At 40.3% G+C, this 1,153,433-nt stretch overlaps 3 long non-coding RNA genes and 1 pseudogene across 3 annotated transcripts; 1 reads left to right on the top strand and 3 right to left on the bottom strand.

Annotated features, from left to right (window-relative positions):
* Nucleotides 1-496,969: 496,969 nt before the first annotated feature.
* On the bottom strand, nucleotides 496,970-518,017 carry LOC132405193 (uncharacterized). The gene is made up of 4 exons (XR_009515787.1): nucleotides 517,949-518,017; nucleotides 516,763-516,966; nucleotides 513,767-513,903; nucleotides 496,970-497,033 (listed from the first exon to the last, which is right to left on the bottom strand). It is a non-coding gene; the product is annotated as an uncharacterized LOC132405193 (long non-coding RNA).
* Nucleotides 518,018-538,571: 20,554 nt separating this feature from the next.
* On the bottom strand, nucleotides 538,572-1,040,362 carry LOC132405192 (uncharacterized). Its single transcript, XR_009515786.1, has 6 exons — nucleotides 1,039,993-1,040,362; nucleotides 1,010,869-1,010,950; nucleotides 878,843-878,882; nucleotides 773,139-773,188; nucleotides 545,121-545,165; nucleotides 538,572-538,727 (listed from the first exon to the last, which is right to left on the bottom strand). It is a non-coding gene; the product is annotated as an uncharacterized LOC132405192 (long non-coding RNA).
* Nucleotides 629,869-631,478, bottom strand: LOC132405189 (sin3 histone deacetylase corepressor complex component SDS3-like; annotated as a pseudogene).
* On the top strand, nucleotides 829,425-866,010 carry LOC132405191 (uncharacterized). Its single transcript, XR_009515785.1, has 5 exons — nucleotides 829,425-829,662; nucleotides 860,712-860,822; nucleotides 862,421-862,575; nucleotides 862,674-862,739; nucleotides 865,746-866,010. It is a non-coding gene; the product is annotated as an uncharacterized LOC132405191 (long non-coding RNA).
* Nucleotides 1,040,363-1,153,433: the final 113,071 nt, after the last annotated feature.

The following is a 1,153,433-nucleotide window of genomic DNA, read 5'->3' as shown; positions in this document are numbered from 1 at the left end:
ACATACACTGCAAGTCTAAATGTCAGAAGTATCCCATTGTCATATCTTAATATGATTGACTGGGTTGGGGAGATAACATCGCAGAGGAGTCTACAGTGGCTGGCATTTTTTTCTGGGATGGTTGGATTTGAGTTTTTTGGTATCAAATCTGTTGCTCAAAACAGGACATGCAATCATTTCTAGTCAGTCAGAATTTGTATTACAATGCAAACCACAAAAAGCAGGCAGATCGAGTTCAGCAGAGCTGAAAGTGAATAAAGCTAACAATGTGATTCAGTTCCTCAACACTCCAGCTTCAAAAGTAATCTTAACAGAACAGTCAACATTCTGATGAGTTTGTGTCACCATGCATTGGACTGGTTTCGTTTTCACTTGAACTGAAACTGCTCTTGAATATTAGATTTTGTTCCAATTTGTTCCAGGAAATCATCAAGAGCACTTGCACCTTGTCAGTAAAAGTTTGCATACGTCAAAAACTGGTTTAATTGTTTTGGCTGCTGGCTTATGCTGACATGAAATGCGTTTCTCATTGGTTTCCTAAACAATCTGCAACTTCAGTTATGCTGGCAGCAAGATCAGAGCCAGAAACAGCTGGCACCCTTCAGATGGGCATCAAATATTAAGGTGTCACTTTCCCTATAGTGCATATTCAGTTGTATCTTCAAGTAGGAACCTAGAAGGCATAATTGCAGAAGTCACCCAGTTAATCTGGAAGTGACAAAGTCAACTTACTCCATGTCACTATTTCCAAAGAAAAACTCTGACCAGTCAGCATATCTTTCACCAGAAGAATTGAATAAAAGCATGATTCAGAAACACTCCAGGCAAACTGCTATTCAATAGACAATAGGTGCAGGAGTAGGCCATTCAGCCCTTCTAGCCAGCACCACCATTCACTGTGATCATGGCTGATCATACACAATCAGTACCCCGTTCCTGCCCTCTCCCCACATCCCTTGACCCCGCTATCTATAAGAGTTCTATCTAACTCTCTCTTGAATGAATCCAGAGACTTGGCCTCCACTGCCTTCTGGGGCAGAGCATTCCACATATCCACCACTCTCTGGGTGAAAAAGTTTTTCCACATCTCAGTTCTAAATGGCCTACCCCTTGTTCTTAAACTGTGGCCTCTAGTTCTGGACTCACCCATAAGCAGGAACAAGCTTCCTGCCTCCAGCGTGTCCAATCCCTTAATAATCTTAAATATCTCAATCAGATCCCCTCTCATCCTTCTAAATTCCAGTGTATACAAGCCCAGTCACTCCAATCTTTCAACATATGACAGTCCCGCTGTTCTGGGAATTAACCTTATGAACCTACACTGCACTCCCTCAATAGCAAGAATGTCCTTCCTCAAATTTGGAGACCTTGTAGCTGCTAGAAGAATTACCACAGACTGGGCTCAGATCTTCAGCTAAGCACAAGGGGTGTAACATAATAATAGCAAGTTAGTAAATATTGTTGCCAATGCTGAGAAATGTGACGTAGTACTTAAAATAAGATTTGAGTATTCCATGTAACTAATAATTTGTTATACTCTGGAAAAAAGACAAAAAATTGTTTATAATGGCAATTAATAGAAGATAAGAATCTTATGTGACCCATGTACAATTTTAACTGATCATTTGTACATATCTACAACAGTAACAATATTTTAATTTGAAAGTGTTACATGGAGAAACAGCGCACATTATTTGCTGAATATATATATATATATATATACTCTGATAAACTCCCCATTAGAAGTTTATATGTTTTATTATTTTTCAAAATTGAATCGCAAGGGATTAATTTGGCTTTTTTGACACTGATCAACAGAAAGGACTCCTTCGTGACAAACTGCTCTAAATTTATTACAATTATTAAACACTAAATAATTGATTACATAATTACTCAGCCCCTTCAAGTCAGTATTTAGTAGATGTACCTTTGGCAGGAATTACAGCCTTGAGTCTGTGAGGATAGGTCTCTATCAACTTTGCACATCTGGAAACTGCAATTCTTCCCTATTCTTCTTTACAAAACTGTTCAAATTGTCAGATTGCTTGGAGATCATGAGTGAACAGCCCTTTTCAAGTCCAGCCACAAATTCTCAATTGGATTGAGGTCTGGACTCTGACATGGCCACTCCAGGACATTAAATTTGTTGTTTTTAAGCCATTCTTGTGTAGTTTTGGCTTTATACTTGGGGTCATTGTTTGCTGGATAACAAATCTTCTCCCAAGTTGCAATTCTCTTGCAGACTGCATCAGGTTTTCCTCCAGGATTTCCTTGTATTTTGCTGCATTAATTTTATCCTCTGCCTTCACAAGCCTTCCAGGGCTTCCTGCAGTGAAGCATCCCCACAGCATGCTTCACGGTAGAGATGGTGTGTTTTTGACAATGTGCATTGTTTAGTCTGATGGCCAAAAAGCTCAATTTTGGTTTAATCAGATGATAGAACCTTCTTCCAGCTGAATTCAGAGTCTCCCCCATGCCTTCTGGCAAATTCCAGCCAAGATTTCATGTGAGTTTTTTTCAACAGTGACTTTCTCTTTGCCACTCTCCCATAAAGCTGTCACTGGTGAAGCACCAGTTGTATGCAATATCTCCCATTTCAGCCACTGAATCTTGTAACTCCTACACAGTTGTCATAGGTTTCTTGGTGGCCTTCCATGGATTTACCAAGGGTAAATCATGCTTGACTAATCTATTGGAGTTTTTCGAGGATGTAACCAGGAAGTTAGACGGGGGAGATCCAGTGGATGTAGTGTACCTCGATTTTCAGAAGGCATTTGATAAGGTCCCACATAGGAGATTGGTGGGTAAAATCAAAGCTCATGGCATTGGGGGGAAGATATTGACATGGATAGAAAACTGGTTGGCAGATAGCAAAGGGTAGCGGTGAATGGGTGTTTCTCGGAATGGCAGGTGGTGACTAGTGGGGTGCCACAGGGCTTGGTATTGGGACCACAGCTGTTTACAATTTACGTCAACGATTTAGATGAAGGCATTGAGAATAACATCAGCAAGTTTGCTGATGATATTAAGCTGGGTGGCAGTGTGACATGTGATGAGGATGTTGGGAGAATTCAGGGTGACTTGGATAGGCTGGGTGAGTGGGCAGATACTTGGCAGATAACGTTTAATGTGAATAAGTGTGAGGTTATCCACTTTGGGAGTAAGAACAGGAAGGCAGATTATTATCTGAACGGTGTAAAGTTAGGTAAGGGAGAAATACAAAGAGATCTAGGAGTCTTTGTTCATCAGTCACTGAAGGTGAATGAGCAAGAGCAGCAGGCAGTGAAGAAGGCAAATGGAATGTTGGCCTTTAGTACAAAGGGAATTGAGTACAAGAGCAAGGAAATCCTCTTGCATTTGTACAGGGCCCTGGTGAGACCACACCTGAAGTATTGTGTACAGTTTTGGTCTCCAGGGTTAAGGAAAGACATCCTGGCTGTAGAGGAAGTGCAGCGAAGATTCACAAGGTTAATTCCTGGGATGTCAGGACTGTCTTACGCAGAGAGGTTAGAGAGACTGGGCTTGTACATGCTGGAATTAAGGAGATTGAGAGGGGATCTGATTGCAACATATAAGATTATTAAGTGATTGGACAAGATAGAGTCAGGAAATATGTTCCAGGTGCTGGGAGAATCCTGTACCAGAGGGCATGGTTTGAGAATAAGGGGTAGGTCATTTAGGACAGAGTTAAGGAAAATCATCTTCTCCCAGAGAGTTGTGGGGATCTGGAATGCACTGCCTCGGAAGGCAGTGGAGGCCAATTCTCTGGATGCTTTCAAGAAGGAGCTAGATAGGTATCTTATGGATAGGGGAATCAAGGGATATGGGGACAAGGCAGGAACCGGGTATTGATAGTAAAATGATCAGCCAGGATCTCAAAATGGCGGTGCAGGTTGGAAGGGCCGAATGATCTACTTCTGCACCTATTGTCTATTGTCCTCATGCGTCCCCTTCTTGCACAGTCACTCTGTTTTTCAGGACAGCCTGCTCTAGGGAGCTTTACAGCTGTGCTATATTCTTTCCATTTTTTGATGATTGACTTAACTGTATTCCAAAGGATATTCAGAGCCTTGGAAATGTTTTTGTAAGCATCTCCTGACTTGTGCTTTTCAATAACGTTTTCTCAGTGTTGCTTAGAGAGTTTTTTGTCCTCATGGTGTAGATTTTGCCAGGATATGGACTCACCAGCAGTTGGACTTTCCAGATAGGTGTGTACTTTTACAAAAATCAATTGAAATACCTTGACTGCACACAGGTGATCGCCATTTAACTAATTATGTGACTTCTCAAACCAATTGGCTGCATCAGTGGTGGTTGGGTGTGTCATATGAAATCGGTGGATGCTCATGAGATCAATTCTTTTGTGTTTTATATTTGTAATTAATTTAGATTACTCTGTAGAGAACTGTTTTCGCTTTGACACAAAAGAGTCTTTTTCTGTTGATCAATGTCAAAAAAATGTCACATTAAATCCATTGTGTTTCAATGCTATAAAACAATAAAATATAAAAAATTCCCAAGGGTTGAATACTTTTTACAGGCACTGCATCTGTAGCACTGTGCAAATGTCTTAAGTATATATATATGCTGTACAGTTCAGTTGCCTTAGACTTTTGCACAGCACTGTATTTGTCAATGTGGAGTGGAGAGTGAGGTTGTAAATCTGGCAGGAACAAAGCATATTGAAAATGGTGACGGTGGAGCACCCTATGTGATAGATGACAAAGAAGGAGTCCCAAGGGAGTGGGTGGGTTGGGTGGTACCCAGTGCAGACACCAGGTCAGGTCATTTGATTCCAAACAATTGGTTTATTGATCATTAGATACTTTATAAATCCCAAGGGAAATTACAGAATCACAGTAGCATTACACGTGCACAGTAGTACAAATATTAGAAAACAAGTAAGAAAGAATAAAAAATAAGTCACCTCAAACAGAAGGGAGTCATTACTTCCCCAGCTATAGTTGACTCATTATACCCTAATGGCCAAGTGCAAGAATGGTCTCATATCGCACACTTTGGAGCAGCACAGTTGTCTTAGTCTTTTACTTAAAGTGAGCCATCGCTCTCTGTTCTACTGCAGCCTCCAATGTGTCCCGTTGACTCCTGCAACAGAACCAGCCTTTCTAATCAGTTTAGTGAGGCTGTTGGCGTCACCCATCTTGATGCAATTTCCCCCACACGCCACTGCACTGAAGATTGTACTGTGATTACAGACTGGCAGAGCATAAGAAGGAGAGGCCTGCATACTCCAAAGGATATCCGTCTCATCAGGAAGCAGAGGCAACTCTGACCCTCTTGCACACAGTCTCCAGTCAAGTCTGTCATCCAGGTGCACCCCCATGTGCTTGTAGGGCCTCACCACTTCCTCACCATCAACAGTAACAGGGAGCAGTGCAGGCTAAAGTCCATCACCAACTCCTTTGTCCTGCTGATGTTGAGTTACAGATGATTCAGCTTGCTCCATTTGACAAAGTCCTCCTCAGATCCCTGTATTCATCCTCCCGTCCTCCTTTTATACACCCAAGTATTACTGAGTCAGAGAATTTCTGCAGATGACATGACTGGGTGTTGTATCTGAAGTATGAGATATGCAGGGTAAATAGGAAGGGAGCCAATTCAGTCCCATGGGAGCCCAGTGCTGCTTACAGCCATGTCTAAAACACAGCTCTGAAGCTGTAGAGGATGTCTCTCTCATGCTTCCTGCTCCTTCCCCTCTCCCTAATCATAATTCCCCTCTCCCTGTCCCCTTCCATATTAGAGACCCACATTAGAATCAGGTTTATCATCACTCACATGTCATGAAGTTTGTTATTTTTGTGGCAGCAGTATGGTGCAATACATATAGTTATTATATAGTCATATAGTTATAGTTATGTGCAAAAGTCTTATGATATATAAAAATATAACATCCTTTAATTAACACAGCTTCTGCTTCCAGAACTATGGGTTCTCCTCAGTTTAGAGTTCCATTTTTGAGAACAGTCTGCAAAATAAACCGCTTGCGTATTGTATCTATGGCCACAAACCGAGTTCCAACACATCAGTCTGTGGGAGGTGTGTCCTGTCAAAGGACAAAGTAGTCTGAAGAAGCATTTAAAATCTTGTTTTATTGTTTTTAATAATAAAGCTGATATTAACAAATTTATCTGAAACCTACCTTGGTGTGCCTCATGAAATGTTTCACAAAATAGACATCAATGCATTGAATTGCATCCTGAATTCAGTGGCCAATTTGAGGTACACCTACTCGTTAATGCAAATACAGTATCTAATCAGCCAAACATGTGGCAGCAACTCAATGCATAACAGCATGTAGACATCATTAAGAGGTTCAGTTGTTCTTCAGACCAAACATCAGAATGGGGAAGAAATGTGATCTAAGTGACTTTGACCATGAATGATTTTTGGTGCCAGACGGGGTGGTTTGAGTATCTCAGAATCTGCTGATCTCCTGTGATTTTCATGTAGAACAGTCTATAGAGTTGACAGAGAATGGTGCGAAAGAGAAAAAAATCCCACAGCAGTAGCTCTGTGGGCAAAATACCTTGTTAATGAGAGAGCTCAAAGGAGGATGGCCAGACTGTTTCAAGTTGATGAGAAGGCAACAGCAACTCAAATAACCATGCATTACAAGTTGTGTGCAGAAGAGCATCTCTGAAAGCACAACACATCAAACCATGAAGTGGATGAACTGCAGTAACCACAACCATACAGAAATACACTATGACCACTGTATGAGGCATCTCCAATATCTCACAAAGTGGCCATTGAGTATACTCTTCTTGGGGATGATGTGGCAACATCCTAACTAACGTCAAGGACGGATGCTTGCAGTACTATATACGGTCACTGGAAGCTTCTATAAGTCAGGTTCTTGTAACATCGGTAAGACCCACAATCTTATCTTGAGTAAAGGCCAGACAAACACATGGATTTGACTAATTTCTGACAGCATCTCAGATTACAACTCCCACTCTGCATGTGTTACCTTTGCAACATCAGTTTTGTTGCAACTGCTTCACAACAAAAGCTCTCAGTGCTATTGGAGCAGATTTAATGAGGAGCAACTCGTTGCTTGTTCTTCTGTTTAATTGAGAGAATTTTTATAGTACATTCTAAGATAGCTTTGCAAACATGGATGGCTTAAAAGGTGGAGGACACTCTTTTTGGTGCCCCAAACTTGTAGGTTTCACTGCCAGTCAGAGACCTTCTCGATCCATGTCAAAACTAACTGCGGCACCATCTGGTGGTAGAAGTTAATATTTTAGTCTGTTTTCTTTCCAGTCATGACAACCTTATCAGTCACGGGAAACAAAATCAGACGAGTGAGCAAAAGATGACTGAAGTATTCAAATCTCACTAACTATACATGGTGAGAAATTAGGAAACTATTTAGCTTGTATTCTGGATTTCAAGTCATAAAATATGATACTGAAATTCACTAACAATTAACCTTTAATGGAAATTTAATTTTGTTTCATGTTTCAAGATGCCAATGCAGTAGAGTGTTGCAGATATATTAAGCAAGCTATACATATAATGTGTATGCACACATCACACATCTGTGGTTCTCAGCTACTAGGCCATCAGCCCTGTATCCTCTAAGCTTCACTGACTCCTGTCATAGATAATTAGTTTTAAAATTTTCACCTTGAGAGCTCCCAGTATTTCTTTCCTCTCCACCTCAGCAGTTTAGCTTTTCCTTTCTAAATCTTTTTATTAATATTAACAATATGGACAGAATACAAATGATATATTGATAAAGAAATTACCAACATACAAATTCCATTACATATGAAAAAAAACATACATAATAGTTACAATATAAATTAGTTTACCAAGACATAAGCCATAAAATATATGTATGAACATGGTAAGTCTAAATATTTCATAATATATGATATAAAGAAAACTGAAAAAAGAAAGAAAAAAAATAAAAAATATATATAATGCAAAACTAGCTAATCTAATCTAATAACTAATATAGAAGAAAAAAGAAGCAAAAAAAAGAGAGAGAGAAAAAAAAGGGGGCTGTTTATAATATCTCACAAAAATAAGTATTCATCCATGCCATCACTTCCGGTCCTCTGAACGTACGTAAGCTAAAAGCTGGGAAATCAAATGAACTTGGCACAGGGTCATATTACATCATATGAAAATGTTGAATAAATGGTCTCCATAACTTTTCAAATCTAATAGAAGTCTCAAAAGTACCACTTCTAATTTTTTCTAAATTTAAACATAACATAGTTTGAGAGAACCAATTAAATACAGTGGGAGGATTAATTTCCTTCCAATCCAACAATATAGATCTTCTAGCCATCAGAGTTAGAAATGCAATCATTCGACGGGCAGAAGAAGATAAATGCAGTGTGTCTAACATTGGTAAACCAAAAATTGCGGTAATAGGATGAGGTTGTAAATCAATATTCAAAACCGCAGAAAGTTTAGCTTTTCCATTGCTGAATGCATCCTGAACCCAGCTTGTTTCTAGCTTCCCATTTCACTTGTCATCCCCTCAGTTGCTGTAATGTGACACAACGCATCTTCCTCCGCCGGTATTTCAGCTGAGTCAGCTATTACTGCACCTCCTCTGGCTCCTTTTAAACTTACGGCCCATATGCTTTCTTAACACTTCTGACACATTTCCATTCATGCTAACAACTCAATCCATGTCATTAGACATAAAAAGGAAGTTGTTCTTATTATAGAAACTTGAGCTGACAAAGGCGCATATTTATGATTTTGAAACAATAATCGGCTTCAATACTGATGTAGAGTGGCAGTGAGCATTTTTCCAAAAGGATTGTTTTTCCAGGCACAAAGTACGTATCTTGTCTTGCAGTGTTACAACGAGCATTTGCAGTATTCAAAGCACACTGACCATTGCAAGGCTGTAGAGAGGCAGTTTCAATAGCTCAGTTCAGCCCGTTAAATTTCAGTTCAAAACTTGCAACATTATATTTTATACACTCATTCTTAAACTCAATGCATGGTGAAACTTTTATATGCTTGCAATCCCCCTGCTCTACTCACTTTACACTTATGACTGGGTGACTAAGCACAACTGCAATGCCATATTCAAGTTTTCTGATGGCACCACTGTCACTGGCAGAATCAAATGTGGTACCAAATCAATATGCAGGAAGGAGAATGAGAATCTGTCTGAGCACTGCCATAACAACAACTTCTTACTCAGATTCAGCAAGACCAAGAAACTAGTTATTGACTTTAAGAGGAGGAACCTGGAAATCCATGAGCCAGTCCCCATCAAAGGATTAGAGTTGGGGAAGGTCAGCAACTTTAAATTCCTTAGTGTTATTATTTCAGAGGTCCTGTCCTGAGCCCAGCACACAAGTGCAATTATGAAGAAAGCACTGCAGCACCTCCACTTTCTTAGAAGTTCTTGAAAACTCAGCATAATATCCAAAACTTTGACAAACTTCTATAGATGTACAGTGGAGAGTATATTGACTAACTGCATCACAACCTGGCATGGAAATATCAATGTTCTTGATGGGAAAAATCCCACAAAAAGTAGTCAATATAGCCCATTCAGTCACAAGTACAGCCCTCCCCTCCACTGAGCTCATCTACGTGCAGCAGTGTCGCAGGAAAGCAGTATCCATCATCAGGAACACCTCTACCTGGGACATGCTCCCTTCTCAGTGCTGCCATCAGGAAGAAAGTACAGGAGCCTTAGGATTCACACCACCAAGTTCAAGAACAGTTCGTACCCCTCAACCATCAACAAAGGGGATAACTCCACTTACCCTATCATTGAAACGTTCCTGCAACTCATGGACTCACCTTTAGGGACTCTTCATCTCATGTTCTTGATATTTATTGTTTATTTACTTATTTATTATAATTGTTAGTTTTTCTTTTGTATTTGCATTTTGTTGCCTTTTCCATATTTTATTTGTTGTCCATCCTGTTGGGTGCAGTCTTTTATTGGATTTACTGTGTATGCCCGCAAGGAAATTAATTTCATATTTGTATATGGTGACGTACATGTACATTGATAATAAATCTACTTAGAACTTTGAAAAATGAAAAATAATCTTTGAAACTATAAGGTAAACATTATTAAGAAAAGCGAGGAGTCATTTTTGTGTATGTACCTAAGATACTCAGAAAATAAAACATCCATTTGAAAATGTGTGAAAATACAATTCTTCATTGCCTAAACCTAGGATTCCAAGAAGTTCACATTTGGTAGTTTTACACAGAGCATATTTGATAATGAACATCCTATTCAAAAGGCAAACTTAAACCTCTCCGTAATATCAAATTATGAAAAAGTAACATGAGAAATAATATTATGTTACGAACCCCATAACTGGGTCACTTACCAGCAAAGATAGAGAGGTCTGTTGAAGTCTGATGGTATTATTTTTAAAAGTATTTATTGATAAAGGGGCACAAAAATAAGATTAATGCAAACATACGGATAATATACGTCGTCAATACTAAATCTAAAAGCGCGGGTATCATAATAACCAATAAGAAATAGTTCTATTGTTGTCTAGGGGGTAATGTATTGTCCGATGGAAATATAAAAGTCACCGTTAGTTCGTTCAAGGTGCAGCGTTTTGGGTTTAGGAGAGAAACGGTTTAAACTTGCCTGGGTCTTTTATGATGCCAATTCTTTGAGTCGGGGAGTTGGTTTCCCCGTTGTTCGCTAAAAGCCGTTTTCCGTGTTACAAGCCACCAGTCCCAGGCAACGGAACTGAACGCACGTGGCCTCCTTCGAATGGCTTCCCGCTCTCACGGGAGTGCTAGCGTTTCTTCTGGTGCGTCTGAGGGGCTGTTCCGACAGACCCTCTTTTATCCTGACTCGCAATCCCTCCCTCAACCAGCCCACTTTGCCTGAGGGCGTTCACGTAGCATAGTCTCCAATCCACAAATTCGCCTTCCGGAGACAATGGCCATGTCCCGTAGCTTTACATTGCCGGGGGAACGAGACATTCCATATGTCTCTCTCTCATTTACAGGGCCCCCTGACCCAACCCAACAGTGATCTTGCGATTCTCACAAAGGAGGGGGCTGCAGGCATAACAATTATCAGATACTTATTGGAAAGGAGTATCTAAGACATCTAAACTTGGATGGACAAGATGGGCAATGCAGCAAAAACAAACATATTTGGTATTGTGTTGAAATGGTCCTATTTTTTATAGTATTTGCAATCATGGTAGGAAACAGTGGAATCAGTGAGAGAGCAGACAGAATAAGCACACTAAATTAAACCAGGAAAATGCAAGATGATAGGGAACACTCATCTCATAATCTGCATAGAAAGGGAGGTGTAAATTTCAGAATCCTCTACCCGACCAAAGCAAATGCCAACAACCTATTGCAAATATATGGAAGTATGATTCATCGTAAATGCAAAACTTCTTCTCCTAAATGTTTAAAAGTCATATTGAGCTTGATCAATACAGAGTTGTTGGCAAGAAAGCTATTATTTAAGAGTAATTTTACAGGAGGAGAAAATGCAGAGCGGAAGAAAGAAATGGAGAGAAAAATAAATAGTTGTTAGACTCAGCAAGTGCTTTACAAGTAATTATGTAGTTTCAGAGTAATTTCAAGCTTGTAATATAGGAAAAACAGATGATAATTTATGTACATTGAGATCCCACAAGAATTAAAGTGACAATTACCAGCTGATCTATTCTAATGATGTTGATTAAGCCATGAATATTGGCTGGAATTTCATCGGAAGGAAAACAGCCCTGTTCCTCTCTGGTATCTTTATCCTCCTGGGGGTCAGAGAGCTTTGGCTTCACTTCCAGTGGACTGCACTTCTAACAGAACAGTGCTTCTGCAACAAGTACATAGCAGAGGCACAGAACAGAACCATAGATAGATACAGGAGAAGTTATTCAAGATTCTGTAGCCATTCCAGCCATAAAATCCTAATTCCACTTCACTCTCTGGGAATATACTTGCACATTATGACACATTAAATGTTCTTATTGTGGTTAGAAGATCAGTCGAGGTTTATTACCTCCACACCCCTTTTGTGAATTAAGTTCAAGATCCTCATTACCTGATTATTTTTCTCTCCACGGATCCTGCTATCCAACACTGTTTATCGCAGGGTCCTTATTCATAATTCCTGTTTTGGAGAAGATATTCCCACATTTAGCCTTATCTAAGTTCCTAACTTAGTTGCTTTTTCCTGTCAGCTTCTGAAATAAAAACAGAAAACTCAACGGGAGATGTAACATTTGTGGAAAGGGAATCAGTTCAGATTCTGTGTCTGCAAGCCTTCGTCAGAAGAATTGGACAAAACCCGAAACATTAAGCTTCTCTTTTCAAAGATGCTGCTTGATTTGCTGAATTCTATATGGCATTTTCTATTTTCATTTCAAAATTCCAATACTTCTCATTTAAAAAAAATTCATATCAATTTCTACTGTTCTGAACAGACTAAACATTTCTTCATCTCAACCAAACTTTTCCAATCCTAAGAGCATTGTGAGTGAACACTACAGATACTGGAATTCTAAAAACACAAAATACTTGAAATACTATTTTTATTTAAAATCTCCTCATAATTTTTTTTATATGATCTACCTAGTGTTTGCAAATCTTAAAAGGTGATATCTGGGACTTCCTTTATGATGTGATCTTGTTTGGGCTTAAATAATGTTTTCAGTGATGAAGCATGACATCTCTATTCAATATTCTGTTCTTTAGTTGATAGTATCTTGTGTGCCCTCTCAATCACTATCTACCTAGTTTACGACTTTTATGGTTTGTGATTATGTATTGAGTTTCTTTCGGTATATCATCTACATCCCCCCCCCCCTCACACTATTCTCTTCATATTGATGTGTCTGTCAAAAGCATCTTAAATCAGCGAACTGCCTGTTTCTATTACTACCTTTGGTAACCCATTCCAGGCACCTAACAGTCTCTGCATAAAATACTTGTCCCTCATGTTGCATTTAAACCTTACCCCCATCCCCTACTCTATAGCTATCCTCTGGTGTTCCACCCTAAGGAAAAGATTCTGATTATCTATGCTTTCATAATTTTATAAAACTCAATCAGATCTCCTCTCAGCCTCTGACACTCCAAAGGGAATCCAAGTTTGCCCAACCTTTTCTTGCAGCTCATACTCTCTAAGCTCGATTGCATGCTGGGAAACCTCTTGTGCACCCTTTCCACTGTCTGCACATCCTTCCCATAATGAGGCAAACAGAAATGCACAAAGTCTAAATGAAATGTTATATTGTTGCAGTATGTCTTCCTTACTCTTATACGCAACACCCCTATCAAAGAAGGAAAATATCCTATATGTTTTCTTTATCATCTTATCCACTTTCAGTGAACTATGGTCCTGGACCCCAAGTTTACTTTGTACCTCAAAGCTATTAAGGAGACAACCATCAACTGTATCCCCCTTCCTTTCATTTGACCTCTCAAAGTGCAACACTTTGCACCTGCACAGATTGAACTCCTTTTGCCAAATCTCTGCTTTGGGTAATGAGGGTGGAAGATCATTGCAATAACTTGCCTTCATATTCCCATCGAAATTCCTGCAGAATTAATGTTTGTTCATTCCCACTGTCACTGTACTGGAGAGTCACTTTGCTCTTAAATTTGCCAGTGAGGAATACACCTTAAACCTGCTTTGGAGTAACCAGGAGGCTTGAGAGCAAGTTATCTCGGGGGTGCCAATAGCAGCTATTAGCATAGGCTAGGTAGGTGGGCAAGAGAATTTAGCGGAAAGGGAGTCCTGCGGAGTAACATGCAAATACAAACATGCACTTCCTTCATGAATGTTAATAGAAAAGTAACAGATGTACTCATTAGCATACCATACAACTGATTATGATGCCAGATAACTTCAAACACAGTGATAAAAACTTCCATGCAACTGTTTGGTACAGGGAATAATCTGCACCCTACAGAAAGCACTTGTTTCAGAGGTGAACAGCATTTCAAAGACACTCTGACACAGAGCATGTGGGAATGTTCAAATGACAATGTGAATTTTGTACTTAATAGTTTTAAACACAAATAGTTCCTCAAGACAATTAGATGGATGGAGGCCAAAAAAAATCTGTGTTGCATTGAAAATTCCCACTACAGGCAAGTAAAATTTTTATTAAGCCTATAAAACTCACGTGATACAATCTGCAGATTCACTGCAGCAAGTTTATTATTCCCTATATACTATGAACTGGAGCCTGTAGCAGTTGTTCTCTTGACAGGAAATACTTCCTTTATATAAGTTTCAGTAAAGAAGCAGCACAAGCTGCAGAGCACAATAGGTATCAGGAAACATTTACTTCTGATTGTGTACAACTCATGCACAGCTTAATGACAGCCTCCATATCTGTACATAACAGATTGCTGTTACTTTGCCAGCAGAGTGCAGCCAAGGAGAAGGGGGCTAATTTTGCCCATGGCCAAGTATTTCAGATAAGTTCTAGGAATCAAATGGAACTAACAAGAGTCTTGTTAAGAGAGAGAGAGAAAAAAAAAATCCAATTAATTTCAGTGCACCAGTCAAAGCCAGAGAAGAGGAAGGCAACCAAAAGATTCATTATGAAAAATGCATCCTGATGGACCACAAATCCGTTTTGGTCTTTAAAACTTGTAAACTTGTGAGAAAGGATGTCAGTTTTAATGGCATGCTCCATTTGTAATATAGGAAATCAGATATGGATGTAATTGCTTTCTTTCAGATTGTTGCATGTGTGCTCATACCAAGAACTAAGGTCTACCTTCACCACTAATTCAGCACGTGTGTAGTACATGCTACCGTTCATATGGCGGGGGTCAAAGCAATGTACTTTCCTCTTGTACTTACATGTTGAACAGGCTGCAACTACAAATGACCTATCTGAGTACAGAGAAGATTGGCAGTAGGAACTGAAAGAGGCGAGATTACGTCAGCCATAAATGATGGAATGGAGTGCTTAGACATAATGGCTTGTTCCTATGCTGTAGGCAGATGGAGGAGTAGAAACTCTTGCAAAAATGGCTGCAGAGAGTTGCTGTTTGCCCATGATTGAGGTAGGATTGTTCTGGGAGTCTTCACCTATTGATATTATTTTTATATCAAACACTGTTCATGTCAGCATGAGACCAGCCTGCAGATCTTAGATCTGATCTATTTATTACAAGGTAGTTCAGCTATGACATGGTTCCTACAGTACTGAACAGATATGAAACCCTGTACTGAATTTAACCAGAGTGTCTTCCTATTTTTAGTTACAACTAATCCTGCTTCTTGAGTGCTCATCACTGAACAAGCTCACCCATTTGATGAGAATGATAGAGATCATGGCAGAACAAGATCTGTTGGTGAAAACCCACAGCACTACACAAGATTGCTGGTTTTGAGCTGACAGATCTGCTTGGAATCTATCCCATTTAATACAATGGCAATGCTCCACAAAGGTGATTCCAGTGTCAACAATCTTCATTTGCACAGGAACACTTAATCTAGCAGTAGGAGTAAACTACCCGGCACATCAAAGCCGCCCTTGCCATTCCATATCATAATCAGAGATATTCCTCAGATTCCCAGTACTGTTCAGTGGTCATTCCTACCAATATTGTCTTGGATGGACAGATTGGTATCAGGCAGACTGGTGATGGTGAGGAGCAATATATTCTTCCTTCGTTAAATCACCAGCTACAGACTGATAACAAGAGTCATGTCTCACTGGGACATCACTGAAATTTGTGAGAGATCACACAAAACAATAACTCTATACACATGTAATCTCTAGTTAGTACCTTCAAAACCATTTATTTTACTGATACAGCTGGGAACTAAATAGTCACAAGTTGTCAGGGTCTCTCTTCGACCAATCCGAAATATTTATCAGGAGTGCTGCAAATGCAGCATTTTCAATGATCCCTCTCCTCCATTCAACAATCCCTTTGATCCCTTACAATCATAAGAACAGGTGCAGAATTAGGATATTTTGCCCATTGAGTCTGCTCTGCCTTTCAATCATGACTGATCCTTTTTTACTTTCGTCAGCCCCATTCTCCAGCTTAAATACACCCAACGACCTGGCCTCCACAGCTGCTAATAAATTCCACAATCACCACCATCTAGCTAAAGAAATTTCTCCTCATCTCTGTTTTAAATGAATGCCTCTCTATCCCGAGGCTGTGCCATCTTGTCTTAGACTCCCCCATCATGGGAAACATCCCTTCTGCATCTGCTGTGCCTAGGTCTTTCAACATTTGGAAGGTTTCAAGGAGATCCCCCCTCATCCTTCTAAGCTCCCCCTAGTACTGAACCAGAGCCATCAAATGTTCCTCATCTGATAACTCTTTCTTTCTTGGAATTATCCTTGTGAACCTCCTCTGGACCCTCTCCAATGCTAGCACATCTTTTCTTAGATGAGGAGCCCAAGACTGTTCACAACATTCAAGGTGAGGCCTCACCAGTGCCTTGTAAAACTCAGCATCACATCCCTGCTCTTGTATTCTAGACCTCTTGAAATGAATTATAACATTGCATTTGCTTTCCTTACCATCAACTCTAGCTGCAAGTTATCCTTTAGGTTGTTATGCACAAGAACTCCCAAGTCCCTTTGCATCTCAGATTTTTGGATTTTCTCCTTGTTTAGAAAATAGTCCGCACATTTATTTCTACTACCCAAGTGTATGGCCATGCATTTCCAACATTGTATTTCATTTGCCACTCTCTTGCCCATTCTCCTAATCTGTCTAAGTCCTTCTGCAGCCTACCTGTTTCCTCAACACTACCTGCCCCTCCACCAATCTTCATATCATCTGCAAACTCAGCAACAAAGCCATCTATTCCATCATTTAAATCATTGATATACAGCATAAAAAGAAGAAGTCACAACAACAACCTCTGCGGAACACTGCTAGTCACTGGCATTCAAACAGAAAAGTATCCTTTTATTCCCACTCGCTGCCTCCTACCATCAACCAATGCTCTAACATGCCAGTAATTTTTCTGTAACGCTGTGGGCCTCCCAACTGGTAAACAGCCTCATGTGTGGCACTTGGTCAAAGGCTTTCTGAAAGTCCAAATATACAACATCCACTGCATCCCTTTATTTATCCTACTTGTAATCTCCTCAAAGAATTCCAACAGGTTCATCAGGCAGTATTTCCACTTAAGGAAAGGATACTGACTTTATCCTATCTTGTCCTGTATCACCAGGTACTCCATAACCTCATCCTTAACAATTGACTCCAACATTTCCCCAGCCATTGAGGTCAAGCTAACTGGTCTATAATTTCCTTTCTGCTGCCTTCCTCTGTTCTTAAAGATTGGAGTGACATTTGCAATTTTCTACTGCTCTGGTACCATGCCAGAGTCCAATGATTTTTGAAAGATCATTACTAATGCACCCACAATCTCTACCGCTACCTCTTTCACAAACCTAGGGTACAGTTCATCTCGTCTGGGTGACTTATGTACCTTAGGTCTTTCAGCTTTTTGAGCACCTGCTCCCTTATAATAGTAACTGCACTCACCACTCTTCTGCCACACCTTACAACAACTGGCACGCTGCTAGTATCTTCCACAGTGAAGATTGATGCAAAATACTCAATTAGTTTGCCTGCCATCTCCTTGGCCCATTAAATTTCTCTGGCCATATTGTCTAGCAGTCTTATGTCCACTTTGTTATTTATCTATTTATTTGTTTACATACTTGAAATGGCTTTTAATATCCACTTTGATATTGCTTGCCAGCTTGCTTTCAAATTGCATCTTTTCTCTACTAATAATTCTTTTAGTTGCTCTTTGTAGGGATTGAAAAGCTTCCCAATCCTGTCTTCCCAGTAATTTTTGCTTTGTTGTATGCCCTCTCTTTTGTTTTTACATTAGCGTTGACTTCCCTTGTCAGCCACGGATGTACTATGTTACCATTTGAATATTTCATTGTTACAGGCAAGAGGCATTATAGCTTTAGGACAAGAATTGTAAGGATGGGACTACATTACACCCTGTCACCACCACCCTGTCTCATCAACACACCCTGTTTACTTTTTAACTTGCTTCATAAATGTATTTTATTATTTGTTAATTTATTTCTGGTAATATTACTTCACATTGTGAGGAGTTCTATGTTCTGCGTGATGCACCTTGGTCCAGAGGAACATTTTTCATTTGGCATATACATGTATACAGCTGAATGTCAATAAGCTTGAACTTGAAATGATTTTGTGTGAACATTACATAACAAAATCAAGTGATGTGGATCTGCAGTTGCTGAACTAGGATCAAAACAGTGGTTATGCATGCAAAGATCCTGTGAGTCAAATGTGTTTGTCTTTATGTCAGTCAAGTGGTTTCCCAATGTAGATAAGGAGAAGTGCAGTGGATGTCAAGAGGAACACTTCGAGGTTAATATGCAGCAAGCTTTAAAAAAAAATGATATCCACACTGAGAAACTCTGAAAAATCAAGCTACTGCCAGGATTTGTACTTAGAAGTATTATCTCACAAATGTAAGTTGGAACACTGTTGTGAATAAACAATAAAACACAAGAGATTCCGCAAATACAAAACATACAAGACGCTGAAGGAACTCAGCAGGTTAAGCAGCATCTGGGGGGGGGGGGGGGGTAAGGGGGGGGGTGGGTTCAGGATAAATAGTTAATATTTTGGACCAAACAGTCTATGCTGCCAGACTTACTGAGTTCCTCCTGCATTTTGTAAGTGTTTCTGTGAAAAAATAGAAGCAATTGAACATTTGAATAATTTGTACAAATATAATCTCAGTCACAATTGACTGCCTCCTCTTATTTTTGTAATTTGTTCCTGCTGATTCTCAATCTCCTTGACTGCCTGTGATATCCTGTACTGCATCCTATACTGGTCCAGCATAAAACTTAGGCCAACACTTACAAGTCTGACTCAGTCTTATTCTTATTTATAAGGCACTGGTGAGTACTCACCTTGAGTACTGTGAACAATTTTGGGGTCCTCATCTTAGAAAAGACGTGACAGCATTGGAGAGGGTCCAAATGAGTCTCCCAAGGACGATTCTGAGAATGAAATGATTATCATATGACGAACATTTAATATCTCTGGGTCTGTACTTGCTGGAATTTAGAAGGGTGGGGGGTGGTGATCTCATTGAAACCTTTTGAATGTTGAAGAGTCTAGTAAGAGCACATGTGTTTCCCATGGTGGGGGAAGTCTAGGACAAGAGACCACAGCCTCAGGATAGAAGGGCATCCATTTAAAAGAGATGCTGAGAAAGTTCTTTAGCCAGAGGGTGGTGAACTTGTGGAATTTATTACCACAGGCAACTGTGGAGGCCAGGTCGTTGTGTGCTTTTAAAGCAGAGCTTGTTCAGTTTTTATTTGGACATGGCATCAAAAGTTCTGGGGAGAAATTTGGGGAGTGGGGCTGAGGAGGGGATAACAGATCAGCCATGATTAAATGGCAGAGCAGACTCAGTGGGTCAAATGGCCTAATTCTGCTACTATGTCTATGGTCTCATCTCAGAAGTGAAGCTGAAGTGCTTTGTAAAAGCCATGTGAATAGTGCAATAAGACTGAGATTAATGCACAATATACATAGAGAAGACAATATCAAGGAGACAAGGGAAAAAAACTCATTAGTCCTGTGGTGAGCCTTTAAAATGATGCCTCTCAGGCTGGAGCTCCATCTACTGCAGCAGTTTATGCAGAAAATTGAGCTTACTTCACACAAACTCATGCAGCTCTAGCCTTGCAGCCATTTTGGCCATTTACAATGTCAAATACTTTGAAACAAAGTCACTAGTGCAATTTAAGCTAATGAGACCAGGGCATACAATCTGGAATGTGTGCCATTTCTGCAGAATCATTCAAGTCCCAATGGACAGATGTCATGTCCTACAAATGGATTTTAACAATTTGTCCAATGACCATCTCTACAACAATGATATATGTACACAGAGGCCATGAGTAGTCAAGCCTGTGTATACTTTAGCTGGATTCAGCAGTTATTGCACTTCATTTTCATAGATTATAAAATAACACTTAGTGAAGTTTCACTCCACTAGTAACAGGTCTTTGTCTGGATCTCATCAGCCTTTGCAACTGAGTCGTGAGGCAGTTAACAGTACAAAGTGGGTATGAAGCAATATAGAGCATTATCTGGAGATAATTAAACACAAAATAATTGATTGCATAATTACTCCCCCTTTCACGTCAGTGTTTAGTAGATGCACCTTTAGCAGCAATTACAGCCTTGAGCCTGTGTGGATATTCTCCATCAGCTTTCCACATCTGGACACTGCAAATTCTCCCCATCTTCTTTATAAAACTGCTCAAACTCTGTCAAATCACATGGGGATCATGAGTGAACAGCCCTTTCCAAGAACAGCCACACGTTCTCTCTTGGATTGAGGTTTGGACTCTGACTTGGCCACTCAAGGACATTAACTTTGTTGTTTTTAATCCACTCCTGTGAAGCTTTGGCTTTAGGCTTGGGGACTTTGTCTTGCTGGAGCACAGATCTTCTCCCAAATTACAGTTCTCTTGCAGACTGCATGAGGATTTCCTGCAGGATTTTCCTGTATTTTACTGCATTCATTTTACCCTCTAACTTCACAAGCCTTCCAGGGCCTGCTGCTGTGATGCATCCCCATGGCATGATGCAGCCTTTACCATGCTTCATGGTAGGGATGGAATGTTTTTAATAATATGCAGTGTTCGGCCTGTGCCAAGCATAGCATTAGGCAGTTGACCAAAAACCTTAATTTTGATTTCATCAGACCATAGAATCTTCTTCCAGCTAACATCAGAGTCTCCCACATGCCTTCTGGCAAACTCTAGCCAAGATTTCACGTGAGTTTTTTTTTCAGCAGTGGTTTTCATGTTACCACTTTCCCATAAAGCTGTAATTGGTGAAACACCTGGGCAACAGTTATTGAGCAGTCTCTCCTATCTCTGCTACGGAAGCTTGTAACTCCTCCAGCGTCTCCAGATCTCCCTCACTAAACCCCTTCTTGCACAGTCATTCCGTTTTTCAGGACAGCCCGCTCTAGGAAGGCTTACAGCTGTGCCATATTCTTTCCATTTCTTGATGATTGACTTAACTGTACTCCAAGGGAGATTCAGTGTCTTGGAAATGTTCTTTTATCCATCTCCTGGCTTGTGCTTTTCAATAACCTTTTCGCGGTGCTGCTTAGAGTGTCTCTTTGTCTTCATGGTGTAGATTTTGCCACAATACAGGATCACCAGCAGTTGGACCTTCCAGATACACATGTACACATGTACTAAAATCAATTGAAATACCTTGACTGCACACAGGTGATCACCATTTACCAAATTATGTGACTTCTAAAACCAATTGGCTGTATCAGTGATGATTTGGTCTGTCATATTGAAGGGGTGTGAATACTTATGCAATCAATTCTTTTGTGTTTTGTATTTGCAATTAATTTAGATCACTTTCTAGAGATCTGTTTTCATTGTGACACAAGAGTCTTTTTCTGTTGATCAGTGCCAAAAAAGCCAGATGAAATCAATTGTGATTCAATGTTGTAAAACAATAAAACATGAAAATTTCAAAGGGGTCAAATACTTTTTATAGGCACTGTATTTAATACACATCAGTTACAGATAGGATCAAGGCTTAGATTAATGTATATTTAAAAATTAAAATTGCTCCAATGGAAATAAGCAACAATTCCAGGAAAATGTAATTAATTCTGAAACATCTCATATTTACTTTATTCCACGGAATTTCTGAATGAAACAAACTATCTGCAAATTGCTTTTCCTGGGATACTCAGAGCTTCATTTTATTACTTGCTAAGAAATCCATCCACTTGGTAGAGCACGCAACCCTCTCCCTAAATATGGAAAATATGTTACAGTACCCGCATTAAACTCAACATGTGTTTTGAATCTACATTCATTTTAATCTGAAATGAACTCACATGCATTGCACACAGTAGAAAAAAGTTAATTTGTGAATAGAATTCAGTAATGAGAAACTTAATGCATTTCCATTGAGAATAACAAATTCAAGAGATAACTGACCTCACAATAATACAGCATACAAAGGCAAGGTGAAATTAGCGTCAACATCTGGATACCAGTACACGTGGAAAACAAGTAAGTGTCCATGAAGGAACTAATACTTAAGTGGAAAATAAATGTGACTGAATTAAAAAATAGATATCTTGCAAAAAAAAAAAAATCCTGGACAAAGAAGGCACAACCTCCAAACAGAAGGACATCCCTGTAGAACAAAGATAAGGAGGAATTCCTTTAGACAGAGGGTGGTGAATCTATGGAATTCACTGTCACAAATAGTTGGGAAGACCAAGTCACTGGGTACATTTAAAGCAGAGGTTGATAGCTTCTTGATGCTAAAGGATATCATGGTGCTTGTCAGGTTATCTTGGTGCTAAAGGTTAGCATGAGAAGGCAGGAAAAAGGGATTGAGAGGGATAATAAATCAGCCATGATGGAATGGTGGAGCAGACTCGATGAGCCAAGCGTCCTAATTCTGCTCCTTTGTCTTATGGTCTTGTCATTGAGTGGATACATTATGTTAATTTGGATAATTATTACCAAGCTAGTTAAAATTTGAGGGAGGAACAACTCAAATGCCTTCACTAAATTTGCCAGTGACGGAACTGTTGTTGGCAAAATCTCATCTGGTGAAGAGGAAGCATACATGGATGCAGTAAGTCGGCTGGCTGAGTAGTGTCACAACAACAAACTTGCACTCAGCATCAGTAAGGCCAAGGTAAACAACAAAGTTCACATCATAAAAGTTAGTGCTAATAAATCTGATTCAGATTTTTACAGCACCTCAGCTCAAGGCTCAGTTTAGAGATACTGTTCATCCTCCTGTATTTTTAGGGCAGAAGATCTCACCGTATGTCTCATGTAAAAGAAATACTTCATAACGAACTGGTGTTCTACACCTTTGCAAATCACCAGCATTTTCCATTTGCTGTGCAGTATCTCTTAATGTGTAAAATACTCTCAATGGCACTCAGTTGGGATTGAAAGTGCCTTTCTTCTGTTCCATTTACCTGTGTTTTCAGATGGTTCACAAGGCCAAAATGGTGTTCAGTTCAAATCACCTACTATTAAAAATAATTTATGGAATGTGGCAGTCAGGTTGATTGAAGGTATGGAGGACTTGGATCATGAGGAACAATTATGTAAATTGGGCATAATCTGACTGAAGAAGACCAAGATGAAAGCGGTCACTGTTTCTTTGTTCCTTGGGGAGGTGGATAATACAGATGACAGCTTGTCAAGAACAATTGTACTAAAGGATATGCCTTTCCCTTGAAGAAAGCTAAAATCAAAATTGCTTGAATTACTTCTCTCTCACGCTCACTTGTATCTGCTACATTCTCCACCTGCAGTCTGTGCCCTGAAATCTCATCCAACCTCATTGACTGATCATTTTCTAATTTCTCAATCTTATATTGCTGTTTACGTGATTTCTTTTCTCGTGTGTGAGGTGTGGGGTTGATGTTCCTGTTGCCGTTGGGGCGATCTGATTTTTACATTTGGGCTGGGGTGGGGTTGATGTTTGTGTTTGCACACATTCAATGGTTTTCTTTGCTTCGTGGCTGTCTGTGGCATAGACAAATCTCCACATCCTGCATACATACTTCGATAATAAATGTCCTTTGCATCCTTAATATTTTGGTATAGAATATAAAGTTATGTGTATCAGGTGATAAGAGAAGCATACGTGAGAGAATAACATGGTTAAACTCAGTCAGCAATGGAGTTTTCTCATTGTAGCTTGAGTAGGATGCTGGATGATTATTGTAGTTACCATTATCATTCTATCCTTCAAGATGGCACTGAGCTAGAGTCTCTGTCAAGGTTGTGGCTCATGCTTCAGTTTTTTTAAATTTATAGTGATGCCGAGGAGAATTAGGGATCAGAATAGGATCTAGGGACAGGAATACGTGGAGTCAGAGGACTATTGATCAGAGGACTAGTGCTCTGCACTTTGCATTCAAAGGCCAGCAACAATGTACGTCTGTCTCTCTTTCTCTTGCCCAATCCGTGGGTCTGTCTCTCTCTCTCCCTTTCTGCATGCCTCTCTCCCTCCTTCTCCATCTCTGCTCGTTTGTCTCTCTCTCTCCCTCTCCACGTGTCTATCTGTCTGTCTCTCTCTTCTGGCTGTCAGTCTGTCTCACTCTCTCTCCATTCCCATCTGTCTGTCTTGCTCTTCTATCTGTCTGACTCTCTCTGTCTCTCTCTAGATATTTACGAGGGGTCAGAGGAGATGGGGAAGGTCTTTAATGAATACTTTGTTCATCAGTGAGAGGGACCATGATGAATGTGAGGTCAGCAATGAACATGCTGATATTCTGGAACATAAAAGAAAGAGCAAGTGTTGGAACTTTTAAAAAACATTCTGATAGATAAATTCCTGGGGCAGGATGGGATATACCCCAGCTTACTATTGGAAATAATGGGAATGATTGCTGTACTTTTGATGATAATCTTTCAATCTCACTGGTCACGGGAGTAATACCAGAAGAATGCAGGATGGCAAGTGATACTCCTTTGTTCAAGAGAGGTAATAGAGATAATACTGGGAATTATAGACCAGTGAGTCTTAGATCAGTGGTTCGCAACTATTGGATAGGATTCTTAGAGACCGGATTTATGGGCATTTGGAGAAGCATAGTCTGATTAGGGATTGTCATGTTAGCTTTGTGAAGGGTAGGTTGTGCCTTATGACACATACTGAATTCTTCGAGGAAGTGACAAATTAAATTGTTGAAGGTAGAAGTGTAGATATGGTGTATGTGGAATTTAATAAGACATTTGTCAAGTTTGCCCATGGTACGCATATTCAGAAAGTATCAACTCAAAGGGCTGAAGGGCCTGTTACCTGCTGTCTCACTCTATGACATAATAGCCATAATATTTCTCCTTCACTGTTGGTTATAACCAGAAAAAAACATAATAGTATATTTGTAAATCATAATTTCTCTTTCATAAATCCATGCTGACTTCGCACAATTGCATTATTTGCAATGTGTTTGGGTATTGCTTCTTTAATAAAAGATTCCAGCATTCCCCCATTGCTAATGTTCTTCAGTTTTCTCTTTTCACTTGCCCTCCTTCCTTGAATAGTGAAATTAAATTTGTTATCTTGCACTCTGTCAAAGCCATTGATCTCGACGGCCACATCTGGAGCCTTGGTGACAATCTCACCACTTGTTGCTCAGAAATCTCCTACTTCTTATTAAAATCATGATCACTGACAAAGAAGGTTTTATTTCTTCATCGTAAAATAAAATTCAACTATTTCACAGAATTATTATTGCTTATGTTTCATTAAAATGAATAATTGTGTTATTTTGCACAAACTAGGATAACAGTGGCGTGTGAAATTTGACTTTTGACCTTCCATTTGTCTTAAATGATATCCCAGAGCACTTTCTAAATATATCAGCTTGCATTCTTATCAAAATATAACTGGAAAAGCTTCATACCATTAAGGATAAGTCTTTGAACTGTGCTGCTTCTTTATCTACATGTTGCTAACTTAAGATATGATCTGAAAACCATTGTCAGGCTCCACTCCCATTCAAGTCAAGTCAAGTCAAGTCATTTTTATTGTCATTTCGACCATAACTGCTGGTACAGTGCATAGTAAAAATGAGACAACGATTTTCAGGACCATGGTGTTACATGACGCAGTACAAAAAACCAGACTGAACTAAGTAATAAAAAAACAACACAGAGAATGCTACACTGGACTACAGACCGACACAGGACTGGATAAAGTACACAAAAAAACTGCAGGCATTTACAATAAATAATAAACAGGACAGTAGGGCAAGGTGTCAGTCCAGGCTTCGGGTATTGAGGAGTTTGATAGCTTGGGGGAAGAAACTGTTATATAGTCTGGTCATGAGAGCCCGAATGCTTCGGAACCTTTTCCCAGACAGCAGGAGGGAGAAGAGTTTGTATGAGGGGTGCATGGGGTCCTTCATAATGCTGTTTCCTTTGCGGATGCAGCCTGTAGTGTAAATGTCCGTGATCGTGGGAAGAGAGACCCCGATGATCTTCTCAGCTGACCTCACTATCCGCTGTAGGGTCTTGTGATCTGAGATGGTGCAATTTCTGAACCAGGCAGTGATGCAGCTGCTCAGGATGCTCTCAATACAACCCCTGTAGAATGTGATGAGGATGGGGGGTGGGAGATGGACTTTCCTCAGTCTTTGCAAAAAATAGAGACGCTGCTGGGCTTTCTTTGCTATGGAACTGGTGTTGAGGGACCAGGTAAGATTCTCCGTCAGGTGAACACCAAGAAATATGGTAAACTTTACGATCTCTACCGAGGAGCCATCGATGTTCAGCAGGGAGTGGTCGCTCCGTGCCCTCCTGGAGTCAACAACCATCTCTTTTGTTTTGTTCACATTCAGAGACAAGTTGTTGGCTCTGCACCAGTCTGTTAGCTGCTGCACCTCCTCTCTGTAAGTTGACTCGTCGTTCTTGCTGATGAGACCCACCACGGTCGTGTCATCGGCGAACTTGATGATATGGTTCAAGCTGTGAGTTGCAGCACAGTCATGGATCAGCAGAGTGAACAGCAGTGGACTGAGCACACAGCCCTGGGGAGCCCCCATGCTCAGTGTGATGTCATTGGAGATGCTGTTCCCGATCCGGACTGACTGAGGTCTCCCAGTCAGGAAGTCTAGGATCCAGTTGTAGAGGGACGTGTTCAGGCCCAGTCAGCTCCGCTTTCCAATCAGTTTCTGAGGGATGATTGTGTTGAATGCTGAACTGAAATCTATGAACAACATCTGAACGTATGTGTCTTTTCTGTCCAGGTTGGTTAGGGCCAGGTGGAGGGTGATGGCCATGGCATCATCTGTTGAGCGGTTGGGACGGTACTGTGGTGAACTATGTGCCTGTCTGGACATGCCCCCTGCTGACTGCTCCTGTGGCTCCTCCCACAGGCCCTTGTATAAAGTCAATAAAATTGATGCACCATCAATTACTTACTCCGAGACGTAAGGCGAGATATCGGCTTTTATCGACTGAAGAAGGAACCAGCAGTGAGTGACCATCATACTACATCCTGGAGAATGAGGCAGAGGATCAGACCTCGATCGCCTTTATACAGGGGCCTGTGGGAGGAGCCACAGGAGCAGTCAGCAGGGGGTGTGTCCAGACAGGCACATAGTTCACCACAGGTACGCAAACTGCAGGGGTTCCAGTGAAGGGGGCAGCAGGGTCTTGATATGCCTCATGACGAGCCTCTCGAAACACTTCATGATGATGGATGTAAGTGCAACAGGATGGTAGTTATTTAGGCAGGACGCTGAAGACTTCTTCGGCACAGGGACGATGGTGGCGGCCTTGAAGCACATTGGAACGATGGCGCTGCTCAGAGAGATGTTGAAGATGTCAGTGAGAACATCTGCTAGCTGGTCTGCACATCCTCTGAGCATTCTACCAGGGATGTTGTCTGGTCCAGCAGCCTTCCATGGGTTGACCCTGCACAGGGTTCTCCTCACATCGGCCATGGTGAGACACAGCACCTGGTCATTTGTAGGAGGGGTGGACTTCCTTCCTGCCACGTCATTTTCTGCCTCAAACCGGGCGTAGAAGTTATTCAGCACATCTGGGAGGGAGGCATCACCTGCACAGTCAGGTGATGTTGTCCTGTAATTGGTGATGTCCTGGATGCCCTTCCACAGGTGCCATATGTCACTGCTGTCCTGGAAGTGACTGTGGATTCGCTGGGCATGTGCACGCCTTGCCCCTCTGATGGCTCGGCCCTTGCTGTTGTTAAAGCTGCTCTGAAGGAGGAGTCACGGGACCTCAGCAGCGCACGCACCTACGCGGTCATCCATGGCTTCTGGTTGGCACGTATAGTGATGGTCTTGGACAGAGTAACATCATCAATGCACTTGCTGATGTAGCTGGTCACTGATGCTGTGTACTCGTCTAAGTTGGTAGAGTTGCCATCGGTTGCAGCCTCCCTGAATATGTGCTATTCCCTCCTCTCCATACATTTTTTGGATTCCCCACCCTATATTGTTAGGTCCCTTACCTGATATTTAGGGAAAATTATTTCTAATTATGCATCAAAGTGATGCAAGTTAATTCTACTTTTCATTGTACTTTCTATCTTCATCATGTTTCAACTTACCTTCTGCTGAAAATCTCTGCCATCCCTCTTGCTACCAAAACTGGTCTTCCATCTTCCACAAAATTAAGCTCTGCCTATGTCACAACATCATTCATCCCTTGCCGCTGGCTCAGTGGATTGTGTTGGTTTCTGTCCACCAACATCTGGACTTCAAAATTCTCATCCTTTTTTCAAATCTCTCTGGATGTCTGTGTTTCCTGATTTATGTAATCTCGGTCAACAGCTTAACATTCCGAGAACCCTGCATTCTTCCAGAATTGACCTTGTGTGATTATTCCAGTTTCTTTTCCTTTCCAATGACCATAGTGCTTTCTAAGTCAAAGCACTAACCTCTAGAACAGGGGTGTCAAACTCATTTTAGGTCACGGGCCGGATTGGGCAAAATGCAGCTTCATGCGGGCCGGATCAGTCGGGCGCGTGCGAACGCAGCTTTCATTGCCTCCATTTTTTCAGCCTGTTCTCATGTGTCTCAGTCTCTGCTATAACTACAAAGTGTTTCACTTCACAAATTCCATTTCTTATGAAGAAGACTGCTGAGCAAGCATTATTTTTATGATTGGTATTAACTTATAATCATAGGCTTCATATCGCCGGGCCATTAATAATTAAAATAATAGATCTATCTAAAATGATCTCGCGGGCCGGATATAATTTTACGCCGGGCCGGATATGGCCCGCGGGCCTTGAGTTTGACACCTATGCTCTAGAATGACTTCCTTAATGTTTGCCAGTTGTCCATTTTTCACCGTTTTTTGTAATACTGTTTAAAATTCAAACTGTGACTTTCTCTGGATTAGGTATATGATTTCATCATCTTTCTGGAAAGTACTTCAAGATATTCTACTTTATTTAAGGTGCCTGTGGAAACGTAAAACGTTCACAACCTATTAAAATTCTAAAGTGGATAAAATATATATTCCCAAAAATAGACAAAGGGAACATAATACAATAAATATCACATCATTAAAAAAACTGACAATACCTTAAACACACTGCAGGGCAGGAAAGAGAAACATATAAAGTTTCAGTTTCAGATCCTTTTGATTAAATTATAGCAGGTAGCAGTGACCTGATTAGTATTTCCAGCCTTTTTTTTTTGCACTTATTCCAGCTTTCCAGCATCTGCAGGTTTTTCGTTTTTATATGACCTTGGTCCAGTCAACACCAGTTACTAAGGAATGGCTTCACAACTCTGGAGTGAGTTCAGTTTAATATCTGCAACTATTTAAACCTCAAAAGGGAAACACTGCAAAATTGGATCAGTCCTATCTAGATGGGGTTAAGTATTATTTGCATGCTTGTGATTGCTTGGAATGCTCCTGAGAAACAATGCCTAAATAGGATAGTTGATATATGGAATGGTCTGCATCAAAAAGTAATAGATAACCCGCAAAATTAATTTGTTCCAAGGATTGCTGATTTAGGATTATAAATGCAGGAGCTAGAAACAAGAGCCCCTTGAATCCGCAAGACCCTTCAAAACGAAGATCGTTTTTCCAAGACACTCCTGTGGAAGTGAGGATGAATCATAGTGTTGACCACCATAATTATCACAAATCAAATACTTCACACATTTCCTATTGGATTAATTCTTCAAGTACATTTCAGACAAATGGGATTGCGCAATTTAGTTTGTTCAGTTTCTCCTCCTTCCTCTGTTCCACTTCCATAAGTGCTCTGCGGCACAGGAGGGAAGGAAAAGGAGTGGGAGAGCTATAATGATAGGGGATTCGATTGTAAGGGGAATAGATAGGTGTTTCTGCGGCCACAAACGAGACTCCAGGATGGTATGTTGCCTCCCTGATGCAAGGGTCAAGGATGTCTCTGAGCAGCTGCAGGACATTCTGGAATGGGAGGGTGAACAGCCAGAGAGCGTGGTACACATAGGTACCAACGATATAGGTAAAAAACGGGATGAGGTCCTACAAAGTGAATTTAGGGAGTTAGGAGATAAACTAAAAAGTAGGACCACAAAGGTAATAATCTCTGGATTACTACCAGTGCCACATGCTAGTCAGAGTAGAAATAGGAAGATATTTCAGATAAATACATGGCTTGAAAAATGGTGCAAGGGAGAGGGATTCAAATTTCTGGGGCATTGGAACCAGTTCTGGGGGAGGTGGGACCGGTATAAACAGGACGGTCTGCATCTAGGCTAGACTGGAACCAATGTCCTAGGGGGAGCATTTGCTACTGCTGTTCAGGAGGCTTTAAACTAATGTGGCAGGGGGATGGGAACAAGTGCAGAGAGACAGAGGGGTGTAAAATGAGGGTAGAAACAAAAAGTAGTAAGGTGAAAAGTAAAAGAGGCAGGCAGGCAAATCCAGGGCAAAAAGCTAACAGAGCCACTTTTCAACATAATTCTATAAGGGCTAAGAGTGTTGTAAAAACAAGCCTGAAGGCTTTGAGTGTCAATGCGAGGAGCATTCGTAACAAGGTGGATGAATTGAATGTGCAGATAGTTATTAATGAATATGATATATTTGGGATCACAGAGACATGGCTCCAGTGAGATCAAGGATGGGAGCTCAACATCCAGGGATATTCAATATTCCGGAGGGATGGACAGGAAAGAAAAGGAGGTGGGGTAGCATTGCTGGTTAGAGAGAAGATTAATGCAATAGAAAGGAAGGACATTAGCCTGGAGGATGTGGAATCGATATGGGTAGAGCTCCATAACACTAAGGGGCAGAAAGCGCTGGTGGGAGTTGTGTACAGGCCACCTAACAGTAGTAATGAGGTTGGGGATGGCATTAAACAGGAAATTAGAAATGCGTGCAATAAAGGAACAGTAGTTATAATGGGCGTCTTCAATCTACATATAGATTGGTGAACCAAATTGGTAAGGGTGCTGAGGAAGAGGATTTCTTGGAATGTATGCGGGATGGTTTTCTGAACCAACATGTCGAGGAACCAACTAGAGAGGAGGCCATTCTAGATTGGGTATTGAGCAATGAGGAAGGGTTAGTTAGCAACCTTGTTGTGTGAGGCCCCTTGGGTAAGAGAGACCATAATATGGTGGAATTCTTCATTAAGATGGAGAGTGACATAGTTAATTCAGAAACAAAGGTTCTGAACTTAAAGAAGGTTAACTTTGAAGGTATGAGACGTGAATTAGCTAAGATGGACTTGCAAATGATACTTAAAGGGTTGATGGTAGCTATGCAATGGCAAGCATTTAAAGATTGCATGGATGAACTACAACAATTGTTCATCCCAGTTTGGCAAAAGAATAAACCAGGGAAGGTAGTGCACCTGTGGCTGACAAGGGAATTTAGGGATAGTATCAAGTCCAAAGAAGAAACATATAAATTAGCAAAAAAAAAGCAGCACACCTGAGGACTGGGAGAAATTCAGAGACCAGCGGATGAGGACAAAGGGCATAATTAGGAAAGGGAAAAAAGATTATGAGAGAAAGCTGGCAGGGAACATAAAAACTGACTGCAAAAGCTTTTATAGATATGTGAAAAGAAAAAGATTGGTCAAGACAAATGTAGGTCCTTTACAGTCAGAAACAGGTGAATTGAACATAGGGAACAAAGACATGGCAGACCAATTGAATAGCTACTTTGGTTCTGTCTTCACTAAGGAGGACATAAACAATCTTCCGGAAATAGTAAGGGACGGATGGTCTAGTGAGATGGAGGAACTGAGGGAAATACATATTACTAGGGAAGTGGTGTTAGGTAAATTGAAGGGATTAAAGGCAGATAAATCCCCAGGGCCAGATGGTCTGCATCCCAGAGTGCTTAAGGAAGTAGCCCAAGAAATAGTAGATGCATTAGTGATAATTTTTCAAAACTCCTTAGATTCTGGATTAGTTCCTGAGGATTGGAGGGTGGCTAATGTAACCCCACTTTTTAAAAAAGGAGGGAGAGAGAAACTGGGGGATTATAGACTGGTTAGTCTGACATTAGTGGTGGGGAAAATGCTAGAGTTGGTTATCAAAGATGTGATAACAGCACATTTGGAAAGAGGTGAAATCATCGGACAAAGTCAGCATGGATTTGTGAAAGGAAAATCATGTCTGATGAATCTTATAGAATTTTTTGAAGATGTAACTAGTAGAGTGGATAGGGGAGAGCCAGTGGATGTCCTATATTTAGATTTTCAAAAGGCTTTTGACAAGGTCCCACACAGGAGATTAGTGTGCAAACTTAAAGCACACAGTATTGGGGGTATGGTATTGATGTGGATAGAGAATTGGTTGGCAGACAAAGAGTGGGAGTAAATGGGACCTTTTCAGAATGGCAGGCAGTGACTAGTGGGGTACCGCAAGGATCAGTGCTGGGACCCCAGTTGTTTACAATATATATTAATGATTTAGACAAGGGAATTAAATGCAGCATCTCCAAGTTTGCGGATGACACGAAGCTGGGCGGCAGTGTTAGCTGTGAGGAGGATGCTAAGATGATGCAGGGTGACTTGGATAGGTTAGGTGAGTGGGCAAGTTCATGGCAGATGCAATTTAATGTGGATAAATGTGAGGTTATCCACTTTGGTTGCAAGAACAGGAAAACAGATTATTATCTGAACGGTGGCCGATTAGGAAAAGGGAAGATGCAACGAGACCTGGGTGTCATTGTACACCAGTCATTGAAGGTGGGCATGTAGGTACAGCAGGTGGTGAAAAAGGTAAATGGTATGTTGGCATTCATAGCAAAAGGATTTGAGTACAGGAGCAGGGAGGTTCTACTGCAGTGTACAAGGCCTTGGTGAGACCGCACCTAGAAAATTGTGTGCAGTTTTGGTCCCCTAATCTGAGGAAAGGCATTCTTGCCATAGAGGGAGTACAGAGAAGGTTCACCAGATTGATTCCTGGGATGGCAGGACTTTCATATGAAGAAAGACTGGATCGACAAGGCTTATACTCACTGGAATTTAGAAGATTGAGGGGGGATCTTATTGAAATGTATAAAATTCTAAAGGGATTGGACAAGCTAGATGCAGGAAGATTGTTTCCGATGTTGGGGAAGTCCAGAACGAGGGGTCACAGTTTAAGGATAAAGGGGAAGCCTTTTAGGACTGAGATGAGGAAAAACTTCTTCACACAGAGAGTGGTGAATCTGGGGAATTCTCTGCCACAGGAAACAATTGAGGCCGGTTCATTGGCTATATTTAAGAGGAAGTTAGAAATGGCCCTTGTGGCTAAAGGGATCAGAGGGTATGGAGAAAAAGCAGGTACAGGGTTCTGAGTTGGATGATCAGCCATGATCATACTGAATGGCGGTGCAGGCTCTAAGGGCTGAATGGCCTACTCTTGCACCTAGTTTCTATGTTACTATGTCTCTATAAGTGACCATAGGTTTGCAGTCCAACCCAGCGGATTGCTGTAGGGTTCTTCCAAAGAGGTCCAGGCAGCAGGATCACCACATCCTAATGATGTGACATATGACATTTCTTGTTACAGCATTCCTCCTGTTGTATACATACCATGGATTTGCTACAAGATAGCACAGCAGGATGGAACTGTGATGACGGGACAAGTAAACTCTTCAGTCAATTACAATGAACCCGCAGCACAAAAACGATCTGTGTGGCTCTACAGGTTTTTGTCTATATTTATACTTCATATGAGCCCCCTCCAGCAATTCTTGCAAACTGCACACCATATCCTCCTGACCCTTTCTCTCTCTTGTCCTTCTTAATTCTCCCTTAACTTCATATAATTCAATTCAAGACTGTTTAGTATCATCTCCTGGACACAATGTAAGTAAAATAAAATAATTCTTACTCCAGATCAGACGCAGCACAAAAATGCTCTAAAGATAAAGAACACAAGACCAATAACAACAATAAAAAAAACATACAATGAATATAAATCTTAAAATAGTGGTGGGTTTGTGTGTGGAGGTGTTGATCAGCCATACTGTTTGGAGCAGGTAACCACTTTTGAGACTGGCCATCCCGGTGTGGATGCCACGTAGCCTCATCCTTGATGGGAGTGATAAAGTTCTTGGTCTCTGTGATATGAATCTAGAAGTTGTTAGGAGATAAAATCCATTGAACTGAATTATTGCACAGATAATAATTAAGAATACTGTAATCATTGGCCCTGTTGTCTGAAAACCATGGGCCTCAACGCGAAAGAGAAACAAAACAGGAAAGCACTTAGAACTAGGTTTAAAGAATAAGAGTCCATTTACTGGGTAGAAGTAACAACCCAATGAAGTAACACAAAGGGATTGGTTTGTTTACAGGAGCCAGATAGCGAAGTAGAAGGATATTTTAATTATCACATTACTTTAGCCTTTTGATGTGGCTCCTCCACATTATTCTGCATTGTTGTTGATTTACCTTGTTCTACCTCAATGCTCTGTGTAATTATTCGATCTGTATGAAGAGTATGCAATACAAGCTTTTCATTGTGTCTTGGTATAAATGACAACAGTAAACCAATATTAATTTTGTGTTTGGCTTTAATCACCTCACATCTCCATTTATTTATTTCTTTATTTATTTAATCTTAAATCTTACATCCATCCCACAACGTGACAGAGCACTATGCGTTATGACTTTGTTGCAAGGTACAGACTTGTGAATTTATGAGTCTAATGGCTAGGAGAAAGAAACTGTCTCACAGCCTGTTGATCCTGGCTTTAATGCTGTGGTACCATTTGCCAGACCGAAGCGGCTGTAAAAGGAGTGTTTCGCGAGGATTGGTGCTGTAGCGGTGGACCAATCGATTTGCGATTCATTAGCAGGAGCAAAGAAAAGTAATGCAGGGTCAAAGCAGTGTGGCCATTGTGTGTGAATGAACCAGTATAGAAGTGAGAACTTAAGGCTTCGGCAAGGAGCCACAGCTAAGTAGCAAGTTAAGATTTTGTAATGGTTGAATAAAAAGTCACTAAATTACAGCTAAGTAAATAAAGTGAAGGTGTAGGGTCAGGTGATGTGCTCCAGCTGCATGATGTGGAAGCTGGTGGACCCTATTGTGCTTCCTGGTGACCACATCCACAGCAAGAGGAACTCAGGCTCAAAGTTGATGGCCTGGAATGTGAACTTCAAACACTTTGGTACAAGTGCTGGAGGAGCCTCAGCCCTTGAGCTTGTCCAACAGGTCTGAGATTTTTGTTCCCTGGGTGGAGGACAGTGGGGGCTGCAAGAAGGTTGAACAACCTAACTGTGGCATTGTAGATCAGGGAGCCTTTCAAGAGGAGGGAAAAGAAGAGAAATGTGGTGGTAATTGGGGATAGTATAGTCAGGGGAATAGACAGAGTTCTCTGTAGTGAAGATAGTGCATCTGGAAGGCCGTGTTGCCTGTCTAGTGCTCAGTTCAGGAAGTATTATTTAACCTGCAGAGAAATTTACAGTGGGAGGGGAAAGATCCAGTTGTCGTGGTCCATGTAGGTACCAACAACATAGGTAGAATGAGCAAAAAGGTTTTGCTGAGGGAATTTGAGCAGTTAGGGACTAAGTTAAAAAGCAGAATCAAAAAGGTGGTAGTCATGCGCCATGTGCAATTTGGCATAGGGTCAATAAGATTATAGAGTTAAATGCATGACTCAAGGATTGGTGTGGGAGAAGTGGGTTTGAATTCATGGGAAATTGGCACCAGGATTGAGGAAGGAGGGAGTTGTACTAATGGGACATGCTCCACCTGAACCGTGATGGGAGCTGGATCCTAGCGAATCGCATAACTAAGACTGTGGATAGGACTTTAAACTAAGTAGAAGGGGGTTGGGATCAACAGATTGGAGAAGTATGAAGAAAGTAAAAAAGAAAAGTGTGGATAAAGTTAAAGAAAAAACACAAGAAAGAAAAGAGAAAAGTAAGAGTGAAGTGAAGAAGAGTCAAATGCAAAAGAGTACAAGATTACAAGATTTTGAAAGCACAATGAGTGTAAGGGCACTTTATTTGAATGCCCATAGTATTTAAAATAAGCTCAGTGAACACGTGGCTCAAAGCAGTACAAAAAGGTATGATTTAGTGGTCATTAGAGAGACGTGGTTGTAGGGTGGTGAAGATTGGGAATTAAATACCCAAGGATGTCAGGTAATACGTAAGGATAGGCAGGAAGGTAAGGGAGGTGGGATAACGCTCTTAATTTAAGATGAGATCAGGGCGATAGTGAGAGATGATTTAAGATCTGAGGAGAAGAATGTTCAATCCATCTGGGTAGAGATTAGGAAAAGTAAAGGGAAAAAAAATCACTGGTGGGAACTGTCTATTGACCACCAAATAATAGCATTATAGTGGCACAGGCAATAACAGAGAAATATTTGAGGCAGGTAAGAATGGAACAGCAGTTATCATGGGGGACTTTAACTTGCACATAGATTGCGTGAATCAAGTTGGTTGAGGTACTCTTGAGGAGGACTTCATAGAATGCATCCATGATGGCTTTCTTGAACAGCATGTTACTGAACCTGTAATGGAATCTGCTATCTTAGATCTGGTCCTGTGCAATGAGACAAGTAAAATTGGTGATCCCCTTGGAAAGAATGATCACAGTATGATTGAATTCCTCATACAAACAGAGGGTACAATAGTTCGATCTAAAACAAGTGTATTATGCCTAAACAATGGAGACTACAATGGGATGAGGGAGGACTTAGCTTGTGTAGACTGGGAACACAGGCTTTCTGGTGGGACAGTTGAAGAAGAGTGGAAGACTTTCAAAGAGATTTTTCATGGTGTTTAACAAAAGTATATTCCAGTTAAAAGCAAGGACAGTAAGGTTGGGGAGAGCTAGCCTTTGATAACTAAGGAAGTCAAAGGAGGCATCAAACTAAAAGCTCATGCATACAAAGTCACCAAGAGTAGTGGGAAATTGGAAGATTGGGAAAACAAAAAAAACAACTAAATACCACTGAGCTCACAATAAAGAAAGGAAAACTAAATTATGAAAATGAACTAGCACAAAGCATTAAAATGGTTAGTAAGTAGAAGTTGTTATAATTATATAAGGGATGGCTAAAGTGAATATAGGTCCCCTGGAGGTCAAGAAGGGGGAATTGATATTGGGTAATGAGGAAATGACTGAGGCTTTGAATGACTATTTTGTGTTGGTCTTCACATCTAACATGCCAAAGAGAGATGTTCTGTATGTGATGGGAGGTGAGGATCCCAATTCAATAGGTATCACTATAGAGGTAGTGCTGAACAAACCTGTGGGCCTGAAGATAGATAAGTCCCCTGGTCCTGATGGAATGCATCCCAGGGTACTGAAAGAAATGGCATTAGTGATGATTTACCAACATTCCCTGGGCTCTGGGCAGGTTCTGGTGGGTTGGACTACGGCAAATGTCACATCACTGTTCAAAATAGGATGTAGGCAAAAGGCAGGTAATTATAGGCCAGTTAGTTTAACATCTGTAGTTGGGAAAATGTTTGAAGATATCATTAAAGAAGAAATAGTGAGGCACCCGGAGAGAAATGGATCCACCAGGCAGATGAAACATTGGCTCAGCAAAGGCAAGTCCTGTTTGACAAAACTTACTGGAGTTCTTTGAGGACATAACTGCTTTTCATTAGCCTCTGCATCTCTGTGTGAGAAAACTACTGGTTCCCTCCAAAAGTATCGAGCACAAAAGGCAAGTTTTAGTGATCCCATTGCCATGACCCAGTAAAAACTCAGCAGAGAGTCCAAATCAATCTAAGCCTCTGCAGTTCTATATGGTGTACACAGGTAATGTACTCTTTGAGCATTTAGAGAAGACCTGAGTTCCGAAAGGGATTCAACTGCTGAGGGTCCTTACTGGTTCATGCCACTTTCATATTTAGAACCTGACTTTTCTTCCAGATTCCCTTTCATTTAAACTCCCTGCTACTAAATTCCAGCCTTAGACTTCTCTATACTCAAATGAAATGGACAAATTGGTTATTTATAAAGGTTTCACAAACCTAAACTGCTGCAAAGTACTGTTGAGAAATCTTTCATCAGAACAAGACAAGACAATTGAAACGCAAAAAGCTGAACATACCTCGGGGCAGATTAAACATTCAAATCATGGTTGATTTCAAACTCAGTTCCATTTAACTGCATTTGTTCCTTCTCCCTTGATACCACTCCCCCAACAAAACACCTATCGATCTCAGTCTTGATAAGTTACTGAACATGTGCAATGTTTTGGAGGTGTTCTTTTCAGAAATCCACTGCCCTTTGTCAACATAGATGCTTCCTGATTTATTCCCAATTGACTTAATTCCATTGTTAAGTACAAAAAATGACATATATTGGGAATCTGAAATAAATACAGAAAATGCTGGAAATACTCAGGAGAAAAGGCAGGCTTTGTCATAGATACTACCTGAATGGGTGAATATTTCAGCATGTTCTGTTTTCACTTTTAGTTTGAAGGATGCACCTACTTTGTTCTAGACTTGCCAATGGAATATGGCTTTACTCCATCCCTCTGAGGAAATCATGAGATCTAAAAAAGAATTTAAATAATTAAGTAATTACAAGTTGTTATTGTTCCTTTCCGTGCCTTGTGGCACATCAGGCGGCAACCTTGCATTCCTTCAGCATTCTTGTCTGTTTTTTAAAAAAAGGCTGAGTTGCTGGCTTGATGCTCAAGCCAGCACTGATGGAAATTGTGCAAGGAGCCAGCCGGATTCAAACGTGTGACCACTTGCTTCAATGTCTGGTGCAGATGCCACACCACCACCAGCCAGCTTGATTACAAATTCCAAGAATGTAATGTCTGTTCGGGATGTTGCTCATTTCGTATCCCAGTCATTAACTGAAACTTCTCATGATGAACTGTTAGGATGGGAAATAGCTTCTTCAGAATTGTTAGGAAGCAAAACTACTGAACTCCTTGCCACTACCCAGATCTCATCATATATGAAGCATCAGTACTGTTTACTTTTTAACTTGTGTTGCTTATTTGTAGTAACATTACTTAATAGTTGTGAATTACATATCCTGCATTGTGCACCCTGATCCAGGGGAACGTTGTTTCATTTGGCGGTATACATGACAATAAACTGAACTTGAACTTGAACCTAAACTTGGATGGACATTTGAGAGACAATGTGTTGACAGCACAAAACTTTGCAATGTCAAATGAGTTGTGGCTGGAGAACACTGTATAAACTGAAATAAGTTACAATTTATCTTATTAATATCTTGACACTTACTTGTTTTGGAAGCTAAGAATGAAAGAATCTGAGATTTTGCAAAAAATCACATTTTAATAAGCATTTGAAAATCATATTGCTTTCAATGGCTTGACAAAATGTTTTTATACAAGCTTGATGTTCATTTATTAAGGAAATGCTTAATAGAATGAGGGAGTTGAATTCTAGTCATAACATCTGTGCCATCATATGGCAAATTCTGTTCATTAACTCCTCGGGCCTGTTCTTGTTATTGACAGCAATTAGTAGAAGTCATTTTTTTTATTTTAGTAAACTATACTTTCCAGAAACATTGTATGTGAACAGTTCAGTACCAAACTCATCTGCTACTCCAGTGGGTCAAGTAATGCATGCTAATCACTCATCTCAGCTTATCCCCGAGCTGTTGTGATTGTAATGCCTTGAAAATCAAGGATGGGTGGTTAGACTTTTGTAGGAGATAGCCATCACCCACCAGTTTTATGGTGCAAATATTATCTCTTTGTCATCGATCCAAACCAGAGTGAGTTCCAGATTTTATTGCATGAGAGAGGTGATTACTCAATTTTCTTTTTCAGTCTGTTTGAAGTCCCCTCTACAGCACAGTATGATTGTAGTCAACTCCACCTGTTTGTTCTGATTCAGAATCAGGTTTATTACGGCTGACCTATGTGGCCTAAATTTTTTTTGTTTTCTAGGAGCAGCACACCGCCAAGACATATAATGATGGAAGCTCCACCATGGATATTGTATCCTAGCTGTCCAGTTAATACGCAAGCCAGGGTAATACGAGATGGAGAGCAAGTTGTTGCCCATACAGTAGGTTCCCCCTCTCCATGCCACTGATAAATTGAAAGGAATGGCAGAAACTGACCTAGTTTGGCACCAGAGCTTCACTAGTCAGCATTGAATTTATTGTTGGACTGTCTTAGGGACTCCTGCTCCAGAGTTTTACTTGGAGTTTGCTCCCACATCATTTTCCATGAGTGGGAAACAGGAAAATGACAGAAATAGGAAAAGGTGCTTATTTGGCAAAAAATACACAATGAAAATGAGAGACAATAAGACCATAAGATATAGGAGCAGAATTAGCCGTATTTGGCTCATCATGTCTGCTCCACCATTTCATCATAGCTGATCCAATTTCCCTCTCAGCCACAATTTCCTGTCTTCTCCCCATATCCTCCATAGCTGTCTGCGGCGAAGAATTCCACAGACTCACCACTCTCTGGCTAAAGAAATTCCTCCTCATCAGACCTGATGAAAGGTCCCACCCTGAACCATCAATCAACTGTACTATTTTCCATAGATGCTGCCTGGCCAGCTGAGTTCCTCTAGCATTGTGTGTGTGTGTGATGCTTGGATTTCCAGCATCTGCAGATTTTCTCCTGTTTGTGATTGTCCTCCTCATCTCTGTTACAAATGGAGGTCTCCTATTCTGATGAATTAAGTTATTTCTTCAAATAAAGCACATGACCATACATTTCCCAACACATATTCCTTCTACCATTTCTTTGCTCATTCTCCTAATCTGTCTAAATCCTTCTGTAGTCTCTCTACTTCCTCAAAACTAACCACCACCCCACTTAGCTTTATATCATCTGTAAACTTTGCAACAAAGTCATCAATGCCATACCCAAATCATTGACATATAATGTAAAAAGAATTGATCCCAATGCAGACCCATATGGAACACCACTAGTCACTAGGAGCCAGCCAAAAAAAGGTTATTTTCATTCTCACTTTTTGCCTCCTACCAATCAACGACTGCTTTATCCATGCTCAGAGCTTCCCTGTAAATACCATGGGCTCGTAGTTTGGTAAGCAGCTTTACATGTTACAACTTGTGAAAGGCCTTCTGAAAATCCAAGTACACAATATCAACCAATTGTCCTTTGGCTTTTCTGCTTGTTATTTCTTCAAAGAATTCCAACAGATTTATCAGACACAATTTTCCCTTGAGGAAACCATATTGCCTACAGCTTATTTTATCACGTGCCTCCAAGTACCCTGAGACGTCTTCCTTAATAATTGACTCCAAAATCTTCCCAACCACTGATGTCAGAGTAACTGGCCTATAGTTTCCTTTTTTCCTGCCTCTCTCCCTCCTTGAATAGTGGAGTGACATTCTGTAACCATTGCAGAATCGAGTGATTCTTGAAAGATCATTACTAATGTCTCCGTGATCTTTTTAGCCACCATTTTCAGAGCACCGGGGTGTACACCATCTGGTTCAGGGGACTTATCTACCTTCAGACCTCTCAGTTTCCCAATATCCTTCTGGTTAGTAATGTTAACTTCACACACTTCATGCCCTCTGACACCTGCAACTTCTGCCATACTGCTAGTGTCTTCAACAGTGAAGACTTCTTCAGTTTGTCTGCCAAATCATTGTCTCCCATTACTACTTGTTGTGTATCATTTTCCAGTGATCCAATGTCCACTTTTGCCCCTCTTTTACCCTTTATGTATCTGAACAGACTTTCAATATCTTCTTTAATATTATTGGCTAGTTCGCTTTCGTATTCAATCTTTACCTTCTTAATGACATTTCCAGATGCATCTGTAGGTTTTTAAAAAGCTACCCCATTCTCTTAGTTCCACTAAGTTTTGTTCTCTTATATGCCTTGCTTTAGCTTTTACATTGGTTTTGACTTAGAAACAGAAAGCCTACAGCACAATACAGGCCCTTCGGCCCGCAAAGCTGTGCCTCACATGTCCTTACCTTAGAATTCATCTAGGGTAACCCATGGCCCTCTGTTTTTCTAAGCTCCATATACCTGTCCAGAAGTCTCTTAAAAGATCCTATCATATCCGCCTCCGCCACCATTGCCAGCTGTCCATTCCAAGCACTCACCACTCTCTGCATAAAAAACTTACCCCTGACATCTCCTCTGTACCTACTTCCAAGCACCTTAAAAGTGTGCCCTCTCGTGTTAGCCATTTCAACCCTGTGGGAAAAAGCCTCTGACTATCCACATGATCAATGGCTCTCAGCATCTTATACACCTCTATCAGGTCACCCATCATCCCCCATTGCTCCAAGGAGAAAAGGCCAAGTTCACTCAACCTGCTCTCATAAGACATGCTCCCCAATCCAGGCAAAACCTTTGTAAATCTCCTCTGCACCCTTTCTATGGTTTCCATATCCTTCCAGTAGTGAGATGAACTGAACTGAGCACAGTACCCTAAGTGGGGTCTAACCAGGGTCCTATATAGCTGTAACGTTACCTCTTGGCTCCTAAACTCAATCCCATGAATAATGAAGGTCAATACACCATATACCTTCTTAACCACAGAGTCAACCTGCGCAGCTGCTTCATGACTTCTCTTGTTAGTCACGTTTGTGCCATCCATCCCTTAGAATACTTCTTCCTCTTTGGGATTAACTCATCAGTTAATAACTCAACAGTGGTGATTGATAAGTTTGTGGCCTACGATAGAAGGAGATGAGTTATTAACAAACTTTCTGCATAATCTCTCAAAGAGTTGAACTGCATGTGCATGTAACAAGAGCTGTATAACTCATTTCCTTCTACCTTAGACCATGAATTTATCTATCACCCACTTTCTGGAGGTCCAAGATCCGTATACTCCACAACCACTGGACTAAATGTGTAAATGTAGGAGGGGCTACGTTGAAAACTAAATGTGCTAGGTTTTCTAAAATTGACTCCTTCTACCTTAGGCCATGAACTTACCAATCATCCTGCATAATCACAACCATAAAACACAAAATAGTTTATTGCACAAGTATTTACACCCCTTTAACATGACACACCAAATCATCATTGGTGCAACCAATTGGTTTTAGAAGTAACATAACTAGTTAAATGGAAATCTATTTTTGGAGACTTGTGTGCAGTCAAGGTGTTTCAACTAATCTGTAGTAAAAATACAACCTTATCTGGAAGGATCAACTGCTGGTGCATCAGTATCCTGGCAAAATCTACACATGAAGACAAAAGAGCACTCCAAACAACTCCGCAAAGAGGTTATTGAAAAGCAAAAGTTGGAGATGGAAATTTCTAAGCCACTGAATATCTCTTGGAGTGCAGTTAAGTCAGTTTTCAAGTAATGGAAAGAATACTGTTACGTACTCGTGACAGATGACAGTGGTACCCTTGTCACGTGACTGGGGTTGAAGCTATACTGGACTTGAGGTAATGGTCTTGTGGCGGCGGAGTGATGTCATTTTCCCGCCAGTAGAGATCATGCGACAGGTTTTTTTTCAGGTTATAAAAGGAAGACCCCACCCTGTGAGGAGGGGCAGTTCGTGGCTGGATTTGCCAAGTTGACTTCATGCCTCTACGTGATTTAATGTGATGACGCAGTTTAGTTGAAGGATGAAGTTTTTATCTAATGCCTAAAGTTTAAAAGGTCATTGCCAGCAAGTTCTTTACAATTCTGCCAGTTTGAGAATCAGTGGAGAGTGAAGATCGAAGTTCAGGAGTTAAAGATCGAGGAGAATCGCTTTCTACGGTGAAACGGGTTCGGCCTTTGTTTGATCCTTATTTGGAAGGATTTCGTTGACTATTCTCGCGTTAATCTCTGGGATTACCAGAAAGGATTGAGGATAATGAGGAAGGAAAGGTCAATGCCTTTAAGCCGTTCCGTTTCGTAAATTCTTCGTGGGAAGTTCGACGTTGGGGATCGAAGCAAAGCGACGTGAAAGAGAATTTAAATCATCTTATAAAGTCTCTCCTTTTAAATGGACTGTAAGCATATCGAACTTTTGGCAATACCACTTTAAAGAACTGTTTTTGCAATATCGCTTTAAGAAGTGTTTGAGCTGCCGCACCGCAGTTGATTTCCGGTTACGTTAGTGTTTGTTTACTTTTGGGGGGTTTGTTTTCTGTGTTTGATAAATGTGTTGTTTGTTATAAAAAACCCTTGCCGAACTCATGTATTTATTGTTGCCTGAATTCGTAACAATACGCACAGCTGTAATTCTGCCTAGAGCAGGCCATCCTCAAAAACTGAGTGACCATACAAGAACTAGTAAGAGAGGCCATCAAGAGACCTATGACAACTCTGGAAGAGCTACCAGCTTCCGTGGCTGAGATGGGAGAGACTGCACATACAACAACTGTTGCTTGGGTGCTTCCCCAGTTGCAGCTTTATGGGAGAGGGGCAAAGAGAAAGCGATTGTTGAAAAAACTCACAGGAACTCTAAGCTAGAGTTTTCCAGATAGCATGTGGGAGACTCTGAAGTCCACTGGAAGAAGGTTCTATAGTCTGATGAAACTAAAATTGAGCTTTCTGGCCATCAGACTAAACACTATGTCGCACATCATCGGAAACACACTATCCCTGCCATGAAGCATGGTGGTGGCAGCATCATGCTATGGGGATGCTTCACTGCAGTGGGCACTGGAAGGGTTGTGAAGGTAGAGGGCAAAATAAATGCAGGGAAATCCTGAAGGAATACCCGAAGCAATCTGCAAGAGAACTATGACTTGGGAGTAGATTGGTTTTCCAGTAAGACATTGATCCCAAGCATAAAGCCAAAGCAACACAGGAATGGCTTAAAAACAATGAAGTTAATGTTCTGGAGTGGCCAAGGCAGAGTCCAGACCTCAATCCAATTAAGAATTTGTGCCTGGTCTTGAAATGGGCAGTTCACTCATGATCCCTATGCAATCTGACCCAGCTTGAACAGTTTTGTCAAGAAGAATGGGGAAAAATTGCAGTGTCCAGATGTGCAAAGCCAATAGACACTCATCCACACAGACTCAAGGGTGTAATTACTGCCAAAGTTGCATCTACTAAACACTGAAGTGAAGGAGGTGAATACTTATGTAATCAATTATTTTGTGTTTCATATTTGTAATTAATTTAGACTACTTTGTAAAGATTCATTTTCACTTTGACAGAAAAGAGGTTTTCTGTTATCAGTGTCAAAAATTGCCAAATTAATTCCATTATGATTCAACATTGTAAAGCACAAAAATTTCCATGGTTTTGAATATTTTTTATAGTCACTATATTTTGTGCTTTCCAACTGCTTCCAGACATTCCAATCATTGCTGCTCTGCTGTCATCCCTGTCAAAGTTCGTTTCCTCTCTCATGCCTCTCTAATTCCCTTTGCTCCACTGTAATTCTGATTTATTTTCTCCTCAAATTCCAAGATGAATTTGATCACCTGATTATCACTTTATCTTAAGGGTTCTTTTACTTTAAGCTCTCTAATCAATTCTGCTTCATTGCACAACACACAATCTAGAATAGCTCCTCCAGTGGGCTCAACCATGAGCTGCTCTAAAAAGCCAGCCCGTAGGCACTCTAGAAAACCCCCTCCTGTAATCCAGCACCAGTCTGATTTTCCCAATCCATCTGCACATTGAAATCCCCATGACTATTCTAACATTGCCCCTTTGACTTGCATTTTCTATCTCCTGTTGTAATTTGTAGACCACTACTATCTGGGGGTCTGTACACATCTCCCATCAGGGTCTTTTCATCCATGCAGTTCCTTAGATCTATTCACAATGATTCAACACCTTCCGCCTTATATCACCACTTTTTAATGATTTGATTTCATTTAATACCAACAGAGGCATACCACCCAGTCTGCCATCCTGCTTATCTTTTTGATACAATGTGTATCCTCGGAGATTAAGCTCCCAGCAATAATCTTTCTGCCATGATTCAGAGATGCCTACATCATCCCTGCCAATCTGCAATGGTGCTGTAAGTTCATCTCCCTTATTCTGTATGCTGTGTGCATTCAGATACAGCACCTTCAGTCCTGTATTTACCCTTTTCAATTCTGTTGCACCATGCTCAACCTTTTGATTCTTAACTTTGCCTGAGGTCTTACCAACATCTGACTACAGAACCTCTCCACTAAATGTTCTGGCACTATGGTTCCTATCCCCCTGCAATTCTAGATTAAACCCTACCGTGCAGCATTAATAAACCTTCCTGCTAGGATATTAGTCCCCCTCCAGTTCAGCTGCAAACATCCCTTCTGTACAGGTCCCACTTTCCCTGGAAGAGAGCCTAAAGCTCTTATGCCCCCCCACCCACACCAACTCTTTAGGCATGTATTAATCTGCATCATCTTCCTTGGCATGGGTATCAGTCCTGAGATCATAATGAAGGTTCTGCCCTTTATCTTACTACCTATCTCCGTCAACAGAACCTCATCACTTGTCTTGCTCATGCTATCGGTCCTTACATGGACCACAAATTCTGGCTGTTCTACCATCTATAAATTTGCTGATGATACAACCATTGTTGGTAGAATCTCAGGTGGTGACGAGAGGGCATACAGGAGTGTGATATGCCAACTAGTGGAGTGTTGCTGCAGCAACAACCTGGCACTCAACGTCAGTAAGACGAAAGAGGTGATTGTGGGCTTCAGGAAGGGTAAGACAAATCCAATTCCTGAATGGACATTGAACCCTTAGACACTACCTCACCTTTTTTTAATATACAGTATTTCTGTTTTTTGCACATTGAAAAAATCTATTCAATATGCATATACTGTAATTCATTTACTTATTTATTATTTTTTTCTCTTCTATATTATGTATTGCATTGAACTGCTGCTGCTAAGTTAACAAATTTCATGTCACTTGCCGATAATAATAAACCTGATTCTGATTCTGATTCACCTTCCCACTTAAGAGTGCTATGGATCCTGGCACCTGGGAGGCAGCAAACCATCCAGGAATCTTCTTCTTGCCCACAGAACCTCCAGTCCATTTCCCTAACTAAGAAATCCACTATCACCACTTTGTGACTCTTTTTTTCCCCTTCCCTTCTGAATCACAGAGGCAGACTCAGTGACAGAGCCACTGTGACTTTCCTCTGTTAGGTCATCCCGCCCCTGACAGTATCCAAAGAAATATACCTGTTGTTGAGGGGCATGGCCACTGGGGTACTCTGCACTAGCTCCTTAACTCCTTTCTTCTTTCTGACTGTCAGCCAATGTCCTGTGTCCTGCACCTCTCTATATGTCCTATCTATCACCCCTTCAGTGTCCAGAATGGTCCAGAGTTCATCCAGTTCCAGTTACAACTCCTTAATATGGTTTGTTAGAAGCTGCAACTGGATGCACTCCTCACAGTTGTAGTGGTCGGGGTATTGGAGGACTTCCTCATATGCATGTGTGTGTGTGTATATATAGATAGATAGATCTTCTCAACTGACAACACACTAATTAATCTGATGAGCTGATTTTCAAATAAGATGAGTCTGGTATGAATCTATTTTCAGGGAATCAATAAGGATTGGCACTGTTCTATCACATTTAGTAATTGATCATTAAAATGATAATCAAGAAACAGCAGTTCATTAATATTCCATAACTCACATAATTCAATCACCTCCAGTACTATACTTCGATAGTGTCTGCTTATCCAGGACAACATGAATGCTCACTGTTTGAGATTTCAAGTGCAATTTCACACCACATTGCTCAAATAATCTGGCAGTAATTTTCCCTGAGCGTTTCCAGCAAAGATGACAATTCTGCAAATCCCTCCGCTATCTGTATAATAATGGTTCCAAGGTTCTCCAGAATATCTCTCATTTGTCCTCTTCCACACCCCCTCAGTTGTTTGTCCTGTAGATTGCTCAGTGAATGTGCCAAGAACATCAAAACTTCCTTTCATGTGCCTTGAACAATGTGGTCCAAACACTGGCAACCACAGAAGTTAAACATACCCTAGATTTGCCTTATGTCCTTTGGTTTTGCATCTCTTCCATTTACATCTGACTTCCTTGCTCCTTGGTCCCTTTGTTTCTTTTGTATTGTGTGCATGGTACTTACTTAAATAAGATCTGCTTTTGAGTAAAGTATTTCGGAGAATGCATGCCCTTTGGGCCTGTAAATTGAAATGAAAAAATATATAAAATGAATTAAATTAAATAAGTAGTGCAAGATGAGGGCAAAAATAGTGATAAGTGAGAGAAGATCTTCAGATACTGGAAATCCAAGTAACAAACATAAAATGCTGGAGGAGCTCAGAAGGCCGGACAGCTCCTGCGGAAAAGAGAAAAAAGATGAGGAGGCAGAATAAAAGGGTGGAGAGAGGGGAGGGAGAAACACACAGTGAAAGTTGAAACCGGGAGGAGGGAGGTGAAATAAAGAGTTGGGAAGTTGATTGCTGAAAGAGATACAGAACTGGAGAAGGGGGAATCTAATAGGAGATGACAGAGGTCCATGGAAGAGAGAGAAAAACAGGAGTAGTACCAGAGGGAGGTGATGGGCAGGCAAGGAGAAAAGGTGAGAGAGAGAAATGGGAATGGGGAATAGAGAAGGGGGTGGCATTACCGGCAGTTCAAGTAATCGACGTTCATGCCTTCAGCTTGGAGGCTACACAGACAGAATACAAGTTGTTACTCCTCCAACCTGAGTGTGTCCTGTTGCGACAGTAGAGGAGGTCATGGATGGACATGTCAGAATGGTAATTGGGAGCAAAAATTAGTGAGGTAACGTTCATGTTATGTTTCATTGTCTGTTCAGAAATCTGATGGTGGAGGGAAAGAAGCAGTTCTTTTGAAATAGGGTCATAGGATAGTGTTACTCCATGTGAGGAAGCAGACAAGGCTTTATTTTAATGTGACTAAGCTTTTGAAATATCAATGTGGAAAATAGAAATTTATTTTTTCATGCATTTAAAATACATTAAAATGTATTTAATGTGTTTAAAACTCCACCAATGGAGCTGCTTTGCCTTGCTTCAGGCTCCTTGTTTTGTGGCTGCCTGTAAGCAAACAAACCTCAAGGTTGTATAATTTATATATTCTCTGATAATAAATGCTCTTTGAAACTTTGAAACTTCAATCTAGCTCACTTGGGACTATGCTGGTAACATACAAGCTGATTCAGGACTACAGAATGTTATTTTGTTAATACTGCAACATATTTTGAATTCACTCTTTCCTAAAAAGATATAACATGGTAACATTTCAGGCAAGCCAGTAAGTTTAAAGAGAAGCTGGACAACAGAACCATGAGAGTTTAAAGGGAATGCATGAATCATGGCCTGTGTGACTGGCAGGGTGTTTGGGAAACATATCCCCAAAGAGTAGATGGGAAACGTAGCGATGTGAAGCCCGGTGAATTTTCAGAAAGGATGAGAACCAAAGGCTCACTGCGTAGTCAGGGAGTGGAAATTGTAAAACGTGACCTGATGAGCAAGATACCAAACCATCATGATTTCTAAAATAACAGATAGAGGCTGTTGGTCAGAGGGTGACGGAAACTTTCCAATATTATAATTATATGATGAGAATGCACAAACCTTGGCAAATCACCCAGTCAGATTGCTGAGAGAAATCATTGATTTCATTTAAAAAAATTATTTTTCTGAATGATTTAGATGCAAGAAAATATATCTTTTAGAGTACATACAGCCATACAGTTGTGAAAGATGTAATTTTACAGGCTGCTTTCTATTCCCTGTGACACTCAAGATTAGCTTCATTTGAAACATATAGCAAAAAATGTCATTTTGCATCAACGGCCAACACGGAACAGGGACTGTGCTGGGGACAGCGTCTAAGTGTTATCGAGTTTCTGGTGTTAACAGAGCATGCTTACAACTTACTAACTCTAACCATACATCATTGGAATAGACAATAGACAATAGACAATAGGTGCAGAAGTAGACCATTAGGCCCCTCGAGTCTGCACCGCCATTCTGAGATCATGGCTGATCATTCACTATCAATACCCAGTCCCTGCCTTGTCCCCATATCCCTTGATTCCCCTATCCATCAGATATCTATCTAGCTCCTTCTTGAAAGCATCCAGAGAATTGGCCTCCACCGTCTTCCGAGGCAGTGCATTCCACACCTCCACAACTTTCTGGGAGAAGAAGTTTTTCCTCAACTCTGTTTTAAATAACTGACCTCTTATTCTCAATCCATGCCCTCTGGTACTGGACTCTCCCAACATCTGGAACATATTTCCTGCCTCAATCCTATCAAATCCTTTAATTATCTTAAACGTTTCAATCAGATCCCCTCTCAATCTCCTCAATTCCAGCATGTACAAGCCCAATCTCTCCAATCTCTCTGCGTAAGACAGCCCTGCCATCCCAGGAATCAACCTAGTGAATCTACGCTGCACTTCCTCAATTGCCAGAATGTCCTTCCTTAAACCTGGAGACCAAAACTGTACACAATATTCCAGGTGTGGTCTCACCAGGGCCCTGTACAAATGCAAAAGGACATCCTTGCTCTTGTACTCAATTCCCCTTGTAATAAAGGCCAACATTCCATTTGCCCTCTTCACTGCCTGTTGCACTTGCTCATTCACCTTCATTGACTGATGAACTAGGACTCCTAGGTCTCTTTGCATTTCTCCCTTACCTAACTCTACACCGTTCAGACAATACTCTGCCCTCTTGTTCCTGCTTCCAAAGTGGATAACTTCACATTTATTCACATTGAATGACACCTGCCAAGTATCTGCCCACTCACCCAGCCTATCCAAGTCTCCCTGTATTCTCCTAACGTCCTCTTCGCATGTCACACTGCCACCCAGTTTAGTATCGTCAGCAAACTTGCTGATATAGTTTTCAATGTCCTCATCTAAATCGTTGACATAAATCGTAAAGAGCTGTGGTCCCAATACAGAGCCCTGTGGTACCCCACTAGTCACCTCCAGCCAGTCCGAGAAACACCCATTCACTGCTACCCTTTGCTTTCTATCTGCCAACCAGTTTTCTATCCATGTTGAAACCCTGCCCCCAATGCCATGAGCTCTGATTTTACTCACCAATCTCCTATGTGGCACCTTATCGAATGCCTTCTGAATGTGAGAGGAAACTAGAGCACCTGGAGTAAAACCACAAGTTCACAGGGAGAACTTACAAACTCCTTATAAACAACAGCAGGATTCAAACTCCACATGCTATTTTGTTTAAGTGTTTCTCTATAAAGTATTAAGTTGCATATAGAAACTCAATGGCTGGATCAGAGATTGAAGTTCCACATCTTCAGGTTCTCCAATATCTGCTCCCAAATTCCACATCTAATAAATTCACAGATCCTCCTAGTCTTAGAGTCAAACAATACAGAAATAGGTCCTTGGGCTCATTGTATCCATATCAAATATCTGGCACCCTTTATACTAATGCCACATACATCCCATTTTGTACACCCCATTTTTCCACACATCCAAACATAAATCCTGATACTAAGTGCAAATTAATCCAAGTGGCTGTCCATATTTCAGAATTGGGAGAAAACTGGAACAACAGAGGAAACCCACCTACTCCTAAGGAGAGTGCGAACTCCACACAGGCAGCACTAATGATCAAGATTGAATCCTGGTCGCTGGGGCTAAGGGTAAACAATGCTTGTCCTAGCTGCACCTCATTATAGTCCAATTTGCAGGTCCACAAAACTCTAAACATGGAAACATGAACACGACAGCTGTCTGCACCATAGTGAACTAAATATTCCTACAAAAGAATCCTGAAGTGAGAAAAGCCAATTCCTTTCAAAGCCATCCAACTTGGGGGAGATGTTCCCCAAGCCCATGGAATTACAGGGGAGTTACTAGCATTAGCTGGTTCGCAGGGAACAGAGAGTGGTAAAAAAGGGATCCTGTTCTGGCAGGCTGCTGGGATCCACAGGGATCGGTGTTCGGACTGTTGCTTTTTATGATGTATGTCAAGTCAATGATTTGGACTAATGGATTAATGGATTTGTGGCTAAATTTGCCGATGATACAAAGATAGGTGGAGGAGTGGGTCATGTTGAGGAAACAGAGAACATGCAGAGAGACTCAGATAGTTTAAAGGGAATGGGCAAAGAAATGGCAAATGAAATACAATGTTGGAAAATGTATGGTCATGCACTTAGTGAAGAAATAAACTGGCAGACTATTATTTAGATGGAGAGAGAATTCAAAATGCAGAGAAGCAAAGGGAATTGGGATCCTTGTGTAGGATACCCGAAAGGTTAAACTCCAGGTAGAGTCAGTGGTGAGAAAGGTAAATACAATGTTGGCATTCTTTTCTAGAGGTATAGAATATAAGAGCAGGGATGTGATGTTGAGGCTCTGTAAGGCACTCGTGAGACCACCCTTGGAGTATCATGTGTAGCTTTGGGCTCCTTATTTTAGGAAGGATATACTGACATTGGAGAGGGTTCAGAGAAGATTCACGAGAATGATTCCAGGAATGAAAGGGTTACCATATGAGGAACTTCTGACAGCTCTTGGGCTGTATTCCCCGGCGTTCAGGAGAATGAGGAGAATGTTAAAAGGCCTAAACAGATTAGATATGACAAAGTATTTCCCATGGTAGGGGAGGCTAGGACAAGAGAGCACGACTTCAGGTTTGAAGGACATCCACTTAGAACAGAGATGCGGAGAAATTACTTTCGTCAGAGGGTGGTAAATCTGTGGAATTCGTTGCCACAAGCAGCTGTGGAGGTCAAGTCATTGAGTGCATTTAAGGCAGAGAGAGAAAGGTTCTTGATTAGCCAGGGCATCAAAGGGTTTGGGGAGAAGGCAGGGGAGTGGGGATGACTGGAAGAATTGGATCAGCCCATGATTGAATGGTGGAGCAGACTTGATGGGCTGAAAGGCCTACTTCTGCTCCTATATCTTATGGTCTTATGTAAAGAGGTGAACAAAAATCTAAAGGAGCATCAATGCCAGGACTCTCGTGAAGATAGTCACTTCTCAATGAGGCCCTCAGAGCCCATTTGCCGTGTTCTATTTTCGCTCTTTTGTTCTCTTTCACAAAATAGAAGTGAGGGCTAAAGAACAGAGTACTGGGAAATGAAGAGTAAGAAGCACCATAAAGTACTTTAAATAATAGGGTTATAGAGATTAAAATAAATAAAATTCAGCCCTGTTATTGTGTCTAATTGAACAGATTTGTTTTAGCTTAAAGTAATGATTTGATATCCTAACTCTGCTACTTTTCATATTATACAAGGCACTTAATGTATTAAAAGAGTGTAATCTATCTGCAAGAGTAATGCAATTGTTCCCTGAGATGTGATTGCAGCACCTGGCTGGTATCCCTGGAGGCCATGCGAAGAAGATAGATGATGGATGTGTGTTCATACTTTATTATCAACATAGGCATCTGTGAATGTAGGGAGATTACCAGCAGCCAGACCTCTTCTTTCTATCAGCAAAACCATTCCATCTCATCCCAGAGACATTGAGAAAATGTCACTTCGCTGTGCAATCTGTGACTCTGTCAGGATAAATCTCCTCTGAAAAGTCACAGAGCAACTGATCATTACAGAACCTGTTACACTGCTAATTATACTCTTATTAATGAATGTAATTAAACCATTTCTGACTAATTAGATTTTCAGTCAACCATATGGTGTCGCCTGCAGCTCATGTTGGCAGACTATGGCCTTGTGACTTTGTTGGGATGGAAAAAAAGACAATTTGCTATTGGCTGTCATGGCTGTTTCAGAAGCCTTTGAGTGTACCTAAGAGTTTTGAAGTAAATCCAAAGAGGGAACGTGCTTCAAGACAATTAAAGCATCTCAAAACATCATTTTGAAAACAAAAATAATACATATGATCCATTCTAGTTTGACATAGAGTTCAAACCAGCCTGCCTTTGACTTATGCCCTTCAGATTGTCTGCTCAACTTATCTAGAGTAACTGACTCAATCTTGGAGTGATAAGATGTTATCATCCCTCCATTACCGTTTCCCTAACTTCTGAACTTAATTTTTCAATTGGGTTACCTCATATTTCATTCACATCTCACAGTGAATTATTTGTACAAATCAACCTGGCTAATATTCCAGTTAAATCTCAGAATCCTGTACTTTACAGCAAAGTGTCCTCTCTCAACATGCAAACCAACTTCCTCCATTGTTCCTGAGAGCAGGGGTTCCCAATCTTTTTTATGCCATGGACCAATACTATTCAGCAAGTAGTTTGTGGACCCCAAGTTGAGAACTCCTGCCTTGGAATACTTGAATTACTGTAATCATCTTCATTGCTTGCTTCGGTGGCCATTCAAGGCTGTTAAGTATTTGATTTCATGAATATATTGTTGTGTATGTATTAGCTTAATATGTTTCTTTGTAGGGTTTGAAATGAAAGAGTTGTGGCTTTGTGAAATGAAAGAATGAAGCCACTGGTCAAACAGCTGTATTCTACAACCGCTGAAGGGTGATATGAAAAATATAGCATAGTGATCTGTACACTCCATTTCAGACAAGTCAAATCAAACATATCCCCATTTTCCCTCCTCCCATCACAAGGTAGGAGTCACATTTAGGGTGAGTAACTTCCCAATGTTGTGTTGAGATGAACAGAGTTTTTATCTGTCATTCAATGTTGGCTGTTGAACATGATACTGACACCAAGGGTCTTATTTTGCTGTGAGAGGTCGGCTTAACTGAGAATAATGAGGCATTGCATAACTCATTTGTGAAAAGTCATATCAGTTTCACCAGGCTTGGACTTCCAGTGAAAAAACAGTAGTACTTCTTGAGTATTAAAAAGAGTTAGCAAAGTGACACAAATTTGACTCTATCTTCAAACTGAATACAGTTGTTGTGGATACTTGTAATTAATCTAAAAGTTGGACAACATGGCATTGATTATTAAATTGTGACAGATATATTATGGTGAGCTTTCAATAACTAAGTGTCAAAGATCAAGACAAGACACATGAGAAGAATACAGTTATTCCAATTGGAATATTCTGGGATTCGTCCTTGGCTGAAACACCACTGGAAGTAACCATTTTTGTTTGATCACAGCTCATTTACTTTCGTAGTTCTGACATTGTCAAAGAGGTGAAATCAGCCTTTTGCTCACAAAGAAACAAGTGCTCCGCATCTAATTCAAGTCCATCCAACATGTTGACAGATGATGGAAATGCAGCACAAGTTAGACAGGGGAGATGTCACTAATTAGAACTGCTGATCCATTGGCAATATCAAATTATCTTACACTACAGCTACAGAGCCCTTTCACTACTGATCTGAGAGCAGTATGCAGCAAGACGTGTCCTTTCATTTGCCAACCACACAATGCAGAACCCAGAGACTAATTCAAGACGAGCAATTGCAATGCCGTCAGTGCTATAATCGTGTCAGCGACAGATGATTCACCACACCACATGCTTCCCTGTAAACTCTAGCTCAAATTTTTAAAAAAACTTGATGTCCTCAATCACGAGACTTGGACATCACTGCAAATGCACCCCAGGCAAGAGCAAGTCCCAGTGTTTTAAAAGGACACAAAGCCTATATACACATTAATTGGTCGGGCTGGTTCATATTAGATCCAGTCCACTACCTGTGCTCTCCAGTTTTATTCCCAAGCCTGCAGGATATTTTGGTGGTCATGTGTCCAATGGAGCTTGAGGATTCACTCTTGCAGCCAACCCACCTGTCAGAGCACCCAGCCAACAGCAATTTTGCCTTAGATGGTTTACCTTAGCACTCCGATCCTGGACTGCCCTGACGGCCTTTGACAGATTGCTCTTTCACAGAAGGCCAATAAATAGCTTTTGAATTATTTGGACAATGAAAAATACCTAAAAACTGTTCAACAGTAATGAATTTTGAATAAAATCTAAAAAGAAAAGAAACAAGCAGCAAATGTATTTAAAAGCATTTGTGTGGTACAGATCAATAAATCATTGCTGATGTAAAAGTTAAAATATTACCTGATATTACCTTTCCAATCAAGGTCAGAGACCATATTGAAATGAATGGAATCAAATCAGATATGTTATTGTAGATCAGGTTTTAACTCTATCTATAACTCCTCCACTCATGACCACCAGTACATCCTCAAGCCTCTCAGACTTCACACTCCGCAGCCAATTAGTGATTGTCACAAGGACTCCAAGCTGGGGACATCACAATCAGAAATATTTTTTTCTTTTGTCTTGCCGAAGGGTCTGGGCCCGAAACGTCGACTGTATTCTTTTCCATAAATACTGCCTGGCCTGTTGAATTCTTCCAGCATTTTGTGTGTGTGTTGCTTGGATTTCCAGCATCTGCAGATTTTCTTTTTGTTCACAATCAGGTCTGTTCTTTAACTTGTCTGCTAGGCAAAAGTGAAATCTATTTGAAAATCAAGTTATTGGATTATTAAGGAGAAAGAAAGTGAAGAAACTTGTTTTTCGCTGAACTTGTCGAAAGTTTTGTGGACATAGCAGCCAGCATTTTTTCTGCATGAAGCACATTTTGCTGATGTTGAAATCAGTCAAACAGTGTCCCAATCCCATGAGGACTTCCACAGAACTCAGCCTGGGTATACATTGAGAAACATCCTCAAAGTAATTGAGACCCAGCCAAGGAGTAGAGTGTCATCAATGTGTTCCTAGTTAGGGTTTTTCACTATTATTTACACACTTCAGGCACAGCATGCATTAAAAACCAGCAGTTGAGGTGGTTGTTCAATTTTTAAGGTGACATCCATACTGTCATAAACATGCATTAAAAGCAGCACAAAACACAGAGCAGATCTAATTGAGGATAAATTTCATAAATTACTGTAGAGAGACCAGAAGAACAACCGATGGATGTCTGCATTTGAAAGTCAGGGGAGTGGCCAATTTTGTAGGTGTTAATTTGCTCGGGCAGCCACACATGGGTGAAAATAAGAGGGTAAAATCAAAGCCAAAGTTGAGTTCATTGTCATATGCACAAGTATATGTCTACACAAGTACAATTAAAAATTTACAGCGGTATCACGGACACATAATATCGCATAAGCAGAATTCACAAGTAAAAAACATATATTAAACATAAATAGTACATGATTTCAACAGGAAAACAAAATTATAACAGAGAAAAACAAAAAGTCTGTTTTAATGTACGTTCAACGACAATAAGCTCTGTCTGCAGTGCAGATATAAATCTGTATCCCCAACTTCATCAAGCAAAGTGCCATTTAAGGAGCAGTCTCCCTCTGCTCTCAAGAGTTAATAATTTATCAAATAGACTGCTGATAGGGCTGAATATGTGGATGTAAAAGGCATCTAAAACGGAAATGGATGTAAGCATGAAAAGGATGTAAGGGATCAGAAGGTTCTGCACATGCTCTCGTACAGCAAGCTGGAAGCATTATAGAGCCTGGCTCCAATCTTCTTAAATTCATTGCATTCCAAAAGGACTTCAGTCACCAAAACCACAGATATAACTGGAGGACACTGAGGCTGTTTTGTACACGACATGGTACAACATGGTACTTTCATTATAGTAGATACCAAATAGGGAAAATAAAACAGCAATCCCATTTTCCCTGTTGATGAGCTGACTGTATTTACAGAAACAAGCCAAGTTTTCAGGGTAGAGGAGAGATCAAATTGGCATTTCATTCACAGGGAACAGGGGATTAGATGCAAAGTGGTCCCAGTCCCATCAGCTGAATAATTATAACATCACAAACATGGAAATATGAGAAGTGCTGGAGCATTCCCGGGCCACACATCTAGTATAAGCTATAGGGAAAGGATACTTTAGCAAGTGCATAAGCAGCAGACAAGACAGTAAATGGAATACTTGATATTGCTGGAACTCGTTTAACCTCATTAGTGTCATTTCCTATTGGACATCTTAAAGACGTGACATTAATAGGGTTAAATAAAAAAGGGAAAAAAAGAAACTAATTCCTGTCTGCCTATGTAGGTCACACAAGGATACTACAAGATTATTAATTTTTAAAAAAATTACCCCATATAAATTATTGCTGTTAATTAGAATGACACTGAGAAGAGGACCTCATTACTCATTTCTTCCGTACACAGTACAATATAGTATCACACTTAGGTTGATTACAGAAGAGCTCTAAAAGAACTCATTAACTAACTACAAGTATAGGAGGAAGAAAAGGTTGAGTGAAGATGAAAAATAGTATCTGGGAGCATCTATCATCCTATATAAAAACGTACTCCACCAAAGCCAAGAGCAACACCACTTTTTGTGGATAATTGTAAGAATGACAATTATCAAAAGCAATGCCACTTGGTAACAATTGCCCAAAAACATAGCAGGTCCCACTCTACAATATCCATTGAACTCACAACAGTGAATGTCAACAACATTCTGCCAGCACAAAAGGGTCTATTTTACAAGGAGGATGGGTTGAAGTTGAAGTGGAAGGTGTAGTGTAGGCCTCCGTTAGGATCGATAGACCATGGATTTGCACCTTGGAAAGTTTCCAGGGCGCAAGCCTGGGCAAGGTTTTTTATGGAAGACCAGCAGTTGCCTAAGCTGCAAGTCTCCCCTCTCCACGCCACCAATGTTGTCCAAGCGAAGGGCATTAGGACCCAAGCAGCTTGGAACCGGTGTCTTCGCAGAGCAATATATGGTTAAGTGCCTTGCTTAAGGACACACATTCAGCCTCAGCCAAGGCTTGAACTAGCGACCTTCAGATAACTAGATGAACGCCTTAACCACTTGGGCACGTGCCAACACAAGTGGAAGGTAATTACATTAGAATTATCAAACTGACCATCAGACAATCACCTTGTTTCACTGAAAACCAGTCAAAGAGGCAACAGACCAATCCACAAGAAGTAAATCACTTTGAGAGCTTGCATCCTCTTTTTATTTTAAATATTTCTTCATGTTGCAACGGACAGAGGCCAGAATTCCTGTGTCACCAGAAAACCAGCAAGTTAATGGAGGCAGGAAGCACCATATCCAGCACAGCATTGTGAGCTGAAGGACCTGTATTGTGCTGTAGGTTTTCTATGTTTCTATATCCACATGGTTATGTGTTTTTGTTTCCCTTATCAGTCAGAAAATGTTTATTCCCTGCCTGACCCCACGACCAGATCCATAAATTGCCTCTAAAAATGCCTAGATTCTGTAGAACGGGTGACATTAAGAAAACAACCCCCTTTGATCTCCAACTTATTTTCGCTCACTTGCATGTCAGCTCCCTACTCTCATGCATTCTTCACTCAGCTTGTCTACACAGGCTAGCCCTGCTGCCCAATATTTTTCAAGTTTGATTCTCCCTTCCATACATTAATGAAAGGCTGAAAAAAAAATCCTTGCATGTCATTTGGCTGGGTGAACAGCATAAAAGCAGTGGGAAAAACATTCTAAAACTTTGTGCAGAAAACAAACAGTTGGAAGAATTCGAGAAGTGAGGCTCAGACAGCAATTTTGAAGATGAAAGGATGGTTAACATTTTGGATCAAGGGCCTGCATCAGGTTCAAGGATATTAAGAGAAGATAGCCACTGTAAAGAAGTGAACAGAGGTGAACAGAGGAGAAGAGACAGAGGTGAAAGCTGCTTAGTGAGAGATAACAGGCAGATGTTACCATTTGGGAATGGAGACAGAAAAGGTGTACAAAGGGAAAAGAATCCCAGGTAGATAGGTATGCGGTAATGGGTGGAGGACATTTAAGGCTCTTTGAAATGAGGGAGGGTAGAGATAAACAACCATCATGAGTTTCACTGGTATGTCATTTCAATACCCCTTGACAGCTCATACCAACCTCACTCTTCTCCAATACCCTGGTGAGGTCAAATGTGAACTAGAAGAACAGTACCTTATACTGCACTTGGGTGGTCAATAGTACAATAGTTGGAATATTTCAAATAACTCACCCCTCCTTGTCCTTTACCCACTCGCACCAGTACACCCATAGTCTCCCTCTCTTGGGATGATCATCTTCTGCCTCGTTTCTCCCTTTCATTTTGACACCAGCTGTCTTCACTATGGAAATGTTGACCATCTCCTTGCCCCTATGGATGCTGAATTCTTCCAAGAGTTTATCTTTTGTTTGGTCCAATTTCCAGTATCTGCAGTCTCTAAGATCTCTCAAAGTTTAAGGATGGGCTATAAATTATCAGACCCTGCCTAGAACAAAAATTCGTTTCCTCACTCTATTCCCAACATGAAGCACGAGTGCCCTGCTGCTCCTTTATCTTTTCACTCTCCTGGCAGAGAAACACTAACTTACCTAAAATATTATCGAGGCTCAGAAATGGAAATAATCCATTTAGCTCAATGAGGCTATCTTAGTGCTTCAGTTCCCCACCAGCCTCATCTTACCTCTTTTCTTTTAACTCTATCAGCACATTTTGTTCCCTTTCATGTTCTTGTCCTTGTAAATCTATTGTACAGATTTCTTGGTATTTGACTTTGCCAATCAAAATCATCTCTAGTCATAAACATCCTACCATTTTTTTTTCACTCAGTGTGGAAAAGATAAACTCTTAGAACTAGAGCACTTTACTAACACTGCTGCAGATTTAATTACCTCTTTAGAGATACATCAAAATAACAGGCTCTTCTGGCCTGAAGAGCCCAGGTTGCCCAGTTACACCCATGTGACCAATTAACCCACTGCCTCATACGTCTTTCGAATGTGGGAGAAAACTGGAGCACCCGGAGGAAAACCACACAGTCATGGAGAGAATGTACAATCTCCTTACAGGCAGTGGCAGGAATTGAACCTAGATTGCTGGCTCTGTAATTAGCATTAAGCTAATAGATATGTTTCTGTGTCACCCCCTTTGATTTTCATACATATGTCTAAAAAAACATTGCTTCCATCTAGCTCAACCACTTGCTTTGCTCAAAATCTCAGGTCCACTCTCTCTGCTAAATATTTATCTATATCCAGGCTCATTACACTGTTCCACTTCATAAAATAATCCATCTAAATGTGGTAAAATCCCTTAAGGGAGAATTACCAACATTTAAAGGATGAAGTGCAATCACTTATTATCATATTTCTTGATGGTAAAATCCTTTGCATTTGACACCAGATTTTAAGGTTCAGTTTTACTCTACAGGCTGCAGTCTAATTACAACTAAGTCTCCACAGGGTGAATTCCCCATTTTGGACAAGAATTTAGAGCAGGTGATCTAGAGGCCAGGCACGGCTACACTGACCAGAAAGTCAGTCAAGGTGGATGGTGTTCCATGTAAGGAAACTGCAATAAAGTACATGAAGGAATTTGTAAACTGCAACTTTTGAAGATGCGTTGCACTAAGCCTTAGAATCATGTAAAATACTGCAGCGTACAAACAAGAGGTCAAATTACAAATTAATTTAAGCTCAAAATAATGAAGTTGGCAAATTCCCCTCCGCATCATCTGAAATGTTTTCTTATCTTAATACAAGCTAAGAAACTACTGTTACAATTGGTTATTGAATTCACTTTATACTGTGTTCTCAATGATAGTTTTTTTGACCTATTGAGACTAATATTCTGATCCCAGTAGGTTTTGGGTTGTATTGGCTTTAAAAACCTGTTGTTACAATTCTGCTTTGTTTATTAATCTCAGCAATTACGGATTAAATTCAACACTGACTGAAATTTGCAGAATATTTTAATTCCTTTCAAAAAATTTTGGTAGTTGGGGCAAAATACTTTAAATATTTTTGCTAAAGGAGCGGTGAATCTGTGGAATTCTTTGTCACAGGCAGCTGTGGACGCCAAATCGTTATGTATATTTAAAGCACAGTTTGATGAATTCTTGATGGGTCAGGGCATGAAGGGATATGGGGAGAAGGCAGGAGATTGGGGCTGAGAGGAAAATTGGATCAACCATGATGAAACGTGGAGCATACGCATTGAGTCAAATGGCCTAATTCTGCTCCTACATCTTATGGTCTATGGTCTAAAAAAATTGGATACTGTAAGGGCATGCAGTGAATTGTATTGCATTTTGTGCTATGTACACTGTGCTTTAAAAGTCTGCTGTCCATAGTAAAATCTGGTTTGTATTCTTTAGCCTGGTGCTAAAGGAGAAACTACTGGCAGTCAATGCTGCATTCACAGATCAGAGCACTGTAAATGAGCCCTCACAGAGGTGCCAACCTGTTATGCTTCATAGAAGCAGAATGACTTTTGCATTATTTTAGAAACCAGAGGGAAGTACAAGAAAAAATAATAGATGGCAGAATTGACTGAAAACCAAACAGTCTATCAACTACAGCATTACCCTGGTACAAGGGATTCTGTTAACAAGGCATAAAGAGATAATGGGCAAAGATTAGGTTCACTCATTATCTATTGAAATGTCACGACAACAGAATAGTTTACAGCATTCTTTCACTGGTAAACCTCAGCTCTGTTGATATTTTATGTGCTCCAAAAGCAATATGGGTTTATATTAAGAAAGCGACACCCTATTTATAATGAAGAAGATTTGATTTTTAAATATACAGATTACTATTTTCTGTTAAGTGTTATTTCAAAGTTATTGATGACATTGTGGAACCTAATTTAAAAAGACACATTTTTTCTATTTTGCCTAATTTTGTTTTGATTACATTTAAGTGCTTGGACATTATGTTATGACAAAAAACAGATATATGTACTGTACACGTCTGTACATCCACATTCAGCGAGGGATGAAGATTAATGGCATTCCATGGCCTAAATATTATTATGAGCAGAATGAAAAAATCAGATAGGCTGGATAATAGATTTAACAACCTTGCTGAAAAGGAAACAACTATCCTGTGAGCAAATATAAAGCTACTTATTTATTGTAGAAGTGACCAATCAACAATACTGAAAATAAGGCAGGGATTAACAGATAGTCTGATTGAGTAGACAGTATAAGCAAAATGAAAAAGCCATTGGCACAAGATATAATTCCTGTACCTCACTCCTTTTATAATACAAAATCAGTGTCTTTTGGATTTGTGCAAGTGAAGACATTCTTTGATAGAACAGAAACATCTTCCTGCTTCACAACTATTTCAATTCATTCTCCCTCCAATATCTGCCCATAGCACCCTTTCCATTTCAGTTTATCAAAGATAATCATGTACCTAACTTTTAAAATTCCCTCTTCCCCTTCGATATTATTTGAAACAAGCTTAAGATCTGTCTGCCAGTCCTAATGCAGCTCAGCTTTGTTTGATGACAGTGTGACATGTTTTCCCAAACCAAAGGCACATAGCTAAATACATAATTTCTCTGGCAGCCTTCCCAATTTCACTTAATGTATAAACACAAGAGATTTTGCAGGTGTTGGAAATGCTGGAGGTACTCCGCAGGTCAGTCAGCTTCTATGGAGAGCAATAAGACATTTCACTTAATATATTTTGTTCTGCATTATCTTCATAAGCCTCTTCATCATGAACTGCACAGTTACAAACAAATCATTAATGTACTTGATGAAATAAAGCAAGGGGGGTTATTTACTAAGCTCTTTCCAGTCACAAAAAACAGCTGCCAGCCAATAACTTCTGCTTCTTGGCACTCAAACAATTTTGGATCAAAAAAAGCTAGTCTCACTTGGTTCTTTTGGCAGTCCAGGACAATCAAAAGCTTACTAAAAGCTATGTAAGCGACATCAGAAATACTGTTCTCATCAACAATTATTGTTACCTACTCTAAAGACTCAATCAGCCTTTTTGTGACATGACTTTCCTGAGCCAAGTGAGGAGCCTATGAAGCTATGATGTACATATAGGCCGATGAAGGCACAATGGTGATACAAACAAATTGAAAAAGGCTACAACTAGAATGAAACTTGTGATGAAGTGGAGAGATGGTCTTATAAAAGGGTTTGAAAACAGAAGGAAAAATAAATGACCATCATTGATTCAAATAATAAATTATATTCAAAAATACAGTTCTGTGCAAACATCTTATGCATGTATATAGAGCTGGGTTGCCTCAGACATTTGCACAGTACTGTATCTGTTAAGAAGGAGTGGAGATCGAGTTTGTAAATTTGGCTTGAACAATGGATTTTGGGAATAGTGAGGGTGGAGTGTCTTGGGAGGGGTGTGGAACAGGTGGCAGAGAAGGTGTGCCAAGGGTGGGGGGGGGGGGGTTGTGGCGCGGGTTCAGATATATCCACTTCTGAGATGCCAGGCAAGGTAATTTGACTCCAAACAATTAGTTTATTGATCATTACAGTATGCTTATTTGGTGCTCCCTGCTCTCTCCCCTCTCCCTTCCTCTTTTCCCAACCACGATTCTCTCTCCCTGACCGCCTCCCACTCTCACTCCACAATACAGACTCATATCAGAATCAGGTTTATCATCACTCACATGTACAGTGGCATGCAAAAGTTTGGGCACCCCTGGTCAAAATTTCTGTTACTGTGAAGAGCTAAGCGAGAAAAAGGTGACCTGATTTCCAAAAAGCATAAAGTTAAAGATGACACACTTCTTTAATATTTTAAGTAAGATTAGTTTTTTATTTCCATCTTTTGCAGCTTCAAAATAACAAAAAACGAAAAGGGTTCAAAGCAAAAGTTTGGACACCCTGCATGGTCAGTACTTAGTAACAGCTCCTTTGGCAAGTATCACAGTTTGTAAGCACTTTCTGTAGTCAGCTGAGAGTCTTTCCATTCTTGTTTGGGGGATTTTCACCCATTTTTCTTTGCAAAAGCCTTCTAGTTCTGTGAGATTCTTGGGCCATCTTGCATGCACTGCTCTTTTGAAGTCTATCCATAGATTTTCTATGATGTTTAGATCGGGGGACTGTGAGGGCCATGGTAAAACCTTTAGCTTGCGCCTCTTGAGGTAATCCATTGTGGATTTTGAGGTGTGTTTAGAATCATTATCCTGTTGTAGAAGCCATCCTCTTTTCATCTTCAGCTTTTTTACAGACGGTGTGATGTTTGCTTCCAGAATTTGCTGGTATTTAATTGAATTCATTCTTCCCTCTACCAGAGAAATGTTCCCCATGCCACTGGCTGCAACATAAGCCCAAAGCATGATTGATCCATCCCCGTGCTTAACAGTTGGAGAGGTGTTCTTTTCATCAAATTCAACACCTTTTTTTCTCCAAACATACCTTTGCTCATTGTGGCCAAAAAGTTCTATTTTAACTTCATCAGTCCACAAGACTTGTTTCCAAAATGCATCAGGCTTATTTAGATGTTCCTTTGCAAACTTCTGACACTGAATTTTGTGGTGAGGATGCAGGAAAGGTTTTCTTCTGATGACTCTTTCATGAAGGTTATATTTGTGCTGGTGGGGCTGCACAGTAGAACAGTGTACCACCACTCCAGAGTCTGCTAAATCTTCCTGAAGGTCTTTTGCAGTCAAATGGGGGTTTTGATTTGCCTTTCTAGCAATCCTACGAGCATTTCTCTCGGAAAGTTTTTTTGGTCTTCCAGACCTCAACTTGACCATTCCTGTTAACTGCTATTTCTTAATTACATTACGAGCTGAGGAAACGGCTACCTGAAAACGCTTTGCTATCTTCTTATAGCGTTCTCCTGCTTTGTGGGCATCATTTATTTTTAATTTTCAGAGTGCTAGGCAGCTGCTTAGAGGAGCCCATGGCTGCTGATTGTTGGGTCAAGGTTTGAGGAGTCAGGGTATTGATAAAGCTTTGAAATTTGCATTGCCTGGCCTTTCCTAATGATGACTGTGAAGAAGCCATAACCCTAACAAGCTAATTAAGGTCTGAGACCTTGGTAAAAGTTATCTGAGAGTTCAAATCTCTTGGGGTGCCCAAACTTCTGCATGGTGCACCTTTCATTTTTTTAACTCTAAAATTGTACAAAACAAAAATAATACACTAATCTTGCTTAAAATGTTGAAAAGAATGTTTTATGTTTAACTTTATCACTTTTGGAGATCTGTTCACCTTCTACTCACTTAACTATTCACAGTAACAGAAACTTTGACCAGGGATGCCCAAACTTTTGCATGCTACTGTATCATGAAATTTGTTTTTTTTTGTTGTGTGGCAACAGTGTAGTGCAATATCTAGAATTAGTACAGTACTGTGCAAAAATCTTAGGCACCCCATCTATATATATGTGCCCAAGACCATTGCACAGTACTATAAATAAATATCATGTAGACTGATATGTTTGATTTTACTTCCATTGCTGTCTTACATCTAAAGATTGGCAGATCCTAAATATTCAAAAACACTGCAGCTTGTAAATCAGAAAGGTGTCCATTATTCCATTTAGTCCCAGCATCCCAATATCCTCTTCCTTCCATCATCCATTCTTTCTCTCTGAAACGCTTACCTCTCTCTTTAATCCAATTTCCCTCCAACCTTCATTCTCTCTTCCTTTTCCTTCTCAACTCTCTTTCTAACCGCTGTGCTCTACATCTAATTCCCCTCCACAAACATGTTCTGTCTCCCTCCATCAGAGATTCAACAGAGAAAACCAGTGGATTCACAGCTGAAGTGTTGCCTCACCTGGACAGATTGTTAGGGGTCCAGAATGGAGGTGAGTGGGCAGGTGTAGCACTTAGGCCGCTTATAAGGGTAAGTGCCAAGAGGGAGATTAAGTAGACAGAGTTGAATGAACAAGGGAGCGATCCCTACGGAAAACAGAATGGGTTTCACTAATTCATTTAAAGCATAGTGCAAGGTGGGAGTATCATATTAGCTACATTCTAACAATAATAATTCCTTGTCAAATAACAATTTATTGTAGTGTCTTGGACAGGTATGCAAATAGGAAGGGTTTGGATGGAGATGGGCCAAATGTAGGCAATGTAAATGAACTTCCATCATCTTGTTTGGCATGGGCTGAGTGATTCAAATGGCCTCTTTCCGTGCTGTCTGAATATAAATGGAGGATCAATTATAGCTTTGCAGTTTGTTGACTTCCATTCATTGCTTGGTGAACTGAGTGTGACTAAAGGAGCGTGCTGCTTAGGTACTGCAGTTTGGTTTTATTACTTCATTGCTTCAAAGCTCTAGGGAAAAGTCAGGCATGTATCAATTCAAAGCAGTGGGAAATACATTATATTTTCAAATTTCTTGCGATAGCCCGCTACACCTGTCCCTGGCTTATAGCTGAAAAGAAAGAAACACTTTTAGGCTTTTGGAAATCCCTCCAGGATCCACCTTCTTTCAAAGCTGTCGTTTTATTTTACACATCATTGTAGAATTCTATCTACAGATGACATGGAAACTACTCTGGTTACATAAGCAGAAGTGAGAATTACAATTTAGATAATGGAACTGACTGCAAGAGCAGCATTTACTTGGGAAATGGAGGCACATTATATAAGAATTTCAGCAGCATCTTCTATTCTAGTGATCTTTTCTTCCCTCCCACATGAGCTAAAAAGCTCATTCAGCTATGCAACAGAAAATGAAACGTAAGTAGACCAAATGATATTGAGGACAATAATCAGCTTTCACTATGTATACAGGAATAGCTGGTCTGAAAATTCTGCAACAGTCTGTAAAATAGATTGCCAAAGGAAATCAAAAATACCTGGATGAGTTATCCCTTCAGCGATTTATGTTTCTAATGATGGATTATCACAAACTTATAACAGCCTATTTTCCCAAGAGTTTAACTTCCTTTCTGCTGAGAAATCAAATGGCTCCAAAGCTGTAAGTAAATGGGATAGCATGACACCCAGTGCCCACTATTCATGTGAAGATACTCTTTCCCACTGTTCAGTTATATAAATTTCCATGACAAGATTTTAATCTATCAGCCAAACAGCATGGTGAGAGCTGAACTGCTAGATCTGATAGATTGAAGGATTCTTCAGCGCTTGAAATGGAGAAGCAGGGGATTTAAAGTGAAGGAAGCAAAGTTCACCCGCAAAACAGCACAGCATGCATTTTAACAGGAAGGTCGCCACAAGCAGACGGGATGGTCAGCATGTTAAAGCATTAAGAAAATGCACTGCTGCTGCTAATATTGACACATGTTTTCATACTAGGCTGCTAATCCACTCCTGATGTGTAAAGGTACTCTTGATTTGGAAGCATTGCAAGCTGACCAGCAACATTTCCATCTGAGCCTGAACCTAAACCGGCTGTTGATTTTATTTTCTTAATTTGGAATCAAGACTAAGTTGATCCATTTACTACATGAACGCAAGAAAATCTGCCGATGCTGGAAATCCAAGCAAAACACTCAAAATGCTGGAAGAACCCAGCAGGCCAGGCAGCATCTGTGGTAAAGATTAAATAGTCAACATTTCAGGTTGAGACCTTTCATCAGGACTCATCGAGATTTTCTCAATTCATTTACTACGTTGTTTCCAGGGACATGGTTTTGCATTCCTTGGGATCAGTGTTCTATAGTAGAAAGTATCCCTATTAAATTCCATGCAAATTATGGCAAGTCCACTGCACAGCAAGAGTTGTGATTTTATAAATGGCTAGTTGCAATTTCCCCATGATTCATCATCTCTTGCAACTAAGTTGCATAATGAAGGGCATTTTATCACTGAGAACAAGATTTCAACTGTTGGGGAGGGGAGTCAGAGTAGAATTAGACCAAATCTCTGACAGTTTTCAGAAAAGGTAACCTCTGGAAGATTGAGAGTACACTCTTCAAGGTTAGTCTAAAGGACAGTGAAAACCTTAATATAGACATACTGCATTATTACCATTTTTCCTATCGTGATTATGAATGCTGGAGACCTTGACACATCACTATCTTAATCAACATCATCTAACCAACCTAGTATTATATCTATTCTCTAAATTTTACTTGAATTAATTGTTTGGTTATTGTGAACCTTCTAATAGAGGAGTGGATTTAAGTATAAAGGCAAGTACATTGAAATAAGAGTTCCCTCTTTCATAGTGTTTTAACCTTACCCTTAAAAACTGGAAATTAGTGAAAATCACAGAAGAAAAGTCATTAGGGTGATTCTCATCTTTATTCATTCACTAAAGCTCTGCTGTGTGTTTTCCAACAGCAGCCACACAAAGCTTGCTAACTGCTGGGAGGTGAGTCAGATCCTTAAAGAGCATTTTCCATGGTGGTAAAGTTTGCAGTGGAGCTGAGGGAAAGCAGGAACAAGGGTTTTGGCTCAAATACTGACCCCTATGCCACAAATGAGCTCCGTGCCATTGTAAAGGGCAAGATTATTAAAGCACAAGTAATCCCAGAATAACAGACGCTTTTCATTGATGCCAAGAAGCAAGAATGCAGCACAAACTTAGAGAAGTTGACAGAGCCTGTGTCCAAAATATCTACATTCTGGAAAGTACATTTAATTTGTATTGGTGTCACTATCTGCAGGGGTTACTCCTCCTTTCATTGTGAGTTACTGATGGAGATTGTAGGGTGTACATTATTGTTTTCATTTCTGTTGGTAAGGCAGAGAGGAGTATCTCACATTAGTGACATTGCCGTGTTGATAAATGACACTGAGAGAACAGCTGCTATGCAAGAGTGAATCATTCTCAGAAATGCTTGGTTCAATTTACCAGATGTTAGAACTTCCAGAGGATGTAACATCATGGCATTAAAAGATGTATGAGGTAAAATATTTTAAAAATATAATTTGCCTATAAAAATGGGGTGATGTGAGGATACCTTCTGGATTATGGAACAGAAAATAAGCACAGAATTTCTGTAATGTTAGTATCTTGTCCATCTCATGATAGTTATTGCCCAATGATCCACAAAGTGATGGTTTTATCCGTTGTGTGACTTAACCAAATAGTTCAGTTAGACAGCATCAACAAAGTAATTGATTTGGCTCTTGAATTAGAAAATCTGGACACATGGATCAAATTAATGGCTGTACCACATTCAAAATTATCAGGAATGATGCCCACCAACATGGAATAACCACGATATACAGTAGATTTATCTGGAAGTTATATGAAGGTCTTTCTAGCTGCAACTGACATCTTAAATTCTGAATCTCACATCATTTTTTGCAAAAGGATTTAAAAGTTCTTCAGCCTTAAATTCAGATTATTGTAAAAGCGTTTGCTGCCATCTTAATTGCAGAAATAGGGCAACTCAAGAGAAGTTGTTGGCTGTGTAAAACTTGTATTTTTAAAAATCAAAATACATCAGTCATCATATTACTGATTTACACTGCTATAATTTACAATAAAGAAGCAAATCATTTTCCCCCTCTTCTCAACCTTAGAGGACACAAGTCCTTTTCGCAAATGGAGCCATTACCATTTATAGTTCTTTACTCATATTGCCACTTTCATGTGAGCCATTCAATTTTAAAGGATTTTCACTAACCAACCACTTTATTACTGTAGGTACAGGGGCGGAATCTGGAGTCGTTTTCTGGTACTGTAGCCCATTAACTTCAAAGTGTTGTGTATTTAAAGTTATTCTTCTGCACACCACTGTAACACATGGTTAGTTGAATTACCGTCACCTTCCTGTCAGTTTAAACCAGTCTGGTTATTTGATTTACCATCACCTGCTTGTCAGCTTGAAAGAGTCTGGGCATTCTCCACTGACCTATCTCACTAACAAGGTGTTACTGGCAACAGAACTAGATTTATTCTTTTGTTTTCACACCATTCTCTGTGAACCCTACAGAGTGTACTGAATGTGCATGCAAATCCCAGAAGATCAACGATTTCTGAGATAATCAAGCCACGTTGTCTGGCACCAACAATCATTCCACGGTCAAAATCACTTAGATCATGTTTCTTCCCCATTCTGATGTTTGGTCGGAAAAACTTGACTATTCAAACATGCTTTTAGCACTGAGCTGCTGTTACATGGTTGGCTGATCAGATACAGTTAATTAGTGTATCTGTTAATTGGGGCAGCTGCTTATTTGGGACAACTCTAAAAAAAAACTAGTTGTGAAAATAGCAAGGATCCTTTCATTATTTGGGACGCAATGCCACTTAATTGGAACCAGGGGCTGTTGCTGAACAGTTTCTAGCTAGCATCAGGCACGCAAATTTGTGTGGCTGTTAGACACTACACTTACTGTCAACAGTTTTAAAACAGCAACAGATGCATGTGTTTGTGTTCAAAAAGCAGTGATTTTTATCACTGATAATTGGCAAGAAATAAGCAGTATGACAATTCCAAACTGCTTTGCTCACTGTGGTTTCAAACATTAAGCCTTGGAGATGTTAGAAATAGCTGGGAGTGAAAATGAAATGACTTCACTACTTCAACAAGTTAGGTACTATGAAGAATTTGAAGGTATTGACAATCTCCTTGAATGTTATGATTAAAATGAAGATATGGAGGATGCAATCTTCAGAAAACATTGTATGAAGGCAGTCCATTATTTGCATTGAATGTACGTGCTAATTTTTTGTTTACTTTTAATCAAAAAAAGGATTAAAGGATTGGGGAAGTCCAGAACCAGAGACCACAGATTAAGAATAAGGGGTAGGCTATTTAGAAAAGAGTTGAGGAAAAACTTTTTCACCCAGAGAGTTGTGGGGGTCTGGAATGCTCTGCCTCAGAAGGCAGTGGAGGCCAGTTCTCTGGATGCTTTCAAGAAAGAATTAGACAGAGTTCTTATAGATAGCGGAGACAAGGGATGTGGGGAGAAGGCAGGAACGGGGTACTGATTGTGGATAATCAGCCATGATCACAGTGAATGGCAGTGCTGGCTCGAAGGGCCGAATGGCTTACTCCTGCACCTATTGTCTATTGTCCATAAAAAACAGTAGCTCTCTGGCCATCCATCGTATATAGGATACTTTAGAAGGAGAATTTTTAAAGTGGAAAAGGTGCTGCACTGGGACAATTCCACTCTCTTGATCTCGGAAGTCCAAATCCAAAGATACAAGTAGTCATCACAAACTGGGGTCTTATAACCATATAACAATCACAGCACGGAAACAGACCATCTCGGCCCTCCTAGTCCATGCCAAACTCTTAATCTCACCTAGTCCCACCTACCCACACTCAGCCCATAACCCTCCACTCCTTTCCTGTCCATATACCTATCCAATTTTACCTTAAATAACACAACTGAAATGGCCTCTACTACTTCTACAGGAAGCTCATTCCACACAGCTATCACTCTCTGAGTAAAGAAATACCCCCTTGTGTTTCCCTTAAACTTCTGCCCCCTAACTCTCAAATCATGCCCTCTCGTTTGAATCTCCCCTACTCTCAATGGAAACAGCCTATTCACGTCAACTCTATCTATCCCTCTCAAAATTTTAAATACCTCAATCAAATCCCGCCTCAACCTTCTACACTCCAATGAATAGAGACCTAACTTGTTCAACCTTTCTCTGTAACTGAAGTGCTGAAACCCAGGTAACATCCTAGTAAATCGTCTCTGCACTGTCTCTAATTTATTGATATCTTTCCTATAATTCGGTGACCAGAACTGCACACAATATTCTAAATTTGGCCTTACCAATGCCTTGTACAATTTTAACATAACATCCCAACTTCTGTACTCAATGCTCTGATTTATAAAGGCCAGCGTTCCAAAAGCCTTCTTCACCACCCTATCTACATAAGACTCCACCTTCAGGGAACTATGCACTGTTATTCCTAGATCTCTCTGTTCCACTGCATTCCTCAATGCCCTACCATTTACCCTGTATGTTCTATTTGGATTATTCCTGCCAAAATGTAGAACCTCACACTTCTCAGCATTAAACTCCATCTGCCAACATTCAGCCCATTCTTCTAACCAGCATAAATCTCCCTGCAAGCTTTGAAAACCCACCTCATTATCCACAACACCTCCTACCTTAGTATCATCGGCATACTTACTAATCCAATTTACCACCCCATCATCCAGATAATTTATGTATATAAATCTTCCTCGGTTGCAGTGGAAAACCATGACTTCTTCTGTCTTATCATACTCTTCACTCTCCATGGAGTGTTGCAGAACCACCTTCATGGCCATTGGATCTCACTGTTGATCTAGTCTGCCTGGACCGCCAGAGCTGACTGCACATGCTAGGACAGGCATGTCCTCATCTCAACGGGATATGAGGCCTGCTGGGTACCCTCACATGGCCTAGCCTGGCTCTCAAACTGGTGTACTGGGGTGTGGCCGCTGTCACTTGGAGCCGCATGTTAGAGCCGAGTGTCTGGTGGGGAGCAAAAATGAGTGAGCTGCCCCAGAATGGATACAGCAAGCCCCTTCACCAGAGGTGCTACCCCCTCCCTGGGTGGCGGCATATACTGGATGAATTCCTCCATTGATAACTATTATGAATTTGTACACATTTTTGTAATAGCATTGGTAGTATTTTAATTTGTTCTATATTTAGTTTAAATACATAATCTATTACTCTGTTAAATGGTAGTTTGTTATTTTTAACTATTTTCATGCAACTTCAGCTGATTGAGGCAGCACTTAATTGGGCCAAAATGTACTGGTCCCGACGTGTCTCAATTAACTGGAATCCACTGCATTTACATGAACAAGCAGGTGTACAAGAATACAAAATAAAGTGGTCAGAGAATATATGTCCAGTCACAAACAAGGGAAAATCTGCGGGTGCTGGAAGTCCAGGCAACACACACAAAACTCTGGAGGAACTCAGCAGGCCTGGCAGCATCTATGGAAAAGAGTACAGTCAACATTTTGGGCCAAGACCCTTCATCAGGACTGATCAGAATATATGTTAATATTCTAACATATGCACATTTCTTTTAGCAATCACTACTGCACATTTGGGTAAGGGAACTATTGAAAATGAATTCAAATTAGCTGATGGTCTCCACTGGTGATTAACAAAGTGAAAACAAACTTACCTTTTCCAGATCCATTGGGGTTATCTTGCATTTTGAAGCCATGCCTCGGGCCATGGCAAAGCTTGTATAGTGGTAGGGCATTGCAATCATGTGTACAAACCAAATCAATCTCCTCATTGGAAACAGCTGATCAAATGACGGAAAACTCAGCCATTCTCCTGATATAGCCCAATGTCAAACCTTCTAGATATATTGAATGATTCTGAATGTTCCCAATTGGCTAAAACATTCAAATAACTTTAAAACACTATGTATCAAATATTCTAAAATTGCAAAAATCCATGGAACTCTTAAAACATATAACCAAATTCAAATAATTGAAAGATAATTTCACCAATACTTCATCTATTGAGGTGGATGTGAGAACCATTCCAGCCCAGCTTCATACTGTTCTGTGTTGCTCGGCCAGCAAGTTCAGATCACATTTACGTAGGATTTCCTGAACTTAGTATCTTGCAGGAACTTGAAGAACAGTTGGCAGTTCTGCATCAACACACATGCAAATGCTGGAGGAACTTAGCAAGTCAGGCAGCATCTATGGAGGCACATAAACTGTCAGTGTTTTGGGCCGAGATGTTTCATGCTGCTTGACCCATTAAGCATTTTGTGCATGTTGCTCAGCATTTCCAGCAACTGTGCAGAACCTATTGTATTTATGACAATCCTGCATTATGCTTTTGTCTCTATTCAACATGAGAAGGAAAACATGTGCATTTTTCCTGATCCAGACAGATCACAATTGCATCCACAAAGAAGTAGCACAGCAGAGCATTTGAAGGTGGCTTGTTCCAAAGCACACAGTGAAGGACTGGAAGTGTGAACAGTATTTTATGATACCACAGATTTCATCAGCCTTGAATAATGACATATTTTTTTCCCATTCAGTTCAGTCAATAGCAAGAGAATTCTCATTCATGCCAATAAAGAGGTGAGAATGCAGTGGTTAATTAACCTTACATTATTTAATCTGGATTTTGGAGTTTATGCTCACTCAGACTACATCTACACTGGACTGGATAAATCCATAACCGAAGCTTTTTCTCTTTGTTTTGACCATCCGTCCACACTGAAATGGTGTTACTCTCCCCCGAAAATGGAGCTTTTCTAAAACGCTCTTCAGAGTGTGTAAATCGGAAAACGCCAATTGGGCAGTGTAGTGTGTACAGGGTAACCAAAGCTTTTAAAAAATGCTGTCATGACGTGCCAAGTTGCATGCTATCTTGGACAATGTCTCCAATTCACTCCATAATATACTGGTTAGTCACGGGAGTACGTTCAGCCAGAGACTCATTCCACCGAGATGCAGCACTGAGTGTCATAGGAATTCATTCCTGCCTGTGGCCATCAAACTTTACAACTCCACCCTTGGAGTGTCAGACACCCTGAGCCAATAGGCTAGTCCTGTAATAATTTACTTATTATTATTTAATTATTTATGGTTTTATATCTACACTATTCTTGGTTGGTGCGACTGTAACAAAACCCAATTTCCCTCGGGATCAATAAAGTATGTCTGTCTGTCTGTCGGAACAGATGGTGGTGGCAGCGTGGCATTTCATTGTTCTCTTGAATGCAACCTCCAACACCACAAACAATAACGGCGGACAGCTTCATGTGTGTGTTGTTCACTTTATTGTCTACATTAATAGTTTGTTTGGAGTTAAATATAGCTATCTACCATTGCTGAAAACTTTCTTTTGCTGTTGTTGTAGGTATTCTAGTTTTTGACCAATGGGAATAGCACAACGCCGCCACGGAAATGGAAATAGTATACCGTTCCCTCTTCGCTTGTTTTCGGTAGATGTGTCCTGCGCACGCCTATTTGGTGGAGATTCGCCCAAATACCCATTTTAATGTGGACGGAGGTATTTTCAAAAATGCCTGGTGTGGACTCCTATAATTTTTACGTGAAACTGGTGTTTTCAAAATTATCCGGTCTAGTGTGGACGTAGCCTCAAAGAGAATGTTCATTCTAACTAATAATGTGGTGGTGGCTTAATTGACATTAGGTTATTTGATCTGTGTTTAGGAGTGATGTCCACTTGAAAATTCCCACTCATCTGCAAAGCAGAAATAATCTCATTTGTACAATATTTAACACTAATTCCAAACCTTATTAGCATAAATTATTTTAGCCAATAACACAGCAACCATCCATAGACACAGTACACTTTTGAAATATTTAGTAAGTAGCAGGGAAAATAAAATAAAGTTGAACAGGTAAGTTTTAAATAAAAAATACTTTGCGAAAATGATCTCAAGTTCTAGCAGCAGGAGAACATCCTAAATTTTCCCTTGGGTTGGAAAATAGGAACTGCCAGAGAAAAATCAAAATGAGTATTGCAAAATAGAGTATGGGAAAGATTACAAAAATAGAAATCACTGATTTCTCTTTAGTTTTAAATGTAAATGTTAGAGATTTAGATTTGTGGTAGTATTCATGATAAACACTGAAATTAAAAATATCACAGATCGTGCTGTGTTGCTATTGCCATGCATCTGAAATCAGAATCAGAATCAGGTTTATTAATATCACCAGCAGGTACTTGTACCATGAAATTTGTTAACATAGCAGCAGCAGAATAATGCAATGCATGGTGATATAGAAAAAAATAAGTCAATTACAGAAATATATATATATATATATAAAATAGTATAAAATGGTTAGATTTAAAATACTGCAAAACAGAAATTATGTAAAAAAATGTGAGGTAGTGTTCATGGGTTCAATGTTCATTTAGGAATTGGATGGCAGTGGGGAAGAACCTGTTCCTGAATCGCTGAATGTGCGCATTCAGGCTTCTGTACCTCCTTCCTGACCGTGACAATGAGAGGAACGCATGTCCTGGATGATGGGGGTATTTAATAATGGATACTGCCTTTCTGAGGCAACACTCCTTGAAGAAGTCTTGGATGCTACAGAGTCTAGTACTCAAGATGAAGCTGACTAATTTTACGACTTTTTATAGCTTTTTCCCATCCTGTGGGGTAGCTCCCCCAGACCAGTCAGTGATGCAGCCTGTCAAAATGTTCTCCACAGTACACATGTAGAAGATTTTGAGTGTTTTAGGTGACAAATAAAATCTCTTCAAACTCCTAACGAAATATAACCGCTGTCTTGCCTTCTTTATATCTGCATCGGTATGTTGGGAACAGGTTAGTTCCTCGGAGATCTTGGCAACCAGTTACGTGAAATTGCTCACTCTCTCCACTTCTGAACCCTCTATGAAGATTGGTTTGTGTTCCCTTGTCTTACCCTTCCTGAAGTCCACAGTCAACTCTTTTATCTTACTGACAGTGAGAACAAGTTTGTTGCTGCAACACCACTTAACTAGCTGGTATAGTTCACTCTTGTATACCCTTTTATCTCTATCATCAGCAAATTTAAAGATGGCATTTGAGCCATACCTAGCCACACAGTCACAGGTATAGAGGGAGTAGAGCAATGTGTTAAGTACACACCCCTGAAGAGTGTCAGTGACCAGGAGATATTATTACCAATCCACAAAGACTGTGGTCTTTTCGTTAAGAAGTTGAGGACCCAATTGCAGAGGACAGTACAGAGGCCCAGGTTCAGTAGCTTATGATCAGGACTGTGGGAATGATATTGTTAAATGCTGATCATTTAATGAATAGCATCCTGACATAGGCATTGTATTAAAGGATAATATATTGCAGAAAAAGGCCCTATGTATCACTGAATTCAAGCAAGTTCAATAATTTTACTAAAGATATAAGTGTGCAGGAAAGGAAACAAAATAGCAAAAGTGTTTTTTTGAAGGAACTTGTAAGAGTGATTTGTTAACTATGGTGTGATGTTTTTCCCAGATCCAATTATAAACTATTTTGATTAATAGTTGGAATGGGAGAAGAGCCAAATGGGTTGACTGATTAATTAAACTGATCAGAAAAAAACCCAAACCTTTTGGGGTTATTGATCTGTGGACAGTGCAGTGCAAGTAATCATGTTGCTCAATGTATTCTAAAATCATATAATTGGGGAACAACAAGATACACTTATTTATCTGCTAGCATGACCAGGAAAACCGAGGCTTTGATGTGGTAAGGCACAGTACTCGCTTATTGGTCTGGGGATATGAGTGCAAACCGCAACAGCAGAACCGCTGAATTTAAGTTTAACTAAAAAACTAGCATCAGTTTCCGTGAAACTACCAGACCGTTGTCTCAAACAAAACATGAATATCCAGCAGAGTAGGAAATCTACCACTCTTAATCATTTGATATACAAATTATTCTGTCCCAGCAAAGAGGACGCCAGTAAATTAGGGCATCAGAAGGTTATCAGGCATAGCAGCAGAATGAGGCTATTTGGCCCATTGAATCTGCTCCACTATTCCTTCCTGGCTGATTTATCATCCCTTTCAACCCCATTCTCCTGTCTTCTCCCTGTAACTTTTGATGCACTCACGAGTCAAGAAAATTTTAGAGGAAGAAATTACTGCAATGCCTGCATGTACACTTTTTTAAATGGATTCTACTTTAAGTAAATTGATTTTACTGGTTGTGGCTCGATACAGACCTATTGTGCCTATAGTAATGCAATAGTTTATCTTGGTAATTATACATATACAGTAGTATTCTCCCACTGTTCAGTCAATTAGTGCATTGGAATTCAAGTAAAGGAAATATCCCATCACTCAGTTGAGGGAAAATTAGAAATGGACAGTAAATGCTGGTGTTGCATTTGGTGTCCCAATCTGTGAATGAATAGTTTTACCACAAAATATTTGTCTATTTTTTCCTCTCATTGATATTATGATGTCACAATATTTTATTTTCCTTTCATTGGATTCAAATTTGTTGTGTCTAATACATCACACAAAAAATCCTCAGTTACTTTTGAGCTCAGGGACAGCAGCTCTCTAGATAGAGCAATTTCAAAAATAGCAGCGCACACCAAATATTTTAAATGAATAATGTCAAGATTTGACGGCTATCTTAGGGTTTGGCTCAGCCTTTGGAACAACTGTTGCAGTAAAATTAACAGCCTGATATCCTGTTAGATATTACCAAGAGATGTTATTCAGCACCTCTGTAACATTCTTGCTGAAGGGTGCGAGGAGTGAGTAACTAACGTGATGGACAGTGAAGAGATTTGGAGCACTGCAGTCAAGTACATTATATTCTGCTTTTTAAAAAAATCTGTATCAATTTACTCAAGATCATACTGTTAAGATATATGTCGACCATCGACGATTAAAACCATACAATGCACCTAATCCTCAGGAGAAAATATAGATTCCAGATCTCCGCACATGTCAGCTTGAGACATATGAGTTCAGTCAGACTTCCTGGTGTCGCTGATACCTTATAAATTGGAGTGGCGTTGTGCATTGAGCACTGTAAAGAAGAGCTGACAAGAACAGAGAGGTCATTAGCAACTTTGATTGACAGTTTGAATAGCCAGTTCTTGGTTTCATCTCACTCGTATTCATCATTCTGGCTTCTCAAAATTAGACATACAAGTCAAGAGCAAGATTAGAGTATCCCAGGTAGACAATGAGGGAATTTATTTTATTGACCATAAGGTTCTCTATTACATAATCAGCTGTTGGGTGTTTAAAATACATTCCCAATTGTAAAGGACATAGGGTACATATGTAGTAAAGATTACTGATAATGTTGATAGGTTCCTAATTGCTAAGGCAATCAAAGGATATGGGGAGAAGATGGGAGAAGTGGGTTGAATGGGAAAATAAATCAGCCATGATTGAATGACAGAGAAGTCTCGATGGGTTGAATTCTGCTTCTATGTCTTATGATAAACCCTAAGTAAAATCTAGTGCCTGGTCAAAATTGATTGCAAACTTCCCCCTGAGAAATGCAAAATGCAGATACTGGTATGGAGAGTGCATATGTAAGGTGCTTTTCTGAGGAAACTCTCCCCAATTGTGGTGAACTATGTGCCTGTCGGGACACGCCCCTGCTGACTGCTCCTGTGGCTCCTCCCACAGGCCCCTGTATAAAGGAGATCTGCGGCCTGACGCTCGGCCTCAGTCTCCAAGGCATTGTATGATAGACACTCACTCCTGGTTCCTTCTTCCAATCAATAAAAGCCGATATCTCGCCTTACGTCTCAGTGTGAGTTATTGATGGTGCATCAATACCCCCCCTTCGTTTGAAAAAGTCCTCATGTGGCGAAGTTTCTTACAAGTCAAGTCTATCAGGTGGTCGAATCTGTGGCTGCGATCTACGTAGCACCGGCTGTGACCGCATAGATGCCGGCAACATCGGTGATTGCACAGGGGACGGGGGTTGCGCGTGTTCTTGCCCACTAGGCGCCGGTGATCCCTCATGCATGTGCGAGGCGCCTGGTATAAATGCGTACGAAACGCCCGGTATACAAGTGTCGTGAGGAGTCTGTGTAGGGCCTGGTGAGCACGGTGTCAACTCTGGTGCAGGGTTCATAGTTACCGGAGAGCCTTCAGGGTAGTGGTCTGCTGCACCTGCGGGTGCCAGGTCGCGGATGGAGACCGTGTCCTCCCGCCCATCAGGTAAGACCACGTAAGCATACTGGGGGTTCGCATGTAGAAGGTGAACCCTCTCCACCAGCGGGGAGTATTTATTGCTCCTCACATGTTTCCGGAGCAGCACTGGCCCCGGGGACGTCAGCCAAACTGGTAGGGTGGTCCCAGTGACAGACTTCCTGGGAAAAGAGAATAGGCGTTCGTGAGGGGTGGCATTGGTGGACGTACATAACAGAGAGCGGATAGAGTGCAGTGCCTCAGGGAGGACCTCCTGCCATCGAGAGACCGGCAACCCTTTTGACTTAAGGGCTAAAAGTGTGGCCTTCCACACTGTGGCATTCTCCCGCTCCACCTGGCCATTACCCCGGGGATTATAACTCGTGGTCCGACTGGTAGCAATGCCCCTAGCTAGCAAGTACTGACGCAGCTCCTCACTCATAAAGGAGGACCCTCTATCACTGTGGATATAGCAGGGATACCCGAACAGAGTGAAGAGCTGGCGCAGGGCTTTTATGACGGACGTGGCAGTGGTGTCGGGGCAGGGGATGGCAAAGGGGAACCGTGAGAACTCGTCAATAACACTGAGAAAATAGACATTGCGGTCAGTGGAGGGAAGGGGGCCCTTAAAGTCAACACTCAGGCGTTCAAAAGGGCAGGTGGCCTTGACAAGTTGTGCCGTGTCAGGACGGTAGAAGTGCGGTTTGCACTCGGCGCAAATTTGGCAGTCCCTGGTCATCGTCCTGATGTCCTCCAGGGAGTATGGCAGGTTCCGAGCTTTCACAAAATGGTAAAATTGGGTGACCCCCGGATGGCAAAGTTGTGCATGAAGGGCGTACAGCTGGTCGAGCTGTGTGCTAGCACATGTTCCCCGGGATAGGGCATCAGGGGGCTCATTGAGTCTGCCAGGCCGGTACAGGATATCATAGGTGTAGGTGGAGAGTTCTATCCTCCACCGCAAAATCTTATCATTTTTGATCTTGCCCCGCTGTTGGTTGCTGAACAGGAACGCAACCGAGCGCTGGTCGGTCAGCACGGTGAACCTTTTGCCAGCAAGATAGTGCCTCCAGTGCCTAACAGCCTCCACTATGGCCTGGGCTTCTTTCTCCACCGCGGAGTGCCGAATTTCGGAGCCTTGGAGGGTGCGAGAAAAGAATGCTACTGGTCTGCCTTCCTGATTGAGGGTAGCAGCCAGAGCGAAATCGGAGGCATCACTCTCTACTTGGAAGGGAGCGGTCTCGTCCACTGCACCAATGTAACACATTTGATCACAAACATCCAAGTCAGTTATCAGTTGAATAACGGCACTGATACTGGTGAGGGTCAGATGGATCACAAACCCAACCAGTATACTCAGCTATTATTGGTATAATACTAGAAAAAGTGAGTTTTCATTATTTTTCATGATAATTTTAAAGTCTCATTTCAGGCTCCAACATACAGCTTTGCTTTCATATTCTATTTTAAGAAAGCACGTGAGGCAATATTTCACAACAGCTTCTTTCATATCCATTTTAGCAATCGTCATTTAGAACAGAGGGAGCTTAAACTGGTTCAAAGATTTTCTTGGGTGCATGTCACCATTGTGCTTATACAGACCTTGGAGGGACACACAAATAGCTTTATCTGAAGAGATTGAGCTTAGTACAACAAATGCATATTGTAGCTTCGGTCAGGTATTGCCCTCTCACTCACGTCCAGCTCCCTGTGAGGGAGTGAAGGAGTGCTTCGTACTTTGATCCTGCGGGAATCAAATGTTTTCAGCTGATTGGTTATGGATAGTTCAGAGACAAAATGGAGAGCATAACAAAATGGAGGTTACAGTAAAACAAATGTCACTGCAGGTGAGAGAAATTGAAGCAGATAATGCTGACAAGCTAATACAATGATCAGAATGATTTTTGGAGGGACGAGAAAAAGCTGATTTGCTCTGAAATAAGTTAGCAAGGGCATACTTGGAATTAAATTAAGGAATATACTTATTATGATTACAATTATGACAATCATACAGAACCCAAAAATCATCAAAACCCGTTCATCAGTAAACAAAACTAACATAAATGTCTTATCCCATTACTCTGTAGCTGGGAAATCTGGAAGCATTGTTCTGATGACTTTCATAACTGACTGTTTTTTAATGGGATCACAAGTAAAAAACAAACATTCTCCCTGTGTCAGGTTGATCTTCACAAAGCGTGCCAAGGCTTTATGAGCTTAACTGTAATTCTTCTAAAGACTATATCTTGGTTTTGATGTGGATCAAGGTTTATGTTTTCTTCCTGTGCAGTACAGCTCCAGAAGATTTGGAAGTGACATGCTGATCTATTCAATTAACTCATTGTGCATCAAAGTGCAACTTATGCTCTCACCATTGAACTGAAATACATCTCACTGTACATTCTTTCTAATAACTTAGATTCAAAATAAATTCCAATAATCTAATGTCTTTGCTAATAGTTTGACATTTTATTCTCCATGGTGCAGTTGAACTTCCCGGTCCTGCATTTATTGCTCATCTCCAGTTGTTCCAAGTTCAACAGCGGTGGGGCTCATCACCAGCAACAATGAGGCGGCCTACAGAGAGGATGTGGAAGAGCTTGAGGCCTGATGCCAGGAAAATGACCTTTTCCTCAATGCCAACAGACAAAGGAGAGGATGGCCAGTCCTGCTGAAGGGCCTCAGCCTGAAAAGTCGACGGTACTTTTTTTCATAGATGTTGCCCGGCCTGCGGAGTTCCTCCAGCATTTTATATGTGTTGCTTGCATTTCCAGCATCTACAGATTTTCTCTTGTTTGTGAAAGATGATTATTGACTTCAAGATAACTTGTATTATTTACATTCCTCTTTACGTCATTGGCACAGTAGTGGAAACTACAGGCTGTTTCAAGTTCTTGAGAGCGCGCATTCCTGACAACTTCTTATGGCCCCATAACACATTTTACATCAAGAAACTCACCTACTGTGGTGAACTATGTGCCTGTCGGGACACGCCCCTGCTGACTGCTCCTGTGGCTCCTCCCACAGGCCCCTGTATAAAGGAGACCTGCGGCCTGACGCTCGGCCTCAGTCTCCAAGACCTTGTATGATAGACACTCACTCCTGGTTCCTTCTTCCAGTCAATAAAAGCCGATATCTCGCCTACGTCTCAGTGTGAGTTATTGATGGTGCATCACCTACACCTCTATTTTCTGAGGAGGCCGAAGAGAGCTGGACCAAATATATTAATACTCACATCCCTCTATAGATGCGCAGTAGAGAGCATTCTCGAAGTTCAAAGTTCAATGTAAGTTTATTATCAAAGAACATTTATGTGACCATGTGACACCATGAGATGCATTTTCTTGCAGCCATTCATAAGAGATAGAAAGAAGCATGACACAATCAATAAGCAACGGTGCAAAAACAGAGACAAACAACCAGTGTGTAAAAAACAACAAAATGTGCAAGTAAAAAAGAACAGAAAAAAATAAATGATAATAGTAAGTATATAGGCAATGAAGGTTGAGAACAATATTTATCACCATCTCCTAACATGCTGCAACACAGCATGGCACGGAAAATGCATTGCGGCAGATAGAATGGCTTTATAGGGTAGTCAAAATTGCCCACTGTGTCACTGCCGCTGGCCTATCATCCACGGGCCGAAGAGACTCCTAAATATTCCCAATGCATCGATCTTTACAGGGCCTGATTCCATGTTCCATTCTCTGGGTAAAAAAGTCTTATCACTGACATCTCTCTTATACTTTCCTTTAATCATTTAAAATTATGCCCTCTTATATTAGCCATAGAACCAAAGAACACTACAGCACAGTACAGGCCCTTCAGCCCTCCATGTTGTGCCGACCCATATATTCCTTAAAAAAAACTACTAAACCCATACTACCCCATAACTCTCTTTCATCAATGTGCCTGTCCAAGAGGCTCTTAAATACCCCTAATGTTTTAGCCTCCACCACCATCAGTGGCAAGTCATTCCAGGCACTCACAATCCTCTGTGTAAAAAACTTACCCCTGTTATCTCCCCTAAACCTGAGTGATGGGGATCTTTGATGATGGATGCTGCTTTTCTATGGCAACGTTTCATGTACAGTAGACGTGCTCAATGGTTGGGAGGGTTTTACTCGTGATGTACTGGGCTGAATCCAGAACCTTTTGCAGGATGTTCCACTCAAAGGCATTAGTGTTCCCACACCAGGCTATAATGCAGCTAGATAGCACACTTAACAACGCATATCTATAGAAATTGCCAAGGTTTTTGATGACATGCCAAATCTCCGCAGACTCCTGAGGAAGTAGAGGCTATGTTGTGCTTTCTTTGAAATTCTATTTACAATGATAGGTCCAGGACAAGTCCTCTGAGACACCATGGAATTTAAAGTTCCTGTCCCTCTCCACCTCTGATCCTCTGATGATTATTGGCTCAGGGACCCCTGGTTTCCTTCTCCTTTAGTCTACATTCAGTTCTTTGATCTTCCCAGTTCCTGTCTAATAGCATAATTCACCCTCCCCCAATTAAATGTTTCTCCATATTGCTTTATTTTAGAGATACAGTGTGGAACAGGCCCCTCATCCCCACCCCACACAAGCTGCACTGCCCAGCAATTGATCTATTTAACTCTAACCTAATCACAGGACAATTTAGAATGACCATTTAACCTACTAACCGATACATCTTTGGATTGTGGGAGGAAAATAGAGCACTATTGATTTTATTGGCATTTAACTATATATGTTAATATATATTACATTATATAATATACATTATATAGTAGATAACTATATAATGTTCACAGAAATGAGACAATGTGTCTCGGAACCAGAGTATAAGGGATACACATTACACACAATAACTTCTTAAGGTAAAGATAAAATCTACAGAGACCAGCACCCTGACGAAGCTCACAGGAGGATGCACAAGCTCCTTACAGAGGATGCTGGAACTGAACTCCATACTCTAAAGGCCTGAGCTGCAATAGTGTTACACTAACCTCATGCTACCGTGGTGTCTCTGTCCAAGGTTATGCCAAGTGGAGGTACAGATCGGAGGCGGTAATGAAATGAGAGCTGGGCCAGAAGCCAGTGGTCAGAATGTTCTGCGGTCGAAGGCCAGAAATCCCCATGGGTGAATGCTGGGTTGTCAGGTGCTGAGGACATTGACCAACAATCCCCACGGTCAATGACAGTGTCTGGCAGGCCCCATGGATGAGGGCTGGTGACCCCACCTCAGGATGACAAATCCCAGGGTCACAGGTGCATGCAGATAGGAGACATGAAGGCTGATGGTCCCCCCAGGTTAGTGAGCCCCAGGGTCAAGACTCATGCAAATCCGAAGGTTGTGGCCCAGATGTCAATGTCGAGTAACCAATGAGTCCTGAGGTCAAAACTCAGAAGTTGACAAAGAGTGGAGATTGAAGCTGGAGGTCAATGTCCAGGGATTGGTGAGTCTGGTGGTCTCCCCTGATTAAACAGTTTTTAATTAGCCCTTCCCCAATTAAATACTTATCCAAATCTACTGTTCCTACCTCTGTCTCAGTTGTAGTCACTTTCTCCGAAATGCTTGTGCACTGAGAGATCTAGCGCCTGACCTAGTTCTTTGACTTGCACCACATTCAGAATAGCTTCTCCTCTATTCAGTCAGTCTATATACTGTCAGAAATCCTTCCTGAACACACCCAGCAAATTCTGCCACATCTAAACCTTTTTGCGCTGAGGAGGTGCAAATGAAATTCAGGGAAACTGAATTTAGCCATGACAATATCTTTGTTATTTTTGCAACTTACTGAAATCTATAGAGCACACCCACTAGGGTGACTGCTCCCTTCTTATTTCAGATTTCCAACCACAACAGATCAATAAACAATTCCTCCGCGGCGCCCTCCCTTTCTGCAGCTGTAGTAGTATCCCTGATTAGTAATGCCAATCCCCCACCTCTTTACCTCCCCTCCTGCAACTTTTGAAACATCTAAACCCCAGAACATCCAGCAGCCAACTTTGCACTAATGATATCCAATTCTCTCAAAAGGCCACAATGTTGTAGTCCATCACCCTTGTTCCATATCAGTGTAGACATATTTCAGCTGATCTATCTGACTGCATTTATGCCTTGTCCACTGCCCATTCTTCTTCATAGTCTCTCAACATGATGCATCTACCTTTACACCAAACTGCTCCGACCTCTGACCTATCACAGGTTCCTGGAATTTACATTCTAATCCTATACAGGGATTTCCTCCTCTGCCCATCTCCCCCTTCAAAACCAACAACAGAAGCACAGAACTAGATGGGATTTAATACAGAATAAAAGCAGAAAATACTAGAAACACTCAACAGATCAAAGTGCCTTTGACAGAGAAGAGGATTACTATTTTCAGTCCAAGTTACCATTTCAGAGTTACCCGAAATAATAATTCTCCTTCTTTATCCGTAGATGTTTCTGACCCACCGAGAATTTTCAGTTTTCATTCATTTTTGTTTCTTTCCCTTCAATTTTAACGTGATTTAATATTAAGTTTGCAAAAGTTTTATCTGTTTTTATTTCATTGCATCATTTTCTTCTGTAGGATATTGCAATTCATTCCTGTGCACGATCTCCAGCAATTTTATAGCAATTCTCTCCCCTGCTTATGGATTATTTCTCAAGCCTTGCCACTTCTTGCAGCTCCCTCAAGAGCTGAACATTAACTTGCTATATTCTGTTACACATCTCCAAGTGCATCCTGTCTCCATGGCTTATGTAGGGTATCCCTTCTCTCCAAACAGATCAATATTTCTATATTACAGCCCTTAGGACATCCAAGGCCTGATCACCAAAATAAATTTAATTTGTCAGGTGGAGTACCAGGACAAGATTCAAGAGGAGATGAAAGGATCATTGAGAGCTAAGAGAGAAGGACAAAATTAACATAAAGAATAGCTCATAATAGGAGGCTGGTCAGGGAGGAAATGTGATTCAGTCCAAGACAGTTTTAAAGTGCATACACGTAAATGTGGAATCAATAAGAATCCACATGGGATCATGATGTAGTGGCACAAACAGAATCATGGTGAAGAATGAACACTTAACATTCCTGGCTATAATGTATTCAGGAAAGAAAGTAAACAAAAAGCACAATTAATTAGGTATATTTTTACAAAACAAGGTAGAGGTGATGTAATTGAGGGTTCATAATCTCTTTGGTTGAAATTATGAACCTTTTTTTCTGGTGCTGTAGTGTAGATATTAAATAGTGCAAAGAAGATAAAAAAAAATCACACACCTGTAGGAAAGTTGCAGAAACATGCAAGAAAAAGCAATGGCAAAGAGAAATTTCATTTAGACCAGGGTTTCTCAACCGGGGTTCCATGGAGATCGTAAAAATAAAATACTAAACATCACTTTTCGAACTTGGTGCAATGCTAGTGCTCGCAGTGGTGGGTATTGACCGAGCAGCCCCGTTAGCAATCTCATTAGGGGTCTCTCAGCCCAGTATGGTAGTGCACAGTCGGACTGCATTTATTTGGTTGAGACCATTCTCAGTTTTTGACGTGAGATAGGGATGGTTGTTGATAATTGGCAAGCGCTATATTGCACAGTGTGCATTTTCTGAGCATTGTATGTACTCGCCCATTTTTATATTTAATTGACCCTTGTGTTTCACAGACATGTCTGACGGTCCAATGAGATTTTGCAATTACAATCTACTGAGTCATTTTACTGCACTAGAGCAACAACAGACACAAGTAAAGTTCATTTTGACAATGAAAGCTACGTATCAATGGGTTTTACATGGATGCTTGATCCAGATTGCCCTATCCCATTCTGCCTAGTCTAAGTCAAACAACTTACAAAATGCAGCAAAGGCTCCAGCAAAACAGAAAAGACATTTAACTACAAATTACAGCCAAGTAAAAGTGCTAATTATTTTAAACAGCTATTGGAATCTCAAAACAAACAAAGTAAACCTTAAGTTAATAAAATCACAGTCAGTAAAAGGATTCAGGTAATAAGTTATTTACAAGTGGAACTTATTAACCAGTAAAGTAAAAGTCACACAGTTGGTGAGAACCTAATAATGCCAGCATGTAAAATTGTAGAGAGCAAAATGCTAGGACAAGACGCAGTAAGAGAAATTACCCTCAAGGGATGATGGCTGGTTCTTCGCTTGTGAAGATCGGGAGGGAAGAAGAGTCCTCAGGAATGACAGCAGGACTGTTGGTGACTGGAGAGGCCAGTTCTGGATCTACAGATTCTGAGCAGTAAGGACACTGGAACAGCTGGGATGCGGGCAGTTGGGTAGTCAGATCCTTCCCGTATTTCCTCTTCTCATCAGTAGTCGCTCTTCTGGATTCCTCAAAATTCTTGGCTGCTCTGTGGTCAGCATTCTCCAGTGGTCTCTGTCACAAACCAGCACTCACTGACTTTGATATTTACCTGAAAGAGCTGCTGCTTAAGATGGTCTTTGTGAGGCACCACAATCTCCCTTGCCCTGAGAGAGTTCTCTGAAGAGTATTGCTTTGGTAACCTGGAGATGCACATGTGAGACACGTGGCCTGACGAGCAAAGTGGTTTCAATGCTTGGAAGCTGTGCCTTCTCCAGAACCTCATTGTTGGAGACATGACCCTGCCTGCTGATACTCATGTTGGAGTGGAGGCAGCGCTGATGGAAGCCCTCAAGCAATTGGATTTGCTTGTGGTAGAAGACCCAGGTTTCAGAGCCGTATGGCAATGTTGTGATGATTGCAGCCCTGTCCACCTGGATATTTATGGACAGGTGTAGCAGGTGGTTCTTCCACACATGTTTCTGGAGGCACCTGAAGGTATTGCTAACTCTGATGAGTTGATTGTCAGTGTTCTTTACTACTGTAGGGTCACTGGAGATGACCCTGCCAGGAGGGTAAACTGCTGAACTGTGATGAGAGGATGGACATCAGTGGTGATTCAATGTGGGTTGTAAACACCATGGGGGTGGGGATCTTCCGATAGAGATAATTGTTTTCTTCGCACTGACCGCTAAACCGAAAACCCTCGCAGCTTTGGCGGACTGAGTAACTGCAGCCTGTAGCACATTTTCTGAATGCATGAGAAGAACACAGTCATCTGCATACAGTAGCTCGAGAATGAGCTCTTGTATGGCTTTTGTTCAGGCGAGAAGCCAGTGACTCTCAAACAGTATGGATAAGTCAATGTACTGATGACATGTCACATGAAGCTGAGGAGGGTTTGTGTGATAAACTGGAAGGCGAAATCTTCTCTATCCATGGTTGATGATTTAACAGATTTCACCAATAAAAGTTATGTTGTAGCATTTGTAGGATTTGTAAATGATGGTGAAATTCAAGACTTTTTCTGTTCCAAACAGTTAACCAAACAAGCAAAGACCAAGATGTATTTAAGGTTTTGTTTTCATATGTGAAACAAAAGGTCTGCCTTGGAGGAGCTGTTTTAGCATCTGTACTGATGGTTTCCCATCAATGGTTAGCTCCATGAGAGGTTCTGTTTTCCTTGTAAAAAAATTCCTGACATAGTCACAACACTGGTTTCTTCACAGAGAGGTGCTGATGTCAAGAACTCTTAGAGATTAAATGAAAGGAGTTCTAGATGATGCCACAAAAAATGGTTAACTTTATTAAACAAAGAACAGTTCATTAAAGAATGTTTAAATAAAACTATGCAAAAACCTGGACAAAGCACATCAGTCTCCTGCTACTTACAGAAATCTGGTGGCTCAGCATAGAAAGGGTTCTCAACAGAGGGTATAGCAGGAGAACTTTCAAGAAAATAGTAGGTGAGATTTTGCTGACAGCTTTGAAGATGAAGAAAGGCTGCTGAAACTAGCCTACTTAGCAGATAGTTTTCATCACATGAACCAGCTGAACAATTTCTACAAGGTCTTGGAGAAAATATTTTGACTTAAAGTGAAAAGATTCTTGGATATGAAAGAAAACTAAATCTTTGGAAAAATCATTTCGCAAAAAAAAATCTTGAAACACTTCCACTGCTGCTTGGGCTTGAGAGTGAGGAAGGATATCAGTAAGTCTTGGGTCTTATTGAAAACCACATGGAAAAATTGCAGAACAAAATTGAACAGTATTTTTCCTCCCTTTCAACACCTGTCCCTGTGTCAGTGTGCACATTTGGTGCACATAAGGCACATCAGGTGAGGGACCCTTTCTCTGAATCTTCTGCTTAGCCTTGAGAATTTGACTTTGAGAGAAGAAGAAGAACTTTGTAAGCTGCAGTCTGATCATGCACTTAAGATGAGATTTACTGACCTGACCCTGGACAAATTCTGGATTTCTGTGAAAGAAGAGTATCCTGGCATTCATAGAAAAGCAATGAACATTTTGATACAGTTTTCAGCTTCTTACATGTGTGATCAGGTTTTTCTTGTTTGACAAGCATCATGAGTGCAGTTCAGTTGAAGATGAAATCTGTGTGTGCTTATCTCAAGTTCAACCCAGAATTGAGTATTTGTGCAGCAAAATGAAGCACAGGTTTCACACGCTAGTCTATGCTTCAGCCTGAACATGTCACTTAGTTAGAAAATGTTTTTTTTCAAAGTCTTGTGTAAAATTGTGTCTTAGGCTCTATTTTTGTTCATATTGCTTTGGCTTATGGTTTTTAGTAATTTTAGTTTTGAACATTGTCAATAAATTTTCACGGTGTAAATAGTATTAATTAAAATCAATTTACAACCTTTACTTAAATATCCTGAGTCTACCTTCAGAAAAATTAAATCCCATTTTGGCTTAAGCCATTTACTTAAGATAAATTCATTATTTTTGCTCTATGAGTTTTTAAAATTTTTGAAAGGGAAAGAAAGAAATTAATTTCAAGGGTAAGCTAAGCTTAACTACCTGCTTTACTCAAGAAAGGTTGGCTAAAATTCATTCTCTACTCAAAAGAGTATTGACAATTATTTTTGGATTATTATATCTACAACTTACTGATCAGACTAACGTACCGTGAGCTGCAGATATAATAATTTTTATGCAGTGGTTCCCTGAGACCTAGCAATTATTTCAACAGTTCCTCCAGGGTAAAAAAGATTGAGAAAGGCTCATTTACACCATTGGACTATAAGACACACATGCAGAATTAGGCCACTTGGCCCATCAGTTCTGTTCTGCCATTCCATCAAGACGAATTTATTATCCCTCTCAATCCCATTCTCCTGACAACTTACCATAACCTTTGATGTCCAGACTAACCAAAAACCTACTGACCTCTGCTTTAAATATACTCACTGATGTGGCCTCCACAGCCATCTGTGGCAATAAATTCCACAGACTCAACACCTTCTGCCTATAGAATTTTCTTCTAATCTCTGTTCTTACTGGGCGCCCCTCTATTTTGAGGCTGTGTCCTCTGGTCCTAGACTCACTCTCAGAAGGAAACATCCTCACCACACCCAGTCTATCTAGGCCTTTCAATATTCAATAGGTTTCAATGAGATTCTCTCCCATCATTCTTCAAAACTCCAATGAGTACAGACCCAGAACTATGAAATGCTCCGCATATTAACACTTTCATTCCTGTAATCCTTCTTGTGTACCTCCTCTGGATCCTCTTCAATGCCAGCACTTCTTTTCTTAGCTAAGTGACCCAAAATTTCTCACAATATTCAAAGAGTGGTCTGACCAATGCCTAACAATGCCTCAACAGCACACACTTTCTCTTGTATTCCAATCCTCTTGAAATGAGTACTAAAATTGCATTTGCTTTTCTTACCAACTCAATCTGTAAGTTAATCTTTAGGGAATCCTGCATAAGCACTCACAAATCCCTTTTCACCTCTGATTTTTGAATTTTCTCATGGATTAGAAAATAGTCTATGCCTTTACACCTTCTACGAAAGTGCACAACCATGCACTATATTCCATCCTTCGCTCATTCTCTCAATCTGTCCAAGTCCTTCTGCACACTACCCGCTTCCTCAACACTACCTGCCCCTTCATCTATCTTTGTATTATCTGCAATCTTAGCCAGAACCTTATCAATTCTGTCATCCAAATCCTCTTAGATGCAAAAATGTTCTTCAAAAGGGGAGATACTGAAAAAGTCACTCACAGTAGGCTTATCGACTTGGCATCAGTGGTTGAGAAACAAGGTAAAAATAATTGGGACTGGGGAAAATATGGGCTGATAAATGAAAGCCACCATTACATTGTTAAAGACAAATTGAGTTTGACTAACTTGATTGGATTTTTTGATGAAGCAATAGAGAGGACAGATGAGAATACTATGGTTGATTTTGAGCATATGGATTTTCAAAAGATGTCTGTTAAATCACAAACTAATCACAAAATTGAAGCTCAGAATACAAAAGAGATTAAGAATGAGAACAGAAACTGCTAGAAATACTGAGTGGATCAGGCAAGGGACAGGGAAACACACAATGCTCCAAGCCAATGACCTACTGGTAACTTTTGAAAGGCAAAGTGTATATAAAAACAGTTATTAGGCAGAAAGCAGAAAATAATAGTTCGACTAAAGTAGTAGAATACTGGTGGATTGCACTGTAGTTCATATTTTTTTAAATCAGTACTATTTCTTTCATGTTCTCACCCATTGTTCTTGCTGCAAATTGACGGGCTGGGAGTTTGGGTGATCTGTTAGCTTTTGTGTGAAGAAGGGGTAGGTGTTTTTGTTTCTTTTTATGCAAGGGGATTGATGTTTTTCTTTCAAAGACTTATATGTTTTTCTGTATTCTATGCCTACCTGGAGAAGGCAAATTTCAGAGTTGTATTCTGCACGCATATTTTGATAATAAAATGAACCTTTGAACATTTAAATAAGGGGAAATGATGTTATCTTTTCAGGAAAAAAACAAAGAGAGACATTCCAAAAATATCACTTTGCCTTAAAGGTAGTGCAGGAGGTGAGAGATCTTAAGATTCACATACACAAGTTCTTGAAAAGTCTCTTAAAAAGTCTAAGCTTTATGACTTGTGACAAGGATTTTAAATGTAAGGAACATATGGACATTAATAAAATGCCAGTTAATGTTTGTGTCAATTTCAAGAATCACATTGCAGGCAAGATATTGATGCTTCAGACAGGACACAAAGGTCATCTCTTGGAAGGAAGATTGGAGGCAGATCGACTTTTCTGCTTATGGGAGGAATGGCAAAGGAGACAATAGAAGGGTCCCAAATTTTGAATCAGCTTGGTAGGACAACTGGGGATTTTTTTTTCTTAAATGCAGAGATATTAGCAACAAAAGTTACAATATTGATTTAAGGTGACTGGGGAAAAAAGGGTGAAGCAAAATTATATAATCTGAAATGCTTTGTTTCATAGAATGGTAAAAGTAGACACAATACTAGTTTTTTAAAAGGAATTGGTTAATGTTTGTAAAGGAGAATATTTCTAGACACTGTAAAAAAGATTAATCTTCTGAAGTTCAAAGTAGTGAATACTGAATTTCCTCCTTCTGTGGTTCAATGATCTACGGAAGTACCCAAATTGGCTAATCCAGAATATTGTTACACCTTTCCTCATCCAACTGGATCAACTGAATTTCAAGATATTTTTTATTTATTGAAAAGTTTATTAGTTTCCCAAATTGTACTGAAGTTACTGGCACATAGCTAACAGCTGTATTATTTTAAATGAAATCTTAACTCTCAATATTCCCCAGTCAACAATCATCTTTTGTGCAGAAGATAAAGAAATCATTGTGTTGTTAATGGAACTGAAAACATTGAAAAGAAAGGATAATCCATGGGGATAACTTTGCTATTCAGAATTCCTATCGGTCAGGAACAAGGAAAGATGGGAAATGCGTAACAGTCATAAATCCATGGAATGTATATTCCTTCTCAAGAGGATCTATTAATCCTCAACAGATAGATTTTACTAAGATCCACCATACCAAGGAATTTCATATTCCTCTCACACTTTGTTTATTGTATTTGTATCTTAATTAATTGTCCTTCAGAAAGGTTGTTCAATGATAACATTAACCATGTAATGACAAAAATTATTCCAGAATCCAGTGAATAAGCAAATGACATCCAAATTTCTTGTTAGGGCTTTCTTCAAAATCTAACTATCAAAGTTCTTTGTTTTTATCAGTTCTCTTCACCATGTTATATACTGCACTTCTATCGTGTCCTTTATTCCTTCACCTTCCTCTGTCCCAAGGAGGATGAGTACCATCGACTTCATTTATCCTTGACACTCTTGGACTAGAGCCAGGAATCATCCTTGCAGTCCTTATCCTGGTCTTTTCAGTGCAGCTATATCTTCCTGCAGGCACACAGCCTAAAGCTGCATTCAACATTTCAGTGTTTTAACTTAAATGCTGGTGCCTCATGCAGTTTACACTCATGAAAAACAATTCTTGTTGGAAGAAATTATTTTCTATTGTATAATCATTGTACTTCAGTAATTCACAGTCCCGAACTAATATTCTGGTCTAGAGCAAAGGCACTTCACAATTTTTACTTCAAAATACATGATATTACTATTTTTCACAATTGTAACTGCATATCAAATGAATTACTGTATTCTCTCGCATCAGCCACATAATTCTTAGTATCACTTCTGAGTCAAAAAAAACCCTCAAGTGCCAGAGTTTTAAGCCTATAAATATAGGTGATGTTCTAATGTGAGCAAGTGCAAAACTGTTGGAAGTGCCATCTTTTTGATTCAAAACCAAACTGGCCCCACTCTGCTCTTTAAAATCTCTACTTAAGGTTTTAAATTAGTAACAGCTAGTTTAGAGAATCAGTACATAATTATGACAGCAATCTATTGCTTTAGGGCACAAAAAACACTACAACAGCTAACAAGGGAGGCCAAAGATAGCATTAGACAAATGGAAGAGGCTTCACTTGTTGCTACAGAGAGGGGAAAGCCTGAGGATTTATAAAATAAAGTCAGAATTCAGCACAGAAGGACCAAGGCTTTGATATGAAAAAAAAAGTAAAAGAGTAATCTTGTTAGAAACTAAGCAGACTGTGGAAGTTTGTGTGTATGTATGTGTGTATATATACTGAGTTGTTCTCTGAAGTATATATGTGTAAAAAGGAAACAATTAGCAAACTGAAGCACTAATCTTGCTGGGGAATACAGAAATAGCAGAGAGATTAAATAAATATTTTGTTGCTGTCTGTTTACTAAGGACATATAAAACATCCCTGTTGAGAACAATGAGTCGATGAATAAATGACTTTGGAGAAATTAATGAGCCAGAAAGTCACTGCATCCCCCAGCATCTGATAACCTACACCTAAGATTTTGATCAAAGTGGAGAGCAAGGCAATGTATACATGATCTGTCATCCTTCAGTATTCCATATATTCTAGAAAAAAGTAACTCCACTATTTAAAAATGGAAAGAAAGAGAAAGCAGAAAATTCATGACAAATTCATCTGACTTCAGTAATGTGGAAAATACTGTGATGATTTTAAAAGGTAGTAGGGTACATAGAAAATAAAAACTGGGTTGGGCAAAATCAATGAAGATGCTGAAGTCATTGAATGGCTTACCCAACAAATAAGAAAAAAAAACATTTTGAATGGAGTATTTGACTTTCAGAACGCCACACAAGAGGTTATTTCACAAAATTAGAACAAAATTGGTATTAGAGGTAACATGTTGGCATGTTGGCATGGTTGAGCCATGAAAGATGGCATACAAAGTGCATAAATGTGGTCATCCCATCTGCGTTAGTAAAGAGATAAAAATTTCAAACAGCAGAATTTTATTTTCAAACTATCGGACATTTAAAGGTGTTTATGTTCAAAAATACTAATATTTTGGCTTTAACTGTAAGAAGATTTATAGGCACTTTATTGATATTACATAAGGGTATATGGTAAAAATTCACCTGAAATATCATTTGGAGGTTTGTCTCCCCATCCAAAGGGAAAGCATATTTGTGATGGAGACAATGCAATTAAGAGAAGTAAACAGTCCATGAGGAACTCAGCAGGATGAGTAATATCTGGGGAAAGGGAGATGGGGTAGAATAGGAATTTTTGCCGCTTAGTTTTGAAACCTCACCTCAGGACTCAACCCGCAGCAGCTAAATGCTGCTGAACCACTAAAATCCTCCAACAAATTAATAACTGTTCTGGATTTCATCATCTGTAGTCCCATGCATTTCTATAATGCAGTAAAGGTCCACCACATTGATTCATAGGAGAGAGATTAAGCAGGCTGACCCAAGACTCTAACAGTTTTGTAGAAGATCTTATTGAGAAAGACAAAATTCTAATGAAGCTTGAAACGGCAGATGCACAGATGTGGTTTTCCATGGCTAAGATGGATAAAACCAAGGATCACCACCTTCAGTTGAAGAGTCAAAAATTCAGAAATGAGATTAGAAGAACTTTCCTCACCCACGACAGTGAAACTTTGGGATTTTCTAACTTGGAGAGCTGTGGAGACATTGTCGCTGATTACTTTCAGGAGAGAGATCAAATGATTTTTGGATAACAAAAGTAATCACAGAACATGAATTTAGTATATCTTGAACGTAAAAAGCTCAAGATTATGAACAGAAAGTATCAGAATCAGGTTTAATATTACTGGCAAATTTGACGACATATGCAGGTGATATAAAACCTAATTCTGATGCAGGGAAGCAGTGAGGTAAAAGATCAGCTATGATGGTTTTTAATGGCAAAGCAAACAAAGGCTGGCTGTCTGGTTCAATTTCTTAAGTACTTCCCCTTCATAATTTTGAGCTTTCTATGTTCAAGATTCTGAATAACTTATAGATTTGGCTCTAAAAGCGTCTATTTTTATGTGTTGTGTCCCTGACCATATTGTGGGAGCCATTAAGCACAATGCTTAAATTTTGCAACATTTAAAAGATCTTGTGCTCATCTTTCACTCAAATATTTAACCTGCTTAAAAGTAGTGTCATTTTCTGTGCATACAATCCCATCGAAATCTTGCACGTTCTTGAATATATAATGGCCACCCAAATTAGCTTCTCCTTTCTGCAAAAAATACAGAATATTTTTTAAAAAAGGGAAAAATATTCTATGATCCAGGAACGATGCTTTTTCTTCCCCCCCCATGCCCTGTTCCAACTTGCCAACCCAACATATTCAATTTTTACTGACTTCATTTTGATATTCCCTAATTTCTTCACATGGTGCCACAAGTTTGCTGTGAATAATTTCACCAAACAGCTTCGAGTCATCCACTATGTTCACTTCAGCTACCAACATTTAACGTGACATCTTGAAAATAAAAAAAAAATCATTTCTTTAGGCATGATTTGCTGTCTGCAAATCCACATCAAGTCTTGTTTATCATGCTTCATCTAAATATGTTTAGCTGGGTAGTATCACTTGCAATTCTTTCCCTGAGAGTTAACCTCGAGCGAACTAGCCAATATTTCTTGCCGATCAAATTTTTTCCTTGCAGTACTCTCTATGTTTAATTTTGTCCAGATATTAAATTGAAAAAAAAATCAAGGAAATCTTGTAACCTATATATTTTAAGTACTGCAGAATCTATATGTAGCTGATAATGCCATTTGAGGTTTTCTTTTCAAACTCATCTGCGAACAATTATTGAACCAATTATCTATACCAGAGTAAATTATATTGCAGATGTACCTTGCTGAAATTGTCTTGTCCCATTAATTCACTGGGGTCTCTGCAAGTTTCTGGTTTAATGCCAAATAGGTTGCTCAACCATGGAGAAAGCTTCAATGCTGTATATTATTTTTAACACACACTGTAATACTGTCCATCTCAAGTCACTGTCATCATTTAAAGTGTTATCACTTGTGATGTTCCCATTTTACATTTATGTGCTTCAGATTCCCCTTGTTGTCTCCAAGAACATTCTTTTCAAATTGATGGGATCTCTTATGGAACATGCAGCACACAGATGGGACTGCACAGAATTTATAACATAAATCTATGAATACTATCAGCCAACAATAGCCATCTTTACAGACCTAGTTCTTTCAAAGTTGCAGATAAACTGGAGGAAAATAGTCCCGATAAATTGCCTTGGCCTGAAATGTCAGCTGTTTTCTCTCTTCCATAGAGGCTGCCTGGCCTGCTGAGTTCCTCCAGCACTCTGTGTGTGTTGGTTGGAGGAAAAGATAGATAGGGCAAAGAGAATATCCATGATATGATGACATAGAATAGAGGAACTTAAAAAAATGATAATAAAAAGCATGAAATTCTAACTGTGTTAATTGAGAGAAAAAAACTGAGCCAATATCATTGATTGATGACTTACAGCAGAAACATTTTGCAATTTATTGCACACTCTACCAGTAAGTGCAGCTATTTACCCATCAACCACCAATTCCCACAGTAAACTCGACACCAGTCCTGTCCTGTCACAGATATTCTCTCCTTTCCATTTATCTCTCTCCCACACCTTCTTGGCCAACCAGCTTGTATTCCAATCACAAGCAAGAGAAAATCTGCAGATGCTGGAAATCAAAGTGCTGGAGGAGCTCAGATGGCCAGGCAGCATCTATGGAAAAGAGTAAATAGTCAATATTTTGGGCCAAGAACCTTCATCAGGACTGGAATAAAAGGGATGCAAAGTCAGAGCAAGATGGTGGGGGAAGGGAAGGAAGAAGTACAAGGTAGTAGGTGATGGGTGAAATAAGGAAAGGGGAGGGGCGAAGTGAAGAACTGGTAAGTTGATAGGTGAAAGAGATACAGGGCTGGAGAAGGAAGAATCCAAAAAGAGAGGACAGAAGACCATAGAAGACAGGGAAGGGGGAGGAACATCAGAGGGAGGCAATGGACAGGTAAGAGACAGGTAATATGAGAGAGGAAAATGGGAATGATGAATGGTGAATGAGAAGAGGAAGGCAATTACCAGGAAATCGATGCTCATGCCATCAGGCTTCAGGATACCTAGACAGAATATAAGGTTTCGCTCCTCCAACTGAAGTGTGGCCTCATTGCAACAGTGGAAGAGGCCATGGACTGACATATCCGAATAGGAATGGGAAGTCGAATTGAAATGGGTGGCCACTGGGAGATCCAGCTTTTTCTGGCAGATGGAGTGTAGGTGCTCGGTGAAGCGTCTCCCAAACTACGTCAGGTCTCACCGATATAAAAGAGGCCACATCGGGAGCACCATTTACAGTAGATGACCCCAACAGACTCACAGGTGAAATATCACCTCACCTGGTAGAACTGTTTGGGGCCCGAATGGTAGTGAGGGAGGAAGTGTAAGGGCAGGTATGGCACTTGTTCCGCCTTCAAGGATAGGTAGCAGGATGGAGATCAGTGGGGAGCGACAAAAGGACAAGGGAGTCATGTAGGGAGTGATCCCTGAAGAAAGCAGAAAGTGGAGGGCATGGAAAGGTGCGCTTGGTGGCAGTGTTCCATTGGAGATGGTGGACGTTATGAAGGAGCTTGAAATCCTCTTCCCAGTTCCAATGACAGGAATTCAAGCTGAAATGTTCATCATTTCTCTTTCCAGAAATCCTCCGACTCCTAGAGTAGTTCCAGCATTTTCTGTCTTTTCTTCTGTCAAATTACGTTGATTTGCCTGACTTATGAGCTGAAGCCCCCACACAGTTCCACTTAGTTTCCATGCGGCCATAAGCCCATATTTCTGTCATTCACTGATTAACTTGCAATTGCACCTCCATTTCTATTTGAAGTGGTTGCAGTGCTCAAGTCCAGAGGGGGCTGCCTAAAACATGCCTACCCCCAAATTTTCCTAATGATGAAAATGATGGCATCTCCTGCTAGCAACTCATTTCCTCCTGATATTAGCTGATAATATCAACAGTCAGGACTCATTCAATAAAGTGACAGAGGTGGTTGATGGGCTCACAATTACTGCAGATTTCACTGACCATTGTTTTCCAAGTGCTCTTTGGAATGCCGTGCATTGAAACAGCAATATGGTACCACGCTGGACAGATCACCAAATTTGACGTGCTGCTCTGTTGTTTAGCCACAAACTTGAGAAAATTAGTTAGCAGTGACAGTTCCTGCTGAGGATACACACATGAGAAGGGTTAAATTCTCACTTTATTTGAGGAGCATTCCTTGGGCATATCTGGCAACCTAAAGTGGATTAATCCATTAAAAGCTCTACAATACATACGAGAATCTTTTTTTTCCAGTCAATTCCTTAAACATGACCTACTTTGGCTTAAAAAAACATACAATGAAATCATGTATAAAAGAACTCCATTTATCCCATTGAAGTCACTTCAATTTCTTTTTCATTGAATATGTTGCCACGCAAACTAACAGCAAAATATTTCATATTTTACATGTTGATGACCTCACCAGTCTTCCTGAATGGTGTTAAATATTGATATCCTCCAGACACTACAAGCTGACATTAAGGTAATATTCAGAGTTTCCCATATCATTACTGTTTAATATTTAATATGTTGATGAGGTTATCTGTTAACTCTCATCCTTCCAAAGCTCTGCTTCTTCATTTTCAGGGCTTTTATATCATACCTCTGCCAAGGTGATAAGTCTAGTTGCATTTCTCTGAGCCCTAGGCATTTGCATGTCTTTAAAAGATTAGCTTTATTTGTCACACGTACATCAGAACGTTGAAGCATACAGTGAAATGTGTTGTTTTTGTGTCAAGTGAAATCAGCCAGGATAGTGCCAAGGAATGCCTGCAAGTGTTGCCTTCTTTATGGCGCCAAAATAGCATGCCCACAATTTACTAACCTAACCCTAACCATATGTCTTTGGATTGTGGGAGTGAACTAAACAGCCAGGGGAAACACACGTGGTTACGGAGAGACTGAACCAACACCTGACAGACTGTGGTGGGAACCAAATCCTGATCGGTGATTGCTGGCACTACCGAGTCACCCTGTTCTAGTTTGTACTTGAGCGGGGACAGAGGGGGTTTGGGGTCTGCACAACTTCTGCATCAATTGTCACTTTTCAGGTTAGAAGTGAGAAGCTGGTGTGCTAAATGTGAATCAAACTGAAACAGTTGAACTATCAGGGAAATTGAAAACAACTACACACAGTTTTCAGAAAGGCATTGATTGATATGTTGCAATTGATCAATCACTACTTCTCGAAATTAGAGTCTTAAAATCCAGTTAGATCCAAATTGCCACTTTATTTAAATTCACTGCATGCGGAACACATTTAAAGGAACCTTAAAGCATTTGGAATGTGGGGAACAGGTCTAAAGACCTAAAGAGCTAAGGACCTCATTCATATTTTACTAGTAAACCGTGAAGTGTCTAAAATTATTGGGAAGGATGGTCCTAGCTGAATGGGACCAGAGAATAGGACAGCAATTTGAGAGAGAGAGCGAGGGGGTTGAAAATGTGTGAAGGTTGGTTTATGGGGAAGGAATTCATAGAGAGCTGAGCTGAGCTGCTCTGTAAGAGTAGAACTTCCTCTATTCCTTTTGGCTCCAACTACTGTTTGGTAAAGTTTCACTCACTTTTTTGGACACTAGTTTCCAACAGTCCCTTTAACATCTGTTGGTTTGGCTTTTGCACATTTGGGAAAACTGGTGACAGCAAGCAGACCCATACCATACTCAATGCACATGCCAATCTCAGAGAAAAAGAAAATCTAGTTTAACCAGGTTTCTTTGCCAAAAGCCTATGCAAATGAGGTGATAGAAACAGTTTGGATCCATGAATAATGATAGATCAATCAAAAGCAGCAGGATAAGAAAACCAAATCAGTATGCAGCATGTTCCCTGCAAGAAATGAGGGCACAAGCAGATAGTATTGGACTCAGCTAATTGCACATAATATTCTTGATTTTGGTTTCTACGTCCACTAAAAATGAAACAGTGCAGCCCAAAATTCTTCTTCTTTGGCAGGGTCGAGAACGGATTTGGAGTTGGTTGTGAGACCAGTGTAGAATTCATTGATTCTGCCATAGATGGGGCAGGGTACAAGAACAATGATGGGGATTTGTGATCAGTCCCCTGTTGTTTTTCATATATATTAACAGCTTGGATGAGAAAGCATGTGGAAGATGACACCAAAATTGGCAGCGTCACAGACAATGAAGAAACATGGTTAAGTCTCCAAATGGATCCAAATTAATTGGGAAGATAGACAAAGGAATGACAAATAAAGTTTAAGTGAAATAATTGAGAAGAAATGAAGCTTGGCCAAAAGATATGCAGTATATGACAGGGCTCTACAGAATGCAATAAAACAGAGCAAAAGAATGGAATGGACTCCCTTTATCTCATAATCTGCTTCATCTAGGCCTTGTACCTTATTGTCTTCCTGCACTGCACTTTCTCCGTAACTACACCACTTTATTATGTGTTACGGATTTTCCCCACAATATCTTAATGCCATGTAATAATCTGTATGGATGGCTGGCAATGCAAGACTTTTTCACTCGACTTCAGTACCTGTGATATTAATAAACCAATTACATGGGGATAAAAGTACATAATTCCCTGAAAGTGCTAATACTGATGACCAGATGAAAGGTCTCAACTCATAATGCCAAAAGTCCATTTCTCTCCAAAGATGTTGCATGATCAGATAAGTTCTTCCAGCTGTTGCATGTTGTTCCAGATTCCAGTATCTACAGTCTCTTGTGTCTCCAAGCTCTTGGAAGTGCCTTCCAATCTTCAGCTAACATTTCTTGGTGATGAAATGGGACTTTTACTGTAATGCACTTCTTCTGTAATTGAATGAATACTGAACTGCTCCTTATCCTGAAAGGCCACATATTCTCTAAAAAAAAAGTATACTTGTTTCCTTTAATGGATTGGTTTTGGCGGGTGGCTATGAAGTAATGGGGGTGAACAAGTTATCGATGAGAAACATTGTGGACACCATGGTCAGCATGGGCGAGTGGAGCTAAAAGGCTTGCTTCCATGCTGAATTACTCTACAATTAGCAGGGAAAGTAGAAGGGACCATCAAGCCGACCTCTCATGTTTCAATTAGATCATGCACAATTTCTAGCATTCATTCACCTTTGCTCCAGTATCCTTGAAATTTTTATTCAACAACATTGATTCAATCTTGGAAGGATCAGCTATTCTACCTCCATCACACTTAGAGAAGAATTTCCAAATTTCTTCTGTGTGAGAACCACTTCCTGACATCATTCTTGATTGACTTAGCTCTGATCATATGACATATCTCCTTCCATCTCATTTTTCTCTGAGTAACAACATCTCTTAATCAACCTTAAAAAAAAAACCTTCTAACATCTAAGCCAATTATAGCCATTGCAGTTTAAAAGTATTCAACAGGATATGAAGCATAAACTAGGATGAACTGAAAGCCAAAAATTAAGAGGAAATGTTTTCTTTCAATTAAAATCAAAACAGAAAACATTGGAAACACTCAACACTTCAGGAAGCATCTGTGAATAAAGAAACAGAGTTGAAGTTTAAAATTGAAAACTTTCCAAAGATTCTTTGATGTGACCTAACTTTCTTCAATTTCCACAAATGCTTCTTAACCTATTGAATACTACTGCCAATCACCTACCCTTACTCATTCCCCTTCTCCTGTGGTCCACTCTTCTCTTGAATCAGACTCCTTCCTCCAGCTATTTACCTTTCCTACCCTCCTGGCTTCACATATCTCCTTCCACTCCCCCCACTTTTTTATTTCGTCATCTTCCCCCTTCCTTTCCAATGCTGAAGATGGATGTTGTCCAACCTGCTGAGTCCTTTCAGCATTTCTGTGTTGTTTTGGATTTCTAGCATCTACACAATTTCTTGTATTTACAAATTCTTCATGTTTTATTTTTAGTGTTTCAAATTTCCAGTATTTACAGTTTTTATTTTGCTTTATTGCCTTCCCTTTCTTACTGATTATGTAGCTTCTAAAAATAATTTAGAGGAATTCTGTGGCCAAAGAGGAAAATCATTGTTTGTTATTTACCTATTTATGTATATTTTTTAATAAAATCTATTGTATTTCTTCATCTTCTGTAACTGCCTGCAAGAAAATGAATCTCAAGGTAGTATATGTTGACATATATGTAATTTGATAATAAATTTACTTTGACTTTGACTTCAAGTTCAGAGATCTGAGATAGCTGGAGCTTTTGCAAACAGCTTGTCAGCTTGCAGATCAGAAAATAAAATTAACCACCTTGAAAACCAAGAAATGCTTATCTCTGTGTTCATGATATTAAATACTGCCTAGCCTCTAAAGAAAGTGTACTTAGTAGTTTTATGCCCTTAAATCTCCTTGAAGATTTTTCTCAAACAATGCTTTGCCTCAGCCACTTTCAATATATTAAAGCCACCTGTATGAACATGCATGTGCTGTCAAGACAACCTTTTATTTTAATCAAAGAGCAGCATTGAAGATTCACAAGTTAAAATGAGAAAAAGTGAAACCTCAGTCTACCAGAAGATATTTGACCAATCATTTCACTCTACTGTAAAGCTGGCTTCATATGAAAATGCTCAACTAACACACGGTAATACACAAATTTATGTTTCTTTACTGTTGACTGCAATTCACTCAAAATCATCTGTACTGCTGTAAAGGTTTATTGACCTGCTAAATTACTTTCAACACAAATTGAGATCCCACCACATTTTCCAGTTGTGTGATGTTGAAATATAATGGAATCTTTCCCTTAAGAACTTAAGAAAAAGGTTCCGACGGTCACTCAAATCTTGGACTTAGTTCTCCTTTCCTGCCTATTATCTCCTGGCTTCACCTACTCTTCAAGATCTAAAAATCTATCTTGAATAAATTCAGAAATTCATCTTCTATGAATTTTTGGGATAGAAAATTGGATGTGGAAAAGCTTTCTTTGTCCATCAATAAGAACACAGTGAGGTAACTTCATATTCTTTTTAAATTCAGCGAGCAGAGATCCAACTGTATCTAATTTACAAAACCCGCCATGCCCCCATCCGCAATCAAAGTAATCCAACAATAGTCTTATGGACTAATAGGGGTTTCTAATAAAATGCTTAAAAGTCAGGAGTTTCTTTTCAAGCAAAAGGACATGTAAAGGTATGACTTTAATATACATCCATTTTAATTTTTAATAAGAATTGGATTATGGTACACCAATTTAATTGGACAAGGACTTTAGATTTTCTTATTGGTTTCAGTTAATTAAATTCTACTTATTTGAAAGTAGGAAACAGGACACTAAATTAATCTTTACACTAAAGTCACTAGGTCACTGCCCTTAAAGACAAAACAACTTTTAGTTGTAGGAGTTATTGAAAATGATTTGTGTAGTGACAGGTGATTTAACAATATATGGAAATTCATATTGCAAGCCTCATGTGATTTTCAACAAGATTGCTCATTCCAAATGAAACACAACCCCTTAGTCTTTCCACCATCTTCAACGTACAAAATAGTGGTGCAACAGAATATTTTTCACTTGGTTGGATGAGTACCCCCTCCACCAACTCTCAACTCCCAACTTTCAGCATAAAGCTACCTGCTCGACTGCAATCTCATCAACACCATAAACTTCTACTTCCGCTATCACTAGTGTGCATGAGCAGCAGTGCACAAAATATAGGACACCTCTCAAATCTGTGTTTATAGTCAGCAAGAGGAATGACAGGCAGGAGATCCACCGAGACAGCGTGATTCAAAAGCTTCCTTCAGAGTCTTCCACCTTCGTGGTTTGTCACGATCTAAATCATGGAAATGCCTATTTAACAGAATTGTGTGAACAATTTCATAGCTTGCACTATTGTTATATGGGCACCACAGCAGCACAGCAGTTAGCACAATGCTATTACAGCTCAGGGCATTGGAATCCTGAGTTCAATCTCGGCATACTGTGTAAGGAATTTCTGTTCCTCCTCCCTCTGGAATGCGTGAGTTTTCTCTGGGCTCTTTGATTTCTTCCCACAGTCTAAAGATGTACTGTTAAGCATAGGTTAGGGTTAAGTCAGGGTTGTCATGGGTTGCAGTACAGTGTAGCTCAAAGGGCCAGAAAAGCCTATTCCATGCTGTATCTCTCAATAAAATAAATATCTGAAAATAAGTTAAATGAAACAGGATTTCTTTCCTTTTGCAAGATAAAACAACTTACGGTCCCATTAACATAGCAAAAATCAAAGGACCATTATTCAACAAAATTTGAAGAGATTTAAAAAAGATTAGCTTTATTTGGCACATGCACCATGAAACATACAGTGAAATGGGTTATCTGTATCAAATAGTATCAGTGAGGATTATAAGACCATAAGACAGTGGAGCAGAACTAGGCAATTTTGGCCATTGTGTCTGCTCTGCCTTTCCATAATAATATATGTTCCAAAATAATATATGTTCACAACTCACTTACTATAAACTGTATGTCATTGGAATGCGGAGGAAACTGGAGTACCCAGGGGTAATCCACATGACCATGGGGAGAAAACTCTTACAGGAAGTAGCCTAAGTTGAAACCGGATCAGTGATAACTGTCGCTGTAAAGGGATGCGCCAACTCCTATGCTACCATTCTGCCCAACTGAGCATGAAGACAAGTTCTGTATTTAAGCCCAAGCCGTACGACACTGCCAGTGTTTGAGAGCAGAAAACTGAGAATGTGCCCAAACCGGATCGTTATTTTACTGGTTTTAATTTGCTTTATTCAGGAATACGTTGTAAATATTTCACTAGCCTTCTCTTGTTCCTAGTTTTAGCCTGAATGTCAATGCCACAGCACAACCTGTTTTATGTGTTTCGTGTCTGAAGCTAGGATAAAATGAATCATGAAATTCTGTAGGCTTTTTCTGGCAATACATAGCACATAACCTAGCATTTCTCTTTGTGTATTGCACATAAATGACGCAGGTCATACAGCAGTAACGACAACTGATGTGTGAAACATGCTTGACTTTGTTACTTCACCATTGCATCTAATGGAACAAGAAAACTTTGATCAAGTGAAAAAGCTCAAATGAAAAGAAGTAAGCCTGCCTGAGCACATGTAAAGAAACTCCTTTAGCTGCAACATGGCTGAGGAGTCATGTACAAACGCAATGGTGAATTCTGACACAACTGTGGATCAGATCTTAGTGCAGCAGCTCCCACAGTTTATGTCCACCCTTGACCACAAATATATCTACTTTGGATTTAACAAAGCTGATTTCCTGCTCCTGTGATAACGCTAACATTTGTCACATCACATAACCTCCCTTACCCCCTCCCCCACCCAAACTTCAGAGTCGCATCCAAGTTCAAAGTTCAACTTTGAATTTTAACTTACCCCCCCCCCCCCAAAGCTCCATTACCAAGTCCATCAGCAGTTTCAATTGGTTGTTTCTCTGGATCTTGGAAACTAAGGGGAAACCTGATAGAATTTATTCAAATTTTGAGAGAACGAGATAGGGAAGACAGTTGGAATCTTTTTCCCAGAATAGAAATGTGGAATACTAGAAGAAATGCATTTAAGGTAAGAGGGGGACTGCCAAAAGATGCAAGTTTGTTTTTCTTTTTAAACAGAGCGTGGTCACTGGCTGAGCTGTGCTGCTACAGGAAGTTGTGGAAGCAAATGTGGCAAAGACAATTAAGGACAATGACAAAGGCATTTAGCAGCTTTAAGTAAATATATACAGTAAATATGCAGGGAATGGAAGGATATGGATCATATGTGGGCAGAAGAGAATTAGTTTAATTTGGCATCATGTCAGCAGAGAAATTGTGGGCTGAAGGATCTGTTCTTGTGCTCTTCTGTTCTATCTTTTATGAACATTACCACTCCAGTACATTGTCATGTACTACACATTTAGTCCCATGTACTTTCTATTGTTAATAACATAGGTACTGACAGCAATGTCCAAGTACACCCAGAGACTTGGGTGGGATTACAACTAGAGGTCATGGCTTAAGTGCGAAAGGTGAAAAGTTTAAGGGGAACTTGAGGGGGAAACTTTTTCATTTGGAGTAGTGGTCGCCAACTCGTCGATCGCGATTGACTGGTTGATCTTTGAGACTTTCCCAGTAGATCCCAAAAAAAAGATGAAAAATAAATACACAAATACTGTTGAGAGATTGTTTCCGGGTTGCTGGGTTTTAGATCCGTTCTTTCTGCCCAGTGTGCATGTGTGTAGCTCCCCTGCTCTACACTGTGTAATTCAATGGTCCCCAACAACTGGGCCACGAGGAAACAATATGAGTCAGCTGCACTCTTCTTCACTTTTAGAGGGTGGTGAAATGTGTAAAGAGCTGCCAGTGCAAGTGGTGCCTGTGAGCTCAATTTCAATATTTAAGAGAAGTTTGGATAGGCACATGGATAATAGGAGTATGGATGGCTTTGGCTCCGGTGCAGGTTGATGGGATTAAGCAGTTTAAATGGTTCAGCATGGACTAGATGGGCTGAAGGGCCTGCTTCTGTGCTGTACTTTTCTATGACTCCATAACAAACCAATTCCAAGAAGAACAAAATGCTGCCAAAAATTCACTGTTACCTAAACCCATGTGATAGGGAAATATGTGACTTACATTGAATACAAATAACTTATTTTAAATTATATTTCATCTACAGACAATCAATCTCCTTCATAATATCTTCTTTGTGGTTGACATGACTGAAAATATTCCATTTAAAGATGAGCCATATTTGTCACATGTACATCAAAGCATACAGTAAAATGTGTTGTTTGCATAAAATCAAATCATCGAGGACTATACTGGGCAACCCACAATGTCACCAGGTGCCAAAATAGCATGCCAACTCACTGACTCACTGGCGCTCTAGTAATGTCACGCTAACTGCTATGCTACCGACTTGTGCCATTTGGAAGAATTACTGCAGGTGCAACACTTTGTACCTGAGGAGCTGTGGCTCAGTTGTTGACTTTCTCTGCCCCATGATGAAGGTTCCAACTTCCAACTCCAAAGATATGAGCAAAGGCTTTTGCATGAGAGATTTAATTCAAAACACAATCTGTCTTCTCAAGTAGTCAATATTCATCTGTCAACCAATGGAAAATAGTGAACTTGTCACATCATGTCACATTTTGTAGGAGGTTGCTGTGCACAAATTGTTAGCACATTCCCTTTGTTACAGTGGTGACTTCAAGGATTCTTCACTGTTATGAGAGTGCTTTCCACTGTCCATTTGGGAATGTGACAGGTACAATATAACTGCGAGTGTTTTATCCCTGGTTTTCCAATGTAATGATAACAAAAAGGAAGTTGGAGCTTGGCGTTACATGCAAGTCAGCAAAATGAGTGCAAAGAACTGTAGAACTTTAAGCACAATATACATCAAGAATTAATCAAAGTAAAAGAATCTTGATTTTTTTTATTAAGTACATACTGGAAGCCATTTCTGTCCACACAAAAATGGGCCCATCCTTCTAATTAAGCTATTACTGCATGGAAATTCTTCTCGAGTAGACAGCACTAAATGCACTTATGTAGCGAGTTCTGTGTATTGTACTCAATGCTGAAAATGTTGACTTCAGTAGAATGAATTTCAGAGACTGAGGATAAATTTCAAGGCAATTAAGTTCCCACTAAATGCCCCATGTTCTCCGATTTAATCTGGTTATTAATGTAAATTAATTATCAGTCATATACATTATACAAGTTTTAAGTAAAAACTGTAGATTAGAGTTATTTTACATTAGCTTAGTCACATGTCCATCAATACATACAGTAAATTGTGTTATTTGCATCGAATCAGATCAGCGAGGATTGCACCCACACTTCCACCACCAATGTAGCATGCCCCCAACACACTAACTCTAGCCATATGCCTTTGAAATATGGAAGGAACCCAATGTGCCCAGAGAAAATCCCTGCAGTCATGGGGAGAACATACAAACTCCTTACAGGCAACGGTAGGAATCAAACCCAAATCATACAGCTGGCACTGTTAAGTACTGTGCTAATCTCTATCCTACAATATACTAACATGCTACCCCACTAATTTACTGAGCCAATTTTTGTTAAGAACAAATATTGTTTTGTTTTTTTTAAACTATTTTGCAAATTTAAAAGCTATGAAGAAGATCGTGAACATGGTTGTTAAAGGAAGAACATTTCCAGGCATCAGGTTCCTTCAGTGCAGCAGAACCGACATGTGCTGAACATAGGACCAGGAGTGGGGAACCTGGTCTATTAAGTCTGACCTCCTATTCATCAAGATCATACTTGATTTTCTCATGTTTTATTTTTCAGTGCTATTCATAAATCCCTTGATTCCCTTCGTATCCAGTAATCTACTGAACTTGGTTTTCAATTAATTGTGTGACAAAGACAACACAGTCCAGTGAAGAACATAATTCCCAACATTCATCTCCATTTGGGTAAAGAAGTATCTTGTGCCTCTATCTTATTCTGACGCCATGTCTCCTGATTTTGACTCCTCAGCCAGTAAAGACAATCTTACTGCATTCTGCCTATCAACCTTTCAAGAAACTTTAATGAACAAACAGACTTGTGAACCTTTACTGCAATTCCTCCTGGCAATATATCCTTTTTAGATAAGGCTGTCAAAACTATGCACAATATTCCCTGTGCAACCCTACCAAGTGCCTTCTGCAAAAAAGTTTTTTTTGGGCGCATATTTGTTGTCATATTAATCAAATGGCATAAGTTTAAAACTAAAAGATTAAATAATATTAACACATGTTAAAATAAATTAATAATCTATTGCAAATGAGAATATGTTTCAGAAATTGGACAAAAGCTCAAATGATGAACATAACATGGAACACCAAAATATTTGGAGCAGTTTCTTTATTATCTTGAAACAGCTGACTGGCTATCTAACCCTGGGCAACACAATTTTTCACAATGTGGTCCACAGGGAAGTTTTCTGCTGACAGTCCAGCTCCCAGCCCTTTAGTAGGACACCACAACATTGGGGCTCTCTCAACACAGGCAGCTAGCTGTACTCACTGAATAGCTGTGACATCTGATAAGGCTGACTCTGCCTACACCATCATGGTGGTTGGGGCTTCTGAATGGTCCATCTTGTCTATGAAACTCACAAACATTTCATGACCCACAGAATGTGTGATAAAGAATTGTTCAAAAAATGTAAAAGGTATTAAAAATTTATTTATGCACCAAAAAAGCAAGAAAGAACTCCATATAGTAAATTCAAACAATTATAACTAATAATGAATAATAAAGACCCAAGTCTTTACCTTTTGCTCAGGAGCCAATTCCTTCCATTTATTTACCTGGTGTCAATTGAATCTGTGCAGGTTTAACACAGTATAGATTCGGGCAGGTTCCCAGTCTAAGAGCTTGGAAATCTGTCCAAGAATAAGCTGTCCAGTTGGACTAAACGAGGAGGACACCTGAATGGCACAAGCAATATGGCAGAAGATGCCACGGCCAATTTACACACATGGCAGAGATGAAAAACACATTTCCAAGCAGAAGAAGGGGAAAAATTCCCAACGTTTACACTGACATCGGCACCCCATCAAAATCCCATTCTCCCAATGACTTTTCAGGGATTGTATTGACCATTTCAAGCAAATTAATTTTACATTTACAAATAGCTTCCTTCTGCTTAACCAGTGGGAGGAATGATTTTCACCTTGCAGAAAGTCTTGATTTTCAGTAAAAGCCTCCAACCATTTACTTGAAATAACTCCCAATTGAATTCCTTCGCAAATGAAAATTTTGATCTGTAAAAAGTTGAACATTCACAAAATATTGATGAACAAGGTCACTTTCAGTTGCTCCAAGAACATTTTGAAAACTCAGATCACTAGTGTTTGATGAATTCCATTATACATAGTTAAAAAAGCACATGTATTCTTGCAGATGATTGAAGCTAATCCAAAACATTTGCAATATACATTTGCCTACTTTCTGTCTAACCTCTCTCATTTTAGCCTTCATTGCTGAAACAATTTCAATTATGTCTGTTCATTTCTACCCAGTGATCTTCTACATATTCCCAGCATCACAGTGCCACAATAGCAATCACAAAGGTCTAATTTGATTGCTAATTTATATTTATTGGGCATATTTAGTTTCTCTCATTAACTTCTAAATCCTCCCCAACATGTTAAGCCTCTTAGCAATCTATTAATAATCCTGTGTTTCCAACCTCTGAAACATTTTAGCAGCATCCATGTCTCTCACTCTCTTACCCTCAATATATATAATTGGCTTAATGATAGGGGCTGGATGGTTTTAACATTAGACTTTCACTTCAGGGACCATAATTCAAAATTCAAGAGCAGCCTGATAATTTCCCCTGTCTGCTTGCTGTGAGAGCCTCAGCGTACTGAGTTTCAAAAAATTTCATTCCAGAAGGTTATGGGTTGGTAATCCAAAACACTTTCACAGCCAACAGGAGACAATTCAGGGCAATGGCACTCTTTGCACTCTTATTCAAAGGGTCTGATTTGACCCCATTTTAACCCCACTTTGCTCATCTTTGGCTGCTTAGTGAAGAAGGCAAGAGCTGAATTTAGAGAGCACGATCCTGGATTTGGACAGAATTGTAACTTTTAGCTACTGCAAAACCAAAGATTCCCTGGTTGTTTGCTTCACTTCCATGATCTTGTCTGGATGGTCTGGCTGCTTGGCATACTGCAATGTCATCCTGAACCATTGAAAATAATTTGTTTTACTGAGGTACTGCGTGGAATAGGCCCCCTCCCCTCCTTTGAGCTGCACTGCCCAGCAATGCTGTGATTTTCTTTTTAATCTTAGTCTAATGCCAGGATTAGACCACTGCTTTTCCTCGTCAATGTAGAGCAGGCCACATCAGAAGTACCCCAGACAATGGATGAGGTAGGAGGAGTTGCAAATGAAACTCACCTACTGCAGCTGTATAGGTTCTCAGATGGTTGTGAGTGAGATGGTGGAGAGTTAAATGGTGGAGAATCACTGCTCAAGGTTGCAGGGGGAGAGAAAAGTACCAGGCGATGGGGAGATGTGAATGGGAAGGGATGAGCAGACCTGGGAGTCATGGAGAAGGTAATCCCTGAAGAAAGCAAAATCTTAGAAAGAGGGGAAGATGTACCTTGTAGTGAGATCCCACCCACAAAGGATAATACACTGAATGTGTAGACAGTAGTGTGACAGTTTTCATCCTTCCTACACATTCCATTATACATGGTTTCTTGTGTCTGGCCTAGCATTACTATTCTAATTGGGAACCTATCTTTTTTTCCCCTTAAAGTGATGGCTCAATGCTTATTTCAGCAATTATTTTGGATTGACTAGACTATTCTCTTTGCCTAATTCCCTTTTGAATCATAATTACTTTTCTAAATTTCAAAAACAATATATAAAACTAAGACTTTTGCACAGTTCTGTATTTGTCAGTGTGGAGCAGAGAGCCATCTTATAAACTGTCAGGAGCAAAGGATGTTAGCATGGTGAGGTGAAGTGCTGTGGGAGCGGTGTGGAACATATGGCAAAGAAGGACTGTCAAGGGCGGGGGGGGGGGGGTGGCATGACTCCCTGGTGCCTCCCGCACACTCACCTCTTCCTTCCCCTATTCCCAACCATGATTCCCCTCTCCCTGCTCCCTTCCCATTATCAGTCCACAATAGAGACCCATATCAGAATCAGGTTTATCACCACTCACATATGTCATGAAATTTGTCATATTTTGTGTGGCAGCGTTACAGAACAATACATAAAATTATTTCAGTACTGTGCAAAAGACTCAGGCACCCTGGCTTTATATATGTGTCTAAGACTTTTGCACAGTACGATGAATACATTCATTAGTGATGGCTAATTTTTTAAACCATAGCATCATCGCCACTCATTTAGGTCACTGGATGATACACTATATCAACATTTGAGGGGATATCTCAGCCCCTCAATGTGCAGTAACACCTAGAATGTGGTCCTTCCCCACAGAGCCTTTACACTGGCTGTACCAAGCTTCAGTGCATCCCTCAGTACATACTCCTGACGTCTGGAATAAACGTGCTAGTAGCATTCCCTTGTGGACATCTCACTATGGTGGAGATACAAATAGTTTTCCTGAGGGTAGCCTCCATTGGGGATGATAACTTATCTGTTCAAGAAGGATCTGAATGTGAGGGCCCTTGGACATCCAGCAAAGTGAGGTCCAGATGTTTGTTGGGGAGATCTGGCGATGAGGGCATCTGCTAGATTACTTGGACATTTTTCTCAGGGAACCATCCCACAGTTTCCATCAAGTCTCTGTCCCACAGTGTCTGCAGGATGTTCCATGCTGACCACTTCTTGATGAACTTCTATTCAAAGTTGTTTGCTTGGAAGAACACTTTCATAAAGGACAGGTAGATAATTGCCCAGGGAGAGTCAGCGTATTGTTCACTGTTCTGCCGCATATGTCCAGAGTACAAACAGTCCTGATTAAAGGTTGTCCTTGTTGGGACAGAACAACAAGGAGGTTATCGTAAACAGATAAACTGTAGTCCAATATGAAAATGAAAATGAGTGTGATTTATAATTGTGAGGGTTAGAGAAAAATACAAGGTTGTATTGCCCATTATTTGCAAATGGAAAATTTCATTCAGGAGGTTACAGAGATCACTGGGAAGGGAGAAAAAAAGAAAATATTTTGCTGTAACTGTGACCATAACACAATCTTTTCTCAGTAGAGGAAGCCTTTTTCTTCCACTGCCAACAGGTGGGCTGCATGGGCACACTGGAAGTTCCTGCTAGTCACATTGTTAACATTTATTGCCTTGGTAAGACAGGCCTTCCAAATGCAGCTGTTTCCCCCGACTGACTTTCCTCCCGTTCTAACTTTAAGGAGATAAATACAAAATCACTTTTTTTCTAAGGTGAACATGCAAAGTCAAAGTAAGTTTATAACCAAAATACTAATGTGTCACCATATACTACCCTGAGTTTCATTTTCTTGTGGGAATTTGCATTTCTGAGTATTTCAGAAACTGCTGATTTCCTGGGATTTTCATGTACAACAGTGTCTAGAATTTACAGCAGCAGAAAACCATGAACATAATACTCCATGGTCACTTTATTAAGTACAGGAGGTAGCTGATAGATTGCTTACACACATGATGCCGAAGGAACTCAGCAAGTCAGGAAGGATCGATGGATGAGAACTCTCAGACTGAGACCTGTCATCGGGATTGGAAAGAAAGGAGACGGAAGCCGGAATCAGTTGGGGAGAAGGGAAGCTGTACAAGTTGGTAGGTGTTAGGTGATACAAGGTGAAGAGGAATGTGGGTGGGTGGGTAGAGTGGGAAGAAGTAAGAAGCTGGGAGGTGAAAGGTGGAAAATATAAGGGGCTGAAGACAATCAGCTTGCCCTGTAAGTTCAATGCCAGGTTTCCTTCATTACAATGTACAGCTATTGTGGAGGACAGATGTGGGAGCATCTGTTATCTTGTTCTGTCACTAGACACACCATTGAACCCAAAGGTGTTTCCAAACCTGCAGAGCTGAGAGATGGGATTTACTTTGTATCAGTCTCTTTAGTTTTACTCTACTGACACCAAGAAGCTCAATTTACAAAATAAGCTGAGTAAAGTTACTTTATTTTCCTGATGAAGGGTTTCGGCCCGAAACGTCATCACTACCTCCTCCCATAGATGCTGTCTGGCCTGCTGAGTTCTGCCAGCATTTTGTGTTTTTATTTATTTTTCTGTCCTTTTTTAATATTAATATAATATGCTTTAAATAAATTATTTTTAATTTCATTAAACAGATGAAATCAATTTTAACTGGTTTAAAAGTCCTTGATTGTTGACGACCTTTATTTAACAATAACAGATCATTGGCAGAATGATTTACTTAGGTCAAGAATGTGATGGATTGTATTTAACTGTGAACATAGCAGTGAATTTCTAAGTATAATGGAATGTATTAAATTATAAAATAATTAAAAGTCATAATCCTATGATTCCATATAACAGTGCAATTTGATTAAGGAAATTAATAACATGCCTGACTCAGTGCCTTCAAAAAAGTGAAAAGAAAAAGCTACAGATATGCCCTGATGAAAGTTCTCTTCCTGAAATGTCGACTGTTTATTCTCCTCCATAGATACTGCCGGACCTGCTGCAACTCATGATTTCCAGCATCTGCAGAATCTCACGTGAGAAGAAGAAACAGGGAATGGTAGAAACACTTGTCAATTCATGACAGTGGATTTCCTGGTATTATTGAAGTGTCATGAGTTTTTTGTATCAATATACTGTTCTTAGATTATGTTTTATCTGGGGATTTTTAAATATAAATATATTTAATATGGCCCCATTAAATAACCCAGCTTTTAATCTGAATTCATGCCTTTTAGTTCTGAATTCTCTCAAGGGGAACAATACCCACCTTGTCAACTCAAAAATGCTGGAAGCACTCAGTAGGTCAACCAGCATCTGTGCAAAGAGAAACTTTTAACATTTCAGATGCTAGACCCTTTGTTCATCCTCATGGGAGTACAGCATATGGTGTAGGTGAATTTCTAGGCTAAGATCTTTGTACCTTATACCAGAGAAAATGGCCAAAACCTTACCTTATCGTAAATACAAGCAATGAAGCTGCTGAGGCACAGCAGACCTTTTTCAATATAATAACAGTCCCCACTGCAAATTTCAACCTATTAATTATACCTGCTGTCCTCTAACTTGGACAGCATTACTTATATCAGGTTACTGATGCATTAATTCTCAGACAGATCCTAGAGGGAGTGAGGATTTGTAACCATTACCAATGAAAAATACCCTTTTCTTTCCTATTATCTATCAAAATTATTATTCAATTTATAACTTTAATAACATGAGCTTTCTTTTCAATCACAGGGCTATTCCTATGAGGGCTAATTTCTCCAATAATCTGATTATCCTATAGAAGATACATAGACTTCTGTGTAGAAATTCAAACATGTTCACCAACAACAATTACACAGTAAAGAATAGGTTGTGTTTATTAAAAAGAAGTCAGCCTGCAGCATCTGTTCCATAAACTCACACATGGAGGTCAAGTGAATGACATTAGTCTGGCTCACAAGAGTATCTTGTTTCGGTGTTTAGGTGTGCATGCCCAGATGCTTATACAAAGGCAATTAATGGAAATTGTGCTTGTATGTCAGCTGATATTGATGTTGAAGCATATTGATAATCTGTAGAATTTCTGTGTGCAAAGAAATATAATAATCTAAGAACCACAGGAATGTCGTTATGGCCACTGCACACTCAATGATTTTATTTGGTAACCAGGCAAAATAGGCAGACGAGGAGATGGGAGGAAGTGAACCTGATGTACTAAGTAAAATACACAGTTGCTCAATAATGTCCATCCCGCCTGCTAAATCACAGACGGAAGGACAACTACTGATAAATGCAGAATGGGCTTTGATTATGTAAATAGGTTTGGATATGCAGTGGGGGTTGCTTGTCAACTGCACACATCAGGACTTGAATCAGTAGCAGAAAAGACCCACCAGAATCGGGGTATTTTAATTGTTTTCTTTCTCTACCAGATCCTAGAAGGGAAAACCAAATTTCACTGAGCTTCTCCTTGTGACTCTGGATTCAGTTCTGCTCAGGATACTGTAGGAAGCAGATGAAAGCTACAAAGCTTTTCTGATCAGTGAAGATATTAAAAAAAAACTATGTGACAATGTTCTTTCATACTAAGGAATTAATTTTACATTTTTACTACAACATAGAACACTGGGATGAACATGGCAGCATCCGCAAATTGAAAGAAGATACTATTGTTTACACTGTTCTGCAATACCAAGTAACTGCTCCAGACTTCACGACAAGGTGACATACTGGATTCTGCAGATTGTTAAAAAGCAACATATTTCTTCATGAACACTTTTCTCTTTTATTTCCTCTCCACTTCTTACTTCTTTTCTGAAAGCAGATTCTAGAGAGTTGGATTTCTTTGCTTGTCATGTTGCTCAAGTATTCTGTTTTCTCTTGGGATCTGAAATGGAATAGTGCTTATCATAGGGGTTATCACACCCCATTGAAAATACAGTGAAATACAATATCCACATTTCAGATATATATCTGGCTACCTTTTGAAAGCTACAATTGATTCTGTTGTCACTGATGCCACTACCAATGCGTTCCAGATCCTAAACATCCTAGACAGTGAAAGGTTTTCCTTCAAGTCACCTTAATTTCATTTATCGACCACATACTTATTCCTAGATCACTCTGTTCTACTGCATTCTTCAATGCCCTAACATTTACCATGTATATCCTATTTGGATTATTCCTACCAAAATGTAACACCTCACACTTATCAGCATTAAACTCCATCTGCCATCTTTCAGCCCACTCTTCTAACTGGCCTAAATCTCTTTGCAAACTTTGAAAACCTACTTTATTATCCACAATGCCAACGTATCATCTGCATACTTACTAATCCAATTTACCACCCCATCATCCAGATCATTAATGTATATGACGAACAACATTGGACCCAGTACAGATCCCTGAGGCACACCACTAGTCACCGGCCTCCAACCCGACAAACAGTTATCTACCACTACTCTCTGGCATCTCCCATCCAGCCACTGTTGAATCCATTTTACTACTTCAATATTAATACCTAACGATTGAACCTTCCTAACTAACCTTCCGTGCAGAACCTTGTCAAAGGCCTAACTGAAGTCCATATAGACAACAGCTACTGCTTTACCCTTGTCAACTTTCCTCATAACCTCTTCAAAAAATTCAATAAGATTTGTCAAACATGACCTTCCACGCACAAATCCATGTTGACTGTTCCTAATCAGATCCTGTCTATCCAGATAATTATATATACCATCTCTAAGAATACTTTCCATTAATTTACCCACCACTGACGTCAAACTGACAGGCCTATAATTGCTAGGTTTACTCTTAGAGCCCTTTTTAAACAATGTAACAATGGAATACCTCTGGAATCATTTTAGTGAAACTTTTAGTACGCTCACCAAGTCCTTCCTAATGTGTGGCATTCATAACAGAATACAATGCTCCAGCTGTAGCTGCACCAATGCTCCTCTATTCATCATGATTTCATTGTTTTTGTAGAATCAAGCATCCTGTACACACTTTAAGCACTTTCAAAAAAATTATGGGGGAGGGGAGGGAGAGTGTGCCCAGAACAAGTGGGATCTCCCAGTGGCTGCCACTTTTAATTTCTCTTCCCATTCACGTTCCGATATGTCCACCCATGGCCTCCTCCATTGTCGGGATAAGTCCACACTTAGGTTGGAGGAACAACATCTTATATTCCAGATGCAGAAGGTCTTAGACAGATCAGGAGAATGGGCAAGAAGATGGTAAATGAAATACAATGTTGGAAAATGCATGGTCATGCACTTTGGTAGTAGAAATAAATAGTAGACTATTTTCTTAATGGGGAGAAAATCCAGGAATCTGCGATGCAGAGGGACTTGTGAGTCCTTGTGCAGAACACCCTGATGGTTAATTTGCAGGTTGAGTTGGTGGTGAGGAAGACAAATGCATGTTAACATTCATTTCAAGAGGTCTAGAATACAAGGGTAAGGATGTGATGCTGAGGATTTATAAGGGACTAGTGAGGACTCACCTTGAGAATTGTTTTGGGCCCCTCATCTTAGAAAAGATGTGCTGGCATTGGACATTGGAGAGGGTCCAGAGGAGGTCCACAAGGATAATTCCAGGAATGAAAGAGTTATCATATGAGGAATGTTTGATGGCTCTGTGTCTGTACTCGCTGGAATTCAGAAGGATGAGAGGAATCTCTTTGAAACCTTTTGAATGCTTAAAGGTTTAGACAGAGTAGGTGGGGAAAGGATGTTTCCCATGGTGGTAGAGTCTAGAACAAGAGGGAATGGTCTCAGAATAGACGATCAACCTTTCAAAACAGAGATGCGGAGAAATTCCCTTAACCAAAGGGTGGTGAATTTGTGGAGTTTGTTACCGCATGCAGTTGTGGAGGCCAGGTTGTTGGATGTATTTAAGACAGAGATTGATAGGTTCTTGATTAGACATGGCATCACAGATTGATCTTTTCTTTCAGTTAGTCCTGACGAAGGTCTCAGCCTGAAATGTTGACTGTACTTCTTCCTACAGATGCTGCCTGGCCTGCTGCGTTCCACCAGCATTTTGTGTGTGTCGCTTGAATTTCCAGCATCTGCAGATTTCCTTGTGTAACATTCTCACCAGTTTGTTTGCAGTGGTTTTCAGAACCCTACCAGGTACACCATCGGGGCCTGATGCCTCGTGAGGATTCACCCTCCTGAAAGGTGGCGGCACGTATACACGCAGTGGCCTCTTGGGTGCCAACCAAAGGTGCTTTCTTCTTTGTTAAATGTGTTTTTATACATAGTAAGTCTATTCTCGACTCCAATACCTATGTGTACAGCAGGTCCGCCACATCAATGAGCTGCTTATATTCCAGAGTCGCTGGCAGGCCGGCAGTTCAGAGATGGAACGTCGGCCCATTGAGCCAGGAGAGTCGGGTCGGGTCAAGGGAGGTGAGTTGCGCCAGTTGGGCTATCAGGCCGGAGTATTTGAGTTAGGCCGTCGGGCTGAGAGATTGGAATTGGGCCATTGGGCTGGGGCACTTGAGTTGGGCCATCGGGTTACAGGAGAAGCCTTATTGGGTTCAGAAGAGCTGACCTGGGTGCAGACCATGCTGCAGCCTGCCACTCAAAGGCACTGGAGTTGGTGCTTCCGAGTTGGCGCGAAGGGGGCATGTAGTGAAACTGTGAATGACTGTCTTGGGTGTTTCTTTTGCAGTCGCAAGACCCTGTTAGACATTAATTGCCACAGACCTGCTTCCCTTCTTTGGTGGTATGACAGGCGGCGAGACAGCAGTGTTGCCTTGGTTGTAGCAAGGACTAAGCCTCAAGCCTTGGGTTGCATTGTAGCATGGAGTCCAGGTGGGGGTGGAGATTGACCTCGCCTGTTGGTGCTGCCCCCAGTGGTGGATAAGTGGAAGTACAGGGTGGACTGCCAGGAACCATCAATTTGCGGGACTTGTTGCTCAGGGCCTTAGACTAAAAACGTGCTTTCTCATGTGACTTTGTTCTTCCCCCCCCCCCTCATTATTTTGAATGTGCCTGCATTTTTTTTGCATCTTGGCCCCAGAACAATGCTGTCTTGTTCTGTTGTATCAATTTATGGTTTGAATAACAATTGACTTGATTTTAAATGGTTTTCCATGGATCATACCTGGACTTCTTGCAATAGTTGTATGCAAGATTGTATCTGGACCTTTTGTATAACAGGCTTGCTGTGGGTATTTTCAGGCTGCTACACTCCTGTCCTTGCAAAGACTTTCCTGCTACCCTGTCAAAAGTATCTGGCTGTGCTTTGGGAGATTCTGCGCTGCCAAAACAATGGACAGCCCTCCTGGGTTTTATGTGACACAGTATCTTTGAAAATTCCTTCTGGTGCAATTTGGAGCATGTTCCCTATCTTGAAGAACCACTGGTACTACTTGCCAACAAGAGATCTGCCCTCTCCAGTGGTTGGATGGATTGTCCATCTGTGCTTTCAGCTCTGTCCCATGAGTCTTCAACAACAAGTCTAAATTGCAGCCATTTTCTGAAATTGAGAGGCATGACACGAGAGATTCAACACCACTTGTTCTCCTGTGATGTAAAGTGCTTATTATTATCTTGTACAACAAAATTAAGGAGAAAAGTAACAGTATTTGAGAGGAATTTCTTGACTTTTTTTTTGCCAACAGTTCCAGCCAAGTTGAACCTAAACTAATGTTTACTTCTTCAGCCTAAGTTTGCTGAATGTAATAGTAAAACTCCCACTGCCACTCTGGTGAAGATTAATTACTTCAGCTCGAGCCAAGAATTGATAGTGGAAATCTTCTGACCTGTATTATCAGGTGAACGTCACCTTTAACGACTGAACCATTTGAGATGTCATAATATCAGAACAGGATTTTAACTGAGCACCTGGGAGAATTTAAAGCCTTGTTAATGGGCTTGTCTCATCTCACTAAAGGCTATTAGCATTGCAAATTCAGTTAACTTGGGATATCTTATAGACCCAAAATGTGCAATGTACAAATTGTAATTTGCAAATTGTTTATCTCATGCGGTGTTATTGGTCTAAAGTTATCTATAGTTTTATTGATGGACTCCCACCTGAAACATGAAGCTATGCATTTCTGCAGCTGGGATCTGAAGCCCAATGTAATGCAATCAGTTCTGTATTTCAGATAAACTGCCTGCTTACAATTATTTGTAAGAAAGCAGGAAGGGAAATAATGATTTTGCATCTGGGAACTACGTTTGGTTATAGATTGATGTGTCTTCATCATTTAGGTTAATGCCATTGGAAAGATCAGCTTTTCCCTCCCCTAATTGTTGTCAAAATGTAACACCAACCACCTCGGCAATGTAGCTATTCTCACCCTACTTTCCAAAAGCTTTTATTAATATTTCAAAATCCTTGTTTTCATTGCTAGTTTTGACCTAGGTTTCATTATTTCAAGATATTTTCCAATTAAGGACTGACTGTTGATGTACTGAGGAATTTCAAGGCCTAGCAACAGCCCCTTCTGATATGATCTCTTGATAAAAAATATTCAATATATTCAATCTTGCATACATAGAACAGCAACAACTTTCACTTTGATATACATTTGCAAGGAAATAGTACTGTGTTTGTATGTCAACTGCGGCTCAGTTGATTATACCCTCATCAAGCAAGTTTAAAATGTATAGTTAAAAATAGAGGGGCAAGAAAAAGATCATTTGGTCCATTAAATCCATGTTAGGTTATTAGGCAAGCAATTCAGTTTTGTCCTATTATTTTGTTTTATCTTCGTGGACGTGTAATTTATTTTTCCCAGTATGTGTTCCACCCAGTTTCTATTTGAGCAGTGGGAATAAATCTGCTTCCATCACTTCCTTTACACACAGAGTATTCCAGACCAAAACTCATTTCATTCAGCTCTGCATTGATTTTAATTTTCTTGTGTCTCACTTAACTCTTTTACAAATTTTTCTGTTGTGTATTTACCCCATCCAGGTAATTCATGTCTTTTAACACTTGTATGCAATTCTGTTCATCCTTCTGTCTACCAGGGGTGTATGAGGTATCTGGGAGGGGTAGAACCTCTAGCGGGGGAACATGTTGCATCCTTTTCAAGTGGTTTGTCCACCTTTGGTCCCCACCTGGCACTCAGCTCTCACCTGTGGCTCCCCGTAGCTATTTGCATGTGACAGCGACCGCACCCCGGTCAACAACTTCAACAAGCCAGCTAAACCAGGTGAAGGTAGCCAATGGGTTTCAAACCCTCGGTGAGATAAGGAGTTGTCTATCCCAGCATATGAAGATAGACTCCAGTGGATTGAGCGGACGAGACCAATGAAAGGTCCAATGGTCAAGAGACACAGAAGACGTCCTGGTCATCCACTGCGCCTAGTCCCATCTCCAGCCATCTCAACTCTTTTGTCCTGCCACTGGATCCAGATGGGAATTAGGAAGAGAGAGTGAGGATGACACTGCGCACTCACTTAAATCCAAATCAAGCGCTAGTCTTGACACCATCAAAAGCCAGCTGGTGGCGTAGTGGCATCAGCGTTGGCCTTCGGGATGAGGGGTCCAGAGTTTGAGTCCGGCCAGCTCTCATGTATGTTCTCCATCCGTGCTGGGTTGAGCATCAAGCTAGCAACTCAACCTCGTAAAATGTACTAATGGTGTTGACGTCTTCATTGATGTCCATGGACAAACCTTATCTGTCCACCAAGATGCACAACCATGTTTTTTCTTTCTTCCTTCAGTTCATTGGATACCTCAAATCCTAGAAACCTGTGTCGTAAAGCCACTCTAATGCTTTTATATTCCTCGTAATGTGGAGTGTGAAGAAATGGATGCCGGATGTCAGTTGTGTCCAAACCAATGCTTTTTTGAGGTTCATCATAATTCTTTGCTTTTAGACCAGTAAATGTATTTATAAATGAAATCCCATCATAGAAATTAATGGCACTGAAGGAAGCTTTCTAGCACACTATGTTAATGTCTTAATTTGCAGCTTTATATGTTACAGCTTTTCCAGTGCTTCCTCCAAGGCCCCTTGTAAATACGACATGGTTGTTTATCTCCACCACTTTTTAAGACAGTTTCAAGCCCTTGCTGTCTTTTCAATGTTCCTTTTTCCCTATCAACCCACTTAACCACCTTCAAAGATATACTGTATGTTCATTCATCACTGAGGTATCCTGACTCCTCCATCCATATTAAAAATTGTATTATTTTGATTATCTACAGCATTTCCTTATCATTCCTACCAAGAATGATTTACGGTATTAAATGTCATTTGTCCACCCATTCAGCGATCGATCTGTGCCCTTGAAACACATTCCTATTTTCTTATTGTTCACTGCACATTCCTCTACTTGCAAATTTTGAAACTTTAGTCTGTGCACCCATGTCACCTCCTCCATAGTTCTCAGTTTCGGCTTAAAGTAGAAGAAATGGCACTTCATCTTGTAGTTCCGCACACTCAAATGTGACATGCACTGCATCTGCTTAACACTTCAGGCACCGACAAAAACCTTAGGACAAGTTTCTTCAAGAAAATTTGCCCTTTAACAAGTGACGCGCACAAAATGCTGAAGGAATTCAGCAGGCCAGGCGGCATCTGTACTTTTTTCCACAAAAGTTGCCTGGCCTGCTGAGTTCCTCCAGCATTGTGTGTGTGTGTGTGTTGCTTGGATTTCCAGCATCTGCAGATTTTCTCTTGTTTGCTGTGAAGAAGTGGTTAGTTGCAGTCAAAGGGCCATTCACTATTGACTGGAAGGAGGTAAACTGAGTCCTAAATGTTGTCTATCATCATGTGAACAGTAAGCAAAAAATTATAATAAGGTGAGGAAAACGAGGAACAAAGAAATAATTTATGTATCGTGGGCTAAAGCAAGGCTGCATACACATTGAGTTCCTTGTCACACTCTTAGCCAAAGAAGAGATGCAGCAATTGTCTTCACAGAAAATGAAACAGTGTTGTCGCAGAGAAGGTAAATAACACTAAGATGATAAGGAGGAGGCATTAGAAAGGGTACACTCAAAATATTGGAGGAACTCTGCAGACCAGGCAGCATCTCTGGAAAAGAATAAACAGTCAACGTTTCAGGCCGAGTTTCTGTTTCAGAGTCCTGAAGGGTCTCAGCTTGAAAGGTCAACTGTTTATTCATTTCCATAAATGCTGCTTGGCCTACTGAGTTCCTCCAGCACTTTGTGTCTGTTGCTTTGGATATGCAGCATCTGGCGACTTTCTCGTGATTATCATTAGAGAGGGTATGTCTCATTATTTGTCACCTAATCCGGATGGGATGCATCTGAATCTGGGAAAATGTGGGAAATCTGGGAAAAAACTTGCCACCATATTCCAATCCACAATAGCAATAGAGAATGGCAAATGTGACATTCTAGCATAGGAAAGGATGAAAGGATATACCAAATAACTACAGACTAATGAGTTTTACTTTTGTGCATTGTGAGCTTTTAGAAACAATATTAAGGAGGAAAACAAAACTGTTTAGAGAAGTTTGAATTAGTTTTGTAAAGGATAAGTAAAACTTGATTGAACTCGCATTCTGTTGATAACGTAACAAGGAGGATTATGGAAGAAATATAGTAGATGTTGTTGGGTTGGATTTTAGAAGGCACTTGAACTTGCAACTGTTTGCAAAATTGATGCCTTTTGAATAAAAGGGGAAATGGAAGCCACGGATATTGTTTGTTAGATATAAATTTGTATCTTTTTGGATTGGAAGTTGATGATTTAGCGATCAGTGTTGGTATTATTGCCATTTTGATAAATATTGATGAATTGCAGATTCATGATTCACAGGAAAAATATTTCAAATAAATAAATGATACAAACACGTTAATGTGGTTAATGATAAGGTGACTACAGCACAACATAGTATGGCTAGTTGAAGAAACAGATGAAATGTAACACAGAAAAATGTACAGAACCAGAAGAAACAATGCAGAATAAATGCCACAGCTTGAAAGAGAATGCAGAAATAGAAGAGCTGCTTATCCGTGTGTATAAAGCTTTGAAAGTGCAGAAAATGGTTAGAGACACAAGAGACTTCAAACGCTGGAATCTGGAGAGGAACTCAGTGGATCAATGTGCTGAGTTTCTCCAGCAAAACAGGTTTTGAGGTCAGTTGTTAAGCTTATGGGATCCTAGGCTTTAAAATAGAGGCATAAAGCATGACAGTGGGATGTTATGGCTCAGGGCACAATGAAAGTATTGCATCCAATTATAGTCTCACATCTTCGAAAGAAACGAAGTTCCAAGATATGTGCAGTAAACACTTACTGAAATCATTCCGGAGATGAGACATTTTAGTTGCATTTGTAAAGAATAACATAGAAGAATGTACTCCTAGTAGCTGATGGGTTCAGGACCAGCCAAAATAAGACTAAAGTGATAGGCAGTAGTTACAATTTGGAACTCAAGAGTTTGTCCATAAACAGTTAATCCAGGCTTTCCAAGGGCAATTGGATAAGCACAAAATAAAATTATGTTCATGTCCAGGGAAGAATGAGGTAATTTGACTGAATAGGTCACACTCATCAAGCACATTGATATGTAGAAATGAATCTGGATTTGATGGGAAGATGCATTCAAGGATCTCCTGTACTACCAGCCTGGTCAGTTTTATTTCCTTCATGGTTACCATTCCCGCTCAGAACCTTTGTACTGCCTGATCTCAACAATCTTCTTTTTCTTTTTATTTTAGGGCAATAGCCACACAACGACAAAAATTAATCACTTTGCGTTGAATCCATCTCAAGCTCCATTGTACAGGATGGTGGTACTCATGTATAAAAGTAAGTGAAGCAGTTATTTATTGAAAACATAGTCTTTGAACAAACACAGGAAATATGTCCTCCACAGGTCGTAATTATAAAATTGTTCTTCACCAACAGATTCATGATTTATTAATTGTAGCCTGTTTCTTAGTAAAAGTGGATTAACGTGTTCTGTAACTGTTCTGTAGCTGAAACTCTCTCAAATGTTTATCAATGTTCAGCTATTTATGAGCAACTTAAAATAAGCAATCAAATTTCCAAAAAGAGTCTGTTGGCTAAATCCTACCCCAGTTAACTCTGTCTGATTAGAGATACCTGAAATTAATGTTGGATTGTGTGCTAATTTAGAACAACAATTGTTTAAAAAGTTATTTATGGAATAAATTAGAAGTTGTTTCCAATGGAATGGACAGACCATAACTGGAGAACAAGGATTTAAAATAATTAGCAAAGGAAACAGAGGGCTTGTGAATCCTGATTTTAATGTTTGTTACGGACAGTGACAAAACCTGCTGGCAGCAGACCATTGGTACCTTTCAGTGCTGAATTGTGCAGATAGTAGAAAATTACTGGACTGCAAGGAAACTGCTGGGGAATAGGATTAATTGGATGAAAGAGCTGACCCAGACTTTATGGACAGAATGGTTCCCTACTGTAGTGTCATAATAATTGATTTGGATACATTATATGCATATACATAACACGGAATGATAGGAAATCTACAACACAAGGAGGTTATTTGGCCCAATGTGTCTGTGTCAGATGAAAACGAGCAACTCACCTAATTCTATCTTTCGGTACTAAATCCATGTCATATTCAAGTACTTCAAAATGCAAAGACGGCTTTCTGCCTCTATCAGTCTTTCAAGCAGAGAGTTCCAAAGAGCCACTGGGCAAATAAAAAAACATGCCCTCATTCTCCCCTTAATCCTTTCATCAATTACTGTAATTTTTTATCCTCTGGTTTTAACTTAACTGCAAAGGCAAATAAGTCATTCTTTTTTACTGTACTTTGGGCCCTCTAAATTTTATAAGCCTTAATTATTTATTGATAAAGATATTTTAAATGCATTTTGCACCCTACTGCAAAATGTGTATTCCCCAAACCTATTTAATTGCACAAATTCCAATTCCTTTAACTTCATTTTCTATGCAAAAGCAACACATTTAATTGGACACATTTACATAAATAAACCTCATGTTTGTGCTCTTTTCCAGTCTGCAGATTTAATCGTGCACACTTATTTACATATCTCATCACAGATCATACTGTGACCAATCAAAAGTCCCGCTGATTGTCTGACAGGACAGCAGGATGCTTGGCTTCAAGAGATTTAAATGCCAGATATACCAAATGAAAATCAATTGGGAACTCCTGTGTTTCGTTTCTTTGCAGTTTGGACTACTTCATTGTGTCATTGGTTTATGCACAAAAGGAAAAGAGAAGTCTTATGTAGCTAGTTGTGGACCAGCCTAATGACAAACGTTAGAAGTGAAAATCGTTTAATCCTCGAAAAGCCAACAGTCTATTCAAAGAGTCAGTACTCTTTAATGAATGCAGAAATAAACATCAAATCACACATCCGTAATGAGCTTCATGTAGAATTTTATTTGTTCATTCAGGGGAGGTGAAAATCAACCAAGCCCCTTCTTCTGATCCCTTCCTTGTTAGAAATATTTTTGTATGGATGCTACATGATGACAGGGCCTGCCTTAGTGGTATCATTCATAGCAGGACAACTTACAAATGCATTCTTTCCAAACCAAAACACGTGGCAAATGGTTCCTCCAGAGTGGACAAGAGGATGATTATTGTCTATTAAACTGTACTCTGGTAACGAAAACAACAGTTTGAGATACAGCACAGTAACAGGCCCTTTCAGCCCAAGAGCCTACCCTGCCCAGTTACACATGTGACCAACTGACCTACTAACCTGTTTGTCTTTTGAGTGCGTGTGGAAACTGGAGCACCTGGAAGACACACACATGGTGAGAGGGAAAATTAAGTGTAATGAAGGTGAGAGAATGTGGAGAGAAAACTCATCCACATTTCTGATTTTTAAAATGTTAAAAATACAGTAATTGTTTGTGGGATAAATTGTACACTAATTGCATTATAATTTTCAGTAACTATCTATATTTCATTCCAGTTTAAAATACTGCTTTACACTTGTATTTTTAAATTTATCTTTACACAGCTAACTTTTTTTATAATAACCACATTGCATCTTTAATATACAGTATATAGGAATTTGATTGTCCATTGTATAGTTTTGCATGAAAATAGATTTTTTTCAGAATATTATACACTGAACATATCTACCATCAACAAATGTTTTGTTCAGTATGACTGCAAGTACGTACACCAACAATGTTTATGCTGAATTTGACACTTGATAATAAAACAAAAAATGAACCTAATCTGAAATATATTTGGCAAAAAGAGGTGATCACAAAATGCATGTCAAGTAAACTGATAATACTCAATTTTGATAACGAGAGATCACCAGAGTCTTTGTAAAAATGGAACTTCATGCATATTGTCTCCTCCCTTTTAAGTGTTAACATCCAAGCAGTGCAAGTTAGCAAGCAGCTGTGCTTCATTTGCAACTTAACTCATGAGACTAGAGACCACAGTATTAAAAACATTTTCCAAGGCAGTCTGTGGTGCTGGGAGATTGAGAAAAATCGAGAAAAGGGTAAAAAAAAAATTGGGTTGAGGAAGATAATTGGGGATGGATCTCCAGATTGAGGCACCTTCCCCCGGGCCAACTCTTCCACTGGGCTGATTGAACCCCATACAAGAGAAAATCTTCAGATGCTGGAAATCCAAGCAACACACACACACAAAATGCTGGAGGAACTCAGAAGGCCAGGCAGCATCTATGAAAAAAAGTATAGTTAACATTTCAGGCTGAGTCTCTTTGTCCTGTCGTTGACTGGACTTTTTTCCATAGATGCTGCCTGGCATGTTGAGTTTTCCAGCATTTTGTGTAATTTAACTAGAGCCAGGTTTCCCAAAGCCATAGCAGCATTAAGGTATTTTGGACTAAATTTTATTGCCAGAATAGGAGTAGACCAATTGACCTCTCAAGTTTGCTCCGACTTTTGATATGATCATTGCTGAACTGCTCCTAATCCAACGCCTCTTCTGTGCCAATTCCATTGTCCTCAATGGCCAATCTTTGAGTTCTGACGAAGAGTCTCGGCCTGAAATGTCGACAGTGCTTCTTCCTATAGACGCTGCCTGGCCTGCTGCGTTCCACCACATTTTGTGTGTGTTGCTTAAGTTTCCAGCATCTGCAGATTTCCTCGTGTTGGCCAACCTTTCAAACATGTTTCTGCTGCATCTTTCAATCATTTGAATGGTGCTCAGTTTTGCCAGCAACGAGATGCTCAGCACATTAGTATGACTGAATGGGATTTATAAACCATAAGAATGATGTCTCATCACTATCCATCCTTTATTTGATGAGTGCTGTCAGGAAAGGTAAATGAATCATGCAGGATTCATTACTTCCAGTTTTATGATTACCCTTTTACAATAAGAGTTTAAAACAAAATTAGTAAGTCACAGATTTTTGATGGAATTTCTATTACTTAATTAATGGCTACTATTTCACCAATGACATCATTATGTGGGAAGCATAATGGGTGGATCACACATCAGAAAATTTTCATGTTGAATTCCCCGATGGACTGGTCTCCAACAAGTTGACACAGCCACTACAAAGCATGTACACTTGTTACACAGAAAGCAAATAGATTCCATTTCTAGGCACAAGTGCACAGCCAAGTAAAGATGTCTGATTTAATTTCCTATTTAAAGGAAAACCTGCTCAATTTCCTTGTTTTCTTCATTTATACTTTGATAATAGAAGGTAAGACAATGAACAGAAATCTTAGCAGATTTCAACGACCCTGTTGAATAATCTCTGACATGGATTATCGCTGGTGGAATAATTCAGAAAGGCCTTCTCAAAAGCTGGAGAATCAAAAAGGAATGTCATGGCAGTCCATGTTTATGGACAGTGCTGATTGGCTTAGAATAGAGAAAGTAATACACCAGCCCTTTAAGTGGAACATGGGGTTCTTTGTGAGAGTGTCCATGTTGTGAGATAAGTGTTTCCACATGTGTCATTCTGTAAGTCATCCCCGTACTGCAGGCCTGTGACTACCTCAGATTGCCTTCAGAATTGAACATGTAGCATTCAGACTTCTGATGTTTCTCAGTGTTTAAACTGGAAGTTGCCTCTACAGTATATCAAACAATGGGGAGCAAAGTCATGTGATCTGAATTATGTGAAAAATACAATTACTTAATACTTACATTTAATTCAAGAGGATTTAGAGGATTTAGGATGTACAGATTTATGTCACTAAGAGTTTCTTCCTTCCATTAAACCTGTCAGAGGACTATAGGTTCTCCCCAACTTAAACACCGGACTTATGTACAACCCGCAAACAGGAAATGAGCATTTGGGAGACTAGCGGGATGGATTTGCTAGCTGTTACGGGCCGTAGTCATCTTCTGTCGTGCGGGGTTCTGTTTCATTTCTGACTTGCTAACTGTTTGGGTGAGAACTCTTCACAACAACCTGAGTGGAACCACAATGGAGGAAGATATTTGAGAAGATAGAAGGGGTGATGTACGTTCAGCCAAAAGAAGCGGATGAGGCAATCACTATCTTCCGAGTTATTAAAGATATTATGCTTTCACCACACCTACTTCCATCCATTGTGGCTTTAATTATTAAAGCCACAGCAATTATACCAGTCCCATATTTTACAGCTAATACATTAATCAATAAGCTTCAAGACCTTGACCTCAGTACCTGCTTGTGCAATTGGATCCTCGATTTCCTCACTTGCAGACCCCAGTCAGTTCAGATAGGCAGCAACATCACTTCCACAATCTCCAGCAGCAGGGGCTCACCGCAATGCTGTCTGCTTAGTCCCCTACTCTACTCTCATTACACTTATGACTGTGAGGCTAAGCACAGCTTCAATGCCATATTTAAGTCTGCTGATGACACCACTATCGTAGGCCAAATTATAAGGGGTGATGAATCAGCATATAGGAAGGAGATTGAAAATCTGTCTGAGTTATTCCACAACAACAACAACCTCTTACACAATGACAGTAAGACCAACGAGCTGATTGTTTACTTTCGGAGAAGGAAACTGGGGAACCTGCCTTCATTGGGGGAATCAGAGGTGGAAGGGTTTGCAACTTTAAATATGCATTTTAGAGGACCTGTCCTGGGCTCAGCATGTGAGTGCAATTACAAAGAAGATCCTACAAAAATTAATGTATATTGTGCAGTCCATCATGGCCAAAGCTCTCCCCACCATTCAGCATGTCCACAAGTAGTGATGTCACAGGAAAGCAGCATCCATCATCTGAGTCAAGTCCTCTTTTCACTGCCACCATAAGGAAGGAGGTAGAGGAGCCTTAGTACTCACACCACCGGGCTCTGGAATAGCTATTTATTTCTCAACTTCAACCATAAGGCTCTTGAATCAGAGAGGTTAACTACATTGAACTTCACTTGACCCATCACTGAACTGTTTCTACAACCTGCAGACTCACATTCAAGGACTCTTCCTTGCATGCTCCTGACATTTATTGTTTATTTATTATGAATCATTGTTTCTTTTTTTTAATTTTTGTCTTTGCACATTCTATTGTCTTTTGCACACCAGTTCTTTGACCTGTTGGTGCGATCTTTCATTGTCTCTATTATGGTAAATGGATTTATTGATTATACCTGCAAGAAAATGAATCTCAGGGTTGTCAATGGTGACATTCATTTACTTTGAAAATGAATTTACTTTGAAATCTGAAACATTCAAAGCAACTGAACACAGGCTCTTCTTCATTTTTATGGTATCTATTCTCTGTGGGCATTCTCTGAAAACATTTTATGCTGCAGAAATTAATATATTTCAGGAAAGTAACTGCAATTCTCCATTCATGAGTGTTAAAGCAACAAATCATTCAATTTACTGTCCTTCCCAATACTGATGGCAATTCTTTAACTGATAAAGTCTGCACCTAAAAAAGCTCAAAATATATTTTTTCCTCTTCATTTTGTATCAATGAAATGGATCATTGAAAACACAACATAAAAAATATATAGTGACACACATTCTTTTGCTAAAATGGAAATTATTTTGGATTAAGGAACAATAGGCATAGTGACAGACACAGACTGCTGACCCTGCACTATTACAGAGGATTTATCTTCAACCCTTCAATTTAATTTTTATTGAGGTGCAGCACGAAGTTGGCCCTCCTGGTCCTTTGAGCTGTGCTGCCCCATCAGCCCCAATAACTCCAAATAACCCCTAACCTAACGCAGACACCACAATATTGTAATGCTTAGGGTGACACCACTACAGCTCGGGTGTTGAACTTCGACATTCAGTTCAATTCTGATATAATTTGCGAGGGGTCTATATATCCTCCCCATGGAACACATGGGTTTTTCACCATGTTCCAAAGATGTACCTATTAGTACATTAATTGGTCAGTGTAAATTGTCCCATGATTAGACTAGGATTGAATGGGGGAGGGTTGCTGGATGGTGCACCTCAAAGGGTTAGAAAAGCCTATTCCACACTATATTTCAACAAATGAATGTAAATTACTCATGATATACCAGCAGTCACCATTTGAAGAAACATAAAGATACTTTGCTTCCTCTCACCAGAATTCTGCCTGAGCCCACCATCTTCTTTACAATTCTTGACAAGTGCTCGAAGCTCAGCCAGTCGGTTCATAATGTCAGTGCTGTGTTTGACCACATACCCAATCCATCAACAGGATTGTCTACTTCCAGACTAAGTCAATTTGCCAGCTGCTGGATTCTCATACATGCCGTTATTTCACCTTCCTTTGAAAACTTCAATTTTCTCCTTGTCAACTTACCTTTTCTTTACTCAGAAAGTTGTAAAATTTTGGAATCACTTACCTAGGGTGGTAGTGGTTGTGCTGCATTTCTGTATGGTTTAGGACTGTTTGACCTCAGGACATTAAGGACGTTATTTTTGTAGGTTCAGGATGCAAAGTTGGGCAAGGTAAAGGATCAGTTAAAAAGCTAAAGCCTATGTTGTGAAATTTATTGTTTAGTGACAACCGAACAGTGCAAGTCATAAAAAAAAATAAAATAAATAGTGCAAAAGAGGATTAGGACTGTTCAGAAGTTTGATAGCAGAAGAAAAGTTGCTGATACTAAAATTTTGAGTGTGCTTCTTCAGGCCCTTGTACGTCCTCCCTAATAGTGGTAATGAGAAGAGGGCATGTCTTGAATGCTGAGGACTCTTAATGATTTATGCTGCCTTCTTGAGGCACCTCCCATTGTAAATCTCCTTAATGGTGGGAAGCTTGTGCCCATGATAGAGCTGACTGAGCTGAAAACATCCTGTAGCCTCTATCAATCCTGGGCATTTCAGCCTCCATACCAAGTAGAGATGCAACCAGTAAGAATGTTCTCCACCATACATCTACAGAAATTTGCAAAAAACTTTGGTGACAAACCAAATCTCCTCACACTTCTCATGAAGTATATCCACAGGTGTGATTTCTCTGTAATTGCATCATTATGTTAGGCCCCAGATAGATCCTGGGAGATATTAACAGCCAGGAGGCTTGAAGCTGCTCACCCTTTCCACAACTGACCCCACAGTTGTCCAGACTTCTCCTTCCTGAAAGCCATTGTCAATTCCTTGTCTTCTTGACTTTGAATACAAGATTGTCGTTGTGACACCAAACAGCTAATCCATTTCACTCCTGTTCCCCTCATTATTATAGTGAGATTCTACCAACAACGGTGGTGAAATCAGTGAATTTATAGACAGCATTTGAGCTGTGACAAGCTACACAGACATGAGTGTAGAGAGAGTACAGACTTGGGCTAAGCACACATCCTTGAGATGAGCCTATGTTGCCTGTAAGGAGATGTTATTACCAATCAATGCGGACTGTGGTCTCCCAATGGGGAAGTAAAGGATCCAGTTGTAGAGGGGAGGGACGGAGACACAAGTTTTGAAGTTTGTTAATGATTACTGAGGGATGATGGTGTTGAGTGCCAAGCTGTAATCAATAAACTGCAGCCTGACATGGATATTGCTGTTGTCCAGGTGATCCAAGACCAAGTGGAGAGCCAGTGATATTGCATGTACTACAGAACTATTACGGAATTAGGCAAATTACAGGAGGTCCATGTCCTTGCTTAGACAAGAGTTTATTCCAGTTATGACCAACCTCTCAAAGCACTTAATCACAGCAGATAGTAGTGTGCCCAGGCAATAGACATTTAGGCAGCTCACCCTGCTATTCCTGGGCATCACTGTAACAGATGCCTTTTTGAAGCAGGTGGTGATCTTTGATCGCAGCATTAAGAAGCTGAAGATGTCCTTAACACTCCAGCCAGTTGGAGTATTTCAGAGTTCAGATTCTATTTTTCATGCAGAATAAATTATGGATCATTCAAAACTCTGCCCCAAATTTTAACTTGATTGATGTCTAATTCGCACATCATTGCTCCAAAGGCAATAAGCGCTCACTTTACCCTTCATTCTTTCTAGAACATGCTCCAGTCTTTCAAACAATTGCATTTCCAATTTCTTTGTCTGGTATATTCTCAACTTTAGTCAATCCACCATTGTCACTCCTGCTTTTTTGCCTTGAGTCATGTGCTGAAATTTCCGTATTGCACCCGTCTTCTTTACTAGTTTTCTCTCATTCTTTCAGACTCCCTTTAAGACCTCTCTTTTGGAGCGAGCTCTTAGTCTTCTGCTCCAATTTATTTTTTTTGAGACATGTAAATTGATTTAGCTGCCGTTGCTCTTGGCAAACATAATGAATATTTTGCTGTGTTAAGAACCATGTAAATGTAGATTCTGCTTGCACTGTGCACTAGTTGTGATTTTAAAGCATATAAATATTTAAACTAAATGATCAATAATAAAATAAACTGGAACATGCTGCCTGAGGTGGTGGTGAAGACAGGTACATCCACAACACTTAAACAGCATCAAGGCATGTACCTGAATTGCCTTGGCAATATCAGCTATGGACTAAATGCATGTAAATGCAACAAGTTTAGATCCATTCAGCAGCTGATTTAGAGGTGATTGGCTGAAGACTTAGGGTCGGTGGTTGTGCAACTCAATGTTTTACAGGTGTGTATTGATAAAGTTATGTTGAATCAGATATAAAATAAAACAACAGCTTTAGTACAAGCAACACACACAAAATGCTGGTGGAACGCAGCAGGCCAGGCAGCATCTACAGGGAGAAGCACTGTTGACATTTCGGGCCGAGACCCTTCATTAGGACAACAATGTTTGGAACAAAAAGGAAACCACTGGAAGACACAATGGATCAGGCAGCATCTGTGGAGGGAGAGGGGTGCTCAACATTCTGGATTAAAGCCCTGCATCAGGACTGAGGGTGTTGATCCAAAATGTCGACAATTCCCTCTGCCTCTGCAAATGTAGTCCAGTCCATTCAGTTCCTTCTGCATCTGCCTTCCCTAGTGTCTACTGGATTTTAGGAGGATGGCAGTGACAATCATTGTGCATAAATCATTGCCTTTTTTGACAAGCAATGTATTTAATGGTGTGGTAGAAACAAATTAATAATTGAGGGTATCTTATAAACTCGGTGTAATTATGAGCATAAGTTACTGGAAAAAATTGTGCCAACATGCTAATGGGTTAACTCAGTGATTGAAAACAAGCTCCAAACCTCAGAACTGAGTGGCTGACAGAAGTGACTGCCTGTCTGACATGTTGTCTCACATGACAGTACTACATGGAGAACAGCTTGACAAGTTGAAGCAGACTGGGGTTTGCTGCTCTGCACTCATTAGCTTTTGAGGGAGGTCTCTGGTGGAAAACCCTGACCACAGAGACTAATGTTATACTCATTTGTCAAGTTGAGTATCTTGACAAAAGCAACATCAAGTAGTTATTCTGGATTGCTATTAAATTTTCAGGTACGACTGGCAGCTCTTGTATTAGTGGTAAAGACTTATAGGCCTAGGTTAAGTGCCAGCAGTTCTTTCATTTCTGCTCTTATCATGATCTTGGGGATGACTTGCATCCGTGCTACTTCGCAAAGTATCCTAAGTTGCTGACCCCAGCCAGCTTTTCAGCATTGGTATATACCATACATTACTAGAACAGCGAACCAGGCATTGCCTCGAACAAACTTCAGCGGCAAAGGTGACAAGTGTCGTGAAAGCACAAAAAAAAATCTGATGTGACGGAAAATGTGTAAAATGCAAAGTTCAATTCTTATACAGTCTGACTGAAAGGATTCCATAGGCTTGAACAGAACTGGGTAGACAAAAATGAAGCAATGTAGGTCAATGTGCTCTACTTAGCTCCGGCTCAGTGACTTATTCGGGAAGATAGCTTTATTGCCCAATGGAAACCACAAGGATATCCCCAAAGGCAGAAAAAACAGTGTTTTAACATTTCATCTAAAAACAACATCTCCAGCAATGGAACTTCCTTAGCAAAGTGAAGAAAAGTCAGCCTTGAATTTATGCTTAAGTCTCTAGAATTGGACTTATACATACTTCAAACATTTTGCCAATGCATGGATTTTTACAAAGATTTCTTTGGGTAGAAAAACACTGATATTGACATCATTGATCTATTTACTCATAAGAAAACAGTAGTGTAAATGTGTGAAACAACTTATCTGGGAAATGAAGTGGAAAGGATAAGTATCCCCAGTTTTTTTGGATGAGCTTCAATGTTAGATTGTCAGCAATAAAAAGTACACAAGGTGGCCCAAATGACTTCTGATTTGAAGGAAAATGTGAAAGGATTGAGGTGTGGTCTGAACAATACAATGGGATTTCAGAGCAGGTTAGGAGCTGTGTATAACAGAGCAGAGTTTCTCCACAAGGGCCCTTGGTAACTGCATAATGGTATAGGTTTTGCACCAACAATAAGTTGACCAGTTAATACATGAATTGAGTTCAAAATTTTGAGGTGACAAAACTGAGTTCTTCAGGAAATGCCCTGAGAGCAAATCAGTCAATGGCTTTCCTAACCAGCTTGTAAAAGTCAATATGTAGATTTGTGAGGTGTTGCACTTTGAGAGGACCACTTTGAGTGGAGTGTAGGTCTTACGCAGTGAGTTGCAGGGCACTGGAAAGTGCAGTAGAACAAGGGATCTGAGAATACAGGTCCATAATTCATTGAAAGTAGTGTCGCTGGTAGACGGGTGATAATGAAAGCTTTTGGCACATTGGCCTTTATAGGTCAAAGTATTGAGTATAGGTGATGGGATGTTATGTGAAGTTGCATAAGACATTGGTGAGGCCTAATCTAGAGTATTGTGTGCACTTTTGGTTACCTACCTACAGGAAAGATGTAAATAAGATTGAAAGAGTACAGAGAAAATTTAAGCGGATGGTACTGAGTATAAGAAAAGATTGAATAATTTAAAACTCTATTCCCGAGAATATAGAAAGTTGAGAGGAAATTTGATAAGAGGTATTCAAAATTATGAGGGGTATAGATAGGGTAAATGCAAGCAGGCTTTTTCCACTGAAGTTGGGTGAGACTACAACTAGAGGTCATAGGTTATGGGTGAAAGGTAAAATATTTAAGGGGAGCATGAAGGGAAACTTCTTCAGTCAGAGGGTAGTGAGAGTGTGGAATGAGCTGCCAGAACAAGTGGTGATTACAATTTTGATTTCAATGTTCGAGAGAAGTTTTGATAGGTACATGGATGAGAGGGGTATGGAGGGCTACGGTCTAGGAGCAGGTCAATGGGACTAGGCAGTTTAAATGGTTTGGCATGGACTAGATGGGCCAAAGGGCCTGTTTCTATGCTGTAGTTTCCTATGACTCTATGTAGCATATTGGTACCAATTTATAATCAATCTCTCTGTAGTTATATGTTTAGAAGACAACCTTTTTAATTATTTTCATCTCTACGCCATCCTTGGAGTCTACAGACATTATGGCCATAAATGATTTCTTTGAGAATAAATCCAATTGCTCTTGGGAAGAAAACCTGTTTCATAAATTAGCAGCACATTTCAACAAGATAACAAAGGTGAGGAAGAGATTTTACATCTTTCATAAATTCAGCATACAATTAAGTACCTTTATAATGCAAGGAATGTGACAGCAACAGAACCAGGCAACGATTTCCATGCTATGATTTATTTGAATAACGTTGAATTTGAATAACTGATACTACTTTCTTCCATTAATTTTTGTATTTGAGTACTTCTGAATGTCCATGAGGACAGATACGGCTGTGGTTTTGCCATGCCCTTGGACTTTAAGGTCTACCAGCATTGTATTTTCTCTGTAACACTTAATTATGCATTCCAATTTTCATTTTACTACCTCAGTATACCTATGATATGATCTGTCTCAATGGCATGTAAGCAAAAGATTTTCACTGTATGTATTTATTGATTGAGACACAGGTCCTACAAACCACTCCACACAGCAGCCCCTGATTTAACCCTAGCCTAATCATGGGACAATTTACAATGACGAATTAACCTACCAACTGGTACACCTTCAGAAACGGAAGCATGCACAGCAAACCAATGCTGTCACGGTGAGAGTATACAAACTCCTCACAGACAATGGCTGTAAATGAACCTGGATTGCTGGTACTGTAAAGCATTGTTCTAACCATTATGCTACTATGTGCATAGATGATGATAATAAACACATACCACTACCAGAAAAATGATTATCACCAGTGCACACTCCCTTAGTGTGACAAATAAATGTCAGCCTCTATTTTATGTTCAAATTTCTGGAAGGATATTGAAGTCCACGACCTGAAAATTCAAAGACGATAATGCTCTCAAAATGGAAACATGACATTGCCTGGAAGTAATTATTGCAACAAACCTTTCATTATGTGATTCTCCACAATCAGGGAGTGCTATCCCACAAGACAATGGTACTCTGATGACTCAAAACATAATTTTATTGGAAAACAAGGGAAGTAAGTGAAAAGAGTAAAGCATAAGTGTGACACATCATTTGTGCAGACGTTCCATGCAAGAGAACGGCCGTCCTATTATAAAAACAGCGGGATTTTCGAATTTAAACAAATACCAAGTGAAGCTGGCAATGATATAAACTGTAAATGATTCAATCAATTTATAAACACTACAGATGAGGTTAGTAAAGGGAAATGAAAGGAATAATGTGCAATTAAACAGACCACTCTTGCAAAGAAAAAATACATTTTTGGTTGCATCCCATCCCATCAATAGGATCATTCTTTTTCTTTTAGTAAGAAGGGTTTGCTATTTTCATATTTCAGATTTGTAGGTGTAAAAAAGTTATTCATGCAACTTTTGAGCTGAAATGATTGTGACTCCGCCAACATATGATATATCAAGCTTTTAAAGGAATGTGCCATTTTGCCACTTCTTGGATATTCATCTATATTCTCACTACCAATTTCAGGAAAAAAATCACATTCTTTCGTGTTCTGTCACTTTTGAAACAAATCCTTTGCTTGTTTATGAGGCCTTTATTGTCTCACATTTTAGCAGAAAGATCGTAGGTGATGATCAACAGCCCAAGTAGTAAGGCTATCCTGCAGATTAAGCAAGATACGATGTTCTCAGCAATTAACAATGAGCATTTGCTGATAATAATGAACATCACTTGTAGAGATAAATCCCACATTAGGTAATAAACAAACAATTGTTTGTTTATGCACTTTCAATAAATGGTAGAGTTTGAGCTCAAGAGACAACTAGTACTTTGGCATGTATGCAGAAGATGACCCTCATCCCTACGGAGGCTCAAATTAACCACAAATTGGAATTACAAAGCAATTACCCCAATCGCTAACCATGAGATGTTCCCAAGTGAAATATATGCCCGAGTTTTCTTGTGGGACACGCTACCATAACTTCTTCAGAGGAAAAAGAATGAATGAGAAAGGAAAGAATAATAAAATAAAATGAGATATAGAATGTTGTCTCTCAGTTACCGGTGAAGAGTTGGAATTACATTAATGAAATTGCCTTCAGAATTCGATACACTCAGGCTCCTGGGTTACATAAGAGGAGTTTGGGGAATGAGTTCTTTGAAAATAAGCAGAGAAATAATTACATACAAGTCATTATAACATCAGACAATGCACCCCAACCAATTGTTCTCATTTGAATGCAGATAGACTTATTTATTAATCCCTCTTGGGACTCCTGGTTCATTCCATTTTAAAGTGCAATAGTATTCAAAAATAATATTAATAAATTCTGTGATTGCTAGAGCTATTTCTTGTGCCAACAGCTAGAGGCAGAAAGAAAAATACACTTAAACTCCTAACAATTTCTGCAATAAATTAAATTAATTGAAATTTAACAATGATGTCGCCCTGGGACAGTCAAAAGCAACCAAGGTGTTAGCAGCCCTTTTAGGTCTAATCAAACAGAGCCCAGCAGTACTGCTTTGGTATACAATGGCCTGTGAATGAAGACATTAATTTATTCTGAGTACAGTTAAACGTATCTGCAATAAATTGCCATTACTGTAATATATCTGAACCACACTCTGGGCCCATGTCTCATACCCTGCTTAAAGCCAATATTCGTTAATTATCCCACCTTCTGACTAGATCACAGTCTCTCGTGCATTTTCATTACTACAGACATTTTATTTCACTCTAAACTCATGCTGCGATCTTGTAATCCTTATAAGCTATTTCTTGCCAAATGGGGGAGAAGCAGTATCTATCAAACAAGGCAGAATGATTCACTCTCTCTTTCATTACATTTGAATTATACAACTGTGCATCCTTCAATGTGAACTCTGTCATTGCACTGCACACTGAATAAACGTGAACGATAATCTCATGTCTGCTGAAATAACTTTAAGGCCTATGAACCATAGAGCACGACATCGGAGGTGATTGCAATTTTTTTCAGTCACCCCACTGTCTACCAATACAAGAGTCAACAATAAAAGCTGTTTGTGAACCCACGGTTGGAAGGAAGTGTTCCATACTTACCTACTGTTTGTTAAAAGAAATGTCCTTTGTAAAAGCTGGAGATTATAACAATATGGTACAAATTTAAATATAAAAATTAAATCACTGTGTTTGTGAGAATTGGTGGAAGACTGAGATTCATTCAGTAATGTTCAGTTAATAAGAAACACTGACCTAGAAATAATCTTATTCCATTAAGGAATACAATCAGCAGCCACTCTTCTTGACTCCTGAGCCTAATGAACTGGCCACTGGGTGTCTGTTTGTCCTCTGCTGCTGTAGCCCATTCATTTCAAAGCTTGATGTGCTGCACATTCAGAGGTGCTCTTCTGCATACCACTGTTGTAATGCGTGATTAATTGAGTTCCCTTCCTGTCAGCTTGATAGGCCATTCTCCTCTGACCCTGCTCATTAACAAGACATTTTCACTCACAGAGCTGACTCTGGCTGGATGTTTTTTTTTTGTTTTTCACACCATTCTCTGTAAACTCTGGGCACTGTGGTGTGGGAACATCCCAGGAGGTCAGCAGTTTCTGAGACACTCAAACTGCCCCGTCTGGCACCCACAACCTTCCCACAGTCAAAGAAACTTAGATCACATTTTTCCCCCCAACTGAACTACGTCAGCATGCTTGTAAGCATTGAGTAGCTGCCACATGATTGGCTGATCGGATATTTGCATTAACGAGCCAGTGTAGAGGCAGACCTAAAAAAGGGGACGCTGAGTGTATAAAATAAATCCTGATTACTTTAGGCAGTACACCTCTGTGTGATTCTATGCTTGTGACATGCTTTCACATGGCAGTACTACAACATGTACAAAGGTGTTAAATGGCAATTTGGTATCACTTCCACCAACTTCAGAGGCCAGTCACACAGAGGTGACCTTTCTCCTTATACATCTGTGTGCCATGCCTGCCAAAGAAAATATTGAAATCAATTTCTCAAAACACGAATATAGAGTCAGGAGAGAGAACTCAATTCCAACAGAGCTGAAAATTGAGCTGTGGCAGATCAATATGTTATATGTTGTAGGCGAGACTCATCCCTAATTGTCATTAATTGTCCTTGAGAACATGATGGAGAGTGCTCTGTTCAACCATCTGCATGGAGGAAAACAGTGCGATGAAAGAGTATGAAAGTTTAAAAAAAAATGAGAATAGCCTGCAACATGGAGGGAAATAGCACAATCTAAGGTTGGATATGACACTCCTATTGCCCTCATCCTCTCAGGATGAGGAAATAATGTTGTGGAAACTTTGATAAATTGCAGCTGTAACTCTTTGAAGTAATACACACAGTTGCCAGTTAGTGAACTGAATATTTAGAGGAGACTTTTTGTGTCAACCATTGGTTAGGAGGATGGTGAAATTTTCAGGACTTAGAGGAGCAGCAAGTGAATATTCTATTAGACACATGAACTCTGTTCTAGCCTTATTGATTGCAATGCAATTGGCAGAAGAGTCCTTTGTCAGAAATGTTTGTAGCCTGGCACTTGTTACCATCAGCCCATACTTTAATATTATTTTAGCCTTGAAGGCTTTTTTTTATTTAAGGAGGCTAAGGAAATAAACATTGTGCTATAATCAGCAAACATCTGCATCATACAATTATGGAGCTGAAAACAGACAGACATAGACAGCCTTTTGGAACTTGTGCATCAGTCTTCTGGGGTGAGATGACTGACCTCCAAAAAAAAATCATCTTCTTTTGTGCTGGATGTCACTGCAACCAGTGGCTGACTTTCGTCTCAGTTCCCACTTATTTCAATTCTATGAACTGATGCCATATTTAACCACCATTTATTTCCTTAATGTCTAGAACAAGTCAGTCTCTTGAAACTGAATATCAGCTCCTTTATGTAATTTGGACCTAGATTCCATCCAGGTTTTAGTATCATTAAGGATATCAGGCCACTACTCTTCAGTAAGAAACACTTTTCCTCAAATTCCTATCCTTTCATCAATTAATTCAAATCTTTGTGCTTCTGTGATTTTTGTCATCTAATATTCATCTGAACAGTTGAAGTCCATTTTGTATCACTGCCAAAGTTGAATTTTTGCCCTTCTGAATTTCTGCCAAAGTTGAAATTTTGCCTTTCTGAATTGCTGCAGGTTAGCTCATGAATAAAAATACAAGGTTAATATTGGCTGACAGCATTATGGATTTCATGGACAAAACCTTTGCTGCTTTTTAATTTGTGCTTCTGATGAATAGCAATCATAAAATACATGATCACCAGCATCATGTGTCACCAAGTATGTATTGAAAACACAAGAATTAAAGTTTATCCTGGTTGTACATGTTCACAAATACCTCCATTTCATGACCAAAGTTGATTAATTTCCTCCAAAATTAACCAGCAAAAAAATCTTTAATTAGAGGTGTTAACATTTGGAAACAACAGGAACACGTGTTATAATTGATAATGTTGATACACAAGATGAATCCATTCGGACAAATTAGACAATGAAACAGATTCTTGGCTTTGACTGCCAGTCTAAATCTATCCTAACTCTACACCTGCGGTACTCACCTGAGCACCCTTGATTCCATTGACATGATTTGACAGTTTCATCCACACATATATTGTTTCAAACGGATTGTGATTTGGTTGTTCAATGGTGATAACACTGCTAAAGCAACCAATGAACAAAATGCTGGAGGAACTCTGCAGGCCAGGCAGCATCTATGGAAAAGAGTACAGTCAATGTTTTAGACTGAGACTCTTCAGCAGGACTCGCTGAAGGGTCTCGGCCCGAAACATCAACTGTACTTTTTTCCATAGATGCTGCCTGGACGACAGATTTCCTCCAGCATTTTGTGTGTGTTGCTTGGATTTCCAATATCTGCAGATTTTCTCTTAACTGTTAAAGCAAAACTTGTTTTATGGAGAGAGAAAGGAATTATATTCCCTGCAATGTTACAGATCCTCAAGGCAGTTAGAAATCACCACCACCAGAATAAACTTACATTATTCAGATCCTTATTGATACCAAGAATGTTTGGCATGAAGTGGGGAATTAGTCCATCACATATTATCTTCGGTATTCTTTCCCACAAAGCCTCGAGGGATTCAAAGAATTTCATCGAATATACAAGACTGAAGCAGAAAATTTGCCTCAACAGTCTGTGCTATGTGTCTCCTCCCCTGTTTGTTTACTCCTTTCTAAATTGTTAAGTTTTTCCTAGCTAAATTTCCTTGAGTATTATGGATACTTATTTTCCTTTTCAATAATTTTCTAAGGCAGTAAGTTTTCCCTACTGCCAATTCTCAAGAAGGAAAAAATTTCACTGAATTTATCAGTTGCTATTTTGTTCTTTTGGCCCTTTAATTATAGAACTATATCACAGGAAGAAAAACCTTCCAATCCATTTCTTTAATTTTGACTTTATGAATCATCCTAAAGTTTGTGGAAGTTGCGTATGGAAAGTGTATGCAGGGCTCACAGTGGAAGTATCTAAATTTAAAATGCAGTTGGTTGGGTAATGAATAAGAGCTTTAGTAGGCCTCAGAGGAAATCCTTTATCACCCTGAGGTGGTGAGACTCTGGAACATACAACCTGAGTGGGAAGCAGAGGACTGCATATTTAAAAAGTACCCACACAAGCATTTGAAATGCTGACACACAGAAGGCTATAAACCAAACAGGACTTGCATTGACACAAACTTGATGGCCAGCATGGGCATGGTGGGCTGAAGGTCCAGCTGCTGTAGTGAATGACTTGGTTACTCTTAGTGATGTCAGTTTTCCCTCTCTGTAACAATGGACCAGGATTTTAGCCCAGCATTGCCTTCTGATGTGCTGTTGTTTTTTTTTAAATTTTCACCTTGCAGCCCAAGCAATGCAACTTCTGAAGCAAACTCCTGAAGGAAAATCTAATAATGCAATCAGGCCAAACACTTTGGATACTCTAATGATGGTAGTTTATTAGTTCAACTATTCTATTTAGTTCAAAGATCCAGCACAGTAATAAGTCATTTCGACCTAATGAGCCAGCAAACCCCCAATTACACCCACGTGACCAATTAACCTACTAACTCGTGCATCTTTAGAATGTGGGAGGTAACCAGAGCAAACCCATGTGTTCACGGTGATTACTCCTTACAGACAGTGGAGGAATTGAATCAATGTCAGTGTTGCTATAATAACATTACACTGATGGCTACATCTGCCCAATTTGGGTTGTGCATCTTATTTCCAAATCCTAGACAGAAGCAGAAGGCTTCCAAACTGTCAGAGGGCACTTTTTGGGCAGCAGTGAAGAACACTAGCAGCAGGAAGCATGCTCTTTTTGCATAATAACTGATATAGGTAATTAAAAAATTAAAATTAACAACTGACCAAGAATTACTTCCTATTTGGTGAAGAAAATTTACCACTCCCTGGCATATAAGGTTGTTCCTAAACTAACTGCCTAAAGACATAGATCTAATTTTCAGAGTATATCTTTTGCTTCCACACGCCAACAAAAATGGAAATAATGTCTTTCTTTATCTTTTCAATATTTTGAAAACTTAAGGGAGAATAGATATAAATTTACAGAAGTGAGGGATAGAGGTACAGTAGATTGTAAGAATTTGTTCGCAGAGATGCCTTAGACCAAAGGGCATAGAGTTGTGCAGAGGAGGTAAAGGTTTAAAGTGATCAGAGGAAGATGATTGAAGTCTTGAATGAGCTCACAGAGAATGTGATAAATGCATGTACATTTACAATATTGAAGAAGCATCCAGATGAGCACTTCAATTGTCAAGACATAGCAGGCCACAGACCAAGTACTGGTAAATGGTGAAAGTATAAACAGATTTTGATCATTGGCAAAGGCGTGGTTGAGGAAAGGGCTGTTTCCATGTTGTATGACTCCAAATTGTGTGGGTATGCAGAAAAATTCACAGACACCTTTGTGACACAAGGAACATGCTGTGCATGTGGCAAGGTATACAAACTACAAGTCCACCCTGCACGTCAACGACAAAGTCTCCTCCCTTTGCGATAGGTTTAATGTCTTCTATGCATGATCTGATGCATTGAATGATGTGACGTCATGGATAGCACCTCTCCCCTGAGGAGCAGGAACCCTGTCTGGCCACAGCTGAGTTATGGACTCATAACCCATTTCTCATTTATATTGTGGACTTGACAGAAAGACCCTAGTTAGTCTGAGCCGGCAGCAACATCTCAAGCTCCAGCATGCTGAGCTCTGTTGCCCCTCAGGGTTGTAGATTCAGTCTGCTGCTGTTCAATCTCCTGACTCATGACTACGCTGCTAGATTCAGCTCAAACCACATTATCAGGTTCACTGATGATAGCACAGTGGTTGGCCTCATTAGCAACAACAATGAGTCGGCAAACGGAAAGGGGATGAAGAGGCTTGTCAAACGGTGCGAGAACAACAATATGAGTCTCAACGTGGACTTGACAAAAGAAATAATTATGGATTTCAGGAAGGTGCAGGTCCACCACTGCCCACTGCACATCAATGGCTCAGGTGTGACGAGAGTGAAGAACACAAAGTTCCTTCGTGTGTACATAATGGATGATCTAATATGGACCCACAACACCTCCTCACTAGTCAAGAGGCACAGTGCCATCTACATCATTTGAGGAGACTGAGGCATGTAAGGCTCCCCACCTCCATCTAATAACCTTCTCCAGGACCACCATTCAGAGTGTCTTGTCTGGCTGCATCATTGTGTGGCACAGAAGCCGCAAGGCATCGGACCTCAGCACATTATAGAGCATGGTAAAAACCGTCAAGAGAAACTTTGGGGTCCTCTTTTACCTTATTTGTGATATCTACTGGGAGTCTTGCAAATGAAAGGCACAAAGCATTGTTTAAGATCCCTACCATCCACCCCACAATCTCTCCGACCCACTACTATCAGGAAGGAGGTACAGAAGCACCAAGACTGGGACTGTCAGACTGGGTAACACCTCCTTCCCTCAGACTGGGGGACAATTGAATACCCTGCCACCATTGAGGTCTCATCACTGGGACAGCAAAATGTTTACTGTTTACCTGTGCTGCACAAACTATGCACATAGAATTATATTTTATTAAATTATTTATGGCAATACCTTGGTTTCTGTGCTGTGCGTGATACAGGTACCATGGTCCGCAGGAACATTGTTGTGTTCGTTTGTACATATGTATAGCTTGATGACAATAAACTTGAACTTGAAAATTAACACTTGGAGACCAAGAAGAATACAACTTGAGCTGTAGCACCCGGGACTGCTGACAGTACAATATTTGTGGCCCAACCACAGCTTTGAATGGTTGCATTTTTACAAATAATACCTTATATCCTAGCCATTCAGATATAAAGGATAGAATTCCATTACCTCCTTAATTTTGTTCTATACCTGTACATGACATGTTAATGAATGGTCCATGTATATGCCCCTTATAAATCACCTTAGCTCTCACTACTCTTAGCTTTTCATTATTTAGTGAGCATCTTGCTTTATCCGTTATTTGCAAAGTGGATGACACACATTTGCCGGCTCTGAAATCAGTTTTCCACAGTTTTATCCATTTGCATTATCTATTAGTATCTCTGTAATTTAATGCCTTCATCTACAATACTTACAATCCCATGGAGACCTCTTACTGGGTCTCCATTAAATCTCTTCTCTGAAGAAAAATGCCCCAACCTGTTTAATCTTCTCTGAAAGCGGTAATCTCTCAACTCTGATAATGCTCTTGAAAATTGTGCTTTTTTTAAGCTTTTTCTTCTTTATATATATATATATATATATATATATATACACACACACGCACACGTACATACACACACACACACACACACATATGTATATATTAAAGGGACCAGGACTGTGAACAGTCTGACCAAGGTCCAAAGAAATTTAACATAGCTTTGCTATTTCATATTGCTAGGCTTTTTGAATAAATCCCAGAATTATTTTTCATTTTAATTGCTTCGTTGGCCTGTGATGCTGCTTTTAATGATTTCTTCATTTATATATTCCCAGATCCCTTTGCTCTTCTAACTTATTCTATACTGATTTCCACGGTGCTGGTTCTGTTTCTATATTTCCTACCACAGTGCATCACTTCACACTAATGTATGTTAACATCCATTTGCCACTTAACTGCCCATTATGAAAGATACTTTTTATGTCTTCTTGTACCACTCTGCATTCTCCCTTAGTGTTAAACTACACTACTCTCCAAACCAATTTGGAATCCATTGCAAATTTGATGTTGAATCAAGTATTTCCATCTGATCTGTTAATGATTCAGTTAAAGGGTGATCAAAAATTGCAAACAGGAAGAACGAAAAAAAATCATGAAAAATGAAAGAAAATCGTAAAGAAAGTCAATTGCAATGCTGGAATAGTGCATTCAAATTTAAAATTTTCTATATACTTTTTGCTGAGGCTAACTATTTGAAAGGACAATATTTTGCTGTTGTTTTGAACACGGTTTAGTTGCACCAAATGTCAGAATCACAAAAGAATTTGTGTATTCTGCTGGAATAATAGGTCTTAAACTTCTCATAGACAGTGCACCTCTTAAGTTGGAAACATCATCAGCTGCTTCAGCATCGACTTTCCTTCAAAGCTAAAATTTGAAGTGGGAATCTCCAATAATGAATATATTGTTCCATTCCATTCGCAACTGCCTATCTTTCGGACATGCATTGATAAGTGGCATTTAATATCTGTATCAAAAAAATGCCAGACAAGAGAGAGTCTAACCACTTCAAGATTCAAGATTGCTTAATGTCATTTCCAGGTCGCAAGCATAAAGGAGAACAAAATAACTCCAATTTAGGATCAGATGCAGCACACTAAATTAAAGAACACAGTAACAATAAAGCACAATATAAATACAAAATATACCTTATATACATAGATTGATTTTATGTCTATAAAGTGATGTTTGGCACAGGAGTGTCTGTACAAAAGGTAACTCTGACAAGAAATGGTGAAGTAGTGGTGATTGGGGTGTGGAGAGATGGGTTGGTGGGTAAAGGTGTTAATCTGCCTTACTGCTTAGGGAAAGTAACTGTTTCTGTGACTGGTAGTCCTGCCTTGTGAGAAATGAGAAGGACTCTCTAGAGAGTCAACCCCCAGAAGGTGGCTCAGCCAGACACCATTCCTTACCCTTATATCTTACCTATCTCTGCTCCTTTTGGTTTTATAAACCGCTAAAACATCTTCCCCTCAGCGTCCTTCACGCCAGGTAAAACAGTGTCAACCTACCCAATCGCTTCTTATGAATGTTGTTTATCAGATACTATTTACCTGTGATGCTGCTGCAAGTAAATTTTTCATTACATCTGTTCATATTGTCAATAAACTTGACTTTGAATTTCACTTTAATTATACCATCAATTTTGATGTCACAGCAAAAACTTATGAATCATGCCATCATCACCACCAAGTTCAGGAACCATCAAGTGAGGATAATCTCATTCAACTCAATGCTGAACTGATTCCACAACTAATGGACACACCTTCAAGGACTCTACAACTTAAGTTTTCAGTATTATTTATTTAATTATAATTATCATTTTTTGTATTTGCAGTTTGTCATTTGCACATTGGTTGTTTGTCATTGTGTGTATCTTTCTATTGATTCTATCTTATTTTCTTTTTCTACTGTGAATGGCTGAAAGAAAATGAATCTATTGGTAGAACATGGTGACAAAAATAATCTGATAATAAGTTTATTTTGAACTTTTGAAATTTGAACCTATGTGCTTTTCTAAATCATGGATATGAAAAGATATGATAAGGACCCAGCCCCAATCTCTGAAGCACAGAACTAGTTACGTATTTCCAATCCTTCACTACCATTATCTACTACTGTTCACAACTGTCATCTACTGTATCTGGTGTTCTGGGTGTGACATCACAGAGATATATCAGTGAGACCCAACGTAAATTGGGAGTCCACTTCACCAAGTGCCTATGTTCTGTCCTCCAGAAAAAATGGGATCTCCTGGAAGCCACCCATTTTAATTCAACTTCCAATTTCCATTCCGACATGTCAGTCCATGGCCTCCTCTACTGCTGCAATGAGACCACACTCAGGCTGCAGGATCAACAATTTATATTCTGTTTGGGTTGCCTCCAACTTGACGGCATAAACATTGATTCCTCAAATTTCCAGTCATTGCCATCCTCCTCTCCTTCACCATTCCCCATTCCTAGTTCCTTCTCTCACCTTATCGCTTACCTGCCCATCACCTTCCACTGGTACTCCTCCCACTTCCCTTTCTTCCACTGGTTACTGTCCTCTCCTGAAAATTTTTCCTTTTCCAACCCTTTATCTTTTTCACTGATCAACCTCTTAGCTCTTTACTTCACTCCTCCCCCTTTCCTGTGTTCACCTACTATGTTGTACTTCTTCATCCTCTCCCCCCACCATTTTGCTCTGTCTTCTCACCTTTTATTCCAGTGCTGATGAAGGGTCTTGGCCCAAAATGGTGATTGTTTACTCTTTTCCATAAATGCTGCCTGGCCTGTTCAGATCCTCCAGCATTCTGAGTGAGTTGCTTGGATTTTCAGCGTCTGCAGATCTTCTCGTGTTTGTGCCTCCACTACCATCCTCTGCCTCCTACCACCAATGCAATTTTGCATCAGATATTCTGATTCACCCTGAATCCCTATTATTCTGGCCTTTTGGACCAGCGCTGGCACCACTGTACAGCTTTAATCCTGAGATCATCAGTAACCAGAAACATAACTGATAGAGCCACATACGTAGATTGGCTACAAAACCACTGCAGAGACTGGGTATCCTGTAAAGAGTGACTCTCTTCCAGAAACTCATCCGCAACCCCTACAAGGCCTTCCCATCATTTGAAAACCACAAAGCTGGAGCATGATGGAATACTCTCCACTTAACTGGATGAATGTACATAACTGTGTAAAAGTCTTAGGCACATACACGCAGAGACGATTTATTAGGATGTTACCTGGGTTTCAGCACTTAAGTTACAGAGAAAGGTTGAACAAGTTAGGTCTCTATTCATTGGAGCATAGAAGGTTGAGGGGGGATTTGATGGAGGTATTTAAAATTTTGAGAGGGATAGATAGAGTTGACGTGAATAGGCTGTTTCCATTGAGAGTAGGGGAGATTCAAACAAGAGGACATGATTTGAGAGTTAGGGGGCAGAAGTTTAAGGGAAACACGAGGGGGTATTTCTTTACTCAGAGAGTGATAGCTGTGTGGAATGAGCTTCCTGTAAAAGTAGTAGAGGCCAGTTCAGTTGTGTCATTTAAGGTAAAATTGGATAGGTATATGGACAGGAAAGGAGTGGAGGGTTATGGGCTGAGTGCAGGTAGGTGGGACTAGGTGAGATTAAGAGTTCGGCACGGACTAGGAGGGCCGAGATGGCCTGTTTCCGTACTGTGATTGTTATATGGTTATACACACACACACTCACACACACACACACTCACACACACACACACACACATATATCCAGTGTATCTAAGACTTCTACAGTACTGTAATAATTCTATGTATTGCCCTGTACTGCTGCTGCAAAAAGAAAATAAATTTCATGGCATAGAAGTGATGATAAACCTGATTCTGATATGGTTCTCTATCATGGACTAAGAGAGGGAAGGAAGTGGGGAGAGGGGAATCATGGTTGGGAAAAGAGGAAGGGAGAGGGGAGGGAGCAGGATGCACCAGAGAGACATTCTGTATTGATCAATAAACCAATTGATTGGAATCAAATGACCTTGCCAAATGTCTCAGAACTGGGTTTGTCTGCATCTACACCATCCCCTGCCCTTGGCACTCCTCCTCTGCCACCTGCCCCATACCCCTCCTTCTGTGTTCCACTCTCACCATTCCCAACATCCTTTGCACCTGCCAGATTTACAAACCCAGTCTCTGCTCCACATTGATAAAAACAGTATTTTTCTTTCCATCCCTATCTATATTTATGTGCCTAGGATTTTTGCACAGCTCTGTTGTTCTAGTACCTCTCAGGAAACTCAAAATCACGCACGATGAAGTGGCAGGGAGAATTAATGAAATTAGTGTAATCAAGTGCTCAGTAGCTGACGGAAAATGACGAGCTAGTTATCTGGTCCACAGTGTATAAAAATGAAGGCGGGAATTGGCAGTCAGCAAGTCAGATGTAAACCTTTGGAAATTCCAAGCTATGTAAGAGTAGATTGTCAATCCTTCATCACCAATGGCTCTAAACCAAGGCAATTATTTCCCCAAAAATAGAATTCACCTGTCCTCCCTATTTCTGGAAGAGTTTGCAACAGGCCAATACCTGGTCTCGTCCACTCTCGGCAACTTTGCCTACTGAGTTGTGCAAGTGAGAACATCTACTCAAAATGTTCCTTGACTTAGCTGGCATTCGCATTCTTCTGTGCAATCGTGACTTTCAAAAATGTTGGATGAGGCGATGAATGTTTCCAAGAAATAACAAGAAGATGCTGTGGGTATCAACTGTAATTAACAAAATCAGCAGGTTAAATTTACTGTTTATACTATATAAAATTGAAGTAAGGACAAAGTACTGTCATGAAAACCCTGATTTATCACAGTTGGTTTTCTGTGTCCATTAGCTGAATGATGCTATGTGTTGATTGGCAATCAACACATGTAATGTATGATTTTCAAGGTTGAATTGTGAATATTATTGGAGCATTCTTGCTTCTACCCAGAAAAGAATAACAAAGCATAAAAGAGTGCACCAGTAGAGTCTAACAGAAACGTGGAAAACTAAGTCAGTTAAGTTGGGAAGGGAGACTTCAGTTACTTCAGTTCAAGTTTCATTAAAGTCATCCAGATTGAGGTGCTGGACAAAGTTTGTGGCTTTTCCGCAAACCAAGCTGAGGATCAATTATTACTCCTCAACCAACAGGCTCTTGAACCAAAGGCGATAACTTCACTCACCCCATCACTAAACTTTTCCCACACCTATGGACTGACTTTCAAGGACTCTTTGTCCCATATTCTCAATATTTATTGTTTATTTATTTATTATTATTTTTATCTTTTTTGTATTTGCTTTTTTGCACACTGGATTGGAGTCTGTCCTGTTCATTGATATGTTGTATTTCTTGTATTTACTGTGATTGCCTGCAAGAAGATGAATTTCAGGATTGTATATGATGATGTATGTGTACTTTGATATTCAATGATGTAGGTAGGAGGGATTCGTGTTTGTATGTTTTTGATTTACATTTTAGCTGGTTTGGTACAACATTGTGGGACAAATCGTCTGTCCTGTGAAGTACTCTTCTGTTCTAAATAAAAATGTGGTTATTGGCAAATGTTTTTCTCCTGTTATGCATTCAATAGAGGAATTAGATAAGACAGGACTTTTTGCAAAGAGCCCTGTTCCCCTCAATGGTTTGGAGATTTTCTGCACTAAGTAACTGAGGCATACAAGAATGCACAACTCCCACATTTGGTTCTTGTCTACACTATCTAACTAGTATTCATTTTTGTATTCATTGTTCCTGAGGTAGAAGGTGGAAACCTTCTCAAGCTTTAGTTTGCATTCCAAGATCCCCTAGTGGAAATACGCCTGTTGACCCTCAGTTAATTAAGGCATCAGATTTGGTCAATAGCCTTTTGGCAATCAATTTTAAGGCATATGGTTGCATAAGAGCCATTTAGATGAAGTTAGCAAACAACAGAAAACTATGAACCAGTGAAATGTTAGTGTCCTTCTATCTGTAGAAGATTAATAAGAAATAAAGGGAGATATAACTTTTCAATGTTGCTCAGAATGGGTTCAGAATCATTATTAGTATACAGATAAATACTGTCAAATGACATTTCTTACCATAGCAGTTCTGTCTTTTTTGCCTTCAGATATTACATAGTCTGTGAAATGTAATTAACCATGTTTAATAGTGTATGCTATGAGCTGAGATTTTGATTAATTATCCTTGAGAATCTATGATTTTCACCCCCATTGTACTGTCATTGAGGGGTATAAGTCATAAATCTGGACAAGACAGCACATCTGTCATTCATCTCCGTAACTGGATTCCATAAGGACTGCAAATGTGGAGTCCAGATGTGTTGAGCTTCCCCAGTTTTATAAGACCATAAGACAAAGGAGCAGAAGTCAGCCAATCAGCCCACCGAGTCTGCTCCGTCATTTTATCATGAGCTGATCCATTCTCCCATTTAATCCCTTTCCCCCTCCTTCTGAGTTCTGCCTATCTTGTCATATGCCTCCAGGTACTCTGTAACTTCATCCTTGACAATCGACTCCAACAACTTCCCAAACACCAATGTCAAGCTAACAGGTTTATAATTTCCTTTTTGCTTCCTTGCCCACTTCTTAAAGAGCGGAGTGACATCTGCAATCTTCCAGTCCTCCGGAACCATGCCTGAATCTATTGACTTTTGAAAGATCATTGATAATGCCTACGCAATCTCCACAGCTACTTCCTTTAGAAGTAGTCCCATACCAGTCAGATGTGGTTTGGTTAAGGGTAACTATTCATTTGAATGAGACTTTCTGATATGGAAATTCAGGAATAATAAAAAAAAACAAAGCTCAACTCTTTTCTTTGTATTTACATTCTATATTAATGTTTTTGTTTATAAAAACTGTTTTATTTAGTTCATTTATTTATTTATTGAGATACAGGGTGGAATAGGACCTTTTTGGCCCTACAACTTGGTGCCTCTGAGCAACCACTGCTTTAACTCCAGCCTAGTCACGGGACAATCTACAATGATCAACAAGCCTTTCAACCAGTACATCTTTGGAGGAAACTGGAGCACCTGGAGGAATCCCACAAGGTCACAGCATGTGTGTTAATTATTTTAAGAAATGTTAACGGTTTTCACATACCCTCACAAAAGAAGTGCCACAGGTTCATCTCCTTGCAAGAACTGAACACAGGCTCTGGAGACCGAGTTTCAGAGGTAGAGATCTAGCTGTCATTGAGGGCTTGCTGCGCCTTTCTGGCTAGTTCTGCAACTGGGAGGCTCAGAACAGATTGATCCACTCAAGGAATGGTGAGAAAGAGAATGGTAGGGATGGAGGCTTATTGGTGAGGGTGGGTGAGATGGGGATTGACAATGGGTGATTCAGCCCATTCAACCTATTACTTTGGCTGCACTCAAACTCAAAGTCAACAGTTTTTTGACTGATTGTTCTGACACCCTCCCTCGATAGCCACTCAGTAAAAGTGTAACATCATGCGAGCAACTGTTAACAGAAGGATATTGGATGCCTATGTCGCTTCATGGAATTTTTCTGCTCAACGGTTGTTCCTCTGACATATATGTGAATAAAAAAAACTTAAAAGCAAATCAAACGGTAAAAAATAGCTATTATCTGTAATTTTTCAAAAGTTTCCTCAGCATTTTAACAACAGAACTGTTTGCCCATGGCATCGCACGTTAAGTAACAGTGAAGACTAAGACAGGAACCAAATAAGCCCAATTTGGGGGGTCAAATCAGTCTTGTATTCTGTGCTGCAACTTTCTCTCAAGGCACTAACACTTGTTATCAACCTGCAATAAATAATTGATGAGGATTATCCTTCACTGCTGCATATCAGAGATAAAAAAACCTAATTGATTATAAACCCTTTCACACTTCTCCATTATGCATTGCTTGCAGTCAATTTTTATATGAACGTGTAATGCAACAGCAATTTGTTCTTGTCATTCTAGATTTCCATTTGGGATAAATTAAATGAGAATTTAATGGATATAAGTATAAAATTTAAAAAAGTCTACAAGCTAGAATGAAGTTAGTGTAATATTTTAAAATATTGGTATGTAGATTACTCAGGTATTGAACATGAAGGAAAGGTGGGGCTGTAGGGGCAACACACTTTCTTACTCATTGTTTTCCTGTTCAGAGAACCACTCAGATGTTAATTTTTGCTGATTTACTGTAATACCATAAGACCATAAGACATAGGTGCAGAAATCGGCCATTCAGCCCACAAAGTCTGCTCTGCCATTCAGCCATAGCTAATATATACTTCTGAACCCCATTCTCCTGCCCTCTCCCTGTAACTTTTATGCTCTTACAAATCAAGAACCAATCAGCCTCTGTTTTAAATATACCTGATGACCTAGTTTCCACAGCCTCAGAGGCAATCAATTTCACAGATTGTCCACCTTCTGGCTAAAGAAATCCTTCATTAACTCAGTTTTAAAGGGATGCCCTTGTATTCTGAGGCCATGTCCTCTGGTCCTAGACTCCCCCACTATAAGAAGCATCCTCTCCACATCCACTTGATCAAGGACTTTCAATATTTGATTGGTTTCAATAAGGTCCCCACTTATTCTTCTAAACTCCAGCGAGTACAGGCCTAATGCCATCAAATGCTCTTCATATGTTAAGTCTTTCATTCCCAAAATCATTCTTGCGAAGCTCCTCCAGACCTTCTGCAATTCCAGCATATCTGTTCTTAGGTAAGGGGCCCAAATCTCCTCAATATTCCAAGGGTGCTTTGACCAATGCCTTCTAAATCCTCACCATTAACTCCTTGCTTTTGTATTCTTGTCCTCTCAAATATCATTCAGCTGTCTTTCCTCCACATCTATCAGGCTACTGAGTTATAAACAGTCTGAAGAGATGAATTAACTCCTACACAAAATGAAATGGATGCTACTATCGAATAGCAATCCAGTGCAGTATTTTCTTTCTTATATGTCTGCTTCCATTTTAACAACTTTCTACAGGAGTACAATTGAGGGTGTCCTGTCTGGTTGCACCATTGCGTGGTATGGAGGCTCCAAGACCCTACAGAAGACAGTAAAAACCACCAAGAGGATCACCAACGTCTGTCTTTCCTGTATTTACCAGCAGCACGGCAGGTGAAGGCCCAAAATATTGTTGAGGATCCCCACTGCTCACCCACAATCTATTTGACCCACTACTATCAGGAAGGAGGTACAGGGGCATCAGGACTAGGACAGCTAGAGTGTTTAAAAATAACTTCCCTCAGCTGTGAGATTAATAAATATGCTTCTATCATCGAGGTCTTGTCAATAGGTCAGTGTGCTGTTTACTGTTTACTTGTACTGCATACATGTTGAATTATATTTTATTATATTTTAACTTATTTATGGCAATATTTTGGTTTATGTGCTATGTGTGTTATATGTTTTATGACTACACCATGGTCTGGAGGGATGTTGCTTCATTTGGTTGTATATGTACAGTCAGCTGACAAAAAATGAACTTTTTACATATTTCTGATTACTGATATTTAAAACTAATCTTGAGGAAAAAAAAGATGAAGAGTAGATTTAAAGGTATCACCTTGTGTTTCTCCCTCACCTTCCCACATCTTCTAAATCTTTTTTTCTTCAATTCTGCTGAAGGACCTTGACCCAAATCGTTGACTGTACTCTTTTCCATAGACGCTGCCTGGCCTGCTGAGTTCCTCCAGCATTTTGTGTGTGTTACTTGGATTTCCAGCAGCTGCATATTTGTCTCTTGTTACTGATTTCACAAGTTCCTTTCTTTGAATTATGAAAGCAAAACCACTAATTTTCTTCAGCAACTTCTCAACATTTTCTCATTTTTTTGCTTATGATTTATGCATTACTCAGTGTGCTTGGGGATATTACACAGGGTATGGAGGAAACATAAAAAGCTAAAAGCAATCTTCCCAAAACTACTAAGTTGAGAAACACACCAAGATAGGTAAAAAGAATACTTCTTTGCAACAATCAAATTTCTGATTCATAGTGAGAAATGTGCAACAACTGTATTATTTCAGTATTCTTGTTAATATACTAACTCGTCAAATGATAATGCTACCCTGAAGACTAAGAGGCTTTATTAAATATAACATAAAACTATTCATCTGTATTAATTGATATATAATCCTTGATTCTATAGAATGCATAACTGCTTACTTGATAACTGTTGGAGGAAAAACTTCTATACCATAATGAGCAATACCAAAGTAAGGTGATACATTAACATAAGATTCAGATTCCTATTTATTAGCCTTCCTTCTTTAGAAGTTCTCACACTATATGAGATTGCTGAAGTAAAAAGATCAAATCTGGGTGCAACATCAGATAAGCTATCAAATTTAACTGGATGTGACTAGACTCTAGGTAAACATGAGTTGATAACATCTTAAAGACAATAAGCTCAACTAGTCTATAATGAGACACTAGTAATACTGAAAAGAACTTAATCAAATTTGCATATAATTTATGTGTGCTATATTTTGTGCATTATGAATTGCATTATTGAATAACTCTTATTTTAGTTTTTTTTAATTCCTTGCATCAACAATGAAAGGCTAGTAGAAGTACATTCAATAGGGACTTTTAGAAAAAGAATTGAGTAAAAATATCTACAGAAAAATGTGCAAACTCACATGGAATAAAAATGGAGGACAGGCTAGTGGAAAAAGGTTTCAAATGGCCAACTGAACACAATAATCTAAGTGTAGTCAAAGCAGAGTTTTATAAAGCTGTAACAATACATCACAGCTCTTCACTTCAATCCCAGAAATAATGAAGGCCAGCTTACCGACGTGTGGGCAACTTTATGGGATCTAGATCCACAATCTCTTGATCGCTCTGCTCTTCCACACTGTTAAAATTTCTGCCATTGATTTTTGAAGTCTACATCAAATTTGACCTTCTAACATATATCACTTCACGCTTTTCAATATTGAACTCCACCCACCACTTTTCAGCAAACTCTCCATCCTGTTAATGTCCTGTGGTGACCCCCAATAACCTTATACACTATCCATATCATTAACGCTAAACAGTCAAACATTGTTGAGATGAAGAAACATTTGGAAGGACGCTTTAAAAATGCAAGCGGACAAAACTATTTCAATTTGTCTTTCTGATGCATCAAGGAGAAGATTGCTTACTCATGGCATTGCATTCACTTTAACAATGTAGCACCAGTGGTAGAAAATCTTAAATTTTCTTACCTGTTTAAAATTGTGTTTTGCCAACTAAAATTAAATTCTAAATTGTAAATTTGTAATATTGGAAATAATATTTTATTTATTGAGATACAGCGCACAATAGGCCCTTTGAGCCGTGCTGGCCAGCAACCCCTGATTGAACCCAGCCTAATTACAGGTCAATTTACAATGACCAATTAAACTACCAACTAATACATCTTTGGAATGTGAAATGAAACTGGAGCACCTGGAGAAGACCCACGTGGTCATGGGGAGAGCATACAAACTCCTTACCGACGGTGGTGGGAATTGAACATGTATCACCGGTACTGTAATGTGTTGTGCTAACCACTACACCACCAGGCTGCCAGAGCAGACCCAGATATCAAAGGGCAGATTCAGGTCCTATTATGACCTGAAATCTCAGTTGCTTTGCCTCTATTTTATCAGAGTTTGAGCAGAGTTTGTCACAAATGACCATTGCAAACTTCAACGGATGTACAGCGGAGAGCATATTGACAAGTTGCATCACAGCCTAGTATGAAGTTCTCCAATGCACAGGATGACAAGGTTTCCAAGAATTGGAGATTCAGCCAGCTCTATCACTAGCATAACTGCCCCCCACCATCTAGGGCATCTTCAAGAGGCAATGCTTGAAGAAGGCAGCATCCATCATTAAAAAACCTCAACATTCTTCTGAATGGTCCGTCAGTACTACTTTGTTATCTACCTTGTGCATACTTACCTTTGCTAATCCTAGGAATTTTTATATTTTGTACTGTACTGCTGTTGCAAAACAACAAATTGCACAACATATGTCAGTGATAATAAATGTGATTCTGATTCTGATACAAGGGGATACTGCAATTACAGCTGATAATGGTTGGTGGCATGCGTTCTTTGAAGTAATGCCATTCAGACATTAGGTCATTGCAGATTAGCAAGTCAGATGTTAGCCAGTATTGGGTACAGCCCAGTCCATCACCAGTAAAGCCCTCCCCACCACTGAGCACAGCTACATGGAGCAGGAAAGCAGAAACCATCATCAAGACCTCCCACCATCCAGATCATGTTCTCTTCTCACTGCTGCCATCAGTAAGAAGGTATAGGAGCCTCAGGATCCACATCACCAGTTTCAGGAACAGTTATCATCCCTCAACCATCAGGCTCTTGAACCAGGGGCATTAACTTCACTCTCCCCATCACAGAACTGATCCCACAACTCATGGACTCACTTTCAAGGACTCTTCATCTCATTTTCTCAAAATTTATTGCTTATTTATTTATAATTATTATTTATTTTTCTCTCGCTCTTGTAACGGGCATTGCACATTAGTTGTTTGCTCCTCCTGTTGTATATGGTCTAATTCTACTGATTCTAATGAGCTTCTGGGATTTACTGTGCATGCCCTCAAGAAAGTGAAGCTCAGGGCAATAAGTATATAGTGACAAACATATACTTTGATAATAAATTTACTTTGATTTGATTTCATTTACCAGCTGGACCACTATGACAGAGAATGTATTGAGGGAAGGCTGATCTGGTCAGTCGCAAGCTGTCATATTTCATAGCATAACTGCTGGACTGATCCCTGAGATGGTCACAGCCATGTAGGGCTCAGCTTGTCAGGGTTGAGAGAAGGGAACAGGGTCAACTCTTACAAGGTCACTGTAATCTCTCCACTCAGATTAAAGATATTTCAATTCATAAATAATGGAATTGGTCTCTTGTTATTTATTACCTCTCCCAGCAGGTCTTCTGCACAACTTACAGTAATTCAATTAGCAGCCAGTTGTAAGCAGGGAAATGATTAGTTCTTCAGTAAAGACAAACTTGCAAAACACTAATTTAAAAAAATCTAATTTATTTAGGCCTTTCAAGAATGGAAACCTCCAGTCCTTATCCAATCTTCTGAATCCAAAGTTCAAAATTCAAACTAAATATATATATTTACCACCATTTACAATTCTGAGGTTCATTTTCTTGAGGGCATACTCAATGAATCTATAGAATAATAACCATAACAGAATCAAAGAGAGACAGCACCAAACTGGCCATTCAAACAGTGTGCAGAAGACAACAAACTCTCCAAGTACCATAAGAAATTAATAATAATAATATTAATAATAATAATAATAATAAGAAGAAGAAGAAGCAATAAATAGAGAACATGAGATAAAGAGTCATTTAAAGTGAGTCCATTAGTTTTGAGAACATCTCAATGATGGGGCAAGTGAAGATGAATGAAGTTATCCCCTTGGTTCAAGAGCCTGATGGCTGAGGGGTCGTAACTGTTCCTGAACCTGCTGGTGTGAATCCTGACGTTCCCGCACTATCTTCCAGCTGGCAGCAGTGAAAGAGAGCATGTCCTGTGTGATGGGGGCCCCTGATGATGAATGCTGATTTCCTGCAACAGTATTTCATGTAGATGTGCTCTGTGGTGGGGAAGGCTTTACCTGTAATGGACTGGCCCCAAATCCACTACTTTTTGTAGAATATTGTGTTCAGAGACACTGGTGTTTCCATACCAGGCTGTGATGCAGCCAGACCCACAAGTGGAGTCAGTTTTTAACTAATTCCTCATTTCACATGCAGTTCAATAATCGCGGTTCTTGTTGCCTGCAACTTCCACATTCCATGAATGAATTAAATAAAAATCTTTGATAGAAAATCATCTCTTTGCCATCACCTGTTTGGTCTTGTTTAAGATTTGTTTGTCCCTCTATTTTTGAAAAGATAACACTGATAACCCATGTCCTAAAACAAATCCTTCATCATACTTCCTCATCCTACGTTTCCTGCTTTACCACCATTTTCTTCTCCTTTTGATTCTCTGGCTTCCGTTCATTAGCTTTAAATTTGCAAGTGGTGTCTTCAGCTATTTTTGTGCTAACCTCTAGAATTTCCTTCCTAACTTCTTCCACCAATTTATTTCTTACCCTGATTTAATAGCCTTCACAAAAATAATTGCTTCCACCAAACTTTAATTGCCTTTCCCATCCATCTATAAAAACTGAGCATCTGTCCCATTTCTCCTCTGAGAGGCACCTTGAGAAGTATATTTTCCCTATTAAAAAAGCTGTCTGAATGCAAGCTTTTGTTAGTAGGTGAAGGCTCAACATATTCTCTGCTATTTTAATGGAAGTATTAAACCCGTTATGCTAATATATTAATGAGTCCACTACAAAGTAGGGAGAAAAAAATGTCATACAAATGTGTTAAGTGTTCATCCACTAATATCACCAGTGTACGCTTCTGGGCTCATTAAAGAAAGGATGGATTAAAAGGAATTCTTCAAATACATTGTGGTCATTGTGGAATAACTAACAGTTCATACTCACTATTGAGCCATTAAGGCAAAATCAGCTGTGCGTTACAAAGCACGAAAATTGCATAAATGGCTTTATTATCCAACCACTGTTCAGATTCAGAGTTATTCAACTTTCATAAGCCCTCCTGCCCCTCTGCTACAATCCTCATCATACTGCAATCTTCTCTAGCTGCATTTGAAACACTGGGCCAAGTTGACTAATAGATCAGAAGATATTTTGTTCCATCCCCATTAAATATTTAATACACAGTAGCATCAGTCTGTGGCCAAGACTGAGTTATTGATGTTTTGCATTAAACATCATTCATGATATATTCAGAAGCAAAAGAAAAACACAGCAGATATTGTAATACTGAAGTAAAACAGAGAATGTCGGGTCAGGGTGCTTGTGAGTTTGAAGAAACGCGTCAATGCTTGCCAATGATCCATCACACCAGCAAAATTGGAAATCTGGAGTTGTTTTGAGTTTTTCCTAACAGTTTGAGCCTGGCAGATTAACACTGGGTGAGCTGCAGCTTAAACAGTTATTTCACTGATCAGAAGTTCTAGCCCAATATTAAGTTTTATTGTCTATCATTGTTAAGCCTCACTAAATGAAATTCATTACTTACATCCTTCATATACCTTACATCTCCGTCCAAATGTGCAATGTGCAATTTATAATAAAAGTATGTACATCAGGATAGTCAATATAACATAGAAGTACAGTTGTGTCAGCATGAATTAAGCAGTCTGATAGTCTAGTGGAGGATGAGATGATATGCATTTTGATTTTTAAAAATTTAATTTTCAATATTTCATTTAAATATGCTTTGGATGATCCAAAAACTTTATAAAAAGAGAAAGAAAACAAAATAGGATCACACTTATTAATTACAGTAAACTATGATTGAATTCTGCGCTCTCATCTTCAAGTGTGCAACATTAAGATGGTAGAAGCATCACACTTCTACCATCGGTACTAGTTTCAAGCACTTTGAACTATCAGTTGGAACTATCAGTGTAAGTAAAGCAGAAAAAAATATATTTCATTGCTATATTTCTACCTGAACAGTAATCTATTTCATTACTGTTCACATGGGCAAAAATGGTCTAAATTTGCTCACATATAACTAACTTAATATGTGTGAGTGATCCTTTGTAGGTCCTACCATGGCTCAGTTGCATAGTAAAAATCTATGATACATTTAAAATTTCAGTCCATATAAATCTTGTATTTTTAGAGGACATAGCAGATTTATGAATGTCAAAATTCCCAGGGATTTGAATAAAACACAACCCACTTACTCACTTTACAAATATGCTGTGAGCCAATCTTTACAGAGTAAGGTTCCACATGTTACCAACTTTCAACCCAGATCTTCTGGTTTAAGTATGTTTGCTTTCCCTACCCATTGCACGGAATATGATTACACTTGCATTACATTTCAAATGGAATTCCTTGGTGATTTAAGAATTTGTTTGCAATTCCTTACTACCAGGGTAAATAAAATTATCCCCTCAGGCTGAGTTTATGTGCAAGATGCACACATGACTACAAACTACAGCCCTATACATTATTCAGAGGCACTTTCTGAAAATGGAATGCACAGATGGAAAATTGTGGGCTTCAGTGCACAGACTTCGCTGAGGGACCTTGTCCTGTCTGCTATTTCCATTTTCAGCTCTGCCTCTGTCAAAAGTCATCTCTGTGCTAAAGTCACTGAGAAAAGCTGCTGCATCAAATACAGCTTGGTGACTGCAGTGCTTGAGAGGCTGAATGTCATGGGTGAGACAGAATAACCAAGCGTGGCGATGAAGGTGAAGTTTGCAGTGGAGAAAGCTGACATGAAGCTTCAGGGAGACATAATTTGATTGGTGCAGTTCCTTTCCTCATGTGCCATATGCAGCAGTTTTCTGATCTCATTTAGACCAGTAGCTAACGTTCCTTGCAACTGGGTGGCATCTCTTGGGGAGAGACAGTGTGTTTACTCTAGAAGTAAAAAAAAAATGAGAAAGTAGCTCAAACTTGATTGCATTTCTTTCCTGTGGAAGATTGGCAAATCGTGGAGATTGATGATATTTCCAAGTGACACAGTGAAGCTTGTGTGTACTTCGCTATGAACCAATGAAAAGCATGGTAATTGCTTGCCACCAATGTCTTCCATTCCAGCATTACCTCAACCATGAAATTATGCAGTCACAGAGCACTATAGCACAGAAACAGTCTCTTTGGTCCATCTGATCCATGACAACCTGATCTTCTGCCTAGTCTTATCAACCTGCACCTGGTTCATAACCCTCCAGAACTCTGTCATCCATTATGTATTCAAATTTTTCTTCAAGTGTTACAAGTGAACCCTCATCTACCACTTCCACTGGCAGCTTCTTCTATTCTTGCACTACCCTTTGAGTAAAATTCTCCTTAAATACTTCACCTTTCTCCTTAAATCTATGACCTTTAGTTTTCTTCTCATGCAATCTGAGGGGAAAAAGTCGCGTACATTCACCGTACCCACATCATTCACGATGCCACATCCCTCTGCCACATCACTCCCTATCCCTCCCACTCTCCAACTCTTCAGGTTCCGTGCACAATTCCAATTCAGGCTCTTTGGTCACATCTGATTCTCCACCATTAATGCTGAAGACTTCATCTCCCCAGGATTTAAGTTCCTCTCCCCATTTCTATGTAATTCTCTCCTCCTTTAAGGCACTCTTAAAACGTTTCTCTATGATCCAGCATTTGGTTCAGAGATTTGAAAATGCCACTCAACATCATGTGGAGTATTCCAGTGATTCAGTGAGTCACCTTGGGACATGATGCTGAATCCTCAAGCCTGACAGAAAAGCAAATGCTGGTTTTTGTAGACATTCAAGTTGGTCTCAAAACACATAAGGTATTTAATGCAGAGGTACATAACCATATCCTGTTTTATAGAAATGAATTAATATTACTTGTAGATATTTCTCAGTTAACGTATAATGTGTGGTGTATTAGAACTATATCAATTTCAGTGATCCCTTGTGTCAGGCCTTCCCAAGGAAGACTCTGAATTGGGCTCTTCAAATCAGACTGAAGCTTCTGTTACCTGAAAATGAACAATTATAGAATGCTGGAAAAGCTTCATTACCTGGGCTGAAAAATCGGGGAACTTTACTGTGGAGTGTCTATGTTTAACTTTAAACTGGTTTGATTATACTGTATTGTTTAAACAAAACTGTGCTCAGATATAACTCACCTACATTTCTTTTATACGGTATATATTTTTCTTTTTCCCAATTGTGATGAAGGATCAGATCTAAAACATTAACTGCTTTTCTTTCTGCAGATGCTCCATGACCTGTTGAGTATTTCCGTCATTTTCTGTTATTTCAAGTCCCTAACAAATGTGTTTTGATTTATTGCAAGAGAAGAATACAGCCCACCTCATTAAAATGATTCCCTTTATAGCTCATGTTCTGCCACACCCCTTAAATCTCCTAAATTTAAATCCTGAATAAATTATTTCTGAAGTCTAACCAAGCAAACTCCAGATGTCCTGGTCTCAACAATAAAACTCTGTAACCCCTGAGTTACTGAAGTGCACAGACATCATTCTGTGTTTCTGACGAGAATTGCACTATATTCCAGATTTCCCGTATTTATTTTGTGTATGTGTCTGGTGTCCAAATGTTGCAATAATTTACTCCTGCATGACAATCTTTCAGAGATCTCAGTCCAGTGTCTCATATTGTTCACCATTCACTACATTGTCTTCACTTCTTCAGGTAGCCCTTACCTCCTCTGTTCCCTTCTCTCACTCTCATTCTGATCCACTTCACTTAAGGGGGATGGGGAGCGATAGTGTAATCACTGATCAGTGTTTGATTCCTGTTGTTCTCTGTAAGTAGTTTGTATGTTCTCCTGGTGACTGGGTGTGTTCCCTTTGGTTGCACTGGTTTCATGCCACATTCCAAAGATAGATGGTTAGCGTTAGAGTAAGTGAGCTTTGGGCATGCTACTTTGGCATTGGGAGCACGGCAACAGTTGCGGGCAACTCCCAGCACAATCCTCACTGATTCAGTTTGACAGAAACTGTGAATTAAATTATGTTTTAATGTACCTGTGATAAATGAAGCTAATCTTTCTTCTTCTTTGGCTCTCCCATTTCTTGTTCCCCTTTCTCCAGATCCCATGACCCATTTTCATCCTCCTCAAACTTGGTTCCATACCCCTATCATTCACCAGACCCCCTCTGCCTTTTGACCTTCATCCCTCGTTTAAATGGCTCCCATTATCACCTTCATGACTTTCTGGATTCGGCGTTTGTAGACATTGAATCATCACTGATCACCCTTCAGCCCTGTCTCCATCTTTGCCCTCGAGACAGACAGACAGACTTAGTCCACTGGCTCAACCTGTCTCTTTCTCCTTTCTCCCCCCTTGCTTCCTTGTCTGCTTCCACATTTCACCTGCCTGCCTCTGGCTCCCAACTCCACAACCACCCTTCCTGGCTTCATCTGCCCATCATCCTTTCTTCATCCAACTATCACCTATCTTCCCTGATCTCCCCCCTCCTCCTCTCCTCTTTATACCAGTTATATTAGCTCCCTGTCTCATTGCTGATGCAGGGCCTTGACATGAAATGCTGACTATTCTTTCCAGCGCACACATGCCTGAACCACTGAGTTCCCCAAGCATTTTGCTTTTTGCCTCCCCATGCACATTTTGCCTCTGTTGATCAACGTGCCCACATATAGAAATGCAGCACTATTCCATCATCAAAATCCAGCACAACAGAAACCTGCAGATACCTTAAAGAGTGCTATTTGTAAAAGAAGGGGACTTGTTCAACAGTAAATGAAATTAGGCAATAGGGTCGGCATGGTAGTGTGGTGGTCAGCACAATGCTTTCCAGTATGAGTGACATAGGATCGGTTCTCACTGCTGTAAGACTTTTGTACGTTTTTTCCATGACTGCATATGTTTCCTCCAAGTATTCCGATTTCCTCACACAGTTCAAAGACATACTTGTTGTTAGGTTAACTAATCATTGTAAATTGTCCTGTGATTAGTTTAGGGTTAAATTGGAGGGATTGCCACCAAACTCACATTTCTCACACCCCACACCTCCTGGTTCTGCCTCCTACCCAAGATCCACAAACCCACTTATCCAGGTAGACTCAAGGAAATCTGCAGATGCTGGAGATTCAAACAACACACACAAAATGCTGGTGGAACACAGCAGGCCAGGCAGAATCTATAAGGAGAAGCACTGTCGACGTTTTGGGCCAAGACCCTTCGTCCAGGTAAATTGATTTTTTCAGCTTGTACCAGCCCCATTGAACCCATATCTGCCTACCTCAACTCTGCTTTATTCCCCCAGTTCAGTCCCTCACTACCTGCATCTGTGACACTTCACATGCACTGGATCTTCTCAATAATTTCAGATTCCCTGGTCTCTATCATCTTATTTTTACTATTGATGTCCAGTCCTTATACATCTCCATCCCCCATCAGGAAGGCTTCCCTCCACCACAACTCTCCTCCACCTAGCGGAACTCGTCTTCACTTTTCTCCTTTGGCTCCTCCTACTTCCTTCAAACGGAGGGTGTAGCCATGGGCACTTGCATGGGTCCCAATAATGCCTGTGTTTTTGTCGGCTATGTGGAACAGTCTATGTTCTAAGCCTACACTAGTGACCCTCCCGCACTTTTCCTATGCTACATCAACAACTACATCGGCGCCACTTCCTGCACCCGTGCTGAACTTGTCAACTTCATCTACTTTGCCTCCAACTTTCACCCTACCCTCAAATTTACCTGGTCTGTTTCCGACACCAGCCTCCCCTTTCTTGATCTCACCATCTCTGTCTCTGGAGACAGCTTATTCACTGATATCTATTATAAACCCACAGACTCTCACAGCTGTCCGGACAATACCTCTTCCCACCCTGTTATTTGTAAAAACACCATCCCCTTCTCTCAATTCCTGTGTCTCCACCACATCTGCTCTCAGGATAAGGCTTTGCACTCTAGAACGAAGAAGATATCCTCCTTTTTCAAAGAAAGAGGCTTCCCTTCCTCCACCATCAACGCTGACCTCAACTGCATCTCTTCCATTTTACACTTGTCTGCCCTCACCCCATCCTCCCCCCACCCTACCAGGGATAGTTACTCTTGTCCTCACCTACCACCCCACCAGCCTCAGCATCCAGCACGTAATTCTCTGAAACTTCAGCCACCTCCAATGGCCTCCCACCACCGAGCACATTTTTCCTTGCCCCCCCTCACTTTCTGCCTTCCGCAGGGATCACTCCCTATGTGACTCCCTTGTCCATTCATCCCTTCCCACTGATCTCCCTCCTGGCACTCATCCTTGCAAGCAGAACAAATGCTACAGCTGCTCCTACTCCTCCTCCTCCCCCACTACCAGTCACGGCTCTAAACTGTCCTTCCAGGTGAGTTGACACTTCACCTGTGAGCCTGTTGGGGTCATATACTGTGCCCAGTGCTCCCGGTGTGGCCTTCTGTATATCGGTGAGACGCAATGTAGATTGGGAAACTGCTTCACTAAGCATGTATGCTCCATCCTCCAGTAAAAGCAGGATCTCACAGTAGCCACCTTTTTTAATTCCACCTCCCATTCCTATTCCGATATGTCCATCCATGGCCTCCTCTGCTGTCATAATGAGGCCACACTTAGGATGGAGAAACAACACCTTATATTCTATTTGGGTAGCCTCCAACCTGATGGTATGAACGTTGATTTCTCAAACTTCCAGTAATGTCCCCCACCTACCCCTCCTTCTCCATTTCCCATCCCCTTTTTCCTCTCTCACCTTATCTGCATGCCCGCCCATCCACTCCCTTTGGTGTTCCACCCCATTTTCTTTCTTCCATGGCCTTTTGTCTCTTTCACCTATTAACTTCCAAGCTCTTCACTGCATCACTCCCCCTTAAGGTTTCACCTATCACCTTGTGTTTCTCTCTTCCCTTCCCCCACCTTTTTAACCTACCCTTCAGCTTTTTTTCTCCAGCCCTGCTGAAGGGTTTTGGGCCGAAACATCGACAACATGCCTTCCCATGGATGCAGCCTGGCCTGCTGAGTTTCTCCAGCGTTTTGTGTGCATTGCTTGGATTTCTGGCATCTGCAGATTTTCTCTTGTTTGTGATTAAATTGGAGGGAGACTGGGTAGCGTGGCTCAAAGGACTGGGGGTGGGGGGGGGTTATTCTGTGCTGTATCTCAACAAATAAAAATTAAAATGATTTCTCTTTTGCGTTGGATCCACTTAAAATTCATAAAATTTTAATCATGAGAACAATAGGTGTTTGAACTGAAAAAAAGGCTGGGAATGAAATGGATCAAAACAGTGAAATGGACACCATGGATCTAAATATGGAGTAACAAGCAATGTAGTCTATCTTGTGGGAGAGCAGGGATGTTGCTCTGATTCAAGTCTGAAGTAGAAAAGAATTCTAACTCCAGGCTTGGCAGAGACACCACAAAATGCAACAAGTAGCTTGAAAATATTATACATTTTCATAACAATATAATAGTAATAATAATAGGAGAGCATGTAATGTTTGGTATTATCAAATGAAAGGCAGTGGCTTAAAATAGTTAATGATGGAAAATGCAAAGAAAACCTGTTGTGCCCTTTACTCTGGAAGTGTACAAAGACATATATTAAAGTACATATCTGGCTTATGTGTTTTGACCCACATAATAAGCCGCAAAAACAGATTTAGGAAGTAAGTTTTCCATCTCAGGCGACTAAGGAATGTCACAATTGCTGGAATGACTTTGGATGATTTTCCAATGACAATTTTATGATGAAATCAATATGTTCTTGGTGAACTGTTGAAGCTATTGCTATTTGTTGGTTAAATTGTTGCTGGATATTAATGTTTAGTTTTCAGAATAACATGCCACTCAAAGAAAACACTTTAGGAATGTGATTATTTCTTTTCCTGCCAATTGTTTATGACCAATTGAAAGATCTCAAAATGTTACATCAAATAGTTGGATCATATGGTTTGGATTAAGATTTTTATGACAAATTTTTCTGGTCTATTGAAAAATTCACCTGCAGTACTTATTTAAATCCATTATGTTAATGTAAATTTCTGTGTAGAGGTCAAGTCAAGTCACCTTTTATTGTCATTTCGACCATAACTGCTGGTACAGTACACAATAAAAATGAAACAATGTTTTTCAGGACCATCGTGCTACATGAAACAGTACAAAAACTACACTGAACTATGTAAACAAACACAAAAACTACACTAGACTACAGACCTACCCAGGACTGCATAAAGTACACAGAACAGTGCAGGAATTACAATAAATTAATAAACAAGACAATAGGCACAGCAGAGGGAAGTAGGTTGGTAGTTCGATGGCTTGGGAGAAAATCTGTTACATAAATAAAGAACTGAATGGCAGCGTCCGGGATTCCGACTGTGATGAGCAAACCAAGCTGAGATGGGGTCCAGAGTTGACCCCCCTGTGAACTGTGCTGCTAATGAGAGAGAGAGAGAGAAGAAGAGGGGAGAGGCATCCCACGCAGATGAGAGAGAGAGATACATGATTTAATATTATGGCTCCTTGGCTGATTGTTTACCTTTGCTCCAAGGACACTTTTGCCTGCTTGTAAGATGCTTGCAGAGAGAGCAAGGCGGGACTGGGTTGATGGACAGCTGGTGCTCTGAAAAAGGGAGATAAAAAGCAGGTCTGCAAAGACACATTCAGACACACCACGGTACACTGAAAGAGCATTGTGCACCCACGTGAAGGTGGGGGGTTTGGAGGATCGATTCGGGGAATCGATCAGTGGTTCACAGTGTGTGAAGGTGAGACCAGTGGGGACTTCTTTGTGTGTCCACCCTTGCCTGGGTGTCAGGTCCATCACTGAAGAACGGTCGTACGGGGTCATAGTCGGTGACCATAACAGGACAGGAAGACAAAGGAAGGTTCGATGGCAACTGCATCACCTCTCTCTCTCCAACGTTACACCAACAACAGCAGCGTCTCTACTTACTGCGAAGGCTGAGGAAAGTCCATCTCCCACCCCCCATCCTCATCACATTCTGCAGGGGTTGTATTGAGAGCATTCTGAGCAGCTGCATCACTGCCTGGTATGGAAATTGCACCATCTCAGATTGCAAAACCTGCAGCGGATAGTGAGGTCAGCTGAGAAGATCATCGGGGTCTCTCTTCCTCCCATCATGGACACTTACACTACACACTGCATCCTCAAGGCAAACAGCATTATGAAGGACCCTATGCACCCCTCATACAAACTCTTCTCCCTCCTGCTATCTGGGAAAAAGCACCTGAGCATTTGGGCTCTCACAACCAGACTATGTAACAGTTTCTTCCCCCGAGCTATCAGACTCCTCAATACCCAGAGACTGGACTGACACCAACTTATTGCCCTCTACTGTGCCTATTTTCTTGTTTATTACTTATTGTAATGCCTGCACTGTTTTGTGCATTTTATGCAGTTCTGGGTAGGTCTGTAGACTAGTGTAGTTTTTCTCTGTGTTGTTTTCATGTAGCTCTGTGTAGTTTTTGTACTGTTTAATGTGGCACTATGGTCCTGAAAAATGTTGTCTCGTTTTTACTGTGTACTGTACCAGCAGTTATGGATGAAATGACAATAAAAAGTGACTTGACTTGACTTGGCATACTTTGAGAATAAATTAACTTTGAACTTTGAACCAGAGGTCAAGATGTAAGGGAATGCTGGGACTGTGAGTTGGAAACACAACCAGCTATGCTGCTTTAAGTCCAACTCTTCATGTGAAATCCTTGATGGCAACAGTTGTATATACTCTGGAAACAAATCATAGAATTATTTAGATTTTGGAGCAGTTATTTCTATAGTAATAATATCTCAAACACTCTGATTCTTCTGTCTAATGATTGCAAGTTTTGAAATGGAACAGAGTTTGACATGCAGGCTCCGTTCTCTGATGCACATATCAAAACTCACTTGCAAAGATGAGTAAGTGGAAATAATTCTCCCCCTGCGTCAATTCAAGTTGCTCTTTAAAACTCAAGGGTCCCTCAAGACAGACAACTGCATTCAAGCATCTGCGGTAACCTCCCCACATGAGGTTAATAATGAGCTTTTCTCAACTTATCCAAATATGGTATGCTCCTATTATACCAATCTGTAATAAAGAACAATAATACTTGTACCGCATCCTGAGCACATAACGCGAAGACAAATTATCCCACAGTGTTTCACACATTAATAGATTACATTTGTTTATCAATTCATGTATGAAAATACAATCACATTGTAGCGGCTAAAGCACAGCCACACATAATTACATTTTCAAAGTAAGACTACATAATGAATCTCCAGCAACTGATGTGTGAAACAAGTTGTGTTTCTAAAGTGAATTAAGGTTTAAGAGGGAATGCTGCTGTGCTTTAGGAAGTGCACTGTTATAGCAGAACCTGCTGTTTTTACAGTCCCTAAAGTGAATTTTTAGATTGGTTAGATCTTATTAACCTAATGGTAACCCTGACTGTGTAACTAATTATGCAGATTGAATGTGTGTTCCACATCCAATTGCTTGGTTTCCCTTTATTGATTATTTGCGAACCTTTCAGCCAATCTTGGTTTTGCTATCTCCTCCGATATCCTTAGGAACTGCTTTACACTCAGTGGCCACTTTATTAGGTACACCCGCTCGCTAATGCAAATAGCTAAATGGCTAATCACATGGCAACAACTCAATGCATAAAAGCATGCAGACACATCCAGTTGTTGTTCAGACCAAACAAAAGAATGGGGAAAAAGTGTGGTGTGATCTAAGTGATTTTGACTGTGGAATGATGTTTTTGGTGCCAGAAATGGCTGATCTCCTGGTATTTTCATTCACAGCAGCCTCTAGAGTTTACAGAGAATGGTGCCAAAAAAAACCTAAACAAAAACATCCAGGCAGCAGCAGTTCACCCGCTTCTTCTTTCTCCCATGGCCTTCTGTCCTCTCCCATTATATTCCCCCTTCTCCAGCCCTGTATCTCTTTCACTGATCAACTCCCCACTTCTTTACTTCACCCCTCCCTGTCCCCATTTCACCTATCATCTTGTGTTTCTCCCTCTTCTACCCCCACCTTTTAAATACACTCATTCTTTTTCTCTCTAGTGCTGCTGAAGGGTTTTGGCCTGACATGTCGACTGCACTCTTTTCTAAGTATGCTGCCTGACCTGCTGAGTTCCTCCAGCATTTTGTGTATGGTGCTTGGATTTCCAATATCTGCAGGTATTCTCTTGTTTTTGTTTGCAATGACTGATTATGGTTTGAAGGAGTTTAATGTGTGCTGGTTGGCATACCCAGCTCCAATGTTACACATGTACTGAAATATGTTAAAACATCTAATTGTCTGTACGAGACATCTTGAGATAGTGAAAATGTCAATATACAGAAATTCATCATTTGTTAAATTGATGGTGTCTGAATTGAAACTTTCCTAGCTAAAATTTGAAGGCAACGTGTTGTCCATGAGAAAGTTACTCAACAGGTCATGAACCTTGACAATAAGCTTGAAAGTTGGTTAGAACAGACTACTGACAATGAGCTATTCACTTTACAGAAATAAAATACAGGAATTAACTAGAGCAGCCTCCACTCTTCACTGCCTCACTTTTATCAAAAGGATAATGAGGTTTCAGATTGTGAAATTGAATTTGCTCCCTTTATTAGGGATGAGTCTTGCTATAAATTGACTGCTCATTTTTCTAAATTCAAAATGGATTGGTTTAATAAGGACACCATACATACCTCCAAGTAAAATAAATTACTCTATAATTTTCCAATGATTGAAAAGATTTTTAGGTATTTTTCTGAAAAATTATATGTAAAATTGAGATTTCACAAAATAAAAATCCTAACTTCTACATAGCATTCCTCATGATGGAATGGCAGGGTAGTAATTCGGCAGGGAAGTAATTCAGCGGGGTAGTAGTGTCTCTGTAGATCTGACGTCTTCTTAATTTGACCCATTTTCCCACTATCCAGAACTGCTTATTATTTCTCTATATATTAGCCTCTATGCCTGTGACCTTTTGGCTTTCCAAGTTAAAAATAACTTTTTGAAGTGAAACAACATTAAGTGTAATAATGAACAGCTGTTTAAAACTCAGGCCGAGAAGTCAAATTGCATAGACTTGGTTGTGTTACATCATCAGTATGTTTCGTTAGGTTGCTCTAATGCACCCTGCCCACCACAAATTTTGTCAAAAACAAATATACAAAAACACAAGAATGTTTTACCAAGAAATGAAAATTTCTCATTCAGTTCAGTTGCCATCACATTGCAACACAATCTGACAAGACAGAGTCCTTAAACAGACAGACATACTTTATTGATCCCAAAGGAAATTGGGTTTCGTTACAGTCACACCAACCAAGAATACTGTAGAAATATAGCAATATAAAACCATAAATAATTAAATAGTAATAAGTAAATTATGCCAAGTGGAAATAAGTCCAGGACCAGCCTATTGGCTCAGGGTGTCTGACACTCCGAGGGAGGAGCTGTAAAGTTTGATGGCCACAGGTAGGAATGACTTCCTATGATGCTCAGTGTTACATCTCGGTGGAATGAATCTCTGGCTGAATGTACTCCTGTGCCTAACCAGTACATTATGGAGCGGATGGTCTCCATGACAATGAGAGAGAAAAAATGCACTTTGTGTCTGGGCAACAAAGGAGAAAGCTTCCAGATGTTGCCCTACTATAGGAATGATTTTGAAGCTTTGGAGAGTGTGCAGAAGAGGTTCTCCAGAATGCCGACTGGCTCAGAGGGCATATGCTATCATTAGAGGATTGACAAACTAGGGTCATTTTCTTTGGAGGGGCAGAGGGTAAAGAGAGATTTGATAGAGGTTTATTATATTATGAGAGGCACAGAGAAAGTAGATGGGGAGCATCTTCTTCCCAGAGTAGAAATGTCTAATACCGGAGTGCACACATTCAAAGTGAAAGAGGTAGGTTCAAAGGGTATATGAGGAGCAAGTTTTTTTACTCAGAACCTGGAATGCACTGCCTTGTATGGTGGCAGCAGCATTCAATTTATGATGGAGATGGAGAAGAATGGTCGTCGTCTGTTCCTGGACATTCTTGTACAATGGCAACTGGACAGTAGCCACAGATCATGGCATCATTGGAAACCCACTCACACAGACTTATAACTCAGCAATAACAGCCACCATCATACCTCCCAATGTAGAGTGGTTCTTTCTATTTTAATTGACTGTGCAAAAACCATTTTGGACCCAAAGAGTCTCCCAGAGGAAATAAGACATTTACACATGATGTTCCTTCAGAGTGGCTACAAGGTGAACAAAATCAATTGGGCCCTGAAAAGGGTTGTTAGAAAAACCAGGAAACCTCACAACAAGGAGGAACCAGTCACTACCGCCTGTCTTCCCCATATTTCCATGATTTCTGGAAGGATTACCAGGATCCTGAAGAAATACTGGATTAATACCATCCACAACCTGTAATGAAGCTTAAGTCACAGCTTATGCAGGTCAAAGATGACTTGGGTTTCAGGTTGGCTGGCACTTACAGGATTTTTTGTGAATATGGAACAGCGTATATCGGCCGGATGAGACATATGGTGGAAACCGGCAATTAAGGAGCACAAGAGATGTATTGGTTTGGTTTTCCCAGAGAAGTCTGTGGTAGCAGAACAGTGCATTCGCAGAGGCTATAGGATTAACTTTGATGGCACAAAACTACTCTGCCAATGGCTTTTGAGACCTTCGGGTAAAGGAGGCCATTGAAATAGGGGAAAAGAATTTTAACAAAGACAAAGGTCTCACTCTGTATGAACTGGAACTCGATTGTAAGCAAGGTGGGAGAGTGGAAACCTGATTGGATGAGGATTAACAAATCAGGAGGGACAGACTACCAGGGTATAAATACCACAGGACTAAACATGCCCAGGCATTATTCCTGATGAAGATAGCAGAGTTTGTCAGTGAAATGCCGGTTATAATCAATACCTTTACGTGGCTCGAGGTTCAAGAGGAGTTTATTCATCATATACGCTGGAAAAACACTAGATTCTTTTTCAATTCTCTTGATGCTTGCACTGTTTATTATTATTGTCACCTGTACAGAGATGTATTGATAAACTTGTTTTGTATACTGTTTATAGAGATCAAATCATTACACAGTGTATTGAGCTAAAATAAGTTGAAATAATAACAATGCAGGACAAAGTGGAAGCTACCAAGGAGGCAGAACAGGTAAATGACAAAGTGAAAGATCATAATAAGGTAGATTGTGAGGCCAAGAATACATCTTATTGCACAAGAGGTCTATTCAAGAGCCTGATTACAGAGGGATAGAAGCTGTCCTGGGTCCTGGCGCTACGAGATTTCAAGCTCTTCTATGTTCAGCGCAGTCAGAAAGGGGAGAGAAAGAATGGTTGGGTTCTTTCATTAGCTAGCTGTTTTTCTTGAAGAAGCAATAAGTAGAGACACAATGTTCGAATTTTTTATTCTTTAGGGCCAATAACACTCTTTGATGACAGTGTTGTTACACTGCTGTGACAGCTGCTGATACTGGTATTGCTGTATACTGTAATTATTACACAAGAAGACGATTCTTGTCTTTATTTCAGGCTAACATGCTCATGGCGATCCTAGGGAAGGAGGTACACGATCCTGAAGGTACACATTCAATGACTCAGAAACAGCTTCTTACTCTTTGTCGTTAAATTTCTAATGATTCATGGAATCTACTTGGTTATTTCCTTTTTTTGCACTATTATTTCCTGTAATTTATGATAATTTAATATCTTTGCACTGTACTGCTGCAGAAAACAACACATTTTCATCATATGAGTCAGAAATAATTAATCTGATTCTGATTTAAGAATAATTGGCTTATTGCGGTGTAGCAACTGATTAAGAACCAACTTTATAAGTACTTGCAACAGCTTCCAAATTATCTTGCCAATGATTGCATATGACTCCCATGTTAAAATTGATTTCTACATCTTGGGATGTTTTCTGCCCTGTTGTTTGATTTCTTATGATAATTTCTTGCCAATGTTTGAGAATGGCACTCTGAAACAACAGATGCAGGAGAATTAGTATTCATCAAAAGAGAATACATATACATTTAGATGTGCCATTTTCCTGATCACATTCAACTGATTTGAATTGAATGAACCAGGCAGATCCCATCAGGTCTTCACTCTTGTTCATCTTCAAGTGGTTAATTGTGCAACGGTTTTAAATGAACACCGTTTAGAAGTTCATGAGGGATTTATCATGGTTGAATATGTGTGGAACTGATTACATAGAAACATAGAAAACCTTCAGCACAATACAGGCCCTTCGACACACCAAGTTGTGCCGAATGTGCCCTATCTTAGAAATTACTAGGCTTACCCATAGTCCTTTACTTTTCTAAGCTCGATGTACCTATCCAAAAGTCTCTTAAAAGACCCAATCGTATCTGCCTCCGCCGCTGTTGCCGACAGCCCATTCCGCACACTCACCATTCTCTGAGGAAAAAAACTTACCCCTGACATCTTCTTTGTACCTCTGTACTACTTACTTTGAAAAGTTAGCCCATTGAAGTATCTCTACCTATTGTGTGTCCACCTAATCATAAAGTATAAGTGTGCTATCACCCTCAGTTACCTAGGCTGCAATAATGAGAAGCTGCCTTCGTTGTCGAACAGAAATTCACAATATTCAAGCATTGAGCAAGAATTTCCTTTCAAGTATAGAGCCCGGTGATCAGCAAATTGAGTGATACGACAAAGATATGATGTAGCTTTTTCCTAGAAACCAAACAATTTGCTATTGAGAAGTGGAATATCCTTGCAGTTGGCAAAATAAAAATATATCATTGGAACTAAGTATAAAGGCGTTTCATTGAGAGTTATTTCTGCTCATTGTGTTAATAATTGTTACATTGTTATATCCCTCTTCAAGATAAACTTATACAGGATTTGCTTTTTTTTTGTATTTGCAGTTTGTTGTCTTTTGCACGCTGGTTGTATACCCAGCTGGTACGGTCTTTTATTGATTCTATTATGGTTCTTGGATTTATTGAGTATACCCACAAGAAAATGAACCTCAGGATTGTTGTTTATGGTGACATATGTACTTTGATAATAAACTTACTTTGAACCTTGAACTTTGAAATAATACAAAATTAGACATGCAGCTATCAATCAAACAATACAAACTTACTGAAGACGATTAACTTGAATACTAAGTGTGAAGCTCTTGAACACTGCTGAAATCTCATTGTCAGTGTTGTTACATTACTAAGCTAAATTGTTGTCAATATTTTAAACAATGCATTACCTCCACTATACCACAGATTTATATCCCTGTACATTATCATCCACTACTCACAGAACATAAACTGCTCACAGGTCAATTTTAACTGAGCTCCATTACATTTTCACTTGTGGAAAATTGATAAATTTCCCTTTATTTGATCCTTTCTGTGGGAATATTACTGCTATATTTTACTTAGCTTGACTAAATTTGTGTTTTTTTACCTTAATCAGACAGGGTACAAATGTAGATTACTTAGCAGTCTAAAATAAACTATAATGACAGGCAGTTTGCTAATATGAACACAGCATTTTTGAATTGCTGAGACAGTATAAGCAATTGAAACTAAACAGCCCCTAATACCACCGACATGTGCTGATAACTGAGAGTAAGGAGTGTGCAGATGTGGAATACACCAATAATTCCCGTAACAAAAGCTCCTCACTGGAGTCCTATTCTGAATAAAAGAGGTTTAATCCCCATTCGGGAAAGTAAATTACACTGCAGTGATTCTCTTTATATTGCAGATATAATAATCAGATAAATTAGTTTAAGATTCGGCCCTGACATGGAATACAAGATGTACTATAAGGTCATCTGAGCACATTACTTTTCATCTCTGAAATTCATTTCATTGACTTCAATGAATTGAATTTCACAAGCATAGGAACATACACTGAAATAAGTTTAAAAAGCACTGGTAAGCAAGGAAGAATTAGTGTTCAATAGCTATTCTCACAATGGCCAAGACACAGCAAAAGTCATGCCACAAGGTATTTCACTTCCATTTGATAAGGTCGACTGGGCCTTTAGTTAATACTTTTTGCAAAGGACAGCAACCCCAACAATGTGGAATTCTTGCAGGACTATGTTGGTCAGGTTTCTGCAGCCTGAACCCCAAACCCTGATCCAGGAAGTATGAATAATCACCAACAAAACCACTGCAGCCACTCCAAACACTAAAGTTCAAAAATGGTTAATCCTAAATGGAAACTATATACCTCATTAAACAAAGGGAATAAAGGAGACGTGGATGTGATGGTATTTAAATTTGCTTATTATTTCAGTTACCACGTAAAAAATGAGTGTCTCAAAACATTAAACTGAATGTGTGAGACCAATAAAATCAGTTCCCTTTGCAGAACTTTCCAGTGTAGCAACAATATCAAATCAAACTAAGCAAAGGACAATGGCAAAGTCAAAGAGGTTCTGCTATCGAAGCACGGGAGAGTTAGCTTTCTTTTTGAAATGGGTTTTGAATGGTTGGATGCCTTCTAGTTATAACAGTATAAAAACTCGAAACAGCAATCAGGATCAGAATCAGGTTTAATGTCACTGATGTCGTAAAATTTGTTGCTTTGCAGCAGCAATATAATGCAATACATAAAATAATATAAATTACAATAGCTTGAGATTATTTAATATCATTTCCTGTACAAAAGCATATAGTACAAAATAATTGTCACTGAAGATCCAGTGCAGCACAAAAAATACCTCAATAAGATTAAAAAATATACATACATTATATATGTACATAGTATACAATGTATACATTATATACATAGATTGATTGCATGTCCATGAAGTAATGCTAATCACAGAAGTGTCTTCACATTAAGTGACTCCAATAAGAAATTATAAAGTAGTGGTACTCAGGGTGTGGAGGGGTGGGTTAGTGGGTGGAGGTGTTGATAAGCCTTACTGCTTGGGAAATGTAACTGATTAACAGTCTTGTAGTCCTGGCGTGGATACTATATAGACTCCTCCCTGATGGGAGTGAGACATGAGCAGGATGCGTAGGATCCTTCATGACATAAGTGGCCCTTTTTGAGCACTTTTCTGTTTATGTGCATAGTGGATAGCCTGTTGCTGGTGTTGGGCGGTATTGACTACTCTTTGCAGAGCCTCACCTGTCACTAGTTACACCTGTAAGTGTGTAGCTGATGTTGGTATCGCAGGAAGGGTCAGGGTCATCACACATCCCAACCAGAAACACTGACTGAGCACTCAGTATCACAAGCCTGGGTCACTGCCTTCAAGACTGGAGACAGAAGAGCTCTTAAGAGCAGTCAGGAGAAATCTCACGAGAGGCATCATAAGGGCAAAGACCACCTGCATGCACAAAAAAAATTTAGGAACACCTGGTGAGTAGCCATTGGCTGTAACAGCAGCAAACATGAGAAAGACTGTGTGGGGAATCATAAGAAGGCTGGGCAAGGCCCAGTACTCAGAGTGTGCACAGCAGCTCACTGATGTCTTCACAGACATATTCAACTGTTCTTTCATCCAGCCTGCTGTCCCCACATGCTTCAAGTCAGCCACCATCATCCCTGCTTCTGATACAGGATAGTGAAATGCTCCCCTTACAGGATGTGGGACGGCAGGGAGACATCCTGACGACTACAGCTGTGAGAAGTGCATCCAGCTGCAGATTCTAACAAATGGTGTTAAAGAACTGGAGCTGGAAATGGGTGAACTCCAGATCATTCGGGAAGCTGAGGAAGTGATAGATAGGACATTACACCCAAGGTGCAAGGTGCAGGACACAGGAGACTGGGTGACAGTTAGGAAGGGGAAAGGGGTTAAGAAGCCAGTGCAGAGTATCCCTGTGGCTATCCCCTCAATAACAGGTATATCAGTTTGGATACTGTTGGGTGGGGGGGGGGGGGAGAAGCCCTTACAAAGGAAAGTTTGCACCTGAATTGGAAGGGGACTAATATCCTAGTGGGAAGGTTTGCTCATGCTGCATGGTGGGGTTTAAATGAGAGTAGCTGGGTGACAGGAACCAGAGTGCCAGAACAGTTAGTGGAGAGGTTATGGAAGCAAATGTTGGTAAGACCTCAGACAATGTTAGGAATAAAAAGGTTGAGCATGGTGTGACTAGTGTTCTGAGATGCCTGTATTTCAATGCAAGATGTATCATTGGAAAGGCAGATGACAGTGCTGAGGATGAGCTAGTTGGTTTACAAACAGAGGGGGCAGTGTTGCTCTGTTGGTAAAAAATGAAATCAAATCCTCAGAAAAAGGTGACGTAGGGTCGAAAGGTGTTGAATCATTGTAGATAGAGCTAAGGAACTACAAAGGTAAAAAGACCCTGATGGGAGTTGTATACAGGCTCGCTAACTGGAGTAAGGTTGTGCCCTACAAATTAAAGTGGGAGAAAGAAAATGCATGTCAAAAGGACAATGTTACAATAGTCATGGGGGACTTCAATATGCAGATAGATTGGGATTCGAGAAGGGGGATTTTCTACAGGGCCAAGGAGGTGGCTTTTTTGAGCAGCTTGTGGCTGAGCCCGCTCAGGGAACAGCTATTCTGATCAGCTAGGGCTTAAGGCAAAAGAACCCTTAGTGCAAGAGATCATAATATGATTGAATTCATCCTGAAATCTGAGAATGAGAAGCTAAAGTCAGATGTATCAGTATTACAGTGGAGTACATTGAAATGCAGAGGCATGAGAGAGAAGTTGCCCAGAACTGACTGGAAAAAAACACTGGCAGAGATGACGGCAAAATAGCAATAGCTATAATTTCTGGAAGCAATTCAAAAGACACAAGATATATGCACCCCAAAGAGGAAGAGGTATTCTAAATGAGAGATGATGCAACCATAGAGAACAACAGAAATGACAAATAACATCAAAGAAAAAGAGAGGGTATATAATAGAGCAAAAATTACTGGGAAGTTAGAGGATTGGGAAGCATGTAAAAACCAACAGAAGGCAACTAAAAATGTTATAAAGAAGATAAAGATGAAATATGAAAGTAAGCTTGGCAATAATATTAAAGAGGATTCTAAAAGTTTCTTCAGATACATACAATACATAAACTGTAAAAGAGAGTCAAGAGTGGATATTGAACCATTGGAAAATGATATGGGAGAGGTGGTAATGGGGGATAAGGAAATGGCAGTCAAACTAAATCAGTATATTTGAATCAGTCTTCACTGTGGAAGACACCAGCAGTTCCAGGTGTCAGAGGTCATGAAGTGTGTGAAGTTACCATGAGTAGAGAGAAGGTTCTTGGGAAACTAAAAGGTCGGTCACCTGGACCAGATGGTGTACAGCCCCAGGGTTCTGAAAAATGTGTCTGAGGAGATTGTGGAGGCATTAGTAGTGATCTTTCAAGAATCACTAGATTCTGGAATGGTTTCAGAATACTGGAAAATTACAAATGTCACTCCACTCTTCAAGAAGGGAGAGAGGCAGAAGAATGGAAACTATAAGCCAGTTAGTCTGTCCTCAGTGGTTGGGAAGATATTGGAGCTGATTGTTCAGGATGAGTTCTCAAGGTAATTGGAGCCTCATGATAAAATAGGCCATAGTCAGCATGGTTTTCCCAAGGGAAAGTCTTGCCAGATAAATCTGTTATAATTCTTTGAAAAAATAACAAGCAGGATAGACAAAGGAGAATCAATTGATTTTGTGTACTTGGATTTTCAGAAGGCCTTTGACAAGGTGCCACACATGAGGCTGCTTAACAAGTTATGAGCCATGGTATTACAGGAAAGATTCCAACATGGATAAAGCAGTGGCTGAATGGCAGGAGGCAAGAATTGGAAATAAAAGGAGCCTTTTCTTGTCGGCTGACGATGATTTGTGGTGTTCCACAGGGATCTGTGTTAGTGTTAGGACTGGTTCTTTTTTACATTATACAGTATGTCAAAGACTTGGATGATGGAATTTGCAGATGATATTAAGATAGGAAGGGAAGGTAGTCTTGAGGAAATAAAGAGGCTACCAAAGGACTTGGACAGATTAGGAGAATGGGCAATGGAATGCAGTGCCAGGAAGTGTGTGGTCATGTATTTTGATAGAAGAAATGAAAGGATTGACTATTTTCTAAATGGAAAGAAAATACAATAAAACTGAGATGCAAAAGGAATTGAGAGTTCTTGTGTAGGATTCCCTAAAGGTTAATTGCAGATTGAGTCTGTGACGAGGAAGGCAAATGCAATGTAAGCATTCATTTCAAGAGGACTTCCATATAAAAGCAAGGATGTAATGTCGAGACTTTATAAAGCATTTGAGAAGACTCACTTGGAGTATTGTGAGCAGTTCTGGGCCCCTTATCTTAGAAAGTATGAGTTGAAACTGGAGAGGGTTCAACAGAGGTTTATAAAAATGATTCCAGGGTTGAATGTTTGTCATATATAGAGCGTTTGATGGCTCTCTGTATTTGCTAGAATTTAGAAGAATGAGAGGCGACCTCATGCTATCAAATAGTAAAAGGCTTTGATAGAGTGGATATGGGGAGGATGTTTTCTATGGTGGGAGAATATAAGACCAGAGGACACAACCTAGAATGGAGGGGTGTCCTTTTAGAATGGAGATGAGGAGGAATTTCTTGAGCCAGAGAGTGGTGAATCTGTGGAATTCTTTGCCACAGTTAGCTGTGGAGGCCAAGTCTTTAAGTACATTTAAGGCAGAGGTTGATAGATTCATGTTGGTCAGAGCATAAAAGGGATACGGGGCAAAGGCGGGAGAATGGGGTGAAGAGGCAAATTGTAGCAGGCACTCATTTGGTCCTGTCCATTATCTCATAACTGAGCATCAGTGCTGAAATTATTTTAAGAGATTTGTTGCCTCTTGTTCCCCAATGCAAGACAATTCTTTGTATTCTGGAGCAAAAGCTGTTGATTTTACATCACAGTTTTCTTCATTTCATACGACATCTGCAATAATTAACAGCATGCAAGGCTGTGTTTTGGCACATCCTGGGAGATAGATTACCTATATTTTCCTTACAGCAAATTACAGAGTAAGGAACGTGACAGATGTGGATTCAATTCAAAAAATACCATGAGAATTAGCAATTACTTTGAAAATATTTGGCAACAAAGCACGGAGCCGAAAACATGCTTTAAATTTAATATGAATTTTAAATATAAATACAGTAACAAATTTAATCATTTACTTTGGATGTTCAATTAACTTTTAAAAAGGCTGGAATTATGAAATAACATTTATTTAAAAGTTAAACACAAAGAGTAAAATTTCTCTAATGCTACTTATATTGACAAATATTTGCAAGATTTATTGAACTTGTGTATCTGATTTACCAGAATAAATGGAAGTTGAATGCATCGAGTGGCAATATTCTAACACATACTTGGCATTCATTAAGAAAAAAGTTTAAAAAGCGGAACAGGAGGAGGGCATTCAGCCCCTTGTAGCTGCTCTATTACACAGTATCATGGATAACCATCTACTTCAGAGCCTCTTTCATGAACTAATCCCATTGTCCTTGATTACTTTTATAAATAGAAATCTATTAACTTCTGTCTTTAATATAGTCAGCACCTGGTTCCTCTACTTTTAGGCAGCATGCTTCAAGAGTTCAAAGTAAACTTACTATCAAAGTGCTTCTATGTCACAACATACTACCCTGAGTTTCATTTACTTGCAGGCATATACAGTAGAACAAAGAAAATCAACAGAATCAATTAAAATCAAACAATAGGACTGACAAGTAACCAAAATACAAAAGACAAACTCCAACATTTGGGTGAGGAAATTTCCTCCGATTCACTTCCTAATGGTTTGCTCTTTACTTTGAGATTGTGACCCTGATTTGAGATAGTCCAGCTTAAGGAAACAATATATCTGCCTATGCCATGTCAATCCTCAGAAAAATGTATGCTCTTAAATGAGATTACATTTCATTTCTCTAAACTCCAATGCTAAATCTCTTTTCATAGGGAACACTCACCCCTACAAGGAATCTAACCTGCTATGGTGCTGAGGAACTCCTGTCTTTCTTTTGATTGGGAGTATAATTCAGTACACAGTGTTCCAGATGCTGTAAGCAACACTCATATAAGGAATATGACTTCATTCCTGTATTTAAATGCTCTTGCTAGTTAGGTCAACATTCTATTTAGCTTTCTGAAAGTCCAAAGTAACTAAGTTCTAGATATTAGTAACACATGTACAACAACGCCCTCATCTCCCTCAAAGCCAACACCTTTCATAGCTTCTACACCTGAATTTCCATAGTTTATTTACCAAATTGAATGACGTTATACTTAATCCACATCACATTCCATTTGCAAAACCTTTGCCTGTATCTCTTGAAGAGCCTCTGCAGTATCCTTACAAATTGTACTGTCAGCCAGCTCAGTATCATCAGAATACTTGGACATATGGTACTTCTCATCCAAGATGTTCTGGGATTGAGCACCAAATCTTGCACTAGTGCAGATTAAAGCTTCCTAACAAAAAAAAACTGCTTTATTCATACATCATAGTCATGAAGTCATAGAAACATCACAGAAACAGGCCCATTTAGCCCATTTAGTCCATGCTGACCCATTAATCATTAATTTTTCTGGCGTGAAGCAACTGAAAGTACGAGACTCGCCCCCCCCCCCCCCCCCGGGATAAGATTCCAGGCTATCGCAAGGTTAACCCCCAGCATTTTGCTGGTACCTATTTTCAGCTGGGTGGACTGGAACATTGTGTGGTTAAGTGCCTTGCTCAAGGACACAAGATGATGCCTTGGCTGGGGCTCGAACTCACGACCTTCAGATCACCAGTCCAACGCCTTATCCATTTGGCCATGCACCACAACACAGTTGGAAGAGCTGTCCTTTAACTTAGCACCTAGCTCCATGAACCCACTTTGCAGGATCTCGTCATTCCTCCTACCCATGGCATTGGTACCATTGTGGATCACAGCCTCTGGTTGCACACCCTCCCACTTAAGAATGCTAAAGGTCAATCAGAGATGTGCCCGACCTCGGGAGGCAACGCACCATCCAGGAATTTTACTCTCATGCACAGAACCTCCTTTCTGTTCTCCTAACCAGCGAATTTCCTGTCACTATAGCCCTCCACTTCTCCTCTCTTCTCTTCTGAGCCACAGAGCCAGACTCAGTGCCAGATATCTGACTATTGTTATATTCCTCAGCTAGGACATCCCCCTACCAACAGCATCCAATGTGCTATACCTGTTGTGGAGGGGAATTGCTACAGGAGTACTCTGCACTGGCTGCCTCTCCCCCTTCCTGGCATACAGTTACCTGTGTCCTGTGCCTATGATGTAACTGCCTCACTAAGTGAGCAACATGCATCGTTCTTTCAGATTGAACTAACTCTTTTTGTGTTTCCTAGTTGCTCACCACTTCTCAATCCATGTTACTATATTATCAGGTCTATCATCATTGACATATGTCAGTGATAATAAATCTGATTCTGATTCTCTCCAATCCCATCTGTTCTTGTTGTTGCTAAGTAACCTCTTACCTTGTCCTTCATTAAGGCAGATTGAAATTCTAGATACAACATATCCGTTAGTTATAGCTTCAAGAAACTAGAACAAATTTGTCAAATACAATTTCCCCTTCATAAACACATGATTTCCCAATATTATCATTTTCAAGTGCCCTAATTCTCCTTACTTAATATAGATTCTTTCATTTTCCTGTCTTCTTATGCGATAGAGATACAGTTGCTGAGTCTGGATGAAGAATCTCAGACCTGAAAGTTTAACTGGTTCCTTTCACAGAAGCAATCTGATCTGCTGAACTTTTCCACTATTTTCTGCCTTTTTAAAAAAATTTATGTGACACTAATAAGTTCGTCAGTCCATATTTTCTCTCTCCCTCCTTTCTCAACGATGAGATTACATTAGCTATTTTCAATCTCTAGGTACCATCCTAAAATTTATAGAAGGTTTTGAAAGTGGTATTTTATTGCCTCCATTGCTGTTCCTTTCAAAACTATGGGATGTAAGTCATCATGTCCTGAAGATTCACCATCTTTCAGTCCTATTAATCTCTCAATAAATATTTTTAAAATAATGCTATTTTATTTCAGCACCTCATTTGTTCTATACCTATCATTCTCCACCATTTCTGAAAATCCATTTGTAAAAGGCAGCAAAACATTTGATTAATTTCGCTGTCACTATCTGGTACCCTAATATTTTCTTGTGTCAGGTAATGGAGTGTTTATAATTTTGATGGAAGTCTGAACTCTCTGTGTTATTTCTCAGTCACCTGTAAATAACTCATGCCTCATTCCTTCTGATTGCTTTGTTTAGATTTCCTATCTGGGTTTCTGATTGAAGTAAACCACCTTTGTTTTTTTTACTATAATGTCAAGTTGCTCAAAACTAGATCTAAAATAATCTGTTCTCTTGACAATTTTCTAGGGCAGTTGAAGAACTATCTTCCTTAAAGTACATTTTCTGCTGCACATCTGATTTGGTTTGCCCAGCTTAGGTGTTGATAAATGTTCCTTTTGATAATCCTATTACCATTGTTACAACTCCTTTTAATTTCCTGATTTATACCATACTCTGGCATATTTAATTCCCAATTTTAGTTACTTTGCAATCAAGCCTCTGTAATGACTCAGCAATCATACCCATTTATTTCAACTGATCTATCTGCATTTGGCAGTGGGGTTCTGTTGAGGGAATATGTAAAAGTATGGCACGCATATGAAACTTTTTATGAGTTTTCTTTGCTCTGCTCAATGTGAAAGTACAGTTTTAACTCTCTTTCTCTTTCAGTTCTGGATGCACTCTTGCTAAGCTTTATCCCCTCTTGGTGCTTTTCTATGTTGCCCGTCAACAGAACTCTACCTCCACCTATAGCTTTATCTATAAACACTAGAGTACCAGTCCCCACACAATTCAAATAAAGCCCACTAAAACCAAATAACTCCCTTTTTGCCTTGAATCAAATCAATTTTTATTCACTAATCTTTGAATCACCCAGTCAACTCTTTGATTGATTGGCTCCTTTCTGGTTCTATGCTTGAATGTGAACCCCAGTTAGTTACAGTCCTTCAGCAGAAACTCCTCCTCTATCTAATATATGAAATCAGTTCCCACTAATAAACTATGACAAATTTGTTTTCTACCACCCATTCCAAGTTACGTTCTAATACTATGAAAATGTTCTTAATCCTTTTGTTAGACTAGCAGTATTTCCAGATGCTCCTGTAATATTCCTATTTCCCACCTCCAATATCTTCTTCAAGTATCTTCTGTTTCCTTTTTTCTCCAACATGAGCAGCCCCTAATCCCACAGGCAGATGGTCCTTCTTTTCCTTCTGTAGCCTCGGTTTCCTTCCACATGAATGGAAGAATTTGTAGTTCTCAGATAAGTGCATGTTCAAGTACGACCTTCTGGATCCTCATAGCCATCTTATTGGTGATCACATTGTCCTGTCCCTATTGAACAACCAACTCTGCAATGTTGTGCTACACCTGCTCATTCACCTCCTCCCTCACCTCTACTCAGGGCCCCAAACTTACAGTTGAGGCAAAAGTTAACCTATGAATCTGCTGGGGCCATCTATTTTGTCCACTGTTCCCGATAAGGCCTCCTCTACATTGGTGAGACCCGGCATTAACTGAGGGCCCGCTTTTTCAAGCACCTCAACTCCATCTACTAAAAGCGGAACTTCCCAATGGCAAAATATTTTAATTCATCTTTTCATACCCATGTCAGTCCATGGGCCTCTTCTTGTGTAATGATGAGGCCACTCGCCAGTTGGAGGAACAACACCTTATATTCCATCTGGGTAGCCATCAACTTGATGCATGAAAAAAATCCCTCCCTATCCAATCTTCTTCTATTCCTGTTCTAGCCTCTTACCTCTTTTCACCTGTATATCACCTCTCCCAGGTCCCTTTCTGCTTTGGTCCACTCTTCTTTCCGATCAGATTCCTTCCTCTCCAGCCTTATAACTTAGCTACCCACCTGACTTCACCCATCACCTTCTCGCTATCGTATCCACTCCACCAACTTGTTATTGTGGCAACTTCCCCCTTCCTTTCCAGTCCTGAAGAAGGGTTTTGGCCCGAAACATCAACGGTTTGTTCATTTCCATAGATGTTGCCTGGCCTGCTGATTTCCTCCAGCATCTTGTGTTTGTCGCTTTAGATTTCCAGCATCTGCAGAATTTCTTGTGTTAGTGTCTCCAATACTTAAGAATGTGAATGAGATTTGGACAAAGTAACTTTCTCCCTTTCTGATGCATGCCAGCGAAGACATCTCAACCTTCAGCTAAACTTCCAGCTGAAGTTCCTCAAAAAGCACATTGTTTACAATGTTTCCCTCCAACTCTTATATTCTACAGATCCAACACATCACCTTCCATGGCAGCCTGTCTTTGCTTCATTCAATTTAAAAATCTTTATAACATGAAGCTGCACCATTATCCATATCTCACCAAGCTCCACACTCAGACTTGATAGGGACATTCAAGATTCATTGGTAGAGTAGTCAGCTAGTGCGCTTTTTTCCACAGGGTGGAAATGGCTAGTGCAAGAGGGCATAATTTTAAGGGAACTGGAAGAAAGTATGGGGTGTGGGTAAATGCCAGAGACAGTTCTTGTTTGCATACACTGTGTATAGTGGGTACTTGCGACATGCTGCCAGGGTTGGTGATGAAGGTGATACATTAGAGAAACTTAAGAAACTTTTAGATAGGCACATGAGTGAAAGAAAAATGGAGGCCTATGCATAAGGTTGGCACAACATCATGGGCAGAAGGGCCTGTATTGTTCTATGGTCTACATTCTGTTGTGGACACCAAACTCAGTGAGCATGGCATGACAAACAAAAAACATGTGGTGACATAGGTAGAACCCATATAGCTCCATCTAATCCCATAGGTTACTCTTTTCCATAGATGCTGCCTGACCTGCTGAGTTCCTTCAGCATTTTGTATGTGTTGCTTTGATTTCCAGCATCTGCAAATTTTCTTGCTTGCTTTAGGTTCTGACCTGTCTGGCTTCTGTTAACCAGTTATGGCCGGTTACCCAATTACCAGCAGGCTGCTTGTGTACCACTACAAATGAAATTTGTAAGGTAAAGAAAACATCATGATTGAACTAATTAATATTTAAAATGAAATGATCCCCTTATTAAGCCATATTCTGATGAGAACGTCTATTATGCAAGTCTTATTGTGCCAAAGAAAAGTTGCTCTCCTTAATATCTCTGTTTTATTTTATCCATTTTCATGGCTTTTACTCCCAGATTTACGGTTCAAAACTCTGCTGTATTCTCTTTAGATGGCAAAGCAGATGCAAGTGGCTGAGTAGATTAGTCTTGCTTCTATTTCTTCTGTTCTTACAATAAAAAAGTGAAATGGATTAAAGTTTGATCAAAAAGCTCAACTTGATAATGAGTTCCCTAGCCCCAGATTTTGCTGTACAGCATGGAATCATCCTTTTTAATATTTGGCTTTAAATCAGTGCACTAAACTTAAAATTATGAGCTCATTTTGTTTTTACTCAGTGACTGGAAATCCACTTTCAATGATACAATTAAACCTTTCTTTGTTTTTTTTTCCCCCTCTAATCCCTGTAGGTTTCTTTGAATCGCATTCCAGTTTCTGCATTACTGGTTGGGTTGTCAAACCTAACCCAGGCCTTCATTAATGTTGCTCTGTCACCAGTTGCTAAAAGTAGCTTAGGGTGGTGACTTACCCTTCTGACTTCATTCCCCCTCCTCCCTCTGTGAAAACAGTTGGCATTTTCTTGTTAATCTCTCACTAATGATGTGAACTCACTGCATGAGGCTGCAGGTATTAGCTTCCTGACACTTCACAGTACAAAGCTCTACACTGCCAATGGCCTGTCTTTCCCACCCCCACAACATCCTCCATAACTTAAAATAATGAACAAGACATTGTCACCTACAGCCGCCCTGACTTTTCGTTGAGCTTAACGCCATTTGAAGGGGTCCTCAATCAGACTACTGTTGGCTGGTAAAGAAAGAATTTTCAAGTTAGGCAATGGAGGTAATTATTCCTAACAGTTCATTATATTTCAAACACTTCGTAAACCTTCTATGTTTGTTTCATCGAAGTCTCGGATACTCTCCCAGAGTTGCTGATTCCTGAGGCATTCTTTTACAGTAATTGGTTAGCATCTGGTAAAGATCAATTTTGGTGAGGTTCAGAAATACCATGATGGAAGAAAGAATGAAGGCACTGACATTTAAGAATGCAACTGTTGTGTAAACCACTGCAGGAATATCATGCTAGCATGTGGAAGGGCAACTTATTATTGAGTCAGGCCGAGGTAAGGGGGATTTCATGCCAAAACAAAATACTACAACTGCTGGAAAGTTGAAATAGAAACAAAATGCTGGAAATGCACAGCAAGTTAGACTGCCTCTCTGGCTGTGAGAGCGGACTTGGTGGTAATTCAAAGCGGCAGAATCGAGGCGGCAGGGCCTGGGCCCGGGAGTGAGGAAAAAGCTGAGGTTTCTCACTGCTCTACAAGATTACTCATCCCTATGCTGAACTGAGGCTGTGGCCTGCAACTAATGGGCTCCTGGATTGACTGTTACTGGTTTCGTGGCTGTGAACTCGCTTTTAGTGAACTTCAGATTTTGCTTATTCTTTATTGTTTTTCATGATTTTTCTTTCCCCTGCACATTCAGCATTTGACATTCTTTTTAATGGGTTCATCTGAGGTTCTCTGTTTTGTGGCTGCCTGTAAGGAGACGAATCTCAAGGTTGTATATAATATGCATTATTAGATAATGTATGTAATTCAAACTTTGGAGAGAAAAACACACTTAATATTTCACGCTGCTGACCTTTCAGAGTTAGCTGAAATTAGAAATAAAACAAGTTTTAAGTTACTGATGAAGTGCATAAGGACAAAGAGGACAATGATGAAGGTCAGAGGTAAGGTCAAGACCAGGAATGATTGAATATTGCTGAAAAAGGATGGCAAATCAAAGGATCAGAGACTAATTGGAGCATTGAAAGAAGCTGGTCAATCCATTGAAACCATACAGGGCCTACATAACAACAATGAGCTGATAAATGGCAAGTAGCATTTGCACCATAGATATGCCAACAGTGACCATTTTCAATAAAATAAATTCTAATGTTTCCTTGGCACTCAATATCATTACCATCAGCAGGTAACACACCACTTGGGGATCACCATTGAACATAAGCTGCATAGAAACAGTCACATCACTCCTATGACTCCAATGGAAGGTCAGCGGCTGAGTATCTCCAGTCAAGTGGATCACCTTTTGACACCTTGGACACGTGGATAAGTGTATCTCCAACAACAACTGAGAGGCATTGCACCAGCTTAGACAAAGTAGCTGACTTGACTGACATCCAATCCAACAATATGAACATCCATTCCCTCCTCCATCAGCACATTGTCATGACTCACCAAACCCATTGCAACAGGATTTTCAACAATTCCTACCACGCAGGAGAAATGAAGCCAGCAGACACAAGGGATTACCAACTGTTGCAGATACCCATTCAAGTCCTAAACCCATCCAGTTCAGAATATGTCATCATTCCTTCAGTATCATTCGGTTTAAATATTGGAACTTCCTACTCAAAAGCACTTCGGAGCAATAAATCATAAACACTGAAAGATTTTGTACATAGATGCTGGAAATCCAAAGTAACACACTCAACACTAGAGGATTTCAGCAAGTCAGGCAGCATCTAGGAGAGGTCCAAAATGGCCGACATTTTGGGTCAAGACTCTTCATCAGACTGATAAGGGAGGAGGAAAGAAGCCTGAGTGAGGGGAAGGAGTACACGCAGGTAAATAGTAGGTGAAGTCAGGTGAGGAGGAAGGTAGGTGGATGGGGGAGTGGGGATGAAGTGAGAAGCTGGGAGATGATAGGTGGAAAAGGTAAAGGGCTGAAGAACAGGAAGAGGCTGGACCAGGGGAGAGAGGGGAGGAGGAGTGGCACCATGGGTAGGTGAGCAGGAGAAGGGATATGAGAGGAGCCAGAATGGTGAACAGAAAAAGTGAAGTGGGTGGGGTGGTGGGAGAAATTATCTGAAGTTAGAGAAATCAATTTTCATATCATCAGGATGGATGCTACCTCGATGGACTATGAAATATTACTCCTCCAACTTTGGAGTGGCTTCTTTGCGACAGAAGTCGAGGTCATTGACCAACATGCCAGAATAGGAATGGGGATAGGAATTACAATGGTTGCACACTGGGAAATCCTGATTTTTGTGGATAGAGTGGAGTGGAGGTGTTTGACATAGCAGTTGGAAGCTACCCAGATGTTATATGAGGTGTTGTTCCTCCAACCTGAGAGTGGCTTAATCACCTTAGTTCAGAGCACAATCACCTGAAAAAGGTGAGTCACTATTTCTTTTTTGTGTAGTGTTTGTAATTAGGTTTGGTCAATAAATATGGCCCTTCCCAGTTAATATTCCTTTTTTAAATGCAGCTAGTCCACGCCTTTCCTCTCCCCACAGCTATGCAACTTGTTTTCTTTTTAAGAATTTTCCAGCTCCCTTGTGAATGTTTCAATGATTTTTGCCTCCACTGCTATATCTAGCAGGACACTCCAGGTCCTAACCACTCACTGAGTTAAAAAAAATATCTTTTCCTCATATTACTTTTGATTCTTTTGCAAGCCACCTTCATGCTATATCTCCTGTTTCTTGACAACTTGGCCAATTGAGCAGTTTCTCCTCACTCATTCTACACATACGTTTATTTTTGAATTTGAATATCTGTATCAGAGCATCTCGTAAACTCTGTTCCAAGGAAAAAGGAACCCAGCTTCCCAAATTTATCCACATAAGTACAGTTCTTTCATCCCTGAAATTGTGTTGGTGAATGCCATCTGCTTCATCACATCTTTGCTAATGTACGGCACCCAGAATGGGCATGATGTTCATTTAGAGCTGAAATTGTTCTTTCAATGTACAACGGAACTTCTTTGCTCTTGTACTCTCTACCTCTTTTTTATAATTTTCAAGAAATTATCTGTGTTTTTAACCACTTTATCCATCTGTCCTGCCTCTTTTCAGCAAACCATGTACTGTATATCCTTAGACATCTTTCTTCTTCTACATTTTTTTCCAAAATCTGCTTAAGTTGACGTCCTCTTCTCAGTTTTCACACCAAAATATAACCTTATAGTTTTGAGCATTAAGCTTCCATTTGCCACTTATGCATTCATTCCATTAATTTATCTACATCTTCCCATAGCCTATCTTTATTTATTTATTTATTGAGATGGTTTGTGGAATAGGCCCTTTCGCCCCTTCAAGCTGTGCTGCCCAGCAACCATCAATATAACACTAACCAAATCAGGGGACAATTTACAATGACCAATCCACCAACCGTATGTCTATGGAATGTTGGCGGAAACTGGAGCACCCAGAGGAAACCCACATGGTCACAGGGATCACATACAGGCTGTGGTAGGAATTAAATCCAGGTCACCTGTACTGTGAAGTGCTGTGCTCACCACTACGCTACTGCGCCACCTCATCCTCTGCGTCTTCATAGTTCATTATGTTTATTATGTGTCATCTTCAATTTTGTAAATTATGTACAATGTTAAGAAAATCAACACTGTCGCCCATCAGATTCCTGTGTATACTTCTCTCTTCTCCAAAAATAAAACTATCTTTCACCATTGCCCATAGAGTAAGAGACTGATAGTCAAAGCTATCCTTTTGACACATTGAGTCTGTGCTGATCATCTCTCTGCCTTCTCTAGATTAGCCAATATTCTGTTCTTGCTGTTGCAGCTCCTTTCATTCCATGGTCTTCAATTTTGACACTGTCATTCTTTGATTTGAACACCAACACCATATGAGGCTCTTTAAATTTTATTTTGTGATCATGCTGCGAACAATAGGCAGCAGAGATAACTCTGGAGGCATAAACTTCAACTTTTTTTACAAGATATAGAGTAGCTGTTCCTCTGATCTCCACCAGTGCTGAACTGGTAACCAAAGAGCAATTCTATTGCTAACTTTCTTTTCCCTTGTGAATTCATTGTTCCAGTGTACCCTTGAGACATGACTTTAAAATGGATCCTACCTTAAGGACCCCTCCCTTTCAACTCAGAGTCGCAGACATCTATAGCAGAAAAATGGTCTGTTCAACCAAACTCATCCATTCTGACTGTGAAGTCTATTTACACTAATCTCATTTGTCTGCATTCAGCCATAATCCCTCTTCTCCTTTTCTATCCAAATACTTACCTGTCCAAATGCCTTTTAAGTGTTGTAATTGTGTCTCTCTCCAACTCTGCCTCTGGCAAATGATTTTATAAGACCATCACCCTCCGTCTCAGCGGGAATAACTTGCTCCTGGAGACAATGTGTTTTTTCTAGGGACAGCCTATCGCGCAGGACCTTGCCGAGAGCTTTGCCGCATCTGCTGCTCTGCCTTCAATTTTCGTAGTTTACCTCTTTAAAAACCCCATCAGGTTTTATGCACTACAGACTTGATCTAATGCCTGTTATGTTTTGTAACTCCAAAATATAAAATTAATTGCAAGGAAACGACGGGAGCCCAGGAGAATGAATCTTTGCTTTATTCTTCCTTTAATTGAGGCTTGCACTTATGACAGAGTGGCATGATGATGTCTGCCAATCTTGTACCTTTACTTATAATCTTAATTAATTATTTAAACTAACAAAATACTTAATCAAAAACGTTTACAATATTACACAACTATTACTGAAATATTAAATACTCCACAATCCCCAATTGTTTTTATTATCCTTTCTCATAACTTGAAAATCCCTAAAGCTCTGCTCAAGAATTTACCACTTGTAACAAGTTGCTTGTTTTCTTTTTTGGTATACACCCCAAGTTGTAAAATAAGAATGCAGAAACAGACACATTCTCTTTGCAATACTGTCAAAATATTCTGATTCAAGTGATCCACTCTCCTGTGTGGATAAAACAAACTGTTTTGTTTTTCCTCTCACAAATCAACCAGTGAAACTTACCAGCAAAATAATGATAAAATTATGACTGCATCTATTTCTGAAAAGTATAATAGATGCACATGAACTTCTCTTTACACATATAATTCTTAACTTTCCCCTTGAACTCTGGATCATGAAGAAAAGAGCACAAGTTTATCTGTGCAACTTAACACTGGACATATTACAAAGTAAAAATGAGCAGAAATTACATAGCAAGTATACAGAAGAAGCTGAGAATCATTCCTTGCTCCAGGGAAGTTTGTATTTTTAGTCTATCCATCCTGTAAAATATAAAAATATGCGATGAACTGAAAATAATACATCTCTTCACATTGTAGAATTTAGGGAGAAGCTGAACAATTCATTTTTGATTAAAGAAGTTTAATACAGATAAGTGGGATTTAAAGAGAGGTAATTTTGGAGTAATGACTAATCAAATCCTTCTCCAGTGCAATACGAAGGGCAATCTCGTTGCTCATGTAATAACCACACTTTCGGTAATGATATTGTAATAATCAAGCTCTGTACAATGAATGTAATGCACTTCTAGTACAGGTAACCATCACCAGTTTTATCTGATAATGAACATAATTTCATAATCAATATTTCAATTAGGGCTATATAATGAGATGCTGCAATTTTCTGTTATTTTTACAACTATAATAATGTTTAAAATGCTTTCTCTAATAGTCCTGAAATATGTTGCTTTTAAAATTGCCCAGAAAGCTTGTGTTACATTTATATCACATGATGAATCGGCTCCAAGTAAAAATAGAACTTTCAATGCTGAGGAAAATATTCCAATTTTTGTACCTACTGTCTGTCTCCTTTAATCTTCAGGAACAGCTGAAGAAAAGGTCTGTTTTGTTTGCATCATCACTGTGCTTTTACCTCAGAAGAAATTTGTTTCCTCTTTACAGACTAAATACTGTAAGATTTACATTGTCCAGTCACTTTATGTAAATTCTATAGGGGACTGATAATTGATAATTGGCTATAAATTTACAGTTGAATTAGAAATAAAAAGTACATCCATTTGAGTAATCTCAAGCCAATTTTATTTAGAAATAAGTATTGGCTCGTATCAACAGGCATTTTCACCCCTTGATCTGGATTAATAATAAACAGATGCAAGTTAAACTTCTCATTAATTAAACAGCCAGTCCCCGAAATTGTACTTAAAAATTAAAGCATTTCAGAATCATTTGGCATTACTTGAAAGAAAAATCAGTGTAAAGCTTTTTCATGAAATATGGTCTTCAAAGATTACATAAGATTAATCTTCTAAATCTAACTGTCAGACAGTTCTGCCAAGATACTTACATTGGGATTCAGTTATTGTGTCTGCTATGGCTCAGATGCCAAAGCCAGTAACAATCTACCACATATCTAGACCAGCAGCATGCTACTTCAATAATTCATCTCACTGTAAACAAGATTATATTAATGGAAGCACATGCTTGGAAGTACACGTGTGCACTGTTCCAGTGCCGCTTCGTGTTGCTTTGTCTATTCACCTCTGCACTACTGCAGAACACTGACAACTCACTCTACCTGTAGCTGAAGAAACCATTTCCATCCTCAATCATGGAATGTACTGAAACTGAATTTGACCACTTTTGATGAAATAAGCCAGGGTTTCCTTGGTTCATAGTAGGGGTCCATGGCAGAAAGAAGGTTGCAAATCCCTGAAATAAACTGTTGTTGTGTTCCACACTAATGCAGATTCAAGGAATCATGAAATTGATCAAAAACTGAAATGCTGCCTGGGTGATTTATACCCAGAAAGATATGCTTGAACAAGGACTGTGTTATAACTACAAGTAAATCATTTAAAGTTGAGCTGCTTCTTTCAGAGGATGTTGAATCTTTAGAATTCTCGACCTGTGAGGTGTATAGAGGAAATTATTGGATGTATTTAAAGAAAAGGTTGATAATCCTTTGGAAGGATTGGAACTGAAGGATGTGGGATACGGGCACAAAAGAGAAGATGAGGTCTGGTCTGAGCTTCAGTGGTCAAGTGATGTCTTCCTGCTCTGATTTTGTTACATTCTCTCTGTGGGAGCAACCGAGGATAATCATGATTTGCAAATTTGAACGCAGGACAGGTCATTAGGAAGTCATAATGGAAAAATATGGCAAACGTGAATGAACTGAAAAAAAGGCTGTTGGTAAGGGTGGAGAAAAAAAGAAACTTTCGTTTTGTGTGGTTAACCTACAGTACATATCATCCACTGTCTTGATGAAAGTACACAGTACAATAGTGCTTTTGATATTGCAGATGTGGGATAAACCAGGAAGCATGGATCACAGTTTGGTATAATGAAGTGCAGAGAATAAAAAGTCTGCAAACAATGACATCATGAGAAAATGATTATAAAAGTATTTTGACCATCTGAACAGGAATCTATCAAATGCTATAAGCAAAACATCAAAGAGCAAAGCAGAGACTTTAATCTGCTTTCTTTTGCAGATTTCTTCCCATAATTGACTGGGAACTGAATTGCCTCACATCCTTCATTTGTCACAGAGCAGTATTATCTTAATGCTACCCAGAGTAGATTACACTGTAGATTATAATCTCTGAATGAAATTACACTTAATACAAAATTGAAGTGAGAGGTTTCTTGTACCTCTCAGATTACCACGTCAAGTGTTTCTGGACTGAACAGAAGAACTTGGAATCTGAAGGGGGAAATCCAGTTATCATGACCTATGTAGGCACTAATAGTTCAGGATGATAAAAAGAAAGAGAAGTTTGGGGCAAAAATGAAAAGAATATCAAGAAAGGGGAATCTCATTGAAACCTATCAAATACTGAAAGGCCTGGACAGAGAGGATGTGGAGAGAACATGGAGTCTAGGACCAGAGACAACTGCCTCAGAATAGAACAGAAATGAGGAGGAATATCTTTAGCCAGAGGGTAGTGAATCTGTGGAATTCACTGCCATAGACAGCTGTGGAGACCAAGTCATTGGGTTTATTAAAACCAGATGTTGATAAGTTCCTGATTAGTCAGGATATCAAAGGTTACAAAGAGAATGGGTTTGAGAGAGAGAGAAGACAGCCATGATGGAAAGGTGGAGCAGCCTTGACAGACCAAATGGCCCAAATGTCTACTGTTATTTCCAACAAAGGGCTTTAAACTACACGTAAGAAACTTATCTCTCCTCATTGATGCTGCACAATCCACTGAGGTCCTCCGCAAGATTGATTGTTGACCTCTTGCAAATTCGAGGCCCTGAAATTCTACTCCTGCTCCTATTTTCCTGAATTCCTCTGGAATTAGTCCAGTGAATCTTCACTATACTTCTGCTATGTCAGAATATCCTCTCTTATTTAAGGAGATCAGACTGTATCCTGTACTCCAGGTGTGACATTACTAATTTCCTGTACAAGTGCAATGACACTTACTTACTTTTGTGTTCAAATCCTCTCAGAATAAAGACTAGCATGCACTTTTCCTACATCACCTCCATGTTGCCCTTCAATGAGTTATGTGCAACAAAACAAGGACCTCTCAAGTTTCTCACCATTTAACAAATACTCTGTTCTATTTTATTGTAGTCCTTGCCTCATGTATGAATGTCAGTCATTCTCTTAATGTTACAGATTCACTTGCAGAGATGGAGATTAAAGTGGCATTAATGTGATAACATTTGCATCTGATGTTATATAGGTGAGATGCATTAGCATGGGCCAATTTTGTAATGGGTGCAATTTCACCTGTAAGTGACTGCTTAGGCAATCCACTCTCAGTAATCCTCTCTAAGTATCTTCACCTTGACATGATGAGAAGGATTGTGAGTTCCTGAGACCCAGAGAGCAATGCCAACTGGAGCTTAGTTCCAGGTGTGGTTATCCATGGCTGTAAGGTCAAGGAGGAGGTTCCAGAAAAAAGCAATCAAACCAAAACCTCAACAGCGGAGTGGGCAGAAGATGATTGAAGGTTACAATGGCAGTGAAAGTGGAGAAAGGCTGCAGCAGTGAAAGGTCCTGTGTCATCTTGCATGCACACTGGACCCCGTCCCCATTCTATCGAGGACTGGGTGCTGGCTGACAATGCATCACTCTCTCTACATTTATCAAAGTCATGCACAAGCATTCTCCATTAAGGGAATAACCCCATGGGAGAACATACTCAACCAATCACATGACGATACACTCCGAGTAAAATCTTTTATTGCTTAATTAGTCCCTAAAATGCCATTCATCTGTCCAGTTTATTGGCTTAAATGTTTTAAATGCAAAGTATTTTGAATAGCTTCTTTCACCTTTGCCATGTGAGATTCTTGTGTATCATGGATGATCAGACAGAACCAAAAATAATAGCATAGCACCCATCAACATCCAGAAAAGTGACCTTCACTAGGTTGCCAAGAATACTCCTACTTACAGTAAAATATTAAAACAAGATTACCGGAAAAACTTGACACACTTCACTTATGCAGATTACCTAATGCTATCTTCTTCCTTGTAACATTAAAGTGCTGGCTGTACATAAGCCAAATTCCCTAACATCTTTGTTGCTGAAGTTTTACATTGTGCTGAAACAAACAAAAACTGGAACGATCATAACTGAGTGACTGGACTGGTATTGGACACTGAGATAAAGGGTGTAGAGTGAGCCACGGGTCATTAAAAAAAAGAATAAGCCAAATGCTCCCTGCAGCAGTATGCATTAAGGTTCTGGGTTAACCATTTTGGCTTCAGGTCTAGTTTCCTTCTAGATCCTGAAAGCCTTTAATTCCCCTATTATTCACAAATGTGTCCATCTCAGTCTTGAATTAATTTAATAACAGAGCCTCCACTGCTCTCAACAGTAGAGAACCACATGAAAAACACTTACATCACCTGCTTTTTAAATTAACAACTGCTTATTCTGAAACTCTGCTTCCAGTCCTAAGTTCTCTTTGAGAGAAATCCATCTCCTCAGCATCTCACGACCCTGAAAGTGGGACAGGTTGATAGGATGGTTAAGAAGGCATATGATATGCTTGACCTTATTAGTCAAGGCTTCAAAATTCAGAAACTTGCGCTGGAGCTTTATAAAACTCTAGTTAGGTCACATCTGGAGTATTACACATTGTTCTATTCGCTCCATTTTAGGAAGGATGTTAAAGTTTTTGAGATGGTGCAGAGGAGATTTACCAGAGATTTAACGGGAATATGAGTCATGTTTTATCGTAAGAGATTAGACAAACTTGAATTGTTTTCTCTGGAACATTGAGGGTGGGGGGGAGATCAGATCGAGGGTTATAAGATTATAAGAGGCATAGATAGAGTAGGCAAACAGTATCTTTCTCCAGGGGGTTGAAATGTTTAATACCAGAGGGGGGTGGCCTCAAAAATGATGTGAGGGGCATTTTTTTTTTACACAGGAAGAGTGGTAGGTGCCTGAATGTGCTCCCTGTGGTTGTGATAGAGGCAAATACATTTGAGACTTTTAAGAGACTTTTTGAATGGCACATGGATGTGAGGAAACTAGAAATCTATGGATATTGTGTTAGCAGAGGGGTTTAGTTTGGCTGGCCATTTGATTACTAATGTAATTGGATTAGCACAACACTGTGGGCTGAAGAGCATGATCCCGTGAAGTACCAATGAACTTCCCAACAATTAACTAATTTTGAAGGACTGTCAAAACATTCTGATTAAAAAAAAAATAACTGACACAAGAAACCCTGAAGACCAAAGGAATGGATGCCCTATTTATCTTCTTTCAGTGCTGTTGAATGGTGGATAGAGCATTAAAGGAGTGGTTTATTTTTAAACAGTGACACTTGTAGTCTTAGCTCAGTGGCAACATATAAATTCCCAAGTAACATTTGAGACATGAAATATAGAATACAGAACATAGCACAGCACAATGCAGTAGAGGTCATTCAGCCTGAAATGTTGTATTAAACTTTTAATGTTCTCCAAGATCAGTCGAACCCACATAGCCCTCCATTTCTCTTTCATCCATGTGCCTATCTCAGAATCTCTTAAATGTCTTTAATGTATCTGCAAGTACCACCACCAACTCCTGGCAGCTCATTCCACATAACGGCCACTCTCTGTGTAAAAAACCTACCTCTGATATCCCCCCTACACTTGCCTCCAATCACCTTAAAATTGTGCCTTTTTGTATTTGGCACTTCAGCCTTGGGGAAAAAAAGTCACTTGCTCTCAACTATGCTTTTATCCAATATTTCAATGAATTACTCTCAGAATGGGATCAGAGATGCTTCCAGTGTATACACATTGGATTCTGGATAATTGGGCCAACCGTTAATTGGGGTAGCCACTTATTTGTAACAACTCTAAAGAACAAAAACTAATTGAGAAAATAGCTGGGATGCTCTTTGCTTATTTGGGATACCATGCCGCTTAATTAGGGCAGAAGACTTGCTGAACAGTTTCTAACTAGCTTCAGATGCACACTTTCGAGCGGCCGTTAGACACTAAATCGTGCGTAGAGCTAATGCTTTTTTAAATAGTGTTTGCTGCATGTGTCGGTGTTCAAAAAACTGTAATATTTGTCATTGATAGTTGGTGAGAATTAAGCAGTAAGACAATTCAGAACTGTTATGTTCACTGTTGTTTCAAGCATTTCAGCTTTGAGATGCCAAAAACAACAAGGAGTGAAAATGAAAGACTTAACCACTTCAACAAGTTAAGAATTATGTAGAATTTTAGGGTATTGACAATCTTTTTGAAAGTTTTAATGAAAAAGAAGATAATGGAGAATCATTAATAGAATTGTATGACGGCAGTCCATTATCTGCACAAGGTGTCTGTGCTGATTTTGTTCTTACAGACAATAAAAAGAATGTGCAGTGTGCACCAATTTTAAAAATCAATTCAATATACATAATTGTTTTACTTGTTTATTTATTATGTTTTATTTATTATTATTTTTTCTCTCTCTCTGCTAGATTATGTATGCATTGAACTGCCGCTGAGTTAACAAATTTCACGTCACGCGCTGGTGATAATAAACCTGATTCTGATTCTGACCATATTATACACATATATCTGACTATATTAGGGACTAATACACAGTTTTATAGTACTATAATGTTCTAATTTGCTCTGTGTTTCATTTAAATACATAATTTCTAACTCAGTTAAATGGCAGCTTGACTTTTTAAAAATAATTTTAAAAACTATTTTCATGAAATTTCAACTGCCGCTTAATGAGGCCAAAATGTATTGGCCCCGATGTGTCCCAATTAACCCGAATCTACTGCCATGTCCTTATCCATATATAATCGCTTTTCTGAATTGCCTTGAGGATGTTGTTTGTGTCTCAGAACCTTTGGCTTCTTCAGTCACTTCTTCCCAGAGGCAGAGCCTCTGTACTGAAACAATGTATCGACAAAGATGGAGATGGCGCTCATACTACAGTTCTTAAAAGTTGTATCAAAATATATTTCATGTCCTATGTTCTCTGGTCTATTAATGAAAGAAACAAAAGGAAATATCAATAATCATCCAAAACAACTGTTCAGTTTCTGCAATGTTTTACTTTAATACACAATCCTCTAGAAGCTCGATAGATGGACTACTTATGACAAACCAACAACTTTGAAATCACAATTGCTGATACTAGCTTTCAGATTTGTTGAAGCAAATTCAGATTTTCAAAACATGCTTTGAACTCACATCCCCTGAGCAACTTGTCCAGACTCTCAGTATTACTCACATGAAAGCAAAGTTATTTGGATGCCATTGGAATTAAAGGCAGAAATGGCTAGGTAGCTTGACTGTAATTCCAGTGGCTGGCATCCACTTAAGGGAGAGGGAAATCAAGCTAATTATTCAGTTTGGTCTTTCAGCAGACAGTGCTGAGAATTCACAGCCCTTCCTTGGCCTTCTGGCTCTGGATCACCAGCTCAGTAAGAGAACAGATAAACTTCTATATTCTTACTTCACATCCAAGAGGAATAAAAACAAACAGACTCCATAAAAAAGAGATTGTGCTTGAGATTCAATTGCAGCTTTGCTAAAGGTTGTTTTGGGGCACATTTCCTCGAGTAGCAGGTACAGCTTCATTTAATTGGCCTGGTGAAAGCCTTAATCTCTACCTTTGCAATTAGTTAATACAATCCAGAATTTTTTTTTTAAAAAGTAGTCTCAAGATTGCTATCAAACCATACATGGTGCATTAGAATCCTTCAGTCAGGAATGGGAATACCTCCCTACAAGCTCTTACCCTTTCAGATCTATTTCTGACCACAGCTAACTTTTAATATCAACCTGGAGTGGTCCATCAAACCCAAATATGAAAGGCAATGAAAAGGACACTGACGGTTACATTCCTGTCAAAAGATTAATATAACAAATTGTTAGAGCTCCCCTCTCCCCCAACATTATTGGTTCTGCCGTTGCTGATGCGGGAATCATCATGAATCTGCTGGCTGGATGTTTTGCCTTCCAGTAGCTTGTTGTTCTTTTTGCTTTACTGAGCATCAGGTAATGTAGTTTACTGCCTGTCTGCACTCATGACCTTCAGAGTCAGAGAAGAGAAAGAAAACCAGTTGTCCTCAGCAGGGTAACAAGGACATGCAATATGCCCTGGTAAATTACATGAACATCATTGATCACCCAGGATAAAAGAGGTGAAACAATTTACCACTGGAGGAACTTTATTAGAGCATTAGATGCCATCTCTGTTCCTCCTTGTTCCCTGAGGGTGCAGTAAAAGGCTTACTTATTTTATTAATGGCTTACAACCTTGCTTTGTGCTAAAACATCGAGTTGAATGATGAATTGTTCTGGGATGCTCTTTCTGCAGCTACCAGGCAGAAAAAGGCCATGTCTTCTAGAGAACCTTAGGCTAGACAGTGAATCTCATACAGCTATGCTGAATGACAAACCATTGATACGGCGTCTGTAATTGCTGCCCATAAAACTGTGTCTGTTTTTTACCCTGCTGTCAGGGCTTTTACAAGTTGTCCTAACATAAGCAGGTTTGCCTTTCAGCATCATTCTTTACATTAATGTACTGCATTACTCGGCTTGTTTTGAAGGAACAAACCTTTTATTCTTTAAAAATAGAACACCTCTGTCACTTACTTCTGTGTGCAGGAGATTCTTACCTCAGAGGTTCAAGAGATGAAGAACACTGCCATATCTAATCTAATTTTTATAATCTATTTGGCTAAGCCAAGTTTGAAAGTCAATTTGAAATGCAGTATTATCTTAATCTTGTTGCTCAATATAAGCCTTTTGATTTTAAAATTAATCTTACAATATAAGTAAGCAAGTTTTTATCTTTCAAAGAAAAAGAAAATCACACTGAATAATTAACAGAGAACACTGGGTAAACCACTTTACAAATTCCAGAAATGTGACTGTATTTTTAAAGTCTCTTGCTCAAATCATACCATCATTCAAATCATGTTATTTGTATTTGACTTGATGGCACAGCAAGTAATGCATTCCCTCCTGTGGATCTGATTCATAACAGAACTGATTTGTTCTCCGACCCGTGCTGAGTGAGCTAATCTCAGACAGGTTAGCAGGCAGACCGTATCTTGTCTTGGTGTTCCTGTATATGAAAACGAAAAAAAAAGATATGATGGCTAGGCAGTCGATTCTGCTGCAAAGATCTCAGGAGTAGGCTACACCAGTTTAGGATGCAATGCCTTATCTGGTCAGATAGCAATGGGCAAGACTTCAGAATGAGAAGCCCGTGATTGTGAGAAGTTAGATTGCTCCCGGGAGCTGGCATGGTCACAATGGGCAGATGGGCCTTCTTCTATGTTCTTATAAAATCCCTGTATTCTTGATTCCTATGAAATGCAGACAGTTCTGCGGGACACTAAAAATCTGTAAATTCCCATGTGCGTCTCACTGTGGTGCAGTGACCTGAGTTCAGTGTAGATCAGTGTGAAGTTTGCAAGTATTCCCTATGACCATATGCTCATATCATTCCCCGATGCGATGTTCTAGTACAGAAATTTTGAACATAGGACATAGAACAGTATAGGCCCTTCAGCCCATAGTCTTAATAACTATTTAACCTATTCCAGGATCAATCCAACCCTTCCTTCCCACATAATTCCATTATTTTTTCATCTATGTGCCAATCTAAGACTTTCTAAAATGCTACTGATGAATCTGCATCTGCCAATGCTCTTGGAAAGGTGTACCATGTGCTTTCCACTCTCTATGTAAAGAAAACCTACCTCTGACATCCCCTTATACTTTCCCTCATTCTGCCCTCTCATATTAACCATTGCAACCCTGAGAAAAAGGCGCTGGCTGTCCAATCTATCTATGCATCCTATCATCTTCCACATTTCTATCAAGTCACTTCTCATGCTCCTTCACTCCAAAGAGAAACGCTTGAGCTTGCTCAACCATTCTTCATAAGGCATGTTTTCTGATGCAGAGAGCATTCTGCTAAATCTCCTCCAAACTCTCTCTAAAACTTCCACATCCTTCCCACAATGAAGTGACCAAAACGGAATACAAAACTCAATAAAAAATACACAGTACTCTGTATTCCCTTCCACATTCCAATGACGTAGAACCTGCTCGCTTAACCGGCCATTCTGAATTTTACCCAATATTGATGGAGGTCAAGAAAATCCGAGGGAGATAGTCAGTGTGAATGAGAAAATTAATTACAGGAACGTCACAGGAGGAATAAAATTGGTGAGATTGCTCTGTTATAATAAAGTTTGCAAAATATAAGGTACACTGTATTATTAGAGCCAACAAAAAATGGAAGGATAGGAAATTATTTCCACACTTTGGATTTGCCATTAAACAAATAGAGATCAATATCCAAAGATTGACCTCCATCTGTCAATACTATTGCCTATGAGTGCTCAACTAATGAGTTTTAGTTTTATACTGGAACTCCGGGATAAAGATCCAAGAATCATTAGTTAATCATTGGCCTCGTAGGTAACTATAGAGGAGCAATAAACGAGCTTTGGGTATAAAATTATGCCAAAATGAATTAACAACTGGATTTGCTTGTTAAATTAATTGACCAAGCATGTTCCCTGACTTGAAGGAGGGATTTCATGAGAACATGGCAATTTTCAGAAACACATTCTGAGGCGAATACCATAGGTTGCCAGATTTAATGGAAATCTTACAACCTACCTTTCGGGGATGCTGGTCAATATGTGACTCTAAACCTAATATATTGAATCTTAAATGCCCTGTGAGATAGCTTCCAACTCTTAAACACAAGAGATTCTGCAGATGCTGGAAGTGCAGAGTAACACATACAAAATGCTGGAGGAACTCAGCACTTATGGAAACAATAAACAGTCAACACTTCAGGGCCTTGGTCTGAAACATGAACTGTTTATTCTTTTCCATTATACTGCCTGACCTGTTGAGTTCCTCCAGCAATTTGTACGCATTACTCTGACTTCCAATTAATTCAGTTGACTGGATAATGAAGAATGGACAATAAATTTCTGCCTATTCGACACCATCCTATTATGGGGATGAGTAAAGCTATAGAAACTTGCAGCATAATGTGCTATCTGTGGAGAAATGTCCTTCCAAATGTAAACAGTGATTTCTCAGTGAATGATTCACAACACTTCCAGAGAATGGTCCAAAGGATTCTATTCAAAAGGTGGCACATGAGAAAGAGAAGTAATATAAACTGAGAGAGGAAAGTAGGTTTACGAGAATGAGATAACATTAAATTTTCTAATTCCAAGGAAGCATATGCCCATTGTCAATTGTCTTAAGCAGCTTTTACAAAGTGTGTAGAAATAGAACTGTGTTAATACTCTTGAAGTTTAAGCAGTTGCTTTAGAAATTCACCTAACTTTGAATGAATTGTTGCTGATTGCTTATAGTACAAGACACTGACAAGTGCAGGCAAGCATAACACTGTTTGAGTAAATTTTGGATTGCTTCCTGACTAACCATCAAAGTGGAGCAAAATTAATCATTTTCAGTGTCTCCTACTGGAAGCAAAGAGAAATCATCTTTATGGGGGAAGGTGCTTGTAAGCAAGTCTAGTTTGAGTTTGGTTCCTGTCTGTGAGGTTCAAGCAAATTAACAGTAATGAAATGGCAAGGTAAGTTGTGCTAATTGTTGATCCCCTCGACTTGAAAATTCCTTCCTGAAAAAAAATTATAGAATCCCTTTGACATCTTCAGAATAGTTTTTTATAGCTAGTGAAATATTTAGAAGTGTAAACAAGTTCCATTGCAATTAAAAAAAAACTCATTTGTGTAGATCAACATCCCAGGAACTGCCGTGTGATAATAGCAGATCATCTCATTTAGTGATGCAGAGCAATGGACAAGTATTAACCACCCTGTTTGGAAGAACTCCATTAGTCTTTTACAAAAGTTCCCTGGGATTTTCAATACAACAGTTCAGTAATCAGAGCAATCCCTCAGAAGAGATTCAGCTTCACAAAAAAAAACAGATGAATGCTAAGGAAATGGCAAAGACTGCTCTCTGGTGTGTCACAAGGTGCAGAGAGGAACAATGAAAAACAAAGTGAGGATGAGCAGATAAGAGTAAATATAATGGAATGTGGGGAATACCTTTGTCATGTTTGTTTCAACCTATAATCAAGTTTCATGAAGAGATGCAAAAATAACACCACTAGGTCACACCCAAACGTAGTGACACCCAAAAGTAGTGCATACAGATTGATTTCCGTGAACTTCTTCTAACAGGACGAATAAATGCTGCCTTGTCTCAGTAGATCACTTCATAAAGTATGTTCAGGTTATTCCACGCAGATCAGCTATCTCCCCATCTCCAGAGAACACTTTGGTGCACAAAGTATTTCTTAGAAGGGGAGTACTGAAAGTTGTGATTAGATCAGGCAAGTCACCTTGTTGGTGAAGTAATGCAAGCAACCTGAAATTGTTAAGCGCTGAAGTACTTGACACCAAAATTCACACCGCAGAAACTGTCAGGTACATGAACAGGACAATAAAAAAGAGACTTCAAAAGGGATTGGATGATCAGAGAGAAAAGGGAACCAGGTTTTGATATGATTGTTAAGAATATCAGGGAAAAGGAGCTGTTCTCAGGGGTACCCTAATGACAGGAGGACCTATAACAATAACAATGCACATTAATATCGATTGTAACTAAAAGACAGGAAGAGTTGGCTTCTCAGGACAGATACATAAGGGAAATGGAAGGACAATTAAAGGCATTCCATAGATGAGCTGTGGGGGAAATATCTAACCAACAAAATGAACCTATAACCACATAAACCATAGAAATGGAACTAGGGAGATGAAATGATGATGAGGAATAATGTAAGAGGATAATGCAAGTATTTAGGAAATTATACAAAGGAACAAATGCTATTATGGATAAAAGTACCCTAATGGTTCATGCAGTTCCATTATCCATTAAGTTAATGCAATATCAGCTAAAAGTATATTAACTTAAAAAGAAAAGTCAGGAAGAAAGAAATTTCATAAATACAAAGAGATGATGGATCCTAGTGGTCAGTAAATATATCTATGGTAGTATCATAACTAACTGCTCCATGCCTCTTGGGAAACTGATAAGAAGTACAACTTGAGAAATTATTCACACTAAGGTTCCATTTGCACATCATGCAAATAAATAATTATATAACCAGCCAGATCTCCACTGTCCCGATCATATAAAAGGGAGCAATGCAAAGCAAACCAACCTCTTTTTTTTTTGCTTTATTTCTGTGGGAAAGAATGAAGAATGTGCATTCTTCATATGGGAACACTGTGAAGTGCGATTACTTCCACTAACACTAATTGATCTATATATCAGCTGTCACATATCCAGGGAGAGCAGGCAAAGTCTAGAATACAATGAAAAGCCATGTTTTGCTTGACCGTTTAACAAGAGTTTCAGCTCTTGAAAGGGGGAAACAGGATGCAAAGAGAATTTAGCTTTTGCAGAAGTCATTACATGTAAAAAAAAGTTGTTTAAAATACAACTTTAAAACCCCCATGGCTATCCACTAATCTGCAATGGCAGAATTGACAAAAGCCAAAAATATTGCTTGCGCTTGCTTCTAGAAAATTTCAGGTGGGAAAGTTGAAGATAGAATCCGAGGCCCATGTAAAACCAGTTATTCTGTGAGTGGCGCTATAGTCTATCGTTGACTAAATTGGAAAAAATATTACGACACAGATTTTGTGGAGCATAATGTCTTTGAACACAAAGGAACAAGAAACATCCAAAGGATCGAAGTCCATTGTTCTCTAAAAGTAGCAACCCAGATAGATTATGGCAATGAAGGCATAAGGAATGCTTGCCTTCAGAGCTTGGAACATAGATTATAAGAATTGGGACTTTATGTTGCTGTTTTGTAAAACACCATTTGGGCTACCCTTGGAGTATTGTGTGTACTTCTGGTTGCCACAGTTCTGGAAGGATGTGACAGTACTGGAGAGTGTGCAAAGGAGATTCATCAGGACGTTGACTGGACTAGAGGACTTTAGCCACAGGGAAAGATTGAATAGGATGAATTTGCTTTCCCTGGAGTTAAAGAGGCAGAAGGGTATGCTAGTAGAAGTATAAAAGATGATGTGAGGTGTAAATTTGGTAAATAGACAAAAAAAAATTTTGATGGTAGAAGTATCAAAAACAATAATACATGGTATCAAGGTGAGAAGGAAGTGTTTAAAGGTATTTGATGGGAACAACTTTTTCTTCTAAAAGAGCAGCCAATGTCTGCTCGAAAGAGGTGGTAGACTCAGATAAAATTACTGCATTTGAAAGGAATGTAGACAGATGTTTAAATAGGCAAATTATAGAAGAGTATAGTTCTAATGTGGCAGAAAAGATTTATGCAGATGGGTAAAAGGTTGGCATGGATGTGCTGCTGAGCGGTTTGTTTCTGTGCTATATGGTTTTTTTTAACTATAAGTGTATGTGAAAGAATGAAGCAAACTATCAAACCATAACCATGCAAAGTTACTTTAAAGAAATAGACTTTGATCACAGATCCCACTGAGGAAAGAAAAAGTTTAATGATTTAGTGACAGGAACTCGTATGGTAGGAACAGCCTATAACTGGATAAATATAGTAACAATGAACAGTGAAGCAAAGAAAATAAGCAAGTATTTTTAGAAAAGCAATAGTTTAGCCCAGCAGCAACTATATAAAGGTCTTATTTTGTGAACCATACTACTTCTGTTTTGGTGAAATGAGATCTATCATGCCGATTCTGATCAACCCAATATGATGTATGCGTACATGAGGAAATCTGCAGATGCTGGAAATTCAAGCAACACACACAAAATGCTGGTGGAACACAACAAGCCAGGCACCATCTTTAGGAAGAAGTACAGGACATGATGTGTGTATGATATGTAGTAATGATTATCATATACAATTTGGAAAGATTGGTCTAAGTATCTGAATAGGTTAGTGAGAAACATTTTGCAGAATTCACAGATTAGGAAATTTCACCTGAAGTGAGATTATATAAATTAAGGAAGTCCATCAAAATGACAGGTGTAGTATTGTAGATTCCTTTTATCATTGCTACAAAGAGAGGGAATGGTTGGACATATAGTAAAATGGTCAGACATAATAAAAGATCACTATATCAGTTATATAGCCTAAATAGTCTCTGCAAATGGAGCAGAGAAGTGACTTTTCAAGCTGATGAGATGTCAACTAGCCAGGTAAATGGTACTCTTACCCCTCAAACTAACCGACATTTTGTACTTGGGCCACCTCAAAAAACATTCATAGAAGAGGTAATGTTCCAATCAGTACAGTAAGGTAAGGAACTGAAATATCGATCCAACTAATCAATTGCTTCATCTACACTGCCTTGAAAAAGTATTCGGCCGCCAACCCTTTGTTCACATGAATGTTCCATGGAGAGCATTCTGATTTATTGCATTTCCAGCTGGATTGGAGGCTTCAATGAGCAGGATTGAAAGAGGCTACAGAGGGCCGTAGACACTGTCAGCCACATCATGGGTTCAAGCCTCCCAACAATCAAGAACATCTTCAAAAGGTGCTGTCTTAAGAATGCAACATCCGTTATCAAGGAACGTCATCACCCAGATATGTTTGCTTCTCATGACTACCATCAGGGAGGAGATACAGGAGATACACACACAATGTTTTGGGAAAAAGCTTCTTCTCCTCCTCCTCCAGCAGATTTTGGAATGGTCCTTGAACACTACCTCACTACTCTTCTGCTGCACTATTCATTTATTTTAGCTTTTATTGAAACTTAGTAAATTTTTATGTATTGCACTGTACTGTTGCCACAAAACAACAATTTTTATGACATGCCAGTGATAATAAATGATTCTGATCTAAATGAAACATTTGAAGTTTATGCAGTAAATTTTAGAAGACTACCCAAAAGCTCATATTTTCTATATGAGTTATAGTAATATTTTTCAAAGTTTCTAAACAAAAAAGAAATTGAATGCTGAGCATGAACTCACTATAAGCTTATACTCAATGCTGTGATTAAATGGTCCTTTGGACCTGTACCCATTCTCTTGAAGCCAGCTAGTGTTGCAGGTTGACTTGCATATGAGTTATATTCATTGAAGCTGAACTGCTGCTCTAATACTGTATTGTTAAATCTTAATAGATGTATTTCTTGTTATTGATCTCAAATTGCTAGAATTTCTGAATCAAATTTGGACCATAGGAAAGAAGATATCAGATTTAGTGACTACAAGTATAGGTAAAACAATTGCATTGGATAATATCGTAGAAGTGTTGTGGGTGTCTGGGATGGTTCAGTTGAGTGGTTCAAGTCTGAGCTGGTAATGAGTTCAAATCACACACCAAGGAGTTGAGAATGAAATGCATGCAGACTTATGTTCCCCCTAAGCTGTGTGTGTGTGCACACACACACACGTTTCTCAACCAGCGCACAAAGGAAATAAATATGTGCATAAAAGGTTAGTTACCTAAAATAATGTAGTAATTAGTAATTATACTTATTGAAAATAATCTTTTAGCTAAATGCTTCTGTTAACTACTTAATCGGTTTTTCAAATACCACAATGCACCTCACTAATTTACGTCACGTCACCTTTCCTGTTCTAGTTTGTATAGCTGCATCACTGCAGCAGCCATCTTTGGCAGACAGTGTTCATATCGTAAAGTTTACAAAGATCTGTTTCAAATCCTGTAGATAGCTTCCTAAGTTTCTATTGAAAAAATTATTGATTCACTAGGTCGAATTCAAAAGAAGCTAAGGGTGTGAAATGCAAAAGAACAGCAGATTTGTTTAAATTAACAAGATAAGTATCTGGGAGACAATGTTCCGTGGAGTGACAAAGTTAAAGTTTTGCTAAGCTAGCAACGTGAATAAAACATCACAGTAGACACAAGTTTGCTGTTGACTTCTATGAATAGTTTTTGTGTTCATTTAGAAGAAAGGTTTCCCAAAGATGAGATACAATCTCATTTTGATTTTTGGTCAGCTTTTGATTTCTCCACAACTGCAGATTGTGACTTCACAGATGGTGATGAACAAGTTAATGCCATATGTATAAAATATCATGATTTTCTAGCTGAAAATATTGTAATGGTCAGACAGTTTAATGATTTCAAATTTTCCATGCAAGAAAAAAATTAAATCCAAACTGATTTCAAACTTTGGTCAAATGGTGGCATTTGTACTTCAAAATGAACAGTTTTGTGATCTTGCACAGTTGATGGACATGGGGGAACCTTTCTGGCATCTGGTGTGGACTGTGAGTGAGGTTTTAGCTTAATGAATCAACTCAAAAACAAGTTGAGGAACCGTTTAGGTGAATGTCATTTGGATATGTTAATGAGAACCAAAAGCTATCAATTGGATGCAAGTTCTACTAGTCTAGATAGAGTTTACAAAGAATGGGTAAACGCCAACAACAGGAGAGAGAAAAAATAACTGAGTGACTTAAATATGTATGTTATTTTATTGTTATTCTGTGCAGTTTTGACATGAACTGTGCCATGTGTACAGTCAATCTGCATATACCTTTGTCACAGGAAAAAATTTTGCACAACTTAAGATTCTTGCACACACTGACTATTAAAAGTTAGAGGGGACCTCCCATTCTTTATGGACCCCTGAAAGAAAGTTCTCACACAGCTGTTGGAAGCACCTATTTATCATCTTCAAACAAGATTATTTATGGTTTTATATTGCTATATTTCTACACTATTCTTGGTTGGTGCAACTGTAACGAAACCCGATTTCCCTCGGGATCAATAAAGTTTGTCTGTCTGTTTCTTTTAGTCCTTGGGCCTTATTACAGTTTCTTCCCTTTTATTTTTGCCCAATCTTTCTCAAGGTGGATCACATTTCTGTAGCTTCTTAAAATTACTTTAAGAGAATTACTCTTATTGGTTCGGGTCAATTGCCAATATTAGAGAACAACTCAACCCAACCATTAACTGTTCGAGCTATACATCTTCCGAATTATTTTCAACTGCTGTTTTTATTGCTACTTCTCTAATATTCCTTTCATGGGATGGCAACTATACCTCCTACAGCTGCCTCCTTTATTAATCTACCCACTTTCCTAATAATATCCCCTGTCGCTTTTAGAATCGTTGTTTATGAAACAGTTTATGCTTTCCTTCATTATCACTGACTATTTGCAGAACTCTCTTTAACACTGGGTCACTAAAACATGTTTTTCCATCTGTTGATTTAAATTTCCACTTTTGCCAAATACCAGTCAGTAAATTATAGACAGGCGCAGAATCTGAACTGATAATATATGGAGGCAGAAACTGAGACAGGCAAAGCAATACATATGCATTAACTGCCAGTTCTGCCTGCTGTGCATCCAGATGACTTGGAAATTTCATGACATGTCTGCTTCATTACTTAGATCTCTAATTACCACAACCTGCCTCTTTCCCCAATTCCACAGAAATAGATTTAGCTACAAAGATATTCACCTGCTGTGGATGACTGCCTTTCTTAAGTTCTATTGTTATTTTCCACATGCCCTTTACAATTCATTGATGGGGTTTCCCTATGCATCCCATGTTTTTTGCTAAGGTTAAGTGGTAAATTATTCCATTATCAGGTTTAATAGCACTGACACTGTATATGCTGTGAAATCTATTGTTTTGTGGCAGCAGTAGAGTGCAGTACATTAAAAACATAAATATAAAGTACAATAAGGAATACTGTATGTAAAATTATAAGTTAAATAAATAGTTCAAAAAGAGAGCAAAAAGTAGTGAAGTAGTGTTCATGTGTTGGTTCATTGTCCATACTCAAATCTGACAGTGGAGGGGAAGAAGCTGTTCCGAAACTGTTGAGTGTGTCTTCAGGCTCCTGCAACTGCACTCTGATGGTAGTTTTAAGAATAGAGCATGTCCTGGGTGTTAGTTGTCCTTCATGATGGATGTCACATTTTTGAGGCATTGCTTTTGCTGGGAAGGCTGTTGGCCATGATGGAGTTGGCTGAGTTCGCAACCCTTTGCAAGTTTTCCGATCCCAAGCAGAGGTATCTCCATGCCGTATCAGATCAGATGACATTTATAACACACTTATCTACTCATAACATGGCAGGATATCCTCCCTTATGTAATCCTTCCATCCACTAACTGTCACATCAAGGTGTGCTTTTGCTCTCGGTCACTGTACTGGATCCTGTGATCCAAGGGCATGGTTATACATTACATAAGTAGCTATCAAATTACAGTACTTTCAGATGAGAAACATGCCATTTCTAATTGCAACAAAGTCCAAGAGTATAAACTACTGTTCTAGGTATTGCATGAGCTAATTTTAGATGTTTATATATTTAAACTGCATATTTTAGCCAAAAAATCATTGTAGGATCTTTTATTCAGAAATTGAAATGCCTACACTTTTTCATGCAATATATAGAAACCCTTCTCACATGCCTCTCAGTGTCCATGGATATAAATGTCTGTCAATATCAACATAATCTTCCATCAGCTTATGGCAATATCCTGTAAACCTGAAAATTGATCACAGAAATGAAACGTGCATGAGTGTTGGTAACTCCTGAAGTGCACTCCTTTCCGTCTTATCTGTGTCCCTCTATCAAAGCTTCAACACAAAGCCAAATATTGTGTTTCCTTTAGCCTGTCTGTTTTATCTACATCATGTCAGCTCTCGAGATAGAACACTATGTTTTTCAGCTGTGTCTGTGCAGAACAGCAAATCATCCCCACACTAAATCAGTCTGTCCCTAGGAGGAAATCCTTTTCAAACATTTAGTCATTTGCTGATACAGATGAAGTATAAAGAAACCTTGTGTCTCTAAGTTTGAGTGCACTGGTACCCCTTAAAAGCAGAAACAAATTGTACAATTCGCTTTCTATCCAGGAAAAATTGGATTGTTCATTCATATCAGTGTGTGTGGCCATAAATGCAAAATCTTTTACTGATTACGATAACCTAATATGCCCTGGCAAATGCCCTTTATATTGTATTGTGCCCACTCTGATAGTGTCAATAGGTCATACTGCAGAATAATACAATACTGACACTAAGGAAAATAACTAAATATTGATCTTCTGAGCAGTTGTCTAATCTAAATTTAGACTTGATACTGACTTGCTTGTAGCAAACTGGATGTCGCTGTACATTTATTGTGTGAACTAAAGAAGAGGCAAAGTGACATGGGATGTGAGAAAGAACATCAACACTAATTACCCATTGGTAGTAACAGCTACTGAACTGGAGAATGACCACTGAGATTATTCTATGAATAAGATTTGTTCACATGGGCTGGTCATGGTCCAATTAATCATTGTAATCTGTTAACTATATCTTATAATGATCCACAAAAACAATGGAAAAGAATGGCACCAAGCATCATAGTTCAAAGTAAATTTTATTATCAGAGTCCATATAAGTCACCATATACAATCCTGAGATACATTTTCTGGTGGAAATATACAATAAATCTATAGCGTATTAACCATAACAGAATCCATGAAAGCCCACCCAACTAGGGCATTCAACTAGAATGCAGAAGACAACAAAATATGCAAATACAAAAAGAAATAATAAAAAAGGCAATAAATATCGAGAAATAAATAAGTATAATAAATATAATAATATATAATATAATATAATATAAATATATAAATATAATATATAAATATAATAAATATAAGTATAATAAATAAGTATATAGGAAGGAGGGAAGATATATAAAGGAGGTACTGAGTGAGGTAGTTCTCTTTTGGATGAGGACAGCGAGGCTTGAGAGGAAGTGCGGCGGCGGCCATTTTCAAATTGTCCAATTGCTTCTCAGATCGGAGTTCTGAGAGGCTGGACTGCGCAGGCGCGTGAAGGAGGCCTGGGAAGGAGGGAAGATATATAAAGAACGCCGCCTTAAGAAGCGGGCAGCTTCGTTTGCGGGCAGCGGAGTGAGCCGGGCGCAGAGTGTAGGGCTTGGGCTCAGAGGGCTTAGGCGGAAGAGGGCACAGTAGGCTTATCTTTTAGTTCTTGTATTTTCAGTTATTTGGGAGGTATGAGTGTGAGGGCAGCTTGTTGTTCTCGGTGTCGGATGTGGGAGATCCTGGAGTCTCCGAGCCTCCCGGACGTCCACATCTGCGCCAGGTGCGCCGAACTGCAGCTCCTGAGGGACCGAGTTAGGGAACTGGAGCTGCAGCTCAATGACCTTCGCCTGGTCAGGGAGAGTGAGGAGGTGATAGAGAGGAGTTACAGGCAGGTGGTCACTCCGGGACCACGGGAGGCAGATAGGTGGGTTACAGTCAGGAAGGGGAAGAGGCAGGTACTAGAGAGTACCCCAGTGGCTGTCCCCCTTGACAATAAGTACTCATGTTTGAGTACTGTTGGGGGCGACAGCCTACCTGGTGGGAGTGACAGTGGCCGAGCCTCCGGCACAGAGGACGGCCCTGTGGCTCAGAAGGGTAGGGTTAGAAGAAAGAGGACCATAGTAATAGGGGACTCAATAGTCAGGGGCTCAGACAGGCGTTTCTGTGGAGGTGACCGGGAGTCCCGGATGGTAATTTGCCTCCCTGGTGCCAGGGTTCGGGACGTTTCTGATCGCGTCCAAGATAGCCTGAAGTGGGAGGGTGAAGAGCCAGAGGTCATGGTACATGTAGGTACCAATGACATAGGAAGGAAAGGGGAAGAGGTCCTGAAACGAGAGTATAGGGAGTTAGGAAGGCAGTTAAGAAGAAGGACCGCAAAGGTAGTAATCTCGGGATTACTGCCTGTGCCACGCGACAGTGAGAGTAGGAATAGAATTAGGTGGAGGATGAATGCGTGGCTGTGGGATTGGAGCAGGGGGCAGGGATTCAAGTTTCTGGATCATTGGGACCTCTTCTGGGGCAGGAGTGACCTGTTCAAGAAGGAAGGGTTACACTTGAATCGTGGGGGGACCAATATCCTAGCGGGGAGGTTTGCTAGGGCTACAGGGCGGACTTTAAACTAGTAAGATGGGGGGGGGGGCGGGAGACTATTTGAGGAGACTATGGGAGAGGAGGTTAGTTCACCAGTGGAGCAAGTAAATAAGACAGTGTGTGAGGGAGGAAAGGCAGGTGATGGAGAAGGGATGCGCTCAGCCCGAAGATGTAGGGGAGAAGAAAGAAAAGGATAATAAATTTGAATGCATTGTTAGGGATGGAAAGAGAGGAGGAGATGGAGAGTATCTTAAATGTATCTATTTTAATGCTAGGAGCATTGTAAGAAAGGTGGATGAGGTTAAAGCGTGGATTGATACCTGGAATTATGATGTTGTAGCTATTAGTGAAACATGGTTGCAGGAAGGGTGTGATTGGCAACTAAATATTCCTGGATTTAGTTGCTTCAGGTGTGATAGAGTAGGAGGGGCCAGAGGAGGAGGTGTTGCATTGCTTGTCCGAGAAAATCTTATGGCGGTGCTTTGGAAGGATAGATTAGAGAGCTCCTCTAGGGAAAAATTTGGGTGGAATTGAAGAATGGGAAAGGTGCAGTAACACTGATAGGAGTGTATTATAGGCCACCTAATGGGGCGCGTGAGTTGGAAGAGCAAATGTGTAAGGAGATAGCAGATATTTGTAGTAAACACAAGGTGGTGATTGTGGGAGATTTTAATTTTCCACACGTAGACTGGGAAGCTCATTCTGTAAAAGGGCTGGATGGTTTAGAGTTTGTGAAATGTGTGCAGGATAGTTTTTTGCAACAATACATAGAAGTACCGACTAGAGATGGGGCAGTGTTGGATCTCCTGTTAGGGAATGCGATAGGTCAGCTGACAGATGTATGTGTTGGGGAGCACTTCGGGTCCAGTGATCACAATAGCATTGGCTTCAATATAATTATGGAGAAGGACAGGACTGGACCTAGAGTTGAGATTTTGATTTTGATTGGAGAAAGGCTAACTTTGAGGGGATACGAAGGGATTTAGAGAGAGTGGATTGGGTCAAGTTGTTTTATGGGAAGGATGTAATAGAGAAATGGAGGTCATTTAAGGGTGAAATTATGAGGGTACAGAATCTTTATGTTCCTGTTAGGGTGAAAGGAAAGGTTAAAGGTTTGAGAGCACCATGGTTTTTAAGGGATATTAGAAATTTGGTTCAGAAAAAGAGGGATGTCTACAATAGATATAGGCAGCATGGAGTAAAGGAATTGCTCGAGGAATATAAAGAATGTAAAAGGAATCTTAAGAAAGAGATTAGAAAAGCTAAAAGAAGATACGAGGTTGGTTTGGCAAATAAGGTGAAAGTAAATCCGAAAGGTTTCTACAGTTATATTAAAAGCAAGAGGATAGTGAGGGATAAAATTGGCCCCTTAGAGAATCAGAGTGGTCAGCTATGTGTGGAACTGAAGGAGATGGGAGAGATTTTGAATGATTTCTTCTCTTCGGTATTCACTAAGGAGAAGGATATTGAATTGTCTAAGGTGTGGGAAACAAGTAAGCAAGTTATGGAACCTATGACAATTAAAGAGGTGGAGGTACTGGTGCTTTTAAGTGGATAAATCTCCGGGTCCTGACAGGATATTCCCCAGGACCTTGAGGGAAGTTTGTGTAGAAATAGCAGGAGCTCTGACGGAGATCTTTAATATGTCATTAGAAACGGGGATTGTGCCGGAGGATTGGCGTATTGCTCATGTGGTTCCATTGTTTAAAAAGGGTTCTAGAAGGAAGCCTAGCAATTATAAACCTGTCAGTTTGACATCAGTGGTGGGTAAATTAATGGAAAGTATTCTTAGAGATAGTATTTATAATTATCTGGATAGACGGGATCTGATTAGAAGTAGCCAGCATGGATTTGTGCATGGAAGGTCATGTTTGACAAACCTTATTGAATTTTTTGAAGAAGTTACGAGGAATGTTGACAAGGGTAAGGCAGTGGATATAGTCTATATGGACTTCAGCAACGCCTTTGACAAAGTTCCACATGGAAGGTTAGTTAAGAAGGTTCAGTCATTAGGTATTAATGCTGGAGTAATAAAATAGATTCAACAGTGGCTAGATGGGAGATGCCAGAGAGTAGTGGTGGATAATTGTTTATCGGGATGGAGGCCGGTGACTAGCGGGGTGCCTCAGGGATCTGTTTTGGGCCCAATGTTGTTTGTAATATACATAAATGATCTGGATGATGGGGTGGTAAATTGGATTAGTAAGTATGCCGATGATACGAAGGTAGGAGGTGTTGTGGATAATGAGGTGGATTTTCAAAGCTTGCAGGGAGATTTATGCTGGTTAGAAGAATGGGCTGAACGTTGGCAGATGGAGTTTAATGCTGAGAAGTGTGAGGTTCTACATTTTGGCAGGAATAATCCAAATAGAACATACAGAGTAAATGGTAGGGCATTGAGGAATGCAGAGGAACAGAGAGATCTAGGAATAACTGTGCACAGTTCCCTGAAAGTGGAGTCTTATGTAGATAGGGTGGTGAAGAGGGCCTTTGGAACGCTGGCCTTTATAAATCAAAGCATTGAGTGCAGAAGTTGGGATGTAATGCTAAAGTTGTACAAGGCATTGGTAAGGCCAAATTTGGAATATTGTGTGCAGTTCTGGTCACCGAATTATAGGAAAGATATCAATAAATTAGAGAGAGTGCAGAGACGATTTACTAGGATGTTACCTGGGTTTCAGCAATTAAGTTACAGAGAAAGGTTGAACAAGTTAGGTCTCTATTCATTGGAGCGTAGAAGGTTGAGGGGGGATTTGATCGAGGTATTTAAAATTTTGAGAGGGATAGATAGAGTTGATGTGAACAGGCTGTTTCCATTGAGAGTAGGGGAGATTCAAACTAGAGGACATGATTTGAGAGTTAGGGGGCAGAAGTTTAAGGGAAACACGAGGGGGTATTTCTTTACTCAAAGAGTGATAGCTGTGTGGAATGAGCTTCCTGTAGAAGTAGTAGAGGCCAGTTCAGTTGTGTCATTTAAGGTAAAATTGGATAGGTATATGGACAGGAAAGGAGTGGAGGGTTATGGGCTGAGTGCGGGTAGGTGGGACTAGGTGAGATTAAGGGTTCGGCACGGACTAGGAGGGCCAAGATGGCCTGTTTCCGTGCTGTGATTGTTATATGGTTATATGGTTATATATGAATCTTCCAGTAAGACGGTAGGATGTATACACACAATGGCTTCTTTGTGGCCAAGCGAAGGTGCTTTTTCCCTTGTTAAGTGTGTTTTTATTTGCAGTACGACAATTCTTGACTCCAATAACTTTCTGTACAACAGGCCCATGGCATCAGTGAGCCGGTCATTGTTCGCAGTAGCTGACCGGGGTGTCATAAGACCTGGCTAGTGGTTTAGAGAAGATGAGTTGGCCCGTCGGGCCGGGGAGGTCGAGACGGGACATTGGACTGGATGATTTGAGCTGGGCAATCGGGCCTGGGGATTTGAGCCAGGCCGTTGGGCTGCAGGAGAAGCCAGATTGGGTTTGGAGGAGCTGCTGTGTGCTGCTCGGAGGCACCGGATTTGGCTCGAAGGTGACGTGCAGTGAAACCATGAGTGACTGTGTTGGACATTTCTTTAGTGATCGCAAGACACTGTTGAATATTGATTGCTTCAGGCCTGCTTCCTTTGCTTGGTGGATAGACAGGAAGCAAGGCAGCAGTGTCGCCTTGGTTGTAGCTGGGACAGAGCCTCAGTCCTGGGGCTCACCTTGTAGTATGGCATCTGGGCTTGGACGGGAGTGGCCTCTCCTTCTGGTGCTGTCCTTCTGGCTGGACTGCTAGGAACTATCAATTTGGGGACTTGTTACTCAGGAACTTGGTCTAAAAATTTACTTTCTTATGTGACCATGTTCTTTCTTTCCATAGAACAGTACAGCACAGTACAGGCCCTTTGGCCCACAATGTTGTGCCGACCCTTAAACCCTGCCTCCCATATAAGCCCCCACCTTAAATTCTTCCATATACCTGTCTAGCAGTTTCTTAAATTTCACAAGTGTATCTGCCTTCACCACAGACTCAGGCAGTGCATTCCACGCACCAACCACTCTCTGAGTAAAAAACCTTCCTCTAATATCCCCCTTGAACTTTCCACCCCTTATTTTAAAGCCATGTCCTCTTGTATTGAGCAGTGGTGCCCTGGGGAAGAGGCACTGGCTATCCACTCTATCTATTCCTCTTAATATCTTGTACACCTCTATCATGTCTCCTCTCATCCTCCTTCTCTCCAAAGAGTAAAGCCCTAGCTCCCTTAATGTCTGATCATAATGCATACTCTCTAAACCAGGCAGCATTCTGGTAAATCTCCTCTGTACCCTTTCCAATGCTTCCACATCCTTCCTATAGTGACAAGACCAGAACTGGACACAGTACAAATGTGGCCTAACCAGAGGTTTATAGAGCTGCATCATTACCTCGCGACTCTTAAACGCTATCCCTCGACTTATGAAAGCTAACATCCCATAAGCTTTCTTAACTACCCTATCTACCTGTGAGGCAACTTTCAGGGATCTGTGGGCATGTACCATCAGATCCCTCTGCTCCTCCACACTTCCAAGTATCCTGCCATTTACTTTGTACTCTGCCTTGGAGTTTGTCCTTCCAAAATGTAACACCTCACACTTCTCCGGGTTGAACTCCATCTGCCACTGCTCAGCCCACTTCTGCGTCCTATTAATGTCTCTCTGCAATCTTCGACAATCCTCTACACTATACACAACACCGCCAACCTTTGTGTTGTCTGCAAACTTGCCAACCCACCCTTCTACCCCCACATCCAGGTCGTTAATAAAAATTACGAAAAGTAGGGGTCCCAGAACCAATCCTCATGGGACACCACTAGTCACAACCCTCCAATCGGAGTGTACTCCCTCCACCATGACCCTCTGCTTTCTGCAGGCAAGCCAATTCTGAATCCACCTGGCCAAACTTCCCTGGATCCCATGCCTTCTGTCTTTCTGAATAAGCCTACCGTGTGGAACCTTATCAAATGCCTTACTAAAATCCATGGATCTTACTAAGATCCATCTGTTACTAAGATCACATCCACTGCACTACCCTCATCTATATGCCTGCTTACCTCCTCCAAGAACTCTAACAGGTTTGTTAGACATGATCTGCCCTTCACAAAGCCATGCTGACTGCTTCTGATCACACCATGATTCTCTAAATGCCCATAGATCTTATCTCTAAGAATCTTTTCCAACAGCTTTCCCACCGCAGACTTAAGGCTCACTGGTCTATATTTACCCGGACTATCCCTAATACCTTTTTGAACAAGGGGATAACATTCGCCTCCATCCAATTCTCCCATACCTTTCCCGTGGACAATGAGGACTTAAAGATCCTAGCCAAAAGCTCAGAAATCTCTTCCCTTGCCTGGTGGAACAGCCTGATGAATATTCCGTCAGGCCCTGGGCCAGGACTTATCCATCCTAATGTATTTTACCAACTCCAACACCTCCTATCCCTTAATATCAACATGCTCCAGAGCTTCAACCTCACTCATTTTGTCCTCACTGTCATCAAGTTCCCTCACATTGGTGAATACCGAAGAGTAGTATTCATTGACGACCTCGCTCACTTCCACAGCCTCCAGGCACAACTTCGCACTTTTATCTCTAATCGGTCCTACTTTAACTCCTGCCATCCTTTTGTTCTTCACATAATTGAAGGCGGCTTTGGGGTTTTCCTTTACCCTACTCACCAAGGCCTTCTCATGCCCCCTTCTTGCTCTCCTCAGCCCCTTCTTAAGCTCCTTTCTTGCTACCCTATATTTCTCAATAGCTCCATCTGATCCTTGCTTCCTAAACCTCATGTATGCTGCCTTCTTCCACCTGACTAGATTTTCCACCTCACCTGTCACCCATGGTTATTTCATGCTACCATTCTTTGTCTTCCTCATCGGGACAAAGTTATCCCTAGCATCCTACAAGAGATCCCTAAATGTTGGCCACATGTCGATAGTACATTTCCCTGCAAAAACATCATCCCAATTCTCACCCACAAGCTTTAGCCTTACAGCCTCATAATTTGCCCTTCCCCAATTAAAAATGTTCCTGTCCTCTCTGATTCTATCCTTTTCCATGATAATGCTAAAGGCCAGAGGGCAGTCGGCACTGTCCCACAGATGCTCACCCACTGACAGATCTGTGACCTGATCCAGTTTGTTACCTAATACTAGATCTAGTATGGCATTCCCCCTAGTCGGCCTGTCAACATACTGTGACAGGAATCCATCCTGGACACATTTAACAATCTCTGCTCCCATCTAAACCATCGGAACTAATCAGATGCCAATCGATATTAGGGAAGTTAATGTCACCCATGATAACAACCCTGTTATTTTTGCACCTTTCCAAAATCTGCCTCCCAATCTGCTCCTCAGTATCTCTGCTGCTACAGGGGGCCTACAGAATACTCCCAATAGAGTAACTGCTCCCTTCCTGTTCCTGACTTCCACCCATACTGACTCAAAAGTGGATCCTGCTACTTCACCCACCTTTTCCGTAGCTGTAATAGTATCCCTGACCAGGAATGCCACCCTCCTCCCCTTTTCCCCCCTCTCTATCCCTTTTAAAACACTGAAATCCAGGAATATTGAGAATCTCTTCCTGCCCTGGCACCAGCCAAGTCTCTGTAATGGCCACTACATCATAATTCCATGTATTTATCCAAGCTCTCAGTTCATCACCTTTGTTCTTGATGCTTCTTGCATTGAAGTACACACACTTTAGCCCTTCTACCTTACTACATTTATACCCTTTATTCTGCTTCTCTTTCCTCAAAGTCTCTTTATTTGTTAAATCTGGCTTTACTTTATGCACTATACTTGCAGTTCTCGCATGACCTTTATCCTCCTCCACCTCACTATCTGCTCTAACACTCTGGTTCCCCTCCCCCTGCAAATCTAGTTTAAACTTCCCAGAGCAGCACTAGCAAACCTTCCCGCAAGGATATTAGTGCCCCTCCAGTTTAGGTGCAACCCGTTCCGTCAGAACAGGTCCCACCTTCCCTGGAAAAAGGCCCAATTGTCCAGAAACTTGAAGCCCTCCCTCCTGCACCAACTCCTTAGCCACATATTTAGATTCAGATTCAATTTATTGTTATTTAGAAACCACAAATGCAATGCAGTTAAAAAATGAGCAACGTTCCTCCAGAATGATATCACAAAAGCATATGACAAAACAGACTACACCAAAAAATCCACGCAACGTTTGGCAATCCCCAATCCAGAGTCCGGAGAGGCTGCTGCATATTAATAACGCACTACCATCTTAATGCGTTACCTGGAAAGGAGCTCCAATCCCACCAAACAGAACGAGACCAAAAGCTAAAGCTACAAGACCTGCACAAAACCACATAGTTACAACAGTGTAAACAATAGCAAAATCGATAAAAAAAAAATGGGCACAGTAAAAATAGTCCAAAGATGTTAAAAGACGATAAGTTCAAAAGAAACCACCACACAGATTCCACAAGTCCTCAGGGTTCCAATTTGACTCGTCATCCCACACCGGCGGCAGAAGGGAATACCCCCACTATGGACTTCCATGGCGCCACATGACTCAGTCTCACAGACAAAGCACACAATGAAAGCTCTGTCGAACCCAGCCTCGCAGACGCAGCACACAGTGAAAGCGACCTGACCACAGTGGACTCCGAGTCCGTCGAACCTCCGACCCTCCGACCATCCCCTCCGGCATAGCTTCTCCAAGCACCATCCTCTGCCGAGCGTATTAAGATACCCCCGCCAACGGCCATTGGCAACGTGACCCCGAGGATTGAGGGCCTGTTCTTCCCAGCAGAGACCCAGACCTCACAGTAGCAGCAGCAGCAGCGAAGATCTTCCTGGAGATTTCCAGATGTTCCTCCGTGCTCCCACATCCGTTTTCAACCGATTATGATTGTGCATGGCACCCCGCTTCACAAATAACAGATAATTAGCTCCGGAGTGGCCTCTGCAAGCTGCGTCGTGCCACCATCTTGGATCACACTTCGCTGCATTATCTTCCTATTTCTAGCCTCACTAGCACGTGGCATGGGTAGCAATCCTGAGACTGCAGCCCTGGAGGTCCTGTCCTTCAACTTAGCAGCTAACTCCCTAACCTCTCTTTGCAGGACCTCTTCCTTCTTCCTCTCCACATGATCGGTCCCTACATGGACCACAACATTTGGCTGCTTACCCTCCCTCTTGAAAGTATGGAGAACACGATCCGAGATATCGTGGACCCTGGCAGCAAGGAGGCAACAGACCATCCAGAATTCTCCATCTCTCCCACAGAACCTCTTATCTGTCCCCCTAACTATTGAATCCCCTATCACTACTGCTCTCCTCTTTTCCCTCCAGTGCCAGAAATGCGACCATGCAACTTGTCCCTGGTAGGTCCTCCCCAGCAACAGTATGCAAAACAGTATACTTATTGTTGATGGGAACAGCCACAGGGGTGCTCTGCTCTTCCTATCTATTCCTCTTTCCTCTCCTGACAGTCACCCAGCTACCTGACTCCTGACTTTTAGGGATGACTATCTACCTGAAACTCCTGTCTATTTCTGCCTCTGCCTCACAAATGATCTGAAGTTCATCCAGCTCCAGTTCCCTAACTTGGTTTGTCAGGAGCTGCAGCTGGATGCACCTTTTGCAGGTGTAGTCATCAAGGACAATTGTGCTCACCCTGACTTCCCACATACTGCATACGGAGCACTCAATTGCCCTAATTGCTGTCTCCATTACCTGCTTCTAAGTTAATTAGATTAATTAAAGGAGCTTAACCGGCCTTACCTCACTGGGAGCAAGCTCGTCCTCAGCCGCTTGAGCCAAAGCCTTCCTTCTCTGTCTCCCACTACCTCCCCGCCCGTTCCGTTAATCTGCTCACTTTTTAAACTCTCCCACTGATCTCATAGGCCTACCTTCACGCACTTGCAGTTGTGCCCTGTTCAAACTGCCAAAGAAATTACCTCCCCCCTCTCAATCTGCTCGTTTTTTAAACTCTCCCGCTAATCTCACAGGCTGACCTTCACGCACTTGTGCAGTCGTGCCCTGTTCAAACAGTTGAAGAAATGAAATTTCTCGTTTTTTTTGAAGGCACGTGCATCTTTTTGCACCTTGGCCCCAGAGGAGCACTGCCTCATTTGGCTGTGGGTCTATAGGCTGCAGGAATATTTCAATGAGCAGCAAGTGAATTTGAGTGAGGTTAGCCTCTTTGGTGCAGGAGCCTGATGGTTGAGGAGTAGTAACTGTTCCTGAAACTGGCGGTGTGTGTCCTGAGTTTCCTGTACCTTCTTCATGATGGCAGCAAAGAGAAGAGAGCATGTCCTGGCTGGTGGGTGACCATATATTAATCAATGAGATTCTGAGATACTGAGAATGAAAAGAAACTCTCTCAGAAATGATCGACATACTTAACAGTCAAGACATCTCTTACATGGGATAGACGTGTTGGCTTACCATTAATTCCTGATTAGCCAAAAATTGACCTAAATTTTACCCAGCATGTTATCAGCGACCATGAGATCTCTGTTTAAAACAAATTAAAGGAAAATGAGCTGCTCGTTGAGGAAAGCTGGGAGGAAAAGTTTTTTTTTCTCTCTTTTACAAACTAGATTAGCCCAATGGCACAATTTACATTATCTGTTTCAAGATTTTACAATCACTCTCTGTACAGAACATCTGTGGAGTAGAACTAACTTCTCTGGGTGCCAGCAATCTCAGAGCTCTTCCACACTGCAACACTTCGGTAAAAGTTGATGGTGCCAATTAATTGAGTTTGGGCTGATGGCCTTCTACGAAGTAAACTAGGCACAGATAGGACTATCATATAATGTATAGCTTTGCAAATTAACTGCAGACATAGTAGGTCAAGCCAATCTGTGCAGAGGGGGGCCAGCACTGGAGTGGATTGCATCTAGAAGACTAATTCCATTGGAGTTTGAAGTTACAGTTCATTCAGAGATAAAGCTGGAAAAGTTTTGTAGTATCAATGCTGTAACAATATGACAAGAAACCCTGCAAATCACAGTTTTACATCAGAATTATTTTTGTAGTATTGTGACATTGTGACGGTAGAGGTGTTATTAGTTTCAATAAGCTTTCAAAAGAGCATTGAATTATGCATCACTAAGATAATTGGCTAGCTTTATCCCATCCTGAATGGCTTTGTGGCTGAACACAGATACTGAGCATCAGCTGTAGGTGGAACTCATCAGAAAGAGGTAGGGGTTCTTTCTATCCACAACTTTCTTCATTTGACACTTTAGATTATTATACATTTCTCACTTCTTCTGGTCACTCAGATGCTCTTTTCTTTCCTTAGCTTCTTGTCAACACTCTATGCTTGTAGCTTGGTTTACATCAGTTCCCTCACTCCAATATATCAACATCCACTTCTGCTGCACCTATTCACCAACCACCTCCTCACTTCAATTATCAACCTCAACATGATTCATGCTCTGGAGATCAAACTATACTTGATGGTGCTGAAAAGATCTTCTGACCAGATGATCTTGCTTCAAGATCAATAATTCCTCACCCTATTGTCCCTGGAGCACCAGCAGCACCATTCATTCGAAATGGAAAGGCTGTAAGTGATGGAGATAAGACCGATGTTGATTTATTTGACATCATCCCTCTTTACCCTTCATACTAACACTGACACACCAGAAATCCTGTTCATCTTTCAAAGAGTTATGAATAAGCCATGTGTTGCCTTTATGGCATTTGTTTAGTTCATTATATTTTCGCTTTAGTAATTCATTTGTTATCATTTTCTAGTTAAAGTTAAGATTGTTTAAAGTAAATTCGTTGTCTGTGATACATCGCGGCATGCGATAACATCACATCTGGTTTCGCCGCGTCTTGTGGGAAAATACTGGTTTGGAGAAACGGGAAGGAGGGGGCTCACATGTGCAGGATCAGCGCAAGAAAAGTTTTCTTTCTACGCACGAGAAACATAGTGAAGCAATGCCATAAGTTCATGAGATAATCGATATGTTGAATTAAAAATGGTAACGCTGATTCTGTTAAAAGTAATGACGGTTGATAAGGTTTATGTTTTTGTTATTTAAAGAGTTGCGGATAGTTTATGTTGAAGTGTATTTAAAGTAGTCAATGGCGTAGGTAGATTCTGACTGTATGTTGCACTTTAATGTAATGTAGTTGTTGTCATTTTACTTTTGCAAGTATTTACGATGTAAATGTGATATTAAGAAGGAAACAAATACTGTGTATATTTTGTATTGTTTTATCAACAGTTTTCACCATACATTAATGTGGAAGAGTGAACAGTAAATGGTTAATCTTACTGCGATCCTGTCTTCATTGACTACGGTTTACCTCGGTGTTTAGTTCAGAGTTCTTTTACACCTGAGCGAGAACACTACAAGCCAAATTATCCTTCGTATTACCAATGTTCATCCATTTCCACTAAGATGAAGCATCTCATCTCCAAGATTCTACAGCTATCTTCACCTGCCCACCGGACAAATGAAATAGTGTCTAATTTGGCTCTCTGCTGAGTTTCAAATCATAACATTATCCATTATTTTCATTCTCACTTTAGTACATCACAAATTAAAGTTGATTTGATTATATTATTGCTTAGCCTTGGTTTTTTAGTGTCTGGTAATTTAAAGATTAGATTTATTTGTCTCATTTACATTCAAAAAGTAAAATGTGTTACTTGTGCCATCACTTGTGATGTGCTGGAAGCAGCCTATGAGTGTAGCTATGATTCCGGTACCAACATAGCATGTCCACAACTCACTGTCTCTAAAGCATTTGTATTTTAGGAACATGGGACAAAACCAGAGCACTGAAAGGAAATTGACACAGTCATGGGGAAAATGCAAAACACCTTACAGAAGCTTATGAAGTCGAACCTGATCTTCAAATTGCTGGTACTGTAAAGCATTATGCTAACCTCTATGTTACTATGCTGCCCAAAATAGTCTAGTCACTTGCAAAAAAATGACTTGTACGTTTATTTGTGTTTTGCCCCAAAAGTGTAATATTTCATTACCTGCAATATGAAGTTATGTTCCAAGTTTAATTTATGCTTTTTATTTCCTCCACATAACTCATCTGTCAACCATATATACAAAAAGCAGGGCATGCATTAAGGTTAATACCATTGCACTGAGTGAATCCAAACTAATTTTTCTCCCAAGTGCCAAACCAGAGATTAGATAAGAAAAAGTTGCCAGTTATGCACTAAGGTCATTTACACTTTACCGTCCTTCTAATCCTCCATAAGACACTCAAACAACCAAAGCACATGGTATGAGTTCTTACCCAATTGAACATATTTCCTGGGGTTCATTTCAGCTTTACCTTACTTTACTATCATTGATACTTGACTGAGGAGAATCATCAGTTGGAATCAAGTTAATGGAACCAAGTTTTTAAAGTGGGATGCAAAACATGTGCATTCATGTATGCAACCATTAACCAATTTTTACCAGAAGTATGTTGGACAACCTCCTCAGGCTGGATTCTGACTTATTTTTTTTTAAATTATGTAACATAAATTAATTTTTTATGAAGATAAATTGCAGTTATAAAACCAGAAAGCATGCTTTGTTTGTTTATGCACTTGAAAATCCAATACCACTGATGAAAGGTCCTCATCACTTGTGCGGCCAGCACTCATTGCTATCTTTAATCACCCTTGAGAAGATGGTGCTAACTACATTCTTGACTTGTTGCTATCCTTATGCTGAAGGTGCTGTCACAGTACTGTTGGGAGGAAGTTCCAAACACCCAGTGACAAGAAAATTCTAGCGATATTCTTCTGAATATGGAAGTTGCGCACTTCAAGGAGAACCCGCAGGTGATGGTGTTCCTATATGCCTGTTGCTTTTGTCCTTAATGGTTGAGTCTAAGAGATGCAGTCAGACTAGTCTGGATAAGTAAGTGCAAATGCATTTTTCAGATGATGCACACTACCGACACTGAATTCCAGTGGTGAAGGGAATTAATGTTTAGGATAACATAGGCAGATTTGTTCTGGATAGAGTTAATTGAGAACATTGTATAAATAAGTGGAGAGTACATCACTTGCAGAAGATGAAAATAGCTTTGGATTTTCATTTGATACAGGAATCTTAGCCTCTGATGTTCACTTTTAGTCACATTCAATGGCTGGCCCAATTGAATTTCTGATCATGAGTGACTTCTAGCAGATTGATAATAGTGGGGATTACTTTGGTAATGCTATTGAATATCAAGGGTAAGTAATTAGATTCTCTTGTTGGAGATGGCCATTGTCTGGTACTTTTGAGGCATGAATGTTACTTGCCATGTGTCAGTATACAATTGAATGTTGGCAGATACTGGAGGCTGGAACAACAAACAATCTGCTGGAGAAGTGTGGTCAAGCAGCATCTATGGAGGCAGGGGTAGTGGGAGGAATTGTCGATGTGTCAGTTTGAAGCTCTGCGTCAAGGAAATTGATTTTCAATAATCATAATTTGTTCTCTTCATGCAACTTATGACTCCAACCACACTGGATTGATTTTTTTTTCTTCTTGATGCTGATTAACATCAGTTGCATGAGGCTCCATTTCATACTTGGTCAAATACCACCTTGTTCTCAAGGGATGTCACTTTTGTTCCACAGCAGGAATTCAGTTTTTTTGATCCATGTTTAAACAAAGGGCTTAAAGGAGCTGAGTTGTCCTGATGCTTGGAGGATTGCTTTCAGTTCTCAATAACTTTAGAAAGGGTGCAGAGGAGATTTACCAGCATGCTGCCTGGATTAAAGAGCGTGTCATATGAGGATTGGTTGAGTGAGGTAGGACTTTGAGTGAGAAGGAGTGCAGGTGACTTGATAGAGGTGTACAAAATGATACGAGACATAAATAGAGAGGACAGCCAGAGAATTTTTCCCAGGGTGGAAATGTAGTGGCAGATATATTAGGGACATATCAGAGGCATATCTGAGGTAGGCACACAAATGGAAACATTGAGGGAGAGGCAGGAGGGAAAATTTGGATGGATTTTAGAGTAGATTAAAGGGTCAGCACAAAATCATGGGCCAAAGTGACTGTACTGTGTTATAATGCTCTATGTTCTAAGTTCTAAAGCCCAAACTGAGAATCGATGAGTAGGGTAGCATTAAGTATTAATTGATAACATTGTGAACTGGTTTGTTACTGATTGAAAGTAGACTGAGTAGCTGGTAATTAGCTGGATTGCTTTTGCCTTTTTTAATGAACACTATATACTAGGGCACATTATTGGGAAGGCTATAATGTTATAACTGCACAGCTAGAGGAATTGGCGGCAGAGGAAGAGAGGCAGAGCACCTCCAAACATGGTGAGTTTTCTTCTTGTATAGGGTCTAGTAAATCATCCATCATTGGAGTGTGGGCTAGAGTCAGAGTGGGAACTTAGAGGCTTTGACTGAAGAGGCCTCGATGAGAAGAGGCTGAGGCCAAAGTAACAGGGAAGAAGGGTCAGTTTTTCCCTATGTTACTGCTGATTTGGTCTTGGTTGCCCAAAGTAGAGTGCAGTCTGGATGGGAGATATGGCAGTGGAACGCTCCTCCTGCAGGATGTGGGAACTCATGGAACCTGATGGTCTCCCTGATAACCACTCCTGTGGGAAGTGCAGCCAACTCCAGCTCCTGAAAGACCACATTAAGGAGCTGGAGCTGGAATTGGATGAACTAAGGATCATCCAGGAGGCAGAGCAATTGACAGATATGACCTTTGAGCAGGTGGTGACACCCGGAGTGCAGAATTCAGGGAGTAGATAAGTGAGCACCAAGAGAAGTAAAGGGAGAAAGAAGTCAGTGCAGGGTCCCTCTGTGGACATTCCTCTCAGCAACAGGTATACCCCTTTGGCTACTGATGAGGGGACGACTAACTGGTCAAGGCGGGAGCAGCCAGATCAATAGCATTACGGATGGCTCTGAGCCTCAGGAGGGTAGGATGAAATAAGGTGGAGCAATAGTCATAGGGGACTCAACAGCTAGGGGGAAAGACAGGAGATTCTGTGGCAGTAAAGGAGATGCCTCCCATGTGGTATGGTCCAGGATTTCTCTGAGCAGTTGCAGAAAATTCTTGAAGGGGAGGGTGAGCAACCAGAGGTCGTGGTACACATTGGTAACAATGACATAGACATTGTGGAGGTCCTGTGCATTAAGCTTAGGGAGGTAGGTAGGAGTCTGAAGGGTAGGACCTCCAGGGTGCAAATTTCTAGAATACTCCCAGTGCAACAAACTAGGGAAGGTCAGAACATAAAGATAGCACAGCTGAGTGAGTGGCAGAGGAGATGGTGCAGTGGCAGGGTTTCAAGTTCTTGGACAATTGGAAACTTTTCTGGGGAAGGGGTGGCCTGTACAAGTGGGATGAGTTGCACCTGAACTGGAGGGGAACCAATATCCTGGGAAGGATGTGTGCTAATGTTATTGGGAAGGGTTTAAACTAGATTTTCAGGGGGTGGGAACTAATGTGAAGTGCCAGAGGATGGGGTTGTTGGCACAAAAGTAGAGACTGGTTGTAGGGAGTTAGTAAGGAAGGAAAGGTAGATGGTAGATCAAAGATGCTCTCAGCCAGATGGTTTGAGATGTCTCTACTTGATGCAAGGAGTATCATAAACAAGGCAAATTAACTTATATGGATCAATACATGGAACTATGACATCGTGGCCATTACGTCAACTTGGATGTGTCAGGTGCAGGAAGGCTTGCTGAGTGTGCCGAGCTTTAGATGTTTCAAAAAGGGCAGGGAAGGAAGCAAAAGAGGTGGGGTTGCAGCATTGCTTATCAGGGATAGTATCATTGTTGCAGAAAAGGAGGGAGTTATGGAGGGATTGTTGACTGAATCAGTGTGGGTGTAAGTCAGAATGAGGGCAATAACTCTACCGGGAGTTTTTATAGACCAGCACCCCCCACCCAGAGTAAAAAAAAACATCAAGGAGCAAACAGGAAGGCAGATCCTGGAACAATGCAATAATAATAGGGTTGTTGTGATGAGTGATTTTAACTTTCCTAATATTGACTGGCATCTCCACAGAGCAAGAGGTTTGGATGGGGCGGAGTTTGTTAGGTGCATTCAGGAAGGTTTCCTGATGCATTATATAGATAAGCCAACTAGAAAAGAGAACATAAGAACATAGGAAATAGGAGCAGGAGAGGCCATCTGGCCCATCAAGCCTGCTTCGCCATTCAATAAAATCATGGCTGATCTGTCCATGGACTACCTGCCTTTTCCCCATAACCCTCAATTCCCCTACTATGCAAAAATCTATCCAACCTTGTCTGAAATATATTTACTGAGGTAGCCTCCACTGCTCCATCGGGCAGAGAATTCCACTGATTCACCACTCTCTGGGAACAGCAGTTCCTCTTCTTCTCCACCCTAAATCTACTCCTGAAAACCTTGAAGCTATATCCCCTCATCCCCTAGAGGTTGCACCTGATCTGGTATTGGGAAATGAACCTGGTCAAGTTCATTTGCTCAGAACTCTTGGTGGGTGAGCATTTTGAAGGTAGTGATTACAACTCTGTCTCCTTTACCATAGCACTAGAGAGGGATAGAGGCAGACAATTTGGGAAAACATTTAAATGGTGTGGGGGAAATAGGATGATATTAGGCAGAAACTTTGCAGCAGATGTTCTCAGGGAAATGCACGGCAGTAACGTGGCAAATGTTCAGGGAACATTTGCCTGGCATTTTACATAGGTATGTTCTATTGCATCAAGGAATGGATGGTAGGGTAAAAGAACCATAATGTACAAAGGATGTAGAAAATCTAGTTAAGAAGAAAAGAAAAGCTTACAAATGTTCAAGAAACTAGGAACTGTTAGAGCTCTAAAAAATTACAAATTTGCCAGGAAGGAGCTTAAGAATGAAATTGGGAGAGCGAGAAGGGGCCATGGGACGGCCTTGGCGAGCAGGGTTAAGGAAAGCCCCAAGGCATTCTATAAGTATGTGAATAGCAGGGGATGTGCCATTTGAGAATAGGACTAATCAGGTGCGATAGTGAAAATATGTGCATGGATTCGGGGAAGGTAGTGGAGGTACTTAATGAATACTTTGCATCAGTATTCACCAGGGAAAAGGACCTTGGCAATTGTGGGGATGACTAACAGCAGACTAAAATGCCTCAGCATATAGAAAGACGATGTGCTGGAGCTTTTGAAAAGCTTTAAGTTAGATAAGTCACTGGGTCCTGACCTGATGAGATATACCCTAGGCTACTGTGGAATATGAGGGAGGAAATCACTGAGCCAATGGCAATAGGGTTTGCATCATCAATAGGGATAGGAGAAGTACCAGAGCATTGGAAGGGTGTAAATGTTGTTCCCTTGTTCAAGAAAGGGAGTAGAGATAACCCAGGAAATTATAGACTAGTGAGTCTTACTTCAGTGTTGGGGATGTTGTTGGAGAAGATCTTGAGAGGCAGGATTTATAAGCATTTGGGGAGACATAATCTGATGAGGGATAGTCAGCATGGCTTTGTCAAGGGCATGTTGTGCCTGATGAGCCTAATTGAATTATTTGAGAAGGTAACAAAGCACATTTATAAAGGTAGAGCAGTGGATGTAGTGTACATGGATTTCAGTAAGGCTTTTGATAAGGTACTCCATGCAAGGATCATTCAGAGAGTAAGGAGGCATGGGATCCAAGCAGATCTTGCTTTGTGGATCCAGAATTGGCTTGCCCTCAGAAAGCAAAGAGCGATTATAGATGGTTTGTACTCTGCAAGGGGGATGATGACCAGTGGTGTTCCACAGGGATCTGTTTTGGGACCCCTCCTCTTTGTGATTTTTTATAAATGACCTAGGCGAGGAAATATAAGAGCAAACACGAGGAAATCTGCAGATGCTGGAAATTGAAGCAACACACACACAATGCTGGTGGAACGCAGCAGGCCAGGCAGCATCTATAGGAAGAGGCACTGTCGAAGTTTCGGGCCGAGACCCTTTGTCAGTACTAACTGAAAAGAAAGGTAGTAAGAGATTTGAAATTAGGAGGGGGAGGGGGAAATGTGAAATGATAGAAGACCAGAGGAGGTGGGGTGAAGCTGGGAACTGGAAAGGTGATTGGCAAAAGGGATTCAGAGCTGGAGAAGGGAAAGGATCAGGGGATGGGAGGCCCAGGGAGCACGAAAGGGGGAGGGGAGCACCAGAGTGAGATGGAGAATGGGCAGAGTGATGGGCAGAGAGAGTGAGAAAAAAAGAGGAGGGGGAAAAAACTAAATATATCAGGGATGGGGTAAGAAGGGGAGGAGGGGCATTAACGGAAGTTAGAGAAGTCAATGTTCATGCCATCAGGTTGGAGGCTACCCAGACAATATACAAGGTGTTGTTCCTCTAACCTGAGTTTGGATTCATTTTCACATTGGAGGAGGCCATGGATAGATATATCAGAATGGGAATGGGACGTGGAATTAAAACGTGTGGCCACTGGGAGATCCTGCTTTCTCTGGCAGACAGAGCGTAGGTGTTCAGCAAAACAGTCTCCCAGTCTGCGTTGGGTCTCACAATATGTAGAAGGCCACACTGGGAGCACCAGACACAGTATACCACACCAGCCGACTCACGGGTGAAGTGTCGCCTCACCTGGAAGGTCTGTCTGGGGCCCTGAATGGTGGTGAGGAAGGAAGGGTAAGGGCAGGCGTAGCACTTGTTTTGCTTACAAGGATAAGTGCCAGGAAGGAGATTGGTGGGAAGGGATGGGGGGGGGGGGGGACACAAATGGACAAGTGAATTGAGTAGAGAGTGATCCCTGTGGAAAGCAAAAGAGGAGGGGAGGGAAAGATGTGCTTGGTAGTGGGATCCCGTTGGAGGTGGCGGAAGTTACGGAGAATTATACATGAGGAAATATAAGGGTGGGTTATTAAATTTGCTGATGACACAAAGGTTGGAGGTGTTGTGGATAGTGTGGAGGGCTGTCAGAGTTTACAGCGGGACATCGATAGGATGCAGAATTGGGTTGAGAAGTGGCAGATGGGAGTTCAACCCAGGTAAGTGTGAAGTGGTTCATTTTGGTAGGTCAAATATGATGACAGAATATAGAATTAATGGTTAGACTCTTGGCGGTATGGAGGATCAAAGGGAACTTGGGGTCCACGTCCATAGGACATTCAAAGCTGTGATTAAGAAGGCATATGCTGTGTTAGCTTTCATCAACCGTGGGATTAAGTTTAGAAGCCAAGCGGTAATGTTGCACCTATACAACACTTTAGTTAGACCCCAATTGGAGTTCTGTGTCCATTTCTATCACCTCACTCTAGGAGGGATGTGGATAGTATAGAGAGAGTGCAGAGGATATTTACAAGGATGTTGCCTGGATTGGAGCCCGGCCTTATGAGAACAGGTTGACTGAACTTGACCTTTTGTCCTTGAAGCGACAGAGGATGAGAGATGGTCTGATAGAGGTGTATGAGATGATGAGAGGCATTGATCATGTGGCTAGCCTGAGGCTTTTTCCCCAGGGCTGAAATGACTAACATGAGGGATTATAATTTTATTATGATTGGAACCAGGTAGAGGGGAATGTCAGAGGCAGTTTTTCCACACAGAGAGTGGTGGGTGCGTGGAATGCACTGCCAGCAACAGTGGTGGAGGCGGATACAATCGGGTCTTTTAAGAGTCTCAGATAGGTCCATGAAGCTCAGAAAAAGAGACAACTATGCAAAAGAGAAATTCTAGGCAGCTATAGGACCCTGGTCAGACCCCACTTGGAGTACTGTGCTCAGTTCTGGTCGCCTCACTACAGGAAGGATGTGGAAGCCATCGAAAGGGTGCAGAGGAGATTTTCCCAGGGCTGAAATGGTTGCCACAAGAGGACACAGGTTTAAGGTGCTGGGGAGTAGGTACAGAGGAGATGTCAGAGGTAAGTTTTTTACTCAGAGGGTGGTGAGTGCGTGGAATGAGCTGCCGGCAACAATGGTGGAGGCGGATACAATAGGATCTCTTAAGAGGCTTTTAGATAGGTACATGGAGCTTAGTAAAATAGACGGCTATAGGTAAGCCTAGTAATTTCTAAGGTAGAGACATGGTCGGCACAACATTGTGGGCCGAAGGGCCTGAAATGTGCTGTAGATGTCTATGTTCTATGTAGTGCTGGAGGTCTTCAGTAGTATATTCAGTACGTTGTGTAGTCCCATGGCTTTCATTGCATCCAATGTTTCTTTGCATTACTTGATATTATGTTCAAAGGTAAAACTAAATTATCAAAGTACATATATGTCACTATAAAACAACCCTGAGATTTGTTTTCTTGAGAGCCTACTCTGTAAATGGAAGAAACATACTAGAATCAATAAAAGACCACACCTAACAAGATGGACAAACAACCAAGGTGTAAATTCAACAAACTCTGCAAATACAAGAAAAAATAGTAATAATAAATGATAAGCAATCAATATTGAGAAGATGAGATGAAATGACCATGAAAGTGAGTCCATAGGTTGTGAGAACAGTTCAGTGTGGATTAGAGTGAATTGAAATAGCTGGGCAAAGACTTCTGTATCTGTGGTGATCCCAGGAAGAGGCTAGGATAGAGCCTCCTTCACCCATTAAATGCTTAGTTGTCCATTACCATTCACAACAAAATTCAGGAGGATTTCAGAGCTTTGAACCCTCTTTTGCATGTTATTCTATTTAACATGCATGTAGTCCTGTGCTATAGAGAAAAAATCCAGTCAGTGGACACTGGCTTTTAACAATTGATACATTTCTTGGCATATTTGTACAAAATCTCCAAAAATTTTAGCTCTACATCTCCTGTGCTACATATTTGTTGGTACAAACTAATAAGCACAAGTTCATACAATGGCGATTAGCGTAATGCTTTTTGATGCTACCAATCACCAAATGGGTTTCAATTCCAGCCACTTTCTGTTCTTTATGTTCTTCCGATGACCATGTGCTGTGGGCATGCTGTATTTCGGGTCTAGAGTGTGATGACACTTGCAGGATGTCTCCAGCACAATCCTCAGACTGTATGGTTTGTTGATTAAAAAAAGATGACACATTTCACTGTATATATTGATGTTTTGATGTACATGTGACAAATAAAGCGAATCTCAACTAAAATTATATTGCTTCAAAAATTGGACTAGAATATGGATCCTGTGTCAAATCCTATTGTCAAATTAAATAAAGAGAAAACCTTCAAAAACACACACAAAATGCTGGAGGAACGCAACAATTCAGGCACCACCAATGGAGGGGAATAAACAGTTGACATTTTGGGCAGTGGCTCTTCATCAGGGGAGCAGAAACCACAAAGAGGAAGTGGGGATGGGGGCAGAGTACAGACTGGCAGGCGATAGGTGAGACTAGGTGAGTGGGAAAGTGGATGGTGGAGGGAGAGGGGATGAAATAAGAAACTGGGAGGGGATGGGGGAATAGGTAAAGGTCTGAATAAGAGGGGATCTAATAGGAGAGGGCAGTGGACCACAACAGAAAAGGAAGGGGGAGAGAATCTAGATGGAGGTGATGGGCAGGTGAGAGGGTCACCAGAAGGGGGAATGAAAGAGAGGAGGGAGAAATTACCAGAAGTTACAGAAATCGACGTTCATGCCAGCTGGTTGGAGGTTAGTCTTATGGAATATGAGGTATTGCACCCCAAAGCTGAGCCTTGCCTCATTATGACAGTGTCTTTTACCATCTCCTTCCTTTCCCCCTTCCAGAAGCAGTTTGGCCTGAAACATCAACTTCATTCCCTTCCATAGATGCTGCCTGAGTTGCTGAGTTCCTCCAGTATTTTGTGTGTGCTACTCAAGATTTCCAGCATCTGCAGAATCTCGTGTTTAAAAAAAACTTTGTAATTGGGAGTTCCCTGCTTCAGAATATGATATTTTTTTCCCCTTTAAGAACGTTAAACCTACAGGTTTCACAGATGACAGTTAATTGATGGACCTGCAGCTGCCGCATCATGTGTGCACTGATCCACAGAAAGTAGGGCAGCACTTTTAAAAAGATCATTCCACCAATGCACATGGGGGAGGGAGGAAGGAAACTGAGAGCAGGAGGAGGCGTAAAAGAACTCGGAATCCCCAGACCTGACCCAGTCATGGAGCCAGCCTATCATGCCATCTGGCTGAAGGTGGTCCGGAAATCCCGCTGATCTTCAGCAGCATCAGCTGCATTTGAATCAAGGCTTTTGTGAGTGGCATCTAACAGTTTGTGGACTTCCATAGTCTTTTACAGGGGACTGCTGGCATTGATTTTTATTTTGATTTAAAGTTATAGGACACATAACTGTGACGTTTATATGTGCAGAAATACATCCTTGCAATTATTTAAAAGAAAAGATAAATGGAGCTGTGGTTGGGGTGTGGGGTTTACACACAGGTCCAACTTGTTACGTAAGGCACTCCTCACTTTACGGTGAGTAATTCACGATGGTAGCAAATGGTGACCTTCTGATCTGGTTTTTCATTAATGAAAATAAATTGGATGTGTCAGCAATGTCACTTACATACAACTTATGACATAGAATTTTAACATGAGTGAGAATGAATTACAATAGGAAGCAACCAGTCCAACTTATCGAAGGATAGGGCAGCAACAGTACATGGGCACTGATAGTTAAAAACAGACATGAGAGATTTTTATATGCCATTTGTGGATTGAAACTAAGATGCAATTATCTCCACTTTCCAGGTATATTCCTTTCCAAAACTGGGACTGGCAGAAGTAGAGATTGAGCAATGTTAATGGCCCATGATTGTGGATTTGATTCTCACAGTAGAGCTCGATTAACTTCAACCTTAAGAAGTGTGAGCTGATATTGGAGAACGCTGGGGTGTGACACTTTGGAAAGGTTATCTTTTAAATGAGAGTGTAAACTGAGCATCCATTTGCACTCTTGTCGAACTCAAAGATTTTATGAACTACAGTACTGTACAAAAGTCTTAGTCACTCAGCTAAGGTGCCTAAGACTTTTGCACAGTGCTGTATTTGTCAACCTGGAGCAGAGAACAAGTTTGTAAACCTGGCAGGAGCAAGGGATGTTGGGAATGATGATGGTGTAGCAGTACGGGAGGGGTGTGGGGTAGGTGGCAGAGGAAAGTGAGATTCAGAGGCGTGGCACGGGGATGGCATACTCAGTCCTGAGATGCTTGACAAAATCATTTAATTCCAAACAATTTTAAAAAAATTGATAATTACAGAATGTCTCTCTGGTGCTTCCGACTTCTTCCCCTCTGCCTTCCTCTTTACCCAACCACGATTCCCCTCTCGCTGCCCCCTTCCCACTCTCAGTCTAGAATAGAGACTCATACCAGAATCAGATTTATCATTACTCACATATGCCATGAAATTTCTTTTTTGCAGCAGCAGCAGTACAGTCCAATACATAAAATTACTATGGTATTGTGCAAAAGTCTTAGCACTCTAGCTTTATATACTGTACATGCCTAAGACTTTTGAACAGTACTGTATTTCAACAGTCCATTTTTATTTCATAGCCAACCTCACCCAAGTTGCTGCTGTTAGACCTTATTACACACAACTGGCAAAAGCATAAAGCAGCTAATCATCTTCAATACTTTGCTGCTTATTGACCTATTTGCAAAGTTCCAACGTCAAGAAACAATTTAAGACTATGGTTCTTTGTTATTTTTCCCAGTTTTAATCTCAAGATTCAAAGTCATCTAAATTTTAAATAAAATTTCTTCAGGTTTGTCCAGGTCACTCTATGCAAAAATCATTTAAAAATTGTAGATTGATTACATCACTAGTGAAGGTCAAACATGCCATCCATTTGAATGTCAGGTTTCTGAAGAGTAACCAATTCAATCCCATACCCCTTCCTTATCTGTGGTGCTCTGAAGCATTTTACCTCTCAACCGCTGTTCAATTCACCTTTAAAAGCCTGACAGACTCTGTTACAACCATTGAGAAAGACAGTGGGCTCCACATCATCGCCACTTCCTGCACAAGGAAAAGATTGCTCCTCCCAGCTCTCACCTGCTAATGCGCTAGATCAGACCCTCTACTATACAGAAAAAGTTGCAAACATGACATATTGATAGACAATGAGGTTCTGTGTCCCTTTCACATTGTGTGAACTGATTAGAATGTAGTGGCAGCTGCATTGTTGTGTTCAAAGATCAAAGTCACTTTAATATTGAAGTTTATATACATACCACTATATACAACCTTGAGATTCATTTTCTTGTGGGCATACTCAGTAAATCTACAGAACAATAGCTATAAAAGGATCAACTAGAATGCAGAAGACAACCAACTGTGCAAATACAAATATAAACAAATAGCAATAAGTAATAAGAACACGAGATAGTAAGATAAGGGATCCTTGAAAGTGAGATCATTGGTTGTGGGAACATTTCATTGGTGTGAAAAGTAGGTGTTGTTATCCCCTTTTATTCAAGGGCCTGATGATTGAAGGGTAGTAACAGTTCTTGAACCTCATGTTGTGAGTGCTAAAGCTCTTGTACCTTCTACCTGATGGCTGCAGTGAGAAGAGAGCATTACCTGGGTGATGATCATCTCCAATGTTGGATACTGCTTTCCTACAACAGTGTAACAGCATTATTTGGTGCACATCTCTTGGAAAACCTTTCAAAAGGTTTCACAGCACACAGTTTGTGCTGTACTGCATATCAGATTATTGCTATTTCTTTCAAGATGGCTTTCTCTGTGCAGGTGTCTTCTTCTGCCATGAATGTCTGAATAAGACCAACAGAAATTGAGTCTTTTAAGTTATTCAAATCTATTACAAGATGCAAATATCTATGAGAAGGTTCACAGCTCTTTAAAAGTTCTATGCATAATTTTATCACCTATTTCTCAATCCAGACTGCCAGTTTCATCTTTACACAGCTATATGGTTTCAATTGCTTTAGGTACAATCCCACAGACATTGCACACTCAGGCTTAGTTGTCACAAGCACATTACTTTAAAAAAAAATGATGTCAATTTCATCCCATCTTAATTCTTTAGGCCAAATGGTTTATGCTTGTAATACAGAGAATCTGTAGCTTCTATCCCAAATGTTGTGAGACTCTTTGAATGGACCGCTTGTATGATAAGATGATTTTGCAATTTAGTGTTTACATGGACTACGCTTTTTCTGTAACTTCTACACTTTATTCTGCATTGTTATTTTAACTTATTCTGGCTCAATGCACTGTGCAATGTTTTCTTCTGTATGTACAGAATGCAAGTTGAGATTTTCACTGTAGTTTCATATTTGTGATGATAATAAACTAATACCAACTATGACTATACCTATTATATAACCTGATCAACTATGAGAATGCTAATTATATCATCTTGCATCTTGATTTGGGACATAACATCACATTTGACACAACTTTGTGCTCGGGTGAGAGTTTGAAATACAAAAATCTTATTAACAAATATACTTTAAGCTTTTGCAATTCCTGTTTGTCTGTTAAAGATGGCATATTTTCATTGTTTGTTACTGAAGGGGAAGTTCTACTTGCTGTCCATAAGGTTTCCCTCCATTTGGAGCTGTATCTGTAAACCCTCAGTCAAATAACTTTTCAGTCAATATTATTTAGCTAAAATTCTGGAGTAAAAACCTTGACTTATTACCAAGATGGTATGGCTGTTTCAGTTTTAAAGTTTAAATCAAAGAATGTATATGCACCCATATATTATCCTGAGTTTCATTTTCTTTCAGGCACTCACAGCAGAACAAAATACAATAGAATCAATGAAAAACTACGAAGATTTACAAACAACCAATGTGCAAAAGAGGACAAACCTTGAAAATACAGAACAACCCAAATCATAATATTGATAATACTATGCACATGAGTTGTAGAGACCAAGAAAGTGAGTCCATAATTTGTACAATATGTTCAGTGCTGGGGTGAGTGGAGTTATTCACACCGGTTCATGAGCCAGTTTGTTGAAGAGTAATAACTGTTCCTGAACCTGGTGGTGTAGGACCTGAGGCACCTGTACCTTCTTCCTGATGGCAGCAGCAAGAGACAGCATGGCCTAATTGGTGGAGGTGCTTGAAAATGGATGCTGCTTTCTTGAGGTAGTGCTCCTTGTAGATGTGCTCAGTGGTGGAAAAGGCTTTTCCTGTGACAGACAGTGCTATATCCATTACTTTTTGTAAGCTTTTCTGCTCTTGAGCATCGAAGTTTCCATACCAGGCAATGATAAAACAAATTTGTATATCAATGCATTCATTGTTAGCCAACACCTTTATTTTCAAAGAACTCAGCAGGTCGGGAAGCATCCGTGGAAATGAGCAGTCAACGTTTCAGGCCAAGACCCTTTGTCAGGACAGAGGGAGTTCCTCCAGCTTGTTGTACGTGTTGCTTTGACCACAGCATCTGCAGTGTACTTTGTGTTTACCTTTATTTTCAAGTCTGTCTGTGTGTTGATATTACTGGAAATGAACAGGCAGTCTTGGAGGCCAAGTACTTATGTTTATTTAAAGGCAGTTGTTGTTAGATTCTTGACTGGTCAGGGCACGAAGGGATACAGGAAGAAGGCAGGAGACAGGGGTTGAGAGGAAAATTGGATCACCCATGATGAAATAGCAGAGCAAACTTGATGGGCCAAATGAAGGCAGAGCCTAGGAGGGTTAATGGTACCTAATGGCGACAAATTTGCTTGCACCTTCAGAAACAGCTCTATTTCCATCTTTAATATCTCTATTTTTCCCATTCAGGGTTCTTTTGCAGACCCTGACCTGCAGTTACACGCTAACTATGGTGCTTTGCGGGAATGGGACCCACTCTTGAGATTCCATAACTAGCCATTGTTCGGCACGCCAAAGGCTTGGCCTAAGAGTCCGGCTGAAATTCGGAAGCCTAGGATCTCGGGGCTCTGGAGGTGTGCAAATCGAGGGTTGGTGTCACAACAGGAGACCCTTGTGTCTTCGGGGGAGTTGAAATATCTGTGGCTGTGTGCCTGGAGACCCAGGGTCTTTTTGATATTCAGACACAGAGCTCAAAAAAAGCGACGTAACAAACTTTTAATGTCATAAACCAGTGAGTTGTTTGTTATGTCTCCATGCTCGCTGGGAAAATGGAGACACCTCTTTCTCCCTTATTAGGGAGAGAGAGAAAACCTGTGGCATGTCAAAAAACCGGGTGTAACGCGAAGTCTCTGGGGCAAATGCAAGTCTGTATCTTTGCTATTGCTTTGCTCATGCTTGAGTGCTTGGTGGCAGTGCTAATGTTCTTTTTAGCCGGTGAGGGGAGGAGGGGGATCACTACTCGCTGCTGCTTATGTGTGGGAGGGAGAGGAGCTCAGGGGAGGGAGGAATTTGGTGTTCTAACATTTAACTGTCGTTCATTCTTTCGGGCACTCCTCTGCTTTTGTGGATGGTTGTGAAGAAAAAGCATTTCAGGATGTATATTGTATACATCTCTCTGACATTAAATTGTGCTTTTGAATTCTGCTTCTCAATGGTACGTTCTTATGGAATAGATAATATCCAAAAATGTTTTACCTGAATTTAAAAAAAACTAATTTCTGTCTCTTTGGTCCTCATTACTGCTTGGCCTTGGATTTGTAGGCTGTCAAAATGAGATCTTTCTTTCAGTAAAGGGACAGTCAATTGCTCTAAAGTCGAATATATAACAGCTCTGATGTAGAAACTAATTTATCAGAAAATATGTGCGTGCACAAACAGACCTATTGCACATGGCATGAAGCAAAAAGGCAGCAAAATTCACTGCAAGGATAAGTTCTTTAATGAAGTGATGTATTGATTAATTGCATCATACTGTTTCCCCACAGTCATGGCTCTTTCTAATGGTTTCAAATCCAAATAACCTCTCAGTTTATGAAACACAGTTTCAAGCAAAGTTCAAAGTTGTTGATAATCCTAGTATGTATATGTTCAGTCAGGATCATCAGTTGCGCAGAAAAGGCAGTGACTTGCAGCATTTTGGAGCTTTGAGCAGTGGCCAACTAGCATTCAGGATTCATTGGTAAGAAAAATTAAAATAAGGTAGGGGCAAGTAGAGCAGCCATTGCCAGAGAGGCCATCATTGGAGTGGTCTGAGTTAGAGTGGGGATGGTGAGGCTTTAGCTCTTTGAGGGAAGGCAAAAAAGCTGTAGGAAGAGATCCCCTCCCTCCACAGTTTGTTGTTCTTCTGTATTTATGTTTGCTCAGTTAGAATAGTAGGGATGCCAGACAGGATAGTGAAATGCAGGATGTGGGAAGGCAGGGAGACCTGCAGTGTCCCTGGCAACGACAACTGCAAGAAGTGCATCCAGCTGCAGCTTCTAACAGTCCATGCTGAAGAGCTGGAGCTGGAACTGGGTGAACTCCAGATCAGTCAGGAGGCTGAGAGGTTGATAGATATGACATACAGAGAGGTGCAGGACATAGGATAGGAAACTGAGTAACAGTCAGGTATAGGAAAGGGGTTGAAGGTCCAATGCAGAGTACCCCTGAGGCCATTCCCCTCAACAACAGGTATATCACATTGGATATTGTTTGGGGGGGGGGGGGGTTGGTGAGGACCTAGCAGAAGAAAGTAACAGTGGCCAGGTCCCTGACACTGAGCCCGGCGCTGTGACTCAGAGGTCAGACGGGGGGAGAGAAGAGGTAAGCTGTGGTGATAGTTGATTCATTTGTTAGAGGAACAGAAAGAAGGTTTTGTGAATGAGAATAAGATTCCTGGATGCTATATTGCCTCCTGGACTCCAGGGTCTGGGACGTTTTAGATTGTGGCCTCAACATTCTTAAGTAGGACAGGGAACAGCCAGAGGTCATGGTACATAGGTAGGAAGAGTGATGAAGTTCTGCACAGTGAGTTCAGGGACTTAGGTGCTAAGGTTCAGGACTGTTACCCATGCCACATGCTAGTGAGTCAAGGAATAGGAAGATCTTACAGCTCAATATGTAGCTAAGGAGTTTGTGTAGGAGGGTGGGCATAAGATTTTTGGGTCAGCAGGCTTACTTCCATGGAAGGTGGGACCTTTACAGAAGAACATCTGAACAGGAAAGGTACTCATTCCCTAGTGGGGTTTAAACTACAGTGGCTGGGGGATCGGAACCAAAGAGCAGAACAGTTAGTGGAGGGGTTGTGGAAACAGATGTTGTTAAGACCTCAGACAAAGTCAGGAACCAAAAGGTTGAGTATGGTGCAACTGGTATCCTAAGCTGCATATATTTCAATGCAGGAAATAAAGAAATACCGTAGGAAAGGTGGATGAGCTCAGAACATGTATCAAAATCTGGATTTATGATTTTGTAACCATTAGCGAGACTTGGTTGCAGGAGGGGTAGAACTGGCAGCTCAATATTCTGGGAATCAATTGTTAAAGACACGTCAGAGTGGGAAGTGATTAAGGAAAGAGGGGTGGTGTCACTAGTCAGGGAAAATGTCATGGCAGTGCTTAGTCAGAACAGACTGAAGAACTCATCTACTAAGTTCTCTTCTGGGTGGAACTGAGAAATAAGAAAGCTATCACCACATTAATGGGACTATATTACAAACCACCCAACAGTCCTAGGGATTTAAAGGAATAAGTTAGCAGAGAGATCTCATACTTTTGCAAGAAATACAAGTTTGGTATTGTAAGTGATTTTAAATTTAACTCCCACACAGTAGAAGGACTAGATGGGATTGAGTTTGTCAGGTGTGCTCAGGAAATTTCCTTACTCAGTATGTAGAAGTCCCAATGAGAGACTGAGAGATATTTGATTTGCTACTAGGGAATGAGACAGGGCTGGAAACAGAAATCTGTGCAGGGAAACACTGCATCTAGTGATCACAACACCATTAATTTCAAAGTAAGCATGCAGGAAAAGATAGACCTTGTCCACAGTTTAAGATTCTAAATTGGAGAAAGGCCAATTTTGATGGTATCGGAAAGTATATGAGAAGTGTGGACTGGGACAGGCAAAAGTGTACTTGATAAGTGGGAGGCCTTCAACAGTGAAATTTTGAGAGCAAAAAAGCTTGCCTGTGCCTGTCAAAATGTAAGGTAAAGAGAGCAAGTGTAGGAAGCTTAGCTCTCAAGAGATATTGAGGCCCTGGTTAAGAAACAAAAGGAATTGCATAGCAGGTAGGAACAAATTAGCTGCTTATGCAGTAGAAGGAATGCAAGTGAACACTGAAGAAAGAAATTAAGAGGGCTAAAAGAAGGCATGAGGTTGCTCGAGCAGAGAAGGTGAAAGGAGAACCCTGAAGGATTCTACAGCAATGTTAAGAGCAAAAGGATTGAAAGGGACCACATTGGTCCTCTGGAAGATCAGAATGGTAATCCTTATGTATTGAGGTAGACTGACATTGTTATGCGTCCTCCACTGTGCCTATTGTCTTGTTTATTAATTATTGTACTGCCCTGCACTGTTTTGTGCACTTTATGTAGCCCTGTGCAGGTCTGTAGTCTAGTGTAGTTTATGTTGTTTTATGTAGTCTAGTGTAGCTTTGTGCTGTCTCACATAGTCTAGTGTAGTTTTGTGTTGTTTCATGTAGCACCAGGGTCTGGGAGGAACGTTGCTTTGTTTTTACTGTGTTTGTTTGTACCAGCAGTTTGTGGTCGAAATGACAATAAAAGCAACTTGAACTTGAAAGACACAACATTAACCACTTATTTGTGAAGACGTTTTCTGAGACATTTCTGTAAAGAGAATGTTTCAAATTATCTTCTGAAAATGTCACATTGTTTGAGAAGTTGGCTCACGGTATGAGCATGCTACTCAAAATCACCACAAGAGAAGCATGGATACACCGTAGTTACAGAGAAGCAGCATGTTTCATGCTTAAAAATACATTACACCGCTCATTAAACTTTATTATTCACAAAAAAGCTGAACCCACTGAGTTTAGCTGCTTCATGCTTTCATAAAAAAAAACTTGGGTCTTTCAAAGTTGGTTCAACCTTGTATGTCTGTTGGTAATTTTTCTAACTGCAAATGTACGGGGTGGCAACATCTTGCACTTCTTCAATGAATTTCAGCTTGCGTCAGAGAGAAACACTTCATTACTTGAACAAGGTTGATCGCTTTGGGGATAATGCATCCGATTTTTTGTGCTTACACTTTTATATGAAAAAAACTTTGGAAAAACCTTTCCTTTCATTACCAACATTACTCTTGGAGATCTCTAGAGCCAGTCCTTCAACTACATTTATTTTTTTTTAATTAAGAGGTACCGCGCAATAATAGGCCCCTCTGGCCCAATGAGCCATTGCCACCCAATTACACCTATGTGAACAATTAACTCACTGACCCATTTGCCTTTCGAATGTAGGAGGTGACCTCAAAGAAACTCACACAGTCATGGGGTGAACATACAATTTCCTTGCAGACAGCAACGGGAATTGAACCCCAGTCACTGGTGTTGCTGTAGCGTTACACTGAACACTACACTACAATGCCGCCCTGCGCCCCAACTAAAGCAGATATACAAAGAAGAAGCCTTGCAAACAATCTTATGGCATACAGTACATTTTTCATGCCACAGTTATTGAGAAGATATTGGATTGCATAGAGGGGCAGCATATTGAGAGCAAAGGTCTGCAGAAACTTTACAGTACAGGCGACGTGGTTTAATTCCTGCCGCTGCCTATAAGGAGTTTGTCCATTCTCCCCATGACCGCATGGGTTTCCTCCCACGACGCAAAGACATACCAGTTAGCAGGTTATTGTAAATTGTCCCGTGATTAGGCTAGGATTAAATTGGGGGATTGCTGGGTGGTGTGAGTCGAAGGACTAGAAGGGTTTATTCAGCACTATATCTCAATAACGAAATAAATCAATCTTCTGAACTTGCTCAAACATACATGATGGCAATTGTGAGCCAATAATTTATACATCAATAGCTTACACTAAACAAAAGGAACTCTGCAGAATTCTATCACACTGTAATGTCTCTTGACATTGTAAGAATCCATTTCTACGTAGTGTGAATCTGATTGCAAGCAGTACAGTGCAAATAAATCAAATAACTATAAAATTATAATATAGATAAATAGTGCAACAAAAAATTTCAATGAAAAGAAGAAGACATAATGAAGAGTAGCAGACCTCTACATATTGCTGCCTGATTGGGCACCGCAGATTAGGATATATAGATGACCGAATCCAAATACAGAAAAAACAGCTTTGGGACAAATTGGGCTTTTTTTCAGGTTGGCATTTAGAATTATGGGTGTGGCACAAGTATCTGCACTGGGACCACAACTATAAGCTATGTAATTATTTCCTAAATTTGCAAAACAATTCATCATAATTAACCAAGTATCCAATATCACGTACATACTGTATATGTGAGTGTGTGTGTGTGTGTGTGCATGTGCGTGTTCCCTTCATTTAATTATGTAACTATGCTGCTTAATTGGAGCTGGAGACTGTTTCCAAACAGTTTCTAAGTAGTAGCAGTCGTGTGGCCATTAGACACTACAGTGTCCTTACAGCAAACAGTTTCTAAATAGCATCTCTTGCATGTGTTCGTGTTCAAAAAGCAATGACTTTTTGTCACTTATAATTGGCAAATAGCAAGCAGTAAGACAACTCAGAGCTGTTTTGCTCACTATGGCTTCAAGCATTCAGGTTTGGAGATGCCAGGATAGTCCAGGAGTGAAAATGAAATGATTTCACTACTTCAATAAGTAATGAGAAAGTATCGACAGTGACATTAAATGTTACGATGAAAATAAAGATTTGGAGGATGCAGTCGTCAAGAGCATCGTATGAAGGCAGTCCATTATTTGTGTTAGGTGCCTGCACTGTTGTTAATTTACAGTAAAAAGAACACATTAGTATATACTGAATGAATTACTTCATTGATAACTATTAGGAAATAATAGTTTTATCACACTGTAGTAGTTTTAGTACGGTTCCAAGTTGTTCTGTATTTCATTAAAATACAGAATTTCTTACTCACTAAAATGATAATTTGTCTGTTGTATACCTTTTTAACTATTTCCGTGAAACTTCGGCTATTTGGATGAGATGTTTATTTGGGCCAAAATGTATTCATCCCAAAGTGTCTCAGTCCCAACTGACACTGATCAACAGAGAAAGACTCTTTTGTATCAAAGTGAAAACAGATTGCTGCAGTCACCTAAGTTAATTACAAATATTAAACACAAAATAATTGATTGCACAGGTATTCAACCCCTTTATTACGACACACCAAATTATTACTGGTGCAGTCAATTGGTTTTAGAAGTCACATAAATAGTTAAATGGAGATTACTGAGTGCAGTCAAAGGGTTTCAACCGATTGTAGTAAAAATAGACCTGCATCTGGAATGTCCAACAGCTGGTGAGTCAGTATCCAAGCAAAAACTACACCAAAAGAACACTCCAAGCAACTCTGTGAAAAGGTTAATGAAAAGTATAAGTCAGAAGATGGATACAAGACAATTTTCAAGTCACTGAATATCCCTTGGAGTACAGTTAAATCAATCATCAGGAAATCAAAAGAATATGGCCCGGCTTTAAGTCTGCCTTGAGCAAGCTGTCCTCAAAATGTGAGGGAGTGTGCAAGAAGGGGACTAATGAGGGAGGCTACCAAGAGACAACTCTAGAGGACTTACAGCTTCAGTGGCTGAGATGGGAGAAACTGCACATACAGCAACTGTTGGTCGGGTGCTTCACCAGTCACAGTTTAATGGGAGAGTAGCAAAAGAAAGCCACTGTTGAAAAAACATTCACATGAAATCTCATTTAGAGTTTTCCAGAAGGCATGTGGGAGACTCTGATGTCAGCTGAAAGAAGGTTCTATAGTCTGATGAAATCAAACTTCAGCTTTTTGGCCATCTGGCTAAATATTATGTTTGGCTTAAGCCAAAAACTGTACATAATCAAAAACTGTGAAGCATGGTGCTGTGGGGATGTTTCACTGAAGAAGGTCCTGGACGGCTTGTGAAGGTAGAGGGTAAAATAAATGCAGCAAAATACAGGGAGATCCTGAAGGAAAACCTGATGCAGTCTGCAAGATGACTGCAACTTGGGAGAAGACTTGTTTTCCAGCAAGACTTTGAACCCAAGCATAAAGCAAAACTACACAGGAGGGGCTTAAAAACAACAAAGTTAATGTCCTGGGGTGACCGAGTCAGAATCCAGACCTCAATCCAATTGTGAATTTGTAGCTGGACTTGAAAAAGGCTGTTCATTCATGATCCCCATGCTATCTAACAGAGTTTGAGCAGTTTTGTAAAGAAGAATGGGGAAAAATTGTAGTGTCCAGATGTGCAAAGCAGATGGAGACCTATCCACACAGACTCAAGGTTGTAATTGCTGCCAAAGGTGCATCTACTAAATACTGACCTGTAGGGGGTGATTACTTATGCAATCAATTATTTTGTGTTTTGTATTCATCATTAATTTAGATCCCTTTGTAGAGATCTTTTTTCACTTTGATGCAGAAGTCATCTTGTGTCAATCAGTGTCAAAATAAGGCAAATTAAATTGATTGTGCTTCAATATTGTAAAACAATAAAACATGAATATGTACACACACACATAGACACATTCACACTCTCACATACATACACACATGCATATATGCACATAACTGTGTATATATAAAAATTAACTTCTAATACAACAAAATATTATAAATACTTAGCATTACCTTGAGCATCCATCATATATTTAGATTTTGATGCTAAGATTTATTTTTGAGTTCAGTTATTTAACATTGGATTACTTACAGATGGCAGCCTAGACTGCTTCAATTAAAATGTTTACTTTTTGTGATAAAGCTATTTTCAGCTTTGTACATCACACTGAAGATACTATTCTTGAAAATTATCAGGGGAAATTTTTTAAAGCACAATGTGTCTGCTTGCTTGCCACAGTGTCTGACTGGCAACTGAAAGACAATCTTGGCAAGCAATGAAAGCTTCCCGACTTTGATGCATCATCACTGAGCTGGGGCACGGTCATGGCGTCAGAAAGCACAAAGCAGGCGTTCATGATAGAACAGACAATGCCCTGAGAAGGGCAGATTGAGGGGGTGTTTAAGCGCAATAAAGCCAAATACCAGGAGCTGGTAGAGCAGTGTCAGAGACAAGGGTGGAGTGCACGATGCGAAACTATGGAGGTACAGTGCAGAAGTTTTGCTGTTTGCTCACTGTGCAGACCTACTCTCTCCATGCCCATGGGGGCTGCAAAGTAAAGAGCCAACAGGACCATCACAGAGGCTGTTGAGCAAGCCTCCAGATGGCTATGGATCAAGAAGTGTGAATTCTGCTGCAACACAAGCTAGGGCCTGAACAACCCCGGCTGGGTCGCCCGGGTGAAGATGTCTGACGTGGAAAGACCCAAACCACCTGATAACTCCAGGTTACATCACTGATGTGTCCCAGCACATCCTAGGATGTATCTTTGTATCTTTGCATCACTGAATCAGTACCCCTAACCTTTACTTTACTTATTTTATTGTCACCAAACAATTGACACTAGAGCGTACAATCATCACAGTGATATTTCTGTGCTTCGTGCTCCCTGAAGTACAAATCAAAGTAAATATAATAAAAACTTAAATTATAAATCATAATTAGAAAATAGAAAAGGGAAAGTACGGTAGTGCAAGTCTGGTCCGGATATTTGGAAGGTTCGGCCCAGATCCGGGTCAGGATCTGTTCAGCAGTCTTACCACAGTTGGAAAGAAGCTGTTCCCAAATCTGGCCATATGAATCTTCATGCTCCTGAACCTTCTCCCAGAGGGAAGTGGGACAAAAAGTGTGTTGGCTGGGTGGGTCATGTCCTTGATTATCCTGGCAGCACTGCTCCGACAGCCTGTGGTGTAAAGTGAGTCCAAGGATGGAAGATTGGTTTGTGTGATGAGCTGGGCTATGTTCACAATCTTCTGCAGCTTCTCCCGGTCTTGGACAGGACAACTTCCATACCAAGTTGTGATGCACCCTAGAAGAATGCTTTCTATAGTGCATCTATAAAAATTAGTGAGGGTTTTAAGGGACAGGCCAAATTTATTCAGCTTTCTCAGGAAGTAAAGGCACTGGTGGGCCTTCTTGGCAGTGGACTCTACTTGGTTAGACCAAGTCAGGTCATTTGTGATATTCACCCTGAGGAACTTATAGCTTTTGACCTGTTCCACCTGCACACCACCTCCTTCTGAAGTCAACAACCAATTCCTTCGTCTTGCTGACGTTGAGGGATAGGTTATTGTCTTCGCACCATGCCACCAGGTTCTTAATTTCCTCTGTGTACTCAGACTCATCATTACCCAAGATGCAGCCTACAATTGTGGTGTCATCAGCAAACTTATATATTGAGTTCGATGGAAACTTGGCTACACAATCATGGGTGTACAGTGAGTACAGCAGGGGGCTGAGTATACAGCCCTATGGGGCACCAGTATTCAGAGTGATTGTAGAGGAGAGCTTGTCCCCTATTTTTACAGCCTGGGTCATAGTATATTGTACTTTGTGCCCAGAATCCAGCCTGATTGTGCAGCTGTTACTTGATTAAACATTGACTGCTACTAATCCTCAGATTAATTCAATCAATCTCAGTTGATCCTAATTAACTGCACACATTACAACAAAATATGACAAAGGTCAACCATGAAATGATACATTTCAATGTGAATAGACTCTTCTTAATACACCATTTGCCTTATTTGTTGCTCTCCAGGTGCTGTTGAGCACTTTTATTTCTTGTGGGTGACAGCATGATGAAGAGGGAACATCTGAGGTAAAACAACGATACATACACTCTGTGGCCACTTTATTATGTGCTCATGGTCTTCTGCTGCTGTAGCCTGTCCACTTCAAGGTTCCATGTGTTGTGCATTCACAGATGCTCTTCTGCACACCACTGTTGTAATGTCCAATTCCCTGAGTTAACATCAGCTTTAGTGTCAGCTTGAACCAGTCTGGCTATTCTCCTCAGACCTCTCTCATTAAGAAGGCAATGTTGCCCACAGAACTACTGCTCACCGACTTTTTTCTTGTTTTTCCCCACACCACTTTCTGTGAACTATAGAGACTTCTGTGTGAAAATCCTAGGAGATCAGCAGTTTCTGAGAGACTCAAACTATCCTGTCTGGAACCAACAAATAGTAAAAGTAACTTAGATAATATTTCTTCTGCATTCTGTTGTTTGGTCTGAACAGCAACTGAACCTCTTGACCCTGCTGGCATGCTTTTATGCATTGAGTTGCTGCCATGACTGGATAATTAGATATTTGAATTGATGAGCAGGTGTGCCAAATAAGGTATCACTGAATGTATATAGACAGTAGTGTATTTTCTATTTTACTTGATTCATGAAAAAGTTACTATTTTTCACTCATTATATGAGGACCTTTGCTTATCAGTTCAGTGTGTGATTGCCTGCACACCAGCAAGTGATGTGACTTCAAAAGTAACTCTTGTTTAATAAGTTTTAAGACATCCTGCGCTTGGTTAATGGAGTACAGTTGTTCATGTGGCAATCAAAATTCATTTCTGTGCTAGAAAAGTGCAATTACTGAATATGGTAAATGGATTGAAGCAATAGAAAGAATACAGCAGAACGGGTAATTTGTGTAAAATACTTTAATTAGCTGATAACTTGAATTGAGACACTTTGAACTCTGAATAAAATGTGCATAATTGCAAATGATTTCTTTCTTTTCCAAAAGATTTCAAGAAGATGTAAAAATTAATTGATTTGGAAATTTGATTAAGAATATATATCATTAGCTTGACTTTGAATGAAGATGAGGAACAAAAAAACTGAACATTTCACAAACATGCCTCCATGCCATTAACTGCAATTAGAGGCCACAGTATTATAATTGTTTGAATGAATCTATCTTCTTTCAAATGTTAAAGTTTACAGAACAAACCTGGAGTTTGCTTTCATTTCTTTAGGTAAAATTCAGGCATGTTGAACTTTTTTTTTCCAAAATCGAATGATTGTATTCATCACGTTTGTTTTGATGATCATGAAAAAATAACTCACAAACAAGTATAAACACAAGAAAGTCTGCAGATGTTGGAAACACAAAGCAATACACACAAAACACTGGAAGAACTTAGCAGATCAGGTAGCATCTATGGGAAAGAGTAAGCAGTCAGCGTTTTGGACTGAGATCTTCTTGAGGACTGAGAAAGGAAGGGGAAGATGCCAGAATAAAAAGTTGGAGGGGAGGGGGAAAGACTAGCTGGAAAGCGAAGCTAGCTGGGCGGGAAAGGAGAACAAGGAATCTGACAGGAGACCAGAGTGTACAATAGGAGCCATGGAAGAAGCAGGGGACCCAGTGGGAAGTAATAGGCAGGTGAGACAAAGAGAAAGGTCACAGTGGGGAATAGCAGAAGGGGGGGGGTAAATTTGTTCACTGGAAGGAGAAATAGATATTCATATAGACAATAGACAATAGACAATAGGTGCAGAAGTAGACCATTCGGCCCCTCGAGTCTGCACCGCCATTCTGAGATCATGGCTGATCATTCACTATCAATACCCAGTCCCTGCCTTGTCCCCATATCCCTTGATTCCCCTATCCATCAGATATCTATCCAGCTCCTTCTTGAAAGCATCCAGAGAATTGGCCTCCACCGTCTTCCGAGGCAGTGCATTCCACACCTCCACAACTCTCTGGGAGAAGAAGCTCTTCCTCAACTCTGTTTTAAATAACTGACCTCTTATTCTCAATCCATGCCCTCTGGTACTGGACTCTCCCAACATCTGGAACATATTTCCTGCCTCAATCCTATCAAATCCTTTAATTATCTTAAACGTTTCAATCAGATCCCCTCTCAATCTCCTCAATTCCAGCGTGTACAAGCCCAATCTCTCCAATCTCTCTGCGTAAGACAGCCCTGCCATCCCAGGAATCAACCTAGTGAATCTACGCTGCACTTCCTCAATTGCCAGAATGTCCTTCCTTAAACCTGGAGACCAAAACTGTACACAATATTCCAGGTGTGGTCTCACCAGGGCCCTGTACAAATGCAAAAGAACATCCTTGCTCTTGTATTCAATTCCTCTTGTAACAAAGGCCAACATTCCATTTGCGCTCTTCACTGCCTGTTGCACTTGCTCATTCACCTTCATTGACTGGTGAACTAGGACTCCTAGGTCTCTTTGCATTTCTCCCTTACCTAACTCGACACCGTTCAGACAATACTCTGCCCTCTTGTTCCAGCTTCCAAAGTGGATAACTTCACATTTATTCACATTGAATGACATCTGCCAAGTATCTGCCCACTCACTCAGCCTATCCAAGTCTCCCTGTATTCTCCTAACGTCCTCTTCGCATGTCACACTGCCAGCCAGTTTAGTATCGTCAGCAAACTTGCTGATATAGTTTTCAATGCCCTCATCTAAATCGTTGACATAAATCGTAAAGAGCTGTGGTCCCAATTCAGAGCCCTGTGGTACCCCAGTAGTCACCTCCAGCCAGTCTGAGAAACACCCATTCACTGCTACCCTTTGCTTTCTATCTGCCAACCAGTTTTCTATCCATGTTGAAACCCTGCCCCCAATGCCATGAGCTCTGATTTTACTCACCAATCTCCTATGTGGCACCTTATCGAATGCCTTCTGAAAATCTAGGTACACAACATCCACTGGCTTACCCTCGTCTAACATCCTTGTTACACCCTCAAAAAACTCCAACAGATTAGTCATATCATCAGGATGGAAGGCACTTAGACAGAGTATAAGCATTTGCTCCTAACTCACAAGAAATGGTGCATCCCCAACTTCATATTTCCAACTTCAAGGTGACCCTTCAATGATTGGAACAATAATTTACACAAAACAGATCATTGAGATTATTAGAAGTCAATCAGCTGAGCCACAGGACACTGCTGCAAGAATTTTTTGGGTCAGGGCAGCATTCAATAACAAATCCATTTCAGCAACTTTCTTCTATTCTAAGGACAGAACTGGGAATGTCCACTGCTGATTGCTCAATGTTTAATTCCATTCAAGCAAATTTTGGCAAATGAAGAGTCATTACCTGTGTGCAGCAAGGCTTGTACACGCAAGACCACAAGAGATAGGAGCAGAAATGGGCCATCACATCTGCTCCACCACTTCATCCTGGCAGATCCATTTTCCCTCTCATCCCCAATCTCCTGCCTTCTCCCCATAATTTTTCATGCCCTGACTGATTAAGAACCTATCAACCTCTGCTTAAATACACTCAGTGATCTTGCTTGGTGAATCAGGATAGGTGTGTCTACACTCACAGCACCCATCACCCCTGGCACTCCTCTGCCACCTGTCCCACACTCCACCCTCACCAGTCCAAACATCCTTTACTCCTGCTAGATTTACAAAACCACTCTCCGCTCCATGTTGACAAATACAGTACTAAGTAAAAGTTTTAGGCACGTGTACAGTATATTGATAGGGTGCCTAAGACTTTTGCACAGTACTGTTTATCCAAAAACTTGGCCTGCACAGCCCTCTGTGGCAATGAATTCCACAGATTCACTACTCACTGTTGTAAGAAATTCCTCACGTTTATTCTAAATGAACATCTCTCTATTCTGAGGCTATACTCTCTGGCCACAAACCTCCCCATTTTGGAAACATCTTATCCACCACCACACTGACTAGGCCTTTCAACTTTCAATAAGTTTCAATGAAATCTTCGTTGTGCTTCTAACTTCCAACAAGTGCATGCCCAGAGCCATCAAACACTCCTCATACAATAACCCTTTCATTCCCAGAGTCATTTTTGTGAACCCCTCTGATGTCAGCACATCCTTTCTTAGATAAGGAGCCCAAAACCGCTCACAATACTCCACGTGAGGCCTCACCAGTGCCTTGTAAAGCCTCAGGATTACATCCTTGTTTTTGTATTCTAGTCCTCTCGAAAGGATTGCTAACATTGCTTTAACATGGTGGCAGTTGCCTGACAGATACAAGTAATGTTCATGCCACAAGACAGTGAACAAGCCATTCACTGTTCAATGGCATTATTATGTCCATCAACATCCTTAGGTCACCAGAGAACAGAAACTTGGCTGGACACTGCTCCCCATGGCTCTGTAATTCATTATTCATGTCCTACCCTGGTCTAAATTCCCAGAATGCATCACTTCACACTGTTCATTCAATTCCGTCCACCATTCCTTTGCCCGCTTTCACAGTTGACCTTGATTCTCTATAACTCTGGACAATTTTCTTCACAATTTACTGCACCACAACTCTCAAGTTCAAAACCATCATGCCAAAAAAGTCTGCTTGATTGGTATCCAATAACTCTAGACATCCATTCCTTCAATCACTAGTGCAGTGTGGGTACAGTACACACAGTGAAAGCATTGTAGTTACTTGGCTTAGCTACTCTGACAGTGTTTGCTGTACCGGTAGCCTCGGTCTCCAAGACAAGGATTTCAAGTACCTCAGAATTCTAATGCTTGCACCCTCTCCAAAGCACTATGGGATGACTCTCATCATGAGGACTGCAGCAGTTCAGCGTGAATCACTTCCATCTTTCTTCTATAGATGTACTGTGGAGAGCATTCAGACAAGTTGTTTCACTGTCTGGTATGGTTGGCAGTGGGGGTGGGTGGGTGGTGGCTACTGCACAGGACTGAAAGAAGCTGCAGAGGGTTGTAAATTTAGTTGGCTCCATTGTGGGTACCAGCCTACAAAGTATCCAGTACATGAAGGAATGGTGTCTAAGGAAGGTAGTGTTCATTATTAAGAACCTCCAGCACCCAGAGTATGCTCTTTTCTCACTGTTACCATCAGGTAGGAGGTACAGGAGCCTGAAGGCACCCACTCAGCGATTCAGAAACAGCTTCCTCTGCTATCCGATTCCTAAATGGACAATGATCCCTTGAACACTACTTTTGTAATGTATATTATTTCTGTCTTTTGCATGATTTTTAATCTATTCAATATACATATAATGTAATTTGTTATTATTATTTTATATTTTTTCTTCTGTGTTATGTATTGCATTGGACTGCTGCTGATAAGTTAACAAATTTCACAACACATGCTAGTGATAATATACCTGATTCTGATTCAGGCAATCGATGAAGTTAAGAAAACAGAAACGCAAAAATTAAACTATATTTATGTGGCAGTTCTCACACCCTGATAAAGTCTTAACTAGGCTTCAAAGAAGTACTGTGCAAATGCAATTAAACTATGTTATCCAAGGGCATCAAAAATCATTCTGAATAAGAAAAATATTCACCTGCCTATATGCAAATAATGGTTGGAACTTCACATTGGATAAATGCATTGTATTTCATGCTAGCAACCAAGGACACATTTCTAGGCAATGTATTTTTAGTATTTTTCAACCTCCACTTTTAATCTGCTAGGCAGAGTTTTTGTGGCATACCGTAATGTAATTATTCATAGTTCTGTGGCTTGGAGGTAGTGGACGTGGACATCAGTGAATGTGACATGTTGTTTTAGAATAACAAAGTGCATTTAGCATTGCTGGTCTCCTATTTACAATACATGCACAAAAAGGGATAAAATTCTGTCAGTAAAAATCATATCTAAATCTGTCACCCAACTACCTGAAGGTATAGTCAATATCCATTTTATGAAAACCTCTATCCAAGTCACAATTTCAATTCTCTCCTTACTTAAATTTTATATTGTCTCTTTTGGGTGGAAGGAGTTGATACAAGTGTAAGGGATCGAGACTTCATGAGAGCCTCTTTCTAATGCGTTTGGCATTGTTCTAAGCTTCATTTACTTTGTTGGCGATTTTTCCTTTAACTCAATGGCCTCATTCGCATTACTCTGTCCAGGCATGGGCATGCTGATTTGGAGAAGGGTCAAATAATGCTTACCATCTCAAGATGATGCACTGAAGCAGGCTAAATTCAAACTAGGAGAGCAGAGGACTCACACCTGAAGGGGTTAAGACCGTTGTCTCGTTTAGCCCTTTGTGGGATATTGCCCCAGTTCAGCAATTTTTTTAAGCTGAAAATATTATGGCTCATTTTGCAAAAAGCTCCTCATAATTGCACCCAGGGTAGCACTGATATACAGTTTCATAATGAACTGAAATTTAATAATCTTGGACCTTTGCAAATTGTTGCGTGACTAAACACACACTTAAAAGGACCATAAATGATTCACAAATTCCACTAAATGAAGCCCAAGTACAATATCGCTCATGTACCCTGAGTGTTATTAGTCAGAACTCATTTTCAGACACTCCATATTATTAACGTTGCATTCTCAAATATAAATGGTCTCAGCAGATAATGTTGAAATATAGCAACAGGAGCTTGGAATCATGCAAAACACAGATGAAACTCTCTTGTTAATTTGTGACTTATATGTGAAAGAGAAATTAAAAATACTGCACATCCCAGCAGCAGGCTTGCACACTGCTGTGAAAACACCTCTGTAAGGACCTCCATCCTTGCAGTCTCTGTGTGGCAGCATCTTAGCAACATCCTTTAGAACCAATCTACATGATCTAACTTAATTACTCACCAATAAAGTTTTATTGTACATTAAAATCCAGATTAATTTATATGTCAAAGCAAACAAGCACATAGCAGCTGCCCATTTAATATGTTAATTTGTTGAGTCTGTATATAACCAGTGAATACGTAACAGGTTTTCTCAGTTAAGCAAAAATAGTGCCTCAAACACAGTACAAAATAAAAATTTTTTGTAAAATATTTCTTTCTTGTGGTTGAAAATCCTATCATCCAATTTGACGATCTAAAACAACATGTAAACTGCATGATCCTAAACATTTAAAAAGCACTCCTCTGGGAACCACTGTCTTGTGCTGAAGTGTAGATTTGCTTTAGAAACAACATTATAAAACCCACACACTGCAGGCAGCTGTGCCAGTAAGAATAAAGCTCACCTTGGCTGTTCACAGGAGAAGAATATAATGGTTCCTTGTACATAAAGAATGGACTTGCGGAGAAAGGATCTTAATGAAGTACATAGACTCCTCATGGGTATTAACAAACTGAATCTATGAGAAAATGCGATTGGAGAACAATGATGAAGAGGCATTAAAAGATCTGAATATCTGGAATAGACTGGCAAAAGATGCAATTGAGGTTAATGACATCCATTATATTAAGTGGAAGCTATGTATTCAGTAAACTATGTATTTTTGTTGGAATTCCGGCAGCTAACTAAGTGGACCAAAGCGGTCTTTTCTCCTCCCACGTTCCAGTGGAATTTTCTTCCAGGAGAATTTGTGTAATTTCAAACAATGTTAAACTTAAATTCTTCACATTGTGGCTCTCCCGGCCACATCTCATTGCGAAACGACGATAGTTCTGTGATGAAGTGCTGCACTTACCCCCAAAAATCACTTGCAAGTTTGAGACTTTGGTGCACATGAGTCTGAACAGCCAGTCCCAAAATTGTTCACAGTTTAGTATTAGCAAACCTGTTAGTACGGTCCATAACTTGACACTGTATGAAAATACCAAGCTGAAGAATTTTTTTGAGTACTGCTATAGCTGAGAGCTGCTGCAGTCTCTGAGGCCATCAATTTGAATGGGGGTTTCACAAATGTCTCGGCCTGAAACATCAACTGCTCATTCCCCTCTATAGATGCTGCCTGACTTGCTGAGTTCCTTCAGCATTTTGAGTATGTGACTCACAAAAGTAAAAGTAGATTTATTCTCAGTGTAAGATCCACTGAAATATTTGGAACTGTTGACTTAAATTTCTTTATAAGAAAAGTAACATTAATTTTATTTTGTTTACTTATTTATTCATTCGGATATTCTTCCAAAGTTTTTGATTGAAGGTAACATTTAGAAGAGTTTTAAAATGTGGCAATTTTGATATAGGCTTTGCCATCTGTCGGAAGTTTACTCAACACCTTCAGGGTCGCCTTTTGTGACTACCTTTGCCCCATAACATGTGATTTGATGACATCATTCAAAACCTCGCCAATCGGGTCCAAAGCTGACTTAGCCATCAAGCTTTCCCTTGCAGATCTGAACTAGGAAAATGGGCATTCTGCTGGATCTTGGGCCACACACAGCAAAATTTGAACCTAGGTAGGAAATTCACTTTTTTTTTGCTCTTCTATGAATACTGCAACATCAGACAATTTGCTGGAGTAACTCAGTGGGTTGAGGAGCATCTGTTGGAGTAAAGGAATCGTTGATGTTTTGGGTTGAAATCCTATCCTCTGATATTAACCTGGTGAATCCTCAGGTGGATTTTCTATTTTCTAGATTCAACTTAATTGTAATTGTGCCGAATACAGATACAAAGCCAATGAAATGCAATTAGCATCTAACCACAAATTCAAAAGAATAGTATTACTTACAAAATAACTGCGAATAAAAAGTGCTAAGCATACAAGTACTGAGACAGTCCAATATGGGTGCAAAACTGCTTAGCACTGTGATTTGCAGATTACAGTATCTATAGTCTACTGCAAGTCTACCAGGGCATCAGAAATCTCTTAACTGAATCAAACCATTGTGTAAGCGAAGTCATTCTGACTCCATTGATGGAAAGCAAGTAAAAGTGGTCATAAGTAATTAAGAGCGAGATCTCAATTTTTACTCAAGTAGTCAGTTGTCCAATCATTTAGTAGCCTGAGTCTTCAGTGGAGACATTCAAGATAAGCAGCAAGTTCCTTTTTGTTCCACTTTTAAATACATAAAGGCAATAAGTCTGTGAAAATTGTAGAATTATCACTTTTCAGTATTCAGTATTATCCAGCACTTTAAACTTGATATTTGATCCAATCTTCATAAAGTTTACAGAGCTGCTAGGATGGAGCAAATACTATTGACAAAATACTTTGCTGAGTTACTTGGACATACTGGCAGGAGTGGTATATTTCATTGTTTTACCTCAATCCCAATGCCTTTTCAACACATCTCCTGTTCTTTCACACACCGAGCCCAATATTTCACAGAAAGATCAATTTATTTCCCCTTAATGCCCATGCCTTTCCTACAACATCTAATACTTTGTATTTTTCTCTCTCTCTTGGCACACTTGGCAGATATTGCCTGCTCAAATCAACATCTCGACTGACCTAAACTCAAAGAAAAAAAACAATATGATTGGGGATCCGCTGGCTATTATTTCCAGAAAGATTTTAGTGAATGTTATTATTGAAGCTCAAAGATTGTCAAAATCCCATTTACAAAGTGACATCTTCGCTGGGACCTCAGCGGCTGATGAAAATTGAACGACGGAATCTTGCAGCCAGATAACAATGTAACATTGTTCTGTTCTACTTTCTCCAGAGGTCCTTCGCAGATGTTATAAATTCTATGCTACGTTATTTGCAAAGTACTCTAGTCACATCTGGTGGGTAAAAACTGGTACTGCAAACGCTTCTGGTTATAAGCTATGAGAAGTCATTGGGGGATAAACAAAACCAAAATTGATGCAGATCTTATTTCCATTAATAGACATGTTATATTTAAAAAGGTTATCATTGCTAAAAATAGCTTTAAAGTGCAAACACTGTGACTGTGAACAGAAGTAATTCAAACACCTGGTCTCTAACTTCAATAGTGGAAATGAAATCTGCAGAAAAGAGCCTTAAACCCCAAGCTTTCTGATACTTCATACACTCTCAGAACATTATATTGAATGTTTCCGCTGGTTCATTACAAATTCAGTTGAACATAAACTGTATTTTCAGATGAAATCAATGTTAGCTTATATACATTCTATCAAAAAAAGTCACTAATCAGATGAAACAACCACAAACAGAGGCATATTAACACAATAAGCTCGCACATTGTAAAATGCAACAAATACTGCACATCTCTGCTGATAATTTGAAGACTTCGATTACAGTGCAGGAATACACTTTGTTATTAACAGATATATTGAACAATGACAAATGGTCACATCTTCATGTTATTATCCAGTGAACCATTTTAGATTCTCACCCAACTTCTATTCAGGCTAGATGACTTTACAATTCTGAAGATGATGAAATAATTCAATAATTGCCAACAACATCTAAAATTGAATTTCAATCCAGGAATAATGCCCATACCCAGAACATCCTATTTATTCACTGACTGCATTCCAAGCAAACCCTTCATTCATTCTGTTTTCATATTTCATTTGAGGCCATGGAACATTCCATCCATCTAGCAACATTTACACATATTGTTGTTCATTTTGAAGTGGCTGCTAAACTAGCAGTAACATGGATAGAAGACTGGCTGACTGGCAGAAGGTAAATAAAAGGGACTTTTCCAGTTGATTGTCAATATCTAGTGATATTCAGCAGAGGTCAGTCTTTGGTCTGCTTTTACATATTACGTACTAATGATCTGGATGATGTAATTCCTGGCATTGTGGCCAAATTTGTGGATGTCAGAAAGCTAGGTGGATGGGGCAAGTATTGCTGAGTTAGCAGGGAGTCTGGAAAAGGACTTGGATGGGTTAAGAGATTGGTAAAAGAAGTGGGAAATGAAACACAATATGGAGAAATGTATACTCATGTATTTTGGTAAAAGGAGTTCAGATGCAGACTGTTTTCTAAACAGGGAGCAAATTCAGTAATTGGAGGTGCAAAGGGAAGAGGCAATCCTAGTATAGGATTCCCCAAAGGTCAACTTGCATGTTGAATTGACAGTAAAGAAGGCAAATACAATGTTAATCTTCATTTCAGGAGAAACAGAATCTGAGAAGAAGGATGACATGCTGAGAATTTATAAGGCATTGCTCAGACCACATTTGGAGTATTGTGGGAAGTTTTAGATCTCATGTCTGTGGAGTGAGCTGGCATTGGAAAGGGTCCAGAAGAGTTTTATTGGAATGATCTCCAGATTGAAAAGATAAACACAATAAGAACATTTGATGGCTCTGGGCCTGTACTCATTGGAATTCAGATGGGTGATGGAGCATCTCATTGAAACCTACAAAATATTGAAAAATCCTAGATTCACTGGAGTTGGAGAGGATATTTCCTGTAGTGGGGTAAATAAGACCAAAAAACACAGCCTCAGAGTAAAACGGTGTTCCTTTAGCACTGAGATGAGGAGAAATTTCTTAAATAAAGAGTGGTGAATCTGTGCTGCAGATGGCTGTGGAGACCAAATCAGTGGGTCAATTGAAAGTGGCTGTTGATCGGTTCTTGATTAGTAAGGGTATCAAAGGTTATGGGGAGAAGGCAGGAGAATGGGATAGAGGGGGATAATAAATCAGCCATAATCAAAAAGCAGATGGGCTGAATATCTCATGGCCTTTCCAAATCAAAATGACTGTTATATCTCTCAAGCAAATAAAAATAATTGTAAATTTATTAGTACCCCGTCCCAATTCATTCAAGGGTATCCTTTAACCAACTGCTCTATCATTTATTTTGATAGGAATATATAGCAGAAGCTACAGACAAATAATTAGACAGAAATATCCAAGCTTACCATTGTGGATCTTTCAGCACATCACAAAGAAATTGTGGGCTCAAATGGCACTGCTTTGTCTTAAAATGGTCTTTCTGGATCAATCTGTTGAAATTCAAAATCAAGTGAGAAATAGGTAGTAAAAATCTATTTCCATTGTTTATGATAATTTAATGAAAACATATTGTGACACTATATTACAACATCTTTACAAGGAAGTGAAGATTTTAACCTTGGTTACAGCAGCAATTTTTTGAAATCTTTGAAAAAAATAACTTCATATTTAAACTACAATTTCCTTTCTATAAATTCTTTATATTAAGATGAAAGATGTTGATACTTGGAAATTACATTCCTATTTTGACCTTCAGTGGTAACAACTCAAGTTCATCAGAAAAAAATAATTGAGTGCAGCTTAACATTTTACATTAACCATCACAACCATATATTAGCCTTAACCTCAGAAGAAAACACATATTACTAGGTGGGACATTTCCTAGTGTTTGTAACCTGAGAGAGTTTTGCTTTTCTTGAATTTGTCCCTAGCATTTAATCAGCTGCTGACCTGACAGTTCACTGTAGCTTTCATATATTGTAAGAAAATGCTGCACCAAACCAGACAGTAATGTCTGATGTGAGGATGCTCTCAGTGATGGCAGTATAGAATTGCATCGGTATGTTCTGGGGATGATGGAATTTTACTAACTGCCGTAAGCAGTAGATCATCTGCAGAGCCTTTTTTGTTAATTTTTGTTCCAGGTCACACCCTGACCAACACACCGCAGCAAATTCCTAACACATGTAAATATTTACGATGAATATAGATGATCCTCATTCCCTGACTCTTCCTCAATTACTGCCACTCATTATAGCTTTAATTGCCTACACTTAACCTGCAGTGTGGGGCATTTTAGCAGCTCAGAGGCAGTGCCAGTCAATTATTCAGATGCTGAATTTCTGCTTTTACTAGATGCCACTCCTCCGTTGTTGCGCTGAAATCCCTTGGCGCTCCAAATCTCCTGCCCCCTGCTGTTGATGAATGGCATCTGCTACTAGTGATCCAGTTAGCACCAACTGGAGACAGTACAACTGAACAGGGGGCTTCTGCTTCTGAGACCCCTGAAACAAGGAGGGTCTCTGGGTCATTCTGGGACAATGCAGAAAAGAGAAATAGGAATTAAATACCAGGACAACACGAGTGAATCTGCAGATGCTGGAAATAAATAAAAACACAAAATGCTGGCAGAACTCAGCAGGCCAGACAGCATTTATGGGAGGAGGTAGTGACGACGTTTCAGGCCGAAACCCTTCATCAGGAGTGAAGTAACATGGGGTGGTTAAGGGGGGGATAAGAAATGGGGGGAGGGATAAAGTAGAGAGCTGGGAAGTGATAGGCTGGAGGGAATGGGCTAGGGGGAAGGTGGAGAATTATGGGAAATAAAAGAGAAAGAAAGGGAGGGCTGGGGGGAGATTATAGTGAGGGGGGAAAAAAGCGAGAGAAAGAGAACCAGACTAAAATAATAGATAGGGATGTGGGTGGGGGGGGGGCAGGGGTATCAACAGAGGTCTGTGAATTGGATGTTCATGCCGGCAGGTAGGAGGCTACCTAGGCGAGAGATAAGGTATTGCTCCATCCACCTGCGTGTGGCCTCATCTTGATGATAGAGGAGGCCATGGACAGACATATCGGAGTGGGAGCGGTCTGTGGAATTGAAGTGTGTGGCCACAGGGAGATCCCGCCACTGCTGGGGGACTGAGCGCCGGTGTTCGGCGAAACGGTCTCCCAGTCTGCAGCGGGTCTCTGCAATGTATAAATGGCCATATCGGGAGCACCGGATACAGTATATCACCCCAGTTGACTTGCAGGTGAAGTGGTGCAGACAGCCTATCCACCGACGTCTACTACAAACCTACTAACTCCCACAGCTACCTAGACTATTTCTCCTCCCACCCTGTCTCCTGCAAAAATGCTATCCCTTTCTCTCAATTCCTCTGCCGCATCTGCTCTCAGGATGAGGCCTTTCATTCTAGGACAAAGGAGATGTCCCCCTTTTATTTAAAGAAAGGGGCTTCCCTTCGTCCACTATCAACTCTGCCCTCCATCGCGTCTCCCGTATTTCACGCACCTCTGCCCTCACCCCATCCCCCCCGCCAGCCCACCAGGGATCGAGTCCCCCTGGTCCTCACCTATCACCCTACCAGCCTACAGATCCAACGTATAATCCTCCGTAACTTCCGCCACCTCCTACGGGATCCCACCACCAGACACATCTTCCCCTCCCCCCCACTCTTGGCTTTCCGCAGGGATCGCTCCCTATGTGACTCCCTTATCCATTCATTCTCCCCATTCCTCCCCACGGACCTCCCTCCGGGCACTTATCCCTGCAAATGGAAGAAGCGCTACACCTGTCCCCACACTTCTTCCCTCACCACCATCCCAGGCCCCAGTCCTTTCAGGTGAGGCACCACTTCACCTGCGAGTCAGCTGGGGTGATATACTGTATCCGGTGCTCCCATTGTGGCCAGTTGTACTTTGGGGAGACCCGCCGCAGACTGGGAGACCGTTTCGCCGAACACCGGCACTCAGTCCTCCAGCAGTGGCGGGATCTCCCTGTGGCCACACACTTCAATTCCACAGACCACTCCCACTCTGACATGTCTGTCCATGGCCTCCTCTATCATCAAGATGAGGCCACACGCAGGTCGATGGAGCAATACCTTATCTCCCGCCTAGGTAGCCTCCTACCTGCCGGCATGAACATCCAACTCACTGACCTTCATTGATACCCCTGCCCCCCCTTACCCCCATCCCTATCTATTATTTTAGTCTGGTTCTCGTTCTCTCTCTTTTTTCCCCCCTCACTATATTCTCCTCCCAGCCCTACCTTTTGTTTTCTTTTATTTCCCATAATTCTCCACCTTCCCCCTAGCCCATTTCCCTCCAGCCTATCACTTCCCAGCTCTCTACTTTATCCCTCCCCCCACTTCTTATCCCTCCCTTGACCATCCCATGTTACTTCACTCCTGATGAAGGGTTTCGGCCCAAAACGTCATCACTACCTCCTGCCATAGATGCTGTCTGGCCTGCTGAGTTCTGCCAGCATTTTCTGTTTTTAATTAAATACCAAGAAATGTTTTTAAGAGTTTAGTGCCGTCCCACCCCAAGTCTGTCATCTCAGCAATATTATAAAGTGAACAAAAATCAGGATAAACAAAACGATTGGTAATCTTTTTGATCTCAGCTTAAAAGGAGCTGATGGGCACTGAAAGTCAAAAAGCTTAAAAGCTTTTTTTAAGTTTTTTTAAGGGTTTCTGCCCGAAGCATTGTCTGTCTGTACATTTCCATGGATGCTGCCTGACCTGCTGAGTTCCTCCAGCATTTTGTGTGTGTTGCTTTGGATTTCCAGTATCTGCAGAATCTCTGTTCTTATGACAAACTATCTTCTTTGCCTTCTTCAATTGATCAGGTGCAAAAAGATTGGTGGGATTGTGCTTAACTTTTCTGATATTTCCACTGAAGTATAATACTCCCTAATTGTCTTGAGTGCCATGTATTTCCCCATTTATAATAAGTATTGTATCTATCATAATTTCAGTTCAGATTCAGAAGCGTGTACATGCAACACACATGCACGAAGATACTCTTTTTGCAGCCAGAGATAATATCTAAGCCCTGTAGGTCTTGGTGTTTCAATAGGATCAACTTCAAAAGTAACTAGAGTTTCAGAAAATTTGGCCCCAGGTATCAAATCAGAATTCAAATATTTTTTTAATAAAAATAATGAATGGACCTCAAAATAGATCTTATTGTAGTATATGGTAATGTACAGTATGTTATGATAGAATATTGTAAGCTGCATTTTCTTGTAGGCATTTATAGGAAAAGGAAAAAGTACAATTAAGTTTATGAAAAACTATACATAAACAAAGACTGACCAAAGAGCAAACCACGTAAAAGACAACTGGTATAGCATTAATGATTCTACAATAGTATTCCAGATTTCATGACAAACAGTAGATATTGAATCTAGCCTTTACACATGCTTACTCACATTCAAGCTCAGTAGCTTTGACTATTGTTTCTACATGTTTATGACAGTAAATTAGCAGTCAAAGTTAATGTCTACAATGTGATGTGAAAATTATTAGCATCTATGAAAAAGGGAGAAATTGGCTGCAATAGTTATGTGCTCCTATGAAAGACGTAAAATAGTGGGTTACTGGACTAACACTCTAAAAGGGATTTAAATTGTACATTTGCTTTCTACTTCCCTGCATAAATCCAAACATAGAATTTGAATTCAATTACCATTGCTGCATGAGTATGTTTGCACTTGACCCAATAGATGTTTCTCTGGTCTGAAGCTGCCCTGCAGAGATTAAAGGCTGATCATAGGAAATCAAGCCCAGCAAGTAGTGAAGGAGACTTTGTATGGAAGAGGTTGAACACTTCAACTAAACATTGTTGAAGCTGTTGAGGACAACCTTCATGTGTTGTGCCACATGGAGTATTATCAGCCAATAATCATTCTCCAGGCAAGTTGATAATGTTTCCTTGGAACAAAAGATTTCAAAATGGTGCTTTCATACATATAGGTTATCATGCAGCAAGTAAGAAGCAGTTTCCACTGGCAAGTGGGTCAGTACCAAAGGAGAAAAATTTTAAAGAATTGACCCAAGAACATGAGACAAAAAAGGATTTGTTTAATGCTGTAACGCACTGCCTGAAATGAAGGTGGAAGTAAATTCAATAGTAGTTTTCAGAAGGGAATTGAAAATATACTCAAAATAGAAACCAGGGACAAAGAATTTGGGAGTGGGATAAATTGATTGCTCTTTCAAAAGCGAGCACAGCCATGATATATTGAATCACCTCCTCCCATGCTGTGAAGTACATTCTTACATGTTAGCCACAATGTAATAATGCAATCCTATCACAAGCACATCTTTCAATTTTTTTCAATCAACAACTTGATTATAAATTATTAAATTCATAAGAATTGACCCTCCTACTAGTTCATCATTGGAATTCAGTTTGGATATACAGGACTTCCCAGAAAGTAGGTAAGAAGGAACTACAAAGGCCACCAGTGAATGTTTGATGGCAAAAAAAGTCAACTGCAATCTTTCATCACATTTGTACAAGGAAGAAATTAATCCTTCTCATGAATATTTTTACATTATGAGAAATTATTCAGTTTTGATTTGGATTCATTCTACCAAAGTGTAGCATGAACTTATTAACATGATTGAATTTGATCAGACTATCGGATAAATACATCCCATCCACAATATTAAGCAAGCATCTGAGAAGAATATGACCCCACGTACACTCAGTGGCCACACCATTAGGTGCCTCTTGTACGTTCGTGGGCTTCTGCTGTTGCAGCCCATCCATTTCAAGTTTCAACATGGTGTGTGTTCAGAGGCACTCCGCTGCACACCACTGTTGTAACATGTGGTTACTTCAGTTACTGTCACCTTAAACTAGTCTGGCCTTTCCCATCTGACCTAGAGTCACAGAATACTACAGCACAGAAGAAAAGCTTTTGGTCCAACTAGTCCATGACAAACTAGTAAACTGCCTAGTTCAATTGACCTACAGCTAGACAATACTCCCCCATACCCCTCCCATCCATGTATCGATCCAAATGTCTCTTAACTTTTGAAATCAAACCCAAATCCACCACTTCTACTGGCAAATCGCACCACACTCTTGCCACCCTGAGTGAAGAAGATCTGCCTCATGTTCCCCTTATGCGTTTCACATTTCACTCTTAATCCATGACCTTTATTTCTAGTCTCATCTAACTACAATGGAAAAATCCTGCTTGCATATAACCTATCTATATCCCTCTCTTTAGTATACTTCTATCAAACGTCCACTCATTCTCCTATGATCTAGGGAATAAAGTCCTAAGCTATGCAAATTTTTCCTGTTACATCGGTTCTCGAGTTCTGGCAACATCCTTAATAAGTTTAGCTGTGCCCCTTATATCCTTTCCTGTAGGTAGATAACCAGAACTGCACACAATACTCCAAATTAGGCCTCATCGAGGTCCTATACAACTTCAACATCCCAACCTGTACTCAATACTTTGATTTATGAAGGCAAATGCATCAAAAACTTTCTTTATGAATATCTACTTGTGATGTCACTTTCAAGGAATTATGGATTTGTATGCCTGGATGCCTCTGTTCTGCTGCAATCCTCAATGCCCTACTGTTCATCGAGTAAGGCCTATCCTGGTTTGTTCACCCAAAATGCAACACCTCACACTTGTCTACAAGAAATTCCATCTGTTATTTTTCCAACACATTTTTCCAGCCGGTCCAGATACCGCCTCAAGGATTGATAGCCTTCCTTGCTGAGCACTGCATCCCCAATCTTGGTTCATCCTCAAATTGGGTGATCCCGTTTACCACATTATCATCCAGATCACTGATACAGATGACAACCAATAACATGCCCAGCACTGATCCCTGCAGCACACCACTTGTCACAGGCCTCCAGTCAGAGAGGCAATCATCTACTACCACTGTCTGGCTTTTCCCGCATAGACAGTGTCAAATCCAATTTACTCTCTCCTGTGGGAGTTTCTGAAAGTCCATGTAGACAACAACCACAACATTGCCTTCCCTGGTAACTTCCCTGGTAACATCTGTGACAAACTCTACAAGATTTGTTAGACAAGACCTACCATGCACAAAGCCATGGTGACTATCCCTAATCCCTGTCTATCCAAATACTTGTATTTCCAGTCTTTTAGAATACCTTCCAATAACTCCCACTACTGATGGCAGGCTCACTGGCCAATAATTTCCTGGCTTATTTTTTTAGAGCCTTCCTTAGACAACGGAACAATGTTAGCTATCCTCAAATCCTCCAGCACCTCACCTGTTGCTAAGGACATTTTAAATGTCCAGCAATTTCTGCATTAGCTCTCCACCCTGCCCCCACAAGGTCTGAGGGAACAGCTCATCAGGTCCTGGGATTTATTCACCTTAATATGCCTCAAAACAGCAAACACCTCTTTCTCTGTAAAGTGCATACGGTCCAGACCTCACCTCTATAGACTGGGTTAGTCTCCAATGTAAACACAGATGCAAAAACTCTCTGTCCAAACCCTTTCATGAACAAGGCATTTTCACCACAGAACTGCTACTCAATGGATGTTATTTATTCCCCTCACTGTTCCTGATAAACATAAGAAACTGTTGTGTGTGAAAATCCCTGATCAGCAGTTTATGAAATACAGTACTCAAATTATACCATCTAGCACCAATCATTCCATGATCAAAGTCATTTTGGTCACATCTTCCCCATTCTGATGTTTGATCTGTACAATGACCAAACCTCTTGACTATGTCGGCATGTTTTTTCCCCCCCACATTGAGTTGCTGCCACATGATTGGTTGTATACGTATCTTCATTGATAAGTGTACAGGTGTACCTAGTAAAGAGGTCATTAAGTATAAATTACTCCAAAGTCAAAATGAGATGGCAATTTCCATGGCAATGTTTTTGACAAGCAGTGAATACTCTGAAGGAGAAGGAAGTTGATAGTCTGTTTCCTCAAATGACAAAGTGCCTGTCTTTCCAATCCACTCTTGACAAGACAGCCCCACGTTCTCTGGATGATCAATAATGTTTATCGATTTCAGCCCCAAAAGCTTCAACTGACTTTTGGTTCCTCCATCCATAGCACTGAACGACTGAGGTTTCCTGATTATTGCCCAATTGTACCTGCTGAATCTTTCAAGCAGTAACTATTCCACATTCTCATACTTCATTACATTGCCAGCACTTACTACCCAACATCATGTGATTAAAAATAATATTTTTGTCAAGTCGTTTTTGGCTTCACACCAGAAGTTGCATAAACCATGATTAAAATGCCAAGTGACTAATTTGTATTCAGCAACCACTTTTAGGATAGCTGGAATTTCATTCAGAAATTGAACATTAGGAGTTTAATTTTCTGGTTTATACATAATTTGCATCTAACACTGTACCATTCTTTACAATATATTCATGAATCTATGAATGTTCATTGTTTTGCAGCAGAATAGGAATTTTGGTTTTGATTTAGGTCTTTAATACAATGGAAATATTTCCATTTCATTTTACAGGCTTTAATTTAAAAGCAAAGCATCAACTTGTGTTTACATAACACATCCTCAGAATCCCCAAAACTCCAAAATGTTCCTCTAAAATGCAGTCATCGCTCAACACCTTATCATCCTTTGCTTCTATTCGCTTGGGTCACAAATCCATTCTGTCCCACCAAGCTGTTTTCGAATCAGGCTGCAAGCCAGTTGTGACTATCACATACCAACAACAGCAGCTAACTGTGGTCCCTCGCCACTAACCCCATATTCACCAACCAAAGATCTCATGATCTAGTTCCTATCCACTCAGTGGCCATTTTATTAGATGCACCTACTTGTTAATGCAAATATCTGATCAGCCAATCATGCGGCAACAACTCAATGCATAAAAGCATGCAGATACGGTCAAAAGCTTCTGCTGTTGCTCAGCATGTGGAAGGAGTGTGATCTAAGTGACTGACTGTGGAATGATTGTTGGTGCCTGACAGGGTGGTTTAGGTATCTCAGGAACTGCAGATCTCCTGGGAATTTCACATGCAACAGTCTCTAGAGTTTACAGAAAATGGTGCGAGAGATAAGATAAAACATCCAGTGAGTGGCAGATCTATGTGCAAAAACACCTTGTTGATGATAGCGGTCAGAAGAGAATGGCCAGACTGGTTCAAGCTGGCAGTAATCAAATACCCAGGCATTACAACAGTGGTGTGCAGAAGAGCATGTCTGAAACCATATGTTGAACCTTGAAGGTAGATGAATGACAGCAGCACCAGATCACATGGGGCTCCACCTGTAACTAAAGTGGCCATTGAATTCATATCTCCTCCCTTGATTGCTCACCCCATTATCAACTCTCAATTTCACAGGAATGACCAACGGTAGAAAGGAAGTCTGAAAGGCCAATAATTGTTTTATTGTATCATGCACAATCTCCTGGGCTTCATGTGCAACAGAACTACGTGCTTGATAAAGTTGCTGATGAAGCTAGCTGGCCTCAAAGCACCAGAAGATTTCATCAACCACTTATCACCATCACAACCCCAGCCTCATTTTGTCAAAAATATTCCCTTTTTTTCTATCCATCACAAATTAAAATTAACTTTTTCTCCCATTTTCTCTTACCCAATTCTATTGATGGGTCATGGATCTGAAACATTGATTTGGCTTCATTTATGGTCCTGAGATGCTGAATTTTTCCATGAGCAGTATCAGATTTGTAAAAAAAAACATGGCTTACCATTAGTATTTTGTATGCTGAACAAATGTTGTTTGTTGACTTTAGCTCAGCATTTAACACCATTATTCCCACAGTCCTGACTGATAGCTACAGAACCTGGATCTCCATACCTCCCCTCTGCAATTGGATCCTTGATTTCCTAACCAGGAGGACCACAATCTGTGTGGATTAGTGATAATACCTCTTGCTTACTGATGATCAACTCTGGTGCACATCAGTGGTGGGTGCGTAGCACACTGATCTACTCCCTCTGTACCCATGACTGTGTAGTTAGGTAAAGCTCAAATATCATCTGCAAATTTGCTGATGATTCAACCATTGTTGGTAGCATATCAAATGGAAATGAGAGGGCGTACAGAAATGAGACATGCCAGCTAGTTGAGAGGTGTCACAGCAACAACCTTGCACTCAGTGTCAGTAAAATAAAAGAACTGATTGTGGACTTCAGAAAGGGTTAGGTGAGGGAACAGGAACCAAACCTCAAAGGGATCAGGAGTGGAGAGAGTGAGCAGTTTCAAGTTCCTGGGTGTCAGGATCGATGAGGATCAGACCTGTTCCCAACATATTGATGGAGCTATAAAGGAGGGAAGACAATGGCTATATTTCATTAGGAGTTTGAAAAGATTTTGTCTGTCAGCTAAAACTCTCGAAACTTCCACGAATGTACCATGGAGAGCATTCTGACAGGCTGCATCACCGTCTGGTTTGGGGTGGGGTTTGGGGGTGGCTATAGAAGCTACAGAAAATTGTAATATTAATCAGTTCCATTCCCATAGTATCCAAGACATCTTCAAGGAACAGTGTCTCAGAAAGGCAGCATCCATCATTAAGGACTTCCAGCACCCAGGGGATGCCCTTTTCTCACTGTTACCATCAGGTAGGAGGTACAGAAGCCTGAAGGCACACACTCAGTGATTCAGAAACAGCTTCTTCCCCTCTGCCATATGATTCCTAAATGAACATTGAACCCATGAACACTACCTCACTTTTTTTAAAAACAAATATTGTTTTGCATTATTTTGGATCTATTCAATATACAGAAATACTTACTGGAAAATGATTTACTTTTTTTCTGTATTATCATGTATTGTGTTGTACTGCTGCTGCTAAGTTAACAAATTTCATGACACATGCTGGTGATAATAAACCTGACTCTGATTCTAAAACAGGCAAGTGTTTGTTCCTCTCCCCAATTAATATCAGCTATTAGAATTATCTGAATCAGAAGAGGAGATTTTTTTTTTTACTGACTGACTTAATTAATTTGGAACAAAACAGGACAATTTCACTTACATAAGTATTTCAGGTTCTGATCATTTTCTGCTGACTTGCATTGAGATATTGCTAAAGCAAAACTATCCAACATTAATGAAAAATATATGTAACTGAAGTAAAATCAATAACAAAAAAAGTCTGGACCACAGAAGTCAACATTTCTGTTGAATGCTTTGAACTTCTGGGACCATTACTACATGGTCGGTTCATTGTGAGTGAATAGAATTGAACTATAGTGGATGTTACTGCAAAGTACGTGTAGCCCAAATTGACAGTACAAATTTACCCCCTGCAATTTGAACAAGTTCATCATGAAATACTATTTCCAGAACTTGAAGATTTTTTTTAAGAAAACGATTTGCTTTATTTGTTATGGATTCATTGAAATGTGGTGAAATGCATCATTTGCATGAATGACCAACAGAGATCAAGGATTGTGCTGGGGACAACTTGCAAGCATCTCCAAGCTTCTGTCACCAACGTAGCATGCCCCCAACTTACAAACCTTAACCTTGGAATGTGGAAGGAAACAGGAGCAACCGGACAAAAACCATATGGAAAACATGCAAGCTCCTTGCAAATAGTGGCGGCAATTAAACCCCGATTGTTGGTCGCTGCTGCTGTAACGGGTTGTGCTAACTGCTCTGCATCTGTGACTGCTCCTTTCTGAAATATCAAAAAGTTTCAAGGTCAATCTCAGCACTGTTTTCATTTAAATGATCATTCGTGTGTTTGAGATAGGGGAAAAGCATGCATCACGCATTGAAGGATTATTTTCACCATATGGCAAGACTATTTGAATCAAAATGCCTCTGAACTGCACGGTGACAATGGTTTTGGTAGCTCATCATTTCAAAAATTTTGAATCATGATGTTTAAACGGAGGAACAGGAGTAACCCTTTGGCCTCCTCAGCAGGTCCCAACATTTTGTTAGAACAAAGCCGATTCATAAACCAGTTACGTTGCCAACTACCCTGCCACAATTTTCCCACCTGCACAATCCTTTGTAGAGCAAGTCATCAGTTTAATAAATGTAATAACAGATGACCTGTCCTGAGCCCAGTACAGATGTAATCATAAAAGTGATCCAGCATCTCTACTTTGAAGGTTAAGGGGGTTCAACATGTCACCGAACACTAACAAACTCTGCATATGTACCACTGAAGGTATACTGGCTCAGTTTATCATGGTCTGGTGCAGTAATTCAAATGTGCAAGAATGCAAGAAGCTTTAGAAGTTGTGGACTCAGTTAAATAAATCATGACCACATCCCTCCCCACCAAAAAGTCTTTTCATGGTGTTGCTTCAAGATGGCAATTTTAATCATCAAAGACCGCCGTCATTAGGGCATGCTATATTCTTGCAGCTGCCATTGAGCAGAAGATTTAGAACTGTAAGGTAATGTAATGGGTGATAGATGACACATTGTTCATAATAGAAGCTGTTCTACATAGTTCACAAACGCAGTCATTGAGTGGCTGTGTTCACTTTAAGAGACGGTGTCTGATGTAATGACGTCAGTGTAAGGCGTCTGCTTTTGGTTTGTTCGTAATGGAAGTAAAGGACTGCGGATTTTGTTAAGCACATAAAACGGCTGTCACATGTTTTATTCAAAAATTCTACAGAAGCATGAAGTCCCACATCACCAGCTTCAAAACAGTTGCTTTCCTTCAACCATCCAGCTCATATTTCAAAGCAGTTCAAAGTAAATTTATTATCAAAGTACATATCCATGGTAAACACTGAGCTTCAACTTCTTGCAGGCATACACAGTAAATTCAAGAAACAATGGAATCAAGAAAGACCACACCCAACATGATGGACAATCAATGTGCAAAGGACAAACTATGCAAATACAAAAGAGAAAAAAATAAATAAGCAATAAATTTCAAGATCATGAGAAAAGGAGTCCTTGAAAGTGTGTCCATAGGTTGGGGGAACAATTCAGTGATGGTGCGAGTGAAGTTATCCCCTCTTGAACAAATCTGCACCACCCTAATCACCACCCCAGTATAGAAACACTGATAATTTACACTATAATAGTCACTATTTTTTGTTTTTCTAATTGTGACATTGGTCTAATTGCATTCTTACTTTTTGTTTTTCTAATTGTGACATTGGTCTAATTGCATTCTTACTTGTTTGTAATGTTGTATGTTACGTTGTTAATTTATATTTTTCTGGTGAATATTACATATCTGATATTACGTGCTGGTGATACTGTTGCAAGTTTTTTACTGCACAAGTATATTGTACATATACTTGTGTATTAGAGGTACTTTGCTTGAATGATGTTGGACATTAATGACTTGCTGTGTATAATTTTAATGAAATCAATAGCTTATATTGTTGTAATATTCCTCTGTATTCCTATCCTGAACCAGTGTCCCCAGTAGTAGTATTGCCTTTCTTTTCAATGAAAATTTTGGAACTATATGTTTTGGTATTTTCTAAATCACTACAATCTAATGAAAAATTCCTATTTCTATTACAGTTTCAAATATGGAAAAATAAGTGTCCATACTTTAAATATTGAATATGTAACATACACAGTTATTAATTTGAGTCAGGGTCATAGTTAGGGCATTGAATTCTATAGAGATAATTCTCAGCTCATTCTGTAACTCAAGTTATCATTCACAAATATCAGAACTTTTGTCAAAGCATTTATGAAGTAATCAACAATTATATTCAAGTTTTGATATGCCTATCCCAGAAGTCCTTCCATTTGTTAATATATCTGTTTCCTGGGGGGAAAAATTGCATAATGCTTAACATTTAGCTACAAAAGCAACATCCCTTTGCAAAACTCCTCTAATATAGGAAAATTGCTCACTGGTACTTTGTAGAGGATTCTTTTAAGCAAACAGTTGACTTTGCACCAAACAAAAAGATTTTAAGTCAACCATTTATTTGTGGAGGTAATTGAGAAATTATAACTTCAGTGAAAGTCAAAATCTCCTTGTTCTGATTACTTTTGATTAATTGCACTGGGATACAATGAAATAAACCAGAGCCCAATGACCATAAATTTCCTGTAAATAAATGTAAATAGCAAAACGTAATGGAAGCTCAGGCAATGGGAAGGACCTTCCACTGATCTGCAGCTACCTTTTCAGATGTATTTGTTCAAGATCACCCCGCAGGCACCCTTGAATTTAACTGCTCTACGAATGGGAACAAAGATTGCAGCAATCAAGATCTAGACTCCATCTTCACCCATTGTCATAGCAGACCTTGCAAATACAAGAGCTTCTGCCAATGCTGGAAATTCAGAAAAAAAACACAAAATGCTGGTAGATCACAACAGTTCGTGCAGCATCTACAGAGAGAGACAAAGTCAATGACTGAGCGTGTTAGAACAGTGGTCTTCAACCACCGGGCCGCAAAGCATGTGCTACTGGGCCGTGAGGAAACAATATGATTTGCCGATATGAAACTATAAGAGTCAGCTGCACCTTTCCTCATTCCCTGTCATACTCACTGTTGAACTTGAATGCATGCGAGGTCATCAGTCGCCTAAACGCAGTGATACCCTTGCGCCAGGGATCATTGGTTGGCCTCGGGTAACCAGCCGCCTCATTTGGCCGACGGGAAGTTGCTGGTGCTACTGGCCTGGAGCGTGGACAGATGGACGCGGCCTCTAAACCTGTTTAGCACACTGAATGTACATACGAAGGATGTACAAAGTTCTTACAAAGGACGCTGGAACTGAACTCTGGGATATAATAGTGTCACTCTAACCACTATGCTACTGTAACACTGCTTTTATTACTTGTTCCTTTTTTGTATTTGCATGGTTTGTCAGTTTTTGTGTGTAGTTTTTCATTTCTTCTATTGTACTTCTTTGCTTCATTGTAAATGCCTGCAAGCAAGTGAATCTCAGGGTAGTATTTGGTAACATGCATATTTTGATCATAAGGATTACTTTGACATTTGTTTTGGACAGAGACCTTGCATTAGGACTGGACCTATTGCACCTATTCTGCACCTATTGTCTATTGAAAGGAAAGGGGAAGAAGGTTAAGGAGGTGGAGGGAGGGGGAAGGAGTACAAACTGGAAGGTGATGGATGAAGCCAATGAGGTGGAAGGTAGGTGTTTTGGGAGGGGGGGGTTGAGTGGGGAGCAAGTGAGAAGCTGGGAAATGATAGGTGGAAAAGGTAAAAGGGTGAAGAAGGAATCGAATAGTGGAGCGAGGACTGTGGGAGAAAGGGGAGAAGGAAGGGCACAAGAAGGGAGGTTACAGGCAGCTGAGGAGAAGAGAAGGGGGTTAGAATGGAGCCAGAATCGGAAATGGTAAAGAAGAGAAGGGTGGGGGGGGGGGGTGGGTGGAAAGACAGAAATTACCAGAAGCTAGCAAAATCAATGTTCATGCCATTTAACAGCTTAGCTTTAACAGCTTGAGAGTCCCAGGACAGTCCATATACAAGCAGATGAGCAGCCTTCTGCTCAGTGCTTATCAATCCGCAGTGTCTCTCTGATTAAGTGTTGAAAACCAGGCAGATCCAAGCAGATTTGATGCCTTTTTCAGTAAAAGATCTGCACTGATCAGATAAACTAGTGAGGCAGAAGATTGCAAGAATAAGTACCATGGTGCAGAAATCCATCTACTTCTGTATGTACTAAACTTGCCATATGAATACAGGTACAGGTTTCTGTTGAAGGCTATGGAACTGAAGTTCAGAAGCAGACTTCAGTAAAGATGCTTGTGACTTTCTATATTCAGCACATGAAAGAACAGTCTTCTGCTTCCTTGTATTTTCAAACACACATATAATGAAATACCACCACTTCTGCTACTTCAGTACTTGGAATAAAAATTGGTTCCGAGGCCACAATCCGTTTCTTCCCAGTGTCGGCATCTTCCACGTCTTTTAAATAGAATTAGACCCTTGAGTCAGAGTAATGAAACATTATTAGGATGTGAGATACACAGAGCTGGAAAACCTAATTGGACTTCAGTAAGGCTCTCGATAAGATCCCACATGACAGACTAGTTTGAAACATGAGATGATATGGTGGGAATTGAACCTGGGTCGCTGGTACAGTAAAGCATTATGCTAACTACTATGCTACACCGACAAACAAGTTCAGCAATGATCAAATTCAGCAGGGTGATGAAATGCTGCATTTCCCGTCACAAACTGAGCATCATCAACCTCCACCAATTTGTCTGTTTGATTTTTATCACCTTATTTAAGACTCAATAAAACTTGACAGTTAAACTAAATGTCCATTGTCAGCATCTGGTTTAAGATGGCACGACTGAAGAGGAGACACAGCTTGCTGGCAATTCTCAAAGCAAAAAATACAACTACTTTATTAATACACTTCTGTGAAAATTTATGGTAAACAATCGCCGCAAACAATGAAGAGGCAAGCGAAAGTAAGGCTGACTCAAGGGTCGAGGTGTGCGGGTGCTATCCAAAGCCCGAACAAGGTCGAGGCATGTTCGAGAAGTGCTCGGAGTGAGTTCGAGACAGAGACTGGAGCGTGAAGCAGGGAAAAAAGTTGGAGTGGAGGAACTTCAGAGACAATCCTAAGCTGAGACTGAGGTCGAATTATTCTAAGCACCAGGCTGATCTGGAAGTGTTTGCTATGGGTCAGAACGTGGCAGAAGGGTTCAGGTCCAGAGTGTATTGATGTGACAGGACCCAGGTCTTACAGTGAGGAATATTTGGAAGATTTAACAACTGGGCCAGATGGATTGAAAAGGCTGGAATTGAAGGTGAGGGCTCTGCTCACTGCTCAGCAATGTTTGCATTGCTCTTTGCTGCACCGAGGCTAAGGCTGCAGGCCTGCTCTGGCTGTTCCGGGCTTCATGTCTGTGAACTCCGACCATTTGCCCCACTGTATGATGAACTCAGGCTGAGGCTGTGGGCCTGCTCTGGACTTCATGTCCATGGACTCACTTTTGTTCTGAATGCTATTGATTGCTTTCATTGTTGGCATGATTTGTGTTTTTTTCCCCTCTTTCTGAGCAATGGGTGTTTGTTGCTCTCTTTTTCAAAAAATAGGTTCTTTTCAGTTTCTTGTTCTGTAAGGAGATGAATCTCAAGATTGTATAGTGTATACATATGTTGTTAATAAATGTACTTTGAACTTTGAGCCTTCCAATTACATCAACATTTTGAAATGGACTTAAGCTATATAGCAAAGCGGAAGAATTCACGGCTCCCTTTTTTCTAACTGCAGAGGGTAAGGCAAATTTTAATGTTGCAGTGCTTCTGCAGAAGAGCTCTGCACACCTCTCGGTGGTGAGAGTATGCAATGAGATCTCAGCAGAAGTAGCAGGTGTGGGTTTGATTTTAATATTTAAGAGAAGTTTGGATAAGTACATGGATGGGAGGGGCATGGAGGGCAACGGCCGAGGGGCTGGCTGATGGGACTAAGCAGAATAATAGTTCAGAATGGTCTAGATGGGCCAAAGGGCCTTTCTATACTGTAGCATACTCTGACTCTAAGCACAATCTTACAATTCAGATCACTTTTAAAATAATGCTGGATGGATTTCAATTATTGTCCAGTACACTGAGTAGCACTTATTGGGTTAAGTCAGAGCATTGAAATCACTTACCCAACCAGTAACCGATTAGAAATTGAAATTGTAACAATACCAATAACCTCCACCTCTTTCAACAACAATTCTGTTTTAAATTAGTCAATAAATCTGCAGATGATTGCTCAAAAGCCACCTACTATACTAATGGCTTTTGCAATTACAGGCAGTGTTGCTCTAGAAATTTTTGCTTCCTGCTTATTGTATAATGGCTGCTTAAGCTGATACTAATGGGCAGAACATCAGGGATAACAACATCATTAAACAATTATAATATAAAAAGCTTACCTAGAATGCATTGGCCTACATTTGCTGAACAGGAAAATCAAGGAAGAAATGGGTTCCTTTTAACTGGATCAACTGGACTGGATAATAGTTTAGCATGTATTAGAAGTGAAGAAGGACCTGTTTCTGTACTATAGTACTCCATGACCAGCCTCATACTTCATTAGACAGAATGTGTTTGCTATGTTGCAGTAATCAAATTTCCTGTTCTTTCATACACTAAAATACATTCGATGTATATAAGCATGTGTGAAAGATTATAAAGTTATAATACCACTAAGCTATTACAAGCAATAACCAATTAATGCATTCTGAACTTCTTCCTTTCTTTTGAGTATCGTGCTCTAGAGTATCATGTTATTTTTCCTTGAGAGAATAAAAAAAGAAACAAAAATATATTATGTACTCCTATTCTGTTTCCAGGTCACAAAAACTGAGCAAGTTTGAAAGAAAACAAATGAGAAATGGATACAAGACCAGAAGATATTGGAACAAAATTAGGCCATTCAGCCCATTTAGTCTGCTCTGGCATTCCATCATGGCTGACTCATTATCTCTCTCAGTCCCATTCTGCCTTTTCCCCATAACCTTTGACACCCTCACTAATCAAGAATCTATCAATTATATTTAAATATACTCAAAGACTTGGCCTCCACAGCTATGTGTCAATGAATTCTACAGATTCATTATCCTCTGGCTGAAGAAATTCCTCGTCATCTCTGTCCTAAAGGGGTGTCCTTCTACACCGAGGCTGTGCCCTCTGAGATTGCAGAATGGGATACCAATCTCACACTGAATGGCGGTATATGAACTGACACCAATGGATTTCAGTCAGACCCCTCAATGTTGCACAGAACAAAGAGGACTGGTAGGAAGTGGAATGCTGCAGCGTCCTTGTCATGAACATACTGAGGGGGGAAAAAAACAATCTTTGAAGACAAGCACATCTGCCTATTTAATGGTTGCTGATCTCAGGTGAACGGTATAATTGGAGAGACATGTGAGAACTGCTGTTATGCTAATCTGACACAGAGGTTGCAGCACAAATGTATGAAGTTCTGCCAATTATGGATCTGCAAGTATTAGACAACCAAATGAAATATAGACCACACGTATTGACTGCCGATCTCAGCAGGTGAGATGAATAAATGCTCAGAGTAATATACTACATTCCCAGTGGCATAGAAAATCTCTTCCAAAACATTGGCACATGTATTATGATAAAGCCACACAGCATATAGTGTCATTAGTTCCACAGAGACATCAAGATCACTAGGTTTTTCTTTATTTCTGCATATGCTGTGAACAAGGTACAAGTTCAAGTGAAAATCAACCTCACCCTACAGCTTTTGAGAGACTTTTTTCTAATTCATCTTAGATTTAGTCTGCCAGGGGGGATCCCATTCTGTCCTTACAGGTATCCACAACCACATTTCCATTCTGTTCCTCCAGCTCTTCCTCCCAACCCCTTACTTTCATGCTTACAGCAGAGAATGTTCTCCCCAAATGATCTCTCAGAAGTAAGCTTCATATAAAAGTTTTCTGGAGGCAACTGACCTACTCAATTGTTCACCCTTTCAGTTCCAACTCTTTGAATAATCTATCCAATTAGTGCTATTCTCCAAAACAGTTTGTCAGTGTTGCAAACTTTCCTTTCCAAACACATACTTAATGCTCATTATAAAGTGACTATTGAAACTACTACCTTCCTTCTTCAGATTGTATATTTCAAATCATAACCAGGTAACGTTAAATTGAACATCTCCACAAATCTCCTCTGATCCTTTTGGCAGTCATCTTAAAGTCTGGAACTTATGGATGTAGATAGATAGATACTTCATTGATCCCAAAGGAAATTACCATGTCATAAGTGCACAAATATACAAATATTAGAAGAGAAGTAGAAAGAATGAAAAATAATTAACAGGAGGGTGGGGGGGGGGGGGGGAGGTCATCTCCTCCCCAGCTATAGGTAGATTCATTATAGAACCTAGTGGCCAAGGGCCAGGTTGACCTCATATAGCACTTTTTAGAACAGCACAGTTGTCTTAGTCTATTATTAAAGGTGCTCCTCTTTTCAGCCAAGGTGGCATGCAGAGGGTGAGAAACATCGTCCAGAATTTTTGGTCTGGTCCTTTGTTCTATCGCTGCCTCCAGTATGTCTAGTTTGACTCCTATCACAGAGCCAGCCTCTTGCATCAGTTAATTGAGCATGTTGGCATCACCTATTTTGATGCCATTGCTGCAGCATACAAGCGCAAGGAAGATTGTACTGGTGACATCAGACTGGTAGAATGTTTGTAAGAGAGACTGCATACACCAAAGGACCTCAGTCTCCTCAGGAATTACAGGTGACTCTGGCCCTTCTTGTACACAGCCTCTGTGTTGGTGCTCCACTCTAGTCTGTCATCCAGATGCACCCCCGGGTACTTGCAGGACCTCCCCACATCCACATCCTCCTTGTCAATAGTAATAGGGAGCAGTGCAGACTTAGTCTTCCTAAAGTCCATCACCATCTCCTTTGTCTTACTAACGTTCAGCTGCAGATGATTCAGCTTGTGCCATTTGATAAGTCCTCCATCATGGCTCTCTATTCATCCTCCTGTCCTCTTTTATATACCCAATTATTGCTGTGTCATCAGGGAATTTCTGCAGATGACAAGACTCAGTCTTGTATCTAAATTCCAAGGTATACAGGGTAACCAGGAAGGGAACCAATGCAATCCTCTGTGGGCCCCAGTACTGCTTATGCACACAGCTCTGAAGCCATCACTATTAAATGTGTTCTTTTGCTCTGTTTGAGGGAGAATAATCCCAGCATCTCTGATTTCTCATCTTCCTTTCCAGTCATGATGAAGGGTCTCAGCCTGAAACATTGATTGTTTACTCTTGTCCGCAGATGTTCCCTAGCCCACTGGGTTCTTCCAGCATTTTGCATGTGTTTCTTTGGATTTTCAGCATCTGCAGATTTTCTTGTGCTTGTGACAATCCCAGCATCTCTAGTTTTCCAATTTTATACCCAAATTATGAAAATAAGGAGTGATGAGATAATAGCTTGAAAAAAAAACATAAAAATATCATGGCAGCCAGTATCTTACTCAAGTTTCAGCAGCCTTCAGTAGAAATGCAACTTCTCCTCCAAGCTCAAAACTCATTTACATTTAAGCCAAAAACTTGTATATTTATATATTTCAACCGTGAACCCTAATCCAGAATTTCATTACATTTTACCCACCCTTACACTTGTGATGAAACAAGAGACCATTCAATCTCTGTTGTCTCTAAGCAGAGCAATTTTATATCTTGTTCTCCTGAATTAATTGTACCCTGCTCCTTATTCTCTCTTGCATATGTCCATTAACTCCTCTTTTTGCTCCTTTTCCCCATTAAACTGCACTATTGGTGATTTGCGCACACAACTTGCTATTGGGATGCAGGAGAAATTTCATGTAGTCACAGCAAAGAATTTAAGTGCAAGTCCAGATCACACCCTGATCCCTTGAACCACGAGGTAACAGCACCAAATGCTGTACCACTGCACTCTCTTTCTTTGATTCTTCCAGTGGTCTGCATTATAATCCTTAATCAATACTATTACAATCTATTAGCCATCTATTACAAGGTTTTGTGCAAAACTACAGGTTCCCACTGATAGCCTGCAAAGGTTTCTGAGAACAAACAACAAAAAATAAACTCCTCTCTGTCACAAAGCGTGAGAAGATGATTTAAAGATGCTACTTATACATGTTCAAATATTTAAAAGGGCCCTGAACTGTTTTGGTCACTAAACAGAAAGGAAGATAAAATCACTGTGATAGAATGTGGTGGATATTTACAATGTAGTCAAGCCTAGGTTATTCTAGTTTTAGGAGAGGGAAGCTCAGTTTATTTTCCTTGGAATATGTAAACTTCAGGAAACTGAACTGAGTTGAATAAAATCATAAGAGAATGAGGGTGTGCAAAACAGATTTGAGGCAATAAGAGAAGGATTACAGGAGAGATGAGAGATGAGAAAGCAAATTCACCTCGAGGAATGGGGCTTGGTACTTATTCTTGCTGAAAGGAAGCAGAAACTCACTTAGGGTATTCAGATATGCAAATTGAGAACTACAATCCCATCGGCAATTGATCATGAACATGGGGGTGAAAGTAACCAATGCAATTACATTTTAAGCACTGGTAAAATGGTTCATTGAAGACCATACATTTCAGTGATCATGATTTTAAGACTGTAAGAAGCTCAGGAGAAAAAAAGATCCCAGCTGCCTTCACTGGAAGGACCAGACATTGGAATATGTTTTGTTCCAGCTCATCCCTTCCCTCATGATCACAGAATGATGCTAACGCAGATTACAATACACTAAGTAGAAATCCGGTTCATTAAGCAGTTAGAATAAGAATTTTTCCCCGTTAGGAACTTACCTGGGAGCAGGATTGCAAAGTTTAGTGGTGTGGGGTGTCCCTTTACCCAACTTATTTTTGTTTTGCCCCTCAGTGAATTTAATAAACAACGAGACTTACTCAAAAAGAGCAGACAAGCTTTATTAAAGAACTGACTCACTGACATTTCCAAAAGGTGGGATTGACCTTGTTTACAAAGGAGTTAAGAGTTTGCCACATGATTTTATTCAAGCCGATCACTGTGCTAGATGTATTCCCCAATTTCAGAGTTATATAAATAACTTTATATTTAGTATATCTCAGCAGGATACAAAGCAAGAGGAAGAGGGCAAAGTAGAAGGACCTAAGACTGCTTAGCTCAATGCCTTTTCATAAATAATGAGCTTGCACCAATGAAATCTCAAGAGTGAATAAATCAGACTTCACATTGCCCCAGGAGATGGGAAGAAAAGTTGCGATGAACAAATAAATTAAAATTTTGGGTAATTAGATCATTAATTATGTAACCTGTTAATTATCCACTCAACTTTAACTGCATTACAGAGCAGGGTAACGAGATACAAAAGCTTCATTTGATTAGCTGAATGTGACCATCACTTTAGGTTGTCCTCCCCAGGAACTACTGCCCAGAGAATTAAGAGGAAATTGACAGGATACGAAACAGATGAGGTTCGGAAATAAGATTCATGGTGAACTATTATTTGTGATTGGATTGGAACAACGTTTACACGAACATTTGTCAGGGATTGGTATCAGGGCTACTATTTCTTGCTTTAAAAGAGCTGATCTGAGAGGAGCTGTTTAGATTTACAATTAGGAATTCCTCTGTAGTGATCGCAGAGACTGCACTTGCTCCTGTTCCCTTGTGCTCTTGTAAAATGCTCTAATAAGCATATCTAATGAAAACTTTCAGACAAACATTGAAATATTTGCAGACAAAGCACTGAGATCTGGGACAATTTGCCTAACACCTCAACAGCTGCTTTTTCATTGGATCCTCACTCGGTTCTGACATGCCTGGACAATGAAGATGAATGCATCAGGATGCTCTTCATCGACTTCATCAGCACAGTCATCCCCTTGAAACTCATCACTAAACTCAAATACCTGGGCCTTGCTAACTCCCTGTGCAACTGGATCCTCAATTTCCTCACTGGCAGATTGCAGTTAGTATAGATTGGCAATAACCTCTGTCCACACAACCATCAGCACAGGTAAGTGTAAAGAACTGTCTGCTCACTTTATACTAGCGATTTTGTGGCAGAGTACAGCTCCAATGTCATATAGTGTAATCCATAGCTGATTACACCAGTCTTGGCTGAATCAAAGGTGATGATTAATTGGCGTATTGGAGGGAAACTGAAAACCTGATTGAGCAGTTCCACAACAACAAACTCTCATTCAATGTCAGCAAAACCAGAGCTGATTATCAACTACATAATGATTAAACGGGGTTGAGGGGGAAAATAAATTAACCATGATCAAATGGCAGAGCAGACTCGTTTGGCTGAATGGTCTAATTGTGCTCCTACTCTTTACAGTCTTACAGTCAACCGGAGGATGTCATTGGATGTCCACGAGCCAGTCCTCATTCGAGGAAACAGAAGTAGTGAGGGTCAATAGCGTTCCTGGGTCCAGTGGAAGCTACATCAAAAAGTCAACTCAATGGTGCCTCTACTTTTTTTAAAAAATTAGGTTGAACAGATTCACCATGTCACCAAAAAGTGCTGACTAATAACTAATAATCTGACTAACTCATAGCAGAGATGATCCTAAACTGGTGCCTTCACAGCCTAGTTGGGAAACATCGATGCTCAAGAATGGAAAGGACTAGAGAAAGTGGTGGCCTTTCTGTAGTCAGAGACTGAAAGCCCAGTACATCACAGGCAAGCAGCAGAAAGCAAGATCCATCAAATACCCTCACCATCCTAGCCACACCCTCTTTTCACTACAGACATTAGTCATGAGGTAAAGGAGTATCAAGTCTCACACCATGACATTCAGGGACAGTTATTACCTTACCTGAACAAGGGTGGATAACTAATTACCACTGCTCTGAACTGATTCTATGACCTGTACACTCAATATTAAGGACTCTTAACAAATTACGTTCCTGGTATTATAAAGACAAGAGAGCCTGCAGACACTGGAAATCAAGAGCAACACACACAAAATGCTGGAGGAAGTAGAGTCTGGCAGCATCTATGGAAATTAATAAACAGTCAATGTTTCAGGTCGAGACCCTTCATCAAGATTGGAAAGAAAGTGGGAAAATGTTAGAATAAGGTAATGAGGGGAGGAGGAGGAGAAGTTAAAAGATGATAGGTGAAACCAGGTGGGTGGGGGAGCAAAGGACTGGAAGAGAAGGAATCTGACAGGTTAAAAGAGGCAACAATGGGAGAAAGGGGAAGGAGGCAGGACACCAGAGGAAGGTGATTGACAGGTGAAGATAAAAATTTACTGGAAGTCGGAGAAATTAATGCTTATGCCATCAGGTTGGAGGCTAATGAGAAAGAATATGGGGTGTTGCTTCTCCAACCCATGAGTGTCCTCATTGTGGCAGAAGATGTCATTGACGGACATGTCAGAACATAAATGGGGATTGAAATTGAAATGATTGGCTGCCAGGAAATTCTGCTTTTTGTGGATGGAGCTGAGGTGCTTGACAAAGTTGACCCCAGTCTACATCAACTCTCACCAATGCAGAGGAGGCCACTTTAGGAGCGCCAGATACAATAGATGACCCCTGCAGTGTTACTTCACTGGAAGGACTATTTGAGGCTCTGACTCGAGGTGAAGGAGCAAGTGAATGGACCAGTAAGGCACTTCTACTACTTTAAGGGATACGTACAATGAGGGAGATTAATGAGGTGTGACAAATAAACAAGGGATTCATAAAAGGAGCAATCCATGCAGTAAGTGGAGAGTGGTGGGGGGGGGGGGAGAAGAGAAAGAGTTGGAGGTAAAGATTTATTTTGGTGGCATTTGCAAAGCTTGACTTCTGTTGCACAATATAACACCAGATTCTGCAGATGCTCACAATCCAAAGCAAAACACAAACACTAAAGAATCTGTGTAGGTCAGCTAGCATCTATGGAAATGAATAAAGTGCTCACATTTCAGGTCGAGACACTTCAACAAGTACAAAGGAAATTTTATTTTTTTCCCTGCAAATGCCTGTAAGAAAATTAATCTCACTATAGTATAAGCTAACATATGCTTATAATACATCTGCTTCAAATTCTAAACTTAAAACAAATGACAAAATGATTAATTGAGAGACACAGCACAATAACAGGCCCTTCAAGCCCAATGTATGCCTTGTTACACCTATGTGACCTACTGCTACGCACATCTTTGGAACGTGGGGGGTACAGGAACACCTAGAGGAAACCCATGCACTCAGGAGAACATAAAAACTCCTTTCAGCCAGTTGTGGAATTGAACCCAGGTCACAAGTGCTGTAATAACATTACACAATGGGCTACCTGACTGAGCCACCCTTTTTGGTGCTGATTCTAATGGTAAGAGAACGGCTTTCCCCTTGCCCTCCCTTCTCCCATAACACTTGCTGAATTTTTCCATCTGTACAGGTCAAGGCGTCCTCCAGCCACAAGATCTAAAAAATCCCAAGTATTGGCAACAGAACCTGTGAAGGAATTTGACACAAGCCCAATAAGGCTGTCAGGTTCTTCTATCTGTGTGCTCCAAGAGCAATGACAATTAGAGTCATGACTGGTGACAAACATTTATCAAGCCAATAGACCTGCAGCTCACAGGACCAGAAAACCTGATTTAATCCTGCCTCTACCCTGTACGGAGTTTGCACATTCTCCGTGACCATCTGAGTTTCTGCCTATGCACAGGTTGGTAGGTTAATTTGATTAGCTTTAGATCAGATTAGTTTTGTAACATTTCAATATTTTGATGTACAGAATTGTATTATTTGCACCAAATCATATTAGCAAGGATTGTGCTGGGAAGTGTTACCATGCTTCTGACACCAATGTAGCGTACCCACAACTACCTAACCCTAACCCATACATCTTTTAGGAATGTGGGAGGAAACCCAATTGGTCACAAGGAGAATTTACAAACTCCTCATCAGAAACAACAGGAATTAAACCTCAATAAGTGATTGCTGGTGCTGTAATAGCATTATGTTAACCTCTATATTACCATGTGCAAGTTGTGTAGGTGGAGGATTTGGGAGAACAGAGTGGAATAGAGGAAATGTGATGAAGACACTCAACCTTTTAGGAACAGCCTCTTTGCTTAGGCCAGGTGGAGAGTGAAGGGGAGTGGGGGCAAATGAAATATTGAGATCAAAGATTGAGATCTATCAGCTACTAATGACAACTGGGATTTTACCTCAAGGTAAAATCTCTCAGACATGAGGGCACTAATTCAGGGGTGGGTGAAGTCCAAATCATGACTTACTGATCTTTTTAAATTACAAAACATACTTTTATTGTTCCTTGATTCACATGTCTGCATGATTCATTACATAGCAAGGAGCATTAGCAAGAAAGGAAAGTGCTGATACATTTAAGTTACTACAATCTTTCGATCTCAACTTATTTCAACAAAATAATTGAAATTAGCCTTTTGTTATTTATTAACTCCCTAGTCAGCACCTCTGCACAACTGGTGAGAATTCAGTTTAATTTAATTACCAGCCCAATGTAAAAGTTAGGAGGAGGGGAATGCAAAACGCTGTAGTATTAAGCACAAGTAAATGCTGATTGTACTGATTTGTTTCTTAGCCTTTGAAGTACAGCCGAATTACTAGAATCCATGGGGTTGTTTTAAAGTCTTACCCCTCTTTAAATTTTGATCCACTTGTGTTCAAATAAAAGAACACTTAAGAATATAACTAACACTCTAATCTGGAGTTAATAATATCCCTTTGATATTGGTGCTCATGATTTAAGTGAGGAAGATCATGGGAAATGCAAGCCAGTCGTGTGGAAGAGATGATTAGAACAAAGCCACTCTTTGAACAATAGGCCACAGGGAATGGGGACTTACCTGGCCACTTAAGCATGCCTTCTCAAAGTTCCAATTTGTCAATGAGTGATTGGTCTTCATGCAATAAACAAAGCGATTAATGCACACTTAAATGAGTATTAAAGCACATGTTTGACGAAGCAATTAGAAATGTATTCATTTAATGGAAGGAGAAAGGCATACATGCTGGTTAAATGCCTTGGAGCTTAGGGAAGAGCAAATGTATAATAGTGTGAAGTGCTATAAATTACTCTTCACCTGTTTCCAACCTGTCAACAGCACACTAAACAACATTCAGATGAATGGCTAATAAAGCATTTACGCAGTGAATCCAGTTGCAAATTAATTGAGTCAAAGATGTCTAATTTGTCTCTGTTTCTCCCCCTGCAGAGTCCCGTTCGGCCGCAGTGACAAAGTGAGTGGCCTGCAGCATAACTAATGCATTAGTTTGGGAATGTGGGTTGATAGACAAGGTTGGGCAATCTATCGAAAAGGGGTTACATTTCAAACACCCTAATAAAAATTCTATTGAATGGAACAGGTACTTCAAATATTCAATGCATAATGTGCATTTATACAATTATAAGACCAAAAGACATTTAAAAATGCTTCATGGCTGTGAAGTCCTTCAAAATGTATTCAGTATTATATAATTAATTGCAGCGATGATGGATTGTGATGAAGGTGGGAAGATGCATGACATTAGCAATGGCAAATACCAAGGGTCAGAAGAGTCAATAGCTAAGACTGGGCTGGGGGCAGGAGGTGATGTTTGAAAAGGAATGGTCATGCAGCAGGGTTACAAGTAGGCAGTAGCAACCAGCAAAGACTCCTCTTCCTTGAAGGTGGAGCCAAACAAAATATAAACTGTTTACCATGGCTCTATTTTCAATTACCCTTCATTTTAACAATATTCCTTGTTACATCTTCACTTGCAGTGCTTTACTTTATTTTTCAGATGGCTGGATGTTTTGTGCTTGAAAATATGGAATCTGTTTTAAATGTCCATACTCTAATCATTTTTACATACATCTCCTCACTACCCCTGTGGCTTTTCACTCCTCTGGTGAAAATATTGAGCTATGGTATCCAAGACATGGCCAGTGAAAATAAACAAATGCCTTTAAAAGACTGACTGTCTACCAAGGGATAATTAAGAGGATAAATTTATTTTCTTTTACCTCCTATTTAAAGTCTGTGATAGATTCAATGGACCTACGGCCTATCATGTCTATCAATCTTTATGCCCATTTATACAAATCCCATTTGCTGCATTCGTTTTGTATGCTTCTATGCTGATCAAAATCTTTAAAAGCAGTGACTGCATGATCTCCATCACCTCCACTGATAGCAAGTTCCAGATGTCAACCACTATGAAAAACAAAAAATATTCCCTTAAATATTCTCTCACCTCACGTTAAATTTATGCCTGCTTGTTTTAGTGTCACAACCATAGGGGAAAAAGTTACTGATAGTCTACCCCTACCTACTGATCTACCCTTCTGATTTTATATACCTTTACTAGCTATTCTCAGGTCTCCTTTTGTTCAAAGGGGAGAATGAATCCAGCCAATCGGATCTCTTCCCAAAACTAAAATCCTCCAGTCCAAGCATAGCAGCTAGTGTGACACTTGACTGCACCACCAATCTAGACTTAATGCCTGTCATTATTTGTAAGAGTTTATACATCCTTCCCCTGACCACATGGACTTCCTCTGGTGTTCTGATTTCTTCAGAGTGTATGGGTAGTAAATTATGGGCATGCTATGCTGATGTTGGAAATATGGTGACACTCGTGGATTGCCTCAGCTCATCTTCGGATTGTGTTCTTCATCGACTCCAGCAACACATTTCGTGCTATGCTTTGATGTACGGGACAAACAATGCTGATCTTTGTTTCTTTATATTCACTCTCTACACTGTCCACTACAATCGCTTCTTTCCTACATAGTGATGACTAAAACTGCACACAAATTACTGTCAAATGAAGAACAACTTCAATTTACTATCGTCACAGATCCCGAAGAAATGGCAGTAGTAAATATACATATTTTCCAAAGACGACAGGGATAAGGAACGTGATGGTGTCACTACTTGATGGGATCAGTGTTATCAATCAAAGATATGGCCTGAAAGTACAAACATTTGTCGGTATTGATGAATACATCTGAGAACAGGACTACACTGACAGCATCCTGAGAGAATGGTTAAACTAATAGTGCAACCAAGAAGTGGAAGATAAGAATGGAGATTTTATTGGGGAAAAAGTCAAATCGAAGTATTTGCACCATTATAACTTGAGTACAAGTTGGCAGACCAGGTGGATGTTGTCACTTAGTATATTAAACATGGTCACAGGTATATGTAATCTGTAGTTTATGTGTACTTAGTATATTTGTGAACTCAGATACATTCCTGACAACATTAGTTTTAGGTACCTGGCGCTCTGTCATGAAACGATTTAGGATATTTGTGTTAATTAATTTCTCCCAAAGATGTTAGGACCTTCAGAGGCATTTCATCAGTTACAACGTGCTTGCACTATGTATTGCAAAGGAACCAGTCTTCAACCCAAAATATTGAAGTAAACAATGCCATTGAAACTCTTGAAATTGTATTGAATCACCTGTTACCTTGCATCTTAAAAGTAAAAAAAAACGTGATGCACCTCTGGGTTTGTAAGCCTCAATTGAGAGGGTTTTCAGAATGAGGCCTGCTTGGTGTGCTGAATGAAGACTTCTATAGTCTCCAGCTTCAGTGTCTCTCTGGTGACTTTGAGCACAGTCACAACCCCATCAATGGCCAATGTACACTGGAGAGCTTTCTCTCCTTAATTTTGAAGAACAGAATTTGCATTAAATGTTTGTTGTGACCAAACTTTGTCCAATAAGGTTACGGTGCTCTGTGGCTAATTTTGCCAATTCCTATCCCTATGAAGTATTTTAGTATGTTTTTTTCTGCTGAATGGCTATGTAAATGGAATTTGTAGTTGCTGTTGATGAAATTGGTTAAGGAGATGGTGCTGCACAGTGCGATACATTTAAAAAAGTATCACGTTGGAGAGTGAAAGTTTCATGTCAATGGAAATGTCTCAAGGTAACCATCCTTTGAGATGGAATATTAGCTCGATTTTTAAAATCTTGATCTATATTAGTGCTCCGCCTGAATACAGCCAGCTTTATTTTGGCTTTTCAGCATCTGCAGTATTTTGCTTTGAAGCCACATCAAGAGTTGGCTGTTAAGTATATATTATGTGCCGATGGGCTACATCAAAGCCACAATAGAGGGAAAATTCACATCTAGAAAGTATATAATTTGCATTTTAATGGAGGGTTAATTTTACATCAAATGTTAGGTGAGAGGATCAGAAATCTTAAAACACTGCGGGAGTCAGCCCTTGATCCTGGCGGAATTCAAAAGAAGCCAACCTCAAAGTCAACCTCATTTTATTTGTGCAAAGAGAATTAAGCTGGTTCCAGTATCCAATCACCATCAGTTTCTCTGTACTCACCAGCCCTTCTACCTCCATTACATGTCCTGCCTGTTCAATACACGCCTTATTGTGTCTCTCTATATTTAGCACACTGCTATCTCAGCAATCATTGCCATTAACTTTTCAAAAGGAACAAGCCAATCGAGATAATACATAATACATCAAATCCTTCAATTTCCTTTCAAATAGAAGTGGGATTTATAAAGAATTAAAAAAACAGATCTAGGGAAATGTAATAAAGCCTATAGATGAACAGCACTGACATTTTAATTCATTCAGCTAACCTATTGCCAAGCTCTATATGCTTTTGAAGTTAAAGTGATTGAACAGTGGCATCACACTCAACTGACTTTCAATTAACTGTTATTTCCCTCATGTATGTTTACGCTTCTCATTGGGATTGCGGCTAACTTCATAACTTGCCATAGCCATATTTGGTGCAGACAGTATACCTTCTGTGAACTGTTATTCATGAGTTCTAATGTTAAATGCCTTCCTAGCTTTGTTGGATGCTGCTAGTTTTTAACATGGTTTAAAAGGCATAATGGTCTTTAAGAAAGCACTTGTGTATTTAATAAAATGTCAAAACAAACCATCTTTAACAAAGCAACAGCTCTTTATTCTTCTCCATAGATGTTGCCAGATCTGCTGAGTTCCTCCAGTATTGTGTGAATATTTTCATTATTACCTGTACTCCTGATTTCCAGCATTTACAGAATCTTGTGTCTTTAACAAGAGTTAAACAACATAATCCTTTTAACTTGCGAGGACAAACTAGTGTAAAAGTGGCTGTCCTTTTTGTGCTGGTCCGTAAAACAATGCCGAACATTTTTCACCACAACTTTACTTAGAAAAGGGAATGAGTTTCAAAATACAAGAGATCAGGCTTAATGTTTTCTTGAGAAATTGTTCAGTCAGTTGTTTCACTGTTAAATCTACTAAAGATTTGATTTCCTCTTCTGGCCAAACCATTTACTTCAATCATTCCACTTCAATCATAAAATGATGAGTGTTGCCTCTTGAACATCTCATCCCCAAATATGTATTCCATCCTTACTTTTGTATAGCTGTGTAGAGGTGCTGAATGGTTGGGATGGCATTACCTGTGATGGACTGGGCTGTATCCACTTTTTGTAGGATTTTCTGCTCAAAGGCATTGGTGTTTCCATACAAGTCTGTGATGCACCCAGTCAATTACACAAATACAGATATTTGTCGAAGCTTTTGACGTCATGCCAAATCTTCACAAACTTTTCAGGAAGTAGAAGAGATGCTGTGCTTTCTTCATAATTGAACTTACATGCTGGGCCCAGGATAGGTCCTCTGAAATAATAACATGGAGGAATTCAAATCTGCTTACCTTCTCCATCTCCTACAAGGCCTGGCTTGTGGACCTCTAGTATCCCCCCCCACCCCCCCCCCCCCCCGAAATCAATAATCAACTCCTTGGTCTTGCTGACATTGAACAAGCTGTTGTGGCACCACTCAACCAGATTTTCAGTCTCCCTCCTTTCAGTGGTGTTGATTCATCACCACCTCTGATTCAGCCGATGACAGTGATACCATCAACACAATAAACAATGGAATTGGAGCTGTACTTAGCCATACAGTCATAAGTGCAATGTGAGTAGAGCAGGGGTTGAAGCACAGGTGCACCACAAGGCTTTGTGCTGATGGAGATCATGGAGGAGATATTGCCAATGCAAACTGACTGGACACTGGAAGTGAGGAATTTGAGCATCCAAATGCACAAGGAGGAATCGAGGCCAAGGTTTTGAAGTTTAATTATTAGTTTTGAGGGGATGATAATGATGATATTGAATATTGAGCTGTAGTCACTAAAGAGCATCCTGATGTATGCATCTTTGCTATCCAGATTTTCCAGGGTTGAGTGAAGAACCAATGAGATTGTATCTACTGTGGACTTGTTGTTCTGGTAGGCAAATTGGAGCCTATCCAAGGCACTCCTCAGGCAGGAGTTGATAAGTTTCATCACCTTTCTATCATCCAAAAAATGTTTTGAAAGTGCTACTAGATGATAGTCATTGAGGCAGTTTACCATGTTCTTCTCAAGCACCAGTGTAACAGAACCCTGCTTGAAGCAGGCGAGTAACCAAGTCTGCAGCCCTATCATTAGCTTTCTTTCTTTGAATGTATGCCCAATAGAATTGAATTTCAATGATACTTTCCCATCCTTTGATGGATGTGCTTTCTTCTCAGTTTCCTTCACTTGCTAGTTACAAGTGAAGGGAATTGGTTGAGATGTCACTGATTGAGTTGGCCTCATTCACTTATAGTGTAATGCTGTGCAGCCGGGAGCTGCTGCCTCAACTCAATCAGAACCAGGATTTATATCATTGGCATATGGCATGAAATGTCTTGTTTTCAGCAGAAGTATAGAGTGATACACAAAACTAAAAAAAATACAATAAATATTAAATTAATTGCAAAAAAAAACTCCAACTCTAGCTCAATCTTGATCTCTGCTGTTGCATTTGAAGTCTGCATATTTTCCATGATCAGTTTCCTTCCACATACAAGTTGCACAAGTTAGTAGATTAATTGGTCATTGACCTGATTGTGATAGGATCTGGAGAGAACATGGGGAATGCAAATATAGGAAAAACCAAATGGGTTTGTATATGATTAGTATAAATGAATGCTTGATTCCCCATGTTGTATGACTAACTCAAATTTGCGCTAAACTTGCAATGTGGCAGCCACTGTGCAGTATTTCCCACTTTTAAAGTCTGATATCATTGCTTTCAGATAAAGTATACATGCAACCAAAGATGATTTTCTATCTCTAAGATTTTTCACTGCAGCACTGAACATAAGTACAGAAAATATCACAAAAGTTACAGCAGAATATTTTAGATCTGCATCTTATAAAGTACTGTTTTAACATTTTGGTGTATACTCTAATGTTCTTGAGCTAAAGCATCCTTATCAATATCATCTGATATCTCTGGGGCATTGTTTAAATAAAGCACTGGGAAAAGTTAAGAGGGTGAGAAACAATTGAAGTACACCAGCCTAATGGGATGAGAAAATATCCAGAGATTCATGATGTATCATGTGATAAAACATCATCAACTCTGAAACCATTTACTTTTCCATCAAATGGAAAATAAAACTTAAGCATGTAGTGGAGTCATTACTGATTTTTTTCATTTTCTCTAACCGTTATCCTTTTTGTCCTTTCTAAGTGAGATTGTCAGTTCAGTGCCTGTTAGAATCCAGTTATGACTAGTTCTATATATGGACTCATGACCCTTTGGAATCGCATAGTACTTTGGAATTTCAAATAAATGAGTAACAAATCCATATAGTTTTCAACTACTATCCTGTAGAATACACTGCTTCCAAATTATTTTGCAAACAATCCTCATTTTGTCTTGAGGTAGAATTGTCATCCCTCTTTATAACAAAGGTTCCCTGATTTAATCTTGCTTGTGGACAAAATTACCCGAATTTAAGCATAAACTAGTGGACTAAAAAAGTCTTGTTTGTCTTCTTACTGCCTCATTGACAATTATAGATAAATTACTTTGCTTCAGTCCTTCACTCAATCCCTCTCATCACCCAGAGCCCAAAATGTTGGGCAATCACTGAGCTATTCCCCACTGTAAAACATTAATAGAGACACCCCTTTCATGCCCCAAGAGATGTGAGCTAAAATAGTGCAATGGAAGCAGACATTATAGGTATGTCAGTGGCACATAATACTTCAGATGGCTTAATTTCCCCTCTGCTGTGTTAACTACTTCCTCAAATAATTCTCGTTTATATGCTGGAACATATTGAAATGAAACTCCATTCTTGTTTTCAGCTGACACACAATTCAGATTGCGTGGCTACTTGAACACATTCCCTCGATCAAGAAATTTTAATAAAGCATCTTCAAATGTCATGTAATATAATGTCAAACATAAATCCTGTAAGATTGCCTAGTCTGACATTAAGCAAGGTGAAAGGTTGGGTTAATTTGCGCATTAAGCCTTCCTTGGCCCACTCTCACAGAATGGATGGATTAGAGAGAAGGGAAAAAACCTTCCTACCTCCTTGGTATAAAGGTTATTTCAAAGGGGGGTTCAGATTAAAAAAATCTGCACAGAGGGCTCAGAACTGATTGAAGCTCGATGAACTTTCACAGAAAATAATTTATTTACTCATCTTTTCTCTCCTCTGCTACTAACATAATCCCTCAGTGAAAAGACTTCAAGGGATTGAACAGGCATCCTTTTTTCTGGAATTGAAACAGGGTGAGATATATATTTTTCCTGTGGGCTTGTATACAGTAGATTTGTGGCTCTTCCCTGGGGAAACCTAATTGGCTTAAAACTTCAGACTCCAGCTACAGCCAGAAGCCTAATTATACCATATGTGATCTTCACAGAATCAAATGATACATTGCAGGCACCTAATGTATTAGTACAACAGTAATTTCATCACAAACAGCCATTGACCTCTTTCCACTCAGCAATTAATTCCAAACTTCTTCATTTGATAGTTATTTTAAAAAACACATCTGCTACATTTAAATAAGGTTCTAATTACTGTCTTTTAAACAAGTAATAATGTTAATATTACAGGATGTGCCAGTCGAATGACAAGCAATATTACTTTACTTTGAAGGAATGCCATTAAACACAGGCATGCACATGAGCTAAAGCCTTTATAATGGTCAGCGGTAGTTATGATAATGTCACACTTATTCACTGTCAAAAATAAGACCATGGTGGGGGGGGGGGGGGGGGAGAGGAGGAAAGAAATGAGATTAAACTGAAAAGAAAACAGCATTAGATTCTTTTCCAAGCTGACTTTATTTCACAAACAAGGGAAAATTAATTGCAATTTTTTTCTTGGTATTTAGGATTCACTTCAGCTCCTCCACAGCCCACAAGCCACGGAAGGTCTAAAGTACACCAATAGATGGTACATTGCCCTTTTCCTCGAACAACAAAGAATGAATGAATGCATGCAGTTTTAGAAATGGTGTAGGCATTGCTGAGGGATGAAACCTTCAATGATTCATTGTTTGGTGCATGAATCTTGGACAGGCATAGATCCGAACATCCTTTAACTAGCCTACAACACATCTCCGAAGCAGGAGACTCCAGGATCAGAAATGTCAGCTGGAAGTACTACTAAAACTTGCGGAGCAGATTTTTTTCATGAATTCAGAAGCTGACACCTCCTGTAAATTCAATGATCAAAGTAAATTTATTATCAAGGTATGTATATTACCCCAAGATTCAGTTTTTAAAAAAGGCATTTGCAATATAACAAAAAAATACAGCAGAATTATTTAAGATACACACACACTAACCATCAATGTGCAAAAGAGAAAATGCAGGTACAAAAGAGTAATACTGTAATAATATACAAGTACTGAAAACATCAGTTTACACTGTGTTAAATCAAAAAACACAGATCTCAAGGATACAACCTGAGATCCATGACATTGTGGAAGCATCTATCGAGGACAATTAGTATCTGAGATAATACTAAACGAGTACCAAGTAAGAATGATCTCTAAACAGGGTTCAGTGTGTGATTAGCACTTGAGGATATCAAAGTCTTTGTCTACTGAGTGTAACTGGCAAACAAGCGTCAGGCACTCAGAATCTTTCCACACTGAAGCCCTCTCAAGTCCACCAGTGATTGACACAAATCTGTATTTAAGGATACATTCATGCTAACTGGTCCTTCTGACTCAACAAGTCTATGCTGCTCAATTACACCAATCCACTGTTCCCTCTAGGCTGCATAGGTGCATAGCCATACGGTAATTGAAGTGTTCCTGTGTACATATCTTTTTTGCCTTCTAGCTGGAATAAAGAGTTTGCGAGAAAAGTTTGCAAAATGTGAACGATTTTCTTTGATGTACACTATTTCGTCATACACTTTAATTATTGGAATCAAAAGAATGTGACTTTATAATTTTCATTCCAAATACTCACAGTATGCATATTATAAAAATACATTTAAAGTATCGCACTGATTTCAGGCAGTGTAAAAAATTTAGAGGGAACTTTGTACCCAGATGACAACACACACACACCCACGTCTGTGGAACGTGGGAGGGAAGCTGAACACCTGGAGGAAAACCATACAGCCACAGGGAGAATGCACAAACTCCTCACAGACAGTGGGAACTGACCCTGCGTCACTGGGTCTGTTGTGGCGTTAAGTTAACCACGGCACCACTATGCCGCGTTGCAGATTAGAAAATGAGGGAGAATGTTATTCAAAAATAAATGCTCCGAAGGAGGCTTGTAAGGGGAGATGTTTACACAAGTGAGTCATAATCTAGGGATGAGGCAGTTATTTACAACTGAGATGTATGGAAATACTGTTTCACAGAAGGGCATGAATATCCAGAATTCTCTACTGAGATATGGGGAAGTTCAATTTTTTTTTGTAATTTATTTTTTTATTGAAGTTCATCATCAAACAAACATTTCCATAAGATGCATTTCAGACATTGTACATATATATTATATAGTATTTAACATGGAAGTGAAATTTCTGAAAGTCTGGAGGATTTAGGGCTTTGGGGAAGGAGTCGGACCTGGAGTAGATCAACCATCAATGTGATGGTGGGGTAGGCCTCAAAGTCAAGGTGGCCTACTCCCGCTCATATTTTCTTGTGTTCTGGATGACTGAGCTTTACATCATGATGTCATCACAACTGCTCCCACCTCTAGCTATACTTAATAAAAACACAAAATGCTGGCAGAACTCAGCAGGCCAGACAGCATCTATGGCAGGAGGTAGTGACGACGTTTCGGGTCGAAACCCTTCATCAGGAGTGAGGTAACATGGGATGGTCGAGGGGAGATAAGAAGTGGGGGAAGGGATGAAGTGGAGAGCTAGGAAGTGATAGGCTGGAGGGAAATGGGCTAGGGGGAAGGGGGAGAATTATGGGAAATAAAAGAGAAAGAAAGGTAGGGTTGGGGGAAGATTATAGCGAGGGGGAAAAGAGAGAAAGAGAACCAGACTAAAATTATAGATTGGGATGGGGTAAGGGGGGGCAGGGATATCAACGGAGGACTGTGAGTTGAATGTTCATGCCAGCAGGTAGGAGGCTACCTAGGCGGGAGATAAGGTATTGCTCCATCGACCTGCGTGTGGCCTCATCTTGACGGTAGAGGAGGCCATGGACAGACATGTCGGAGTGGGAGTAGTCTGTGGAATTGAAGTGTGTGGCCACAGGGAGATCCCGCCACTGCTGGAGGACTGAGCGCCGGTGTTCAGCGAAACGGTCTCCCAGTCTGTGGCGGGTCTCCCCAGAGTACAAATGGCCACATCGGAAGCACTGGATACAGTACATCACCCCAGTTGACTCGCAGGTGAAGTGGTGCCTCACCTGAAAGGACTGTCTGGGGCCTGGGATGGTGGTGAGGGAAGAAGTGTGGGGGCAGGTGTAGCACTTCTTTCTGTTTGCAGGGATGAGTGCCTGGAGGGAGGTCCGTGGGGAGGGATGGGGAGGATGAATGGACAAGGGAGTCACGTAGGGAGTGATCCCTGCGGCAAGCCGAGAGTGCGGGGGGGGGGGAGGGGAAGATGTGTCTGGTGGTGGGATTCTGTAGGAGGTGGCGGAAGTTACGGAGGATTATACGTTGGATCTGTAGGCTGGTAGGGTGATAGGTGAGGACCGGGGGACTCTATCCCTGGTGGGCTGGCGGGGGGGGATGGGGTGAGGGCAGAGGTGCGTGAAATACGGGAGACGCAATGGAGGGCAGAGTTGATAGTGGACGAAGGGAAGCCCCTTTCTTTAAATAAAAGGGGGACATCTCCTTTGTCCTAGAATGAAAGGCCTCATCCTGAGAGCAGATGCAGCGGAGGTGAAGGAATTGAGAGAAAGGGATAGCATTTTTGCAGGAGACAGGGTGGGAGGAGAAATAGTCTAGGTAGCTGTGAGAGTCAGTAGGTTTGTAGTAGACATCAGTGGATAGGCTGTCTCCAGAGATAGAAACAAAGATCTAGAAAGGGGACGGAGGTGTCGGAAATACAACAGGTGAATTTGAGGGCGGTGTGAAAGTTGGAGGCAAAGTTAATGAAGTCGACGAGCTCAGCATGTGTGCAGGAAGCAGTGCCGAAGAAACGTAATATATTGTCGATATAACGTAAGAAAAGAGGAGGACAGATACCGGTGTAGGCTTGGAACATAGATTGCTCCACATGGCCAACAAAAAGGCAGGCGTAGCTAGGTCCCATGCAGGTGCCCATGGCTACACCTTTAGTTTGGAGGAAGTGGGAGGAGCTAAAGGAGAAATTGTTAAGGGCGAGGACTAATTCAGCAAGGCGGAGAAGAGTGGTGGTAGAGGGTGACTGGCTGGGTCTGGAATCCAGGAAGAAATGGAGAGCTTGGAGACCTTCCTGGTGGGGGATAGAGGTATATAGGGACTGGACGTCCATGGTGAAAATAAGGCAGTGGGGGCCAGGGAACTTGAAATCTTTGAAGAGGTGTAAAGCATTGTGGTGAACTATGTGCCTGTCGGGACACGCCCCTGCTGACTGCTCCTGTGGCTCCTCCCACAGGCCCCTGTATAAAGGAGATCTGCGGCCTGACTCTCGGTCTCAGTCTCCAAGACATTGTATGATAGACACTCACTCCTGGTTCCTTCTTCCAGTCAATAAAAGCCGATATCTCGCCTTACGTCTCAGTGTGAGTTATTGATGGTGCATCAAGCATAGGAAGTATAGGTGGGAAGGGATTGAACAAGGGGAGATAAAACAGAGTTGAGATAGGCAGAAATGAGTTCAGTGGGGCAGGAGCAAGCAGAGACAATGGGTCTGTCTGGACAGGCAGGTTTGTGAATCTTAGGTAGGAGGTAGAAATGAGAAGTGTGGGGTGTGGGAACTATAAGTTTGGTGGCCGTGGATGGGAGATCTCCCAAGCTGATGAGATCGGAAATGGTTTGGGGGACAATGGACTGGTGCTCCCTAGTGGGGTCATGGTCCAGGGGTAGACAAGAGGAGCAAGTTGTCGTCGTGCCTCCGCTATGTACAGGTCGGTGCACCAGACGACAACAACACCCCCCTTATCAGCGGGTTTGATGGTAAGGTTGGAATTGGAGCAAGGGGTGGTGGAGTTGAGACAGTTAATGTCCCGACGGCAATTAGAGATAAACAGATCCAGGGTGGGGAGTCCATGAGGAGGAGGAGGGCTGGAGATGGGAGAATGGGTTGAGTAAGCTACACTTACTTTTTTTTTTGCCAGTGAAGAGAACATGAGCTGGAAGTGACCATGTCCCAGATTCTGATTAGATCCTCGTGCAAGCCAGGCAAGTAACTAAAAGCAGCGCACCTAATGCTTGCCAAAGGAGGTTGGCTGTTACCTTGAAAGTAATGCTCCTGGCAGAAAAATACACTGCCAATACACAGCATCTCAGATTATGCTCTGTGGCAGCTCTGTAGGGTTATGAAGGTGGGGAACTACAGCCTGAAATTCACAACCCTCCTCCGTCAGGAAATTTTGAACGACTGGAGATCCAGCTTATTCATCTTGCTCCAGGAGAATTCAGTAAGTTTGAAAAAATGGTTATTTTTACCCAAACATGCAGCATCTTCAGAATACAAGAGGTAGCAAGTTTGTGCTATGTTATAATTTTTATTACAACTTCTCTAATAGGAATTAAAGGTTAGAAATCAACAATTTTACCTTACTATCCTCTCAAAGCAAATTACTAATGATAAACAGAAGAAAACCTGCAGATGCTGGAAATCCAAAGTAACACTGACAAAATTCTGAAGGATCCCAGCAGGTCAAGCAGCATCTATGGAAAGGAGTAACCAACTTTTTGGGCTGAGACCCTTCATCAGGACTCATGAAGAAATTTGAATTACTAATGATGATTCATCGCAGTTTCTCACTTTGACTCGGTTACTTGTGCAAATGCAGCAGTACCCTGATAATAATCTGAGTGTCTATTATTCAGACGCAAAATGCAGGATCCAAGTTAGAGACTCATGTTTTTTACTTCAGCCGGAGGGCAAAACCCTCTTCCATATTATTAATTCCCTCACACCTGGGAGATCTGAGCAAAATGCACAGAATAGCATGCAGCTCACTCTCATCTCTGGCAGAGAATCAAAGTCAGCCATCTCTATTTTGGAGAGCATGTGCACTGAGTGAAGGCGTAAGCAAAGCAACAGATCCATCAAGTTGTCTTCAGCACAGCAACAACAACAGTAGTGTGAAGCATTTGTGTGCAGAAGTGTAAAGCAACAACCAAATAACAGAAAAATAGTAGAAACAAAGCTAATAATTAATAGCATTTCCTCTTTAAGGTGTATTTTCTAAATTAGAGAAGATAGGCTTTACATTAGAAATGGAGATACATCTTTTGGCCAGTTAATCCAACTACAACTGGATACTTCCTCACAAGATGAGCTGTATTGTCAGAGATGAATTAATTAACTAACTAACAAGTCATTAATTAGCTGCAGCTATAATCCACCAACATTTTAAAATTAATTGTCAAAATATTCCTCATTTCAAGATGTCATTATCTCACTGTGGCTTTTTTGCACAGCTTATCCAAGTAATAACTCCATTCACATTTGGAACATTTCACAATGGCTTAGCAATGTTCATTGAATAATGAACCTTATCGTCCAATCATAGCATGAATAAAAAAATAAGATCGTGGGATAACTGTCCCATGAAATAATGGCCTCCAGTAGAATGTCTTCATTATTGAATGAATGACCCAATTTTGACAATCGAACACCTGACCCCATGATAGAGGGGAACACCTCTTCCCCTCTGTCATCATATTTCTGACCAGTCCATGAATTCAAAAACACTTTCAATTCCTCTTGGCACTTTATTTTGTTATTACTTATCACAATTTATGTCTTTCACTATACTGTTGTATCAAGAAATTTTCATGTGTTACGTACCCCGTAACTGGGTGTCAGACCAACAGAGATAAAAGAATCCATTGGAATCTGGTGGTACTATATTTAAAAGGGTTTATTAATAAAAATAAGCAAAACCATATCAATAATGCAAATATACATATAACACAAGGCAGTAGTAATAAACCTAAAAGTGTAGTAGTAATAATAATAATCAATAATAAACAAGCTTTATTGATGTCTAGGGGTAAATAAATTGTCATAGAAAAGTATAGTTCAGTTCAGCTCATGCGTGCTGATGCAGTTATGGGGGAGAGAGAGGGGGAGAGGGGGGAGAGAGAGAGGTAGAGAGAGACCAAGACCGAGACCAAACCTTCCTTTGCTTTCTTAATCAGTCGTATCGTTGTTATGGTGGTCATTCAGTTATGACCCCTCTGTCCTTCTGCTAGACCGTTCTTCTGTGATGGACTCGTCACTCTGGCATCAGTGGACACACACACAAGCCCCCACCGGCCCTGCTTTTACACTGATAGCCTTAATGACCGGCCTCCTGGTTCGGTCTTCGAAGCCCCCACCTTTCTTGTGGGTTCCAATACTTAGTGTCCACTCGAGTGTCTGGAGGGTGTCTCTCCAGACCTGTCTTTTTATCCCTACTAACAGGGACTCAGCTATCCATCAACTCTGAATTACAGTGTCCATCAAATCAGGCCACTCCTTCAGTCCACTGAGGAAAATTATTGAGCAAACTATTGTCCTTGCAGCGAAACAGTAAATAATTCAAAAAGGAGTCACAGTACAGTTAATCAGCAATTTCCACCTCTCTCTTATCTGTCGCAGATGTTCTTGTCTGTTTTTCGTCTCTCTTTCTCATGGTCAACATAACAACAGTAATAGTTTGTGGTTCTCAGGAGGGAGTTTGGGAGTGGTTAACCCTTCACCCCATTGTCCATCAGGTCTGTTCATCACTCATAACACATGATATACATCAATGATAATAAACCCATTTCTGATTGTTCAGCAGACTTCATAATATCAACTCCATGATCTCATGATGGCACTGCTCGGTCATTGTGTAATAAATCTGATAAGAACAAAAAGGTGGTCACAGAAGGCAGAGGATTGAGTACAGGTTTCCTTCAAGTTGGTGGACAGGCTCTGTTCAAGGCCTCATCATGGATCTAAATCAATATACCAGGAGTAGGACTCCACAAAATCATTCAGCGTCTTCCCCAAACTAGAATCTCTGGATGAACCATGAGTTCGACAATCTGCTGAGGACCAGACCATAGGCATTCATGACAGGTGAACAAGAAAGTTACAGAGGTCCTGGGACAATCTCCAGAAAGCCGCCTCACGTGTGATGTGCAATTCCGGACTGAACCTGAATCAACGGAGGATGCTCGACAGTGTGGAAGGGCTTGAATACTGTTACCTCAGAAAAATCAAGTTAAGACAAAAACAGGACTTCACCTGTGGATAATTGTTTTCTATGCTTGCTTTGATTATCAAAAATATGGAGAAAGCATCACCAACTCCCACAGCCCTTGATGATCCTCTAATTTCAGTCTCCAAAACTAACGAGCGAGCAGCAGAGGAGGGAGAAACCATGAAAACCATCCGGCTGAGATGAGTTAATAACTCAACTCCTACCTTAGGCTATGAACTTATCAATCACCCCTCATGAGTTCTTAACTTCAAACTTTCTGCATATTCACTCAAAGAGTTGAACTGCATGTGCATGTAACGAGAACTGTATAAACCATCTTCTTCTACCTTAGGCCACAAACTTATCAATCACCTACGCAGTGGACACTATCCGAAGGCCCAAGATCCATATGCTCCATGACTGCTGGACTAACTGGGTAAATGTAGGAGGGGACTATGTTGAAAAATAAATGTGCTAGGTTTTCTAAAATTGACTCCTTCTACCTTAGGCCAAAAAATTATCAATCACTCCTCGTACTGTAGTAAGGAGCATGGTCAGCACAACATTGTGTGACCATGGGTCTGTAATGTGCTGTAAATTTCTATGTTTTTCTATAGTTTCTAATGCCTAAAAACAATGTGGTAACCTACCTCAATGACCATCATCATGTAGCACCTTCATTCACAGAAGTGTTTTGTGTGGTCAGTAATAAAACACATCATCTCCTGCCTGAGAAGCAATTTTGATCTATTCCAAATCGCCTATAGGAACTACAGGTCCACAAAAGATGCCATCTCATTGGCTCTTCACTCAACCCTGGAAGAATTGGACAGCATAAATGCATACCTCAGGATGCTCTTAAATTGACTACAGCTCAGCATTCAATACCATCATCCCTTCAAAACTAATCAGTAAATTCAGGACCTTGCCCTCAATTGCTCTTTGTGCAATTGGATCCTTGCAGACCTCAGTCAGTTTGGTTTGACAGCATCTCCTCCATGATCCCCATCAGCACAGGTGTACCACCAGGGCTGTGTGCTTGGACACCTGCTCTACTCACTTGCATAGCTGAGCACAGCTCCAATTCCATATTCAAGCTCAGCGATGACACTATTGCCATAGGACAAATCAAATGTTGTGATGAATAAACACATAGGAGGGAGATTGAAAATCTGGCTATGTGGTGCCATAACAGCAGCCTTTTACTCAGTGTCAGTATGACCAAGGAGCTGATTGGTAATTTCAGGAGGAAGAACTAGAGGTCCATGAGCCAGACCTCATCAGGGAAATCAGAGGTGGAGGGGAGCAGCAATTTTAAATTCCTTGTTGTTGTTATTATTTTGAAGGACCTATTCCAGGCCCAGCATACAAGTGCAATGACAAAGAAAGCATGGCAGCAACTCTGCTTCTTTAGGAGTTTGCGAAGATTCAAAATGCTATCTGAATCTTTGACAAACTATCATAGATGTATGGCTGAAAGTACATTGACTGGCTGGGCCACAGCCTAGAATGGAAACACCAATGCCCTTGAAAAGAAAATCCTACAAAAAAAGTGTATGTGGCCCAGTCCACCATGAGTAAAGCACTTCCCAACCACTGAACACTACAGGAGGTACCTAATAAAATAGCCACTGAACTTACATTCTGAATCAGTAAAAAGGCCGTTTTGTAGACCAATAGAATAGTGCTTCATCAAATTGATAAACTTTACAATCCCAGCTGCAAAAAGTACAACTGAAGGCTAGAATTTGGTTAAGAATACTGCAAGAAGGTATTACTTGGCTTTTGACTGGCTTTGTACTCCTCACTCTAACATACAGTACACAGAAGCAATATTCTGAAGATACTTTAAATCTTAAATGTGAGCTGGAAATACTCAATAGATCTTGGGGCATTTGTTGGAAAGGGAAACACATTAATGTTGCAAGCAGTGACCTTTGATCAGAACTGAATAAAGGTCAGTACTCTTCAGCACACAACATTGACTTGGTTTCTATTTCCAGAGGGGCTGCCTGACCTGCTGAGCATTTCCAGCATTTTCTGGTTTTAATATGTACTATATTTCAGTACTCTGGTCTCTCGGCTCTTCTCCTCCTCTGCTTTTCACCTCCCCCAGTGCCTCTCCTCATTTCCTTTCTCCCATGGTCCACTCTCCTCTGCTATCAGATTCCTTCTTCTCCTTTTCCACCCATCACTTCCCAGCTTCTTACTTCATTCCCTTCTCCCAACCAGCTAGCTTTACTTTTCACCTTAAATTTATCCTCCTTCCCCACCTTTTAATTTTGTCATCTCCCGCCCCAGCTCCTCTCACTTTCTTCCCAGTCCTGAAGAAGGTTCTTGGCTTGAAACATAGATTCTTTATTCATCTCCATAGATGTTGCCTGACCTGCTGAGTTCATCCAGCATTTTGCATTACTGCTTTGGATTTCCAGCATCTGCAGAATCTCTTGTTTTTCTGTCTTTCAATACAAAGAATTCCAGAATTCCAGATTGGAGAATTCCAATCGGGATGTTGACTTTATACCTTGTTCATTATTTGCAATTTTACCTACAAATATGATCCTGAAACTTTCATTAAAATTGAGAAACCTTGATGAATTATCATAGCCAGAAACATCAATACTAATCAGAGACTTAGAACCTATTAACTACAATTGATGATTTTCGTGGGTGAATGATCATATTTGTATTTTGTTCTATGTTTTATTTTAGTTGGTTTTATAGGTAACAAGTCAAATTGGAGAGCAAACTCAATTCTTGCACCACAGACATAAATTTGTTACATTTGCTATCATTGGATAAAGAATTTTCCCTGTGCATTTAGTAACAAAGCAGATTTGCCAAGCTTGTCACATCTGTGTGGTTAACAATCTGCCTCACAGCTACTTGCCTTCTTGCTGGAGTCAAATTATGTACTCAGAATTTCTGGGAATCTTAACTCTTTGTAATAAGAGTTTGTAGTCAATTTCCATGCAATACATCAGCCGTTAATAAAAATGCCATGAATACATACACAGATGAGAGGAAGAAATGTTTTGTCACATGATTCAACACAATACTTGTACACAAATTAACAAATACAACACATTTCAATGCCCCCAATAAACCTTAAGAGTGTATTGAATCTGATGAAACAAAGATTGGTTCAAAGCTGAATCTACCTTGTAAGTAGTAAAATTGAGGTACAGATTTATTTTATAACTTGACAGAAAACAGCAACAATTTTCAAAGGCCATCGACCCACAATAAATTAAATTTCCTCCTAAATACAATTCATAGCTCTGAAGCACTATTCCTGTTATTCTTAGTACTGTTAATTTCCAACCCTTCAATTAAATACATTGTGGGTTTTCCAATTATTCTGAAGAAAAACATACATTGAGGAACTAGTCAGCAGGGAGTTTAGTTGTTTCCCAACCAATAGCCTAAAATATCTATCAACCTGAAAACATGAATGAATAACGATTGATTTCAGTGCATGCATGAGGGTTTTCTGAAAGGTGACTAGTAGAAAGACAGGACTGCTGATATGGTGGGGTGGGGGAAGAAAACAGTGCTGTTCCATGTTCTGAACACATGCACGTTGAATTATATTTCTGAAACTTGGATTCTTTGATGCCAATGAAACCCAAGATCAGTAAAGTTGAATTTGAATATATTTGTATTTTGTACTTTAGTCATTAACTCAAGGGAATAAATTCATGTCCAGAAGCTTATATTTATTCTCAAAGCATGTATTCTTATTGATAGCCATAATGAATGTAGTGAACACTTCTATTTTGCATGACACAATAACTATCAGCCCCTGGATGACCCAGAAACATTTTGGTGAAATCAGAGTATGTTGAGCACAACCAAATACTACTGGTAACAAATTTTTATAGGAATCTAAGCTATTGATCTCTGTTGTTATTTTCTCCTCCCAGAATCCAAATTGTGTTTAACATCACTGGCAAATGTTGCAAAATTTGTTTTGCAACAGAAATACATTGCAAAGCATAATAATAAAAACTGTTAATGACAAGTGTATGTGTGTCTGTATATATCAGAAAAAGAGGGGAAAATAATGAAGTGAGCTCATTGTCCATTCAAAAATCTGATGGCAGAGAGGAAGAAGCTGCTCCTGAACAGTGCGTCTTCAGACTCCTGTACCTCTTCTTTGATGGTAACAAGGAAAGGGCATGTATTGGTTGATGGGGGCCCTTAATGATGGATGCTGCCTTGTTGAGGCATCACCTTTTAAGGCTAGGGAGGCTGGTGCTTGTGATGAAGCTAGATGAATTTAACTTTCTTCACTTTTATCCGATTGTTGTGCAATGACCCCTCCATATCAGATGGTGATGCAACTAATTAGAATGCTCTCCACAGTACATTTGTAGAAATTTGAGTGTTTTTGGGGACATACCAATGCTCTTCTAATGAAATATAGCTGCTGCCATGCCTTCTTTGTAAATGCATCAATACGTTGGGTGCAAAATAGATCCTTAGAGACGTTGACACCCAGGACTGCTCACCCTTTCCACTTCTGATACCTCGATGAGGACTGGTGAGAACTCTGACATTTTTCTCAATATAGGTTATACTACTCCTAGTGATGGATACCATTTAAAACATGCATATCTTTCTCAAACGCTGACTATCACTGTTTTCGATGTTTCAAAGTAAATATATTTCAGTAACTGCTTTCTTTCTTCCCAGCAAAAAAAAATTACTTTTTATGAAAACTATACATCTCAATTAGATGTAATATATAGAGGCAATTAGGTTTCCTGGAGCCACTTTAAAGGATAAATACCAATATTGTTAATCATCACCTGGATGTGATGATGGGACCATTTGTCAATCTCAGTCATGGTAATTTTATTGCTGAAAGCAAAAATGTTTCTCTAGTCTAGAAACTGTTGCTGTGTATCATCATCTCATATACTTTCTTCATTTCATTTCTTCCTACACTGTTCAACTCAAAATCTTTCTTCTTAATGGCCAAAGTTGCCATAAGTCAGGGCTACAAGGACAAGAGAGAATAACTGGGGCAAGATTGAAAGTTGGTCCAAAAATATGTTGATACTTAAATAGTAATAAAGAATTACTGATAATTTGAATGAGTACCAAATATCAAATCAGTGCAGAAACAAAGCATCAGGAGCTGGATCACGTTCAACTATTGTAAATCTCCCCTCCAAGGATCATCACCTTGTCACGGTGGAAAGATATGCAAGTTCCTGAAATCTCGAAGGCAATGCCATCTGATATTTAGCTGTCTGGCACTTGGCTCCTGGTAGGGTCACCCACAGTGGTAAAGTCAAAGGGGAGATTCCAGACAAAGTGATCAAACCAAGACCTTAATGGTACAGCTGGCAGAAGATGATAACACATCACAGCGGTAGAGAAGGCAAAGGAAGGCTACAGCCATGAAGGGTCCCTAGTTATTTTGTATTCTCTGCCACTGGTCCCAGACCCTGATCTGTCAAGAACCATGTGGTATTTGCCTAATTGTCATCCCACCCATGTTAAGCAAAGTCATGGACATGCATTCTCCATTAAAAGAATCCACCCTAACATCTCGGATTAAGTCTCAAGAAATATGTGGGTCCCTGATAGGACTCTACCGCCACCTGAGGACACACCAATATGCAACCCCTTTGGAGGACATCATACTCAACTACAGTGATTGCACTCTCTATATTGTAAAACTGGTGAATACCACTTAAAATAACTCGGGGAAGCATCGTGAATGTATATTGCTGGAAAAAAATTAGACTAATATGACTTTACCTCCAATTCAAACAACATTTAGCATTGTTGACAAATACTCTCACCAATCTTTCATTTCTAAGTATATTGCTTGTTCATTGGTCCCTGATTTTATTTTATTTTTTGAACTACTTCCCTTTGCAAATTTGCATTTTGCTTCCACTCCTCAATTCTCATTCAAATTTGAGCTGCAGCAAGTTCTTATGAGTTTACAGTTTGTAATGCAATAACAAGGGTAGAAAGTGGAGTGGTACAATAGTCAAAAATGAAGTTAGTTAAAGTTCATTCCATGGTTTGATTTTAGAAATGCATGCAACACTTGTCTCTTCAAAGCTTCCTCAATAGCACACAGAAGTTTCAGCTACACCATAAGATAATGCTATATCCTGAGGAGAGTATGTTCACTTGATACTTTTGAACTTTGTGCAAATAGTTATAACCTGAAAGAACCAACTTTTCAGGTTGACTATAAATGTTGAAAAATATATTCTCAGCTCTCTAATGCTTAATCCCACATGTTGATCTTCGATCCAGTCAGAAAAGAAAAAAAAAATTACTAAGAAGCTACTCTCCCCAAAGATGTTGCCTAACCTCGAGTATCCCTTCCCGCACCTGCAGTTGTCTTCTCCCACATTTCTGAAAAAATTGTTGCTGCCTTTCTTCCAAAAAAAATCAATGCAGACTTTTGAAATGCGTCTGGATCTTTTTGCTAGTCTCATTCTGCTCTCCCAACAGAGCATAATTGCTGATAGCAATCTTCTAGTTCTTTGTCAAAGCTTTCAGAAATCATATTATTATTTAAAATGGCATCATGTTCTGAATGTAATTCATGTAAGATTTGTCTTCTCAGATCACCCAGAGCAAAAATTCTACACATCAGCTTCAAATATTCCCAGTCAAAGATCAATTCAGATTTCCATTTTAAAATGGTTGCTTGCCTACATTTGAATGCACACCTAACTCGATCCAACTGTTAAGAGTGTTCTCAAGAAGTCACTTAAAGAATATGCCTTTGTCTGATGCACGTATCACTCTGTTGCTTTGAAGTGATGTGTACGTGGCCAGTGGCTCTCACTGCATCTATACTATAGAGGCAAGAGCTTGGGCCAGTTGCATTCGTGTGCTGTGGGTATTTTTAAATTTTATTTAGTGATACAGTGCACAGAAGGTCCGTCTGGCACTTTGTGCCATATCATCCCAACAACCCCTGACAAACCTGATTAACGCTAACGTAATTACAGGACTTTTTACAATAACCAAATAATCTTTTTGTTACATCTTTGGACTAAGAGAGGAAACTGGAGTACCCAGGGAAACCCAGACATTCTACAGGGAGGACTCCTTATAGATGGCACTAGAGTGGAACTCTGGAATGCCCCAAGATGCAAAAGCATAGCACTAACCACTGTACTATCATGGCACTGTGGTGAACTACGTATACCTGTCTGGACACACCCCCTGCTGACTGCTCCTGTGGCTCCTCCCACAGACCCCGGTATAAAGGCGATTGAGGCCTGAGCCCGGCCTCTCAGTCTCCATGATGTAGTATGGTGGACAACCACTGCTTGTTCCTTCTTCCAGTCAATAAAAGCCGATATCTTGCCTTTACATCTCAGGGTGAGTTATTGATGGTGCATCACCCTGTATAAAGGCGATTGAGGCCTGAGCCCGGCCTCTCTGTCTCCAGGATGTAGTATGGTGGACAACCACTGCTTGTTCCTTCTTCCAGTCAATAAAAGCCGATATCTCACCTTTACGTCTCAGAGTGAGTTATTGATGGTGCATAAGGCACCCAATCTTCTTGTCTCATAGGTCAGAGGTCAGTCTCTTGCTGCTGGTTTCTGACTCTGAAATGCAGTTGGAGTTCTCACTAGAGTAATTCTTTGGGCTATTTCCATTGTGATTACAATATTACAAGCCAGTTTAAATGCCATATTTTGTGTACCTAACAATTTAGACTGGAGTTGTGTTTAAGCCACACAAATCACTCCAGCAACACACTCACTGAAGTTGCTACATCTAGGTAAATCTTTTGATTCAACAATATATTTGTTGCCCATTTCTGCTGCACTTTAATTTCTTTGCAACTATGTCATTTTCTACAATTCATATCACAGTGGATTGAAATAATCCTCCAATTTCTGAAGCACAGAGAAGGAAACATCTGTGGCTTTCTGTGCGGCTACCAGATTTGGAAGGATGCAAAATATTTCATAACCAATCTGCCCTGTACTCCCTTATGGCAATATTCTTCATCTTCTCCTTTTGAAGATGACCTCTGCTTCCACAGTATTAGTTGCTGTGAAGAACATTTCTTTTCTGTATGCTGCATACACCATACAGAATTACACTCCAAGGCTACCTATATGCCCTACCTGTGCTTGGTCACAATTTTGCTCCATTCCCTTGCTAACCTGTTAATGTTCTCAAGAATTCACAACTGCATGATCAATCTTCCCACGCTTCCTCCTGTACAGACTTGAGTTGGTGCTATCCGTATCTTGGTGATTTCTCATTGTTCCATCAGTGCAGACTCTGGTTTACTGATAGAATGACACTTCATTTTGAAAATTTTGATTTCCTAACTGTTTTGCCTTTTCTGATGACAGAATTTTGTTCTCTCCCATGTGTAGTATAGTCAGTGATCCTCCGCAGGCTCTTCACTGAGCTTCAAAGAACACTTTAATCTCCCTCTCTAGTTGCCAAGCAAGATTAGAGAAACTAAACAGAACTAGGCCAAATGACCCTTCAAGCCTGCTGTGCCATTTGATTTCATCACAGCTGATCTTCCTCAAGCTTCATCTTTATCTGTAGATGATTCCCCATAGTACTCTATTGCCTGAACTTTCAAAAATTTATATATTTTCACTTTAAATACCACAATTGGTTTCACCTTGTGATGTAGGGTCGTGGAGGGGGGTGGGGGTCTTAAAGTTCTTGCAGCTGAGGGATAAGTTACTACCACCCATTAAGTGTCCCCAGTGGCGTGCATCTCAAATAGCCTCTGAGAACCAATTACATCTTCTGGTCTTCACATGTGGCTTAACTACTAAGCCTGGTGAAACCATTTCTACTGACAAAGGGCAAAGTTGGGATACTGGTGCCTTACAATGGTATTCGTGGGCAGATGGGGCTTGTTGACCATGGCTGGTAGTTCACCTAGGGGGAAGGAGAACTCTGATCCAATTCTTCCACTGCCTTGTGGCTACACCTACTCTTAGGGAATGCTTTAGGAGTAAAGCCTCAACAAAAATCTGAAGCTGGAGCCATGTCAGCAGTCCTACATTGAGCTCAACACAAACTGGCAACTGCTGCAACACTGCTGGTGCAAAACCGTATCAGCTCCTTTGGATTGATCAGCTGCATGGGGGGAGGCAGGGGAGAGAGAGAAGGGCTGCTACACGGGCAACAGCTTGCTCTCCATATTGTACCATCTTGCAAATCACCTCAACAGCTGAGACACAACATCCACTGTCAACTTTAACCAACAAAGGGTCTCAAGGACCTTGCAGTGGGTGTCGGGCGAGTGTGGGGAAGAAGAGGGCTTTTTTTTTTGCCACATTTAGCTTTCAAACAGCAGCTGAGATCCTTTCTGGGATCAAGGAGGTGTTTGTAAGTTAAACCTCCAAGTGTTACGTTCATAGCCCCCTCCTTTGTGAGAATCGCAAGATCACTGTTGGGTTGGGTAAAGGGGCCCAGGAAAGGGGAAAAGAGACTGGCTTGGTGGTACAGGCTGGTTCGTTTTCCCAGCGATGTAAAGCCATTGTAAAGACAATGACATGGCCATTGTCTCTTGGAGACCAATTTGTGGATTGAGCTACTATACTACGTGAACACCCTCCACTCTCCAATGTGATGAATAAATGTGGAGGTGCATGAAATGGCAAACACAGCGCTTGCACACAAATCTGAGGAAGAATCTCAGAACATTAAGTCACCTAACTTTTAAAATGATATCATTACTATTACCAATAATCTACATTTTTGGATCCGAAAGCAAGTATCTGAAAGAGCTGAATATTATTCCTCCCACTGGTTTTTGCTGGAGACTGAGAGCAAATGCTTTGGTTTTGCTTTCTTTCTCTTAATCCATTCTTTATTGTTTCATTTGAGCATTGGTTCTTATTCCAAACGTTCTTCTGTTTAAGATACAGCGGTCGATCTATGATCGTTTTTAATGCCATTGACCATTTCCATTAACCAAAATGTCAATAGACCCCAGGTTGGGAGCCCCAGTTGTAGAGAATGGACCCTTCATCCTCAACTCTCAATGGTAGACTTGTTATCAACCACACAAATTCACCTTTACTATTTTTGTTTGAATCCAGTGACTACATTGTGAATTGTAGATATGATGGTTCACATGGCACTTTGAGTTTATCTTTGCCTATTGTAAAGTTCCTGGTGTAATCTAACATACAATATTGTGATAATTGCAGCCATATCATCTTTCAAAATAACATAAAAGCTGTCAGCAAGTTTTTCTACCATAAAACAGTAAAGGCTGTGATGGTATTGGATTTGCTGTCCATGAGGTTTTGTACTCAAATAAAGATCTTAAGCCCTACCTGGAAAAAAAAAGATGGCTAAAAGAACCCTCTCCAAAGTGAAGTTGTACTGTAGCCCATCTACTCTCAATGCTAGATCACATCACCTGCTTGTCCTCCACAGTGAGTTCAGCTGGCAGTGTCAATTATTGAATTGATGAATCCCCTCTCCTTACCAAGGAGGAGATGCTTCCAGCTGACAAAATAGTTTAAACAATACACATTACATTTAGATAAAATTCTTAACACATTTAAAACTCAGAGGATGTCTATATTATAAAAGATTTCCCAGTTATAAACTATTTTTAAAACAAAGGGGTTCCGAAATGCAGATGCAATTCCTATGAACTGAAAAGACATACCAACAACTTGCAGACAAACAAGTTGTTTGTTGCATTAATCAAAGGAATGAATGAATTCTAAAAAAACATATTTCTATCATTCTTCTTCACCATTTCTAACAAGCCTGTCTGCTCTTTTACTGTTTTATTTTCTGCTTTGTGACTTTGCAAACACTTTTTCAGATGCCTTGCTGTGAAATTCACACAAATGTTCTTAAAGCTTCTGAGGACAGATCACAGACATCCAAAATTAATTGTGAGGGCTGACTCTCTGAGTTCACAAATTGCACAATCATTGATAGATAAGCTATTTTATTCAAAATTGTGTAATGTTGTTTCCTGTACACAAATATAAAGGAAAACAAAAGAATTGTTTCTTTGGATCTGATGCAGCACTAAACAATAAAGAACACATAATAATGAAATAAATATGAATACATAAGATAGCTTGTATACTTTACGTCAGTTGAGTCTGCAAGCTGCCTTTGGCCCAATAATTTTAACTGGTGTTGTCTGGTTTTGATGCAGGCCAATTAACATAACCCCATTGTCTTGCACTGCACCTCTTGAAGAGGCAGCCTTGTGTTGCAAGCCAGCAAGCTGTAGTCTATAAATGGTGCTGTTTCTTTGCCAATTTGTTCTTTTAATTTCAGATTTACTGTTGTTTGCAATTTACATTAACCTGTGTTACGAATTCCCATAACTGGATCACTTACCAGCAAAGATAGAGAGGTCCGTTGAAGTCTGATGGTACTATTTTTAAAAGTATTTATTGATAAAGGGCACAAAAATAAGATTAATGCAAACATACAGATAATATACGTCATCAATACTAAATCTAAGCGCGGGTTTAATAATAACCAATAAGAAATAGCTCTATCATTGTCTAGGGGTTAATGTATTGTCTGATGGAAAGATAACAGTCACTATCAGGTCGTTCAAGCTGCAGTGTTATTAGGTTTAAACGTGATGCAGCTTAAACTTGCCCCTGGTCTTTTAAGATGCCGATCCGTTGAGTCAGGGGAGCGGGCTTCCCCGTTGTTAGCTAAAAGCTGTTTTCCCGTGGTTCCAGCCACCAGTTCCAACCACGGAATCAAATGCACATGGCTTCCTTCAGATAACTTCCTGCTGCTACATGGCCACTTAACGTTTCTGAAGGGGTTGTTCCCCAGAACCTCTTTTATACTTCCTCACAGGGTCTCACATGTCAATCAGGTTGGGGGTGTGCACTCTCTCCCCCAACCAGCCCACTTTTTTTACGTGAACACGTGAGCAATACATCTGTCAATACATCTTGAAATATCTGGAAAACTGGGTGGAACTTTCCCCTCCTCATGCAGCTGTTTTCTCAACAAGCAATTATAGAAAGAAATAAAAGAGTGCTTGCTTTTTTATATTGTACTGTAATTAAACTGCTCTGTATTCATATTGCATTTTCATGATGAAATGCTTTCAAAGAGAGATGACTTTTTCCAATTTTATTAAACAAAATCCGTCCTAGGCAGCTTTAGAAAAAATTAAACCCGTTGCTTTATTGCATTCTAGCAGCAAGCCTCACCATCAGGATTCCTTTTATATTTTCAACAGCTGCTAAGATTTCTAATTAATTTTCATGTCTTTATCTTTCTGTCTGCAGGGCTTTAGATATTTCCTGTTTGCATAATGAGTGCCAATGACATCATGTGGAGAACCAATAGGAGTTGCCCAGACAGGCAGTGTGAAAAAGGCAGTATTTGCATGTAGACACTGTCACTACCTTTGCCAATATGAAGATAGCTCCCACTGGTATTAAGCTTAATAATAACTTTCAGTCGCTTCCCCTGGGCTTCATCATTCACTGTTCAATATGAAACATTCAAAAAGTAAACCAGATAAGTTAAACAAATTAGGAACTCTTCATCCATGTTATATCTTCTTTCTCCTTTAAGTCACAATGTCTAAAATTCAATTTCATTAAGGAGAGGTTATTTTGGGAGTTGCCAACATTTTTAACGCTATTACCTCCTGCCATTAACCAAAGGACCCATGAACCCTAGGTTGGGAACCTCCTAAAAACTGTGGGATAGACATTGAGTGAGATAGAGCTGCTCTGAATGGAAGCATATGCCGCACATCTTCAAAGTTATACATTATAGCACTGGAAAATGGGAAACACGTTCTGCACTGTATCTGAGAGACTTGACTGAGTAAAAATAATTTCTATTAAAATTTAGGCCGCTGGTAGAGTTAAGAAAAAGTTCAAACTAAAATAACACCAGCATGTCTGAAGGCAAAAGTGTTCTGGAAAGATACATAGCAAAAAAAAAAATGAAAGCAAAATAAACAAAACAGATGCTTTTTGAGAATCTGACATTCTTTATACAAGGAGAAACCACTGTCTACCAATCATGGGCTGTATGGTTTATAATTACTTTTTCTCCAGCTTATGGCCATTGAGAGTAGTCAGCATTCATTTCCAAATGCCCACAAGCTAATTTGGTGGTTGGGCCGTGTCAGAAGACATTGATGCCAATCTGAACGCAGATTCAGATTTATCACATGTCCATTGAAACAGAGTGAAATTCAATGTTTGTGTTAACAAGCAACACAACCCAAGGCTGTGCTGAGGGCAGCCCACAAGAGTCACCACATATTCTGTTGCCAATATTACATGCCAGACTATCCAGCAGCCAACAATGTTCAGATTCAGACTTGTATCCAAGCTAACTTGTGAAGTATAAACAGATTTAATGCCCACTCCAAGGACATTAGAACAATACTTTAGAGAGAAAAACGTGTCCTGAACTGTTATGGTCACCATTTTCAAAATTAGCCTTTTAAATTTCAGTTTTAATTTAATTACTTGAATTCCAATTAATGATTCACTTTATTTGTCACCTGCCCATCAAAACATAGTGAAATGCATTGTTTATACCAAATCAAATGAGCAGGTATTTGCTGGGCAACCCACAAGTATCACTACACTTCCAACACTAACATAAAATACCCACCACTCTCTAACACCAACTTTCTCCCAGTGTTAAGTGCCCTCCTGCTTCAAAACATCCACCATTGTTCCTGTATATAAAAGGACCACTTGGAACATGTCTGAACGACAAGTGTCCTGCTGCATTCACCAATAGTAAGCAAATGCTTTGAGAGGCTGGCCAAGGACTGCATCTGCAGCATGCTACCACCCACACTGGACTCCCTACAATTTGCCAAGTGACACAACCAGTTGACAGATGACACAAAAGCCATAGCTCTACACACTGTACTTACACATCTGGAGAAGGATGCTTACGTGAGAATGCTGTTCTTGGATTACAGTTCAACATTCAACAGCATAATTCCCTCCAGGCTTGACATGAAGCTCTGAGACCTCAACCTTCACACTGCCTTGTTCAGCTGGTTCCTGGACTTCCTGTCAGATCACTGGCGGGTGGTAAGAGTGGGCTCCCTCACCTCTGTCCCTCTGACCTTCGACACAGGACCCTCCCAGGGCTGTGTACAAAGCCCCTCCTTTACTCAAAGCCTCCTGACTGTGTCGTCACCTACAGCTCCAATCTGCTAATTAAATTTGCTGATGCCACTACGTTGATTGGCCTAATTTCAAATAATACTGAGGCAGCCTGCAGAGAAGAAGTCATCACCTTGACACTGTGGTGTCAATAAAACAACCTCTCTCTCAACATCACAAAAACAAAGGAGCTAGTTGTGGACTGCAGGAGGAATGGAGACTAGCTAACTCCTGTTGACAAAGGATCTGGGGTTGAGAGGGGTGAACAGCTTCAAGTTCCTCAGCATACACATGGAACTTGGTGTATGTTCCATGTGGTCTTAACCTACCGGCTGTGTGGTGAAAAAGGCACAGCAGCACCTCTTTCACATAAAATGGTTGAAGTAGTTTGGTTATAGGCTCCCAAATCATTAGAAATTTCTACAGGGGTACAATTGAGAACATCTGACTGGCTGCATCACTGCCTGGTATGGGAACTGTACTTCCCTCAATCACAGGACTTTGCAGAGAGTGGTGTGGACGGCCAAGTCCATCTGTAGATGTGAACTTCCCACAATTTAGGACATTTACAAAGACAGGTGTGTAAAAAGGGCCCGAGTGATCATTGGGGACCCAAGTCACCCCAACCACAAACTATTCTAGCTGCTACCATCCAGGAAATGATACTGTAGCACAAACGACAGGACCAACAGGCTCCAGGACAGCTTCTTCCAACAGGCCATCAGAATGCTTAATTCATGCTGATGCTACTGTATTTCTATTTTATACTGACTATCCAGTTGTACATAATATTCGTTATAAATTGCACATTGCACATTTAGACAGAGACATAACATAAATATTTTTACTCATGTATGAAGGATCCAAATAATAATAAAGTCAATTAAATATACATCTCTGGAACATAGGAAGAAATCCAAACAGTCACAGGGAGAATGTACAAACTCATTACAGGCATAGGCAGGAATTGAACCCTGATCAGTGATTACAAGTGTTGTAATAGCATAATGGTAACCACCACTCCACCATTCCACCCCAAGTGACTTCCTGCAACTCGAACTCCAGACCAATAGACCAAACTTTTGGACCAAAAATACTTGGCATTTCACCAAGCATGGACCAACTCCATAACTTTTGTTATGGGATTTGCATTGTACAGGCAATTGTGGGAGGAAATGCCTCTGATTGAAAGCATGAAACAATTAATCCTAATACCCAGGTGCCTTTTCTGTAGAATGAGCACACTTTCCTTGTGACTATTTGAATTTCCCCAGGTGCTTTGGTTTCCTTCCAAAGATCAAAAGGTAAACAAGCTGCAAGGTTATCCACTACAATTTTCCCCTTGTCTATAAATGAGGCCGAGACCAAGAATAAAAAGGATTACTGTAAATAAATGATAGACAGAGTTGACTCAGTGAGCCAGAGCCCATTCCTTTCTCTCTTCGCTGATACTAATATTGCTTGCCAGTTGCAATACTTCTGCGCACTCAAGAGTCAGAACACTACAGGACAGAAAGAGTCCTCTCAGCCCATCTAGTCTGTACTGAACTATTCTTCCTAGTCCCATTAACCTGTGCCCAGACCACAGCCTCCCATACTCCTTCCATTCATGTACCTATCCAAATTTCTCTTAAATGTTCAAGTAGAACCCATATCCACCACTTGCGCTGGTAGCTCATTCCCTATTCCCATGACCCTGAGCAAAGTAGGTCCCCCTCATGCTCCCCTTAAACACTTCACCTTTCACCCTTAACCCATGACCTTTAGTTCAAGTCTCTCCCCATCTCAGCAGAAAAAGCCTGCTTGCATTTACTCTATCTATACTCCTCATAATTTTGCCTACTCCCATCAAACCTTCCCTTACTATGTTACACACCAGAGAATAAAGAACTATTCATCCTTTCCTTATGACTCTAGTCCTCCATTGGAAATTAATGTCTTCAACTGAATACAGTCAGTGTCTGATGCTTTCATAATGCAAATAATCAAGAACAAAGTTCAGAATTCTCTAAATACTGCATTTTGAGTGTTCAGAAATCATAACAATGAATCCTGAAGTTAATACTGAGATTCTAATACAAATTTCAAGCATATTCATAAGAAATTGTTTATTTCACAAACCATTGTTCAACTAAACTTGCATTAAGAAACAAGAAAAAATACAATTAAAACTGAGTTAAATGGAGATAAAATGAACAAGTCTTCAAAAATTATGTATATTTAGTACTTTTTCCAATCAGATATAGGAATCAAAGAAAAATACCAAACGTTAAAATTCCCTGAAGAGACTGAAACATTCATTACACACTGTACTAATGACAAAATGCCATAGAGACTGCTGGCAGTAGATTTTGACAAATATTGTCTTGTCCAAGATGCCACAAAAGACCCAAGCCCGTCAATTGTTTATTGCATTGTAAAACTGTATGTAGGAACAGCACTCACGACCAGACTATGTAACAGTTTCTTCCCCCAAACCTTCAGACTCCTCAATACCCAAAGTCTGGACTGACACCAACTTACTGCCCTCTACTGTGCCTATTGTCTTGTTTATTATTTATTGTAATGCACTGTTCTTAGCAATTTTTGGGTTGTTTTACGTAGTTCGGTGTAGTTTTTGTATTGTTTCATGTAGCACCATGGTCCTGAAAAAAATTGTCTCGTTTTTACTGTGTAGTGTACCAGCAGCTATGGTCAAAATGACAATAAAAAGTGACTTGACTTGATCATTTAAATAAACTATAAATGGGCACTGCAGTAGCTGTTAGCATGGCACTATTTCAATTCCAGTGTCAGGAGTCTGTATGCCCTCCGAATGGAATGCATGTGTTTTCTTTGGATGATCCGGTTTCCTCACATAATCCAAAGACTTGTGGGTTCAAAGGTTAATTTATTACTGTTAGTATGTTAGTTGGCCATATTGGTCAATGTAAATTGTCCTCTGATTATGCTGTGGTTAAGTTTGTGGTGGTGGGGGGTTTCTGGTCAGTGCAGATAAAAGTACCTATTCTGCTCTGTATCTCAATACATATATCAACAGTGGCCCCACCATCAGTCTTTGTGAATCCTTCGCCTTCCAAGATGAGCAGCATTACCATGGATTTGTGCTTCCACTTAGCAATTGAACAATACACTTTCTACAGATAAATTGTCATCAGTAAACTTACCACACAGAGGGAACAATCAAGTAAGAGCTGCAAGTCTTCTCATTCTCAAATATGCTTTGTCTTTGTTGGCCGTCTTCACTTTGTCCACCAAAACAGTATTTCCCAGTGACCAACCATTTTAATTCTACTGCAAATTCCCATTTCAACATGTCAGTCCACAGCCACAATGAGGCTACTTACTGGCTGGAGGAGCAACAACTTTTATTCTGTCTAGGTAGTCTCCAATCTGACAGCACAAACATTGATGACTAATTTCTGGCACTTCTTCCCTCTCCCCCTTTTTCCCCCATTCAAAATCTTGGTTTCCCTCTGAGCTGCTTTCTTTTCCTGAGCCGCCTTTCCCTCCCGCTTTCCTTTCTCCCATGGTCCACTTTTACTTCTCAACAGAATCCTCCTCCTTCAGCCCTTTACCTTTTCTCCCAATCACCTGCTGACTTCTCACTTCATTCCCCCTCCTTCACCTACCCAAGTTCCCTTCATCTGGTTACACACATCACATTCCATCACATTACTACTACTCTACCCAACCCCCCCCCCCCCCCGACCTTATTTGGGCATCCTCCCCCTTTCCTTGCAGTCCAAATGAAAGGTGTCAGGCCAAAACCTTGACTTTATTCTTCTGACATGCAGAGTGTATCCAGCATTTTGTGCTATCTCCCTTTGTCCTCGTCTTACTTTGTTAATTCTGTAACAAGCAGCTATTTACGCATGAGATACAAGAGATTGCAGATACAGAAATCTACAAAGAACTACTGGACTACATCTATGGCTTGTGAAGAACAGCTGACATTTTGCATTAGGATCTTGTACCAGGACTGAATGCATAGAGGTAGACCTAGGTTGAGGGAAATTGGTAGGATGAGGCAGGTGAGGGAGAAAAAGTGAAGGGAGGCACAGGTGCTGGCAGATGATAGGTAGAAGAGGTAAAAATGCTGGACTCTCATAAATAAGGAAGGTGATAAGTGGAAACAGATGAGAATGCTGATGGGTGGCTGTTAATGATTTTGGTCTCAACCTGGCAGTGAAGATAAAGGATGGATAGATTGATGTGGGAATGGGAAGGGGAACTGAAATGGCATGCAACCAAAAGTTTAGACTGGATACTGCAGACAGGGCATAGGTGTTCTACAAACTAGTCTACATTTGGTCTTGCTGATGTAGAGTATACAGTTGATGAATTTGGAGGACATAAACACATCTCACCTGGAATGGTTGTTCAGGTGGCTTGGATGTAGGAGAAGAGCCCAAGGGATGATTGGAGAGCAGAAAATCGTGAGGAGTGGAAGATGTAGCTAATGATATGATCCCAGTGCAGATAGTAGCAATGATGAAGGATGTGCTGAATGAAGGAGCTGATTAAATGAAAGGTGAGGACCAAGTAAACTTCATCTGTTCTGAAAAGCTGAATTTTGGGAAATGGAGAAAATGTGACAGAGGGCTCCATTGAGGGGAGGCCAGGTTTAATGAGAAAGGAGAGGATTTGTCCTGGAATGAAAGGCCATTATGAGCAGATTCTGCAGAAAAAACAGACATTGAGATAAAAGGATGCCAATCTGATGAGGCATGGTTTCAGATGAGGTGTTATCTATGCAGCAAAAGCAGCCAGTAGATTTATAGTATACCCAAGCAGGTAACTTGTTTCCTAAGATGGAGCCAGAGATCCTAAAAATGGTGAGATGTGTTAGAAGCGAGTTTCAGGTGGAGTGGCAGCTAATGGCAAAGCTGATTGAAATTGCCAAGTTCTACACAGAGCAGGAAGCAGCACCAATGTAACAGAGAAAGAATTGCGCAGTGATACCAGAGCAGGTTTGAAACAATGCTACACTTAGCTAATGAAAAGGCAGGTGGACGCACGTGTCCATGACTAGACTTTGGTTGTAGAGAGACAGAAATCAAAAGAGAAGCTGTTCAGGATATTCTGCAAGTTGGATAAGAGTGTTGGAGGGAATTGACTGGATTGGTGTTGCAGAAAGCAAAGGATTCCAAGACCTTCCCAATTGAGGATGAAGGTACAAAAAGACTGAAAGTAATATTCCTTATATTGGCAACCCAATAGTAAAACCTAAAATTGGGGAGGGCTAATCCACCCATCTCTTTATTTCTTTGTAGGTAAACTTTACTTGAACAAGCTTGTTTATTATTCCAAATACAAGATGTTAAAATTGAATCTAAAGAATCAAAGTCTTAGGAATAAAAATAGGTAAGGCCTGAAAAAGATATAAAAAATTAGGAAGAATCTTCATTTTAATCAAAATAGTTCAGCCAATTAGGGATAAAGAAAAAGACCATTCAGAAAGCATCTTTTTCACATAATTCAATAAGGGGTTTAAGTTTTCTTTAAATAAATTCTTGAAGTTTTTAGTAATTGTTACACCTAGTTACAACTAAACTGACTTGTAACGACTTGGAACGGAAATCTGGCATTTGATGACATTAGGTCATTTAAAGGAAATAGCTCACTTTTGTGCAAGTTCAGCTTATATCCTGAAAAAGAACTAAACTGGGAAATTAAAGAAAGAACTGAAGGTAAAGAAGTTTCAGTGTTAGAAATAAAAAGTAAAATATCATCAGTGTATAATGTAATTTTATGAGTCATACCTTCCCTTAGTATACCAGAAATGTCCTTAGATTCTCAAAATGCTATTGCTAAGGGTTCTATAGCTAAAGCAAAAAGTGGGTCTCCTTAGAAGTTAATTCTGTAAAAAATTCCTCTATTGTCTCTCTTCTTGGATCATATTCTTCTTTTTCAGCAAATAAAATAACAGATAACATAATTGTTAAGCAAACTTTAAGGATTTGGTCTCAATATAGGAAATTTTTTGGTTTAGCGAATTTTTCATTATCATTTCCCATTCTCCTTAATTATTTTTTTATCCCTTCCATGACTGACAAAGTCTTTAAGGACTGGGATGAACTAGGTATTAAGTGTTTTTGGGACCTGTTTATCTCAGGATCTCTTGCTTCATTTGACCAATTGTCAACTAAATTTGCACTCCCAAAAACACATTTTTACAGATACCTTCAAATTAGAGATTTCTTACGTTTCCAATTAACTACTTTTCCTATAGGTCCTGATAAAAATTTACTGGACGATCTTTTAAATTAAAACCTTTTGTTAATGGTTCTATTACCGGTATCTATAACTTGTTGATTGAATCTAGACAAGACTTTTTAGATAAAATAAAAAAAGCTTGGGAGGATGACCTAAATTGTCAGATTTCTGATGATAGATGGAATAAAATTCTTAAACGGGTTAATGAATCATCTTTCTGTGCTCATCATTCTCTTCTACAATTTAAAGTGGTTCATAGAGCTTACATTTCTAAACAGAAGCTGTCCAGTTTTTATCCAAATGTTTCTCCATTTTGTAATAAATGTAACTCTGCTGATGCCTCTTTAATTCATATGTTTTGGTTTTGCCCTAAAATTGAAAAGTTTTGGCGGGAAGTACTCCATACCTTCTCAATACTTTTTAGGGTCCAATTTTACCCAAATCCCCTTGCTGCTTCATTTGGTATTATTGCAGATGAAAAAAGACTGAACATCATGGTGAAAATAAGATGGTGGGGGCCAGGGAATCGGAAGCTTTCAAATTTACATGGGATTATCGTTACTGCAGAGCGATTTTCAGATTTACACATATTATGCCACCGAGCCAATTAAAAACAAAAGAGGCTAAACCCACTAGCTGGTGATCAGATGATGTACCAATTAACTATTTCAGAACAAGTATTATTTTTGGTCAATTCATGAAGCTAAAACACTGCATCATAAGGAAAGGAAAGTGGGCTTACAATAGTAGCCTACAAGACCCAGAGGGTTCCTTTTGCATAAACTCAGTATATACTCAGTGTATGTGTGCAAACAGTCTTGATCTAGGTATGACATTTTCATCAATTATCCAATTTTAATATTTGAGACAGCAAACACAGCTGACCTAACAAGAGCAGCACATTTCAAAAAGCTCATCAATTTTAAATAAAGTCAGTATTTTGTTTGATGTTTACTTTCACATTTAGATTCAGTTTGCTGGCTGACTATTCCATTGACTGACAATTCCATTTGCTCATTGCATAAATTACCAACTTTAACCAAGATTTTACAGAACTCTCTTCCTTAAAAACTAGTTCTTTACTAATGAGGGTAGCAAACTCAAGCTCTAGAAACATATCTTCTTTGCAGTGGTCATTTTGTGTTCATTAATTATAACATTTCTGCATTTTATATTTTCAGCAAGTATTTTTCCCTTTTACTGGTACTTTAAAACAATTATTCTGCTTTATATTTATATCTTTAGCAAATAAACATTCCTTATCCCTATTCTAACCCAGTTTACACCTTGCATAGTAGTGTTATATTAGCGCATTGGCTTAGGGGCTTTACATAATGCTTTATAGTGCCTGTAACATTATTAATGGAAGGTACTAACTTTCTGGATGACAATAAGGAACATGCTTTAAATAAACCTTAAGAATCACAGTCTCTGCATGTTGCAAAAGTTTTGAACTGAACACACTGGTCAGATTTTGATTTCAGCAACTACTTAAAAGGAAATTAAATACGTCTGATTGACTGGATGATATGGGGTGTACCGGTAGTGTAGCAGTCTGCATTAGACTATTACAGCTCGGGGTGTTCTGGTGTCCAACTCCAACTCTACCTGTAAGGAGTTTGTATGTTCTCTCTGAGTGCATGGGTTTTCCCCAGATGCTCTGGTTTCCTCTCACAGTTCAAATGTAATGATGAGGAGGTTAACCTATCATTATCAATAGCCCTGTGAATTGGCTAGTGTTAAATAGGTAGGTTGTTGGGCAGTGCAGCTTGTTGGGCTGTTAGGGCCTGTTCTGCATGACATATCCAAATAAATAAATAAGAAACATTCCTCACTATCTCACCTTGTTCGCTACATTTTTGTAGCAAGAATGTCAATAACTGCTTTGGTCAGAAGCTGTTTTCTCCACTTCTGGAACTTGTGGAAGTTTCGGCCTTTTTTTTTCACGGAATCCTGGTTAACCCTGTCCGTACCGGATGCAGCGATTCAGATCGTCGGTTTACTATACATCATCAGGACAGATGTACAGAGTTTCTCCAAAGCAGAGATGGAGGAGTATGCCCCATGATCAACTCTCCATGGTGCACAAATATATTGGCACTGTCCCAATTCTGCTCACCAAACCTGGAATATCTAGCAGTTAAATGCCTTCCTACCGCAGGAGTTCTCTGGGGTCATTTTGGTAGAAGTTTACCTTCCTCCTCAGGCCAACGTCAATCAGGATTATTGATTGATCTGAGCAATGGGATCAACATGCACAAAACCACACACCCTGATGCCTTCATCATTGTTTTGGGAGATTTTAACCAGGCCATTTCTGGGACAAAAAAAATCACTGATTCCCATTAACAGATCACTTGCCATACCAAAGGAAACAACACACTGGACCATTGCTACACCACCATCAAGCATGCCTACCGTGTTATTCCACACCCTCACTTCGGGAAGTCTAATCACCTGGCTGTACTTCTACTCCCCGAGTATAGGCAGAGACTGAAGACTGCAGCACCAGTAGCGAGGACCAAGGAGGTTTGGACTAGGGAAGCACAGGAGCACCTACAGGACTGCTTTGAATCAGTGAACTAGACTGTATTCAGGTATTCTGGTGTGCCTCAGGGATCTGTTCTGGGATCCTTACTCTTCGTGATATTTATAAATGACCTGGATGAGGAAGTGGAGGGATGGGTTAGTAAGTTTGCAGATGACACAAAAGTTGGAGGTGTTGTGGATAGTGTGGAGGGCTGTCAGAAGTTACAGCAGGACATCGATAGGATGCAAAACTGGGTTGAGAAGTGGCAGATGGAGTTCAAACCAGATAAGTGTGAGATAGTTCATTTTGGTAGATCAAATATGATGGTAGAGTTGATGGCAAAACTATTGGCAGTGTGCAGGATCAGAGGGATCCTGGGGTCAGAGTCCATAGGACACTCAAAGCAGCTGCGCACATTGACTCTGTGGTTAAGACGCATGGTATATTGGCCTTCATTAATCGTGAAATTGAGTTTAGGAGCAAAGAGGTAGTGTTGCAGCTATATAAGACCCTGGTCAAACCCCACTTGGAGTACTGTGCTCAGTTCTGGTCACCTCAATGCAGGAAGGATGTGGAAACTATAAAAAAGGTGCAGAGGAAATTTACAAGGATGTTGCCTGGATTGGGGATCATGCCTTACGAGAATAGGTTGAGGAACTCGGCCTTTTCTTTTTGGAATGACGAAGGATGACAGGTGACCTGAAAGAGGTGTAATAAGATGATGAGAGGCATTGATCATGTGGACAGTCAGAGGCTTTTTCCCAAGGCTGAAATGGTTGCCACAAGAGAACACAGGTTTAAGGTGCTGGGAAGTAGGTACAGAGGAGATGTCAGGGTTAAGTTTTTTTTTTTAAAAACAGAGAGCGGTGAGTGCGTGGAATGGGCTGCCAGCAACAGTGGTGGAGGTGGATACAATAGGGTCTTTTAAGAGACTTTCGGATAAGTAACATGGAGCTTAGAAAAATAGAGGGTTATATGAAAGTCTATTAATTTCTAAGGTAGGGACATTTTCGGCACAACTTTGTGGGCCGTAGGGCCTGTATTGTGCTATAAGTTTTCTATGCTTCTATTCACCTTCAAGCCTGGATGAATATGCTGCAGTTGTTACTGACTTCATTAAAAGTTGTGTGGTTGAGTGTGTGCCTACCAAGACTTACTGTATGTTCCCAAACCAAAAGCCGTGGAAGGACGAGGTGATACGTCATCTGCTGAAGGCTCGATCTGTGGCATTCAGCCTATACCAGAAAACCAGGTATGATTTGTGGAGTGCTATTTCAAGGGCGAAGAGACAATTTCAAATGAGGTTGGAGGCAACATTGGATACACAGCAACTCTGGCAGGGTTTGCAAGAGATTACTTCCTACAAAGTGCAACCCAATAGCATGAATGGCAGTGATGCTTCACTACCAGATGAACTAAATGCCTTCTACGCCTGCTTTGAAAGTGAGAACACAACTACAGCTGTGAAGATACCTGCTGGATTTGACCGTGTCTCAGAGGTCAATGTTAGGCTGTCTTTAAAGAGACTAAACCCTCGCAACGCAGAAGATCCAGATGGAGTACCTGATGAGGCTCTGAAAACCTGTGCCAACCAACTAGCACAGTATTCAAGGACATTTTCAATCTCACTGCTACAGGTAGAAGTTCCCACCTGCTTCAAAAAAAAAGCAACAATTATACCAGTGCCCAAGAAGAATAGTGTGAGCTGCCTTAATGACTATTGCCCAGTAGCACTCACATCGACAGTGATGAAATGCTTTGAGAGGTTGGTCATGACTAGACTGAACCCCTGCCTCAGCAAGACCTAGAACCATTGAAATTTGCCTATCACCACAATAAGTTAATGGCAGACAAAATATCAATGACTCTCCACACGGCTTTAGACTACCTGCACAACACAAACACCTATGTCAGGATGTTGTTCATCAACTATAGCTCAGCATTTAATACCATCAGACCCACAATCCTGATGGAGAAGTTGCAGAACCTGGGCCTCTGTATCTCCCTCTGCAATTAGATCCTCGACTTCTTAACCAGAAGACCACAATCTGTGCCGATTAGTAATAACATATTCTCCTCACTGATGATCTACACTGGTGCACGTCAGGAGTGTGTGCTTAGCCCACTGCTCTGCTCTCTATGTACACGATTGTGTGGTTAGGCATAGCTCAAATACTGTTTATAAAATTTGCTGACAGTACAACCATTGTTGGTAGAATCTCAGGTGGTGACAAGAGGGTGTACAGGAGTAAGATATGCCAACTAGTGGAGTGATGCCACAGCAACAACCTGGCACTCAACATCTATAAGATGAAAGAGCTGATTGTGGAATTCCGGAAGGGTAAGACAAAGGAACACATATCAATCCTCAGAGGGATCAGGAGTGGAGAGGGTGTGCAGTTTCAAGTTCCTTTCTGGGTGTCAAGATCTCTGAGGATCTAACCTGGTCCCAGCATACTGATGTAGCTTACAAAAAAGGCAAGACAAAGGCTATACTTCATTAGTAGTTTGAAGAGATTTGGCATATCAACAAATCCACTCAAAAACTTCTATAGACGTACCGTGGAGAGTATTTTGACAGGTTGCATCACTGTCTGGTATGGGGGTGGGGGGGGGTGGAAGGGCTACTGCACAGGACTGAAAGTTGTAGAGGGTTGTAAATCTGGACAGCTATGTCTTGGGTATTAGCCTACAAAGCACCCAGGACATCCTCAGGGAGTGGTGTCTCCGAAAGGCAGCATCCATTATTAAGGACTTCCAGCACCAAGGACATGCCCTTTTCTCACTGTTACCATCATGTAGGAGATACAGAAGCCTGAAGCCACACACTGAGCATTTTAGGAACAGCCTCTTCCTCATTTTTTTAAAAATATGCAGTATTTCTGATTTTTGCATGTTTTTTAATCTATTCAAACATACTGTAATTGATTTATTTATTATTAGTTTAGTTTTTTTTCCTCTCTGCTAGATTATGTATTGCATTGAACCGCTGCTGCTCAGTTAACAAATTTCACATCACATGCCCATGATAATAAACCTGATTCTAGTTTTGTTTCCAATTGTACTGGGTGGCCAACAATGGAGGCGATGGTGGGACATTCGAGCCTGCAAATGGATTGATGGAGGTGAAAAGAGGTTGTTCAGATAGCTAATGGCACTGATGGATTACTGGCGGTGGAAAGGAAAACCAGCTTTGATGTGTGTTTGATTCAGGAAAAGGGATTTATTGAGGTTACCAGCACATATAGCTGGTTGGTGCTCGTCATGGACAGAGGGGAATGCCAGCATTTAAGTTGGATGGAAAAACCAGGTGCAGATTGTTGTGTTGGATGAGGCTCATGAGGCCAAGCGTGTGCATATGGAGGGTTGAAGGAGAACAGCTCAGGCCTGGAAGGATGAAAGATAAACATTGGTTCTAAATATCTTAATCTCATGCGTTTCTCACCCATAAAAGGGGCTCATGAGTCATAGTGAAAAGTGCACAGTCAACATTTGTACAACAGTGAACCAGTCTAAAAATGAAGGTCATGGTGCAAGGAGTGGGTGGGGGTGCTCTGAAAGTAGTCTTCAGTTACATATCCTGAGGAAAAGCAATTAAAACTATCCAAATAGACTTCAGGTAGCTAGTTTAAAAATAATTTAAAAAGTTAATTTAAGAGATTTGGCCTGAATGTCCCTCCTCAACCAATTATGGCTGTTGTGCTGCAAGCTGATTGTTCATCCCTCAGGTGTGGGTTAGAAAGTTCAAATAAAATTGTACTGCTGCTGCTGCAAAATTTACAAATTTCATGACATACAGTGCCTATAAGAGTATCCACTCCCCCAGAAGTTTTTATGTTTTATTGTTTTACAACATTGATTAATGTAATTTTGCTGTTTTGACACTGAACACAAAAAAAACTTGTCAAATTAGAAACAGATCTCTACCAAGTGATCTAAATTACAAGTATAAAACACAAAATTTGATTGCAAAAGTATTCACCCCCCTTTAAAATGACACACAAAATCATCGCCGGTGCAGCCAATTGGTTTTAGAAGTCACACAATTAATTAAAGGGAGATGTGTTTTCGGAGACCTGCGTGCAGATGAGCTGTTTCAACTGATTGTAGTAAAAATACACCTGTATCTGGACAGTCCATCTGCTGGTGGACCAGTTTCCTGGCAAAAACAACACCATGAAAACCAAAGAACACTCCAAACAACTCCTCAAAAGGTTTTTTTGAAAATCACAAGTCTGGAGACAATACTAAAAAATTGCCAAGCCACTGAACTTCCTTTGGAATGCAGTTAAATCAATTGTCAAGAAATGGGAAGAATATGGTACATCTGCAAATCCGCCGGAAGCTGGCAGTCCTTAAAACCTGAGTGACCATGCAAGTAGGGGACTCATGAGGGAGGGCACTAAGAGACCTATGACAACTCTGGAGGAGTTACAAGCTTCAGACTGCAAATATGGGTTCTTCACCAGTCACAGCTTTATGAAAGAGTGGCAAAGAGAAATCCTCTGTTGAAAAAAAACTCTCATGAAATCTCAGCTAGAGCTTGCCAGAAGGTATGTGGGAGAATCTGATATCAGTTGGAAGAAGGTTCTATGGTCTGATGAAACCAAAATTGAGCTTTTTGGCCATCAGACTAAAATGCACATAAAAAACGCACCATCCCTACCATGGAGCATGGCTGTGGCTGCATCATGCTGTGGGAATGTTTCACTGCAGCAGGCCCTGGAAGGCTTGTGGAGGTAGTGGGTAAACTGAATGCTGCAAAATACAGGGAAATCCCGGAGAAAAACCTGATGCAGTCTGCAAGAGAACTGTGACTTGAGAGAAGATTTGTTTTTCAGCAAAACAAAGTTCCCAAGCATAAAGCTAAGTTTACACAGGAATGGATTAAAAACAATAAAGTTCAGGTCCTGATGTGTGCAAGTCAGAGCCCAGAACCCAATCCAATTGAGAATCTGTGGCGCGACTTGAAAAGGCTGTTCCCTCATGATCCCCATGCAATCTGACAGTTTGAGCAGTTTTGTAAAGAATAGGGAAAAATTGCAGTGTTCAGATGCGCAAAGCCAATAGAGACCCAGCCACAAACAGACTCAAGGCTTTAACTGCTGCCAAATGTGCTTCAACTAAATACTGCCTTGAAATGGTGAATACTTATGCAATCAATTATTTTGTTTTAAATTTGTAATTTAGATCACTTAATAGAGATATGTTTTCATTTAGACATGAGTCTTTTTCTGTTGATCATGCCAAAAAAACTAAATTAAATCCACTGTAATACAATGATGTAAAACAATTTTTTTTAAAAATGAAAACTTCCTGGGGCAAGGGGAGGATGGTGAATACTTTTTATAAGAACTGTATGCTGGTGATATTAAACTGAATTCTGATTCTGACTGCCAGAAACTGTGGAATATGAGGATTGGAATACTACAGTTAGTCCAGTTCTTGCATTGGAGAAAATGTTTGAGATGAGGGACAAATTTTGAAGAGGTATAACCTGATTAGGGATAGTCAGCATGGCTTTGTCAAGGACATGTCATGCCTTACAAGCTTGATTGAATTTTTTTTTAAGGATATAACTAAACACATTGATAAAGGTAGAGCAGTGTGTGTAGTATATATAGATTTCATTAAAGCATTTGATAAGGTGCCCTATGCAAGGCTCCTTCAGAAAGTAAGGAGCCATGGGATCCAAGGAGACCTTGCTTTGTGAATCCAGAATTGGCTTGCCCGAAGAAGGCAAGCGGTGGTTGTAGATGGCTCATATTCTGCATAGAGTTTGGTGACCAATGATGTTCCACAGGGATGTCTGGGACCCCTCCTCTTTATGATTTTTATAAATTACCTGGATGAGGAAGTTGAAGGGTGGGTTAGTATGTTTGCTGATGACACAAATGATGGGAGTGTTGTGGATAGCCTAGAGAGTAGTCAGAAGTTACCGCGGGACAGTGATAGGATGCAGAACTGGGCTGAGAAGTGGAAGATTTTGGTCAGTCCAAATTGAAGACAGAATATAATATTAATGAAAAGACTCTTAGCAACGTGGAAGATCTGAGAGATCTTGGGATTCACGTCGATAGGACACTTAAAGCTGCAGTGCAGGCTGAGAGTGTTAAGTCAGCATGTGGTGTGTTGGCATCAACGCATTCATCAACTGTGGGATTGAGTTCAAGAGCCATGAGGTAATGTTACAGCTATATAGGACCCTGATCAGACCCCACTTAGGGTACCGTGTTTAGTTCTGGTCACCTCACTACAGGAAGGATGCGATTTCTATAGAGAGTGCAGAGGAGATTTATCAGGATGTTGCCTGGATTGGAGGGCATGCCTTCTCAGAATATGTTCAGTGTACTTTACCCTTTCTCCTTGGAGAAAAAGGGGATCTGAGGTGACCTAATAGAGATGAGGGGCATTGATAGCCGGAGGTTTTTCCCCCAGGGCTGAAATGGCTAACATGTGGGGGCATAATTTTATGTTCTTGCAAATCGGTACTGAGGGGATGTCAGGGTTAAGTTTTTCTACACAAAGTGGTGGGTGCATGTAATGCACTGCTGGTGGCGGTGGTGGAAGTGGATACAATAGGGTCTTTTAAGATCTTCTTAGATAGGTACATAGAGCTTAGAAAAATAGAGAGCTATGCACTTGGGAAATTCTAGGCAGTCTCCAGAGCAGGTTATATAGTCAGCACAACATTGTGGGCCGAAGGGCCTGCAATGTGCTGTAAATCCATGTTATATGATAATACCTTTCAGCTAAAGAAAACCGAGGTTAAAACATAGCCTTGAGGTCTTAATACATATTGCATCTCTCCTGGAGTTCTTTCAAAAGTTTGCTAAGTTAATATTGAATATATATAGTGAATAAAAATCCATTTAGCCATTATGATATTTGATCTTTTTACAGAGACAGTTTTTAGAGAAGATAATGGTTCTTGAAATTAATAATAAATTAGCCAAATTGAAACCAGACTTGGCAATAGACAGAAGGTGACTCAATTGGAATGTCCCAGTCCAGAAGCACATGAGAAACATTATTCTGAGAATATGTTCACGATGACTGTTCAACACTTTCATTTCAATTGAACATAGGGATGGTCTTTATTTTTTTGCAGCATTAATAACTGGAATGCACTATGGAACTTCTCTTTCCCACTCCTCATCATATCCTACACTACCAATGATGGTCAAATGCAGGAAATGAAGAGAGCTACATCACTGGTGTTGTAATGAACTTTCTTTTCATCCGTGACATTTCAAATTGTAAAATGAGCTACTGACCTCACTTATAATATTAGTGTTCACAAAGACAATGACATCTGGAATTCAAGTAACTGCTGATCAGCTATTCTAACATATAGCAGGAGTCTGAAACATGATACTTGTCAATATTTCCTCCCTTTCTCGTGCACATTGATCTAAGGCTTGCCTAAGACATTTCTCTCTTCCATAACCCCTGGCAGTGCTTTCCATGTATTTGCCATTTTCTTTTACTAAAAGAAACTTTGACATCCACCTTACAGTTTTCTCTAAACACTTAAAAGTATGCGCTCTCATAATAGCCCTTTTCACCCTGGAAAAATGGCATCGACTTTCTCCTCTATCAAGTCATCTTTCATCCTCCTTCACTTGAAAACGAGCCCTTCTCACTCAACCTTTCCTCATAACGCTCTCTCATCCAGGCAGCTTTCTGGTAAATCTCCTCTGCATCCTTTCTAAAGCTTCCACATACTCCCCATAATGGGGATTCTCTGGCAGCCAGTTTTTTTAGTACCCATTCACAGACTAAGTCTGCTGCTTGCCGTGCAGGTACCAAAACAAAAATTGGATGGTAGAAAACAAACAATTATAAAAAATGCTGGAATTACTCAGGACAGTCAGCATCTGTGTGAAGAGAATCAGAAACAATACTAACATTTCAAGCCAAAGTCCTTTTGTCTGAAGACATAGGATCTTCAGCCTGAAGCATGACCTGCAATGCATTTCCAGCATTTTCTGCTTTTATTTCAAGTGTGCATGCACATTGTTTTTAATTTTTTTTGATCATGTTATGTTGTTGACAATGCATATTCTTTAAACAAGGCCAAGACAGATCAATCCTATCACTGAATTTATAAGTCTGGATTTCAGCAGTATAAGGAAATGTACAAAGCAAATTCCCATCAAGGCTGAAAAAGAAAAGCAGCATTTTAATGTAATTATTGACCTTTTGAAGCAGCCAAGGCCTTAACAATGTCAACTGAATTCAAAAATGCATTGGCAGTCAGAGCGCATCATTTTCAACCTGACGACCTGATATGCTGTTATTTTTCCCCACTGTTGTTTGGGACATCTTGCCTTCAAAGGGGAAATTGATCATTTGGAAATGGTTCAAGAAAGTGCAATGGATGATTTCAAGGATCAAAACCCCTGTGTTCAGGACATTTTGCCCTGGAGCTAACTTATGCATTGCCTGACTCAAAAGCAACAGTGGACTGACAGTCAACGCAATTGCACGATGATTTCCCAATAATGACATCCATCACCTTGATGAACACAATGATGTACAGAACAAAAAGGAAAGCATTTTCCCAGGGTCACCATTTGTTCATGAGATACATGTGTTTTATTCCCCGGATTGTTGTCTGTAACATTGTGCCACACAGCATATTGTTCTAAATCAATTAAACATGAAATGTACAGAATTTTTTTTTTTTTGCACAGCACTTTGGGATGCCGAGACGCTAAACAGAACTGTAACACACATGCCATCATTTGCATAATTGATTCACCACTTATTTCAATATTTTATCAAAGATGGGACACGTGTTGCGAAAACAGAATGCTCCGTTGGGGAACTGTGAAAAAAAACAGTACGTCTTCCAAACTCAGAGAGAACTGGCTCAGTTATTTGTGACTGAATTGTCGCTCAGAGTTACCAGCATTCTTATTATATAGGAGATAAAATCTGCATTTTCTACATTTCTTCGCGGAATCTATTCTAAGGACAGCACAAAGACTGTACTCCAATGTTCTGAGTGACTATGGGGAATTGAAGTAAGTGGGTTTATCACTGCATACTTTGTTGTTTGAATATCCTTCTTCCATTGCACATCATTGACTTGGGAAAATGACAGCAATTGAAGGGAAGCCGGGAGAAATTACCTTGCATTTATTTTTATGCCCAGATTTAATATAAAGCAGCATTCTTTAAATGGGATCTACAAAGAGTTCCCAAGCCCATTGCCAATTGCTTTTAAAGGTTTTTTTTAATCTTTGGAATTGCCAGTGGATAACAGGAAACATTAAAAAGATAAATATCCCTGCAGTCTGATAAAGTTCAAAGTAAATTTTATTATCAGATTACATGCATATAACCCCGAGTTTCATTTTCTTGTGGACATAGCAACTCTGTGGAAGAGTGACTATAACAGGATCAATGGAAGATCAAGTAGAGAATAGAAAACAAACTCTGCAAATTCAAATATAAATAAATGGCAATAAATAACAAGAGGTTGAAATAACAAGACAAAGGAGTCCTGAAAGTGAGATCATTGGTTGTGGGAACATCTCAATAGATATCCCTTTGTTCAGGAGTCTGACTTTGGAGGGGTTGAACCTGGTGCTGAGAGCCATGTGGGATTTGTACCTTCTACTCGATGGCGGCAGTGAGAGAAAGTGTGGCCTGAGTGGTGAAGATCTTTGATGATGGATGCTGCTTTCCTACGACAATGCTTCAAATGCAAAATGCCTTTAGCATGTCTTACTATAGCATCTATTATGGGAAAAATCTGGACAATAATTAAATCATCAGGTTACCTCTCAGGAGACATTGAATAATACAAAGCAGACATTGAAATTTTACTACAATTATAAACTGGTAGTTCAATATAAATTTGTACAAGATACTTGTGAAAGCCATAAAATATACAGGATTGTCTCTAAACACACAACAAATGCACTCTGTATTTAGCATATAGGTGTTACTGATCCACAACTGTAGTTACCTTTTTAAAAAATCTTTGAAATGCCAAATACAACTCTTTGCTCAAGGAGAAATAAAGGTCAGCATTTATTGCCCAACTAGTCAGCAATGCCCATATTTTGATTGAATCAAAAAGAAAATAACAAAATGATGGCCAAATGCTGGAGTGCAGGTATCACTAAACTGAAGAGGAGAGCCTTTGATATAATTGCAGAAGGTAACAAAATTAACCAATAAACAAATTAAATGCTAGGTCTATTAATTTCAATCATGGAGTAAAATACTAAGTTGTTGATGATTTGGATTTTACCAAAGAAAGAATGCTTCCTAACAGCAACTGTGCATTGTCCCTCTAACTATATTGATTATTGTTGCAGGAGTTCAAAGGGACACGGGGTCTATTATACTGAGTAAATAACCTGTGTAAACTGTCACCCCAGAAGATAAGAGAGCCAGACAGCAACTCTATCATGAAGAAAGCGCTGGCTGAAACATTCTGCTTGGTAATGAATTTCACGAAGTCATCTTGAGTTATGTAGCAGTTTCATTCCTGTGCAGTTCTTCTATTTTAAACCATAATTTCCTCCAAGATAAAGGTTTTGTGACCTGCCTCAAGGTTTCTACCAATACTGCTCTATAATAGATCCCAAGAGACATTAGTATTGATAGAATGACATTGGCAGTAGGCCGACAATACTCAGCTCTCTGTGGCACACTGCAAACACAACAAATCAAATGGCACTGTTATCTGCAATTTGACTTTCTCAGACTCCAAAAGCTGCCATCAGAAAAGTGTGGCTGTCACCCAGACATTCTACTCAACATCTTTACAAGTGGAAGCAGATGTGACTAAGCCTGATGTGCAGGCAGCAACCATTCCTCCCGACAAATGCAGGGCCACTCATCTGAAAGAAGACTGAGCACATTTGGTTTTCATCTCAGACCTTCAGATTGTGATATTGCCCTGCAGCAAGCATATTGGACTTTATGAGCTTTTTCAGTTATAACACAAAACACAAGACATAGGTGCAGAATTGAGCTATTTTGGCCCATTGAGTTGCTCCACCATTCACTCATGGCTGATTTATTATCTCTCTGAACACCATTCTCCTTTCTTCTCCACATAACCTGTGATGCCCTTATTAATCAAGAACTTATCAACTTCTGCTTTAAATATACTAAATGACTTGGCCTCCACAGCCATCTGTGGCAAAGAATTCCACAGGCTCACCACCTTCTGGTTAAAACTATTCCTCCTTATTTCTGTTTAAAAGGGGCAAGGCTTGTACTCTGAAGGGGTGCCCTGTGTCTTATACTGTTCCACTATAGCAAACAAACTCTCCACATCTACTATCTCAGCCTTTCACTATTTGATAGGTTTCAATGAAGTAATCATTGTTGCAGAGATTGTGGAGAAGTTCTCCTAGTTGTCAGTCAGAATGGGTTTAATTGGAACAAATGGAGAGCTAGGTCATTTTAGTAAAGAGAGACATGTGCTTCTCTCATTGGTATCCAACCACAAATTGAATTGCCTCGTGACATTGTCCAGAACACTGTACAAGGTAAAGCCAGTGTCAGGTGATTCGCAACTGTCAGACATGTCTTAATGTTATCCACCGCACTGCATACGTGAACCACATTTTCCCCCATCTTAATAAAACAAGACCATGACCGCTATTACATTTACACTGCATGCTGCATCTGCAAAGCAAACAGCATTATGAAGGACCCCACGCACCCCTCATACAAACTCTTCTCCCTCCTGCTATCTGGGAAGGGGCACTGAAGCATTTGGACTCTCACGAGCAGACTATGTAACAGCTTCTTCCCCCAAGCTATCAGACTCCTCAATACCCAGAGCTTGGATTGACCCTTACTGCCCTTTTTGTCTTGTTTATTATTATTGTAATGCCTGCACTGTTTTGTGCACGTTATGCAGTCCTGGGTAGGCTGTAGTCTAGTATAGTTGTTGTTTTTTTTTAAATGTAGTTCAGTCTAGTTTTTGTACTGTGTCATGTAACACCATGGTCCTGAGAAACGTTGTCTCATTTTTACTATCTACTGTACCAACAGTTATGGTCGAAATGAGAATAAAAGTGACTTGACTTAATACAAGAGATATTGCAATTTCTGTTTTTTTTTGTCCATGAGTGAATCCATTTTTGAAACTAGACTGTTAACTCAATGCACTGATTTTCAGGCTGTGGCAAACACACAAGCAACCATTGTTAAAAGTGAGGCAAAGGAAAAAAAGGCAAGTTACCCCACCTTGGTTTATTGTGCATTGCACCAGTACAATTGTTAAATATTAGAGCTTTGAATCTAGGTAATATTCACTGATTACTGGTAAAGGTAATCAGGTTTACAATCCATGGCAGCAAACAGATTTGAAAAAGATTCGATCTAGAGGGCAAGGGACAGATCTGCGAATGTGGCACCTTGTATTAGTGTACTTCCACAGCTGTTGGGCAAGCTCTACAAAGACATACATCAATGCTCTCATAATTTATTCTCTCTGAAATTTTATGCTCTTTTAGCCTGATGCTCAGCCATCCACTAACAAGCTACAATATGAGCCAATAAATCAAAAGCGTCTGCTTGTCAACTCCAGCTAGTTGACTGCATCACAGCTGATTACCCGACACACACACACTGTGACAAGCTTATGCAGGAAGATGGGCCGCAGCCTTTTCACAATAAACTGCTTGATAGTAACTCATGTGAATTCCATTGAATAGATTGTAGAGTTAATTGTGATCCAAGTTAAAAATACAGGAGGTAAAACTTTGCTTTTTGCTAGTTTTAACTGAGCATGGAGATGCCTCAGAGGAGTTCATGAGAATGATCTTGTTCCTGGGAATGGAAGAGTTGACGTATGAAGTGTGTTTGATGTCTCTGGGCCTGTAGCCACAAGAGGTTAGAATAATGGGGGGAGGGGCATGGGATTTCATTGAAACCTATTGAATATCGAAAGGCTTAGAGTGGAAGTGGAGAGGATATTTTCAATATTGGGGGAGTCTAGGACCAAAGGGTACGACTCAGAATACAAGGTCTGCAACTTTCGTGATTCTTTTGTCTATCCATCCCTTTCTACTAATCTCCTTTGAAGCACACATCACTGTGAGTGGCCAGTGTGTTACCTGTGTCCAGGGCTCCAAACAGAGGTGAGGGAGGAGGTGAATAGGCAACCTTTCCAGGAGAAGTAATACAGCACCATCGAATCTGCTGAGGTCATTGATTGTAGTCGGTGCTCCCGATCCAGCCTCCTCTACAATGATAAGACCCGATATACATTTGGACCACTTTGTGAGCACCTCCACTTCATCTGGTTAAAGCTCAGTTTCCCAGTGGCCAATCATTTTAATTCCTATTCCCATTCTGACATGTCGATCCATTGCCTCCTTTTCTGGCACAATGAGACAACTCAGGATGGAGGAGCAACACCTCATATTCAGTCTAGGTAGTCGTCAACCCGATGACACTAACAGATAACACTTCACCCATTCTCACCTCCTCTCCTCACATGTTGTCACCTCGCACTGGCACCCCTTCTTCCTTTTCTCCCATGGTGCGCTCTGCTCTCCAATCAGATTCCTCCTTCTCCAGCAGTTGATCTTTCTCAACCACCTGGCTTCACCTATCACCTTCAAGCTCATCCTCCTTCCCTTCCCCTACTTTGATGTTATTCTGGTACCTTCCCCCATCCTTTCCAGTCCTGATGAAGGTCTCAGCCTGAAACATCCACAGCTTATTCATTTTCAAATATGTTCCCTGACCTGCTGAGTTCTTTCAGCATTTTGTGTGCATTGCTTTGGAATTTCTTTAACAAGAGGCTGGTGAATTGTATATATTTAAAACAGAGGTGGACAGCCCCTTGATTATTAAGGGCGTTGATGGTTATGGGGAGAAGGCAGGAGTATGGGGTTAAGGAGGACAATAAATCAGCCACAATGGAATGACGGAGCAGACTCAATGGACTAAATAGCCCAATTCTGTAGCCCAATGCTGCAGAAACTATAGCATGCATTCAGTGTTTGCAATTTCCAAAGAAATAACCAAGGCTATTTCAAAAAAAAAAATCGGCTATGTTGAATGCTAGACTTCTGACTAAATAAACAGAGTGAATCGGAAACTTGCTCAGAGCACAGGCAATGAGTAACAATTAAGTATCAAACCCACTTCACTGGACCAAGATTTCTACTGCAGATTTTGTCATAATTTCAGGCAGGGAATTGGCAAGTTTAAAATTTTGGATACAATGTTAAAGGTTGGATTTGAAGATAAAGCAGGATTTTAAATTATTTGGAATAACTTTCTTTGGTGCGCAAGAAAATAACTAGTGCCATCTCTGTGGCAAGAACACACTGGTGAGAAATTTAAATTGCCTCCATCCTTAGGGAAAACCTTTTCTACTGGACAGTAGGGATGATCTGGAACCGGCTGCCTATGGGGAGGGTTTCAAACACAATCAAAGGATTGGCACTCAATAAGACCATAAGATATAGGAGCACAAGTAGGCCATTCGGTTCAGTCTGCTCCGCCATTCAATCACGGGCTGATCCAATTCTTCCAGTCATGCCCACTCCCCTGCCTTCTCCCCCCATACCCTTTGATGCCCTGGCTAATCAAGAATATATCAATTTCTGTCTTAAATGCACCCAATGACTTGGCCTCCACAGCCGCTTGTGGCAACAAATTCCAGAGAATAACAACCCTCTGACTAAAGTAATTTCTCCGCATCTCTATTCTAAATGGACATCCTTCAATGCTGAAGTCATGTCCTATTGTCCTAGAACGCCCTACCATGGGAAATAACTTTGCCATATCTAATCTGTTCAGGCCTTTTAACATTCAGAATATTTCTATGAGATCCCCCTTTATTCTCCTGAACTCCAGCGAATACAGCCCAAGAGCTGCCAGACACTCCTCATATGGTAACCCTTTCATTCCTGGAATCATTCTCATGAATCTTCTCTGAACCCTCTCCGATGTCAGTATATCCTTCCTAAAATAATGAGCCCAAAACTGCACACAATACTCCAGGTGTGGTCTCATGAGTGCCTGTAGAACCTCAAAAGCACATCCCTGCTGTTATATTGTACACCTCTAGAAATGAATGCCAACATTGCATTCACCTTCTTCACCACTGACTCAACCTGGAGGTTAACCTTCAGGGTATCCTGCACAAGGACCCCCAAGTCCCTTTGCATCTCTGCATTTTGAATTCTCTCCCCATCTAAATAAAAGGCTGCCTGTATTTGTTTCACTAAAGTGCATGAGCATACATTTTCTAACATTGTATTTCATTTACCACTTCTTTGCCCATTCCCCTAAACTATCCAAGTCTCTCTGCAAGTTTTTGTTTCCTCAACACCACCTGCTCCCCCACCCATCTTTGTATCATTGGTAAATTTAGCCACAAATCCATTAATCCCATAGTCCAAATCATTGACGTGCATTGTAAAAAGCAGCGGTCCCAACACCAACCCCTGTGGAACTCCACTGGTAACCAACAGTTATCCACAATAGGATCCCTTTATTCCCACTTTGTTTTCTGCCAATCAGCCAATGCTACACCCATGCTAGTAACTGCTCTGTAATTCCATGGGCTCTTATCTTGCTAAGCAGCCTCATGTGCAGCACCTTGTCAAAGGCATGATGTAACTATGAAAATGGACAAGGGAGAGCCAATGGATGTAGTGTACCTGGACTTTCAGAAAGCCTTTGATAAGGTCCCACATAGATTAGTGAGCAAAATTAGATCACATGGTACTGGGAATAGGGTACTAACATGGATAAAAAATTGGTTGGCAGACAGGAAACAGAGTAGGGATTAACGGTCCTTTTCAGAATGGCAGGCAGTGACTAGTGGGGTACTGCAAGGCTTGGTGCTGGGACCACAGCTATTTACAATATACATTAATGATTTAGATGAAGGGATTAAAAGTAACATTAGCAAATTTGTAGATGACACAAAGCTGGGTGGCAGTGTGAAATATGAGGAGGATGTTAGGAGAATGCAGGGTGACTTGGACAGGTTGGGTGTGTGGGCAGATGCATGGCAGATGCAGTTTAATGTGGATAAATGTGAGGTTATCCACTTTGGTGGCAAGGACACGAAGGCAGATTACTATCTGAATGGTGTCAAGATAGGAAAAGGGGAAGTACAACGAGATCTAGGTGACCTTGTTCATCAGTCACTTAAAGTAAGCATGCGGGTACAGCAGGCAGTGAAGAAAGCTAATAGCATTTTGGCCTTCATAACAAGGGAGTTCAGTATAGGAGCAAAGAGGTCCTTCTGCAGTTGTACAGGACCCTGGTGAGACCACACCTGGAGCACTGTGTTCAGTTTTGGTCTTCGAATTTGAGGAAGGACACTCTTGTTATTGAGGGAGTGCAGTGTAGGTTCACGAGGTTGATTCCCGGGATGGCAGGACTGTCATATGTTAAAAGATTGGAGTGATTGGGTTTGTGTACACTGGAATTTAGAAGAATGAGGAGGGATCTGATTGAAGCATATAAGATTATTAAGGAACTGGACATGCTTGAGGCAGGAAACATGTTCCCAATGTTGGGGGAGTCCAGAACCAGAGGCCACAGTTTAAGAATAAGGGGTAGGCCATTTAGAAGGGAGTTCAGGAAAAACGTTTTCACCCAGAGAGTTGTGGATTTATGGAATGCTCTGCCTCAGAAGGCAGTGGAGGCCAATTCTCTGGATGCTTTCAAGAAAGAGTTAGACAGAGCTCTTAAAGATAACAGAGTCAAGGGATATGGGGAGAAGGCAGGAATGGGGTACTGATTGTGAATGATCAGCCACGATCACATTGAATGACAGTGCTGGCACAAAGGGCTGAATGGCCTACTCCTGCACCTATTATCTATTGGCATTCTGAAAATCCAAGTACACCACATCTACTTCAGCTTCTTTGTCTACCCTGCTTGTAATTTCCTCAAAAAAAGATAAATATATAAAGTTGCTGTAGGTTTGTTAGGCAGGATTTTCCTTTCAGGAAACAATGCTGGCTTTGGCCTATCTTGTCATCTGCCACCACGTAATCTGTAATCACATCACTATCAATCAATTCCAACAACTTCCCAACCACTGATGTCAGGTTAACAGTTCTGTAAGTTTCCTTTCTGGTGTCTCCAACCCCTCCTAAATTGCCGAGTAACATTTGCAATTTTTCAGTCAACCAGCACAATGCCAGAATCCATGAATTCTTGAAAGATCATCGTTAATGCCTCCACAATCTCTCCAGCTACTTCCTTCAGAACCTGAGGGTGCATTTCATCAGGTCCAGGAGATTTATCCACACTCAGACCATCAAGCTTCCTGTGCACCTTCTCAGTCGTAATTTCCACTGTGCATATTTCACTTCACTGACACTCTTGAATGTCTGGTATACTGCAGATGTCTTCTACTGTGAAGACTGATGCAAAATGCGCATTCAGTTCTTCTGCCATCTGTGTCTCTCATTAAAATACCTCCAGCATAATTCTCTATTTGTCCTATATCAACCCTCAACTCTTTTACCTTTTATACACTTAAAGCTTTTAGTATCTTTGATATTAGTTGCCAGCTTCCTTTCATAATCTTCTCCTTCCTAATAACCTTCTTAGTTTCCTTCTGCAAGTTTTTGAAATCTTCCCAATCTCCCCACTAGCTTTGTCTTCTTTGTATGCCCTCTCATTCTTTTTCTTTGACTCTGACATCACTTGTCAACCACGGTAGTCTCCTTCTTCCATTTGAAAATTTCTTCTGATTTGGAATATCTCTGTCTTGCACTTCCCTCATTTTTCGCAGAAACTCCAGCCGTTGCTGCTCTGCTGTCCTTCCTGCTAGTGTCCCTTTCCTGTCAACCTTGACCAGTTCCCCTCTCATGCCATTGTAATTTCCTTTATTCCACTGAAATACCAAAGCATTGGAATTTCGTTTCTCCTTCTCAAATTTCAATGTGAACTCCATCATATTTTGATCACTGTTCCCTAAGGGTTTCTTAACCTTAAGCTCTATCAAATCTAGATCATTGCACAACACCCAATCCAGCACAGCCGATCCCCTTGTTGGCTCAATAACCTATTCTAAAAAGCTATTTCTTGGACATTTTGCAAATTCTCTCTCTTGAGGTCGAACATTGGCCTGGTTTTCCCAATCCACTGTCATGTTAAAATCCCCAATGATTATCATGATATTGCCCTTCTGACACACCTTTTCTATCTCCAATAGCCAATAATCTGCAGAGCAAGAGTTAACAGTGGAGGAAAGGAAGGTATGGCTCATCAACGAGGAGACAGTCAAATCTCAATGGGCTAATTCACGACCTTCTATGACATAACAGTTCTATGCTTCTCATGACCTATGCAATAATAATTGACCTTAATATTCAATACCATATTTTCCACCATTCCCCTTTTGTGGGAAAGCAGTCAAAATGTTGAATAAAGAGAAAAATGATATGGATACCAAGCCACAGCAATGAGAATGCAAGGTCATATGAGTGGATGGGTTAGAGTAAAGGGTTTACAAGATAAAGAGACTAACTTTATTTGTCACATTTGAAACATCAGAATACACAACAAGATGCATTACTTATGTCAACAACCAACACAGTCCAAATGTGCTGGGGGGAAGCCAACAACTGTCACTACACTTCCTCTGCCAACATAGCATCGCCACAACATACCAAGCATGAACTGCATGTCTTTAGCACAGGGGAGGAAATCCCACATGGACAAACTCTACTCAGCGGCAGAAATTGAACCCCGATTGCTGGTGCTATAACAATTCATATACACCAATATCTCATAATATAACCTAGTACAAGAGCATAACTGATTTGTTTCAAAACTTATGAATTCAGAAGTTATGTCTGCCTTTAACATCTCTGCAGAAACAGGATGATTGAAGGGTAAAATACAAAGACAAAAAGTTTGAGCAAAGGCAAGGTACAGAAGTGCCTTCCTCCTCACCACTACTAAAAGAAAATTTAATACCCCAAATTTTTGTATCAAAGAGCTGCTCTACATTTTAGAAGATTAATAATTTGTGACAATCATCCCAAGCACAATTTTATCATTCTCTGAGGATTGCAGACAGCTGTTACTTTCATGTATCATGGATAAAATGAACAAGATTTAATCTTCCAAAATACAATTTCTTTTGAAACACTAAAGAAGTTGTGGATGCAAGGTGTGATCATTCAGAAGTATTTCTCTACCTCTATGCTTACGCATAAAGGAAAGCTTCTGATATACTTTTTCTATCACTAGGCAAAGATTCTATAAAGTTCTACTGGGTAAATTGAATAATATTAATATTTCGCTTGATTAAATTACTAAGTCTGTGGTAATTTGTCCATTATATTTTCCATTATAGTTCCTCCACAATGATTATTCTTTCTATTTCCTGTGTTGAATAAAGGTGTCAAGTTACCTTAAAAGCACAGAGTTTTGGAGAATAGTCTTAATTTCTATCCCTTTTATTGGATTGAGTCACCAATTTAAGGTGACACAGGCACAACACTGAGGTAACAATCTTGGTAGGACTTCCAAAGTCATTCAGGAGCTATTGTTAATTTGAATACTCCCCAAATTTGCTGAAATTGAATAATCGGGTGTTGATCTGAAAAGCTGCCTTGACAAAGTCCGTTTATCATGCCAGTTTGAAGACTACCTGTGGACACCAAATTTGGCAACTCTCTGTGGTGCCAGATTGGGGATAGGATTGATTGAACCCATTTAATTTTCAAAATGCAGAAAGGCTTGTATTATACAACTGCCTTCTACTTCTGAGGTTGACAGTTACATATATAAAAAAAAACAAAATGTTGTATTACAATAGCTACAGGTTTTTACCTGAGAATCCGTACCTACACCCTGCCAAGAACTGCAATTTTGTTATTTGTCATTATTGGGAAAGAGAACATATTTGGACCTTGCCGGTAAATTTAAACAGGATCCAGACATATACTTTAACACAGCTAATAACTGAATGAAAATAACCTTGTCTACACACCTTTGACATACAAGAACATATACTTACACCATTTTATATGATAGATCTGATTTACTGAGACCAGAGAAAGTCAAGCCTTACCCATTTCAACCCAGTCATTACGACAGTAAATGTTAATTACTACCAGGCAAGCTGGCTACCGGAAGTGTTGAGAAGCATTCCTCAAAATTTCATTGCTGAAAGCATTAATGAGACAACTATGGATTTTTTTTCTGTCCTATAGCCATTTTTTCTTTCTGTCCATCTAATCTTTGTCTGACTACTTCTTTTCAACATCTGACTTGACATTGTATTCGCCCTGCTTGGTTTCCTCCCCCGTGCCCTCCTCATTCAGTTCTCATAAGGTTAAGGTTATGATCACTTAAACTGATTGGTTCAGCATACAAGGGGGCGGCCATAATTTAAAATTGATGGGAGGAAAGTATGGGGGCAGGAAGTCAAATGTATGTTTTTTCTAAAATAACACAAACACAGTGGTGGGTGAATGGTAATATTGTAGGGACAATTAACTAACTCTTACATAGGCACATGGATTAAAGAAAAATAAATGGCTTACGTGGGAGGAAATGGTTATATTGATCTTTGTGGGGGGTGGGGTGGGGGGGGGGGGGAGTTAAAAAGTTCCGCACAGCATTATGGATGGAAACACTAATTTATACACTCAGGTTGTCCCTCGTTGGAAAAGCACCAGAGGAAACAATCCAAGTCTGCCCCAACGTTCCTTATAGCTCATCTACACAACATCCTGAAAGTTCTTTGAAACATCACTGTCCATTTTCCCTCAGAAATCTGTCTGAACAGACTTGTTCCTCCAGCACTTTGCTTGATGCTCCAGACTTCTGCAACTACACTCCAGTCTGCAACATCCTGGAGAACCTCCCCTGCACCTTCTTCAAATCCTCCCTTCCTTTCAGATCCTTCTTTTAGTGTGGTGACCAGAGCTGCATACAATACTTGGCCAAGCCAAGTTTTTACACAATGATAATGATGATTCAAATTCTGATTCTAACATTGATTTCACAGGGGTGGCATTTATAATATGTGATTATAGACATGAAATGTTGTGGTGCAAGGTAGTGCTTAGCTTCCCCCCCTCCCCCCCCCCCCCCCCCCCCCCCCACCATCCTGATAAGCTTGCTTAAATTAGTACCATTTTTGGTCAGTAATTTGAATAATAATCTACAACTTAATGTCTGAAGACATTAAGGATTGGAGATAGGCCCCAAATACACAAGTATTTCAAAAAACAAAAACATTAGATGGAATCTCAAACAAGTTGCACAGCTCAGCAATTAGTTAACACTTTTTAAATAAACAATAATAAAACTAATCTGAAAGTCCTTTTGAGAAATCCAGCATTAGAGTAATAACAGCAGTAACACCCAAAGTTCAAATGAAAGATCTATGGTCACAGTTGCAGACCATAGGCAAAACCTACAGTCAGGGTATTTTGAGTTGAGATTTTTATGAAGACATTTTAGTTGACTTATTGCCAGATATAGTCCAGGTATTAGCTGGCAATAGTGTATCTCTGATGCTATAAGTCACTAAGGATTGTAAAGCAACAGCCATTAGTAGCTTTGACAAATGCAGAGTTGCACTGTTCCATTTCAATGATACAGACTTATTTCAAAATACAAAAACTGTCTCTGAAAAAGTAATGTTTCTTAAGATAAACTTCATTCCAGTTTTAATGAGGTTTATAATTCAATCCTACTTTTTTTTTCTTTTCTCCCCTCTGCTGAAAGAGTCAGCTGCTTTAAATTCCTGGGCATCAACTTACTGGATGAACTCCCCTGAGCCCTCTGTGTAGAGATGCAATCACAAAGAAAGGACATTGGCCTCTTTATTTTCTTTGGAGGTTTGTCTTCTCACCTGTTGAAAACATCTTGACTGATTTGGTCATTTTACAATTCAAATGGACAGGTATGCAAGTTGCAGAGAATAGTAGACTCTGCCCACATCACAGGCACATTTCCCCATATTTCTTCATGTGCTGATGAATCAAGGATCTGTCAGCCTCTGAGTTAACTATATCCAATGACTTGGCCTCCACAGCTGCCTGTTGCAAAGAATTCCAGATTCACCACTCTCTGGCTAATAATAAAAAAAAATCCTCATCTCCATTCTAAAAGGAAGCACCACTATTTTGAAACTCTGATCTTAGACTCTCTCACCATAGGAAACATCTTCTCCACATCTACTCTATCAAGGCCTTCCACCATTCACTTGGTTTCAATGAAGTCACCCCTCATTCATCTGAATTCTGGTGGATACACACCCCCAGAGCCATCAAATTCTCTTCATATGATAAACCATTCAATCCTGGAATCAATTTTGTGAACCCCCTTTGAACCCTCTCCAGTTTCAGCACATCCTCTATAAGACAAGTGGCCCAAAGCTGCACACAATACTCCAAGTGAGGCCTCACCAGTGCTTTATCAAGTCTCAATATTACATTATTACTTTTATAGTCTAGTCCTCTTGAAATGAATGCCAACATCACATTTGCCTTCTGCACCACAGACTCAGCCTGCAAATTAACCTATAGGAAATACTACACAGGGACTCCCAAGTGCCTTTGATCCTTTTTTGTATTTTGTCTCCATTTAGAAAATAGTCAGCCTTTCATTTTTTCCAACATGCATGACCATACGCTTTGCAACACTTTATTCCATTCGCTATTTCATTGCCCATTCTCCCAATCTGTCCAAGACATTCTGTAGCCTACTTCATCAAAACCATCTGCCCCTCCACCTATATCATCTGCAAATTTGCAACAAAGCCATCAATTCCATCATCCAAATCAATGACATACAGTGTAAAAGAATGTCCCAACACCATAAGTGGAAAACCACTAGTCACAGACATAGGAACAAGATTTGTGCCACCATTCGAACATGGCAAATCTATTTTTACCTCTCATCCCTGTTCTCCTGTCTTCTTCCTCTTAACCTTTAACACCTTTACTAACAAGAACTTGCCAACCATCACTTTAAAATACAGTCCTGTGCAAGAGTCTTGGAGACACACACACACACACAGTGCTAGGGTGCCTAAGACATTTGCACAGTACTGTAGTAATTTTATGTGTTGCACTGCACAGATGCCACAAAAAAAAAACAAATTTCAATGATAATTGAAATAGTGAGCAATGATAAACCTGATTTTGATATGTCTCCATGAGAGTGGGAAGGGGTCAGAGAGGGGAATCATGGTTAGGAAAAGGGGACGGAACATGGGAGGCAGCAGGAAGCACCAGAGATATTTTGGAATGAGCAATAAACCAATTTATTGGTGTCTCAGGGATGGGTGTGTCTGCACACACACCCACCCACCACAGCTAGTACTCCTCTGCCACCTGTCCTACACCCCACTGTTGCCATTTCCAACACTGTTCACCCCTGCCAGATTTACAAACACTCTCACTGCTCCACGTTGACAAATACAGTATATGTAAAAGTCTTAGGAACCCTAGCAATATACTGTATACCTGCCTAAGACCTTTGCACAGCACTGTACAACCAATGACTTGGACCTCACAGCTATCGGTTGCAATGAACTCGACAGATTCACCACCCTCTGGCTAAAGAGACTCCTGCTCCTGTTTCAAGGGAGCATTCTTCTATTCTGATTCAGAAGCATTGAAAGGTGAAATGCATTAGCAGCCAGCACACCCAAGAATCTGCCCCAGGTCTTCTGGTCCCAGATTCACCATTTGCACCAACCTCTCCATTTTCACTTCATCTAGACAGTAGGTCTCAATGAGATATCCCCCACCCCAATTCTTCTTTACTCCAGTGAGTACAGTCCCAAAGCCTTTAAATATTCCTCATACTTTAGTCCTTTAATTTCTGGGATCATTCTTGTAAACTTCCTCTAGATCCTCTCCATTGCCAGTGCATCCCTTCTTAAACATGGGAGTTCTTAAACTGCTCACAATGCTCCAAATGTGGTCTGGCCAATGCCGCATTGTCTCAACATTACATAGTTGCTATTTATATACTTACCCTCTTAAAATGAATGATAATATTTAACTTGCCTTTCTTAGTACCGACTAGACCTGCAGATTAATTGGTAGAGAATCTCACTTAAGACTCCTTTGCACAACTAATTTCTGAATTTGCTTTCTCTTTTAGAAAATAGTCTTCCCCTTTATTCCTTCGACCAAAGTGCATGACTATACACTTCCTTGTGCTTTATTCTATCTGCCACTTCTTTGCCCATTCTCTAAATCTGTCCATGTCCTTCTGCAGACTTCCTACTTCCTCAACGCTAACCTCCCTTCCACCTTGCTTTGGTATCATCCACAAACATAGTCACAAAGCCAACAATTCTACCATCCAGTTGAAGTATAATGTGAAAAGTAGTAGCAGACCCAAAAATGATATCAGGAGTCTTCCACCGAGATGTAACACTGAGCGTCATAGGAAGTCATTCTTGCCTGTGGCCATCAAACTTTACAACTCCTCCCTCGGAGTGTCAGACACCCTGAGCCAATAGGCTGGTCCTGGACTAATTTCCACTTGGCATAATTTACTTATTATTTTTTAATTATTTATGGTTTTATATTGCTATATTTCTACACCATTCTTGATTGGTGCAATTGTAACGAAACCCAATTTCCCTCGGGATCAATAAAGTATCTGTCTGTTCATGAAGTATCAGAATGTGACATAAATACCAACTTGAGCTGGATGTCAAAAAATATTAACTCCTTAGCAAATTTATGAAAGTATGAAAATACTCTGGACAAAAAGAGTGAACAGATCATGTACTGCAATTTGAGAGGAAGAAGCATAAATCACATGCACTAGTATCACAATGGAATTAAGGGAATTACAGGTACATGAGAGAGGAGCTTACCCAGATGTATTGGAGGATACTGGTGGTGGTGATGATGGAAGATCAGAGATGGCTGAAGGTTCAGGGAATAGTTCAGAAGGCATTGGATATAAAATGTCCCATAGAGGAACGAGTTCTCAAATGGCACAGCTAAGCAGCTATGGCTGACAAGGGAAATTATGGGTTGCATAAACACCAAGGGAAGGGCATATAAAGGGTAGAAAAAGTGATTGGGAAGTTGGTTAATTGGAAAGCTACAAGGAGGAAAAAGAGGAAATATGAGGGCAAACTAGCCAATAATATAAAGCAGGGTATGAAAAGCTTTTTCAGATATGCAAGTGTAAAAGGGAAGAGAGAGCCAATATTGAACTACTGATAAATTATGCTGGTGTGGTAGTAGCGGGGGACAAAGAAATGGCAGATGAACTTAATGGGTACTTTGGCACACTGCCACTGCCTTCCACAGTAAAGACGGAAGCAGAAGTCCTTGAGTGTCAGGCAACAGGAGGGAGTGCTTTTGCTATTACAAGGGGAAAAAGTACTAGGCAAACTCAAAGGCCTTAAGGTGGATAAGTCACCTGGACCAGATGGACTACATCCTACAGTCCTGAGAGAGACTGGTGAAGAAATAACAGATGCATTGATCATGATCTTTCAAGAATCAGGATTCCAGCATGGTCCCAGTCGACTGGAAGATTGCAAGTTTCACTCAACTCTTGAAGAAGGGAGAGGGGCTAAAGAAAGGAAATAATAGGCCAGTTAGCCTAACCTCTGGTTGGGAAATCATTGGAGTTTATTATTAAGGATGAGGTTTCAGGGAACTTGGGGACTAACGATAAAATAAGTTAAAGTCATCATGGTTTCTATGAAGGCAAATCCTGGCTGATAAATCTGTTAGAGTTCTTTGAGAAAGTAATGTGGGGTGGACAAAGGACAGACAGTAGATGTCATTTACTTAGATTTTCAGAAGGCATTCGATAAGGTACCACACACAAGGTTGCTTAACAAGATAAAATCCTATAGTATTACAGGAAATGTACTGACATGGATAGAGAAATGGCTGACAGGCAGCAGACAGTGATTGGAAGTAAAAAGGGTCTTTTCTGGTTGGCTGCCAGTGACCAGTGGTGTTCCTCAGTGGTCAGTATTCAGACCTCTACTTTTCAGATTGTTTGTCAATAATTTGGATAATGGAATTTGTGGCAAATTTTGCAAATGATACGAAGATAGGTGGCGTAGGTAATGCTGAGGATGCAAAGTGATTACAGCAGGACTTGGACAAATTGGAAGAATGGGCAAAAAGGTGGCAGATGGAATACAGTATTGGAAAATGTATGATAATGCATTTTGGTAAAAGGAACTATAGTGCAGACTATTATCTAAGTGAGAAAGTTTGAACATCAGAGGTGCAGAGGAACTTTGAAGTCCTCATGCAAGACTTTCTGAAGGTTAATTTACAGGTTGAGTGTGTGGTAAAGGCAGCAAATGCAATGTTGCCATCTATTTCAAGTGGAATACAATATAAAAACGAGGTGATTTTAGATGCACATCATATTTATATCGAGTTAAATACTGTATGTAATTAGTTTTGCTACAATAAGTGTATGGGCCTCTGGAAAAATGTTGAATTTCCCCTTGGGGATGAATAAAGTATCTATCTATCTAATACTGGGCATTTAAAAGGCACTAGTCAGGCTTCACTTGGAGTATTGTCAACAGGTTTGGGCCCCATACCTCAGAAAGAATGTGCTGTCAGTGGAGAGAGTCCAGAGGAGGCACATGAGGATGATTCTGAGAATGAATGGGTTAACATGAGCATTTGGCAGCTTTGAGCCCAAACTCACTGGGATTTAGTGAAGGTTGAATGGATAAGATAAGGTGGATGTGGAGAGGATGTTTCCTTCGATGGGGATATCCAGACTAGAGAGCACCCTCAATATTGAGGGGCATCCTTTTAGAACAAAGGGAAGGATTAATTTTTTTAAGCCAGAGTGTTTCAAATCTACCACAAACTGTGCTGGAGGCCAAGCCTGTGCATATATTTAAGGTGGAGGTTAATTGTTTCTTAATCAGTTAGGGCATCAAAGAATATGGTAAGAAGCCAGGGGGTTGAGCAGGTTCCGGGATCAGCCATGATAGAATGGCGGAACTGACTCGATGGGCTGAATGGGCTAATTCTGCTTCTATGTGTTATGGTCTTAAGTCTAGTAGGGCACATAGTGCTGGTATATCCAATTAAGCTCATTTATTCAGATTTCTTCAATGTTTATCTTCATAGTTATTTGTGAGCCTCCTACAAATGGGATCAGCAACACTTAAGCAAATAAAGAACTGCAGGAGTAAACAAGTGGTATAGATCACAAAACTGAATGGCCGAGCAGTTATGAACATTTGAAACTTGCTTACTTCTTTCCAGTTCATCACTTTGCCTGCCACTGGGCCAAAATGCATATTTGAGTGACTTGGTATCCAAACTTGCTCATCCAAGCTAATCATATGCCAAGCAGAACCAGTCCGCAGGTGATTTAACATTGCATTTCCACGGTCTCAGATTGCAGATTGCAAGCCTACTCCACTCACAATTCTGATGCAAATACAGACAGGAACTGAATGTTTTGCACAGAGGCGACAGAGAATGAGTGCCAATTCACATCTAGGAATCCATTGCTTATACTTCCACCATGTAGTCTGCCAGAGTTCCCATGAACTGCTTTAAAATATTACATAGATGTGTGCGTGTGTGCATGTTCCACCACCAGTATTCCTCTCCATTGCTAATACCCAACATGCTGAGTTCCTCCAATATTTTATGATGGTATTTCTCTAGATTTCCAGCATCTGCAGACTATTGTGTTTATATTCATCTTTATTCAGATTTAAACCAAAATGCCTCAAAATTGCTTTGATAGCAAATTATTTAGCCTTTTTAAATTTACCTGTTATGTAATCCTTGGTTGTGTTGAAAAAAAATAATCACACACTGAACCAACATGAGCTCTCTTCTAAGATGGTAGCTGTACTCTCTCAGGACACTCAAATATATCAAACCCCACAGCATAAAGGAAATTGGTGATGTATAACTGTGTCCTGAGTGATAGCTGTATGTGGTATGTCAGGATCTGTGCACAAGGGGAAGGAATAATCCACATAAAATATTCATTGGCACAACATTTGATGAGGTATAACCCACAGCTACGCAAACAAGCTCTGCAGGGAGACGTACCAGGATTTAGATGCTCTTACAGGATTTATTAAAGCAATCAAAAAGAGACACATGCGCTGGTAACCCTTATTGTAGGGATTTATCTTATGGAATGTCTAATCTCTTCCTTCCATAACAAGAAAATTATAACTGCAGCTGAGTTATGCAGGAATATAGTTTTTTAATACAAGAATTCCTTCATAAACGCTTTTGCTTGAAGTTCCATTTTTGTTTTGCACAAAATGATGCAAAGAAATACGTTTGAATCCACTGCCAAGCATGGATTGGACTGAGTGGTGCCCATTCTCCGGCTCCTATGGGAGCAAAATTTTATTTTATGCATTCAGGCGCACACTTTGGTCAAGAACTGCAATAGAAATCACAGAGGTGATTGTATTAGTGGATACATTATTAACATTTAATGGAAGTACTCAAAACAGTAATACCATTACCCAACAAGCTGGAGAGCCAGCAAGAGTGCAGAAAGCTATTCACAAGGATGGTGCTAGGATTGGAGGCTCAAGTTGGCAAATGATACTTAAAGGGTTGACGGTGGATATGCAATAGCAATTGATGAACTACAACAATTGTTCATCCCAGTTTGGCAAAAGAATAAATGAGGGAAGGTAGTGCACCCGTGGCTGACAAGGGAAATTAGGGATATTATCAAGTCCAAAGAAGAAACATACAAATTAGCAAAAAAAAACGGTACGCCTGAGGACTGGGAGAAATTCAGAGACCAGCAGGAGGACAAAGGGCTTAATTAGGAAAGGGAAAAAAGATTATGAGAGAAAGCTGGCAGGGAACATAAAAATTGACTGTAAAAGCTTTTATAGGTACGTGGAAAGAAAAAGATTGGTCAAGACAAATGCAGGTCCTTTACAGTCAGAAACAGGTGAATTGATCATAGGGAACAAAGACATGGCAGACCAATTGAATAACTACTTTGGTTCTGTCTTCATTAAGGAGGACATAAATAATCTTCCGAAAATATTAAGGGACCGAGGGTCTAGTGAGATGGAGGAACTGAGGGAAATACATGTTAGTGGGGAAGTGGTGTTAGATAAATTGAAGGGATTAAAGGCAGATAAATCCCCAGGGCCAGATGGTCTGCATTCCAGAGTGCTTAAGGAAGTAGCCCAAGAAATAGTGGATGCATTAGTGATAATTTTTCAAAACTCCTTAGATTCTGGATTAGTTCCTGAGGATTGGAGGGTGGCTAATGTAACCCCACTTTTTAAAAAAAAGGAGGGAGAGAGAAACCGGGGAATTATAGACTGGTTAGTCTGACATCAGTGGTGGGGAAAATGCTAGAGTCGGTTTTCAAAGATGTGATAACAGCACATTTGGAAAGAGGTGAAATCATCGGACAAAGTCAGCATGGATTTGTGAAAGGAAAATCATGTCTGACAAATCTTACAGAATTTTTTGAAGATGTAACTAGTAGAGTGGATAGGAGAGAGCCAGTGGATGTGGTATATTTAGATTTTCAAAAGGCTTTTGACAAGGTCTCACACAGGAGATTAGTGTGCAAACTTAAAGCACACAGTATTGGGGGTATGGTATTGATGTGGACAGAGAATTGGTTGGCAGACAGGAAACAGAGTGGGAGTAAACAGGACCTTTTCAGAATGGCAGGCAGTGACTAGTGGGGTACCGCAAGGCTCAGTGCTGGGACCCCAGTTGTTTACACCATATATTAATGATTTAGATGAGGGAATTAAATGCAGCATCTCCAAGTTTGCGGACGACACGAAGCTGGGTGGCGGTGTTAGCTGTGAGGAGGATGCTAAGATGATGCAGGGTGACTTGGATAGTTAGGTGAGTGGGCAAATTCATGGCAGATGCAATTTAATGTGGATAAATGTGAGGTTATCCACTTTGGTTGCTAGAACAGGAAAACAGATTATTATCTGAACGGTGGCCGATTAGGAAAAGGGAAGATGCAACGAGACCTGGGTGTCATTGTACACCAGTCATTGAAGGTGGGCATGCAGGTACAGTAGGCGGTGAAAAAGGCAAATGGTATGTTGGCATTCATAGCAAAAGCATTTGAGTACAGGAGCAGGGAGGTTCTACTGCAGTTGTACAAGGCCTTGGTGGGACCACATCTAGAGTATTGTGTGCAGTTTTGGTCCCCTAATCTGAGGAAAGACATTCTAGCCATAGAGGGAGTACAGAGAAGGTTCACCAGATTGATTTCTGGGTTGGCAGGACTTTCAAATGAAGAAAGACTGGATCGACTAGGCTTATACTCACTGGAATTTAGAAGACTGAGGGGGGATCTTATTGAAACGTATAAAATTCTAAATGGATTGGACAGGCTAGATGCAGGACGATTGTTTCCGATGTTGGGGAAGTCCAGAACGAGGGGTCACAGTTTAAGGATAAAGGGGAAGCCTTTTAGGACCGAGATGGGGAAAAACTTCACACAGAGAGTGGTGAATCTGTGGAATTCTCTGCCACAGGAAACAGTTGAGGCCAGTTCATTTGCTATATTTAAGAGGAAGTTAGATATGGCCCTTGTGGCTGAAGTGATCAGGGGCTATGGAGAGAAAGCAGTTACAGGGTTCTGAATTGGATGATCAGCCATGATCATACTGAATGGCAGTGCAGGCTCAAAGGGCCAAATGGCCTACTCCTGCACCTATTTTCTATGTTTCTGTTTCTAAATAAACGAGGCAGGATAGAATTGGAATGATTTTGCTGCAGCATGAAAGGATAAAGAATTACTTTGCAGAGGCATACAAAATCAGAGGCTTAAGGTGCAGGGATGGCAGTCTCCCTCTCAGAAGAGGGGCATTTAAAACTTGGACAAACTTCTATCTCCACCATCCAGGCCATGATCTCTTCTTGCTGCTGCCATCAGGCAGACAATAGAGAAGCCTTAGATCCCACAGCACCAGGTTCAAGAGCAGTCAATAACCTTCAATTATCAGGCTCTCGAACCAGCACAGATAACATTACACACTGCAACATAGAACCAATTCCACAACCAATGGAGTCATTTTCAAGCACTCTACATGTTCTCAGTATCATTTATTGATTTGCATGGTTTGTTTTTTTTAGATTGTCAATCTGTGTGTAATATTTCATTTACTCTATTGAATGTTTGCTCTACTGTGAAAGCCTGCAAGAAAATGAATCTCAAGGTGGAATATGGTGACCATTTGATAATAAATTTACTTTGAACTGGTTTTAGGTAGGAGGAATGAGCTCCCACAGGAAGTGGTAGCAACATGTAAAATTATAATATTTAACAGATATTTGGATGGACATATGGATAGGAAAAGTTTATTGAACTTCATTGAATAGTTAAAAGGACAATGCTACCCTGAAATCTACCCATTTATTCTAAAATCATTAATCTCTTCTAAAAGAGAAGAGCTTGATAGAACGGAATTGGGATGAAGTGACAAGTATGTTAACCTTTTCCAGTTCCATTTCAAACATTGGAATGTCTAAGACTGAAACCATAGCTAATCATGGCTTGTAATGTCTTTTCTATTTGGATTTGATAATGCAAGCTCATTGTCCCAGCGTAAATCCCCCACAAGCTCTAATCACCGATTTATCCATTGGCTCCTTCCTAGAATCAGAAAGTACAGCAGAGAAACAGGCCCTTCAGACCAGCTAGTCTGTGCCAAACCATTTAATCTGCCTACACCCATCAACCTGCACTGGGACCATAGTCCACCACATCCCTGCTATCCAAGTACCTACCCAAACTTCTCAAACATTGAAATCTAGCTTGAGCGCACCACTTGTGCCGGTAGCTCGTTCCATAACCTTACGACTGTGAGTACAGAAGTTTCCCCTCATGCTCCCCTTAAACTTTGCACCCTGACCTCCAATTGGAGTTCCACCGAACCTCAGTGGAAAAAGCCTGCTTGCATTTCCCCTACTTATGCTCCTCAATTTTGTATATTTCCATCAAATTTTCTACACTCCAAGGAAAAGAATCCTCATTTATTCAATCTTTCCTCTTAACTCAGGTCCTCCAGACCCGGCAACATCCTTTAAATTTTCTCTGTACTCTTTCAACCCTACTTACATCTTTCCTGTAGGCAGGTGATTAAAACTGAACATAATATTCCAAATTAGGCCTCACTAACATCTTACACAACTTCAACACAGGACCCTACATCTTGTACTCAGTACTTTGATCTATGAAGGCCGCCTATCCTCTCCCCTCAATTTCCCTATCTCTGCACTTGTACAAAGCCTGTCACTCACCAGCCTACAACATAAACCCTTTCTTCTCTCTGTAGATCCTGAATGATTATTTCTAGTATTTGCTGCTTTTGTTTCTCCCCTGGCCCCTTCAATTCCTTCAATTGCTGTCAGGCTCCATCTAAAATGGAACCTGATTGAGGAATGATTTCCTCAGATCACTTGATGGCTTTATTGCACAGGTTGGATTGCTAACTGACAAGGTACTGTTGCATCTCCCCCTTTCTTCTCAGCAACTGCTTCAGCCATGCAAACCTCTCACATGGTCCCATAGCTTTAAGCAAGTGATTTCTACCTGTACCAAACTTGCAATGAAAAGAAACCAATCCCACTGGGGATTTCTTGTGATCTTGAGCATTTGTAACAGCTACTTTGTGTAAAAAAAAACATTTTTTTTTAAAAAGAGAAAAAGCTTCTTTGAATGAAAGATTTTCAAAGCCCCTTTGATAATACATGTTATCAAACTGGAACAAAGCTTGACAGAGGCAACTCTGAATACAAAGCACATGGAGATTCAATCTTTCAGACAACACTTACCTGGGAGGAAAAAATGATACGTGAATAAGAATGGTGCTCTGGGCATGTGGGACATGTCACATAAAAGGACAGAACCTGTGAATATTTCTCTTCATCAGGTGCTTTTAGTTTCAATTCTACTGCTTGATAAGTAGTTATGTAATGGCTACTGGGCAGCAAATTGTCAGTCATGTCTTTCAGACAAAATAAAAAAAGATTGATTAGATTGAAGACTAGATTAGCTTTATTTGTCACATGTATGTCAGAACATCAAAACACAGTGAAATGCATTATTTAGGATCAATGAACAACACAAATCCGAGGATTGTGCTGGGGGTAGCCCACAGGTATCACCACACTTCCAGTACCAACATGGCATTCTCATAGTTCAGTAAACCTGACCGTATGTCTTTGGAAATGTGGGGAAATAAACCATGTGATTGCCGGGAGAACATTAATTTGTTCAGGTGCCTTGCTGTTCAGCATGGACAATCATGTCGCTCTACCCATCATGGTCCCCGACCCTCCGAATTGTAGTTGTTGCCTCCCCATTTCTATTTCCTTTCAAATTCCCGAAGGGCAGCAGTGGGAATTGAAACCCCATCACTGGGGCTTTAAAATAATTGTGTTGCCTACTGCACTACCATGTTGCACACTACAAGGTGGTTATGGAATTAGTTCAGACAAGTGGGAACTGTATACAAGGACATGGTCAGCATTGGTATGGTGGGCTGAAGGGCCTATTCCTATGCTAGACAAATCTAAGTTTCTACTTTGCTCTTCCTACTAATGTGGTCCAACTTGCTAATTATATCCAGCAATTCTGTTTCTTTCCTTGAGAAAATACACTCCAAGTTATTGTAAATTAATTTTTTTTATATAAAGGGCATTGTTGGCAAGGTCAACAGTTACTGCCCACCAGTAATTAGAAGCCAGTGGTCATTCACTTCCTTGAACCCTTGCCTATCAAGTCAGAGTTATATAGAAAGGAAATGTGCCCTTTGTCCCAACTTGCCTACATCAACTGTGATCCCCATCTACACGGATCTCACTTGCCAATATTGTTGTAATCCTCTTATTCAAGTACACTCACAAATGCCTTTTAAATACTGTGGTTGGATCTGCCTATTACTTCCTTTGCTCTATACAGCTGAGACCACCAAAAGAAAATGTCCTTCAGATCTCCAGTAATATCTCTGCCCTCTCACGTGAAATCTAACGCGAACCCTTACACCCAAGGAAGTGAAATGCATCATTTTGCATCAATAATGCTCCATAAATGTATAAACCTCTAAAGGTCAGTCAGCATGCTATTTTCTAATGATTATAAACAGCCTGTCCAAACCTCTATTCTAAACATCCTGGTGAATCTCTTCTGAACTTTTCAAGCAACTACATCATTCCTCTATTGTGATAGTCTGACCAATCATTTCCATCACTGCAATATGACATCCCAACTCAGATCCTTAATACTTTGGTCCATGAAAGCAAGTCTGCAGAGTGCCAATACCTTTACACCACACTATCCATTATATCATAGTTTTCAGGAAATCATGAAATTGCACCCCAGGTCTTTACTGCTTATTATAGCTTACTTATAGCTTTGTTAGTATTGACATCCTACAATGCATTATTTCATACTAGTCTGGTTAAGATTCCATCTGTTGCTATTCAACACACTTTCCTCATCCCTCTTTCACAATCTTCTACACCATCTGTTACATCAAATTTACTAATCACTCTACTTATGTTCTTACCCATGTTATTTTCACCCCTTCCTACACCACTGGTTACAGACTTCTTATCAGGAAAACAACTATCATCAACTACTACATTCTATCACCAAGCCAATTTTGGATCCAGTTAGGCAATCATGAGGAATTTTATCTAAAGTCTTAATCACGTCAGCTGCATTACCTTCATTTTCTTTGTTATTGCCTCCAAAGCTTCCAGTTAGAATTCAGAAACAATAGTTCCCCTGCAGGAAAGCACATCAACTTCTCCTAATAAAATTCATCTTTCTAGTGAACACAACTCCTATGCCTGAGAATTTGTTTCCCCTCCACTCAACTTCCCCACAGCTTAAATCTGATATTCCAAGTAAGAACTGTGAAAGACACTCATTCTTGTAGGTACTAATTAGCCTACTAATTAATCAAATAAATCTCAGGCAACCGTTGCAATGCACTTTGTAGATAATCTGCAACATAGGTTCAGTGTTTGATGAATTGTCATAATCAATGCAAAATGAAGTAACCTTGGATTTATCTCCTTCCTCCTACAAGTATTTTTGAGTTTCTACTATTGTCATGAATTAGTGGTTGCAAGAAATAGTTCAGGTAACAGCAAGACATGGAAAAAACAGTCACATGATACCAAAAGCTGGACAATACGCTGGATTATGTTTGAATTATAATAGAATGATTGAAAGGGTTACAGACAGAAACAATACCAAATTTATATTTTAAGGCGTAGGTCAAAGCATCAAATGATAAAAATCAAAGCGAGGGAAAGAGGAAAAGAGATGGACAATGTGAAAAACCATCAAGATACTTAGACCCTGTGGATCTGAAGTTGTGGATTATATTAAAAGGCAATATTTGCATCATTTATTGAATAATGGAAATTTCAATGCTTGTTTATTGCTTGGTTTGTCCATTAAATGAACCAGTAAGCTCCAAAACTGCAATTCACTATCCTTCTATTAATTTGAATCAGGCATCAAAGAGGGTGGGACAATCACCGCTGGCATCTATACATTGCCAGAGGCTTTGAGGGCATGACTATTTTAACCTTGTTACTCAAAAAGATATAAATACCAAATCTACAAAAAAGTAATGTTGGGGGGAAAACAATATGCATTATAATTGACATTTGTCCTTTTTATTAAATACAAATTATCATGATTTTAAACCAACCAATAAAACAAGGTATTGGCCTGGATGATTGCATTTTACATAATATGGAATGATCTTTTACTGTTAGCCAATACCATTTTAATATTGAAATTTTAAAACTAGTACTTCATTGAAAACAAATCAGCCTCTCCAGTAGGGTTAAGATGCTCCTTCAGACACTTTCAAAGTAAAATGATCAAGAGTTCCAATTTTACATTGGCAGCCAACTAGATAGTGCAGCTTTCTGGTCTAGAGTGTAGTACACACATCATGAATTAAACATCAAGCACACAACACAAGTCTTTGATATATAAAAAAACATGGTGTATACTGTATAATTTATTACAAAGAACCAAAAAAATTGAACTCATTATCATACCAAAGGACTCAGCACAGATGGCTATAGATGCCATTTTAAATAAGCATTTTTTTGCTATTGGATAATTTTTTAAATGCCTTTGCTACTTTTAAAGATAAACTATTCTACCACACAATTGAGGACTTGGAAAGGATTTCCCCACAGGGCAGGACAGCATGCAAATTGACATTGGTCCGAATGGGCACTGCATTTGAAAGCTGGGGTTTGTCACAGGGATCATACTGTGACAGAGAGAGAGAAAAGCCCATCACTTTCACCAAACATACCATTAGAAATTTTGAAATGCAGCAGGCTTTTCAGCCATACCAAATACAGTTTGACAAACCTGTATTGCACAATTCGTTACCTATTGTGAATCCTCATTGACAGGTGAAACCACTAATTCAAATAGGTATTCCAAGGATACCACTGCACCCTTTCAGGAGGCAAGAATAACACTCAAAAACAGAAATGTGACTCCATTGTAGATCAGTCTCCCCTCATGTACCCAGCTTAAGGGGGAAAAGAAACATTCTTCCTTCTTCTCTACTCAAAAAGGCATTTACTAAAGTCTTATGCAGGTAGATTGCCACTTGAACTCACAACCTTGGATTCCAGAGTACTATACCAGAGCTGGTTGTTTTTGGATTTCATTTTATGCTATTCCCTTTGCTAATAAACTGATCATAGCTCTGCACTGCTTAAGTCACGTCTTCTTAACAGGGGACATATTGATACCAGCAATCAAGTCCATTCCTAAAAAAGAAAACTTTGTACGCACTTCTTTGGGAAAAAAAAAGTCCTGTTTAAGAGCCAAGACAAATAAAAAGGCATCTCCACTCTATGGGCACAACCCTGAATCGGCAAGTATTGAACAGAAAACAGCAAGCTAATCATCATTGATGTAGCCCAAATTTTACAGATGACTACTTGTTAATTAGCCAGAATCTGCACACCTCATTAATCTTTCCTTACTTTTCACGCACTGGACTTTGGTTGACAGCATTCTTCTACTTTTACCATTACACACCTTCATCACCTCAAATGTTAACCCCCAGATCTCAACCACAGAATTTCCCCAACTCATTTTGGCCAAGTTCATTGTCTCTCACCATACAAGAGCAAAACACAATGACATTTAAGGTAGGGTAAGCAGCAGAACACCTAAATGAGCAAGAAAAATAGCCTGGTTACTTCCACCTGGCATAATCTGTACCAGGAAGGGGATTCTGATATGCACCAGCAAAGGAACTGCTGCTCTTCCTGTTATTTAAGTTACACTTATGATGCACCATCAATAACTCACACTGAGACGTAGGCGAGATATCGGCTTTTATTGACTGGAAGAAGGAACCAGGAGTGAGTGTCTATCATACAAGGTCCTGGAGACTGAGGCCGATCTTCAGGCCGCAGGTCTCCTTTATACAGGGGCCTGTGGGAGGAGCCACAGGAGCAGTCAGCAGGGGCGTGTCCCGACAGGCACATAGTTCACCACATTCACCCCCCCTTTGTTTGAAAAAGTCCTCATGTAGCGAAGGTTCTTACAAGTCAAGCCGATCAGGCGGTCGAATCTGTCGCTGCGATCTACGTAGCACCGGCTGTGACCGCATAGGTGCCGGCAACATTGGCGATTGCACAGGGGACGGGGGTTGCGCGTGTTCTTGCCCACTAGGCGCCGGTGATCCCTCATGCATGTGCGAGGCGCCTGGTATAAATGCGTACGAAACGCCCGGTATACAAGTGTCGTGAGGAGTCTGTGTAGGGCCTGGTGAGTACGGTGTCACCTCTGGTGCAGGGTTCACAGTTACCGGAGAGCCTTCAGGGTAGTGGTCTGCTGCACCTGCGGGTGCCAGGTCGCGGATGGAGACCGTGTCCTCCCGCCCATCAGGTAAGACCACGTAAGCATACTGGGGGTTCGCATGGAGAAGGTGAACCCTCTCCACCAGCGGGGAGTATTTATTGCTCCTCACATGTTTCCGGAGCAGCACTGGCCCCGGGGACGTCAGCCAAACTGGTAGGGTGGTCCCAGTGACAGACTTCCTGGGAAAAGAGAATAGGCGTTCGTGAGGGGTGGCATTGGTGGACGTACATAACAGAGAGCGGATAGAGTGCAGTGCCTCAGGGAGGACCTCCTGCCATCGAGAGACCGGCAACCCTTTGGACTTAAGGGCTAAAAGTGTGGCCTTCCACACTGTGGCATTCTCCCGCTCCACCTGGCCATTACCCCGGGGATTATAACTCGTGGTCCGACTGGTAGCAATGCCCCTAGCTAGCAAGTACTGGCGCAGCTCCTCACTCATAAAGGAGGACCCTCTATCACTGTGGATATAGCAGGGATACCCGAACAGAGTGAAGAGCTGGCGCAGGGCTTTTATGACGGACGTGGCAGTGGTGTCGGGGCAGGGGATGGCAAAGGGGAACCGTGAGAACTCGTCAATAACACTGAGAAAATAGACATTGCGGTCAGTGGAGGGAAGGGGGCCCTTAAAGTCAACACTCAGGCGTTCAAAAGGGCGGGTGGCCTTGACAAGTTGTGCCGTGTCAGGACAGTAGAAGTGCGGTTTGCACTCGGCACAAATTTGGCAGTCCCTGGTCATCGTCCTGATGTCCTCCAGGGAGTACGGCAGGTTCCGAGCTTTCACAAAATGGTAAAATCGGGTGACCCCCGGATGGCAAAGTTGTGCATGAAGGGCGTACAGCTGGTCGAGCTGTGTGCTAGCACATGTTCCCCGGGATAGGGCATCAGGGGGCTCATTGAGTCTGCCAGGCCGGTACAGGATATCATAGGTGTAGGTGGAGAGTTCTATCCTCCACCGCAAAATCTTATCATTTTTGATCTTGCCCCGCTGTTGGTTGCTGAACAGGAACGCAACCGAGCGCTGGTCGGTCAGCACAGTGAATCTTTTGCCAGCAAGATAGTGCCTCCAGTGCCTAACAGCCTCCACTATGGCCTGGGCTTCTTTCTCCACCGCGGAGTGCCGAATTTCAGAGCCTTGGAGGGTGCGAGAAAAGAATGCTACTGGTCTGCCTTCCTGATTGAGGGTAGCAGCCAGAGCGAAATCGGAGGCATCACACTCCACTTGGAAGGGAGCGGTCTCGTCCACTGCATGCATCGTAGCTTTGGCAATGTCCGCTTTAATGCAGTTGAAGGCCGCGCAGGCCTCAGCAGAGAGGGGAAACGAGGTAGACTTGACCAGGGGCTGAGCCTTGTCTGCGTAATGGGGGACCCATTGGGCGTAATAGGAAAAAAACCCCAGGCACCGTCTGAGGGCCTTGAGAGTGGTGGGAAGAGGGAGCTCTAACAGGGGGCGCATACGTTCGGGATCAGGCCCAATAACCCCGTTTTCCACGACATACCCAAGTATAGCAAGGCGGGTGGTACCAAAAACACACTTGTCCCTGTTATAAGTAAGGTTCAGAGCTGCGGCCACTTGGAGAAACCGTTGGAGGTTGGCGTCGTGATCTGGCCTGTCATGACCACAGATGGTGATGTTATCCAGATAGGGAAATGTGGCCTGCAGTTGGTACTGGTCCACCATCCAGTCCATTTCCCTCTGGAAGACAGAGACACCATTCGTGACACCGAAAGGGACGCGCAGGAAGTGATAGAGCCGGCCGCCCGCCTCGAAGGCGGTGTAGGGGCGGTCCTCTGGGCAGATGGGGAGCTGGTGATAAGCGGATTTCAGATCTATTGTCGAGTACACCTTATACTGAGCAATCTGGTTGACCATATCCGCGATGCGGGGTAGGGGGTATGCGTCAAGCTGCGTAAACCTATTGATGGTTTGACTATAGTCCACCACCATCCTATTTTTCTGCCCAGTCCGAACAACAACCACCTGGGCCCTCCAAGGGCTTGTGCTCGGCTCAATGATCCCCTCCCTGAGCAGCCGCTGCACCTCCGACTGAATGAAGGCCCGGTCCCCCGCGCTGTACCTCCTGCTTTTGGTTGCCACAGGTTTACAGTCGGGGGTCAGGTTGGCGAACAGCGGTGGGGGAGGGATCTTGAGAGTGGAGAGGCTGCAAGTGTCGGTAGCGCAGCTGTTGGCCTGGTTCTGGATGGGATGTGTGTGTCCGTGTGTGTGTGTGGTCAGTAGCGGGGTATGTGACGAAGTCCCACAAAACTGAGGATTCTTGACAGTGAGTGGTGGGAGGGGCCCGTCGTATACCATAGTCACACTTTCGAGATGGCTCTGGAAGTCCAGCCCCAATAGCACAGGTGCACACAGATTAGGCATGACCAGCAGTTCAAAGTCCCGATATTCTGTGCCTTGCACCACCAAAGTCGCTACACAACCCGCCCGGATGTCTGCGGACTGCGACCCAGAGGCCAAATGGAACCTCCGACTGACCGGCCGCGTTGCAAGTCCGCAGCGTTGCACTGTGTCCGGGTGAATAAAACTCCCAGTGCTGCCCGTGTCAAACAGGCATCCAGTCCAATGCCCCTCCACCTGGATGTCCATCATGGACCTTGCAAGCTGGTGTGGGGTGCTTTGGTCGAGAGTCACAGTGGCCAGAGTTGGATCGCCGTCGGGGTACCCGGTCAGCATCGGAGGGTCGGGGGCGGGGCATGCTGACGCCGACAAAGATGGCCGCTCACATCCGGGGTACCCGGTCAGCATCCGAGGATCGGGGGCGGGGCGTGCTGACGTCGACAAAGATGGCCGCCCACATCCCGGCATGCAAGATGGCGGCCCCCACGTTTCACCCGCAGCGCTGCACTCCGCTCGAGGTTGAGACTTACAGACCTTGGCGAAGTGGCCCCGCTTTCCGCAGCTGGAGCAGGTCGCTTCTCGCGCTGGACAGCGTTGTCGAGGATGTTTCTTTTGGCCACAGAAATAACAAAGCACGAGTTCCTTACGGGCCACAGCCGTGGTCTGGGTCGGGGAGCTCGTGGAATGGCGACTGGCGGCGGCGTTGGCGAATTCGCTCCCGGGAGCCGGCGGTGGCGGGGTCTGAGGCGTCCACGAAACCGGCGGGGAATCGCGCGACTGGACAGCGTCGGCGTTATGCCGCGCAGCTTCTAGAGCGTTGGCCTTCTCTATCGCCGAGCTTAAGGTAAGATCCGAGTTCTCCAGCAGCCGCTGGCGCATGTACACTGACCTCAGTCCCGTCACAAAGGCGTCTCGCACCAGCAGCTCCGCATGCTGTTCTGCCGTGAGCGTCTTGCAGTCACAAGCTCGGACGAGTGTCTGTAGTGCTCGGAGAAACTCAGCGCACGATTCGCCAGGCCGCTGTTGCCGGGTAGCTAAGCGATGTCTTGCGTAGACGGTGTTCACCGGCCGCAGGTACTGTCGTTTGAGGGCGTCCAGTGCCCCTTCGTAGGTCGGCAGGTCCCGGATAAAGGAGTAAACTTTGGAGGAGACCCTCGAGAGTAGGATTCTGTGCATAACGGCGGGTTCAGTCGCACGAAGCTCCGCCAAGTACGATTGGAAGCATGCAAGCCAGTGTTCAAAAGCGAGAGCTGCGTCAGGGTCTTGAGGGTCCAAATCCAACCGGTCCGGACGCAAAACGGGTTCCATGTTTTAAAATTTCCAGTCAATAAAATTGATGCACCATCAATAACTCACACTGAGACGTAGGCGAGATATCGGCTTTTATTGACTGGAAGAAGGAACCAGGAGTGAGTGTCTATCATACAAGGTCCTGGAGACTGAGGCCGATCTTCAGGCCGCAGGTCTCCTTTATACAGGGGCCTGTGGGAGGAGCCACAGGAGCAGTCAGCAGGGGCGTGTCCCGACAGGCACATAGTTCACCACAACTTAACAGTTAACCACACATGCAAATTCCTTTACTGTCCATCACAACTTACAGGATCTACCAGTGGCCGCCCATTTCATTTCCATTTCCCATACTAACATAACCTCCTCCACTACCACGATAAGGCCAGACAGAAAGTGAAGGACTTCGTATTGCATCTGGATACTCTCCAAGCTGATGGAGAGATTGTTTGCTCCAACTTCTGTTAACCACTACCCTCTGATTTCCTCTCTTCCACCTTAGTTTTATCTGATTATAATGTCCTTGTCACCCCTTCTTTCCTTTTCCCGTACCCTCATGACCCCTCTGGTTCTCCACAGGCTTCCCTTTATTCCATGGTCCACTGTGCTCTGCTATTGGATTCCTTAATCTTCAGCCCTTTAAGCTCTTCCACCTATTAAACTTCTCACATCATTCCCTTCCCCACCCACGACTCCCCTCACCCATCACTTGTCAGCTTGTACTCTTCTCCCCCTCCCACCACAAACTACTCTTACTCTGGCTTCTGCTCCCGTCCTTTCAATCCCGAGGGAGGATCACAGCCAAAAACATCATTGTTTTCTTCCCTCCAAAGATGCTACCTGATCTTCAAGCTCCTCCAACATTGTTGATACAGATTGCTTGCAACTTTCTGACAATTGTTTACCAAAGAATGAGGGCACCATGGGTTTAGTTTCTTTGTTTTTTTGAAAAAGCATGGGCTTCACAGGGTGACAGATGGGTCCTTGGGGTCTTCTCACTGGATAGGTCACAGCTTGCCAAGCTGAGAATGATTTGAGCAGTTTTGAAAAAAGGTCTTTAAAAAAAAACTTATAGTACTGCCACCGGTATTGCATAGGTCCTCGAGGCCAGCATGTAGGTTAGTGCCCGAATATCATTAAAATGACAGCAGGTCAAATCTGACTGTTTTGCTGAAGCCTTTATTACTGACAGCACTTAAATTGGCATTTGGAAATGAAAGCCCATTAATTCAGGAGTTGTTTTATTAAATAAAAGAGCTTGTATTTTATTGCCCCAATGTGTCTAAAAATGACGGGAACAAAAATCAGCAATACAAATTGAACGTAATAAGTAATTTGCAGTTTATAAGCAGGCTTGCCAGTGTGTTGTTTCTGGCCCAGCAGCAGACCCAACCACTGCATCTGGTTGCCTAGCAGTGCTGTCAGTCTTTTTAAAAAATCTAAATAAACTCCGCACCTGGATTTTAAAATAAAAGAGTGGTCAGAGGTGAGCAAAGCCCATCTCCCATTGCTCCACCCCACCACCAATCTCTATGCATGGACTCCTGATATTAGCTGACCCACTGGGGCAAGGAAAAGGTGAAAATGATTCTGTGCCCAGCAAACAATACCACCAAACATAAAATGCTAGAGACATTCCATTCTAACCTGCACACTTGCTGTGAAAATAATTGGCAGTGTCCTTGACAGTGAATGGTGCAAAGGCTTTAAGCAGCTTCAAACAGCTTCATTGCTGCCCCGTGGTCTCCTGCCAACACATTGTCTGCAGTCAGGAAGCATGCATCAGCATGGAATGGCAGACAAACTCGATAAAGAGGCCTCTCGAAAGTAGGCATATCCCCATCATCCTACCGCCCTGCTCAAAAAAAAGTGTGGTGGCATCAAAGGCATACAAGGACAGCTGCTGCGTGGCCATAATAGAAGTAGACATGAGCACACTGGTACAAAAGAGTACAGATGGACACTCAGCAGCAATCCAATGCACTTCCTCTTTCTACCTAGGAAGGGCAGATGGTTAGGAAGGTCTTGGAAAAAATATACGTGTGGCAGGGAGGTACCATCCACACATATATGAAAGGTACTCCTTCAGCAGAAAAAAATATACCAGAAACAATTAAGCCAGTGAAATTCCTCAGAGTGCCAAAGTACAGGAAGTACACACACACATACACTTAACGTTTAAGAATAATCTACATCAGTTACAACTTTTTCAGTTTTACTTTTTGTGAAAACTTCTGCATGTTCAGGGAGATTGGGGGGGGGGGGTGGTGACTTAGGGTGGAAATATGGGTGTAGGTCCCATCCACTCCTCCGTACTCAGACTGCAGGTGTCCATTACCTGGAGCACAAGGTATTGTATTTTTCAAATGACAATTGTACAATATTATGAACACAGAACAAATATTTATAGACTTGCTTTAGACAAGATCCAAGAAATTAGTAAGAGATGTTTTTTTTTAAAATGAAGGACACATAGCACATTAATCAGATTGCACCAAAGATTGATTGCGGCAACTTAGCAATGCTTTTCCACAGTACTTCCAAAACAATTAACCTAACATTTCAAAAGGAGCAGCTACATGAGAATAGCAAGAGCTCCAAGTCCATTCACCTTCTTATCCTGAAGTTCCTTTAATATTTATCAAGGGGACTGCATCCTACGGAACATTCTGTCAGAATCAGAATCCAATTACAGTATGGGAACACCTTCATGAAAAAGCCTCATTAGCAATGACTCATCCATCATTAAGGACCCTCACTATCCAGAGCATGCCCCCTTTTCATTAATATCATCCAAGTATAGGAGCCTGAAGACCCATGCTTATCACGTGCCCTGTCAGATTTCTGAATTGTCTATGAACCTATGAATAATACCTCACTATTTTGCACTTTTTAATCTTATTGTAGCATAAAATATTACACTGTACTGCTAATGAAAAACAAATTTCACAAAACAATGGTAATAAACCTGATTCTGAAGCAGAGATATCCATTCAAGTAAATGTATGTAATCACAGTTCCAAGTATTTACAGGTTACTATTATATTCATCTTCTGGATGTTAAGATTTTCCAACATTGTTGACATTAAAAACTCAACCTTTTTATCTTTGGGACTTTTAAAATAGCTTTTTATTTGAACCTTGTGAATCATTAATCAGAAATATTGTCCATACTCAAAGCTCTAGCCAAGAAGGAAGGACAATAATGCATTAACTTCTTTATACTGTACAGCACACTTGAGATGTACATTGCTATGAAATATGGTTAAGTAAAACAGAATAATTGTGTCCGGTAAGAGTACAAGTGATACTGCTGAATCTTCACTTAAACAAAATCTTAAAAAAAAATGTAAAAGCAAATTCACTAAGCACAATTTTATGATTCATGAATTGGAAGAGCTCAGCAACTAAAAACTATTCACCTGGCTTATTCTCATAATAATTTATTCTGCTCAGAGCAAGTACAAACTCACCCCTCTTATATTTTAACCAGCACATGTTTTCACATTGCAGAAGCAAATTCAGTTGAAGATCTAAAATATTACATTTTAACTGCCTATCAAAATTTCCAAGCCCAGATGTACAAGTTCATCTTATACAAAAGACCCTTACAATACATACACTATGTGCAGTACTACAAAGGAACGGGCAGTATTCAGTGTAGAAAACACCATGGCATAAGATTATCCCTGTCACCATCTGCACCGCACTCTGTTTGAACACAATGCAGAAACATCAAGGAAAAATTTAATAATCACTCATGTTCAAGATATCTAGAGAGACTAGTTAGATTCCCATTCATGTCAATAGAAGAAAAAATAGGATAGGGTTTCTAATGTTGAATTAAATACGATTTCTATCTGAAGTTAAGCTACACCTTCAACAACACAATATAGAATTATGTGAGAAGAGGGAAGGACACAGGGTATGGTGCAAGCGTGACTATACTCGGTGCAGTACAACATTGGATGCTTCAAGCAGTGCTCAGTGTGCAACTCTAACTTCGTTGCAGAGTGCAATTGAAGAAAACTAAGAACTGAACAGGCATTTGAAACAAAATTACACAGAAGTATCTGGTTTTGGAAAATAACAAACAGCGCAATGAAACACATGGGATGAAAAATCAGGCAAAACACTTCCAGAGAAGAGAACGAGATATTACAAATAGCACCATAAAAGCTGGAAGAGTACCTTTCAACATTGTGCCTAAACAATGCACAGGACATGGAGTGATATTGCATCATATTGTATTTTGTTGGTCCATATGAGACATTATGCATTTAACAGCATTACATTAACAGCAGAAGATAAATTATGGTGATGTAGGTGAAATGGTGTACGAGATGCAGGGTTCGATTGCATGAACTGGAGATTGTATTATTAATATAATTTACTGCAAAAGACCATCAAGATGATTACTTTCTCCCAAGTTTAAAGATAGTTCCAAGCAATTTAAGGTTAATCTTAAGAACCAATTTAAACAAAGTGCTTGAGGAGTTGCTCTCTTCTCATCATTACCATTAGAGAGGAGGTATAAGAACCTGAAAACCTACTCAAGGTTTTAGGAACAACTTCTTCCATTCAGACATCAGATTTCTCAACAGTCTGTAAACCCTATCTCACAATTCCTCTTTTGCAGTATTCATTTATTTTTTATTTAAAAAAAAGCTATGCCTAAAGTGTACAGCATTCACAAGCACAACAATTTCATAACTTATGGTAGAGGCAGTAAACCTAATTCTGAGAAAGTCAGAACTGCCACATATATTTTCAACATTTCTTACAAAATGATCAAAAAGTGAAGTTCTATCAGTTTCAATTCTGTTGTGGAGATGAAATGTACCTTTAAGTGTAACATTTGGAAAGTCCAACTGACCTACAGTCAATGGTCAAAACATATTTAAAGTCTATCACATTTACCATTTATAGTATTACAGATCATTAATCAACCGTATTTCAGATGGAACACTTATTCAGTCATTAAGTCGAGTCTGACTTTTCTTGACTTCATGGACACATACACACTAAGTCTTCTTGTTGGAAACCGCCTCGCTGAGATCCTCCCAGGTCATATGCATTATCTGCGTAATATAATCTGTCAGTCGTAGCCTCTGTTGTCCCCTCCTTTTACCTTGTTGTAATTAACATGAGAGTCTTCTGTTCTCATGATGTGACCAAAATATTTGAGCTTTTGCCTCATAACTAAGCTTCGTAGAGAACAGTCAAGTATTATAGAGATTATTTCTTCAAGTATTGACTTGTTGGATCTTCTTGCTGTCCAATAAACTCTTAACACTTTCCTTCAGCAGCCAAGTTCAAAGGCATCGATTCTTTTGTACTCAGCCTTACCAATAGTCTAGCTCTACAGCCATACATCACAATTTGAAATACTACAGACTTGACTATGCTGATCCTCACTGACAATGTTATGTCTCTGCATTTTCAGTATTTTATCTAGATTTCTCATTGCTGCCCGCCCCAGAAGTAGGTGTTGTTCAATTTTGTGGCTGCAGTTACCATCTATAGAAATCTTTGAACCGAGGAAAACAAAACTCGACACTGTTTCCACTTCCTTTCTATTTATTACCACGGAGTTAATAGGGCTGGTCGATATAATCTTGGTTTTCTTAATACTGAGCAACAAGCCAGCTTCTGCACTTTTTTCTTCCACTTTGATTAGAAGCTTCCTCAGATCCTCCTCACTTTCAGTCATTAGAGTAGAATCATCTGCATATCTGAGGTTATTACCTGCTAGCAAGTTAATGCTAAAGATTATGCAAGCAAGACTCCAGCAATATGTGGAATGAGAAATGCCAGGTGTATAAGCTGGTTTTAGAAGAGGCACAGGCACCAGAGACAAAAATGCTAACCTACGCTGGATAATGGAGAAATCGATGGAATTCCAGAAAGTTATTTATCAATGTGTTATTGAATACGCTAAAGCCTTTGACAATGCTCCTTAAAGAAATGGTCATCTGGATCTGCCTTATGAGAAACTTGTATGAAGATCAAGAAGGAACAGTAAGAACTAAACACGGAACAGCAAACTGGTTCAAGATTGGGAAAGGAGTACGACAAGGCTGCATTCTTTCACCCTCCTTATTTAATCTATATTCTGGACACATGAGGATTGCTGGTCTAGAGGAATCAAATGTTGAAATCAAAATTAAATAAATATGCTGCATAGCAACATTAAGTATTTTAACATTTATTTATTTACTGAGTAGGCCCTTCCAGCCCTACAAGCTGTGTCACCCAGCAACCCTGACTTAATTGGAGCCTAATCACAAGACCTTAAGACGTAGGAGCAGAATTAGGCCATTTGGCCCATTGAGTCTTCTCCACCATTCAATCATGGCTGATCCTTTATTCCCCAACTCAGTACTACTCCCCAAGCCTTCTCTCCGTAACATTTGATGCCATGTCCAATCAAGCTCTTCCTTAAATACACCCAACAACCTGGCCTCCACAGCTGCCTACGGTAATAAATTCCACAAAATTGACCACCCTCTGGCTAAAGAAATTTCTCCACATCTATTTTAAATGGACACCCCTCCATCCTGAGGGTGTGCTCTCTTGTCCTAAACTTCTCCACCAGGGAAAACATCCTTTTCACATCCACTCTGTCTAGGTCATTTAACAGGTTTCAATTAGATCATTCCCCCCCCCCCATCATCCTTCTAAATTCCAGTGAGTACAGTCCCAGAGCCATCCAAAGTTCTTCGTATGATAACCCTTTCATTCGTGTGAACTTCCACTGAACCCTCTCCAATGTTAGCACACATTTTCTTAGATAAGCCCAAAACTGCGCACAATACCCAAGGTGAACCCTCACTTATGCTTTATGAAGCCTCAGCATCACATCCCTGCTCTTGTATTTTAGACTTCTTGAAATGAATGCTAACATTGCATTTGCCTTCCTCACCACCAACTCAACCTGGAAGTTAACCTTTAGGGTGTTCTGCACTAGGACCCCCAAGTCCACTTGCATCTCAGATTTTTTGAAAATTCTCCCCTTATAGAAAATAGACTGCATATATATTTCTGCTACTAAAGTGCATGACTATCCATTTTCCGACATTGCATTTTACTTGCCATTGACTTGCCCATTCTCCTAATTTGTCCAAGTCCTTCTGCAGCCTACACATTTCCTCAACACAGCCTGCCCCTCCACTAATTTTTGGTATCACCTTGAAACTTGGCAATAAAACTATCTATTCTACCTTCCATTGCTTGTCTCTGCTTTTATTTCCCCTGCCTCTTTTTCTAGTGGTCCTATATCCACTCTCATCTCTCATTTATTTTTTTACATGCTTCAAAAGGCTTTTACTATCCACTTTTACATTTCATCTTTTGCCTTATAATGAATCTTTTAGTTGCTCTCTGCAAGTTTTTAAAAAACTTCCTAATCCTATCTTCCCACTAAATTTTGCTTTGTTCTATGCCCCCTCTTTTGCCTTTACATTAGCTTTGACTTCCTTTGTCAGCCGTGGTTGTATTATTTTGTCATTAAATTCTTTGTTTTTGGAATATATCTTTCCTGCACCTGCCTCATTTTCCCAGAAACTTATGCCTTTGCTGCTCTGCTGTCATCCCTGTTAGCACCTCCTTTCAATTTACTTCAGCCAACTTCTCACAACACTAAATTCTTTACTCCACTGAAATGCTGCAACATCAGACTTACTTTCTCCTTATCAAATTTCAAGTTGAACTCAATCATATTGTGATCACTACCTCTTAAGGGTTCTTTTACCTTAAGCTCCTCAATCACTTTCAATTCATTACATAGCACCCACTCCAGTATAGCTGATCCCCTCAGACTCAATGACAAACTGCTCTGAAAAGCTTTCTGAGGCATTCAACAAACTCATTTGCAACATCCAAACATCCATTACCAACCCAATTTCCACCCCCCGCCCCCAATTGACCTGCATGTTGAAATCTCCCAAGACTATAACATTGCCCTTTTGATATGCCTTTTCTATTTCCCGTTCTAATCTGGGGTCCACACCCCAGCTACTGTTGGGAGGTCTGTACATAACTGCCATCAATGTCCTTGCAGTTTCTCAACTCAACCCACAAGAATTCAACATCTTCTGATCCCATGTGACATCTTTCTACTGATCTGATGCCATTCTTTACCAGCAGAGCCATGCCTTCCCCTCTGCCTATCTTCCTATCCCTCTGAAACAACATTGGACATTCAGCTCCCAACTACAACCATCCTTCAGCCATGATTCAGTGATGGCCACAACATCATACATGACAATCTTTAATAGAGCAACAAGATCATCCACCATATTTCTCCTCTCAATGCACAGAGGATATAACATGTTGAGTACTCTATTTATTACCCTGTTGATTCTGCAGCCCTAATGAACTGATACCCTGCTAGCTGCAGTTTTGTCCCATCGTCTGGCTGCCCTTCAGTGGTTCTCACACCCCTGCCAAATTAGTTTAAACCCTCCAACAGCCCTATCAAACCTGTCATGATAATATTGGTTCCCCTCCGGTCCAGGTGCAACCCACCACTATTGAATAGGTTGTACCTCGCCCAGAAGTGATGCCAATGATCCAAGAACCTGAAGCCCTTCTCAGCCACACATTAATCTGTTAAGTCATCCTGTTTTTACCCTCACTGATGCGTGGCACAGGCAGCAAGCCAGAAATTACTACCCTGGAGGTACTGCTTCTCAGACTATCTAGCTCTCCAAGTTTACTTTTCAGGACCTCTTTGCTTTTCCTTCCCATGTCATTTGCATCACTATTTACCAAGACATTTGGCTGCTCTCTTTCTCTAAACTGCTGTGGATATGATCCGAGATGTCACTGACCCTGGCACCAGGGAGGCAACATACCATTTGGGTGAGCCGTTCACATCCACAGAATCTCCTGTCTGTTCCCCAAACTATTGAGTCCCCTATCACTACCACTTCCCCATTCCCTTGTGCACCACAGACCTATGCTCAGAGCCAATATCCTGGTCTCCGTGGCATTCCCCAGGAGGACATCCTCCACAACAGTATCCAAAATTTATTTATTTATTTATTTTCTTCAAATTGAGAGGAATGGTGTCATGTGCTCTGCACTAACTCTCTATTCACATTTTCATTTCTCCTGACAGTCACCCAGCTACTCGCCTTCTACAACTTAGGGTTGACTACATCCCTGCAACTCTGAACGATAATCTCCTCACTCTCCTGTACAAGTCAAAGGTCATCCAGCTGCTGATCCAGATCCCTAGTAATGACTTCAAGGAGCTGCAGCTGGATGTACTTCATGCAGATGTAGTTCCCTGGAGACTCTGGGTCTCCCAGGACAACAACATTCAGTATGAAGAACACACAACAGCCATTTCCTATACTAGCTACAGTAAGAGTGAGGGGGGAAGAAAATGAAATCTAACAGAGGTTTACCCAGAGCCAAAGCCTGAGACACCTACTCTCAATGGCTGATCGACTGTCTTTTCCGTAGTGTTGCCGACTTTCAAGAAACCTTGTAGCTGTGGCCTGCCCCTGTTGCTGATTGGCTTGCTGGAATCATGGGACAATTTACAATGACCAGTTAGCCTACCAGCCTGTAGGCCTTTGGGTTGTGGGAGGAAACCAGAGCACCTGGAGAAAACCCATGTGTCACATGGAAAACGTATTAACTCCTTACAGAGTTTGGTATCAAACCAAGGTTGCTGGTTCTGCAAAGCACTGCACTGACCACTACTGCCTGAATGGCACTGTAACAAAGTTTAGTGAAAAGCACTATGTGAGCAACTTCACTCACAAACAAGAGAAAATCTGCAGATGCTGGAAATCTGAGCAACATGCATCAAAAGTTGGAGGAACTTAGCAGGCCAGGCAGGATCTATGAAAAAAGGTACAGTCTACTGTTAAGCATTTGGGGCCAAAATGCTTTGGCAGGACTAGAGGGGAAAAAAAAGCTGAGGAGTAGATTTTAAAAGGTGGGGGGGGGGGGGTAGTGTTAGAGGAAAGAGAAATGCCAGACAATTGGTGAAAGTTGGAGGGGGAAGGATGAAGCAAAGAGCTAGGAAGTTGATTTAAGGAAGTGGGTGGGGGAGGGGGAGAAGGAGCACCGGAGGGAGGTGATGGGTGGGCAAGGAGATAACAGGAGAGAGGGACAAGAGGATGGGAAATGGTGAAAGGCGAGTGGAGACATTACTGGAAGCTTTTGAAATCGATGTTCACACCATCTGCTAGGAGGCTACCCAAACAGAATATAAAGATGTTGTTCCTTTATTCATGCCATTAGGTTGGAGGCTACCCAAATGGAATACAAGGTGTTGTTCCTGCAATATCTTGTATTTGGTGTGACCTGACGTAGATTTGGAGACTGGATTGCCAAGCATCTACCCTTCATCCACCAGAAGGAGTAGGATCTCCCAGTGGCACCTATTTTAACTCCACTTCCCATTCCAATATGTCCATCCATGCCCTCCTCCACTGTCAGGATAAGGCCACACTTAGGATGGAGGAACAGCAGCTTATATTCCAATTGGGTAGCCTCCAACCTGAAGGCATCAACATCAATTTTTCAAACTTCCAGTAATGCCTCCACCACATCTCTCCCCACCCCCCTTCACCATTTCCCATCCTCTTGTCTCTCTCTCTCTCTCTCATATATGTTATCTCCTTGCCTACCTTTTGCCTCCCTTTGGTGCTTCTCAGTGCCCTCCCCTCTTTCTTCCATGGCTGTCTGTCTCTTACACAAATCAATTTCCCAGCTCTTCGCTTCATCCTTGCTCCTCCAAGTTTCACCTGTCACCTGGTGTTTCTCTCTCCCCTCCCCTACCTTTCAAATCTACTCCTGAGCTTTTCTCCTCCAGTCCTGCTGAAGGCTTTCGGCCCTAAATGTCAACGGTGCTTCTTCACCTCCCACCCCCCCCCACAGATGCTGCCTGGCCTGCTGAGTTCCTGCAGCATTTTGTGTGTTGCTTACTCATCTTCATTCTTGCTTCAGAAACAGGAATTCTGATTGAAATGTAGAGCTTGACATAATTAGTGTGCAATTATAGAAAAATCAATTTATATCCTTTGACTGCGCCAATTGAGCGGGAGATATTTTCATTCCACATTTTCACCACCTTTCTAATTAGTATTGTGGCACAGAGTCAAGCTGTTGCTGCACAACACTAGCAACCTGGGTTCAACATGGTGGAACATGTGAAGTTTCAATATTGTCCACATTTCCTGTGTTATGGTGCTACATCCCAAAGATGCGTGTTTCAATAGGTTGCCTCTACTGTGGGCAAATAGTAGAATGAAAGGAGAGGTGATGGGAATATGGAAGAGTGGGTTAAATTTAAATATTAATGAGTTCACTGAGTCACTGAAGGCTAAATGGAGAAGGAGACTGTACAACAAACAGAAATGAGATATTTCTCAAAAACACAATAGATTCTGCAGATGCTGGAAATCCAAAACTACACACAAAATGCTGGAGGAACTGATCCTGATGAAAGGACTTGACCAAAATATCACCATTTATCCCTCTCCATAGTTGCTGCCCAACCTGTTGAGACATTTCTCATGTCCATGCTACACAGAATTATTGTGTACTGGTTTAATGCTGCCTCTAATATTCCTCCACTACACCACCCACCTGCCACAAAGAAATAGTGAAGGGTCAGAGTGTCAGTGAAGAGTGGAAATCAGTGTACCCAATCGGACATTGGACTGAGAGATGCTGTACGGCTGATGATCTTTCAGAGGCTTGGCTCTTATCCAAGGCTCATCACATGCTTCTTTCATAATTTCCTAACACCTACTTCGACAGAAACACTTATTTATCCGAGTACCACTTTGTGTAAGCTTGATGCAGACTTTTAACCAATATTTGTCCATGGATTTCCTCATTATGTTTTAGTACGATAAAGAATGCTAAGTACACTTGATACCACATTGCGTACCTCCTGTACCCAATAAAGTGGCCACTGTGTTCATGTTTATGCTCTTCTGCTGCTGTAGCCTATTCACCTCAGGGTTTGATGTGTTGTGCATTCAGAGATGTTCTGCTGCACACCACTGATATAATGCGTGGTTATGAGTTAATGTTGCCTTCCTGACAGCTTGAACCAGTCTGCCATTCTCCTCTAACTTCTCTCATTTACATGGCATTTCCACCCAGAGAACTGCTGTGCACTGGATGTTTTTTTTTTATTTTCACACATTCCTCTGTAAACTCTAGAGTATTGTGCATGAAATTCCCAGGAAATTAGCAGCTTCTGAAATACACAAATCAACCCATACGACACCAAAAATCATTACTCAGTTAAAGTCACTTAGATCACATTTCTTCCCCATTCTGATGTTTGGTCTGGACAACAATTGAACCTCTGACCATGTCTGCATGCTTTTAAGCATTAAGTTATGGCCACATGATTAGTTGATTAGATATTGCAGTAAGCAGCTGTAACTAACGAAGTATTCACTGTGTATATTGTCAATAGCAGACAAATACTCATTTACTACTCTATAGTTTCAAGTCAGTATTGCAAGAGACTTAAAATGCCATTGCCAACAATGACCTCTATCATTCACTTCTTAGCACTCCATATGAGCCACTTGTGCCCGCCATAGAAAACCTGGTGTTACTACAGTGAATTCCACACAAGAATGTGATAATACTTCCAATGTGCTTAATTATAGTGGTATGGGCAGGGGCAAAGCAATTTCAATCCAATAAATTATTTCAAAAGGTCATTGTTTGTCATTATACTTTATCCAACAGATTCATCATTTTCATAAATCATGCGGAAATCCTTCATCTTTATTTAATTTGATTCCATGAACAAAATCCTCAGAAGCTCAAGTGGAACCAAACTCCTAACAAGCATATTAATCAAGCCAGCTGCAAAATAAAAATGCACTGGATAAAATATTTAATAGTGAACTGAAATCATATTATATTTATAATTTAATAAAGTAATAATCTAAATTTATCAGTGAATAATTTAGTTCACCATGTATAGTGTTCACTCAACTGGCTGCAGTTGATTATTGTGCAAGTTTACTTCAAGAGATCAAATTGTTACTTTTCTCCTGATGCCATAGAGAATCCTGTCCAAAAAGTGAGCATTCAACTGGTATGTTGCAATGATGCTCCAAGCTGACATGCCAGATGTTTATGGACAGGCAGCAGATGCTAATACACACCTGGTTAAAAATGCATTGGACACGTCAGTCACTTTTATGAAGTCCTGATGCACTTAATTCTGAAACTTTACTTCAGACTTAGAACTGAAAGATAAATAACACCCTTGTGAATAATGCGACAGCATGATCAGAATTAGTCACAATGTTGAATCAATACAGCATCCTCACCAGTGTAATAAAAATGGAAATAAGTTGTGTGTTGCAACTTCACATTCTGATTGTCATTACCTATAGTGCAATTTCACAAACCTGCCAAATCTATACAATCAGGAGCTGTAATCTCCACATAGCAACACGGAGAATTTTAAAAAGATTCGCCAAGGTACTACGAAAGTTGAAAAGTTAGGTATTACTATAGACTGGAGTAACCCTGTTAAAAATAATGACTAATTTACTGAGTTTTAAAAGTTTTAATGTTAATGGTCTTAATGGACCGGTGAAAAGAAAAAGAACTTTAACATACATTAAGGAAAACAGATATAGCTTTTAGCTGCATTCCACTTGAAAAAATTACTTATAATTTAAGAGATAAATATGAAATATTTCTGAAAATTTGGCACCCTTATTTACAAAAGATAGAATTAAATATATAGATGCTCTGAAGATAAAATTATTGGTTATTTGGGGAAAGAAAAATATATATACTAAAGGAGCTGTAATCTCACTTTCAATGATGTTACTTCAATACTAAATTCATTCTTTGACCTACCCTGTTATTAGAACTAAGTTGCTCAATCTAAAAAATTGCTAATACAGGGCAAAATCTGGACCAAAGCTTTTAATGGTTGCAATTCCTTTAAAGTGATCCGAGGTTAAAATGATCTTCCTTGGGTAAACTACTGGGGATTTTTGAGACCAATGCAAATTAAAATCTTTGTGAAATAATGTAATAGATCAGTTATACACTATTCAATTGTCTTTTCAATTAAGTATGCATCTTTTTTCTCTATCAAAGATGTTCTCTTATATTTCACCATTTGGACAATCGCTTATCAGCACTTGCAAAGACAACTGCCCAATTTTTAGGGTGTTAATCTTTCCTCATTCTAGGCAAAGTATGCCATTCTTCCAGCAGGACAAACAAGTGACCTAATCTTTGGTCTCTGCATCGACTGTAGCAAGAGACTTTTGGAAACAGAAGCATTAACTGAAAACAAAATTTAAAAAATATCAGAGAATGTCAGAAGAAAACAAATTACCTTGTGTTGTTAATGTTCAATTCTGATTCTTCTCTAGCTGCAAAGCAGAGAAAGAAAGTTAACAAATTATTCTTGACAACGTTGATCAAAAGCTCAACTTACATACAGTGAACATGAGCTGATTAGCAGTCATCTGTATTTTGTGGTTTCAGGGATTAGAGTGGGAACAAGCATAGCAATCATCTAGCCACGCCACCTGTGTACTTCTGGGTCTAATGCTGTGCTTTTGAAGGTCAAAGTTGCACCCAGTAATTTTGTGATGCACTGCTATCAATGATCACTTCTACTTCAGCAGCTCATGCAGAGGCCATCCATACAGCTTTCAGTGGTCGCTACACAAACAAGAACTGTTTTTGCACACAACATTCCTTATGATGCACAGGGATTTCTGCAATCAGCATTTGTACCTCCTGCACTTGTTAATCACTACGAAAACATCAAGACAAGACAAAACTGAAAAATGAAAGGGATGTCAGTTTTAGGGATCATCTGAAGAAAGACCCATTACAAGCAATGGAATTCCTTACTGCCTTTCATCCACTGTTAGCAAAATAAAAACTTTTAAGCCAGTGGATCTGAGGCCTCATGAAGCTAACCCATCAAACAATCACATTTCTGTGAGCAGAGAGCAGAGCAATGGAAATAGACCAGAAACAGATTTTGGAACCTTTGGCTTTGCCCAATTCAGATGATCATCTACTCATCTCATTATGCCCACACCATTTGTCAACATCCTCCATCTTCTGACCTGTTGCAGTTTTCCACCTGTAAGATAAACTTCTTTACACCTACTGATACTACTCCAATCATCGATTCCACCTTCCCTCCCCCTGGCAGACTGGTTATTGCTTTTTTTTATCTTGTCACTTTCCAATCCTTTCAAGATTACTTTAAAAAAAAATCCAATTCCCATTTGATCATCATGATCAGCCATTTTTAAAAAAAATCCTCTGGAACAAAAGCATTTCATATCCTAGTAACCTTTCGTTGCCTTGAATCTCCACACCTTGAGCATTGATCTTAACACTTAAATCACTTAAATGGATATTACAGTAAAATTTTGTCTTGCATGCCGTCTAATTGAACTATTATAGTACATAGGGTAGCACAAGTTAAGACAATAAAATAATGCAAAACAGGTAACATGCAATGCAGGCAAACAAGGTGCAAGGTCCAAATGAGGTAGATTGTGAGATCTAGATTCCATCTCATCACACAAGTGCATCCGATGAATTAATTCTGGTGGGATAGAAATTGCTCGAGCATGCCAATATACGCTTTCAGGCTTTTGAATTTTCTGCCTGATGGAGAGAGTAGAAGAGAAGATGTCCAGAGTGGGTAATGTCTTTGATTATGTTTCATGGAGAGCAGGCTGGTTTTCGTGATGGGCTGAGCTGTGCTCACAATTGTCCCCAATTTCTTGCATCTCAGGCAGAGTATCTGCTGTACCAAGCATCAATGTAAATCAGCAAAGGTTAATTTAATGCTTTTATGGGTTCATTTTATCCAGACTTTCATTACCTTTAACCACTTTTGTTCTGCAAAATTTTAGATGATCTTTAAATTTATATCTTCCCATCTCTGGTATAACCCCAAGTATACTTTGCATCCCCTATGGTTTCAATCTAAATTGTGTAATTAAAGGTGCTTAGTGATCCAGTTGCAGCCAACCAAGATGGTGTATTATTTGCATTTTTCCTTAATTCAGTGCCCGAGAGTAGCCATTTCAAATTTTTAGTTGTCCTGTGAGACATATGTGGGCTGCTGCTGTCATCTTTGATCCATGTTTATGAAACCTTAATTAGCAACACAATTTAATCTCCAACATAATAAAGCTTATTTATAGCTTTTTTTTAAGCTAGAGAAATTGCTCAAAAGGCACCTTTCAAGTGCCAGTACCAACAGACAAAATAACAAAGTACTTTAAGTGTGACTACCTGATTACAGATGCAGACTGTTGAAGGAAAGCTTCATAGCTGAAATATTCAATATCTTTTGGCTTCCTAAAATTAACAACCAACACTAGTCTATTGTGCATTCACATATACCCCCTGATTACCAATAAAAGGAAAATTCTCCGACTTGACAGTTAAGCAGATAAAGCTGCTTCTTCACATCTCCAATGACCCAGGCTTCATCCTGGCTCCGAATACTGACTGTACAGGGTTTGCATTTTCTCCTTGTGACTGTGTACATTTCATTCACTGCTTTACTCCCACACTCCAAACAATTGGTACACCGATTGCTTATTATAACTTGCCATTCATATATACGCGAGTGGTTGAGTTTGGGTGCTGGTGCTGGTAGAAGTAGGATTGAGAGAATGTGGGGGATATGAAATATGATTAGTGTAAATAGTTTTAAGAGGTGTGGATGGCATGGATTTGGTGGCAAAAAAAAGGCCCAGGTCTACTGTATAGAAACTTAGCCTAACTCTAGATTATCAAATCTGGACCATCCCAACAAATGGGAAATTCCTTTACCCCAAAGAGCAGTAGGAATCCAATGTTTTTGGTCTTTTTAAGATGGCCATTTGGTTGGCTATGACTTGTTTCCCATAGCATTCTGCAGGTTATGAGGCATCATGTCCCTTGTTGGATCCACAGAGCCCAGCACTGATTAGGTTGGGCTTGATAGTGAAAATAGGTGTGCCACAAAGGCCATTTGTACAAAACTTCCAACATGCAGTCCCAGAGGAGCAGACTCGAAGGGCCGAGTGACCTACTTTTGCTCCTCTATCTTATGGGCCCACCCTGGCAATTCTCTGCTAGCTTGAACCATTGCTGGATACAAATTCTACAAATCAGTGAGGTCACATTTAAGGAATGTACCATGAACAAATACCCCCTTGGGAACTGTTTGTAAACAGTAGAAGTGAGCATTATAGGCACTTAGTATCCGGCACATGCATGGAATGGGCACATTTCAAGCTGGTTCAACGATTGGAGGCTCAAATGCTGGAGTGTTTATCCAGTTGAGGACGTCTAGAGTTGCTGCTCAACAGCAGCAAACGTAATAAGCTCTACCCAGAGTCTGCAAGATTCTTCAACTTTTGAGTAAACTGAAATGATACAATTAGCACAGGAAAGTTTATAGTCAGCTACTTTCACCTCTCAGCCTTGCTCACCATTCAGTACCATGGCAGATACGACATACCCCTCATCTTTTATGTACCATGATCCCTTAAACCCCGATTCCCTTTCAAAAGGTGTCAAACACCAAATACCTCCAATGATCAAGAACCAACAACCTTTCAGAATTATTTATTTATTTTTAAATAAAAGATATTTGCTACCCTGATGAAATTTCTAAACACCTCAGTAATTGAAGACTGCCCTATCACATTGTAATCATGTTCCCTTGTGAGGATATCCAGTCTGTGGACATCCTTATCCTGCCCTGCATCTAGATGACATGCTCCAATCAGAATACCACCCATTCGGTTCAACTTAAAATAAGACAGGTTCAACTTTAAGCTCTTTACTGTAGGACACATCTCTCTTTCCAGAATTTATCCTCGTGAATTTCTTCTGAATTGCTTCCAACATCAGGACATCATTTCATAAAGGAGTAAAATCATGCTTAGCACCCTAGGTGTGGTTTTACCAAAATTTTAAACATTTGGAATGATACTGCCCATTTTCTAAATATCGGTCTTTCTAATAAAAGCCAGCATGCCATTTCTTGCATTACTTGCTGAACCAGCTTTCTAATGTTGTGCTTGTGCACATTACCACCAAGTTCCACTCACATCATTAACTGTTGTGAAACCACTGACTCATATTTGTAATCAGTCTTTGATTGCCGGAAAATTTCCCAATAGAATGAAAACAGCCAAGGTCATTCCAATATACAAAGCTGAAGATAAACATGTTTTTTCAAATTATAGACCAGTTTCTTTGCTCTCAGGTTTCCAAAATATTGTAACATTAAATGATTTTATAATAAAACATAATATATTGTCCTGTGAACAGCAATATGGTTTCAGAAAAAAAAACAGAACCACTACAATAGCAATAATAGATTTTGTAGAAGAAATATCAAACGCTATAGAAAGAAATGAATACACAGAGGGAATATTCCTTGATCAAAAAAAAAAGCATTTGTCACCATTGACCATAAACTATTAACAAAATTATAAAGAAATGGTATCAGAGGGGTGGCACATGACTGGTTAAGTAGTTATCTGGAAGACAGGTATCAGTATGTACAGATAAACAACTCAAATTCAAAACTTTTCAGGGTAACTTGTGGGACTCCACAAGATTCAGTGCTTGGTCCATTGCTGTTCATTTTGTACATAAATGATATATATGATCTCTCAGACATTAAAATGTATATTTTTGCTGATGATACAATTATATTTTGTAGTGGGGAACATCTGAAACAACTTTTAGATACAGTGGAGAAAGATAAAATATAAAGAAATGGTTTGACACTAACAAATTATCACTGAAGCTAAGTAAAACTACATTTATAATATTTGGAAACCGTGTACCAAACTCAGAGTAAACTTAGAAGAAATGTTGAAATTGAAAAGGTATCTGAAACAGATTTTTTTTTTATATAAAGTGTTAATAGATGGCAAATTAAGCTGAAAGCCACAAATAAATTATGTCAAAGCAAAAATGTCAAAATCTATTGCAATACTGTACAAAACGCAAGATTTCTTAAATCAAGAATCCTTGTATACATTATACTGTTCATTTATAGTTCCATACATGACTTACTGTGTAGAGATATGGGGAAATACATACAAAATGAATACAAATTCTATTTTTATACTCCAAAAAAAGTTGTACGAATTGTAAATAAGACAAGTTATTATGAGTCAACCAATCCACTATTTGTTCAACTAAACACATTAAGATTCAGAGATTTTGACCATTTTAAAATACAAATTATGTATAAAGTAAAAAATGGACAGCTACCACAAAATATCCAAATGTTGCTTAAAAGGTGAGGAAGACTACATGATCTGAGAGGAACATGTATATTTCAAAAACAAAGGATAAGAACTAATGTAAAATAATCATTGTATTTCAGTCAGAGGGAACAGTTGTAGTAAGAATTTAAAAACATACACTGCACTTGTTTAAAAAATTATTTAACGAATATAAAACACATGATTTAAATTGAATGGGAGTAATGTAAATAAATGATATTTGGAAATGGATTTTGTGTTAAAAGATTATGAATTTTTTTGTTTTTGATATGATGATTGACATCAAATATGCTGTTGTACAAGTAAGAGGGGTAGGCATAATAAGCTGCAGCTTCAGCCTACACCCTTTTGGTCCGTTTTAAAGAATAAATATGTTTTTTGTTGTAATTTTGTCCGATGAAATCATCGTTGTAAATGATGCTATTTGTTATGTTTGTACTGACCAAAATAAATTAATTTCATTCATTCTCTTACAATTTCCTTTCCATGTAGTTAATAGCCTGGCTTTTGGATCCTCTTGATGTCTTAGCATTTTGCCTTCATCGAACTGCTTTCTATATTCCAACCCATTCAATCTGTAGCCAATTGCAGAATGTAGATATCCTTAGTGCAACATATTTTCAAGAATTAACGCTTTCCTCCAGATCATCAATGTAATCAAACACAGCAGTACAAAACAGGCACATATCTGACTGTCCACAACATTTTGCTGAACTGACCAAGCTGATGACACTAATCCCGTTTACCTGCATATGACATGGATCCCTCAATTCTCTACATTGGACCATAAGATATAGGAGCAGAATTAGGCCATCTGGCTCATTGAATCCATTCTGCCATTTCACCATGTCTGATCCATTTTTCCTCTTAGCCCCAATATCCTGCCTTCGCCCCATATCCTTTCATGCTTTGGCCAATCAAGAATCTATCAAACTCTCTTAAATACACATAAAGACTTAGCCAACAATTGGTGAATTTGTGGAATTCTTTGCCACAGGCAGCTATGGAGGCCAAAGAAATTCATCATCTCCATTCTAACATTCATCCATCTATTCTGAGCTTGTGTCCTCTGGTCTTATCCCCTCCCACCACAGAAAACATCCTCTCCACATCCATGACCAAGATCCTTTGCCATTTGACAGGTTTCAACTAAATCATCCCTCATTTTTCTGAATTCTAGTGTATACAGGTCCTGAGTTATCAACTGCTATTCGTATCAAAAGCCGTTCAATCTTGAAATCATTTTCATGAACTTCCTTTGAAGCATCTCCAGTTTCAGCACATCCTTTCTCAGCTGAAGGGCCAAAAGCTACTCCTAATACTCCAAGTGAGACCTCACCAGTGTTTTATAAAGTCTCAACATTACATCCTTGTTTTTATATTCTAGTCCTCTTGAAATGAATGCCAACATTGCTTCTGCCTTCCTTATCAGATACTCAACCTGTAAACTAACCTTTACGGAAAAATGCACTAGGACTCCCAAGTCCCTTAGCACCGCTTTTTTTAAAAAATATTTTCTCTCCATTTAGAAAACAGTCAACTCTTTCTACTGAAGTGTATAATCACTCATCCTAACACTGTATTCCAACTACCATTTCTTTGCCATTTTCCTAATCTGTCCAAGTCCTTCTGTAGCCCCTCTACTTCCTCAAAATTATCTGCCCTTCCACCTATCTTCACATCTACAAATTCTACAAAGATATCAATTCCATTATCCAAATCATGGACATACAAAACACAAAAATAATTAGTCCTAAACCCTGTAATCATTGGCAGCCAACCAGAAAAGGTCACCTTTATTCCCACTCCGTCTCCTACCAATCAGCCACTGCTTTATCCATGCTAGAATCTTTCCAGTAATATCATGGACTCCTAGCTGGTTCAGCAGCCTCATGTCAAAGGGCTTCTGAAAATCCAAAAAGGAGAATCAGCTGATTCTCCTTTGTCTCTCCCGCTTGTTATTCTTTCAAAGAATTCCAACAGATTTAACAGGCAAGATTTCCCCTCATGCTGACTATGGCCTATTTTATCATGTGGCTCCAAGTACCAAGAGACCTCCTCCTTAATGCTCGACTCCACCATCTTCCCATCCACCGAGGTCAGACAACATCCTTTCTTCTGCTTCTCTCCCTTCTTGAAGGGTCGAGTGACATTTGCAATTTTCCAGTCTTCTGGAAACATTCCACAATTTAGTGATTCTTGAAAGATCATTACTAATGGCTCCATAATCTCTTCAGCCACCTCTTTCAGAACCCTGGGGTGTACACCATCTGGTCCAGGTGACTCATCTATCTTTAGATCTTTCAGTTTCCCCAAGAACCTTCTCTCTAGTTATGGGAACTAAAAACATTCCATGATCCCTGACACTTGGAACTTCCACCATACTGCTAATGTCTTCCACAGTGAAGAACGATGCAAAATACTTAGTAATCCAGTATTTTCTTGTCCTCCCCTCCCCCCGCCATCATTACCAACCCAGCATTGCTTTCCCAATCTTTCACTATACACTTCTTGTGAAGAAACTTTTGGTATCCTATTATTGGCTAGCTTCCTTTTGTCCTTCATCTTTACCTTCTTAATTACTTTTTTTTAAAGTCGCTTTCTGTTGGTTATTAGAAGTTTCCCAATCCCTCAACTTCCCACTAATCTATGCTCTGTTATATGCCCACTCTGGCTTTCATGTTGGCTTTGACTTTTCTTGTTTTCCATGGTTGTGCCATCTTTCATGTTCATGTATATTCATGTGTCTAGGAATTACTCAAATACCTCTAGGTATCTCTCTCCAACACCATTCCTGCAACACATTCCAGGTACCCTATACTGTCTCAAAAAAAAGAGCACACTTGCCTGCATAGATCCTTTGTCATTAACCCACTCACCTCAAGTGCATACCCTCTAGTCTTGGGCATTTTGATACTGTGGAAGACTCTAGCAGTGTGCCAGTGATCTGAACCAGTCAGGGAGCAGGAATGAATGCCATTGCTATTACAAATGAAAAAGTGCTAGGAAAACTCAAAGGACTTATGGTCTATGGACCCAAGGTGGACAAGTCACCTGGACCACATGGGCTACATCCCAGAGTCCTGAGAGAAGTTGAAGAGTAATGGATACATTGGTCATGATCTTTCAAGAATCACTTGATTCTGGCATGGTCCCAAAGGTCTGGAAGAATGAAAATATCACTTCACTCTTCAGGAAGGGAGAGGCAGAAGAGATTATAGGCCAGTTAGCCTAACTCAAGTGGTTGAGAAAGTGTTAGAGCCTATTATTAAGCAGTAAACCCAGGGTGTAACAGGGAGGTCAGATGGTCTCACAAATGAAGTACTGTGCTCAGGAATTCCCCACTCTGTATAGGCTGAGAAGTCCAGCATGATTCGATATATGCATTACAACTAATTGCTGCTTCTTTGACAGAGCTGTCAGCACCAGCCAGCAACATTACAGTCTAGGAAGGAGACATGGACTGCTCTGTCCCAGATGGCACTGGATTTGTCCGGTTTTTTTTTTAATTATTCAGTACAAGTGATTAAGGAAAATCAACTGTGAAAGATAAGGTGGCTGTTGTAATTTGGCAGACTGACCTCTACCTTGTTAAGGCCAGGCAACAACTCTCAGACACCGCCTCTCACTTACCCCTCAAACTCCACTCTACGAAGGACAACCAGGCCATTGTCATCCACACCATCACTGACCTCATTAACTCTGGAGATCTCCTACCCTCTGCCTCCATTCTCATAGTTCCCTTACACTGCACCTCCCTTTTCTACCTCCTACCCAAAATCCACAAACCTGCCTGTCCAGGTAGACCAATTTTTCTGCCCAGCAAACTTATATCTGCATACCCCAACTGTTTTATCAGCACCCCCACATCCCCCTCCCCATATAGACCCTTCTTACCTACACCAGTTACACTTCACGTGCTCTGGATCTTTTCGATAACTTCAAGTTCCCTGGCCCCCATCGTCTCATCTTCACCATGTACAATGGTCCCTCTGCATCTCCATTCTCCTGCACCCCCCCCCCCCCAAAATCAGGAGGGCCTTAAAGCTCTCTACTTCTTTCGAGAAAACAGGCATAACTTGTTCCCTTCCATGACCACTCTCCCGTCTGGCGGAACTGGTCCACTCTAGTGTCTCCTTCGACTTCTCACACTTCATTCAACCAAAGATGCAGTGATATGCACTCACATGGCTCCCAGCTTTACCTGTGTTTTTGCTGGCTATGTGGAACAGTTCATGTTCCAAGTGTACAACAGTACAACTCCCCAGCTCTTCCTACACTACATTGGCTACTATGTCGGTGCTGCTTCCTGTACCCATGCTAAACTCGTCAACTTCATTCACTTTGCCTCCAACTTCCAACCTGCCCTCAAATTTACCTGGTCCATTTCCTGATATCTCCTTTCCCTTTCTTGACTTATCTGCTGTTACCTCTAGATATGGCTTATTGACTGATCTCCTTCATAAGCCCACCGACTTTCACAGCTACCTGGACTATTCAACTTCCCACGCTATCACCTGTAAAAATTGCCATCCTCCTCTTAGTTCCTTCATCTCTGCTGCATCCACTCTCAGGATTAGCCTTTTCATTCTGGAACTAATGAGATGTCCTCCTCCTTCAAAGAGCAGGGCTTTCCTTTCTCCACTGTCAACGCTGCCCTCACCCGCATCTTGTCTTTTCACGCATGTCTGCCCTTGTCTCATCCCTCCCACCAGAGATGGGGTTCCTCTGTCATTATCTACGATCCCACAAGTCTCCAGGTCCAGCACACAATTCTCTTTAACTTCCACCATCTCAATCAGGATCCCACCACCAAGCATCTTTCTCTCCCCCACTTTCCATGGGTGGGGGGGGGGGGGGTCACTCCCTACACAATTCCCTTGTCCATTCATCCCTCCCCACTCATCTCCCTACTGGTATCCTTAAAAGCGAGACAAATGCCTCACCTCCTCTACACCTCCTCGCTCATAACCATACAGGGCCCCAAACATTCATTCCAGATAAGATGCACTTCACCTGTGGGTCTGTTGAGGTCACCTACTGTATCCAATACTTCAAGTGTGGCCTCCTGTACATCGGTGATCACTTTTCCAAGCACCTACACTGTCCACCAGAAAAAGCTGGATGTCCCTGGGGCCAGCTCTTTCAATTCTACTTCTCATTCCCATTCTGACATGTCAGTCCAGGGCCTCCTCTAATGCCACAATTAGGCCATACTAAGGTTGGAGGGATATCTTGTATTCTGTCTGGGTAGACTCCAACTTGATGGCATGAACATCCATTTCATCTACCTCTGCCACCTTGTGCTTCTTTCTCTCCTCCCCCACCTTCTTGCTCTGACTCATCTTCCTGCCACCCACTCCCGCAGTCTTGATAAAGAGTCTCAGCCCAAAGCATCAACTGTTTACTCTTTTGAATAGATGCTGTCTGACCTGCCAAGATCCTCCAGCATTGTGTGTGTTGCTTGGATTTCCAGCATTGCAGATTTTCCCTTGTTTGTTTACTATTCCAGTTTAATGTAGTTATGTGTAGCAAATTACAGATGCCTTTGTTCACAACCTGCCTACACAAATTCACTTTCTCATTTCAGCTCTGAATGTGCAAATCAGCAAAAAAATGCTTTGAATTCTTGCTCTCAAATGTTCTTCAATCAAGCAATGGAGCCAAATTTTAACATTCAAAAATTTTACGCACTATGTCACATGCATTGAGCAGAAGATGAATTTCTACTAATTTCCCTATTTAACATTTTGTTGAAATGTTCATTAATTTTGCACAGAAAATCTTTTGACCAAAAAGGATATCGTGGCCATCTGAATATTTATTTCTTTATTTACAAGGTGCCGCAAAATAGATTTCACTCTTTTAATTCCAAGTACAACATAACATATTTAAAGACTAGTAGTGTTCAACTAGAACTTTTGTGCAACAGTAATCTTGTGTTAATGAACTCAGTTATGGCTTGGGAACCAAAATATTTTATTTTCAGCATCCTACTTACAAGGATAACTTGTAAATGTCTTAAGTGTGTCTGTCAGAAACCAGTGAACTATCACATTCAAGGCTGCAACACTTGTGCTTGAAGGAGACAAAATTACTAATAGCAACCTTGCAATTTCTACACTTGACTGCATATTGCAGGACCTGTCCGATTTTCTTCCTAATTTCTCACCCTGATTCTTCATAAGACTGTGCAATTGATCTCAGAAGTTGTCAGTTGGACGAAGTTGTCAGCTGGACAACTTTCTATTAAATCCACTGGCCTGCCTTGATGCAGTCTTCCCCACAAACTTCAAAGTAAATGTATTATCAAAGGATAGACATGAGAAAATCTACAAATGCAGGAAATCCAAAGCAACACACATAAAATGCAGGAGGAACTCAGCAAGTCGGGCAGCTTCTATGGAAGTGGAAAAAAAGCAGCTGATGTTTTGGTATGAAACCCTTCTTCAGGACTGAGAAGAAAAGGGGAAGATACCAGAAAGATACCAGAATAAAAAGGTGGGGTGGGGTGGAAGGAAGGAGGGGAAAAAGGCTAGCTGGAAGTGATAGGTGGGTTGGAAATTATACATGTTGCATAATATACTATCAAAATACATTAATATCACCAGATACAATCCCAATAATTATTTTCTTGTGGGCATAATCAATAAATCCATAATAGAATAATAACCATAACTGGATCAAAGACCACATCAACTTGGGCATTGAACCAGTGAACAAGAGACAACAAACTGTTAAAACAAGAAAAAAATAACAATAAATAAAGAAGCAAGAAATAAAGAACATGAGATGAAGTGTCCTTGAAAGAGATTCCATCGGTTGTGGGAACATTTCAATGATAGAGCAAGTGAAGCTGAGTGAAATTATCCCCTCTGGTTCCAGAGCCTGGTGGCTGAAGGATAATAACTATTCCTGAACCCGGTGGCGAGTCCGGAGGCTCCTGCACCTTCTTTCTGGTGGTAGCAGTGAGAAAAGAGCAAGTCCTGGGTGGTGTTGGTCCCTGATGATGGAATGGGATGGACATAAGATCTTAGCAGCACAGAGTGATCAGTCTTGTAGAGAACTTGTATAACACTCCAGTAGATATCAAGACCAGGAAACCAAAGTGAAGAAAGGAAATATGTAGCGAATCTATACCATTATCTATTCACAAAGTCAGAGCAAAAGCAGACCTAGACAAGAATTAGTGCCACAACACTGCATTCAGAAATTCATTCAGAAAATAAAAAGTGTACAACTTTTTCTAAGCTCTCATTGTAGGTTGACACTGACATACATATTAATGCCCCAAATATCCCAATGAAATCAGATTCATCATTAGTATTTAAAAGTTTAAACAAATCAGCTGGAGTAGAAGTTTCCTTTAAAAGGTAAATATCTGAGAATGTACCATTTTAGAACACTTGGGTTTATAGAGCTTCCGGTAATGTCATTTGAAATGCACTAGTGCTTTGCTATTCTGAAGTGGATACAACAATGATAGCATCTTGCTAATTATGAAATCCTGAAATATTTGGGCATGACATGGCCATCCAAGAAAAATTTTGCTTTCAAAGTGACAACATAGCACATGCACATAGTGATATTTTTCTCCCCCAGACAATCCTGCCACATGGTTGTTAATGCCTAGTTCAGCAGCTAATTGCATTATTCATCACCTTGCCATTTTCTGAAGCTTACAAGTGTCTCATCTCAAAATAGTGATACGTGTTTGACTAGTTAGACTCAGTCCAAATTTTATTACTGATTACTAGTCGTCTTTGTTTAAAGAAAGCCTGTAAATGTTTCTCTTTATAAATTTTGCAAATTGTTAAGTTTTCATCGTTAACATTCTTTGGTATTTCCAAACAACAAGCCTTTGAAGGCACAAACTACAAGCCCATTCCCCCAACTCATTTTTTCCATAACCTATTCTCTACACATTCCCATTAAAATCTCCCAGATTCAACCACTTGCCTACACTAGAAGCACTTTACAGTAGACGTTTAACCTACCAACCCACACATTTTTGGCATATTCCACAGGGTTGCAGTTCATTTATATAAATGACTGCATTTCTGGTAGGACAAGCCATCTTTTAAAAAAAATACTATCACTAACAATCAGCACAGCACCATTAACACAAATCACTAACATTTATTGTAAGGTAACTACTGTCAACACACTACTATAGAACTAGATAATAAAAATATCACCTCATTCTTCCTTTTAAAATGGTTTACAACAAATGGCTGCAAAGGTGACATGTTGAAAAAGCTGCTGTATGATGGGGAGCCACAAACCACTGATCAGAAAATAAATTAAAAATGTTTCATCACTAGCAGGCAAAATTAGCTTCATAATCCACAGCTATAGCAGTTTTTGTGGTCATAATGACATTATTTAATCATCTTTGTTTCTGAAATTCTGTTCCAATGAAACCAAAATTTAACCAGAATAAATTGCTGTACTTAAGCATCAAGAATGAATGTCCATCATGAGGTGACTTTACTTCCTTTATGGTTACTGAACAGTTAAACCATACCACAAGGTAATCCAATCAAAAATACACATGGGTAATTCACAGTAAGACTTCGAATGATCCTTCTGCTCATCACCACTACTTGATACCAGGGAGGAGATAAATATGATCCATTCAGCTATCTGCAATAAAATTGAATGTTATTCCATGGCTGGGTTTAAAAAAGGTAGGAGCTAACAGATATTGAATGGGATGAGTTGCAGTTAGAATGCTGGATGCCTAAATAAAAGAGGACCAAAAGATCACCATTTCTTTCCAGAGATGCTGTCAGACCTAATGAGAGCTTCCTTTATTTCCCTGTTTTATTAGTATTATTGGTTAGATGTTGCATTATTGAATAAGCTGGAAGTGGCTAGGATCCACTTTAGATGAGGGCATTGAAAACTATATCAGCAAGTTTGCTGACGATACTAAACTGGGTGGCAGTGTGACATGCGAAGAGGACGTTAGGAGAATACAGGGAGACTTGGATAGGCTGGGGGAGTGGGCAGATGTCATTCAATGTGAATAAATGTGAAGTTATCCACTTTGGAAGCTGGAACAAGAGGGCAGAGTATTGTCTGAACGGTGTCGAGTTAGGTAAGGGAGAAATGCAAAGAGACCTAGGAGTCCTAGTTCACCAGTCAATGAAGGTGAATGAGCAAGTGCAACAGGCAGTGAAGAGGGCAAATGGAATGTTGGCCTTTGTTACAAGGGGAATTGAATACAAGAGCAAGGATGTTCTTTTGCATTTGTACGGGGCCCTGGTGAGACCACACCTGGAATATTGTGTACAGTTTTGGTCTCCAGGTTTAAGGAAGGACATTCTGGCAATTGAGGAAGTGCAGCGTAGATTCACTAGGTTGATTCCTGGGATGGCAGGGCTGTCTTACGCAGAGAGATTGGAGAGATTGGGCTTGTACACGCTGGAATTGAGGAGATAGAGAGGGGATCTGATTGAAACATTTAAGATAATTAAAGGATTTGATAGGATTGAGGCAGGAAAAATGTTCCAGATGTTGGGAGAGTCCAGTACCAGAGGGCATGGATTGAGAATAAGAGGTCAGTTATTTAAAACAGAGTTGAGGAAGAGCTTCTTCTCCCAGAGAGTTGTGGAGGTGTGGAATGCACTGCCTCGGAAGACGGTGGAGGCCAATTCTCTGGATGCTTTCAAGAAGGAGTTGGATAGATATCTGATGGATAGGGGAATCAAGGGATATGGGGACAAGGCAGGGACTGGGTATTGATAGTGAATGATCAGCCATGATCTCAGAATGGCGGTGCAGACTCGAGGGGCCGAATGGTCTACTTCTGCACCTATTGTCTATTGATCCATGTCCAAGAAGAATGCAAAAATCTTTATCAGAAATCATTGACCACAATTTATTAATGAATGCATCTATGAGGTGGGCTATCAGCTAGCAATATCTCTACAGATGATCTAAACTGATATTCCCTGCCCCCCTCCCCAGTGAACAGAGGTTTCCTCATTGAGTAGATATTACAGATACTCAATAGAATGCCAGCTAGTGGATATGAATGCAGATTTCCGGTAATAATCTCTTAAGAAATCTACTTCCAAGCTCAAGATAGTTTCAGTGATGATTTCACTGGAGGCATTAGCTGAGTTGTTGCAAGTTCAATAAACATCTGAATTTCTTGACAGGTAAGAGTTCATCAATAAATCAATATTATTCCCTATTGTCTAAGTAGATGTACAAGTACAACATGAAAGCATCATGTTATATACCAATAGCACTGAAAGGGAAATGAAAAAGCTTCATTCTATCAACATCCTGTATATTAAAAATAACTTCACACAGGAATTTCAACTGATGCCAACCTCTTTCCTCCCACCCCTCCCCCCACCACACCAAGAAAACTATTGTCATGTATCAGTCATGGAGCTCTTCTTGTTAATTGGTTCTAGTAAATCTTGTGTTCAGTTTTGGTAAATTTGAATAACCAAAATTGCTCATCACTCAAAGCATGGGCAGGATCTTCACAAGAGTTATTAATCATCCATGGATCCCCTTCAGCTAATTACAAACAAGAACCATCAGGCCAGTTCACTGGCTCATGCCATTCCCATCCAAACGGGCAAAAACTGAAAGACAGTTCTTTCACAATGTAATGTTGTGGCAGGAAGAACAAACTTGTTGACAAGCCTCTGATGAGAATTGTAGATTGCTAGCAAAACTATGCCTTCCAGTTTAGCCCACCATTAAACAAATTGAATGTTTCTAATAGGTATTCACAGCATTCAAAAACATAAAAATTAAGTGTTGTTCAATTATTGGAAAGAGCATACATACAAATTCAGTTACATTAAACAAATAAATTAACATAAATCCGCAAGCCGTAATGTTGATCTTCCAGAGTTCGCAAGGTAATCTTGAAGTTGCCAGTACACAAAGCAGAAATGCTGGCACCGTGTCAAGGATTTACCAGCATTTTCCAGAAAAATTCAAACCAAAATTCTCTCTCCCTTGTAGCTTTACTGTCAAAGTTCTTTCCCCAACCTGTCACATTCCAGTTGGTATCTTCTCCTGCGATTTTCTTGGAGTGAAATATCTTCCAAGTAAAAATAGAAGTGTTTTTTTTTTGGTGTGGCAATGCTATGTTTGTGTCTGTTCTATGAAAGTCAGACTTCACCAGGCAGTGAAGAACTTTTACAAGGCAGAAATAAATAAATTGATGGTGATACTCAATGGATCGAGCGGCATCTGTGGAGGCAAAGCAATCATGAACATTTCAGGTTGCTCATCCTTTTGTTTCCACGGGAGTTACTTGACCTAAAGTTTCTCAAGTCACTTGTTTTTTTAACTCCAGTTACAGACTCTTGCATCTTCAGAAACTTGACATGTTTCCAGCCTTGATATTTTGGATTGAAACTCAAAAAAGTCATAAAATGAAACTTGCAAAATTGATGTAGATATCAGACAAGTGTCCTTGTGCTCAGATTAATCTTAGACTGAAAGACCTCACTTTGTGTTGCAATGCTAATAGTTTTGCATTTCACACTTATTTTAAATGCAAATTACCGTTGCAAGGTATGGTTGAGTTTGCATGGGAACTGGCAAATGTATCTGCAGCCTGGCAAATGTGACCTACAGCAAAATCTCCCATATTACCAAGGTATCCATGTTGCACCATTCATTTCAATATTGATTAATCATCTCAACTTGTCAAATTTTATAATGGCATCTTTTTTTACATAATGACTGGCATTGTGCAACACATTTTGTGTACCATTTGAGACTCCTCAAAACACTTACCAGCTCTTGTCATAATGCAAGGAAAACAGCTTATGTGTACACAGTTTATCTGCCAGAAAAAGGCAAAGTGATAATATCAAGATAATCTGTTATGATGCTGATTGAGAAACATGCATTGGCTTTAACACTGTGGATATCACCTCTACTTTTCTTCAAAACGCTTTATGGAACTTTTTAAAAACATCCAACCAAGAAATCCTATAGAGTCAAGGTGACTGAAAAACAGCATTTCCAGTTCTACATCATTCTTTTGTGCTGTACGGGAGCATCAGCTTGATATTTTCACTCAAGCCTTTGGAACGGGACTTAACCCCTCAACCTTCTATCTAACCAACCAGAGCCACAGCTGGAGCTGTCAGTAATAAATTAATTAACTTAATCTTAAGAAATAATTAGGTTTTGAAGCTTTCCCATCAAAAATAAACATAGATATCAATAACTTAGTATTGTATCCATGGAAACAGTGATAAAATTAACCAAGATAGCTACAAATAATTGTGCACACAGTCACGGAGCATTAAAGCACAGAAACAACCCTTTGTCTCATCTAGTCCATACCAAACTGTTATTCTGACTAGCCCCATCAACCTGCACTTTGGCCTTGGCCCTCCATACCCCTCGTGTAAATGTTCTTATCCAAATTTCCCTTAAATGTTGCAGTCAAGCCTGCATCCACCACTTCCAATTGCATTTCGTTCCACACACTCAGCACCCTCTGAGTGACAACGTTCCCCTTAAACATCCCTTCACCCTTAAGCTACAACCTTGACTTCTAGCTTCATGTGACCAATTAAGCTACCAACTTGCATGTCTTTGCAATGTGGGTAGCTTCAAAGATTGTATGCAAACTATGAGGCAAACTTGCTGGATGGGATTGACAATTCCAATTGAACAAATCTATAAATCTCATATCTGCCTGTAAACCTAAGAGGTTAAAAACCATCAGAATCTTTATGTTCTGTCACAGACTTCTTGCAGAAGAATCCAATCTGCCTCTGATACCCAGCATTACAAAGTCCCTGCTGTGCCAGATCAGTATGAAGGATAGGACATTGCATTGATTCAAATGAGGATTCCCTGTGTGTGCATCAAGAGGCACAGTGGAAGACATTTTCTACATTTTCTTTCTGGTTTTTAAGCACATGAACATTTAGACTTAAAATGTTCTAATAATTTCAAACAAGAAAATCTGCAGATGCCAAGACCCTTCAGCAGGACCGGAGAAAAGAAATGAGAAGCAGATTTAAAAGGTGGGGGAGGGAAGAGAGAAACACAGGGTGATAGGTGAAACCAGGAGGGGGATAGAAGTAGTGAAGAGCTGGGAAGTTGATTGGTGAAAGAGATACAGGGCTAGAGAAAGGGGAATCTAATAGAGAATCGAAGGTCGTGGAATTAAAGGAAAAGGGGTGAGCTCCAGAGGGAGGCAATGAGCAGGCAAGAAGATGAGGTGAGAGAGTGAATAAAGGGATTGGGACGAGTGAAGGAGAGGGTGGTGGAGAGCAGGGAAGGATGATCATTACTGGAAGTTCGAGATTTAAAATTTCTTCAGATGTGCCTGGAAGTTAGAGACATGGGGTGCCATAGAACATAAAAGCTGGCTGAAATGCCCTTCCCATTAAGCCTCTGCTGCTCAGAGTCTAGTAACAGTGGTGTTGATGTACAGAACATGAAGGCCAAGTATCAACACGCTTGATGTCTCACTAACACACAAAATGCTAGAGGAACTCAGCAAGCCAGGCCACAGAAAAGAAAAAAAGTACAGTCAACATATCAGGCTGAAACCCTTCAGCAGGACTCTAATGAGAGGATAGAAGGCCATGGAAAGAAAGAAAAAAAGGAAAGAACACCAGAGGGAGGCGATGGGCAGGCAAGCAGACAAGGTAGGATTGGGAAAAAGAGGATTGGGAAAAAGAGGATTGGGAAAAAGAGGATTGGGAAAAAGAGGATTGGGAAAAAGAGGATTGGGAAAAAGAGGATTGGGAAAAAGAGGATTGGGAAAAAGAGGATTGGGAAAAAGAGGATTGGGAAAAAGAGGATTGGGAAAAAGAGGATTGGGAAAAAGAGGATTGGGAAAAAGAGGATTGGGAAAAAGAGGATTGGGAAAAAGAGGATTGGGAAAAAGAGGATTGGGAAAAAGAGGATTGGGAAAAAGAGGATTGGGATTAGTGAAAGAGAGGGCAGGGGTGAGTCCATTGGGTTTTAGCTCAAAATATCGACTGTGGTTCCCCCCCCCCCCCCCCAGAGATCCTGCCTGGTATTTTGTGTCTGTTTCTTGGATTTCCAGCATCTGCAGATTTTCTCATTTGTGACGTTTCACTGTATCCATCCAGTTATCCCATGATTTCTATCACACCACACAAAACAGCCAGATGTACTTTCTATTGTCCAGCTCAGTCCCAGTCATTTGATTAGCTCACCAGCTACTTTTTCCTCACTGCTATTAACAGGGGTGTATTCTTCACTCACTTGATTTCTTCTATCCATTCACTGTCACAAATAAATCAGTGAAAGGCCCTTTCATAGCAGTAGACTGGTTCGACTACTCAAGACCAACTCCCACTTGCAATCCATTCTGCCTCACAAAGGGGTCCTGCAGTGGTGACCTCCATCCAGGCCCATCTCACATCGTAGCTGTGGGACTAGAACAGGAAACAAGCACTGGCAGCAGTTCACATTATGCAGCATCAAACCCAAATTAAATCGGTGAAATCCTTTGACAGGAGAGCAAAGTTCTAACCCCAGCATTGGCCTCTGTGGATGTCTGCCAGAGCATTCCTCGTGCAGGATTGTCAAATTGCTGCTGAGACCTCACTGACCAGTTCTGGGATGCAGAGGACCAGAAAATACAGCTTCACACCTCCAGTAACTGACTTGTGAGCAGCTAACTCAGGGTGAAGGCGAGGGTCAGCATGATACAGCCTAACTGGTGTCTGCAGTATTTTTTATTTCTTCAGAATTCATAACATATATGCTATGTTTTTCTTGTACTTTTACATTCATTCTACCATCAAATTAATGTTTTCCATTTACAATGAATCAAGGGCACTTATTAAAGATCCCCACTATCCAAGCCGCTTCAGCTTCTTGCAGCTACCAACTGGCAGAGGTTCAGAAGCTTGAAGACCCACACCACCAGGTTCAAGAAAAGCAACCGTTTGATTCTTGGAACAACTGCCAACCCCTTAAACCACCACATCAGCAACGCTATCATCACTTTGCACTAAAATGGAGTTGTTCTAACTATATTCTTTTAAAAAAGATATGTAATCAACTTTTGCTTTTCTTGTGAATGCTGATATGATATGTCCGATGCTGCTGCAAGCAAATTGTACTTGCGCATAACTTGACTTTGACATTTAGCAATACATCTTTCAAGTATTTTACAGGATGTTACAAAGGACCCAGCCCATACTTTAGTAACAGTGCATCAGTGATGACCTGAGTAACTATTCTGTCACACAGCAACTCAAGCTTCTAGTATGGCCCTCATTATAATTTGACCATTGCAACTGATCACTTGCATACACTGATCATCTGTGCGAAAGAGCCATTCATTAAAACTGGCAAAGCAGGGACACACTGCCTCGGCATTCAAAGCAGACAGTTGAGAATCGGCTGTAAATAATCACTTTGTTATTTGGATGGTGCCAACGTTGTCATTTGCTGCTTTACTTCGTGTTTATTGGGAGTCATCACAGCAAGTGGTCAATTAGTGTGATAGAAAGGGTAATTTTCTTCAGTGACAGCTGGGCAGCCTTGGGCAACAGCCAAGATGATTTGTCGGCATGGAGCTCTGCTGCAGTCAGTTCCAGATGCCAAGACCCTTTTATCACCTGAAGACTACACTCAATACGCAACATTTGGAATTGGATAATGACTGGCAGTAATGAATCGGAAACTGAACTAAGTGCAGTAAGTGGCAGGCAACCAAATTCACTATACAATCCTTCGTTTAGCATCTCCCGTCGTCTCTCTATGCTGACAAACATTAAATAAACTCATTCATTGCTGGGGCATTAGAAGGTGCAAGAGGGTTGGCAGGGTTGGGGTGGGGCATGAGGGGAGAGATACAAGTATAATAGAAAACAGACGGTTCCTAATAAATAGCAGGTGACTAAATCATGTAAAGAGCTCAGCTACTCTTCAGTGACTAGAGAAAGGATGCCAGAATTCCTTGTATTTTACCAACAAATTTGCGACAACAGTTTTGGGACCCTAGTTATTCTTGTTCATTTTAGCAGTTGAATATATTCTTCTGCTAAAAATCTGACCTCTAGTACATTCCTGCCTCCATTCAGGATGCACTGACTTATCACAATATAGATTCACCAGCTAGTATGGTGTTATGACTACCTATCATCACAAAATTTTCTTTTTTTAAAATAAGATGTGCATTTATGCAGTACCAGTCATGATATAGGGATATCCCAAGTAAATTAAGCTCAATAAAGCTTTCTTGAAAGATCACCAAGAAAAACCAAGGCTCCAAAACTGATACAGTTATCATAATTATATTAGTAAAGAACTGGATTTTTAAAACATCTCTTCTGTAGTCACTGAAGCATGACAGAATGCTTTACAAAATTCAGTCACTTAGCCCCCCATGGTCCGTGCAGAAACCACATCCCATATAATGGCCACAATTCTCCAATGCACATTCCACTGGACAACAAGTGAGCAATGGCAGCACAAATGAGGCAATTAAAATCTACTCTCATTGTGCCAGCTGTAAATTATACAGATTTGTCTGCCTGGTTGTAGTAGTTGTACTGAATGACTAGACATATTGACCTTTCGCTATAGATATACTATAGAGTGGTGGGTGGGTGGAATGTGCTACCAGGAGTAGTGGTATAGGCAAGTACACCAAGGACATTTATAAAGCTCTTAGATAGGCACATGGCTGACAGAAAAACAGAAGGTTACGTAGGAGGGAACAGAGTACATTAAAGTATCTACACAACATCGTAGGCCTATATTGTGCTGTACTCTTTTACATCCTATATCCATTTAAAAGTAAAACCTTAAAAAAAATCCAGTCCAACCATGTTTCCAACAGTAAAAAACAGTCCAACAGTAAAAAAGTACCAAAAGATGACAAACAAGTTTAAAGTGAAACTAAACAAAATTCTACACTCCCTTGCTCGCTTCAAGTAGGAATACAAATGCCAAAAAGTCTGATCGTTCCCTGATGTGCTCTTTGTAGAGCAACTTCACATGCTCTCCAGCTTCCAGTTAACCAAAATAAGGCTTACTGTGAATAACCCTGCAGAAATATCATTCCCATGTGGCATCTACTGCAAAGTAAAATGTTACAATCATCAAGTCCTTGAAGGATAAGAACTCATTCAGGAACAATGTCAAGGGGATCAGAGATGGAGAGTGTCGACAAATTGAAATTCCTTGGTGATGTCTTTTCAGAGAGTCTATCCTGGGTCCGGATCATATGTGCCATTATAAGGAAATCATGGCAGCACCTCTACTTCTAGAAGTTTGCGAAGATTCGACATGTCATCTGAAACTTTGACAAACTTCCAGCGACGCATGGCGGAGAATATATTGACTGATATGGAAACACCAGTGCCCTCGAACAGAAAATCCTACAAGTAGTGGGTACAGCCCAGTCCATCATGGGGAAAGCCCTTCCCACCATTGAGCACAACTACGTGGAGCGCCATTGCAGGAAAGCAGCATCCATCATCAAGGACCTCCACCATCCAGGCCATGCTTTCTCCTCACTGCTATCATCAAGGAGGAGATACAGGAACCTAAAGACCCACACCACCAGGTTAAGAAACAGTTATTACACCTCAACCATCAGGCTCTTGAACCAGAGGGATTAATTTCACTCATCCCATCAGTGAATTGTTCCCACAACCTATGGACTCACTTTCAAGGACTCATGTTCAATACTTATTGCTTATTTTGTTGTTTTCTGCACATTGGCTGTCCATCTTGTTGGGTGCAGTCTTATACGGATTCTATTGTGTTTCCTTGTATGATTGTATATGCCCCATGTATGGTGACATACATGTGTAATGCCTTGGTTCACAACTTTACTGTCATGCTGTAGGCATTTCATGTAGCAGCTCTGAGAGCAGTCTGTTCTGCTTTCAGCCTGTTTGGGTTATTGTTGAAGATATGGGATGTTGTGGAATGTGTGCCATGCTCTTAACGGGCGGTTTTCTTGGTGAGGGACAATAAGGTTGGTTTGAGCTTTTGTGCGGCAGGAGATGGAGGGAAGACACTGGAGAGAACCAGTCGTAGCATATGAACCGGTGGGAGACCCATTTGTTCGAGATGGATTGCGAGCGACGTTTGGAAGGTGGTGTGTGCTTTCACGTTGACTGAGGGTCCAGCGCGTGAGTGACAGAGAAGCTCAAGATGAGCTCTAACTTGTGCACATTTGACAGTTTAATTAGAATGGGCCCTTTTCTTTTTGTTATTCTTTACTAACCCTGTAGTTAAGATTCATAAATATGATTCCTTTAATCGTATGCAGTGTTTTGTTGTTTTGTGGCACTAATTTGTAACAGGGTAGCAAATTATACAGCATCCACACAAATCATGGTTTGGGGTGGGACAATCATCTCAAACTCAAGGGTTTGACAGGGCTTGAGAGTGTCTTCCCCAGACTTAGGCAGCCAGGGAAACCAGGGTGGTTCACGTGCATTTTGATAATAAAGTTACATTTAAGTTTGCCGGTCTTATCTAGATAACAGGAAGGGGATATTACGATTTTTTTTTATTGGCAAAAGAAAATATCAGGTTTAAAAAAGAAATCTAGTCTTACCTTTCTGTATCTAACCCAGGAAAAGTAGTTGACCACACAAGTCCAGTTGTGGACACCCCCTCACCACACCACCACAGTACAGTTACTCACTTGCTTTTCAAATGATCTCTTAGGAAGGTTATGAATAATAATACCACACATTTGTATAAAACATTCAAGGCAAAATACTAAAGCATTTTAAAATGATTCTCTAGTTTGGGAACCCCTGCACTGGCAGGAGGAGAACATGAGTCAAGAATATTTGAGGAAACAAATTCCATTTCTGAAGAACAGAAGTGATTGGGAGATCAGAGGAGGGCAAAGGTGGCAGTGGAGTTGATCTAGAGCAGGGGTTCCCAACCTGAGATCTATGGAGCCCTCAGTTAATAGTAGGGGTCCATGGCATAAAAAAAGCTTGTGAACCCCTAATCTAGAGGGATAGACTGTAGAAATGGAACAGATATTGATTTGAACAGAGCCTTGCTTCAGTGACATGAGATTATTGGAAAAGAAACTTAAGGACAGGAGTTACTCACTTTTGCAAAATATCGACTTGGAATATCCAGCATGGCTTTGTACAAAATAGATTCTGACTCATAATTGTCTTATGTTTACATAGATTTAGCAAATTTGATAATATCCCTCATGACAGATGGACCAGAAGATGAAGTTATATAGGATACACATTGACTTACAAGTTGGCTTGGTCATGGGAGGGTGAGGGTAGTGGTGGAGGGGTTTTTCCTGACTGCAATTCTGTGATCAGTGGTATCTTGTAAGCACTGGTGTTGGAGCCCAATATTTGGATTAAAATGTAGGTAACCTGATTGGTAAACATGCAGAAACACAGACATTGGTGGATTACGAGGAATATTGTATATGGATAAATAACCTGCTTGCCCTATCTTTAGTTGATTATATTCATTTATGGTCACCACTTTATCAGAAGGATGTGGTAGCTTTGGAGTGGGTGCAAAAGAGATTCAGAATGACACTGCCTGCATGAGAGTGTTTTACTTGCAAGGACAGGTTAGACAACTTAAATAGTTCTCTATCGAACACCGGGAACTATGAACAATCAGATAAAGTTATATGATGCACAGATAGGGTCTTTTGTTCACACCACCCCTCCCCCACCCCAGAATTGAAGGACTCAAAAGTAACATTTTTAAAGTGAGAGATTGAAATTTAAAGACTTAAATGGTAACAGTTATGGGCAATGGAATTAGTTTAGTTTAGCAAAGTATTCTAAAGCAAATTCAGCTTTATAAGTTTCTTGGTGCATCCAAAGCCACAGTCATGAAATGATTATGAAAATGAAAGATTTCGAAGGCCAACTTCAACTCACCAAAAATCTATGTAGAGAAGGGTGGTAGACCTCAGAATGGCAAAATGCAAATGGTGGTTACAAGCATGTTTTGGAGTTTCAGCTGATGTGTCAACAGCAACAATGACCCTCAAGAGGTCTTTGCATTAGCCAAAAAAAAAAAATCAGAAGCAGATTGAAACAAGATGCAGTAAATAGAAATGTCCTGGCTCAGTCCAGGTCAGCAGTCAATGAAAAGTTGTGAAATTGCTATGGAATGCTGTTTGTGATGGAGGATTTTTTTTTTCTTCCCAGTATTCAACACAAGACTGGACAGAAGCTTTCTGAACTTGTGCATCTTACTTCCAAATGAAGCAATGCAAAGAATTCACAGCAAGATAATTAGAAGCAAGAGGCAGAACTTCAAGCACTCATCCAGGTTAATGTCAACTTTAGCTGTGCTGCTACATTCTAATTTCTTCCCCCCCCCCCCAAAAGAGGCTTGCATTAAGTTAGATGAAACGTATTTGATCATCTTTCAACTCTCACCTGTTTCTTCAAACATATTTAAATGCCCCTGGATTGTGAATTGTTACTGCACTGGTTCGTTTTGTCAGAGGCTTTGAAATATTCACTATGATGTGAGTGAAAGAAATTCTACACATTATTCTCACCATGTTCAATATTATTCTGCTATCTTTTACTTCTGTCATTATTGTTCAAGCAATGGATCTTCATCCACATTGCTCCAAGCATTTAAAAAGATCTGAATTCCATCTGCCAATCTTTTCTCCATATAAAACAAGAACAGCATAAGATTGCTTCTCTTCAGAGCAAGATGCCCCAAGCTCTGCAGATCACCCTCAACATTGTCTGCCTTAGAGAGCACTCAAAAGTCTTAAGAATTTTGTATAGCATTCAAGTGCATAGCTGAATGGAAACAAGTTTAGAAAACGATGTTTTAATATATTATTAATGTGCATTACACTGCTTGTCTACATGTAGATACTTCAACCTCAAATCAGCATCTCTATAAATACGATCATAAGACATAGGAGCAGAATTAAGCCATTCAGCCCATCTAGTCTGCTCCACCATTCCATCATGCCTGATCCCAGATCCCACTCAACCCCATACACCTGACCTCTCCATATCCTTTGATGCTCTGACCGATCAGGAAACAATCAACTTCTGCCTTAAATATACACACAGATTTTGCCTGCACTGCAGTCTGTGGTACAGCATCCTACAGATTTACTACTCTCTAGCTTTTAAAAAAAAAAAATCCTCCTTACCTCTGTTCTGAATTGTCACCCTCAATTTTGAAGCTGTGCCCTCCAGTTCTAGACACCCTCACCATAAGTAACATTCTGTCCACATCCACCTGATCTAGTCCTTTCAACATTCGGTGGGTTTCAATGAGATTGTCCTGCATTCTTCCAAGTTCCAATTCAGGCCCAAAGCTCCTTATGTGTTAACCCTTTTATTCCCAGAATCTTCGTCATGAACCTGCTCTGGACTCTCTCCAATGCGAAGACATCCTGTCTGAGATATGGGTCCCCAAAATTGTTGACAATACTCCAAGTGCAGCCTGACTAGCGTCTTATAAAGGCTCAGCATTATCTCCTTGCTACTATATTGTATTCCCTTGAAATAAATGCCAACATTGCATTTGTCTTCTTTATCACAGACTCAATCTGTAAATTAACCTTCTGGGAGTCTTGCACAAGGACTCCCAAGTTCCTCATCACTTTCAGAAAATATTTTATGCTTAATCCATCCTTCTACTTGTTATGTGTGATTGCATGTTGACATCTGACTGTCAGAACAAGAAAACAATATCTGTGTGGATAAAGAGTAGAAAAGAGGAAAAACAAAGAACGTTTCAAAATACAGATGTGTAAAAACCAGGAAGAAATCAAATGTAATGTTATTTCTTCTATTGGGATACCTTGAAATCACATGCTTCAGTTAAAACCTTTGGTCACTGCTATAGTGTAGTGAAATATATTAACCATATCTGTGTAGAATTATATTGATGAACAATGAAATTACAAGTACAATCTAGTTCATTGGATTATCTACTGAGGGAGAAACCGTGACTAGGAACGGAAATAACTCCATAGTTTTTGCAATTGATTAGCCAAGAATGTTACAATGGAGCGAAGATTAGCAGCATTCTAAAGTAATTCAAGTTGTGTTGTATATCAACTTCAGCCATTTAATTATTTATGAAAACCTTACATCCAAGTAAATCAGTTGAACATAAATCATTGACAAAATGTACACTTGCACTACACCATACTGCGAAGTACTTCCAGGTCAGGTGTAACAAATGCAGCTTTACAACAATACATATTACTGTATCAGACAATAATTTCATTTTCCATACCAATGGATTTTATGGCATTTTGCAGTCAAACTGGCAAATAATAGGATGTAAAATAATATTCAATAAGAAATTTATTGCACATCAGTATGTGCAAATTTCAAAATGAGGACCAGAAGTGAAATTGCAGAGGAATTATTTAATTTCAGTGATGGAACTACCTTACTGCTTTATCTCAAACTGAATGACATTGCAGAACAATGCAGAAGTAATTTTGCATTGTCACTAATCCTGTACATCAAAAAAAAAACAATACTGATAACCAAAATCTTGTTCACCTGCTACCTACATTGTAGATTTTAGCAAACCCACATTAAATACTGGAATACAGTAGAAGTTTTAAAAATAATTTAAGCTCAGGGAAGTTTAAAAATGTTAGTGGAACCAGTTAGTCTATGGTTCCCCCCGCCACACTTAAAAATAAAACAGACTGGGCCCTTCTAGGTTCAATATCTCCCGAGCAGACCTTCTGAAGTTAGTCATCATGCAATATATATTTGAACTCTTCCTACCTAAAATAAGGTTTCCTGCTTGAGAAAATTAATTGTTTATACCTAATAGCTAAATAGCAGATCAACAAACTAATCTCCAATTTGGGTGTTATTTATGGCCCACATGAAAACACTGCAGAACTTTTTTTGCCATTCAAAATTTCAATACAGATAAGCAAGTGCTCTCTCTCTCTCTCTCTCTCTCTCACATGCACAGAATAAACCCAATTGATAATCCAGTTTTTAAGCAAGTTGAGCACCTTTGCTCTGCCTGCCACAAAAAGCAGGACTTCCCTGTGGCCACCCATTGCAATTCTGCTTACCATATGTCAGTCCTTGGCCTCTTCTACCACCAGAACAAGCCACACTCAAGTTGGAGTAGCAACACCTTATATTCTGTCTGGGTAGCCTCCAACCTGAAGCACAAACCTCAGTTTATCAAACTTCTGGTAATTGCCCCTGCCCCCACCATTGCCCGTTCTTCTCCCATACCTTTTCTCACCTGTCCATCACTTCTCTCTGGTGCTCATCTCCCTTCTCTTTCTCCCATGGTGTCTTTTCCCATCAGATTCCTCCTTCTTCAGCCTTTTATCACTTTCATCAATCAACTTCCTAGCTTTTCACTTCAACGTCTCCTCCTCCCTGTTTCACATATCACCTGACATCTTGTATTTTTTCCTCCCCTCCCTCACCTTATTCTGAATTCTCCCTTTCCTTTCCAGTCCTGATGCAAGATCTTGGACCAAAATGTCAACTGTTTACTCTTTTCTATTGATACTGCCTGGCCTGCTGAGTTCTTCCAGAATTTTGTGGGTTGCTTTGGATTTTCAGCATCTGCCGATTCAGTGTTCAGCCAGGATTTCCAGTTCTTTTTGGTCTTATCACCTAATTGCTTGAGTGCTGCCCAAGCAATTTGGTATTTACATTTTCATAAACTAATTTAACATTAAAAATGCTCAGTGGGCACAGATTTACTACTGTACATGGTTTTGTGCTCAATGCATTTTGACAAACATATCAGATAGATATGGAAAATGCAAACAACCCTTTCATACAGACTGGGCATGCTGTGAAGTTACTAAATCACATTTCTAATTATATACATCAAATCAGTCTATTTAACATAAATAAAAAGTTTTGAATTGTTTTAGGTCCTTCGAATTATTTTGCAGATATCAAGATATATTTAGAGACTCTGAATGTTCCTTTCACTAACACATTGAAGACATTGCTCCAAAACTGTGAAGCTAAAGCTTCACATCAGTGGAGTCAGAGCTGAACATGGATTATGCAATACTCTCATTCATTAAATCTTGCTTTATTCAAAACTCTGCATTCAATCTGATGATGTTAGTTATTTGTTGTAGTATACAAAGCACTAATACTTTTTTAGGTTTTGAGTACAAAAAAAGTTAGCATTTTCTAAATTCATGGGTGTTCCATCATTATTTAACATGGTAAACCATGTATTATTTAAGGTACATACATTAGATTTTCCTTCAAGAAGATGAATATTTAGTCAAAATAATTGTACGATGCCACCTTCCATTTAGCATCACATATGGCAATATGATAAAATAGGCTCATAAATAGATATACATTGATGCAAAAAGCTCAGTTTGATTTTAGGAATATGCAGTAGATTCAAAGCTGCTGTCACTTCTCTTTCTGACTGCAAGATCAATTTACTCCCTGATGGTGTGAGGCTACAATCCCCAAGACGTCTGATATCCTTACATTCAAATGGAAATCACTATCATCTCCATCACTATCAGTACTAACAGTTGCAGTGAGTACACCAAAACAGAAGCTTCCAAGCCTGAGAAAAAAGAGAAGTATTACCTTTACCTTCAGAAGAGTCATTATCCCATAGGAGTTGTTGGATGATGGCTTCCTTGGAAGACCACTAGAGTGCAAATTTTTAAAATCACATTTGATATTTTTTTTTTGCAGCATTCAAAGAACTATTTCAGAGCTCCTTTCTCAAGCAGGAAAAGAGTTCAATAGGCCCAGGCATAGAAAGCAGCTGAAATCATTTAACATATTACCCTTGGGAATGCCTGTGTTAAATTGACTGATTGGTTCAATTAATCCACATGGACACAATCCAGATCTACTGCCTACCTTCTTCAATGTGACAATTTTCTCTCAAATAAATACTTTATGGGAGAGAAATGGAAGGTTAATCTTTTCTTTTGTGATTCTTGTCCTGCATAATGTGCTAAGTTCTCTAAATTTTCCTATATGCAGCACTCCATATAGATTGGCCAATCATTAACAGAAATAGCAAAATAAAATCCACCAGAAGACAGTCATCAAACTCACACTATCAGATGACTCGAATGAGCAGCACTTTCTAATTTTTTATAGAACAATTTTATTACATTTAACAGTTTCCTCTTTTAGTGGCTTCTATCTGTGAATTCAATTGAGGAGTCTTGTTCCCTTCCCTCTGATAGTGTTCTTTCTGCTGTTTAAAAATAATGGGTAGATGCTGGTTTTGTGTGATATAAAAAATAGAAGTTGGAATAGACAATTCAGCCTCTCAAGCCTCTCCCATAATCCTGCAAGATCATGGTTAGTATCAAAGACAAAGTCAAAGTTAATTTATTATCAAAGTATGCAAATGTCAGCATATACTGTACTACCTTGAGATTCATTTTCCTGCAAGCATATACAGGAAAGTCAAGAAATACTTTTAAATTTATGTAAAGCTATGCATAAGCAAAGAATGACACAGGCAATGTGCAAAAGAAGAAAAAATTATGCAAATAAATAAGTAAATAATACTCAGAACATGAATTGCAGAGTCCTTGAGTGTGTAGGTTGTGGAATCAGTTCTGAGTTGTGGTGAAGAAAATTCTCAATGCTGGTTCAGGAAAAGAACAATTGCAGAATAATGGTTGTTCTTGAACCTGGTGGTATGGGACCTAAGGCTCCTGTAACTTCTGCTCAATGGTCACAGTGAGAAGAAGACTAGATATGGATGATGGGGGGGGGGGGGGGGGGTTCCTCGATGAAAGCTGCTGCTTTCTTGTGGCAGCACTCCTTGTAGATGTGCTCAGTGCAAGGGACAATTTGCCTGCGATTGATTGGGCTGTATCCATCGTTTTCTGTAGGGTTTTGACCTGAAATTTCAATTCTTTATTCCCCTTGTGATTATTTTAATATGCTGGGCAAGGACAGATCATTCAATTAGTATTGCCCAGGAATTTAAGGCTGGTGTCACTCACTGATCTCTCAATGTGGACTGGCACAGGTTTACCCTCTTTGTTCATTGAGAGAAAGAATGTACCGGATGAGGTTAGAAATTATTGACATATTTTACTATATCAAAATTGACTTTCAAATGACCAGGACTATTCAATCAACCGAGGAGAGATGATATAGTGGACTTTCTGTTCATTTGAAGGTCACACTCTAACTAGGGACTGCATTGGGTGCTTTTCTCAGCACAACATTAGTAAACCAAGTTCTACTTACGTCAACTATAACATTTTGAAAATGTGCTTTGCAGCATTACAGCTGAATCATAAAAGAGTGGTGTGCCAGGAAATGTTACATTTGCATGCGCTTCAGAAATGAAAAAAAAACTGGCCAATCTGCAAATCTGCATTTCTCAGCGGATTTAATCATTTATTCATCAATGCACTCAAAACAAAAACACAAGAACAAAAGCACACCTTTTTCAGAAGGCATCGGACTTCAAAATATGCTCTTTATCTTAATGCCATTTGGGAGTGGGTATCTGTATTAGCATGCTGCTCATTAGAAGCTGGATAACTCAGTTAAATGCAGTGCTTTGATCTGGAATTCTACATAATACAAGTGAAAAGAAGGGATTTTGTTTATTGGAGCTGTAAACTAGGAAGAAGTAGAAAGGATATTAGTCCATTGGGATTTTTCAGTATTGAGTGAATAGTAAGAGGTATTTTCCATTGAAATTCCACACATTCAACTACAATTGATTTTATAAGCCTCACAGGGTCTGGTAGCACCTTTGTTTCATTGTTGATAACACTACAAGGACCATAAGTATTTATCATTTCATTCACTTTGATTTCTTCTGCTATGCATTATATTTCCGCCCTTGTTGCCAATATTCTTGATTGAAACAAAGTTAAAATTTGCTCTTCCAACATTTACCAAATAAATTATAAGATAAACAAAATGATTTTTTCAATCAGTTCCCAAAATCTCACAATGCATGACTTATCTGAAATATGCATGATAGGATTAATGTGCTTTCAATACCTGACGGTAACAACACATAAAAGATTCCAAGCAAACACTTAGCAATCCCTAGATACCTCTCAGCTGAAGAAAAGTACATGTTAGGACGTTGGACAAGGTCTTACAAAAGACACAGAGCAAATTCACCAGAATAATTCCATGGAGAAATAATTTACATAAGACCATAAGATATAGGAGCAGAATTAAGCCATTTGGCCCATCGAGTCTGCTCTGTCATTTCATCATGGCTGATTCATTTTTCCTCAGCCCCATTTTTCTGCCTTCTCCCCGTATCCCTTCCTGTCTTGACTAATCAAGAATCTATCAAACTCTCGCTTCAATATACCCCATGACATGACATCCATAGCACCCTGTGGCAATGAATTCAACAGATTTAGCATTCTCTGGCTAGAAAATTTTGAGGGGAAGCTAGGATTGTTCTTCTTGAAAGAAAGGAGGTTAAAGAAGACTAGACAGACATGTTTTGAGTTAAATCAGGTTTTGGTACAGTAGATATGAAGAAACTAAGGGGACATAGTGGATATGAGGAGACAATTCATCACAGTGATATTCATAGTAATAGTTGAAAACAACTTGAGACATCCATGAAGTCCTGTGCTGCAGGATTTGCAGAACAAAACTGGATCATCAACAAACATGAAAAGGTCCAATAAGCCAAATGATTGTTGCATTTGCTATGGAATTGCCTTGTCAATGAATGTGAACTATTTCCTTAGGATTTGTTTCAATGATTTAAAGCAAATGTTTTACTTTAAATTAATTTAAATAGATTTGGATAACAAAATAAATAGCATTCTCTGCCCAAATAATTGAATTTGTCAGTTGGAGGTAACCAGTTAAATATGAATGTCCATTACCTTTAATTATAACTAAATGGGGGGGGGGGGGGGTGACCCGTTGGGGCAACCTTTGAGAGAAGGGCAGTGCAGTCTGATGTGACCAGAATGAACATGAAATTTTCCTGAGTGCTTTTGGTATCACTTTGATTTGGAAATTGAAAAATAAAACCTCAGTTTATTAAAGAACGATGCATAGCAAGGCAAATATAGCTCCTCTTCATTTAATGAAGGACACTTTTGATGGCAGCATTTCTGGTTGATCTGCCACCCTTGTGCCTCTCATTGTCATTCTGGAGACGTGCAGTCCTTTCATCCGCCGTCTCTTCATCTCTTCTGCTGTTTATTCTTTGTCTCTGATCCTGGAGATGTGCATTTCTCTTTCTCTCTCCTCCTTCTATGCCAGTTGTTGTCATTTTGGAGATGTGCAAGCCCCTCCTCCTCTGTCTCTTCTTCTCTCATCTTTTTTGTCCTGACTCTTTGATCCTGAAGTCGTGCGGCCCTGGCCTCATCTGATTCTTGTCCTCTCCCTCTCCTTGCTGCTTCCCAACGACGTTTGGCATCTTCTCTTGGCCATAACGTCTCCTTTTTCTTTCCACGCAGCAGGATTAGGCTGACCATATTTTTTTACTCTAATGCTGGATAGAAGATACGAAGCAGTAACACCAAAACTTCCAGGATGCTGATTATTCTTAATGATGTGGTTGGCGTTCTCCTAAATGGACGTGATATAGTCAGCACTGTCCTTTAACTGCAACAAAGGGTTTGATGGGTGTCTCGAAGTACGTCATTACAATAAGATTTAATGATCTCTTATTGATGGGTCGCAGTTTGATCTGTCCCAACCCTGGACATGCTGATGGTGACCAGCAGAATGTGACCGCTCGAAATCGAGCTGCCCTGCCCTATTGCTCTGGTTGGTGTTGCTGCTGTGAGCGTCGTGAGTGGCTTCTGAGGCCAGCTGTGTGCATGTATCGTGGTGTCGCGTCGCGGTTTCCATCATGGCTGACATCGGCTCTCAGGTGAATGTGGGGCTGTTGATTTTTGCAAGTAAGAAATTTTATACGAATATAGAACCCTTAATTTTGCCTGCATTCTGTAAGGTAGCGCATATTAAGTCAACTTAGCCAAAGATAGATCCACTGTAATGCACCGTTTGCGCTAATTGGAGGTCACAAACAGACAAACAGAGCACAAGAGTTTTAGTAGTATATAGATAGATGCAGAACTCTCAATATGCAGTCACATTTTTCTTCCAATTGAAATTAGCTTTTTGTGTGGCCACAGCAACAACACTTTTGAAGGTATTCATTGGCCATGAAGCACTTTGGGCTCTCTTGATATTATGGACAATATAATATTTAAACAACTATAATTTCTTTTACTGGAACATAATCATAAAAGTGAGCAAGGTCATGTTGTGTCATTGAGCTGAACTAGAGTCTTTTTCACAAGTTAGACTTCGGGCAGGGTAATGTATTTAACATGAAGGGGCAGTACAGGCACTGAGACCTGTACACATATGTATAAGACCATAAAACATAGGAGCAGAATTGTGCTATTCAGCCCATGGCTGATTCATTTCCCTCTCAACACTATTCTCCTGCCTTCTCCCCATGACCTTTCACACCCTGAATAATCAAAAACCTATCAATCTCCACCTTCAGTACACCCAGTGACCTGGCCTCCACAGTCACCTGTGGCAACAGATTCCACATATTCACCACCTACTGGCTAAAGAAAGTCTTCCTAATCTCCATTCTAAATACACATCCCTCTATTCTGAGTCCATATCCATTGCTCCTGGATTCCCCCACCACAGGAAAAATCCTCCCTGCATCTAGGTCTTTCAACAATTGATAGGTTTCAATGAGATCCCCCCTCATTCTTCTCAATCTCAGCAAGTAGAGGCCCAGAGCCATCAAACACTTATCATACGATATGCCATTCATTGCCAGAATCATTTTTGTGAAACTTCTCTGATCCCTCTCCAATGTCACCACATTTTTTCTTAAATATGGGGCCCAAAATTGCTCACAATACTCCAGGTGAGGCCCCACTAGTGCCTTAAAAACCTCAGCATTATATCCTTTCTTTTATATTCTAGTTCTCTTGAAATGATTGCTAACATGTTTTTTGCCTTCCTTGTGACCAACTCAACCTGCAAACTAACCTTTAGGGAATCCTGCACGAGGACTCCCAAGTTAACAATCAACTCCAATATCTTCCCAACCACTGAGGTCAAACTAACTGGCCTATATAATTTTCCTTCTTCTGCCTTGCTCCTTTCTTGAAGAGTGGGGTGAAATCTGCAATTTTCCAGATCTCCGGAACCAAGCCAGCTTCTAATAATTCTAGAAAGATCATTACTAATGCCTCTACAATCTCTTCAGCTGCTTCTTTCAGAACCCTGTGGTGTAGTCCATCTGGTCCAAGTGACTTATCTATCTTCAGACCTTCCACTTCCCCAAACACTTTCTCCTTAGTAATAGCAACAGCACTCACTTCTGCCGACTGACACTCTCAAACTTTCAGCATAGTGCTAGTGTCGCCCACAGTGAAAACTGATGCAAAATAGTTATTTTACATTATATCATAGGATTTTCTCTTTGGAAACATTTCTTCATAAACATTTTCATGCATATTACTTTTGAATGTGAGAACTGCTCTCCCACCCAAGATACTTCAGAGAAGCAGAATAAAGGAACTACTGCAAACCATAAACAAGGACATTACATGGAGTTTAAGAAAGGAGAGGAAGGTTTCAAAAAGGATTTTAGAGGACAGGAAATTCTCTTTACTATATTATCAAATGAATGCTTGTATCAAATTTCCATTTTAACCAAGGTATTATACTCATTTTAAATTAATAATTTTATGTCAAACAATCAGAGAGTGAAATTTAATCTGAATATAACTGAAGATATTGTCAAAAACGATAAGAGTGAAATTTAATCTGAATACCATTGCACTCTATCGTCAGTAATGGGGAAGAAGACATGTTCATGAAACTCAGGGTTAAGGCCATTTTCAAAAATGGCTTGAGGAATTCCAGAGATCAGAGGAAAGGTTTGTAGTCTGGAAACTCTACAGCAGAAAGTGACAGATACTGAGAACAGGCAGTAGGTTTTAATAAAGTGGAGAATAAAAGGTCAACAGTGAAACAGTTTAAGGAACTGGGGTAAAATAACCAGCGGTTATGTTGAAGATTACTCTTTTTAGTACCCTCAGCAATAACACTGATTGGAGGAACGCTGACACCGAGCAATGGGTGCAAGTAAAATTTCCGTGGAGCATCTCTGACACACAACTGATTCTTGTGCTTAAAAACTGTGGTGCACATCAACAATTGCAGTCCTCCTATTACACCCCATCTCAGTCATCTTTCATTGGGTCCTTGGTTAAGAGAGGAGTGTCAAAGCCGGCATGCTCCATTGAGGACAGTGACCAAGCTGGGGTCAGTGGTGCCTCCAGTGTTTGCTTGGCAGAAGACAAACTGTATTGTGGTCGACTACAGATTACTGTGGCATACGCAAACTCAGGATCTGGATTTTTTTTTTAATGTGGCTGTATTTTATTGCATCTTACACGTGCTTATGCCAGCTGGTGGTGCGGTGACATCAGCGGCAGTCTCCGGAGCAAAGGTTCTGGAGTTCGAATCCAGTCGGGTCATTCCCGGACACGCTTTCCATCTGTGCTGGGTTGAGCGTCGAGCTCACAACTCGGCCTCATAAAAAAAAACACTGCACTGTGAGAAGGACGTGGGGGACCACTCACAGAATCTTTCCTCCAAGACAACCACTTTGAAAAAGGTGGTTGCCAAGGCTCTGGCAGAATATGACTCACAAAAAAAAACATGTGCTTACTATTGTTACGGATTCAGGCAACAATAAATATAATGGGTCAGGCAGGAGTTTTTATAACAAATAACACGTTTATTAAACACTGAAAACAAACCCCCCAAAAGTAAACAAATCACTAACGTAACCAGAAATCAGCGGCTGTGCGGCAGCTTAAACAGTTCTTAAAGCGATGTTGCAAAAACAGGTCTTTAAAGTAGTATTGCCAAAAGTTCAAAATGCTCACAGTCCATTTAAGGGAGAGACTTTTAAAGACAATTTAAATTCTCTTTCACGTCGTGTTGCTTCAGTTTCCAAGATCAAACTTTTTCCCACGAAGAATTTACGACACGAAACAGCTTAAAGGCACTGACCTTTCCTTTACAGAACTATTCCCAAACCTTTCTGCAATTTCGCAGGGATTAACATGAGAACAGTCAACGAATTCCTTCTGAATAAGGATCAAACAAGGTCGAACCCATTTCACCGTCGAAATCGATTCTCCTCGATCTTTAACTCCCGAACTCCAATCTTCACTCTCCACTGATTCTCAACTAGCAGTATTATAAAGAAACTGCTGGGAATGACCTTTTAAACTTTAGGCATTAGATAAAACTTCATCTTTCAACTAAACTGCGTCATCACATTAAATCACGCAGTGGCATGAAGTCAACATGGCAAATCCAGCCACGAACTGCCCCTCCTCACAGGGAGGGGTCCTCCTTTTATACTCTGTAAAAAAAAACCTGTCACATAACCTCTACTGGTGGGAAAATGACAGCACTCCACCAACACAAGACCATTACCTCAAGTCCAGTATAGCTTCAACCCCAGTCACGTGACAAGGGTACCACTGTCACTTGTCATGAGTACGTAACACTATCTTGTATGTGTTATGTGTGTTTTGTGCTGGGTATGACTGTCACCTTGGCCCTGGAATAACACTATCGTTTGGCTGTATTCATGGGTATTTATGTATGGTTGAATGACAATTAAACTTGAATTGAATTGAATTTAAATATATTTAACATCAATGCTCCTCTCAGGTCTATTTCTGATCTTGGTTTGCACCAGTGAAGCCCACACCTACTCACCTGGAAGCTGCTTTGCCAAATCTCAGCCCATGGACTGTATGTTATGACTCTAATAGACTCACTTATAATATGAACTTTGCAAGGGATAGGGAGAGAATTTGTCGCTGAAAGGAGCAGCAAGCTTAGGAATGAGATTTTACCTATGTTGTATGTGCTAAACCTGTTCCAGGACTTTCCTTTATAATGAAAGTATGTAATTAAAGAAAATTAAAACAAACAAAGAAACCACAGTTATGGATTCCCCCATTTAAAGGAATCAAAGACAAACTTGTGTGTTCCTTTGCAACTCAGTACTTACCTGGGCAAAAGATGTGATGCAGTCTGAAGTAGAGTGAGCCTGGTGAAAAGCCAACTGGACATTGTTAACATTTATTGGTAAGACTTGCTTGATGGCATTATTTGCAACCCTGTCATCATTTCACTGATGCTTAAGAAGAAGAGGATTGCAGAGTAATTAGCAAGCTTGGATTTGTCCTGCATTTTGTAAAAAGTTTATGCCCGACCAAACTTGCACACTGTCAGATACTGAAACAGATTCTCTAAACATACTGGTGCTGTTGGGATGTTATCTGAAAATGAAAACTGAATTGAAATTTGTCTATTATTGTCAAATGTACTGAGGTAAAAAGTTTGTCTTGCATGCTTGCTGCCAGTGCGAATGATGCATGTGAGCTAGATTTCAATGTTTAAAGGAATTTTGTTTTTGTACATGGATGGGAGGGCTATGAAGGGCTCTGGTCCAAGTGCAGGTTGATGGGTATAGGCAATTTTAATGGGTTTAGCATGGACTAGATGGGCCGAATGGCATGCTTCTATTCTGTACTTTTCTATTCATATAGATCAATTCTTAACCATTGCATTGAAACTCGTACAAGATAAAACAACAGTGCAGAATAAAGTGTTACAGGCAAAGTGCAGTGCAGATTGATAATATGGTGCAAGGTCATAGCAAGGTAGATTGTGAAGTCAAGAAGACATTTCAAGGGAACCATTCAGCAGTGGTATCGAAGCTGTCCTTGACCCTGGAAGTACATGCTTTCAAGCTTTTGTGTCTTATGCTTGAAGGGAGATAATATCCAGGGTTGGTGTGTCATTGATTATGCTGGTTGCTTTACCGAAGCATTAAGCATAGACAGAGTCCATGGAAGTAAGGCAGGTCTCTGTGATGCTTTGAGCCTTGTCCACAACCTGAGTTTCAAGGACTAAGACACAAGTGTATCAGAGATGAAAAGGATTGCTGTGTTGAACTTCTTTGAAAAGCTGAAAAGGAAAAATATTACACAATTGTTCCAACTCAAAAGGATGCCTTTTATGATGACTCGACCCATTGTGATGCTGCAAGAAAGGTAACCTGGCCAAGGACAAGTTTTTTTCAATAAGTGGGATGAAAAGAAATAAAATGCTTACATGTTTAAGGACCTTCGAATGGTTAGACCGAATAGAATTCATTCACTGAAGGAAAGAAATGGACTAGGGCTTCCTGAAAGAAGTGATGATTTTAAAGGGATCTTGAAAGAGAGAAAGAGAGAAATTGAAGAAGAGAAACTTCATGACGTATGCCAATACTGTGCCCAGAATATTCCTGCGACATATTATCCCATTGAATTTAAGCGGAAAACACTACCTTAATGGCCTGAATAGTTAAAGCCAAAAAGAGTGAAAGCTGTTTTATGCAGTAATATGTTGTCTTACATATTATAATGTGATTAAACCAGGAAATGATTGGCAGTCTAAAGAAAGGTAAATTGGTTAATTTAATTTCAGTCACAGTAAAATGGCAGTTTAATTTGAAAGTGTTAAATTGCTGACATTCAGAGACTCTCCCATCTAAGGAAGATGTTGCACTTACACTTTTCCTTTAGACTGTCCCTGTCCATTGCTAAATGAGTTCTTATCCTGAGGCCAATTCCTGAAGAAACAGTTCTAAAATAGTCATTGATTTTCCTGTCACTGAGCAGCCACTAGTAAACCTCTGACCTCGTAGTCTCTACAGTTTAGTTCCATTTCTGCCTAAACCAAATGAGTTATGTGGAAGCTTTCCTGTGTGCAAAGGCTATCACTGAAATTGAAGACAGTTCTTCAATTCAATTACTTCATGCAATATTTTGCTGAGCTCAGACAATTATATAAGTATTTCTTTTTAAATTTTCATCAAAGAGTATTCAGATTACTGACTCTTTCAAATAGAAACAGCACTGAAGTCTGATATGTACCCTGGCACAAATAACTACAATAAGACACTTAACTAACATGGTATGATTATAAACTGGTGTTCTGGTTGCTCATTCCAGATTGAAAGTAAGGGAGGTTGATCTAACAGGACCTAATCACTCTGGAGTTAGGTGTGAAAATAATCAGGACTTGTTCTAACAGAGATCTAACACATACAGGCACAACACAAAAAGAAGCCCTTCAACACACTGAGTCCACATTAACTATTGAACACCTACTTACGTCTCTCCTAGTGGACCTCAACCTTGTTGTGGTTTGGAGGCTTGTGTGCCCCAATGATCTGTGTTGGCTGGATTCAGGGCTTTATGCTTTGGCTCTTGGTAGGGCCACCCATGCCAAACAGGTCAAAGGCTAGAGGACAGACTATGAGCAGTCCATGGGTCATCTGGGTTCGAGGGTTCGGCGATGCTAGTGGGGAGGGGTTAAGGGGAGGGGGGATGGGTAATATACATTTTTTTCTCTACTTTTATTTTGTAACTACTTGAAATACAATAAAAAAAGTTTTAAAAAAAGACTAACAACCTTGATGGTTGAAACAAAACTATTACAGAAATAGCAATGAGGAATCCTTCTACATCTGTGTGCGACAGTATTCCTGAGTCTCCACCCAAGGCTTGCATGACTGACAGTAGTGAAAACCGAGCGGAAGCTACTGACATGATGAAGAAAGCCCTGAACATGGCCAGAAATGAAGGACCCGTCATTACTGCCAGGAGCATAACAAGCAGTAAGTAGGTAAACAATTTACATTAAACTTATATTTTTAAACTCCCTTCATTCGAGTATTGTAGATCCCTTTGGATTAAATGGGAGATTATTGCCACTTCGGGAAAATGGTCAGCACAAGCATGATGGACCAAATGGCCTGTTTGTTCTGTTCAATTCTATGATGCTGCGACTTAAGGAGTAAACACTTTCCATTTTTAGCCAAGTTATTCATGTTCAATGTATAAATAGACCTCAGATTAAAACAAATTAACTTCATATAGCTTAATTCCTAACTGCAGTATCAATTTGTTCAGCTTTTGCGTTCACTTATTTTACGATCATTGCCACCTAAGTTTCTACAAATAAATATGCATCTTGGAATTGCATAGGCAATTTTATTTTCTTACTATTAATTTGAGATAGTTTTATGCAATTAATGTTCCTCACCACGTACTGACATTTTCTATTTGCTTTTAAGAAAAATTTCAATCTAGCCTTTTGGACTTTAGCTGAAGATATTGATTTTATTTGTGAGCTGGTTACCCGTAAAATCTAATCATCACATGCACTCTTCAATTTAGTACCAAAGAATCAACATCAAATGCTATTTATTTGGGATAAATGTCAGTAAATTCTGTAGTAAACACACACACACACTCTCTCTCTCTCTCTCTCTCTCTATCACCTACCCATCCCCTCCTCCAGCCCTCTCCCTTCCCTATTCCCAGGATAGACTTGGATCTTGTTATCTACTACAGCATTTCCAATTCCATTAAAAAGAGTTCAGCATCCTAATAAATAGAGGGTGAATTGAAGAGTCTTCAAAAGTGTGTTTAGGGATTGGCTACATTTTATGAATAATGACTTATTGAACTCTGATGTTTATGAAGAGTTTCTGTAAAGTTTATATTTTTTGTAAAAAGAGTGTATATTCTGTAACTAAAAACAGTCAGTATTTACAGACTGAAGTTGATAAGCCTTAATAGGAATATTAATTACTCTGTATCATTTATTTGATGAACACTTAACTTGGATTTTGAAAGCAAAGTGCTTCAGCTATCCTACTGTAGATTCACACCTGCTTAAAACTGGTACAGAAGGTTATAGAACATAGCTGTCCATGGGTCCTTAACATTTGGAGCCAAACTGGCAGTGATGACCAGAGAACTGCCAAAGAAAGTTCCTCTGGGAAATGGAAAATTCTCCATTGGATGAGTTTCTTTCGGTGCCAGGTCATTAGAGAAGACTCGAGGGTGGATTTTATAATATGTGAGCTGAAATAGTCCTGTTCTACAGTGGATACTGGGTGGCTAGCAGATCTGGGACCTCATAGATCCTGCAACCTGAGTTTAATCTTGACAGCCATCTTGTCTCTGTGAAATGTTCAGATTCTTCCTGTGATGAGGTGGACTTCCTCTGAGTGCTCTCGTTTGCTCCAACACTCCAAAGACATGTAGGTTGGCAAGCTAAATGGGCCATGTTGTGTGGGTGAGTGATAAAATGAGGGAGGACAGTGGAAAGAAGAATTGATGTAAATGTGCGGAGAACTAAATGGAACCAGTGTAAAATTAGTATAAAATGGGTACTTAATGTTCAGTCAGTAGACTTGAAGTTTTGTTTCCATCAGAATCAGGTTTAATATCACTGACAGATGTAACGAAATTTGTTGTTTTGCAGCAGCAGTACAGTGAAATATGTTGGCGCATGGCCAAGTGTAAAGGCATTCGTCTAGTGATCTGAAGGTCGCTAGTTCGAGACTTGGCTGAGGCTCTTTGAACAAGGCACTTAACCATACATTGCTCTGTGATGACACCGGTGCCAAGCTGTATGGGTCCTAATGCCCTTCCCTTGGACAACATCGGTGGCATGGAGAGGGGAGACTTGCAGTATGGGCAACCGCCGGTCTCCCATACAAACCTGCCCAGGCTGTGCCCTGGAAACTTTCCAAGGTGCAAATCCATGGTCTCACGAGACTAACGGAGGCCTACACAGTCGAATACATAAAATAAACAATAAATTACCCAAAAAAATATATAAATTTAAATTAAATAAGTAGTGCAAAAAGAGAACAAACATAGTGAGGGAGTGTTAATAGATTGGTTCGTTTGCTGTTCAAAACTCTGATGATGGAGGGGGAAGATGCTATTCCTAAGATATTGGTGTATGTTCTCAGGTTCCTGGTACCTCCTCTCTGATGGTAATAATAAAAAGTGAATACATCCTGGCTGATGGTTCCTTAATGATGGATGCGACCTTTTTCAGGCTTCGCCTTTTGAAGTTATCTTCAGTGCTGGGGAGGCTAGTTTCCATGATGGAGCCAGTCATTGTGGAGTTCTTTCCAATCCTATGCGGGGACGCTTCTATACATTATGTCTCCATAATTCTCACAGAAATATGGCTCTGTGCAGATCATCACCAGTACAACCTCATACATATCAGTTGCAGTAATCTCCAATGGTAATAAATATAACAACTTAAAAAATCCAGTTGTAACAATACAAGAATAAATTTTTAACTGATAAAGAGATTTCCACTGGTTTGGAATTTGTTAGATATGCAGTCAGCTCTGCAAAGTAGCTCGATGGTGAAATGCTAAAATTTAAAAACAAGGATATACTGTTTTCCTGGCATATATGACCAATAAAACTCTTATGGAGCTTCCAGCGGCACAGGTATTGATTCTAACTGATGTTTCGATGACAGTTAAAATTGATACCTGTACCCAGCTGGAAGCCCAAGAAGAGTTTATTCGTTGTTAACCTTTACTTTCTCTTGAATATTGGAAAGTTTGGGACGTGCAAATGCATGAGTCAGGCTCTGCTGATAAGTTGCAGGCTGGGATCTAACAGCACATTTCACACGGAAGGTTGTGTAGTGGCAAGGACTTACAGCAGTTCTGCATCAGGTATACTTTGACCCACCACAGAACCTGTGCCAGGAATAGCAAGCACAATGACTACAAGAGAGAAAGATAATTTACTTTTCTTTATAGTGATATGTGTTTATTTTTGTAAGTATTTGTTGTGTGAATATTAATTGTTCATTAATATCTTGCAGCTTTTCAACTTCAGTTGCTTCAGTGATGTTTAAATGTCAGGGATATTCAGAAGTTCTGAGTAACTTTGAAATCTGGCAAAGCATGAGGCTGTGAGTTTGCTGGTTAGAACAGAACAGACTGATATAGCCCAGTACAGCTGACAATCTGCTGACCTTCTAGCTTATTCCAAGACCAATCTAATTCTTCCCTCACATATAGCCCACTATTGTTCTTTCCTCCATGTGCTTATCCAAAAGGTTATAGATTCTTTTAACAATAATATATAATATATAATTATACAATTATTATATTGTATACACTAAGTGCATATATATACTCAGTGACCACTTTATTAGGTAGACCTGTGCACCTATTCATTAACACAGATACCTAATCAGCCAATCATGTGGCAACAACTCGATGCATACAAGCATACCGGCATCGTCAAGAGGTTCAGTTGCTGTTCAGACCAAACATCGGAATGGGGATGAAATATGATCTAAGTGACTTTGACAATGGAATTGTTATTAGTGTCAGAAGGGGTAGTTTGGCTATCTCAGAAACTGCTTATCTCATAAGATTTTCACACACAACATTCTCTGGAGTTTAATGAGAATGGTGAGAAAAACCAAAAAAAAAAAATCCAATGAGTGGCAGTTCTGTGGCTTGTTAATGAGAGGGGTCAGAGGAGAATGGCCAGACTGCTTCGACCTGGCGGGAAGGTGATAGTGACTCAAATGCATTACAACAGTGGTGTTCAGAAGAGCATCTCTGAATGCACAACATGCCGAGCTTTAAAATGGACGGGTACAGGCGAGAAAGACCATGAGCATATTCTCAATTACCGGGTTATTAGATACATGAGATACCCAATAAAGTGACTGCACAGTAATCATAACAAATAAATATCAAGCTCCATATTATATCATACAATGTATAATATAATAGTATATGTATTTAACAGTAGTATGTGGTTTAATGGTTCTATTTAATATCAGAGAATGTATACAATATACGACCTGAAATCCTTACTCTTCACAGACACCCACGAAACAGAAGAAAAGTCCCAAAGAATGACTAGCAGAAAAAGGCTGGAACCCCCAAAGCTCCCCTCCCCATCATACACAAGCAACAGGAAAGCATGAATCCTCCCCCCCATTCCAGAGATCACAACAGTTCGACATATCTTGCTCTCTCTCTCTTCCAGTTGTTGTGTGATTAGCCTAGTGTTAAATTGGTGGGTTGCTTGGTAAAGTGGTTCAGGGGCCAGAAGGGCCTGTTCCATACTGTATCGCTAAACAAAATAAATAAATATCAGTTGATTTAATTACCAATATTATTTTTACCACAAAAATTCTAATGGAATCATCACAGGGTTAAACTTGGCAGTGTGATCTGAATCAAATTCTCTTCCATCCTTTTCAAAAAATAGAAAATAGTGTTCAAATGCTTTAAATGTAAAAGATCAGAAAGAATCCTGAAATCAAGCGATAGTGGGGAATATGTAATAACTGTACCTCAGAGCAACACAGACCTGACGAGAGTGAAGTGATCCATAACACCATCAACCTAAAGGAAAAAGACTTCTGATGTTATCTGTCACTGTTTGAAAGATCAAACAATATGGTGACATTTGTAGTTATAACCATTGCTAACCAGAATTGAATGAAGAGTTTGCCAAGAACAAAGAAATAATGCATATTGAATAGCAATTTCACTGAGGGTGGAATTATTGTGGGTAAATGATAAGCTGACAACATTTCAAACCTTCACAGAGTAAGTTTGCTATGATTCTAAGGATCAGCAGCTGATTTTGCCTGTCAGTTCTTCGGGCCAGTAGTTGTTAAATTATAGATTGTGTGTGTGGGTGGTCAGGAAAGTTATGTGGAAGATGGGGAGGATAGGGTGTTAGAAGGGAGGGATGGGAGCTGATGCAGGGGTTAGTGTGAATGGTGTGGGTGTAGGGAGAAGTGCAGAAATGCAGAGCAACAATCAGCGAAAAACACATCTTCCAATTTAGAAATGAGGAGGAGGAAAGATGTCAGAGGAAATGTTGACGATTTCATGATTTATACTAAGTAATTTGAAAAGCCCAGCCATAAAACCCATTAAGTATTGCTAACTGGAGTAAGTTCAGAAGGTTACAATGTAGGGAGTGAATCAGAGACTCTGAGACTTGTTTTATTTGTTCACAGAATGTGGCACTGACAATCCTGGCATTTGTTGTTTATATCTAATTGATGTCAAATTGAGAAAACAAATAAGATTCAATCACATAGCCAGATATGGAGTCACAAACATCAAGACCAAGTGAGGTTGTCTGAAGGACATTTGTGAAAGGCATTTAAATTTTTTTTTGTATATTTTGACTAATTCTATTTTGCAACTATTTGGGTAGAAGCAGTGAGTGGATGGCAGAGAGGTGGAATGTAAAGAAAACTTATGGAGGAATAGTAACTTTGAATGCATAAAATTACTGATCATAGAATTTATTTGTGATTGGGAACTAGTAACTACAGAATATAATGGACAGCTAATTGGATATCAGCCATTTTACACCAGCAGTCATAGATGTTAAATTTCTGCAATCTTTTAGAAATCGTTTTTACAACGAAGGATGCATGTATTAATTTGTATTTCTAACAAATGAATCTGCCACATAGAGTGGGTGACAAAGATTATGGTAAGCTAAGCAGTTTTTACTCTGCTGTTTTTGAGCTTCACGTAACATATTTTTCCAGCTGCATTGCATTTTATTTTGCAACCATTTAGACTTGATTTTAATTTCTTGCTTCAGGATATGCATAATTGGAACATGCCTTAAAATATCACCCAGCCAATTTGTCCAATTTTTGGCCAATATGACTGTTTTGAACATTTGAATTTCAAAACATATACAGGACAGGACAGAATTTATCTATTGAAAGCTGAACTGCTTGAATGATGTTTGTTTCCTTTATATTAAGCATCTTTTCAGAATAACATTTGAGTTGTTGTTCTATTATGGAACTACTAAGTAAAATTGCTACATAAGGAAGATCTACAAACCCCATTTCCAGAAAAGTTGGGATATTTTCCAAAATGCAATAAAAACAAAAATCTGTGATATGTTAATTCACGTGAACCATTATTTAACTGACAAAAGTACAAAGAAAAGATTTTCAATAGTTTTACTGACAAACTTAATTGTATTTTGTAAATATACACAAAGTTAGAATTTGATGGATGCAACACACTCAGCAAAAGTTGGGACAGAGTTAAAATAAGATTGAAAAGTGCACAGAATATTCAAGTAACACCAGTTTGGAAGACTCCACATTAAGCAGGCTAATTGGTAGCAGGTGAGGTATCATGACTGGGTATAAAAGTAGCATTCATCAGTCTTTGCAAGCAAGGATGAGTCGTGGCTCACCTCTTTGTGCCAAAATTTATGAGAGAATTTTTAGTCAGTTCAAAAGGAACATTTCCCAATGCAAGATTGCAGAGAATTTAGCTCTTTCAACATCTACAGTACATAATATTGTGAAAAGATTCAGAGAATTCAGAGACATCTCAGTGCGTAAAGGGCAAGGTCGGAAACCACTGTTGAATGTGCGTGATCTTCGAGCCCTCAGGAGGCTCTGCCTAAGAAACCGTCATGCTACTGTGACAATTATAGCCACCTGGGCTCGGGAGTACTTCGGAAAATCATTGTCACTTAACACAGTCCGTCACTGCATCCAGAAATGCAACTTGAAACTGTATTACGCAAGGAGGAAGCCATACATCAAATCTATGCAGAAACGCTGGCGAGTTCTCTGGGCCCAAGCTCAACTCAGATGGACTGAAAGACTGTGGAACCGTGTGCTGAGGTCAGATGAGTCCACATTTCAGTTAGTTTTCGGAAAAAAACAGGTGTCGAGTTCTCCTTGCAAAGATGAAAACGACCATCCTGATTGTTATTAGTAAAAGGTACAAAGGCCAGTATCTGTAGTGGTATGGGGGTGCATCAGTGCCCACTGCATGGGTGAGTTGCATGTATGTGAAGGTACCATGGACTCTGAGGCGTATATTAGAATTTTAGAGAGACATATGTTGCCATCAAGGCGACATCTCTTCCCAGGACGTCCATGCTTATTTCAGCAGGACAATGCCAGACCACATTCTTCATGGGCTATAACAGTGTGGCTTTGTAGACACAGAGTGCCTGTGCTTGACTGGCCTGCTGCCAGTCCAGATCTATCTCCTATTGAAAATGTATGGCGCATCATGAAGAGGAGAATCAGACAACGGAGACCACGGACTGTTGAGCAGCTGAAGTCTTATATCAAGCAAGAATGGACAAAATTTCCAATTGCAAATCTACTACAATTAGTATCCTCAGTTCCAAAACGATTAAAAAGTGTTATTAAAAGGAAAGGTGATGTAACACAATGGTAAACATGCCTTTGTCCCAACTTTTGTTGAGTGTGTTGCAGACATCAAATTCTAAATTTGTGTACATTTACAAAATACAATTAAGTTGGTCAGTGAAACTATTGAAAATCTTTACTTTGTACTTTTGTCAGTTAAATAAAGGTTCACGTGAATTAACATATCACAGATTTTTGTTTTTATTGCATTTTGGAAAATATCCCAACTTCTCTGGAAATGGGGTTTGTATAATCACAATCATTATTGATTTAGGTAGAAATTCCTTCAGCATATTTTCAGAAAAGGGGCCCGAGTTTAGCCCAAAACTTGGTCCTCAAGGTCTTCTCCCCATTGGTACCGTAAGCTGCAGGCATCAACCACATTTCTGCAGTCAAGCTGCTTATCCAAGCAGCAGAGATCTGGCAGTGAATCACAAGGATGGGAAGGAAAACAGGAGGGAATCCAGGAAACCACCTTCAGGAATACTGCAGAACCAGAAGATCTTCCTTGAAACTCAACAGCAATCTGAAAATAATAATAATCCAGCCTTTGATAATACCTTGACAACAAAGGTTTTGCTTCCTAAATGGTTTTGGGTGTATCTTATGGATCTTGGGTTGCTGATCATGAAAATCATCATGAAATATTCCTATCATGCACCATATTTCTGAAATCACCAATAGTTGTTGTTTCTATTCATAATTCAAGTCAGAATAATTGATGCCAAGGTTAAGGATGGCATTTTTGTTGGTCCACCAATCAAACAGGTCATCAATGACAGGGAATTCAAAGAGATGGAGCTCTAGTGGAGCTGGAGAAAATCACATTGATGGTAAGTTGTTCAACATTTTCTTGACAAGTACAGAGTACCAAACTACATGCAGCTGATTGACAACATGTTTCAATCATACAAAACTATCAAGTGCAGCACCCCACTTGAGATTCATTTTCTGCGTTCCGCATTTAGAATTCTTCCCTGCGAATCTTGGCACGGTCAGTGACGAGCATGCTGAAAGGTTTGACCAAGACATTGCAGTCATGGAGAAATAGTATCAGAGCAACTGGAATTCAATAATACTGGCTGGTTATTGTTGGACACTCTAGCAAAAATCCTCAGACACTGAGTAGAAATGAAAATCATCAAGAAAACATTTTTAGCTTAATTGAACTACTGCAAAGCATCAGCACCGTTCTGCAATTAAATGTATTATATTCAATCAAAGTTAATTTCTTGTTTCTTCAAATTCCTATGTGATAAAAGTAGTCTGAGATTATATTTGTGTTTAGCATTAAGTGGTCTATCGTACACACAAAAAAAATACTGAGGAAGCAATAGTTCCGAAAAAAAATGTTGTCCTGTGTAATCATCATTTTCTTAGCCACATTCCAGCTTGGGAAACCTGGAGAGAGAAGGATTAATGTTTGCTCCATTCCAAGCTAGAAAATCTCCCTAAGGGTTCCCGGAACAGGCATTAGGATTATCATTGGTTTATGTTTTTGATGACTGTCCTGGAAGCTTGAAAAATGTTAAATTAACATATGCCCAGCAAGATCTACTAAAAGGTGTGAAAGCCACCATTCATTTCACCATTCATTTCATTTTACAGGGATTCCCCATTCCTTAGGCTCATTTACCATTCAGCGAATTATAGAGACCACAACAGTGTTCAAAAGGTAGTAAATCCATCAGCTGGTGTGAGGCAGGTGGGGACTTCTGTCATAGCAGGGTCCTAAGTGAAAGAACAGCATGCATATATCAACTTACTCCTCTCTCTACATCCATTGGGGCATGCTGAAGCAGGCAATCACTTTGATGAAAGCTTGTCTGTTCTGTCAGTGAGACTACAATTTTGCTGACCTTCACATCTCCATAAATCCCAAACCGTTTGCAAATATTAGTCATTTCTGCTGAGCAATTGACTTATTAATACATCAAAATTTGCAGACAAGAAATTACTCTGAACTAATGACACATGGCTGTACAGATAGGTGGCTTGAAAATTAAACCTCAGCTGACATCATTATCTCAACTTCAGCAGCAGCACGTCCACTTGTAGGTCTGGCTCAAAAAAAAGAGAGTTGAGCCTTCTCCGCAGAGCACACAAAACACACTGGTGTTCCACCAAGGAAATATTGTTGAAACTGGTCAGAAATAATTAACAATGTCTAGTCTATCTCCTGAGAGAGAAAACTGCAGCTCACATCCCATTCTGTTGGCATTCTGAGTAAGTACTGTTGGAAGCCTGTCAGACAGTTCATCAAGAAACACCTGTTCACTCGCTAAAATATAGAAAATGGCGCAGTTGATGCGGATGGGTACTTCATTCAGGTATGGGCATGACCAAAGCAGTCAGTATAAATGGGTTAAATTGGCAAAATGTTACAAATTCAACTATACCAGTAATAAATTTAAGTTAATTTCACACCTGATTTTAAAACATTTAACCCAAATTCTACCATTTAGCCCCTAGTCAACTCAAGTGAAGTCAAGTCACTTTTTATTGTCACTTTGACCATAACTGCTGGTAAAGTACATAGTACAAACAAGACATTTTTCAGGACCATGGTACTACATGAAACAGTTCAAAAACTACACTGAATTGCGTAAAAACAACACAGAAAAAAAAATACTACACTAGACTACAGATCAACCCAGGACTGCATAAAGTGCACAAAACAGTGCAGGCATTACAATAAATAATAAACAAGACAATAGGCACAGTAGAGGGCAGTAAGTTGGTGTCAGTCCAGGCTCTGGGTATTGAGGAGTCAGATAGCTCGGGGGAAGAGACTGTTACATAGTCTGGTCATGAGAGCCTGAATGCTTCGGTGCCTTTTCCCAGATGGCAGGAGGGAGAAGAGTTTGTATGAGGGGTGAGTGGGGTCCTTCATAATGCTGTTCGCTTTGTGGATGCAGCGTGTAGTGTAAATGTCTGTAATGGCGGGAAAAGAGACCCTGCTGATCTTCTCAGCTGACCTCACAATCCACTGCAGGGTCTTGCGATTTGAGATGGTGCAATTTCTAAACCAGGCAGTGATGCAGCTGCTCAGGATGCTCTCAATACAACCCCTGTAGAATGTGATGAGGATGGGGGGTAAGAGATGGACTTGCCTCAGCCTTCGCAGAAAGTGGAGGTGCTGCAGGGCTTTCTTTGCTATGGAGCAGGTGCCAATCACAGTCAAAAATGATAAATTTACAGTATAGTGCAAATGCTGTAGGCATAAATATATAGCTAGGATACCTAAGACTTTTTCACAGTACAAAATGTCAATGTGGAGCATTGTGCAAGTTTATAAACCTGGTGGGATCACAGGATGTTGGGAATGGCAAGGGAATGCAGTGGGAGGTGTGATGGACAGGTGGCAGAGAAGGAGTGCTGAGGGCAGGAGTAGGGGTGGCATGGGTGCAAACAAATCCAGCCCTCAGACACAAGGAAAAGTCATTTGATTCCAAAGAATTGGTTTACTGATCATTAGGCAATGTCCCTCTGGTGCTTCCAGCTCCCTCCCCTCTCCCTTCCCCTTTCCCAACCATGATTCCCCTCTCCCTGCCTGCTTCCCACTCTCAGTCCATGATAGAAACACATATCACTCACATATGACATAAAATTTGTTTTTTTAGAACATAGAACATAGAACAGTACAGCATATTACCGGCCCTACGGCCAACAATGTTGTGCCAACACTCAAACCCTGCCTCCCATATAACCCCCCCCCCCACCTTAAATTCCTCCATATACCTGTCTAGTAGTCTCTTTTTGTGGCAGCAATACATATAATTACTACTGTACTGTGCTTTCAGCGCCTCAGCTCGATATATGTGCCTCAGATATTTGCACAGTATTGTAGCTCTCATTGTACAGGTTATGGCTTCAGGCACTCACGGGTTAAAAGAGCCAAAGTCTTTACTTCAAAAGGAGCAGAGAAGAGACTGCCCCGGACCAACATTTATTTCTCTATCAATCTCGATGATTTACTCATTTCTACATCACAATTGTAAGAGCTTACTGTGCACTGTCTGGCTTTAACCAATCCTATGTATTTTATAAAGTATCTCCTGTCTGAACCAGTCTGGCTATTCTCCTCTGACCACTCTCATTAACAAGGCATTTTCACCCACAGAACGGCTGCTCACCGTATGTTTTCTCTTTTGTTTTCTCACACTGTTCTTTCTAAACTCTAGAGAATGGTGTGGGTGAAAATCCCATATCAGCAGTTTCTGAGATACTCAAGTCACTCCATCTGGCACCAACAATCATTCTATGATCAAAGTTGCTCAGATCCCATTTCTTCCCCCTTCTGATATTTCATCTGAGCAACTACTGAACAGCTTAATCAGCTTTCGTAGTATGCAGAACATCTTCAAGGAATGATGCCTCAGTAAGGCAGTATCCATCATTAAAGACTCCCATCACCCAGTTTATGCCTTGTTATCATTGCTAACATAAGGCAGGAGGTACAGGGGCCTGAAGGCACTTACTCAACAATTCAGGAACAGCTTCTTCTCCTCTGCCATCAGATTTTTGAATGGACATTGAACCGATGAAGACTATCCGTACCCATACTATCTTTTTATTTCTATTTTTACACTACTTATTTAATTTAGCTATTATATACATACACACGCGCGCACACATATACGTGTGTGTGTGTGTGTGTGTGTGTGTGTGTGTGTGTGTGTGTATATATAAAATATGCTTACTGCAATTCACATTTTTTCTCTATTATTACGTATTGCATTTTACTGGAACTGCAAAGACAACAAATTTCATGACACATGCCAGTGATATTAAACCTGATTCTGTTTTTAATGATGTCCACATGCATCGTGTTGCTGTCACATAGATGCCTTATTAGATAGTTGCAGTAACAAGTAGGTGTACCGTGTACCTAATAAAGTGGCCATTAAATGTACACTTCATAGGTAATAAAATGTTCGCGTATTCTGAAATGGGTAAGAGAGATGTGCTATAAGCATGTTTTTTATTATTCCATTCATTTCTTTTCAAGTAGTTGAACCTTACCATTCTTCCATGTGTCAAAAGATGCAGCTTACAATTCTATCTAATAACTTAAAAGAAAGAAAGATCACTGTTTATGTTGTACCTTTTGCAGTATCAAGATTTCCTAGAACACTCTGTGGCCAAATGACTGCTTCAAACTCAGAGCAGAGTAGCCATAATACAACATTCTATTAGCAGAAATTGAAACCAGAGAGCCTTCTCAGTGACACTGATTGATGGATTGTAATGACCAAACTGCCTGGATCATCTTCAAAATAGTGTCATGAAACTTCACCTGAATGTAACATTTATTTGGAAGGAGGTAACACTTGGCAGTGCAACTCTCCTCGTTGTTGCACCACTAAATAAGTCTAGATCATACGATCAATTTGCATATTTTGGGACTTGACCACATGAACTTTGACTTGGAGGTGAAGATGTTAGAATACAGCTTTGACCCTGTAGATTAATCAATCCCACCCTCTTTGCATCTTGACCCGAAACGTAGACTATCGATTTCACTCCACAAATGCCACCTGACCCATTGAGTTTCTCTGACACCTTGTGTGTTACTCCAGGTTTCAGAATCTGCAATTGCTTGTATCTCTCAGCCTTTTCTGTAATTGATTCTACTCAGTGCATTGCCAAAGCTCTTCACTATTTAGAGACTATATACAAATTTCACTGACCTCCTGCTAAATTTATGAATCTCTATTCATCTATCCCATGTCAGCCTGCACCTGTAAAAATCACTAAAGTCACTTCAATTATTGTGGCAATATTAACATACTTATAATGCTGATCTGCCTGAATGTGTTATTATCATCAGTCTTTCAACTAGGAGAAACAAAAATATCTCTCAAACACAAGAGATCCGGTAAAACATCAATTTCTCCCTCTTCTCTTTTCCAATTCCTCACCTGCCCATTACCTCGGCCTGGTGTCCTTCCTCCTTCCCTTTCTCCCATAGTCCATCAAATTCCTTCTTCAGCCCTTTACCTCTTTCATCTATCCCACTGTGCCTCTCACTTCAACCCCCTCTTCCACCCACCCATCTTTCCCCTTACCTGGTTTCAACTATCACCTACCCTCCTTATTCTGGCTTCTGCCCCCTTACTTTCCAGTCCTCATGAAGGGTCTCAGCACCTGCTGCCTGGCCTACTGAGTTCTTCAAGCATTTTGCATGTGCCTTTCTCATCCCACCTCACCTCCAATCTTACTTTGCTTATATTCCAGTAATTAAATTACCCTTACGACACAGATCTACAGCAATAGCTAGTTTGCTTTTAAATTGTTTATGAAAAATAAACTAATCATCAATTGATACTTAAGATAAATGATTTAGGTTCCAAAGTTATCTCCAAATAATTGTGCAGTATTGTTCAAAAATCCTTGTACAGCCCCTTGTTTTCAGCATCCATCAGTCAATGGACCGAACTATGCCAAAGTTTAAAGTTCAAATTATATTTATTGTCAAAATACACTTATGTCAGCATATATTGGTCTCCTTGAACTCATTGGACTAGATGTTTCAATCCCTTTGATGGGCAGATCCCAACTTGGGTCAAAGCATAGAGATCTTGAGGTGGGGCTTAGTGGGTGGCAAAAGCTTCCCAGGGGTCATCAGGTGGGCATCTCCCTTCTTAGATATTTCGTCAGTTTAAGCTCATAACACCTGCAGAGGGCTCACAGTGCGACCCGGTGTCCCAGGTGCACCCACTTCACATCTGGCCACTGCTGGTCATTTTAGGGCCCAGCTGCTGTCTCTCCTCTTCATTCATTACCTGCAGCTGTTTCACTTGGCTGCCTCCAAGAGTTCTTTTGTAGCTTGCTGTTGGCCCTGGCCTCAGACTCCTAATCCCTTCAGCAATCTGACTGTGGAAGTAGCCACAAATCCTCTGCAGCCAGCCTCTACTGGGAAAATGGGCACGCAGCTTAGCATCCGTGGCCAGATCAGCGTATCTTACATACTTCCACTGAAATTCATTTTCTATCAGGCTTTCACAGTAGAACAAAGAAATACAATAGAATCAATGAAAAACCACACACAAAGTCTGAACAAATGACCAATCTGCAAAAGAAGACAAACCGTGCAAATACAAAAAACAAATATTAGTAACAATAATAAATAAGTAAATTGAGATCATTGAGAACATGAATTGCAGAGTCCTTGAAAGTGAGTCCATAGCATGTGGAATCAGTTCATTGTTGACGTGTGTGGAATTGTGTTTGATGAAAATTCTTATATTCTGATGATCACTAATGGTAAATTGAATAAAATAGTCATATACAAAATAGGAGAATGAAATAAGAAACAAAACAATGAAAAAGTCAAAAATATAAAAAGAACAAACAGCACGAGCGTCTTGGGCTCTACAGTTCACTCTCTGCACCCCTACAAATCCTTATCATATACTCCCTTTGAAACTCACCTCTCTGACCAAAATGTGCTTTTTGCATTCATATATCTTCATGTGGTTTAGTTTAAAACTTTGCTTGCATATACACTGCCAACGTGCTGTATGCAGGCAATTTGTGTTGCTACAACTGCCGAAAATTCAAGCTTAAGTGATGATAGTTGGTGAAATACTTAAAATAATCTTTTGAAGCTGAGTGCAGCCTTGACTTCAGGGATGAATTTATCATTTAAATGTTCGTTCATGGCTTTAAGGGGTACTCAGAAAAATACATTCCAGATATATTAAATCATCCATAGTGGTCACACAAATCACTCATAATTCCTAATTGCACTCCAAGGTACCATGTGCATATTTAGTAATTATTGGGTACTAAGAAAAATTGGCTTGTCTCTATCATACAGAGATGATGGAAATGCATGGCACTGAGTGATTTCAGCTATGTTGTGAATGTTAATCTGCAACCCCATGGAAGAGTTGTACTTCTGTGACTGTGATGTACCAGGATATTTCTAATCAATCTCAGGACCTGGAGAGTTTTATCAAAACCAACATTTATCATCCAGTCTCAGCTGACTCTGACAGAGGATGGTATATTTTAAACATGAGAAATTCTGCAGATGTTGGACATCCAAAGCAACACACACAAAGTGCTGACTTCAGCAGGTCCGGCAGCATCTGTGGAAATCAATAAACCGTTGGCATTTCGGTCCAAGACCCTTCTTCGGGACTGGGAAGGTAGGGGGAAGATGCTAGAATTAAATGGTTGGGTGAGGAGAAAAACGATAGCTAGAAGATGATAGGTGAAGCCAGGTGGGTGGGAAAGATAAAGGGGTGGGGAGCAAGGCATCTGATAGGAGAGCGTACCATAGGAGGAAGGGAAGGAGGAAGGGACCCAGGAGAAGGTGATTGGCAGGTCAGAAGAGGTGAGAGGCCAGAGTAGGGAATAGAAGAAGAGGGTAGGGGGAAGGAAACAATTTTTAACCAGAAGGAGAAATCTATATTCATGCCATTAGGTTGGAGGCTACTCAAACAGAATATAAAGCTCCTCCTCCAATCTGGGGGTTACCTAATCATGGCTCAAGTGGAGGGCATGGACCGACATATCAGAACAGGAATGGGAATTAGAATTAAAATGTTTGGCCAGGCCATCGGGATGTTCATTTTTGGTAGATGGAACAGAGGTGCTCAATAGCATGCATTCCTTTTGACCAGGTGTATTGATAACATGCAGCTAAATAACTTGCCAGCCACTATCAAGGGCAAGAACAGATCACACCATAAATATAATGCGACAAATTAGTCAATCTGGGCAAGGATGGCACAGAGAAAAGATGTTTCAAAAACAATGGTGCTTCATGGGCACACACACTTGTTTCAGTTATGCAAAGTGATATCAAATTTTCAAAGCGACAGGATTTGACCTTTCAGTGATCCTGAAGCTAACAAATATATATACAGTACTAATTTTGGGCCATACAGCGAAGGTTGGATGTCTCAACCTAAAAGGGACCAACACAGATATAATTTTGTTAAATCAGATGGGAATTTATGGTTCTGGGATTTCATTCTTAATGCTACCTAAAGATAGCTGTGATTAAAAATTTCACCACATAGGGACAAGGATAGTACGTTCTATCAAAAATGGCAAAATCACTTAATTTTATTGTGAATGCTTGCATTATTTTCATCTTATTCAGGTTTAAACGAGTTCCCCTCCCTCAATCCAATGTGTACATTTTATCCCCCATCACTGGACCGGTTCCCAATATCTGCAACTTATAAAGCACGAGCCTTTTTTTTGAAGATTAGCTTTATTTATCATATGAATATCAAACCATGCAGTGAAATGCAATGTTTGTGTCAAAGACAAACACAGTGTCTAAGGATGTTCTGGAGGAAACCGGCTAGTGTCTGAGGAAGTTCTGGGGGGTAGCCTGCTTCCTGCACCAATGCAGTATACTAACTTACTAAACCTAACCTATATAGACCAATTGGCTTCACATCTCATGTGATGAAGGTGTTGAAGAGACTGTTCCTGACTTACCTTGGGCTGCAGGTGAAAACTTCATTAAACCCTCTACAGTTTGCCTACCAGCCTCACGTAGGAGTAGATAATGCATCATCTACCTGTTGCAGAGAGCTCACTCCCACCTGGATGATTCAGATGGCATCATGAAAATCATACATTTTGATTTCTCTAGTACCTTCAATACAATCTAGCCACTTCTTCTGAGCGAGAAGCTGCAAAGGATGAGTGTAGACAAATCCATTATCTCCTGGATTACAGACAGACAGGCACCAGTTTGTACAGCTGGGTAGTTCTCTGTTTGAGATGGTGGTGAATGGTACTGGAGCACCACAAGTGACTGTCCTGTCTCTGTTTCTGTTTCTGTTCACACTGTACACCTCAGACTGTCAGTACAAATCTGAGTCTTGTCACTTGCAGAAGTTCTCTGATGTTCCTGCAGTGGTTGGGTGTATCAGAGATGGGCAGGAGTTGGAGTAGAGGACTGGTGGACAAGTTTGTGGAGTGGTGTGGGAGGAATCACCTGCTCCTGAATGTGGCCAAAATCAGGGAGATGGTGATTGATTTTAGGGGAAGAAAACTGTGATAAGTCCTATAGACATTCTGGGAGAAGAAGTTGCAGTGCTGGAGAAGTCCAAATACTTGGGTGTTCATCTCAACAATAGACTTGACTGGAAAACCAACACCAAGGCAGCTTACAAGAAGGGGATGAGCAGACTCTATTTTCTAAGGAAGCTGAGATCCATCAATGTGTGCTGTAGGATGTTGGAGATCTTTTACTAGTCTGTTGTAGTGAGTGCTGATTTGTTTGCAGCTTTACGTTGGGGGAACAGCATCGGTGCCGGTGATGCAAAAGGACTAAATAAACTCATCAAAAAGGCTGAATCCATCCTTGGCTACAGCCCAGACTCTTCTGAGTTAGTGGTGGAGAAGGGGTCACTAAACAAACTGTTATTCATTATGGACAATCTGGCACATCCTCTCCATGGCCTACTGACTAAGCAGCAGAGCCCCCTTTCAAACAGGGTCATTTGGCTCCGCTGTCACAAGGATCGTTACAGAAAAATATTTCCTACCAAATGCAATAAGCATATAAACAGCTCATCTCTGTGCATCGAGATAGTGTCTGTTTTATTGTTTTGTACATTATTATTGCAGAGTACTGCACATTATTGCACATTGGTAAATTATTATTGTGCATATTACTATTCTGTACTTTATTATTAGAACATAAGAACATAAGAAATAGGAGCGGGAGTAGGATTGAACCTGCCCCACTATTCAATACGATCATGGCTGATCTGTCCGTAAACTCAGCTCCATCTACCTGCCTTTTCCCCATAACCCTTAATTCCCTTACTATGTAAAAACCTATCTAACTGTTTCTTAAATATATTTAGTGAGGAAGCCTCAACTGCTTCCCTGGGCAGAGAATTCCACAGATTCACCACTCTCTAGGGAAAAAGAGTTTCTCCTCATCTCCATCCTAAATCTTCTTTCCTGAATCTTGAGGCAATGTCCCCTAGTTCCAGTAGTTTTGGGAATTTTATTTTCAATTTCTCTGAAGCTCTTTCTCTATTTGAAACTCCACGGATGTGAAGTAAACCAATTCTCATTATTTCAATTGTGTTTTTCCTCCTATAATGTAATTCAGAATTGACTTGGTAATAAAGTGAAAACTGTGTCAAATAGTGGCCATAGACACCAGACCACAGTGGGTAAAAGACTTAAATGCTGACAGAGGACAGGTCGTTTGGGAGGGAGGCCTGAAACAGTGCAGGATTAAAGAGAAAGCTGCAATTTCACCTATTTACAGCAAATGGGACATAGTCTTAATAGTAAGATTGTTTAGCCATGAAGTTGCTGTGGTCAGGGAAGATGTTCAGGTCAATCACTAGAAGCTGTAATTCAAGAGTGCCTTGATACGTGAGACAGTTGTGTATATACCCAGGCTATAGCTCATTTCACATTGGGTCGAGGTCAAGGAAAGATGACCCGAGCGTCAACAGTTATATTAAGGTTCAGAGCTTACAATAACCTCAATGTAATACGCCAAAAATATCCCTAGTTAAGATAAGGGAATTAGGTGGAAAATTGGATAAGCCACAAAGTTGGCCACAAGATTTTTTAATATTGCCATTGGTGCAAGATGCCTAAAGCTCTATTCTTGCATCCAGATCTGTATTGTTTGCTGCTATAATACTATAGTCTCCAAAAGATAATGTCTCATATCCAAAAGGTGGTACCTCAAGAAGGTGGCATCCATTATGAAGAACCCTCATCACCAGGACATGCCATCTTCTCATTACTACCATCAATGAAGAGGTACCAGAGCGTGAAGATGCACACTCAATATTTTAGGAACAGCTTCTTCCCCTCCTCCATCAGATTTCTGAATGGCCCACGAAACTATAAACATCACCTCACTATTTTCCGCTCTTTTTGTACTCTTTATCTATCTATCTGTGGTGAATCTATGGAATTCATTGCCAAGGGCGGCAGTGGAGCCCAAGTCATTGGGTGTATTTAAGGCAGAGATTGATAGGAAGCTGAGTAGTCAGGGCATCAAAGGTTATGGTGAGAAGGCAGAGGAATGGGACTAAAGGAGAGATTGGATCAGCTCTTGATGAAATGGTGGAGCAGACTCGATGGGCTGAATGGCTGGCACCTATTGATTAATTAATTAATTATATTCTTATTTTAATTGATAATTTTTAGGTATTACAACACACTGCTTCCACCAAACAATAAATGTCATGACATGTCAATGACACTAAACCTGATTTTGATAACGCTGAAGAAATTAGAATTGGCACATTGAAATGTTTGCGTGTTCAACATGCTACTTATTGTAGCATTCAGTACATACATTAGAGTTAGAGTTTCTAATTAAACGGTAATTGAGAAGTTTATCTCCATGGATTAACAGCGAAAAGGAGAATTTTAGGTTGAAAAGCCATCCTTATGCAAACACATTTTTCTCTCTTAGCCATGAATTCTCTTAATATCCTGAAGTACGGGTTATTAGATTTCTCCTACAGAGTGCTGAGTAGAATCTGGGGAGAGGAATGGTAGATAGGAAGTTCAGGCACATGAAGTCAGGCATTACAAATATGAAATACATTATAAGGTAACCTGTGACCTTGGGGACAGTACAACCAGTGGGGCCAGATGGCATCACACTATGACATTTTCTGAAGCCCATTTTGGTCTGAATATCCAGCTATGTAGCTTCCAGCCTTTAGATACTTTATAGCTTTATTACTCATACACCTCATTTCCCACACAAATAATTTTGAGTTCCTCTCACCCACATCTCAGCCACAGTTTTTTTCTAATGCAATGCTGGAAGGGTGACCTACAATTAGTCAGTTGAATATGTATAAAAATGATTCACACACCCTGTGATTTTCCATTAGTTTTTTTTTCCTTTGAGCCAAAAAAAAAAAGAACTTGGGCTCACAGTACATCTGCACTTTGGCAGAAATTGAATTTGTCACAGTGCCAATAAGGACCACTGCATCACACAGAATTAAAATCTTCTATCGTGTGTTGAGCATCTGCTTGGCACTCGCAGCAGTGAACTGATGACGTCTGCTGAAGGCAATTCCTTTTCCCTTACTTCTCACTCTTTGACAGACAACACTACTTTCCGCGGCAGGTGTTCCTCTGTCAAAGAGATCAGTCGCCTTAACTAAGTAATACTTTTCGAACAATATCAAAAATGACTTGTACTCATATGATGTGCTTAATGTAGGGAATTGTGCCACAACAGTTCACAAGAGAGATTTCAACATCTGATACAAAAGAACAGAAAGAAATATAAGGCCCAGTGACCAAAGGTTTGATAGAACAGAAAGGTTGTGAGGAAGAAGTTAAGTTAGGTGCAGAGAAGAAAACTTTTAGGAAAGGAACTGCAGAGTTTAATGAATTCACAAACACCAGGTTCTTCCTCATTATGGCACACAAATTAATGTGTTTGGCATTCTTTACTACACAACTTGAATATTTGTCTCCTATTCATGAGATTCTTTCACAAGTGGCGATAACAATTTTTTCAATGACTTCCTGTTTTCATTCCGCCTTTTTTCTGTATCCCTGGCTTAGGTTAAATCTTACTCTATTCTCTGTGCATTTTTGACTGCATAGACAAATTATGCTCTCACTCTATGTACAAGTTAGCAGAAGAGAGAGAGTTTAGTAACATAGTGTTGTTATGAGTGATGGACAGACCTGACGGACAATGGGGTGCAGAGTTAACCATTCCCCCCCCCCCCCCGAGAACTACGAACTATTGCTGTTGCTATGCTGCTATTGAGAGAGAGATAAAGCCCAGACAAGAACATTTGCTACAGATAAGAGGGGGAGAGAGACTGTTGATTTACTGTATTATGACTCTTCCTGAATTGTTTACTTTCCACTACAAGGACATTACTTTGCTCGTTAATATTCCTCAGGAGATAGCAGGAGTGGCCTGATTTGATAGACATGGTCAGTCAGAGTTGATGGATAGCTGAGACCCCGTGAGTGGGGATAAAAGACAGGTCTGGAGAGACACCCTTCAGACACACCAGTGGACACTGACTGAGTGTTGGGAACCCACAGAAAGGTGGGGGCTTCGAAGACTGAACCAGGAGATCGGTCAGTAAAGCTCACAGTGTTACAGCAGGGCCGGTGGGGACTTGTGTGTGTGTCCACTCATGCCAGAGTGACGACTCCACCACAGAAGAATGGTCTAGCTGAAGACCAGAGGGGTCATAACTGAATGACCACAATGACACGACGGTTTACGAAAGCCACAAAAGGTTTGCCTGCTGCAGCAGCTGTTGCTGTTACATCTTGCTCGCTCTCTCTCTCTCTCTTCAATGATTTCAATACAACCATAACCACCTCAGCATTTATGAACTGAACTCTATACTTTCCTGTGACAATTCATTTACCCCTAGATATCGATAGAGCTTGTTTATTATTGGTTAGTATTATTCCTACACTTATAGGTTTATTACTGCTAACTTGTTTTATATGTATATTTGCATTTTGATATTGTATTGTGTCATTTACTAATAAACACCTTTAGTTTGGTACCACCAGACTCCAACGGATTCTTCTTTCTCTGCTGGTCAAACACCCAGTTACGGGGTACATAACAGTGTCATGAAAGAACATTTTCCTCAATGTCAGCAAAACAAATGAGCTGCTCATTAGTTCATCGACTTCCCATCCGGGGGGGGGAGGGGCAGTGCACATGCTCCTGCCTACATCAATGGCACTGAAGTTGAGAAGGTTGAGAACTGCAAGTTCCATGGAGTGGATATCAGCAGTAGGCTGTCCTGGTACAGCCACACAGATACTACAGCAAAGAAATTTCACCAGCATCTCTACTTCCTCAGGAAGAGTAAGAAATCCGGTATGTCGCTGTCGACCCTTACAAACTTATAATGATGGACCATAGAAAGCATCCTATCTGAATGCATCACAGCTTGTATGGCAACTACACTGAACGTGACCCCAAGATATTGCAGGGAATTTAGAATGCAGCTCAGCACATCATGCAAACCAGCTTCCCCTTCTTGAACTCTGTCTCTATTTCTCACTGTTTCAGTGTAACAGCCAGCATAATCAAAAACTTCATCTTCCCATACATTCTCTCTTTCTCCCTCATCCAACTGGCAGAAGATTAAAAAATGCCTGAAAGCATGTACAACCAGGCTCAGGACACCTTTACTTCACCATTACAAGATTTTTGAATAGTTCCCTTGTATGATAAGATGGATTCTTGACCATACAATCTACCTCCTTACAATCTTGCAACTCATTGTCCACTTGCACTGCACTTTTCTCTACAGCTGTATACTTTATTCTGCATTCTGTTATTGTTTTACATAGCAAAACCTTAATCTGAATGAACAGTATGCAAGACAAGCTTTTCTCTGTATCGCAGTAACTATGACAATAATAAATTAATTCCATTTCTAACGCCATTTCCAATTTATATACACCCATTACCTCTGAAGATGTATGACTTGTTGATCTTCTCTTATGCAGCATCCTCCAATCCAATCGACTATAACTTTTTGATTAATTCCCAGTTTAGACATATTTTAGTTGGACCATTAAAGGAGTGCAACATCTTTCCTAATCACCAAAAAAGCTCTCTAAAATAACAGAAACCCCAGATTTTTATTCCAAGGTCCAATCAAATGTACACACACACACACACACACACACACACACACACACACACACACACACACACAGAGTTAAGGCATTCGTCTAGTTATCTGAAGGTCACTAGTTCGAGCCTTGGCTGAGGCTTGCGTGTGTGTCCTTGAGCAAGGCACTTAACCACATATTGCTCTCCGACGACACCGGTGCCAAGCTGTATGGGTCCTAATGACCTTCCCTTGGACAACACTGGTGGTGTGGAAAGGGGAGACTTGCAGCTTGGGCAACTGCCGGTCCTCCACAAAACAAAATCTTGCCCAGGCTTGCGCCCTGGAAACTTTCCAAGGTGCAATTCCATGGTCTATCAAGACTAACGGAGACACACACACACACATATATGTGTGTGTGTGTGTGTGTGTGTGTGTGTGTGTGTGTGTGTGTGTGTGTGTGTTTTTTCATTTAGTCCTACAACTAACAACCTATGGTAAAATTGCAGTACTGCAGTTTTCCCGGCAATATGCATAGATTAATATGTTTTTTCATATCTCGAACTTCTGTCAACAAATATGAGCAAATCTGTTATCATCTATTAACAACATAAAAGATCACTTCATTCTACACTAAAGCATCTCCAGTTATGCTTCAGAGAAACATATAATTTCACAATCATGTCTGATTATTTGTTCATTGCTGCTGTTCATCTGTTTCCAGCGGGTACAGGGAGCATAATGACCCAAGGAATTTGTCTATTCTAATCTGTGCATAATCCAATTATTATCACATTGCGGAGCCTGTCCAATCGACATTTCCTTGCCGAATAGAAGCCAGTTACATGATATCACCTGTGTCATCTGTCAATCAACCAACACTAACACTGATGTAATGAAGTAATAGCGAAAGAAAAATTAATGGACGTAAAATTACAACAGGGACTGAAGATCACTAAATAAATGAAACATGGCTTCATTCACTTAAAGGCAAAGGAGATCTGGTCAGCAGCATGTTAATACCGCATTAACATCCTGCAGAATTCCAGATGCTGAAGGAGTGACAAAAGGAATAAAGAAAAGGGAAAGAATTATGAAATGTGGATTGGTCACTCCAAGCGACTATGATGTACGTTTTTACTCCAACAGTTCCTAGAAACTCCGTAAAATAAAAGATTAACTTTATTTGTCAGACATACATTGATACATCGAAACATAAAATGAAATGCATTGTTTGGATCAACGACCTTAGCACTCTGAGGATGACCTGGGAGCAGCCCACGAGCGTTGCCATGGTTTCAGTGCCAACAAGCATGACCATAACTTATTAACTCTAACCTGTACGTCATTGGAATGTGGGAGGAAACTGGAACATCCGGAGCAGACCCATGTAGTCACGGGGACAAGGTATAAACTCTTTACAGGCAGAAGTGGAACTGAACCCAGGTCCCTGACACAATAGGATTATACAAACTGCTGCACTGCTCCTGTCCTCAGTTATCAGTGCTAAATATGCATTGCAACAATGATGTCCATTCACAGAGAAAATTCCAGAAGGAGAAACACAAACTGCAACACTTCTTATCTTCTGAAAGTGAACAAGCAGGGATTTCTGTTCTTATCCAGCTACTCTTTTGGGTTCTGTCTTTAGTTACAGTAAAAATAAGCTGAAAAACAGTCACACCATATTAAAATTATTGTTTAATCATTGGTTTAACATCAGTATTTGTATGATCGGATTTTCATTATTATTGACAACCTAATATCATACAGTATATTACCTTGACACACGGTACTGATTGCTTTAGATATGAGCACAGAATGATTTCCATTTATCCCTCCACACTAATCTCCCTCCCAGCACTCATCCCTGCAAGCAGCCTTAGTGTTATAGCTGGCCATACACTTCCTCCTTCACCTCCCATCAGAGTTCCAAACAGTGCTTCCTGGTGAGGCAACACCTCACTTGCAAATCTGCCGGGGTCATCTATTATGTCCATCTGGCCTTTTCTACATCGGTGAGACCCGTAAATTGGGGGATTGCCTCGTCGAGCACCTCCACACCATCCAGTGGCCAAACATTTTAATTCCGATTCCACATTCCTATTCTGACATGTTGGTGCATGGCCTCCTTGTGTGCCAAGATGAGGTCACTTTCAGAATGAAGGAGCAACACCTTATATTCCGAATGGTTAGTTTCCAACCTGACAGCATGAATATCAATTTCTCCTCCCCCTCCCCTCTTCCTCTATCCCCCACCTCTTTTCACTTGCCTGTCACTTCCCAGGGTCCTCTCCTCCTTCCATTTCTCCAATGATCCACTCTTCTCTCCTATCAGATTCCTTCTTCTCCAGCTCTTTACCTTTCCCACCGACCTGGCTTCACCTATTACCTTCTAGTTACCCTCCTTCCCCTCCCTCCACCTTTTTATTCTGCCATCTTCCCAGTCCTGAAGAAGAATCTCGGCCTGATACATTGACTGCTTATTCATCTCCATAGATGCTGCCTGGTCTGCTGAGTTCCTCCAGCATTTTGTGTGCATTGCATTGGTAGTTTTATCCACATGCTTGCTTTCTTTCACTACCAACTTAACTCTGTGTCAAAATATAAATATGCAATAAAGGAAATGATATTTTTAAGCTTCTACATCAGAAACCTTATCTGTTTTTGTCAACCAATAGACTGACAAAAAGAATGAACTTTGACCATTCATAATGTAACCTATTCCTCCTCTGAATTTAAGTGTAAAATTGAATGAAGATCGGAGTCATTAAAAGATAGCAGATTTACAATGAAAAGAAGATCATTGATCATAGATAAGTGTATTATCACAGAATGTTGTCCCTGGCAACAATCTCGACAGCAAATGGGAGGCGTGTCAGCAAGTGGCAGGTAGGAGTAGAGAAACAAAAGCACCCACTGCTCGCCTCACACACAAAATCCACCCCTTTACTTTTATTAAAATACATATTGTAGAATCCAATACCTGTGTTATAGCATAGTTAATAATTACTCTGAATGTTTTTTTTATTAATAGCGAACACAAATTATTTTGACTAAACACAAAAAATTCCACAGATGCTGAAAATCCAAAGGAACATAGACAAAATGCTGGAAGAATTCAACAGGTCAGGCAGCATCCATGGAAAAGAATGAACATTTAAGGCTGAGACCCATCTTCAGGACTGAAAAGGAAAGACACTAAGATAACAAGGGGGGGGGGAGGGTAAGTAGGAAGCTAGAAGGTGATAGTTGAAGCTAGGTGGGTGGGAAAGGTAGGAAGGTATAGGTGAGAAGTGATAGTCAGGTGAGAAGAGGTAAGACAGCCAGAATGGGGAATACGTGAAGAGGGGAGGGGAAGGGAGAACTGTTTTTTTAATCAGAAGGATGAATTAATATTCATGCCATTAAGTTGGAGGCTACCTGAATAGATTAAAAGGTTATTTTGAATATACATTTATACATAAAAAGTAGACATTTTTTATCTCCCACTGTTGTTGTCCTGAATATTTTTGCATTGAAGCCAGTTTGGAGCATATTTAAATGTCTTCTATATTGACATTAGTTTGCACTTTTAAAGTGTGGTGACAAACATTGAATCTAGCTCTAACATATTCAATGTTTGATAAAGACTCAAGATATCCCATGATTTTGTCACCTTTAAATTTCTGAAACTTATTAAGGTGGCTGTGAGTGATGGAGAATCAGGTTCTCCAGGTTCACGGTTGGTATGACCAGTATAAACAAGGATGGTAGAACAGTACAGCACAGGAAAATGCCACTTGGTCCATGATGTCAGTAAAGTCATATTAAACAAACCCTTTTGCATACACATGTTCCACATCCCTCTATTCCTTGCATATTCATGTGTCTATCTAAAAGCCCCCTGAACACCACTGTTGTATCTACTTCTACTGAACTACCTCCCCCTAACATCTCATTTCAAACACGTACCACTCTCTGTGCAAAGAGAAAAACTGCTTCAACATCCCATAACACCATAAGGAGCAGAGTTAGGCTATTTAGCTCCTCAAGTATGCTCCCTCTTTCAATCCTGGTTGATTATTTTTAACCCCCATTCTTCTATCTTCTTATTGCAATCCTTAACCCCTTCACCTGTAAGTGTCAGCCTTAAATATACTCAGTGACTCCACAGCTCTCCATGGCAACAAATTCCACAGGTTCACCATCCTCTTGCTGTAGAAAACCCTCCACATCTCAGTTTTAAAGGGAGGTCCCTTTATTCCAAGCCTGTGCCATCCTATCCTGGACTCTCCTACTAATGCAGCCAACCTCTCTATATCCACACCATCCCTGCCTGTTAGTATCCAGTAGGTTTCAATGATATACCCTCTCATCTTTCTGAATTAAGTCGAGTACAGGCCCAGAGACATAAAGTGTTCTTCACATGTTAATCCTTTCATACCTGGGAAATTCTTGTGAAATTCTCCTGGAACCACTCCAGGGCCAACACATCCTTCCCTGCATCCAAGACCCAGAGTTGCTCGTAATATTCCAGATGCAGTATAAGCAATGCCTCATAAAACCTCAGCATTATATCCTTGCTTTCATATTCTAATCCTCTTGAAATGAATGCTAGCATTGCATTGCTTTCTTTACTGCCTGGAAATCAACCATGAAGGAATCCTGAACTAGGACTCTCAATGCCCTTTGCACCTCTGATTTCTGAATTTTCTCTCCATTTAGAAAACGGTCTACACCTTTTTTCGTCTGATCGAATCATATCCCCATACTTCCCTGAGCTGAATTCTATCTGTCACTTCTTTACCCACCTTTTTAAACTTTCTCTTTCTTACATTAAATCTATATCCTGTAATATTCAATAGTTCTGCTCTGGGAGACAGATTCCAGCTAACTATGCCTGATATAATTTAATAAACATCTCCAACCTCAGCCTCTAGTGCTCCACAGGAAACGATCCATATTCATCAAAACTCTCCTTATAGCTAATACACATTAACACAGGCAGCGTTCTGGTAAACCTCTACTCAACCATCTCAGACACCTCCACTTACTTCCTATGATGGGGTGACCAGAACTGAATACAATATACCAGATACAGGCCAACTGTTTTCATACCTCTGCAACATGACTTCCTGTTGGCAATACCCTTGTGCCCTAAGTGCTGAAGTCAAGCTTCTCAGATGCCTTCTTTATCAGACTTATCTACTTGCAATGCCACTTTTAGGGAGCTAATGTACTTGGTTGCTGGTTAAAGGACAATGTTATTCTTCAGCAGAATCAGAAAACTCTCCAACAAACACATTGAGGAGGAAGTGCTTACAGAGCAGGTTAATAGTCAGGAGGTTAACTTTCTGGATATATCATCTACGGTAAAACAAGTTCAGTGACCTCAGTGGAGTTCTCAAGGTAAGAATACTATTCATCATCTAAGACTAAGGAGCTGGTGGTGGACCTGAGGAGGGTTAAGGTAACAGTGACCCCTGTTTCCATCCAAGGGGTCAGTGTGGACATGGTGGAGGATTACAAATACCTGGGAATACGAATTGACAATAAACTGGACTGGTCAAAGAACACTGAGGCTGTCTACAAGAAGGGGCAGAGCCGTCTCTACTTCCTGAGGAGACTGAGGTCCTTTAACATCTGCCAGACGATGCTGAGGATGTTCTACGAGTCTGTGGTGGCCAGTGCTATCATGTTTGCTGTTGCGTGCTGGGGCAGCAGGCTGAGGGTAGCAGACACCAACAGAATCAACAAGCACATTCATAAGGCCGGTGATGTGGTGGGGGTGGAACTGGACTCTCTGACGGTGGTGTCTGAAAAGAGGATGCTGTCCAAGTTGCATGCCATCTTGGACAATGACTCCCATCCACTCCATAATGTACTGGTTAGGCACAGGAGTACATTCAGCCAGAGACTCATTCCATTGAGATGTAACACTGAGCGGCATAGGAAGTCATTCCTGCCTGTGGCCATCAAACTTTACAACTCCTTCCTCGGAGTGTCAGTCACCCTGAGCCAATAGGCTGGTCCTGGACTTATTTCCACTTGGCATGATTAACATTATTATTTAATTATTTATGGTTTTATATTGCTATATTTCTTCACTATTCTTGGTGTGGCTGTAATGAAACCCAATTTCCCTCGGGATCAATAAAGTATGTCTGTCTGTCTCCTCCAAATTTGCCACACAGAAACCAACCCCCTCTTCATTCTCCTATAATCACTGTACCACATTGAATATTTTGCATTTCATTGAGCATCTTTTCTATGATACAATGTCGCTCTTTAGCAAAATGGTTTATAAATAGGTGAGCAACAGAAAGAATGGTATCTTGGGATAATTACAAAAAAAACCTCAATGAAGGATAGAAATATTAAGAGCACACTTAACTATTAAATGTGTGTGGCATTTGGCAGGAAGCACAATAATGTTTCATACTCCCTGCAAGTAAATGTGTGTCACCGTGAAAATGAAGGATTAGAAGAGCCAGGAGTAGATTTAATGAGTCTTTTCATGAGGGAGTCTCACAGGTTAAGAAAGTCTGTGTTAGTTTTACTAAGAGCCATTTGGTACTGCATGCTACTTCAGCTGCTCTGAGGTGGGAAACTCACTAGATTTGTTTCTGCGTACCTTGAGAATTCAGCAGTCTCTGCTGGAAAAATACAACTGACACTTGAGGACAGGAAGCAGCTGAACCAAGGTCAGATCTCTTGCTAACGTGCAACTGTAAACCTTCTTCTCCAGCCAGAAACAAACAGAGCAAAGAAAGAATAATTGGCAACTAAAAATGATTTTTATGTAATCTCTAGAAACTATCAGTACCAGTTCTAAATCTAATATAATGCAATCAGGATAAAGCTGACATTGACTTTTTTAGATAAAGGCAAAGTGCATCTTTTAAGATTATGAATATTAGATCAGATATTGCCAGTGACACAATCAGGTTGTCTGTTTTAATGCATCCAACTTTCTATTCACTCTGAACTCCTACCCATACTATATAACATTTCCTGATTTGAAGAGCAAACTGAAACTCTGCCTCATGATCTTCCATGAGCTGCATAAAAGAAAACTGCTTAAATGTTTATAGAGATATAAATTTATACTTCGACAAACTTACATTCAGTGGCCAGTTTTATAGGTATACTTGTACACCTGCTCATTAATGCAAACATCTATTCGTACACCTGCTCATTAATGCAAACATCTATTCAACTAATCTTGTGGCAGCAACTCAATGTATAAAATCATGCAGTGAGTATTTTATTAGTTACAGCTGCTTAATGCAAGTATCTAATCAGCTAATCATGAGGCTGTAACAATGCATAAAAGCATGCAGACATGGTCAGGAGGTTCAGTTGTTGTTCAGATCAAACATCAGAATGGGAAAGAAATGTGATCTCATTGACTTTGACTGTGGGATGATTGTTGGTGCCAGACAGTGTTCATTGAGTATTTCAGAATTTGCTGATCTCATGTGGTTTTCATGCACAACAGCCTCCAGAGTTTACAGAGAATGGTGTGAAAAGCAAAAAAAAAAATCCAGTGAGTAGCAGTCCTGTGGGTGAAAATGCCTTGTTAATGAGAGAGGTCAGAGGAGAATGGCCAAACCAGTTCAACCTGACAGGAAGGTAAAAGTAACTCAAATAACCATACAACAGTGGTGTGCAGAAGAGCATCCCTGAAACTTATATACATCTTGAAACTTGAATTGGATGGATTACAGAAGCAGAAGACCACAAACATACACTCAGTGGCCACTTTTCAAATGGTACCTAACAAAGTGGCCACTGAGTTTATACATTACATTAGTCCCCAATTTCTTCTTAACTTCTTATTTCTCCCTGTAAACTCATTTCTGCAAAATTTAACTTCTTCTGATTGCTGGAAAAAGGACGGTAATATTCCCTGCTAAGAAACTGACCACTCCCAACAGGGTTGAGGCTGTGCAGCATACATACCAGGACCACTAGATTTAAAGAGAGTTCCTTCCCCCAAACTGATTAGCACCTCCGCTCATTAACTTGCCCCACCACCACTACATACACTTCACTTCACATCACTTTATGTACATACAGTCAGTATGAGTATATAACAGTTGCCTGTACATAGTGTTTTATAGGATTACTTTTATATTATGTTTATTGTTTTTATTGTGTTCTTTATGCTTAATTTTTTTAATGCTGCATCAGATTCAGAATAATAATCATATTGTTTTCCTTTACATTTGTGTACCCAAGAATGATGATAAACCATCTTGAATCTTAACAATAGCTTTTAATGAATTATCCAAGGCAAGCAGGAAATAAATTAAACAGGGAATCAGATGGTCAGAGAGGGCCTATGAAATGTCACTGGTGAGAAATTTAAAGAGAAAACCAAGGCATGTGTACGTATATTATGAGCAAGAAGGTAACTCGGAAAGAGTAGTCCCGTTCAAAGACAAAGGAGGGAATTTGGTAGGTGCATCAAAGAAAGTCTTGATGCAGGACATTTGGCTAGAAGACAATGCTGACACTGGACTTATCCTGCCAGTAGATTTTGGAGATTTTGTGGAGGATTAGTGGTGCTTCTCCAGAGTACTGAAATACCTAGTTTAGATTGTCAGTCTTTTCAGGAAGGAGATACTGCAGCTCCTTTGTTCATGAACATGATGACATGCTTAATCATTATTTTTATCAGTTGGCTCTCTACTGTGCTGGCACAATGGTGGAGGTGGTGGATCTTGTCGTCAATTTCCCTCTTCACTGAGGGCTAGTTCCTGTGACGGTTTGTGTGGGATGTGACTTAACTGAGGAATGTCATCCTCCACTAGTTTACTTCAAGGTCCATCATATTAGAGGAAGATTCAATAATGACTCAGTTTCCATGTGTACACAAATGCAAATCAAATCTGTATCCTGGAAGTCAATAATTGATATTGATGTGATTTTGGTTTTGGAGTGGAGACAATGAAAATTAAGCAATTTCCATTTTTCCTTGTCATGGAAATTAACTCTACCCTAAGCAAACAAAGCATAGGCCCAACCTTTTTCCCCTTTAACCTCTTTTGGTGAACCACCACATATTACACGTAAACCAACAGGTGACAAGAATGTGAAGTTGTTAAGTCTAGTAAGCATCCTTAGCCATATTCATGTTCTTCAAGGTTAAGATTATCTCTGCAGAAGCTTGGCAGTGAACATTGATTGTCGATCCAGAAAGCCAGAAACTAAACAGTTACTCTGCATTTCTGTACAGCATGACCTTGTCCAAGATTAGTGTGTACCATCCAAGTACATTAATAAAAAATAGTCTAAAATAATTTGCATATTTTCTCCGAGCATTCAATCCTTCCAGTTCTTCCTTTTTATGTCTCCATGCAATTTTTTTTTTTAGCTCAGCAGCATAAACTAGGTACAATTGATCGGAATCAAAACTGTCATACAGTTTTGATTAATCCTTTGAATTCAGCTAAAGATGACCAAGGAACAGATAGAACTTGAAAGTAGAAATCTACCAAGAGACATAAAAACAGACCATGAAAGCTTCTTTGTGTATGTGAAAGAGAGAACTAAGAACAAGAGAAATTATGAGGAATGGGGAAATGATAGAGGCTTAAACAAATAACTCATGTGTCTTCAAAGAAGTCTTAAAGATTATTTGGGACACAGGGTGAGAAAAGAATAAGAAGTTTTAAAAAATCAGTATTAGAAAAGTAATAGCATTCAGGAAATTAACATGATTGGAAGCCAAAGAATCACTTGGATCCAACAGACATATGCTAATATTTTAAAAAGTAATGTTAGTAGAATCTTTTAACTTATTAGTACTTAAATAAGTACTTACAATAAATAAGTACTTAAATTAGTACTTTCAATAAGTAGTACTTTTAACTTATTCTAAAATCAATCTAACCCTTCCCTCCTACATAGCCCTCTATTTTCCTATCACCATGTGCCTATCTAAGAGTTTCATAAATGCTCCTAATTACCTGCATCTACCACTGTCCTAGTATGTGTCATATGGGGACAGGAGGCTGGACCCAAGTTCAGGATGCAGACACTGAAGTACTAGTGGCAGGATGGGAACAACTAAACAATAGACAAGATGTGGGGACCGTGGTGTGCATGAGGGACATGACATTCAAGGTGATTCTGGGGTTCCAGGAGAGTCTTATTCAGGCAAGGCAGGATCCCGGAGTTCACCGGTGCATGCCGCATAACTCCTAGGCAGGTCCCAGACCTCCCAGGCAGGAACACTGGGCCTGAGCAGGTCACAGGGCACCTGGGCAGGTTGCAGGGCACAACCCATCAGCAGCAAGGGATGGAAAGGGGCAGAGTCCCCCACCAGGCAACAGCAGTCCAGCCAGGCTTGTCCAACAGAGCCAAGGGATAGGAAGGGAACTGGGTCCAGGGTGACTACCAGACTTACTCAAAGAACTCATCTTTAACAAGAGGAACTCCAAGCCAGCATAACCATAGGAACAGGATAGACAGAACAACCTCCCAACTCCACTCAGTCCCAGAGCCCCCTATATACACCGCCAGCCGATGGGCATCAGGTGCGCCTCCTTGAGCCCCAACAAGCCACGATGATCCACAGGTGTGACTAATTGGGCTCAAGGGCAAAAGGAGGGATGGCTACAAGACCCGGAGTCCGGCGTCCGCGGACCAGATCAAGAACCAGAATGCGGGCTCCAGACAGGACCATAACAGTATGAGGTTCCATGCACACAAAACTTCTCTGTAAGAAACCTACCTTTGATATTTTACTTTTATTTATTTAATTCTGGGATAGAAGTTCTTCCTTTGTTGTATGTGTTAAATATATGGTGCAGTTACATCTTCACATCACACTTCATCACAGCAAATGGGTGAGACTAAAGTCAATGAAACTGAATTTCAGCTGTTGAGGTCGACCTGGATGGACCACTAAATTGCACGTATAGTGCATCTATCTCAAACACGAGAAAATCTGCAGATGCTAGAAATCCAAGCAACGCCCAGAAAATGCCGGAGGAACTCAGCAGGCCGGGCAGTATCTATGGAAAAGAATAAGGTCAATGTTTCGAGCTGAGACAATTCAGCAGGACCCTTAGTACGTCCATCTAACAATTACTTTTAAAAAGTCGTTTCAACGTTGACAGGTTGTTTGGATTTCCAATGACATTTTAATTTATGTTAATATAGTGTATTGCAATATGTTAGGATTGCAGTAGACCTAATGACTCAGGGACTCAATTTAAACCAATACACTTACAGTTCTACTATGCACAGCGAGTCACCGGGCCAGATTAACCTGTGTTTAGCTAGCCATTCCAGGAGGTGTCCAGCCATTAGAAATACAGTTAACTTTGTTAGCATTAACAGGCAACTACTGCTGGATTCAGAGCTCAGAGGTAGAAGAGACAGTGAATGCTGGAATCCAGAATGAAAAAAAAATGCTGGAGAAAGTCAGTAGGTCAAGCAGCATCTGTGGAAGCAAAAAAGATATTTTGTTGTTCTGGGCTGAGATTCTACACTCGAACTGATGCAGTATCTCATCTGGAAATATTGCTGCATCCTTTGTTGCCTCAACAGATGTTGCCTGACCCATGAACTTTCTCCATTTGGAGGGCCGATGGACAGACTTCACTTGGGAGTCAGGTGGCGGACTCATGCTGAACTGAGGGGACTCTGCTAGATCAAACTCCTGGAGGATATGCAATTCCATTGATCTCTGTAGGGACTCTAGGTATAAAATTTGAGGTTTTTATTTTTTATGCATGTTTTGAGATTCTTTCCTTTTAAACAAACAGTAAGCAACTTTTAAACACAAGAGTTTCTGCAGATGCTGGAATTCCAGTGTCCCACATACAGCATGCTGGAGGAACCCAACAGATCAGGCAACATCTGTGGCAAATAATTTTTAAATGTATTGATTTCAACATTTATAATTGTAAAATACATTATCAGATACTCATAGAAGCAAAATCAGCAAACTCTAAGCCCAGCTTTGCCGAAGGTTGTCAGGAGCAATTTTGGTTGTGGTAGAGTTTCAATGCATCAACTGACACCTTGTGGCTGCTGAGGTCACACCACTCAATACATCCAGCCCATGTGGGAAGAGTGGGATTGTCGATGATCATGGCTGGAGAGACTGGGCTTGCAAAATCTGGCCACAGAATTCTAATTCTGGATTTTCAAGGGGATTGATCCCATGTCTTGGAAAATGTTGATCCATTTCTGGCATTTAATTACTCATGAGGCTTCAGAATCAGACTCAGATTTAGGTTTGCTATCAACTGACATATACCATGAAACTTGTAATTTAGTGGCAGCAATACAGTGCAAGACATACAAATTAAAACAAGTAAATAAGTAGTACAGGGAGGAAGTACAGAATAGTGAGGTAATGTTCATGGATTTATGGACCATTTAGAAATTTGATGGTAGAGGGGAAAACCTGTTCCTAAAATGCTGAGTGTAAGGTCTTCAGGCTCCTTTACCTTGGCCCTGCTGATAATGATGAGAAGTGGGCATTATCTCCCTTCACACCGGAGAGTCAGTTGATCCATGCCAGCTCTTAGAGGAGTAATCACCTTTGTTATAATCACCTTCGTCCTATATTTCTTTATCCTTGTAACTTAATTTTCTCTCACTCATGGCTATCAACTCCTCTTTCTCTTTTTTGTCATTAGCATTAATTTACAGTATAGTTTACTGTCACCAATTAACTTACCAAAACATCTTTGAGATGTAGGGCAGAACCAGAGCCGCTTTGAAGTATATGCCATCAAGGAATGAAACTACAAGCTCTGCAAAGAAGGCACTTCTAGTCCAGGGAGCTGTGAGACTGTAGTACCACCTGCTGTGCTATCATGCTGCCCCTTGATCGTGGTTGCAATTGTAGACTTCAGGAAGGGGAAGTTGGGAGAACATGCACCAGTTGTCATCAAGGGGTCAGCAGTGGAAAGGATCAGCAGCTACAAGTTCCTAGATGTCAACATCTCTGAAGATATAGAGTATCCATTGCCCAACATATTGATGCACTTACAAAGAAGGCACACCAGCAGTTATATTTCACAATGACTATGAAGAGATTTGAAAGACTAACAAATTACGTATGTACCGTGGAGAGCATTCCGACTGGTTGCATCACCATCTCTTATGGAGGCTCTAATGCACAGGATCATAAAAAGCTGCAGAGGTTTGTTAACTCAGCTGGTTCCATCATGAGCACTAAGCTCCCCACCAACAAGGCCATACTCAAAAGGCTTTGTCCCAAGAAGGTGGCATCACTCATTAAGGACTCTCACATCCAGGACATGCTCACTTCTCAGTACTGCCATCAGGGAGGAGGTAGAGGTGCCAGAAGACACATACTCAATGATTATGGAAATGCTTCTTTCCCTCTGCAGCCAGATTTCAGAACAGTCCATGGACCTACAGGCACTACATCACTATTTCTGCACTATTTATTCATTTTTTCTATTTTTCTTATTGTAACAAATGTATTGCATTATATACAATAAGAAAAATACATAATTTATGTTTTATTATGCATTGTACTGTACTGCTGCTGCAAAACAACAAATTTCGCGACTTAATTCAGTGATAATAAAACTGATACTGATTGGAACCCCCAGGAAAGCTGGTAGCTAATAGGATCCAGAGTGAGACTGAGCCTTAGTGTGTCAGTAAAGCACTTCTATAAATGTTTCTCACTGACCAAGATGGTTTTGGGCCAGGAAAGCAACACTTGGACACTCCATCCATCCAGTCCTTTTCCTCAAAACAGCTGTGAGACCTTAGGCATATTGTTCTTAGGGACTTATCTTTCCACATCACTGACAATTCTTTAAATGTCAATTTACAATCAATTGTTGATCTCTCAGCTAAACAAAAATTACTTATGCCAGATTTTGCTTCATTACCAATGGGATAAAATTGAAACACGCTGTTACATTATTGTAAAAGGAAGACAGCAATGTGAAGCAAAAAAGAAATGCACTAGGAATTGGGAGCGGTCTTGTTATCAATCGAACTGTTGAGTTGAATGCCAATTAACCCCCTGCCTATAAAATGAAGGACTAAAAGTGTACTGTGGAGCTTTATTCATCTAGGTAGTGCATTATAGTTGGGGATTTAACAACAAACACCTTTTCTTTCTTTGAGTTATTTTCTTTGATGAAATTGTTTGTATTTATTTGTTTCTTCTCAACTTTGAAATCTTTGTGCTTTTGAAGACACCGAGTGTGAAATTTATCAATTCATGCATATTTCTTCTGGAATACAACATTACTTGATTTTAAAAAGAATCAACAAATACCATTGATAAGACAGTACCGCATGGGAATCTGTAGCGCATTCCTCTGTGTGCACACACTTACTAGTGATGTCAATTGACAAGCAATGCAAGAGCAATGTTTCCTTAGGGAAATTCTAACAGGAAATTCGACATAGTGAGCAGGTGAAGACCTGCTCCAGCATCAGTTAAAAGCTATCACAATCTGAGCTACTGTTGGGGAGTACAACACCTTAAGATAATTGCAGAGCTGGCTGCACTCAACCCACCTTCTGATTCACGATTTCATCTTTGTTGGTGGGGTCGTAGCAAAGAAAATTTCTGTCCCAGGTATAAATAGAATGCTCCCTCAGACATCTCAGGTCCTATATATTAATGCAATCATGAAGAAGGCATTCCGGCGGCTATACTTCATGAGGACTATGTCACCAGAACCTCTAGCAGATTTCTACAGATGTACCATGGAGAGCATTCTGACTTGCTGCATTACTGCCTGGCATGGAGCTTCAAAAGAAAAGGATCAAAAGAAGCTGCTGTGGGCTGTAGACTCAGCCAGATCCTCTCCACCATCAAAGACATCTTCAAAAGCCAATCTCTCAAGAAGGCCATATCCATCCTTAATGACCCTCACCATCTCAGATATGCCCTCTGCTCATCACTATCCTCAGGAAGGAGATACAGGAGCCTGAAGACACACACTCAGTGTTTCAGGAACCGATACTTCCTCTCTGGCTATGAATACTACCCCTCTATTCCTTTTTTTGTATTTATTACTATAATATGCAAAAATATTGAAACATACTATATATACAGTATATGTATGTGTGTACAGCTCCATTTTCATAGATACAGAGCAATTTTCTGGTTATCCAGTTAGTTAAAGCTTGCTAAGCTGTCATCAATTCATATCTCCAGAACAAAAATACTGTTGGACAGAGGATTTAACGGAAAGTCCAATAATCAGACGTACTATAAGAAACCCTATTCCAGGAAACAATCTTTCAACAGGCTGTAAAACCAGTAATGCGGTGGCAAGGGATGCAAAGAAACACGTACAAAATATAAGGGTGAAATGGAAATCTATTCTTCCTTAGATTAACATGGCTCTAGTCATATTTAAATTTACTTTGTGAGGTACGTCTCACTAGAACCGAAGTTAATCTACAATTCAAATTCTTGCAATTCTAGAAAGTCTGTGGCCAAATTAGAACACAGTTTGCTTTTTTAAATGGAATACAGATATTTTCTCAGTCAAATAGAGCAGACTTGTGGAAATAATGGGATGAACTAGTTTGCTTTTTTGGGTAGTTAATTGGTCAAAACCTGCGGGGGCGTCACTTAGTATTCTGACAGTGCAGTCTTGACAATTAAACATTCTAAGCAAATGGAGAAGCTGAATACATCAATGAAAATGAATTCAGTTATGAATAAACTCATAAGATATGGGATTTTCAATATAACAGACAAAGGCTAGATTAATTAAATGTGTGGTACGGGAAAGGATACCTGTATTTGAGAAGAACCTGGACAGTATGATTGGGGGTTGTTATTCATGCCAATTCACAGCCAGAACCACTAGTTGGCTGGATGAGGGCCACTGTATGCCAACAGGCAGAATATTCTATAATCTGGCAGCAAAAATAAGGTAATGGTTGATTGATCAGAATTACTCTTCTCTGCAGGAAGAAGGCAATTAAAGCAAAGCTGGATCTATCTCATCAAGTGTGAGTGGATGAACCGAGACCAAATTTATTATCAAGGTCATCTGCTGCAAAACTTAAAGCAGACAAATTTGTCACACACAAGTTGGAAAGAGTTATTATGGACTGTGAAGCTAACCAGCAAAATGGAAATGCTGCAGATGCGAGGTTAAAAAGCTACCTCATCCAAACTGGTTGAAGCTTGTGAGGAATATAAGTTCTTAAAATGGGATTGCTCCCCTGGACATAATGAACCAAGTGGCTTTTTTTTTTCTGTTTTGCAAAAGATCTCAAAATGTAAATGAGTATTCACATATGGTTTTGCATTTGAGGCATTGTTCATCACAGAAGACATTTCAGATAAGAGAAAGATCAAGTTTACAGAGAATGATAGTGTAACATAAAAATGAATAAATTTATTGATAATATATTTATTAGTTTATTAATGTGAAAATGAATAAATATTTATGTATTATATTATGCTATTTAAATATTTCCATCAACATGAATAAATATGATTTCATAGGCACAAGCCAGAACTTTAAAAAATTATGGAATTTAAATATGCTGTCTAATTACACACTACAAGAAATACTGCAGAAAAATAACATTTGTTGTGGCCTAAAATCACAGACTTGTTTGGGAATGCAGTTTTATCAGATCAATTGGAATATTTAGATATTGGGAGCTTTTTCCCTTCTCAGTAGAGATGTGGTGCAGATTGTGAAACTATAACTATCCCACTAACTGTAATGGGGGAATAAATTAGAAAACTGGGAACTAATATTAATTAAACATCTTAGTACACTGCCACTTTAAAAAAAATGACTGGGACACCTTTTAAAAGTGGCTTATCTCTGCTCTGAACAACAGTGACAGTCACACATGTACTAAGCAAGAGAAAAATAGAAAACAGAAGTGTCTATAAAAGCACAGACTGTGTTTCTGTTTGGGGAAAATGGCTGCAAAAACCCTTCTAATTCTAATTAGAAGCTGAGAGAGAGAAAAAAAAATTGTAGGTTAGCGGAGATGAAATGTGAATCAGGGTAGATGACTGTGCAATTATTTATCGCTGAAAGAGGCACCTCTTCACACTCAGTGAGACTAACATTAGGACAGATCAATACCTAACAGCACAAATCCACAAGAGTTAAGAAATCATAGACCAGCACAAGAGCCAAAAATCAATTGGCTTCTCTTTCAACAAACTAGTCTGAAATAGAATATTAAGGTAAATATAATGCAGTTTTCAGAAATACCTGTGATAATGTTTTCCATCTGAGATTGGAGGAAACCAGAACTAGAGATCATGGGTTAAGGGTGAAAGGTGGAATTTTTAAGGGGAACTGAGTATGAATTTCTTCACTCAGAGGGTGGTGAGAATGTGGAATGAGCTGCCAGTGGAACTGATGGATACAGGTTCAATTTCAACATTTAAGAGAAGTTTGGATAGATACATGGATGTGATGTGTATAAAGGGCCATGGATCAGGTACAGGTCAATGGGACGGGACAGAAGAATAGTTCCACGTGCACTAGAAGGACTGAAGGGCCTAGGTGTATTGTTTTGTGCTCTCTCCCTCTAATCAGCAATGAGTCCATATCTTCTATGATAAATATTAATGTTATGTATCTTGAGAACCATCCACATGGTCATGTGATCTTCCTGATTATAGAAGGAACTCTTGAAAGTCAAATAGCAGTTTACAAAACTATGCAAGATTTTCCAGGTACAGGTAAATAGAAAAAAAGAATTTGAACTATCAAGTTATTTGGCCAACTCCTGACCAAAAAAAAAATCATCAGAATGTTGCTGCTTACTCATCAAAACAAAGTGGCTTGCCTCTAGAAGTACTGAGGAATGGACTCAAGATGAAAGGGAAGTGCTGTGGGAGGGGAAGTCTGGGAATAAAGGGTGAGAAGGAGGTTGAGCCAAAGAAAGTACCCATGATTTTCTTGTGATCTCTCAAACTTTGTTGTTGCTCATCTCTACTCACAATAAAATTAATGTTACTTACTGTGCTTCTTCTAGTGCGATATTATCATTGGATGTCTAAATATATATTTAAAGAGGCCCACTTAAGCTCAGTTCAATGGAGGGGGGGGGGGCTGCGCTGTATATGGGTGTATGGTGGAAAAAACGGGAAATGTCCTGTTTTTCAGAATAGCACAATGTTTAGTGCAACACTTTACAATGCCAGCGACCCAGGTTCAATGCCCACCACTGTATGTAAGGAGTTGGTGCATTACCCCATGACTGAGTCGGTTTCTTATGGGTGCTCCAGTTTCCTCCAACACCACAAAGACATAAAGGCTAGTAGGTCAATTGGTCTCATGGGTGTAATCGGGCAGATGGGCATGTTGGGCCAGAAGGGTCTATTGCAGTGATGTACCTCTAAATAAAAATAAAATTTGACTGCCAGAAAATGTCAGGGTGGAAAACATGAAAGATTATTGAGGAAACGAAGTTCTTTGTGGAGAAGGCAGCATACTGGCATGGATAGACTTTTCGCTGACTAACAGGAACCAGAGAGCAGACATTAATGGGTCTTTTTTTTTCTCATTGGCAAAATGCATTCAGTGCTGTGTTGGATCTTTTAACATTTTTCAACTTAAATAAATGACCTGAAACTGGCAAGATGCCTTAAGTGGGAAGGTTATACAAGCTCAGCTTGCATCCACTGTAGTTTACAGACTGAAAAAGGGGTCTTGATTGAAACATGTCAATTTTTGAGTGGTCCTGACAGAGTGGATGTGGAGAAAACATTTCCTATTATTGCACACTCTAGAACTAGTTTTGTTCAAAAGTAAGTGGTCACCATTTTAGAGAGAGTGTCATCATGCAGGTGGAAGGTGGAATTTTCTTTTTTCTGAGAGTGCTATGCACCTTTGGAACCGTTCTTCAAAGGGCAGCAAAAGCGAAGTCTTTGAATACTTTCAAGGTCAAGCCAATCGGTTCTTGATAAGGGATGAATGATTTCTCCTTGACATGGATGGAGAGTTGGTTTAGCTATGGTCTTATTAAACAAAGTTTGAGGAATTGAGTGGCCTATTCTTGCTCCTGATGCCAATGTGATCCTTTCATTTCCAATGATTGGTAAATCAGCAGTTTTGGGATTCTAACACTTAGAAATCAATTAAGTTACAGGAAAATATTTTTCTATACACATGGAATACTTTATTGCAGCTGATTACTTATCATAATGTGTTGGATAAGTACTAGGGAATGAAAATGTAAGATTTAATTCAGAGTTGCAATGTTTGTACCAGTTCTCTACTCGGGTTTTTAGATTTTGTTTCTTTTTCAATGAGGCCATTCATTAATTCAACGAGTCTTTACCCAGCAAGATGCAAAAATGAAACAATTTAGATGATAAAAGAGAATGTAGTGGTGTTCCCTAGCTGATAATGATAGCAATGATATCTCAAAAGAGAAGAAAGCAGTGAACAGTTAAACAAAAGCTCCTCAAAAAAAAGACTATATTGTAAAAGTTGGTCGATGCAGTGGGCTCAAACTGTTTGGTTGAAATGCAAGACGGTATCACTGCGTGATCGTGAAATGTTGCTGTAACTTCATTTGTGGGCCTTGTTCTGCTTCTGTGTAAAAAACACAGGTTAAAAGAAAAAGGAAAAAATAAATGTTTGTAGTGAGTGCGATTGTGCAAGAGGAAGTGGCTCAGGCAGCTACACCCGCAAAATTTAAGAGGCATTTAGATAGGTAGATGGAAGTGAGGGGATTGGAAGGTTATAAGCCAAGCATGGGCAACTGGGACTAGCAGATAGGACTCTGTGATCAGCATGGACCAGTTGGGCTGAAGAGTCTGCCTCAGTACTGTATTACTCTGTGACTCCATGAAAGGAAAATAAGTGATAATATTTAATAAATAACATAGTTATTTCTTTCTCTTTGCATGACTTACTCTGCATAATGGCTTGATATCATGTGTTGATAAATTCAATGAGCACTTTGGGAAACAAGGTACAAAAAATATCAAACAATGGTACCAAGAAACTTATCCGGGGACACTTGTTCTAAAAGTCCTGCGATGTCACATCAGCATGCTGTAGGCTATTTCGAAAACTGACTCCATTGAAGTTGATGCAATAACGCTTGAATTTCACCAGCAAAGTACAAAGCAGCAGTGTAATTATACAGTACCTTTTGTGCTACTCATTGGCTTTGAATTTCTCAGCACACGTTTTATGAAATTTGGAGACTAATTAATTTGATGCTTGCTATATAACAATATCAGAATTTTATTTAATTTCTACATGAAAATAATTACAAAGTAAATCTGTGCTAGAATGGATTTGTACAAACTGTACTTTTATAACTCATTATTTGCAACCAAGATTATGTTAATTAGATCCATGCAAATAACATTTGCACACACATAATACATTGCAAATTAAAGACCCATAACAGTCTGAAGGGCCTCACAATTTAACTAGGTAGGCAATTCCAAACAGTGTATACCTAGCTGCTGGTTACAATATAATGTACTACAAATTATACAAAAAATATTGTTCCATGTACTGCATCAACTTGATCTTATTCTATATTATCTACCTTCGTCACTTTAAATAATTGCAGATCTTGAGAAGCACTAATCTATTCATTACTCAGCCGTTCTATTTTATCATTCCCAAAGGTAAAATATAATTGTGGAAAGTATTTTCTTTCGTAAAAAGCTTTTCCAATTTTTTGCAAATTACACCAGCATCATGTAGCTCAACCAAAGTAAGATCTTTGTACCAATTTCTTTCCCTTTAAATTTCTCTGGAAGTATGGAGTAACCCAAGCATAACGCATTACTGATTTCAAAGAGTGTGTTGCCAGTTTCTTTCCCTTCAACACATACACGGAGTGGCCACTTTATTAGGTACACCTGTACACCTGCTCAATAATGCAAATATCTGATCAGCCAATCATGCGGCAGCAACTCAATGTACAGAAACATGCAGAGGATCAGTTGTTGTTCAGACCAAATATCAAAATGGGAAGGGAAATGTGATCTAAGTGACTTTGACCATAGAATGATTTTTAGTGCCTGATAGGGTGGCTTGACTTTCTCAGGAACTGCTCATCTGCTGGGATTTTCCTGAACAACAGTTTCTAGAGTTTACAAAGAATGGTGTGATAAACAAAACAAAACATCCAGTGAGTGGCAGTTCTGTGGGTGAAAATGCCTTGTTAATCAAAGAGATCTGAGGAGGATGGTGAGATTGGTTCAATCTGACAGTGAGGCGACAATAACTCAAATAAACATGTGTTAACAACAGTGGTGTGCAGAAGAGCACCTCTGAATGCACAACACATCGAACCTTGAACTGGATGGGATGCGGCAGCAGAAAACTACAAGCATACACTCAGTGGCCACTTTATTAGATACAGAAGTTATCTAATAAAAAGGCCACTGAGTATACCTTGGGTTAGAGTGGCATTCAATGCCCCCCCCCACCCCAAAAACCACATTTTTCAGTACAATCATGCCACTTAATTTTAGGAGAATGCTGATTTGCAGATGAAAGAATCAAGGAACAATAATAATGTAAATGATAGGTCAAAAGCTCTAGATGCCTTGTTCTTACAGATTATAGGTATAACCTTCAGAGAGAAAAATATACCTAAGGCAGAGATGTGATTTGAATGACTGAGTAATTCGGTTAAAGGGGCAGGCCACACAAACTACTCTGAGCAAATCAGTGACAATTTGGTTTAGGACCCCAGATACGATCCCTTTTGCTTAATGATGACTACTTTCACAGTGAAACACTTCCCCTACCCTGTCCTTTTGAACATGCTGAAAAATTATTATCAAAAGGAGAAGTGAGTCAGAGAATTCAAGTGCTACATTAGCTATTATTTTTCTCTCTCAATGCAGCAATTTCCCCTGGTAATGTGACCTGCTAATGCGTTTCAGCCCTCTCTCAGCTTGTTTAAAAGGTGGCTCATTTCCTGGTTAATGTAGCAAATTTCCTTATGGTGTTAGGGACATTATTCAGGAGTGTCCCGGACATTATCTGATTGCTCATAAAATGATGCACTCCAATTTGTTTCTGCCGTGTGAGTTCAGCAATATGCTTTGCACTTTTTTTTCATTCTTTGCACATGGTTAGCCATTAACTTTACATTGAAGACTAATGCTCGGATTGAGATTCAAGATGGAATGATATATCAAAACTCCTGAGAGAGTTTCTCTCAAGATAAATGTTGGCCAAGGGCAGAGTCTGTTTTTTTTACAAAATCTTCAATCATTTTATCGAAATTAAATTACATTGTAAATTGAATAATTTCAGTCAGTGAAGTTAGGGTTCGAAAGACAAAAATATAAACTCAATTTTCATGTAGTTTGTTAAATTATTTAAGCTCATGAATCATTAGGTGTCATCACTTCAGAGTGGAGCTGGGTACATAACTGGAAAGAGAAAAAGGCGAAAGAGAGCAGAAAGCATCGGATAGGTTTTCCAAAGAGTTGGCATAGGTAAAATAGGTCATTACCTGATGATTCTCTTCTTGCAGTCTCCAGCTAATTTCCAGGTATTCAATACTTTACTCATTTAAAAATATATTGACTTTACCAGAAGTAAGTCATTGTTATCAGAATCAAAATCAGACTTAATATCACCAGCATATGTCATGAAATGCATTCTTCTTCTGGCAGCAATACATTGTAATACATAATAATAGAAAAAATGTGTGTGTGTGTGTGTGTGTGTGTAAAATAGTTGCTATATATTAAAAACAGTGCAAAAAATAGTGAAGTAATGCAGTAGTGTTCATGGGTTTAATGTTCATTCAGAAATTGGATGGCAGAAGGGAAAAAGCTGTTCTTGGAGTTGTTGATTGTGAGTGTGTTACTCCTTCCTGATGGTAGCAATGAGAACAGGCCATATCCTGGGCGATGAGAGTCCTTAATAATAGGTGCCGCCTTTTTGAGGCATCACTCCTTGAAGACATTCTGGATACTATGGAGGTTAGTGCCCATGATGGAGTTAACTGAGTTTACAACTCTCTGCAGCTCATTTCGATCCTGTGCAGTAGCACCACCCCACCCATATACCAGATGGTGCTGCAACCAATTAGAATGCTCTCCATGTTACATCTATAGGAATTTGTGAGTGTCTTTAGTGATGTACCAAATCTCCCCAAACTCCTAATGAAATATAGCTACTGTCATGCCTTCATTGTAGCTGTATCAGTATTTTGGGCCCACGCTTTGACACCCAGGACTTGAATTTGCTGGAATCATTCCAGGTGTTACTCACTTCTAAATCATTAACAGTTCCTGAATTAGCCCTTTCCACGTCTCCTTTTCATCTTTCTGCCCAACTGTATGATGCATCCAGACTCTTGTTTTCCTTCTCGTCCATTGGAAGACAATAGCAGTTGAGATCTTGTGACAACAACTTGGAATTCCTTGTTAGGGCGGCAGATTAGCACAATGGTTAGCACAACACTTTACAGCGTGCCAGCTGAGAGATCGAAGTTTGAAACTGCCGCTATCTATAAAGAGCTGGTACATTCTTCCTGTGACCATATGGGTTTCTTCCCAATATCCTGGTTTCCTCCCACATTCCAAAGAAGTATGGGTTAGGATTGATGAGTTCTGGGTATTCCATGTTGTTGCCAGAAGCATGTCTGCACTTGCAGGCTCCCCAGCACCATCCTAGCTGATTTGATTTGATGTAAGTGCCACATTTTCACTATACAGTATGTTTCAATGTACATGTGACAAATCCAGCAATTTTTTCCATAGAAAGGCTGAATTGTTCCACAGATACCACCTGACCCACCAAGTTCCTCCAGCATTTTGTGTGGTACTCTGCTTTTCCAGCACCTGCAGAATTTTTTGTGTCGATGATGAAGCTCATTTTTATCTTTTCTTAAATACCATAGATTTTAGTTAAAGATTTAGATTTATTTGTACAAGCGTATAATTAAAATATATTGTGACATTACATGTCTGTTCTCCTCAGGGGAATGAGGATACGTGATTGAGTGGTGTATTAGCATTATTAATCATTTGCCATTTTTTCCCAGTTTAATTTCACTGGCTCCTCCTAGTTACTTGATTTACTTTCCAGCAGCTCTAAAGCATGATTCCCTTCTCCCTGCTGCTTTGTGTGTACCTACTCTGGCGAGCCTAATCAGAGAGCATCAAACACGTCAAAAAGCACTTTGATCCTCTTTGCAAACCCTTTCTAGACACTGTGTATTTTCAAGTTCAAGTTGGAATCTACTTGTCATTCATCCATACATACATGCATACAGTAAATGAAACAGTGTTCCTCTGGGACCAAGGTTCAAACCACTATATATACTGTCACACACAGCTCACAGCACATAGACTTACAATAGCACATATAGTTACCGCCACAAAAAAATAATATTAGCACAAGTCCCTGAGTGGCATGGCTTCAAGACTGATGATCGGGTACAGCAGGGAGATATACCAGTTAGTAGAGTGGTGTTGATATTGCACTCAACGTTGGTAAGCCACCAAGAGTCGATTGTAGACTTCAGGAAGGGTAAGATGAGGAAACACAAACCAATCCGCATAGAGGGATCAGTAGTGGACAGAATGAGCAATTTCAAGCTCCTGGGTGTCAATATCTCTGAGGACCAAACATGGGTGAAATATATTGATGCAGCTATAAAGAGGAAAAGACAGTGGCTGTATTTCATTAGGAGTTCCAGGAGATTTGATTTGTCAACTAAAGCACTCAAAAACTTCTGCAAATGTACTGTGGAGAAAATTCTGACTATCTTCATCATCATGTGATATGGGGAGGCTACTGCACAAGATCAAAGTAAGTTGCAGACATATGTAGAATTAGTCAGCATGTGTATCAGCCTCCATTGTATTCAAGACATCTTCAAGGAGAGGTGCTTTTAGAAGGAGGATCCCAACTACCCAGGATATGCATCTTCGCATTGTTACCATCAGGAAGAAGGTACAGAAACATGAAGGTAAACACTCAGTGATTCAGGAACAGCTTAATCCCCTCTGCCATTTGATTCCTGAATGGATATTGAACCCATGAACACTACCTCACTATTTTTTTATTTCTGTTAGTTTGCACTACTTATTTTAACATAATATTTAATAGACACATATATGTATACATGCTTAATGTACCTTAGTCTGTAAGTACTTATCATTTATTTAATTGTACTGCTGCCATAAAGTTAACAGCTTTCACAACATATGCTGGTGATAGTAAATCTGACTCTGATTCTGATTCTGATGATACATCAGATGACATATTGTCCTGAGGAATAAAGACATTTCTGCAAGAACAAGTATGCAGCAGGTCCTTATCTCATGCCGTATCAGCAGATGAAAGCAAATGAGCTTGTCTCAAGCTGGTCCAGTAGACGAATGCAAATCAGCTTGTCTCGGGCTGAGTCAACCAGAGGCAATCCAGCTTTTCTTGCTGGGAGCCAACACTGGAGAGCAGCACTGTTGGGGGGGGGGGAGTCAGCCCAAACCCAGCGTGGATTGCAGGATGCCCACCGCACCTCCGTTCTCTCCCACACTGACTCTGGTGCCTCCTCCGCTGGGTGTTGTAGGAGGCAATGCTACAGCATGAATGCCTGGTCAGTGCAGCAACCAAGGCCGTGCAGTTCCCCCACCACTGGTCTCATCAAATAACCGATGAATTGGACTTGCAGTTTTTTACATTACCAATGTCCAAAAGGGTTATGCAATCTCAACTGTTGAAGACACCATGGGTTGGACCTGGAGAGCTGCAATCAAGCACACTGCCATCTTACTGGAAGAAACTACTGGATTTGACCTCCTACAATGAACAACATCAAAATATAAGCTGATTCAATGAACAGTTTCTTATGTTTTGACTTGGCACATCACAACCCTCAAGACACATCACTGAACCCAACAACAAAACTACTGAGCCTGATGAAAGGTCATCAATCTGTAACATCATGGTTGTCGGCAGATGCTGTCTGACATCTTGAGTATTTCCAGCATTATGTTTCAGATTTCCAACATCTGTATTCCTTGTGCCCTCTTGCATCAGGGCTGTTATTCCTTCTGTTCTTATCAATGCCCTTCCATCAATCATCAGGGAGGATCTTGAAGGCTCACACTCTATGTTTTCAGAACTGCTTCTGTCCCTCCACCACCACATTTATGAATGAACCACCAATGAATAAACACACCCTCACTATTCTTATTTTGGCCTGCTTATACATTTATTATTGTGAATTGCAGTCAATATTTTATGTTTTGCACTAAACAACAAATATCACAACACATGTGAGTGACAGTTGGCTCTGTACCCTTTTGTTGCTGGGAGATTGGGCTGCTATGGAGAAGATAGACTATTTTCTTATCACCGGTGAGATCACTCTGTAGCAGAGTGAGGGGGAGGTTTTCTGTATTTTTCTGCATTTCTGAACTTGGACTATGGACTTGTTTTCAGTCTTATGGTTTTTTTGTATTCTGTGTTTTATTCACCCAATCATTCTCATTGTTTTTGTGTGGGGGGGGGGGGAACGGGAATTTGGGGGTGATTGTGCCTGTTCCACTTTTGTGCATTTTTTTCTAAGGGGGAGGTGGGATTTGGGGGGTTGATGAATCATGCTGCCATTCTTTCCTGTTTTGGTTTCGTAGCTATCTGGAGAAGAAGAACTTCAGAGTTGTATACTTTGATAATAAATGAACCTTTGAACATTTGAACCATTCAATCTTTGATAATAAGCCTGATTCTAACTCCTCAAGAACTGTAGGCTTTCACCACCCTCATGTTATTCGTTTTCCTTTGACTCCTCAACCTGTTCTATTTGTTCACTCCACTCTTCCTCCATCTCTACAATGCAGCATATTTTATTTCTCAATCACTTTTCTTTAAGTTCGAAGTACAATATGTTGAACCAAGTTGAAACATTATCTCTGGTTCTCCCTCCACAGATGCTGCCTGAGTGTTTGCAACTCTCTCAATACGTATAGAATTATTAAAGGGTTTAATCAGGTGGAGGGCTTTTACCCACACTAGACTTTTTCCTTTCATGATGACCACAGAAGCTTCCCTGGTTTTAATTAAAGGCCATATGGATGGATTACAGTACCCCTTCCCCGGGCTTGTCTGATATCCACTCACTCGACATTGCTGGGGACTGACCCTTAGACCTTTCTTCTGCAAATATTTCTCCTGGTGAATTGAATACATATTTGAGGAGAATACCAGTTTTTGTCTAGAAAACTGGATTGCTTGAGAATCGCATGGAATTTTTGCTCTTGCCTGAAAACCAATGAACATTTATATTAAGAATGTTTAGCCCTAATCTCTTTTGTGATCGCAGAGGTGGAGGATATTAGGTTTCTGATGTTCCAGCACCACGGTCTCTCATAACAATGCCCAGTTTATTGAACATGAACCCAATTATTTAACCTACCTTCCAATTCCATCCCGAAATGCAGTAGCTACCTTGACATCAGCTTGCTAATCTTTTTTGATGGGCAACACAACATATCAGCTACGATGCAGCCAGATGAACCTTGGTCCACTCTCTAAGAGGCTGATTAAATGAAAACAGTGATGCCCATCTGAGTTCTCAACTCCAATGAATAACAATGAGGAAGTAAAGAAAGCACAAACAGCTGGATGGGAACCATTGTATAATGATTTTTCCAGTGTTACAGCGTAGAGCAGACTTCTGAAAAGAATGGAATTTATCATAACTACATTTCTGATACAAATGAATTTATGATGTGTATAGATTCTCATGGAGTTACAATTGCATTCTGAAGACTATAAAATTATTGCTTCTGACACTGAATATGTCTGAAACAATATTGAAGGCTTCAGAACACATGGAGATTATTTTATTTTAGCATTTTTTTTTATTACAGTGAGAGTTTTTTAGGGCTGAGAGAATGATTTCCCCCATTATTTTAAATATTCCCAGATCAGATATTGCCCAGGGCTGAATGCAGAATAAAGCTCAGTGAGCTTGGTCTCAACGAAACAAACAAAGGGAAGAATTCGAGAGTGGGAGCCTAAAGCCATGATATGGATGGAAAGAAGAAACGTGGCATCAGCCCTTCATTAAACTAGGCCCATATGTCTGCAGGCACCTCATGGATGAATCAGATCTAAATTTCAGGCTAGAGGTGGCCTTCGGGCAGTTTATGGGCTTGGCAAGCCACTAGAAAGAGTTAGAATGGTGATAGGAATAAGGGGAGGATTTTAGTACGGGATTTGTAACTAGGAGAGTGGAGTTCATGATGAAGGAAGTTGTAGCTGCTGAATGAAGCCCTCACAGTTCAGAAGTTTTGTTTGGTGGTGGCCTCTAGTGGTCTGTTTAATGATAATGTACAAGAGCAAGCACAGGACTTAAAATAATACCCTCTTTGGGACAAGTGCATATTATATACAAATGCTCTCAGACAGATAGCAATAAACTCTGAGGAGGGTGGAAACTGTGGAAGAGGGAGGCATGTGCAGAACAAAGATCACGCAGGATGCCAATCTCTGACCAGAAAAAAAAAATCTGCTGAATTGAGCGCACTGTGGGCCGCCACAAACTGACTGATCCAATCAAGATGGCTACTGTCAATATGTCATCAAGAGCTTTCAGACAGCAAAATCTATTTTGACGGACATTCGAAAATCAAAATGAGTACAACATCCAAATAGGTATATTATAACCAGCAAAGTGCGGTGGACTAGTAACAGTTTGGAAATTGTTGATTTCTACAGTATACCAAGTGTAGGGCATTAGGCCTCCGCAGAAGGTCTCCAACACAATCTGTCCACTGAAAGGCCACTTCAATGCTTACACAGGAAAGCTTGCAAAGAAAATCAGATAAATTAGAGGTCCAGATATAGATGAAGACAATTCATGGATGAGGAATGCCAGGGTGGTGAGGGTATATTCTAAGGACGGAAATATCAAGAATGGGTGCATGGCATAGTAATTGGGAAGACTGTGGCTTGACAATATTGGTCTAATGATAAGAAACTGGATAATACATTAATTGCCACAGATACGTTGTGGAGGCCGTCATTGGATATCTTTAAGACAGAGGTTGATAGGGTTTTGATTAGTAAGGAAGTCACTGGTTGCAGGGAGAAGGTAGGAGAATGGAGTTAAGAGGGATAGTAAATCAGCTGTGATGGAATGGTGGAGCAGTCTCAATGGGCTGAATGGCCTAACTCTGCTCCTATTTCTTATGGTCTTATGGAGATGATTTAAGGCAAGGGAGTGGGGGGTTTAAAGAGATGAGCAGGACAAGATATTTTTTCATAGAGTGGTCAGGTGCCTGGAACAGGCTGCCAGGGTAGTGGTGGAAGCAGCTACAATAATTTCATTTAGATAGATGCATGAATATGCAGGGAATTGAGGAATAAAGATCATGCGCAGGCAGAAGTAATTTAGTTTAATTTGGCATCATGTTCAGCACAAACATCATGTGCTGAAGGGGTAGTTCCTGTGCTGTACTTTTCTATGTTCAATGTGAAGAGGTGGTTGGTTGGAGAGAAAATAATTTACAACAGTTTGATTAAGACAGAATGGAACAAGGCTAAGACATGTAATCTGGTGGGGAGTCAAGCTGCTGGTGGTGGGAGTAAAGATGATAAGAAGACTTCACTTGTGAGTCTGTTGGGGTAATCTATTGCATCCGGTGCTCCTGGTGCAGCCTCCTCTACATCAGTGAGACCTGACGCAGATTGGGGGACCGCTTCGTCGAGCACCGCCGCTCCATCTGTCACAACAGACAGGATCTCCCGGTTGCCACCCACTTCAACTCTGCTTCACATTCCCATTCGGATATGTCCATACATGGCTTCTTCTACTGCCATGATGAGGCCAAACTCAGGTTGGAGGAGCAACACCTCATATACCATCTGGGTAGTCTCCAGCCCCTTGGCATGAACACTGAATTCTTCAACTTCCGGTAATTCCCTCCCTTTCCCTTTCCCCAACCCAGTTTCACTCTGCCTCCTCCTCCAGCTGCCTATCACCTCTCTCATGATTCTGTCTTCTTCTGCTACACAGTGCTTTCACCTTACATTCCTTCTTCACCTTTCCTGCCTATCCCTTCCCTGCTTCTCCTCCCCCACCCCTTGATCTTTCTTTTGATTGGTTTTTCACCTGGCATCTACCAGCCTTCTCCTTCCCACCCTCCACCCACCTTCTTTATAGGGCCCCTGCCCCCTCCCTCTTTAGTCCTGACGAAGGGTCTCGGCCCGAAATGTTGACTGCTCGTTTCCACGGCTGCTGCCCGACCTGCTGAGTTCCTCCAGCGTGTTGTACGCATTGATAAAGAAGGCTAATTGATTCCCTCACAGGAGGAGTACAAACTCTACCAGGAGGCTTTTAGAGTCGTTGCCTCACAGCATTGAGAAGTGAACTTCACACGAGAGATGCCTTTGTACAGTTCTCTCTGTGACCGTGTGAGTTTCCCCTCAGTCCAATTTCCTCACCCACCCCCATTGCGAGGGTGTGCCTGGGCTGTAGACATGGGGAGTTGCTGTGGGATATACCTCCTGTAGCTATTGCTCAGCATCATTTTGTGAAGCTTCCTCAGGTCAAGGTTAAATGTCAGTATTTAACCCAATCTCATCTGTCAGCTGGAATATGCTAAATGATCCTTTAGCACAGTCTGTCATTTCTCAGACGACCATATCTGAAGCCATTGAGTGGATTTTACAACCTCAGCATATCAGTTCGACCTGTGGCTCGTGTAAGTGCAGGCAAGAACAGTGTTGGCTGTGACTTAAACCCATAATTCCTGCATCTGAGGGAAAATGACAAAAAGGCTGATGCTCTTTTTACCAAACAACATCAGGGCTTCATTAAATCCTATGAAATATAGTGTGATTAGTTGGCACTGGATAATGACGTGGAATTCATTTCATTGGCAGTTTGGTGATGAAAGTAAAACTATTGTCTCCTCTGATGATAATTGGTGTGCTGTAGTGTAAAGGGATTGCAGTACCAGTGACCCGGATTCAATCACTGCCACTGTCTTCGAGGAGTTTGTACATCTTGCCCATGACCATGTGGGTTTCCTCCAGGGGCTCCAGTTTCCTCCCACATTCTAAAGACGTACAGGTTAATTGGTTAATTGGTCACATGGGTATAGAACATAGAACATAGAATAGTACAGCATATTACAGGCCCTTCATCCCACAATGTTGTGCTGACCCTCAAACCCTGCCTCACATATAACCCCCCACCTTAAATTCCTCCATATACTTGTCTAATAGTCTCTTAAACTACTTGGTATAATTGGGTACCATGGGCTCTTTGGACAAGAAGGGCTTGTTACCGTGCTGCATCTATAGATAAATTGTCAAAAATATTCCACAATTTAATACAAAAATATATCATGGAGAGGTACCGATAACCAAAGAAACCATTCAATGTGCAATCTTGCTCAATCACACAAGTGTTTAAAGTAGATTTTCAGAGATTGAGGCAAAGTTAAATTATGGATAACTGATTCACCTTAAAAGACGCCCTCATATCTGACTGATTAGACCATCAATGATGACCATCAGCCTGTTTCCCATTGAGGTTCTATGTACAATGTGAAAAGAGAAGCCATTAGTTTCCCGTCACTCAATTAGTCTTTTATCCTTGTGCTATTTCTAACACGTTACTTGGAATGTAATAAGGTGTAAATGGGCACATTATGTCACAGCAACCACATTCAAAGTGCCTAGTCTTATCAAACTCAATTACATTTCAAAAAATGTCATACATGGCTGGTTTGTTGCTTTTCACTTTGCACCAGTGACCTGAGACACTGTCAGAGCTGAATCCGTGAATAATTAAAGTTAAGAGCTCACAATGGTGCTAATACAGTAAACTCATTCTTGTCACTGACTTTAATGGTGTGGGTGCTGTTATTATAATCAAGTGTCCATGTACTTCGAAAGGGTCCCTATGGAGTTGCACAACAGAGTTTGTGAAATAACGATGTAACACAAATTATTGAAAAAATCAATAATTTCCAGCAATATATTACTTTTAATTTTCTGAATTTCTCACCTTCTTGTGCACACAGGCTCTTCTTCCTATGCACAGATTTTGTCACACAATGTCTTTCACTTCTGGCCCGATTATACTTCACCTTTTACTCGAACACAAACTAGTCCCCTCTTCCTCCTTTCTTTGATGCACTCATCCTTTCCATTCCTTCATACACGAGTTTTTGACCTCAAAGATTAGGAAAAATAAAGGCGTGGTGGGGGGGGGGGCAGGTTCAATTGAACAAAATGTGATATTGGGCTTTTTTAATAGTTCTGACTGTACTTACATTGTTGAATCCTGACCTAAAATTACTACACACATTCAAATTTAATTTTAAGGAATTAAAACTTTTGTAAAAATATATTTTTTTGTTTTTAGAGCACTGTACTCTCTAAGTATATTTTAGATAATGGTGCATTGGTGCATCCGGGTCAAAGAGTGTGTTATTAGGTGCAAACACCAATGTTCCCTCTAATTAGTAATGACTAGTGTGCACAAAAATCTTGTGCTGTGCAATTTTTGCCCAGTGACAACAACATGTGCACACTGAATAATTTCTTCAATAAAAATGTATAAATAAGAAAGTTCTAAAACCTGCAGAGAAATCATCACAAATTCCACATTGTCAACACCGTTTGCATTGGAAACTAGAAAAGGAAATGTGATTGTATACAAACATGAAATATACTTAACATGCCAATGAGTTAGAGGGTGACAATCTTTTGTGCGCAGTTTAAATTCCTTTGTGCACTAGTAGCAAAAGATGCATGCTCACACACCTTAGATGGAACATTCACCAACACCTCTTATGTAGTTACCTGACACCCTTAAAGTTGCTATGCTACTGAGGGACATCAATAGAACCACATTTGGGTGCAACATTAGAGTTCCTGGAAAGAATATTTAAAGATGAGAGCAGATAAAAGAGTTAAGCTCAACTCATGTATACTTTGGCTAAGAGGGAAAATGTGTTGGTTTCTGATCCTGCCCATGCTAAACATGCTTCATAGCCAAACTGGCCAGGCACTTCCTGGAACTTTTACAATCAGCTCACTGCAGCATCATAGGATATTTAGCAACTGTTAATATCCTTTTCATTATTAAAGGCTATGCTTTCACAGAGCAAGATGTATTGTTGCTATGCCAATGTGTTAGCTTCATGATCAATAATTATGGCAAGATAGAAGCAGAAAGCCGGCAGCAGGCACCACATGCATCCAGATTCATGTAAAATTAGTTCATTACATCCGGGTGGGTCACATCTCATGGATCCCTCATTATAATATATTTATATGCAATAATTCCTGTTTGATAACAAGACAGGGTTGAAGATAATGTATGGATCCACATGCAAATTGGAGAGTGGTCCATTCATCAAAGATCTTTGAATTGTAAAAAGAACTTGGTATTTAGATACTGCACTGTATTGCACAGGCAATAAAACTCTGATGCTAAGGGATCTATACAGGGAATTACATTTAATTATGCAGTAGACTATGAAGTACACAGCTACACTCTGCCTGTATAAATATTAGCACATATCAACATCTCTTCAAATTTGGCTGATACAATGTCTTCACAGCTTACAAAATTCACATTAGTTAGCTTAAACAGGTTGTTTTTTTTTTACCAGTCTTCCTTTGGCTTGGTACTGGACAGTAGTAATATCCTAGTGGTATGCAATTTTATCCAGTTGAGCTTATGGCTGGGGACAGACACCTCAGCACTGATTCAGCCACCAGTTAGGAATAGAGCATCAGCCATAAATGAAATTGTAAGATTCTTTGAATTAAGCTGTACTTTATGTCTTTAAGTATCGGGTATATAATGGCTCCACTTTTCCAGGGAGGAAACTATCGGAATAAACGAAGAGTTTCTTTGCAGTAGAGAGAAAATTTGCAAAGATGTTACCAGTACTTAAGGACCTGAGTTACAGGGAAAGATTGAATAAGTTAGGGCTTTCTTATCCAGAGAATTGGAGAATGAAGAAAGATTTGATAGAGGTATACAATATTATGAGGGGTATAGATAGGGTATACAAGCAAGCATATTCTACTGCAGTTGGGTGAGACTAGAGATAGAGGTCATAGGTTATGAAGGGTAAAAGATGAAATATTTCAGGGAAACCTGAGAGGAAATTTCTTCACTAAGAGGGTGGTGCAAGTGCAGAATATGTTGCCCGTAGAAATGGTGGATGAAGGTTCGCTTTAAGCTTTTAAGAGAAGTTTGGATAACTACATGGATGGGAGGTGTTTGGAGGGCTATTATTCAGGTGCAGGTTGACTGGACAAGATAAAATAACAATTTGGCACAGATTAGACAGGCCGAAGGGCCTGTTTCTGAGCTGTAGTGCTCTGTGACTCCATGCCTCTATGCCCACCTTGAATATTTCTCTTTAATTTCCCCTGATTAGCAGCTAATCTGATGTTATCAAGCACCACTTTAGGAAAATTAGTTGGCAGCAAAGAACTCCTCATCATTTCCTGATTCAATCCCTGTGATGGAAATACGTCTATGCTCTTTTACCACGAGTTTGATTCCAAGATGTTCCCCGGTTCCAAATATCACAAGAATTGACTGTGGCTCTTTGGATGTGATTTTGCCAGAGTTTTAGTTTCTTGGGGTTTTCCAATCCAGCTCTGAAAAGGTTTAATCTGAAGTAAAGATTGTTAAATAAAACAATCCCAAAGCTGAACCTTAAAAGAAAAGAAATAAATCTTAGAACCTTTCTAAGCTTCGTATCTGATCTTTGAGGTTAGGGAGAAACAAACTGTCCACTTGCGTACGCAGGGAGATTAAATATAAAATAAAATAACTATTTATTTAACCAGGCAGAGTTTGGCTTCCATATCCTTCAATCCAACTTCTTAGCTCGCCTGGCTGTCTGGTGCCATCTCTAATCATTCATCTCAGTTCGAGCCTTAATGGAAGTTACTAACTGCAGGCACTGACAGGCAGTCGCTTCGGGCTCCGACAATTGCCACAGGGCCTGACAGACAATCGCTGCAGGCTCTGACAGGCAGCCTATAGGGCTTTCACTATCCACATGCCAGCTAATCAAGGAGATAGATGGCAGCCACATCATCGCATTCCCTACCTGAAGGGCCTGAACCGAAACTTTAAAGCCTGCGGCCTAAATTGAGCCAGATCTCCTGTCAATGAGGAGGAGAGCTGGTACTCATCTCATGTTCTTTACAAATATTTTTACAGTATTACCAGAAAAAATATATACTTTCATAAATTTTGTACAGTATATCTTGTAATTTCCTGTTTGAGAATCTCAACAATTTAGTCTGTTGGATTCCAGTGCTGCATGGCAGGCCAATTATATCTCACTTCTGAGCTGAAAGCTGTTATGAATAAATATCCATCCGGCATTATCTCAGATCAGTGGTCAGCATGCCCCTGTTCAAAAGGAGTGTTTTTTCTCCCCCTTGTAGATAAAGTGCATTGATTACAACTCCTGTTCAAAATGAATTTGTTTAGTGTGATTAGCCATTGGGCAATTTAAGCCAATTAAAACCTCTTTATGTACATCAAATGTTAAATCAAGATTCAGGTCTTATATTCTGTAGTTAATTGTGGCGATTCAAAGGTATTTAAAACAGTTTGGTGCCGGTACTTTATGTTAAAACTCCTAAGAGCGTAAAGCTAATGACACTTTTAAAATGCACAGGATGCAGCCCTGTAATAACAGTGCAGTGTGCCTGGTATAAAATGGCTGCTTCATTCAATATGGCCCTCCAGCTTGTGTGCTTAGAGCAGGAGATTTCTGCGAGAGAGCACAATAATCAGCTCCCCAGCGTGTGTGGCTTTTCTAAGTGTATTACTTCCTCAAGGGTAGGCAAGTTTGACTTCAGTTCCAGCAAGGCTGAATAGCAGTCACGTGCCAGCTTACCATGGAGTCTGCAGGTTTATCCTTTCATCTCCAACCTCTTACTGTTTTCCAGCCTCCCTCGTATTACCCATGCTGTGATCCAGGCTCTTTATCAGTCTTTTATGAAGATTAACTGGTGTCAATTCAAAGATCTTCCTGCATTCTATCAAGAGCAAAACACTGTCTTCATTTAGGTAAAAGGCTGCAAGGGCTCAAGTGATGCTGTTTGATAAACAAACACAGTGCGTAGAAGGCAACACAAATATTGTCTTCCATTTTGTCTCAAAAGTCTCATATTGTTAAGAAAAGCAGTAAAATGGAAAACAGGGTAACAAAATAAAGAAAAATAAATATATTGTCCTATTCTTAATTTCATGTTTAGACTAGGCAATCCAATATCGTAGAAGCAAGAGTGAATGAATAAAAGTTGAAATATTTAGTATGTCATTTATTTGTTTGCCAAAGAGTTCCATAGTTCTTATTTTTTTCTGGTAGCCAACATTTGATCGGCTCCTTTCCTATTGATTTAATGTTAGGCAGAACAAGGCCAATACTTGGTCAAGTTCTCCTGCTAGGATCCTTACAACACCCTGCAGCTGTGGCAAAGCAGAATTGATGTGCACAATGTTATTGACTGCCTGCAGAATTGGTTCACCTACAGACTACAAAACTAACACTTTGCTATCATATGGCCTGCAACTGTTCACCCTGACTAACTGACTGAAGCAAGGAAGAGTTGGAAGGCATCAAAGCACATGATAGGATTTAGGACTTATACAATTTTAACCCAAACGTCCTTGGTTGTGTCTGCAAGTTGAAAACTGGACAGCATCTTTATTTAAATTAAAATGCTGTTTTCTGCAGAACAGTTTATCAACAGTGAGAGAACATCATAAAGCAAATCACCCTTCTGCAGACTGTTGCTGGGACATTTTAGTTGAAACTGTTTTCCTTATGGATCCGAGTTCCTGTTGTAACTTATGATTAAATTGGATCACAGTCTGGAGGTACAAGCATACACTTGAAATAGTGACAATGTCAAGACTTCTTACTTCATGGCTACTGAAGATATTTTGAAGGGAGATTGTCCCGTCCGATTGGTGCTTTCAACCATTTGCCAGTCTTAATTATAACTCAGCAAACTGTGCTGAAGGGGGGGTTAGTAGATTGGCTCAGATCTTCCGCTCAGGAATTCCTCCTAAAGTTTCCTCATTTTAATGTGCTCTACGCTTCTATCTCTTGTCACCTGAACTGATATTTCCTAATGTGGCTCGGTGTCTGTGGGAGGAGTGCGGGACAGGTGGCAGAGAAGGAACGCTAGGGATGGAGGGGGTTGGCACAGGTGCAGACTCATCCAGCCCTGAGACACCAAGCAAAGTCATTTGTTTGTTTTTACCTTTACAGAATGTCTCTCTGGTGCTTCCTCCCCTCTCCTTTCCCCTTTTTCCATCCATTATTGCCCTCTCCTTGCCGCCTTCCAACTCTCAGTCCACAATAGAGACCCATATCAGACCCATATTTATCATTACTCACATATGTCATGAAATCTATTTTATTCTTGGGGCAGCAGTGCAGTGCAATGCATAAAATTAATACAATACTGTGCAAAAATCTTGGGTACCCTCGCTTAACGTATGAGAACATACACTGCATGATCTCTATTTTTCCTCTTACACAACACTGACTGGGAAAGCCTGTATATGTTCACCCTATCTATACCTCTCATACTTTTGTAAGATCTTCTCTCATTCTCCTTTGCTTTCACGAAATGAACTCCTTACCTATTCAGTCTTTCCCTGTTACTTCAGTCCTTAAATCCCAGCAACGTCCTTGTAAATTTTGTCCACACTCTTCCAAGCTTGTTTATATCTGTCCTGCAACTGAGTGACCAGAATACTCCAATTTCCGACTCACCAATGTCTAATATGATTTCAAGCTGAATACTTCTCATCATTGTAAGGATGGGAAATGTCCAGTCAAATCTCTGGAGTGAAACACTTCACTATACTCATGTGGGTAACACTGATATACCCAATACCATCTGAATGAGTTTTGTAATGAGCAGAAATTGCAGATTAGTACATAGATTAGAGAACAAATAGAATTCCATTCACAGATACTGCCTGACATGCTTAGTGTTTCCATCATTTTCTGCTCTTTCCTACTCCACGTGTACAGGGTCATAGTTACTCTTTTACAGATTGTTCTGATTGGTATTGAGCTTATTCAGCTGCAAACATTCTGTCCACTGAATTGTATTCTGACTCGCTCACGACAGCGACCAGAGGATCGTGAAAAGCTCAGGTGGGTAACAGACTACTCACTGCAGAATGCTGAGCATCCAGTCTGCTCCAGAATTCTCAGCATTTCCACTAAAGATCCAGCCAGTTTCCACGGCATTATGAAGCATCACAATTTGACAAAGGATGGAGTAGTCAGTAATGATAAGTCAGTATCAGAGAAGATAGTTAGGCTTTTAGTTGTTTGAGAACAATAACTGGAGCTGCAAGTCTAGTTGCTTCTAATTTATGGAGGCAAATTTCCCTCACAGAGGTGGAATAATCTTCCAAAGTCTACCCTGCTCTCTGATACGACATGCAGCTGCTCAGCCCAGTTCGTCGGTATGCTTGAAGCCAACACAGCAGCATCCAATAAAATGAAAAAAAGAAATCAGCTGCTGGAATAAAGGTGGTAAACACAAAGTACACTGCAGATGCTGTGGTCAAATCAACACGTACAAACAAGCTGGATGAACTCAGCAGGTCGGGCAGCATCCGTTGACTGCCCCTTTCAATGGATGTTGCCTGACCTGCGGAATAAAGACGGTTTATTAATTTTTTTATCTGTCTATTTAATTATTTAGAGATACAGCATGGTAATAGGTCCTTCTGGCCAAATGAGCCCATGCCACCCAATTACACCTGCTGACCAACTAACCTATCACCATCTTGGTCTTTTTTGGAACGTGGGAAGAAACCATGGTACCCAGAGGGAACCCACACGTATAAACTCCTTAGAGGTACCAGCGGGAATTGAACCCCAGTCGCTGGCGCTGTGAAGTATTACACCAACATTACGCTACTGTGCTGTTCTCGTAATTAAACTATTTATTAATTTTGTGATAGGACACAGAATCGGCCCTTCTGGCCCTTCGAGCCACACCACCCCAGCAACTCCGGACAACTCCAGTTAAAATTTAACCTAATTCTAGGTCAATTTATAATGACTGATTAACCTACCCGGCCTTTCTTTGGACTCAGAGAGGAAACAGGAGCACCTGTGAAAAACCCATTCTTTCCATGGGGAGGACATACAGACATCTTACAGATGACACCAGAATTCTCTAATGTCCCAAGCTATAATAGCATCATGTTTGTGACTATACTACCGTAGCACTCAATTTAGTTTAGTTAAGTTGTTTTAAAATCTTCTCATTATTACTAGTGTATGGACTGATTCTGGGTTTTCTAATTTCCTCCAGCTTGCTGTGACAGAGGTTTGCAGGTGATCTTGATTGCTCGTTCTATGCCGTATTGTATGATGTTGGCGATCATAGTCTTTCCATGACCCTCACGAGGAAATCTGCAGATGCTGGAAATTCAAGCAATACACACAAAATGCTGGTGGAACGAAGCAGGTCAGGCAGCATCTATAGGGAGAAGCACTGTCGACGTTTCGGGCCTAGACCCTTCGTTAAGGACTAACTGAAAGGAAAGATAGTAAGAGATATGAAAGTAGCAGGGGGAGGGGGAAATGGGAAATGATAGGAGAAGACCGGAGGGGGTGGGGTGAAGCTGAGAGCCGGAAAGGTGATTGGCAAAAGGGATACAGAGCTGAAGAAGGGAAAGGATCATGGGACGGGAGGCCCAGGGAGAAAGAAAGGAGAGGGGAGCACCAGAGGGAGATGGAGAACAGGCAGAGTGATGGGCAGAAAGAGAGGAAAAAAAAATGAGGGGGCGAAAAAGCTAAATATATTAGGGATGGAGTAAGAAGGGGAGGAAGGGCATTAACGGAAGTTAAAGAAGTCAATGTTCATGCCATCAGGTTGGAGGCTACCCAGCTGGTATATAAGGTGTTGTTTCTCCAACCTGAGCGTGGCTTCATCTTGACAATAGAGGAGGCCATGGATGGACATATCCGAATGGGAATGGGACGTGGGATTAAAATGTGTGGCCACTGGGAGATCCTGCTTTCTCTGGCTGACAGAGCATAAGTGTTCAGCGAAATGGTCTCCCAGTCTGCGTCCATGACCTTGATTGTTCTTGGCAAATTTGTCTCCAGAAGTGGTTTCCCATTGTGTTGCCCTGGCCAGAGTCTTTACAATGACCCTAGCCATTATCAATACTCTTCACAAATTGTCTGCCTGGCATCAGCGGTCACATATGCACCAACTGCTCATAGAACCATACAACCTGTGCCCATGCTTTTCATGAGCCTGATCAGGGAGCTACACCTTGCCCAAAGGTGACCAGCTGGCTTGCAGAGGGAAGGAGCGCTTTACGCCTTACACCTCTTTTGGTTGAGATGTATCTCCAGCCCACCACCATCTGCAAGTGGCCCTTTGACAGAGGTAGAATCTGAGTGATTTCGTTTTATATATTCTTTCAAGAAGTGTAGACTTTGCAAGCTTTGCCAACATTTAGTTACCCAACCCTTGTTGCCCTTGAGTAGGTGGTGGTGAAGCACCTTCTTGAATCACTGATGTGTATGCGTGTACGTGTGCGTGTGCACTCGTGTGTGTGTGTGTGTGTGTGTGTGTGTGTGTGTGTGTGTGTGTGTGTGCGCGCGCGCCCACAATGCTGTTCGGGAGAGAGTTCCAGGATGTTGACCTAGCAATGGCGAAGGAACCATTTCCAAGTCAGGATAGAGTGTGTTTTGGAGGGCAACTTCCTATACTTTTGTTTGTCACTCTATCTAGTAGAGTTGTGGGTTTTTAAAGTGTTATCCATCAAGTCTTGGAAGTGAAACCTATAGAGGGTAGAAAGTACAGTGATACAGCATGTCAATAGTGGTGCCAGAGATTAAAATGGGGATAGCTAGAAATGAGGTAGAGAAGTGAAGGATATTCAGTGAAGAATTACTACTTCAACTAGTCTGTTTTGTGTCACATGACTCTGTGCTACTATGTTTTTTAAATATTTCAGAGCTTTTGTTTACATGGTGCAAAGTAAATGTCAAAGCTATCCATGAGTGGTCTGTAGGACAGACATCTTTCATGAGTGGAGAGTCTGGGTCTACTCTTACTGGCCGTCAAGGCTACACTGTGAGAGCAGACAGCTATTGTCCTGTTCTGAGTCATGATGAAACCCGGTTCCCAGCTGAAGAATACATTGGGAGTCTCAGAGAGACAAGTGTAAGCAGACAACAATTTCAGTGACAGATTATCCCCTTTATGAAGGAAGCTCATTAAAATTTACCAGGCTTGGATAAAGTGGGTGTGGAGAGGATGCCTCCATTAGTAGCAGTGTCTAGGATCTGAGGACACAACTTCAGAATAAAGGGATGTCCCTTTAGAACTGAGATGAAGAGGAATTCCTTCAGATAGAGGGTGCTGAATTTGTGCAATTCATTACCACAAAGGGCTATAAAGACCAACTCATTTAAGGCAGAGATTGGTGGATTCTAGATCAGTCAGGGGGTTAAGGGTTACAGGGAGAAGGCAGGAGAATGGAGTTGATTAAAAAATCAGCAGAACAGACTCAGTGGGCTGAATAGCCTAAATCTGCTTCTATATCTTATGTTTTTATTATCTGACAAATTGTGCCTCTGTCAAGCATAACTCTGGTCACTGGAGTGTTTGCATCAACAACACTTGTCGACTGCAGTGTTTCTGGAGTTCCTCAACAAGACATGTCATTGAATTCCTCAATAATGTTCCTTTGATATCAAGAGCAATTGTTCTCACTCCCTTCGTGAATTCAAATTTTGCACGCAACAATGTAATGAGGGTTTGGGATATACTATATCGGGCATCAGTAAACAAGTTACAGTGAATAAATAGCATGTGAAAGCCTTGCAAATAATTTATCCGAGTACTTTACTGATGGACCAGACTGGGCTGGGTTGAGCATGCTCTTTTCTTTTGTGTGGACTAATCATGGAGTAATCTTACTCTTCTCCAGGTCAGAGGAAAGATGCCAGGACTGAGTCTGTTAACCTAGCGTAGCAGTACAGTAGTGTTGTAGATATGTTGCAGGGAGCACTTATCTTTGCATTTAACGACTGGGAAATTCTTCAGGGAATGGTTGGTGCTGACACAACATCACTGAAATGATAAAATGTTCTAATTTCAAGAGTAACTATCACTGATCTAAAATAAGTCAAAATTAATTAATTAAAAAGAATCCAAATTAATTATTCTAAATGAAAACACCTTCTGCTGTAACAAAAAAGATAATGAAAATTAATGGAATATCAGATTTTGCCACTCAAGAAGGAAATTCTCAGGGCGAATTCCTGAATCACTAAGAGCGAAAGTATCAAATTAAAAGTTGCCTCCAAAATATTACATTGAATAGAGTTAAATATATCTGAAGAAGTGATGGATTGAGCCTTTGCAAATGAGAGTGAGGCAGTGATGCAGCTAATAGGACACCACAGTGCCAGAGTTGCAGGTTCCATCTTGCTGTCAATGTGGAGTCTGTAAGTTCTCCCTGTGACAGGGTAGGCTTCCTCCGGGTCCTCCAGTTTCCTTCCACATCCAAAGACATCTGGCTCTGTAGGTTAACTGTCCACTGCAAATTGCTCCTAGTGCAGAGGTGAGCGGTTCAGTCCGGAGGGAGTTGGTAAGAATGCGGGGAGAATTTTAAAAGCCGGCATACAATGGACAGTTGTAATAAAGGGGATGATGATAGGCAAGGTCTTAGTGCGCCAAAGGACCTATTTCCATGTTGTATCTCTCTACTAAGAGGGAGGGAAACAATTTCATGGATTTGGACCCCATCTTCAAAAGGTCCAAAGTTCAAAGTAAATTTATGTATACATGTCATCACATACAATCCTGAGATTCATTCTCTTGTGGGCCTTCACAGTAAATACAAAGAAACATAATAGAAACAATAACAACACACACTGCAAAAACAGACAAAAATGTGCAAAAGATAACAAGCTGTTCAAATACAAAAAGAGAAAATGACAAACAAAATAATAATAATAATAAATAAGCAATAAATATTGATACATAAGCTGAAGAGTGATTGAAAGTGAATTATAGGTTGTGGGTACAGTTCTGTGTTGAGGTAAGTGAAGTTGAGTGATGTTATCCCCTCTGGTTCAGGAGTCTGATGGTTGCGGGTTGTAATGGCTCCTGAAGCTGGTGGTGTGAATCTTGATGTCCTCAAGAGGGCAGCTTCCATCATTAAGGACCCTCAGCATGTGGAACATATCCTCTTCATATTACTACCATAAGGGAGGAGGTACAGGAAACTGAAGACCCATATTTAATGTTTTAGGAACTCCTTCTTCCTCTCTGCCGTCACATTTCTTAACAGCCCCAGAGCCCATGAACACTACTTTGCTATTCCTCTTCTGTTCTGTCTCTCCATCTACAGTACTGTGCAAAAGTCTCCATCCATATTTCTCACAGATTCTGCTGTACCCTTGCTGTCTGCAACTATGCCAGTTCTTGTGTTGTCTACAGACTTACTGATCATCCTATCTGCATCTTCATCCTTGAAACACTTGAAACGCAGCTCAGAACTTAATGATCCTGACACAGGTTTTCAGCTGGAAACATCAACAATTCCTTTTCTTCCAATAGATGCTGTTCAACTTGCTGAGTTCCTCTGACAAATTGTTTTTTGCTCCATAGTCCAGCATCAGCAGTCTTTTGTGCCGATCAAATGACCTTGCCTAGTGTCTCAGGGGCTGCACCTGCGCCTACACCCACCCCTATCACTCCTACTCTGTCTCCTGTCCCTCACTCCTGCGGAACTTGACCCTCGCCATTCCCAACATCCTTTGCTCCCACCAGATTTACAAACTCACTCTCTGCCCCACGTTGACAAATAAAGTACTGTGCAAAAGTCTTAGGCACCCTAGCTATATGTATGTGACTAAGACTTCCGCATCAGTACTGTATCTATCTATGTAATGTAGTAATGTTTTATGTTTTGCACAGTACTGCTACTATACAGTAAAACAACAAATTTCATGACATACATCAGTAACAGTAAACTTTATTTTTATTCTAATTCTAATTCAGCTCTTCTCATCCTCAATTACAAGTTTTATACATCAGGATATAGGAAACAACATTTACCGTTAAACAAGGACTGGCCTGGATTAAACTTTCAGACTCTATTATTAATATTGTTTATTCTCTTGCTGATTTTTTTATTGATTATCATTGGCATCGCAATGATACCCACATGCCAAGTGTGAATAAAGAATAAATCAAAGGAATGGAGTTGTCTCATCTGAAGAATCTTCAGACATATTCTGCCTGAAAGCAAAGAAATGTTACATTGTCATAACCTGTTAGAAAGACAGATTCACCAAACTCCCCTCACTCCACCTCCACCAGCCCATCATTGTACCTGTTAATAAAAGAATACTTCCGAGCAATTTCATCCAATCCTGTTAACAGCAGTCATTGTTTAAGCAAATATACTGAAAAGCAAGGAAATGGAAATATATAAAACGGGATTAAAAAGTTAATAACAATTCATTACAGTAGACTTTTTTGAAAAGAACTAATTGTTCCAGTGTTTAACTGGGTTATTCTAATTAGGACATTTTCATTGGGACTGAGGGAGCAGCAACAGATCTGCTGCCCTAAGGTAGCACAGTGCCATCTAGTGGTCATAAGTAAGATTGTTCTGTACTGAGAAAAAGACAGGCAGCTTCTAATAAAGCTTGAGAACTGTGACAACCGCTGCAGTGACTGTTGTCAAAAGAAGCTACAACACCTTTGCGTACTTAGCCATAAAATTCTGAATAATTAATTATCACTGCTTGTCGGACGTTTGCTTGGTGAATTCAGAATCATTAATGGAACACACCAGACCAGCACACACAAAATGTTAGAGGGACTCAATAGGTCAGGCAGCATCTAAGTAGAGGAATGAATAATCGAGCTTTCAGAGGCTGAGCTTCTTCATCAGGACTCAACTTCTCCTATAGGCACATAAGAAATAGGAAGCCAGTCAAGCTTCAAAAGGCATGATGTTCTAGTGGTTATTTCAGTTTAATTTCCCATCCCATCCTAACATATCCCTATTCAATTTCTTACAACTTTGCCAACACTCTATCAAAGTTCAAAGTGTATTTAATATCATATTATGTATGCCATCCACAACCTTGAGATTCATCTTTTTGCAGGCAGCCACAGAACAAGGAAACACGATGGAGCCCACTGATAAAACACCACGCAACGAAGACCGCCAAACACCCAACATGCGGAAAAAAAAAGAATAAATTGTGCAAACAGCAAAAAAGGTAAACGATTGACGCAGAGAACATGAACTGCGGAGTTCCCGAAAGTGAGTCCACAGCTACGGAGTCAGTTTAGTGCTGTTGCCGATCCAGGAGCTTGTTGGCTGCAGGCCACAGAAACAGAGCAGTCCAGAAGCCCACTCGTTGCAGGCCTTGCTAAAACTCATTGCCGTAACCCACAAATATAGGGTGCCTGGTTGGTACCCATAAAACAGAAGATTAGCTAAAAAAACATCAACAGCTTGAGAAGGGAATGAATAACAAAAAAATAAATGGTGCGTGCTGTGGGAAGATGTAATGATACAGAATATCATCATTGTACATGTGGCAACCAGGAACTAGTGACATAAGCTGGAGAATGTGAAATCTGATAATCTAGCTTCATGTTAAATTTGCGTAGTTTGGGAAGACAATAAGGATAATAGAATAACAGCTGGAGACAGGATGGGATTAGTAGCTCGATGTTGCAGGCTATGTTGTATTTTGGGAGATCTGGAATGAATGTGGCTGTGCAGTTATGCTGATAATTGAAAATAATAATTGGAGTCACAAGAAACAACATAACCAGCAGCAAGTGTAGAAGAAATGATGTGGAGTGAGATAAAGGATAAGAAGGGATCAGTTATACTGTTGGAGATAACCAAATACTAAAACAGGAAATGGAGGGGAGTGGAAGGAATTGTAAATAGATTATAAAATACAGAATCAAAATATTGGAGAGAAACATCCATGCTGACCTTCTGGCTCATCGGCACTAATCCTATGTCCCCACTAAGTTCACATCCTTCTATGTCTTGGCTGTGTAAATGCCTGTCTTAATGTCTCTAAAACATGATGATTGAAACTGTTTCTTCTCTGGCAGCAAGTTCCAGATATCAACCACTCCCTGTGCAAAAGAACTTTTCCCTCACATCTCCTTCAAAACTCCTTCTCTCAACTTAAATCTCATGCCTCTCGTCTTGATACCTCTATTATGAGAAAACACCTTCACAATGCTTTTGCAACAATTCACTCTGTTCAGGTTTTAGGAATTTCACCAAGTGAGGACAGAGCACAATATCTTGTGATAGGAAATTATGTTGAGCAAGTGTAAGAAATCATTGTGAGAGAACTTGAGAGATACATGGTGCGCAATAATCACACATTAGTAGTATTGTTAATACAAAGAACTGACAATTATGAAAAAGAGTGGAACTACAGCAGAATACGTAGAGAAAAGATATTAAGAGCTGGAACAACGGGGATAATACTAAAAGAAGCAGGTTACATTTGAGAATATATTCCTCATTTACCAAGAGCAAGATGGCAACACAAATCAGAGAAGGTGAATTGAATCTAAAGAATATGTAAGCAATGAGCTGCCTAGAGATTCTGTTATTTTTTTGCTCTAATTATGCATCCATTGTAAGCTGAGTTGAGGCTGCTGAGAATGGAAGTGTAATCAAAATCAAAAGCAAAATCTCTATTGCATCAGTCTGTCCAGAAGTAATTGACAGGAGCCACTGCTTGCTCCCTTCATAAGGACTTAAGAGTGAACTGGAGCAGATTTTCAATTTGCATCAATACATAAATTAGTATCTCAAATCATAGTCTGCTGCAGGGAAAAAAAAAATTCAATCCTATTCATTTCCACGGTCATTGGGCAGTTTCTGTAATAGGTAGTGTAACAACTTGAGGCAAATTGAAACCGTGGCTTATTCAGTACTACAAGTATCTCAGAAAAGAAGGACATGATCGTTGTTACCACTTGTCTGCTGTTACATAACTTGGCAGAGAACTGACATCCATTTCAAATTGGTGTCTGTGCTTCCTGCAAGTTATGCTGCCAAGTCACTTATAATTGCCTGCTGCATAGTGGCTCGGTGAAGAGTCGCAAATAATCCTGATAGTTTGGCATCAATTTTGCCAGATGCCAATTCCCATGCTCCCTTTCAGATGTTTGCACCATTCCATATAAACTCACTGGAGTCCTTACACATGGCCCTTCTGAACCGATTCAAGTCTCATCCCTGTATTCCTTATACATTTCCCAGGGCCTGGATTCTAGTGTTACTTTGAACTCTTTCGTTTACCCACACTCTCTTTAAGCTCACCCGCTTCACTGAAAAAAATTACATTTTTTTTTCAGACTTTTGAAGAGCTTTTTTGAAGAGCAAGAGGATAAGATGTGAGAGAATAGGACCAATCAAGTGTGACAGTAGAAAAGTTTGTGTGGAACAGAGGAAACAGCAGAGGTTGCTTCAGTATTCCCTACGGAAAAGGATCTTGGCGATTGTAGGGATGACTTACAGCAGATTGAAAAGCTTGAGCATATAGACATTAAGAAAGAGGATGTGCTGGAGCTTTTGGAAAGCATCAGGTTGGATGAGTCACCGGGACCGGATGAGATATACCTCAAGCCACTGTGGGAGGCGAGGGAGGAGATTGCTGAGCCTCTGGCAATGATCCTTGCATCATCAATGGGGACAGGAGAGGTACCAGAGGATTGGAGGGTTGCAGAGGCTGTTCTCTTATTCAAGAAAGGGAGTAGAGATAGCCCAGGTAGTTGATGGAAAAGATCTTGAGAGGCAGGATTTATGAACATTTGGAGAGGCATAATGTGATTAGGAATAGACAGCACGGCTTTGTCAAGGGGAGGTCGTGCCTTACGAGCCTGATTGAATTTTTTGAGGATGTGACTGAAAATATTGATGAAGGAAGAGCAGTAGAAGTAGTGAATATGGATTTCAGCAAGGCATTTAATAAGGTACCCCATGCAAGGCTTATTGAGAAACTAAGAAGGCATGGGATCCAAGGGGACCCTTGCTTTGTGGATCCAGAATTGGCTTGCCCACAGAAGGCAAAGTGTGGTTATAGACGGTCATATTCTGCACAGAGGTCCATGATCAGTGGTGTGCCTCAGGGATCTGTTCTGGGCCCCTCTACTTGGTGATTTTTATAATTGACCTGTACGAGGAAGTGGGGGGATGGGTTAGTAAGTTTGCTGATGACACAAAGGTTGGGGGTGTTATGGATGGTGTGGAGGGCTGTCAGAGGTTACAGCGGAACATCGATAGGATGCAAAACTGGGCTGAGAAGTGGCAGATGGAGTTCAACCCAGGTAATTGTGAAGTGGTTCATTTAGGTAGGTCAAATTTGAAGACAGAAAATAAGATTAATGGTAAGATTCTTAGCAGTGTGGAGGATCAATGGGATCTTGGGGTCCATGTCCATAGGACACTCAAAGCTGCCACACAGGTTGGCAGTATTGTTAAGAAGGATAATGGTGTGATGGCCTTCATCAACCGTAGGATTGAATTCAAGAGCATGATGTAACGTTAAAGCTATATAAGACCTTAGTTAGATCCCACTTGGAGTACTGTGTTCAGTTCTGGTCACTTTATTACAGGAGGCATCGATCGTGTGGATAGCCAGAGGCTTTTTCCCAGGGTGGAAATGGCTAACACGAGGGGGCACAGTTCTAAAGTACTTGTTCTAAAGTAAGGTACCGAGGGGATGTCAGGGCTAAGTTTTTTCACACAGAGTGGCGGGTGTGTGGAATGCACTGCCAGCGACAGTGGAAGAGGCGGGTACAATTGGGTCTTTTAAGAGATTCTTGGTAAGATGTATGGAGCTTAGAAAAATAGAGTGCCATGTGGCAGGGAAATTCAAGGCAGTCTCTAGAGTAGGTTACACAGTTGGCAGCACAACATTATGGGCCGAAGGGCCTGTAACGTGCTATGGTCTATTTCTATGGTATGGCTAAAGAAATTTCTCCTCATCTCTTTTCTAAAGGGATGTCCTTGTATTCTGAGGCAATGCCTTCTGATCCAAGCTCCTCATTACCTGAATCAGAGGGAACACAATAATTTTGTTTCCTCCACATCGAGTATGTTCCAGTCAAATTTAGAATGACACAGGTGGGCCAGATGAAATGATGTAATGTGAGAAATGAGCAGAGTGAAGGGGTAATACCAATAATCTATCTGCTTAAAGTGGGGAAGAAGTGTGATAATGGTGTGAATAACGTGACAAGGGATCAGGCCTGGATGATGAACCATAACTACTTGCACAGCTTGCTCAAAGAGTTAAATTATCAAAGATATTCAGATTATAAGATTTTCCCATAGCCCATGTACAACTGGATGTTGACAAATCTTAAAATGAAAAGGTCTGCAGATACCTCCAGCATTTTGGATATGTTGGTTTGGATGTTAAGAATTATAGTCCACAGTATTGGATTTTCAACACGTGGTAAGGGATCTATAAAACTTCCCTATATTGAATTCCATTTGTGATAGTTTTTGCCCATTAACAATGTAAACGTCAGTGTTACAATACCGGGTGGTGGAGATGGTTACGATAGGGTCTTTTAAGAGAATCCTGAATAGATACATGGTGCTTAGAAAAATAGAGGGCTATGAGTAAGCCTAAGTAATTTCTAAAGTATGGACATGTTCTGCACATCATTGTGGGCCAAAGGGACTGCATAGAGCATCCTATGGACTCGGACCCCAAGATCCCTCTGATCCTCCACACTGCCAAGAGTCTTACCATTAATGTTATACTCTACCATCATATTTGACCCACCAAGTTGAACCATCTCACACTTATCTGGGTTGAACTCCATATGCAACTTCTCAGCCAGTTTTGCATCCATTCATTCATTCATTTATTTATTAAATTTTAGAAAATTACAAAGAATAAAAGTGATGATGAAATATTGAGAAAAATAATATTAACCCTCCCCCCTCCCCTTAACCCTCCCCCCCTTAACCCTTATCTAAAGAAAGAAAAAGAAAGACGAGAAAGATTGCCTGGATATCGGAGGATCCCCACATGCTCCATGGAGTTCAAAATAATTTAAATATTTATTTTTACTTTCCCCAATTACTTTATAATTTTATCCTCAAAGGACCTATGTATTTAATCCTATCTTTTGTAAGTATGGGAGCCAAATTTTCAAAAATATATTATATTCATTTCTTAAATTGGATGTAATTTTTTCAAGTGGAATACAACTATGTATTTAATTATTCCAACAATCCATAGTTAAATATGAATCAGATTTCCAAGTAACTGCGATAACTTTTTTGGCTACTGCCAATGCAATTCTTATAAATTTTTTCTGATACTTATTCAGTTTAAGTTTCGGTATTGTCCCCAGTTTGTCCCCACTCTTGGCAATGTGGAGGATCAGAGGGATCTTGGGGTCCGAGTCCATAGGACGCTCAATGCTGGCCCTTTGGCCCACAATGATGTGCAGAACATGTCCATACTTTAGAAATTACTTAGGCTTACTCATAGCCCTCTATTTTTCTAAGCACCATGTATCTATTAAGGATTCTCTTAAAAGACCCTGTCGTAACCACCTCCACCACCGTCGCTGGCAGCCCATTCCATGCACTCACCACTCTCTGCGTAAAAAGCTTACTCCTGACATCTCCTCTGTACCTACTTCCAAGCACCTTAAAGCTGTGCCCTCTCATATTAGCCATTTCAGCCCTGGGGAAAAAGTCTCTGACTATCCACACGATCAATGCCTCTCATCATCTCTGTTTCCAGGACTCTGCAGAGAGTGATGCGGACAGCCCAGCGCATCTGTTCCCACTATTCAGGACATTTACAAAGACAGGTTTGTAAAAAGGGCCCAAAGGATCATTGGTGACCTGAGTCACCCCAACCACAAACTGTTTCAGCTGCTCCCATCTGGGAAACAGTACCGCAGCATAAAAGCCAGGGCCAACAGGCACCAGGACAGCTTCTTCCACCAGGTCATCAGACTGCTTAACTCATGCTGACACAATTATATTTCTATGTTGTATTGACTATCCTGTTGTATGTACTATTTATTATAAATTACTATAAATTGCACATTGTGCATTTAGACAGAGACGTAGTGTAAAGATTTTTACTCCCCATATATGTGAAAAATGTAACTAATAAAGTCAATTCAATTCAATTATTATGTAACATTTATTAAAAAAAAAAGTGAATTCAAGTGAATTGGCTATCAGTAGTGGAAGCTCTAGTCATCTGGAAAATCCCCCAGTCAGGTAACAACAAACCATGCCGATTTACTGGATTCTTGGATTCTAACTGGGCGGCCAGTACCTTGTTCCCAGCACAGAAACAGCCAACACAAGAGGCCATCATTTTAACATTTATGTGGAGAGACGATTGTGGAAGACGGCCAGATGTAGGCTCCTGGAAAACATCACCAGGTTTACGATCGAGGCTGATATAATAGGGATATTTAAGAGACTGTTAGATTGGCACATAGGGTAAAAATTGAGGGTTATGGTCTGTATAGGAGGGGTGAGTTAGATTGACCATTAATATAGTTTATTAGGTTTATATGGGTCAGCACATCATTATGTGCTGAAGGGCTTCTATTGTTCTGTGCTCTATTAATGACAGCAAATCCTCAGGAACAGATTGCTATTTCTGTTTTGAAAGAAAAAGTTTCAGTTATATTTATTGAAGATTACAGTGAACAAGACCACATTATTCTGCCCCTGGGGTTTTCACTTTCTGCTGTTTCTCTATAACATGGCAAAATATTTTTGTATTAATATTATAAAAATTACATACTCTTATGGTATTCGATGACATTTGTGCTTTGGGTGGAACAATTTAAACTAGCGTACATTGAAAAAGGGGTCAAGAGTCAAAAGAGACTTTGAATAGAGTGAAAACTTCCACGATTACCAAAGCAGAAGGTGGCATTTGTTTCACTTATTGCAAGCACAGCACTTTCTGATACGGAGCCACTTGTTCAATCAAATGATCTGTGCTGACATTGAGATCATGGCTGTACAGAGGCAGGCAGTCATTTATTACACATATTTGCCCAACTTAGAAATGGTTGGAAAGACCTGTGTGTTTGAGAAGCCACATGCAGAATCTGTGGAAATCTATGTACTCTAGACATCATGCCAGCTACATGTTTTCTGCTGTTCTGCGGGAGCCTAATGAGAATTTGAGGGTCTTGGTTCTAAATGTGCTCTGCTCCCTCACTGTCAAGTGCGTCAACTCACAGTAAGTTTTACACTCGAGACTAATATTCACTGACATTAAATCTTTTTATATATTCTATACTTACCAAAGTGTGTAAGAAAAGAGGAGCAGAAGGCCACTCGTCCCTTCAGACAGGCCCTGCCATTCAACTGCCCTAGGGCACCTCAGTGCCAGTTTTCCCTGGTATTTTAAAACAATATTTCAAAGTTCAAAGTAAATTCATTACCCAAGTAATGAAAAAAAACCGAATTCATTATCAAAGTACCAATACATACGGACTTTGAAAATAAATCACGATACCACCTTGAGATGTATACTACCTCTGATTCATTTTCTTGTAGGTATTCACAGTAGAACAAAGAAATACAATAGGATCAATGAAAATCTACTTACAAACAAAGACTAACAGGTAACAAATATGCAAAAGAAGTTAAACCGTTCAAATATTTAAAAAAAATTCTGAGAACATGAATTGTCGAGTCCTTAAAAGTAGGTTCAGTGTTGAGGTGAGTGAAGTTATCCACTCTGGTTTATGAATCTGATGGTTGAAGGGTAATAACTGTTCTTGAACCTAGTGGGGTGGGACCTAAGACTCCTGTATCTTCCACCCGATGGCAGCAGCAAGAAGAGAGTGTGGCTCTTCGATGATGGATACTATTTACCCCTGGCGGTGCTCCTTGCAGATGTGCTCAATGATGGGGAAGGTTTTCCTGTGATCATCTCGGCTCTATCCATCACTTTCTGTACCCTTTTTCATTCCTGGGCATCTGATTTTTTCCATAGCAGAAAATGACACACTTCTCTAACTTTTTATTTAAACACCACCAAATATCCTGCCTCTCTGATAGACAATTTCTGAGATTCACCCATTGTCAAACACCTTTCATTTTATGCAACACTGTCAGTGTAGTCAAATTTCTAAGCTTCTTCATTATTACTCATTACATGAAACCAGTTGTCTTTGCACCCCCAGCTAATATGGTTCTGATGCCCAAGTTCTAACCTTTATTTGCTGAGAACAGAACTAGCCCGAGCCAGCTTATTGTTTTATTTAAGGAAAGTTAAGCAGGGCCAGCAAATTCTTAACATGATTAAAGAAAACGGATAATGAGGATGTGAACAGTCTTGCAGTTGACCCTTCATCCCATTAGTGTACTGCATCATCACAAATTTAGCCACCTTAGGTGTGCTACTGCCTTAGATGAGTATTTCCCCTCCAGCACGATAGACAGGGAATAGACTTGTATCAAAAGCATTTAGTATTTTGACCCTTGCAGCATTGTGCTCATTAGCAGCTTCTCTTTCTTGGTTTTGATATGATTTTTATGCAGTGATTAATGGTTTCCATTATGATGCCAGGTCAAGTTTTGGTGAAACACTCTGTTTTCTATTTTTCTGTGAAATTACATTTTAGTTGTCTGTTGCTTGAGAATTATTACAATAACAAAGAGCATCACTGCTTATTACAGCACATTTTAATATTTATTTTAGCTACTTAGCTATGCAAGCTGTATAAAACAAGGAAAGAACATACCCTAGCAGCCTAGGGATTAATTAGAATGAATGATGGTTTCAAATCAGGATTGAGTTTTATATTAATAAGTATAGATACATGACCGATATGTCCTGGAGCACTGTGCTTCCTGTGGTGATGTCCCAGTGGGAATATCAATAGTCAAATGCAGCTAGGATTTAATACCTTAGATTGTAACATTTGACTGGTGTTCTGACCCAAGTATGCCACCCATTCCTTTACATGTGAAATGAAAAAAATGGTTTCACTTTCAAGAAATGACAGCAAATTCTGAACAGCGCAGCTGCCACTGATTTTTCAGTTCTAATGAAAGACCACTAAACTGAAATATTCACTTGCCACAGATGCTGCCTGACCTGTTGAGTATTTCTAACACTCTTAATTTCAGATCTGCAGCATCTGCAGGATGTGGTTATTTTTAATTGATTCTCTGGCATCTGGGAGCAAATTATGACATTTCATCATTATACCTCTGCAATCTGCAACAACCAATCACCGACATAATAATAGTACATCTTTTCCTAGCTCCATGACATTTATTGGACTCAGGAAAGCTTGTCAGAAATTAAATCCAGCAGATATGCTAATAGCTGTTTCAGAATTGCATGAGAACAACTGACAGCACAAAATCACCATCAGAAAGAAGTGATTTCAAAGATGAGACCTTTTTAAGAAACTACCCATTACAACAGTGCTCATTCACCTCTGGGACCTGAAATGAGTAATCAGAGTGAATAATCAATTTTTTCTGCATGTTGACAGATGCAGGAATTGAGTTTAGTTTATACAATTTCAAGCTTCAGTTCAAGAATTACCTATTATATATAACTGATTGTCACATCCAAACAGAAGCATGAGGAAGATGGTTAAATGGCGGCGAGTTCAGACACAGCAGCCTTTGAGGGACGACCAAAGGTTTTTTTGTCTTTTTTAATGATCACAGGACAATGCTGGACATTAATAAATCCAGGTATTGCAAGTCTACCCCATCAACGAGCAAGGTGTTGCTGCCGGAGGAACTGGACTTGGTATGGACTGTGCTACTGCCTGATGCAGGAAGGCAGTGTGCAGTCTGACAGTGAGTGATTGCCTTGGATGTTTCTCCTGTGATCACAAGACCCGGTAGGACATTGAAAATTCTGCAAGTTCATTTCCCATTTTTATTAGCAATACAGATGGACAGGAAGCTGCGTGGCCTCGGTTATAGTGAGTTCTAGGCCTCAAGCCGTGGACTTGTCTGTTGCAACAGGACAAGGGAGGAAAAACTGGAGATGGTGTTGCATGGTGTCCATGCTGGGTTAATGGCTGGCTCCTCCCACCAGTGTTGGACTTCAGTGTTTGACCGGTGAAATGACAAGCTTATTCTTATTGACAACATCCATGCACCATCAATTTACAGGACATGACACTCAGGAACTAGGGCTATATATATATATATTTATTCGTGTGACTGTGTATGTTTTACTGCTAACTTATATAGGATATACGTGCCTTGTGTTGTATTCAACTGTTGGTACCATGTTTTTCACCTTAGCCCTGGAGGAACACTGTTTTGTTTGGCTGTATTCATGAGTATTCATGTATGGTTAAATAATAATTAAACTTGAACTTGGTCATAAGGCAGTTTGATAGGAGCAGCGAATGCATCAAAGATAGGCAGAATAGGGAATATCTGACTAAGGTCAGGAATAAGGTGCATTTAAGATGTGACATGGAAGCAGATTTATCTTCCAACTTATGTGCTACAACTAACATGGAGGTAATTACCAATGATGTAAAATCAAAACAGAGAAGACATCTATTTTCCCAGCACTGACACCTGTCAACACAATGATCACAAAAGTTCACATGAAAACAAACAAAGCTCAAGCCAAAACCCAATTACTCCAAACTTACTCTACAAGTGGAACACTTCACTACTGATATGTCTTCTGTGGAATAAGTCTCAGATAACCTTGAGGTACGAAGTATAAATATCTTTATTCAAACAAGTTAAAATTGTCATTAATAAATTTATAAACAGAGCCAAAATTGTCAAAATTTACAATGCACCAGAAACCACACACACTGTTCTCTGGAGCAAAAATCAAACTGCTGGAGGAAGTGAACAGGTCAGGCAACATTTGGGGAGGCAAGGGAACAGCTGACATTTTGAATCAAGGCTCTGCTTCAAGATGAATTGGGTTGGAGGGAAATAATATAACAATGGAGGAGCGAGGTAGGTGCTGGTAAGCAATAGGTGAATGAGAGCAAGATTAACGGGTTGATGGAGCCTATTGAGCAAGGAAGTGATGTGGAGCATGGGACACAGTAGTTAGAAATAGATAAGGAGAGAGAGAAAATAAGAGAGAGGAAGATAGAGTGGGATGGAAGAGACATAGACTGCAAGGAGGTAAGTATGGACACAAGAAGCTGCAGATGCTGGAATCTGATGAGTAAGGAAGGTAAGTGGCACCAGTAAGGGGAGGGATAATGGCAACATGGAGCAGTTGGGAGATGAGATAGGAGACACTGTGTACTGTGTACAGATAGGCAGAGACAGTAAGTGGGGGACGGATGACCAGGATCTATCGGAAGGAAAGAGATAAAAACCCGGAGTGTCTAAAATTGGAAATGTTAATGCCATCAGGTTGTAGAGTATCCTGGTAGAATATCAGGTGTTAAAGATCATCTTTATTTGCCACATGTACACTGAAACATTAATACATACAATAAAATGTGTTGATTACGACAAATCCAATCAGCTTGGATGTCACTTTGCTTCTGGTGCCCACAGAGCATGCTCGCAACTGATTGACCATAGCTGTAGACGTTCGGAATTTGGAGGGAACTGAAGCACCTGGAGGAAACCCACACGGCCGCGGGAAAAACGTACAAACTCCTTACAGACGGTGGTGGGAATCAAACCCTGACTGCTGATCGCTGGTGATGTAAAGCTATTGAGCTACTCTACCATATCCTGGTGTTTTTTCACTTGGCTTCACTCTGGCAGTGGACGAGGCCCGTTTTGGTGGGTCAGCGTACGAATAGGATGGAGGGTTGAAATGGTGTGCAATTGAGGAAGCGAGCCTGTCACCAAGTGAGTACTTCCTGTGGAAATCAGAAAAAGGTGAGGCTGAGGATATGACTGCTGGTGGGACCCCTTTTGTACCTGGCAGAAATAATTTGCTGGGTATGGACACTAGTAGGAAGAAAGTTGAGGACATCCTACTAAGAAACTTTCACTGTGCTCTTTTTGTAGGAGTTGTGGGGTTGAGGGGAAAGCAGAAGAACAGGATACGATGAGAGCTCCATTGACCATGGAAGAGGGTAAGCCATGTTTCCAGTAAAGGAGAACATTTCAGATGATCTGGAAGTGGAAGCTTCATCTTGAGAACAGGACGGACTGAGGTTGAGAAACTAAGAGTGAGACATGGTATTCTTACAAGACACAGTATGGGGAAAGGTGTTGTCAAGATAGATATGGAAATCACTGGGTTTATAGTAAATATTTGCAAATAATTTGTCTTCTGAGATGGACACACAGAGATCCAGAAAAGGGAAGGAGGTGTCAGAAATGGTCCAAGTGAATTTGTGGGCTGAGTAGAAGTTCCTAGCAAAGGTGATAAGATTAGTAAATCCCAGGTTTAAGTTCAAGCTCAAGTCCCTCTGGTGTCCCACCTCCATCCAGGGTCCATTGACCTCTCCTATTATAGCCCTCCTTCTTCATCATCATCCCTTTTCTTCAACCGCTTATCAACTCCCAGCTTCTCTCTTCAAAACTCCTCCCCCACCCACCCACCTACAGCCACACCTGGCTTCACCAATCACCTGCTAGTTTACTTTCGAGTCCTGATGAAGGGTCTCAGACCAAAACATCAACTGCTTATTCCTCTCCTGAGTTCTTCCAGCATTTTGTGTGTGTTGTTCTGGATTTTCAGCATCTGCAGAATTTACTGTGAAATTGAAAGGCCTAGAGAGGACAGACTTGGTGAGGCTGTTTCCAATAATGGGTGAGTCTAGAACCTGAGGGCACAACCTCAGAATAAATGGACATCCTTTCAGAACAGCAATAGGGAGGAATTTCTGGAGCCAAAATAAGCAGCTCTGAAGGCCAGGACTTTGAGTATATTTAAGGTGGGGGTTGATAGGTACTAAATCATAAGGGTGTCAAAGGTTAAGGGATGAAGGCAGGAGAATGGGGTTGAGAGGGATAATAAGACAGCCATTAATCAGGTGGAGCAGACTTGGTGTTCTTATTGCGTTCCATGGTTTATGGCCTCATGGTCTTACATGCCCAGGGTACGAATGCCATGAAAATTAGTTTTTCTAATTAGCTTTCTGCTGCAGCATCAGCACATTTCAAACATGACAAATTACATGAAATTAAATAGATATTAAATACCTGTATACCTAACTTACACAACAACATCAATAAAAAAAAACAACACGAGTGCAAGTTGCGGGTAGTAGAGCCCGAGGCAGAATTAGGGCTTTTTCAGGTCAGTTCACAAATGCTAGAGGAAGCATCTCTCAGTTATTAAATTAATGAAGAAAATCTGTTATCAGTTAATGAAAGGGCTGAATATGATTGAAAGAAATATTGATTAAATTTGAGTCATTACTGGGCAACACTCTGTGTGTTGTGAATTTTTCCAGTTTTTCATAAGTTTTAACTTTGCTGGAGACATATTCAGCTTCAGGTTTTCCTACTCTCACCCTTAGTATTGGCCTATATATTTGCACTAACATTATAGGACTGAAAAACTCCCCAGAAATATTCATAGTCACACTGCCCTATGGCAGACTAGCCATTCCCACTGCAAACATGTCTCTTTTTCACTTGAGTTGATTCTTGTCTGCACTTCACACGACCTTGAAGTATTATATGAATATCTGCTAGAAGTTTGGCCAAGGCAGAAGGCAATTGCATGAAGTTGCTCAGCCACTACTGTTCATACTGCTGAAACATGACTGCAGTGTCCAAGTCTTCAAGTTTATTAATGACACAATAGTGTTGGCCTCATCAACAGCGATAATGAGACAGCGTACAGACAGCAGCCGGTAGAATGGTGCAAGCATAACAACTTAGATCTTAATGTGGACCAGATCAAAGAGATGATTACAGAACTTGGGAAATTGCAGGCTGACCACATCTCTCTGCACATACACTGCTCTCCCATGGAAAAAGTTGGGAGCACCAAGTTTCTGGGAGTGCACATTACCGATAGTCTTACCTGGTCCCTTAACACCAGCTCTTGGGTCAAGAAAGTACAGCAGTGTCTCCACTTCCTGAGAAGTTTGAGGTGAATGAGGATACCCCCCTCTGAACTACTTCAACCAATTTTTACTGGAGCAGCATTTAGACGGTCATGACCCGCTGTAACACTGCCTGCTGCAGGGATTGCAAGGCATCTGTCCACAAGCATGTCTACAAAGAATTGTGAGGTCCCTTTTCCCACTCATTAGAGATACTTATCAACAGCTCCGAGTACATAGGGCCCTGAGCCCTCCCATCTGTCCAGCAATCTCTTTGACCACCCACCCCCCACCATCAGGCAGGAGGTACCATAGCATTAGGACAAGAACTGTTAGGACAAGAAACAGATTCTTCCCCAGGCCATAAGACTACTGAACTTTGTGCCACCATCCAAGGTCTTATCTAAGTATGAAGAGCCAGTAGCATTATACCAACTAATTTTTAACTTGTATCATATGCGTACCTTGTTATTTGTTAATTTATTTGTGGTAATCTTACTTTATTTGTATTGTGTGTGAGTTATACGTACTGTGCTCCCTACTTTGGTCTGGAGGAACGCTGGTTCATTTAGTGGTATACAGGTATATGGTTGAATGACAATAAACTGAACTTGAATTTCAACATGACTGTAAACACAATCATGGACACTTTTGTAGGTGGGATTCAAGTCTGAGAATTAGGACTGCAGCAGCAATTCACTCAAAGTAAGATAGGCTGGCTACATATTTAAAAATAGTTTTTCATCAAAGACAGAGATCATGAGGATCATGAAAAATCAAATATAAACCATAAATCATGTTGCCCATGAACTTGGTGACAAGATATCAGTTTGAAATATAATTAAAAGTTCCGATGTTGATCAGTGTTGTATATTGTAACACTATTTAGGAGGGGATACTCCATCGTGGACGCTTTTACATTTGGTACTTTGTGGGTTGACAGGCCTTAGAGATGATGCTATTATAACCAATTTAAGATTACTATATTTATTTTCCTCTAAAGAGCACTATGGGTAAGTGGAATACTTGCAGCAGATGGTGAAAGACAACAAAGGAGAAGCATAGTGTCTCCTTTTATTCAGGAGCAATTTAATCACCAATATAGGAGCTTACTCATTAGAACATACACAGGTCCATAAGTCAGTCTGATTCCCACAGACGGGTCTGTCAGACTGTTCAGAGTGACTCCCTGAAGTGCTTCAATCAATTGACATCCCAGGACACTGAACACTCTCTATGACAGGTATGCAATTATCAAGGCTGATGGCTTGATGCTTCCTTTCATCTGGGTATTCATTCTGAAAAGAATAATTCTAACCCCCTGAGGCACCAATTGACCACCACACTGCATCCTGGAGACTGAGGCCGGGGCGGTGTCTCCAATCGCCTTTATACCGGGGTCCATGGGAGGAGTCACAGGAGCAGTCAGTGGGGGGGGGTGGGGGGTGTCCAGACAGGTATATGTAGTTCACCACACCACCCCCTTCCTCTTTTCCCCAATCTGACCTTTTACCTCCTCTCATCTTCCTATTACTTGACCCTGGGTCATCTTCTTACTTCTCTTTCTTTAAAATCCCACTCTACTCTCCTATCAGATACCATCTTCTCCACCCCTTGACCTTTCCCACCACCTGGTTTAACCTATCACCTTCCAGTTAGCCTCTTTTCCTCCACCTTAATTTGGCCTTCCCCCCCACCTCCTTTTCAGTTCTGAAAAAGTTTACATGTTTTCACAGATGCTGCCTGACCTGCTGAGTTCCTCCAGCATTTTGCGTGTGTTGCTCTGGATTTCCAGCATCTGCAGATTTTCTCATGTTTATATACTTCATCACTACCACTTACTGTAACAAAATGTTATTAATTTCTCCCAAGCTCAAATAAGATAAATAATTTTTTTCCATATTTTGGTTGAAGATATTTCCAATAAATGTTGAAAATCCTAACATCCATGGGAAGGCAATTGGTGTGCACAAGGGCAACCAATAGTATTTACCCAACAATTTAAGAACCACGGCTTCTCAACCTGCTGCAATAGTCAATCGCCATAGAATGTTAGGGTCTGTGTTGAAATATAAATCAGATGAAGGGTAAAGTTTGTAATTATGCACTCACTGGTAACTTTAACAGATACACCTACTTGTTAATGCAAATATTTCATCAGAGAGTTATGGGGCAGCGACTCAATCCAAGATTCAAGATTGAAGATTCAAGGTTGTTTAATGTCATTTCCTGTGCACAAGTTTAAAGGAGAATGGAGTCCTTGTTACTCTGGATCTGATTCAGCACAAAAAAAAATACAAAAGATAAAGAACACAATCATAAAAAACATAATAAATATACAGTACTGTGAAAAGGTCTTAGGCGCTCTAGATTTTTTATCTGGTTTTAGAAGCTATGGGCCCCACAGAGCTTTAATCTAAACATCCTCGAGACTGTCTGGAATACCTGGAGAGACAGAAGCAAGTGAGGCAGCTAAATTCTGCAGAAGAACTCTGGCAAGTCCTCCAAAATGCTTCGAGCAACCTACCAGCCAGTTTTCTTATTAAACTACACAATGGCTTACCTAACAGACTTGATGCAGTTTTAAACGCAAAGGGAGATTACACCAAATATCCCTTTGATTTAGCTTTTTATTGTTTACTGCTCGTTATAGTACTTTTTGATATTTAGAAAATTTTCATTTTATTATTTTTGAAAACATCTTCGCCTTACAGTTTTTTTTTACATGTTGCTAAGACCTTTGTGCAGTACTATAAATACGTAAGATAGCTTATATACATAGTCCATAAAGTGATGCTGAGCTGCACAGGAAATAATAAAGTAGTGGTGGAGTTAGTGGGTGGAGGTGTTGATCCGCTTTGCTGCTTGGGGAAAGAAACTATTTGAGAGTCTGGTGATCCTGGCATGGATGTTACATAGTCTCTTCCCTGCTGGGAGAGGGAGAAGCAGTCCAAGAGCAGGGTGGCTGGGTGGGATCACTCGTGGTGTTGCTAGACTTTTTCCAGCACCTTTCGGTGTACAGTATATGTCCTTGCTAGCAGGTAGGCTGGTGTCTGCGATGCATTGGGCAGATTTGACTACCTGTTGTGGAGCCTTCTTGTCCGTCACAGTGCAGTTTCCATACGAAGGGGCAACGCAGCTTGTCAGGATACTCTCTACTGCACATCTGTAGAGTAATATGATCATTGTACATGGATGTACAAAGTCCAGCTCTCTTCGGCTTCCTCAGAAAGTAGAGGTGTTGGTGAGCTTTTGTGACTGTGTAGGTCGTGTTCTGGGAGCATAAGAGGTTGTCCATGAGAACTCAATGCATAAAAGCATGCAGACATGTCAAGAGGTTCAGTTGTTATCAGGACCAAACACAGAATTGGGAAAAACGTGATCTAAATTACTTTGACTGTGGAAAGATAGTTGGTGCCAGATGGGGTGGTTTGAGTATCTCAGAAACTGCTGACCTCCTGGCATTTTCATGCACAATAGTCTCTAGAGTTTACAGCGAACAATGCAAAAAGTAAGAAAAACCTTCTGTGAGCAACAGATCTGTGAGCAAAAATGCTTTGTTAATGTGAGAGGTCAGAGGAGCATGGCCAGACTGGTTCAAGCTGACAGGACAGTAACTCGGATAACCACATGTTACAACAGTAGTGGGCAGAGGAGCATCTCTGAACACATAACACATCAAACCTTGAAGTGGATGGGCTACAGAAACAGAAGATCATGAACATGTGAGGTACAACAGGTACATCATGAAGTGGCCACTAAGTGTACATGTTAAAATGCCATGTTTTCATTAGGTATTTGAAACCAGAGACATTACCTGAACACAACAAAAATGCTGCACGATACTGAGGAACAGCTGCGACAAGTTTTCCTTTCACCATTTGCCAACATTCTAATTCATAGATTCAGCGTTATACAGCATGGAAACAGGTCCTTCAGCCCAGTTCATCCATGCTGACCAAGATGACTTACTTCCTAGAACATGCTTGGAGATACCCAGTCAAGCACTGGAGACTTATCTGCCTTTATGTGCCTCAAGACGGCCAAAAACTCCTGCTTTATAATATTTATATGCTTAAGGATTTCACTGTTCTTCTGAACTTAGTAACTTCCCTGCCCTTCTCCATAGTGAATACAGCTGAGTAATATTCATTTAATAACTTGTCCACCTTCGATGACACCACATGTAGATTACCATATGACACTTCAGGGAATCTATTGAAAAGTAGTTAGGTTACAAGATGGAGACATGTCTCTACCAAAAGGGTTGTAAGGCACTCCTTCCCTCCGCTAACCTGCAGGTCTCTCTTGGTAAGGTGTAGCACCTGCTTAGCACCCCGATCAGGATCACGTGAAGCCACAGGAGTGGATGGCAGATGGTCGTATAGGCAGCTGATGTATATCACAAGTCCTGGTTATGCGACCACTGACTACAGGCATCCAGTCTCTGAAGGATATTGATAATGGCTGAGGTCACCTGTCTTGTAAAGACACTGCCCAGAAAAAGTCAATGGCAGACCACTTCTGTCGAAAAATTTGTCAAGAACAATCATGATCAAATAGACCATGATTGCTTACGTCAAACATCCTAGCACATAGTGATGATGGCTCTCTCCCAAGTAATCCTTTTGTTCTTAATATACTTGTTGAACATTTTAGAGTTCCTTTGACGTTATCTGCCAGCTGTATCTCATGTCCCCTTTATATCTGGATATCTCATGATAGAGTTTTCATAGCTGTCTAGGATTTAGGATTTCAAAGGTTAAAAGAGAAGGCTTCCCATCACAAGTGGACAGCCTTTTATCTGAAAATTGAGGTTCCTGCTTCTAGATTTTCTCAAATGGACATGTTGGAATTTCAGCCACTGTAGTCAGTTCCATACATTCGTAATGCCCAAAATGCATGATTTCCTAACAGATTTGGAAAGCTCAAGCTGTCAGTTTGAGCTCCTCATTTTATCAAAAGGCAGAGTCCAACATCGCTGGGATTCTCCTGCATTATACAGAATCTATATTCCCATTGATTTAATCTGACAACTATGAATTTTTTCTAGCACTTACTAAAACTTTGCAATTTTTTGCACTGTTCTGTTGTTTTGTGGTTTTCACTGTACTTATTATTTTACATACAAACCTGAAGCAGTTTAAGCTGACAAAGGAAATCAGGGTGTGGTCTTCTACAGGTACAGTGGGCCTTATCACCTTTCCATGTACTTCAGGATATGACATCTCACTGGGATTGGGTCTCAAAAACCTGTGGGTTTTGGGTTGAGTGGGCAGCGATTCTGCCAGGGTGGAGCATGATGAGAGTGAACCCGCAAGGTTTTGAACTTGATCTCTGTTGTGTTTAATGAATAAAAAACAAGTACAGATTAAGTAGTACATTCCAAAGAGTAAAATAATTTCTAAACAACAATGCTTGAACTATTCATCAGACTAGGGAAACATCTGTGTAATAAGGTTAGAGACCTGGGAAAAAGAGGTAAGGGTAGTGGTGGAGGCAGAAATGACAGAGGCATTTAAAAGGCTCTTAGGTAGGCTTGTGGATATACAGAGAATAGATAGATATGGACCATGCAGGCAGAAGGGATTAAGTATATTTTTCTTAATAATTTTGGCTCAATATTGTGGGCTGAAGGACCTTTTCCTTTGCTGTACTGTGTTCTACGTTGTAAAAGATCATTTTAAGCAGCAGAGAATCTTGTGACAGAGGAAGGAAGATATCTGTGATCGGGTGAGATCAAGTGTATTAATGAAGCAAAAGCATTGAGACTATGCTTCCTGATTAAGCATCGCTAATGTCAGAGCTGTAGGGCATTCTGTAGTAATGCAGAGAGAGAGAAAGAATCACAAATGGATCCCCAACCTGAAGGATTAACTGTGTCTCTCTTTTCCCAGCTGCTGTCTGACCTGCTGAGTGTCTTATATTTTCTGTGTAAATTTAAAACTTTCCGTATCTGATTTTTCTTCAGTAAATTGATTTCAGGCCAGTTACCTGTTACGATAAATTGTCAATTTCCCACATGCCCTAATAATTTGCTAAAAATTATTACTATCCCCATTACTATAATGCCATTTTTTTAAAAGGGACTATACTTGTTCATCGTGATTAAAAATGATTGGATTCAGGTCACACAGAAAGCAAAGAGAAGTAAGGGAGAGTGACTGTTCTAGGATTCATGTCTGAGGTAAATGAGCAACTGTTCAAGTTCTAAAGAAAGATTTCTTTGTCTGAATTCCTATAGTCTTGTTCTTTTTGCACTGAGCTGATAATAAGCTTAAAAAGACAGTCAGGCGAAGGAGTGATAATTGATTTCTACCCATGGACACATTTGTAGCCTTGTCAAATAAGCCACTTGTGCTGTGTTGGAGTCTCACCTCCTCTGGGAAGATCTGTTGTAAAGAAGAAGACAGCTGGTCAAAGGAAAGCTTCAACTCCCAACCACTTCTAATCTGCACAGTTTGATATGTGTCTTTAGCTTAGTTTCTTTTATGTTCTATTATATTGGTTGCTTTCCGCAATTTGATAAGCTAATCATAAAGGTTTGAAAGACAACAGATGCAATCTGTCCATAAACTGAGATAGACAATAACAAAATGCAGAGTGCAAAATATGAAGTAACTTTCCTTCAAGGGGAGGTGGTGCTATTAAAAAATGTTCTGCAATTTTTATCAAGCACATTCATTTTTTACTGACATTTCAAATTGGAACATTCAAATACTATCAATGTCATAGAACTTAGAACATAGACATCTACAGCACATTACCAGCCCTTTGGCCCACATTGTTGTATCATTTATCATTTATTTTCAATTAAGTTATTGTAAAAAAAAATTTTTTAAACTGAAGATCTGAAGTAAAGACAAAAGATGTTGGGAATATTCACAGGTCAGGCTGCACCTGTGAAGAGGGAATGGAGCTGAGTTCTAGGTGCTGCATTTGCAGTGTTCTGTATTCCATAATCCTGGTATTATTTTACTTTACTCCCTCTTTACATGTTCATTCATTGTTCTATTTAGCTCTCCTCCAGACAGATCAGCTATAGTTAACAGATCTTCTACACACGCTCTCTCAGCCAGTGTAGTCATAACTGCAAGGCTTGATCTGCCCATCACCTTTCACACCTCTGTCCAGCAACTACCTCTGGCCTCTGTTTCACCACTCTTCCTCTCTTTATGAAGACCATTCCCCACCCATCTCCTCACTGTCAGCTCTGATACAGGGTTTCAATTTGAAACGCTGACAGTTCTTCTCCTCCACAGAATCTGCTCAGTCTGCTGAGTGCCTCCATTAGATTGCCGGTTGCACAAGATTTCAGCATCTATAGTCCCTTGCATCTCCAACACAACGTATGCCTTTTTAGTCTTGCTTCACTTAGAAACCTGTTGCGAACATTTTTTGGTGTTCTCTCTGCCTCAGCTTCTCTGTAACTTAAAAACATGTTAGATTTCTAACTTGTCCTCATTTTGATGAAGTATCTTCAGCCTGAAATATTAACTCTTCTTCTCTCTCCCCATAGAAATAGCTTGGCATGTTGTAAATTTCCAGACTCTTCAGTTTTTGTCGCAGTTCGGTAACCTAGAAGCTAAGAATGATGACTGTGAAATACGAGCTCAAATCCCATCACTGGGGATTTCAAATTCACTCAATACATCTGAAATATCAAGGTGAATCAGAGATAGTGAGCAAGAAATCACAGGATTGTTCTATCATTCCATCTGGTTCACTAGCATCAATGGCTGACCTTTCCCAGAGTAACAGTAATGGGATTAACATAAGTGATATTGCAGATACTGGAAATCCAGAGCAAATCATCCAGAAAATGCTGGAGGAGCTCAGCAGCGTCTACGGAGGAGACCAAACAGTCACAAACAAGAGAAAATCTGCAGATGTTGGAAATCTAAGCAATACACACAAAATGCTGGAGGAACTCAGCAGGCTAAGCAGCATCTATGGAAAGGAAAATAGTCGATGTTTTGAGCTGAGACCCTTCATAGGACTGGAGAAAAAAAATGAGGAGTAGATTTTAAAGATGAGAGGAGGGGACAGAGAAACACTAGGTGATAGATGAAACTGGGAGGGGTAGGGGTGAAATAAAGTGCAAGGAAGTAGATTGGTGAAAGAGATACTGGGATGGAGAGGGGAGTCTCATAGGAGAGGACAGAAGGCCATGGAAGAAAGTAAAGGCAGGAGGAGCACCAGAGGGAGGAGATGGGCAGGCAAGGAGATAAGGTGAGAGAGGGAGAAGGGGTTGGGGAATGGTGGTGATGGGGCCATTACCAGAAGCTCAAGAAATTGATGTTCATGGCATCAGGTTGGAGGCTATCCAGAAGCGGTTGTTCCTCCAACCTGAGAGTGGCCTCATTGCAAGAGTAGAGGCGGCCATGGATTAATATATCAGAATGAGAATGAAAAGTGGTGGCCACTGGGAGTTCTCGCTTTTTCTGGCAGCGCAGTGCTTGGCAAAGTGGTATCACGACCTCCGCTGGTACTCACCGATACACTGGAGGCCACAGCAGGAGTACCAGACACAGTATACCCCAACAGACTCACAGTTGCCTCTTCTGGAAAGACCTTTTGGGACCTTGAATAATAATAAAGGAGGAGGTGTAGGGGCACTTTTGCCGCTTGCAAGGATAAGTGTCAGAAGGGAGATCAGTGGGGAGATTTAGTCATTTAAAGTAAAATTGGATAGGTATATGGACAGGAAAGGAGTGGAGGGTTATGGGTTTAGTGCAGGTCAGTGGGACTAGGTGAGAATAAGCATTCAGCACCGACTAGAAGGGCTGAGATGGCCTGTTTCCGCGCTGTAATTGTTAAATGCTTATATGGGGAGGGACGAATACACAAGGGAGTTACATAGAGAGCGATCCATGTGGAAAGCAGAATGTGAGGAGGAGGGAAAGATGTGCTCAGTGGTGGGATCCCATCAGAGATGACGGAAGTTATGGAGAATTATGTGCTGGACACAGAGGCTGGTGGGTCGATGTTTTGGGCCAAAACCCTTCCTCAGAACTGGAAAGTAAGTGTGAAGAAGCCAAAATAAAAAGGTAGGAAGTTTGGATAGGATTCACGTTAGCATGTGACAGGTGAAATCAGGTGAGGCAGAAGTTGAGTGTCTGTGAGATGGGAGATGAAGTGAGAAGCTGAGAGGTGATGGGTATAAACGGAATTTGATAGGAGAAAGAGAAGTAGGAAGGGAGCCATAGGGAAGTGATAGGCAGGTGAGGAGAAGGGGTAAGAGGAAAGCCAAAAATGCGAATGACTCCTCTTACACCCTCTGAAATGACCGAGCAGCTTTGTTTCAATTAAGGAGGAGCAACAAATATGGACCTTGTCTTTGCTGATCAGTGTTTCAAAGTTCTTGGATTACTTTAAGAAAAGGTATCAGTCTACATTGATTCTATGACCATAAGACCATAAAATCATAAGATAAAGGAGCAGACTTAGGCCATTTGACCCATTGAGTCTGCTCCACCATTTCATCTTGGTGGATCCATTTCCCTCTCAACCGCATTCTCCTGCCCTTCACCCTTAACCTTTTATAGTGACTATTCAAGAATTTATCAACCTCCGCCTTAATTACACCCAAAGACATATCCTACACAGTTGCTTATGACAACAAATTTCACAGATTCACCACCCTCTGATTAAAGAAATTCCTCCTCATTTCCATTCTAAATGGATGTCCTTCTATTCTGAAGCCATGCCCTCTAGTCCTAGACTCCCTCATCATAGGAAACAACCCCTCCACATCCTCTCTATCAAGTGAGTAAAGGTCCAGATTATCAATAGCTCCTGATATGAAATATCTTTCACTCCTGTAATACTTCTCAAGAACCTCCTTTAAAAACTCTCCAATGTCAGTACATGCTTTCTAAGATAAGAAACCCATAACACCTCGCGCAAGGCTTCTCCAGTGTCTTATAAAGCCTCAGTATTACATCCTTGTTTTTATACTCTAGTCCTCTCAAAATGAATGCAAACATTGCATTTGCCTTCCTCATCACTAACTTGGACATCACTCACATCATGAAATTTGCTTTTCCTAAATGGGATGTTTCATCGGAGCACAATCTTGTCCATGTAATGATTGCTACCAAAGTTATGATTAAATCTAATAGTTTGACTTATTAATCATAAATTAACATTTTAGGTACTTCTGTATGGTGGGCTGAACAACGCTAAATAATTAAATATTGCAATGGCCTAATCAGGACTAGCTGCGTCACCATCTTGAGTCATCTATGAAATGAAGTCAAATAAAAGATCAGAGATCCAATCTTTAAAGATTAAAGATTAACATTATTTGTCACATGTATACTGAAACCACAAGAGATTATGCTGATGCTGGATATCTTGAGCAATACACACAAAATGCTTATTACCATCATTCCCACAATACTGATTGAGAAGTTACAGAACCTGGACCTCTGTATCTTTCTCCGAAATTAATTCCTCGAATTCCCAACTGAAAGACCACAATCAGTGTGAATTGGTGATAACATCTCCTCCTCTCTGACAATCAACACCGGAACATCTCAGGGGTGTGTGCTTAGCCCACTGCTCTACTCTCTATATACCCATGACTGTGTGGTTAGGTATAGCTCAAATACCATCTATAAATTCACTGATTATATAACCATATTGGTAGAACCTCATGGGGACAAAAGAGCTTACAGGAGCAAGATATACCAACTAGCGGTTGTTGCAGCAACAACCTTGCACTCAACATCAGAAAGATGAAAGAGCTGACTGTGGACTTCAGGGAGGGTAAGACAAAGGAACACATACCAATCCTCATAGAGGAATCAGAAGTGGAGAGAGTGAGCAGTTTCAAGTTCCTGGGTGTCAAGATGTCTGACCTAACCTGGTCCCAACATATCAGTGCAGATATAAAGAAGGCAAGACAGCGACTATAATTCATTAGGTGTTTGAAGAGGTTTGGTATGTCAACAAATACACTCAAAAACCTCTATAGATGTATTGTGGAGGGCATTCTGATGGGCTACATCTCTGTCTGGTATGGGGTGAGGACTACTGCACAGGATCGAAAGAAGCTGCAGAGGGTTGAAATTCAGTCGGCTCTATCTTGGCTACTAACCGACAGAGTACCCAGGACGTCTTCAAAGAGCAGTGTCTCAGAAGGGCAGAGTCCATTATTAAGGACCTCCAGCACCCAGGACATGCCCTTTTCTCACTGTTACCAGTAGGAGGTACAAAATCCTGAAGGCACACACACAGTGATTCAGGAACAGCTTCTTCCCCTCTGCCATCTGATTCCTAAATGGACATTGAACCCGTGAACACTACCTCACGTTTTTAATATATATTATTTTGTGGCGACCCACTTTCTGTGCAGGCAAACTGGCTCGCAAATAGCCAGAGTGCGGGGGAACACTTTGGTAATGCACCTCTGACTCCGTCATTTCCGCCCGGAGAGGGCAGGTGCTAGGGATTAAATGCCAGCGCCGCGAAATTTGAATAAACTAGTCTCGAAACGACTTAACAACTATGTGTCGTTATTTCAGTGCTGTGTGGAGCACATCGCTACATTGGTGACCCCGACAGTTCAAACGGGATTTGGACCAAAGATGACCGACTCTTCATCTGTTCACGCAGTTTTGCTAAAACTGCTGATTTTCTGGATGCTGCGACCACGCGTGTGGTTTAGCCAAGCAGAAGCCCAGTTCCAGATTCGGCAGATATCTTCTGATTCCACGTTTTACTACCACATGATGAGCGCCCTTGACCAGGAGACGGCCGCCCAGGCTGCGGATTTCATACAGTTGCCCCCGGAAGAAGGCAAATATGAAACATTCAAAGCGCTGCTCATCGGGACCTTTGGCATCTCATGGCGTGAGCGAGGTGCCCGCCTGTTTCACCTGGACGGTTTGGGAGGCAGACTGCCGTCAGCATTGATGAAAAAGATGCTAGCCCTGGCTGACGGACACAAGCCCTGTCTCATGTTCGAGCAAGCGTTCCTAGAGCAACTGCCCAAGGACATACATCTGCTGCTGGCTGACGCAGATTTAGTGACCCCCGGAAGGTGGCGGCCAGGGCAGACATGCTGTGGAAAGCCAAGAGGGAGAGCGTGGCGTCCGTCGGTCAGATTACCAGGCCACGCGCCCAACAGGGGACCAGACCAGGCCCGGCAGGGGGGTGCACACAACACAGAGGCAGGAGTGAGCAGGCCAGTGAACAGTGGTGTTTCTACCACCAGCGATGGGGCACAAAAGCCCGCCGTTGTCGCCCGCCCTGCAAGGGCCAGGGCCAGCTGCCGCTAATGACTACTGCGGCTGGCCACCAGGACAACCTCTTGTACATCTGGGACATACAGTTGGGACGCCGCTTCTTAGTCGACACCGGAGTGGAAATCAGCGTCTTGCCCCCGACAGGGTATGACACCCACAACAGGAAGCCAGGACCCACCCTGAGGGCTGCAAACGGCAGCACGATACAGACCTACAGCACCCGCACAGCGCCCAAAGAGGATCTGCACGCCTTGTCAGCCAAGTTGGTGTACGGCGCACCCCTGGCCATCCCTCGAGAGTTCATACCAGCCTCAAGGGGGCAAGAGGAAGAACCCGCAGCAGTCCTGGACAGACTACGCAAAAGGCTCAGCAACCTGGCCCCTGTCCCGACTTCACAGCATGGACGGACCTCGACCCATGTACCCAAAGACCTGCAGGTCTGTAAGTTTGTGCTTGTACGAAGGGGTGAACACCGGGCACCGCAACAGTGGCCGTATGAGGGGCCGTTCAAGGTGATCAACAACAAAGGGTCCACGTACGTTCTGGACATTGGGGGGAAAGAGGAGGTTTTCACGGTGGACCGACTCAAACCAGCCCATGTGGACTTGGCGCAGCCGGTCGAGGTTCAGGCACCGTGGCGCAGAGGCAGACCTCCCAAACAGAGGCTGATCCAGACTGTGGACACTGGGGGGTGTATTGCCGGTTCTGGGGGGGGGGTGCGGGTTATGTGGCGACCAACTTTCTGCACAGGTGAACTGGCTCACAAATAGCCAACGCGCGGGGGGAGACTTTGGTAATGCACCTCTGACGTCATTTCTGCCCGGGGAGGGAGGGCGCTAGGGATTAAATGCCAGCGCTGCAAAGTTTGAATAAACTAGTCTTGAAATGACTTACTGACTGCGTGTCATTATTTCAGCGCTGTGTGTAGCACATCGCTACAATTTCCGTTTTTGTATGATTTTTAATCTATTCAATATATGTATACTGTAATTGATTTGCTTATATATTTATTATTATTTTTTTTTATTTTACTATTTTGTTGTCTTCTATACCATATATTACATTGAACTGTTGCTGCTAAGTTAACAAATTTCATCACACATGCTGGTGATAATAAAGTTGATCCTAATTCTGATGTTAAATGCAGGAAGAACACAAGTTAGGCAGCATCTGTGGAGGGGAATAAACAATCCATTTTTTTGGGCTGAGACCATGCATCAGGACTGAGCCCTGATGAAGAATCTTGGCCTTAGCCCAAAATGTCAACTCTTTATTCCCCTCCATAGATGCTGCCTGGTTCCTTCAGGTTGTCATACCTGGGGGAAGTAATGGGGATGAGTTCCCACTACCTATTGAAAGCTTCCAATGGCATGTGTCTCAAATAGCCTCTGCCAACAAAGTGCAGATCATGGACTTCATGGTGGAAGCATTTCTACTGACACCTTAAAACCAGTCACTTTGTGAAGAAGGGGCTTGTTGGACATGCTTGGTGGCTCATCGAAGAGAAGGAAAACTCTAATCTCAAGCCTCCACTGCCTCGCAGCTATACCCACTCATAGGGAAGGCTTTAGTGGTAAACCCCAAGAAAACGTCCGGAGGTCCCTGAGGCAGCCTATGTTGAGTTCAATGCTGACTGGCAACTCCTGCGATGCCGCTGGTGCCAAACTGTATCAGTCTCTCTCATTCCTATGAATTCCTCAACTGCATGGAAAAGGAAGATTGCTGCATGGGCAACAGCTTGCTCTCCTCTCCATATCATACTGTGTTGTGTAACACATCGACAGTTTGGATGCGAAATCCATGGTCAGCCTTGACCAACAGAGAGCCTCAAAAGATGCTGCTCAATATGCCGAGTCAATCAATTTGCATTTTTGAACCATTGTCAACAGTTTCTCATATGACGACAAGTCCCAGAAGACCAGCACTTGTGGAATTTTCTGATACAGAATCACAGATTGTGCACAGGACAACAAAGACGCTCAGATGTAAGGTAGCCCTCGGACATTGTTCTCCAATAAGTCCCAGCCTCTGTTCCACTTCCACATCTCTGCTCACTTATTTACCTCTTTAAAAACTTGTCCTCTTCTGATTAATCAAAATACTTCCATCCAGTGGCAGAAGGCCTTTCCACCGAGGATAGTGTTTCACCATTGTAGTCATATGTCGCACAATGTAATTTTTTTATCACTGTATTTAAGTTGATTTTATTTATTTATTTAGAGATATGGCATGGTGACAAGTCCTTCTGGCCCAATGAGCCTGCGGTGCCCAATTACACTCATGCCATCTATTAACCTACTGACCCATACTTCTTTGGAGTGCCGGAGGGAACCCAAGCACCAGGAGGAAACCCATGTGATCAAGGGGACAACGTACAGACGATTGTGGGATGTGCTTTGTTGGAACAGAACAAGAACCAAAGCACAGGGAAGCCCAGAATGATGTAAGTATGATGTGGAATTAGGGAGACAGGTATTATCATACCTTAGTTTATATACATCCTCAAGTCTATTATATTGTCACAAATGATTCCCACTTTATACCCTCCTCCTTCAATCCATTTCTTTGTACCTGTAACTTTGTGTTCAGCTCTGATAAGGCATCACTAACCAGGAATAGCTGGTATTCAGAGATGCTGCCTGACATGCTGAATATTTTGGTCAACTTTCCAGACTGAAATTAGTTGTTCCACAAACAGTCACCCAATCTATATATGCCTTCCCCAGTACCCAGTACAGCAGAGATTATATTTATTGTGTACAGTCAATGCAAAACACTAAATTGAAAGGAGTGTAAGTAACTCAGTGTGGAAAGAACTTTGCAGGTCCTGAATGGAGAGGTTCAAAATGCAGGAGTGGATCTTCTTATACGAAGACAAAGGAGATGCCGCATACCTCCTCACCTGGTTTCACCTGTCATCTACAAGTCTGTACCCTTTCCCTTCCGCCACCTTCTTATTTTGGCTTCTTCACCCTTCCTCTCCACCCCTGATGAAGAGCCTCAGCCATAATGTTGACTGTTTATTCCTCTCCGTAGATGTTGCCTATCCTGCTGAATTCCTCAGGGATTTTGTGCGTGATACTCTGGCTTTCCACCATCTACAGAATCTCTTGTGTCAGACATAACTCTACCATAAATCGCTGGCTCCTATAGTGGTCCCATTCATAGAGACTGCACATCAACCATCATATAATCTCTGGGAGGGCAGCTAGCCATTGTACATTCAAGGAAAATGTGTAAATACATCTGTGTCATATGGTATGCTTGATATTGTAAACAAAGTACCTTGCTTTTTGTTCTCACTGGGCATGTACAGTACAGATAAAGGAGAGAAATAGATATGAAATGATATGAAACTACAAGAAACTTTTGATCAACAAGCAATTGTTCCAGGAGAAGTGACCTCCTTGTCGATAATCAGTTTATCATTAAAAGTGTTCTGAAACTAAAACTCATAATCCTTATGATTTTTCTTCATCTACTTTTTGTAAATATATCTGAAGGACATGGAGTCATAGAGTCATACAGTACAAAACCAGACCCTTCAACCCCACTGAACCATGCCAAACAAGATATCCAATAAAGCTAGTCTCATTTTCCAGTGTTTGGCTCACAACTTTCTAAACTTCTCTGATCCGTGTGCCTATCCAACTGGTACTTAAAATTGTAATTGTATCTGCCTCAACCAATTCTTGGACAAAACTGAGGGCATTCACCCTATCCATGTCCATAAGACCATAAGACATAGGAGCAGAATTAGGCCATTCACCCTATCCAGTCTGCTCTGCCATTCCATCATATCTGATCCCGGATTCCAGTCAACACATACACCTGCCTTCTCACCATATACTTTGATGCCCTGACCGATCAAGAAACTATCAACTTCCGCCTTAAACACACCCACAGACTTGGCCCTCATGCAACCTGTGGCAGAGCATTCCACAGATTCATTCCTCTCTGGCTAAAAAAAAAATCCTCCTTACTTCTGTTCTAAAGGGTTGCCACTCAATTTTGAGTCTGTGTCCTCTAGTCTGAGTAACTCCACCACAGGAAACATCCTCTCCACATCCACCATATCTAGTCCTTTCAGCATTCGGTAGGTTTCAAAGAGATCCCCCCACATTCTTCTAAATTCCAGTGACTACAGGCCCAAAGCTGCCAAATAATTCTTATATGTTAACCCCTTCATTCCCAGAATCATCCTTGTGAACCTCCTCTGGACTCTCTCCAATGACAACATACCTTTCTGCAAATTGGAGCCCAAAACTATTGACAATACTCCAAGCGCGGTCTGACTAGTGTCTTATAAAGGCCTAGCATTACCTTCTTGCTTTTATATCCTATTTGCCTTGAAGTAAATGCCAACATTGCATTTGCCTTCTTTACCACAGACTCAACCTGTAAATTAGCCTTCTGGGAGTCTTGTGCGAGGATTCGTAAGTCACTTTGTACCTCTGATGTTTGAACCTTCTCCATTCAAATAATAGTCAGCACTGTTGTTTCTTTTACCAAAATGCATTATCATATATTTCCCAACACTGTATTCCAACTGCCGCTTTTTTGCCCATATGTTCAATTTGTCTTAAGTCCTTCTACAATCACATTGCTTCCTCAGCCCTACTTACCTCTCCACCTATCTTCATATCATCTGCAAACTTTGCCACAAAGACATCAATTCCATTATCCAAATCATTAGCAAACAATATGAAAAGTAATGGTCCTAATGCTGGACGCTGAGGAACGCCACTAGTCATTGGCAGCCATTTATTGCCCCCCCCCCCCGCTTATTCCTGCTTGCTGCCTCCTAACTGTCAGTCATTCCTCTATCCATGCTAGTGTAATACACTGTAAGGTTTCACTAATAATATAATGGCCTCTCTCTAAGGTTTCACTGCTAATGTAATGACCTCTCTGTAATGTTTCACTGCTAAGGTAATGGTCTCTCTGTAGCAGCAATGTTTGCGTTATGACTAGAGACAACAGAGGCTTTGGAATGAGGGGCTAGCCAATGAGAGGCATGTTGTTCTTTCTTGTGGGTCTGGGAGCAGGGATTTTGCGGTCTTTTGTTGGCAAGAGATGAAGAGAGAAGACACGAATGGAAAGATTTGGTAGACCGGCAGACGGAGTGGACTCAGAGTGAAGATCCAGTGATCAGCGATGCTTGGAGGAGGTCGATGGGGGACGATTTGGACGATTCTGTGAGCTCCAACATGCACTTTAGACTGTCATTAAAATGGGCCCCTTTTCTTTTTATTTTCTTTACTAACACTATAGTCAGAATAAGATTTATAAAGTTCGATTGTTTAATTGCATATGGAGTACTGTCTGATATTTTGTTGTTTGGATTTATAATCGGGCAACACATCACGCAGCATGCACACAAACGAGATTTCTCAGTCTGGCTGGCCAGTGGCTGTCATACCCTAGACAAACGTATGCTGGCCGAATCTCAGGGTTACAATTGTGGGGACTTGTGAAACCTTACAGCGTGTTACACTAGTATCTGTCCTATAATGCCATAGAATTTTATCTTGTTAAGCAGCCTCGTGTCTGGCACTTTGTGAAACGCCTTCTGCAAGTCCAAGAAAATAATATCCACTACCTCTTTGTTACCCACCCTATGTGTTAATTCCTCGAAGAATTCTAACAGATTTGTCAGACAAGATTTCCCTTGACAGGAATCATGCTGATTTTGACTTATTGTATCATTAGTCTCTAGGTATTCTGAAACCTCATCCTTAATAATGGATTCCAATACTTCCCCAATCACTGAGGTTAGACTAACTGCCCTATAATTTCCTCTCTTTTGCCATCCTCCCTTCTTAAAGAGCGGAGTGACATTTGCAATTTTCCAGTCCTCTGGGACGGTGATTCTTGAAAGATCATAATCAATGCATCCGTTATCTCTTCAGCAACCTCTCTCAGGATTCTGAGATGTGGTCCGTCTGGCCCAGGTGACTTATCCACCTTTAGACCTTTCAGTTTTCCCAGCACTTTTTCCTCTATAATAGCAATGGCACTGACACTCACAGACCTCTGACACGTGGGTAATATCTTCCACAGTGATGACTGATGCAAAGTTCTCATTAAGTTCATCTGCCATTTCTTTGTCCCCCATTATTACCCCACCAGCATCATTTTCCAGTGGTACTACATCAACTCCCACCTCACTTTTACTCCTTATGTAACTTAAAATACTTTCAGTATCCTGTTTTATATTATTGGCTGGTTTGCCCTCATTGAAACATAGTAACATAGAAAACCTACAGCACAATACAGGCCCTTTGGCCCACGAAGTTGTGCCGAACATGCCCCTACCTTAGAAATTTCTAGGGTTACCCATAGCCCTCTATTTTTCTAAGCTCTATGTACCTATCCAAGAGACTCTTAAAAGACCCTATCGTATCTGCCTCCACCACAGTTGCTGGCAGCCCATTCCATGCACTTACCACTCTCTGCGTAAAAAAACTTAACCCTGACATCTCCTCTGTACCTACATCCAAGCACCTTAAACCTGTGCAGTCATTCCAGCCCTGGGAAAAAAGCCTCTGACTATCCACACAATCAATGCCTCTCATTATCTTATATACCTCTGTCTGGTCACCTCTCATCCTCTGTCGTTCCGAGAAGAAAAGGCCGAGTTCACTTAGCCTATTCTCATAAGGAATTCTCCCCAATCCAGGCACATCCCTGTAAATCTCCTCTGCACCCTTTCTATGGTTTCCACGTCCTTCTTGTAGTGGGGCAACCAGAACTGAGCACAGTACTCCAAGTGGGGTCTGACCAGGGTCCTATATAGCTGCAACTCATATTTCATCCTTTTCCTTCTTATAGCATTTTTAATTGCCTTTTGTTGGATTTTAAGAGTTTCCCAATTTTCCAAATTCCCACTCACTTTTGCTACCTTGTATGTCCTTTCCTTGGCTTTTATGCAGTCTTTAACTTCCCTTGTCAGCCACGGTTGCCTACCCCTGTCATTTAAGAACGTTTTCTTCTGTGAGACATATCTATCCTGCATTTTGTGAACTACTCCCAGAAACTTCAGCCATCTCTGCTGTGCTGTCATATCTGCCAGTGTCCTCCTCCAATCCACCGGGGCAAGCTCCTCTCTCGTGCCTCTGTAATTGCCTTTATTCCATTGTGATTCTGATACATTTGAGTTATGCTTCTCCCTCTCAATTTGTAGTACAAATTCAATCATATTATAACCACTGTCTCCTAAGGGTTCCTTTATGTTAAGCTCCCTAATAAGACCTGTGTTACTACACCCAATCTAAGATGGCCTTTCCTCGAGCAGGCTCAAGCACAAGCTGCTCTAAAAAGCCATCTCGCGGGCTTTCAACAAATTCTCTCTCTTGCAATCCAACCCTAGCTTGATTTTCCCAATCCCCTTGCATTTTGAAGTCCCCCATTACAATTGCGTCTGTGCCCTTTCCAGCTCCCTTTGCAATCTTAACCCCACATCTTGGCTACTATTTGGAGGCCTGTATATGATTCCCACAATGGTTTTCTTTTACCTTTGTATCTTCATAACTCCATCCATAAGGATTCAACATTCTCTGACCCTATGTCACCTCTTTCTAAAGATGTAATTCCATCTTTTACTAACAGAGCCACACCACGCCTGTCCTTTCAATACAAAGTATTTCCTTTGACGTTAAGCTCCCAACTATGGCCTTCTTTCAGCCACAACTCAGTGATGCCCACAACATCATACCCACCAATCTCTAATTGTGCTCCGAGTTCATCAACCTTATTCCGAATGCTACACGCATTTCAATACAGCACCTTCAAGTCCTACATTCTTTGCCCTTCTGAACTTTTCTTCTGTGGTACAATTTAACTCCTTACTCTGTCTGAATTTGAACTCAATCTTTATACTTTCTTATTTATATTTATGTTACATCCATCATCCACTTGTAAACCTGGTGACTCATCCTCAAGCTCTATCATCTTGGTTCCTATTCTGCTGCCATATTAGTTTAAACCACTGGCAGCAGCTCTTTTAAACCTTTCTGGAAGAATATTGGTCCCCCTCAGATTCAAGTGCTATCCGTCCCTTTGTACACACCTGCCCCAGAAGAGGTCTCAATTATCCAGAGAACTGAATCGCAGCCCCCACCCCCCAACTCCAATTCTTCAACCATGCATTTATCTGCTGCCTCCTTTTATTCCTATCATCACCGTAGTGCGGGACAGGCAGCAATCCCGAGATAACTACCCTTGAGGACCTGCTTCTCAGCATCCTTCCTAACTCCCTGTATTCTTTTTTCAGGAGATCCTGTGTCTCAGAAGGGTAGGGAACTGAAGAGGATGGCAGCAGTATTGTCAAGGGGACAGATCGGTGATTCTGTGGATGTGAAAAGGAAACATGAATGATAGTTTGACTCCCAGGTGCCAGGGTCTGCAAGGTTTCTGAACATGTCCACAATATCCTGGAAAGGGAGGGTGAGCAGCCAGAAGTCGTGGTACATATTGGTACCAAAAACATAGGTAGAAAAAGGAAGGCGGTCCTACAAATAAAGAATGTCCCTGTGAAGGTGCTTGAGAAGAGGAGGAGGGATGGGTGGAGAGGAAAGTCTGAAGCAGACAATCCGAGATGCAATATTCTCTTTAGAGTGCAGGGATGAGGTGAAGGTGTGTCTGGTGCACTTCCAACTTTTACTGAGAGCTTCCAGCAATTTGCGTTTTACTTCCAGAGATATATTTTCACCTGACACCAGCTGCTTTGCCCACTGTGCAAGCAATGCTGCTGCAGTTAAGAAATGAACGCCAGAGGGCAGGCAGAATGAACAACTGCTTCCCGCTTATCAACTAGTTAAATTCAAAATACCATTTTTCCAGACTTCATGAATGGGTTTGGAATGAGATTAAATGGGTGAAATTTATTTCACTTTGCTAGATTAATTTAGGGCCTTCAGATGCAAATATTTTGCAGAACTGTTGGAACATACAACATGCTTCAATAAGTTAAAGGATTTAGTCAGGAGATTCGAACACAAAGCGTTGTTTTTAACACCAATATTCATATGAAAATTGATTTTCTCCAAAGTGGAATTTGTTTCCACTTTTTAGTTGGGTTTTAACTGCACTGCCAGCATCACAATTTAAAGGGACCTTCCTTTGCACATTTCAAGTTTGGCATCAGGACCCTTACTCTGGTTCCCTCCTTTTTGTTTTTTACTTCAATGTCTTTTTGGTCCCCCGTGCTTTCTTCATTATCCTAAAGTTTTCTGAAACCCCGAATCTTTCCCATTATAATGTAGACATTCCCCCTGCAATCCCTGGCCCCGGCATCCTGAACTAACACCCAGCCACTGACTACTGGTTTTGGATCTCAGCCAATGCTCACGGTTATCAACCTTGTAGCCCAACCTGTCCAGCTGACCCCCATCTAACTAGAGAACATAGAACAGTGGAGCATAGGAACTGGCCCTTTGGCCCATAATGTTGTGCTGAACTAATTAAATTAGCAATCAAATAGTTAAACTAATCCCTTCTGCCTATGTAATGTCCATTTCCTCCATATTCCTTTGCCTGTCTACGGGCCTCTTGAATTTCTCTGGCATTTGTCACCCCCACCACCTCATGCAGGGCATTCCATGTCTCCAGTCTCTGTAAAAATAAATTCTTAGTACATTTCTTTTCAACTTACTTTTGATATACCTTCTGGTATTAGATACGTCAAACCTGGAAAAATAATTCCAGCTAATTATGCCTCTTGCAATCTTACAAACCTCTATCAGATCTCCCTTTAGTCTCCACCACTTGAGAGAAAACAACCCAAGTTTAACCAACCTCTCCTTATAGCACATGCCCTTTAATCCAGACAGCATCCTTATTAACCTTTACTGCAGCTTGACATCCTGCCTGTAATGAGGCAACCAGAGATGAACACAGTACACAGATGTGGCCAAACTCGAGTTTTATAAAATTGCAATATAACTTCCCAACTCTTTAACTTCAGTTCCTCAACTAATAAAGGGAAGCATACTATATACTTTCTTTCCCACCCTATCAACTCGTGTAGCCAGTTTCAGAGAGGAAGCGGCCAGTTTCTATCCTCAATGTGCTCTGACCTCTGCCTTGACCATGACCTCCCTAGAGCTGAAGCCAACATTAGCCGAGACTTACTTGCTTTGCCTTGACTGATTTGGGCTTCAGTCACTAAAGAATTTTAATCCAGCCAGCTCACCCCAAAGGCAACCTACGAATGTTAAAGCCAAGGATATTTGGTATATCTGGTGAGTGAAACCATCATTTCTGTGTGGTCAGAGGCAGATCAAATTAAAATGTGCAGCAATTAACCTGTTGCTGACAAACCAAGGGTTTTCTCTTTATTTATTTTAGCTTTTAGAATATTTTTTAAATGTATACCTTTTCAATGTATTTAGCTGACGAGATCTCAATTCATCCATCCTGACCACAGTGGTGTATGCAGACACATCTGTGAGCAGTGCTCTTATTGTCCATTGGCAGTTCATGATTTACGTTCTTTTAATTGGCCCCAACCTCCCAGAGGACGGCATTCCTCTGCACAGGCTTCCAAGAGAAGGGTAGAAAATGTCCTGAAGCCAATGTGAAAAGACTCACTTTTACATAATACTGGCAGTCGAGCACTCTCTGTGGGGTCAGTTCCTAATGAACAGATATTTGTTAGCAAATGGCATGTAAAAGAATATGGAGGCAAGCAGGTATATGGAGTGAAGTCACATATAATCTGTGATCTCATTCTATGGCTCAGCAGTCTTAGATGCTGATTGGCTTTCAGTCACCACTGTGTTTCAAGCTCAGCTACTTATATTCAGAGAAACATTATTCTGAAATTACCTTGACGTTAATGAACCAGTATTGTAACCTCTTAATTATTTAACTCTTTCTAAAATTATGTGCAAAGTCAATCTTCTGATGGGGCAAAACTAATAGTTATTTATTGATTCACCTCGTTGTCAACTGATTCATCATTTCCCAGGAAAGGGATCATTCCTTTGCACAGTAATATGTAGAGACCTTGATGGATGCAAACAATAACATAATCTCAACTGAATGATGGTTGCATACTTTCAGGATTATCCCCTGGTAGCCTTGATGAATATTCTTGTCAGATAGAGATATATGTATTCTAGAGGATTGTGTTCATCCATTGGCAGTCTAATTTCAATGCTCTTATCAAATTACTGAACAGTGTCAATGTCCCAAATGATGGTCTCTCATTGTGATCACGGAACTTTACCACTACTCCAGCTTTCTTCAATATAATATTTGGATGACTTTATCAAACTCTGCCATAGTCTTTCCTTTATTCACTAGTCTTTGCTCGTATCCATCCTTCCCTTTTGGAAGGTCTCTTATGCTATGCACCTCTGTCCCTACATTGCCAAGAGTGTTTTCAACAGCTTCCATCTTGCCCTGGAGAACTCCCATCTCCTTCAGCTCTTGAGCTCTTCTCATAACACTGTCTATCATAAATCTTTTTTATCCACATCTCCATATTTACCATTGCTTAAGTTTGGCAAAGTGGTTGGCAGCATTCTATGAACAAGGAGTTTTCCACTCAGAATCCCTTAAATACTTCACGTTTCATCCTAAAGCTATGGACTCTAGTTCTAGCCTCATCCAACCTGAGTGGAAAAGCCTGCAAGCCTTCACCCTGTCTATACAACTCATTATTTTGTAAACCTCTATAAGATCTCTGCTCATTCTCCTGCATTCCAATCAATAAAGTCCTCACCTATTCAATCTTTTCCGGCAAATCAGACCTCAAGCCATGGCAACATCATTGTAAGTTTTCTCTACCCTCTTTCAAACTTATTGATATCTGTTCTGTAGGTAGGAGACCAGAGCTGCACACAATACTATGAGTGCCTTGTACAACTTCAACATAACTTCCCAATTCCTGCACTCAGTTTCCTGATTTATAAAGACCAACATGTTAAAAGTTCTCAAAAGTAAAAACTAAAGTATGTAAAGAAAGCTTTAATTGCTTTAAAGAAACCTACAATTCTCCTTTGTTGGTGGTTATAATGAGGCCTCCATCAGTCAGAGTTGACTGCAGATATTGCATCCTAGCTGTCTCGGGATGCAAGCTTGGGCAGTACAATATGGAGAGAAAGCTGTTGCCCATGTAGCAAGCTCTCCCGCTCCACACATCTGATGAACCCAAAGGAACAACAGACACTGATACAATTTGGTACCAGCAGTGTCGCAGGAGATGCCAGTCCACACTGAATTCAATGTTGGACTGCCTTAGGGACTCCAGCTCTGGAGTCTTCCCTTGGGGATTACTCCCAAAGTGTTTCTCATGAGTGGGTATAGCTGCAAGGAAGCAGAGGTTTGAGATCAGAGTTTTCCTTCTCCTAGATGAGCTGCCAACCATGGCTGATGAGCCCCATCAACCCAAAGTGACTGGTTTTATAGCACCAGTATCCCACCTTTGACACTTTTCCTGCCAGTAGAAACAGTTCCACTGAGCTTAGTAGCAAAGCCACACACGAAGGCCACGAGTTGGACTTGGTTGTCAGAGGCTATTTAAATGCCATTGGGAGCATTTAACAATCTCATAATGTGGTAAAGAGATCATTATAACTATTATATATGACATGACTCACTGTAGGCAAAATATCTGTAAGCGATATTCATGCAGTTTTAACTAGCCTTTAATATTTACCTTTATTATGTGTGTGTGTGTGTGTGTGTGTGTGTGTGTGTGTTTAATGTCCATATGAGATCACGTGAAAGTTGGGCTGATTGTGACATACAACGGCATACTCAAGGGGCAATTAGAACAATGGAATTTAAGGGTTGACTTGCTCTTGGACAGCTTGCAGTATGATAGCATAATGATAGTCGAGCAAGTCTTGAGATTTCCAGCAACGTCTTAGAAAGTTTCCAATAGATTTTCATAAATATTAAACTAATTCTATTTTTATTGGTTCCTGGAATAATCCTGTCATCTTTGAATAAATATCACAGTTGTATAAATAAACATTCCCCCATGCCTCTGACTCTGAACAGTAAATAAACTGATAATTACTTTAATAAAATTATATTTTTATTTTCAAGCAACAAAAATAAGGTAGCAGTTGATAGTTTTTTAGAAAAATTGAAGGAAAAGTATTTTACCACAAATGACCATAACATGACTAATGGTCAAACTTTTTACTCATCTCACCAACTTGCATTTCCTTACCTCAAATGAAAAACTTAAATAGACAAATTTGGTTAAAATTGATAATCATCATGTTCTTTTTTTGTAACAATCCGAAGTACATAAACTGAAAGTTCTAAATGTGAAACACAGAGAAAGCCTTGACTACTCAAGTTTCAAATAAATCAATTAATATTTTTAAGAATGTAAGAAATGGAAGTAGGAGGCCAGTCCTGCTCCACTTTTCAAGTTCAAGTTTATTGTCATTCGACCATACATCTATATACTGCTAAATGAAAGACCATTCCTCAAGGACCAAGGTGCAAAACATAGTACATATATCATATACGCAACATAAAGTAATATTAATCTATAAACTTAATAGATAAAAATATTCTGTAAATGTACAAGTTGACATAAAATGCATTCACAACGTATGGTTAAATATGCAGCAGAATAGTACTACTGGCATTGTCATAAATATTGTGTACTGTGTGGTCGCTCAGCCTGAGGGAATAAGCTGTTCCTTAGTCTAACAGACCTTGTTTTTATAAAGCCTGTGCCGTCTGCCTGATGATAGGAGGTCAAAGAGGTTGTGGGACAGGTGGGAGGGGTCCTTTACAATGCCAAGTGCATTGACGTATATCCTGGATGGGGATGGGGGGAGTGGAAGAAACCCTAATGATTCTCTCAGAAGTCTCTCAATCCATTGTATGGTGATGTTGAGAATCATGATTCTTTGCTTGAGGAGACTTTATAGTAGGACCACACCATGACGGCATCTCTCTATGAAGCCTTCAATTAGATCTCTACTCATTTGTCTAAACCTGAGACAGAATCTCAGGAAATGATTGGGGAATTCAGTTTATCCAAATTGGTTATGTAAGCTCTCTGTGTGTTGTTTCCTACTCATTCATTCTTTATTTTATCCAGTACACAATTTTTAACCTTGGTTTTAATTTGTTGATTGGCCCTGCCACTAGTCAGGCACGGCTCAGTATTGCTAAATCAAATTATCTGGTCATAGAATGTTGCTTGTGGGAATTTGCTGTACACAATCAGCTACTGTATTCTGACATTACAGTAGCATCTAGTGTGGCAACACATTTCTTAGATAAGTACTCAGGAAATTCTAAAAAGCGTAATATAAATGTAAGCTATTTCAGGATTTGCTGTCTCAAAATTTCAGCACATTCATAAGAAATAGCAGGTTATCTGAAAGGTATGAGATTCATTGTACCAACATCTTCCTTTCAAACTTGATATCAATGTTTTAAAATATTAGCATTTATGGCAGAAGAGTGAAAATAATGGTTTATCTCTATTATGAGAAAGAGTTTCATTTCTGAATTATTATTCTATCAACTAAAATAACAGGCAGCCTATAAATGACAAGACAAGCTTGACATTTTACCTAAGGGAAAATTAACTGCATGCTTCACAACACAGACATCTTACATAATTTTACATAAATATTTGATTATTTCAAAGGAAGGTGGAATTTTAAAAAATAAGAGGTTGTGAGTCTATAAACTAGTGTTGCAACTCATCTTACAGAGCCAAAAATACATATATCTTTCCCACTTCGCATTGTGAGATCCCAGATATAGTGCAGGATGCAGGCGTTCCATACACTGTAGGTCAACGAGGAGAATTGAGTTGAAAAGGAACCGAGAACTTGTCACCAAATTTTCAGTCTGTAGATAAAGATTGAGGATTCATATCTGATTTGCAAACTCTTTTTCTTTATAATCATCACAGCAATCAGCAGGCTCCTGTCAATGTTTAACTTGTGAATAATAGCACATTTGTCATCATAAGGCACAATGGGAAGTTTAGCTATATAATATCAAGATTCATATGTAGCCCAAAATAGAAACGATATAATTTGCAGCCAAGATAGAAACCATATGTGTGCTGTTGTTTCTACTGCAATAAAAACCTTAGGGTTTGATAAATTGGTAAGTAAAGTACAACAATATATTATTGTCACATATACCAAGGTAAAGTGAAAAACTTTGTTTTGCATGTTATCCATACAGATTATTTTATTACAAGAGTGCATTGGGTAGTTAGCATAAGGGAAAACAATAAAAGAATACAGAATAAAGTGTTAATGCAGGCAGACAATAAGGTACAAGGCCATAAGAAAAAGTGTCTGAAGTGGGTGGGGTATTTGATTATGTTAATTGCTCATTCTAGGCAGTGAGAAGCGTAGACAAATTTAGTTATCTGAGGAGATGCTAGAGAACTCAGATAGTATACTTCTTTGTTAAAGTACTTTTCTCATGTAGTAAGTAATAATGCAATCAGTTGCATGTTTGTTGCCTAGAACAATTGTGAAGAAAGATAAGACAGAGCAAAGCTGAAAAATAAAGGGAGGTGAATACATTGAGATATGAGGAATCGTTTATGAGATCAGAAGAATTGGAAAGAAATCAAGTGAACTCTTTGAAAATCATATATAGGTTTTGCCTGAAGATTGGAGAATAAAGATAAGCACTTGGAAGAAAGAACTGCTCAAACCTGCAGACCACATGCAGAGAAAGGAAGATTACCTGCATTGCCTGTGAGGCTCCAGAGACTAATGGTTTTGAGCTACCTGTGAGTTATTGCCTTTTGTTTAGTGTGGAGATTTGTATTTATAAACTATACACCTTTTCAGAAATATATCTGGCTCCTGTTCATTTTGTCCTGTCCGAGAACTCTTAGATCACCACTAGGTCTTCCTTCATTTGTTGTCATCTAGCTGGCAGGCAAGGGAAATGTTCAACCATAAGACCATAAGACATAGGAGTAGATTTGGGCCATTTTGCTCATCAAGTCTGCTCTACCATTTCATCATGGTTGATTTATTTTCCCTCTCAACCCCATTCTCCTAACTTCTCCCATAACATTTGACGCCCTTACTAATCAAGAATCAATCATACTCCACTTTAAGTATACCCACTGCACTGACTTCCACAGCCATCTGTGGGAATGAATTCCACAGATTCACCACCCTTCGGATAAAGAACATCCTCTTCACCTCTGTTCTAAAGAGATGCCCTTGCATTCTGAGGCTGTGCCTTCTGGCCCTAGGATCCTTCACATCTACTCTATCTTGGCCTTTTAATATTTGACAGGTTTCAATGAAATTGCCACCCACCTCATTCTTATGAACTCCAGAGAATACAAGCTCAGAGCCATCAAATGCTCCTCATGTGTTAACCCTTTCAGCCCCAGGGTCATTCTTGAGAAACTCCTCTTTGTTGGCTCTCTCCCTTCTTAAAGAGTGGAGTGACTTTTGCAAATTTCCACCTCCAGAACCATTCCAAAATCTAGTTATTATTGAAAAATCATTACTATTGCCTTCACAACCTCTTCAGCGACCTCTTTTAGAACCCTGGGGTGTAGTCCACTTGGTCCAGGTGACTGTCAACAACACTTTCCCTTACTTTGCTGATGAAGCTGGTTTAATTGGGTTAGAACTGCAATTGGAGAGGTAGCCATATCCTTGCAGAATTCTTTGCTGGTGCGGTCTAGGAGAGTTTAAACTCATATGTCAATGTATTGCTAACCAGAGCAGCAGCTCAGCAAGTGGACGGATTCAGGGTTCGGTCTGATAGGAAGCAGGATTAGGGCTGGATTACTGAGCACAGTGGGACTGATGCTCTTAAGTATACTAATTTTAATGTAAGGGGTTTTTTGTTAAAACAGATGAGTTAGTGCCTGGGTTATTGTGTGAAGCAATTCTGCCATGGCGGAGACTTGCTTGCGGAAAGGGTAACTCAGTGTTCCTAGGTAAACATATCATCAATGTGCTACACAAAGAGGTAAAAGAACTAGGGTAGTTGCACAACCCATCAGGCTCAGTGTCACAGTTGCACTTAGAGAGGGTATCTGAGGGAGCTTATCCTTTGAGGTAATATTTGAAAAGTTTAGAAATAAGAAAGGTGCAATCACCATGATGCAGTCATGCCATAGTCCTCCCAATAGCCAGAAAGAACTAAAGACTATAAGACCATAAGATATAGGAGCAGAAGTAGGGCATTCGGCCCATTGAGTCTGCTCTGCCATTCAATCATGGGTTGATCGAATTCTTCCAGTCATCCCCACTCCCCTGCCTTCTCCCATACCCTTTGATGCCCTGGCTGATCAAGAACTTATCCATCTCTGCCTTAAAACACCCAATGACTTGGCCTCCACAGCAGCTCATGGTAATAAATTCCACAGATTTACCACCTTCTGTCTAAAGTAATTTCTCTGCATTTCCGCTCTAAATGGATATCCTTCAATCCTGAAGTCGTGCCCTCTTCTCCTAGAATCCCCTACCATGAGAACTAACTTTGCCAGATCTAATCTGTTCAGGCCTTTTAACATTCGGAATGTTTCTATGAGATCCCCTTTATTCTCCTGGACTCCAAGGAATACAGACCAAGAGCTGCCAGATGTTCCTCATATGGTAACCCTTTCATTCCTGGAATCATTCTCATGAATCTTCTCTGAACCCCCTATAATGTCAGTATATATTTTCTAAAATAAAGAGCCTAAAAGTGCACACAATACTCCAAGTGTGGCCACACAAGTGCCTTATAGAGCCTCAACATCACATCCCTGCTCTTATATTCTATACCTCTAGAAATAGACAATAGACAATAGGTGCAGAGGTAGACCATTCAGCCCTTCGAGCCTGCACCTCCATTCTGAGATCATGGCTGATCGTCTACTATCAATGCCCGGTTCCTGCCTTGTCCCCATATCCCTTGATTCCCCTATCCATAAGATACCTATCTAGCTCCTTCTTGAAAGCATCCAGAGAATTGGCCTCCACTGCCTTCCGAGGCAGTGCATTCCAGACCCCCACAACTCTCTGGGAGAAGAAGTTTTTCCTTAACTCTGTCCTAAATGACCTACCCCTTATTCTGAAAGCATGCCCTCTGGTACTGGACTCTCCCAGCATCTGGAATATATTTCCTGCCTCTATCTTGTCCAATCCCTTAATAATCTTATATGTTGCAATCAGATCCCCTCTCAATCTCCTTAATTCTAGCGTGTACAAGCCCAGTCTTTCTAACCTCTCTGCGTAAGATAGTCCAGACATCCCAGGAATTAACCTTGTGAATCTACACTGCACTTCCTCTACAGCCAGGATGTCCTTCCTTAACCCTGGAGACCAAAACTGTAAACAATACTCCAGGTGTGATCTCACCAGGGCCCTGTACAAATGCAAGAGGATTTCCTTGCTCTTGTACTCAATTCCCTTTGTAATAAAGGCCAACATTCCATTAGCCTTCTTCACTGTCTGCTGCACTTGCTCATTCACCTTCAGTGACTGATAAACAAGGACTCCTAGATCTCTTTGTATTTCTCCCTTACCTAACTCTACACCATTCAGATAATAATCTGCCTTCCTGTTCTTACTCCCAAGGTGGATAACCTTACATTTATTCACATTAAACGTCATCTGCCAAGTATCTGCCCACTCACCCAGCCTATCCAAGACACCCTGAATTCTCCTAACATCCTCATCACATGTCACACTGCCACCCAGCTTAGTATCATCAGCAAATTTGCTGATGTTATTCTCAATGCCTTCATCTAAATCACTGACGTAAATGTAAACAGTTGTGGTCCCAATACTGAGCCCTGTTGCACCCCACTAGTCACCCTTTGCTTTCTATCTGCCAACCAGTTTTCTATCCATGTCAATATCTTCCCCCCCCCCCCAATGCCATGAGCTCTGATTTTACCCACCAATCTCCTATGTGGGACCTTATCAAATGCCTTCTGAAAATTGAGGTACACTACATCCACTGGATCTCCCTTGTCTAACTTCCTGGTTACATCCTCGAAAAACTCCAATAGATTAGTCAAGCATGATTTGTCCTTGGTAAATCCAAGGTGAATGCCAGCATTGCACTCACCTTCTTCACAACTAACTTAACCTGTAGGTTAACCTTTAGGGTATCCTGCACTACGACTCCCAAGTCCCCTGGCATCTCTGTATTTTGAATTCTCTCCCCATTTATTTCTTCCACCAAAGTGCATGACTATACACTTTCCAATATTGTATTTCATTTGCCACTTCATTGTCCATTCCCCCAAACTATCTAAGTCTCTCTGTTTCCTCAACACTACCTGCTCCTCCACCTATCTCTGTATCATTGGCAAATTTAGCCACAATTCCATTAATACTGTAGCCAAATCATTGACATATATCATAAAAAGCAGCGGTCCCAACACCGACCTCTGTGGAACTCCGCTGGTAACCGGCAGCCAACCAGAATAGGATTCCTTTATTCCCACTCTCTGTTTCCTGCTAAGCAGCCAAAGAAACAGATTTCTTGAGAGATTATGGAAAGATTTGATAGCAACATTGTTTTTGTTTTGGGGAACTTCAATTTTCTCAACACTGAATGGGACCTTTTTAGAGCCAAAGGCTTAGATGGGCAGAATCTAGAAAGATTCCTTGAATCAATATGTTGATAACCTAAACACAGAAGGGGCTATACTAGATGTTGTAAATGAGCCTGGAAGATGATAGGAGTTTTTGTGGGAGAGTATTTTGGGGAAAGTGATAAAAACTCCGTAAGTAACAAATTTCACCTCATATGCTGGAGATATTGAATCTGATTCTGAAAAAAGTAAGTTAGTATAAGCTGGTGCATGGAATTTGATAAAGCATTTGACCAGATTCCTCCTGCTTGGCTGAATAAGGTATATGGAATCCAAGGAGATCTGGTTGATTGGATTTGCAATTTACATCTAGAGTACTAGATGCACAAAAAACTGCAAATGCTGGAATCCGGAGCAACAAACAATCTGTTGAAGGAACTCAACGGATTGAACAACATCTATTGGATGAAAAGGAGTTGTCGGAGTTTCTGGTTGAAAACCTACATCAGGATCATTAAGTCCTGAGCTGGGTTTTGAGTGTTTATATCTGGATGAAAATACAGTGGGGTGATTAGTAAGTCTGTAGACAACACAATGACTGGCATAGTTGTGGACAGCAAGGAAGGTGCAACAGGATCTGTTGGAAATATTGGTGGAGAAGGCAGGTGGGGGAGTCTCAAACTAGAAGGCATTGGTTAAAGATATGAAGGGTAAGATTTAATGGAGACCTCAGGACAAGGTATTCACACAGAAAGCGGTAGGTGTGTGAAACAAGTAGCTAGATCAGGAGGTAATGGAGGTGATGGAGGTAGGAATAATTACAAAGTTCAAGAAACATTTGGAAAGGTACATGGACAGAAAACGTAAACAGCAGGGATTCCCAATCTTTATTATGCCATGGAGCAATGCTCTTAATCTAAGGTTCCATGGACCCGAGGTTGGGAACCCCCGCTTGGAGGGATATGGGCAAAAGGGATCTGCAGAGATGGGATCTTAGTCATCATGAATGAGTTGGGCTGAAGGGATTTTTCTGTGCTGTATTACTTAATGAATCTATTTGTACCTGACAGTCTCTCAAACGGCACTTGTGATTGTAGGCATTTTGAATTTAAAGGTTCTTTGCATGTTTTGAAAATCTTTTGAAAAATCGGTGCAAATGTGTATCTCGGGTTTTACCTGTGGTGCATCAGGAGACCCAATGCCAATCTTCAAGAAGTGAACACCACTTGATTAATGAAACTTGGCTGAGGCAGGGGAGGGTCTCAGCTTAGCCTGGTCAATCAGAACTTAGGAGGGAAATGTGATGCCTAACACTGCTCCCTAATGTTTCTTATTGACCAGAGTTGGAAAGTGTGTGTGGATACTGAGTGATCCAAGATTAAATTCAGCTGGAGTATCTTTCAAGGAGGGATAATATGTCCATACTCATTGATGAAGGCTAGTTTCTAGCCAAGAATTCCGATTGTATTCTTGAGACAATTATGGCACCAGTGCACACATAGAGGCAAAGAGACACAGGTAGCGAGAAGTTTTATTTTTAGTTTTCACCAACCCTATTCTGTCCACGCACAGTTTTTAGCATAGAGTCAATAAGTGACGTACATCTTAGTTGCAGGCACCACCGACTATAGCAACTATTGTGTATTCTGGCTCCATTGAGGTAAAATTATAAATTAATCAGAATTCTGGTTTCATCATGTAACATTACTCACCATATAATGTTGGATTCAACTTCACAATTTTCACTGTGTCTCACCCTGCAAGAAAATGAGAAATTTATTGTCAATCAAGGTTTGAGCCATTGTAGCACAATGAAAGATAAACAATGGTGGAGGATATGGTGAGAGGTCATTAACAGCGGATGGATGGCTAACACTTTTCCAAAAAGGTGCTTCATAATCAGATATGCTCACTGCAGGATACCTGAAAGAAAACTGCCAAGGAAACAAAAATCCATTCCCTCAGAAAGGATTGTGGCTGGCTTTGAAACAGACAGAAACAGACACCAATTATTCTTCAGCTCGACATGAATTTAAGCAATTATGAGAATACTGCATCTCTTCTGCTCTCAGATATTAGGGAAAATTGATCTCATTCTAGGTTGGCAAGTGAACGAAAAGCAGAAGCTTCGAACCTCTTAATTTTATTAATTGCCTGCTTTACCTGATACATTCTTAAATTATTGACTGCATCACATGTGCACCGATATGTACCCTTAATTCCTTCTGCTCTGTAAGATACATGATGTGGTTCAAAAATCACAAATTACTACACCATGTCCCTTGTAAATAGTGCAAATAATGTCACAGGAAAACAACTTAGTGCATTGGACAGTAAGCATTCAGTGAAGAATTATTTGTTAATAAAATAATACTATTCCTTCACAGCATCTTATTCATCCAGACTCAGCATGAGGACAAGTGTGTTGACATGTTCTCCCTTTAGCGATCAAGCCCTTTTCAGATCCACTGAATGTTGCACTCATTTTGAAAGCTTTGTTTAGAGGACAAGCAAAATAAATTTGTCTTAAGGCCATTCCAATGGCAGAAAATTTAAAAAGTGAAATGTTTATGGAGCAGGAAGAGCTGAGATGACCTTTAAACCCTGCAAGGTCATTAGGTTGAGAACCATGCTACTTTAACTGATCTGTCTCATTTAAGTGAAGCATACATTCAATGGCCACTTTATTAGGTCAATCCTGTACCTAATAAAGCGGCCAGTCAGTGTATGTTCATGGTATGCTTTAGCCCATCCACTTCATGGTTGATGTGTTGTGCATTCAGAGATGCTTTTTTTGCACACCATTGTTGTAAAACAAATGGCTATTTGAATTATTACTGCCTTCCTGTCAGCTTGAACCAGCCTCAGACCTCTCTCATTAACAAGATGTTTTCACCAACAGAACTGCTGCTCATTGGATGTGTTCTTATTTTATTTTCATACCATTCTCTGTAAACTCTAGAGACTATTGTGTGTGAAAATACCAGGAGATCAGTCGTTTCTAAGATACTCAAAGCACCCTGTCTGGCACCAACAATCATTCCATGTTCGAAGTCACTTAGATCACATTTCTTCCCCATTCTGATATTTGGTCTGACCAACAACTGAACCTCTTGACGGTATCTGCATGTGTTTATGCATTGAGTTACTGCCTCATGACTGGCTGACTATATATGTGCTTTAATAAGCAGGTGTAAAGTTGTATCTAATAGAGTGACTAATGAGTGTATTCTTTAAAACAATATTTAAAAAAGAAGAAAGATTAGATTAAGCAGGTTGTGTGTAAAATCTTCAGAAAGTTATCGCTTTGACACCCAAGCTAATCTAAACTCATTGTGCTCATCTGGATTTAAGGCCTGCTATTGGACTGTAACAGATGAGGTACAATTGCTGGTTGACCTTGTTCTGGTTGGAGTAGAGGACTGGATAGCTATTGGAACTTAAAATGTTTGTATGTAAGCACAGTGTCTATGTAAGAAGACAAAAGGAATCTTCATCTTCACTGCATCAAGGACAGAGTATAAAAGTAAATGAGTTTTGTTTGGTATTGGCTAATTCTATGTAATTATTTAGGATTCTCTGCAACTCAATTGGGAAATAATTGCTGAGGAGGTCAAAACTTTCCTCATGAAACTGGTTTTAGATTCAGATTCAAAATATATTGATCACATGTACATGGAAACATACTGTGAAATGTGTCATTTGCATTAATACCAGCACACCAAGGGATGTGCCTGGGGTAGCCCATAAGTTTCACCACACATTCTGATGCCAGGATAGCATGTCCACAATACTCTGCAGCAGTACAAAAACAGAACACAATAGACAACAAAACATCAACAGCAAAACAAGCCTTTTTCTCCCTCCTATCCACCCAGGACCACGGACATGGACAGATGGGTGGCAAACCTTGCCCATATCAAGGAAAATTTAAGCCTTTCTCTCCCTTTAAGCTACTTTTCTAAATGCATGACCCTGCTGATACCCTCTACCTGAACGATAGGGTAATCTCTCTGGTTGCAGCTGCCATATCCATGCCTTGAACTTATACTGCTGTCTGCCTTCCAACATTTCTTTCCTAGAGCAAACACGAGGAAATCTGCAGATGCTGGAAATTCAAACAACACACACACAAAATGCTGGTGGAACACAGCAGACCAGGCAGCATTTATAGGAAGAAGCACTGTTGACATTTTGGGCCGAGACCCTTCGTCAGGACACTGTCCACATTTGTCCTCACGAAGGGTCTCAGCCCGAAATGTCGACAGTGCTTCTTCCTATAGATGCTGCCTGGCCTGCTGTGTTTCTTTCCTATGAGTTGGTTTGGCAAGTGACTAAACTACAGAAGATTTTCATGGTCAGAGAAGACTTACCACTGGATTTGAAAAATTGACTGCTTCTCTTTCCATGGATGCAGCCAGCCCTGCTGCATAATTCCTACTTTTGTTTGAGTGATGTAGCCAAACCTTCAGAGCTGAATCTGTGTAATTAGGATGTTGCACTTGGGAATACTGAGCTGGGAGAAGATGCTGGCAATGGCTTGTTCTTCCTTCCAGTTGATTCAAAGGAGACAAATTAGAGTGCAGATGCTGTAACCTGGAGCAAACCAAACTGCTGCAGAAACTCAACAAGTCAAGCAGCACCTTTGGGGTAGAGGGAGATGACATCTGAGCCTCCACCTGAAATGTCAATTTTTTTTGAAGTAGCACAGGCACGTGTTCTTCAGAAGGGAAGACAAGGTCGACTTAAAACAAAGCCAGGAAATGGAGGAATTACTGGGTTCATCAAGAGTGAGTAGTGTGATAATAATCATTAAAAAAAAAAGCAGAAGCATGGCTTGGGTTTAAGCTGGAAAAGAATGCAAGGAACTTCAGAAAAGTGGCAAGCATTTGGCTTTTGTGAGTATGAAGAACCAGAATTGTCACTGCATGCATTAAGCTTATTGCATGACCTTTAAGTAGAAGACAAAATCTGCTTGTAAAAGTAGATACAAAAAACGAAGACCAGCTAGGCGAATGGAATGCCGAAAATAATGGAGTCAATGGAGATAGGAAAACAGAAGATTTGCCAGATGATGATGCAGTTGCAGAAACAAAGAGGAGAGATCATATCGTAAGGCAGCAATAGAAGGATTAATAAGAGAATACTCCAGTGGAAGAAATGGACCTTCCCAAGATCAAGATTCACAACCTAAAAGAATAAAAAAGAAAGGGGAAGAAAGGTGTCCAGAGCTGTCAAAGCCACTGCCTGCAGTCTCAGAGTCAACCACTAGGGAGGAGGTCCCAGAAACTGAGATTGTTTCACAGCCACAAGTCTCACCTGCCAAGCAGGGTGACCCCATTGTCAGGAAAGACATTATCCTACAAGAGTAAGAAAGCCTCCATAGTGATGGAATCTTTCAGCCTAAATGGGACAAATTAAAAATTACATTGCTATGCATGTCTGTATACAGTAGTTATATTATATAGTATCCTGTGTGTATAGTTGAGATGCATTCTCTATTGAGTTGGAGTTTATAGCTAATCAGGCAGGAGTGTTGTTTATTTAATATTTTAATAATATTTGAGTCAACTATATATATATAGTTTGATTAAGCATTTTGTTTGTTTAAATAATTCATTACAGTGTACAGTGATTATTGTGTTATACAGTTATTATTACAGTATTGTGTACAGTTCAGGTCACCGAATTATAGGAAAGATATCAACAAAATAGAAAGAGTACAGAGTAGATTTACTAGAATGTTACCTGGGTTTCAGCACCTAAGTTACAGAGAAAGGTTGAACAAGTTAGATCTTTATTCTTTGGAGCATAGAAGGTTGAGAGGGGACTTGATAGAGGTATTTAAAATTATGAGGAGGATAGATAGAATTGACGTGAATAGGCTTTTTCTATTGAGAGTAGGGGAGATGCAAACAAGAGGACATGAGTTGACAGATAAGGGGCAAAAGTTTAGGGGTACCACGAGGGGAATCTTCTTTACTCAGAGAGTGGTAGCTGTGTGGAACGAGCTTCCAGTAGAAGTGGTAAAGGCAGGTTCAGTTTTGTCATTTAAAAAAAAATTGGATAGATATGAGAACAGGAAAGGAATGGAGGGTTATGGGCTGAGTGCAGGTAGGTGGGACTAGCTGAGAGTAAGCGTTCGGCACGGACTAGAAGGGCCAAGATGGCCTGTTTCTGCGCTGTAATTGTTATATGGTTATTACAGGCTATATGTACAAATACATGAATTTCATACATCATCATGCTACCAAGTGACATGTGAATGCCTTGCTTAAAGTAAACTCAAAGTTAGACCCATATTTTGGGCTCTTGTGTCTTTGTTTGAATTAATTTAATGTTCTGAAGTTACAAAAAAAAATCACATCCTCATCACTGTTATTATGTTCTGCAACTTCAAAACACAAATATTATTAAAATATTAAATGCACAACAGTTTTGTTGTTGCTGCTGCTTGTGTTCTGCCGAGCATCGTGGGCATGCTATATTAGCGGTAGAATATGTAGCAAAACTTGCGGGTTGCCCCCACCACATCCATGGGTGTATTGACTATTAATGCAAATTAAACATTCACTGTATGGTTCGATGTACATGTGATAAATAAAACTGAATCCGAAACTGAACTTATGTAAGTGTTTGCATATATCAGAGAAAGGATCAGTTTCTCTACGAGTTGTATCAGTATCTCTGGGGCATTGCATCATTCTCAGAATAATAAATTGCTGCCAATCATAAATTATATCCTTTCACCTGTTTAAGTGATTCCAATGGACAAAGTATTGACATGCCAATTTTACAGACTGACATGGTCCTGTTGAAAATTTGGAAACATGCTGACAAATATGACCCTGCAAATCCACAGTCAAATTAATAATAAAAACAAAAGCAATGCCTGCAACAGGGGAGCCAATCATCCTACTATACATATCAATGTGACCTTCTTGTGGATAACTCTTCTGTATTCCTCTAGTAATCTAATCAGGAGGAAGACTACCCTGTGCTTCCTGCTACAAACTTCTACAGGTCGATTAGGAACCATGGTTTAGTTTTCAACTAATCTTTAAACTACAGGGATTGCTGGCTGTATGAATTAAGGGCTGGTGAGGCAATGGGGATTTTATTACTTTCATGCATTGAAGCATCTGTTAAAAACTCAAGAGTGAAATTAATTATTCAATTCAGTCAGGCCTGTGAAATATGACCTACAGCTCAAGATATCTTTTCTGATTGGCTATTTAATTATCTAATACACACAGCTCTGTAAATGCACAGTTTAACAGTAGCCCATGGTGTTAAAGTTGTAACACTTTACTGCATTCATAAGAAGAGAAAAAATTGCATTGAGTGAGCTTGCCTCTTATCCACTTCAAGAAGACCCAGAGTGCTTAAGAGTTAATGAAGTAATTCTTGAAGTGCTGTGACTGTAAGAAAAACAGCAGGCAATTTCCACACAGCAAGATCCCACAAAACAACAATGACCATTTAATCTGTTTTCCAGTAATATTGAGGGACAGGAGGGATTACCCCTTCGCTTGTCTTCAAGACTACGGAATTAGATAATTTTGTTTTATCCATCTCTAGTATCTGGACATTTCTGGCTGGGCCAAGAGTCATTGTTCTCTTGGGACTGAGCAATTTGCTGTACCATTTCAGAAGGCAGATAAGAACCAATCAAGTTGACGGGACATGCACATCAAACCAGATAACTATAGCAAACATCATTTCCTGAAGGGCATTAGTGAGCCACAGCATCAAATCACAAATCTAACCACGTTCTACTGAAGCACCGCGGAGATTGTCTGGACCAGCTGTATCACCATCAAGTATGGCAATTGCAAGGCATCTCACAGCAAGACTACCCAATAAGTCATAGCGTCAGAGGGAAGTACAGAACAGAAACAGGCCCTTTGACCTATCCAGTCTGTGCCAAAACTATTTGAACTGCCTATTCCCATCAACCTACTCTGGGACCATAGCCCTCCATAACCTGACTATCCATGTACTTATCCAAACTTTGCTTAACGGTTGAAATCAACCTTGCATGCACTACTTGTGCAGACAACTCATTCTACACCCTGAGTGAAGAGGTTTCCCCTCATGTTCCCCTTAAACTTCTCACCTTTCATCCTTAGCCCATGATCTATGGTTGTAGTCTCACCCAACCTCAGAGGAAAATGACTGCTTGCACTTATACCCCTCATAAAATTTTGTATACCGCTATCAAATCTCCTCTCAATCTTTGATGTTCTAAGGAATAAAGTGCTTACCTATTCAATCTTTCCTTACAACCCAGGTCCCCCAGACCTGGCAAAATCCTTGTAAATTTTCTCTGCACTCTTTCAACCTTATTTTCACCTTTCTTGTAGGTAGGTGAATAAATTGTGAGAACTGCTGATACAATCATTGGGATCTCTCCCCCCCCCCCCCACCCTTCCCCCATCCAGGATATTATCCAGAAATGCTGCATTCACAGAGTCCTCAGAATTGTCAAGCATCCTCCTCACAATCTCTTACAGCACTGAAAAAGTCTATTCAACCTGTCATATCAACACTGGTTCACGATGAGAGAAACTTTCAGGCTCCAAGCTCAGCCCCTTCTCCATAGCCTTTGCAATTTTATTCCCCTGCACAAGTTTGTCAAATTATCAGGTCGGCTGGTGGCACAGTGAGATCAGCACTGGGCTCAAGAATGGAGGTTCCCGAGTTCGATCCAGTGACGGTCCACTCCCGAGCACGCTCTTCATCCATTCTGGGTTGATGTTGAGCTTGCAACTTGACCTCATAAAAAAAACCACTGCCACCTCCAGTTTAAATTCCCACATGGAATATTGTGGAGGATCAAATACCCAAACCCAAACCTCTGAGGGCCGCAATGGAATCTGCCTTTACCATCTTTTCAGGCCATGAATTCACGGTAGCTGTCATATGCTACTGCAAAAAAAAAAAAAATGTTTTCCATGTGTATCCCTAAATTTTTTTCTCTTTTATTTTATGCTTGAGACCACAGTACTCATACGATCACCAAAGAGCACTTTATTCTTTACAGGCCCTGTTAATTCATACACAGTACTATGTACATACAGTACTATAAAAAGAGCTGGAGTGCCTAAGACTTTTGCACAGTAATGTAGCAATTTTATGTATTGCACTGTACTGCTGCCACAACAAAATCATGACATACACGAGTGATGATAAACCTGATTCTGATATGGGTCTCTATCGTGGACTGAGAGTGGGAAGAGGGTATGGAGAGGGGAATCATGGTTGGGTAAAGGGGAAAGGAGAGGGGAGAGTGCAGGAAGCACCAGAGAGAGAGAGATTCTGCAATGATCAATAAGCCAATCGTTTGGAATCAAATTACCTTGCCTGCTAATCAGAGATGGATGTGTATACCGCCGTGTGTCTTCTTGCCCCTGGCATTCCTTCCCTGCCACCTGTCCCACAATCCTCCTGCAGCATTCCACCCTCGCCATTCCCAACATCCTTTGCTCCTGTCAGATTTACAAACTTGCTCCCTGCTCCATGTTGACATATACGTACTGTACACCCCAGCTATATATATATATATATATATATATATATATGTGCCTTAGACTTTTGCACAGTGCTATAGTTCCAGAAAAAATTTCTCTCATCTTTCTCATATTAATGAAATTATTTCCAACCTTTCCAATTTAGCTTTGTTACTGTAGTTCCTCACTGCAGGGACCAATCTCAGAAAACCACGTTCTCTCACTCTGGAAGCACACTCATTAATAAGCAGACTCTGGAGGGCAGAGCACAGTCAAGATGGCGCTAAATGGCGACTTACACACTGACTTCGGTACTTTGCGGGAACAGGTTTCACAATGGGCCGTCATCTGCCGTCTTTGGAGGCCTAGGATCTCGGGACTCTGGAGACAGTCAGATCGAAAATCGGTGTCCCGACAGACCAGTGTGTCGTGGGAGTTGGAAGACCTTTGGCTGTGTGCCCAGAGACCTGAGACCTTTGGGCACAGAGCTCAGAAGAAGCAACGCAATGGACTTTTAGCATCGTAAACCAGGGAGCTGTTTGTTATGTCTCTCCTCTCGCTGTGAAACGGAGATATCTCTTTCTCCCTTATTACAGAGAGAGAGAGAGAGAGAGAGAGAGAGAGAGAGCCGGTGGTATGTCGAATACTGGGTGCAATGCGGTCTTTGGAGGACTGCAAGTCTGTACCTTTGCTTTTGCCGTGTTCACATTTGAGTGCTCAGTGGCGGGTGCTGATGACTTTTTTTTGCTAGTGGGGGTGAGGGGGATCGTTGCTTGTTGCCACTTATGCACAGGAGGGAGGGGAGCTGTGGGGTCACTTTGGAGTTCTAACATTTAACCGTCATTCATTCTTTGGGGGTACTCTGTTTTTGTGGATGGTTGTGAAGAAAAAAAAAACATTTCAGGATGTATATTGTATACATATCTCTGACATTAAATGTACCTTTGAAATGATTTTTAAATACAGCAATTTCACCGTCACTGGCACACTGTAGATTTAATTTAATTTCTTCATTGCCAAAAAGGATTTAAAATCTTGCCCACTAGCATCCTAATAGTATGTGCTACCACAGCCTTTTGCCCCAAAGTAAGCAGATGGGTTTTCTCATTCAAAAGGTCTTTGGCTGCTGTCTACCACCACTGCAAGTCTTTTATTGTGCAGGAGAAAGGAGAAAGAACTGGCCAGAAAAAGTCATTGTGCAGACCATTCTGCAGACTTCTCCGAAAGCTCCCCTCTGGAAAGCACTGGAGAGCTATTAAAACAAAAACTTCACAACATCTCATAAGCTTCTTCGCCAAGCAGTTATCTAACCAATCACAGGCATTAGCCACACCCACCCCTCTCTATAGGAAATAAATTTGATCCTTAATCCTTGAAAGTTGATATTTGAATTCAGTGTTGAAGGATGGCTCCATGAATATGCAACCATCTTCCCCTCATTTCCAATCAACAAATTTCAAAATCTGGGCTTTTGTACCTCTCTCTGCAACTGAACCCTTGGCCTACTCACTGGGAGAGCACAGTCAGTGTGGATTGGAAATAATATCTTCTCATCGCTGACAGGAACATTCAAGGATGCATGCCTAGCTTGCTGCTCTACTCTCTCTACACCCACGACTGCTTGTGACCAGCCACAGCTCAAACTACAAACTCACCTGTTGTTAGCAGGATTTCTGACGGTGATGAGTAGGTGCACATGAGTGAGATAGGTCGGCAGGTTTGAGTAGTGTCAGATCAACAACATTGCACTCAGTATCAGTAAGACCAAGGAATTGATTGTGGATTTCAGGAAGGGGAAGTTGTGAAAACACACACTACAGTTATCATCAAGGGGTGAGTAGCTTCAAATTCCTTGTATCAACATCTCTGATGATCTATCCTGGGTCTAATCTATCAATGCAGTTAAATACATTAGCAACTATATTTCATTAAGAATTTGAGAAGATTTGCTATGTCACCAACTTTTTACAGTTGCACCATGGAGGGAATTCTAACTAAAAGCATCATCAGCTGGCAGGGATGCACAGGACTGGAAAAAATCTGCAAAGGGTTGTAAACTCAGCCAGCTCCATCATGGGTACTAGCCTCCCCATTTTCAAGCACATCTAGAAAGGCAATGCCTCAAGAAGAATGTCATCCATCCAGAAAGGCCCACACCATCCAGGATATTTTCTCTTTTCATTAATATCATCAGGGAGCAGGAAGGAGCCTGAAAATACACACTGAACATTTCAGGAACAGCCTCTTCCCCTCTGCCATATGACGGGTCCATAAACCCATGAATACTACCTCATTATTTTGCACTGCTTTCTACTATTTAATTTTATAAGTATTCTTACTGTAATTTATAGTAATTGTTACGTATTGTACTGCACTGCTGCCACAAAACAACAAATTTCATGACATATGTCAGTATTAATAAATCAGATTCTGATTAAGAGTCTTATTCTGAAAATTGTGCCCCACACCTAATATGCACAGGACTGGAGAGGATCGAATATCTGTTGGGTGTCTGGAGGTGGCTCACTAATGAAAATGATCTTCATTTTGGGCTGTCTGGGAGTAGTTGAGAGGGAGGTCACGGCTGAGGGATGGGAAAGGAGTCTGTGACAAGGAGACTGACGAAATGGCTCCTGTCAGTTCCACTTTCAACAAAAAGGGTCTTAACGTATCGTCTATTTTTAACACAAAATAAAATGAGTTTCATTATTTGTAATGTTTATACAAATGCGGAACTGATATCATAACACAATTACAATGTCATTCCTTGAAGATTCTGCACATAATGTCATACTTAACAGTTAAGCTTCAGGCCATCACCATGATTGCTCCCATCCATCTCTGAAATATCACCTGTCTCCAACACACCCTCACTTGCAGATACTCACACCCACACATCTTCAGAAATTACTTTTCCACAGACTGTTCCTGACCAGCCTCAGCAACACCTTAACCAACTGAATGTTGTACCTGCTGACACATGCAAACTCTTCACCGAAACACGACAAACAGGAGTAATCTTTTCTGCTATTCGTTAAAACCATGACTATCCACCTAACTCAATAATGTGTTCCTGAATTATCCCCTTACCCCTTAATATCCAGAAATCTATTCATATGTTTATTGAACTCAATGACTGAGAAATCTATTAATATGTTTATTGAACACAATCACTTCAGCAATACATTTCTTCATTCAGAAGGCGATAAATATTTGGAATGCTCAGTAGAGAATTCCAAAGATTCATTGCCCTCTGCATGATGAAATTTCTCCTCATCTCCATGCAAAATGACTTATCCACTTATTGTTAGACTATGACCCTTGGTTCATATCTCTTCAGCCATGGAAAATATCTTACCTGTCTCCTATCTGTTGAGTCCTGTAAGAATTTCATAGGTTTCACTGCAGTTTCTGCCCACTTGTCCTTACTTTAGAGAAAGCAAGACTAGCTATTTAATCTTCTTTCATCTGAGAAATGTGCCTCCTCTGGGATCAGTTTAGTGAATCTTTGCTGCTGTACCTCTTCTATTTCAGCTGCAACTCCTTTTAAGTTAAAAGTAAGTCCCTATATAATGCAATAAGGTACCTTTACTTATAATAAAGGCCAACAAACCATGTGGCTTTCCCAATCACATTGTGTTCTCTGTGCCATATCTCAAACTACTACTCAATTCATCCATACTCGCTTGAAGTTATTTCACATCATAATATGGCACAAATGCAATAGTATCAAATAGCTGGAAAGGGTCTCTTTTTCAGTTAGGATAATTTAAATTATGGTGTCTCCCTAAAAAAAGTTGCCAGTAGAGCTTGCATTAAAACATTCCACTGACTTAAAGGTTTAGAACAGAACATCTGGGAGAATGTTGAGCCCACACAGGATTTCAATTTTGCAAGGGGCACCACATATATATGAATATTGGATTAGTTCCTATTTTTCCATATTTAAACATTATCCCAGACTAAATAACTGGGACAACATTTGACCTGAAGTCACCCAAAGGGTACAACGACTAGGATTGTGTGGTCAGTCCAAAAACTCCCCTCTGAAATAAATAAAAATAAAACTTGTGCCAGTCTTAGCCGCATAAACTTTCAAGAGCAACTGAGAGGAATACTCGGTGAGATAGAACAAACCACATCAGTCATGCAACCAAACATTTTGGCAGTCAGTCAGACCGCAACCCTGCACCAGCCCTCGGTCAACGCTGCCAAACACTACAACTAAATAAGCAGCTAAAAAACACAATGTTGAAATGAAATGCTGGCAACCCTAAGTTCATCCCAAATAAAACGCAGCTAAACGGCACCAAGTGAAGATCCCAAAGGGCAGCATTTAGGCATTTTTCTGCTCTTTGTCCTACTTTCATTTTTCTAAATTGACTGTACAACGTTCCTTCACATGAAGTGGATGAGATTGAAACTTAAGCAGCTTGTACACCTGAGCTGTGTACCTCTTGGCAAAAGCACTGAACCAGAAGATACTTTTCCAGCTCAGGACACTTCAACCTTGCCTCAAAGAGCAGCTCAACTGAATCTCTAAGGTATACACGGTAAGTAATTTTACAAACTGACACAAGCCATGCAATCTAGGTCAATGCGAAGAGCAGTCACTTTAATTCCGCATTTTTACACAGGCTAAGGTCAGATATTTAATGCATGGAATAATGTGAAAACTGCTTAATTTGGTTGATAGGCTGCGTTTATTTCAGGGGCATTCTTCAGTTCTGTGGTTGGCCTGTTAGCGTAGCGGTAAATTAATGCTTTACAGTGCCAGCGACCAGAATTTAATGCCCGCCGTTATCTATAAGGAGTTTTTACATTTTCCCCATGACTGCGTGGGTTTCCTTTGGTTTCTAAAGGTCTTGCTTTCTAAGTTGTGGGCGTGCCATGTTGCTGAGGATGTGCGGCAACTCTTGCAGGCTGACCCTGGCACAGCCTCAGACTGTGTTGGTCACTGACGCAAACAAAACATTTCACTGCATATTTCAATGCAGATGTGGTAAATAAAGTTTATTTTTAAGAAAATATCTATATAGCCTGTTCCACATAATCTATAACAGGAGCATACGGGGTGAGATATGCCAACTAGTGGAGTGGTGTGGCAGCAACAACCTGGCACTCAATGTTAGTAAGACGAAAGAGCTGATTGTGGACTTCAGGGAGGGTAAGACAAGGGAACACATACCAATCCTCATAGAGAGATCAGAAGTGGAGAGAGTGAGCAGTTTCAAGTTCCTGGGTGTTAAGATCTCTGAGGACCTAACCTGGTCCCAACATATCAATGCAGTTATAAAGAAGGTAAGACAGGAACTATACTTCATTAGCAGTTTGAAGAAATTTGGTATATCAACAAATACGCTCAAAAACTTCTATAGATGTACCGTGGAGAGCATTCTGACAGGCTGTATCACTATCTGTTATGGTGGGGGGGGGGGGGGGCTGCTATTGCAGAGGACCGAGAGAAGCTGCAGAGGGTTGTAAATTTATTCGGTTCCATCTTGGGTACTGGCCTACAAAATACCTGGGACATCTTCAAGGAGCGGTGTCTCAGAAAGGCAGCATCCATTATTAAGTACCTCCAGCACCCAGGGCATGCCCTTTTCTCACTGTTACCATCAGGTAGGAGGTTCAGCAGCCTGAAGGCACACACTCAGTGATTCAGGAACAGCTTCTTCCCCTCTGCCATCTGATTGCTAAATGGACATTGAACCCATGAACACGACCTCACTTTTTTAATATATATTATTTCCGATTTTTGATATATTCAATATATGTATACTATAATTGATTAATTAATTTATTATTATTATTTAATTTTTTTCTATTTTATGTATTGCATTGATCTGCTGCTGCAAGGTTAACAAATTTCACGACACATGCCAGTGATAATAAATCTGATTCTGATTCTGAACATCAGCACATATCAACAGACGGAATTCCTGAGTGTATAATTTATCGTAGCCTTCCCTTGAGCTTTTCCACAGTAGCTCTTTTCAGGGAAGAGGGGATGAAAGCTGTGATTAAGATCACAAGACCATTAGACACGTGAGTGGAATTAGGACATTTGGCTCATCAAGTCTGCTTGATCATGGCTGATTCTTTTCTTCTCTCCCTCCTCAGCCCTATTCCCCATAACCTTTGATGCCGTGTGGAACTTAATCAGTGGAACTTGTTGCCATGAGTGGCTGTGCAGGCCAAGTCATTGGGTGCATTTAAGGCAGAGATAGTTCTTGATTTGCCAGGGCATCAAAGGGTATGAGGAGAAGAGAGGGGAGTGGGGATGACTAGAAGAATTGAATCAGCCCATGATTGAATAGTGGAGCAGACTCGATGGGCAGAATGGTCTGTTTCTACTCCTATATCTTACTGTCTTATGGCCGTGTCCAATCTTGTTCCTCTTGTCACAAAGGCTGAAACAAAAGGAAATAGAAATAGAAGAGTAAAGATGCTGGATGAGATGAGATTTGATACAGGTGTACAGAATCATGATGGATGTGAATCGTTGAATGAAATGAATAATTTAATTGGCCTAATGTGGTGAGCTGTGTCCAGGATGTGGTTGAGAAGAATAGCAATATGCTCACAAATTTACAAAATGTCTGAATGACATCTGAACCAATAGTGAGCCCAGTTAAGAGATCTAATGGCTACATGTCTGTGTTCAATACGGTATGGGATAGAAAGATGAGCCAGCTTCACTGAGGATTCTAAAACAATTTCTGTGGGATTGTCATCAGATGCCAAAGGGACATTTTGCTGTATGTCTGCTCTCCAATATTTTTAACATTAACCCTTTATAGTCTAATGCTTATTATGAGGTTGCATTAAATGGACAATGATATATCAATAATATGTATTTAATTTAGAGCTTAAGGTTTCATACCTGAACCTATTGATGATGATTTCAAAATAACGGTGGTTTATTTGGTGGTATATGACAAAGAGTCAATGAGATCCTGTGAGCAGTTTTTACATTGTTCATCTCAGTGATGATATTCCCGATCCAGTTTCAAAAATTATTCACAGTGCTTCAGGACCAGCCTGGTTAAACAAGCTCGCCTACTTGCTGCAGAAAGCTGCTCCATTTGACATTGCATTTAGAATAGACAACCAATCTTAGACAAGCTAACAGCAGATCACTTTTGCCTTAGTGGCAAGAAGGGTTCTTTGAATTGCATACCAGCTACTAAAGTCAACAACATTACTATACATTTTGGACAGAGTACAAATATTGTATGTATTCAGTACATATTGAAACACAGAAATTTTCTTTGATTGTGTCTCCACTGGATTTGCAGGAGCAGCAATTTAACGAATGAAAAAGCACACTGGATTTGAGGACAGTTCAAAGGGCATTATTAGCGACTTATAATGGGATGTAGCATAAACATAATGTTTGTACGTTCCTGAAAATATTTCTGTTCAGTAGGGCAACTAAGAAGGTAAGATCTTCCAACCAAACATCACTTATGGAAAGCAAACAACAGTGTCTAATACCAGAGTATCAAAATTCGCAGCACATGGCATGCGTAGTTGTCCAATTGATATCCTGCACAGCATTCACCTAAAACAAATTGCAACCATAATTAACAGCAGCTATCTATATTTAGATGTTTTATCAATTAACTATTTACAGTCAGTGCAAAATTATATGGCTAACTAATTATTAATTTGAAGAGGCACAATGCTATTAAGGCTGTGCTGCTAGAGACCCAAGTTTAATCCTGATCTCCAACAAAATTTGTATGACATGTTTTCCCTCTGTGACTATGCAATTTCACTCAATTTGAGTCTGTTTCCTCCCACTTTACATATACTGTATGTGCAAAGCTCTTGTGTGCATTGGCAAAAGTCAGATGCCCACAGTGCACTTGGTTGTAGGAGAAGGGTGCGTTGTACAAATAGTGAAAATGTAATCTATATGTTTGAGAGAATAAGTTGCATAGCAATCACTGGGGAATGGGATTAATGAACCAAATTATTAAGGATTTGTTTAGCTGAATGGCTTTCTTCTATGTTGTGAGGAAATATACTAAAGAGCAGAAGAACATAAGGAATAGGAACAGGCATAGATAACCTGGGCTGTCAAGACTGCACCACCATTCAATTAGATCGTGGCTGATTTAGCCATGGACTCAGCTCCATCAACCTGCTTTTTCCTATAATCCTTAATTCTCCTACTGTGCAGAAATATATCTAATAGTATCTTAAATATATTTAATGAGGTAGCCTCTACTGGTCCTCTGGGCAGAGAGTTCCACAGGTTCACTACTTACTGGGAAAAGTGTTTTTTTTTCTCATCTCCATCATAAACCTATTCCCCTGAATCGTAAGGCTATGCCTCCCTTAGCTTTCACCTCACTTACCACTCAAACCAACTTCCCTGCATCTTAGTACAACACTATAGTATAGATTAATAACTGTATAACATGTACCTTTAATATTAATAAACTCAATTAACATCATTTCCAAAAGGCTTCACAGACAATCATTTTTACATTATGGGGAGATATTTTCCAAACTTGTGTATTCGCTTTATCCACAGCAACATCATCCATCAGATTGTACAGATCTTGCTGTAGAATGGTTACAACGTTCCCCTTAACAACACACAAACTCTTCATTTTCCATCCAGGAGTAGATTCTGGCAATGGTCTGTTATTGCAGAACACTTGGGTGAACTGACTGTCCAGGCTTGTAAACAAATCACAGAATCAACACTATATTCTCCATTCTGTTATTCTTTTTTTTTCTTCTGCTACTTCAATGTACTTACATTTTGAAACTGTATGGATGGCTTGCAAATCTAAGTTCTTCACTGCATTTCCCAACTTATCCAAACTTATCTTAAATGTTGAAATCAAACTCGCATGCATAAGACAAAGGAGCAGAAGTCGGCCATTCAGCCCATCGAGTCTGCTCCACCATTTCATCATGAGCTGATCCAATCTCCCCTTTAGTTCCACTCACCCGCCTTCTCACCATAACCTTTGATGCCCTGACTACTCAGATACCTATTAATCTGGGCCTAAAATACACCCAATGACTTGACCTCCACTCCTGCCCGTGGCAACAAATTCCATAGATTCACCACACTCTGGCTAAAAAAATGTCTTCACATCTCTGTTCTGAATGGGCGCCCTGCAATCCGTACTAGACTCCTCCACCATGGGAAGCAACTTTGCCACATCCACTCTGTCCATGCCAACTCTGTCAACATTCAAAATGTTTCTGTGAGGTCCCCCCTCATTCTTCTAAACTCCAAGAGTGGTCAAACGTTCCTCATATGTTCACCCTCTCATTCCCAGAATCATTCTAGTGAATCTTCTCTGAACCCTCTCTAATGTCAGCACATCCTTTCTTAAATAAGGAGCCCAAAACTGCACACAGTATTCCAAGTGAGGTCTTACCAGTGCCTTATTGTGCCTCAACATCACATCCCTGCTCCTATACTCTATTCCTCTAGAAATGAAGGCCAACATTGCATTTGCCTTCTTCACCACCAACTCAACCTGGAGGTTAACCTTAAGGGTATCCTGCACGAGGACTCCCAAGACCCGTTGCATCTCAGAACTTTGAATTCTCTCCCCATTTAAATAATAGTCTGCCTGTTTATTTCTTCTACCGAAGTGCATGACCGTACACTTTCCAACATTGTAATTCATTTGCCACTTCTTTGCCCATTCCCCCAATCTATCCAAGTCTCTCTGCAGACTCTCTGATTCCTCAGCACTACCGGCCCCTCCACCTATCTTTGTATCATCAGCAAACTTAGCCACAAAGCCATCTATTCCATAATCCAAATTGTTGATATAGAATGTAAAAAGAAGCTGCCCCAACACGGACCCCTGTGGAAAACCACTGGTAACCGGCAGCCAACCAGAATGGGATCCCTTTATTCCCACTCTCTGATTCCTGCCAATCAACCAACACTCTATCCACGTATGTAACTTTCCCGTAATTCCATGGGCTCTTATCTTGTTTAGCAGCCTCATGTGCGGCACCTTGTCAAAAAACTTCTGAAAATCCAAATACACAACATCCACTGCATCTCCTTTGTAATTTCCTCAAAAAATTGCACTAGGTTTGTCAGGCAGGATTTTCCTTTAAGGAAACCATGCTGAGTTCTGCCTATCTTGTCATATGCCCCCAGGTACTCCATAAGCTCATCCTTGACAATCGACTCCCAACAACTTCCCAACCACCAATGTCAAGCTAACAGGTCTATAATTCACTTTTTGCTTCCTTGTCCCCTTCTTAAATAGTGAAGTGACATTTGCAATCTTCCAGTCCTCCGGAACTAGGCCAGAATCTATCGACTTTTGAAAGATCATTGCTAATGCCTCCGCAATCTCCTTATCTCCCATTACAATTTCTCCAGCATCATTTTCTATTGGTCCTATATCTACTCTCACCTGTCTTTTACTCTTTATATACTTGAAAAAGCTTTCAGTATCCTCTTTGATATTATTTGCTAGCTTCCTTTCATAGTTCATCTTTTCCCTCTTAATGACCTTCTTAGTTTCCTTTTGTAAGCTTTTAAAAAGTCCCAATCTTCTGTCTTCCCACTCATTTTTGTTTCCTTATATGCCCTCTGTTTTGCTTTTACTTTGGCTTTGACTTCACTTGTCAGCCACGGTTGCATCCTTTTTCCATTCGAAAATTTCTTCCTCTTTGGAATATATCTGACTTAAACCTTCCTCACTTCTCGCATAAACTCCAGCCACTGCTGTTCTGCCGTCCTTCCCGCTAGTGTCCCTTTCCAGTCAACCTTGGCCAGTTCCTCTCTCATGCCACTGGAATTTCCTTTACTCCAGTGAAATACTGACACATCGGATTTTGGCTTCTCTTTCTCAAATTTCACAGTGAACTCCATCATGTTATGATCACTGCCTCCTGAGGGTTCCTTCACTTCCATCTCCCTAATCACCTCTGGTTCATTACACAATACCCAATCCAGTACAGCCGATCCCCTAGTGGGATCAACGACCAAAAAGCCATCTAGTAGGCATTCTACAAATTCTCTCTCTTGAGATCCAGTGCCGACCTGATTTTCCCAATCCACTCGCATGTTGAAATCCCTGCAATAATCATAACACTGCCCTTCAGGCAAGCCTTTTCTATTTCCTGTTGTAATTTGTAGTCCACATTACTGCAGCTGTTTGGAGGCCTGTAGATAACTGCCATCAGGGCCCTTTTACCCCTGCGATTTCTTAGCTCAACCCATAAAGATTATGTACCTTCCAATCCTATGTCAACCCTTTCTAATGATTTTATATCATTTCTTACCATTAAAGCCACGCTACCCCCTCTACCTACATGCCTATCCTTCCGATACACCATGTATCCTTGGATGTTCAGCTCCCAGAGACATGCATCCTTTAGCCATGTCTCAGTGATGGCCACAATATCATACCTGCCAATCTGTAACTGTACAACAAGATCATCCATCTTCTTCCTTATGCTGCATGCATTTAAGTATAACACCTTAAGTCCAGTATGTGGTACTTTTTGCATTGATTGCACTGCAACTCATCCCAATGGCTGCAAATTTGCTCCATCACCTGCCTGTCGTTCCTGACATCCTTACTGCTCACTACCTTAGATCTAATTCTGTTTTCCCTCTCTTCTGCTCCATCATTCCGATTTCCATCCCCCTGCCAAATTAGTTTAAATCTTCCCTAACAGCTCTATTAAACCTTCCCACCAGGATATTGGTCTCCCTAGGGTTCAAGTGTAACCCATCCTTTTTTTATAGGTCACAAAAGAGGTCCCAATGATCCAGAAACTTGAATCCCTGCCCCCTGCTCCAATCCCTCAGCCATGCATTTATCCTCCACCTCATTCCAGTCCTACTCTTACTGTTGCATGGCACAGACTGTAATCCCGAGATTACTACCTTTGTGGTCCTTCTTCTCAACTGCCTTCTGAACTCCCTATATTCTCATTTCAGGACCTCTTCCCTTTTCCTACCTATGTCATTGGTACCTATATGTACCACGACCTCTGGCTCCTCACCCTCCCACTTCAGGATATCTTGGACGCGATCAGAAACATTCTGGACCCTGGCACCAGGGATGCAAACTACTATCCAAGTCTCCTGACCGCGTCCACAGAATCACCTATCTGACCCCCTAACAATCGAGTCCCCTATTACTACTGCCTTCCTCTTCCTTTCCCTACCCTTCTGAGCCACAGGGCCAGACTCTGTGCCAGAGGCACGGCCACTGCCACTTCCCCCAGGTAGGCTGTCCCTCCCCCCCCAACAGTACTCAAACAGGAGTACTTATTGTCAAGGGGTATAGCCACTGGGGTAGTCTCTAGTACCTGACTCTTCCCCTTCCTCCTCCTAACCATGACCCACCTGTCTGCCTCCTGTGGCCCCAGTGTGACCACCTGCCTGTAACTCCTCTCTATCAACTCCTCACTCTCCCTGAACAGACGAAGGTCATCGAGCTGCAGCTCCAGTTCCCTAACACGGTCCCTTAGGAGCTGCAGCTCAGCACACCTGGTGCAGATGCGGACGTCCGGGAGGCTAGGAGACTCCAGGACCTCCCACATCCGACGCCGAGAACAACAAGCTGCCCTCACACTCATACTTCCCCTTTCCTCAAATAACAGGAGAAACTGAAACCTAAACCTAACTTGCCTCGCCCGCTTCCGCCTTCACCTATTGAGCCAAAGCATTTAAGCCCACACTCTGCTCCCGACTTACTCCACTGCCCACAAACAACACTGCCCGCTGTCCTTTTTAAATCTTCCCCGCTTCACCACCTGACGTCATGCACCTACGCAGTCCCAAATCTCTTAACTCTGATGAGAAGAAGAAGAAAGAAAATTAAAATGGCTCACGCCGCACTCCCGTGCTGATCCACGGACTTTTTTCTCCAAATGAACAACAGAAGTGCTAGTTGTGAGTTTGATTTCAACATTTCAGAGAACTTTGGCTATGCACATGGATGGGAAGGGTGTAGAGGGTACAGTCCTGGTAAAGGTTGTTGGAACCAGGCAGATTAATTGTTCGACATGGACTAGATGGGCTGAAGAACTTGTTACTATTCTATTGTGCCTTTGTGACAATAATACATCAATAAAATCTTTTCACCGCTAAGGACTGTAAATACTCCTATCACTCAGAAAATGCAAAATCACTGTATTTGTCTTGTCCATGGACTGAATTTACAATGCTTCGTCCTGTTGTCATTTAGCTTCTATAGTCTACTCGGTGGCCACTTTATTAGGTACACCTGCTCTTAATGCAAATATCTAATCATCCAATCATGTGGCAGCAACTCAATGCATAAAAACATAGACAAGAGATTGAGTTGTTGTTCAAAGCAAACATCAGAAAGGGGAAGAAATGTAACTTAAGTGACTTTGACCATGGAATGATTGTTGGTGCCAGAGGGGCGGATTGAGCATATCTCAGAAAATGCTGATCTGGGATTTACACACACAACAGTCTCGAGAGTTTACAGAGAATGGTTTGATAAACAAAAAAAAAAGCAGTCTAGTGAGTAGCAGTTCTGTGGGCAAAAGCACCTTCTCAATGAGAGAGGGCAAAGACAACTGGTTCAACTGACAGGAAGGTGACAGTAACTCAAATAAACACATGTTACAACAGTGCCGTGCAAAAGAGCATCTCTGAATGAACAATGTCAAACCTTGAATTGGATGGGCTGCAGCAACAGATGACCATGGACATGGACATACTCTCAATGGCCATCTCATTAGGTACTTAGAAAGTGGACACTGAGTGTATGGGAGTACAGGAAATACAGAAGTAAGAATAGGTCACTGTTAAGTGTTTTTCATTCATTTAAGTTAAGCAGACCTGCACCTTAGCTCTATTTGCCCACATTCATGCTCACACACACAAGAAAAATAATGGCTTAGAAATTCTCACCTGATTTACTGAAAAAAATTTGGGGGATAAGATTTCATGAATTTCATTACCCTGGGTTACCAGTATAATTTCATTTGCACTCTGTCTGGTCTATAAAATGAAGGCAGTGGAGTATAGATATTGATGTTAATTTCTCACGGACAATAAGTGCTGTTATTTGATGCAAATTGTCTCTTGGTTAATGATACGGAGAAAATTTGTATGGAGAGGTAATCACATTCAATTGTGTGCAAGAAAATAAACACTTCTCTTTTAAAAACTATCACACTGGCCAAATTAACTAACGTGTACTGTGTATTGATTCCATTGATTTTGATGCATCACCATCACAATTCCTCCTGATTAATAGCATTAAACATTGATTTCTTTCTCATGGATTCTCAGTGGAATACATGTTAAAGCCTTCATTTCTGACCTTTGAACTGTAGTGTTGGGCAATACTGTAATATAAGAATTGGCGTCCCAGATTTGGTTTTGGAATGAAATGTGGTAACCGATTTTCAACAACCCATCAGTTCTAATACCAATGGCCACTGCCCCTATGGAAAGAAAAGGCACTTTCAACACTCCTGTCAAATAGTAATCACATTTGAGCTCAAAATCCTGTTTGATGGTGTCAGTCAAGATATATATTGCTTAATGCCTTCCTAATTTCAGATTCACTGTTAGGAGAAGCGGCTTAAATATGGTTACTGTGGAAGTCACGTGCAAGGTTATCCAGAATTTTTGAGATTTAATTCAATTTTTATATCTAAAATCTTTAGCTTGCATTATACAACATGCCAATTTTATTTTGGCGCTCAGTTTCCAGATTCTAGCATGAGATTAATACAGCATTCTAAATTCAAGTTGACCGAGGTGAGATTAATTGGATTCACTTTAATTTACGTACACCTGGTCCTTTAAAATACACTGAATGGCAGAAATGCAAGCGCCAATGCAATTATTCATGTTCCGCTTCATTTAACTTGAAGGCAGCACTGAAAGCATCCAGAGACAGTGTGATAGGAAATGCAAACTTTTTCTTAATTACTATGAACAAATACAAAAGAGATTTGTTGTGAGGTATTCTCACTCCTTTCCTTTCATTGAGCATTGAATTTAGTTTCACATTAATGTCATCATAAAACTGCATCTTGCATTAAATAAAACTAAAGTTGTAACGTTCTGAAATTGAAATGAATTGCTTGATTATAGCCAAAGAATAAAATACTGGAGATGCTGAAAATCGGAAATAAAAGCAGTGAATGTTGGGAAAATGCATACCTCTCCATTACTAACATAAGAAAATCTGCAGATGCTGGAAATCCAAATCAACACACACAAATGCTGGAAGAGTTCAACAGGTCAGGCAGCATCAATGGAAAGGTATAAACAGCCAATGCTTTGGGCTGAGACCAAAGGGTCCAGGCCCAAAACATCGACCATTTATTTCTTTCCACAGTTGCTGTCAGACCTGCTGAGTTCCTCCAGCAGTTTGTGTATGGTACCTCTCCATTCCTCTCTCCTTTAAGTTATTTACACTGTGATGAATCCTGTAGAGCTGCTGTCTCACTGCTCCAATGACATGAGTTCAATCTTAACCCCAGTTGCTGTCTGTGTGGAGTTTACGTGGTCTTCAAGTGACCACATGGCGAAGAACCAAATGTTCCAGTTTTCTTCCACAACCCAAATACATAAAGGTTGGTGAATTAATTGATCACTGTAAATTAGTCTAGTTAAGTGCTAGAAACAGGGAGAAGATGATGGGAATGTGAAGAGAGCCGATTACAGGGGAAATTAGTGGGAGAGTGGGATTGTTCCATCAAAATGATAGAGTAGACTTAGAAAGGATGTTTCTTTATAGTGAGGAAGTCTAGAACCAGAGGGCACGGCCTCAGAATACACGGACATCCCTTTAGAACAGAGATGAGGAGGAACTTATTTATCCACAAACCTGTGGAAAGTATTGGAGGCCAAATCATTGGGTATATTTAAGACAGAGGTTAATAGGTTCTTGATTCGAAAGGGTGTCAAAGATTACAGAGAGATGGCAGGAGAATGGAGTTGAGAGGGATAATAAATCAGCCATGATTAAATAGCAGATCAAACTTGATGGGATGAATGGCCTAATTCTGCTCCCATATTTTATGGTCTTGTATCTTAAAAACTTTGACTCAATGGTCTGAGACAGTTACCGTTTATGTCAGAACTAAAGGTGAATTGTTCTTTACTAAGTTTTCAGGCTTATACTTTAATATTCCTCTTCTGTCATTGTTTCTTATTATGCCTTAAGATGTTTTACCACATTTAAAGGGAGAACATTGACTGAACACATGTAGGTGCAGGAAGTTAGATTCTCCTCTCATGATCACTAGCTAATAGTTCCATGTCTCAAATGCTATATGTCATTTATCAGGGAGTAAAGAGAAGATGCATGAGTGGAATTTGCTGAATAAATGCAGCAGTCCACCTGAGGAAGGTACTTGCACACAGTGTTGCTGGTTCTGGTGTTCCAGAATTTCAATAGAGTGACTCATAATATCCTTCCAAATCAGGTTACCAAGTGAATTGGAAGACAACCTTTGGGTGATGATATTCCAATGCTTCTGCAATCCTTCACTTAATAGGTGAGTTTGAAACATACTGTCAAAGTAGTAATGGCAGTGCATTTTGGAGACAGTGCACACTATAGCCATTATGTACCACTAAAGGTAGAAGAGAAGAATTAGCTTTATCTGTCACATGTACATCAAAACATTGAAACATACAATGACATACATTGTTCGTGTCAAATCAAATTAGCAACAATTGTGTTGGGGCAGCCCCCAAGGGTCGTCATACTTCCAGCGCTACCATAGTATGCCTAGCTAACAGCTTACTAACCCGAAACCGTATGACTTCAGATTGTGGGAGAACATCAGAGCACCTGGAAGAGGGCCAGACAGTCATGACAAGAAGGTTCAAACCCCTCACAAGCAGCAGTGGGAATCGAACCCCAAACAGCAATCGCTGACACCGTAGAGCAATCGCACTAAAGGTGGAGGAAATGCACCATTCAAGATTGGGGATCGGGTACAAATCAAGTGATTTGACCTGATTGGCTCTAGGCTTCTTGAAAGTTGTTGGAGCCGCACCCATAGATGAGACACTCCCTGCAGGTTTTACAGCTTTGAACATGCTTTTTCATCTTCCATTTCCTTACTTGCCATTATTAACTCCCCCAGGTTCACAGGCCAACACTGTGTTAACTGATTTCTAAATATTTACAGGTGCCTTTACTGTCTGTCATTATGTAACTAGCAAGCTTTCTTTTGTAGTCTTGTAGTGATGTGCTACACACAGCGCTGAAATAACGACATAATAACGAAAATAACATAAATAACGAAATAAGTCGTTTGGAGACTAGTTTATTCAAACTTCGTGGCGCTGGCATTTAATCCCTAGCCCCGTCCTCTCCGGACAGAAATGACGTTAGAGGTGCATTACCAAAGTCTCCCCCCGCGCGCTGGCTATTTGTGAGCCGCTTCGCCTGAGCAGAAAGTGGGTTGCCACATAACTCCCCCCCCCCACAGAACCGGCAATACACCCCCCAGTCTGGATCAGCCTCTGTTTGGGAGGTCTGCCTCTACATCACAGTGCCTGAACCTCGACCGGCTGTGCCAAGTCCACATGGGCTGGTTTGAGTCAGTCCACCGTGAAAACCTCCTCTCTCCCCCCAATGTCCAGAATGTACGTGGACCCTTTGTTGTTGATCACCTTCAATGGCCCCTCATACAGCCGCTGTAGCGGTGCCCGGTGTCCTTTCCTTCTTACAAACACAAACTTACAGTTCTGCAGGTCTTTGGTACATGGGTCGGGGTCCGTCCGTGCTGTGAAGTTGGTACGAGGGCCAGGTTGCTGGGCCTTTCGCGTAGCCTGTCCAGGACTGCTGCGAGTTCTTCCTCTTGCCCCCTTGGGGCTGGTATGAACTCTCCCGGGATGGCCAGGGGAGCGCCGTACACCAACTCAGCCAACGAAGCGTGCAGATCCTCTTTGGGCGCTGGACAAATTCCAAGCAGGACCCGGGGAAGCTTGTCCACCCAGTTAGGTCCTCTCAGGCGGTCCATGAGAGCCGACTTCAAGTGACGGTGGAAGCGTTCCACCAGTCCGTTCGACTGTGGTTGGTCGGCAGTTGTGTGGTGTAGCAACAGGCTGGCCACAGCCGACCACAGGCTGGAGGTGAACTGGGCGCCTCTGTCGGAGGTAATGTGGACCAGTACCCCGAAGCGTGCTACCCAGGTTGCAATCAGTGCTCGGGCGCAGGAATCGGCAGATGTGTCGGTGAGGGGGACCGCCTCTGGCCACCTCGTGAACCGGTCTACCACAGTTAGGAGGTACTGCGCTCCTCGGGACACTGGTAGGGGGCCCACGATATCCACGTGAATGTGGTCAAACCTCCGGTGGGTGGGTTCGAACTGCTGCGGCGGGGCTTTAGTGTGCCGCTGCACCTTGGCTGTTTGACACTGCGCGCACATTCTGGCCCATTCACTGACCTGCTTGCAAAGTCCGTGCCACGTGAACTTGCTAGAGACCAGCCGGACGGTTGTCCTGATAGATGGGTGCACCAAACCGTGTAAGCCGTCGCCAGGCTGCCAGGACGATGGGGCGAGGTTGGCTGGTAGCCACGTCGCACAGGAGGGTCCTATCACCTGGGCCTATGAGAAAGTCCTGCAGCTGCAAACCCGAGACTGCGGTCCTGTAGCTGGGCATCTCATCATCTGCCAGCTGCGCTTCCGCCAGTGTCCACCCCCAGGGATAGGGCCTGGAAAGCTGGTCTGGAGTGTGCCTCTGCCACAACATTGTCCTTTCCCGAGACATGCTGGATGTCCGTCATGTACTCGGAGATGCAGGACAGATGTCGCTGCTGGTGAGCCGACCAGGGATCGGACACCTTCATGATCACGAAAGTCAATGGTTTGTGGTCCGTGACCGCGGTGAATGGCCTGCCTTCTAAGAAGTACCTGAAATGCCGGATTGCCAGATACAGTGCCAACAGCTCCCAGTCGAAAGCACTGTACTTGAGTTCGGGTGGTCGTAGGTGCTTGCTGAAGAATGCCAGGGGTTGCCAGTGCCCCTCGATGAGCTGCTCCATCACCCCACCGACTGCTGTGTCGGATGCATCCACCGTGAGGGCAGTCGGAATGTCTGTTCTGGGGTGCACCAGCATCGCGGCATCTGCCAAGGCTTCCTTGGCTTTAACGTAAGCAGCCACGGCCTCCTCGTTCCAAGTAATCTCCTTGCCTTTACTCAACATCAGGGTGTACAAAGAGCGCATGATATGGGCTGCTGAGGGGAGGAAATGGTGGTAGAAGTTCACCATACCAATGAAATCCTGCAGGACTTAGACCGTGTTGGGCTGGGAAAAGTGGCGGATCGCGTCTACCTTGGCAGACAGAGGTGTTGCCCCGTCTTTGGTAATCCTGTGGCCCAGGAAGTCAATGGTATCGAGACCGAACTGGCATTTGACCGGGCTGATCGTGAGGCCAAAATCACTCAGGCAGGAGTAGAGCTGATGGAGGTGGGACAGATGCTCCTGGTGACTACTGCTGGCTATAAGGATGTCGTGCAAATAGATGAGCACAAAGTCCAGGTCACGTCCCACGGCATCCATTAGCCGCTGGAACGTCTGTGCAGCATTCTTCAGGCTGATCGGCATTCGGAGGAACTCGAACAGGCCGAACGGGGTGCTGAGTGCTGATTTGGGGATGTCTTCAGGGTGCACTGGGATTTGATGATATCTCCAGACAAGGTCTACTTTGGAAAAGATACTTGCCCCGTGCAGGTTTGCTGCAAAGTCCTGTATGTGCAGCACGGGGTAGCGATCTGGAGTGGTAGCCTCATTCAGTCCGCTGTTGGGCGCGTGGCCTAGTAATCTGACCGATGGACGCCACGCTCTCCCTCTTGGCTTTCCACAGCATGTCTGCACGGGCTGCCACCTTCCGGGAGTCGCTGAAATCTGCGTCGGCCAGCAGCAGATGTATGTCCTCGGGCAGTTGTTCGCGGAACGCTTGCTCGAACATGAGGCAGGGCTTGTGTCCATCAGCCAGGGACAGCATCTCGTTCATCAATGCTGATGGTAGTCTGTCTCCCAAACCGTCCAGGTGAAGCAGGCGGGCACCCCGCTCACGCCGTGAGAGGCCAAAGGTCCCAATGAGCAGCGCTTTGAATGTTTCATATTTGCCTTCTTCCGGGGGCGACTGTATGAAATCCCCAACCTGGGCGGCCATCTCCTGGTCAAGGGCACTCACCACGTGGTAGTAACGCGTAGAATCAGAGGATATTTGCCGAATCTGGAACTGGGCTTCTGTTTGGTCAAACCACACGCGTGGTCGCAGCATCCAGAAAGTCGGCAGTTTTAGCGAAACGGCGTGAACAGATGAAGAGTCGGTCATCTTTGGTCAAAATCGCATTTGGACCGTCAGGGGTCACCAATGTAGCGATGTACTACACACAGCGCTGAAATAATGACACGCAGTCGGTAAGTTGTTTGGAGACTAGTTTATTCAAACTTCGCAGTGCTGGCATTTAATCCCTAGCGCCCGCCCTCTCCGGGCAGAAATGTCGTCAGAGGTGCATTACCAAAGTCTCCCCCCGCGTGCTGGCTATTTGTGAGCCGGTTCGCCTGTGCAGAAAGTGGGTCGCCACAGTCTAATCTTTCCTTCTTTATGAAAGTATTCAATAATACTGATATGCAGAGGTGAATATCGGCAGCCCCTTGATTTGACATTGAAGTTTCATTGTATTATGGTTAAACCTAGGCAAGGAAACTTACTGCCAGTTACCACTGGCTATTCTCTGTCAAACAAAGAATCAGTGGTTTTCCTATATTGCACAACATTGAGAAAATGTTCTTAGAATCACAGAGGTACAGAATACTCTGTGGAGGGAAATTCAATATCTATCAGTATATTTACCTGATTTATTAATGACTTTATTTTGCACCACTGGATGTGGAGATGCTCCTACCACTACATAATGTTCATTATAATGACACAAAGGCTGATTGTCAAGTCAAACTTAAGTTTCTAGAAAGAATTGGGACTTAGAGGCAAAAGAAAATAAAATGTAAAAGTAATAGCAAGAATCCACTGACAGGCCGGACAGAACCCACTGCCTGAGTGCTGCTTCTGCCCGGAACCTCTGGGGAAACCCTGCAGCATCACAGCGGCAGTCCGGGAGCAGCGTTAGAATCTGCGGTAAGACGCTGAACTTTAAATAACTTGAGAGGCTGTTTCATGGGAAAGAGCACTGCTGTCACTGCGTTTGGGTTAGCGCTAGCTACGTCAAGGGGATCATCGCGCGCAGGTGCATCTCGGAAACGGAGCGAGGTTTAAGAAGAGCTCGCGAACCTTCGGGAGGGTTCGCTCGGTTTGAAAACATAATGGTCGGAGACCATAACAGTCCATTAGAGAAACGGAGACTGCAGGTTGAATCTGTCTACAAAGTCCGGAGAGGCAGCCAGTCTTGTGACTTATGACTAATGACTAAACTAATGATTAATGACTGATGGAACTAACGGAACTATCAAACTGCCACACTTGTGAAAAATAAAAGGGGGAATAAGGAAAAGTTGTTTGGTCATTGTGGAATCTGGTTAAGAAATCTTCGGGTAGGCGCATTCAATCTCTTTCAAGTGGTGGAGCTACAGATGTTCAAAGAAGAACAAGAACTTTGACTTGACACTGATAGAGTTGCGGATAGTATAGAGGGCTGTTTTAATTTGCAATGGGACATTGACAGGATGCAGAGCAGAGCTGAGAAGTGGAAGATGAAGTTCAATCTGGAAAAGTATGAAGTGATTCATTTTGGAAGTTTGAATTTGAAGGCAGAGTACCCGATGGGCCAAATGGCTGATCCTGCTCTTATATCTTATGGTCTTCATGGCAGGATGCATAGCAGTGTGAAGGAACAGAGGGATCTTGGGGTCCATGTCCCTAGATCCCTCAAATTTGTTATACAAGTTGATAAAGTGTGTAAAAAGGCATATGGTGTGTTGGGCTTCATTAGTCGGGGTATTGAGTTCAAGGGCCATGAGGTAATATTGCAGCTCTAACAAACCATGGTTAGATCACACTTGGAAGATTGAGTTCAGTCCTGGTTGCCTCATTAGCGGAAGGATGTGGAAGCTTTAAAGAGAGTGTGGACATTTACCAGAATGTTACCTGGATTAGAATGCATGTTTTATGAATTCAGGTTGTGTGTGCAAAGGCTTTTCTAATTGGAGCGAAGGAAAATGGGAGGTGACTTGATAAAGGCTAATAAAAGGGGCCATAATTTGTTTTTCAATTTTAAGGTGATTGGAGGAAAGTATAAGTGGATGTTAGAGGTAAGTTCTTCTCACAGATTTCTGGGTGGTGGAACACCCTGCCAGAGGTAGTGGTAGAGGCAAATACATTAGGGCCATTTTAGGAACTCTTAGATAAGCACATGACAGAAACGTGGAAGGCTGAAGTAGCAAGCATTGTTCACCTTTAAGAAAAGAAGAGAGGGTATGGCCCGGAATTATTTTGATGCAGATCATCCTTGTCTGGAAACAGAAGAATAAGTAATAGTGAGGTCTTCAGAATTATGAAAGGTTTTGGTAGAGTGAGTGAAAAGGAACTGCTTCTACAGGAAGGCCTGACAGAAACGAGAGGACATGGGTTTAAGATAATTAGCTGAAGATCCAGGGGAGAATTGAAAAGAAGCGTTTCTATGCAACATGCCCTTATGATCTGCAATACATTGCCTGAAAGGAATGTGCAATCAAATTCAATATTATTTTAAAAGGGAATTGGCAATAAAATTGAAAAAAAACAAAATGCTAAGCATGGTATGGCTTAACTGAGAAAGAGTGTGACTAATTAGATGGTTCATATAAAGAGCCGGAACAGGAAAAAACATCAAGAGAAATGGACTCCTTCTGTCCCTCTATGACCTGTTCCACTGTTTATGCTTTGCTTTGCAGCATTTTGATTTGATTTCTCATTCTTTCCTCCAGCTTTCTGGAATTCCCACCTTTCTTCATTTTAACAGCATATTAACTACAAAATCGCAGTATCATTATTGAAAACTGAACCAAAGTCATTTATTTTTCCCATATTTAAGACCATATTTCCAGCTTTCTACCCCTTGAATAACTGATTGATCTTTTACAGCTGCCATAACTAAACAATACTGTATCAGCCTTACAGAACCAACAGCCCAGGGATTTATACTTATGCAATCCGATTACTGTGGAAATTAAAATAATGAGTAAAAATTTCCTCTGGTCACATTGCCAGTGTTCAATTCCACTACGTGCAGTGAAATCATAAACAATATTCAGATTGCATTTATAATTTTAATAGAAATAGTGAACAAAGGAATTGTTTGCTCTGTCACAAACCAAGCAGAAATAACTGCCCCCTCCCTTTCATCAAAAGCAGAAACTAGAATAAATTAGTTCAATTATCCTTCTCTAGGTTTTTCTGAGAAATGTCCTCTATAATACAAAATGAACTGATAAAGCAGGTACATAATCTGAAAGCCAGATAGACTTATGGAACAAATCAACACAGAAACAGTCCATTCAGCCCACTGAGGATGTACAAACTATCAAGAACCTGGCAACACCACTCCTCAGCGAATCCCATTTTTTCCCTCCACGTTCAAAGTTTAAAGTAAATTTATTATCAAAGTACCTATATGTTACCGTATGCCTCCTTGAGATTCACTTTTTGTGAATACGAAGAAATGTGATAGAATCAATGATGTGCATTAGCAAGTCTCCGAACACGCTGCACGGTATGGAAACTGCACTGTGGCGGAAAGGAACGCTCGACAACATATAGTCAAAACTGCACAACACATCATTGGCATCCGCCCACCCACCATCAAGGACATATATACAGAAAGGTACCAGTAAAAGGCCAGCAATGTCATGATGGTTCCCACCCACCCAGCTCAAGGACAGCTTGTCCCACTCCCCCTCATGGAGGAAGCTAGCATCTATGGCAGAACTACTAGATTCAAAAGCAATTACTTTCCTCAAGTAGAAAGGCTGATAGAGACCTCCGTCCACTAAGCCATCACACCATTACTTTATCATTTTCTGTCAGAGTCATCTTATGTACAGGCACTCTATGGGCATTCAATTAATCTATGTATCCTATTTAGTGAAATTTTATTATTGTTTTCTTTATATTATTGTATTTCTTGTTATGCCGCATCAGAGCCACAGCAACAATTATGCTGTTCTCCTTTAAGCTTGAACATTGCAAATGACATTAAATAATCTTGAATATTTAGACCTCACAAACTCTACACAGATAGCAATGGAGCAATGGATAGCAAAAAATAGATATGAACCTGTGTCAATGCAGCCGTGAGATGGTATCTCTACCCACTGTGCCTCCCATATTCATTCTCGGCTCACGTCAGCTGCTAGAGTGGACTTTTACATCTACACATTCATCAAAAAGTTGGGAAGCTATGTCCCAGGCTTGATCTCTCCTCTTGAAAAGAGGACAAATCACCTCAAAGAAAAAATACTCATTTTAAGCTGGTAAACGTAAGTTTCTCTTTATTTAAAGTATATCGGGCATGGAATAAAAAACAAACTGAATTGCTGTAGGCAAAAACAGAAAATGCTGGAAACATACACAAAATGCTGGAGGAACTCTATCGAAAAAAGTACAGTTGATGTTTTGGCCCAACGGTACTTTTTTTCTATAGATGCTGCCTGGCCTGCTGAGTTCCTCCAGCATTTTGTGCATGTTGCTTGGATTTCCAGCATCCGCAGATTTTCTTGTTTGTGGTCAGAAAATGCTGGAAATACTTAGAAAGCCTTATATCATGGGGAACCTTATCACATGCCTTACTAAAATCAATACACACCACATCCACTGCTCTACCTTCATTAAAACTTAGCATCTGCTGGAGGAGAAAAGAGCTAATATTTCAGATTGAAGGTGTAAAGCTGTGGCTGTGTTCTCACAAAGAATTTCCAGAAGTACCAAACTGGCTTAAGAATATTCAGCTGCTAATAAGATTTGATACAATCATTTCCAATTGAACCTACTGCAAATTTCCAATAATTTCCATACACTAATAGGCTGATGTGTCTCTTTAACAATTATTTTAATCGGAGTTTTTCATGACATCGATTGATAAATATGTGAGATAATTCTCCTGCTCTTTTCCTACAAGTGCCCTGGGACTATTTATCCTGGAGGGTAATGTAATTTTCAGAAATGTACATAATTCACAACCACCAACAAAGATTTGGGGTTCTTGCTTTAAGAGGCTGGTCTGACATGATGATGTTGTCACGTAAGGATTTTTAGTGTGCTTTTGTGGTTTTGGAGTTCAAAATCCTGATTTACGGGTTTCATAGTAACACCTCCCTTTGTTTTATTTGCGAAAACATACATTGGTGATCACTATGCCCTCGAATGATTCCAGAGTTACTAAGCATGTCAGTCAATGCAGTCACTTTTAAACTGCTGGAGTTTTGGGAACAAAATGCCATCATTAGGTTTGTACAAGATGAGGCCCAGTTCGCTCTGCAAGAAATCACTGCTGATGATATCAAATTCTACTACGTGCTAGAGTGGTGAGTCTGCTTGAACACCCGTCTGAACACGATAAATCCTGATCACTGAAAACTCACCTTTTACAGGCTTTTGGACTGAGTCTGAGCGTGCCAAACAGTTGCTCTCCTTGCCCGGCCTCATTGGTTGTTGGTCTTCACAGCTAATGGACCACATGCTGTCTCACCTGGGAAATCGCCATCCTGGTGCCACAACCACCTAGTTGTCCTCTCAACAGGGTTCCACCCTCCTCAGTAAATCCAACTCCTTTTCACCATTCCTACCTCCAATCTTGATGGACAGCACTCTTGGATTCCTGTTAACAAACAGTTTGCTTGTTCTTTTTATTGTCTACCATGATGCACACCAAAGTCTCCTTAGGCCCTCTTATAATGGCTTATAATCTGAGCTCCAGAAAGGCTCACAATGCTGGTTTTAGTCAATCTGTTGCGGGGGGCGGGGTGGCTGTGTAGAGTAACATTATTGGGAGAAATCTACACAATCCACAGGTACTGACATTGAGTTGGGGTTAAGAGGCTCACCTGACATTGTTATTTAAGGATTTTAGTGTGTTTTTGTGTTTAAATTTTGGAGTTCAATATAACGTGTTACACGTTTCAATAAACATAAAATGTCTCACTTCATTTTATTTGTGAAAACCTACAAACATAACTTATTATAGACCAGTTAGTCTGCGGAGGGCAAACTATTGAATAGGATTCTTAGAGATGGAATTTACGAGCATTTGGAGAACTCTAGTCTGATAAGAGTTAGCATGGTTTTGTGAGGTCATGTTGGTCAGGGTTCAAGAGTCTTACTGAATTCTTTGAGGAAGTAAAACAAATTAGTGCAGATTGAGCAGTGGATGTGGTATATTTGGATTTTAGTAAGGTTGCCCATCGTGGACTCATTCAGAAAGTCAGGAGGCATAGGATCTGGGAAACCTGGCTGGATGAATTAAGTATTGGAAAGGATGGTTGTAGATGGAGTGCATTCTGCCTGGAGATCTCTAACTAGTGGTTTTCTGCATGGATCTGCTCTGGGACCACTGCTCTTTGCGATTTATGTCAATGACCTGAATGAGGAAGAGGAAGGGTAGGATAGCAAATTTGCAGGTGACACTAAGATTGGTAGCATTCTGGAGAGTGTAGAAGTTTGGGTGAGTTACAACAGGACAGGGGATTGAAATCAAGAGCCACAAGGTAATGTTGCAGAACTATAAAACTCTGGCTACACCGCACTTGGTCACTTCATTGTCGGAAAGACGTGGAAGCTTCAGAGAGCATTTATCAGGGTGCTGCCTGGATTAGAGAGCATGGCTTTCTGAGCATAGATTTGGCAAGCCAGGGCTTTTCTCTTTGAAGTGAAGGAGGATGCTCCAAAGGTGTAGGGGGCAGTACTTTTGATGTCTGGCAACTGCACTCTACTTGGTAAGAAAGATGGGCTTCACTGGTCACTGATTCTCACGTATCTCCTAAATCTCTCACTTCTGCCTCCAAGAGGTGCGCCCTGGTACACCACTTCAGCTGGCAGGCTAAATGATATGAGAGGGTGGTGTTAACACGGCAGCACTAGGTGAAGGACCTCGCTGATGATGTCACTGGCCAGGGCGGATGAGTTCTTCAAAGAAACACGTGTTCGAGACTAGGGCAAGCAACCGAGTTGGAGGACATTTGCTGTGGTCTAGCCTAGAGAAGGATGGGTACCACCAGGCCCAACCAGCCCAAGACACAAGACATGATGGACACAGCAACAGACCCCATACCAAAATGGTCACCACCTGGGTCATCAAGGACTACACATCCATTGCACACCACGGTGGAGGTGTTATTCATGCTGCTGGTGTAAGATCACCACAGTATATCCATGGGAGAGACTACATCTCATTAGCCACATGGAATGTCAGAACACTTGCCCAAGCAGGGAAACTGCAGGAGCTCACACATGGGCTAGAGAAGTATTCCTGGCATATTGTGGGACTCTGAAGACAGGTGGAAAAACTTTGTGAACATCTTACCGAGGAAGGCCATATACTATACCACAGTGCAGAATTTGAGGAACATGCCAATGGCATAGGATTTAATGTCAACAAGAGCAACAAGAACTCAGTACTTGGGTGCCCCCCAGTATCCAGCAGACTTATTTCCATTCACCTTACAGCAGCACATTTCGACATCACAGAAGTACAGGCCTATGCACCAACATCTGACTATAAAGATGACCAGGTGGAGAAATTCTACATCCAACGCCAGAGCATTATTGACAAGATGGTTATAAAGGACATTCTAATCGTCCGGGGGACTGGAATGCCAAGGTGGGTGCAGATGCATTGAAAGACTGGAAGGAATTCTGCAGCCCCTACTCTAATGCAGTAACTAATGCGCGAGGGTTACGTCTACTTCAGTTTTCCAGCTACAACATAGTGCTAGCGAACACTCCTGGAGATCACGAGACATCACGATGCTGATCTGGCATGTGTCCAATGGAACGTATCATAGCCAGATTGATTACATACTGGTGTAGAACTGGTTTCAGTCTAGGATCAAGATACCCACCCCAAGGGCATTCCCAGGTGCTGATATTGGAAATGACCATGGTGTGGTGATAATGAAATTTTAGAATCCCTGTTTGCAGGAGAAATTGTGGCAATCAAAATGCAAACCATTATCATATTTTCTGGGAATGACCCATTATCAAAGGCTATTGGAGTGGGATACACCATGCCCTACATGACATCATTAAATGTGAAATACCTTTAGAAAGGTATTACCATACCTTATACCATATATTTTGGGCATATATCTCAAGAATAGCTGAAAAGAGATAAATATTTAATTAATAAACTGCTGGTGGCTGGTAAGAAGACTCTTATCAGGAAATGATTATCACAGGAGAGTTCAACCTTAAATGCATGGATGGAAATTACAATGGATATTTACAAAATGGAGAATGTAACAGTACCTTTAATCATAAGTTGGAACAATCTGATTCATACTGGGAAAAATAATAAAACCTCATAGACCTAATATTATTCTCACAAATCAATGAATATTTTGTAAAAAAAAGATCACTCCCTAATTGTACATCATTTTCTCCTATAGCTCGTTCTCTCTTTCCTCTCTTTTCTATAAGTGTATACCTCAGATAAATATTATGTGGAGATTTGTGGCATATATGACTATATGACATATATGTAACTGAAATACATCTTATGGAAATGTTTGTTTGATGATGAACTCCAATAAAAAATAAATTACAAAAAAAAAGAATTAGGTTGAATAAAGTCAAGAAGCCCAAGAACATAAGAATTAAATTCAGCTTGGACTGAGTAAAGGACCCCTCCATCGCCAAATCCTTCAAAGCTACTATTGGTGGAAAATTTGCACCACTGTTGACACTTGATGAAGATGCTGAAATGTTAACCACGTAGTTCAATGAAGTGATGACAGAAACAGCCAATGAGATCCTTGGAAAACACCGCCAGAAAATCCAACCTTGGGTAACAGAGGAGATCCTGGAAATATGTGATACTACAAGACAGCTGAAGAAAACCAAAACAACAGGAGCTGTAGCGTATAGAGAGACCAGTAAGATCAGGAAAAATATGATCAAGGCCAAGGAAGAATGGATCAAGAGACAGTGTGCAGAGATGAAAGACAGTCTGAACAAGAACAACAGCAGGCAAGCATTTCAAATTGTGAAACACCCCACAAAACCGAGACTGCCACGAGTCAGTACCATGCAAGCCAAAGAAGGAAGCTATCTCACAGAAGGTGAAGACATTCTCAACAGATGAAACTGAGCATTGTTCAAACTTTTAGAACCATCAGACCCAAGGAGACCCCAGTGTACTCACAAGCCAAGACAAATCAAATGACAATTACTTTCCAATACTGTGGGAAGACGTAGAATCAGCCACAAGATCGCTGAAGAATTAGAAAACTTCAGGAATAAACAACATCCTGTCTGAGATGATAAAGCATGGAGGAGAAACAGCAATAGACATCCTCACCAATATCTGCAACAAAATCTGGCAGACCAGGGAATGACCAACACCGAGGGAAAATCATTCATCATCACTCTCATTCACCTTCACTCTCATAAGGGATCTTTTGGCAGTGCCAGACTTATAGAACTATAAGTCTCACCAGCCATGCAAGCAAAGTGATGTTGAAAGTCATCTTGCTGAAGAAAATGATTGCCAAAGAGAAGACTGGATTCAGAAGTGCAACAGAACAGATATTCAACCTCCAAGTACTGTGCGAGAAATACAACCAACAGTACAACCGACATCTTCATCAAGTGTCAACAGTGGTGCAAATTTTCCACCAATAGTAGCTTTGAAGGATTTGGCGATGGAGGGGTCCTTTACTCAGTCCAAGCTGAATTTAATTCTTATGTTCTTGGGCTTGATTTGCTTGACTAATCTATTGGAGATTTTCGAGGATGTAACCAGGAAGTTAGACAAGGGAGATCCAGTGGATGTAGTGTACCTCGATTTTCAGAAGGCATTTGATAAGGTCCCACATAGGAGATTGGTGGGTAAAATCAGAGCTCATGGCATTGGGGGGAAGATATTGACATGGATAGAAAACTGGTTGGCAGATAGAAAGCAAAGGGTAATGGTGAATGTGTGTTTCTCGGAATGGCAGGTGGTGACTAGTGGGGTGCCACAGGGCTCGGTATTGGGACAACAGCTGTTTACGATTTATATCAATGATTTAGATGAAGGCATTGAGAATAACATCAGCAAGTTTGCTGATGATACGAAGCTGGGTGGCAGTGTGACATGTGATGAGGATGTTAGGAGAATTCAGGGTGACTTGGATAGGCTGGGTGAGTGGGCAGATACTTGGCAGATGACGTTTAATGTGAATAAGTGTGAGGTTATCCACTTTGGGAGTAAGAACAGGAAGGCAGATTATTATCTGAACGGTGTAAAGTTAGGTAAGGGAGAAATACAAAGAGATCTAGGAGTCCTTGTTCATCAGTCACTGAAGGTGAATGAGCAAGTGCAGCAGGCAGTGAAGAAGGCTAATGGAATGTTGGCCTTTATTACAAAGGGAATTGAGTACAAGAGCAAGGAAATCCTTTTGCATTTGTACAGGGCCCTGGTGAGACCACTCCTGGAGTATTGTGTACAGTTTTGGTCTCCAGGATTAAGGAAGGACATCCTGGCTGTAGAGGAAGTGCAGCGTAGATTCACAAGGTTAATCCCTGGGATATCCGGACTGTCTTACGCAGAGAGGTTAGAGAGACTGGGCTTGTACACGCTAGAATTAAGGAGATTGAGAGGGGATCTGATTGCAACATATAAGATTATTAAGGGATTGGACAAGATAGAGGCAGGAAATATATTCCAGATGCTGGGAGAATCCAGTACCAGAGGGCATGGTTTGAGAATAAGGGGTTGGTCATTTAGGACAGAGTTAAGGAAAAACTTCTTCTCCCAGAGAGTTGTGGGGGTCTGGAATGCACTGCCTCGGAAGGCAGTGGAGGCCAATTCTCTGGATGCTTTCAAGAAGGAGCTAGATAGGTATCTTATGGATAGGGGAATCAAGGGATATGGGGAAAAGGCAGGAACTGGGTATTGATAGTAGATGATCAGCCATGATCTCAGAATGGCGGTGCAGGCTCGAAGGGCTGAATGGTCTACTTCTGCACCTATTGTCTATTGTAACATCAACAGGACATTTTCCATGTGTTCATTGAGTTCAAGAAGGCATTCAATAGGGTGTGGCATGAGGCACTCTGGGTCACAATGAAGAGATACATGGGCCAGAAGCTAATCCAAACTAAAAAAAAGCTCCACACTGAAGCTAACAGTGTGGTACTTGTTCAAGGCACAGTTGGAGAGTGGTTCCACACATCAGTTGGATTACGACAAGGCTGCCTCCCTTTCACCCATGCTATTCAACATTTTCCTGGTGCAAACAATGACAGATGTCCTGGAAGATCATATTGGAAGAGTGAGCATTGGAGGACAGATCGTAACCAACTTCAGGTGCACCGATGGCATTGATGGGCTGGCAGGAAGTGAGGATGAATTGGCCTGCATTGTGAACCATCTGGATGATACATCTACCAGATATGGCATGGAGATCAATGCAGAGAAAACCAAACCGATGAGAAACAGTGAGGAGCTAATCACTACAAAAAAATCAGTCAGTGGACAAGAACTGGGGTCAAATGGTTCAAGTATCTTGGTACCATCATCACCCAAGAAGGCTGAAAGCCTGAAGTCATTGCAAGGACAGCCCAAATAACAGCAACACTGGCTAAACCAAAACCAATCTGGAGAGACAATAACATCGCTCTCAGATCCAGGTTTAAGTTCCTGCATGCACTTGTACTCTCCATCTTTTGTACGCATGTGAATCATGGACATTGACAGTAGAACTGCAAAAGAATATCCAGACAGTAAAAATGTGGTGCTTCAGTAGGCTCCTGAGCATCTCCTATAGAGAATATATATAGCTCAAATAATGAAGAACAAAGAACTATCACGCAGCACATGAGACATTTTGAAGATCTACTGTCCACAGTGAAGAAGTGGAAACTGAGATGATATGACCACATAACAAGATCAAGTGGACTCTCAAAGACCATTCTTCAGAGAATGGTGCGGGGAAATGAGAAAGGGCAGACAGAGGAAAAATTGGACAGGAAACATTGCAGAGTGGAGTGGATAGAGCTTTGCCATAATCCAGGCACTCGCCCACAACCATGGGAGATGGAGGCAACTGGTGCAGTGCTCAATTTGTACAGTTCCTACAACCCAGGCAGGTTACGGGATCCATAACTGTAACTGTAAAGGAGGATGAGAGGTGACTTGATGGAGATGTACAAAATAACAAGAAATATAAGTAGACTGAGCAGCCAGAGACATTTTCCCAGGATAGAAATAGCTAATACATGTGGCATAATTTTAAGGTGATTGGAGAAAAGTATTGGGAAGATATCACACACACACACACACACACACACATTTTAACACATAGAGTTGTAGGTGCGTATAACACATTGCCAAAAGTGGTAAAAGAGGCAGATAAATTAAGGACATTTAAGAGGTCCTTAGAAAGTCACATGGGTCAAAGAAAAATGGAAGGCTCCGTGTGAGGGAAGGATTAGGTTGGCCTGTACTATGCTGTATTGTTCTCTGTTCTACGTACCAACTTCAAATACTCATCGGATCTCTGGTCATCTTTCCTTCAGATAGATGACATCTCCATCACTGCAATGTTCCCTTAATACTGTTTATAATTATACAATGGTTTTATCAGATACGTAGACAATTTTCCAGCAACTGCCCAAAGAGTTGGAATAGCAGAATATGTTGTTGGGTTCTACCTTGAAAATTAAACTCACACCTTCATCAAAATTTGCAGGAAAAGTCAGTTAATTAAATGCTTTAGTCACATTTATTATCAAGGTTGACATGCCATTCGAGTGAGTCACAAGGGAATAGGGCTTAAGAAAAGTAATTATTTTTCTCTGGAGCCTCAGGATCTTGCACCAATATAATTACATAATTAGGTATGTCCATTCCAACTGTGTGCAGAGCACCATACTTTTAATATTCATTAAGACTATCGCTTTGTTAATTGATTTAAATTCCATGCAGAGCATAAACAAAGCAATTTGATACGTGATTTTCTTTTATGAAACACTTTTCTGCAGAAACTTCCAGAAATATGAATATACTTCTATGGTTCCATTGTAAACAAAAGCTGACTCTCTGTCACTTCATATTAAAAACAAAACTCTACTAGTTCCTTCAAGGAAACCTGCACTGCTGTGGCAGAAAACAAGAACAAAAATACACTCAGTGGTCACTTTATTAGGTATAGGAATGGAACCAATGTGGACTTAAGATCCACTTCAAGGTTCAACTTATTATGCGTCCAGAGATGCTCTTCTGCACAACACCGTTATAACACGTGATTATTTGAATTACTGTTGCCTTTCCTGTCAGCATGAACCAGTCTACCCATTCTCCTCTGACCTCTCTCATTAACAAGCCATATACCCACAGAACTGCTGCTTGATGGATTCTTTTTTTTTGCACCATTCTCAGTAAACTCTAGCAATGGCAATGTGTGAAAATCCCAGGAGATTAGTAGTTTCTGGGATACTCAAACCACCCTGCTAGTCAAAGTCACTTAGATCGATTTATTTCCCATTCTGATGTTTGGTCTGAACAATAACTGACAATGTCTGGATGTTTTTATGCATTCAGTTGCTGTCACATGACTGGTTGATCAGATATTTGCATTAATGAGCAGGTGTACAGGTACACCTAATAAAGTGGCCAAAGCAGAAATTCAGAAGCTGTATCATAAGGAATATGGAAAATATGCAAAGGGGTAAGCAAAGTGATGCCTTTGGAATCTGGTTTGAAAGCCAATGATATGCTTAACCAACAGTAAACCAAACCTCACTGTATGATAATTAACATGTTACTCAATCCATTCCACCTACTTCCCACTAGCTGGCTGATACCTATCTCTAATTATTACCCTCAGAAATCCCATCATGATACTATCAACCTTCTGGGACAGAGAAGAATTAGCTAATACTATCATCCATTCAATGTTTTCTTTTGTAACAGAGATAGTGCCAAAATATTCTTGGCTGAAATTGTAGGATTCAAGTCTTGCTTCCTTCTTCTGTATGTGCAGAATATAAACCGGATAAAGTTTAAGGACTATACACCATAATTAATAGATTGGATTCCAGTTAATTGGGCCATCGGTTAATTGAGGTGGCTGCCTATTTCTTACGAAACAAAAACTAATCAAGCTGGGATTCCCTTCCTTTATTATGCCACTTAATTGGGACAGGAGACTTTTGCTGAATGGTTTCTAACTAACATCACATGCGTGCACTTACATGGCCTTTAGTTCCTACACTATCCTTAGACTGACCTGTTTCTAGATAGCATGAGCTGTGTGTGTTTGTGTTCAATATGTAATGATTTTTGTCACTCATATTTGGTGAAAAGTAAGTAGTAAGAAAATTCAGAACTGTGCTGCTCACAGTGGTTTCAAGCATCCAGGCTTAGAAATGCTAAAAACGCTCTTAAGTAAAAATGAAACAATTTCACTCCTTCAATATGTTAGGAATTAGGAAGAAATTGAAGGTATCAAAAATCATCTTGAATGTTACAATGAAAGTGAAGATTTGGAGTATGCAATCATGCACTGTTTGAAGGCAATCCATTATCTACATTAGGAGTCTGCATTGATTTTGTTTATTTACAGTTAAACAAAACAAAATGACTTTGTTCTCTGGATAAATTCCTCCAATGATTATTATTAGGAACTAAGTTTTACAGTATGGCATTTGCTGTGTTCTAATTTGTTCTGTATTTCATTTTAAAACAGAATTTATTACTCACTTAAACAGTAATCTTTTTTAATACCGTTTTAACTATTTCCATGAAAATGTGTGTCCCAGTTAACTGGAATGCAATGTATTAAGGTCTTGGAGCACAGGAGATTTACAGAATGGAAACATTATTATCTGTCCTTAATTGCCCTTTCAAAGATAATAGTGAGGTACCTATTTTAACCACAGCAATGTATCTGATGAACATATTCACATAGTCCTTATGAGTTGGGAGTTCTCATATTTAGATCTAGCGATAATTAGAATTAAAAGCAGAATCAAATTTATTGTCATTGACATATGTCATAAAATTAGTTGTTCTGTAGTAGCAGTATTAATAAGATATAAAAATTACAATGAGTTGCATTTAGTAGACAAACAAATAGATAGATAGATTAATGCTGCAAAAGAGAAACAGTGAGGCAATGTTCATGGGTCATGGACCATTCAGAAATCTAAACTAATGAATGAATGAAAAGCATGAGTGGGAGAGGAACGTACGTATCATGATGTACTTATGTATCCATTGCAGTTGACTAAGAATGTAGGGTTGAGAAATACAATTAATATAGCCTCAGTGAGAAACCACAGTGCACTTTGTTGATGGCACAGGCTGAGTTACAGTGTGCTGAAGATGGAAGGAGGAACAATCATGTGGAATGCTGTTTGGTCCTTTTGGGTATTCTTTGTGTTGGCTTCATTAAGGAAAATAGAGAATTCTGCCTTACAGATGGTGGAAAAGCTTTGAAGCGTCATGGCATAAATCACCTGTCACAGGATAGCCAAAATTTAACCTGCTTTGTAGCTATCTGTTTATACAGTTCTTTCAGTTAATTTTTTCATTAGCAGCAACCTCTAAGACATTAACAGTTGGGTGTATGAAGATGGGTAATGGAAATGGAATTGGAATTGGTTTATTATTGTCACATGTACCAAGCTACAATGAAGTGCTTGCTTTGCACTGTTCATACAGTTCAGATCATTACACAGTGCATTCAGGTAGAACAAAGTAAAACAATAACAATGCAGAATGAAGCATAACAGCTACAGCGAAAGTGTAAAGAAGGTGAACAATAGCTTGCAAAATCATAATCAGTTAGATAGTGAGGTTAACAGTCCCACTTATCTTGCTAGGGAACTATTTAATAGTCTTATAACAATAAGGGAAAAAATCATTCTTCAGCCTGGCTGTACAGACTTTTAGGATTTCTGCCTTCTGTCCAATGTGAGAGGGGAGAAGAGAGAATGTCTGGGGTGGGTAGCGTCTTTGATTGTGCTGGCTGCTTTACTAATGCAGAGGGAAGCATAGACCAGAGAGGGGAGGCTGTTGACAGTGATGTATTATGTTGTGTCCACAACTCCCTGTACATCACAGAAATTCTATGCTTTAGAATATTCGGGTATCTGGATTGACTTCTTCAGGATGTAGGCCATCCTCATTAGGGAGACGGGGCCTTGCCACTCTTATCAATGTCTGAACATTTCAGAGGATGTTCAGAGGATCATACGTTTCAGAGGATGATCACTGGGTAGGGAGTAAGTTTTCTATGCCAGAATCCATTATCCTGGTCAATGTCAGGCACTTGCTTGATTTGATTCTCACAGTATTGAAACAGCCTCACGTTTCAGAATGCACTTAGGAATCAGCATCCCTGCTGTTGCTTGGAGCCATGTATAAGGTACAGCTAACAGAATGTTGGACGAACTCAGTCGATTAACCCAAAACATCAACTTACACTATTTACTTCCACAAATGCTGCTTCATCTGTTGAGTTCTTCCAGCATTCTCCTTGTCGTCCTGCATTTCAACATCTTCATATGTAAGCCAGAGTGCTGTGCAAAAGTCTTAGGCACAGATATAGCGAGGATACCTAAGGATTTGGCACAGTACTTTAGTAATCTTATGTATTGCACTGTACTGCTGTGACCATAATAACACAAATTTCATGACATATGTGAATGATAATATACCTGATTCTGATATTCTCTATTAAGGACTGAGAGTGGGAAGGGGACAGGGAAAAGGGAATTATGGTTAAGAAAAGGGAAAGGAGAGTAGAGAGAGCAGGAAGCACTGGAGATATATTCTGTAATGATCAATAAACCAATTATTTGGAATCAAGTGACCTTGCCTGGTGTCTCAGGGTTGGGTGTGTCTTCATGTTGCCACCTCCCCCACCCTTGCCACCCCTCCTCTGCCATGTGTCCCATACCCCTCCTGTGCCATTCTCAACATCCTTTGCTCCTGGCAGAATTACAAACTCACTTTCTGCTCCATATTGACAAACACAGTGCTGTGGATTAGGCACCCATGTGAAACACTTTTTCCTCTTTGGTCTTTTTGGGTATTCTTTGTGTTGGCTTCCTTCAACACAAATGCTTAATACTTTTGCACAGTACCAAACATCAGAACATCAGATCAAAGTGCCAGTTTGTGCCAGAACTAGTTCACTTACAGAGCCTATAACCAAAGGCAGTAATAGCTACTCTCGCATTTTGCAAAATCCATTGAGCTCTTCTCATTACAACAGCTCTTTTCCTCATTTACCAGAAATGCCACCTGATTACCTCAATGCATAAGAGGGCAGCACATTGTCAAATCGAGGTGCAAGAGCAACTGGGTTGAGACCATCATTGCACCTTGAATAACCAGTTGTCACAAAAATTAAAGAATTGCACTTTAGCTAAATGTACTTCTGCATTTACATGTTTTCTTATTTTATGCCTGAATTTTCTATGCCTTGGACTGAACCTATCTGTATCAGTATTGCTGAGGGGGAGATGATTCAGAGCTTCAAGTTCCTACGTGTAAATATCACAAACTGTCCTGGTCCAGCCACATGGACATTATAGCCAAGATAATGAATTTTAGCATAACCCAATGACTCGTTTCAATTTTGAAGATGAATCACAGGAAGTATATATTCAATGCATCATAGCTTGGTACAGAAACTGCTCAGCCAGCCCAAACTGACACGAACTTGCAGAGAGTTGTGAATGCAAGCCAGCCTCCTCTCCACTGGCTCCATCTACACTTCCTGCTGCCTCGGAAAAGCAGTAAACATAATTGAAATGCCTCTCACTGCAGTTACTCTTTGTGGTATAAAGGTTTTACAGCACACGCTACCAGCTTCAAGGACAGCTTCCATCCAGCTGTATCAGACTCTAGAATAGGCCTTTTAGATGTGAAAAGATGAAATATTGAGCTCCTGATCTCCCAATCTACCTCGTCAAGGTCATTTGCACATTTTCCGTCTACCTGCACTGTACTTTCTCTGAAACAGAAACTCTGTTTTCTGTTTACTGAGGCCCTCTGTTGGTCAGGGTCGACTATACATATTGTGTCCTTGCTGTCTACGAGCTACGCAAGCCAGCACGCAAGTCAGGGCAGTACGATATGGAGAACGGGCTATTGCCCACGCAGCAGGCTCTCCCCTCCATGCAGCTGATGAATCCACAGAAAAGGCAGAGACCAATACAATTTGGCACCAGTAGTGTCGCAGGAGTTGCCAGTCAGTGTTGAACTTAACGTAGAACTATCCAGCTCTGGAATTTTCATCTGGTTTACTCCCAAAGCCTTCCCCATGAGTGGGTATAGCTGCAAAGCCTTTGAGGCTTGAGATCATAGTTTTCCTTCTCCTAGACAAGCTGCCAATCACGGCTGACGAGACCCATCTGCCCAGTAGTCTTTTTCACTACCTCTGTGTAATTATAACGCTATGTGCTTGTGGTGCTGCTTGAAATAAGTATTTCATTGCACCTGTGTGTATTGTTATTGTGCTTATGGCAATATATTTGACTTTGACTTGTGTATGCCATGATCTGTCTGTTTAGAATGCAAAGCAAAAGCTTTTCACTGTATCTCAGTAAATATGACAATTATAAACCAGGTTCATCCAACCTTCCCATTGGATACATTACCAGCTGCTGCCATACTTCTTGCTGCCCTGGGTTTGTTATCCTTCTTACAGCTACATTTAAATTGGATAAATCCATGGAGTAATTCCTAGGCATCAGTTCTGCTGCCGATCTGAAGTGTAAAGCATGGCCTAAATTGGATTATTTAAACTTCATTTTGAGACCTCAGAATCCAGTTTAATATCATTGGTATATGTCATGAACTTTGTTGTTATGTGGCATCAGTACATTGAAATACATAGTAATAAAGCTGTAAATCACAGTAAGGAGATATATTTTTTAAAAGTTAAGTTAAATAAGTAGTGCAAAAAGAGAAAAAAATGCAGTGAGGTAGTGTTCATGGGTTCAATGTTCATTCAAAGATCCAATGGCAGAGGGAAAGAAGCTATTTCTGAATTACTGAGTGTGTGCCTTCAGGCACCTGTACCTCCTCTTTGATGGTAGCAGTGAGAAGAGGGCATGTCCTCGGTGACAGGGGCCCTTAATGATGGATGTCGACCTGAATATATAATCCAGGCAAACATTCCAACGGAGTCTTGGGGCAAAGCTTCACTGACAGGGGTGTGGCCTTTTAAATAAGATGTTAGACAGAAATATCATCTCATTTTCAAATATAATTTCATTCATAAATAACTGAATGCTGTTGCTCTCCAAGGAGTCCTGGACAAAGTTTGTTTTGTGCCCAAAATCACTAAATAACTCTGACCCTCTTGTCATTTGTGGGAGCTTCCTTTCTGCAAATTATGTTCTCAATGTCTTCCATTAGAGCAGGGACTGCACTTCATAAGTACTTCACTAGTTTTGAAACCATTTTTGGATTGTCATATCACAAAAGATGCTGTAGTGGAGAGATACAAGGTCAATAAGACTTTCCTTTGTTTCTCATATATTATTCCATAGCAACGCAAATGCTTAATTATGCACACAGCAGGATACCATGGTGTTCCTCTTCACCTCCTGAGCACACTGTCCCTTTAAAATGACCTCCGATTATGGTCTTGCAGCACATCCGCCAGCCAAAGCATTCAGGATTGTTTTTAACAAGCATGAGACAAAAATGGAAAAAAGAATCTCAAGATGTGGATGTTTCAGAACCAACTGATAGCCCCAAGGCTTTGTTCCTCATTGACAGCCACATCCATATAACAATAGACAGGATACAAAACAAAAGTAGAAGAGGTAATTCGATGAGAAGACAGTTTTACTGAAGGATACCCATTAAAGCTCCTCAGTCTGCTTGGAAGCCAAGGAAGAAAAAAACAACATACCATCCTGCTGTGTGTATAATTAAGTACTTGCATGCTGTTCCCAGCAGTTTGAGCATCAGTGGCATTCAAGGTTTTATTTTACTGCACAATTATGACTCTTTCATTTAATTAATTACCGATATTAAATATAAATTTACACTCCATGTGAATCCAACAATATTTTTAAGTAAGTCCCTATAGGGTGCAATTGAGTTTAGGTTTTGGTAAACACTTATTTTAATTTGTGAATATTATCTCGATAATCTGCAGAGAACAAGATAAATCTTAGCAAAGTAAAATTGCACAATCAATGAAGTGACAGTCTCATGCTGCTTTCTAATTACTGCAGGATTCACTGCACGATATTTTCCGAGCCAGTAAGCAGAGATATGTATTTACTGTCTGTCACATTGCACCATGATATCTGACTGACACAGTAAAATCTATAATGTAGAGCAAATATTTACATGGGAGCAAAGAATTCTCTTCTACTTAAGGACCTGTGACTGCGCTCTAGTGCCCAGTAAAATCACAGATCATTCTCTATAACAAGTCCCCAGGATGTTAATCATAGATCTGAAATGTGTACTGTGCAGATTACTCTGATAATACTTAGGAATAACTGGCACTTCTAACCTTGGCAGGAATCAGTTGAGAAATACTACTCTCTACTCTGTTAGCAACATTCTTGTCTTTTTTTTTCCCATTTCTAGTGTTCAATAGGGATGTGCTCTTTCTGCCCCTTCTCTCAGAGGACTGCTTTGCTTTCTTTTACAACCCTGTCTACATCTTTGAAGAGAGGTATGACCTCCTATATTCTTTATTTGCATTTGTTTTATGTTTGCCCTTTGGCTTATTTATTTAGTCTGCCACTGCTATAACAAGTCTTCCCATGACGCTGGTACAAGTAATATTTGGATTTCAACCTCAGGCCACATTCTGCCTCTTAAACCAAAAATATCCAAGAGCAAAAACTTAATTAACATGTATAATTAATGCAGCCTAGCAACAATTGGCTTGTTCTGATGAAAAAGTTACGGTAGCGTAGCGGTAAGCGCATTTGTTTTACGGTGTCAGCAATCACTGTAGCTTTTGATCATCATAGGGTAAACACCGCAAGGTTTGATTATTGCCGTAGCCCAGGTGAAATTCTTCCCGTGACTGTGTGAGTTTCCTCCGGGTGCTCCGGTATTCTCACAAAGGTGTATAGTTATGGATAGTGAGTTGTGGGAATGCTACATTGGCACTGGAAGTGTGTCTACACTTGGGGGCTGCCCCAATACAATTATTGTTGTTTGTTGACATAAGAAGACACATTTCACCATATGTTTCAGTGTTTTGATGCACATGTGACAAATAAAGCTAATCTTTAAGATTTTTAATTTTTAAAATGTTAACTCTGCTTCCCTCTGCACAGATGCTGCTTGAACTCTAGTGAATTTACAGCATTTTCTGTTTCTATACCAACTTTCAGTTGGCTCCATTCACTAAATCACTTCCCATGTTTTTTTTTAATATCTTCTGTGTAAACAAGGCCATGTTGATTCTCTTGGTTACAATTGGAAGGGTATATTTTAAATTTATCAAAAAGCTGTAGTGTACTATTTGTGTAAGTGAAAGGCTATACAGAGAGAGGGAACCACAAACGGTTTAAGGTAAAAGAAATCTGAATTAAGCATCAAAAAGGATAAGGCTTAACACAATCTACTTTCTGCTCTTTAGTATTTTTGATAAAAATGTCTGATCACTTTCCGTGCACAAGTCTGCCAACAATTACTTCATATCCTGCTTACCTTCAACAGCTCCACCAATCTTCTATACAAATTCTTTTTCATTCATCAATCATCTGGTCAAGATCCTTCCATTTTGTCTAATTCTTTTTAGGCAAATAGATGGACTTTGATAATAAATTTACTTTGAACTTTAACCTTTGCTTGAAACACATAAAAATGTAGCAGATAATCAAACTAATTTTGCTAGACCTTCACGGGTAAAGTCCTCCTCACCATTGAACATATCTACATGAAAGATTTTTGCAGCAAAGCAGCATCTATCAAGAGATGCTCAGAACATATTCTTTTCACACTGCTGCCATCAAGAAGGTGGTTCAGGAATAGTTGCTACCCCTCAACAATCAGGCTCTTGAAGCAAAGGGGATAATTACTCAATTTCACTTAGTCATTATTGGTCTGTGATTAGTGGTGTTCCACAGGGGTCTGTACTGGAACCTCTGCTGCTTTTGATGTACAGTATATAAATGACCTGGACGAAAATGTGGATGGGTGGGTTAGTAAGTTTGCAGATGATATAAAAGTTGATGGTGTTGAGGATAGTGTAGAAAACTAGCAAAGAATATAGTGGTATATTGATCTGTGGTAGATATGGGCAGAGGAATGGCAGATGGCATTTAAGCAGGCCAAATGAGAAGTGTTGCACCGTGGTATGTGAAATGTAAAGAGACAGTACACTGTTAAGAGCAAGATCCTTAGCAGTGTTAGTTGTGTATTTAATATCTCAATAATATTTGAGTAATTTATATATGTAGCATTCTTGTTTGTTTAAATAATTACGAGTTATATGTAAAAATATGCTAATTGCATATGTGATACATGCAGGTCTCGCTCGAAGTAAACTCTAAGTCACACCTTTATTTCCTGAGTTTAATGCAGTTGAATGTGAAGTGTTGTACCTTGGTAAGTCAACTGTAAAGAGACAGCAAGACACACTTACCAGTGCTGAGGAGCAGAGAGATTTTGGGGTTCAAGTTCATAGCTCTGTGAAAGTGGCTACACAGATTGAAAGGGTGGTTAAGAAGGCAAATGTCATGCTTGCCTTTACTCGTCAAGGTATTCAGATCCAAAGTCAGGAAGTTATGTTGCAGCTTTATAAAACTCTAGTTAGACTGGAAAATTGCGTGAAGTTCTGATCACCTTATAACAGGAAGAAATGTCAGGATTTGGAGAATAGATTTACTGCTGGCTAAATTAAAGGACGTTCTATAACGAGATGTTGGGCAAGTTTGGGTTGTATTCTCTGGAGCACCAGAGGCTGAGGGGAGATTGAAAAGAGGTTTATACGATTAATAAAGGCAACAATAGAGTAGACAGCCAATATCTTTTTTCCAGGGTTGAAATTTCTAATACCAAAGGGCAAGCATTTAAGGTGAGCGGGTTAATTTCAAAGGAGATGTGAGGGGTAAGTTTTTTATGCAGAGATGATGAGTGCCTGGAAGGTGCTGACTGGGGTGGTGGAGAGGCAGAAACATTAGATACTGTTAAGAGGCATTTAGATGGGCACATGAATGTGAGGAAAATAGAAGGAAAGGAACATTGCGTAGGCAGAAGGGATTAGTTTAGTTCACCATTTGATTACAAATTTATTTGGTTTGGTGCAATATTGTGGGCCAAAGAGGCTGTTCCTGTGCTATACTGTTCTATGTTCTGTAAGTGTACCCACAACCTCACTTTCAAGAACTTTCCATCTCATTCACTAGATATTTATAGCTCATTTGTTTATTGTTATGTAAGAGGTTTCTTTTTTATGTTACTGCATAGGTTAATTAAAATGGCTTCTTGTTTATGTTAAATGCTGAGAAGGCTCTCTCGCTGCTGTTTGTTTGGGTTATCCTCTTGATAAGAGAGCGAATGAACCAATGGGTATCCATGTTATGCTTCTTTTGGGGTGATATGCTGTCTCATATAGCTGGGAAGCAGGGGTTTTGGCAGGGAGTTGGAGGGGAGATTGACAGGAAGACAGACATGCTGGGAGTGGTCTGGTCGATCACTCCTGGTGTTCCCAAGCTATGAGTCGTGGGGTTGGAGTGGATCGCAGGGGAAGAAGGAAGGTTCCGAGCTCCAACTGTGTGTACATGAAGAAACTTAACTTTGATAAGTCTGGTGCCTTTTTTTTTGTTTCCATTCATTCCTTTGTGTATTGTATCTCTATTAATCTCATAGTCCAAGTAAGATTTATAAAGTGTAATTTGTGAAATGTACATTGTGTGCTGGCTGATGATTGATATTTGAGGCCACATCAAGTGGCGGTGCACAGCAACCGACGCAACTGTGAGATGAGGTTGGGCGGGGGACAGGGTCTCCCCTAGATACGTACGAGCTGATATAGCCGAGCATTTCATTTGTGGGGGCTCGTCCGGGATTGAATTTTCGGTAAGCTGTGTAAATCAGTAAGCTGATATAGCTGAGTGTTAGTTATTATTTCTTTCTTTTTGTATTTTCATAGCTTGTGTTTTTTGCACACTGGTTGAAATTTCAACAGTCTTTCATTGATTCTATTATGGTTATTCTACAATAGATGTACTGAGTATGCTCATAAGAAAATGAATTTTAGGATATATAGTGACACACTGTATATGTGCTTTGATAATAAATTTATTATGAAATTTGAACTTTAATCCTACGTTTGAAGCATGTATTAATGTAACAGATAATCAAACTAATATCTTCAGATTTCTATCTTGACTATATTAATAACTTAGAGAACAGTCAATTTAATATAGAATTAACTACCTCCATTCTGTTCATTTGGTGATCATTCTAATTCAATGTAACACAGACACTAAATGAAAGAAAGCCTCAGATGCGTATAGGTTCAGCCTATTCAATATTTGACCGATCCATTGGGTACTTTACTGAAATTGATTCAATCCTTTCAAAACAAAATCACATTCCCCTGTGAATTCCAGAAATTTATTTGCATAGCACATTAGCGATGCCACACAAATGTTGGCAAATAGGATTTGGAGGGGGCATCAGGGTCAACATGGACCAGTTGGCTGTGCTGTGCTGCATAACTCTACGACTCTATGATGGTGTGCGTCTGAGGCTCAAGATTGTAATCATTTTTAATTGAAATTCATAACATGGATATATAACATTGCTACGACTGGTCAAAGAAATAGAGCCCTCCAGAATATCCTCAAATCCAGACACATAGATGTAGTTCTGAAAGTAGCCAGAAGGAAAGATATTTTGCAATAATCAACAGCACACAAATTAGTCTATAATTTTCCATGTGAATGGAATCTCACTTCCCAAGACACATGGATAACTGCTGAGGAAAACTGGAACATTTGCACGGGGAAAGAGTTTCTCAGATACCTTGCAGGAAAGATAACACATGACAAAATCTTTTGCGACATGAATATACTGTATGTGATTTGCAAATTCTTCAGCATGATTAGGAGTCAGGGCATGAAGAGGTACAAGGAGTAAGTAGTCACTTAATTAATAACAGTACAAATGTGCACCGAGAAATTACTCTTGTGACCATTTTATTAGGTACACCTGTACACCTACTTATAACGCAAATATCCAATCAGCCAATCATTTAGCAGCAATTTATTGCATAATAGCTTGCAGATATGGTCAAGATGTTCAGTTGTTATTCAGACCAAACATCAGAATGGGGAAGAAATATGATCTAAGAAACTTTGACTCTGAAATGATATGTTTGTGCCAGACTGGATTGCTTGAATATCTCAAAACTGCTGACATCCCAAGATTTTCACACACAACAGTCTCTCGAGTCTACAGAGATTGGCATGAGAAACAAAAAATCAAAAATCAGTGAGCTAAGGTTCTGTGGGTGATAAGTGCCTTTGTTAATGAGAGAGGTCAGAGGAGAATGGCCAGACTGGTTCAACCTGACAAAGAAGGTGACTGCAACTCAAAGAACCACACTTTACAACAGTGGTGTGCAGAAAAGCATCTTTGATCGCATAACACGTCAAACACTGAAGTGGATGGTCTCAGCAGCAGAAGACTACAAACATACAGAAGTACACCCAGTGGCCATTTTATTTGGTACAGAAGGTCCCTAACAAATTAGCCATGGAATGTATGTTCCCTTCAATTTTGGTACGTCCCTGCAGCTTACATTATACTTATTGCGAGTACTGCATAAACCCTCAGGTACCTCAAATTTGCATTGGTGGTTTATTTAATTTGCACTTAACTCACACTTTGAATTCTGACATATCTATCTTTCAAATGAGAGGGGGTGAAATCAGCCACCGGCCCCAGCAGAAAACATGCAACAGTGAATCAGCTGCTCATTTTACACATTTCTCAATTTTCTTTTCTATTCAATTGATCAAGCTACTGTGAGCAATCATTTTTGTCTGTTATTGCTTCCAGTTCATTATTTCAGTTTATTCCCAAGTAATCACTTCCTTGCTGCTGTCATCTTCAACTGGGAGAGCATCAGCCAATTTACTTGCATTTGCTGGTTGTCTGGGAAACATTACCTGAATGCAAACCATCAATATGTTAAGGGCTGAGACAGCCACTATGTTTGTCTCATTCTTCATAATACTGTCTGTTATTGGCTCTTTTTTTACACATCCTCCCAACACCAATTTACTTCAATTTTCTTTCATCGTTCTGTAATTTACTGTCAAAAGATCCTTCATTATTGACCAGAATGGACTTGATTGTACATCAGAATAGAAAATAAATGAACATATTGCACATAATCTAGAAAAAAAGTAGATTTTGATGCTTCTATTAGGATAATTAAAGATTCAAACCTTTTACTAACAAGGACAGATTTGCTATTCATGTGATGTTAATGATGAAAAGAAATCAAGCTCTCATTTTATTAGTCAAGAGATTTCAGAACATTTTGGAGAAGACCCATGGATTGTTTGTTTTTTTTTGAAATTGACATTTCTCATCATGTCCCAAGATAACACATTTTTATCCCCCTTAACACTGTTGAATTTGGTGTTTCCATCAATAATGTTCCTTCTGAGTAAATTCTTTACGAATTCCTCCAATTGATCAGTGGTTGCTTGTGAGGTTCCCCACAAGAGTTTTGTGCCCGTTAAGTTCCATTCAAACAACATCAAGGCTGGGTGTAACAAACACATCAAAGATTCTGGGCCCTTTCTGCATCACAGCTTCATTGATGATAGCCAGATCAAGCAAATGACTCATTTGAACATATAGAAGGGTTTCTGTTACAGGAGGCTCACAAAATGTGTGTCCAACCTCTTCACCTTCTACAATACACAACCAACAGACTTGACAGTACCCGGGATAAAGCATTCTTTTACAGCACTTCATCACCGGTGAATATCAGCTAGTGAAGTTTACACTCCTCTAATGAATAAATTCAAGTCAGCTCATCATCCAAACACATGTGACATGCTGCAGTTTGGAAACTGGATGGCATGACAACTGTGCAATCTGATTTCAACTTCACCAAAGCAGATCACGCTGGAAATCATTGCTGGCTTTGAGCAAATTGAACCATGCATTTCAGTGTCTTATTCTCTTTAGTTTGTAGGAAATTATATTACCATCAAACACACATCATGAATTAGAATCCGAATCAAATGTCATGAAAGTTAGTTGTTTTGACAGTAAGACAGTTGTTTTATGTGTAATACATAAAAACCTATAAATTACAATAAGATATACTTGTGTGTATGTGCTGTTTATATATATGGTGGCATCTGTTGGTCTCGAGAGACCATGGATCTGCATCTGGAGTTTCCAGGGCACAGGCCTGGGCAGGATTGTATGGTTAACTGTATGCAGTTGCCCAAGCTGCAGGCCTTCCCCTCTCCACGAGACCGCTATTGTCCAAGGGAAGGGCACTAGGACCCATGCAGCTTGGCACCGGTGACGTCGCAGAGCAATGTGTTGTTAAGTGCCTTGCTCAAGGACACAAACACACTGCCTTAGCTGAGGCTCGAACCAGTGACCTTCAGGTCACTAGTCTGATGCCTTGCCCATTAGGCCACGCGCCAACACATATATTTATATATATATATATAGACACACAAATGCACAAATGTGTGTGTGTGTGTGTGTGTGTGTACAGGGTCTTGAAGAAGCATTCAGCCCCCACAACTGCTTTTGTATTTTTGTCTTATTTTCTGAATTTACAATATATTGAAGTAGGATATTTGAGCTAACCTACAAAACATTGTGCATCATGTCAAAAGAAAAATTCCAAAGCCTGCTAACAATACTAAAAATTAAAAACCAAAATTGTGAGGCTGAAAAAGTATGCACCCTCTTTGTAGTAACTGTGCTAATTTTGCTCAGGTGCAATGATATCTATTAACTGACCAACTCACCCAAATTGTTGATGTAGCAAATTGGACGATCACCTGAATAAACACTCCCTCTCTCTCTGCATGGTCCAACAGTATAGTAGATTTTCAATAGACCAAACCAAAATGAAGACAAAAGAACATTCAAGGCAAGACAGGGAAATTATAATAGAGAAGCACAAATCCATGGAAGGGTACAAGACCATTTCTAAAGTACCAAACATACCTTGGAGCTCAGTGCAGTACATCATGAAAAAGTAGGTAAAAAATGAAATTACAACCACAGTACCTAGGTCAGGCTGCCCCTTTTAATCTACTGTAGTTGCTGGAGAGAAATGGCACTTATCAGGAGAGGCTATGAGATGCGAACAGTCATTCTGAGTGAGGTGCAGAAGTCAATGGCTGCAGTTGGAGATGAAGTTCATGGCTCCACAATCTCTAAGGCCTTGCATCAAAAGGGTATTTATGAAGAGTGGCAAGGAAGAAGCCCTGTCCAAAAAAAAGCATATCCTTGCCCTTAAAAACTTTGCAAAGCACCACTTAGAAGATACTGCAAAGATGTGGAAGAAGGTCTTGTGGTCAGATGAGACTAAAGTGGAACTTATTGGTCACAATACTAATGGTAAATCTATTACTGTGCATCAGCCAGGCAAAACCATCCTTGCCGTCAAGTATGGTGGAAGTAGCATCATGTTATGGGATGATTTTCATCAGCAAGGACTAGAAATCTGGTCAGGAGTGATGGGAAGATGAATGCTGCTAAATACAGAGAGATCCTGGATAGAAACCAGCTTTCTTCTGCCAGAAAGCTTAAACTGGGGAGGAAGTTTAGCTTACAACAGAACAATGACCCAAAGCACACTGCCAGAGCAGCCACAAAGCGGCTTCAATTTAAGAAAAATCGATGCCTTTGAGTGGCACAGCCAGTGTCCTGACCTTAACCCGATCAAGCATCTCTGGCAAGACCTCATGATTGTTGTCCATCGCCCCTCCCCAACTAATCTGGCACAGCTTAAGCAATTTTGTCAGGGGGAATAGACAAATCTTGCTCCATCGCTTGTGCAAAGCTAATAGAGACTTATCCAAAAAGACTATTGCCTGCACAGCTGCGAGAGATGGTTCAACTAACTACTGAGCAGAAGGGGATGAATACTTTTAAACTGCTGACACTTCAGTTTTTGAATTTTTAGTTTTTTGTGCTTTACAATTTTCCGTTTTTTGGTCTCTACTGTGACAAAAAAGGAGCCTGTGATTCACAAATAGAAAGTCTGATTTAAATTGAACAAAATCCCTGATTGTAATACTCCAGGAGATTAGCCATCTGTTCCTTGTAGGGTCAGCTATGGCAGTAAGATGAAGGGCAAAGTTCCAGACATAGAGCTATCCAATCAAGCCACCAACATCGGAATTTAATGGAAGATGCTCTACATGGCAGTGAAGATGATGGAAGGTAGCAGTGGTGAAGGATCTCCAGTGTTCTTGCGCTGGTCCCTGACCTCAGTCTGTAAAGGACCTTGTTTCCCATACATCAGCCTCCCTACAAGTCACACACAAGTGTTCTCCATTAAGGAAACCCACCCTAACATCCTGTTCTCAATTCTCTCCATAATATTAATAACTTATTATTCAACTATCTCTGTCTTTGGATGAGAGATACTATGGTTGGAACAAATCACAGTGTACCCTTATCTAATACACCAGACTTGCCATGTTGAGTTCAGCAAGGTACAGTGTATTATTTTGATCAATAGGTTTTTGACACTATACCCTCAGGCAATTGCTTTTCAGTCACTGATCCCTTTGTGGCTGTTTGGCAAAATATCAACAGATTGATTGAGTCAGGATTTATTCTCACATGGGATGGGATAAGCAGTGGTGTTATTTTTCAATTTGTGGGGACCAGTATCGGGAAATCCTACTTGTAAACTTTTTCTCAAAACGAAAACAGTTTAATGACATGGGAAGGTTGAGGCACAACCACCATTTGCACTGTAAGCCCACAGTTGGTATTTCAGCTGGTGTGTCTGCTTGTTAACAATATACAATTAGATTTTGATTGATGGTTATAATAATCAACCAATCAGGGAGAATGTCATAATCAACCAGTTGAGACCAGAACTTGTCAGGACTGATCAGATCAGTTGGAGGGCAGGATTAGAGACTGTTGTATTTTTTGCTTTGACAAATGCCATTGTACAACAGCAAATGAAAGTAGTACGGGAATTAGATGGGGACATAAACATGCATTCTCTCCTTTCCACAGAGAGAAGACTAACTTAGAGCAAGGCAATCCCACTCTAATCTGAATGGGATAACTACCTGAAAAAGGATCTAGTGGTTTCCTGGTATATATGACGAGCAAACTCTTCTCAGGCTTCCAGCTGGGTACAGCTATCGATTTTAACTGACATTTTGATGACAATCTCTGCCAACGTCACCAGGTATCATCCCTGATGAAGACAGCAGAGTCTGTCATCAAAACCTCAGTTAAAATCAATACAGCTACCCCACTGGAAGTCCAAGAAGAGTTTTTTCGAAAAACAATCTGTTTGTTTTAGAATATTAAATACACTCTTTTGCTGATTATGCTGGGTAGATTTTGACTGGCTTTACTGACAGTGCTCTCCCATGTATCAACCAACTCAGAAACCGTATCTCTCTGAAAATGTGTGCCTGGAATTTGCTGAGGACCGACTAAACCTCAAAGTCCCCTCAAATGTCTGGGGCAAATGACACTCAAGGCAGACAGAAAACTACAAAAACCTGGTGACCAGCACGGAACCAAAGCAAACATAAGTGGTTTATGGTGCAGCTAAGGAGCCCCAGTCAGTCGCTCTTGTCAGGAGCAGAGTGCAGTCTTGTGAGGCCATCTTGTGTTGTCATTGTACATAAACCTGTCCTGTTCTAGGTGGGTTCTGCTTGTCTAATTTTGACAAGGAGATCAAAACACTCAGTCCAGAATGAAGAACTGTGTGCAGCTGGCATTTTTTTACCAGAATGATTTGGAGAGAAACAAATTCAGAACTGAAGATTTAGGATTTATGTCCCTTGCGAATTTGAGGATTCCACATAGTGAAAATAATTGAAACAGCTGCAGCTTTTTTTTTACTTCAAAAAAAAGTAGATGACGGCAAAAGTAGCTGATTCAAGAACAAGTGACTTGATAAAAACTTGATCTTATAGCACCAGACAGTAAGTCGAGAGTGGGAAGCCTAATCGGAGATCACCCTTATCACTCACTTCATCAAACCTAATCAATCAGATTAGTTGAGAAATTTCACTGAGTTGGAAATTCAGCCACAACTTAAAGGTCAAGAATCTGTATTTTCTCAGACCATATAAAGGGTCAATTCAGTTCATCAGGCTGATGCAGATCAATCCCATTCCCCCTCTAATTTTCCCTTTAAACACTTCTCATTGAATTCCCATTGACTGCTCCAAGATTCTACCACCCACTTACAGAATAGGGGCAACCTACAGGTGTCTTATAAACTTCCAACACATGGGTCTTTGGGATGTGAAAGAGTACAAGCCTTGCCAGCTGGAAAGACAGGCAATCAAGGGGAGAATGTGCTAACTCCACACAGGCTGCACAGGAAGACTGGATCAAACCCAAGTCACTGAAGCTGGGAGGCAGAAAACTACTATCTGCACCCACTGTATAGCTTTGATAGCACAGTAAACTAGGGCACTGGTCTCAAGTTGCGTCATAGAAAAGTACAACACAAAAAGAGGCTCTTGGGCCCATTTAGTACATGCTGAACTATTTAAACTGCCTACTCCCACTGACCCGCACCAGGACCAGAGCCCTCCATACCCCTACCATCCATGTGCCTATCCAAACTTCTCTTAAACATTGAAAGCGAGCTCACCTGCACCACCTGAGCTGGCAGCTCATTCCACACTCTCATGACCCTCTGAGTGAAGAAGTTGCCCCTCATGTTCCTCTTAAACTATTCACCTTGGGTACTTGGGAAAAGGAAGTCAAATCAGCAGTGAAATGTTAAAGGTGCCACTCTAAATGGAATAGTACTGTAATTATTGAGTTAAAAATGGACCTTACATTCACTATTATTTGATTACCTTAATTTGTGGTACCCAAATAAGAGAGTGTCTCATTCAGAATTAAAGTTGTTTGAATAAAATAGCATAAAAATTGTTGGCAGAACAAAATCAGAATCAAATTAATACGATGAGTCCTTCCAGAACTAGCTAAGTTATTGAAAATAGAGTGAACTAGACTACTAAATTCCATCTGCACCTAAATATTGCTAAATTTACTGCCATTTATTTTCTGTGCACTTGGAATTAATTCCTGGTTTTAGTAAAGGACAGCTGAGAAACTCCACCACACCATAGCTATATTAACAGTCACATTGACCTGATGCTGTGGTATTTATAGGTCTGGATTTATCAGTCAATGGCAACACAAAGCCATTCACTGATGGCTTCAAAGAAAATTAAACACAAAGATCCAATTTCTCTCTGGCAACAGAATTTTCATAAGGAACCTGAGTGAGAGGCAGTTGTGATCTCAACAAATTGGCTCAGCAGCCAGTCACATTTAAGTGTTCCCAAAGAATGTGCAAGGTAGAAAATAAAATAGCACAATTAAACAATTTAAAATATTTTAAATGTCTTTATACATTATGAGGCAATTTAAGAGGTAGTCGTAACTGCCATTTTTTTAAAGTTCTTTGGGGAAGTTTCAGCCAGGATTGCTATAATATATTGTATTTTCAAGTGTGATGGATACTTGCTCTCTGTTCCATTTTACCTCTTGTTTTGTCAAGCAGGCTTTCACTTACAAGCAGCTGCCACTTGTAAGATCGGATAGTTTTAAGTAATCTTTTAATTTACAGTTGTTTAGCTTCTGGTTGTAAATGGGAGCCAGTCTTCAGTTCTTAAAATGCAAGTGGAAAGCAGTAATCAGCTTGAAGTTAAAAACAAGATTTTGCAAACAATCTCCATATAGAGTCTCAGACTTGCTGGCTCATACTATGAGACTAATTGCTCTAGAGATGCAGTATAAGTCAATCCAATATATAATTTGGCTTGTTTTAAAACACACAATAATGACTAGGTTGCTTGATTCAAAGAAGTATGCAGACCGGTTGGAAGCAACCACTTAGCATCTCAATAACTGATCTATTAATGTTGGAAGGTTTATGTACTCAAGGAAGTGGGTCAGCATTAATTTATAGATGGCTGAGGTCTGTGTCACCAAAATGCTTTTAGATCTTTTGTGTAAAAAGGATATCTGAGGAAATACCATATATTTGTGAAATCACCAAAGTGGCAGAGAAAAATGCAGGAAAAAAATGGGAACAATGTGCTGTTTCCAACAGATGGCAGGAGGATACTACCATCTGTCAGAAATAGTTGTTTCTAAAGGATGCCATGGAAAGTTATTTCCTTCTTTGCACTGGTTTGTCCAGAGCACTTCCAAACTTATCATCATTATGTGCCATGCCATATGACATGCTTTTGACCATGATTGTTCTTGGCAAATATTTCTACAGAAGTGGTTTGCCATTGCCACCTTCTGAGCAGTGTCTTTACAAGATGGGTGACACTAGCCATTATAAATTCTTTTTACAGTCACACGCAGTAACCAGGATATCTGATGTATACTAGCTGCTCAGATGACCATCCATCACCTGTTCCCACGGCTTCTCGTGACCCTGATTGCAGGATGGGTGGGGGGAGGGGTCACCTTGACTAGGGTGAACTGCAGGCTTGGAGTGGAGGGGAAGGGATGCCTTACTTCTCCTTTGGTAGATAGGTATCTCTACCTTGCCTCCCCTGCCCCTCCCACACCACTTATATTAAAAATGTAACTGCCATATAAAAGGTGAGTCCAGACTGTGCAGTATAATGCCCAGCTTCATACATGAAAACTGATGGTGGGAATTGGCAAAAACATCATCAGAATGTATCAGGTATCTATAGAGATGGCAAGGGTAAGTCCTGGCACACTCCAACAGTGGCACACTTGACAAAATAGGTCACCCATGCAATGTGCCACACCTTTTTCTAATGCTACTTCAAGCATTTGCACCCTTGTCCTCCTTCCATTTTTCCAGGTCAATTAAATGATTGCCAGTGATGTGGGTAATTCTGAAGATAATGCATCACCATTCACTTTTATCTGGGAAAATGTCAACACACAGGCAATACATATATAATGCTGGACAAACTCAGCAGATCAGGAAGCATCTATGGAGGAGAATAAACAGTGAATGTTTCAGACCAAGACCATTCATTGGGACATCAGCTCTGTTTTCAAAAGACACCACCAGATTCAAGAATAGTTGCTGCCCTATGACTGTTGGGCTCTGGAACTGGCATGGATAACGCCATCGACCACAACTCTGTACCAATTCTCTGTCCTGCAGACTCGCCTTCAAAGACTCATTTACAACTCATGATATCAGTATCTTTTTATTTGTAGAGTTTAATTTCTTTTGCACATTCGTTCTTTGTTAGTCTTTGTTTATGTGTGGTTTTTCATAGATTATACAAGCTCTAATTTCCCTGATACCAATTTGCTCCCTACCTGCCATCCCAGCCTACCCCTTCCCATCACCTTACATGCCTATATTAACCATTTTTCTGTTTTCCTCATTTACTGCTTAAGGTGCACTGATAATCCTGGGTTCTAAAGGGACTTTAATAACCTAGAGGAACTCCATACAGAAGTCTTTTTGTTAACAGTGTCCCATAGAGTATAAATGACAGTGAATTAAAACAGTATGTTTCATCTATTGAATTGTATTTTTATTTGATAATTGTGAATACTTTTATTTAATGAATCATGTTGTTATGATAACTGGCAGTGGAGAAGAATATACAAAGATGTTGCCAGGGCTTAAGGACTTGAGTTATATGGAAAGGTTGAAAAGGTAAGGACTTTATTTCCTAGACTATACTGCACATAGGAGAATGAGGTGAGATTTAATGGAGGTATACAAAATTATGAAGGGTAAATGCAAGCAGATGTTTTCCATTGAAGTTGGGTGAGACTAGAACCAGAGGCTATGGGTTAAGGATGAAAGTTGCAATGTTTAAGGGGAACATGAGGGGGAACTTCTTCACTCAGATGGTGGTGAGAGTGTGGAACAGCTGGTAGCAGAAGTGGTAGATGCAGGTAAGATTTCAACATTTCAGAGAAATTTTGTTAGGTACATGAATGGTAGGAGAATGGAGGGCTATGGTCTGGGTGCAGTTCAAGGAACTAGGTGAATTGATAACTCAGCACAGACTAGGTGGGCTGAATGGCTTATTGCTGTGCCATTGTGTTCTATGACTCTATGGGCTAATCAAGAAGCGATTATGTTAGAGAGCTTATTATGAATGCAGTATAGAACACCAAGAAACAGGAAAGAAACATCGAGGGAACTAGAATCTATTATTCTGGTTTTAGTTGCTGCAGCCATCTACTTCAAGGTTCATTCATTGATGTTCTTCAGCACACCACTGCTGTAAAGCATGGTTATTTGAGTTACTGTTGCCTTCCTGTCAGTTTGAATCAGTCTGGCCATTCTCCTCTGACCCCCCTCATTAAAAAGACATTTTTGCCCACAGAACTACTGCTCAATGGATCTGTTTTTTTGCACCATTCTCTACAAACTCCAGAAACTTGTGTGTAAAACTCCCAGGAGATCAGCAGTTTCTTAAATACTCAAACCAACGATCATTCTATGGTCAAAGTCACTTAGATCACATTTCTTCCCCATTCTTACATTTGGTATGAACAGCTACTGAACTTCTTGACCACTCTATATGCTTTTATGCATGGAGTTGCTGCCAAATGATTGGCTGATTAGATGTTTGCATTAATGAGCAACTGTACAGGTATTCCTAATTAAGTGTACTTTAAAGATTTATGGATGATCAAAATTAAGTGGGAAGATAGGATGTGAAGAGGACAGAATGTACAAAGAGATATTAGTAGCTATGGAAACAAGAATAAGTATAAAACTTATCCAATTGGTAAATTGTTCATTTTGGAAGGAATATTGACAACATTGATTATTATTCAAAAGAAAGAAATTCTATAGGAAGACTGCAACACAAAGGGATTTGGGTTTCTCTTATATAAAGCGCAAAAACCTGGAATAGTGTTTCAGAATATCATCAGGGAAGAATGCTGGGTTTTATTTCAAGAGGGATGGAATATAGAAATTAGAATGTTTTACCACAGCTCAACAACACTCTTGAGAGGCCACATCTAGAACATTGTGCACAGTTTTTTCTTATTTAAGGAAAAATACATTATTGTTGAAAGCTGCCCAAAGAAGTTTCATTAGGGTGATCTCAGGTATGAAGGGGCTATTTTATAAGGGATGTCTGGACAGCTTGAGTTTGTATTCATTGGATTGTAGAATAATGAGAACTTATCTTATTGAAACCTTAAAGGTTCTTAGGGGTAGTGTGAGGATGTTTCTTTATGAAGGAGTCTAGAATTTGAGGGCACACTCTCAGAATCAGGGGACACCCAGGTAAGGCTGGGATGAGGGACAAAGTTTCATTTTTCTGTCTCAAAGGCTTGTCAACCTTTGGAAGTCCTTCTCCCAGTTGCTTAATTATTTAAAACATAGGGAAGTCAAGGCACTCACTAAATGCTGGAGGAACTCAGCAGGCCATTCAGCATCTATGGAGAAAAGTAAACAGTCGATGTTTCAGACCAAGACCCTTCATCAGTCCTGTTTATTCTTTTCCATAAATGCTGAGTTCCTCTAACATTTTGTGTGCATTGCTTGGATTTCCAGCCTCTGTAGAGTTACTCATTGAAAAGTCAAAACAGATCATTTATTAATCAGTGAGGAAATCAAAGGTTATGGGGAGAGCATGGGGATGCAGTCTTGAAGAAGTTTGATCAATGATGAATATCAGAACAGGCTCATGGGGCCAAATAGCCTCCTATTGCATATAGTCTTATGTTGTTATGCTATTACAATACAGTTCATACACAATAACTTTAGATTTTCTAGGGCAAGTTTGCTAAGTAGTAATTATAGTTTAGCATCTGCTGGAAACTCATTTGGACCTCATAACAAAGCCTGAAGTGTTCTGCATATTTTTACAGCAACTCAAGCTTTGTAAATACTTTAATTGCAAGTTATTTAAAGTAATTTCCATGTTTTTGATTTGACCAAAAAGAAAAGCAGCATGTGGTAGAATGCTGACTCACTAACAGCAACTTTGGCATTTCAGTACTAAAATATAAGTGCAAGGTTTCTCAAAGTGTCTCTCAATTTTACAGAGTAATAATGTTGAGGGTGGCCATTTCTGCTCTTATTACATCTGTAAAATCCAGATCACTCTCTTTGTTGTCAGTACAAACATTAAATACATTTAAAAATCAGCCATTTCTGGCATAGATACTATGGTATCAATGTTGGAATCAAGTAATTATGTGCTTTCATTTTAAAGTATACAGTATTGCAACTTGCAAGACAAAGGAGGCGGTGATTCATGACTGTATCATTCAAGTTCTGCACAACAAAGAGGTAACATTATACAAGCAAGGCCTTTTACCACGTACGCTCACAACTTAGAAAAATGATTTCAGCATAATCAGTTATAATCAGCAAAGATGCGTATCCCTGAAAAAAAAATCTAGGTAAACATTTAAGACGTCCACACCTTTGTACTCATTGATGCGGAATTGCCCTCTGTATGCTCCACTGCAAGTAAATTAACATGTTTTAGCTGCTACCACAAGAGGGAGGAAGAGAGTCAACCTTTATCTGCTGACATTACCTCAGGCATGGTTACTGGGATAGGATGCTCATAGTGTGCCACAGTGCTGAAAATGTAACCTGAAACTTCGCTTTATTAAAATGCCATTACAAATACGATTTAAAATATTCAAAAACATTGTTATTAAACTTTTCACTCATAAAATATCTGTATTAAATTAGTTCAGTTGACAGGATTTTTGGCAAATTGACCATTTTTAACTGATTTCCACAGTAGTTCAGACAAGTCAAATATGAAACGTTTTACACTTAAAACACCTTCAATAATGTGGTTCAGGTTATTACTTTGGTTCAGAGTATTGAACAGATTATGTTTAAACTTGGTAAGTAAAAGTAGGAGTTGGTCATCTGGTTCTTTGGACCTGCACCACCATTCAACACAATCATATAACCTGATTCACCCATACTCACTGATTGTTCTGGCATAATAAAATAATCTATCTCCTTCCTGAATATGTTTAGTAATTTGACTTTCATTGCCTTATACAGTAGAGTGTCTCACTAGTCCATGAACTGCTGTGTGAAGAGTTTTCATCTGAATCCTGTTCTAAATTTCATGTGCCATACACTGAGGTTGTGAACCATTGATTTGCACTTTCCATCATGTGGGAAAATCCTCCCATATCCAATTTGTCAAGTCCTGTTAGAATTTTCCATTAAATTCCATTTTCATTCTTCTACACTTCAGTGCCTATTAGATTAATCGAACAAATAGCTCCTCATATGTCAGTCCTAGGAATCAATCGTGCAGACCTTCATTGCATTCTCTTGATTGCAAGAACATAATCCTCAAATAAAGAAGCCAAAGCTGCACATTAACACTCCAGATACTGTGTCACCAAGGCCTTACTTAACACCCTCAAAGACATTGTTACTCCTGAGCTCAACTCCTCCTGCAGTGAGGATCAACACACTATTTGCCTTCCTAATTGCTGGTTGCACTTAAAGTTGCTTTCAATTATTTTTGTACATGGACACCCAGACCTTGTTGCACTTCTCCTGTTTTCTATCACTATTCCAGTAGCCATCATTATCTCTGCTTCTTGAACGAAATTGTTCTCACTTTTATCCACACTAAACAATTTCTGCCACGCAATGGCCACTTACCCAGTCTGTTTGAGTAGCTCTGAAACCTCTTTGGAACATCACAGCCCTCTCCAAATTTGTGCTGACTACAAACTTGGAGATGGTACATTTTGTTCCTTCCTCCAAGTTTTTGAAATAAATTATGAATAATGGTGGCACAAGCATTGGTTATTGCCTGGCACCTGGAAGACTTGATTCTTCTTTCAATTAATTGGTCTGTGAACCAATTCTCAGTACATGCTAGCGTAAGTGTGCTTTAATTTACCACACTAACCCCTTTTTGTGTGACTTTATGAAAGAATCTGAAAGCCAAAATACACCACTTCTACCATCTCACCCTTACCCATTCCCTCAGTTACAGCTCAAAAGGCTTCAGTAGGTTTGTTAAGCATTGTTCTCCTCCCATATCCCATGGCTAACTTTGTTCATTCCTGTTGATACATTCCACATGCTCTGTTATTGCATCTTTGGAAAGAGATTCTCATATGTTACTACTGCTGACATTTGGCTCACTGGTTTCCAATTCCCATTCAAGAGGATTGGAAAATGACCACCACTGATCACCTACCCAAATCCGTCCACTATTCTATCGTCTTAGCATTCATTACAAGAGGTCTAGAATATAAAAGCAAGATGTAATGTTGGAACTTATTAAAGCACTGGTGAGGACTCATTTGGAGTATTGTGAGCAGGATTAGGTCCCCCATCTTAGAAAGGATGTGGTGAAACTGGAGAGGGTTCAAAGGAGGTTCACAAAAATGATTCCAGGATTGAATGGCTTGTCATATGAAGAACATCTGATGGCTTTGGGCCAGTATTTCCTGTAATTCAGAAGAATGAGGGGTAACCTCATTGAATCCTATCAAATGGTGAAAGGCCTTGATAAAGTGAATGTAGAGAGGATGTTTCCTATGGTGGTAGCATCTAAGATGAGAGGACACAGCCTCAGAATAGAGGGGTGACCTTTTAGAACAGAGAAGAAGAGGAAATTTCTTTGGCCAGAGAGTGTTGGATCTGTGGAATTCTTTGCCACGAGTATTTGAGGCAGAGATTGATAGATTCTTGATTGTTCAGGACCTGAAGGGATATGGAAAGAAGGCAGGAGATTGAGGCTGAGAGAAAAATGGAATCAGCCCTGATGAAATAGCAGAGCAGACTTGATAGGCCCAATAGACTAATTCTGCTCTTATATCTTATGGCCCCACGGTCTTATGGTTTTCAGGACACCCATTCATACTTTGAGGTGCAGCTGACCAGATTCTGGGATGTGTTGGCCTTTGTCCCTGTTGATTTCCCAAATACTTTCTTTCCTCCTTCTCTCTAGACCCTTATTTTCTTGCAGGCATTCACAGTAGAACGTATAAATACAACCAAATCAATGAAAAAACTGCACAGAAACAAAGACTGACAATGCAGCACATACAAAATGCCAGAGGAAATCAGCAGGGCAGGCAGCATCTATGGAAATGAATGAACAGTCGACGTTTCAGACGAAGACTCTTTTTCAGGAATGGAAAGGAATAGGGAAGATGCCAGAATAAAAAGGTGGGATGAGGGAAAGGATGATAGCTAGAACATGATCGATGATGCCAGGTGGGTTGGAAAGAAGGAGAAGAGGAAATCTAATAGGAGAGTGGACGATAGGAGAAAATGTAGGAGGAGGATACCTAAGGGCAGGTGATAGGCAAGTGAGAAGAGGTAAGAGGCAAGAGTGGGAACAGAAGAAGAGGGGAGGAGAGGGGAAATTTTTTGACGAAAAGGAGAAATTTATATTCATGCCATCAGGTTGGAGGCTACCCAGACGGAATATAAGGTGTTGCTCCTCCACCCTGAGGATGGCCTCAACTTGGCACAAGAGCAGGCCATGGACGACATGTCAGAAATTAAAATGTATCACCACCAGAAGTTCTGGTTTAGGCAGATAGAGCAGAGGTGCTCAAAGAAGTGGTCCCCAATTTATGACGGGTGTTGTGTCTATGCACAACCACTTATATATTAAAAAATGCATGGATGAGGGAGATGGCTTTAACTGGTGCACTCACATTGCAGCGAGAGCGAGAGAGCAATGGGCATGTGTAGACAGTGATGCGCAGACAAGTGAATACATAGTGCTAAAATGGAGCACCATTGCTCTAAAAGAATCGATCCATACATTACCCTCTTCCCCCTTTAGATTAATGCAACATAAAATTGTCTATGTCCAAAACATTAAATTTCCCTTTTAATTCCAAATAAACATGCTTTCACAATAACAGTCCATAACTAGCTTCACAGTTCGAAAGATTCAGTCTTTTGGGTAGTGCTCTGTTTCTTTCAGGAGAATGCCTCTGGACCTGTGGAGTGGCATCAGGTTTGGCAAGTGTCGTATCAATGATTTCCGGTGTCATGTTGCTGGCAGTGACATCATCATTGAGCGAAAAGTGCAGTGACTGTCATGTGTCCGTCTTGTTGGATCCAATCGACTCAGTTGCTTTCTTCGGTTGAGCATCCAGTATCTGGTCCACATGACTTCTCCATGTCTGATATCCAACATCCACTGTGTATGTAAATGGTCCAGTTCTGGTAGCTATTCTACTGGATTTCAACTTGACTTCTCAGTAATCATGCACCAGAACTTCCTGTCCAATCTCAAAGATCCTTGCTGCTTCACGTGGCAACTGGCTGAACTGTTTATTCTGCACTTCCCTTTGTAGATCTGGTTTCAGGAGGTCTGTGCAAGACCTTAGATTCCTGTTCATGTACAGCATTTGCAGGTGTTTGATTTGTCGTAGCATGAACAGAGTTCCAATACACAAAGAGGAAGATGTTCATCTTGTGCTGTAGAGAAATGTTCTCGTTGTCCATTGCTTTAGTGGACTTCTTGAAGGTTTAGATGAACCTTTCAGCAAACCCATTCATTGCTGGGTGGTGAGGAGCTGACTTGAAATGTCTGATGCCATTTTTCGTCATGAAATGTCGGAATTCTTCTGACATGTATTGTGGTCAATTGGCACTCACAATTCGTTTTGGTAAGCTATTTCTGGAGAAAGTAGTCCTCAGAGCAGAGACAGTCTTTGCATCGGTATAACCTCTGGCCACTTTGAATTAGCAATGACAGCAATCAGAAACTTGGAGTCCACGACTGTTCCAGCAAAATCAATACGTACTCTTCGCCATGGTGACAACAGCCACTCCCACGGGTGTAGTGGTGCCCTTGGGGTGCATTTTGATCTTTTTCGCATCCTGAACAACTTTTGGCCAAGTCTTCGATCTGTGATCCATTCCCTTCTCAAACACTTTCTGATTAGCATTAAGTAGCTATGACAGCCTCTGATTAGTGCTACCATTTGGGCTGCAGTTGCCTGTTGATGCCATACTGAGAGCTTTGACTGTGTGCCAGTCTAGTTGGATTTTCCTCAATCATTCACATCTGAAAAGTGCTGGCCCTCCACATTTCAATACATAAAGCTCTAACTGCTGTGTTCAGTCTCTATACATCACCTTCATTTACAGTTTGCATTTAGAGTTCATTTCTTCACCTGTGTAGGCCTTTAGCATCACTGAGGTCTTATCTAATGGTATCAGAGAAAAAAATCTGTTGTACTTAGTTTCTGTAATTATAGACAAAGCTGGCCCTATATTCAGCTCCATTTTCAGTTTTCCACCAGACACATCTATTACGATCCAAATGATTTTGTGATCTGATTCAGTTATACTCTGCAGGTCTAGGCATGGCACTTCTCCTTTGTCAGACTCTATGTTGTCAGATTCTGTTTTACATTCGGTAACTTTATGCATAGTTTGTGTTTGAGACTTTTCACTTGGCTGTGCTTTTTGTCTGCCTTGCACATATTCTCTATGTCACCTTGTTTGTAATATTTTCTGCAGACTTTATTCAAACCAACAGACACTGACATCATGGGAGGATTTGCCACATCGATAACATCTTTGGCTTTTAGCACCATTCAGGAACATTTTGTACATTTCATATTCTAACCTCCTTTTCTGTAGTTCTGCTGCATTGTTTGCTACAGTCTCTAATGATACTGCAATGATCAATGCCCTTTCTAAGGTTAGGTCTCTTTCTGCCAGTAGCCTCATTTGAGAGTTTTGACTATGCATGCCACATACAGGCCTGTCTCTTAAAGTATCAGAAATTCCATCTCTAAAGTCGCAGTACTGGGAAAGTTTGTGCAGTTCTGCAATGTATTCAGAAAGGCTTTCATCTATTGACTGGTTCTTTCTGTAAAATCTAAATATCTCAGCTATTGCTAGGGCTCAAGTAATGTTATAAAATTGTAACAATTTCATCGAGCATCTTGCTTGCTGGCTTTTCAGGGGTTACTAAGTAGCATAAGAGACTGTACATTCCTGGGCCTGTTAAGTTGGGGCTTTCTTTTGGTCTGCCATGCTGTTCGCATTACAATGCAGTTCTACCCTCTCGATATATGACTCCCAGCTTTCATCAGCACTATCAAGTTCATCAACTTTCACAACCGAAGCCATCGCCACATTACTTTCACTTTAAATTTGGTGTGCCTTTCACTGTGTACTATACCGTACCTACACCCTTGTTAGCATCCATGACGGCCTTCAATGTACAATTTAACCCTCATCTTTTTGTCCCATAATTGTGCTGTGCCTGTCAGTGCAGTTCGTGATATTTTCCAACATTTGGGTTCGCACTCGTCATCAATTTATTGTGTCTGTGCTCAACTACGTATCAATTAAATAAAAGCACACATGCAGGAGATGGCTTTAACCGGTATATTCACATTGCAGCGAGAGAGAACGAGAGAACAATGCACATGCACAGACAACAGCTCAATATGTAGTGCTGGGGAGGGGCGGGGCCATTGCTCTAACAGTACTAGGTTCATACTTTACAATAGGTCTCACCAATGTAGAGGAGACTGCATAGGGAGCACTGGACAAAATAGATGACCCCAGCAGATCCACAGGTGAAGTGTTGCCTCACTTACAAAGACTGTTTGGAGCCTTGAATGGAGATGAGGGAGGAGGTAAATGGACAAGGGAATCACGGAGGGACAGATCCCTGTGGAAAATTGTGGTGGGAGGGAATAGGTAAAGATATTTAGTGGTAGGATCCTTTTGAGATGGCAGAAGTTGCAGAGGATGATCTGTTGGATGTGGTGGCTCACAGGGTGGTAGCTAAGGACCAGAGGAACTCTATCCGGAAGGCAACGGGAAGATGGGGTGAGTGTGGATGTTCGAGAAATAGAGGAGATGCAGGTAAGGGCAGCATCAGTAGTGGAGGAGGGTAAGATTGACAAGCAATGTGCAAAAGAAGACAATCTGTACAAATACAAAAAATAATGATAATAATAAATAAGCAAGTAAACAAACAATACTGAGTACACGAGTGAGTCTGTTGTGGATTCAGTTCAGAGTTGAGTTAAGTGAAGTTACCCACACTGGTTCAGGAGCCTGATGGTTGAAGAGCAATAACTGTTCCTGAACCTGGTGGTGTGGGACCTAAGACCTCTGTATCTCCTTACTGGTGGCAGCAGTGAGAAGATAGCATGGCCTGGATGGTGGGGGTCCATGATGATGACTGCTGCTTTCTTCTGGCACCACACCACATATTTTTTATGATCACAAGACCCTGCAGGACATCAAGAAATAAAATACTGCAGGTCTACCTCATCAGCGAGTTGTTCAGTAGCAGAGAAACTGAAGAGGCTGGACTTAGTGTGGATCACACAGCTACCTGTGTCAGGGAGGCGTTGAAATACGAGCGCAAAGGCCAGGTGCAGTCTTACAACAAGTGATAATCTTCGTCGCTTTTCTAGTGATCACAAATCCTGGGTGGATATAGTTAACATGGAATGCTGTAAGTCCGATTCACTGGTTTATTTGCAATTGGCAGGGGAGCTGCTTGACTTCAGTCGTAGTGAGATCTAGGCCTCAATCTGCGGTGACGCCTGATTGCAGCCACCCAACAGAAACGATATAGTTGGTGTGCACCACCAGAGTGCCAGAGGCTGTACGGCCCAGCCACATGCTGGAGTCGATGCTGCCCTCCAGTGTTCACTCAGCAGAAAACAAGATGATTTGTGATTTGACTGCAAACCACTTCATCATTCACAAACTCAGGGGCTTGGACTAATATATATATATATATATATATATTTTTTTTTTTGTGTGTCTGTATTTTACTGTTGTCTTATATGTGCTATACCTGACTTTTGCTGTGTATGACTATCATTACTGTGTTTTGCACCTTAGCCCTGGAGTAACACTGTTTCATTTGGCTGTATTCATGTATGGTTGAGTAACAATTAAACGTAAACTTGAACTCCTTGGAGATGTGCTCATGCACTTGCCATTCTATGTGTTAAAAACTTCCCTCTGATCTACTTTCCTCCAATCACCTTAAAATCATGCCCCCTTGAATTAACCATTTCTTCCCTGGGTTAAAGTCTCTGGCTGTCCACTCAGTCTATGCCTCTTATCATCTTGTACATCTCTATCAAGTCACCTCTCCTCCTCCTTCGCTACAAACAGAAAATCCTAGCTCACTCAACCTATCCTCATAAGACCTGCTCTCTGATCCGGACAGCGTTCTGATAAATCTCCCCCACACATGTTCTAAAGGTTCCACATCTTTCCTAAAATAAGGCAACCAGGCTTAACACAGTACTCCAAGTAACAGAGTACTTGGGTTACTGTGTTCAGTACTTCCATTCTTCAAGTACACGGGGAGCTGTTGTTGTTGCCTCAATGTTAGGTATGACTCAAGCTGTGGATTTCTGTCAGTTGATCCCATGATCTGGATAGCTTTTAACAGTAAACAAATTGTGGTATTAACAGTAAATAAATAGACTTGTCTCCCATCAAAGCCCAGAGATTTTGCAGTTTATCAAATGTCTCAAAAATGTGAAATAAAACTACTAAAACAATGTAATTCTGTGTGTATTAAAACTGCTGCCGCTCAATAAAATCACAAAGGTAAAATACTTAGAACAAGCAGCTTCTCCAGTCTACAAGCTCGGAAATCCCATTGAAATGAATGGGGTCACACTAGGATCACAGATGTGCGTTGTCCGAGCAAGACAGACTTTTGCAAGAGAATTCCACTTGAAGCCCAGTGATGGATGTAACCCCACCTTCCACTCATCAGCAAGTCCCAGAGTTAAGTTGGGCCTACCTAACTCTAGGACCTATTTGTATGGGAGGAGCTGAATGTCTGTAGTTCCATGCAGAACGATTGGCCAAACTAGCACAATTCAACCCAATGCTTCCAGAGGCAGCAGCAAAATTTCTTGTCCCTTCCATGTGGCACCTCAGTGCAACTGCCTTACTTGAGTTTCTTCTGACTTCTGTATTAGTTAGCTGGCCATTAATATTCTTGGAGAAAGAAATGAACATGTGTGTCATGGGCCCAGCAGCTTGCCACAGAGCAGAGAGTTTCTTGACTTATGAGTATTTTAATTTTATAATCAAGGTCTTGATTGGAGTGGTTAAACCCTTGTGTTTTGGTTCATCTTGTCAACTTGGATGAGGCGGTGACATGTGTCTGGCTTTCTGTGATTATTTAAAGAGGACTCACAGTCAGTGGCAGAGGTTGGTCATTATGTCGAAGAGATTGATTTCTCATGGCGTGGCTCCTCTGGGGCCCTGCTGGTATTCTCACTTTGGTCAGAGAGGATGAATTGCCCTGTGGTGTCACTTAGTTGCTCGTCCGAAACACTGATTCCAATGTATATCCTCTTGTATCAAGTCAAGTCAAGTTACTTTTTAATGTCATTTCGACCATAACTGCTGGTACAGTATACAGTAAAAACGAGACAATGTTTTTCAGGACCATGGTGCTACATGAAACAACACAAAAACTACACTGAACTACATAGAAAACAACACAAGAAAAACTATGCTAGACTACAGACCTACCCAGGACTGCATAAAGTGCACAAAACAGTGCAGGCATTACAAACAAGACAATAGGCACAGTAGATGGCAGTAAGTTGGTGTCAGTTCAGACATTGGATATTGAGCAGTCTGATGGTTTGGGGGAAGAAGCTGTTACGTAGTCTGGTCGGGAGAGCCCGAATGCTTCGATGCCTTTTCCCAGATGGCAGGAGGGAGAAGAATTTGTATGAGAGGTGTGTAGGGTCCTTTATAATGCTGTTTGCCTTGCGGATGCAGCGTGTAGTGTAAATGTTTGTAATGGCGGGTAGAAAGACCCTGATGATCTTCTCCACTGACCTCACTGTCCGCTAAAGGGTCCTGCGATCCGAGATGGTGCAATTTCCAAACCAGGCAGTGATGCAGCTGCTCAGGATGCTCTCAATACAACCCCTGTAGAATGTGAGGATGGACTTTCCTCAGCCTTCGCAAAAAGTAGAGACACTGCTGGGCTTCCTTTGCTATGGTGCTGGTGTTGAGGGACCAGGTGAGATTCTCTGCCAGGTGAACACCAAGAAATTTGGTGCTCTTAACGATCTCTACTGAGAAGCCATCGATGTTCAGCGGAGAGAGGTTGCTCCGTGCCCTCCTGACACATTCGTATTCAGAGACAGGTTGTTGGCACTGAACCAGTCCGTAAGCCGCTGTACCTTGTTTCTATCTCTTTCTGGGGATCCTACCATTACTATGCATTCCAGTACATCATGACAATGTGCTTCCTGACAGAGTCATTACTTATGTTCATCAGGGAACTTCTAGATTCCCTGGTCAACACAGATGCTAGAACACAGAGGTTGACAGATTCTTGGTTTAGTACAGGCATCAAAGGTTACGGGAGAAGGCAGGCAAGGTTGTCGGGAGGAAAATAAATCAGCCATGATGGAATGCAGAGCAAACTGAATGGGCAGAATGGAGTAATTCTGCCCCTATGCCTTTTGGTCTAAAAATGGAGGGCTATGTAGAAGGGAAGTGTTAGATTAATCTTCGAGCTGGTTATAGGGTAAGTACAATATCATGGGCCAAAGGGCCTGTACTCTGCTGCCGTATTCTATGTTCGATTGACTAGCACGAAGAACAAGTAATGAAGCTTAAAAAGTGAGTGCACAGTCTTTTACCTACATTCTACAAGTTGCCTATATTGTAACTGTTGACAGAATGTAGAACCATTACATGACGTAGCACTGAAAAATAAAATTAATAAAATCTGGTTGTGAGCCTATGAGAGATCTGTGCAGTTACCTCGAAGTAACAAGCTTATTTCTTCAAAACCTTTTTAGTGTTCCCTACAGGGTCAGGTAGCAATATGCAATTTCAATCGAAGTTTTAGCACATTGCTCCAGTTCCAATATTGGCAATCTCGAAGAAGTATTTAAAGGCCCAGATAATACATCTGCAACTCTCTAAAGTAGGTCAGAAGCCCAGTTTCGTTCTGCTGAGACTACTGTAAAATGTATTTGAAATCCTGAAATAGTTACATGAAACGTGCCCTGATTCTCAGAGAATTCAATGGCCCCAAAACTGGCCCAAAATTTATATCCGAGTTCAACTATGGATCAGAATTAAATACTTTTTGCACATCTCCAATTTCTCTCCACAAAATAGTTCCACTAATTTGATTTTTAGGGTGAAAGGCAAATTTGTGAGGAAAAATTGAGTGAGTTTTCCTGCACTCTTTGGAATTTAGAAGAATAAGGACAGATTTCACTCAATTGTGTAATATTCTGATTATAGTTTGATAGAGAGGATAATATCAGTGCATGTACCCTTCAGGTAACCACCAGTCATGCTTTTGAAGTGAGAGATCACCTCTTTAAGATGGAGATGTGGAAGAATATTTTCTCACAGAGAGTCATGGATCTTTTTTGAATTTTCTTTCAGAGTGACCAGAACATAAGAATATAGGAGCAAGAATAAACTACCAGTTAATCTTATATTGGCTCTGCTACTCAATATGATCATGGCTGTTCTATGAAGACCAGTTGAAGAACGTAGAAAATCTGATCAACTCAGCAGAATAATTAGCATTAGTGGAGGAAGTGGACCTGACACATCCAAGGTCCACTTCCTGCACTGATGCTACCTGATAGGTTAAGTTCTGCCAGTGCTTTGATTTCCAGCATCTCTTGTTCCTCCATGGATGTTCCATGCTGGCCTCTGTTCCTCATCTGTGAAAAGATATTCAAGGCTGAAGGTATAGGGATTTAGTCCATCATCAAGGTCTCTGGGGGGAAGGACAGCTGAGCCATAAACACAAGTGACTTTGCAGATGCTGAAAATACTGAATAGCACACACAAGATGTTGGAGGAACTCAGCAGGTCAGGTCAAGCAGGTTTTACGGAGCGGAATAAGACCCTTCATCAGCACTGAAAGGGAAGGGGGCGGGGTGGGGGGAAGCCAGAATAAGAAAGAGCGAGGAGTGGAAGTGAAACTCTCAGGTGAAGCCAAGTGAGGGGGAAGGTGGAGAGGGGATGAAGTGAGAAGCTGGGTGTTGTTAGGTGAAAAAAGTAAAGAGCTGAAAAAGAAGGAAATTAACAGGAGAGGAGAATGGGAGAAAGGGAAGAAGGAGGGGCACCAGCAGGAGATGATAGACAGGTGAAGAGAAAACAAGCGATAAGAGACACTCAGAATGGACGGCTGGGTCATAACCCTATTGGATGGTAGATTAAACATGAGGCATCATACGGCCGGCTCCTGCTCCTGTATCTTGTGCTTTTTATGAGCAGCAAGTGCATCATGTACTTTCTGAATTAATGCAGAGCAGGGGACTGCATTGGTAAATGTCATATAGCACTGATTTAGCACAGCTCTGTCAAGTTGTAATCCAGCTGAAGTAAACATTTAACAACATTTTCACACCCTCTCCATATTAACTGAACAATGTATAATGCATCCTCAGTGGTTTGCAAATAGTGGGTGTGATTCATGTCCAGCAGCTTCAATGGAAATACGGACATTGATCCTTTTGAAAGTTAATGGAAATGGCAGAAATACCAGGGGACATAATTTTAAGGTGATTAAAGGAAAGTATAGGGGGGATGTCAAAGGTAAACTTTTTACAAGAGAGTGGTGAGTGCGTGGAACACTCTGCCAGGTGTTGTGGTAGAGGCAGATCACAAGATCACAAGACAAAGGAGCAGAAGTAGGCCATTCGGCCCATCGAGTCTGCTCCACCGCTTCACCATGAGCTAAACTGTTCTCCCACCTGGTTCCATTTTCCGGCTTTTTTCCCATATCCCTTGATACCCTGACTAATTAGATACCTGTCAATCTCCTCCTTAAAAACCCTCAATGATTGGGCCTCCACAGCTGTATGTGGCAACAAATTCCATAAATCCACGACCCTCTGGCTGAAAAAATTTCTCCTCATCTCTGTTTTAAATACATTTTAGATACATTAGGGTAGTTAAGAAAACTGTTAAATAGGCATTTGGATGACAGAAAAATGGAGGGCTACGTGGCAGGAAGGGTTAGATTGATCTTAGAGTAGGTTAAAAGGTCGACATGATTTTATGAGCTGAAGGGCTTTCTCTGTGCTATAATATTCTATTTCCTATATTATGAACCTATGCTACCTGATGGAGACACATTGCTGCTGTTCTTCAGAACGATGGTGGCAGGAATGGATATTACTTTCTTTAGGTATTTTAGAGAACAAGAGTGATACTCAATGACAATAAAATTTAACAGAAGACATGCAAGGAAAAGACAGAGAAGGGTCAGGCCAAGATGTTTATTCTTAGGCTATTCATTGGAATGCTATGCTGACCTTGCCAAGGAACAATGCCTTTGGTGGTTGAGGTTCTACAAGATCAATATGCTTCTCCAGAGCTGTATCTTTCTGCCTTCAGTTGTTTACAATGCAGCAGCCTTTAACTATTCCATATCTGCAGAATTCGTCATCACTAATGTCTTCAAAATTGCAGCTCACCTTTACATAAGAGAAATAATTGAAGCTCTCTACTTGGATAAAGAGGAACGAAGCAGGGTTACTAAATATTATCAACTTTGTAGCTTCCCATTACAACTGGGTTGATAGATATATCCATCCAGCTTTAAGAGATCTACCCCCAAAAATTAAAGTGCATGTGCTTGCAATCTTTTAACTATAGGGTTTTAGGGATTAGGCAGGAACATGGAGCTAAGGACAAGTGTCAGTTATTGGTATTGGTTAACTATTGTCACATGCAGTGAAAAGCTTGTCTTGCACACTGCTCATACAGATTAAATCATTACACAACATATTGACGTAGAATAAGATAAAACATTAAAAATACAGAATAAAATCTAAAAGCTACCAAAAAAGTACATTGCTGGTAAACAATGAGCTGCAAGATCATAACAAAGGTAGATTGCGACATTAAGAGCCCATCTTTTCGTAAAATAGGTCCAATCAAGAGTCAGAATAGAAGCTGTCCTTGAGACTGGCACTACTCACTTTCAAGGAAGTGTGGATAGAAAAGAATGCTCAGGATGGATCTAACTGAGTGTTCTGAGGGGCTTGATGAGCTAGAGCTGCTCGAATTTCTTATGTTCTTACTGGTACAGTATTCCATGGAAAATCCTCACGGCCAACACAAAATTGCTGTGGGGCTCTCACAATGCTTCCACATTCCTGGGACAGTTATGCCACCATAACGCACCAAGATTGGATAATATTTTTCATTGGCGTGATATAGAAGGGCTGAGTGCACTGTAAGCTTTTGCGATTCTAAAATAGTCAAAATTTTAGCAACAAACTATAACTTTGTTTTCTCCATGCTGCAACAGAACGTGTTTGCCATTCTATCTCCGTCACCTCAGTCACAATGTTTGCAATAGGTAAGTGTGTTTTTTTTTGTTTTGATAATGGATTATTGTTGCCTTTGGAGTCCATTTTCTGCACTGTAGCATTTTTTAGTACTCAGCAGGTGTCACAGAAAATGGGCTCCAGGAGGAAACATTATCCACTCTACAGGGTCTCATTTGCTCACATCTCTCAACAATTTACCTGCTGTGATATATAGCCACCAGCTCCACAACATGCTGGATTTTGTAAATCTCATTCCTAGCAATTGCTGAGCCTTGATCTTTGTATGACTGACTGCCTAATATAAAACTTGCACGTTAGTTTTTGACTGCGAGGAATGAATTGAGCTTCCTCAGAGTTGAGTACCCCCTGCAGGTTTGAAAATAAGGAGATTCTCCATGGCTCATTCAGTGATTTCCTTTTGGAAACTCTTACAATACTCAGTCTTGGAATAAAGGCTTTTATCATGGCTGAACATTTCATAGGTATGTAATGCTGTCTCAAGTGTTGACAAACACAAGATAAAAAGTCACTTGAAAGACAAAGGTGCAAGGATGTAATGGTGAGGCTTTGTAAGACATTGGTCAAGCCACCCTTGGAGTATTTTGACTAGCTTTGAGCCTGTCATCTCAGAAGGAATATGCTGGCATTGGAGAGGGTCCAGAGGAGGATCACTAAAATAATCCAGGGAAGAAAGGGTTAATATTTGAGGAGTGTTTAATGGCTTTGAGTCTGTACTCATTGCAGTTTAGAAGAATGAGGGGTAGTTTCGTTGAACCCTATTGAATATTGAAAGGCCTCGATAGAGTGGACGTGAAGAGGATAGTTCCTATAGTGGGGGAGTCTGGGACCAGACTCAGAATAGAAGACCATCCCTTTAGAACAGAGATGAGGAGGAATTTCTTTAGCTAGAAGGTGGTGCATCCGTGGAATTCAATCCCACTGATGGCTGGGGAGGCCAAGTCATGGTATATATTAAAAGCAGAGTTTGATTAGTAAGGGTGTCAAAGATTACAGGGAGAAAGCAAGAGAACAGAGTTAAGAGGGATAACAAAATCAGTCATGATGGAATGGTGGAACAGACTCACTGGGCAAAATGGCCCAATTCTGCTCCTATACCTTATGGTCTTATGGAAATTATGTAAGACTTTATCAGAACCTAGTCTTCTTTGAAAATTAATTTAGTATTGCACATTACTTTGAGAACTATGCCAATTGATCTACATGCTGCCTCGTCCATTAACATCATTAAATGTTGCAATCATCTATTTTGCCGGGGTTTGATGCTCAGGGCACACTGTTCCTCAGGGAAGGTGATGGACTCCTTTATTTTCAAATATACAGACAGATATGACAGTGATTTTATCAGAAATCATCATTCACTTAAACACATTTTTGGAGAGGCCATTGTTATAAGATTATGTAGGTAATAGATGTCGACATAAATTGAAAGGTATCTGGTTTGACTGTTCTGATGTTCTGAACCAACAAACTGAATCATAGCCATAAACTGCAGTCAGAGCATGGTACATCGTTTAGTTTTTGTTTTAAAATTTACTTTTTATTCCCAATTAACATGTTAAATCAAGCGATAAATCCACTAAAAAGTCCAAGTCATAGCAAACCTACATATCATAAGCTCCTTTCTTTTAAGGATGTGAGCTTTACGGGCTGAGCCAGTACTTAATTAACCATCCCGAGTTGATGGTAGTGAGCTTCTTGAACCGCTACAATCCTTGAGGTGAGATCATACCACATGACTACCTTGCCTGCCTCTGGGAAGTAAATCTTATTAGTTAGCACTTAGTTGCAGCTGTGCATGAAACCCCAGATAGGGAGAGAACTTAATGTGAAGTAATTCTGTTACATGTGTAGGCCAGAACAGGATTCTCCTCACAAAACCCTATTTATAAACTTTGATAAAGCCATTTCCTCAACTTTACCAGTTGTCAGAGCTATTATGATTTTACAATTAATAGCTAATAAGGTCCTGATGAATGTTCTCAACTTGAAACATCAACAGTTTATCCTTTTCCATAGATATTGCCTGACCTGCTGTGTTCTTCCAGTGTTTTGTAAGTGTTTCTCTAGACTTCCAGCATCTGCAGAATCTCTTGTGGTTAAGGGTTTAAAATGCTCCTGAAGACAGACATTCAGAAACAGTTTTTAAAAGTGGAATAAATATTGTTGTATTTTTAAATGCTTAAGTATACGATACTTGAACAGACCTTTTTAAAAATAAGGATGAAGCCTTGACCGTGCAGTCTACCTTATCATGGCCAAAGCACCCTATTGTTGACCTCCACTGTACTTGCTCTGCAACAGTAACACTATATCCTGTACTTTGCTCTTCCATTTGGGCTACCTCAATATATCCGTGTTTTAAAATTATCTGTATCAATGCCTGTAAAGCAGTTTTTCATTGTACTGTGGTATATATGACATTGATAAACCAATTACCAATATTATCTTAAACCATCACCTAAACATCTCAAATCGAACACATACAAATAATAGCTATTAAGGTTCTGATGAAGGGTCTAGGCCTGAAATGTTGACTGTTTATACCTACCCATAAATGTTGTCTGATCTACAGAGTTCCTCCAGCATTCTGTTGCTCTGGATTGTAATTAAATAGAGTAACATACCTTAATCTTTCCCTTTCTTCCTACACAGTGAAACCCTGACTTAAATTAAAGAACTAATAAATCTTGCACCTGGTATAACCCGGGCAAGGATCCAAGAGCAGTTTCCCCAGTGGAAATGCTATGGAGTCCCACGAAGCTTCAGTTGCATCATTGGGAACAGCCAGGTAACTGACAATGGAACTCACCCAGAACATTCCACACTTCTGCACTGACACACGATTCCTAATCTTGCAAGCATTAGTGAGACTACACCGAGCACATACTGCACCATTACAATGACAGAGAGAGCCTGTAGATCCCTGAAAATGGCCATAACAGTAAATAAGGCAGTAAAGGAGGTATACAGCATGCTTGCTTCATTAGTCGGAGCATTGGGTATGAGAGCTAGGAAGTCACATTACAGCTAGTTTTGGTTAGTCCAGACCTGGAGTATTGCATGAAATTCTGGTCACCCCATTACAGTAAGGATGCGGAAGCTTTGGAAAAATATAGAGGAGGTTTTCCAGGATGCTGATAGTTTACCTAAACTACATAAGGAGAGGGTAGACACATTTAGATTGTTTTCTCTAGAACCTCAAAAGATAAGGGGAGACCTGATGGAAATTTGCAAAATTATGAGAGGGATAGATGGGATGGACAGTCAGAATCTTCTCCTAAGGTAAAAAAGTCAATGAGCGGAGATTTTGCATTTCAGTTAAGAAGAGAAAAATTTAAAGGAGATGTATGGGTTGAGTATTTTTCACAGAGTGGGGTAGGTTCCTGCAACAAACAGCTGTGAATAATGGTTGGAAACAAGTATGATAGCAGCATTTTAAGAGGCTTTGAGATAGACATATAAATATGGAGGTGTTTGGATCATGGGCAGGTAATTTAATTTGACATTGTATTAAACACAGACGTTGTGGGCTGAAGAGCCTGTTCTTTTGACTAGGAAGTAGGAGGGATATTTTCTAAAGTGTCTTTATACAGCGACTGAAATTATAAACTTCAAACTATTAAATTATTTGGAAATACAGCTGACAATATTAGTTTAGACGTATTCCTGTCAGTGAATATTGCCAGTTTGTACAAATTTCACAAGGTAATTGAGAGATATTCCCTCAATATTCAGTGTTTGTTAACGTAACAATTAAATAAGTGAGCTGTAATCGACTGCTCCAGGGAAAATACAAGACGAAGCTTTGTGGCGAAAGCAACAAGTTCTGTAGTGATCCATATTTATGTTGTTTTCAATCCGGTGTAATACAATCACTTTCTTGTCTTGAATTGTAATGAATCTCAAAATAAGTTAGAAATAAGACCCTTGTAACACAACAACCTGAAATATAAGATCAACTAAATTGTCTCCATTTGCAATTAAGATATTTCTGGCTTTATTTCACAATTTAAATGTAGGAATAAAGTGCAAAATTGTCACTATCTATTAAAGATAATGACAAATAGGACATTTTGCAAAATGGCAAATTAACCATTTTGGAAAACTGCTGGATTGGAAATTGTTAATCCAGAAGCAATAGATCTTATGTTAGAAACATATTATTGTAAACACTAGTTTGAGTTCAAAAGATAAAATCTAGTATTATTAGAATCATAGACAGTAGCAAGAATAATGTTGATGCCTTTCAATACACTAGCAAATAATGTTATATTAATCCTGAGCTTCAATGACCTCATTTCAAAAGTAAGCTAACAAAATTAATTTTCTGCTGTGTTGAAGATTCTGTGTGTAACCTGTACTGCTCTCCTTGGTTCAAGAGCAAGATGGTTGAGGGGTAATAACTGTTTCTGAACATGGTGGTGTGAGTCCTGAAGCTCCTATACCTTCTTCTTGATTGCAGCAGTGAGAAGAGAGCATTCTGGTTTAAGATGGCACTACTGATTGCATGTGACAGCTCACTGGTAGTTTAAAAGGTGAGGAATTCAACTAAAAACATTACTAACAACTTGTTTTCTGAAGTAAATTGTGGTAAACTATCACTGCAAACAATGGTGAAGCAGGCGGAGGTGAAGCTGATTCGAAGGATGGGCCGCACGGATGCGTTGCAAAGTTGAAACACAACATGGTCAAGATGGAGTCGGAGGTGGAGTTGGTATCGCTGTCACTGTTGGAGTGAATAATTTGGAGTGTTGTGTATGTGCTTGGTTACACAACAATGCTATTAATAAAAACACTGGAGACAGGAGCTAAGTTTCATAGTTCTTTACTGGCAGAAACCAAACTCAGCACACACATACAGATCAATATGCACCTAATAGCACATTCCATGACACGTTACTAAAACATAACATAGTCCCTTATTATACTGTAGGCTATGTGGTACCCTCCTCCTCCCCTTTTATTTTAATAGTGTATAAACTGTTTTTTTTAATTGGGGTGTTATGCTAAACAAATATGTTTACCCTTAAGATACAAACGCCTACCACTTGTTTACTTTGTAACTTAATAATATCAAATTATAACAAAGTTACATGATAATATCAAATTATAACAAGCCTTTCTTTTACTTCTGGTCTAAGACCCAGTTACAACTCAACTCTCTGGGGGAGGGGGTCTTCTCTGCCTCTCCAGGTAACGTCTGTCAATAAACTTGCTTGTTTTAATACAGATTTCCATATAAAAGTCATGAAAGTTGACCTCTGAGCATTGGGATTTCAGGAGATGTGCGCCTCTAACTTGCTAAGAGTCCTAGGCAGCAGATCGCCTCCCTATAATGAAGACTCCCCTGTGCAGCTGTCCTAGATATATACGCATCTTTGTGCTATCACTTGTCTTCCTTACCCATATCTCATTTGTTCCAACTGAGCTAATTACACAGCCAATCTTCGTATTCTCCTTAGATTCCAAATAGGTAGTCTGACCTTTATGATACCACCTCTTACCATAATATAACTTTCCATCTTCTATTCGTGCTTCATATCTTTGTGCTGGTGTTTCAGCATGAGTGTTGAGAAGTTGCTCAGGGGAAGATGGAGATGCTGGTCTTTTCAGAGATTTAAGCTTATTGAGTGTTCACAGATCTTCCATTATCTGTTCATCTGTTAACAAGTACTTTAACAGTGCAAGTGCAGGTTTTCGTCTTTTGTCTGTAATTGGAACAGGGTCATTAGGTCTCCTCCTTAGTTTCCTAGTCATTACTGGCTTTACCTCCATAGAATCACCTGTGAGTTCCATTGTTAGCCTCGCATTCTCAATCAATTTCTTCTTTTCTTCTAACTCAATCTTTTTATCTTCAAATTCCTTCACTGCTGCTTTCTTCTCTTTAATATAATTCCTTTCCACTTGTTCTGTGTCCAGTTGCAGAAAAAGCTCTACATTTCATATTCTTTCCCAGTGTTGATCTAATCTCTTCATCCTTTTCTCATACTTCTGCAAAGTGCCTTCCTCTAACTGTTGTAGCTGTCTTTTGAGAGATGTCAATTTCTCCTGGTACATCTGCTCTTTTACTTCCAGGTAGTCTTCATCATCCTGCTTATTGGCAATATCTGTCTCCCTTGCATCTTCTGTATCTTCAACCGAGTTGTGGCCACGGATACTGCGTTCGTCCTCATCGTCGACGCTATCTAGCTCCTCCTTGTTGTTGTAATAGTCGACAATGGGTGAGAGAAGAGCTGCAGACATCTTCCCCGCCTAGCTGCCCTGCTTTGTTGACACATCTAGTCCCTTGATGGTGTGCCAATCCAACTGGATTTTCCTGAGCCATTCACTTCTCCACAATGGTGATCCTCCATTTTTCAGCACATAGAGGTTCAGCTGCTGTATTTTGTCTCCACAGGTCACTGTCACTTTAATTTTACCTTTGGGACACACTTTCTGTCCTATGTAAGTCTTTAGCAGTAGTTTAGTTTGTTTCAGAAGTATGTGAGAAAATAGTTGTATGTAGTCGTGTACAGCAATCACTGTTAAAGCTGAGCCTGTGTCCAACTCCATTTTCAGTCTCATGCCTACCATTTGTGGAGTGATCCATATCACTCTTCAATCATCTGTCTCTTTCATGCTGTGAAATGCCAGACAAGACAATTCACTTTCGTTGGAGTCATTTACATCAGAACTGCCTTCTTTCATTTTGTGTACCTTGTTGTATTTTCCTTTCTGGGGTTTCTTGTTTCTCTGTATTTTGCCCTTTTTCTGCTGTTGACTGGCTCTGCATAGTCTGCCAATGTGGCCCTGTTTGCCAGTTTCTGCATTCTTTGTCTTTAAACCAACTGTCATCTGGGTCATGTGACCTGTTCCCACAACGGTAACATTTCTTTCCTTCATTCCTGTTCAGTGACATTTTATTTGTGGCATATTCCAGAGATTTCTGTTGTATCTCAGAAGTGCCCCATGCCACTGTTTCCATGTTTAGTGCTTTCTCGAAGGTAAGGTCTCTTTCACACAGAAGCTTCTTCTGTGTGGTTTCACAGTGCTTGCCACACACTAACTGTCTCCAAATTGACAATGTTCTGATAATTTGTACAATTCAGCACAATATTCAGAAATGCTTTCACTTTTGCTCTGATTCCGTTTGTGCAATTTAACTTTATCAGCAATGAACAGTGGTTTGGGGTTTAAGTGCTGTTAGGGAGTGTCTACTACTTGCTTGAATGTTTTATCTGCTGGCTTTTCCGGGGTTAACAAGCTCTGTAGCAGGCCGTATGTTTTTGCCCCCATAATACTGAGTAAGATGCTGGCTTTCTTTTCATCCTTAACACAACATAACTCCACTCTTTCAATGTAAATTGTCCAGTCTTCAATGCCACTATCAAATGCTGTAATGGTTCCAATCATCACTATCTTTGTTATGTTAATTAAGCCCCCCACCCTTTCTCCCCTTATTTTTCTTTTTGACTCATGTGTCCTTTTTGCTAGTGCCACAAGTGCACTCTGTCTAAATGTGTGTGTGTGGGGGAGTGTGTGTCGCTCCTTTTTATCTCCCTTCTGGGGCAGGCAGACCTTCAATCCCTGGGGGTCAGTGCCGGCTGTGGTCTCGGCTAGATGTCCTGTGGCTCTGACTGTGTCTCTTGGTCTCCTGACGTTCCCGACCCCGGCTGTGCTCCTGCTTCCTTTCAGACTCGCGGCCGCGCTCTGCCTCCTTCTCCCGCTCCTTGGCTCATTCCTTGCGCTCTTCCTCTGAGTATCATTAGCAATTAAAACACGCCATTCCGATAAGATGTAGGTTAATTAACCTCGTCGCCAATTTGTTGTGTATGTGGCCTGGTTACACAACAATGCTATTAATAAAAATGCTGGAGCTGGGAGATAACATTTGTGGTTCTTTACTGGTAGAAACCAAAATTGGCACATACGTACGGATCAATACGCGCCTAATAGTGAATGCTCAATATGCGGCTAATAGCGCATTCAACGTGTTACTAAAACATAAAGTAGTCCCTTATTATACTGTAGGCTATACAGTGCATGGAGAGCAGTCACTGTGGAAGAGTTTTGATGCCCATCTGCTTAACCCGGGTGCAAGGTTGGATTGCTCCAAGTGCCAAGCCAATTTATTGAGATCGAAATCAGCCCAGGACTGGTCCTCTGAAATGATAACACTGACGAACTTAAGATGAGGACTGGCTCATGGGCCTCTAGTTTTCGCCTGCTAATGTCAAAAATCAGCTCCTTGGTCTTAATGACATAGAGTAAGAGGTTGTTGTTGTGGCACTACTCTGTGCTGATGGAGTTTGTGGAGAAGATGTAGTTGCCAATCCCAGCTGACTGGGGTCTGCAAGTGAAGAAATCGAGGATCCAATTGCACAAAGAGACCAAGGTCCTAAAGTTTATTGATTAGTTTTAAAGGGATAACAGTAATGAATGCCAATCTGAAGTTGATGAACAGCATCTTGATGTATGCATCTTTGCTCTCCAGCTGTTCCAGGATCAAGCGAAAAGCTGGAATACCTTTTTCACCCATGAGATGGCTTTCCAGAAAAAATAGCTGGGCTTCTTGTGTCTTTCTTGGTCACCAGACTTGAATGCCTCTGATCTGGCCCTCAGCTGATTATGGATCTCATGATTCATACAGGGCTTCTGGTTGAGGAAGACACTCAATAGTTTGTGGAAACCCTCTCATCTACAGCTATTTTTATAAAGTCCATGACAAACATGGGAACCTCATTCAGATCTATAGATGAGTGCTTCAACACTGCTCAGTCCACTGATTCAAAGCAATCCTGCAGCCACTCCCCTGCCTCCAATGACCACCTTTTTGTTGTCCAAGTTGCTGGAACCTTGCCCTTTAGCCTCTGCCTGTAAGCAGGTAGGAGAAGGACAGCCAAGTTATCAGATTTCCTGAAATGCAGTCTAGGCAAGGAATGGTAGGCATTACCTTCATATAACTGTGTTGGGACCTCTGGTGCTACATGTTATATTGTGATACTTCTCACCTGCGCAGCTTTCGCTGCATCCTTGTCATCACCCGGAGAGACAAAGTCCCAAACTCTGAGGTCCTCTCCTGCACTGGACTTCCCACAATGTTCACACTTTTAAGACAATGCTTACTCCGCCGGCTGGGCCACGCCTGTTGTATGAAGGATGGTAGACTGCCAAAGGACTTCCTCTATCGAGAACTAGCAACAGGCAAGAGGAACTTTGGTAGACCCCAGCTTCGCTCCAAGGACCTCTGTAAGTGCGACATGAAAGCCTTAAAAATCAACACAGTGTGCTGGGAGGATACAGCAGATGACGGCAACAAATGGCGAGGTACTCTTCAGCAACACCTAGAGCAAAGCGAAAGAGTGATTGTAAGTCAGTTTGAGGAGTGGAGAGCTAAACGGAGAGCACAGCGGACAACAATTCCACGATGTCCTACACGTGCAGCAACTGTGGCAGAGCCTGCCGTTCCAGGATCGGCCTCAATAGCCACAGTCGGCGCTGCTCGACAAACCAGTGACCAGCAGAGTCGCAGTACCCATGGTCGACCACGACCGACAGAGACCCCCCACACACACACACAAAATTGGGCAGGAATTTTATCAAAGGAGCCTGATTGAAATCCCTGATTACAATAGGAAATGCATTGGGATGGACTGTTTCTTGTTTGGTAACAGCAGCTTGCAGTATTACAAGCACTTGGTTATCATCATCCACTGGTGATATGTAAACTGCAGGATTGTGGATGAGAACTCCCTTGGTAAATAGCATGCATGGCATTTGAATGTTAAGTATTCAAGATCGGGGAAACATGAGTCCAACAAAACTGGCGCATCAGAGAATCACAGAGAGTTTATCATGAAACACACACCTCCACCTTTTGCCTTTTCTGAATGAGTAGTTGGGTCAATCCTATAAGTCAAGAAGCCTTCAGGTCTGATCGTTGTATCTGGCAGTCTGGGAGCTAGCAATATCTCACTAAAACCAAAAAGACAATAATCTCTCATTTTCCTTCGATACACCAATCTTGCCCTCAGGTCCTCCACTTTGTTCTCCAAGAGATGTATAACATACGTGAAAGATTAAGTATTTCTAAGATTTGCAGTAAGGAATTTAGTTGGGGGAGGGGGTGACCTTCTGCTATAGAGTTTTGATTGTTTTATTCCAAGGGGTTAGACAAAGTGTGAGAGGAATGCTGAATGGAGTATTGGGACTTTTGATCCCATGTTGTGAAGCAGGCAGATTCAGACTGCTGGCTAAGAAGTTTGGTTTGGTCCCTGACGTAATTGCTCACATGCTCATGCGTGCCCTGTGTTGTTACTGGACAGCTTTTTCTACAGTGAAGCTCCTCACCCTCTTGCTGTGCTGCTGCCTCAGGTACCTCTGCCTGGGCGATAGCAGCTGCAGCCTCTGTTTCAAGATGCCCGGCTTCCAAATTAGCCTTGAGCCAAGCTTTGTCTGTTTTAATGATATTCTCCCTCTCTGCAAATGCAGCACGTGCTCGCACAGCCTCTGCCTTCACTCTGGCTTGTGCGGTAGATCTGATGGTCTGCACGATTGCGATGGGAACTGTTGACAGATGCTCTGTCTGGTGAGCTTTGTCTTTCCTGTGGTGGTGTGTGTTTTGAATATCTCACATCCATAGTGCTTGTTATTCACTGCTGTCAAGTGTCCGTACGCTGTTCTTGTCTTTTTACTACAAGGTTCTCCTTGTGCATGTAGTAGGGAGTACACAATTCAGCAGAAAGCCAAACTCCACTCAACTGAACACGGGAGTCAGGATATATCATCCAAGCTCCGGAAGCTATATTTGGGCAACACACACACATACAATTGAGTAGAGTAAAAAGAGGATGATTTATGACGGCACAAACAAAAGAAAGACAATGCAGGATTCTGTAAAACTGATTCTGTAAATGTGATTCAGTCTGACTGAAAAACCCCACTGAAACAAAATGCTTGCTCTCCTCACACGGTCCAACTGAATTTCAAATCGAAAGACAGCAATGCCATCGGAATAAAGTCGACCAGGCTATATTTCAAAGTAAAAGCCTGAACATAACCCATTGGTGCAAAGATGTTTTAGAATAATTCACGGAACCTTCTTTCTCAATTTCTTTTGAAAGTTAGAATCAAAATTAATAAGCTCACACTGTTTGGATTGTAATAAGGGTCTGAGCAACCTGTGGTGTAAAGGCTGATTAGCAGTGAAGCGATTTTCCATGTCTATCAGCTTTCTATTGATCTGCTATGTAATAATTCATCTTGTTTTTAAGATAAGTACCATGGAAAAAAATACTGAAAATTCCACTGTAAACAAGGATGGAAGCTCAGAACAGGAAACCAAGTTGGAGTTCTGTAATTAATTACAAAGTAGGATTGAGGCTTACCTAAAATCAGGCATTCATCTTGGATAAAATGAATGAATCACAATAGGTCACTCTGATAATGAGATAGCATTTTATAAAACTATTTTGTTTGTTAAAACATTTATGCACTTAACATGCTCTCTCTTCTCAATGGATATCTGTGATACAATATTATTTTTGCTTCCAGCAGCCAACTTACAACGGAGTTGTTCAGATGTGAAGCAGTTACTAGGCTGGAACTTAGGGATGCATGTGAAGCCCATTGCTCTACTCTCTTTACACCCGACTGTGTGGCTTGGCACAACTCAAATGCCATCAATAAATTTGCCGATGGCACAACAGTTGTTGGCAGAAACCTGGAAGCACAGAGGAATAAGATAGATCAGCTGATTGAGCAGTAGTGGCACAACAATCTTGGACTTAACGTCAGTAAGACCCAGATTGCAGACTTCAGGAAAGGGAAGTAGATAGACACCAGTGCTCAGCGTCACAGCAGCTGTGCAAAGGGTGAGTTGTTACAAGTTCCTGGGCGTCTACACCTCTGATATATTGAGGCTCAATATATTGATACAATTATCGATAAGGCATATTCGTGGTGATATTTCATTGAGAGTTAAGAAACTGCAAGGGTAAAAAGATCCTGATCTGAGTTATATACCAGCCTGCAATTAGCAGCCAGGATGTTCAAAGATCGAAGTTCAAAGTATATTTAGAAACACAGAAACATAGAAAACCTACAGCACAATACAGGCCCTTCAGCCCACAATGCTGTGCTGAAAATGTACTTACATTAGAAATTACCTAGGGTTACCCATACCCCTCTATTTTTCTAAGCTCTGTGTACCTATCCAAGAGTCTCTTATAAGACCCTATTGTATCCACCTCTACCAGAGTGGCCGGCAGCCCAATCCACACACTTTCCACTCTCTGCATAAAAAAACTAACCCTGATATTCCCTCTGTACCTACTTCCAAGCAACTTAAAATTGTGCCCTCGCGTGTTGGCTATTTCAGCCCTGGGTAAAATCCTATGACGATACATACAATCAATGCCTCTCATTATCTTATACAACTCCATCAGGTCACATCTCATCCTCCGTCGCTCCAAGGGGAAAAGGCCAAGTTCACTCAACTTGTTCTCATAAGGCATGCTCCCCAATCCAGGCAACATCCTTGTAAATCTTCTCTGCACCCTTTCTATAGTTTCCACATCCTTCCTGTAGTGAAGCAATCAGAATTGAGCACATTGCTCTGTGGGGTCTGACCAGGGACCTATATAGCTGCAACATTACCTCTTGGCTCCTAAATTCAATTCCACCGTTGATGAAGGCCAATACACCATACGCCTTCTTAGCCAGAGTCAACCTGCAGCTTTGAGAGTCCTATGGACTTGGACCCCAAAATCCCTCTGATCCTCCACACTGCCAAGAGTCTTGCCATTAATACTATATTCTGCCATCTTATTTGAACTACCAAAATGAACCACCTCACACTTATCTGGTTGAATTCCATCTGCCATTTCTCAGCTCAGTTTTGCATCCTATCGATGTCTCGCTGTAAACCTGACAGTCCTCCACAGTATCCACAACACCCCCAACCTTTGTGTCATCAGCAAATTTACAAACCCATCCCTCCACCTCCTCATCCAGGTCATTTATAAAAATCACGAAGAGAAAGGGTCCCAGAACAGATTCCTGAGGTCACCAACCTCCATGTAGAATATGACCATTTACAGCCACTCTTTGCCTTCTGTGGGCAAGCCACTTCTGGATTGACAAAGCAAAATCCCTTGGATCCCATCCCTCCTTACTTTCTCAATAAGTCTTGCATGGTTACCTTACCGAATATCTTGCTGAAATCCATATACAGCACATCTACTGCTCTACCTTCATCAATGTGTTTAGTCATATCCTCAAAAAATTCAGTCAGGCTCATAAGGCATGATCTGCCCTTGACAAATCCATGCTGACTTTTCCTAATCATATTATGCCTTCCAAATGTTCATAAATCCTGCCTCTCAGGATCATTAACTTACCAACCACTGAAGTAAGACCCACTGGTCTACAATTTCCTGGGCTGTTTCTACTCCCTTTCTTGAATAAGGGGGCAACATCTGCAACCCTCCAATCCTCTGGAACCTCTGCCGTCTGCATTGATGATGCAAAGATCATTGCCGAAAGCTCAGCAGTCTCCTCTCTCGTCTCCCACTGTAGCCTGTGTATATCTTGTCTGGTCCCAGTGACTTATCCATTATGATGCTTTCCAAAAGCTCCAGCACATCCTCTTTCTTAATGTCTATATGCTCAAGCTTTTCAGTCTGCTGTAAGTCATCCCTACAATCACCAAGGTCCTTTTCCGTAGTGAATACTGAAGCAAAGTATTCATTAAGTACCTCTGCTATCTCCTCCGGTTTCATACACACTTTTCCGCTGTCACACTTGATTGGTCGTATTCTCTCACAACTTATCCTCTTGCAGAAGGGAAGATGCTGTTCCTGAATTGGTGAGTGCGTGCCTTCAGGCTTCAGTACCTCCTTCCAGATGGTAACAATGATAAGCGGGCATGTCCTGGGTGACGGGGAGCCTTAATAATGGACACTGCCTTCCAAAGGCACTGCTCCTTGAAGATGTCTTGGATACTATGGAGGCTTATACCCATGATGGAAATGACTCACTTTACAATGTTCTGCAGATTACCGTAGATTCCGGACTACAGAGCGCACCTGATTAAAAGCCGCACGCTCTAATTTTAGAAAGAAAATCAATTTTGTACTTGTACAGGCTGCACCGGATTTTAAGCCGCAGGTGTCCCACGTTGTAATATGAGATATTTACACAGAAAGATATTACACGTGAGGATTTTTTAACTTTTAATTAAATCCGTATGGTAACATAAACAAATACATATTACAAATGCTTTTTTTCGAACAGTGCCTGTAACACAGCTACTTTTAAATGTACATACGTATCGGTAACACACAAATTACGTTGCGTATACTTTTTTACTGAACAGTGCATGAACAACATTCCAATATCTCCTAACGACTGGTAAAAAAAATATATATACTGCAGCCTACCAGGAAAAGTTATTGATCGCCTTCTTCACCTTCCTCCGCTATCTTTGTTTGAGTGAATGTGCGGAAGTTAGCAAGTTTTTCGTGGTCGGGAGGGAGCTGCTGACACAGAGTCATGCGTACCCTGACGGACAGGCCTCTGCATCTCATAAATCTAAAACACCACGATGGCCCACCTCTAAAATCTTCGATTTTCATTTTGGTGGCAATTGCTTTAGCCTTCAGTCTGATCTGCACGGTGGAAACACCGCGGCCGCCAGCTCTCTGTGTGTTAACCCAGTCTTCAAGAAAGTTTTCAAGTTCGGGCCATCTGCTATGATTACCTCTGAAAGCTTTTGTCGTCTTTTTGCATTGACTCAGTTCTTCACGCTGGCGTCTCCACCGTCTCAACATCGATTTATTTATGCCAAGATTATGTGCAGCAGCTCGATTTCCTTCTTCAACCGCCAGATTGATCGCCTTTAACTTAAAAGCTGCATCATATGCTTTTCTTTGAGTGTTTTCCATGTTGATGAGGGTGAGTACAAATGACTGATTTACAATAATTTAATTGTGAAAGTGCGCTTGATTTATCGTACAATTTCATTGGACCTCTGTGAACTACTCATCAATATTATTGGTCTACTGTTACGAGGCAAAATGTTTTTGGCGGCATGAAAAAAAACATGCATTAGCCGCACCGTAGTATAGGCCGCAGTGTTGCCGCAGTGTTCAAAGCATGGGAAAAAAGTAGCAGCTTATAGTCCGGAATTTACGGTACTTCAATCTTGGGCAGTAGCCCTCTTCCCCCACCATACCAAATGTTGATGCAGCCAGTCAGAATGACCTCTACAGTACATTTGTAGAAGTTTTCGAATGTTTTAGTTGGCATATCAAATCTCCTCAAACTCCTGATGCAATATAGGTGCTTGGGAAACTTAAAGATCTGAAGGTAGACAAGTGATTATGCTGCAGGAATCTGAAAGAGTTAGCTGAAGAGAATGTGGATGCATTAGTAATGATCTATCAAGAAACACCAGATATGGGAATGGACTGGAAAATTGTAAATATCACTCCATAAGAAGGGAAGGGGGCAGAAGAAAGTTAATAATTGGCCAGTTAACCACCTCAGTGGTTTGGAAAATGTTGGAGTCGATTGTTAACGTTGTGGTTTCAGGGTACTTAGAGGCACATGATAAAATAGGCCAAAATCAGCATGGTTTACTTCAGGGAAGATCATGCCTGACAAAACTCATTGAGGAAATAAGAAGCAGGATAGACAAAGGAAAATCAGTAGAAGGCCTTTGACATGGTGCCGCACATAAGGTTGCCTAACAAGGTAAGAGCCCACAGTAATAGACAATAGACAATAAGTGCAGAAGTAGACCATTCAGCCCTTCGAGCCTGCACCGCCATTCTGAGATCATGGCTGATCTTCTACTATCAATACCCGGTTCCTGCTTTGTCCCCATATCCCTTGATTCCCCTATCCATAAGATACCTATCTAGCTCCTTCTTGAAAGCATCCAGAGAATTGGCCTCCACTGCCTTCCGTGGCAGTGCATTCCAGACCCCCACAACTCTCTGGGAGAAGAAGTTTTTCCTTAACTCGGTCCTAAATGACCTACCCCTTATTCTCAAACCATGCCCTCTGGTACTGGACTCGCCCAGCATCTGGAACATATTTCCTGCCTCTATCTTGTCCAATCCCTCAATAATCTTATATGTTGCAATCAGATCCCCTCTCAATCTCCTTAATTCCAGCCTGTACAAGCCCAGTCTCTCTAACCTCTCTGCGTAAGACAGTCCGGACATCCCAGGAATTAACCTTGTGAATCTACACTGCACTTTCTGTACAGTCAGGATGTCCTTCCTTAACCCTGGAGACCAAAACTGTACACAATACTCCAGGTGTGGTCTCACTAGGGCCCTGTACAAATGCAAAAGGATTTCCTTGCTCTTGTACTCAATTCCCTTTGTAATAAAGGCCAACATTCCATTAGCCTTCTTCACTGCCTGCTGCACTTGCTCATTCACCTTCAGTGACTGATGAACAAGGACTCCTAGATCTCTTTGTATTTCTCCCTTACCTAACTCTACACCATTCAGATAATAATCTGCCTTCCTGTTCTTACTCCCAAAGTGGATAACCTCACACTTATTCACATTAAACGTCATCTGCTAAATATCTGCCCACTCACCCAGCCTATCCAAGTCACCCTGAATTCTCCTAACATCCTCATCATATGTCACACTGCCACCCAGTTTAGTATCATCAGCAAACTTGCTGATGTTATTCTCAATGCCTTCATCTAAATCACTGACGTAAATGTAAACAGCTGTGGTCCCAATACCAAGCCCTGTGGCACCCCACTAGTCACCACCTGCCATTCCGAGAAACACCCATTCACCGTTACCCTTTGCTTTCTATCTGCCAACCAGTTTTCTATCCATGTCAATATCTTCCCCCCAATGCCATGAGCTCTGATTTTACCCACCAATCTCCTATGTGGGACCTTATCAAATGATATTAGAGGAAATGGACTAGTATGTATAGAATTGGGCTGATTGGCAAGAGGCAAAGATTAGGAATAAAGGGAGCCTTTTCTAACTGGCTGCTGGTGATGAGCAGAGTTCTTCAGTGGTCGGTGTTGGGACCATATCCTTTCATGTTGTATGTCAATGATTTGCATGACAGAATTGATGTCTTTGTGGCCAAGTTTTCAGAAGATATGAAGATAGGAGGAGGAACAGGTAACGTTGAGGAAGCAGAGAGGCTGCAAAAGGACAAGTTAGGATGATGGGCAAATGAAATACAGTGTCAGCAAGTGAATGGTCATGTACTTTGGTAGAAGGAATAAAAGCATAGACTATTTCCTAAATAGGGAGAAAATTCAAAATCCTAACCTGCAAAGGGACTTGGGAGTCCTCGTACAGCATTCCCTAAAGGTTAATTTGCAAGTTGAGTCAGTAGTGAGGAAAGCAAATGCAATGTTAGCTTCCATTTCAAGAGGACTAGAATGTTAAAGTAAGGTTGCAATGATAAGGCTTAATAAGGAACTAGTGAGGCATCATTTGGAGTATCGTAAACAGTTTTGGGCCCCTCATCTGAGAACAGATGTGCTGACTTTGGGCAGGGCTCAGAGGAAGTTCATAAGAATGATTCAAGGAATGAAAATCTCATTACGTGAGAAGCAATTGATGGCTCTGGACCTATACTTGCTGGAATTTAGAAGAATGAGGGGGGATAATATTGAAATCTATCATACATTGAAAGGCCTAGCTATAACGGAGGTTGTTTCTTATAGTAGTGGAGTCTAGAACCAGAGGGCACAACTTCAGAATAGCTTTAGAACAGAGATGAAATGGAATTGCTTTAGCCAGAGGGTGGAGAATCTATCAAATTTGTTGCCTCAGGGGCTGTACAGGACATGTCATTGGGTGTAGTTAAGGTGGAGTTTGACAGGTTCTGATTAATCGGGATTTGATAGGTTATGGGTAGAAGGCAGTTGAATGGGGCTGAGGGGGAAATAGGTCAGACATTATGAAATGGTGGAGCAGACTCAATGGACTGAATGGCCTAATTCTGCTCCTATGTCATGGTCGTATGAACTTCAAAAGGTGATAGCTCAGTTAGGCAGTATCAATTAAGGATCTCCATCACCCAGGGCATGCTCTTTATTTATTGCTCCCATCAGAGATGAAGTGCAGGAGACTGAACACACATACTCAACATTTTAGGAACAGCTTCTTCCCTCCACCATCAGACTTCTGAAAGGACAATGAAACCAACCCATTCAGATCATTCAATGAATCAACACTGAACTATTCCTAAAACTATGAACTTACTTTCAAGGGCCCTTCATCTCACATTCTCAATATTTACTTATTATTTTTCTGTTCGTATTTACACAGTTTGTTGACATTTGCACATTGGTTCTTCGTCCATCTTGTATACATTTTCATAGATTCTATTGTGTTTCTTTTTATTTAATGTGAATGTCTGCAAAAAATAAACAGGGTAGTATATAGTGACATATATGCAATTTGATAATGAATTTACTTTGAATTTGAACACAACCTCACTATTTTTTGCATTATTTCTTATTGTAATTTTTAGTTTTTATATATTGCACTGTACTGCTGCTACAAAACAACAAATTTCACGACCTATGTCAGTGATATTAAACCTGATCCTGGTTTGCTGAATTTTTTCCAACTATGAACCATAGCCCATCACCACCACAAGGTGAATTTACTCCAATTCTTGAGCACATTCTGGCTCCCTATCTAGGTCAGATTCAACATGGCATGACAATCACCAGCCTGTCCACATGAACACTGACAGAAGAGAACAAAAATATGGTCCTTCACTTTATTTTCATTTAGGTATATCACTGGAAAGTTGAAATTAACAGATGGAACCAGTTATTTGGCTGAACAGTACTGCTCTATATGTACAATTAAATTTTGATCATGGAACCATAGAGTAACACAACAAGGACACAAGCCTTTAGGCCCAACTTTTCTACACGTGTTCATGGTGCCCATTCAGCTAGTTTCATCTGCCTGCTTTTCATCCATATCCTTCTAAAACCCTCCTAAACATAAACTTATCCAAATATCTTTTGTAAGATTATTATACAGTACTGTGCAAAATTCTTAGGCACATATATATTAGCAGCACCGTATTGTTGTGGTTAGCACACTTTACTTTAGCTGTCATCCAAGTTCGATTTCTGCCAATGCTGTAAGGACTTTGTATGTTCCCACAGCGACCACGTGGGTTTCCTCTGGGTGCTCCAGTTCCTTCCCACAGTCCAAAGACATATATTGCAAATTGTCCTATGATTAGGCTAGGATTAAACTATGGGATTGCCAGGCGGCACAGCTCAAAGGATGAGAAGGGCCTATTCTGTGCTGTATCTCAATAAGTAAGTAAAGAATATAGCTAAGCCACCTGAAACTTTCACAGTACTGTAGTAATTTTATGTACTGCACTGTCCTGCTGCAAAAAAAAATTCATGACATGTGAGTCATGACACCTGATTCTGATATGGATCTCTACTGTAGACTGAGAGTGGGAACAGGGCAAGGTCCAGAGAGACACTCTGTAATGATCAATAAGCCAATTGTTTGGAATCAAATGATCTTGTCTGGTGCCTCAGGGCTGGGTGTGTCTCCCCCCACTCCTGGCACTCCTCCTCTGTCACCTGTCTTGCACTCCTCCTGTGGTGCTCCACCCTCACCATTCCCAACATCCTTTGCTCCCGCCATTTTTAAAAACTCGCTCTCCACTTCATGTTGACAAATAGAGATTTTATATATATAGAGGTAAGGTGCCTCAGACTTTTGCAAAGTACTATACCTGCCTCACAAACATTCTCTGCCTGCTCATTCCATACATGTACCACCCATTTCTCACCTGAATCTTATGCCTTTTCATTATTAGTTCATACTTCTCTGGGAAAGGACCATGTGTATTCACTATCTCTGTCCCTGTGATTACATGCACCTCTATAAGTCAACACCGCACACCAAGGAATAAAGTCTTAGCCTGTGCAACTTCTCCCTATAACTTAGATCCCCAGGTCCTGGCAAAGTCCTCATAAATCTTTTCAACAGTCTTTCAAGTTCAATGATGCTTTCCTTGATAGATTTTTCCAAATTAAGCTAACGCTCTGGAAAAGTATATTTCTCAAAATACTCATAATCCCTAAGAATCCTCTCCAATGGATTGCCCACTACTGATGTAAAACTGGTGTATAATTTCCAGGATTATCCCTATTATATTTCTCGAACCACAGAGCAACATTTGCTTTTCTTTACTCCTCTAGTACTACTCCTGTGCCAGGGAGGACATAAACTTTAGCATTTCTTTTCTTTTGCACCATTATCTTTGCGCCATTCTGTTGTTTTGTGCTTGTTACATTTATTACTACCATTTATTTCTTTCTCAAAACACTTTTTTTTGTTTTTTTGTTTTTTTTAAAAAAACGATAGGAAATATTCTGCAGTTGCATTTGGGAAAATAGACCAGAGGTGTTTTTGTTAATGATTTTATTCACTGTATTATCTTTCAGCTTACAGAAGGTAAAAGACAAATATTGTTCCAAGTTTTGGAGGACTTTCTACATTATGGATCGATAAACTGAATTGAATTGAATTGAATTAAATTATAAAGGAAAAACATGACAAAAGGAATTTCATTCCTTCCTGGTGCATGTAACAAAAAATAACTTAGATATGTATCTGAATCTGTTCACTGTTACAGGAGAACATTAGTTCCAATAAGCCTTTGTAGTCCCCAGAATGTAAAGTTAAAGTTTCTTGTTGCCCTTTCCACAACTTGACCTGGTTAGTAAACGATGGTGGCCACCCTGCTTATAACTGCAGCTTTCCATTCTCTTAATTTTGTCTTTTTGCCAAGTTCAGCCTTTGAAAGCTTATTTCGTGATTTGTCTCTTTTCAGCACTGGAGTTTACAATAGAGTGTGTTGGCGTGTGGCCAAGTGGTTCAGGTGTTCATCTAGTGATCTGAAGGTCACTAGTTCGAGCCTTGGCTGAGGCTTGCGTGTGTGTCCTTGAGCAAGGCACTTAACCACACATTGCTCTGCAACAACATCGGTGCCTAGCCATATGGATCCTAATGCCCTTCCCTTGGACAACATTGGTGGTGTGGAGAGGGGAGACTTGCAGCTTGGGCAACTGCCAGTCTTCCATAAAAAAAAAACCTTGCCCAGGCTTGTGTCCTGGAAACTTTCCAAGGTGCAAATCCATGGTCTATTGAGACTAACAGAGGCCTACACAGACTTACAATATTGTAAGCTCTGATTTCTCATCTTGTTTTTTCAACGATCCTTTGAAAAATCTCACACAAGAATGATACCCTTTAAGCAGACAGTTCCATCTGGAAAATCTGTTTTCCGATTCCCTGACACAAACTTGTATTTTATGTTTCTACTAAACATTACAGAAGACACACAGAGAATGCATTTTGTTTTCTCTCATTTCATTACATATTTTTATCCCAAAGTACCTCCTGAAATACTACATTGCAAAACTTCTGTTCCTTTTTGGATCAGAAGTTTGCCTTTCATTGCTGAACTGCTATCAAACTGTCACAGATATGAGGATGTCACCAGAAATATATGCCAAGTTAAGATTAAATAATGCTAGGCTGTTGCTGTGGAATATACTCCTGAAATGTTCCGTCCAAATATTTTCAGTCAAAGAGAAATGTTTGTCTGAAGCAACACACACAAATTGCTGGAGGAATTCAGTAGGCAGGGCAGCATCAATGGAAAAGAGTAAACAGTCAATGTTTTGGGTCGATACCCTTCTTCAGGACAGGAAAGGAAGGGGAGAAGTCTGAATAAGAAGGTGGGGGGGGGGGAGGGAAGGAAGAAATACAGGGTGTCAGGTGATATGTGAAACCCGGAGAGGAAGAGGGGGTGAAGTAAATAGATAGCGTTGATTGGTGAAAGAAATAAAAGGCTGGAGAAGGGAAGAAGATGATACATTTGTATTTTTCTTTCATCTGTTTGCATTTGTTTCCCCCAATGATAAAGTAAGAATCCAAATCAACAGATATTGTGAAAAAAAAATTCTGAATACTTATTTTGTTTAAAATAGATGTTTTACAGCTGTAGATGTTCGATGCAATTCAGTCAAATTGAGAACTCTTTCAGCCTGAACCTACAGAAAGAACAGGAATCATCTCAATTTCAGCCATCCAAAAATGGTTAGCTGTTCGGTCCTTGACACAGGCTTTAAATAATTTTAAAGCAACAAAGGTATGCAACTTAAAAGTCTAACACCCGTTAACGTAATCACTGGACTTTATTTTTGCATTTATTCTTCAAATTTGATTTACTCATTATTAATCTCTTTATTGATCAATAAAATACATGCAAGGGTTGGGGTTAAACTGTCTGCGAACTATATAAAAAGCAATATGTAACAAGATTTTTCTTTTCTGTACTGAATTCAGTTAAGAGGTCTCTTCCACATTCATTTTCTTCATCTCAGCCTTTCCTTGCTGCTTTCTCCTCCAATTTCTCTGATGTACATGATTGGTTGTATTCTGAGGCTACCCAATTTTGCTTGCCTGTTCTATTTCTTATGATAGCTTTGTTCTGAAACAAAAAATCCCTATTGCATTTGAGAAACAAGACCAGAAGTGTACTAAATGATGTCAAGGATGGACGGATGCAATCACAGCAAGTTTAGCTCGTGATGAGTTTTGATTAAAAAAGATATGCTGAAACACAAGAAGTGACGAGTGACGAGGCAATTTAAAAATGAAGCACACATTAATAGTGGAAATGAATCCCATTGAAGTGGAAGAATTCAGGTCTGAAACAGTTTCTCTATTGAAGTGTCAATCCAGTCCTTTATGATAAAGTAAAATATTGTGGCTGCTGGAGGCATGCAATAAAAAGGGAAAATCTGAAAATACTCACGAGGTAAAGTCGACTTTATACCTCTGGCTCAGATAAGTTGTTCATCCCCAGAACAGCTGAACATCAAACAACCTCATTCTAGTTTCAAAACCAGGAAATTAGATCAAATTTAGAAGGGTTTATGGAAATCAGTTCTGCAAACCCACAGATTTGGCTTAAAATGTTAAAAAGAGAAAAGGGCTTGCATTTATTTAATGCCTTTTATGACACCCAAATTGTCAAAAAGAAAAAAAACACTTTTGAAGTCTTCTGCACAATTGAATGCTGCTGAATAATCGACAGCCTCTTTTGCATAGATATACCAAGTTCATTATCAAATTCTGAACAGGAGTTCCAGGATATCAGTCAATTCGTGGAGACTACTGAAATAGATCAGCTCCAGTTATTGGTACATGCAAAGACTAAAGAGCATTCACAACTTAATAGTACGATTTTGGCTCTTCATTTTGACTATTTTGAATTTTATTAAAAATTTAATGCTCAATGGAGTTCTCAACTCAAATGGGCTATGCCCTCCAGTTATATGGGCTTATATACCAAGTAATCTAGACAGGAAGGAGAAAATATAGTTTATTCTAAGAACATTAGTCATTGTTTTACTCACACAGACTTTGAAAATTCCAATTTAATAACTCTGTGTTGCATTGTCAAGAATGCATAATTTTCCTTACATCTATAACCAGAAATATGCTTGTTTCAGCGGAAGGAAACTTCCGCCAATCTCCACACTTCAAAGCTGCCATATTCCTATCGCTGCTGCTTACTGTGAACTGCAAAGGAAAATCACTTCAGGCCTGAACAATAAGTCAGTGATCAAAAGACACATTTGGGACATCTGAGCGAGTAAGTGTGTTGGATGGATTAATTTGGAAGGGTCAAATTGCCTTCTTCCATTATTAATTTTTCTTTTGTAACTTTCCAAAATGTTTAAAGTGTTGTCAGCAAGGAATACGTTGGTGGCCTCAGAGAGTTAGATATGCCAGCTCAGGAGATTCTAGGAAGAAATATCCAGCATTTTAATTACAACACAAGGAACCTGAAGGATCAGTGCAGCAATGAAAGCAGAACTTTGAAACATTCAATTCTGTTTTGGGTTTAAAGCTGACAACTTCCAGAAACATTAACACACATAACAGACGAACAGTCAGGAGTCCCCTCTATGGTGAAGGTTCTCCTCAAACTGCTATAAAATCTGCTATTTGAATGCTATCATAAGTGCATTTAGTACAGGAATTTCAGAATGAATGCAAAGAAGACGTGGCTTATGATGAACAAAAAGAAAAGCTGAGGGTTGTTTGCAAAGTCCATGTTACTGATGAGATATGAATGTTAATCAGTACTCCCATTGAGATGCAAATAGATAACAATCAGCAGTTTAAAAACAAATTAAAAGACACCATTATAAAGAACTGTTAAAAATAAGCATGCCCTCTCTTCCATACTAAAGTCATGTACACCAAGAATATACTACTGACCCTTCTGAAGTCAGATTGCTTAATTTTTCACTGGTTGTCTGAAAGCCTATAAAATACACTCAGACGTGAAAGACCTATATTTCTTCAAAACTTCAAACCAATCTTTCCCTGGAGTTATTTATTTATTTATTTACCAGTACGATGTGCAGTGGGGCCCTTCCAGCCACACCACCCAGTGACCCCACAACCCCAATTCACCTTAACCTAATTATGGGACAATTTACCTAACCAGTACATCTTTGGACTGTGGGAAGAAACTGGAGCTCCTGAAGAAAATCCAGACATCCAATGAGGAGGACATACAAAGACTCCTTACAGAAAGGCACTGGAAATGAACTCCAAACTCCGGAACAGCCCAAGCTGCAATAGTATTGTGCTAACTGCTACACTAACCATGGTTTAGTTATTAGGTATTTCAGCTTATTACAATGATAAGGCAAATGATATCAGAATTCAAACTACGATCCTGTGTGGCTTTTGATTTGTCAAATGATGGCACTTGAACAACCATCAGAAAGCCATCTCTCAGAGGATTTTACATCTAGAAAGTGGTAGGGAATGAGGGAAGCAATCAAGTTAAAGAGGGAGAGACCATGAGAGATGCAGTAAAGGCAGCAAGAAAGAAGACACAGTATTACAAAGGTAGGGAAAGGGAGAAAGAGAGAGAAATCACAGTGAGAACCAGAGGGATACATAAGTGCAAGTCTCACATAAAACTCTCTGTAAAATTTGGTTATGGCAAATCATGCAACCCTGGTGCAACTCCTTCATGCAGCTTAGTCCCGAGAATAAATTGAGGAAAATGCTTCATGATTCATAATGAACAGATCTAGATTCTCCACTATAATTCCTTCTGGATACCAAGATAAGATTACAGCTGGCTGTTTTCTGCTTCTCTCTCTCCACAGGGAGAAATAAAAATCTACTCCATTTCTTCTAATAGTTCCTTCCGCGGATGATTGAAAAATGAAAAGATGAAGAATTATGGGTACATACATTTCTGACAAGGGTAGTGAATCTGTCTAATTCATTGCACAGATGGCTGTGGAGGCCAAGTCATTGAATTTATTTGAAGTGGAGGATGATAGGTTCTTGATTAGTAAGGGTGTCAAAGGATATGGGCAGAAGGCAAGAGAATGGGGTTGACAGAGATATCAAATCTGTCATGATGGAATGGCAGAGCTGACTTAATGGACCAAAAACCCAATTCTGCTTCCATAAGACCATAGTTCTTATGGTCTTACTAGACAACACTATATCCATGAACATCACCATTCCCTTGATAATGTTAAATACTCTTTAATTAAGATAGACCTGATTGCAGGTTCTTGAAAGCTGCATCAAATCACAAAGGAGTTAGAGAAAATCAGCAGGTCAGGCAGCACCTATGGAGGGAAATGGACAGTCCACACTTTGGGTTGAGATCCTTTATCAGGATTAATGAACGGACTTGACCCAAAACATGAGCTATTTGCTTTCATTGAAGCTGCTTGATCCACTGAGTTACGCCTCTGTAATTAATACAGAAGCATTTCTTACTCAATAGTGACTTCTGCTGTCAAAGTACTGCAGTCCAAACAAGATTCTGTTACTTTCTTTCATTTTATGAGTCAGAAGTAGCCACTACTAGAAGACTTGTAAGTGTAGATTTTGAATAAGATGCTAAAGTGTTAGAAAAATAATTGACTTCAGCAAAAACAGTGCAATATCAATATAATGCAATGAGCCATGTAGCATATTCCCAACAGACTCCTAAACCTTCATAGTGATTCAAATGATGTGATTAAGCTCGACTTTAGGAACTAGAGCACAATGGTAATCTCGATCAGCTACCTATATTGGATCCCAACTCAAGACATAATGAACAGACTACTGCGCCTAGTCCAATATTATATCTGATCGCAACTCATAAACACCAGTAAAATCCATTATTGGTCAATAAAACTATCATGACAGACATTGGCTCTGTTTCCTTTTCTACTTCCCTTTAAACAAAAAAACTTGCATTATAAAGAACCTTTCACAACCTCAAGACCTCCCAAAGTGCTCAACAATAAATCACATATGTGAAGAATGCAGTCACTATTGTAAACACAGCGGTAATATTGAATGCATAAAGTTATCACAAACTGCAATACAATAATAACCAGATTATTTATTTTTAATGTTTATCTTAGCATTGAGGAATATTCCAAGCACTAGGGATAATTATGCTTGTTTTCAAAAAAGATCAATGGGATACTTTGTACCCACCTCTGTGAGCAGACAGAATGATCGACAAAAAAGATCCTGCAGATGCTGGAAAATTTGAGCAACTTGTGCAAAATGTTAAGGAACTCAGCAAGTCAGGCAGTACCTATGGAGGGGAATAAAAAGTCAGTTTTGGGCCAGGACTGAAAAGGAAAGGGGCGGAAGACAAAATAAGAAGGTGTGGGGAAGGGAAGAAGTTCAAGCTGGCAGGTGATAGGTGAGACCAGGTTAGGGAGAAGGTGGGTGAATGGGGGAGGTGGTGATGACGTAAGAAGCTGGCAGGTGATAGGTGAGACCAGGTTAGGGAGAAGGTGGGTGAATGGGGGAGGTGGTGATGACATAAGAAGCTGGCAGGTGATTAGTGAACGAGATAAAAGGCTAAAGAAGGCATATGTTAGAAGAAGACAGTAGACCATGGAATGAAGGGTTGAAGGAAGGGCACCAGAGGGAGGTGAGAAGGGAAGTGAGAGGTGAACCAGACGGGAAATGGACAAAGACAGAACGGAGGAGTTGAAATTATTAACAGAGTAATCGTTGTTCATGCTATGAGATTGGAGGCTACCCAGACAGAATACGAGGTGTTGCTTCGCAAACCTGAGTTGAACCTCATCATGGTGTTAGGGAAATGCACAGACCAACATGTCAGAATGGAAATGAGAAGTCAAATAGAAACATATGGCCTCCAGGAAATCCCACCTTCATCAGTGGACAGAGCAAAGGTGCTCCCTCAGTCTTTGCCAAGTTTCACCAATGTAGAGGAGGCACTGGATTCAATAGATGACGTCTCATCAGAAAAACAAAGCATGTCCTCAGTACCAGACAATTGCAGCAGGCTCGATTTTTGTTATCAAGTCACTGGAGTGGGACCAACTCACATGGCGAGTATGATCTTGAATGCAGCAATATTGCGGAGATAATTTAAAGTGGTCAGAGCATTCTTGGAAGCATCACCACCAGCTCACAGGAATCCCTGGACCATGAACACTCAAATGGAGAAGGATCATTTGGAACGAAACTACGAACTTCAAAATGGAGGCAGGTCACTCAGGATAGCACTTAGAAGTTTACTGCGAAACTCACTAAATGGCAGAGGTGTTACAAACCACCTAACCAATTCACACATCAGTCATCTTCTGTCTCCATCAGTGGAAAAATTTGTTCACCCCCCATTTTTGATCTGGAAGTTATTAACCAGGTGAGAAGAAGCCACCGCATGCTATGCACTCAAGAGTAGTTACAGACTGATGGAAGATAAATTCCATGCAGACTCCGTATGGAGGAATTCAAAACTAATCTGACCCATCCTCCCAGATGATCTGCAGGATATGCTATTGTAGATTCTGTTGAGAGATTGAATACGAAGCAACATTTTCAGAGGTTTCGAAAGACTTTCTCACATGCATACCGGGACATATTTTTCTTGGTGAAAAAAATTTCCTTCTGTGATTTTTTTTACAAAGCCTTTAGACTGATTTTACTGGCTAAATATGTCTGTACTCTTTTGATGACTTCGTGGTTCGATGTTTTATAACCTGTATTATCATTCTTCTTTCCATTTGCATGATTTGTTTTTTTTGCATGTTGGGGGTTTGATGATTTTCTTTGAACAGGTTGCAAAGTTTTCTTTGTTTTGTGGCTGTCTGTGGGGAAGACGAATCTCAGGGTTGTATACTGCATACATACATTGTTAATAAATGTACTTGGAATCTTTGAAAATCATACCCAAATAACTTAAGATTCTTGTAGTGTGTGTGTGTGTGTGTGTGTGTGTGTGTGTGTGCGTGTGTGTGTGCGTGCGTGCGTGCGCGTGTGTGTGCGCGGGTGTGTGCGTGTGTGTGTTTGTGTATGTGTGTGTGTGTGTGCGCGTGTGTGTGTGTACGCGTGCGCATATGTACATGCATGCACAGGCAGATGTTTTCTATATTTTGCATGGCTTCCATGGTATTCTCACAACTATATACCTCACCCTCTGCTACAGAATTACATTCTGTCCAGATCTTGCACAATTACATTGCCAATTCCCACACAAGCTATTTGTGAGAACTTGCCCAATTTAAATGGAATCTTCCCTGGCTTCATTTTGATTCATAACACATGACTCGTGGCCATTAAGCATGAGGCTCATCCAAATATATTTCAAATAAAGACACCAGGAAGCCAAAATGGAGACTTATCTCATCAGTCCAGGTTGGATTTGAACTTCAGGAACTGAGAGAAAATTGACTGAAACCACTTCACAAGAACAAAGAAGAGCTGCCAGTGGTCAATACTGAATGCATAGTGACAGCTGACTCTGGGTAAAATGTGGCTCCGCTAAAGAACCACAGGTTTTTCAGAAAGCTATACAGGGAGCAGAGAAGATTGTTGTTGCATGTCAGTACAGTAATATAAGATTGTAGTCACTTCACATGCATTGGGTTGCAATGTTATATTTGACATAGCAGGGTCACTGGATTTGGAAAGAATACACTAGATTTACAGCACAGAGATGTGTTGTAAATCCTTGGTTTATGTTGATGTTTATACTGCAGTTGTTTCCTTTCACTCTACTTCATCTATTCCTATCAGCAAAATATTTCATATATTGGCGGCAGAAGCTTTGCAAGTTTCACATTGCACCCAGTGCATCTTCAGACTGTTCACTGTTGATGCCGACGATGGATTTAACTCAATGTTTCAAAGTTTTCAATGTATGTAAGTCAAATTAAGCTAATCTTTATGCTTAATTCTTCTCTATTTCCAATTTAACAATAGGAAGGTTTATATATGGCCTTATAATCAACTGTGATATACTTCAGGGGCTACAAAAGCAGCAACACTTCAGAGAATAATAATCAGGATAGATTTCCCCAAGTGTCAACTAAATAGCTGTAGGATTGATTTAGCAAAGTGGGATTCTGACTCCGAGGACCAGTCAAGGCATCTATACTCAGTGCTAAATAAATTTACCTCCTCAAACAATTGCACAAATTACTAGACAAAATGTTAATTAAAAAATTAATAAGTAAAGATTTAATTAGGCTTCAAGGCTTTAATTAAACAATAAAACAATTAGATTATTTTGTAACTGATTTTACATGTTACTCACAAATTTATTAGCACAGATGAGAAGTTTATTCTCTCATATTTTGTTTGAGGCTCTGTGGAATAATCAGTATAAGCGGAGACCTTGGAGTGTAACTATCTGCTTAAATGAGCTCTCTGTTTGACTCACAGTATGAAATACAATATACATCAAACACTAGAGGCAACATGAGAGCAGAAAATGACCCTCTTTCTTTCCTGTCTGAGGAGGATTAGCCTTATTTTTCATTAAGAATGGTAGAACCTAACAGGCAAAGTCCAGAAAATAGGGGAAAGTACTGTGGTTGAGAAGTAATGGAAACTCAACTCTCTACCAATTTCTGATAACAATTAGGAGCCTTTGATGAATTCCAGCTCTCATACAAAGCAAGAGTACCATTTGTCAGATTCTAAAAGCACGAAGTAATTTAAATAATTAATGCAAGTTTGTTATTGTAAATTATACTGGTATTCACATGACTAAACTAATTTTATCATGCATGGCACGTAAGATGGTCAACAATGGATATCTAAACAGCTCAATAAAATTAAACTCCCCACACAGGGGAGCCATAATTTTGAAACAACAGATATGACCTGGAGTCCATGTCATTAGTACAGGTGTTTCAGCTTTGAACCAAGCAGAATAGGTTAGCTTGTTGGGAAGTAAGCCATCTCTCACTGTAAGCCATTTCTTTTGTATAATGTGGTACACTTGTTATTATTAATTGAATCGTTGACTTTCTTCCAGCACCTCAGGAAATGGCAGAGATTGAGAGTGTGAGACTGTGAGAGTTGAGAGTGAGTGAGAGAGAGTGAGAGTGAAAGTGTGAGAGAGTGAGAGAGTGTGAGAGAGAGAGAAAAAAAGAATGAAAGAATGAATTTATTTGTGGATAAAAAGCCACTTAGCAAATATTAGACTGAACCAGCAATTGACACCGGAGCAGTTTGTGACCTGCGGGAAACTGGCCTAGGAACGTTCAGCAGTCATTCAAATTTACACAATTGACATTTCCCTGATGTCACTTATGGAGTGTGGTGAACTACATATACCTGTCTGGACATGTGCTGACTATGCTTTCTTCCAGCTAATAAAAGCCTATCTCGCCTCACGTCTCCGAGAGTTATTGATGGTCCATCATGGAGCCAATGACAAAACAGGTCACACAGTATTCATTTGCTCTACTCTATCTAACAGAAAGCAAAGCTTCAGAGCAGGACTACATACAAAATGCTGGAGGAACTCAGCAGATCAGGCAGCATCTATGGAAAAGAGCAAACGGTCGACATTTCAGGCCAGGATCCTTCATCAGGGCTGGAAAACAAAGACAAGGAGTCGGAGCAAGAAGGTGGGGGAGGGGAGGAAGAAGTACTAGGTGATAGGTGAAACTGGGAGATGGGAAAGGGGAAGAAAAGAGCTGGGATGTTGATTAGTGAAGAGATAAATGGCTGGAGAAGGGGGAATTTGATAGGAGAGGGTAGAAGACTATGGAAGAAGGGGAAGGGAGAGGAGTTCCAGAGGGAGATGATGGGCAGTTAAGGAGATATGGTCAGAGAGTGAAAGGGAATGAGATAATGATGAAGTGGAGGGGGGCATCTACCGAAAGTTCAAGAAATAGATGTTCATGCTATCAGGTTGGAGGCTACCCAGATGGAATATAAGGTGTTACTCCTCGAGCCTGAGTGTGGCCTCATTGTAGCAGTAGAGGAAACCATGGACTGAAATGTCAGATTGGGAGTAGGAAGCAGAACTGAAATGGATGGCCATGGGGAGATACCACTTTTTCTGGCAGACTCCTTCACAGAAGGAGTACATTGAAGTGTATAAGATGATATGAGGCATTGACGGAGTGGACAACAGAGTTTTTTCCCCAAGGGTAGAAATGGCTAACATGAGAGGACATAATTTTTACTGGAGGAAAGTGTAGGGGTAATGTCAGAGGTAGGTTTTTTACACAGAGAGCAGTGGATGTATGGAATGCACTGGCAGGGGAGGAGGTAGAGGCAGATACATTACAAACTTTTAAAGACTCTTAGATAGCCACACAGATGAAAGAAAACTGGAGGGAAATTGTAGAGGGGAGCAACAGATTGATCTTGAAATACATTAATCAGTCAGCACAATAGAGCCTGTATTGTGCTGTACTGCTCTTTGATCTATGAGTGGGAGGAGGAGGCATGAGGCATCAGTGGGCTGGGTTATCACATCAGTGTCCTGCACACACAGCATCTCCCGACCTCACTTTTCAGTGGCCAGCTCAATGGTACATAATTCAGTGGAGTTCTCTTCAGTGATCACAGCCTTTAACTTGCCATTTCTTATTATTATTATACCGTAGCCACTGGCTCTTCAGTTCATCCACAGAATACCATTGTGTGGGTGTTGATTGGATCACCTGATTGTCTGTGTTAGATGGGTGTGCCGAGGTCCCTTCCCCATTTAGTTTTTGTCGCCCCTCAGAAGAGGTTTTACCTGACTCTGCACCATAGGTGCTATAGATACCAGTGTGGAAATGAAGCAAGTCCTTGAAGGACCAGGTCCAAGTATCTGGAACACATTGTATCAAAGGAAAGCACAAAAAGTTAAGAAGATCATGTCAAACTCAAGCACGACTTCTAGTGCCTTACACATTCATTTCCTCCACCACTGGTAGATTGTAGTATATCTACGTGTCCACCATCTAGAATATGGGGTACAATTGAGAGCACCCTGACTGGCTGCATCACTGCTGGTATAGGAACTGTACTTCCCTCAGTCGCAGGACTCTGCAGAGAGTGGTGCAGACAGCCCAGTGCATTTGTGGATGTGAACTTCCCACAGTTCAGGACATTTACAAAGGCAGGTGCGTAAAAAGGGCCCGAAGGATTATTGGGGACCCGAGTCACCCCAACCACAAACTTTTCCAGCTGCTACCATCTGGGAAACAGTACCACAGAATGAAAGCCAGGACCAACAGGGAGAGCTGCCTCCAGCAGGCCATCAGACTAATTAATTCACACTGATTCAATTGCTAAATTGACTGTCCTGTTGTACATACTATTTATTATAAATTACTATAAATTGCACATTGAACATTTAGACAGAGACGTAACGTAAATATTTTTACTCCTCAAGTACACAAAGGATGTGAGAAATAAAGTCAATTGAATTCAATTCAATTCCATTCAATATGTACCACAGTAAGATGCCAAGGCTAGTTTAACAAACCTCCCAATCCCTCAAGTTCTACCATCAAAAAGAACAAATGCAACAGTCCCATAGCAAATCCACATTGAGCAATTCCCGTCCAAGTTATTCATCACCATGACTGGGAAATATATTGCTACTATTCCATTGTCTACCTCACAGAACCATAAGAGCAGCTTCACCTAATGGATTGTAATAGTTCAATAATTTAAGTGGGAACTGGGTAATTAGCAGCTGATTTATTATTGTCACATATACTGAAATAGAGTGAAAAGTTTTACATGCCATCCAGGCAGGTCATACCCTGCATAAGTCCATCAAGTAGTAAGGGGAAGATGAAATTCAGAATATGTTATACCTGTTACAGAGAGAGTAAATGCAAGTTGACAAATAAGGTGCACAGGCTATGACGAGGTAAACAGAGATCAAGAGGTCAGCTCAAGATCATATCAGCTGGATGGAAGATGTCCTTGAGTCTGGTGTTCTCAAGCTTTTGCATTTCCTGCCTGAAGGAAAGGGTGAGAAGAGAGAATGAGCAGGATATGAGGGATCCATGTTGATGTTGACTGTTTTCCTGAGGCAAATGTGTAGACATAATAAATGGCGGGGAGTCTGGTTTTAGTCTCTGCAATTTTTTGTTGTCTTGGGTAGGGCCATTGTCTCAACAGCAACCATTAATGCTAGCCGTAAAAATCTGTTGCCTTCTGGCAAAGTAATCATCTTTAATTCTGGATTCTGCACAGACAACAGCCTGGAAACTCAGACACACAATTGAAAGCTGTTACATGGCCATATACTACCCATTTTACAAATCAAAAGATCATTGCACATCATAAGTAGGAACATTGCTCTCAAATATCACAGTTTCAGACCTAAAGTGGTAGCAAATATCATCAGTGCAAAGTGACATTTCAACACAAGCCATCTTATCACTCACAGATTTCACCCTTGGGGTACTGAGAATATACAGGCAGATACATGTATTGCACAAGTGAAGCAGGTGATATATAAAGTGCCTGTATCATTCACAATTAAAGCAGAGTTCTATATTACTGCATACTGCAACATGCTTGTGATTTCCCCAGTGACTAATATCCAAATTTCAACAGAGTTAAGCCTTGTCACAGATGGAGGAAATGAAATCTAATATTACTACTATCCATTTTTGTGCTGCTTTTAATATCCTTGTTGTGAAACACCCTGGATGAAAGACTTGGAGGTACCAGGAAGAACATAACATGAAGAAGGCATGATGTAGGAAGAAAATAAAAGCACAGTGGATTCTGGTTAATTGGGCCACCAGTTAATCGGGACAGCTGCTTAGAAACATAAAAAACCTACAGCATAATACAGACCCTTTGGCCCACAATGCTGTGCGAACATGTATTTACTTTAGAGATTTACCTAGGGTTACCCATAGCCCTCTATTTTTCTAACTTCTATGTACCTATCCAGGAGTCTCTTAAAAGACCCTATTGTATTCGCCTCCACCACTATCACCGACAGCCCATTCCACGTACTCACCATTCTCTGTGTAAAAAACTTACCCCTGACATCTCCTCTGTATCTACTTCTAAGCACCTTAAAACTGTGCCCTCTCGTGTTAGCCATTTCAGCCCTGGAAAAAAGCCCCTGATCATCCACGTGATAAATTCCCCTATCATTTTATACACCCCTATTAGGTCACCGCTCATCCTCCATTGCTCTAAGGAGAAAAGGCCAAGTTCTCTCAACCTAAGGCGTGCTCACCAATCCAGGCAACATCCTTGTAAATCTCCTCTGCACCCTTTCTATAGTTTCCACATCCTTCCTGTGGTAAGGGGACTTCCACCCACAGTGACTCAGAAGACAATCCCTCTGTGACCTCCTCCTTTTTTGCAGCCGTGGCACTATCCCTGGTCAGCAGTGCCACCAGCTTATTTGGGGCAACTCTTAAACAACAAAAACTAATTGAGAAAATAGCCAGGATTCCCTTCATTTATTTGGGACACTATGTCACTTAACTGAGACAAGAGACTGTTGCCGAACAGTTTCCAACTGGCATCAGTTGCATGCATTTGTGTGGCCATTAGACACCACACCACGCTTACAGCAAACATTATTTCAATTGCATCAACTGCGTGCACTTGCATTATGTTATCCATTTGGGCTGGCAAATGCCGATTCAAAAAATACTGATTTTGGTCATTTTGTTTTTTTATTTTTGACTTGAAAAATCAGACCCTTACCAAGATGCCTTGAAAAGATTTGACACTAGCCGAAAAAATTATCCTGATGTCTACGCTGATTTTGTTCATTTACAGTCAATCAAAAGAATGTGGCAGCATACACCGGAATCTACAGTATTTTAATGCCATTTTCGTGTTACTTTCAATATGGTTATGGTTCAACTGGTAACGATCTTGCATCTGAACCAGTAGGTTGCCAAGTTCAGGGTTCACAGACACAGGAAGATAGCCAGATGTGCTTATGCAATACTGAGGGAATGCTGCACAGTCAATGTTTTGAGTGAATCATTAAACCACTCCTGTACATTCTCCATAAAACAGGCCTATCTAAAACAAAAGAAATTATCCTTAAGGAGGTGGCTCTAGAAATCGTGGACACATTGGTAATCATTTTACAATGTTCTATAGATCCCACTTTTTAAGAAAGGAGGGAGAGAGAAAATGGGGAATTATAGACCAGTTAGCCTGACATGAGTGGTGGGGAAGATGATAGATTCAATGATAAAAGATGAAATAGCAGCACGTTTGGATAGCAGTAACAGTATCGGTCCCAGTCAGCATGGATTTATGAATGGGGAAATCATGCTTGACTAATCTTCTGGAATTTTTTGAGGATGTAACTATGAAAATGGACAAGGGAGAGCCAGTGGATGTAGTGTACCTGGACTTACAGAAAGCCTTTGATAAGGTCCCACATAGGAGATTAGTGGGCAAAATTAGAGTACATGGCATTGGGAGTAGGGTACTAACATAGATAGAAATTTGGTTGGCAGACAGGAAACAAAGAGTAGGGATTAACAGGTCCTTTTCAGAATGGCAGGCAGTGACTAGTGGGGTACCGCAAGGCTCGGTGCTGGGACCGCAGCTATTTACAATATACATTAATGATTTAGATGAAGGGATTAAAAGTAACATTAGCAAATTTGCAGATGACATAAAGCTGGGTGGCAGTGTGAAATATAAGGAGGATGTTAGGAGAATGCAAGGTGACTTAGACAGGTTGGATGAGTGGGCAGATGCAGTTTAATGTGGATAACTGTGAGGTTATCCACTTTGGTGGCAGGAACAGGAAGGCGGATTACTATCTGAATGGTGTCAAGATAGGAAAAGGGGAAGTACAACGAGACCTAGGTGTCCTTGTTCATCAGTCACTGAAAGTAAGCATGCAAGTACAGCAGGCAGTGAAGAAAGCTAATGGCATGCTGGCCTTCATAACAAGGGGAGCTGAGTTTAGGAGCAAAGAGGTCTTCCTGCAGTTGTACAGGGCCCTGATGAGACCACACCTGGAGTATAGTGTTCAGTTTTGGTCTCCAAATTTGAGGAAGGACATTCTTACTATTGAAGGAGTGCAGCGTAGGTTCACGAGGTTGATTCCCGGGATGGCAGGACTGTCACATGTTGAAAGATTGGAGTGACTGGGCTTGTATACACTGGAATTTAGGAGGATGAGAGGGGATCTGATTGAAACATATGAGATTATTAAGGGATTGGACACGCTAGAGGGAGGAAACATTTTCCCAATGTTGGGGGAGTCCAGAACCAGAGGCCAGAGTTTAAGAATAAGAGGCAGGCCATTGAGAACAGAGTTGAGGAAAAACATTTTCACCCAGAGAGTTGTGGATCTATGGAATGCTCTGCCTCAGAAGGCAGTGGAGGCCAATTCTCTGGATGCTTTCAAGAAGGAGTTAGATAGAGCTCTTAAAGATAGCAGAGTCAAGGGATATGGGGAGAAGGTAGGAACGGGGTACTGATTGTGGATGATAAGCCATGATCACATTGAATGGCGGTGCTGGCTTGAAGGGCCGAATGGCCTACTCCTGCGCCTACTGTCTATTGTCTATTATATCCTTGATGTTTATTAAAAATTATCCCTCTGTCAATAAGCCCAAAGAGTAAAGATCTATTTCTCTTAGCAGACAGGTTGGCAATTAAAGATAACTGCAGCTCATGGAACTTGAATAATTCTTCTAACATTTCTGTTTTTCGTGTATCTAGGGACCTTGGACTTACTGGTTGAAGAATCAGAGGGAAGTTGAGGAAAATGATGGGTCAATTTGAAACTCACTGCTTGAAAGGAGTTAAAAGCATAAAAGATCACACATAAAATAAACCTGGATCAGGACTTGAAGAGCCATGATTAGCAAGGCAACGGACCAAGGCCGAGGAATTGGGTTAAACATAAGCCTTTTTTGGCTTGCAGGGGAATTATTTGCAGTACCCTTCTTTACTACAAGTTTCTAAGATTGCTTTATCACAATGTTGGGTCACTCAGCTTTATTACTGTATTAATTGTAGGAGTCGATAAAGAACTAATTGGCAAGAACTCATCCTATACTGCAATAGTGACTACAAGTACAGTGCAGTATCTTTATAGCCTGTAAATTCTTCAAAATACAAGAAAAAAAGTGTATGAATACAAATAAAATTGCCATCAAAATGGCACGACCAGAAAGCTTGACTCATCTTATTCCGAGCCACATGTGCTCCAAAGCTCCAACCTCATGAAGTTTCAGATGTATAATAGTCCACTTATGAAGCAATTAAATTTAAAAGTGTGCTCAGATTGCAGTTTGCTATTCAGAGACAGTCTGCAGAATCTGAGATTCTGGGAAAAAGAGTGAATGTGAGAGACAAAAAAAAAGGCCCACAGGAAGAAATACTTCTTTGCCTGCCTCGCTTGCTGAGTTCCTCCAGCATTCTCCGTGTGGTGCTTTGGATTTCTGGCATCTTTCATGAGGTTTTGGGGAACTCTAGAGTTAACAATTAAAGTTAAAAACTCATTTACAAGACATATCGTTACAGTTATTCCATTGTTGGAATAAACATTATAGGTGGCTGAAGGAAAGGTGATAAAGAAGTGGATAAAGGGTGGACACATCCCAATCAGAATCACTGTTTGTGAGGTGGATGACAGATTATCCGGTTTGAAGGGTTGTTCCACCGTGGTAATTTCTAGGCAATTTTTGGCAACAGCCTTGTGGAATTATACAATGCAACTAAGTAATGTTCTCCAAAGAAATTCTTTCCATGGGCTTGGATCAAAGTAGTTGCAAGAAATATTCTTCATGGCAATAGCCTAATCCTGCTCCTGATACCCATAGCTTAACAGTAACTATATATGAAATACTGGATCACTAATTTTCTCCCATTTGATCCAATGAGGAAAATTCCATCTATTCCATCTATTGGTGCCTTTGGGAAAATACAACTGTACCTTCGGCAAAAAGAGCAGAAAGGTAGAAAAGAATATTTTCCCTCACATGCTGAATCCTTTCATTGCTCTCATTCTCAGAAGTAACAAAATAAGAGGAATAAACATTCTCTGACTCCAGCTGACAGGAAGACCAGAAATGTTTGACTGTAACAATTTGAATCTATCATCCGTTGTGTTCAGGCTTCCTGTTTGACATAGTTTTTTGTTTATCTGTTTCTTTCTAATATGAACCTGTGAAATGAAACAAGTAGACCCAGGCAGTTCAAAGAACTCGAAGGCTCTTCTGCTCCTGATCAGTGGCCTACAACTGAGGCCACTTCTTTACAGCATGAGGTAAATGTCTCATTATTACATGCATGGATATTGATTTATTTGGAATTATCCAATTGATCTCAGTATCCCTCTTCTCAGGAATTGCTTGGAATGCTAACTAATAAACATGCATTTTTAATAGAAAGCTTCTTAAAGTGCACAAAGTGTCAATAATTACTTTTGTAAAATAATTTTACATTTTAATGTGCACTTGTGTCTGTTTGTGTGTTGACAGGGGAGAGGGTGCCATGTTATCTTCTATGTAACTGAAATATCCCCCTTCGATATGAACAAGATTTGAATTTTTTTCATCTATCTGGAAATCAAAAGCAACAAAAAAAGTTATTAATTTTATATCCTGCCTGGTGGTATTTGAAAAAGCCAGTTCCCTCAATCAATATCTTAATTAGACTTTGTCAGACATCTCACCTCTCCCGAAAGTTCCAGGAGTCTCCCGCATATTGATAGCGCTCCCTGACGCCTGTAAATTATATACAATATCCCGAGAATCGATGACAGAGAGAGAGAGGGGGGTGGAGGGAGGGAGTGGGAGAGAGAGAGAGAGAGAAAGAAAGAGAATGAAAGAGAATGAGAATGAGAGGGTGGTCTCTCTTTGTGCTAAGTAGACCTATCAGTTCTCTCTGTGGGTGGGCTTCGTCCTCTCTCTCCCTTTCATTGTCCGTCAGTTCAGTTTAGTATCCTGCAGCGCCATGGCCGAGTGTTCCAAAAAAAGAAAATATAAAACATACTTCACCTTAGACTAAACTGAAGTGGACCCCTGCCTAATAGGGGTCAAAAATAATGACAGTGTTGCTCACTGCACTGTTTGCAACAGTGACTTTTCTATTGCCCATGGTGGGTTAAATGACTGTAAAAGACACGTTGAGGTGCATTTAACAGATGTCATTTGTTCATTAGCATAGCTAACGTTATTTAAACTAGCTAGCTAGCTGTTGAGGAGCTCCTCCACTGATGTCCTACGTGATGAGGCCAAACTTCCTGTAGACTTGCCTAAAGTTGTAATAGAATAAAAAAAAACTCCATGATAGTACAATAGTGAATCTTGTGAGTCTGATGTCTTGCAAAATTAACAAATTCATTGACAAAGACTGTTATGAGGTTGAGACTTCCGGCAAAATGCTATTTTCATTAGCATTGAGACTGCCAACAAAATACTCAACACTGTGTGTGTGTGTGTGTGTGTGTGTGTGTGTGTGTGTGTGTGTGTGTGTGTGTGTGTGTGGGTAAATAGTTTCAATACGTGATCAAAAAAATTGTTTTGTTCTTTCATAATCAAATGTCCTGTACACATACACCCTTGGAAGTTGACCGGGGGTTGGGGATATGGCGTTGCGGGGGACAGACGTGGTGGTGCTACCTCCCTGAAATGAGCTTTTGCAAGGTGGGATGTCTGCTTTTTGTATCACTGAGTGTGATTAATTTAGATTTCAAGTATTCTTTTTCTGAACATAGTCAAAGGGAAAAGGTAAGTGGCATTCACTCAGACACATGGCTACACAATCTGATTTCAGCAGCTTTGATATATGGAGTGGCCACCTCAGGCTGGCGCAACTGTTAGACTACATAATTCTAATTAAATCTTTGTACTGCACCAGCTCTTCATATCTGTCAATGAATGGTAACTCTAGTCCATAAGGTCACTCTCATCTACTGATTAATGCAGTGTAACTACCTTTACTTTGTGTCTTCGGCACATGATATTGTAACCCACTCAAGAAGGAAATCTTGTGCTGATTGAACTACTGTAACTCCACCAACTCTCTGTCGCTCTCCATCTTTCTCCTGCTACTAATAATAGTGCACAAATAATCAATAAAGCTGAAATATAATAAAAATCCTTCCACTTGATTTTTTTTCTGTTTCAGAGTGTTAAAAAATGCCATATCTTCTGCACAGTCTCTCCCAGACAATGACATATAGTGTAAAATTAAACTTAAACTACAACTAGCTCCAAATAGAAGTCTCTCTGGTGCTACACTGAAACAGATAAACACTTGCCTGGGGCCTGTTGGAAGCAGGTCTAAACTGTAAACTGGTTCTAAAGTATGTATCATTTGAGTATGCCAGTCTTTCTGCATGTGAGCATAAAGCACTTAAAGCGATGTGATCCTGGCAGTTAACTTGTTTTTTTTTGCCCCCTCATTTTAAGTGGAAACAGATCTGAAGCATTTCACATTATCTGTAAGATTGCTGGCAGATTCCAGGTAATATTTTTTTTCTGGACCATTTGGTTTACTGAAATATTTTATATAATTCAGAAGCAAGTAACACCCCCACCACAAACACTAATGTGAAAGAAAATAACTGTACTGGAAAATGTATTCTGGGCTTGAAATGCAAGACTCATTACACTAACCAAGAAGCTCAACGTACTGGTAACTGCCCCTATTGTAATTTTGATGCATCCTATCACAGATATTCCCTTTGTTCTACACAGTTCTCCCTCACTTCCTCTCCTACTGAAAACTAACTTGTACTTATGACTTTCCTAGTTCCAATGAAGGGTTGTAGACCTGAAACATCAGCTTTCATTGTTTTCATAGACCTGCTGAATGCTTCCAGAATATTTTTGTTTTGTTTAAGATTTCCATTTTTTATATCTATCTGTGGCTGATTGCTACAATACAAAATATACATTAAATCTGTGCTCAAATCTCATTTTTATGACTGTAGCATCGAGGCAGCACTAACCACATCCTTTGTAGACTGAGCACATATCCACACAGCCTGATGCTGTGAGCAGATGACACTTACTCATATTGAATGAATATACACTCTATAAAGCGTAATGTACTTTGTTCATGTAATTCCTCAGAATCAGAATCAGGCTTATTATCACTGATGTAATGCAAATCCCTCCCCACTGATCTTCCTCCTGGTACTTACCCTTGCAAGTGGAACAAGCGCCGCATCTGCCCCTACACCACCTCCCTCACTGCCATTCAGGGCTCCAAACACTCCTTGCAGGTGGGGCAACACTTCATCTGTGAGTCAGTAGGGGTCCCCTACCATAGCCAGAGCTCCTGGTATAGACTGCTGCATATCGGAGAGACCCAGCGGAAACTGGAAGGCTGCTTCGCTGAGCACCTACGCTGCATCAACCAGGAAAAGCAGGATTTTCTGATGGCCACCCATTTCAATTCTACTTTCCACTCTCTTTTCAACATGGCTTCCTCTACTGCCGCGATAAGGCCGCACTCAGGTTAGAGGAGCAACACCTTATCTTCCATTCACAAACAAAAGAAAATCAGTAGATGCTGAAAATCCAAGTAACACACACAAAATACTGTAGGAGCTCAACAGGCCAGGCAGCGTCTATGGGAAAGAGTACAGTCAACGTTTCGGCCCGAGACCCTTTTGTCTGGATAGCCTTCAACCTGATGAAATGAACATTAATTTCTCAACTTACAGTAATTGCCCCCCCACCTTTCACCATTCCCCTTTCCTGGTTCCCTTACTCACTTTATCTTCTCACCTGCCCATCAACTCCCTCTGGTGCTCCTCCCCCTTCCCTTTTTTCTACCCTGTCCTATTAGATTCCTCCTTCTCCAGCCCTTTATCTCTTTCACCAATCTACTTCACAGCTCTTTACTTCACATCTCCCCCTCTCCAGATTCACCTATCACCTACCACTTTGTATTTCTTCCTCCCCTCCCCCAATCTTCTTACTCTGACTTCTGATCTTTTTTGTTCCAATCCTGATGAAGGGTCTCAGCCCATAATGGTCACTGTTTACTTTTTTCCATAGATACTGCCTGACCAGCTGAGTTCCTCCAGCATTTTGTGTGTGTTACTCAGAACAGAGTTTTGCTTCTGTGCTCTGCTTTCATCGCCTATATCCTGATGGAAGGTCTTGGCCTGAAACTTGATGGGTAAATCCCTTCCATAAATACTGCCTGACCAGCTGATTTCCTCTAGCATTTTGTGTGTTGCTCTGGTTTTCTCACATCTGCAGAGTCTCATTGTTCATGCTCTGCCCAATGGATCTGATGCAATGTAATGACACATTATTTTTGAGAAGTTTTGGTATGTTTCCCTAAGAGATAACACTGACATTGGTTCAAATATCCCCTCCATTAAGTTTGAAGGATTTTGTGCAGGAGTGCTTTGAGGGGGAGAAGATGGTGCATCATGGGTAGCAATAGCTAGATTAATCACAGAGCGCCTTAGAAGACAGTGCCACTAATGGAATTGTTGTTGCAGAATCCATGGCTACTGGCAGGACTAAGAACATTGAAGGTTACTGTATACCTAAAGATTGATATGCTCAGCCCCCCCACTGCTCAAGAGAAATGATAGAAGTATATCATTCAGGGGTCTGAAGTACAATTTTAAGGAGTATAGCCTGAGTGTCCAAGCAACAGGTCTCACTTAACAGCCTGGTTCCAATTTTTAAATATGATTACTGCATATCGCATAAAACTTCTGTGTTAGTTAGTGATAGAGTCTCTCTCCCGTTGCTTCAGGGAAGTATCCATTTTTAATTTTCCTCTACAGGGCAGCAGGCATTAAGGCTAATTGTGGAGTGAGAAAGTATAGCATTTGCAACAGAAGTAGTTAATGGTTTTAACTGGAGATTGGATCAGCTTGGCCTGGGTAACTGGTGCACTGGCCTGAAATCAAATTATCAGTTTAAGCTCCATTCCGCAATTTACATTTTTAATGTGACATGATCTGCCAGTGCTCCAAGGAGGGAGTATGGTGGTACTGGGGCCTTCTTTGACAGTTTTGCCACAAAGTGGGGTTAAAAAAGTTAATACCCAGCACATGTTTTGTATGTGCATTGGGAATTTGCAGAAGATCGGGGCGTACATGCCAAATATTGAAACTTTACACTGCATGCTTCTGTGCCCCTCATGTATCTGTGGATGATACCACTGGGTATGTTGCACTAATAACTGGGCACTGTATATGTGGAGCCAATTATGCATTGCAAAGAAATACCTTGGAGCAGGAGAAGGAAACTAGGCACTAATAAAAGGAAAAACAATGTGATTTGCACAATGAGGGGTATCTTTTGCAGAGTTTGTAACAAAAGAGAATGACAAGGCCATTTCTGATCCAAAAACTGGCTAATTTTTGTTTCAGCTAGGACATTCTGTATTTTTAAGGAGCCAACTAAATCTATTTATCAGGAGCAACACACACAAAATGCTGGAGGAACTCAGCATGTCAGGCAACATCTATGGAGGGGAATAAAAATTGACATTTTGGGCTGAGGTCCATCATCAGTTCTTATGTCAACCTGATGACGAGTCTTGGCCCAAAAGATCAACTGTTTATTCCCCTCCATAGATGATGCCTGACTTGCTGTGTTCCTCCAGCATTCTGTGTCTGCTGCTGAAAATTTGCAGCATCAAAATCTCTTGAATTTATAAATCTTGCCATCTTCTCCTCAAATAGTTAACTTTTGCTCCCAAGATCTCCAAGTTACTGAGGTCTTCTCTGACTCAGGATATTTCAGAACAATTCGCCATTGCTCTGAAAAATCTTGCTTTGATAGAAAACTGAAGTTTGTACCTCGCTCCCAGAATTCCACTCAGTTAATGTTCACAAAAGATCATGAAGTACACCTGTTACGTTTTTGGTATCTTCAAAACATTGAACTAATTCAAAAGAATTCATGAGAGTCTAAAATGTGAGCCTAACTTAGTGTTTATTTTAAGTGAGGTGTGCACATATCATGTGTTAACGTGATGACGTATGCAATTCACATTTTTATATATAACCAATAATGAATTATTTAAATGAACAAGAATGTTTAATCAAACTATATGTATACAAGATTATTGAAATATTAAAATATGCTACACCATTATGTAACTGAAAAGCTATGAAAATTATTTTTAACTCAGCTGCATTACTTAGGCATGTTATTTTTGTACAAACCTTCACCATAATGTCTGGGGAAACATGGTCTGTCCCTTTAAGATTTTGAGTACTGTACACCTTTAAACAAAAGAAAGCACACTGACATTAAGTCTTACTTATTAGCAGCTGTCTATTATGTGAGGAAAGGCTCTCACAGATAGGATGTCAGGCAGCTCTCTCTGGAGTATTCCTTTCTACAAACAATATTTAATATCTGCTCCCCTCCATCCTGGCTTGCATGCAAAGATAAATCGCATGTCAGTTACGTGAGCCATAATTCCACTATTCATCAAGATGATAGCAGAAAAATTGGATGCAATACAAAAGGCTTTGAAAAGCACAAAGAAAATTCCAAAAATATATTGACTAAATAAAGAGTAATGTTTATGTAAAGCAGCCATAAATTGCTGCCACAGGCAGCTCTTCGAACCCAGATTAGGACCATTTGATTAGCCATGCTCCCATGAACATGCTTATCAGAGAATTATGGAAGACACAGCACATGTGGACACATGCATTATAGATAAATAGTGATTTATCACTGCAATTTATATTAAAAATATCACCTTGATTGCACACAGTGTCCCTACTTAGAGAGTCAATGAGCAAAACCGTGCGAGACTATCAAAGCTGTTAATGTTTGCAGATTCCCTGATTTCCATTCAGGAGTTTTGGGTAAACCAGTTGTTCTGACACATGGAAAATCCTTCAGTATTTATTTTAATTTGTGTCTCAGGATATTAATCTGCATTTTCCCCACCCACAATATAGTGCACATAATAACTTTCAGAAATATGTTGCTAAATTGCATTGTATTTATTCAATTAATTTTAAAACCAGAATTACTTATTTCTGTTCCTTTTGAAGAAGAGGAAGGAGGCATGTGGGCCAAATACTCAAGGGTATCTTACAGAAGTGAAGCAAAAAAAGGAGGAGGAAAAGGAAAAAAGAAGTTTATCAAAAATTGATCAAGGCTTCTAGTTACATTACTCTGACATTGCAGAACAATACAATAGTAACAAGAGTGGGCTTCTCCAGCCTGCCCCATCATTGTAAATAACCATATAACAATTACAGCACAGAAACAGGCCACCTGGGCCCTTCCAGTCCATGCCGAATGCTTACTCTCACCTAGTCCCACTGATCAGCACTCAGCCCATAACCCTCCATTCCTTTCTTGTCCATATACCTATCCAATTTTTTTTAATGACAAAATTGAACCTGCCTCTACCACTTCTACTAGAAGCTCGTTCCACACAGCTACCACTCTCTGAGAAGTTCCCCCTCATGTTACCCCTAAACTTTTGCCCCTTCAATCTCAACTCATGTCCTCTTGTTTGAATCTCCCCTCCTCTCAATGGAAAAAGCCTATCCACATCAACTCTATTCATCCCCCTCATAATTTTAAATACCTCTATCAAGCCCCCCCTCAACCTTCTACGCTCCAAAGAATAAAGACCTAACTTGTTCAACCTTTCCCTGTATCACAGATGATCTGCCCTATACCTAATTTCCCCTTCTGTGCCACTTACCAATAGCCCTTAATTACTTCATCTTTCAAGAATGTATCTATAACACTGTTAAACACCCTCAACAATTTAGCCTCCAATGATCCTGTGGGATAGATGCACCACCCTCTGTAAGGTGTTCCAACATAACTTGAAATTTTAATGACCAAACCCAAATCTTATAACTAGCTTCACTTGTCCAAGATTCTCCAACTAGCAGCAAGAAAGATCAAGTGCTTTCCCAGCATATATGATGAATAATCTCTTCTCTGGTTTCCAACTGGGTACAGGTGTCCATTATCACTTACGTTTTAATGAGAAACTCCATCATCTCCATGAGGGATGATGCCTGGGCATGTTTCTAGTCCAGTGGTATTTATACCCCCATCATCCATCCTTCCTGATTGGTTAGTCCTCATCCAATCAGGTTTCCGCTCTCCCACCTTGTTTATGATTGAATTCCAGTTCTTATTTAGAGCGAGACCTTCACCTTTGTTAAAATTTGCATCCTCTATAAGGGGAACTACTATAAGCAAATGGAGGGAATAGCCATGGGATCGCACTTATCACCAGCTATTGTTAATTTCTACGTGGAGGACTTTGAGGAGAGGGCTCTGAGCTCATTTGCATTTTGCCCTAAATGCTTCTTCAGATACATCAATGACACCTTCATAGTGAGGCCTCATGGACTCTAGGCACTCCAACAGCTCCATGACCATCTGAACAGTATACATACAAACATTCAATTTACAACAGAGATGGAGAATAATGGATGCCTCCTCTTCCGGGATATTCTAATATGACAGAAACTGAATGGTAGCCTCAGACTTGGCAGCTATCAAAAACCCATTCATACAGATTTATACTTCAACAATACAAGTCACTATCATGCCTCCCAACATAAAGTGGTTCTTTCTACTTTGAATAACTGTGCGAAAATTATTTCAGATACAGAGAGTCTTCCCAAGGAAATAAGACGATTATGCACAACATTCCTTCAGAATGGCTGCAAGGTGAAGGAGATCAATCGGGCGCTTGAAGGGGCCAATGGAAAAATCAAGAAACCTAACAACGTTGAGGAACCCATTGCTACTGCCTGTCTTCCCTGTATTTCCGTGGTTTCTTGAAGGATCACCAGGGTCCTGAAGAAATACCGATTAACACCATCCATAAATCTTAAAGGAAGCTCAAATCCAGCTTATTTGGGTCAAAGATGATCTGGGACTCAGGTTGGTTGGTGCTTACAGGGTTCCCTGTGAATGCAGAGAAGCATATACCATCAACGATCACAGGAGCTGTTTCTGTTTGGGTCACCCAGAGAAATTGGCGACAGCAGAACCCTGCAATTGCAATGGTTATAGGATTGACTTTGACAACATGAAACTACTGTGTTGGCCCAATAGCTTTTGGGACCACCTGGTGAAGCAAGCCATTGAATTAAAAATAGAGGATAAGAATTTTAATAAAGATGAAGATAGTGCTCAAAGTAAGAATTGTAATTCAAATGTAAACAAGGTGGGGGAGCAGAAATCTGATTGGATCAGGACTAACCAACCAGAAGGTATAAATACCACCAGACTAGACATGCCCAGGCATCATCCCTGATGAAGATGGCAGAGTTTGTAATCAAAACATTGGTTATAATCGATAGCTGTCCCCAGCTAGAAAGCAGAAAAGAGTTTATTCATCTGGAATCAAGATGACATTTTGACATGGCCTCTAAGGAAGGATTTTATACACTCAGTAGCCACTTTATTAGGGACCTCTTATAGCTAAATAAAGTGGCCACTGAATCTATGTTCATGGTCTTTTGATGCTGTAGCCCTTCCACTTCGAGATCCAAAGTTTTGTGCATTCAGAGATGCTCTTCTGCACACCATTGTTGTAATGTGTGGTTATAACTCTAGAGGTCGATGTATATAACCATATAACCATATAACAATCACAGCACGGAAACAGGCCATCTTGGCCCTCCTAGTCCGTGCCGAACCCTTAATCTCACCTAGTCCCACCTACCCGCACTCAGCCCATAACCCTCCACTCCTTTCCTGTCCATATACCTATCCAATTTTACCTTAAATGACACAACTGAACTGGCCTCTACTACTTCTACAGGAAGCTCATTCCACACAGCTATCACTCTTTGAGTAAAGAAATACCCCCTCGTGTTTCCCTTAAACTTCTGCCCCCTAACTCTCAAATCATGTCCTCTAGTTTGAATCTCCCCTACTCTCAATGGAAACAGCCTGTTCACGTCAACTCTATCTATCCCTCTCAATATTTTAAATACCTCGATCAAATCCCCCCTCAACCTTCTACGCTCCAATGAATAGAGACCTAACTTGTTCAACCTTTCTCTGTAACTTAATTGCTGAAACTCAGGTAACATCCTAGTAAATCGTCTCTGCACTCTCTCTAATTTATTGATATCTTTCCTATAATTCAGTGACCAGAACTGCACACAATATTCCAAATTTGGCCTTACCAATGCCTTGTACAACTTTAGCATTACATCCCAACTTCTGTACTCAATGCTTTGATTTATAAAGGCCAGCGTTCCAAAAGCCCTCTTCACCACCCTATCTACATGAGACTCCACTTTCAGGGAACTATGCACAGTTATTCCTAGATCTCTCTGTTCCTCTGCATTCCACAATGCCCTACCATTTACTCTGTATGTTCTATTTGGATTATTCCTGCCAAAATGTAGAACCTCACACTTCTCAGCATTAAACTCCATCTGCCAACGTTCAGCCCATTCTTCTAACCGGCATAAACCTCCCTGCAAGCTTTGAAAACCCACCTCATTATCCACAACACCTCCTACCTTAGTATCATCGGCATACTTACTAATCCAATTTACCACCCCATCATCCAGATCATTTATGTATATTACAAACAACATTGGGCCCAAAACAGATCCCTGAGGCACCCCGCTAGTCACCGGCCTCCATCCCGATAAACAATTATCCACCACTACTCTCTGGCATCTCCCATCTAGCCACTGTTGAATCCATTTTATTACTCCAGCATTAATACCTAACGACTGAACCTTCTTAACTAACCTTCCATGTGGAACTTTGTCAAAGGCTTTGCTGGTCCATATAGACTACATCTACTGCCTTACCCTCGTCAACATTCCTCGTAACTTCTTCAAAAAATTCAATAAAGTTTGTCAAACATGAACTTCCACGCACAAATCCATGCTGGCTACTTCTAATCAGATCCCGTCTATCCAGATAATTATAAATACTATCTCTAAGAATACTTTCCATTAATTTACCCACCACTGATGTCAAACTGACAGGTCTATAATTGCTAGGCTTCCTTCTAGAACCCTTTTTAAACAATGGAACCACATGAGCAATACGCCAATCCTCCGGCACAATCCCCGTTTCTAATGACATATTAAAGATCTCCGTCAGAGCTCCTGCTATTTCTACACAAACTTCCCTCAAGGTCCTGGGGAATATCCTGTCAGGACCCGGAGATTTATCCACTTTTAAATTTCTTAAAAGCACCAGTACCTCCACCTCTTTAATTGTCATAGGTTCCATAACTTGCTTACTTGTTTCCCACACCTTAGACAATTCAATATCCTTCTCCTTAGTGAATACCGAAGAGAAGAAATCATTCAAAATCTCTCCCATCTCCTTCGGTTCCACACATAGCTGACCACTCTGATTCTCTAAGGGGCCAATTTTATCCCACACTATCTTCTTGCTTTTAATATAACTGTAGAAACCTTTCGGATTTACTTTCACCTTATTTGCCAAACCAACCTCGTATCTTCTTTTAGCTTTTCTAATCTCTTTCTTAAGATTCCTTTTACATTCTTTATATTCCTCGAGCAATTCCTTTACTCCATGCTGCCTATATCTATTGTAGACATCCCTCTTTTTCTGAACCAAATTTCTAATATCCCTTGAAAACCATGGTGCTCTCAAACCTTTAACCTTTCCTTTCACCCTAACAGGAACATAAAGATTCTGTACCCTCATAATTTCACCCTTAAATGACCTCCATTTCTCTATTACATCCTTCCCATAAAACAACTTGACCCAATCCACTCTCTCTAAATCCCTTCTCATCCCCTCAAAGTTAGCCTTTCTCCAATCAAAAATCTCAACTCTAGGTCCAGTCCTGTCCTTCTCCATAATTATATTGAAGCTAATGCTATTGTGATCACTGGACCCAAAGTGCTCCCCAACACATACATCTGTCAGCTGACCTATCGCATTCCCTAACAGGAGATCCAACACTGCCCCATCTCTAGTCGGTACTTCTATGTATTGTTGCAAAAAACTATCCTGCACACATTTCACAAACTCTAAACCATCCAGCCCTTTTACAGAATGAGCTTCCCAGTCTACGTGTGGAAAATTAAAATCTTCCACAATCACCACCTTGTGTTTACTACAAATATCTGCTATCTCCTTACACATTTGCTCTTCCAACTCACGCGCCCCATTAGGTGGCCTATAATACACTCCTATCAGTGTTACTGCACCTTTCCCATTCTTCAATTCCACCCAAATGGTCTCCCTAGAGGAGCTCTCTAATCTATCCTTCCAAAGCACCGCCATAAGATTTTCTCGGACAAGCAATGCAACACCTCCTCCTCTGGCCCCTCCTACTCTATCACACCTGAAGCAACTAAATCCAGGAATATTTAGTTGCCAATCACACCCTTCCTGCAACCATGTTTCACTAATAGCTACAACATCATAATTCCAGGTATCAATCCACGCTTTAAGCTCATCCACCTTTCTTACAATGCTCCTAGCATTAAAATAGATACATTTAAGATACTCTCCATCTCCTCCTCTCTTTCCATCCCTAACAATGCATTCAAATTTATTATCCTTTTCTTTCTTCTCCCCTACATCTTCGGGCTTAGCGCATCCCTTCTCCATCACCTGCCTTTCCTCCCTCACACACTGTCTATTTACTTGCTCCATTGGTGAACTAACCTCCTCTCCCATAGTCTCCTCAAATAGTCTTCCGCCCCCCCATCTTACTAGTTTAAAGTCCGCCCTGTAGCCCTAGCAAACCTCCCCGCTAGGATATTGGTCCCCCCACGATTCAAGTGTAACCCATCCTTCTTGAACAGGTCACTCCTGTATGTGAATATTCTGAGAGATTAGCAGTTTCTGAGATTCTCATATCACTCCATCTGGCACCAACAGTCAATATCACTTAGATCACATTTCTTCTACATTCTGATGTTTGGTCAGAACAACAACTGAACCTCTTGGCCATGTCTGCTTATTTTTGTGCATTGAATTGCTGCCACATGATTGACTGATTAGATATTTGCATTAACAAATAGGTGTACCTAATGATGTTAACACTGAGTATATGTTCCAATAAACTCATCTCTCCTTCCTCCAAATTCCAAAGACTACCACTCCAATCATTTTTTTAGCCAGGTAGATAAGACCATAAGACCATAAATCATAGAAGCAACATTGGGCCATTTTTTCCATTGAATATCCTTCAACATTCAGTCATGGCTGATTTATTTTCCTTCTCAACACAATCTGCTGCCTTCCACCCATAACCTTTGCCACCTTTACTGATCAAGAATCTATCAACCTCAGCTTTAAATACCATATACTCATTGACTTGGCCTTCACAGCTGTCTATGGCAATTAATGCTACAGATTCACCACCATCTGGCTAAAAAAAAGTCCTCCTCAGCTCTGTTCTAAAGACCAAGATCATAAGAAATAGGAGCAGAATTAGGCCATTTGGCTCATCGGATCTGTTCCACCTTTTCATCACGGTGGTTCAATCTCTCCTCACAGCCCAAATCTCCTGCCTACACCCCACCTCCGTATCCCTTCATGCCCTGACCAATCTGCCTTTGACTTAAATATATATAAAGGATGTCTTATTCTGAATTACATATAAAACCAGAAAAATAAAGTAATAACATTTATTGATGACATATTTAGTGACCTTGTTTCTGGTTTTACACTGATGAGATAGACAATATATAATAGGTGCAGGAGTATGCCATTCGGTCCTTCGAGCCAGCTCCGCCATTCAATGTGATCATAGCTCATCATTCACAATCAGTACCCCATTCCTGCCTTCTTCCCATATCCCTTGACTCCGCTATCTTTAAGAGCTCTATCTAACTCTTTCTTGAAAACATCCAGAGAATTGGCCTCCACTGCCTTCTGAGGCAAAGCAAGATCTCAGGGTTGTGCTAAAATACAGTATTGTATTGAAATAAACAAACTACATGGTGGTTGAGTAATTAGCAGGTAAATTCAGAAGAATACAGTCAGTGTTCAACTGCCATAATGTGTAAAATATAATCAACCAATTCATAAATGGCCACACAACTAAATTACTAGCAAACAAGTGTAACATATTCCATTCAGGAATTTGTACTTTAGCCTTGTGACCACGTAGGAGTCTTTCTACATTCCAAAGACGTATGGTTAGAGTTAGTGAATTGTGGGCATGCTATGTTGGCGCTGGTAGCATGCCAACTCTTGTAGGTTAATGAACACAAATTTTGCTGATTTGACTTGATGCAAACCATTCATTTCACTGTATGTTGCGATGTATCTGTGTCAAGTAAAGCTAAGCTTTCAATCCAAGCTTTATCTTTAAATTATCTGCAGTTATATAATAACATATTAAAATAAGTGATTTTATTTTCACCATAGAAGACTACTCCTTCAACAGACTACGCAGTACAGGACCTTTGCAAACTAGGTAGAATTTACCTCATTGTGAATTCTACACAATTAATTTAGTTTCCTTAGGAAATAAATCAGTTACAGATAAAATCTCAAAGACAAATCTTTGTGAAACTTCCCTTTGGCTGCTGAGATAACTGAGCAAATCTTCAGGATATTAGTTCTAACGTGAAACTCACCTGACCCAATGTTCACTGGGTGCTTTTTGTGCATTCTTCATTACTATACCATGAGCATAAGAAAAAAGAGCAGCAGATGCTGTTCTACCACATCCTCTTCTTCAGCTTTGGAAGAGATTGAAGGGGGGGGGGGGACCTGTAGGGTTTGAGAAGTTAGAGCTGGTGAAATGAAGCACAGCAGGACCAACTCACGATTCTTATGTTGAACGATCATTGATATGTAGTGTTAACGCTGTATTTCTCTCCACAGATAATGCCCGAGCAGAATCAGATCAGGTTTAATATCAAATTTCATGGTCCTGAGAAAAAGATAACCAATGTCTTCTCTGTTTATGCTTCCCATAACCTAAAAAATTTCTATCAGATCTCTGCTGCTTCAGAGAAAACAATCCAAGTTTATCCACCCTTTCCTTATAGCATATGCCCTCTAATCCAGGCAGCAGCTGGTAATCATCTCCTGCACCTTTTCTAAAGCCTCTACATCCTTCCTATATAGGGGCGACCAGAATTGCAATGCTCCATTCATGGCCTAACCAGAATTTGGTAAAGCTGCAAAGTAACTTCCTGATACTTGAACTCAATGGCTCAACTAATATAGATAAGCATGCCATATGACTTCTTTAGTTCTCTATCAAACTGTGCAGCTATAGACTTGGACTCCAGGATCCTTCTGTACATCAATATTGTCAATGGTCTTGGCTTTAACACATTCAAGAGGACCACAGCCTTGATGTGGTTTGGTGGCTTGCATGCCTCAATCATCAGGAGAGCTATGTTGGCTGAAATCAGGGCTTTAGGCTTTGGCTCTTGATAGGGTCTCCCTTGCCAAATGGATCAAAAGGTAGAGGCCAGACTCAAAGTGGCCCACCGGTCCTTCGGGTTCAGGGCTCGGCTCAGGGCTAACAACCTTGACTTGTAAAACAAAACTGTTATGGAAACAGGAACGCAGAATCCTTCTGCGTCTGAGAGGACAAGGACTGACTGTGGAAGAAAATTAAATATTGAATGAAATTTTGTTGTCAAGTTTGACTAACTAAATATTGCCCAAGATTTGGGTCATGAGGGTGACAGGATAAGACACAGACTCTGTCTTGCTTGTACCAGCTAACAATAGGTCCTGCCAATAACGAGGCATTGCTGACCTTTGTCCGAGTCTGTCTGGCTGATAGGGGAACTGAATGTGGACATGCAGTTCTAATTTTATGCACTGCACATAAAATATTATAAACTGGCTGATACCTAGCAAGTGCTTCTTGAAATCCCTGATCCAGCATGTTTAGCAAAAATTACTGTATACATTTATCATGTAAGCTGACATTTGCAGAGTCTTGGAATGGCTCTCTGTGATCACGTATTAAAGGGTTAACTATATATTAAGATCTGTGTCTTTATTTCTGTTTGTTAATGGAGTGAAGACAAAGTAAATTGGCAATGCAATTCTCTTACAGTAAATTGGTGACGAAATTCTTCGACACAGTGGTGTCAAAAATCTTCATTGTTGCCATAAATGCCGGTGGCGTATGGGCAGTAAGTAAGTTGCCATTAACACTGCAGAGTTAATAAACACTCAAAGTATGGAAAAATCAGAAGAGTGATTACCAACATGTTTAAGACTGTGTTTTAATTAAGTTATTCAATTATATCTTTTTCACTGATATTTAGTCTGGGCACCAATAAAAAAGTCTAATACAAAATGACAGGGAGTACACTTTGAACTCAGCATGAGTCCAGTGCCTGCCGGCAGACTGTTGCCTGCAAACAACAAAGCTTGACTGAATTTCGGACAGGGTATTTTACATTCAAAAATTAAATGCCTCATTGTGTGCTTCTTACAGCTTCAATATATGGGTGCAGTAAGGCTAAACAACACACAAGAACCCTTCTTTAGGCTAACATATTGACCTTAATGCATCAACATGTTAACATGTTGCATAATAAATACCTGATTGCAAGGATGAAGCGATTTAGTTCACATTATATTTTGGTTCCATTTGCTGGAGAGCATTGAAACGTACAGAGAAAGCGTTGTTTGCGTCAACGACCGACACAGTCTGAAATGTGCAGGGGTCTCCACAAGTACAGCCATGCTTCTGGAGCAAAACATAGCATGGCCACAACTCACTAACCTTAACCCAAAGCTCTTTAGAATTTGGGAAGAAACCGGAACAACCAGAGGAAACCTACACAGTCATGGGGAGACATGCAAATTCCTTAGAGAGAGTGGCAAGAATTAAACTCCCATCTATCAATCGCTGGCACTGTAAAGTGATTGCCCTAACCACTACACTACTGTACTGGTTTAAGTGTCTGCCGATTTTCAGCACACACTTCGGATGTTCATAGCATTAAAGTTGAATTATAGCCAATATCCTACGTCCGTCGTCACACAATAAATAAAGCAACCTGCATGCAACTCTGCGGACAACTGCCGGAAAAAAATTAAGAAACAGGTTGATCTACAATAAGTCTATTCATTAAATCAGAGGTGGGGTTTGGTTCTCTCTCAGAATGATATGTCTGCAGAAGGAATATGTTCCATTAGCTGCTGGTCTATGCAACAGAAGTCAGCAAGACACCTAAATTTGTTGAATATGAGCTGTCAGCAAATACACAATCAAGGCAACTCATTGAATCCGCTCTTAGGTGTGAAGACGGGAATCTCAGATAAGCAAATGCCTTTTGTATAATGCAGCAAAGAAAATGCGTTTGTTTTTACTTTTTGAGCAAAAACAAAATCATGAAAGTCCCTACGTACTGTGAAATTACAAAATAAAACTGAAGATACATTAAAAATTAAGTTTTTTTCTAAAGCAAACATAATCAGTAAACAATAGATTCTGGAGAGAGACAAGCTGTGGAGAATAGAAAGTATAAAATGCTCTTTGAGTGCACCTCAGATAGGTCATGGCAGCTGCAGAAGAGAAAGCAGCTCTGGTGAAGCAATTTGACAGTCTCTGATTACCAATAACATTCAGCCAGCAATTCTATACTCTATTATCAGATTTTCAATTCCTCATTGTCAAGCTTGGACTAAGAATTTCAGACAGTGCATCCAATATCTAGTGCAGCAGCTAAACCTCAAAAGCTGTCTTCATTGGCAGGAAGCTTGTCAAGTTAAATCACTACAGTCTGACAAGTGGAGATACATGATCTGATCTCTCTCTTGCAAGTGACAGGGCTGTCATTTCATTCTGAATGGATTAAGGATATCTCTTCCATTAGCCGATTGGCTAAAAGTTTAAAGATGGAAGATTTGCCTGGCCAGAAGCAATTATATTTGAGACAATACACACACAATGAGGATCTCTAGTCTCAAAAAGTTCTATCCTTTAACTCTGTGATTAAATTCATGTTTGATACTAATTTTCTTGATTAAGTGCTTTCTATACAAGTTAAGATTATTTTATTTAATTATTTTTAAGATTTGTCCATTATTCATGGTCCGCTAAGATGGTGGTGTGCTTGGACTCTCTGGATCCAACCAGACGTGTCTTTTACATCTTTTTCACAATTGCAGGATTCTGCAGGATATTAAGAACAAGTACTGCAGGTGCACTCCACCAGTGAATTGCTGGATAGTGATGGAGCTGGACTTGGTGCAGACCTTGCTGCAGTGTGCTTCAGCCGCCCACGGAAGAAGGTGTCAGTGGCAGATAGTGGAGGTAGTGTGCAATCCATGGATGGTGTGGAACATCTTTTTGTGTCACAATGGCTCTTCACATGGCCTTAGATCACTTTAAAACTACAAACATCTATATCAAGGTGCTGTCTGTAGACTATAGCTCAGCATCTAACACCTTCATTCCTACAGTCCTGATCAATAAGCTACAGAACTTGGACCACTCTACCTTACCTCTGCAATTGAATCCTCAGCTTCCAAACCAGAAGACCACAATCTGTATGGATTGGTGATAATATCTCCTCCTCGCTGACAATCAATACTGGTGCGCCTCTATACCCACGACTGTGTGGCTAGGTATAGCTATCAATTTGCTGATGATACACCCATTATTGGTAGAATATCTGATGGAGATGAGAGGGCGTACAGGAGCGAGATATACCAGCTAGTTGAGTGGTGTCGCAACAATAATCTTGCGCTCAACATCAGTAAGAAGAACGAGCTGATTGTGGACTTCAGGAAGGGTAAAATGAGGGAACACAAATCAATCCTCATAGAGGGATCAGAAGTGGAGAGAGTGAGCAATTTTAAGTTCCTAGGTGTCAAGATCTCTGAGGAGCAACCTGGTCTCAACATATCGTTGCAGCTATAAAGAAGGCATGACAATGGCTACATTTCATTTGGAGTTTGAAGGAATTTGGTTTGTCACCTAAAATACTTGAAAACTTCTATAGATGTACCATGGAGAGCATTCTGGCAGGGTGCATCACTGTCTGGTATGGGATGGAGGTGAAGTGTACAGGAACAAAGGAAGCTACAGAAAGTTGTAAAAATAGTCAGTTCCATCTTGGGTACTAGCCTCCATAGTGTCCAAAACATCATCAAGGAGCAGTGTCTCAGAAAGGCGACATCCATTATTAAGAACCCCCGTCACCCAGGTCATGCACTCTTCTGATTGTTAACTGCAGGAAAGAGGTACAGGAGCCTGAAGGCACACAGTCAGCAATTCAGGAACAGCTTCCTCCCCTCTGACCTGATTCCTAAATGGAAAATAAACCCATGTACACTACCTCACTTTTATTTATATTATTTCTGTTTTGCACTATTTTAATCTATTTAATATACTTACTGTAATTGATCTTGGTTCCTACATTACTGTGTCTTGCATTGTACTGATATTGCTAAGTCAACAAGTTTCACGACACGGTGATAATAAACCTGATTCTGTTGAACATTGATCATGTATAGCACTGTGAGTTCAATTCACTGGTCCATTGGTGAGACGGAGGAGCTATGCCTTGCTTGTGGCATGGACCCGGCCCTCATTCATGCCTTGGGGTCGCCTGGACCGGCTGCTGATGAAGGAGACACGAGCTGATTGTGAGCAACTGGATTGTGGGCTGGGTGGGAGGCTGAACACTCGTGTCAGTGCAGCCCTCCATTGTTCACGCAGTGGAAGACAGGCTGGATTAAGCATTATGAGGAACTGCTGGAGGCTGTTCTTGCAAAAACATGGCTCCAAGTCAACACATGCCCACCATTGATCTAGAGGCCTTGACACTCAGGATCTTGGGATATATTATTACTTATTTAATATGTTTTTTTTGTAACTTTTATGCTATTATAATTATATGTGCTGTCTGACTGTTGGTATTGCGTTTTTCCTCCCGGCCCAAGAGAAGTTCTGTTTTGTTTCACTGTATTCATGTGTATGATTGAATGACAATTAAACTTGAACTTAGTTTCCTCAGCTTTACGCAATTTTCCTTGTTCTTCTTGACTAAATTTATCACTCCCTCAGCTTCCAAGCTTCTCTTACCTTGCCATCCCTGTCCCTCCTTTTTACTGAAACATACCTGTCCTGTATTCTGTGCAATTGGCCTTTAAGCACCCTCCACATTCCAGCTGTGGACCTGCCCAAAAACAGCTCTTTCTAATAACTCTCCCTAGTTCCTGCCAAATGCTCTCATAACTTGTCCTGCTCCAATTTAATACACCCCTACAAGGTCCATACTTAAGTTTATCTACAGCTATCTTAAAACTTAAGGAGTTGTGATCACTGTTCCCTAACTATTCACCCATTGAAAGGTTACTCACTTAGCCAGGCTCATTACCCAACATCAGTTCCAGTACAGCCCCTCCTCTTGTTGTGCTATCTACATATTGATGCACTTAACAAATTCTGCCCAATTTAACACCTGTTGCACTCAGACGGTACCAGTTTATATTAGGGAGTTATAAGGTCCCCCATGACAACAACCCTGTTGTTTTTACACCTTTCCTTCATCTGCCTCATATCAATTCCTCTGTGTGTGTGACTGTGTGTGTGTGTGTGTGTGTGTGTGTGTGTGTGTGTGTGTGTGTGTGTGTGTGTGTGTGTGTGTGTGTGTGTGTGTGTGTGTGTGTGGGGGGGGGGTACAATCCCATCAGAATGACTCCACCCTTTCTATTTCTGATTTCTACCCATATGGACTCAGTGGACGGGCCTCTCATTATGTCCCCTCTGAGTGCAGAATCAGAGTCAGGTTTATTATCACCAGCATGTGACATGAAATTTGTCAACTTAGCAGCATTAGCATCAGCAGTTCAATGCAATACATAATTTAGCAGAGGAAGAAAAAAACATCATAATAAATAAACAAGTAAATCAATTATGTATATTGAATAGATTTTTTTAAAAGTGCAAAAACAGAAATACTGTATATAAAAAAAGTGAGGTAGTGTCCAAAGCTTAAGAATCGGATGGCAGAGGAGAAGAAGCTGTTCCTGAATCGCTGAGTGTGTGCCTTCAGGCTCCTGTACCTCCTCCCTGATGGTAACAGTGAGAAAAGAGCATGCCCTGGGTGCTGGGGGTCCTTAATAATGGACGCTGCCTTTCTGAGACACCTAAAGATGTCCTGGGTACTTTGCAGGCTAGTGCCCAAGATGGAGCTGACTAGATTGACAACCTTCTGCAGCTACTTTTGGTCCTGTGCAGTAGCCCCCCCCCCCCCCCCCGCCCCATACCAGTGATGCAGCCTGTGATATTGTCCCTGATTAGCAGGGCAACCCCCAAACCTCTTTCACCTCCCTCTCTATCTTTCATAAAACATCGATATCCTGGGACATTAAGGCCCCTGTTCCTGTCCCTCTCCCAACAAAGTCTCTGTAATTTTACAGTATATTTAAATTTAGATCTGGGACCCTTTCAACGTTCAAAGCTCAAAGTAAATTTATTATCAAAGTACGTAAATGTCACCATATTATACCTTGAGATGCATTTTCTTGTGGATGTTCACAGTAAATGCAAAGAAACACAATAGAATCAATGGAAACTGCACACAAGCAAAGATGGACAAACAATCAATGTGCAAAAGGCAATAACTTGTGCCAATAAAAAAAGAAAAAAGAACAAAACAGTAAGTAAATGAATAAATAAATCTTGAAAGCATGAGTTACAGAATCATTGGAAGTGAATCTGTAGGTTGTGGAAACAGTTCAGTGCTGAGGTGAGTTAAGTTATCCACTCTGGTTCAGAAACCTGATAATTGAGGGGTATTAATTATTCTGAACCTGGTGGAGTGGATATAAAGAAAATAATAAAGATCTTTTCTTCAGTTATGTGAAGCTCAGACATTGATTAATATCAGCAGATAAGACAGAGCCAAACTTTCATGCAATTTTCTAGCATAAGATGAAAGAAAGTATGGTACTTATCAATAATGTACAAAAAATGTTCCTGCTTTTCCAAAGGTTACTCCAAATTGGAAAAAAAACATGCCCTGGAAATCAATAGGACATATTTATCTATGTATGTATGTATGTATGTATGTATGTATGTGTGTATTTATTTATTTATTTTGGTTGTTGTTTACTATTGTGTATCTTTACTTTGTTCAATGTAAAATTATTATGTTTTAAAATGGAGTTTTTTCTGTTCTATTTGGTTGTTTTGTCTTCACCACACCAGATGTACTATGTTTAACTGTTGTGAATATTAGGATTTCCTTCTCTTGTCAATAGAATTAATTTTTTTCCTTTCAGAACTATTCTGAAAGGGCTGCAAATTTCATATGAAGCCTGTGATAAAATTTCAGGATGAACAGGTTTGTACTAACTTTACAGCATAGCATCGTAGACTACCCTTCCTCCACTGTCATCCAGGATTTGGAATGCCAATGCTGGTCCCTGCTCTCTCCGACAGACAAAGTGGTACAGTAAGAACAAGCTTCCACAGTTACAATAATGCATTCAAGATTGGGATGTAAATTCTGTTCTTACATATTCAATGACCTCTCATAGTGCATCCAAGATGAATTAATATACAAGATAGTTTAATGGATTATCAAGTAGCAAATGTGCCAAATTTTCAGAGAAACTCAGTGGCTAAAATGTGTTCTTCTCCAAGAGAAGAAGGTGCCACTTGAATTCTACTAAGAAGTGAACCACTTAAGAAATTTGGACCACAGGTAAGTAAGGACATTTTAGTATACTCTTCCTTCACTGAAGTGACAGATCTCTGCTGTCAGAGCCCATGTATTATTTGTGCCTCTACTATGGTGATTCGCTCAATTGGTCATAACTTGTGCAAACTGGGAACAGCAGTGTTGGGCTTCGGGTAGTTGATAAGAGGGTTCAGGAATCAAGGTAATCCTCATTTTGGATGTAAGCCTTGCACCTATCAGTAAGGATGTAACTACCACTGTTTGTAAAGTAAAAGGTTAAATGTGTGAGATATTTGTGTCAGCAGCCTGCTGTACCACTTACGCAGTTAGCAATGTTTTGGGATTCAGCCAAGTCCCTTATCAAAGTTATTTTTGCTGAATTAATAAACCCTCCATTGTTAAGCCTCCATCTGCCCACCAGTGCCTTGACTCTGGAGAATTGGAGCACTTAGTAGCACTTAACATCAGAAAATAAGGCAGATGAAACAACATGCGTCATTGTGCAGGAGCAGCTCCTGCAGCCCAAGGCCAAAGAAGAAACACAAAAGTCATACAGGGACTTAAAGAGGTAGATTTTGCTGAAAAAAAACAACTTGCAAATGAGATGTACCTTCATTAATGTGCGAATCGACTGACAACTTGTAACAAGAACTGGCCTGTAAATTCCAAATCAATACTCCTTGCTGGCTGACCTGTGCTGCCCTCTATCTATATTTTCAGGAAATTTCTCCTCAGGAGTAGTTAGACATTATCACTATACGTAAGTTCAGCTGAGCAACCCAAGACAAGTGCAGTGGTTGCTAACAACTGCCATTCAAGTAATATTTAAATGGAACAATTACGCATGAGGAACTTCATTCCTTGTGAACTATTCTTGGTAATATCAAATTTATATATTTTTAGATATTACTAAATTTTCCCTGTAATTCTTCCTCTTCACAAAAAAACTTTTTCTTTTGCAACAAATTCACTCAGCAAATCTGTCATCTTTCACCTTCCATTTATTTTTCATGTTGAGGCGATGGGACGTGGGACTGAGTGCGAGAAAGAAGCCAACATTTGACCAATTTAAGCCAGGCCAGATTGGCAAGATCGGGTACAGGCCAAATTGAAGTGGCAGATCCCAGGCCCAAGAGAATATCGGAGCAACAGGGCCTTGAATGAGGAACAACCCGTTGTTTGGCTGATTTAAGTACCAGGCAAGATTGAACAGGCCAGGGTGTCAGGGCCAGAAGCAAGGGATGGGACGGTGTTCAGCTCGCTGTTCAGTGATGTTTTCTCATTTCTGCACTGAACTGAGGCTGTGGCCTGCAACTAACAAGCTCCTAGATTAGTTGTGACTGAATTTGTGGTTGTGAACTTACTTTTGTGAACTTCAGTCTGAAAGTTTTTTCCTTACTTTTATTGTTTGCACAATCTGTGTTTTTTCTGGACATTGAGTTTATGACAGTGTTGTCTTTTTAATGGGTTCTATTGGGTTTCTTTGTTTTGTGGCTGCCTGTAAGGAGACAAATCTCAAGGTTGTATATAGTTTGCATACTTTGAATTTTGAAGCATTATGTGTCATTTCTTAACTGGATTCCTTGGGTACTTTGTGTAATTTCCAGACGCTCGCTGTTTCTCTGCATCATTAACGTCACACATTCAGAAAAAAATCTGAATGAAAAATACAAAATATATGCAAGTAAGTTAAGGAAGTCAAATCAGAAGTAAATTTGTCATGAAAGTACATAAATATCACAATATACAACCTTGAGATTAATTTTCTTGCAGGAATTTTGTGCAAATAAAAATTAGATGAATAAATAATACTGAGAATGTGAGTTGTAGAGTCCTTCAAAGTGAATCTGTAGGTTATGGAATAAATTGAAGTGAGTGAAGTTATCCACGCTGGTTCAGGAGCCTGTTTGTTGTAGGATAATAGCTGTTCCTGAACCCTGTTGTGTGTGACCCAAGGCTCCTGTATCTCCTGCCCAATGACAGTAATGAGAAGCCACCATGGCCTGGATTGAGGAGTTGCTCCAGCAAAATATGCCCCTCTGAGAGAAGCAAGCCTGCTTGTGAAGATGGTTAATTGATCTTCTTTTTAGGCAGTCCTTCAGAAGCAAAGAAACTCACTTCCAATCTTATTATGCATTTTCTAAGGCGACTAATGAGGTGTTTGGGGGAACTATAGACCCTTCCTTGGTTGAAGTAGACCAGGCAGATGGGTGAATGGAAAAGCCTACAAAAAGTAGTGGATATGGCCCTGTCCAACACAGGAAAAATCCTCCCCACTGTTGAGCACATCTCCAAAGAGCACTGCCACAAGAAACTAGCATGCACCATCAGTGGCTCCAGCCATCCACGTCATGCTCTTTTCTTGCTTCTGCCATCAGGTCTAAAGGTGGATAAGTCACCTGGACCAGATGGACTATATCCCAGAGTCCTGTCAGAGGTTGCTGAAGAGAGAACGGGTGTATTGATTATGATCTTTCAAGAATCCCGTGACTCTGGCATGGGCCCGGAGGACTGGAAAATTGTAAATGTCACTCCACTCTTTAAGAAGGGAGGAAAGAAAAAGAAAGGAAATTATAGGCCTAACCTCAATGATTGGGAAAGTTTTGGAGTTTATTATTAAGGATGAGGCTTGGAGACTAATGATAAAATAAGTCAAAGTCACCATGGTTTCTGTGAAGGGAAATCTTTCCTGACAAATCTGTTAGAGTACTTCGAGGAAGTAAAAAGCAGGGTAGACAAAGGGGAAACAGTGGATGTCATTTACTTGGATTTTTATTAGGCGCTTGATAAGTTGCCACATGTGAAGCTGTTTAACACGATAAAATCCTACGATGTTACTGGAAAGATACTGGCATGGATAGCGGAATGACTGACAGACAGGAGACAGTGTATGGGAATAAAAGTGGCCTTTTCTGATTGGCTGCCAGTGACCAGTGGTGTTCCTCAGGGGTCAGTTTTGGAACTGCTAATTTTCACATTGTTTCTCAATGATTTAAATAATGGAATTGATGGCTTTGTGGCAAAGTTTGCGATGGTATAACGATGAGTGGAGGGGTAGGTAGTGCTGAGGAAGCAATGCAATTGCAGCAGAACTTAGACAAATTAGAACGGGCAAAAAAGTGAATACAGTGTTGGGAAACATAATAGATTTCGGTAAAAGGCACAATAGTACAGACTATTATCTAAACGAGGAGAAGGTTCAAACATCAGAGCTGCAGAGGGCCTTGGGAGTTGTCCTGCAAGACTCCCTGAAGGTGAATTTATCAGTTCAGTTTATGGTAAAGAAGGCAAATGCAATGTTGGCATTTCTTTCAAAAGGAATAGAATATAAAAGCATGGCGATAATGCTGAGCTTTTATAAGATATTAGTCAGGCAACACTTGGAGTATTATCAACAGTCTTGGGCCCCATATCTCAGAAAGGATGTGTTCTCATTGGAAAGAGTCCAGAGGAGGTTCATGAGGATGATTCCAGAAATGAAGGGGTGAACATATGAAGAGTGTTTGGGCCTGTACTTACTGGAACTTAGAAGAATGCAGGGGGATCTCATTGAAACTACCAAATGTTGAAAGAACTAGATAGGGTGGATGTGGAGAGGATGTTTCCTATGGTGGGGGTATCCAGAACTAGAGGGCACAGCCTCAAAATTGTAAAGCAACCCTTTAGAAGAGAGGTAAGGAGGAATTTTTCTAGCCAGAGAGTAGTAAATCTGTGGAATGCCCTGCCATAGAATATGCTGAAGGCCAAGCCTGCATGTACATTTAAGGCAGAAGTTAATCATTTCCTGATTGGTCAGGGCATCAAAGGACATGGAGAGAAGGGGATGAGTGGGATCCAGGATCAGCCATTATGGAATGGCAAAGCATACTCGATGGCCTAATTCTGCTCCTATTTCGTATGGTTTTATGATCTAAGAACAGTTATTACCTCCAACCATCAGGTTCCTAAACCAGCATAGATGACTTCACTCACCTCAGTACTGAAAAAATAGCACAACCTATGGACTCCCTTTCAAGGATTCTACAACTCATGTCCTCAGTATTATTTATTTATTTACTTGTTGCTGCAATTATTATTACTACTTGTTTTTTGTAGTGGTACACTTTGTTTTCTTTTGCATGTTGGTTGTTTGTCAGTCTTTGTGTGTAGTTTTTCATTGATCCTATTACATTTCTTTGTTCTACTGTGAATGCCTGCAAGGGAATCATTCCCAGGGTGACATATGCGCACTTTGGTAATAAATTTACTTCAAACTTTTAACTCTGATATGTGAAGTGGTCAACTCCTTCCAACATTGATACTCCCTAACACATGCCTTGAGGTTCTCAATACAATTCAGAATAGTCCTTTCTCCTCCTTAAATAGTCATGGGGTTGATTTTCCTGTTGGTCAATGGAGATGGCACATTTCTTTAAAGAGATTTTGAGTATATTCCTGAATATTTCTTCTGGTGTCTGGTCATCTCTTCCTATGACAGAGCTTTGAAAAGAGTTTATGCTTTAAGAGTGTGGTGATTGTCACAATGTATACAAGACACAGAGCCCTTTATTATAAAGGGTTTGTCAGAAACGTCTCCATGTACAACTTCCATACTCTATCATTTTAAGGCTTTTCAGTTAATCTCATTTGATGGAATGTACATCACTCAGTTTCAGAATTTTTGAACCTGAATGAATCTTCTGAAAGGAGAACTCAAGAGCACATCTGTTTAACAAAATCAATTGTTATGAATGATATTTTGCCACTTTGAATGATTTCTTGTGAAAAAGGAGACCTACAATCTCACAGGATTGAGAATTTTGAGAATATATTTGCAACTGTCTAGCTTAATTTGCTATGGTTAGGAAACACAGCTGGTCATTTTAGCCACGATAAGTACTGGAGCCATCCACCAGCTTACAATGAGGGAATGCTTCCCATTCATTCCCCCATTCTTTAATTTTTTTTTCTGGATTCTGGCTGCACCTGGCTCTCTGCAAGCTAATTACAACTCTTCATGCTGTAATTACAGATTTCTGCCTTTGACCTGCAACTCTGCACATTTTTCTGTGCACGGCATAAGTTAGTGGCTGTCCTTTCACATAATATTCCTTTTAAAAATGTGTTTCTGTTTTAACCCTTATCAGTTTTGAGGGAGTACTTGCCAGCAAACAAAAGGTTGTTGGGGTTTAGATGTAATAAGAGCAATTCAGGGATTTATTTACCCTGGGGACCACTATAGAGCATAACCTGATAATTAGCAGACCATGGAGTGGATGTAGATTGTTCAGGTTCTGTTATTATTGGAGTGGATAGAATACTGCTCCTGACACTGATAGTTCAAGTTTTTTAACATTTCCTGGCTTATTTGCAAACATATTGTGTGATTTTATTTCTGAATCTAAGCCAAATTCCCCCTGCCTGCCTCTCTCAGCCTGACACACCCTCTTGAGCTAAATACCTGAAAAGCCCTTATTCAAGCACATGTCTGTAAATTGAGTAAGTTCAATCATCCAGTTCATATTGAAAATATCACACAAGCTAAAATAAGGTCAAAAGCGGAGATTTAGCTTGATGCTTCCAACGAGTTGGAGCACAATCAAAATCTGGTAGGGCAACCAGTTTATAATGTAAATCTCTGAAATCTAGTACACAGGGGACAATAGGCAAGCAATTCTAGCATATTTTTAAGAGTACTGAATTTACACTACATACACCCAGTGGCCAGTTTGTAAGGTACAGATGTACACTTGCTTGTTAATGCAAATATTTAATCAGCCAATCATGTGGCAGCAACTCAATGCACAAAAGCATGCAGACAAAAGCATCAAGAGATTCAGTTGTTGCTCAGACCAAATAACAGAATGGAGAAGAAAAGCCATTGAAGTGACTTTGACCGTGGAATGATTGTTGGTATCAGACAGGATGGTTTGAGTATCTTATTAACTGCTGATCTCCTGGATGTTTCATCTATAACAATCTTAAGAGTTTACAGAAAATGTGCAAAAAACAAAAAAATAAATAAAACAGCCAGAGAGCTTCAGTTCTGTAGGTGAAAATGCCTTAATGAGAGAGCTCAGAGGAGAATGGCCAGACTGGTTCAAGCTAACAGGAGGTAACAGTAACATAAACAAACATGTGTTACAACAGTGGTATGCAGAAGGGCATCTCTGAATGCACAACACATTGAACCTTGAGGTAGATGGGCTAGAGCAGCAAAAGACCACACCAGATTCCACTAACATATCTAATAGAGTGGCCACAGATACATACATACACTGTGTAAATATATAGCATTTATAGTTATACTCCAGATGGTATATAACTAGATGTTACATTAATGCACAAACATAGCTTTTAATTCATACTTTTGTAGATTTTACCTAGTGTCATAATAAATATTGTTAGAAAAAGAAAAAAAATGGGTGGGGTTTGGGTTTTGGTAGTTTATTTTGAATAGTGGTAATTTTACTGTAATCTTTTTGAAAATGGATCACTATTTTCTTTCTCTGTGGGTTGTGTACCAATCTGCACATGGCATGCACTATATTTTTTCCTTAAAATACATTCATTTTAATGCCAATGAATGTAGGTTTCTAAATTTGTTCCACAGCTTTTTCTCAACTAATTTTTTAAAAAGACCTTGAAAGATGCTAATCAAAGCAGTCATAACGTCAAAATATTCTGGCTTAGAATCCATAACCTGTCTTTATTCATTCATGCCAAAGTTTTGCGTAAAAATCTTAATCCACAGACCTGGTTTTCAAAGTAGATGAAAACCTGAATTAAATAGGTAAGTAGTTTATTATTGTCACTTGTTATATTCCATTAGATTTTGTAAAACATTGAATGAATGTCTATCTATCAGGTCAATTACATCTGAACTCTTTCTGATCATGTAGATCCGTGGAATAAACACCGAGAATATCTGTCAGATAGCTTGGTTGCTGGATTCAGGCTTATTGTTCATATGTACACGTTAATTATCTCTGTAAGCCCAAGGAACATTGTGAGTCCGGACATGAGTGAATGAAATAACAATGAGTAACCATTAAAAGGTGAATGTCGGTCTGGATTTGGGCTTATCACTTACATGCGTAAACTTTAACGTACTTGGTAAGTGCAAGGAATGTAGGTGTCCCTGCATTGGAACAAAGAATGACCACTAAAACGTCTAATTGTTTGTTTTTTGAGGATATGCTGAAAGCTGTGTTAATGAACACACAAAAAACAGCATGTATTAATGGCAAGAACACAAACGGTCAAAGAGTTTGTCTGTTTCTGAGCCTGTAAAACTGCATATATTGAGATGCTTTTTGAAGTTCCCTTTGGACTTCACCCAGCACCAGGACCAAGGGGTGGTTTCACGAGTAAGTTGGAAATTGGATATTCATTGATAGCAGCAATCAAATGGTAACTAAGAATTGTGAGCTGAGAAATCTTTGTGACTTGCTCTGTAGTATTTTGTATTGTTTGTTTATGCTTTCTATTTTAAGACAATAAATTAGGATTAAGTTGCTTTGTGGGGCTGTATGCTTATTACCAAATCTCCTGGCCAGAAATAGTTGGGTCTGATTAACCTAGCCCATTACACTTCGGTACAGCGATCAGCAAAATGTGGTGGTGGACAAGCAAGTTGACTGATACTGTACTCAGGACTTATCAGGTCCCCAGATGGATGGATAGCTCTAAGGGTTTTGGATCACTGGGTAATATCTGAATAAATGGGGTCCTCCCAGATGTTGGGAGAATGTTTTTACTGAATTAATTGACGTTCTGTGTGTAGTATCACAATGCTTTAAGCACATAGCTTTTCTCTCTAAAAGGGACCCTCTGCCTCAAGTAGGGTCAATTTTACTGAAAAAGCAGAACTCAGTGAGGACAGGCAATGATTGCAGTGTGACTTGGCCTTTTTGAGTTCTCAGAACACTATTCTAAGTGAAACAGTGTGCTGAACGCTTCTAGTTAAATAGATTGTCATGGCGTGTACTGTAGATTGGCTACCATAATGCAAAAGTGTCACATGCATTGCAGCTGCTTGATGATGAATCCTGTAAAGGTCCGATCTATGGTCCTGCAGGAGGACTGGGACCCAGATACTTGGGACAGGGATACCTGGCGTGATGATGACTCAGATGAGGACAAAAACAATGTAATTGAGGCACGCCCCCTCTGGCATGTAAAAGTTGAAGAGGAATGCTGGAATGCTAATGAACAAACTCAAGCTGCAGTGACAGTCCCTACCACCTCCAAGACCATTATCCATAACTACACTACCACCGAGTTACAGAATTCAAGCTAGCAGCTGCGTCAAGGGTCAGGGGAATCCTTGCCCAGCTGACTCACCTGCCTATGGGATTTAGATGCCTCGCAACTATTTTTTTAATGTGCATGAACAGATTCAGTTAAGTTATTAATGGTAATCACTTGGTCCTCACTGAATTGCAGGCCAATCAGGCAGACTGAGTTGAACAATTCCTTTGGGTAGTAATCATACTGTCCTTGCTCACTACTGTGCATCTTTTGATTGAGATATATCTCCTAGTCCCTGGAACCCTCTGGATGCCATTTCAAACCTCTGTGATAAGGTAACACAATTTGCCATTTATAACATTGTCTTTAACAGTCCTGAGGCTACCCCTTTACCCTTAGTAGGCTCACCTGATTGATGGAATGGGGACTCTCATAGTGGAGGGGTATCCTGTTGGCTTTATTAGGGGCAGCCGAGGACTGTGGCAGAGACTTGCAGCCTACTAGCCCAACCTGAAGGATCAGACGTAGATCAGGAATGGGTGCAGGTTAAGGCTGATTGTAAATCCCAGCAGCAGCAGGGCAACCTGGACACATGATGTAAGGAACTAGGAATGCTCCAAACCAGCCGATGGTTGTGCCCCAGCAGTTAGTATCAAAGAGCCCGTCTTCCTGTCTTAGTAGAAAGGATATATTTCTGTCCCTGCTAACGGCACCCTTCCCCCCAAAAAAGGGATTATATCTGGACCTGGATTAATTGGACCCTGGATGGCAGGTTCCTCAGCTTGTCGCCTAGGGGTATGGCCATGCTTCCAGAGCTGTCACTGTTGTTACAGCAACTCATACTCCTGCTGTCCCAGTGGGAGACCTGAGGCCATCAGTACCCACCCTTTGGTGGTCACACGGCAATAAGCAGCAGCAAATCTCCCTGGTGGACATTGGTTCCAAGGTTACCTTATTACAAGGGAATCCAGATCCATATATACAGGGGAATGAATGTGTATTCAGAGACATGGGGGAATTGGTTTTGGATGCTATTAATGAGGGATCTCCTCGGTCTGTCCGCACGTTCACCTCCCAGGTACCTGAAAACATTTTGGGAATTAGTTAATGGGAGCATCTATCATGACACCCTTTAGCAAATTTACTTTCTGTATTTGAAAATATTGGTTGAAAAGTCTATTGTCTAATGTCTATTCTGGTTGAAAAGGCAAATACCCTTGTCATCCCAAATAGTAATTACCAAGCAGTATCATATCCCAAGAGGGCATAAGGAAATTAATGAGACAGTCGAGTCCCTCCTAAACCTGGGAATTCTTCACTCTGCTCCAGCTACAACCGTTCATTTTTTGAGAATTAAATGGACTGCGTGATAGGATAATTCCTGATAAAGTTAGAAATAAGATTTTAGATATAGCATCCCCTACAACAAAACAAGAGACCCAACACATTGTGGATCTTCTAGGATACTGACGGTACCACGTACCTCCTTTGACCGTGCTTTTCCAACCCTTGTATGTTGTGACCAGAAAGAAATTTAGTTTTGTATGGGGCCCTGAGCAACAATCAGCTTTTAAGGCTGCAAAGAATGCTGCTGCCACTATATTAGGCCTGTGTCCTCATTGACAGGACTTCCACAGTGAACTGCAAGTTTCTGTTAAAGATGATGTGACTGTATGATGCCTGCGGCAGAAGTATGTTGAAAAGAATATTGCTCTGGGTTTCCAGTCACAAGTGCTTCTGATATATTGCACTTTGAGAAACTACATCATTTGAGGATACATTGCCTACACCAAAAAGTATTCAGGTCAAAGCCTTGCCTGTTGCTTGGGGCATTCCCTTTGATCTTCTGATGCCTGCTTTGCAGCAGCATGCTTGGTTCACCGATGGCTCTGCAATACGGAAAAAGGTCACCATTGTTGGAAGGCTGCTGCCTTTAATCTTCTGACCCAACCATTTCTGAAGAAGGAAGGTACTGATGGGTCAGGTCAATATGTAGAACTTGTAACAATGCATACTGTCATTATGCATGAAATCAGAGAAGCATATATTTATACTGATTGTTGGGTTGTTGCTAATGGACTCACTGTCTGGTTACTGTAGTGGAACCTGCAGTCTTATACTCTTAAGGGAAGCAGAGTTTTGTAAGGACATTTAGAGCCAATCATCAAATGTTACCATTACAAATGAGACCCATTAGAAAAATGATGCACCAAAGACAAGATTTAACAACATTGCTGACAAACTCACTTATGTTAATACAATGTCATTTAGCCCCCAGCCTTAGTTACTACTATTGTCACTTGCTCAGTGGACTCATAAGTTTAATATGAATATTGAGGTTAATCTTTGGATCAGCATAATTTTTTTAATAATACAAAAGATTTTAATATGTATTCTTCATTCTAAGCAGAAAGTTCTATGTGTCTCTAACCTCACAGATATTCAAGGTGTGAAATGTAGAATATTAGATTTTATAAAAAATAGAAGAATGTCTCTCAGGTCAATGACAACTTCACACTTTCTGATCTTGTAGCATGTAAAGTCTGTAGAAATTCTGTCAAGTGGTTTGATTGTTCGATTTGTGCTTATTGTTATGTAAACTTTAATGTGCTTTATAAACCCAAGGAATGTAGTGTGGTTGGGCATTCGGAGACTAATGAACAAAGAGCGACCATTAAAATGTCTAACTAATTTATGAGGGTATGCTAAATGCTGTGTTAATGAACACACAATGTGTTTGGGAAAAAAACTGTGTTAATGGCATGAGAAACAAAGATCAAAGAGTTTGGCCGTCTCTGTGCTTGTGAAGTGTATATAGATATGACCGGCTTTTCAAGGTTTTCTTTGGACCGACTAGGACCAGGATCACGATTAGTGCCTGGGATCAAGGGGTAATTTCCCAAGCAAGTCAGAAGTCAGAGTTCCCCCGAAAGCAACAATCAACTGGTGACCAAGAACCACGAGCCCAAAAATCTTTGTAACTTGCAGTAATCTTTGTGATTTTCAGAGGGAGGATGGTAAAATAGCCAGATGTGAGGAAGAAATCAGAAGGGTGTGAATTGTTTCAGTTTATGGAATAACACACAGTGATCTGAATTTCATTGGTAACTGAGAAATTGTACAAATCACCTTGATCTAGAAATCCAGGATTCCCTATAGCAGCCATATTTCCAAAAGCCCAGAAAATTCAGCTGGCTAGGTAAACTTTAAAAAGCTGGTAGAACATGAATGAGGTCCCACAGCCTTATAATAGTACTTACATTTCCAGTACCCTCTCTGAGATTTGCCCAGGTTCCTAACTCCCAACCTCCTCAACATTCTCTCCACTCTTCCATTCGGACTGTATAAGATTGGGTTTGGAGCATACTATTAGATAGTTATTGATCTAATGAAACCTGCCTGCATAGCCTTTGAAATATCGACTCAAAAATAAGAACACACATCAAAAATTGGGACAACCAAGAATTTTTAAACAAAGATGGTGATTCTTACTTGTCTTTTTCACTCTGCTCTGATGGTTTGAAAATCAATAAACATCAACTATCTCTGATTAGTGCTAATTACATACATGTTCATAAGGTGAATTAATTTTTAAAAAGCTCTTCGATTATACATGAATACAAAGCAATGTGTGCCTTGGCTGAAATACATTCTCATATCTTTAGTCTCCCTTTACCAAGTACACATTCCTCTGTGTTAAAATGACTGTCCCACAGGGAATATGTTCCTGATTACACAGTGGCTTTTAGATAAGATTCTCACTCTATTCAGGATCCAGACTTACCTCTGTCAGAGACAACATTTTCTTTACTGAGCACTGCCATTTAATTTCCCAACAGTGTCTCACGGAGCACAGGAGCTCATACACTGGCTCTGCACCATATCAAATGAAGCAATGTGGCAGAGAAACTTGTATTGCAACAACTTAATCAGTCCACAGTGATTCTTCGGGTCAGTTTAATTATACCGAAATAATTAAATCTCCTTCTATTTCAAAACAAAAAATCCTGAATAATAAATTTTGACTAACATAATATCATGATCTATTTGTTGTTTCATAAATATTCTTTAAAGTAATTCTGAATCTGTACAATCATCCATTTATTCTGTGTCTTTCTTTAGAAGAGCTCTTGCAGTTCCTTTGAAAGCTTGCTCAATTTTTATTGTGTAATTCACCTTCTGCACTTTATGTCATTTTACTTTCGGTAACTTGCTGAGGCAGCCCTCTACCTGTGTCTGTTTGTCTAACTTCACTTCATGTCTTTCAGGTGGATCTCGAGATTGCTTTGTTTTCACCAGTTGGCTGCAAGCTGGGTTCTATGTTTTTGTAAACCATACAGCACTTTGCTCCACCAATTGCTGCCACTTCCCAATTGTACTTGAAATTGATGATCTTCTGTTGCCATTCTGTCGCCAAAGGTGTGAGATAAATCCATCCCTTAATTAACTTCTGCATATATAACAAAATGTGTGCTTGCATCAGAGTGTATTTTCAATCTTACTTCTCAAGTACATATACTGTTTTATTTATAAATATTAAACACATTCATGGCAATTATCTTTCTCTTTTGTTTTTTATTTATTTACTGAGATACAGTGTGGAATAGGCATTTTGAGTCACCCCGCTGCCCCCTGATTTAACTTCAGCCTAATCACAGGATAATTTATGATGATCAATTAACCTAGCAACTGGTACATCTTTGAAACATAGAAGGAAACTGGAGCACCTGGAGAAAACCCACACGGTTCACAGGGAGAACATACAAACTCCTTATAGACAGCGACAGGAGTTGAACCCTGGTCGCAGGTACAGTAAAGTGTTGTGCTAACCACTATGCTACCATGTCATTAATGGTTTGCGCTAAGCTTGTAATGCTTCCTTGCTGCAATCTTGAAAGATACTTTTTCCTCATTTGTCTACTTGTAACAAGTTGCACTAAATTTTGATTCATTTGTATTCTCCCACTATTGGAGCAGCAATTTGGACTGCACACAGATAGCAGGAGATCGAAGAATTTTGGGCCTATCTCTAATCTGAATTCCCTTTGCGACTATCTTCCCTATTGTTCATATCGTTCCTGGTCTAATTTTCATATAAAATACTACATTCTAGATATCACAATGCCTCACAACTAACAAATGTCATTGCAACTTTTCACTTCAGCTAGTTAATAAATAGAGGTGAGAAAGGAGTGAACTAGGGTGGGGGGTGGAGACAAATTCTCATTAAGAGTAGTGCTGTTCATAACACCAAATTAAGCAAATATATTTTTGAGATTACCGGAGGAACAGAATTAAAAAGTGGAGACATTATCAAAAGAGAGTAAGTTGAAAATATTCAGCAAGACCAGCAGCATTTTAAACATTTGTGACTTAATCCAGTATTTTCGGTTTTTAGTTCAGATTTCAAGCATCCAGAGACTTTGGTTTTATGAAAAGTTATCTTAAATTTATAAATAGTGTACATATTCATGTCAATGGTTTATGCTAAGGATGTAATAGCTTGGAGCACTGTTGAAGTTTCTGATCGTATTATAAAACTGAAGTAAGGAACTGGGGAAAATTAACAATTTACTAAAAATGATATCAGAACATAATCAAAAAAGCTTGAATAGGCTGTTGGGTTCTAAAAGACAGAGTTCTGGGGCAAAGTTTTTAAGCAAATGAGTATTTATCAGTTTTCTGCCGACCTGCAGTAGAGAGCGTTCTGACTGGTTACATCGTCACTTGGCATGGAGTCTCAATACACAGGATTGAAAAGAGACTGCAGAGGGTAATAGACTCAACCTGCTCCATCATGGGTGCAAGCCTCTCCATCATCGAGATCAAGAGCTCTGACCACCTGGGACTTGCCCTCATTGCAGTACTACCATCAGCAAAGAGGTGCAGCAGCCTGGAGACCCACACTCAATGTTTTAGGAATATGTTCATCACCTCTGCCATCTGGTTTCTTAACCCATGAACACTACCTCTCACTCTTTTGCAGTATTTATTTACTTTTTTTATTGTGACTTTAAGTACATTTTATATATCTTGCATTGTACTGCTGCCACAAAACAAATTTCATGACATACGAGGGGGGTGATTGATAAGTTCATGGCCGAAGGTAGAAAGAGTCAATTTTAGAAAACCTGGCACATTTATTTTTCAACATAGTCCTCTCCTACATTAACACACTTAGTCCAGTGGTCATGGAGCAAACGGATCTTGGACCTCCAGAAAGTGTCCACAGACTGTTGATTGATAAGATGTGGCCTCAGGTAGAAACAGATGAGTTATACAGCTCTCGTTACATGCACACGCAGGTCAACTCTTTGGGTGATTATGCAGAAAGTTTGAAGTTAATACCTCATCTCCTTCTACCTTAGGCCACAAACTTATCAATCACCCGGATGAGTTATTAACTTCAAACTTTCTGCATAATCACTCAAAGAGTTGAACTGCAAGTGCATGTTAACAAGAACTGTTTAACTCATCTCCTTCTACCTTAGACCACAGACTTATCAATCACCCCTGCTGTGACACTTCCTGGAGGTGCAAGATCCGTATGCTCCACGACCGCTGGACTAAGTGTATAAATGTAGCAGGGGACTATGTTGAAAAATAAATGTGCTAGGTTTTCTAAAATTGACCCCTTCTACCTTAGGCCAAGAACTTATCAATTACCCCTCGTATATCAGTGACCATAAAGCTGATGTAAATCTGATTCTGGATGATAAAAGGGGGAGATGTTTTCAGCTGCAATAGATACTGTAACTGGAGTCCAAAGTTAATCACAAATACATCCAGTTGGGAATTGAGGAGAAACTTCTGCACTTAATGAGCAAGCAGAGCGTGAACTTCTTCTCCGTAGCAAATAGCACTGATGGAGTTAAGGGAAAGTTTGATTAAAAAATGAGCGGTGAAGGAACGGAAGGTCATATTGATAGAGTTAGATGAAGCAGGAAGGAGGAATCTCTTTCTGGCATTACTGGAGCAGGCCTGTTGACCTCACTTGTCAATTCCAGTGCTACAAGTATCTTGTAGCTGAATTAATAATTACGGTGGGAATTTAACAATCTAATCCATGTTCTGACAGACTGCTTCCTGCACGACCTTCTGAAGAAACAGAAGATCATGAAGGTGTGTAACTTAATATAGTCATGAAGTATAGCAAAGAAGATTTCTTTTTCTTACGTATCAATGAGCTTCCTCTAAATTGGTTTTATAACAGGAAAAAAGTACATTGAAAATGTTTGGAGGAAGTCTGGATATTTTCTGGGATACTGAATTGCGGAAAGAATATGTGGAGTAAATTTTCTCAAGATATGCACTAGCTATTTTGTTCCTGTATCTGAGATGTGATTGCCTTCTTTTTGCTGTGCTTTCACTTGGATGAAAGAGCTTGTCATTTACTGAAGCCCACAAACTGATTCCTGTCCTTGAGATATTTAGCTAGAGATCAACAATTCTACCTCCACATCAGTTTAGCATTCTGTTTCTTAATTTTGCAATTATTTTGTTGTTCTAATCATTTGAGAGGACTCAGTTTATGGGCATGCTTCATTGGAGATTGTGTGACTTCCTCCACCCTATATCCTCAACACTTTCTTAATCTGAATGTTGTGTTCTCTCAGCAACTTCTTTCCTAACAGTTCCGACCATAATCCTGCAACATACTGGAAATATCTTTACTCCTAAAAACCTCTTGAGGTTTACTGATCTTTACTGTTGTTAAATATTGACTAAATATTTCCCTCAAAGTTCATTTCATTAAATAATTGTATTTATTTCAAAATATATTATAGCTTAGGCATTCACCTCTTGTTGGTAGCTAGGAGATAACTCTTTTTTAAGCTACACTTCTGAAATTCAGTCTACTTCCTTCAAAAGAATGAATTTCAGAAGAATTAACTCATCCCAGCACATTTAGTATATTTTATTTGGGATGAATAAACTGAGTGCATACAAAAATGTGGAGGGTATTTCTAACTCTCAGGCTGAAGTTTACCTTGCAACAAAATACAGCAACCACCATGTCATTGATTTGATGATCATTTTTGGTCACATATTAAGTGGATGGAAAAGATCCCACCATAGTGCTTCTAAGAAGTGTGCCATTCTTCTGCTGTTTTGTTTGTATTCCTGAAGCCACATCCCAGATTGGAATCCTTGGACATTACCTTATTGCTGTTAAGGAACTTTGTGGTTTGCAAACTGGCTGTTCATTTCACTATATTGCAAAAATTCTACAATTTGGAAATATTTCACTGGTTGCAAAACACCTGAAAGATGTCATATACAAATCCAAATATCATTTTAAAGTAGGCTTTGAAAATCTAAATATTTCATAAGAAGTGTTTCCTTTTTCTCTCTTTTGCATTGTAATTAAACCAGAATTCAACTTCTAATTTAAAGTTCTATCATTTATGTACTAGATTATAGGAGACATTGTGTTATTGTTGTCCTGTCAATCCTCTTACAACCACTGAGGTCAGCAACTTGGTGCTCTGTTGACAACTTTGTGTAGGGCAAGGACACAGTTCCTTTGTATCGCAGCTTCTAAGCATTTGCAGTAAAACAATGTTTGTTGCCAACCATCTACATAATTAACAGAACATTAGGGTGATATTGTGACACTTCAGCTATTTACCCTCAACAACTACATCAGTACATAATAGTCCCCAGGTACTAGTTTGTTAATTGTTCTAGGATCATTAAAATGGAGGAAAGGCCTTCTGTCCTCCCATTCTCTGACTCACATAGATAGCTCAGCAGAAACAACTGTTTGTTTCTGCCAGGAATAATGGGCACAAATCTGTATATGTTTGACAGCCATCATTATAGAGCACAACGTACCTTTATATGCCAGCACTAAATTAGACAAAAATCAGGATAACAAGAATGGACATTTCATACAAGTCTCGATAAGAACTTAATCTACTTTTATAGGCTAGAGTGAAATGAAAGCAAAAGAGATAGCACCCGTATAGCAGTATACGTCTTTGACACAACCGCGCCCGTTCACCTACAATGAACCCATCGGGTTGAACTATTTTCCAAAATACTAACGTTAAGGGCAATTTCACAGTGTGCCTTTTGGAAAGAAAAAAAATGGTTATACCCTCTGCTCAGAAGATTATCAGCTTTGCTGTATCAGCTTTTGACGTACGGAGTAAAACCTGCTGGAACTAATTTAACCTTACAGCAAGAAAGAACGGGAAAAAAATCCCCAAACTGAAGAATTCACATGTTAATTGCTTGTTATTAAATTCCTATTTACATATAATTAACATGGGCACAGAGTCACTAAACCATATGTCTTCACAGCTGTTGCTGCATTTATTAATATGATTGTCCCCTAAAAGACTTTGAGCACCACTGTAGAGCTACTGTGAGCTACAGAGGAGACTATCAAACTCATGTTGTATCATAATTGCTTTAACCCTGGTTTCAAATTGCACAGGCAGACACTTCACATTTATTTCAGATTCATTGACGATGTGGGCACTGGATGTCAGATCACAAAGATGGCCCATTGACTTGTGTCCACAGATCCCTACAGGCTGAATTGTCAATCTCTGCTGTGTGGCTCTTAAGGTGTGCTGAGTTTCCCCACAGGGAGAGAGATGGAGAAAAAGAAAGATTTTCTCTCTCTCTCTCTCTCATGCGAGTCTCACTCAGTGTCAGGTGACTGGTTTAAAGCAGCATTGACTGAAGCAAAGGAAGCAGGTCGCACATCCTTTCTAGGATCCAGAAACAGTGGGAATAAAAATAAGTTGTATAAATGCAATAATTATTTTCTGAAGGAAAAGATAAATTTATGAAAAAATTGTAAAATATAGATAAATGTAAAGGCGGTTTCTTTTCCACACCTATTTCTGATGTGCTGTCTTCATATTTTGCAATCTGTTAGTCTTCCTTCATGCGGGCCGGAGTGACAGATGTGCACAGTGATTTACATCATGTTTTACAATGTCCCATTAGCAATGTCTAACATAGAGAGATGGAGGATGAGGGATGACAGTGAATATGGTACCTGTGATATTGTGGGGGTGGGTAGAACAAAGAAGCAGTGAATTACACTGAAGTTACAATGCTCTGTCTCCATTAGTATATGCCTTGTTGTAACTGAATTACTTCATATTTTGACGATAGGTCAAGCTGAGTTCTGATGACCAATGGTCAGATTCAGCATGCACCAATGCCTCAATGCATCACATTCAGTATGGAATGTTATGGTTATTGGAGCAATCTACAAGAATAAATAAGTGTTATAAATCTATGATCAAAATGCTTCAACTACTAGATATCTGAGGTAAAAAAAACATTAACCTGTACTGCTTTCTGTATAAAAGCAATACTATATTCCGCATTCTGTTTTTTTATTACCTCATTGCACTTACAGCAAAATCTGTCTGGCCGGCATACAAATAGAAACTTCTCACTGTATCTCTGTACATGTGAAAATAAGAAATAGAAAATGCTAGAAAACTCAGTCAATTTGCACAGAAAATGAATGACTGCTTCATGGAAAAGTTACTGACCTGGAATTCAGCTTCTTTCTGTAAAGATGTGTTGCGTATACTTAGCATTTTCTTTCAACTTATAACATGCTTTTTTTTCAGTTTAGTGACGAAACCATTTGCTAGTTTTCATTTTAAACTTTAAAACAAAAAAAACTTGTGACTTGCTAATTTTGACTTATCAATGCAGTACTAATAACTATAAAGCTACCTTTATTTACTGGCTTGAGTCCATAAAACACAAAACAACTTTTTTGGGGAATTTCATGTGTACTTATAAAGTGAGTGAAAAAACTCAAAGATGATGTCCATGAGTCCTCTGCAGTGCACTGACTATAAAAATGATTTTTTTGCATTTTTCCCCCTCAGAATCAAAGGGAACAATAAGTTAATACATGAGTTATGATGAAGTGTCTACAACTTGAAACATTAACTGTCTTCCTTCCCACAGATATGGTCTAAACTGCTGAGCATTCCCAGCATTTTCTGTTTTGCAACAAATTAGCATATGTTTAAGCTCTTTATTGGCTAGATCTGCTGTCCTGTTGTGTCTTGTGGTGCACAGGTGAATTTTTACAGCATTCTCAGTCCTAATTCTTCCCCATCCCTATTGCCTTGCTATATTAAAAATATATAATTTCATGTCTGTTTTTTTGTAAATTATTTATATAAATAATGCAGATTTTAAAAGCATCACTTTTTATTTTTTAAAATATTTATGATAACTCAGCTTCTACCTTCATCGTATGTGAATGTTTAAATCTTCAATCCCTGTTCTGCATTTTAAAAGATTAATTAAAAATTGTGCTTCTTCTTCCTGGTACGCTGTCTATCAGAAGCTTTCAGTGTGACTGGCTGCTTGCTCAGCTTGGTGACCTCATATCTAGAGGGTGCCAGAGATCCCATTAACTGAGGCCTGACAGCAATAGGCATTGGAAAGGCAAAATCTCTCAGTTAAGAAATTACTCAATCTTTATGAGAAAGTTCACTGCAGTCAGACAAAAAGTTTGAGCTGTTACCTCCTGTAAGTTAAGCCACGAGGGTACAAAATGGCAGGCAATATCTAATGCATTTAAAGAACAAACACTATGGAGTAAATGGTCAACGTAGCTCAGATAAATACATAAATGCCTTAATAAAAATGGGATTTAGCTATGCAGGCAATTTAGCATGTAGACACATTCAGTGATATAGATCCCTTGAAAGACTTGCTCTGATTTCAGTCTCTGAGGCTGATGTGTGAACAACCTTCAGTAGTGTGAACCCACAAAAAGAATGTGGCTCAGGCAAGGTACCTGGCCAAGTACTAAAGACCTGTGCTGATCAACTGGCTGGAGTGTTCACTGAGATCATTAACCTCTCACTTCGGCAGTCTGAGATACCCACCTGCTTCAAACAGGTTTCAAATATACCGGTGCCCAAGAAGAAAGTGATCAACTTCTCAATGACTATTGTCCAGTAGTGATGAAGTGTTTTGAAAGGTTAGTGATTAAATACATCAACTCCTGCCTGAGAAGTGATAGACATCCAATCCAGTTTGCCTACTGGTGCAACTGGTCCATAGTAGATGCCATTTCATTCGCTCTTCACTCAAGCTGGAATATCTGACAACAAAGATGCATAGATCAGGATTCTCTTTATCGACTACAGCTCGGCATTCAGTGCTATCATCCCCTCAAAACTAATCAATTAGCTTCAAGGCTGAGGTCTCAATACCCCCTTGTGCAATTGGATCCTCAATTTCCTCACTTACAGACCACTGTCATTTCCATTTGGCAAAAGCATCCTCTCCACAATCTCCATCAGTACAGATATCACCACAAAGTTCTGTGCTTAACCCTCTTTACACATATGCGTGTGTGGCTAAACACAACTCCAACTCTATATTCAAGTTTCTTGACGATGCCACTTCATACGGAAAATCAAAAGTTGTGACGCCTCAGCATATAGGAGGGGAAATGGAAGTTTGATAGAGTGGTGCCATAAAGCAACCTCTTACTCAATTTCAGAAAGATGAAGGAGCTGAATATTGACTTCAGGAGAGGAAGCCAGAGGTTCTTGAGCCATTCCTTATCAGAGGATCTGAGGTGGACAGTCAGATTCAACATGACATCTAAAACTTTGACAAACTTCTATAGATGTGTGGTGGAGAGTATCGACTGGCTGTATCATGGCCTGGTATGGAAACACCAATGCCCTTGAATGAAAAATCCTACAAAAAAGTGTCGATATGGCTCAGTCCATCACGGTAAAGTCCTCCCCATCATTGAGCACATCTACATGGAGTGCTGTCACACAAAAGTAGTGTCCATCATCAGGTAGTGTTCATCATCCCACCACTCATGCTCTCTTCTCACTGCTGCCATCAGGAAGAAGGTATAGGAGCCTCAGAACTCACCAGTTTCAAAAAATTATTACTCATCTACAATCAGGCCTTTGAACTAAAGGAGGTAACTTCGCTTTCCCCATCACTGAACTGTTTCCACAACCTACAGACTCACTTTCAAGGGCTCTTCAACTCAAGTTTTTAATATTTATTTCTTATTTATATATTATTATTATTATTAGTTCTTTCTTTTTGTATTTGCTCAGATTGTTGTTTTTTTGCACACTAGTTGAACGCCCAGTTGGTGCAGTCTTTCATTGATTCTATTATGGTTATTATTCTTGTACATAGTTACTGAGTATGCCCACAAGAAGTTTAATCTCAGGGTTAAATGTACTTAGATAATAAATATACTTTGAATATGATAGGAGGAAGAGTTGCTAAGCACCTTATTATGAAGAAAATGGCCTTTCTTTGAGGAACATGCACTGACAATCAGAGGAAAATGTTTGTCAAGTCCACAGATTAAATAGAATTAATTTCAGTAAATGTAACTGAAATTGCATCTGTCAGTTTCAACAATATATTTCAAAGTAGTGCCCCAGGATATTCTCTTAAACACCATCTTGCCATTAATCTGTTTATGGAACACTCATCACTTGCTTGCTTCAAAAGAATTTCTTCATCATTCTATGTGACTGACTTTTTATTTGCATTTCTCCTCAATTTGCATGAGATCGTAATATTTCACTATCTTGTGCAGTATTACAAATGCAGCCTAAACTCACATCCATTCAGTATACTGCTTGCTGCACACAATTCATGCACAGAAAGATACATGTTACTTTGACAGCACTTTGGACAGATGAATATGAGTTATGATTAACATGAAGGAATGAGAAATAAATGAAGCAATTAGAAGTAATGTCCTTTTTATTGTATAAATTTAATGAAAAACATTAAGAATTGTCCTTTGCTGGTTGTGATTTGATGCTTTTTTTTGCCAACAATTTATCTGCCCTTGAAAATCTGGTGGTGAGATTCCTTCTGGTCAACTACCTACAGTAAATATATCAATAAGACTAAAAGAGCGCAGAGAGAATTTTCAAAGATGTTGCTGGGGCTTGAAGATCTGAATCAGAGAGAAAGCTTGAATAAGTTATAACTTCTTTCCCTGGAGCACAGGAGAATGAGAGGAGTTTTGACAGAGATACAAAATTACAGTATGAAGGGATAGATAGGGTAAACGCAAGCAGGCATTTTCTAGTGAGGTTGGGTGAGACTACAGCTAAAGGTCATAGGCTAAGGATGGAAGGTGAAATATTTAAGGGGAACAAGAGGGGGGTCTTCTTCACTCAGAGGGTCATATGAATGTGGAATGAGCTGCCAGTGGAAGTGGTAGGTGCAGGTTTGATTGCAACGTTTATGAGAAGTTTGGATGGGTACATGAGTGGGAGGGGTGCGGAGGTTTACGGTACTGGTGTGGATCAATAGGACTACGTAGAATAACAATTTGACATGGACTAGATGGGCCAAAGGGCCTGTTTCTGTGCTGTAGTGCTCTGTGACTCTAACTTCACCTGCAGCATGCTACAACCCACACTGGACCCCTACAATTCAACCATCGACACAACCAATCAACGGACAATGCCATAGCCTTACTCACCTGGAGAAGGAGGATGCTTATGTGAGAATGCTGTTCTTGGACTACAGTTCAGCATTCAACACCATAATTCCTCCTGGGCTTGATAAGAAGCTCAGAGACCTTGGCATGCACCCCGTCTTGTACAGCTGGATCCTGGACTTCCTATCAGATCACCAACAAATGGTAAGGATGTGCACCCTCACCTCTGCCCCTCAACACAGGAGCCCCCCCAGGGCTGTGTCCTGAACCCATTCCTCTACTCCCTATACACCTATGGTTGTGTTGTCACACACAGCTCCAATCTGATCAAATTAGAAGATAATACAACATTGACAGGCCTTATTTCCAACAATGATGAGACAGCCTACAGAGGAGAAGTCAACACCCTCTCACAGTGGTGCGAAGAAAACAACCTCTCCCTTAATGCCTAAAAACAAAGGAGCTGATCATGGATTACAGAAGGAACGGAGACAGGCGAGCCCCATTGACATCAATGGAACTGTAGTCGAGAGGGTGAGTAGTTTCAAGTTACTTGGTATATACATCACCGTGGATCTCTCCTGGATTGTACATACTGGCTGTGAGGTGAAAAATGCACAACAGCGCCTCTTTCACCTCAGGAGGCTGAAGAACTTTGGCATGCGTCCCCAAATCCACAGGACTTTCCACGGGACTTTCTATCGAGAACATCCTGACTGGCTGTGTCACTTCCTGGTACGGGAACTGTACTACCCTCATTCGCAGGGCACTGTAGAGAGTGGTGCGGGCAGCCCAGCGCATCTGAGGGTGTAAGCTTTCCTTTAATCAGGACATTTCCAGCAGCAGGTGCAGAGGTCAGAGTTCAGATGAGCTGACTGCTGAAAGAAACCCTCACTAGTGGATTTCCATCAATACTCCAGTAAATGTTAAGTACATTCTGAGCTGGTATTGTGTACAGTGAATTACACAATGAAGACTAAAGACTGACAGCTTTAGTGGGACAATGTGAGAGGGTCATCAAAGACAATGAGAAGTGCAGGAAGGCGCAATGTGGTACAAAGCTAAAGTAATTCAGGTAAAGGACATAATTGAATATGCTAGGGGAAGACATTGTCTAGATGACCAGAAGATTAGCAAATACAACATCAAATCTATATTCATTTAAAGAATTTTATGAAGGGACAGCTTTATGTGGATTAAACATCTCAAAATCATTCTGAGTCTTCCCAAACAACAGCTCTGGATGAACCATGAGATCTGCATTCTACTGAGGGCCAGATCACTGGCGACCGGGTAAAATAAGAGCGGTCCAGGTACAAGCTCTGTAAAGCCATCTCAACATGCAAAGTGGCAATTCAGAACCAAACTTAAATCACTAAAGTTGCTGGACAATTGTGGCAGAGCTTGAATGTTATTACCTCTTGCAAAGTGAAACCTAGTGACATGGTAGACAACAAAGCTTTGCTCTCAAATCAGCTCAATGTCTTTTATGCTCTCTTTCATAGAGGCATTTTACAAACACTACAGCCCCCCCCCCCCCCACACCCCCCGATGATGCTGTGATTTCAGTCTCTAAGCTGACATGGGAGCATCCTACACAACAGTGAACCCACGGAACACATCTAGCCCAGATGGGTACCTGGCTGAGTACTAAAGATCAGTTCTATTCAAACTGGCTAGAGTGTTCACTGATATCTTTACCTTCTTATTTCAGCAGTCTGAGATAACCATCTGTTTCAAGCAAACTTCAACTATACCAATACCTAATGTGACAACCTGCCTCAACGACTACCGCCCAGTAGCACTGACATCCACTGTGATAAAGTGCTTTGAGAGGGTGTTCATGAAATGTATCAACTCCTACCTAAAAAGTGAATTGAATCCACTCCAACTTGCCTACTGTTACAACAGGTCAACAGCAGATGCCATCTAACTCGCTCTTCACTCAAACCTGGAACATATAGACAGTGAAGATTTATGCATCAGGATGCTCTTCATTGACTACAGCTTGGAATTCAGTACTATCATCCCCTCAAAACTGATCAATAAGCTCCAAGTCCTAGGCCTTAATATATCCTTGTCCAAGTTGATCCTTGATTTCCTCACTTACAGACCCAAGTCAGTTCAGATTGGCAATGACATCTCCTCCATAGTCACCATCAGCACAGTTGCACCACAGGGCGGTGTGTTTAGCCACCTGCTCTAATTGCATTATACTTATGACTGTGTGGTGAACTACATATACCTGTCTGGACATGCCCCCTGCTGACTGCTCCTGTGGCTCCTCCCACAGACCCCTGTATAAAGGCGATTGAGGCCGGACCCCGGCCTCTCAGTCATAAAAGCCGTGCGCCAGCTCTTCTCTCTGTTCGGATATCCTTGCTATATCCACAGTGATAGAGGGTCCTCCTTTATGAGTGACGAGCTGTGCCGGTACCTGCTAGCTAGGGGCATTGCTACTAGTCGGACCACGAGTTATAATCCCCAGGGAAATGGACAGATTGAGAGGGAGAATGCTACAGTGTGGAAGGCCACCCTTTTAGCCCTTAAGTCAAAAGGGTTGCCGGTCTCTCGATGACAGGAGGTCCTCCCTGAGGCACTCCACTCTATCCGCTCCCTGTTATGTACTAAATACTCCCCGCTGGTCAAGAGGGTTCACCTTCTACATGCGAACCCCCAGTATGCCTACGTGGTCTTACCTGATGGGCGGGAGGACATGGTCTCCGTCCGCGATCTGGCGCCCGCAGGAGCAGCAGACCACTACCCCGAACACTCTCCAGTAACTATGAACCCTGCACCCGAGATGACACCGCGCACACCAGGCCCTACACAGACTCCTCACAACACTCATATACCGGGCGTTTCGTACACGTATATACCAGGCGCCTCGCACATGTGTGAGGGATCACTGACGCCTAGTGGGCTGACACCTCCAGTTAGGCCGGAACCAGCACAACCTCTGTCTCCGGTGCAAGCACCACCGGCACCTGTGCAATCACAGCCGGTGCTACGGAGATCGCTGCGACAGATTCGACCACCTGATAGACTTAACCTGTAAGAAACTTTGCCCCATGGGGACTCTTTTTAAAACAAAGGGTGAGTGAATGTGGTGAACTACATATACCTGTCTGGACACACCCCCTGCTGACTGCTCCTGTGGCTCCTCCCACAGACCCCTGTATAAAGGCGATCAAGGCCTGAGCCCGGCCAGGATGCAGTATGGTGGTCACTCACTGCTTGTTCCTTCTTCCAGTCAATAAAAGCCGATATCTCACCTTTACGTCTCAGAGTGAGTTATTGATGGTCCATCAGACTGAGAGGCGAACACAGTGCCATTGCAATCAAGTTTGCTGATGACACCACTGTCGCAGGCCAAGTTAAAGAACTCTTCATCTCATGATCCTGATATTGATTGCCTACTTATCTATTATTATTATTTCTTTGTAGTTACTGAAAATGCCCACAAGAATATGAATCTCAGGGTGCTATATGGTATGTACTTTGATAATAAATTTGCTTTGAACTTTTTAAGGCCATATATACGATGGGAAGTTCATTTATACTATGGTTACGTCATAAATGAACAAGAATAAGCACATGCTGAAAAAGCAAATTTTCAAGGATATTTTGATCAAATTAGGTTCTATGCTGCACACTGCTAAGCATAAAAATGTATTTAACCTGCTGTGTGTCAGCTTTTATATTGTTCATCATTCAATACTGATATGGAAGTTTTCAAGGACTTGTCCATTCGTAGAGAGAAAAAGGCAATACTTCATGATGAGAAATATTCATACCTGGGAAGAAATGATGGAAATGATGGAACTCATAAAAGCTGAAAGATATATTTCCTCTTATACAGCAATGAAACTACAATATCCTTGTGACCATCACACTAGAAGCTAGACTGCAACCATGGGTTATGGTTTAAGGGTGAAAGGTGAAAAGTTTAAGAGAGACATGGGGAAATGTCTTCATTCTGAGGGTTGTGAGTGTGTAGGAAGAGCTGCCAGTGCAAGTGGTACACACGAGCTACTTCAAACTTTAAGAGAGGTCCATGGATGGTAGGGGTATGAAGGGCTAAGTTTTTGGCATAGTTCAATGGGAATAGGCAGCTTAAATGGGTCAGCACAAACTAGATGGACCAAAGGGTCTGTTTTTATGCCATGCTTTTCTATGATTATGACATCTACCATATAAGGCAACATACACAAATTGCTGGAGGAACTCAGCAGGTTAGGCAGCATCTATGGAAATGAATAAACAGTCAATGTTTCGGGAATACTTCATCAGGACAGTTCTGCAATATAAACTGATTTGGAATTAGTATTGATTTTTTATTGCCACAAGTACCGATATATAGTGAAAAGCTGGTCTGGTATACTATTCAAACAGATCAAATTATTATTCAGTGATAATGCTCAAAATACCCAGAAAGTCAGATGAATGGAGAAAAAGTAGTAACATCTCAGAATGATTTAGTCTGTTCAGAATTTTAGAAATTCTGCCATGACGGTTTGCTCATTTATTTAATTGGTGTTTGTAGTGTTTTGACATGATTTATCAAGTTAAGAGCATTTTATACAATCTCTTTTATGACACTGCGTAGAGCTGTGAGCATTTGCAGATGATCACCCTGAAATATACATGTTTTAATCACTCAGAGAAAGAATAAACCATTTGAACACTCAGTTAAAATGATTAATAGAAGCAATGTTGCTAAAGGAAAGGAATGGGAAGTACACCAATGAATACAATTGCAGAAAGTTCATACATTAAAGAATTTTTTTTTGTTTTAAACATTCTTCATTGTCTTATTCATTTTCAGTTAGGAGATTATGAGTGTTATTCATTCGAAGCCATTCATAGCATTAAAGCAATTCATGGCTACGTTAAGGTTTAGTTGTTTATTTGTCTCTTTTTGTCAATTCAGGGTTGTCAGTCTGAAACAGATCACCAAGTGCACAACCTTGCCCAGAATACAGCCCTCTGATCAATATTATCCTCTTTGTTTCCCTTCAACTGCTCACTGACTAAAATGCTCTTCTCTGGCAGGACATTATCTGAAAAAGTGTTTGGCAGGTCTTATATTGTTTGGAGAGGGAAAGGGGAAAGGGCATTGTCTGCAGTGTGACAATACTGTGTACATTTCTGAACAGCCACTGGAAGGGTTGACATGCATATGCTTGTGGAGACAATGCTGTTCTGAACAAAAATAATTCACTTAAATCAAAAGAACATCGAGATGTCAGTGAACACAGTCTTCAGTTTCAATTGACTTTTAAAAGAAGCAAATTCTGTAATTTACCAATACACATATTCTGTAATTTTGAAGATGAAATTGTGAAGGAAATATCATGTGTGAAGTTCATACCTGACACTACAGAGCCCACACAAATCCCATCATTTTCTTTCTGGACTTGAGGTTGATTGTTTCTCTCCTTCCATGATTCATGTATCAGTATATTCCAATTAGGACATCAAAATAGCTGTTAATCTTCACCTGATATAATTAGCAGGGCTTTTGTTTCATTACCAGTATATTTTGATGAAAATATGAATAATAGAGTATAAGTAAAAGGCTATAAACTTAATCGAGGGGATCAGATGATGGCTATAAAACACTCCACTTTCACTCTTGTAGATTGCAAGTTGTTTCAGTTCAATTAAATTACAACCTTTTAGTCATTCCGAGTCATCGAGAAAACCATATGTGTATAAAATAACAAAGCTCTCCAGAGGCCAACATTCAATAGTGTTAGTGACCCTGCATACAAAGCTCTTTATCAAGGTGATCACAAGTCCAAAATGGAAAATAAACTCTGCCATTGATGAGACAAAGGTATATAATATCTCAGCTCCATATAGTAGAGGCAATGTCATCAGAGTCAAGGAGGTTAGGCTGAGCGTTTAGCCCATTTTGGGTCTTATGCCTAATTACACCATGAGTGTAGTATAGTTCACCACAGATTACAAGGGATGTGAAATATTCCAAATAATTAATAGAATGACTCCTGAGCTGAGAGGTTTCAGCTACAAAGTTTCATTGAAGGTCCTGGAGATGTTCTTCTCAGAATGAAAAAACGTGAGAGGAGATTTGATAGATGAATACACAAGGAGTAACTAGAGAAAAACTCTCCCCATTAATAGATGGTTCAAGGACCACAGAATATAATTCAAAATGATGGGGCAGAGACACAGGGGAAATCTACATAGAAATATTTTAAAGCAGAGCATGATTATGAATTGGAATATACTGCCTGCAAGAGTGGTGGGAACAATTAAGCCTTTCAAAAGGAAATTGGTACACAGTATAATTTGCAGGGCTCAAAAGAAGGGACAGGGGAATGAGCCTGATGGAATTCTAAGATGATTTGCTGAGATAAAGGTGCTATACTTCCATGATTCCATATTAAATTTACAAGGGAAAAAATCTATGGCAGAAGCTTCCTTTGATACGGAGACCAATTTGTTTGTCTAGTCTTTCTGAGCAACCTGCAATGAATGAACTGGTTCTCTGGGTCTTTTATACACAAACATTTAACAAAGGGACAGTTGCATTATTACACAGCTCATATTGTAAATGTTCATACTAATTAATATTTATAGCCAAATTTTAAATTGAATAAAAAATTGTTTAAACAACCAATTGATTTTAAGCAAAGGTTCCCTGATTCCGTGGCAGGCTGCTTTGCAAAGCAAAAGCAGGCATGCCATTATCACTCCCACTACTTATCACATTATCATCACATATTATGGCAGAGTAGGCTGTTCAGCCCATCATCTCTGGCAGTTTTCAGATCACACGTCATCAAGTCAGCCCTGATTCTCCTATGAACCTATTATCCAGCAGGTTTATGGGATGCAGAAAAATTACCTTACGAAGGAAATAGGCCTTTACCATGAAGCCGAGAACCTGTTCATTGCTCTTCAGAGAAGTTTCAGTACATGATAGGTGCTCACTGAATATTTATACTTCAAAGATTCTTTATACAGTACACATTCAGTTAAATTTATTCATGAAAATTTATTAAATGGTTGGACAAAGCCTTCCCAATCATAAGTGTAAGTTCTTGCAATGCAGGAAATCTAGATTAAAGGCTGCCAGACAGAGTTTTCATTATTAATAAAAAGTCAATAATCTTAAATAACCTAAAGAGTCAAGGCTCTTTCTCTCTCTCCAAAGAAACTTGAGGATTTACAGGAAATGTTAATTTTATTTCAACAGCTGCAGAGTGTTGCTCAGTATTGCTTCACTATCAGCTGCACAATCTATAGGTATGTACCAAGAGCAAATCTTCACATTGGTTTTTCCATGAGGATTGGATGGGAAGAAAAGTAAAATCAGCACAGTTACAAAGCCAAAACACTAAGTCTATTTTCTTCCCAGCTTCATTGTACATTCTACAGAAAATCAGAGGTAAAGGAATTTCAATTCCATTCAGTTTGTTTTTAGTGAATATGCCATATACCTTATATGTCTTAAGACACTTAATATGTAGAGTTATAGAAAGCTACAGCACAGAAACAGACCCTTTGGCCCATCTAGTCGATGCCAAATTATTAGCTGCCTGCACCCAGACTTTTGTTCTTCATCCTCCTCACATAGATGTACCTATCCAAATTTCTCTTAAGTGTCAAAATCTAACCTGTATCCACATTCCTTCAGCACCCTCTGAGCAATGAATTCCACCTCATGTTCCAAAACAATGTACCTGCCAGGGTTAGGGGGACATGGTTTATGAGGATTGATTGAGTGAGCTGGAGCTTTTCTCTTTGGAGCAAAGGAGGGTGAGGTGTACAAGTTAATAAGTGGCATAGATCATGTGAATAGCCAGAGACTTTTTCCCATGGTCCAAACGACTAATACAAGAGGGGCATAATTTTAGGGTAATTGGGAGAAAGAATAGGAAAATGTCAGAGGTCACATTTTTACATAGAGAATGGTGCTGTGGTGGCAGAGGCCGATACAATTGAGGCATTTAAGAAACTCTCAGATAGGCACAGGGATAATAGGAAAATGAAGGGCTATGAATGTGGGAATGATTGAATTGATCTTTGTGTAGTTTAAAGATTGGCATAACATTGTGGGCTGAAGGGCCTGTACTGTGCTGTAATGCTCTATGTTCTATGACCGATGAATATACTAGCATTGTTATAAAATGAGGAAACCAAAGGTAAATCGAGACTTACAAGTTACCCAGTTTTAAAGAGTGTTACCTAATGGAAGAAGTACGAGGAAGGAGCATGCACTGGTTAAATAGGACCATAGAAATGCAGAGACTATAACAGACCATTTGAATAGCTCAATGATTCCCAACAGGAGTGGTTATGTGTCCTAAGAGGGCATTAGTGGAAATAGCATTTGTTGGGGGTCATTCAAGAGTCTTAGAGGTGCGGTAAGCAGCACCCTAATTTGAGGCATGAGATTTGACTGATGATTAGTAGAGCAGGCACTTCCAAAAGGATGAGGCACTGGAACACAGAAAGAACCATAGCTCTATAGGCGGTGAGCACTTGTCATCATAATGGGTCTAAAACTTGGCAATCTCATCCGACCTTACCAACCAAACAGACATTATTGGGGATAGGTAAACTAGCAACCAGCATGCCCAACAGTTCCCCTTGACTTGCGGCATGGAATGAGTTCATGTAATTTAACAGTTAGTACGTCAAGTACACTCTCCCAGCTTTCTCTATTGGTCTACAGAAAACAGGTCATGCAATGACCACAACCAAACAGTGAAATAGAGCCAATCAGTGAACCTGTTGACCCCAGGGATTCCTCTTGAGGTGTTCAAAGTAACGGATTATGAGACCTTACATGATTGATCAATTACGCTAACTGGAATAGCATGAAGGTAGCTTGCCAAACACCAGTTCTATCCCGACTAACATTCAGATTCCAATCTGAATCCCTGAATCCTTGTAAATGTATTTTTTCACTGTTGTGATCACCTTCATCTTCACCTCGCTGTTCCTTTGCATTCCGCTACCAGTATTCCATTCATGTCAATTTGCTGTCGCTGTCAACATCTGATAGGCATTCCCAGTTTGTGTTTTTTTTTAGATTTCAATTTAACCCAATTACTGATGATGATTACCGTATGATGTAATCTCTATGAGCCTGAATGTGGTGAAGCCTTGAAGTCTAATCGTGCTAAGAAGCAGAAGGTACATCAATACAATGTTACATACCTGATGTATGGTTTTATTCTGTTCCCATCAGAACAGCGATACTCCATGTGTCTTATTTGTAATACTGCACTGTCTAATGAAGCCATGAAATCATCACTATTTCAGGAACACTTCCTGAAAAGACCACTTATGGGATTACTCAGTTCCAGGAGATGAACAAAGCATCTGAAAAGTGTTGCACACTTGAGTTATTTGCAAAGAAAGCTAAAAATGACCTTGATAGTGATCTCATTGCATCTTATAACATTTCCAAAGTGATCGTGAAATGTGAAAAGTCTCACACAATTGGTGAAAGGTTAATAATACCTGCTGTATCAGAAGAGCTCACTGCCATTCTCAAAATGGATACCAGTATTTTGAACTCAATTCCTCTGAGTAATAACTGTGTAGCTCATTGAATTGACAAAATTGGTGAAGATATTGAGTATCAACTGTGCACAGAGCTATAAAAAACAGAATTTGGGATACAACTGGATGAGCCAACTGTGCGAGACAATGAGGCACTGCTAATGGCATATGTACAGTTTATCAAAAATGGGAATTGTTAAGAAATTTCTTTTGTAAAAAGTTAAAAACAAATATTAATGGAGACTCAATCTATGACAAACTCAAAATGTATATTGAGAATAAAGATATTCCAGTAGGAACATGATTTATTGTGCAACAGATGGAACACCACATATGACAGGTCATCTTGCTGGTTTAGTGGTATTTATGATAAGAGAAATTCCAAGTTTGTCTGCAATCCATTGTGTAATTCAATGTCAGCATCTCACAGCCAAAAACCTCAGCCAGTGACATTTTTCAAGCATGTAATATCTTCTATCAATAAAATTAAGGCTCATCCATTACATAGCAGAATATTTCACCAGTTATGCCAAGATAACAATGAAGTTTTGAACGCTTGCTTCTTTACACGGAAGTGCACTGGCTGTCAAATGGCTGCTGCTTAAAATGTTTCTTTGATCTTTTTAACACTGTAGTTGAATTTTTGCTCAAAGTCGACAAAAGGTTGGGAAACAAGACTGAACTATACGGAGATGTGGCATGTGGTATGACAAAATGAACATTCTAAATATGAAATTGCAGGGTAAGAATTTCAATTTAATCCAGGCAACAAGTCCAGTGTCCACTTTTATTGTAAAATTGGAAATATATAACCAAAACATTGGGAGAAAAATGGTCTCACAGTTTCCCTGCATGAAAGGTATGATACTCTCTTTCATAGATGGTGATTTACGAGAGCACTCCTTAAACCTGAAGTCATTGAAGACGGATTTTCAGAATCGATTCAAAGATTTAAATGATTTGGAAATTCTGGACTGGGTAACTAACCATTTCTTTGCAAGGTGGAAGAACAAGAAGAGGGCTTGCAAGAATAAATTATAGATATTCAGAATGATGAAGAAGCAAAAATGCTTTTTAAAAATGTTAGCTTTTGAGTATGTGGCCTCCCAGTCATACAAATTTTCCTGGTCTTTGGAGAAGAGCCAACCTGCTCTTCATTGCATTTCCATCATCCTCCCTTGTTGAAAGAGGCTTCAGTGCAGAGAACCACATACTCACAAAAAACAGAAAACACTTGGGACATTGTTACATACGGGAACTTAAGGCTTTTGCTGTCATGACTTTAATGAGCTATTTCAACTCTTGCTAAAAACCATCAAACTCAAGGATCACATTGATATCAAAGCTGCTGCATAACGCACAAATACTGTGTAAGCTAGCTTTAAAGACAAAAAAAAATTTAAAGCAGATTTTTTTTTCATGTTAGCATATGCTAGACATGTTTTTACACAATGGGGGCACCAGAAAGTATATACTGTGCCTAAGAGGGGCATTGGCAAGTATGAAAGTACTCGCGGGGGGGTATTGGGCTAAAAAAAAGGGGAAACACTAGAACAGCTGAACAAGTCACTCAGCTATATCAGTCATATCAAAACAGTTACGTATTTTGCAAGTATCTTCATCACATGAACTTGAAGGAGTTTGTCTGCACAGCTAACTTTTCATCTGAATCAGAATCAGATTTAATATCACCAATATATATCGTGAAATTTGTTAACGTTGTGTCAGCAGTTCAATGCAATACATGATAATATAGGAAAAATTAATAAGTTAATCAATTACAGTAAGCATATATATGAGTATTAAGTAATTAAATTTAAAAAGTGCTAAAACAGAAATAATATAAGTGAGATAGTGTCCATTTATAAATCAGATGGCAGAGGGGAAGAAACTGGCCCTGATTCATTGAGAGTGTGCCTTCAGAATTCTGTACCTCCTTCCTGATGGGAACAATGAGAAGAGGACATGCCTTGAGTGATGCGGGTCCTAAATGATCAATGTCGCCTTTCTTAGATAGAAGCTCAGTTCTGCAAAGAACCAATAAATGTAACAGGGAGGGGAGTGAGTGAGTGAGTGTGTGTGAGTGTGAGTGTGAGTGTGAGTGTGAGTGTGAGTGTGAGTGTGAGTGTGAGTGTGAGTGTGAGTGTGTATGTGTATTAAAAAAATGGATATACACACAGTCCTGATGAAGGGTCTTGGCCAGAAATGTTAATGGTTTCTTCCTATCCATTGGATAGGGCCTGGCCTGCTGAGTTCCTCCAGTAATGAAGATTCGAGATTGTTTGTCATTTGTCAGTGCACGAGTGTAAAGGAGAATGAAATGATTGGTATTCTGGATCTGATACAGCATAAAAACACACAAATAAAAGCATAATAAATATAAGTACAAAAATTTAGCTTATATACATAGACTGATTATATATAAAGTGAGGCTAGATGCAGGAGTATCTGTACATAATGTGACGCTGACAGGAAATGATAAACTGGTGATGGTGGGGGGGGTGATGTGGTGGTGTGGGTTAATGGGTGGAGGTGTTGATCTGCTTGGAGACTTGAGGGAAGTAACTGTCTTTGATTTTGGTGTTCCTGGCGTGAATGCTGCGTAGCCTCTTCCCTGATGGGAGTAGGACAAACATGAGCACAGTGGGTGAGAGCTTCATGATATTGCTGGTCTTATTCCAGCACCTTCCTGTGTCTATATATATGTGTCTGTTCATGTACCAATATATGTGTGTTGCTATGGATTCCGGGATCGGCAGAAACTCTTGTGGATATAACGGTACTGTAGTATATGTTTTGCACTGTACTGCTGCCTCAAAGAAAAACAAATGTCTTGACATATGTGAGTGATGATAAACCTGATTATGGTTTTGGGTCTCTATTGTGGAATTACAGTGAGAATGGGGCAGAGAGAGGGGATGGAATGGGAAGTGCCAGAGAGACATTCTATAATGATCAATAAACCAATTCTTTACAATCTAATGACCTTGCCTGGTGTCTTAGGCCTGGGTGTGCCTGCACCCGCTCAAACCCCGGTTCCTGGCACTGTTTCTCAGCCACCTGTCCCACAGCTCTCCTACAGCGCTCCACTCTCACCATTCCTGACATCCTTAGCTCCCACCAGACTTACCAACTTACTCTCCACTCCACGTTGACAAGTCCTAGACACCTTAGTTATTTATATGTGCCTAAGATTTTTGCATAGTACTGTATTTCCCAAATTATTTGGAAGCAGAAAGACAAAATATTGAATCAGAAAAATAGAAAAGAAAGCATATTTTATTGCTCCTTTTTCCTACATAGACAATGATGGAGATATTTGAACAAAGAGCACTCCCCCTAGACCTCACTTGCAATTTAAATTTATTGAACACTTTCTCAATAACTGTACAGGGAACTTGCTCATTCACAGAGCCAACCAGCCACTTTTATAATCTATAATTCATTTTAATTTATCAAAACTTTTCAGTGAAATTTTAGGCAAAATTATTTTAGGCGATTAGGCAATTATTTTAGAAGACAATGCAAATAAAAATCCCTCTTGCATTTTCAGAAAGTTCTGATCTGATACAAGGTTAGTTCATTCAAATTTAAATAAGTATTTGCATATATAGTGTACCTTACCAAATCAGAACATCTCAAAACACTTCATGCAATTAATTACTTTTTAAATTAGGTGACTATTGTTATGTTTGAGAACATAATGGCCATGCTATACAAGGGACATCCAATAATAATAAATAGCTACATATTAATGTAAAATAATATTGCAATACCCATCAGAGGCAAAATAAGACAAAATTTGATAGATATGAAAAGGATGGATACTGGGGAATTTAAAATTCAGGTAATTAAACAAGACTGGATTGAACAATTATAACAGAAACCAACTATCTTACAAACATTAATATGCCCCTTCTCTCACATCCTCTTTAAACAGAAATAGTGAAGAATTAGATCAAAGGGTTGTCATTAAATCCTGGCTCATTTGCAAATGCCCTCCAGGGCAAAAAACTATGAAATCCTTACCCAGTATTGCCAATATATTATATCCAAATTGTTGACTTCTGGGCAGTGAATTAAGACAATATGTTCAGAAAGAACAATAAATATCAGCCTAATCAGTGATGTTCTCAACTCTTGAATGTATATTTTGAAAATGCTTATTACAATAGGGTGATTCATGATTTAAAAGTGCTTGCATTAGGAGTACTGAAGGAGGTGGTGGAGCTAAAGAGACAGCGGAATTAATGATAAAAAGGATAGGAAGAGTCTATTCATCCCATGTTGGATGGGCTGTGGTTTACAGATGCATCTCATAGATGGAATTTTAATTTGACTGAATGTTAAGGCGTGGATAATCATCAGGAGGTGGGCTAAGATAGCTAGCTATATGAGATGGGTAGCCCTCAACTTTTACAAGTTTCAAGTTTATTTGTCATATGCACATCGAGACATACAGTGAAAAGCGTCGTTAGCGTTAACAACCAACATACCAAGGGTGTACTAGGGGCAGTCCACAAGTGTTGCCACACATTCCGGCACGCACAATACTTGGCAAAACAAGAAAACAATGAAATGAATGCCCAGTTATACTCACTGGAGATGTGCACAGGAACATACACAGGACATAAAATTTCCCAATCACAAAATGTGTTTGTATGTCAACTGCAATGTCACACCTCAAGATATTTCATAGAAACATTAACGAAGCAATATGATACAAAAGGAAATATTAGGAGACTGGACAATGTTAGTGGAGAAAAGAGGGTCAAGGGGTTTGTAAATAAGGATGAGAATTTTTAACTCAAGCATAAGCCAGACAGGGAGCAAGAAAAGGTCAGTGAGCATCTTATCGAATAAAAAAAGGCATCTCCACCAGTGTGCACTGGATTGTCATCTTAGATTATGAGCTCTGGGCCAGGGATCGTTTGAAAATAAAACCTTCTGATCCAGAGCTGAACTGTGAACAACTGAAGTCAATTGATCGATTATAGTTCAGTATTGGCCAGGTTTTGAGGTAAATTGTTGTCTTCTGGTGTGAAAGGCTTTCTTTTTCCCCACCTTTTACAATCACTTTCAAGCTGGTGCACTTTCCTAAACAGCAGCAAATAGGTTTACTGCTGAGAAATCAACCATTTTATAACAAGTCAAGACCATGAAGAATTAAGATGAATGGGTGATGTAATCAAAGTGGTTCTGCTCAAGCTGTTTTAAACTTACAGAGTAGCTCGGCAAGCTTGAGGTGACCTTTCTAAATACCAACACCGCTGCTGTGATCTAGCTTTTGTTTTCCTTGATTTTTTAAACCAGTTTGTGCCTTTGCAATAGTGTGCCCAAGTTCACATTGTGCCTTTGTTACAAGCAGCCAGACAACCCAGGCAATCAGTCTTGACGCATTCACGTGGGAAGAGAAAAATACACATATTGAAATGCTGCAGCCTCCCAATAAAACAATATTTTCCTCTGAATACCATAGTCATGTGATGGTTATTTTCACAAGAACATCTTCAGTTTTCAGTGTTAAAACTGACACACGTTCTGCACTTTGAGAAGAAAGTAACGCCAAGGCTGACTTCTTTGAGACTACATTCCACAGCAGTGAGTGCAACACTGTCACAGCTTGGAGTGCTGGAGTTTGCCATTCAGTTCCAGCACCATCTGCAAAAGAGTTTGTACATCCACCCTGTGACTGTGTGGTTTTCCTCCAGGTGCTCTGGTTTCCTCCCACAGTCCAAGGACATACTGGTTAGTAGGTTAATTGGTCATTATAAATTGTCCAGTAATTAGGTTAGTATTAAATAAGCCAGTTGTTTTGTGGTGTGGCTCATTGGGCTAATGGGGCCTGTTCTGCTCTGTATCTCTAAACAAACAAATAAATAAATAGATAAATAAATAGCTTTTTCCTTCAGGGAATTGCATTGCGAAGTTTTCTTTTTTTTGTAATTTTCTTGTTTAATTATTCATTATGCCATTCTTTTTTATATTTTATTAACCACTGCAGAAACTAGCCAACTTAGCAGACATTTTTCGTCATATGAACCAGTGGAAGTCTTTGCAAGGCCCTGCAAAAAATGTTTTGACTTCAAGTGACAAGATTCTTGGATTTGAAAAGAAACTGAGTTTTTGGAAATATCATGTTGCAAAAGGAAGTCTTAAAATGTTTACACTGCTGCTTGGGCTTGCGAGTGAGGAAGGCTATCAGAAAGTCTTATTAAAGTCTTGCGTCTTATTGAAAGTCACCTGGAAAAATTACAGAACAGAATTGAACAGTATTATTCCTCCCTTTCAACACAAGAGCATGATTGAGTGAGGAACTCATTCTCTGAATTTTCTGTTCAATCTGAGACATTGACTTTGAGAGAAGGGGAAGAACTTTGTGAGTAAGAAAATGATTTTTCAAGGTTTTGTATATAATTGTGACTTGGGCTATATTATTATTTGTATTGTTTTGCTTATGGTTTTTAGTAACTTTACTATTCAACATTATCAAAAAATTTTCATGTTGTAAGTAGCATTAATTAAAATCAATTTACAACTGTTATTTAAATTAAATCTATCAAGCCTACCTTCAGAAAAATTAAATCCCATTTTGACTTAAGCCAGTTATTTAACAGAAATTTATCATGCTTGCCTTATGAGCTTTTAAAATTTATGCAAGGGAAAGAAAGATTAATTTAAAGAAAGGTGAACAAAGCTTGACTACCTGTTTTGTTTTCAAGAAAGGTTGGCTAAAACTTCATTTTCTACTCAAAAGAGCATCAACAGTTATTTTTGGATTATTATATTTACAGTTTACTGTTCACACTCATGTACTGTGAGCTGTAGATATAATATTTTTTTTTACACAGGGTTTCCCTGAGACCTGAAAATTATTTCAAGGGTTCCACCAGGACAAGAAGGAATGAATTAGATGGAAGGGTGTTTGCAGATGGAATGAAATTTTGAAATTGTTGTCCTTTGATAATGAGTACAATCAACACAGACAAGAAACACCGGTAAAATTGTCCAATAGTATAACAATTTTAACATTCTTATTCCTGTGTTTAAGACTTCCACAGCCTTCACGCCTCCCCATTTCTGTAATCTGCATCAATTTTTCACAGCATTTGTACATTTTCTACAATTTTTTTTTACTCTGATGGGCTTCAGGATCCCCAATTTTAGTGCAAACTAAACAGGAATTGAGTCTGAAGGTGCAAAGTCAGGTGTCCAAAAATTTGTGATCAGTGCTTTACACCCTGGTTTAGAGAAACATTGTCTCATTTGATAGTATACATGAATATTGTTAAATGACAATTAAAAAAACCAGAAAAAATCTGCTGATGCTGGAAACCTGAGCAACACACTAAAATACTGGAGGAACTCAGCAGGCCTGTATTGTAAAAAAGTACAGACGATATTTTGGGAGGGATGAAGTAAAGAGCTGGGAAGTTGACTGATGGAAGAGATACAGGACTGGTGAAGGGGGAACCTAATAGGAGCAGGCAGAAGGCCATGGAAGAAAGAAAAGGGGGGAGAAGCACCAGAGGGAGGCGATGGGCAGGCAAGGAGAGGGAAAAGGGGATGGGGAAAGGTGAAGTAGGGTGGGCATTAGCAAAATCAATGTTCATTCCTCCCCTTCCTGGTTTCACCTATCACCTTGTGTTTCTCTCTCCCCGCCCCCATCTTTGAAATCTACTGTTCACCTTTTTTCCCTCCAGCCCTGCCGAAGAGTCTCGCCCGTTACACCAACTGTATTTTGTTCCTCATAGATGCTGACTGGCCTGCTGATTTTCTCCAGCATTTTGTGCGTGTCGCTTAAATGACAATGAACTTGACTTGAATGTGCATTTAACTGAGTCAATAATGGGTATTCTCCATCCCTATGTGTTCTTTTCCTTACTATAAATGCCCACAAGAAGACAAATCTCATGGTATATGGTTACGTACATGAACTTTGATAACAGTTTGACTTTCAACTTAAACTCCTTTAAGATGAGGGTTTGCAAATCCTACTAATATAACAGTTACTAGTCAATTGTATTGCTGGCCTGAAGTCACACGAAGGCATTAATGGATCCACAGCTTCATACAATTAATTATCATTATTCTGAAATAGGACCATAGTTCAAAAAATACTGCCTAGAGAAACAGCTATTTTAAATACTATTTGATTGAATATGACTCTACCAGATACCACGGCACTGTTTAAATGCAGAACTCTGGATCATTAACCTGGCATCAGGATACTGAGCCAAATGCATAACTATTACATGATACAAAGGACAAAGTTTTGAGATCGTGCAACAGAATTAGACCATAAGACTATAAGACCCAAGAGCACAATTCGGCCATTTTACGATTTGGTCATGGCTGATATACCTTCCTACTCAAACTCATTCTCCTGCCTTCTCCCTACAACATTGATGCCCTTAACAATTAAGTATCTGTCAAACTGCGTTTTAGGCCTACATAACCCACCTTTGGCAAGAAATTACACAGTCACAATCCTCTGGACAAAGGAATACTTCCTCATCTCTGTTCTAAGGGGATGTTCTTTTCTGAGGTTGGTCCAGATTCTCCCACTATTGGAAACATCCTTTACACATCAATTCTATCTATGCCTATCTAATTATCATTAGCCCACAATCTAAGAGGCTGTTAGGAGATTTGCCCTACTCCTATTAACTGTGTAGTACTGCAGCAGATATAACAATGCAGGAATATTAGCATTCCTGCTGCACACAGAATGTGTAGAAGAGGGAGTGGAGTGTGGAAACTTCAAAAACATATCATGGACACCACGTGAGGAGATGATCTGTGTTATTGTGAGGAATTCGTGTTGAGGAACTGTTATTATCCCTCAACTATCAGGCTCCTGACCCACAATAGATTATGTCGCTCACCTCAACACTGAACTGACTCACAACCTGTGGACTCACTTTCAAGGACTACAACTCATGCTTTTTACAACTTATGCCTTCCGTACTTATTTCTTACTAATTTATTATTATTATGGTTTTTTTTCTTTTGTGTTTGCACAATTGGTTGACTTTTGCACGTTGGTTGTTTGTTTGTCTTCATTTGTGTGCAGTTTTCACTGATTCTACTGTGCTTCTCTGTACTTACTGTGAATTCCCACAAGAAAATGAATCTCAGGGCAGAATAAGGTGACATACAGACAGACAGACAAACATACTTTATTGATGTAGAGGGAAATTGGGTTTCGTTATGGCTGCACCAACCGAGAATAGTAAAGAAATATAGCAATATAAAACCATAAATAATAGTAAGTTAATCATGCCAAGTGGAAATAAGTCCAGGGCCAGCCTATTGGCTCAGGGTGTCTGACACTCTGAGAGAGGACTTACAAGTACTCTGATAATAAATTTACTTTGAACTTTGATCAAAGTGGTCCAATTGCTAGACTGGAGAATCAGGACAGCAAGATATATATAGAATTAAACACCTTTGTTTCTCTTAGCCATAAAGCACTCCAGGACAGTACTTAACTTTTCCATTCTGCAGATCTCATTTTCCTTTAGTTGCTATATTTCAGAAGTTTTGGAAACTTGACAGTAGAAGTCTAAGTTTTCTTTCTTTCTTTTTCAATCTTTTTATTAAATTTCATATATAAAAAAAATAACACAAAATAATGAATAGATTACAGATTCAATAGACTTGAAATTACATTAGTAATAGGATAATAATATCCTATTAAAACATCCATCAACAAAAGGTACATAAATCAATCAAGTCTATATAAATATATATGAAAAACAAAAATAATCGTCGAAAGAAGAAAAAAAAAATTGAAATTATATATGAGAAAAAATATATAATGAAAAAAAATACTAAACTAAAACTAACATGGGCAATAATAGCACTTTATAAATATATAAAGGTGTCAAGAAAAGCTCCAGAACTCCATACCTGAACAAGTATAAGTAGAGAAAAGGATCTGAAATAAGCCAAATTAATTCATATGAAAGTGTCGAATAAATGGTCCCCAGGTTTCTTCAAATTTAATTGAAGAATCAAAGATAGTGCTTCTGATTTTTTCCAAACTCAGATAAGAAATAGTTTGGGAGAACCACTGAAATGTAGTAGGAGGATTTACTTCTTTCCAGTTTTGTAATATAGACCTTCTGGCAATTAATGTTACAAAAGCAATCATTCGTCTGATTGAAGGGGAAAGCTGATTGCCATCTTCATTTGGTATACCGAAAATTGCAGTAATAAAATGGGGTTGTAAATCGATATTCCATACTGAGGAAATGACATCAAAAATGTCCTTCCAATAATTATGTAAAGTGGGACATGTCCAAAACATGTGAGTCAATGAAGCCACTTCTAAGTGACATCTGTCACATTGAGGATTAATATGCGAATAAAATCGGGCAAGTTTATCTTTAGACATATAAGCTCTATGTACAATTTTAAATTGTATTAAAGCATGTTTAGCACAAATAGAGGAGGAATTAACCATTTGTAAAATTTTTTCCCATTTATCTGTTGATATATTACATCGAAGTTCTTTTTCCCATTCTTGTCTAATTCTATCCGATATTTCTGGCTGTATCTTCATAATCATGTTATAAATAAAAGCTACTAATCCCTTCTGACAAGGATTAAAAGTAAAAATCAAATCTGAAAAATCCGATGGAGTTGAATTAGGAAAAGATGGAAGAATTTTATGTAAGAAATTTCTAATTTGTAAGTATCTAAAAAAATTAGATTTAGGTAATTCAAATTTGTTGGATAGTTGATCAAAAGACATCAAAGTACCTTCAAAAAAAAGATCACGAAAACATTTTATACCTTTCCTTTTCCATATACTAAAAGCTTGATCTGTCAATGAAGGTTTGAAAAAAAAATTACATAAAATAGGGCTGTCCAGAGCAAAGTTTTTCAGATTAAAGAATTTGCGAAATTGAAACCAAATTCGTAGTGTATGTTTAACAACAGGGTTAGATATCTGTTTATTGAATTTGGCTAAATCAATAGGAAGAAAAGAACCAAGAACGGAAAATATAGAATATCCCTTAACCTCACTACATTCCAAATTTACCCACTGTGGGCACACAGGTGAATCCAAATCTAGTTTCCAGTACATTAGGTTACGAATATTATTCGCCCAATAATAAAATCTAAAGTTAGGTAAAGCTAGACCACCATCTTTTTTAGACTTTTGTAATTGCCTTTTGCTTAACCTAGGATTTTTATTTTGCCAAACAAATGAGGAAATCTTTGAATCAATATTATCAAAAAAAGATTTAGGAATAAAAATTGGTAAAGCTTGGAATAAATATAAAAATTTCGGTAAAATCATCATTTTAATAGCATTAATCCGACCAACTAATGATAAAAATAAGGGAGACCATCTAGTAGTAAGTTGCTGAATTTGATGAAGCATAGGTAAAAAATTCAGTCCAAATAAATCTTTATATTTCTTGGTGATTTTTATACCTAAATAGATAAAGTTATCAGTAACAACTTTAAATGGCATCCTATCACTCAATAAAGTTTGCGCATTTAAAGGGAATAACTCACTCTTATCTAAGTTTAACTTATAACCAGAAAAACTACCAAATTGAGCCAACAAGGATAAAATAGCAGGAATAGACCTACTAGGATTAGAAATATATAACAACAAATCATCAGCATAAAGCGATAATTTGTATAATTTCTCATTACGGGTAATACCAAAAATATTAGGAGACTCACGAATAGCAATAGCTAAAGGTTCTAATGCAATATTAAATAATAAAGGACTTAAAGGACAACCTTGTCTCGTACCACGAGATAATTGAAAAAAAGAGGATCTATAATTATTTGTAAGAACAGAAGCAACAGGTTTATAATATATTAATTTAATCCATGATATAAAATTAGGACTAAAATTAAAGTTTCTCAATGCATTAAATAAATATGTCCATTCAACTCTATCAAAGGCTTTTTCAGCATCTAATGAGATAACACATTCTGGGGTTGTAGGTGATGAAGTATAAATTATGTTAATCAATTTTCTAATATTAAAAAAGGAATATCGATTCCTAATAAAACCAGTTTGATCTTCTGAAATAATCTGTGGTAATACCTTTTCTAATCTAATGGCTAAAATTTTTGTAAGAATCTTAGAGTCTACATTTAATAAAGATATAGGGCGATAAGATGCACATAAGGTAGGATCTTTATCTTTTTTAAGAATTAAAGAGATAGTAGCTTCATAAAACGATTGAGGTAATCTCTTCTTAACAAACGCATCATTAAATATTTCACATAGCCAAGGAGAAAGCAATAAAGAAAAAGTTTTAAAAAATTCTACAATAAAACCATCAGGACCAGGAGCTTTCCCTGAATTCATTGATGAGATAGCCTCTCTTATTTCATCCATAGAAATAGGAGCATCAAGCAAGCTACAATCTTCATCTATCAGTTTAGAAATATTCAAATTATTAAAAAAATTATCCATCGTAAACCGGTCACCGTCAAATTCTGATTGATATAAAGATTTATAAAAATCTTGAAAAGTGTTATTAATTTCTTTATAATCAGTAGTTAAATTACCGTCTTGTTTACGAATTTTAATAATTTGTCGCTTAGTCGAAATAGCTTTTAATTGATTAGCTAACAATTTACCAGTTCGATCACTATGAATATAAAATTGAGCCCTAGTCTTAATTAATTGATTCTCAATTGAAGAAGATAATAATAAACTATGTTCCATTTGAAGCTCAACTCTCTTCTTATAAAGTTCTTTGGTAGGAGTAACGGAATAAATCTTATCAATTTCTTTAATTTTATCCACCAATAAAGCTATATCTGAATATCTTTGTTTTCTTTTACCAGCGGAATATGAAATAATTTGTCCACGAATAAAAGCCTTGAAAGAGTCCCAAAGTATTCCTTTATCAATCTCTTCATTATAGTTTGTTGAAAAAAATAAGTCAATTTGTTGTTTTATGAAGGTAATAAATTCTGGATCTTGAAGTAAAGTAGCATTAAGTCTCCAAGATCTAGTATTGATAGAAGAATCCGAAATCTTGATAGATAACTTCAAAGGCGCATGATCCGAAATAGCAATAGAATCGTATTTACAATCAATAACATCTGTTAATAAACGATGATCAATAAGAAAGTAATCAATTCTAGAATAACTATGATATACATGTGAAAAAAATGAAAATTCTTTACCTTTAGGATTCAAAAACCGCCATATTTCAGTAATTCCAGAATCAACCATAAAAGAATTAATAAGTAAAGCTGATCTATTCGGAAGAGTTCGAATAGGTTTAGATCTATCCATCGAAGGATTCAAACAACAATTAAAGTCTCCACCCATAATCAACATATATTCATTCAAATTAGGAAGAGAAGTAAATAAACGTTTAAAAAATTCAGGACAATCAAAGTTTGGAGCATAAATATTAACTAAAACAACTTTCCGATTAAAAAGTGAACCAGTTATCAACAAAAATCTACCCTGTGGATCAGAAATAATTTCATAATGTGTAAACGAAATTGAGGCGTCTATAAAAATAGACACACCCCTAATTTTAGCAGTACAATTTGAGTGAAATTGTTGACCTTTCCAGAACCTAAAAAAACGTTGATTATCCTCCCTCCTAATGTGGGTCTCCTGTGCAAAAATAATATTAGCGTTCAATCTATGGAATACTTTAAATATTTTTTTACGTTTAATCGGATGATTTAAACCATTAGTATTCCACGAGATAAAGTTAATAGATTTATCCATCATACCAATATTAATTGTGTGTATCATAAAAGGTTAAAAAGACACATAACCCACAATTTAGGAAGAAGGAAAATTGATTCAGGAGCAACCGGAGATCCTGACACCTCAACAATATTAACAATTTAAAGTCAGCCCATAAACTAAAAGCAAAAAAATAAAAAGCAAAAGCATGAAAAAAGATCCCTCCCCCCTCCCCCCACCCTTTGAAAAAAAGCCAAGCGGCAGGCGCATAAACTAATACTAATATTACCCCCATTTCAAGATGGCAGCTCCATAAGAAAATTTTTTAAGAAAAAACTATATAACACCCCAATTAAAATATAGAGTTGCAAAAAAAAAAAATATATATATATATATATATATACCTACATATATATATATATATATATATATATATATATACACATACACACCCATATCAGACAAATCAAAAAAAAACTAAAATAGTAAAACCAGAAAGATCATTAATAAAAAAAAAATGCACATTAAAGTTTAAAAATGTGATACACCTTTAAAAAAGAAATTCCATATTCAGATACAAAGATGACGTTTCACAAGCCAAGACTTATGGGAAGAAGAAACGACATTTTGAGAAAGCCATATTACAAAATATGAATATAAATTCAGCAATCTAATAAGAAAATATAGTAAAAAAGTTATCAAAATAGAATATTTTTATATAAAAAAAAAGATTTAATAGACACTACAACATATTTAAAAAAAAAACTAAAGAAAAAGAATTCAAAACCTTTGTTCCATTTCTAAATACAGGCAAGCAAATAAACGCTTATAAAAAGTAAAGACTTATGGGAAGAAGAAACGACATTTTGAAAAAAAATAATTCATTATTACAAAATACAAACGTATATAAAAAAAGGATATAATAAAAATTAAAACAGCATCTATAAGCAATAATAATAGTAGTAAAAAAAAAAAGACCCAGACCCATAGTTCAAAATAAGAAGTTATAACCCAACTTCCAGGGTTAAAACTTAAAATGAAATAACATCCTCTCTCCAAAAAAAAAAATCTTCAATGTAACTCATAGTTCAAGTTGCACTAGAGGATCGATATTCTTCAACAAATTTCTTCGCTTCTTCAGGAGTGATAAAAAAGTGTAGACTGTTGTCGGGCAGCACCATTCTAAGTTTCGCCGGATACATTAAAGCTTGTTTAAAACCAAACGAATGAATCTCTGCCATCACTGGTTTAAAAGCGATCCTGGCTTTCATAACTTCATACGAATAGTCTTCAACTATTCGAAATGAATAATTTCTGTAGGAGATCATACCTTTTTTACGAGCTAATCGAATTAGAAGCTCTTTCTCACGAGGATAATGAAGGCGAACAATCACCGCTCGTGGTTTATCAGACACAGACGAAAGCCTCGCAACTCTATGAGCGCGGTCAATAACAGGTTCATTTTTCAAACCTTCACCACCGAAAATTTCCCACAGTAATTTAGAGAAAAATTCAGTTAAATCACCGGACTCAACTTTTTCGGGAATTCCGATGATGCGCAAATTCTGTCTGCGAGAACGATTTTCAAGATCAGTAATTTTAAACTTGTACTGATCTAAAGTTTTAGCAGTCGACTCTATCTTCTTCTCTAACACTTCAATTGTACGTGCTTTTTCACAAATTGATTGTTCAAGAGTCGTGATCTTATTTCCATGCTGTTGAACCTCTAACGCCTGCGACTGAAACTTAGTTTCAAGCGATTTAACAACTCCTTCAAGATCGGATATTTTCGAAGTAATCCTCCTTTCAAAACTTAACAGTTTACTGTCCAATTTACCTTCTAGTCTGCCTTCCAGAGCCGCAAATTTAGCATCCAGTTTATTGTCCAATTTACTTTCCATAGCCGCAAATTTAACATCCAGTTTAGTGTCCAAAAGACCAACAATTGCGTCGATGGATACAGGATCCTTAGCCGATTTCTTACTTGTAGCCATTTTAGGTTTGACAAGATTAGATCAACTATTATTTTAGGAAAAAAGGGTCAATCAAAGGTAGCAACTCATATGATTAAGTTCGAAAAGGTCTAATTAAAGGGTGATTATAGTTAAAAAAATAAAGAGCGCCTAAAAGGCAGATGCTTACGCCGCCATCTTGAAACTCCACCCCCGAAGTCTAAGTTTTAAGATGGTGCTAAAAGAAAACATCTTCATCTTTCTTTCATGAAGCCAAAAGCAACTGCCACTGACCGATCCCAAAGGTGCCTAATATTGAGGAAAAAAACTTCCCTTCAGTATTCATCTAGCTAAGGTGTAATCTTTCATCTCACGTTGATGGCCCCCATAATTGGCTCTCCCAAACTTCTGCTAACAACCGCTGAATTTGCAGCTGCAACATAAAGTTTGCTTTCATCGGATTCATCCTTTAAAAAATAATGAAGCTGCTTGTAACAATAATGGAAAAAAAGTTTTATCTCAAAACAATTATGTAGAACATTGCTTTTGCCTCATTTTCCTCAAACCAAAGATAGCTCATAGCTCCCTCAATATCAAAAAAACCCCAAAATGCAACTGACATCTAATATTTCACTCTGCTTGGCGGCTTGAGGATGTCATTATGATGACACACAATACTCTTCTGCAGCAAAGTGATAAGATAAAACATAAAAGCTTTCCATATTTAATCCATCATGCAAGACACAATGATTAAGTAATTTTACAGTTGATAATATTATTGAAATCCACCATCAACCCTGTATTTTGCTCATTGGATTTTTTTTGAACTATGGTCCTATTCCTAAAGAAAGATCATTAATTCTGTCTTTTAAATGTCACCATCTAAAACAAAGAATACATGTTATCAACTTTAAGGTGTCATAAAATTACAGCAAGGAAATAAAAGGAAAGAAAATGAAGATCTTGCAAGCAGCAGTCAGGTGTGAATGTGTTCCTAGCTTGGCAGATGCTTCTAAATTAGGGACAGCGTTATCTTTAAAAGAGAAGTAATTTAAGCAGAAGGGAAATTTCAGTCGGGATCTTGAATTAAAAAGCACAAGTTCAGATACCAACTGAAGGAGACAATAAATATAATTTTAAACTCGCTGCTAGTGCATTGCTTCAGCATGTATTTGAACTGCTAGAGCAGTTGATTCTAAAGTAACATAAAGCTTTTTTTGAACTGATCATTTCAAAAGGTTACTTCTCTCCCTTGAAATGGGAAAGGTACATTATTTTGTAGTTCACTTGCACCGATTGATCATTAGCAGTTTATTTATTTCATTGCATTTAGTCAGAACTTCAGTGTTAAAGAGCATTATAACTTATAATGATAACGTTTTAATTAATTGGTCAAAGTAGAGGCACAAGAAACCATTTACCCCAATGGGGAGCAAATATCAATATTGATTTCCATCTGTGAATATGCTTATTGTAGGCTAGAGGTTGTCAATTATGTTTATTACTTACTGAACCTAGTTGTTGCACCTCTAACCTCTTTTCCACTGTAATTATAAACAGGTAAATACAAAAATGTGCAATGATATACCCTATTTGGCAAATTCAATCCATCTACTGCAGACTGCCTATAAAATATTTTTAGAGTATATCATGTTATGGAATCTCAAAAAGCTTACCACACGGAATGAGGCCATTTGGCCCATTATGTTTCTGCTGGTTAAAAGGGAGATTCAACTGCAATTCCAATTTCTAGCCTGAAGGACACAGCCGTAAAACCGTGCATCCAATTACTTTTAAAATATCTTCAATCTTTACCATTTTTCAGATTGAGACTTCTGGTCCTATACCATACCCAGCTTTTATTTCCAACAATATTCCTTTATTTTGTTTCTTTTGGAAGATAAATATTCTCTTGTTAAGGAGTTAGATGAAATTGTTAATGATTAGTTAGATCTACAGTAGATTCCTAGAAATTTGCTCCAGTTGGTAGCGCAAATATTTTTTATAACTGCATCTTCAACTTCTCACTATGGCAGCTGAAGGGTGCCATCTGCCACAAAGGGTAATATCCTTCTCAGCTTGCAAGAAGAACTGGCTAAGCTGCTTCATTGACTGCTGCCCAATAGTGCTCGCATTTCTGGTAGTGGTGCTTTGAGTGGTTGGCCGTGCCGAGAATTTATGCCTGCCTCAAGGACCTGGATATGCTTCAACTTGACAACCACCATAACAGGTTTACAATGGATACAATTTTCTGGTTCTCCACTTGCCCTAGACAACAGCGAAACCAATGCTGAGCTCCTGTTTCTCAATTACAGCTTAACATTCAGCACCATTATCCCCTCAGTGCCAATCAACAAGCTTCAAAACCTGGACCACTCTATCTGCCTCTGCAACTACAGTCGGCCCTCCTTATCCGCGGATTCCGTAGGCAGGGATTCAACCAACTGCGGATCGGGAAAACCCGGAAGTTCACTCTCCAGCATTCATTGCTTGAACACGTACAGACTATTTTCTCGTCATTATTCCCTAAACAATACAGTATAATAACAACTTACATAGCATTTACATTGTATTAGGTATTATAAGTAATCTAGAAATGACTTAAAAGTACAGGGAGTCCCCGGGTTATGAATGAGTTCCGTTCCTGAGTCCATCTTTAAGTCGGATTTGAAGTCGGAACAGGTGCATCCGGTATTATTTAGCATCAGTTAGTCAAACGATTTTCTTAGTATATAGTACATATTTTACCTTTCTATGCATATAAAACACTTAAGAAACATACATATTTCAATAACTTAACCACTGTGTTGCTTAGTAATAACTGTAGTTTTCATCAGGGCAGAGTCTTTCATATGCTCCATTAAAATTGTTCCGATCGTTGATCGATTGTAGCCTAACGCTTTTCCAATGACCAATGGCATTTCACCTCTTTCTGATCGTTTTATTACTTCCAGTTTATTTTCAATCGTGATCGTGATTATTTTCGTGAACAGAAACACTGTTGATTCAGAGCTGCGACGCCCGTTCCTAATGTCTGCTGCACGGAGACATGTTAAATAAAGTCCGGGGTTCTGCTGGGTCCTAAAGGTCACCGCACTGATACATGTTAATTAAGGGACTTGAGCATCCGCGAATTTTGGTATCCGCGGTGGGTCCCGAAAACAATCCACCGCGGATAAGGATACTGGACTTCTTCATCGAGAGACCACAATCAGTCTGGATTAGCAATAATATCCCCTCATCACTGACAATCAACACAGGTGCACCACAATGATGTGTGCTTAGGCCACTGCTCTACTCTTTCCAAATTTATAACTGTGTCGCTAACCACAGTTCAAATGCCATCTATAAATTCGTCAATGACACCACTGTTGATGATAGAATCTAAGATGACAATGAGGAGGAATAAAGGAGTGAGACTGATCAACTGGTTGATGTCACAACAACAACATTATATCCAACATCAACAGGACCAAGGAATTGACTGTAGACCTCAGTAAGGGGAAGTCAGGAGAATACCAGTCCTCATTGAGGGGTCAGCAGTGGGAAGAGTGAGCAACTTCAAATTCCTAGACATCAACATTTCAAAGGACAAATGAGAAAATCTGCAGATGCTGGAAATCTGAGCAAAACACACAAAACACTGGAGGAACTCAGCAGGCCAGGCAGCTTTTTGTGTGTTGCTAATATTTCAAAGGATCTATCTTGGGCAACATAATGTTGCAATCGTGAAGAAGGCATGTTAGTGGCTCTGCTTCATAAGGAGTTTAAAAAGATTTGTTATGTCATCAAAGACACTTGTAAATTTTTACAGATCTATGCAAAACAACAAAGTTCATGGCATATGTCAGTGATAATAAACCTGATTCTGAGCATCCAGCTCATTGACTACAAATGAATGAACTTTGGAGGAGGTGTACAATACATTTACACTCTATATTACTGTATGTGTTATCTGCTCCCAGTCAGGAATTTATTTCTAGGTAGTAATCTGTATGTCCCAGACCAAAGATCAATGAAATTAAACCAGCAGAGATCCGCATGGAAAGCAAGGCTATATCCTCCGGATGATGATGATGATTTCCCTCCGCAGATGGTGCTTGACCACCAAATACCTCCAGCAGTTTGTTAGTTGCTTGCAGTTATAAGAACTTGTTTTCAAATAGAATGGGTAAAGAAATGCTGATGGTAGTCAGAGCTCATACTTGTATTTCCCTTTTATTTTATTTGTTCATCTGTTGAATGGATGGATTATTGCTGGCATTGGCTTTCCAACTACTGGCAGTCTTGACGAAGTAACTGACCTTCTAAGGAGTATACATCAGGAAGGTAGCATATTTCTGGGGGACCACATCTCTGCATTTCTGTTGATTTCAGTGGTTTCAGCTGCATGCATCATTTGGAAGGGATCATTTGATATTAAATAGGAACAGAACTACTTCTTTAGGTCAGGAACTACCACAAAATACTGCAGCTCCATTACCAGTTTTGCTGAGGTCATGCATTGAATAAGCAGCAGGTATCTAAGCAATGAGCTTTATGGCCTGTATTGCTGTCTGTAATACTAATGAGAAATCAAAGGTTTCTCATCCGACCATGGGTCAGATATTTTCACCTGTAAAGGGCAAAATTCAAAACTAGGAAAACAAGGTGATTCCCCAGTACGTTGAGACCGTGCTCAAAGAATCAGACTGGTTTCGCAATTCATAAAGAGATTCACAACATGGAAAATTAACTCACATGGATAAACTCCCTCAGCTATTAACATTTACTTCCTCTTCAATTTCAAGACAATTTCTTGAACAAAAAATTCATCTTCATTTGAAAGCATGCACCAAACACATGCTGTTTCATCTAGTGTTGGTAGATTGTAATTTTCATCTGTGCACTTTAGGAAGCTTTTATTAGTTTAAGTGCTGTGATCTGCAATTGTTTGTGGCATTGCCAAAATTAACCATGCAATTCATTAACTTTCAACATCTGGAACATCCTTCAATATCATGGGTGAAGCTCTTAAAGAAGTGAAGACCATTTGTAGTAACAGTTTGGGTTTAAGTCATTGAAACAGAAACAGGTGCAGAGAGAGAACTGAAATCCTCAAGAACTTAGTTGAATAATGATTAAAAGTGTGGTCTATTGTTTCAAAAACCCACCTACACATTTGATAATGGAGTCTCCAACAACAAAGGTAAGTAGTGCTGTATCCTCAGGTGGTACACACAAAAGGACTTTCTTCCTTCTATAAGCGCCAGCTTACCTGTGTGTGGTCCATTGTCTGTACTGTGTATGTGGAGTGATATCACAGCAACATCAAAAAAAAGTACTTTGGATGGCAACCAAAGGGCTTGTTCCTGTGCTGTACTGATCCATATTAATAGATATCCAACATGCTCTCTGCATGCTCCCATTGAGGCCCGTATTTGGTCAGGGTTGGCCATGGATGTTGCGTCTCAACAGTTTACGTGATAAGCCAGGAAGGACAGTACAATGTGGAGAGCAAGCTGTTGCACTTCCCCATTACGCCAGTACAAAAGCGCAACCCAAAGAATGTGCTTCAGCTGGATTGTGATCCTGATTGATGCGACAGCAGGGTTTTGCTCCCAGATGTGCTAAATGCCTTTTCTGCTCCCTTTGACTGACGAGACATGGAGCACCTCCACAAACTCCCACAACTCCCATCAACCCTATGATGTCGGTCTCTGAGCCCTAGGTAAGAATATGTTTCAAGAGGGTGAACTCACGAAAGCATCTGACCAAGATGGTTACCCAGCTGAGTACTGAAGACCTGTGCTGTTCAACTGATTAGAGTATTCACTGATAACTTTTACCTTTCACTTCAGCAGTCTGAGATACCCACCTGCTTCAAGCAGGCTTCAGTTATATAGATGCCTAAGAAAAGCATGGTAACCTGCCTCATTGCCTATCATCCAGTATCATCCACTGTGATGAAATGCTTTGAGTTGTTGTTGAGGAAACTTATCAACTTGTGCCTAAGAAGTGGCTTATATCGGTTTCAACTTGCATACCAGAGCAACAAGTCCACAGCAGATACCATTTCAGTGGCTCTTCACTCAATGCTGGAACATCTGGATAGTGAAGATGCATACATCAGGATGCTCTTCATTGATTACAGCTCTCCATTCAATGCTATAATCCCCTCATAACTAATCAATAAACTCTTAGGCCTAGGCCTCAATATATCTTTGTGCAACTGGTTCCTCGCTTTCCTCATTTGCAAGCCTCAGTAAATTCATATTGGCAACATCTCCTCCACAATCACCATTGGCAAAACCACATGTTTTTGTGCTTTGGCCCCTGCTCTACTCACTTTATATTCATGACTTTGAGGCTAACTACATCTCTAATGTCATATTTAAGATTGCTGACAGCACCACTGTTTGTTGGCTGAATTTGTGAATGGTATTCACTCTCTGGGCTAGGGGGCTTCTACTTTTTGCCAAGCTCAGCTTTATAAACACAGCAGTTAACACTTCTGGAGATCAAAGGGCTGTGTTGGAATAAGATAACCTTGCAATTAATATTCCCTTTGTTTAGCTTCCTGTCATAAACAGGAGCCAGTCTTCAGTTTTTAATGTAAATGGCATGCAATAATCAATTTGAAGTTGGAATAGCAAGTTTGCAAACAAACAGCACTGTCTATAGAAAGCAGAATGTTGGTCACAGCACCAGGTTTATTGATGTTCAAGAGTTGCAGTACAGGAACAATGTGTTATTTAATTTGCATTGTTTCAAACAGACAACACTGGCTAAGGTATTTAGTTTAAGGAAATTTATACACCCGATGGAGACAATCACTTAGAATATCAATTATCTATTTAAAATTTGGAAGGTTTATATACTTGTGGAAGTTGACTCCACAGTATAAACTGTGGGTGCCAGGAATATCTGTGTCTCCAAGAATCTTTTAGACCATTTGTAAAAAATGGTATCTGAAGAAATAACATATATATAAAATGTATTTATATAAAATTAAGAATATTTTTTCAAGATAAAAAATCTTCTGAGAGTTTTTAATGTGTTTTAAGAGTTTTGTCAGCTCACAGGTAAAGCCGGCCCCACCATTAAATGCATTGACATTTGCAGGAAAGCAGCATACAACATCAAGGTCCTCCACCGCCCAGGCCATGCTCTCTTCTCACTGCTGCCATTAGGAAGGAGGTGCAGAAGGCCCAAGCCACAAGGTTAGGGAACACTCATTACCCTCTTGAACCAGAGGGGAAAGCTTCACTCACCCCACACCGAACTGATTCCACAACCTATGGATTCACTTTTGAAGACTCCATAACTGTGTTCTCGATATTTGTTTTTTTTTGTTTTAGCAGTTTGTGTCTTTTGCACACTGGTTGCTTGCCTGCCTCTGTCATAAATAGTAACAAAAGACAAGCAACAAAACATCAACAACAAAACAAGTCCACACACACAGACAATCCTGCAACCCCAAGACAGAAGTTGAGGAGGGCATTCATTAAGGGTAAACACGATGGATTGTATAAGGATGACAGGGACTGGTTGTGGTTGAACAGACACTTTATAAAAACAAAATAAATTTTCAATGCTATTGCAATTTCCTCATGAAGGATAACCATGATGGAGTGGTATTGCAATTTTTATAAGGATGACAGGGACTTGTTGTGGTTGGACAGGCACTTCGCAAATACAAAAGAAATTTTCAATGTTGTTCCAATTTCCTCTCACATCCCAAAGACAACTGTTAAGTTACTTGGCTACTGTAAATTTCTGTTCATATTGGTTAATGGAAAAAATGTGATTTGACAGGCATGTAAGCGAATACAAGTTGCAAGGGTAAAAAGAAATAAACCTGTTTATGTTATAATAACAAACAAACATTCATGATAAACTTTATGTAGATCCACTTCAAAATCAAAATAGGAAATGCTAAACCTGTTGTGTGAGAAATGTTTAGTAAAGTGTGAGAATATCGGTATATGAGTATTTCACAGCTGTAGCAATAAATTAATTAAAATTATTATCTTTGACATCCTTCCTCATAAACCAGGAAGATTAGGCTACTTTTTAGCAAGTTGTTTGGTAGTGTCTTAGGGGAATTAATTGTTAGGCCCTAGCATCTAAGCCTCAGATGACACTGACAGAGGGTTCAACTGTTGGAGTGGATATGTCCCATGCTTAGTGGGTTTAGAATCTACGTACTTCCAGAAAGGATTATCAAGTAATGACTGATCAAGAATATTAATTATTTTCTTTACCCCCACCTTACAGCTCACAGCAGTCAGATTAATTGTCACCTTTCCCTGTGACATACTCGTTAAGTCTACCCGACAATAGGGGAGCGCTTAAAAAATAAACCGATCTGACTATTCACTGTAAATGAGAAGTTTTCACCATTCTAGGAAAGAGAAAAATACAAATTTACAAATATATACTAGAAGTCAGAGATTATTTAGAGTATAGTCCACTTTAAAGACAAAGGGCAGAGACAAGCCATTTGACATCATTCTCTGCAGTGCTCTTGTGCCTCAATCATACTACCTGGCAATTGTATTTCTGACCCAGAGCATGTGGTGTGAACAAAACAATGGTCCACGACAATCGATTGGCACATGTTGTGTTTACAACTTAAGTACTGGAACAGATGGCAGGCATTGTACCCAACAGAATTTATTGATCCTGTCTTCAAGGGCAGTGACAAGGTCAGCGCTAAGTTGATGTCAGCAGGAACACTGGTGTCAACACTAAAAGAGAGTAGCCACTGTCTTATGAGCATTCCCAGTAGATTCCAGACAAACCCAAACAAATACCTGCCAAAAAATACCTCGGATTCTTCCTGTTTTCATCAATGATGCTTAGTCTGATTCTAGGATTTTTACCTTCTGACCTTTGGAGTGAACGGGAACACTGTAGTCTTGATTGATGACCAGATACAATGGGGCTTTGCAAAGAAGATCACTGAATAGCAATGATTGATGGGATAGAAATGATACCTCTTCTGGGCTGCATTAAGTTAAATGACTGGTTTAATTTAACTACAAACATTTGAAAGAAAATTAAGTTAGATGAATAGGCTAAGGCAGTGACACTAAGTAACAATCTCAACTAGTCAAGAATGTTGAATTATTCTCCTCCACCGCTACACTAGCTCTTCAACCCATACCCCACTTCTCCCTACCCCAAAACCCATCCAGCACTAAAATCAACCAAAGATCAGATTACATTCTTGAATGATATTACTCTCTCCAACTCAACATCAAGAGAATGCCAACTCCAGTTATTGAAGAACTTTTGTTGTAGATGCCTGGAAAAGCAGTTTATGTCCTAAAATAAATCACGGCAAAAGAGCCCAAATACTCCATCCAGTCTGACTAGTGCCTTAAAAACCCTCAGAATTTTCACACTGCATTTGCCTACCTTACCACTGTCTCAACCTGCAAGGTAACGTTTAGGGAATCTGGCACGAGGACTCCCAAATCCCTTTGCGCCTCTGATTTCTGAATTTTCTCACCATTTAGAAATAGTCTACACCTTTATCCTGAATGATGGTAGACTTTCTTACACTATATTCCATCTGCCACTACTTTGCCCATTCTCCTAGTCAGTCTAAGTCCTTCTGCAGACTCATTGGTGTCTCAATGCTATTTGGCCTTTGATCTTTGTATCATCTGCGAATTTGGTCACAAAACCATCAATTCTGACATCCAAACCATTTATATATATCATGAAAAGAAATGGTCCCTAGAGCGACCCCTAACTGTCTACTAGTCACTGGCAGCCAACTAGGAAAGGCCCCCTTTATTCCCACTCTTTGCTTCCTGCAAGTCAGCTAATTTTCTAGCCATGCTAGTATCTTTCCTGTAATACCATGGGCTCCTATCTTGCTTAGCAGGATTAAGTGTGGTACCGTGTCAAAGGCCATCTGAAAATCCAGGTAAACGATATCCACTGACTAGCACACACAAAACACTGGAGGAACTCAGCAGGCCAAGCAGCATCTATGGAAAAAAGTACAGTCGATGTTTTGGGCCAAAACCCTTCAGCAGGACTGGAGGAAAAAAGCTGAGGAGTACATTTGAAAGTTGGGGGGGTGGGGGAAGAGAGAAACTACATGTAATAGGTAAAACATGGAGGGGAGGGATGAAGCAAAGAGTAGGAAGTTGATTGGTGAAAGAGCCAGAAAGCCATGGAAGAAAGAAGCGGGGGGGTAGAGGAGCATCAGAGGGAGGCAATGGGTGGCCAAGGAGATAACATGAGAGAGGGATAAGGGGACAGGAAATGGTGAAGGTTAGGGCAGGTGGAGGCATTACTGGAAGTTTGAGAAATCCATGTTCATGCCATCAGGTCGGAGGCTCGAAACATTGACTGTACTTTTTTCCATAGATGCTGCTGGGCCTGCTGAGTTCTTTCCTTTTCAAAGGAGAGTCAATGGATGCTGTTTCCTTGAATTTTCAGAGTTGGTTCACAAAATTTAAGCCATCAAGTTTGATTCACTTTATTGCTAATTGACAGAAGAAGATAGGTATCATGAAATTAACTCCCAGTGTCTGAATTATGAGTATTAAATAGTTTCATAAATAGCTAATTTATGGAGATGGTAGAAGTGTACAGAATAAAATCTTAGAAAATCACATTTTATTATCGAGTCCTCAACAGCTAATAAGGAACAATAGAAAATTTAACTGTTTACTATTGTACCAGCAGCAAATATCTTGACTTGCAAATGTAATGTTGCTGCAAGAAAATTTTTCACTGCTACTGTACTTCAATATACTTGTAGATATGATGTGATCTGTGAGGACACCATTGCTTCTAACACTGGCCCACTCTGAGTCTGAGTAAACCAAGAACACTCCTGCTACATTTTGAAACTATTTTGCAATAGCAAGGGAAAACTGCCCATGGAAACAAGAGAGGAAGTTAAAAAGCTGGTTCAAATCCCAAAATTAGGTTAATAGATTTTGCTGTTTAAAACAGAAGGAGTGGGTTCAAAATAATCAAATCTTAAGTCTTACTCGATGAGCAAATAAAGTAAGAAAGTCAATGCTTCAGCTGGGATGATCTTGGATAATGGCAGTCTTAACAGTAAGTTTGTGAACTTAAAGTAATAATATAACATAAAGATTATATTCAATCAGCAAATGAATAAGTACACATAAAAGTACTTCCCTAGGTTTTCATCTAATGATTGTCCAAAAATGTGGACCATGACTTTTTTTTGGAAGGATCTGCAGGCAATCTCCATTGCGTTTCTATAAGATAGGTTTGTTTCCCAATGGGACAGGAAGGAAAACTAGAGAGGTTGGAGTCTACCTGGTTTTCTTTAAATGGTGGAAATTAGTTTTGATGCAGGTTTCCAGAACTGAATCTGTACTGCCAGTGCAGAAATAGCAGTGCAAATGGACTGAGTTATAAGATTCAGCTGAATTCAAATCCCATTGGGTGCACTTTTGTCAGCGGATGAAAATCTACCATGTAATGCTCTGACTTATTTCCGTAGACTCTGCATTTATAACACAAAATGCTCATTAATTCACTGTAAAGCAATACCCTTTAACTCTCCTCATCACACACTGTCATTGAGAGCTTAAGCTAAATGCCATCTTTTGGAAACTACAGTTTTTTCTTTCAAGCTGTAATGCAAGTGAAGAAATTGCAACTGTAATGCTGGTGTTAAAGAATAATGAAAATATACCTTGTAATGATTGATCATGCAGTTAATTGTGTGATTGGAGAGGAATTACTTCACCCAATTCCAGCAGGATTCCACTATATTAAGGGTCTCATATGGAACAGTTCAGATTATGTCCACATCGTGGTATGTTGGATCATACTCCCTTTACAAATTCCTCTGTAAAAATTACTAATCGAATTGTGGAAACAGTTACTGTTTTGCTCAGTGATTCATTAAGATCAAGCTTAAAATGGATCCATGATAGATCTGGGTGTGTTTCCGAGAGACAGTCCAAGAGAATACAAGAGAGCCTCACTCTCTTGTAATGAGGTTTCATACTTCTTCAATACGAGGATAACAATAAGTGATTAACTACAGTTTCAATTGATACGATTATCAACTGAACTCAGCAGGCCAGCATCTGTGAAGGGAAAAGAACTTTCAATGTTTCAGTCTGAGTCTCTGTACTAGGACTGAGAAGAGAGAAGGAGGATAACAAATGTAAGGGGGAGAAAGGGAGGGATAAGATAGGGGCTGGTTGATGACTGGTGGACCCTGATGGAATGAAAAATGATGGGAAGCTGGAAACAAATGGGGAATTGTGCAAGAAGACCTACGGGAAAGATTTGTGGATGCTAGGTGAATGGGACATAGGTTGGGGGTATAGGATAGACTAAGCTGAGTGGGAGGACCTAAAGAGATAGAGAGAAGAAGGAGCTTATGGGTTAAAGGGTTACATGAAGTTGAAACATTCAGTGTCCATATTACTGGGTTTCAGACTATCAAGGTTGCATATCAGATGAAGTTTGTATTTGGACTCAACCTGAAGAGAAAACCAAGGATGGATAGGTATCTGTGAAATGAAATGGGAGCTCAGGCCAGCCATTGAAGACAAAGCCCCTGCATTCTGCAAACTGTTCAGGAAGGTTATGTTTGGTCTGATTGTGTAAAGGAGGCCACATTGAGAGTAACAAATATATTGTCTAGGAGAAGGTGTAGATAAACCTTTGCCTCACTTGGAAGAGCTTTTTAGGTCCTTGAATGGTGTTGAGGGAGGAATGTTGCACCACCTGCAGCTGCACAGGGAAGAACTTGGGAGGGGCAGTCTGCAGAAGGGGTGGGCGAGGAGGAACAAGCAGTTGAGGAATTCATAGATAAAGTGGCTCCTGTGGAGAGCAGAAAGGGGTGGGGAGGGGAAAGATGAGACTGCTGGTAGGATTGGATTGCACCTGGAACACTGTAAATGAGAAAGGCTGATGTGCTGAGTACAGAGCTTGGTCGGTAAGGAGCAAGAGAACTCTACCTCTAATTTTGGGATGGGACTTGAGGGCTGAAATCCAAGAAATGGAGGAAATATTAGAAAGAGTCCCATCAACCACAGTAGGGGAAGAAGCCATGCTTCCTGAAAATGGAGGACAATTCAGACTTTCTAGAATGAAAGGCCTCATTTTGAAACAAGATGCTGGAAAGGCTGAGAAACTGAGAAACTTTCAAAGAGGTGGGGAAGAAAGATAAATAACTGAGAAAGCTGTCAACATCAGTTGTTCTGTTGTATATCTCAGTGGGCAGTTTGTCTGCTGAGAAAGAGACAGAGAGATCCTGAGAAGAAGACACAAGTGTTGGAATTAGTCCACATAAAATTGAAAGCTGGGCAGAAGTTAGTGATGAAAATGATAAAATTTGCATAGGAAGCATCAGAAAGTGTTTCTCAGTGTAGCAGAGAAAGAGTTGGAGATGTCTTAGAAGGAGGACTGGTCCATGCAGCAAATGAAAAGTCTGACATTGGTGGGCCCATGTGAGTGTCCATAGAAACACCTTCCATTAATACCAGGCGGGAAGAGTCAAGAGTTGTTCAGGGAGAAAATCAAATTCAGACAGGCAGATGAGAGTGTTGGTGGAGAGAAACTGGGTGGGTGCTTGTTCACAGAAATAAGTGGAGGATCTAAGAGCTATTGATGGGGGATGGACATGTTTAAAGATGTGACATCAATAATGAACATGAAACAGCTGGGGCCAGAGAATCTGAAATTGTCAAAAAGACAGAGTATGCAGTATACCTTGGACAAGGGAAGACAGGACAGAGTCAAAATACAAGGAGACTGAACAAGTGGAGATAAGATAGAATCAAGATACAAGCAGATAAGTCCAATATGGCATGGATATATTCTGGTATGAGATCTGCAAATGTCTAGAAGCCTGGTGTTCTTTGCGGGGTCTGCAAGGTACAGGTCAATCTGCTAGACCACAATGGTACCACCCTTGACTTAAGTTTGATAGAATTCTTGCATTAAACCACTATCTATTAGAGTTGTTCACAAATGCTCTCTAGATGTAAGAGTTGTGAAAGGATGGTAGAAAAGATGTCAGCAGGAAATATGAAGGAATTTTAGTTTCTCTCGCAATAAAAAAGGGACCCATTAAAAAAGAAAATAACATGCAAATAATTTTTGTATTTGGTTAGAGTCATAGAGAAGTACAGCTCAGAAACAGGGCACTTGGCCCATCTAATCCGTACTGAAAACGTTTAAACTATCTACTCCTATCAAAACTTTGCTTAGAAGTTGAAATCAAACTCATATGCACCACTTGTGATGGCAAACCATTTTACCCTTTTTAAGTGAAGAGGTTCCCTTCATCTTCCACTTGAACTTTTCACCTTTCAAACTTAACCCATGATTTCTTATCCAACCTCAGTGGAAAAAGTCTGCTTGCATTTACCTTATCTGTACCATTCATAATTGGAGATGGAAAGATTGTATGTTCCACCAAAAGAGTGAAAAGTCCCACAAAAATAGGGCAGACAAAATGTTACATTGAAACGGAGGTGGTGCCAGTGAACATTCCATTACTCTTGAGTAAATCTTCCCTAAAAAGAGCAGGAGCAGTACCGGACACGGAGAAGGACCAAGAAATGATGTTTCAACAGCCAGTGTCTCTTGAGCTCACCAGCTCTGGACAAGACTGTGTGAACATTCCAGACAGAGACATTACTGAGAACCAATGTGAGAATGAAGTCCTAACTGTCACACAAAATGTGATCGTAGATGAGAAATGCAAAGTGATGCTCAACTTTCACAAGCAGTTTGGACACACTTCAATTGATAGACTTCAGAAACTGATCAGGAGTTTAGGAAGCAAAGAAGTAGATTATTTTTTCCATTCAATAGCAGATAATTGACAGCTGTGGGACATGCCAAAAGTTTGGAAAGGACAAGCCCAAGTCTGCAGTTGGTCTTCCACTAGCATCTGAACATAATGAAACAGGAACCATAGACCTGCATGAACCGGAGAAAGGACTGTGGTATCTCCACACCATTGCTGAGTTCACACATTTCAGTGCTGGTAGCATTGTAAGTAGAAAGAAACTCTCAGAGATAGTAAAAAACTTCATCCTTTCCTGGATTAGTGTGCATGGCCCACCTTGGAAAGTATTCAGTGAAAATGGTGGTGAATTTAACAATGATGAATTCAGAGCTATAGCAGAGAACGTTAACATTGAAACAAAGACAAAAATGGCATATTATCCTTGGGGTAATGGACTTGGGGTGACAAAATCAAATGCTTACTGAAATAATGCTGAAGGTAAAGAAAAAGAATGGCCGTGATTGGAACACATCCCTGGACTGGGTCCTTATGGCAAAGAATATCATGCACAATGTACATCGCTATAACCCAAATCAATTGGGTAGAATCCAAACCTTCCCTCTGTACTGGTTGACAGACCACCTGCTCTAGAGGGCACTACAAGTAGTGAGTGGGCTGAGAAACATATTTCAGCACTTCATGCATCAAGGAAGGCTTTCACTGGAGCAGAGTGCTCAGAGAGAATTCGAAGAGCATTGAGGGCATAGGCCCGTCCTACAAATGACAAGTACGGGACAAGTGTATTACAAAAGAGCAGACTGCACAGAATGGAAAGGTCCTGGTGTTGTCATTGGTCACAATGGAGTTGTGGTATTCATGAGACATGGAGGTGTATATGTGAGAGTGCATCATTCCAGACTATCTAAAGCACAAACTGAAAACCATCAGGACACCATGGAGAATGACACAAAAAATGAAAATCATTTACCTGGCACGTGGTCACGTAGCACAGACAGGGATGAGGATAGTGCAGCTAAGGACCCAACAGAGTTGCTCAACAGTGGCACAGACAGTGTGGAAGAGTGTGCAGTTGGGTATTCCACAGATTTGCCTGAACAGGAATTATCACAAGTGCAAGGACAACATAAAAGTTCAAGTCATATAAAAGGACAAACTGTCAAGTTTGGAAATAAAGACACTGGTATCTCAAATAAAGCAGAATTCTTAGGATGAGCAGGCAGAGCAACTGGGATGAACAAAAGTTGGTACAATTTGAATTACCTAGACCAGTCATGGTCACTGGCCTGCAGGTTCAGTTGACATGACATGTGTAAACAGACTTCATAATGATTCAAGTATAGATCAGGCTAGACCATCTGAGAAATGTCAAGGTGAAGATGTCCTAGTAACTAAAGAGGTGGCATTGGAATCTGCAAAACAGGATGAAATCAGAAGTTGGAATAATGTTTGAGAAAGCCAGAGACATTGACCAAAAGACAATGTCTACAAGGTGGTTGTGCACCGTGAAAGAAACCCCAACAGGAATTATACCAAATGCATGTCTGGTGGCTGGAGGTTTGAAGAACTAAACATAGATGAACTCTGAAAAGACTCGCCAATATGTGCACCAGATTCTCTCCAATTACTGCTTTCAGTGATATATCAAAAGCATTGGCAACCCCACTGCATGGATATAAAATCTGTATTCTCACAGGGAGTGGTGCAGTGACATGACAATTACATTAAATCTCCACCTGAAGCTAGAAGTGAAGGAACAGTGTGGAAACTCAAGAGGCGTGTGTATGGTCCAGCAGGTCCATCTCTACTGGTATAAAAAGGTCAAGGAAATAACGTTGAAAACAGGTGGAAAGATGGCACAAGTGGATCCAGCTGCTTTTTACTGGCAAGATTCTAGTTATCATGTGATTGGAATACTTGCTTTTCATGTAGATGACTTCATATGGGGAAGCTCACAAAACTGTGTCACAACTGTTATCTCTCACCTAATATCAGGTTGGATGGGAGGAACATGACAGATTTTGCTATGTAGGGATAAATATCCTTGCTGTTGATGGAACAGTACAACTGCACCAAGAAAGCTACATCAGAAATCTTCAGACAATCCGTGTGGAATCCTCACATGCCACACAACGGGATGCATCCCTCAGTGAAGCTGAAGTGGAGCAGCCTAGGTCAAAGGTAGGTCAGATTCTACGGGTGGCAAGGCAGAGCAGACCTGACATTGTGTTTGACGCCTGCAACTTGGCATCCAGCACAAAAAATGCCGCGGTACAAAACTTCACATGAACCGAGTAAGGTAGTGCACAGAATTCGATCTGAAAAAGTAGGCTTGAAGTTTCAACAGCTTGGAAAAGATAGCTCACTGAGGTTCCTTGTCTTCAGTAATGCCTCACTTGGAAATCTTCCTGATGGAGGTACTCAAAGGGCACATTTTATTGTACTGATGGGAGAAGAGGGATGATTTTCACCTCTCTGTTGGGTATCAAAGAGGATTTGAAGAGTTGTATGGAGCATGCTGGCAGTGGGAACCGTTGCAAGGTTGCAAGGCAATGCTGTTTTTCTGATCAGACTCTATTCTGAGTTTTTCCAGGGTGACCCAAAGAAGAGCAGTTTACAAGTAACCCATGTCACAGACAACAACTCTTTGGTTGATGCCATCAACTCCACCAAGTCAGTTACAGAATACAGGCTTCATCTAGAGATAAGCTGCATCAAAGAACTTGTCCAGGCACAGAATATTCATTACGTGTTATGGTCATCTACAAAGGAACAGCCAGCTGACTGTCTCACAAAGAAGGGAATTCCAGCTCTTGAGCTTTTAAAGGCACTTAGTGAAGGCATTTGGTATCTTAAGAATTTTATTAACTGTAAGGGTTACAACCTAATGGACATTTGAATTGTTTGGATATTTGAACTGTTTTAATTTTTTTTCAAATTTAAATTTTTTAATTTAATTTTTTACTATATACAAAAAAGGGTTGGAAGATTGTTGAGTTCTGTTCATTTGGACAATGTAAGTATTAAATATGCATGTACACTCTCCCTGTTACACGTGTATATGTGGAAGGAGGAAGGGGAATTGTGGGAAGTAAAGGTGGAGGCCCTTAGCTATTGAATGGATACATTGAAAGTAAAATTTCTTCTTACAAGGAAAGCGTGTCCTTGTTGTTTGGGCACTAACGTACTACACCCCAATCTTGGTGTCATTCACAAATTTGCCTATCCAGTTGACCACATTATCATCCAGATCATTCATATAGATGACAAACGAAAAAGAATCCAGCACTAATCCCTGTGGCACCAAAGAGCCAGCCTTCTACCAGAACTCTCTGGCTTCTCCAACAAAGCCAGTGTCTATTCCAATTACTATCTCATCTAGAATTCTGAGCAACCAAACCTTTTTGATCAACCTCCCTCGTGGGACCTTGTCAAATCCCTTGCTAAAGTACATATAGACAACTTCTACTGCCTTGCTTTTACCCACTTTCCTGGTAATTTCCTCAAAAAATTCTGTAAGATGGATCGGACATGACCTGCAACGCACAAAGCCATGCTGACTATGTCTATCCAAATACTTAAGGTATATATACGGTCCCTTAGACTTAACTTTCCTTGGAGTACCTTCCAATAACTTTCCCACAAAGGATATTTGACTCACTGGCCTATAGTTTCCTGTTTTAGGTTAAGGGCCTTTTTTAAACACTAAAACGCCATTGGCTGCCCTCCAATCCTCCAGTACTTCTCTTATTGCTAAGTATAATTTAAATCTCTCCGTATGTTTAACTACTTGAAATAAAACTATTCAAATAAGGGAAGAGTTCTGAAGCTTTAGAATTTAGCGTAAACATTCAGCTCTCAGTATTCATCACCAAAGTATGAGGTGAAACTTACTTTGTTAAATTCCAGTGCTCCTCCTCCTCCCCTTTCACCCATGGTCCGCTCTCCTCTCATATCAGAATCGTTCTTCATCAGCCCTTTACTCTTTCCACCTATCACCTCCCACCCTCTTACTTCATCCACATAACTTTCCCCTCACCAGGTCTCACCTATCACCTTTCCCCACCCACACCTTCTCATTCTGGCTTCTTCCGCCTTCTTTCCCAGTCCCGATGATGGGTCTCAGCTCGAAATATTGACTCTTTCTTTATTCTTCTTTGTAGGTGCCCCCTTGCCTGCTGTGTTTCTGTGGCATTTTCTGTCTGTTGCTCAGGTTTTCTAGCATCTGTAGAATCTCTTGAGTTTATGAAACTTCTGTTGCTTTGACTGATCTACCACTTTAAATTCAGGTTTGGGAATTTAGTTTTTGCGCAGTACAGAAGCTGCAAGGCATCACATTACAAGACCCTACAGAGGATTGTAAAAAACACTGACAAGATCACCGGGGTCTCTCTACCCCCTACTGCTGACATATTCTGGGATTGTTGTATATGGAAGGCTCAAAGTATTGTTGAGCATCCCTACCACTCACCCCACAATCTCTTTGGCCAACTACAATCAGGCAGAAGGTGCAGGAGCATTAGGTCTAGGACAAGGGTCGGCAACCTGCGGCTCCGGGGCCGCATGCGGCTCTTTGATCTCTGTGCTGCGGCTCCCCGTAGTTTGTTAGTTTTTGAAATGTAATTCGAAATTTGAAGATTATGGTGATCTTGTACAATCTAAAAACGTTGTGGAGACCCCATTTCCTGGCACATCTGAACCAGCTCACAATTAGCCACCATTCTGGCTAAGGGAGATAGCCTACAGGGGTTTGTGAGTACGTGTCTTTTGGAGCATCCGCGCCCATGGGGACGGGTTGAGGGAGGCTTTAAATCAAGGCTGTTTAGTTTGAATAAAGTTACCTTTCGACTGCAGTGCCCTTATTTTAGCGCTGCGTGTAGCACTACACCGCTACAACGTGTTTTTATCATTATTAATATACATCACCACTGCCAATGCCTGACACCCGCCAGTGCGCGCTTTCTTTTAATTCTTCGATCCAAGGTAGGCTACCTATGGAGTAACCTTCAACCCAACGTCTTTATTTCGGAGTTCAAAATGTTTTTGTTGCATGCAGAAATGTAATTTCATTTTCTCTGCAGGAGTTCATCAATTTCATAAATGCAACACATTATAGTTTGTTTATACATAGCATAAAGGCAAAAAAAACCGTTGTATGCAGTGTTATTTCATCTTAAATGTCAAACGGGTTTTGTGGCTCCCAGTGTTTTCTTTTCTGTGGGAAATGGGTCCATATTGGCTCTTTCAGTGGTAAAGGTTGCCGACCCCTGGTCTAGGACAACCAGATGAGTTAACAGCTTATTCCCCCAGGCTGTGAGACAAATGAATACCCTGCAACCACCAAGGTCTTGTGACTAGGACACTGAGCTGTTTACTGTTTACCTGGGCTGTGCACAACATGCATTTTGAATCATATTTTATGAATTTATTTGTGGTAATATTTTGTTTTATGTTCTGTGTGTGATATACATATGTAGTTTGGGTACACTGTAGTCCGGAAGAATGTTGTTTCATTTGGCTCTATAAATATACAGTCAGATGACAATAAAATTGAACTTGAACTTAAGTACAGTGAGTAATACTTCAATCCTGCTGCAGTGACACATTTTGCTCAGTGAGCTGACCCTGGATGTCTATGTGAAATCAGTTAATCAGTGTAATTAAAACATGCTCTTTGTAATGTTGCTTTCCGATTGGGGCGTGAGCAGGATTGCCAGTTATTAAAGATCAGCAGTTATTAAAGGGCTATTGCTACAACCAAAATAAAAGTGTCAATAAGCAACTAGATGTTCTTCCGTTCTGCAATGTAGGGCAGAGGCTAAAACAGTTCTACACGAGGAGGTTGGCCTGGAGCTCAGTAACTTTCTTTAGAAGCAAAAACATCCTCTCCACAGAGACAAATTGAAACACTTGGGTAGAAGTGAACTAGTAAGCAAATGCAGTTTTGTACATCAGTGATTCTGGAAGAAATAAAATTCTTGTCATGGTAACATTAACGTCCATAGTCAAGGTGTAAACAACAGAAGATGCTGGAGAGTAAGTTTATTCACAACATGATGATGTGTTACAGAAGCAGTCCCCATGTCTTTCAGCCATTCTTTCATGCATTCATACACACATTATATTATCAACACAGTGCACACTGTGCTGGGGAACTAAAATGTACTTCAAATGGTCACACATGGATTGGTTAATGCAGACTGCCAACATAAGCTGTCTGCATGTAAGATTATTATGGATTTACAGAAATGCCAAGGAAGAAAAACACTAATTTGATACTGTAAGTACTTGTCATCATCCAAGTACCTGCATATTTGTGTATTTCCCTGCACATAAAAATGGGAAACAATTCTCTATTGTCGGATCTTGACACTGTTTCAAGAAACTGATTCCAAATTATGGATCATGTTACAACAAAATCAGTGAAACACAGCCTTTCTAAAACTAGTTCCTGAGAAGCTTTGCTCTCTTTCTTGTTCACATTTGCAGAGGGTCCCATTGCATAGAAGTGCATGATTAGTAAGTGGGGATTCTGCTAGGTTAGCCCGCAATTGTCACCACCCTTCCACCGCCAACACAATATGGCGCTGCATAACACACTAATCACTAACATTGTACGTCTTCGGAATGTGGGACGATACCAAAGCACCCAGAGGAAAGCAATGCAGCCATGAGGAGAACATACAAATTCTTTACAGACAGTGGTGGGAATAAAACCCTGATCTGAGAGCCGGTCTACAAAGTGTTGCATTAAACTGCAAAGCGTCTGTGCTGCTTGACCTCATGAGGAGTTGGCATCATTTTCTATTTCTGCTTCAGATTTCCAACATCTACTTTGACAACTGAGTTAGTATTTCAGGAGTACTGCTTTATGAGGGGTTCACCATTAAGATGCTTAAGCAAGCATAGAGAATGTGCTTTGATCCACTGTGTGAGACACAGCTTAGCTCTCTGTGGAGGCTGCTGCTTAGGATGTTAACACATTTACCAATGACTGGACTGATCCAAGCTACAGCAGCCAAATGTCAGACCACACTGGTGCAATACATGTAATGGTTAACGTTTACACTGTACAGAAGAAAACACAGGCAAACATGAGGAAATCTGCAGATGCTGTAAATACAAGCAACACACACAAAACGCTGGTGGAACGCAGCAGGCCAGGCAGCATCTATAGGGAGAAGTGCTGTCGACGTTTCAGGCCGAGACCCTTCGTCAGGACTAACGAAGGGTCTCGGCCCGAAACATTGACAGTGCTTCTCCCTATAGATGCTGCCTGGCTGGCTGCTTTCCACCAGCATTTTGTGTGTGTTAAAAGAAAACACAAGTTCCCTTTTCACACATTCAGTGACAGCACCACTGTTGGATCTAAGATTAAGGCCACACATGCTTCTACCTTCTAGCTTCTCACTTTATGAAAATATAGTGTTCTACTGTGACTTCTTCAGGTATTGTTTTTAGCATTCTAAAGTGATACATTTATTGGGTACACTAGTTCATTAATGCAAATATCTAATCAATTAATCATGTGACAGCAACTCAATGCGTAAAAGCATGCAGACATGTTCAAAAAGTCCAGACCAACCATCAAAATGGAGAGAAAATGTGGTCTAAGTGACTTTGACCGTGGAATTCTGATGGTGCCAGATGGGCTGATCTGAGTAGCTTAGAAACTGCTGAGCTCCTGGGGTAGTCAGGCTCAACAGTCTCTAGAGAATGGCGCAAAAAACAAAACAACATCCAGTGAGCAGTAGATCTGTGAGCAAAAATGCTTTGTTAAGGTCAGAGGTCACAGCAGAATGGCCAGACTGGTTCAAGCTGACAGGAAGGCAACAGAAACTCAAATAACCATGTGTTACAACTGTGTGTGCAACAATGGCATTACCTAATAAAGTGGCCACTGTGTGTATGTGAATCTACGTTTAGGGGGCCAAGAGTCCCCTTAGCATAAAGCTAGCTAACTTTACTTTTGGGTGTTTTCAGATACACAAAACTGTTTACTGACTTTGAATATTAAAAGTTTCTGGGGAGGAAGTATTTCAAAAAATTTCAAAACCTTCATTTCAGTGGGGAGAGAAATCCATTCTTCAGCAAGCTGCCTAACCTTTTCAGCCTGACCATAGTTATTCATATTTCTTCAAACATCCACTCCCTATAGGCTCAAAGTAATGTTCTGAAAGAGGAAACAGCAAATCCTTTATAACTTTGATGTAAAGTCACGCAGTAACAAAGCCTTGGTGATTAACTCTAACAGGTCAGGGAGGGGTAAGGAATATCAAAGAATTCAGACTGAGTGACATCTGCAACAAAGCTAATGGGACTTCTGTACAATTTTAAGTAATGCCACAAATGGCAAAGCAAAGCTAGCATCAAGCTCAATGCACTAAGCTTCCAGTGAGCATTTTACTTTGAAGCATATGGGAACAGCAATGCATTTGTCCAATGAGAATGGGCCTTTGTTTGGGTCATGTATCTTATTCATTCTCTTAGATACCTGGATTAATTAATACAAGCTCTTCACTCACTAAGCCAGCATGTTGTAATCTTATATATTAGCTCAATTATTATTGAAACCCCTTTTTACTGGGCGTCTCTAGACGCAGCTCGTTAGCCCCTTACTAACTGCCACTGGACACAGCAGTGAGAACACTGCCTTTCTCAAACTGTGTGTCGAGGGTCAGTATGACTTGGGGCCCACCAAAACCGGGAAATTGGGATGTTTCAACCACCCGCACCCCAATCTGTGCGAATACTGTGTAAATACTGCCCCCATGCAATCAGTTGACGGCAAGAAATTACAGGTCGTACACTGCTTACTATTATAAAGGAAGTTTCTTTCTTATCAATGTCAGCCTTATCAAAAAGTTTGTAGGAAAAAGGAAAGGAAAAAAATAAATGGGCCTATTACAGTTAACCCAGTCCAAATGTGCACGTAAGTTGGAGCTCATCTTGAATGTTGTCTTTAACTCATGCGCTGGATCTATGGTCTGCATGAAAGCACACAGCACCTTCCAAATGTCACTTGAAATCCATCTCGACGAAACAGGCTACCCCCATCAGAGTATCGGTCCTAACTCCTCAAAGCCATTCATCTGCAAAAAGCACCTCGTGCGACAGGGATGGTATCCTTCACCATCTTCCCTCCTGTCTTCTCCCAGGTCCCACCAAACAGACTTCAACGCACTCCAGGGTCCATCACAAAAACCTCTCTGCCCAACATTCCCTAGTCCGTCTCCCAATTCCACCATCCTGATTGGTTGACACAACATTCCTAAGTTGAACAACATAGCTCTTTATGTTTAGCTCAAAGCTAAACATGCTAAATGCAGAACAGACGGCTCTTCCAGAACTGCTAAAATGAAATACCTACAGCATTGCGGTAAAATTCTTAACCAGGGTGTTACACTATGATCATTTATCTTGCTATGTTTATGGTTGAACTGATTCCAAGATATACACTGGCAGAATGAGGTTTGGTTCCTATAATTGCACAACCTACTGTTAAAGTGCATTAGACATCTTTAGTCTAATGCTCCTCCTTCATAAATATTCTTTTTCCCTCTTTGGTATCATTTTAACATATTTTTCCAACCATATTCTTTACAGTTATGCTGAAATAAAACCAGAATATGCTGCATAACTCAGTGGATCAGGCATCATCCTTGGAGATAGAAAATGCAAGTCAATATTTCTGTTTGAAGAATCTTCAGCAGGATTGGGAAAAATGAGAAACAAGTTTGTGTTCAGCTGCAGGGAGTTGGGTGGAATCTCTCTGATAGTGATAGAGTTTCACAGGTGGTAAGCTAAGTGTAGTCTCCACTGCAATGGAGAAACGCAACACATTTTAAAGACCTCCTCTGTAATACTCCATCCCAAGGTGACTTATCTATCTATCATCTTAGACATTGTTATTATAAACCCAAGATAAGAGTCATACAGAAGTGCAGCACAGAAACAGGCCCTAAGTCCCATCTAGGCCATGCCAAAAGCAGGTAAACTGCCTACTCCTATTGAGCTGCACTAGCACCATAACCCTCCATTCCCCTACTATCCATGTACCTATCTATTAAGTGTTGAAATCTAGCTCATTTGCACCACTTGTGCTGGCAGCTCATTGTACATTCTCACGACCTTCTGAGTGAAGAAGTTCCCCTCATGTTCCCCTTAGACTTTTCACCTTTTGTCCTTAACCTATAACCTCTCATTGTAGTCCCACTCATCCTCCATGGAAAAAGCCTGCTTGCATTTACCCTATCTAAACTAGTCATAATTTTGTATACCTCTATCAAATTTCCTCTCAAACTTTGATGCTCTAAGGAATACAGTTTTAATGTATTCAATTCTTCTTTATAACTCAGGTGCTTCAGACTCAGCAACATCCTTGTAAATTTTCTCTGTACTCTTTCAACCTTGCTTACATCTTTCTTGTAGGAAGGTAAACAAACTGCACACAATACTCCAAATTAGGCCCTATCAACATCTTATACAACTTCAACATAACATCCCAGCTCCTGTAGTCAATACATTGATTTATAAAGGCCAATGTGCCAAAAGCATTCTTTATAGCCCTATCTACCTGTGGTGCCACTTTAAGTGAATTATGGGCCTGTACTCCCAGATCCCCTTGTTCTACCACACCACTCAATGCCCACTACTTACACCACTGTGTAAGATCTACCCTGGCTGGTCCTACCAAAGTGCAAAGCCTCCAGCTTGATTGCATTAAATTCCATCTTACAGTTTTCAGCTCATTTTCAAATGTGATGCAGATCCCACTGTAAGCCATGATAGCCTTCCTCACTGTCCACTACACCCCAATCTTGGTGTCATTTTCAAATTTGCTAATCTAGTTAACTACATTGTCATCCAGTTCATTGATATAGGTGACAAACAGCAACAGAGCCAGCACCTATCCCTGTGGCACACCACTAATCACAGGCCTGAAGTCAGAGAAGCAACCTCTACTACCACTCTCTGGCTTTTTCTGCAAAGCCAATGGCTAATCCAGTTTACTACCTCATCCTGAATGCCTAGTGATTGAACGTCCTTGACCAACCTCCCACATGGGACCTTGTCAGCTGCCTTGCTAAAGTCCTTGTAGACAACATCCACTGCACACCTTCATCTACTTTCCTGGTAACATCCTTGAAGATTGGTTAGACATGACTACTACACACAAAACTATGCTGACTATCATTAGTCAGTCCATGTGTATCCAAATACTTATATATCACACAGAATACCTTCCAAGAACTTCCCCAAGCAATACACTCAAGATACTGAAGGAACTCAGCAGGCCAGGCAGCATCTATCTAAAAGAGTACAATCAACATTTTTTGCCGAGACCCTTTATCAAGACTGGAAATAAAAGATGAGCAGCGAAAGTAGAGAGGAGCGGAGAAAGAAATGCAAAGTGATAGGTGAAATCAAGAGAGGTGAAGTAAGGAGCTGGGAAGTTAATAGGCAAATGAGATACCGGGCTGGAGAAGGTGATACCTGATAGGAGGGGTCAGAAGGCCATGGAAGAAAGCCATGACCCCTACACCTCCTCCCTCACTACCATTCAGGGTCCCAAACAGTCCTTCCAGGTGAGGGGAGACCTCACCTGAGAGTCTGTTGTGGTCATCTGCTATACTCAGTGGTCTCCTGTATATCGGTGAAACTTAACATAGATTGGGAGACTGCTTCACCAACCACCTGCACTTTGTCAGCCGGAAAAAGCGGATCTCCCACTGACCACCCATCTTAATTCCATTTACCATTCCCATTCCAATGTCCGTCCATGACCTCCTCTACTGTGGCGATGAGGCCATACTCAAGTTACAGGAGCAATACCTCATATTTCATCCAGGTAACCTCCAACCTGATGGAATGGACATCAATTTCTCAAACTTCCGGTAATCAGAATCAGGTTTAGCATCACCGGCATGTAATATGGAATTTGTTAACTTAGCAGCAGCAGTTCAATGCAATTCATAATACAGAAGAGAAAATAATAATAAATACTACTACTACTAACAACAACAACAAACAAACAAATAAATAATGTCCCACCCCCCTCTCCTTCACCATTCCCCATTCCCATTTCCCTCTTTCACCGTATCTCCTTACCTGCCCATTACCTTCCTCTGGTGCTCCTCCCCCTTCTCTTTCTTCCATGGCCTTCTGTCCTCTCCTATCAGATTCCCCTTTCTCCAGCCCTGTATCACATTCAGCAATCATATTCCCAGCTCTTTACTTCATGCCTCTTCTTCTCCCGGTTCCACCTATCACATTGTTTTTTCCTTTCTGCCCCCCACCTTCCAATTCTGACTCTTCAACTTTTTTCCTCCAGACCTGATGAAAAGCCTCGGCCCGAAACATTGACTGTACTCTTTTCCAGAGATGCTGTTTGGCCTGCTAAGTTCCTCCAGCATTTTCTTTGTGTTGCTTGGATTTCCAGCATCTGCAGATTTTCTCTTATTTGTGAATAACTTTCCCAAAACTGATGTCAGACTCACTGGCCTATAATTTCCTGGTTCATGTTTAACGTGTTTTTTTTTTAAACAACAGTACACCATTGGCTCCAATCCTCCAATACTCCAGTAATCCAATCCTCTGCTACCTCTCCTGTTGATAAGGATGATTTAAGTATCTCTGCTAGGGCCCCAGTTATTTCTGCAAATGCCTCCAGTGGGGTCTGAGGGAACATCTTGTCAGCCCGTGGAGATTTATCCACCTTGATCTGCCTCCTCCTCTATAATCTGTACAGGGTCCATGAAGTTGATGCAGCTTTACAACACTTCTATAGACTCCGTGGCCATCCTCTAAGTAAATACAGCTACAAAAAAATTTTTTTTAAGATCTTCCCCATCTCTTTTGGCTCCACATATATATTACCATTCCGATCTTCAAGAGGACCCCTTTGTCCCTTGCAATCCTTTTGCCCTTAACGTATCTGTAGAATCCCTGAAGATTCCCCTTCACCTTGTCTGCTACAGCAACTTCATGCCTTTTCTCAGTTTTCTTGAGTTCTTTCTCAAGGTGTTGACAAGGTGTTCTCCATAGGCACCTAATTTGTTCCTACCTGCTTATACCTGTTACACACTACCTTTTTTCTCTTAACCAGAGCCTCAATATCACTTGAAAACCAAGGTTCCTTACACTGACAGGCACATACAAGCTTCGTACTCTCAAAATTTCACTTTTGAAAGCTTCCCACTTACCAAGTACAGCTTTGCCGAAAAGCAGTCTGTCCCAATCCACACTTGTCAGATCCTTTCTGATAATATCAAAATTGGCCTTTGTCCAATTTAGAATCTCAACTCACAGACCAGACTTACCTTTTTTGCAGATTTACTTTGAAAATAATGGCACTGTGGTCACTAGTTGCAAAGTGTTTATCTACACTAATCTTTGTCACCTGCCCTGTCTCATTCCCTAACAACATATCAAGTATCGCATGCTCTCTCATTGGTACTGATAAGGGAAACTTTCCTGAACACATTTGGCAAACTCTATCCCACCTAGTCCTTTTACTGTATGAGATTCCCAGTCAATACACGGAAAATTAAAATCACCGACCACAACAACCTTATTTTTCTTGCAACAGCCTGTGATCTCTCTACAAGTGTGTTCCTTTGAATCCCCAGGACTGTTGGGTGATCTGTAATATAGCCCCATTAACATGGCCATACGTTTCTTATTTCTTAACTCCATCCATAACACCTCACTAAACGAGTTCTCCAGTCTTTTCTGGTAAAGCATTGCCATGACATCTTCCCTGACTAGTAACACTACCCCTCCTCCTTTAATCCCCCCTGCCCTTTCACATTTAGAACAACGAACCCCAGAATAATGAGCTGCCAGTCCTACCTCTCCTGCAACCAAGTCCCAGTAATGGCTACAATATCATAATACTAGGTGTTGAATCATGCCTTGAGCTCATCTGCTTTTCCTATGAAATTTCTTGCATTGAAATATACACATCTCAGGACACTAGTCACACCATGCTTAACCTTTTATTACTGATTTTGTCTGAGATTTTACCAACATCTGTCTCCACAATATCTCCACTAACTGTTCTAACACTCTTGTTCCAATCTCCTTGCAACTCTTGTTTAAACCCCAACATGCAACATTAGCAAACCTTCTTTTGACGATGTTAGTCCCCCTGCAGTTCAGATACAAACTGTCTCCTGTACACGTCCCACCTTCCAATGATCCAAAACTCTTATGCCCTCCCTCCTACGTCAACTGCTTAGCCACATATTAAACTGTATAATCTTCTTAGTTCTGGCTTCACCAGCAAGTGGCACAGAAAGCAATCCTCAGATCACAACGTTGGAGGTCCTGCCCTTTAAGATTACACCCAATTTCCTGAACCCCCTATGCAAAATCTCATCACTCATCATACCCATGTTATTGGTGCCTACATGGACCATGACCTCTGGCTGTTCACCCTCCCACCTAAGAATGCTAAGGACTCAATCCTTGGCACCCAGCAACATACCATCCAGGAATCTCCTTCATGCTCCTTTTTGTTCTCCTAACTAATGAATCCCCTATCACTGTCACGGTCCTGATCAGTGATTCCCTGGTTCCTTTAAATTTCCGTTGTTTGTGTCACAATCAGGACTGTTGACTCCTTGTTTTCCTGCATTTCTCAGGCTCTTTAATTAAAGGCACTTGATTCTCAGCTGAACTGGCAATATTCAGTGTCCGGCTTACAGCTACTCAGCACTAGATTGTCACTGGACGTCACCTTATGTCACTGAAGCAAGTGCGGGCAAGTCACCTTGCCAAATCGAGCCGCTAAGCTACCTTGCTGAAGTGGGTCCATCAAGTTAGCCCACCGGAGTGAGACAAGAGCCACTGTCTGTAGTTCCCAGGCCACGTTGAGAGCTTGCCACTACTTGGAGCCATTTTGTGTCAAGAGAGAGAACTGTCTATCTTTGTGTGGTTTTGTCCCCCCGTGTCCTCTCCTCCGCTGGGTATGTCCGGCCGTTTGCCGCTACCCTGAGTGGAGAACTGTTTCATTGTGTTCCAAGTCCAAGTCCGGGTCCCAAGTCCCAAATCCAAGTCCAGGGCCTGAGTCCGAGTCCAGCCATGCTTATTTCTGCTTCTGCTTTGTTCACTCCTTGATTTCCCTCTGAACAATCCTGCTTCCTGACTTTCATTGTAATTATTAGTAAACTCTATTTTGTTAACGCTACAAAACATGTTTGTGTTCTGCATTTGGGCCCACCCATGCCCTGCACTTGTGACAATCACCACAGCATGTCTCTTCTTCCCCCCCATTCCTTCTGAGTTGCAGAGATAGACTTAGTACCAGAGACCCTACCACTATGATTTTCCTCTGCTAGGTCATTCCACCCAACATTATCCAAAGTGAAGTGTTGTTGAAGGGGATGGCCACAGAGGTTCTCTGTACTGGCTCCTTAATCCCCTCCCCTTCCTGGCTGTCACCATGTTTCTTAGGTCCTGCACCTTGGGTGTAACTACCTCTCTATATGTCCTATCTTTCACCCTTCAGTCTTTTAAATAATCCAGAATTCATCCAGCTCCAGCTCAACTCCTTAATATGGATTTAGAAGTTGGAGCTGGATGCACTTCTTGCAATTGTAGTTGTCAGGGACACTGGGGGTCTCCCTGCATTCCCACATCCTGCAAGACAAGCATTCCAAAGGGTCTCGGCCCAAAATGTTGACTGTTTACTCTTTTCCATAGATGATGCCTGGCCTGCTGAGATCCTCCAGTGTTTTGCATGTGTTGCTTGGATTTTCAGCAGCCTGCAGATTTTCTTGTGTTTGTCATTCTACTATCCTGCCTGGTTTCTCTACTGTTTCAACTGAGCAAACGTAATGAAGGGGGGAGAAAGAAAGTACTTACAGCTTTTTGTTTTTCCTTTCTCTGACTGAAGCCTCAGAGAGCTAAACCCTCAAAATCTCCACTTTCCCTCTGTGCACTCCAACAAAGGTCGCTGTGAGGATGATCACTCCACATGCCCTGCCTTCCTTATATTTGTTTTTGCTAGTTAATCCCAAACGCCGATTGGTAGCTGGTCAAAGCTCAAAAAAACTGCTGTGAGTTGCTGCCTTTTACACTCGATCAGCAAATTTGAGTGAAATTCTGTCCTCTCAGTCTTCTGATCTCCCAATTTGTTGCTGGTCAAAACTTGAGGAATAGCACTGTATTTTCCACCAGGGCATATTGTCACATTCCAGATTCAATATCAAATTCAACAATTGCTTTGTCTGTTTGAATCAAGCTGTGCCAGTTCTACTGCAGGTTTATCATTGCTAGGTGATCGATCTGCTGGCCATTGCCTAAAATTCTGCAGGTCACAACTTTTACAGTTTTTTTAATGCCGTGTTTCCTTTCACTACCTTTATTGATCTATAAAGCAGAGAGTTTAATTACAGTTTATCCCATCGCGACCCTACCAAAAAAAGTTCTTTCATCCTACTTGGCTTCTGCCTCCTTCCTTTTCAGTCCTGGAAAGGGTCTTGGCACATGATGTCAACTGTTTATCCCCCTTCATTGACACTGCCTGACTTGACAAGGTCCTCCATCGTTTTGTGTGCGTTGCTCAAGATTTCCAGCATCTGCTGAACCTTTTGTGTTCTTCATCCAATCTACCCCTATCAATTCAGCACTATTTGTTTTCTCTCATTTTCAGTTCTGACAATGGGATTTCAACCTGAAATATTGGCAAATTGTCTTCTTCCACAGATGCTGTAACAAAAAGTTGTACTTTGGGGAATACTTTAATTTCATTTTCCCTTCTGGAAATGCTACTACATGACATAGCTCTGCATTGACCTGTATGCACTGTTTATCTACACACTCCATTAATCAGCCTGTGTCCTTCTGCAATCTTCCTCACAGTTTGAAACTCTTTCTAATTTAGTGTTATCAGCAAACTACATTCTATGTAACATGGTTTCATGCCAGTTCCACTCTGCAGATGCTGTCAGGACATTTGAGCAGGAAATAAATGAGAAAATCATAGGTCACAGAACAGAAAGGCAAAAAGTATCTGATTGTAGCTCCAGCCTTTCAACACTGCTCCACACTCCATTTCTGCTCAGGCTTGGGTCTCTGTAATAAGGCATCTGGGCCAGCAGTGACAATCATTAATAAGTACAACACAAATGCAGGACAAGCTCAGCAAGTCAGTCAGCATCTGCAGTGGTGAATAAACAGTCAATGTTTCAGCCCAAACCTTTCATCGGGATGAGAACAGAAGGGGATAGAAGCAGAATAATAAGGTGGAGGAAGGGGAAGGGGTGCAAGCTGGCAGGTGATAGCTGAGGCCAGGTAATGGAGGAAGTTGGGTGGGAAAGATGGGATGAAGTGAGAAGCTGGGAGGTGATAGATGGAATTGGTAAATGGCTGAAGAAGAAGCAATCTAATAGGAGAGGATAGGTCCCATGGAAGAAATGAAGAGGGAATGCAGGGAAAGATATTAGGCAGTGAAGACAAGGGAAGACCTGAGTTATTAGTTCGAATGAAGAATAGAAAAGGAGCGAAGGAGAGAAGGAGAAACAGTGACTGGGAGTTAGCGAAGTTGATGTTCATACTATCAGTTTGGAGGTTATCCTGGTGGAATATAAGAGTGGTGCTATTGTTATTTCTGTCGACTATTTATTCCCTTCCATAGATAGTCCCTGACGTAATGAGATCCTCCAGCATTTTGTGCCTGCTGCTCAAGATTTCCAAGATTATGTCACTTCCCCTCATAAAACAATGGAAACCTGGCTAAATAACCATGCCAAGAGCTACTGCACAGCTATATACTGTGGTGACATTTGAGACATTGAATCTGTAGGAATTCCACTTCACATAGCCAACATCAGTGACTTGATTGGGGAAGACCTGGGATATTCAGAAGGGTATCAACGTCAAGAACATTTCTCACAGAGATGCTCTCACAATGCCAACACTCTGATATCAGGGTTCAGAGTCAAAGCAACCCATTAAAAAAATGTACTTCAAAGTCTCAGCAGTGTATTGTATAAGAGATCAACAACTTACATACAGTATTTTGGAACGAGAAACTGAGTCAATATTTCATGTCAAAGACTCTTAATGAGAATCTGTGTTAGTGAAGAGAACAGAATTTAAAATGTTTTCTCATTTACTTATTCCACAGCTGCTGCCTGATGTGTAGAGTGGTTCTCGTATTTCCTGGTTTTATTTCAGAATTCCTGCATTTATAGTTTAACCCCAAAATACTGCCATACTTACGGTGACAGAAGTCTAGGATTCAGCTTTTGTTTTACTTAGCCATCATAGGCTTTGGGCAAGAAAAGAGGTAGTTTCAAACCAGGCATTAATGAGATAAGTGCTGGAACTCCAGGGTTAACTTAGGTTATTTGGGTTAACAGGACATCTGGCAATAATATTATGAACCTCCTCTTTCTTGATAAATTTTGGAAGAGACAGACTAAAGGGTATAAATATGTCAAGGGCAAAGCACAGAGGTACATCAGATTACAACATTCTAGTCATGGGGCAAGCAACAATTAAATAAACATTGCCTTAAATGTTGTCATTCCTTTCTTTACTCAATTAAAAACATCAAAGAACAATGTAAAATGTCAGATTGAGCCATATGGCGCTGACTGTACTCTTTAGTATGGCTCAGTTGTCAAAGGGGTCAGGAAATGAATCAGACGATCCAAATTTCTGCGTGCTGCACACATCAGTCCCAATGGAACAACTAATACTGTATATGTGATCTTCCTTCCTGCCAATGTGCACTTAGGTGTTTTTCCCCAGTACCCATCTTCATTTCCGATCAGAGGCTTGCCAGAATGGAAGTATCACTTGCCTGATGAGTAGCCTTGCAAAGATATGCTCATTAGGGTTATGGTCAACCCCAATGCCAAGTCCTGGCCCTTGCATGCAGCTCAACCAAATTCTGATTTGGTAAAAATGGACAACAGAGAGGAGGAAGGCCTGTAAGAAAGGGAACTCCTGAATGAAAATTTTCCTTTGCTCTCACCTACTGTCCTACTACCCGAGCAAGGACAAGGTTCTCCTTGACCTCACCTTCCATCACCGTCCTCCACATTCCTAGCAGTGCCTCTACCTCCTGTGGAGTTTGCATGACATTTAAAACTTTGACAGACTTCTATAGATGTGTGGTGGAGAGTATATTGACTGTCTACATCACAGTCAGGTATGGAAACAACAATGCCCTTGAATGGAATATGGCCCAGTCCATCACAGGTAAAGACCTCAGCAGCAATGAACACATCTGCACAAAATTTTGTCACAGGAAAGCGGCATCCATCATCTGGGACCCCCACCAGACAGAATATGTTCTCTTCTCAATGTTGCCATCAGGAAGGTGGTACAAGAGCCTCAGATCTCACACCACCAGGTACAGGGATAGTTATTAACCCTCAACCATCAGGGTCTTGAGTCAAAGGGGATTACTTCACTCAATGTAGACCATAAGACCATGAGATATAGGAGCAAAGGTAGGCCATTCGGCTCATGGAGTCTGCTCCGCCTTTCAATCATGGGCTGATCCAATTCTTCCAGTCATCCCCACTCCCTTGCCTTCTCCCCGTACCCTGGCTAATCAATAACCTATCCATCTCTGCCTTAAATGCACCTAATGATTTGGCCTCCACAGCCGCTCATGGCAACAAATACCACAGATTTTCCACACTCTGACTAAAGTAATTTCTCCACATCTCTGTTCTAAATGGACATCCTTCAATTCTGAAGTCATGCCCTCTAGTCCTCGACTCCCTACTATGGAAAATAACTTTGCTATATCTAATCTGTTCAGGCCTTTTAACATTCGGAATGTTTCTATGAGATTCCCCCCTCATTCTCCTGAACTCCAGGTGATACAGCCCAAGAGCTGCCAGACATTCCTCATACGGTAACCCTTATATTCCTGGAATCATACTTGAGAATATTCTCTGAACCCTCTCCTATGTCATTATATCCTTTCTACAATAAGGAGCCCAAAACTGCACACAATACTCCAAGTGTGGTCTCACAAGTGCCTTATAGAGTCTCAACATCACATCCCTGCTCTTATATTCTATACCTCTAGAAATGAATGTCAACAATGCAGTCACTTTTTCACCACCGACTCAACCTGGAGGTTAACCTTTAGGATATCTTGCACAAGGACTCCCAAGTTTCTTTGCATCTCTACATTTTGAACTCTCTCTTCATCTAAATAACAGTTCGCCCCTTTATTTCTTCCACCAAAGTGCATGACCATATACTTCCCAACTTCACTTGCCCCATCACTGAAATGTTTGCACAACCTATGGACTCACTTTCAATGACTCTCCATCTCACATTCTTGATATTTATTGCTATTGTTATTTATTATTATCATTATTTCTTCCTTCTTTTTGTACTTGCACAGTTTATTGTTTTTTGCATCATGGTTGTTTGCCCATTTGATGCAGTCTTTCGTTGCTTCTGTTATGGTTATTGAATTTATTGAGCATGCCTGCAGGGAAAAGGGCAGCACAATGCTTTAAAGTACCAGCAACTTGGATTCAATTTCCACTGCTGCCCGAGTTTGGACGTTCTCCCAATGAGCACGTGTGTTTCCTCCCACATTCCAAAGATGTACCAGTTGGTAGATTAACTGATCATTGTAAATTGTCCCATGATCAGACTAAGAATAAATTAGGGAATTACTGGGTGGCAATGAACAAATAAAATGAATCTCAGGGTTGTAAATACTGTACGATAGTAACATATACACACTTTGATAATAAATTAACTTTGAACATTCAATAGATTAGTCTCTAATTTCTCCCAATTTCAGCACAGACACCACTGGACACCTCTTGTCTTTCCTTCCCTTTGACCATCTGACTACAATGTTTGGGTCAATTTTTCCACAGCTGCTAACATCCACGCCACTTCTCACATCTGCTTCTCATGCAAGCTCAGGTATCTCACTATGGTGAGCTGCATTAGGGCTATTGTCAATATAAATGCATAGTGAGTCTCAAAAGCCCCTTCACTTCCCACCATCCAGACATCCATACCTGCCTGTCACATGAAGTAGAAATTCACTTGTTCACCATCTAATCTGTGCACTGTACTCAGTACTCATTATGTCTCTTTGCTTTTCGAAAAGCTAAGTAAAAAAATGGAAGACTCTGTTGGCAGAACATGCTCATTTTGTCCGGAAGAAGATCCTGAGTTTACAGGTGCCCTTCCTTTTTATTTTCCATCCAACTCCCACTTTAATCTCTCTGCCATTAACCTCTTGCACCATTGCTGTGAAGCCCAAAGCAAGCTTAAGAAATGGAACCTGAACTTCACACTCGGCATGTTGTGGCTTTCAGGATGACACTGAATTGAAACATTTCAAATCTCCTACCTTTCAGTTTGTATCAGAACAGGTCAGCATGACCAAAGGTTACCCATCTGAAACACTGACTTTTTTTCTTTGCAGATGAGGACTAATTTGCAGAATATTTCATGTGTTTCCTATATAATTTCAGATTTTGAGCAACTAGAGAACTTTTTTGTTTCTCCAACACTTGACATATTTTGTTTTATATTTTCCTTCTATCTCCATTTCTGTTTTAATTCATTTTCTCCAACATACAACTCTTCCAGGTAGATCATCTGTTATTAATATGCCTTCACCATTCTCTGTCAGCCAGCACCAGCACCACTTGTGTCATACACTTTCTCCAGGTCCTCCTGTTGCATCTTTACCTCCTTCTTTGTTGCAATTTAAAACATACATTTCTCATCCTGTTCAGTTCTGATTAAATAGCTTTCAATCTGAAATATTAACTCAATTCCTCTTTCACCAGAAAGACTACAGGATATTAAGGCACAAGTTCACTGCTATCTTCTCAGGCTGCATAAGAAATGCTGGCCTTGTTTTAAATGCCAAAAAAAAAATACGGTTGAACAAAATAATGATTGAAGGTTATGAATACAATCAATTCCATTTCAGGGTATCTTCTATTTTGGGTTAATGAATTCAGTTACAGAGAGAGAGATTTTTAGATGTCACAATTCCATGACAGCAAATGTACCATTGGAAAATGTGTGTCCTGAAGGGAAGGTCCTGCTCAAAATCCCTCTTTTACATTTTCCTGTGCCAGTGATTAAGGAATTATTGAAATCAATTACGACACCTAACATGAAATAGCCACAGAAGAAGATGATGAAACATTTTCCAATTAAATTATATTATTGTGATCATTCTTTATAAACCATTTTTTTCTGCAGGTCAACCATATGAAGCCTACCATTTGTAAATGGTCTTCAATTCCCAGGTATTCCATTTTTTAACATGTAAATTCTATCATTCATTTAAGTTCCAAGTTAATGCTTATTTGCCAGATATCAATTTCTCTCTTAATAACAAGATCATCCCCTAGGCTTCTGTTCCCACAGGTGGTAACATTTAGAAGCCATGAAACCTCATTTAAAACTTTTAATAATCTCTAAACATTTTTTTAACTCAGCTGGAAACTCTGTAACACTGATCATCTAATAATAGAATAGTATTTCTCTCTGAATAAATAATAGTGAGGTTATAAAAGTCATTCAACAAAAAAATGTCAAACCAAAAAATTTGTATCAGTGAAGTATTTTCTTTTCACATATAAAATAGAAAATGCAGCAAGTTCTAAGGCAGCACTTGTGGAGAGACAAATAGATAATATTTTTTAACTCCAGAGCATTCATCGTAATTGTCTTTTCCCTTGCTAAACATATGTTTTTGTTTGCTTTTAATATTATCGGATTGATTATGAACTACAGAAAGAGAATGATGATAAACCTCCCCATCCAACGGTACAGTGGGTCTCTCAGATTGGAGACTCAACCTGCACTTCAGTTTGCATTTGTTCCATTGTAGCTTACTGCAGAAAGGGCTGAAATTCAATAAAAATATGGATGTCAGTTTGGTGGGTTACAGGGACAGGGAGGAGGAAGTGCTGACTTGTGGAGGGAGAACATCTGAGACAGCATAAAGTATATAGTAGCACTGCATAGATGCAAGCCCTTGGCCTACAAAGCTGTGCAGAACCAATTAATGCCTAATTAAACTAAACACTTCAGCCTGCATGAGGCTAATATCCCTCTATTCTCTTCATATTCATATTCATATCTCAGAACCTCTGAAACATCTCTCTCATATTTGCCTCCCCTACCACTCTTGATAATGCATTCAAGGCACCCACCGCTCTGTGTAAAATAAACTTGTCTTGCAAATCTCCTTTGAAATTGACCCTGCTCACTTTAATTGCATCTCCTCTTGTATTAGGGATTTTGACCTTGGGAAATAATACTAGCTATCTCTGCAATCTATGACTCCCATAATGCTACAAGCTTCTATTAGGTCTTCCCTCATCCTCCACCCACTTCTGAGAAAAGTTTGTCTAAGCACTTCTCATCGCATGTGCCCTCTCAATCAGACAACATCCTTTACTGCACCATCTCCAAAGCATCTAAGCTCTTCCTACAATGGAGCAACCAGATCTGAAGGCAATAATTCACCATGACCAGACTTGCTTGACTCCAGACAAATTATGTTGCTCTTCTGAGGCCCATGCAAACAATCTGACACATCGGTAAGTGTCTTCAGATCCAATTCCAAGTGGAATAATATTGTAAGCTGATATACGTGCAGCTTGTCCTGGTAAGATAGTTATTGTGATGAAACTGTTTTGCATAATATGGTACTGATTTTCATTTTCAGAAGTGCTCTGTCACAATGGGTTTGCCTTCACTGTTGCTCAGGAGTAGTGGGACTACTGCATCCATTTTGATATGGCTCTGTTGTATCAAAACTGTGAAAATTATTCCTGAAGGAATGAAAACACAAGTAAAAAAGAATTTAGTATAAATGATCTATAGGTTTTGTCAGTCTGTAAGGAAAATTGCAGCTCCTCTTTTCCTCCTGTACTTCTGTTAGCAATGAAAAGAGACCTTGATATATTTAATTTTTCACACACTGATGTTGCCAAATGGCTTGCTATTGACTGCAATAATCTCATATGGGTATTCTGCAATCCCAGACAACTAAATTTGATTAAGTTGTTTTGTCTTTGCGTACAAAGATTTGGCATGGTGTTTCCACTGGTAAAGCTAAGTTTTACAAGGTTGAATTCAAGCACTCAACAATTCAGAAAAAAAATCATAAGCCTTTCCTAAAAATTAATGGAAGTTTTGCAAGCAAATCCTCACATTTGGTTTCATTAGCTTCAGAACAAAATCTAAACAAATCATTCCTGGAACCTCAGGTGCTGGAAATCTGAAATAAAAACAGAAAATCCTGGAAATACTCCACAGGACAGACACAGGTGCAGAGATATTGTTTCAGATTGAAGACCAATCATCTGAATTTTGTTCATGTCTCACTTTGGTTACAATGAGACACCTTAAGGCTTAGAAATGGTACCTTCACAACACATTGATGTTTATGAAACACCACATTCTTAAAGACATTGTAATGCAGTACCATGGAGGAGCTCAGCATTCTAACCAACTCTCTTCACCTTACACAGATAAACTTATGTCTATCATCTGAGGATTAGCCCTCTGCACACATTATAGAACTGCAAAGTAGAGAATAGTGATTTAATCTCAATTTCTTGTGATAAAGTTGCAAAAATATGTTATTTTGTAATATATGATTCAGATTTGGAAAATTGTATTTGTTCAGAAATATCTGTTTATTAATGCTAAATTATTCTACATCTGATGGATGTTAAGAGTATCACAGTATAGCTAGAAAGAATATTTTAAAAAGAAATTCTGAATTTTGAAATAAAAATGGTGCAATTCTTAAAAAAAATGCTGAGAGGTAAGTTCAGAAACTACCGTACACATTCTTACTTCACTTTTCTCCAGATCATCCACCCATCCCATCTACCATTACATCAGATTTTAGCAACATGACAGATTCTTTTAATGCCCTTCATTTCCAGAACTTACATGAAAATCAGGCTGCAGGTAGTGACCAAGTGTTTTCACGCCTGGGGAATCTGGAACAGAAAAATTGGATGCATGTTACTTCGCATGACGTTGCACGTAACCTGACCCCAGTATGAGCAAACCATTCATCGCAATGTAGCAAAATCATGCTCTGTTGCTTCCACATAAACACGTCTTACCTTGCTGTCAAATGTGTGTTCTTTCAATATCAAACATATAAAATAAATGCCACAAATCTATTGCAACTGAGATGACTGGGTAATGGACTGGAATTTGCAGAAATTTTGTAAAGTAAGTGTGAGGAAGTTCAGGATTACTAGGCACATGTGCACAAACACAAAACTTACAAACTACTTGACAGAAAATTGTGATTATTCACAATCACCAGAGTCCTCAGTGGGCAAGAGGTTGCTGCAGATTCCTGCCGCTTACACTAGGAAATCCATACATAAAGACTCTGTCAGGTTAATGCTTGTGCAGTGAACTCAGTCCCATTTGGTCACAGTAAAACCAATTCAATAAAAGAACCTTACTTTATCACTCCACACCAGATATAAACCAACTCCAGAGTACGAGTGATACATGCATCAAAATGGAACAATGTCATGCTACATTGCTCCTTCATCAATGACTTGCTGCTTTGCAAAGGATTATGGTGTTGGTGATTTTAACATAACTTTTAATTGCCTGATCTTATTTAAATGTTTTTGGAAGTTTTAAGAGTCTTTTTTAATTCAGTTATTGTAATAATTTCATGAATTTAGAATATTTTTGAATTTCCTTGATCATACAGTAATATTGTGGCTTGGTAGCTCTGGTGGTCAGTTGAGCTGGAGGCTGAGTTGCCCCACCAATTAAACCAATAAAAACACCCTCACACATCACTCAATAGGATGAGATTTACTTGAATATGCCCCACCATGTTGCAAGACCTTGTGAAACTGGCTTTGTCCAGGAATCAGTCACTGACAGGCACCTACAATGTTAGACCATAAAACATAGGAGCAAAATTAGGCCATTAAGCCCATCGAGTCTATTCCACCATTTGATTATGACACCACAGCCTGTAAGGAGTTTGTATGTTCTCCCTGTGACTTCATGGGTGGGTTTCCTCCAGGTGCTCTGGTTTACTCCAAAGGTGCAGCCCAAAGGTGTACTGGTTGGTAATAATAATTATTAATATTTATTTATTATTATTAATTGATCATGATAAATTGTCGCGTGATTAGGCAAGCATTAAATTGGGGGATTGCTGGCCGGCATGGCTTGAAAGTCCTACTGCAGGCTGTATCTCAATAAAATAAAGGTAACATTTATTATCTCTCTGAACCCCAAGCACCTGCCTTCTTCCCTTAATCTTTGACACCCTTGCTAATCAAGAACCAAGCAACTTTGGCTTTAAATGTACCCAAATGACTTGGCCTCCACAGCCTTCAATATCAATGAATTCTACAGATTTATCACCCGCTGGCTGAAGAAATTCCTCCTTATCTCTATTCTAAATGGACATCTCTCTATTCTGAGGCTGTGCTCTCCAGCCCTAGACTCACCCATGCTAGGAAACATTCTCTTGACTTCCCCTCTATCTAGGCCTTCCAATATTTCATAGGGTTCAATGAGATTCCAACCTGCACCCTCTCCATTCTTCTAAACTTTCACAAGTACAGGTCCAGAGCCATCAAGCACTCCTCACACACTAACCCTTTCATTCCCAGTGTCATTCTCATGAACCTCCTCTGGACCCTCTCCAGTGCCAACACATCATTTCTTAGATAAAGATGCTGAATCAAACTTTGATCCTGAGACGATAGAGAATGAGTGCTTCATCACTGTCTGAACTTTTAGGGCTATTAGGTGCGGGGGAAATTCTTCATTTATACTATCTGTGATTCAAATTCACTTAATTACAGAGTAACCAATGTAGTACACAAATTACACAATGTAGTACATCCTTCCAATTTTATCAGGTCCAATGCTTCATTACTTTTACTTGCACCATTAATTATACAATTTTCAACTGGTTGTTATTAATGGTTCTTTGTGAGAAAAGTCCATTTTCTACTCCAGCCTATCCTTTATTTTGTGTGAATGTTTGCATTCAAATTAAGTTAAAAATTATACTCTGATTTGGACATTTGTTTGGATTCAGTTTCACTTATTTAGTGGACAATGATTTCCTTACAATCAGTTGAGTATCTCAAGGGGACATAATACTAGAAAGGTACATGTTGTGCAGCAGTTTGTGCAGTGTAGAACAGAATTTCATCAGAAGATGATAAATATGTTTAGGAATTTACTCAAGTCAAACTGCACAATTTTTCCTCACAGGTCCTCTTGTGTACAAAGCACAAGTGCACGGGTGACACAAGTGTGCAATATCTCATCCACTAGATATCTCCTCAAAAACAATCTGCCCTGCTACATGATACAATCACACAGAAATGTGTGTTGGTGCTTTCCTTTGCTGAGATGTAGATCCCTTGTGCTTTATGCTGGGAGTCACCTGCAAGTTAATGTCTCACACTAAAAATTTATTCTTCACTATGCCCTTCCTGCTGGCCCCCAACTGCAAATGGTCCCTCTATTAAAACTAAATCATGTCTTACATATCCTATCACAGACTTTTCCAATGCCAGATCCAGATCCTGAATGACCCTTATTTAAGACCCTTTATCCAAATGCAAATCTGTACCTACTCAAATGCCCTAACTCAATTTGAGATTATTATACCTGTTTGACTACACCCTCTTCCAGCTCATGTTAGACTAATCCTTAAACCCAGCTAGTGACACAACCCACCTCATTTATGCTGTAACAAAAGGAAAAGAAGTGACCCAAAACAGGTTACACACACTGGGTGTCATAAGGAGACAGGAGGCTGGACCCAAGTGCAGGACACAGGCACTGAAGTACTGGGGACAGGACAGGAACAACAATAGACAAGATGTGGTGACCATGGTGTGCATGAGGAACATGACATTCAAGGTGATTCTGGGGTTCTGGGAAAGTGTTAGAATTCAGGCAAAGTCTAGGAGTTCACTGGGCAGACTGCACAACTCCTGGGCAGGGGCCAGACCTCCCAGGCAGGAAGACAGGGGCCTGGGCAGGTCACAGGACACCTGGGTAGGTAGCAGGGCACAACCCATCAACAACAAGAGATCAGTAGGGGCAGGGACCTCTGGGCAAGCCACATAACTCTTAGGTAGGGCCTGGACCTCCAAGGCAGGAACATAGGGGCCTCAGCAGGTCACAGGCACCTGGGCAGGTTGCAGGGCACAACCCATCAGCAGCAAGGGATGGAAAGGGGCAGAGTCCCCCACCAGGCAACAGCAGTCCAGCCAGGCTTGCCCAACAGAGCCAAGGGATAGGAAGAGAACTGGGTCCAGGGTGACTACCAGACTTACTCAACTTTAACAAATAAAACTCCAAACCAGGGCAAACCCCAACTCCACTCAGTCCCAGGGCCCACTATATACACCGCCAGTTGATGGGCATCAGGTGCGCCTCCTTGAGCCCCAACAAGCCACGATGATCCACAGGTGTGACTAATTGGGCTCAAGGGTGAAAGGAGGGACGGCTGCAAGATCTGGAGTCCGGAGTCTGCGGACCAGATCAAGAACCGTAATGCACAGTCCAGACTGGACCATAACACTGGCCCTATTCTGCTTCTATTCTGAGATGGCCTCCAACTCCTCCACATTCTTCTCCCTAAACGCTAACCTGGCCTCTAATTCCCCATACCCCTTTCCCTAAACCCTACCATGATTTGTAACTCCCTCGTCTGCCTCCTAAGTAACTACAAAAGAAAACTAAGCCTAAGCTTCGATATTAACAGAGGCCACAGCTTGACATCACTGCAAGTTTATTACAGTTATTCATCACATCATTGCAAGTTATTTCATGAGCTGTAATGCAGTGGGAATTTCAGAGAGCATATAACTTTCCATGGATGCAAGGGAGGAAAGGGTTTTTTGTTTTGCTGTTGCTGTTTTGTTGTTTGTTGCATTCTGTTATGCTATGTTCACTGTGATTCTACCGAGCATTATGGGTATGCTACGTTGATGCCAGAATGTGTGGCAACAAATGCTGACTGCCCACAGAACTTCCAAAGGAGTGCTTACTGACAATGAACAGTAAATGATGCATTTCACTTAATGGTTCCATGTGCATTATCATAAATCTGAATCTGAATCATGAATTGCAACATGTGCAATAATATTTTGCAGTGGTAGCCCGCATGTATTGTTTCACATTACGTTGCTGGTGGTCGAGAATTTCCAGGCTTCAGCCTCTTATGGAAACAGGACTATTATCCACTATTCTGAGGAACATATTATGAAGAAACACAAGATGAAGATTAGTGGCTTAATTCCCAAACCAGTCAGCAGTACCTGCACCAACAGCTGCCAATCTAAGAAAGTTAGACAGCAACTTCAATCTCATTGTTCCAGAATCAGCGAGCGCTCTGACACTGCTTCCACTGTGTGTCAGAAATTGGTTGACGGAACTGTCAAATATCCTTCCATTGTGAGCAGAAATCTCCCAGGCCTTGCATGAGAATACATACTCCCAATTTGCCAATGAAGTGAATTGTATGACTCCATGTCTTTCTGTACTGTGCAATAAGACTTCAGTTAAAAATGATTGCCACAGGAAAATTGCATTTTTACCATGGCTTTCATAAAATGCAAGGTTTCCTGAGTGCTGGATGCAGAAGCAGACATGCACCATGACATCTGAAAATTACACCACATGTTAAGGCGCTATATCGAAACGTACGTACAGAGCAACACGCACAGAACGCTGGAGGAACTCAGCAGGTCAGGTAGCATCTATAGAAAAGTCAATGTTTCTGATCCAGACCTTTCTTCAGGTCTGTTTGTTCACTTCCATAGACGCTGCCTAACCCGCTGAGTTCCTCCATCATTTTGTGTGTGTTGCTTTGGAATTCCAGCATCTGTAGAATTTCTTCTGTTTATGTACCTACAGAGGCCTTCCTATTATCATGAGTAGATTGCTTTGATTTTTATTAAAGGGAAAATCCTCCCGAAGGGTGAAAATCTAAGGTTAGGAATTAGTTAACAATTTGACTCCCTTACATATCTCACCTTCTGCAAGAGTGAACATCCCTCAGAGTAAAGCTGCATGAGGACTATTTATGAATGAAAGATCTACACTCAACACCTGGATCTCATCTTCATTCCTGAACAGATCTACAATCCCTACTTAGGTTCTGGGATCCCCTGAGGTAATGCCATTTAGCACTTCTTACCTTCCCCATTCAGCAGAAAGTACAGGGAAATCCAAGACTAAGTGATGTTTCAGTAACTGGAAGCTGATGGTTTCAATCAGAACTCATCCCCAGTTCACAAGAATCACTCCATTCATCTCTCTCTATGCAAATAATTCTAACCAAAACTATGGCTTACATTACTTACTGTAACACACACAAAATGCTGGAGGAACTCAGCAGGTCAGGCAACATCTAAGGAGAAGAATAAACAGTCAACATTTTGGGCCCATACCCTTCATCAGAACTTCACAGTCCTGCTAAAAAGAAACAATACTGGGGGACATAAAGAACATCAAAACACAGAATATCCAAGTTCAATACACAACTCAAGGGTAGTCCCATTGGGTACATTCTCCCAGCCTTCCTCTGGTGATTTTCACATCTTGTTTCACCAAAGGTGACCCTTTGTTAAACCATAATTCTAAACAAACACATCTCCAAGTTTCTAAACCCGAGACTGTTCATCTCCTTCTGCAAATGGATTGACTTCCTGCCCAACAGACCACAATCAGTAAGGATGGACAGCCATACTTGCACCACAGTTAACCTGAACACTGGTCCTCAGCAAGGTTATGTCCTTGACCTTTCCTTTACTCCTTATGCACTCATGCCTACGTTGCACTCATCTTGAAATACTTTGTTCTGACGCCATTTACAAATTTGCAGTTGACTCCTACCATATGTCAGGTGGCCAATGTCAGGTAATGATGTGGCAGAGTATAGTAAGAGATAGAAATTGAGATACTTAGATTCCTTTTAAATTTGTTATAATTGGCTATTTTCCCTCAAATTTACCAATAACTTCAAAATGAAAATGCCTCAGATTGTCAAAAACTTGGTTGACATTTTGACCTATAACTTTTCTAAATAAATAGCTGAACAAAAACATCAGAAAGTATAGGTGTCCCATGATATGGTAAATGAAAACACAGACTGCAAGACTCTAAGTTTCACCTTCTATAAATCCACAGATAATACAGGTTCCCAATGTTTTCAAGATGTGTTCTAAATACAGGAATAACTGCAGTCACTGCCCTTCTGTTCCATCCAAGCTGTCTCATACAGTTCTGATAGTTCATGCATTTTAGAATGCAATCCGCTCAACCAAATAAGTTTCTGCAGGAGCAAAATATAAAAATCCACATGGATTTGAGAATACCTGAAAAATTCCTCCCCAATTTCCTTAGTTATTCGTGATCAATCGAAATTCAAAGTGAAAGTCAAGTTTATTGCTCACCCGCCTTCCCTTTCCTGACGTGTCAACAATTAGATGTTTATTTTAGCTGACTTTGAGCAAGAGTTTGTTGTTGTGGTAACGCTTAGTCAGGTGATCTATTTCTCTCTGGTAAGCTGACTCATTAGCACCTGCGATTTGAACAACAACTGTAATGTGTTGATGAAGATGGCATTGGAACTGTTTTGAAAGGTTGGTGATGAAACATATCAATTCCTGCCTAAATGCAACTTGGATCCACTCCAATTTGCCTACTGGAGCAACAGGTCCACAGTAGATGCCATGTCATTCGCACTTCACTCAACCCAGCGACATCTGGACAGCAAGGATGCATACATCAGGACGCTCTTTATCAACTGCAGTTTGACATTCAGTATCATGATCTACTCAAAACTAATCAATAAGCTTCAAGACTTTGGCTTCAATACATCCTTGCACAACTGGATCCTTGATTTTCTCACTTGCAGACCCTGGCCAGTTTGCATTAGCAACAACATCTCCTCAACAGTCTCCATCAGTACAGTTGCACCACACGGCTGTGTGCTTAGACCCTGCTCTACTCACTTTACACTAATGTCAGTGTGGCTAAGCACAGCTACAATGCCATATTCAAATTTGCTGACGACACCACTGCTGTGGACCAAATCAAAGGTGGTGACGAATCAATATACAGATGGAAAACTGAAAATCTGTCAGAGTGGTGTCATAACAACAACTGCTTACTCAATGTCAGCAAGACCAATGAACTAATTATTAACTTCAGGAGGAAGAAACTAGAGGTCCGTGGGCCAGTCCTCTTTGTAGGATCAGAGGTACAGAAGGTCAGCAACTTTAAATTCCTCAGTGCTATCACTTTGGAGGATCTGTTCTGGGCCCAGAACATAAGTGCAATTATGAAGAAAACATAGCAGCACCTCTACTCTACTTAGGCGTTTGCAAAGATTTGGTATGACATGAAAAGCTTTGACAGACTACTTTAGATGTGCAGTGGAGAGTGTATTAACTGATTGCATCACAGCCTGGTATGCAATTACCAACACCTTTGAATGGAAAATCCTACAAAAAATAATAGATACAGTCCAGTCCATCATGGGTAAAGCACTCCCCAACATTGAGCACATCTACACAAAGCTTTGTTGTAGGAAAGAAGCATCCAGCATCAGGGGCCCCCATCTCCTAGGACATGCTCTCTTTTCTCTGGTGCTATCAGAAAGAAGGTACAGGAGTCTTAGGATTCACACAAACAGTTCCAGGAACGGTTAATACTCCTCAACCATCAGGCTCTTGAAGTAAAGGGGACAATATACTCAATTTCACTTGCCCCATCACTGAAATGTTTCCACAACCTATCATCTCACATTCAAGAGCTTTTCATCTCAGTTTCTCAATATGTATTGCTTATTATTATTATTATTATTATTATTATTATTATTGCACAGTTTGTTGTCTTTTGCACACTGGTTGAATGCCCAAGTTGGTGTGGTCTTTCATTGATTCTATTATGGTTATTATGCTATTATGGATTCATTGAGAATGCCTACAAGAAAATGAATCTTAGGGTTGTATAAGGTGACATACATGTATTTCGATAATAAACTTACTTTGAACTTTGAGCTATAGTTAGCTACAGCTAACTTATAACAAAATAAATAATGACATTATAAAAAGCTATTAAACATTTATAGATTTACTAAAAAAACAATTAAAAACATTAAAGCAAAATAAAATAAATGTGCTGATGCTGACCAAGAGATTGTTATTGCAGCACCACTCAGCCAAGCATCCTGGTTTGATATTTGATATTAGTCCTGATTTGCATGGGAGAAAACCTACTTCAAACACAATTGGGCAGAAATTGCTGAGAAGGGTTTGCAGATGTATGCTAAATTGCTATGTTTATACACAATAAATGTCTGAAAGTTTGGGATTCCTGAGCAAATAAAGAAGTTCTGATTGCACTGACAGAAAATCACTAACCTAGTGTGCTCCAATGTTCCTCTCCACCCACTCAACCATAACAACATACTCATGAACTGGAATGGAGAGGAGCAGTAGCAGAGGACAAAGGTAAATACATGGAAATTGTAATTAATTTTATTTCATTGAGTTTGCTTTAATATTTTCAATTTTGTGTATCTGAAACTACAAATGTTCAAAAGTTTTTTCCCCAATATAAGTATTGTGAAATTACTGTGAAAGAACTAACAGATCTAAGTGTGCAAGATATCATTGACACTGCGAGGGATCATTCGATGTTGAGTGCCATGATCGCCCAAGTGTGTAACGTGTAAGGAAGAGGAAGAGGAGGAGGAAGAGGAGGAGGAAGACGAAAAGGAGGAGGAGGAGGAGGAGGAGGAAGAGGAAGAGGAAGAGGAGGAAGAGGAGGAAGAAGAAGAGGAAGGAAGAAGAGGAAAAGGAAAAAGAAGAGGAAGAGGAAGAAGAAGAGAAAGAGGAAGAAGAAGAAGAAGAAGCAGCTAATTATTTATTTTTGTTTCAAAATAGTTTGTTAACATTTCCAAATGTCAGGCCCATAGAAGCAAAGTTCTTCACAACATGGCAAAGTCTGATGAGAGTTTAACCAGGCATCAAACTTTTCAGCCACTACTTGAGCTGAGAGCCTGCTCCATTCAATCAGAATCAGAAGCAGGTTTATTACCATTGATAATGTTGTGAAATTTGCTGTTTTACAGCAGCAATGCATTGTAAAACATTATAAAAAATAAAATAAATAAAAGGAGCAGTGAGATTGTGCTTACGGGTTCATGAAGCATCTGAAGGTGGAGGGGTAGAGAGATTCATTAAAATGTTGAATGTGCATCCTCTCTGATGGCGGTAGTGAGAAGAAGGCATTTCAAGATAATATGTTTTACAAGATCCCACTATTGAGGAGAATCTCATATTTTGAATCTGGATAGCTTCTGGTACCAAACTATTACTAGCAGATCCAGAAAAGGTTTCATCTCCTGTTATCACCATCCTTCTTGTATCCATTGCAGTTTAAGAAATAAAGTGAATCAGGATTCAATACAAGAGGAGGTAATCTGTTACACAGATCCATTACTCTGAAGGAAATACCTAACATCTGGCTTGTTTCTGCCCTTAGGCATGTAGGTACATCCTCATCTTCTCTGTCCTATTCAGCTGGAATAATTAATTGGTCTTCAAACACAAACTGGGAATTAATCTTCTAATCTGCTTCTTTAACTTTTCAAATGCCTCAATATCACACATGGAGAGATCAAAACTACACTCAGTAATTTAAGTGAAGCTCAAAACAAGGTTTTGTACAAAGAGAAATCAGAAAGCTTTGAGATTAATTACTCTGTGAGCTGTTTGCACTACTTGAAGCTTCATGGCATTGAGCATGGACCTTTAGAATTAAAACATCCAGATATTTTTCACCTCTGTGTTTAATTATTTTTCTCTGGCATTTAAACTGACTACATACTTTCTGATAAATTAAACCAAGCACAAGATGCAGCTCATATTGATCTGCATGTAATATCTGAATCTCCCTTACTGTCCTAAAGCTCACATACAAAACACAAAACATTACAGCACAGTAGAGGCCCTTTGGCCCACAATGTTGTGCAAACCTTTCAACCTACTCCAAGATCAATCTAAACCCCCTCTCCCACAACACCCTCCACTTTTCTATTATCCACGTGCCTAAGATTCTCTTAAATGCTGCTAATATATCTGATTCTACTACCATTTCTAGCAGTATGTTCCAAGTACCCACCACTCTCTGTAAAAAAAAAATTACCTCTGACATACTCCTGTACTTTCCTTCCAGCACCTTCAAATTATGCCCCTTATATTAGCCAGTTCTTCCTTGGGACAAAGTCCTTGGCTGTCCATTCAAGTCATGTCTTATGTCTTTCACTTGAAAGAGCCAAGTGCTAGCTCACAAAAACTTTTCACATAAGATATGCTCTCCAATCCAGGCAGCATCCTGGTGAATCTCCACACCCTCTCTAAAGCTTCCACATCCTTCCTATAAAAAGGCAACCAGAACAGAACGCAATATTCTAAGTCTGCTTTGACTAGAATTTTATAGAGCATCAACATTACCTCTCAACTCTTGAGCTCAATTCCCCAATCCGCCCAAAGTCTCACCAACACCAGCCTATCTACCATCAAGGACATATTACATTAATTAGACTTTATTGTCTAATTCAACTTTATTGTCATTGTGCCAAGTACAGAGAGCTCCAATTGAAATGCAGTTAGCATCTAACCAGAAATGCAAAGAATAGTGTTATTTACAAAATAACTGTGAAAAAAAGTAAGTGCTACAGCACACATATATAAAAGTACTAAGACAGTACAATATGGGTGCAATACCGCTTAGCGCTGTGATGTGAGGTTCAGCAGGGTCACAGCCTCAGAGAAGAAGCTCTTCCTGGGCCTGCTGGAGTTTCCTGCAGCACCTACCGGATTGGAGGAGAGTAAAGAGTCCATGGTTAGGGTGAGATGCATCCTTGATAATGCTTTTCACCCTGTCTTGGCAGCGTTTATGGTAGATGTTCTCAATGGTGGGCAATTGGGTGCCAATAATCCGCTGGGCAGTTTTCACCACACGCTGGAGTGCTTTGCAGTCCAATACAGGACAATTGCCAAACCACACTGAGATGCAGTTGGTGAGTATGCTCCCAATGGTACAGCGGTAAAAGTCTGTCAGTATCTTGGGACAGAGCTGAGCTTTTGCAGGAAATAAAGGTGCCGTTGCACCTCTTTGATCAGGATGGAGGCATAGGACAGGGACAGGGACCAGGTAAGATCCTTGGAAATGTGAACACCACAGAATTTGAAGCTTGATACACGCTCCACTACAGCTCCATTGACGTAGATGGAGACATGAGTGTAGCTCATAGCGTGCCAGAAGTCCACAATGATCTCCTTGGTCTTCTGGGTGTTAAGGGCCAGGTTGTTGTTGGCATACCTAAGCAGTAAGGTCTTTCCCCAAGCAGTAAGGCTGATCAACACCTTCACCCACTAACCCAACCCCCACACACCGCTACTTTATTGTTTCCTGTTAGTCACCTTATGTACAGACACTCCTATACCTAGCATCATTTCATGGACATACAATCAATACATGTATAGAACAGCGGTTCCCAACCTGGGTTCCACTGAACCCTTGCTTAATGGCATTGGTTCATGGCATAAACAATTTTGGGAACCCGTAATACAGAAGCTATTGTATATGTTTATATGTATTGTCTTTGTGTTTTATTAATGTGTTCCTTATCTTATTTTTTGAGCTGCATCAGATCCATAGCAATAATTATTTTGCTCTCCATTACACTTGTGTTCTGGAAATATTAAACAATTGTGAATCTTGAATCTAGCTGAAGGACAAACAGCAATTCTCAATTAATGTCAGAAAATTACCCTTTTGATGTAATTAGATTCTACTTTGCAGTAAAGCCTCTAAAGAGGCATATTGCAGCAAGCCAGATTAAGAGGAACTGGCAATGATTCTGTACTTCGGTACACTCAGGACAGATGAAATGTGTTGGAAGATGTGAAAAATGTTGGAATATGTTGAATAAGCACAAGAATATTCAAGAGATAGGATACAGACCACGAGTAGGTAGATCAGATTAGTTTAAATAACATTGTGGGTCAGCACAAAAATAATGGGCCAAATGGCCTGTGGCTGTCCTTTATTTATTTATTTTGATATACTGCAAGGTGACAGACCCTTCTGGCCCTATTATGGGCCTACATGGCCCAATGACACCCATGGTCTATATTTATTATTTCAAATCATAATTCAAGATGCCAAGATTAAGGAAAGCATTTTTGTTGGTCCACAAATCAGTGCCAGGCAATTCAAAGAGCTTATAGTAGGACTGGAAAAAAGCACATGTAAGGCATTCAAGAATATTGTTGAAAATTTTCTTTGCAGCTACAGAGCACCAGACTACATGCAGCTGGTTGACGACTTGCTTCAAGCTCGCAAAACTATCAAATACAACATGTCACCAAAGATTAATTTTTCGCATTCCTATTTAGATTTCTTTCCTACAAGCTTTGGTACTGCTGGTGGTGAGCACAGTGCAAGGTTTCCCCAGGACGATGTGCTCATGGAGAAATACTATCAGGGCAACTGGAAGTCTTCAGTGCTGGCTAATTATTGTTGGATACTTAAACGAGAAGCCTCAGATACTGAGTACAAATGAAAATCATCAACAGAACACTTTTAGCTTAGTTGAACTATTGCAAAGCATCAGCACCATTATGCAATGAAATGTATTATATTCAATAAAAGTTAACTTCTTGTTTCTCCAAATTTGGGCATAATACTAGTCGGAAATTATATTTGTGTTCAGCTAAGGTTGGTGTAAGCCATTGTGTTCTTTTTACAAGAAGAAGACGAGTCAAACGTGAAATGTATCTCAGTTAGCTTTGCACCAGTCACCATACAGGGAATAAAGTCTACTTTATGGATAGATAGTAACAGGAAGGTGAGCAGAAGGGGGTAAAATTATAGGTAAAGGTTCTGCTTTCCACCAAACAAATGCATGGAATGCACCTTTAAGTGTGCCAACACTGTGTTTCATAATATTAAGCTCATGCATACAAGTGCCTCAAAAATATAACATTGTATAGTACAGAAATTCAAGTTGCTCTGACAAAGTGCCAAAAATCAAGCAGTCACTTCCACTAATCCATTTCATTCTCCATAAATTTCCATCAACTCCCACCAGATTCAGTCATTAATCAACCAACCAGGGGCAAATTTACAGGCTACAATTAACCCAATAACCAGCATGGATCCTTGACCAACAATGTTCTGCTACCTGTACAAGCCTATTCAAAGATCAATTTAAAACTTCCCTCCTTCAAAGCCCATAACCCTCCAATATTCTTACTTCCTTGTGCGGATGTAAGAGTCCCTTAGCTGTTCCTATTGCATCAGCCTCTACCAGAAAGCCTGACAATGAGTTCGAGGCACCCAACACTCTCTGTGTAAAGAAACCTTCTTCTGATATTGCCTCTAAACTTTCCTCCAATCAGCTTGAAAGGATATGCTCTGTTATCAGCCAAATACTGCCCTAAGAGAAAGAATGCTGGCTGCCCACTCTTATAATCTTATACACCGCCGTCGAGCTGCTCTCATCCTTCACTCTAAATGGAAAAGCTCTAGCTCAGTCAAACTTTCTCATAAGATATGTTTTCTAATCCAGGCAGCATCCTGGCAAATCCCCTCGGAATTCTCTCTAATGCTTCCACATCCTTCCTGTAATGAGGTGACCAGAACTGAACACAGTGAGTCATAAAGTCATTGCCTCTCTAAAATCATCTTTTAGTTGGCAGGAGAAGAGTTTAATTCCATGCACAGAGGCTTTAGACTGGTTCAGGAGTACACTTTGTTCCTGCATTAAATGGTCATTTACTTATATAACATGAATGTTTACTTGGTCTACTTGAGAAGAATATGAAGAATGTGGGAGAACAGGCATGCAAAGCTAGAATCAAAATGATGGGCTGAATGTCATTTTATGCTGTGATTCTTTCATCTGGAAGTTATGAGAAACCTTGGCATTGGCCTGACTGAATTTCAATCATCTTTATAAACTTCTGCATCTCCTTTATCTCCTGTTCTTAAAAAAAAAGGTTATCTTCCCTCTCAGGGAGCTTTGATGATTGTTATAAGAGTTCACAATGGTTCCACAGGACAGAAGGACATCTCCAGAAGCCATTACACACTGATGTAGGTAAGCTGCTGGCTGCTTCCATTACGCTGCTAGTCTGAAGCACAGACCTTGCCTTAAATTGGAATCATTGTTGCCTGAAGATTTTTATCAGGCCTTTTGGAATTCAGTCAATTCCACTTTGCAGAGCTCCTGATAAGAGTTCTTTCTGCTAAAGCATGAAAAACTGTAAATCCAAAGCCATTTCTCTATCTATATCTCACTCATTCAGGCTAACTTAATACATTTTGTTGTAAGTCATTGCTAAGTGAAGACCATTTTGCCCAGATTGCACATTTTGCTGGGTTTACACCCCAAGTTACATTCACTCATTTTCTCGGATAACTGGCTATATTAGGATTGTAATAAAGGGATTACATTTCAAAAGTTCCATTATCGAAAGCAAAAGAAATACTGAATTAATTACTGCAAGGTATAACCTCTTGTTAATTCACTGGGATAAAAAAGTATATTCAGAATCAGTGAATAAAATCTCCAAAAACATACATTGAAGAAATACAAGGGTGGACTGACGGTATCTTTTTCCCAGTGTTCAAATACCTAATACCAAAGGGCATGCATTTGAGGTAAGAGGGGTTAAGTTCAAAGGAGATGTGAGGGGCAAGTTTTTTTTCCACAAAGTTGTGGGGGTTTGGAACATGCTGCCCAGGGTGGTGGCAGAGACAGGTATACAAGAGGCAGAGACGTTTAGATAGGTTCTTGAGTGTGAGGAAAATGAAAGGATATGGACATTGCGTTGGCAGAAGAGATTCGTTTAGTTGGCCATTGGATTGCTAATTTATTTGTTTGGTACAATGCTGTGAGCTGAAGAGTTTGTTCCTGTGCTGCTCTGTTCTACGTTCCATGTTTTAAGTTGCATTGCAGCTATTGTAAAATCAGCAGTCTAACAAGTGTAGCTAATAATCTAGGAAGGCAAGATCAGTCCTATCACAGAGGCGATTGAATGATGGGAGCACCTGATAATTCAACACTCTAGGATCTAATACTTTCAGCCAGGAAAGAGGGAGTTGGAAAAGAAAAAAAAGTACAATACTAATTAAGGAGAGCAAGATCCAATGAGGTTCTTCAAGTGAGGCCACATGCTTGAAGCATAAAAACATAAAAGGGGTGATCACTTTGCTGGGGTTACGCTACGGCAAGGTGTAAAAATAATAGCGTAATTATCTATGGGGATTTCTACTTTCCCTGTATTAATTGGTATTGATTCATTTTGAAATGCTTATCGAAGGCTGAATTCTTAATGTGCATCCAGCAAAGCTTTTTGAGTCAGAATTTAATTATGAAACTAATCTTTGCAAATGTGGTTGGGTAAGTGCAAGAACATTTGAGAGATACTACCGTTGTTATGGTGATGAATAAGGATATTCTACAAATTAAGGTCCTGCATCGAATTTCCAGGTAGTATATGGTGACATACTCAACATGCACTTTGAACTTTGAATTGGGTGATTTCATTAGGGCTGCACCTGGCAGAGTGGACCGAGAACAGCTACTGGCCAGCAGACTGGGGGGAGGAATTCAAAACTGAGTGTGAGAATTAAAATCCAATATGTTGCTGTAATGATAAAGGAATGGTGATTAATCCCTCCAGCTCTAAGTACTTCATTGCAGTAACTTCTCTGTCACTGATGTTAGCCTTGTTTGTAATTACTTGGCTTAGCCCTGCTGCCTTTCTTGATTTAAAGTATACAATCATTCTTTTTCAGTGATTTGGCATCCCTCTTGTGACGAAAGAAGGACTGAACATTTATGTCAGAACCACAGCAAAATCACCCCTTGCTCCCTAAAGCAGCGTTAGTTACACCTCCTCTATCCCTGGCCAAATCATCTTATAACCCCTCCTTCTCAAGCTCATTAGTTCCAGAATTTGACTGCCTGAATTTTAAAACTCTAGAATTTTCCCTATAGCCAATATGGGTAAGAAGTATTCAGTTAAGAGCACGCACACATCCTCCAGTTCTACATACTGTTTGCGATTTTTGTCCTTAATGATACCTGCTCTTTTCTTTGTTACCTTTAGCTCCTAATATACTTAGAAATTTATTTGTAGTTAGAAATACAGCACACCAACTAGCCCTTTCACCCAACAAATCTGCACCTCTCAATTACACGCATGTGACCAATTAACCTACTAACCCTTTGTTAGGATAGAACATAGAACATAGAAACATAGAAAACCTACAGCACAATACAGGCCCTTTGGCCCACAATGCTGTGCCAAACATGTACTTACTTGAGAAATTACCTAGGGTTACCCATAGCCCTCTATTTTTCTAAGTTATCCTACATGGAATACCTATCCAAGAGTCTCTCAAAAGACCCTATTGAATCTGCCTCCACCACCGTCGCCGGCAGCCCATTCCACGCACTCGCGGCTTTCTGCGTTAAAAAAAACTTACCCTGACATCTCCCCCTGTATCTATTCCAAGCAACTTAAAACTGTGCCCCCTCGTGTTAGCCATTTCAGCCCTGGGAAAAAGCCTCTGACTATCCACATGATCAATGCCTCTCCACATCTTATACCCCTCTATTGGGTCACATCTCATCCTCTGTTGCTCCAGGGAGAAAAGGCCAAGATGAGGGAGGAAACTGGAGCACCTGTGGGAAGAGCACACAGTCACAGGGAGAACCTTGCAAAACAGACAAATGCTAAGGAAACAGCAAAAGTAGCACCCAGTGCGCCAGAGAGCACGAAGAACAACAACAACAGGTAGAGCATATAAAATCCTTACTGACGGTGGTGGGAATTGAACCTTAGTTGCTACCAGGGTAAAAGTATTACACTAACTGCTACGCTACCGTATCACCCACACTTTGCTGTGGGATTTTCCTTAGTCTTGCCAACAGTGTTATTTTGTTCCAATAACATTTAATTTTTTAAGAAACCACCAAACCAATATTCTGTATTCCTGTAGGACCTCACTTGTTTCAATTCTTGAGATCACTGTTCTTTTAACAAGGCATAGTCTTTAAGAACAACAATATTATGGCACAAAGTCACAACAGATTACTGTGTGCAGTTCTCATTACAACCCTATTGGAAGAACGAGTGTGCACAGGACAGGGTGCAAAGGAGATGCATAAGGATGTTTTTTTTGGGGAGATGGAGGGTTTCTGCTATGAGGACAGGCTGGTTAGGTTTAGCTTATTTGCTTACCAGGGAAGAAGGGTCATTTGGGGTGCAGACCTGATTGATGTTACGATGTTGCGATGGATATGAGTGGGGAAGAAAGTGAGGGATCCGTAACTGGCCACGAGGGTTATCAGCAGTGAGGTCTTGGATCATATGCACATTATGATCCAAGGTATTTGCAGACTTGGATGCACTTCGGTGGGCAAATCCCCACAGCTTGACCAAGAGCACCTCACCCCTTAGACTTTATGGTCGGCCAAGGAAGAAATTACAGAGGCCCTGGGAGAAATGTTTGTTTCGTAGTGAGACACTGGTGAAGTTCCAAAAGACTGGAGGGCGGCTAATGTTCCTTTGTTCAAGAAGTGCCGTTAAATACAGGCCAGTTAGCCTGACTTCAGTTGTAGGGAAGTTACTGGAGGGAATTCTGTGAGACAAGATCCATCATCACTCGGACAGTCAAGGTCTGATCAGGAATAGTCAGCATGGTTTTGTGCTTTGGAAGGTCATACTTGATAAATCTTTGAAGTTTTCTGAAGAGGTAACTAAGGGGACAGATGAAGGTAGAGCAATGGAAGTTCTTTCTATGGACTAACTAAGGCCTTTGACAAGGTCCCACAAGGCAAGTTGCTTAGGTCACATACGGTTCAGGGGAAGCTGGCAAGCTGCATTTATAATTGGCCCAATGATAGGAAGCAGAGTGTGATAGTTTAAAATCAATTCTCCAACCAGAGGTCTGTGACCAGTGGTGTTCCTCAGGGATCATTGTTAGGACCTCTTATTCATTACTTCTCTACATGATATGGATGTGAATACTGTACATGGAAATTGAACATCCGAATTTGCTGATGATATTAAATTAGAGTTAGGATTACTGAGTTGTGGTCATGCTATGGTGGTAACACTTGTGGACTGTCCCCAGCATAATCTTCAGACTGTTGTTCATTGATGCAAAACAGTTCAATTCACTGCATGTTTTGAAGTACATGTGACAGTTAAAGCAAATCTGTAAATTAGGGGGTCTCTTGAAGAAGGTTGAAGAACAAGTTCAGTTAGGACTGAGGAATAGCAACGGACTTCAACTCGGATAAATGTGAGGTGATGCGTTTTGGATATTCAAACCATGGTAGGGCCTATTCAGTGAATGCAGGGTAGGTAGAGTGGTGGGAAAAAAATCACACATAATCAAACGATGGAGCAGACTTATTTGGTTGAATGGCCTAATTCTGCACCTACATCTTATGTCTCAGATTCTAAAAATTAATGCAAAATGTGGAGAAAGTGGGAGGATGTTAATACCCAAGGTTTATTAAAGAGTATAGGGTGCAGGGAAATAGTGAGGGATTACTCTGAAAGTCTGAAGAAAAAAAGAAAAGAAAATATGATTAATTTTGTCTTTTTAATCATTGCTTCCTACTTTGAATATAGTTGCAGGTGCACACTGCTGTTTGTAACCCTTATCACTCACTGGATACCATCAGCCATACCAGATTCAAAGATTAGCTTTATTTATCCCATGTACATTGAAACATGCAGTGAAATACATCATTTACACTCTGAATATGTGTTGGGGGTAGCCTGCAGATGTCAGCATGCTTCTGGCACAAACATAGCATGCCTACAACTACTAACCCTAAACCGTACATCTTGGAATGAGGGACGAAATTGGAGCACCAGGAGGAGACCCATGCAATCACAGGGAGAACTGATTGCTGGAAATGTAACAGCATTACATTAATGACTACACTGCTGTGGCTCTCATCTTGACCATTCGCATTATCCTTCTGATTTTCCCCTCACTTCAGATTTCGTCCTGCCCCCATAATTAGTTTAAAACTTAATCAGTAGCTTCAGCCAAACTGACACTGTCCCAGCCCAATTGAGATTATACCTGTCCCCCTTAAGAAAGCTTTCTTTCCAGTTTCAGGTTCTGGTGGGGCATTCCTATCAAATGAAAATGACATTTTCATATCAGTTTCAACCATGCCTTCAACTCTGATTTTATTGATCTTCTTGGTCCTATCTCAACTACATTTGGCTCAGGATGCCATCAAAATCTTTTTTCTGTTTTTAATCTGACTTCTTATATTCTTGCATCAGAAACCATTCCTTGTCATTAAGGCTAACTCGGAGTGCGACAAATAGATCTTTTACCTCTCATGCCATCTTTCCTTTTGCGCTCCATTTCTCTTCCTTTAACTGATTGACATCCTGCCATCTGCAAGGTTTCCTTAACAGAAATGGTGCATTCAGCAAGCAACCCAGATACTAATACAGGCAGAATCATCTTACTAAAGGAATTACTTTCACCAATGAAAAACTGAAAACACTTCCTTTATGCACCATGAATTTGGAAGTCAGTCTCCCATGAACAAAACACAGTCACACTTGCAACATTACTCTCTCAGATCACCTCAACAGCAAACTTTGTGGTGTTTTAAGTACCAGGAATGAAGGGAAGGTCAGCACATGGGAAACAGAACTGAAGCAGAGAGTAATTCCTGAATCACAATAATGATTAGCAGAATAGGGAGAGAGATTTCAAAAGAGGCAAGCAGAGGCAGTCGAGACATTCTGCGCATCACAGTTCCCGAAGAGTCATTGGACTGTGCTTAATTAGGCACTTAGCCAGAGCAAATAAAAAAAAGTTAGGTTTAAACGTAACAGCCATTGTGTGAGTGTGCCAGTGTTAGAGTGGTGCTGATTCCGACTGTTTTATTGTTATTTTATTTGCAGTATAACAATAAATTGGCTGCTTGTATTTTATATAATTAATTATATACAAGTAATTGTTTAGTATGGTTCCTAGCGGTCACATTATGTATATGTAGCTGTTAAATACATCCCCTATGGTTACATTTTTTTACCATTCTGGAAAGTTCCGGGAGCTTCTCGTGCTGCATTATTTGAATAAGTGTTTTCTGATTGGTTGACTCTTAACTACAAATTTGAATAGATTTTTTCATATCTATGCAGTAAAAAGAGCAGCTCCACACTGAGCACCGTCTCTTTCTTTGCCTCTCCCTTCTGCTACTAGCCTCCCCTGTTGTTTTAGATTAGCTTTATTCTGTAAACACTTAATAAAATGATCATGAAGCAACAGGTTTTGCGTCTCTTTCCTGACTTCAGAAAGAACTTTGAATTAAAAACATCAGAATACAACAGTGGGGAAGTTCAGCTTTGGCTCAGAGGCTTTGATGAGAAGAGACAGAGGATGGAGGCCTATGTTTTTGTTAAATTTTCTTTTCTTTCTTTCTAATTGCACAGCTAGAACAGTTGAGATGCCAGGCAGGATAGTAGAATGCTCTTTTTGTGGATTGTGGGAAGGCAGGAAGACCTCCAGTGTCCCTAACAACTTCACCCTCAAGAAGTGCATCCAGCTGCAGCTTCTTTCAGGATGTGTTAAAGATCTGGAGCCGGAGCTGGATGAACTCTGGATCATTTGGGAGGCTGAGGGGCTGATCAACAGGATATTCATACAGAGAGTTAGTTACAGCCAAGGTACAGGACACAGGTGACCATCAGGAGGTGGAAAGGAGATAGACAGTTAGTGTCGAGTATCTCTGTGGCAATTCCCCTCAATAACTTTGGATCCTGTTGGGAAGGATGACCTAGCACAGGAAAATCACATTGGTCTGGCCTCTGGCACAGAATCTGGTACGTTACCTTTCAGTGCCAGGGCCAGAGACACTTCGGATGGGGTCGATAGCCATCTTAAATGGGAGGGCAAGAAGCCAGAGGTCGTGGTCCATATTGGTACCAATGACATGGATAGAGAGTGTGACGAGGCCCTCCATAGTGAGTTCAGGGGATTCGATGTTAACTTAAAGAACAGGACATCCAGAGTTTTGATCTCAGGATTACCAGAAATAGGAAGATCATACAGTTTAGCATGCAGCTAAGCAGATTGTGCAGAAGGGAGGGCTTCAGATTTTTGGATCATTGGGCTGTCTTCCAGGGAAGGTGGGACTTGTACAGAAGGAATGGTTTGCACTTGAACTGAATGGGGACTAACATCCTTGTGGGAAGGTATGGTGGTGCTTTAAACCAGAGTTGCAAGGAGATGGGAACCAGAATACCAGAGCAGATAGTGGAGTGATTATGGGAAAGATTATGTGAAGCCTACATAAATAGTCAGGAATTGAAAGGTTGAACATTTTGGGGCTTATCTTCTGAGTGTATATTTCACTGCAATGAGTATTGTAAGAAAGGCGATTGAGCTTAGGGCATGGATCAGCGCATGCAAAACGCGATTCTAGCCATTAGTGAGACTTTTTTTTGCAGAAGGGGCCAGACTGACAGCTCAATGTTCCAGAGTTTTGTTGTTTTAAATGTGACAGAGCAGAGGAGAGCGATTCATTTCAGTGACAGAGAGTGATTCATTTCTAGACAAGACAGCTCATCCACTGATGCTAAATGGGTGGAAATGAGGAAAAGAGAGGGACAACCACATTAATGGAAATATAACATAGACTACACAACAGATCACAAGAGTTAGAGGAGTAAATTTGTAGAAAGGTCACAGACTGTTGCAAGAAACATAAGGTAGAGATAACAGGTAATTTTAACTATCCACACATTGACTGGGACTCCCATATTGTAAAAAGGCTAGAAGGGATAGAGTTTGTCAAATGTGTTCAGGAAAATGTCCTTAATCAGTACATAGAGGTCCCAACAAGAGAGTGTGCAATACTAGATCTCCTATAAGGGAATGAGACAGAATTTCCTATTAGGGCAGATGACAGAAGGCAGATACTCAGCGATTCCGGAAGTTTCTTCCCCTCTGCCATATGATTCCTAAATGGACATTGAACCCATGAACACCAGCTCACTTTTTAAAAATATATATTTTTCTTCTGTTTTTGCACTATTTTAATCAATTGAATATATATATATATATATATATATACACACACATACATACATGCTCATTCATTCATTCATCTATTTATTTATGTATGTATGTATGTATGTATTTATTTATTTTTCTTTCCCTATTATCAAGTATTGCGTTGTACTGCTGCTGCTGCTAAGTTAACAAATTTCATGGCACATGCTGGTGATAATAAATCGCGTTCTGATTCAGAAGTTCATCTCAGGGAACACTTTACATCTAGTGATCATAATGACATCAGTTTCAAGATAATTATGGAAAAGGATAGGTGTGGTCCTCAGGTTGAGATTTTAATTAGACAAAGGCCCATTTTGATGGCATCAGAAATGATCTGGCAAGTGTGGATTGGGACCGGCTATTTTCTGGCCTAAGTATTCCTGGTAATTGGGAGGCCTTCAGAAATAAAATTTTGAGAGTACAGAGTTTGTATGTTCTGTCCGAATAAGAGGTAAGGATAAAGGTTTTAGAAAATCTTGGTTTTCAAGAGATATTGAGGTCTTGATTAAGAAAAACAAGGTGGATAGCAGGGATAGGCAGGAAGGAGCAAAAGAGGTTCTTGAGAAAATTAAGAAAAGCAAGAAAACCCTTAAAAAGGAAATCAGGAGGGCTAAAGCAAGGCATAAAGTTGCTCTTGCAGACAAGTTGAAGGAGATTCCTAAGGGCTTCCACAGCATATTAAGAGCAAAAGGATAGCAAGGGACAAAATCGTCCTCTGGAAAATCAGATTGGTTATCTTAGCACGGAGCCAAAAAAGATGGGGGAGATCTTAAATTGATTTGTTGCATCTGTATTTACCCAGGAAATGGAGACAGTGTCGATAGAAGTGCGACAAAGCAGCAGTAAGGTCATTAGCAGTATACAGATTACAGAGGAGGAGATGTTTGCTGTCTTGAGGAAAATTAGATTGGATATATCGCAACACCTTACAAGGTGTTCTGTCGGACCCTGTGGCAGGCTAGTGCAGGAATTGCAGGGTGTCTAGCAGAGATACTTAAGACATTCTTAGCCACGAGCAAGATGACAGAAGATTGGAGGATAGCTAATGCTGTTGCGTTGTTTACAAAAGGCTCAAAGAATAAGCCAGAGAATTATAGGCTGAAGTGCCTGATGTCAGTAGTGGTTAAGTTATTTAGTTCTAGTAGACCAGATATATCAATATTTGGATAGACGGGTTCTGATTCAGAATAGTCACCATGGCTTTGTGTGTGGTATGTCATGTCCCACCAATCTTATGAAGTTTTTCAAGGAAGTTACCAGGAAAGTTTATGAAGGCAAGGGAGTGGATGTTGCCTGCATGGACTTTGGCAAGACCTTTGAAAAGGTCCTACATGGGAGGTTGCTTGGCATTTGAATTAGTAAATTGGTTTAGAATTGGCTTTGAGGCAGAAGCTAGAGAATGGTTGTAGAAGTCCAATCACAAACAGGAGAATATCTGCAGATGCTGAAAATCCAAGCAACACACATAAAATACTGGAGGAACTCAGTAGGCCAGGCAGCGTCTATGGAAAAGATTACAGTCGACGTTTCAGGCCAAGACCCTTCAGCCAGACTGGAGAAAACAAGATGCGGTGAGGGCAGGAGAAACATGAGGTGATAGATGAAACCTGGAGGGGGAGGGGTGAAGTAAGGAGCTGGGGAGTTGATTTGTGAAAGAGATACAGAGCTGGAGAAGGGGGAATCTAATTGGAGAGGACAGAAGGCCATGGAAGAAAGAAAAGGGGTGAGGAGCACCAGAGGGACGCGATGGGCAGGCAAGGAGGTAACTCTATTTTAACTCTATTTCTTCACCAGTCCAAAACACTGATTGTACTCTTTTGCAGAGATGCTGCCTAGCCTGCTGAGTTGCTCCAGCATCTTGTGAATGGCTGTAGATGGTTGCCTCTCTGACTGGAGTCCTGTGAGTAGTGGCGTGCTGCAGGGGTTAGTATTGGCTCTGTTGTTGTTTGTCATCTATATCACTGATCTAGATGTGGTAAACTGGAAGTGCAAATTTTCAGATGACACCAAGGTTGAGGGTGTATTGGATAGTGAAGAAGACTATCAAAGATTGCAGCAGGATCTGGAGCAGCTGGAAAAATGGGCATAAAAATGGCAATTGGAATGTTATGTTGAAGTTGTATAAGACGTTGGTGAGGCCGTAATGTGAGGAAGTAATGTGTGTAGTTTTGGTCACCTACCTACAGAAAAGACGTCAATAAGATTGGAGGAGTGCAGAGAAAATTTTCAAGAATGTTGCTAAAATTTGAGGAGCTGAGTTATAGGCAAAAGTTAAATATTATTCCCCAAAGAGTAGAAGAATGAGTGGAAATTTGTTAGAGGTATACAAAATAATGAGATGTGTAGATAGGGTAAATATAAGCAGGTTTTTTCACTGATGCTGGGTGACTCTAGAGTTAAAAGCCATGGGTTAAGGGTGAAATGTGAAATATTTCAGGAGAACCTGAGGGGAATCTTTGTCAATCAGAGGGTGGTGAGAATGTGGAATGAACTTCCAGTGGAAGTGGTTAATGCTGGTTTGTTTTCAACATTTAATAGAAATTTGGATAGGTGCATGGATGGGTGGTGTATGGATTGTTATGGTGCAGGTGCAGGTTGATAAGACTAGGCAGTCTAATAGTTTGGCATGGACTACATGGGCTGAAGGGCCTGTTCTCTGACTCTATGACTTCTAGTAAATTTTGAAGTGAACTTCATCCTCAACTGATAAAGTTGTTTCTATTTCAGGTGCCTCTCATCATTTCTTTGTCAACATTAAGGGAGATCAAACTTGAAGAAAGGAAATTTGGTATATAATGTTCATGGTGATAAACCTTAAAACTTTGAAGACAACTTTAGACTCCCAAAATATTTAGGCAAATTATGTAATAGCAACTGAATAGTTACAAAGCAACTCAGATTACAAAGGATCTGCAGGAAGCAGAATAACCCAAAAGATATCTCAAGTGTGAATCAGATGAACTAATTATACAGTGCAGTCTCACAAATGGGCAGTGATGGGTATACTTAACAAAGGGCGCATTCCAAAGATAACAAGCATTCTAATGCTGTGATAATAATTTCCAGCAATTAGAATGTTAGAATTAACTTGTGAACTTAATCATCCAACAAAACATTATTCAGAACCTATTAACTTATTATACAAAATAAATGCTTTGCTGCTGATGAAAAGAGACAACGCTGTGTTTAACAATTGTACTTTTGGGTACAGCAGAGTATGTGGAATCTTGTTCATATGAGAGTATGAGACTCCTCTCATATGCTGTGTAAGGTAGGAGCACATTATGAGCACTTTGCAGTTATTAGGCTGATGCTGATGTCAGACGCAAAGCTGATGTAAATTGTCAGCATAAACAAACTGATGGTAATTGTGGAGTGTTGGAAAATGGTGTAAGAGATGAAGCAACAGATACAGCTTCCATTTCTGTGATGCAGTTCCAATGCATCATTTTGAAGAGCTTCAACATCAATTAATCATGGTATATAAATCAGTGAAATGTGTCACAGTGTGTCATCATAAATGATAAAGCACCTCCGGATTCAATGTTAGTTCTGTCATTCCATTCTACTCCACCCACAACATTTGTCAGGAATAAAAAATAATGCCAATGAATACTCACTGTCTGAATTATTACATGAAAAATTTCTTGGGCTGTTGTTTAAATGTTACTTTTCGCTCTGGTAAATGGAGATGAATTCACAGCCTGCTGCTTTTTGATCAGTCTCGTCAGACATCATAGTCAGGCATACCTGACTGACACTTACCTCTCCATCAGCTCTCCTTAAGTTAGAAGCCCTCTCATTTTGAACTACCTTGGACTGTGCCCTACACTGTAAGAGCAATCTCCACCAAGGGTATTGAAAATCCTGACATATTAAAAGCAGATTGACAATCAGCCGGTGGTGTTTGACAGTGGACAAAGACTGCCAGGCCTTTCCACAGCAACAAGAGGTTGGTGTGCTCTCTGCTACCAGGCTAGTGTGGGACCCTCGATCTAAGTATTGTACTAACTGCAACAGCCTGGGCTTAACTCTCCTGAGCAAAAACAGGTTAGTTACCGCTGACGTGTGTCATGAAATCTGTTGTTTTGTGGCAGCAGTACAGTGCATGTTATAAAAAAATACTATAAATTGCAATAATAATAAGCAAATAATGCAAAAGAGAAATTGTAAGGTAGTGTTCACAGACATTTCAGAAATCTGATGGCAGAGAAGAAAATGTTGCTAAAGCAGTGCTCCTATACCACCGCCCAGATGGTAGTAATGAGAAGAGGGCATGCCCCAGGTGGTGAAGGTCCTTAACAATAAATGCTTCTGCCTTGAGGCACTATCTTTTGAAGATATCCTCACTGGTAGGGAGGGTTGTTCCTGCAATGGAGTCTAAAACAGCTACTTTCGATTCAGTGCATTGGAGCCTCCATTTCGGGCAGAATACCAGAATGGAATTCTTGTTGGTGGGGTTCACACTGTTTTTGAGAATACTGAATTCCTTGCCACCTTGCTTTATGCTAGTCAAAGAATTCACCTTTTGACACAAGGTCTCATGTACCTCAGCCAGCAAAGTCTGTGTGCCACTGGCCTTGTCATGTGCAACATAAATTCTCACTCAAGAATTGCTGACAATCAATTGTTCTGAAGTGACTACAGGGACCTTTCTGATTCATGAAAGAAATGGAAGCTTCTCCAGTCCTGGATAGAGTATGTGACCTAATCTAACAGCAATTGAGTATTGATGACAAGAGTCAGTAAACACTTCGCATTCAGGGTAGCCAGCTTTGTGTTCAAACAGTAAAGTTCAGCAAAGATACCAGGGGTTTTTGCCAATTAATGCATCAAATAGCCTGCCATGGGCAACTAAAACAGTGAGAGTTCATAGTGAATTCTTGTGATGAGCAAGTTCTCTGATGTATGCAGCAAGTTCAGCATGGGAACCAGTGTTAAAAGTTACAGTTGTGTTCTAATATTCTAAACAAAACCTCAACCAATTTCTGCAGAAGTAGAAACCAGTCTATAGGACACAGAAACATAGAGTAGTATGGGTCCTTTGACACACAATGTTATGCCAATTTATATAACATTACTTCATGATCAATCTAACCCTTCACTTTTACATACCATGTGGCTCTCTGTTATTCTTCCATCCATGTGGCTATCCAAGAGATTCTTAAACTCTGCATTAGCCTCAACTACCAACCCTGGCAGTGCATTCGAGACACTGACCACTAAAAAAAAATCCTACCTCTCACATCTCCCTTAAACATTCCTCCACACTCCTTAAAAAGGATGTCTTCTTACATTAGTCATTGCCACCCTGGGAGAAAGGTTGCCTTTCCAGTGCGATTTTAAAGATGTTCCATAATACAGTTCAACAAACAGCAATTGTTAACAGTTTGTCTCTCAATGTCAAATTATGGATTCTGATCATGGGTCTCTTTAATGCGAAAGCTGATTCTGAAGCCAGCGAAACACTCAGGCCAGGATTTTTTTCTGGATCACACTCTTAAAATCAATATCAATGCACAAATTATTTGATAATTTTAAGAACAACTTGCCTTCAATGTGGCACAAGTTTCTGCAATCTTTTCTGACTATTTTGTCATACAACCAGATCCTGTCCATAGACTGGCCCTATCCCCAAAGGGCCAATAATCCTCAAATCCTGCATTTGAGGATTATGCTAATCATGGTCATTTGCAGGTCTTCAGGGCAACTTTAAAAATTAAGATGGTTTTGGAAACATGACCACTAAGATAATATATCTTAAAGCTTTTAGATGTGAATCTAATAATACACAAAGGTTCTCCAGCATTTAAAAAAAATCTTATTACTATTATTATTTTATTATTTAGAGATGCAGCAAGGTAACCAGCCCTTCTGGCTCCACAAACCCATGCCGCCCATGTGGCCAATTAACCTACTAACCCTGTGTTGTTGGAATGTGGGAGGACATGGAGGAAAACCACACCTACATATAAACTCCTTACAGGCAGCAGTACATTTGAACCCAGGTTGCCGGCACTGCAACAGCATTTTGCTAACCATAATGTAACTGTGTCACCCACAGTTTTTGTACTTTATAATATTAAATCTCAAATCTAAAAACAAGTTACTTAGATGTGGTAAATTCACACTGGGATTAAAATGACTCTGATAATGTTGCTTTTAATCAATCCTCATTTTTAAGTTCATTTGGAACATTTTTTTTTAAAAATCAAAGGCAAAACAAGTAGAGTTCCCAACAAATTTTACATTCTGTGATACCGAACTGATATTACACAAAAATTTGGGCGTGGGGTGAAGGGAAAAGCTCTTTGCAAACTAGAGGCAATTTGCAATGTCATCAGCAAATGCAACTAATATAGAAATGAATGCAGAACACAGTTTAATATGCAGAATGGCAAGAGCTACATCTCAGCTTCACTAACTGAACATCGACATCCAGTCAGTACTAAATGAACAGTTTTATGGTGAGTACTTGTTGCATATTTTTAATGAGACAGTGGTTGTTCAGAGGCTGAGCACCATGATTATTCTGCTGTGACTGATTTGGGTGCTCAGCCACTGACATTAGGTCTATAAAAATCAAATCAAAGCTTTTAATGAATAATATAACTCCAATGTTGATTAAGCCTGTTAGAAATCCTTTTAATAACCATTTAGACTCCCAGTCTTCAAGTTACAGACATTTCAGGGACAGAAAGTAAATGAAAAGCATTTTGATATAGTTGTACGAAAGAAAAATCATTTTAACTGCTGTCATCTTGTTAGAAAATAATCAATGTTCAGATTGTGAACTGTCTAGGTTTAAGCATACGGGATCTACATTCACTGAGAAAGTCACAATGTTGCCAATCATATATACTGCTTTAGATTAATTTTGAAGATAACTGAAAATAAGAGCCCAAATTGTGCTGACTGAAAGATGATCTAATGGGAACCGGCAGCAATGAGCCATTTACTGCTCAGCGCATCGCTGACTTCTGCCCATTGTCTGGTCAAATTCAAGTAACTGAGACAAGCTTATGGGCAGATGTTCACTCCATTGGTGAACTCCTCAGTAATCCCAGCAGCAAGAAAAAGGACACTAAAAGCGTATGCAAGCATGAAGTGGGGGTGCACAGGTTTGCATTTTTCAAAAGTTCATTGACTCTAGAATTGTCTCGACAAATTGGCAGTAGAAAATGCACCTCTGATATTGAAGATCCAACCTGGGTAAAGCCTGGGTTATTATTTGTGTACATAATAAAGAACTTCAGTTCCCAGTGTGCAATGTGGGAACTGGAAGTGATGTTGGGGAGCTGGTCACACGTGCTCAGGCTGAGCTGAAGCCATAAGCTGGGCACAGGCACTCGTGTTGGGCTAAAATCATTTACTGTAGATAAATATGTGTCAGTTTTACCCATGCATGTTTGCTTTTTATCAAACATAACATGGCGTCAGAAGTCGGCGTGAGGATTAAACACGGAGAGTAAATGTACCTTGAGTGATTAAGAAAGGGATGTTGGGTTCCAGTGGAGAGAAGCTGCCAGCCGGAGACCCTTGAGTCCTGAAGTTGCCGTTGTTCACTGAATTCACCAAGAGATTAAGGTGAATGATGCCAAAAATCCCCGTAATGGATACCCTAAGTCCTCCCACACCTATTCAACGTAACTGATTACTGGAAATGTTTTGCTTCCACAACGTGCAGCTTTGGTTCAAAATCTCTCTCTCCTTGGCTTCCAGTTAAAGGTTGGAAATCAGAAATATCTCCACGAGCATCTAAGAAGTTGAAGAGGAAAAATAAGAAGGAAGATGGAGTGACCACACAGGCCCCAAGTTCAGAACAACAGCAACAGTTCAACACAAAGCAACAGAGGAGTTGCTATCTATGATACACAGTCAACAGAAGGAGCTTTGTGAATTCAGACATAAGCAGTTGAAGCTTGTGTAAAGACTTACTGATCACACGGATGCAGTCCAAAGCCCCATTATGAGGCATGTGGAGCAAATTATGATCACCCAACAAGAACAAGACCAATTGTAATTTAGCTATTAAGGAAACAATGCCTGCCAATGACACAAATGTTTGTGGTGTTATAGGTAGTGTAGAAGGTTGTCATAGATTACAATGGGATATTGACATAACACCATAAGACTTAGTAGCAGAATTAGGCCAAACAGCTCATCAAGTCTGTTCTGCCATTTCATCATGGCTGACTTATTGTCCCTCTCAATCCCATTTCCTGCCTTCTGACTGTAACCTTACTAATCAAGAATCTACCAACTTCTACTTTAATTAGACTCAATGACTTGGCCTATTCAGCCATCTGTGGGAATGATGGGATGCAGAGCTGGGCTGAGAAGTGACAGACAGAGTTCAATTCGGATAAATGTGAAGTAATTCACTCTGGAGGTCGAACTTGAAGACAGAATACAGGGTTAACATTAGGATTCTTAAAAGTATGGAGGAACAGAGGGATCTGGATCCATTGATGCCTCAATTTTACAGTGCATATGCTTTGGGTGGTTATTAAGGCCTATGGTGTGTTGGGCTTCATTAGTTGAGTGATTGAGTTCAAGAGACATGGCAATGTTACAGCTCTATACAGCTCCTTTTTATTTATAGGCATCCGTTAGTCTTGAGAGACCGTAGATTTGCACCTTGGAAGGTTTCCAGGGCATAGGCCTGGGCAGGGTTGCATGGGAGACCAGCAGTTGCCCATGCTGCAAATCTCTCTGCCACTGCTGTTGTCCAAGGGAAGGTGTCACCAGTGTCGTCGGAGCAACGTGTGATTAAGAGCCTTGCTCAAAGACACAACACTCTGCCTTAGCTGAGGCTCCAACTAGCGACCTTCAGATCACTAGACCAACACCTTAACCACTTGGCCATTATGTTCAGTCTGGTTGTCTTACTATAGTAAGGATGTGGAAGCTTTAGGGAAGGTGTAGAGGAGATTTACCAGGGTGGATTAGAAAGCACACCTGATTTGGAAAGGTGGAGTGAGCTAGGGCTTTTCTGTTTGTAGTGAAGGAGGATGAGAGGTGACTTGCTAGAAGCATAGATCGACTGGACAGCCAGATACTTTAACCCAGGAAGGAAATGGCTAATGGGGGGGGGGGGGGGGGGGGTTGTGGAGATTAAGGATGTCTCACACCCAAACTCTGCTCAATTTCCCCAGATGCCAGTCAACTGTTAAGGGCTAGATCTGTCAGCCTTCTGCATCCACCAAATGTGTTGACAGTGAGTCTGGGCAGCTGGTTGTTGGAACACATCTTTGAATCAGATATTATAACTCCTGCTAGAATTACCAGGAGCATTCATAAACGTGAACAAAACCTCAGATATGATAGGGTACTGTCTGTGAATGAGAACATCACTATAAAGAGAACATTTATCAAAAGGGAGCAATTTTCCACTTATTCTGCTGCCACCACCCAGGTCTCAGTACACATGAAGAGCTAGTAGCATTATATTGTTTATTTTTTAACTTGTGTTAACTTGCATCTTACTATTTGTTAATTTACTGGTGGCAATATTACTTTGTCTTATGTGTGTGAGTTATATGCACTGTATTGTCCACCTTGGTCTGGAGGAACGTTGTTTTGTTTGGTGGCATACATGTGTATGGTTGAATGACGTTAAACTGAACTTGAACTTGAAAATCACTTAGCTCCAATCAAATGTATGGCACCGGACAGATTTGCACGTCCTGTTAGAAGCTTCCATAACAAGGCATCTTGTACCCCTGTTAGAAAAGCCACAGAAGGCTTTGTTGAAAGTAATAAAGCCTGCTTGCACAATACTAAGAAGAAACAGAAATGTGGTGGGGGGGGGGGGGAGGGAATCAAAAATGAACAAATTTATTTTTAACCTGTCTTAAGTTGAAAATAAAACCATCCTTTAACAGTATCCACAATGCTTATCTATGCTGATGTTTTCTGCTAGGAATATTTTTGTTTCTTTACAACTCTGCTTATTGACTAAATCACTAAATAAATCACCTTATGTATGGCAGACCCCAGAAATTTCTCTTATTCATAATCTCAGCTGGATTTCAACCACTTAACTATACCACTGGCCTGAAAATGAATACAGTCAGGTAAATCCTACCTCAATAATGTGCTGCTAAACAAGGCAGAAACTGTGTAATGGAAAACTTTAGAAAGCGAACATCCGCTGAATGAATGTAATTTTGCACAGGAATGCTGGCGTCAAAGGAAAAATCACAGCCTCTCTTTAAAGAGGAAGTTTCCTCATTAGAAATCTCCTTTACATGTAAAACTTTCTATCAGAGCTTCTTTTAAACACAAAATTTCCCCATTATGAACCTTTTAGAAAGAAGTAAAAAAAAACTCAAGGGGCTTAATATTCAATAGTTTTACTTTCAGAACTCATTTTTTTATTACACGAGGTCAATGGATGCAATTAAAATTAAGATCAAATAGAATCGATCAAAATTGATGATATAATTGGACAGGCTGGCTAGGAAGACATATATTAATACACAAAGCAATTGGCACAATCAATGCAGAGCTTTGGGTTAATGACCATCTTCCCTAATGTTAATTCTGTTCCATAATTTTGGGCTCAGTAAATCTGCAATGATTTCAGCAGCTCTTAAAAGATCATTTTAAACTAGCAACTTAATGACTAACGAATGTTAAAAAAAAGACATAATGTTTGGGGGTTGAAGTTTAAAATACATATTAAAGTACTGAAGATAACTCTTTAACTACATCCAGTCTATAATACCTTTGGATTGACTTGTCTACTTTCTGATACTAATTGTCTTACAGAATATTGAAAAGCTCCCCAATTTTAAAAGATTTTGAGATATATTAATTCCTTACAGCCATATCCCTGCACTTACAGTAGTTCAGATATTTTACAATGCAGGTTAAAATGCAATAAGTTGTAAAATGTTGCACAAATTTCTCCATATTTCATGAATGGGCCCAACAAAATAAACTCCTCACTTTATTTCTTAAAATGTTTCTCAACAAGAATGCACATAATCATGTCTTGAGCTAATTTATACCAAGTGACTAAACTGGCTCCAAGATGACATGTCCGCAGATCAGATATAGGCATTGTGTGAATTGACATTGTTCAAGCATTTCTATAGTAATTTGTTGCAGAACTGACAAAGAAGATTGTCTGGAAATTGAAACTTGAAGGAATAAACTTATCAGTGTTATACTTAAATGGTTATAATTTGGTTGAGAGTATAAATAAAATAACTCATCTGCTAACATTGAGGGAACATGTGAGCTTTCTCCAGATGCAAATGAGTATGAATGGCTTAAGGCTACCTTGGATATTGTTCAACTTTATAGATTTAGCCATGATTGACTTGACGGCACTTTCTCCTTTAAACGGGATTACCTTAGGCTCAAATCACAGCACAGAAACATCTGGTCCAAGACTGACGGAGTTCAGAGATGCCATTCTTTTGGTGAAATGATAAACCAAGCACAGTTTACTATTTTGGGATAATATCAAATATTCCATGGACACTGATTAAAGCAGTAAAATGGCCAAAATCATTATTTTTAATTGTTAATTGTTCATTGCTGCTTTTGGAAGACTGCTAAGTGCCAAATGTACTACATATGACAATAAGACGTCATGAAAGTATGAACAATGTTATCTTCAAATTTAAGTCTTTGTAAATATGGTGGTGGTCTCATTGATTGATGCAATGCAATCTTAAATCAATAAAACATTTTGCACAGTTTTATATCCAGTATAAAGGGAAAACAACTCATGACTTCAGTTAGATGTTGCAGGGTAGAAGGTTATCTTCACCTGAGAAAATATCTGTTTTGGAGATCTTGTTACCTTTGCTTAGCAGTTTGTGATAAACGTGGCTCAGGTAGGCCATTGTTGGACGGAATCAAATGTGCTCACGTCAAAGATGGAGTCATGGCTGAAGAGGCCTTTGAAGTTCAAAGTTCAAAATACATTTATTATCAAGTTATCCTTCCAATGAGTGTTTCCTGCTTCTCTGTCCTTGACATGAGTAGTTCACAGCTACTCTTGGCTTTCCCTGGAGATGTTTTGCACAGTATTGCAGAAGGAATGCAGTACTTGACTCTCCTATACCCTCCCTGTGTCTATCATCTATTCTTTAACCATAGAGTTTCTGTTGGATCTTTGCTTCAGTCACCTACTGGTTGCTTCATTTGAGAAAATGTGGAGCTTCCACCCAAAAAGCATTATGCACTACAAGTGGCTCCTCAATATCCTGGTCATTCTAATCAAATCTGCCCTGGTTCTTCTTTATAGAGAAGGCACAGATCTGTTCACTGACACCAATTATGGTGGTCAATGAGGCAGCTGATTATCTGTGGACCCTATATGGCTCCAATCAACTGGAAGCTAACAAATTGACTGTGAGATGGGCCATTTTTATCATTAACGTCCCAGACCTGACACAAAATTAGTTTTTGCAGCAGGTATCACAATGAACTGGAAAAATACCGCCAGTGCCATCTCTGCAAAATAAACCCAATGCACCGAAAGGTCAAACAAGGTAATGTCAAGCGCTCTGACAGGCTAATATCTCTAGTATTGAGGCCTTAATCATATAAAAATCAGCTACTTTTGGAAAGTACTTTGGTTTGCATCCCCAGCACCAGATTGTTGGAAAAGAATTTACCAGGCAGGCAAAACATGTGACCAAAGCCTCGCTGAGGAAACGCAACATCTCAATTCTCCCTATAACTATGTGGGTCTCCTCTGGGTGCCTCCAGTTTCCTCACACATTCCAAAAAGACATAAGTGTTAGGATTAGTAAATTGTGGGCATGCTGTGTTAGAGCTGGAAGTAAGGTCACACTCCTGGGCTGCCCCAGCGCATCGCAAATGATGATGCAAACGATGCATTTCACTGTATGTTTCGATATTTCGATGTGCATATGATAAGTAAAGCTTATCTCCTAATCTCACTGATTCCTGAAAAATACCAGCCTACAGCCACTCAGATTGAAGAAGGAGTCTGCATAACTAGTATAAAGAACAGATAATCACATCAACTACCAATCCATCTGGGCCCTTAGCCAACACGTGCCCCATTTGTGCAAGCGTCATGGGCCACACTTAGAGGCAGTGTGGAATGACGACAACCGCAGAGGGGTTGCCTAAGAAGCAGAACAGTAATGCGCACGGTTTAAACTTTGCTTCTTAAATTTGGTTCCATTGACTTCAGTGAGCATTTAGTGCATTCATCAAAGGCTAAATTTCTAAGCCTGTCCCTACACTCATACACCTTGCCAGTCTATCTGGTTTAATTTTACATCTTCCCTTCTTATTTTCATGACACTCTGTGTCTCTTCACAATAGAGCATTATGTCTTAGTAAACAAATATTCTTATCTATGTCTTCAAAAACCTTCGACTGATTTTTATGGCTGAAGTGTTTTCATTTTACCGAAACGTCACAGCACAGGTGGAGACCATTTTGCTCATGTTGAAAATTCTTTAAGTAAAGAGATTATTTCTTTCAATTGTTGCTGCTCATCTTTGATTCTCCTTCGTACAGCAGTGTCAACTATTGTAGCAATAAATTCCATCTTCTTAAAGCACACTATATCCCACCTTTCTTTATTGTGATGATTGTGTTCCCTTAGCTTTTGCCTTGCTATTATTAATTATCCATTTCTAAAAGCAACTTTTCACTATTTGCCATCTCAAAATGGCACCATGGCAGTATAGCAGATAGTGTGATGCTATTATTGCTCGGGCGTCCTGGAGTTTGAGTTCAAATCCTGCAGCCTTCTCGAAGGAGTTCCTGTACACCCTCTACATGGAATGTGTGGGTTTTCTCCAGGTCCTCTGGTTAACTGGTCATTGTAAATTATCCCGTGATTAGGTTAGGGTTAATCGGAGTTGTGGGGTTGCTCGGGTGACGCGGGTCAAAGGGCTGGAAGGGCCTACTTCACATTCTATCTCCAAGTAAATAAATTTATAATCTTGAAAAAGACTCTTCACACTCAATATATATTTTAGATTCCAATCAGACTATGATGTGTCAAGCCTTTATATGATAGGGCTATGTTTCTCCAAGAAATAATTGTGGATTCAAGTCCTACCTGAGACAATTAAGCATAAAATAAAGAGATTTTGCAGAAGCTGGAAACCCAGAGCAATACACACAAAATACTGAAGGAGCTCAGAAGGTCAGGCACCATCTCCAGAGAGGAATAAACAGTTGATGTTTCAGGCTGAGACCATAAAGCGAGACCAAACAGCTACTATGGAGAGGAACACACACACAAGATGCTGGTGGAACATAGCAAGCCACCTAAATGAGCAACTGAACATACCTGACGAATGGTCTCGGCCTGTACTTCTCCCTATAGATGCTGCCTGGCCTGCTGCGTTCCACCAGCATTTTGTGTGTGTTGTTTGAATTTCCAGCATCTGCAGATTTCCTCATGTTTACTATGGAGAGGGTTAGTGCTGCCCTATTACTGTTCATGATCTTTGGAGAAATGTTAAACAGAGGTCACAGTTGCTCACTCAGGTGGGCCTTAAAGGTCCCAAAATATTAATTCAAACAAGAACATATGAATTCCCCTGGCAACACACACAAAATGTTGGAGGAACTCAGCAGGTCAGGCCACATCTATGGAGAAGACTACAGTCAATGTTTTGGGCTGCCTGGCCTGCTGAGCTCCTCCAGCATTTTGTGTGTGTTACTTGGATTTCTAGCATCTGCAGATTTTCTCTAGTTTCCCTAGAATCATTACTAATACTTATTCAACAACCAATATCATTGAAAGATTATCCAGTCACCATCATATCATCATCTATGGACTCTTGCCAAGTAATAATTGGTTGCTATGTTTCCTACAGTAATCTACCTCAACAAAGTAGATAACTTGCTGTTAGACATGATAAGGTAGTCTGAAAAGCAAGTCTAACTTGCTTTCTATATACCTGTCTGCCTTTAGGATAAGATAGAATAAAATCCAGGATTGAGAGGGATATTTTTAAAACAGTTCATCAACAGATACTCAAACCCTGAAATTAAATTTAACAAAAAGGTCAAATGTACTCAATCGGTCAGGCAGCATCTGTGGAGAAAGAAATAAGACTTAATGTTTAACAACACAGAAGATGTTGGAGGAACTCAACAGATCACGCCTGATGACCTGATAAAGGGTCTTGGTCCAAACTGTTGACAGTTTATCTCCCTCCATACATGCTGCCTGATCTGCTGAGTTCTGGATTTCCAGCACCTGGAATATCTCTTGTGTTAATCTTCAGCAAGATGTCCAGTGAGTGACTTGTCCTTCAGAGGTGACAATCTGTAAATTTGAAATGTTGGCAGTGTACTATCTACTGCACCACAGCTACTGTATGTCTCCTTGAATATTCGCATGTGACAGTTGATCAGCAATCACCTTGCCCAGGAGTCTTGAATTCTTTTTTTTATCCTAAATGCTAAATGCTTGTGTAACTCTGTTTCTGGAAATCACACCTAATTACACTTCACTAACTACCTCAGAGTCTTGGTTATTTCTTTGGAGCACAGCAATTATGATAAAAGAAATCCATAATCCATGGACAGCGTGAAGGCAACAATGGCAGAATAAGTGTTGTTTATCCGTGTTTCGTAATAATTACCACCCGATAAAGGCAGAATACTAGGGAAAGGGTGAGGCAGCTCACAGCGCGTGCCAAATTCATTTAGAATTCTCCGCTCCTGTGAGTCCCTGCTCTGTATTCAGATGATAATTAAGTCTTTTCTTGTATTTAGACAAAGCAATCAGAATGGGAAACATACAGGGCTCAAGTAAGATGAGTCAAACACAACACCAACCCAAGCAAGCACGGAATATACTGATAAGCAATGGAAATAATAAAGCCCAGAGACAAGGCAGTGAAGACATTTCAAATAGTTAGTCCTTTAAATGAAAATATCAGAAAGAAGTTGACTTCAAGCAGCTTAATAATGAATTTAATGATGAACTTGGTAATGTGAGGGAAAAGGGTCATGTCAAATATGAATGTAGCTGAATCATCACCAGCAATAGAATAATAAAATGCAGAAATATTAATTTATTCTCATATCGCACCATTACGCTGCTTGTAAATTTCAAGGGAATCTGTTTCATGCTGAAGTAAAGCAGACAGTTCACTCTCTCGGTATAAAGTTTAAACAGAAATAATGGCCAGATGGCTGGACACTTTAAGTGATTGGCTTTATATGTCACATATACTGTACATCGAAACATACGGTGAAATGCGACATTTGCGTCAATTCAAATCAGCAAGGATTGTGCTTCACAGCCTGCAAGCGTTGGCACACTACAGGCACTAACATAGCCTGCACACAATTCACTAACACACACCGCATGTCTTTCAAATGTGGGAGGAAACCGGTGCACCCGGAGGAAACCCACACCATCACGGGGAGAATGTATCGGCAGCAGCGGAAAGTGAGCACTGATCGATGATCACTGGCACTGTAATGTGCTAACACTTACACTACCATGCTGACCTTGGGAAAGGTCCAAAGAAATGACTGGTTGTGAAGTGATTAAGCTGCATAGCAGGGAAACAGCAGTGGCAAAACTCAACCTCATTTCCTTAGAGGCTCTATGATCTTAAAAGACATGGACCAACATCAATTACAATGAATTTCTATTCATCTCTTTTCTTCATTTTCACAATGAATTAATAAGCATTTTTTCCATCTTATTTGTCTTCTTCGACCAAGAGAAATGCAACATAATCAAAGGTACAAACTCACTGCAATCACAATCCTATAACCCCTTTACTTTTTTCTGCACAACATCAGCTGGTTTCCTTTCTTCAGACATTAGGTATGAGCTGTCTTAAAGTCATTGATATCCCACATAGTTGGTTGGCAGTTACCACTGAGAATGACACATACAGTTAAGAATAATTACATGCAGCCACTCAGCTTTGGATGATATTTCACAGTATCTTTGCGTGAACATTAACAGAGTACCATGTTAGAACACAAAGACATTTTAGGTTTACCATTGGGCCGTGCAAAGACCTATATTGAACAGAACTGTCTTCAGGCTCAATCCTTATCAAACTTGTGGCATCTATGGTGGAGCTTTACCTAATCTGTTGTGTACATACATCTACTGATGCTTCTGGACACATCTTCAGTGATGTTCCTGGAATCATCGGGAGTTTCGGGTCTTTCAACATCATACACCCTCCTCCAGGTGACCCAGCCGGAGCTGATCAGACCCCAGCTTGTGTCCAGATAGCTAGCTACACATGACTCCATGGCTTCCCTCTCTTGAGCCACAGCCATCTTGAGGGCCTCTCTGCCACATCGGTGGTACTGTAAATGGCTCTCCTCTTCCTCTCTCCCTCGATGCCCAAATTGCTGAAGGCTCTGGCTAAGGAACGGGCTAGTGACTGCAGAATTTCTTGAAATGAGATTTAAGTTCTTGTTTTATATGGTCTTTATGTGAATTAAGAAGGAGGTAATTTGACTGACTCCATTTAGGTCTACTGTTTCTGCCTGCCTCTGTCCTACTGAATTTGTGCCCACATAACTCAACTCCATTTTGTTCTCCTTGATTCAGTCTCTTCCTTCCTACATCAATGACACCTAACACACTCTCGATCACTTCAATCATGTTCCCTGGCCTTGATCACCTTCAACCTCTCCATCCACTTGCATCATTTTCCCTCACTGGTTTCACCAGCCAGCTTGTACTTCTCCACCCCCACCCCCCACCAAAACCTTCTAAGTTCATCTATTTTACTAAGCAGGCTAAAATGCAACAATTTGCCCAAAACATTGATTATTTATTCCACTCCATAGATGCTGCCTGACTTGCCAAGACTCTTATGTTTATGATGTGAAATTGATTTTATCTAGCTGATTGCAGTGAACAAGGCAATAACTGTTCAAGCCACAAACTGCTGGAGGAACTCAGTGGATCAGGCAGTAGGAGGGGAATCCAGATTAAGGCCTTCATATGGTCCAGATGAAGTGTCTCGATCCAAAACATCAGCTGTTCATTTTCCTGCATAGACGCTGCCTAACTCACAGACTTCCTCCTCTGCTGTTCTAGTTTCTGGCATCTGCAGTTTCTTCTGCCTCCAATAACAATATTGTGCTGCTGTGAAGCCGACAATAACCTTCCACAAGGACCAAATTCCAGAACCTAAAACCAGTTGCGCTTTTCACTTCCACTGGGCAGGAACATCGGATGAAGACTCAAACACACTGCTCACGGACAAATCTGTAACTGATTTCCACCTATTACTGAGTACATGGTTGAGATCTTGCAGCAGGGGAATGGGGTTGGAGAAAAGTCACGGAAACAGCACCACCTTCTGGCAAATTATAAGTTTCTCTGGAGTCAAATGCCGAAATGTTTTAAAAACTATCTGTAGACATGATACGCTGTTTCGGATAAGACAGGGAAAGGATAGTTCTGTGAGTATTGGAGCTTCAGATTGACGTTTGTCCTGTCAAATTATGGCCAAACAGACAAGGCACTGAAGGATACAGCCCTAATGCAGGCAAATGAGATTTGCGTAAATGGGCAAAATGGTTGGCATGGATGTGGTGGGCCAATGAGGACATTTCTGTAACGTGCAACTCTGTGAGACTATCAGCAACAATTTCAAAATATAGGCTGAGCACCCCGTAATTGAAATGGTTTGGGCTGGAAGTTGCTCGTTTTTTTTTCAGCTTTTGGGATAATTGCATCTACATAATGTGATAGCTTTGGGATGGGATCCAAGTCTAAACATGAAATCCATACATTGCTTATACAGCTTATACATACACCCTGCAGGTAGTTTTATATAATATTTTTGTAGTTTTGCTCATGGAACAATAATGTATACATTGAACCATCAGAAAGCTAAGCTGTCACTACCTCGGCCACCCAGGTGGACAGTCTGTATTGTTGCCATCATCAAATGGTATTGCTGAAAGAGCTGTTCAGACTGTCAAGGCAGTGGATATATATGTTGAATGGGGACATACACGCCAGGATCAACCGATTTTAGTCCACTGCTGTTCACTCTGCTGACCCACGACTGTGCTGTAACACACAGCTCAAACCACATCATCAAGTTCGCCGATGACACGACCGTGGTGGGTCTCATCAGCGAGAATGATGTGTCAGCTGACAGAGAGGAGGTGCAGCAGCTAACAGACTGGTGCAGAGCCAATAACCTGTCTCTGAATGTGAACAAAACTAAAGAGATGGTTGTTGACTTCAGGAGGGCCCGGAGCGACTACTCCCCGCTGAATATTGACAGCTCCTTGGTAGAGATCGTTAAGAGCACCAGATTTCTTGGTGTTCACCTGGCGAAGAATCTCACCTGGTCCCTCAACACCAGCTCTGTAGCAAAGAAAATCCAGCAGCGTCTCTACTTTCTGCCAAGGCTGAGGGAAGTCCATCTCTCACCCCCCATCCTCATCACATTCTACAGGGGTTGTATTGAGAGCATCCTGAGCAGCTGCATCACTGCCTGGCTTGGAAATTGCACCATCTCGGATCGCAAGACCCTGCAGCGGATAGTGAGGTCAGCTGAGAAGTTTATCGGGGTCTCTCTTCCTGCCATCATGGACATTTACACTACACGCTGCATCCACAAAGCATAGAGCATTATGAAGGACCCCACACACCCCTCATCCAAACTCTTCTCCCTCCTGCCATCTGGGAAAAGGCAGCGTAGCGTTCGGGCTCTCACGACCAGACTGTGTAACAGTTTCTTCCCCCAAGCTATCAGACTCCTCAATACCCAGAGCCTGGACTGACACCAACTTACTGCCCTCTACTGTGCCAATTGTCTTGTTTATTATTTATTGAAATGCCTGCACTGTTTTGCACACTTTATGCAGTCCTGGGTAGGTCTGTAGTCTAGTGTAGTTTTTTTTCTGTGTTGTTTTTTTACGTAGTTCAGTTTAGTTTTTGTACTGTTTCATACAGCACTATGGTCCTGAAAAACATTGTCTCGTTTTTACTGTGTACTGGACCAACAGTTATGGTAAAAATGACAATAAAAAGTGACTTGACTTGACTTGAGAATCAGAAGGATCTTGGGGTCCGAGTCCATAGGACACTCAAAGCTGCTGTGCAGGTTGACTCTGTGGTTAAGAAGGCATACAGTGTACCAACCTTCATCAATGCAGGATTGAGTTTAGGAGCTGAGAGGTAATGTTGCAGCTATATAGGACCCTAGTCAGACCTCACTTGGAGTACTGTGCTCAGTTCTGGTCGCCTCACTACGGGAAGAATGTGGAAACTATAGAAAGGGTGCAGAGGAGATATACATGGATGTTACCTGGATTGGGGAGCATGCCTTATGAGAATAGGGTGTGTTAACTCGGCCTTTTTTCCTTTGAGCGACGGAGGATAAGAGGCAACCTTATAGAGGTATATAAATGAAGAGAGGCATTGATCATGTGGATAGTCAGAGGCTTTTCCCCAGGGCTGAAATGACTAGCATGGGAGGGCTCAATTTTAAGCTGTTTTGAAGTAGGTACAGAGGAGCTGTCAAGGGTAAGTTTTTTTACGCAGGGAGTGGTGAGTGTGTGGAATGGGCTGCTGGCGACAGTGGTGGACGTGAATATGATAGGGTCTTTTCACAGACTCCTGGACAGGTACATGGAGCTTAGGAAAATAGAGGGCTATGGGTAGCCCTAGGTAATTTCTAAGGTAAGGACATGTTCAGCACAGCTTTGTGGGCTGAAGGGCCTGGGTTGTGCTGTAGGTTTCCTATGTTTCCATGTTTCTATTCCCATCTCTGAATTTATGTGCTACCCATAGGCAGTCTTGGACTTACACTTGTTCATCATGAGTACACACATATGTACTCATGTAGCCATTCAGCATGTTAGATTTGCATCAGGTATAATCTTGGTAAACTCATCAATGAAATTCTCTGTTGCTTCATGATCAGCAGACGCTTTGTCACCGCAAGTCTTAAAAAATTTAATTCAGTGCCTTCTTCTTAAATTTCTACCAACATCCTGCTGAATATTCACAATTACCTCCAATTGTCATTTGTCATGATAGATCTTTGCTTGTTACAGGAACAGCATACTGTTAAGCAGCGTAAGTTCACTCCGATGTTAACAATTCCATTCTTTCAATGCACAATCTAGACCTTTATGCAGAGTTTTTCTATTTTCCATTAACTTCTGTTCTTTACATATGTGGGGTCACTTTTCATAACTGTCTATGATGCACAGAGACATGCACGTTGTCTAGGAACCTTCCCAACGTCTTGTAGAATTTTCCATTTATGGCAACATTTTAGCACGCAAAAAAATTCGGATTTTGGAGCTTTTTAGATTTTGCAATTTAGGACAAGGTGTGATCAACCTGTATTCAATTTCAGGAAAGAAAAAAGTAGTTCTTTTTCTAACTGGACACTCTCTGAAAAGCAGGTATGGCAATCAAAAATATACTTAAATCACACAGAGGTATGAAACTTTGAGGGCTACTTTAAGCTCATGGTTTTAATGCTTAAAGTTGTGGATTTATGACTTACGATGGACTGAGTGAACAGTACAAATTAACACTTCATTGTGGGGCCAAGTGAATGTCTCCATCTCCGTGCCAGCTGAGATTAATCACGTAGGTGTACTTTTGCATCTCAGATAGACTTGAGGCCATAATCTAATCTAGCCCTCCAGAGCAATGGATTGACAGACTGCTGCACCATTTCCAACAGCTTCTTTTTATTCAGATGCAAGATCACTCCCCACAGAGAGCTCCACTTCAGCATAGCGGTTATGGTAACACTGTTGGAGTTCGATTTCAGCATTCTCTGTAAGCAAGTTTCTATAGTCCTTCCTGTGTGCGCATGTGCTTACTCCGGTTTTCCCCCCTCAGTCCAAAGAAGTACCAGTTCATAGGTTAATTAGTCTTTGTAAGTTGTCCTGTAGCTAGGCTAGGGTTAAAGTCAGTGGGTTGCCTGGCGACACAACTCAGTGGGGCACAAGAGCCTATTCCGTGCTGTACGTCTAATTAAAAATAAAAATAAAATAAAAATAATCTCACAGCTGGAAGTTAAGAATCCTGCGGCACGTTTTGAAAGTCAGCTTTATCCCTCAACGTACTTCAAAGCATATGACTGTTCACTTACTGAACCACCATTTCTCAGATTTTGCTATGCAGAAACTGGATGCCAAATATCCATACATAAATGACTGCCTATGCTTCACAAAGTACAGTATGTAATGGCCTAGAAAGAATCTTGTGGCGTTCAGAGGCAGCGAACAATTATTTATAAATAAGTGTTTTTTCTCTAGCTAGTGGTGGTGGTGGAGATGCTGCCTCACAGCCACAGTGACTAGGATTTTATCATGGAGTTACCATTACTGCAGGGCTTATGTGTGTCCAGATCACAGAGAGCAGGCAGGAAAAATCATTATGGATACTACCCACCCTACAAACTGCCGTTTCCAAAAGCTCCCTTCTGTAAAGCACTACGGCACTACGAAAACAAAAACTTCAAGCAATCTTCAATGTTTCTTCCTCCAAGCAATTAATCTGGTTAACCACCCTAAGGTAATTCCCCAGCCTCACCCCAACCCCCGCATTACCCAGCACAGTACTGCACTGTAAACACTTCAAACTGCTTTTGATAATGCTGTTTACATTACAAATACATGTGGTATTTATTCCATATCCATACTTTAACCTCTAACTTTTTGTTATACAATTACTTATACTTCATGATTGTTGAATGGTGTTGTTCTCTGTTCCATGTCATACCCTGACCAACACACCACAACAAATTCCTAATACAAGTGAATGTACTTGGCAAATAAAGTTCTTCCTTGATCACAGCCCCTGCTGTCCATGTGGAGTCAGCATATTCTCCCTGTGACTTCCATGGGCTTCCTCGAGGTGTTTCAGTTTTCTTCCACATCACCAAAAATTATGTGCTGATAGGTTATTTGGCCACTGTAAATTACTGTTGTGTGTGTGTGATGGACAGATTCTGAGAGGAATTGATGAGCACGGGTGGAGAATAAACTGGGGTAGGTCGGATTAGTGTACCATACACAAAATGCTGGAGAAACTCAGCAGGTCAAGCAGCATCAACAGACAGAACATTAGAACTCAAAATGTTGTCTGTTCATTTCCCTTCAACTTGCCTGTTAGCATTTTGTGTGTGTTGCTCTAGGTTTCCAAAATCTGCAGAATCACCCGTGCCATGTGTGGTGTGGACTCGTTGGGCCACAAGGCCTGATTCCATGCTATAGCTCTCTGTGAATTTAAGTTCACATTCAATAAAAGCACAGAACTGAGTTAAGTTAATCATCTGTGGTGAAATTTTTGGAGTCATTCATACAGAATAGAAACAGGCCATTTAGCCCAACTGGTCAATGCTGACCAAGATGCCCATGCAAGCTGCTTTGATTTGACATATAAACATACAAACATTTCCTATCCATGTACATGTCCAACTATCTTATTATACCTTCTTCAACTACAAACGTTTGTACTTCTATTGGCTTTTTATGTACAACCCTCTGTGTAAAACAAAATCTCCTCAAGTTCTTATTAAATTTCTGCTTTTTCACTTAGAGCTATGGCTGTTCTTGATTCCCCCAAACCCGGTTAAAAGACTGAAGATATTCAGTATATTATGCAACGCATTATTTTATACACCCCTCTAAGATCACCTTTCAGCCTTTTGCACTCCAGGGTAAAAAGTTCAGCTTGTTCATGCTTTTCTGATAATTCAGTACCCCAAATCTAGGCAAGCTCCTTGAGATTCTTTGGAGGGGACTCCTCAACTGAATCAACATGAGCAAATTCACACCAATATTGGGAGGCTCTTCATTCACTGTATGTTAGGCATTCTTTTTAAGTTGGTTTCTTCTATTCCCCATATAACTTCATAAGTACCTATACCTAATAAAATGGCAACTGAAATGGTCTTCTGCTATTGTAGCCCATCCACTTCAATATTCAATGGTTTGTGCATTCAGATATGCTGTTCTGCACACCACACATGGTTATTTGAATTACTGTTGCCTTTCTATCAGCATGAATGGTCTGGCTGTTCTCACCTGACCTCTCTCAATAACAAGGCATTTTCACCCACAGAATTCCTGCTCACTGGGGGTGTACTGTTGTTTTTTTACACCATTCTCTGGAGGCTACTGTGTGTGAAAATCCCAGGGGTTCAGCAGTCTTAGAGATACTCAAACTAACCCATCTGACACCAACAATCATTCCACAGTCAAAATCACTTACATCACATTCCTTCCCTATTCGATGTTTGGCCTGGACAACAACTGAACTTCTTGTCCATGTCTGCATGCTTTTATGCATTGACTCGCTGCCACATGATTGGCTGAGATATTTGTATTAACAAGCAGGTGTACAGGTGGAGCTAATAAAGTGGCCACTGAGGATATAACTGCAGTAAAAACAATAATACTGCAAATACTGAGCATGTGTGCAAAGCACAACAGAGCTAACATGAATCCGATTCTTCATTCCTCTCTACATTCACTGGTACCTGGCGTCTGACCCACTGAACATTTCCAAAACTTTAACCTTTACTTTGGATTCCAGCAGCTAGTACTTTGCTTTTGTATTCCTAAATACATTCTTGTTTTCCCCTTTTGTTGATGATGGATGGTCCAAATCCACAATCGGATTTTGACTTTGACAAACAAAGGACCACAATCCTTCACATTTTATGCTAACATTGCAGGCATTGAATTGCAAATACTATATTAAGTGTTGGAACCAGTGTCTCCACATCTGGCTGGAACTCTGCTTGATGGGGTGTCTGCTAATACTTCAGTCTGCCTGCAGTGATCAATTAAAGAAAGATTTGCAGGTAATTGCTGTTAAATGTGCTGATTGAAATCCCACAACCCAGGAGGGAGAACTGGACAATTAGTATCTATTCTAATATCATTACTGCCCTAAAGGCACAGAACAAGTACAGGGCAGGTTGGAAATGTATTAAGAAAATGAAATAACCTCAAATTATATTTTAGATTTGTAGATTGCAAATCATTATAAGAGCTTCTTATAGAAAGGACTAACATAGAAATCACAGCGGGTAGATCTGTTAAAAACAGCCTAATTAATCATCCATTTACAGTTACGAGTATCAGTCACATAAATTTGCATGTTAATTTTGCTTTTGTTTTATTAATTTAAATCTCCTAAGATCAGTGTTTATTATCTATAAATCACGCTGTCACTCCAGATTAATTGAGACTGACATCTCCTCACACAGAAAGAGAGGGAAAGTGTGAATGTCACCAGCAGCAGCTTTAATTTCCTTTTGATGGAACTGGAGTATTGCTGGCAGGTTTTCTTCCTAGTGATCACAGGGTGGCCTCATCATAGCTCTGCTCTTACATTTGTATAAATGCTGATGACACTGAAAGCAGGTGAAAACTCTCATTGGCTAGTGACAAGGAAAAAGCAAACTAAATTTCCTTCATGTCAATGTTTTGCTGATATATACTGGATAATTAATATCACGTGTTTGAATGCCAGGTTAAATGAATGACCTGATATCAGACAGGAAAGCAGTGTACTCTCACATTGAGACCACTTTTAGGTTGGAGGAGCAACACTTCATATTGTCTGGGTAGACTCCAACTGATGGAATGAACAGCAATTTCAATAACTTCTGCTCAGCTCTACCCCTTCCCACTTCTTCCATTCCCCATTCTGGCTCCCTTCCTATCTCTTCTCTTCTCCTCCCCTGCCTATCACCTCCCTGGCCTCCTTCTCTTTCCCCCATGGATTTCTTCTTCTTCAGCCCTTTATTTTTTCCCCTATCACTGCCCAGCTTCTTACTTCAACTTCTACCTACCATTCCCCTCCCTTGGTTTCACCAATCACCTTCTAGGCTTTGCACCTTCCCCTCCCCCCCACTTTCCTATTCTGGCTTCTTCCCCCTTCTTTTCCAGTCCTGACAAATGGTCTTGTACCAAAACATCAACTCTTTAGATGCTGCCTGACCTGCTGAGTTTCCCAGCATGTTGTATGTGTTACTCTGCAAGGCAACTTTGCAAATAAAGGAATGTTTTGCACTTCGCAATTGCAAAACTGTCTGACTTCATTATCCTGACAGCATCAAAAGCTCTCGCTTTTCTGAGACAAGGATCTGGTCATGGAGAGTGTATACATGAATGTAAACATGCCCGCTCTCAATGTGCAGTGAAACCCCACTTGAAAATGTGTGTGTCAATGTCAGGAGAGGGCAGTAACAGGTCAGCTTTCCATCTCACCTGCCAGCAATGTTGGTGAGATTACTAATAATGATCAATATCTCGTTTCAGTTTCACACACAATTAATGAAGAGAAGGAAGCTAATGCAGTATTGCTAATGAGTACAAGGCTGTATCCGAGCATGACTGAGCATCCTAGCACAGAAACTCAAATGTAATGAAATACTAAAATCATTTGGGAGGCTGAAACTGTTTCTTGCAACAATAGAGTACAACCCAATTTTCAGTGAACTCCACCCAAATTATTTAATCTCAACACACTCAAAATGCTGGAGGGACTCAGCAGGCTAGGCAGCATTTATGGAAAAAAGTACTGTCAACGTTTTGGGTCAAGACCCTTCCTCAGGACTTATGAGGAGTCTCGGCCTGAAAAATCGACTATACAGTACTCTTTTCAATAGATGCTGCCTGAATTGCTGAGTTCCTCCAGCATTTTGTGCATGTTGCTTGGATTCCCTGCATCAACAGATTTTCTCTTCTTTGTTATTTAGTCTTTGAAGGCTTACAAATGTTTTCATTTCATTTTATCAGAATTTGCATGATAGCCTGGTCTCCCAATCATTCAGCTTAGCTTTTTTTTGTTGTAGCCCGCCAGTTGTTTTTTATCCTTCAATCCACAACACGGTTCCTAACCAGATTAAAATTTGAACAGGATCTAGAAATAAAGTAGAATATTACAGAAATCATAAATTGCATTATCATGGATTAGACAAGTAAAAAGATAAGTATGACACTTTGAAAAAAAAAGCTTCTGTTTCTGTTCTTTAAGGATTTCTCAGATTTTCATATGCAAAACATTTAACAAGTACACCAGCTTTCTATAGATATATGTATATGGGATTTATTCAAAGTTCAGCAATGCTCCATAAGAAAATGTAACTAACACAAAATGCTGGGGAACTCAGCAGGTCAAACAGCATCTGTGGAAAAGAGCAAATAGTCAATGTTTTGGGCCAATACCTTTCTTCTGGTTTTCTTCACTTTTGTGTGTATTGCTTTGAATTTTCAGCATCTGCAGACTTCTTGTGACCATAAGATAATATTATTCAGAGAGTGGGAGAACATCACCATTGAATAGATGCTTGGAACTTCAGTTTGACACTTCATCCAAACTCAGCTCTATGTAGCAACGTACAAAATGCTGGAGGAACTCAGCAGGTCAGTCAGCATCTCTGAAGGGATTGGGCAATCAATGTTTCAGGTTGAGAGCCTTTATCAAGACCTTATCAGTAATCCTGTTGAAGGGTTACAATTCGAAACTTTGACAATCCATTTTTCTCCATAGATGCTGCCTTACGTGCCTGACTGAGTTTCTACAACTTTTTGTGTGTTGTTCCAGATTTCTAGCATCTCTAGAACGATCAAATCATAGAACATTACAGCACAGAAACAAGCCTTTTGGCCCTTCTTAACTGTGCTGAACCATTTTTCTGCCTAGTCCCACTGTCCTGCACCTGGATCATATCCCTCCATACACCTCTCATCCATGTACCTGTCCAAGATTTTCCTAAATGTTAAAAGTGAGCCCGTTTTACCACTTCATCTGGCAGCTCATTCCACATTCCAACCACTCTCTGTGTGAAGAAGCCCCCCGCCCCATGTTCCCTTTAAACTTTTCTCCCTTCACCCTTAACCCATGTCCTTTGGATATTTTTCTCCCCTAGCCTCAGCGGAAAAAGCCTGCTTGCATTAACTCTATCTCTACCCATCATAATTTTATATACCTCTATTAAATCTCCCTCATTCATCTACACTCCAGGGAATAAAGTCCTAACCTATTCAACCTTTCTTTGTAACTCAGTTTCTCAAGTCCCAGCAACATCCTTGTAAACCTTCTCTGCACTCTTTCAACCTTATTACTGTAATATCCTTCCTGTAATTTGGTGACCAAAACTGCACACAATACTCCAAATTTGGCCTCACCAATGCCTTACACAACCTCACCATAACATTCCAACTCTTATACTCAATACCTTGATTTATTAAGGCCAATGTACCAAAAGCTCTCTTTACAACCCTACCTGCCTGTGATGCCACTTTTCGGGAATTTTGTATCTTTATTCCTAGATCCCTCTGTTCTACTGCACTCCTCAGTGCCCTACCATTTACCTTGTATGTTCTACCTTGGTTTGTCCTTCCAAAGTGCAATACCTCACACTTGTCTGTATTAAACCCCATCTGCCATTTTTTCAGCCCATTTTTCCAGCTGGTCCAAATCCCTCTGCAAGTGTAAAAAGCATTTCTCACTGTCCACTACACCTCCAGTCTTTGTATCATCAGCAAATTTGCTGATCCAATTTATCATGTTATCATCCAGATCATTGATATAGATGACAAATAACAATGGACCCAGCACTGATCCCTGTAGCACACCACTAGTCACAGACCTCCACTCAGAGAAGCAATCCTCCACTACCACTCTCTGGCTTCTCCCATCGAGCCAATGTCTAATCCAATTTACTACTTCACCATGTATACCTAGCGACTGAACCTTCTTAACTAACTTCCCATGTGGGACCTTGTCAAAGGCCTTACTGAAGTCCATGTACACAACATCCACTGTCTTCCCTTCATCCACTTTCTTGGTAACCTCCTCAAAAAACTCTAATAGATTTGTTAAACATGACCTACCACACACAAGGCCATGTTGACTCTCCCTAATAAGTCCCTGTCTATCCAAATACTTGTAGATCCTATCTCTTAGTACTCCTTCCAATAATTTACCTACTACTGATGTCAAACTTACCGGCCTATAATTTCCTGGATTACTTTTAGAACCTTTTTTAAACAACGGAACAACATGAGCTATCCTCCAATCCTCCGGCACCTCCCCCATAGAGACCGACATTTTAAATATGTCTGCCAGGGCCCCTGCAATTTCAACACTAGTCTCCTTCAAGGTCCAAGGGAATATTCTGTCAGGTCCTGGGGATTTAGCTACTCTGACTTGCCTTAAGATAGCAAGTACCTCCTCCTCTTCAATCTGTATAGGTTCCATGACCTCACTACTTGTTTGCCTTATTTCCATTGATTCCATGCCAGTTTCTTAGTAAATGCAGACACAAAAAAAAAACATTTAAGATCTCTCCCATTCCTTTTGGTTCAATATATAGCCGACCACTTTGATCTTCAAGAAGATCAATTTTATCTTTTACTATCCTTTTGCTCTTAATATACCTGTAGAAGCTCTTTGGATTATCCTTCACCTTGACTGTCAAAGCTACCTCTTTTCTTCTTTTAGCCCTCCTGATTTCTTTCTTAAGTTTTTTTGCATACTTATACTCCTCAAGTACCTTATTTGCTCCCTGTTTCCTATACATGTCATATTTCTCTCTCTTCTTCTTTATTAGAGTTCCAATATTCCTTGAAAACCAAGATTCCTTATTCTTATTCACTTTGCCTTTAATCCTGACAGGAACATACAAACTCTGCACTCTCAAAATTTCTCCTTTGAAGGCCTCCCACCTACCAATCACATCCTTGCCAGAGAACAACCTGTCCCATTCCACATTTTTTAGATCATTTCTTCAAATTTGGGCTTTTTCTCAACCTGAGGACCAGATCTATCTTTATCCACAATCAAGTTGAAACTAATGGTGTTATGATCACAGGAACCACCGTCACCTTCCTAACTCGTTTCCTAATAGGAGATCTAATATTGCATCTTCTCTAGTTGGTACCTCTATATATTGATTTAGAAAACTTTCCTGAACACAGTTTACAAACTCTAACCCGTCTAGACCTTTAACAGTATGGGAGTCCCAATCAATAAGTGGAAAATTAAAATCCCCTACTATCACAACTTTATGTTTCCTGCAGTTGTCTGCTATCTCTCTGCAGATTTGCTCCTCCAATTCTCGCTGAAAATTGGGTGGTCTATAATACAATCCTATTAACGTGGTCATACCTTTCCTGTTTCTCAGTTCCACCCATATGGCCTCGGTAGACAAGCCCTCTAATCTGTTCTGCCTGAGCACTGCTGTAACATTTTGACTGACTAGCAATACCACCCCCTCACCCCCCGCCCTTCATTTCCCTGCCTTTATCATGTCTGAAATATCGGAACCCTGGAACATTAAGCTGCCAGTCCTGCCTCTCCTGTAGCCAAGTTTGACATATGACTATAATGTCGTAATTGCATGTGTTAATCCATGCCCTCAGCTCGTCTGCCTTTCCCAAAATACTCCTCACATTGAAATAGACACACCTCAGAAGATTATCACCACCACACACAGCCCTTCTATTTGTGAATTTGCATGAACTTTTAACATCATTTATTTTCAACCCCGCTCTACGAAGTGCTCCGGCACTCTGGTTCCCGTCCCCCTGCAAATCTAGTTTAAACCCTCCCCAACAACACTAACAAACCTCCCTGCAAGGTTATTGGACCCCCTGTAGTTCAGGTGTAACCCTTGTACAGGTCCCAACTGCCCCAGAAGAGGTCCCAATGATCCTGAAATCTGAAACCCTGCCCCCTACACCAGTTCCTCAGCCACGTGTTCATCCGCCAGAGCATCCTACTCTTACCCTCACTGACACGTGACACAGGTAGCAATCCTGAGATTACCACCCTCGAGATCCTGCTTTTTAACTTCCTACTAACTCACTATACTCACTCTTCAGGATTTCCTCACTCTTTCTTCGTACATCATTGATATCGATGTGTACCATGACATCTGGCTAATCACCCTCCAACTTCAGAATGCTGTGCACGTGATCAGAGACGTCCCGGACCCTGGCACCCGGGAGGCAGCAAGCCATCTGGGAGTCTCTAGTATCTTGTGTCTCTGTAACATGTAACTTTGTCACGTTAAATGCATCAGCTTGAAATAGGTGTTAAAATTCTAGATCTTAAAACCACACGTTCTCACTCTTGCCTTCAAGACAAAGACAAACTGAGTTTCATATGGAATGAACGAATGCAAGACTGAATGAAATTAATTTATTTCGGTCAGTATAAACATAACAAAAGCATCACTTACAATGATGATTCCATAACGATGATTTCATTGGACAAAATTACAACGAAAAACATAGATATTCTTTAAAACAGAACGAAACGATGTAGGCTGAAGCTACAGCTTATTACACCTACCCCTCATACTTATACAGCAACATATACAACAATCAATCGTCACATCAAAAACAAAAAAACATCATAATCTTTTAACACAAAATCTAATTCCAAATGTCATTTATTTGCATTACTCCCATTTATTTTAAATCATGTATTTTATATCTGTTCATTAAATAATTTTTAATTTTTTTTAAACGTTAAGTGTAGTGCATGTTTTTAAATTCTTACTACAACTGTTCCATAGGTACATCCCTCTGACTGAAATACTATGATTTTTTACATTTGTTCTTATCCTTTGTTTTTGAAATATACATGTTCCTCTCAAATCATGTTGGCTTTCTCTCATTTTAAACAATCTTTGGATACTTTGTGGTAACTTTATACATCATTTGTATTATTTAAAATCTACAAAATCTCTGAATTTTAAAGTGTTTAGTTGAATAAATAGTGGATTGGTTGACTCATAATAACTTGTCTTATTTACAATTCATATAACTTTCTTCTGGAGTAGAAAAATTGAATTTGTATTCATTTTGCATGTATTTCCCATACCTCTACACAGTAAGTCATGTATGGGACTACATATACTGTTCACATAAGTGAACAGTATAATGTATACAAAGATTCTTGATTTAAGAAATCTTGATCTTTGTACAGTATTGTAATAGATTTTGACATTTTTGCTTTGACATAATTTATTTGTGGCTTCCAGCTTAATTTACTATCTATAATCACTCCTAAAATTTTTGCTTCAGATACTTTATCAATTTCAACATCATTTATGCTAACTTTGCCATAAGAGTTTGTACATGGTTTCCAAACATTATGAATTTAGTTTTACTTAGATTCAGTGATAATTTGTTAGTATCAAACCATTACTTTATAATTTTTAGTTCTTTCTCCACTATGTCCAAAAGTTGTTTCAGATGTTCCCCACTACTAAATATAGTTGTATCATCAGCAAATAATGTCTGAGAGACCATATGTATATTGTTTATATACAAAATGAAATGAACAGCAATGGACCAAGCACTGAACCTTGTGGAGTCCCACAAGTTACCCTCAAAGGTTTTGAATTTGAGTTGTTTATCTGTACATACTGATACTGATACCAAATAACTACTTAACCAGTCATGTGCCACCCCTCTAATACCATATCTTTATAATTTTGTTAATGGTTTATGGTCAATGGTGTCAAATGCTTTTTTTCGATCAAGGAATATTCCCACTGTATATTCATTTCTTTCTACAGTGTTTGATATTTCTTCTACAAAATCTGTTAATGCTATTGTAGTGGTTCTGTTTTTTTTTTCTGAAACCATATTGCTGTTCACAGAGTATATTATGTTTTGTTATAAAATCATTTAACCTTCTTACTAATATTCTTCCAATATTTTGGAAAACTATGAGAACAAAGAAACTGGTCTATAATTTGAAAATACATGTTTATCCCCAGCTTTGTATATTGGAATGACCTTGGCTTTATTGGGATATTTTCCAGCAATCAAAGACTGATTACAAATATGAGTCAGTGGTTTCACAACAGTCAATGATGTTTTTAATTAAATACTTATCATCTCCATTCCAATCTGTTGATTTCTTACTCTTTGATTTATATACTATATCTGTTATTTATTTTTCCTCAGTTGCTCTAATAAGCATAGTGTAAGTGTTTATATTGATAATATTACTGTTATTGATAACATTTTATAATATTATCATATTATAATATATATTGCAATATGCCATGTTATAATATAATAATAATAATTATTAATAATAATATTATTGTCATTACTATTGTTACTCCATCTTTATTGCTGTGTTCAGTAATTGATTTAACTAATTTATTTCCCACATTAACAAAGAAATCATTAAGCCTATCTGCAAACAAATTACTATCCTTTATTACCATATCATTGTTTGAATTAAAGTAATATTGGTAAATTGTTTTCATTTATCCTTTTTAATGATTTCATTTAAAACTGTCCAAGTATTTTTAATGTTATTTATATTATTCTCCAATAATTTACTACAATAACTCCTTTTATTAGATCTTATAATACTTGTCAACTTATTTTTTATGTATCTTGTATTTAATTTCAGCTTCTTTTAGTCTATGTTTTAAGAATTTCTTACATAATACATTTTTCTTTTTACAAGTATTTAATTTGTATTCCCTTTGATGGCGTTTTGACGAGAGCTCGCACTTGTGTGAAAGCGCTTATTTCAAATTCAGTTTCTGAGGTTTGTCTAGTGTTTGATTTTATTTGTTACTGCATAAAAATTGCCACTAAAGAAGATACATTTGAATGTCGATGAGATGGAGGAGATAAAGAAGTCCCTTAACTTCTTGTCGGAAGAGATCAATAAAGTGGCAAAACAGCAAACAAAACTGCTTGAGCTAATGGAGGAAGTTCATGAACTAAAAACTAATTCCGGAGAAGGACAAGAAAATGTTAGATTTAGAACGACGAGTGGATGAACTGGAACAATGGACAATGTGATTGTAAGTGGACTTGATACCAGACACCGCTCATATGCGAGGGTTACAGCCGGAGGCAGAGAGTAAGAGAACGCTCCACCAGGCGAATTACACTTCCTGGAGCAACAGGTGCTTCAGTTCTTTGGAGCTAACAATATTAGCATAGAAAGCAGTGCTATTTCGGCTTGCCATGCATTTCCAAGGAAGGACAGCAAGACAAAACCGGCTATTATATCCCGGCTTGTAAACAGGAAATTTAACACCGATTTACTGCGGCAGGCCAGAATACTGAAGGGAAATGAAGTGTACCAGAACGAACGCCTAACAAAGAAGAACGCATTTGCCAGCAGGCCCGGACCCTCAGAAAACAAAACAAAATACAAGCGACCTGGACGAGGAACTGTAGAGTGTGGATTAAGCTGAACGGAACACTGGAGAAAGCTGAAGTCATCATGGTAAGAGAACTCTCTGACTTGGACAAATACAGCTGAATTGGAAGTATAGAGCTGGAGAATCTCTATTTTCAAACATTTGATTACAGAGAACATAGATTCTATAATACTAAAAATGACATTGATCTGGACAATCATTTTTATTACAGCATGTATCAACAGTGCAATTACTACACTGAAGAACAGTTCAAAAGAAGTATGGAACTATATCAATAATACATTTTAATATTAGAAGCCTCCATATGAATCTTTTAAAAATCAAGGATTGTTTGAATTTATATCATAAGGACTTTGGTGTAATAAAGTCACCTGCCTGTTTCTGAGACTTGGCTAAATGAAGAGCAAATTACCATAGTTGAGATCGAAGGATATGATTTATTTTTTCATTAATAGGCTTAATAAAAGGGGAGGGGGTTGCACTATATATCAAATCATCTTAAAAAGAGTGAAATCATTGCAAGTATGTTTTTTGCTTTCGACAATATTATGGAATGTGTAACTGCAGAAATTAAAGTTGCAAGCTCAAACAATATAAGCTGTATATATAGAACCCCAGGATCCAACATAGATACGTTTAAAGGTAAGTTGGCTGGGTTATATGATAACATTAACAATAAGAAGGTGGTTTTTGTCTGTGGGCTTTTAATATTGACTTGTTAAATCCTCATGGACATACATAAATAACAAATTTTATCAATACAATGTTTTGCTTGAGTTTATATCCTTCAATCACACAACCTAGCAAGATAACTGCAAATACTGCTACACTTATTGATAACATATTTACAAATGTTACTGATGGGAAAATAACAGGAAGTTTACTCATAAATTATGATAGTGATCACCTGCCTGTTTTTGTAGCTTTTGAGTACTGCATCATGATTAATAATGAAATTAAAACTAGGTTAATTCTACACATAACAGAAGGTACCATTAAATATCTTAGGGAGGAGTTAATTAAACAAGATTGGCGTACAGTCAAAGCAGATGAAGCCTATGAAGCATTTGTTTCTGTAATAACTGATTTGTATGATAAAGATTGCTCACTAGTTAAAAAAGTTGACAAAGAGAAGTATGTTGAAGTTTCATATGGAGAATTGAAAACTAATCATACCCACATCAGTACAGCTCACTTGTTGTAAATTCTAATTCTAGCCGTATTAAGGGAAATAAAAAAATCTATGCATTCATGGAAAGTGCCAACACTTCCTTTAAAGCAAACTTTGTTTCAGTACTATATTCTATGATTGGTAAGACTGTATAGCTATGGCTGAGCATTTATTGATTTAACCTTGGTGTATGCCATTTGATAATCCATTTAATATATTTCAATATCTTTCTAACTACATTAGCCATCTATGTCTTGAAATTGTTGCCATTTGAGTTATTCTTTAAAATAGGTTGTTTTGAAACCTGCTGTACAATGTATTAAAAATAAATTGAAAGCAGAAACAAAAAGTAATACCTTTTGTACTCACATCTCGCATAATATGGACAGAATGAATTGAAAGACAAAGTCAGAGAGCAGATTAACTATGGATTTAGTCATTCTTACTCTGACCTTCAGGCCAATACTTGCTAGTTTTATATATATTCTGTTTACAAGGAAGGGTTGCACGTGCAATCACTGCCAGTCGGTTTTAAACCATTATGAGGGCAGGTTTTCAGAACATGCCAGGGGTTACTAACGAAGCTTAGGAACAAGTTGTTTCTCAGAGTTTAGCAGCTAATCTGGTGGATGGCTCTGAAGTAACGGCAGTTTCAAACTATGTCTCGGAGATATGCGTTAATGTGAAAAATGAAGGCAACAGATAGTTAATGCAGGGCAACACAATAAGAGGCAAAAGGTGTAACACCTAGGTATTCAGTAAACCCAGAAGTTTCTGCAGGTGCTGGAAATCCAGAGTAGCTACTAAGATGCTCAGCAGGAGGAGCTCAGAGGGTCAGGCAGCATCTATGGAAAGGAATACTACAATGACATTCCAGGCTATGACCCTTCATCAGGACTAGAATGGAAGGGAAGAAGCTAGAATAAGAAGATGGCAGGAGAAGGAGTACAAGCTGATAGGTGATAGATGGAGCCAGTGAGTGGGAAGGTAGGTAGGTGGGGGAAGGTGATGAAGTGAGGTGCCGGGCGGTACATTACAAAGTTGAGAAGGGAGCGATGATGGATGTTAAGAGACTGGTAGCACAGAGAAACAAAAGGTTTAAAATAAGATTATTAGCAGAAATTCCTTGTGTCCACGCCCAACTTCACTTATTATGTAATCACAGAGAAAAAATCAATTCACCAAACAGTTCACAAAATGGCCACTTCTATTCCTGCAATCACAAGGCAAGAACAAAGACTTTTCCTTTGTCTGTTTCCACTGTCCTTGCCTCATTCCTGTTCACCGGTTTGTAGATTGTAGTTCTTTCTGGCCAACAAACCTGACACAGTACTGCTTACTAAACCACATTCAGCCTTTGCTGCATTTACACCATCTTGAAGTTGAGTCTCCACCTGCTGAGTTTCTCCAGTGGGGGGTGGTGGGGGTGTGTTTGTGTGTTTGTGTGTGTGTGTTTTGCTGCACAGAAGCACGAGAGAGGAGATGGCCAGTATTGATTGGAAAAGAATACTGGCATGGATGATGGTGGAGCAGCAATGGCTAGCATATCTGGAAGCAATTTGGAAGGCACATGATATATATATCCCAAAGATGAACAAGTATTTTAAAGGAAAGATGACACAACAAGAGAAGTCAAAACCAACATGAAAGCCAAAGGGAGGATATATAATAGAGCAAAGATTAGTGGGAAGTTAGCAGATTGGGAGGCTTTTAACAACCAACAAAAGGCAACTAAAAAGTCATTTAGAAGGTAAAGATGAAATACGAAAGTAAGCTAGCCAATAATATCAAAGAGGGTACCAAAAGACCCTTCAGATACATAAAGTGTAAAAGAGAGGCGAGAGTGGATATTGGACCGGTGGGAAATAATGCTGCAGAGGTAGTAACAGGGGACAAAGAAATAACAGATGAACAGAATAAGTATTTTGTGTCAGACTTCACAGAAGTATTTTTTTGCAACAATACATAGAAGTACCGACTAGAGATGGGGCAGTGTTGGATCTCCTGTTAGGGAATGCGATAGGTCAGCTGACAGATGTATGTGTTGGGGAGCACTTAGGGTCCAGTGATCACAATAGCATTAGCTTCAATATAATTATGGAGAAGGATAGGACTGGACCTAGAGTTGAGATTTTTGATTGGAGAAAGGCTAACTTTGAGGAGATGTGAAAGGATTTAGAGAGAGTGGATTGGGTCAAGTTGTTTTATGGGAAGGATGTAATAGAGAAATGGAGGTCATTTAAGGGTGAAATTATGAGGGTACAGAATCTTTATGTTCCTGTTAGATTGAAAGGAAAGGTTAAAGGTTTGAAAGCACCATGGTTTTCAAGGGATATTAGAAACTTGGTTTGGAAAAAGAGGGATGTCTACAATAGATATAGGCAGCATGGAGTAAAGGAATTGCTCGAGGAATATAAATGTAAAAGGAATCTTAAGAAAGAGATTAGAAAAGCTAAAAGAAGATACAAGGTTGGTTTGGCAAATAAGGTGAAAGTAAATCCGAAAGGTTTCTACAGTTATATTAAAAGCAAGAGGATAGTGAGGGATAAAACTGGTCCCTCAGAGAATCAGGGTGGTCAGCTATGTGTGGAGCCAAGGGAGATGGGAGAGATTTTGAACGATTTCTTCTCTTCGGTATTCACTAAGAAGGATATTGAATTGTGTAAGGTGTGGGAAACAAGTAAAGAAGTTATGGAACCTATGACAATTAAAGAGGTGGAAGTACTGGCGCTTTTAAGAAATTTAAAAGTGGATAAATCTCCAGATCCTGACAGGATCTTCCCCAGGACCTTGAGGGAAGTTTGTGTCGAAATAGCAGGAGCTCTGACGGAGATCTTTAAGATGTCATTAGAAACGGGGATTGTGCCGGAGGATTGGCGTATTGCTCATGTGGTTCCATTGTTTAAAAAGGGTTCTAGAAGTAAGCCTAGCAATTATAGACCTGTCAGTTTGACATCAGTGGTGGGTAAATTAATGGAAAGTATTCTTAGAGATAGTATTTATAATTATCTGGATAGACAGGATCTGATTAGGAGTAGCCAGCATGGATTTGTGCGTGGAAGGTCATGTTTGACAAACCTTATTGAATTTTTTGAAGAAGTTATGAGGAATGTTGACGAGGGTAAGGCAGTGGATGTAGTCTATATGGACTTCAGCAAGGCCTTTGACAAAGTTCCACATGGAAGGTTAGTTAAGAAGGTTCAGTCATTAGGTATTAATGCTGGAGTAATAAAATGGATTCAACAGTGGCTAGATGGGAGATGCCAGAGAGTAGTGGTGGATAATTGTTTATCGGGATGGAGGCCGGTGACTAGCGGGGTGCCTCAGGGATCTGTTTTGGGCCCAATGTTGTTTGTAATATACATAAATGATCTGGATGATGGGGTGGAAAAATTGGATAAGTAAGTATGCCGATGATACTAAGGTAGGAGGTGTTGTGGATAATGAGGTGGGTTTTCAAAGCTTGCAGGGAGATTTATGCCAGTTAGAAGAATGGGCTGTATGTTGGCAGATGGAGTTTAATGCTGAGAAGTGTGAGGTTCTACATTTTGGCAGGAATAATCCAAATAGAACATACAGGGTAAATGGTAGGGCATTGAGGAATGCAGTGGAACAGAGAGATCTGAGAATAACAGTGCATAGTTCCCTGAAGGTGGAGTCCAATGTAGATAGGGTGGTGAAGAAGGCTTTTGGAATGCTGGCCTTTATAAATCAGAGCATTAAGTACAGAAGTTGGGATGTAATGTTAAAATTGTACAAGGCATTGGTAAGGCCAAATTTGGAATATTGTGTATAGTTCTGGTCACCGAATTATAGGAAAGATATCAATAAATTAGAGAGAGTGCAGAGACGATTTACTAGGATGTTACCTGGGTTTCAGCACTTAAGTTACAGAGAAAGGTTGAACAAGTTAGGTCTCTATTCATTGGAGCGTAGAAGGTTGAGGGGGGATTTGATCGAGGTATTTAAAATTTTGAGAGGGATAGATAGAGTTGAAGTGAATAGGCTGTTTCCATTGAGAGTAGGGGAGATTCAAACGAGAGGACATGATTTGAGAGTTAGGGGGCAAAGGTTTAAGGGAAACATGAGGGGGTATTTCTTTACTCGGAGAGTGATAGCTGTGTGGAATGAGCTTCCTTTAGAAGTAGTAGAGGCCAGTTCAGTTGTGTCATTTAAGGTAAAATTGGATAGGTATATGGACAGGAAAGGAGTGGAGGGTTATGGGCTGAGTGCGGGTAGGTGGGACTAGGTGAGATTAAGAGTTCGGCACAGACTAGGAGGGCCGAGATGGCCTGTTTCCGTGCTGTGATTGTTATATGGTTATATGGATAAGAAGATACAGCAGTATAGTAGAATTTCCAGGTGTCAGGGGTCATGAAGTGTGTGAAGTTACCATAACTAGAGGGAAGGTTCTTGGGAAACTTTAAGGTCTGATGGTAGATAAATCACCTGGGCAGATAGTGTACACCTCAGAATTCTGAAAAGTGGTGGCTGAATAGATTGTGGAGGCATTAGTAATAATCTTTCAAGAATCACTAGATTCTGGAATGGATCCAGAAGATTGGAAAGTTGCCAATATCACTCAACAATTCAAGAAGGGAGAGAGGCAGAAAAAAGGAAACTATAGGCCAGTTAGTCTGACCTCAGTGGCTGGGAAGATGTTGGAGTTGATTATTAAGGATCAGGTCTCAGAGTACTTGGTGGCGCATGATAAAATAAGCTGTAGTCAGCATGGTTTCCTCAAGAGAAACTCTTGCCTGACAAATCTATTGGCTTTCTTTGAAGAAATAACAAGCAGGATCGACAATCAGCTGATGTTGTGTACTTGGATTTTCAGAAAGCCTTTGACAAGGTGTCATACATGAGGCTGCTTAACAACCTATGAGCTTATGGTATTGCAGGAAAGATTCCAGCATGGATAAAGCAGTGGCTGATTGGCAGGCGGCAAAGAGTAGGAATGAAGGGAGCCTTCTCCAGCTGGCTGCCAGTGACTAGTTGTGTTCCACAGTGGTCTGTGTTGAGACTGATTCCTTTTACTTTATATGCCAATGATTTGGATGCAAAGTTAGAAAGTTAGGCTTTGTTGCAAAGTTAGAAACATAGAAACCTAGAAAGCATACAGCACAATACAGACCATTCAGCCCACTAAGCTGTGCCGAACCTGTTCCTACCTTAGAACTACCTAGGCTCCATTACCCCTCTATTTTCCTAAACTCCATGTTGCCATCCAGGAGTCTCTTAAAAGACCCTATCATATCCGCCTCCACCACACTGTTGCCGGCAGCCATTCCATGCCTCACCACTGACAAAAAAACTTACCCCTGACATCTCCTCTGTACCTGCTTCCAAGTACCTTAAAACTATGACCTCTTGTGCTAGACATGAGGAAAAGCCTCTGACTATCCATACAATCAATGCCTCTCATTATCTTGTACACCTCCATCAGTCACCTCTCATCCTCCGACGCTTGAAGGAGAAAAGGCCGAGTTCACTCAACCTATTCTCATAAGGCATGCTCCCCAATCCAGGCAACATCCTTGTCAATCTCCTCTGCACCCTTTCTATGGTTTCCACATCTTTCCCGTAGTGAGGCGACCAGATTTGAGCACAGTACTCCAAGTTGGGTCTGACCAGGGTCCTATATAGCTGCAACATGACCTCTTGGCTCTTAAACTCAATCCCATGTTTGATGAAGGCCAATGCACCGTATGCCTTCTTAACCTGCGCAGCAGCCTTGAGTGTCCTATGGACTCAGACCCCAAGATCCCTCTGATCCTCCACACTGCCAAGAGTCTTACCATTAATGCTATATTCTACAATCATATTTGACCTACCAAAATGAACCATCTCACATTTATCTAGGTTGAACTCCATCTGCCACTTCTCAGCCTAGTTTTGCATCCTATCAATGTCCCGCTGTAATCTCTGACAGCCCTCCACACTATCCACAACACCTCCAACCTTTGTGTCATCAGCAAATTTACTAATCCATCCCTCCTCTTCCTCATCCAGGTCATTTATAAAAATCACAAAAAGTAGGCATCCCAGAACAGATGGTGAGGCACACAACTGGTGACCGGCCTCCATGCAGAATATGACCTGAAAACAACCACTCTTTACCTTCTGTGGACAAGCCAGTTCTGGATCCACAAAGCAATGTCCCCTTGGATCCTTTGCCTCCTTACTTTCTCAATAAGCCTTGCATGGGATACATCATCAAATGCCTTGCTGAAATCCATATGCACTACATCTATGGTTCTATCTTCATCAATGTGTTTAGTCACATTCTCAAAAAATTCAATCAGGGTCGTAAGGCACAACCTGCCTTTGACAAAGCCATGCTGACTATTCCTAATCACATTATGCCTCTCCAAATGTTCATAAATCCTGCCTCTCAGGAACTTTTCCATCAACTTACCAACCACTGAAGTAAGACTCACAGGTCTATAATTTCCTGGGCTATCACTCCTCCCTTTTGTGAATAACAGAATGACATCTGCAACCCTCCAATCCTCTGGAACCTCTCCCATCATCATTGTTGATGCAAAGATCATTGTCAGAGGCTCAGCAATCTCCTCCTTCGCTTCCCACAGTAGCCTAAGGTATATCCTGTCCAGTCCTGGTGACTTATCCAACTTGATGCTTTCCAAAAGCTCCAGCACATCCTCTTCCTTAATATCTACATGCTCAAGCTTTTCAGTGCATTGCAAGTCATCCCTACAATCGTCAAGATACTTTTCCAAAGTGAATACTGAAGCAAAGTATTCATTAAGTACCTCCACTATTTCCTTCGGTTCCATACATACCTTTCCACTGTCACACTTGATTGGTCTTATTCTCTTATGTCTTATCCTCTTGCTCTTCACATACTTATAGAATGCCTTGGGATTTTCCTTAATCCTGCTCACCAAGGCCTTCTCATGGCCCCTTCTGGCTCTCCTAATTTCATTCTTAAGCTCCTTCCTGCTTGCCCTATAACCTTCTAGATCTCTATCATTACCTACTTTTTTGAACCTTTCGTAATCTTTTCTTTTCTCCTTGACTAGATTTTCAACAGCCTTTGCACACCATGGTTCCTGTACCCTACCATCCTTTCCCTGTCTCATTGGAATGTACCCATGCAGAATGTCATGCAAATATTCGCTGAACATTTGCCGCATTTCTGCCATACATTTTTCTGAGAGCATCTATTCTCAATTTATGCTTCCAAGTTCCTGCCTGATAGCTTCATATTTCTCCTTACTCTAATTAAACACTTTCCTAACTTATCTGTTCCTATCCTCTCCAATGCTATGGTTAAGGAGATGGAATTGTGATCTCTATCTTCAAAATGCTCTCACACTGAGAGACCTGACACCTGACTAAGTTAATTTCCCAATACAAGATCAAGTACAGCCTCTTCTCTTGTAGGCTTATCTATATATAGTGTCAAGAAACCTTCCTGAACACACCTAACAAACTCTATTCCATCCCTCACTCTAGGGTGATGCCAATCAATATTTGTGAAATTAAAATCACCACAACAACCCTGTTATTATTACTCCTTTCCAGAATCTGTCTCCCTATCTGCTCCTCGATGTCACTGTTACTATTGGGTGGTCTATAAAAAACACCCAGTAGAGTTATTGACCCCTCCCTATTCCTAACTTCTACCCACAGAGACTCAGTAGACAATCCCTCCATGACTTCCACCTTTCCTGCAGCCGTGACCCTATCTCTGATCAACAGTGCCACACCCCCACCTCTTTTGCCTCCCTCACTATCCTTTCTGAAACATCTAAAGCCTGGAACTTGAAGTAGCCATTCCTGCCCCTGCACCATCCAAGTCTCTGTAATGGCCACAACATCATAGCTCCAAGTGCTGATCCACGCTCTAAGATCATCTGCTTTGTTCATAGTACTTCTCGCATTAAAATAGACACATCTCAAACAATCGGACTGAGTGCATCCCTTCTCTATCACCTGCCTATCCTCCCTTTCGCGCTGTCTCCAAGCTTTCTCTATTTGTGAGCCAACCTCCCTTTCCTCCGTCACTTCAGTTTGGTTCCCACTCCCCAGTAATTCTAGTTTAAACTCTCCCTATTAGCCTTAGCAAACCTTCCTGCCAGGATATTGGTCCCCCTCGGATTCAAGTGCAAACTGTCCCTTTTTGTACAGGTCACACCTGCCCCAGAACTCTGAATCCCTGCCTCCTGCTCCAATCCCTCAGCCACACATTTTTCCTCCACTTCATTCTATTCCTATACTCACTGTCACGTACCACAGGCAGTAATCCCCAGTTTACTACCTTTGAGGTACTGCTTCTCAACTTCTTTCCTAACCCCCTGTTTTCAAGACCTCCTCCCTTTTCCTAACTATGTTGTTGGTACCAATATGTACCACGACCTCTGGCTGTTCTCTTTCCCACTTCAAGATATTGTGGACATGATCAAAAACATCCCGGACCTGGGAGGCAAACTACCTGCATTTCTTTCCCACGTCCACAGAATCACCTATCTGATCCCCTACTATAGAGTCCCCTATCACTGCTGCCATCCTCTTCCTTTCAACTACCCTTCTGAGCCACAAGGCCAGACTCTGTGCCAGAGGCACGACCATTGTTGCTTCCCCCAGATAGGCCATCCCCCTCACCAGTACTCAAGCAGTTATACTTGTTGTTAAGGGGGACAGCCACTGAGGTACTCTCTACTACCTGCTTCTTGTCCTTCCCTCTCCTTACTGTTTGCAGATGATACGAAGACAGGTGAAGGGGCAGATAGTGTTGAGGAAATAGAGAGGCTACAGAAAAACTTAAGACTGATTAGGAGAATGGGCAAAGAAGTGGCAGGTGGAATATAGTTGGGAAGTGTACAGTTATGTACTCTAGTCGAAGAAATGAAAGGGTTGACTATTTTCTAAAGGCAGAGGAAATACAAAAAGAAATTGAGGTGCAAAGGGACTTGGGAGTCCTTGTGCAGGATTCCCTAAAGATTAATTTGCAGATTGTATCTGTGGTGAAGAAGGCAAATGCAATGTTAGCATTCAATTCAATAGGACTGGAATATAAAAGCAATGATGTAACGTTGAGGCATCATAAAGCACTGGTGAGGCCTCACATAGAATATTGTGAGCGGTTTTGGGCCCCTTACCTTAGAAAGGATGTGCTGAAACTAGAGAGGGTTCAAAGGAGGTTCTCAAAAATGATTCCAGGTTTAAATGGCTTGTCATATGAAAGCCATTTGATGGCTCTATGCCTGCATTCACTGGAATTCAGAAGAATGAGGGGTGACCTAATTGAAATCTGTTGAATGGTGAAAGGCCTTAATAGAGTGGATGTGAAAATGATGTTTCCTTTAATGGGAGTGTCTAAGACCAAAGGACACAGCTTCAGAATAGAGGGGCATCTTTTTAGAACGGAGATGAGGAGGAATTTCTTTAGCCAGAGATTAGTGAATCTGTGGAATCTGTTGCCACAGGCAGCTGTGGAAGCCAAGTTTTTATGTATACTTAAGGCTTTTGATTGGTTAGGCCATGAAGGGATACGGGAAGAAGGCAGGACACTGGGGCTGAGAGGAAAGTTGGATCAGCCATGATGAAAATACAGAGCAGACGATGGGCCTTATGGCCTAATACTGCTCCTATAGCTTATGGTCTGATGGCCTTATGGCTTGTGGTATTAATAAGCTTACTTGTAGCAGCATCACAGGCACAAAACATTATGAAAGCAGCATTTATAAGAAAAACAAAAACATAAATTACATGTAGCTTTTATAAGAAAGAACACAATTAGAACAAAAACTGTAATGTCCATTTTAATACAAAGTGATCAAAGTGGTCATAGTGATACTGAGCCATTGTGATTAGCAACATGAAACCACAGTAACTAGGGCTTTACTGGCTGGTTCAAAAACCGAACGGTTGAAGGGAACTAGATGTTATTGAAGTAGATGTGCCAAATGGCCTAATTCTGCTCCTATGATCTTATGGTTTTGTCCTATTGTAGAATGTAGTCACATCCTCTGTCAGCCTCATGGGTACATCTCATTTCTAGTTCAGTGACAGAGTCCAATTTTTAAATGGAATGACAGACAAACAACAAGAACAAGATATGTGTTTACAATGAGGTTCACTTAGTATGATCAAATTTGCTCAACAGACATACAAACATCAAAAATAGGCAAACTAAAAGGCATTACAATTCAAAACCTGTTGGTGAGTGCTTTCGAAGAAGTGAGCAAACATGAAGAAATGCTGGAGGAACTGAGCTGGCCAGGCAGCATCTATGGAGAGGAATAAATAGTCATCGTTTCAGACTCAGACTCTTCTCCTGATGAAGGGTCTTGACCCAGAACTTCAACTGTTTATTCCTCTTCGTAGATATTGCCTGATCTGCTGAGGTACTCCAGCATTTTTTGAGAATTGCTCTAGATTTCCAGATCCACTGAATCTGTTGCATTTTCCAGATTATGTCTCATTTTAGATTTAGTTGAGAGTCTGTACTATATAAATTTTGGACCCACAGTGTTTCTATGCCAATCAGCTAACGGATTAGAATTTCTGGGCATTTGTTGTCGACAGCAGTCAGTCAGTGAAGTAGCAGCTCAGCAGCTTCTCCCAGAACTCTACAGGATTGGGAGCTCATCATGTGTGAGAAATGTGCAACTCGTATTATCCTCCTCTTTGGTCTTTGTGAACTACAACACATTGGAACTAAGTGGTGGCCTACTTCTTCTAAAGATATTAGCTTTATTTGCCACATGTATATCTAAACATTGAAACATACAGTGAAATGCATCGTTGGTGTCAATGACCAACACAGTCCAAGGATTGGGTAGCGGCAGCCCGCAAGCATCTCCACATTTTCATTGCCAACACAGCATGCCCACCTCTCACTCACCCTAACTGAATATGTTTGGAATGTGGGAGGAAACCGAAGCACTCGACGGAACTCACATATACCCACTCCCTGAGACAGCAGTCAGCGATCAATAGCACTGTAAAGCGACTGTGCTAACTGCTACGCTACCATGCATGCCCCTTCCTCTCCCCTTCAGTGTGCTAGAGTCTTTCTCAATTATATACATAATCAGAAGGTAATGTGCAAGTTCTGAGATATAAACTAGTCTTCTGAAATAAATCTGTTGATAAAAAGATATCCATCAGACCATAAGACATAGGAGCTGAATTAGACCATTTGGCTTTTGAGTCTTCTCCGCCATTCAATCACAGCTGATCCTTCATTCCTCTCCTCAGACCCCCTTCTCCCCATAACCTTTGATGCTGTGTCCAGTCAAGAACCTATCAATCTCTGCCTTAAATGCACCGAAAGACCTGGCCACCACGGCTGCCTGTGATAATAAATTCCACAAATTCATCATCCTCTAGCTAAAGAAATTTCTCTGCATCTAGTTTTTAAACGGGTGCCCCTCTATCCTGAGGCGGTGCCCTCTTGTTCTCGACTTCCCGCTATGGGAAACATCTTTTTCACATCTACTCTGTCTTGGCCTTTCAATATTCAAAAGGTTTCAGTGAGATCTCCCCTCATCCTTCTAAATTCCAGCGAGTACAGACCCTGAGCCATCAAATAGTCCTCGTATGGTAAACCTTTCATTTCCAGAGTCATCCTTGTTAACCTGCTCTGAACCCTCTCAAATGCCAGCACATCATTTCTTCGATGAGGCACCCAGAACTGTTCACAATACTCAAGGCGAGGCCTCACCAATGCCTTATAAAGCTTCAGTAACATATCCCCGCCCTTATACTCCAGACCTTGTGAAATAAACAATCACAATGCATTTCCCTTCCTCACTACCACATTAACTTTTATGGTCTTCTGCACGAGTACTCCCAAGTCCCAATGCATCTCAAATTTTTGGATTTCCTCCCTGTTTAGAAAATAGTGTTCATATTTATATCTACTACCAAATTGCATGACTGTGTATTTTACAACATTGTATTTCATTTGCTACTCTCTTGCCCATTCTTCAAATCCGTCGAAGTCCTTCTGCTGCCTTCCTGGTTCCTCAATACTACCTGTCCCTCTGCCAATCTTCATATCATCTGCGAAATTGGCAATAAAGCTGTCTATTCCATCATCTAAATCATTGATATACAGCGTAAAATGAAGCGGTCCCAACATTAACCATTGCGGAGCACCACGAGCCACTGGCAGCCTTTTACTCCCACTTGCTGCCTCCTACCAATCAGACAATGCTCGAACCCTGCCAATAACTTTCCAGTAACAGCCTGGGCTCTTAACTTGGTAAGCAGTCTCATTTGTGGTACCTTGCCAAAGGCCTTCTGAATGTCCAAATATAAAACATCCACTGCAACCTCTTTATGTATCCTACATGTAATCTGCTCAAAGAATTCCAACAGGTTAGTCAGGCAAGATTTATCCCTTAAGGAAACCTTGCTAACTTTGTCCTATCTTGTCGTTCTGTGTCCAACTACTCCACAACATCATCCTTAAAGATTGACTCCAACATCTTCCCAACCACTGAGGTCAGACTAACTGGTCTATAATTTCCTTTCTACTGCCTCCTTCCTTCCTATAAGAGCGGAGTGACATTTGCAGTTTTCCAGTCCTCTGGCGCCATGTCAAAATCCAATGATTTTTGAAAGATCATTACTAATGCCTCCACAATCTCTACCGCTACCTCTGTCAGAACTGTAGCGTGCAGTTCATTTGATCCGGGTGACTTACGTACCCTTAGGTCTTTCAGCTTTTTGAACACCTTCTTCTTTGTAACTAAACTCACTTATCTTCCTCTGCACACGACAGCTTCTGGCATACTACTAGTGTCTTCCACAGTGAGGACTGATGTAAAATACTCATTTAGTTTATCTGCCATCTTTTTGTCCCCCGTTATTATTTTTCCGACCTCATTTTCTAGAGGTCCCATATCAACACTCAACTCTCTTTTATTTTTTACATACTTGAAAAAGCTTTTAATATCCACTTTGATATTATATGCTAGCTTGTTTTCATATTAATATTTTGCCTCCTAATGATTCATTTAATTGCTCTCTATGTTTTTAAAACCTTCCCAATCCTCTATCTCCCTACTAATTTTTGCTTTGTTATATGCCCTCTCTTTTCTTTTTACATTAGCTTTGGCTTCCCTTGTCAGCCGTGGTTGTACTATTTGAGTATCTCTTCATTTTTGGAATACATCTATCTTGCATCCTCTTCATTTTTCCCAGAATCTCACGCCATTACTGTTCTGCTGTCATCCCTCCCAGCATCTCCTTCCAACTTAGTTCAGCCAACTCCTCTCTCATACCACTGTAACTTCCTGCTCTCAACTGAAATACTATGTAAGACATTCCTTTCTCCCTATCAAATTTCAAGTTGAACTCAATCATATTGTGATCGCTGCATCCTAAGGGTTCTTTTACCTTAAGTTCCTTAATTACTTTCTGTTTATTATATTATATATAATCCAATATAGCTGATCACCTAGTTGGACAAACTTTTCTAAAAAGCCATCTCATAGGCGTTCAACAAATTCACTCTCTTTGGATCCATTATCAACCTGATTTTCCAATTAGCCTGCATGTTGAATTCTCCCATGACTATCAGAACATTGCCCTTCTGACACACCTTTTCTATTTCCCATGGTAATCTGCAGTACTCATCCCAGCTTCTGTTAGGAGACCTCTATGTAACTGCCATCAGGGAACTTTTACCCTTGCGCTTTCTTAACTCCACCCACAAGGATCCAACACTTTCCGATCCTAGGTCACATCTTTCTACTGATCTGATGTCATTCCTTGTCAGCAGAGCCATGCCAACCCCTCTGATACAACATATAACCTTGTCCATTCAGATCTCAACTACAACCATCCTTCAGCCATGATCCCTGACAATCTGTAATAGTGCAACCAGATTATCCACCTTATTTCTTATACTCTGTGCACTGAGATATACCATTCTGAAAACTGTATTTGCTACCTTTTTTGATTATGCATCCCTAATGCATTGATACTCACCCTGCTGGCAGCAATTTTGTCCTAACTTCTGCCTTCCCTTCCTGACAGTCTGACTGCAGGCTATCTTTGTTTTTTTTACATCCATCTTATTCTGTGTCCCTTCACCCCAGTTCCCACCCCCCCCCCACCCCCGTCAAATTGGTTTAAACCCTCTCCACGAGAATATTAGTCCGCCTTGAGTTCAGGTGCAACCCATCACTCACAGGTCACTCTTCCCCCAGAAGAGGTTCTAATCACCCAAGAACTGAAGCCCTGCCCCCTGCATTAACTTCTTAGCCAAGCATTTATCTGCCAAATCTACCCTCACTGGCAGGTGGCACAGGTAGCAATCCAGCAATTACTATTCTGGAGGCCCTGCTGCTCAGCTTTCTGCCTAGCTCTCTAAATTCTCTCTTCAGGACCTCTTTGCTTTTCCTTAATACGTTATTGGTACCAATATATACCAAGACATCTGGCTGCTCTCCTTCCCCCTCCAAAATGTTCTAAAATATCAGTTAGAATCACACACTTACTGCTGTAGGAACTCAGCAGGACAGGCAGCATCTACAGAAAAGTGTGAACAGTTGAAATTTCGGGCCAAGACTCTTCATAAGTTGCCTGGCCTGCTGAGTTTCTCCAGCATTTTGTGTGCTGCTTGGATTTCCAGCATCTGCAGAGTTCCTCTTGTTTGATATCAGGTAGAATGTTGCATTTACTTTTGGCTAGTGCACAACAGAAGGGACTTTGAACCTATTGAGGGCACAATTCAGCCTCACCGTGGTATTACCTGATCTGAAGAATACATTGTTATTTTCTCACATGGTCAGCTTGCTTTTATCCATAATTTCAATTCTGTTTTTCCATACATTATTCTACTTCTCTAAAGTTTGTCCACATCATAGAATTATAAATTGCACAGATACAACCCTTTCAGCCCAATCATGCCATGTTAGCCTTTATGGTCCAATCAGTATCCTTTTCTCCTCATTAAATCTATTTCAGTAAACCCCTCTTCCAAGCTCCTTTTTATGCTTTTCCTTAAATAATCTTTCCTTGAGTGACTGCAGCTCTTTGTGAGTTCACATTTTCACCATTCCTTGACCAAAGTTGTTTCTTTTAAATTTTGCTTTGGATTCCCTGATGGCTGTTGTATAACAAGGTCCTCTAATTATGCTCTTCACAACAAGTGGAACCATTCTCTCTTTATGCAGTCAATTAAAATTTCATCAATTAGAAATACCTCGATCCTGTTTTTCCTATCCTTTCTTGATATGACTACTCTCGAATCTCTCATATCCTTGTTGTAAGTGTCTCTTTCCTGTGCTCAGAATGACATTCCCTATCAAAAATATAGGCATGCGTGTGCCCGCAACAATAAGGAAGGGAATACTGTAATAGAAGTACATTGGGATAAAGATGAGCTTTTGCGTAAGAATCAGAACCAGGTTTAATATCGCCAGCATGTGTTGTGAAACTTCTTGCTTTTGCAGCAGCAGTACAATGCAATACATAATAATAAAAAATACATTAATTATGGTAAGAATATATATGTTAATTAAGTAGTGCAAAAATAAAAATTAAGAAGTCATGCAGTAGTGTTCCTGGGCTTAATGTCCATTCAGAAATGGACAGCAGAGGGGAAGAAGTTGATCCTGAATCACTGAGCGTATGCCTTCAGGCTTCTGTACCTTCTTCCCGATGGCAACAATGAGAAGAGGGCATGTCCTGGGTGGGGGTGTCATTAATAATGAATGCTGCCTTTTTGAGGCATCGCTCTTTGATCCTGTGCAATAGGCCCCTCCCCCCACCACCCATAACAGATGCAGACAGTTAGAATGCTCTCCACAGTACATCTGTAGAAGTTTACAAGTGTTTAAGCTGATATACCAAACCTCCTCAAGCTCCTAATGAAACATAGCCACTGTCTTGCATTCTTTATATCTGCATTGACATGTTGGGACCAGGTTCGGCTCAGATATTAACACTCAGGAACTTGAAATTACTCACTCTTTCCACTTCTGATCCCTCGATGACGACTGGTGTGTGTTCCCTCATCTTACCCTTTCTGAAGTACACAGTCAGCTCTTTGGTCTTACTGACAGTGAGTGCAAGGTTATTGCTGCAACAGCACTCAACGAGCTGGTATGTCTCGCTCCGGTACGCCCTCTTGTCACCATCTGAAATTCTGCCAACAATGGTTGTATCATCAGCAAACTTATACATGGTACTTGAGCTGTCCCTTGCTACACAGTCATGGGTGTAGAGAGAGTAGAGCAGTGGGCTAAGCACACATCCCTAAGAAGTGCACCAGCGTTGATTGTCAGCAAGATGGAGATGTCAATTCTATCCCACACAGATTATGGTCTTCCAGTAAGGAAGCTGAGAATCGATTTTCAGAGGGAGGTATCAAGATGCAGGTTCTGTAGTTTATCAATCTGGACTATAGGAACGATGGTGTTAAACACTGAGCTGTAGTCAATGAACAGCATCCTGACATGGGTATTTGTATATCCAAGACTGTATGGAGAACCAGTGAGATTGCTTTTGCCTTAGACCTATTGTGGCAATAGGGAAATTGCAGTAGGTCTAGGTACTTGCTGAGGTGAGAGTTGATCCCAGGCACCTCTAAAAGCATTTAATCACCGTAGATGTGAGTGCTATAGCTGATAAAGCGGCACACACTGCTGACGGTAGCAGTGAGAACAAGGCATGACCTGGGTGATAGGAGTCCTTAATGATGGATGCCTCCTTTTGAAGCATCACTCCTTGAAGATGTCCAGTATACAATTTATACAACGCCCATGATGGAACTGAGTAAGTTTACACCTTATAAGTACAGAAAATAGTTTACTCTCTTAAAAATTGAAGAAACAGATATTACCAGCAACTTCTTGGAAGAACATATCCAAATTTATCTAGAAGAAAATAGGAGTTCACAGAGGATAGTCAGATAACAAGTACCATACATAATTTGCATGATTACATATTGGTGAGAAGGTCGAATATCACCTTACACTTGGAACAGTGCAGAATGTCCATCAGATTTTTGAATGGACAACGAACCTATGAACACTACTCCAGTAGTTTTTCCCCTACCCCCCCCCGCCCCCCCGCAAAATCTATTTATTTATTTATTTGCTTGCTTGCTTGCTAATTTATTTATTTGTTTGTTTTTAATATCCTTATTGTAATTTATAGTTTTTTATTATTATATATCGCAATGTACTGGTACCACAAAACAACAAATTTCATGGCATATGCCAGTGATATTAAGCCTGACTCTGATTCTGAATACCCCTCCACACCAAGTCATAAAAGTAAAAATCTCAACAAAGTTGTGCAAGGAATAGCAATATACTAGCCAGATTATCCACAAATACATATTAACAGGAAAGTTGTGCATGCAGCAAAGACAAACTGCTAGAACAACACAATGTGACAAACAGCATCTGTGGAGGCAAAGGGATGAGACCCTGCATCAGGACTGAGAGCATAGAGTAAAGATGGTCAATGTCTAAAAGTGAGACGGAGGGTTGGGAGGTGATAGGTGGAACCAGATGAGGCTTGGCAACAGGTGGGTAGATAGAGTGTGGTGGGCAAGATGGAGAGAGTGATGTTGAGCCAAAGTTTTACAGGTGGATTGATGGAAACTGGCTGGAGAAACCGAGGGGTGGGTTAAAGACAGAGGTTCAGAGGTGAATAGGTACAAACCAGCCGGGGAAATGAGGGGCAAGTTAGAGATAGTGTTCCTGGTTATAGGTGGATTAAGATAAGGAAGTGATATTGGACAGATGGAAACAGATTGGGGTGTGGATAGAAATGTGAACCAAGGAAGAAGAAAGAGGAAAGCTTAATGTGTATGTGGCTACTGTGCAGGTAGAACCAACTCGGAGAGATTGAAGGCACTTGGCAAAGAGAGGGGAGGAATGAAAAGAGGTGAACAAAGGGAGACAAACTGGTTGGACAGGTGGGAGTGGGAAATTAACACAGGAGATGTGGGTTACCTGTAATTGGAAAATTCAACATTCATACTGTAAGCTGTAGGCAAGCCAGACAGAACATAACATTTTGTTTATCTAGTTTGAATTTGGCTTCACCATTGGAACAAGAGAACGAATTGAAATTACATATTCACCCTGACTTTCCCTGCGATATCCAATTTCCACCTGTCACCTTGAAGCCTCTATCTCTGTCTTTCACCTCTCCCTCTCCCCTATCTGTTTCCATCTATTTACCATCCCCCCCTCCCATTTTGGTTCCACTGGTCACCTACTAGCCTCTGTTTCATCCCTCCCTCTCATTTCCATAGACTAGCTATCTTCTCTTGATATTCTCAGACCTGATGCAGAGCCTCAACCTGAAATATCAAACATTCCTTTGTCTTCACAGCTCTTCCTGCTGAGTTATTCCAGATTCCAGCAACTGCAGCATCTGCTGTCTCTACACTGTGTTTATAATATAATGACTGAGTCAAAGCTACAGAAGTATTTTTGCCCTTTCGCAACCCTGAACTATGTAATTAAAATGCAAGCTTTAGTCATTTCTCGTTTCAGCATGCAATCACCACACCTACACATTAGGGCACTCTTGAACATTTAATCCAATTGTAACCACATCACTTCTGGTGCAGCACAAGGTTTAATCATCATCCAATTGGAATAGTGTAAGAGTAGATAACTGACTTCCCCCCCCCCCCCTTGATCTTAATACAAAACACAATTTAGTCCATTGCTATAAGCTCTGGTTTATGATTTAGAGAAAAAAAAGAAAAAAAATTAACAAACTGAAATAACTCCAGTTTTTTTTTAAAGGTGGTTAATGAAATTTACCATAGATTTATGCACGTCCCACATTGTAAACAGCTGGAAGAACTCAGTGGGTCCAGCAGCATCTGTGGAGGTAAAAGAATGGGCTATGACTTGGGCTGAAAATTGCAAAAGTACATATGGTAGAGAGAGAGAGAGAAGTAGAGCAAAACAGAGGTTGGTAGATGATTTATGGTCCTTCTTAACCCAATTCTCCCCTGCTTGCATTTAGCCTTATGGTATGAGGGGGAGAGATAAGGTCAGTGCAAGCAGGCTTTTTCCACTGAGTTTGGGTGAAGTTGTAAGTTAAAGGTTTAAAGTGAAATACTTAAGAGAAACCTGAGGGGAAAGTTCTTCACTCAGAGGGTGGTGTACATGTGGGAAGAGCTGCCAGTGGAAGCAGCGAATGCTGGATCAATTGAAACATTTAAGAGAAATTCAGATAATTACATGGATGACTATGGTCCAGTTGTGGGTCAATGAGACTCAACAAAATAATGGTTCGACATGGACTAGATGGACTGGAAAGCCTGTTTCTGTGCTGTGGAGCTCAATGACTCTATGACAGATTTGGGTGAATGATGGCAGAGGGATGTGGGGGTATGGAAGCAATTCACAGATAAAGGGTGGATGCCTCATCTCTACTCTACCCTTTATCTGTTTCTACCTACCACCTATCTGCCTCTTTCTTTGTCTTCCTCCACCACCTGGTTCCAACACTAATTTCATTGCCTCTCATTTGGTTTCACCTATCTCATATCAACATCTGCCTCACACCTCTCCCTCACTTCTATCTATTAGTTATCACCCCATAAGCAGTGGAGGCAGAGTCTTGTCTGGAAATACTGGCCATCACTTTGCCTCCACAGATAATACATGTCCTACTGAGTTTTTCCAACTGTGGAGGGTCGCAAACTCAACTAGCTCCATCATGGACACTAGGCTCCACTGCATTAAAATTTCTTCAAAAGTTGATGCCTCATTCATTTTTGAAAACCCTATCACCCAAGACATGCTCTTTTCTCTTTGCTACTATCAAAGAAGAAGTACAGGTGCTTGAAGAGACACACTAAACATTTAGAAACAGTTTCTTTCCCTCCATCATCTGATTTCTGAATCGCCCATGAACCAACCCATGAACACTTGCTTTATTATTTGATCCTTTTGCTAGACGCATTTAATTTAATATTAAATGCAATATTGTAATTTATAGCACTTATGTATTGCTGCTGCAAAACAACTAATTTCACAACATACATCCTTGATTATAAATCTGATCCTGATTCAGTTTTTTATGCTCCAGATTCCAGCATCTGCAGTCCCTGTGTCTTATTACTCTATGAATACGTACACGATGCTGGAAGAACTCAGCAGGTCAGGCAGCATCCGTGAGAAAAGAGTAGCCAATGTTTCGGGCCGAGACTCTTCATCAGGAATGGGCTACTCTTTTCTCACGGATGCTGCCTGACCTGCTGAGTTCTTCCAGCGTCGTGTATGTATTCTTTGATCCACAGCATCTGCAGTTGTATTTTTGTGTTTTTCTTCATACTCCATATTATGTTTGATTTGAGGGTACATTTTCATGCAAACACCAATTAAACCATTGATTCACCAATGCTGTATGATTCTCAGCTGTGCAGTACCAATGTTAAATTTCATATTACTTTCAAGTTATTTTCAAAGAGAATCAAAATTTGCAAAAAAATCATCAATATTCATATGGACAAAGCTATTCAAAGTCTAACATCAACAGCCTTCAACATAAGGATCGTTTTCGGATTAGGCCTCATAACACCAATTTTGGATATTTAGGTTCTCTGTCTTCAGTATATTTGAAACCGTCCATGTGAATTACTTTATCCAAGCAAAACAGTTCGAACATTCTGAGGTGTCTTGTCAGTTACAGTGTGCTCCCATTGTAAATATGGAATTCAGTGGAACTCTTTATCAGACTCAAAATATTTAAGTAAACAATGTCAATGTAGTGATCAAAATTATATTGAATCACCTGCTGTTATCTTTGTTTGTAAAAATACTTGATGTACTTTGAGTTCAGTGAGACTCCACTGAGAGGATTTCTAAGAATACCTACTTGTCATGATGAATCAAGGCTTTACATCTACCAGCTTCGAAGTCTCTAGTGACTCAGTTCACAGTTGCAACATAAATATCCAGACTACGCTGAGTGAATGGGAGCAGTTAGCAACTGGGAGACTCCTATCCATTTGTGGCAGTATGCAGTGTTACACTAAGGCACAACACGAGCATTACGAACAGCTGCTTATCTTCTGTGTGGAACTCTGCAGCCTTCAGGACTTTGTACTGAGTTCTACAACTCCAGATAAGTGTATTTCTCATCTTTTTAATACATCAGTTATTTACCTCTGATATTGTTTGCTTTCCTTTTCTGTTCTCTATGGGACCTGCTGGGCATGTCTTCTTGCATTTCCCAACTCGTACATTCTTTTGTCTGTCCTCTTTTTGTCTATGATCTCACACTCTAATTGCTCTGAATCAATTGTTGACCAAATAACCTTGTTTACAGCTTATCCCCATGGTCACCCTGGTTTAATTTATTATCGGAGGAACTCCCGCCACCATCATTCCCTGTAGTTTAACAAGCTTCTCTTGGCTCCTTTGCAGTTCTGAGGTATGCTCTTTGGCCTGAAACATGGTCTCTGATTTTCTTCTCACAGCCTGACCTGCTGAGTATTTACAGTATTGACTGGTTTTATTTCAGATTTCCAGCAGATTTTGTTTTGTTTGATTTCCACAATCTTCTGAGTCAGAGATGAAGACAATCCCTACTAGTTCACCAGAAAATCATGGATTTTGAGGTTCCTTTGGATCTGAAATCTTAGCTTTAACTTTGTTACTCTTTCCACAGACACCACTGACCTGTTGAGTGCATTCAGTATTTTCTTTTTTTAATTTCATTAAAAGTAGGACTGAGAGGTTGGAAATTATGAAAGGGCACAGAAGAATACATAGGTGAAAACAATCATCCTTGGCTACACTTTCACTGTGTAGCTCTCACTCACTTTATAATTGTTGGAATATCAATCTGATATTTGCTTCCATTTTTATTAGAGAATGATCATGACTTTGAACAGCAGACAGGGTGCAGAGAAAATTCACAAGAACTGCAAGAGCATACGCATCAGGAAAGGATGAAAAGACCTAACAGAGGCCTTTCAAATCATCAAAGTTGTTGACAGATTATATTTGTGAGAATATCGGAAAGTACAACAAATGAGGATGCTATTAGAAGACAAGCACCAGGAAGCCAAAAAGGAATTCAGAATAAACATTGTTAATTAAACTGGTAAGCGGGGTGGCGGGGGGGAGATGCAGCTCCCTTTCATTGGGAGTGATTGCAGTGAACAACATGAATATGGAAAAAAAAACTGCAAGGATTTATGAGGATGTTGCCAGTTTTAGAGGCATGCAAAAGTTTGGGCACCCCGGACGAAATTTCTGTTACCGTCAATAGCTAAGCAAGTAAAAGATGACCCGGTTTCCAAAAGGCATAAAGTTAAAGATGACACATTTTTTTTAATATTTTAAGCAAGATTACTTTTTTTATTTCCATATCTTACAGTTCCAAAATAACAAAAAAGGAAAAGGGCCGGAAGCAAAAGTTTGGGCACCCTGTATGGTCAGTACTTAGTAACACCCGCTTTGGCAAGTATCACAGCTTGTAAACACTTTCTATAGCCAGCTAAGAGTCTTTCAATCCTTGTTAGGGGGATTTTCACCATTCTTCCTTGCAAAAGGCTTCTAGTTCTGTGAGATTCTTGAGCCGTCTTGCATGCACTGCTCTTTTGAGGTCTATCCACAGATTTTCGATGATGTTTAGGTTGGGGACTGTCAGGGCCATGGCAAAACCTTCAGCTTGCATCGCTTGAGGTAATCCATTGTGGATTTTGAACTGTGTTTAGGATCATTATCCTGTTGTAGAAGCCACCCTCTTTTCATCTTCAGCTTTTTTACAGACAGTGTGATGTTTGATTCCAGAATTTGCTGGTATTTAATTGAATTCATTCTTCCCTCTATCAGTGAAATGTTCCCCATGTTACTGGCTGCAACATGAGCCCAAAGCATGATCGATCCACCCCTGTGCTTAACAGTTGGAGAGGTGTTCTTTTCATGAAATTCTGCACCCTTTTTTCTCCAAACATACCTTCGCTCATTGCAGCCAAAAAGTTCTATTTTAACTTCATCAATCCACAGGACTTGTTTCCAAAATGCATCAGGCTTATTTAGATGTTCCTTTGCAAACTTCTGAAGCTGAATTTTGTAGTGAGGATGCAGGAAAGGTTTTCCTCTGATGACTCTTCCATGAAGGTCATATTTGTGCTGGTGTCACTGCACAGTAGGACAGTGCACCACCACTCCAGAGTCTGCTAAATCTTCCTGAAGGTCTTTTGTGGTCAAACGGCGGTCTTGATTTGCCTGTCTAGGAATCCTACGAGCATTTCTCTCAGAAAGTTTTCTTAGTCTTCCAGACCTCAATTTGAGCTCCGCTGTTCCTGTTAACTGCCATTTCTTAATTATATTACGAACTGAGGAAATGGCTACCTGAAAACACTTTGCTATCTTCTTATAGCCTTCTCCTGCTTTGTGGGCATCATTTATTTTAATTTTCAGATTGCTAGGCAGCTGCTTAGAGGAGCCCATGGCTGCTGATTGTTGGGACAAGGTTTGATGAGTCAAGGTATTTATAAAGCTTTGAAATTTGCATCACCTGGCCTTTCCTAACAATGACTGTGAACAAGCCATAGTCCTAACAAGCTAATTAAGGTCTGAGACCTTGGTAAAAGTTATCAGAGAGCTCCAATCTCTTGGGGTGCCCAAACATTTTCATGGTGCTCCTTTCCTTTTTTCCACTCTAAAATTGTACAAAATGAAAATAATACACTGACCTTGCTTAAAATGTTGAAAAGAATGTTTCATCTTTAACTTTATGACTTTTGGATATCAGTTCATCTTCTACTCACTTAACTATTCATAGTAACAGAAATTTTGACCGGGGTGCTCAAACTTTTGCATGCCACTGTATATTAAAAAGAAGTGAGGTAGTGTCCAGGGGTTCAATGTTCATTTAGGAATCAGATGGCAGAGGGGTAGGAGCTGTTCCTGAATTGCTGAGTGTGTGCCTTCAGGCTTCTGTACCTCCTACCTGATAGTAACAGTGAGAAAATGCATGCCCTGGGTGCTGGAGGTCTTTAATAATGGATGCTGCCTTTCTGAGACACTGCTCCTTGAAGATGTCCCGGGCACCTAAGATGAAACTGACTAAATTTACAACCCTCTGCAGCTTCTTTCATTCCAGTGCAGTAGCCCTACCCCCCCCCCCCGCCCTGCCCACCCCCATACCAGGCAGTGATGCAGCCTGTCAGAAAGCTCTCTGCGGTACGTCTATAGAATGTTTTCAGTTATTTGTTGACATAGGTCATAGGGGGCATAGGTTTAAGGTGAGAGGGGAAAGATTTAATAAGAATTTGAGGGGTGACTATTTTCACTCAAGAGGGCAATATGGATATGGAATGTCCTGCCAGAGGAAGTGGTTGAGGACATGTGCATCACCGCATTTAAAATACATTTGAACAGTTATTGATGAAGTTTAGAGGGGTATAGGCAAAACACAGCCAAATATTACTATCTCATATTAGCATCTAGGTCAGCAGGGACCAATGAGGCAGAAGGGCACATTTCTGTGCTGTATGACTCTATGACTCTGTTTTACAGGGAGACGATGCAAGATTAGAAGAAAGCAGAGTAAAGGAGAAGAAAGGCAGGAAGAGACTCAAGTGGAGCACAAATGCTAACACATTCTGATTGGACTGAATGGCTTACTTCAGTGCCATTTATCTCATGTAATCCTAGAAACTGAACAGATGCAGAGGAATAACAGTTTGAAAGTTGAAGGACAGCAAAGCAGTGGAACAGAACTTAAATTCTGAATTTGAAAAAAACACCTGCACACACAAAACAAAAAAAAAAATTACTTTGTGTGTATTCTTCATACCAGGTGGGGATAATTTACTATTTCTCTAAGGCCTCAAAATCCCTACCACTGTGTGGATCCCAAAAGTAAATTCAACATTTTAATACAAAAGATCAGTTTTTTGCTCAAGCCTACACACTATCTATTGACACAGGTATATAATTGAGAATGATAGCGACACAATGAAAAGGAGATAGGGGAAGATAACCAGCACTGGGCCACAATGTATTATAGTTTACAGAAACTGCTCCACAGGGTAAACAATTTAAGTTCCAAACCTAAACTTTGCTCAGAAAGTGAGCTTTTACTTCTCTATGGTTCTTCTGGGAGAAGTTGCTGAGCCATTCACTTCAAGGTGGTTGGAGAATTCTGGCAATAATTTGTCATGCCTCAAGCAAATTTCTACAGATGCTCCACGGAGTACATTCTACTTGGTTGCAGCACTGTGTGGAATGGAAAGACCACTGCAAAGGACTGGAAAAAATGCAGTTACAAGCTCAGCCAGATCCATCATAGCCACCAGCTTACCCAGCACTGAGGACCCATGACCCAGCAATGCCTCAAAAAGGTAGTATCCATTATTAAGGACCCTCAAAACCCAAGCCATGGTCACTTATTACTACTACCCAAAACGAGGTTCAGGAACTGTGGTGAACTACATATACCTGCTCCTGTGGCTCCTCCCACGGACCCCGGTATAAAGGCGATTGGAGACTGAGCCCGGCCTCAGTCTCCAGGATGCAGTGTGGTGGTCAATTGCTGCTTGTTCTTTCTTCCAGCCAATAAAAGCCTATATCTTGCCTCACGTCTCGGAGAGTTATTGATTGTGCATTAGGAACCTAAAGACACACACTCAACATTTTAGAAACAGCTTCTCCCCCTTCCTCCATCAGATTTTTTTGAACAGATATGGAACCAACCCATGCCTCACTATTTTTACATCATTTATTTAATTTAACTTTCTTATACAGCACTGTGCAAAATTTTTAGGCACATATAAAGCTAGGGCACCTATTTTGTACAGTACTGTATTTGACATTGTGGAGCTAGGGCAAGTGGGAGCAAAGAATGTTGGGAATGGTGAGGGTGGAATGCCATGGTGGGGGGTTGTGCTTTGTGAGACAGCTGTCACAGGAGTGCTGGAGCAGAGGGTGGTGGTGCACACACACACACAGTCATTTAGTCACTAAGTTGGTTTATTGATCATTGCAGATTGACTTCCTGATGCTTCCTACTCTCTTCCCCCTTTTCCCAATCCCCTCTCCTTGACCCCAGCCACTCTCAGTCCATGATAGAGACCCATATCAGAATCAAGTTTATCATCACTCACATAAGTCATGAAATTTGTTTTTACTCGCAGCAACAATACAGTGCAATACATAATATTGCTCCAGTACTGTGCAAAAGTCTTAGGCTCCCTAGCTATATATATGCATTTAAGATGTTTTCATAGCACTGTATATATTTCTTACTGTAATTTATAGTTTTTTAATACAAGAGTACCTCTTTCACCTCAGACGGCTGAAGAAGTTTAGCATGAGTCCCCATGTTCTCAGGACCCTCTACAGGGGCACCATCAAGAACATCCTGACTAGCTGTACTGGAACTGTACTGCCCTCAATCACAGAGAGTGCTGCAGACAGCCCAGCACATCTGTGGGTGCAAACTTCCCTTAATTCAGGACGTTTACAGCAGCAGGTGCATAAAGGAGACCTGGAGGATCATCAGGGACTTCAGCCACCCCAACCTCAAATTGTTTCATCTGCAACCGTCTTGCAAATTGTACCACAGCATTAATGTCAGGACAAATAGGCTCTGGGACAGCTTCTGTCATCAGGCCATCAGATTCATCAATACGAATTGATCTGATTGTGTATCTGACGGTACGTACATGCATATAAAACAATTATGTATACAATTTTATTGTTTGGCCAACATCCTCCCAAATTTCCCCTCTTTATTGTCTGTACATTGTGACAGAGAAAAAACTTAAAAATTTTTACTCCCTTGGATGTAAGAAATAAAGTGAATACAAACACAACTGTATTGCACAGTATGCTGCCGTAAAACAAAACCTTTTTTTAAATACGTCAGTCATATTAAACCGGATTCTGATTCTGAAGACAAGCCCTCAACTCTAAATGCAAAGTTATAGAGGAAGTCTTTTTTTTAAGGAAGGAAACATGCCATAAAATCTTTTTAAAAAGGCCATTTGGCCCATCATGGTTTTGCTTGCTTATATCTAAACTCTATCTAGTAGTTACACACAGACTAATTTAACAAGAATAAACAAGAAATAATCCATGATGAACAGGGGTCTAAAATTATACCAAACCAGCCAGGAATTACTAAAACATACACTGGGTCAAGAATATACTGTTAAGATTGCCCAGACAGTGAGGAACTGAAGGGCAAAAAAAAACTGATACTGCAGAGTCAAGAAATGGTAAAATCCAAAAAGTTGATTAATTGTAAAATAGGACAAGTCAAGAATATATAAAATACAGAGTAGTTCAAGGATTGATGGATTACTATTAGTTCAGAATTAATTATATTATACAAGACCATGTCTCATGCAAATATCTATCAGATCTTACAATGAGCAGCTCTTGCCGAGTCTCAGTGGAATAAGTTACAAGGGAACATACTGAATATGACACAGATTTTCCACAGGACACATCCAGAGAACAGTGAGGCAAGAAACTGTAGAATATGGAACTAGTTATGCAAACAGAGAATCAAAACAGGACCCAATATAGGAACTATTACTGCAACCGTAACAAAAATTGACTTGTATGTATTACATGAACATGGTTGTTACCATAAAATGAGCTGAAACTATCCTGCTCTTTGGCAATATAGAAAAATCTTATCATGGGAGCATGTCATTTGAATGTATCAATATGATCAGACTGGGAATAAGACATTTGAGCTATGCCAATTGTCCACGCATATTTTAATGATGGCCTTGTAGATTCTATAGGAAGAGGAGAGGACAATGAGGTTTGAATATGTTCAAAGTTCAAAGTAAACTTATTATCAAAATACATATGTGTCACCGTATACTGAAATTCATTTTCTTACAGGTATTTAAAGGAAAATAAGGGAATACAATATAATTTATGAAAAATTATACATAATAAAGAATGACAAACAACCAATGGGCAAATCAAGACAATTTGTACAAATAATAAAAAATAATGTAAATAAATAATATTGGGAAAATGAATTGTAGAGTCCTTGAAAGGGACTCCATAGGTTATGCAGTCAGTTCAGCGTTGAGGTGAGTAAAGTTACCCATACTAGTTCAGGAGCCTGATGGTTGTTGGGTGACTGTTGTTTCTGAACCTGGTGGTATGGAACTTAAGGCTCCCATACCTCCTGCTCAAGGATAGTAGTGAGAACAGAGCATGGATTGGATGATAGTGGTGCAGATGATGAATGCTGCTTTCCTGTGACAGCACCTCTTATAAATGTGTGAAACCAGAAATAGAATACAATCATAGCAAAGAAGTAAAGAATAGACTCATTGCGAAGTACAGCAAGGAATCAAGACCTTTAGCTCATCTAGTCCATGCCAAAACCATTTAAACTGCTTACTCCCATCAACCTGCACTCAAACCATTGATCTGCATACTCCTACTAGCCAAATGTCTCTTAAACATTGAAATCGAGCTCACATTCACCACTTGCGCTGCAGCAGAAAAAAACCTGCTTGCATTGACCCTATTTATACCCCTCAGTCTTGTATACCTTACACCTCTCATGTCTATCAGGTTTACTGTAACAGACATTTGTAACACTGACATTAGATGACATCACAGCTGAGTGCTTCGAAAATAAATTGGTGAAAACTTAACTTCTGTAAGAGTAAGAGTTCAAGTTGAAGATAAGCTTGAACATCCTTTATCAACTTCCTTATCATATTTCAGCTTAAACTCCTTCCCCAACCCACACCTTCTTATTCTGACTTTATCCACCTTTCTTTTCCAGTGCTGATCAACGGTCTCTGCCTGAGACATTGTCTCTTTAGTCCTCTCCACAGATGCTGCCTGACCTGCAGAATTCTTAAAGCATTTTGTGTGTGTTACTCTGTACTTTGGACATCAACAGTCTCTTGTGCAATCATACACTGACCCCATTTTATTCTCACCACAGCTGATTACCTTCCATCATCAGAATACTGGACATCATTTGCGAGAGCAAAGTGTCTACCACAACACCCAGAGTCACGACAAAAGCAGTTGTGGGCAGAGGATTTCCTTCCCAAGGACATGAATTAATTAGTGGCTTCTAAATAGTACCTTGTTTGTTTTATGGTCGACATTTATTGGTACTAATGTTTCAAATATAGATTTAGTCAGTTAATTTGGCGGGATTTAAGTTTACTTCTCTTCATCATTAGTCTAGGCCTCTGGCTTCCTTGTCCTGAGGCATAATCACTTTCCCGGTTTCCATTAATCTGGCTAGGTTATTGAAGATAAAAGTTTATTTCATGAAATTAGCTGCAGTATCTTTTTCCACCCTTCGATAGGGATGAAAGAAAATTCCAAAGAACACCACAAGTATAACTGACTGCAATGCAGGCATTCCTTGATTTTACAAAAGGGCTGTGTTGCAGGAAAACGCTTCCCTTAACAAAACTTCACAAATTGAATAGGCTGGGAGAAATGCATGATGAGCATTTTGATGCAATATTGCTAATGTTCAGTGAGCGGCATGCTGTTCATTATTGTGAAAATAGTTTTGTATATGAAAGACACAACGAGCCAAAGGTGTGAGAAAATCTGTGACTCAACTCTGCATAAATCAAGGGATACTTTTAAAAAAATATTGCCCTTGACATCACACATTCCTGCAGTCGCAACAATTGTGTGCTCAGTCCCAAGATTTCCAAAATCCATACTGGCAAAGCGACTTCCAGCTTTTTGACATATGTTGTTATTGTAAATAAACTATAATTCTCCGATGATTTCTCATTGCTGCTAACACAGTTCTAGACTCTAGAGTCACAAGTTTCAAAATGTCTGCTGTCATTGCTGATCATAGGTTCAGATCATAGATTAAAAACTTCAGTCATTTTTATCCAATGTACAATATTTCATACCTTAGCCCTTAAAATTTGCAGTAATTCTGATGCTACTGGAATAAGTGTGCAATTTATTTTACTGCCAGCTGTAACTCAGAAAGTAACCCTCAGAAGACAGCCTGAAGCTTGTGTCTTTGAAGCACACTCCAGAGATCCCAGCAGAAAAATCTTCAGATGAAACCTCAAAACACGACCAGGTAACACTGTGTGCCCCTTTTGAATGGCCAGAGGATTCCCAAAGTACTGTTTTGAAAAGCTCACCTAGCATAAATATGTCTCTCACACAATTAATGATTATTGCTGGATTATGGTCCATGGAGCTTGCTGTGTGCAAATGGATTATCACACTTTATAGAGTCATAGAGCAATATAGCATGGATACAGGACTGTCAGCCCAGTGTGTCCATCCAACCATGCTGTGTACTTAGGTAGCCCCATCTTTCTGTATTCAGCCCATATCTCTCCAGATCCCTCCCCAAATACTCATCCAAGTGTCTCTGAAATGATATGATTGTACCTGTCCCAATTCCTCCAGCAGCTCAATCCATATAGTCAGTACCCTCCACATGAAAATATTGCCCCTTGGGTCACTTAGAAATCTTTCCCTTCTCACTCTAAATCTATGCTGCCTAGTTCTGCACTCCCCTACCCTGGGGGAAAAGACTGTTACCATCTACCTTATTTGTGCACTGCATAATTTTAAACATCTTTAAGAGTTTGGCCCTCTTTTTCCAATGTTCCAAGAAATAATGGCCTAACCTGGTCAAGTTACCCTATAACACAGGTCCTCTAGTCCTGGACAACATCCTCATAAATCTTTCTGCACTATTTCCAGTTTAACCACATCTTTCATGTAACAGGCTGACCAAAACAGTAAGCAGTATTCCAAGTGCAACTAGCCCACATGCCAATTGTTTTTTTCCCTTTAAACAGGTTTGACCTCTGTGAGATCGTGCTTAGTTCTCTCAAAAATAGCCCTTCTGTAGTTTAGGACCCTAACCTGTGGACCTGTACATTCCTTTTCCATCAATATCTTAAACCTAATCTATTCATGGTTACTAAAGTCAAAGTCCTCCCTAACTGCTACCTCTGTTAATTACCCTGCCTCATTCCCCAAGAGGACATCCAGTTTTGTAACTTCCTATCCAGTTCTCACAATATACCGACAAAAGAATCTTTCCTGACTATATTCCAGAAATTCTACCCTGAACATTGTGTGGCCAAGTCAATACTGAGGAAATTAAAATCTCTCATTTATGCAACTCCGCTATTCTTTCAACTGTAAGCAATACCGCTACACACTGATCCTCAAGTTCCCACTGACTATTGTTGGGGGTTGGTGTGGGGGAGACCTATAATACAGACCCCCAATAGAATGTCCATGTCCTTCTTGTTTCTAAGTTCTACCCATATAGCCTCATTGGAAGATCCTGCAGAGATGTTGTCTCTAAGCACTGCAGTTACACCTTCCCTTATCCTTGTTTAGCAGTCCCACAGTCACACTGATACATTTGTATCATGTAAATATGAACTGCCAGTCCTCCCTTCTCTCAGCTGTATTTCTGTTGTGTCAAAAACATCCCAATCTCCAATCCCAATCCACGCCTGAGTTCATCCACTCTATTTGTTAATCCTCATGCATTGACATAAATGCAGTTTAAATGTATTCCTTTACCATTTCCCTGCTTATTATAGATTTTAAACTTGCTCTGCTTTATCCCATAATTTGTATGTAACCGGGTGACCGTCGATTCTTATTTAGTATCATTAAAAGTGTACTTGGGCATTCATCCAGGTAATGCTAGAATGGTTGTCTGTGCCTTTAAGTGGAGATGGTGATGTCATTACGCACGCACGGGATAACGGGGAGACCACTTTGCTTTCTGCTGCCGAAGCTGGTAGGGTGTTGGAATCAAGTTCTCCCAGAGGTACTGGGCTGGGTGAGGAAAGGTGAGCATTAATTTACAATATCCATGTGAATTTGTTTATGCTTGTTGGTGAATCAAGAATATCCGTAATTTGACATGTTTTACATGTGGATGCTTTAGATTTTCACGAGTAAAGAACTCGACGCTGGATAGCGTGGCTTGCAAAGTTCCTCACCGGCCAAGTAGGTCAGTCTTCCTGTAATTTAACTACCAGGCAATATCTTGTAAAAGTTGTGCCAAAGTGTACCTTTTGTCTAACTTCATTGTATCATGACAGATTGTACATGTAACCGCGTAACGTGAATGTTTAGTCTCCATTTGGGGGTTCAGCATGTGTGTACTAAAAAGTAGTAGATATCTTATATGAGATGTATTCGCTTATATTTTTTGCTGCTATGTATAAGGTACAGGGTTGGGGGGGGATTCTAATGTTGTCTGTATTGTGTTTCTTCAGAATTGCCACTACCATATTAGTACTGTACTAGTTTTGTGCGATTTTCTTTGTATTTTTATACTGCATACGCAATTGGTCAAGCCACAAGTGTGTGGATCGAAGGTTAAATGGAGATGGTAATGGCAGGACCTGATTGTAAAGTCGATCGTTTTATTTTAAGACCCTCTTCTGGCACTTATCTAAAACAGATAAAGGAATTAAAACCCAAATAAGTGTTTGTGGTCCTGAGTTTGTACTTTTCCCCAGGCCACAACATGTACCTGTTCAGAGTCCTTCCAATCTAGTTTAAATCTTCTTCTGCAGCAAGAAGATCCCTGCAGGGATATTGGTCCCTCTCTGGTTTAAGTGCAACCTATGCCTCTTGTACAGTTCACCACTACCCCAGAGGAGATCCCAATGGTCCAAGAACTTGAATGCCTGCACCATGCACCAGCTCCTCAGCCAGTAATTCAGCTGTTCTTCCTTTCTATTTCTGACCTTGCTAGCAGATTGTATTAAGAGTAATCTAGAGATCACTACCTTGAGATCAAGCTTGTTAACTTCTTACTTATCTCCCTATGGTCTTTCTGCAGGACCTCATCCTTTGTTCTACCTATGTTGTTATCAACAAGTCAATGACCTTTGACTGTTTGCCCCCACGCGCTAGAATTTTCCACAGCTGCTCTAAGATATTTCCTATATTATAATGGTGACTACACATCAAAAATCATTTCATTGGTTAAAGAGCAACTCAGAATGCCACAAAAAGGATGAGTGAACTTCTTTTGCTTCATGCAATGATTCCTCTTGCCACTTAATACTTCCAGCCAATTTTATTTAAAACTGAACTATTCTTTAATTGGTTGCTGCCCACAGTATGTACTAATTCTTTAGCTTTTTCTTCCCATTCTCTCTCTTAAGCCATAATTCTATCTCTCACTCCCTTTTAATAGCTTAACTTCCAGACCTGATTAGCTTCTGATGATCTTCATCAATAAAATAACTTGGCTTAAGACTTCCTTAGTTTGCACCTCTGGGTTCAGTCCCTGTGGTCTAGATTTATCTTGTATTCCACTGTTCCTCATTACAGTGTAATTTTAATATTTCTTCAGTCTTTAAAAATACAGCATTATTTCCTTTTCTTTGTTTTTTAATTTTCATTGCCAGATTCCACTTCATCTTGACATCTGGTCTTTGAAATATTTCCAGACTTCTTTTTCTTTCCAAGCTTTAATGAAAATGATCAATTTAAGTACTGACTGTACATTAGAATTCGCCCATAGAATCATTCTCTGATTGCTAATCACAACTAAGTGTTTCCTTTTTATTCTTTTAGGCAACTTCTCTCTTATTGACTGGAGAAGATAGCATTGAAATTCTTGCTCAAGTGGTCATTCTGCACATGTCAACCCAAATGAATAGCAATGGGATGTCTTCTCCTGATTCCCTCCCCAAAGGAATTAGATTCTCAATTTCTACATGCTTGAAATGGCATTGGCATTCGACATACCCGAAGTTTTATACAGAGCCATGGAGGATATGCTGTACCTTCCTTCTCAGTGGCACCTGGCCCATCGCAAAATGCATAATCAGCGATGGATACAAAATGTAGTCGGAACCCAGCAAGTCAGCTAGCATCCACGGAAAAGAATAATCAGTTGATATTTCAGGCCAAGACCCGTCTTCAGGATTAGAAAGGAAGGGGAAGGGGAGAGGAGTTTCCAGTCCACGAGAAGGGTCGCAGCCTGAAACATTGACTGTTTACTCTTTTCCATAGATGCTGTCTGACATGCTGAGATCCTGTAGCATTTTGCATGTGTAGCATTGGATTCCCAGCTTCAGCAGATTTTGTCTTGTTTGTAATCTCCAACAGAAGCCACTTCTTTAAGTGGAGGAAATTACTCACAGGTTTCTACAGATGTATTGTGGAGGGTATTCTAACCAGCTGCTTCAAGGTCTGGTATGGTGGGATGGGAAGAGGGCCATTGCACAGGATTGAAATAAGCTGCAGAAAGTTGTAAACTCGGTCAGCTCCATCATAGGCTCTAGCCTCCACAATAATCAGGACAAGGAGAAAAGGCATTAACCATTAAGGAATCTCATCATTAGGGGACGTGCCATCTTCTCATTGCTACCATCAGGGAAGAGGTTCAGGTACCAGAAGGCACACACTTAATGATTCAGTAACAGCTTCTTCCCCTCTGTATCAGCTTCCTGAATGCACATGGAACCCATGAATATTACCTCACTACTTTTTTTGCACTACTTATTTAACTAACTTCTTACTTTAATTCTCAATATTTATTATCATGCGTTGCAATGTGCTGCTACCATATAACAAGTTTCACAACATATGCCAGTGGTATTAATCCTGACTCTGATTCTGAGGAGATTTAAGGCTCTTTTACTATTCAAAGTCAAATGGTAGTTGGGTACCTGGAACTAGGTCACCTTTATCCCATTCCACAGCATAAAATGGAAACATTCTTGAAAACTCTACAGCAGTGGTGGCGAACCTATGGCACTGCAAAAATGTCTGTTGGCAAGTGGGATGCAGTGCTGCCCCTCAATTTTTTAAACCCCACCCATAATAAAAAGTTACATAATGATTATCTTCACTTCCAAAAGTAACGCGCTGTGAAGTTTCACTGCTAATGAAATGTTTTCTCTTTCGTAGCAATGCTTGAGTTATGACTAGAGATAACAGGGTTTTGGAATGTGGGGCTGTCCAATGAGAGGGAGGTTGCTTTTTCTTGTAGGTCGGGAGCAGGGATTCTGCAGTCGTTTGCTGGGGAGAGATGAGAGAAGACACGAATGGGGAGTGTTGGTAGACCACAGAGTGGATTTGGTGCGAGGGTCCGAAGATCAGCGACACTCGGATGAGGTTGATGGTGGACGAATGGCCTTACCAGTGAGCTCCAATGTTACGTATTAGACTGTTTCATGAGAATGGGCCCGTTTCTTTTTTTTCGTTTCTTTACTAACCATGCAGTCAAATTAAGAATTATAAAGCTCAATCGTTTAATCGCACATGGTGTACTGTTTGTTATTTTGTGGTACTGATTTGTAACAGGAGATGCATCACGCAGCATCCACCCAAACAAGATTTCTTAAGTTTGTCTGGGCTGAAGGGCTGTCTTCCCCTAGATTAAGCCACTAGCCAAACTGACAGTTACACAAAAAATGCAGCAATTTTATTTTACAACCCAAGAGCAGTGAAATGTTTTCAGAATAAACATCTGATGCTGGCTTGAGGCCAGTCAGATGGTTGCAGGAACAAATGATACGTTGAAATTCTTCCCACCTGGTGTTCACATCAGTATTTGATATTGGATGGTTACAACAACACTATTGAGAAATGACATTATTTTTCAATTGTTTTTAAGAGATTAATATTAATAATTTTTGAATGGGTTTTCTAAAATGCTTTATTTATTTCAATCTGTCTCTTATATTTATTAACACTAAAACAATGAATATATGTAAATAAGTAAAACAACTTATCCCTTTTCCTTAAAGAAGTTTATAATCATTATTACAGAAGTAATTTTGCAAGTGTTGGACATCCAGTGTATCACATACAAAATGCTGGATGAACAAACCAGGTCAACCAGCACCTACAGAAAGGAGTAAAGAATTGATATTTTGGACCAAAACCCTTCCTAATTACAGTAACTAATTCATTTATCAATGGTAATCTCTGTTAAAAGTTACTTTGGCGCATACGAGAAATTTTTAGAAGACTGTTGGCCATTTGGGCCAACACTCTCAAAAAAGTTCACCACCCCTGAACTAAGGCTTGCTTCAGTGGTGGAGGTAAAGGCTCACATAATAACCAGCTCTACAAATGAAGAGAGTTCCCTTTAAAGGCCTGCTCCTGGTTTTGGAGTCCTAAAAAGTTCCAAGCATGCAAACGAAACACACAATGGGGCACAGCCTGATGTAATACATACTTTTTTAATTGTATGACATCACTGCTCTGTACTTTGTGACGAGCATATATTAACTTCTGCATGCAGAGAGGGGCATGAGAGTGTTAGGGTGGCATTCTGGAGTTATGGAAAATAGAAAATATTGTTATCAACAACAACTAGTGTTCATGTCTGAATGTGGATGCAGATTGAATTTGGAATGCAGCTCAGAACAATGGTCTTCTTGGAGCAGCAGACTGGAGTTGATTGTAAACCAGGAAACATTCCATTGACCTGACATTTCTGCATATGCATGAAAAGAGCTCAGAGAGTATGATTGACATTCATTCTAAGCTTTCTGGAGTGTTGGTGTGAAGAACTAGGTGTTTGAAAATTATATGTAACTCAAAGGAAGCATTAGGAATGCATTACAATGATAGAATTGTCCGGCTGTTACCTTTGATCTTTAGCATATAAAAAATGTGATCTAATATTGGGTCAGGGGGCTTCTACCAAGGGTGTTTCCAAAGATGCCTGCTTGATGTACTGAATAAAGTCTTCTATATCTACCAGCTTCAGTGTCTCTCCTGTGGCTTCGATCACAGTCACAACAACAGAATTTACTATGCACACAAAATTACCGATCAACTTCTGAACTCTCATGTAGCAGATAACAACATGGTGTTCTACAACAGACAACACACACAAAATGCTGGTGGAATGCAGCAGGCCAGGCAGCATCTATATGAAGAAGTACAGTCGACGTTTTGGTTCGAGACCCTTCATCAGGACTAATGGAAAAAAGAGATAGTAAGAAATTTGAAAGTGGGAGGGGGAGGGGAGACCTGAAATGATAGGAGAAGACAGGAGGGGGAGGGATGAAGCTAAGAGCTGGAAAGTTGATCAGCAAAAGAGCTACAAGGCTAGAGAAGGAAGACTACATTAGGATGGAAGGCCTTGGAAGAAAGAAAGGGGGAGAGGAGCACCTGAGGAAGATGGAGAACAGGCAAGGAGTTATTGTGAGAGGGAAAGAGAGAGAGAGAAAAAAATATATATACAAAATATAAACAAACAAACAAACAAACAAACAAATAAATAAATAAATAAATAGGGATGGGGTAAGAAGGGGAGGAGGGGCATTAACAGAAGTTAGAGAAATCAATGTTCGTGCCAACAGGTTGGAGTCTACCCAGACAGAATACAAGGTGTTGTTCCTCCAACCTGAGTGTGGCTTTGTCTCGATAGTGGAGGAGGCCGTGGATTGGCATATCGGAATGGGAATGGGATGTGGAATTAAAATTTGTGGCCACTGGGAGATACTGTTTCCTCTGGCGGACAGAGCGTAGGTGTTCAGCGAAACAGTCTCCCGGTCTGCGTCAGGTCTCACCGATATATAGAAGGCCACAACAGGAGCACCGGACGCAGTATACCATACCAGCCGACTCACAGGTGAAGTGTCGCCTCACCTGGACGGACTGTCTGGGGCCCTGAATGGTGGTGAGGGAGGAAGTGTAAGAGCAGGTGTAGCACTTGTTCCGCTTACAAGGATAAATCCTCTACTGTCAAGATGAAGCCACACTCAGGTTGGAGGTACAACTCCTTATTCCGTCTGGGTAGCCTCCAACCTGATTGTATGAACGTTGAACTCTCTAACTACCGTTAATGCCCCTCCTCCCCTTCTTACCGCATCCCTATTTATTAATTCATTATATATATTTTCTCTCTCTCTCTCTCTCTCTCTCTCTCTCTCTCTCTCTCTCTCTCTCTCTCTCTCTCTCTCTCTCTCTCTCTCTCTCTCTCTCCCCCTCTGTCCTCCTCCCTCCCTCCCTCCCTCCCTCCCTCCCTCCCTCCCTCTCTCTCTCTCTCTCTCTCCCTCTCTCTCTCTCTCTCTCTCTCTCTCTCTCTCTCTCTCTCTCTCTCTCTCTCTCTCTCTCTCTCTCTCTCTCTCTCTCCCTGCTCTCCATCTTCCTCTGGTGCTCCCCTCCCCCTTTCTTTCTCCCAAGGCCTTCCATCCTATGATACTCCCCTTTCTCCAGCCTTGTGTCCCTTTTGCCAATAAACTTACCAGCTCGTAGCTTCATCCCTCCCCCTCCTGTCTTCTCCTATCATTTTGGGTCTCCTCTCCCCCCTCCCACTTACAAATCTCTTACTATCTCTTTTTTACTTTAGTCCTGATGAAGGGTCTCGACCCGAAACATCGACTGTGCTTCTCCCTATAGATGCTGCCTGACCTGCTGTGTTCCACCAGCATTTTGTGTGTTGTTGCTTGAATTTCCAGCATCTGCAGATTTCCTCGTGTTTGTGTTCTGCAACAGAATTTCCAGACAATTATGTTGTATTCATACAATCACATTTTCCCTTCTAAGGTTATGTTCAGTATATATTGTCCTCATGCCCTTATTAGTAGAAATTATTTTGAGATCAAATTTAGCTCATTTTCATTTACATGTGAACCTTCCTATGCCAGGTACTCCTCGTGGTGTTGACAAAGCACTAGCTATAGTCACAAGAGACTTCTGCTCAGTCTACATACCCTGGTGACCTCTCAGCCTTTTTTCATACCAGTAATTTTGCAGTAACATTTACGAGTGTTCCATTAAGTTCATCAGATCCATCTCCTGCACTACTACCTCAAGAACTTGCCCATTTCTTTTTAATTTTGATATTTGAACCAGAGGGGATAACTTCACTCAACTTCAGATGCCCCATCACTGAATTGATCCCACAACCTATGGCTGACTTTCAAGAACTCTTCATCAAACCTTCTCAATTATTTATTTGTTTGTACTTGCACAGTTTGTTGTCTTTTTGATGCACCATCAATAACTCTCTGAGATATGAGGCGAGATATTGGCTTTTATTGACTGGAAGAAAGAACAAGCAGTAATTGACCACTGTACTACATCCTGGAGACTGAGAGGCCAGGCTCAAGCCCCAATCGCCTTTATACTGAGGTCTGTGGGAGGAGCCACAGGAGCAGTCAGTGGGGGGCGTGTACAGACAGGTATATGTAGTTCACCACATTCACCCCCCCCCCCCCTTTGTTTCAAAAGAGAGTCCCCATGGGGTGAAGTTTTTTACAAGTATATTTATCAGGTGGTCGAATCTGTCGCTGCGATCTACGTAGCACCGGCTGTGATTGCACAGGTGCCAGTGGTAATTGCACCGGAGACGGTGGTTGTGCTGGTTCCGGCCTAGCTGGAGGTCTCAGCCCACTAGGTGTCAGTGATCCCTCATGCATGTGCGAGGCGCCTGGTATATGCGCGTACGAGACGCCCAGTATAGGAGTGTCGTGAGGAGTCTGTGTAGGGCTCGGTGTGCGCGGTGTCACCTCGGGTACAGGGTTCATAGTTACCATGGAGTGTTCGGGGTAGTGGTCTGCTGCTCCTGCGGGCGTCAGGTCGCGGACGGAGACCGTGTCCTCCCGCCCATCAGGTAAGACCACGTAGGCATACTGGGGGTTCACATGTAGAAGGTGAACCCTCTCGACCAGCGGGGAGTATTTAGTACTCCTCACATTGTTTCCAGAGCAGCACTGGCCCTGGGGACGTCAGCCAAGCTGGTAGGGTGGTCCCAGTGGCAGACTTCCTGGGAAAAGAGAATAGGCGCTCGTGAAGGGTGGCATTGGTGGATGTACATAACAAGGAGCAGATAGAGTGGAGTGCCTCGGGGAGGACCTCCTGCCATCGAGAGACCGGCAACCCTTCTGACTTAAGAGCTAAAAGTGTGGCCTTCCACACTGTGGCATTCTCCCTCTCCACCTGTCCATTTCCCCGGGGATTATAGCTCGTGGTCCTACTAGTAGCAATGCCCCTAGCCAGCAGGTACTGGCGCAGCTCGTCACTCATAAAGGAGGACCCTCTATCACTGTGGATGTAGCAGGGATATCCGAACAGAGTAAAGAGCTGGTGCAGGGCTTTTATGACGGACGTGGCAGTGGTGTCGGGGCAGGGGATGGCAAAGGGGAACCACGAGTACTCGTCGATAATGTTGAGAAAGTAGACATTGCGGTCGGTGGAGGGAAAGGGGCCCTTAAAGTCAACACTCAGTCGTTCAAAGGGGCGGGTGACCTTGATAAGTTGCGCCTTTTCAGGATGGTAGAAGTGCGGTTTGCACTCAGCGCAGACTTGGCAGTCCCTGGTCATCGTCCTGATGTCCTCAAGGGAATACGGCAGGTTCCGGGCTTTCATGAAATGGTAAAATCGGGTGACCCCTGGGTGGCAAAGTTGTGCATGGAGGGTGTATAGCTGGTCCAGCTGTGCGCTGGCACATGCTCCCCAGGATAGGGCATCAGGGGGCTCATTGAGCCTTCCAGGCCGGTACAGGATATCATAGTTGCAGGTGGAGAGTTCTATTCTCCACCGCAAAATTTTATCATTCTTGATTTTGCCCCGCTGTTGGTTGCTGAACATGAATGCAACTGAACGCTGGTCGGTCAGCATGGTGAACCTTTTGCCGGCGAGATAGTGCCTCTATAGTGCCTAATAACTTCCACTATGGCCTGGACTTCTTTCTCCACCGCGGAGTGCCGAATTTCAGGGCCTTGAAGGGTATGAGAAAAGAATGCTACTGGCCTGCCTGCCTGATTGAGGGTAGCAGCCAGTGCGAAAACGGAGGCGTCACTCTCTACTTGGAAGGGAATGGTCTCGTCCACCGCATGCATCGTTGCTTTGGCAATGTCCCCTTTAATGCAGCTGAAGGCCGCATGGGCCTCAGCAGAGAGGGGAAATGTGGTAGACTTGACCAGGGGGCGGGCCTTGTCTGCGTAATGGGGGACCCATTGGGCATAATAGGAAAAGAAGCCCAGGCACCGTCTGAGGGCTTTGAGGGTGGTGGGAAGAGGGAGTTCTAACAGGGGGTGCATACGGTCAGGATCAGGGCCAATGACCCCGTTCTCCACGACATACCCAAGGATAGCGAGCCGGGTGGTTCCGAACACTCACTTGTCCCTGTTATAAGTAAGGTTCAGGGCTTTGGCCACTTGGAAAAATCGTTGGAGGTTAGCGTTGTGATCCGACCAGTCGTGACCATAGATGGTGATATTATCCAGATAGGAAAATGTGGCCTTCAGTTGGCACTGGTCCACCAACCGGTCCATTTCCCTCTGGAAGACAGAGACACCATTGGTGACACCGAAGGGGATACGCAGGAAGTGATAGAGCCTGCCGCCCGCCTCGAAAGCGGTGTAGGGGTGGTCCTCTGGGCGGATGGGGAGCTGGTGATAAGCAGACTTCAGATCTATTGTCGAGTACACCTTGTACTGAGCTATCTGATTGACCATATCCGCGATGCGGGGTAGGGGGTACGTGTCAAGCTGCGTGAACCTATTGATGGTTTGACTATAGTCCACCACCATCCTATTTTTCTGCCCGGTCCGAACAACAACCACCTGGGCCCTCCAAGGGCTTGTGCTTGGCTCAATGATCCCCTCCCTGAGCAGCTGCTGCACCTCTGACTGAATGAAGGCCCTGTCCCCCGCGCTGTACCTCCTGCTTTTAGTTCCCACAGGTTTACAGTCCGGTGTTAGGTTGGCGAACAGCGGTGGAGGAGGGATTTTGAGGGTGGAGAGGTTGCAAGTGGTGTCGGTAGCACAGCTGTCGGCATGATGCTGGGTGGGACGTGTGGTTCGGTGTGTGTGTGTGTGTGGTCAGTAGTGGGGTATATGACGAAGTCCCACAAAACTAAGGATTCCTGAAAGTGAGTGGTGGGAGGGGCCCGTCATATGCAATAGTCACACTTTCGAGGTGGCTCTGGAAGTCCAGCCCCAATAGCACAGGTGCGCACAGTTGAGGCATGACCAGTAGTGCAAAGTTCCGATATTCTGTACCCTGCACCACCAATGTCGCTACACAACCCACCCGGATGTCTGTGGAATGTGACCCAGAAGCCAAATTGATCCTCCGACTTACCGGCCGTGTCATGAGTCCGCAGCATTGCACCGTGACCGAGTTAATAAAACTCTCAGTGCTGCCCATGTCAAACAGGCAGCTAGTCCTGTGCCCCTCCACCAGGATGTCCATCATTGACCTTGCAAGCTGGTGTGGGGCGCTTTGGTCGAGGGTTACGGAGGCCAGAGTTGAACTGCCGTCTTGGTGCCCAGTAAGCACTGGTGGGTCGGGGGCGGGGCGAGGTGGCGCCAACAAAGATGGTCAGCCCCATACGGGCAGACAAGATGGCGGCCCCCATGCCTCACACGCAGCGCTGCCCGACCCCGCTCGTGGTTCAGACTTACAGACCTTGGCGAAATGGCCCCTTCTTCCCGCAGCTGGAGCAGGTTGCTTCTCGGGCCGGGCAGTGTTTTCGGCGGTGCTTTCCGAGTCCGCAGAAGTAACACTGCGCAGACTTGCGACTGGCAGCAGCTGTGGTCGGTTTCGGGGAGCTCGTGGACTCGCGGCCGAGGTCGATTCGCTCGCGGGTGGTGGGGTCTGCAGCTTCCACAGAACCGGTGGGGGATCGCGCGGCTGGACAGCATCAGCGTTGTGCAGAGCAGCCTCCAGTGTGTCGGCCGTCTTGATCGCCAAGCGTAAGGTAAAATCGGCATTTTCCAGCAGCCGCTGGCGCACATACACTGAGCTGATCCCCGTAACGAAGACGTCTCGTACTAGCAGCTCCGCATGTTGTTCCGCCGTCAGACCTTTGCAGTCACAAGTTCGCACGAGTGTCTGTAGGGCTCAGAGAAACACAGCGCTCGACTCATCGGGTCGCTGTCGCCGTGTCGCCAAGCGATGTCTTGCTTAGACAGTGTTCACCGGCCACAGGTACTGTCTTTTGAGGGTGTGCAGTGCCTCTTGGTAGGTCGGCAAGTCCCTGACAAGTGAGTAAACTTTCGGGGTGACCCTCGAGAGGAGAATTCTGTGCATAATAGCGGGCTCAGTCGCACGAACTTCCTTCAGGTATGATTGGAAGCATGCAAGCCAGAGTTCAAAGGCAAGAGCTGCTTCTGAGTTTTGAGGGTCCAAGTCTAATTTTTCGAGACGTAAAATACTTTACATGTTTTAAAACTTCCAGTCAATAAAATTGATGCACCATCAATAACTCTCTGAGACGTGAGGCGAGATATCGGCTTTTATTGACTGGAAGAAAGAACAAGCAGTAATTGACCACCATACTACATCCTGGAGACTGAGGGCAGGGCTCAGGCCCCAATCGCCTTTATACCGGGGTCTGTGGGAGGAGCCACAGGAGCAGTCAGCAGGGGGGCGTGTCCAGACGGGTATATGTAGTTCACCACACTTTTTTATATTCATTATTTGTCCATCCTGTTGGGCATGGTCCTTCATTTCTATTGAATCTACTGTTACTGCCTCTCAATCATCAGGCTACACTTACTTGCCCATCCATTGAGATGTCCCCACAACCAATTATATCACTTTAAGGACCCTTTATCATGTTATTTCATGTTCTTGTTATTTATTGCTATTTATTTATAGTTCCATTTGCACAGTTCGTTCTCTTTTGCACTCTACTTGATTTTTCATTGATCCTGTTATTATTCTATGGATTTGCTGAGTATGCCCACAGGAAAATGAAATGAATCTAAGGTTGTATATGGTGACATATATGTACTCAGATAATAAAATTTACTTTGAACTTTGTGTTTTTTGGGTTTACTGAGTATGTCCATAAGAAAACAAATTTCAGGGTTGTATGTGGTGACATACTGTATATGCACCAGTACTTTGATAATAAATTTACTTTGAATGTTGAACTTTGACCTCTTTCCACAGCATTCCTCATCTTCTAGACAAATCAAGTTACTCTGTAAGTGATCTCTCTATTTGCTTTTTTTTTTCTGTCCCAACTTTATACCATCTCAGATTTATAAAGTATTATGCAAAAGCAAAAGTTACTACGGCTCTCTACAAATTATTAGAAAAATGAGAAATGATAACAGCTTCCGAACCAAGTCCAATTTATTTTAATATCCGCTTCTCTGTCTAATTTAACCCTTTTCCTAATCATGCCAGTTATTTTGTACTTCATATATGAATGTGAAGGAATTTCAATGGAAGTATTCCAAATATTTGAAATCAAAAGATCAGAATTATGAAATGCTGTTATAAGTTCTAAGAAAAAATGTGGATGGCCATATTGTAGAACAGCTTTTCTGAGTAAGGATGATCCTGGGGGTTGTCATTTTAATTTTCCATTCTACTCCCACTCTGGCCCCTGTGTTTGGCTTCCTTCTCTGTTACAACAGAGCTAAACATACACACAAGGAACAGGATCTGTCTTCTGGAGACACAAAGAAAACTGCAGATGCTGGAATCTGGATTAAACAATGAGCTGCTGAAGGAACTCAACAGGTCAGGTAGCACCTTGAGGGAAAAGGGTATCCAATATTTATGGAAAAGAACCTTTATCTGGACTAACCTGAAACTGTCTTCTGACTTAGCAAGTAACTGTCTTCTGGCCTCAACAACAAATTAAAATAAAACAAAATCAGCGAAATTAGCCATTCAAAACACCGCTTTGATGAATAACTATCATTGACCTGCCACATAACCTCTTTCTTCACAGATGTTGCTTGGCCTGCTGAGTACTTTTAGCATTTGTTTTTACTTCAGATTTCAACAGAGTGGTATTCTGAAGTTCTCTTCGTATCATATAAGTCAAGTGACCAATGTTAAGTTTCTATCATCTCATTTCAAGAAATCATTGTAAAATAAGAAAGAATGAGACTGAAGCATAACATTTTGGATATTCTGTAATACTCACAGTATGTTGCATATTTGTCTTGATGGATCATAGCTACACACAAGAGCCAAATGAATATAAATTTTGGTTACCATGTACATCTATCTCTGCCCTGGCTGTGAAAGGATGAAGATTGAGCATGGGGCTAGCAACCCGATCTTTTAAAAATCCAATGCTACAGAAAAGCTACTGTAAGCTCCAAAGACGAAAGGGAGAGGAAAGATCTTCAATGGACTAAACCTGGGGACAACTTGAAAGTCAGGCCCAGGACAGAGGACTCCGGTGCATGGCCTATGACTCAGTATGGATGATGGGCTTAAACTCAGCTAAGGATTTATGATTATTGGTAACAATCAATACCAGAAAGCTATGTATTTTGTACAACTAACGAGGTACACAGGTTGAATGTTAATCTCTGCAGGAATAATGGTGCTGCTTATTCTAGCATGTGCAGAAGAGACCTTTTTTTTAGTCGAATCTATTGTGAGACATATCTGGATATGGTCACCACTGGCCTGTTTAGAAATGGAGATCATTCTGCAGCAAATCTGTAGAAGAGTGACTGAAGCTCTTGAACACTATGTTAGAAACTCTCCTGGACGGTATGGGGAAGTGCAGCCGGCAAACATGATGAATTGTCTTTCAGAAGTGACATCAAGGATCAGCTATGAAAGACAGAGCTGTCTCAGGGCATCTGCTGTTAGAACTTCAGAATCACCCATGAATATTTCCACACTTGCTGTGGAAGATTTTATAAAGAAGAAGTATCAAGGAAAGAATAACTTAACACCCTTGCAGTAAACCATAAGGGGAGGCATCAGAGAGAGCAACAGCAGGCATGATTAGCAGGTACCTCCAGGCAGTGACATCTGTAGAGCACAATGGCAGTAAGTGGTTGGCATTTCTATCATCATCAATTACATGCTGTCACATAATACGGTAGAAGTGATATAATGCTCCATTGCCAAATCCAATGAACCCTCAGCAACTCCAACAAAGGAGATCACTATTACTTCTGAGAATTCTTCATGGATATAAAGTATAAACTTTACAGTTCCACGTGCAAGTAACTTGGTTGTTATGCAACTCCTAAAACCTGCCTGTTTGCAACCATTTAGCTCAGCACAGTGTCAACTCATATTCTGTGTGGCACAAACATGTTACACAAAAACTGGATTGTATCAGTTTAAGACACAGTAGCATTCCTCAGCACTTGTTTTTATTGATTTACAGGTTTGCACATCATGGTTCACGTTGAACATTCCTAATTGACCCATTCTGAGTCAAGAGTCAACCGCTACCATTTCTGGACTTGTGCAAAGGGCAAACCAGGTAAGGGTGATATAATGAAGGACATCAGTGTATAAATGGGGTGTTAACAAGGTTCAGTTGTTACATGCATAATACTATTAGGACCAGTTTTTCTAATGTGACCATAAGACTATAATACATAGAGCAGTATTAGGCCATTCAGTCCATCGATTCTGCTCTGACATTCTATCATGGCTGATTTATCATCCCTTTTAACCCCACTTTCTTGTCTTCTCTCCATGGGCAGATAATTAAATCCTGAAAAGTCTGGGATGATGCATTTTGGGGAACTGATAAAGCTAAGGATGATTAAGAAGGCACATGATATACTGGTCTTCATTAATTGAGAGACTGATACAAAACTCTGGTTAGACCACACTTGGTGCATTGTGGTCAGATCCAGTCACTTCATTCGAGGAAGGACGTGGATGCATCAGAGAGAGTGCAGATGAGATTTACCAGGATGCTCCCTGGATTAGAGAACATATTTATTTTATTTCGAGTTACAACACAGGCCCAACAAAGGCCTGTTGTTACAACACAGTTACAACAAAGCCCTTCTGGCCTTTGGAGTTACGCCGCCCCAGTAATCCAACAATCCTGATTAACCTCAACCTAATTACAGGACAATTTACAATGACCAATAACCCGGTACATCTTTGGACTATGGGAGGAATCTGGAGCACCCAGGGAAGACACCCACTTTCCATGGGGAGAATGTGCAGAGAGTCCTTACAGAATGGTCCTGAACTGAACACCAAACTCCAGAATGCGTTATGAAGACAGCCTGAGTTTGTTTCCTTGGAGGAGAAGAGGCCGAGGGGAACTGGGTGGATTTACAAAATTATGAGGGGCATGGTTAAGGTAGAGAGTTAAGGCTTTTTTCCATACAGCAGATATACCCATAACTGGGGGCATGGGTTTAAAAAAAGGGGTAAGAAATTTAGAATGGACACGGCCTGAATGCTAAAAGTTGGGATGATAATACTGATGACCAAAGGTCCTATACTATATCACTCCATGATGGGAAATTACATCTATGGCAAGTTGTAGAGGAGTGGAAAAGAAACACAGTATGTAAAAGGACAAAGACCAGTGCAGGCTTGTTAAGTTAAATTGCTTGTACCAGTGGTGCCTTGTAGGTATAATCCATCCAAGTAAGTCTCATTTTTCTCATTAAAATACAGGAGGCAGTGCCTGTTATCTGATGCTCGAGAATAAAAATTCCAGTCTTTAATTTTTACCTCCATGGTGGCCATTCAAGCACCAACTCTTCATTAAATTTATTAACTCCACATCTGCTACAGGGTAAAATGCTCCCATTTCAATTTCCAGCTGCTCAAAGACATACTTGTTACGAATGTCAGAGGGAAAAATAAGCCAATTTTTTAAAAACCAGTTTTGTTGTTGCATGCTTCAATCCACTTTAGCAGGGCATGGTCAAAGCAAAGTTAAATCCGAGTAAGTTATTCTCACAAGTTAAACTTTTCAATACCTCGGCTCTGAAGAGTATCATAATTCCAGTAGCAAAATATACACCAGGTGCTGCTTTGCCTAGAAAGTGTCAAACAGATATGGCTCTTTCAATTTAATTTTACGTGAATGCTATTGAACATGAGGAAAATGGGTAACCAGGAAGGCTAATAAGTATAGTATTCTCAACAGCAATCACTTCCCAGAATCACTGAATCACATGAGGTCATTCAGAATATCTTGCATTTGAAAGGTCCCCCAAATCAGCCCCTCTCCCTTTGCCTTTTTCAATAACTATATACAAATTCTTCCACTTGAGTCTTCCTCTAGTTTGTCTGCTGAAAGTTAGGTCTGAATTTCTTTTACCATTTCTTCAGGAAGTACATCCCAATTCAAAATATATCTCTGCATTAAATCCAAAGGGTCTTTGGTTTTTATACACAATATCTTGTCTCTTTGCTTACCAAGCCTTCTGTAGAATGATCCACTTCAGAACCCAATCTCCTGAGAAGAAATTAAAAAAAAATCATTTAATTTTTATCTAAGTGCACGTTGTTTCTTTTTAACATATTTAAGAGATTATCAGATCTATCTCGAGCATATTGAATGTTGGGATAGGGTGAGTTTGAGGGACCCGAGGAAGGGCCTTAGCCCGTAACATCAACTGTACTCTTTTCCAAAGATGCTACATGGCCTGCTGAGTTCCTCCAGTATTTTATGTATGTTGTTTAGCTTGAAGGGTTGGTTCTCTTGCTCCAATTTTCTGTCATTGAATAACAAACACCTGACTTGCTGAGTTCCTACAGCATTTTGTGTGCATTGCTCTGGATTTCCAGCAACTGCAGAATCTCTTGTGTTTATAATAAACACAAGCTGCACATACCTAGAAGTCACAAATAAATATTTAGGAATGGACTGAGAATTTGGGAATCATAGTGTAGTTATTGTACTGATAGACAAAATAATCATCAGTATTCCACAGGACCTTAGTTTTTAAAAGATGGTAATACCTATAAAAGGTGTTAATGTGTTTTAAAGGAGTGAAGGTTGCTGGAATTTTTTGAGGCAATTGCTGAAATTGAAGGTAATGGAGAATTATAGAATTTAATGGACCTGCTTTTCACTGACACAACTCAAATTATTCTAAGAAACAGAAAAAAAATGTTCACCATGCAGGTGAGAGGCCTGTGAAAATGATGGCACAAGCAGACAGCGTAGTGAAGGAGCCATTGCATTCATTGATTGAGGCAATGATTAATAGTGCTGGGACTGTTTCTGTGTTGTACAAGTCTATGTCACTATATCAGAAATTAAATTCAAAAGTTCAAAGTTCAAAGTGAGCTTATTATCAAATAAATATATGTCACCATATTCAACCCAGAGATTAATTTTTCTTGCGGACATACTCAACAAGTCTATAGAATAATAACTATAATAGAACAATGAAAGATCACGCAACTAGAGCGTTCAATCAAGAGTGCAGGAGACAACAAACTGTGTAAATACAAAAAGAAGAAACAATATTAATAAATTAATAAGCAATAAATATCAAGAGCAAGAGCAATAGAATGTAACAATTTTGCATTTCTGCCAGAATATGTAATTACTAAGGATAAGAATTATATCAATCAAAACTTTAAGGTGAGTACTTGCTTAGGGAGCAGAAAATCCATAAGGTTGAAGGAAGTGAGTAATGGAGACGCATCAGAATCGAAAGTATTAAAAGTAGATGCAGGCACTGATATGAAAAGGCTTGTATAGAATAGACACTTCCTTGTCTACAAATGTTCCTTAAGGTTGTTATAGCCGGGGGCATAATGGGGACAAGCTCCTACCACCTATTATATGTTCCCAACGGCATGTGACTCAAATAGCCGCTGACAACCACATCCAGCTCCTGACCTTAACATGTGGCTTAGCTACTAGACCTGGTGAAAGCGTTTCTACTGACAGGAGAAGGGGCAAAGGTGATCTACTGGTGCCTTAAAACCAGTCGCTTCGGGCAGATGAAGCTCGTCAGCTACGGTTGGCAGCTCATCTAGAAGGAAAACTCTGATCTCAAACCTCTGCTGCCTTGTGGCTACACCCACTCATAGGGAAGGCTTCAGGAGTGAACTCTGAGGGAAAAATCTGGAGCTGGAGTCCCTAAAGCAATCCTACATTGAGTTTGATGCAGACTGACAAATCCTGCAATGCTGCTGGTGCCAGACTGTATCGGCCTCTGCCGTTCCTTTGGGTTCGTCAGCTACATGGAGAGGGGGAGCTTGCTACATGGGCAATAGCTCACTCTCCATATCATATTGCCCTGGCTTGCCTATCTAGACAGTTACGACGCAATATCCATGGTCAACTCTGACTGACGGAGGCCTCACGAGTTTACAAAAAATATATGAATCAAAGTTGCACTTATTTCATCGAAAGGTATTAATGTGCTTCAGAGAGTGAATCTGTTGCACTGCATTAATGTAACATCAGCACCAAGTGAATGTTCAGTTAATGTGTTCCATCTTGCTTAAGGCAGGTAATTTGACCATTATAATGAATGTAATATTGGTTAGTACTTTAAAATCTTGCAGCATGTGATGAAATGTTCTTGATGTTGTTCCACTGTGTAGCATAAAACCTGTCTGTCTGTGTGGGAGTAAACATACAAAAATGATGTCTCTTACTGTAAACTTTTATTTAATAAAGTACTTTGTTTGCTATTTTAAAATACTGGCTCTTCTCCAGTAGCTGAGTGAATGAAAGATACTGACGGCAGTCATAACATCAGAAAAATACAGTTTCCTTATCCAAATAGCATCACCTAATCTGAAATGTTAATCTTAATGTATGAGGAAAGACAGGGATAATCATTATTTGGTTTCAATGTGTTAACTTCTGAGAAAAATACAAAGTCTGACAAATCGGCAAACTTCTGGTAACACACAGGTCTATTGGCCCTGAGTATAAGATCCAATACTACTACACAGCATGGAACTATAATAAATAATCTGGAGGATTCACTGATCCTAACCCTACTAAGTAAATGCATCTTTTTTTTTTGCCCAGTAACACTTGTTTTGATTTACATACAACAAATAAAGCTAATCTTTGAAAAGAAAACAATCTGCACGTAATAATATATTCATCAGAATTGCATATGCTACAAAAATATTAAAGGTTAATCAAACATGGTTAACATCTTAAGGACATTAAAATGCAGTATTTTTTAGCTCCTGAGTACCGGTGATCACAGCTAATTTGGAATATTATGAAAAAATGTGTATAAGTAATAGAATATATTGGAGAGTTCAGAGAATTATACAAAGTATCACTTTAAATAAAAAATATTAATATATGAATGAGGAGATGATTATATTCGGTTTGATCCTATTGTCTAAAAGAAGCTGGAGATGCATTCAACTTCAGAAGAAGAAATAAGGCAGATTCTTCATTATGAGCCAATACAGATCTCGGGATTAAAAGTCATTTCAAAAGGAGGTAAAGGTTGTGGATTTTGTTTTAAATCTGTGATTCACTTTTGATTCAAAGCTCAATTGAAAAGCTCTGTGAGCAAATCCCTCATTTATTCCTGACGAGATAAAGGGTAGAAGAGTTAACCAGGAAATGAAGTTTAGAAACCTGTAGCACGTCTCTGTGGGTCTTATTATCTGAGTCTTTCACACTCAAAGCTGAAAAACCACCAGTCAATTGAGAAGACTGCCTATGAGTTCTATTTACCATTTTTATCTCATAAACTGAACTCATGCCAGATCATAGTCAGGCTCATCTCTATCACAGAGATTTCTTTCATTGTTGTTAATTCTCCCTAGCTCAGTTCCCTGTGATTGTTCCAACGCAGAATGCATGAACATGGCAGGCAGCAGGGGAACTGTCTCTGTTGCTGTGATGGAGAACTTCAGCCTCACTTCTATTATAAAAGCACCAAAGCAGAGCCAGGCAACATACTGTACATTCAGGTGAGATTCCAACCCCAATTCCCAGTAAACCCAAGAGATATTTCAAACAGCATGAGTTTCATGCAAGGTATTGCTAGTAAACCATTCTCTCACCAAAATGACCACAATAAATGAATAACTAAATAAATGGTCCTGAATGTGTGAGAAAGAACCATTTCCTTGAAAGGAAACTGAAATATCAGACAGATTTTCCCTGTAACAGCTACAAGTGAAAGAGCTAATATAATCATCAAGTCAAATTTAAAGTTTAAATTTCAAGGTAAAATCAAAATTATTTTTGACAAAATTATCAAAATACTTATATGTCACCATATACAGCACTGTGCAAAAGTCTTAGAGATATATATACACTTCTGCACAGTCCTATAGTAATTGTATGTATTGCATCATACTGCTCCTGCAAAAAAAAATCAAATTTCATGAAATTTGTGAGTGATGATAAACCTGATACTGATATGGGCCCAGGACTGAGAGTGGGAAGGGGACAGGGAATAGTAGTTGAGAAAAGGGGAAGACAGAAGGGAGGAAGTGGGAAGCACCAAAGGGGCATTTTGTAATGATCAATAAACCAATTGTTCGGAATCAAATGACTTTGCCTGGTGCCTCAGGGATGAGTGTATCTACATTCGTGTAACCACCTATCTAGCCACTGGTACTCTTTCTCTGCCATCTGTCCCACATCCCTCCTGCAACATTCCACCCTCACCATTCTTTGCTCCCGCCAGATTTACTCACTCTATGCTCCACATTGACAAATGTATTACTGTGCATAAGTCTTAGGCACCCTAGCTATATATTTGTGCCTAAGACTTTTGCACAGTTCTGTATTACCTTGAGATTCATTTTCTTGCAGGCATTCACAGTGGAACAAAGAAACACAATAGAATCAATAAAAAGCTACGCACAAGCACAGACTGACAATCAATCAACGTGCAAAAGAAAACATCTGTCCAAGTACAAAAAATAATTAGTTAAAAACAAACAAAAAATATATTTTGATATATATATAAATAATATATATAATAAAATATATAAAATATAAAATGTATAAAATAATATATATATAATTATATTTTTTGATCCACTGCATCAAAGCATATTTGAAAATTCAGATTATCAACCTTTTTCATTATTTCTGTAAAATGGCATTCTAAGGGAATGGGCACAGTAGAATTACAAAGGTACAGGTTATCAGTTTATCAAGTTTATCAGTTCTGTTCCTTGTGACCCCACAGAAACAACTCTGAACTCTGCCATATCTGTAAGTTTCACTCATTGGTAACTCAGTGATCAGGAGATTTATTTAATGATTTATAACCATAATTGGACTGCAGCCTTGAGAATAATGGATACTCTTAAGTTTCTCATTCAAATTATCATTAAATAGGACTTAGTTGGACTGATAACATGGCTTTCAGCACTGGACAGTTCCTCCTTATTTAAAAAGTTTACATTAAACTTCTTGCATGACCATTTCTTTCATGTCATACTCTCAGCTCTGCCAGAGATCTCTGAGTATGTCCTTAAGCAGGCAACAAGAATGTACAACACTGAACCATTTCCCTAGCTCAGCACCTGTAGTTTTCGTAGGAACCGGCTTTCTTAACCTTTACACAATCTAAGGTAATGCAAAGATGCAAAATAATATTGCTGCCACTAGAACCAAAGGGAAACCTCATTTTTTTTTACCTTTTCTGGCCTGATGATGCAATGCAAAGCTATAATTTGGAACACCACAATAAATTTTTAAAAATCTTTACTTGCAGTGTATTTTAAACCTCTGCTCACTTTTGGAATTTCTGTCACTTACACTTTTAGTTGAAGGCATATTTGTTCAAGCTAATGAATTAAATACTGCACCTTGCTGTAACTCTTGGCAAGGCTTTGATTCACAGATGTCCCACAGCAAGGACAATCCAAAGGAAACACTATGATTCTAAAGGAAAAAAAATGAACATGATAACAACCGATAAAAAAAAATCAAACTAATCCATCTGCATCTGCATGAGTCCAATCTGAAGCAAGATAATTTTACTTTCAGCTGAGTCTCACATCTGTGCACAACATCTTCTGGAAGATAAATTAATCTCCTTGGCAACACAGAATTGGCAGCCTCCGATCCAAGCATTTACTGTATTCATACAAGCTGAGAGCAGCAACAACCTCTCCAGCTTTAATACAGCTGCATTATTTAACCCATCAAAACAAGAATAATAATTTTAAAAAACAGCTGTAGAACGTCGCAAACTAATTTATTTTCTCCTCGTTCTTGGCACATATTTTATTACATGATGAGCGAGGGCCACTTGTCCCATTAAAAGCAATTAGAGTCCGAGCAGCCCAATTAAATATTGATTTGCAGACTGGGATCTGTCTACTTCTTAACCATCTATTTGTAATGTTCAAGGGGAGGACGTGTGGAATTCTAATTTGAGTAAATTGCCTGAAATATTTTATACCCACATGCTGTTAATGAAAAATGGTTAAAAAGCAGGTAGTGGCTATGGTTACAGATTGCATAGAAAGAAGATCTTCTGCAGAAACTAATTTGAACTGAATTTAGATGAGTTTGATCTGAATGGCAAGGGTTTATTTCTCCTGCTGGTTCTGTACACCACGGTGAAAGATGCTGAATTTAAGGTAATTGCAGAAGCTGAATACTCAATACTCAAGGTACTTGGGAATACCATTATACACCACTAGGTAATAGGTACCAATTCACAACATCTCACTATCTGCTGTTCTTTAGTTAGCTGCTGTTTTGATTTATTTCTTAATAAAATGGATGTTAAAATGAATGATCTGGCACTCGCAGGCTACTTACTCCTCTCATGGATGGTCTTGGTTGCATTGATTTTCACAGTGGATTAAGTCACACCCAAGAACCAATCCTTCGTGCCTAGGCAAGAAGTGATGAAAGATAGCAGCAGCATCAGGGGAAGGTATTACAAACAGCCTCCTTCACTTTCTTCCCTGAAATCTACCATTCTCAGCAAATTTACAAGTTAATAATCTAAAATAGTAGAGATTAATTCTTTCCCAACTCAAGGATATTTCAATTAATAATATTCCACATACTGCTGCCCTTAAAATCAAGAATTGAACTTAGAATCCTTTAATTAGTTTGACTTTCTAGGGCATGCACTGGAATTTTTGTTGCTTTTGTCATCTTGGAAAAATCTTTCCTAGTGTTAGTGCTTTAATCTGTCCAATGTATATACATAACAAATTTAGTACTAATTACTTCAAAACTATGTGCAGTTGAGATAATGTCTTCAATTGTAAAAGTGGATCTGCATCTTTTGAGAAAAAAATTGTATAATTTAAATAGCTGAATGCAGCTTATTACCTCATTTCTATCCACACTGAAGTTGGTTCCACTTGCCAGATTTCTCTCCTTTTTACATATTCCTTAAAAGCGCTGGTTTACTTGGAACAGGGATTTGTAGATACCATCAATTATTTGCTTTTCTTGAGCAAATAGCAGTAAAATGGCAGAGAATAATCCCCCGTTTCCTGCGCACATCAACAATTGGCAAGTCAAATTGGAAATGATTTCTGTATTGGTACTTGTTGAAGCTTGGCAATGTCGGAATCTAACCTTAAATATAGCATCTGGAGTAATTTATTTACAACAAATTGCAGTTATATGCCAGAAATAATATGGTAAAACATCCCAGTGTGCTTCATTGGAATCAACAAAGCAGTAAACTGCAGATGTTGTAAATCTTAAACAAATACAGAGAATGCTGGATATCATAAACATAAGAGATTCTGCAGATGCTAGTGTAGGTTTTCACAAATAAAAACAGCAGAGGCATTTTATGTTTAAGAAAAACCATAATGACTCATATATTGTACTCCAAACAATGAACGCAAAGTGTGGTAAAAGTATTTTACGTGATTACATCATCACATCAGACCAGCCTCTTAAAGTGAACCCCAATTCAATGTTGGTGGCTGTCAATTATGTACATTTCTACCAATTACATTACCCTACACTGGACATCCAAAGTAACACATACAAAATTCTGAAGGAACTCGGCAGGTTAGGCAGCATCAATGGAAAGGGATAAAGAATCAATGTTTTGAGTTGAGATCTGATCCTGATGAAGGATCCCAACCTGAAACATTTTCCCTTTATTCCTTTCCATAGATGCTGCCTGTTCTGCATAGTTTTTCCAGCATTTTATGTGTGCTACTGCTGGAAATACTCAGATCTGGCAGCATCAATGAAAACAGGAACAGATCTTATAATGCAACACACATAAAATACTGGAGGAACTCAGCAGGCCAGGCAGCATCTACAGTACAGAAAAGAGCACATTCAGTGTATTGGGCTGAAATATTTCAGCATGACTAACATGATTCAGGGGGTTTCCAGCCCAAAATGTCAACTGTACTCTTTTCCATAGGTGTTGCCTGGCCTGCTGAGTTCCTCCAGCATTTCGTGTGTGTTGCTCGGATTTCCAGCATCTGCAGATTTTCTCTTGTTTGTGATCAGATCTTATAATCTTTTGTCAGAAGTAGAAAAATTTAGTGAACATGCATGTTTTAAATTACAGAAAAGGGGGAGATGTGGAGAAAACAAAAGCTACATTTTGTGAATTGCTGGAGAACAATAGAAAATCCTGGTGACATCCGAGAAAGAGTAAGGAAGATCTGTTAGTAACAACTAATCTCTTAGGAGGAAGTGTACAAGAAGGGAGCCTGTTGGTTGTCAGGGAGAGATGAGTTGGTGGCTAGGGAATGGTGTTAGTGTTTGGCAAACTTTTGTGAGTGACTGGAACTCAGAAGACCGTGGTTTCTGGTGTTCAGGCTTCTGCCACTATTGCTGTGAGCCTTCATCAAATTGTGTTTATAATAAATAAAGTAAAACACCCCTAAACAATTCACAGGAGTGTGATCAATAGCAATTTTAGACTGAATTACCTGAGAAAATGGAATACAAACATCCAAAGATTGAATCAACTTTCTCAAAACTGATCTCAAATGAAGAATGAGTGGTAGAGAGGCAGGGATGCTTCAGGAGGGAATTCCATAGCTGAGCACGTAGCAAGTGAATCACATACAGCAAGGAATTAGACTCATCAGTTCATCGAGTCCTCACCAATCATCAACCACCCATTTATACAAATCCCTACATTAATCCCATTCACTAAAGAACTTAAAATACTGCAAGTCTACCCCATCAGTGATTAGCTCATTGGTGAAGAAACTGAAGGAGCTGGACTTGGTGCAGATCATGCTGCTGCACGTGTCAGAGAGGTGTTAGAGGAGTAAAGATGGTGCACAGTCTAATGTTTCACAGCAAGTGACAGTCTCAGTCACCTTTCTTGTATCGCAAGACGCCGCTGGACATTGTTGATATGGAATGCTGCAAGTCCGATTCACTGGTTTATCGGCAGATGGTGCGGGAGTGCATGGCCTTGGTCATAGCAAGCACTAGGTCTCAAGCCATGGTTTTACCTGCTTACAGCTGCCCAGGGGACAAGCGTCGGGGTCAGTGCGCTCCACTGGAATGGTGGAGGCGTTGTGGTACGGCCAAACTGGAGTTGGTGTTGCGCCTCACTGTTTACTCGGCAAAAGACAAGCTGTACTGAGTTCAACTGCAGAATGCTGCAACATTCATGGACTCAGGAACTTTGACTATGTATTGTTTGTGCGTATTTTACTGCTATTTCATATGTGTTTTCTATCTTATATGTGCTGGGTATGACTCTTGTTGCTGTGTTCTGCATCTTGGCCCTGGTGTAATGCTGTTTTGTTTGCCTGTATTTATGTTTGTTTGAACAACAATTAAATTCTTCCCACCAGTTTGTGCAAAAGGCAGGAATGGGAGGAGGTAAAATATCTCAAAGGTGCTTTTGTTTTTAATGAGTATTTTAAAATTGAGCCTTGGCTTAATGTGCAATAAACACAGGTGAGCAAACATGGGGATGAGGATGAACAGAACTTGATGTTTGTCAAGTCAATGCATAATTCAGATGCACAAAAATGTAACTCTGTAAATCTAGTTGTAATTTCAGACTTTGTTCATGATAAGTTAAGGAGCTGTTCACTCCAGTCTTCCAATTTAATCACTGGAATCCTGCATGTTAACATATAAATGTCCAGCACCAAAATGTACAAGTACGCAGCAGTTCACCAGGGCTAATTTCCTGTATTAAGAACTATAACACTCAGTAAAGCAAAAGTAGCTTTGACTTAATTATAAAAAAAATTGCTGCTGGTAGATTCACCACTTAATTACCTGTCAAATTGGCCTTTGGTCTTGAAACATGTTTTATGAATCAATAATTAGAAACTGAGCATAATAGAGCTTTTAGATCTTCACTTAATTTTGTCTCAATTTTAACTTTGAATTTTGACTAATATTGTATTGCAGAAGATTTTAAATGAAAGCATTTCACTGACAATCCAGCCCATCTTTTACAATACACTAACAGTGGGGTAAGTGTAAACCTGTGTTTATCTGCGAAAATGATGAGGACCTAAGTGAGCATAATGAGGCAAGGCAATTACTGGTGAGACTTGACCATAGTCAAGCTACAAATTTGCTTAGACCAGTTCTTTCAAATATGACTGATCCAAATGTACACAGTACTTCGACATCCATTCATTTTTCATTTCGTAAACCTGTCCATCTGGGGGAGGGGGAGGAGTAACTTAATCAGGGAGGTATATACAGAATGAACATTAATCAAAAGAAAGAGAGGAAAGTAATTTAAATACATCAAACAGTGATGGTAAGTTTTTGAGGTAACTTCTTAAAAGAAAGCAATATATTTGATTAGTTTACTTGATGAATGTACTTCTGTTCATAACCTCTGAGTCAGAAGGTGAGTGATTCTTGGCTGAAGGTAGAAGTTTCAATATACTTCAGAGTCATGCTGTATTGTCAGAGGTTTAAGGTGCTACCTTAGGCACATCCAAGTGGTCTTAAGTACTACTTTGAAGAAGTGTCTCTTATGTAGTTCATTATTTATTTCTTAAACAGCATTACAAAACGATTATTTGGTCATTTGTTATGTTGCCTTTGTCTGAGCTTTCTGCACACATATGTGTTCTTGCATTTCCAGTAGGACCACACTGAGGGATCTTCAAAAGTTCGATGTATGTTGACTGTAATGTACTTTGGGACATCCTGAGAAGGTCATTAAAGATGCCTTATCTATGTTTTTTTTTTAAAAATTGCCTTCTTAACCTTATCCTTTGCATATCACAATAAACCACCACTGTATCTGTATACCCAACTGTCAATGTCTCACCCTCTCGAGAGCTGAAATTTTATTTTCCCACTTAATGAGAACTGATTTTCAAATGGACAATTGCATTGCACATTAAAGGACTAAACTGCTCAAACCCCAAGGGATATTGAAGTTTGTAAGTAGCAGAAGAAATGTGATAAAAGTGTGTCAGTCAATCTAAAATCTATCATGGCCTGTGCTTCGTCTGCCCTTTCCCAGCTCTGATGAAATTCTAATTTAAGCTTGCTTGCATAGTCGATACCTTGTTCCCTTTGTGGTCAATAAAACTCAGACTGTGTATCTACAACACATAAAAATCATTTATTAACATGAAGAATTAAACAGGTTTTTTAATGCAATGTTTCGATTGACTTGCAGACAAGTTAATGGTGCAAAATTGTGCAGAAGTATTACACAACTATGAAATTACAGAATAAAAAAGCAGGAAGAGATTAATCTAAGTATGTATTAATAGCAAGGGGGCTGTCATGCTGTATTACTGAGGAAAGTACTTATCATCCCTTTGTGAGACTGAGTATCCATTCCACTATTTACATCAAGATGAAAGATAAAGGGAAGCTTTTAAGTGGACTATATTCTGAGTAGTTTGTACCTTGAACAAATCGGTAATAGCCAGTTCCAAAATGTTATCGTGGTGCCGACATGCTCTCTACACCACTTTGCAAACTTCTCCAATCATTTATTTTTAATCTTTAATCAAACCTTTCATAACAACTGGAGATTTGCAAAGTGGTTTGATAACTGTGCTGCATCTTTGCACTCACCTCCGCATTGAATCCAGTTTCCTGCAGGATCAGTAACATGTCCTGGGAAGTACATTACCATAAAACAATGATATTATATTGATTTCACAGCTCTCCCTGATTTTAGTCACTACAGCCTTGGTGGGGAGAATAGCAAGATGGGATTAATGCAGAATTAGTGTAAATGGATGGCTGATGTTCAGTGGATTCAAGGGCCTGCTTCTGTTCTGTATGATTCTAAAAATGAAATTAAACAACCTGTATTTACCATGTCCAATTAACAACATGGGTCAACCACCAATTCATTTCCATCCGCTGCAAACTAAACATATTATTTCCATCTCTAAAACATGTAAGTATAAAAAGGATACACTGCCTCAATTCATCACGGACACCGAGCGCTATTGAGCCACAGAGTCATTGGTGGATAGAATGCTGCAGCACAGAAACTGGCCCTTCATCCCATCTAGTTTGCGCTGAAACATTAATCTATCTTGTACCATCGACCCGCACCAAGACCATAGCCCTCCATACCACTCCAATCCATGGTGAAATTGAATCCGTATCCACTACTTGCACTGGTAGCTTGTTCCACACTCTCAATACCCCCTCATGTTCCCTTTAAACGTTTCACCTTTCACCCTTAACCCATAACCTCTAGTTATGGTCTCACCCAACCTCAGAGGAAAAAGCCTGCTTGAACTCACTCTATCAATACCCCTCATAACTTCTCATACCTCTGTCAAATCTCCTCTCAATCTTCTAAATTCCAAGGAATAAAGTCCTAGCCTATTCATTCTTTCCTTTTAACTCAGGTTCTACTGTCCTCGCAAAATACTTGCTAATTTTCTCTGTACTCTTTCAATCTTATTTACATCTTATCTGTATGTAGGTGACAAAAACAACACACAGTATTCCAAATTAGGCCTCACCAATGTCTTATACAATTTCAACTTAGCATTCCAACTCCTCTACTCGATGTATTAATTTATGAAGGCCAATGTACCATAAGCTTTATTTATGACCCTATCTACCAGTGACCATATTCTAACTCAGAGATTTAGAAAACATGGTTAGAACACACCTGTGGAGTATTGTGTTCAGTTCTGGTCATCTTATTACTGGAATGATGTGAAGGACATAGAAATGGTTCATCGTTCACAAACTATTTACCAAGATGTTGCTTGGATTAGAGGGCATGTACAATAGGGAGAGCTTGGACAAACTTTCCTGATTTTGTCTGGAGTATTGGCGATGGAAGGAAGACCTGATAGGAGTTTATAAAATTATGAGGGGCATTATACCGCCTGGATCTTTTCCCAAAATGTCTAATACTAGGGAATTAACACTTAAGGTGAGGGGGGAAATTTTCAAAGCTGATGTATGGGGCAAGTGTTTTTTACACAAAGTATAGTAGGTGCTGGAATGTACTGACTATGTGGTGGGGACATATACAATAGAGGCTCTTGGACAGATACATGAATATGGCTTCACTACCTATTAAATGCTCCCAAAGGAATATGTCTCAAATCGCCTCTGACAATCATATCCAATTCCTGGCCTTCACAGGTGGTTTACCTACAAAGACTGGTGGAACTATTTCGACTGACATAAGAAGGGGCAAAGGGGGGTTGCTGGTGCCTTAAAACCAGTTGCTTTGGGTAAATGGGGATCATCAGCCATGGTTGGCAGCTCATCTAGGAGAAGGAAATCTCTGATCTCAAACCGACGCAGCCTTGCGGCTATACCCACTCATGGGGAAGGCGTCAGGAGGGAGTCCCTAAGGCAGTCTTACGTTGAGTCCAACACTGACTGGCAACTCCTTTGATGCTACTGCTGCCAAACTGTATCAGACACTGGTGACTTGGACAGGTTGGGTGAGTGGGCAGATGCATAGCCAATGCAGTTTAGTGTGGATAAATGTGAGGTTATCCACTTTGGTGGCAAGGACAGGAAAGCAGATTACTATCTGAATGGTGACAAGTTAGGAAAAGGGGAAGTACAACGAGATCCAGGTGTCCTTGTTCATCAGTCACTGAAAGTAAGCATGCAGGTACAGCAGACAGTAAAGAAAGCTAACGGCATATTGCTCTTCATAAAAAGGGGAGTTGAGTATAGGAGCAAAGAGGTCCTTCTGCAGCTGTACAGGGCCCTGGTGAGACCACATCTGGAGTATTGTGTGCAGTTTTGGTCTCCAAATTGGAGGAAGGACATTCTTGCCATTGAGGGAGTGCAGCGTAGGTTCACGAGGTTAATTCCCAGGATAGCAGGACTGTCATATGTTGAAAGATTTGAGCGACTGGGCTTGTATACACTGCAATTTAGGAGGATGAGAGGGTATCTGATTGAAACATATAAGATTATTAAGGGATTGGATACGTTAGAGGCAGAAAACACATTCCCGATGTTGGGGGAGTCCAGAACCAGAGGCCACAGTTTAAGAATAAGGGGTAGGCCATTTAGAAGGGAGTTCAGGAAAAACGTTTTCACCCAGAGAGTTGTGGATTTATGGAATGCTCTGCCTCAGAAGGCAGTGGAGGCCAATTCTCTGGATGCCTTCAAGAAAGAGTTAGACAGAGCTCTTAAAGATAACAGAGTCAAGGGATATGGGGAGAAGGCAGGAACAGGGTACTGACTATGGATGATCAGCCATGATCATAATGAATGGTGGTGCTGGCTCTAAGGGTTGAATGGCCTACTCCTGCACCTATTATCTATTATCTGCCATGCTTTTGGGTTCATCAGATGCGCAGAGAGAGGTTGCTTGTTCTCCGTATCGTACTGCCCAGGCTTGCATATCTAGCCAGCTAGGATGCAACATCCATGGTTGACCCTGACTAACCGAGGCCTCAGTATGCAGAGAATGAAGCGACATGTACCACGTGCAGAGAGAAGGAATGATATGTAATTAGCTTAATTAATTTGGCACAACATCATGGGCCAAGTGATCAGCTCCTGTGCTGTTCTGCTCTATGTTCCATGTTTTATGTTTTACCATAGAAAAAACATTTAGCTCTTTACATTGGTTAGCTTACACCAAGAACAATTAAAAGTTAATTGTCTTTTATCAGAAAATCCTCTACATCAATTAGCATTATATTAAAATTTGAATCAACGTGTCAATAAATTTAAAAAAGAAGCTAACTATTCTCCAGAGAATGGCAATATTGGTAATGTGGTAACCCTTCATATGTGCTCATTTGTATGGAATCTTCTGGAGCAAATGTATAACCTTGGAACTTTAGACTGACATTGTGACAATTTTTTTTCTTAATTGAATTCAAAGATCTAATTTCTTTTTACTGCCTGTATTAGTTTCTTTCCTTAAGGAAGTAAGCTTACAGGAGTTTTGCCTATTGGGAGAAGTGGGCTGGATCGACCGAATTATCTTTTCACATAACAAATTTGAAGTGTTCAATGATCAATAAAAGGTCAAAGAGGAAACTCGTGCCACTGGGATAAAGACAGTTTGAAATTAATACATCCAAGCATTAGAGCAAATTGAACCTTATTTCTCCAAGCACCATTGGATCATGCCTGGATTAGAGAGCATGACTTATGAGGAAAAGCTGAGCGAACTAGGGCTCTCCTCTTTGGAGAGAAGGAGGATAAGAGGTGACTTGAGAGAGGTGTATAATATGTTAAAAGACATAAATTGAGTGGACAGCCAGAGACTTCTTCCCAGGCTGGAAATAGCTAATACAAGGTGGAATAACCTTAAAGTGCTGGAGATTAAGTATGCAGCGGATGTCAGAGATAAGATCTTCACTCAGAGAGTAGTGGGTGTATGGAATAACCTGCCGGGGTAGTAGTAAGGGCAGATACATTCAGGCGTTTAAGTATCTCTTAGATAGGCACAGGGATGATAGAAAAATGAAGGGCAATGTGGGAGGGAAGGGTTAGATTTATTTTAGAGTAGGTTAAGGGGTCAGAACAACATCATAAGCCAAAGGGCCTGTACTATGCTGTATTGTTCTATGTTGCTAAATTTGACTGGGCATAAATACATCATTTTGACAATTAGGAAAACAAACCTCAGTGATTTAGATTCCTCAAAAATGTGCATCTCTACAGCTTTGGGTTGCATAGAGACAAAAGAACAGGAAAGAGGAGTAAGTCCCACAGATCCAAAATCAACTGAGAAATTTGAATTGGTGCAGTTTTCACCATGTAGGTAGTGGTGACTAGTGGTGTTCCTCAGGGGTCAGTATTGGGACCGCTGCTTTTCACGTTGTTTGCTAATGATTTAGATCATGGGATTGATGGTTTTGTGGCAAAGCTTGCAGATGATACAAAGATAGGTGGAGGGGTTAAATAGTGCTGAGTAAGGAATGCAATTGCAGAAGGATTTACACAAATTGGGAGAATGGGCAAAAATGTGGTAGATGAAATACAGCGTTGAGAAATGTATGATAATGCACTTTGGTAAAAAGAACAGAAGTGCAGACTGTTATCTGAATGGGGAGAACACTCAAACATCAGACATGTAAAGGGACTTAGTAATCCTCATGCAAGACTCCCAGAAGGTTTATTTACAGATCAAGTCTGTGGTAAAGAAAGCAAATTAAATATTGGCATTCATTTCAAGGGGAACAGAATACTAAAAACAGGAGATATTGCTGAGGTTTTATAAGACGCTAGTCAGGCTGCACTTGTGGATTGCCAACAAGTTTGGGCCCCATATCAAAGAAAGAATGGGTTGTCATTGAGAGAGTCCAGAGGAGGTTCACCAGAATGATTCCAAGAATGAAGGGGTTAACATATGAGGAGCGTTTGGCAGCTTTGGCCCTGTACTCACTGGAATTTAGAAGAATGTGGGGGATCTCATTGAAATCTACCGAATATTGAAAAGACTAGCTAACGTGCATGTGGAGAGGAAGTTTCCTATGGTGGGGGTGTCCAGAACTAGAGGGCAAAGCCTCAGAATTGAGGGGGCGGCCCTTGAGAACAGTGGTAAGGAGGAAATTATTTTTGACAGCGAGTAGTGAATCTGTTTCTGCCACAGATAGCTGTGAGGGGCAAGACTGCTGGGATACTTAAAGCAAAAATTGATAGTTTCCTGATTGGTCAGGGCATCAGAGGTTATGGTGAGAAGGCAGGAGCATGAGGTTGAGTGGAATCTAGGATTAGCGATGATAGAATGATGGAGCTGACATGATAGGCTGAATGGCCTAATTCTGTTCTAACGTCTTATAGTCTTATGGTAGGTACACGTTACTTCCATTTGGATCTTAAAATTCCCCCTCGGTTTCAGAAGGCAGCCCTAAGTATACTCATTTTGTACTCATTCTGCGAAAGTTAAATGACTCCAATCTCTTCCCAATATCATCCAAATACATCCAAGCTTGCAGCTTGGGTAAATTTAACCATCAGTCATCTATGCAGGTTACAGCACATTTAAGAAGCTGCAATCAAGAAGACTTTTAAATTTTTAATGTGACCTGTACTTGTGTCATAAAAATGCATTAGAACCTGCAGAAAATACAAAGTAGGCAAGGAGGAATAAATAAAGATGCTTACAGTATGACAATAGAGTGACCTGTAAAAAAAATTCTCTTTGCTTTGAGATCACTTTGGCAAGCACGATAGGGCAAAAGTGCATTTAATAGTTGGAGGCAAGGCCAGCCTCCTGAGTGAAATTTGTTTGGATGGATGTTTTCACGGACAGAATTAAAGGAGACCACACCAGCTTTGATACAGACAGGAAAGAGTGGTTACCCAACGTTCTTGAGTTAAATATTGGTCCTGAGGACTATAATACTGCTTTACAGAAGAAGAAAGTTGAGCCTTATTGAAACATTCTAAGATACCAAAGACAAAGTCAACTTTATTATCAACATACTGTATGCATTTGTTGCTAAATAGTACCTTGGGATTCATTTTCTTACATACATTTACAGCAAAGTAAAAAAAACACAAGAGTTTATGAAAATTTATACATAAGCAAAGACTGACAAACAACCTCTGTGCAAAAGAAGACAAACTGCATAAATTAAAAAAGTAAATAAATAATCTGGAGAACATTAGTTGTAAAGTCCTTGAAAGTGAGCCAGTAGGTTCAGAGCTGTGGTGAGTGAAGATATCCACACTGGTTTATAAGCCTGATGGTTGTAAGGTTATAATTGTTCCTGAACATTGGTGTTGGGAGACCTAAGGCTCCTGTACATCCTGGCCAACGACAGTAACCTGGTCTGGATGGTAAGGGTCCATGATAACGGACACTGCTTTCTTGTGACCACATATGTTCAATGGTGGAAAGGGTTTTGCTTGTTTTGGATGGGTCTGTATCCATCACTTTCTGTGGCATTTTCCAGTCCTGTATGATAATGTTTCCATACCAGGATGAGCGCAAACAGTTAGGAAACTCTCCAATATGCATCTATAGAAGTTTGACAGAGATGTAACGGAGAATTAAAGTGATAAGTGACTGGAATCTGAAAAACAATGATCAATTTTGTATAAAAGCACAAAATGCTGGCAGAACCCAGCAGGCCAGACAGCATCTATGGGAGGAGGTAGTGACGACGTTTCGGGCCAAAACCCTTCATCAGGAGTGAAGTAACATGGGATGGTTGAGGGGGGATAAGAAGTGGGGGGAGGGATAAAGTAGAGAGCTAGGAAGTGATAGGCTGGAGGGAAATGGGCTAGGAGGAAGGTGGAGAATTATGGGAAATAAAAGAGAAAGAAAGGTAGGGTTGGGGGAAGATTATAGTGAGAGGGAAAAAAAGAGAGAGAAAGAGAACCAGACTAAAATAATAGATAGGGATGGGGGTAAGGGGGGGGGCAGGGATATCAACGAAGGTCTGTGAGTTGGATGTTCATGCCGGCAGGTAGGAGGCTACCTAGGCGAGGGATAAGGTATTGCTCCATCAACCTGCGTGTGGCCTCATCTTAACAGTAGAGGAGGCCATGGACAGACAGTACAGTGGAGATGTAAGAATAAACTAGGATCATGGATAGAATGCCGAAAATGTGTTTGGTGGAGGTGACAACATATTGAAGGTGACGGTGGGCTGGAAAGTGAGGACAAAACAATCCTATTCTCATTCCCTGTGATGCAAGGGAAGGTGGATGCAGATCTACGGAATGGTGCAGTCAATGGTTAAAGGGAAACCACGGTTAAAGAACAAGAAAGATGTGTCCGCAGCATGAGAGTGAAGGAGTTGCCATTAAGGCAGAGATGCTACAGCTAAAGAAATAGTGAAAGTTGAATGAATAGAAGCAGGATGGTGGGAGATATAGTCAGGAAAGATGTTGGCTTTTTACGGATATTGGCAACTAACCTGTCTCTCAAGATGGTGATAGGTTAGTTATTAAAAGTTATTTATTGAGATACAACACAGAATAGGTCCTTCCAGCCCCTCAACAACCCAGCAATCCTCCAATTTAATCTGAGCCTAATTACAGGTCAATTTTTACAATGGCCAATTAACCTACTAACTGGTGCATCTTCGGACTGCAGGAGGAAACTTGAGCACCCAGAGGAAATGCACGCAGTCACAGGGAGAATGTACAAACTCCTTTCAGGCAACGGCAAGAACTGAAACTGGGTCGCCTATACTGTAACACGTTATACTAACCACTACGCTACTGCGCCGACTAGTATCCATTAAAAGCCAACAGATTCCCTACTTACGTCTCCACTTTCTTACTTTCATTCAGAAAGTCAGAGATGGGGCATTTGTAAGTGAGAGTAGGGTGGAACCTGGCAGCAAAAACAATTAAACTGGGTTCCATACAAGAGAATGAAGCTGCACCAATGAAGTGGTTGAGTCAAAACAGCTCAGAAACAAGTACTTTGGCACAGTGAGGTGCTACCATCCATCAAGTGACCATTTAGACTAATCTCACTTTACTTACCCTTCTCTTCTATCAAATCAATCCAGGTTCTATTATTCACCAACAGTGTACATTTAATCTATCATGCTCATGTTTTTGAAATGGGGGAGAGGGGAGAAAAAAATAAGCACTTGGTGGAAACTCCATGGTGACAGAGGAACATGCAAACTCAATGCAGACAGCACCAAAAGCCAGGATTGAACCAGATCACTGCAGATGTGAGAAAGCTCTGTCTCTACATTTACATCACTGTGTCAGAAAAGAGAGGTGAGGGACAGCAGCCAAGTAGAACTAAATCAAGAGCTATTCTATGTATACCTTTGTACCACCTCAACGTATTGATGTGATGAAATGAGCTGTATGGATGGCATGCAAAACAAAGACTTTCACTGAACCTCAGTAGTTGTGGAAGTAATAAGCAAACTTACCAATTTATCAATTTATGGCACAAAGAATTAGGCATAGCCTGGGTCCCTGTAGTGACAATTTGATTTGTAGGATGTCAGGAGAATTAAAGGATAAATTTTCACTGCAAGAACAAGGTTCAATCAATAAAAATGGTGGAGTGGGATTGGTTAGGCCTCTGTTCAAGAAAGTAGTGAGATCAACGTATATAGAAACTGGATACCTGTGGTGAAAGTATGCCGGCTGGGGCCAAAAGAGTGGAAATGGTCCACTGGAGGTGCTAAGCATTCAAGGAGGAAAAGGTTGAATATAAAGAATTCTATCAAAGTGGACAGAAATTATCCTGTGGAGCAAGAACAGATTGAAACAGAGTATCTTTCATAATAGTCGTGCTTGTGAATTTTGAAAACTTTCTGAGACTATGATGCCAGATTGGGGAGAGGAGATCAGTGACTGTCTGGGAGGCCATGGAGTTGGATTTGTCCTGTATTTATGCTCAAAAGCAGAAGAAACTTCAACCTGAGTGTGCGCACAATAAAACAAAATAATGCAAATATTAAACAATGACGTACTTGCTTTCAGCAGGAATTATTGTAACATTTGCTATTGAAAACATTAATTGAAATAATTTACTCTCCTTTGATAGTAAATTTAATATCCTTTGAATTCCTTTCCACCAGTAGCATCCATGCATCAATCATTTTCATACTTGCAATGGCTACCAGGCACAAACACACATCTGCTTTCATTTCAGGACAATACATATTCAGTGATATTCAGTTGGTCATAAAGCATAGATTTACAAATATCCTGAATAATCTGTATTACTACCACACATGATACAAGCAAAAAGGGTCATACTTATTACCATTTTACTTTACAGAACAAGACAGCTAATCCATCCTCTTTCTAAATGAAAGAACGGGTTCTGAAGAGGGCATAAACTTGGCCTGAACAATAGCATAATAAACATGAGAAATTATGTTTCCACAGATATTGGAAGCCAGAGTACATTTTTACATATTTTATTCAGCAATATCTATCATCTTCCAGTACAAATTCAGTCTGAAAAACTTTCTTGGTTAAAAATTAAAATAGATGACCTTTTGTCATTGGACAATGTCCTTTCCAACAGTGTAAATATTTCATTGACAATATTGAAAGTGTTGCTCTCTCATTTTAATTTGACAATGGAGAATTGGCATAACATTTTCAAATGGTAAAGGATGAAAAACTATAAATTGTGTAATAGTCTTTGTGCTCTAACAGAATAAAATGAGGGGTTATGGTTTTCACTTAAGAAAACCATGGACTTAAGTGGAACTACTGTATAATTGGCGTTGTAGACTTAGAAAAGACCATTATCTCCCAACCTGAAAGTGGTCTCCAGGAGGAAATGGGCAGGAACACAACATGAAGCACAACACTACCTTTTTTATCCTTCTTTATACTTGGACAACTGAACGGAAGTGACTCTGCATTGATGACTCACAGAGCTTGAAGAGAAGTGTGTTCGAGCCAATGTCAACCTCACTAATGATTGGCCTAACTCAACAGGTTGCCACAATACACCAACTGAGCGATGTTAATCAGGCAAAAATTATACTAATTGGTTGTAGATTGGCATTCATGCCTCCGTTACACCTGAAATACTGTCAGAATACGAACTTCACATACACAATCCTCGATGGTACATTTACAGCATCGAAGCTCATTATCTTTGAACATTACACTGGTGCCCACCAGCACCTGCTGAATCTCTGAATCATCACACATATGCACAATGCTTTGTCTCCATAGATCACATTGAAAATGACTGTGGAGATTCAGAATAAAGTTCACAATTACCTATCAGAAATCTGGCTACATTATTTCATTGGAATAGCATGATATGCTTCAAGCTGTTTATCATTTATTTGAAAAAGAAGAAACACACACATAACGCAAAATGTGAAGTTTTGTGCTGATAAATCTCGTTTTATGAGAAGCAGTAAACAATATGTTGCAATCTCATCAAATGGCAAGACAAACTATTTTGTTGTGGAAAACAGCTTCAAAAGTGCCTCATTTATATAAAAAAAAATACACTCTTCTATTTGGCAAAATGCACTGGTAAGACCACTGCAAAATTATTCTTTTTTTCAGTAATTGCTGAAGTTGACAATGTCCAAAGCACTTACAGAATCACCAGCAAGTATTCCACTGCCACAGAAATTCCTTAAAATTAGGGTGAAGAAGGTACAAAATCCCATAGTTTTTTAATCACAGATGAATTAACAGAATTTGATACTAATATTGGTTGAATAATGTGGAATGTTCATATCACAATAATGCATAACCATAATGAGCAAAATATGCTCAGAGTAGCAAGTTTATCAGGCCAAGAAATGCACAAATTAGATCACTTTTTGTATTTTACTTTTTGTATGCTTATTTTCAACAAATTCTGTACTGTGGTGCAGATGAAATAATTTCCATTCAAGTAAGTGCTGAAAATATTTATCTGAAGGGTTTAAATATGAATCTGATGTGTATTGCTGAAGTTGCATGATCAAGTCATGCTGGATGTTATGACTCTTTGAGCACTGGTTGTGAATCTGGTGAATAGAAAGCACGCAATTTATAAAGAGCCACTAAATGAACTGAGTTTTCTCAGCTTCTTCACAAACATGTTATAGAATCTAACCAAACTTTTTTTTATGCCATGGACCCCTATCATAAACTGAGGGGTCTCTGGACCCCAGGTTTGGAATCCCTTTTACAGAGTAATTAAGAAAATGATTACAAGGTCTGCAAGATACTGACGACAATAGATCTAGAAGACTACCCCAAATTAAGTCACATCTGCAGGACAACTGGAAATATATATAAATTAGCTTCAAATGAAAAATACAAAGCAAAAATCAGTAGCACAGACTCACACTGAGTGATTAGCACTTAAGTAATATTCCAGAAGCAACATAACAATGCTGCTAGGGGCCAGGGATGTCCATGAAGGGATGAGCTGGATGTACCAAATAATCTTGCTCCATTGTGAGCTTGTTGACTTTTGCAATGAAAGCCTTGGAATAGACACTGTCCGTGGCTTCCTATTTGGACTATGAAGAGACTCTTAAGAGGAGGAAATAAAAACCTAACAAAAAGTCCCAGTTCTTTCTTTCTACTGTTTTCTACCAACAAACAAAATTTAGCATGCAGTACAGCTGCAGTCCAAACATATTACAGTATTTATGAAATCGTAATATTTTCGATAATTTTCCTTGAAACACACTCTGAGTTCAAATGGAACATGTATTTACATTGTTCTTACTGGTTATCTCAACAGCCACATAGTCCAATTTGTATTTGGTAGTGTCTACAATTATGTAAATGACTGATTTTGGACGTTAACTCAAGTTTTAATGTGCGATCAATGTCCAGATCCTTTAGCATCATCAACAATCGCTTTAAAAACTGCTTTAACAGCCTATGAATTCAATGCATATTATGAAATATCAAATCAAGCCCACTGTACACATGAAAGTCATCTCTCAGTAATTAGTATATCATTGTGATCCCACTCTGCTTTAAATTCCATGCACTGAAGCCAGCTACATTGACCCTTGAATCTTTTGTTAAAGTATTCCTTGGGGAGCAGGCTTGTGTTCTTTTCATTAAGAAAGCTTTGCCCCCATATTTTGTGCTTTCTTATACCCACAATGGACAGTATATCAGAGAGATATATGTCTGAAACTTGAGCAAAAAAATTAATGAATTGCTATCATGTGTTAATTTTATCAAACTGATTTTAATTAGGATATTTTACACCACAATAAACAAAATTGATTTAATTTGTGCTTTTAAACTCTAAAGTTAGACCTGATGAAATCAATTGATTTAACCAGATCAATTACTGGATGTTATGACAGTCATTTATTGATTGCAGTGGTACCTATTTAAACAATTTAAAACTTGTTTCTGCATAGGGGACAGCTCATTATAACAATGAGGTTATGAGATACTACACTCGTTTCACATAAAAGGCCTGGATTTTATGGCAGGGGTGACTGGGTCCTTCCCTGTTACTAAGACCTGTCACTTCTCTCTTCCCACTGATAATCACTTAAATCTGAATAAACTGCACAGTTTATACAAGACTTGTTTAAGTCAATTCCAGGATTTACCCTTACAGTTAGCAAAAGAACCAGGGAGAAGAATCTTTTATCCAATGAAGACGCTCCTTGCCTGAGGTGTGCTGACTGGTGGAAGAGGATTCATTTATAACTTTCAGAAGGGTACTGAATAAATTCTTCATGAGAAGATGTTTGCAAGTTTCTGGAGAAAGGGCAGGGGTTGAGGTTGATTTCAGTTAACCATAATTCATTGGTTGTCATTGGCTTTAAAGTCATCCAAGAATGCTATAATGCAAAAATAATTTATATTTGTGTAACATTACTATCTGATGGATTATTTATTGTACACACGAGAGAAATAATACTATTTAATTAGATGAGTACCTCAGAGTTAGAGGAGAATCAATCACATGAAGCTTGCAGATTAACTATTTGGGGAAATGGGTCTATTGCAGTTTGACATAATATAAAAACCTATTAGCAAGAGTATCTTACATCTGCAAATTTCCATATTAAAAAACATCTTAAATGCTGGTTAATATTATAAATACAGTCACAAAATAATTCTAAACAGAATGATGGTTCCAAACATCATTGATTCTAACTCCAAGGAAAAGTAATGAAATAATCAATTACTTGGAATGAAAACAAAATTGAGAAGCCAGGCAGTATCTGTGAAAATACAAAGTTACAAATTCCATGTGAAATGTTAACTGTATCTCTTTCCACAGATACTGCTTGGTAAGTTAAGTATTTACAGCACTTTCTGTTTTTATTTCTTTAGTGTTTTTTCAATTTTCAACAAACTAAGCTGACTGGTAAGCATAGTTCCCAAACCGAAGTTCTGGCTAATTTGGGCGGAACTGAGAGGAGGAATAATATAATTAAGTTGTTGCTTGATTTATGCCTAAAAATTGGAAATCAGACAGTATATTTAACATAATTGAAAAGTTTGTGAACTTCCGTAAAGGATGATAAATCATGGTCAGTTGGCAACACAGCCAAAAGACAATATTTTACATCAGTTGGATTGTAAATGATCCAAACCACTTCCTTCAAGCTATTTGTGCAGCAGTCAGAGAGTCCTGCAGTTCTAAAGATCTTCAAGGTCTTGTTACGCAGCCATCTCACAAAATGGAACATTCCACCAGTGAATTAGAACTCAACTCTTCAATGGATTAACAGTATTCACTCTTTCTTTGAACAGGCCAGTCTGAATGAGGGACAAACAACCAATGACAAAGCTAATTACATCTACAGCTAAGCCATTCCCTATTTTTTAATACAAATTTTGGGCTTGTGACTCAGAACCACCTTGAACTACACACTTTGTCCTCACTGCTCCTCAACTATTTGTCAGTAATCTTATAAACTCAACATGTTGATGCATCATCACCATCCCCACAGAGCAATGGTAATCATTTAAGGACTACAGACAATTACAGAAAGGTTCCATTCCTGAAATCGTTTGTAAGCTAATTTCTCCATAAGTTAAAAACATTCCTGTTTCTGTTGCTACCCATATCATACTGCCCTACATACACTTGCTCCAGTTTTCTCATTTCATTCAACAATCACCTTAACACTGCTCAGCTGAATAAATACAGCAATGTCATTAATAAATATCATGGACTATTTTATTATTGTTGCTAGCTTGAAAAATGCTTTAAAAAAGTCAGGTTATTTGTAACCCACGGAGACCAAGCACTTCGAACCACTTATTTCAAAGTAGAGTTGATACGACTTAATAAGTAGTAGAATGGATCAAGTTGGTGACAAACACTGTGATAGCCCATTCCAAGGTAGGTCCCAGTACAGTCTCTGTGTTCCAGCTTCAAAAGAGCATTGCAATATTTCCATATGATGGCATTTAAATTTTGAACATCAGAAAAATTCAAGGTAAAGCAGGTTATAGATAGATAGATACTTTATTGATTCCAAAATAGAATATTTCCACTATTTTTTGTAGGATTTTCTGTCAAGGGCATTGGTATTTCCATACCAGACTGTGATGCATCCAGTTGATACTTTCTCCACTAAACCTCTATAATAGTTTTTCAACGTTTTAGTTGCTAGTACACCAGTGGAAAGCTCCACTGGCTCATCAACAAGTGAGTTGTGAAATTTCTCCATAGTCATATTAGACTATGAACTTACGATGTAAATAGGATTAGGGTAGCCGTGACCAGTGCTTGGTGTGGACAAAGTGGACTAAAGGGATTTTCTCTGTGCTGTTCAGCTCAGTGACGCACTTCTAAATATCTTACCTCGCATCCTAAGACTGAAGCTGTCACGTCACTGGCTAAGGCATATACCCTGCCTAAATTTGTCAAGGCTAGCTGGGTCAAATTTTTGTAGTTTTTAAAGAGATCCTTTCTTAAGTTTGTAAACTCTAGCAAATGTATATCTACAGTACCATGCAAAAGCCTTGGGTGCATATATATATATATATATAGCTAGGGTCCCTAAGACTTTTGCAAAGTCCTATAACGTTAATTTACTGCTTGCATTTTAAAATTTGCATAAAGAAGCAAAGCCTAGTTCTTGTCTCAATTAATATCTGCTATATTCTTGTAACTCCAGATACTCCCCAACTGCAAGGATAAAAGGCATCAACATCATCAGGGAATGAACTTCATTGCCTTGGGCATCCTACCTATATGGATGTGCTTAAGACTTTTGCACTGTACTGTAGATGACTTTGGCTTTTCTCAAACAATGCATTTGCCACCCCAGAAAACATATGCTTCACTCCCTCTATGACAAGATATATTTTCAAAGAGAAGAAAAAATTTCCTCCAACATTGCTCTCTGTAATGTTGGTCAGGCACCATTCCTCCTATATTTGTATGTCCGCATTTCTTTGCATTATTGCACCTTCACCTTTGCCATCAGTGACTGGTGCGAAGGACACATTGGTCCTTTAAAAGATCAGCATTTCCCAATTCAACATTGTTTAAATATGCTGCCTCACCAGTCCTCCCACCACAGTGGATAAATCCATATTTATCAAACTGTATGATGTCTAATGTGTATTTGCTCCAGGAACCATGATCACACTCTCTCTGGGTTCTGGTATATGGGTGAATTTGGAGACATAGGGAGTAACTAAATCATGACACAATGTTTAACAACATAATATGACTGTCAGGAGCTGGGGTTCTGTACAACTGTCTGGAGTTCAATGGAAAGTTAAAATCAGATAGGCTTTGAGCCATTGAGCATGAGTGGGTGGGGCAACATCTCTCCACCTAAGAAGGACTGTGTGTCTGGCCAAAAGAGAGCCAAAAAAACAGTGCACGACGTTTAGTCGGACTCAGATGCATGTCAACATCTCTCAAGGTGCCAAAAAGAGCAATTACAGGGTTAGGTTCCAAATAATAATTAAGTACATGGGATAAAGTTAGAAAGACATCTCTCCAGTATTTCTCCAAGCCAGGGCAAGTCCAATACATATGAATAAGGGACGCCTCACCCCCCCTTTACACTTGTTGCAACAGAGATTAATGTCTGGATAGATACGTGATAATTTAGTTTTAGACATATGAGCCCTGTGTATGACCTTAAACTGTAACAGGCAATGGCGAGCACAAAAAGAAGTTAAATTAACTGACTTGAAAATCGAATCCCATAGATCATCGGACAAAGGAAAATTTAATTCTTGCTCCCAGGCAGTTTTAATTTTGTCAAGGGGGGCTCGCCTCAGGGTCGCTAACTTATTTCAAATAGTAGATAGTAAACCTTTACACAATGGATCATGCGAAGAAACAAGTCAACAACATTTTTATCAGGGAAGTTTGATATTAAAGGGTTGATAAAATGTCTAATTTGGAGATATCTAAAGAAGTGAGTGTTGGGTAGGTTAAACTTTACAGACAATTGTTCAAAAGATGCAAAACGATTATCTATAAAGGGATCTTCAAAGCATCTAATGCTCTTTCCGTGCCAGACTTGAAATGTTAAATCGTGCATAGAAGAGATCTGTTTAGACCTTGAAAAGATTTATTATTCACTCCTTAATTCAGACATAAAGTTCCAAAGGGTGTTCGGCCCTTTTCTTGAATACTTTCATAATTCCCTCTTAGATTAAAGGTCCATCCCTTTTTCCTTCTTCTGTATATAAATCTCTTACTTGCAGCTTCTTTCATTTAAGATTTACGGTTTTTGATGTGTAAACATATTATAGTCCAGGTAGTAGGCAATATACCTTCTTTTTATAAATACGGCTCTGTGGAGATAAAGGTTCTGTTTAATTTTTCTATATATTGTAAGGTTGGTTTGGAGTCGGGCAATGGGAGGGTGGGGTCGTAACTAACTATATATGATTCTACCATGGGTGCTTTTTTTTAACTGTTTTCAACAGTATATTCGATACCTTTGTTTTGCACTCTACAAACTTCTTTATTGTTTTTTTTTCATTGTAACAATTAATTTTAAAAAATCAGATAGGCTATAAAATCAAGGATGAACACAATCTTAACAACTTCCCAGTTGGGGGACTAGAAGAGACTATTTCATTTCCATTAGTTCCCATTGGATAGCAGATTCTAGCATTCCAAAATCAACATACATGCCAAACACCATAACTAAATTCATTCCGCAAAGTCTCCCTTCCTGTTTCCACAAACCACATTTCCCCATGAAGTAGTGGTTAAACTGGGAATCCACTCAGATTACTCAAACCGAAAAATGTGGGTAAAAATAGGAACTGACTTGAAACTTTATTTATCTCTCATGAAGTTTATTCAGTTGAATTGTTGATTTTTTAAAAACTTATTTATTGAGATACAGTGCAGAATAGGCCCTTCTGGAACCTCAGCCACCACACCCAGCAACCCCCCCCCAATTTAATCCTAGCCTAGTCACAGGACAATTTACAATGACCAATTAGCCTACCAACCGGTACATCTTTGGGCTATGGGAGAAAACAAGAGCACCCGAGGAAACCGACACAGTCACAGGGAGAACATACAAACTCCTTATAGGCAGCGGCGGGAAATTAACCTGAGTCACTGGTACTGTAAATCATTGTGCTAACGACTACACTACTATGCTACATATTTCTGATATGGTGGAGATTAATGTGCAGAATAAAATACATTTATTGCAAAGTTTTATCCTGCGAGGTTTCTCATAGATGCCTAATATATAACCATCACAGAAGGAATAAACCTGTAAGTAGCTTTCCCATTCTCAGGTATAGCAAAGAACGTCAGAACAGTAACTTACTCTTTGAGCTGTTATTCCAGAGGTAAACAGAACAGCCAACTCATGCACATGTCCTACAAACAGAAATGAAATGAGGGAATAGTTGAGTTGTTGACTGAGACAGAAGTGTTAGCCAGAATATTGGGAGAAATCAAAAATAAATACTTCAAGTGCTGAAAATATTCGGGGGAAAAAAGCAAGCTAATCTGCAAGTACTTAGTAGATCCGGCAATTCCTGTGGAGACTAGACAAAAACCGATGCATCAAGTCTGTTGCCACTCAGCATATAAAGTCAGGCTGACTCATTATCTGCTTCTCTCACCACTATCTTTCCTGACTTGCTGAACATGCCTGGCATTATGTTTTATACCAGAAGAATGGGCAATGTGTACTCTTTACTACTTAATCTCAAATAAAAGATGAAAATAAGTGGAAATACTCAGCATTTCAGGCCCCATCCATGGAGGGTCAGCCAGATGTAATGCTTCAGGTTAGGAACCTCAGTGAATTAAAGATTTATTTCCCTCATGTCAACTTTGGTTACTATATCACCTTCATTCTATGACATCCGGATTATACACAGTGGGAACTTCCATCTGCTTTGTCCTTACACCCCTTGGTTTTAAGAGTTTTTTTTTCAGATTTTTTTTATTTACTTAAAGATATTGTGCGGAACAAACACGTCTGGTCCAATGAACTGCACCACACTGCAGTCCACTCATTTAATACCTGGCCAAATCACACGACAATTTACAATGACCAATTAACCTACTAATCAGTGCATCTTTGGACTGTGGAAGGAAACCAGAGCACCCAGACGAAACCCACGTTGCTCATGGGGAGAAGGTACAAACTCCATACAGATAGCGCCGGAATTGAACAGCCTGAGCTGTAAGAGCATTGTGCTTACTGCTATACACCTGCAGTGCCCATCACCTTTCAAAAACTCTTCTAAGAGAAGCAACTATAGTTTTAACAGGTCATGTGCACAATTAATGTTCCTCAGCTGTGTACATGAATCTCTTATGGAAGCCCTTTAACCTGAAACAATATTCCAGTTTTTGTCGAAGTGATATTGTAAAATGGCTCATTATGATTTTGTACGTCTGCATTTATAAAGCCATGAGTTCCATTAGATTTTTTATTAATCCATTCTTTCAACCTAGCCCCCGCTTACAAAGTACTCTACACATACACTCAGTGGCCACTTTATTAGGTACACCTATACACCTGCTCAATAATGCAAATATAGACAATAGACAATAGGTGCAGAATAGACCATTTGGCCCCTCGAGTCTGCACCGCCAAATATCTAATCAGCCAAACAAGTGGCAGCAACTCAATGTATAAAAGCATGCAGACATGGTCATGAAGTTCAGATGTTGTTTGGCCCAAACATCTGAATGGGGAAGAGTAAACACAAAGTACACTGCAGATGCTGTGGTCAAATCAACACGTACAACAAGCTGGATGAACTCAGCAGGTCAGGCAGCATCTTTTGAAATGAGCAGTCAACGTTTCGGGCCGAGACCCTTCATCAGGACTGAAGAAGGAGGGGGCAGGGGCCCTAAAAAGAAGGTGGGAGAGGGTGGAAGGTGCCAGATGAAAAACCCATCAGAGGAAAGATCAAGGGGTGGGGAAGGGGAAGCAGGGAGGGGATAGGCAGGAGAGGTGAAGAAGGAAAGCACTATGGGTAGTAGAAGAAGGCAGAATCATGAGAGAGGTGAAAGGCAGCTAGAAGAGGAGGCAGAGTGGAAGTGGGATGGGGGAAGGGAGAGGGAGGGAATTACCGGAAGTTGGAGAATTCGACATTCATACCAAGGGGTTGGAGACTACCCAGACGGTATATGAGGTGTTGCTCCTCCAACCTGAGTTTGGCCTCATCGTGGCAGTAGAGGAGGCCTTGTATGGACATATCCGAATGGGAATGTGAAGGAGAGTTGAAGTGGATGGCAACTGGGAGATCCTGTCTGTTGTGGCGGACGGAGCAGAGGTGCTCGACGAAGCAGTCCCCCAATCTGCGTCCGGTCTCGCAGATGTAGAGGAGGCTGCACCGGGAGCACCGGATGCAACAGATTACACCAACAGACTCACAAGTGAAGTGTTGCCTCACCTGGAAGGACTGTTTGGGGCCCTGAATGGTGGACGCATTGTATATGTTGAGAATGGGGAAGAGATGTGTCTAAGTTACTTTGACTGCGGAATGATTGTTGATGCTTTGAGTGTCTCAGAAACTGCTGATCTCCGGGATTTTTTGTCCATGACAGTCTCCAAATATTATGGAGAATGATGCAAAAGATTTACAAAAGCATCCAGTGAGCAGCAGTTCAGTAGAGAAAAAAAGCATCGTTCATGAGAGAAGTCAGAGGTGAATGACCAGACTGGGTCGATCTGACAGAAGGCGGCAACAAGTTAAATAACCATGTTACACACGTTACAACAGTGGTGTGTAGAAAAGCATCTCTGAATGCACAACACGTTGAGCTTTAAGTGGATTGTCTACAGCAACATAAGAACACAAACATACACTCAGTGGCCACTTCATTAGGTAGAGAAGGTACATTATTGAGTGGCCACGGAACCTATGTCAGATTCAGAATCAGGTTTAATGTCACTGGCATATGTCATGAAATTTGTTAACTTTGAGACAGCAGTGCAATGCAATACATGAACATAGAGAGAAAAAACTGTAAATTATGATAATTAAGTAGTTAAATTAAATAAGTAGAGCAAAAAAACAGAAATAAAAAGTTGTGAGGTAGTGTTCATGGGTTCAATGTCCTTCAGAAATCAGACGGCAGAAGGGAAGAAAGTGTTCCTGAATTGATAGGTGTGTGACTTCAGTCTTCTGTACCTCCTCTCTGATGGTAACAATAAGAAAAGGACATGTCCTGGGTGATGAGGGTCGTTAATGATGGCTGCCACCTTTTCTGAGGCACCACTCCTTGAAGATGTCCTGGTTGCTACAAGGCTAGTATCCATGATGACGCTGACCAAGTTTATAATTCTCTGCAGCTGTCTTCGATCCTGTGCAGTAGCCACTACCCTCCAAACCAGACGCTGATGCAGTCAATTAGAGTGCACTCCATGGTACACCTGTAGAAATTTGCGAGTGTTTTGGGTGACATACTATATTTACTCAAACTCCAAATGAAATGTAGCTACTTTTTCTTTCTTTACGGCTGCATTGATATGTTGGGTTCAGGTTAGGTCTTCAAAGATATTGCCACCTACAAACTTGAAATTGTTCACTCCACTTCTGATCCCTCAGGGAGGACATGGTGTGTGTTCCCTTGTCTTACTCTTTCTAAAGTCCATAATCAGTACTTTGGTATATAAACTCCCTTCCTTGTTTCTACCAAAATGTTTCTTTGCATTTCTCAAAATAAATTACATTTGCTGCCACATATTCTACCAATCTGAATATATTCCCTTGCAATTTTTTACTATCTTCTCATCACTCCTTATTCCTCTAATTCTGAGCCATCTGAAGATTTGTGACCCATACACCCAGATTGTTAATATACATTTAAGAAAATCAGGGGTTATGGTAGCAAATCTCTCTCCAGTCTGAGAATTAAATTGTCACTATTCCTCTAAGGTGCATTTAGGACTCACAAGGAAATGGGCAATAAATTACTTTTGATGGAGGCTGAGACAAGGAAGAATTTTGATTACCTTCAATAAATCTGCATTTTATATCATACATAAAACACAATTTTATATGCAAACAACATTTTAAAATTACATTGGGTGTACCACATGATAAAGACTAACAAATACTGACAATACTGATTTAGTCGGCAGCTAATTCTTTATCCGGCATATTCTCAGTGTTTACTCTGCTGGCTTTACCAATCCAGGAAAACTATGCAAGACAATTGAAGCATTCAAGTTTGAAATAGACTTCGGTTAGATGAGATTATCAAGGGATATGGAGGAACTGGAGCTGAGGTACAAACTTGTCATAACCCAATTAAATAGTGGGTTGTCACAATCCCAAGACCTCCTCTTGATTTCAATGTTCTGAGTACTGAATTATTTCACTATCACAAATGGTGACCGATACAGAATTAAAGAGGGGAATCCAGGATTTAATATCATCAACTGATCTCCTGCTTGTCTTAAGTTTTGTTCTACATGTACTTGCAAGTTCAGATCTGCAGGTAAATTGCAAGCTTGCATTTTACCGGGTCAGGCAACAAGCCCTAAAGGACAACACGAGGAAATCTGCAGATGCTGGAAGTTCAAGCAACACACACAAAATGCTGGTGGAACACAGCAGGCCAGGCAGCATCTATAGGGAGAAGCGCTGTCGACACTTCGGGCTGAGACCCTTCGTCAGGGTCGTGCCTGATGAAGGGTCTCGGCCTGAAACGTCGACACCGCTTCTCCCTATACATGCTGCCTGGCCTGCTGTGTTCCACCAGCATTTTGTGTGTGTAAGCCCTAAAAGAAAGTGTTTCAAGTCGTCTAATAGATTTTTTAAAAATTTGTCAGTTAAATCACAAGCCCAAGAATTTGTTTTCCCATTCAGTTTTATTACTACAAGTCACAAGTGACACATGCTTCCTCTGGTGATTGGGAAGCACAAACTGCTGAACAGTTGGGATGGATGCTAACAATATTAAACAAAGCAAGCCAATGTAATGTCCAAAGATATAAATACGTTAACTGACAGCATAATTAATCCAGTGTACATAATCAATGAAGGATACTGATGTGTCATGGAAACCAAAGATGCTGAAGACAGGCTCACTTTTCCACATGTCACAGTGAAGATGATTTTAGTCAATGTATCCTCCCTGAGGAGGCAAAAACAATAGCATGCAATCCCACGAAGTCAGTCTCAGTTGTAAATTAATATTGGTAAAGAATGCTACTGAAGTCTACACAACATCTATCAGGTATGCTAACTGCATCCAATTGAATTCAGTCTCTTGGTCACCACGCTTCTTGGCAGGCAACAGATTATTGATAGAACTGCTGTTATATAATTGATGTGGTTCATATGTGTAAGGACTATCCACAATTAACCTACAGCAGCAGTATTTGATTCTGATCAGTATTTTTACATGATGCATATGCTAGCATGACTGTCTTAACTAGCTTTATTTTGTGATAAACTTGAACTCATTTTAGGTGAATTTAATCAAAGAGAGGAAATCCACATTGTAATTTTCCTCCACCAAGGCGGATTTTGTGTTGTTGACTCACATTTCCTACCATCAGACAAGGAGTACAGATGCCCTAAATTCCCACACCATCAGATTCAGGAACAGCGACTTTCCTATAATCATCAGATTATGGCTGCAGGGAGATCAGACCTGGGAAATTAATGTACAAGGGTATACGTGCTATTGTAGGGACAGAAATGTGGGCAGAGGGGGTCAGGTGGCCCTCTTGGTGAGGAATGAGATTCAATCCTTTGCAAGGGGGGACATAGGATCAGGAGAAGTAGAGTCTGTGTGGATAGAACTGAGGAACAGTAAGGGCAAAAAGACCCTAATGGGTGTTGTCTACAGGCCACCAAACAGATAAGGGCAGCTCGGAGGTGTCAGTGTTGCAGTTGAACAGGGGAAACTATGGAGCCATGAGGGAGGAGCTGGCCAAAGTTAAATGGACGGATATCCTAGCAGAACATCCTGCCCTTATCTTTCTCAAATTGCAGATAAAAACTTATCATATTATGATCACTACCTCCTAATGGCTCCTTTACTTCAAGTTCGCTTATCAAATCCTGTTCATTACATAACACTAAATCCAGAATAGCCTTGTGTCTAGTACAAGGTGCAAAATCAGTTCATCCCCTGGAGAAGGAAGGATTCAAAAGGGGGAAAGGGGCCACAGTGGTTGACAAAGGAAGTCAGAGATTGCATAGCATTAAAAAAAAAGGAACTATGACAGAGCTAAGGTGAGTGGGTGGACAGATGATTGGGAAATTTTTAAGGAACAACAGAACTTAACTAAAAAGGCAATGCGGGGAGAAAAAATGAGGTATGAACGCAAGCTAGCCAGGAATATAAAGGAGGATAGCAAAAGCTTTTTTAGGTATGTGAAGAGAAAGAAGATAGTTAAGAACAATGTTGTGCCCTTGAAGAATGAATTGGGTGAAATTGTTATGGGAAACAGAGAAATGGCAGAAGAATTTAATAAGTAATTTAGATCTGTCTTCACTAGGGAAGACACAAACAATCTCCCAGATGTATGGATGGACCAAGGACATAGGGTAACAGAGGAAATGAAACAGATTGACATTAGGAAGGAAACGGTGATGAGTAGACTGATGGGACTGAAGGCTGACAAATCCCCAGGTCCAGGTGGTCTGCATCCTAGGGTACTAAAGGAGGTGGCTCTGAAAATTGCGGATGCATTGGTAATCATTTTCCAATGTTCTTTAGATTCAGGATCAGTTCCTGAGGATTGGAGAATGGCTAATGTTATCCTACTTTTTAAGAAAGAAGGGAGGGAGAAAACAAAGAACTATTGACCTGTCAGCCTAACATCAGTAGTGGGGAAGATGCTAGAGTCCATTATTAAAGATGAAATAGTGACATATCTAGATATCAGTGATAGGATTGGGCCGAGCCAGCATGGATTTACCAAGGGTAAATCATGCTTGACTAATCTACTGGAGTTTTTCGAGGATCTAACCAGGAAGTTAGACGGGGGAGATCCAGTGGATGTAGTGTACCTCGATTTTCAGAAGGCATTTGATAAGGTCCCACATAGGAGATTGGTGGGTAAAATCAAAGCTCATGGCATTGGGGGGAAGACATTGACATGGATAGAAAACTGGTTGGCAGGTAGAAAGCAAAGGGTAGTGGTGAATGGGTGTTTCTCGGAATGGCAGGTGATGACTAGTGGGGTGCCACAGGGCTCGGTATTGGGACCACAGCTATTTACAATTTACGTCAACAATTTAGATGAAGGCATTGAGAATAACATCAGCAAATTTGCTGATGATACTAAGCTGGGTGGCAGTGTGACATGTGATGAGGATGTTAGCAGAATTCATGGTGACTTGGATAGGCTGGGTGAGTGGGCAGATACATGGCAGATGGCATTTAATGTGAATAAGTGTGAGGTTATCCACTTTGGGAGTAAGAACAGGAAGGCAGATTATTATCTGAACGGTGTAGAGTTAGGTAAGGGAGAAACACAAAGAGATCTAGAAGTCCTTGTTCATCAGTCACCGAAGGTGAATGAGCAAGAGCAGCAGGCAGTGAAGAAGGCTATGGAATTTTGGCCTTTATTACAAAGGGAATTGAGTACAAGAGCAAGGAAATCCTCTTTCATTTGTACAGAGCCCTGGTGAGACCACACCTGGAGTATTGTGTACAGTTTTGGTCTCCAGGGTTAAGGAAGGACATCCTGGCTGTAGAGGAAGTGCAGCGTAGATTCACAAGGTTAATTCCTGGGATGTCTGGACTGCCTTATGCAGAGAGGTTAGAGAGACTGGGCTTGTATACGTCGGAATTAAGGAGATTGAGAGGAGATCTGATTGCAACATATAAGATTATTAAGGGATTGGACAAGATAGAGGCAGGAAATATGTTCCAGATGCTGGGAGAGTCCAGTACTAGAGGGCATGGTTTGAGAATAAGGGGTAGGTCATTTAGGACAGAGTTAAGGAAAAACTTCTTCTCCCAGAGAGTTGTGGGGGTCTGGAATGCACTGCCTCAGAAGGCAGTGGAGGCCAATTCTCTGGATGCTTTCAAGAAGGAGCTAGATAGGTATCTTATGGATAGGGGAATCAAGGGATATGGGGACAAGGCAGGAACCGGGTATTGATAGTAGATGATCAGCCATGATCTCAAAATGGCGGTGCAGGCTCGCAGGGCCTAATGGTCTGCTTCTGCACCTATTGTCTATTGTCCTGAAGCTACCTACACAACCCTAATCCTGCCTCAGCAATGAAACACTACAGACCATCTATTGCACTACCATGGATACCATGCATGATCCATGATAGTGCAACACCCTACAAGGGGTTCCCAACCGTTTTTATTCCATGGACACCTTCCATTAACTGAGGTGTCCATGAACCCGGGGTTGAGAACCCTGTCCTATACCCTACTCTACAGTATTTTCTTACCCTTCAATCATTAGGCTCCTGAACCATTGTGGATAACTTCACTCACCTTAATGCTGAACTGACTTCACAACCTATGGATTCACTTTCAAGGACTCTACAACTTGTGTTCCTAGATTTTTTGTTTGACTTTTTAAATTATTAGTTGCATGATTAGTCTACTTTTGTATTGTGGTATCGCGTTTTTCTTTCCATAAACTCTATTGTATTTTGTTATGTTTCCTGTAAATACCAGAAAGAAAATAAATATCTGTCAGAGGACTATATGATGATGTACTGCATATGCACTTTGATCATAAATTGACTTTGAAGTCTGAACTTAAAATGGAAAAGATATTTGTGTGTTTTCTACACCCATGGACTTGTCTTTGATTGCATCTGTGTTTTCTTGAATTAAGATCTTGTTTATCCAAAGTCTTTTTTCACTGTGTGGTAAAATTTTATTTGTCATTTTTCTTCTGTATGTTGTTTGAAACTATAAACCAAAGTTGCTGCTTTAGGCCAGTTTTTCATTGTACCACACCTCACCGTACCTATGCCGACAATAAACTTAACTTATTTTTGAGAACACTTCAAAATAGAAATAATACCAACATAGAGGAAGTACAGGAGCCTGAGGGCACACAATCAATGTTTTAGGAACAGCTTTTTCCCTTCCATCATCAGATTCCTGAATTTTTGCTCTATTTTTGCACTACTGTACTTATTTAATTTATTAGATATATATATCTAACTATAACTGGTAGTATTTTTTATGATTTGCATTGTTCCACTATTGCAAAAAGTCATGAAAAATGCAGTGATATTAAACCTGATTTTGATTTTGATTCTGAAATAAGAAATGCAAAACACAACTAACAAATGCATTATTCCTTTCTGCAGAGCAAGGCTGAAAATTTAAAATAGCCTGAAATTGATACAGAATACCCAACAGATATGATAGCATCTGTGGAAAGAAAAACAAAATCAATATGTCAGGTTACTGATCTTCCATCAGAAAGCTCCTCTTGAAATGTCACAACTTAAATTGTTAGAGCAACACACATAAAATGCTGAAGAAATTCAGCAGCTCCGCAGCATCAATGGAAATGAATAAAGGGTTGATGTTTTGGGCCAAGACCGTTCATCGGGACTGGACAGGAAGGGTGAAGACGTCAGAATAAGAAGATGGAGGGGGGTGAGGGGGTAGGGAAAGAATAATAGATACAGCCTAGAGGGTGATAGGTGAAGCCAGGTGGGTGGGGAAGGGGTGATCAAGTAAGAAGCTGGGAGATGATAGGTGATAAAGGTAAAGTGCCGGAGAAGTAGGAATCTAATAGGAGAGCAGAGTGGACCATAGCAGAAAGAGGAGGGGCACCGAGGGGGAGTTGATAGACAGTTGAGGAGAAGAGGTAAAAGGTGGGCCAGAGTGGGAAAATGAAAAAGATGTAAGAGGTAAGAGGGTAAAAGATTACCAGAAGTTGGACAAATCGATGTCCATTCCATTGGGTTGGAGGTTACCGAGATGGAATATAAGGTGTTGCTCCTTCAACCTGCAAGTGAGTGCCATTGAGTGTCCTTATTGTGGTGGAAGAGGAGACCTTCAACTGACACTTTGGAAAAAGAATAGGGATTGGAATTTAAATGATAGCCTATCCGGAAATCCTGCTTTTTGCAGATGGAGTGAAGGTGCGCACCAAAGCAGTCCTCCAATTCATGTTGGGTCTCACCAATATAGAGGAAGCTGCATCGGGAGCACCAGATGCAGTAGGCGACCCTAATAGATTCATACCTGCGAAGACTGTTTGGGGCCCTGAATGGAGGTAAGAGAGGAGGTCAATGTGCAGGTGTAGTAATTCTTCCACTTGCAGGGATAAGGGGAAAGGGATGAATGGACAATGGAATCATGGAGCGAGTGATCCCTGCAGAAAGTTAAGAGTAGGGAACGTCAAAGTGTGCTTGGAGTTAAGAGTCGTGCTGAATTGGGGGAAGTTGTGCTGAATAATACATTGGATGCTAAGGCTCATGGGGTGATAGGTGAGGACAAGAGATATTCCACTATATCTCTGTTAAGCCAAAATTAAGATGGTGATGACCAGAGAATGGAGACAATGAGGGCGAGGTCAGCTTCAATGGTGGAGGAAGTGAAACTCCGATTTATACCTAAATTGTGAGTTTGGTTTCTCTTCCCACAGATGACATCAGATTTGCTTTGTATTATAGCACTCTCCCATTTCTGTTTTAGATTTCCAGCAACAGCAGTAACTCTTTTTTTAATCTTATTGGCTAAAACGTTAAAATAACTTATGAAGCAGACGGACATTACATTAGAGGGCTGTACATTTTTTTCCCATTTAGATCAATAAAGATGAACTAAAAGGGCATTCATGTCCATATTTCTCTGTAGCGCACAATATAAAAGCAACAAACACAAGAGATTCTGCAGATGCTAGAAATCCAGAGTAACACACACAAAACGCAGGACGAACTCAGCAGGTCAGGCAGCATTCATAGAGTGGAATAAAGAGCTGATGTTTTTTGACTGAAACCCTTTGTCAGGACTTCTTACTTAATCTTTTTCTGGGATGTGGGTTTCACTGGCAAGGCTAGCATTTGTTCCCTGTTCCTAATTACCCTTGATAATGTGCTAGTCAACCACTTTCTTAAAGACTGCAGTCCTTCACATGAAGGTCCATTCACAACACTGTTGGGAAGAGAGCTGCAGGGTTTAGACTCAGCAAAGGCCATGGAAAGAAAATATAGATTCAAGTCAGGACAGCGCCCAACTTGGATGAGAATCTGCAAACAGGGATGGAACTCAGATCAAGGGTGTTGACCTGAATCATTGACTGTTTATTTCCCTCCATGGATGCTGCCTGGCTTGCTAAGTTTCTCCAGCACTTTGTGTGTTGCCTCAGACAGAGGTCGTGGTTTTGGGCATTGCTGTCAGAGAAGACCAGTGAGTAACTGTGAAGAGTTTTTACAAAGTGCACATTACAGCTACCATGGGTAAGCGGTGAAGGTAATGAACTTTGTGGATACTAGATGGATGCCAGTCATTCAAACAGCACAGAAGTGTATCAGTTAGTGTAAGGCTATTACAGAGCCAGCAGTGAGAACAGGGTTCAATTCCTGGCACTGTCTGTAAGGAGATTGTACTTATTTCCCATGCCTACATGGGTTTCCTCCATCTACTCTGACTTCTTCCTACATTACAAAAAGACATATGGTCAGCATTAGTGAGTTGTGGAGACACTTGCAGGCTGCCCAGCACATCCCTCACTGATTTGATTTGAAACCAACACACATTTCGATGTATGTTTCAATGTGCATGTGACAAATAAAACTAATCTTTAAACCAAGCTACTTTTTTGGCATGCTTTAGAACTTCTGGAGTGTTGATGGAGCTGCACTTATCCAAGTAAATGGAAAATATTCCATCATACCCCTTCAGTGACAAGAAAGTTCTGAGGTGTCAAGTGGCAAGTTACTCACCTCATACTTCTAACTTCAGAGCTGCTCTTGTTGCATTTCTGATGAAAAGGGTTTCCCAAAATGTTGATGCTGAAGGTTATGGTCTTTCAACTAACTATCTATGGTGGATGGTTAGATTGTCTCTTTTATCAAAGGAGATTTCCGTCTGCCACTTTTATGGCATAATGTTGCTTCACATTATCGGACTGAAAGTCATCCCTATCTTGAACTGTTCCATTCACTGTTGTGTGATAGAATTGAAAGTTGTGCAATTATCAGCAAACTATCCTTACATCTGAGTTCATAGTGACAGGAAGGTCATTGATAAAGCAGCTTCCATCTTTAGATACAATAGTTAGGGCATGTAGAGTAGAGTAACCAGAGCCACCAGCCTAACACCTTCTGACTGTGAAGGGGTCCAATGTTGTAAATAACATAGTTTATAATAGTCATCTTTAACAACAGCCTAATAACAAATGCTGGTTTAAGCAGCTTAAGCGGAAACAATAATTATCAATAACTCTCATGTTGACCTTCGTCTAGTGCGAGGGTTCCCACCCTGGGTTGCGAGGACTGCTAGGTTAACAGTAGGGATCCATGACATTAAAAAAAGAGTGGGGGCCCCTGATCTAGTGTTTTAAGTCTTTTCTGTTCTGAAGACAGAAATTAGGAAATATCAAGATAAGGAAATCATTTTTTGAGCAGTACAGTCTGGGACAACTCCAAGGTTTATTCTTTACTCTATCAGGCTTGCAGGATTTCTCTGAATTTCTAAGTATTTAATGGATGGCTTGAATTTGCCAGTAAAATAGATTCCCTTAATAACTCCTGATTTCATGGATGAACATCAAAGTTCCTATACTTCCTCAGGGTATTCACTCTCTCCTTTTCAAGGCCGCACACATATAATGACTAATCAGACAGGAAATATATCTTCAGTTTGCATCGCTGTGTGAAAGTGGTCTGGTGACCTTAATTCAGACAGCTTATTCCCTGCAGGAGATCACAAATCCCCATTTGATAACTTCCTTACTTCAAGATTGTTTAGTTTTCTGGCCAAATCTTATATGGGTTCTCAGAGCAATTTAAATGTATATCGGACAGAATTTCATAAGAAGGGAAGGAAGAGCAGATTATGAACTCCAATCCAAAACCCAGTTGTCCCCATGACTTCTAGCAGTTGCTCAATTGCCTTGTAAGGTACAAGACCTCCACTAAGCACAAAATACACTGCAGATGCTGTGATCAAGGCAAGACTTCCACTGTCCTTCAAGATATGTTTTAATGATATTTGCACATGGAGTGGAATGGAGACATTGTTAACACGTGCTGCAGGTCAAAGGTTCATGAGGAGCTAAATGTAATCATGAATAACAGCTTCAACCACTTTTGTTGTCAACCACCACAGATTGGCTGTGCTTGCAAGCTCCTGTCCAAGGAGCAATCTGAACAGTCATAGAACAAAAAGGCAACTTTTGAGCATTACCTAGATAAGTGTGTGCAGTGGATGGTGCAGTTTGAAAGGGTGGGAATTTTATACACGAGAGGTACAGGTCTGGAAATCTTAAGCAACACACATAAAATGCTGGCAGAGTTCAGCAGGTCAGGTAGCATCTATTAAAATGAATAAACAGTCAATGTTTCAGGCCAAGTCTCTTCATCAGGACTGAAAAGGAAGGGAGAAGATGACAGATTAAAAAGGTGAGGGGAACGGAAGGAGGATAAGCTAGAAAATGATTGGTGAAGTCAGATAAACGGGAAAGGTAAAGGAGTGGAGAGTGGACCATGGACAAAGGGAAGAAGGAGGCACACCAGGGGATGTGAATGGCTGGTGAGGAGAAGAGGTAAGGGACCAGGGTGGGGAGTAGAAGAAGGGGGAAGGAAAATTTTGAAAAAAAGCAAATTAGACAAAAAAGTGACTGAAAGGAGAAATAAATATTCATGCTAATGTTTAAGACTGAGATCTATTCGATTTGGAAAATAAAGAAAATGAAGGCCTGAGGATAAAGGATAGGGAAATCAATAGCAGAGAAGATTTGAGATGATTGGCCCAATTCAGGATCAGAATCAGAATCAGGTTTAATATTTCTGGCACATATCATGAAATCTATTATTTTGAGGCAGCAATAGGTAATAAATGAAAATCTATAAATTACATTACATAAATTAAATTGAGTTAAAGAAATAGTGCAAAAGAGAGCAAGAAAACTGAGGTAGTGTATGTGGGTTCATGGTCCATTCAGAAATCTGATGGTGGAGGAATGTTTTAATGCTATACTGATGAGTAAAGTACATCTGAATCCAGATTACCAGCAAATACAGCCATACTTACTTTCTAATTCCCTACCCGAGATGATATGATCGTTAATAAAACCAATGGTTTGCAGCTGCTACCTTAATGATAATATTTTACGGAACTAATAAAAAATAGGAGCAATTAACATTGCATCAGCTCAATATGCAAGCAGAAATAAATGCCCACCCTGTACCTCAACAATAGAGTTTTAAATAATGATTTTAGTGTCACATCTAATGAAATATTTCCTATAGCAGGGTGATGTAGTTCCTATTTATCCAGACAACTTGGAATTGAAGTGTTTGTCAATGGCTTTTGTCTGATAGATGATCTTTCTCTGAACACTCCACGTAGCTATTTATACAGCTGTAGATAGTTAAAGTTTCCTTCATATTTCTCCAAAGCTTCATACAAACTCCATGTATTCCATTAATCCTTGAGGTGCTTTGTGGGAAAAAAAATAAGCATTGTTTTCATTATCTCTCAGCATCACATGCTTCCTTTTTGCTCAATAGAATTTTTTTATTTTTCAATCTCTAATGAAGCACTAGTGAGTTGCTTTCTTGAATTGGCTGATCATCATTGTCCTAATGATAGGTAAGGATTATGGAATTTCCATGTTAAGGCAGTGTTTAACATGGCAGGAGACTTGCAAATGGAACATTCAAATATGCTTACTAACTGTGGCTCATTCAATAGACAAATCATTTGTGAATTGCCAAAATGTCATTACGTTATAAAACTAGAAGCTAACTGACAAGCATGGCTTCCACACACTACGACAGCCCACACTTCCTGATAACTCTGTCATGGAATAATTTAGCATTTAACACTCAGTTGCTTTCATTTGTTTTAAGTAAAGAGTAAAATCTCCAAATTGGCACTGGTGAACCATGGTAATGTTCTGCTGACTTTGTAGAAGTACCTTTACCCAGCATCTTCTTAGTAAATGTGAAGTATTTGGAGAATAAAATTGAGGACCTCACATCAAGATTTCTGTATCGTAGAGAAACAAGAGGTTGCTGTGTTTTATGTTTGAATGAGACGTGGCTTACTCCCAGCATTTCAGATATGGCAATCAGACCTGAAGATGTCTCAATTCACAGAAGTGACCAAGCTGCTGATTTGGAAAAGGCAAATGGTGGCGATGTGTATTTCATGATAAACACCTAGTGGTGCTCAGAAGTGGCAGTTATGGTCAACATGTGTTCCATGACCCTGAACACCTAACGTTCAAATGCCATTAGTTCTATTTACCAAGGGTGTTCTCCTCCATAATCCTGACTTCAGTTTACATGCCAGCAATGGCAAGCGCTTGAGATACTGTATGATGCTGTCTACAAACAAGCAACAGTCCATCCAGATGCATTTCAAATCATAGTTGGGAATTCAACCAAGCTTGTTTGAAGAAAACTCTGCCCAATTACCATCAGCATATAACCTGCAGCACCAGAGGTGTCAACACGCTTGACCACTGTTATACCAAGATAAGGAATGCCTACTGTTATATGCCCAGACTGAATTTTGCTAAATCTAATAACTTGGCTGTCCTTCTACTTACATCCAAAGCTTCAGATATTAGGACAATAAAGAGATAGACACAAGAGGCAGAGGAGCAATTACAGGATTGCTTCAAGTTAGTGGACTGGGCCATGTTCGAGGACTCATCTGTAGATCTGAATGAATACACCATGGTTGTCACAAACTTCATTAAAACAATTGTAGATAAGTGTGATCCCACAAAAGCATTCAGCATCTTCCCCAAGCAGAAGCCCTGGATAAGATCTCCACAGGCATAGGGTCAAACCAAAGGCATTCACGTCTAGTGACCAAAAAAGTTCCAAGAAGTCCTGCTACAATCTCCAGAAAGCCATCTCAAGGACAAAGTGGCAATTCCAGACTAAACTTGAATCAATGAAGGATGCTCAACAGTTTTGGCAAGCTTGAAAACAATCACCTCTTATAAAGGTAAATCAAGCGACATAGGCAAAATCAGAGCTTTGCTTCCAGGTGAGTTCAATGCATTCTATGCTTGCTTTGTCTGTCAAAACATGGAGGAACCATCATGAACACCAGAAGATGAGATAACCCTGTGATTTCAGTCTCTGAGGGCAAGGTTGAACACAGGAGAAACATGCAGCTCGGACATGTACTTGGCCAAGTACAGAGCACCTATGCTGATCACAGCGATCATTAACTGCTTACTTCAGCAATAGGAAGTACCCACCTGCTTCAAGCAGGCTTCACTTACACCGGTCCCTAAGAAGAACCTGCCTCAATGACTATCATCTAGTAGCACTTACACCCACTGTAATGAAGTGTTTTGAGACGTTGGTGATGAAACTTTTCAACTCCTGCCTGAGAAGCAAGGTAGAAAGGGTCAGCAACTTCAGTTTCTCTGGTGGTATGTCACAGAACCTGTCCTGGGCTCAGCTTGTAAGGGCAATTATGAAGAAAGCATGGTAGCAACTCTACTTCCTATGGAGTTTGCAAAGATTTGGCATAACATCTAAAACTTCATCCAGCTTCTAAAGATGTGCAGTCGAGAGTGTATTGATTGGCTGCATTAAAAACTGGTATGGAAATAGCAATTCGCTTGAATGGAAAATCCTACAATAATTGTGGATACCGGCCAGGTTGTCATGGGTACAGCCCTCCCCACCATTAAATATATTTACATGAAGTGCTGTCACAGGGAAGTCGGATCCATCATCAGAGACCCCACCACACACGACATGCTCTCTTCTCACTGCTGCTACCAGAAAGAAAGTACAGGAGCCTCAGGACTCACACCAGCAGGGTCAGGAACAGTTATTATCCCTCAACCATCAGGCTTTTGAACCAAAGAGGCTAATTTCAATGAAATTCATTTGCCCCATCATTGAAGTGTTCCCTCAACTTATGGACTCACTTTCAAGGACTCTTCGTCTCATGTTCTTGAAACTTATTGCTTATAAATATATATATATGTTATTATTTATTTCACATTGTTTTGTATTTTGCACACTGGTTGAATGCCCACATCGGTGCAGTGTTTCATTGATTTTAGTATCGTTATTATTCTGTTATGGTACTACTGAGTATGCCTACAAGAAAACGAATCTTAGGGTTGCACATAGTGACAATTATGTACTTTGATAATAAATTTACTTTGAAATTGAAACATAAAGCCAGCGTCCTTGGTGGGCCAAATCTCAGACATTTTTACGGCCATGCTTGCCAAATTGTAGCTCATGCAATTTGAAAAACTGCAGTTCATATTTTGGTGTTAGCCCTGGAAAATTCTTTTAATTTAGTAACTCTCGTATTTATTTTTTTTTAATTTTTGCTTGCTCAACAGTTCCTCAGTGCTTATTGGTGCCAATTGCAGCCACATATTCTTAATGAAGATTTAGGTGTGAATTAAGCAGAAAAGAAGTGGCTCCCATTAGTTTTGGATCCTAATGAATTGGCATGGTAAACTCAAAAGTTGAGGCTAATCCATGATTTGGCTGAATGGTGGGACTGTATCGTGGACCACATGCCCTACTAATGCTCCCATCTGTGTTTGTAAATTGGAAGGACTGCTCAATGTTCAAGATGGATAAAAATTAACTATTAAATCAAATTAGGTTTGAATTTGTTCAGGAAACTGTGTGAGCAGAACTTCCAACAGTTCTTGATGAGGTATACAGTGGTACGTTATATGGCAAATGACTATTTATAAGTAATCTGAAGCGGTTCTCCGAAAATTAAGTCCCAGGATAATTCTTCTTGTGTAAATTGATTTGCATACTAATACAAGGGTGTTTCCTTCTCTGAGGATTGTCACCCTATTTTTCACTGGTGATGCAGTGTGAGGTTTAAAAAGATCTCCGGTGCTTTCACCACCGTTCGGTAGGCTGCAATCAGTGCAAAGCCAGTAAACAGAAGGTGCGATGAGGCAAAATGGTCATTATTGGAGTGGGCCAGCCAGCACAGGCGGAGTTTTGAGGTAAGTAAGTCTCAGTTAAGTTTGTTTTTCTCTATTCTTAGGTAGCTAGTGTGCTGTGAATGGGTTCGAAAAAAGTGTGAAGTTCTTTATGTGACATGTGGGAAGTCTGGAAGACCCAGCTGCCCGGATAACCACATCCGCATGAGATGAGACTCCTCGGAGACTATGTTAAGGAACCTGGTTCTGTGGCTCAGCAGGGAAATGGGGAGAACAGGGGAGAAGCAGTTCTAGGAGATTCCATAGATAGAGGGGCAGAGAGCAGATACTCCAGACATGAAAGAGGCACCTGGATGGAATGTTGCTCCCCAGGTGGTAGGGTCAGGCCTGTCTCGGATCCGGTCCACGGTATTTTAAAGGAGGAGGCTGAACAGCCAAAAGTCATGGAACATATTGGTATTAATGACGTAGGTAGGAAAAGCGAAGAGGTCCTGAATAGAGAATACTGGGAATTAGGCCGAAAGCTGAAAAGCAGGACCTTCAGAGGGTAGGAACACATTGATTTGGCAGATGAATATGTGGCTGAAGAAATGGTGTAGGGGGCAGGGTTTCAGACTTCTGGATCATTGGGATTTCTTCTGGGAAAGGGGTGACCTGTACAAAAAGGGTGGGTTGACTGTGTTAGTAAAAAAAATTAATCAAATCCTTAGAAAGTGATGACATAGAATCAGAAGATGTAGAATCCTTATGAGTGGAGTTAGGAAACTGGAAGGGTCAAAAGACTCCGATGGGAGTTACACAGAGGCCTCAAAATAGTAACTAGGATGTAGGATACAAATTAAAATGAGAGATAGAAAAGGCATCTCTAAACGGCAATATTATGATCATGATTGGTGATTTTAATATGCACCAAGATTGGGAAAATCAGGTTGATGCTGCATTCCAAGAAAGGGAATTGTAGACTGCCTACCAGATTGCTTTTTAGAGCAGCTTGTGGTTGAGCCCATTAGGGGAAAGGAAATTCTGGATTAAGTATTATGTAATGAACCAGATTTGATTAGGGAGCTTAAGGCAGAGGAAGTTAACTAAAAGGAGGCTGAAACAACTGTGGTTGACAAGGGATATCAAAGACAACATAAAAGCAAAAGGGATGACATATAATATTGCAAAGATTTGTGGAAATTCAGAGAATTGGGAAGCTTTCAGAAACCAATAAAAGGCAACTGAAAAAGCCATAAGAGGGGAAAAGATGAAGTATGAAAATAAGCTAGCCAATAATATAAAAGAAGGTATTAGCATGGATAGAAGATTGACTAGCTGGCAGGAGGCAAAGAGTGGACAAAAGTGGGGCATTTTTGGTCGGCTGCCAGTGACCAGTAGTATGCCATGGGAGCTGGTATTTGAAGAACCGTGCAGACCAATTCACTGAGTATATTTAAGACAGAGGTTGATCAGTTCTTGATTAATCAGGGCATCAAAGGTTATGGGGAGAAGATAGTAGGTCAAGGTTGAGAGGGATTATAAATCAACCATGATGGAATGTTGCAGCAGACTTGATAGGCTGAATGGCCTAACTTGCTCCTCCGACTTATGGTCTTGTCATGGTGGAGAGGCCTGTGAGTTCCTGAGATCCTGAGAGTCTGTTCTTAATTTGGGACTTAGCCATCTGGTGCTTAGCTCCACTTTGGCAAGGTCAAGGAGGAGGTTGCAGACAAAGAGAAATCCAAACATTCCTCAACAGTGGAGTCGGCGGAAGATGATTGCGCATCACAACAGAGGAAGATGTAGCAGCGCAGGGTCCCTGGTTTTCTTACATTGCATGCAACTGAACCTCATTCTGACCTCACAAGGATCATGTGGTGGCTGCCAGTGCATCAGCCTTCCCGGGTTAAACAAAGCCGGGCAGAGGCATTCTCCATGAAGACAATCCACCCAAACATCACTGATTAAGTCGTGGCAATCAGCAAGTGGAGAAGGGGGCAGGATTACATACTGTACACAAAGTGCCTGAAGAACTCAGGAGGTCAGGCTGCATCTGTGGAATTGAATAAACAGTTGGCGTTTCAGGTCAAGACCCTTCTTCAGCACTGGAAAGATGCAAGAATAAAAAAGTGTGGGGCAAAAAGGGGGTAGAATTAGGTAGATCCTGGATCAGCCTCTACAGCCATCTAAACACCCACCAACAGACAACCTCTCAGGAGAACATCATACTTGACTTGACCGATCACACTATATGGGAGTTTTACATAACCAAGTTAGACTAGCGATCTGAAGGTCGTGAGTTCAAGCCCCAGCCGAGGCAGCGTGTTTTAAGTGCCTTGAGCAAGGCACATAACCACATACTACTCCAGTCCACCCAGCTGAAAATGGGTACCGGAAAAATACTGGCAGTTAACCTCGCGATAGACTGGTGTCCTAGTCTATCCGAAGGAGAAGTCTCGTACTCTCAGTTGCTTCACGCCACAGAAACTGGCATAAGCACCGGCCTGATGAGCCTATAAGGCTCGGGACAGTCTTTAACTTAACTTGCAAAGCCACAATTAAGAAACCGCAGCATGGATTAAGGGCAGAGCTAACAGTTCTATATCAAAGCAGATTTGTATTATTGTGGGTTAATTCCATTTGGGTCCAATAGTCTAAATATTTGGAAGATGTGGTGTAAAAAGTCTCTCATCTGGAAATTTCTCACCATGCAGATTTGAAAATGAAATACAAACATGACCCTTCTGTCACTTTTGTGTAAATATTTTTTTCTGTCATGTGCTGGGCATACAGCTCAAACCAATACTTCCAACAAACTGGAAGCTGTGGCAAAGATAAATGTGATTATCAAGCTGATGTTTGTTTTGGAGAATCAGGATATATAGAGAAGCTGGCAATGGAAGCTGATGCAGGGTGGCCCAAAGCTGCTGCACTCTAATACCAGAGACTGTATCATCAGGAAAGAAGCCTTGAAGCCTTTTGTGCTCCCAGTGCAAACCTCATGTGCAAATTGAAAACTGTTGGATCCAGTATGCTTTTTATTGTAAGACTCATTAAAGGCTCAATTTTGCAGCTAATTACAAAAAGAAAGAAAGGCTTATAGTTGCATAGGATTTTTTTTCACAAACTCATCTTACAATCATTGAAATACTTTTGATGTGTCATCATATTGTTCAAAAGAGAATTCTGCAAAGAAAGTAATGAGATAAAGATTTCATTTTTTGTGCTATTTAATAAGAGATAAATGTTAGCCAGGACACTGGGAATTAATTCTGTGTTCTTCTTCAAACTGAGCAAAGGGGTCTTTTATCTAAGACAGCAGATGGGGGTTCTGATAGATAGAATGGCCATTACTATATTCCAACCCCTGTGATTTTACTGTGCACAGTATGCTGAATGCCCATTAGAAAAGGCAGAAGCTACAAAAGCAGACATGTTTTCTTGAGTTGGGGATTCTCACTGGGATAAAAGCTGTCCTTTATGTTGCATTTCTTAGCAACACTTTATGCATCTGATTGATCTTGTTGGATGTAAAAAGTTTGGGAAACTTGAAAACTTTCTGATGTTTTCTTAAAGTTGCACTGGATTTTTTCAAGGAGTTTATTTTTACAGCTGAAGGAGTCAGGGGTAACACCTGGTACTGAGCTCTGTGTATCTCTGTTTGAAGATTTTGGACAAAATATATCACAGCAGATAAGCCTGGCAGGTGTCCTTGCACCTTAGACAATCCATTAGGATTGTCACTTTTGATTTGTCTTCAAATACCTACATAAGCAGAATAAAATTTCAAGAAGATGCCAGAATAGAAGCAAGTGTTTTGCATCCAGACTTGCAAAGTGTTTCCAGAGAGTGACAGATTTTATTACTGGCTCCTACACTGGCTGTCAAGTTGATCCCCCACATCTCTTACACTGCAGATAAATTTTATCATCTCCCTCAATACCTGCAGTATGCAAATCACTGAGGCATCACTTGGTAGCACCGGTGGCTTCATCAGCTTACTACTGAAATGGAGGTAGGATTCTCCAGAGAGTAATACACCAGCTACATTATAAGTGGAGAGAGTCCAGTAACTTTAGATTCCTGGGTGTCACCATCTCAGAGGACGTGTCCTGGAACCATCATATAAATATTATTGGGAAGAAAGCACGACAGCTCCTCTAGCGAGCTTCGGCATATCATCGAAAAGCTTGGCAAACTTCTATAGGCGTGAGGTGGAAAGTGTGCTGACTGGCTGCATTATGGCCTGGTGCAGGAACACCGATGTCCTTCAGTGGAAAATCCAACATTCAGCTGAGTACATCATAGGTAAAACCCTCCCAGCCACTGAGCACATCTACATGAAACGTTGCTGTACAAAAGCAACATCCACCATCAAGGATCCTCACCACCCAGGCCATGCTTCTCACTGCTGCCATCAGGTAAAAGGTACAGGTGCTTCAGGACTTGCACCAGCAGGTTCAAGAACAGTTACTACTCCTCAACTACCAGACTCTTGAACAAAAGGGGATATATTGTTATATTGATGGATATTATATAGTTATTTTATGCTTGTTATTTATTGCTATTTATTTCTATCTGCATTTGCAGAGTTTGTTTACAGATAACAGTTCCTGATATTTACAGTTTACAGTTACTGTTCTATAGATTTGCTAAGTATACCCACAAAAAAAATCTCAGGATTGTGTATGGTAACACGTATGTACTTTGATAATAAGTTTTACTTTGAACTTTGAACGTTATCAATGGAAAGGCAAAGTTCTTCTCAGAACAAAGGGTGGTCTGTCACTGTAAGAAGTTAATATTTCACCATTAAATTCAATAAAATCAAGAGTTTCCATAAAGCCATTCCTAATGGAGTGCTATGTCAGAGGAGAGGGTTCGATAGCTCTTGTTGTAGGTTACATGATTGGCATTTATGGGACAAAGGGCCTGTACTGGTCTGTACTAGTCTATGTTCTATGTGCTAAAGTTAATATTATTTCAAGTTTTGAGAGGAAATCAGAGATGTAATCTGATTAAGGATATGCAACAGAATAAGTGACTAAATGATACAATTTGTTGACTAAAGGAGCACATCTAATACTCTGTTTGCAAAAAAAAAACTTATGGTGAATTTAAAAACAGATTTAAGACTAGTCATAGCTAAAAAGTCTCATCCCAGACAACATCTTTCTGTACCTCCTCCGTACTCCCTCCACTGGAATTTCATCTTTCACATCATATGGTGACTTGAACTGTATGGAGTCTGCTAGCCATGGGCAATCTAACTTTTAGCAAATGGAAGAGCAGGGATGTGATGCTGAGACTTCATAAGGCAATGGCGAGGCCTCACCTTGAGTATTGTGAACAGTTTTGGGCTTCTCATCTAAGAAAAGATGTGCTGGCATTGGAGATGATTCAGAGGAGGTTCACAGGAATGATTCTGGGAATGAAAGGGTTATCATATGAGGAACATTTGATGGCTCTGGGTCTGTACTCACTGGAATTTAGAAGGATGAGGGGGATCTCATTGAAACCTTTCAAATGTTGAAAGGCCAAGACAGAGTAGATATGGAAAGGATGTTTCCCATGATGGGGGAGACTAGGACAAGAGGACACAGCCTCAGGATAGAGGGGTATCTATTTAAAACAGAGAGGTGGAAAAATTCTTTTGCCAGAGCATAGTGAATTTGTGGAATTTGTTACCACAGGGAGCCGTTGAGGCCAGGTTGTTGGGTGCCTTTAAGGCAGAGATTGACTGGACAAGGCATCAAAGGTTATGGGGAGAAGGCCGGGGAGTGTGGCTAGCTGAGGAGGGGAGAAAAGGATTCAGCCATGATTGAATGACAGAGCAGACTCGATGGGCCAAATGGCCTAATTCCGCTCCTAATAGTTATGGTCTTATAATTGGCCCATAACCTCCTTTGTCTTTCACTCTATGTCCCAGAAAATGAAGGAAAGTATCCTGTAAGCCTTTTTAACCTCAAGTGCTTCCCCTTTCAGGGATATTTGGACATGGAGCACATCTCACTGTTCTTCATCATGTCTTAGGATCATAATAATCATTATACAAATCCTATCTCATTAATTTTCCCAAAATATGTCATCTCATATTTTTCAGGATTAAATTCCATCTGTGTTTGCTTTGCCCATCTACCCAACTCATCAATGTTGTTCTGCAGCTAAAAATTTCCTGCCTTTTTATCAACACCACCACTGATTTTCATGAAATTTACAAACTGACCATTCCACTTCCAACATTCACATGCAGATCATTAATTTACTGGGTGCAGTATTAATCACTGGTCACAGAGTTCTGACTGCAAAGAAATATTTGACCATCTCTACCTGTTTCCTTTTGCCAATCTAATTTCAGATATAATTTGGCAAACTGCCTGGATCCCGTGGGTTATTACCTTTTGGTTCAGTATCCTACATGAGACCTTGTCAAAAGGTACTGAAGTCCACTGTTCTCATTAACACAGGCCCATTCTCAAAAAATAAATCAAATTGTTCAGATAGGATGTCCCTCCTATCAAAGCCACATTGACTGTCCTTGATTCTTTCCTCTTCAGGTGGAGATTAAGTTATTCCTCAGGAATGTTTTTCCAATAATTTCCCTCCAGCTGTTGTTAGATTCACCAGTCAGTAATTACCTGGTTTATCTCTGCTGTCCTCCATGAATAAAAGATACAATATTCAGCATCCTCTGCTCATGTGGCACTTTGGACTGCAGCCACGGAAGATTAGAAGCTTCCATTATTGTCACAGCAATCTCCTCCCTTGCTTCTCTCTCTGACAATATTTGTAATACAAAGCAGATGTGGAGTGCAGGCATCGAACTGAAAATAGATGTGCTGTGCTAGGAAGCAAAGTAGCATCGATCACGTAAGACAACTTATTAACACTTCACATCAACTGGTACTCTTCCAAATAATTTCTGCAGTATCATACAGCAGGAGATCGTGTTAATCCATGAAAGTGACAGCTTGGCAAGCATGAGGTGGTTTCTCTCCTGCAAGAAATGACACCAGATTTCTTCTCACTGGTCAAGGACCTGCACCATTTCGTTTCAAGATAGTTCGAAAGGATCAGTAGAGAAGATATGAGTGATCTAGGGCTGTAGGAGATGTGAAAATGATCATGTGATAGTGACAGAGAAAATGTAAGTAACAAGCAAGTGCTGGGAAAGAGGCAGGGAGTTTTGGGGGAAGAAAAGGAGGGGTTGGCCTGGGAATAACTCTGTTCACTGAGGAAAATACATTGTTGTATGATTTTGTAGCCTCCTATTATGAGCCAAGATTCAAGATTAGGTTTAGCAGTCATATTTATCTTTCAATTTATTGTGAATAGTCACAAGAAAATGAATCTCAGGGTAGAAAATGGGAACATATATATACTTTGATAATAATTTAATTGTTGATAATTTTACTTTGAATTTTGAACTTTGAACAAAGAGTTTACATCAACAACCACCATCAGAGGTATGCTGTTGGGCAGCCCACAAGTATTGTCACCCATATGCTGCCAACATGGCATGCCCACAGAACAACACGCAACCAACATACAAAAAGACAGACACAACAACAGCAAAACAACCACATACCTAATCCTCCCCCTCCACCCACCCTGGCCTTTCTTGGCCCAACTATGAGGATCGAGCAAAGTCACTAGCACCTCTACTTCCTCAGGTGGCTAAAGAAACCTGTCATGACCCTTTCACCCTCATCAACTGTAATCAATGTACTGCAGAACGCATCATATCTGGATGCATCATGGTTTGGTATGGCAACTGCTGTGCCTTTGACCACATCCTCGAGGAGAGTTTGTCTCCAATAGTGGCAGAGTATAGGACCAGACGACACAGCCTCAGAATAAAAGAGGGTCCCGTTAAAAAAAATTGAGAGTAATTCCTTTAGCCAGTGGATGGAATTCATTGCCATAGTTGGTTGTAGAGGTCTGGTCCACAGAGATGAAAGGCATAAGCAACTCTTCCCTCAAAAGCAACTTGAGGACAGACCTAGTGATTTAAATTGAGAGTTAAGCAGCAGGGAATGGAAACTGCCCCTTTGGCCCCCAAGTCTGTGATGACCGTTGAACACCGAATTTTTCTAACCCATCTTATTCCACCCATATTTTATAAACATTTACCTTCCCACATCCACCTACACTGAGGGCAATTTATAGCAACACACCAATGCTACCATTTTGCATTGAAGACCAAAGTCAAACAAATTGATGGGAAAAGAAAACACCTGATACTAAAAATCTGAAATAAAATTAAAATGTTGCATATACTTATGTTATGAAGGTACCACAGCTCAGAGGGGCCAAAGGAGAGGGAGCAGCCCCCTCCTTCCGGAGAATCGCAAGATCGCTATTAATTCGGGACTCGGAAGTGAGAGACAATGCAACGGCTTTGACCATTTGTTCCTAGAGGCACCTGTGTCACGTGCAAGTCCCGGCTACGTGACAACTGCCATGAACCTGAACACCCTCGGGCTATGTGGGGGTGGAGATTGCATCCCCCTACTTTGATGGACAGCTACAACTCTGCAAGTCAAGATAAAAGCGGACTGCAGGAGGCGGTACCCCAGCGATGCACCAGAGGAACTTGCTCGCTTAATACTCCTGTGAGAGCTGGAAGCCACTCAACGCCATGTGCGCTCCTAACTCCTTTGCCTGGGGAGCGGGTGGCTGATACTACCGAGAAGGACTTCGAACTAACAACGGGGAAACCAACGCTCCCCTGATTTTAACGGAGTGGTCAAAAAGATTTCTTCTTTTTGTTCTCACCGATTCCTCTAAGGCACGTGACACCCAACAATTCCTCGAAAGACTTTTGAATGACTCTTTATATTTCCAATGGACAAAAAAATATTATCCCCTAGACAACAGCCGAGATTAATGATGATTATGACTATATCCGGGCTTCAGATTGCGTATTGGTGATGTGCATCATCTGAAAGTTTGCATTAACCTTACTTTTGTGCCCCTTTATAAATAAAAACGTTTGAAAATAGTGACATCAGACTTCAACAGACCTCTCTATCTTTGCTGGTAAGTTATCCAGTTACGGGATACGTAACACTTAGTAGATCAGGCAGCATCTATCCAACAAGAGTCATTAAACAGAACACCTCAGCAATTTTTCTCTCTCCACAAATACTGACTGCTAATCTAAAGCATTATAGCATCTTCTGATAAAGTTATTTGCAGAAAGTCCTACCAGACCCAAACAAATGTAAATCTTTCACATGTGGCATGGCAAACTGAGATCGAGAATTTAAAATTACTTTTCAATTTCCTATAAATTCTGGAAAGGTAATTAGAAAATAGCAAGCATTACACTTCTTTGCAGACAGGGGGAGTAAAAACGCGGAATAATAAGCCAGTTAGCATAACACCTGTTGTTGGTAAAATGCTACTGGCCATGAATCATGAAGTGAAAACAGAACACAGAACAAAAAAAAACACAACATATTTGTCAATATGTTTATATAAAAGAGTAATCAGTTTTAACAAATTTACTACTGTTCTTTCAGGTTGTAACTAGTAAAGTAGATAAAAGGGATGTAGAGTACTTGGAACAGAAATATATTTAGAAATGTTCTTGACAGCAATGTCCCTCTCCCATAACTGAGTAAGAAAAATAGCTTGACAAGCTCAACTTTGGCAGATGCATGGAGCTTCCACTGCTTAAGCAGAAACATTACACCCAGTTTAGCATTGCAAGTCTTAAATGTACTAAATGATGAGTTTCAAACTTTGTTCTTCATTTTAGTTGGGTAGTGACAGGTATAAATGCAATACTACCACAGAACTTTATTTTAGAACAAAGTACCTCAAGTTATTTGGTTTCATCTGATTTTATACCAAATTTGCAATTTAATTTCTGGCTTATGCATCATTGTTGCTGCAAACCAATTCTTCAAGATCACATTACAAAGCTATTACGCAACCTTAAACTCGACAAGACTTCCTTTTTGCTTCTGTGGCTGCTAGATCAGGGACCCTGGCTATCACTTATCATCTTTCCGGCATCAAACGCTTATCTCCTTGCTCACTGCTGAGCCAAGGCTTAATGCAATTCCCTTGTAACTGCCTCAACTCAGGCAGCAACAACTGCACTTGCTATCTGTCTGTTCCATCTCGGCCTCAGCCCTATAATTGCTTCATGCTAGGCCCGATTCACTGCTGAAGTCACCAGAAGCCCTCGGTTGCATTATAGCCCACAAGTCACTCCCTTGTGACCATTATTCCGGATATAATCACCTGGTTAACCTTCTGTTGTTTTCCTGCCTGTAACTGACCTGCTTACTATAGAACTGCTTCATTCACATCCTTTTTTCTTCTAATATTTGACTTGCTTTTCTTTCCTTACACTGTCAATAACATTCTTTACCTCATCACATCCCATACTTAATACTTAAACTGTCATGGTCTTGTTCAATTTGGAAGCTATTAATTGCCAGTGCATCCTTGAAGTTAATTAAGCTTTAACACAGTAGCAAAACACTATTATAATGCCAGCGGGTTCAATTCTGCTGCTATTTATAAGGAATTTGTAAGTACTCCCCATGACCACATGCGTTTTCTCTGAGTGCTCTGGTTTCCCCCCACATTCCGAAAGATGTACACTTTTACAGTTTAAATGGTCACCTGGGTGGAGTGGGCTTGTTGGGCCATAAGGTTCTATTACCATGCTGTTTCTCTCTAAATCTAAATCTAATCACTGTAAGATTACACTCATACTAGGCAATGCACATCTGACTAATTTTCAAAATAATAAGAATGCCCAAGGCAGTGGTTCAGGAAGATAACCTGATTGGATAATAGCATTCAGTGACTATGCTTATGACACCTAACTTTATAAAGGTATTCCCTACTATCTAAAAATAGAGAGCCCATGCTCTCAGCTTCAGCAAGAGGCAACCAACAAATCTACTAGAAGTTAAAGCTGATGTCACTACATGTGATGTGCAGAATCCATGGTAAAATCGAGAAAGAATTTTACTTTTGAATCCAGCTAGCTCTCAACATTCTGCATTAACTGACTAAAACTCTGACAACACCTAAAGAATTCCATCCCATCCCAAGAGAATTAAATAACTGCATCATATTGCAACAAGACATTTCAAAGATTTGCAATTTTATTCTCAGTGGAAACCTGGCAGTCTTGGATAAGGATTGTAAACAGTATAGATTAAAGGTGACGTAAAAATTAATCCATGGGATGCCCTGCCTCATAGGTGCTGAAGACTTTGTCAAAAAAGTAACTCAGAGTGGAACTGTCCACATGCACAGATGGATAAGATTTAATTCCATTTGTTTACCTTCACATAGAATTTCTCTTCAGAAGGTGAACTAAGCAAGAAGGAACTTATTAAGAAATATCTCAGACAGGATCTCTAGAAGAAATAAGTATGTGTTTTGCAATGGATACTCTTTGTTTGGATCTATTGAAGCTTATGTCAGAGTTTATGTGCTTATGAAATGTCTAAATAGTGTTCCTATTAGAGATCTGGAGTGGAAGTGGAAGTCTGTATTACACAGTAACTGTCAGAAACTGGGAGAATTCAGCTTAGCAAATGTACAACAATGGAGCTCATCATGATGTGACAACTGACTAATGGAGCATGAATTAACAGCAAATTCTTTTTAAAAATGCATAATTCCCTCCAACTACTCAGAAGTTAAACAGAGACATTGAAAAACACAAATAAAGTAATTGAGCAAGATATACAAATGGCTCTAACACCATAAAACAGAACTATGAATACCCTTCAATATACTGTGTCAACATTGTCAGAAAGCTATTGTATCTGAACCTTTCGCTAAGTAGAGATCTCTAGTACTGTTCAAAGTTCAAAACAAGTTTATTATTAAAGTACACATATGTCACCATGTTCTACCCTGAGATTCATTTTCTTGCAGGCATTCACTGTAGAACAAATAAATACAATAGAGTTAATGATTCTTTTGCACATTGGTTACTTGTCAGCCTACACAAAAAGACAACAGGAAAAAAATGTGCAAAAGAAGACACTGTTCAAATACAAAATAAAATTATTATTATTATTAATAATAATAATAATAATAATAATAATAATAATAATAAATGAATAAGTAAATACATAATAAGACCATAAGATATAGGAGCAGAGATCTTGAGAACTTGAGTTGTAGATTCCTTGAAAGTGAGTCACACATTGATTATGTGGATAGTCAGAGGCTTTTTCCCAGGGCTGAAATGGTTGCCACAAGAGGAGACAGGAATAAGGTGCTAGGGAGTAGGTACAGAGGGGACGTCAGGGATAAGTTTTTTACACAGAGAGTGGTGAGCACATGGAATTGGCTGCCAGCAACGGTGGTGGAGGCGGATACGATAGGGTCTTTTAAGAGACTTTTGGATAGGTACATGGAGCTTAGAAAAATAGAGGGCTATGGGTAAGCCTAGTAATTTCTAAGGTCAGGACATGTTCAGCACAACTTTGTGGGCCGTAGGTTTTCTATGTTTCTATGTTCTATATGAGTCCATAGTTTGTGTTCAATGATCCATTCGGTGATTAGGTGAGTGAAGTTATCTACTCTTGATTCAGCAGCTTGATGACTGAAGAGTAATAACTGTTTCTGAATCTGGTGATGTGCAGACTAAGGCTCTTGTACCTTCTTCCTGATGGCAGCAAGCGAGAAGGGAGCATGGCCTGGATGGTGGGGGTCCTTGATGATCAATGTTTCTTTCTTGTGACTACATTCCTTGTAGATGTGCTCAATGGTGGGAAGGCTATGCCGTATCCACCACTTTTTGTAGGTTTTTCTATTCTTAGGCATTGATGTTTCCATACCCATTCATAAGAAATCACATTTAATAAAAGATACTGCTTTTGTGGAATAAGGTGTTCTTTACTCACCATTTAAAGTTGTAAAGAAAACATCCTATCCTTGGTACTGAACACTTGGCTCTACCCTCAGCTAGCTGACTTAAAACAAAACCTCCCTTCAAGCCATCGTATTTTAGTTTATATAATGACTAAAAAATAAGGATACCTGCAATAAGATGTGAGTTAATGACAATCCCTAAAGTAAAGTCTGTAATTTACCTGTCTTGTGTGCTGCATTACCATGTCTCATTTCCCTATATAAACTTCCCAAGCCAAGATCTTCAGTGTTACCCATTTCCAGACAGAAAGCAATATTGTGGTTGATGCAAAGCTGGCAATCATAGAAATCTGCAGGATATTCTCCAAATCTGTGATAAGAACAAGCAGAGAGTCTTTGAACAATTAAATGGCAGATATTTATATTCCTGCAGGAAGAAAGCTCTATTTTGGTCTCTTTCAACTCTGCAGTCATGATGACCTGTGAAAGGCTTCTCATCTATTAAGCATTAAAGCAATCATTACCATCACTGAAAAATATTGGTGTTTAAAATAAATATTGGCAGATTCTCATCAGCTGCTAAAAATTGCAGCACTTCTTTGAATTTCTGAATTGATCTTCATTTGATAGGAAACCTGGTCATTTATTTTTGTTGCCAGGAGTAACTTTACCTAGCTCCTGAGAGAAGAAATTTCCCCACATTTCAGTCCTAAATCAACTACAATTTATTTTACGTGTAGAACCCCTTGGGTCTGGACTCCTTAGCTTGGGGAAACATCTCATTACACCAGGGCTATCAAGCATTTGAAGTAATCTGACCACTGTATCTTCCTCTAAACTGTGAACAATAGAGACCAAACATATTCAATGTCTTCTTATATTACAAAAATGCCATTGATGAAATCAGTCTTGTGAAACATTCTGAATATAATCTCTTTAGGTCTAGGCCAAAGCAAGATGATGCCAACCTCAGCCCCAGTTCATTGGTACAGGATAGGGAAACTTTCTGTACTGTGCTTGAAAAGTGTTTGATTGAAGTTCAACTGTGATTTCTTTTCAAGTTTCCAGCGCAGTAGATAATTCACTTATTACCACATTAAATATCCTAAAATGGCTTGATGCATCAGATCTTGATTCAGCAAATGCTCTTATGACCATAAGACACAGCTCAATATATCACACCCACCAGCCTCCCCTCTCTGGACTCCTCATAGTCCATAAAGCAACCAGCACAATCAAAGCCCACACCCCCCCCCCCCCAGACATTCTTCTCTGTCCCGTGGGGGAGAAAGTACAACTGCTTGAAAACATGCACCATCTGCTCAAGGATAGATTCTACTCTGCTGTTGTAGGACTATTGAACAGTTCCCCAAAGTGATAACATGGACTCATGCCTCACAATCTACTACATTAAAACCTTGCATATTATTGTCTATCTGCACTGTACTTTCTCTATTACTGTAATAATTTATTCTGTATTCTATTACTATTTTACCTTGTACTACCTCAATGCTTTTCATAATGAATTGATCTGCATGAAAGATATGCTAGACAAGCTTTTCACCATATCTCTATACTGTACATGTGATAATAATAAACCAATTTACCAGTTTATTTAGAGAATTGTAATTAATGCTTGGTAGCAGCCTAGGAGAACTGAAGGTTCAAAATATTAAACATCAAAGGAGCACCATAATAGATAAGATGAAAAGTAGGGTTCTTATTCACTGTGACCCATCTACCACTTCTGCCAAAAATTAATTTCACTTCTTTTGAGGTGTGGGCAGATCTTAACTTACTTGACCTTGTCTCATTGATGACAAAAACTTCAATACACAGTAATGTCAGGCATTCCTAGTTTTCTCAGAATGCTACATTGCTTTAAAATCAGTTAAGTCCAGTAATAAATGCAGCTGGGGGAACATGCTAAGATAAAGAATTTTCATAAAGTCTGCATTCTAGTCAGCAATTACATCTTCAACTCTCAAACTGTAAATCGTGTGAAGTTACTGAGCATATTCAGTAATGCAAGCACAGCCAGGAACAGTAGAAGTTTAAAGCTTCACAAGTGTTAACCTGATCTGTACCGGAAAAAAATGAGCAAAGAATTACTGCGAAAGGACAGATGAATGTGAAATAAACACGTTGGAATCATGTCTTGAGAGCACTAATAAAAGAGAGGACCAGCTGATATCTGTCCCTAGTTATGAGGTTAGGTGTAAAATATGGATGGAGAAACAGAGGGAGAAGCAAACAATGGAATTTAAATACCTTGGATATTTTTTTTCAAAATCACCCTTGAGTAACAGATGATATTGGTAAGAACAGTATATTGCCATTGCTGAGTTAGAAATTCCTATTACTTTAACAATATCAGACCAGTTTAAGATGGTGCTACTAACAACGAGTGTCAGCTTACTGGCAGTTCATAAAGCAAGAAATACAACTAAATATTTTATTAATAATACTTTTTCTGCGGAACCCTGTGGGAAATAATCACCATAAACCGTAAACATGGTCAAGACAGAGTTGAAGCAGAGAAAAGTTGGAGCAGGGGATAATCAAAGTCCATCCACCTAAACCAAGATGGAGGTTGGAATGACCCAAGCACCAGACTGATTTGGAAATGTCAGGAATGGGCTACAATGTGGCAGCAGGGCCAGAGTGTATTGATGTGACAAGGCCCAGTCCTAGTGCAAGGGATGATCCAGTGTTTGGATAACTTAACTAACTCAAACACCTGGCTGGATTGCTTGAAAAGGCAGGTCGAGACCGTTGGCGAGGGTCGAGTCAGTTCTGCTCTCTGTTCCTCTCTGGTTACTCCATTCTCCACAGCTCTATGGATGAGGCTGTGGCCTGCTCCAGCTGTTCCAGGCTTCATGTCAATGGACTCTCTCTAGCTCTAAATGCTGTTGTGTGCTTTTATTGTTTGCATGATTTGTGTTTTTTTTCTCTCTCTGCACTCCTTGTTCATCTTTTTTAATGGGTTCTTTTGGGTTTCTTGTTTTGTGGCATCCTGTAAAGAGGCAAACTGAAGGTTGTGTAAATTTTACATACATTGATAATAAACGTACTTTGAATTTTGAACATTTGAACTGAAACTGCAGTTAATATTTTCCTTCGTGCACCTGAGACATTTAGGTATTTGCATCTCTTCTGTACACAGGCAGATTTAAGACTATCACACTGCAGTACAAGATTACCTGGCACAGATTAAAGAACAAAAAAGAACAAAGTCATTGAGTTTTATATTTCTCAATTGTGTGCAAGATGCAATATCTTATTTATGACTTGCTACCCTGAGTATTTCCAGCATTGAAAACTTGTTCAGTGAACCTTTTCCTTATCACTTAATACACGGGCAATGACACGATGACAGAAGATTCCAGATCATACCAGATACTAAACATTATGGCAGTAAAAGAACAAATTTGGTTTATTATCGTCACATGTATTGAGGTACAGTGAAAAACTTGTCTTGCATTCTGTAAAAACTTCCAGTTAAGGAGGCACTACCAAACCAGTGCAACAGTTCTCTGATAGTTACAAAGCTGAGAAATTCAATGAAAAACTTAACTAAAAATACCTTTTCTGAGGTAATCTGTGTTAAATTATTGCTGCAAACAGTAAGGGGTCAAGCAACGGTGAGGCAAATTTGGAGATGAGCCCAGTTGATGTGTTACAGAATCATTGCAGTTGGAGTTCCAATGTCCACACAACTGGCCCAGGTGTGAGGTTAGATCACTCTGGGCATGAGCAGCTTTGAAGAGCTTGAGAACAACTTCAGGGTGGTCTGCAAAATCTGGGCCTGGTGTGAGTCGCTGGATGGCGTGGTCTAGGCCCAGAGCCTTTTGTGCAGCTGTGGCCTAGTGAGAGATATGATTCACTGTTTACATAATTTAAGTACTGACCCAGATCAGAGGTGAGAGCCGATTTAACTCACTCTCCACAATCTTCACTCTTCTCTCCATGTGACCGGAGCCTTTCGCTGTTCCATTCTTTGGTCAATTTAAACATCAGCCCAGATAGACAGAAAAGACAGGGTGTCAGGATCCAGGCTGAGAGCCAATGTCACTAATTCTCCGCAATGGACATCTCCATGGCGCTGAGGCAATGAAGGCTGCCCCAACTGCTGTGTTCCTTGCCCTCTCATATGATAAACTTTTAAGTGAGGTTTTGGGCCTACTCCAGGCTGCTCTTGGATTCAGATCTGAGGACTCAGTTTTGGTTTGAAATATTTTTGTTTGATTCCATTGTTTGCACAATTTGGGATTTTTTTTTTCATTTTCTTGCACATTGGGTGTTAGTCTTTTATTTTTTTTCTTTAATTGGGTTCTTTAGAGTTTCTTGCTTTGTGGCTACCTGTGAGCATGCAAATCTCAAGGTTGTATAATTTATATATTCCTTGATAATAAAGGTACTTGAATCTTGAATCATTACAACAGTGTATTTCGATAGTACAAGGTATTATAGTAACAGAGCACAGAATAAAGTATTACAGTTTGAGAGAAAGAGCAGCGCAGTCGATAATCATGCACAAGGTAGATGGTAAGGTCAAGAGCTCAGGATTCAAGGGACCCATTCATTAGTTTTATAACTGTGTAATAAAAGCTGTCTTTCAACCTGATGGTACATGTTTTCAGACTTCTGCATTTCTGTCCAGTAGGAGAGGGGAAAAGAGATAAGAATTGGATCAGCCCATGATTGAATGGCCTACTTCTGCTCCTATATCTTATGTTCTTATGGTCTTATGGTCTAAATTCCAGGGTGAGTGGATTCTCTGATTATGCTAGCTGCTTTGCTGAAGCAGTGAGAAGTGTAGATTGAGTCTATGGATGGCAGATTGTAAACAGGAGTCAATAAGCTATTTTGTTTTACTGACATTGAGGGAAATGTTGTTGTCATGACATCACATCACTAGGCACTCTATTTCTCTCCTGTACTCTCATTCATCATTATCTGAGATATAGGCCAGTACAGTGATATCATCTGCAAACTTGTCGATGGAGTTAGAGGAAAATCTGGCCGTACTCTATCGAGTGCATAAGGAGTAGAATACTGGCTGAGGATGCAACATGGTGGAGCACCATTACTGAGAGTAATTGTGGTGGAGGTATTGATGCATATCCTTACTGACTGAGAGCTGTCTGTTGGCCAAGATCTCAACAATCCAGTTGGAATGGGGTGTGACTGGGGTTTGGAGTTGAGCCGACTTGGAATTAGAGTGCTGAAGGCCGAACCATAAACAATAAACAATTGTGACATCTTTACTGTCCAGGTGCTCCAGATATGAATGTAGGGCCAGGAAGATGGTGTCTGCTGTAGAACTGCAGGAGAATTATTGTGGGTCAAGGTCAGCTAGGGGGGTGGTCTAGAGTTACTGCATGTAATGACCAGCCTCTCAAAGCACTTCATGACAGTGTTCAGGTTAATTGCCACTTGCAGGGAGCAAAGATCTAAATCTGTCCACTTTAATGAACACAGGAATAGGTTCTTGACGAGACTGACACAGAAAGCAAGATTTGGTGCTTTAGAATCCTGTAAGTTCTGCAGCATGGTAATTTCAGTTCATTGCCATGTAAGATACATTGACACATTTTACCATTCTAACAACACACATTTATCACCATTAAACTTGTAGTCATGGTTATGTCTCACAATGATGATTTATGTACTCTTAACAAAATAATTTTATGACAAAACTTCATTGCAAAAAAGGCAAGACTCATTAAAATGCTTCTAATGTTTTATGAACATCAAATGCATAACGTGGCACCTTAAGCATTGTCAACTGTCTTGGAAAATATCTAGCAAAATGGTAATAGGAAGGCACCATTATTATTTCAAGTAAGGAAAAATATTTTTTTAGAATCACATGAATTCATATCAGTGATGTTATTTAGTTCCCAGTTTCAGTCTGTCATTTTTGTGTTTATCTCCAAAACAGGTGCTTTTTTCTAAGTTCCATATTATTTATCGAATATAATTTCCACAACTGTAGGGATTTGAACACATTGGATCATTAGTCCAAATCTCTGAATTACTCTTCTAATAACTTAAGAGAACAGTAGCCATCACTACTGTATTCCTACAGCGCAAGAATTTGTCTCCCAAGTACAATGAGACATTGGACAAATTTCCCTTTTTGTTGCCTTTCATCACCTGGCAAATAAACTGAACATTAATCCCTTGGCAAAATAATTTTCTGTCATCAGAGAATGCAAATGATCTTGTCATCCCATATTCCTTAAAATTAGGCTGCGCTCCTGACTCCTCAGTTGAATTTATTGTGTGGTCAGTGGTCTCTATACGACAAAAACAAGTATCTTTATTAACATTTATGCCTGATGATGATGCCCAAACCATGATTAAGTCCTAAAGTATTAACCAGGAAGCAAATAAACATTCACTGCAAAACCAAAGCATTGATTAGCGTCAATTAGTTGCACATTGCTCTTCAATTCATAACTTTTAACACCTTGTCCCACTTCAGAATGCAAGTGGATAATCTAGGCCACTGTCTGTATTGGTGGAAGCACCCACATGAGGTGTTGTTAAACAAAGAGACCATTAATGTAGTTGGTCAATGAAACACTTAAAACCTTATGGTACTATTCAGAGCTGAACATGGAATGTTCCATCAAAATTTGCAGCCAGAAACAGATGGACTAATTGCTGTTTACGGGATCCTGCTGTGTGAAAAATTGCTGCTGTGCTTGCCCACATAAGAACATTGAACATGCTCCAAAATAATTTGTTCTGTCAAATCCTTTGAGTTTCTAAAGATATGATAAACTGGCGTATAAATGAAAAGTCCGATTTTATTAATGTCGTCCCGAGCATGTTAAGACTCAGATCAGACAGTTCAATGCAAGCCGTATACAACATCCCAAACATTTCTTTTTATGATCATCTTTTTACTGTATTGTGTTTTTTTGGTGGGGATGAAACACAGAATCCAGAATGTACAGGGAACCCCAAGAAGTCACTGACATGAAATTGTGTCTGGTTTCCAAGAAACCTATCGACAGCATCATTTTATTTTGTACTAAGTGAAGATTTAAGAGAAAACAAATCAAAAGCTGAAGATACGGCTGTTAATAGTGAAGGTGTCTACTTATGTCAAAGATAAACGTTGAAGCAAATGCTTTATGGAAGAGTAGCAACACCAATCTTTAAAATGCAAGACTGGAACCAAACTAGTTACTCTCAAATCACTGGTCATGTGTTTGAGGACGTCATCATTTATTCCAATTATTGACAGTGCAACTACTGGTATTTTTTAAAAAAGCATTCTTATCCTGAACTTATTACAGCTTTGACAGAGAAGCCAATCGGAGACAAGACTAGCAGGCCTGACCGGACCAGAAAGCATAATTACATTAACAAAAGTGCAGTCAAAGGTAGGAAAAATCCTTAAAGCAGCACTTACAAAAGTTTTAAGGACATACTGTATATCTAGCTAGGGTGCCCAAGACTTTGCACTGTACTGGGTAATTATATGTATTGCGCTGTACTGCTGCCATACAAAAAAACAAAATTCATGACATATGTGAGTAATGGTGGTTGGGAAAAGGGGGAGAGGGGAGGGAGTGGGAAGCAATGGAGAGCCGTTCTGTAATGAGCAATAAACCAATTGTTTGGAATCAAATTACATGGCTTGGTGTGTCTGCACCTGCATCACCCCCGCTCCTGGCACACCTTCTCTGCCACCTGTCCCACACCTCTCCCGTAGCGATCCACCCTCACCATTCCTAATATCTTTTGCTCCCGCCAGATATGCAAATTTGATCTCCACTCCACATTGACAAATACAGTTCTATTCAAATGTTTTAGGCACCTGAGCTATACGCATATGTGTCTAAGACTTCTGCACAGTCCTATATGTGTGATGCAAAGAAGCAGGAATATGCTGTTCTCAGCTCAAATTGCACAACCTGACTGAAGCTGCAAATTTCCACAGCGTGTGGTGTTGATCTGATTGTTCTAATAGGCATAAGGACCAACCTCTCTTCAGAGTTCCAATTTCTGGTGAGATCGCTCTGCTACGAAGAGGGGAGACTGCCTTTTTATCATTGGTGAGATCATTCTGCTACGAAGAGGGGAGACTGCCTTTTTATCACTGGTGAGATCATTCTGCTACGAAGAGGGGAGACTGCCTTTTTATCACTGGTGAGATCACTCTGCTAGAGAGAGGGCAGACTGCCTTTTTAAAACTGGTGCTATCACTCTGCTATAGAGAGGGAGAATGCTGCTGAGGTTTTCAGCATTTTGGATGTGAACGTGGACTGTGGACTTTTTTGTCAGACTTAGGGGTTTTTTTTCGGTATGCTGTGTTTTGTGCCCGATCTTTCTCATCTTTTTGTGTGTGGGGAGGGGGGTTTGTAGGGGTATTGTTGTGCCTGTTCCATTATTGTTCTTTTTTTGTGCGGGGCAAAGGGATTTAGGGGTTGATGATTATGGTGCCGTTCTTTTCCTTCTTGGTTTCATGGATACCCAGAGATGGAGAATTCAGAGTCGTATATTTTGATAATAAATGAACCTTTGAACAAAAATGGGAGATGGCTAAAGATTTTGTGCTCATTCCCATTGGCAATGAAGTAGCTTACAAAACATGGGATAATTTCAGACTTAAAACAAATAATGGTTGTGTCATTCAAAGGGACCAATAGCCACCCAACCATTTCTTGGTGACAACCAAAATGACCTTTGATCATCATCTTGGGAGTTAGCACTGATTCCAAAGATGTGGGGGTTAGACTATGAGGGAGTTAGACTATGGGGTAAAGATTTGAGTCACCGAGACTGTACTCGCTGGAATTCAGAAGAATTAGAGGAGATCTTATAGAAACATATAAAATTATGAAAGGGATAGATAAGATAGAGGCAGGAAAGTTGCTTCCACTGATAGGTGAGTCCAGAACTAAGGAACATAGCCTCAAGATTCAGGGGAGTAGATTTAGGATGGAGATGAGGAGGAACTGCTTTTCCCGGAGAGTGGTGTATCTGTGGAATTCTCTGCCCAATGAAGCAGTGGAGGCTATCTCAGTAAATATATTTAAGACAAGGTTGGATAGATTTTTGCATAGTAGGGGAATTGAGGGTTATGGGGAAAAGGTGTTGATGAGTCCATGGCCAGATCAGCCATGACCTTATTGAATGGCGAAGCAGGCTCAACGGGCCTCTGCTGCTCCTATATCTGAAGTTCTTATGTTCTTATGCACCAGAAGCTTGGTTGGATTAGTCATGTGAAAACCATGAAACAGGAGCAAAGCCTTACCTGCCATACCTGTATTACCTCCTCACCATCTATGAAGCTCATCAGAAACGTCATGAAATATTTACCATTTGAACACCATTGAAACACATGGCTCTAGATGCAATGATAGAGGAGTTCAATTCCATTGAAGGTAATTATTTCTGATGGGTTCCCATGAAGTTCAAACTATCAGTGCCAGGACCAGATCTCCACTGGTATAGAGCAAAGTAAATTGGACAACTGGTTTATTAATGTCACATGCACAAGATACATGTACCAAGTTCTGTGCATTCTGTCTGTACAATTACATATCCAATAAATAAAGCCCTACACTCAGAGGCAAACTTAACATGTATATTCACTTTACAGAGAGAGCAACAAATCAATGTGCATGCATAATTTACCAGTTAATAATTAGTGCTAAGGGGAATCATTCCACAAAAAGAAGTAGAACCATACATTACACTTCCTCCGCCTTTAGATTAACGTAACGTAAAACTATATTAAAAAAAAACATTCAATTTCCCTTTAACTAATCATATTCAAATAAACATGCTTTCAGAATAACAGTCCATAACTAACTTCACTACAGTAAAGATCCAATCTTTTAGGTGGCACTGTGTTTCTTTCAGGAAAAGTGCCTCTGGACCTGTGGAGTGGCATCAGGTTTGGCAAATGTCTTGTCAAAGACAATATTCTGTTTTTCGGGTGTCACGTTGTTGTTAATGACATGATCATTACAGAGGGGAAGTCCAGTGGATGAAATGTGTCCAGCTTGTTGGATGCAGTTGACTCAGGTGTGTTCTTCAGCTGAGCATCCAGTACCTGATCCAAATGATGTCTCCACGTCTGATCTCCAATATCCACTGCATACAAAACAAGATCTACACATCATTATTCTTTGATGTACAGACAATTGGTCTTATCTCACTGAGAAGTCTGGAAACATAGCACTACCATGGGCTGGCCACCCTTGCATGGTGATGTCATAGACTTTTGACAATATCAGCTCATTCCTTGTTTCTCTTTGCATTTCAGAATTTGTTATTGGCAGCTGGTCCACCAATGCTGTGCGGAACACTTCTGCTGGGTCACAGAATGAAGACTTCTCTTCTTCAGTCATTTTCAGTGGAAGACGTGACAAGCATTGCTGTGCTGATTGGTACCCTTGAACATAGAGCAGGCTCCTAGGAAAAGAGCCCAATGTTGCAACCAGGTAGCAGTCATCACTGGCATTCCCTTCCTGGGATTGAAAGTGAACACAAGGAGCTGGTGGTCTGGCATAGAGGTAGAGGTAAAATTCCCCATTCTAGACTAAGGACCTCTTGGTCAATCTGGGTGTAGTTGCATTCTGCACTCATCAGTGATCTTGAAGCAAATGAAATCAAATGTCAGATCCATCTTTCATAGTGTGTGACAAAACAGCCGCAACATCATAAGGGGACAAATCACACACTATTCTGATGGGCAGAGGTAGGAAATAATAGGTGAGCAGTTCAACTGATGGTGCTAGTCTCTTCATTTTCTTGAAGAATCTTTCACATCTGACAACTCCCACTTTGCTCCAGTCTGTAGTAGTACATTCAATGGTGCAGCACTGTAGCAACATTTGGAAGAGCCGTGTGGTAGTAGTTTACAAGGCTCAAGTATGACCTGAGCTGTGACACATTTTCCAGTTTGGGTGTCTATAGCACTACTTCATTTTTTTCCTGTAGCTTATTAAGCCATGCTCGTCTATGACATGTCCACAGTATAAGATTTCATTCTTGAAAAGCTCATATTTCTCTCTCTGTGCATGCAGCCTATACCCTCTCAGCCTGGTAATTCTTGCCAGTCACGATGATGTCGTCAAGGACTAGATAACATTGTGTTCCTGGGATATCTTGGAGCACTTGGTCCATTGCTCTTCGCCAAACTGCAGGAGCTGTTGCGACACCAAAGATAAGACATACACAATGCTGGAGGAACTCAGCAGGCTAGGCAACATTTATGGAAAAGAGTGAACTGTCGACGTTGCAGGTGAGACCTTCATCAATTCTGACCTGCTTGACTAATACAAACTAGTAACTGGAGAACTAACTAACTATTAACTAACTAGATAAAATCACTTGCACCTCAATTTTAGTGTCATCTGATTACTAGCTTCAGTTAAACCAAATGTAGTCTGCAAGGTTGAAATGTTCTTATAGGACTTTGCACAAAAGAAATATCAATTGATCTCTCAAAACTTGTAAATTCTGTAATTAGTTAACATGCAAAAAAAGATTTTTTATTGAAATTCAAAAACTCCAAGTCTAGTGCCTACATGTTTACTATTGATACTCTGGTGGCTTTGATTGTAATTATTTGGGTGGATCAACCCCTCTGTAATTGTGCATAATCTTTTGAAAGTCCCTCAGTCTCCTCAAAAATTTACTACCGCCAACTTTTAATTGAATGCAAGGCATGGGCACATCAGATAATGGTTTAATCAATACTGCTGATCCTCCCTTATTGCAAGCTTTCAAAACAGAAATTGTGTTTATTATACTTTTTACAGTCTCAGAGGCCTTTCCAATTACTGCTCCAGCTCTTGCTAATACAATTGCTGATAGTAATTGTGTTTGCAGTCATCTCTGATTGATCGCAAACTAAAGTTACAGAAACCAAAACAATTATGTCAAAGCCATTGAAAGATGCAATCCAATAAGAACTGTTAAAAATTCTGCTGATTCATAAAGAATGCAGATGTCCCACAGGAATTCTGAATGGCCCGGAGCAGCTCGCCCACATCGGTATTCTATTCTCTGTATCCTATTTGCTTTCACTCCTTTGCAAGTTTGTGGATTTCAACCTGATCTGGATAATGAATGAGAAATTACACACTGCTTTCCTTAAAAATGATGCCATAGTTGTTTCCCACAGCTTAATCACACCAACATGATGGCCTTTTATCATTTGCTATTAGTATTGGATTCATTATTCTCACAGGCACCCAGATACGGTGAAACACCTGTGTAATACTAATAAGTCAGATCATGCATCGATACATCGAGTTAGTAAAAAGAAAAACAGAAAGCAGGGTATAGTGTTCCAGCTATATAGCTACAAAGCTGCCACCGAGTGATGTTCATGGTCTTCTGCTGCTGTAGCCCAGCCACTTCAAGGTTCAATGTGCTGTGCATTCAGAGAACATGTGGTTATTTGAGTAACTGTTGCTTTCCTATCATTTTGAACCAGTCTGGCCATTCTCCTTTGACCTCTCTCAGTAACAAAGCATTTTGTTTTCCCTACCATTCTCAATCAACTCCAGAGACTGGTGTACTGGTGTGTGTGTGTGTGTGTGTGTGTGTGTGTGTGTGTGTGTGTGTGTGTGTGTGTGTGTGTGTGTGTGTGTGTGTGTGTGTGTGTGTGTGTGTGTGTGTGTGTGTGTGTGTGTGTGTGTGTGTGTGTGTGTGTGTGGTAAGCAGCCAATCATTTAGCAGCAAAGCATAAAAACATGCAGACACAGTCAAGAGGCTCAGCTGTTGCTCAGACCAGAATGGGGAAGAAATGAGAGCTGAGTGACTTTGACCGTGGAATGATTGTTGGTGCCAGACAGGGTGATCTCCTGGGATATTCATGCACAGTAGTCTCTAGAGTTCAAAGAGGTGGTGTGTAAAACCAAAAAAGTATCAAGTGAGCAGCAGTTCTGTGGGTAAAAACAACCTGTTAATGGGAGATGTTACAGGACAATAGCCACATTGGTTCAAGCCAACAGGATGGTCAACTCAAATAAACACACGTCACAGCAGTGATGTGCAGTAGAGCTTTTCCGAATGCACAACACTTTCCACCTTGATGTGGGTTACAGCAGCAGAACATACAGTTAATGACCTAATAGGACGTATAGGACGTACCTAATAAAGTGCTGTTTTTTTCCAAAAATGTGGCAATGGTTGTTGTGATATAAGCTATTATGGCTAAGTCTCTGGACTAACAAACTGAGATGAAAATATTGATTCAGAAATATAGACTCAAATACGAGCATAGTAGCTGAGGAATTCAGATTCAATTAATTATATCTATTTAATTAATTGAAAGTGACAAAATAAGACAGGAAAATGGATACTGAAGCAAGATAAAATCCTAAACTTAGTCTCCCAAGTCTATCACATCTCCTTGAAAAGGCAATGAACCACGTTGCGTATTAGTCAATTCCTATTAAGAGCACATTCGATTGGTCCATCAAAATAAGCCGTTAAAAAATTGACATTCCCCTGATATTGGCAGATACATAAAATCAGAAATTACTGGAAATGGATGCAAGGTGAAGTCAGCATTTGCAAGGCAAAGAGTTGTTAATGTTTCAGCTGGCAGCTTGGTCAGAAATGGCATGGACAGGCTAAATAACCTCCTATAGAGGACACACACCAAGAGAGAAAAGAATAGGTAGAGAGCAAGAGGTCAGACACCTCAATATAGTAACAAAACATTTAACTGCTTAGAATTAATGTTATAATGGCAGAAAGAAATGTAAAGTGATGAGCATCACACGTAAGTTGTCACAATCAATCATTTGAAATGGGAGGAGGTAATTTATCCCACTGAGCACTTGGCTGACACACCACAGTAAGTCACGAGAAAATTTTAGCCCAAGGTACTTTAGAAATACGAGTTGGCTTTTATCATCAAAACTTTGAAAAGCCATTCGCTTTCATTGGTCATAGGTAGGTGAAATTATTTCAATGATAGTTTCAGCAGAAGAATCAAGAGCACAAATAGAAAATCTGAAGTTACCAGCAGAAAAAATATCAAATCTGTTTTATTTTATGGTCAGGCTATAATTCATTTATGATCAGAATGTATTCGAACTGACATCCAGTGTTCTAGGCCATGCACCAAGAACATGTAATTAAACTTACAATGAAGGGCGTCAAGTAGCTGTAAATTTAGACAATTTTATGGCCTTCAAATGTAAAAGTCCTGTGTTTTAATTCCCAGCATGCCATGTGGAACCAGGGGAGATTATAATGTATTTTTTTTAAAAGATAGGCTCTGAGCTGAATAAAAGACTGGAAGAGTCAACATGAATCTGATGAAGCTTGGCTTTCTGTTTCCTTCCCTGGGTCCCTGTGCTCTATCTGAGCACAAAATTGACAAATTCAGAGGAAAGTAGCATTTTTGGCTCCAATGTCCAGAGACATTCCCAAAATTCCAGAAGTCTTCAGAAATGTTAATGTTCATATCACTGCTGGAGTGAAACCCATTCAACTCTTTAAAAGGAAAGCACCAGAACCTCTCCCATTCAAAACATCTTTTGTATGAGAACAGGCAAACATTAAATATTTCTTAATGACAATGCCATAGTTAGCTTATTAATGTAGAACAAACAGGTTAAGGATGGCACATTAGTAGAGTGGGGAATAGAAAACAGTTATGTGCATAAAGTTTCTGATATACTTTATACTATTAGGCATACTGAATTGTAAATCTCTGATCTATGTAAGTTATACCAGGTTGACAGAAGATTGGCAAGCTAATAGTTTGAACAAAATTTTGGGTATTGAGAGGCAGATGGTCTGGACATATATTTAAAGACAAAAGTGATGGCAAATGTTGTAATCTAGGGCAACAAGCGAAAAGCTGGAAGAACTCAATGGGTCAAGCAGCATCTCTGAAGGCAAAAGTTGTAAACTGATATTTCAGCAACGTTGATTTTTCCAGTTTGAAGGCAACCCATAGTTCCAGTGTTCTCCTCACTGTCATACACTGTCTATCCAGTTTTTGACCTTGTTCACCCCACCCATACCCACTCCCTCCACTTGGTTTCAACTCCCTAGTATCCCCTCCCCATCTGAATCACCTATCAACCTCTGCCCCCCCTTCACTGCCTTTGTATTGCTATCCTGGCAATCCTTCCTCTCGCCTCTTGGTCCTGATGCAGGGTCTCAACTCAACATTTTTTACCTCCACAGATCCTGATTGAACTGCTAAGTCCTTCCAGCTTTCTTATTTAGATCAAAAACAAGACAGTATCTGCAGGTGCTGGAAATCCAAGCAACACACACAAAATGCTGGAGAAACTCAGCAAGGCCAGCAGTGTCTTTGGAAAAATTTTAGTCAATGTTTCAGGCCCAGACTCTTCTTTTAGGCATTTATTTTTAACCTGGATCTAACTGGTGGTGGATCGAGAATGAGAGGCAATAACAAATTTCATCTGGAGAACGAAGTTGCAGCGATGTTTGGTCCTAAAAGACTAGCCTCTCAGCCACAATGGCATTGCAGTCAGGAAAGGATGCCTTGTAAGATACCAAAAGATGTCAGTGGAATTACCACTAAGAACGAGAATGCAAACAAAAAGTGGTGACCTGATTGATCACCAGAAGACATACATCACCAGACTTTCAGGGGATGGCCAACAAAGCAGCCATAAGTGCACTGAGTTACACGAGTAACCTTGTGGGGGAAGACATCAGGCGTCAAGAATGGCTGTTGTTATATATACTCAGTAACCACTTTATTAGGTACACCTGTACAACTGCTCGTTCATGTAAATATCCAATTGGCCAAACATGTGGCAGCAACTCAATAGATAAAAACCTCTAGACGTGACCAAGAAGTTAAGGTGTTGTTCAGACCAAACATCAGAACGGAGAAGAAATGTGATCTAAGTGACTTTAACTGTGGAGTGATTGTTGGTGCCAGATGGGGTGATTTGAATATCTCAGAAACTGCTGATCACCTGGGATTTTCGCGTTCAACAGTTTCTATAATTTACAGAGGATGGTGTGAAAAACAAAAAAATAAATCCAGTGAGTGGCGGTTCTGTGGGCAATAGTGCCTTGCTAATGAGGAGAATGGCCAGACTAGATGAAGCCGACAGGAAGGCGATGGTAACTCAATTAACCATGTGTTACAGAAGTGGTGTGCAGAAGCACATCTCTGAGTGCACAACATGGCAAACCTTTAAGTGGTTGGGCTGCAGCAGCAGAAACCATGAACATGCTGAATTACTGCATACTCAGTGGCCACTTTATTAGGCCACTAAATTAGGATGTATAGTTTTTGTAATCTCTCAATTCAAGTGAAGGTAGATTGCCACCAAATAAGAACTTCTGGTTTGTTATCATTGGTTTGAACTCTCAACAAAGCAGGACTGATTCAATTCTCACCAACTGTAAAACTAAACAGGGATAACGGGAACACTAGTCCAACAAATCCTCTCTAGTAACAGGTGTTAACAAATTCTTAGCCAAAGAATGTGTGCAATTGTCCATTGATGAGTGCTCTGAGTATTTTATAGTAAAGACAGTCAGGTAAATCCGCAATGCATTAAGAACTAACACAAGTGCCATGTACATCAACTTCAAGCAGTCATACAAGTTAATCCACTGTTAAATATCTTGACTGGTAGATGTATAGCATTATTTAACACAGAATATTATTCCATTGAAGGCATCCAATTATTAATAGACATCAAATGCTACTCATCTCCACTACATAAAGTTTTAACGTGTTCACCCTTCTCCATTCACTCTTGGCATCAAATATTTACAGTCACTTCAAATTCTTCATTATATTCACTGTAAAAGACCTCTTCCTCCAAACTCATAGCTTACCAAATCAGAAAAATTCAAATCGATGGCTCCTAGTTTTCATTCCATTTAATTTCACAGAATCCAATTTGCATTCATTTTCCTATCAAGGTACAATCTGAGTTCAAGTCTTGGATAACATCCAATAAATAATCTCAGTCAAATATAGTCATTTAATCCATTATTTAGATTTACATCCCAAAATGTGTTGTGTTCTGAATAAATAAATCATCTTCTCTTTGATGCTTCAGTTACAAAAAGTTGTTGATATGGTAGGAGGTTAAATATGAAAAATCAATTAAATATATAACCACGACCAACTTCACTTGACAAAATAATGTCAGGAGTTGGTAAAAATTTGGACTTTGAAGCTGCACTAGTGCCAAGTAATTTCAAATGGATACTCCTATAATGTACTCAGAGAACCATGACAAGGATCAGATTGTTGAAAATCTTGAGTGTTTTCTTGCCAAAATCAGGTACTTCAGACCCACTTTGAGTTCTTGAATAGATGACAACTGTCCTTAATATTGCAAAGGTACTTCACATTTTGATGCTAACTCATATGAGAATGTATGAACAAAGACATGTAAAAGAAAGATGTTTGTTTTTCTCTTCCCTCCCTCAGCAGCTTATCGACCAACTTTTTCCATCAACAGCATCACTCTATCAGAAAAGTGTCTTCTATCTTAACTTTCCCTCCTCCACCCTCTCTGCAAGACAAAGGGAATGTATTTTCTCTTTCCCAGTTATGACAAAAGTCATTGTCTTGAAGCATTAACATGTTTTTTCGTGATTCATCATGAATCGGATGGACATCTACACGTTTGTAGTTTCTTATGTATCTGTCCACAGGATACAAGTCAAATTGAGGACACACTGAAGATCGTTGGAAAGGACCTATGATTCCAGTCAAAGAACATTAGGGAAGAGATTCCTAATTGTCTGGCCTAATACCTAACATTGTAAGAATAATGCCAAGAAATGCATTCCGTCTCTGACAAGTAGGGTAAGTGCCCTACAATACAAACTCTGTACATTAGGCTCTGCTTTTTAAATTGATCCCAATGATTTCACTGAAGTGAATTACAGAGGCAGATTACAAGTTGCTGATACTACTTACAGTTCTTTTAACACCACTGACCAGGGATTAACTTGCAGGCAGCATAAATTTGCAATTTATCCCAATCCTAATTGTAAAGCTTTCATGAATGCAAATTGGCATCCATCTTTCTACTGTCTCAGTGTTAAGTTTTTAAATTGGCTGACAAGCATTTTGGAAAAAGGAAGAACTTACAATAATAAAGTGCTTTTCATTAATGAAAGGCATTATATTATTGTAAATTCTTTCTCTTTGCCCTTATCATATTCATGAGTAATTAGGACTTAGCAACGTTATAGCAAAATTTGGTGATGACAGCAAATTAAGGTTATGACAAATTTTAAGACAAGATAAACTAAAAGGGTCGACAAAGGCAAATGTAGTTCAAAGAAAAGTGTAATGAATTATATCAGAAAGAAAGATTATAGGAAAACCTTAACTGGCAATGTTTTCAATGGAGATGAGGAAAAGGGTGGTTCAGAGTGAGCACTCATCGTCACGAAGTAGAAGCACAAAGAAATATAGCCAAAGAAAGAACTGATACAGCCTCATACCCCAAAGGATTGGCACACTTAAATAAGTCGTAGGGTCATACAGTACAGAAGCAGGACCTTCAGCCTAATCTGTCTAACCTTCAAGCACCCACCCAAACTAATCTCATTTGCCAGCACTTGCATGCTTCAACCACTCGAGTGCTCATCTATATACTTAATAAATGTGGCAACATTCTCTGGCTTCATTGCGCTCTCATATTCCAAGCACCTAAGCCAAAATATTCTTCCTTTTATCCAGTCTAAACCTCTTACTTGTAGCTTAGAACCTATATCCTCTGATACAGATATCTCTGCTGTGGGAAATGGTTATCAATGACTACCCTGTCTACGCTCATCATAATTTTATGTACTTTTAACAGCCTCCCCCTCAGCCTTCTCCATTTGAAAGAAAACAACAGCAGCCTACTCAATCTCACCTCATAAATGAGGCTTTATCACAGGTTATATCCCGGTAAATCTCCTTTGCACCCTTTCTCAGAGCAATCACGTCCTTCCTATCCTGTTGGGGAAATGAAACTACACACAATATCCCAGAAGTGCTCTCTTCAATGTTTTTATAAAGGTGTACTGTAAGTTTACCTTGGCTTTTATTCTTTGGACCAGATAATGAGGACTGGCATCTCACATGCCTTTTTTACCATCCTTTTTACCTGTGCTAAAACCTACATGGATCTTTGTAGTAGTACACCAAGGTCCCTCTCTCCCTCAGCACTCCGTAGGATCTCTTTAATGTGTATGTCCTACACTTATCTGAACTCCCAAAATTCATCTCTGTGCACTTATCAAGATTGGATTCCACCTGTTAATGCTCTGCCCAGTGCACCGGCTGATGAGTACTTTCTATGCATTGAGATCTTCATCCTTCCTATCAAAAATACCATCAACACTCTTTTTTCCCACCCTTAGTGCTACTCTACAAAAGATGTTTTTAAGTATTTCAGTGAAAGCATCACAAATTCTCAGCCTGGTTGATTTCTCATTGGTTCTATCCGAAAGCTGGACTTGAAAATTGTTTGTAATTTTAATTGTGTACATAAATTAGAATAAGCAATCAACCATATAGTTCATTTTTAAGGATGAAGAAACAGTTAATTCACTCTTGCATAATTCCTCCTTAACAGGCTCAACATAGTTAAAAACTTGCAACGGAAAAACTTCCTAACATTTAAGATTACATCCTTTTTAATACTACAAAGTTATTTTCTCTAGGCCGATTAACACCTTCACCCACTAACCAACCCCTCCACACCCTAACCACTACTACTTTATAATTTCCTGTCAGTTACCTCATGTACAGAATGTCTGTGCCAAGCATCACTTTATGGACATACAATTAATCTATGTATATAAGCTGTTTTACACATTCATATTCATTGTGTTTTTTTATTATTGTGTTCTTTATCTTATTGTGTTTCTTTCTGCTTCATTGGATCTGGAGTAGCAATTATTTTGTTCTCCTTTACACTTGTGTACTGGAAACGACACTAAACCGTCTTGAATCTTATGCCATAAAAACACATTAAAATAATCAAGAAGTGTACAGCAATGAAATGCCCAAAGAATGGCTAGGAATTTGTGGGTCCTTGCACAGCTTCCTATGTTGATGAACTCAGCTGTCAGTAAGAATGCAGAAGTTCTGAAATCAATGGCTGATCTTCCTGGCTCTGTTTTGTGAACTGAAAAAGATTGTTACAATTCCCCAACACGTTGTGGAAACCGCTGTTAGATCTAACTATTAAATTGTTAGAAACTGCTAAGTTAGACCTGCTGCAGCATCTGTCAGGCCCTCGTTTCAGTGTAGATTTTACAGCAGTGAGAAGAAACAGAAAATAAATATAGAACATGTTGGAATTCTTTCCTAAAATCTGTTTTTATTTCAGATTTTATCAGCTGAATATTTTTGAATTCCATTTACCAGACAGGACCCATAATAGTGCTGATGTACAGGGCACCTTTGGAAGTCCCTAACTCCCTGATAGAGGCCACACAAGTTGATAGGGTGATAAAGAAGGTGTATGGGTTGCAAGCCTTTATTAAGTGAGGTACTGAGTTCAAGAGTCAGGAAGTTATGTTGCAGTTTTATAAATCTCGATGTGGTTAAGCGACATTTAGAATATCGCTTTCAGTTTTGGCAACCCCATTATACAAAGGACATGGAGGCTTCGAGAAGCATGCAGATTGACCAGGTTGGTGCCGGTAGTGTAGTGGTTAGCATGAAGCTAGTACACCTCAGTGTGTCTGACTCTGGAGTTCAATTCCATCGCCATCTGTAAGGAGTTTGTACATTCTCCCCAAGACCTGATGGGTTTCCTCCAGGTGCTCCTGTTTTGTCTCACAGTCTAAAGACATACTGGCTAGTGGCTTAATTGGTCACTGTAAATTGTCCTGTGATATGGCTAGTATAAAATAGGTGGGTTGCAGGGGTGGCTCAGCTTGTTGGGCCAGAAGGGCTTGTTCTGCACTGTAACTTTAAATTAAATAAATAAATTGGAGAGCAAGTGCTATACGGAGAAGTTGGACAAACTCAGATTACTTTCTCTGGAGCAACAAAGGGAGCAGGGAGACTTTTTGGAAGTATATAAAGTTACGAGAGGCTATATCCATTATCTTTTTCCCAGGGTCACAATGTTTACTTCCAGAGGGGAAACGTTTGAAAGAGATTGTGGGGTGAGTTTTTATACACACAGAGTTGTGGATGCATGGAATGGGCTGACAGGAATGGTGTAGGAGGCAGACACAATACAGGTGTTTAAGAATCTCTTAGATAGGAACATGAATATGCAGACATTACAGGGATGTGACCCAAGTGTAGGCAGAAGGGATTAGTGTAATTAGATATCATTAGCTTAATTAGTTCAGTACAACATCATGGGCCAAAGGGCCTGTCCCTCTGCTGTACAGTTCTATGTTCTAGTTAGTTATATTATCTTAAACTATTTGTGCTTTCTATAATTTTAATTTAAAAGTGTTCTGAGTTCAATCTTTACTTAAAGCTTCTTAACATCAGAGACATTCATTAGCATTGGACAGGCACCAAAATCAGAGACAGCTTTTCCGTCAAAGTTTTTCCTGAGCCCATGTGACCCAATTAAAAGACCCCAGAGACAACTCAGGGCCTCATCTGTTGGCCGACTGGACAGCTGTCCAGATGTGTGCGGACAACAAGCCTCAACATTAAACATAGCCAATAAACACAATTCTGCACATCAAGCTTGCTATTCCTAAAAATTAGGTCACATTGGAAATGGACCATTTAAAGAGGTTCAAGGAAGGCCTCTCACATTGAAGGTTTCTGGAAGGATATGGTAAAAATCAAGGTGATTTGGTTGAATTGTCATTATGCATGAAACACACATAAGCTTTGATTTTGTGACACTCACACACTATGTAATTGGTTTGCCCCCCCAATTACCCCGTGTAAATTTAGAGGAGGAAACAGGCCTTTATAATCAATACATGTAACAGCACAGGATGTCACTTACTTGATTGTAAGCAATAAGTTTGACAAAGTGCATTACAATTTGCCGTCACCCCTCTTTTCGTTTACAAATTATGACATGCCAAATTAATTCATGAGAAACCAGTGTTCTTCTACATCAGACCATAAACCATCAAAATATAGCTATCAATTAGCGCAGGATGGTGTGGCATTTAGTACTAAAAGCTTTTGGTTAATGGATATTTAGTTGATAGGAATTCAGCACCTAACTTTTTTTTGATTTCCAAGCGCATATATATTTCACCTACGGGCCAGTGGTAAGAGCAAACTAATTGGCATCTAGATCATAAATATAATTAAATGTTCCACACACAAATCAAAAGTTTAAGATTCCAAGCTACATTTTGATGGAAACTGGATCTTGAATTAGAACAATGTGGGTGATAGCTAATCTAAATATGATTTTAAATTTCTCACATTTACTTTGATCTTCATCAGTGAAATGCAAGTTACAAGGAATGTAAATCAGCATTTTTCTCCATGACCTAATAAAATATGGTGTAAATACTCAGGATATAGGGAAAGAGAAATACAGTAAACATTTTAATCATTTTTTAAAAATCAGAGTTGGTTCATGAACACTTGCTTCATTCTGCTACACTAAAGATCTATCACATCTTAGATAGGATTATGTACAGAATTTAATTTTGATCACTTACAGAATAGCACATTAACATGTACATGTAATCCTTAACACACTCGATGATGAATATTTTGGGTCCTGTCATCCAGCTGGCAACATACTCTTCCTGTACGTGCCCGATGTAGCAAGTTCATCAGATCTTAGTCTTTTCATCTGCCTCCTCAACAATGGCATTGAATGACAACACCATTTATTAACATTCATCATGGTTTTCTTCAGCAGCATGATTCATTACACTAATTACATCAACCTCAATGTACAGCAGCTAAAATGTTATTATTTTGTTTTATTTCTATTTCCTCTATGAATTCACCAGTCCTGCTAGGCTTCCTCCCTTACTGGTTCAAGAGTCAGTAAGGGTAGACACAGTTAAAGTTCCTTTCTGTCTTTGAATGAAACTTTGTCCCTCTTTACTGTTGCTCCCACCCTCTGCTTCAACCAGTCCAGATAAAGATTAACAACTCACTCACTGAAGAAATTATAGCTATCAGAATCTCCACAGAACAATGAGAGGGATCAGGCTGCAATCCATATTTAATATGCCTGGTACATTTTCCCTTCAAATATTTTTTCATTAATTCATTAGAGCATTTTTTTTCATTTTATACACATACCTCAAATTTTAAACGCTACAATCTATTTCAGCACATAATCGTACATCATAACAATGAGAAATCATAATGATTAATGATATAACTAGTTAATAAGGGCAGCCTGCATGCATGAAGTCAATTCTCAATAAAAATAAGTGAATGTTAAATTATTTTGCAATGACTAACCAGGCAGATTACAATGTCCTGGTGTGAATTTCAACAGGAGACACTCCTTCATTTTATTTCCAAAGCAACATTTAGAAATAGCTATTCATAACCTTGGTGCCTTCAGTCTGGACTGTTCCAAAGGACTTCCAACTATCAGTGAATCTTTCTCCTTCCTGTCACATCTTTCTCCTGGTCCCAGGCATAGCAAATATGAAGGTCAGCTTAATATTCCTCAGTTTCAAAACTGTACCTTTATTTTCAAAAATGTCTGTGGCCATCACTTCTTTAACACCTTGACCATATTTGGTCAACTTTCCCAGTATCACTTATTTGGTTTAATGCCAAGTTTTGTTCAGTGACATTACTTCCGACACAGTTTGGTATGTTTCACTATGTTACAAACAAGTCCTGGCTGTTTATCAGCTCTATTGTTTTTGTAAAGCTGATATTTTGCAAAGCAATCAATGTAAGTCAGGCAACTTGCGGTGTCAGTCCATTCATGGGATTTGTCTTCTCTCTGACAGGTTGCTGGTCAATTTGCTCAGTTATAAATCTCATGGTGCTATTTTCACAGCAAAATCCTTTGCTCTGTTACGATTAAACTATGAAAGCAATACTTAACACACATACCAGTAATGCTAAGTGATTAATGATAATAACTTTAAATGCAAAATTAACTTGTCCTCTTTGATAACCACATAGCATTGGTAACATGTCAATGAATCAGAAGTGATGCTCACTAGTTATGTATTTATACAGACTTAAGCCAGATCATTTGGGTAAAAGACAGAACTAGCCAAGCATCAGAAGATTATTCACAAATAGTTCCACTGAATAAACTAAAGGTGAGAATGTTCCAATGAATTAGGAAATGGCCAGGTATTCTCTTCTTGTTAATCAGTTACAATAGCTGTCCTTCTGACACATTTGAAAGCAATTCCATATATTCATCTAGAGTCACAGAGTAGAACAGAGTATGGATGCAGATCCTTCAACCCAACCATTCCATGCTGACCATGATACCCATCCTGCTACTCCCAATTTCCTGAGTTCAGCCTATATTCTCTAAGCCCTGCACCTCCATGTTCTGAGCCAAGCACTTCTTAAACGCTGTCATTGTACCAGCCTCCACTCCATGCTTTGGCAGCTCATTCCATATACTCATCACCTTCTGCAGGGAAAAAGCTGACTCTTAGATCCCTTTAAAATCTTTCCCCTCTCACACTAAATCAATAACCTTCCAGTTTAGACACCACTATCCCGAGGAAAGATTGATACCATCCACTTTATCTGTGCCTTTCATCATTTTAAGCAGATCTATGAGTTCACCCCCTCATTCTCCTGGGGTCCAATGAATACGATCCAGCCTGGCCAACTTCTCCCAATAATTCAGGCCACTCTCCACCTGGTAACATATTCATAAATCTTTTCTGCATTCTTTTTAGTTTAACCACATCATTCTGATAATAGGATGACCAAAACAGTACACAGTACTCCAAGTGTGTACTCAACAACAATTCATGCAACTGGAATATAATGTCCCAGTTATTATAGTAAGTGTCCTAACTGGCCAAGGGCAGCATGCTATACGCCCTTTCACCACCCTGTCTACCTGTCAGGTCACTTTCAACGAACTATGCACCTTTTCTCTGAGTTCCTTCTGTTCCATTGCACTCTCTATTTCTCATAATTTTTTATTAAACAGTGTTCATCCCTATTAACGCAAACACAAAATGCAAGAGGAATTTAGCATGTCAGGCAGATGTTTTGGGCCGAGATCCTTCTATTGGCCCAAAATATTGACTGTTTATTCCTCTCCATAGATGCCGTCTGTTAAATTCCTCCAATAAATTGTGTGTGTTGCCCTAGATTTACAGTATCTGAAAAATTTCTTGAGTTTTAAATTCTCTTCCTCAACTTTTTGGGGTTCATATTCTCATGATACTCTTGAACATCTTCTCCTCATTTGGTCTTGACAAAGATAATTCTCATTTTGAAATTCTTAAACAAATGCTGAAAAATGAATGCAATGGATTCTTCCATATGTCCCTTTTTCACTATCTTCTTTATCAATCTTCTTGTTAATGAATTGTATTTTTGGAGAAAAGTAGAAATTGAGCTACAAATCAAACACAGGAGCTCACAGCTCACACTCTGACTCTGTTTCTGATGATGCTCCTCTAAGAAATGACAGTTGTTTCATGCTGGGCTCAGATACTGGGCCAGAACTAGATGAGGAAAATCTGTCGTATTTCACAGGTGCCAAATTCATGATATCTAACCAATGGAGAGGTGCTGAACATGCCAGCTGTGCACAGAGTCCTGCAGCAAAGAACCAGCTTGCTGCAATTGTGTCTGTAGCACTTGCTTTGAGTGGTTCACATGTCCACATGGTGACACCACGTGGCTCAAGCCCTTGCTGCCCGGGCTCCATCTGTGGTGAGGACATGCGGCAACTTCTGTCCTATCAGCAGCTTGCAACTCCAACCATTCTCTTGCCTCTGGTCAGTACAATTCAGATTTCTTCATTACACGCTCATCAAAACGTACAGAGAAGTGTTTTGTTTACGTTAACAGCTAACTCAATGCAAGAGTGTTCTGGGGGCAGGCCGCATATTCTGGAGCCAATATAACATGGCCGCCATGCTCGGCAGAACATAGCAGGTGACAAAGCAACAACAGCAGAGCAAGCCCAATTCCCCTCTCCCTCCCATCCATGCATATACAGAGTCCTCTAACCCCAGGACAGGCTGTCTACACACTCTTGCCTCCAGCGGACTCATGGATTCACAGACATTGGACCTTTGACTTCCCAGTGGGTTCAAAGTTATTCACAAACTTCTGATTAACCGTCTGCTTTGATCTAGACTTCTGATCGACCTTTGAACTGCAGTCTCCAGTTTCAATTTAGGACTCGGCAGCAATGGCGAACGAGGACACAAATACTCTGGACTTGCCAAAGATGGAACCCCAAAAACTAGGCTTTGAACTCCAGTCTCACCAACTCATGCATCCAGGGGCCCTACATCCATGTCTGCTCTGCTGGTGTAATAGCTGACCCCATCCATGTTGCTGGCATTTGAATGTGAAGTGAAGGTTTACACTCCAATCTGGCAGCAACACTGACACAGTCATCTTGAAAATTAACCACCCTGCCACTGACTCTGTTTAAAAATTCCTGCTGCCTCAGTAAATCAGCCAACATAATCATCTCATCCTGGTCATTCTCTCTTCTATCCCACTGGGAAGAACTGTGAGAACACCTATCACCAGGATCAAGGACGGTTTCTGTCCCCTTGTTGTAAGACTCTTGACTGGACTTCATATGCTAAAAATAACCTCTTGATCTCTCATTCTAGCTTGTCAAGGTCCTTTCAGTTTATTTGTCTTCCTGCACTGCACTTTCCCTGCATCTGTAACATAATGTTATGTATTGTCTTCTTTTCCTTTTGTGCCACCTCAATGTACTTATGTATCTGCCTAGATAGATGAAAATAAACGCCTTTTACTGTTTCTTGGTGCATGGACATTAATAAACCAATTAAAAATTAGTAATTAAAATGAAGAATGTGGGGAAAATGTTTGTCCCCAAAGATATTTAAAGATTTGTCTATTCTCTGCATTTTGAGCATCTAGATCATCCTTAACGTGTATAAAAAGAGTGCTGTCAAGGAGAAGAAGTTAGGAAAGTGGTAGAAAATTTACATCTTGATGAGGGTCTTGGACCGAAATATCAACTGTTTATTCATGTTCGGAGATGCTCCCTGACCTGCTGAGTTCCTCTAGCATTTTGTGATTGTTTCATCTTCCTGATATTTGTGCGAAGCCAAGCTTTTCTTATGAACGAATGCTTCAGTAAAGGTGTCAATAACGAGTTGGGGTTCTGTTTCTTTCTCTCTCTCCATATCAAGTCCACCCTGAACCTCCCCATTCTCAAGTTTTGGCAGCAAATCTGTTTCTTCCACTTCACTTTTCACCTCAGCCTTCCACTTTGCTTTCCGATCTGTAAATCACATAGGCTCAGGCCTCACAGTTATCCTCCCACTTTGACTTTATCAGCTCACAATTCTGGCAATTTCAAAAATTTCAACACTAAATAAGCATGCAAAAATGGCAGGTTTCACCCATGAGGTGACCAGCCTTGGCAAAATAAAACCCATTGCTTTTTCACTGCTGGAGACATATGAAACGGCAGATACCAGATCAAGAGCAAAAAACTGCCTACTGGAGAAATTCAGTGCATCAAGCCACATCCATGTGAGGCAAGGAATTTATGTTTCATATCAAAACCCTATGGAGTTTTGACCCAAAACGTCAACAATTTCTGCCCTCCCATAGATGCTGCTTGACTTACTGATGTCCTCCAGCAGACTGCTCATTTCTTTTCAGCCGTCCCTGCTATCACATTCAATAGACAATAGGTGCAGAAGTAGATCATTCAGCCCTTCGAGCCTGCACCGCAATTCTGAGATCATGGCTGATCATCTGCTATCAATACCCGGTTCCTGCCTTATCCCCTTATTCCTTGATTCCCCTATCCATAAGATACCTATCTAGCTCCTTCTTTAAAGCATCCAGAGAATTGGCCTCCACTGCCTTCCGAGGCAGTGCATTCCAGACACCCGCAACTCTCTGGGAGAAGAAGTTTTTCCTTAACTCTGTCCTAAATGACCTACCCCTTATTCTCAAACCATGCCCTCTGGTACTGGACTCACCCAGCATCTGGAACATATTTCCTGCCATTATCTTGTCCAATCCCTTAATAATCTTATATGTTGCAATCATATGTTGCAGACACAAGGCCCTGATTTCCCCAGTTTCAAGCTGTGAGTTATTCCTGTTTTTGAACATGAGCATTTACAGTCAGAAGTCTATTGTTCCCTCAAAGAAGGCATTTATTTTCAGCACTCTGTTAAATTTCATACATTCATCTTCTTCTTTATGAACTGCTTCTTCTTTCAGTTTCATATTCTATAATAGTTATGGTGATACCCCAAAGCTTATTATCCCTTTCAAATGTACTCTTGTCCTGAAATAGCAGCTTGTCTAAAGTTTTGCACATCAATTGAGAGCTTTGAGCTTAGAAATTGGTGGCAGGTAGGTGAATCAGCTGAATAGGTACTGTTGAGAATTTCAGAAGGGTGGAAAATAAGAAACTAGCAGGTAAAGCAGGGTGGTGCAGAGATATTAGTTTATAGGGATAGTTTTGGGACAGAGGGAGGTTAGATTTTAATGATAGGGATATGCGGGAGGAAAGAACAGAGTCCAGGCCTCCATTCCACATTCAAAGGCCAGTGGCATGGGCCGACTGGAGTTCGAGCCTAGTTCTCAGGGTTCTGTTATTGGTGTGTCCAGTGTGCGAGGCCTAGAGTTCAAGCTGTCATCCAGAGTCCTTCTTCATCATCATCTGCAAGTCGTAGGTCAAAACCTGAAGGCCGATTGGAGGTCCAGTCGATGCCCAATGGATGGAACTCCAAGTCTGCGAATCTCGGTGAGTCCACTGGGGAAATCAGGGCCTTGTGTCTGCAAATCCACGAGTCTGTTGGTAGTTGAAGATGGCCAGTGCTGGAGTTAGAGGACTGTAAAAGTGTGCGTGGGAAGAGGGAGGAACAAGATTTGTTTTGTTTTGTTGTGTTCTGTGTTGTTCTGTAAAAATATGATCATCCTACATTGGTGCCATAATTTTATTTTTTTAAATTTATTGATTTACAGCGTGGAATAGGCCCTTCCAGCCCTTCGAACTGCACTCTCCAGCAATCCCCAAGTTAATCCTAGCCTAATCATGGGCAAATTTACAATGACCAATTATCCTACCAACTGGTACATCTTTGGAGGGAGGAAGCTGAACTACCCGAAGGAAACCCACACAGTCATGAGAATATACAAACTCCTTACAGGCAGTGGCGGGAATTGAACCCAGGTCGCTGGTACTGCGAAGTGTTGAGCTAATCACTATGGTATCATGCCACCCCATGTGTGGTGACACTTGTGGGCTGCCACAATTACATACCTAGGTGCGATGATTGTTAACACAAATAACATATCTCACTATATGATTCTATATATATCTGATATATAAATTTGAATATGAATTTAAAATCAAGGAGCAACAGGATACAAAAACTATATAAATATACAACAGGATAAAGTTAATTTTTTTTAAGTGCATGAAATTGCACCCAACAAAAATCTGGTATACATAATTAATAAATAAGAATAGGGAACATTAATATGTTATGTACTTTAAATTAAATATTCAGAACCCTGTGCAAAACATAATGCTACATTTGAGCAGTGTGAGAATCAATGTTCTCACTGTGAGGAGGATTTTAAATCTTTCTAGTGGAGCAATGATCAATTCTCCTCCATTTCCCAGACGTTGGTGCTTACCCCATCTTTCTGACGCCTTAAGAGGAATAGATTTTATCTTGACCTCACCTTCCAACTCATGAGCCTCCGCATTCAACAGATAATCATCCATAAATTCCAACACCTTCAACAGGACCCTACCACCAAAGAGATCATTACCTCCCTTCCCCCAATTCTCCACTTTCTGCAAGGATCGGTCCCCCCATGATTTCCTCGTCCATTCCTTACTAATCTCCCTCCTGACACCTACCCCTGCAAGTGCCAGAAATGCTACACCTGTCTATTCATCTCCTCCCTTTCCTCCATTCAGAGACCCAAACAATCCTACCAGGTGACCCAACACTTTACCTCTGAATCTGTTGGGTCTGGCTATTGTATCCAGTGATACCGATACAGCCTCCTTCACATTGGTGAAAACCCAATGTACATTGGAGGATCCACTTTGTTGAACACTTCTGCTCCATCTGCCAAGGGCAGAATTTCCTGGCGGCAAGCCTTTTAAAACCTGTCTCTATTTCCGTTCCGACATGTTAGTCTATGGCCTCCTCTTTTACCGTGAAGAGGCCACTCTCAGGATGGAGCAGCAACATCTTCTGGTCTGTTTGGGTAGCCTCCAATCTGATGGCATGAACATTGATTTCACCTTCCAATAAACATTTCTCTCCCCCTTCCCTCTTCAATTCCCCAGTCTGGCCTCTTACCTCTTCTCCTCACCTGCCTATTACCTCCCCCTAGTGCCTCTCTTTTTGTTTCTCCTATGGTTCACTTTCCTCTTCGATCAGATTCTTCCTCAGCCCTTCACCTTTCCCACCCACCTGGATTCCCCCATCATCCTTCAACTAGCCCCCCTTCCCATCCCCCCACCTTTGGGTGCTATGGATGCAATAGGAGGTGAGGACCTCAATTCAATAGCTGCCACTAAAGAGGTACTGCTGAGCAAACTTTGGGCCTGAAGATAGACAAGTCCCCTGGTCCTAATGTAATGCATCCCTGGATACCGAAAGAAATGGCAGTAGTAAAGGCTTTGGTGATAATTTACCAAAATTTTCTGGACTCTGGGCAGGTCCCGGTGGTTTGGAAGACAGCGAATGTCACGTCACTGTTCAAAAAAGGATGTAGGCGAAAGGCAGGTAACTACAGGCCAGTTGGTTTAACATCTTTAGTTGGAAAAATGCTTGAAGCTATCATTAAAGAAGAAACGGAAAGGCATCTGGAAAGAAATGGATCCATCAGGCAGATGCAGCATGGATTCAGCAAAGGCAGGTCCCTGTTTGACAAACACAATGGAGTTCTTTGTAGATATAGTGAGTGCAGTGTATAGAGGGAACAGATGGACATTATCTACTTGGATTTCCAGAAAGCATTCAATATGGTACCACATAATATAAGGATGCATATTGGGAGTTGGAGTTGGGGGTAATGTATTAGCATGGATACAAGATTGATTAACTAATAGAAAGCAGAAAGTTGGACTGCATGGGTGTTACTCTGATTGACAAACAGTGGTGAGCGGTTTGCTGCAGGAGTTGGTGCTGGGCCTGCAACTGTTCACGATATACATTAACGATCTGGAAGAGGAGACCAAGTGTAGCATCTCTCTGCTTGCTGATGATACTAAATTGAGTGGAACAGCAAATTGTGCAGAACATAGCGAGAGTCTCCTGAGAGATATAGATAGGGTAAGTGAGTGGACAAGGGTCCGGAAGATGGAGTCTAATGTTCATAAGTGCAAAGATCCATCTTTGAAGTAAAAATTAAAGTGCAGATTATTATTTTAACTGGTAAAAATTGCAGCATGCTGCTGTGCAGAGGGACTTGGGAGTGCTTGTGCATGAATCACAAAAGGTTGGTTTGCAGGTGCAGCCGGCTATCAAGGAGGCAAATGGAATGTTGGCCTTCACTGCCAGAGGGATTGAATTTAAGAGCAGGGACATTTTGCTGCAACTGCACAGGGTACTGGTGAGGCCACACCTGGAGTACTACATGCAGTTCTGGTCTCCTTATTTGAGGAAGGGTATACTGGCATAGGAGGTGGTGCAGGGGAGGTTCAACAGGTTGATTCCAGGTATGAGGAGTTTAGATTATAAGCAGGGATTGAGTCACCTGGGACTGTGCTCGCTGGGATCCAGAAGGGTGAGAAGAGATCTTATGGAAACATATAAAATTATGAAAGGCATAGGTAAGAGAGAGGCAGGAAAGTTGTTTCCACTGGTCTGTGAGATTAGAACCAGGGGGCATAGTCTTAAGATTTGGGGGGTGTAGATTTAGGGCAGAGATGAGGAGGAACTGTTTTTCCTAGAGAACGGTGAATCTCTGTCCAATGAAGCTGTGGAGACTATCTCGGTAAATATATTTAAGACAAGCTTGGTTACATTTTTGCATAGTAGGAGAATTAAAGGTTATGGGAAAAGGCAGGTAGGTGAAGACGAATCCATGGCCAGATCAGCCATGATCTTATTAAAAGGTGGAGCAGGCTTTTAAGGGCCAGATAATCTAATTCAGCAACTATTTCTAACATTCTATGTTCTTATGTTGGTGTCTTCCCACTTCCTTTCCTGTCCTGAGAAAGTTCTTCAGCTCGAAACATCAACTGTTTATCAATTTCCACTGAAGCTGCCTGACCTGCTGAGTTTCTCCAGCATTTTTTGTGTGCTAGTGGAGCAATGTACCAGTAGGAAGCACTAGAGAGCAATTAAAAAGGTTCACAAAGCGCATTAAATGCATCCACCTTACATGATTCACTACTCAGAGGAAGAGGAATGAGTGTGCACAACCATGAATGCAAGTTGCCTCTCATGTACTTAGATACAAGATAGATGGCAGAGAGGAAGAGGCCAACAAGAATGGTTAATAAACAGAAAGGATCAGACAGGATGAAATGCAAAGCAAATGTAGAGCATGTGTTTATATACAGACAGAACTTCACAAATTAGGCTAACAAACTACAACATCAGTAATCACATCAGATCAAAATCTAATGACAGTAATGGACAATAATAATAAAAGAGAGAAATAATTACCTCATAATACTCCTGGCTTCAATATACTTGGGAAAGAAAGTAAGAAAGATATGAGGATAGAGGATATTGATCAACAATAATTTACTTGATGGAGTAAAAAGAGGATTAAAAAATAAGCAGTGGAACTATTATGGTGCCTTGTGTTGAATTAAAGGAGGATGATGCAAATTTCCACATAAAGTGCAGAGATGCAAAAGTACTTCACAGCTGTGACAATGGAAAGCAGCAATTATCCTGAAATAGGCAGGGAAAATAATAAGGTTAAAGCGTGGGAGGGATTACTAATGTCTGTACTGCATGTTCAGTAAGTTTTTAGCCAAGTATGGAAAGAAGCTGATCGACCAATAATCTGCTGCAGGACCTTGCTGGTTGAGCACCATCAGTGGGGAATGGGGTGAATGAAGTTGTCAAAATGTCCAGTCAAAACCCCGCACAAGGACTCCATTGCTCCAGAGATGCATCTGCATCTCTTATGTCTCCAGATGAGAAAAGGCGCTGGATTTGATCAAGTGAAGTGGGTAAACTAATAGGATCTGTTTCATTGGGGGAGCATAGATGAAATAGTGATCTCAAATAATTTAATTTAAACATTCTTGTGGAAAAGGAACAGAAATCATTCTATGCAGGACAATACCTCACAGCAGGAAGGCTGATTTTAGAAAGCTGACAAGGAATCGTGTTTAGGTTGATTGGAATATGAAGTTGGCAGGTAAAACAGTACATGAGCAATGGGTGACTCTGAAGGAGGAGATAGCTGGAAACAGCAGATAGATTTGCAAAAGACAGCCAGGAAGGCCATCTGAAACTAGAGTTCTCTGGTTCATTAAGGTTAAAGAAATGTGATCTTTTGTTGAACATTAAATGATTAAAACTTGATTTTACCTTGAGTGAAATATTATCATTGACACATCTGAGGGTTTTCTATTGACCTTCATGAATAAGAGGATGGTACCAATATCCAAGGCAAGGAAGAGGTTGTGATAAAGAAGGCATGGACAGAATAGGCAAAGGGATGGTTATAACAAGTCTGACAGTGTTTAGATTAAAAATATCATCAGGTCTGGAAGGAATCAACCCCCAATGGGTGCGTGAAGGTTTCGGAAAAGACCATTCGATTCTATTTGGACTTGGAAGTAAAACTCAGTGTGAAGGGGCCAGAAAGCAAAATTAATTAGCATTTCAAAAAATGAGTTCATGACTTAATGTTTGTGTGCATGTATTACAAAAAATTATCTTTAGCTAGCTTGGAGTTTCCTAATGAACAGCGCTGAAGGAGATATGGTGGTTGATGTAGTTATGAATTTGCAGAAGGTCTTTAATAAAGCACCACTTAATACATTTGTCAGCTAACTTGATGTTTAGGGGGCTTTATTGATGCAAAATGGCTGAGGTTCAAATAAGCTTGTGTAAACATAAGTCTTTGGTGACTATCTTATTGCTGAATTACTGTAATCTGAAAACACACGCTCATTCCTCAATCATAATTTATTTATTTGTGGACAAGGAGAACAACATGGCCCCTGTCACCACAAGTCATTTTTTTTTACAAAATTGACCAGCAGTTACAGATATTGGCCATTTGGTACATTCTGTATTTTCAAATTCCTTACTTGCGAGATCAATCGTCATTCTCAATACAGGTATAGGTGTTAAAAGTCAATAGTAACTGCAAACTAACAATAGATGATACTTGGAAGTTAGTAAAGTAATTGTCTCTTCGTTGATGTGCATTCCTTGAATCTTTCAATTGCATTCTTATCTCAACTCCAGTAAGTAAAATGGCCCTAGACACCCTACTCTGCAAAGGGAAGCTATGCTCTTCAAATAGCTTTTTTGCTTGGGTTGCCTGCATTCTAACTGCAATCTATCCCAGCCTGGACATTAATTATCACTTCTCTTGACACAGCTTCCACAACAGAACAAACTGAGAAAGCAGCTAAAAATCCCAACAGGATATATTGATCGTATAAACACTGGCATAGAGTTATAAAACAAGGACGGAATTTATGAAAACTTAGCTGGTCCACAGCTCAGCTACACTGAGCATTTCTAAGAAAGGATATCACATTCTGAGGGGGAGTGCAGGGGAGAATTATTGGAACAGAACATAGAACACAGAAACCTACATCACATTACAGGCCCTTTGGCTTACAATGCTGTGCCGAGCATATAACCGTACTCTAGAAAATGCCTAGAATTACGCTACCACATAGACCTCTATTTTACCAAGCTCCATAAACATATGTAAGAGTCTCTTAAAAGACCCTATTCTATCCACCACCATCGCCAGCAGTTCGTTCCATGCATCCACCACACTCTTTGTGAAAAGCTTACCCCTGACATCCCCTCTGTACCTACTTCTAAGCACATTAAAACTATGCCGCCTTTGTGTTAGCCATTTCAGCCCTCACACAATCAACACCTCTCATCATTTTATACACCTCTATTAGATCACCTCTCATCCTCCATCGCTCCAAGGAGAAAAGGCCAAGTTTGTTCAACCTATTTTCATAAAGCACACTCTTCAATCCAGGCAACATCCTTGTAAATCTCCTCTAAACTCTTTCTATAGTATCCACATCCTTCCTGTAGTGAGATGATCAGAACTGAGCACAGTACTCCAAATGGGGTCTGACTAGGGTCCTATATAGCTGTATCATTCTTGGCTCTTGAACTGAATCCCACAATTGATGAAAGCCAATGCACGATATGCCTTCTTAACAACACTCTCAACCTGCACAGCAGCTTTGCGAATCCTGTGGACACAGACCCCAAAATCTCTCTGAACCCCCACACTGCCAAGAGTCTTACCATTAATACTTTATTTAACCTACCAAAATGAACCATTTCACACTTAGCTGTGTTGAACTCCATCTGCCTCTTCTCAGCCCTGTTCTACATCCTATCAATGTCCCGCTGTAACCTCTGACAACCCCCCAGACTATCCACAACACCTGCAACCTTTGTGTCATCAGCAAACTTACTAACCCACCCTTCTACTTCCTCATCCAGGTCATTTACAAAAATTGCAAAGAGGAGGGGTCCCAGAACAGATCCCTGTGGATCACCACTGGTCACCAACCTTAATGCAGAATATGAACCATCTACAATCACCCTTTGCCTTCTGAGAGCAAGCCAATTCTGGATCCATAAAGCAAGGTCTCCTTGGATCCCATGCCTCCTTACCCACACCTGGTATAATTGATCAGGGACTTCAGCTTTGCAAAGTGACCCAAGAGGTCTTAACATAGAGAGGTTATGGTGTGTTCATGAAAGGTTTTGGGAAAGTAAATAATGCTGTCAGGAACTAGAGACAGATCAAAGTCAAAGTCCCAATTTATTATCGAAGTATATATATATGTATGTTACCATATGCTACCTTGCATTTTCTTCCAGGCATCTACAGTAACATAAAGAAATACAACAGAATATCTGAACAATATACATAAATAAAGACTGACAAACATCGAACGTGAAAAATAGGTCAAAATTTGCAAATTTAAAAACATAATAATACTAAAAGCATGAGTTGGAGAGTCAGTAGGTTAAAGAAAGGGAAGGGGGAGGAGTACCAGAGGGAGGTGATGGGAAGTTAAAGAGATAAGGTGAGAGAGGGAAACAGGAATGGAAAATGGCGTAGGACAGGTGGGGGTGATTACCAGAGGGAGGTGATGGGCAGGTAAGGAGATAAGGTGAAAGAGGGAAACAGGAATGGGGAATTGTGTAGGACAGGTGGGGGTGATTACCAGAGGGAGGTGATGGGCAGGTAAGGAGAAAAGGTGAGAGAGGGAAACAGGAATGGGGAATTGTGTAGGACAGGTGGGGGTGATTACCAGGAGTTCGAGAAATCAATGTTCATGCCATCAGATTGAAGGCTACCCAGATGGAATATAAGGTGTTACTCCTCCAACCTGAGTGTGGCCCCATTCCCATTCTGATGTGCCAGTCCATAGTCTCCCCTACTGCTACATGAGGCCACACTCAGGTTAGAGAAGCAATACCCTATATTCCACCTGGGTAGCCTCCAGCCTGATGGCATGAATATCAATTTCTTGAACTTTCAGTAATTGAATTCCCCCTCCTCTCCTTCACCATTCCCCATTCCTACATTCCTTTCTCACCTTATCTCCTTACCTGCCCATCACCTCCCTCTGCTGCTCTTCCCCTTCCCTTTCTCCCATGATCTTCTGTCCTCTCCTATCAGGTCCCCTGTTTGCCAGCCCTTTATCTCTTTCAACAATCGACTTCCCAGCTCTTTTCTTCGCCCCTCCCCCTCTCCCAGTTTCATCTATCACTTGCTACCTTGCACTTCTCCTTTCCCTCCACCTTCATATCCTGACTTCTCCCTGTCCTTTCCAATCCTGATGAACATCTCGGCCCAAACCATCAACTGTTTACTCTTTTCCATAGTTGCTGCCTGGCCTACTGAGTTCCTCCAGCATTTTGTGCGAGTACTCACCAGGCTGGTTGCACAAATTTAAGAAAAGGCACGGCATTAAATTTTCAAAGATTTAAAAATAATTAAAGATAAAGCTTCTGTCTGCTAATCAACAAAGCAGCAGAGAAATTCATTGATAAATTTGCGAAAATCGTCGCTGATGAAAATCTAACACCAGAACAAGTTTAGAAGGCTGATTGTTTTTATACGTTAAATGAAACCTAAAAAAAACAGTAAAATACAAGTAGAGGGTACTGTGACCTTTTAATCAAAACATGAATCATAGGGAAAGACACAAAGCCTGTCGTTGTCTGTTATTGTTCAACAGCTGATTCAGGTATTCTCCCAATGGGCTGCACTGATTTTATTACCCTGCACTCATTTTATGTTCATTATATTAATGGTATGTCATACATATGGACAGTAAAACGTGTGATGAACAAGTAGAAGACAAAGACTGCTTACCGGTAGCACATAAATTCAGAGTCAGAAATCCCAAGCTATCTCAAAATATATTCCAAACTTCGAAATCCAAACACTTCTGGCCTCAAGCATTTTGGATAAGGGGTACTCAACCTGTGGTGAGAGGAGAGCACGGCCTGGATGGTGGGGTCCAGGTAAATGGTCAAAGAAACAGAGACAATGTGAAGAAAAACAGTCAGCACCATTATTATTAACAAAATGCACTGTTCGGAAGAGTGGTAAAGTAGATCAAATCCAGTGATCTATACCAAGGAAAATGTTGCAACCAGCATCTATGCTTCAGACACATTTGTGATTAACACCTTGGTATACTTCAAAGCTCTTTTTAATCTATTTAATACTTAGACTACAGATCTGTGATTCACAAAGTATTGCTGTCACCAGCTTCAAGCAGAGATCGTGGCTAAATGATGTAATGCATAAAATATTGTGCACCTGTGAATGATGTAATAGATATGCCTAACAATAGTTCCTCTTCTTCAGTGGGACAATGATACAAAGTGAACACACTTAATTCAAAAGCACTGTTGCTTTTGTCCTATCAATCTATCTCAGACATCTCAACTGACTACCAATAAACTTCCAATCTATTTGCATCTTGCTGCAAAAACACAAGGAAATAGGACCAGGAATAGGCTGTCTGGCCCCTCAATTCTGCACCACAATTCCATCTGATCATTGCTAATTTATTCCAAGCCTCAACTTCTTCTGTAGAGCTTTGTGAAATGCTTCCCAAAAGATTGGGAACAGCATGGATGGATCTTTCACAGCTTATTTTCTCATGATGCGACCAAATGTAGAAATATAGCATTGTAAGCTTAAAAATATGTACAGCTCTTAAACAAGATTTGCATGGTACCATATCAAATTCTTAGAAGCAATATCTAATTGCGATTCCTTTGCTGCAATTATATGTGGAATTCCATTGGCTATAGAGATTACACATTAAACTAAGGTAATGTCTGATGTGTCAGGACTATCTGAAGGACAACATACAAGTCTGCCATTGGCCACTCATTAAAACAGACTGGCTTCTCACTGATGTCATTGCTCTTTGTGGAATGTTACTGTGAACGAATTGGCCACTTTTCTCTGCAGATACATTCAGAAAGCTTCTAAAGTACTTAAGGTATTCTGGGACATCTTGCAGTTGTCAAAATTCACGATATAAATAGTTACTTCCATCCCTTCAGTAAAAATTAATTCCCTTTCGATCATAATTTTAGTGAGTGATTTTTAAAAGGCATAGTGATTATGCTGTGTCTCCAATATGGGTCCCAATGGTAATACTCTCCCTCTAAAAAGAGACCCAGATGGTGAGACTGCCCCGTGTTGAAAGTGCTAATGTAGATGCTCCTTCTTAATTCCATCAAAATACTTCAGGACACCAATTATAAATGATTAAAGAAATGCAATCCACTTAGGTCTTAAAAAGGAATATAATTTTTCTTTTTAGCCTCGCAGTCATCATGGGAGACATTAAATAATTTCATAAACTGAATAATGTTCAACCATCTACCACAAGAGTGATTTAACTTAAATAGCTCAACTAATGACTAAATGCATGACAGTCTAACATCATGCTTTTCATGGGCAGAAGCACAGAAATTAAATATGGTATCTCAGGCTGTGAGCTAACACTTATGAAAATAAATTAACATTAAAGCTTTGTTTCAAAAAGACATTTCCCCCTTTGGCAACGGACCAGGATGCTCCATCAGAGAGCAGATGTTTCTTTGTTTTCATTGGGTAAATACTTCCATGGCAAAACAACTTGACTGGAGTTACAATAAGGGTACCATTTTCATCTCACTGAATATTTAGCACCATTTGAAATATGCAGCTCCCTGGATGAATTTCCATCTTCATTTTTGAGACCTATAAAAGTCCTGGTACATTCAAAAGATATTTTCTTTAATGTCCTGTTTCTCTCTACATGGACCAACCTGGTTTTAGTTTTATTGATTTTTTTTTTAAACTGCAAGTGGTTGATTTTATGGTACCACAGGTAAACTGATGAAAGGTCATCCGGATCAAATTTTAGCTCAGTATTTCCTTTCACAGATCCATCTTGACATGCTGAATATTTCAGTATTTTTGTATACTATCACAAATTACAGAGCGTTACAAAGAAAAAGAATGGATTAAAGATTAAAGATCAGCTTTATTTGTCATCATAACATAATTTGAAGCATACGTTGGAAGTTGTTCCCAATCACCAATATGAGAAGGTCTACAGATGCTGGAAATCCTAATTAATCCACAAAGAAATGCTGGAGGAACCAAGCAGGCCAGGCAGCATCAATGGAGAGGAATAAACAGTCAACGCTTTCGGCTGAGACTCCCGAAGAAGGGTCTCGATCAGAGAGGTGATTTGATAGAAGTGGACAAGATGATAAGAGGCATAGAGAGAATTAAAGATAGGACAATAGTGCAGACTATTATCTAAATGGGGAGAAAGCTCAAGCATCAGAAGCGAAAAAGGAATTAGGAGTCCTCATGCCAGAATCCCAGAAGCATCGACTATTTATTCTTTTCCATTGAAAGGTGTTGTTTATGTCAAACACCAATGTTGTACAAGGATTGTGCTAAGGGCAGCTCGCAAGTATCACCATGCTTCCAGCACTAAAATAGCATACACACAACTCACTAACCTTAACATTAACAGTACATCTTTGGAATGTGGGGATGAATCTGAAAACTGGGAGGGAACCCACACAATCATGGGGAAGGTGTTCAAACTACTTCCAGACAGTGGCGGGAATTGAACCCCAATCACTGGCACTGTAAAGTGCTGAACAAACCGCTATGCTACCATGCTACCCAAGACACTGTAAAGACCAAGAATGATAAAACAAGCATGAGTAATATGCTTGTTTTAAATTATGAATATAACGCAATTAATTGGATGTACTGTAAAACAATTCAAATGTGGTCAAACTTAGCAGGTACTTCACATCTTATGAAACAACATCAATTTTTATTTTAATAAAGTTCACAATCACATGATAAACTATGATACAAACTTAATACACTTGAGAGTTTGCATCATGTAGGTGAATATTTTAAAGAGTTTGTTGTAAGGTATGACACTTTATTTAAATATTCTTTTCCTCCAATAGATGCAGATAAATCAGAGACAGCATTTACACCACTGTTCCACAGATTTCCATTCTGTCTTTAACAAAACATTACTCCTTCCTCCAAACTGACACCTACCCCAGTTCCCAAACCCCTTATCCCAAGATCTCTTTTGATCCAACTTTAGAAGCATTTTTTCCTACATTATTTCACCACCAGTCAGCCATCTCTTACTGCTCATCAATTCTGGAACTTCTTTCCTTCACTCAGTGTTTTTTAAACTTTATTATATTAAAAAATCTACCTCCATTAGCAAATGTTGTAGATATGCCCTTTTGTAACTTGTACTCGAATCATTTCAGACAAAGCATCAGGGGCTTGCATGGAAATCTTTAGCATTTTGTACAAGTTATTAAAGTTTTTGATTATGACAAGTACGATGCAATCTTTGTGGATAGTACTAAATTCTAACTGGAGCAAGGAGAGGCCTTAAGATATGAGAAGATTGAAAGAAACTTTCTTTCAAAGTTCTCTGCTTTATCCTTTTTGATACTTACCTCATGGTGCATCAGGTGGCAGTCTTGCCACTTCTTTAATACTTTTGTCTGTTTTTACAAGGTCAAGTTGCTAGCTCGATGATTAACCCAGCATGGACAGAAAACAAGGGGCTGGCTGGATTCGAACCCCAGACTATTGACCTCAAAGTCTGGTGTGGTTACCACTATAAAATTGGCCAGCATTGGCTTTATCACAGTTGACTTTTGTTATTTCTTTTATTCTCCCATGTGTTGAGCACTTTCCTTGCAGCAGCTTGAACGTATAATTAATCAGGTAATGCAATCAGCTTAAAATACATTCATCAATGTTATTATTAAATATTAAAGAACAGCGGATATTTTAAGACTGATCTCCGGAGACACCAGCAGTCACCACTGCCCAGATTCACTATCTTCTAGTAGTTTCCCACCTGAAGCTATCTGGTGGAATTGCAGTCATGTCTGCTAACAACCTATATTTAATCACTTCCATTTAATTGCAATTGGATTTTTTTTATTCAGAGATTTCATAAAAATGTCTCCCTTTGTAGATAGATGTGAAGTTCCATGATGCTCAGGCAGTATGACATCACTAACTGATGCTAAAAGACTGCTAGTAATCATTCCAGAGTTGTTAATGACTGCTTCCGGGTAAGTGGGAACCTTTACTTCAAAGCTAGTTTCTACCATGTAAATTATAGTGGGAGAACAGAATTAATCCTCAGGAATTACAGGGTGCACCAAGCATTGAAGTGAGGATCATGTAATCAATCTACAATTTCACTTTGTGTTAAAAGTAAGCTCCATTAGATTCAAATACATTCACTGCTTTATGACATCAGAGGGGCACAGCCAGTCAACCCACAGGTAGAAGTCTGGACTGACTTCATGACTGCATGAGGAGAAAGTTCCACTCCCTCAACAGAACAGTCACTCGGAGAAAATTAATCGGAAGAAGATAGACCTTCAATCAGATTTGTATATTCTATTTTCACTGCATTGTTACTATTGTGAAAGATTGGTCTTTCTTGAAAAGAGGGACCCAGGTGGAAGCATGAGAGTGGAAATCTATAATCAGCATTTCAGGTCTACCTCTCAAACAAACGCTTGCTGTAAACAAAAGAATGTAAAAGCAATAACTATTTCAAGGAGTGGGGATTCTTTGTGGATGTTCATTAATCTCCAAATTAAAGGATCCATCTTTATCACTTTAACCCCAAATGGCATTATTTATCCCGAAATATATAACTGACAATGCATCAAGGTTAATGATGTTCCATCTATTACGTTATCGAAGGACTATCAACGAAGGTCAAAAAAGTTCGAAGTTCAAAGTAAATATATTATCAAAGTACATTATCTATCACCAAATACAATCCTGGGATTCTTTTCCTTGTGGGCATAATCAATAAATCCATAATAGAATAATAACCATAATAGAATCAATAATAGACAGCACCAGCTTGGGCATTCAACCAGAGTGCAAAAGACAACAAACTGCACAAATACAAAAAGAAAGAAATAATAATAATAAATAAATAAGCAATAACTATCAAGAACATGAGATGAAGAATCCATAGGTTGTGGAAATATTTCAAAGATGCTGCAAGTGAAGTTGAATGAACTTACCTCCTTTGGTTCAACAGCCTGATGATTGAGGGGTAATAACTGTTCTTGAATGTGGTGGTGTGAGTCCTGAAGCTTCTGCGTCTTCTTCCTGATAGCAGCAGCAAGAAGAAAGCATGTCCTGAGGTGGGGATCGCTGATGATGGATGCTGCTTTCCTGTGACAGCATTTCATGTAGATATGCTCAGTGGTTTGTAGGGCTTTACCCATGACGGACTGGGACATAGCCACTACTTTTTGAAGCATTTCTATTCAAAGGCATTGGTGCTTCCATGCCAGGCCATTAATATAATGTCCACTACATATCTCTGGAAGTTTGTCGAAGTTTTAGAAGTTATGCCAAATTTTTGCAAACTCCTAAGGAAGCAGAGGCTTCTTCATAATTGCATTTACGTGCTGGGCCCAGGACAGGTGCAGGTAACAGTGCAGGCGCAGGTACCTCCCACCACACTTCAACCTACAAATGTTTATCCTGAAGTACAAAAGATTTTTGTTGGATTTTTTTTGCAAACAGCTGTCACAAATCATGGACTGGTAAAAAGAATGAGGCAAAAAAGCAGTAAAAGGCTGCTACAGAGCATAGAACGTAAAACATAAAACAAAATAGCATAGGAACAAACCCCTTTGACCCTCAATGTCTGCACTGAACCATGGGAGCATAGCAGTTAGCGCAATGCTATTACAGCTCAGGCCACTTAGAGAGTGGAGTTCAATTTTTTACTTTTACTTTTACTTTATTGTCACCAACCAATTGATACTAGAGTGTACAATCATCACAGTGATATTTGTTTCTGTGCTTCGCGCTCCCTGAAGTACAAATAAAAGTAAATATAATAAAAATTTAAGTTATAAATCATAATTAGAAAATAGAAAAGGGAAAGTACGGTAGTGCAAGTCAGGTCCGGATATTTGGAAGGTTCGGCCCAGATCTGAGTCAGGATCTGTTCAGCAGTCTTATCACAGTTGGAAAGAAACTGTTCCCAAATCTGGCCGTACGAATCTTCATGCTCCTGAACCTTCTCCCAGAGGGAAGTGGGACAAAAGGTGTGTTGGCTGGGTGGGTCATGTCCTTGATTATCCTGGCAGTACTGCTCCGACAGCGTGCGGTGTAAAGTGAGTCCAAGGATGGAAGATTGGTTTGTGTGATGTGCTGGGCTATGTTCACGATCTTGTGCAGCTTCTTCCCGTCTTGGACAGAACAACTTCCACACCAGGTTGTCATGCACCCTAGAAAAATGCTTTCTATGGAGCATTTATAAAAATCAGTGAGGGTTTTAGGGGACAGGCCAAATTTCTTCAGCTCTCTCAGGAAGTAAAGGCACTGGTGGGCCTTCTTGGCAGAGGACTCTGCTTGGTTAGACCAAGTCAGGTCATTTGTGATATTCACCTCGAGGAACTTAAAGCTTTTAACCTGTTCCACCTGCGCACCATCAATGTAGATCGGGTCGTACGGTTCTTAATTTCCTCTCTGTACTCAGACTCATCATTACCCAAGGTACGGCCTACAATTGTGGTGTCATCGGCTGAGTACATAGCCTTGTGGGGCACCGGTGCTCAGAGTGATTGTAGAGGAGAGCTTGTCCCCTATCATTACAGCTTGGGTCCTGTCTGTGAGGAAGTTGAAGATCCAGCTGCAGATCTGAGTGCTGAGACCCAGGTTCCGGAGCTTAGGAATCAATTTATTTGGAATGACGCTATTAAAGGCAGAGCTGTAGTCGATGAAAAGGAGCCTTACATATGCGTCTTTATTCTCCACATGTTCTAAGGAGGAATGTAGTGCCAGAGAGATGCATCTGCCGTTGACCTGTTGCTCCGGTAGGTGAATTGCAAAGCGTCGAGGTTGACCGGTAGGTTATGGTTGATGTGCGCCATAACCAATTGCTTGAAGCACTTCATAGCAATTGATGTCAGAGCCACAGGTCAGTAGTCATTCAGGTATGCTACCTAGCTTTTCTTCAGCGCAGAGATTATCGTTGCTTTCCTAAAACAATAGGGGATCTTAGACTGAAGCAGGGAGCAGTTGAAGATGTCAGCAAACACTCCAGCTAGCTCGCTTGCACAGTCCCGGAGAACCCATTCCGGGACGCCATCTGCACCCGTCGCCTTCCTTGGATTTATCTTCAGGAAGGCTCTTCTAACGCCTTCCTCGGTGATGATGAATCTTGATGCCACCAGGTCTGGTTCATCTAGAGGGGGCAGGATGCTCTTCTTCTGTTCGAATCTTGCATAGAATACGTTAAGTTCGTCAGGAAGAGAAGTACTACAGTTATTGATATTCCCAGCCTTTTCTTTGCGCCCAGTGATCTCATTTAGACCCTACCATAGTCTACTGGCATCCCTCTGGTTAGCCTGGGCTTCCAAGTTGGCTCGATATTGCCTCTTGGCACCCTTAATGGCTTTCCAGAGCTCACGCCTGGATTCCTTGTAGCAACTGGTATCTCCGGACCTAAAAGCCACATCTCTAGCCTTCAAAAGGGACTGGACCTCATAATTCATCCAAGGCTTCTGGTTAGGGAAGACCCAGATCGTCTTGCGAGATATACACTCCTCTGTGCATTTCCAGATAAAGTCTATGACAGCTGAGGCATACTCATCGAGGTTAGCTGCCAAGTCCTTCAACACTAACCAGTATTTCCAGCAATTCCAGCACCATCTGTAAGGAGTTTGTACATTCTTCCCATAACCGTGTTGGCTTCATCCCACTGTCCAAAGACATTCTGGCTAGAAAGTTAATTGGCCATTGTAAGTTGTCCTGTGATTAGGCTAGGGTTAAATAGGTGGGTTGCTAGGCAGTGCTGCTCATTGTGTCGGAAGGGCCTGAACTACACTGTGCCTCTAAATAAATAAATACGTAAATAATAGCACTAGCATGGAATGTACAAATAACACAGTTCTTGTGCTGATGATAGATAAGTTTCCGAACAAAAACAGCATAAGTTACCCATTGAGTAAAAGGTAAAAGTTCACAAAGATTCAGAATGGCATCCCCAGCATTTAGATTGCCGTTTCATTTCTAGTTCAGCTATGATACAAGTAGCAGATGAGTTAGTCTTTCAAGCTTCATGCAGTTCTATGAAATGCAATTCAAGATGACATGTGCTTTCCATATTGTTCATTAGAATATTGTTCTCGTCCATCTGTTGGCTTCCTTTTGTGTCACTAAGCAAAACCTGTATCTGGGCCCTAGATACAACAGAAGGGTGGGTATGTTATTTCCCAATAGGCCAAAGAATGGGAATGCTGCCAGAAACACCTGACCAACAGTGTAGTGTCAGGTCAGATTTCATGTTGACCTCCTTGCTGTGTTAAAATAGGGCACTTAATTAATTAACTATTTCTGGATGTAAATGGGGTTGAGTTGGAGCCAAGAATGAAAGCATGAAAGAAAGCTGGGTCATTACTGGACTCTGGTACGGAGGACTGGATTAATGATCCAGAGATGCTCACTCAAATCCCGCAACATCAGCTGGTTAATTTGAATTCAGTTAAATAAATCTGGAATAAAAAGCCTATTATCAGTAATGGTGATCGTGAAACTGTGAGACTGGTGTAAAATAAAAATATTTGCTTCACCCATTCCCTTCAGGGAAGTAGATCTGCAATCCTTACCTGATCTTGCCTGCAGGTGTTTCCAGATCCACAGCACTAATTCTTAATCATCCCTGAATTGGTAGAATAAGATAGTGTGCTATAAGACTAGGGCTACTGCAGGTAGTGAGTGAAGCAGCTGGAGGGACAAACATATTTAACCTCATGTTCATCAGCGTATCTGTGGAAGATGAACCTGTCAACAAAATGACTGATAAAAATTATCACTGCACAGTGTTTGTGATTATAAAGTCCCAATTTCAGAGACAGAATACCCTTCATGTGCAAAAGTACTGAATGGCATAGGTATAAACTCTAATCTGACCCCAACAGTTGCACCAAAAAATACATCACTATTGTCTACCTGCTCAGTAACTATAACACTATATTCTGCATTCTGTTTTCCTTTCCTCTTGTACCACCTCAGCGTATGGAATGACCTGCCTGGATGGCAGGCAAACAAAATCTTTTAACCGTATCCTAGTACGTGTGACGATAATAAACCAACTACCAGTCCCCCACCAAGCCAAGCCAAGGTATCATTAACAAAAGAGATTCTGCTGATGCTGGAATTCCAGAGTAACACAGGCAAAATATGGTCTGGCACGGTGGCATAGTCGTTAGCACAACACTTCAGAGTACAGGCGCAGGCAGCCTGGGTTCAATCCCTGATGCTGCCTATAAGGAGGTTGTAGGCTCTCCCCACGACCATGTGGTACCTACCAAAGGTTGGTAGGTTAATTGGTCATTGAAAATTGTCCCGTTATTGGGCTAGGATTAGAATTGGCTCGTTGCTGAGTGGTGTGGCTCAAAGGGCTGGAAGGGCTTATTCTGCATTGCATCACAATAAAATAAAACAAAAATGCTGGAGCAACTAAGCAGCTCTATGGAGAGGAATAAGCAGTCAAAGTTTTGCGCTGAGACCTGGTGGCGCTAGGACCAAAACGTCAACTGTTTATTCCTCTTCATTGATGCTGTCTGACCTGCTGAGTTCCATCAGTGTTTTGTGTGTGTTAGCCACGTGATCATCCCAGGTTCAATATCCCAGTATCAAATAGGGAAGCTGCAAAAAGACACTATATTCCTGGTGAACAGCAGAAACAGCATGTCACAGTCACACTGAGAGACTATGAGACAAACTGAGCCACTCAAAGTGCTGCAGTTTTTGATATCTAGTTGAACTATTAGTGTACAATCGAGCAGTTTATAAAAGAAGATGGCTCCAAAAAATCTACATCCTCTAAGATAGCAAGATGCAGCATGTGGCTGCCAAAGAAAGGCAGTGTTCAGGCAGAAGTGCTGACTGGATGTGCCATCTTAGCTCCTTCCTGAGATCACCACTATCATTGAAGCCAGATTTCAGCCAGTTCAATTCATACACGTAACATCAAGAGCTGGCTGAAAGAACAGGATACAACAAAAGCTGTGGGACCAGACAATATCCCAGTCGTAGTACTGAAGACATGTACTCCACAACTAGACGTTCCTCTAGCCAAGCTCTTTCAATGCAGTTACGACACTGGCATCTAGTCAACAATGTGGAAAATTGCCCAGGAATGTCCCATTCACAAAAAGCAGGAGAAGTCCAAATCCAATTAAATTAATACCCAATTAGTTTCATATCAATTGTTAGCAAATTGATGAAAGCTGTTATTAACAGTGCTATCAAGAAACATTTGCCTACCAAAATCCTGTCCACCAATATTAGGTTTAGGATATGCCAAGATCATTTGGCTCCTGATGTCGTCAGAGACACAGGGCAAAGAGCTGAATTCCAGAGGTGGGGTGAAAGTGAGAGCTATTGAGGTTAAGGTGTCAAGGGACCCTAGCAAAATCCAGCACTCAAAGGGCATTAAGGGGAGAAATACATTTTACAGAAGCGGTCATGGTTATTGGAGGTCAATCATCTGTATTGCACTGCAGTATTTCTTCAGGAAGCCTAATTTCTGATACTGCCCCAGCTATCTTCAAATACTTTATATTTGATCTCTCTTCCACCATAGAATGGTTCAAATGATTCAAGTGGTTCATTCTAATATCCGTGAATCCGTAATATACAACCTGAAATCCTTTCTCTTTGCAGAGATCCATGAAAAATAGAAGAACACCCCAAAGAATGAATGGTAGAAAAATGTCAGAAACCCAAAGCCCCCACTCACATACACAAGCAGCAGCAAAGCAAGATCAGAAGTGGGATATTCACTGACAGTACACAACGTTCAAATCCATTTGCAGTTCCTCAGTCCTTGAAACAGCCCATGCCTGCACACAGCAATACTGAGACTATATAGAAATGATAAGTGGTAACAATTGCATCACAATATTGTCAAGCAAACTGCCATATTTAACAACATGCAGACTAATTGCATATCACTGGTTTTCCTGAAGCTATTGAATGTCAAATCCCAACTATAAACCCGCTGGATGAGTAACTCAAGTAGACCAGCAATATAAGTGCTGTGGCTTGAGGAACAGGTCAAAGGCTGGGCATTCTGTGGTAAATAACTCAACTTTTGGCTCCCAAATAACTTTTCACCAAGTATAAAGTACATTAAGTATGTGATAAAATGTTCTCCACCAGCCTGACCACGTGCAGCTCTAACAATACACTAGTCACTTAGCACTATCCAAGATAAAATGTGCATTCCTTCAAGCAGTTTAAGCATTCACCCCATCCACACTAATGCACACTGTTGACAGTTTGTATTATCCGTGAGGTGCGCTACACTTACCTAAGCTTCTCTATTGACACAGTGACACGTTACAAATCAGCAACCTTTACCACCAAAAAGGAAAAGTCATTAAGCACCAGGAATCCTTTCCAAGTCATATGCCACCCTCACTTGCAAAGACGTTACCGTTTCCTCATCCCTGCAGAACACTGTGGGCATGCTATGTGGGTGCAGGATGTACGTGTGGCAACGCTTGCGGGCTGCCCCCAGCACACCCTCAGACTGTGTTGGTTGTTTATACAAACAATGCACTTTACTATATGCTTTGATGTAGATGTGATTATTAAATAAATCTAATCTGATCTAATCACCAGGCTGAAATCCTGAATCTTCCTATCTAACAGCAAAGTGGAAGAATGTCAAAATATTCAGGGCCTCACCACTTCTTCCTAAGGGTAATTAGAAATGACTAATAAATCATAACTTTGTTACCATTTCCCATACTCCATGAATGAAAGAGAGTCAGATATTACAACAGTTTGCTCTAGCTTCAGGTATTTGGTAAGAAGAATGAGATTATGGTGTCCAGATAGTGGAGTTTGTGCCAAAGACCAGAGCAAAGGGCTCAGCCTGCTCAGTATTTAACTCATATAACCATATAACAATTACAGCACAGAAACAGGCCATCTCGACCCTCCTAGTCTGTGTGGAACACTTACTCTCACCTAGTCCCACTGACCCGCACTCAGCCCATAACCCTCCATTCCTTTCCTGTCCAGATACCTATCCAATTTTACTTCAAATGACAATACCAAACCTGCCTCTACCACTTCTACTGGAAGCTCATTCCACACAGCTACCACTCTCTGAGTAAAGAAATTTCCCCTCATGTTACCCTTAAACTTTTGCCCCCTAACTCTCAACTCATGTCCTCTTGTTTGAATCTCCCCTACTCTCAATGAAAATAGCCTATCCACGTCAACTCTATCTATCCCCTTCATAATTTTAAATACCTCTATCAAGTCCCCCCTCAACCTTCCATGCTCCAAAGAATAAAGACTTAACTTGTTCAACCTTTCCCTGTAACTTAGGTGCTGAAACCCAGGTAACATTCTAGTAAATCTTCTCTGTACCCTCTCTATTCATTCATTCAGCCAGAGACTCATTCCACCAAGATGCAACACTGAGCGTCATAGGAAGTCATTCCTGCCTATGGCCATCAAACTTTACGACTCCTCCCTCGGAGTGTCAGACACCCTGAGCCAATAGGCTGGTCCTGGACTTATCTGTACTTGGCATAACTAACTTATTATTAGTTAATTATTTATGGTTTTATATTGCTCTATTTCTACACTATTCTTGGTTAGTGCGACTGTAACGAAACCCAATTTCTCTCGGGATCAATAAAGTATGTCTGTCTGTCTAGTTAGTTGGGAAAAAATCTGCTCATTTTGTGCTGTATATTCAAACAAACAGTCAGACCCTTCAGAAATAGCAGAAGGGTCAGAGAAGTATTGAGATTGAGAAATGTACACATAGAAACAGGTATTTTCTTTTGGATAATGTCACTGAGTGCCAGGATGTGAGAGAAAAACACTAAAGGTTGCATCATTCTGACCAGAACCAAAGAGTTAAAAAAGAATGAGCAAACAAAGATGCAAAACCAAATTGAAACAAAACAATTCTTAAAAAGAAAATCAACAGCCTTGGGCATAGAGCAGAAAAAAAATAAACGGCAAAGGTGTAGTGACTGAAGCTTTGAAAAAAAAAGCAGTTCTAAAATGGAAATTAGTGATGAGATAGAGGGAAAAGCAATTAGATTTTCCAATTTACTCACAACTCGTGCAATCAGGGTCAAAAATAGACTGATGTGGCTTTCTGAAAAGGTGACAGTACTGGGCCACTCTTCCATGTTCACAGAACATGCACTCAATTGGCTGAACATTTGCTTTAACAAGGACAAATGCACAATGATGGAAGTAACTAGCATAGGGACAAAGAAGAAGTCAATTGTGTCTCAGCTTCATAAAAGGATCAAATATTCCACACATTGTCTGCCTGTTAAGTGTCTTGCCAATTACACCACTGACATTTAGAGCAGCAGTGAAGGTCCTCCATCTCTGGGGGCGTTAACAGATTCCTTCATCATTTCAATAGCTTCCGCTCCGTTTACTGTCAGTCATGCAAGTCACAGGTGAAGACTCAGGAATAACATTGCACACAGATGTAGGATTCTTCACTGAATCAGAATCAGCTTTATTATCATCGGCACGTGTTGTGAAATTTGCTGTTTCCTTAACAGTTTTGTTTGACCATTCAGGGTTGTTAGCCCTGAGCTACCTGTTAAGTGAAATACACGATTAACAAATACCTGTTTACTAAGCAAAGCAGCATTCTGAAATTAGAGCAAAAGATAAAATGCTGGAAAAACTCAGCAGGTTAGTCGGCATCCAGGAGACAAATAGATAGCTGATGGTTCAGATAAAACGCTGCATCTCACAGCTGAGTGAACACAGATCAATCCTGTTTCCAGTTGCTGGGATGATCACTAGTAGGCTACTAGCATCTCTCTCAGATCTTTTTCCAAGATGGCACCAGCTGGGATGACGACCAATAAGCTACTAGCATCCATTTTATTTCCCAAGCTGGCATTAGAGTGTGGTTCAATACCAATTCCAATTCACATCCATCTGTTTTTCCAGATAGTGAAATGTGAGTCAGATTGGTAACCCATGAACATAAAGAGGGTATTTTCTTTGGAACAAAGCCAGAAGATAATCACAGAATCAAAAGACATTGTATGTTAGCAATTCGAAATAATGTCAGAGAATTTTGTAAATCCCAAATTAGTCAGCTTCTCAAGGGGAAAGTTAAAATATCAGGTCATTGCTTTCTTAATTAACTTCTTTAAAAGCACATCAATCTGAAACATTAATTCTGGTTCTCTTTCTACCTGTGCTGACTGACCTGCTGAAGATGTACACTCAGTGGCCACTTTATTAGGTACAGGAGGTACCTAATAAAATAGCCACTAAGTGTACGTTTCAGATCTTCTGTTGCTGTAGCCCATCCACTTTAAGGTTCAACATGCTGTGCATTCAAAAATCCACTTCTGCATGTCTCTGTTGTTAACGCGTGGTTACTAGAGTTACAGTCAGCTTGAACCAGTCTGGCCATTCTCCTCTGTCTTCTCTCACGAACAAAGCATTTTCGCCCACAAAGCTGCTACCTACTGGATGTTTGGTTTTGTTTTTCAAACCATTCTCTGTAAAATCTAGAGACTGTTGCACATGAAAACCTCAGGAGATTGGCTGTTTCTGAGATACTCAAACAACTCTATCTGGCACCAATGGTCAAAGTCACTTAGATGACACTTCTTTCCCATTCTGATGTATGGTCTGAACAACAACCAAACCTCTTGACCATCTCTGCATGCTTTTATGCATTGGGTTGCTGCTAAATGATTGGCTGATTAGTAATTTGCATTAAGATGCAGGTGTACAGCTGTACCTACTAAAGTGGCCACTGAGTGTACAGCATGTTCAGCACTTGCCCCAGAGCATAATCTGGTCTCTATCAAATCACGAATGAAATGGCTTCCTTTTTGTGCCAAATGGCATGAAAGCAGAGAAGATGACTTATTTCTTTTTACTACTTCATATGACATGTATAAAGTTGTAATTGAAATCCATATAGAATCTTACTTTTCAATTTTGACTTTCTTTGAGTTCCTGCAAAGCACATTGTCTGCCTGGTGAGAGTGTATCAGACTCCCCAAGGTACCTGGGAAGATTAAATCGTTACCACCCTTTCTCAGGATATTCAGATGCAACTTGAAGATGGATTTTAGAATTTGCTGTGACACATAAAAGTTTATAGAAGTAGGAGTGAGAGTATTGGAGAATGAATTATTTGACACATTAATTTCAAGTATGCCCTGAATAACATAAATTAGTCAGATGAGGTGCAAAGGTCCGTCCATACCTTACCCTTAAAAGCAGGAAGAGGTATATTTGCCATGGCTGTCTGCTTATTAAAAAATGGATAATGGAAAACAGGAAAGGATAGTGTTTGAAATAGTTCCTGATTTTCCAAGCTTCTGAAGGAAGTCAGATACTTAAGGACAGCCAGCCATTCACACAACTTGCATTGTGTAATTCTCACTCATCTTATCTTTGGCTTTGAATGTCTGTCAGTATTACTTCATAGACAAGTTTATCTGCTATTTGTTTACTGCTATTGCATATCTTGTCATCAAAGACTACAGAACAACGTGTTCACCTTGGCTGACCCACTATATTCTCAGTAAGTGCCATCTAGCACTTAGCATTCAGATTAAATATCTTGTCGATGCACTGTGTACTTCAGGGTTTTATTTGCTTCTCTTCAACAATCCTGTACTGCCAAAATAGGACAATGGTTGCAGGTTTCTGCAAACATTTTTCCACTTTAAGAAAACAAAAGAAAATTGAGCATTTCCCTGCCCCGATCAGTGTCCATTTTAATGGTGAGCAAAACTCGAGTTACACTGTGTCTGGGCTGAGTCAATGGATAAGTTCTTTAGTATTGTCACAGCTGTGTCACAGCCCTCCAAAATAAAAACCTCCCAATAGCACCGGTGTGCCAATTCATTTCTGCATCAAATGTCCTTCTGCTCTCCAAGTAACACTGCCAATTTAGCCCTCATTACTGTCACATTATAAATAGTTATGTAACATGGACTTATGCCTTAGTGGGAATTGCATTGAGACTGTCCACGTTCATTTCATTTAGGATCCTTATGTCCACCAAAGGGAAAAAGCTTTCATCCCATCTGTCAGTCCTGCAATTGAACCCATGAAATGTGGAAAAGACACGATTCCCATTGACATCATCCCTTGTCCTAACATATTAAGTCTCATAAAATGTCAGTTTAATCACCTCCATTTAATCACCATCAGAACTCTAGTTTTATCAAGAGATTTCACTAAAATGTCCTCATATGTGGTATATGGTGCCCAGTGCTTTTCATGTAGTGGCATTCAGCAATTTGACACCCATTACTCAATGTCAAAGATAATAATGATCTCTTCAGAGTTGCTAATAGCTGTGTTAGTGTACATAGGAAATTTTTGCTTTAATTCTTGTTTCTATAATATAAATGTTAGTGAGGCTCTCCAGCATAAAAACTCTTTTAATCATTCTTCTGAATTAATAAGCAAAGACAACAAGGGCATCTGGGTCAACATGGTCCAAATGGCTTGTTTCCGTGAGGTATCACTCTGTGACTCTTGAACAGTGAACAAAAAGATCTAAGTCCTAGTTTCTGCCTTGTTCTGAACCACGGAATCCAATGACAGCCTGGATTATCTTCCAATCTATAACCTTTATTGTTTCTTCAACAATATACAACAAATGTATATGTTGTTGTAGTGTGTTGTTGTATGTATGCCATTTTTATGATGAATTAATCTTTTTCCCAAGGATTGGTTGTATGAGATCAGGCACCCTTGAAAGCAATAGAGTTAAACACCATGGAAACAGGGTCTTCAGCCCAATCGGCCATGCCAGCCAAGTTGCCCACCTGAACTAGTCCTACTTGCCTGCATTTAGCCCATATCCCTGTACACATTTCCTATCCATAAAGGTTTCAAATCTCTTTTAAACATTGTAATTGAATCCCCTGGTACCACTTCCTCTGGCAGCTTGCTGCACATGCATACCAGCTCTGTATGAAGTTATTGCCCCTCTGTCATTCAATCTTTATCTCTTTAAATATTTCCCCTCTCACTTTAAATCCATACCTTCTAGATTTTGAATCTCCTGCCCTGCTAACTCATTCATGTTATTTATATAAGATCATAAGACCTTAAGACATAGGAGCAGAATTAGGCCATTCAGCCCATTGAGTCTGCTCCACCATTCCATCATGGCTGATCCCAAATCCCACTCAACCCCATACACCTGCCTTCTCACCTCAAATTTCACTTCAAATATACCCACAGGATTGGCCTCCAACAAAATTTGATTCACTACTCTCTGGCTGAAAAATTCCTCTTTACCTCTGTTCTAAAAGGTCATCCCTCAATTTTGATGCTGTGTCCTTTAGTTCTGGATAACCCCACCACAGGAAACATCCTCTCCACATCCACCTTATCTAGTCCTTTCGACAAATGATAGTTTTCAATGCGGTCCCCGTACATTCTTCAAAATTCCAGAGAGTACAAGCTGCCAAACACTCCTCATATGTTAACCCCTTCATTCCCTGAATCATCCTCTTGAAGCTCCTCTGGACTCTCTCTAATAACACATCCTTTCTGAGATTAGGGGCCCAAAGCCGTTGACAATACTCCAAATGCAGCCTGACCATAAAGCTCAGCGTTATCTCCTTGTTTTTATATTCTATTCCCCTTGAAATAAATGCCAACATTGCATTTGCCTTGTTGACCAGAGGCTCAACCTGTAAATTAACCTTCTGGAAGACTTGCACAAACACTCCTAAGTCCTTTTGCATCTGTGATGTTTGTATTTTTTCCCCAGCTAGATAATAATCTGCACTATTGTTCCTTTTACCAAAATCCATTATCATACATTTCCCAACACTATATTCTATCTGCCACATTTTTGCCCATTCTTCCAATTTGTCTAAGTCCTGCTGCAAACACATTGCTTCCTCAGCACTATCTATCCCTCCACCCATCTTTGTATCATCCACAAATTTTGCCACAAAGCCATCAATTCCATTATCTAAATCATTGACATATAATGTGAAAAGTAGCGGCTCCAATACTGACCCCTGAGGAACACCACAAGTCACTGGCAGCTAACCGGAAAAGGCCCACATTTTTTCCCATTTGCTGCTTCCTGCCTTTCAGCCATTCCTCTATCCATGCCAGTATCTTTCCTGTAACGCCATAGGATTTTATCTTGTTAAGCAGCGTCATGTGTGGCACCTTATCAAATGCCTTGTGAAATTTCAAATAAGTGATATCCATTTTCTCTCCTTTGTCAACACTGCTTGTTACTTCCTTGAAGAACTCTATCAGATTTTTCAGACTCAATTTCCCTTTTCAGTAACCGCACTGACTTTAACTTATTTTATTGTTAGTCTCCAAGTACCCTGAAACCTCATCCTTAATAATAGACCCCAATACTTTCTCAAGCATTGAAGTTAGGCTAACTGGCCTATAATTTCCTTTCTTTTGCCTCACTCCCATTTTATCTAACCTGATTTTACACACCTTTGTAAGGTCACCCTTCAGTCTCCAATGTTTCAGGGAAAAAACCCAGCCTATCCAGATTCTTCTTATAACTTAACCTCTCCGCTCCCAGAATTTAGGAACAGAAATTGATCAAGCACTACATAAATTTGAAGTATATGGATGCAGAATAGGTTTAATATAGATCTCCTTCCCTGGTACTTTAACTGCATTGTATATCAACAGTAATTCATCCACTGACTCCTGCTCTGTTCTCAATGCCCTTTACTTTTTGCAACAACACTTTAATAAGCCTAAGAGTGAATAATAAACCACAACTCCTGATTAGGTCCATAAACTACTTTCCAGAATCAAAATACCAGTTAATTAAATTTAGAGCATCTGCATTTTTATTTCATTATTGAAGAATTATTTTGAAAACTTTAGATCATTATTTTGAATTCATGCCTCCTCCAGAAATTTCTCTTTCCATATTACCACATTCTTTTATCTTCCACAATTACTCATCTGTGTTTTAATCATTCTTGCCTTTCCCCCAGTCACGAACTTTCTCATTTATTTTTCTCCTCTCCCCTCCTTCATCCCTAAGTATTTGTGAACTTCAGCATTTGTTTTCGCTCTAATTTTCTCCATTGCGAACAAAAGGCCATAGAGCTAAAATGTTAACATTCTCTACAGATTTTGTCTGACTTGTTATTACAGTTATTATTTATATTTTAAGATGCCTTTTCCCCTTAGGTTGGGTGAGACTGGAATGAGTAATCATAGGTTTTGGGTGAAAGGTGAAATATTTAAGGGGAACCTGAGTGGGAATTTCTTGACTCGGAGGATGGTGCAAGTGGGGAACGAGCTGCCAACAGAAATGCCAGGTACTTATCCAGCTTATCCATGTAAGAGAAGTTTGGATAGGTACATGGATGGGATAGGGATGAAAGTATATGATCCAGGTGAAGCTAAATGAGACAAGGTATAAGATCTGGTTGGCATGAACTATATGGGCAAAAAGGCCCGTCATTTTGGCAGCTCAATCGGTGTCAGGAGCACCGCACAGTGAACAGGTCACATTTGGGTCGTCAATGCTCATTCAAAACGAGAGTGTTGTGGGTGATCGGTGTCATTCCGGTGGCACAACCAGCAGCGGGACCAGCACAGAGAATAGTAATTTGAAGTACGGAATGGACAAGCAGAACAGCCATTGTTGGGAATGGGCCAGTGGTGAGAGTGGGAGTGTCAGGATTTGGATCTAAGCAGGCTTCAGCTCAGGCCCTGGGAAAGTTGTCCAGGTGAGTTTCTGTGACGTTTCCCTTTTTTCTTACTGCGTCAGGGGTACTTAGTGTAGTTTAAATGGCCATTGTGTGTTCTTCATGGCAAATGTTAGAGTCCTGGGAAGCCCAGAGTCTCCCAGGGAGCTACACCAATGTGAAGGACATCCAGCTGCAGCTCCTTGCAGACCATGTTAGGAATCTGGAACAGCAGCTGGAGTGAGGAGATCATCAATTGGACTTACAAAGTAGTACTCACCCTGAAGTTGAAGGAGGGGGTAGCTCAGTGAAAGTCAGGAGAAGGAATTGGAAGGTGAATAGGCAGTTAGTGCAGATCAACCGTGGCCATTCCCCTCAATAATTAGTATACCATATTGGATCTCCTAGTGGAATGCCACAAAGACTGTGTTACTGACACTGAGCATGGGTCCATTGTGCAGAAAGGAAAGAGATAAAAGAGGGGAGAGGTAGTGATAGGGGACTCAATAGTCAGAGGAACAGACAGGAGATTCTGTGGAAGTGAATGGGACACCCAGATGGTATGTTGCCTCCCAGGTCCCGGAGTCAAGGACGTCTCAGATCACGTACACAGCATTTTGGACGGGGCAGAAGAGCAGCCAGATATCTTGGTACACATTGGTACCAATGAAATAGGAAGGAAAAGCAAAGAGGTCCTTAAGAGAGAATTAAGAGAGATAGGCAGAAAGCTGAGAAGCAAGACCTCCAAGGTAGTAATTTCTGGAATGCTGCCTGTGCCGTGCACCGGTGAGGGTAGAAGTAGGATGATGTGGCAGATTAATGTGTGGCTGAGAAGCTGGTTCAGAGGCAGGGCTTCAGATTCTTGGATCATTGGGATCTCTTCTGGGGGAGGTATGACCTGTACAAAAGGGAATGGTTGCACTTGAACCCAAGGGGGACCAATATTCTTGCAGGCAGCAACACACTCAAAATGCTGGTGGAACACAGCATTTTGCGTGTGTTGTTGTTTGAATTTCCAGCATCTGCAGATTTCCTCGTGTTTGTTCTTGCAGGCAGGTTTGTTAGAGCTGTTGGGGAGGGTTTAAACTAATTTGGTAGGAGGAATGGGAACCATAGTGAGGGGACTTAGCTTAGGACGGATGTTAAAAAAGCAAAGGTAGCGTGCAGTTCGACTGTCAGGAGATGTAGGCAGAAGAGTACAAAATTGCAGTCAGCAGGGTGAGTATCAGTACATTAGGGATGCAGAATCAAAGAGGGTAGCAAATAGAGTACTCAAAGTGTTTTACCTCAATGCACAGAGCATAAGAAATAAGGTGGATGATCTTGTTGCACTTTTACAGATTTTCGGATATGATGTTGTGGCCAACACTGAATCGTAGCTGAAGGATGGTTGTAGTTGGTAGCCGAATGTCCAAGGTTATACATTATATCGAAGGGATAGGAAGGTAGGCAGAGGTGGTGGTGTGGCTCTGCTGGTAAAAAAAAATGGCATCAAATCATTACAAAGATGTGATATAGGATTGGAAGATGTTGAATCTTCATGGGTTGAGTTAAGAAACTGCAAGGGTTAAAGGACCCTGATGGTAATTATATACGGGCCTCCAAAAAGGAGCTGGAATGTGGGATACAGATTACAACAGGAAATAGAAAGGGTGTGTCAAAAGTGCAATGTTATGATAGTCATGAGAGATTTTAACGTGCGGGTTAATTGGCAAAATCGGGTTGGCAATGGAACTCGAGAGTGAATTTGTTGAATGCCTACGAGATGGCATTTTAGAGCCGTTTGTTGTTGAACCTACTAAGGGATCGGATATATTGGATTAGCTGATATGTGATGAGCCAAAGTGATTAGTGAGCTTAGGTAAGGAAACCCTTAGGACACAGCAATCAGAATATGATTGAAATCAACTTGAAATTTGATAGGGAGAAAGTAATGTTTGACGTAGCAGTATTTAAGTGGAGTAAAGGAAATGAGAGAGGATTTGGCAGAAGTAAATTGGAAGGAGATGCTGGCAGGGATGACATCAGAGCAGCAATGGCTTGAGTTTCTGGGAAAAATAAGGAAGGTGCAGGATAGATGTATTCCATAAACAAAAAAAAAATACTCAAAAGGGCAAAATAGTACAACTGTAGCTGACAAGGGAAATCAAAGCTAATGTAAAAGCAAAACATAGGGCATACAAGAAACCAAAAATTAGCAGGAAGATAGAGGATTGGGAAGCATTTAAATACATATAGAAAGCAAATAAAAGAATCATTAGGAAGGAAAATATAAAATATGAAAGCAAGCTAGCAAACAATTTCAAGGTAGATAGAAAAAGCTTTGCAAGCATATAAAAAATTAAAGAGAGATAAGAGTGGATATAGGACCACTAGAACTCAGAGAAATAATAACTGGGGAGAAGGAGACGTCTGATGAACTAAATTATTATTTTTCATTAGTCTTCACTGTGGATAATACTAGCAGTGTGCCAGGTGTTGAAGGGTGTGAGGGAAGAAAAGTGAGAGCAGTTACTATTACAAGGGAGAAGGTGCTCAAAAAACTGAAAGACCTACTGGTAAACAAGTCACCCGGACCAGCTGAACTGTGCTCCAGAGTTCTGAAAGAGGTAGTGGTAGAGATTGTGGAGGCATTCGTAATGATCTTTCAAAAAACACTGGACTCTGGCATGATTCTGGAGGAATGAAAAAATGTAGATGTCTCTCCATTCTTGCAGAAAGGAGGGAGGCAACAAAAAGGAAATTACAGACCAGTTAGCCCTGCCTCAGTGGTTGGGAAGATGTTGAAGTCAATTGTTAAGGATGAGGTTACGGAATACTTGGTGACACAGGATAAGATAGGACAAAGTCATCATGGTTTACTTAAGGAAAAATCTTGCCTGATGTATCTGCTGGAATTCTTTGAGGAGATTACATGTAGAATAGATAAAGGGGATGCCGTGGATGTTGTATATTTGGGCTTTCAGGCAGCCTTTGACAAGGTGCCACTCCTGAAGCTGCTTACTGAGTTAAGAGCCCATGGTATTACAGTAAAGTTACTGGTATGGTTAGAGCATTGGATGATTGGTAAGAGGCAGCAAGTGGGAATAAAGGGATCTTTTTCTGGTTGGCTGCCCGTGACTAGTGCTGTTCTGCGGTGTTTGGTGCTGGAACCGCTTCTTTTAATACTGTATATCAATGATTTAGATGATGGAGTAGAAGGGTTTGTTGCCAAGTTTGCAGGTGATATGAAGATTGGTGAAGCGCTAGGTAGTGTTGAGGAAACATGAAGGCTGCAGAAGGACTTAGATAAAGAGAATGGGCAAGAGAGTGGCAAATGAAATACAATATAGGAAAATGCATGTCAGGCATTTTGGTAGAAGAAATAAAGGGGGAGGAAATCTAAAAAATCTGAGATGCAAAGAGACTTGGGATTCCTTGTGCAGTATACCTTGAAGGTTAACTTGCAAGTTGAGTCAGTCGTGAGGAAGGAAAATGCAATGTTAGTATTCATTTCAAGAGGTCTAGAATAAAGAAGCAGGGATGTGAAGCTGAGACTTTAAAAGGCACTGGTGATGCCTCACGTTGAGTATTGTCAACAGTTTTGGGTTCCTTAGCTTAGAAAGGATGTGTTGGCATTCAAGAGGGTTCGAAGGAGGTTCACAGGGATGATTCCGATAATTAAAGGGATATAATATGAGGAACGTCTGATGGCTCTGGGCCTGCACACACTGGTATTTATAAGGATGAGGGGGTATCTCATTGAAACCTTTCAAATTTTGAAAGGCCTAGACAGGGCCCATGGTGGGGGAGTCTAATGCAAGAGACCACTTCTTCAGAATAGAGGGACATCCATTTAAAATAGAAATCCAGAGTAATTTCTTTAGCCAGAGGGTTCTGCATATGTGGAACTTGTTCCCACAGGCAGCTGTGGAGCTAGGTCATTGGATGTACTTGAGGCAGAGATTGAAGGATTCTTGACTGGCCGCAGCGGCAAAGATTATGGGCAGAAGGCCGGGGAGCGGGGCCGAGCAGAGTCAACTATGATTGAATGGCAGAGCAGGCTCGATTTGCCTAATTCTGCTCCTATGTCTTATGGTCTTCTATACCATAGGTCCATGACTCTATTACTCCAAGCACTGACATGAACAAACACCACATGCATAAAAATGTTGACTCTTAACTAATGTCTCATGAAGTCAGAATATACAGTCCATGGTCATAGAAGAAAGTGTTACAATAGGAGGTCACTGTTCTAAACATGCTCAGTTCAAACTATGTCCAAAATGTGAAGATATTCAGATTTCCAAACAAGAATAGTGACACACTGTGCATTTCTGCTTGAACATCATTGAGTCCAGGAAACAACCAAATAAAGGTGTTGAATACACTTGAACTCAAAGAGAAAGTATTTCATACCTAATCATATGGAAGACTGAACCTCTGTAGCGATAAGGAAAAGTTGAGTTGTCCCATAATTTGGAGCAACAATGAAAACTTCCTGACCACTTTCCGTATTTAATGACCCTTGATAGCCAACACATTTTATGCCTTCAATCAGAAGATGCTAGCAGCCTACACATTATGGAAGATGGAGGGTATCAGAATCAGACTTTAATCGCCAAGTACCTGTACACATACAAGGAATTTACTTCCGGCAGATGTTGTCTCTCTGCTCGTAACAGTTGATAAATATAAATGAAAATATAAATTATACATACAAGTAGTGCAATCCAAGTAATAGTTAGCCGACAGTTAACTGTATAAACAATAATTTCATCAAGAGCACACATGTAGATGGTATTGTTGATAGATTCACTGCTATGCTGAAGCAATTATGGCTGGATAAATGGCAGTTAAAGAGATGTTATCTAATGATTATGAGCTCTTGGAAAGACACCTATGATGTTAGTAGTGGTGAAGGTGAGGAAACACAGAAGATCAATGAGATATAACCACTTGATCAATAATCAACTACAGGTACTCCAACTAACCCACAGAAATTATAACCAAGGCATGATTAAAGAAAACATATTTGCAGCAATTGTTCAGATAAAATAACACGCAAAGTACAATTTGTGTTCATTTCCTGTTATGATCTTAGCAATAAGGAAATTGGGCCTGGCACTTCCTGTTGCAATACACACCACAGGCAGTCCCCCACGTTATGCCAGGGTTCTATTCTCACAAATGTGATCATAATTCAATCGGCTCGCTTGTCAAAAATTAACAAAAACAGTGTGTGGAATGGGGTCACAGAAGCAGCTGTGATGGAACGAAACAAATGGCCACCAGGGGGCCTCACAACTCATCGACTGAGCGAGTGACCTGTTCTGTGATCCCAGCTCAACTTCACTCAAGTCAGTCACCCTGATTGTTCTGGTTCGCTGGTGGTTGTCAGGGTGGAGGGTCGGGATAGGGGAAGGAAGAATGGGGAGAGAAGATGCATAGAAATGCCCAGTGCCCATTTGACAGAAGATACCTGAAGCCTTGCAACAACCATCCCCACCAATCTTGCTGGTCTCCCAGATGCTCATTCATTGTATGGGTTGTCTATAAGTTGGGCTTTTGTAATCCAGGGAGGATCTGCAATGCAGGAGTTATTTTTCTTCTGTATTGAGGGAATAGGATGAAGTCATCAACCCATTAATTATTTACCAAGAGAAACTGGATCAAAAGGTCCCAATTTAGGACATTTTTTATGAACTCAATTTTACAAGGGTTACAATCAGCATGAATTAAAGAAGCCTCTCGGGACATAATTTGTGTGTTGAAAATTATCTTGCATAATTTCTGTTCAGATAAATAACTGTTGGCAACAGTCTTCAATATAGACAAAAGGCATCTGTGAACTGATATAGGCAGAGGAGAGATTCAATGGTTGCTGCATGTTGAAAGGGTTTAAGGCCCAGAGACATAGGGCATCATTGACCTGCTTCATGCTTAGGATGGGTAGTAGACTCTCCCCTGGGAAATCACTGTTCCATTATCCCAATATCATACCCCACCCCCCGCTACTCCACCGCTTCATCTCAATCGACTTTAGCTCCTTGAAGAGATACATTTGAGAGGAATGACCCATTTCCCTTGGGTAAGTGTGCAATGACCTTTAATACACCATGTTTTTTAGGTATATGAGTATCGCATGAAGGAGCAACATTTATTGACTATTCCTGGTTGCACTTGAGGAAATGGTGAGCAGCCTTCTCGTATTGCTGCAAATATTCTGGCCAAGATCCTTCTAGAGCTATTGGATAAGGGGTTCCAAGATTTACACTCAGGATCTACATAGGAGCACCAGAAAATATTTCTAAATCAAGATTGGGTGTGACTTCAAAGGGAATCTACCAGTGATGGTATTCCCATGTACTCGCTGCCTCTCTTAGTAGATAAGATCATAGACTTGGGGTTTCCTGTCACTGCACTGTGGGTGAAAAGCTACAGTATGCACTGTAGATGGTATACAGTACATTGCAGTTGCAGTGTGCCAGCAGTGGAGGGGAGCAGATGTTTCTGATAGGGTGCCAGTCAAGGAGGTTGCTTTGGCTTGGCATCACACTTCTTGAGAGCTATTGGTGCTACTAGCATCCAAGAGAGTAAAGAACATTCAATCACTTAAACAGCTAAGATATAATGGAAATGAGCAATATGTTTCTAGTAGTGGGACAGTCTAGGACCAGAGGCCTACGGTAGACAAGAAAGCCCCTTTAGAAAAGAAATGAGGAAGAATTTCTTTAGCCAGAGGATGGTGAATCTGTGGAATTCATCGCAGCCTGCTGTGGCACCTAGGTCATTGGGTACATTTAAAGTGCAGGTTAATAAATTCTTAATTAGTAGGGGCATCAAATCGTACAGGGAGTAAACAAGCATTAGGGATTGAGAGGGAAAATAAATCAGCCATGAGTAAATGGTGGAGCAGACTCAATAGGCCAAATAGCCTAACTCTGCTGCTGTCTTATGTCTTATGGTGTACTCTACACCTGTGTGCTGTAGATGGTGGAAATGCCTTGACATCAGAAGTGAGTCATTCACCACATAATGTGCATCCTCTCACCTGCTCTTCCACTCACAGTATTTCTGTTGAGTTTCTTGACAATAGTGACCTTCAAGAATGTTGATGATGAGGCTCTCAGCAGATAGTTCCAATGAATGTGAACAGTAAGCAGTTTGACTTGCTAAATGAATATGGCCTTCATCTGGCTCTTCCACGACTTAAAAATAATACCTGAATTTTGCCTGCAAACATCAGAACCTGGATGTGAGCTGCTTCATTTCCTGAGGATCTGTAAAGGTAGTAGGTAACTGAACATTACATAATCAAAAAATATGACTTTATAGAGAAAATAATCATTGACGAAGCAACTTCAGATTCCACCATGGAACGATAACTGGGATAATTGACTCCTTTGTGCAAGGTGCTTGATGCCCAGTAACTTCAGTTTGACCAGGACATCTTGATGCCAGCAGTCAATTGCTGTCTTACTGTCAAAAATAATCACTTTTACTTCATAGCTGGAAACCTTTGGTTCACATTTGGATCAAGACTGGGATGGACCTTAACGTTACTGAGTATAATTGAAAACCAGAAGTAACGTCTCCTTGTAGATGACAGTTTCCATCATTTTGTTGATGAATATGAGGAGGTCAACTGGGCAATAATTAGACTTGTCTTTTTTTTTAATGAAGAGAGCACCTGGGCAATTTTTAATATTGTTGGGTAGATGCCAATATTGTAACGACACTAGAGTGGATTGGCTAGCAGCTCAGCTAGTTCTAGAGCACTGGAATATTGCTTACTCCCACGGCCTTCACTATATCTGGTATTCTCAGCCTTTTGCTGATACATGGAGTGAATCCAGTTGGCTGCATGCTGGCTTCTGGAAGGATGGGGTTTTAGAGGAAGCCAAGATCATCTGCTTGGCACTTCAGGCTGAACATGACTATGAATGCTTCAGCCTTTTTTTTAACAGTCATTTGTTCTGCCTCTGTGTCACTGAGGTTGCAGATGTTGTAAGACTAGAATTCTAGAGGAACTCAGCAGGTCAGGCAGCACGTATGGAAATGAATAAACAGTCAACGATTTGGGCCGAGACGCTGCATCAGGACCAGAAAGGATGGTGAAAGAAGCCAGAATAAGAAGATGGGGAAAGGGAAGGGGTACAAGCTAGAAAGTGACAGAAGGTGACAGGTGGTGGTTGTGCGAGATGAAGTAAGAAGCTTGTATGTTGTAGTTGGTAAAGGGCTGGAAAAGAAGGGATCTGATCAGAGTGGATAGTGGACAATGAGAGAAAGGGAAGGAGGAGGGCCACCATGGGGAGCTGACAGGCTGATGATGTGGAGAGGAATTAAGAGGGGTTGCAGGGTAGGGAATTGAAGAGTAGGTAAAGGGGGAGAGGAAAAATTAATAGAAGTTGAAGAAATCAATGTTCATGCCATCAGAATAGAGGCTACGCAATATGAGGTGTTGTTCCTCCAACCTGAGAGTGCCCTCTTCATGGCAATAGAGGAGACCATGGGCTGACATATCGGAATCGGAATTAAGATTGGAATTAAAATGGTTGTCCACTGGGAATCCTGCTTTTTGCAGATGGAGGAAAGGTGCTTGACAATGTAGTCCTGAATCTACACTGGATCACACCAATGTAGAGGAGCCTGCGTCAGAGCACAGGAGATAGTAGATGACCCCAAAAGTCTCACAGGTGAAGTGTTGCCTCACCTGGAAGGACTGTTTGAGGTCCTGGTTGAAGATAAAGAAGGAGATGAATTGGCACGTTTAGCAGTTCTTTCGCTTGCAGGGATAAAGGCCAGGAGGGAAATTAATTTGGAAGGAAGAATGGACAAGGAAATCAAGGAGGGAGCAATCCCTGTGGAAAGCAGAGAATGGGGCAAGGTAAAGAATTGTTTGGTGCTAGTCTCATGGGGCGATAGGTGTGGATGAGAGGAACTCTATCCTGATTAAGGTGGTGGATAGATGGGAAAGCAGATGTACAGGATGCTACAGAGAAAAGTGCAGTGCAAGTAAATAATAATGTGTAAGATCATAACGAAGTAGACTTTGAGGTCAGAAATCCAACTTGTCATACCAAAGAACTATTCAATAGTCCTACAACTGACCTTGTGCCTGTTGACCCTGTTGATACATGCTTTCAGGCTTTTGTATCTTCTGCCCAATGGAACAAGGTGGAAACGTGAATACTTGGGTCGATGCAGTCTTTCTGGCTGCTTTACCGAGGCAGCGAGAAGCACAGACAGAATCCACAGAGAGGGGCTGCCTTCCATGTACAGCTTTGATCTGTTTTGCTGGTTATGGAATCATTTAGCTCTGTCTACTATATGCTGCCTTTGATACTCACTACACAGATAATCCTAGATTGCTGCTTCGTTAGACAGGCACCTCATTAATTTTAGATATGAATGCTTTTGTGCCCATTATGCTTTTCTGCACTAGTCATTGAACCAGGATTGGTCCCTTTGCAAGATCGCAATGGCCAATTGATCAATATGTCAATTTACGTGGTTACCGATTGTACTTGTGAAAGATTCTGCTACTCTTTGTTCTTATTGTTCCACAGCAACTCATAGCTGCCCAGTAGAGAGCTGCCAGATTTAAGTCCATCACATTCAGCATTGTGCATATGTGCTCAGTGTGAAAATAGAATTCTGAACCCACTAAAAACTCTGCAGTGATCATGTCTACCAACAGATTTTGAGCAAATACATCTGCCATACAGTTGCAACATTAGTGAACCTGCAGATGCTGGAAATAAATAAAAATAAATAAATAAAAAACAAAAAACACAAAAAAACACAAAATGCTGGCAGAACTCAGCAGGCCAGACAGCATCTATGGGAGGAGGTAGTGACAACGTTTCTGGCCGAAACTCCTGATGAAGGGTTTCGGCCCAAAACGTCGTCACTACATCCTCCATAAATGCTGTCTGGCCTGCTGAGCTCTGCCAGCATTTTGTGGGTTTTTTAATTTTTTTTTATTTATTGCCATACTGTTGTCTTGCCAGTTCAAGATCAAGTAGATTGGTGCTGTCTCTTTAATAAAAGGCAATGGCTTTGAAAGACCAAGTATCTGATCTCATTGTAACTTAAGGGGAATAAATCACAATAAAATTCTTAACAAGCAAGAACATCCCAATTTTGGCAATTTGTTGGTGAGTTTCTATTTTGTGTTAGTTCCGAATTTAATAACAGTTTAGCACCGTGTGCGCTCAGTGAACGCACTCCATATACATGCACACAAATGCACAGCCTTGTCATTTTGCTGTTGTTGTGCTGAATGTGTGCACTTTGTTGTCTTCCTGGTATATTTTCATCGTGGATCCTAAAAAGTTTGGATTTGTGGTGCCTTTCCCACCATACACAGTGGAATATTCCATTCCTTTAGTAATGGAGATGTGTAAATGTGTATATATACTGGATTAAGGTATTACTTCTATTTATTTTGTGAAATAATTTTAACTACATTGTGGGGTGCATCATATTCTAATTCATGTGCAGACTTAAATTAACTTTGTGAGTGATTAAAGGTAGTTAAAAGGTGCCTAAAAACACAGGACAGACCACTCTCAGTAACAGAGTGAGAGAGATCGAACTATCAGGAGTTCATACTGGACAAAAGTACTAAGGAGCTATTTATTGTGTTTTCTGGTAGATACCTTTTTGTAAATATTGGCAGTATTTTCACTAATTTAGCTAATTTTTGTAAGTTTGTTTTTTAATGCACCTAATAAATATTCTTGCATGGAAGTACTAAGCAATTCCAGCCATCTTTTTCTTTAGTCAAAACTAAACATATCGTAGTACACACATAAAAAGTAAGGTGATTATGATTTTGCAAATGAACTACTCAATTAGAATTTAAGTTGTATAAACCAATGGAAAATGGTTTTTAACTTACGGGGCATACAACAACTTTGTTGTATGCACAGAGAGCCAATTATTCAACTATTTCCATAATTCTAATACTGCTCACTCCCAAGGAATTTAGACTGCAGATCTTCCACTGTATTTTGTATTATCTCCACACAAAGTTTCTGAACAAAACTGGCAACTTTCTTTGTTCCCAGATCCTTATTATGTATCTCATTTTTATCACCTCTATTCTCTAGTGTAACCACAAATCTCTCAAAGCTCTCACTCACAGAAAATAGTGCAGAGTTTCAGCTTTAGCTTTAGCAGTGAGGCCAAGAATAAAGAAACATGCCAGGGGAAAAAGGCTCACCCACCAACAGAAGAATAGGCTTATTAATCTTTTCTAAATTGGTCCTATTTTTCAACATTTTCTCCTTCAGAAAGAATTGTTTCATAGGTAAGAAGGGAACTATATGAATGTGAAAGTGACCCAAAAGGGACAACAATATAGGACCCTTCACAAATAGAACTAATTTTATTTTTCTATTTTAATTTTCAAGATCTTCTTCACCTTCAGAAAATCATACTAAATATTCCCTTCAGTCCTCACCCATGTACATCAATGGGTAGGACAGAGGGTAACACATCCAATAGTTCAGGTACTTTTCAGAGGAAATTAGATAACTGCATCAGGGAAGAAAAAAAACACTACGCACTGCTGAGTTGTCGAAATAAATATTTGTGGAAGGTTCAAGTATGAAGCATAACCGCCAACATGTAGAATTTGGGCTGTCTCTTTGCTATGTAACCATATAATGTTTGGCACCCTCATCTTTCATTTAATCTCTTTCCATGAACTCCCAGTGTCTCAATACACCTCAAATGCCTCTCGTTTCTAAAGCATCAAAGAACCCATTTCTATCTCCAAGAACCTTATTAATGTCGAGCATCTCATTTATATAAATAAAGAGCCTAATAAAAAGTGTTCCCTTGTTGTCCAAGGCTTTCATCTCTTGCTGTGTGGCATAATAATATCACACCTGTGACCAAATAACATCTGGAAACAACATATTGAAGAATTCTAATCACATTTTTTCCTCTAAACTGTCATTTCATAATTAGTTTAGCTTCAACTAACTTAGAAAACAAGACGCTCCTCATAATCGAAGATAGAATGTTGAACCAAATCACAAGCAGCAAATCCAATCACTACTGGCATGGCTAAAGTCCCCTAGGTCGATCCGCTCATTTACAGCCACTGATAAGTTTTACATTCACTCCTAAACCCAAAATAAAATGAAGGCCAATAGCTCCCAGAAGGAGGTGCAACATGCAATAACAGTTGACCTAACTGCATTAAGATTTGTTGCCAGGGGACAAATGCAAAGAATTCTTAAATTAAGAATCTCCATGATAGTGCAGAGATTTACTAGTGGCCTAAAAAGCCATTACAGCATTGCTATTGATCTCACTGTGAGCTAATGAATGATTAAAAGGGCACAGGTACAGAAACTTGCAAATCACCCTATTTTATTTCAAGGTTGTAAAATCTTGATCAACTTTGTAACTGTGAACAAACCAGAAACGTAAAATCAGGAAGTTAATAATAAACACAAGAGACTATACAGATGTTGGAAATCCAGAGTAATATGCACAAAATTCAGGAGGAACACAGTAGATCAGGCAGCATCTATGAAAGTGGATAAACACCTGATGTTTCTGGCTGGTAGCTTTCGTCAGGATTGGAATGCAAGGCAGAAGAAGCCAGAATAAGAAGTTGAGGGTTGGGGAAGGAGTATAAGTTGGAAGACAATAGGTGAAGCCTGGTGAATGGGGAGGAGAATGAAGTAAGGGACTGGGAGGTGATAGTTGGAAAAGGTAAAGGGCAGGAGAAGAAGGGATCTGACAGGAGGGGAGAGTTGAGTATGTGAGAAAAGGGAAGGAGGAGGGGCATCATGGAGTGCTAATAGGCAGGTGAGGAGGAGAAGAGGTATGAGAGTGACCAGAGTGGGAAATTGAGGAAGAGACCATTTAAAATAAACCATTCTATACATTATTAAATTCAGATTTTTTTCCCCAATATACGCAAAAGAAAATAATACAACACATTCTTTTGGTCAACACAATCTGAGGTTGAGTGAATATGTTAGTACCATAAGGTCTGTAATAAAGAAATATTTCCAAAGGACAGTGCCAATTGCTTAATACAAAAGCAAACACTGAAATCCTCAGAATTAAACAGAACCTGCTGTATATACACAGCAGCATCTGTGGATAGACGCAGGGTGGGCTTGAAGTTATGCAATAATTGTGCATCTAGCACGGTACACTTTCAATATTTTATTTTGTTCATCTGTGCAAATAAGAAATGTGAACATGGAGACCACCAGGCATTTGCAGTGGCATAAAACTTACACAAAATTATTTTGTACTAACAAAGCCCACAAAGAGCACAGAGCACAGGCCATTCACACCAAAACACCCCTCTTTTCACCGTCAGCATCGCCCTTGCATCATTTGTCCTCCACCCCTCATTCAAGCCATCCCTCAGGGCATGATATACTGCTCCAACACGCAACCACAATCTCTGTCTTCCCTTCTAGCTGCCTCCTTCCCAACCTCTATCAATACCCTTTACCTCATTATCTGCTAAACATTGTCCACTAAGTTTGCAATTGCGGAATGATAGCATAAGAGGGGTCCTCTGAGCACTTGTGAATGCACGGCCTAATCTGTCACATATATTTCCTTGGACCTTATGACCCTTGCATAATATGGGTCACCTGAGCTGGTCCTGTGTGGTGTGCCTTCTCGGTGACTGGAAAACTTTGAAGTCAAAGGAGTTTTGTCCAGGTCAATAAGATTTCTAGCACATTGCAGATCTTATTTTGAACATTGTATTCAGTTCATCTGACCTGAAATATTTACCCCTAAAAATTCTCATTCCATAGATGCAGCAAGAGCAGCTTATTGTTTCCATCAGTTCCCGAGTTTATGCATGATTAATCAAATCATCTTCCAGTCAATGCTAAGCTTGAAGCCAATTATCCAAGGGTCCTCTGAGATGTGGCCTTAGTGTCTTTGGAAGGGGTGTGTGTTTTGGCTAAGCATTTGAGTTACAGCCAATAGCAACAATAGAACATATAAATGCTGACTTGCCTGCATTCTGTGGTCAGTCTGTGAACAGTTTCTCACCCTTCCTCTGTGTCAGGTAAGAAAAACAAGTTGTTTACTCCTGAATTGGTGATGACCAATCGGAGAACAGGAGTGGCATTAAAGTTCATAGAAGAAAAATCTGAATGATCAATTAAAACTCCACGAAGAGCCATATTTTAGAAGTGACAATGATTTCAAGGCTACAATTTAGACTTTAATAAGGGAAAAGCTGGTAATATTACAGCAGAGAAAGAGACAAATGAGAAATTGCCTGCATGTCTCCCAGCTGATGGAGACTTGATTAACAGGCACTTAATGTACTTTTTTTCTCTCTTGCTCTATATATCAGAGTTTGATGTCAGTCACATCATTATCTGAGAAGTCCCTGACAAATATCCTTTCATTTCCAAAGTGTGGTTAGGTTGCTGGACAGTTCAAAGTACATGGATGTCACCATATATTACCCAAAGATTCATTTTCTTGCAGGTATTCACAGTAGCACAAAGAGATACAATAGAATCAATGAAAAAATACACAGGAACAAAGCTTGACGAACAACCAGCGTGCAAAAGATAATCTGTGCAAATACAAAAAGAATAAGTAATAAGTAAATAATACTGGGAACATGAGTTGTGGAGTCCTTGAAAATATCCATAATGAAGAAAGTGTCTTAGCACACAGTCATGGTAAGTCTTTTTTAAACATCATAGATTCAAGAGACTCACCATTTTCTGAGTTAGCAGCCCCAGTTAAGAAGTCCTCCTCCTTAACCAGGCAGGAAGCACTTCCTCTGTCTTGGCACGGCCCCTATAAAATAAAAGACAAATTTTAATGAATACAGACTCATCCACACCCCCTGCCCTTGCTGTTCTCACTGGCAATGTTCACAGGTGTTACTAGAATGCAAGTGGTTTTACTTTAATTGCAATAATACTTGTGGTGAACTAAAATAAAAGCAGGAGACAACATTTAAGGTTAAGGATGAGCTTGATATGGAACAGCAACAAACAGTCAACCAAACTTATAGTAGCAATGTGAGTTGAAAAGTGAGCAATGCAACCTGGAGCAAAACTTTGTGAACAAAATTTCCCCTGCTTAAGCTCAGATTCAAATCAGCAAATAGTGCCCCAAACAAAATGCAGATATTCAGCTCCAGTCTTAAAGAAGGGTCTCAGCCTGAAATGTCAACTGTTTATTCCTCTGTATCAGGGGCTCCCAAACTGGGGTCCATGGACCCCTTGCTCAATGGTATTGCTCCACGACATACAAAAGAATGAGAACCTCTGCTCTATATAGATGCTCCTGAGTTCATCCAGTATTTTGTGTGTGTTACTCTGGAGTTCCAGAATTTACTTAATCTCTTATGCAGATATTTTGGTTATCACTTTGTATTTCTAGGACATTGCTGTCAAAGGATGTAATGCACAGGGATATCCTAAAATTGTGAAAGGTATTAAAGAAGTTGCATGTCCCATTTTCCTTTATTACCTTCCTTCATTATTTTTCTTTAACAGCCTCCATTTTGGAAAGTACATTCTACTGTACTACTTCACAAATAATGAAAACAGAATTACTTTCTACTTAAGAATTACATGTGAGATATATGTAAATGACTTGGATGAAAACATGGATGGTGGTTGACAGAAATTGTTAGTGATGTGGATGGTGTGGAAGATTGTTAGAGGATACAGCAGGATACAAATCAGGTGCAGATGAGCAAAGGAATTCAGACAGAATTTAGTCATGTCAAGTGTAAGATGGTGTACTTTGGGAGATCAAATGTAAAAGCATAATACACAGTTAATGGCAGGACCCTTAGCAGTGTTGATGTACAGAGGAATCTTGGAATTCAAATCCATAGCTCTCTGAAAGTGGCTGCACAGGTTCATATCATGATAAGGAAGGTCGCTGGCATATTTGCATTAATTACTTGAGGTAATGAGTTCAAGAGTCAGGAAGTTATGTTGCAGCTTTATAAAACTCTGGTTAGGCCACATATAGGATATTGCATTTAATTCTGCTCACCCTATTATAGGAAGGATGTGGAAGTTTGGAGAGGATGCAAATAAGGTTTACCAGGATGCTGGCTGAATTAGGGGGCACGTGCTACATAGAAAGATTGGACAAACCTCGGTTTGTTCTTGTTTTCTCTGGAGTGGCAGAGACTGACAGGAAACCTGATAGAAATTTATAAGATTATCAGAGGGGCACAGTACTCAGCTGGTACTTTTCTCACAGGGTTGAAATGTCTAATACTCGAGGAAAGCACTTAAAGTGAAAAGGGGTAAGTTCAAAGGAGATGTGTGGGACAATTTTTTTTAACTCAGAATGTGGCATGTGCCAGGAGTGGTACTGTAGGCAAATATGACAGAGACTTTGAAAGGATCTTTGATAAGCACTTGAATATGTAGTAAGTGGAGGGTTATGGACATTGTGTAGACAGAAGGGATTAACTTAGGTATTTAAAAACTAACTTAATTAGTTTGTTACAACATCATGGGCTGAAGGGCTTGTTCCCTGTGGTACTGTATTAACCTATGTTCTAAGTTCCATAAAAGCACCATTTCACATAACACCAGGACAAAAATAGTTAATCCAGCAGTGAGATACAGTTTTGTTATAGACACAATGCAGTGTCATGTTCTGCATCCCTTCAGAATAACACCGCTAAATGCATTCCAATGCATTCCACTGGATTTAACTTAAAAATTATCTTTACCAATTTTAAATGTGATTTGGAACATGTCTGAATCCCAATACAAACCCTTAAAATAAAAACTTGGCATTAGGCATGATCTGAAGAGTGAATCAAACTGTGCTGAGATGAAGAAGAAATGAAACAATAAGTGGGAAAGTGTGTTCTCTAATCACCAGCACTATACATGTGTGAGCTTAGTGGGCATGTTACACTCACCTGTACTCATTAAAACCCAGTGGAACAGAATCTCTGGAAACAAGCACAACTGGAGGTTGGTACACTCCTGTACTCATATAGTCCCAGCGTTGACTGCTGCCTCGAGTTTTAAAAACTGGGATATATTATGGCTTCTTTACTGATAAATTTAGTTTCTGTCTGCTTCAAGATTATTTGGCAATGACAGATTTCCAAAGTGAGTCCAATGTGGATATCCATATAATCACAAATGGCTTTGCTGAAAAATCGCCACAATATTGTCCAGCAAATAGGCCACTTGGCACTCTACTTTTCTACTGTACACTGATGGAGCAGTACATGCTAGAAAGTTTCTGTGGTTTCCATGGGGACTTTGTCAGCTGAAGGTGAATAAGGTTACTCACTAGAATGGAGAAGGATGGCTCTGAGGGAAAAAGGCATTTTAGTAAACTTTAATTGACTAAGTTTAACATGTTTTTGAAATGTTTAACTTTTTTAGTAGTGACAAATTACTTGTAAAATAGATGAAATGATTTTGTTCTTGAATGTTTCTGAATGCCTGAACTGGTTGACTTGCATCTTTAACACAAGAGATTCTGCAGATGCTGGAATTCCAGGGCAATGCACACAAAATGCAGGAGGAACTCAGCAGGTCAGACAGCATCAATCAAGACATTTTGGGCCAATGAAAGATCTCAGCCCAAACTTCAACTGCTTATTTCTCTCCACAGATCTGCCTGGCATACTGAGTTCCTCTGGCATTTTGTGTGTGTTACTGGGGATGAACATTGTTTAATAAAGAATTATGAGAAATAGGGAATAATTTTCCTATCCCCGATGGAAATAATTTGGAAGATATGGTGGCTGGTTGGGTTGAGTTGCTCTTTGATCTTGGCAATTTACTTGCAAACATTTCATCACCAAGCAAGGAGACGTCGTCAGTGCGTTGTTCACTGTGATGTGTCCTCCGAATGCTTGGCTTTTATATACTTTTCAACCAGCTGATTGAACATCATTTCCAAAACTTGATTGTGATGTGGGGAGGAAATCTTGTTGCCGATTGGCTGTGTGGTCAACTTCATGCGCTGTGGTCTGGAATTTTGCCCACATCGGCTCATAAATAGAATAAAACTCCACATTGTTCATGGAAAACCACGCTTCTAGGAATTCTCTTGCAGGCTGTGTGTTCGCTTCCGCCAGGACTTTCACTGATGACCAGTCAAATTAGTGCCCCTCTTGATATATAAGAGCAGAGACTAGGGAGACCCTTTATCCGGACAAGTCCAGCATTTTGTGTGTGTTGCATCTATAGTTCTGTTTTGTGGGTGAGTCCAGTCTGCGGCCTGTTCTGGTCTGGCCTCGAGCTTACATAATATCTCATTTAGGACAAAGCAACTGACAGATCCTGCCACAATGGGTCTCATCATTTAGGACAAAGCAACTGACAGATCTTGCTTGTCTTCTAGATGAAATGCACTGGTAGCAAATTCTGATTCAGCTTGATAAAGGAAGTGTTGAAGAACTGATGAAGGGTCTCAGCCTGAAACTTTGACTGTTTATTTATTCAGTAGATGCAGCCTGATCTGCTGAGTTCCTCCGATATTTTGTGTGTCTTCCTCTGGATTTCCAGCATCTGCAGAAACTCTTGTGTAAGGGAAGTGTTTCAGCTTGCAGCAACTTCACCACATGGAGCACAATGGTTTAAAGAGGCAATTCAACACTATCTTCTCAAGTGCAATAAATGATGGACAATGTCTACATTGCCATGAATGAAATACATCGAACTCAGCATGGAATAGAAACAGGTGATACATGTAGGTTTCTTTACACAGAGAACAGTGGATGGCTAGAATGCACTGCCAAGGATGGTGATAGAGGCTAATACGATGGGAAAGTTAAGAGATTCTTTGGTGAGCACATCATTGTAAGAAAAAAGGTGGGTTATATGCTATGTGGAAGGGAAATGTTAGATTGATCATGGAGTAGGTTTATATAGCATTTTGAGCTTAAGGACCCATACTGTGCTGTATTATTCAATGTTCTACATTTCCTCAATCAAGCAAAGCCCCTTTGTCTAAGAGACCAGGATAAGACAAATAGATGCCATTGTTGCGTAGGGGTTAGAATTACAGCCTGTACAAATCCAGTGACCCAGAGTCAATTCCATTGCTCTCTTTAAGGAATTTCTATGTTCTCCCTGTGACCACATGGGTTTCCTCTGTGTGCTCCTAGTTTCCTTCCACTTTCCAAAGACGTACCCATTAATTGGACATCTGGGTGTAACTGGGTGGTGCAGGTGCGTTCGGCAGGAAGCTACAGTGTTGGATCTCAAAATAAATAAAGATTTTCAATGTTTGCGGAACTTACTCAATATAATGCACAACCTAAGACTCACTCTCTAGATGTATTCTTTGTAAGAAAAGAAATGGACAATTTGTATTATTTGTAAGAAAGAGATGGACAACTAAATGTCATATTCTGCAAGTAAGCAAACAGGAAATTCAGAGTTAGTTAAAACCCTGTGCAAATAGCCAACGTTTAGAGAGAAAATGAAAGTCTATAGCACTAAAATGTAAAAAGTAAAATTTTGAACATATTCTGATTAAGCGGAAATTGTCTGAAGATGGCTTAGGACCCCTGAGCTACTTGCAATGTATTTAAAGAATTTAAAAAGAGACAGAAAATACGAATAAATAAGACATGAGCTAAAATACAAAACTAAGTTAAAAGAAATGTGCAATGCATTTTCTTTCCTCCCGTAGAATAGATACCATAAACCCATGGTCTATATTTAATAAATCATCATTTCTGAACTTGCCCTGCTATTCAGAGATCCCTTGTGCCCAAATCAGTATGGAAAATTTATGCACCAAGCATGTATATTTTCAGTCAGGAAGGGAAAAACAAAATTCATTTTCTGATCAATAAAAATGTGCCGCATAAAGTCAAGTTCACATTTGATAATACAAATTTCTCCAATCCCAAGCTTGCAGATCTTGACACGATTACAAGATGATGGTTGAATATCACCTTGCAACAAAGCACTTTAGTATAAAACTACTTAATTGTGTCATATCAATAATATAAACCACACAGCGAGAGGTTTTCTTTCCAATGAAATGAAATTGTTACAAAGAATTCAATGAACAATCTCTTTTTTTTAATACTCTTGGAGTTAGTGAGGCTCAGACCTGGCAGAGTTCCTAACTATGCTGAAGCTGAGTTTGCATCATGGAAAACCATGCTGAAATTGCATGCTTGCTTGTGTAACCGCACATAATGCTGTGTTTTCACTGATACTAATGCAATACTTACTCTAATTAATGCAAACCTGTATTTTCTACATGCAGTTCAACTCTACACTGGCAAATTAGCATGTAATTACTAAAACATCAATTAAGCCAATTATTAGCTGCCTAAAGTAACCAGACGGATATAAACACGGGACGTCAAGTGCATCACAATCACAAACGAAGTACACTGTAACACCACTGCCAGGCATTCAGTATCTTACTTTGTTTAAGTATGGAAAACAAATGTTAGATGGTGATGCGCTGTTACAAGAAAAGTGGAGAAAAGGAGAGGATTTTAAAAGCAATGTCCCATTATTACTGAAAGGAACTTAATTGCATGGTCTTAATAGATAACAAAAATGTTTTTTGTGAAATGTATTTCTTATTGATAATGGACTTCAACTTACTTTTACTTATAATAAAAAAAAACGGTGGTTGTCAATAAAGTCCTCACTTTGTATTTTATTCTACAATATTTACACACTGTTTCTCCTGACTTGCTTTGTGATGTCCAGCTGTGTCCAAGAGATATCAAAATGGTGCCATCAAGCAGAATGTGGAAATTGCTGATTTCCATGTTTTCCAGAAGATGCATTACTCTGTTATGGCATCTCCATTAGCCAATTGTGCTGTCCCACTCACAGTAATGAGAATTGTCTCTTCATCCAAGGTTTTAGCTATGCAGACTTTTGACTTTAGTCACAGGAAAAGAGGCCAAATTACCTCCAGGGTCATGGAGGGAGAAGGTCCCTTAATCCTATAAATATCTTCTCATTCAGTGAATGGGGTAACAAAGAGAAGGCCTCTTTGCAAATCTGCACTATAGTGGTAAGAGTCATGCAATGACACAGCATGGAAGTAGACCCTTGGCCCAACTCATCCATACCAACTATAGAGCCCAAAGTGCTAGAGCTACTTGCCTGCATTTTGCCTATATCCCTTTACACCACTCCAATTCATGTACTTAACAAATGCCTTTTGAATGTTGTTATTGTACTTGCCTCAACCACTTTCTCTAGCAGCTCATTCCACCCTCTATGTGAAGTTCCACTCATGTCCCTTTGAATACTTTCACCTCTCATCTTAACATATTCCCTCTAGTTTTTAGTTCTTCTTCAATGAGTAAAAAAAAATGATGTGCTTTCACCTTATCTATCTCCCTCATTATTTTGTACTCTTCTTTGAGGTCACCCTTCAAAGTTATCTACAGGATTGGCACATTCTTTCTTTGCAGTCACTGGCGGCTTTTGGGCATTAAGAACGTCAATTTTTGGAGTTCAATCCTGATGTCAGTGAAGTGAGTGGATTTCCTACCACAATCCAAAGACATACAGGTTAGTAGGTTAATTGGGCATTGTAAATTGCCCTGAGAGTAGGCTAGAATTAAATTGTGAGTTGCTCGGCAGTCAAAGGGCCAGTAGGGCCGATTCTGCAATGGACAGTACCTCTAAAATAAAAAAAATAATCTTATGTGGAAAGCTTGATTGAGGTTTTATTACTGATCTAAACTAGTACTTCTTTTCACTCCCAATACTTTTCATCTTCCTCGTGTTATGGGGCTGCAACAGATCCTGCACATTCATTTGACCCTGCTGAATTTTTGATTCTCAATAAGTGAGTTGCCTACTGAAGAAAATCTTTGGTGTTGGAAGCCAACTTACTATTTTTCAGAGGATTGAAATCATAAGGCTCCACGGTAATATTACAGCACTCCTGTTTAGAACATCCTTGGAATTTTGTGTACAGTTCTATCTTACAGTATTATAGGAAGGATGCTGAAGCTTTAGAGAGAGGGTGCAGAGGAGACCTAGCAAGATGTCGCCTGAACTACAAAGCATACCTTATTAAGATAGATTGAGCAGGGTAATGGTTTTTCTCTTTGGAAAAAAGGAGGATGAGAGGTGATTTGATAGAAGAGTTTAAAGTGATAAGAGGTATAGATAGAATAAATAGGCAGAAACATTTCCTAGGGCAGAAATGGCTTACAAGGGGACATAATTTTAGACCATAAGACATAGGAGCAGAATTAGGCCACCTGGCCCATTGAGTCTGCTCCGCCGTTCAATCATGGCTGATCCTTTTTTAATTTGATTGTAGCAAAGTATGGAGGGGGAGAATGTCAGAGGTAAGTTATTTACATCGAGTGTGGAGCGTTTATGGAAGGCCATGCTGGGATAGGTTGTAGAGGCAGGTAGATACACTAGGGACACTTAAGAAACTATTAGATAGGCAAATGGAAGATGGAAAAATGGAGGGTTTATGTGGGAGACCATAAGCCACCGGAGCACAATTAGGCCATTCCACCCAACGGATCCACTCGCCATTTCAATCATGGCTGATCTTGGATCCCATTCAACCCCATACACCTGCCCTCTCACCATATCCCTTGATGCCCTGACCAATCAGGAATCTCTCAACTTCCACTTTAAATACACCCATGGACTTGGCCTCCACAAAGCATTCCACAGATTTACTACTCTCTGGCTCAAAAAAATCCCTCTTACCTCTGTTGTAAAGGGTTGCCCCTCAATTTTGAGGCAATGCCCTCTAATTTTGGATACCCCCACCACAGAAAACATCCTCTTCACACTCAGCTTATCTGGTACTTTCAACGTTCGGCAGGTTTAATTGAAATCCTCACGCATTTAATTCTTCTGAATTCCAATGAGTACAGGCCCAAAGCTGCCAAATGCTCCTCATATGTTAACCCCTTCATTCTGGGAATCATCCTCATGAACCTCCTCTGGACTCTCTCCAATGACAATACATCCTTTCTGAGATAAAAGGCCCCAATCTGTTGACGATATTTCAAGTACAGCCTGACTAGTGTCTTATAAAGCATTAGCATTATCTCAGTAACACACGCAAAATGCTGAAGGAACTCAGCAAGCCAAGCAGCATCTATGGAAAAGAGTACAGTTTTTGTTTTAGAACTTTCAGCAGGACCTACACTCCCTTATCTACATTACCCTTGTTTTTATATTCTATTCCCCTTGAAATAAATGCCAACATTGCATTTGCCTTCTTTACCACAGACTCAACTGTAAATTAACCTTCTGGGAGTCTTGCACCTTTGCACCTCTGATGTTTGAATTTTCTCCCCATTTAGATAATAGTCTACACTATTGTTCCTTTTACCAAAATGCACTATCACACATTTCCCAACACTGCATTTTGTGAGGGAAGGGTTAGATTGGTCTTAGAATAGGTTATAAGGTCAGTACAAAATCATGGGCTGAAGGGCCTATATTGTGTTGTAATGTTCTGTGTTTAATGTTCTACGTTTGTCAGTACGCTGAGATTTCTTGCTCACAACTAACTCAACTGAGTACTTCATGAAAATCACTTCTATTCCCTTGTATTCTGTTGATGATATAGACTCTACATTGCATGAGAACTAAAAGAAAATGGGATGTGAAAATGCAAATAGAATCTAATCCCAAAAGTTAATTCTGAAAACATATGTAAACTTCCTTAAGTCACCACAACAAAGTTGCTTCCAAATAAGCAACAGTGGTTTTCACTTCACCCACAGTGTACAAATCACAGAGGGTGGCCATTTCACTCAACACGCACAGGCTGCTCAAAAATTGAGTGATTTGTGCCACTCCCATATCCCAACTGTTGATTTACAAGCTTGCAGGCAGAGTTATATTGCATGTCGAGATTGATTTAAATATGATTTACCTCTAGCTTTCAGCCTCAATCATCCTTTTAGGTAGCAAGTATCAGACTTGATTGGTGTTATTTTCCAAAATAAAACAATGCCAGCCAAGATCTCTCTCCTCCTAACCATAATTGTTCAACCGTACTGATATCCTCATATAAACATGAGAAATTCTGCAGATGCTGGAAATCCAAAGCAACAAACACAAAATGCTGGAAGAACTCAGCATGCCAGGCAGCAAATAACGAATTGAATAAACAGCCAACGTTTTGGGCCAAGACCTTTCTGCAGGACTTCTCACATATCACTTTTGCATTCCCTTTGTACGTGAACTTTACTGCAGTGTAGTGATCAAAACCTCACACAATACTCCTCCTGTCCTATCCCTAGGCTTTTTATGTAGGTGTAGCATCATCTTCCTGCTCCTACAATCAAAATCAGAATCAGATTTATTATCAATGAAATATACACTGTGACAGAACGCTCCCTTTTGTGCCAGCTTCCGGGATTTAGATGCTCTAACTCTCTGGAGCAGGGCCAAGTAGCGTGGCCACTTCAGGGGTTCAGGACAGTCCCATTAGTTGGCAATCATGTTCTGCGCACCAAGGATTGTATTTAACTGAGGTTCGTCTAGCCATATCATCCAGCATTTTGCTTTCCCTCAGTTCTCATTCCAGCTTGATACTGTGTCTCAATTCCAGCCTCGGATACTCCAGCACTTGGGTCTAAACCATCCTTGTCAAGGTCTCTCATCACAGTATGATTGAGCCGACAAGGATCTAGCGGGGTATCAGAGTCTCTCAGCGGCTGTGGCTAGAAACAGCAAGAGGAATTCCGGACAGAACCTGGAGATACAGGACTTCCAGGCCGTCGTGTACCAGCTATCACAAGGAGGATGCCAGAGTCACTCGGGTGAGGCTGTCAGTTGCTCTGTGGATCCAGTACATCCAGCAAAAGAGAGGGCATACAAGGTAGCCAAAGCTAGTGGGAAGACTGAGGACTGGGAAGCTTTTAAGAACTTGCAGAAGGAAACTAAGAAGGTCATTAGGAAAATATTAATTATGAAAGGAAGCTGGCAATTAATATCAAAGAAGATACTAAAAGTCTTGTAAGTATATAAAGGGTAAAAGAGAGTCAAGGGTATATATAGGACCAATAGAAAATAACGCTAGAGATATTGTAATGAGAGACACAGAGATGGCAGAGGAAGTGAATGTGTATTTTGCATCATTCTTCACATTGGAAGACATCTGCAGTATACCGGACATTGAAGAGCATCAGGGAAGTGACAAACGTGCAGTGAAAATTACGACTGAGAAAGTGCTTAGGAAGCTTAATGGTCTGAGGGTGGATAAATCTCCTGGACCTGATGGAATACACCCTCAAGTTTTGAAGGAAGTAGCTGGAGAGATTGCGGAGGCATTAACAATGATCTTTCAAGAATCGATAGATTCTGGCATTGTACCGGATGACTGGAAAATTGAAAATGGTGCTCCGCTATTTAAGAAGGGTGGGTGGCAGCAGGAAAAAAACTATATACCTGTTAGCCTGACATCAGTGGTTAGGTGGTTGGGAAGTTATTGGAATTAAATGTTAGGGATGAGATTATGGAGTACTTGGGGGCATATGTCAAGATAGGCCAAAGCCAGCATGGTTTCCTGAAAGGAAAATCTTGCTTGACAAACCTACTGCAATTTTTTGAGGAAATTACAAGCAGGGTAGACAAAGAAGATGCAATAGATGTATTATACTTGGATTTTCAGAAAGCCTTTGACAAGGTACCGCACATGAGGCTGCTTAGCAAGTTAAGAGCCCATAGAATTACAAGAAAGTTACTAGCATGGTTGGAGTACTGGCTGATCAGCAGAAAACAGGGAGTGGGAATAAAGGAATCCTATGCTGGCTGGCTGCTAGTTACCATTGGAGTTCCACAGGGGTCAGTGTTGGGACTGCTGCTTTTTACGATGTATGTCATGATTTGGACTATGGGATTAATGAATTTGTGTCTAAATTTGCCGATGATACAAAGATAGGTGGAGGAGCAGGTAGTGTTGAGGAAACAGAAAGCCTGCAGAGATATTTAGATAGTTTCGGGGAATGGGTAAATGAAATACAATGTTGGAAAGTGTATGGTCATGCATTTTAGTGGAAGAAATAAACAGGCAGACTATTACTTAGATGGGGAGAAAACTCAAAATGCAGATATACAAAGGGACTTGGGAGTTCTTGTGCAGGATACCCTGAAGATTAACCTCCAGGTTGAGTCGATAGTGAAGGAGGTGAATGTAATGTTGGCATTCATTTCTAGAGATATAGAATATAAGAGCAGGGATGTGATGTTGAGGCTCAAGAAGGCAGGCGTGAGACCACTCTTGGAGTATTGTGTGCAGTTTTGGGCTCCTTATTTTAGAAAGGATATACTGACATTGGACAGGGTTCAGAGAAGATTCACGAGAACGTTTCCACGAATGAAAGTGTTACCATATCAGAGATGCTGACAGCTCATGGGCTATATTTCCTGGGGTTCAGGAGAATGAGGGCGGATCTCAAAGAAACATTCCAAATGTTATGAAGGCCTGAAGGGATTGGATATGGCAAAGTTATTTCCTGTGGTTGGGGAGTTTAGAACAAGAGGGCACAACTTCAGGATTGAAGGACATCCATTTAGAACAGAGATGTAGAGAAATTACTTTAGTCAGAGGGTGGTAAATCTGTAGAATTTGTTGCCACAAGTGGCTGTGGAGGCCAAGACATTAGGTGCATTTAAGGCAGAGAAAGATAGGTTCTTGATTATCCAAGGCATGAAAGGATATGGAGAGAAGGCAGGGGAGTTGGGATGACTGCAAGGATTGGATCAGCCCATGATTAAATGGTCGCAGAGACTCGATGGGTTGAATGTCCTACTTTAGCTCTTATATCTTATGGTCTTATGGTCAGTTAACCATGGAGAGATTCAACGGAGACCCAGGTTCTTACTACAGCTTCCTCACTCAATGCTCATTGGTCTTTGAACTCCAGCCATTCCAGTTCTCTTCAGAGCACAGAAAAATGTCCTTCATGATCTCTCTCTTGATAGGGAGAGCCCTCAACTGGGCCACTCACATTGAGAATGAAGGTCAGAGATTTGCACAGATTCGGGAGGATCCATGACCATCATGAGAAAGGTATTTTATCATCCCACAGGCACAAACAGATCCTCAAACATTCTTCTGAGGGTGCATCAGGGTAGTTGATCAGCAGTCAACTACAGTATTGTGTTCCGAACTTTGCCGCAAGAGAGTGGTTGGACTGGTGAAGCCTAGGCCACTCTGTACCACCACGAACTCTGGGTCAAACTAAAGGATGCCCTCACCTTGGGAGACCCAACAGGGATTTAGAGATCCTCATCAACCAGTTCAATTGCCTTGCAAATCGTGTGGCAGAGCAGAAGAGGGAATACATTAAGAGGTCAAAGAAGGCTAGCTTGAGCCCAGGCTCAATCCACTGTGGTTCCATACCCCCAATCTCAGACAATGACCAGCCCACCTCCTGCTTGGGACTTTGTCAAGCCGATCCAGATTGGTTACGAGGCTCTCTGTCCCAATGTCAGAATCGAGCCTGCTATTACTGTGGGGAAGCAACTCACCTGCGGGCTGAATGGCCGAAGCTGTAGTCGCCTGGAGGACTGCTAAGACCATCCAACATGGGGAGGACTGTGACAGTATCGGCCACTACTCCCAATCCTACAGGTTCTGGGTTTGTGCTGATGATGGAATTCACATGGGGTAAGAACCTGAGGTAGGGGAAGGCTTTTATGGGCTCTGGGGCAGCAGGTAATTTTCTGGACTTAGGAACCACCCATCAGCTCGTTAAACCACTGCAAGAGTTGAGCCAGTCCATGCCCGCAACTATCTTGGACAACCATGTGCCAGGTTCCAGGCTGATCCTGCAGCAAACTGTGGTCTTGGAGACGAGGATAGGAGATGATGTGGAAGACATTAGTTTCTACATTATTGACTCACCACTCATACTGCTGAACTTCAGATACCCTTGGCTGTCCCATTGTAACCCATCCATGGACTAGAGAGAGGGGAGAATCATTGTTTGGTCATTACTGTTTCAGTGTATGTTCACTATGTGGTTCTCTGCCCCCCCCCCCCCCAGACTCTCCCAAGACCAACGACGGTAAAGGGACAGACTTCAGTGCGAGATTACCTGAAGCCTAAGTGATCCAGCCATCTAAAAAGACTCCTAAAAGCACATGCTTGGAGCCTGTTCCAGGGGCTCTAGGACCATCTGTAATATCCCGTTGCCATCACCTGAGGATACAAATGTGTCTGGAGGATGTAGGGAGAAGACTGAGATGGCAATGGTACCATTCCTGCCACTTAAGAAGCCTCAGCAGCCATCTTTGAAGAGGGGTTCAGAAGAACTTGCAATACCCAGGCAGGTCAACGTTCCTTCCCTGTACAAGGACTTCAGCAATGGAAGGGCCTTGATTCTTCCACCACACTGACTCTACGACTGTGCTGTAGATTTTTTGCCTGGTACTTGTCCTCCACGTGGTCGATTATAGGTGCTTTCAGGTCCAGAGAGAAGCATAATGGAAGAATATATAAAGGAAGCTCTTGCTATGGGATTCATTCAGCCCTCCACCTTACCAGGCGGCATAGGTTTCTTCTTTGCACAACCGAAAGATGGGAGCACGTGGCCATTTATTGATTATAGAGGATTAAACCGCATGACAATCAAGAATCGTTACTCCCTTCCACTCATGAATACTGCCTTTGAGACCCTCCAAGGGGCATAAGTATTCACTAAGCTAGACCTAAGGAGTGCATACGATCTGGTCCATATAAGGGAAGGCAATGAGTGGAAGACTGCATTCAATATACCAGCGTGGCACTGCGAGTACCTGGTTATGCTTATCAGCCTTGTATATGCCCCGGCAGTTTTCAGGCCTTTAAAAACAACGTTCTCCAAGATACTTTGATTGGAGGGCATCGCAGACACAGTAGATGAATTCCCACAGAAGTCCAACGAAGACAGGCAGGAAGTTTTTCAGAGTGTCTTTGATTGGAGTACGGCACAGATGCAATAGAAACATTCCTGCACAAGTCTGGTGACGAGCTTTAAAAACCCAGCCTGAATGAAAGAAGGGTACTGTCTGCTGGAACTACCATCATGGGAGTGGGCATCGTCGGAATGGTCTAAGTCAGAGTGGTAAAGCTTTGGCTCAAAAGCGAGAACAGGCTGAGGCAAGGTAAGTAGGTAAGTTCATTCCTTATTTAACTCTTGAGAGAATCGGAGGTATGTCTGCAGGGCTGGTGTTCTGTTCTGGGTGCCAAATGTGAGATTTCCAGGAGACTACCGGCCTCCCGGATAGTCATAGCTGCACCAGATGAATGGAGATGCAGCTCCTCAGAGACCGTGATAAGGAACTGGTGCTGCAACTTGATAACCTTGTGCTTGTTAGGGAAAGTGAAGAGGTGATAGATAGCCGCAGGGAGGTAGTCACCCCAAGGCTACAGAATACAGATAAATGGGTGACAGTCAGGAGGGGGAAGAGAGAATGTCAGATAGTGGAGAACACCCCTTTATTGTTGACATTCCCCTCAACAATAAATACTCCATTTTGAGTGCCTTTGGGGAGGGGGTGTGGACCTATCCAGGAGACACAACAGCGGCTATGCCTCTGGCACTGAGTCTGACTCAGAAGGGTGGGGAGCTGAAGAGGATGGCAGCAGTAACTGGGGACTCTATAGTTAGGGGATGGATCGGTAATTCAGTGGATGCAAAAGAAAAACATGGATGGTAATTTGCCTTCCAGGTGCGAGGGTGCACAATGTTTCTGAATGTGACCACAATCGGGTGAGCAGCTTGAAGTCGTGGGACATATTGATACCAATGACATAGGTAGAAGAATGGAGGAGGTCCTGAAAACAGAACACAGGGAGCTAGGAAAGAAGCTTAGAAGCAGGAACTCAAGGGTAGTAACCTCAGGATTACTGCCTGTGCCACATGACAGTTATAGATTTTAAACTGGGTGGTGTGTAATGACACAGATCGTATTAGGGAACAACATAAAGGAACCCTTAGGAGGCAGTGATCATAATATGATTGAATTTGTACTGCAGTTTGAGAGGGAGAAGCATGAGTCACATGTATCAGTATCACAATGGAATAAAGGGAATTACAGAGACATGAGAGAGGAGCTTCCACAGGTGGATTGGAGGTGAATACTGGGGGGGGGGGGGGGGAATTATGACAGAACAGAAGAGGCTGAAGCTCACATGGCGCAGGATGGATATGTCCCACAAAAGAAGTTCTCAAATGACAGGAGTAGACAACCATGGCTGACAAGGGAAGTAAAGGACTGAATAAAAGCCAAGCAAAGGGCATATAAGGCAGCAAAAGTGCGTGGGAAGTTGGATGATTGGGAAGCTTTTAACATCCAACAAAAAGCAACTAAAAATGCTATAAGAAGGGAAAAGATGAAATATGAGAGCAAACTAGCCAATAACATAAAGCAAGATACCAAAAGTGTTTTCAGTTCTATCAAGAGTAAAAGGGAGGTGAGAGCTGATATTGGACCACTGGAAAATGATGCTGGTGAGGTAGCAATGGGGAACAAAGGAATGGCAGCTGAACTTAATGAGTACTTTGCATCAGTCTTCCCTGAGGAAGGCATTAGCAGCATACCTGAGGCTCATGAGTATCAGGGAACAGGAGTGAGTGCCATTGCTGTTACAAAGGAAGAATTGTGATGCAAGCCCAAATGTCTTAAGTTGGATAAGTTTCCTGGACCAGATGGACTACATCCCAGAGTGTTAAGAGAGGTTGCTGAAGATATAATGGAGGCATTGGTCATGATCTTTCAAGAATCACTGAATTCTGGCATGCTTCCGGAAGACTGGAAGATTGGAAATGTCACTCCACTGTTTAAGAAGGCAGGCAAAAGAAAGAAAATTATAAACCAGTTAGTCTAACCTCAATGGTTAGGGAAGTGTTGGAGTTTATTATTAAGGAGGAGATTTTGGTGTACTTGGAAATTAATGATAAAACAAGTCAAAGTCAGCATGGTTTCTGTAATTGGAAATCTTGCCTAACAAATTTGTTAGAGTTCTTTAAGGAAGTAACAAGCAGGGTAGGCAAAGGAGAGACAGTAGATGTCAATTACTTAGATTTTCAGAAGGCATTTGATGAGGTGCCACACGTGAGGCTGCTTAACAAGGTAAAATCCCATGGCGTTACAGGAAAGATACTGACATGGATAGAGGAAGGGCTGACAGGCAGGAGGCAGTGAGTGGGAATAAAGGGGGCCTTTTCTGGTTGACTGCTTGTGACTAGTGGTGTTCCTCAGGAGTCAGTATTGGGACCCCTACTTTTCACATTGTCAATGATTTAAATAATGGAATTGATGGCTTTGCGGCAAAGTTTGTGGATGATATAAAGATAAGTGGAGGGCTCGGTAGTGCTAAAGAAGCAAGGTGTTTGCAGCAGGACTTAGACAAATTGGAAGAACAAGCAAAAAAGTGGCAGATGGAATACATTCATTGGGAGTGTACAATAATGCATTTTGGTAAATGGAATATGTGTTCAGATTATCATCTAAACAGGGAAAAAATTCAAATACCAGAGGGGCACAGGGAATTAGGAGTCCTTGTGCAAAACTTCCAGAAGGTTGATTTACAGATTGAGTCTGTGGTAAAGAAGGCAAATGCAATGTTAGCATTTATTTCAAGGGGAATCTATATACTACTAAAACTCTCATGCTGTTTGTCTGTTTGTGACCTCCAATTAGTGCAAATGTTGCATTACAGCGGCATTATTTTTGGCTAAATCAACTTAAAATGAACTAACTTACAGAATGCAGGCAAAGTTTAGGATTTTATATTCCTATAAAATTATTCACTCGGCAAAATCAACAGCCCCGCTTTCACCTGAGAGCCGATGTCGGCCATGATGGAAACCACGATGCGACACCACGATACATGCACACAGCCAGCCTCAGAGGCCACTCACGATGCTCACAGCAGCAGCACCAACCGGAGAAAAAGGGCAGGGCAGCTCTATTTCGAGCGGTCACATACTGCTGATCACCATCAGCATGTGCAGGATTGGGACAGATCAAACTGCGACCCATCAATAAGAGATAATTAAATCTTATTGTAATGACGTACTTAGAGACACCCATCAAACCCTTTGCTGCAGTTAAAGGACAGTGGTGACTATATCACATCCATTTAGGAGAGCGCCAACCACATCATCAAGAATAATCAGCATCCTCGAGGCTTAGGTGTTACTACTTCATATCTTCTACCTAGCATTAGGGCAAAAAAATAAGGTCAGCCTAATTATGCCACGTGGAAAAAGAAGGTGGACATTATGGTCAAAAGATGATGCCAAGAGGCAAAGAGAGGGTGAGAACAAGAATCAGATGAGGCCAGGGCTGCACAACTCCAGGATCAAAGAGTCAGGACAAATAAGATGAGAGAAGAAGAGACAGAGGAGGAGAGGCATGCACGTCTCCAAAATGACAACAACAGGCACAGAAGGAGGAGAGAGGAAGAGACAAAGAAGCTGAGAAATACACGTCTCCAGGATAAAGAATAAACAGAATAAAGGATAAACAGCAGAAGAGATTAAGAAATGGCAGATGAAAGGACTGCATGTCTCCAGAATGACGAGAGGCACAAGGATGGCAGATCAACTAGAAATTATGCCATCAAAAGTGTCCTTCATTAAACGAGGAGGAGCTATATTTGCCTTGCTACGCATCATTCTTCTTTAATAAACTGAGGTTTTCTTCTTCAACTTCCAAAGTAAAACTATACCAACAGCATTCAGGAAAATTTAATGTTCATTCTGGTCACCTCAAACTGCACTACCCTTCTCTCAAAGGGTGCCCCAACAGGTCACCACGTTGTCTAGTAGAATATAAAAGCAAGGAGATAATGCTGAGACTTTATAAGACACTAGTCAGGCCACACTTGGAGTATTGTCAACAGTTTTGGGCCCCATATCTCAAAGAGACTGTGTTGTCATTTGAGAGAATCCTCAAATCTAGAGGTTCAAAAGGATGTTTCCGGGAATGAAGAGATTAACAAATGTGGAGCATTTGGCAGCTTTAGGCCTGTACTCACTGGAATTTAGAAGAATACGGGGGGGGGGGGGGGGGCGGGATCTCATTGAAATCTATTGAATGTTGAAAGGACTGGATGGGGTGGATGTGAAGAGGATGTTTCCTGTGGTGGGAGTGTCCACAACTAGAGGGCACAACCTCAAAATTGACGGAGCAGCCTATTAGAACAGAGGTAAGGAAGAATCTTTTTAGCCAAAGAGTAATGAATCTGTGGAATGCTCTACCGCAGACGGCGGTGGAGGTCAAGTCCATAGGTATGTTTAAAGAGCAGTTTGATAGTTTCCTGATTGGTCAGGGCATCAAAGAATATGGCCAAAAGGCAGGTGTACGGGTTTGACTGGGATTCAGGATCAACCATGCTGGAATAGCGGAGTACACTCCATGGGCTGAATGGATAGTGTGGAGTCTTTATAAGACACTAGTCATCAGTTTGAAGAACAGGAATGAGAGGATCAACCTACCATCATTTTGCCCCAAGCCAAGGTGGTAACACCAATTCATTGGGGAATCAACTCTGTTGTTCATATGGCACATGCACAAATAGAGTTTCCTACGAATGGTCTTCTGGGTTGGCTGCTCATCCCAAATTCCATCCAGTCCAAGTACAGCAGTGGGGACATTCACTGAAAAATACTGCTCACCCAGGGATTACCAGGGCTCTCAAGTGCATCAAGAGAAGGCATTGGTGACCTAGAATGACAAAGGAGGTTTGGCAGTATGTGCAGGCATGCGAGGTGTGCGCCTGGAACAAAAGAAGCCCCGAACCTAACCTCAAGGTCTCCTCCAGCCCTTACTTGTCCCAGAAAAACCATGGGCTCATGTCTCCATGGACCTTGTCACGGGTCTTCCGCTATCAAAGCGGAAGACCATCGTCATGGTAATTGCCAATTAGTTTTCAAAAAGCATGCAAGTTTATCGCCTTAGAGAAGCGACCATCTGCGGTGAGATGTGCGAAGAACAGGATGTTGTCCTGGACCAAGTCTTCAGGGTCCATGGGTTCCTGGTGGACATTGTCTTGGATCATGGTCAACAAATGGGCTGAGAAGTGGCAGATGGAGTTCAACCCAGATAAGTGTGTCGTGGTTCATTTTGGTAGGTCAAAAATGATGGCAGAATATAGTATTAATGGCAAGACTCTTGGCAGTGTGGAGGATCAAACAGATCTTGGGGTCCGAGTCCATAGGACACTCAAAACAGTTGCGCAGGTTGACTCTGATGTTAAGAAGGTGTACGGTGTATTGGCCTTCATCAATCGTGGAATTGAATTTAGGAGCCGAGAGGTAATGTTGCAGCTATATAGGACCCTGGTCAGACCCACTTGGCATACTGTGCTCAGTTCTGGTCAACTTACTACAGGAAGGATGTGGAAGCCATAGAAAGGGTGCAGAGGAGATTTACAAGGATGTTGCCTGGATTGGGGAGCATGCCTTATGAGAATAGATTGAGTGAACTTGGCCTTTTCTCCTTGGAGTGAAGGAGGATGAGAGGTGACCTGATAGAGGTGTACAAGATGATGAGAGGCATTGATTGTGTGGATAGTCAGAGGTTTTTTCCTAGGGCTGAAATGGTTGCCACAAGAGAACACAGGTTTAAGGTTCTGGGGAGTAGGTACAGAGGAGACGTCAGGGGTAAGTTTTTTACTCAGAGTTTGGTGAGTGTGTGGAATGGGCTGCCAGCAACGGTGGTGGAGGAAGATACGATAGAGTCTTTTAAGAGGCTTTTAGGTAGGTACATGGAGCTTAGTAAAATAGACGGGTATAGGCAAGCCAGTAATTTCTAAGGTAGGGACGTGTTCGGCACAACTTTGTGGGCTGAAGGGTCTGTATTGTGCTGTAGGTTTTCTATGTTTCTGTTTCTAACTCTCATCACATTACTGGAGGGTGTTCGGTACACTGATTGGGAAAACAACGTCCTTCCTCTCAGCTTCACCCCCAGTCCAACAACCAGATGGGGAGAACCAACCAAGATTTAGAACACACCCTAAGATGCCAGGCCTCAGAAAGACCTGATGAGTGGTGCAACCATTTGATGTAGATAGAGGTCACCCACAACACGTTACAGCATTTGGCGTACAGGGTATCATTGTTCAAGTGCCAGTTTTGTTATCCTCCACCGCGCTTTCCAAAACAGGAATCCAAGGCTGGGGACCTTCCGGCCGAAAATCTCATAATAAGAACATAAGAAATAGGAACAGGAGTAGGCCATCTGGCCTGTCAAGCCTGCTCCACCATTCAATAAGATTATGGCTGATCTGGCCATGGACTCATCTCCACCTCCCTGCCTTTTCCCAATGACCCTTAATTTCCATACTACGCAAAAATCTATCCAACCTTGTCTTGAATATATTTATTGAGGTAGCCTCCACTGCTTCATCGGGCAAAGAATTCCACAGATCATCCAACACCACATGCAAAAATGGATTTGGGCAAGAGAGATTTCCCTGGCCTCCACCCAGAAGGCGAAAACACATGACGAACCGAAGGGGAAGACAGGAACATGCTTTGAAGCCTGGGCAACAGGTCTGGCTGTCCACTCATGATTTGCCTCCCTGGGTGGAGTCTAAAAAGTTGGCACCCAAGTTCATTGGACCCTTCAAGGTCCTGAGGAAATTAAATCTGGTGCTTACATCTTGCTGCTCACTAAGACCCTACAAATTAATTCCACCTTCCACATCTCTAAATTAAAACCAGTCTGCACCAGACACTTAGCCCCATCACCATCAGCCCCACTACCACCTGGGTTCATCAATAGAGAACAAGTCTTCACAGTGAGAAGAATCTTGGACTCGCATAGTGTTCGGGGTGTGCGTCAATACCTCGTGGACTGGGAAGGATTAGGACCCAAGGAGTGGTGCTGGGTGCCTGAAAGAGACATCTTCGATCTGGCTCTCATCCATGTCTACCATCACCATCTCTCTGACCAGCTAGGTCCATCAGGAGTCGGCTGTGGATGGGCGGAGCAGTGTCCTGTTACAAGGTGCTCTTACCCATGCCAGCTTCCAGTTTTTAGATGCTCCAGTGTAACCCCTTTAAGGGTTCAGGACGGTCCCAATAATTGGCAGATATGTTTTGGGGGCCAAGAATTGAGTATCTAAGGAGCAGCTAAACTGAGGGTCAGTGCTCATTCGTAAGCCAAAGTAGAGATATCGTTTGGCGTTCCATTTTTGCTCAGTTTTCATTCCAGCTTGATACTGTGTCTCGGTTCCAGACTCTGGTACTCTAGCACCTTGGTCCAAACCATCCTCGTCAAGCTCCTTGTCAAACCCACAAACTGCTGGAGGAACTCAGAAAGCCAGGCAGCATCTACGGAAAAGAATAATAGTTGACGCTTCGGGCCGACACCCTTCTTCAGGACTGAGGAAGGGTCTTGGCCCGAAAAGTTGTCTGTTTACTCCTTTCCATAGATGCTGTCCGGCCTGCTGAGTTCCTCCAGCATTTTGTGCATGTTACTTGGATTTCCAGAATCTGCAGGTTTTCTCAGATTTATTATCAATGAAATGTGCTCATTTGTGGCAATGGTACTATTCAAAAACATAAAATACAATAAATTACAAAATGAATAAATAGTGTACAGAAAAGAAATAATGACATAGTGTTCATGGATCATTCAGAAATCTGATGATAGAGAGGAAGAAGCTGTCCTTAATCACTGAGCATGCGTCTTCTGGCTCCTGTACCTTCTTCCTGATGGGAATAATGAGAGGAAGCTCTGCCCCAAATGGCGAGGATCCTTTATGGTGGACGTCATATTCCTCTAGGCTTTTCAGAGGCTACTCACATGCCTTAGTTTCCTTTCTCAAATTCATTACCTCATTTCTCGAACTGAATTTAATTTTCCAATCTCGTGACTGCCAAACTAATCCAGACTAATCTGATTTTAACCCCACTTGGGTTGTAAACCAGATATCCCACCTTGAACTTTAGATCATCAAAGTCTATCTATGCTATGACGAGCAATAATTTCACACAGCAACTATTTGGTTAGGACACAACTGGGTTAAGAGCAGACCAGATCCTCTCCTGAAAAGCAGATAATCCTACATGCTTCACAGGGTGGGGTATTTTTTTTCAAATTTCTGGAAATTAAATCAACATGCAAGCTCATGAAGTAGTTTTGCAGGTTGCAGGTTCGTTCAGCTTCAGGTAGACAGTATTAATTTTTCCTGTTAAACAAATTATTGTCAAAGAGGAATCTATTAACTAATTGAAAAGCTCTGCAAGCCTGGCATTCTTGCTTCCCTTTTCATCCCATTTTACACATTGGACCTAAGCTGTTGGGTGAAGAGGCAGAGATACATCTCTACCAAAGAAGAAGTCAGGCGCTCTTTCCCTCTGCTGCCTTCAGGTCATCCTTGGGCAAAGTGTAGCCCCTCCCCCCTCACTGTGTCATGTGAAGCCATGGGAGCAGGTGGTGCGCATCCCAAGTCCTGATTATGCGACCACTGACACCAGGCAAACAATCTCTGAAGAATATTGAATACGACTGCCCAGAAGAAGGCCAAACCACTTCTGTAGAAAACTTTACCAAAAATAATCATGGTACCGATGCAAGACAATGATCGCCCATGTCACACAACATGACACATGATGATGATGACCTAAGCAGTGATAAATTGATTGGGAAACGTTAGAAGTAAGTGTTAGTCTAAAGTCTTGGACAATGCTCCCAGTACTATGCATTTAATTAGAATTGAATGATTTCATGTCTTGTTAGGAGACTATACAGTCGTAGCTAGTTCTGGAATAAAAATTAAGCTGGTTATACCAAAATTAACTTTAGATCCCAAAGCAGACTTGGTGTCCCCTTTAGCAGGCATTGACACTGGCATTTATCTGAAGTTTCAATGATTTGGAAAGAGATGTCATTTAAAAAAAAAATGAAAATGCACATCTCTAGGCAGTTAAAGTTTTGAGACTGAAATGTACTTATCACAAGAGCATATGAGAGAGCAATAAAACAGAAGCAGGAGTTGGAAGCAGTGAAGCTGCAGGCTTCTCTTTGTACTTACTCTGTCAGTCAATACCATCACTGATGTTCCAATAAAATTTTGCTGCACCTTGGCAACATCTTGGACATGATGTTAGCCTTGAATATACTGTACTAAACAATTGAGTACTCGCTACCTCCTGTATAAATAACCAGATCTGAAATTGTTTCCTGATTTTGATCAATTACTTGTGTACCAGTGATAACCGCTGTACGCTGTGGAATCTGGGAGTGGTTTGTGACTTATTATGCACTATGAGTGGATAATTACCCAAAAACATGTCCATACAGCAGAAATAATGCATTGGAAAGGACCCAAGGTGTTGAACGTTATTTGGCGGAATTGCGTGCACATTGGCACAAGGAAAGAAATTGCTTCCACCTCAGAAAACAGAAGCCCTTCTCGCTGAACCAAATCTATGTTGCATCTGATTTCTTCCCATCTTAAGTACAAACGTGTACAAATGTAGGACACTAATCATTCTCATCTCAGTATATTTAGTCCCATTGATGTCAAGGGAACCAAATTTCAGGATGACAACAAGCCTCAATATGTGTACACAACTTTAGAACATGTAACCAAAGAAGTTACCTCACATCATTTTTTAAATTATAGTGTTATGAAAAGGTAAATGACCTCTCATATAACTTATAGAAAATAACATGGTCTAAACCACAACACTATCTGAATCAAAATGAAAAAAAGCTAACAAAGAAGATTCAGAATGTTTCTAAAACCATAAGATATAGGAGCAGAAGTAAGCCATTCAGCTCATTGAGTCAGCTCATCAGTCATGGTCTGATCCAATTCTTCCAGTCATCCTCACTTGCCTGCCTTCTCTCCGAACCCTTTGATGCCCTGGCTAATCAAGAACCTATCTATCTCTGTCTTAAATGCACCCAACAACTTGGTCTCCAACAAATTCCACAGATTTACCACCCTCTGACTAAAGTAAGTTCTCCTCATCTCTGTTCTAAACGGACATCCTTCAATCCTGGATCCCTCCGGGCTTCTTGCTTTGTGGCTTCCTCTGAGCAAGTAAACCTCAGGGCTGTATGATAATAAATGTACTTGAACCTTGAGTCTGATTAAGAACATGATTCTGTTGCAATTCATAATTTTTTTCCTTTTCTTTGTTGGTGTCTGCAGCCTTATTCCATGAGGCTTGTTTAATTTGTTACAGTGAAACTGATTCAGACTGATTACGAACTGTTTGCAATTAATAATAAGAGTCAATACATCTGATAGGTTCATAAGATAAATTGTGTCTGCTGATAGCTGATTCTACAGGGTTCAGTCTCTTGCAGCAACCAATTGGAGATGAGAACAAATCCAAGATCCACCTCACTCACATCTTTGGTTTACCAGACCATCAACTCCAGGCAGTGGATGGCCTCCACTTTAACAGCCGCACTAACTTTAAACATTCACTGGACCAGCACCGAGGTTTGCCAGGCTTCAACACTGCAGCATGAACACCGTCCTTTAGGTTCTTAAGTCGTAAAGTTTGAATATAAAAATTAAGATTCTGGCCAAACTTATTTTTTTTTACCAAGCAATTCATCTAATAACCATATTTTTCTTTTTTTTATTAACTATATAAAATCATCTTAAAGATTGTTCAGAAACATTAATAAGATGCACCATAAAATATATGTCTGATATTATACCAGATATATAGTTGATATAATATCAAATCATAAATCCCTCTTATAGGAAATAATGTAAATTGGGAAAATCCAGCTAAACATCAGCTGAAATAAGTAACTGCCATCCTTGAAAGTTTATAATTAATCAGAACTGCAAAGGAGAATCTAAATGCAAATAATCTTCCTTATGGAACTGAACAAAAAGGGTAATGTGATTATGTTATAGAATTATTTCGAAGACAGGAATTAGTAATTCCTTTCTCACCTCAAATTCCACCAAAGCAGTTTGAGAAATTTGTTTAGTATTACAAGGTATCTAAAACACAGCTAGAACATTTGATCCAACGTGCTTCCTCCATCTTTTAGTACCTATCAATCATGTGTTTACCAGCTTCCCTTTGAACTCTCTATGTTACTTGCTTCAATGAAATCTTACCGTGAAATCTGCACAGTCTGAATACTCTGTGGGTCAAGAAAGCTCCCCTGAGCTTCATAAACTCAAGTGATACTGCAGATGGAGGAATTCTTAAGAAAGTTGGAAATCTTGAGATGATGGAAATTCCGATGAAAGTTCCCAGCCGGAAACGTCGACTACTTATTACATCCCATAGATGGTGAGTTCCTCCAGTGTTTGGCGTGCATTCCCTGAACTTCACTGTGAGTTCATTTGTGAATATTTTACATTCATGTTTCCTAGATCTGATCTAGCCTTTCAAATGCAAACACCTTCACTGACAAGAAGAAGTGAAAGTGCCTACGCTATCTGACACTTCCAAAATTAAAACATAGCTCAAAAGGAAATGCGGAAATGAAAACCTATCATCACAAAAAGAGATCATGAAATCCTAATGGCAGTGAACCCTACTGTTCCGACCAGTCTATATTTGACCACACCTGCCTTGTAATATAGCTAAGCTCTGTATCAAAAGATGTGAAGGTAACAATTCACAAAGACCCTCTCAGGGAAGTAAGGGTAAACAATATACATCTTCCAGTGTGTACTTCTATATTTTGTACCATTGACCTGCTTCCCAGCTCTTTACTAAAATATCCAACAACAGCCTGTCAGGGTAAAAGCTTATCCCCATTGTCCTGATATGTTCCAGTTCAGGACAAGTGTCTACAGCAGAACTGTCAACCCCCTGTTTTATTTTCACTTCTGACTTAAGGTGCTGTGTAGTTCCAAAATGGTATTTTTTATAGATTTTGGATTTCTAACTGTAGTGATTTATTCCAGGTCCATCAAGCACAATGGAAAGCATAGGTGCCTATATAATCAAAGTATCAATTTAATAAACCACTAACCTATACATTTCAAATAGCAAACTGAAACTGTTCTAAACAGAGCATGATCAAAGATTTATGCTTTTTAGTAACTGGATGTTATTCTCTATATTGATAATCTGCAGTCCCCTGTTGTGGCAAATTTCATTTCCTCTAATATCAATCCATATATTAATAGCAAACTGTCAAAATCCATTTTTATTCCCTGTCAATATTAAATTAATCTACAAAAATACCACCCTCTTGGAAAATTATATCACAGTTCTCTACAAAACTCAATGGCAATCGTAAATCAGTCACTTAAGGCATGTCCAACAGAGATGTAATGTGTTGAAAGGTCTACTGTTTTTACATACTTTTAAAAGCAAATTTCTTAAGAATTTTGTTTTCATATGATGTGAAAAATATTTCTCAAAGCCAGAGCACGTTGCAATGCAAAGGCAGGATATGGAGGGTGATCTTTGTATCCCAGCACACAGGAAGGTTCAGGAGGGAAAGGTAATTCTGATGAGAGTACTAAACTTTCACAAATGCTTGCGCTCAGGTTAAGAATTAAACCAGGATCTTGAGTTTCCTTTGTGGTGGATGAGGAAGAATCTATGGTAATGTTCTAAGAACAAGTTTGATGAAGTTGCAGAGCCAGATATCCATCATTTTATACCACTAAAAACAAGTGATCATTTACCTTTGCTCTCCATGGGACCTTGCTGTGTACATATTTGCTGCAGTCTTCATGCTTTACAAAAAGTGATTATGTTTAAAAAGATGCAGGTAAGCAATTCTGCAGATGCTGGAAACCCAGGTAACTCACTCAAAATGCTGAAGAAACTCAGCAGGTCAGGCAACATCATGCAAAGAGTCAACAGTCGACATTTCAGGCTGAGCCCTTCATCAGTGAAAAAGCACTTTATTGACCGGGAGACAATTTGCGGTGACAAATGTAGGTGCAATTTCTTTATCAAATTGAAAACAAAAGGGAGCTAGCATACAGGTTCACAGTTTAAGATGACATGTTTGAGAACAACCCATTTTGATTGGATACACACACTTCAGGAGTATCTAGAAATCACAACTTCCTACTGCGGAAGTAGGAGTTCTATCAATTGACACATATTACTTTGGTTTAGAGTTCATTAATTTGAGTCACACCCATCAATCTTGATGTTTGTCATGATGTCAGGTTGGATTGGAGTGGTCTGGCCATGTTTTTACTCCCTGAAATGAAAATGACTTGTCTGGGAATCACTACAGTCAGAAAGGAAGTTATTGATAAGCAATAAGGCTACATGGCTAACGCTTGTTTGAATAGTCATCGCATAAATCATTCAAAATGTTCACCATGAGAACTATCAGTTCCCAGCTTGGATGTTTGAATGGATGACAATCGGCCCCAAATGACCTCCCTTCATCTCTCAGCTGTAAGCCCCAGGCCAACGGTACACGTAAAGGGAAAATGAAGAGGGTGTAAATTCAGAAGTTGTCAGCACAGATTCAGTAACATGGCAGCAGAAACAACCTCGACCTGTCGATCTGAAACAATTCCAGTAGCAGTGTAAAATGTGTAGATACATATTTCTTTGAAATCCTACTTAAACAAGTATTCTCTGTTGGAATCAGAATGCCATTCCAGGGATTTATCTTCACCATCCAGTCTTTTTGAGGAAACGAAATCGTAATGAATTAATGTACAAATGCTTCTGAGAAGAGTCAATACTTTTTTCACTCTAATTGTGTTGTACATCTAGAGAATTGCAATTAACTGATCATTGGACAGGACTTATCAAAGCATATGGGCAAAGTTGTTACGGCAAAAATGTAATAGGTTTTCAGAGTTTAGAATAGCACTTCTTCAGAAAAAGCTGCCCGGTCTATCTGAAATGCTGGATGAATGAAAGCTGGCCTCCACAGCATCAAAGCAGCTTGCTCCAGTCAAGTGCTGTCATGAGCAATATGCAACTTCCCTATTTTATATCGTGCATGTGTAAAACTCAACTCCGAGCAACACAGCGGCGGACGTGACTAAGCCGTTCACGTAGCTTCACTTGGTTTATGGTTTGTCCGATCTGAGCAATTGCTGCCCGTGACAAACGGACTCGGCCGGTGCAGCCGGTACAAGCGCCAGGATAACCTTTTATCCCAGGCACACGCAGTTGACACCGAGACAGACACTACTCCCCAGACTCAAGTGAATTGTTCGGCTTTTTTTCGCTCACTGTGCAACCTCGATATAGATCAATCGTGTTAAAAAAAACTCAGCAATACATCACGTATCACAGGATAACAACTGTACAAGTGAAACCTTGAACAGAATATCAGTCTGCAGGGGCTTTGGGGAAGATTTGCAATTCAACAACTCGGCAAATTAAGTGCTTCAAGGAACTAGCCTGCCACCGTGGGGCTTAAATGGAAACAAAATACTTTATGCAGGAGCTGCGAGGGTGACTTAATATAATGTCATCAAACAATTACATAAAAAAAACAACGACTAAACAGAAAGCTGTTGTGATCGAGCATCTGGACGCGTCAGTTCACTAACAGTACAGCGTGGCCTCAGTGAAGTGAGGTTCTGCCATGTGCAGTCGACGTTGATAGGAAAAGACTGCAACAAGGGTTGACAGCTCCCCATGCCAGCGACCATTCAGGAGCACAGTCTAAACTCATCATGATCAGTGTCTGTGGGGGTTATTAGTCACAGACCTAGTAATGACGAATAGGGCAATAAATAAATATGAAACAAAAATGATTTTAAAATCATTTTTCGACAACTTAAGTAAAGCTCTGCTCGTGGCGGGAATGTAAACTCGGCTTTGCTTCGCCCTGAAGTACAGTTGAACTTATCAGTAATAGCTGGGTTTGCAAACCATACCTGTGTCCATAGCAACTAGATTTGTACGATCAACAACTTAAAATAGTCAGACTCAAACTAGTGGAATTCCACAGCACAACACCTACCTCACAGCAACCTTCAGTTTCAGTTCTCAGTCTGCGACCGCGAGAGATTCTGGCGACTTGAGAAGCTTCAGACAGTGTGGCTGCACTTCTTCAAGGTTTGGCCAGGCTGAAGTGTGTGTTCAGACCAGAAACATTGTTATCTATTTTGTTAAAGGGGAGAATAGGCTTATCTTCCCTAAACCAAAAGCAGCTGCTGCCACACAGGGCTCTTGCTGTCAGTGCTGCTTTCGTCTGGCTGGTTTGAATCTCGTGGAATAAGAAATCGAGCCGCTCGCAAGCTCTTGCCTCTGATGTAGTGTTACTGCACAGGGATTCTGCAGGCATCGGGAGGACAGTGTGACAGACAGCTGGGCTGCGCCCTCCTGCCGAGGGACAGGATGTGATGTGAATGCAGACAAATGAGAGGCAGCCCTGAACAGCAGTATCACATCCCTCATTCAAATTGATACCAGCTTCGCTCTCAGTCCAATCAGTGGACACTGTCAAACGGGCGAGCCTTGGGAAATCGTTCACTTTCAGCGTGGTGGTGTTTTTTTTTGAAGTGTGTTCCAACATCCACCTGTTCCTCCTCTACCTTTCCTCCTGGGTTAAATAGATCTGAAACATTCCGTTCTGAAGGAAGAGCTGTCTGATTGAGGTGTGCAAAAACCATGAGGGGATAAAATAGAGGGTGAAAGAAAGACCCCTTTTCTTAACTATGGAGGTCAATAACCCACGAAAAGTGCAAAAATTGAAAGTGATTGGTGGAGAATGGGAAGAGTTGTGGGGATTTTTTTTTTGCCAGGGACGATGAGTGGTCTCGAACTCCACGCCTTAAAGGCGCCGGAGGCAAAAGCCTTTATTGCATTTACAACGCATCTAGATAAACTGATGAAATGTAGCAACCCTGAGGGCTGTAGTCCTAGAGCTGGAAAGTGGGTTACAACTGGGTGGCTCTTTTGTTCAGCCAGAACAGTGGAGAGGAAATGTTCAGGAAATTCCGAGGATTCTATAAAATACAAATTAAATGTCTTGTTCAATGATAACGAGTAAGCAATTTAAAAAAAATGCGTACTGGTTTTAGGTAGGATATACATTGTTTAAGGAAACGGCAAGGATCGACTTTAGCCCATTTTAAAACGCATGGGTTATCCTGACACCGAAATAACATTCATGTCCAACGCCAAAGCGGTTTTATTGCAGTCAGTTATAACGTGTTGTAATGTGCTGATCTGATATAAGTTTTATCTTACTTCCAGTACGCAGAGGCATAGGCAGCTCATCAAATCAAACGCTGGAATAAACAAGTGCATTTAAGATTTAAGTTGTCTCAAAAAGTGTTGAAGTGGGTACAGTCGATCAGATTAATCTGAACGCAAAGATCTACAGATACAAATAGCGGCACACTGCTTTGTCTGGGATATGTGCCAATCCAAGGGCAGAACAGATTTATTACACATTGTGCACACACTAACGATCAAAGATCAACTTTGTTCACCATACACATTTACATGTTCCACATTTGCTGTGGTGTGTTGGTGCAACAAAAACAACGTACAACAGTTATACAGAATAATAAATTATATAACAATAAAGTTAGAAGTACATAAAGAGAATAAAATTTGCATATATACATAAATACCAGCATGTTTTTACAATGTAAGTAGCATTGTAAAAATGGCTTAAAGTGTTTGCAGTGTAGTTTAGTGACTGAGGTAATAAATAGAGGGGGAGGGGGGGGACTAACCAGAATGGTTGATCAGATTAACTGACTGTGGGAAGAAACTTTTAAGTTGGCATGAAGATTTTGTTTTAATAACCTGATACTGGGAGCCTCTGATGATTAGTCCTATCTTAATGATGTTGTCTGCAAACTTTATTAGTTTAATTGATGGATCACTGCAAGGTGATATTTCAGGTGCACCTGGCATAGGTCCACCATTGGCACAATGCATGTTTAAAATAATATCCAATTTCCAGAGTTCATATTGCTATATGCAACCAGATGCTATTCCATGCACACGCTGATAGAAAACGTGTGGCACTTCACACACAACATGTCAACACCACATGCATGACATACTCCACTTTTAATATATCTCATGAACTTCCATACACATTGTATCACTGATTTCTTCACGGATAACAGCTACTTTATATGCCTAAACAATCACCTTTATTACGTCAAGTGTGCTAGAACACATATTGAAAACTTCCTCTGGTAACAAAAACTTAACTATTTCTTGTGCTCATCACAGATGAATATGAATTTGCCACCTGCAGCAGTATCTTCACTGGGGTTACAGAAGATTATGAAAAGAGCTCATCAACACTTCTCTCTTCTTAACTATTCATTTGCCACGCAGGCTCCATCTTCTGCCCTCCATAAACCTGGGGACATCCAAAACTCAGTTGCTCATGTCTTAAGTTGCGTCAGCTCTGGTCAACCTGTGCTGCAGATACCGTGATTTAAATTTTCAAGTTGTTCCATCATATCATTCATCTCTTTCTCTCAAGTATTCACTAGCCCTACAGGGTAACCATGCCTTCTGTAACTCGGGTCTTGTTTTGGAATTCATTCCTTAACCTTTTTCACTTTTCTACTTCTCTTTAAAATGTTCCTTTAAATATACAATTCTGTTCAAGTATTTGATGATTTGCCATAATATTTCCTTGTGGTTCAATGTCAAATTTTGATTGATTGTGCATCTATGAAATGCCTTGGAATGAATCATTACATTTTTAGAGCTATAAAATATTACACATTATTACTGGCAGTAATCATGTTCTGAGTATGAAGAAACTTGGGGCTGGCAGATTCAATGTGTATAATTATTTTTATTTTAGAGATACATTACGGTAACAGGCCCTTCAGCCCAATGAGCTCATGCCTTACAATTAAACCCATGTGACCAATTAACTTAATGATCTGTACATCCTTGCAAGGTGGGAAGAAAGCGGAGCACCAGGAGGAACCCACACAGTCACACCGAGAATGTACAGCATCTTACAGACAGCAATGGAATTGAACACGAGTTGCTAGCACAGTAACAGTGCTATGCTAATGGCCACACTACCTTTTGACAATGTTTGACAAGGCCTCGTATTGTGACAATCCTCTGTAAGAAACAAATTTGGTGTCAAGTATTTTTACAGGCATGGAATAGAAGTTTCAGCTTTGACTTTTTTCACCCAGAGAGTTGTGGATCTATGGAATGCTCAGCCTCAGAAGGCAGTGGAGGCCAATTCTCTGGATGCTTGCAAGAAAGAGTTAGATAGAGCTCTTAAAGATAGCAGAGTCAAGGGATATGGGAGAAGGCAAGAACAGGATACTGATTGTGGATGATCAGCCATGATCACATTGAATGGCTGTGCTGGCTTGAAGGGCCAAATGGCCTACTCCTGCACCTATTTTCTTTTGTCTATTGTCTATTGATTTGACATTGGCACAGGAAATGCAATGCGTGATTAATCTGTGACCAATGTAAAGATTCCAGATCACATGTCAGTGATTGTAGTACCCAGCCTATGGTAACCATACTGTTCAGTAAATGATCCCTTCTGGCTAAAGCACAAACTTCAAAATAAAGGTGCAACAATGGAGGAAGTAGGTGTCTTTTTTTCTCCAGTTGATTAAAGCAGTGCTAGTAGTCGTGTGACCATGTGGGTTGGGTATGATGGTCTCATAAGGGGTTGTCTGTTGGTGGCTGTAGAGCATCCCGATATTCACATATTTTGCTGATCACTATGGGACCTAATGATGGATATTAGAGTGGATTCCCTTCATGGAGGATGCTTGGCAATAACTTTGTTTAATGTGGAGAGGCTGCTGTATGGGCAGCCACCACTTGGTATTGACAGATCAAGGTCAAGGTCCAGCAGCGTGGAATGCAAGGTGACTGCGGACCATTCATGGATGCAACCTTCACTGCCATTGTGATGAGTCGTCATCTGCCACCAACTCCACCAATGAGGTTTTGCTTGGATTTTCCTTGTCTGGAACCTTTCCCTTGGCCTGACAGCTGTGGCTGACTCTGCCAGGGGTTAAGCTATAAATGGCTAAACTCCAAATGGCATTGCTGTCGGGATCTCAGGAGTTCAGAAGCATCTCCAGCAATGAGGTGTACAAGATAATAAGAGGCATTGATCGGGTGAATAGTCAGGGGCTTTTTCCCAGGGCTGAAATTGCTAGCACAAGAGGGCATAGTTTTAGGGTGATTGGATGTAGGTACAGAGGAGATGTCAGGGGTATATTTTTTTTAAGCAGAGAGTGGTGAGTGCATGGAATGTGCTGCCGTTGGCAGTTGTGGAGGTGGAAACAATAGGGTCTTTTAAGAGACTCCTGGATGAAGACATAGAGCTTAGAAAAATAGAGAGCTATGTGTAAGCCTAGGTAGTTCTAAGGTAAAGACATGTTCGGCACAGCTTTGTGGGCTGAAGGACCTGTATTGTGCTGTAGGTTTTCTATGTTTCTATGACAACATGACAATCCTTGGACTAAGCACCAGAGATCTTGGAAATAATATTAACTTTCATGATCTATTTTTACAGGGGGCAGAGAGCTCTTCGGACTTCTCAGAATCATCAACTATGGTGGTCAAAGACAACAATATGGCACTGAAAATTTTAACATTGTTGTTCAAGAAGTTCAAAGACTTCATACAAGTGATTGCAGCATTTTTAATAGTCATAATATAAAAGTACACAACAAGTTTCAGATGGTGCTCAGTTCACTTTCTTTTTACTCACCTATCAACAATCTGTCAATCAGACTAAAGATTTGTGTTCATCTTATCCTCATGTAGTTACTGAAAGTCCAAGAATCACATCCATCTCTCAGCCTCCACTACTATAGAGAAAACAACCCAAGTTTCTCTCTATAGCCTCTGTCTATTAATCCATGTAGCATCCTGGTAAACCTCTTCTGCGCGCTCTCCAGAGCTCCAGATCCTTTCTATAATGGGGCAACCAGAAATAAATGAAATATGTCATGACCAATAACAGTGCTGAAACAATAACAAAAAAATTGTTATCTTCATTAACAAACCTTAATCTCACATCTATCCGCTCCTTCACGCTTTATTCAAACTTCAAAAGCTGAAAACGGTTTAAACCAGCACCTCTTGCAATCAGCTTTACATAACCTTGCATCATCTCCATGTTCCTTCAACTGCAACTTGACCAGACAATACAGAAGCACCCAGAAGAGAGTACTGAGGGCAATGTACCATCATTCAGTTTCACTTTAGCATTTGCCAGTTCACCTACTGACAATGTACCTAATTTTAGATAGTGACATGGAGATGTGATCTACACACGTTAAGACACCAAGCAAAATAATCCTGAAGGATGAAGTACATACCATCTCTTTTGAGAATGCGGTCATGCAGTACTGTGAAAAGTGCTCTGCACCCTTTTTTTAATATGGTTTCAGATAGTATGGTCTCCACAAAACCCTAATCTCAACATCATTGAGGCTGTCTGGGATTACCTGGGGAGACAGAAGCAAGCAAGGCAGCCAAAGTCTGCAGAGGAACTGTGGCAAGTTCTCCAAGCTGCTTGGAAAAACCAACCTTCTTATAAAATTGCATAACAGTCTACCTAAGACAATTGCTGCGATTTTAAAGGCAAAAACCCCCAAATATTGATTTGATTTAGTTTTTTACAGTTTTTTGTTCTTTATAGTAATTTTTTTGATATTTAGAAACTTTTCATTTCATTATTTTTGAAAGCATCTTTGTTTTGTAGAATTTTTTTTACATTTGCCTAACCCTTTTGCACAGTGCTGTATGCGATTTCAGCTGCCTAGTCCACAAAGGGGAAAGGCTGCAGAAGAAGTCTGATGTCCTTGCATAATTAGATGCTCAGTACTTAGAAAACCCACCAGTATCGATGAGTCAAATTACATTGAGCATTGAGGCATCTGGCACCAACTCGGCATCAGTCTTGGTGCTGAGCTAGGAGTTGTCCTATCTATTAGACCATAAAGCATAGGAGCAAAATTAAGCCGTTTAGCCCATTGAGTTGGCTCCACCATTCCATCATGGCTGCTTTATTATCCCTCTCAACCCGATTCTCCTGCCTTCTCCCAGTAACCTGGGAGGTCATTATTAATCAAGAACGTATCAACTTCCATTTTAAACATATCCAATGACTTGGCCTCCACACCAGTCTGTGGCAATAAATTTCACAGAATCACCGCCCTCTGGCTAAACTAATTTCTTATCATCTCTGCTCTAAAGGGCTGTCCTTGTATCCTGACGCTGTGCCAAGATTCTAGGTCTATAAGAATATATTCTGGTCCTAGACTCCCCCTATATAAGAAACATCCTCCCCAAGTCCACTCTATATAGACCTTTCAATATTTGATAGCTTTTAATGAGATCCACTCTTGTTCTTTTTGGAGCAAAAATGGAGGCCAGCTGAGTGCCACACTTGAGGGCACGTCAAGGGTGCAGCATCCAATAGCACTGCTTGCATTTTGACCAAGGCTGCAAGCTGTTAAAGTGTGAGAGCTGTGATCCTCACTGCAATTTCACTGATCTGCTTGCTGCCATGCTATACTGTTTGCATGTTCAGGACTTGCAGAATCTCAAAACAGTGTTTCCACTCCAGGAGAATAACAGTGACTCCAGAGGGCACACAGCTGCCTATCTTTCTCAGAGAAACAACTTCTGCCCTTTTGTCAATGTTGTTCCAGCTGCAGATCAATCTATCACTCACGTCACGTTGATGTGCTTCTCATCTTCTATGTCCTGACCTATTCTGCTGGATGATGCATGATAATCTATAGTCACTCACACTGAATGTCAGTATCCCTTCATTAGCTGTGCTGCATACTACTTCCATCAATAGGGACAATTGCCACCCATGACATGCTCTCTTCTCATTACTACCATCAAGGAGTAGGTACAGGAGTCTAAAAACACACACCTAATGTGTTAGAAACAGCTTTTTCGGAATGATTTCTGAATGGACCATGAACCTATGAACAGTACGTCACCTTTTTTTTCTTTTTTAGCACTACTTATTTATGGTAACATTTGCAGCTAAGCAATTATTTTCACATAATAAACCCAATTCTGATTCTGACTCTAGTTCTGCATAGAACTATCAAGGCACTCTGAAGCCAGGCATTAATGGAATGAGGGTGGTTTATGAAGTACTGGATGTAACGTTACAGTATTACTTCATTTCAGTCACTTCCATTCCTCATTTACTCTTCCTCCTGCTCATTGTCCTCAGCTTCATGCCTTCATACTGCTGGCAATGGTTCATTTTGAAGATGTTACACAGCCCTCAGCAGGCTAATATCATTTCTGACACTGCTTTGTTGACTCTCTTTCCACAGTAGTCCACACAGCAGGAATGTTGTTTTGATGAACTACTGATTTCTTTCTTTGCATTTTATGTGTTTACTGTACATGCACCTGTACATGGGTGGGACACTTGAAGAATCAGTAAGTTGGCAGTAATTACTGCAAGGTGCACTGTAGTCACATTTTACTTCACCATGATCAACTTGACTCAAACAATACACAAGGAGACCACACAATGAAGGTATGAATCACCGCTATCAGGATACCAAATACAGAACACCAGAATTTCCTGCCTATGGTCACAATTCAGATTGAATATTGAGAGAAAAAGATAATTTTCAATTCTGATGTTGGACAGCGTTGACACACAAGGCCTGCAAGGAGATGGGATTGTTCTGGATGGCCCAGCAGCACAAGGTAGCTTGCAGTCTTCGGAAAGCCATGTGCCCTGTCCACCTGCTATTTTCTTTTCTTTAAAAAAAATATATCAATTTATTTATTTATTAAATTTTAGAAAATTACAAAGAATAAATGTGATGATAAATAATGAGAAAAATAATATTAACCCTCCCCCCTCCCCTTGACCCTCCCCCCTCTTAACCCTTATCTAAAGAAAGAAAAAAAAGAGAAAGAGAAAGAATGCCTGGATATCGGAGGATCCCTACATGCTCCATGGAGTTCAAAATAATTTTAATATTTATTTTTACACCTGCTATTTTCTGAAAGGAAAAAAAAACAATAAAATGCAGTGAATTCTTGCTTGAGTATGTATCCCATGTGGATTCCTAAAAGCTCATTTGCTGAATTTGCACAAGTCATGCAGCTCAAAATTAGGCACGTCCTCAATCTTGATCATTTCGCACTGACTGTTCCATGGAAAATTTCTAATAGTAGTTAGTCACATCAACCATTCTTCAAAGAGGTAACATCTTTAAAACAATAATTGTTGTTCACAACCAAATTAACACAAATGTCACTGATGTAAAAAGTTAATATGAATTTACAAGATATTCGGAATATCTTCACTCAGGAAGTCACAGTGAATACAGCAGCAATGTAGTCCTGAGATACATTTATGGCTGCAGATGCCAACAGATCTCTAGTTGGCAATGTTTCATGGTGAAGATGTTATAGACTGTTTTGCAGAAGTTTTTGTTTCCTGAATTGTGACCAAGCAAGAAATCAGATAGTTGCTGATATAAAGTAAACAACACATTAGTTCTCACTGTCACACACACACACTAGACCTCAGCAAGGGGTTAGCAGTGGAGAGAGCAAGCTGTTTCAAGTTCCTGGGTGGCAACATCGCTGGGCACAATATATTGATACAATTATGAAGAAGGCACATCAGCAGCTATACTTCATTGGGAGGTTGAGGAAATTTAGTTTGTCACCAAGGACTCGAGCAAATTTTTACAAATATACCATAGAGAACATTCAAACTGGTTGCACCATAGTCTGGTATGGAGGACTATGTAGGAGGTAAGGGTTACATTGATCGGAGAATAGATTAAAAAATCAGCACAATGTCATAGAATGAAGGACCCATACTGTGCTGTACTGTTTTTGTGTTCTCTCAAAGGGAATAAAGATTAAGAAGTAAACTGTAAATATTGCCAATCGCATATCATCATGTAAAATTAATTTTAAAAATGTTGAATGAATTAACTCCCTTAGTCAGCTGAGGAGGAAGATTAAACAGTTTTTTAGGCAGTGAAAATTGTCCCAATCAATATTCAATGTTGCCTCTCTCGTGAAATATAGGTAATGAACTGAATACCGGTTGTATTTGTAATGCAATCCGTAAGCGCATTCACCTGTCAACCAAAAGGGTGGTGTTCGGGCCCACTCATGGACGTTGGCAATCGAGCTGGATGGTGCCAGAGTGTGAGGCAGCCCTTGCAGGCTGCCCTCAGCATATCCCTGGGTTGTGCTGGTTGTTAACACAAACAGTATATTTCACTGCATGTTTCAATGTAAATCTGAAGCTGAATTGGAAAAGATGTTTCCACTCCTAGCTCAGAACTTAGATTTATGTTTTAATGTACACCTGCTAAACAGTTGAATTTAATTGGAAAATACATTTCCATTCCAGCACATAACTCATAAAGTTTAAAATAATACGTGAATAAGAAGTATTTATGAGGGTGGCACTCTTGAGAAAAAACTTACAGCAAGGAGTGGTGAGAAGGATAATTTTGCTCAGAATTGATGGAATCCAGGTAAGGGGCAGGGACCTGACAGCACCTTGTAATCTGCAGTTGCCTGATGGAAGAGCATGTCAACATCATCACTTTATTAAATGTTAGAGTCACATGGGTCTCAGTCCCAAAGTGCACATCCTGATAGTGGCAGAATTTGTGCACTCTGACCGAATAGCAAGAACAATTATTTCTGTTTACTTTTGAAATATCTACACAATATTGAATCCTCATCTGTCAAGAGGTTGTAACTCTTCAATACATTTTATGGCAAAATGAGGCTAGAAAAATAATATCTCCGTTCCTGAACATGGTAGCTTCACATCAAAGGGCAGGAAGAGTTATCTCTGCTCGAGTGACAGAATAGCTATATGCAGGCCAGATACGGAGCGTGCTGCCACCCACACTGGACCCCCTACAATTCACCTACCAACACAACCGATCAACAGGCGACGCAATGGCCACAGCTCTACACACCTTCCTTTCACATCTGGAGAAGAGGGTTGCTTATGTGAGAATGCTGTTCCTGGACTACAATTCAGCATTCAACACCATAATTCCCTCCAGGCTCAACAAGAAGCTCAAAGACCTCAGCACTCTGCCTTGTGTAGCTGGATCCTGAACTTCCTGTCAGATTGCCGGCAGGTTGTATGAGTGGGCTCCCTCACCTCTGCCCCTCTGACCCTCAATACAAGTGCCCCTCACGGCTGTGTACTAAGCCCCCTCCTTTGCTCTCTGTATACTCATGACTGTGTCACCACCCACAGCTCCAAACTTGCTCCAAACTTAAATTTGCTGACGTCACTACACTGATTGAGCTAATCTCAGATAATAATGAGGCAGTATAAAGAGAGGAAGTCATCACCCTGACACAGTGGTGTCGAGAAAACAACCTCTCCCTCAACATCGCAAAAACAAAGGAGCTGGTTGTGGACTACAGGAGGAATGGAGACAGGCTAACCCCTAAAGACATCAATGGATCTGGGGTTGAAAGGGCAAACAGCTTTAAGTTCCTCACCATAAACATCACCGAGGATCTCACATGGTCTGACTGTGTGGTGAAAAAGGCACAACAGCGCCTCTTTTACCTCAGACGGTTGAAGAAGTTTGGTATGGCCACCAAAATTCTAAGAACTTTCTACAGGGTCACAATTGAGAGCATCCTGACTGGCTGCATCACTGCCTGGTATGGGAACTGTACTTCCCTCAATCACAGGGCTCTTGCAGAGAGTGTTGCGGACAGCCCAGCACATCTGTAGGTGTGAACTTCCCACTGTTCAGGACATTTACTAAGACAAGTGTGTAAAAAGGGCCTGAAAGATTATTGGAGACCTGAGTCACCCCAATCACAAACTGTTCCAGCTGCTACCATTCGGGAAACAGCACTGCAGCATAAAAACAATAGACAAAAGACAATAGACAATAGGTGCAGCAGTAGACCATTCGGCCCCTCGAGTCTGCACCGCCATTCTGAGATCATGGCTGATCATTCACTATCAATACCCAGTCCCTGCCTTGTCCCCATATCCCTTGATTCCCCTATCCATCAGATATCTATCCAGCTCCTTCTTGAAAGCATCCAGAGAATTGGCCTCCACTGTCTTCCGAGGCAGTGCTTTCCACACCTCCACAACTCTCTGGGAGAAGAAGCTCTTCCTCAACTCTGTTTTAAATAACTGACCTCTTATTCTCAATCCATGCCCTCTGGTACTGGACTCTCCCAACATCTGGAACATATATCCTGCCTCAATCCTATCAAATCCTTTAATTATCTTAAACGTTTCAATCAGATCCCCTCTCAATCTCCTCAATTCCAGCGTGTACAAGCCCAATCTCTCCAATCTCTCTGCGTAAGACATCCCAGGAATCAACCTAGTGAAAAAACCTGACCAACAGGCTCCGGGACAACTTCTTCTACCAGATTAATGCATGCTGACACTACTGTATTTCTATGTCATATTGACTATCCTATTATACATAATATTTATTATAAATTACTATAATTGCACATTGTGCATTTGGATGGAGATATAATGTAAAGATTTTTACTCCTCATATATCTGAAGGATGTAAGTAATAATGTCAATTTAATTCATTTCAATTCAGTATGGAAAAACTATGCCCAAGAATGGAGAAGCCTACATACTGTGGTAAATACAGCCCAGTTTATCACCGGAAAACCCTCCCCAATATTGAGCAAGAAAGCAGCATCCATCATCAAGGACACTCACCATCCAGGCTATGATCTCTTCTCACTGTTGCCTTCAGGAAGGAGGTACATGAGCCTCAGATCCCACACTACCAGGTTCAACAACAGCTATCAAGCTCCTGAATTAACATGGATAACTTCATTCACTCTTACTTCAACACTGAACTGATTCCATACCAAATGGCTCACTTTCAAGGATTCTACAACTCATGTTCTCAGTATCATTAATTTACTTTTATTTATTATTTCTATTTTGATATTTTTTAAATGTTCAGTTTGTCTTCTTTTGCACATTGATTGGTGGTCAGTCTTTGTATGTGCTCTTTCATTGATTCTATTGTATTTCTTTGTTCTACTGTGAATGCCTGCAAGAAAGTGAATCTCAGGGCAGTATATGGTGACATATACAGTGTGTACCTTGATAATAAATTTATTTTGAACTATAAACTTTACACAGTCATATGGAGTGTGTGAGGTAAACTGATTTTCAAATCCGAAGGACTTTATTAGGCCATGGATTCCCCCTCTATTCTGAAAAGTTAAGAATCCAAATGACTACTCTTAGGATATTCATTTTACAGAATACCTCTATTAAGTTTACAAGTGTAATACAGGTTCAGCACTGAATACACTAATTTCAGATCCTCAGTCTTTCCAGTTTGTATCAGAACTTCAATCTGTGATCATTTAGTTTTTCTCTCTCCATGAATATGTTGGATGTGCTTTTTATTGAATGGCCAGGACAGAGCAAATATGGAAAGGATGTCTCCAGTAGTGGGAGAATCTAGGACCAGAAGTCTCAGCCCCACAACAGAAAGATGTCCCTTTAGAACATAGTTAAGGAGGAGTTTCCTTAGCAAGCGGGAGATGACTGTGGAATTTATTGCCACAGACAGCTATGGAGACCAAGTTATTGAGTATATATAAAGCAGCATTAGATGGGTTAAAAAACACAAAATTCTGGCAGAACTCAGCAGGCCAGATAGCATCTATGGGAGGAGGTAATAACGACGTTTCGGGCTGACTTAATAAGGGCATCAAAAGTTACGGGGAGAATGGAGGAGAATAGAGTTGAAAGGAAGAATATTCAGCTATAATTAAATGGTGGCCTAATTCAGCTCCTAACTCAAATAGTCTTATGGACTTATTTCCAGCATCCTCTGTTTTTACAGTTCCAATATTTCCTCATGCTTCTTCTGTTTACATAACTTTCTCTATTTATACTGCAACTGACAACCCTACATTTTCTCAGAACATGTCACCACCATTATGTCAGCCCATTTCTTTTGGTGTGTCCAACCTGTCTCAAATAATTATTTTGTTTTCTCCATTCCTTCCTTCTCTGCATTAGTCCTTCCCCACTATTCTCTCTCCCGACACTTACCTGTGCAAGAGTTCAAAGTGCTACAACTACCCACTCACCTTCTCCCTCACCCACATTCAGGGCCCAAAATAGTCCTTCCAGTTTGAGGCAACAATGTACATGTGAATCTGCTGGGGTCACCTCTTGTGTCTAGTTCTCCTGATGCTGCTTCCCTGACATTGGCGAAACCCATCTTAAATTAAGGGACCTCTTCATCAAGCACCTCTGCTCCATCTTGATCCATGGCTCCTCTTGTGCCACAATGAGGCCAGCTTCAGGGTGGAGAAGTAACACCTTAAATTTAATCTGTGTAGTCACCTACTGATATTGATTTTTCCTTCTGGTAAAAAAAATTACCCTTCCCTCTTCTTCTATTCCCCCCTCTATCCTCTTAACACTTCTCACTTGCCTACACCTCCCACTGGGTCCCCTTCTCCTTCCCTTTCTCCTATGGTCCACATTTCTTTCTGCTCAGATTCCTTCATTTCCAGCTCTTTACCTTTCCCATCCACCAGGCTTCACCTATCACTTTCTAGTTATTCTTCTTCCCTCTCCCTATCTTTTTATTCTGACATTATTCCCCTTCCTTTCCAGTCCTGAAGAAGGTTTCTCAGCCCGAAACACTGACTGTTAATTTCCATGGATGCTGCCAGACCTTCTGAGTTCCGCCAGTATCTGCAGAATCTCTTGTGTTTATAAACGATGTTTGTCACCTAACATAGTTTTATGATGGGAAGTCATCAATCTGAAATGGATGATTTGAAGGAAAGTTGAACTTCAATAAACTATCAACAAAAACAAAACTCCATTACCTGTTCCAAATAAACATCAATTTGTAAATACTCAGATACTGGCCTCATTGAATAATAAAGCAAAATGCCACATATGCTGAGACTCCAACGCAAGATGTGAATTTGTTGGAAATACGTATGTGGAGAAAGATACTGTGTTATTGCTTGAAGTCTGAAAATTTTTCCTTGGACCTAATGAATGCCTTTTATTGTAGAGGTCACAATAATCCTTCTGCGATTGATACAAAGAATACAAAGCTCATGTCTTTTAAAGTTAGAAACCTGTCAATCACTGTAAAAGCACTGAACAATGTAAGGTTCCACAAGAAAGATTCGCAACAATATTGAGAGTTATTAAAATAACAATATAAAAGTCTGAAGTAAAATGTAAGATATTCCTTTCTCTAGCTGTGGATTATTTATTTCATTGTTCAGTATCTTTTGGCTTTTGCTTTGCTCTGTGACATGTTTCTCACTTTGTAATGAATGCAACAAGGGACACTCAGTGGCCACTTTATTAGGTGCCTCCTTTACCTATCAAAGTGGTCACTGAGTGTACGTTTGTCGTCTTCTACTGTTGTAGCCCATACTCTTCAATGTTCGACATGTTGTGCATTAAGGAGAACTCTTCTGCACTCCACTGTTTTAGCACATGGTTATTTAGTTACTATTGCATTCCTGTCAGCTTTAACCTGTCTGCCCATTCTTCTCTGATCCCTCTCATTAACAAAGCATTTTCACCACAGAACTTCCACTCACTGGATTTTTTTTCTGTTTTCCTCACCATTTCCTGAAAATTCTGGAGATTGTTATGCTTGAAAACCCCAGGAGATAAGCAATTGCTGAGATACTCAAATCATCTCATCTGGCACCAACAATCATTCCATGGTCAAAATCACTTAGGTCGTATTTCTTTGCCATTGTGATGTTTGGTCTGAACAACATCTGAACCTGCTGATCATGTCTGCATGCTTTTATGCATTGAGTTTCTGTTTGCATGTGTATAGGAGTACTGAATAAAGCGGCCACTGACTGATCTACATCCTATTACAAAATGTTTTTGAAAGTGTCATTCTCATTTAGGTCTTCGGAAAGTTTTACAGCTTCTCAAATAGCACCACAAAACAATGCTGACGGCTTGGTGATTTCAACAAACCCACTTAACATAAGAATTGGCTGATTCATTTCGGTAGTCTATTATTAAGTATTATTCCATCTCGGTGGGCTTCCAAGGTAGCATTTGAGTGAATGTCAGTCACCAGGAAAAGCATTCAATTGTAAGGCTCTAAGTCTATTGATTTGTTACATACACACAGCAAAACAAAACCTTCTAAAGTTATAATGTTCAGCATTTTATGCTATGATGAAACATCCATATATGTTGCATTTTGATGATGGTGTTTAAACATAATCACAAAAAAATGTCATACATTCTAAGTATACCATTGCCATACTAGTCAAAATGGCTATAGCAATTAAAATAACTGTAATTTGGTAAATTTATGATCGACATTAATTTTAATGGTAAGGAGAAGAGTTGTTAACTCAGTGTTCTGAAACTGTATTTTTCCTATCTACTTCATTGAGTTCTGTTTTTCTCCCCATTCTCAATTCATGATAAAAACTGAATTAGAGCAAAGAACATGCAACATAACAGTATGCAGCACTGGAACAAGATTTTTGGCTCACAAAGTTGTGCCAAAATAATTAATCTAATTAGGCCTAATTAACTAAATTCCATCTACATGCACATGTTTCATATCCCTTCATTCTCTGTATATCCATGTGTCTACTGAGTCATAGAGCAGTAAAACACAGAAACAGGCTCTTTGGCCCATCTAGTCCATGCCATTCTGTTTTCCTGCTTAGTCCCATTGACCTGCACCCCAATTATTGCCAAAGAGGCTTTGAGGAAAGAGAAACAGAATAAAGGGTGTAAAGGTAGCAAGGTAGAAGGGCTAAAGTGCATGTACTTCAGTGCAAGAAGCATCAGGAACAAAGGTGATGAACTGAGAACATGGAATTATGATGTAGTGGCCATTAAAGAGACTTGGCTGGCACCCAGGCAGGAATGGATTCTCAATATTCCTGGATTTCAATGCTTTAAAAGGGATAGTACAGGGGGGAGGGGAGGAGGGGTGGCATTACTGGTCAGGGATATTATTACAGCTACAGAAAGGGCGAGTAATGTAGCAGGATCCTCTTTTGAGTCAGTATGGGTGGAAGTCAAGAACAGGAAGGGAGCAGTTACTCTATTGGGAGTATTCTATGGCCCCCTGGTAGCAGCAGAGATACCAAGGAGCAGATTGGGAGGCAGATTTTGGAAAGGTGCAAAAATAACAGAGTTGTTATCATGGGTGACTTCAACTTCCTTAATATTGATTGGCACCTGATTAGTTTCAATGGTTTAGATGGGGCAGAGTTTGTTAAGTGCGTCCAGGATGGATTCCTGTCACAGTAAGTTGACAGGCTGACTAGGGGGATTGCCATACTAGATCTAGTATTAGGTAACAAACTGGGTCAGGTCACAGATCTCTCAGTGAGTGAGCATCTTGGGGACAGTGATCACTGCTCCCTGGCCTTTAACATTATCATGGAAAAGGATAGAGTCAGAGAGGACAGGAAAATTTTTAATTGGGGAAGGGCAAATTATGAGGCTATAAGGCTAAAACTTGTGGGTGTGAATTTGGAAAATGTTTTTGCAGGGAAATGTATTATGGATATGTGGTCGATGTTTAGGGATCTCTTACAGGATGTTAGGGATAAATTTGTCCCGGTGAGGAAGATAAAGAATGGTAGGGTAAAGGAACCATGGGTGACAAGTGAGGTGGAAAATCAAGTCAGGTGGAAGAAGGCAGCATACATGAGGTTTAGGAAGCAAGGATCAGATGGGTCTATTGAGGAATATAGGGTAGCAAGAAAGGAGCTTAAGAAGGGGCTGAGGAGAGCAAGAAGGGGGCACGAGAAGGCCTTGGCGAGTAGGGTTAAGTAAAAGGCATTCTTCAATTACATGAAGAACAAAAGGTTGACAGGAGTGAAGATAAGACCAATTAGAGATAAAGATGGGAAGATGCATCTGGAGGCTGTGGGAGTGAGCAAGGTCCTCAATGAATACTTCTCTTCAGTATTCACCAATGAGAGGGAACTTGATGATGGTGAGGACAATATGAGTGAGGTTGATGTTCTGGAGCATGTTGATATTAAAGGAGAGGAGGTGTTGGAGTTGTTAAAATACATTAGGATGGACAAGTCCCCGAGGCCTGATGGAATATTCCCTAGGCTGCTTCACCAAGCAAGAGAAGAGATTGCTGAGCCTCTGGCTAGGATCGTTATGTCCTTGTTGTCCATGGGAATGGTACCGGAGGATTGGAGGGAGGCGAATGTTGTCCCCTTGTTCAAAAAAGTTGGTAGGGATAGTCCGGGTAACTATAATGCCTTACATGAGCCTTACCCGTGAGCCTTACATCTGTGATGGGAAAGCTGTTGGAAAAGATTCTTAAAGATAGAATCTATGGGTATTTAGAGAATCATGTCTGATCAGGGACAGTCAGCATGGCTTTGTGAAGGGCAGATCATGTCTAACAAGCCTGATAGAGTTCTTTGAGGAGGTGACCAGACATATAGATGAGGGTAGTGCAGTGGATGTGATCTACATGGATTTTAGTAAGGCATTTATAAGGTAGCACAGGGTAGGCTTATTCAGAAAGTCAGAAGGCACGGGATCTAGGGAAGTTTGGGCAGGTAGATTCAGAATTGGCTTGCCTGCAGAAAGCAGAAGGTCATAGTGGAGGGAGTACATTCAGATTGGAGGGTTGTGACTAGTGGTGTCCCACAAGGATCGGTTCTCCGACCTCTACTTTTCGTGATTTTTATTAATGACCTGGTTGTGGGGGTAGAAGGGTGGGTTGGCAAGTTGGCAGATGACACACAGGTTGGTGGTGTTGTGGATAGTGTAGAGGATTGTCGAAGATTGCAGAGAGACATTGATAGGATGCAAAAGTGGGCTGAGAAGTGGCAGATGGAGTTCAACCCAGAGAAGTGTGAGGTGGTACACTTTGGAAGGACAAACTCCAAGGCAGAGTACAAAGTAAATGGCAGGATACTTGATAGTGTAGAGGAGCAGAGGGATCTGGGGGTACATGTCCACAGATCCCTGAAAGTTGCCTCACAGGTAGGTAGGGTAGTTAAGAAAGCTTATGGAGTGTTAGTTTTCATAAGTCGAGGGATAGAGTTTAAGAGTCATAGGGTAATGATGCAGCTCTATAAAACTCTGGTTAGGCCATGCTTGGAGTATTGTGTCCATTGCTGGTTGCCTTACTATAGGAAGGATGTGGAAGCATTGGAAAGGCTTTAAGATAAGGGGTGGAAAGTTCAAGGGGAATATTAGAGGAAGGTTTTTTACTCAGAGAGTGGTTGGTGTGTGGAATACACTGCCTGAGTCAGTGGTGGAGGCAGATACGCTAGTGAAGTTTAAGAGACTACTAGACAGGTATATGGGGGAATTTAATGTGGAGGGTTATATGGGAGGCAGAGTTTAAGGGCCAAAGGGCCTGTACTGTGTTGTATTGTTCTATGCTCTATACCTCTCTTACCCATGTATCTAATGAAACTTCTCATAAATGTGAAAATTGAACTTTATTCCAGCACTTTCATTGGCAGCTCATTCCACACTCGCACCATCCTTGGAGTGAAATTGTTCCACCTCAGCTTCCCCTTAAATCCCTCGAAACATATAAACTCCAGCTGTAGTCACACCAAGCCTGAGGGGGAAAAGCATGTATGCATTCAGCCTCTGTATGCCTCTTCACAATTTTGTACACTCTAAATGCCTCTTAAACACATCTGCTGTCTCTGGCACCACCACCAAGCCTGTTAGGGAATAACAGGCGCCGGCCATTCTCGGTGTGAGAAAAGCTTATCCCCCATATCTCCTTTCAACTTTTATCCTCTCACCATAAGTACATGTACTCGAGTGTTAGGTATTTCAAACCTTAGAAAACGTTTTATCATTGTAGCCTTTCTAACTTTATCAAACACCTCAACTTACGAGTTCAGATATTAACTCATTCACTGAATGCAAAACAGAGCTGAAGTCCCCAAACTTAATGGTTGGTGTAAACTACTTTTTTTCTATAACTTTCAATGGCTTCAGCTTTCTAAACCTGACCTTGTCGAGGAGGTGTAAATTTACAAATCTGTCGCTGTGGAAGTAGCCTCATGTCTGAATCAAAAAGTTGAGTTGAATTCTACATCAGATATGAGAGGACAAAATTTAATTCTGTAACACTATAGAATTCATCTTTTGGAGAAGGTATTAGCAAATCTGGCTCTTCAACATTACTTTGAATTAGGATATTGATGGTTTGTCCATGGTATCTCTCAGACAGATAATCTGGCTTTTGTCACGTTCCATGTTTGGTTCAACTTTCTAGGTGCAAATTGACTATCATGTCTACTATATTACATGAGAATAAAAAACCTACTTTATTGATTGTAAAACACTTTAGAATCTCTTCCTTCATTTGACAGGGGAAAGGATTTGAGGGAGAGTCTGGACCAATCATTGTTATTAGAATTGTAGAATCATGGAGCACCTAGGCACAGAAACAAACCCTTTGTCCCAACTAGTCGATTCTGACCTGTTTTTCTGTCTAATCACATCTATCTGCATCTGGACCATAGCCCCATACTTCTCTCATCCATGTACCTATCCTAATTGCTCTTAAAAGTTGCAATTGAAATTACATTCACCACTTTGCAGGCAGCTCATTACACTCTTGTTCTACCTCTGAATGAAGAAGCTCTCCCTCAGGTTCCCCTTAAATATTTCACCTTTCACCCTTAACCTATGACCCCCAGTTGTAGCCTTACCCCACTTCAGAGCAAAATGCCTGCATATATTTACCTTATCTACACCCCTAATAATTTTGAATTCTATATTCTTAAAAAAATACTAAAATCCTCAAGATTTTGTTTCCAAGTACCCATACTGCTATTGGAACATGTAATATAGAACAGTATAGATGACTCAGCCTATGATATTGTGCGGACAATTTCACCCATTCCAAGATCAATTTAACCCCTCCCACATCACTTCTATTTTTCTTTTGGGAATCAGGATTTTCTGTTACAGGATTTAATCGCAGCCAGATCTTGCACGATAACCACCTCAAAACTAAAACACTCATAGACATCATAGCATCATCTGTTAGTATTTTCATATTTCATATTATTCTTACAATCACAAACATAACCGTTATATTTTCTCACAATATGTATACCAAATGGAGTTAGTAGGGTAGTGTGTAAATGCAGTGTATTAATCATCATGCAAAACAGAGAACCTGGTTTCTCATATCTAATGTTGACTTGTGACTGTAAATTTCAAGGTTCATTCCATGAAATCTCAATGCTGTCCATTGTCAGCTTTAAGAGTTAAACAGTGGCAAAATGTGAACATAGTTTTGCAACAAAATATACACATTTTATTGTGGAAAAATTAAGTAGGTTTCCTCCATATTAACTTCAAAGCAAAAGCAATTGATGCCAAAAAAATGCTTTTCTTTTCTTTCTTTAGCTTTGATATCCTACAGCTTAAACAGAGCATAAACAATAAAACATGTAGGCAGCTTATTAAATCCATTTTAAAGACAAGCAAATGTGGACAAAAGGTGCGATAAGAAGGCAGGAAATGTATTAAAAGTAAGATTATGCAGTGCTTCCCAATAAACAATTTATTTCAATTAGATACACAATAAACAAAAGAAATAATTAATTCACTAAATGTCATTGGAAAGCTAGAATCTATGAAGTTTTTTACAATCACATTGGCACAACCTTCATCTATGAAGAGCAGCGAAAAATCCATATAATATTTTCAGAAATGCAGAGGAGCAGATGGAAACCTTGCAAATACAATGGCTGAATTGGAGCTTAGTGGTAGAACTGTGTTCTCTATTTATGATGTTTACATTTGTCCATAAAGCAAATTAGACAACAATTTATTGATATCTGCACCTAATTACACATGTGCAAATGTCAGTTGTTTTTTTCTGCTTAACGATGAATATGGTGGCCCTTGCCATTAATCTTGCCAGAAAAATAGGTCCATTGATAATTAATAAAAAAGATGTAACAAAATATATGGCATGTCCAGCCTTAGCATTTAAACTTTGAGGTAAATGGAGAATCAATTAGGTGAAGCGATTATTCTATTTCTGATGCAGGCTGAGGGTACAGCATCTGGCAAAATCTTTACCTGTGCCCTAAGATATATTATCTTCAGCTTGTGTCAAGCTCTAGCTCTTGTTGATGGGGAGTACACCATTCTAGTCATGACAGATCAAATGAAAACTCTGACACATTGATGTGTAGTGAAGGGTGAAACATGGGACTAAAGATAGTGCTTCATCATAGGCACTAGCCACCCAACCAATGAGGACATCTTCAATAGGTGATGGCTCAAAAAGGTGCCATCCTACTTTAAGATCCCTCGCCATTCTGGACATGCTCTCTTCTCATGGATAGTATCAGGATGAAGATGCAGCAGCCTGAAGACAAACACTCAATATTTTAGGAGAAGTTTTGTCCCCTCCACCACTGGATTTCTAAACAGATCATGAACTTTACCTCACATTTCACTCTCTTTTTGCACTTCTTAGTTTTTTATTTCTTACTGTAATTTACAGTATTTTTCAATGTACGGAACTGCACTGCTGCTGAAAAGCAACAAATTTCATGACATAAGTCAGTGATATTAATTCAGATTCTGATTCTGAATGAGAGCCAGGAAGCTAAGAGAGTGTGGCAAATGAGCTTGTTTGACATGAGGAGGCTGATGATGGATGGAGAAATCCAGATCATGGAAGTCTAGGACATCCCCTTTGGAAGCGGTCCACTTGAGCCACAACCACAGAACCAAAAGAAAAATCTTTGCAGTCTCCAGCTCTCTTTGCTGCATTGTTGCGCCAATGAATAAGCCATAATAGCTTCCCTTAGTGGGACAATGAATGACATATTATTAAGACAGGAACACCATATTTAAGATTCAATCACCACCCGTTGCTTTCGTCGCATCCTCTGGCGACAGTGTGGAAGACTGATCAGCAAGAGGCTTAATTAACTAAGTATCTAACTTGTAATTTTCTGTTTGAATTTTGTAACCCAATGTCCTAAGCTAAGACCTGCAGACAGCAAACAGTCTTTCATAATCAGGATGCAGCACTCAATGCAGATGGCCGAAAAGAGGAACATGCGCACTTGTCTGTTCTGTAATTTAAAAATACTTTTTGTAACAGAATCATTTATATGCCAGTAGTCACATATATTTGCCTGCTCAGAAGTATAAATATATCCCAAAATTGTTCTGTAACTCAGAGCCTTGCATGTTTCTGCAAGGTATCCATGACATTATGCAGAATAAAGGTATCACCACTTGAAGTCTGGTCTCCAGAGTCGTTTTTCTTTGACAAAATGCATATGTCCACTTTCCATTAGTGAGTTAGTTTAAAATTGATCCTTAGATTTATTAATTTGCTAAATTTGTGTGATTACCTCAGGATTAGAAAGCTTTTCAAATGGCATTATAAGATTCAAAGATTCAAAGTACATTTATTATCAAAGTTTGTATGCAGTATATAAGAATTGCCATTCCACCAACAGCCACGAAATAAAGAAACACCATGGAACCCATTCAAAGAAAATATCAAACACCCAAAGCATAAAAAAAGAAAATAATGTGCAATTGGCCAAAAACAAGTGAGAAACATAGAATATAAAACATCAAACCACAAAGTCATTGAAACAGTCTAGAAATGTTCTGTTTTGTTCAGTTCAGTTCAATTTAGCACTGTGTCATTCATAGATCTAGAGAACAGTCAAATCTAGATTGAGGAAAGGTCAAATCTAATGAACTGGGTGTCCATCCTAAGAACAACACTAACATGGCAAACATGGAAAATAGATTTTACATTATACACCTTGCTGAACAATCATTTCAGTTACTTTTAATAGATTTGGGACTTACAAATTCGATTTTGAAAGGAATTTGTTCTTATTGCCCACAGAGTAAAAAATATCAAAGCAATTTCTGAAAGATACTTTGAACCATGTAGCACATACTGAATAATTATGTGCATCTTAAGAATGAATTAAGTTGAATACAGTATTGACATTGAAACAAGGTGCTTTGTAAACTGCATCTTTTGAATGTGAAAGTCCCCAAATTAACACTTCTGTTCCCCAATATTTTGCCTCAATCTTCAAGTAAATCCAAAGACATTGCATGATTTTCCTTTAATGTACAGAACCAAATACTTCATTTAGACAGGCATTCTTGCTCAAGACATATTATTTTATTATTCCCCTATTTAAGGAAGAATTAATATGAGAAAAGTCAAAGACAAAAAAAGGTTGACTGATCAAAGCATATCCCTCTGATAAACTAACTTTAAAGCCAGCACCTCTGCCATTGCAACTGCTGAGCAATACTAACAAGACCGAGGTACTTTGATTAATTCCAATCAATTATTTAATTGATGTAAAGACACTGAATTAAAAAAAAATCATTAAGTGATTAAAAAGATACATCTATAAGATCTGCAGTTACTGTCCACCTGGGAGCTAGACAATTATGTCTCACACAGCTGAGTTTCTAATTCTGTCAGCATGAAGGAATTTCAGAAAGTTGTTCATTATTATAATGAAAACAATACTAATTGCATGTTGCAATTTATTTAGAAAATGCTCTAAACATTACTTAGAAGGCTATTTCTGGAAGTATAATTTAAACTTATACCAAGATAGTAAATAATGTAATAAGGCCTGTTATGTTTGTTTCTGGGTGATGGGATGGAGATAGAGCTCCACCAAAGGAGATATAAGGTGCTTCCTCCCTTTGCTAGCCTGTAGGCCACAAGTAGCACCTACTTAGCTCCCCAATCAGGGTCAGGTGAAGCCATGGGAGTAGATGGTGGATGGTCATTTGAGTAGCTGGTGCATATCACAAGTCCTTGTTATGCGACAACTGACTCCATGCAACCAATCTCTGAAGAGTATTGATAATGGCTGGAGTAATGGCAAACCACTTCTGTAGAAAAATTTGCAAAGAATGATTATGGTCAAAGACCATGATCTCCCACATCAGACAACACAGGTGAGTATGATGATGTTTGTGTCAAATGCCTATTTGTGTCCAACGTGTGTCTATTTTGCAGCGATATAGCAGTATCGCAGGCACCCTGAAATATTTGGTTTGCCTTTTTAGACCTGTGAATAGTTTAAACTCTGAACATGTAAATAGTTCAAGTGTGCTATTTTGTGAATAAAATGTTACCTCATGGACTCAAGAGAATGCAGATACTGGAAAGTGGAACAAGAATGAAAATGCTGGAGTAACTCAGTGGGCCAGCATCTGTAGAGGGAAATAGGCAGTTAACATCTTGAGTTGAGAAAGAGGAGATGAGAAATAGTCAGTATGAAGAGGTAAAAGGAAAGTGGAGGAAAAGCAGGTAAGTGTTAGATATATCCAGACGACAATTGGTGGTTGGAAGATAGAGGAGGGAAGAGTGGGAATAATGAATTGGAATTGGTTTATTATTGTCACATGTTGAGACACAGTGAAAAGCTTGCCTGGCTGTTCATACAGATCAGATCTTTGCATAGTGCATTGAGGTAGAACAATATAAAACAGTAACAATGCAGGAGGAGGAGCTAAGATGCCACCAGGGATCTACTTCTTTGAGCTCCTGCAAAACAGCTTGAATTCTTCTCCTTAACATCTCTTCTTTCCCTTTCAATGTGGCTGGGGTTCTGTTGGAGTCTCTGATCAAACTGCAGTTCTTCACCACGGTGTATTCCCATTCTTGGAGCTCGCTGAGTGGCCGTGTTTTCAACATCTCTAGCAGCGAGCCTAGAAGATGTGCACTTTCAGGGTCTGGCCTTGTGTGGCCTCTGTGGATGATTGATTCCTCACCGGTGTTGCTGACTGAAGCGTCGTGGGAGATCCAAACATTGAGACAGCGGGTGCGGCTGAGCCTTGAGCCTTGTTTTATGCTGGTACTGATGGGGAATGGGTCGGACAGGGTGTTGTTCTGCTTAAACTGACTGTTTTGGCCTTCATGGAGCTGCCACAGGATGGTGAGGAATTTTGGGGGACAGCTAAGCTTTGACAGAATCTTCCAGAGACCGTCATGGCTGACTGTCTCAAAGGCCTTGGTGTGGTCAATGAACACCACGCACAGTCCCATGTTCCTTTGACGACACTTCTCCTGTCTCTGGTGCAGGATGAAGATCATGTTGGATGCCGCACTATGCAGACACCGACAACATTCGAGCCTTCTATAAATTGCTGCATATGGTACATGGTCTGACTCATCAAATTCAAGCCCCTCCATGTTTATTTGCTGGCTCCATCCTGCTGATAGACAAGGAAACCACCATGAGGTGATGGACAGAGCACTACAAGAGCATTTTTTGGGATAATCATTAAGTACAACAAACATCCATTGAAATGATCCCCCAGCATGAGGTCAGGCATAAGCTTGATGGCCTGCCTACTCTGGATAAGGTCAAAGCCGCCATTTCCAAGCTGAAATGCCATAAAGCCCCAGGCGTACAAAATAGGCGAAGGCTTCCTCCTCAGCAAACTCACAAACTTGTTTCCACTTTGTTGGGAGAAAGGTTCAGTCTGAAATGACCTACACAATGATGTACAAGCACAAATCGGATTGCTCAGACTACATAGGTGTTACCTTCCTGCCCACCGCTGGGAAAATCCTCACCAGAATTCTCATGGATAGAATTATTCCTACCATTGCCAAAGGCAACTTCACAGAGTGTCAGTGTGAATTCATAGAACATAGAAATTTACAGCACATTTCAGGCCCTTTGGCCCACAATGTTGTGCCGACCATGTAACCTACTCGTGAGACTGCCTAGAATTACCCCTCTACTTTTCTAAGCTCCGTGTACCTATCTAAGAGGCTCTTAAAAGATCCCATTGTATCCTGAGTAAACAGAAGCATTCAAAATTCACTGTATTATTAAGTACACAACACTTTTCCCTGTTAAGGTATAAATTCCAGTTCAGTATAGATTGCATCTCAACTTATATATTCAGTATACTATATAATACACCTGCTACATAGATATCCACAGCATAGTAAATTTTAAATTTCGTCATTCAGGCCTAATGATTTAATTTCTGTGGATGATTTCTTATTCTCGGGCGATAACATCATTCCTGACAAGGGGGAGGTCACTCTACTTGGCAGGTGAGATTGTAGGAATCTCAGGTTCTAGGGCTTCCTCCATGGTAGTTGTAAGAGCTGACACAGTAGGAAGTAGTTCTCACAGGTTCAGACACCTTTTTTCTTGACTTTTCTCTCTGGATCTATTTCAACTGGTCACACTTCTTTCTCTCTCTTTGTCCCACAGTTTTTTCTTTCTCACTCACTTCCCGCTTTCACACCTTTCTCTTTCTCACTCACATTCTTTCCCTTTATCTCTTTTCTCCTTTTCAATTAATTGTTTTTTCTTTTTCTCACCTTCCTATTTTCTTTTCCTGGCTTCTTGTGATATCTTAGCATTTGCTAATTTCTCAAGAACTTAAGGCTCATTTATCCTCCTCCATTTCCATAGCACTTATGGCATCCACTTCCTTCTTTTCCTTTTTTCCCTTCTAGGATGTGCATCTTGATCTCGGGAAAGTGCATTTAGTGCATGAGGGCATTCTCTTATAAAGCCCTTTACAATCTGATCTCTCACCCTAGGTTTCCTCAATCACCACATCATCTAATGAATCCTCTGTTTTCATATCTCCATTGACTCCTTTCTTTTTGGCCCATTATCCAGGGCTTTTGTTCTTGTATCTAGTTTTATAGGCAGCATTTTAGTTTCCCACTTGAAGCTCATACAATAACCTCAATACACAGAGTAGATTCTAGTTCTGTTTACTAATAAAACCTGAATACTTTAAATTTTCCTGAATCTCCTTGATCTCATTTCCAGCATAAAACCAAGCCACATTTCAGAAGTAACTGCCTGATTAACATATCAGAAGCTTTTTCAGATATTTTGTCTACAACAACTGTTGAGGTTGGACCACTGCTTCTGTCACTATCACAATTTCTATGTGCAGCATGGTCCTCCCTTGGTCCAATGTGCTTTCCAACTAGAGACAATAGCACCAGATTACCATCAGTTGTGCAATGGTTCATGCTGTAGACAATGGAAACAGTTGTGGTGTTCTTAATTTGTTTTCAGTTGAATCTAGTACAGGGAATGTGGCGTAGAAATGGTGTTTGGATCCCTAACCAAGTTGAGGTTGTCTAAACCAATCACGTGCACACAATGCTGAACCTCCTGTTTTTACCACATACAAGTCCAATGTGACCTGTTGGTTGTTGTATCACATTTCACTGTTACAAATGTCATTCCCACAGGAGTTATCTTTTTCTCCAGTATAAATTCTTAGTTGGATATCTGCAGACTTCAGTTCAGTATCTTTGAAATGCCATTCAAACTCATTTTGAGGAATGACTGAAAGAGCCAAGCCAGTGCCCAATTCCACTTTAATCATTGCTTGTCTATTGTTAGTTTTCACATTGTAAATCTTAAGGCAACTCAGTCCTGTGTTACTTTCATCAATATAAGATTTTTAATTAACAGCATATAGATTAGTTCTCTCTTTGAAACAGCAATTTGACTTTTTATCTTTTTCTCTTCCCTGTCCAGTCTATTTATTTTTGTCTACCCAATAGTCTCTTTGTATATGTCATACTTAGTTGGATTTTCTGCAAGCTTCATCGTTAAACTTGCATTGTTCTGGAGTATGTGAGCCCCTGCCACAACAGCAACACAATTTGCTTGGCTTGGCCAGTTTCTGTTTAGATGTTTCAATTTTGTGCACACTTATGTTCAGTCCTGGCTGAAACACAATTGCTTCTATGTCTATAGTTTCCATTGAATACAGTTATTTCAATTGTTCTTGTAAATGTAAGTTGTATTTCATTTAGGTACTATTTTTAAATATTTTCTTGTAAAATTGCACAAACTATATGATCTCTCAGTGCATCATTGATCCCATTACCAAACTGACAATACTCATACAAATTCTTCAATTCAGCCACATAGGCAGAAATGGACTCCCCTTCCTTTCGATTCCACTTATGAAACCTAAAGTAGGCTGCAATTAATGATGGTTAAGGTTCTAAATGTTCCTGCATTACTTTCACAATATCAGCAAAGCTAATTTTGGTTGTTTGCTTGGAACAATTAAACTTCGAAGCAAACTGTGTGCCTTCAAAGCCAATGCACTCAACAAAACCCGTATTTGTTTCTCCTTGGCTATTTCATTTGCTTTGAAATATTGTTCAATCCACTCTGTATATAATATCCAGTTATCTGATGTGAAATCAGATGTGTGGATAGTCAGAGTCTTTTTCCTAGGGCTGAAATGTTTGCCACAAAAGGACACAGGTTTAAGGTGCTGCGGAGTAGGTACATAAGAGATGTCAGGGGTAAGTTTTTTTTTTACGCAGAGAGTGGCGAGTGCATGGAATGGGCTGCCGGCAATGATGTTGGAGGCAGATATGATAGAGTCTTTTAAGAGACTTTTGGATAGGTACATGGAGCTTAGTAAAATAGAAGGCTATGGGTAAGCCTAGCAATTTCTAAGGTAGGGACATGTTTGGCACAACTTTGTGAGCCAAAGGGCCTGTATTGTGCTGTAGGTTTTCTATGTTTCTACATCAATTTTTTCCAATGTAGCCAGCCATTTCTGCTCTATTTTGTTTAATGATTATTATCACCTGGTACTGACTGTTTATGAATATGTAAATTTGTCTGTTTTCTGTCTTTTTCCTTATTTGACCAGGTCTTCCCTATCAAAGAACCTATGCTGCAATTTTTTTTAACTTAAAGATCTTGCTGCTCTTTTCTTTCAACTCAAAACTCTCACTTCACTTCAACAGATATTTAGGTAGTTGTGTCAGGTTTATTTTTAAAATAATTCATTGCCACTCTTATGTTTTGTAACTTCAAATCAAAAACTTAATAGCAGGAAAAAGATGTGAGCACAGGAGAATGGATCATACTTTGTATTTTTAATTTAAGCAAGGCATGCACTTACCACAAAGCATCATAAAGTACGCCCTTTACTTACTTTTACCTACAGTATACTTCATAATGAATTATTTATTTAAACAAACAATGCTTAATCAACAACATTTTTACAATATTACTCAAATATTATTGAGATATTAAACACACAACAACTTTATTTTTCCAAAAAGCAACATGAGAATTATTTAGCTGAGAGTGAAGAGCGGGTCTCACTTTTATCCCTATCATAACTTTCTGGCAGTGCAACACTCTATCTGTACTCAATTAGTGTTTCACTCCAAATTTTGGAGCATACAAACTTCTAAGACAAGAGTGCCCCCTTTGAGTCAAATGTAACACTCTTGAAGTCATGATCTCTATATCCAAATTGTGGAGGTCCTTGCACTTTACTTATCTACCTGCACTGCATTTTCTCTGCAACTGTACCACTATATTCTACATCCTGTTTTATTACTTTACTATCCTAAAGTTACTATGTGTAGTGTGATCTGTCTGGATGGCATGCAAAGCAAAAATTTTACACTATATCTCTTTATATTTGACAATAATAAACCAATATGAGTGCCAATACTAATCAAAATAAAATTACTAGAAAGTAAGCCTCAGTCGATAATGCTAACAGATTAAACAGCAGTGACAGTGCCTTCTAGGCTGCCTTCAAAATAAGTTTCATTAAAGTCATTGGAATGGAATTTTGGAGCAAGAGTTGAATAGACTGTCAATATTATGTAGCATGATTGGCACCACTAACAGGGCATGAAATTTTAAGGAGATATACTTCAATGTTGTAAATTCAGAGGTCTCTGATATCAATACTGTATAATGAAGTGAAATACCGTAGAACTTTCCAGTATGGAGCTGATATATGTCAGAGTCTAACTTAGTGAACCTGAAAGAAAAAAAACAAACTTCAGATATGAGCAAGAAAATGAGCACTGATAGAAAGGCTATTTTTTTAAATGTAAAAAAAAACAATAATAGGTGATATAGACAATACTTAGCCAGGAAATCGTGAAATCCCATTTAGATTTCACAAGTGAGGAATTGCATCATAAATCACTTGTGTCCTCATCCCTCAGGAGTTATTGGGTCATCTTCTCCGGTGGAATATAAATGGGATTTTATGATTTGCTTGTAAGTGTTGTCTGCAACTACAATTTTCTAATGTGTGGGAGAAAATAGGTATAGCAAGAATCTGAAACAACACACATATAAGCAGTAAATATTATTGTAAAGCAACCCTTCACTTCTTCAGATAGACTTCTCATAAACCCTAGAATCCTCATTCAAAAGGCTGTAAGATGTCAGGCATAAGTCATCTCTACACATTCAATCAATCCCACAGCTTGGTCAACTAATTTCTTCTGTTTTTGCAACCTGCTGTTCCAAGTCAAAAGAAGCAAACTTGCACCAGTCATTAAAAGGAATTAGTATCTAAATCTCACACCTGTGCACTTGCGTCTTTCAATCCTTATGCAAATGACTATGAATACAAAGCTATTCTTCAAACAGTTTGTGACCTTCAGTTTTGAAAAGATCATGGTGTGTGAAATTGTCAGTAATGTTATTGTGCAAACATTTTTCATGCATCACATCTCCCTGTGCAATATTTATTTTTAAAAAAAGCTTACACATATGCATTTATGAATTACTTAAGACTGTATTGACATGCTGGAGAGAGATCTATTACTCACTCTATCCATTCAGTGCACTGTAGGTTGGTGTGGCAATACCTTAGGATATACCCTGGAGTTTTCACACAGCTCAACTAGACAGATGATGGAGTCTTCCTACACATAATTGCACACACTCCCAGCAGACCTGTGTGCCTTACTGATAGCCACCCCTGTAGTGTGCTTTGTACTGAAGGATCAGAACAGGATCTCCGAATCCCCATGAACTACAGGTGAACAGGAAAGCGACTCGTCCGTCAGCCCAAATGTGCCATCTCTTCTAACGTAAGTGTCTTCACTTAATGCAATGGGGTACGTTCAGGAGGGGATTCTAAAACGGTGACGTGCTGACTCTGATGCCACTCTCCTGGATGGCTGCATTTGAGAATTCAGAATGTGAGATCTGAATGTGAGAAACTACAAAATGAGAAAGAATGCATTACACTAGAAAAAGTGTAATGGCTTTTTTTGAAACATATACACCAAAACATGTAGTGAAATGCACTGTTTTGAGTCATATCAAATCAGCAAGTACTATGTTGGGCAGCAAATAAGTGTTGTCACACTTCAGTGCCAGAAAAGCATGCCCACAAGTCCGATACACGAACCATACACCTTTGACATGCGGGAGGAAACTGGAGCACCAGGAGGAAGCAAATGCTGTCACAGGGAGAATTTACAATCTTCTTACAGAGACATAAAATCGAACACTGATATTAGCACTGGTGCTGCAAAGCATTGTGCTAACCACTATGCCACCACGCCTCCCCAGTTTAGATCCTCTTTGCATCTTCCTTACAAGACATACTACCACCTTGATTTTGAACAGCAGCAAGTCAATATTTGGTCCCCTCATCTAAACCACCGATACAGATTGCAAATTTAGAATGCAAGCTGTCCCTTTGAACTTGCACTGTAATGTAATATGGACTGTGGGCTAGCTATTTGACTGTACAGGAAAGATTACACAAGAACACAAGAAAGCACTGAATACCTGCCTCTTTGAGCCTGCCTCACCATTCGATATATCATTGAACTATGCTGGCTTCAGCTCCTCTTTTCTACCAGTTTTCCATTGCCCTCATTTTCCCTATCTTCTGAAAATGTATTTGCCTTCACAAAGTCAAAGAGTCATAGCACACTACAACACAGAAATAAACCCTTTGGCTCAGCTTGTCTGTATTCTACCTAGTTCCACCAACCTGCATTCAAATCATAACCATCCAAACCCCTCCAATCCATGGACTTATCCAAATATTTCTTAAAAATTGGAATTACCTGAATTACTCCTGACCATCCAGCTTCCATGACCATCTGGGGGGGGGGGGGGTAGAAAACTCAAGTTCAAGTTTAATTGTCATTCAACCATGCATGAGTACCCACAAATATGCCAAAGAAAACAGTGTTACTCTGAAGCCAAGGTGCAAAACACAGTACCAACAGTCATTCATAGCACAAGGCAAACATAGCATATATATAAGACACTGGTAAAATCACACACAGAAAAGAAATATTGTCCAAGTACCTGAGTCCATGAATCTTGTAGCAGTCTGCAGTTGTACACAATACCTCTTGTCTTCTGCCAACTGAACACTGGAGGGCAGCAGTGACTCCAGCTTGGAAGTTATGCCACACTACTCCAGTAGTCCAGTGGAGTGCATCAACTGGGATACCTCCATTTGCCAATAAAACCATGAACCGCATCCCATATTACCAATGTCCAACAGGGTCTTGTAATCACAAGAAAAGTGACTGTTAGACTACACACTACCTTTGCACCTTGACGCAGGCAGCAGCATGATCTGTATCAAGTGCAGCTCCTTCAGTTTCTTTGCCAATGATGGGGTAGACCTGCAGGACTTTAAGTTCTTGATGTCCAGTAGGCTCTTGCGATTGTAACAAATATGTTTCAAAAAAGGTCAATGACACCCATGCAAGCTGCTGCATCTGAACAGGCAGCCATATTTCAGAAGTGTAAGAGATTAATTGCCCACTTCATAATGAAGTTTCTATGCATCTCTATTTTAACTGGCCCTTGATCTTGTAGTAATGTCACTTAATTTAAGACAGTCCTGGTAGTGAGAAAGGATTTGGAAAATTAGGGAAGATGTGCCATATATTGAAAAAGGATCTCTGCATTTAATTTCTCCTTAGTCCCTCTGAGTATTAGGTGCCCTATTATCTGGCCTGGTATCTGTCAGCACTGAAAATTTTAAGCCAGTCTTGCAGGTATTTCTGTTTGTTTTTTCCTCTGTCCCAAAAGCAGAGAAATGCACTAGGGTTGAGATGTACAAAGCTATGAAAGCACCAACAATAACTCTCAAGTATTATTTCTGTATCAGTGCATGAGTAAACAAACATTCATCATGCAGACAAGTTCTCTTCGAAGGATTTATGGTATGAAGCATTTGTAGATGTCAGTATGACAAGAGTTCCTGCAGTAATTTGCACTATGAATGCATGGCTTGTTCCGATAGGGTTTGCATTCTAAGCAACCTAAGAAGCTGTGCGTTTGTCTGATTTGCAAAGGACATCAGTTAATATGTAACAAGCATCTTTGTGGTTTCCTAAGGAATAAACGTACTTCAGCAGCCTACTCAGTTTGTATATATGTTCCCAAATTTAGGAAATTGTAGATCTGTAAATCTGATGTTGATCACTGTCTCTTCATGGCTGTGCTGCACTGGAATTATCGAAAGTATCACACAAGACATTTATTCTGGCACCGTCCCAAGAGAGTTCACGTCTCAATCAGTGATTTGGTCTGCTAAAATGATGTCCCATTTATTTGCAGTTTCATTTGCTGCTCTTGATATTAAAATGTTTGCACTGCTGATTGGGTGGTGGAGCCATTAAGAGGGAGTTCAAAATAAGGTAGATTGGGAGGCTAAGAATCCATTGTATCATACGAGGGCATGAAATAGCATTTGTTCAGATGCATTGTAGGAAGCATCTTGTCTGGATGCATCATGGCTTGGTATGGTACCTGGAGAGATGTGGACACAGCTCAGCCCATCATAGAAACCAGATTCACCTCATGGCCTCTGTCTATGCTTCTTGCTGTCTTGGTAAAGCAGCCAACATAATTAGAGAATTTACCCACCTGGATATCCCTCTTCTCTTTTTTCCAATTGGGCAGAAGATGCAAAACAATAGTACAATAACATGAACTCTTGACCTCAAAATCTACTTCCTTAAGTCCAAGTGCCTTAGTATCACCCTGCAATGCACTTTGCCCTGCAACTGTAACTCTTTTGCATCTGTTTCTCTTATACTACCTCAATACTAGGGTGGTAGGGTGGAGACACATCTCTACTAAAGGAATTGGAAGTTGCTCCTTCCCTCTGCTAGCCTGCAGGTCACCCTTGGGCAAGCTGTAGTATCTGCTCATTGTAGTACCGATCAGGGTCATGTGAAGCCATGGGAACAGGTAGTGGAAAGTCGTATGAGCAGCTGGCACATATCATAAGTCTTGGTTATGTGACCACTTGCGCCAGGCAGAAAATCTCTGTAGTCTATTGATAATGGCTGGGGCCCTCTGTCTTCTAGACAATAGACAATAGGTGCAGAAGTAGACCATTCAGCCCCTCGAGTCTACACTGCCATTCTGAGATCATGGCTGATCATTCACTATCAATACCCAGTCCCTGCCTTGTCCCCATATCCCTTGATTCCCCTATCCATCAGATATCTATCTAGCTCCTTCTTGAAAGCATCCAGAGAATTGGCCTCCACCATCTTCCGAGGCAGTGCATTCCACACCTCCACAACTCTCTGAGAGAAGAAGTTCTTCCTCAACTCTGTTTTAAATAACTGACCTCTTATTCTCAATCCATGCCCTCTGGTACTGGACTCTCCCAACATCTGGAACATATTTCCTGCCTCAATCCTATCAAATCCTTTAATTATCTTAAACGTTTCAATCAGATCCCCTCTCAATCTCCTCAATTCCAGTGTATACAAGCCCAATCTCTCCAATCTCTCTGCGTAAGACAGCCCTGCCATCCCAGGAATCAACCTAGTGAATCTACGCTGCACTTCCTCAATTGCCAGAATGTCCTTCCTTAAACCTGGAGACCAAAACTGTAAACAATATTCCAGGTGTGGTCTCACCAGGGCCCTGTACAAATGCAAAAGGACATCCTTGCTCTTGTACTCAATTCCCCTTGTAATAAAGACCAACATTCCATTTGCCCTCTTCACTGCCTGTTGCACTTGCTCATTCACCTTCATTGACTGATGAACTAGGACTCCTAGGTCTCTTTGCATTTCTCCCTTACCTAATTCTACACCGTTCAGACAATACTCTGCCCTCTTGTTCCTGCTTCCAAAGTGGATAACTTCACATTTATTCACATTGAATGACATCTGCCAAGTATCTGCCCACTCACCCAGCCTATCCAAGTCTCCCTGTATTCTCCTAATGTCCTCTTCGCATGTCACACTGCCACCCAGTTTAGTATCGTCAGCAAACTTGCTGATATAGTTTTCAATGCCCTCATCTAAATCGTTGACATAAATCGTAAAGAGCTGTGGTCCCAATTCAGAGCCCTGTGGTACCCCAGTAGTCACCTCCAGCCAGTCTGAGAAACACCCATTCACTGCTACCCTTTGCTTTCTATCTGCCAACCAGTTTTCTATCCATGTTGAAACCCTGCCCCCAATGCCATGAGCTCTGATTTTACTCACCAATCTCCTATGTGGCACCTTATCGAATGCCTTCTGAAAATCTAGGTACACAACATGCACTGGCTTACCCTCGTCTAACATCCTTGTTACACCCTCAAAAAACTCCAACAGATTAGTCAAGCATGATTTGCCCTTGGTAAATCCATGCTGGCTCGGCCTAATCCTATTACTGCCATCAAGATGTGCCACTATTTCATCCTTAATAATGGACTCAAGCATCTTCCCCACGACTGACGTTAGGCTAACAGCGCGATAGTTCTCTGTTTTCTCCTTCCCTCCCTTCTTGAAAAGACTTTGCCCAGAAGGAGGCAATGGCAAACCACTTTTGTAGCAGGGTTTGCCAAGAGCAATCATGGTCATGAGACCATTATTGCCCATGTCATATGTCATGGCTCATAATGACGATGACCTCAATATAATGATGTGATGTAACATATGGATGGCATGCAAAACCAATTTTTTCACTCTACCTTAGTATCTGTATAATAATAAAACAATTTGCCAATTTACCCTTCGACCTTATCATAGCTTTGAGGTGCAATGATGCTGACCTTGGTACTCCTGTCTCTGTGATCCCTTTGTACCACACATCAATAGTGCAATGAGTAAGTCAACAATACCAGAACCATTAAATGCCAACAGCGTACCTCGTTTGTACCGCTGGTTGTCAGAATTTGATAAAAGAAAGAGAAATTCAGTACAGCCTATTAAATAAAGGTGGCTACAAGAAGAAAAGGTTTTTCTCGATTGTTAAAAATAATTCAATCATTTTTTAAAATATATTACATGCTGAATGTGCCTATACCTTTAAATTGTATACTTATTGTGCCATATGACTTTTGACATATTTTATCACCCATTGTTAATTAAGTGATGACTGACTCAAAGAAAAAACAATTGTAAGAAGGTCCATTTTTGATTCTTGTCTTTCTGAACAGCAAAACAGAAGTGTCTACAGATAAAGCAGTCAAGTTTTCTACAGGCTGGAGAACTGTCCTAGATGGGCATAAAGCAAGCAGAGGAAAACTACTGTCAGGATGGTAATCTTTTCAGATCAGAGATCATCTCAGCAACATGACCTCACATGTCGAACATTCATGTCTTGTGATTTGAGAGATTTACACTTTTTATTGATCTTCTTTGGTCACAGCTTATCAATAAGGATTTGAAAATTATTTAAATTATTGGTAACAATAATGCATAATTAGAAACAGCTACAGTGAATTTGTAAAACAATAGAGAATCTGCATCACTCACTGTAGATGCTCGTCTGCTATGTACTTTTAGAATTCCTGATTATTTTCTTATCACAGAGCCTAAGGTTCACTGACCGTACATTTTCTTTGCTTCTATTCTATATAAGGTAAGAAAATGAAAAAATCAGAAGAAAATTATGAAGAATTGAGAGCCAAAAAGTGGTGAATCTGTGGAATTCATTGCTACAGGTGGCTCTGGGAACCAAATCCTTGGGTGTGTTTAAGGTAGAGGTTGATAGATTCTTGATGATTCAGGGCATGAAGGGTTACAGGGGTAAGACAGGAGATTGTGGCTGAGAGGGAAATGGAGCAGCCATGATGAATTTCGATACTTTTACTTCCATGATTCTCCATTGGCCCATGAGCAGAGGGTAGCTACTCATCAACCACACAGCAATAGAGGAACAGCTCCAAAACATTGCTCAGAAAGTCCAGCTGCTCAACATCAATGAAGTGTCTGTCTGTGAATCTGCTGGGGTCATACATTGTGTCTGGTACTACCAACGTGGCCTCCTCTACATTGGTGAGATGCATCATAAATTAGGGGACCACTTTATTGAGCACCTCTGCTCCATACGGGACTTCTCAGTGGCCAATCATTTTAATTCTGGTTCCCAATTCCCGTTCCAACATTTCAGACTATGGCCTCCTCTTGTGCCAAGTTGAGTCCACCCTCAGGATGGAGAAGAAATACCTAAATTTTGTCTAGGTAGCCTCCAACCTGATGGCATGAATCTTCTCCAGCCTTTGACCTTTCCCATTCACCAGGCTTCACCAAGCACCTTCTAGTTAACCTCCTTCTGCTCCCCCCAGCATTTTATTCTGGCATCTTTCTCCTTTCTTCTCAATCCTCAGCCCAAAATATTGACCCTTTATTCATTTCCATCGATACAGTTGAGTTTTTCCTGCATTTTGAGTGTGTTACCTTAGTTTTTGTTTATATCATATCAACAAGTCTTTCAGTTCGGTACTTCTGTTTCCTTCAAGGTATCACATATAGAATTCATTAAGTATGTTTGCTTATGCTCAATGATGTAACATAAGACTCTATCTTCTTAATGCTGGAATTAGAGATAAGAATCAGATTAATATGTGCAATAACAGCACATGTAACAAATTAGATACATAATGCAGCACACTGAATACTGGTAATTGACTATCTGTTGGTGAGATCAGCATCATTACTACTGCTAAATTTTCAAGTGCTGATTGGGGTGAATGCCAGTCTGAGACTGGGCATCAATCTGATTTACTAACTAGCATTACTAACTAATAAATTGTGTTAACCTTTTGAGATACTGTGAAATGTATCCAATATTTAAAAAAAAACAAATTTTGCACATATAAATTCAAGAGATTCACAAGAGATTCTGCAGATGCTGGAAATCCAGAGTAACACACACACAAACTGTTGGAGGAACTCAGCAAGTCAGGCAACATATATGGAGAGGAATAGAAAGCTGGCATTTTAGGCCAAGAACCTTGCTCAAGATGATTTATCAAGACAAGTTCTGTCAGTTCTCTGAAGAAGTATTTTCAAACAACAAACTACTTTATGGAATGATTTGGTTTCATTTATATGCATTTAAATAAATTGCATATAATATTAAAAACTAGGGTTCTATGCACAACAACAAAATGAGTAACCAGATAATTCTTTTGAAGTGCTGGTGAACAAGGTCTGGATTGTGCGGCAGTTAGTACTGCTGCGTCACAGCGCCAGTACCCTGAATTTGACTGACTTTGTCTGCTGTCTGAGCGGAGCTTCAATGTTGTCCTTGCAAGCTCTGGTGCCTGCAAGAAAATTAATCTCAGGGTAGTATATGGTGACAAATCTGTGCTTTGATGATAAATTTAATTTGAACTTTGAATGTTATAACTTTTTTTTTGCAAATGGTGTACAGACAGGTTAATTGACTATTGCAAAGCAGAGTAGGTGGGAGGCAAAGGAATCAGAGTAACTTAATGTGCATTGTGAGGGAGAATAAATTTCAGGTTTACAGGGAACTAAGGAAAGATATAAGGACAGATAGGACTGTTATTTCAGGAGCAGGATTGTGTCATATAGCCTCCTGTCGCACAATAACTGACACCTCTTGGGTCCTCAGAGCCTTCATCTTCCTCCCACCTCACATTTCCTGAACACCCCAGCTCTCCTCTCTCCTCTGGCACCTCCAACTCGCTTCCCCCTCTGATTCCAGCTCTAATTGTTGCCCTGTCTTCACCATCCCCTCTGAGGAAGATCGTTCTGTCCTCAACAAGAGCCTATCCCTTGACCCCCTTCACCTGCACCTCAGTGAGTTCCACACCTGCCACACTGTCAAGCTGTTCTTCCATTGCCTCTGTCTTTGAGCCCACTTCTTTGGCAAGAATCCCACATGCTGCACTGATGACCCCCTCTCCTGTCTTCTTCCCTCCTGTCTTTCTTGAACATCCAGCTCTACCTGCTCTAGATCTTTTTATCTTGAGTTACTGATGAGACATCAAACACCTCAACTTCAGCACTCCTCTCCCCACCTTGGTTTACCCCTTCTGAACGCACTGCCCTCCATCAATCCAACTTCATCATCAAACTCGCAGACAAAATGGGTGTTTGTGTAGTGTGCTGCACTACATTACTGAGGCCAGGCAGCTCTTCAGACACCTCTTCAGACCTACCCCTCAAAGAGGACCCCACTCCGGATCATCGGAAAACTGTTTCCAACACCACCACTGACCTCATCAACACTGGAGAACTCCCATCCACTGCCACCAAACTCATTGTTCCCTTACCCTGCACTGCTTGCTTCTACCTCTGATTCAAGGTCTGCAAAGCTGACTGTTCGGGTAGGCCTATTGTCTCTGCCTGCTCCTGCCCCACTGAACTCATGTCCTCATGCCTCAATTCCATTCCTTGGTTCAGTCCATTCCCACCTACACCCACTTGTCATGCTCTCAATCTCCTCAGTAACTTTCAATTATCTGGTCCTGCCCACCTCACTTTCACCCTGGATGTTCCTTCCCTATACATTTCTATCCCCCATCAAGAAGGTCCCAAAACTCTCCACTTCTTTCCTGCCAAAAGAACCAGCAGAAAAAGCCCAGGGTTGTTTGTGGTGACATGTATGCACGCTGATGATAAATTTTACTTTGAACTGTGAACACCACCACTGCCCTCCTCTATCTGACAGAACAGGTACTCAACCTCAACAAATTTTCCTTTAGCTCCTCCCACTTTCTCCAAGCTTGAGGGCTAGCCATGGGCACCCACATGGACCCCAGCTCTGCCTGTACAGAACAGTCCATGTTCCAAGCCTTCCCCGGTAATACTTCCCAACTCTTCCTCTGCTGCATTGACAAATGTACTGAGGCTGCTTCATGCAGCCTCAGTACTGAGCTTATCAATTTCATCAAATTTGCACCTAATCTCCACCCTGCCTTTAAATTCACTTGGTTCATTTCTGACTCCCCTCTCCCCTTTCTCAATCTCTTTGTCTCCATCTCTGGGAGCAAATGGTCAACCAATGTCTTTTATAAACCTACCTATTCCCACAGTTACCTTGAGTATACATCTTCCCATCCTATCTCTTGTAAAAATGCAGTTCTTTTTTTCTCAGTTCATTCGCCTCTGCTGCATTTGTTCCCAGATTGTGATTTTCCTTTTCAGGACATCTGAGATGTCCTCCTCCTTTAAAGAATGAGGTTTCCCTCCCTCCACTATTGATGTTGCTTTCACCCACACCTCCTCTATTTCCTGAACATTTTCTCATACCATTTTCCCACCACCTTAACAGCAATGGAGTTCCTCTTGTCCTTCTCTACCACTCCGTGAGAATCTGCATCCAACATATCATGCCATTTCTACCATCTCAGAAGGGATCCTACCACTAAACACATCTTTACCTCCCCCTCTCCCCGCTCTCCGCTTTCTGCAGGGACTGCTTCCTCCACGTGACTCCATTGCCCACTCATCCCTCCCCACTTATCTCCCTGCTGGTATTTATCCCTGTAAGCAACCAAAGTGCTGTAATGTGTTATGTGAGTATTCGTAGGTCAGATTGGTTGCTGATGCCTGTTCACAACCACAGCTGGCTTGCCATGTGCAACAGCACGTTTCAGCAATACTAGGCAGAGCAAAACGCATAGAGCTAGGCCTGGTGAAGCGAATCTATGGTGTTGAGAAAGAAAATGACTTTCTCAAAGACTTTGCTGACTTGTTTTCTGGACTAGGATGTTTACCAGGGAAACACCATATCCAGATTGATCCAACTGTTGCACCAGTCATGCATGTAGCTCTCAGGGATCGAGTAGTGGAGGAGCTACACAGAATGGAACAGATGGGAGTCAAAACAAGACAAATAGAACCGACCGACTGGGTGAATAGTATGGTGACAGTGGTCACAGAGAAAAAGATTAGGATTTGCATGGATCCACAAGATCTCAACCGAGCCATCAAAAGAGAGCACTATCCGCTGCTCACGGTTGAACAGATTGTCTCCCGCGTGCCTAATGCAAAATACTTTTCAGTATTGGATGCAAATCAAGGTTTCTGGCAGATCAAGCTGGATGAGGAAAGTTCCAAATTATGCACTTTCAACACGCCCATAGGGAGATATCGTTTCCTGCGTCTACCCTTTGGGATTTCTTCTGCATCAGAGGTATTCCAGAGGTCCGTGGCACAAATGATTGAAGGCCTGGACGGGGTGGTCAACATCATTGATGATTTGCTGATATGGGGTGACACAATTGAGGAGCATGATCAGAGATTGAGGAAGCTTCTCGAGAGAGCACGTGAGTACAACCTAAAACAGAACAAAAGTAAATGTAGGATCAGAACTACAGAGATCAAATACATAGGTCACGTACTCAGCGCTGATGGGCTAAAACCAGATAATGAAAAGGTCAGGGCTGTGGTACAGCTACCACCCCCGAAGACAAGCAAGGACTTTTGAGGGTTATGGGCATGATACAGTATCTTGCCAAGTTCATTCCCAACTTATCGGAGCTCAGTGCTCCACTTCGAAAGCTACGAGAGAGCAACACTGAATGGCATTGGGAAGACGAACAAAAGAAAAGTTTTGACACATTGAAGCTGTTGGTTACCAATGCACCAGCACTCAAGTTCTATGATGTCAATAAACTGGTGACAATGTCTGTGGATGTCAGTTCGAAAGGAATAGGAGCTGTTATACTGCAGGATGGGAGGCCTGTGGCGTATGGATCACGAGCACTTACAGACTGTCAATGCCGATATGCTCAAATCGAGAAGGATTTACTTGCCATAGTTTATGGGTGTGAGAAGTTCCACCAGTATGTATATGGCAAAGAAATCCAGGTTGAGAATGATCACAAACCACTTGAGAGCATCTTCAAAAAGCCACTCCACCAAGCTCCTATGAGGCTGCAAAGGATGCTTCTCAGGCTACGGAGGTACACTCTCACAGTCACCTATAAGCCAGGAACAGAACTGCACATCGCTGATGCTTTGAGCCATGCTTACCTCAAAGAGCAAAAGGAGGAGTTGCTAGGAAGAGAGCTGGAGGTCAGCTGGGTTATACCTCAGCTACCTATTTCTGAGGAGAAGTTGAACATGTTCAGGAATGCGACTGCAGAAGATCCTGAAATGCAAATGCTAAGAGATGAATCCAATGAATGGATGGCCAACAGAAAGAAAAGATGTTCCAAAAGAAATACAGAAATACTGGACATTTAAAGAGGAAATTAGCTATGCATCAGGACTAATGTTCAAAGCGGCAAAACTCGTCGTACCAAATCAAATGAGACAGGAAATGCTCAACAGAATTCATGAGTCACACCTGGGGATAGTGAAATGTAAAGAAAGAGCAAGGGACATTCTCTATTGACCAGGTATGTCAACTCAGATAGAGGACATTGTGTCTCAGTGTGCTGTTTGTAATGAAAATAAAAACAGCAATCCAAGGGAGCCTTTGCTTCCCCATCCACTACCAGGAAGACCATGGGAGAAGCTTGGCACAGATCTCTTTCACTACAATAGTGCAGAATATCTGCTTTGTGTGGACTACTATTCAAAATATCCGGAAATCACCAAGTTAAGTGACACATCCAGTCAAGGTGTCATTACCGCAATGAAGTCGACATTTGCAAGACATGGTATTCCAGATATTGTCGTCAGTGACAATGGTCCACAATATGCCAATGGTGAGTTTAGAGTTTTCAGAAAGCTGAGAATTTCAACATGTTACTTCCAGACCTGGGTACGCTCAGTCTAATGGACAAGCAGAGAGATCTGTACAAACTGTGAAGAACATGCTCAGGAAGTCACTAAGCAGCATCAGTGACCCGTACGTTGCTCTGCTTGAATACCGCAACACACCGATTGAGGGTGTGGGGTTCTCTCCTGTACAGCTGTTGATGGGAGGTCGTCTGAAGTCCAAGCTGCCAACATCCACAACTCTACTGACTGCTGAAGGTAATGCTCAAGTACATGACAAGCTAAAGTACAAGCAAATAAAGCAAAAGAGCTACTATGACAGACATACAAGACAGTTACCAGATCTGCATACAGGTGAAAATGTCAGAATACAGAGAGGAGACTCTTGGCAGCCAGCTGTGGCTGTGAACAGGTATCAGCCACCAAGATCCTTCATAGTTCACACGCCGGATGGAAGAGTCTACAGGAGGAACAGGAAGCATCTGCTGAAGACAGGCGAGAGGGAGTTTCCACGTACAGATACACAGGACATTTCCACAGATACAGACATGGAAACAAACGACACCAAGAGTGAGGGGCGTGACAAAACCCCGTGAAGCAATGACGGTGAAAGTTCGGTGCAGACAGACCGAGGTGGAAATGCAGACACAGAGATTACTCGAGAGACTGACTCTGAAGGACAAGCACAGTCACAGTTCTATCGCACAAGGTCTGGGAGACAAGTCAAACTTCCAGCGAGATACAGAGACTAGATCTACCTACAGTCTCGCTCAGTTTGAGACAAAATCACACATGTTGTAAGTTCCAAGGTGTGAAATAAAAGGTTTATTAGTCTATGTTAGTAAAAGAATATATACTGCTGTTAGTATTGTAAGATACAATGTAGAATAAGAAGTTAAGGTTTTTATTAGTTTATGTCATGGCTGTTGTAATGTTAGAAAGTCATACCTAGAGGCATTGTTTTGGTAATTCACAGTATTGTAAAAAAAACTTGAGAAGGGGGATGTAATGTATCATGTGAGTATTCGTAGGTCAGAGTGCGTATGACGTCAGAACGCGGTGTTTTTGTAAAATGTAAGTCTGATGAATAAACGTGTGTGTTTAATACTGCGGTGTCCGAGTCACATTAATGCTACAAGTGCTACACCTGCCCATTCACCTCCTCCCTCACATGCATTCAGGGCCCCAAACAGTCGTTCCAGGAGAGGCAACAGTTTACCTGTGAATTTGTTGGGATTATTTATTGTATCTGGTGATTCTGATTTGGCCTCCTCTGCGTTGGTGAGACTGCTTGTAAATTGCGGGATCACTTTGTTGCGCACATCCACTCCATCCAACAAAAGTGGAACTTTCTGGTGGCCTAACATTTTAAGTCCAATTCCCATTCCCGTTTTAACATGTTGGTCTATGGACTCCTCTTGTGCCAGGATGAGGTCACCCTCGGGGTGGAGGAACAGCACTTTGAGTTCTCTTTGGGTGGCATCCAAACTAAAGGCATGAATATCAATTTCTCCCTCTGGTAAAAAAAAAGTTTCCCTCACCCTCCCCTCTTCATCTATTCCCCACTCTGTCCTTCTGCCTCTTCTCTCCTGCTTATCACTTTTCCCTGGTCCCTTTCTCTTTCCATTCTTCCTACAGTGCTCTCTCCTCTCCTATAGTTATCTTTCTTCTCTAGCCCTTACCCTTCCCCATCTACTTGATTTCACCTATCACCTTCCAGATAACATCCTTCCCCTCCCTCCTCCTAGTTATTCTAATGTCTTTCCCCGTTTCCCTCCAGTCATGATGAATGCACGGCCTGAAACGTCAACTTTCTGTTTATTCATTTCTGTAGATGCTGCCTGACCTGCTGAGTTGCTCCAGCATTTTGTGTGCATTGCTTTGGATTTCCAGCATCTGCAGAATTTCTCATGTTTATGATAAGGGAATATGTTTTTTTTAAGTTATCTCCTCCATAAAATGTGATGAGATAGTGAACATCTGATAGGACCACAGAAGAAAAGTAAAACAATAGCGATTGTTCGGACGCTGAAAATCTGATAGGAGTGATGCAGTTCCTCAATAAGTCAGTCTCCATCTATGGAGAGGTAATTTTTTTTCAGAACAACGATCTTTCATCAGAAAGTGTAGATTGGATCCCAATCTAAAATATTACTTGAAGATTATCACAGTCCCAATTCTTCGAGATCTCACTTCTTAGAGGGATTTAAAATGTAAGTAAAAGCAGCAGATTTTCATGTAGCTCCCTGAAGCCATATTCAAAGATTCATAGGTTAATTTATTAACCAAAGCATGTAGCCATATACAGCACTTAAATTTGTCCTCTGCAGATAGCCTTGGAACATAGAAAGAACGAAAAATTCATTTGGGAGAGGAACATCAAACCCACGCCTCCCCACACAGAAAAGAATAGCATCCTGATCATGAACTCCATCTCCCCTCATGCTAAGTGGAACAGGAACATCAATCCCCAGAAAACAACCCCTCTTTCACACAATAAAACAAATAGAACACAGCAGAACATCAACCCACAAACCCTTCTCCTTGCACAACAATATGGAAAAGGAACGGGCAATAAAAAACACAGAATATTATAACCATAACTCTGAAAAAGCCCACAGTCCATCAATGCTAGATATAGTCCAATCCGAAACGGCAGAACCTAAATTCCATCATACCCACATTGATCGAAAGAGAAGGACAGCACATGAGGCAGAGGCCTACCCGCTTGCCACAGTGAGCCACACAGCGATAGGCCGCTTACCAACTTCTTCTCTGGAACAATCAAAAGACAGGCAGTCGGTGCTGAACTCTTGCTCGTCTCCTGCATTCACTTTGAGGTCTCAATCTTCTTTGATGCTCTAACCGGTGAAATAGAGCCGAACATTGGCTCAGAGTTTCTTCACATCCATGCTGTCCAAGTATGCACTCGCTTCCTGTAATCTTCATGGAGACAGCAAAGCTCTGGATCACTCAAACTGTAAATTGCAGGCTCGAACAGTCCCAAAAACACATTTAAGGTGAAAAACAGACATAAAAGAAGTAAAAAAGACATTTTCATGAGCTATCTGGAAGATGTTGACCAAGGGAGCTATGTTTGCTAGTGCCATCTTGACCAGAACTTCCCCATTACATACGGAATGCTCCCATGTTGACTAGTTCTCCGTATCCAAAAGTCTATTATCTCCGCCAAAATATACATTTCATTTCAGTCAGGTGCAGTGATTTTTGCACTCATGTCTAGAGATTACACCACTTCAAGGAGCACTTTACTTGTGACTAGACTAACAGGTGGCATCCTCTGTCTGCTCTAGAAGGTTGGGGTTTAAAACTGTCTCCATGACTTGAACACAGAAGAAAGGATGACAATACGCAAAATATTGAAGAAATGCTACATCGCAAGTTGTTTAATTTGTTTTAGATTATATGTTAACTTTATTACTTTTTATGCCTTTTCAATTAATGGAAACATACAGTACACTCAGTAGCTACCTCCCATACCTAATAAAGAGGCGCTGCGTGTACATTTATGGTTTTCTGCTGCTGTGGCCCATCCACTTCAAGGGTTGATGTTGCACATTCAGAGATGTTCTTCTGCACAGTACTGTTGTAACACATGTTTATCTGATTTACTGTTGTCTCGTGTCAGCTTGAACCAGACTGTCCACAGACCCCTGAACCCTCTCATTAGCAAGGCATTCTTGCCCACAGAACTGACACTCATTAGAATTTTCTTTTTTTGTTGTTTTTTCACACCATTCTCTGTAGCAAGACTGTTGTATGTGAAAATCCCAGGGGATCGGCATTTTCTGAGATATTTAAAACCATCTCTTCAGGCATCAACTATCATTTCACGGTCAAAGTCATTTTGATTACATTTCTTCCCCGTTTTGGTGTTTGATCTGAACAACAACTGAACCTCTTGACCGTATCTGCATGCTTTTATGCTTCGAGTTGCTGCCACATGATTGGCTGATCACTGATCAGATATGTGCATCAACAACCAGGTGTACAGATGTACCTAATAAATTGGCCACTGAGTGTATTTTTGCGGCTCCTTCATGCATTTCCAGAGTCCTAGCTCACATTTATTCCTCATCAAAACACCATTACAGCAGGTCAAGTTGTTTGTCTGCTTTCTAACCATGAGAACTTGCTATATGTTGACCCTGTCTCTGTATTTCCTTACAGACCAATCTAAAACTACTTAAGCAAATAGCCCTCAATTATCTGAACCACTTTGGGATGGGAAAAGGTTCTAAAAGATGTTATATTTAACATTTAGTTTGTTCTTGCTCATTATTTTGTCCTGTCCATCTACTTTTATTGTGCTCAGACTTTGGAGTAGGTCGTGACTTAGTGCTGAAATAATATCAACCAGACCAAGATATCATAAAAAAATCCTTATGCCACACTTCAATTATTCTGTAACTTCAAGTTTCTGTTTCATCGTCTGTGTGCCTGCATCACCCTTGGCTTCCATCTATGCAGCGCTGAGCCAGTTGATGCAGGATGAGTGAAGACAAACACGGGCTGACTCGAATAATGATGTTATATTGCACTCCCTGTTGGGCAAGTCCCCTGCATTAGTTTCAGAGATTTCCCTAAGATGGACTGCGAGTAGTTAAGCATGCCTGATGTGATGAATTATAGTGCTAGGAATTCGTGCTCTATTCTCAACACTTTGAAGTCTAAACCTGAAATTAATGAAGTAACCCACTGAGGGTAATGCCTCAAAATATCCAATACGCTTTTGAATGAAGATTGGTTGCAATTTACATCTAAATTAAATGCAGACTTATGAATGGCATTTTGTCATCGGCAGTCCTAGAATTAGCACTTTCTATAACCACATTGCGATGTGAAAAATGCTGTAATATTCTATATAAACTGTTTGAAAAACATGTCAGGGATGATTTTTGTGCCCATGAATGAAAAGAAAGGTGGTTAACACTGCAAAACAGGATGCTGAGTGAACCTCTTCTTTACATCTCCACCTGCCTCTTAAATGGCAAGCTTCAAATACAAATATCAAGTGCATCCTAAAACAGCATAAATTAGCAATAATGAAAAAAATATGTACACACTCACACACATAACTGCACAAAGTATTTAAATCCTCATTCTCTCAAAGCCAGTAAATCTTATTCTTGTTGAGATCTATTGCTGTGTTTTAAATGCCAAAGCTGAACACACTGTTTATTCTCACATATATTCCTTTGCATCTGATCAATAGATAAGCTAGTTTCCCAAGAATTCTTATGTTTGGATCAGGCAAGATTTCCACTAACTGTAGATAAAAATGCACACACCTAAATCTACATTGAACAGCTCACCGAAGTGTCCATCAGTAGCTCAATTTAAACAAAAAATACAAAATATTTATCTTATACAAGGATTTCAGTCTTAAAATACATTACACTGTTAATAGAAAATTTAACAGCATATTGACTGCATCTAGCATATCTATTTCAGAGTAACAGAAACCTATAAAATATGTTATGCATCAGCAGAAAACGTTTTTAAAATTTCATGACTGTAACTTTGAATGTATGGTGTTATATTTTGGCTACATATTCTATAAATGTAAGTGAAAGAAAGAATTTGTTCACAGACCGTGTAAGTGGAGGCAAAGGGAATAGATTTTGTCAATTGAAATGCAGGATACAAGAAGTCATTGCAATTTGGTTTAGTTGATAAGAATTCAGCTGAAGAGGAATCAGTGTTGATACAATGGTCTTCATGTTAAGAAAAGCAAATAAATACAGGTTAGTATATTGGGATTCAGTACAACATGGGAAAGAATTTAGTACAATGCTGCAATTCATTAAAATAGCAAATAGAATTTTGGAACTTTAGGTACTGCTCAGAATTAAAATGGTCTGAGTGACCTGGATCATCTAAGGAGGTTGTAGGTGAATTTTTAAAAACATTTTCTCCTGAAAATGGCCTGGATTTTTAATCTTATTTGTGTTTTCCAGAAGACCTTTTATCTTTAGCTAGTGGAGAGTGCACAGATTTAAATGTTTTGTTATCACTTTGGAAGCTGGGTAGAGGTTCTTTCATGTTCCCGGATTTCAATTAACAAAAGAATCAAACAGAAGTAATTAAACACATTGAAGTTAATTTTGAGAAGGTTCAGAGAAAGGGAATTTTTTCCCTTCTCCCTTGCTTGTTCCTTACAAAACGGGCCATTGTTGCACATCCTGGTGGCGTACATCTGCTTTTTCAATTTTTCTCCTAATACCCTCCTGACTATTAGTTCACATACCCTCAGTCTTGCTTTTCACTTGTATAGTGTCACTTCAGTATGAAATGTCTTTATTATTCCCCTCATATAACAGGAAACACAAGGAGGGCGGCCAAGAAAGCATGTAAGATTCTGGGACTCACAAACAGCGAAATTTGCCTGGGTTTGTTAGGACCCCTTTTCTGGTTCCGATTATGTTAATAAATATCTCTGAGTGAGCCAATTCTCATCTAGAAATAGGATTATGCAATCCCATGTGCTATTCATGTTAGAAAACCCAACATTCTAAATTCTATTTGCATACTATGCCAGTATAATTATGCCATGATTAATAAATTGAAGCTCCTGTATGAAACCTACCAGTCTGCATGAATAACAACTATTCAATGCTTTACCTGCAGTTACTTAAGATGTTACCTGTTGTGATATTCGAAGACTTGACTGGGCTGATTCAGAGCTGATTGTATACCTGCTAAATTCCAAAGCAAAGATCCAAAACCTGGATCAATTCTCTAGCTAAAGAAACACCTTTGGAGGCAAAGGGATGGTTGATGCTTGGTGGAAGGAGACAAAGACAGGCCCATTTGCAGAGCCCACTCCCACAGAGGCATCAGATTCACCAGAATTTCCAAGGCTGGTATCACAGAGCTGTGTAAAATGGTGATGGGATGGCTGCATTCACATGACTTTATGGTGCTCTTCTTGGAGTTTAAGGTCATGTTATGACTTGCAGTTCGGACAACGCTTCATAGTGTACCAGCTGTAAGACTGGGGTTTAGTTGCTACTTCTGTCTGTCGTGTCTGACTATGTGTTCTCCTCACGATCGTATAGATTTCCTCAGGGTGTTCTGGTTTCCTCCCACATTTCCAAAGATGTACGGTTGGAAAGAATCAGTTGTGGGCATACTGGGTAGTTGCTGAAAGTGTGGCGACAATTGTGGACTGCCCAACATAATCTCGGTGATTTTATTTATTTAGAGCACGGAAGAGGACCTTCAGCTCTTCCAGCAAACTCCTTTTTAACCCTAGCCTAATCATGGGACAATTTAACCTAGTAATCAGTAGTTCTCTGGACTGTGGGAGGAAACTGGTGCACCCATGGGGAGGATATACTGACTCCTTACAGATGATGCTGGAATTGAACTTCGAACTCCAACACCCTGAACTATAATGGCGTCACACTAACTGCTTCGCTACTGTGGCAATTTGACACAAACAATATATTTCACTGTATGTTTATCTTTTTTCACATTAACTCTTAACTTCCTCAGTACAGGATCCTTACCATGGTCATTGAATGTCTTCATAATGTTTCATAATATACTACTGAGAGACGCTACCCATTTCAGTAAGGAGTAGGCAACTGCTCAGACACTGGCAATTACCAGGAGGAGTGCTTCACGTAAGTGCAACAACCATTGACCATACTCGTGTGTCCATCAAGATTCCCATGGATAACCAGAAGCTTCCAAACAGATAGATTATTCACATCCTAAATGAACAGGCAGCTGAAATCATCAGGTGATTTTCTTACTGGTGAGTGCCATGTTTCTAGCAAGGACAAAAATGCTTGACAGTAGGAGATTTGAAGCAATGTTTTGAAGTCTGTATGACCCAGAAAGATGGACCTTGGGAAATAAAAACCACCCCTCACTTCACTGGTCCTTGACATCAGTTCTGTAGTCCGATTACATCTGCTAATCACTGAACAAGACAGAGATCTGAATTCCAAACAAGAGAAAATCTGCTGATGCTGGAAATCCAAGCAACTCACACAAAATGCTGGAGGAACTCAGCAGGGCAGGCAGCATCTATGGAAAAGGATACAATTGATGTTTTGGGTAGAGGCCCTTCAGCAGGACAGAGCGGGACCTGCTGAAGGGTCTCGGCCCAAAATGTTGACTGTACTCTTTTGCATAGATGCTGCCAGGCCTGCCGAGTTCCTCCAGCATTCTGTGCATTTTGCAAAGATCTGAATTGTTGTGGATAATGCCATTTGTCCTCTGACAATGAACTTTGGAGCTGCTGTCATTCCACAGTAGCTAACAGTTAGTGCAACACTTTACAACATTCAGCTGTAAGTTTGAGGCTCGATTCCCACTACTGTCTGTAAGGAGTTTGTACATTCTCCATGTGGGTTTCCTCTGGATGGTCTGGTTTCCTCCCACGCTCCAAAAACGTACAGTTAGGGTTAGTGAGTTGTGGGCATGCTATGTTGGGACCAGAAGCATGGCAATAATTGCAGGCTGCCCAACACTATACTCGCTGATTTGATGCAACCAATGCATTTCACTGCATGTTGTGATGTACATGTGACAAATAAAGATAATTTTTATCTCTCAGGAGACACCTATGGTATTTGAAGAGCAGGTGTAAAGATGTATCCAGCACAACCACACTGCGAGCGGCTGGTTTCTAAGGAACAGTGGCATGCATTCATGGAGCCTGAGAGACACAAAGCTCACACTGAAGAGCAGCAGGAGGAAGAAGATGGGGAAGTACCAACAGAAACTGCCAATCATGTTTAGGGAAAGTAATAGGGAAAATGGGTTTGGAAGTATTGTTTTGAGTGCTGGCATTGACTTTATAGGCTGAGTGGCCCAACAGCATGATACAATCATGAAGTAAGTCCAGCAGTTACACTACACTTTGAGGAGATTTGGTATGTCACTAAAGACTCTAGAACACTTCTATAGATGTATGGTCATAGAAAAGTGGGGGTGGAGTTTCAAGATGGCGGCGTAAGCATCTGCCTTTTAGGCGCTCTTTATTTTTTTAACTATAATCACCCTTTAATTAGACCTTTTCGAACTTAATCATATGAGTTGCTACCTTTGATTGACCCTTTTTTCCTAAAATAATAGTTGATCTAATCTTGTCAAACCTAAAATGGCTACAAGTAAGAAATCGGCTAAGGATCCTGTATCCATCGACGCAATTGTTGGTCTTTTGGACACTAAACTGGATGTTAAATTTGCGGCTATGGAAAGTAAATTGGACAATAAACTGGATGCTAAATTTGCGGCTCTGGAAGGCAGACTAGAAGGTAAATTGGACAGTAAACTGTTAAGTTTTGAAAGGAGGATTACTTCGAAAATATCCGATCTTGAAGGAGTTGTTAAATCGCTTGAAACTAAGTTTCAGTCGCAGGCGTTAGAGGTTCAACAGCATGGAAATAAGATCACGACTCTTGAACAATCAATTTGTGAAAAAGCACGTACAATTGAAGTGTTAGAGAAGAAGATAGAGTCGACTGTTAAAACTTTAGATCAGTACAAGTTTAAAATTACTGATCTTGAAAATCGTTCTCGCAGACAGAATTTGCGCATCATCGGAATTCCCGAAAAAGTTGAGTCCGGTGATTTAACTGAATTTTTCTCTAAATTACTGTGGGAAATTTTCGGTGGTGAAGGTTTGAAAAATGAACCTGTTATTGACCGCGCTCATAGAGTTGCGAGGCTTTCGTCTGTGTCTGATAAACCACGAGCGGTGATTGTTCGCCTTCATTATCCTCGTGAGAAAGAGCTTCTAATTCGATTAGCTCGTAAAAAAGGTATGATCTCCTACAGAAATTATTCATTTCGAATAGTTGAAGACTATTCGTATGAAGTTATGAAAGCCAGGATCGCTTTTAAACCAGTGATGGCAGAGATTCATTCGTTTGGTTTTAAACAAGCTTTAATGTATCCGGCGAAACTTAGAATGGTGCTGCCCGACAACAGTCTACACTTTTTTATCACTCCTGAAGAAGCGAAGAAATTTGTTGAAGAATATCGATCCTCTAGTGCAACTTGAACTATGAGTTACATTGAAGATTTTTTTTGGAGAGAGGATGTTATTTCATTTTAAGTTTTAACCCTGGAAGTTGGGTTATAACTTCTTATTTTGAACTATGGGTCTGGGTCTTTCTTTTTTACTACTATTATTATTGCTTATAGATGCTGTTTTAATTTTTATTATATCCTTTTTTTATATACGTTTGTATTTTGTAATAATGAATTATTTTTTTTCAAAATGTCGTTTCTTCTTCCCATAAGTCTTTACTTTTTATAAGCGTTTATTTGCTTGCCTGTATTTAGAAATGGAACAAAGGTTTTGAATTCTTTTTCTTTAGCTTTTTTTTTAAATATGTTGTAGTGTCTATTAAATCTTTTTTTTTTATAAAAATATTCTATTTTGATAACTTTTTTACTATATTTTCTTATTAGATTGCTGAATTTATATTCATATTTTGTAATATGGCTTTCTCAAAATGTCGTTTCTTCTTCCCATAAGTCTTGGCTTGTGAAACGTCATCTTTGTATCTGAATATGGAATTTCTTTTTTAAAGGTGTATCACATTTTTAAACTTTAATGTGCATTTTTTTTTATTAATGATCTTTCTGGTTTTACTATTTTAGTTTTTTTTTGATTTGTCTGATATGGGTGTGTATGTGTATATATATATATATATATATATATATATATATGTAGGTATATATATATATATATATTTTTTTTTGCAACTCTATATTTTAATTGGGGTGTTATATAGTTTTTTCTTAAAAAATTTTCTTATGGAGCTGCCATCTTGAAATGGGGGTAATATTAGTATTAGTTTATGCGCCTGCCGCTTGGCTTTTTTTCAAAGGGTGGGGGGAGGGGGGAGGGATCTTTTTTCATGCTTTTGCTTTTTATTTTTTTGCTTTTAGTTTATGGGCTGACTTTAAATTGTTAATATTGTTGAGGTGTCAGGATCTCCGGTTGCTCCTGAATCAATTTTCCTTCTTCCTAAATTGTGGGTTATGTGTCTTTTTAACCTTTTATGATACACACAATTAATATTGGTATGATGGATAAATCTATTAACTTTATCTCGTGGAATACTAATGGTTTAAATCATCCGATTAAACGTAAAAAAATATTTAAAGTATTCCATAGATTGAACGCTAATATTATTTTTGCACAGGAGACCCACATTAGGAGGGAGGATAATCAACGTTTTTTTAGGTTCTGGAAAGGTCAACAATTTCACTCAAATTGTACCGCTAAAATTAGGGGTGTGTCTATTTTTATAGACGCCTCAATTTCGTTTACACATTATGAAATTATTTCTGATCCACAGGGTAGATTTTTGTTGATAACTGGTTCACTTTTTAATCGGAAAGTTGTTTTAGTTAATATTTATGCTCCAAACTTTGATTGTCCTGAATTTTTTAAACGTTTATTTACTTCTCTTCCTAATTTGAATGAATATATGTTGATTATGGGTGGAGACTTTAATTGTTGTTTGAATCCTTCGATGGATAGATCTAAACCTATTCGAACTCTTCCGAATAGATCAGCTTTACTTATTAATTCTTTTATGGTTGATTCTGGAATTACTGAAATATGGCGGTTTTTGAATCCTAAAGGTAAAGAATTTTCATTTTTTTCACATGTATATCATAGTTATTCTAGAATTGATTACTTTCTTATTGATCATCGTTTATTAACAGATGTTATTGATTGTAAATACGATTCTATTGCTATTTCGGATCATGCGCCTTTGAAGTTATCTATCAAGATTTCGGATTCTTCTATCAATACTAGATCTTGGAGACTTAATGCTACTTTACTTCAAGATCCAGAATTTATTACCTTCATAAAACAACAAATTGACTTATTTTTTTCAACAAACTATAATGAAGAGATTGATAAAGGAATACTTTGGGACTCTTTCAAGGCTTTTATTCGTGGACAAATTATTTCATATTCCGCTGGTAAAAGAAAACAAAGATATTCAGATATAGCTTTATTGGTGGATAAAATTAAAGAAATTGATAAGATTTATTCCGTTACTCCTACCAAAGAACTTTATAAGAAGAGAGTTGAGCTTCAAATGGAACATAGTTTATTATTATCTTCTTCAATTGAGAATCAATTAATTAAGACTAGGGCTCAATTTTATATTCATAGTGATCGAACTGGTAAATTGTTAGCTAATCAATTAAAAGCTATTTCGACTAAGCGACAAATTATTAAAATTCGTAAACAAGACGGTAATTTAACTACTGATTATAAAGAAATTAATAACACTTTTCAAGATTTTTATAAATCTTTATATCAATCAGAATTTGACGGTGACCGGTTTACGATGGATAATTTTTTTAATAATTTGAATATTTCTAAACTGATAGATGAAGATTGTAGCTTGCTTGATGCTCCTATTTCTATGGATGAAATAAGAGAGGCTATCTCATCAATGAATTCAGGGAAAGCTCCTGGTCCTGATGGTTTTATTGTAGAATTTTTAAAAACTTTTTCTTTATTGCTTTCTCCTTGGCTATGTGAAATCTTTAATGATGCGTTTGTTAAGAAGAGATTACCTCAATCGTTTTATGAAGCTACTATCTCTTTAATTCTTAAAAAAGATAAAGATCCTACCTTATGTGCATCTTATCGCCCTATATCTTTATTAAATGTAGACTCTAAGATTCTTACAAAAATTTTAGCCATTAGATTAGAAAAGGTATTACCACAGATTATTTCAGAAGATCAAACTGGTTTTATTAGGAATCGATATTCCTTTTTTAATATTAGAAAATTGATTAACATAATTTATACTTCATCACCTACAACCCCAGAATGTGTTATCTCATTAGATGCTGAAAAAGCCTTTGATAGAGTTGAATGGACATATTTATTTAATGCATTGAGAAACTTTAATTTTAGTCCTAATTTTATATCATGGATTAAATTAATATATTATAAACCTGTTGCTTCTGTTCTTACAAATAATTATAGATCCTCTTTTTTTCAATTATCTCGTGGTACGAGACAAGGTTGTCCTTTAAGTCCTTTATTATTTAATATTGCATTAGAACCTTTAGCTATTGCTATTCGTGAGTCTCCTAATATTTTTGGTATTACCCGTAATGAGAAATTATACAAATTATCGCTTTATGCTGATGATTTGTTGTTATATATTTCTAATCCTAGTAGGTCTATTCCTGCTATTTTATCCTTGTTGGCTCAATTTGGTAGTTTTTCTGGTTATAAGTTAAACTTAGATAAGAGTGAGTTATTCCCTTTAAATGCGCAAACTTTATTGAGTGATAGGATGCCATTTAAAGTTGTTACTGATAACTTTATCTATTTAGGTATAAAAATCACCAAGAAATATAAAGATTTATTTGGACTGAATTTTTTACCTATGCTTCATCAAATTCAGCAACTTACTACTAGATGGTCTCCCTTATTTTTATCATTAGTTGGTCGGATTAATGCTATTAAAATGATGATTTTACCGAAATTTTTATATTTATTCCAAGCTTTACCAATTTTTATTCCTAAATCTTTTTTTGATAATATTGATTCAAAGATTTCCTCATTTGTTTGGCAAAATAAAAATCCTAGGTTAAGCAAAAGGCAATTACAAAAGTCTAAAAAAGATGGTGGTCTAGCTTTACCTAACTTTAGATTTTATTATTGGGCGAATAATATTCGTAACCTAATGTACTGGAAACTAGATTTGGATTCACCTGTGTGCCCACAGTGGGTAAATTTGGAATGTAGTGAGGTTAAGGGATATTCTATATTTTCCGTTCTTGGTTCTTTTCTTCCTATTGATTTAGCCAAATTCAATAAACAGATATCTAACCCTGTTGTTAAACATACACTACGAATTTGGTTTCAATTTCGCAAATTCTTTAATCTGAAAAACTTTGCTCTGGACAGCCCTATTTTATGTAATTTTTTTTTCAAACCTTCATTGACAGATCAAGCTTTTAGTATATGGAAAAGGAAAGGTATAAAATGTTTTCGTGATCTTTTTTTTGAAGGTACTTTGATGTCTTTTGATCAACTATCCAACAAATTTGAATTACCTAAATCTAATTTTTTTAGATACTTACAAATTAGAAATTTCTTACATAAAATTCTTCCATCTTTTCCTAATTCAACTCCATCGGATTTTTCAGATTTGATTTTTACTTTTAATCCTTGTCAGAAGGGATTAGTAGCTTTTATTTATAACATGATTATGAAGATACAGCCAGAAATATCGGATAGAATTAGACAAGAATGGGAAAAAGAACTTCGATGTAATATATCAACAGATAAATGGGAAAAAATTTTACAAATGGTTAATTCCTCCTCTATTTGTGCTAAACATGCTTTAATACAATTTAAAATTGTACATAGAGCTTATATGTCTAAAGATAAACTTGCCCGATTTTATTCGCATATTAATCCTCAATGTGACAGATGTCACTTAGAAGTGGCTTCATTGACTCACATGTTTTGGACATGTCCCACTTTATATAATTATTGGAAGGACATTTTTGATGTCATTTCCTCAGTATGGAATATCGATTTACAACCCCATTTTATTACTGCAATTTTCGGTATACCAAATGAAGATGGCAATCAGCTTTCCCCTTCAATCAGACGAATGATTGCTTTTGTAACATTAATTGCCAGAAGGTCTATATTACAAAACTGGAAAGAAGTAAATCCTCCTACTACATTTCAGTGGTTCTCCCAAACTATTTCTTATTTGAGTTTGGAAAAAATCAGAAGCACTATCTTTGATTCTTCAATTAAATTTGAAGAAACCTGGGGACCATTTATTCGACACTTTCATATGAATTAATTTGGCTTATTTCAGATCCTTTTCTCTACTTATACTTGTTCAGGTATGGAGTTCTGGAGTTTTTCTTGACACCTTTATATATTTATAAAGTGCTATTATTGCCCATGTTAGTTTTAGTTTAGTATTTTTTTTCATTATATATTTTTTCTCATATATAATTTCAATTTTTTTTTTCTTCTTTCGACGATTATTTTTGTTTTTCATATATATTTATATAGACTTGATTGATTTATGTACCTTTTGTTGATGGATGTTTTAATAGGATATTATTATCCTATTACTAATGTAATCTCAAGTCTATTGAATCTGTAATCTATTCATTATTTTGTGTTATTTTTTTTATATATGAAATTTAATAAAAAGATTGAAAAAGAAAGAAAGAAAAGTACAGCAAACAAGCAGGCCCATCGGCCCATTTAGTCCATGCTTAGTCACCTGAACTGCTTACTCCCATCGACCTGCACCAGGACCATATCCCTTTATACCCCTACCACCCATCTACCATTCCAAACTTCTCTTAAACATTGAAATTGAGCTCATATGCATCACTTGTGCTGACAGCTCATTCCACACTCTCACACACGTTGAGTGGAGAAGTTTTCTCTCGTGTTCCCCTTAAACTTTTCACCTTTCACCCTTAACCCATGATCTCTGCCTGTAGTCAGCAGACAAACTCAGCAGACAAAGCTTGCTTGTATTTACCCTATCTATACCCCTCACCAGTTTGCATACCTCCATCACATCTCCTCTCAAGCTTCTATGATCCAAGTAGAGGAGAATATTCTCACTGGCAGCATCAACACCTGGTTTGGAGGCTCCAATAGTCAGGATCAGTCAAGACTTCAGGGTTTGCAGCCTCAGCCTACTTTAGCACAGGCACAACTCTCCTCTCCATCAAGAACATCTTCAAAATGTGGTTCCTAAGGAAGGCAGCATCCATCAGTAAGGACCTTGGCCTTCCAGAACATGCCCTCTTCTCATTGCTTCAATTGAGGAGGAGATGCAAGCTCCTGAAGACCTATACTCTCCATTTTAGGAATAGCTTCTTCCCCTTTACCATCAGATTTCTGAATAGTCAATGAATCCAGGAACACTACTAACAGTTCCCTTGTCATATTATCTCTTTTTTTATGTTGTTTATTGGATTTTAGAATAATTTTGTATTTCTTTCCACAAAACAACACATTTCATGACATGGGTCAAAGGTAATGAACATGATTCTGAATCTGATTCTAATTCTGGCACCACCCTGGACACCACAGTTCCTGAAGTTCAGAACAATTGAGGTTGTTCATATTAAAACGTACCAGCTTACTAAGGTACGGACAAGGTAGATGTGAGGATGGTTTATTCCCCTGTCCAGCACATCCAGAAATGGGAGAAACAATCTGAAAATTAGGGGTTGGTATTTAACAGCAGAAATGAAAAGATCTTCACTTGGAGGTAGTAAATCCTTGGAATTTTCTATTCAAAAGGATGGTACAGGCTCAGAGCCATTTTCATGAAAGAGGTCAAGTTTTGAACCTTAGGAAAATAACAGAATATGGGATTAAAACTTTCAAGTTTTATTGAAGGGCAGAGAAAATTTGAGGGGCCGAATGGCCTACTTCTGGGTGCATTTTTTAAAATGTTCTTGTATTTTGGATTGCTGTGAATTTCCTACTTGAACTAATGGTGAAAGTTGATTTCACTACAGCTTTGCTCAATGGACATGTTCCTCAAAAGTAAACATTAGGATGGGGGAAATGTTAGAGAAATGATGCAAAGTCAATACTTATTTCAGTGTTGTGTAAATAGCATAGGTTCCCTAAGGATGTTATAGACAGGGGTGGTAGTAGGGATGCACTCTCACTACCTATTAAATGCTCTCACTGGCATAGGCCTCAATTAGCCTTTGACAACCACATCCAGCTCCTAAACTTCTTCTGTGGCTTAGCATAGCAGAACCATTTCTACTGGCAAAAGAAGGGGCACAGGTGGGTTATTGCTGCCTTAACACCAGTCACAGTGCAAATAGGGCTCATCAGCTGTGGCTGGCAACTCATCTAGAAGGAAAACTTTGCTCTCAAACCTCTCCTGTCTTGTGGCTATGCCCACTCATGGAGAAGGCTTTGGGAATAAACCCTGAGGAAAAGACCAGAGATGGAGCCCTTAGGACATTCCTACATTGAGTTTAATGCTGACTGGCAACTCCTACAGTGCTGCTGGTTTCTGTTGTTCCTTTGAATTCTTCAGATGTGTGGGGAGGGGGAACCTGCTACATGGGCGACAGCTTGCTCTTCAGATTGTATTTCCCTGGCCTCCATACTGGCTTGCATATCACAAAGACATCTTGGACGGAACATCAATAGTCAACCCTGCCCAACGGAGGGCCTCCAAGTAGCACAGGTGTGATGACCTGAAAGACTTCCTTTTACGCTATAAATTCTATACCCATTTAATAATTCTTACTTGCTAATTTACTGCTATTGATCCACATGTATGATCAAAGACAGGGTATAACACTGAGCTGAAAACAGAGGTAGCGAATCCAACAATGATTACAACACCAACGCGGCAACAATCAGCTATACAATAAAAAAGCTTACTCATGTGGAAACGGAGCATCTAGAATTTGTAAGCTGGCATGCCACGAAATCCCCACAAGCTACCAAAATCCACTCAGGTACGGGTGTACATGGCAAAGGCCATTATAGGATTGGCCATTTTCTTCAAAAACTTTGGGTGGATGTGGTAAACTATGTGTATACCTGTCTGGACACGCCCCTCTGCTGACTGCTCCTGCGGCTCCTCCCACAGACCCCTGTATAAAGGTGATTGGAGGCACTGCTCCTCCCTCAGTCTCCAAGATGTTGTGGTCACGTTTGCAGATAATAAAAGCCTATCTTTTGCCTCCCGTCTCCGAGAGTTATTGATGGTGCATCAGTGGAGAAACTCAAAAGCTCCCAGCGAGTTCACATCGCTGGCGACGACCTGGATATTTTCACACTTTCTCAGGACATGTCGCTGTTCAAGTCTTACAGTTTCTTGAGGAGAAGGTATAATCTATTTACAATAGTAAAGTAAATGACTTGGTTAATGGCCCGTTTTAGCACTCTCCGATATTCACATTAGCCTTACTTTTCCACTTCAGTCCAAATCCTAATACATCATGAATGCACCGTCGTCCACTTGTCGTCATTCGGTAATTGGATTTCACTTGTGCAGGTTACTTTACTTCTTTAACTGCTGATGAATGGCTTATTGAGGTGCGCCAGGATGAGTGGATTTCCTTATATTAGTGAAAGAACTCCTGCTTCCAGGGTCATCAGGTCAATATACCAAGGATGCCACCAGCTACCAGAGAATGAAGTGAGCTGAAGGTGAGACATCATCATTATTATGTGCGGTGTTGTTATGAGGTGGGCGATCATAGTCCATTGCCATGGTTGTTAGCAAATTTTCCTACAGAAGTGGTTTGCTATTGCCTTCTTCTCGGCAGTGTCCTTAGAACAGCCCTTTCCAAAACTCTTCAGAGATTGTCTGCCTGGCATCAGTGATCACATAACCAGAACTTGTGACATGCTCCAGCTGCTCCTATGACCACTCACCACCTGCCCCTTTGGTGATCCTGATCGGGGGGGGGGGGGGGGGGCGGGTGGGCTAAGCAGGTGTTACACCTTGCCTGAGGGTGACCTGCAGGTTAGTGGAGGGAAGGAGCATCTTATACCTCCTATAGCATAGACTGTTCTCCAACCGTGGCCCCCCCCCCAAATTTAATACACATTTGCATAAAAAGCCTGTTAAATAAATAGTTTGCAATAAAATGATTTAGTTAGAAATACAGCATTTTAAATTATCTACATTCTAGTAGGCCAATCCTATTGCACTTCAAAATATGTGAAGTGCACTGTTATAGACCCACTGAACATAGACCATGATTTCAGTCAGTGAAAATATTATATGCTTCTGTGTTATGTGTAGTCATTGATCAAAATTAATAGTTAAGCAAGGATGAAACAAGGTAATCTGAATACTCCTAAATCTGAACCTTGATCCACCACCCTCTTCACCTGTTCTGTTCATTTCATGTTGGCTATGGCTTAAGGAGTGATATGGGAATGGGACCCTCTTTGCTGCCAGACTTGTGTGATACATTGCAGTCCAATGACAGCAATGTAAATTCTTTCTCATCTTTGTCCTTTTAAAACATCTGTTATTATTGCTTTAACAAATTACTGCTTATAACTAGAGTACCAAGTGTCATTCCTTAAACCACTCTCCACAGAACTTCCAGCTTCAAGTAAGCAATGAAGCTATTGCCTCCATAACCATAGGCAATGTAATGGTTAGTGCAACGCTTTACAGCAGCTAGCTGTAAGACTGGGGTTCAATTCCTACCGGATCTGCATTTTTCCCATGAATGTTTTGGGTCCTCACACATTCCAAAGATCTACAATTAATGTTATGTCATGGTATGTTGGCACCAGGTGAGCTGCCTGGCACAATCTATGATGATCTGAGTAGATTCAAAAGATGCATTTGAATGCATGTTTTGATTTACCAGTGGCAAATAAGGCAAATCTTCTCATTATCTATTTACAGTCTGAGGACTGTGCTGAGGGCAGAGTGTTCACCATGCTTTGAGCTGCAGTATATCATGCCCACAACTCATTAACTCCTACTCTACCTGCACAGGAGGAAGCTGGAGCACCTGGTCATGGGGAAAATATACAGACTCCTTACAGATCATGGTGGAAATCGAACCCCGATTGGTTATCGCTGACAATCTAAAGCAATTGCACCAACCGCTATGATACCATGCCACCTCAGTAACACTAACTGGTGCAAATTATTTTTCCAGAAAATTCATACTAAGTCAATGTTTTCTATACTACTCATTTATAATGTATTGACAGATTAATCCAATATCTTCATAGTAGTGAGATCACTGAAGTCAAGTGTGGAGGTGTCCCAAGAGATTTTCTATTAATGCGGCCTCAGATGGTTGTTCAGGATGTTAGGATGGATCCTTTGATAGGGAATGCCTGTGTGTATCTTTTATTAATGTGGACAGGCTGATTCACCCGCAGCCAGCACGTGGTCCTTGACAGAGCAAGGTCAAGGTGCAATGGCACGGAATGCAAGATGATATCTATTGCTATGCTCACGCAGAATGAAGCTTTGAAGGTTATTTCCGGGCAGAGGCTTTACTTACCCATCATGGAGTATATTCTTATCGGAGATGACTGTGTAGTTAGCAGTACAGCTAACAGAATTTCACTCTAGCTGAAGCGTAATCGTGGATCATTCCAATCTATACAACACAACACCACATCACCACAAGACACAGAACGTCTACCAACCAAGGCACCTGGACAGATAAGAGAATATATTGAATTTTGAAAAGCCTTTTATTTTGTTCATGCTTTGCAAAATCAGAGCCCCATTCTCATAGGAGATATTCAATTCTTTTTTGGAAAAATAACTGCTTGAGTCAGTAAATGAGCTGGTGCAGCCTCTATTCACGTCCTCAGTAATGAATAAGCAGGCCATGGACTAAACTTCAAATGAGGCTCCATTCCCAGATGAAAAAAATCTTAGCACGCAAGTGTTTTTGTAATATATGAGACCAATCACAAGTGATAAATCAAAGTTATCTTCCTTTAGATGCAATTTGTTTGACCATTATCTGAAATTGTTTGGTAGATTTGGAGAACTACAGTTTGAGGTGTTTGTCCTTGATAATATTTGCCAAGAATTTGCTCAGTTAAAAATGTTACTTAATACCTAATTAAACATATAATCTTGAGGATATGAGCCAGCGTACAGAGAAAAGGAGCTTGCAGAGAACCAACTTTTGTTGTCACAATAATCTCCAGGAACATTCAGTTCTGTCTGTAGATTCACATCAGGGTGTGTTATAGGTGTCCTGACTTTCCCATTTAGGTTTCCCAATAAGACTAAGAGGGAGCAGTACCACTGGCATTCCATTGTCTTAAAGGTGGCTTTGGATCCATATTTTTCTCTTGTGCTTGAATTCATAACCTAACTATGGTTATCCACATTTCAGTGACTACCATAGTCCTTGGTGAACATGATGTGAATATTTTTTCCAGGATGGAAGATTGTTAGATTGCATTTAGTTTATCTGGTTAGTATTCAGTTTGTTCTCGCAACAGATTAGGAATGGCTTCTTCCCCACTGCCATCAGACTTTCTGAACGTTCCATGAACACTACCTCACTGTTCTTCTTTTGCACTATTTGTGTGTGTATTTTTGTAACTTATAGTAATTTTATGTATTGTATTGTATTGTACTGCTGCCACAAACAAATTTCAAGACTTATGTCAGTGACAATAAACCTGATTCTGATTCAAATCTCTTACTATCTTTCCTTTTGGTTAGTCCTGACGAAGGGTCTCGGCCCGAAGCATCGACAGCGCTTCTCCCTATAGATGCTGCCTGGCCTGCTGTGTTCCACCAGCATTTTGTGTGTGTTGTTGTTTGAATTTCCAGCATCTGCAGATTTCCTCACGTTTGCTCTGATTCATTGATTCGCTTCGCTTCTTCAATGCCTATTTAACTGCATGTACCTTTCTCGAAGCGTATTAGTTAGCCACTCCTCATAGATCCTTCAACATTACCAGTGTAAGCCATGTTATATCAGATACAGGAAAAATGTTTCTAATTTACATACTAGGCTAATAAATTAAATGCAAATTAAGAACAGCAGCCTAGGGTTACAACAAAAGCCCATAGACATTTACTTCTATACACATGGAAGTCAACACCTAGTTAAATAGAAGTTACACAGTTAGGGACATATAAGAAACTCTTAGAAAGGCATATAGATGAGAGAAGAATAGAAGGTTAAGTAGGAAGGAAGGGTTAGATTGATCTTAGAGTAAGTTAAAAGGGGGACAAACTCATCGTAGGCTCAATGGCCATGCTGTAATGTTCGACATATTATATTCTGCAAAAGATGGAAAATAAATCATTTTGGTGGAACCATGAATAACAAGTAGTAACAGGATTTCCCAAAAGCATAAAGTGAAAAAAATCTGAAAACTGCTTCTCAGAAAATGTGTAAACTTTTTTAAGACAGAAATATGCCTGATTGTTGCTGCTCTTCACAGGAGAGGCAGATTGAATTTACTTTGTTTGAACGATGAATAGACAGTGCGATATCTAATCACTTGCAATGAAATAAATACAAGGCAGAAGTTACAAGTGAAATTCACACTGATGAGATATATATAGGTGATACCCTTTGAGGTTTCTAAGATGGACCAGCACTTAATGTTCTTGCAGCTTGAGTAGAATTTGTAGCTTTCTATCAAATTTCACAGAGCTTATCTCTCACCTTTACGATCATCCATTGGGCCAGGAATTACAATTTCTATTTAAGTGTTCAGCTGTAATCTCTTTGATAGTTAGCTGTTTTGAGACTAAGTACCTATAGAAAAATATCTGGAGAGTTAGTACTGCTCCTGCTTTCAGTTCACTTCATAGGCAGAAAATGCCTCAAATAAATGGAACACAGATCATTCCACATGCAAATATTCTCCAAGCATTACCTCTTTCTCAGAATTCACCTTCCTTCATGTAGCAGATAAAAGTGATACATTTGTCAGGCCCTAAGCATTTTATAAACTGCACTTTCATAAAAATAAGTGATTGCTAACATACGGTAGACATAAGACCATAAGACATAGGAGCAGAGTTAGGCCATTCAGCCCATCAAGTCTGCTCCACCATTCCATCATGGCTGATCCTGGATCCCACTCAACCCCATGCACCTGCCTTCTCACCATATCCTTTAATACCCTGACTGATCAGGAAATGGTCAGCTTCTGCCTTAAATATACCCCCTGCCTTGGCCTCCACCTCAGTCTGGGGCAGAGCATTCCACAGATTTACTATTCTCTGGCTAAAAAAAAAAATCCTCCTTACCTTCATTTTAAAGAGTCACCCCTCAATTTTGAGGCTGCGTCCTCTCGTTCCATGTGTAGTTAGAAGATACTTTCATATGAAACTGACTAACCGGCGTCTTATGGAATCTAGGAATTTGAAAGTTAATTAGTAAATTGGCTGATTATTGTCACGTGCATGGAGGTACAGTGAAAAACTTTCTTTTGCCATCCATACAGATCACTTCATTACATCTGTACATCAAGATAAAAACAATAATGGAGTGTAGGATATATAGTGTTACTGTTACAATGAAAGTTTCGGGTAGATGGAGCTCGTCAGCCTGGGAAGACAGTCCACCTAAGACAGGGAAAACTCTGATTTCAAACCTCCGCTGCCCTGCAACCATACCCACTCATGGGAAAGGCTTCAGCAGTAAACCCTGAGGACAAATCTGGAGCTGGAGTCCCTAAGGCAGTCTGACGTTGCCTTCAACCTCACTCTGGCAACTCCTGCGATGACACTGGTGCAAAGCTGTATTGGCCCTTGCCCTTCCCTTGGACAACATCGGTGCCATGGAGAGGGGAGACTCGACTCGCAGCACGGGCAACTGCCGGTCTTCCATACAACCCTGTCCAGGCCTGCACCCTGGAGAGGGCGCAGATCCATAGTCTCGCGAGACTAACGGATGCCACACAGTGAAAGTTCAATGCAGGTAGACTATAAGATGCAAAGCCATGACAAGGTAGATTGTATGGTCATGAGTCCATTTTATTGTACAAGAGGTTCCTTATAACAGCAGGTTAGTAGCTATCCTTGAGTGTGGTGATATGTAGCTTCAGATGATTGTATCTTCTGCCCAATGGGAGGGGGAAACTAAGAGAATGCCCAGGGTAGGTGGGGTCTTTGATTATGTTGGCTGCTTTACCAAGATAGTGAGAAGTGTAAGCAGAGTCCAAGGAGTTTGTTTCTCAAAGCTCTCTGCATTTCAGGGATCTCTATGGTTTTTGGTTCTGAGGAAAGGGAAATCCATTTTTTTTCCCATTAGTACTAAATGCAGAGTAGAGATCTGGTGTACTGCTCTGCTCCTGAAATTCTGGTCCACTGAATGAACCGGAACTGAAATTCAGGAAAATAAAACTATACCATTAATTTATTTTATATTTTATGTTAACGATTAGGAGGAATTGCTGGACAACTAAACATTAGTCTATATATTATGATTTTTGATTCAATTTATCACCATATTGAGGAATCCTACCTTATGCCACCGTGGACATGACTTCATTATATCTCCTGAGGCAGTTTAAGGTGTTGGCTCATCAATGCCATGATCTTTCCAAGGGTAATTAGGGATGTGCATCCAATGCCCATCTTACCAGGGATGCTGACATTTGATCAGTTATATATTTTCAATATATATACACTCAGTGGCCACTTTATTAGTTACACCTGCAGAGCTCTTTGTTAATGCAAATATTTAATTAGCCAATCATGTGGCAGCAACTCAATGCATGCAGGTATAATCAATTGGTTTAGTTGTTGTTCAGACCAAACATTAGAATGGTGAAGAAATGTGATCTAAGTGACTTTGACTGTGGAATGATTGCTGGTGCCAGATGGGGTGGTCTGAGTATCTCAGAGACTGCTGATCTGCTGGGATTTTCATGCACAGCGTTCTGTACAGTTTACAGAGAATAGTGCGAAAAACAAAAGCAAAATCTAGCGAGTGGCAGTTTTGTGGGAGAAAGTGCTTTGTTAATGAGGGAGGTCAGAGGAGAATGGCCAGACTGTTTCAAGCAGACAAGAAGGCGGCAGTAACTCAAATAGCCAAATGTTACAACAGTGGTGTGCAGAAGAACATCTCTAAATGCACAACATGCTAAACCTTGAAGTGAATGGGCTACAGCAGCAGAAGAGGATGAACGCATTCAGTGTTCACTTTATCAGGTGCACAAGATACCTAAATAAAGTAGTCACTGAGTGAAAGTTTCCAGTTTTGACAATTACCTAAAACTTTCACTTCCATTAATGATTCTGAACCTGCTGGGTTTTTTCAACATTACCTCTTTTTATGTTGTATGATCTATTTCCAATATTATCTAATTTTACTTCTTGTACTCATACTTTCTTCTAAAATTATGATTTCTATCTACAAAAGAAAGAAATGCATCCTAATAAATTAAATGCACAGCTAACATAGGCTGTTAAAGCCTGTGTACATTCTGTTAATGCAGCTGGCAATTTGAATTTACATGTATTAAGATGAACTCTCTGAAGCAATGTCAGGTTGGCATTGGATACCAGTGCACAAACAAGCAACAAATGAGTCACACCGGCACTCCATTAATATCCTGCAACTGTAAACAGCTAAGAGCTGAAGTAATTTTGTGAGTCCGTACAACTAAAAGCACAAGTTGGTTATTTCTAAGTTAAAGAAAAGGTGGCACTTGTTCTGATATAATTTTCAGATAAGGATTGTATATACTGTATATGTTTTGGGTTCTGAGAGTGTAGATGAGTATCGATAATAAATAGATGTATCCATTCTTAAAATTTAGGAATATTAATTAACGTCATAAAGAGCTAGTGCATTACTTAAATTTTCTAACACACGCATGATAATTAAATTCCTGATTATCTGTACTTCAAATAAATTACTGCCCAGTATTGTCAGTAAGTAATTAATATACTAATGAGTCATTTAATTAAAATTCTCATGATGAACTGCATGAATATCAATATCCATAGATAATATTCAGAGTTCAAAATAACTTGTCTTTAATTCCAACTTTCGCATTCACATGCATGAATCATCTATATCCAAGAACACTTCAGATGACACCCAGGAGACAAACTGCCAGAGGAGAAAGATAATGGCAGCACTGATGCTGTAGGCAGCCATCCGAAGATCGCAACATAACCCAGAAGAAAATAAATTGGCTTCATCAGCGGCAATCTTAACAGAACTCAAAACATGAGTGAGATCATCCAAGCCTCTTCACTGTTAATGCCATCAGGAGATCAGGCAGAAGTGCTAGCCATCACATATTCTGCTTTTAGGAAATCGTACAGAGATCTTGCGGTGTTGCTCCATAGTATTCATAGAAGTCTGAGATAATTGACTGAGCAAGTTGGCATTCTTGTCAGTCTGTCAGTTCAATCAAGTCTTGAAAGCTTAACATTTACTCATAAGCACAGTGAACCTTTAATGAGCCAAGATTGATGGACCCCAAGGAGAGAAGACCTACAAACAATTTTCATACAACAGTTAATGACATCACTAGTAAATGAGAAACCTTTGGCTGAATGGTTCAGTTTTCCTGTGGAGATGAAATTGTGCAAATTAATTATTGCGGAAAATTAGGTATTAAAAATAGAATAATTGACGGCTGACAGTGAGCAACAAGGCTGGCATTTAAACAAGTGTTTTGGACATTTCCTAAACTTTGAATGTAAATCTCAAGAGGTTAATGAATGTCATTGGAATCCTGAGATTAAACTGCAGCTTTGAGCTCATTAAGGAAGAAGAGTACTCTGTTGATTTGCCCTCCATAATCTAATCTTCTCCAATGCTTGATGTTTGCATACTTGCCATTGTCATTCAAAAACTCCAAGCTACTATGTTTATGCCTTAGAAGTACTGATTATAGACAGTCAAGTAACAGACATTTTGTGCAAGAATGCTCAGTGCATCCGCCTTTGTAAAGTTCTTGAGTTGATAAATACAGTTTATAATTTGTTGGCTTGGTTCCCAGTAAAAGAGAGAGTTTAATGCAAAATGTTTATTTCTATGCTGCCCCTTAGCAACAGTTTCAAAGTTAAATAACAATGAACAACAGGCAATGTCAAATATTTCAGCTATATACATATTGCCCAATGCCATCATTTCAATTTTTGTAATATACCTAATATATCAATCAACAAAGCCATTTCATGACTTGTTTGTTCCATGTTGCCTCTACGTTAGCATATAAAATTACTTCAAATGTAATTATTTGGAAGTGAATTTTTCAGGATGTCCTGGGGAAAAAAATGTTTAATGCACATGAAACATCTTGCTTTCTTTCTAGGGGTAGTAAAGGAAACTTTGCAGTGCTACCCTGAAGCATATTGTTTGGAGTTCAAGTATAAAAAGCAGTGATGAAACAGAGCAGGAAAAAAAAATACCTTACACGTGACCGTGGTTCAACTGACTTAGGAACATTTGAAGTTTGAAAAGAAGAAATCCAATCAGTGGCATTGAAATTTTGCACCTTGTTGAGAGCTAAAGGTCATTGGAAAATATATGTTATTAAGCATTTGGTGCTTGCAATTGTCCTTTATCTCATCTTGCCATATGCAGAGGTAATCACACCTTTCCTTACCCACAGCTTGCAGCTGCAAGTCAATTCTGACCCTCTGTTAGGTACGGAAACTAATAGCTGCCAATCAAACACCAGCTGAAGTCATTGGGGGTCATTTTGACTTGGGGCGATAATATCTTTGGAAATGAAAATCAGAAAATGAAATGTAGCAAGCACCAATTCCAATATCATCTGTTTTACATTTACAGTTAAAGTCAACATCACTGTCATATTCTGGGATGGTCACACCTAGGAATATACACTAAATAAATATTTACAATTTGCATTCTATGTATTTTTACTTAATTAAGTGTGATAGGACACTACAGCACAGCAACAAGCCCTATTAATCTGCCTTCTCCCATTAACCTACACCTGGGCCACAGCCCTCCATACTCCCTCCATCCATGTACCTATCCAAATTTCTCTTAAATGTCAAAATCGAACCTACATTCACCACTTCTGCTAGAATTGTTTAAATTGAATGTAAACTTGTTTTTGCAGCAAGTCTATTACTGATGAAATCTGTTCACATAGATTTCATGTTGACAATGAAAGCATTCACATCAACCAATGTGCCTCCTCGGTTTAGGAATAGTGAGGGTGGGAAATTGGCCAGTAATTCTTCTAGCCAGTACATCCATATTCCAATAACACACACGTGCAAAAGATCTTCCATGAGGGCTGAGCCCACGAGAGCCTATAGATTGGACTCAGAGGGCAATCTCACTCATAGATTCTTTTATGATATCTTGTACAGGAAATAAAAGGCATGATGGCAAAAGTCAAAGGTAAGTTTATTGTAATATACGCAAGTGTGTGTTAGCACAGTTGTAATGGAAAACTTACCCATGTGAGTTTCACAGGAACATAGCATCATTTATGCCACATTCACAAAAAAACATATAAATTAAACATAAACAATACATAGTTTTACAAAAAAGAATAAAATTAGAACAGAAAAAACAAAGTTGTTAAAAAAAAGGAAATGAGTGTGACTGTGGAGCAAAAATCAACAGAATTGATAGACCTGCAGTATTTTATTCTTCTGGTCCAGTACATAGAATATAAAACAGAGAACTGTACAGCACAGGAACAGAATCTTCAGCCCACAAATTTGTGCTGAATCAGTTATATTCATAATCAAATGGCTAATTAAACTAATTTCTTCTGCTTACACAATATCCATATCCCTCTATTTTCCTCACTTTCATGCACCCATCTAAGCATCGGCTAAAAGTCCCTAATGTACAGGTTCTGCCTCTATCACCACCTCAGGCGGCACATTCCAGGCATTCACTCTCCCTGTGTAAAAGACTTGCCCTCACCTCATATCTTCTTTAAAACTACTCCTCTCACCTTAAATACCTGACCTCTGGTATTAGACATTCAACCCTAGAAAAAAGATATTGGCAGTCAACTCCTCTATCTATGCCTTTCAGAATCTCATAACCGTCTATCAGGTCTCCCCTCAGCCTCTGCCATCCCGGAGAAAACAACCATGGTTTGTCCAACCTCTCAATGTAGCTTACGTCCTCTAATCCAGTCAGCATTCATGTAAACTTGGTCTGCACCCTCTCCAAAGCCTCGACATCCTTCCTATAATGCGGCAACCAGAACTGTATTCCATACTCCAGCTAATGATCTCATTGAAACTCTTTTTCACTTGTTTGTTATTGGAATATGGATGTACTGGCTAAAAGTATTACTGGCTAATTACTCCATAACTCCAGTATGCAATACATCTTTGTGTATTGAAGCCTTATTAAGGACCTTTTAAAGTTCTTTCAAATGTCAATGAGGCAAACATTAAGATTTATGAAATGACCATAAGACCATAAGATATAGAAGAAAAATTCACTCCATTGAGACTGCTCTACAACTAGCTCATGGCTGATTTATTTTCCCTCTCAATCCTGTTCTCCTGCCTTCTCCCCATAATATTTGACACCGCTACTAATCAAGAACCTATCAACTCCCTCTTTAAATATACTCAATGAATTAGCCTCCACAGCGGTCACCAGATTCTAGCTGAAGAAATTTCTCATTGTCTCTGTTCTAAACAGACTGAGGCTGTGCCCTCCAGTCCTAGACTCTCCCACAATTGGAAACATCCTCTTCATTTCCATTCTATCTAGTCCTTTCAATATTTGATAGGTTTACAAGCCCATGGTCATTAAATGCTCCTCATATGTTAACCCTTTCATGGAGTTATAGATTTATTGAGCACTACAGCATAATATTGACCCTTCAGCCCATCAAGTCCATGCTGAACTATTATTCTGCTTAGTCCCGTCAAATTGCACCTGGACCATAGCCCTCCAAACCCCTCCAATCTATACACTTATCCAAACTTCTCTTAAATTTTGAAATCAAACCCACATCCACTACTTCCACTGGCAAATTGTTCCACACTCTCACTTACTCTAAGTGAAGAAATTCTGTCTCATGTTCTCCATAAACATTTCACCTTTAACCCTTAACCCATGACCTCTAGCTAGATCTAGACACACCCAACCTCAGTGAAAACAGTCTGCTTGCATTTACCTTATCTATGACCCTCATAATTTTATAGAAATGAAATCGAATCCTCTTTCTCCTATGCTACAGGGAATAATGTCTAACTAATTCAATTTTTTTTCCTTTCCACACCTTATGGTGCATTGGACAGCAATCTTGCTGTTTCTTTCACATTTGCCTGTTTTTAGGAGGCCAAGTTGCTAGCTCGATGCTCAATCCAGCCCAGATGGAAAGTGTGCAAGGAGTTGGCCGGATTTGAACCCGGGACCATTCACTTCAAAGTCCAGTATATTCCCAGATCCCTCTGTTCTACCTGATTTCTCAGTGCCCTACTGTTTACACTGGTTTGTTCTCCCAAAGTGCAACATCAAAGATCATTCTCAGGATCAATTTTGTAAACACAGTCCGGACCATCTCCAATGACAGCATATGGTTTCTTTGATATGGACCTGAAAACTTCTCACAATACTCCAAATGTAGTCTGGATTGTTTGCTGGCAACTGCGGGTAATGAATTTCATACAGACAAATCAATTTAAACTATTATAAATCCTGAAGGATCCATATACAGTTAAACTACTGATTAAATTTGCATAACAAATGAAAACAATTTGCTCAAATATGAGCGTGTTTATCGGATTTTTAACTAAAAGATCAAAATATTTCAAATTCAACAAGAACATTGTTTGAAATGAAAAAAAGTGTAAAAGCCTACAGGGACAGAGTGGGATGAATTGGGTGGCTCATTCAATGAGCCAACATGAGGCTGTTAAGTAAATGGGTTTTTCTGCACTGTAAATTCCCATGAAATCATGCAGGAGGCTGGTGTGAAGGAAGATGGAAACAAGCAGCTCTTTAGGACAATCTTCTTCCCATCCAACATCAGATTTCTGAATGGTCCATGACACACTATTTTGGCCTCTGTTTGCACAATTTATTTATTTGGCTGTTTGTTTGTTTATTTAATGTTTCTTATGATAGGTTAAGCTATCTTTTATGTATTGCACTGTACTGCTGCCACAAACCAATAAGTGTCACGGCATTTGTCAGTGATAATCAACCTGATCTAGATTCTCATTCTGATTTTGACTGCCAACAGGACAAACACCAGATTACTTTGAATTTGGCTTACCACCCACACATTATTATCCTTGAAAGATGTGCATCCTCTGAACAAAAGGCGGGAATTGAGAAAGACTTCGGTTAACCTTAGAAATGAGGTGAGAAAGGTGAATGATATCTGTTGCTCTGTTCTCGCGCAGGGTAAAATGGCATGCAAATTTGCCCCCATACAAGTGTTGGTAAATAAAATAATAGGTTTGATCCTCATTCCTCCCTAGTGTTGAAGAATCTGAGGCAGAAAGACAGCACAGAGTCCTCAGAAGATCACTGAAATCTTGTATTTTTCACCTCTTCAATGAATCATCAAATACGCACAGTTGCCGCTTTATTAGGTATTTACTGAGTATGTTTGTGATCTTCTGCTGCTGCAGCCCATCTGCTTCAAGGTTTGATATGTTGTGCATTCAGAGATACTCTTCTGCACACCACTATCTTAATGAGTTTTTATTTGAATTACCGTCGCCTTCTTGTAATTTTGAACCAGTCTATCCATTCTCCTTTGACCTCCCTCATTAACATGGTATTTTTGTCCTTTGAACTGACACTCACTGGATTTTTTCTTTGTTTTTTGCACCATTCTCTGGAAACTCTAAGGTGGCTGGAGGTGTAGTGGCATCGACACTGGAGGCAAATGGTTCAAATTTGCCCGGATCCTTTCATGCCTTCCATCTATGCTGGGTTGAGCACAGAGCTAGCAACTTGGACTTGTAAAAAACATTCAAATGCTACAGAAAGGGCATAAATATTGCCCAATGCATCACAAGACACGAAAAGAAACAACAGTTCTGTAAACTCTGGAGACTATTGTATGTGAAAACCCAGGGAAATCAGCAGTTTCTGAGATAATCAAACCACCCCATCCGACACAAAAAATCATTCCATGGTTAAAGTCAGTTATACCACATTCCTTCCCCATTCTGATGTTTGGTCTGAACAAATGAACGGCTTGACCATGTTGGTATGCATTTATGCTTTGAGTTGCTGCCACGTGATTGGGTGATTAGATATTTGCATTAACAGGTGTATCTAATAAATTGGCTACTGAATGTGCTGTATGAGGTGTTTGAGACCCAGTGTTTTTGGACAACAAACATATTCCTTTTTTAAAACCCACTGAAGCCCGCAAACTTAGATCTGATAATGGAATGTGATGGTGGGGGGGGGGGGCATAATTGCGTGAGGGTTCTCTCATTTGAGAACTGGTTTTTCTTTCAGTATCATTGGCCAATTTATGTAACATGTTGCAAAAGACACAGGTAAATTTGGTGAAGCCAGTCAATACAATACTGTTGTTGTACTCAAGTGGAGGAGAAGACAGTTAAATGTGGGTTTGAACCTAATGCTCTTTAAAGTTCTGTGATGAATTAGCCTTCACACTTGGAAGGCCAGCTATAAGGAATATGATCTTTAAAATATTTATTTCAGTTTAGTCTTTCAAAACACCATTAAGCAGTGGATACATCAACATTACAGAAAAAGGAATATGATACTTTATTTCAGGGAATCTTCCATTTATAATTTAACACTGATTTTCTTCCTACATCATGTTCTCTCCTGACAGTTTGGGTTCTGTGCAAAGGGAAGAAATGTTTTTCTGTAAGATATACAGCCATTAAAGAAGTTTTATATTTTCTCCTGAAACAAGAGTAAAATATTTTGCATCTAATCATTTTGATTCTTACAATGTTAATCTCTTGCTAAGTACAGAGGCTACGGTGGTTTTTGGTGAGGTGATACTCCAATCTTCTCTACTTAGCTATAAACCACATAAGTACTTGTCAGCTTTTGGGTAACCATCGGAGCTGATGGAAATAACCGATACTTTTTTCTTCTTTTCCCACACAAGACCACTGAGGCCAAGTCACTAGAATACACATAAAATGCTGGAGGAACTCAGCAAGTCAGACAGCATCTACGGAGGGGAATAAGCAGTCAGTGTTTCAGGGTTTCAGGACTGGAAAGGAAGGAGGATAAAGCCAAAATACGAAGGTGGGGAGGGGTGGGATGGGAGGGAAGGAGTGCAAGCTGGCGGGTAAAGGGCTGAAGAAAATAGGAGAGGACCATGAAAGAAAGGGAAAGAGAGGGGGAGCCAGAAAGAGGTGACAGGCAGATAAGAAGAAGAGAAGGGGTGAGAGGGTAACTAGAATAAGGAATGAAAAAAGAGGGAGAAGAAATTACTAGAAATTGGAGAAATGGTGAAGGTGTTCATGCAATTAGGTTTGAGACTATCCAGATGGAATTTGAGGTGTTGTTCCTCCAATCTGAGTTTGGCTTCATCATGGAAGTAGAGGAGACAGGTCAGAATGGAAATTCAAAGTCAAAATAATATGTGTTGCCACTGGGAGATCTTGCCTTTTGCGATGGGCAGAGCAAAGGTGTTGCACAAAGCAGTTCCCCAGTTTGCGCTAGGTTTCATCAATGCAGAGGAGGCCACACTGGGAACCTCAGATACTACAGATGATTCAAACAGACTCCTAGGATCATCTCACCTGGATGGCTGTTTGAGGTCCTGAATGCTGCTGAGGGAGGAGGTGTAGGGGTAGGTGCAGCACCTGTCCTGCTTGCAGGGATAAGTGCCCAGAGGGAAATCAATGGGGAAGGAGAAATAGACAAAAGAATCATGGAAATACGTGATGAGTGGTAGGATCCTATTTGAAATAGGAGGAGTTATGGGAAATGATGCATTGGATATTGAGGATCATAGGAAAGGGAACTCGATCCCCATTATGATACCAGGAGGATGGGATGAAGCTAGTTGTGAATGAAATGTAGGAGATGTAGGTGAAGGCAGCATGGGCAGTGATTTTAAAAAGAGGACATCTTAGATGTTCTAGAATGGGGGGCCTCATCCTAAGAAAATATGTGATGGAGACAGAAGAACTGAGAGAGCAGATTAGCATTTTTAGAAGTGCAGGGTGGGAAGAGGTTATAGTCAAGATAACTGTAAGAATCAATACATTTGTGAAATCTGTCAGTAGATAGTCTCTGTCTAGAGATAGAGATGGAGAGATCAAGGAAGGATAGAAAGATAGACAATAGACAATAGACAATACACAATAGGTGCAGAAGTAGACCATTCGGCCCCTCGAGTCTGCACCGCCATTCTGAGATCATGGCTGATCATTCACTATCAATACCCAGTCCCTGCCTTGTCCCCATATCCCTTGATTCCCCTATCCATCAGATATCTATCCAGCTCCTTCTTGAAAGCATCCAGAGAATTGGCCTCCACTGTCTTCCGAGGCAGTGCATTCCACACCTCCACAACTCTCTGGGAGAAGAAGCTCTTCCTCAACTCTGTTTTAAATAACTGACCTCTTATTCTCAATCCATGCCCTCTGGTACTGGACTCTCCCAACATCTGGAACATATTTCCTGCCTCAATCCTATCAAATCCTTTAATTATCTTAAATGTCAGAGATATTTGAAGGCAGGGAGGAAGTTGGAGGCAAAGTTGATGACATTTACAACTTCAGCATGGACGCAAGAAGCAGCAGCAATATAGTTACCAATATAGCAGAGAAAAAGTTGGGATGCATTGCCAGTATAGATTTTGAACATGCCTCTAAAATGGCAGGCATAGCTAAGGTCCATGTGAGTTCCCATGGCTACACCGTTAGTTTGGTGAAAGTGTGAGGAGTCAGAAAGGATATTTTTGAGGGTATAGACTAGTTCTACAAGAAAGAGGAGTGTGGTGTTGGAGTGGTTCACTCAATACAATTTAGAAATTACTTACTTAACCTTTACGATGTTTGTTTTTAGGGCAGCAATGAAAGCCCTCCATCTCTGTCTATCCATACCATCACACACAGACATAGAAGGATTCTTCATTGCTGTTTCCATAACAATTTTTTTTTCCTCAGTCAGGTATGTTAGCCCTGAGCTTAATCTCTGAACCTGGAGGATTGAGGAACCACTCTTCGTCTGGCTTCCACTCCTTTGACCTGTTTGGTATAGGTGACCTAACCAAGAGTAAAAGCACAACGCCCTGACTCTAGCAAAATAGCTCTCTGGGTTATTGAGGCACACAAGCCCCCAAGCCCAATGATAAGGTTGTAGTACTCTTGAACAACAGTTTAGAAATATTGCAATTTTAATTGTTTGACTAGCTGGGCATTTGGCTTGCCTGTGTGAGAAAACACATCAAATGTTTATTTTCTTGTGTTAAAGACTCGATCTTCCATGGCAGGGGGAAAGTTTTAGTGGGTGGAGAAATGACAATAATAATCCATCCCATTGCAAAAAGACACAGAAGGCATACTGCTCAATACTGGGATTATAGCAAACAACTGTGAATTAGCAGTGAAGGGTATTATCCATCAGTGCTGTGCATGTTATTCAGTCAGGGCAGAAACATCCTCCAAAAATCAGAATACAGAGCACATTGTAATCCAACACATTAATTTATTCAAGTACAAGTGACCCCCATGTAATGTGCTCCAAGATAATGGGCCATGTTGTGGTTTTCCATTATGTGAAGCTGTGTCATCTGTATGTGTCAAGAAACATGAGCTGAAAAAAATGCTTATGTATTTACTTTTTTCTCTCAAATAAATTCAATGAGAGCAAACTTTATGCTTTATCTCAAAATATTAAGGTAATTATTTGTGAATTTTGTAACGATGAATTTCTGTTACCAAAATAGATTTGGGTTGTTTCAAAGCAGACAATGCTACCTAATTGTTTAGCTTAATGAAGCTTGCAGATCAGATGGAAACAAATCTCATAGCATATCAAGTAATTGATCTTTTAATGTTGGAAGGTTTTATGTACTCAAGGAAGTTAGATTCCCAGCATTGAGTAGAGGTAGCTGAGATCTATGTCTCAAAGATGCTGTTAGAACTTCTGTATTAAAGGGGTATTAGAGGAAATATCACATGTGGCTAAGAAACAATAGAAAGCAGCTTATTAGGAATATGGTATAGAGCATCAAGAAGTTATGAATGAAACATGGGGTGAACATGAATCCACTCCTCTGATTTCATTTTCTGTGATGGATGATTTATAAATCTGCATCATGGTTTAGCCATTATAATTTTTAAGAATTGTACCTGTATTTTGGAAATCCTTTATATTTTTGGAAATTGTTTGTTTTAGAAATGGTTTGTGATTTGGAAACGTTTAAGATAGAAATCCTCTGTGAGCTTTAAATGTGTTTTAAGAGTGTTATTTGGATTTCAATTTGTATCACTGAAAACAAATTAACTGTGTTTTAAACTACTTTATTAACTGGAAGTATCTTCTCCTTGGTAGGAAGAGGGGTCCCACCACTTGGAAGCTAAACTTGCCATGGAGAATAAACAGGGAAGTGAACTAGTCTTTGAAAACTGGGTAATTAAAGCATAATCTCCCTTTAGTGAAGGTATTCATGGCTATTTATATTCAATAGTGATTTGAGATTAGAACTTGGGGTCAGCAAACCAAATACCATCACAGATGGATTTTAATAACAAGGGGAGCCAATTCATGTGAAATAATTTGTTTAATTTAATTTAACTGTTAAAAATTCTTAACCTTGAAGTTTTCACTTACAATGATAAACACACAAAACACAGTGATAACCTTGCTTTGTACTCAGGATGCATTCCTGGGAAGGAGAGTACTTATAGAATCAATGTGAAAGGTATTCATTAAAGCATTGTACATATAGAACATAGAACATAGAATAGTATAGCACAGTACAGGCCCTTTGGCCCACAATGTTGTGCTGACCCTTAAACCCTGCCTCCCATATAACAGCCCATCTTAGATTCCTCCATATACCTGTCTAGTAGTCGCTTAAATTTCACTGGTGTATCTGCCTCCACCACTGACTCAGGCAGTGCATTCCACGCACCAACCACTCTCTGAGTAAAAATCCTTCCTCTAATATCTGCCTTCTGCATCCTATCAATGTCTCTCTGCAATCTTCGACAATCCTCAACACTATCCACAACACCACCAACCTGTGTGTCATCTGCCAACTTGCCAACCCATCCTTCTACCCCCACATCCAGGTTGTAAATAAAAATCACGAAAAGTAGAGGTCCCAAAACCGATCCTTCTGGGACACCACTAGTCACAACCCACCAATCTGAATGCACTCTCTTTACCATGACTCTCTGCTTCCTGCAGGCAAGCCAATTCTGAATCCACCTGGCCAAACTTCCCTGGATCCCATGCCTTCTGACTTTCTGAATAAGCCTACCGTGTGGAACCTTGTCAAATGCCTTACTAAAATCCATGTAGATCACATACACTGCACTACCCTCATCTAAATGCCTGGTCACCTCCTCAAAGAACTCTATCAGGCTTGTTGGACATAATCTGCCCTTTACAAAGCCATGCTGACAGTCCCTGATCAGACCATGATTCTATAAGTGCCTATCCTATCTCTAAGATTCTTTTCCAACAGCTTTCCCACCACAGATGTAAGGTTCACTGGTATATAATTACCCGGACTATCCCTTCTACCTTTTTTGAATGAGGGTACAACATTTGCTTCCCTCCAATCCTCCAGTACCATTCCCGTGGACAATGAGGACATGAAGGCCCTATCCAGAGGCTCAGCAATCTCTTCCCTCACATTGTGGAGCAGCCTGGGTAATTATCTGTCAGGCCCTGGGGACTTATCTGTCCTAATGTATTTTAACAACTCCAACACCTCCTCTCCCTTAATATCAACATGCTCCAAACCATCAACCTCACTCACATTGTCCTCACCATCAAGTTCCCTCTCATTGGTGAATACTGAACAGAAGTATTCATTGAGGACATTGCTCACTTCTACAGCCTCCAGGCACATCTTCCCAGCTTTATTTCTAATCAGTCCTACCTTCACTCCTGTCATCCTTTTGTTCTTCACATAATTGAAGAATGCCTTGGGGTTTTCCTTTACCCTACTTGCCAAGGCCTTCTCATGCCCCCTTCTTGCTCTCCTCAGCCCCTGCTTAAGCTCCTTTCTTGCTACCCTTTATACCAATGTTGTGGTACTTGACTGATGAACATAGCCAAACTCAGTACCATCACTTCTTTGCTGTGAACCTGCATGTTGGGAGCCTGGTGTAAATCAAGCAATAAATCAGCCATTGCTTGGTATGCTGGGGTTGCTTGTGAAGCTGGTGTTGGATGGCCAGTGTGAGTAAAGTGTCTCTTTGGCACTGAGATCTGGTATTCAGAGTTGCATCCTTGCCAGTATGATAAGCATGCACAAGTATTCGAGACAAGCTACCACTGCTCCATATGCTGTAAGAAATCCCAGATCCCCCTGCCTCTTTCATCACCCACATCTTGGACCTAATGTATTCTTGTCCCATGATTTTCCTGCACAGCACTCGCATGCCTACCTAAGAGGACAGTGAAGGCTCAGTTGTTGAGATCAATTGATTTTTGGGTATTATGAGAAGCAAGGTTTTTTTTCAGCAATGTTCAAAGTTCAAATTTATTATTATTGTATAACATATACGACCTTAAGATTCATTTTCTTGCGGGCTCCAACAAAACAAAGCAGCAAAATAGAATTCCACAATAAAAAAAAACACACACACAACAAAAACCAACATATATCCAAAGAGCAGAAGAGGACAAATTGCGTAAATATTAAAGAAGTTAACAAATAATAGATAGAACATTGGCTGCAGAGTCCCCAAAACCCCAAAACAGTCAGTATGGTGAGCCATGATAAAACATCAGCCACAATGCTATTGAATGAAGGAGAAAATATAAAATGCTGTACAATCCACTTCTGCTACTATAGCCCAGCTTCATCATTTAACTCCATGGCCTGCAGCTGAAGATGCAATTGCAGCTCCATGCAGGCACCTGTTGAGGGCGCTTTCTCCTCAAAACCTCACTGTTGTTCTAATAATTTTTAATCCAGGCACTCCTTTTGAGGAAAGAAATAATCTCCCTTCAGGAAACAATATTTAACATAAGATTAGAAGTGGAATTGCATAAAAACTATTTATCTTTTTATTGAAAAGTGTATGTATTCTGCTGAAATTCCACAGTACTCCCTCTGGGGTTTCCATTCCAGTTCCTGAGTGTCATTTCACTTCCCTTAATTAAATTTTGAAGAGTTTACAGTTAACACTGTAGAATTGTTATTTTTCTTGTAGTTTAACATTTCTATGCTTATTTATACTTTTATATAATCACCTATATACTTACAATTGTTCAGTGAGTTTTCTGGTGACTTCTATTCAAGAGCCAAGTGGTAATGTTGCAGCAATATAGGACCCTGGTCAGACCCCACTTGGAGTACTGTGCTCAGTTCTGGTTGCCTCACTACAGGAAGAATGTGGAAACTATAGAAAGGGTGCAGAGGAGATATACAAGGATGTCGCTTGGATTGGGGAGCATGCCTTATGATAGTCAGCTGAGTGAACTTGGCCTTTTCTCCTTGGAGCGAAGGAGGATGACAAGTGAACTGATAGAGGTGTTTAAGATGATGAAAGGCATTGATTGTGTGGATAGTCAGAGACTTTTTCCCAGGGCTGAAATCGCAAACATGAGAGGACACAGTTTTAAAGTGCTTGGAAGTAGGTACAGAGGAAAGGTCAGGGGTAAGTTTTTTACGCAGAGACTGGTGAGTGCGTGGGATGGGCTGCCGGCAATGGAGGTGAAGCCAGATATGATAGGATGTTTTAAGACACTCCTAGTAGGTACATGGAGCTTAGAAAAATAGAGGGCTATGGGAAACCCTTCGTAATTTCTAAAGTAAGTGCATGTTCGGCACAACATTGTGCACCAAAGGGCCTGAATTGTGCTGTAGGTTTTCTATGCTTCTATGTTTCTAAAGTTGCCTTTGCATTTTTCTGGAAAATTCTAGGTTTCAGTGGCAGATGTCTCATTACTTGAGTCTTTGGTTCATCAGGAATGCCTTAAAGCTTTCCACTTCTTCATTGTTTGTGGAGGGCCAGATTTGTAGCATTTGAGTCTGGTGACCCAGGTCTGTACGAGGAAACCAGATATGACTTGCGAAGGGCTATTTTAAGGGCAAAGAGACAATTTCAAGTGAGATCAGAGGCGACATCGGATGCATGACAACTCTAACAGGGTTTTCATGACATTACTTCTTACAAAGTGAAACCCAATAGCATGAATGGCAGTGATACTTCACTACCAGATGAATTCAGTGCCTCAAGACATCTACAAGGAGTGATGCCTCAGAAAGGTGATGTCCATTATTAAGGAACTCCACCTCCCAGGGCATGTCCTTTTCTCACTGTTACCATCAGGTAGGAGGTACAGAAGCCTGAAGGCACACACTCAGTGATTCAGGAACAACTTTTTTCCCTCTGTTATACGATTCCTGAATGGACATTGAAACCATACCTCACATATTTTATATTTACTGTAATTGATTTACTTATTTTTTTACTTTTTACTTTCCATATTATCATGCATTGCTTTTGTTACTAAGTTAACAAATATCTTGATGCATTCCAGTGATGATAAAACTGATTCCTTCTCAATAAAAAAACAACCAGTTCCGCTCCACCACCACTCTCCTCCACCTAGCAGAACTGGCTCTCACCATCAACAATTTCTTCTTTGGTTTATCCCACATTCTCCAAACTCAAGAGACAGCCTACGTGGGCCCTAGCTCTGCCTGCATTTTTGTGAGCTATGTAGAATAGTCCAATTTTTAAGCCTTCTCCTTTACTGCTCTTCCATTCTTGCTCTGCTACTTCGATGAATACTTTGGTGAAATTTCATGGACCCAGGCTGAGATCGTCAATCTCATCAACTTTGCCTCCAACTTCCAATCTGGCCTTAAATTCACTTTGTCTCTTTCTAGTGCCTCCTTTCCCCTTTTATATTCTCTCTATCTTCATCTCTGGAAACAAACTGCTGACAACTTTTATAAACCTACTAATTACCACAGCTAGCTTGACTGTACTTCTTCCCACTGTGTCTCCTGTAATAGAATGCTATTCTTTCTCACTATCCTTGTCTTTGTTTGCATTAATTCCCAGGATGAGGCTTTGCTTTCCAGGACATCAGAGCTGCCCTCTTTCTTCAAAGAATAGGGTTTTGCTTCATCCATCATTGCTGCTGCCCTCCCCTGCATTTCCTACATCTCCCCGTGACCGCGTGGGTTTCTACCCTCTCCCCATGACCGTGTGGGTTTCTGTGTTCTCCCCATGACCTCGTGGGTTTCCACACTCTCCCTGTGACGGCGTGGGTTTCCGTGTTCTCCCCGTGACCGCGTGGGTTTCTACACTCTCCCCGTGACCACATGGGTTTCTACACTCTCCCCGTGACCATGTGGGTTTCCGTGTTCTCCCCGTGACAACGTGGGTTTCTACACTGTCCCCGTGACCACGTGGGTTTCTACTCTCACCCCGTGATAGCGTGGGTATCACTCCATCTTCCCACAGCCTTAACAATAATAGAGTTCCTCTTGTCCTTACCTACCAGCACATGACCCTCCACACCCAACTCATCATGCTCTGCAACTTCTGCTATCTCTAAAGAGATCCTATTACCAAACTCATCTTTACCTCTCCCTCCCCTCCACTTTCGGCAGGGATCGCTCCCTCTGTGATTCACTTTTCCATTCATCCCTTCCTAATAATCTCCCACCTGGCACTTAACTCTGCAAGCAGCCAAAGTGCTTCACTTGTCCATTTATCTCCTCCCTCAACTCCATTCAGGGCTCCAAACAGTCCTTCCAGGTGAGGAAGCACTTCACCTGTGCATTTACTGGGTCATCTGTTACAGCCAGTGCTGGTGATGCAGCCTCCTCTACATTGGTGAGACTGTTTGTAAATTGGGGGACCGTTTCTTCAAGCATCTCCACTCCATCTACCAAAAGCTGTACTTCCTGGTGGCCAAACATTTTAATTCCAATTCCCATTCCCATTCAGATGTATTCATCCACAGCCTCCTTTGGTGTCATGATGAGGCCACTCTCAGGGAGGAGGAGCAACACCTCATATTCCATCTGATGGCATGAATATTACTTTCTCCTTCCAGTTAAAAAAAAATCTCCTCACTCCTCTTCTTCTATTCCCCACTCTGGTCCCTTACCTCTTCTCATCTACCCACTACCTCCCCCTGGGTCACCTCCTCCTGCCCTTTTTCCTATGATCCACTCTCCTCCCCTATCAATTTCCTCCTTCTTCAGTTCTTCGCCTTTCCCACACACTTATCTAGTTATCCTCCTTCCCCTCCTCCACCTTTTAATTCTGGCATCTTCCCCCTTCCTTTCCAGTCCTGAAGAAGGGCCTCAGCTCAAAACAGCAACTGTTTATTCATTTCTATGGATGCTGTCTGACCTGCTGACTTCCTTCAGCATTTTGTGTGTGCTGCTTTGGATTTCCAGCATCTGCAGAATTTTTTGTTTATTTCAGTGGTTAACGTTATCAATGGAATTTCAGTGGAACCTTCTGTTATCAGTAGTCTTGTAACAGAAGATCACATCTCCTTTGTCTTCTCTCCTTCCCTGCTCATTCGCTTTGTCTGCTTTTTCTTTGTTCTCTCTCTCCCTATACTTTGCCAACTTCCATGTTCTCGTAACATTCGTTAAAATGATTGTTGCTTTATGCCTCATTTATATGTTCTAAAGAACCTTAAGATCACAAAAGCATCAGGATTCAATACAATACCTTATTTTTTGAAAGATTGCTGTTTACTTGTTTGCATGAAGCTTGCAGCCTGAATCTATTGTCGGTGATTGCTGTTGTATGGGGCAGGGTTGGAAAATGAAGCAATTCATCTCCTTTTGGTTATTCATCTTTAGAGACTAGGGAACAAAAGGGGATTTTACCTGCTTGTGCTTCTTTCAATAGAATTTGCTGTTTTTGGGTGTGCTGTAATTAGGCTGCTGTTGATAGTTTATGTGCACAGTCAATTTCCTGTAGTTATGCAATGTATCTTTAAGCTTAATGACTTTGGATGGATAGATTGTGCTATACAAGGCCTCAAGAGAAGGATATTAGTGTTAACATTTTATGCCAAGTCTTTGGGTATGTTTAAAGTGGAGGTTGATAGGTTCTGGATTAGTAAGGGTGTCAAAAATTATAGGGAGAAGGCAGGGGAATGGGGTTGAAAACGATGATAATTCAGACATGATGGAATTGTGGAACAAATTCAATGGGCTGAATGACCTAATTCTGCTCCTTTATCTTATAGTCTTATCATCTTATCAACCTTCTAGACCAGTAACTCCACTGGACCAGCCATATAGTTCAGTCACGATGGAACGACAGAGCAGACTTGATGGGATGAATGGCCTAATTCTGTTCATATATCAGGGTCTTGTGCCCCTCCTAGAAATGCAAGATCATAGAAGTAAATATTAGAATGGTACCTGGCATGCACTATTCTGGGAGTTGTAGACCAAAGTGGGAAATTAAAGGTAGCTCACAATCAACAAATAGAGCAGTATTTGCACATGATAGAACTGTCATGGTGAGAGAAAGTAACATTAAGAGATATTCTGTTTTGATCATCTGCACCTCTGAACTAAGCTGTTCCTTCTTTCTAAAATACAAAATCTACAATCTTTATGGACTTCATTTTTCAACATCCGGCTGTGATCCCTTCAACATCTCTTGTGGTTAAGCACCTTCTGCCAAGTTGAAAAGTTGTTGCTATCGAATTCCATACTGGGCTTCTTCACACTGACACTGCAATGCGCCATGAACAACCCAATCAATCTTTGTCGGTTATGATAGATTTGCCTTTGTGTTCAATGCTCCTCTTTATGAAGCCTGGATTTCCCAGGTACTTTTTTTTTAAGTAGCTTTAATAACTTTTCTAGATTGATTTATATGAAGTCCTGCCTTTCTATTCCCTTGTTCCATTCGGGTAACAGTCTAATGTAGATTTCCTTTCCTTTATCTTCATCTGAAAATGCCTCGACCTCCTGTTAGTTCTCTAATTGTCACCACTCACGAGGACCTTGGCATTGTTCTTATTTGTGGAATTGCATAAAACTGTCACCAGCTTGGTGATTCTGTGGTCACTAGTCCTTCATGATAATTTCATTGGGCAGGCATCTGATTTTCAGATATTTTGGGAGTCATTCCTGGCATGCATCTCCGTGCTATTCCTTTGTGTAAAATCAACCCCCGGGCTTCTTGTACTCCTGTCAGACATGAGGTTATGTGAACTCAACCACAAAAGGAAACTGCACAGAATAGAGTTGTACACCCTGGAATTTTGTGGTTAAAGGGGTGAATTCATTGAATTTCAATCAATAACTTTTCACAAAGCAGCATGACTCTGCTGGAGAAAATCAGCAGTTTGATCAGTGTTGGTGGGAGTAAAGAAATTATCAAAGTTTTGTGTAAAAATCCTGCACTTGTATGAATAGTGGAGAAGGGAGGTCACTGATATAAAGAGGAGAGGGGTGTTACTGAATCATGGCCTAAGAGTGGGGTTTCAACCTGCAACCTTGACATTCCTTTCACCCCTCCAAGATTCTGCCTAAATCATTGACTTCCTCCTGCAGATTGTTTATTGCACAGGATTCCTGCATCCGCAGTTTCTTGTGTCTCCATCTCTTCACAAAACTGCCATCTGACTCAGAAAATATGGCTAACTGTCAGTGAGTTCATACGACCTGTGGGAGAATTGGTTTCCTCCTCCACTACTAGAAAATCAAATCAACTCATTGTATGTTATTGTAGTTGTGGAAAACAAACTACGAGCCATATTGTAAAACTTTGCCAAAGGCAGTCATTTCCCAATAGTTTTCTAACTATTCATCAGGCAACTGTTGAAGCCAACTCCTTGCTCTTTCCTAATGAGATAGCTCTACAATTCTGTGCATTCTAAAGTGGCTGCTAGTCCTCTGTGGGATCTGCTACAAGCAAGATGGTAGAACTTTATGGTTAAGTGGAGGCAGAAGTGTGGGGAAAGGGAGGGTGGGGAAGGAAGCTTGGAGTTGAATTGGATTATTGCAAGCTGTGTGCTTGGACCCTTCCCAAATGGAGCTTCCCATATTTTCTATTTATCACATATTTAGGCATCAAAGACCTTTCTGTGGACCAAAGCTTCACATGACTTGACGAGGAAATTCACTATAATTAGTACCTGTGAAGAGCCTCTTGGTATATACTCCAAAATGCAAACTCTACTTCAGTGACAATGACCAGGAGTGAAGGAACTAATAAAATGTAAGTGGATATATTTTGGGCTGGGAACTTCATGTGAATCTAGGGGACAAAGTAGCAACTTTATAAGCAACTGAAAGTCAAGGGCCAATGCAAACCTTATCCTCAGAAAAGTCTTTGAAAGCTGAAGATGTCAAACCCAGCTGATGGTTAACTGAACACCAGTAAACCCTAACACCTCTGTGTGTGTCAGACCCATAGGCATCCTAAACCATACTCTTCATTAATTTGTTTACAAGATGTGGATGTCCCTGGAAAGGTGAACATTTATCATCCATTCCTGAGGACAGTGAAGAGGACCACATACGTGACTCTGTAGTCACAGAGAGGCCAGGGCAGGAAGGACAGCAAATTTCCTTTCCTGAAGGATATTATGACAATCCAATATTTTGTGTTTCACAAGATTTCACAAGACAAAGGAGCAGAAGTAGGCCATTTGGCCCATTGAGTCTGCTCCACCACTCCACCATGAGGTAAACTATTCTCCCATCTAGTTCCAATTTCTGGCTTTTTTCCCGTATCCCTTGATACCCTAACTAATTAGATACCTATCAATCTCCTCCTTAAACACCCTCAATGGTCGGGCCTCCACAGCTGAATGTGGCAACGAATTCCATAAATCCACGACCCTCTGGCTAAAATAATTTCTCCTCATCTCTGTTTTAAATGGGTACCCTCTAATTCTAAGACTGTGACCTCTTGTCCTGGACTCGCCCACCAAGGGCATCAGCCTTTCCACATCTACTCTGTCCAACCCTTTCAACATTCGAAATGTTTCTATGAGCTTCCCTCTCATTCTTCTATACTCTAATGAATACAGTCCAAGAGCTGACAAATGCTCCTCATATATTAGCCCCTGCATCCAAGGAATCATCCTTGTAAATAATCTTTGAGCTCTCTCCAACATCAGCACATCCCTTCTAACATAGGGGGCCCAAAACTGCACACAGTATTCCAAATAAGGTCTCACCGGTGCCCCATAGAGCCTCATCTACAACTCCTTACTCGTGTACACTATTCCTCTTGAAATGAATGCCAACATAGCATTTGCTTTCCTTACTGCCAATCCAACCTGGTGGTTAAACTTTAGGGTATCCTGCACGAGGATCCCCAAGTCCCCTTGCACTTCTAATTTTTGAATTTTCTCCCCATTTAAATAATAATCTACCCGATTATTTCTTCTTCCAAAATGTACAACCGTACATTTCTCAACATTGCATCTTATCTGCCATTTTTTTGCCCACTCTCCGAAACTGACCAAGTCTCTCTGCAACCTTTCCCTTTCTTCAACACTTCCTGCTCCTCCACCTATCCTGGTGTCATCCACAAACTTAGCCACAAAACCATTTAATCCATAATCGAAATCATCGATATACAGTGTAAAAAGAAGCGGCCCCAACACTGACCCCTGAGGAACACCACTAGTAACCAGCAACCGGCAGAATAGGATTCCTTTATTTACACCCTTTGCTTTCTGCCTATCAGCCAATGCTCCACCCATTCTAATATATTTCCTGTAATTCCATGGGCTCTTATCTTATTAAGCAGCCTCTTATGCGGCACCTTATTGAAGGTCTTTTAAAGATCCAAATGCACAACATCTACAGCCTCTCCCTTGTCAATCTTATTTGAGATTACCTCAAACGATTTCAATAGGTTGGTGAGGCAGGATCTTTCCTTCATGAAACCATGCTGGCTTGGGCCTATCTTGTCATGCACCTTGAGGTATTTCATAACCTTATCCTTGAGGATCGACTCCAATAATTTTCTAACTACCGATGTCAGACTAATAGGGCTGTAATTTTCTTTTTGCTGTCTCCCTCCTTTCTCAAACAGTGAAACTAGATTTGTGATCTTCCAGTCCTCTGGAACCATGCCAGAGTCTATTGATTCTTGGAAGATCATTTCCAATGCCTCCACAATCTCCAAAGCCACCTCCTTCAGAACCCATGGGTGCACCTCATCCAGTCTGGGAGACTTATCTATCATTAGTCCATTTAGTTTCCCAAGCACTTTCCCCCTAGTAATCTTGACTGTACCTAATTCTATTCCCTGAGACCTCTGACTAGCAGGTATGTTGCTAATGTCTTCCACTGTGAAGATTGATGCAAAATACTCATTTAGTTCCTCTGCCATCTCTTTGTTACCCATTATAATTTCTCCAGCATCATTTTCAATCGGTCCTATATCTATCCGTGTCACTCATTTACTCTTCATATATTTAAAAAAAACTCTTATTATCCTCTTTTATGTTAATTGCCAACTTCCTTTCATAATTCATCTTTTCTTTCCTAATGACTTTCTTAGTTTCCTTCTGTAAGTTTTTAAAAGTCGTCCAGTCCTCAGTTTTCCCACTAATTTTTGCGTCTCTTTAGCTTTTATTTTAGCCTTAACCTCTCTTGTTAGCCACATTTGTGCCATTTTTCCATTTGTGTTTATTTTTATTGAGACTCGTTGTCATCATTATGTGCTGAGTCATATGGTCATGGTCTCAGAACCATGATTCTTCTTTGCAAATTTTTCTACAGAAGTGGTTTGCAATTGCCTCCTTCTGGGTAGTGCCTTTACAAGATGAGTGAACCTGGCCATTATCAATAATCTTCAGAGATTGTCTGCCTGATGTCAGTTATGATGAGTTTAAATTTCCCAATATCATGATGGGATTCATAATCATGTCTCTAGACTGTTGACCCCGAGATCTGACTGGAAATTCTACAGTTTTAACTACTGTTCTTTTGTATTCCTGGCACTGAGGAACTGAGACCAACATTTCTCCATTTCTACTGATCCAAGCTCTATTTTCACTCCCAGCCATTTTCATAACCAACAGGCTTCACTATTGGGGCCACTTGTCCAAAGGCCTGACAATGAATAAAACAAAAAGGAAACGCTGGAATTATTCACAAAATTGAGAGTATCCATAAGTTTGAGAGTTCAATAACCCATTAAAAACTCATTGACCGAAATATGTAACTTTGATTTTCTCCTTGAGTGCTTCCGCACCTGTTGAATATTTTCAGCACCTTTTTTTTTGCTTTTTATTCTAAGCCACTATTCAACTGGAGATACAATCAGCAAGTTCTCCTTTGATCCCTGAAACAAGTACTCCATTCCAAGCCCCGTAATGGTGAGAAAGTTGCTGGAAGACAGAGAAATAGACATTCTCAAATGTTCCTTGAAGACGTGGAAATTCCTCAACCAAACCTCACTTCAAAGCATGAATAAACCTCTGTAAATTGTGAATCCAATCACTGCAAATGCTCCAAATTTTCAAAATGTTTCAGGAAATTGAAAGGGTCAGGAGGGAGGAAAGCCAGCACAACTGATTAGGGAATCTAACAAATAGAAATATAGTCTAGAAACTGGCTAAAGGCATTCAGCAATAAAATTAGGAAACACAACTCTTAATTTTCTTCCATGTATTGTAAGTAATGCCAATCGTCAATTCTCATTTGATAGAGTAGCGTTCCCAAACTTGCTAAAGATGTACATTAGTGTAAGGTGGGTAAGGATATTAAACATTATTGACTGGCTTTGGAAGCTAATTAAACTGCTTTTGTCCCTCTGCGGTTTGTGATCCCTCTTTATAAATGAGGTGGAAAGCAATTGCACTGTTTCAGTAGCCCAGGGGACCTTGTAGAATGCCACTTTTGAGCTGTTAATTCAGTTCTGCATCCGTGTCATTTAGCATGGAGGTAGCACTTACTAATATTGTCAAGGGAATGACTGCTATAGATGGGGTTTGTTAACTCATGATGGGAGTTATATACATACTTCTGAACAGTAGCAAAGATGTGGTCCACAAATTACAATGGGAGATAGAAAATTCACGTCAAAAGGGCAATGTTATGATAGTCATGGGAGATTTCAAACTGCAGGTAGATTGTAAAAATCAAGTTGGTGCTGGATCCCAAGAGAATGGAGAATACCTATGAGATGGCTTTTTTGAGCAACTCATGGGTTGAGCCCACAAGGGGAATCAGCTATTCTGGACTGGGTGTTGTGTATTGAACTAGAATTGATTAGCGAACTTAAGGTAAAGGGCAGAGGGCAGTGATCATAATATGAGTGAATTCATGCCGAAATTTGAGAAGGAGAAGCCAAAATCAGATGTATCAATATCACAATGGAGTAAAGAGGATTACCGAGGGAAGGGAGAGGAGCTGGCAAAAGTAGATTGGACAGGAGCACAAGCAGGGCTGATGGCAAAGCAGTATTGCTAGAGTTTCTGGGAGCAAATCAGAAGGTGCAGAATAGAGCCGTCCCAAAGAAAAAGTATTTGAAAGACAGAAGTACGCAACCATGGCTGACAAAAGAAGTCAAAGCCGACATAAAAATCAAAAGAAAGGGCATAAGACCATAAGATATAGGAGCAGAAGAGGCCATTTGGCCTATTGGGTCTGCTCTGCTGTTCAATCATGGGGTGATCCAATTCTCTCAGTCATCACCACACTCTTGCCTTCTCCCCAAACCCTTTGATGCCTTGGCTAATCAAGAACATATTTATCTCTGCCTTAAATGCCCCCAATGACTTGGCCTCCACAGCTGCTTGTGGAAACAAATTCCACAGATTACCACCCTCTGACGAAAGTAATTTCTCCGCATCTCTGTTCAAAATGGGCATCCTTCAATCCTGAAGCCATGCCCTCTTGTCCTAGACTCCCCTACTACAGGAAATAACCTTGCATATCTAATCTGTTCAGGCCTTTTAACACTTATAGGATGTTTCTATGAGAACACACTCATTCTCCTGAAGTCCAGGGAATACAGCCCAAGAACTGCCAGACGTTCCTCATATAGTAACCCTTTCATTCCTGAAATCATTCTCGAGAATCTACTCTAACCCCTTCCAATGTCAGTATATCCTTTCTAAAATAAGGAGCTCAAAACTGCACACAATGCTCCAAGTATGGTCTCACGAGTGCCTTATAGAGCCTCAACATCACAACCTTGCTCTTATATCCTGTACTCCAGAAATTAATGCCAACATTGCATTCGCCTTCAGTATCACCGGCTCAACCTGAAGGTTAGCCTTTAGGGTATACTGCACAAGACTCCCAAGTCACTTTGTATCTCTGCATTTTGAATTCTCCCCCCATCTAAATAATAGTCTGTATGTTTATTTCTTCCACCAAAGTGTATGACCATATACTTCTCAACATTGCATTTCATTTGTCACTTCTTTGCCCATTCCCCTAAACTATTTAAGTGATTGTGCAGGCTCTCAGTTTCCTCAACACTACCTGCTCCTCCACCTATCTCTGTATCATCGGCAAATATAGTCATAGTCCCATAGTCCAAATTATTGACATGCGTCATATCAAGCAGTGGTCCCAACACCGACCTCTGTGCAACTCCAGGATAGGATCCTTTTATTCCCACTCTCTGTTTTCTATTGATCAGCCAATGCTCCACCCATGCTAGTAATTTCCCTGTAATTCTGCGGGCTCTTATCTTGCTAAGCAGCCTCATGTGTGGCATCTTGTCAAAGGCCTTTTGAAAATCCAAATATACCACATCTACAGCATCTCCTGTGTCTACCCTGCTTCTAATTTCCTCAAAAAATTGCAGTAGGTTAGTCAAGTAAAATTTTCCTTTCAGGAAACCATGCTGGCTTTAGTCTATCTTGATATGTGCTTCCAGGTGCTCTGTAATCTCATCCCTAACAATCGATTCCAACAACTTCCCAACCACTGATGTCAGGCTAACAGGTCTATAGTTTCCTTTTTGCTACCTCCCACCCTTTTAAAATTGTAATTTTCCAGTTGTCCAGTATAGTTGTCCAGGATAATCAATATCTATCGATTCTTGAAAGATCATTGTTAATGCCTCTGTAATCTCTCCAGCTACTTCCTTCAGAACCCGATGGTGCATTCCATCAGGTTCAGGAGATTTATCTACCTTCAGACCATTAAGCTTCCTGTGTACCTTCTCAGTTTTTAATTTTCACTGTGAATACTTCACTTCCCTGACACTCTTGTCCGGTATACTGCAAATGTCTTCCACTGTGAAGACTGATGCAAAATACACATTCAGTTCCTCTGCCATCTCTGCATCTCTCAATACAATATCTCCAGTACCATTTTATATTGGTCCTATATCTACCCTGAACTCTCTTTTGCATTTTATATATGTAACCCCCTGGGTCGCCTCAGGCTCGCTCAGCTCATTCTCGTCTAGGGGGAGCAGCCTTCGGCCTCGCCAAACTGGGTAATCAGCTGGTGTGGATGCTGTGTGATGTCCCCGCCTCGCCCAAAATCAGACAGTACACCATAAGCGATTCAATGAGTACAATTTATAAAGGTTACTATAACTAAGTAATTAATAACGATACAGTATATATAAAGAGAAAAAATAAAGAAAAGGCACCAAACTTATCAAAGTCCAAACCACTTCGTGCACAACCGTTGGAGCTCAATTTCTGAAGTCTTCTGGCCACCATTCGATCCCCTCCGAACTCCTCGACTCGCAGCTCAGGACCCTCCAAACTCCTTGACTCGCAGCTCAGGACCCTCCGAGTGGTCAACCAAGCACATCTAGCTTCATCCCCCCTCTTCGGAGTACCTCCCGGCCTCGGACCTCCGCTTGGGGTCTGTTCCTCGCCCAACTTTGCGTCCTCTCTCTCGACCCCCTCGCGCAGATCTGCCCAAAAGCCCGTCAACAAAAGCTTACAGACTCAGAAGAAAGAACATTAATCCCCATTTGGTTTACAAAGGAATATCAGTAAATTTTAATAAACAAGCTTCCAACACTCTCTCGCAACAAAGAAACATTCCTGCTTTTCTCAAAACAAAGAAACCCTTTCCCAACAGTAACAAAGAAAAAAGAAGAAACCCCCTTTACACTCTCCCTCCACCAAATAAAAGTCATGTCCTCATGATTACTAAATAACTCGCCACCTTTCCTGCCAACACACCGTAACCCAAGCACAAACAGTGACATCTCCTCCACACACAGTAAATCTCACGCCCTGTTCCTCAGGCGCTACTTAGGCCAACTATTTGGGAGTTCCCTAACCCTTCTGAGGCCTCCGTACCCCCTCACCTAAACCCTTCAGGCTCGGACACAACTGGGGATACCTTGGGCCCACTACCAACTCCTCTCTCAACCTCTCACTCATGCCCCACACTGCACACAGCTAACCCTCCCCACTACACCTGACTCAATGGGAGAAGGGCCAAAGGTCTCTTCCTCAATCGAGAGAAAGTCAGCAAAAGGCAGCATGTACCACACATCCAGCACATCATCCATCGAATCTGTATTCTTCCTCGTTTCTGTGATCGGTAGCTGCTGTTTGATCTTCTCCAAACGGAAACACGTGGCCTGCACTGCTCCCGCAGTCTCTTCAGCCTCCTGTTCAGTATTCACTGCACTTCTCTCCAGCTTTTTCTTCCACATGACTTCTTCCAGATCAACTTTCAGGTTTTGCACTTCATTTGAACTGTCGATGGTCATCTTCAGGTTCCCTTCAAGCTTCTGCTTCTCTCTTCTGAGATTTGTCTGTAATTTCTTCACCTCCGCAAACTCCCCTCTCCGGGTTCTCAGTTTGCTATTACCCTCAGTCAGACAACTTTCTTCATTCTCTCCAACTTGTAAGTCTTCCGAATGGTTCCAGATCACTTTCTCCAGTCTCTCCGTCTTCATTTCAAGCTTGATTCCGTAGAGACAGTCACTCACGAGCTGCAACCTTCGCCAGCCCAGGAACGTGTCCAGAAATCACTTTAACGTGGTAATTCTCAGCTGCTCCTGCAACGACCTCACTTCATATTCTCCTGAGGCAAATCCAAATACCAAGAGATCATCCACATACACCAAAACTCCAAACGCCTCCACATCCCCTATGGTCTTCCACCTGCCCTGCAGGAAGGTTGCAAGGGCTCCAGATATGCCCTGTGGCATCTTTTTGGACCCGAAGACTCCTAGGGAATTTATAACAGCTGTCTTCTCCTTGTCGGCCTCACTCATCGGGATCTGGCAACATCCACTCCTCAGATCCAGCACCTTAAACTACTTCACACCACTCAGACAGGCCATCGCCTCTTCGGCCCTCAGGGCCATATTCTGGTCACTGACAGTGCGCCTCTTCAGCGCAATATAATCCACACACACGCTGCCTATGTCTTCCACGGCTTCAGGGGCCAGTCGCCGCAACCTCTCTCTCTCCGAGGTATCTTCAGCAGTCAACGCCCCTCCCTCGTGGTATTTGGCAATGTCCACTAAGAGGGTCTCACCCTCAGATACTTCCCCCAGGCCGTACCACCACTGGCTCTTGTTTGAATTCGGTATCGGCCCAATGCTGCTACACACGTCCGCACAAGCAGCTCGAAACTCTGGGTGCATCGACAATGCCTCCAAACAGCGCTCACCCGCCTCCTCCGGGCAGGCCCCCAAGTGCACCAGCAGGACATCGGTTCTCTCCAGAACAGAAACGCTGCCCGTCCCAACAGGGTCCGGACACATCAGCATTAACGATTCATGAACCTCAGTCTCCTCCACATTTGCCTCTAAGAACTCCATTTTCACTGACCAACAACCGTCGGCTGGATAATCACCGGCACTGGTACCCCGAATCTCCAGTGTCCTCAATGTCGTCAAGGGTAAATGCTTCCAATAATGGTAATAAAACTAACTGTACAGTAACTTAACAGGTGCCCCAGTGCCGAGGATGGCTTTAACTTGACTTCCATCCATCCGTAACAACGCCTGTGCGCTTGGTCCTTCTAAGCTTTCAGGAATAGGGTCTGCTCCTTTCGGGAGTTCGTTGGTACATTGCTGGGAACGTGCTTCCCCAGAGACCCCAAGCCGTTCCCCCACTGGGCCTCCTCTAAGTTTCCCGACAGCTCTCGAATCAACGGAACAACTGATCCCCTTGACAGATCCCCTTAGCACCACAAGAAATTTATCTGCCCCCCTAGGCAAAAGGGATACCCTAAAAACTTTCCACCAATCTCCTGCCACGGATATGATAAGCCCCCCCCCAGCTGCGGCATTTGACTTCCAGTCGAACCACGCATTTTCCCACACTTTCCCAGAACTGGCAGCTGTCACTTCAAGGTAATTGCGCCCGACAGTTCTAACAAAGTCTCGAGCCCGCCTCCTTAAACTTTCAACCCGTCCCTGTCGCTTTTCCTCAGCCAAGCACTGCCACTCACCCAACAACTGAGGGGTCCGCTCCACCCACGCCTCCGCCCCTTTAGGTCTGGACATTATTCCAACAACCGGGCGGAGCTCACCACTGCTGAAACATCCCAACCTGTCACTCCTCACTCTCCAAACAGTATGGACAACCCACGGTCCCACCACCATTTCGTCAGCCTCAGGCTCGCTCAGCTCGTTCTCGTCTAGGGGGAGCAGCCTACGGTCCTGCCAAACTGGGTAATCCGCTGGTGTGGATGCTGTGTGAGGTCCCCGCCTCGCCCAAAAACAGACAGTACATCATAAGCGATTAAATGAGTACAATTTATAAAGGTTACTATAACTAAGTGATTAATAACGATACAGTATATATAAAGAGAAAAAATAAAGAAAAGGCGCCAAACTTATCAAAGTCCAAACCACTTCGTGCACAACCGTTGGAGCTCAATTACTGAAGTCTTCTGGCCACCATTCGATCCCCTCCGAACTCCTCGACTCGCAGCTCAGGACCCTCCGAACTCCTCGACTCGCAGCTCAGGACCCTCTGAGTGATCAACCAAGCACATCTAGCTTCATCCCCCCTCCTCGGAGTACCTCCCGGCCTCGGACCCCCGCTTGGGGTCCGTTCCTCGCCCAACTTACAGCATTGTGTCCTCTCTCTTGACCCCCTCGCGCCGATCTGCCCAAAAGCCCGTCAACAGAAGCTTACAGACTCAGAAGAAAGAACATTAATCCCCGTTTGGTTTACAAAGGAATACCATTCTCGTTATCAGTAAATTTTAACAAACAAGCTTCCAGTACTCTCTCGCAACAAAGAAACATTCCTGCTTTTCACAAAACAAAGAAACCCTTTCCCAACAGTAACAAAGAAAAAAGAAGAAACCCCCTTTACATATACTTAAAAAAAGCTTTTAGTATCTTCTTTGATATTAGTTGCCAGCTTCCTTTCATAATTCATCTTTTCTTTCCTAATGACCTTCTTAGTTTCCTTCTGCAATTTCTTAAAAGGTTCCCAATCCTCTGACTTCCCACTAGCTTTGGCTTCCTTGTACTCCCTTTCTTTTGCTTTTACCTTGGCTCTGACTTCACTTGTCAGTCATGGCAGTGTCTTTCTCCCATTCAAAAATTTCTTCTTATTTGGAATATATCTGTCTTGCACTTCCCTCATTTGTTTGCAGTAGCTCCAGCCATTGCTGCTCTGCTGTCCTTTCTTCTAGTGTCCCTTTTCAGTCAATTTTGGCCAGTTCTCCTCTCGTGCCATTGTAATTTCCTTTATTCCACTGACATACTGACACATTGGAATTTAGCTTCTCCTTCTCAAATTTCCAAGTGAACTCGATCATATTGAGATCACTGTTCCCTAAGGGTTCCTTAACCTTAAATTCTTTTATCACTCCTAGATCATTGCACAACACCCAATCCAGCACAGCCTATCCCCAAGTGGGCTCAACAACAAGCTGTTCTAAAAGCCATCCCTTAGACATTCTACAAATAATATAATATAATAGAGAAAATATCAGTTGAAAGTTAGAAGATTGAGGAACTTTTAAAAATCAACAGAAGGCAACTAAAAAGACACAAGGAAGGAAAAGTTGGAATTTGAAAGTAAGCTAGCCAATAATATTAACAAGGATAGCAAAAGATTCTTCAGATATATAAAGTGTAAAATAGAGGCAAGCGTAGATATTGGACCACTGGAAAATGATGCCGTAGTAATGGGAGACAAGGAAATGGCAGGTGAACTGAATAAAGTACTTTGTATTATTCTTCACTGCTGTAATTTTGATAATATCAGGTGGCAGAAGTGAGTGAAGTTGCCATTATTAGGGAGAAGATGTTTGGGAAACTGAAAGATTTGAATGTAGATAAATCACCTGGACGGGATGGTGCACCCCGCCCCCCCAGAGTTCTGAAAGAGTTGGCTGAAGAGATTGTGGAATCATTGGTAATGATCTTTCAAGAATCACTAGATTATGGAATGGTTCCAGCAGACCGGTATATTTCAAATGAGATGAGGGGAAAGAGGCAGAAGAGAAGAAACTGTAGGTCAGTTGTTCTGACCTCATTGGTCTGGAAAATTTTGAAGTTGATTGTTCAGGATGTGGCTTTGAGGTACTGGGAGGCATATGACAAAATAGTCCTGTCAGCATAGTTTCTTTAAGGGAAAATCTTGCCTGGCACATTTGTTGTAATTCTTTGAAGCAATAATAAGCAGTTTATAGGCATTCGTTAGTCTCAAGAGACCATTGATTTGTGCCTTAGGCGAGGTTTTTTTTATGGAGACCGGCAGTTGCCCATGCTGCAAGTCTACCCTCTCCATACCACCGATGCTGTCCAAGGGAAGGGCAAGGGCTGATACTGCTTGGCACCAGTGTCGTCGCAGAGCGATGTGTGTTTAAGTGTCTTGCTCAAGGACACAATATGCTGCCTTAGCTGAGACTTGAACTAGCAACCTTCAGATCACTAGACCAACGCCTTAACCACTTGGCCATGGGCCAACTCTAAGCAGTTTGGACAAAGCAGAATTTTTGGATATGTGTACTTGGATTATCAGAAGACATTTGTCAAAGTGCCACACACAAGGCTGCTTAACAAGTAAACAGACCATTATATTAAAGGAAAGATACTAGCATGGATACAGCATTGGCTGATTGGCAGGAGGCAGACAGCAGAAATAAATGGAGATTTTTCTGGTTGGCTGCCAGTGACTAATGGTGTTCCACAGGGGACCGTGTTGAGACTACTTCTCATCATATTATACAGCATGTCAATTATTTGGATGATGGAATTGATGCAAAGATTGAAGGAGGGAGCAGATAGTTTTGAGGAAGCAGGAAGGTTACAAAAGGACTTAGACAGATTAGGTAAATGGGCAAAGAAGGGGTAGATGGAATACAATATCGTGAAGGGTATGGGCACGCACTTTGGTAGAAGAAATAAAAGCATAGACTATTTTCTAAATGGGAAGTGTATTCAAAAATCTTAAATGAAATTAAGTACTTGGGAGTCCTCATGGAGGATTCCCTAAAGGTTAGTTTGCAGGCTGAGTCGGGTGGTGAGGAAGGCAAAAGCAATGTTCGCATTCATTTCAAGAAGACACAGTCTCAAAATAGAGGGAAGTCCATTTAGAATGAAAAAGAGGAGCAATTTCTTTAGCTGGAGAGTGGTGAAACTGTGGAATTCATTGCCACAGGCAGAATTAGGATTTGGATCCTTAACTCAGAGTAACCAAGCAACATGCCTGCTTGTACATCAGTTCCCTCTGTAGCACCTCCCTCAATGAGCCTGCATGATTAGCTCCCTCTGACTGCAGGGTTTTGATCTAACAAAATCTAATGAAGACTTAACCAAGTCTTTATGTATTGTATACTTAAGGCAGAGGTTGAAAGATTCAGGGCATGATGAGATATGGGGAGAAGGCAGGACAATGGGGCCGAGAGGGAAATGGATCAGCCATGACGAAATGGCAGAGCAGACTCAACGGGCCAAATGGCCCAATTCCACTCCTACATCTTATGGTCTTATGGTTTTCCCATAATAAATGAGTTGTGTTTTCAAACTCAAAGCAGCACAATAACTAAAATATAATGCATGATGAAAATCAAGAACAATGACAAATCCATCTCCAGCACTGTCCATAAATATCTCTAGAGTGACTCTGATCTGCACCATCATCCTGTAGTGAAGGAACACAGTCAAAGGTATAAAATTAGACTCAATGTCCACTTTATTAGGTACCTCCTGTACCGAATAATCGACCACAGTGTGTATTTTTGTATGTTTGTTGCTCTCCTGCTGGTGTCACTTATCCACTTCAAGGTTTGTCATTTTGGACGTTCAGAGTTAATCTTTTGCACACCATTGTTGCATGCTTATTTGAGTTACTGTCACCTTCTTCTTAGCTTGAACCAGTCTATCCATTGTCCTATGACTACTCTCATTAACAAGGTGTTTTTGCCCAAAGAACTGAGGCTCACTGGATGTTTTTAGTTTTTTGTACCATTTTCTGTAAACTCTAGAGACTGTTGTGCATGAACATCCCAGGAGATCAGCAGTTTCTCAGAAATTCAAATCACCCCATCTGGCACCAACCATCTGGCACAGGTGAAGTCACTTAGATCACATACTGTTGTTTGGTCTGAACAATAACTGAACCTCTTGATCATGCCTGTACACTTTTATATATGGAGTTGCTGCCATACGATTAGCTAGTCAGATATTTGTACTAGCGGGCAGGTGTTGTAGGTGTACCTAATAAAGTGGCCACTGAATGTAGATCCAACACAAAGGTGCTGATGAAATCTCCTACAATGGCATGTCAAAAAGAGGTCATGGATCTTGGAGATTTTTCTGATGTATTACCCAGGCCTGCCTGTATGAATGTTTGCTCATTCAGATCAGCTAACTCAAGTTTGACTCAATCTGCAGAGATAGGATGAAAAACTTATTTCTAACATTTATAATGTTCTGACTGAAATGAGTCTAGTATGGAATCAGGCCCATTCTTGATGAGAAATAGTTCAGTACCAATATTCTTCTGATAATTCAGCATGAATTGACAATATTCCTCAAGGGCAACAACATGAGTGAGGAATGAAGATATCATTCTGTTTACCAAGGGTGCATTTACTGAGATTTAATTTTAAAAAATCACCTCAGCATCGACTTTGATCTGAGTTGGAATCAGAGAAATGAGAGTTCCATTCACCAAGGCTAATTGGAATTCATAGACAATTTCTGGAACCAAAGAGATTGGAGTCCACTAAAATCGGCTCATTTGGGATCACTCTTGCTTCTAAGTTAGTTTACTCTGAATTCATGTTCTCAGCAGTAAATTAGGTAGCTTTTCCTGAGGGGAGCATTGTATTGTCAAAAGGGCATTTTTCAGATGAGGTTTTGAACCCGTGATTCATCCATCTGGCCTGTCTTTGTATAATCCCATAGATTACCATAATCATTAATCTTTGTAAACAACTGTCATAGTGTGATCACCTGAGACGAGTACGATGTTCTCCTGAGGGGGTGTCTATTGGTGGGTCCTCAGGTGACTGTAGAGTCTGAGCTGGGATCCACATATTCTCATGCCATGTGGGCAAGATTAAGTGGTGGCTGTGTTTAGTGGCTGGGTGTTTTGCTTGTTCAATTGCTTCCTTAGCAGCTGCCACTTGTTCTCTGTAGCACAACGAAGATTATTATCTTGTAGTCCAGATCCCTCTTGAACAGATTTCATCCAGGTGTATCTATTGAGTGCAACATCTTCCCATTTTTTAGATGTACTGTTGAATTTCTTCAGGCTGGTTTTGATGTTACCTTTGAAGCATCACTGTAGCATCACCTTGAAGCCTATCTCCAAGGGTCACTGGTCATTCCTCTAAGTGCCCCTACCAGCATCCTTCCACTCTTCACCTCAAAACAGTTGTCTATCTTCAGCATGATCATATTATGATATCTTCCAGATGCATAGCCTGCAATTCTTTATATCTCCACTTAAATAAACTTGCTCCTGTTTTGGTTTTGTTTCTTGACAAGTTGTAGTTATTGTGCTGTATTTGAAAAAGAATGGAAGCTGTAAAGTAGGTGTCAGTGATCCATTTCTTTTCACGATCAACCAGCTGTAAAACAGTATCAGCAGACATTAAGTAGTAGTTTATTTAATCTTCCACTCATTGGTTTGCAGAGTGAGTAAAAAATAAAGGATATAGATAGTCTTATCACCATAACAGTCAAATAGCTTTTTTCTCAGTCTTTTCAAAGCTCTATTTGTCCAGCTGTCTACTGATACATGGGGAGACACAAGGATATCCATTTAGAATAGGTGAGGAGGAATTTCCTTAGCCAGAGGGTGGTGAATTTGTGGAATTTATTGCCACAGATGGCTATGGAGGCCAAGTCATTGTCATATTTAAGGCAGAGGTTGACAAGTTCTTTCTTGATTCATGAGGGCATCACAGGTTATGGAGAAAATGCAGGAAAATGGGGTTGAAAGGGAAACAAAATCAGCCATGTTTGAATGGTGGAGCAGATCTGATGGGCTGAATGGCCTAATTCTGCTCCTATGACTTACAGTCTTATGGGAGGGAGTTCAATCCTTCCTGGTGTTAATTTTCAGCAATATAATACAAATCGGCCACAAGGCCAGAAGGATTGATTTCACCCTCTAAATAAAAAAAGGAGTCAACCAGCAATATTGAAGAGTTTTTCTTGGCAACAGAATGTGACTGCAAATGAGATTAAAGTGGATTTGAATGTAGTCATACCCCATTCTAAACAGCTGGGCTAAACAGAGTGAGGAATCTCTGACTCTGAAGATGTTCTTCTGCTAAACACAGCTTTGGGATGAAGCTTGATCGATTTGTTCGTGGGTGCTTGATATTTTATATGCTGCTGGCACTACCAGATGAATTATGGACTACACGAGGATGCAGTAGCCAAATGGAGTGGAACAAATCACCCGGTGAGGTATTTTCCCTTCCTCCTCCCCCAGCCTAACATGAGAAGCTCTTGCAATCATGGAACAGCATCCAAATGGAAATTAGGCTGGTATGGGGCGTGCATACAGTGACAGAGATGGATGATAAGGGATCTGAACAAAGTACAGGTTACTTCAGCTCTGCTCCAAGCTGAATGTTGTGTTGCATCCAGAAGAATCTGAGCAGACACGAGACTGAGGTTGATTTATTCCAATAATTTTTAAATGAGATTTCATTGAAAAGAAATCAATGGTTCAGCCAAGTCTGGAGGAGGTAAATGAAAATGAGTATAATGGAATTACAAAGTGATAAGCAAAATGGCTACAAGGCCCGAAGATAGAATATTCTATCAAATCTCATATGTGCATGCTTGTTTTACATTGGCACAGAAACAACAAAGCCATTTGTTTCAGTTTTCAAATGATTAGATATTATGTCATCTCTTTCAGTTTTATCTGCTTTGCGATCGAATTTCTAGGATGAATGGCTGTGAAGAACGGTTTGATTCAGCACAATATTCTGCTGAACTTCATGCCATGTTGTTTTTTTTTAATTTCTCAGTTCATGAGGTAAATGATGTCACCATTGGAGTTGGGAGCACATACCAAGTTTTCTACTTAATAGTATATTGCGGTCTTACGTCCTGTCTATTCCAGAGACCAGCTGATTGAGCTATGCAAACTGACGCTGCTACAGGAGTGTGGCTTGAGATCCCTCGGGAGATTGGGAGGTGACGCTGAGTCTGCAGGGCTGGAGGAGGAAATATAAACCTTCTATCCCCCATGATCATCGTGGGAAACGTGAGGTCCTTGGGAAATAAGATGGACAAGCTTGGTGCACTGCTTAACACCCAAAGGGAACACCAGGAGTGCAGTGTTGTGTTTAACGGAGACCTGGCTACACACGCATTTCCTGGACTATAGTGCTACCATGCCATCCAAGACCATCTGAGCAGACAGAGATGTATATTGTTGTTCTGTAATTTATTATTAGTTAAGTCTGCACACTGTTACGTGGGTTTTTAAATGTCACTGCTGTAGCAAAAGAATTTCCCACTCGGGATCAATAAAGTACTTGTTGTTGTTATTATTATTAAGTGGGACCAACAGTAAACATGACTTTACTTCTTTGAAGCACAGATTACAGATTCATCCTGTTTGATCTACAGTACGTTTGTACAATCTAGATATAGTCAAAGAGTCCCAGAATTGTACAGCACAGAAATGGTCACATCATCCCGACCCATCCATGCTGATCTTTCTGACCATTCACCCTAATTCCAATTGCTTACATTGGGATAGGATGAGAATCATTTAGAATCGAATTCAGAATTCCATAAGGTTAAGGTTAACTGAGAATATTGTTTAATTATACTACAAAGAATAGTTTGTTGTATAAAAGAAGGGATTGGCTGGTTCTGTGGCCTGCAGTCAACAAAAAATTGAACTGAACTGAACTAAAACTGAACTGAACATTCCGAGACTGGTTTGATGCTTTATGTTCTGTGTGTTTTCCACTCGTTTTTTTTGCCACTTGCATGATTTGTTCTTTTTTTTACACGTTGATGTTTTCTTTGAATGGATTTCATGATGTTTCTTTCCTTTGTGGCTGTCTGGGGAAGAAGAATCTTAGGGTTGTATAATGCATACATATTTTGGTAATAAATGTACTTTGAGTCTTTGAATTTTCTGATATTGGTTTGATGAACACATATCAGAGGGGATGCTGGAGGGTTAATCGAGTCTATTAGCCCCGGGGTTTAGAAAAGTAAGAGGAGACTAAATTGAAACATGTAAGGTCTCAAGGGGGCTTGAGTACTGAATGTGGAGATAATGTTTCCTCTTAAGGGAGGATGTAGAGCTGGGGATCACTGTTTAAAAATAAAGGGTTATCCAATTAAGTTAGAGATGGAGAGAATCATTTCTCCCAAGGTTTTGTAAGTCTTTGGTAAATATTTCCTCACAAATTGGTAGAAGCTGCCTTTGCATATTTAGGAACAGCTAGTTAAAAAGAGGTGGCACAGTAGTGTAGTAACATAACACCATTACAGCATAAGTGACCCGGGTTCAATTTGGCCAATGTCTGTAAGGAATTTGTACGTTCTTTCCATGACTGCATGGGTTTCCTCCGGGTTCACACTCCAAAGATGTCCGGGTTAGTAGATTAATTGGTCACATGGGTGCAATTGGACAGTAAGCTCATTGCCCAAGGGGCTGAGTTACCATGCTGTATTTTAAAAATAATGTTAAGAACCAAGGTAGGAAGATTCTCAATAAGCAAGGGGTGAAAGTTCAACATAGTTAATGAGATTGCAGAGTAGAGGTTACAGACAGATCAGACATCATCTTAATCAATACAGTTTGGTAGAAGGAATATAGGCATAGACTTCTTTCTAAATGGGGAGTGAATTCACAAATTGGTGTCGCATAGGGATATGGGAGTCTTAAGTGCATGATTCCCTAAATGTTAACTTGCAAATTCTGTAGGTACTGAGAAAGGAAATGCAATGTCTGCATTCATTTCAAGAGGACTAGAATATAAAAGCAAGATGTCATGCTGAGGCTCTAAAAGGCATTGGATCAACTACATTTGAAGTATTATGAACAGTATTGGGCCTCACATGGGCATGAAAAAGGATTTGCTGCTGTTGGAGATGAGAAGGCTCACAAGCGTGATTCTGGGAATGAAAGATTAATGTCTGAGGAATATTCGATGGTGCAGGGTCTGTACTCACTGGAGTTTAGAAGAATGAGGGTAGTTCTCATTAAAGCCTACTGAACATTGAAAGGCTTAAACAGAGTGGGCGTTGAGAGGATGTTTCCTATAGTTGTGGAGTCTAGGACCAGAAAGTACAGCCTCAGAATAGCAGGATGCCACTTTGGAACAGAGATGATGAGGAATTTCTTTAGCCAGAGGGTGGTGAATCACTATATTTCATTTCCACAGACAACTATGGAAGCCAAGTCATTGGGTATAATTAAAATAAAAGTTGATAGGCTCTTGATTAGTCAGGGCATCAAAGATTACAGGGACAAGGCAGGGGAATGTGGTTGAGAGGTTAAATATATCAGCCATGATCGAAAGGTGGAAGTGACTTGATGGGCTGAATGGTCAAATTCTGCTCCTGTGTCTTAAAGTCTTATGGTCAATGGCAGAGCAGGATCAGCAAGTGATGTGGCCTATCACTGCTTTTAAATCGTATGTTTATTCAATGGCTAGTAATCTTAAACTAAACATCCCTAACATATAAGGTGTACAAAAATGAAGAGCCTTTCTTAATTGTGCAAAATGAGATTTCTTTGCACAGAATCTTCACACTCACACTCATCTTTTGAATATGAGAAACTAATGGAGCTTCAGTCTCCAGATTTTCAGAAATTCAATCAGAATGAGAATCATTATCACTAACATATGTTGTGATTTTTTTTTGTTTTGTGGCACCAGTGCAGTGTTATAATTAGAAATACCATAGATTCCCAGTAATTGGTACATATCAGGACCAGTACATTTTGGCCCAATTAAGTGACTGTCCCAATTAGTCATGATTTCATGGAAATTATTAAAAGGGAAAAAAGAAAAATTACTGTTCAACTGAGTAAAAGATTAGGTACTTAAATGAAATACAGAACAAATTAGAACACTACCAATGCTACAACAGTACTATAAAATTGTGTATTAGCTTGTAATAGTTATCGACAGAGGAATTCATCTGGTGTATGCTGCCATCTATGCTGTGTCGAGGGAGCGTAGCACCTCTGGTGAAGGGGCTTGTCATGTCCCTTCTGAGTCCACTCACAAACCTTTGGTTGCCACCAGATATTCAGCTCTCACCTGTGGCTCCAAGTAGTTGATGACATGATAGTCTCCAGCCCCTTGGCATGAACATTGGATTCTCTAACTTACAGTAATTCCCTCCCACTCCCTTCTCCCATTTCAGTTTCACTCTGCCTCCTCCTCCAGCTGCCTAACACCTCTCTCATGATTTTGTCTTCTTTTACGACACAGTGCTTTCCCCTTACATTCCTTCTTCATCTTTCCTGCCTATCCCCTCCCTGCTTCCCCTCCCCTACCCCTTGATCTTTCCCCTTACTGGTTTTTCATCTGGCACCTACCAGCCTTCTCCTTCCCACCATCCCCCCACCTTCTTTATAGGGCCCCTGCCCCCTCCCTCTTCAGTCCTGACGAAGGGTCTCAGCCCAAAACGTTGACTGCTCGTTTCCACAGATGCTGCCCGACCTGCTGAGTTCCTCCAGTGTGTTGTACGTGTTGATTGCATGTGACACTGGCCACACTAGTTAGGAAATGTTTGGTAACAGTTTCCTGTCCCAACGAAGCAACATAGTGTCCCAAATAAATGAAAGGAATCCCAGCCCATTTTGATTTTTACGAGTTGTTCCAAATAAGCAGCTATCTTGATTAACCGAAGGAATCCACTGTATATAAAAAAGGTAAATAAATAGTGCACAAAGAAAACAAATAGTGAGGTAAGAAAGCACAGTTATGAGTTAAACACTATCTGGCTTAGGACTTTCTAAACAACATCATAAGGTTAACAAATTTCATGACATATGCCACTGATATTAAACCTGATTTTGATAAAGAACCAAAGTTCTTTGAAGGAGAACTTGCTGATCCTAACCACCAATGAGTAGTGTTCTAAAATAAAAAAAACAGAAAATGTTGGTAATACACAGCAGGCCAGGAAGCACTTGTGGTGTGTAAAAAAACAAAGTTAATTTTTAGGTCAATGAGTTTTCACTGGGTCATTGAGCTGACTTGATAACTTTATTTTCAGTTCAAAGATACAGACTGCTGAATAATTTCAGTGTTTTCTTTTTTACTTCAGATTTCCAACAGATTTTGCTTTAATATATTCACTTAGAAATTGCACTAATGTGAAAATATGGAATCCTGCAGGCCATTTTAATGAAGCTGTTTAAAATAGAAAGGGTTCCTTGCTAATAACCATACAATTTCACACTGCCTGTCCTTTTAACAGACAGACAAAGGGAGTAGCAATACAACAACCAACCTTACCCCAAATTCAGAAGAGGCACTTGCATTGAATAATTATCTTCTGTGTGGCAACTTCTAGTATACATTTTTATTAGAAGTGTAAACAGATGGTCTTTTGACTAAATATTTGTCAAATTAGTAATTTAGTTCTCCCTGTTCTAAAATAATCTTTTAAAAACATCCAAGTAATGCTCTTCTGCTCTCTACTGCACAGCACTAATTCATTTTTAATAATTTACCTCTATGCATAAAAATATACCCACCAGGTTCGAACTGGAATTTTGACACTTTCGAAGGGCAGCTATTTACAGCTTTGGAGAGACAGTTAGCAGCCTCTTGCTGCCAGATGATTTTGTCACGCAGTCTAAATCACTGATGCAAATAATTAATGTCAATACAAGAGGGCTTTTAAAATTGAGATTTCATAATAATAAAAAGATTTTACTGGTCATTAAGTTGAAGAGGAGTCTTCTGCGTGTTAATGGGCATTGTACACTCCAGTGAAAAAAGGAAAAAATAAAACATGAACTTCGAGCCTCCGAATTCCTAAATTTCATTCTGCTGCATGTGCTGGCACCGTTATCCCATCACAAAGGGTCACTGTTAATTTCTCCACTGTGACCACTGTGTGTCCCCAGCAACAGCAGAGCATCCACTGTGAAACTTGTTTCTTTTTAACTGTGAAGACAAAATTATCTGTTAATCAAAAATGGCATCCCAAAGGTGTGTCCTGCCTATTAAACAGAAGTTGATGCAATGCTGATTTTTTTCTTGCATTCACCATGAGTAACATGAAAAAAATACTCATGCATTACACTGTGTAAGCAGTGTTGGCACTTTTCTACTTAACTGTACATTATGCAGTATAGTGAAATTGTCAATCTCATAAGCATACTTATTTTGGTTCTGGTATGACAAATAAACAGATTAACTATTTATTGCTCAAATCAAAAACCAGCCTGATCTTCTTAAAGGGCACAGATCAGACTCAAAATCCCATGGTCTACTCCTCCAACTATTTGTCACATTTGTTCGAATTTAAGAGCACTGTCAACATCTGGGGAAAATATAATCCATCTTATTTAAAGTACAATCATTGTTTTCAATCATACTTCTCCTGCAACAGCCTGTTCATGTTTAAAACAGGCTTTGTACCTTTATATCCTAATTATTTGTTTTATCCCACAAATACTGCACACTGAAACCAGTCCTGCACTAACTGGCAACATAAGAACATAAGAAATAGGAGCAGGAGTCGGCCATCTGGCCCATCGAGCTTGCTCCACCATTCAAAAAGATCATGGCTGATTTGGTCATGAATTCATCTCCACCTATCTGCCTTTTCCCCTTAACCCTTAATTCCCCTACTATGCAAAAATCTATCCAACCTTGTCTTAAATATGTTTACCGAGGTAGCCTCCACAGTTGTCCAAATCTTAAAAGGAACCTTCCCACCCTAGCTCCCTGCTCGGGATGTTATTTTCTGGTTTGCTAGTGGAATACTCACACCAGATATTCAGCTGGGGAAGGAGCAGGCATCAGTCTTCCCCGCCCTTTAATTTGCTCCCACCGATTTTCCTATGGTGACCCTTAATATTATGCTTATTGGAGTCAGGAGATAGGAAGGTCATTTTCATCAGGATTACTGGAAGACCCCAATACTCACTGAAACTTCAGAACAGTAATTAAAGACTGTTGGACAGGGGTTTCCAACCATTTTTATGCCATGGACCCACAATGTTAACCGAGAGGTCACTGGACCCTACGTTTGGAACCCCTGCTGTTGGAAGATATTGATGAGGGAGATAAATGGACATGAGGACAGAATAAGCAAATATTCTATGACTCTACTCCTTTGTCAGTGTTGGTGCTACAGTCTTCAACTATCATCTAACTAAAGCACCACTCCAACACTCACATCAATCCCTTATCTCACAGACAAGCAAATCAACATGGATAGGGAATGCAATCACTCAGGATTTTCCCAAGGATGGATATTCTGTACAATGCTTAAGCTGAACTTCCAGGAGTTAAATTTGGCCAAGTGTTATAATTATGAATTAGAAGCTATATGCTGATGTGAACCACAGGTGGTTATTCAATCCTCTGGTTTATCTACGGCCAAACAAAAGAAAGACAAAGCCTGTTCAGAATTGACAGAATTCCCGGGGGGTGGGGGGGGGGGAGTGGTTTCAGAACATTTCAGCCCACAGTCATGCTGCATGTTAGCACTAATGGGTTTCTTTGCTGTACAATAAAATGCTCACATAACTAAGTTGGAGAGAGCCCAAAAGAGGTTCACAAGAATGTTCACAGGAATAAAGGGGTTAACATATGAGGAGTGTTTGAAGACCCTGGGCTTGTACTCACTGGAGTTTAGAAGAATGTGGGAGGGTCTCATTGAAACCTGTCAAATATTGAAAGGCTTAGATAGGGTGAATATGGAGATGACGTTTTCTATAGTGGGGGAGTCTAGGACCAGAGGGCACAGCTCAGAAGAGGGGGATGTCCCTTTAGAACAGAGATGAGGAGGAGTTTCTTTAGCCAGAGGGTGGAGTATTTGTAGAGGCCTTGTCATTAGGTATGTTTAAAGTGGAGATTGATCTGTCCTTGATAAGTCAGTGCATCAATGGCTATGGGGAGAAGACAGGAGAATGGGTTTGAGAGGGATAATATATCAGGTATGATGGAAGAGAAAATTTGAGGGGCCAAAGGGCCTAATTCTGTTCTTATGTCTTATGGTCTATGAAGGGACATGTTTTGCTATTACATACGTACTATTTAGCTGTACTGACATGTCTTCAGTTGCATCATTACTGCTTGTCTTTGATAAACAGATGAATAACTATGTGTACGATATGATATTGTCAACACAGCATCAGCACAATTTTGTGGAAAATTTTAAAAAAATGTTGTGGATTTTGTTTGCTGATAGCATTGGTTCTTCAATGATTTGTATCGAGGTGGAGAGGTGATGTTTACATTTATCTGGGGATGCTCTACCCCTGGTACTGCTAAGGTGCTTCTATCTTCAGCAATCTCAATGCTATCTGTTGAATCAGTAACATCTTTAATTCATCTGTGAGCCATGAGCCATGATGGATTGTATACATTAACCACTAATAAGTTCAGTATGTTGACCTTCATCTCTACATTCAAAGCTTTCCATATTAAGAAGGTAACAGATTTCTCACCTCTATAAAACTTTGGAATTTGGGCACATTTCTTCTCATGGCTCCCTGTAAGTTTCAGGGGATAGGGTCCCTGAGAATGAGTTCTTCTCCCCCTTTACTCCCCAGCCTCTTCACATTTGACTCCTTTCATGCTTATGTAGCTCACACTGAAACACAACACTGGAAGCACCAGAGGCACAGTGGAAGTAATGAACAAATAGGAGGTTTGACTTTCATCAAAAATAAAGACTCAACCCTTGTCAGTTTCTTTTTTTACACAGAGAGTGGTGGGTATGTGGAACGCTTTGCCAGGGTGGTGATAGAGGCAGATACATTAGGGACATTTATGAAAGTTTTAGATAGAAAATTGGAGGTCTGGGTAGGAGGGAATGGCTAGATTGATCATAGAGTGCTACAAGGTTGGCACTTTGTGGGCTGAAGAGCCTGTACTCTGTCCTCTCCTATGTTCTATGTTCTAGTTCCACTTCTTCCAGCCGCATGATAACAAGGAAGCTATTTTCAGGATGACAGGCTCTTTTGACTCTTTCAGACCTGTAATCCAAAGGGCACCTGTTCCCTGCTAAAATGAAGGAGGTTCTTTATTTCCTTAAATAATTTAAGTGTTTGTGCATAACTGTTTCATAAAAGGTTGGTTTCTTTCCTAGAGATTCCCATTGTTTCTTAAACAGGTTATATCACTGAAGATCTACAAAGGTAACATTGCAAGAGAATTAATGTCACCCATGCATGTACATCATGCTGTGTGCACTTGTGTGCCCTGCACGTGGAAAGCTGTCAACAATTCTGAATGCAGTGTGAAGTGCACAGTTTTGCCCCATTTGTGCACAGAACATTTCACTCACAGAACGCAGAAGAGTTTTGTGCTATGTGATAGAATTTCTAGCCATGTAATTTGAAATTATGGTGCCTCTATTCAATTATTTATACACAAAATCAGATCATCTGAATGATTGTTGTGCTTTTCAAGTGGCTGAAATTTGGATAAGCCAGCATTGAATAAAAAGCCACATCCTTTGTTTATATGGTTTGGAGTGCTTTGAGGCAATTAAGTTTGATTAGTACTATCAAGCTCTCCCTCACCAGTGGCTCTCTCAAACCTTCCACTAATTTGTCATGTTGTTTACTGGATGAGCAGAAATAACAAAGTGACAAAGCATCAGCTTCAGTATGTCCCACACCATCATGCCATTGGCACAAATTTCATTCCCCTTCCCAGTCACAGTGAGAAGCTATATTCACAAACTCGGTGATCTATTTGACAAAGAGCAGTGGTACCAACATCATATCCATTCCGTTGTTGAATCAGTCTACATCTAAGCCCCATTTCCTTTAGTCTGTCACAGGAATAGCCCTCCCCACTATTGAGTACATCTTCAAGAAGAGCTGCCACAAAAACGCAGCTTCCTTCAATAAGGATCCCCACCATCTAGGCCATGTTCTTTGCTCGCTGCTGCCATCAGGAAGGAGGTACAGGAGCCTTAGGATCCACACCATCAGGTTCAGGAACAGTTATTACTCTTCAATCATCAGGTTCATGAACCACTGTGGATAACTTCATTCACCTCAAAACTCAGCTGATTACAGAACACAATCTATTGTATGAACTCGCTGTCAAAGACTCTGCAACTGACATAGTATTATTTATTGACTATTATTACTATTATTTGTTTTTACTTGTTGCAGAATCTGTTGTTTCCGGTTGCACAGACCAAGGCTCAGTGGAGCTAGGCGCAGCCAAACTATGTGGCAATTCACAGAAAGCGTTCACGTCAGATAACAGGAGGCAGTGAAGGGAAATCAAATTGGTCTATTTCAACTTGTCACAATTAGTGTGAATGTTGCCTGTTTTGGAAGTCTAACCAGGAATAAGTACAGATTGTTTCAAATTATCTACACGCAACAGAAAATTAATGTATTTTCTTAGTTCACTGGAATTCTCTACTTAGGGCAGGTGAGGATTCATGGAAAAAGCTTGTGCATTGACCATGACTCTGTAAGT

Source organism: Hypanus sabinus, chromosome 15 (genome assembly GCF_030144855.1).
Source record: "Hypanus sabinus isolate sHypSab1 chromosome 15, sHypSab1.hap1, whole genome shotgun sequence".
In the NCBI taxonomy this organism is placed as follows: domain Eukaryota; kingdom Metazoa; phylum Chordata; class Chondrichthyes; order Myliobatiformes; family Dasyatidae; genus Hypanus; species Hypanus sabinus.
This window is presented reverse-complemented; position numbering and strand designations above follow the sequence as displayed.